Here is a 1,037,052-nt window from a genome sequence, read left to right as displayed (position 1 = left end):
AATGAGGAATGACTGGGAGCTGCCTGTATACTGCCTGCACGCTGACGTGTTTTGATAACGCTGTAGTTTCTGTTTCTGTTCCTACTGTACCACCCTCATCCCAACTTCAGACTTACTTACAATGCATTTCCTTTCAGGAGCTGGACTTTGCGCTCATCAGGAATTGACTGCAGGTCACTGGAGACAAGGTTTAAGAACACAAGTTAGCAAGTCCTTGCGCTTGCTCTGAAGCATATCTGCCTTTGCGGCCGGTGCCAGCGTCTTCCTCAGGGGCAGACTAGTGGAGGTGGTGGAGCAGAGCCCTTCGGCTCAGCTGCAGCGCTGCAGGGGAACTGAGCACAAAGCTTTCCTGCTCATCCTGATCCCTAAACCCGCCCCTTCCTTTCAGCCAGGCTGCTGGGCCTTGGTGCAGCAAGAGAGCTGGGCCATGGCAGTTCTTAAAACAACAAGAAAAAGCAAACCCAAACCCTTTCAGAGCAGCTTGGCTCAGCCAGGAGCTGAGTCAACTGGTGGAGAGCGATTGCAAGCACTGCAGCAGATCTGTGATTCACTAGCAGATGTCTGTGGGTGGAGAGAGAGCAAAAGTAATAAAGGGAATTAAAAAAGTCGCTGGCAATTGCCAAGCTGGAGAGGGCCCAAAAGGGATGAAGACCCTTATAAGATAAATAAATAATTCTTGAGGGATTCTGTTTAATTCTTTATTTTCCATACATTAAATTTACTCAGATAAAAACATTCTAAAAATGTACAATTTTACTTTTAACAAAGTATAATAAAACATAAAAATCCCAATACCAGAATACTTGACATTTACAATTCAAAATCAAATTAGCTGAATATTAAATATTTACAAAACTATTTAAAATATTTATAAAGTTACATGCACAATTTGTAATACTAGAATTGACTGAAGTAAAAGAAATGGCTCAAATGGGAGCAGGAGTTTCCTTCATTCCTAGTGGAAAGTTATGTCCAAGAGAAGCTGTTAATCTGCACTTGAAAACACACAGGATTTGCTTGCTGCTTCAGTACCAACGCGTTTCTTGCTTATGTAAGAATTTAAGAGAGCAAACAGGTATAGTTCCAAGGGTTTGTTACAACAGATTTAAGTTATTTGTATCTGGGTATGGGTCTTGGTTAGGAATACTGTAGCTACATTTACCTTTGGCCTCAACCAGCAAAATAGTTTTCTACGCTATTGCAAGTGCTTAGTTGCACTGATTTCTGTCAAGGTTTGCCCACTTGCAGCTCATTTGAGAGGAGCTCCAGCCTACCCCAAATCCACAGCTCTGAGTGTCTGTGGCCTCTAAAAAAGAACTCCTTTGGGCCTGATGACACTAAAAATAAACAGTTAGCCATATGCAGGGGGTTCTGATAGTGTCTTTTTTTTTTTCGGGAGAGGAGTGTTAATATAGTTGCTCTGCTGAATACCACAAACTAAGTTTTTTTTTTTTTTTTTTTTTTTGAGTACCTTCACTCTGAAGCTTGCCAGCGAGAAATAGCATGATAATAAATGGGAGGCAATGGTAAAGGTCTGGTAGCTAGACAGTTACTTTCAGAACTTTGCTGCTTAATTTGCCAAGATTTAATGACTGGGATATAGATGCTGTTTAAAAAGTTTCACTTAACAGTGAAGCTTGACCTGTTCTTTTAAGGAAAATTATTATGGGAATCTGTGATCAATACCTTGCTTGCTAAAATGAGTCTTCCTTGTTCAGTCTCGTACGGTTAAGTGTCAAACATGACATACTACTACGGTTTAATTTACGGACTACTAGCGTGATGAGGAGTTTGCTGGAAATTCCACTCTATTTCTGGTATTTCCATCACCAACACTTCCAAGTGGAAAACACTTCTGAAATTGCGCTACACATCACTTACTCCGCCAAAGGAAGACTCATCACTGCAATGTCTCTGTGCCCCTGCAGGGAGATGACTTGGGATTCCCTTCTGTCTTACAGGTTTAAAAATCATTTTTATTCCACAGTGAAATCCACTTTGAGAACTAATCCTTTCTATACTTGTAGGACAAAGATATGAATAAATAGCATGCTTTGAAATCTCCATCTTTCAATATATAAAAATAGTTTTAAAGAACTGGTACTTTCAGCCACTGAAGCTGGAACTACTACACTAAAGCAAGCTGCCTTACTTTTGAGGGAGGGAGAGAGATGGATTTGTGCCTTCTAAAAACAGATTAAGGACTATTTTATGGAACTAAAGTGCTCTGTTTAGACTTACCAACTTTGGTTGTTCTTGGTACAAAGTGAACAGTGTTCACTAGCAGATCTGAAGCCACAACTCACTTTGATTTAGGGACGGCTAATTGGCGCTGGCTCATCAAACATTTCTGTATTAAACTCATGCTGCTTTAAGGTACTCAAGACTTCTGAATTTGAACTTAGTCTAAAATCAGACTTCACCACTTAAAAATGTTACCTATGAGCACACATAAACCACTTTAAGAAACATCAGCCTTAACTTCACACAAAGGAAACAATCCCAAAGAAAGCTCTGAAGATAGGAATGAAACAGTTTTTCCAAGAAGTTTGCTGGACAAAAGTTCATTTTTAGAGTCCTTTTGTTACAGTTTTGACTTTGTGATGAGTATTTGACAGGACTACGTTCCCAGCCTTGGGCATCAAAACAAAATGCAACTAGAATAGAAAAGAATTTTTTTTTGCTGTTGATTTTTGCTATTTTGAGAAAGGGTTTTTAACACTTGCATGTGTGTTGAAATACAGTTTATTTAAATACAATTCAGTTTTAAAATATTGTTTAAAAAAAGTGAAAAAATGTTAAAGTTTGGCTTTCAGCACATGTTCCAGGCCACTGGAGAGACCCTCAAAGCTGTAAATAGTAAACATCGTAAGTGAAAACCACACATTTCCTTCAACACAATACAGTATGACAGATTGTTCCTACTATTGTCTCAAGCTCATTAAGGCAAAGTAAATTGCATTGTCAGTTTTCATCACTTTAGTGTTACAGGTCTGAAAGTTGTTCAGTACAATACAGATAACCTCCTCAAAACACAGGCAGAGCAAACATAAGCATTGCAACAGTGTATGTAATACTGTGTGTAGTGTGAACTGGGTTGAGAATACACAAATCTGAATTTTTTTCTTTGCATAGAAATAACGCGCTTTTTTTTTTTTTTTTTTTTTTTTAAAACCAAATGTTACACAAATGTAGACTTTGGTTTCCATGAAGCCAAAAACTGTATGACCTCCAAATAGCTACCTGGACTAAGTTTGGTTTCTTGCCATCTCAGGTTACAACGCCTCTCTAGTGGTGCTCTTTTATCACTGTCTTGACCAGCAGTGGTTGCCTCGCTGGTGAAGCTGATGACTGCCCTCTTCGAGAAAACGGGACTGAAGGATGGCCCCGAACATTTCTTTCCCATTACCATGGTTCAGGAAGGTCTTGACTATCAAGCTACCGCACTAACAACTCACACTGATATTTCATTGCTAAGGCCTGGTTTCCTTTGAGCAGCTCTGGATGACTTTAAAACCTCTTTCACTGATAGGACTTTTCTCATTTTCAAGTCAAAACAAGCTGCAGCACTACAAACGCTATCCCATCCTGGTGTGGTTTAAATTGGTGTAAGAAATAATCTCCAAGTGTAAACAAGGCTTCAGACTTTAAAAATGTCTTCCAAATTACACTACACAAATATCTCTGTCATATCTCAGACAAGTTTTAAAGAGGAGGCCTCACCCATTTCATGGTGTCAAATTCCTTGGGTGAGCCATGAGGATTAGTATCTTCTTTCGACAAGACAAGACCAAACCATTTCAAATTAGCAGTTCAAGATTTGTTTGGCTTCCTCTCAAGTCCTAATTTAGATTTGTCATCCACAAATTATGTACGCTAAGTAGTTAACACCAAAGCTAGTCATCTACAATCTATTGCAACGAAGGAGGCTGACAATAAATCCTTCAAAGTCGTGATAATAATGAAGTTCACTACCTTTTACATGTTTGACTTCTACCACTCTTGAATCCTGTAGCAAAAGCCTTGGGGTAGGAGTCAAAGTTTTTTTTTTTTTTTATATAAAGTAAAGCAAAAGCTTACAAACTCTGCTGTCAGAGTTCATTTTTAGGATGGTTTAAAATTCATTTACAAAAGCAGAATAATAAGGTTTCTGTGAAAGAGACCTATATACAGTAACAGGACGTAAAGGTTGTTTGTGTATTACAGGAAAATATCCTTGAAGCCTTTATGACTCTGGAGTCTCTGGGACTTGGACCCTTGGAAACTAAGTTTATTCCACTGCTGGTAACCCAGCACTATCTAGTAATAAGTGAGACAATGAAGCATAAGTTTGTTTCCAGAAGGAACCAAAACTGCCATGTGTGTTCTTTTGGAAGGGAAAGGAGAGACTTATTTAAGATTTTTATTGTGTAGTAAGTCACATAGCCTGCTGGTGCCAATTTTTAAAAGTTGGAACTTCTTTGCCTCTTGCACTGGTCTCAGAGTGACACTGTCTGCTAAAAGTGCAGAAAGCTTGAAGAGTTTTACATTCTTCTGTAGTGCAATCCTTAAAAATCCCAGAGATTAGTGCCTGATCACTTTTGAAAAAAAGTAGACATTTTACCTAGCCCAGGGGTGCCAAAGTCCTTCTGGCGAACGGCCGCTCCTACCTTCAGCCTCCAGCTTTCACTTCAGAATGTAGCTGCCCTGGAGTGAGACGTTTCATCTTAGAAAGTCCAAATATGGCAACATTCTCCAGCAAAAAGACACAAAGGATGTCCTACTTGCAACAGGAAATGCAGCTGGCCAGCTCCACCATCCCTCCAGTACGCATCAGTCCTATGACACGTAGCGAGAAGTTCCAACAACAAGATCCAAGCTTGAATTTGGCAATCAAAAATGGGTTTGATGCACCCCTAAGCTAGATTTTCTACCTAGTCTAATAAAGTAAAGCACCTTTGGATTAAAAAATACATTAAGCTTAACAGCAACTGGACGTCTCAGTTTTGTATTTCAATCTCCTTATATCTCCATGGCTTACAGTATTTTCTTGCCAGATAAAATATCAGTCTGTGGAGTCAAGACTTTCAGATGGAGGAGCATATTTCAGTCTAAAAGTACCTAAGGAAGACGAAAGAGAAGAATTAAACAACATCAGCATTTTCATACCAGATACATCTCAGAACTTTTTAGAACAACTTACTTCTTATTAGACATGTTATGCAACCTTACAGCAGCCAATCTCACCACTGTGAAGCCGCAAGGGAGACTAACAAGCATACGTTTACTGCCAGCAGAAATGAAAATAACAACAGTTTTCCTCGCTCACGCAGTTTTAGGGCAAGCAAAACTTAGTTTGGGATAGCTTAAATTGAAATCTAATTAATTACATGAAATAGAGCTTTAAAAAGAAGCAGACTACATTTCTGAAGTTCTCTGAATTAGGACTGACTGAGGAAGTGACTTTTTTCCCAATTGGCCACTGTCACAATATTAGTCACAGAAACGCCATTAATTATCTACATTTTAGCACTACTGGAAATTGCTGCCTCAAAACTGGTCACTTGTTAATTTGTAATAATCAAATGCTGAAGGCCTGGTCTGCATTGTATACAAATGAATACAGGCTTATGACATAGTCAAGACACAATGTAAGGTATAACACGTCAGTACTGTTTACTCCAGTCAAAAGTTTATATTTCATTTTTTAAGTTTATACCACATGCAAATAATCTTAAAACAACATGTCAGTCAAAAAAAAAAAAAAACAGGACTGGAAAGCGCTCCTCCTAAAGTAACATTTCTCTCTCTATTGTTTCCTGCCCTGAATGAAGGATTTCAAATCGCTCCTGGTGGCAGGTCATGCGGCAGCAGTGCAAAACCATGCCCTACAGAATAGGTGTAGCAGCCTACACCAGCACAGGACCTTCACGGGGACTCTGACAGTAATTCTTCATTTATGTAACTGTCTTGGGGAAGGAAGGGGAAGGGGGGGGGGACAGAGATGCTCAGTTTGTAAACTTCCAGGGGAACTTGAAATTATAACCAAAGGTGACTTGGATTACAAATTAATAAGCAGCAACAATTCTGCTGCAATCTACCTATGGAAACTCCCTCCCTCTCCCGTTGTGTGCTCCAGTGTGTTTCCCCTCTCCGGAAATCAGCACCAGACCTGCAGAGCAGCACAGCCTTACCCAAACCACAGGAGAGAGGCCTTCATCAGGGCGTTTCCCTCATGTTGGGTCTGTGCACAAGTAAGCTGCAACTTTTGTACACGTAGCTCAAACCCGCCAACTTCCAAGAATAAGATTTCTTATGTAAGTGAAAACTAAACATAGAGACAAGTCACTGCCACCACACCTCCTTCTGCCCTTTGGGTACACAGCAATCCCCTTAAGCAAAGGCACAACACTGCACGTAAGCCAGGTCCTGTATCAGGTCCCACACCTGCTTTTTACCTTGTCGATTGAAATCCATCGGAGGCTGTTTGCAGTCCTGAGCTCTGTGACCACTGGCCCCACAGTTGTAACAGGAGAGATTCCCATTTTTTTTGTGACTTGAACCATTGCTGTTTCCCATCATTCCCTGTGCCTGATACACCCCTGCTGTCCCTGCCATAAAGTTCTGCATTGGTGGTACCGCAAACGTGGACTGCCCGCTCATTACAGAGTCCGGTGCTATACCACTGTTGTAAGCAGTGTGGACCACTGGAAAAGTCGTGCTGCTGTTGTACTGCTGCGTATTGATATAGCCGTTACTACACAAAGGGTTGAAGGGCAGAAATGGAAAAGTAAACATTGAAGGTCCTGAAAACGGGTGCTGAAAATAGTTAGCGTAGCTGACGGTCATACCACTCGAACCACAGTTCCCGCTACACCCACAGGAGCTGCACACCATGCACCCAGGCGGCTGCGGCTGCTGCTGCTGGTGGTGATGGTGGTGGTGGTTCTGGTTTGGTACTGGGATGCTCCCTGCAGATCCGCTGCTGCTGCTGCTGCTGCTGCTGCTGCTACTGCTGCTGCTGCTGTAGAAATTATTCTCAGCAACAGAGGAAAGTGTGGGGCTGGAACTGGGTGCAGGGCAGCTGGGCAAATTTGCCATGGTTGCAAATGATGTGGACGGGTGGCTGCTGGAGGAGACTGCGTTACTGTTTGCACAGAAGCTGCCTTGCATTGGCGCCACTGGCACGCTGCTCATTGCGGAAAAGGCAACTTTGGTGTTGGCTGTATAGAGAGCAGTCCGGGGATTTATTATTGCAGGGGACACCGTTATTTGCATATTACTGGAGCAGGAAGTCTGTCCGGCAATGGCAGAATCAGTAGGAACAGAAGACGACACCAGGAGTTTGATGGGTGGGCGAGCCACATGGAAGACTGTGCTGGACGTTACAGTGGCAGCAGTACTTGTTTCTACTATTAATCCTGGCTGCTGAGCTGTTTTTATCACTCTGTCCAGAGTTGAAGCATGTACGACTTTGGTTCGAGGACCAAAGTTAATCGTAGATGTAGGTGAACCGTTCTCAGCAGCCCCTGAAAGCACTTGCAAGGGCTGATGGGGAGAAGATGCAGACATTACATCCACCACTGTATTTCCAAAGCTCTTTTCCATTTTTATGCTGCCTCTGGGCCCAGGAGAAACTTTATTTCTTTCTTCTAAAGACAGCAGTGAATGCATAGATGATGAAAGTAGCTTCATGTCTGCATTGCCACGTTCTGATTTATGCACTGAATTTAGCATTCGAATGGGGGTGATATGAGTAGAGGCCGCTGACATCATTTGCATTGGCAAAGCATGGTGACCGGACGGATTGGAGCCTGCATCATTTTGCACTGGCAGGACCTGAGCTGTGGGTCTGGCAGAGCTCGAAGTGAAATGATTCAGTAACATCACTGGCTTCTCCTTTTCTGAACCCTCTAAGTGAATCTCTAAACCTAGGGACAGAAACATCTATAAATACAACTGCTTCACCAGACAAAGCAGAGCAGCACAAGCACTGTCTTGGGTTGTTTCTGCTTACGTCTCTCGTTCTCCTCAGCGCTGTCTGAGCTCTCTTCCCTTGTCTGGATCCCCATGGGGCTGGAAGAAGAGCTAGAGTACTCGGAAGAACTGCCTTCCCGGGGCAATGGGTGGGCTGGCTGATCCACATCCACCCGCAGCTCTGCAGAGAAAGTGCGTGCAAGAAATTAGGAAATGCAAACAAGAGCGGCAACACCTAACCGACGGAACATAGTTACAACTGCCAAGTCTGTCTCACAACACCAGCTAACACCCAGTGAAGCTCAAGATTTAGAGAGGTTCGCATTAGCTAAGGAGCGGGAGCCTGGAGGGGTAACAGTGGCTTACTAGTGCAGCTAGCCAGTCGCACGGAAGCCATGAAAAGACAACTGCTTTTTACTGCACTCAGTATAAACAGGAATAAGACTTTCACTGCTCCCCATACAGCCAATGGCATTTTGGAAAATAAAGCTTACAACGGGTTGGCGGAAAAGCAGTAGAGCAATGAGCTTGCTCTTGTACAAGGACGTGTTCATCCCTGAGAGCCCAGCACTATCCTCCGCTCCTCTTTCTTACCTGCAGCATGGTTGCCACGAATACTTTGGATAGGCCCTACATGCGTAGTTGGAGGAACCCTTGCCACACCGCTGCTGGTAACTGAAGAAGGTGTTGTGGGGTTTAGGCACCGTTTCTCCGATTTTTCTCTAGAGAGTGGTGGAGAAACATTGTGAAGAAACAAAAACTGGCTAAAGCACATCAACAGATAAATCCGTTTCTGAATGAAACTGAAGCAGACTAAGTCTACTGAACAGGTCATTAAAATTTGTGCTAATTTCAAATGGAAACATTGGGAAATTATATTAATCTTGACCATAGCTTCTTGCTAGCAGTTTCACTGGTCTTTTGTCACCTCATTATTGTCATCTCTTGTTTGTACAAGACAGAACATCAGAAAAAGATGACTAAATTGTATCACATACTATGCAAGTATGTCTCAAAACCTAGCCGTCCATACCAAAAACAGAGAAGCCAAATGCAATTGAACATTTCTATTTTAGCAAACATGGTTTGGAAAACCTACGATTGACAAAAAACGCTATCAAGGAGTTTTGATAATCGGGCGTGGTTTTTAAACTGCTTTTTAAGTAACTGCAACAGTTTCAGAATAAACATTTCCCTCTACGCAGAGATATATATGGACAATCCGTTGCATCAGTTGCCCCAAATGGCTATGAGCATTGCATAGAGCACTGGATCTCTTTATGTCGTCTTCACCCTAAAAAACGGTGGTCTTCCTGAAGCTAGGGTTACCTGCTGTCCAAATAAAAATGTACCAGTCCTGATTTTCAGTGATTTGTCCCAACAAAATGTTAAAAGTTCAGATTCTGGAGGCACGTCATCTGGCAGTTCTTGCCCCAGCCCTTGCAGTCATCAGAGGCCAAGTGGCTGCAGCTGCCACAGCTGGTGTGGGCCACCACAGGGCACCAGAAAGCTCTGAAAGTAGCTGCGCTCCATCCACTCTGCCTAGGAGCCAGAACATTTGTCAGGTCTTACGAAGAAAATGTCCTGCTGGGCATCCTGTTTTCTTCTGTACATGTCATCTAGCAACTCTGACTCACCTTTCCGATTCCCTCCCACCCCATGAATCTCGGGTAGGTGGTAAGTCCAAAATCTAAATAGGGACACATTATTACGTCAGTAACTATTTATTAAGTACACAAAACCCAGAAGTTCTGAAGATGGGTTTAGGAACCCCAGGAAGCTTGTCTGTTTTTTTTCAGTACTATTAGCTGCCCCATAAAAAGATACCGTGCCTCCTTCCCACAAACATGGCTTTGCATATACCATCACGGCTGCAGTACTGTTACTGTGCATATCTTTTGTAAATTATTTCAGAAACGTCCTCCTCGTTAGAAGAGTTGTCAACACGACAAAAAGACAGGTATTATGTTACGATTGAGTTATTCATGTCCTTTTAAAACTGAGTTCACAAATTCTTTACACTTATTTATCTTATCAAAGCTTTGAACAGCCAACAATAAAACAATAAGTGATAAATATTATCTGGTAAGAGACTGTTTCAAGAGCTTTTCGAAGCAACCAACCCAACAGCACAGTAAGGAAGATAAGTATCCAGATTTACAGGTGGGAATCCTGGTAGGTTTACTGCGTGAAAAGCAAAGACCATTGTAAAACCTAGATGAGAAATCATATCTTATGAACTCAAAGCAAACAAGGTTTTTTCCCCACTTACTTCTCCAACTCTAGCTGGGTCTTGAGTTTCTTCTTTGCTCCCATGGTGAGGGATTCAAACTTATTCAGATCTTCCTCAGTAAGACTCAGAAACTTTTAACAAAAAAAGCATGTATTTAGTTTTACAGCATGAAATAGTCTTATTTACATTTTCAGTCAAGATCTATTCAGAAAGACATAGTTAAAGCCATTTTTCAACATATGTTCATTCAAAGAAATTCTACTCCAATTTTAAGTTATAGGCTCAGGGTAGAATAAAAAAGTAGGGGACTTGGATGAAAGAAAAAACACCCGTAGATTAAATTTAGTTAGGTATTTGCCTATATTAACCATCTGCAATAAACACAAAGTGTTGATTACAAAGTAATCAATGCATATATTAAAATATAACTTCGCACTGTAAATGAGTTTAAGAATCTGGTTCTCCCAAGGAAAAAAACTTGCAGTTTTCCCAGTTATGCCATTTAACACAGAAATCAATGCCCTCAGTTTTTTTTGAAATTAAATTACATGAAATTAAATTTTACAATAAAATATATACTACAGTGATATGATAACAAAATATATCAATTTATAATATACAATTCAGCAAAATATGTGTACTGATATATGCATAGGTTTTTTTGTTTGTTGGTGGAAAAATGCCAGCATACTAAAATATGCACAATTTTGCTAGCTCATTAAAGAAAAAAAACTCTCTCTGTCTGCCCTCACTGAATGAGGAAAAATCAAATTAGAAGGCTCTGGTAACACATTGTACTTGAATGCACAGAATGTACTATAATCACCACAAAGCTATCCCGATTTATTGTTGACGTAACCTAAGCACTTTGTCCACAGGAGGGCGTTCAAGACTAAAAATACTGCAACTAGACGACATGACTTTTACTTCCCAGATGCTACAGATGGAGTTGGATAAATACCGTACAAAGTATTTCCATTTATTTAGTTAAAATCCAGCACACATCAGTAACATTCATGACTGGCCATGCAAATACATAAACGACCATTTTCGCACATGAATTTTTGTAGAGAACAAAAATCCCACGTTCACTCGCACGTACATGCACACACTAATGCTCACGACAGAAGTCTTTGTGATCGTTTTTAAAAACTATTAGGAAAACTAAATATTTTAGGCAGAAAAATCAATCAAGAAGCAGCAATAAAAAAGCAAAAAAATTTAGTTATCTACTGCACATCAAACGTATGAATAGGGAGCCAAAGCAGAGCTCGTAAATCAGTGTTCAAGTTGGATGTTCAAGCACTCAAGAACCCTGACACAAGCAGCAACTACCAGCCCAGGCCCTGGACAGAACACAGATCAAATATAGGAAGCAAGTTCTCATCAAAATATTATTGCTCCAAGAGAGTGCAAACCTTTACAGTATCTGCCAGCAACTTCTGCAATTCTAAACACGGATGTTTGCAGCCTCTCCACATAGTACAAACATACGGATGATTTAAAAGCCAGCTTCCTTTTCTTACTCAATCTTCTTCTACCCTACCTTCTCCATGGTGAGCTGTTTGAAGACAGGATAGTATTTGTGCAACCGCAGTTTCCTGAGCCAGTCTAAGATCCCATTTTGCTCCTGTGTCTGGGGGGTCTGTGGACTGGAAGACATTAACATGGGTGAAGAGGCGTCCATCTGGGCGCGATAGGCCAGCGATGAGCCAGTACCTCCTGAATGGGAGCAGTGGGGTAGTGCAACGGGAGCGGCAGCTGGGTGCTGAACATGATTCTGAGAAGACTGAATGCCGGCCACTCCACATATAGGTCTGCAAAATAGTAACATAATTTGAGTTAGCACATTGAATCTGGGTCACACAGTTCAGCTAGTACGGCCATACTTGTACAAATCTGCCACTTAACAGGATTTCTAGAAAAATCTGCACTGCCTAATCCAAGTTACAGGTTTGTACCTCTGGAGTTCTGTGCTGTTCAAGAGCATAACAAAAGCAGCACAGTTTATGGCAAATAGCAAATCATATTTTCCAATCAAGCCCAGTTTTCCTTCTGCAGTCACAGATAACATATGTTCTACTCTCTCTCTGCAATTAAAAAACCCAAGATGTACAGATAATGGCCATGGTTGAACTTCGCACAATAAAAAGAAGCCCAAATATAATCTGCGGAATAGGTATTTTATATGTGGAAGTGGCAAAATAACATTAGCTCCTTGGAGGGTTCTGGTTTTTGTTGGAGAAAATGAAAATCTCCTCTTAAGAATGATTAGGGTTCTGGATTTGCTGAAACCTTACAAAAGGTAAGGGCATCTCCCTTGCTCACTTTCCTGCCTTCCACTGCTGCACAGGGAAACATTCAAACGTGCTGAAGAGACAAAAAACCCTAGTAGAGACCCTCTAGTCTTTCCTAGCCCTCAGAGACTTAGGTTAGGGATGATCGCATCTGTGCTTACGATTAGGATGATCATTATTCACTTTATGTATTCTATCCAGTATATCCCATTCTAGGACCCACTGTACTAGGTTCCATGCAGCTATATAAAGAAACGACGCTTGCTGTTCAGGAGTGTTTAGCATGTGAACAAGAGTGAATATAGAACACAGCTGGTGGAAGTCACAGAGACTGAGACCATGATGACTTACGTAGTAAGCAGTGGATCACAAAGAAATCATCCATCACTGCAGCTCAACAGTGAAGATTTTCCTGCCAATTAGTAGTCAAAATTTTAAACTTTCTGAGAAACGCTGCTTAGAGAAGGTTTTCATAGAACAAATTGCCAACAGGAACATGGCAATCGTCTGATCTTATCTCCTGTGTAACACTGGTCAAAAGGCTTCCCTAAACGCTTCTTTGAACATACGTGTTTCTCAAGACAAGACATCCACAGCTGATTTCATAACTGTCAATGGCAACAGAATCCATCACAACCCTAGAAAGCTTGGCCCTATGGTAATTATATTTCATATGCTTTATTTTTGAAGCTGAAGTTGAATTCGATCTTGCATTTCCAGTAATTAGATCATGTTACATTTTGATTTGCAAAACTCAACTGTCTGTTACGTAAGTTTTGTTGCCTTTGTGATCAACTCACTCCAAACCTTCTCTTCAACCAATCAACCAGACTGAGCTACTGCATTATATAGCATGTTTTTTGAGACATTTAAAGAAAGAACAAATGACAACACTAAAAACGCTAGTGCCTTTTACACCCATATTCCCCCACCACCTACTTGTTACTGAGAAGATCACATGCCGAAGCTAGACTTTCTTAGAATCTTCGACATGCTAAGAACTCTACAGATGAACATGAAAGCACATGAAAGTATTCAAGGAGAGATAATTAATTACCTATGTAAAGGGATCTTACAACTAACCAAAACAAATATAAACCAAATTATCTTACCTTCCAGATGTTCCCAGCGTAGTTCCTACTTTATAAAGGGAGGGGTTGCCAGGATCTAAAAAAGAGAGAACAGAAGTTAAAAATAGTATCGATTTATTAAAGGTAACTCAGTTAGAAAAAAATAACTTTAGACTTTATTTAAACTTACTTGGACTCTGAAGTTGCTGTGAAGGTGAGGAAGTGCTGAAGAACTTTCTGACATGGTCATTTTTCACCACGTGGGAAGGTAATGGTGCCAAATACCTGCATGTTCATATAAAGCAAACAAGTCCCCGCATTGTGTTATATTTGATTTGCAGCTGCTTACGCAATCACGACTGTAGACTATAAGTGACATTTTGAAATTGGTACTGAGGACCTTTCATGTTAAGAACACCATGAATTTCCGAATCAAACTAGGCTTAAATTGCACATAGCATCCTTAATGCCACTTAAACTCATGTTACTGCCTTCATTCTGTTTAAAGTTTTAGTCAAAGCTGCTAAATTTAAGCGCACGTGCGGCTGGACGAGTGAGCGCTCGTAAGGAGAAAGTGTGCAAGTATAAACTTGAAAATTTCCTCTCAAATTGTGAAACCAAAGACCATAAAATATAAATGTATCTACTGTTGTTTAATTTCCTCCTCTTTGAGATAAACAGCAGATGTAGAGTCTGGCAACGTAGGGGAAATGGCTGTAAAACTTATGTCACATTTTCCCTGGGATTGCTGTGCCTCTTTGAGGGAAATAAAAATGGTAATCTTCTAAAGCTTTATAATGTATAAAGCACGTTCTATCGACATTATAAGACATCTTGTTGTTATGCAAACTTGATTCTCTCTTTGCCAGACCTATAGATTTGAAAACGTATAAGAAGGTGTTAAAAAGAAGAGCATTTTGACCATATCTTTATATTTGTAGTTTTTAAAAAACCTTTGGGTAAAAAAATTAATCTACACACACACACACACACACACAAACTTGCTTTCCACCTTGAAAATTCACAGTTCATTTCTGAATTTTTCAAATATGTAGCACTCAACAAAACAGCTTCTATCTGTCTCTGTTCCTAAGATACAACCGTTGCTGTGTAAACGCAGATTGCTGCTCTATTAACCTAGATTTGTAGAGACGGTTGCTAGCTAAACAGCAGTAGCAGCAAGCGACACGCATTCTCTCTTACCCTACCTAATCTCCCCAATAGACTGTGATCTTCAAAGCACAGAAGGGACTGTTTGAAATGTTAACGCTGCTTGCCATTAAAAATAATCGAGGCATGCACCTGCTGGCTCTGACTATGGAAAAACGATACCCACTACGGCTCTGCCAATGGGAGACCTAAGTTTGTCTTGCTTAGGGAAACTAGGTGTTTAGGAAAAGTTTGAAAAAATGTTATTTAACATTTTAAATGCTATTTCATACTTAGCATTGATAAAGGCAGTAATAGCGGAAAATATCTTCTGATCCTCAAATTATCCTAGCAAAATTATTTCAGTATTTAAAATGAAAGAGATGATGTGACCTTCCACGGCTGATGATTTTCAAAATGGTGGTTTAGTTTAGATAACGGCCAGGTAATTTGTGATAATGTGAGCAGATACCATCAAAGGCTCCAGAAATTTCTGAACCGTTAAGGGCTCCCAACGGTTTAATGGCTACAAAGATATACATAAAACATTTTAAAGCAGCATACCAACCTTTTAAAAGTTAAAGTAAAATAAACACCATGACCACCTGAAAAAAACTGGGACAAAATAATATAAAACTGTCTGAAGGCATAACAAAAAAAATAAAAGATCTCCACAACCCATCCCTCAATACAGCAGGAAGACTATTCAAGAAACTGTTTTTCCTTTGAGGTTTTTTTTTTTTTTTTTTTTTTTAAAAGCAGTGTTGGTTATTTCTGGAGCCTGCCAGAAATTCTGCAAAGCCACTGCTCCCCTATTTATTTCTAATAAAGCGCTGAAGAAAAGTTAATCCTCCAGAAAGTTTAATAAAATATATTCTGACCATATTTATTTCTGAATAAAGAATCTCTGCAAAAATTCTTATGTAGTACAATTAGGAGGACATCAAGGAATAAGGTCTGCAGAATCAGGCTCTAAACTCTTGAAAGTAACTTAGAATACAGCCATAACATTTCCATTTCCTGTTTCTTTCTTCCACTTTGTGAGAAAAGCCAAATGGCAAGTTAAAAAACAAGCAAACAACAAAAGAGCATACCTAAGGTCTGATTCCAGGTCTATGTGGTTCCGTTCTAGGTAAAATGAATCTGGACCAGCTAGGCAAGGAATGAATTTCTCCAAGTTTTCCTCTGGATACAGCTGAGACAGCTAAAGGTGGAGGATATTACAAATGGAAAAATAAGTGAAAAGATGACGTGTTACTGGCTATATGAGACTCAGGGACCAGCAATTTACAAGTCAAATATTTTATGAAATTCAATCTATTTGCATTATGTCAGTACATTTAGAAAAATGCCATGGAAAAAAATTACATATTGGTACAAAACACTCCTGCATTTTCAAAGTACTCTTCATATCTCCTTTACCTTTGAAATAAATTCAGTCACTTCAATGGAAGATTTGGTTACCAACGTCACTGAAGAATCAGACCACAGGACCTTAAGAAGTGAAACGCATTCAGTTTAGTAAACAGTAGTCAGGGATTTAAGGTTGGTTTTAACAGCTCAAGCTCAAAAATCGGTATCAGATGTTTATTTCACCCGCTATGAGAAAGAAAGCGTGTAACGTGTGGCATCAACACGGAGAAACTTTTCTGTGCACAAGTAACTTTTACTCAGTCCTTCCTCCCTGCCTGATTCTTGCTAGCTGTTATTACCCTTAACTAGCTATTCTGAATTCTTAAAAAAGCACTCCATAGTTTACACAGCCACTGCACACTGCAGGCATCCAGTATTAAGAAACAGGCTACTAACTAATGGAACATTTTTTTCTTCCTATCGTTAAAGAAAACAGCTGGTTTGCAGAATCTGATGTACAGTATGAACAACTCATCGCAGCATAACAGTGCCTATTTATAATTAATCAACTCCATATGCAATGCAAAGTTGAAAATGGCAGCAAAACACCCCACTGCCAAAAAAGCAAAACCTTACAAATGAAACCTACAGTTACTGTTCTAGCCGTGCTCTTTAGACACCATCTTGCCTATGCCCTAGAAAAAAGAAACAGTTCAGTATCTCTTCCCATACGCTTTCTGCATTAAGTCATTGCATTCTTAAATACAGAGGCACTTATTGGTTGGTAAACGGTTAGTTTAACTGAGCCAAAAGTCAGGCTTTCTTGGCCTAAAGACTATCAGAAGAGACTGGCTAGCGTTACTAGCGAATGGTAAGTTCCTTCAGACTTATCTAGTCAAAGCATTTGGAAAGCATATGAATCTTCACCAGTTACACACGGGAAGAAGTTGTTTTTGTGTGTTTAAGAATCAGGAAGCTTTCCTCTCACATGACACTAGTTTCAATGACAACTGAAAACATACACAAAGATTTTCCAGCCACCAGAATGCTGCCAAAAAGAGTGGTGAGAGGAGAGTATTTCAAAATATATTACATAATGGAGGAATTTCCTCTCTGCAGAGCTGTTACACAAAAAGTAAGGAAAAAAAAAAAAAAGAAAAGAAAGAAAAGAAGAAAGAAAACCGAAGCAGTTTCTGGTTTTACAAAGCCTGTATGCTTTTGTAAGTTCATGATAAATTAGTATGTTTTTTAAAATTCAAAAAAGTTTCAGAAAACATAGGAGATATTTCTTTTTCTTTCTAGCTCTTTCTTTTGATACCTCGTTATAATTTTCAATACTTGCAAAACAATAACGTGAACTGTAAAAGCAGGGAACAACAGCAATGCCAAGTAACGTTGAAAACACCAAACAGCTCTCTATCTATTGGCTTTCTATTCCCAAGCTACTAAACAAAACATTTAATAGTTGGGTTTCTAACCCAGCAAACAGCGATTTATTAGCTCAGCTAAACTATGCAATGTGCTTTCAGACGTTTGCAAGCCGTCTAATGAAATGTTGTAGCTCTTTACCGATACCAGTAATTTTTTGATATTTATACCAGAATTTTTAACGGGAAAGATATTCCATGGGATCCTAACACGTAACTGGAGTTCACACAGCTACATACTTGACAAGGATTTTAAAAAACCCTCAAAAATGCTTCCCAATATTGATGATATTTGGAATAGTTAGAATTCAGAAAATTCAGAACTTTATCAGTGAATCAAGTCATGCAGAGGTTAACACTGTCAATGTCACAAGCAGATGCCAAACTGCTGCTCTACCCAAGGTAGTACCTTTAACGAACAAATGTTTTGGTAAAAAGTGTTAAGATAACTGAAATTCTGCTGTCCACTTCCTGTCCATTTCCAGAGTCTCCTTTTCTCACTGTTTGGCTCTGTTGCCTCATTAAGTAAACCAGAGACATTTTCTGGGCTTTGCATTCTGAATTTTGGAATACGCCGTTCAAACCAGACGGGAGAAAAACATTTTGTCATTCTTTCTCTCCAGAGCCCAGAATCCAGTCTTCCACCATTAATACAAGTTTTCACAGAATGAGATCCCAAGTCCACAGAAATTGTGAGCAATCATATTACTTCACTGTTTTACAAACTGAACCACCAGAAGGCATGTGGGGCGGGGGGGACACTTCTCCTAGTAGCTCGTGGCTAACCTCTCGTTCCAGAAACCGTTCTCATTTCCAGTTTGAGTGTGTCTGGCTTCAGTCTTCAGTGAATGGTTCCTGTTATGCCTTTTTCTGTTACACTAGTGACCCCTTTAATGTAAAATATTTTTTTTCTTTTGAAAACACTTCTATATGATACACAAGTCGTGTTCCAGTAAAGTCTCTCACGACATGGCATTTTCCTAGTACTAGCCTCGAACAATTTACATAGCTATTTTCTAAACTCTTTAAAATCCTTTTTAAAACAGTAACATCTGAATCCCATGCTACATTCTCACAATGCCCTCGATGCTAAATACAAGGCAAAATGACCATTCTAACTCTTCTCCCATAGGCACAGGGTTTCCATTTGCTACAGTACTCTCCTAGGAGTTTAAGTTCTCTTGTTCGTCCAGGATAAGGTTTAAATCCTTTTTAGTTTCTGCTTTCCAGGACACAAATTCCCATTGCGTACGTGTGGCGTGAATTATTTTGCTTTCCTAAATATATACTTTGCCACCACTGGTTGTATTAGAGTGCATTTTTTTTTGTCTGTCCCCAGCTTACCGGACAATCTCTGCATCATCCGCAAACTTCAGTCAATAGCAATTTTAAGACTACTTCCAAATCACAAAAAAACTGACTAGCATCTATCCCTGAGGAGCTCCATTAGATCAAGTTCTGCGATCTACCAATGAAGTTTCTTTTACTCCTTTTTAAGTGTTATCCTCCCTTCCCTAAGGGTGGAAAAAAGCCAATCACCAAAACTTACCTCAAAGGAATATTCAACATTTCTTTCGTTCTTCTTGTGTGTCAGTCCCTTTAGTTCCACTTTTTCAACACTTACTATGAGAAAGCAAAGAAATAAGAAGAATGAGAAGAACATTCTTAAACGCACGTAAAGGTGATTATTCTTTGGTAGTGCCAAGTGCCAGAGCGTGCTTCGCGAGTATCTGACTTACAGCAGCGTTACAGCTGTATACTTCACGCTTGCCTCACTCAGCAGACAGGAGGGCGGATATGCACTGAACAGGTTTTCAATTTTTTTTTTTTTTTTTTTCCAAAGTGTGCCCCTAGCTTAGCTTCAGCGATCACCTAACCAATACACTAAATGTGAAATTCTTAATTTCCTCATGGCTTTCTCATTGCACTCATCAGTATAGGAACAGAATGCTACACAAACATGTATGGATTTATCTTAATAACATCAATAGCAAGTAGCCAAATATCATCCCTCTTTTTTCAGATGAAAAATTGTGTGTATACAGCTCACTGTATATATCACACTTTCACTTAGCAGTTCAAACAAGCAAAATCCAGAGCCCTAGTACTTTGTTTCCGAGGAAACAGAGTTTACAAGATTTCTATCTGTTTTCAAGACTATACACTTAAGACTCAAATATGTTTATCACATATATCTCTTTTGTTAATATGAGTTTCACGACAAAACAGTTGCAGTAGAAAAATCGCAGCAACATGCTGTATCAGGCAACCAGTGTCATCAGCCTAGCATCTATTCCCCACTGCAAGACCTCAGCCGAAGCTCTTCCGCTGCCAACCTGGAGCTAGCTTTTCCTCTAGCTGAAACAATCATGACCTGTTCTGAAGTCTTTACCTTAGCCATTTCAAAAATTTTGCTGTGTCCTGTTGATTTTAAAAATGTTACAGTCTAGATCTTGGCTTTTTAAAAGACCTCCTCTTCCAGCCTTCTCATTTATCTGCAGCCAAAATTTTTATCAGGTTCAGGTTTTAAACAGATCTGTAGATATTTTTACCTTCTGGTCTTTAAAACACAGAATTAGCATTCCCTTTATAATTACCTCAGCTGTTCCTTCAATATGCAATTCCCAAGTACAATAGTGCAAATTCCTAAGCTTATGAATAATGTCAATTCATTACTTACTTTCTTCAATATCTTATTCTTTATTCTTTTTTGCAGAGACTTGCTCCACTTTAAGTTTTCAGTGAATTCCTCTCACACTTTCGGAATGATTTTACAGTACTAGCTCACTGTATGCTGAACACCCTAGGAATAAGTCTTCTGCATGCCAGATACCGATGAGTTATCTAGACAGTAGCATAAAGATTTAAACATGCTTCAAAGCGCTTCAAAGCTGTTCTTGCCATTTGAAGAAAAACCTACCTCCGTATACTTATCTAAGAGAATCCAGGCCACCCTTTATTGTGCTCACAGTTAAAATATAGCGAATACTGATTGGAATGATATGCACTTGTGATCTATCATGATGGGGAAAGAACCTGGTAAAGTGGATATTGAGTGAGGATTTCACCACCACACTGCTGGTGAAACAGCTGAAGGATGAGCCAATAATTTGTAGAAAGACTAGTGTCAACTGCTGCGACACATGTTTCTGCAGTAGGACAAAGAAAGCCATATAGATAGGCAAGTGTTACTTAATAGGATATTTATAGCAAATCCAGTGTTACTTTACTGAAACTGTTTTCATCACTTACATTTTCTACAGCATCCAAATGCTATCTCTGACATCTATTCATTACTCTTCTGGGGTAATTCAAGCTAAATAGGACTACCTATCAACATAAAATGAAACTATTTTTGTTTTACTATGTGGGTTAATAACAAACTTTACGTTGCCTCATGGAATTTGTTGTGCTGACAGTTACATGACCTTTCATGCTAAAGTTCGGGTCTGAACTTGTTCAGTTAATATAATCTGCTGCAGTGAATTTATCCTCTGGAAAATGATTGCAATTAGCAAAGTGAATCATTACGTAGATATTTCTGCACCGGTGGCAGTGATTCTGCACTGAATCTGTAAGATTCAGTCTGTTCTAGAGCATGAAATATAGTTCACTGTACAGCAGCAACGTGCTTCTATGGATGATTGTCTCGATAACTTCGAATGTGACACAAAGTGCCCTAGCAATTTTCTCTCAACTAGTTAATATCATGAAAAATATCGTTAGTGTCACAAAGTCTAGAGTTCTTGTTAAATTCATTGAGCCATATAATTTTGTTATTTGATCTCCCAGCATGCTAGTCTTTGGAGTGCTATTTAATCTATGGTTGATTTTATTAAATAATTTTCCTAAATCTGCCATAAAGCTTAACTTTATTCAGAGCAATCGATCACACAAAACTTAGGAAGAGAAAACTGCCATCTACCAAGCAGGAGTGAGCGGATTCAAAATTTGTTCCCTAACAAATTACAAAGGGAACAGAATCTTTACTGTATGTACTCACAAAACCATAGGAAATTGCTCAAAAAGCTGACTCTAACCAGTATCACCGATTCCATGACCAGAAAAACCCTTCATCCAGAATTAAGGCCATACGATACTGTTGTGTTTTCAGGATACTGAACTCAGCAAAACTCAAGTTTCCTAAATTAGGATATAAAAAAAAGTTAGCGTTTCAAATTTAGGAGATAGCTGATGCAAGTACATTTGCACTGTCTTAAGTCTGAGCTTTAGGCATGGAACTAACCAAAGGGAACTCATCCACAAAGAGCCCAGCTATGCCCTCTGCATTAGGCTTTGATGTTGCACTTGGCTCAGGAACTGACCTGAGCAGCCCGGCAGGGTATCAGTCACCATACAAGACCTATGAGAGCAATATCTTTCTGTCTGCTCCTCTCTCCCAGCACTTCCTTCTAAAATGATCCAAGAAAAGCACTTGTGTGTGTGTGTGTGTGTGTGTGTATGCACCTCGTTCACTGCTAGACTTCCTAAGCTGCACTGGCTATGGGGCACAGAAGACTTCCCATCATGGGCATTTATCCATAATTCCCTGGGAAATGACATATACAGTGGGTTTAAAGGTAGGTAAGTGGAATGCAGAGTTGGAGAACACTACAAACGTAATGCAGAAAAGGATATAAAAGGACAATGGAGGTTTCTAAAACTTCAGCACTGTAGAAGAGGCTCCCATTGAGGTTGCGGCAACCTGAGACGAGGGTACAAATATGTTTGTGGCAACATTCAGAAAAAAGCAGAGTACTGGGACATAACCACACAACCCTAAGCATGTATTTCCTGGTTACCAGGAATCTGATTTTGAAATACTTGAATCTTTGTATTTTCTGAACTCTAGCCTGAAAGGACAACCGATAGCATGAAACAGCTTCTTTCACTAGCAAAGATTTTTCTATCATTAAGTTTCCTAAGTGTTTTTTTTTCTTTTAAACTTTATTTATCGCTTTCATTTGTACACAAGTATTCTGCACATAGTTATCAATTGTACATAGAATTGTGGTTAGCATAGAGACTTGCATTTGCACTCCTACAGCACAGAGGCCACAGCAAGTACTGCTATGCAATTAGCTCCACCTCTACACTTATATTATAACACAACAGGGATCACGTCACACAGATGTCCAGACAGCATAACAGCTAACACAGCTTAAAGATAAGACAAACAGGACCTTTCCCCCATTCATGAGGGCTTGTACAGTGGTTCTAGTTAACTTCCGGGACAGGAGGATGTTGTTTCTCCATCCCTTGGAGATGCTCTGCCAGGATTCCCCATTACCACTTTGATTAGCTTTTCAGAAGTCTATGAAGTTGCTTACTGCTCTACAATAGCGATCATTATTGCAAACAGGCCATAAGCAGCAGCTCACTGTGCTACTGGGAACACAGCAACCGTTTCTGTTATGTTTCATTTGGGGTTTTGTTTTACAACCCAAGACAGCACTCAAGGGAAACTCTGCACTCTCCCTCCCCCAAATAACTCACACCCACCCGCCTCCTTCAAATAACGCCAGGACTTCTGCCCATCTGGCAACTCTCCTCTGTAAATGAAACTCCCTGCTACAGGCCAGCTAGTTTTTTTCCCATATGCTGGAATAGCTTGTACCATCATTAGTATTTCCTGGTTCTCTGCTGTTAGCATTTGTTTTAGTTTCCCAAACCTCCCTTTCCCCAACTCTTTCAGAATTGCAGAAAAATAGAAAGACGTTGAGGGGCATATATTCCAGTATTTCTTTCTTACTGTAAATGGGTGCATCTACACACAAGGCTTTAAACATAAACCCCGGTATGAAAAGAGAAAACAAAATGGAGAAAAATTAAAACCTGCTAGTCTGTAAACGAAGCTCATCTTCTTGAATCTTGATGTCAGTTGCTTAGCTGCTCTCTAGTATGTCTTTTTTCCTTTCAAATACAAGGAGACCTAATGCTTTCTTCCTACTGTTCAAGAATTTCCAGGTAAAATAGATCCAGCAAGTTAAGATACTTTATTCTCTTCTGTGTCTTCCTATGCTAGCCTGAGATTTCTACCCATTGGGCTAATGTTTAGTGCATTAGCCATCTGATGAGTTTTGTGAAGGCAGAAATGAACAAACGGCTCCTCCCCTCTCCCCACAGAGCATGAAACCCTCCGGCTTCCTGTGTCCTTCACCATCCAGCCTTTCCCTCTGAAAGAGGGCGATCTTTGACTGTAGTTCTGTACCTACGCACCAGAGGAAGGAAGACATCTGAAGCCACGCCAGGTTGTTAGCCCTTTCCCTCCCAAAGTGTCAGCACCTACGCATTCAAGTGAAAGATTGATTCAAAGGCTTTAGGATTCAAGTGTAGTTTGAAAATCTACACAGAACAGATGAGTAGGACTCCTGAGACACTCCGAGGGGGGTCAAGGACAGGACTGAAGCATGCATCTGAGGGAAGCATCTCAACTATCATGGGAACTTTTTTCTCCTCCAGCACACGTGGGCAGTAGCAGGAAAAAACTTAATTTTGGAAGTCCTCTCAATAGTCCGTTGTGGGGCATTTTTGTACCTCCATCTTTAAACTTATGGAGAAAGTCACTGTTAACTGGTAAGGGGATTAGATACCTGAATGTGTTAGTCTAAACTTGCCACTTATGTTCCTATTGGAGAAGTAAAAAAAAAAAAAAACCTAAGTCATAACTGTTGACTTAAAGCTAAATCCTTACTCATGTCAGCAGGGGCAGTATTCGTACTATTTTAGCACTGACACCAGCATTCTAAAATTAAATCAACTCCTCAGTCCATCTTTCTGTGCGTATCATGCATTCTGTGCATGTTTTACTGTGCAGATCAATATAATTTGTGCCAGTAAATGGTTTTCCTTTTTGGTATCACGAATAGCTTTACACAGTGCTCTTTTTAGCAGGTTTTTTTTTTTTTTTAAATCAAAGGCTGACCATACACGAGTGGCTAGAGTCTTTTATATTGACACTAGACAAGAAGTAGTACAGAGAGACTGCAAGCTAGAAGCACATCAAGAGCTGAGCAACTGGGTAAGAATGAACAACACTGAAGATCCTAGGAAGAATTTACCACGCTTGGTCTGAAAAGTCATTTATAGTCCATATGTAAATAGGTAGTTATTGTCTTTTATTAAATCACTGCATACAGCTTCAGCTTTGTGGCACATAGGCAAATATTGTTCTACAGAATTCAGAGAGCAAAATTTGTGCACCAAAGGACTTAACCCAATGCAGCTCTTGAGCCATGGTACTTGACAAAGAAGGTGAGAAATGCTACAATATTTTTAAGAAAGAAAATTCATAAGAGATCTCTTATGGCTTGTTATCTAGGAGACAGTACATAATCGTAATTGCTTATGGATTTTAAAGATTAGCTTCATTTAAGAAGTTACATCTTCTTAGAAAGAAGCAAAGATAAATATAGCAATTAATTTTTTACTAAAAGTATACCTGACCAAAAGCACTAATAAGATACATTCTGCATCCTTGTTTTACATAGAAGTGGTAACCAAAAGTGCAACACCAAGACTTTCATAGGCCACATCTTGTTTTTCTAAAATAAAGGAATACCTCAAGCAACATTACTCAACTTGTACACTACTGGTGTCCATTATGCATCAGAAGGCAATCCACAAAGTGACCGTACAAAAACCTGAAACAATAAAAACCAGAAACAAATTCCCCATTCAACCCTCAAACCTGACAATATTTATGTTCCCCATTCAACCCTCAAACCTGACAATATTTATATTCCCACACATACCACAGGCAAACAAAAATGAGGTAAGACAGAAGTAAAACTCTCTCTTCTTTTTGTAATTTCAAAGCATAGTTACGGCAACAAAGCACAAGAAATTACAAGGAATTGTCTGTGAAAAGACCAGTTAGCCCTCCGATTACAAAAAAGCTTAAAAATCACTTGTAAGTAGCAGCTTAGGAGCCCTTTTTGCCTGCTTTTAAAGAGCTTCTTGTTTTTACATTTCTAGTTTTTCTAAAGCTTTTTATCTAGGATATGATGAAGAATGAAAAAAGCAAAGTAGAAATTCTCTCCCACTTACCAGCAAATACACTGATCCATTTCTGCCACAAACATACTACACTAAGTTTTCTAATGAACTAAATGTATTTTATTTCACTAGCCTTCTACTTCTCAAAACTTAAATTATTCATGTACTGGAACGCTGGGGGCCTGAAGAGAACCTGCAGAATCAAATGTTGGGTTTTCAAAGCACACACAGAAATGGCCGGCCAGAAGTCTGCAAGATGAACAGCAAGATGGAATTAATGAGAAGCAAGAGCTAAACTCAGGTATTGATCAATATCTTTCAGGTTGCCAAGTTTGGTATTAATGATATGGTCCAGGACCTCAAACTGGGTCAGTTTCATGTTTATTTACTACACCCCCTTTGGACGTGTAGTAAATGGAGAGCACTACAATATTAACTTGAAACAGCTTTGTCACTAAAGCCAAGAAAAAGTTGGTGCAGTTATCTGTCCAAGACCCTTTCAGAGGAAGATTCCACTTGAGGAGCGTCCCTGAGACCTTATCCTCCAAAACTGGGCTGAACTTTCAAACTTAGACCTAGTAGGTTCTGAATCATTAAATACTCAGAGGACAGACACCATTAAACTTGAACCTTGTTCTATTTAACAGCCAGCAAAAAGCACACCCTGGATTGTTTTATGACACATTAACTCACACGCAAACTATTTCTTTCAAAGTGAGAGATAGCTAATCTGCACTGAAATATTGATGGGCCACAATCCAAACTGTAATACTAAGAGATGCTCTCTGGTAAGCAATCTCCACATTTACAGAAACTGCTTCTGAGGAGGGAAAGAACAAGAAAATAGTATATGACCTCCCTCTTCATAAGTGTAAGTGTGTAACAGACAAACAATTGAAATACAAGTGTCAGTTAAATTTAACTTAAGTGACAAACACACATCACGGAACTACAAGGATGCCTATTTATAGCGACACCAGAGGAAAAAACTGCTTCCATTGGAGAGCATCTAGAACTTAAGGAAATACTCTAAACATACACAAAGTAAGGAAAGACAGATAAGGAAATGAGTGTTTCTTTCTGAAGGATGATCTTATTTTTGCTACCTCTAGAAAAAGTCTAATATGGAAAAGGATGAAATAATTCGCTCTACAGTGAACTCCGCTGTCATGTAAGAATGACCTTCCAGTATTATATTAGCAATGAGATAAATTACAAGACATCTCATTCTCAGAAGTCTTCAGAATCAGCAGGATAATTTTAAGAGATTAACCTGTTTTCACATAATACAGTGGTTATGGATTGAGAAAACAATCTCAAGAGACGCAGTAGGGACACTATGTTAAATGATCCCAAAGCCTTTATGCATACACAAACCTGCTTCTTGCATAAACACTTAAGTGGAACCATAAGTTACGTAGAATTTATTGTTCCCTCACGAAAAGAATGCAGGAGAACTGTGGTGGGTAGGAGAGATTTGTTGAGAGTAAGATTTGTTGTTTTTTACTCTTCCCATACCAGAAGAGATCTTCGTACTGAACCTACATAGGTCTGACCTACCCAGGGAATCAAGGACTGCATTCCAGAGGGAAGACTAGCACACTTTTAGTATCTTAGAAACTTAAGAACGACCATAGCAATACAAAAACTGTTGAAACACTCTTGTAAAGAAGTCACACATTTACTTGAGAACTCTGTATTTGAGAGCTTCCCTGGATGTAATAATTACCTGGAAGAACTACTTCCGCAGATGTAAGAAACACCAATACTTAATGCTTTCTTCATCAAGCTTAACTTAGGATAAATATGGAATTTTGTCAAGGACCTTTTAACTCAATGATTTCATAGTAAGCCAGTGAGCGTGTGGTAACCTACATTCCCCATGTACATTATTTGATAGTGTCTTGTAAACCTTCATTAATTTCTTATCAGGAAAAGTAGATATAAAGGCTCTCTGCAGAATGGAAAAAATTCCCCAGAGGGGCAGGAAGAAAACCAAATCTGAATGATCTGGGCTTAAGGACTCCAAAAGGAATGATCAATCATTCTATAATTATTACCCAGTTCTCTCGTACAGCGAGTATCCTACTGGAAGTAGCTCTGCCAGGCTAACACACAAAAACTCAAAAGAGATAGGACTAATTGCCATCAAGTATTTTGTTTAGAAAAACAAGTAAGGAGGGAAATTGAACAGAGCGCAACAAGGGGCCTCTCTGCATTTCCCTCATTTCTGTAATTGAAGCTGATGGCCAAACCAGGGTCTGTCATGTGATTCAAGAACTGCTGGCTACTAATCATTCAGTATGTCATATCACTTACTGCTCCCTGCATTTCCACTTCTTGGCCTCTTTCGAATTTTCTCTAAAGATAAGCTTTTTGTGCTTCTTCAAGAGTCAATGCCAATGACGACCTTTTCTCTTTGCAAGACAGAGGTGGTTTTGTGGATAAAAGGGAGAAAGCAGAACTCAAGTTTAAGATATGTTGGACAAAAATAGGATCCATTTCAGTCACATAACATGGTCCATCATCTGCTTTTCTGCTGCTATCACTAAAAGTAGAAAAGCAGACAGCAACTTTTTCATGGTGTCTACTTAAAAGGAAATTAGGGATAAGTAAAAACCTCATCCCCAAACAGAACAGTTTTACTAGTTACCAAGGCAGAAGTCTTCAGGTTGTTTCTGTTGCCTACATGAAAATACACAGGAGCACATCAGAAACTAATGCTTCATGGACATAAAGAAAATTTTCTGTTAGCAGGGCAATACCAGCTAGGAAACACTAGTGGAAGAAATGCTCTTGGAAGTCTTTTCTGTGTAAGAATTGAGGATTCTTCCAATTTGAAGAATATTTAAGATCAAAAGCACACTTATAACATTAGTTTTCCGTGAAAAGTTAATCCTACTTTAACTTAAAATAGAGACTAAAGACTGAACTGCAATATTCCACAGGAAATAATTACGTAGTTTTCTTTTTAAATCAAGACTATTAGCTTACTTTTGGCAGCATATCAGAAGCATAATGTCGGGATCATATTGCTCACCTCCATTCAAACTAGTAGTTTCCATGTTCCTGCTATTTCCTCAGCTTGGCTCAGTTCAATTGCAGATTGACCTTACGCTTCTCCAAAAAAGGGCAGATATTAAAAACAGTATATCTTAGCTTTTGAAATTCGTACATTGTTTTGGCTAATACCAAATGACACTGTCAGCACTTTAGCCAGCCACAGAAGCCAATCAACCTAAATAATTGTTTCACCACTTCATGGCATTCAAGGGCCTATAAATAAAACCAAAAAGCTGTCTGCACTGCAGGTTGTAGAGAACCCACATCTGGACAGGAAAATGTAAAGCCCAGAAAAACCAGCCAGCTGCTTTCAAGATCAAGATACAGCTTCAAATGCAAATGTGAAGGTTTTTCTTACCAAGTACTTTAGGCCAAGAGTACTCACTTTTACATTACTACAGCTGAACCATCTGCCCTAGCCATTGAATGGACAGCTACCTACAAGTAGCCTTTTTTTCAAAATGCGGGGAAAAAACTTTTACAGAATAAATTATTTAGGAAGGGCTGCTGTACTGGACATATCTGTGTAACAGCTCTGCCTTACAAAATCTGAGAAGCAACACATGTCACCCTAGACAGGTGCTGTTCCTTGAGACAAACGCTTACTAAGGATATGCTGTTTCAATATATATAATATGCTCTGGGCTGAAAGAGAACTGTGATGCAGAGCCAAGAACAGCTGCAAGAGTTTGATGTTAATTAGTTAAGGTCACTTCAGCGACAGGTAAAGCATACCTTTGCTCTATTAAAGCTACTTGTTAAAGAGTATTAGGAGTACCTCCTTTTTTCTACAGACAGAACATATCCAACCAGAAGTCCTCGATTTTTAATACCACTGAAACACTTTCCGCCATTTTCAAGCACAATTTTAGGTAAATTTTTTGCAACGCTGAAGGATTGAAGATTATCGTATCCTACAATGAATTCAGAGGCACTACTCACTGTGCTTGAGATTAAGCATGTAGTCAAATTTTGTTCAGGGAGAAGGGGGGCAGTAGGCTGTTTGTTTTTAAAGGGCTTTACACTAATTTGTAAAATACATTTACTGCCTAATTCCCCAAGCTGGCTAATTATAACATGCAACTGCATCTAATTAGCTATTTTCATGTAACTTGAGAAAAGTGTGTTTAAGTTATGGATGCTACTATGTATTTAATTTGCTTAAAAATCTGGCCCAATGACTCATCTTCCTTTTCTGATTTAAAAAACAGTAGACTTTTCAAAATGAGCTGAACATTCCTCTGAGACATACTCCTGCAAAAATAACTATGCACAAATGCTATTTGAAGGCAGCCTCAGTAACTACACACATTTTTGTATAAGTAGTTAAAATAAGCAGGCAGTCCGTATCTAATCATGCAGTCCATGCTAGTAAAAATATCCCTGCAATCAAGAGAGATGTTCAACTTCGTACATAAATATTTTTACTTACTAGATAAATAATATGCCGTTGTATATTTAGTCTGGTTTTATCTGATCAAGTGATTATTTTATTTACCGCTCATAATAAATTGCTTTTAAACAGAAATCTTGGCTTTGTTTCTTATTTGTTTAAAGAAGGTTAGCTCACCCTAGAGAAGTCTCATGCTGGCTCATTCTTCCCTTGGAATAATGTTCTCTGGCAACTAATTCACTAGAACCCCCAAAAGCCCAAGACAAGCTAGATGACCAGTTCTCATCTGAATGTTATATTACTGTACACAAATAAAAATGCAAAGTCAGTTTTCCATGGAAGAAGCACACACAGTGTAGGCCTTTTCCCCATTCTCAGCCTCTGTGCTAAAGCTTTATAAAACCCAAGCTTCACTAAAATCCAAAAGTCACCAAAGGAAACAAACCTAATGCAGCTGAAGCCTTGGAAGTTCATGCGTCTCAGTGGAACAGAGATGTATTCTGAACTTGGGAAAAGAACACAAACCTCTCCAACACACACTGAAAGGAAACCAGACGGGGAAAGTATGACACATTCAGGTAGTCACCACGAGTAGGAATCTTTGAGCTGAGGTTCGCTTTGAAGTTTTGAGCAATGTCCTAAATACAGAGGGACAGGTTTTCAGTCTCACACACAAGCACAGGAGAACCACCAGAGAAATAAAGCCGACTCAGTATAATTTAAACTAATCCACAACTACCTGCTTTTTTGGAGGGGGTAGAGGAAGGGAGAACTGTGGGGATTGGTAAGGTTGCCTAATATCCATTAGCTTTTTCCTCATCACACAGGATACTTCATTCCTTTAAATCTTCTGGGTCCTACTTAGATAATCGTAATCCACTGTTACTCTTTATTAAAAATACTGTCCTATTGCATAAAGAAACCCTCACAATTAAATCTGATGAGGATTTTCCTAGCCAAGTTTTTAGCTTAAAGTGACCAGATCAGGATGTGAACATCACTTTGTTAATTTATAGGTATAAAAATAAGATATTTATGTATTCTAATATCCCATATATATTTTACAGCAGAGTCAAACAGATTTTATGGGCTGCAGCATGTGACTGTACCTCAGTATACACGGATCCGTGTCAGAGAGATTATAACGCAGCAGCTGCTCAGCCAGCATGCCCTGGCTTGAAGGGCAACCTGGTGATAAAACACCCGAACACCGAGATCAGATGGCCGCCTGCTCAAGCCTTTGCTGAATGATTTCTTCAGCTGCATAAAGGAGTTACGAGCTTCTCATGCCGAAACAAAAATGCAACAGAAATGCACGTTTCAAACTCGTCATTGAAAACATACATTCACGTAGGCTTATTTGAAAGAAAGCTTACTCCAGACCAGCACAGCCCATTGTTTACATAAACAAGCAACTGCAGTTTTCTACATTTTTAAAAACAGTACCAGCATCTTGGAACTCAACACAGACTGCAGTAACAAGCAGGCATTAGCAAAGACAGTAATTTGATAGCAGCTTCAAAAATTCTTCAGAGAATTATAGCATGAGAACAACGTTAATATAATGAAAAACCGTTAGCATACTACGGTCCCTTTGGTGCTTTTACAATCTAGAATAAGATTGTATACCTGATTAGAATAGATTGTATAGAATCTAGAATAGATCTAGCACAGACTGCATACATGTATGCAACCTTGAACACATTAGTCTTGCCAAGAAGAACAAATGCATTTAGGTACTTGGTTCAGTGGAAAAAAAACATCCCTCTGCACAGCTGCTTTTGTGAGATTCTTCCTTTGCTGGTGATCACGTCCTTCTACATTTTCAAGTCTCAGGCCTTAGGCTTTAATAATCCATCTTACTTTTAGAGTTTTGTATACATCACTGTTCCTTCGTTTTTTATCTCAGACAGGATTTGGCCAGGGATTCAAAGAGACAGAATAAAGTTATAATTCAGCATTTAAGCTTATTTTTGAGATACTGTACAATCATTAGACAATTACTGTTATAACACATCTATGAAGCAAATACAAGGCAGGGGAACCAAAGCAGATATTAGTTTTGGACAAGCCAGAGAGACTACCCAAGAACTAAAGTTAAAAATCCGCTCCCAACAACAACACTCAGTCTTGGCGCTTTGCGCCTGCACACTTGCCACTGGATTTTCCAATATGCGGGATAAAGCAAACTGAATGCACTTTACAGTTTAAGCTCTATTCCCCTGCCATCTTTTGCAATAGTAAGATCACTAACAAATCCTTGAACTATTTAACATCACTGACAGGAAGTAACAAATTTTGAACTCCTTAAGTCACTAATATCTATTTCATACCTATGATGATTTTTCAGACAAAATTCACTTATTACACACTTCTGCTGGACTGCTCACAAGAAATCAAAGTCTGAATGCTTTGCGAGTAAGATGGTCCAACTCTGTCTCTGCTTGAATGATACACATTGAGTAATTCATCCACAGAAGCAGAAAACACAACAGAGATCATCTTCTAGATGCTTTATGCCATTTCCTCTCGGCTTTATATATCAATGATGTAATTTTAGCAGGGCTACCCCTTTGAGTTACTGTTAAAAATAGAGTGTGCACCATACACTGATGAAATGCATCCACTCCAGGCAGTGAAGTGATGCAGTAAGGCTGCGGCTCTTTTCCAGGAGATAAAAGAACAAGTCAGAAAGAAAATGAAACATTACCTTTTTAGCTTAGAACTTTTTTGCACCTGAGAAATAAAATTTACTTTAATCAAAATCATTATTTTGCCTAACTACAACCTGGGATTTTCCTATGTAAAAGAGCGCAAAAGAATATGAAATTAGACATCTGACAAAGCATCTCAGCAATGCTAAAGATGACTTTGTCTCCTTTCCTCTTCTGAGGCACAGTACCAGATCTACCATATGGAATAGAGCCACAATTCCTCTGTTCCAGGAACACATCTGACAGTACTCCCATCAAATGCTTAGAAGTGCAAGATGTCCCGCTATATACAGGATCAGGATATGACCCCTGAAATTCTCCCAATTTCCAATATTTGCAACTCCAATATGAGATTTTATTCTCAAATTATTGTTTAGTATCAACCTATGAACAACTCAAGGCCTTTGCTACCCGTATAGCTGTCAAATCTCTTAATCTAGTTCTCAGACTAGCTGGCTCGCCACTGATATTTTCATCAACAAGTAAGAGTTTGCTAGAACTACGTTAAACCTGCAGTAAACAAAGTAATTCAACTCTCTTTAAACAACTCCAGTACAGCTGAATGAACACAGAATTGTGCTGCTTTGTTTTCATCACTTTATTCTTGCTTCATTCTGATTCCATCAGCAATGGACCAGATGTTAATATCAACATAACTAGATAGGAGCAGGTGTGGGCATATTTAACTTCTAAAAAGGAATATTTAAATACTTCAGGCAAAACAAAGGTGAGGAAACTTGTTTGTCTATAAAATGTGTTCAGAGAACCTTTCTGACCACCAGTTAAAAAATGCCAAACATCCTGACCAAAAGCCTAGTGTTTTTTTCCCCAGGGAGCTATACAAACACTAAGTCAGCCCTGATGTGCAACAAGAATGAGACTAATTTCATGGATATGTAAACAAGACTGTACGGTAAATCACTAGCAAAACCATATCTGGAACATATGAAGTGCCAGCTCTTGCACAGTGATTCTCAAAGGTCTTGAGGCACCAACTCTGAGTTTGAATCTGCAGTCTGAAAAACACCCACTGTTTTCTGACCTATGAACCCCAAGGCTGGCATCAGCTGGTAGTCAGAGTACAAGAGAACTCTGTTTAAAAAAAACAGAGCCAATCTCCTCCCCTCTAAGTGCACATGTCCTTCAGTTAAATTTATGAGCTACCATTTGCAAAGGACCTCTCTCACTAGTGTAAGTATTATTACATTAGTTGTTTCTTCTTTGCAGTCCATCTGTTCCTTATGCCAAATACTGAATGTGAGAAATCATGATCACTTGCACGGAAATAAAGTGTTGTCATTTGCAAAATAAGGTCAATTTAGGATTAGAAAAAAGGGGAAGCAGAGCAGAGAAATATTTGCAGTAATAGCAGGGGAAGCAAAGAAAATTGCTGGCAAAGTAAACAGCTTTTTTGCTAAATGTTCTCATCTTTCCTCTCCACCCACCTCCTCATTTTCAAACCAGACCAATATGTCATGTCAATGCTCTGTACTAAAGATAACGTATCTCCTCCTGTGACTTATTCCCCTACTTGAAACCAAAACGTATTGTTTCCAATTCCCAATACCACCAACTTCTGTAACGTATCAAATCCCACAATATCTCGTCTTTTTCCTGCAGTAGCCTCAGATTCTTTTGAAAGACATCTGCCTCTCATGACTGCAGAGAAAAGTCAGTGCGAGAACCCTAATGATGACATCAAAAGATAAAATAAGAAATCCTATCGAAGTTCTGATGAACTTTCAGATCTGGACCCATAATTTGTTACGTATGAAGAATTTTCTAGCTTGTATAACCAAATATCCATAAAAACTCCAGCTACCTGTTGATAAAACGGTTATACTTTTCAAAGCCTGCTGTCTTCCCTCTGTAACGCATCTTTTGGAGAAGAGAATTGATCCAAACTTAAATGCACATGAAGACGAGAAATCTATTTGGAAAATCGGGAGTTTTAACAATGAACTGATGAAAGAGGGGAAGAGCATCCACACCTACAAACTAATCAGCTAAAATCTTCTTGAGCACTCTACATGCAGCAAGAAAGCTGCTATTCAGACAGTATTATACTGGCAGCAGTAAGTAAAAAAAAAATGGTCAAAGAGATTATGGTTTCAAGGTGGCAGGTGAATCATTACTGTTTTTCTCCTCTAAAGTGAGAATTTTGCCCTGTTTAGTTCAGGAAAAATGGAAACCTAGACAGGATAAGCAAGCCATTTATTTCAAACCGTTATTCTTCTACTTAAGATGGCAGTGAAAGGGGTAAGTTCAAACAGGCATGTCCAGACATTAAAAGGTGTTAAGTTCTAAAGAGATGCAGTGAAGAGCCAAGCACTCCTGAACTTTTCATGCACCCTGTGCTCAGTCCTCAATCAGCAGACAGAAGTGTCTGGTCCCAGAGAGCTATTTGCCATCAGATTGCAGCTGGCAATGCCAGGAGGCAAGAATCAGCAGTGATGTTCACCTTCACTTTAAGCCTTGCATGATGCATTTTCCACCTTACAGCAATTTTTGAAATTTAAGATCCCCCCCAACCCCAGCCCAGCCTTTTACAAGGATTTTCAGTGTAACTGCAGGTTACGTGTTAGTTCTAAAATTTGGAAATGGGACAAAGTTTTCACAACTGAGTCTTTTCTGACTCTGCTGAGTTTTTCAAAAGAATCCCTTCATTAAGCCATTACCTAAAGATCTGAGAAAAACTGCTTTTGCCCATTTAATGCAATTTTAATTAAAATTGCATTAAGTCTCTTATGTTGCTTCCATTACTAGCAGAAGGTCATGCTATTGCTTCTCTAGCTGTGGCTGGAAAGGTCATTGATTTAATCTGCAGAACTAACCAATGTTCCAGAGCAGGCACTTCCAGGGTTTCATAGACATGAATTGGCTGACAATTTGCAATACAAGAGAGTTCTTCTAGGGATTTATATGCCTGTGTCTTAAGTGCTGCCTCCTATGGCTCTGAAGAGCCACAGAAAAGTGCAAATAGTATTAAATAGTAGTTTAACACCTCCTGTTAGATATGGACAACTACATTGTTAGTATCTAAGATGAGGGATCTGTCTTAAGAACACTCGTAGGGTAAGGTAACTCTTTGGCACTACTGAATTTACCAGCATGTTATTCCTGGAATTATTTCTCAGGTTAGCTGGATTCTATGTTCATCATAAGCATTAGCATCTTCCAACTCCCATTGAAATCCAATTGAATGGGCTTCAGAGTGTCCAAGATCCAGTCCTTTATTAACAAATCCTACTGTAGTAGGAAGTTGGTCATCTTCTGAATTTTAATAATTCAGTTATATTGCTCAGTACACAAATCCAGAATAAGTCTTTGTACACCGTAAGAATAAACAAAAGCCAAATTGTTTGTTGAGGAGCGCAACGAAGCCTCATTTCCCATGAACTACTTGCATGTCTCCTTTTCTGCAACTTTAGCTTCCTTCCGCCCAGTATCCCCTGCAATACCCCTATAACAATACTACTTCTCATAGCTATAATGTTTACCTTTTTTCAATTTTTCCACACCTTCCCTGAACATATGCACATAACTGGCTACCTTCACTCCCCAGGCACACTCAACATGGCAAGACACTGACCTCTTACACATCCATTAACTTCTGCAGGATCCAAGTTCAGTCTTGTTTCCCCAGTGATGTACATAGTACTCTCTTGAGCTGTCAACTGGGCAGTAAACATGCTGCTTCTAGTCCACAAAACACACACAATGAGTGACCGGGCAGACAAAACAGAAGGGGAAAGGGCTGAACTGTTCTTACTTCTCCTCTTGATGGGAGCATGAACAGGTCTCTTCCAACCAGATGCTACTGTAAATAAAACAACTCCAAATGCCTCTGTCGAATTTGAATGAATTTAGTCAGATTCAACAAGTTAATGAGGTATATTTGATTGCCTTCTTTCTTCAGGAAAACAAGCAAAAAGACCAAAGACTAAAGGAAAAGCCATTTAGAAGATTCAGGATAACGCCCTTAGAAGTATGCTTGATATATGTATTATTTTAGATGAATATGCAAACAAGGCATATTGCATATACACAATTAGAACTGCTTATAGGAAATCAGCATTACAGGTTTTCCTGTGATGCAAACTTAAACAAGAAACACTTAAATATAGGCAGCATGACTTGCAAGAGAAGCCAGCTCACTGCAGCTCTCAACCAAGAAGCAGAGCTTTTATAGTCTCTTCATGTAACTGCTATGGGTTCACCGTAAAGGGCTCCCCTCATGAATGAATCCATGCCATGAATTAGAGTTCAGTAGGAAGCATCTTCAAGTATGTGTTTCAAAGGGTGAAGACCAATTTTTGCATTGAATAGGCCCATCAACCCTAGCTTTAAATTCAGTTAGCAATGGCAGCAAAAGCAGCAAAAAATGCTTTCATGCAAATTAGGCATATAAAAGGCTGTACTAGTTGTTAGTCTCATGGTTACAATTGGTGGTTAGATTAAAGTTAGAGATGAACTATCCATGCTACACTTGCACTTTAATCTTTCCCGGGCTGAAGAGAGTTTAGAGTCTTGGTGTTTAGGTCAGTCACTCTTTAAAAATTATACAGTTTTGAATCTTGAAGATTGCTGCAGTAAGTCAAATTTTCAAAAGCAACAGTTACAATTTTTCCTTAAAAAAATCACCTTCAAGTGTCTGGAACAGTCAAATAACTAGATAGTAGGGGTCCTTTTTTTCCCCTAACTCAAAGGGGTTAGGAAAACAACTTTACAATCCCTCATGCCAACAATTCAGAAGCAATGCTTTCTTCCATGAATGAATGGAAGCCGGGACTGAGCTAGTAACTACTAATGAGGAACAGAGGTTTCTTCTAAAGTCTGCTGGTGTCTCTATGCTCTTTAAAGTGGACCCCTCAGGCTGCTCTCCCCTCCACCCCCCTTATATCTTGCCACTGCAATCCCAGAGTTCTCCTGACAAATACTGTTATATGGGCAGAGAGGCAACAGCCTCAAGGATGATAAATAGATACTGGCTCCAATCTCAAGAGTACAAAAGTTAACTTACTAACCCATAGCACCACCTAATAATGTAAATTTGCCAGAGTCCAAGTACAGCACTAGGAGTTTATAATTCTAATACCACCCCTAAAACAGCCAAGGAGTGAACTACTTGGCCTCTGGTTTTGATGGCATAAAACAGACATATATATTCTAGCTTGCACGAGAGCAGGTACAACTGCACAATCAATGAAAACTTGAGATGAAATGCAACAGTCTTAATTTTTAAAAATCTGAGGTAAAAAAAATCATGATTTTCTGTATTCCAAAGTTAAGCCTCCAACCTTAGCTGAACTCCAACACCAACTACGGAAAACCAAGCCGCATGATTTATGCGGCATACAGGCTTCATGAAGTTTCTTAATATACAATAGTCTAAGCAAAGGGGGAAACTATGCAACATCAAAATATTTAAGTACACTAATCTTCAGATTTGACTGCTAGAATTAACTCTGAATACTTGATATTCATAAAAACTACTATATTGGAGACAGTAAATAAGTCTGGAATGCAATGCTTTGTGTGATCTAACACTTATCTATGTTGCTGAAGTTTATTTTAGAGATTAAAACGAACAAAAACATACAAACAGCTGAAAAATTGTATACAGTTGGTAAAGGGAGATTTTTTCCTCAAGGATTATCATAGGACAAGGCTTAAATATTTAGGCCAACAGCAGTTGACCCAATATTGTTGGAGATGATGTATTTACTTAAAAATAGAATAATCCAGCTACACAACTGATACTGAACACAAGTCACTGCAAAGTTTGGACTCCAAACAGAGGGATTTCAGCATCTCCCCCCCCCCCCCCCCCCCCCCCCCAATTCAACAGGCTTAATTGGCATCAAACATTTCTGGAGGAAAAAACACTGTCGATTGCCATTAACTAAAGAGCTCCTGCAATCTAGCTTCTTGTGGAAAACGATGACCCAAAGAAGTGGGAGAGGAAAAAAACAGCAAGTGGACCGTAAAATACACTTTGCCAAAAGAAAATAAATTGGGTAGCAGAATAGCAGCATTTAAAAGTTCTGAATAGCTCATATCACACATTGTCATCTGCTTTAATAGAACAGTTTAGATTCCAAAGCTCGTTACACATAACAATCTGCTTAACCTATCTGGAACTCATATCCCACCTGAGGTCAATAGGATTACTGTGAGCAAGGATATACTTTGCATCCTAGTAATAATCCAAAATTAAATCAATACATTACTGAGATGCATTTTCTCTAAACATTTTTTTTTTCATCACGCTCACCAACTGTGGTTCCTTTTATCCTGTAAGTCATGCACGTGCTTATTCCATCCTCGGACACACAGTTGAGGTTTTGCAGAATCTCAAATGTACACAAACAGCATAAATTTCAGTTAAGCAAGTTTTACTGTGCTCAGAACTACTAAATGAAGTACAAATTGTAAAATAAACCCTACTGCATCCATTTTACATCTAAAAGCTTTACTCCTCTGTGTTTACAGACAGCAGTTTATGACTATCATTAGATGCATGAGTTGCAAAAATTGTGATTCAACTTCACTATAAAAAGGATCAGATTTCACCAGTTGCTTCATTTGAAATCAGACTGGCTCGGAAAAGATTTTGAGGTTTTGTGTGGTAATGGTAAAGGAAAGATAATTTAAATTTACAAGAAGTAAGAATAGGGGAGTTCTGTCACTTCCTAAAAAATTAAAAAAATCACCTTCAAGACTGTTTAGAGGAAAGCAGCAGTAGCAACGCCTGCAAAGCCTCCTAACAGCAACTGGCATCTCAAATACAAACACAGAACTTCCACTACAGAAAATGTAGAACAGGGCTGCGACATCAAAATTTTACTCTATATTATAAGAAATGAGGTCCTTAGACTGTAGTCTTCATTTATTATAAAGATTCTTGCATTTATTATAAAGATTCTTTTGTTCTGTACTTCAACATCTGGTCTAGTGTACTTTATTCCACTGTGCTTTTGGAAAATATGCTGTGGTCACTGAGCATGTTTAATACATTGCTAAAAAATGTCATATGCACAGAGTAATAGTATTACTTGCCTGCAGTGTTATCCACCTAATGGCTGAATCATTCTCTTTGGAACATCACAATAAGAGTAATTAATAACATCTCTGGTGTATGGGAAATTCCTATATCTTTTCAAATTTCTTACAAAAATAAGCTGAATTTTTCATTAAGATTTGATTAACATAACTACACTCCTTTGGGAATTGCCACACAAGGCCAGAATACCTCTACGTCTACAGGCTTGTTACAAATTAGTTCTGTGAATGGAACTTCACTTAAGTCAGACGGCTCATTCTGGATTTTGGGGCAGAGTGACTGCATTTCCCTTAGCTACCAGCTCAGGATTGCCTGCAGAAGAACAAAAGTTGCTAGCTAATATGATTTAGCATTTTGTAACTGGTGACCTCCTTTAATCACCCTTGTCACTTGCTCCTGGGAAAAGGTTCTGCGGGCAGCTCCCCAGAAACTGTAGAATATCAAGTCTTTATCTTAAGATTGCAAACCGAGCAAGGATTGCCTGATACACACTTAGCTTTTTCAGGAGCTGTACCATAGTTCCCATACGCACAGAACAAAGAGTAACCTCAGAATACCTTGCTAATCTTACGGCATATAAAGAGCAGAGCAAAGCAAAGAAAGCAGCACAAAAGTTGGTCCCAAATCTTTTCCAAAATGTAGTATAGGAAACAAGAAAGCAAGAGTATCTATGCAATAGTTACACAGGGGCTGACAGAAAAATACCTTCTGGAGAACACCTTCTAGAAACAATCTAATTCAACCTTCCAGTTTAAAAGACTTAAAGTATGCAAAAAAATCTGCAAACCAAAGTGCACAGTAAGTAGTTTTTAAACTGAACTTACACCAAAGGGCCAAACCACCAGCTACCTGAAAAAAAAGGCATAAACTAGTAGACATTAAATAGAACGTTTACAGGCTGTGTAAACTCTAAATTTAAGACAAGAAGCCTTGGCGACTTTTATCAGATTCCTCCAAGTAAATGTACTTACTCTGTCAGCGTTGTGCTCCAAAATGGATACCTGCCTAAAGAACCCACTCTACACAGCTGCACTGCTGCTGAAAGCACATGCCTACCAGGAAAACTGAATTACAGGCATAAAAATCTCATCTTTGGGACTGGAAGCAACCATTCAGGCATTGGCACCTTCTGCAGTTATAGTTGTGCCATCCAATTCTTATAGTATTGTGGAAAAAAGCTTCGGACAAGGACAGCGTGGCACTCGACCCAACAAGTACGCAATAGAACCCCCAGCCTTCACAGAAATTTGATTGCTGTGTTTGAATCAATGTCAATAGCATAGTTAAAACCTTACTGCATTCTAGAAACAGTGAAAGTGCAGCAAAGATCTAGCAAGACATTACTGCTGGAATTTGAACTACATGCAACAAGAATCTGTCCATATTTGCCTCAGTTCTCCTTGACCAGTGTGATCTGCCAATAACTTAAAACCTATAAACCAACCTGCCTGCAGCTTACAAGTGTAACATGACAACCAGTCCCTGAGAGAAGGGAAAGACTACTTCCCAAAGTTACCTCCAGTTAAGATAACATCCACAGCTGCAAAAAGAGATTTGAATGATCCTGTTACAGATCTTATGAATCACACAGAGTAAAAAACACAATACTACTGCAAATTATGGCTAGACAAACTTCAGAGAAGAACTACATCCTTGCATGTCAGTGTCATCCATATTATTGATAAACCAGTGTAGCCTGAATCTTTGAACTTTATTTTACAAAAGAGAAGTCTAGGTAAAGCACAGATACCTGGACAAGCTTAGGTCTACAGATACAGTATCCTCCTCGTGTCACAACTCTGGGCTGTGAAACAAAATTTTATTTTAAATATAGTAATTCAGAATGACACAGATTATCTATACAGAAATGTCTATTTTACCTTGCCAGACCACTAACGCATGCAGAAAAAGGCAAATAATTTTAGCTAAGACTGAATAACCGGCATACAGAAATTAGTGAATTTTGCTAAATAGCCATATGACTGTCAGTAATCACAAGAGGGAGAGTGTAACCACTGCATCCCAGCTGGTCACCGCTCCCAATAACTTGGGCATTTCAGCATGACTCCAGCACACCAGTGCCTAGCAATGTTCCTGCAGTTAGCTGGGCCTTGGAGTTGAAAGAAAAGGTTTATGGACTCTTCAAAGTGACATTCGTTTTTATATTTGTTTCCTAAGGCAAGTAGGCAGCAATATTCTATACAGATAGGATGGTCTAATTATTCAGAAGATATACATTTGACAAGTCTTCAGATGAAGCACGTATGACTGTTTCCAGCTAATCACTTAATTATGCAAACATAAGCGCATACAAAGACTTCTAACATAGTTAAAAAAAATACTCAGCAGTACACTCCACTACTTTTCCTGGCTCTTTCTCCATCTAGAAGCATGAAGTATTTTATGCTAAATGCTAGACTCAGAGGGTGGATTAGTGAGAACACAGCCACTGATGACTTTCAGGTCCAAGTCTACTATAACTCTATTGACTGACCATGTATACAGTCTATGTTATGTCACTGAAATTTCTACAAATCAGGATTAAAACCATCCAGTGGATTAATACGAGCTTGGCCTGTAATCCAACTTAAACACGATGAATATTGCGCCTTTAGCAATATGTCTTATTTTTCTTCTGTTTCAACTACAACCTTTTAACCGAAACCGTCCAGCTCTACTACTTCAGTCAAGATGAGGAAGATTAACTTAAGCAGCTCGCTCAGTTCTGATCACAAAAGAGAAATTCTGTCCTTTCAAGACATCTGAAATGAAACTCACTGAAAAATACCATCAACATACAAATTACATCAGTCAAGTAATCCATCCACCCCCTACTTATGTGACGTTGAATTTCATGTACCGTAGGATAAAAGTTAAATTGCTGTATTCTTAGCAGAATCTGCTAAATTAAGAGATGTGCTTGTTTGCTCAGAGAACGAGGTCTGTAGAAGCGCAATGGTGGCCCCAGGCTGGCAAATGATCTTCAGTTGCACTCTAACCTTAAGAGGGAAAAACTCCCTACCGTACAGATCAAATAGCAAGGAGAATTCAAAAGTAATTTTGGCTGCTGGTGAACCAGAAAGCAGAATGTCAGTTAGTAAAAACTGCTGTTTTTCTCCACAGCTCCTTTTACCAACTATCACTAAGGCAATCTACAAATTAGCAAGCTACATTTTTGGAAAACTAAGCAGGTATTCATTCTATAAGGAAAAAACAGATCAGAGGAAAATATAATTAATTTTCACAGTGTACCATGACTAATCTTGGCATATATTCAGGTACCAGAGCAGCAATCACTGAGTACGAATGAAAACGGTGTTGAACCCTGTCCTATTTTTATCAGATGAAAGCCACAAACCTAGCCTTGCTTCTGCTCAGTGTTGCATTTTCTTCTGTCCTGATAGCTTTTACAGCTGGAGAAATAGCTCCTTACAGCACTATTCTGCTGTAAAAAATTATTGCTACTTACAGCTATTGGGATTACAGTTGGGTATGTCACGGAAAAGGAGGTCCAAGTGGAGGCAAGCTAAGAACACTTCCTTGGTATGTTTAACTATTTCCAGTCTGAATCCGTTCCTCTGCTTCGCAAAGGAGTGAAGCTGTGCTTTGAAATTCTTGATGACAATTTAAGTGGTATTAAACCATATTTGTTTGCAAATAGTTAAACTGAAACAGAGGTATACAAGTTTACGCAGCAAACCAGCAGCAGAGAAAGAAACAGAACTCTGTTCCCCTCTGATTTACATGGTTCATGACCACATTTTTACAATGGCATTTGAAGGCAAAATACTGATGTGACAGTATACCTCACCTGCGTCACTTTGGCCATACAGCGCTGTTTTTATTAATCCCACAAAGAGTTCAAAGAAGCCGTTCCATACAAACGGCCACTCGCAGTTCAAAGACTTTCCTCACATAGTGTTTCTTTGAATACATTAAATTTTAGTCATATTTTAACCTAAATGTTTTAATATTCACAATCATAGCCTCGAACGTGGAAATGGAATGCATACTTACCAACTCAAAGTCATTAAGCCCAGTTTTTAGCCAGGTCAGGATGCAATATACCATTACTAAAAAAATAAAGACTTGCTTTGGATCAACGATCAGTTTTGGGGGTTAGCGCATGTGCACAAGCTTTCCAAGAAAGGTGCAAGCTCTTCCTCCTATGCTCCACTCCTCTTCCCTCAGTTTCTCAGTTGTACATTCTTGGAAACCAAGAGAAAGGTGGAAGTGAGTGGAAACCTAACTGCTTTAACTGCCTTTTCCTCTCACCAATAAAGCAACACTCATCACAGTATGCTCTGCACAAGATACAAACTGCTACTATAAGGATGAGAGATTGAGCGTCCCCAAGAAAAGATATTCATTCTTTGAGAAGATATTTGACCCAAGCTAAGTCAGTACTTAAACTCAAACAATATTCCTGCTCATTTTCCAACAGAAGAATACTTGTCTCTTGCTGAAGATTTTTCATCAGCATGCTAACAAACACTTCCTACAAAAACCCTTCTATGATTGTCTTTGCTCAATCCAACACAACAGTAAAGCAGCAAAATTCCAGTCTCCAATCACAATTAAAAGGAATGTTAATTGCCCTAAAGAGATGCTAGTTCTTTCCCCCATTGGAAGAATACAAGAAGGGACACACCTTTGGAGTGTTTCCCTGAAGGCCTCTTGGGTAATGAGTCTTCAATGGAATGTGTTGATGTATGTAGTACATTTTCCAAACTGTTACTGACACTGTTTATAGGGGTCTCAGACCTTGGAGCGACCTGGAAAGAAGAACACAAAAAAACAATATAATACACTGAGGTAACGCTAGAAGGTTGCACCTTCCTCCAGAGCGAAGAGTACCACTTTGAAAGCAGTTAGGAGACATACGCTTCTTTTAAAACCGAGTGATGATGCTATTGATGTTCCAGAAGTAACAGTTCAGGAAAATTGTTTTAGTCAGTAGCCATACACAAACCTAGATTAGCCAAGATAATCTATAAAGCCCCTTAAAGCAGAATTCTTTTAACCAATAGTCACACAGCAGTCAATTGTAGACATACTGCAAGACAGTTGACTACAGTGTGGAGAGGTTGACTTCTCAACAACATTAGGAAAAAATGACTGAGAAAATATCATTTTTATGTTATGTCATCTACCTATACAGATGCAAACTGAAGGCATTGAAAAGAATTTCCACATAGACTACATGGAATGAATTCTAATACAGGGGAAAAAAAACCCTATCTTGTTGTTTTTGCCATTTGAAAGCCTGCTATCAAGATCACATTTCAATGAAAAATTACACACTAAAAACTGCCCGAACAGTAGGCTGCATCATCAAAACAGATTTCATGGCCTAATATGTACTTTCTAAACTGCACTTAGCATAAGAAACATATTTTCACCATTACTTAAAACTACAGAAACAAACATAAATCCTAAGAAAAAGCAGAATAGAACATTGCCTACTTTAGCTGCTGTCCACAAGGGCATTCACAACTATGTAGCAACACATCACAACATCTATTACTTGCAGTATAACATTCAATGCCTGTCTCATAAGCAAGGCAATTACTCTTGTTTTCTAGGTAATGAGAAGCAGAAGTGGATGAACAGTCACATTAGCAGTACAAACACAAGGGTTTAAGTATTTGAAAGAGGAAAATGGGTTTTAAAGGGGTAGTTAAGACCAACAAAAGTGCTCACACTAACTAATGCATTACTTTAATTTCAATTGCCACATCTTGAATTAACTGAAATCTCAGTATGTAGAGCTGTAATTGTAATTTAACATGGATTTTGGCCTTTCACAAGGCTCAGAAAATATATAACTTGACACAACAAAAGAAGCTATCCTTTACTCACAGTAACTAACATCAGAGACTAGAGTTTCCTGTAGCGAACACGGCTCATTCAGGCTGATTACTTGAGACAGTGCCATGAGGTGCAAGGACAATTGACACTTAAAACAATGCTTTGCTCACCCCATCATTAGCCTTACATATTGATATCGACCAACACAATGTATGTTAAAAATAGCACCTTCCTGCTTCTGTACAATTAGCTATTGTAAGAACCAGTAAGACTGACTTTTAGATATTCATATACACACAGCTTAAGGCAGTATCACAAGTGAAAGATCTGGTATACTTGCATTCATAAACAAGTTTATATGTGCACCAGAGATCAACCCAGAAAGATGAGTGCCAGGAGAAAGCAGGATTATAAATACCTGCCATCCTCTTCAGCATTGTTAGTCTGCTTTTTGAATGAAAACGTTTATTTGTGTAAGACCTCCCCAGCAGAGTTGTTTTCCAACAATAAGAACAATTTATTACCACACTTCCATATAAAAGTCTAGCAATTGAACGTTAAGCCCGGAGGGGCTAGGGGGTAGGGATTAAGTCTCCCTGGAAAAGTCAGTCTTCACCAAAGAGCTTATCTCACACTGCTTCTTTCCTGGAGCTCATTAAACTCTCACTCCAGTGGATTGCTGCTGAGAGGAAGTTCCAGAGGACTTAGCAATGACACCACAATCCTGCTGGCAAGGGAAGAACTCAGAACTACTAAATAGCAGAAAGCTAGAAAGTTAGATCTAGGCAAGACTATGTTATCCTAAATAATCAGGTTCTGAATATCTGGAGCAATCTGCAAATATAAAACACTTACAGTAATACTTGAAACTGAGTAAGACTAGAGCCACATGGTTTCAGAAATTCCCTAAATGTCAAGCAGTTTCTATTACAATATATTGCTTATCTTTATATTCCCTTCTCCCACCCTACTACCCTTACAATAAACATTGCGTGCAACATAAAATTTGCATTGTGCTTATACATAACATCCAATTATTTCCATAAAGATTTAATATTTATATATTTGGTAAAGATTAATTTAGCCCATATGTCTTGACCGACTGAGCTCATATGCTATCTGATTCAGTCTCGCATCAAAGCAGAGCAGTTTCAGTTTGGCCTAGAACAATCACAATGCTCTGATTAGTTCCAAATGGAGCCCTGTCTTCAGTGAGCTACATGGTGTTATAAGCAATCTCTGACTGCCTCAAATTTTTGTTCCAGGTTTTAGGCAAGTTTTTCCACTGGCTTAAACATACAAATAGTGCAAAGGCTTGGATTCGATTAGGAAAAATGAAATTATAATGAAAAATGTTTTGAAAAATCAAAGTTACTCCCAAATAAGTAACAGCCACTTTTTAAATCTGAGGCTAAGTGAAACACACAGGAACAATATCACATAAGCTATGAACTGCAGAAATTACTGTTCTAGGAAGGCTGGGAGAAACATCAACACAAGCTTAACAATAGGTGCTAAGACTTAACCAAACTAAGCTGTGGATAATTGTTTCAAGTTAACTCTAGAAGGAATGGCTCACCACATCTGAACACTAATGTCATCCCTAGTTTGAACTCGGGGCAAACTCCAATTTTTAAAAAAAAATTAGAGAATTTCTAATAACTAAGAACATGGACTTTGCTCTAAACTTCCATAATATACTTTAAGGGTACCATTAAGACCTTCTGTAAAGATGAGCTGAATCACTAGCCTCTAAACAAGGAACGGGGCATTCCAGTGAGATTCAGATTTTCAGAAGCAGCAGGCAAATTGCTTTGGACCTTTTAGGATCTACACTATCTCTGAAGAAAGCCAGGACACCATTAAAGAATAAGAATCTGCTGTTCACGAGCTGTTTTAAAGGCTTGTTTTCTCAAGTGGCAAGAGCTTAAGGTAAAGGTGGCTAAGATATGATGAAATATTCAGGCTATATTCCATCATAAGCCACAGGACTGACGTTTTATAAGTGCAGAACTCCTCACAAATGATTCAAGTTTTAAGTGGTTACAGCATCAGACATTTGAACACAAGACTTTAGACTTCCAAATAAAATTCTTGAGACCATCAGCATAACCAGTCCGTGACGACTAATCAAGTAAAGCGGTAATCCTATAAAGATAAAGCAATAGAAAGATTCTTCGCTATACCTAATCTTATCTTTAAGAGTGCCGTTTGTAGCGAGACAGAGAGAAGGAAAGCCGTCTGCTGTACCCATCCATAGTTTGATAAGAAAATTATTGAATAATCTAATGAGAGTGGCCTGTAGGCTTATTCCATGACTCTAGGAGATTCTGCACTCAGAACAAATTGGCACAAAAGTGATTCTTAAACCATCTTTACCTAACTTTAATGTTGTGCCCACTCCCTCCACAGCAGAGCATCTGGCTCTGACAAACTTTTGATTTTCCAGACAAAAAGCTAGCTTGACTCTTCAATTTCAAGTTAAAGTAGCAGCCATTCTTCTATTGAAAATAACAATGATAAAAATCAGGTCAAACAGATACAAAAATTCAGATGCTATCAAAATCCTATCTGTTTTGTAATTTTGGATTTCTCACAGAAAACGTTGTCCAGAGCCATTACAGGAACAGTACAAAGAAACGTAACCGGTCTAGAATTCTTACCATTGCAGGGATGGCCGAAGTGAATACGGGAAGTGGTAAATCTATGGAGCCAGATTCAGTAACTGTGTTCCCCAGGGACAATGCCTAACAGTTGATCCACTACATTCAAGTCTTCCATAAGAATAATAGGATTCATAACAGTCAAACAATGTGGTAAGAATTCTACTAAACAGCAACTATATGTTCTTTTTAAGAACAACTAAGCAGAACACCAAAAATGGATGGTTTAATAGCAAAGTATTTGCTGACTTAGTTTGAAATGGAGCCAATATTAACAAATCAGCATAGCCTGCTAATATGGAACGTGACATATAATTTAAGACAACAACACATATAGCATGTGAGGGAAGAACTTTCTCTCAAAAAATTTCAATAGAGATGAAATATTGGGTATAGAAATAGGTCATGCATTACATAGGAAAAGAGTGAACAAAGTATAAAAGCAAAGAAAGTCATTTAGAGTGAAGTACTATGGCAGCAGCTAGGAGCCAAGGACAGGAACATATTTTCCAACTGATTATCCATGAAAAATTTCTCACATGTTCAGATTTCTAAAATGGTAAATGAAATCCTAGGAAAGTCCTACAGAGGAAAGCTTCTGCTAACACTTGCCTTGGAAGTCTCCTTTCAGAAAGGCTTTACATAGTCATAAACTGACCCCCGTTTAAGGCTGATACAGGTAACGTTTAACAAGGTGCTCAGGTATAGGACACTAAAGTCTGGAAGGAAACAATCATCTCCATTCAATCCTGTCAGTTCCCTATTAGCAAGTATTAACATCGGCTTATTTTGAGGTTAACATTGAGGTCTTTAACACAGTGCAACACTGTTTGCAAAAATGCTGCAGCAAAAGCCTGAAGGTGCGGATACAGTCCTGCATGTTTAGGTGAGTAACATACTATTTCCCAGTGCAGGTAGGTGGCTCAGGCTCCCAAATCATTTGAAAAAGCTGCATTACTCGGACGTCAGTCACTGACACCTGAGACTGTTCAATAGGCCAAGTCTGAGCCAGAAAGGAGAGCAAGCAGAGCAAAGATCTGGCACCCCAAAGCTAGAAAGACTGCAAAGCCAGGAGGAGCAGGAAGAAGCTAAGAGCTTCCTCTTAGCAGCAGCAAGCCATTAGATCTGCCCAGCCGCTTGTGAAATCATAGCCTCAGGCACCACCAGTTCTGCATTTACTTACATATGCAAGTACCTGGCTGTTCTACTAGAAGAACTAAAAATCAGAAGGACTACATGTTTTGCAGATTTGGGGGCCTTACTGATCTTCAGAACAAGGATGTTTAAGGACTGCTTATAAACACACTGAACTTTCACATACTTAATGAAGTCAACAAGAGTGCTCAGCGCTTGAATTTACATGGGTTTAGTTGCTTTGCTGGAGTGAGACCTAAGTAGTGTGAAGTATATGGTCTGGGCTAGAAATCTGTGCAGCTCTAACAGTCAGCATCTATCAGAAAAGTGGTAAGCATCAGGTACAATCAAGTCAGGTATGCTCATGTCTCAACAGCTACAAAAGGTCCCACATGCGTTCCGGTAGGAAGCTGTTTAAAAAAAAGGATTCATCTTTGAAGACAGAAGGGTGAAGAGGCAAGTCACAGTAAAATGAGATAACGGATTGGATGCTTTTTTCCTATGATACTATCACTGGAATGAAATGAGGCATTCAGTACTTAAATATCACAGGATAATCACATACCTGCTACAAGGCTACTGTACAAATTGGGTAGACCAGATGGACCAAAAAAGTCTACATTGTATCTTACAAATTAAGTCAGTTCCACTAAAAATCCTTCATCTAAAAGAGAACTGTGAATTCTTTGTTAATATTAGGAATATAAATCTAAATACAGTAACTGGACTTTAATTTCATTACGCTGTGTGTTTGAACATCATTAAAGACGGAGTCAAAAGGAGCATTTGAAGACATCTGGCAACGGTAGTTTGCAGAGATGTGCACTCACCCTGTATGCAAAACAAGTGAAAGTGCGTTGTGCAAAAAGAAGATTCAGAGTTTTTTTTTTAACATTAGCCAGTGTAATGTTTGCTGCTGCCACTAGACAATCTCCTATAGCTAACTACACGAGCTTGCCAGAGAGGCAGCATATGTGGGATTTTCTGCTGAAAAGATACACTATGCATTAAAGTTTGAAAACTAAGGGGAAAACTCTTCATAAAAGGCAACCAAAAAAGTAATTAATACAATAAGCTGGCTACAACCAGTAGCCTGTTTCACCTATGTGATCTTCCTTGGTTTATGATAGCTTACTGCTGGACAGGCTGCAAGTGAAACCAGTTCACCCACGCTACATTAATTCAAGGCACTGTTATTCTAGACTAGTGATTCAAGCTTACTTCAAAAAAGAAATACAAAAAAGGTAATATTTTTCTTTCGGAGCAAAAGATAGATCAAATCTGAATTTTAAAAATCAATCTTTAAAAACACCTCAAAATAAAGCAGGCACATAGCTGCCTATAACTAGGACCTTGAGAGAGATGAGATACTGGCCTACATCCCCAGCACAGATGTTCATGTCCCTGTTTCTTCACCTGTACATTACTAAAAACTGAAAGCATAGACCAGAGGAGGAAAAAAGTATCTTAAACTTGCCAAAAGAATTCAAAGCGTAACAGGGTTCTATCTGCTATAGAAGCCTTTTACCCTTAACCAAATCTGCCTTTAAAATGTTACTATTTGGCTAACTTCACAGCTGTTGTACTTACCTTGCCAGCACATAGGTGGGAAATTGCCACACCATGGGGCCATATACACATTTGGGAGATGAAAGGATAATCAGAAAAGGCAGTTCTAAAATCTGCTGCTGTATTATAACCCAAGCAATGAGAAAACCATACATCTTTCCCCGGCAGCGTTTCATTGCCACTCCAGCCTCTTCAGCAACAATTCACAAATTAAGAAGGTTGGTAGAAGTAATTCAACAAGTCACAAACTCATTGAATCGTATTGTTCTCCTCCCTCTTCCTTCCTCTGCCCCCTCCCAATAGCCACTTAACCAATTGCTAGAGTGTAATAAAACTACTTAGAGTGGAAAAATAAGACACTGGAAAATAGTTCATAATGTACATGAGAAATGATCACTTGCTATTTATCACCATGACTTGGTAGGTCTTTATTAAAGATCACACTCTCAAGCAATTAATCCTATTATTTTTGGATCACTTCAGCTAGTTATAAAAATACTGAAACACTATACTGATCAGAACTGTTAAAAAGTTTATCTTCAGATGCTTTTTCATGATTAATCAAAGCAATGGGGTCCCATAGCAATGGGACTAGAGTAAAAAATTATGTTTTAGCGTCAGGCAAGAGCAAGGAATTTAGAGGTTTGCTCAGTACAAAACTCACACATGAAACAAATACAGATCTGGACCATATCAACATCTCTTTGCTGGCTTTAATACTCCCTTCTAATCCAAATAGGGAAAATAAGTTTCAATTCAACTTGTTCCCTCTAATTCTTTTTACCAGAGAGCAAAGTCAAATTCCTGTATTTTAAAGACAACAATGGATCTCGTTGACAGTTAAATTAGATTTAGCATTTCCACAGTAAGATTGTCTTCACAGAAAACTCTTACCTACGTTATTGGGAATAACATTCCTGTATTTTCTTCGCTTTAAGGAGAAAATATCCTCAAAAGCAAATGCTAAAATATACAATGCAACACATGAATACAGATGACTGCACGTGCCTCTACCACCACACATTTAAGAGCAGCGTTATAAGTACTGCAGCACTAAGCAGCACATAGAAGAATCAGAACTCTCCTGCCCAAAAAAGGCAGTGCTTGTATCTAATTTTCAGCCAAAGGATCACAGGATCTCAGTGTAAGCAATTCAAACTATTAAGAACAAACTCTTAACCACATGGTTAAATACTTCCCAACAAGGATGCTGTTCAAAACCTTTCAAGTTACACACTGGAATGCTTGTTAGGTGTGGTTTCCCACTGCTAGCTCTGCTTTATGATCTCCATACAGCTTGCACGTTGATTAAATCGGTTTGTAGTCTGGTACAGTTCAAAACGTACCATACCTCATGATAGGCACTTTTACTCCAGAACGGACGAGGTCTATTTCAATTTCGCTTAACAGACAATTACTAGGTAATTAATAGAAAAAAGTAAGAGCAAATTAAAAAAATAAGGAAGTAGAACACCCTCCTAACGCAAAACTTCATTCAGCCTGTGCAAAAATTGGGAAAACAGTTCACGGAAAAAACATCATTAGCTCAACAAGGGGTTTTTTGGCTGTTCTGTCCCTGATGTTTGGATGTACGGCCCATTTTCCAGGCAAACTAACTTAGGCTCTTAAAAATCAAGTTCTTCCCTTAACTTTAGGATTAGGCAAAATGAATCTGGTAGTAGTAAATATTAATATAAGACATCATGATCTTTTTTTGATGATTTCCTTACACCTGAAACTCACACTTGTGAAAATTTTACAAGTTCAAGGCTGAACCATTTTATCCAAGTCAGAAAAATGCAGAACATCAGCAAAATTATAGTCAGAACTAGAAGCCTTGCATTTCCAAATTGGAATATCAATAGGTATGTGGAGTCCATGTGGCCTCAAGTACCTAGAATACCAAAAGGACATGCAAGAATTGGCACATGCCACCAACTGAAAGCTAGAAGACCTACTCCTAGCTCCAGAGGTTGAGTTTCATGTGTTTTTAAAAATAAGATCACTCCTCAGATAGCAACAACTTCTCTTGTTCCTGGATGGATCTACCCATATCAAAGAATAAACAACTCTTATTCCTGATAGCAATTGCTATTAACATTTTAGGCTACTAAAGCAATACAATCTTGTGCTGGTTAGGAGGCTAAAAATTTTCTTCATGATTTATTCTACCCCCGCAAAGCTAGAACAAAAGCCATCCAGGCACTTGACATGCAACATTTAATAGGTAGATCACTTGCCCTGTGAGGACTGTAAGGACTCAATTTCAACCTACCAAGTAATATTTTTGTTTCCAGCTCATCATTCCATAGATAAAATCTGTACAAATACTTTGAGGAAGAAGTAATTTCAATCACCTGAAGCAAATAGTGCAGAAACAAAACCGCACTGAAGGTATTTGAAATGAAAATCTCATAACATCAGCTCTACACAGTTCTCAATATACAGTCTTTAGCAGTTATTTCTAAGTTTCAGACGAGCCTATGGAATTAGCATGGGTGAAAAATAGTAACTTATGCTATAAGCTTGAAATAGATATGGATGCAGAATTTGGAAGCTGACTGGGCAAGAGCCCTTGTTCCCATTCACAAGATGTCAACCCGAAAAGAGTCACAAAACTCCAGTGTCACTGACTTACTTCCTTTCAGCTCCAAACAAACATAGCCTGACCTACTATTTATTACCCTGGTTCTACAGCTGAGGCCACAACCAAATCACTACACTGAACTCCACTGAAGTCAGCGAGCAGAGCTGCTGACTATCAAGTCAGCAAGGAGAGTAGGCAATAACTACCCAAAACATTACCTTACTTCACTGCTTTTGTGGAATGATCTCAAGGAGTAGACGAAACAACTCTGAAGAAATACAAGGCAGCAGGATCATGACCAACTCCGCCCTAGTCCTGGGGAGCTCTTCAGTGTTACTAACTGATACTAGACTTCTTGACATGAAACGTCAGCCCAGGCAGAGATGCATCTCATGACTAGATGACTTCCAGTACCCAAAAAGATCTAGGTTAGCTTGGGCAGCTTTATCTCATTATATAAAAAAACAAAATAAGCTCAAGGGGTTCTGTACAGATAGCATCACTACAGCCCAAAAACAATGACGAGTGAATAAAAACTTTACATTTTCATCTATAGTTAAAGATGTCCACTGTCACAAGATGTACATAACAGAAGTCTGAATGAGTGGTTCAGGATGTTGGGAGAGGTATTGGTTTTGAGACACATCTCCCTCCTCTGTGGATCACAAATTCAGCAGTGGCAATTTGCATATCAGAGCACCTGGCCACGTACCTGCAGAGCAGGAAGCATTTGGCTACCAGTTTTCATGTGCCCCCAATGCTTCCCGCTCCGCCTCCTCTATGAGAGGTGAGCAGCAGCTTGCAGTTCTGAGCATCGCACTATACACGAGGCACAGAAAAAAGCCTTCAAGATGCTGGGTTCTAAGCACTGATGAGAAAAATCATTCTCAGTCTCCTTTGTGGCAAAGGTAATAACAGAGAGCTGAATAAAGTCATCTTAGAGGCAAAAATGGCCTGCAAACTGTCAGTTGTATTGTTTTCTGTTAAGAAGATAACCTATTTGTTATGGTTAATCCCAGGAACAAAACTGTGAAATGGCTTCGCTCTTTAGATGTGTCTGGGGTTAACTTGAAGACTCTTTGCACTATTTCAATTTTTAAATACCACACAAACCTTATTAGATCCTAGGCCTACAGGAAAAAAGTAGGAAGAATCCACAACTCAGTCATGCAAGCATTAATGTCATTCAACAGCAGAAGAAAAATACAGAACAAGGCGCAGAACTTATCTTTACAGAGCCCGAAACAAAAGTCTTTCGTGGGGAGGGTAGCTTTCCCTACTTACGGCAAGCAAACTTGATGTTAATTTTGTCCTACCATGTAAGGAACCATGAATCTAGCAATTACTGACCTACTTGAAACCAGCCACAGCCATCTTTTCCTAGATAATTAAGATTCACATAGTCTAAGAATAATCTTGAAATGCAAAAATCAAAGTGAAAAGCTCCTGGTAGCTGCTGGGAGCCTTCCTGTACTCAGTAAATGCAGTAGGCAGTAAAAGACAAGGGCAAAAAGTGGTTTGTATTGCTAACCAACTTCAAAGCCCTTCCCCTCCCCCAAAAGCAACCTGAGGAATCATATAACTCTCATAGTAATTTTGTATCAATTGTTCACACACCTAACTACTAGATGCTATTTCTTTTAGAGAGATTTTGCTGTAAGTTTTGAAACTCAGGTTTGGGAGAAGGGAAGAGGATTGCAAACTGCAATCCTTTGGAAAAATTTTTAGCCAGTATGAAAGTTGGGTCACGCTTTAATAGGATTGGCCAAGCAGAAACAGCACATTTCCATTTGTCTCTGCAAAGTGAACCAAGCACTGTTCAATCACCTGACAACTTGTTTATTCAGAGATGCAAAAAAAAAAGTTAAACATGAGCAGTTAGGAATTTTAACAGGCCCTGAGTTATTACAGAAAAATAGGTACTCACACCAGTGTTAGTCCCTGTTCCCACACACAGCACAAGGGAAACACCGAAGGACAACCACCTTTGTTCACAAAAAGTTCCCTGTCGGCATGCCATTACACATCCACACATCCACTCTATTCCAGCTTCTCAGAGTTTCTCAGGACCTCAAATGGTGACCATCTCTCCAGCTTATTTTCAGAAAATGAGCTCAAAGAGGTTTGTGTTTGGAAATTTAGGTGCAGCATTCATACAATCTAGCACACAGTGCTAACTTCAAGTACCAGCTCAGTGTAGCTCAGGCTGTAGTAAAAGCAGCAAGAGTGATGAGAAAGTGCTGGCTTTAGTGAAGAAATTCTCCTCCAATTCTGAAGACAGTTAAGCACAAGACTCTTGGCAGGCAGCAGCCCAACGCAGCTCACTTTCTCTTGACATCTGCATCGGTTTTTCTAGGTGATGTTACAACACAAGTATTGTCACAACATAACTCGGTAACATCACAAGATCTAAGTCCACAGTATTGGAATTTATTTGTGCATATTTAAACAAGGCTGAATGGAGCAAGACATTGTTTTTTCCATTTGCTTCATCCAACCCTTGTTTTAAGCCAACTTCTTATTCTAAAAGTAGCAAAATTAACCAGCTATTAGCATCTAAAAAGTTTTTATAATAAAAGTTGAACAAAACTGCATCTGATCACAAACAAAAGGCAAATTCAAAAGGTAACGAAAGTAAAATGACACCTTTTTCTTCCTTCAACTAATGTGTACTTAGCTACCAGTATTCTTCAAAGCCAATTTCTAAAAAAATTCATAATTATTTTTTTTAAAGACAGCCCTTCGATGCATTCAGAAGAAAAATAACAATGATCAAGTGACTGTACTGTACAATTTTCTGCTGGCAGGAAAAATGGTAGGATGGATTCTCCGTCCATCTTAGAATGACTTAAATAGTGCCAGATTTTTTTCAGCTACATAAAACGTGCACTATTCCTGAAGCTATGAAAGTATGCTGCAAAAGGTATTCATCCCTGTGTAATTTTATCTTTTTTGCTACTTATTTTGGGAAAACTCGTGTGTGATTTACAATCTTTCCTTTCAAAGTTAGGGTCCATAAATCTTTTCAGTAAAGAAAGTTACAAGTAGTTAAGAATCTGTAAGGAAACTCCTTCTCCTTCTGTTGTTATATTACACATCCTCTTTCAAGTATTCTTTCCATCTATATTTTATTCACACAGATTTAATTTGAAGAAAGAGCCATCCCTGGAGTCCATTTTTTCCCCTTGAAACAAAATATCAGGAACAAGCAGAGTTTAAAGGCATGGCAAGGAAAGATGAAAAGAGACAAGGCTTAATACTACTCATCCAAACTTTTTAATTAAAACAGCTGTATTCAAATAAAATTGGAAGTAATTTGTATTTCAGGGAAGACCAAGCATACACTTCTGCCTCAGTCTGAGATTCAATGCTTAACTTCAACGGAATCTGTACGAGTCCTCCGCAACAGCTTTATTTAGGATACTATTCCAATATAGGGTTGTTTTTAGCCTTTAGGTCTACACCATCTTTCCCAACAGAAAATGGGTAACGTTCCTTCATGGTAATTTGCTGACTGAGTCAGCGCACCCTAAAAAGCTACTGCCTGTCAACTGATCAAGTGATAAACCCACTTACTGGGTACTTATTTTGAAGTTTAAAGCAGGTTAAATTCAGTCAAGGCAGCAGTTTAACTCCATAATTTGTAGCAGCCTAAGAGCGCTTAAACAGCCAGTAACACATCTCATTACTAACAGCATATCTTAAAACATTACTGCCTAACTTAATTGCTTGCAATCGAATGAACAAACTACAAGTTAATGATGGTGAACCACTGGCACCAAGGTCAATAACACAGACATTCGGGATGACAGGGAGCCACATTTCTTTAAGTTTAGGATCAGAAACTCAAAATGTTTGCCCTCATATTTGTCTAAACAGGACCCAGACTCACCAAGATGTCTTTGCCACTGGACAGCTACTTCCAAAGCTGATTCTCTCTTCCAACTTCTTCCAAGGAAATACTTTAAAATAGATACTTACTCCCATTTCTAGAGATGTTACGTGCTTGCTTCCCCTGCTAAATCACCAGTCTTCCATGCAACTGGTAGGACAGCCCCCTCAGCAGCAGCATAACCAGGAACAAACCAGTTAAGGATTATACCGCTGCCTGTTGATCACCTTGTGAACGCCCTCTCATTAAACGGCATGAGTCCACGAAAACTCTGTCCACCCCCTCTTCTCACCCCCAGTTCACCATCCCATCAACCAAGCCAAAGGTCTCTGCCAGACTCGTAGGCTGCCACCTATTACTAGAAGGCTGGTACTATAAAGGCAGGAAGAACGGTTTAAAATAATAGCCGAAGCCACTACGCAGTGCCCTGCGGCAATGCAGGATACCCACCTTGTGGCACCCGGGATAGGTTGCCATGGTGTTGAGGGTCGAGGTGCTGGGGTTCTTGCTGGTGCTGGCCATGATGTTCTGGATTTGGGTGAGCTCTTGCCTCAGCACCTGCTTCTGGTGGAAGCTGAACGCCGGGTGGTTGGATGCCATGGTGAAGAGCAGGAGGAACTCATCCCCGGTGCGGCCCTCGTTGAGCTGCAGCCCGTAGTTGTTGATGACGGAGTCGATGTGAGTGAGGGTCCGGAAGAGGACCCCGGCCGCCTCCCGGTGGGCCGAGCCCAGCAGGGCGAGGGACACCAGGAGTTTGCTGCGCACCACCTCGTCCGTCAGGTTGGTGAGGCTGCCCAGGTCGGCGGGGTTGTTGGCCTTGATTTCGGAGTCGCGCAGGGAGTGGTAGTCCTTGCGGGCCAGGTCCTCCAGGCAGGCGCCCAGGAAGCGCAGCTCCAGCGGGATGCAGAGGTCCAGGAGGCCGCAGAGGAACTCCACGCGCTGCGGCGAGGGCAGCTCGGAGAACCAGCGGTACACGCCGTCCCGCTGCAGCCGCGGGCACCGCTTCTCCACCATGGCGCCGCGCCTGCCCCCGGCGCCGCCGGGCCGCAGCGAGCACACCCGGGGGGGGGCGGCGGCGGCGGCCGGCGGAGCCCCGCGGGGGTCCCGCCAGGCCAGCGCCCCGGCGCCGCCGCCGAGGGGGCCCCCTGCGCGCTCCCGCCCCCCGGCGGGGAAGGCCGAGGGGGGGCGGCGGCAGCAGCGGGCCGGGCCCGGGGGAGCAGGCCCGAGCGCTGAGGCGCGGCCTGGCCGCGGGGTCCCCGCCCGGTAGGGCCCGGCGGGCGGAGGGCGACGCGGCGGTGCCGAGCAGGCCTCTGCGCTCCCGCGTCCTCCCTCACGGGGCGGCTCCTCGCCTCAGCCGCCCGCCGGCCGCCTCCATCCTCGGCGCGAGCCCGTCCCGCCGCGCTGGGCCCCGCCGCCGCCGCCGCCGCCACCACCACCACCACAACCGCGGGAAGTAATCCCTCGCTGGCAGGCGGAGGCGGACGGCGCCCCCCCGGTGTGTCTGTGCGCGCGCGCGCGCTCTCCGCCGGCCGCGGCGGAGGGATCCCGCGGTGAGAAGTCCCAGCCGGGAGAGCAGAGCAGGGAAGGGGGCGGGGGAGGGAGAAGCAGGGGGAGAGAGAGGAAGGAGCGACAGAGCGCCCTCACTCCCGGCCTGACCCCGCGGCGGGCCCCGCCCATCGCCTCGCCGATTGGCGGAACCCTCCCGAGCTGTCTACCCGCGCCTCACCATTGGCTGCCAGCCTGCTTCCCCCCCCCCGCCTTTTTCCGCGCGTAGAACGCCAGGCCTTTTAGCGCCTTGTAGCTCCTCCCCCCCGAGAGCTGATTGGCCACGAGGTCCGTTAAATAGGGGAGGGGGCGGGGGGGGGGGTTGCCGCCTTTTGTGTGTGGCAGTCCGTTGGTGGCGGGCTGTCCTGAGGGGACGGGGCCGCCCTGAGGCCTGGGGGGGGGGAGGCGGTGACGGTGGTGGGTGTGCTGCCCGGGGAGAGGGGCCGGGCTCCTCCTCAGGAGAGGTGAAGTGATGTGGAGCTGGCGGCGCTCTTCTCTCCTGTCCTCATGGCGTGGGTCTCAGGCAGCAGCCTGGAAGGGCTGGTGGCAGCCCTGTGTGCCCATAACCGAGCCTGAGAGGACCACCACGTCCTTAATCCTCTCAGTCTAGTGTCTCCACTGGTGTGCCTGTCAGGGCGCTCTTTCCTGCCTGCCTCCAAGTCATCTTTGCCCTTTCTTTCTTTCATGGTAGAAGCTTTCATGCTGTCCGCTGATGCCAGCTCTGTGGTTTTCATTTTCATTTATCTCCAATATACTGCACTGTATAATGCCTCTTTCTTCACTCTCTGTTCCTTCAGAGGCTTCCTGGGCTGAGCCGTGAGGAGCCTAATGGGGCAGAAGAGCAGGGAGCAGCTACAACGCCTCATTTCTCTCCCCGTTGTTTGTGTTTAGATAGCAGCGTGAAGCACAGAGGCTCGAGGGTGGTGCGGGGAGCTGTAGTATGGCATGAGCTTTATTTGGATGCTGCCAGCATCCAAATAAAGCTTTTGGCTCAAGTGTTTGCCGTAACAGTCTTCCTACTGAACCAAGCAGCTCTCTGCCGTTGAAGCCAATTTGGCGTTTGGCTTCAGATAGTCTCCAAACGCAGTATGGGAACACTAGAGACTATAAAGGCCTCTTAAAACAGTAATTTTTTTCTCTATATTCCCACAGTTTTGTTTTAAACTGAGCTTCTGGCGACCAGTAGTTTACATGTGTACATCATAGATTTTGAAGCAGCATTACTGTCTTCAGTGCTGGATTTGCCTAGAGGTTGCACGGATGGTGTCCAGCAACCAGGAGGCAGACGTGATTTCATTTCATCCGTTTTTCTCTGCGACTTGGTTGTATGTCTGTTGTAGCCTGGTAGCCAGACTACATATCAGTTAGATTAATGACATGGGTGGAGATCTTTAAGTGGAGCAGGCTGGGAACAAGGTTTTTATTTGTGGCCCCAGGCAGAAGAAGGATGATTCCAGCCTTGATTTTTATAGATTTTAATCTTCTAGGAGGAGGGACCTTGTCTTTATTTTATGCAGAAGCAAGAGAGTGCAACATTGTTGCGACACAAATAAGTTTGTGGTTTTATAAGCACCATTTCATCGTGTCTGGAGTTCATAATCGATGAACTTTTTGGGGTGCACACGATGCCCGAATGTGGACTTCTTTCTCTTACACGAGTTGTGGGCACACTTGTGTTTGTGTTGTGTAAGAGAAAAAGGCTTATTCCTTTGGGTGATGGTTATTGGAAATCTCATTATACACCTTGCTAAGATGAATTGCTGCTCCACAGAAATTCCAAATACTAATATTTCATCCTTTTCTTATTTCCCTTTAGGATATTGTAATCTAGCAACTGCATTTATTGAAGTCATACTGAAATGCAAGAGAAAGCTGCCCAAGGAAGCTTACTGGCATTGCATGATGTCATATATTGTAAAGCTACGCAGCTCTGCTTCTGTGAGGACAACTCTGTTAGGCTTCATCATTGCAGGCTCCTACTATGAGAGGGTCCTTGGAAATCCCATAGCCTCTCTCTATGCTTTTTCATTGTAGTGATCCATCATTTGCTGGAAACCATATGCACTTCCTTTTCCTGCCGTGCCCGGCATTGTCCATTGGAGGAAGGGATCTGCAGAAAACAAAGGAAGTGCTCAGTCCCTTAGGAGAGGTTTGCACTGAATTGAAGCACAGGCCGGACAGTAGGCATAAGGACGCCGAGTCCTTTGGTGGCCTTTCTCCTTACGTTGGTATCTTTTAATTGGCATTAATCCATCCTCAAAACACCACCCTGCACTCAGTCGCACCCAAGTAGCTGATGATTGCCTGGTCTGTAGCAAGTTGAAGGCTTAATCTTTTTTGCTTGGGAAGCCGGCCTAAGCCTGTGCCTGAGTGCGAGTTTGTGAATTTTGCTGCTAAGGGTTTACAGCTAGAGCAGAAGTTTTCTGTCTTACATGCCAGACAGTGAGACTTACTCTAATCCAAAGTGTAGTATAGGAACTGGAAGCCTTTTCTGTGCTTAGAAGTGCCTTTGGATGAAGCCCTAGGAAACCAAAAAGAGCAGGACGTATAATTCTGTCACAAGCCACCAAGAATTCCTGGCTAGCCAGTGGGCAAAGCAAGGAACCACCCTGAGCAAAATAAATCAACTTTGTAAGAGCTCATGTTACAACTTGCTCAAGACAGCGGGTTGTAATTGAAGGTCATTCTGGGGAGCAACTGGTGCCTGTGTTCAGCCATGTTCCCTGAAAGAGCACAGTTCTCTGGATACCAAAGCTGGGCCGTTTGTTTGTTTGTGTTGTTTTATCCCCAGATCACCCTATTTCCTGCATCCTCTCTCTTGGTGTAAATTCTCCTGATGGTCCTTGTGCATGTTCGGGACAAACAGCTGGGGAAGATTCCTTCTTGGAGTAATCAGTAAACAATAACTGAGAGTCTGGTTATTTTCCTCTTTCCATATTCTCAACACGTGCAGAAGCTGTTACTGAGCGTCCCAGTCAGGCTAGAAGAGAGGGCCCGCTTTTCTCAACGCCGTACACGTTTAGCTTAGTTCTCACCTGCTAGCTTAAGGATCTGAATTGTACTTGTTTTTTCTGGACCCTGTTTAAGCAGGGAGCCCAGTTAAAGTGCTTCCTTTCTTTAAACAACACATGGCTAGGAGCAATGCCTAGCCAAATCCACTGAGATAATTTTTTCTTTATGTGAACTTGACTCAATGCAATACTGCTAAGAAGGCTGGAATGCCCAAAAGTGTGTAAAAATTAACTGAAATAATTCATTGTGAGGTGGGTAACTGAGCCCTGTGTAAATGTAGAACTATTTCACTTTTCTAGCCATCTACAGAGTCAGCAGGAAATGAGACTCTCTACCCATTGACACGGGAGAGCTTTCGTTAGGAGGCTGCTGGTTAGAAGGCCTATTGAGTCACCCAGCTCTGTTGACCTGTCCAGTGCTCCCAGCCCACAGGACTCTTCTACAGGACACCTTTTCAGGGCTTTTGTGTATCAGCTTTTAAAAGTTCTCAGGTTCCTTTGGCAGGCTGTTTAACACTTATCATTAAATGTGCAGGGGTTTTTCGCCTGTTTGGCATTTTTGGACTTCCCGAATGTGATGTAAATCATAGCACTTCTGCCTGAAATTCAACCTGGAAATTCTAAGTCTTCTGCCAAAACAACTTGCAAAGCCATAGATAAAACTGCCGCTTTCTCTGTGTCACCGGGCGTGAGTTAGCTGTGGTGGATTCCCTGCCCTCAAATGGCTTCCACCCAAAGCCAACTCTCCTCTGTTTTGGGACTGAATGCTGTCCCAGGACAATGTGCTAAGAGAAAATGTACCCATCTATATACACGTAAAGGAAACCTGTCAGACCAACTCTGTAGAGGGAGATACTACGTGGTTGTGATTGGGATCCCTGTGGCCCAGCTTACACCCTGAAGCTGCCGACTCGTTTTGTGCTGCTCAGCAGAGATCCCACCGCCCCTATGCCTTTCCTTTGCTCTGTCCCGCCTCTCCCAGTGTTTCCACTGCTGATCATCCCCCAGCTCCCTCCACGTGTCCACTTCCTGGCTGCTCTCCTCCAAAAGGTTGCTTCCCTTTGCCAAGTAAAACTGCCCACTTCTGGCCAGCCTTATGCTTTGGTGAAGTCCTCTGATCCTGACATTCCACCTGAAACTCCTCCATCTTCTTTCCTGCTCAGCCGCACTAAGTGACAGAAGTAACAGCTTTGCATACTCTCTGTGCAGTTATAAGTAGAAGGAAGATAAATATTGCTATTGCATGTTCACTCCAGTACTTGTGTGCACACTCGTTATTTCCTGTAAGGTTCCTCACAGATGCCGGGGCTGGAGCTCTTGGTTTTGAAAAAATAAACAAACCTCAACTTTGAAGCACATAGAAAAATATCACGTGGGCTTTGCAAAAAAAAAAACAAACCCTAGGCCGTGTTGGGCGTGCAACGTCCTTTCAATGTGCCTTTCAACTAATGAAACAAACCCATCTGATTTGGACAAGGCTTGGTGAAGGTGTCCTTGCTGTGACTGCAACAAAAGCAGGGTACGCCAGCAGCCTCCAAAAGCTGACAGTGATGTGTCGGGTGTGTGCGTCTGTGCGTGTGTCGCTGCCCTCTGCCGGATAGACTCTGGCAGACACATGCATGTCTTTACATGGAGATATTTCTCTCCATTTTCTCCTGCTAAAGGCATCAGGGATAGTCTTGCATCTCACTAAGGAAAGGTACCCCTCTTGATCACCACCTTGTCTTATCTGTGACCTTTTAAAATTCAAACTGAGAGTCTGCTGCAAAAGAAACATCCCTGCTTTTCCATGACTTTTACTGCCCTTGCTCGAGCCTTCCCCTCTCTCTCCCTGCTCGGCGTGGCTGGAAAACTCTTCTTTCAGGCAAGATGCTGAGGTGGGAGCCTTCACTGAAGCTACTGCTGCTGGGGACAGCCTCCCTGCTCCTCACCATCCCAGGCGCAGGCCAGCGAATTCCTCTTGACTCCTGCTCTGAGTTTTTCTGTACCTCAGTCTCGCCCCAGGAAGCAAGTTTGGATGGCTCTACAAAGCAAACCTGTGCTGCAAGTGTTTTAGGTTTCCTATCACTTGGGCTAGCACAGCTGTTTGCCACGCTGGGGTCCAGGTTGCCAGAGCTGAGAGAAGTGCAGTCTACGCCCGTGCACGAGGTGCACAGCTGACAGCTCGGGCAGCCCGGAGGGGTGTGCAGCTCCCCAGGGCAGACCCTAACCCTCCCCTCTGAAGACTGATTTCAGCTCTCCCCATCTTACATTACACAATGTTAATTTACTCTTTGCTACAGCCAAATCATTTTACAGCTGGAGGAGAAAGTCTGGAAGTATTTACTTGAGTATTCTTGTGACATTCCTTGGGTTGTTTTCATATCAGATCCCTCCTGTCCCTGCTTGTGGTTGGTATGCCACTAACCAGCTCGGCCCATTTAAAATGCTGGGGGAGAAAGCATGAGAAAGAAAGGAGTAGGCACAAATATTTACCAAAAGTGAATGTAAAGTTCAGGATTTCTTCACAACATTTGACATTCGTTCCGCACTTGTTAAGTTACAGAAATCATCTGCTCGGGCAAGAAAAATATTGTCATCTGCCGTACCTGCTAGCTCCACACTTCCAAACACTTCTGTGCAAACATCGAATATTTACATGTTGTGATGCACACTGGAATTGCACACCGGGGATTATTCCTGAAGGAACCCACAAATAACTTCTGAATGACAACCAAAATGAGAAAATTGGGATTGGTTCATGGGCAATTCATGAATAGAAAAAGAGATGAAATTAGCTGAATGAACTGTTCATTATGCATTATTCAGCCAGCTGTACTAATTAGCGCCTTAAGGACTGTTCCTGTTCCCACTGCAGCCAACTCCAAAACTCCTTTTCATTTCAATGGGAGCAGGAGGGAGCCCTCAGAGAATGGGCCCGGTGCCTGCTTCCTTTGCAGTGTCTTTTTTTTTTTTACTATTGCTTATGGATTACAACTTTTTGTGTCTTCTGTTAAAAGGGCTACTTCTAAAATGTCCAGTGTGATAATCCATTGATTGCAGGAAAAGAAGAGTACCATCAATCCCAGAGTGGGTGTCTTATGTCCAGTGTGTGCTCTGAAGGGGAAAGTTTTTTATGCATCATCTTCTGCCTCTCCTGTTATCCATGCTAGGTGGTACCGAGGAGCACAGAAGCTTGATGTGTTTCAAGGATTTTTGGAAAACATGAATCAATCCAGAAACGTCACTAGGGCAGAAGGTTCAGGAATTAAATGTTTGCACTCCGAGCCCAGAGCTTGCAGCTGGGCATTTGATTTTTTTTTCTGTGTAATGATGATGTTTATCTCCCACCAGAAAGTTATTACAGCACAGTTTTTCTGTGAATGCAGCTATTTTAGAAAAAGACACCAGTTCAAACTGGTGCATGCGCCACTGTTGGAGCTGCTTCATGTTTTAAGACTTGTCTCAGTAGCAGACTGCTTTGTTCTGCTTTCAGGTATATAACACACAGTATTGTCTTCATTGGTCTCTCCATCAGATCACTTGTGCTAATGACCAGAATAACATGCTACATTTTCTACCTTTCCTCACCCTGGACAGCCAAGACCTTTAGGAAAGCAGAGCTGGACTCTGGTGTTGCTCACAGGATACTGAAACGTCGTTTCGCTTCATATCACACCACATTTTGTTCTGGCTTGCAAAGTCAATGAAACAGGAGAGTCACAACAGCAGACCATCTCCCACACAATCGTTGCTGCTGGTGATAAGGCCAAGGAAAATCTAGGCTGAAGTTCAGATCCTAGGTTGCATTTGAAGGGGTCGCAGTTAACTAAACTACCCAGTCTTTTAATCTCACCGCAGAGCATTGCCGCAGAATGCCTGGGTCCCTGAGCTGGTTTGCCTGCTCTGCTGGGTGTGCTGGCATGAAGCAATCCAGATGCTCTTAACAGCAAGACAGACCTGCATCTGCCATACAACTCATTTAGTCATTCCTTATCCAGCATTGCCTTTTTTCCTAGCAATCAGCAATTTTTATCAGGATGCCTTCCTTGGAAGTCTTCCTGCCCTTAATGCCCCCAGGCCAAGGCAGATGTGTCTCCATTGGGGACTGTGGAGGATCGCTAGTCAGGGAGCAGACACCAGTTTAGACATAGACATAGGTAGGCTTTGCCTGGATTCTGCCATGGCCCAGACATGTGATAACAGACATCTTTTTTCTTCCAGTCCTCTCGCTTCTGGGGCGAGCAGCAGCCATGCAGCGCCATGGTGGTGACAGTGGGTTTCGGACCCCACAGAGCTGGAGCTGCTGGTGTTCCCTACCCAGCAGACCTCAATGAAGTTGCTTCTGGGGGAGAGTGGAGGAGGCACCACCAGCTCAGCTGCGAGGAATCTCCACAGCCCCGTTCCTTTTGGGCTGCTCTCCACAGACTGCCTAAAATGGATATAAAGGAGCCTTGGGCTGGAATTTATTTTCTTCCTAAGACCATCCTTAAAATAACAAACACAAGAAAACTGGTGACATGCAGTACATCTGTTTGAATAACATGGACCTTCTGTCTGTAAAAGAGGAAACTCCAAATAACTCTTTGATTTGTGTTTCCTTCTCCGTCCTGATCTCCTCCTCCTCACTACTGTATACAAATCTGTTCTGCACGCTCAAAAACACCAGCTCCTTCTCCCCTGACAAGCTTGTTTTTATGCCATGAGATAGTTATTTAATTTCCTCTTTGCCTCTAACGCAGCTAATATTTATCTTTCCTGATGGGATTGCGTCTTTGTTTATACGCTGATGTCAAGGGGTAAGGACAGCACTTCTTTAGATCGGATAGACCAAATTCCTGCCCTCTGACTGCGTCTCGTGGAATAGCATCTTCCCCCGCAGGCGGTCCCACAGCAGCCAACCGTCCCAGTTGAGAAAAGCAATTAGGATTTAAATATGTGCTTAAAGTTAGCACACGCAGAAGTCCTCTTCTAAATAGGGACGCTCTCTGAACCGGAGCCAGTGGAGTCACTCGTATGGCAGGCGACGTTCAACATGGATAAGGCTGTTAAAATCTGGCCCAGTGTTAGCTGGCTAATTGCTTCCCCAGAAACAGCAAGGCTATGAAAACAATGGCTAGTGGCCATTTCTCCCTTTAAATGCAGAGTTTAAATATACATAAAACAGAGATTGCAAGGCACCATTTCCAACAGTTCTGCTGAAATCGACACAACCCTTAGAAAAAAACAGAATCTTACCAGGTTTTGTGTTTTGTTGGTGTTCTTTTGTTCAAAACTGCAGTCTAAACCAAGTTATGAACCATATTTTCCTCATTAAATTAGTTCCCTTTCTGCACTCGTCTTTTCACTTCATTACCACATGCTATTTTTTTAAAGCCCTCATAGCTAATATCACAACTATAGATCTGGGATTTATTTATAGCCCTGAGCTCCGCAGAGAGCTCTATGTCTGTTGTTGCTGTGGAAACTGGGATTCTAAAAGTAAAAGGATTTTGAAGGGATTTTAAAAGGGACCTGCTGGATTTGAGCACTATCTTTCGCTTCCAGCAGTCTGCCTTTAACTGTGCCTTAAACTTACCAGGAGAATACACCCGATGGGCTCATCTAGTCCTCAGGGGATACTGGTTCTCTATGTTTTTAGTATCTGGCGCTTTGCAGCCTAGTTTTTGCTCTGCGTTGTGCAACGAAGGCAGAGCTACAAGCTTGCCACGTGGCTGTGGGCAGCGTTTAAGACGGCGGATGTGTGGAGAGCGCGGGGCCGGCGCGAGGCATGGGCGACATTGGTGGGTGCATGTGGCAGTAGCAAAACTGGAGCTGATTTGGGGGTCTCACAGTGCTGCGGTGCGGGGGGTGCCTGCTGGTCCCTGGAGGCAGGTGTAGGAAGGACTCAGCTGGTCTGGGGATGGAGTCAGCTCTGGGAGCTATCATTGCTTGTCCCTCCTGCCCTGAACGGTGCAGAAAGCCCACAGGTATTCCCTGCTTCGCTCTCCAAACACCAGCCCTGTCTGTCCCGTTGCTGCCCTTCCTCTAGGAGTAGCCACACGAGCCAAGTTTGATCCCAGGCTTTCATCTCTGGGGTAGTGGCATTCATTTCTGTCTGCACCAGGGAGGTCCTGCAGACCCTGTGGAGGAGCAGTGAGGTCCAGAGAGCAGGCCGACAGGGCTGCGGCGGGGCTAGCTAGCCCCGTTGGGTATTTGCCTGCCTGTGCCTCCTGGAATCTGGCGTTTTACTAAACCCGTGGTTTCCACAATGACATGTTTGCCAGGCGCGGGGCGGTTTGCTTGTTTCTTTCTCTGTCATTGTTTTTGGGGAGCTTTTTGCCAAGGGAAATAACCATCTTCTGCATGGCTAAGTTTGCGGACCTCCCGCATACTGCAACAAATCCACCACTTTGAGATCGGCAGGAAGCAGTGTTTGCTGGAAATGAGATTTTACTGTATTAGATAGTGATTTGAATTATTTTATTTCTCTCTGGGTGTAGGGTGTGAAGGAAGAGAGCAGGACTGATGGGCTGGGTCCTACCTACACACTGCATCTTCTGTTGGCAGGTCAGCAATGGGCAGACTTGCACTTGACAAAAAAGCCGTGTTTTTGCCTTGCGAATGGAGATTCTTCACCAAGCAGCTGGGGACGCAGCTCATGCCACGCTCCCTCCGAGACTTTCCTTCGTGGGGCTTTGCTGGGGCACGCAGGCCACTTTTTAGCGCAGGCTGCTTTCGAGAGAAAGGAAACAGCGTCCCATGTTCCAGCTCGCCTGGCCCAGCTCCGGCTGCTCTCAGCTACAGCATCTCCCAACTGCCCCGGTGCCAGTTCGTGGCTGGCAATCAGCAGGAGGCAAGAAAGTCTCACTTGCAGCCCTTGGCTGGCAGTTAAGATCAAAGTGCAGGACACCAGCCTGCTGCCCACAGGCAGGAGCCCTGTATCGGGACAAGCCTTTCCTGGCCTGCTCTGGCATCTCCCCCGTTAAAACAGGGTGCTGTGCCTGCCGTCACGTTAGCCTGGCCTTAAAGGGGCGATCATCCCTGCTAAACTAGCGGAGCTGCCTATGGAAAAGCCTGTCCCTCCCCTCGGACTGTCCCCTGCAGCCCCAGACCTGAGCCAGGCTCCCATGCGAGAAGCGTGAAGCCAGGCAGCGTGCTGCCCCCTCCACCTGGCCGTGGGCTCTGCGAGGCTGCCTGATTGTTACAGGGAGCTTGCATTTGCTACCACCTAGGCTTCCTCCATGCCTTTAAATGTCATGTGTCCCCCCACCTGGTAACAAATCTTGGGAGAGCTCTGCTGGAGGGCTGCGTGCAGGACCTTTCTGGCTGCTTTCCTTTTCTAGCAAGAACTGAGCTTTAAAAAAACACCTTATGATTCAAGCAGTAGTTCTGCTTGGAAAGCAGCTCCAGAGCCTAGCCTGTAACATGGCTGAGATTGTTTTTGAGGTGCGTCCAGGCTCCTGAGTTTGAAAAAATAACCCAGAAAATGCCACTGTACTGATGTGGCCAAGGGCAGGGAGGAGAGGAATGGGAAGGACAGGCAATGTAACGTGACTAGTCCACCAGCATGTGCCTTAAATTCACGAACAAGGCACAAATGTCAGAGCTGATTAGCTATTGCCTTTCATTTCCATAAGTAAAGAAGCAATGCCTTTATGCGCTGGCTTCCAGGGCTCGGAGGCTCTCACCAGGCAGCCTCTGGTTTCCCCAGAGCAGCTTTGACATTTGTTCAGCACATTCTTCGGGCCCATGCTGGCATGGGGTGTATCATGCCTGGCTAAAAGTTATTACCATGATATTAAAAATAGAAAGGCAGGAGCCAGTACTCGCAGGCCGATGGAATGGCAATTCAGTGACTTATCTTTTCCATTAGAGGGTGCCAGGAACCTACTGTTGCTGCAGACCCCAGAAGTCACAGGAAACTTGATTTTGTCGTGTGCGTTCTGGAACCTGGCAAGTCTATTTGATTTCATGCTCACAATCCCCATGCTGTCTGCCCAGGCCCACTGAAGAAACTTGACTGCCATGTGAAATGAAGGTGGGGAAGAGTTGGTATGGCAGCTGTAACTCAAAAACACATCAGCAGGTTATAGCAGGCAGCAAATTCTGTAAGAAGCCCTCCTCACACCGTGGCCTGTTAACAGGAGCACCCATCATGCTGGGGAGACTTGTGTGAAGTCCAACGTCCCAGGTTTACTCCGCACTTTAGATCATCCCCATACAGGAGCCGGTGGCATCAGGACAGAGGAGGACACGCTCAAGGAGATAGCTTTGCTCAGCCTGGAAATGAAGGGTTTTCCGGGGGCTGGAGCTTGGGCTGGAGATGTGCGGGAGGCCCTCCTGAGCAAGGCTGGTCACCATTACCCCAGGTCCATGGGACCCAGAAACTGCTGCAAAGATGCGAGCTAGACTTCAAGTGAAGTGCTTTAACGGAGGTTGTTAAGCCCTGAACACAGACCTTGGGAGGTGGCGTCCCTTTGGGGGCACATAGGACAGAAGTGTGACCAACACTTGTCAGGGATGGCCTCTACGTAATTAACCCTCCTCAGAAAAGGAAAGCTTTCCTGCAGCCCTTAGCAGCCCTGCAGCTCTGAAGTGTCCAGGTCTCACCCATATCTCATCTCCTCAGCCCCTGTATTTTAAAGGGCAGAGGTGTGTTTTGAAGACCTGAATCTAACAGAGTGGGTCCTCTATCCTACCCAGGGATTTTGAGCACTGTTTGAATGTAATCATAAAAGACTAGTATTAACCACAAAAAGTAGAAGAACAGGCAGTAGCTTTAGTGACCGATGCTCTGGGAAAAATAGTCTGTACGGTTATGGCTTTTGTGTGCTCTGGATCTAGTTATGAGGGCAAACACTACAGGGTTGGGGCCTGTCTTCTAGTCTGCGTCTGCCAAAAATCACCCGACCTTGATACAACAGACGACTCGAGCGTCAAATGGGTCAGCTTCTCCATCCCACCGGGCTGCCAATTCAGAGGGGCAAAATAACCTGACATCTGCGCCGTATGTGAACACCCAGCAGTATTTTAGTCCTTGCTCGGTTGGAGGGGAGTAAGGGCTGGTTTACAGGGCATTGCAGCTCTCCAGCTCTCAAAATGCAACATGTTTGACCAACACAACTAGGGGAACTTGGCCTCCACTTCTCAATACAGGTACTACTGAATTATCAGCAGTGACCACCGCAGAGTTAAAAAATTACATGTGAGAATCTGAAGAAATTATGAGATCAGTCTTACCAGCAAGAGATTAAAAAGAAAAGAGAATTTTAAAAAAGGAGAACAACCCAGTCCTGCCATTTTGGGCTGTTGAAAAAATATGCTGACTTTGGCACGGAGAGTGGTCAAGCTGGCTCAAAGATGACATTTTCATTTTCATTTTGAACCTTTTGGAAAACAATTCTAAGATGTACAGTTTTCTGGGAAAAGGGTTAGTGAAACTATTCAGATCAGTTCATCACTCCCAGTGTCATGGAAACCCTGGCTCTGCTTCCTGCTCCCGAGGCTACCTGAGGAAAGCGCTGAGCTGGCTGCACATGGGACATGCGTCTATGCCTGACACAGCTTCAGGTGGGCACACTGCTGCTACTATGTGAAAAAGGCAAGGTGAAGCCTTGGACTGGGAGATGAGACACCTTCGTTCTTGACCTGCCACTGCACTGATTCATGGTGCACTGCTGGGCAAATCCGTCCCTGTGTATCACTTTCCCCATCTGTCCATCTAGGGCAGTGCTCTTCCAGTTACCAGATGACAAAACAGAGGTGGTAAAAGAGCAAGTGACTTGTTGGAGATGGCGATTTTGCAATAAAGTCCAGCTTGGCTGAGCACTGGTGTTTGCTGAGGCCGTCCTTCCTGCCACGGTGGTTTCCCTGGTGTCCCAGGGATGGAAACCTGCCACGGTTCCCACACACCCCCGCGAAGCTTGGGCAGCCCTCCACTGGCAGCAGACCACCGGCTGCTCTCTTGCTGCTTTGGCCGAGGGGCAAGGAGACACCCTGAACCTGCCCAAGTCTCTGGTTCCTCTCATACCTTTGAAGCACTCTGATTTCATATGACGGGAATAGCAAATCGCTGTGCGGTAGTTGCAGCCTCATGGAAAGAGGCACCAAAGGATGGTGTCATTTTACATTGCTGGAACATCTTTCTTCCCAAAAGGATCTCAAAGCATTTTATGGACTAAATATAAACCAGAGGTATGTGAGGAGGAGCGTGGGGTTGGACTCCTGGCTCAGAGCAGCTCAACTCTGCAGTTTGGGACAGGAGGTGGAAATATCCATGACACCTGACTAAATCAGAGGGAGCGCAGGCTGGCAGCGTGGACTGTATGGCAATTGGCAAATCTGGGGCTTGGCCAAGAAAATAAACATAGGAAATACTTGAGACTGATGAAATCCATGGGCAGTACGCAGCAGCCTGCTCTTATTTAAAGAGGTCCTTTTGAGACAACGCAACAGATGCCATGTTGCTGGCCCGAGTAGAGAGCGAGATCTGAGCCCTGTTCAAACTGAGGGTGAAACTTTCATTGACTTCAGCTTGGCCAGGATTTAATTTCAGGTGGTTCACTATTTTCCCCAGACTTGATTTCCCCTTTTGGGAAATCTTCTATCACCCTCCCTCCAGCAGGAAGGCAGGCTGTTGCAGCTTTGGAGATTTGTTCATAGATTTAGGGACAGATCCTACAAGGGGCTGAGTGCTGCCAACAAGTCAGTAGGAGCAAAAGATGCACTGCACCACTCCAAGGGTCTGCGGAAGCATGAAGGTCAACACCTTCAGAGCTGATGACCAGAACTGCATGCTCAGCAGCTCTCGTAATCAACTGGGTGCCAGCATATGGATTTAAAGCTAGTTTCTTCAAGGTATGGGGGCACCAAAATCTCACTGGCAACAAATAACTTGGAGGCTTTCCTCTTCTAAGTTTAGCTTGAGCCCCTTACTTTAAAAATACAGACCCATATTCAGGGTTTGATTTGTTATGTGAAGATGCCAGGATTATTCAAGATAAGTAAGAAACTGAAGTAGATGCTCATTTGGCGCTTCTAGTCTGAGACCCTTGTTCCAAATTAACCATCCAAAATTCAGAAGCTCTTGAAAATCCCGCTGACTTTAGTCATGAAGCAAGATGGAGGGAATGGGTCAAATGATACTGGTAAATATGACCAAGGAAGAAATGTAGTGTGTAAAGGGGGAGATTAGGATGGTTGGAGATGGAGAAGAGTGTTCCCAGGAGTGTGGGAGCCAAAGGGAGATGCTGCTCCTGGCTGAAAATGAAGCCGGGTAGGAAGAAAAATAGGAGTGAGTGAGTGAGACCAGACAGGGAAAGTAACTGCTCTCTCCGTCCCCTTGCGTCTGAGATGAGCAGTGAAGTTTCAGTCCGGATCCAATTTTTCCCCCGGTTGAGAAGATTTCACAGCGGGGATTTATCAACACCTCATGCTTACGGGATTCCCACTTCAGCATTAGACAGAACCAAGGTGTGCATTTAATCACGGTTGAAATTCAGATAGCCTTTCTTCTTCATCTCGTGCTTTGTGCCTGGGGTGTTGCTTGACAGTGACAACTGAGTTAATCGGGAGTTTTAGGATTCTCGTGGCTTGATTTCTCCATGTCTCGCTGTTCTAGGGCTGTGTTCCTTTATCCCCCGCCCTTTCTTTTCCTCCTGGATTATCCCATGTTAATAGGTACCGTGTAATACAGTCTGTTGTTAACGACTCCCAAATGCTGCTTGCTGATTCCTTAAGCAGATCTTGAAAACCCGTGAATCTGGCTTTGAGTTTTGTCAAGGCCTTTTTTTTTCCCCCAAACACAAAGCATGAAATATGGAGGATACCTTTCTACTCCAGCATTTGGGAAGCAAAGGAGTTTCATATGTTTAGACAGTCTAGATATGCTATTCTAGACTGCAAAGTGTAGACTGCATCTGCTTAAAACCCCTAAAGAATGGGCTGTAAAAAAGAAACCTTGTTTGAGAAACTACATCAAATATGGAAGAAATCCCTATATAGCTGTTTATCTGCTGGGAAAAAATGATCCTTGAGCATTCTTGCTTGACAGTATTCATAAGAATAGTGTATGAGTAACGTCAACTTTTTCACATTGCTGTGTCTTCTTGCTTGAATGAAAGACATTTCTTTTTTTGTTATGAATTATAAATCTCTTTGCTACCGTCCAAACAGTTCTGGGAAACTTCTGCCCCTGGTTTTCTGAAGGCGATAAAATATACGATCCTTGCCATTTGTAATACTCCAAACATTTCCAAACATTCATTATTCAAGTGGCATGAGGACAGAAATATGTACATCAGCACCTCCATTAAAATGAAAACATAATCCCTTCTTTTAAGTCAGGTGCCAAACTACCTCATTACTCTGTTGATTCCTGACTGTCCACGGTTGTGAGCTGAAAGGGTGGTTTTGCCGAGGATGGCGAGTGGCAGGCGTTCCTGCAGAGAGGGAAACCCTGCCGAAAAATGCGATGTCCGTGCTAGTAGCAGGGATAGCTGCGCCGTTGCACCATGTGCTGCAGAAAGCTGATATGTTCTTCTGTTCTCTCGAAAACAGGGGAAGGGACCTTATTTATTTCTATCTTCCGTGAAAAGCAAAACAGTGAGAAACAGGGTGCCGAGGGAGAAGCTGTATCTAGATTCCCCAGGTTTGACCATGGAAGTAGGAATCTGGAAAACTGAAATCCTGATCCCCATGTTCAAAAGCAGCCCTCTTCCATCCTTCCTTCCACATCTGTGGGGTTGGCAAGCCACTTCACGCCTCCAGGCTGGATTCCCAGCACCGCCGTAGCCCTTCACTGCAGGGAGGATTCACTACGCGGTGTCGTCGAGCACCTCGGCCGTGACAAGCCCTCCGTAATTCCTGTGTACTCCTCAGACAAGTAGCAAGACAGTACATTCGTTTTGGTCCCTGCAGAAAGCTCCTCCTGGGGAGCTGGGAAATGCGCTGACATAAACCCTGCAGATGGAGGCAGTGCTTATCACCCAGGGCACATCGAACCGGTCCCCTCTTCCACCTGCTCGAGGGTGCCTGGTGCTTTGCCGCTGATGACTGTGGCCAGCGCTAGGAGGTGAGGGTCTCAGGAGATACTCCCTTTGCTCAATACAGGAAGGAATTTGATTTTTATGAAATTAGTAAGAGTGTTTCTAATTACTAAGATGCTGCTGGTGTCATCTTTGATCTCTAAAGGCCTGCGATGGCACTGAGGTTTTTTTCCAATGTGCAGACGAGAACAGTTTGAAGCAATCCAGCACCCTCTGAAGTCTGAGCAAATGTTCAATGTTTCCCTGGCTTCAGACAAAACCACCCCATAAAGGATGGGGGAGACTTGACTTAGCCATGATGTAGCCAGAGGGCATCGGCAGAGGTTGGAGTGGACCACCTACATTATCTGGAACCAACAGGTGACGGCAGTGACTAAAACTACCTTGGAATGGTGTTAATTGCTCGGCTGGGGAGTATGGAGAGATGCCCTGAGTCTCATGGGATCCCTTCGTATAGTGGTTCATATTTGCAGGAGTCCTCACAAATGAGTCTTATCACTCGTGACAGAGGTGGAACAACAGCTCAAGGCTAGATCTGATGGGATCCTTCCTGGGGAAGAGCAGGGCCCCATAAACCCCCCTGGCCTGGCCCCGGACTCCCTGCAACTTCAGACAGTCCCTTCACTTCTCTGCGTTTCCGTGGAGCGGTTTGTAAAGCAGGGCTAATAACGCACCTTTCCCACCGCGGCTTCAGGGGACTGCGTCTGGCCGCAGCAACCGCCCCGGGCTGGGAGAGACGTCGGCTCACAAGCGAGAGCCGCAGCACCTGGCACGTGCTTTGGTCCTGTTTTTGGAAAGAGTAGGATGATGCGCTCGCATCGCACAGGGGTGCTGGGGGAGCCAAGGCTGCAGCCCCGTGCACGGTTCCTTCTGCCTCCGAGGATGAACAGTGAGGTGAGGATGAGCCACAGCGGTGGTCTGAGGAGAGGAAAACCGCTTTGTAGTGTAACCTGTTGAAAGAGCTCTCTCCAGTTACTGTATTAAATGGAAGATTTAGGGTGCCATGAGCAGTTTAAGGCACATTCAGCCTGGAGAAAACAGAGTATTAAAGGGATTCTTCATGCAACAGAGAGAGTGAGAACAAGACGTAGAAGTCAGACAAGGGTAATAGCAAAGGCCCAGAAATGATAAAGCACAGTAGCGAAGGATGTAACCACAGCTACAAACTGCTACCCAAAAGAGGGCTGCATTTTCCATTCCTAAAATCAACACCTAATTCAACATTATGCTTTATCCAAACAGAATTTGTTGTGTGCAGTATGATAACTAAGTGGCAAAGGATAACTAAGGGCAGACTAGATGACCGACTGCTTTTTTCTGACTTTCTGACCCCTGTTCTGTTATAGCAGTGGTGCTGCTTCTCTGTGTGACCTTTGGCAAAATGTGTCATTGTTCCCTGCCTCACTTTCCCTTTTGCTAAATGAGATGTTAATATTTGGTGCACTGGGAGCTTGGGAGCTTCAGGAAAAAAAAAAAAGAGAAAAGAAAATAAAGCCGTTTTGGCCAGTGCTTGCAACCTCTGCTCCAGAAGTCATGGAGTTTTTATGAGAGTTTTCATAATTTAAAAAAAGGTAACTTTCTGGCCCCTATTGTTGAGAAGAGCCTGAAAGCTCTTCATGTCTGGAATACACCCCCAAGGCCCCCAAACCACAAAACACTAGGTTTGGCAAAGTTGTGAGATGCAACACATTCAGGGTCAGCGGTGCTAAGTGTCCAAGGTTGGCTTTGCTGGCCCTTTCCACCATCACTGGGCAGGAGCAGCCTTTGCACATTGTAGCGATGAAGATGAGAAGCAGCATGCCAAGTCGTTTTCCGAAGCAGGTTTCTTCTCCTCACATTATGTCAGCCGCATTTCCTGACCAAAGCAGCAGGAACGCGCGGGTGACAGATGTCCCTTAATTATCGGCAGCATTCCTGCTCCTTGGTCTCAGACATAAAATTCAGAGGCTTGAAATGAAGGCTGTGTTTCGTTTGGTTAAGACTGGCTACTTCGGCTTTATTTACTAACGTCTTTCACCTATGGAAAATCAGTCACTTTTTGGTTTTTCTGCCATGGCCAGACCTTCACAAGAACAGCAGGAGCTCAAGGCGGGCTGGCAGGATGGAAAACACCACGATGTGGGTGCCTTGGGAAACCAAGTCCCGCCAAACAAATTATGTTATTATATTGCCTATCGCAAAGTTTTGCCACCTGGAATGAGAAAGGCAAGGCAGAGCCATTCGGCACGGCAGACCGCGCCTGGCAAAGCAGCCGCTGCGGGAAGGATCGCGGGGTAACAGCGACAAAGCAGCTCAGCACACGTCAAAGAGAAGGGCAAATGAGAGATCTGGGCATTAAAAAATGGGGAGAGATCGCAGTTTTCCCCTGGCTTTATTTTGGGGCCTCCAAGATCACAGTGGGCAAAAGCTACCGCCTCCTTTCAGCAAACTCTGCACAGGGAAGGACGGAGGCAGGCGGGCAGCGATGCCGCCGTCCGCAGCGGCCTTTGCTCCTTCTGAGCTGGGAAACGTCTCCGCGAGCCGGACAGCACACGTTTCCAGCCGGCCATTCGAGCAGGAACAACCCACTCCTCCGAGATCAGGGAAATACCGGGGCTGCCCTGGCGGGAGTCCTCGACATCTCTCCCCTCCCTCCGCTGCCTCCTCGCCCCACGCCGGGGCAATGTGCGTGCGGCAGCGGGAAGCGCGAGTCTGCCTCTTTCTGACCGCCCAGCGCCTCCGTGGCTGTTTTTCTTGAGCCTTTGGTCAGCAAGGTTGTCAGTCATTTCTAACCCAGTTTATAAAATCCCGTTGGTGCCTAGGCTGGCGAGCAGCTCAAGTTATCGGGATACGCTTGCCAGGCATGTTTCACAGCACATAGGAACCCAGATACGACAGTGGTCAGTCTTTGGGTCTATCTAAGCCTGCAGCAACCTGTTTTTTTCCCCGAGTTGAATTGCCAAATGACCTGTATCTGCCTCCTCCAGCATCTGCGCTAACCGGCCTGTCCCTCCTAGCTGGTGGCAGCCCTGTGTCTTTGCTCCGTCTTGCGAAAGCGCCTGAAACACCAGTGCTCGGAGGAGGTCTCTGCTGGCCTTCGTGCATCTCCCGCGCTGCCTGGCTCCTTCCTGCAGCCTGCGCGACGGGTGCTTGGTGCAATGTAGGCCTGGGGGAAAGATCCAGCTGGCCACAAGCAAGAAAACATCCCAGCACATCTCATGCTCCCAGCCTGGAGATTTTTTCCTCCCATGTGTCCAGTTGATCAGGATCAGCTTCTTTGCTGCTGTTTTTGTGCCTCTTGATTTCCACACGGAAACTGGCTCTATTTTTACCCAGCTAAAGCTGATTAGATTTGCAGTAATTGGCAGGATAAACAGACACATACTGTATGCAGCAGGTTAATGCGATACATTCAGTGACCAGTAAATGCACTTAGCCCAGGCCCAGCACAAAGAAGACAATCAGGGTAATTTATTGTACACATGCCTGTAACATGCCCATTAACCATCTCCATCCTTCCTCTCTCTGCAAGCCTATTTCCCTGGTGAGACAACGAGTGTTATTGCAGAATGCAAAACATTTCCTCGTTTTCTCCTAAGCGCTTTGCAAAACGGTATTAAACCCAAGGACATGCAGGAGTCTCTCTTTCTGGTTAACCCAGGTCTTGACTTTTGTTGACCTGTGAGAGATTATTAGCACTGAAGCAGCCATATATAAAAAAGGAAAGTGCTACTTACAACTCATCGGCTGACCTCCTTCAAGTAATGTAATTTCCAACCATTTCAATCACTTTCATAAGCTGCAATCTACCGGAAGATTAGCAATAGTCCTGCTTGCCGCAATATCATTCTGTTCTTTAATTGGTTTTGGGGGTAATTTAGCTAGAGACCAAGTAGATAAGAGAAAACTTGGGGACAACATCAGGTGATTGTATACTCCGGGAATTCAATTAACTGGGGGAGGAAATGAGGGGGAAGTGAAAATGAAAATCATTCAAGTTTCCAAAGCAGCATATTTCAATCTAATGTCATTAGACCTTGGGAACGCTCTGGCGGCTCTGCTTGGTGTTTGCAAGGTGATTGCGGCATGACCCAGGCAGGCCTGGGAGGGACACACGGTATGAGTAGTCCTCAAAAAGGTGGTGAGCCAGGGTGGCAGATGCCCCATTTACACCCTTTTCACACTGTACAGGAGCCATATTCCTGATCTACACTGGTTCAACTGAATGCGGAGCCAGGGCTCTGTGCTGGAAAGGCAACGTGAACCCGCCTGGAGTGGGGATACGGACGGTCTGTGCACAGCTGGTTTTTGAGACCTATCAGTTATGCAGCTTTAATCTATTTAAGGTGGGGCCTCATGGGTTTGTATTGCTTCTCAGTCAGCCCATTGCATGGGACCAAGCCAGAGGCTGTGCAGACAGCTAAGGATGTTTTGTCAATCTGATTATCTCTACCCAACAAACTCGTAACCTCATCGGTGAAAGATACTGAGTTTAACGCTATCTGTTTTCCTCAGACTCACGTTTGGCATTCATTACGTCACCCTCTTAATTTTTGTTTTATCAAGTTCAGTATTAGCGGTTCCATTAATTGCCAAAGATCCATGTCAGGCTAAAAAGCCGATAATCAGGTCATCTTGGTCACCCCTTACAGCGCGGGCACAGCGCTGGCTTCTTCCCAGTCCTCTAGTACTTTCAAGGGCTGTTCCAAGACCTACTGAAAATCACCATTAACTATCCAGACAGCTCCTTGGCCACCTCCTTTGCAACTCTTACCAGTTATTCAGATCTGCTGGTTTAAAAATATCAAGCTTCATCAGCTTGCTGCTAATGTGCTTCCTATTTACTCTTGGAGAGTATTTCATTAGCACGTTGTCTTTTTTCAACCAGATACAAGGCAGAAGCATGCACTGAACGTTTCTGCCTTTTCTGTGTTATTGATAAATCTACCACTTCTGTGTGATATTGGCCCACTGCTAACGCAAGCTTCCTTTTCCTGAAAATCTTGGAAAATTTCCTTCTGCCTTTCACTTCCCCAGCTTCTGAGGCCTATTAATTGCTACTAGTTTCCCTTTTCTTCCTTTTGTTTTATGTGTTTATGTGTTTATGTGTTAGTCTTGGTGGCTCTTTCACTTCCTTTCCAAGCCATTTTTTTTTAGTAAAGATTTCTGTCTGTATTATTGCTTTTGGGGTAAAATATTCTTGAAGATTTCTCTCTTTTCAATCACATTTTTCATTTAGCTTCTTTCTCCAAAGTGATCTGACTTGTAATTATTTTCTGCTTTGTGGAATAAGACCTTTTAAATTGCCAAGTATATATATGTTACTGCTCTGAGCTTTACTTCATTTGCACCTAACAAATGTAATCAAACTGTGATCACTTGTACCTAGTTCAGTGAGAAATTCATCTTCACCTGTCAGGGTGAGGTCTAGTGTGGAATTCCCTCATGTTGGAGGCAATATCTTTTGCATTAGGAAATTATCTTTTTTTTTTTCAGAAACCCTAAGGATATATTTCAATACTAGCAGCTTGAGACCTCTAGCATGCATCACTCAGGCTGAAGTCCCTGGGTTTTTTATTAGATATTAGGGACGGGGCGGCTGCAGGAAGCAGATTGTGTCGTGGCCCCGCTGCAGCGCAGTGCTCTGCTGCAGACACTTCTCGCCTCGTGCTTTCCTTCCTGCGATATTGATCCGGAATCACTCTAGATCATTTATTCCTGTGTTGCTAATGACTCAGGCTTTCGGCCCTGCCCTGCTTTCGATGCTGCCTCTCCCCAGCTCTTTTCCCCTCCCGCCCGGCTCTCATCCGGCGGGCAGCGGCTCGAAGGGCCGCCTGGCGGAGCCTCCGCTGGGAAGCATGAGCGGAAATCAGATAGGGAAGCTGGCTATAGCACAGGGCTTTAACACTGCGGTCATCAAAGCCTCCCCCCAGCCTGCGGTGTTATGAGCTGCGCTGAGTTCGGGTGTTATTGCATTGCACGCTCAGAAATTCCACCTGGCGCTGCTGTTTTTTCTCCGCTACCGCAGTTAATTCGCTTGGCATCCTGTGATCTCCCAGTTGGCTTTTTTCGGAGCACTTGCAGACGGGTGCCCTCGCCCCCTCCTGCGCCGCGTTATCAGACCAGCGGATTGCAGCCTCCATCAGCCCGGCCGGCCCCAGGAGACGCTTCCCTTCGGCCGAGGTGGAAGGCCGTTGAGCTCCGCAGCTCCACCGCGGACGGGCTCGTCCTGGGAAAACCCGAACCTCCCTCCTGCCCTGCTGCAGCAGCCTGGACGCAAATTCCACATCTGGCTGCCTTTCCCCTTGCTTCACCTGCGAGACAGGGACGATTTTTGAGAAGATCGCTTTGACATTCTTCCCCTTGGGCATCATCCGGGTGTCCCGGGGGCCGTCGGCGATTTGTGAGATCCTGCAAAGTCATGCTGCGAGTGCCAAAACCCACCCTGCCCCGTGGAGCTTGGCCCACCGAGGTGGGAAGCCATCGAGTGGCACCTCGCCGCTGGCTCGGGGAGGCCGGCCTGCCAGCCCTCTTCCACCCATCCCTGCGAATCTTGTGTCATTCTTCGTAGCATCAAGTTTCCAGGAAGAATTGCCTGTCTTGGGGGCACGCTGGAGATGCTTTTTTGGGCCGCTGGACTTTTAGAGATACACCCTGCGGGTCCTATGCTGAGGATGCGGCAGCAGCACGGATCCTTGCTCTCTCTCCCTTTTCTCTGCGGCAGGCTTTATTCCATCTACAGCTTAACAACACTTCCCAGGCAGCTTTCCCCAGCAGGCCGGGTCTGCCGGCGCCCCGGAGCGACCGCGCTCATCTTTGCGCGCAAAGGGCTAGCCGGGCGCTGGTTCTGTCCTCTGCGTTTTACGTTGTTTCCAACGCCCAGATGTTATTTTGTCTTCACCCCTCCTCGCTCAGTCGCTTGGTCTGATGGGTACCAGCGATCATCATAGGCTGATTTGCCTTTTATTCTATTTTACTTTCTTTTCTTCCCAAAATAAGAACGCTGTTTTAGGTGGAAGCCCAAGACTCTAATTTATGGCAGAGTCGAGGGTGCTGCTCATTCACCAGGACGCTTCCCAGTTAAAAACAACAGCTGAAGATGCAAAACCACTGAAACAGAACTTCATACTTTTATCCCAAATCTCACATTATCCTTCCCATCCGCAACTGCACCAGACTTATTAAAAAAACCCCGGCAATCCTGTTTAATACATTGTTTAATACATCAGGGAGATGCCTCAAAAAACAAAAAAAATTCCCCCTGCTACTTCAGAGCAGCCCAGATCAGGCCCGGATGCTGCAGCGTTCTCGGAGGTGGCAAGAACATCTCAGGGAGGGGAAAGCCCGCTGGTATTTGGGAATGGTGTGAAATGTAATCTCAAATTTCCTCTCACTCAGCCTTGTGCACATCAGCAGCGCCGTGGAAATACTAACTGATCTGGAAAGGACTCCCCAAGGCAGCAGCGACTGCAGACAACAGGGACAGTGAGCTTTTAGTTTAAGCTAAATCCAGATTTTTGGGTAAAGTCTGGAAAAAAACAGATTTCTTCAGGGAATACAGTTGGATACAGCAGCGTGGCTGGGACAAGGTCAGCCACCACACCACGAACCCCCAGACCCGGCGTCTGGTATTTCCACAGTCTTAGTCTTTATTTGGCTGCCAACATGGGTTTTGGCAATTGTGAGTCCCATCTTAAACACTTTAATAGCCAAGCTGGCCCTTTCTGACCAAACCCTCCGCTCCGACCCCAGGGCAGCAAGACGCGCCGTGCGCACACAACAAAACCAAAATCGGTTCATGAACAAAAGATGTAACATCTGGTTACGTTTTTAGTGTAGAAACTGCCTGCTCTTTGGCCACTAAGTTGCTGTTCCTAAAATAATACTCACTTCCAAACTGTGAAAACAGCCTGCTAGCCCTGCGCTCATGCTTGTCGCTAGTAAACCTTTCACAGCCCCCCCTCTCCCAGCTTCCGGAGCGGATTGTTATTTCTGATTTCTCTGTACAGAGGTTCCATTAAACATGTTATTTTAAACACCTTTTTTATTAGGAGCAGCCTCCCACACTGGCCGGAGATGTATATAGTATGTTGGTGGGTGCACAGGCACTAGCAGCTGGTCTCTATAAACTACTGACCTGCATAGAAGGAATAGCTGGCCATTAATCAACATGCCAATTAACATTTAAAACTACTAGAAACAAACAAAACTGCTGAGAAAATAACAGGAGGGTTCTTGAATTTCTTTTTTTCTCTGCCAAAATTTTTATCTGCGTTTAAGCAAATTTATTTTCATCAGTGTTTTTCTTGGAAAGTTCTGAGTTTTCCACCCCAAGTGTCTCTCCTTCACAAAAAAAAAAAAAGGGGGGGAGTTTGCAGATGCCAAAAAATCGAATATCTGAAGCATGGGATTTAGGGGAATAAAAATGCATAATGAGTACAGTTATCGCATTCATGAAGAACTCAAGGTAGTTTGAAAAGACATTTTCCACTGAAATAATGCTTCAGTGGGAAAATTTCCACCCGCTCTGGTTGCATCTCCTCCTTCCAGCCCTTACGAAGAAGAAGGCATTTCTCACGGACTGGTGCGGTTATGTATTTCAATGGGTAGACAAGAAAATGCATCAATAGAGAAAAACCTAAATGGGAAGCCGCAATCTGAAACTTCCCAGAACACGGACAAGAACGGAGGCAGGTCCTGAATTTAGCAGCTCCTTCCCAGGGGAACGCTCCTGACCCAGCCGGGGCTAAAATCCTCTGGGTTTTGACCGCTAGTGCTTAAAGCTTGGTGTTTACTCGGACCCTTTGCTGAGCTGGGGTCTCGGACCAGAGTCAACAGTCCGATGTCTTGGCTCAAAAACTAACGCTCCGGTAATGACGGTGATGATGGTAGGATGAAAGTATGATCCAGTGCCTCCGGCCTCGCAAGGGCATGGATAATTTCCACAAGAATCATGTTTTCATACATTTCACAGATTTTGCTTCATAGGCAGTAGTGAACATCTTTTTGTTTTCCAACAGACCTCCCTCTTTAATATTTGTGCGTTAATACACGTGTGTGTGTGTGCGCGCATGCATATATACATAGACACACAGGTATGCACACAGATGCTGCAAATATTCGGCACACTTAAAAATAAGCGTGTGTATTGCAGGCCCCGGACCCTGCTTACTCCAGAAGCATGAACCGAGCTGTGCTGACTCTGCCTGGGCAGGATTTGGGGTCTTCCACGACCGTGGAAAAAAAAAATCCGTGGGCAGGACTGGAGCTGGCCTTCTGCTGCTTTGCACCTTTCGGCCAGACAGGACCGTCAGGAAATGCAATAGAGGTGGGAAAACGCCAACGGCAGAGGTGGGACCCGCCGAAAGCGAGCGGCGCCCAAGGCCAGGCAGGAGGGGACGCAGCCCGGCCTGCTGTCAGCAGTGCCGAGCGAGCGGCGACACGGCTGCTCATGAATAAATAATGCGTGTTGCAGTGGCGGTGTGCTGGACCCAGCACGACGCTCGAGTCTGCCCGGAGACTTGGCGGCGGTGGTAAACAAGGCCCTGGGCTCCATCGCCGCCAGCGCGCCGCTCCCCTCGCACCCCAGCCGCCGGCACCGGGGGCACGGCGGCCTCTAATTAAATCTCAGCAAGCTGCTGAGGAGTGGGGGGGGGGAGGAGGAGGGAAGGGAGGAATTAAGAAATATCCGCAATAAATGGAAATAAGAGAGCCCCCCCGCGGCGCGGTTGTGCCGAGGGGCGCCGAGCTCCCGGGCCCGCCGGCCGGGCCGGCAGCGACGGGGCGGCGGCGGCTCCTGCCTCCGTGAGCCGCGGCCGAGCCGACGGGGCAGCGGCGCTGCGCCCCGGGCAGCGGGATTTCTCCCCCCCGGGGGGGCCGAGAAGGCAGCGCGGGAGGGGGCGGCCGCGGGGCGAGCGGCGGCGCCGCGATGCGGGGCCGGCCGGGGCGGGCGAGCGGCGGCGGCGGCGCGGCGCGCTGAGCCTCGGCGGCGGGTTCCGCGGGCGCGGGCTGCGTGCGCGGGCGCGCGGCGGAGGCAGAGGCGGAGGCGCCGCATTGCTGCGAGCCGCCGCCGAGCGCAGCCCCCAATATGCTGCCGCTGCCGCGGCTCCTGGCCGGGCTGCGCCGGAGCGCGGAGGGGCGGCCGCGCAGCCCCGGGCGGAGGTCGCAGCGGGGGCTCTGAGCGTCTTTGCTGCCTTTCGGCGGTCGGTGCGGTCGGCTCCGAAGCAGAGATTTGATTTTATTTTGCGTTTGCATCCTCTTGGCATTTGGCCTCTTTTTTTTTTTTTTTTCCTCCTTCCCCCCCACCCCCGTTCCCTGCCTTGGATGGTTTTTAGGTGGAGTCGTTTGCACCAAAACCCAATAGCTGCTGCTGTTCTTGCTGCTATTTTTTTTTTTTAATGATACTGTTTCCACAGCAGGGGAAGAGAGAACTGATCCTGAACATACTCCCAGAGAATGAATAATCACAAGAAACTGGCTTAAGCAGCTCCCTGGATCTGGTGCATGATTTTGATTGAGTTTGATTTGATTTGATTTTTTTTTTCCAAGTCATCGTTCTCATTTTATTTTCTGCATATTTTTTTCACCTTTTGGGGGATTTGCAAACCGAATTACATGCATGTCCAGTGGGGGAAGGTTTAATTTTGACGATGGAGGGTCGTACTGTGGAGGCTGGGAGGACGGAAAGGCTCATGGCCACGGAATCTGTACCGGCCCGAAGGGTCAAGGTGAATATTCGGGCTCCTGGAGTCACGGCTTTGAGGTGCTGGGGGTCTACACTTGGCCCAGCGGCAACACTTACCAGGGCACCTGGGCACAGGGCAAGCGCCATGGCATTGGCATGGAGAGCAAGGGGAAGTGGGTGTACAAAGGAGAGTGGACCCATGGATTTAAGGGACGGTACGGGGTCCGAGAATGCACTGGAAACGGGGCCAAGTATGAAGGCACCTGGAGCAATGGATTACAGGATGGCTACGGGACAGAGACCTACTCGGATGGAGGTAGGTGGTGCATTGGTATCTTCTCAGCCTGGGTGGCCGGTGGCGTGCGGGTCCGATCCTGCAAGTGGGGACCCTTTGTTAGGGCTGAACTCTGCGAGTTTGCAACCTGCTAGTGGGGAGGGGGGGCTGCTCAGACCAGTTTCCTCCAGGATGCAAGGGCCAGCCCAGCGTGGCACCAGCCCAGCTCTTTGCCACAGGTAGCCCCATATGTTCAACGGGTCGCAGGGTGCTGTTCCCGGCCCCCTCCTCGGCCCGGTATTTTGGGAAGGGGAGCTGGCTGCACTGGGCGGTGGGGCCCAGGGACCCCCAGCTCCTTCGCTGTGGGTCGGAGGACAGGGTGGCCACGGGGAAGGGAGAGCGACCGAGTTGCACATGGGATCCGTGATCATGACTGCACCACTGTAACCTGTAGGATTTGTGTGGAGTGGCTGAAGCAAGCCAGGACAGAGGGGACTCGGGTGTGTGTGTGTGTGGGGGGGGGGATCTCAGACAGATCTGTGCAGCTCCAGTGCTGCAAATGCCTTCAGCAAGAGGTTCAGGTCTCTGCATGGCTGCATTGCCTTCCAGCCCCTCCAACACAGACCCACACTTCATAATACCAGGCAAAAGACTTTAATTCAGACAAGACTCTTACATTCCTAGTTTACGGCTTAATGCTTAGCGTAGGGGCTCAGAGGGATCACAAAAGCTATTCTCTGCCGTCAACACAGCTTAACAAGATGTTGAGGGGAAACTGGGATTAAATAGAAAACAAGAAAACCCAACTGGAGTGATCAGAAATTGCTGGACTAACAAGCTTTAAGGCCAAACTAGGAAAAACAGCTGGTGCTCTGCTGTAAGTGGCTGTATCATCCTCTCTTAATGTTCTGTGGCTACTTCCAGCTAAATTGCCACCATAATCCGAGGCAGGCCTACCTGCTAGCAGCCGGGGGAATTAAGGAAGGCCGCCCCATTGTTTTGCTGCTGAACGTGTTCATCCAAAGCAGGCTCGTTCTTCTAGACGGTCTCATTTTCCAGGACTGCTACAGTAAGGAAATTGCAGTGTTTACAAGATACAGCTCATCCTTCCTGAAAGGTGCTGCAAGACCTTCCTCTAGAAAACCTAGTTTGCCGCTTTGTGATTATATAGGGAGGCGAGATTAAATGTTACCTGAGGCTGCTCTTTTGTGCTTTCCAAGGGAGACGTGGAATGATCTCGTTATTCTAAAGATGATTTTTTACTGGTTGGTTTCCCCTGAAGGCAAATACAGCTGCAACCTTTTGTTTCATATACCTGGAATAAAGCCGGGAGCTTAGTGGAAAGCTGCTGGGTTTGTGTCTGCAAGCAGGCTAGAAATTCAGACAGTCCTTCAGGCTAGAGTAAAGCTTGGCCCAGGAATAAGCATGATTTCCCACATGCAAAAGGGTTAGGAGGGGACGTGGAGGGGTTTCTGCGTGCTCTGAACCCCGGCGCCGTCTCTTCGCCCCCCTGCCGGCGTGCAGACCCTGCCGGGGACATTTTCAGGATGGCAGAGAGGAGGGAGGTGTCACAAGTCTGCACAAACTACAGGTCTCCGAGGGCTGCGGCGGCAAGGCCGGCCCAGGCTCGGGGTGCGTGTGTGCACCCGAGGGGTCCCGGCCGTGCCCGCTCCGGGCCAAAGCACGCGGCGGTTCGCCGGGAAACCTGGGCAACAGATCCCAAGTGGGGTGAGCTGCGAGCAGTTCACGGTTTCGGAGAACCTACCAGAAGCTAAAAGCTTCCTCTTCCATCTTGGCAGGCCAGTCTGGCTTCTCGGTGTTTGGGACTGAAAATATATGTTGCATATCTGTTATTTTAGGAGGAGCGAAGAAGATCAGGAGGGGGAAAGAAAAGGCCAGGATCTGTAGCGAAACGCTCTCCCCCGGAGAGTCTGCAAACCCTTGTGGGACCGAGGAAAGGCCGTGCTGGGGAGAGCCCCAGCGCTGGTGCCCGTGGCGAGGCCCGTGCCGGCTGCCAGGCGCCCGGGCCGCCCCGCGGCCGCCCGGGCTGACCTCCTGCTGCCCGTGACGCCCGCTTTCCCCGCGTTTCGGCGTGGCGGTCACCAAGCAGTGACTGAACCCACCCGCAATTGCACCGGCATGAACTCGGTTGCAGGTGCCCAGGGCCCGTTCCCGGTTGCACGTCTCCAGTCACTCGGGGCGAAAAAAATACCCGAGCTGGGCATCTCCAGGCTCGTGGGCGCTAACCCTTAACGAACCTCGTGCCTTTGCGTCCGAAAGCCGGCCGCGCGCCGTCGTTTTCTGGGAGGGCAACTGCGTAGCTATGGCACAGGAGAGGCAACTATTGGGGAGGATGTTTCTCATTTATCCAGTCGAGTTATTAGCTCCGTCGCACTGAAGTATCCTCGAATCCTCGCCCCAGCATCTGTCACTTGCCACCCACAGATAAATATTCATCTCTTGCGTTTTTTTCTTTTTCTTTTTTTTTTTTTTTTGGCGCATCCACCAGGGCTAGGGGATGGGTCCCTAAATGCACGGCGAGGATTAGGAAGCAGGATGCCACAGGATCCCTGCGTTTCTCTCCAGCTTCACCCTTCCTTTGCACAAGAGCAGATAAGGGCAAATCTCAAAACTCCGCCGACGGCTGCCGGCGCTCCCCCGGGGAGGCGACGTTCGGCGTGACTGATGCGCGCCGCTTGGTGCGTTTGGCTCGGGGATGCCGAGGGACGAACGCGGGCGCCGTCGGGGCTCGGCCGGCGGCCCCCCGGGGTGCCGACCCCCCCCGCGGCCCCGCTTCCCCCCGCCCGCAGCTTGCCGCTTCGCGCACCTCCCACGCCGACACACTCATCGCCGCGCGCGCCCGCCTCTCCCCGCCGCCGCTTCGCCCGCCGCGGGCGCGCGCTCTGGCCCCGCGCGGTCCGTCCCCGCTGGACACCTAGTGATTTCACCCCTATGAAACCAGCAGGGGAAAGAGAGACATCTCCACGGCTCGGCTTGGGCGTTAAGCCTCCGCCTGCCGTGGGAGTCGGGCTTTGGTTTGGGTTCGGGTATTTCTCCCCATCCCTCCATCTCTCCCTGCTGCTCCGTGTTCGGAAACGGCGGCAGGACGGGGACGCGCGGGGCCAAGCCGGCCCCCCGGGGTCCTGCGTCCTCGCCTGCCCCCGGGGCCGGCGTGCCGGCCGGTCCCGGACCGCATCTCGCCGTTAACGTCGTGTAGTTCGCCGTGCCCCTTCGCCGGCGTGCGGCATGGGCTTCGTGCCGGCCGGGGCAGGAGCCGCCGCGGCTCCGTGCCTCGGTTTCCCCCTCTCCCACGCGGCAACGGCGACGCTTCAAACCGCTCTTTTCGCATGTGCTTCGCGGTCTACAAACCAGCTTGCTTTTAAACGGCTGGTCAGGAGAAAACGTGCGATAAAGCAGGGCCGAGGCCCCTTTGCGAGCAGCCGGCGAAGCTCGCCGTCGTCTTCGCCGTCTCCCGTGGCTCCGTCGCCCTATTTTGCACCAGTTGCTCTGCAGCAGCTGGGAAGCGACGAGCGAGGGCCAATTTCCACGCGGTCTATTCGTAGCGCCGAGGTCAGAATTGCCTTAAAAGTAGCAGGGTCTCGTGTTATTTTGCTGCTGGGAGCGGATTGTTGAGGTGCGTTAAATAGTGGGTGGAAAGAAGCAGAGACAACCGTGCCCTGGCGCCGGCCCTGCCGGTGCCTGCGGAAGCCTCGCTGTGCTAGGAGCCCCCCTAAAAACCAGACAATTCACACCAAAAACCATAAACTTCGTTTATAAAGCGTCTTCCTGTCTAGAAGATTTGGTACAGAAGATACTTGCAGTGCAATAGGGATGATAAGAGAGCGATAACTGAGACATCAGGACACACCGAACGCAGAAAAATGAATCAAAATACTAAATGAAGATTTCTGACCAGCCTCATTAAAAATAAATGATATGAACTCATTATAATTACTTATCTGCCTGGAACATGCTGCTTAGTTTCAGGTACAGCTCAGAAGAAGAAGGATTTTGACCTGGGGAAAAGTACATGACACAGAAATTGCCAGCCAGGATTAAACCCAAGCTCCATCTTCTCTAGGATTTTGTCCAGCGCTAGGTGCCTCGGGGAAAAGTGTGGGACCCCTCTTGGGGGTAATCTGACCCCTTACACATCTCTCCCCGCCTGCTAACAGGGACTGACTTAAGCCCTGAAGCAGAATTGTAATATCCTCTCACAAATTTTCTTTCATTATCTGTGATAAATTTGGGCGTCCGTGACAGCCCTATAAACGTGCAACTGCTTTATCAAGTCTCAGCTCCCCGTATAGGAACAAATATGGAAAATTCTTCATCCAGGTATCTCAGCCTGCTTGGAGGATATTTTCCTCTCCTAGCAAGGGGGAAACGGAGATGGGAGCTTTGCGAGGGGCTTCGCTGTGGACGGGACCAAGCCTCGTAGGGCTGCATCGTTCTCAGGGTCGTATGAAGAGCCGAAACTCAAAGCAAAGCTTGGGCTCATCTGGGGCAAAGCAGAGGCCTCCGGTTTCTGGGGCTGCCAACGTACAGTTTGCGCCGACGCTGAAATTTGGCACGGGGACAGTTTGCACCAAAGGGGCGAGCTGGTGCGGCGGGTTGCTGGTGCAGGGGATGTCTCAGGGTTTTTCATGCAAAGCCCAGGGTATTTGCCTGTGACAGTAGGGACCGGACTTGGTCTCCCGCAGAGCTCCTTGGGGTTGTACAGCGCCTGGCTCCTGTAGGCGAACGTTTTCTCCTTGAAGCTCCAGCTGCCGGAGTCCTGTGGGTTTTTTTCAAATTTTTTTTTCATTTTTGAAACAAAATTTCCGTTGCAGACTGTTGCTGAAAAGTAACTCTTCCAGACTTGGAAACCAGAAGACAAGAACCTAAAAATGCCTTGTGTTTAAAGATGACTTGATTTTTCAATTAATCCGATTAATTTTGACTGCTCAGAATTGGTAACACTGATGCAAATGAATGATCTGCATTACTGTAGACATGACTCGTAGATATAAGTATGGGAATGGCATAAACCCAAAGAAACGAAAGAACGACAGAAAAAGGGGCCGAAGCTGAGAAAAAGCATCCTGACGGGGTAAAACCTCTGGGAAATCAGCTCTGTCGCCGTGCACAACTGTTGCTGCCCGCATTGGCAGAGGGCTGCCGTCGCGTTTGGTGCTGTGCAGCACGCGGATGCGCCGGGAGCGGGCCCGGAGGGAGGCAGCGCCTTGGCGCCGCGAGGCTTGGAGACAAAACACTTGGAATGGCCAATGTTTATATCTGGGGGGCTGATATTTGTTTTTTCCTCAGAAAGGCAGATTTCTGCCTTTTACTCTCAATACATAAACGATTGCAATCCGTGCACGATCATTGCCGTGGAACAATTGCTCCTTTCTCCAGATTTTTCCCAGAGGAGGCTCCACTTATTCTTAACCTACAGCAGAGTATCATGAATTTTCATGAATGAGTGAAGAGCCAGTGCAAAGTTCCCAAGTTTGCAAATATTTGCCCAGAGATGATCACAGTAGCGATACGATTTCCTATTCATGGCAATGCTTTGGGTGTGCAAGGTGCTTTGCTGGACTGAAGAAGGGATCAGTCATTTCTTTCACAGGAAATAAAAAAAAAAAAAAGATGTAAGCAAGGCTCCCAGTGGCAAAGGCTGAGGTTGTCTGCCCCGGTGGCTGGGATACGCGTCTCCCGCACCTCGCCAGCCTCAGCGCCGTTTCGGGGAGCGGAAAAGCCCTTTGAAGAGCCGGCTCTTGCTCCCGTGCGCTGCCCTGAAAGCGCTGCTGAGAAATGGGGCGAGATCACCGAGTTTGCGGCAAGGATTAGAGCGCGGGAGGATTAACGGACTAAGCATTAGCCCGATTTTACTCTACTTTGCGAGAGGAGCACATTAGCAATAATAAAGGTGCCGAGTGATATGCTAATGTATTTAGCAGCCCACACGCGAAAGCCTGAATTTCTCCTGACTCCAGGACCAGGCGCTTTAAGAAAAACCGCAGCTGCCCTGAAAGGCATTATGAGCCCCATCAGAATTAGCGATGCTGAGATTTGATTGTCATTATAATGTTTTGCAGCATTTCTCCAAATGCTAGCTGGAAAAGGCAATTACCAACGAATGCAAACAAACTCGGGCAAGCATGAGATACAGAAATAACGAGCGAGAAAAGGGAGGGGGCGCTCAGGACGGACTTGCTTTTTGCTGCACACAGTGCAGAGCAAATAATTGAGTTTTTCTTCCCTCTAAGCAAAGAGCCGAAATGTCCGCGAAGCCATTGCCAGGCGTGCTCTGATGCATGCGGGGTCTGCAGGGATGCTTCTCGCACAGATGTCAGCCCAACTGAATTTCCGCATGTGATTTTTCTGGAGTGGCTTCTGCTTGACGTTATAAGGACACATACTCATCACTGGCCAGTCCTTGCGGAGGACAGCTCGATACCTGCAGCTGCAGAGGTAGGACATCGGCTTCAGGCCTTTGCCCCATGCCCTGCCGTAGGTGTGCTGGAGACTGTGGGAAGCCACTTAAACCCTTAGTGCCCACAGGAGGAGGAAGCAGACACCTAATTTTGTTGGAGAAGTTGGTCCTCAGTCTCGCTCCGTGCCTCAGTTTCCCATCCATAAAGTGCGAATATCCACAGTCTTTGCAATACCACGGTGCATGTTGATGTTTGCGGAGATGCTCAGATAGGCCAGTAAGGGAAGGGGCAGCTAAACTCTTTACCAAGTTGTTTTACTCCTCCACAGGAGGAGGCAGGTCCCCAACTCTAGCATGAAGCTGCACAAATCCCATCTCCTCCCTGCAGATCCTGGCTCTCTGTGTCTGCCGGGGGGGAGCCGGCTCTGCTGTGGCCGCAGCCCCCTGCCCACCTCCATGCCCACTCGTGGAGGGGCAATTCAGGAGCTTGCCAGAGCCACCCTTGGATTTAGTCTCTCCCCGTGGCTCTGCTGCCTCCCCGCTGCTGGCCCCTGTGTCTTCACGTTGCTCCGAGGTCCAGCACCGGCTGCTCCGGGCTGTGGCGTTCCTGGTGGCCGGCAGTGGAAAAAGGGGGAAACAGGAGCCTCGCTGAGCTCCAGGCTCCAGCTGGTTGCAAAGCAGTCTGCTAGGACCCATCATCCAAACCCAGCCACCCCACTGTTTTGTTAGCTTAGCTGAAGGGTCCTTGCCGGTCCCGCATGCTCAGCACTTTAAAAAATGCAAGCTAACCGTGCTGATAGAAGCCACATACTTCCTTTAATCATTTATTATTTGTTGAGCCGCAGCAATGTGCTACCCAGCACCCAGGCAGAAGCATAGCAACCCTTGACAGCTCCGCTGTAGCTCTGCTCTTTCCCTTCCCCTGGCTGGATGCTTGGGCCTCACGGTGCCCATCGCCTAAGTGTGCCTCCAGGCTCACGTTCAGCAATGCGACCGCCTGCCCCATGTGTGAACCTGCAGATCATATTTGCATGCCCATAAATCGGTACCCGTTTTCCTTGCCCTGTGTAAGCGGCTACCCAGCGTGTATGTTTGGCAAGTAAGTCACCAGGCTGCCACCAGAGAAGCCTCTGCCGGTGTTTTAGCACGGCGCGGCGATGGCCAAGGCACGGGCATCCTCGGCAGGGCTGGGGGAGGCAATCTGCAGCTGGCTCCGTGTCCGTGCGGCGTTGTCCACCTGCAGCCGCTGCCTCCCGCCCGTCGCCTCGGGCATCGCTGCTGCCGAGTCCTAGAGTCTACGCGATGCCCGTCGGGGGTTGAAGTTTGCATTTCCGGGGGGCCTGCCGCTTTCCCGACCGGCTCTGAGGTTGAAGCGGTGGTGCTAAGCCTCCCTTCAGTTTTTGCTGCGCGGCCGCTGGCTTGTTTCCGGCAGCGGCGCAGCTCGCGGTGCCGCACGTCCCTAGCGGGGAGCCGCCAGCGGGTTGTCGGCTCGGTGGCTGGGAACGGGGTAGGAAATGCAAGTCACCCTCCGGCTTTCGCATTCAGCGCTCCGGCTTGTCCCGCTGCCAGGAGCGGTATTGCAGGAAGGACGGCTCTCGGGAGGTCTTGGCAACACCGATGCGTGCGCTCTCCCACCCGAACCCCGCAAAAACAAACCGGATGTGCGGGCGCTCGTGCCACGGGGCAGGGAAGGTGGCCAGTTTGCAGACCCGCACGCATGCCGGCCGCTGCCTCGCGCTGAGGAGCTGGCCATGCAGACGGGTAGGGCGTTAGAGCGGCCCCCTGCCTGCTGGACATCAGCCCGGGGGGGCCAAAGAGGTCTTCTTCGTCCCACCGTCAGGCTGCGGCCGAGTCAACGAGAGAGGCGAAGAGCACCCGGTCTCGGAGCGTCCTCCTGGCCCCTCTTTCCTCTCGCACGTCTTCTCTTTGGGGTAGATGTTAGGTGTTTCTGAGCTGGCAAACGTGCTTTTTAAGCAACTTTCATGAATACTGCCAGAGACTCAGCTCCCTGGGCCTTTCCGATATTGGGTGGGTGGAAAGTGATACCTATAAAACCTGCTTCTTGTGTTGTAATTCAGGAGATCTGCCTAATTATTGTCATCGGACGTCTTTAATTAATAAGCTGCAGAGTTTACAGATAAGAGAAGGAGGTGAGCGTAGCAGGAAGGATCCTTAGCAAGATAAACGAGCAATTTGTAAGGCCTAATTAGTTCTGCTTGGTTTTGAAAAGTGGACGGGAACTTTGGACAACTCCGGCCTCATTTCTGAATTTCGCTGAGCTGCAGAAGCAAGCAGGGAATTTTGGATCGCTGCCGTTGTCAAATACAGTTGCCGTAGCACGCAAAGCTGGCTCCGCTTCAAGGATGGGACAGCGGCTACAAAGAAACCTGCCTTGTGAAGCCTGCTGCGCCCACGTTCGGCGAAAGCCGAGGGAGCTACAGCCGCAGCGCTGCCTGTTTTAGCTAAACTGGAAATAGCCAGTAGTGCCCCATAGCTGTGGGCTGTTTGCGTTTTTCTAACTCAGTATTAGTGATGTGTGAGGAATATTTTTTGAAGCATTTGGGTTTTTTTCCCAGGCGGTGGTGTGATAAAAGATATGGATGTGTCTGTAGGCCTGGAGACGCTTTCCCGAGTCCGAAGCAGCCCTCCGAACTGCTCAGCGTGCGCTGCAGAAGCCGAGCGAGACGAGGCAGGGCAGGGCGTTTTGTCCAGCCCTCCCGTGTGCTTTACTGCCCGCTCGCCGGGGCTGCGCCGTGGGGTCTCGGCGGAGGCAGAGCCTGCCAGCGCGGTCCTCAGCGCGCGGGGCTGGTGCCTAATGGTGTCCCTGGGGCAGAGCCAGAGAACGCGGTGACTCGCACGATGCCAAATCCTTCGGGATGGGGGGAGGGAGGAGAGAAAATCCGGCCGTTCCCGACCAGACTGTCCTGGTGGCCTGTCTCCCTCCAGCGCCGCGGGGAAGGTGGGCCAGGCTTCTGGTCAAGTGGACGGACGGTCCCGCGTTCGGCCGCGGGAAGCCACGCTGACGGGATCAGCCTATGAATTTCTCTCTCGCTTTAAAGACTAGCTGCCGATTGCATTTTCCCCCAAAGTTGTACGCCGTTCAGGCGTAGCGGGAGCCCTCCAGACTCCCTGGACTCTTCCCAGAGTGAGTTTTGGCCTCCTGAGCCAAATGCTGAGAAAGTGCTGAATAACTGCAACAAATTAGATTACTTTTTGGTACTTGTCATTTCTCCAAAACAAATGCTCCTGTGCTGGAGAATCGGGAATGGTGCTTTGGAGGCCGGTGAGGTCCCGCTTTCTGCTTGCAGCCCCCGGCTGGCTCCGGCTGGGGAGAGGGCTCTGCACCTTGCTCGGGGCGCGTCGCCCGTTTTCTCCTCTCCGTGTTTCCATCCCCTCCTGCCTTTCCTCTTCTGTCTTTCTGGCGTTTCCCGCGAGCCCGTTTCCTTTCTCGCGCTCCGTCTGCCGTGGAGGCAACGAAGGAGCGGGGCAATATTCTCGCCGATCCGTCTTTCAGGATGACTTTAACCTTTTTTCTCCCAAGCGAGGTTATCCCCGCCGCGTTCCTGCCCTGCGGGTGCGCGTGCGCCTGGCCTGGCCCCGCTCGCCTCGGCGGACGCGCTGCATTTTGAAGCCGCCTGTTGCGCAGCGCCGCGGGAGCGATGAGGGACGAGGCCGGCTTGCTCAGCCCGGAGCAGGGAAGCGGTAGAGGGGACCGCGGGCAGGAGGAGGGATATTATGTGAGATAAACCCGGCCCCTCCAGCCTGCTATTTTATGCTGTTCCCCCGAGGGATGTTTACCCCTGTTCACAAAGCTTGCGGAAGAGCTTAACAAGACATAGCGGCCTGGGTCAGCGCTGAGCACGCGATGGAAGCATTTTACCAGGTTTCCAGGAAACCTGAAAACTGGCACTAGGGTATTTTTTTCTTATATTCCTTCTGGCCCCGATTTTGCTGCTCTTGCAACGAATGGCAAAATTCCCGTTCCCATTCCCAGGGCAGGATCAGGCCATCTTCTCAGCAGGGTGGTGGTGGCTGAGGTTTCTTGGCTCGCTTCTCCAGCGCTCTCCTTCTTTCGATGCATCTGCTCTTGTCCGCGACTCCTACCCCGCACCCGCCTTGGCCGCCCAGCTCTGCTGCCCGCGGCTGCCTGCCCTGACCGTGAAATGGATGCTGCATTTTCCCCGATGCAATCACTCCAGCAATGTCGTGCAATTAATGCTTCGGGAAGCATTTTGCAAATATTGATAGCAAGGCAAGAGCTACAGCACAGAAATGGCTGTGACTCTGGTTGTATTGTCATAGTAAGTCCCAAATTATCTAGCTCTGGACGAACCAAGGAAGGTTTTATTGCAGCGTTGAGGACGATTTCTAGACTGACCCTGGGAGGTGCTCCACTCTCTACATTTGCACCGAAGCCCTTGAGGATGGAGGGTACTCATCACCTTGGCACATCGGGCTGGGTCCCTTTTGCATTGGACGGGCTCATCCTGTTGCACCGGTCCCCGTCCTACAGCCCAGAGCTGCACAGCCTTCGCCTTATACATTCTTTTTTCAGCTCCCTAGCTCTGAAGCAGCCCAAGAGCCAGGCCAACCCAGCATGTAAAGTGGAAAATAATAAAATCCTGTCTCCTCTGCGGGGAGAAACAGTCTCCTGGCTCCTTGTGAGATTAAGCTTTGTGCATATATCTGCAAATGTTAGGGGGCAGAGGTTAAGCTGAGCTGTGCAAGGGGAGGAGGTAGCAGTGCTTAGCAATGCAGATCAGATGGCTCTGAGACCTTCCAGTGCTTGTGGCCAAATCCTGGGATATTTGGGGGTTTAGAAGGTAATGAAGTCAGATGAAGGAATGAATGCTGTCTGGGTGTGGGAAGAGGGATGGGGCAGCTGTACCTCCTCAAGCATGTGCTCAGCTCCTTGGATAGGAGTCTCCTTGCTCTGCTGGTGTCCGTTAAGGTGGCCAGATGTCTCAAGGGCCACCAGGGCCATGCTGTGCCTTCCTAGGCAATCCCAAGAGGCAGTCCTCACCGGTTCCCCCGGTGGGGAAGTAATCAGGAGAGCGATGAACAGCCATGGCAGCAGACTTGGGGGACGCAGCTGTGAGGACCGCAGCTTGGGGTTTGCTCTCTGCTGTGCAGGGAGCAGCGAGGCAGAGTGGGCCGTCCGGATGGGACAGCTTCCTTGTGTCGCTGGAGCCTCTGCTTATAAAAATCAGTCTTGCCAAGGAGATGGAGCGATTGCTCCTGGCAGCCACGCAATTCTAGGAGTAGGTTTTAAGGCCATGCAAAGACGGCAGCTTCCCGGACACCTCTGCCGTGCTGGAGACAGACACAGACGGTCGCTGCAGCTGGAACCTGCTGTGACCGATTTGCCGCCTCTGCTCCAGCTGAGACGTGCTGTCACGCCTGCTCTGACAGTGCTTAGCGCTGCTCTTTGCTACTGCCTCGGGTTTTCCGCAAAAGGCCTTGCTTGCTCTAGGATACTCCATTTTAATCTGTTTTTTTCAGTTAGAGATTTGCTAGGGGAGGAAGAGGCCAAGGGACTTGCCTGGGGGGCTAGGGACCGAGAAGAGCAATTCAGCCTAGGAAAAAGGAGTCCAGGGCTTGAGCAGGACGGGCTCTGATGGATGTAGTGCAGGGCCTTTTCTCCCTGTTCCCCCTACCCGCATCGACAGCCTTCCCTGAAACTACAGGAAATCTTTGAGATCCTCCACGAAGCGCCGGTGGCTCCCTGCTCCTCGGGCCGGGGGGAGCCTTGGGCGCCGGAGCGGGCTCAGGGGGGTGAGCTGGGCCCCGCTGCGCGCACCCGGCTGGCCGATGATGTCCGATGTCTCCTCAGAGCCGCGTGCCGGCCGCGTCCGTCTGCCCGCGGGCTGCCCTCCCGGCACTCCCACCGTCTCCTCCGCCGGCCCCTCCGGGTGCCCTGCCTCCCCCCGCGCTAATCCTATAAACCCTCGGTAAATCCTGCCCTGCCTCTCCGCGTCCCTTCTCAGAGGCAGTGGCTGGGGGGTCCCTCTCGCTTCGGGCCAGCTTGTCGGGTGCACAGAGTCGTCACCCGGATAAAGGCAGCAAGTCCCCCAGGGCAGGGGATCGCCTGCGTCGGAGCACCGGGAACGGGCTTTCCCGCGGCTGCCGAGTGCTCCGGTCCCCGCCGGCGCCCAAGCCCCGGGGTCTGCCCACCCCAGCGGCATCGGGGACCGCAGGCAGCGGCTGCTCGCTAGCACGGGGGGGAAAAAAATAGCCTTAATCTCTTTCTGCCTTTAGTTTCCCTATGTATAAACCGAGGATGAAACGCTTTTAAATCCTCTGAAGGACAGTGCACATTCTTCCGGGGCGTTATTTTGCTGCAGAAGGCAGGCAGCAGGGAGCAATCCAGTGGAAGGGCTGGGGCAACTCCCGTTTCTTTGCGGATGCACCTCGGGACAATGTTCCTGCAGCCAAAATAACCGACTCGGGTGGACCCGATGGGTTGCTCACCGCTATGAATCGCGGCCTGATTGCTGAGGGCAAAGAGCACGTTGTGCAGACGGGGGACAGCAAGTCTTTATCAGACTGAGCCGGAGGTAATCACCTGGGCTCTGCGAGGCTGTTTTTATCAGGGCTTTTTCGGTTTGATTCACTCAGGGTTCACTATTTCAGCAAGTCTATTTTAAGACTCCCATGGCGTGTGGGAGTGGGGATGGCACGGAGGGAAGGCCTGATGCTGCGAGGTGCTGGCTGCACCCGGCCCCACGCTGGGCCCTGCTTTTGCCATCGCCATCCGGGGATTTCAGGAAGCAGAGCAGTCCCCAGGACCGCGCCAGTGACCCAACCGCCAGCACGGGCAAGGCGAGGGGCCTTCCTCAGGTGCATGAATCCACCCCACGAGCGCTCAGGCAGCCTGTGAATCATTGCATCTCCAGAAAACCCAGAAAAGATTCAGCCGACCTAAGAATAAAAACAAGCTCTGCAGTCCAAGTGGCTAGGATAAAGTTACAGAGCGTGCCCATCGCCCAGCTGCAGGATGGGAAGGGATTATAAACCCCGGGCAGGAAGGCAGCCCCCGGCAGAGCAGATTAGCACCGTGCGTTTCGGTGCACGATGCAAGCGCTCTGCTCTGGAGCGCCGCTCGTGTTTTCCTGGCCAGGCTGGTTACTTACGGCCTCTGCTTTCCAACACAGGCGTCCTCAGACCTCGGCACGCTTTGCAGCCGCGTTACGGCGAGGTCCTGCGCGCGGTTCAGCCCACTAACTACCAGTTAAGTAACTCCAGCAAGTGCCCACGCAAACGCAGGAGTTCAAACAGGGGCACGTTTCCGAGGATAATAACCAAATGGATCTCTCCCCAGGAGGCCTTTATTTCTATATAACCGCTCCCTTCTGCTACTCGCCGGATGAAAGGCGCTATGTATATAAATAAATGCATTGTAATATACCATTCGCTTTGATCACTGTCGGCAGCAGACGACCGGAATAGACGGGATCTGCGTCTGCTCTCGGATAGCACCCCCGCCCCGTCCCCCTGCTCGCTTCCCTTTCAAAGTAGGGTGTGGATCTAATGGGCAGTTCCTAGAAGGATCGCTCCGTGTGCTGCGACGCCTTGGCTGGGCTCGGATATTTCCGAGCTGCAGCTGAAAAGCATGCCTGGGATCTGACCGAGATTTTTTTTTTTTTTTCCTCCCGCAACGTGACGTTACAGTCTTTGTAATGGAGACGCCCGGGGTGGGGAATTGGGATCCAGATCTGCACGCTGCTGTTCTGAGTCCAAATCCTCCCAATGAGAAAGCGTTCAGCGGGGGGGCTTGATGCTGAAATTGAGCTGCAGGATGCCATGCCATGAAAACCCTCTCTGCTTTTGTCTCCTCTTCCCAGGGACGTACCAGGGCCAGTGGGTCGGAGGCATGCGCCAGGGCTACGGCGTCCGTCAGAGCGTACCCTACGGCATGGCGGCGGTTATCAGGTCACCTCTGAGGACGTCCATCAACTCCCTGCGCAGTGAGCACACCAACGGCACGGCGCTGCACCCCGACTCCTCGCCGGCGGTGGCCGGCAGCCCCGCCGTGTCCCGGGGCGGCTTCGTCCTCATGGCCCACAGCGATGCTGAGATCCTCAAGAGCAAGAAGAAGGGCATCTTCCGGCGGTCCCTGCTGAGCGGGCTCAAGCTCCGTAAGTCTGAGTCCAAGAGCTCCTTGGCCAGCCAGCGGAGCAAGCAGAGCTCTTTCCGGAGCGAGGCCGGGATGAGCACGGTCAGCTCCACCGCCAGCGACATCAACTCCACCATCAGCCTGGGCGAAGGTGAGGCCGAGCTCTCTGTCATCGAAGACGACATCGATGCCACCACCACCGAGATCTACATCGGCGAGTGGAAGAATGACAAGCGGTCGGGCTTTGGGGTGAGCCAGCGCTCGGATGGGTTGAAGTACGAGGGAGAGTGGGCCAACAACAAGCGCAACGGTTACGGCTGCATGACCTTCCCAGACGGCACCAAGGAGGAGGGCAAGTACAAGCAGAACGTCCTCGTCAGCGGCAAGAGGAAGAACCTCATCCCGCTGCGGGCCAGCAAGATCCGCGAGAAGGTGGATCGGGCCGTCGAGGCGGCTGAGAGGGCGGCCACCATCGCCAAGCAGAAAGCAGAGATCGCGGCGTCCAGGTAAGGCATCCCCAGCGCGCGCCACAGCGAGGAGAGGGGCGTTGGGCCGGGCGGGCGGGGGTCTTGCCCGTAGGCTGTGTTTTGTGGCCTGCAGGGGAGGCGGGATGAGGCTTTGCAGTAGCAGACACGCAGGAGATATTTCATTGGAGCTGCTGGAGGCTGGCAGGCGTTGCGGCTGGCATCGTCCGTCCCAGGCGGCTGTCGGTGCAATCTGGCCCTCCGGAGTCACGCGGGCGAGCAGGCAGCGTCCTGCAAGGCCAAGCCACTGGGCCTGCCCAGGCGCTGGAGGTGGCACTCAAAATGGTGTGAATCCAAACTGAATGGTCCCTCCAGCTAGCTCGCAGCTTGCCAAGCCTGAGCAGGCTGTGAATGCAGGACTTTCCCTGAAACAGCAAGCACAGCAATGCAGAGCCGCCCTGACCGGCGCAGTTTCCCCAGCACAGAGCCCCACGTCCCCCCAGAGGGCTGGATCGAGATGTTTAAATGCAGATAGAGCTTGCCAGAGGTTGCTGCTTAGGGATGAGTCTCAACGTCAGCATACTAGTCTTTTGGTCCCTGGTACCCAGGACCATACAAAAGCATGCGTCTGGATTTGTCCCCCCCGCCCCCATGTGTCCTCCGCTTGCTGTGATGGCAGTCTTGCTGTTCGGTGTGCTCCAGCCTTGCTATGGGCCACTGGACCTGGGATGTACCTGGTGTGCCATGGTGGGACTGTATTTCTGCGTCATTGTGAGCAAAGTACAGTTGTGTGGGTCCCTGCAACGTGCCTGGCCCTCGAATGCATGATTTCCTGCCCAGCACAAACAGGGTCTCATAAAAAAATGGGCTTGCCAGAGACTTCCTCAGCATCCCTGGTTCAAAGCCCAGTGAGACCTGCTGGGCTGCCAGAGCAGCTCCCCACCCACAGCTCAGCTCAGTGGCAAGTGCTGTCCCTGGCAAGGCCTTTTATAGCTGTCACTTAGGAGGTCCTGGGTTGTTTACCCTATTTCTTCCCCTAGGCTCTTTAACAGGCAGGATGACACCCTTAGGAGAAGAGCTCCTGAGGTGCTGTTTCCCCACTGTCCTCTGACTTACAGCTAAGAGAAACCTCCCCAGTGTTGGCCTGTGCCGTGAGGATTCCCAGTTATTTCTGTCTGCCCCAAAAATGTTTCGAGCGGAAGAGCAGTCCAACGGCCAGCTGCAGCTGATGCTGCCTCATCCTCTAGTGCTCGCTCCCTCTGTGGCTCCTCTCTCTCTCTGCCGACAGGCAGGTTCATCTTCTCCAAGCTCACTCCGCGGGCTGGCCCTCTCGGCCCTCCTTCTGCTTGGTATGACCAGATCATCTTCCTTGCACGTTTTCTCTGCTCTTTCTTGCCCCACGCAGTTTTCTCTTCAATCTCAATCTCTTTCTTTAAATGCTTAGAGGAATTAATGGTTGTATCCCCATCACACCCAGAGGTCCCACCTGAGTCTGGCCTTCCCCTGTGCTTGCTGCTGTGGGGCAGTGGCTTGCAGGGAAGTGGGGAGGAGGGAAGAGGAAGGCTCTGTGCCAGACACAGCAATCCTGCCGGCTGCCCGGGTTTGTATGCGCTCTCATGGCAGATGCAGGCTCACAGGCTTGAAGCCTAATTTAGGTTGGGCAGGGGTCCACAGCAGGCCCAGCTTGAGTGCCTGGTAGCTGGCTCCCAAAACATGCCTGGAGCTTAGTGACTTGCAGCCACCTCCCAGAAAAGAGAGGGGAGCCAAGTTACGAGTAACGGCTGCTCTGCTGAATTCAGGGCCCTTCTCATCACCTTGAGGTGTCATCTGGAGATGGCTTATTACAGCATGGTCACTCCTTCCTGTTTCCTGAGAAAACGTTACATATATATCAGCAAGACAGGGGTGAAGAGGGCTGGGGTTAGGGAAAAAAAGACAAGTACCACCTCTGTCTCTTGTGTGGACTAATTGCTAGGTCGAGATCATTTGTATTCAGAGCTACACTTGAAATCTTTATCAGCATGCCTGCCGATACTCTATCTGCAATGTGAATGAGACTCTCAGGCCTCTCAGGGAGCATATTTGGGCTGGATGATGTTTTCTACCCGGTGTTGCACCAAACTGTTGTCAAAGCTTTAAAAAAAAAGTCCCGCCAGGCTCCCTGGTAGGAAATAGAGCGCAGAGCAGCAGAAAGATCAGATCTTTGCTATGTGATCTGGGTGTGTGAATGCCCTGATGCAAAGGCCTCAACCCTGGCAACGAGGAGCTCTTGTCTGCTGGGGGTTGTGCGGACTGAGGACTGGGGCATCCTTCATCCCAAGTGGTCACTGCTGGTAATGGTCCTGGAAGGGCAGGGGAGCCGGGATTGGAAGAGCTATTACTCTTCCCTGCTGGAAATGCTTTGATAAGCTCTTGGCATTTAACATGTCACCTTCTAATCATGAGAGAGGAGGAGAAGGGGAAAAAAAAAAATCCCATGAGGTAGCATGCCAGTGCATGGCAACCTTCTCCCAGCACTGGCCGCAGCGAGGGCGCGGGGGATCGACGCAGCGCCTTGTGCTAGCCCTGCAGGGCAGGAGCGAGCCCCGCGGTGTGTGTGCAGTCTGCATTCGCGGCCCTGCAAGCTGCTCGCTTTCTAGAGCAGGTCAGGAGAGGTGAGCCTGTCCCAGCCTGGAGACCCACAAGGAATACTTAGGGTCCTGGAGAAGAGAAGAAGGTGACAGCCTCCTCTCCTCTGGCTGTACCGCATGTCAGACCCCAGGGTGACAGCTCCCAAGTGCCGCATAGGCACTGGAAGAGCTACTAATTGGAAAGCTGTTTCCCTGTTGGAGAAACCTCTACGCTACGATGGGCACCTAGGGTCCTGGGGTTATGCTGAGTGTCGGAGGCACCCTGTCCTAGGGGGTAACATGGTCCTTCCAAAGCTCTGCTGGAGAGCACCAGCCGCAACCCTGGAAACCAGGGTGCAGCAGGCGACCACGCGTGTGCATGGAGAAGAGAGGAAAGCTGTGGGATTTGGGGCCAACCAATGACCCTTTTAGTCATCAGTGAAGATGCAGAGAAATAAATAAATTGGGGTGCGCTGCTTCAAGAATACTCCACCAGAGACTAGCAAAGTAGCCCAAGTTTAGTATTGCTTGGAGGTCATCTCAGCACATCGTCATCCCACGAGAAAATGCTCCATGAGCAGCCTGACCTCTGCCTCCTGCAGCCCGGCTCCCTCCGCCCTTTCCGCTCATCCTTTCCCAGCCTGTTCTTGAATAGACACACGCGAGCGAAAGAAAGCGGAGCCACACCAGGAATGCAGAGCTTTGCTCTTTTCGTAGCACAGACGTTGCCCCTGGTGCAGGAAGGCTGCCGGTCCGTTGAAAAGCGCTTTATTGATTGTGCTGTGCAGCGCGTGTCCGTGGCTGGGCGAGCCGAGCACGGACCGGCTCCGAGGTGACGTGCGCAGTGCATTAGCGCTGGATTAGTAACCGCCAACAGCAGCCGTCCCTTGCATTTTCGCTCTGGCCCTGCTAATGGCTTATGCAAAGGCCCCCAAACTTATCAACGAAGGGCTGAACCGTGCGGCCTCCAGTCAGGCAGAACTGCAGGATTTTGACCCTGAACGAGTCCTTTCGCGCTAAGCTGAAGCTGTGCCTTGTCTCACGCACCGTGGGCTGGGCCGGCACCGGCGCTGCCCCGGCGCCGGGGCTTCCCCCGGCGAGGCTTTGCCCACCGCATCTGCAGCAAGTCGAAGGAGCCGCGATGAGTGACACGAGGTCCAAACGCAACGAGTGACTTGGACGTGATTGACCTCGCGAGGGGAGCCAGCCCCCCAGGCAGGCAGAACCGCAAAGCTGCAAGGTTTTGCAAACCTGCAGCCATCACGTAATCAATGATGTGATTAATTTTCAAGCTCCTCAATGAATTAAATCTCCCCGGCAGTGCCCACAGCAAATTACATCGGCCAAACTGAACAAAATACGTAAAACTGGCGCTCGGTGCGTTGGCGGAGGGGGTCCTGAAGCTCGCGTCCGCGGCTGCCCGGCTCACGGGTGCAATGTCCCATGCGAACAGGAACGCGAGCGCTGGCACACCAGCGACGGGGAGGTTTATAGCGACACTTGTGTTCGTGTGTGTTTGTGTGCGTGTGTATTCTCTTCTGTCTAATAATACGGCTGAGTTCACTATGCCGCCTCTCCCTTGGTGGGGGAAAACATGTGTGCCCACCCACATATTTCATTAAATTTGTAAGAATTCAGTATTTTTGAAAAATCTGCTGCTCTGTCAAATTTGGTTGGAATTGGCCAACACGTTCAAAAGTTATTAGTGTGGGAGTGATGGCATATAGATATATAAACAGCACAATCACATAAGTAAGGCCCATTTCCTGAGGAAAGTAGGCTAAAAACCACAGCGTGATGAAGACAAGCAAATTGGATCCTTAAAGTTGTTTTAGTCTGCACAAAGTACAGTGCTAGCTATGACACAGAGGAGTAAGCTCATTTAAGGAATAGTTTGTAGGTTCGGTGGATGATTCTCCCAAATTTTCTTCAGGGCAATTAAAATGAAAGAACATTTTATTTCCTCGCGTATCTCCTGCGTGCCGAAGTAGTTCCTGTGAAGTCAATGGGCTAGAAGGACTGTGAATCAGGTCTGAGAAGCTAACGTTGCTAATAACTATTGCTTTCCAGATATAGTAAGGGAGGGAGCTCTTTTTCACCCCACCTGAAATGAAAGCTCAGGGTAGGCAGAGGGCCCTCCTTGTGCTATGGGACGTTTCATCCACATCTCACCTAGGATAAAACCCACTTCTCTTCTTACTGCTATCCTGGGAGGAAGAAGGGTGCGCTAAAGACACAGGATCCCACCTCATTAGCGTTAACACCCATAGCTAAAGCGGCTTCTGGGCTACTTACAAGAGAAGGGGCTGTCACCGAGAGGGGAGGCTTTGGGCAAGCTCCCAGGTCCTCCATCAGTGCAGGGGTTATGGGACCTGTTGTTCAGCCCCTAAACAACAGCTCCTTGGAGCAGCTGATCCGGTAACACCCTGGAGGGGATGCTGCTTGCAGGTTAGTCCTAAGTAATGCACTTCCAAGCATAATTATAGCCGAGCCATTTGCAAAAGATGAGAAAAATATAATTAAGCTCAATATTCTCAGGAGGGCTTGGACTACAAATTAGCATGGTGTCATTCAACTTCAGAAAGAGAAACTGGAAAAAAAAAAAAAGGAAGAGGAAGCTAATAAAGAGAACCTGACAGCAAGGACGGGTAAATGAAAGCGTTTGGACCCAGCGTGGATGCTCCTTCAGGATGCAGCCACGAAGGCTAAGAAAACATCCGTGTTCTGGCATACAGTAGGGAGCAGGGAGGCAAGAAAAGCCCTGGAGAGCTGAACAGCAAAGTGCAAAAGGCTGTTTGAGCCGAACAGGTATTTTCTTCAGAAAATGGAAACGCAGCCCAGGCAAAACCCACAGAAAAGAATAGATCCTGCAGTGCTCATCCCAAACACTTTAAGTTGCGGTAATGTCGCTACCGGCAGTATGCCCAGCTTTAATAATGCTGCTTAATGCTCTCGCAGGCCTGCGCCTGCAGCTCTGCAGCTGTACTTAGCTGTGCGCGATGTAAGGTTTCTGCTGGCTTTTGGATGCCTCCGGGAGGTGTCTGTGGCCCTTCCGCTTTAGCCCGCTCCGGGCTGCCAGCGGGGCCGTGGGTGCGGACGCGGACGGAGGGCGACGGACCGAGTTAAGGGGAGCGCGTGCCGCTCGCCGCCGTCGGCGGGCCCGCGCGGGAGGGCAGCGGGAGCCCGGCCGAGCGCGGCAGCTCGGCGCCGAGCAGCGGCAGCGAGCTGTGGCCTGCGCTGACCTATTTTAAATAGCGCGAGCGGCTGTTAACTAAGGCAGCGAGCAGAGGGAAAGAGGCTGCGAGCCCCCGGCGCGCCGTTCATGATCCACGCCGTAATCGTCCCTTTAGCTCGTGCATCGGCGGCGGGAAGGGCCGGGGCGGCGCGCGGGTGCCGGCCGCAAGGGCAGCGGGTGCTGGGTGCTGCGCCGGGAGCCGAGGGCCGGGGTGGCGAGGAAGGCTCGGGGACGCGGCGCAGGGCGTCCCCGTCTTGTCTCGGGCAGCCTGGCTATTCCCAGGCTGGGATCCGCCGCCGTGTTTGCAGGCAGCTTGCTGGAGAGCGGGGGATCACCACGCTCCCCCCATCCCGCTCGCTCGGGCTCCGACGGAGGCTCGAGCGGATGCTGCAGGGAGGGCACAGGAGCCGGCCGCGCGGGTCTCAGCCTCCCCTCCTCCTCTCCCGGCCTCTCCTTGGGGAGCCCCGGAGCCAGGCGTGGTTTTCACGTGCTTACGGACCTTCGAGGAAGCTCTTCTCCGACACCTCGGCCGCTTTCTGCATCCGGAGCCCCCCCGGCTTTCGCTTCATGCTGTGCGAGCGTCGCCTCGTCCCGTTGCTTTGAGACTGGCCGGGTCATGGATGACGTCCGGGTCTCAGGGTGCAGGGAGAGATGACGACGGCTCAGACCCTTTCCAACCTCTCCATCCCGCTTGTGACGGATGCAGGGGACAGGAAAAAGCGCAGAGGAGCTGGACCGGGGCGGCTCTTTGGAGGGTGAGGTTAGCCGGGGGCGGACGGACGCCTCTTGCAGCGGGGCTTTCCGTGCGCCCCTCCGTCCGCAGAGCGAGCGCGGTGCAACGCGGAGGGGCCTGCAGGCGCCCCCGGGCCTCGCCGCCGGAGCCGAGCCGAGCCGCGGCCGAGCACAGGGAGTTTCTCCCCCGCCGTCTTTCCCCCGCCGCGCTCCCGCTCCTGCCCGTGCACAGGCTCCCGCTGGCTGACAGGGGTCAGGAGATAGCGGCCGGCGGCGATTAGCATCAGCTGTTTTTCCTCCCTTCCCTTATATCAGCCCGTGTCGCTGTCAGCCGGGGTGCCGCGGGCGCCCGCGCCGGCGGCGTTCCCAGCCGGGGCGCTCGACGGCGGCGCAGCGGCCTGGGGCTCCCGGCGGCACGCGGGCAAGGCCGCCTCGTGCCCTGGCAGTCGCAGGCGCTGCCCGACCTCCGCCGCGACTCGTTAAGCCTTCTTGCGCCGCCAATTTAGTAACTTCCTGCTCAGACGGGACTTAGAGCGTTAAGCCCTTTTGCAGCCGGGTCAAAAAGTCGAAAGTCGGCGCGCTCGCCTGGCTGCCGCTTTGCAGCCCCCTCCCGTACAGCGCTGGCTGCCCCGGCACGGCACGGCGCGGGGTCCCCTCCAACCTCCCCGAAACCCGGGCTGCAAAGCGCGGCCGCGGGGGCTCTGCAGGCCCCCCGGGGCACGGGGAGAGGAGGAGGCGGGAGGGAGCCGACGCTCCGCGGCCGCTCGTGCCGCGGGAGCAGACCAGCCCGGCCACGAGGCAGGAGGCACCGGAGGGCCGTTCACCCCTGGCAGCCGCCAAGGAGCCCAAGGGTAGGATGCTGGAGCAGGGGGGGCGGCCAGTGCCCAGCGGAGCCGGCCCCTCGCGGGGCTGCGGGAGCTGCTGCTTCATCCTCCTCCGCCTCCCCCTCCTCTGCCTCGCCGCCGCGCGGCAGCCCGGCGCAGCCCGGATCAGCCGATCCGGCTGGTTTCTCCTCCGAGCCTTTTGCAGCCTTCGCGCATGGGCTGAGCCGCCGGCGCTGCTGCAGCGGCAGCCCTTCGCCGGAGGGCTTCGCGGGACGGTTTCAGCCTGCCGGTCCGCGCTAGGGCCCCCCGTTAACTCGGGGCCAGGTGGGATTTTCCTGCCTGCCCGGAGCGACTGTGCAGCAGGGCAGAATAGGGAACGAGTGAAAAAGGGCCGTGGCAAAACCGCAGTCGCTGCCAGCGCGCAGGGAGCAAACGGTGCAGCTGGAGCGCTGCGAGCGTGTTGCGGCGAGGCAGAGCGGGTGCCACGGGCGAGCACGGGATCCTGTCTCCCCGCGGGCAGGCGGGGGACCTGCCTGGGGGCTCCGCGGGCCCCCACGAGGCAGCTTTACAAATCAGCGCCTGGGAGAGGCCTCCTACCATCGCTTGCGTTGCCTTACATCTCCCAGGATGGGCTACGGGGACCCTCGTGCTGCCTCGCATCTCCCAGGATGGGCTACGGGGACCCTCGTGCTGCCTCGCATCTCCCAGGATGGGCTATGGGGACTCTCATGCGTGAGGTCGGGGGGGTCCCATTCGGCCCCGTGGCATCAGTGTGGGGCCCTTGGGGCGCTGCAGTGCAGCAGGATCACTGATTCCCAGGGTGGGCATCACCCAGGCATCGGCCCCCCCGTGCCCGCCTTGGCTCGGGATCCTCCAGCTCGCGCCGAACGGGTTTGGGGTGTGTCCTACTGGAGCCAGCAGTGGGACCCTCTCCTCTTCCTCTTCACCCTGGCACCAGCGGGGTGGGGGTGTCTGTCACCCACTAGCTTTCAGGTGGAAAAAAGGAGAAAGAAAAAGGACAAAAGCCAAACCCTGATTTTCCTTGCTGCTGCTCTCCCTATTCAGCGAGCAGAAACTGCAGAGTTGCTTTTCTCCGTGGTCCTCGGAGCGATCCTCCCACACCCTGCACAGCTGGCTTGCAGGCAGGCTGGCTCGGAGCCCCATCGCGCTCCTCTCCATCCTCATCCTCGCCTTCCGCAGGCGGCTAGCAACGGGACAGAGCCTGGCGGAGGCACATGGAAACCCGCAGCCAGGCCCGAGGGCTGGGAGCGCGGGAAGGCCACCGGTAGCCTCCCAGCCCTCTGCCAGTCGTGGGCGCAGTGGCTTTCCAACAGGCCGGCAGCTGCTGTTTGCCACCTGCAAGTTGCCATTTCGGACAGCAGATTCCTGCCATATCCCAAATCTGCTCCATCCTGCGTGTCCGCTCGCCTCTCGGGCTGGCCAGCAGCGCAGAACGATGCTGGGGCGGCTGCCGCATCGGGGATGGGTGATAAGAGGGGGTACCCAAGAGTGATGCCCGGCAAATGCGTTCGCGTTGGCATCACTAGTGCGTGAGGGTGTTTCAGGCTGGTTTTGCTGGTGACGGTGCGGCACGGAGGGAAGATTCGCCGGGTTGAGTGCTTCACTGAGATTTGAGCAGCCAAGGCAGCGGCGGTGGCGGCGACAGGAGGCTCAGCAGGCTCTTCCCGGATCGGATCAGCTCCGGTCCACGGCGCGTGGCTCCCCGGCTCTTGCAGTGGCTTGGGCCGTCGGGAGGGAGCGAGAGCCCAGGACAAGGGGAGCAGGTCCTGCTCGAGGTCAGGGTGCGTCTCAGCGTGATCTGCTGAGCCTGTAATAAGCTAGAGTTTTCTCTCCGCTGCTGGAATAACGGTGGCACGTGCAGCTCTGAACCCAGCGCTGCTGATGAGTTTGTTCAGGTGCTTTCCAAAACGCTTTTTTCCAGCAGTGCAACAAGGCTGCTTCAGGTTGTTTTTTGTGCTGACCTGACCTGTCGAGAATTCATTGCCTGGACGTTGTGGCAGCCGTTTCAGGGTTAAGTGGGGACGGCTGGTTTCCCAGCTTTGGCCTCTGGAGCACCCCATAGAGGGACATGCTGGAGACACAGCCAGCTCCCACCCTGGTGCCGCCACCTTCTCCCCAGCCGGGGGCCGCGTGGCACGAGGAGGTGGCCAGGGGGGTCCCCTCCATCCCCCAAGGACCAACTCCAGCCGAGGACGTGTGGTAAGAGGCAGGACAAAGGCACTTTCAGGTGCCCCGTTTTTCCGGGCTGTTCCCCCAAACCGGATGATTTTGATGCAGCTCATTACTAGAGAAGCGAGGTCGCTGCTCGGCAGCTCCACTGAGGTTTCTTTATTGCCAAAATATCGCCAGCCATGGAAAACACAGGAGAAAACTGCAGCTCTCGGCACCCTAGAGCGCGCCGCAGCCGCCCGCCCTGCACGGCCACCCACAAAAGCAGGTGCCACGTCGTGGCTCGGGCCCGCGGACGGCGTTGGGCCCAAATTGCGTCGACTGGGGCCTGCTGCTTTGTAGCAGAGCTGCTTCAACTGCTCTCCTACCGGCTGCTTGAGCTGCGATGCAAAAGCCGGTCTGCTTCAGCCTGCTCGGAAAGGGGAACCTGGCCTTAAAAATCTGCCATAATTTCTGTTTTGCTGCCAAGCTCACAAATATACGTATATACACATATATATGTATATATATGGGCATATGTTTGTGCTGACCCTACAGCATCTCTCTGTTCCTGCCAGGGCAGCGGCAGAAGAAGCAGATGCGAGGGACCGCCGCTCTCGCCGGCGCTAGCGAGGCTCTTGCGTCGACAAGGGGGAAGAAAACAGCCCGGCTCCATCAGAAACACAGGCAAAGAAATTAGCTATCGCCACAGGGAAAGCAAGAGCGTTTGGCAGGGAAAGAAATGTTATTTTCTAGCTCCGGAGAGGCCGCTCCAAATAGAAGAAGTAATCAAGCTCCGTTAAAAGTTCTGGAGCTGGGATTTTGACAGCGGGGCATAAAGACAGCGTTTGGATTTAGGTTCATAGACCTCGAAGGCAGAAGGGGCCGTGGGGAGCGCGGGAACATTGCCCTCCTATGTAGCGCCGGCCGCACAGCTTTGCCGAGTTAATTCTGCTCAGCCAGAGCACGTCTCGTATCCAGGCTCAGAGCAAAACCTGCCGGAGCTGGCGAGCTCGGCACGGCCTCGGGAGGTCGGCTCGGGGTGGGTGTTCGCTCTCCAAACCCGCCAGCTCCCGCGCCCTGCCTTTGCGTCCCGTATTTAAGACCCCTTTTTTTTTTCCCCACTGCTTCTGGTCCCTTGTCGGTCCTGGTGCACGGTGCACGAGGTAACTCGTGCCTCGTCCAGGCAGGGCTCTTTGCAGACCTGCCCCCAGCTCTGGGAGCTCTTCTGCCCTGCTGTGGTCCCCCCACCCGAACCGTCCCCACGCCCCCTTCCCTCCTGAGCCGGGGAGGGCAGGATCAGGCGCCGTGTGCCCGTTGCGGCCGTGCCCGTCTGATTTTGGAGTCACGTCTCCTCCTCCTCAGCCTTCCCCTGCTCCTACACCTCCCTCGGCATCCAGCTCTGCAGACCCTCCCGCCTCTGTAAAGCACAGCGCTGAGCGGCTCCTCCTCTTCGTCACCTTCCTCCCCACCTCCGGCGGGAACCTGCTCATCATCAGCCCCTTTCGCCCACCTCTGGCTCCAGCCTGAAAATCCCGAGAGCGTCTTCGTCTCAGCGGCTCCTGGTTTCTCTCCCCGTGCTCGTGCAGAGCTCCCTGCGGATGCCGGCCGGAGCCGGCCCTGGAGCCCGCGTTACCGCGGCTTATCGGGTTCCCGGGGGGAGCTGCATGGGATGAACCCCCGCCGGGGAGGCGTTACGGAGCCGAGAGCCCCGCGTGCTGGCGAGGAGCTCGCCCAGGGGCAGCGGCAGGAATCGGGCAGGGGTCGGCCGCCCTCCGCCTCGTGCCCGGCCTGAATTGCATAAACGGCCTCTCTGGGGAAAGCGGCTGCAGCCTAATCCGCTGCTCGGCGCCAGCGCGCGGAGGTGAAACATCAATAATTAAAAGCCCAGATTCCCCGCCGGCAGCACCAGGCTCCGGCTCCCGTCCGCCGGCGTGCTGCTGGCGGCCGAGCAGGGATTTTCACAGGTTTCTGCCTTGGAGGCACCGTGGCACCGCACGCCCGGCGCTGCCTGCATCCCCGGGACCCGGCTCCGGCAGCGGGCGATGCGCCGCTCCGCAGGAGCTGTGTCCCCCCCGCGGTGCCTTAGCTGGCTGCCGAGCAGCGGGATTTCGGGGGGTCCGGGCTGGCTTTAGGCTCACGGCCCCACCACGGGCAGCCGGAGGTTGGGAAATCGGCTCCTTCTGGGCAGGCTCTGAAGTTCGAGGCCGGCAAGGAGCCTGCTCGTTGCTGTGGCAACAGGGATGAGATATATATATATATATAAAATATATATATATATATTTTTTTCCCCCCATGGTAGGTAGGCTGCAGAGCGGCACTCGCGCCAAAGAGGGTCTGGGCGCTGAGGGTGGCCCTGGGGACGTCTCCAGCCCTCCTCCGTCCTGCTGGTGCCCGCCGGGGCTACGGGCTCGCCAGGGACCAGGCAGCGTGTGCCACGGGCTCTCTCGGCCCCAGGCAGGGCTCAAAGCGATGGGCAAAGCCACGCGCTCCTCTTCCCTCCCTAATTAAACCAAGCTCTGAGCAGGGCCCGGCTGCTCCAGGCGATGTTTCCAGCTGAGGTTTCGGGAGCAGCTTGCTCTGCGCAGGTCCTTGTCCCCGCTTGGCATCCGGAGCCGGAGCACCTTCCAGGGCGGCGCTAAGCAATGCAGTAAAAGAGCTGCTATTTGTTCGCGCTGTTCTTTGCTTTGGGAGGATTTTTGTGTTGGGTTGGCACGTTCTTGTTATTCCTGGGGTTTCTGGCGTGTACTTTGTGGAGATCCCACATGGGAGCTGGGCACGGGTGCGGGGAGGGATGCTGTCCGGTCCTGCGTTGCAGAGCACATCTTGCTGTGGCCTCTGACTGGCCCCTTTTGGGGTCACTTCCCCCTTTTGGCAGAGTGAAGCTCCCCCCTTATCGCCAGGTCACCTTATCCATCCTGGCAAGGCTGGATGCGGCAAAAGGTGCCTGGAGCCATGCACGCCGCCTGTGTCTTGCTCCAGGCAGGAAATCAGCCCATCCCAGGCTGCTTGGGGCAAAATGCAGAAACATTTGGTCTCTGAGCATCTCTTAGGGCCCTGCTGGTAGAAGTAAGTCTCCCTTCACTTTAGAGAGGATTGAGCCATTTTAACCCATTTCTGTAGACCTCCATCGTGTCACCTAGGACAGACGTTATCTCGTAGCCCACGGGGCTGGACGCTGCAGAGGCGTCCTGGGGGGAGAGCGGATGTCTACCTTTTCCCTCCCGACAGCTGGAGACCATTCGTCAGCACTTCTGAGGCCGTTTCAGCTCCAGGTCTTGGCCTGAATCCAGGCTGAGCTGGAACTCGAACATTAAGTTCAGTTAAATGAGTTTGTAGTTGACTCTGGACTAGCTTTTCTACAGTTTGCTCCGGAATGGGAGGTTTGCTGTTGAGCGATTGCTGGCTGAAATGATATATAGCCAGAGGTACATCACGGATCATCCCCCTTGAGCAGATGCTCGGATATTGAGCAGAGGCGAGGAAGACTTCGGTGCTGAATGTTGTGCTGCCTCTTTCAGGCTTTTGTGGCTTCAACAGTAGAAGAAATTGCCTGGAAAGTTCATGTACCAAATGACTGTTTTGATTGACCAAAACTTGTGAAAGTGCCAAATCATTTCAGCCAAAACCCAAAGTGGGGGAGCGTTAGGAAAGAAAAAATGCTTTTCATTGCAGTTCTGTTTGTTTTGCTTCAAAATTTGGTTTGACTCCATTTTTTTAGGCAGCAAACTGAAACCGAAATTAAATCAACAGAACTGCTTTGCTTGCCTTTGATTTCCTCCCTCACCTAGAGCTTTGGGTTTAAATCCCCCAAAATTCACTTATTGAGAGAACTTTTCCTCTGGCTGTAGAGATATCCCCTAACACTTCCAAGTGATGGGGCTTCTGGAGAGGGATGTGGGGGCTTCCCTGGAGGCAGCCTGGGACATCCCTTGGCTCCCTTTCCCCAAGGCCTGGCGGGATGCGTTATCTCCCAGGTACAAGTCTGTCAAGTTTAATGCAGCAGCGATACTGAGTAAGAGAAAAAGGACATTTCACAGCTGCTCCCTGCTTGCCCAACACATAAAACACCTTGCACGTCTCTACCCTCCTCTCCTGGATAAATCCGGGAGGGTGGTGAATGTTAGACCAACGCCACTTATCTAAAGCCTGGATATCCCCAGCATGGTCAGGATTTCCATCAAAATCGTGGCATTTCCCTGGCGGAACAGCCAGCCGCAACGTGCAAAGGCAGCTCCCGAGGGTTTTGCCGGCGAGGCACAGGGCTGTGGCTCATTTGAAGCCAGGCTTGCCCGGAGACAGCGAGATGCAAGAGGAATGCACGATCCAGCCTGGAGTCATTAAAGGCAGCAGCATGTACAGCCAAACTAAATGCTACACATGTCCAAGCAGGCTGAGTTATGGCTGCTTGGGGAGCTCTCACTTGGCCTGTTGTGCTTTTAAAAATCTCCACCCGAATGCGGCATTGATGTAGGGCTTTTCTGCTGTTTTGTTTTTGCATTTAATGCAGACGATATAGATCTGCAGTGTGCAGAATATCCAGCGCTGCCCAGGTTCCTTGGAGATTTTATGCCTTTGCTTGGTTTTTCTTGGGCTTTTTTCCCCTTTTTTTTTCCTCCTCCACCCAAGGGTTGTTTATGATTTCTTCCAAACTGTTTTGCCTCCTGCCTGGAAGTGGCAGGATCGTTTGTAACGCGCTATTTTTGCACAGGGTTAGAGGAGCGTTTGTGGAGCACTTGTGCCTTTGGGAGATGTGCGTGGCGGGCTGTCTACCAGCGCTCTGCCAGAGCTGGGCATGAAGGCAGATGTCAGTATTTCCCATTTCCTCTCCCACTATCCAAAAGGGCAGTCACCTTTTCCGTTAGGTACCTGCCAATTAGCCAGTAAAATCACGGAAATCCAAAGCACCGGCCGTGGGACAGCTGGAAAGCAGGAGCCATCTTCCCCATCTAGCTCCTGCTGCTGCCGGAGCCGGCTCCTTCCAGCCCTGCCGAAGCCGCCGGGCAGCGCGCGGCTCCCGCGGGGTTTGGCATCGCCAGCGTTGACTGTCAGCCCTGCGTGTCATCTCAGGGTATTTCAATTCCTCCCGGATTTATAAGAAAAGGGGAAACAGAGGCGGCCCCCCGGGACGGAGGGGCTCTGCCTGGCGCACAGGTATCGCCGGCCTCACCTGCGCCCGGGGGAGCTCCGTTGCCCGTGGCAGATGGCAGGAGAGGAGACTCCCTCTCCAGATGTTAATTATCTCACGAGCTGTAAATAACATTTCAGGGCAACTTATGTATCATCTCCGGCACGAAAGCCCCATCCGCTTTGCCCTTGCTGGGAGGCAAAAAATTAAAAGGAAGGAAACCACTGGGAGGGAAAACCACGGGTTTGCCTGGCTCTGCTTACGTGTCCCTTTGCCGGGGAGAGATGCTGAAGCGCATCGTGGTAATGGTGCAGATGGGCCGTCGGGCAAAACCGTTGTTGTCCCCCAGCAGCTTGCCCCATCTGAGCGATGGACTGTGATTTGTTTCTACTGGGGCTGGCACTTTTTGTTTAGCAACAACAGGGCAGAAGACGATAAAACAAAAATCCGAGCAGCCCTGCGACCGATTTGGGCTGAAATGGGGGTGAAATGAGCTGGAAAGATCCCGGCGTCAGAGCCCCCCGGCCGCTCTCCGTCCTCCTCAGCCGCGGAGGACTGGGCACCCGGGCGCCTTCGCGGGCGCCGTCTCCCCCGCTGCGGCCGCGCACAGACCTGCTCGATATGGTTTAAACCCTGCTCACGCACGCACCCTGCCCTGGTGCCAGCTGCTCATTTCCACCCTCAGCAAAAACATCTGTATCAGACCCCTGGGGCTGCCTGGGCACCGCTTGTGCCTGGGGATGCCACGCCGGTGGGTCCATTTCGCCAGCAAAATTTGCTCTGTTTCAAGGGGATGCGCAGGACAGAGTCATGCAGCCCTCAATTTTTTCTGCACCACCCTCACTGGGATTTTAAAAATGGTATTTCAGTGCAAGACAGCAAATGATGCCTTAGTGAATTCTTTCTGCTTTTGTAAGCTCCAGAAAAATAAAGGACGAGAAGAGTTTGGCACAGGTGCCTGGAGCAATGAGCTAAATGGGAACTGGCTCCTTCCTAGTTTCCATGAATTTCTGAGATCCAGAGCATGCTGCGTCCCAGCTGGGCTCCGGGAGGCTCCTCTCTGCAAGGCCTGCCTGCTCCGGCTTGGTAGCAGTTTCCCAGTGTAACGTTATATTTCCCAGGGCAGCCTCTACAGGGAAACTCAGATTTGGGCTTAGTGACCAAAACATTTTCCGCATTTCTCCGTGTTTCGCTTGGGCAAAAGCAAGCAAACACATGCAGTTTTTTTTTTTTTTGGTTTGGCTTTTCTTTTTGATTCAGAACAATTTTTAAGCTGAAATGGGCTTTCAGGATATTTTTTCATAGCCTGCTTCCTTGAAATAAGCATTCCCTGTGCCCGGGGCAATTCTCGAAATCCCCAACCCCTCCATTTGCTTTCTCACGGATGGGAAGTGTCCTGCTTCACCAGCCAGAGTGAATCAGCAGCCGAGCCGCAGCTTGAACCCAGGAGTGCTGGTCCCCCGCCAGGCGCTGGTTGGAGTTCGGACGGGGGATGCGTCGCTCTCCCACCCCATCCTCGGCGGCAGAAAGCCTGGCCACGGAGCAGGGAGCGAGGCTCGCTCTTTGCTATGCACGGCACCTGCTTTCTGTCTGGCTGCAAAGAGCCAGAGCAGACGTTTGGGGCTGCATTACGTCATGTCAGAGGTCACATTAGCTGCTTTTTCTTCTCGATGAGGAATTCCAGTAACCAGGGTTGCAGAAAGCAGGACGGGGAAGCAGGCAAGCAGGCAAATGCACTTGCGATGAGCAGGGAGATGGGGATTTATGCACAGATAGCTAATTGGTGTGTCTAATATTCCACCCCCTGAGTGCTGGCACTGTATTACTGCCTTCACAAATCACTCAAGGCGAGCCGAGCGCAATAACAACCAAGCCAGGAGAGCTGTGAAAAGAGTCAAGCTGGAATTAAGACTGGGTTTTATCAGGGCAATAAATGCCAGATAGGGAAAATAACGAACAGGTTGTTAACTGCTGCTATCCCCCAGTTCCCTAAAGGAAATGTCTAGACAGAGCAGTGCCCTTGCTCGCTGCTGCTCCGGGGCCTGGGGTTCAATTTTTGGGCTCTCCTTTGGGCTACGCGCTGCCCCGCGCGGGCAGAGTCTCCTTGCCCTCCCCGGTGCCTTCACAGCGACCGATCCCGCAACATCACCGTCGGGAGCTGGAAAGGCCTTTCCTCCGTTAGCGGGGCTCGGTGCCATCGGATAGCCTTGGGAGAGGGTTGCATCAGCGCTCACCCTCTCCCCCCCCCGGCTCTGGGATTTGTTTACCGGCATCGATCACTTGGGGAGTTTGGCTTTATGCTCCTTGGTGCGTCTAGGGCTTATGCAATTAGGGCCAGATCCTGCTCTCAGCTGGGCCGGAGGGAGAGGAAAGTAACCCCTGCCAAGGCGATAAAAGCCGAGCGGATCGCGCTCATGCAAATCTGGTTTTTGCACACAGGGCAGCTGGCCTGAGCGGCCGCTCCGAAGGGGCTGCGCGAGGGCATCGTCCCGCCGGCCCTCCCCAGCACGTCGTCCTCGGCTGCGTCCAGGTGCTTCCCTGCGCCAGCCCAGCTGGAGCCGCCGCCGCTTTCCGAGTGCGAAACGAAGCCGCGTGCCAAGGTCTAAGGGGAGAGCAAAGCACCAGGGCTTAAATGCTGTGAAAAATACTCTCTGAATTTTTTCTTAAGTATTTCCTTGCAGATAGTCTCTGTTTTGATTGAATTCTCCCATTTGAAAAATACACGACCCTCTCTGCGATGGAGGGGGGGGGGAACATTCCTTCCGTAGGAAGACAAAGATGCATTTAAAAAAGGAAAAAAACTGCCTGATTTCATATTGACTTGAGAGGCAAAGTGAATCCAATGGAGCCAGCCCAGCCCCGCAGGAGAACTTGAGGCCGTTCATTATGTCCCACGATGAGCTCACCGGCTGCTTAACTCCATCCTCGCCGCTCGCATGTGTGGACGAGAAAGCAGGCCATTTCTTGACGCTTTATTACCCACGTGAATAGGAAATCAGGTGCATCCGGATATGTAGACCGTCTTCCATAGACATGTGGAAGCCAGCGTTTGCTCCTTTCATAAGATATGAGGAAGTCTTGCTGAGGAAAAAAAGGGGAGGGGGCTTTGCCTGCTATAATAGTAGGTTTTAATCATTTTCTTTTAGCTAATCCTTCAGTTCAAGTGGTCGCCGCGCTGTTAGCTGTTGCGACAAGGCTCCGCTGTTGAAGCAGGAGCTGCAAGGCCTCTTTTAGATAGCACAGCTTTGACATTGTGTCGGAGCTTGGTCTCCTCTGTCTTACTTCGTTTCTAAGCTTGGGACCGCCGGGTTAATTCTGTCCGTCACTGCTGCCCGTCAGTCTGAGCTAAGCAAGCGCAAAACGAGGACGAGAAGCCAGAGAGCCCCGTTGCGGTTATGGGGAGGGTTGGTTTTGGGCTCCTTTGCAGAAGGATCGAGTTGTAGGTGTACAGGCAAGATAGGAAAGACTAAAGGTGTCCCATTGAAATCAGCTCGGTGCAGAGAATATGCAAAAATCAGAGCAAAGGTTTTAGGGCTTGTTGCAATCTCAGGCATGCTCCTGTCAAGGAGTTTAAACTAGCCAAAGAGATCAAGAGGGGTTTCATAGGGCTCTGAAGAGGGCTAGGGCTCTTAATCCCTGCTGCAGGACCCGTTTTGCAGCACAGACAAACATGAGTGATAAAGCATCTGCTTTGCGCTCCCTGGTAAGCCTGAATCCCACGGAGCGAGGAGTATCCCACTTCCCTTGGCTGTGCTTTTGATTTCATGGGGGAATCAGGGGAGCAAGGAGTTTGTCTGCTTGCAAAGGAACAGAAATCCCCCAGCAAAAGTGCCATGGGAAATATGGAAAGCAGCTCTTCTCCTTGTCCAGAAATGTTGACCATATGATGCTTTTTCTCGTCAAAACCATGAATAATGCAGGTTCCCCCCTGCCTCCAGCACACAGCTTCCTTTGGACCCAGACAAACTTTTGCTCAACTAGTCTGTTACCTATTTTTCTCAGCAATGAGTCAGTTTTTCATAGGGGAACACAAGTGAAAAAAAGAAACAAGGGTGGCGATCTCTCGTCTGACTCCGGTTCACCCTTCACACTATCGCTGAGCTCAGATAAAGCTGGATGGAGGTGATGGGCTTGGACCCCAAACAGGTTCCCTGTGACACCGGCTCCGTCTCCTGCCATTACCGGCATCGCCCTTGCGCTCCCCAGCAGACCCGGCTCCCTTCCAGACGTGGTTCAGCTTCGCCGCTGGTCCCGGCTCGTCCTGTTCAACCCTCTTTTTGATGGCTCGGTAAACTTGCTCTAATTTCCAGCCTAATTTTAAAGCAGTTTGTTCTCTTGCCAGCACACTCTGTTGCTTTAGGCGCCATTCGAGCCTTGCCTAGTTTTAATTTTCTGTGGTTCCTTCCTGAAACCACTTGGTGCCACAGGCGTGCTCAGACTGCTGTTGCCGAGAGCTCAACCCGTTTTGGCCAAACCAGCCCCAAGCTCCAGATTTGCAGCGAAAGCGCTTACAGAGGCGCTTAGCGAATACAAAGCCGGGCCAGAGCAGCCATCCATGTTCCTGAAAAGCCATGTTCTTCCTTTAAAATCAGTTTATTCCAGCTTCGTATAGATTAGGCGAAGCTGAATGATAAACTTGGCATTACGTGGCTCTCATAGGCATTAGCCCTTCCCCTGTCTCTTCTGGCCAAAACACAGGAGATCTGTGAAGATTTACAGAAATCTGGTTGTGATTTTCCACTCCCTCCTGCCAGTTCTTCTTGCCAATTTGACCACTTGCCTGGCCGTAATCGGAGAGGAGTGAGTCAGCCTAATTTTATTTTATTAATAAATAAAATATCCCATACCAGCCTCAGAAGGGACTCCCTGCCCTAAACCGAACCAAACTCTTCCATCTCAACATCTCTAAACCACCCCCAACCATCATCCCCATGGCGCTTCCTAACCCCATCCTTACCTAAACACCTTCCAGTCAGCTCAGTTTTGATGGTCAAATGCACTCAAATGGGATTTAGAGGTTGGAAATGTCAGTCCAAAGCCTTTATGGGCCGTGGAGGGCAGAGGAAATCTGGATGAGCCTCTTCGAGCAGATACACCACCTGTAAATGGTGAAGACGGGGGCGAGAGGGCACCGTGCCCTTGCGAGCACTGGTCTCGTTAAAGAAGGGAAGAAGCGAGCTAGCAGGACGGTCTGCCCCAATTCTTCCTATTTATTTAATTCCTCCTCTCCCCGAGCACCCCCAGCCTCCTCCAGGTATGCTTAATCCAAAGGGAAGGGTTCGGCCTTATTTTTCCTGTGGTTTCTAGGATGGCTTCTCCGTCTGGGAGGTTTATCGTGGCACTTGGGGCAGGCTTGAAGCCCCGTTAGCTGTGTGTCACCGTGCCACCGTGCCTCCCGAATCTGCGCCGTTGGTTTCGGCTAGGAGCAGATTCCCATGCCGGAGCAGTATCTGATGCCGCTAGGGGTGTCCTTCCCTTCCAGCACGTGTGTCATGGAGAAAGACCTGCTTTACAAGGAAATAAAGTCAAGCAATTAACTGGGGAATTAAGATTTAGTGCACGCTACGAACAGCAGGCATATATAAAGGAGACAGCTGTTAAATTTAGTATGTGACAAAGTCATGCGAACACTAACTGGATTACTTGCATTTATTTGGGAATACTTATGTATTTTATTATGCAACGTATAGATCATCATAATTCTGCTTTTCACTCCGACGGCGCCTCTCCTCCAAGCATCTTAGAGAGCATTACAAACAATTAAGCCTGCCTGCGCCTCGGCGCAGCGCTCCACGTTATATCCGCTTTGTGGGCATTGAGTTTGTTTTAGATTGGAGGTGGCTTAATTAATGTGATTGATTTTTAACTCTGCCTGGGCCTAATCCCAAGCTGCGGCTCTTCCTGGAGGCCGTGGGGACCAACCGGTCCAGAAGTCACGGGAGCGAGCCTCGGGCAGACCCTGTCCCCCAGGGATGGGTATCCTGGCCCGTTTCGGTGAAGAAGGGGAGCCGACAAACCCCCGGGATGGCAGGGCAGCTGGGACCCGGCCCCGGGTGCCGCAGGGTCGGACCGGGAGCTTCGTCACCGCCACGGTCCAGCCGCCCCGCTCCATCGCCTCCCTTCCCGCGGCGCCCGAGGAAGCTCTTGCAGCGCAACCTGCCGCCTTGCAAACAGCCCCGTCTGCCCCGAGACGGCCACCGCTCACCAGCGGCACAAGCCGCTCGCCACCGCTTGCCGCCTGCCTCGCTAGCAGCGCGCGGCGAGAGGCGGCAGCTCTTGCCTCCGGTTGCATCTCCGGGGAGGAGTTTGGGGAGGCGGCGGGTAATCCTGCCTGCTGAGCTTGGTCCAGACGCTAGCAGACGTTATTAATTCTCCGTGTCAAGCCAGCAAGCCCTGGCAGCCTATTGTATAAAGGTGCTGCAGCGTGGAAGAGCCGGTCCCTGCCCTAAAAAGCGTCCAGGCGGAGGAGAAGGCAGAGCGCGAGCCGGCCGGAGGAGCGCCGGCGCCGGCCAGCACGGCAGGGCGTGCTCGCAGCGCCCCGCTGTCTCACCGCCGAGACGGTCCTGCAGAAAACACCCAGCATTTCCATGGCCGCAGATAGTCAGCATCCTAATTTTAAGCTTGGCGTGAGCACCGGCGCCGCTCTTAGCGCCGGGGTGGCTGAAGCGGGTGCTTTTTGGCACAACCCGGCCCGGAGGAGAGCACGGCCCCGGCACCACCGCTGCCGCCCCGGCGAGCCCTTCGGGGACCAGGCGCCTCCATCCCCCAGCTGCGCCGGAGCAGCCGGTCTATAGAAACGGGCACCCGGCCGGGCGCTCCGCCGCCGCCGTCGGCGCGGGGGCAGAACGAGGCGCGTTGCTGGCCCCGTTTTCCGTTTGTAGGAGCCTGTCAGAAATGGCACTGCACTCGGAGCAGCTGCAGGAAAATTAGAGGGAATTCAGAGAGCAGCAGGAAAAAAAAAAAAAAAAGACTAAAGGAGATGGAGGGACTGATTTTGGAGGGAAAAGAAATCAGCTGAGCTATTTATAACGCTGCCTGCCCCAGTGCGTGTAGCAGCAGGCATTTTTTTTTTTTAAAGCGCCTGGATAGCTTAGCTCCGGGGAAGGGATAAATAGTGACCGGTCCGGCAAGGCTGCGCCCAGGAAAGCTGCAGCGGGGTGGTGTGAGGGGACACAAACCCTGAGCAACGGGAGGAAAACCCATCAAACGCAGGCGCGTGGGAATGGCTCACGGTGAGTGAGTGCATGGGACAGTTTCGCACTCGGCACCTGGGCGTGCGCTATAAAAATGCCCTGATAAAGGTGCATTAAAGGGTGTTAGGGGCAGTGCTGACTGCAGGCACTGCGCCTAACCCTGCTCTTGGTGGCAAGTGATGCTTGTATTTACGCATCAAATAGGGGGAGGTGGATCTTCAATTTGTCATCTGGAAGTGAATGTTTGGGTCAAAAAAAGCTTTAAATTCATAAATTCAACCCCAGCAGCTTATGGGCCTTGCAGACACAGAGGTTTCTGCAGCCGCCTGCCCGGGCTCGCTCCTGCCCCGGGGGGGCGGCACATCCGTGGACCCTCTCCTGATGGAGGGCTCTAGGTGAGAAACACAGCCTGGGCAGAAGAGCCCCGAGCTGTAAATCTCGAAAAGTGTCGTGTCCATATTTCCAAATCGACTGGGAGATTTGCAGCCTGGAAAACGTCTGTTAAGGTAGCACAACCCATCTCCCAGCGATCGCGACCTCCGGCGGTGGCTCCTCCGTCGGGGCAGTACCCAGCGGCTGGGGGCTCAGCCAAGGGAAGTTTGGCCGTGCAATTTGGGTTTCTCGCTGTCTGGCTCTGACCGCTTTCCTCGTCGTGGTCAGCTTCAGGGGGAAGCTGCAGTTTAATGTGAGTCCCTGCGCAGAGCCTCAGCCGCGAGCTGCAGAAGGGCTCCCGGCTTGGGGCAGCGTCTGGAGCTGGTCCGGCGAAGGCGCTTGCACGTGCAAATGCCCCTTGCTCACCTGTGTGCAGCTGAAAACACCCTTGTCACCGAAGCAAACCCAGCTGGGGAGGTGGGGGGGACACCCACCCGGGGGGGGGGGGACACCCACCCGCTTCCCCGACGCTGCTGTCCCCGGCTGCCTAACGCGGTCCTTGTCTCTCTGGTTGCCTTGCAGGACGTCCCACTCCCGGGCCAAGGCGGACGCGGCCGTGGCAGCGGCGCAGAAAGCTCAGGAGGAAGCGCGCATCGCCAGGATCACTGCCAAAGAGTTCTCGCCTTCCTTCCAGCACAGGGAGAACGGTCAGTGCGCGCCGCCCGGCCCCGGCCCCACCTGCTTTAAAATCCTGCTTTTAAATTTGCAGCCCATGATAGTTGCATGGAAAAAAAAAAAAAAAAAAACCAACAGATGCACAGATGCCACAATGCAAATACAAACAAAACCCAGGGCGGTCGCTTGTTTTTAACCACACAGCTTTTAGAGCCCAGTCCGTGAGCACAGCGGCGGTGCAGCAGGTTCGTATCTAATCCTTTATCCTGGGCCCAATAAGCCCGTCCTTGCGCGTGCAAAGGCAGCGGGGAGCGCGCACTCGTGCACTGGAGATTTGCTGGGTCCGGGTGAAAGGCCGCGATCGGTCCGCGCGTGCCGGCGGGGGGGTCGTTTTGCTCATCATGGACTCAGAGTTGTCGGGACTTTTCTGGACCGCGGGAGAAGCAGAGCCGACCCGCAGCCGGGCTCCGCCGGCGCGCGGGCAAGGCCCCCGCGAAGGCTGACTGCCGCGGGAGGACGAGGGGCCGAGGCAGGCGGGAGCGGAAAGATCTGAGTCTCCACAGCAATAATGAACATAGCAATTAATATATGTGAATGGCTTTATTCAATAGTTTCCCTGCACCGAACCCTCGTTAGAAGGCGTCTATCGGGTTTTTTTCCCCTCCCCTCCAGCTCTTTAACTGAAGATTACTCATTTGCCTTAATTGCTCCAGGGGCTGGTGGTGGTGACTCATTCCCACGCTGCTGTCCCGTCCCGTCCCATCCCGTCCTGTCCCGTCCCGCGGCGGGCAGAGGGGCTCCGTGCACCTTTGGGACGATGCCTCACCAGCCCACGCACGCGGTGTCGTTCAGCCGGGGCGGCGGGGTCCGGGGCACCGTTGCCTCCGCCGGCGAGCTCGGCCCCGCCGCACGGTGCTGCAGCGAGGTGGGAATCCAGCGAACCCGCCGGGGCCGGGGCGGCGCACGCCGGGTAGCCACCCGGCCGCGGTCGGCCGCTTCCTGGCCTGAGCGTGCCTGGGGGACGCGCTCGCCCCCGGCGGGGTGCAAAGCGGAGCCCCCTGCTCGGCTGGCGGAGGGGGAAGCGGAGGTCCTGCCCCAGCCGCCTTCTTCTTGCAAAGATATAACAGGTACATCGGCGGCGTGAGGTTTTTTTATTTTTTGGCAGGGCTGCATGGTCCCTGGGGCCCCGTCAGCCCGGGGATATTCCCTATCGCCATTTCCTCTTGCCGAGAGACTTTGCTGCTTTAGCCTCACCTCTCGGAAAATAAATTTTTTGGTAATACGTCTTTTACTAGCTCCTAGATGGGGACACGGTGTTTGACTTGTGTTGGGGCTTGTGGTGCTCACGTCGGGGTGGATGTGCGCGAGCGAGCGAGGGAGAGCGGGAAGGAGCTTCCGCTTAGAGCATCTCGGGAAGCAAACGCGCCGGCCGAGACGCGTCGGGAAACCTGGGAGCGCCGCAGACGAGATCGGGCAGAAAACAGCTGCGAGCGGCAGCGTCGCCCCGCTCGGCAGCCCCGCGACCTCGGGGGGCGAACGCGCCGGCTTGGGGCCCGCCGCGGCCCCGGGGAAGCGGCGGGAGGAAGGGACACGCTGCCGGCGCGGTTGCCCCGCATCGTCACCCGTTACGGCCGCCTCGAGCCTAATTTTAGCTCGGAATAACTGTCCAACATCCGCGGACGGCGAAAGGCGGCGCGGCGCAGCTGTCCGGCTCCTCCGCGCGCAGCACCGCGCGCCCGCCCGGGGCGGCCGACACCGGGCGCCTCCGCTGCTGCGGGGGCACGGGGTCGCCTTATCTCAGCAGGTCCGCCTGGGGGGCTGAAGACCAGAGGTCGCTTAATAAATTGGTCCCCGGTGCGACTCTTGCGGGGGGCGGTGAGGATGCTGCAAAGGAGCTCGCCCCCATCTAGGGGTGTCTTGCACCTGCGAGGGATTTTGGTGCGCCCCCGGGGCGATGTGCCGGGGCGGGGGAAGATTTGCAGGGTCGCGAGTGCCCAGGCTCGCGGGGCTCCTCGGAGCGCGGCAAGGCTTTCCCTCGGCCGCTGCAGGGTTTGGGGCGCCCGGGACACGTTCGGGCTCCCGCAGACGACTAGGGACCAAGCTCGAACTGAAATATTTGAGCATTGTCCGAAAACAGACAAAAAAAAAAAAAACCCAGAGTTTTCTGTGGCAGATAATTTAAAAAAAAAAAAAAAAGACAGTCGTTGGGAGCCCAATCGCCCATCAACAAAATTGCCTCTTTGGGAAGTTTCCAGGCAGCCGGGGCACTGCTTACCTCCCCTGCGTCACCTGCTTCGCCGGGGGGGTGCGCGCGGGACGCTGCTCCCCGTGCCGCTCCCGCAGCCCGAGCCGGACGCCGGCCTCGCGCCCCGGGGGTCCCCGCCGCCGGCACGGAGCAGGAGGCTGGCGAAGGCCGTATCCCGGCAGCGGCGGCTCCGAAGAAGATGTGATAGAGAAAATTACTCAGCAGAAGCGGAGAGATTAGAGCAGGCGCTTCAGAGCATTTATTTTTAAACTGTGGTAAGAAAATTGAGTTCTTCCTTTCCGAGACTCATTTCTTGTCTAGCCATAGCAATTGCAATTAGATGCATTTCAGGGGGCATTAGGCAGTTAATATATTTATCAAATTATTCACGTAATTTAGCATAGCTTTAGCTGGGAACAACTATGCCTTGAGAGGGTAAAATGAGACTTAACTGCTGGTAGCTTTCACCCCCTCAAAATAATTTGGTGGTTTGTAAAAGATTAATACGGTGGAGATTTTGTAGTAGTCTGGAGAAGCAGCATGTTTCGTGCTAGCCGGTCTCCTCCACGGAGCAGGAGCCCTCGGGCGTCTCCTCCTCCCTGCCCCGTCCAGCAGCAGGAGACACCTCTCCTGGCTCCGCCGCTCCTGGAGACTCCAGTGACGGGGACGGACGGCGGTGGGACAGCCTTGCCCACCAGCGCTCCTAGTGCGTGACAGCCTTCCCGTGAGCTTGGCGTCTTCGCCCTCCTCTCTAACCACCCGTCCCCTTACCGAAATTTAACACTGTTGTTCCCTGCCCTGTTCTCAGCCGAGAACAGCGGATTCCCTTTGCTCGGCAGCAAACGTCGCGTGCTCGAGGACTGGGTCCCTCCTCAGCTTCCTCTCTCCTGGGTGGTGGGGAAACTCAGCCGAAACTGAAAACCGAGCTCTTTCAGTCTTTCCTTGCAGATTGTTTTTTCCCAGACTTCTGGTCATTCATCATTTCCTCCTGTGGATTTGCTCTGGTTTGTCCTTATCTTTAGTGAAGTCTGGTGCTCAAAAACCGGATACGGCGCGTCTGCAGGGAGCTTCCCTGTGCTGCACGGAGCAGGAGGATGGCTGCATGGTGCAGCACGCTCCTTGCCCAGCTTTTGGGGTGACAACTGTGGTTTCTTCTTTCTTTTTGCAGCAGGAGCATTGTTTGGTGCTTTTCTGGTCCTTCCACATCCGCTGCGTGCAATAACAGTGCTCTCCTGGCTGCAGTGGAGTCAAATTAAGAGGTGGCCTCCAGCTCTGAGCTCCCTCTGCCCAGCCTTGGTCCTGCTGTTTCCAACCTAACTTTTACGTAAATGCTTTTGATACAAAACATTTTTTTTCCATCTGCTTATTTAACCAGGCGACATTAAGGGAGCTGGGTTAGGGGATATTTCTGCAGGGGGTTATGCTGGCACTCCTGCCTTGCAGGGTACCGGCCAGCGAGGGAGCTGAGGATGGCGGAGCTGGTATTGCTGCAGCCTGGTTCCCGGGGCACCTGTTGCGAGCACAGCACTGTGCAAACATCTGAAAATAAGTCAGGGATGTTACCTGGTGCAGGAGCTCTTTGCAGTCCTGCTGAAGCTCAGCCCCTTGCTCGCTGCAGCTCGGAGTCCCCCAGTGCAAACCGGCTGCGGATGCGCGCTCCTGCCATTCATGCCATGAGGGTCTGTAGCAGACAGTGGCAGAGAGTGTGCGCTAGGTGGGCATGAAAGAAGTGCTGCTGCAGCTTTCCCACGGCAGGACGGGACACTCGTGGCACCCGCGAGCCACCTGCCTTACCCAGGGCATGGGGTTTGCATAGAGGCGCCTTCAGTGTCAGCTTTGTGAGCCAGGGTCGCCGTTTTGACGTTACACAGACATGCTGTGAAGACGTTAGCGCGGACTTTTGCACGCGCTGTTAGTGGAAGTCAGCAGGCTGCTAGGTAATTGCGTGCACACGCGGCTGCTCGGAAATCGAGGGGGACATAATTTCTGTATTCAGCTACGGAGATTGATCTGCGGCAGAGCATGTTTTGATCACGGTGGAGTAAAGGATGACCACGCGTATTAAACTCCTGTAGCCCTGAACATGCTGCCTTGCTCTTGCCCAACCACGAGGCCTGGGCACCCACATGGTCTCCCGTCGCGCTGGGCTCCAGGAGAGCCCAGCAAGGGTGGCTGAAGGGGGAAAGCTGCATGCCCTGCTCAGCTGTATGGGGCAGGAAGGCCGTATCGGTTAAAAGGAAAACCTACCGTCCATTTGCAGTTCTGTTTTGTATGGTGGTGGGTTGTCTTTTTTTTTTTCCCCCCTAATGGGAGGCGCCACCAATGCAGCACATCTGCTCAGAAGGGATCATCTCCATGTGAAAGCTAGAGGCGAGGTGCCCCTTGCTTTCCTCGCAGGGACAAAAGCGGCGTGTTTCCCATCCAAGGGCAGAGCCTGGGCGCAGGGGCAGAGCCTGGGCGCGGGAGCAATCCCGACGTGCCCTCGGCACGCACGAGCACCGAGCACGAGGCGCACTGCGCACCGCCTCCGGCTGGGTCTCCAATTTTTCCCTCACATGCCTGCGAACCAGATTTGGCGATGATGGAAAAAGGTGGACAGATGGATCCGTGCCGAATGCAAACGGACAGGGGCGTAATCACCTTAGCGGGATTAAAGTCACTGGGGCTGTGCGCAGCACATGAACGGTGCCTGCAGGAGCCGGGCGCCCGCACTCGAGACCAGGGCTCCTCCCTGCCAGGGCTGCGAGCTCCTGGATCCTGCAGAGAAAAGCGGGGCTGCACGCAGACAACAGCCAGGGCCCGTGGCCTGCTCCTGTGACTGTCCAGGGCTCCTGGCAGCTCTGCCTAGAGAGCAGGCTGGGTGCTTCGTTGCCACCTTGCACAGGGCTGCCGCACACGTGCCCGCATGCAGGGTCTCTGCCGACTGGGGGGCAGGAGGGGAGGCAACAACTGCAGGTACCCGAGGACCGGCCACTGTTGAGCCTGGTTTAATCAGTTGGAAATGAAAGCCGTAGTGGTGGCAGGCAGTGTGTGGTGCTGCATCTAAAAAGGTAGGTGAAAAAAAAGCTGGTTTAATGCATGATGGAGCTGAAGGGAGAGCAAAATGTTCCTGTTCCTGGAAGGGGCCGTTGCCCTCCTTAGAGTCAGCTTTGCATCCTCCCCCGTTTTGACAAAGCCTACATCCAAAAGCAAGCTATTTCGCTAAGCCACCTCCTGAGCCGGGCTGCAGCTGCTTGCACCATGTTGTTCTGCAGATGCTCTGGATGATACCAGGTTTGGTGTTAAGCTAGTGACACCTTTTTCCTCAGTCGTGTAGCAGGAAGGCATTTATTGTGCTACTCTGCTGCTGTCCTCAACTTGCCCTATGGCTTCCCTGCCATCCAACACGCTCAGTCCTATTCTTTGACATGAAAAACTCCGGTAGGTGCCCACAGAATAGAAATAATCCTGTTGCCTTTTTCTCTCTCTTTTCTCTCAACTACAACACAAAAAGGGCTCGAATGCCAGAGGCCAAAGCGGCAGAATTCGAGTGATGATATTGAGGTCCTTTCCACCGGGACACCGCTCCAACAAGAGAGCCCTGAGCTGTACCGGAAAGGGACCACTCCATCTGACCTGACTCCCGATGACAGCCCGCTGCAAAGCTTCCCTGCCAGTCCCTCCTCCACCCCGCCATTGGGCCCTTCTTGCAGGAACAAGAGCACGCATTTCTCCAGGCAGGTCTCAGTGGACGAAGAGAGGGGTGGGGAGATCCAGATGTTGCTGGAGGGACGCGGTGGGGACTACTTGCGACCCAACAGCTGGAGTGAAGAGAAAGTCAGTGGGACTCGTGGCGTGAGAAGTGGGACGCTGCGCAGTGGTCAGCTAGGGTCAGCCTCCATCCCCGAAGACTACAGAGGCCGGAGTGGGGGACATAAACACTCGGCCTCCAACCACAAGCAAAGAGAGAGGTGGACAGATTCCCCAGCCACGGTTTCTTGGACTTCCCACCACAGGTCCCACAACCACAGCTCAGGGAGCTCCAAACTGCTTGAGCTAGATGAGGAGAAGATGAGCAATTATGAGATGGAGATGAAGCCCCTCATGAGGATGGATTCTTATATGCAAGAGATTCACACCCAAAAAAGACACTATAGCAAAGGGGGACCCTGCAGGGGCATGGCTGATGACCATCGTGGGGAAGACCGGGGCTTCGGGGTTCAGAGACTGAGGTCTAAGTCCCAGAACAAAGAGAATTTCAGGCCAGCTTCCTCTACCGAGCCTACGGTGCAGAAACTGGAAAACCTGAGATTCGGGGACAAAGCTGAACCTCGGCTACTAAGGTGGGACTTAACCTTCTCCCCGCCACAGAAATCCTTACCTGTTGCACTAGAATCCGAAGAGGACAATGGGGACACACTCAAATCCAGTACGGTAAGTAGGCAAACTTGTGTGTTGAAATCTGGCCAAGAAACCTGATGCAGAACTGTTGTGGTACTGCAGCAGAGTGGAAAGGGAGTTGGCTCTGCTAGCAGAACTGACCCCTGAATTATCCTGTATTTGTGTCTTCCACCCCCCCTACTTCTCCCATGCTATGCTGGAAGTTGATGTGGAGGTTTCTGTGCAGCTTTCAAAAGCTTGCTTTGGCTGCAGACTGTCTTGGTGGGGGCAGCGGGTTTTTCAACAGAGGATGCAAGTAGGGAAGTTTGATTTTGTTTTGCGACCTAGCCCAGGGCCAGCAATAAAAATACATTGGATTGCTGGGTTTTTGAACATGTACCTTGTGGAAAAGCTGCAGGACTAGGCAAGCCTTTGCTGATGCTACCTTATGCTTAGGTTGTAGCAACAGAACTTCCCGCTGGCCCAAGAGTGTGACGTGACTGTCGCAACATCACTGCTTAAATCCCAATAGCTTGCTATTGCATCAGGCTGCAGTGCTCCCCCTTGTTCCACTGCAGTGTTCTGGCACCACCTGTTGACGCCATGGCCTTGTCACAATGTTGTGTTGGAAACCTACCCAGATGGCCAAGGTACCGTGGCCATGGAGCAGGGCACATCTTGGCAAAAGTGCTGCTGATATTCTGGGGAGGGGGTTTGGACTCGGTATGGTTTCACTCCTCTCATTTGTAAGACTTTCTACATGCTGTAGAAAGCTAGGGAAACGTGGTTTAGATGAACTACTATGGCCAGATTGCAGCGCTAACTTGGAAATCGTTCTCAGAGAGAAATGATCAATGGGACAGCACTACACTGGAGTGGGGGAATTGGGTGGCTTTCTGCAGGGGTCCGTCCTGAATCGATCATTGCTCAGGGTTTTCATTAATGATCTGCATGGTGCAATACAGCTCATGTTTATTCACCATGCAGATGCCACCGAGCCAGGAATGGCTACAAGCACTCTGGTGAGGGAGATGTAATGCAAAAGGATCTTGGCAAACTGGAGACAACAGCATGCGATTCAGTAAGGGTACACAGGTAGGAAAAGGAGGCTGTCAAGTGTGTGGAGGACAAGAAGGTGATCAGGAGTAGTCAGCATGGATTCACCAAAGGGAAATCATGCTTAACCAACTTGATAGCCTTCTATGATGGGACAACTGGCTGGGTAGATGAGGGCAGAGCAGTGGATGTTGTCTACCTGGACTTCAGCAAGGCTTTTGACACTGTCTCCCATAATATTCTCATAGGCAAACTCAAGAAGTGCAGGCTGGATGAGTGGATGGTGAGGTGGATTGAGAAGTGGCTGGATGGCCGAGCTCAGAGGGTTGTGGTGAATGGCGCAGAGTCAAGTTGGAGGCCTGTGGCTAGCGGTGTCCCCCAGGGGTCAGTCCTGGGTCCAGTCTTGTTCAACGTATTCATCAATGACCTGGAGGAAGGGACAGAGTGCACCCTCAGCAAGTTTGCTGATGATACTAAACTGGGGGGAGAGGCTAACACACCAGAAGGCTGTGCTGCCATTCAGAGGGACCTGGACAGGCTGGAGAGGTGGGCGGAGAGGAACCTCCTGAAGTTCAACAAAGAGCAAGTGCAGGGTCCTGCACCTAGGGAGGAATAATCCCATGCACCAGTACAGGCTGGGGGTTGACCTGCTGGAAAGCAGCTCTGCAGAGAAGGACCTGGGAGTGCTGGTGGACAACAAGTTAAGCATGAGGCAGCAGTGTGCCCTTGTGGCCAAGAAGGCCAATGGTATCCTGGGGTGCATTAGGCAGAGTGTTGCCAGCAGGTGGAGGGAGGTGATCCTGCCCCTCTCCTCAGCCCTGGGGAGGCCTCAGCTGGAGTACTGTGTCCCGTTCTGGGCTCCCCAGTACAAGAGAGACATGGAGCTCTTGGAGCGAGTCCACCAAAGGGCTACTAAGATGATTAAGGGCCTGGAGTGTATATGAGGAAAGGCTGAGGGAGCTGGGCCTGTCCAGCCTGGAGAAGAGAAGACTGAGGGGGGATCTGATCAATGTGTACAAGTATCTGAAGGGAGGGTGTCAAGAGGATGGCGCCAGACTCTTCTCCGTGGTGCCCAGCGGTAGGACAAGAGGCAACGGGCACAGACTGAACCACAGGAAGTCTGGTCTGAACATGAGGAAAAGCTTCTTTACCGTGAGGGTGACTGAGCACTGGAGCAGGTTGCCCAGAGAGGTAGTGGAGTCTCCTTTGCTGGAGATATTCAAAAGCCGTCTGGACACAATCCTGTGCAACGTGCTGTAGGTGACCCTGCTTGAGCAGGGGAGTTGGACTAGATGATCTCCAGAGGTCCCTTCAAACCTTGGCCATTCTGTGATTCTGTGATTCACTGGTGATCAACAGGAATGACTGGTTGTCTCAAAGCACGACCTGTGAGGAAAGATGGGAAGAGCTGGAGTTGTCGAGGCTACAGAAGAGGAGACAGAGCAATCTTCAAACATATAAACAGCTGCTGCAAAGTAGAAGGGAATAATTTGTTCTCCGTGAACAGAATTAATGACCTTAAATTCAAGCAGCAGAGGTAGAGGCTAGCTATTAGGCATTACTAGCAAGTCAAGAGCTGGAATAAATTGCCTGGGGAGGCTGTGGTGGCTGAGAGGAAGGAAATGGACCAAGAACAGGCTGTAGCACAGATATAACTTGGATAGAGTTGAATGGGCTTGGGAGAAGGCTGAGCTATGTCACTTCCCTACATCCTTTCCCACCCTGGCTTTTAATGACTCCAGGACCTACCGTTGAGAGCAGCTTCTTCACTTATTCTTCCCCTTGGTTTCACATTGTTAGGAGAGGTGATGGTGGTCCAACGGGTGCACGGCTGCCCTGGCTTAGCGCTGCTGTCCCTGTGCAGTGGGGAAGCCAGCGATGCTCAGAATTTGCCCTCACTGAGTGAGCATCGGACACGCGGCAGGGCTGAAGGGTCCCGTGCTGCCAGATGTACCACAGGCCAGGCGAGATGCGCACCTGGAAACCGGGAAATCTGTAACTCTCAGGTGGCCACATTTCAGGCTCAGGCAGATAAGAGGATCCAGCTCGCCCTGTCAGGGCAGCAGAAGACGTTTGTTTGGGAGACAGGGATCGTGAAACCTAAATGACATTTGTCAGTCACTCTGACAGCCTGGGCTGGAGGCATCCTGGTCTGCAATATGTGATTACTGTTACCATACCTACCAGCATCCCTGCTCTTCCAGTCGCCTGCCAACAGCTTTGCCAGCAGAACAAAGGTGTCGGTACCTGCAGCCAAGGGATGACAGCGAGCAGGTGGGGGAAAGGAGGGAGCAGTGACATCTTCAGCTAGCCTACTGCCTGCTGTGACCATGGATAAGTCTTCCCCACCCCCAGCCCTGGAGCCTGCTTGCTTCCTATTCATCTTGCAGGCTTCAGCGCAGGCTCAAAAGCGCCCACACAGCATTTGAGAACTGAACACTGTGTTTGCTGGTGGACTGCACTGTAGGACACATCTTGCCTATCCAGAAGAAATGAGAGCTCTAGGTGAAGCCTGCCCTGAGCACACACCAGTGAGCAAACAGGAGGGCAGGGAGTCTTGACCTGCTAGTGTAGGTGTCTGTGAAGCACTAAATAAATGAAAGGTATCATTAGGAGCCTAGCAGGCTTTCGGAGGAAAAGCAGCATCAGTAATTGCACGGACATCAACTCCGTTGAAGTCTGTGGTGCTTGCAGGTGGGTCCAGCACCTTCGATAATGTGACCTCACGTGGCTGCAGGGAGCTGGGAGAGACTTGGGTGCCTCAGCGCAGAGGCAGAGTCCTGACACATGGCGCGAAGGAGGAATGAAGCAAGCGTTTCTCCTCACTCAGAGCTAGGCGTTCCTTGGGGAGATCACTGGCACAGAGAGTCCTCGTGTCTCTCCCCACCCAGCCCAAGTTAGACACGCTGCTGAGGCTCACACCTCGCGTTCAGACCCCAGTCTGTGTGCTGGAGCCATCGCTGTTACATAAATCTCTCACACCCAGGGAGGAGGGCTTGAGCGGCAACTTTGGAGCTAAACAGCCACTAATGCAACATAACGTTAATGGCTATTTTGAGTGAATCCCGAACAATAACTAATAGGCACAGTCCGCTTGTAAAGATGCAGAGAAAAGCCATCAGAATGCACATCATACTTTTAAGTGCTGTAGCTGTGAAGCAGCATGTTCAGTTTTCTCACATTCATAACTGAGGGTGGAACAGATGGCGAAGGTTTGGGAGGAAGCTAATGTAATACAGAGGAAGAGATAATATGTGGATTTAAATAACCTACAATGCCAGCAACAATTTGTTCTAGCAAGAATTCCACCGTGCAAGCAGGGTTTTATTCCCGTGGCCTGGTGGGGGGGGGGGTGGGGGTCATCAGAAAGGAGCAAGGTAAAAGGTATAAAAGAGGAACGGCGGGTGCAGTGATTGGTGTTTCAACCTCCTGCATAACACCATGACCTTGCCTGCACCTTCCATCGTGGATCTCAAAGCATTTCTAACTCCAGAGACCAGAGTGATTTCCCTGAGGAGGAGAGGAAAGCTAAGGGGGAAGGATTTACCCCTCAAGCTGCCATCAGCCTGCCTCTGTGCTTGCTCCGTGACACAGGACACCCACAGGCTCAGTCCTGCACAAAACATTGCGTCCACGAGGGTTCCTACTCGTGCTCCAGCTTTTCCGATGTAGAAGTAAGGCTCCCCAGCTTCCCTGAAGCCCCATTTAGCATGCTAGTTCTGGATAACCCTCCCCTTCCTACCTGCAGCAGCTTGCCTCCAGCGCGCAGGCAAACCGCAGCTCCCGGGGAAGGCTGTGTGTGTGCGTGTGTGCGCGCGTGTGTGCCCACGCCATTTCAGCTTGCATGACAGCCTGCTTCCCTGTGATCCACAGCACTGCCATCTGTGAAGCTGCTCACTGAAAAGGGCATTTCTCATCTCTAAGACAGCTGGGCTGCTTCAGAAAGGTGCCTGCCAGTGAAAGAGAAGGATGCTGTTGGCTGAGTAGGTCTATTTTTGCCCTACCTGGAGTATTCCTGTGCAAAGCTGAGGTTACCCTCACAGGTCAGCCTGTTTTAAAAATAATCCGCCATAAACCAGCTCCACACAAGGCTCCATGAGCCCGGCGGGCTGGCTCTCTGTTTGCGTGCCAACTCCAGCCTGGTTCAGGAGCAAACACTCCTCCGTGAGTGCCCACAGGAATGAGAAAGGGGTGCAGATTTTGGAAAAAAAGTAGTCTCAGAACTATCCTCACTCTCCCCCTCTTGATTTCTGTCTTAGAAGAGAGGCTGGAACTGCTGGAGGCTGTGGGCTCCCTTGGTTTCCAACCTCTTGCAACGCGTGCACAAGCGGGAACGCAGACATCTAGAGAGAAGTCAGATGTATAGGTTGCTATTCAAGCTGCGGGAACTTTGTTTCTCACAGTCGTTTTTCACCAGTCCCTTAGAAATAGGCCCCAGACACCCCCTTCATGGGGGCTGCACATCAGTAATTGAAAACTGCTCTTACAGAGGTCATTTCTTGAGGCCACCACTCAATAGCACTGATGAAATTCAGGAAAGCATTCAGCCCTGCTTGGCGTTCACTACCAGGGGACTTTGGGGTCTCAGGGTCATCAAGCCAGTGCTACATTCATACAAATGGTTTAAAATTACATTTAAAGCCACCCGCTCTTTCTGTATCGCTGTGTGCGCTGACCCCTGCCCGCACAGAACAAACGCGCATCAATTGTCATCGTTCGGGCAGATGAAAACGGAAGCGAGCGCGCCAGGATGAGTGTCGGTGTTGTTGGATTAAGGGAATTATATGAACGTCACCACCCTTTCTGGCCTTAAAGGACTGTGAGGCACAAAGCTCACGCCTGTGCCTGAATGCATCACAGGTTCCTAGATCCTTTGAGGAGATTTAGAAGAGGAAAGGAAGGGAGAGAAAAAGGAATTGTTGAGACACTGGAAGGGGAAAGAGGTTTTCTAAAATGCCAGCAACCCTTTTGTTCATCAGTACAAAACACGTCATGCGTTCAGGGTTGGAGAAAAAAAGGATATATCTCCTTTTCTGCAGGTGCTGAACATCTGTAGCTTCCAAAAAGGAAAATAAGTGTTAGAGGCACACAGGTATTCAGCGTGCCTGTAAGAAAGGCCAGAATTCAGGCACGAACGGGGCCTGATTCATCTGTCCTCGTTTAGCAGGAGCAATCAGAGGTATTTAGATGAAGGCTTCTAGGGACACATTGTGGTCTCACTAAAGGCAATGGGAAAGCTCCCTATAGATGTGACTAGGCTTGATACTTGACCCTGTAAAAATCCTCTATCTCATCTCATCATGAAAGCCCTACGCGAGGGCAGCAGCCAAGAGACACCAACCACCCCTGACATTTCCTTCCATTGTCACAAACGTGAGCGGTCTCAGTTGTTTGCTAATGGCACCGGCCTCTTATTGCAAATTAATCAGGGGAGGCAATTGCAGCCTTCTGCAGAACGGGGTTGGCAAACAAATTTTGCAAGACATCTGCTCGGTTAAGGATCTCAGAAAGACCCGCGTCGGCTCCAGGTATCAGCCGGAGAGGCAGGGAGGGATCCCACAAGCCGCAGCGCCTTGCTTGCTTGCTTGCTTTCTGTGCAAGAGGCGGATTTGCTACCAAGATATTCCGAGCAGGTTTCACTGTCGCTGGGGGAAGCGAAAAGGAGGCAGCCAATCTGCGGCGAGCAGAGCGCTGTGCCGGGGCGCGCGGGGAAGGGATGGAGACAGCACTGCAGGCTGCGGGAGCGCTGGAGCCAAGGAGGGTACCGGCGAGGGGGGGAGCCCTGGCGAGGCTCGGCAGGAGCGAGGGGCCCCAGCAACAGCAGCTCCCCGCCAGCGTGGGTGACGCGCGCCCCTTCCCTCCGCTTCCGCGGGGCTCTGCGGCTTTATTCGGAAGGGACCGACCTCGGGGTGGAGCGTTTTCGTCAGAAAAGTTAGTCACTTGAAGCCCTGAAAGAATGCTAAATGAGATAAAAATAACCACTGGCAGTTTCCTCTGTAATGAGCTGACACCCACCGCCCGCACAGGCGGCAGCGCGTCGCAGCGGCGATGGCAAAGGCGGGCCGGGGGGGAGCTCTCCTGCGCGCAGCCCCCGGCAGCGGCCCCCCTCCCCGGCTCCCTGTTTCAGGTGCAAATTAAGCTGCCTAGACATATTGCTTGATTTCTGACCAGCTCCAGCTGCATCTCAGACGGGCCCTGCCGCAGGTGGTGGAAAGGCTCCCATCCACCTATGGACCAGGCTGCTGGGAAAGGGGCCGGGGGCCTTTCCCGCAGTCAGTCTCCTGAGGATAAACGCCTTGTTTAAGGAGGAAGGAAAAGAAAAAAAAAAAAAAAAAGAAAAAAAACACAATCAGAAGCTGTTCTTCCTCTAATCTCTTTCATGTACAGATGTGGCAGGAATTACTTGTAACAACATGAGGTAAATAACGTTCAGAGGGAAACGTGGTGCTTAGCTCAACAGCGTCCTTCTAAAACCCTTTTAATCTCGGGGGGTCTTTGATGCAGCTGGAGAACGCACCTCACTGCCTCTGCTACTGTCACCCGCGGCTCAGCTCCGGTTTTTGAGCCCGATTCCACATTTCCTTCTGCCTGTGAAAAACCTGGGGTCAAATGCCAGCTTTTGACTGAAAGGGAACCCAAATCTTTGAGCAGCACCAACCACCAGGCCCCAAACGTGCCGTTAATTCCCCGCTCCAGACGCCCGTAACGCGAGGACTCGACCAGCACCAACGCAACGATTCGTTCAGCGACGCAGCTTAACGCCGTGCTACGCGGTGCCGAGTCCCACCTGAACGTGCACACGGGCTTCCCGGCTGGATGTGAAATTTGGCATTTGGACCTCGGTTTGTTCCCCTCCCTGTTTCGGAGGGGGAGCCGCCTGCAGCGCACCGTGCGGTGCCGGGAGCCCAGGGCTCCCGCAGTCTGCGAGGGGCCAGCGCGAGCCGCTGGAAGAGAGCGGCTCCGTGCTCGCGAGCGCTGCTGCATATGGACACGCATCACCTCACCTCCTCCTGCTCGCGCTCTGCCCGTCGTTCGCGGAGCAGCGCGCGGGCTCTGCAGCCCTGAGCTCGGCAGCAGAGACCGGCGGAGAGCCCGAGTCTCTGCATAGCGCCGTTGCGCCTTTCCTGTCTCAGGCCCTGCTTCTAAGGGGTACCAAGGACAGAAGCGATGAGCTTCTGGGCAAGACCCTGCTTTCTCACCAGGCGCTTTAGCCGCTTGCCTCGTTTCTGCAGCACATGGCTTTTCTGCACCACCCGCCTCAGCTGCACACTGGCAGCAAGGGCCTGTTTCTCTTGTACAGGCACGTTCTGGGCAAACCCCAGCCTCCCCTGCGCGCCCTTCCTGGAGTCACGGGCGATGCAGCAGCACGCTGGAGGAGGCCACGTTAATCCCTTATGTCTCTCTTGGTAAACGCTCTTTAACTGTTTAGCCGCAGCCCGCTCCTGCGGGGGGGATTTGTCAATTCAACACAAATGCTGTAGAGCTGCTGAGTTTTCAGCATTTTTTCCAGCGCTGAGACTGGAAAACAATGTATATATTTTTTTGCTGATCCAAGCCCTTAGTAATTACACTTCATAGGTCCCAGAGGGATTTCCTAGGTAACCTGCACTATGGTTTCCATGGCAGAGAGACATAGCTCGTACTCTGCGATAACAGATAATAATGGATTGTTAATACTTAAATTAACTATGCTACAATTGTATTTGTAGACCAGCTGTCCCTTGTATTCCCAGTAAGACTCTTGCGTTGCCACACAACAGTTAAAAAACAAGAAACACAAACGGAACGGAGAGGCACAAATGGTAGCGCTTAGCTTCAGCCGTGATCAGAAGAGCAACGTGGCAACAATGACAGGCCGAAAGAAACACTCAGAGAGATAACTGCTGCTTCACTGAAATAGTTCACTCATTATTTCCGCAGTTATGATTATCGTTACTACTACTGTGCCATTATAAGGGTTTATTCATGTTTTGTTTCCAAGGGTTTGGATCTATGTTCCAGCTCTCTAAACATTGGAGCAAATCTTAAAGTCCTTGGAGGCAATCCCGGCTTATACAGAAGCACCCTTTCACCTACCCGGTACTGGTGTACCTGACCCTTCACTGGCAGGTGTTTTTCTCCTACTAAGAAGGAGCCCTGGGATCTTATTAGATATATATATATAGAAAAAAAAAAATAAATAAATAAATAAATAAACAGTCCCAGAGCTGATGAAATTTGCCATCATCTGCTATGCAAGCAGAATGCCGAGGCACATCAGAGATTGATTAATTTTTCCTTTCCTGGAGCCAGGCTGGTAACCATTCTGGGTGGAATTCATCTCACGTCACTCGGTCCACAGACAGCCTAGGTGGTTAGCTCAGACTGGATGTCTAACATTTAAACAGCTAAAATTGGGTGAGAGGACGCTGCCAACTGGCGTCTGCTTCCTAGCAAAGCAGGTTCTGGACTTGTGGGCACTGTGCTGGGAGGCAGAGCGGCATTTCGAAACCGAGCCCTGTCTCCTGAATGACAGACAGGAGAGTTTAAACAAATCTTTGCAGTTTTTGACGGCCTTCTCTAGCAGTACTATTTCAGGCCTGACTGAAGAGAGCGTTGTAGCTTTTAAAAAGGAGGGGGGGGGGGGGAAAGAAAAGCTTAGCAGGCTGCTTGCTGTCTGTGACACAAGCCCCAAGTTCAGAAAACTAACTCGACCTCTGGCTTTCTAGTGCCCTGGAGTCTGAGATATACTGCTAGCTGCAGAGTCTTCTCTGGGCTTCGCTTTAAATCTCATGTAAACTTGCATTTAAATCTCAAGTAATGCAAAGATGAGATAAAGCACCACTGAACTACGAAGGCAATATGCAAAGCTGCAAATCAAGGGCTACTTCTCTTATTCCTAAACATGGGTGGGCCCTGTTAGAGATCCCGCATACGGTGTACAGAGTTGGAAAAGTATTAGCTACTAGTTCTAAAAGGCTGGATTTAGCTACAGTCAACCGTAGTTCACTGACCTATTGCCAGGCTGGGCTCTGGAAACATCCCTCCCAAAGCACAAACCCAGAAGTAATTCATCTTCTGACCGGGCACTTAGCAGGAATCGTTCTTAGAAACGGATGACACACATCCCAGGACAGTCGGGCCATCAAGGGGAAGAAGGACAGGCATTTACTCTGAGCAGACGTTTTAGGCACAAAGATCTTACTAGATAGAAATAAGCCAGGCATAAGAAGCATTTAGAAGTGCTGCAGGATTCGTAATTGGAGCTAAAACGAAAGCTTCAGAATCACAAAGCTGCTTATCAGATCAGCTGTCACAGCCAGGCCTCCAGCCCCCTGCTAAGGTGTGCCGGGGTCTCCCCGGGGGGAATATCAGGACCTAACATTGCTGCGTGGAGAGCCCTTGCTGGAGTTAGCACAGGGAAGAGGGTGTTAAAATGAGGAAACTGTGAAAAGGAAGCAGAATTTGTAGGCTGTCAGACAGTTGGATTTCAGCTATTCAGTATGCAAAGAACCCTCCCTTCCCAGGTCATCCTGTTTCAGGGGGTGCATTCCTGGTAAACGCAGAGGAGGACCTGACATATGCATTGGCAAAGCAAGCATTCTCTCCTGGCCCTACATTGAACGGGGAGAGGTGCAACGTGCAAGTAGGTGCAGACTGAAGGAGGGGGCCGAGCAAAACTTTGGTGCAGGGAATTCCAGCTGCAGCTGAAGCCAGCGGGTATGTGCATGCTGCTCAGTTGTTGGCTCCCACCGTTTTTCAGATGAGGACATAACTTTGATGTACTGGTGTTTAAATGAAGGGTGTGTGCCCTCCCCGGATGCCATCGCATCACTGTCTGCTGGACATAGGTGCCAAAGGATTGAGATCTCAGTCAGGCCAGCCGCTCCGTCCCAAAGCATCTGCGTTTGCGAGGACAGAGCTTACGTGCCAGGGAATTAAGAGACAGCCAGTCCTACTCTACGCCTTTTTTCCTGGGATGAGAAAGCAGCCTCCAGAGCGTATCACAGGCTCATGTCAGTTGGTATATAAGTTTGCCTCCTGCATGTTATTCAGATGGTCCAGTGGTGTGAGCAGAGCAAGGGCAGAAATGGTTGCTGCTGCTTTGGCAGGGGAAATCAAGCTGCAAGTGGACCAAGGCTAATACAAGCGTGATAGAGAGCAGTTAAGTCCTCCCCTGGCTGTGAGGTGGAGGGAACCGAATGCATTTTGTGTCTCTGTGGTGCCCTGCCAACAGAAACAATGACAGTGATAATCACCTGCAATCTGTTATTACATTAACACAAGCTCAAAATCGTGAAACCCAATAATCTTTTGAAATGAAGCTAAACCACCAAAAAGTAAATAACACACCGCGTCGCAGGGCTTGGCAGCAGCAAGGCCGGGGGAGAGGAGTGGCAACAGGGGGGCGGTTTCTGCCTTTGAAAGGGTTTGCGTGGTTGCTCGACGCAGTCGAGCACGGATACCTGGCTGCCAGGAGAGTCTCTGAAATCCTTCCTTTTGGTTGGCTTTCTCTGACCCTGTTGCTAAGCGACAAATATGCCTTTCCAGCGAGCTCGAGCATCCTCTCTCCCACCCACTCCCAAATGCAAACTGAATCAGCCTTCTCAGAAGAGAGACGCTCTCTGTCCAGCAAGGAGCTTTTTTCCAGCAGCTCTGCAGTATGGTGCAAGGACCTGCTCAGAAAGGGCAGCCACCCCTGCCTTATGCCAGTGGGAACAGGCAAAGGCGCTTTGTTGCGGGGACAGGAGCGAGACGTGGGGACAGGAGCGAGACGTAAAGAAAAGCGCTTGTACCATTCTGGGCAATTAAAGCTGGCGCAGCTCAGTTGCGGCAAGAATAGATGAGGATACCAGCTACTCCGAGAAATAGCTACCACCTACCTGCACGCACGCTCGCTCACCCTGATGCGAGCCACGTTAACACTTTAGGACAGCAAATGTTTGACGGCCTGGGACGGCAAGGACTAGAAAGCAGGGTGGATGTTTTCTGACTGTCGTTCTGGATAAAGATCGGTTGTAGGGTTGCCTGCAGTCCCAATGCCAAGTCGTCTCTTCCCAACATTCCTGGGATGCTAATGGGGTCCAACAGCCACATCCTAATCAGGTTCAGCACAAGGCAACAGCATTAAGGGGAATACGGGCTAACTAAAAACACTTCAGTGTAAGACATGTCAATCAGAGCCAGTTGTCCAGGATGCCTTTATGGTCGGGGAAAGCAAAAGACACTTCCAGGGTGCGCTTAATCCAGGCTAAGGTGGTCATCGATATGGGCCAGCTGAGCCAGCCGTTTCCTTGACCTGCAATGGGGGTTTAGATAACCAGCTCGCAAGAAAATATGTAACGTTCAGGGAGATAATCCCACCCTAGAAACCCAGCTGCAGACAGGTGTTCCCACACTGACACCTTGGTGGAAGGTTCCTCACATAGTCTCCAAGAGCTTAATTTGTTACACGTGAACCTCAGAAGCAGTTATTAGAGCTTTCCCAAAACACTGCCCTAACGTAGACCACCATATGCTGGCCTCACTTTTCCTGTTACCAGGACACCTGTGCAAGTGATCACATTTACTGGGAAATGTCCTTTGAAAACTCCTCCAAACCATCCATGAACAACTGTATGATCCAATACAATGCTTTTTCCCCCTTTTAGTTGACCACCTCAGGTAAGCAACTGATTCTGGTTATTCTTTTTAGGCCAGATTTCCTCTGTACATGATATGGTGGAATCCAGGCACACCTGCGGTCTTAATAGATGGATCCAGTGTGTGTCCATCTCTCAGGTCAACCTTGGTGTCTGTCTGTTGGATCCAGCAGTCGCTGGGTCTGGGGCTCACATTGGGACTTACATGCAATTTGTGCTAATGCATCACAGCAAACAGAGCCTACCCCAATACTCGCTGGTATACATACATGCCTTTTAAGGAAAATGAATAGAAAGCAACTGTCAAAATTGCTAAGAAAACCAGGAGTTCAACAGCTTTGCTCTCACTCCAGCATAAGAGGGACAGTGCCACCAGGGCTCCCATGACCCCCAAGTGTGCATCAGGCTATGTATGAGTCAAGGTGGGGAAAGAGCAAAGGAGCCCCTGGCAGAACCATTTCATTTCTGTTTTGGAAAGAGAAGTGACAGGGATTTTGTCTGCCTTTGCCAAACCAGCCAGCTGCCTTAGTAGGGCACTGTGCTAAGACAGGAGATGGCTGGGCCTAGGGGTGACCCGCGCACAGACACAGTGACAGAGGCAATAGATCCGGGTTTAGCCCCTACTTCTGCTCTTTGCTCATCTGTAAGCGGGAGACCTTTATTCACACCTACCTCCCAAAGGCAGCAGCGTGCAAAAATTCAGCAACAATTACCAGAAGATAGGGATCCTTGGCTGGAAGGCGTAAATCCACCGTTTGGGGTGTGCTTGCCTGCAGACCCCCCTGCCCTACCACATGGCAGCTCCGACCCCTGTACGACACTCGGCCACAGACAGACTTTCAACATGTCTCGTAACTTCTCTCCTCTTTCTCTTCCAGGGCTCGGCTCCCATTCTGGTAGTTATGGTGATCTTACTAAATATTGGAGTCGCCATTTTGTTTATTAACTTTTTCATCTAATTCAAGACTGTCTTGTTTGCAAAAATAACAGTTACATGTATGAATGGGGGAAAAAACCAAACAACAACAACAACAAAAAGGGAAAATCATAACTCGAACTGTCCTACGACAATTTCCAAGTCTTTTCACAGAAGAACAACAAATGATCGAGTCTCACTCACAGTTTGCCTTTTTTCCTGGGTAATGTTTTTTGGATTTTAGCCAAAATTCTTTGCTTGTATAACACTATGCTGTGTGGCATGGCAAAATGCTATCAACACTCTGCCCCCCCAACACTGGAAAGGATGAGAAGGGATCCCAACAAAATAAAACCTCAGTTCCCTTCCCCTCACCCCCAAGAATATAATCATGACAACAGTAATGAACCCAAAACAGAGACTAGATGAGGGCATCACGGGGAGATTTTGTTTCAGCTACGGGTCCTGGGATGCTCCAGGCTGAGTTTCCCAGGGAAATCCACAACAGCTTTAATGATAAAGTAAATGGAAGGGAATGGAAAAAAAAAAAAATCAAGCAACTGGTACTTTTATTCCCTTCTCCCTTTACAAACGGAGAAAAGTTGCGGTGAAGAGGAGAGAAGGAGCACAGGGACGGCACGAACCCTATCTAGATGTAAGAGATGGGAGAAGGGGAACAGGCCCCGTTTTGTCACCTGGTTTCAAAACAAAGAAGTGATTGGCATTTTGCTAAATTTGTTGGGGGCCGGGGCGGGGTGGGTGGGAGGGGGGGGGACGGGACTAGGGAACACAAGATGTGAGCTGTGGCCTCACCACCCTCCGGCCTTCGTTCCTCCTCCCCAAGCTGCTCCCCGACATGGAGTTTTTTCAGCCTCGCCAGGTGCCACTTTGTGTCCACAGCCAATTCTTTCTGGGTAAAACTTTGTAGCCAGGTCCCTCCTCAAACATATGCAAGCATCCTCAGCAACATGAGTTAACTCAAGTACCCGCTGGACATAGTGCTGCATTCTCTGACACGGGAAGAGCAGCACTACCTAAAGAGTCGAGCAGCCCATCCCAAACACGTCTGTGCACAGAGGCGCCAGGGAGCTGTTTGGTGGAGAGGGACTGGGGCAAGAGGGCTCAATTCTGATCCACCTAAAATAAAACAAAACAAAAATAAATTAAATTAAACTGTTTTTAAAAGGCATCTGGGGAGAGCACTGGAGCACGTCCCAGAGAGGAGGGAGAGGGTGGTGGGTTTGTCTCTTACATCTTGCTGTGGACTGTTTCAGACATCATGCTTGGGCTCTGAGCATGTAGTATTTTGCACTTTGTAATGCAGGATGTATATTCCAGCTTCCAACATGTCCCTGTAAAAAACAAAAAAACAAACATCATTGGCAATGGCAGCCTCTAAGGATGTATTCTTTTCTTTTTTTTCTATTTCACTTAATTTGTTTGTTTATAACATCTTTGTAATATGCCTGCCTTGATTTTCTCCCCTCCCCTGTCCCCACTGAAAAAATGCATACTCATTAAAGATGCCGTATCCCTGTTTTGAGCTGTTATGGTCCCAATCGCAAGAGTGTGGTCTTAGCTCAATTGCTTGGAAATGGCTGACATGCTGTTGCATTTCAAAAACGACTGTACTGTTTCCTCCCCTCCCTGTGGCCCGAGACCACGCGTGCAATCTCTCCCTGCCTTGGAGATCGGCTTTGCTGGTGACCCACCACCACCAGGTACAGTTCAAACAGTTACTGCTCGTTTGGGATTTGGTACCTCCAGGGATCAACCTCCACCCTCAGCTCTGCCCCGTTCAACAGGAGAAGGTGTGCGTGTGGCAGCAGTCCGAGGTGGGGGGACGTAGCCCCTATACAGGTATCCTGGGGCGGCGGGGGGGAATCCTCCTCCACATTCCACATACAGAGTGGTTGGGTGCAGCCCTGACTTGTGGACTCAGCTTTGCTTTGCTTCTGTTTTAGCTGTTTCTCTGCTACCTTTTCAGCAGATTTCTTATTACACTGCACTGGATTGCTATATTTTTAACCAAAAATAAACGAAAGATTAGAGCATGTGCCAGTTAAATTCAGTTCTTTTCCTTACACGGTCTTTCGCACTCCCTCTTGCAGTTTTTCCTTCCTCCTTTTCCTTCTGTCCCTTTTCAAGCAGAGGGCTACGGGTGGCTAGGATAAGTGACACTGAAGGCAGCGAGACCCCAGTAACTTTTCATTCCACTTTCCACGGCAGTTGTCCATGCTTTTGGTATCTCTTCATTTTTTCTGTTTTTTTCCTTTTTGGTCCCTTGTCCTCTTTTTCACTCGAGTGGTTGCTGCATACCTGAAATAAACCAAATAATGACATATTTTAAGTGCAGCCCTAGGAACTTATCCATGCTGCCACATGTGTTTTGTGATTCTGACTGCAACTCTCAGTAAAGACTCTCGGGAACTTTTTTTGTACATTCCAGCTGAGTGCATGACACAAAGGTCCCGCCAGGAGCAGGTTAAAATAGTTGTGTGCAAATGCAGTACAATATTTAGATATGTATAAAACAGTACAGAAATGCCTATCGTTATCAAATAAAAGTACTAGTGATTTCATGACTAGCTTTTTCACACTGGTGACCGACCAGTTATTACTTGCTCTTGTCCATGTGCCAGCAGTTGCATTTACAGACACAGCACATTTAATACAATTCAGATTTTCCAACTCTTGGTTCCACCGGACAAAACCTCAGTCAAGCTGAGGTTTGCTCAGCATGAAAGATAGCCGGAGACCAGTATTAATTGGTTCCCAAACCACATGTTTAAAAATAATGATTCCTTTATTAATCACGAGGAGCTGAGCAATTTATCTTGGTTCTAGGCTTTTCACATCTGTTCAAGGCCAGAAATAGCCTTAAGAAGTAGCCCAGAGAGAGAGTTAATTCAGTATATTTTCTTTTTCTTATGAGTCCTGGATTCCTGCATATCTACCTATGGCACATTAAAACATCTATCACCACATGGTATATAAACCTATGTAAATTGTCCATACCTGCTGTTTTATGTCCACACAGACAGAATGCACGTGAACAGCTGAAGTTTTGTATCAAATTTCTTAGGCTGTGGTGGTATTTTTATGTTTGTATAGTGGAACATGCCGCACCTTAAACACAAGGAGGAGATGGAGCTCAAGGAACCAGCCCACCTGAGCTGGCTCTCATGCCATCGCAGTAAAATGCAAGAGCCTGGGGAAAAGGCTGTGTCCCCTCCCCAGGGATGTCCAGACCCTCCTGGCAGGTCTGTGTGAGCTCACCTGTGTGAGCAATGGCCTGGTCTGACACTGCAACTTTCAGGAAGGCATGAAGAAAGCAATAAAAAAATTGTCCACCTGCTCGCCCCACGTCAGCCTCTCACCAGCCCATATGGTGTCTAGTTTGCTTGGAACCGAGACCTAGATCCTCTGAGAGCGTTAGACGTCTCTCAGCCCAGGGCCTGATCTTTCAGAGATAAGGTCTTGCAGCATCCGTTTACTTCACATGGAAGTATGAAGCCTCAGTGCTGCTAAAGAAAAAAGAAAAAAAACCCTGCAGACTACAGTGTTGGAGGTGAGGGAAAAAAGGAGAAATGGCAGGAAAATAATGTCATAGTGAAGATGAAGGGGTTTATTGAAGCCCAAGGACCAACTAAACGGCCGGACAGGCTCTGGCAATTTAAGGGAGGGCATAAAAGTAGGAAATTTAAAAAATTGTCTTGGGCTGAGGTTGGCTCCAGCAATTTTTGCTAAAGCAGAACAGAACAGCGGACAAACTGCATCCTGTCCATGCTGCTCATTTTTGCTGGGAGCAAATTGCTTGCATGGAAGAATGGCCTTGAAGATTCTTGACGCGGTGGCAGATTTTTCTCGTACCTGGTCAATCCCTTGCACAGGCCCTAAATGAACTGCATCAGTCATGTTGTTGACAATTACTGATTTTCATGGCAAGGCTCTGTGATGAGCTCCACACAGAACCCAAGGACCATTGCTGGAGACAACACTGAGTGTGGTAAGCGCTGGACACATGCCTTTGAATGACAGATCCACCAGGACCACGCCTCCCCCAGAGGCATTTTAGGCTACTGCGTTCCTTTTATCGGTCTGTTCTGCCTAATATTAGCCCATCAGCACAGGCACTTAGCTGCAGCATCATCACCAGCCTGTTTTTGCAGGGTGTGCATAACCACCTCACTACTATGCCCAGCCAGGGAACTTCAACAGGCAATGAACCCCTCTGGTTACCAACCAGTGCCCAAAGGTCTAAGTACATGACTCAAATAGAGCACGAGCTGTGTCCCTTCACCTGAGGCATCTCTGAGGTCACACTCCATGACATCAGAGGGAACTTTTTACTTTATAGAAGTTGAGAGCTGCCAAGCGTTGCCCAACGGTTGTTGCTGGATGAATGGCTTGGACATGCTATGGTGGGTTGCACATTCCTGTCCCACCAAGAGGTTTCAAACGGACTAATGAAAGATAAGCATAAGAGAGGTACGTATTAACACACAGGTGTTATATGCTCAACTACACTGCTATCTAATTGATTCACAGTCCTTACCATCTGCCTATTTACTTTCATCCCCTGTTCGGGTACAGTATTAACAGCACCAATAGTCTAGCAAGACTCAGGGCCTCTTACAGACTCACTTCTTTTAACACAGTAAGAACACCAAAATCCAATCCCTTGCTTCCTGTGTAACAACAGCTGCACCCTCCCCAGCAGCAGCTGCATGTTGGCATTTCTGGTACCAGGCGTTGTGCTTTTGTTGCAAGGGAAGGCTGGGAGCACCACCCAGCAAGCAGCAGGGGCACCGCTCCCCAGCCCCCTCAGTGGGGAGCATACTTGAAAGCTCTCTTCTTGCTCATCTATACCCTTAAGTGATGAAGGATGCTGCAGCTGTTGGGCCAATAGCCGTTTCCCAGCAGAAGCTAAAGCATTTGATATGTTCCCGTTCCCCCATCCCTCCGAGGCCTGCTGTTGTACGAGCGCGTGAGTCCTTAGCCTTTCCATCTCACTGATGGACACAGCCTGCTCAAGGTTACACAGTACTGACTAGACCCACCAATGATACTGCTGCAGCAAGAAGCAGAAGTTTTACCAAAGCTTACAAATAGTGAATGAATCCAGACTCACTCCAAGAGGAATGAGCAAGGTCGAGATCAGCCCCGCACATGCAGAGCATGGCAAGCCTGACAAACGAGTGATTTGCCAGTAGGAGAGTATGGAATTGCTTTATCTCCATAAGCCACCATAGCAGGTAGGCCTTGAGACCAGCAATTCAGCATGATTGAACTAAGTCATCACCGTTAGCAAAATCCCAAGGAAAGATGCTAGGACCTGTCTTTCCCTCCACAAAGCGCATTTATCTCTTGGTCAACCCAATTACTTTGCTTGCTCTCTGATAAACTCCACAGCAGGGTATGTTTGCTTCCACACCCCAGTCACGCTACAACAAAACCACAGATGTGGGGGAGAAACAATCCCACCTGTTAAGAGCTAAGCTTGAGTCAGAGATGAAACCACTAACCTTCTGCTGTGGCATTTTTTTGTGTGGCCCCTAAAGTAAAATGTGTTTCGGCTGGCACTCTTCCATTCTCTTTTTTTCCTTCCTAGCACCGTATGTAAACATGATAGAAAAATGCAATTTTAGTTTGTTATTTACAGTGCAATTACAGTGTGCATGTGTGGCCCAAAAGAAAAGGAATTACTGAATATATTTTCCTCAAAGAGTGAGTAAAAAAGTTAACATCAACCTTTTCTTTCTTTTAGCTAAAAAAAAACCCCAATAGCTTGGTTGTTTCGAGGTATAATAATAAACTGAGATCTCTTTATGCTATATAAACGTTTATACACATTTAACCTTTTGCAAAGAGATGGGCAAAAGCAATGGTCTGACAGAAGCCAAAAGAATAAGTGAAGTTCATCTGGGTGTTCATCCATTAAAAGAGCACAAGCTTTTCTGTGTTCATCTCAGACAGAAGAATAACTATTCCTAGGACAGACACTGCTGGAGTTTCTGCTTCCTAGCTTTCCACCCAGTTCTAGCCCTGGTCCTGCCCTCGGGTATCATTTTGGGCAAGTCACTTCACTGATGTGTATCTGCTAGCAAAATACTTACCTCCCTCTTTAAGGTGCTTTTGGACCTAACGCAAGAAAAACTACCATAGATCCGATTCAACATCACTGAATGGGCTTTAATGGACGTTCAGCCAATTCTCAGGAGAGCCAGGCACCGTTATTGTTTGTTATCAGCATAATACAACCTGCATTTCTTAAGATCTGGGCAGAGCCCATCACGCTTTGACCTCCTCTGCAGCCACAGGTGCTTAAAATAGTAGTAATAATCAGGTGTCCCTGGCTGGTTTTCTGCCACAGAGCACATTTACCTTTTCTTAGAGGCATCATTTACACGATCAACACATGACAGCTTCCAAGGCTTCCACAGTTAGAGCAGCAAGAGATGGGCCCTGGTGTCCAGACAGATCCTCCAGCTGTCGCTGGCTGTATGGCTCAGAGGGAGCGCTGCAGTTGTTTCGTTTTTTCTGCGAAATGGTGGTTGCAGATGCATCAAAATTTATTTCTGCCTCAAGTTCAATAGCTGCAAGTGCTCTAGTGAGAACGGACGCTGTGTGGGTTTCAGTCCCCGTGCAGGCTGTTCCAATTACAGTGCTGAGCCTTGTTTTGTCAGAGCTGACGACTAAGCCTCAGTTTGGAGGCCAGGACAGTTTGCTATATGGCAGCATGCTCCCATCATGCACCTTAAGAAATCGGTGCCTCCTGAACCAGGCAGTATGACCAACGGCAGCCTCTGCTGGCTCATCCAAAAACCCAGCTATGAGAGAACTGAAGCAGTGGGTGCTGCTGAGTCCAACTAACCTAAGCCACCCTATAACCCTGCTGTGCCTATAACCTCATTCAGCCCCATTTCACAGCAGAGCACTGATGGCCCTGGGGAGTCGGCATCTCCTCTGCAACCCACCCCCAAAGCCTCGTCTGCCCCTGCTCTGTGAGGCAGGCAGCGCGTGCCCCGTGGGCGGCCGTGCAAATGCAGCTACGCTGCTTGCAGGAGCAGGACAGTTGGCTGATCCTGACTCACAGGTTGCTGGGAAGCATGTCACTTCCAGTCCATGCCTTCTTGAGTCATACTTAGCTCCGCACAAAACATAGCTAGAACTATGTTCCAGAGCCCTTGATAAAAAGAGAAAAGGAAAAACCTCACGCTATCACTGCATACCTTCCAGCTCATCTGATGCATCTGGTTCTCTTTTCCAACTCTCTCTTTACCAGAAGACAGAGAATATTTTCCTGCGGCTGCAGCGCTGTTCAAAACAATCCTTCATCCTGTGGCACTGCTGCAATCAGGTTTCAGCTTTGGGAAAATCTTCCAGTGTGTTTATCTGTATTTTAAGCAATCAAAAGGCAAAAAATGATCAAGTAGATTTGGCAAAAAAGCCCAAGCTACCCTCTCTGGTGGGGCCTTTGGAAGGGAGCCCTGTGCACAGATGCTGTGATCTTAAAACTACTATTTTCAAACAACCTTAAAAAAAAAAAAAAAAAAAAAGTCAGCAACTCAGTGGCAGATTCCCCCAAAGCTTTTCTTAGAAAGCCACGGATGTCATACACATGCACAAGAGATCAAATGTCAACGAGATCAAGCACTGTAAACTAACCCAAGTGACACAACAACAAAGCAACTAATACTGTTAGCCACGCGAGCACTGCAGATTCCTTCCTAGGTTATCAACAAATGCTTTGTTTTCACTTCTCCCTGTTATTTTGCATGCAAGAAACCTCCTTATCAAACATGTTTTTATCTTGACAATTAAATCACATGGGTAGCCTGCTCTATTTAATCTTTATTACTTTCTAATTAGCCTTGCAGAACCTAGCGCTGCTCTCCTGAGAGCTGGCTTCCTGGTGAAGTCCCTGCCAAAACAATACCCGTGGCACCCTCAATTTCTCTGCACAAGGACAGCCAGTGCCTTCTGGTGTCAACTCAAGTCATCACTCGTTTGCTGCAACAGACATGCTTGTAGCCCATCTGTTGTCCCTATGGACTACAGCAACACTCTGCTGCAAAGAAAGCGATGCCTTGAGGAGAGGGGCCGTGTCAGGGAACAGGGGAAAAACAGCCTTTGAGAGTGTCAGACCAGTCCCTCCTGGCCTCAGCACACCATCAGGTCTCAAGGCAGGACATTTCACTGGTCATAAAGGGTTCATTTGTAGGACTACTGCTTTCTTGGCTAACATGCGAGAAATTGAACTGCGGGCTTCCACAAGCCAAGGCCAAAGTTGCTACATCTAATGCTAAAAAGGAAGAAACTTCATCAGGGGTTACAGTAGCTCTCACACAGACAAGGTACAAAAGGATCCCCGGGTTTCTCCAGGCAGCGTGGTGACATCTCAGGGCTACTGGTGCATCTTACAACCACTGCCTGCATATTTGACAGAGGGGCAGTGACTCCTCTTCCACAGAGCAAAGGAGAAAGATAACCTAGGATGGGATTCACAGAGAAAACCAAGATGATGTAACCAAGTAAGTTTATTATAGAAACCGTTGGAGACAAGTTCAGGCCCCAGTTAGGGGGCGAATTTCAGACTAGAAAACCATTGCAATGTGCAGTTTGTCTTCACTGACTCAAAACAACTTTTGAAACAAAAAAAATAACAGTATTGTATACTCAAGCCTCAACAGAACAAGTGCTTGGACAGCCATCATGTTCCCCTAGACCCTTCCACAACCTCTAGGGGAATAACGGCATATTCAGAGCATTAACCAAGCAGGCATACTGAGACTGGTCAGCCCAGGGGCGCTCGAATGGAGCGGACAAGCCGGAGTACCAGAAAGCCTGCTGGTCGCACCAACTGCCTGGCACATCAGGCTGAACTGCTTGGTTCAGTGGGGCTAATCAGCACTCCCAGCATGTTTCTGCACTCACACAGAACCAGCCTCAACATCTAGACTGAATCTTCATAGAACGCCTTTGCCATGGCATGCGCAACTTTCGCCACCTTCTTCTCCTTGGCATCTGAGCCCATGTTGCTGCGGGCTAGTTTAATCCAATACTGCTCCGTCCTGGACAGATAGTCTGCTTGCTTCTCATCAGGCTGAACAGATGGGTGCTGCTCTCCTCCTAGTACACAATGGAAAGGAGACAGAAAGACAGGTCACAAGCAGCCAATGAAGGCAAGCTGCTCTCCCATGCATCAGCCCAGCCAAGACGACATTTCAGCTAACGTGTTTAAATGTAACAGCTTAAAAACCTACCAGGGGCTGAGGTGCCCTGAGAATGGTGTACTATTAAAACTGTGTTTTTTCTCCGAGAAAAAAAAAAAACAAACCAGCTTGCTGCCATCTAACTGCTTTTCCAAAATAAAAGGAAAAAAAACCAAACAAACAAGAAGAAAAAAACCCCCAAAAACACCTTCCTTGATCCCAGCTTGAAAAACGCCTCTCATCCCATCTAGGCAGAGGTCACATATTGCTGTGAGAGTGAACCTCAGCTCTGCAATGCGGCACCCCTGAATGGGAAACAGTGCTTTAATCACAGGGGCAAGCAAATTTCTGACCACAAATAAGGATGCATTTGAGTGACTGTTGGTAAGTTGCTTAAGGCCTTTGCACAGGATTTTTCACCTACAGACCATAAAGGACAAACTCCTCTTTCGCATGAGGCTTGCGACAGATTGATATTAGTAAAAACACCACCATGCTATCCAAATTCTGCTGCCTTTGTATACTGGAAAATCCCAGGCAGCTCAAGTCACCACTAAAATAAGCTAGCTTGTGTTGCTAATTCAATGCAGGTGGGATTCCCAAATTGTGAAACCACGTTAAATTCAAAGGCAAGCCAATGAGGCCTTCCAGACTGACAGCCAAACCAGTAGGTATTGTACCAAAATCCATGTTATATTAGTATGAAAAAAAACAATTAATCATTACCTTCCTCATCTTCACTCTCCTCTTCAGAGCTCTCCTCTTCCTCTTCCCCTCCCTCTGCACCTTCCATATCATCATCATCATCAGATTCTGACTCCTCCAGCCATTCTTGTGCTTCTGTGATGAGAAAAACAAATGAAAAAAAAAAACCGTTTCCTACTCCTACACCCAGAACTGTCACGGAGGGATTTTCTCTCTCACGAAACTCCTGGTGCCTGCCACCGACTGCCACCATGGACTCAAAATATTACCTAACTTCAAACAGCCTCAATTTCCTCATCTGTGACATGGGAATGGCCAAGGTTCACTCCCCTTTGGGCACAGTAATGGCAAGTGACTGGTTTGTAGGTTCAGTGTAAATCCACAAGGACCGAAAACAAGTCCAAGCAGTTCAGACTTCATCTTTGCTACCGGCTCCTTGGGTGACCGCAGCAAATTGTATTGTCACTTGTGAAATGGCAGTAGCAGCACTAGGCGGTCCACAGCCAGGCAGACAGGAGTATGAAAAATTCATGAAGGCATTCAGATATTAAGATCATTAGGATCTTCTTGACAGAAGGAGGGCATACAGACAAACTTACAATAACCAATCATTTATGGCTTTTCTGCTCTGAGTACTGCCAGCTCACTGCACCTATGAACCACACTGCAACCTGTTTATACCACAGACCTCATTCAAAGAGCTATTTTTACAGTACTTGGAGCAGCTGTGACACATTTCTTATTGAACTGCCTGCTGCCACTGTGTGCAGACCCAGACTCCCCTATTCTGGCTGTACCAGTCTCATGAAGAAAGCTCTGGGGCAAGCAGAGCAGCAACCTCTACAGAGCGATCAGAAAGAAAGCGCTCTTTCCCTACACCCATAGCCTACAGCAGGCTTTGACAGCCCAATATTGCTTAGTCTACCACGGCAGAGATTACCACTCAGGAAAGAGGCTATGCCTTTATATTTCACTAAGATGCTTTGCTAGATCCTGGATCTTCAACTTCCAAGTCCAGAGAGCATCTTGTTTTCTCTCCTCTATTCTGCCCCGTACAGCAGGCCTTCAGGCGCAGGGTAGGAAGCAGAGATTTTCTAGATCCTATACCGGCAGCTGTCCAAGAACTGCTCTGAGATTTGGGATGTCAGCATTTACCATGCATCTGCATTCCCCCTGCACTTTGTTCACTATACAGTCTCTCCCAAGGCTTCTGTTAGTCCCTGGCTAATGCCCACATGCTCTATGGTGCCTGGACCCTGACCTCCTCAGGTGGGTGTGAACAGGGAAGAGCACGTATCCCTCTCCTCTGCTGAGTGGACAAGCATGGCACAGCAGGACTTCCCAGGCCTTATCCTGCCACCAGTGAACAAAGACACTGTTTACGTGCCTTCATTTTCAAAGCAGACCGACCAGAGCTCAATGTCTTCACTTACTGTAAAGCCCTGGACCAGGCAGGCTTCTACAGTGACAGTGACCATAAGACGCCACATACTACAGGTACTCCCACGATTCTTTCTGTCAAGAAACCACCACTATTCAATGGCTCATTGTCACCCTTGGAGGAACCTCCCTATGTTGTCTTCTAAAATACAGGACTGCTGGAAACCACATCCTAGTGGATGCTACATTAAAGGTGCAGGGAGAGCCCATCACCAGAGCTTACTTGGATCCATCTCCACTAACACTTTCCATTCTTCCATTTTGTGCAGATCGATGCTGTAGAGGTCACTGAGAGTGAACTGGCGATCGCCCACCTCAAACATTCCCCCATACACATAGAGAACCCCATGCTTCACAGCCACCATGGCATTGGAACGCGGGCATGGCTCCACTTGTTGGCCCAAGGCTCCATCTTCCTCCTCCTCCTCCTCCGATTCCGATCTCTCTCTCTCTTCTCCAGGCCCAGAGATCACCTGCTTGATTGTCATGACAGTCCCATCTTCTGCCACCACTTCTTTGACTATCTCCATTGGGCCTTGTGGAGGTTGCTTCTCCATCTCATCTCCTGCCCCCTCTGCCTCAGTTTGTCTGCCACGTCTTCGTTTCCTCTTCTCTGACTTTGGTCCCTGTTTATTGGAAAAGGGAACAGCGTGAGACTGTGTGAGACTGTGTGTAGCTAATGACATGTACAGCAGCTAACACAATGCTGCAGATGCTACTGGGAGGGAGGTGGGAGAATTCAATTATTTTTCACCAGGATTGTTAATCTCAGGTGATAGGTGCAGCATGAACTTCTACCAGCCATAAAACAAAGGGCAGTGAAACCCAGGGAGAACCCATGGCATGAAGCTGCTGCCTCTGTTAATGGCAACACATGCTGGAGAGAAGGAAAACAGCTCTTTTGCCCTCTGTCTTGCAGGCACACACACTCAGTCCACTAGTCTGTGACAGGAGCAAGAGAAAATAACATATCATTTTGTGAAATCAAAACAATTACTGGATGCTAAATTATAGAGCATTACTAGGAAGCACTCCAGGTCTTCAAAGTACTGTATGAAAGGGCTAGGAAACAGTTGGCTAGGAAGCCAGAAGCAAACACCTGAGTGGATGTTTGGCTGTTATTATGTAATTGACTTCTTTTTGAGAATACAGCCAGAAACAGTGGGGGTGGAAAGAAGGAAGTTCAGCCAGGTCATTTGCACCTGACTTCCTGCTTGAGAGCGGTTCAAAGCCAGAGATCTGAGGGCCATGTTTCTGAAATTCTTATGAGCCAGGGGTTAATATTTCATCTCTTCCAGCAGCTCGTCTACAAGAAGAAAACCAGAGAGTATTTTTGATTCCAATGTAACACAAGATCTTTTCACAGTAGCTTCTACCTAACTAGCTGACGTCATGCTTACACATCTGACCTGGAGCTGGCCTCCAGTAAAACACCGTAACTATGTTTTCATGCTGCCTTGTTTCATTCTGCATTACACAACAGGGTGCATGCAACCTGAGCCTGGGAAGGTGAGGAGGTTTACCTCTCGAACCGTTCTCACTCTGTGCACAGCTACCAGGGCTAAGAGGCTTCCTTTCTGCCCAGAAGGGTGAGAGTCTGCGTTAAATTGTGGGAACGAGGCATGGAGAGCACAAGGAGCTACACGACAGCAAAGAAGAAGGGCAGCATAAAGCTCAAGAAGCATAAAGCTGGAAGATTCGGTTAGTCTGGAAGCAAAAACCCACTACAATTGCACATCCCCACCTTCATGTCTATAGCCTTTCCCCCCCTCCACAATCAGCTGGTCACAGACCAAAGCAGCAACCACACCTGGTGGCTCAGCTTCTGGGGCACCCAGAGTTATTAGAGGCTTGCTCCTGGGGGAGCCCACTGCAGGAAAGTTGCATGGGCCCAAAAGGGCCCAGAAAAAAGACATGTTTCAGATGATCAAGGAGGATGAAGACATTTGTATTATATTCAAGACAAGACCTTTAGCTGTCCAGGAAACCAGCGGTTTTTCCCCATATCGTAGAAATAAATATCGTTGAAGAAGTCCCCTTCAATGCTCTCTTCCTCTTCCTCATCATGCACACCTCCAAACAGAAGGGAGCGGTTACTAGGACTGATCGCCACAGAGAAGCCGGACCTGGGAGCAGGTTTCACTCCAGAGGGGTTTAGCCGACTCCATGCCCACTTGTCCGCTGTAGGATAAGAGTAAACGTGAGCATCAGCAAAGAGGAACCTTGATCATTTTCAAATCTTGCAGGGCCCTTCAGTTCTCCAGTAATCTTTCCAAGTATCTCAGCAACCCATTTTTGACACTCTCGGAACTGCACAGCGCACCTTCAACAATAACATTAATCAGAATCACTTGCATTTCCACTTCAAGCACTCAGCTAACCTGTACATCCCTCTCTCCCTGTAGAAACCAGCTGTGTCTTCAATAAAGCAAACGCAGAGAGCTATCTCCAGGGAGTGCTTTCTGGAGGAAGGCAATGGGTCTCTTAAAAGGTGTACGCGCCTTTATAGGAGGGTGGAGTTCACAACGGGACTGATTATAGCCTTAGAGTACTAAGGAAAGTTACCTCAGGCACACCTATGGGGCCCACCCCACACCAATTCTCTCCACAGGTCCCTTCTACTAGAAGCATCTGGTCTGCCAGGCTGCACCACTGCCTTAATGGCAAGAATAAGTGCAAAGCCAATTGTAAGGAGGCCCAACCACACTCAAAAGGAGTACTCAACAGCGGGAGAAGGCTTGTGCCCAAAGCCCTCTGCTTTTGCTCCAGTCCCTTCTACTGTGGATTTATGGTAAATCCCTTAAACGCAGTCTGGGAGAAGCATATACATCGGCTAGGAACTGCACGCTTCTGAAGAAAACATAATTTCAACAAAATAAACTATAAATAGGACATAACGCAAGTAGTCGCTGGAATCCAGGCAATATAAGTGACCAACCCTCCTCCTCAAATCCCTCTTCAATACTATCAGGCTTGAAGACATCAGTCACAATTTTGACATTTTAGAAATTGAGCTCAAAGAAGATTGCGTCATTCCCTGAGCCAAGAATACAACTCCCTCTTAAGGAAAGAGATGGAATTCCTATTTCTGGGGATAATCACACATGGGGAAAAACAAACAAACAAATATTGATAATATCTCTGCATTAGGTAATCTCATGAGATCACTTCCCAGTCTTGTCTCTTAGAGTCTATAAACGAATGATCGCTACCAAACAGAGTTTGTCAGGAATAGGAATTTCCACAGTGTGGGAAATTCTGCAATACTAAAGATTTCGTGTTGTGAAATAGAAGAGCAACCACCAAAATTTCCCAGAGAAGAGGAATTTTAAAATGTTGTTTTAATTCTCTCCCACACGCACCAAAAACCCCCTAAATAACACTTCCTGTAGTTTTCCTGAAACTGCCTGTGCAGTTACGCAAGGAGCGTGGAGATCCTCAACTCCATCTCAGTCTATCCCAGGACCAACTGGGAAGCATCAACATGGACGATGTTGCGAGGTAGGAGCGATTCTCCAACAAAAAGTTTACCCCGACCTTCCTCCAGCAGCACCGCCAGTTCCTCTCAGAAGTTTCTCCGCCAGCTCCATTCCCCTAGCTGTTTCAGTGTCAGAGCCACCATTTACATCAGCTCTGAAATCAAGCCCCGTGGAGCTGAAAACCATGACTCCCTACAGGCTTCAGCTAACCAGCAAGCTTTACCCAGCAAGGGGGACGCAGCCTCAATCTTTTCAGGACTGCAAGTCTTTCAGGACTTCTTCAGGGAGAAGAGGACAGAACAGTTGTGGGGCCTACTGTCTACTGCAGACAAAAGCACCTTTTCCCCCACCGTTTCCTTTTACGGAGCACAGTGGTGAACACACATTCTGCCCACATATGTGGTGGGGAAAGGCCTGTTTTCCTTCTCTAGCACACCTAACCAAAAAAGAAAACAAAATTCCTCTAATATACCTCTGCAACTGCCGTTTCCTTCACCCTAGCCCCCCTTTCTAAATTAGGGTCCCGGTGCACAAGTGCACTTTATTCTTGGGGAAGAAGAAATATTTAAATCAACTCATGTGATATGCTTAGCCCCAAAGCAAACTCCAGGACATAGTGCTTTTCACTACTAGGGAAGTCTTGTTCCGAGTTTTGGGTTTTTTGGTCTGTTATCCAAAGGGGAGAGGGAACTTCTATTCACAGTCCTGCAGCATCACCTCCAGCACAGCTCTCCTAGCTCCGATTGTAGTAGCCTACCTTCCTCTTTGCCTGAACCTTCAGTCTTCAGTAGGAACATATCTGTATGCAGCGTGCCCTTGTCAACGTCTTTCTTAATTCTCTGCAGAGAAGGCAAAAAAGGGGATGCTCAGTGAAACAGCTCCAATGGATTAAAATATAGGGGGCCTGGCCCCTTCAGGGCTTGGAAAGTCACCCACACCAGAACGGTGGTATGTGCCATTCTTAACTCCACAGATTAGCCTCATCACAGTCTGAATCCGTACGTTCCCATGCTGAAAAAGCCAGCACTGCAACTGCCTCCTGGGGGCAAGGAGACAGCATATAGATCGCTACGCTGCTGTTCTGGAGCATCAGGCAGCTCTCAATCACAGCGTTCAAACCAGGGCTACATCCTGTGCTGAGTGGCAGTACAGGAGTTATTGAGCAATGTGAATGCCCAGGAGGGAAGTGAACGAGCCAGAATGGACAGAGGCTGCTGTCTCATGACCTTCAAGCACGCCTGGCTCAGTCCCATCCTACAAGAGAGCAGTGGGAAAGGCATAACAAGCCACAATTAACTTCTGCCTGTGATACTCCAGAGCCTCCCTCTACTCAGTGCTTGCAACATATACCCTGGGACTTGGAGCCAAATGAAAACTGCAGGATGCAGTTTAAGGACAGGAATTTTGGCATCCAGGGAAGAGAAGAAAATTGTCACAGGGAACAAAACCGATTTTTTAGAGAAGGAAGGAAGGAAGGACGGACGGGTAGCACCAAGGAAAGAGGAGACCCAAGTTTCTGCCTTTTACTCTGCCACAGAGAGTATCAGGTGCTCCCAAGGGAGACATTTAACATCCGTGCCTTAACTCCTCTAGCTGTAAAGAGAGCAGATACCTGCTTCACAGAAGTGGCACACAATAACTTTCCATAGGGCTTGCAAGGCCCTCTAGGATTCTACCCTTGAGCGCCGAGCAGAAGCTCAGAGCATCTGCGCTGTATCACTTGGAGGGCCCAAGCTGAGTTACAGATCTGTGTTTAGCACACACTCTTTCAGCCTCTGCCACCCTGCCATTTCCATCCCCCTACAACAGGAGCAGAGGTGACAGTGCTTGCTCTCGACACCACAGCCTGTCATTTTTAGCATGTAAGGCCCAAAGAAGCCTTAAGCAGTAGTTTTCTCTGCTGAACAGAAACAAAAGTCCCACTTCCACCCCTACTACAGGCAACGGCAAGACAGCAGGATCAAGCCTCAGTTGAGCTAATCAAATGCATCATTTTAAACGTGATTTTCCTCTGCTCCTTTCACTTTAAGCCCCTGTACTCCAGTGCTCATAGCAACATGCAGTATTTGAAAGCAGCGCTATGCAACACCACCGTAGGAGGTCTTTTAATAATGTCATTATCCACCACACATCCTTCAAGCAGAGCTCCTACTTCCTTGTAATTCCCATCCTCCTGGGGGCGACGGCATTGCTCTGCTAGGTAGCAGCTGCCAGGATGCAGGCAATGGATCCCAGCAGAAGCTGGGGGGTGAGGCCAGCGTGCAGGAAGGAGCAGGGCTCGGCTGCCCCTGGGAACACAACACCACAGAGCCTGCCTGTTCCCCCTGCACAGCTGTACCCAACCCAGCACCTTGCAGCTGACAGGTTTTGCTGTTGCAAGGTTTGTTGTGGTGTGCTGTTATTGCAGAGCCCAGTATTCAACTCTTAGGAAAGAGAAAGGCAGAGAGCAAAGGGAAACAAAATGTGTTTGGGGCATTGCACAACAAGGCTGTAACTTGGATGATGCTGAAAAGGCCCAGAGAAAGCCGGTAATGAAGCACCGGAGGAAACAGGAGAACTCTGCTCTCAGTGCAGCAAAAGGGAAGCTTTTGCTAGCTCAAGGACCAGGGTCCGCCTTTAGGGAAAACTTTTTTTTAAAAGGGTTGTGGCTCACATGTCTTCTTGCTCTCCACACACACCTGTGCATCCCTGTTATTACACTGAAAGACATATGCTCTGCAAGACAGGATGTCTATGATGGAGAAATCCTCTTCCGTGCTACCACTTCAAAGAGGTCAACAACTGCATTATGCTACCTGCAGTCCGTGAGCAACCAAACCTCAGGCACGCCAGGGAGAGGGGACCTGCAGGAACAAACATCAGTGACAGTCTTATCCTCTGAAGAAGGGGATATACAGTGATGACTCCTTCAGCCACTGCTAGCTTTCCAGAAGATGAAAAACAAGCAAGACAAGTTTCTGCATTGGTGAGAGGTTCTGAGGCATAGCTAGAGGAGCTCTGGTGTCGGAGAAATCACAGTCTGAGGGCCAGGAGCTCCCCGCTTTGAACAGATCCTTGAGAGAGGGCTGCGAGGACAAGAAGGGAAAGAAACATTGCCATCAAGGAAAGGTGCTCTAAGTATGATGTACATCAGTTACATACGCTGGTGGTGCATGTATACTGGCATCCATAGCAGAAGCCCTCAAGTTCAAAGGGCTGTGAGTCACTACAGAGCAAGTAACGCACTCCGGCAATGCTACACCTTGTTGTCCCTGTCACACACATCCGGAGTAGCAGAAGTCACCAGCAAGCTGCAAGCTGGGCATGACTGAGCTACAGCAGCCCTTTTAGTCAGTCCCTCACCTCAGTCAAAGACCCTTCAAGGCCCACCCAAATAAAACAGCTGTCAGGGATGGACGTAAAGAAGAGAGAGGGAGGGAGGACGTAAAGAAGAGAGAGGGAGGGAGGACGTAAAGAAGAGAGAGGGAGGGAGGGAGAGAGGGAAGGGCAAGAGGTTTCACATCTTATTTACAGCTTTGAAGGCATCCCAATGAAATGCCTGCCTGCTCGTCATACAGCAAATGGTGTTTGCTTCCTCCCCAGTCCCAGGTGGGTTCCAGCTTGTCCTTAAATGCTAGATGCAGTACATGTATGTCTGTGCAGGGAATACGCAGGGTGAAGAGTGCAGAAGCACAACTGTCAAGCACAGTAAGATCAGCGCTCTGTGCATGAAGCGGGAGAACATAACATATATTGAGAGCACTGCCGGCTTCAGTATCATATAAGCTGTGAGAAATAACTGCGTTATTTCTCCTGAAAACCACAAAGCTCCCTGTAGTAAACACACTGCGTACGTGTGTGACAAAGCTTCTTGGGCTGAGAAAACCCCAATGAGGTGGAGTGGGAGTTAGTTATTTGTTGTCAAAGAGATGCCTGTTTTCGCCAACTCACTCTGGCTCAAAAGCAGACACTCTGCCAGCAAGCAGCACACTGCTACTGGGGAGCAGAGAGCAATCCCCTCACACCCAGCACACCTACTTGCCCTAAGCAAATCGCTCCATGCGTCGCAAAGGGCTCCTGCTCCCACCCATCCTTCTTGCCCTGAAGTTCCAGATGTTTGCTTTCAAGCACAAAAGTCTCTTGGTCAGCCACAGTCTATCGTTTGCACATACAGATAAATTGGAAAGTTAGAAGAGCTTTGCAGACATTAACTAAGAAACTCTAGCTTCAGTGACAGGCATGTTTATCACCTTTCAAATGGCAAGGAAACTGAGGCATGGAGAGCTGTTCTCGAGAGGAACGGGACTGCCATAATTCCCCATTTATAACTGCTAAACATGCTTAATAAGAGATCAATAGTGGCCAAATACATCCAATTAACAGAAGCCCTTAGCAGGTAGAACTGCAGAGCGAACCTATCCTGCACAACCCTGCAATTCAGGCAAACGCTTCAGCCCTGCCACAAGCAACCTGCCAGCAAAATCCCCTTCAGTGTCGGAAAGCTCACTGCTAAAAAAATTACGCGCTGGTTTACTTTGACATCCAAAAGCCTCACACACCTGTAGTGCCGGCCCTCCCCTGGCTTGCAGTCTGCATCCACCCGCAAGACAGAGCGGTGTTAGCTTCCGACAGCTCCCCTCTGCATTCGGTGCTCCAGTCAGGCACAGCGCACTCATGTTGCCTAGCAATAGAGAGGTCTCGTTGCTTTATACGGCCAAAAATGCCGCTTGCTGCAGCAAGCCCCATCCCCAGCATGGGAAATGGGTGCGGACATGTTTAAGATCAGCAGGAGAGCAAGTCTGAGCTCCTTGCAGGCTTCTGAGGTACATTAAGGCAGAGCTGACAACATCCCCTTCTGTGGGGGAGAGCAGAAGATACCTTATCATTTCTGGGCTGAACACGAAACGGAAGAACACAGAGACACTACCGCGCTAAGAATCACACATTTAAAAAAATCCGGCATGCTATTGTCAAATTGTGCACCAGCATCTCATGTTAGTCATGTTTAGGATTCTAAAGCTCAGATTTACTTTCTCGCTATTTGCACCCTGGCTGTTCACCACTTAATTCCATCATCCGAAGTCAGCAACGTCTAGTGGCTGGTGCAGGCAAATACACGTCCGGGTACCAGGGCTCTTGCCCTGGCTCTGTCCACATACTCCTGGAGGGCCTTAGACAAGTAATTTTATCTTTTCTGCCTCCATTCAGCCATGAAAGAGGCTCCGTCAAAGCACGTTTCCCTTAGGATTGCAAAAGCAGCTCAGCTGAGCCCCTGGACTAAAACATCCATCTTCAGGTTATATGCAGGGGAATTTAGCAACACGGACTAACAGGCATTACTGAAAGTGACCCTCCACGCTCACTTCTTCATGTGATCGCAGCAAACCAAAGCAAAGACCAAATCTCCTACCTCTGTTGTGCCTTCTCAGCTCACGGTGCCTGGTGATTAGACTGAAGATGGGAAGATGGATCCCTTGACCAGGAAATGTTTCTGCTGCAAGTCGGTATTACTGCTCAGGCTTTGTGGAGCACTAGCAGCCAGCCTGGTACAAAGATGCCTAGAATCCCACCCATAACTATGAATCTCCTGGGCTTGTATCTCTTTTTGCCCTAGACAGCATGCATTATACAACTGGGCACAGCTATTTGAGTACTGTACTTTGGAGGACACTTACAAGGGCTAAGGGGACCATAGGATGTAATGCAACAGAACAGCCCGTTGCAGGAAAGCAGCCCTGCCACTGCACAGCTCTCCTCCAGCAACGTGACAGCCACATCATTCTCCAATACTAAAACAGAGCAGCAAGTATGCTTTCCACCTACTTCTCTCCAGACCAATTCACACCACAGGCATTCTGCAGTAGCAGGTCTGGCTTCAGGAGGCCTCCTTGCAAACCTGTACCCTTTTTACAGCACACGCAACCTAGCACTGCCTCTCACTGGAAGAGAGGTCTCTACATGTCTTGCTGAACGGTGCTTTGCTTGGACACCTGCCTGGTTACATACGATAGAGCCCAAAGATGTCTTCATAACACTCCTCATTGTAGCATCTACCTCTACTGGAGACAAGGACCAGCTCTTTCACCACGCCTGCCTAACTCCATTTTTGTTTCCCTCTACCTTTTACCTGTTATTTCTCCCAAGAGTACCCTGCCAATGCCTCCTTGGGCTGCATGCAAGTTTATAAACTAAGGAGAAAAAAAAAAAAAAACCTCAGCTCCATAACCACCCATAAGCAGAGAGAGAAAGAGAATTAAATAACCACATATTAATGAAATCATACGTTTCCTAGAGGGCCTAAATCTTGCTGAATAAATTTTCAGGACCACACTAAAAGTTTGTCACCTTTGCATCTCAAGAAAGCTGCAGAGAAAATTCTGTCCAGGGCTCTGGTCAGTTTGCAGCTGGGATGCACCACTTCTGCCTGAAAAACGCACTTGTGCTGCAGAAGATACAAGCGATGTGCCATTTCCAACCAAGGCTTTGGAGAGCAGCAGACTCAGCTCTCTACATTACAAAGAGAGTAAACTCGTAACTGCCAAAACATCAGGCCTTGGCCTGAAAGTCCAGAACAGGAGTGGTTACTTTAACCTAAAAGCTGTTCTGAGTCAGAGAGGAACTGCATACAACTCAGCCTTGCTCAGCGCCCTGCATAAAGGCTGAGGGCTTGTTTGTCACAGAAGAAGGCGGAGGACAGTCTTGCACTCTCCTTTCCCTTCTACTTCTCTTTTGTTACCTCAAGGCAACCCAGAGCAGTGCAACAGAGCTCACCCTGCTTAAGTGGAATAGAACCTACTGCAAACATGCATCAACTTTTCTATTTCCATGGGCCACAGTGTGCACCTGAAGCCTGGACACTTTCTGTAGCATAAGAGATCCACATCTAGCATGCAGCCTTCTCCCAGCTCTCAAGAGTGAGGGAGCAGGAAGGAGTGAGGAGCAGGATAAAGCCCATTCAGGTAGAAAATCCTCTGCGTTGTTACTGCTGTTTAACCAAAAGCACATCTGAGGAGAGCGAGCCCTCAGTGCAGGCCATGAGGAGGCACCAACGCTTCTAAATATATAGACCATCTTCTCTCCCTTTTCCCTCCTTTTCTTCTTTGTTCATTTATTCAGATCAGAAGAACAACGCGTCCTCCTCCCCCAGTGACACGCTGCTGGAAGCAATGCCTCTCCACTGAGAGAGCAGCAGCAGGATCTGGGTCTTCTGTCTGCATTCGCAACATTAAAAGCTTTTGCAGGAGCCTTTTGCTCAATGAAATATTTACTTCCTCCCTCCCAGCATGGAGACAGGGACACTTGGTCAATGAGGACATATGGTCGAAAGGGCTATCCAGTATAAATTACCATGACTGAAAAAGCAAGAAGCAGAGCAGAGGAAGCCTGGTGCTTATCAAAAGTCATCTGTGGCTTATTGAGTTTGCTAACTAGTGCTGCTTCCTTAACCCTTTCAGTGACGCAAGAAAAGGCAAGTTTTCTGGCAACTGCTGCTTTTAAGCTGCAAGTGCTGGAACGTGGCCCTGTAATATCTGAGAACGCTTTAAGCTGGCAATAACTATTACTGTTGTCATCACAGCTGCTCATTCCTGCCTCCATGACGTCACCTCCTTATATCAGACCAGATTAGCAGGGAAAGTATTCCTTTCAACCCATTTTAAACAAATATTCATTTTAACCAATGAATTTTAATTCATTTTAACCAAGATCAACTCCTTGATCACCACACAACTGCACAAACATTTGGGTCTGCGCAAAAGGATAACCAGAAGGCAAGATGCCTCTTCCGGTAGCAATACAGGTTCACGGCAGCCTGAGCCCTCCTGCGTAGGAGCAATCCAAGGGCACAGTTCCACAGTCACTTCAAGCTGGCACATCCACAGGCTAACACGGAAAGGGCACTTTGGTTACCAGTGTTTTCCTGGACATCTGGCAGCTGCCTGACACGTAGAAACTATTACACTGTCAGTCACAACAGCAGGCAGTTATGTGATGAGATGGTCAGACCTTGCACTGGAGACAAGGTTTGCGTAACTGGGCACAAGGAAGCAGCAGAGCAGAGATTTCAATTTTACTTTCCCAAACTCTAAGCACTTTGCCCTCTCCAAGCAGCCAAAACATAGGACTCCACAATACCCACAACAAACACCCATCAAGACCATCACAATGGTCTTATTTAGACCATTCGAGCTTGTCACATTTTAGTTTTCACTGTAGCCCTTCAGTTTTTCTTCACATCAGCTATTCTGTTTGGCATCCAGGAAATACCACGTTAGCTTACCACAAGGTCTCTCCTACCTGTTTGGAGTAGCCCCCATAGATGATTATGCTGCCCTCAGGAGTGGTAGCCATTTGACATCCAGATCTCGGAGCAGGCCCAATCCCTGACGGAGCCAGCTTGCTCCACGTGAAGGAGTCCAGGTTGAAGGCGTACACATCGTTGTAATAGATATAATCTCTAGGGAAAGCAAATTGGCACACCACAGGTTTTTACAACGGCTGTCATTTAGGACAGGATAAAACACCACTTCAGGAACAGCACCAGGAAACTCTGAAGAGGTGCAACAACACCTTATTCAACTCCTTGCGTTTATGGCCTTGCTTCCTCTGCAGCCATAACAATGTGCAGTCTAAGATCTGCTGGGGTGAAGGTTACCGTTGCAGTGCAACAATACACATTTGACAAAGCTGCTTTAAGCAAGATCGCTCCAGGTTTTTTTTTAATCTATGTTATTCCTTACTACAATAGAGGTTTCAGCCACTCTCTCCAGGAAACACAGTTCCAGGTAATTTAAACCAGAACACGAAAGATCAAAATAGATTAGGGCTATATCTGTCCAAGGGAGAAAAACCAAACAAAACAAAAACACCACCATACTCACGCTCTATTTCAACTAGCAAACTTACATTCTGCTTACACACAGGAAGCTCTGCACAGGCTAAACTCCCAAGTACGCAGCCAGCCCTAGGGTAGGCTTTGAAACTTGTGCTGTGCTCCCAGGGACTGCAGTTACACTGCTTACCACCTCTGAGACAATACGTAGCTCAGCTCTGCTCCCAGCTCCCAGGACAGCATAGCTGTGACCTTCCACGGTACCCAAGAGCCTACTAGGGGAGATGTTCCTAAGAGAGGGCTCTTGACAAGACTCAGAGGCCAAAAATTAATGTCCTAAGCTTTAGCTAGGAGGAGGAGGAACTACTTCAGTAATAAGCTAAGTGGCATAATGGTTTCTTGAACACTGAAAGACTTTAAATCAAGATCATTTCTCTTCTTAAAATAAAATTCTAGTTCAGCTCCAGTACTGCTCAGGATAAGCCTTGCATTAAAGCCCAACTTTCTGTTATGGGTGAAATTCAAATCTCTGTTACAGAGGATTCAGTACCCTCAGCCATCCCGCAGAAACCCACCTTGCGCTCTCATGGAAACCTCCAAAGACAATCAGCTGTCTTTTGCAAGCAACCATTCGATGTCCACTTCTTCCAGAGGGTCCTCCTGATGCCCTGAAAAGCAAAGCAATTCCACTCATCTACAAGGCTCCCCTTCCTGTTAGGGTGCCAGTCCGTTTTCATTTAAGTCATGGGCAGCTGGGCTGACTGAGTTCAGCTTCTCCTCTCCTGGCACAGGAAACTAGGAGGAACTTCTTTACCTTAATACTTATGTATGCATTCCTCCAGAACAGTACGTGTGCTCTTCCTGTATTGCTCGGTATTTACAAGACAGGCATTTTGCAGTTACAGTTTTATTCCTAGTGATAAGCCATCCAGCCTCTAACAGTATCCAAAGTCTTGAAGTCTTTTCTGCCATGACTCAGGAGCTAATTTTTCAGGAGAGTTTAATGAATAGCAGTTAACTCCCACAATTGCAAGAAAGGCACTCTAGACAGAGATGCTTTCTCTAAGTACCAAGTAAGAGCCAGAGTCTGGCTGTGACATTCACTCTTCTTCAATGTCTTAGGAAATCATCTTTCATGCTGTCTTCACTTACCCATCTACAGTTAGGATGTAACGTCAAACTAACAAGAATACTTTGTAAATCACCTACGTTTCCTCAAGAACAAAGGCACTGCAACAGAGCAAGTCATCACTATTATCTTACATATTAAACAAGCAGATATGCATCACTGTTCTGCTCTTGCCAAGCCTTCCTGACCTTTCAGTTAAATGCGCCACTTCCATTTCCAGGAACGAGCCCCAGCACCCCAACTGTCATATCCAAAGCCTCAGGCAAGGCCAGGCAGCTGGCAATGACATTCCCGAGAGGCAATAAAGATCCACCTTCCTTTACGTTCACCCATAGTCAGAGCATCAAATTAGAGACAACAAAAAACCTTCAAGAACTCTACAAACAGAGGTGACTTCAGGCCCAGCACAGCCCACGCAGAAAACAAGGTTTTTCCTTTGTTCTTTGACACCTTGGATTATTCTATCACATTTTCACTCTCACTGAAGAGTCTACCAAACCGCACAGTTAGCACCACCGAACTCAGTAAGACTTCTCAAACAGGCAGTGTTAACATGCTCTAAGGGGTTGCAGAATCAGGGTCTAAATAAATAAGAAACCCACTCACCTCCAGCAAAACTTAAACCCACAACCCTACTGCTACACTTTAACGGGCAGCAGGTAGCTGTAAAGAGCAGTGATAGATTTATGTGGAGAGAGAAAACAAGGGCCCTTGTTCACCATCAAAAATGGCCAATCTCACACCAGTCATAATGAGGAACTTCAAGCAGAACAGCAGCATTTGGGTAAGACTGAATTAATATTGATTGCTTGGTCTCTTTATTCTAACAGCGAGTACGGTTTTCTAGGCATTTAGCAGCCCTTTAAGAAGTACCCTGCAGAATAGCACCTCTAGCACTAATTTCATCAAGATCTGAAATCATTACTTTCTTTTGTGTAACAAGGCTTCCACATTATTAGTCCAGGGGATGGAACTTTTTTTTTTTTTTTTTAAAGGAAAAGGAGGATTAAATCAGTTCTGAATGATAAAATGTTTATTCATTGATTGGCGTGCTTTAATAAGCGAGCTCCCAGAAGTGAACAATTAACTGTATGTCGCAAATGAAAACATCCAGTCTGGAGCCTGATCCAAATTCAGAGAAGTCTCTTTGGTACCAGCTCCAACTGCTCTCAATTACAAGGCTGTTCTCCCCTTTTCTTAGGGCAGCAGCATAAGCTACCAGACCAGATGCTGAAACATGGTTCCTGGGGGTAGCAGGCCTCATCCTGCACAGCTCTGTATCATCTCAGCTTTTCTTTGCTTTAACATTAAGCATCGAACAGGAATCAGGTCTAAATGACAGTTTATAGCCCCTCTGACACAAAGAGATGCCCACCTAAATTTGCAAAAAACACTCTTAGAAAGTTTTTTTTTTGTTTGTTTGTTTTTTTTTACATAGAGCTATACGTAAAGCTGAGATCCTTCTTCCCTTCTCTCCAAATACAGCACTGTAAAAATGCATGACATAGTCCAGCAGGGCTGCAAGTAACGTATAACTGTGCTACCACTCCAGAAGGCACTTGCTGCAAGCTCAAAGCCTTGTTTCCCAAATGCAGATTGCCTCCCTTTACCTGCATCACTGATCAAGGTCCAAAATAAACATTTTGGAAATAGTTTCACAGACTTTATGATTAATACACTACTTCATGGGGTTGACACCAGAAAGCAGACAGGTGGGAGGGAGCTGTAAATTCTCCAGATATTTTTTTTCTTAAATAGATTAAAAGATAAGTTTGGATAAGGACTGGCTCTGCACATGTACAGCATGAGTCTGATCAGAACTGTTCCATAACGAATTTACTGATGCTCGTGGAGTTACTCTGGGACTTATAGTAGCATAACAGACCTGAATTCAGCCCTCAGATTCAAGGATTAATGACTTACATGTCACAGTGGGTGCACAATGCATGAGTTACTTCTCATTCACTCCTTCGTCCAGAGGTTGCTCAGATCAGTCTTGGTACCTTTCCTTAATAACAGAAAGGATGATGCATAGAACAACCCATCAGAGAGGCTTTTCAGGGCAAAGCACTTTCATCCTCCAGTATGTAAGGAAGCTCGAGCCCAGGACTGCAATTTCAAGTCTTACACTTGCAAATGCAAACACACGTTCTGTTCACTGCCACGCACAGATACTGTACCCTTGTGTTCGTATACTCAATTATGAGGCACACAAGTGGCAGGTATCTTGTGCATCCAACATGCAACTTGAACACACAATTGTCACACTAGCACACATCCCCCAAATCAAATCTTTTGCATGTGTCAATCAACTGTTACATGTTTGGATCCTGATTTACCAAAGAACAAGCTCATAAGGGTCACTTCTGGTCTGGCAGGGGAAGTCTGCTCAATGGCACAGCAAATACCCTTCCTCTCTTTAAGCACCAAAGCACCCTTCTACCTTTTAAATAGGACACGAGCAAGAGAAGCCATCAGTCAGAAACGAACCTACGCTGCAAGGCATCCTGTACCGCAGTGACTGCTCCAGTTTACTCTGTAAACAGCATTAAATATACGCTTGTGAAATGCTACTCCGTGATATTTATAGCACCACATCTCACAAAACTGTTAAGAGAAGTATCATGGTACTCATTAGCATTCCAGTACTAAAGGGAAGGGAGCCATAGAGGTTCTTAGGCAAGACAGAAATCTACACAGAGGAGGGATCTGCCAGGTTCCCAAGCGCAACCCCAATGCGTAACGCTCCCGGTCTCTCTTTGAAGGAGAGCACTGGGCCACACAGAGCTGACAAGGAACGGAAGGAAAGAGGCAATTAGGTTAAAACATTACTTAGCTCTAAAGCAAGGTGACAAACAGTTCAGGCACTGAGGCATCACACAAATGGGATGGCGGTTCCAATAAGTCAGCAGAGCTATTTTCTGAGATGTTTTCTAATGGGCTGAGATTTTTTGAGTTTGGCCTGTCACTGGGCATGCAAAATGCAAGCAAGTACAGCTAGTTGTAAGTTTTAAAACCATCAAGCAGCCAGTCGCGTTCAGTAACGATTGGCATCGCTGTGCTCTGTGCTAGGAGATCATGAAGATTCATTTGCCCATCAGCCTTTGCAGAAACACCACAGGGCTGCTCATGGTTTTCTCTTCAAGCATTTTACAGTCAAGAGTCTTATGGCAGCACAACTACCTGTCACATGAACTGTAGGCCAAGAAGGACAACTTAGTTGTTTGAAATCTAAGCTCTAGCACTGGAATAACTAGACTTCCTAGAACTGCAAGTTCAGACCACAGCAGCCAACTCAGCTGCCCACCACACACAGATCAATATAGTCAGACCTGAATTACTGGGTGCATGTGACCTCATGGGACCTATAGAAACAGAAACCTTGCTTCTGCATCCAGGCATTTCTCAAAAGAGCAATTACGCTGTTAATGCATCACGTGCACTAAAACGACATCTCCCAAAGCAAACTGAGTTTTCTCAATACCAGTCTGTACCCTAAATGTGCATCATCAGACATTTACACAGGTAACACTGCGACCGCACTGGACACAAATGGAATTACTGCTTTGACCAAGCCTTATAGCTGCCCACTGTCACCAGTCATCCCAAAAAGTTAACGGCACAATCAGATACTTGACTTCAGATAGACACAAGAAATCTACGTGGGAAAAATGACAGGCAGCAACAGGGACCCTGGTAAGCAAAGTAAAGTACTGAAGGAAGTGAAACGCAACGTGCGTTACGACTATAGTTTTAAAAGCAGTGTAATAAAATCCCTCGTACAACTCAACAATCGTTTCTGCCCTTTCCTCTTCCCCTTCCCCAGCAGACTGTAATCAAGATGCCATATGGAAAAGCAAAGAGGCAGCAGAAACTTGATTTTCACACTCAGTCAGGTTAGCATTAAAACAAAGACATCCCCTCCCAGCCTCCTCTGCCAGATGCCTCATTAATGCAGCTCTTGGAGCTCTGCCTGAAGATGGGGAGGAGATGCACTGTTTTATTCAAACATTGGAACCAGGGCACTGGCATCATAAAAATTCCAGGAGGGCCAAAAGACAGACATCCATCCGCTATATCAGGAATGCCTCAGGTGGAGTTGATCCTCCACGGGGCTGGAAGTGAAGAAAGATCATCTCTCCAGGGGCCTTCTACCCACATCATTTATGACAATGACTTAGGAAATGTCCATCCATTTATCTATTAAGAGACAACGAAGCATCAATGTCTCCAAATGCATCCTTTCACTGTGGGATGGCAGCCACAGATGACGTGTGACAATCAATGCCTGGGGACAGAGGGTATCTCTGGGTAGCTGAGAGAGCTTGATATGTAGAACTTGCTTCTGCTTATCATGCTATCTAGGAACTCACCTTGCCAATCTGGCTCATTCCTTGCTCTCCATAACAATCTGTAACAACCTTGAAACAAGCTCTCTTGCCATGGTTTAGTCTGCTTGGGGACTGGGACTGATAACCGTGTCCTGCAACTTGCAGCACCTGTGAACTTCGTGCTCGGCTCCAGGGAGGGAGCACGTGCCCTCAGGCTGCCCTCCCATATGGGATAAGACACAGGCCAATCAGAACCCTGTAGCTACCTGATTTCCTCTTCCCAGGCATGTCAGGCACTGCAGTATTTGTTTGGGAAGTGGAAAACCCTAAATCAACTCTACAGCAACGCATCTGCAAACCCACAAGAGAACAATTGGCGCCATCAGTGGTGGAACTAACGAAGCTTCATCTGGATTCTCCAATGGCTCACAAAGAACCACCTCCCGCCCTCGCTTTCCCTGCAGCTGGGTATTAACACAGCTCTCTGATGAGGATTTTCTGGTGTCTAATAAAGAGATTGGTAAAGCGTCAACCCTTTCTCTCAGCAGGGATGCTAAAGGAATCATTGCTTCCTTCCCCCCTCCAACCCTCCTGCCTGCTTTCATGAAACTGTTGGGACATAACACATCCAAATACTGCCCCCTTTATTTGGATGAGATTGAGCAAGGGATTCAGAAGTTATTTTGGGGAAGCTGGGAGGGGTACAGTCACTGTCATTACGTCAGCTTCTGCCTAACAACAATAGGCAGATCAGCCTCCAAAGTGACAGGTCTTTTTAATTCTTGTACCTCTTAAAGAGCCCTTCATCATTTTGGATGGTTTCTCTCATCCCCACTTCCCAAAGTCAAGCAGGGCTGACTGGAGTAAAGCTGGCTTCCTGTAGCATGACAAATTACAGCTGTTATTAGATTAACACTGCAAGGTCTGGAGCGGGCCGGGGGGGGGGGGGGGGGAAATCACACTGATGGATAGAAACCAGCTGCCTAGGAACTGAGCAGTCTTCCCTCAGCCTCCCAGAGGTACTGAAAAGGACAATCCCTGGAACCTAGCAGAAGGGTCAGCTGCCAGGAGCCTGTGCTGTGAAACATCCTCTGAACCCAGTCTGTTTTCAACTCATAGGGGTTTTTGCACATCGGCTCTTGCAGTCTCTATGTGCCCCTACCTTCCATGCTGGGGTCTCTTCAGTGCTATATTAATATTAGCAAAATTAAACCTCCAAATTCCCCCTTGCCAGGCAATATCAACGTTCCCATTTTGCAGGGAGGGGGAACAGGCAGATAAGCTCCACGACTCACTGCGTGGCCTCAGGCATGCGCCAGGGCATCCATCTCTGCATAGCTCGCTCCTAAATCACCCTCTCAATTACTGTGCCAAGAGAGACAGGCCCAGACCACAGGCACCCACACTTTGTACGCAGGGCAAAAAGCCATCAGCCCAGGCAGATTTAGGGCTCCCCACCTGAAACAGGGGCTACAGTTCATGCCCAGGAGATTGGCAGGGTGAGCAGCTGATGAATAAGTGTTGCTCAAAAGCTGCTGCTTTCCCCAGCGTACGGCTCCCCAGCGTACGGCCAGCTTGAGGGCCACCTGCCCACCCAGAGTTGTCCTCTGCCTAACCCTGCAGCCAAGACTATCCCAAGGTCCAAGAGAAGGTCTATGGCAGAGTTGGAACCAAAGCCACGTCTCCTGCCTCTCAGTCTACCAGTTGACCAACCAGACCTCTTTTCCTCTCATGCAAATAGAAATGTGAGTAGCAAAGCCTAGAAGCCAAAGGTTAAGGCAATATTAGCAGAGGACTTTAGGCCAGAACCACAAAAGACTTTAAGGCACCTTAATTCTTGTCAAAAATCAACAGGATTTTTAGCACCTAATTTCCTTGATGGATCTGAATCTTTCTTAAGGCAGCAAATGTTACCAGGAGTTACCAGGAGTGAACTTGGCTCTGTGGATAGATACTTAAAGCTGTTTTTCCTCAAGCAGTGGTAAAACGGGGTGAGATCCTTCAAGTTCTTGTACAGCCCAGCATGAGCCTAGACAGATGGAGCAATAAGTAAGGGCTGTTTTCAAGTTGCACACCTACACTTGCCCTGGTTGGGGCAGAGATTGCCTTTCTTGATGCTCTTTTCTTCAATCAGACAACACTCAAGTACACTCATGCTCCAAAAATCATTTATTACACAAAACGGCTTTGGCCTGATGTTCTCAGAACATGTCTCTCATTTCCACTTATTCCTGGAAGCTGTCCTCTCCACCATTTCTAGCCTGGGCATCTCTGAGCTCAAGGGAGAGATGGGCAGACAGCTGGGAAATCACAGGACCGTACAAGGAACCAGACTCGGGCCATACCAGCACAATTCCTCATGAGGCCAACATCATTCAATTCAGAACACATCACTTACTTGACTTGCTCCCAGGTCTTGGTAGCCAAATGCAGGACCCAGAGATCCTTGTAATGGTAAAATTGCTCCCCGTTGGGAGATGCAAACTCTCCACCAAACACCCACAGCTGCCCTCCGCCTGTGGGCACCACTGCTGCCTGCCAGGATAAGAATGAAGAGCTGGATCAGAAGAGAGCCCAGAAAATAGAGACAGAAGAACTTTATCAGTCAAACGTGCAGCTGCCTCTGAATTCCAGAGAGCAGACAAGTGGCAGCGGCTGCTGCTGCACTGCTTGGCAACGGCAGCTCTCTGGGGCTGGGGGAAGGGGAATTTTAAATGTAAAGTTACTCAATTGTTTAGCGCACCTTCCCTACAGCAAAGGAAAATTGGCCAAGAAGCTGGGTTCCTCCCAGTATCTTGAATCCCAAGATGAATCCAACGTTCGCTGGGAAGTACCTTGGGATTTAGTTTGATAGCAATACTCCAAATCGTTCTTCAGCAAAAGGGGAAGCTCTCCACAGCTAAGGCTTGGGAAGAGTTCACCCATCGTTTCGTCACGTAAATAGCATCCTGCAGATGACAGGCTGGTGGCTGAGGAACTCCAAGACGCGTGAAGAAAAGGGCCATTTCCTGCCTCTAAAACACAGGTGATATCCCACCACAGGGCAGGCACAGTAATGGAGGGGAACGTTGGAAAAGGACGTTGGCAGCGTACCGCTACCCTTTATACATTTGTATTTGCACTTTGTAGATTATAAAATAATAACTGGTACAGAAACCAAGCTGTAGCACAAGTTAAAACCTGAACTTTCTCAAGGCCCGAAAAGCATTGCTTCTGCCTCTGAAGAAATAAAACCAAACACAGAAGAAAACATGCAGCACTTGGACAAGAGGAGACTGCCAATGCTTTGTCCAAGGCGAGGAGCAGAGAGCGTTAAAAGGATTTGTTTTATATATTATTTTTGCAAGGAGCAGCACCAAAATACCCTGCTGGTACAGGAGTTGACAGTTAAGAGGCAGGGAGAGAAGTGCAAGACTCCATTTAATTGAAGTTATCTGCACAGGGACCAGGCAGAAAAAGAAACGAGCCCCAAAAAGGAACCTGAGCAAACCTGTAAGCTTATTCCATGTCTGAGACCTCCTGAGGTTGCTACACTATAAACAAACTCTTTTATATATGTTTTTCCAGCATTCCTACCACAGACCAAAATTGAGATAATGATCTCTCTCTTCAGAGGGGCTTCGCTACCTCCCTGTCTAATCCCGCAGACAGCGGAGAAGGAGATTTTTAGCATCAGGCGTTTGACCATGTCCTGACATAAGCCAGCCTAGGCATGCAGGAATTAAACACATGAGAAAATTCTGGGTGTGTTTGCAAGAAGCATTTGTGGGAACATGAAGTTACCTAACCAAAGGAGATATATGCCTGATTTTCATGGGTAACTAGCGCTTAAAAATTTAAGTGCAAAGTATATACAACAGCCTGCTTATACTCGTGTGTGACCTTTTGAAGAGCTGGCTCCAGAGTCATCACATCAAGCCCTTTCCTCAGATAACTGACAAGGCTGGTCCCCTGCTATTCTCACTTCAGCTTTATTGAACTGATGCAATGAAGCAGCCAGGGCAACTCAAACGAAGGACCCTGTGTCAGAGACCAGAGATGAGAAATGAGACTGCAAACACGCACATACCAACCCACAGACACACTTCTGTTTACCTTTCAGCTAACGAGGAACATGCATTAAAAAGAAAGTCAGAGGGAAGAGAACAAACCAGTCAGTTAATGGGCCTGAACAGTCTCCTGTTCAAAAGTAATTAATTATCAGATAGAAAATTTACTGTTGAAGCAGAACTCCTCAGATAGGTTTCTCATTTTATTTCTATTATAATCCAATTGCAACTCCCTAGTGCGCAACCTGCACGCTCAGCTTAGATTCAACGGCTAGACAGCCACCTGCTGGCTACCAACAAACAAAACACGCACCACTTCACTCCATACCAACCAAGTCACCTCCTTTTCACTTAAGTACACAAATACTTGAATTTTTGGTCTCCTTATGGAATTTGATCACTGAAATCAAGTACAATTTTAAGCTCCGTGAGGTAGCCTGGGTAACCAGTTGGAGCCTCTCAACCCAAGGAGGCACGTGGAACTCAGCACGACTAGCATTTAGGTGCAGCCTAACAAGGGTCTACTATGAACCTTCCCAGAGTACTGGATCTCAATGGCAACTTCTAAAGAGCTTTGGCCATGAGTAAGAAAGTAACTTCATCTGCTGCTGTGGTAGCCACAGAAGAAAAACAGCCCATCTGCCAAGGAAAGATCGCAACCCAAAGGCATGACACACACAGTCAGTGCAAGAGGTCCATCCTGCTGTACAGCTGGGACACTTGGCAAAGCCCAATTTTTTACATGCTAGTAGGGATACCTTACACTGATGGACCTTTCATACTGCTGGAGTGGCAACATCTGTAATGCCTGCAGATGCAGACCTGCGGTCATTAAAAAAATAATCATGCACGGCAACTCAGCCATTCACAGCACTTTGGTCAACTTCTGAGTTACATCCTGACCAAGATTTTTAAAATCCCAAGGCCATTCCGGGATTATGGATGTTTGGGCTGGTCCCCAGATGGATTCTCTTGCTGCACTAGCTTCGAAAGTGGGGCTTCCCCCAATGAGTTCTGTTTGAGTCCTGCTGAACCCCCAGCTACAACAACCCAAACCCTGATTCTACCACTTAACATTTCCAGAGGCAAGGCCACCCAGTGATCAGAGAGCACAAGCAGCTTGGACAGGATTTTCCAGACCCGCTCAGTACAAAAGGTGTGGTGACACTATTGGCAACCCACGACAAGGAGGACGCAGAGAAGCCAGAAACCCTTGGAAGCAAGTGCAACTCCCATTCATCTTCAGGGCAGCATGAGAACAATTCCAAGTGCTGCTCTGCCACCCTGAACTTTACCTGGTGAGCGCATCGCCTAGGGGGTGGGTTGGGGACTTCTACTTTAGTCCAGCTGTTCTTTCGGATGCTGTAAACGTACAGTTCATTATACAGGTACGTCTGTTAAAAAGGAAAGGAAAACATGCATCACCAGGGCTCTCCACTCAACAGGATCAGTCTGTCCAAGCACAGGCTCCTCTGAAGGTTACCTGTGTGTCAGGGGAGAAGAGGCACAGCACCAGCTTTGCAAAGCAGAAGTTCAACTGCCTCTGTAAGGCGGGGAAGGAGGACAACAGCCTCCTCCACTAGACCGGGAGTCAGCAGCTTTCCCAGCATGAACCACAGGACTAGACTGTTCCTTCCCAGACCTGAGGTAAAGCCCAAGTCAGCTTGAGATATGACGACTTGGGAAGCCGGAGCTTAACATAGATGCAAAGTTGAAAGCTGCCCAAAGCGCTGCTCAACTCCAGAGACGTGAACCCCTTAAGGTAATGAAGCAAGCAGAATTTATTTAGCACATCACATAGAGTGATTCTAAATATAGGGCCAAATATGTTTAGCAGGCTTCAGTTTTCAGGCTAGAATATGCACAACTTCTCAGGTCTACAAATACCAACTTGTTTCCAGAAGCATAATAAACACTTGCAACTTGCAGAAATTTAGAAAGAAGAGCACCTGCTTGCACGTATTTGCCACCATACTCATCTCCAAGGCAAGCAATGCCTTGCCAGCTGCAAAACTGCAGAAGTATCTTGTTTTCAGAGGCAGAAGATAAAGGACACTTCAATAGTTATCAAAGATGAGGGGCAGATATGGCTACTATTACGTCTGGAGAAATTATGAAGCCCTGAAATATTGATGCCGAGACAATCACTCCGACTCCTTAATAGGTTCTAGCATGTCTCCTTCCTGCCAACTATTCAGGCATGAGACAGTATCACTGTGGAATTAAAAGGCTATTTTGCTCTCATTCAGGGACAAATACATATTTTATGACTGCTGCTTTGAATCTTTGCTCCAAATGAGACTCATGCAAATTACAATAAAAGGTGAGGGGGAGGGGGCAGAATGAAGAAAAATGGAAGTATACATTACTTTTTGGCCATTGAAATATTCACCTCCAAAAAGGATCAATTCATCTTTCTCAGGGTGAGCAGACAGGGAGCCGTTCAGCCTGCAAAAGACAGAGAGATGGGCCAAGACCAGTATGCGTTAACAAACTTGTAAAATTCAGAAGCTTGAAGCCCTTACCTCAGCTAGCGCTAGCACCTCTGCCCTCTAGCCTCAAGGGTCTTTCCATCAGCTGCACTGTTACTACGCTGTGATATTCACCCCAGGGCTAAAAACTTCCCAAAGAAATTAACTTCTTTAAAACTTCCAGCAAGATTAATTTGACACTGTCTGAAATCTTACCCTATTTTAGGAGCACACATTACACTGCCATTTAACATGCCTTTTGACGTGAGCTCTTGAATTTTAATGCTGGTGTATCAGGAACAAAAATTAGTTTTATGAGAGCACGTAACTATGGGTAGAACTGGGCTGTCTCATATCAACCGATGTGCGTCATCCTGCTGCAGATAACACTGTTCACCACTCATCTACATATCACCAAAGCGCTTTGCACCATGTGGGGACAGATCTCTACCATCCCAGGGCAAAGCAGGAAGTGACAATTGTTGCATGCCTGAGATGGACAGTAGCGTACTGACCTGTCACACTACACGGAGAGGAAAACAGGTATCATAGAGAAGGGCTTTTAACAAGCCACAGCAACCAGAAACACAGAACCCAACAGCGCACGGACTCCTGGCCTACGCTTGATCAAGTGTCTTGTACCTCATGACATATCTTTTTGCCCCTTGAACCCCTCCAGCTTTCTAGTCTAAATCCAAAGGTTCCTCTTAACTTTTACTCTTCTCAAAGCCCTATAATCTAACTCTGCTTTGCCTCTTTTTAGTGGGGTGATGGGAGGATTTTAAGGCACGAGATGCTCTTATTCCCTTTCTTAACTCAGGGATTCAGTTTACCCGATGTTTTATGACTCCAGAAATCAGCCCGGCCAGATATTATACCTTCCATTCTCAGGAAATAACTTCACACAGGTAAGTTCCATTAACAGCACCAGCTGTATGAGTGATTGCCAAAGTCTCATGCAACCTCTTACCTGGGTGAGGGGGGTGGGCAGGATGTCTCAATTACTTGGGTCTTTTTAGCGTCTAAACTCTGGAATTCTGCTATCAGGGCTTCAAGATCCTCCTGAAAATAAGAAGCCAGATATGAATTTCTCAACATGCACAGAGCCACCCGCACACTGCTGAAACAAGTGCTCGCCCTCACAATTTCCCCTTAAAAAAAAATAAACTGGCTGCTTTGGTTCACTTCATTCAACTACGAGAAATGGACACCAGGTACTTCCACGTATGCTTTCGAGACTGGTCTCCCACTGACAAGTGCTTAAAAGAGCTCCAAGAGGATGGTAGGCAAAGTGCCTTGGGTGTACACCTGCTATTCCTGCGGCAGAAACACAGCACAACTCAGTAAGTAAACAGGTATCACTTAAACCCTAACAAAACTATGAAGAGCTATATGCGACACTCTAACCAGTCCTCCTTCCCGCCCGTGCAAATGGAAAGGGGAACTCTTTCCTATTCCCAGCTCATACTTTAGTTGGAGAGAAAACTGCATCTATCGTTTTTGTTCCCTTTCAACTTCTGTAAATTTAACAAAGCCTCCTCCGCACCTCTGTGATACCACGCGCCAAGTTGCAATGGCACAAGAAGGTTTGCAGCTAGGGTGAGTTTCTGCTCCCCCGACCCCAGGCCTCTCCCACAACCCCAGGACCCACCACCTCCACTCCCTTAACCTTTCTCTTTTCCAGCAACCCCATCGCCGCAGCGTGGTCAAAGCAGAGAGTCCCCAAACCTGGGGATTTTGCCTCCGCTGCGCGGCACCGGTTCTCCCTGCAGCCAGGACAGGCGCGTTATGGCCTCAAACGAGGCCCAGCTTCGGCGGGGGAGAGAAACTCTTGCTTGTAAGACCAGAGGGAAAGGACTGGGGGGAGGCGGAAGGCAAGGCCGACTCTCAAACGGCGCTTTCCCCTTCCCCCTCCCCACCTCCTGCCGCAGGCTGCTCTAGAGAAGCGGACAAACCTTCAGCCCCTCACACGCAGGCGGCAGGTCACCCAACCGAGGCACACTCGCGCCTGGGCGCACCCCCTCGCTGCTAGCTGGAAGCACCTCGGCCTCCAGCCTCGCCCCACGCCGCCGCCCGGCCTCCCCCAGGAAACCTCACCTCCTCCTTCCTGGCCCTGCGGGACACCTTCCTCTCCATCTTCGCCGCCGTCTTCTCAGCCCCTTTCCCCTTCTTCTCCCGCTTCCCCTTCTTCCCCATGGCCGGAGGGAGCGGTAGGGCCGCCGCGGGCGCACGGCGGGACCGGCAGCGCCGCCCGCCTCGACCCGCCGCTTCCAGGCCGCGACCCGCCTCCCGCCTCAGCGCCGCGGCCGCGGGGGCCCCCTGCAGGCCCGGCGGGCTCCGCCGCGGCCCGGGCTGGGGAGAGTCCCCGGGGGAGGGCGGCTGAGGGAGGCCTCGGCCCGGCCCCACACACCGCCTCCCTCACAGGCCGGACCCGCTTTTAGCCCGCGTTTCTCTACACCCCCCGCCACGAGGAGGCCGTCGAGCCCACAAAATGGCACCCCCCCCCAACACACACTTACACAAAATGGCCCCCCTGGGGGGAAGCAAAGCACCTCTAAGGCTCCGAAAGGCCCCGCACGGCTGAAAGCACCGGGCGAGGGGCGGATTTCCACCCGGCCTCCTGCCATGCGGGTGTTTACAGCCGCCAAGTTTTGGAAACGTGGGTTTTGCACGGCGGGTCTCGCAAAGACCTGCGGTTTCGGGGAGCTGCAACGAAACGGCGGGCGCTGCGCGAGGACACCGGGCGACTGCGCCATAGCGATCCCTCAGCGGCGGAGGCGGGATAACGATTATTTGGCGTTTTACACGTTGTTTCATGCTGACGCAGAGCCCGGGTAGAATTACAGGAGAAACATGGACTGGGAGAACATAACCGGTGTGTACGCTGTAAATATTGCTCAGGTTTAAATACAGCTTCGCACTGAGTTTCCCTTCATCCCATTACACTTCAGAATTGCTTTTTGTGATCGCGTCTCACTTCCAGAGAAGAAGTACAACTGTTGTTTCTAAACTCTTCAACAAAAGCCCGCGTTGCCTGGAGGCAGGACGCGTTTCGCCACTGCCCAACCCGCTGCCTGTTCCAAACCGCCGAGGATATCCAGGGCAATTACAGCTCGATAACCCAAGTATCCAAGCACCTGCCCGGGGAAATCGCAGGATGGTTCCCACGCTTTGAGCATCTGCCCACACTGGAACCTCAGATCTTGGAGACGCAACCCCAAAGCACGAAGGGAAGAGCTGGGAAAATGTTTTGAGGTCGCAAACAATGTACATCCTGACCAACATTTTGTTTATCCGGTAAGCCTGAGAACACTGTGGTTACAATTAAAGCAGCAACGCGCGAGTCTTTATAGCCAGGAAGTGAACAGAAAGCTGAGGAGACACCAGGTCAAGTGAACAGGGCAATTTCTCAGTCAACATAAGTTGGAGGAGCCCTGCCGAATTCCCTGGTGCTACATACAGGCCGAGAAGTTCCCCCCTGCTGTTTCTTGGCCTTTAACCTCAAAAGGAAAACCGGTGTGTGGAAAACCTGTCCCCTCCTGATGTCTGCAGCAGTTTGGTCACTGATTCCCCTGGGCCAGATCTTCAAGGTGGTTTTGTTTGTTTGTTTTTGAAAGGATTTTAAAATGAAAAAGGCTGCATCTTTGTGAAACCTGCTCTTCAGCGGCATTGATTTGCTGGAGGAGTAAGGAGTCTTCCACCTCCTCCATACCCCACACCGCCTGCCCCCGTTTGCATCAGCCTTCTCAGCACTGTGTTGTTCATGGTGTTTCCATAACTAATCAGACAGAAATATTTGACTCCGAGAGCTCCGATTACATTCTCAAAACTATACTTTCCATATTCTGAGTACAGTTTCAGATGTTCAGGGTCATTTGGAGCTAGCCACCGCATGGGGAACTGCGTGGGGCCGAACATTTCCTAGTGTGAGTTCTCTGATCTCTTGAACTGCAGAATCTAGTTTCACATGCCTACGTGAAGAAAAACGAAGAAGAGAGGACAAAGAAAACTTTGCACTCCACTTTGAAAATACAGAGCACAATATAAGCATGGATCAGGGCATGAACTTCTCACGGAGAAATATTCCCCTGCTCCACCATGGCGTAAAAGTCCTGCTGTAGCAATGATGGTAGATGTTCAAAGATGCGTCTTCCTTGAATGGATCTGGTGGAAGCCTTGGCAGTGTAGGTGAGATTAAGGACTGTGACATGAGAGTACCAGTGCCCCAAGACTTAAATTTACCACTCCAAAACTGACTTAGGAGGTAGGTAAGCTCTTTTCCTAGGCTTTCTGTCACCCTGAAGAAGCCCACGGCCACTCCGCTTTCCCACACAAGAGTCACGGACGTATTCCTGCATGTTCACACAAACATCCACCCAGCTGGCAGACAGATGTGCACTCGAAAACATGGCTGAGTTCAGGCGCGCACACACACGTTCCCACGCACAGATGTTTTCACAATATAATTTTTGTTTTGTTTCAGGTTTTGTTTCTGCTTTGTTTGGGGGTTGTGAACTGTATGCTGATGAGGGACATAGCATAAGCTGGACTTTGCCAGTGCTTGCACATTTCATTCTATTGATTTTAAATGTCCTATGCTGTTATATCTGGCAGCCCATCTCCAGTTCTGACCTATACAAAGAGCACGTGGGTTTACTTTGTTATTTTTTACGGTCTGGAATATGCTCATTCAACAGGATGGTAAATCCAGCTGTATCAGCAAAGTAAAGAATAACAGCCATGGAAGCTTCAGAAACGGCTCAAAAGCTTTTTCCCATAGGTCTTCTTTGTGCTCAAACACTTGATTTATTTTTCCCATGTTAATGCATTTTGAAGCCAGTAGCAAGGAAGGAATTAATGAAACAGATTAAGCAGGAGGGCACGCTGACAGCACAGTAACTAAATCAGTCAACAATGCATTGCGATTCTAGGAAGAGATGCTGCATTAGACCACCGTGACACAGTCCGTCTATAGAGAAAGAGTAGAATAAAGGGAACAGCTTGCTCCAGCAATCTCAGGGCTCTAAGTAGTGTATTTGCCCCGTGCCGTGTCAGAAGAACAAGTCAGAGAAAATACTTTTTCCTGGGTGTGTCGTATATACCTCAGTCTGGAAAGCTTCATGTGACAAGTCAGAAACCAGGTCCCCTGGTCTCCTCCAGGCTCAGGCTGATACGTTCCTGCTCCACACATGCAAAACAGGGAGAACACCACACCCGGCCTGCACAGTTCTTTAGAAAGGCAAAAAGTGTCCCCTCAGGCTTTGGTGACTGCATTTCATAGCCACTCAGCCCCAAAGACAAACACTGCAGAGAATCAAGGCAGTGCACGTAGCTAAGGCTCACTTGGAAAAAATCCCTCATATTCAAGAGACAGGAATTGATCCTGGCTGTGCTCATAGCCCAGCAGAGGCCCCTCCGCCCCTGCTGGTGCGGGCAGCACCTGAATTCGGGCCAAGGAGGAGGCCCCAGTGACAGCACTTTGCTCCATGCAGGCTCTTTTATAACCAAGGAGCTGATAGCATCTCATAGCCATTCAATTTTTCTTCCTACATTTTCTGTTTTGAAATTGGTGTTTTAATATCTTGAAAACAGAAGAAGCAGGGGAAGGCAGAGGCTTCCTTGGAGGGAAATACAAAATGTGGCTTTATTCAGCTAGAGATCCCAAGGGACATCAATCTAACTCCATCAGGTTGTCACACTTGCAGCTACAAATTCTCCATGAATCAGCAAAAGCCCTTTATCTCGCCATTCCAATGTAGTTTCATTGGGGGGGGGTGGGTTGTGTCATTGAAGTCTAATAAAACTGCAGAGAAGGAATTAAGAAGCAAGAAGTATCAGGATGGTGGTTTAGAAATCCACATTTCTGAATATCATTGATTATGCAGCGATCTTGAGTGTTCCAGCTGAGGATGCTCTACCGCTCTGGTGTTATAGCACTAATTATTAGTACCGTTGGCAGTAATAATGAAGATGGCAGTTCCAGCTAACACACAGAAAACACTTGGAAGAAGAAATACAGGCATGGTGAAATAAATTCTCATCTGAATTCACCACTGATCTACAGCAAATGAGCAAGCATATCCCACCGCTGAGCCAGAGCAAATGAGTAAGCATGTCTCTCCCCTTTCTCTAAGATTAATGTTTAGACGTAGATGTTTCCATTTAAGCACTAAAATCAACATCTAATGCCTACAATAAGAAGTCTTGTTTTAACATCAGAGTCCCTCATTACCACATTTCTGTGCATGTGAATCTGCCCAGCCTGGCTGCATTTAGTTAATTTTTAATGAATTTACTCTCAATGAAAGAGGCAGGACCGAGAGGCGTGGGTATCCACAGTCACCCAGTAGATACAAAACAGAAAACATTAATGTACATCTTAGCTGCAATGCTTCACTCTTGGGTGTCAGGCTGATTTGTGGAAGATAGTTCTGAAAACAAGGTCATTTTCCCACAGGCACCAGTTCTAACCTTGAAGATAGACTAGAGAAGCTTTTTTAGGGTAGTAAAATATTCAGGGCAGCAAAAAGGCTGCTCAGCATTTTAAGGGTGTCTACGCACTGGCAGGATTATACACCTTCTGGTTGTGTAAAACAGCTGAAACTGCCAACCAAGGCGACAAGTGAATGCTGATTGCCTTGCATTGCCAAGGGATCCTGTTCACTGGGCAGGCACCTTCTCTTCTAGCGAGCAGCAGCATAAGACCACTAAGTTATTTCAGCTGTTCACCCAGAGCAGCTGCCATGTGAGAAAGGCCTGTTGCCACTGTTTATTGAAAGTGTCTTTCAAACTTGCCACCATGCTGATAAGCACCAGAATCCAGAAATTCTTTTTAAAGAAAGGCTTTACTAACTTACAGGAAGCATGCATGCATACACACGTACATGAGTAAGCACAGGAGGACATGACTTTTGGAAGAACGGTTGTATTAATGCTGTTCAAACAGCCAGCATTACCCCAGAGCTTCTTCACACACTCAAGAAATCAACCTCTGCAAGCTTCCTTGTAGAGTAGCTGAATTCTTCTGCGTGTGTCGCTGCTTTGTTTTGCCTGTCCTTTTTCAAACATCCTATCACACAAATTCCTACAGGGACAGGTCTTTGCCTCTACTATTTCATCAGACCAGCTTTGATGATGCTATTTCTAGTGCGTAGCGCGTCCTTGGTGTCACTGAGCCGTGGCACTATTTGCCAGCCCAGCCTTAAAGCTGCTTCTGATTAAAACGCTCCAGCAACCACGCAGAGTCTCTGTCCATCTATTGTCACGTCTTTCTGTCACATCGTCCCCCACAAATCTGCTTGAGACAGTGTGCTGATTCCCAGAATGGCAATGAGAAAGCAGAAATGTTAGACGGCCTTCATGTCTGTCTTGGGCTTCCTATTCCTTCTGCAAAAAGGGGTAGAGCAACAAAGTACAGTCACATCAGTCTCTAGAGAAAGCACTAAGATCTTCATTAATTAGGCTAGTGAGCCATTAATTAGGCTACCTAAGCTTCTTTAGAGAAGCTTAATCTTCACTGAGTAAAGCAGTAAGGTTCACATTATTAGGGATGTAGCCTGGCTGATATCAAGTATAACTTTTTTTTTTTTGTATGAAATCATCAGGCTTCTTTTGCTCTATTCCCATTTATTTATAAATGTGTTTAGATATTTTTCCACTCATTTATGTTCAAAGATGATGCAGAGATACTCCTTTTAAATGCCAATATCATTCTACAGGTCCCTGGATCCCCTGATCCAAGGTCAGGATTTTGTAGGAAGATTGGATCCAAGGTGCAGAATTTGAGGCTCAGCCCCATTTACAGCACCCCAAATGTCTTTGAATCCACTCCGTAATTTCCAAACAGAAGTGTAAAGAATTAGGTAAACTAGCGAGAAAGGAAGTGAGTAAGAAGAAACCCCAGAAAGACCAGGGTGAGAAATGAATTCTGGTAAGGAAAGGTCATATTGCTCATAAGAGCAATAAAAAGCAGCCAAAAATACCTTTAAAACCCCAGCCCTTATATATGTGACCGATTTCCCCCTTCATTATTCAAATTCTCAGTCTGATGCAACCCCGACTGGAATGTAGTAAGATGTGTAATGGCTTTCATGTCCCAGCAGATGTCAGCTCCTCAGCAGCAAAGAGCCCTGCGCCGGCTCCCTCCCTGCACCATGGTGCAAGAACTGCTGAGACATTGCATCATCTGCAGAGGTGCAGAGCTCCCACGAGTAGGAAGCAGATAGCCAAGGACAGGGCCAAGCTTCAGGACGCGAGGAGAAAACCAGCAAAACGTCCTGAAGTGAATGGAGATTGTTTAGGTGAAGAAATCTTATGTTTTTCGGTTTCTTCAGCTTTCACTTACTCAGGTAGTGCCTCCCTCTTCCTAAATCCTCAGGAATTAGATGACACAGAAAGTGGTTCCATCAGGGACTCAATATTAAGCCGATGTTTTTATCCACCCTAAGAACAAGTCCAAGCACATTCATTTCACACAGGGAAGCTTATTCTGCCATGAGAAGCCTGAAGAGCCCACGCTCAGGTATTGAGGGGCACCATCACCCCAGCAGGCACGTATGGTGAGTCTGCAGGTGCTACTTTCTCTTGGTCGCAAAGGACCAGCAAGTAGACACAGTTATCAGTCCTGTTTTCCCTTGGTAGGCAGATATATTGACTTGTTAAAAACAATCAGTGCTCTATTAATACCTAACTAACGCTCTGTTCCCGTTATAGACCCTTTCATCACAGGATCTCAGAATATTTTATAGCAGATGTCTGTTTCACTTTAATGGGGAGGGAAGTGCCAGCGTAAAGAGACAAATAACATGAAGGCAGGTTGTGGCAGAATAGCCCGACTTTTGTTGTAATCGCCAGACTACATACAATGCGCTCAGTCAAGTGCCCTCAAGCACCATTTTTTTCTCGTCAGTTCATAAGGGAAGACATCAGCCTGGTCTGGGTGGCTCACCCAACCTGCTCTCAATGCAATCCACAGCCTGTCTCCTCTGTCCAGGGCCTCCCCGGACAGAGGGGGACTTGGTAGTGCAGGCACAAAATTCCCTTACCTGACTAGGCGGCCAGGAAGACTGCCGCTAGGTCCAGGAGCACAGCACAGCCCTTGGGAAAAGGTTGAGGGAGCTGGGGTTATTTAGTGAAGAGAAAAGGGAAGGGAGGAAACCTTGTAGTCATCTGTAGCCCGTGAAACATCACTGCATGCTCACGGCAGGTAGGTTGAGGATGCTTACTTACATATTACCAAAAAAGTTTAATTATACATTAGCAAAAACTTTCTGACTGAAAGGCTAGTGAGACATGAGGAGAGACTGTGGATGGCTGCTGTGAAATGTCCAAAGATGTTTCTAAGACCTTGGGAGGCAGATGTATGCCCAAGATGGTCAGAGCAGGCTCAGCAGCCTTGGAGCGTGGGTGGGCATAGGTTATCTCTCACCATTCTCCCATGCCTGATTTTTTTTTTTTTTTTTTTTTTACTGCTGAGGAGGTAGAGATTGACCCTTAATGTTTGCTTTTCGTCCACCTCAATCCTGATAACAACAGTGTTGATAAAATTAATTCTGTTTTATCTTCACAAAAGGCACTGAGCCCAGCCTGATGGGTAAGTTTTTTCACAACTGACTGACGCTTGCTTTTCGTGTTAGTGCTATGACAGCTGTCAGGGTCAGATTATCTACTTACTGCCTTACCTGCTGCTGTCACCTTGCTTGGACAAGGCTTTACCAGTCTTGAGCAATAAACTGCAGAGGGATTTGGTATGTTCTCACACTCCGGTTCAGTCAGGTTTTGTTAGGCCGTCTGTAAAGATAGCTCTATATATCTCTTATCATGCTAAACATTTACCCTCATGAAATGATGACCCTGGCAAGATTCCTTCTGTTTTTGCGGCAGAAAAGAAAATATTTATTCATTCTTACTGGCTGGAAAAGGTGGACCTGGATGTATTAACCACTCTGTCGTGAGCAGAAACGTTCTCTTAAAGCATTAAGCTGTATGGGCATGGAGAAGGAGTTGTTCTAATGGAGTCTGCACATTGGTTTGATCATGCTGGCCGTGGTGGGTATAAGAAACTAGGCACAGACCAGGTGACACAAGAGACGCATGTTGCACGGTTGCAGTGATCCCAGAGTGCTACTTTCTCACTCTTCCCTTTGATCCGCAAAAACATACAGGACTAATGTGAACCCTCATGTAGGAACAGGGGCTTAACTTCCCAGCACATTAGATGGAGACCAGTGATGCGAAGCGGCTGAGCTTGTGAACTGCCCACAGTCTGTGGTGTGGGGTGGTCTCCAGGCCCAGGTTACGGGCTGGCAGCGGGGAGTATCCGTTCTTCCTGGAGGCAAGCCAGCTGCATTTGGGCAGCATCCACACTGGATCACTGGCAACGAGATCATTGCCATTGGTGGTTAGCAATGTAGGGACCACGAAACGTGGATAAAACTTCCTTTTCCTTCCAGCAGAAGACAGTGTCTCATCTACAAAGCCCACTAGTTTTTCACAGTACAGTTCTCCTGCACTGAGTGTTTGGATAGATTCAAACTCTAGCAATTAGTATGATTTACTTTTTACAAGATGACATTACATCTACTGCTGGGCATGTTTCAGGGTGTTTTTGCAGACAGGATGTAACAGACGATTGTTCCATATCTGCTTATCTATCATTGATTCATTTTTATAAATAGAAGGTTTTATTTTAACCTCAAGCTGCAATCCAAAAGGAACTAATATCCCTTAACAATTTTTCTATCGTTCTAATTCATACTGTTTTCTCTCCTGACCTGTGATGTCATTTCTCCTACTAGAAGAAAAGAGTCACACAAGAGGGCCAAAGACAGATCTTGGTGATATGTCACAGTAGGCTTTTTCCTGTGTCTGTCTGATGATAACATCTGCTGCTTGAGTGGAAAGCACAGCTTTGTTATGAAGATAACCACGTGAATATCAATCTGACACATCACACAAATAATCCATTCTGCTGACGAAGTAGTTGGGAATTAGCTCCCATTTGAAAACCAATATTTGCTCTGCTACCTGCTGCTTGCAGTGCAGTGATATCTGTTAAGAAACCAGAGCATGAACCAGGTTTCCATGGTGGCTGTTGACACTCAGTCCAGCTTCCCAGTTTCCCACAGGATAAACTGTCCCATTGCAGGACTGAGGTGAGAAGCAGTCCAGCCTCACAGGGAAGGAGTGTGTTTGTGGCTAGATGCCTGGGTCCAATGGGCTGAGGGATGTCCATTGTGCTTCTTGCCTGGGACACGCAGGAGACGTTCGCGGCAAGTTCCGGCTAGGGTGCATCTCTGCCAAATCCGGAGTACAAGGGGGAAACAGCTGCAACCACCTCACCAACCGCAGTGGGAGTTGCATTGGTGTTTCAGGACTACCTCCTTCCCTCTCTGACAGCTGGACATGCTCGTCCCCATCAGCCCTGCAAACGTTAGTGCTCACCAGCTGCTCTGGCCCTTGCCTAACCAGGGGCAAATTATCACTCATTCCCTCCACCTTGTGATACCTGCAGGAGGAATGAGCTGGGGCTGCAGCCCAGCCAGAGGCAGGCTGTGCTCTTCTCCAGCGAGAGATGTGGTTTCTTGTCACCAGAGGAGCTTTGTGGACAAGCTGAGCTGCTTGGCTCAGTGCAGGGTGGTAGGATGGTCAGAGAAATCTCACAGCAGAGTCCAGGCTGCTCACAAGAGCTCACGTCCAGCCTTGTTGCGTGCAGAGGCTTTGAGGAAGTGGTTGTTAGCGGGATGCATGTGATTTGATCCTGTGGGCCCACCCGGGAGGTATTTCTCTTCCCCAGGCTGTCCATACATCAGTCATCTGAGATGGTGGTTATATTCCCATGCAAAAGGTCAGCTCTGTTTTGGTAAGGTCTCTCTCTCTCCAACTCCAGGTACAACATGAGAGATACAATGAAACTAGAATGAAACAATGAAACATGGCTGTGAGTCCTTTTGTCCCACAGCAGTTGGTGTGGGAAGTCCGGTAGCATCCTCCCTAAGCGGAGCTTGGGGTGCAGGGCAGGGCACAGCATGCTGCTCTCTCCCTGGAGCCAAATGCCCCACTGGTAATGCTCACAATCTGGGGAACCGAACCTTGTTTCTCTGCGTGGCAGAGCACTTGGGTTAGTTCCAAATTCCTCTCCTCCCCTGCTCCCCTTCCTCTTTCCAGGCCTGGCTTGCGGATGAAGAGCAGCCCCGTCTGCCACTGTGTCTCCAAACTGTCTGCAAGCAGGGTGTTGAGGAGAATCAGCTGCCACCTTCCCGCAGAGATGACAGACTTTTTTGGGAATGTGAGCAAAGGCAAAAGTCAAAGGAAGCCCCGTCCCTGCTGAACTTTGATTCCAGACTAAATCTGCCTGCACTGAAATCAAAGCATTTGTCTTCCTTCTCTGGGCTCAAAATGCCACGTTCATCTACAGTTCTAGCACACAGGTCTGCCAGGAAGGTCAGTTCTTCTGTACCGAGCTGTTAGCTCCCATGAGCTCTGTTATAGCTTTCTGTCAGTGCAGGCGGACAAGTAGCAAAGTGATTTTGTGATCCTCTGAAGTGCACAGCAGCTGCCTGGCAAGGCTGGCGGCTCTCCCCAGGCACGGACTTGTCTGGCAGAGGGCTCAGTCGGAGGCAGGCATGGGCTGGTGCTGGCGTTCCTCCTGCCTACCAAATCCCTCACCTTTCTCCACTGCACCTGGAGGCCAGCGGGGTTGGAAGGAGCGGGTGGTTATTTGTCTGGGGAGATAGTGAAGCAAGCAGCTGCCGTTGCCTGAGGCTGCAAGGGGAATCTCACCAAACCTGGATCAAAAACATCCTTTAGCCCCAGGAGGCAACTTTGTGGGTCTAAAAACCTGGGAAACTTAAATCAAGCCGCACAGTGGGGGTTTGGCTGTGTTAGCTGTTAAGGGGCAGCGTCTGAAGGCCTTCACTTTCCAAGGTGCTGCAATCCAAACTGCAGGGTCGTGGCCCAACTCCGTCTGCCACCCCGTGGGGTTATTTATCCTGGGGAGTTTGGCCAGCACCTTCCCGCTCCCTGCTAGCGCTCCTCCGCCTGCCCTGTCCCCAGCAGCCTCCTCCAAACTGGCCAAAATGTACCTGGCAGGCAAGTTCTTCCCAACACGCCTTTTGCTCTTTGATCTAATGAAGGATCTAGATCCCTTTTTCACTCCATGTCAACTTTTGCTCTTTGTATAATTGTCTCCAGTTCCTCGTCTCGTCTCGTACACTCTTTCCGTGACACCTGGCTGGACTTATCCAGGCTTGAGATTAATTCATTTCATTAAGCCACCCTTTCATCTCTTTGCTATTCTCTCAGTGAAGGGTGGGAGAGGAGTTTCCCCCAGGCCTGGCGTGACTGTGGTACATAACAGAGGGTGTGCAGCTCCACAGAAAGCTTGGAATTTGTTTAATAAGGGCAAGGAAAATCAAATAAAAGCATCCTTCACCACCTAACCAACTGCATGAATGGCTGCTGGCTTCAGTATCCAAACACTTTCAGGCTGACGCCTTTTCCCCAGTGCACAGGCAAAAAACAGGCCACAACACACAGGCGGTTTAGTCACTTGACAGTTGTAGTAAATCATATTTCTGCAGGGAATCTCGCTCTGTAGTGAGATGGCCAGGTTATCCTACACCATCACTGCTCTGCGCCCAACAGCCTCGTAGTGCTTTGCTGGGTAAAAGGCTCCTTTCCTGCAAGAAGAGCCTCCTGCAAGGGGGGAGCAGAGTTTCCTCCCCTGAGTTTCGGGGGAAGAGGAGCCAGAGCTGTGCGCCTGGCGACACTTTCCAGTAGCCCTGGCAGACTGCGAAATGGCTCCTGCTGTTTTCTGCTGATGCAACGGCCCATGTGTTGCAACTGAAGTGGCTGCAAGCCTGTGGCCGAGATTAGGCAGGTGTAAAAGTGGTTTTGCAGGTTCATTTTTGTGTGCTCAGGGCAGGAAAGAAACCCAGGCATTCCATCCACGAATGTTCCTTCTAAAGAAAAAAAAGTGACCAGCAATAGTAATTTTCTGTTACCCAGAGGGTCGCATCCACACTTGGATTAGTGTGGCTTTTAGTGGCTTTCTTCTAGGATCTGGCATTTTTATTTTTAAGTGATTATTTTCTTCACCTGAGCAAGGACTGTCCAATTAACAGCTAGTCAGCCCCGATTTTTCCGTTCAGCTGCTTTTTCAGGTTCCTGTTCTCACACTGTGATCACGCTGTCTATAGCCAATGCTGATTTTTGCAGTAATTGCACAACCAAATATATCATGTGAGAGCTTAAACTCTTTACAGTGTGGAAAGCCAATGAAAAGCTCTTTGAAAAGACTGTTTCAAGCAACTTTGCTTATCTAGAATTTTCCTAATGCAACACGATGTTGGCAAATGGCTAAATGCCATTTAGCAGGAGCAAATGCTGCAGGCATACAAGCAGCACTGTAACATAAGGAAATTGCAGTTAAAGGCAGGGAGCACAGCCCAGCACAAGCATTCCCAGCCCAACAACTCCTGGAGTTCATTAGGACATTCGGAAAACCCTGTAAATATCTCAGATCCATCATTTTTGCTTTCATCAGACACCCTCTGAGGCGATGAGACCACTGTGCTACTGGAGGATGAACTGCAGCAATGAGCTACAGCGAAGCCAACACAACCTGGGGCTGCAGCCTCAGGAGCAAGCGCTGCTGCACATGGCAGGACTGCAGGCTGGCGGCAGCGGGCAAGAACAAGCAGTAGAAAGAAGATGGTGATTTTTGCCTGTTTTCCTGTAGCGTGCCATCCAGCCGCCCTGGAAGGGGGCTGAGTTGTACAGTCAGCCTGAGGCATGCCCCGGCTGGATGAGCTCAGTGGGCTCGTTGGAAGCGCAGATTAAGCCCTTGCATCACCCCCAACCTGGAGAGTTGATTTCTGAACTCCCCTTCTCGACTCCTGACCCAGCCAGGAGACTTGAAATGAGAAAGAAAGAAAGAATGAAAAAGTCCAAAGCAGTGCCCATGTCGCAGAGTAACTTGCAGCAACCTTTCGTGGTTGTCGGTGCCCAGCCAAGGGTGAGGACAGGGTGGGCTACAGAGGCCAGACTTCCTTTTTGCTCCTTGCAGTAACATCTGCAAATTGAGCTCTCTCTTGCACATTTTTTTCTGGCCAGATCTCCCTCTGATCGTAGAAGTGCTTCACCAACTGCTGTTGGTATTGCCCCAAAATGTTCAGCTTGATTTTCTCAAGACTCGATGCAGAAAGATTACATGTACTGATTTTTTTTTATTATTATTATCATCTACACGCATTTGGTCTGCTGACTTTTGTTTAATGAAAGCCAGGCCTAGCAGCAACCTCATTTCAAGTCCTTGCAGGCTTGAGTGTGTTTTGCATATCCTTTACCACACCGAGCTGCTGAGCAGGAGTCTCCCTGTCCGCCTGGCAGAGGTAACACAGCCCCTCCGGACATAGTTTTTTTTTCTTTTAACTGATCCGGTGTCTTTGCAGCAACGCTGCTCTGAGATATAACATGTGCCGACGCTGCCGCGCCACTCGTCACGCCAACAAGCCTGCTGAATACCTGAGATGCCCAGACCTGATTTATGAGCTCCAAAGCCAAAGGCGAAGCGGAGCCAGTTCTCCGCAGCGCCGCGGGGCCGGGCGCTCTCGCCCTTGCAGCACGCAGCGGTTACACAACGTGAGGCCACGCTGGGAGAGACCGGGAGCCTTTCCTTCTCTGTACAAGCTAGAGCATAACTGACCTCCCTGGGAGCTGGAGCCAGGCTCCTCGATCAACTGGCTGAATCAGCCACAAAACTTGTCCAAAGAGGAGAACGCATTGGCATTCCCACCGTGTGATTACGCTTTTAGGATTTTTATAGGCATATTGCCACTGGCTTATAGCTTACTTAAGGGCACATAGTGTGCACAGAGCTCTGTGTATTTTATTATTATTACTCATTTTTCTGATAATGCTGTTGAATGCTCTGGCGGCTACAAGATTCGTAACGTGATGCCATTACAGATAGCGCATCATGTTCAGAAGTCTGAAGTGTTCCTTGATGATACCTGCTCAAGGTCTTTGTCGAATCGGGCGATGAGCCTAGCACAGTGTGCAGACAGAAAGCGCAGAGGCAAAAACCATATAGAGACCTTTGACACTTCCACTAGTGGCATTCAAAGTTAGAGGCCGTCTGCTCTGCTTGTCTGAGCCCTTAACCGAAAACACTGGTCAGCTTGGAGGTAGCAAGAGTTAAATACAGCTCTACCCACCAAGGCACCTTTGCAACCTCTGTCCATCCTCTAAATCCTGTGGACCCATTAACGCTGCTTTTTAAGATCGCCGAGAGCCCTGGAAAATGTCTCTGGAGCAGCGACCGCACCTCGGGCCCCCAGGCTTGGCAGAGCAGGTTGCTGTGCGGTGAAATGCCAAACCAGAGGCGCCCGGTGCCTTCTGCAGAGCTGGGGCAGGAGGAAGGGGCACCAGGGGCCATGGGGCAGGCGGCGGCCCCCCGCGAGCGGCATTGCCCTTCCCCAGTCTCTTCATGGCTTATTCCCCAGGCTGCAAAGGGGAAGGCAGGAAATCCGGTGAGAAAGGAGGCGTTGAAAAAGAGCTCCTAATACAAAAAAAAGGAGATCATGTGCCATCCTGCCTGTTCCCGTCGTTGGCCAGTATCTCTGGCATCGTCCCGCACCCCGGCACCCGCCCAGCACCCGGCTGACGGGGCTGCCTCTCCGCTCCGCGCCGGGCCCACGCTAATGATGCTGCGCCGGCTCCTGGGACCCACCGGCTAATTGGATTGGGCTGAGAGAGCTTTCAGCTAACCCAAATCCCAAGACACATATTTAACAAGCCTCTAAGACAACAGGCACATTTTCTGCTCCAGCAAACCTTGCCTCCAGTCTGACCCTTGGGGACGGGGCGCTGGCAGCGCTCTTCACGTGAACCTGCCTTGCAGAGTGGCCCCGGAAGGGCAGGGGCTGAAGGACAAACTAGTTAAATTAGGAAAGAGAGGCTGAGGCCAAGAGGAATTATCTTTTCTTACTTCCCTTTTTTCTAATCCTGAGCAGTAATTCAGATGTGCACCCAGTACTGCTTTCTCGTTGCCAGCGTCCCGCTCTTCTCCAGCCTGCCTGTTGTATTTTACCATGGGGATAAATGAAGGGAATGTGCAGACTGGCAGCTGGGAAAGTTTGCATGTGCTGGCTGAGTCGGCAGGCTGGTTAACAACGCGCCAAGCTGCGGGCTTCGTAAAACCCTTGTTTCCGTTCTGGGGAGTATGAAAGGGCGAGACGGAGACGGAGTGTAAATATGTGCCTTCTACCAATACACTGCAAACGACTCAGCTATGCCCAGAAAAACATGATTTCTCCTTCTGCACAGTACTCTTCCTCCTTTATTCGCTCTCACGCTGTCTTCTTGAGAGCAGAAGGCCTCGAGGCGGGGGCGGCTGGTCCCGAAGGCTGTGCACCAGCACTTGGTGACACCAGTCCTGACCGCGCAGCTCCTTCGGAGGAGGACGGAGAGAAGCCAAAGGGAACCTATTAGCAGTGAAAGAAATTGGGATTCTCTTTCCAAGGTTTTTTTTTTTTTTGACATTTCTAATGAACAGACATGTCTGGCCGGTGTCTATCCGCCTCTTCCCGTTCAGAGAACACGCAGGAAAAAATCTTATAGGTCTCTAAAAAAAAAAACCCTCCACTGTGTTTCAAGGTCTGATGAACATTGGTTTGGGGGCATACTTTTGATCTGCAAAACTCATTCTCCTATAGATCCAGTGTCACTGATCTCTGGCATCTTAAACAGGTCTCCAGTAAAATCAGGACAGACTGGCATGTGCTGCACAGATTTCTCCAGCTTGTTATTTCTATGGCGAGACCTTTATTTCAAGTCTCTTGTGCAACAGCTCAAATATCAGCAACTCCTTTTAAGAAAAGACTTCCAAGCAGAGCTTCCATTGCTTCAATTTTAAGGGGACAATTTTGTTGTCCAGTCTATTTTGCTGCAAGGAAGGTTGTCAGAGTCAATTCTCCGTTTATTAAATTTCTTCATGCCTGTATCTCATTATCTTCAAATTAATTTATTTGCCTTGGAGGATCCCTTTATTAACTCTATCCACAATTCCTCATTAGCGCCTTTCTTTCATTAATGCTTGCACCCTTCAAACAGTTCTCAGTGGGTGTCACACCCCACTCTTAGTGGCTTATTACCAACTCAAACATGCTTAGTGCCTTTCATCTTTTGCCCAGATCTTCAAATGAACAACTGCTTTATTGCTTTTTTGCTGGGCTTCCCTCCAGTTTGCAGAAGCATTTCTACCTGCTGTGTCAAGGACTATCCTTCTTTGGTGGCAGACCTCCATGCCTCTCTTTGTGCTGCTCAGACACACAGGCGCTCTTGTTTTGGGGAAGGAAAAATGTCAAGTTTTTGGGTTTCGGGAGGAAAAACGTCAATCTCCGTGCTTGTGTGCCGTCCAGAAGAACTTTCCTGCACCGTTCCTGACAACTCCAGCCTGCATTTATCCTCCAGGCACCCTGGGAGTGTTCGCAAAGGACAGCCATGGGGAACCAAGGGCCATCATGAGGCCAAAGCACCATGTCTCCAGCAGCGGTCGGTAGTGAACTTCTAGGAAAAGCACATATGAAACAGGACTGATCCCTTCCCAGGCCTATCCTTCCAGCCTTAGGAACACAAATAGGGCTCCTTGAGCCAGAGGCTGCATTAGGACTGTTGCACTTAATAATGCTTTTATCTGAGCTCTTTTTGAACTTGCACATACTTTTGGCTTCAACAACATCCTCTGACACTGAGCACGTGCTAAATGCTGCCTTGCATGAAAAAATACTTCCTACCTTTGTTTCAGACTTGCCGCCTGGCTGCTTGCTCCATTCTTATGCGACGGCGAGAGCTGTCTGACTTGGCCTCTGCTGCCGCCCTGCAAACCGCTCATGCTGAGCTGGGGCAACCAGAGCCACTCACGGTGCTCAACAGAGAGGTATGGAGTGGCATTGCATAGAGGCACTGCAATTTTTCTGGTTGGTCTCACTTTTTGGCCTAATAATTCATACTATAAGCCTTATCATTTGCCGTTCTAGTGTCCTGCCAAGAAATCCCTCATTGCCATTAGCTTTATACTTGATAAGCCTGAAAAAATGCTGCATCTTCAGGAGCCTTGTCCACCTCCTTTTCCAGATCGTGTGCGCTGAACTGGCCTGAACTGAGAAAAAAAAAAACCCAAAGGGAAGCTCTGCAGACCATCTACCTCCATTATTCATTTACTTTTTTCAATATTTTCTCTCTCTCAAAAAATTTATTAATGAGATTATTTCCTTTCTCCTAACCTTCTGGGAAGTGCAGTGAGAGACTTGACCCTGCTGAAAACCCGAGAGCACAACAGTCACTGAAAGCTCAGTAGCTGCCTGCTCCTAACCCTTCTCAGGCCCTCCAGGACTGGTGAAACCCGATTCCCCCATGAGAAAACTGCTCTTTCTCCTCAGGATACTCTTCTCCATGTCTTTGCTTGTTGCCACTGGTCTGGGACCATTAACCTGGACTAGCATCCCACCCGCCACCTCCCCCACACCAGGGGTATTGCTGCCGTGTTATTACAGCAGGTCGCACGCACTGCAGGGTGTTTGGCAGTCTCTGATCTGGGGCCCTTTGGGACTCTTGAGCCCCTCCGACTTGGGGCTTTGCTCTGAAATGTAATGCTTCATCCCTTGGGCTTCCCAAGGCCCTGGGGCTTGCTCCTTCCAAAGAAAGGCTCCAGCATGGGAACTTCTCCAAGCAATGCTGTAGCAAACATGGGTGCACATAACTCATCTGCTTTCTCTGCTATTGCCTTATCTGTGTTTTACACTCTGAAGCACAGGACTGGGGTCCTGTTTCTCCGGCAGGCTTCTGCATTGCTCTCCTTCTTCTGCCTTTAGCGTTTCACTTGTGAGTATAATTTTTCACTTGTCTTATTGAGGTTTTATATTGAATTTGCCAGAGTTTATTCCCTCCTCTGTTTTCCTTGTTTGGCCACGACTGTCACTTTTTGAGTGATCTCTTTTAAATTAGAATAGCATACTTTATTCTGCTGTTTAGTCATGCTGGCTTTTAGAGATGTTTTTCTTAGATTACTCTAATACTTCTACTAAGAGTCTCTAAACACTGAAGAGTTTCTGTGGTCCCTGTTGCATACTTCACTCTTGTAACTGTATTCTCATTTTTGTACCTCGAACTTCCTCATTTATACAGATACATATATAAATATATATATATATATACTTGAGGTTAACTGCTACTGTGGTAGCACTGGTTTGGGGCCTACAAGGATGTGAGACTTGAGGACATAATGCCACAGACTCTCTCTTCAAGGGTTACATTCTGAAGCAGCCACAAGAATTGCCTCTTTCTTGCGAATCCCTTAATTGTTCCAGAAATCAGCTGACTGGACTGCCTGAAAACGCAGTTATCAAAGTTGCGTAAGACACCGATTCAGCTTTTGTAGGTATCACTGACATCTCCCCTTTACTACTGGGTTTTCTTTGTAGTCTTTCTAATCTGCATTAGCATCTTGTGCCCATTTCTTCCTATTGGTGCTGTGGGTGTGTGGGTCAAAAGAAGAGTCTTATACTTTGCATTGGTATCATTAGCTTATTTAGCTTATTTTTCTCCCTACGATGTTGTCTAGATGCCTACTGAGCTCTGCCACCCATACTGCCACCCGTGCAAACACTCATGCCACTCTCACAACGCCACCTTTCTCATCCTACCCACGCCACCTGCTCCTGCTAGCTATGATGATCCTTACAGCTAGAACCACCTCTCTCGCGTAGAGGGACACAAAGCCACCATCTGGCTGGACGTGCTGGGGGCAGAGGGAAACCTAGTGGAGGATCACTTTCCCCTTATAACATTTGATTCCTTTCTGCTGTTAGACACTTCTTTTGGCTGCAGATCTAGTGTATCTCCATCATCTAACCATGCAGGCATGCCCTGGGAATCAGGGTACTGTCCTCTCACCTCTACCACCAAGCTCACCCAGGTTCACGTTGCCTTAGTTTTCTTAAGTTTTGACACATGCAAAACCAGAAACTGTTAACTTGGAGTTGACCAGGGAGCTGTTAAAAAAAGGGAGCTGCATCCCTCCAGGAGGAGGACGGTGATGCAGGAAGGCTGCTCTCATTGCTGCGCTGTGCATCTAGACCTGTGCTTGTCTGCAAGAGGAATGCTCGGAAATCCCGGCTGCGGGTCCTCCTATGGCGAGCTGGTGGAGGTAGGATACACAAAGCAACTTCTTGTGAAATGAAAGTTTCTGAGGCAAAGACCAGCAACAAGCAAGTTGTAATTCAGCTTTCTTTGTTAAAAACAAAACAAAACACAACACAACAACAACCCGAAACATAAAACAACCCAAACACTTAACTGATTTGTTAACCACAGACATAAAAGAATCAAGAAATACTTAAAAAAAAACCCCATTGCAGTAGACATCTTGTTTTACAAGGCAATTTAAGTTACTACTGGTTGACCAGCACTAGGTCAGTTGTGGAATAGCTGTGTTGACAGGAACACAAACATTGTAAATAGACAGCGTTTACTGTAGAAGTATTAAGACTAAAAGATATTTACCCCTTAAAATAAATAGTGTCATCTACAGCAACATTTAAATTAGTAAAATATTTTTCAACCAAATGTAACAAAATTGTAAATCAGATCTAGATTTTTCTTCTGTATGTTAAGATTTTTTTGTGTTTTTTTTTAAAAAAACAAAAGTACTACTACTAACTTTAGAAGAGAGAGATCTCTGAAAAGTCAGATTATTCACTACATGTGAATTCACCCGGCTTTTGTTCTGTGGGCCAGCACAAGGTCGGTGCACCACTTAAAGCTCTCCCCTTGAATGGTGGGACACAGACCTCGCCCTGTCCTCTGAACAAATAAGGATTTCCCCTGTGTGTGAAATTCATCTCAGGGCAGGAGACCCAGACAAGTACCCGCAATGCCACCTCCCGCTAGCTGGGGCTTGGGATGGCACCCGAGTCCTTGTGCAGAACCCCACGCTGAGATGGATGTCACCCAACAGGAATAATTTAGGTGTAGATATAAAATCTCTTTTAGGCCATTTAAAAATTAAGTCAGTATTTAAAAAAATATTTTTTTCTCATTAACACTTCAACAGCTGGAGGAAATAACACCCCTTCTCACGCAAGGAACGGGGGGCTAAAAGCAAAGCAATAATCCTCTGAACATCGGCTCCCTACGGGGCTACCTAACCCTAGCGGTGTTTCCTAGCACGCCGCCTCATGGCTGAGCGCGCCGGCACTCGCACCACCACTGGGAGCTGCGCACGCGGCCGAGCCCTGCTGCCTCCTCCCAGCCCGCTCAGTGCAACCTTATGGACCCACGGCATCGCGTCCCAGCACTTCCAGTGCACACACGCACTCCCCCAGCTGCTCGTTCCAGTTTGGACAGTGTAAACTAGGAGTAAACTTCTTGAGTACGGGCAAAGCGGGCTGGATAGCGGTAACCCCTCGAGAGGCCACCAGAAACGCAGAGGCCTTCGAGCATCTCTCAGCCTTGCAAGCTGCCTTGGCGCAGGCGGCAGAGTCGAGGGGAGAAAACCCCTTCGCTGCAAGGAGACGGCAGGCCAGGAGCTGCATGACTCCCGGCTGAGCTCGTGCCACAGGCTCCAGCCTCGTCATCCCCTTCCCGTGGCCGGAGACGCTCGCAGGGCTCCCAGGGCAAACACAAGGCTGCGATTCAGTCCGAGGGCTGCGCCGAGGCGGCGGCGCTGGCGAACCTCAGCACGCGTCTGGAGGGAACCGACCCCGCTTCACCCCAGGCTGCCCTTTCTTAAGCTCCAGTATGAAATATTGTTTCAGTCGGTTTTAAATTACCAATGTCTTAATGGTCTAGCAGTTCTTGGCCTTCCCTTTTGATGTCATTAGAAATGGAGTTACACAACCAGTTGATGGGAAAGCCGGTGTCCCACAAGAACAGCCCCAAACACCCAGAGCGTTGTGTAACGAGAACATTTGGCTTTTTGTTTCCTTTTTTTTTTTCCTCCTCTTTTTTAATTACAGCCCAAGAACACTGTAGCCTTGGTTAAAGGCACAGGTACCTTCGCAGACAGAGAGGAAACCTTCCTGGCAATCCCCGGAGAGCGAGGCCCAGACTCCACCACCGAGGCGGACGTGACCCTGCTCTCCTGCAGCACCAACACGGGCTGGGAAACCGTGTCCGTCAGGAAGAGCTTTGCTTAACTGCAGCTCCCCACGAGGGCCCGTTCCCCACCACGTCGCAGCCCCGCAGCCCAGACAAACTGACAGCATGGGAGCCGCTCCGAGGAGCCGGATTTGTGCTCCTGCCTCAGCCGCCTGCAGCGACAGCAACCGGAGAACAACAAAGCCATTTCATGAGAATTTCAACCCAGTGGGAGGCTCTTTAAAGTTTGTTCAACAGTGCAGAGCCCCTTTGAACTTAGTATCCACTGAGGGTGCCATAAAAAACAAAAGTGTGTTTACCAGGTAGAAAACAATATCTGAGACTGAAAACACTGCAAATATTGCAGGAAGTTTAAAAAAAAAAAAAACAAAATCATCTCAGGATGACTTTAAAGAAAAGATAGTCTCTGTATTTTACCTGCCCTCCAAAACGTATGCTGAGCTGCAGTCAGCACAGACACAGTTTACTGCCTCACTGCTGGCCTCAGACCCCCCCCCCCCCCCCATTATCTTCACCCAGAGCACTTTGCAGGGCTGGATCGGGGCTGGTTCTCCTCTCTGTCTGGAAAGGTTTTGAATTTAGGCAGAGGAATGGCGGCAGGGACGGAAGAGCACGTCCATCGGCTCACGCGTCCCCCTTCCGCACTGCTTCAGGGGTTCCTGTGGGATGCTATGCCATGAACATCCGCTGCAACTGACTTTCTGGAAGTTTAAACGCTTCAAAACAAGCTGCATCAAAGAAGGGTGATAACAGTGAGGGGGGTTAGTTCAGCGACCAGCTCACTACTGTGGGCACAGCAATCCCTTGCAGAAACACACACCACAGCGTTTGACAGCCACAGACCCACGGCTCTACTGACATGGCAACTACAGCGTGCTCAGGGCCGTATTTGCAGAATACCGTAAAGATGAAAACGTTCACAAGGTACCTCGTTAAACCATGGCTACTGTTCTACAATAGCAAACTCGCGTTCGCTGTTCCTGTGTGTGTCCCTTGTGGGAAGGGTTCATCTCCCTGGGTGGGCTATGCAGAGCTTACGACAGGGTGGTCACGGGCTCAAAAGTAGAACAATCAAACCAAAAAGCAACAGAAAAATTCCACATCCAGTTCTGGGGATAATGAGAAATTTTCTGTGAAGTTTCTGCTGCTGCCCTGTCCCTCAGTGACACATCTCATTCCACCTTTGGAGAGAACAAGCAGCAAAGAGGTCTTAAATTAGGATGTATTCTCTCTTTTTCCATACCAAAATTCAGCTTAACATGATGGGCCTTGGAAGGCTGCAGATATTGCTCTTTTCCGATTCAAAAATTACAAGCTTTTACAGTGGACCACAAATGCCGTTAGCAGCATCAGTGTCATTAGCAACAACTTCATCCATTGGAGAAATTGCTTTAGTTATGTTTTTCTTTAGGAAATGAAATTCTACCACTCTTACCCCTTTACTCACGATCTCTCTAATACCCAGAAGAAAAAAAAAAAAAAAGGAGGGGGGAAGGGGGCTATGAAGTCAATGAAATGAGGATAAAAGAAATCAGGTTTTTGAAAGGTGAACTTTGTCTTAAGGCAGACTGAGATTTCAGCTGGGACTTACTGAATTCAACATTTATGCGATGCTATGCTGGTACCTAGTTCAGTGTTTTCCTATACAGCTATTGCCACAGAAATGATGGCGATAACACCATGAAATATTGTGACGTAAATGCCAGAGCCAGCAGGTTAATACAAAAAAGTCATTAGCAGCAAGTGGAAAATAATGAAGGAAAGTTCTTAATAAGCAAGCAAGCAAGTTAAGGATTTAATTAAGATCAATTTAAAAAAAAAAAATCCTCAGTGTGATAGCTCTTCTTTAAAACCACTGTGAAATGATATTATTTGGTGATGTTCTTCATCAATGATAAAACTCATTCAAAGATGTGTCCAAACCAAGCATCCCCCACACCTCAGGGAGACTTGGACTGATTTCTGAGCTCTTTGTGGATTGGACTAATCTGCATTAGATCGAGGTGGCTGAAAGAGAAAATCCTTTTCCTTTGCCTCACAACTAATTTTGCTGGTATATATTAGCACTGGGAACCCTCAAGTTCAACCCAAGCCCTGCAGGCAAACCGGTCCTGAGAATATTACAGCCAGGACACTACAGACAGAGTGGAAGGTGACAGACTAAGGCTCTCTGTCCAAGAAAGAGGTCCAGAATAGGTAGTGACCTCCCATCACTGTCCTGCCAAAACAACTCAGCCTTCAGCTGGAAGAGAATTCCTTCTAGGGAGGGAAAATCGAGTTCAGGTTTTACAGTTCATGACCTTATTGATGCAAATGCCTCTCCACAGGCACTGGATCTGAGATGCTCCAATTCATTGCACATAGGTCCCTGAACAGCCACACACTGGCCATAGCTTTGGGTACTTCTGCACTGCAGAGATACCCAAACCAGCTGTGATTCTCCGTAGGTTTACTAAGCTCAGGCAGAGCTCTATGCTAACGCAGCTAAAACAGCCCCTGAGCTGGCTTAGGTATCTCCACACTGCCCTGCCATGGAATAAGCGACTGACAGCAAAGGTTTCAACGCAATGATTGCGTCGCCTCTTCCTCCGCCACTGCCTCAAAGCAAAGATCTGTGGCTGGCGTAGCAATAACAAATAGCTGCTCATAGTAACTTGTTGATTTAATCATGGTCATTGTCACACGCGCTTGAAGAGAAGCTGCCACCTACTATTAACTCAAACTCTTTTTGCTGAAGAGCATCCTGAAAGGACCGAGTACTAGTGGGTATCATTGGAATCCTTATCACAGAATGGACCCTGTTCATGCAGGGTCACCTAGAGCACGTTGCACAGCATTGTGTCCAGACAGCTTTTGAATATCTCCAGAGAAGGAGACTCCACAACCTCTCCGGGCAACCTGCTCCAGTGCTCAGCACCCTCACAATAATGCCTCTTCTTCCAAAATGGTTTTGTGCTAAGAGAAGGATCCTGTACAAAGCATTAACTCTTGGAGTATCCTGGCTTCCAAACCACATAGTTTACAAAAACACCGAAGAGAAAACGTTCAACAACCTATTTTCTAATGCATGAGCGCAAAGATTTGTAACAGAGACTAGTGCACCTCACTTGTAGGGTGAAGATGCTTTTGATTTCCAATTAACTATCACCTCGAGCGCAGAGCCATTGCGAACAATTGTTAAAGAACTGCAGTTTTGCTTAAAAGGTGATACTTTTGACCAAATAAAGCAACATGTTCCTAGGAGGACAGCTCTGACCACCTGGGAACAAGAGAGGCGAGGCTGCTCCACTTGTGAGCACAGGAATTCTGGGTGGGCTTAGGCAATGGCACTGCAATCACCCACAACAGCAAAACAAGTTTCCCCTAGCAGATCATGGTTTACGTTCTCTGAAAGGCAGACTGTCGGTGGGGCGATCTCCTGCTAGCCAAGCAGGACCTGATGCTGCAGTTTGCACTGCAGGGGAGGAACAGGCCTGCAGTATCCTGCTGCTTAGCGCAAAGAGCAAAACAGACCAGCCACAGCAGAATGACAGCAAAGCAAGGCTCCAGCCATCCAGGGACATCTGCCACTGCCTGCCACCCCCAGACCTGGTTGGTCCCATCTCCCCTGCACCTACTAGAAGAAACAAAGCATAATGAAGGGCATGGTGACAGCTCACAGACAGACCCTAGGGAATGAGCAAGGACATCCCCAGCCACACTCTCTCTCTCAGATTGATTTAGGGGCAATCATCAGTCACACTGAAGGCTATGAACAGGGCCCTTTGGAGAGCAGCATGGTGCCCACCCCATGCTGGATGGAGCCAGTCTACAGAAAAACATGGGATGAGCAATCCAAGGCCCTGGCCTTCTGCTAATGGCAATTCCCTGGATTTATCAGGTGGAGCTCCACCCTTAGGCCTGTACCTGCTGCTGTGCTAATTCTTAGGGCTGTGAGGGGGACATTCTGGTAAAGAGCGTCCCAGAAAACCAGCCCGGATAGCAGCTCAGTAACTAGGGGATGGCTTGGACCTAGAAGCTAAGTGCCAGGCAGCTGAGGGGGACCCAGAGTGCTCTTTTCAGGAACAGAATGCAAGTCAGGCATGGCCCCCCGCACCCTTTGTGCAACACTAACCTGCTCTGCCTTGTCTCACATAAAACACTGCCAGTGGCACTTTCGGGGCAGACTCCCAAGCATCCAGCATGTATTTTTGCACGAGTGCGTGTGTGTGTGTGTGTATGTGTATGTGTGTGTGCGCACGCGCGTCTGTGAGCTAACGTCAGCCAAAGCACTTTAACCATCTTTGCTTTTCAAACACCTCCCTTGGCCAGGTAAGTCAGACGGGTCCTACGCAGGACCGCCCTGCAGCCACGTTACGGTGCACAATCCCAGCCTCTGAGGCTGGCCATTCGCTTGGCTGACATCACTAAAATCGTGTCTGTGAGCAGTTCCACCATAGCCTTGAGGATATGCAGCTCGTTGCTAACTTTAGTTTTACAAAACAAAACGAGTAAGCCTACACAGAACTGAAGTACAGCTCTCGACATCACGCACACACAGGCTCATGGGACTCCCTGCTGCCAGACACACTGGATCCTTTTGAAGTTGGAATTCCTTTCCTGGCCCATGTTTGTACCAACAACTTTTCATCACAGGGTTGCTCATTTGCCAGGCTAAAAGGTGGTGACAGGAGAGCTGGAAGAGGCAAGGCAGAGCAGGTGGCACAGCGTCAGACGTGAAGCAGCTCTGACGGGGTGCTCCAGCGCCTAGGTTTCATTTCATGAGGGATCAGAAGCATTTTCTTCTTGTGTCGTCTTAAAATAATATTGTGCGTTTCCTCAAGCTGAACGTCTCTGCTTTTCCCGCTTATGATTCTTGTGGAACCACCTCCATCAGTTTCTGGCACAGGACTGTTGTGGAGACTGCATGGGAAGAAGCAAAGCACAGGTCAGAGAGAGCAGGCAGGGGCCCACGTACAACCTGATCTCAATTCATGATGCTCTGCCTCAAGGGGGCTCACCCGTTTGCCTTCCGACTTAGGTTTTCAGCAAGATTAGTCCAAATACAATTTGAGACTCAACAGCTTCACACTCAACAAGACCATGGGCTGCTCTCTGTTCATGCCCACAGTTTCAGCACATAACACGAGAGGCCTTTGCCCCTGCAGCAAGGGTGCTGTACTGCCCTGAGAGAGATGCCCTGTACTTCACACCAGCCTCTAATTGCACAGAGATACAGTAAGCAAGTTCAGGCATCAGAACTGCAGGCATCCAAAACTGGGTCAGCCACAACAGCAGGAACACGCATTAAAAAAAATAAAAATATGAGCTGACATTTTTACTTCCACTTTTGAAAGCCCAGGCTGTACACGCACGCCGCTTCTTTAAGGACTCAAGCAACCAGGACGAAACCAGCTCAGCATACTGAACACAAGGCAGTCACTGCCTTGCAGCAACAGATGGGATGGCATGTGCACAGAATAGGTGAAGAGCAAAGGAAGCGTTTCAGTTGCAGGCTGTGCACTGCAGAGGTGATAAACTAGAATATCTTTACTTTTCCATCCATTAGTTCTGGTGGCTGGTATCCAAACACACTTGTGCTTTCTGCTACTTCACTGTGTATTTGGAGGTCACAAGATCTGGCCTTGCCAGATAAAACTAATAGTGATTCTAAATACACACAAGCAAAGTCAAACTCAGATTAGTAGATGCGATCAAGTTATCTGCAACATATGAATATATGCATGGGTTTACAGATCATATGTTTTTAACTGGGCATTTGCAGGAGTCTCATCTTGTGTTCCTAGAATTTCTTCTATATTCTCCTTAAAAGCCCTTGGTGGTAGAACACAATTAACAAGCTAATTTGCCACCCAGGCACTGCAAAAAATGGCTTTTCCAAGAACTGAGCCCAATGCACAGAATAAAAAAGCGTGTGAGAGAGAGAGTGAGAGAGAGAGAGCAAGTGCACGCAAGAGAGATTAAAAAAAAAAAAAAAAGAATAACAAGTGCTGAGTGCTGTTAAAAGGCTTTTTCTTCTTCATTAAAAGCACCCAGCTAAGGCTGGGCATTTCTACTTGTCTGGTTTTCTAGGTCAGCCTGTTGTATGAGAGCTGGGAGACAGATGGTAGAGTTTAGTTACTTGGACAACATAGACTGACTTTCTTGATTCAGTTGTTCAGACAGAGATTATATGGTGCCAAGAACAGCCCTTCCAGCCCTCCGAAACTCACCATGGTGTAATGTCAGCTGTTGGAAAACCTTATAGAAAGATACCTTAAAATAAGCCTCCTAAGAAAAAACATCCAGGGGACTTTCTCTTCTCTCTGCTGCGCTGTCACATTTTGATGCCAAGGAGAGCTTTGACTGGATCAGAAGTGTTATCACTGGCTAAGTGACGGATTGGGACTATTTCCGAAATCACAGCAGCCAAATTTAGGCCAACTGTGCTCAGACTGTCATGCTGTTACTTCTTTTCCCTTCCTACCCACTGGAAAGGTATTCTCTGCTAACAAAGGCTGACCCTGCGCTTTCACAGGAGGCAGAAGTAAAGCAGCAATGTGCTCAGGGAATCCTGCCTCACTGCACAATGTTCCGTTTGCCAAGAGAAAAAAAAACTGGGTATTTAGCCCAAGCTTTGTAATTATCGTAAGTCAGGGGGCATTTTGGGTGCTGGGCAGATACAGTAATCATTAGGTTAAAACTTGTTTTAAAAAAAAAAAAAAAAAAAAGTGATCAGAGCTAAGATGTTAGAAGCCTCCATTACACAAGTGAGAGCCAGAGCTGCTAGCTGTAGCATGCTCACCAGGAAACACGGCTATTCTTGGAGCAAAAGCCAAGGCTGCAGCCTTGCTCTTCACTGGTGATACTTACAGATGCCTTGGAGAATCCACTTGGGCTTGTTTTGCCACCAGACCCCAAAGAGGTAAACGGGGATCCCACTGAAGATGATTGCAAAACCAATAGCACATTCCTTCGGCGTCATCCAGAAGGAAACAGCGATGAGAAACAAGCAGGCCAGGATGAAGAAAATGGGCAGGCAGATGTTCACCTAAAAAGGACCCAAAGAGCAGGTAAGAAGTTATAGCAGGGCCAGCAAGAAAAGTGGGCCAGGCGACTCTCCAGTGAAGATGATTTAGCTGCACAGCCCAGGAGGGAAGCAGTTCAGGATCCACAATGGACCCTATGTGGATGGTGTTCCTGCCTGCCCCAGGACTCTAAACAAGGGGACCATGAGCTTGAATTGCTGTAGGGAGGTTATTAATTTAGCCACTGCTCTTCAGCCGCCCTGGAGAAACTGGGAGTAGGCTAACATGCACATTTCAGAATGGCAAAACAAAGCACAGAGATGTGGCTTGCCAAGATAGCATCAGCCTTCTCAGCACCCACAGTTTCTGGCACTAGTTCCATACTCGAGTGATTCCTTATAAAAAAGCATTCATACCAATAGCATCAAATAAAGCAGCAACCTCAGCACAAGCCGTACCACCATCACTGTAAATTTCTCAGGAGACTCAGCTACGCTGCTTTTAGCATGGGCCCTGCTGAGAACACCCTCGCTTTCTTTTAAAAAACAAATGAAATACCCCATGAGGAGTTACTTGGGAAGGCGCTGGTGCACATCTGTAAGTTCATTTCTCCCTGGTTGAGTGTTGCCTGGCAGAGATCTGAGTGTGCTTGGGGGATGAGTGAGAAGCATGCCTTTAGGGAAGGCAGACACGCTTGCAGCTGACATGATCTGGGCCTCCTCCCAGATGGGGCACGGTACTGCCAAGCTGGCCAAGGACAAATGGAACAAAGTTCTCGGCTCTGCAGAGCTTTCAGGCTTGGATTTGTCCGCTTTATTCAAAAAAAATATTTTAAGTGAATTCCATGATAGTACACAGTGTTTCACCAAAACTCTATGAATTGTTCACAGACTCTATGAAATGTCCCGGGGAACACGTTAGCCACTGAGAGCTTCTCACTGGGCAATCCCACTAGAACACCTCACATGTCTGACACACAGAGCTTCCTTCACTTGAGCGTCCTGTGGCCACGGCAACTCTTCCCCTCCTTGGCGGCGAGAGCACCAATTCGCATTCAGCAGATTTCTGTGCAGCAGGGATACCTTCCTACCAAGTTAGGTACATGGTTCACACTTCCACAACATTTCCTCTGCCTGCCTGCTAGCTACCCACTTGCAATCTGAGTCCCTCTTTCATTCAGTAAAAGCTGCTGTACTTCCTGCTCCTCTCCTGGTGCTGAGAAGGCGCTTCCCCAGAGAGGGATCAAGGTTTTGTCCCTGCAGCCTGAAGCCTCTGATCTCTCGTACAGCTTGCAACTGCTGTTTTCAAGCTGGCAGAACCATCCCTCTGACCACAAATGAAAGTGGCCTATGCAGGCAGGACTGCCCCGTGCAATAACCACAGACTGTTCTCACCTTGATGGGCCTTTCCAACTCTGGCTTCTTGTAACGCAGCCACATCATGCCAATGATGGCCAGAGCCACGCACAGCCAGTTGAAGAAGCTGAAGAAGTTGATGACTGAGAAAATGTTGTTGGAGAATGCATACAGCAGGGTCATGACACACTGTAGCCAGAAACAGAAGCCGTTACCAAAGGGAGAAGTAGGCAAAACCACATATATTACTACATCAGACACAGGTATTTTAGATGAACTATCTGCCAAGAATGGAAACGGGCTGATTAATATTTACCTATCTATCCTATTTTCAGTTGGTGCCTGGAGCGATTTCAAAATGGAACGTGGAATGTAAGGACAGGGTGAGAAGGGTCTATCCTGCCCCAGAGCTGGCAGCAGAAATGGCTGTGTTTGAAGGGGGCACCCAAGAAGTCCTTCTCCAGCCACTCTGATGGGACCCTACCTCCACACCAGTTCGGTGCTCAGCTGGACAGACCCAGGAGCTTACCGTGAAGATGAGGGATGGCACTGGAGTGAGAAGCCGAGGGTGAATCATAGACAGGATTGAAGGCAGGTGTCCTTCTCGGGATCCCACAAAGAACAGTCTGAGGCAAGGGAGATAGAGCAGTTACCCCTATGTCAACCCTTAGCTCGAGGCCAGGTTTGTCTTTAACAAATAATAAGTGAGGATAGCCCATGATCAGCCTAGATGGTGCTGAGCCAGCAAGATGGAAATGCCCTTTTTACGCAAGTTTTACACATTAGCAGTGCAGTAGCACAATGCCAACTGTGACCTATTTTGCTAGTCACTGGTTTGAGAGTGGGGCCCACCAGGATCATACCCCAAACAGCAGGTTCTGCACACGTGCACAGTGGAAGGTCCGTGCCTTGGAAGGGAGGCAGGAGACAGGCAAGGAACGCAAGAAAGGAAATGTTTATATCCTCCTTTCCAGAGAGGACAATTTAAGCAACTTTACTAAGATAACCGGGGAAATGGGTGTCAGAGCTGAAACCTCCCGTGTGCCAGTCCTGTCCCACCCTTTCTCCCCTTCTGGAGGAATTCTCAGCCCCGAAGTTCCACAAGCTTCTGGTTTTCATTAAATCCACTTTCTCAGGCTATGACACCGAGTTTCAAGCCTGTGTGTGTTTATGTCCTAATAACTTCAACAGGACTTTGCCTGAGGAACAGAAGACTGAGACCACTGCAGGAGATTCCTTTAAACTAAATATGGCTTTAAAGCCTTAAACAAAAAAAAAAAAAAAAAAAAAAAAGGTATTCTCATTCCTGACATGGCCTCCAGATCTTTTAGACTTTGCACCTACCCACAGCCACTCTTTGGAGGCCAGTTCTAGACAAAGAGGCATTAAGCACTGCTTGTAAACAAAACCCACAGAACTGAGCAAGAAACCTACCGGGAAGAAGTGAAGAGAGATCCATTAACAGATCCAAAGCACGATAAGCCAACAAAGACAGGGATGATCCAGGACATGACACCGAGGTGATAGTTGCCAAAATCCTAAATGAGGGGCAACAAGAAAGATATTTCACACTTAAAAACACCTAAGAGAACTCACAGCTGCCTACAAAGACTTAAAATTTGTAGAAAACTGAACCATTAACATGGCTTAGTAGCTCAAGCTTTTAAGGTGTTTTCCACATTGCCATCAACTGCTTCACCTTCCTAAAAAAGTATTTTGTGGAATTGCACAAAATCAGCAGAAAGCCTTTCCTTCAGAGTCAGGACACAACATCTACTAGACTAGCTAACTCCAGAAGCTCGAGACTAAACTGAAACTGCATGGAGATTCAGAGACTTTTGGCCATTGCCAATTACACGCAGGGAGCTGATTCAGGATGCTGGGAGACAGCTCTTTACAAACACAGTGACCCAGTATTGCAGTTTTACATTGCAAACTGACCTTTCTCTGCTTCACTGCAGTTTTATGTTGAAATAATTATGTTGATTCCAACAGACTTGCAAAGGAACATGACTAGAGTAACCCAGAGCAGGCTGGTACGTCCAATAACTCGACCCTCTATACTGCGAGCAGGGGTTTAGTGCTAACCCGAAGGAGAGAGTGCTGTCATCTGAACGGCCCAGACCAATCTATACTGGCATGGGATATTGCTCTCCAGCAATCCTGGTCACACCTAGTTTGCAAGACCATGCAATGCTGCTCACTTCTGAAGCAATCAAGATTTCTGACTGCAATGGCATTTCAATTAATAGAAAAACTATTTTTCTCTCTTAATTAGAGCAAGGAAGACACAGAGAGAGAACAGCCTAGTTCAATATTGACTGAATGACCTTTTCCCATAAATACCATGCTCTGGTAACCTGATAAGTCAGGCGGCCAGCAGCACCTCTGGGTATTTATGAATTAAGAGCAGCACTAACTGCCCGCCCACCCTTGCTCTTCTCTGTGATAAACCCCACGTAGTATCATGCTGTTCTTCTCTGCTCCCGTCACAGTTGCTCTTTATCTCCCGTCAAACGTGAGCTGTTTTATAAGCAGCCATGATCAGCGTGGAACAAACTAGGAGATATATGTAGAGATTATAAGTCTAATTTAACCAGCCTTGGAAAACAAAAGAGTCACGTCAGAAATGCACCTATCTTACCACAGCCACAGCTTCGGACGTCAGCATCTGCTCTGTCGACAGGGTTGTGAAGTAAGCTAAGTTTGTCAACACATAAACCAAAGTGACTACAGGTAGTGAGATGATGATAGCCAGAGGCAGGTTTCTAGGAAGAAAATATAAATTGTAATGAGCTCTGCAGTTCAGACAGAAGAGTTGTCGATGCCAGGGAATGTTATGGAAGAAGGTTGCTGCTGCTGCAGCCCTTCTGGATTCACTTAAATTTGGCATGAGCCATTCTGCTTTTCTTTGGCTCCTCAGCAAATCCCGTTTCCCAGCCACACTCTGCTTCTCTAGAAGGAGAGAAAAAAAATGCTCACATAGGAATAGCCGAGAGGCTGACAGATGCAGAGTGAAGGACCACGGCAGATGGCACTTTTTGTGTGGAGGGACTCTGGCTCTCTGGGCAAGCAGCAAACCAAGTTCACTGCAAAAGCAATTAAAAATAAGCCCCCACTTCTCTCGCTAGCTAGTGGCATTAGCACACGCATGCTCTTCTGAACAGAGAAGCAGCATTTATGCCAGCGTCTTTCTTGTGGGAGATGGAAAGGTCAGGGATTCAGTGGGCAATTTTTAGGGCTCTAACTCTGTGCAGCTGGCTGGACTTACGAAGCCCACGGAAAACAAACTCAGACACAGCCTAGGTGGTGTCGTCTGAATACAAATTTGCCTTTCCCAATAGTCTAACTTAATTCATGAACAGTAATTGAAAAAGGAAACCCTGCATGATGCCACATAATTGGTCTGTGGAGCTCAGAGCCACAGGAGGTGAGCGTCAAATACCATGACTGCATTCAGAAGGCAAGAAAATAATTGCAAACTGCAAAAACTTTCATAACAGTGTTTGTCAAGGAAAGGGCGTATCAAATCTCATGCTTCCCAGCAGGCACTAATCACTGCTGGGGTCAGCCAGGAACGGGCTCTTGCACAACCGATCCTGGAGCCCATATTGAGAGAAGGCTGCACCTTCCCTACCACCAGCAAAAGCAAACTGCCAGTGATGTCCTGCTTTGGTGTGGCCAACCCTCATTTCACCAGGTCCCCTGCATAACCCTGAAAGGCATGGGCAGCGCAGAAAGCGGCCTATTGTTTGATGGGACGGAAAGAGCACAAGGCAAACAGATATATGTTCAAATACGTCTGGGAGTTTACACAAGACAGTAATAAATCTGTAAGTGCCTCTTCCTTGCCTGTAATTCAGACAGCTGCCAGGCCAAGGAAGTGAGACTTCCCAACATCACTGATAATATTAACAGTGCAGGAAAGCAGCATAAACAACAGTCCTCCTCATATAGACGTTATTATTATCCCCTCCCCCTATTGTATGGGGGAACAGTGCCATTATCTGTCAAGTTTTGGTAGTGATAGCTAAAGGTAGCCCCTTCTTCCCTTTCCCTAGGGGACCTTGGCTTCTGGGCTCATTAGCAACATCTGTTAAACACACAAGGCAGCCACAAGGAAGGGACATCCCGAGAACAACCACTTTTCCTCCTGGGGAAGTCATCACAGGACACACACATACCTGTAGGGATTTATCATCTCTTCTGTGACAAAATTCAAGTAATTCCTGTAATTTAAAAAGGACGGTGATTAATTCTGGTTATGCCACCCAATAAATCAAGCCCTTAATTTACATGTGTGCAATGGAATTTTAGGAGGGGCAGAGAGACTGAATCCTGCTGAAAAACTTATGCTGGCTGATGCATAGTTCAGGACCTATAGTACAAAACCCACAAAAGCCTGAGCCCTGAACGCCGCTGGGGATCTAGCATACCATGCTGCCAGCCAGCTTCCTTACAACATGAAGGGCGAAGCTTGTGAAAGACCTTCTTTTGCACAGAGCTGTTAGCCACAGCAGCCTCTCTACTTTGCCATGTCTAATGCGTCTGTTGGCCTGTACCACATCTCTCCTGCTAGAGGAATCCATCCTGGTGCTTTCTCTTAATACTGCCTCGGAGGTGCACCAAAAAGCCCATTACCTGCTCACTGGGATTACGTTCTTTGTGCTTCCATGTCCTAGCTGGAAACAGGGTGTGAAGTATGACTATTAACGTTACTAGGCAAAACCAAAACATCTGCATCATCGCCCTCATAACAAGAAAGAGCTGGTCCTGGACCAGGCTCGTCCTGCAAGCAAACAAAATCTAGGAACAGGAGGAATGAGCTACAACATTTGGCGCTGAAAAAGGAAAGAGGGCTGCCTCTTACCATCCTCCATAGGCAAAGAGACCGCTGTACAAGGCTAACACAATGCTCCCCACATCGACTTTTGTACCTTCAAAGGAATGTTCAGGAGTCAGGTTTGTCACGTCACCTGCAGAGAACAGAAACAAGAAAGGACTGATTCTAAAACCAGCAAGACTGAACTTGAGGGACCTTCAGCAGGGTTACGAAAGGAAAGAGAGAAAGCTCGAGGCAGAAGCTGCTCTGAGGACACATAATTACCATGCTGATGCATTGCTGGTTGCATTAGCGAGCATGTGCACCTATTTCTGTTGAGCTGCCTCCTCCAGTTTTATAGTGCTTAATTCCTCTGGAGTAACGCATCAATTCATCAGGGCCAAACATACCTGTCTCAAGCAAATGGCCATTATAGAGCGCTCAAATTTTCTCACACTGTGCAATGTGCCATCGCTGAGGTAATCTCCCAGACATCTCCCTCCCAGTGAAGAAAACACTGAGGTCCTTCTGGCTGGAAGATACTATTCAAACAGATATTGTCACATTGTCTTCTCAACTGAAAGCTGCTTTTATTTGATAAAAACCCAGGATTTCCTCTAGTTCCACCAGCAACCTGATAAAGCAGAGGGTTACAGCAGTCTCTTTGATTGTGGGAAGTTAGCTTTTTTAGGGCTTGAATATCAAAAGTTCCTGTTATTTATCTGCTTTTGAAACAGAAAGCCATAAATAGAGGGTTCAATTGAACGTTTGGTAAGAACTCTCCCAGAGCAGCGAAGGGTTTATTTATTTTGCTTTAAAAATGCTGTACCGCTGTTTTGTTCCCTGTCTTTTGATCTGGGCCTCTGTCTAGGCCCAGGATGGGGAAGCCACGCTCCCTGGGTGAAAGCAGCACTCCCCTTCGCGAGGAAGGAAGCGGAGCGAGGCAGGATTCGGTACAGCACGTTAGCAGCAAGCATCCCAGGAGCCCTGCTGCTGCCCTTGTGATTCCTCTTAGGGCACAGATCTTCACTAATCACACAAGCAACCTTATCACATGGCAGTCAGCAGTGCCTGGAGCTTAACCCTTCATCTCCCGAAACAACATGCTCAGACTTGCACCTGGCGAAAGAGAAGCAACACTAACAATACAAGGCATTTTTCCTCTGAACTAACTCTCCTCCCATCTTGGGCTGGAAAATTTCACTCCCCTAGCCCACCAAGCATCACATTTGCAGAGGCCTGGTAACAAATCTAGATGCACGGACCTTTTCAGTTCTGGCACTCGTCTTTCTATTGGTGGGGTTAGAGGGTTTGCTGGAGAGGGAATGGGAGCAGCTGAACTGGGATGCAAGAGACGAAATGCAGGTGGAACGTAAAGGCCAAGTAACAAACTGGCCTTGGCTTGCGGTGCTCACCTCCCCACAAAGCAAAGTGGAGGAGGAATTAAAGGAAGAGGGAATATCTATCATTTCCATTTCTGTCTACAAAAGGCAATATTCCCTGCAAAATGCTCTCTGCTCACAAAGCTGCCTAGGAAAGCAGCCCCACTCTGCCTTCTTCCCTGCCCCCGTTTGCTATCCCATTTGCAGGGGGATGCTGTTGGTGTGAGTTGCAGAAGAACTGCGGCTACAGTATAGCAGCACATGCACTGGGCAATCAGGTCTGGGAAATCCAGCCCCAGCTACATCCATACTCATGTCTCTGTCATCCCATGGTCAAATGGGGATTGCAACACGTCATAACATGATTAAACCACCAGAGTAGCTGAGACCTCTCTCTTCCCCGGGACAAACCTTGTCTTTCCAAGTGTCCACATGCTACCCCTTTGTCACAAGTTTTATTTCTTTCAGGCCTCATCGCTTCCTGGTTGCAAGACAGAGCCTGGACTCCTTAACAAGCACTCTCTGAAGATTGCATCTCAGCAGAGCAGTTGTCCTCTCCCGCCATTGCAACAACAAGGCTCTTTCCCACCCTGCCAACTGGTGGATCACCAGAGAAAATAATTTGTGCTTGCCAGTAATGCCTTTACAGACTTAACTGGCACCGTACTATACATCTTGGGGGAATAAAGCCAAACTCCAGCCATGGAGGGTATGCCAAACGTCCTCTCCACACGGGCTAAGCCATAACATACACTGGGTGAGCTCTGACTACATCTGCGTTGCCCTGATCTTGCTAAGAGCCCCACACAGAGATAATTAGACAGAAGTTCAAGCAGTTACTAGACAAATTCTTGGAACAGAAATCCATCAAACACAAAGATACCGCCTCTGGGCGCAGAAGACCTCAAAGCGCAGAGGAGGCTGAAAGCGTACTAGGAGGCACCACAACATGTTTGCCTCGCACTCTTCCACAGAGGCTCACTATTGGCCACAGCTGGAGACCGGGGATGTTGGACTAAATGTCCCTCCTCTAGAATTTGTTACGTATTTACTTACTAGGACTGGCTGCTCCAAACAGCGAGGTATGAAATCCTGTTCCTGACAGACACTCTACTTCTTACTCTTTCAAGTCTGAGTTTACAATTCAAACCTCTAGATGGACTGTGAATCAAACGAATGGACAGACCTGCAGGTGAGGCTGCCAAGCACGGCCTCTGCTGCTCCCAGAGAGCAGAGGCTCCCTCGCAAGCATGCCATGGCCCAGGGCGTGCTGCAGGCCAAAGCGTGCTCTGCTCGTCCTCTTCGGCTCCTCTCCGTCCCTCTCCTGCTCACCGCCCCTGTTAGGAGCAGGGGCTGCAGGCAGCCGCTCTCCGGGCAGTGCCCTGCCTGTGCCTGGCACCCAGGTGATCTGGAGCCTGGTTTGAACTGGCTGTTCAACTGCATTCTGCTCTACAATTAACCAAATTAAGGTAACAAGCTGTGACATAAACCCTACTTGCTGATCTTGCCAGCTGCCAAGACTCTGGTAATTGCTCCAGCAAGTGATGGGTCACCTGGGGCCTTTCTGTGGGAGGGACCTATTTCAGTCCAAGCGCTGCATGCTCAGACCCTTTTTGGAAAATGTTCATTTGCTCCCCAGTCATGTCCATTCTGGTTTTAACAGCACAGCCATCTTCTATTGCAGTAAGTGGTTAATCATAATTAAATAGTTTTAGCTTGCCTAAGCAGTGCGGAGAGGGAACACAGCCATCTAGAGAACTCGGCAAGACACGGGGAGGCCATTCAGTGCATTTCACTCGTGGACAAAACTGAGCCAAAGAGAAATGTGTTGTGTATATGAAAAACCCCTGCTCACTCCCAAATCAGAACATGCAAACCGCAAAGCACCCCCTAACCTGCCATGCCCACCTGGCCTCAGCAATTGCATTCACCTTTGGCTGGAGGTGAAGTCAATGGTTAGAGCGCGACAAGCCCACAAAACATAATTGTTTCATATCAACTCTCCAGCATAAGATGCCTGATTAATCTCCAGCATGCTCGATGTGATTCAGAGGTGCAGAATACTGGCCACTTTCCCAGCTTCCTTGTTCACTCTCTCCTTCAGCACAGCCTTCCACTTTCCATCTGCACCATTACTAAGAGGGTGAGTAAGGGGAACGTAGCAGCTTTCCTTCAAAGCTTAGCGCTGGTAAAAGAACTGGACGCCAATGTAACAAGAAACAGTATGGGCAGCTGCAGGGCACGCGTTTCCTGCGATCTTTTGCGCATAAGCCTCGGCCCCAACTTGCAGGGACACACTCAAAGGCTTGAGGGATGTTTACTATCCATAAGCCTTGCCTCATCTCCATCAGAGAGGATCTACAGTGAGAGTTAATCATGGGTTAGCTGGGTGAACATCCGCCTGGTTTGGCTTCGGTCTCCAAACTCCTTCCAGATGGCTCCAGCTCTGCCATCAGCAGATCCCCGCGTCCCAGGTTGTGTCCTAGAGCCAGTCCCCAGCAGGAGCTCACCCTCCCAGCACAGCCAGTGGTGCAGCAGCTCCTTGCTGCATGCGACAACACACAGCGTGCGCAAAGGCATCACTGGCTGCTGCATCTACCCTCATTTTCTGAAGAGCAGGTCATTCCTGATGTGGCAGGAAATGACAAAATACACTTTAAAACCCCCCGAAACATCGAGTTGATGAGCAGGTTTGTCCTCTGGTTTACCCTATGGACATGAGGGGTTATGAGAGCAGGTCAAAGGGAAGCTTGTGGCAGATTCCTGCAGCTGTGCTAACTGCTTATTCCTCTCCAAATGGCTGGGTATGATTAAGTGCGGGTTCACATGGAAGTGAATGCAGACAATGACAACACTTGCTCTCTGCTGGTATCTATGTGCAGTTGTGCTTTGAAACCTAAGGGAGCCTGCTTTTAATTACCAGCCGTGAATTCCAAATTTTCCTGTCATTTCAGCAAGACCCCTCCAGAGACAACCTGCCTGCTACACTCTGAGGACTATACTCACTCCTTTGCTCTTAGCAGAGTTTATCCACTCAGCCCCTAGGTCTCATTACAGATGTGGCTCGAGGAGCTTTTTTCAGACATTCGACCCATGCTGCTATTGGCAGTGGAGAGGAAAATCAGAGCAAGTAAACTTCTCTCCCTCAAGTTTTCTTAATCACAGCATGTGTCACCAAAAAAGGTGGAAAAAAAAAAAGTTTGGCCAGAGAATTAGCAAAATAAGCCTCACTCAGAGAAACAGATCAAACGGCCATTTCCCAGCAAAAGGCAAAAGTATTCAATACATGAAGGATATACACGTATGTGTGGGCACACACATTGCCAAGATGTTGCCTCATACCTGGAGTGCTTAGATGGTATTTTTATTAGGCTTCATAGACAAGCTAAGCACACCTTAATATCTGAAGGTTTAGACCTTCAATTCTGCATTTTTAGAAAACATCCCCTGTTCAATTTAGAATCAGCCAGCCATGACTACACTTCTAAATACCCTTTTACAAAGAGCAAACAATATCGGGGGGAGCGAGGGGAGGACGAGAGAATTGTGCTGCTGCTGCATTATGTAGTACACATCTATTTAAAGAAAAACCTTCATTAAAAACAAGGTTCCCTGCCTAGACTAAACTCTCCACGGCACACGTCTGGAGTTCAATCTGCCTACTTTGTCCTTAGTTTACCCTGTGCTTGTTCAGCAAATGCAGCTCTCTGCTGGTCGCTGATAAGCACAAGGATGGGAGCTGGAGAGAGAGTAATGCTGATTGTTACCATCCTGGCAGGCACTTGAGGCACCACAGACAAGAGATTTAAGATCAGAAATCAGGCACTAAGAGAGAGAAGGGAAGATCACTTCAATAAAAATAATTCAATAAAATGAGTGTTAAATTCTATTTCCCTAAGTCCCTGCTGCCCAAGTGTTTTACAAAGATCTTTGGCTGAGGAATCACAGCGAGGTCTGTAGTCCAACTCTGCAGCCCTCTGCTAACGCACAGCAGCCAGAAACGCACCTCGCTGTTTGCGCTGCCCAAGGTTAGATAAATGTTTAAGAAACCATAGAGTATCAACAACAAAAGAGCCGGAATATTCTTTTGATTAAAAGATACGTTTTTAAAACGGTTTTTGACCTCAAAACTTTCACCAAATTTCCCCCCATATGAAAAGTATCAGCACATTAATCTTAAAGACTAGCACTTTTTTTTTTGGATCATTTCATTCCTAGTTTACTTTTTAAGCCATTGTGCAGGTGATTTGGGTATGAACACAACAGCCATGGACCTAACCACAGATCTCTCAGCTCACATCCTCCGAAAAGCAGGAGTCGGTGGAGAACCACCCTTAGAGCTGCGTGGCCCTCAGCCCACGCTGGCTGTGTGACCTAGTCCCAGACGTCCCGACTTCCAGCTAGCTGTGTTGATCACTGTCATCTTACTGTCTGCCTGTCCACTAGGTAACAACATGGCCAAAAAATACGTAAAGATGACTGGACAGAAGGCAATTTCTAAGAGCTGATAAAGCAGTAGAACAAAAGAGCAGCCCACTGTTCAGTAACAGTAGAGTGAAAACACGCTGATCCCGCCTGTGCTAGAAGTTACACAATTTAAGTGCTACATACTTGTGGGTCATACAGCTGGGGGTAGAACTATATGGATTTTCACATCGATATACTAAGTCCAGGACATTGAAGTTTTACAGCAATACAACTCTAGCCACAGGAAGGTTTTTAAAAGTGGACCTTTTGTATTAGTAAAATAATCGTATCCCGAGTGGAACAGCTATACTGGGTCAACTTTCAAGTAGATGAAAGGCTGTCTAAGTATGAAACCAAATTCTACCCTCCTTTTGAAGTTGCATGAAAGAAGTGATGCAAAACAGCTGTCCACAGAAAGATCACAAGGAAATGCTGTTTTCTGTGTGGTAATATTGCTACATATTTCTTTGTCTTAAGATGATACTGGTTTTCCGAAAAATAATAAAAATGCTCAATGAAAGGATTAAAAGAAAAAAGCCAAAAGCTGAAGGGGTAGAGGTCAATACAGGGAAGAACATACTTCTGTGAAGTCTCAGAAGTTTCCACATTTGAGCAAGAAACTGTGGTATTGCTCCTCTACTCTGTTTATGGAGACTTTAAACATAAAACAGCAGTGGGGAGCAGCCATTAAAATAAGTTCATCAGCACTGTTCAGACACTATCCAGAGTGTCATGGGAACACACAACCCCTTCACCTCCGTAATTTCAGGACCAGACAAATTGCCACAGAAGTATTTTCAACTTGGCGTGTATTTTCCTCCAACAATAGTTGCCAGCTAAGGACTGAACTCACCGAGCTGGTAGTGCTCAGAGTCCTCTTTGTCCGAAGAGCTTTATGACTGGTATAAAAGAAAACAAGGGCACACAGAAGAACAGTGAAAGCATGACGCGCTGTGGCTGTGGGACTCAGGATCACCCACACACTCAGAGGTTAAACAGGCTTTTAGAAAAGTCACCCATTTAAAAGTGTCAGCGCTTTAAAAGACTAGGCCTATAGTATTTCACCTGGAGGACATCCAGCAATTCTGTACTGCACTAACGCAAAGTACAGCCTGAGAGATTCACAGAAACGAAGGCTTCCAAGCGCACCTCATCTGCCACCGCGCTCCAAGGCAGGTTTCACTGCACTTAAACGATTCCCGAGAGACGTTGATCTAATCTGTTTGCAGAAACCTCCAGTGAGCGCTTCACAGCCTCCCTGGACAACCTATTCCAGTCCGGTTTTACAGCTAAAAGTGTTTTTCTAATGGCTACTCCCAATTTCCCTTGCCTCTCAGCTGGCACCCATTACTTCTCATCCCAATGAACATGGAGAACAGGACAGTCCTTCCCTCTTTACAGTATGCTTTAAGTGATGCTGGTGTGCTTGCCTTGAAGGAAAATGAAAAAACGTACGTATCCCTGCTACAGTGGGGCATCGAGTTACCTGGCATGATTTAAAGAAAAGTTCACAAAGTTGCGAAAGAAATATATATATGTGGAAGCTAAGGAAGGGCATATGAAAGGAGCTTGCAAGCTCTTAAAGACTTACCAGAGTTTGCAACTCCCATAAGATGATTAATAAAAGTTCGTGTTGGAGCATGGGCAGGATTCTAGGCAGCACGTTGTTAAATACAAACTCAGACAAGCAGCGGCGTGCAACTTGGGACAACTTCTAAATGTGGGCTTCATGAGAAGAATCCTTTGTAAATCCAAAGGCTCCCAACTCTGATCCAGCTCCCTTTATACTGAGTGTTGCATGCACACACAGGAAGAGGTCTCTGCCCTCAGATGTTATGGTCTATTTGATCTTGTTACTTTTCATTCTGAAGTGGCCAGGTAGTTTAGCAAGACACTGAACGTCACATGAGATGAGCTATACTGCAAGATACACTCAGCTACACAGCAAGATGCATACAAGTCACTGTAGCACATCTGGGACCTTTTGAGACCGACCAAAAACTGGAAACTGCAGTAAGTTTCATACCGCCTCCACCCAGAAGATGTTCACAGCTTCAAGTACTCTATGGCATTGGCGGAGATCAACTTTTTCGGCAGAGAATAAATGGCGCAAGCCACCTGCTCAGCCCTGGCCTGTTATCACGTACGGCTGTGCACTTCACAGGCAGTGTTACAGGTCAGCTGAGGGCACGAGAAAGTGGCATCCAGGACATCTTTGCTAGAGGGAGCTGCACAAAAGACTCCATTCATATGTTGGCAGAAATACCGCTGGCTGCCAAGAGACTACATATTGTGATAGAGCAAAGACAGAAAGGCAGATGACAAGTCCTCAGGAGATAAAAAGCTGCTGAGACAAAAGAGTATAGTATTGGGGGGGGAGGGGGAGAAGGGGGACGCTTTACACAACACTGAAATTCATTGGTTACATATGAGTCAATGGACTGAACCAGTGTTTATAACTGACAGACCAGGGCAGAAAGTGATTCACCCTCAATGAAAGAGCCAAAGAAAAGTACAGAGAGAGGGAAGGTGATTCTGAAGATGTAAAATAAGGTTATTATCCGCAAACAAAAAAGGATTGTAAATCAAGATTTCCTGTAGTTCAGGTTAATTATTATATTTCAGACATTTGCTGGTAAAATGATAAAGGACTAACAAAGATTTATTTTTTCCTTATCCTGGTTCTTCTAACAGACAAAAAAAAAAAAAGTTCAGCTAAGCAGTCTGGGGAGATTAGAAGAGGAGGGAGGTGTATTTTGTGATAAGCCTTGAACAATGTTCCTGTAGAGGGTAGGCACTAAGCTGGAAGAAAATAAAGCCTCTGATAAAGCAAGAAATTCTGCAAAGACAGCACTAGCTCTCAAAGCTCAGGCAGGAATTAAAAAGACCCGCGAACACACACAAACATACACACACGCATCTGCCAGTACAGAGATGGGAGGAACTATCTTTAGTCTTTTACCCATATTTAACAAGTAGGGCCTGTACTGTTCCCTGAGAAAAGTTTATTTCCACAAAACTCGCATTAAAAAAAGCAGACAATAAAGCTTATCTGTGCAGATTAGTCAGTCAGCTGGCTTTGGAACAAAATATCTCCCTTGGTTTGAGAGTATTTTACGTGTATATGAAGAAAACAAGCAAAAAAACCCAGAAGATTTGCTGTATCTTCCAATTTTTATCTACTCTTGAATTTCAGTTGAAAGACATCAGTGCCTGTTTCAGCTGAGAGCCCTAATATCATCACATCACTACTGCTCATCACGCAGTGAGAGCGCAGGTTTCTGCAGCCTTGCCTGACCCAGCTATTTCAGCCTTTCCCTGGCAGGACCTTTTCCTGTGTGAGCCTATGGACTAGACCAGGATATTCCAAACCTGAAGCAGGAAGAAGGGAAACGTGCAGGCATAGTTTGTGAAAGGATGAAAATTACTTGGGCAGAGGGCATGGGACGGGGAGTGATTTTGCTGATGCAGATACTTCTCTGCCAGCAAGCTGGCCATGACCAGAAAGGACCAGCCAGCAGTTCTGTAACTGCAGCCAGTTACAGAAAGGACTTCTGAGAGCCACAGCACCAAAGTTTTCAGTGTTGACTTTGCAGCCCTGCAGTCTAGAAGTGAGAGACCACACAGCAACTGGACAAAGTAGTAAAAGAGTTTGGGTGGTATAAGCTGCATCCCCGTAGCCTGAAATCCAGCATAACTTTAGCGAGGTAAATGCAAAACCTTGTACCTAAAACACACACATGCACTCGCTTCTTTACACAGTATGTGCTGGAAACATCAACCAAGCATGCAAGAGAATAAAAGACGCTTGGAATGCGTTTCTACTAGCTTTGAAATGCTTGGGATAAGACTGCAGGGCTTTATCTCTAATTCCCGATCCTGCTCTAACTGCATGCCACCTTCAACAGAAAAAGGAAACATACTCACCCTTTGCAAGCTGAACGAAGCCAAGAATGATGATCAGAGCCAGCGCCAGCAGTTTTGCCGCAGCAAAGGCATCCTGAACACGAGTAGCAGCTTTCACACTGTAACAGTTCACTGCTGTGAGTAGCACTGAAAGAAACAGACAAGAAAAGACATCAGTTTTCACTGAAATCTTTAGAAGGCAAAATAGATCGTGACAAATTGTCATTTGCTTTTTGTTAAATTTTAAACAAAGTGTCCTTTAAAAAAAAAAACATGAAGTTCACAGCTGCAACCTTATGCAGCAGTTTTAGGAGCTCCTTTCTAATGATTTGGCAGATAAGTCTGAGACCATTTAGTATTGCATTAGCCACAACTAGCCTCCAGCCATAGAGAAATGCATACTGACTGCTTCCACTTTGTAGATCAGAGCCCTGTTTCTCTTCAAAGATTTGCTCTATTTTGGGTAACAAACTTAAATTTTGAACTGTGCTGTCCAGGAATTAAAACAGAAACATTTCAAAAGCAATGCTCTGCAGCTAGACACTTTTCTGTTCTGTCTTCTATTTTTGCAGGAGGTGGTTTGAATGGTGCATACGTGCTTTGGGACAAGGAACTGCCCCTTTCTATGGGGAAAGTTTCTGAGGGCATATAGATAAAAGCAGTTACTGCAACCATTAGCATTAAAGTACTCGGCTGCAACCCCTGCTAAGTCAATCCAATCCAGACTGCGGTCAGGGCAGCTTAAGTGAAAACACCATAGAAACGTCAGTACAACTTCCAGAACTGATATAGTGCTGTTTGTATAACAATAGCACCTAAAAGGCTATCAAGGCCACACTGTGCTGCTTACTGCATAAACATAAAGGAAGAGATAGCCCTGTCCTGACATAACAGCAAGCTATGAGACTAATAAAGTGGGCAGGTCAATGGCAAAGACAGGAAGAGAACCCGGATCTAATGCAATTCTCATCCTGTGCTTGACCCACCTGATCAGCGGGGCCCGGGAAGGTCACGCAGACTTCCACAGACGAACACTGGGGCTACACTGCAGCTTTCCGGTGTCTGAAGGCAGAGACGGCTGCACAAAGCAGGCCGGCTAAGCGGCTCGGCTTTGCTGTGGCTGGCCCACAGCCCCGTACATCGATTGCCCTTGTACTTGATCATACTGCCTCTGTGCGCAGGAATGCAGCATTCTGTCTCCATGAAATCTCCCATTACCGAGTTGCTCTGTGATTAATGCAACTAGTGAAACTTCATTCCCTACGTTTTCTTGCCCTATGCCCCCATAACCCTCCCCTGCAGCACCAGCTCCCCGCGCTATTCAGCACGGTGCTCCCATGAGGCAACAAACAGCATGAACAAGGGCTCGTCTAAAGTCATGAAGTTGCTGCCTGTCCTGTGAGCTGGCCCCAGACGGAGCCCTTACTGGCTGAGCTTCACCTGCAGTAACATAGGTTTCTCCCTCACACCCAGCACTACTCACAAAACTCCTAAAAAGGCAATTCCCTTTGGGACTTACGCTCTTCTTTCAGATCTAGTTCAAGAACTGGTTCAAAAGCTGAGCAAGGAGTGCATGTTTAAGAGAGAGGCAAACGTCACATAGAGCATGACATGCTCCATGGCTGGACTCCCTGCCCTCCTCCTCCTCCTCTCCCCTATGCTAAGCCACCCCTGACTCCCACGCTTCACCAGCCCAGCAGCTTGCAACCCCGGCTGCCCACAACCAGCCCCCGGAGCCAACCAGTCACCGAGCAGCTCAGGGAGGAGTAGACCTCAAACCTTTTCTCTTTAGGCTTTTCCCTGTGGGCTCTGAGCCTTTCCCACTCCGTTTGCAGCTGGTATTTTTACTCTGCAGGAGCCAGGCAAGTTTTTCTAAAGCTGGCAGAGGACTGAGCTAGGCAACCAGGGCTGCTCTATGTTCTGGGATACGTTAGAATAAAATCCGGTTGCTACATTCCTTCGCACTCTTACTACCCGTTTCCTTTTCACGCCAGCCTCTGCCCTTGCAGCAAAGGCTCACTCCCACATCCTACTACTCGTCTTTGCAGGACCCCGCTGCCACCACCAGGGCCAAATACAGCTTCTCAAAACTTTGGCTTAGATCCCTCCCCTTCCCACCTACAGGGTTAGGGTGGCTTGGGGGCCAGGTTTGTCCACACTGGCCTCCCTTGGCAGCACCTTGGCTGGGCCAAAAAGCCACAAGGGTTCTGGACTGGACCTGCTCGCACCAAATTAGCTCCCAGCAAAGGCACTTTCCTGTATTCTCACAACCCTGCCTAGAGCAGCAAGGGCAAAAGTGGAATCAGCACAATAAACTGCAAATTGAAAAATAAAACTATAGGAGAAGAAAAGGGAGAATGAGTATTTTGATATTTGAGATGATCTTATTGGCTCATTCCAGCCCTGCATCCTGTCTTGCTCATGAGAAAGTAATTGTGTTCACTTGAGGGAATCATAGCATAGCCCATACCAGAGCTGGGAATAGCTTTCGCGGAACACACAAACATGGATATGCTTGGAAGCACCCAGTGACCGGCTCTCCGGAGCTCTCCAGGGACACCAGCATCTGGGTCTGATGGCAATGATTACGGTTAGTTACTGTTTGGTGAGCACTACGGAGTGACAGGACTTCCTGGTGACTCAGAGCACATACAGGCAAGAGAGGATATGAATTGCATCATTCATCACGCAGGCTTATTAAGAGCCTGCTACAGCTACAGCACAGCAGCAATATGCACAAGGCTAAGAGGATTTAAGTGTCTGTATATGGCTCCGCTAAGGGCTGCAGAGAAAGCTTCTAGGGGATCTTCAGGCGCGGAAGAGCAAAGCCAGTCCCAGCGCAGCAGACTGCCTGCCCCAGAATAGGACGCTTGTCACCGCCTGCTTTCAGGATCACTGGCTTTCCCCACCCGCCCCCTTAAATGTCTAGGATCTGGGGTCATTTGAATACAAAAGAGCTCAGAGTCTGGAGAAAACAAAGAGATGCAAACCTTCACAAAGTAAAACACATGATCCAGCCTAACCTACAGGAATGAAAACCAGAAGTAACAAAACAAAACAAAAAGGGAATCACAAACTCATTGTTTTCAATAACTTGTGTTTCAAGCCCATTTGGCACTTTCGGGGAGTCTTGAGCGTTTTCATTTGGTAAGACTGAACTGACCCAGAGCTGTCCTAACCGGGAAGGGCACACACCCCCTGCCATCGAGGGCTCTCCCACCCGTCACAGCCTGCGATACACTTTGGCTGACCTGCTTCGGCACACAGAACAAAGTAAATGATGAGGAACAGCCCTCAGCCCAGCGAGCTGACAAACCTGTTACGCTGCCTTCCCCAAATTTAACCCCGTCACATGGCCCCTCCACTGCATGCTGTTCAAGGGAGATATGCCACATCTGGCCGAAAAGATACTACGTGCCCTGACCCGGAGGCCCTTCAGGATCACAAAGCTGGCCAGCGCTACCGCTGGCTTGCAGGGTCACAGCTAAGAGAGGTGCTCTATCGCCTCGCAGCAAGAGACCATGATGCATCTGCTTCCAACTAATATGCTAAAAGGGACATTGTGCAGATATACAGGGGAAGATAAAGTACTAAAATAGTTAGCAAGGTCGCCTTACAGTACGTCTACACTACAGCGGGGAGGAGAGGGGAAGAGAAGGAAACGTGTTTGAAATATCACTAAACATATTACAGTTCATCTATTAAAAACACCTCTAGTGCATAGTAACGGGGAGAAGGGAGAGGGAATAGAGGATCGAGGATCCACTTCAACCAGCAATTACGCTAAAAATAAAACTCTCCTTGTTTATAGAGGGATATTTAAAGGATGAGCTAACACATCTAAAAGCACACTTTTCCCGTTAGCGAAGACGGGCCTTAGAGGTGTAACATTTACATTCTCTTCCCCACTTAGGCATTCTGTTTCTGTGACAATAGCTTCTTCTGCCTTCCCATTAAAAATACTGAGTTATTTAGGGTCATTTTTCCTGTTCTGGTTCTGGTAAGAAGTCTGCTGGTTGAGCTGCAGAGACTGCAACGGCGTACATAAAAGGCAAAAGCTTCTACGCAGTCTAGAATTGAAGAGCAATGGAAGCTTCTGTATGCAATCCTTCAAAAACATATCAGTGTCAGATAAACAAGCTTTGGAAAAATAAGAAAAACCCGAGGGACAAAGTCTCTGAATAGGGCTGAGACATTCTTCCATGCCACTTGTGATTCAGAGCCCTTCAAGTCACAATTTCTGTGCTTTGCTTTCCCTATCATGTAACAATATTTGTCTTTCCTAAAGGAGTGTAGTGAAATTACTACACTTAAATGCTTTCAACGTAGGAAGGGCTAAGAAAAACAGTCTTGCCAATTAGAAAGAATCCTACAGATGCTGAGATAGACAGACAGACCAACTACTTTTTTAGTAAAACTCCAAGACAAATTCCAGTGGTTGCTCAACTTCTCAGGAGACCACAGAAATAGGGTTTCTTAAAGCATGAAGTTTTGCTCCTTTGATCTGAGATATGATCCATGTGAAGCAGGGGCTGAGAGACTCCTTTGGGCATCACTGCGTTCACCTCAAATGAACTGCGTCGCATGAGCAAAGGAGGAAAGCTTCACAGTCACTGCTTTAATATAAATCAGAGTGATGACTCAGCGCAGGAGAAGATCAGACTATACCGCCCTAGTTTCTATACCACCTTTCCTAAAGCTATGGCTGCTGGCCATCGTCAGAAACCAGATATGCAGCAAGGCAGACCCACTGCGGCTGCTGTGCCTCAGGAGTGATTCTAGGGAAAGGAATTCTAGCACAAGCTGAAGCAATGCACTGTGATCTGCCAGCCCCTCGCCAAAGGCTTTACATAATTGGGGTAACAGGAGCCCGAAAGCTGCAGCGATCTCAAATGCAAAAGACGCTACTTAATGCTAATTTTTTTTTTTTTTTTTCATTTCTGGCAGAAGTAGGAACGATGCTCACCGGTATTACACTGCTGTTGAGAGAGCATGCTCACAAGGCACCAGACACCCCTTCATCTCTTCTGGGGACTGCTCATTTGAAATAGCCTAGCTGAGCATGAGCTTCAGTCCAAGGCACTCAAGCCACCCCTAACAGCAGAAGATAGCCAGAGGCTTTCAAAGAGGTTATCTGGTGAGAAGTCCGGCCTTGAGAAGCCAACAGCGGGCCCAGCTTCAACCATTCACTCTGTCCTAGTGGTCCCAATTGCCTTCAGGCACGTCACTTAATCTACCCCACTGGCAACTTACCTGTACAGTAGGGTGATTTCCCCATTACACAGGTAGGAACCAAGAATAAGTCAACTAATAAAAGAGAGGACCCTGAACCTTGCCCCCCTCCAAAACTCACATTTTGGGGGTACATTCCTTTGAACTGCCTGATCTCAAATTCCAAGATCCCAAACGTGACTGCTAGATGACAACAGTAAGAATAAAAGCAGGCACAGAAAGACACCACGACAATCTCCACATAGAATAAGCCCATGACAAACAGACCGCATGTGATAACAAAAGGATAGAGTAAAGCTGCCCTGCGGGCATGTGGTTCTGCTCAAAGCAAACAGTATAGGAAAGGAGCCCTGATACAGGTAAATCAGGGCTTGGCATTTATGATGCAACGATCTTGGCAATTAGCCTTTAAAAAGGGTAGGGCTGCAGCTTGCTGGAGGTAATGGAAGGTGGCCAGGGATCAGAGAGGGAGTAAAGGCAGCGCTCAGGGAGGCTGTGTTTGAAAAAAAGTAAACAAACAAGCAGCCAATCCTCGCTCTGTTCAGTCAGCCTCATTCACAGGGAAAAAGGAATTGATCCAATTCCAGCAGCGCGCATAACTTGCTGATGGGCAGATGGGAGTTTGCTCGATGTCTATCTACCCAAGATCTTTAGCAGCCTCTCATATGAAACATTTCTGAAACGGGTGCAGTAATTCTCAAGGTACTGGCACAGCTGCCTTCATGCTGTGTGTGAGGTCACACACCACCCCAGGGGCCTTGTACAACGTCTCTTTTGTCCTCTGCCTCACCTCTTGTAGGCTTCCCTGGTCTTGACCTGTAATGCTTCCTATATAACCCCATATCCACCTATATAATTAAGATAAACGTGCTTTTGTAGCTTGCTTTGAGTAAGTAAATTCCATTAACCTGTTGCAGGTTACTCAAGGATTTCTACTCCTGATATTACAGGACCAGAATGAAAAATGCCTATAGGGCAGGAAACTTGTGGAATACATTGTGGGAAAAGAAGAAGAATAAAGGGAGATGTTCCACTCCCGCTTCTCCACCAGGAAAACGGGGATTGTAACATTGCCCGCACACAGGGGATGAATCCTGCAATGACTCCTGTTCGCAGCTTGTGCACTTTCAAAGCGCAAAGCAGTCCTTACTACTGCCAGCTGATACTTCCATTTACCACTGTCATAGGATGATGTTGATTTTCTCCTCACAGTTACTCACATAATAGTTCCCAGCCTCCTTTCCTTTGCTCCATCCTATAGCAAAGGCTGCTCCTGTCACTCTCCCTGAAGCGCTGGTGGTGGCCAAGGACAGTTTCTCTACTAGCAAAGACAGCGCAATCAGGTTTCAAAGAGAGATGAGCCGAGCCCACGTCCACCAAGAAATGAACAGGGATGACAGCAGCACATGGCCCAGGGACAAAAGGGTCCACGTGCTTTAAACTGAACACACTATCTGGAGAAAACTGCTGCCTAAGCCAGGAAGAGGGTAGACATGTTGAAAATAAGAGTAACTCCACATAGCACAAACAAGGAAGTGCACTATATTATGTACAGTGGTTTAAACCACAGGGGAATCAAGGCCTTAACCATTCACAAATAAATAAATATATATATATTCAGGTGGCTGGGGTGTCACAGTGCCTCCCACTAGCCTCAGGTGTCTATTTCTAGTAGCACAATCTAAAATGAGACATACATACAGGGATATACACAGAAAATTGACAGGGTAGCTCCAACTTGACAGATACTATCTGAGCGAGAAGCTGCGCCCTGCAAGGTAGTAAAGAGAAAAACCAGAAAGTGAAACCTCTGCCGTTATTTCTTCAAAGAGCAAGTCTCTGGAGAAACCTAATGTGAAAAACAGAACAGCCTCTGCAGCCAGTGAGTAGGAAGGAAACAGTAGCACTTGATGCCATTGAAAAAAGGCAACGTGTCTACATTAAAAATAACTTACAATAATAAAAACACCTGACAGCAGTTTATGGTTTCCTTTTTATTTTTCTTCCAACAGACAGGTGGAAGGAGAAGGCAAAGGCTGCCCTATAGCGACAGTTTAAGGAGATGGATCCTTTCCAGAACCACCTCCCAACCCCTGACAGAGACCACAAACTCTGAGTGTCTCTAATAAGCGGCAGCTTCAGCCAACAAAGGAAATACAATGGGGGCAAAGGAGTTATACTGGGCTGTGCCTAACACTTTAATTGATTAGAGTGAAGAAAAACAAGGAAAAGAGGTACCTATACACTGGGGAGAGGGAAGAAGAGGGTTAGCAGCAAGATATGTGTGACAATGACCATCTCCAAAGCAGATGGGAAGACACAGAAGAACAACCACCAGCCTGGAAAAAAAAAAACGCTTCTCATTTCAATTCACTTTGCATAGCACCAGTAAGAGTGGGGCTGCAAAGCTGGCTGCTGTCCACCTCTCAGCTGGCTTTCAATCCTGGGAAGCCACTGGTGCTGAAACACACTTGGAGCCAGGACCCAGGCAAGTTAGCATGAAAGGGGATAATTCTAGCATCTTGTTATGTGGCACAGCGCTGCAGAAGCATCCACACCCTCGAACTTCCAGAATTCTGCAAGAATAAATTAACAAGCAGTTACTTGCCATCTCTCTTTCATGAGCTGTGCCAACCAGTGCAGCACAGCCACGGAAAAGCAGCAGCACCAGGACTGCCCAAAGTTCGGAGGAGCCGAATGAACAATTTCACAGTATGCAGATATGGGGAACGGAGGTTGGATCTCAAGGCTATATAAATGCAGCTATTACGGTATCTTGGTACCAAAGTAACAGTGGTATAATTTATGCTATCCAAACTCAATGGTCCACAAAAATCTAGAAAGAATTTAGTAATACCAGGTGAGCTAACTCCTAGCTAAGGCAAAAAGTTACTCTCCCGGCTCCTTAGAAAACAGCTTGTGTTTTTACTGCTAAAGTTTCTGGATAAAATGATTCACCAAATCCACAAAACAGGAAGTTTTATCACGGGAAGACAAACAGAAAATCAACTTTGTAAAGGAAGGAATTCTGTAAGTTTCTTCCATTCCCAGCAAATTAAAAGGACTGCACAACCCAGGAAAGCTAAGTGTCTTTTCCATCATGTCCACTTCTTATATCCTCCAAACAGCAGAAAAAGGCTTACTGTTTTAGGTGCATAGAGCCCCCACAGAAATACCAGCTTTTTAACACTCAGTATCCGTTGCCAAATAGATGGTCAGCTACTGGGCCTGCAAAACATGGCATTTTACCTAGCACACAATCATATTACACTCACAGGGAAGCACCTTCCCATTGATAAAGTGAATTAGGTTTAGCAGTTCCAAATAGAAACATTTCACCATTTATTTACATGCTCATTATTGGAAGAGCAGGTCTGGACAGAGTTAAGAAATATGCCTGGGGCTAGACAGAATTTTATCCCAAACTGAATTCTCCCTAGTCCTCCCCCCACCTTTGGGATATGCTTGTTATCCTTTCAGTGATACTACTTCTGCAGACCAAAGTTTGACTGCTTATTGCATCAGTGGTCCATAATTTCTCATTTTTAGTACAAATCCACAGGAAGGCGGCTACACTTCAGCATCAAGGGATAAATCCTGGGCCACAAACTTAATGAAGAATTGCACGCAGGTTTTAGCCTGAATCATGCTACTTAATCCGTGCAGAGGGTCAGCATTCAGCTCTGTATGCTGGCTGGCAAGAAACTTCCTGATCCACTGCATTTGATCTGTTGACCGCATCTGACACTTGGACCATTAGACTCTTGGAATACTTAAAATACTTAGTGATGATGCTTTAAATTAGACTCCTCATGGTGAGTTTCTCTGAAAGCCTTCCCAATTTGTTCATGTTAGAAGAGCAAGACTCCGAAGGATCTCAGTGGTAATGTAAATCATTCAAATACAATAAAATTTAATGGGACGTTTGTTGTGGGAGCCAAGAGAAAGTGCCAAGAAATGCAGTAGTTGCATGCTGTGTTACAAGAGTCCTCCAAACCTTTATCCATTTCAGGAGAGCCCTGCTAGTGTCAGAGGCTATTTTCATTAATGCTACTACTCTCTCTAATTAAATGCGGATTTAAAAAAGCAATCTCATTCTTGCAACCTTAGCCATACAGCAGGGTTTCTAAAAAGACCCTTTCCTTCCATCCTGATCAAACAGGTGCATATTTACAGATACAGCTTAGTCATTTAATCCACCTTTCTGGAGGAAAGGAAAAAAAAATATTTTTTTCAAAGCTTCACACCCTGCTTGCCATGGCAGATTAATTCCAAGCATCAACACTGCAGAATAAACCCATCTTAAGCAGACAAGCCTAAGACATATTGTCTTCTTGCTTACCAGCTAATACCTGATGATTTCAAAATCCACCCATAGCTCACCTTAAATAGCTGGTCAAACAGCCAAACTGTCAGATTTAAATTAGAACATCAGTACCAGATAAAAGACGTCCCTGCTTTCAACATGTACAGTTTCTAGTTGAAATGCTGCCACTGAACATAAGGACTACGGCTGTAATTTAGCAAGCAGTCAAGGCATGTACTCGCACACTTTTGTCAAACCCTGCATTCGATACCATTCTTCTTTAACTCACAATGTACTCAGGGCAGTGGCAGCCATTTATGCTTTCATATGACACGTACCGTTTGACATGATTTAACTCTGCACTGACTGCTACTAATTCTTCCACTATTAGTCTGTCCATAACAAAAAAGACAAATGTGTGATCACTCAACTGGAATTCCATGCTTATAGGAGGAGTGCACAAAATATTTTTTGGGGAACAGCAAACAAAGCCTAAAGAAATCTGCAAGAAGATTAATGTACTGTAGCTTTGGCAGTAGCACATTATTGTTGCAGCAATAATGGAATTATTAGTGCCAGATTAGCATATATAATTAACGAGTGATAAAAAGCTTCAGAAGCTAACCATCAAATCACTGACTGGACATTAAAGATCACGAGTAAACCTATACGTAACCAGCGGAGCTCCTCCATCTTCTGTGGAGTCAATTATATTGTCAAAACATATTTAAGGGCGAGTCATAGAATAACCTGGCATGCAAGACACTGAGGATGTGGCAGGCCATGCAGAATAAGAACGCGGTTGTGCGAAGAACAGTATAGACACTTGTGAAATACCAAGCATGAACCTGCTCAGGTCTGGAAGGAACCTTATCCCTGTCCCTCTTATCCACAGGGAATTTTCTTTACTATGTTCAAAGACTTCTCACATGTAGGAAATCTGCAAATTAAAAGGTAGAAATAATAAGTATACAAGTCATCTTTAACTGGATATTTTGAAACTTTCCATCCCTGAGCCATATCCAGAACATACACTGTAAATGAGGTTGTGGTCCGATTTTTTTTTTTTTAAACTATGATTTTTTTGTTCAGTGGTATCAATTCAAATCCAAGAAATGTAACATAAGCTGGTCACAAAAGAGAATCTGACCCACTGGCCCTATCAGACAACAGAGGTGCGCTTTTAATTGGATGCTATTCAGGTCAGTACGTGGACACCACCTGTTCAATAGGAAAAGAGACAGGATGGCACAGTTTTACACGATCCTGCTTCTACTCTGTCAATAAGCTGGTGCATAAACACGCGTAAACAACAAGTTATTTCAAAAATATACTTGCTACCTGAATGTTCTGTTAAGAAGTATGAATGTGTTTTTTTTTTAATCAATGTAAAAGTCAAGATAAATTGAGGAAACTTGCAAAAAACCAAAGCATACAAGCATGTCAGAAGCACAGTGCAAATGTATGTTCCACTATGGCTTCTTTCTCAAGATAAGAAAAAAAAAAAGAATTAACAACTACTGGAATGGACTCTCATTTACATATATAGCATCAAATGTGCAATCAAGATCTGAAGTACAGAATCCTTAATTATTAGAATACTGATACTATAGAGTCATCAAATAGAGAGATTTAACATCTACTGACTGTCCCTCCATCCTCTGTACATGGGTGAAAATTTGGGTTAAATGAGCTCATATTTGGGGAGATTCAAATGACTGCCGGGGCATCAGCCATCCAATCATTACAGAGGAAATAACCACATGCAGTTTATGAGGTTCAATACAATACAAAGGGATCCATACCTAAGTAACTCACAACCTGCAAACTATCAAGCCGAACTACCTGCAAATCCTTACAACCAGGGAGCACTACCTGGTTCACAGTGAACATAAAAGTAAGTTACACTCATGACCTGTCTTGCTGCAGAAGAACTCCTTGTAATGAATTCCCACACTTGAATTCGGTAACTTTAATAAGCATTCATGTTGTCTTATGGAAGAAGTCAGGAATATCAGCTGTCTGTAGATTATGATCTTGATAGCAGAAAATTTCTATTTGTAGTTAAATTGTATTTACCACCCATCTCGTTTTCTTTAGCACCCTAAGAGGAACAAAGTCCCCCATCCCAAGTATTTTTTTTTTTTTTAACATTCTTTCTTTCAAGAGTATGATTTATTTAGATTATCTTAAGGCCTAGGAATTCTGTTTCTGTACTTCATGGTGGCAGATACTGTATTCAACTCTTTGACATCAGTAACGCTCAAAGTGGAAATGCGTAACTTCATATTTCTTCATTTTCTTACCAGAAACCAAACAGCCAATTTCACTTTATGTTCAAATATAAACTTTGCAAAGAATACAGCTATTACTGTGCTAAAGGGCTGGGCTTTGGCTACATAGTAAGTCATTGGTATTCCAGTTCAGGGCCTGAAATTCCCTTATTGCTTCCCAAACCATTCATCCTCTCTTCGAGAGGACTTGTTAGGATACGCTCTAGGGCACATGCCCAAACAGGCAGTTTTTCCTATCCTAGAGCTCTTGAAAAAATTTCTCACGGACTAGGGGGATGTTGGGAACAACCACGTAACAAATCCACCTGTTAGTCCATAGAAGCTTTACGTGACCAGATTTACTTCATCTGCTGTTCCTATTCGTGATGTGGTTTTGGCACCAGACAGTAGAAAAGCTAACTCCAAAAAGCAAAGTTACAGCAAACTAACTTGCTGAAGGCAACACATGATGAACTGACCTTTTAAAACAAAAGAGACAAACAAAAATTTAATCCAAAGCATAAACAAAACAGCAGCCAGTGGGGGAGAGTAAAGTTTAAAGAAGAAACACATGGAAATGACGCAGATTTGTCAAACTCGAAACTCCTTCCTTGAGCATTTCAAGGTAAAGGTTCAAGAACAAATTCTGCTTCAGGGAAACTACTAACTGGGAGCATTAGAACGTTGGAGACACTAATATCACTCACTGCAAAAGCAGGCAGGAGACCGGCATCAAGAGGTCCGTCTCATGCTGTAATCCACCCTGTCCCGAACAGATCTTGCAACGGACAAGTCTACTCTACCCTTGTATTTGTTTTCTTATGAGTAAAATGGGAACAGAGACACCTACTGCCAAGTATTTTGGGAAAGCTCTTGCAGATGAGAAGTTAATCGTTATTCTTAGATATACATTCTCAAAAGATTTTGTCAACTACATTACATTCTTGCACAGCAAAACTTTGACATAAGACAATAAGAAAGTACATCTAATCATCTTGCTAATTCTGTCAGCAAATAAATAATACGAACACCACAGGCACATATGCCCCTTTTCTCTCTGCCACTGAAGACATCATGTTGCAAACTAGCAACAAAGCTATAAAAGTAGATTTTCCACAAGGCTCTACTTGCTCCAAGAAACCAATCAGCAGAACTATTTTCTAATCTTGCTACATCTTTCTTAGTTGGGTGACTGTATGTCCTTATTACAGGACAACTACATTGCACTTTGTTAAAAATATAGATGGATGTGCCTGCCTACTGCGGACTGCCTACTGCCTGGACCTTCCTAAAAATGTATCTGGGGAATAAGTTTCAGTCTTGCCAAAAGAAAGCAGAGTTTGCTGCCCTGCTTGTTATTTGGTTATTAGATCTGCGAGCTAATCATATAATATATCCATGTAAGACTCAGTCTGCGCACGTAGAGATTTGCAGGGAATATATCTTCCCACAATGGCCATGTGCTGCAACTCTGGAGTGCCCGTGATCCCCAGCTGGTCTGAAGGAATCTAACAAAACTGCCATTTGGACAGCCCAAATAAGTAGACTTCTCTTCATAAGCTCAAGGGAAAAAAAAAGAAAAAATAATCACAAAACACACCCATTTACAACTTCAGGTACCAAATAAACCCTTAATAAAGCTCTCACAAAAAAAGTATATCTTCTCCCAAATACGCATCTCGACAATCTGACCCAACTACCAGTGCAATACAATGAAACACAGCGTGAGTGAAACAGATCACAAGGGGAATGAAGAAAGAAAGGCAGAAAATGGCCCTGTATTTAAAGAGTATGGAATTTGGCTGGGGTGCCCTTGTGATTACTGGAGGAACGGTAAATGGGGCTTCACTGGCAAAACTGCAGACTTCAGAACACCAGCAAGGAGAACTGCAGCAGGAGAGGGAGATTTGGGGGCCAAGGCAGACATCAGTGGCCTCAAATTCATCACAGCACAACCGAGCTTCCCTGTGAGCCTGCTCGTCACGACAAATAATTCTCACGAGCAACAACAGGTTGCTAGCGTGGTGTCAGCACATGCAGACCTAGAAAACAGCTCATCTTAAAAAAGGTGCTGAAAACAGATAAGCGCTGCAGCAGAGGCCCCGTTCAGCACGAGCTGCTCATGACTGATCATTTCCCAATTGCACGTTACTGTAATCTAGGTCTACGCACAAGTGCCCATCCCAGTCAGCATGGTCCTGTAGCACGGTACCGTTACGAAGGCATTTTACCCTCCCTGACAGGCTGCTGCACGAGGGCACGAGAAATCTCACCCCAACGCATAAACAGAACGCAGCTTGCACTGCATCACTCGCCGAGTTTCCAGAAAGCGCTCGTGGACGCTCACTAGCCCATAACTGCAGCAAAAATTGCCCAGACCCCCAGTCTATTTAGCGTGGGGCCAGGCGTCCTCCTCGTGACGACCCAAAACCAGTTTCGGGAGGCGCATGCTGGCAAAGCACGCTGCCAAGAGAGGGGACGGGGCTGAAGGCACCAGGCTCTGGGGGAGGCAGGAGGCGAGGGGAAGGGCGCAGGGCCCTGCGGGTACTCACGGACACAGAGGCAAGCCACCAGCTTGGCGGCCTCGTTGGGCACCGGGCAGGTGGGGAAGATGGGCTTGAGCAGGTAGGTGGCAAAGACCAGGGCCACGATGTACTGCGAGGAGGGCCGGATGATGAGCAGCTCTATCCAGAGCTTGAGGAAGGCGGGCAGCGAGCCGTACACCTCCAGCATGTAGGCATAGTCCCCGCCGGACTTGGTGATGGTGGTGCCCAGCTCGGCATAGCAGAGGGCACCCACGATGGAGAAGGCCCCGCAGACGGCCCACACCACCAGCGACAGCCCCGGCGAGCCGGCCTCCCGCAGCACGCCCGTGGGGGTCACGAAGATGCCCGAGCCGATGATGGTGCCCACGATGATGGCCACGCCGTTGAGCAGCGTGATGGAGCGCTGCAGGGCCACCCCCTCGTCGGCGGCGGCGGAGCAGGGCGAGGGTGGCCGGGCGCAGCCGTTCTCCTGCGCCCCGCCGCCACCCGCCACCGGCTCCAGCATCTTCTCCATCGCCTGCTTCTCCTCCTCCTGCGCCAGCGAGGAGGCCGAGGAGCCCGCCGAGCTCCTCTTCTTCACCGCGCTGCCCGACATGGTGGCGGGGCGGCGCGGGGCGGCGGAGCCGCGGAGCGGGGCGCGGAGCCGGCGCTGCAGGGCGCTCCGCAGCCACCATGCGGCCGCCCCTTTTGTTCCGCAGGCGCCGCCCGCCTTTAGGCGGGAGCCTGTCCTCCTTTCCGGGAGGAGGAGGAGGAGGAGGAGGAGGAAGGGGGGGGGGGCGTTTGCGCAGGGCACGCGGCTCGCCTGAGGAGAGATCCGCCGAGAAGGGGCGGACAAAGCCGCCGTCTTGCAGGGCGCCCCTCGCAGGCAGCAGGCTGGGGAGCCAGGAAAGGAGGGTTTTGTTGCCGTTCATCCTCCTTTCTGGACGGGACTGTGCGTTGTCGTGCAAGAGAATGGGGAGGGGTGGGGTGGGGGGGGTTAAGGAGGGAAAACCCCCAAGTTCGGCCAAACGCAGCATCTCCCAATCCTCCCCGCTCCCCCCAGCCCCATCGGATTTTAATGCGTTTTCTGCACCCTTCTACGAGGCATGTTCACACGAGCACAGGCCGAGGCCGAGGCCTAGGTGCTGCAGCTCCTGCATTTCTGCATTGGCACTGCAGAAGCCGGCCCGTCGTTTCTTACGCTACCAAAAAGATTTGCTTCGCAGAGTGCCAAGCCTGCAAGCACCCAGGCAAAACGAGCATCTCCCATCCACTACCGCAAGAAAGGCATAGGACTGGCCTCCAAGCAGGCTTATTTAGCTACTTCACAACAGGGCTTAAAGGAGTCAATTCTTTAACAAAGTGAAGCTCCTGCTATCGATGTGAGACAGCAGATGAGTTCAGAGGCTAAAGCCCACATTCTCAGTGACAAACGTTCCCATCGAGAGCAGGAATCGGTACCTTTGAGGAGCTGCGCTGCTACGAGTGACTTACCAAGTATCACGCAAGACAGTCTTGCCCCCGCTCCAAAACCCAAGGTCAGCGTCCGTCTGCCCTGGACCATCCTCCTCCTTGGAGGTTTCAGTCACGCTTCGGTGCGGGCACCAGGGTTGAAGGTTTTCTGCAAGATACCTCTCAGAAACATGAGATCTGCATCTTTGGGAAAGATGTAACACTTCAGCAAAATTTTCAGGTAACTTGCACAGGTAATTAGCATCATGACCACTTTCAACCATTATACAGAGAAAGGATTATACTCTGGGCTCTCTCCAGCAGCTTGTTGAAGCAACCTAGCAGAACATGACACCTAGTGGCTGTTAGTCACAGCACTTCAAAGACCTGAAGGAGCAATCACCATTTCTCCCTTTATATATTATCCCTCATCCATATATTTATATGGATTTATATTTATATGGATATTTATATTTATATGGATTTATATCTTTATATATTATCCCTCATCCATATTTAGAAATAAAGGTTAGGCAAAAAATTACCTTTGCAGAAAGTGCATTCCTTGATTTATCTCGTCTAAGACATCCACACCCTGCAATCGTTCATGCCATATAAAGTGAACTCAAGTCGCAGAGTACAGAATTATACACCTTTCTTTTAAAAGAGAAAGGCAGATTTTTTTCAAATATGACCACTGTTTGGGATGCCTCCGGTTAGAACATGCTGCCTGCAACAACCACAGTCTCTAGAGAAAGAACAGCTCATGCTTGCTGGAAAAATCAACTCAGGAAACACAATCATGAAACACTCAATCTAACATTTATGCTTTAAAATGGAGATATTAAAGATAACTTCAGTATTTCCTTTCATCACCAAGCATCATTAAGTTTAATTCTCACTCTTAAGTGTTTAGGGTTCTTTTCTTGGATTTGGTTTTGCTTTTACTCTTCTTTGTTGTTAGATGATAGTAAGTTATTTACAGTTTAGGAAACAAAACTTTGAGATAAATGCATTAGACAAACTTTCTCTCTAGCTTTCAGACAGAAAAGGGATCCTGAATAGATTAAAAAGACTGTAAAAATCAATTTAAAATAAAAACTAACAGCAAAACCCTTTGTGGAAAATACCACATAACATTCCTGAAAGTCTTGTTTCTGATCAAACTTAAAATTGATCTGCTGCCTGTTAAGTGAGCATATTTATAGTTCCCTTAGTTAGTCAAATTGTACAAGCACTGGGAAAAAAAGCTTACCATTTTCATTCCTTTATGTTACATTTGGCGTGTTCTGCATTTCTCGGAACTCGCCACCGTCACGATGGTAGCCATTTTGCTGTGAACACCTACCATGAGCAATCTGAAAACCCTGTTTCAGCCTACTGGCTTAACACTGTAATTTCATTATTTTTCAAAGTAAGATGTACCAACATTTTATTTGTTACTTCCTCTCATACTTTCTCCTAGGCAAAACATTCATAGGGCTCTAAAAATCAAAAAAAGCCAGGTACCTACAATATTCACGGGATTGTCACAGCAGGTTTATCTGTGCATGAACTTTGCTACCTCAGAATCCGAGGGGCAGGACTGGAACCAGAGCAGAAGTATGCATCAAGTATTTTCGGATGAACGCTGAAACTTAGCGGCACAGTTGTGTGAACAAGTCATTTATCAACGCATTTACCTCACCAGGGCTCTAGGCTCTTCTTACCTTAATGCAAACAAATTAACTGTTTAATGACTGGCATTTTATTCCCGATTTTACACCTAGTTCACAGAAATTTCCATCAACCTCCACATGAATGGGACCAAATTGCCCTCTTCTCCCTGCATCCAGTTCTGCTGAAAGGGAATTTCCTAATAGACTGGTACCAAGAACTGCCAGTCTGCAGCCTCAGTTTTGACACCATTTTCATTTGAAAATCACCAGCTCAAGAATCAGCCGAGTAATGGCACAACTGCCACTGAACAGCCGTATTTAAAGTTAACTGCATGTTTGACTCTCTTGCAAATTAATCAGAGTTAATTCTGCAACTGTTTCTCCATTTGTGTTACTGAGAGAATACCTACTTTGCAGTCATGCTGTTAGGGTGTCTTCATATAGTACTTTATATCTTCAAAGCACTTTACAAATGCTAAGTATTATTATCAGTTCTGACCGCGAACATTAACTCTCTTCAGGTCCCCAAGTTATTCCGCAGAATCTTTGAAGACGATTTGATTATACAATCAGTTCTCCATATGCTAATACTCAGGCACTTTAAGTTTGTCACATCAAAAAGAAAGACAGAAAGAATTATTTGTCAGAAAGACAAATAATTACCAATATCAGAAGTAAATTGGCCATTTGTTAGGAGTAACGTGTATGTTGTTAACCATTTATCAGGAGAGCTCCCTTGATCAAAATAAGACAGCCTGCTGGAACCAAATAAGCTGGTTCTTTAGCAAACACCTTAGCTTTATTAATTCAAGAGCTTATAAGCTTTTTTGTTGGGTAAAGTGGAAGTGGCAGTGGCTTCTGGAACCCTTAAACAGTAACAGGAAAGGCGGCCTCGGCCTCAATCTGTGCCGGCCTCTCTTCACACTGAATCGCCCTGCCTACCACAAACAGTACTAAAGGGTACAATTTGGAAGGCCTTATACAAGAGTAATGCGTACAGTTATTTTTATGGGGGGAATGCCCAACCACGAATATAATCATCTACTTTTCTATCAAAAGAAGTGGAAACTTGTTTGAACAAATTCAGCTTAGCATACCACAACTGCATGACGTCTAGACCTTAAGTGCAGCTAGCAGTGAGACAGAGCAGTGGAATTTATTTCATCTGTAGCCAATTTTTATTGGTAAAAGTAATTTCTTATTTTATTCAAAGCTTTTAAGGCTATTTGATTAGATTCTTGTAGCCATAGAATAAGAGAAGCACTGCAGAACCACTAAATGTGGTACCTCAAGTTTAAGTTACACCACACATTAGTTTGCTCACTTTTATCAGGACCAATTACACTATACAAAAAAGAGCTCATCATTTAAACTCAACCTAAAAAAATCTGTCCGATAAGTATCAAATGAAGTTATTTAGCAAAGATCCTCAAAATTTGCAGTTCTATCTTAGCTAGCCTGTTGCATTTAGTCGAACATAACAAATAATTGGGTATTCTGTCGTCAGTAGTGCTGCAACACAGGGGTTATTGTTCGTTCGTTCCAATTACAATACTGTTCAGCAGAGTCTTTCATAGCTTTTAAGTATCACACAGTGTTTGACATCTGATTAGACTCTACTCATAATGGTTCATTTTGAGGGAGGAACTGTATTTTTTTGACAGAAAAGCTATTTTTCAACTTGGAGAGCTTAATTACACAATGAGATACAGACACAGGTTTCTCTGTGTTTCTTTATTGCGTATCTGCACACTAATTTGACATTTTAAAAACACAGCAGCTAAAAGTTTCTTTACATCAAGTAACAACTCAGAAGAAAGGTCTGTTTCCTAGCCGAACAAAGAGGCATTCCCCTTTTTTATGCTATCCATAAAGACAATTATTTCAGTAAATTATGATTAGGCAGATAATATACATTAAAATACGCAATGAAATAACTGCCAAGAAAACAAGACACACGATGAAAAACAACAAAGATACGTCAAGAATCACAAGTTAAGACTCGCAAAAATAAAGCATTCAAATTTGAAAGCAAATACTATTGACCACAAAGTTGAGCAGAATAAGGGACCTTTCCTCACTAGCAAGCCATGTGGATTTCCAGTACTCTGATACCCTGTAGATTTTTGAGAACAAAGCAATCTCCACTTCTATAGCTTTCAAAGCCAAAAAGATACACTCCTGCCAGTCCTGAGGTAAAAATACCTGTGCAAGCCATCTACAACAGAAGACAGCAAAAGACAGGTCAGGTATATATGGTGAATACCTGAACTGCACTGGTATGAAAGCTCTGGAATGCGAGAATATGGACCAAATATTCAGTGCCAAATAAAGTCAACCTAACTATAAAGGCACCAACAATGAGATTTCTGTAAGAGTGATATTTAACAGGAAGACTGCTGCCTTGGAAATTTCTGTTACTGAAAGCATGTTGGACCAACATGGATGCAGCTCTGCCCTCCAAAACCTTCTGCTCTCATTTCAGCTTACTCTCCTCAGAGGGAATCCCACCACAATCTTCAACCCATAGTACTTACTGCCACAGGAATGCCTCCCAGTAGAGTATTAAGTGACAAAAGTGATTACAATGCAAGTGCAAACACAACTGTGTGCTTCGACCCTCCTATATTGTACCATCTAAAAGAAGAGTCAGAAGATTCCTATGGAGACATCTGCAAACAGGGCTTAACGCTACTGTGCAAAATCATTACTAATACTCAAGTCCAACAACTGAATAAAATCATAGGTTTTGTCCCCCACTATGAAAAAGGCTGAAAAAGAGGACAAAAGAATTACGCCCCACCACCTATTTTATGCACATGCACATGTACATGCATGCAGAATTATCTTCCTTGAAGTTAACTTTTGCAAGGCCAATGTAGTCATTGTAATATAAAAATAAAATCTATACTCATTTCCAGTCTGCTAATTTCAACATGCGACCATCTGCCTTGCAACTGAGATAGAGTCTACCTGAACCAGAGATGCTAGAACACTAATATATAAATGTAACAGCATCTCAGAAGGGAGCAAAATACCTGTAACAGGAAATCCCCGCAGAGCTTATTTTCTTAGCGCAATAGAGTTAAAAGTTTAATGCTGACCCTGTTTTGAGATATTTGAAGTTCAGTGCTGAAAACTTATTGATTTTATATTTAGATGTGATCTTATATAAACATATATACAGAAAGTATAGCTTTTTAACTGTATGCCTGGATAATACAGCTGCTCTCTAGTAAAACTTCCGTGACAGTACTTTAACCAAATAATTAAATCTATATGAGAATTTTACATCTTAATTAGATCACTGGAGATAAAATATTCAACATCATTGTGAGTGGTGCATGGGAGCAAGCACACTGAAAGAACTTTTGCAATTAGGAAAAAAATTTTCTTTTCAGTAGAACAAATCTAACCGATGGGAATTCAGTTGGATACAAGCATACTACAGCATTATGAAACAGCTGAAGATTAAGCACTTATACTACGGCAGCTCCTTAAGAGCAAAATGTGTATTTTGCACTTGTATATGCCACGATAGTTTTATCAACTAGTGAAACAAGTTCAGCAGATCAGAGCCGCACAAAAACTTTAGAAAAATTACCAAGGCAACTAAAATATTTTGAGCTGTAGTATGAAGTTTATTTAAAGGCCCCTCTCACTTACGATGAGGAGAGTTTGCTTGTTTTTAGAAACTTAATCTAATAACCTTAAGAAAAAAAGTACCTTACATGAAGAGATTTTATACTAATTTAGAGATGCTTGCTTAACTTGCAACTTTAAGCATGTTAAAAGTTCACGTATATTTATAGCTGGTAATTCAAACTGAGCCAAATTAAGCCAAGTTGTTCCCTCTTTACTCCTAACGGTTTTCCTCCGTTAATAAAGCAAACGGATGGCTCCTCGCCGATATCATGGAGACTATGTCACAGCTTTCTTTTACTCTACCCTCCTGAAATTTTATAATGTAGTAGTTTCAAATATTTTGGTTGATACAGGCTGTCACTCGTACTTTTAAGGCAACATTAAGATGACTTTCCACTATATTTTTTCCTAACTGCTAACAACGAGTAGCAAAAATCTCAAAGGTATACCAGATACCTGCAAAGCACCCAGTTCCGAATTGCTGCCATATTTATACAAGGTCCTTCTCAGAAAAGCATTTCTAAGAACAGTACTAAAAGGAACTTCAAGCTTAACAGTGACTCTAGGTAAAGCAGGCTCAAGCAGAAAGTAAGGAACGTGTCTCCTATTGCCAGGCCTGTAAACGTCCCTTCCAGAATTATTTTGGAATCTGTCATTCTCCAGCAAAACCACCGCTGTTGTGGTTCTGCAGACTAGCACCAGCATGATGCCCTTAGTTACACTTTGCAGGTCCAGGAAGGCTTGATTATGCCCTCAGTGACATCTGTGTAATCCAAGGAGTTCAAATACCAGCAGAAAGTGCATGTGAAATATAGTGAATATCTGGTTGGTGATGCCAGAGACACATACGGTATAGTTCAGCTAAGCAACATGGGCTTGAGAGAAGTAATGAAGCTCAAGATACGGTGCAATGTTAAGCATACTGCACAGTAAAGCAGAACAGGGAGAGAAGAAAGATTTTCTTACATTTACTACTTAGCATAGAACCCCCCTAAGGTAAGTGAACACATTTCAAATTGCCAAGGCAGAAAGGCACAACTGCTGCAATACAGCAACAGCCTGAGGTAGAGTTGTGAACGAGGCAGAGGCAGGAACTGGGTACTTCAAGCAGCTAAACAAAAACATTGCAAAGCCTTGAAATAGTCAGCGTCACACCAAAATGTTGTAAAGTGCTTTTAAACTGAACACTTGGACTTAAATAAGAAAAGAAAAAACAAAAACTTCCCAAAGTCCCAAACTTCTGAACTGACCACTCATAAGCTAGTGTCCTGGCATCTCTTGCGTTGAACGACACCAGCAACTAGACACTTTGCTTACTGGCAGAAGTAGCCCAATTAACACCCCTCCCCCCAAAAGGCTACTTAAATACAATCAGTCAAGAACATGTCATCCGTTCACAGATATACCTTTTCCTCCTTAGAAAAATCTGACCATGTAGTTTGTACATGAATTTAACGCACAGTCACACTGTTAAATACAATAAAGCATATAAAGTCAGTGAGAAACATGCTCTAGAGAAAATCGTGGCTAGCAGTACGCTTCAGAGGTAGATAACGCTTGTGCCAACTGGACCATAACTCTAGGATAAGGCTCTACAACTGGCAACTTAAAGGGCAATTTTGTCTGGTCCCCAAATAAGATTCCACCACCACTTAAATTCATTTCCATAACGTTCTGTAACACGGTCTGGTCCTCAGTGGTCATTAAGCTAGGTAACTCTCTTTTAAGAAAAGTACAGCTTTAGGCAAAACGTTGAAAAGAGTACACTGGTGCTCTAAGAGTTGCTGAAAAATGCAGCATTCACGTACTTGAAAAATTTTCTCCACACTCTCCTAGCACTGGATTAGGTTTCAGAAATCCACCCCCCCACACACTCTCTGCGGGTATCCTTAGCAGGGTCAGCTGGGGCTCATCTAATTTTGTTTTCCTCTGATGTGATCAGTTTCCTGGGATCCACTGGACATTTTTGCTAAATCTGTTGCTCTTGTATAGTCTTGAGATAGTGGCAATTCTCTTCTCCTGCTTTCTTCTGGTACATCATTAATTTTGGCAGCTTCTACTTTTCTTTTTTAAAAGGTTCTAAATTTGTTATTAGGTTTTAGAAAATGTCTTCTCGTTTGTAGTATGGATATAGTGGACATTCTGTGGCTCCGTCCATACCAAACATTGATCATGCAGTGAATGCAATGGAAAAGGTCTGGATTCCATAAATCAAAATTTTCGTTCTCCTCTTGTCATATTAAGCATCAAGTTTGGGTTTTTTTTCTTTTTAAGAAAAAAAAAAAAAGAAGATAAAAAGTCTCTTTCTAAATGATGAGACAATAGCTCTTCTTCCAAACCACTGAAACAATTCTATAATGCACCTGATCAGTATTAATTCATTCTTCATTTCTTCAAATTTCCTGCTTGTTTTCAGTTGGGATTATTAATTCATTCAAGTCACTGAGAGAGTGTTTGAAAAGACACATAACAATTCAGATAAAAGACAGGAATAAGATCTCCTCCCCCTATTTTTCCTTTAACATTCAAAATAATTCCTTAATTCCTGACACATACTAATATTTATCAAACACTGCTTTGAAGTGAGTAAAGTTGTTAAGAGTTAACATCCGCTCCTTCTCAATGGCGCTTAGTAGAACTGAAAATGGCTGGCTGCGAAATTGTATGGCATATACACACTGCAAACAAGGAAAAATAATAATAAAAAAACGTCAGCTATATCCAGGTATTGCAATCTGGACTGACATTTCACGGGCCACCTATGGCCCGATCTGCTGAGCATGGTCCTTGGACTGTGCTTCAATATTCAAGAGATGCATGTTTTGGAAGGATGAACGGACGGTTCGATTCATTAATGGCTGAAGAGGGCGGAAGTTGTCTACCATTCTCTTTTCTTCTTCACCATCTGAAGTAAAGAGCAGCATCCGAAATGCCTCCAGCTGAGAAGGAGAAATGGCCAATTTTGTGACTTTGCTAACAGGAGAATATTGGAGTAAACGACAAAACACAATCATTCATGCTTAGAAACTATCAGATATACTATTACATTCACATTCTGAGGAATCTTAGCATGAACTTCTGGCACGTCTTCGTCACTTGCTGATAAAGATTATGCCACCATCCATATCAATGCAGAAGAGTTGTCAGTCATCTGCCACCTTTAAGCAAACTGGATCTTGAATGTGTCAGTTCTGAGACAGAACTGATTCCCCTTAAACACTGGAACATATGCTATCTTTAAATAAATCTCTCTAAACTTCTAAATTGACATCCTTCCTGGAGTTCTGTTGGCATATGCTGATACCCAGAAAACAGGAAATCTCAGCAAGCAGCAATCTATGTAGTCATATAGTTGCTGCTTTCAAAGGTTTATAACTCAGGATTTAAAAAAGTGCAGCAGATCAGATTTGTAATGCTCACAAGAGCATTACAATGTCGCATAAACTATAAGCCTTTCTATGCCATAAGAAAATGTGTGTGAAGAAGAGCCAAGATAAAAATATGAGGAAAAAGCTTGAATTGAAAAGAAAAATTCTACAGTACGCATTTAGCTCTCTTCCTTGTCCTCCTAAAATTTTCTGTTCTGCCAGTCCTGTTCCTGTGTGCAAACCAAAACATTAAGATCATGTACATGCTTATTCTTCAGGGTAAATGTTAGTTTGGAGCTTGACTACAGATGGATCCTAGCTCCATGCAGAAGCTTCATTTAAAAAAGAAAAAACAGAATTTCACCTCATGTCATTGGACTCGCGCTTTATTATTAACCCAAGCCTCAAAAAGACACGGACATTGCACAGATGACTTTCCTTCAGTGCTTCTTCAAGCACGAAAAATTGGCAGATTTAACCATAGTACATTCTTCCTCGATTTGCAACAATCCCCAGGAATTATTCTGTGCTGTAATGCCTCTCAATGTATGTTACTCCTCTGAATACACAAAAAAATCCTGAAAACCGCCCAAAGAGTGCAAACGTAGTACAGTTCCAATTAGTCCTCCTTCTGACCATTTTCTGCTTGTCCCTACATCTCTTTCACACAAAGAAATAACATTATATTGTACAACATGAAGTACTAAAATTAAGAGCAGTAGAGGGTTCACAGTGACAGGTTTGGGCTAGCGTCAGAAAAGACCACTGACCAAAAGCTCCTCTGCCTGGGCTAACTTCTGGAACGTTAACACACTTGCAGAAACTTTTGTCTGTCTGTCTTTTCTAAAGGGAAATTAAAAAGGAAATTCAAGGACAGTACAGCCAACTATGGCGTAAACACAACTAGAAAAGCAAAGGAGAAAACCTACTGGGGCTCACTCTATGCTTAGCTATCAGAAAGGTATGTGAAGGTCTTAGAGCCAGCTCTGAAGATATAGAAGGCAGAGAGTCTCCAAGGAAAGAACAGAGGATTCGCCCTTGCAGTTTCTGCAAAATTCCTGTGCAAATGCACGTAGCTATCAGGAATACACAAAAAAGTCAGCAGAGCTAACAATTGCACAAAACCTACCCTTTCTCATCCCTCCTTACCAGAAAGGACTAGATCCCGTTAAGGAGAGTAAAAATATGCAGTGTTCTAATAAATAACGTTAGAAGTTTTCAAGGGGCAGTTTCCAGCACAAGGCATCATCAGAGATCAGGATGAAACTATTTGGGGAGCTGGAGAAGCATCTCACACTGCTTATTGTAGAAGTCTCAAGAGTAGCTACTGTAAAGGTCAGTGTACTTCCCCAAAGAAATGCTAGGTGTCAAGCCTATCATTGCTTTCACAGAGAATTACGGGCCCTGCTTACAACTTCTTCTGTGCATCTTTACTTCCCCTCTGCAGCAGTAGGCAGTCAAATAGGTATGGTATAAAATGAAATATTTGCACAAAACTTACCTGATTTTCATCAACCTCTATTGGCCTCTTCTTAATAATCCATGTGACTGATTCTGTAAGTGGGGGAGTAGTCAAAGAGCCCGCGTAGGTCCAATAGTCAGGGCACGAAGGTATCAAACAGGAGGGGTCAAAGACATCAAACTCAATAACCGTGTCCTGTACCCCAGGAAAAGAATTTATTTTTACAAATTGTAATTTGAGGGAAAGAAAAATCAAAAAAAGACTTTAAAAGACCTTAACAATGAGATTAAATGTTGTACATGTTATGTATGCATACACAAAATTACATGTTGTGAATATTAATAAGCTACATAAAAATAATAATTTAAAACGCCGTAAACTTGCTATAAAATTGTTAAAACTTGGTTTAAAGCATCAGAGGCAGCCAGTGAATGGATTTAAATTTGAAGTATTCCATTGTCCCCACAAACCATTAGGAATTAAATGAAGGAGAAAAGCGTGTGAATGACTAATAGACTATGTCTGTGTGGGAGCTAGAAGCAAACAGAAAAAAAAAAAAAAAAGGTTGAACAGTGGAACAAGTTCAGGTAGTTCTGCCATGTGTCCTCAAAAAATCTCAAATGATAGTGCTTTTATTTTTAGCCAAACAATTTTAGGCAGCAGGGAAAGGGAAGACAAGTAAAATTTTATTCCAATTGCATCCAATAATCATGTCTCCATAGCTTGCACGCCCACAACTGAGATACCAGTCAGCACGTAAGACCTTTGGAGCCCATGATCTCCTACACAAACAGTTAACACTTGGGGTGTTTCCAGGATATATTGGGGGTAAAAGAAAAGAAGATCTTGTTTTCCCTTAGATAGTCTTTATTGGTACCCTGTTGAGAATGAGAAATATTACAGTGAAAATTTTTTCAAAAAGAGAGGGCTGAAGAAGAGACATCCGATGGAAGCTTTCACCCACATGTGAGAGGAAGGTACAAGAACACCAGAGCAGGCATTATCTGCCCTTCCTCCTCCCTCAGACCAGGATGATGTTCCTCAGGGTTTCGTGCTGAAGTCAGTGATAGTGTTGGCAAGGCATCAAGGATGTTCAAAAGTTTTAAACCAAGGGCTGACAGAGTTGCTGGGCAATGCCACCCTTTGGAAATCAGGCCCCTTGCAGGGCAGCTCACATGCAGTTTTATAAGCCTAATGTTAGATACTTGTTTTTGAAAGACCTCGACCTTAGTTTAATTCAAATTCGGATGCTGTGAAATATTATATATTCTCATAATGGATGTACAATTACAGGTTTTTGTAGGTCTTTTTTGGCAGGGAACAGACTTTTGGCATTTATCTGGAAGAGTTTTCACTATACTGCCATAAATATTGTTTTGTTCGGATAAAAGTAATTCTCACTGTGATAAATAAAGGCACAGCGACTTCAAACGGACACACTTACAAGCCTGCAAGCTTCTAGATGTGTCTTTTAGGTACTTTCCAAAGGAACCAGCACCTGGAGGAGCATGAGCTGCTTCTGAGCTCTATCAGAGATGCAGCACTCCCTCTCCTGGCAGCAGGCAGAAAATTCAGAATTTAACAACGAAGAAACAGTTGTATTTCCTTAGCAGAAAAATTATTGTTTAAAAACAAGCAAGCAATCTCCTCTTTCCAAAAGCAAAGATCAGAGAGTGTTAACTCCAAAGGAAATAAAACAATACTTTCCATAGTACAGGAAGTTCCTTCCAGAAAGCAAAACCCAACAATCAGTCCAGTGGCATCTGCTTTCACGAAAGCAGAAGGGCCAGCTTCAGCAAGGGCAATACTAATCATGCATCAGGATGCTTTCGAGATTGCTTATCCGTAGAAGGGCATTTCTTAAATCAAGGAGTTTGGAAAGCTTAAAGTATGCAATCTCCTCCTCAAAAATTAGCATTTTTTTCCTCCACTATAACAATTCTCCCAACACGTCAGCCAGGCCCCTGTCCATGTTTATCAGTGTTAGCAAAACACTAATGAACCTTTTCTTTTCGCTATTCTAAAAGTCTTGTTTAGGTTGAACGACTGCACTAGCTATCTAAGCAATAACCAGTGGGACATTTAAAAATAATTACCTTGTGTTTAACTGCTGGCAAGGCATCTACCAACGTCTGCAGTCCTTCATGATGTTCTCCTAGCTACAGGACACAAATAGGAGAAGTTACGTATCTACCTTAATCAGTGTTTTTGACATGAAAAGAAATCTAGAGGTATTTTGGACTGTATTTGTTTTTACCAATAATGACATTAAAAGGCATCATTACAGCTTTTATACAAAATGAAATTACCTTTAAAAATACTCCAATAACAGCCAAGCCGTTACCTTCCATTACAGCTTCTTCAAAAGTTGGGTACACAACAGCATTCCAGTGTACTAAATGCAGCTGAAATATAAATGAACGAGAAATCAATATAGGCACAGAGCAGAGCATGAGCTCAAGAAATTTGACCTATTTTGATTTTTGCTACATTCAGTCCTTGGCAATTTGAGAGATGCAAAAGTGAGCTACCTCAGAAATCAGAGGCCACAAAAATGAGGGCAAAAATGTTATTGGAAGGTAATGGTCCTTCCCTCTTCCCCCTTTTTTAAGGCACGAGCCCAAAAACCATTTCACACAAATGAAAGGGATTTTTTTTTTTTTGTGGGAAACAGATTACAGGAATGCTAGTTAAAGGCACAAAAATAGTTCAGTGTAATTGGAACTGAGGAAAACTTCCATCTCTTGTAACAGAGAGAACTAGCATAGTTCCCATGCTAGTCTGCTAAGGAACTTTCTCCTGCACATAACACAGGCTTCCTTTGCACTGTTACATGTCCAACATAAACAGTCTCAACAGGTTTTGTATGCTAAATAGAAACCCAGCACCAGCCCCAAAACTTAGTCATACAGTTTTGCTGTTAATAAATACCTTGCCAAAAAAATAGGTATCATTATGAAATCATTAAAAGGAAGTAATCATTTTCTCAAAAATAAGCAATAATCGTTTTTCAAGTTCTCCATTTTTGGCAAATAATTTTTTTTACTCCTGTTATACTTTCCTCTCTGAGCAACTTAATCTGTATTTTTCCCTTTGGGCCCATCATCTTTATAGACTCTCCTTCTGCCTTAGAACTTGTCTACTCACAAAAGCTAAGAGTTAGAAACAGAAACATAAAACAATCACCATGACCATTATATTAGCATAGAAGCGTGCTGTAGATTATTCCAGTTATCAAAATTGTTTTGTGCATTTCTTACAGTTATTACAATAAGCTTTCTAACATTAACCAGGACTTCAGGCTTACACACAAAGGGAAGTTATTGTATATAAGATGAGCAAGGGTCAGGCTTCTTGAGTTACAGGTACGGGTATGAGAATTAAATAATCTTCCATTTCCACTTTAAATATTTATATTAATGAAAACAGCATTTAGTATGTGTTTCATTACTCTGCAAGTGTTTGGTAATAGTAGACAAGGTGCTTTTAAAGCAGTAAGGGCTGGGCTATTTGGAGGTCTGCTAGAGATAGTGGCTGAGATGCAGTGCATCCACCATACTCCCAAGAAAATGGATCCTACACCTCTTACGAAGTCTTCGCTTATTGCATCTCAGAGGTAAAGCAGTTACAAATCTTTTTAACTGAGATCTGAGCTTGTACAATTTACCTCAGCATCTGCTGTCCGTCTCATCAGCACTGCATCAGCTAAGACCGGGAAGTTCCTTAAGCTAGGGAAAATAACTGCCTGTCTGAACCCTCAGTCTGCTTTCTCTCTCATCCTTTCCCCTTTAAAGCAGCAGTTGTGCCATCCCACCCAGGCAGAGCTAGAATACCAATGATATTTTGCTGCCTGCCATAGGCTCACCCAGCAACTACCACCATGAGCATTCAGGGGAGAGAAAAAATAAATGAAAATTTCAGTCAGGTGGCCAACGTTCAATGTTTAAGATTGCATTCCCCAGCAAATACAGGGGATATGAACTTACTAATAAAAAGGCAGAAGAGCTGTGGCATCTGGCAGGTCTGATCCTTAGTAAGCTGCAGTTCAAGTCGAACACATTCTGAGCTTTCTAGCAAGTATTATAGTTACAGATAGCCTAAAACAGCGTCCAGCCCATGCAAAGATCTGCACTGTTTGTTCAGCAGTTTTCCCTCATACCTCTGCTGGGTAAACTTTACTGTCAACTGTGTGCTCTGAACCCCACTCGTTTATGGCTCCCCAGTGGAAGTGGAACTGCTTTAGCCTGTACTGGTTTTCCAAGGGACCTCCGATGATTACTAGAAAATAAAACGAGACACACACATTAATTAACGTGGTTTAGAATTGTGCCAAACGGTAACACAGTAAGATCCTCCTTGAAATTAACTTGTCCACGAAAGTCAGCTGGAGCAATTGTCTTACTGCCACAGTCCCCTATCCCTTGGATACTTTTACAATTCACTTTGTTACAACAAAATTATTCAAGGCAAACACAACACTATTTTCCCTGAAGTCTAACTTTACTGTACCAAATTGGAGACAATAAGCTTAGTCTCCTCTTCCATCTCACCTAAAGGGAATAAAACTCTTCCCAATTCACATGGAGTTTGGCAGAATCATGGTGATAACACACAAATTCTACGTTCTTCTCCTGCATCAGGCGTTTGAGAACTGTCTTACCACAGAAAACATGTACGATGACAAAGAAAGCAATGGATACATCTATTAAATAACATCCCAGTGAAGTCTCAATATCTATGAGAAATACTGATGTTTCCCCAGTGACAATACAAGTCTTTAATATCCAAGTTTCTACTCCGATTTTGCCAGTAGACTCGGTACATTGTGTCAAACATTCAATTCTCTACTTTTTTTTTTTTTTAAATGTACACAAGTTCAAAAGTACTAATCTGCAAGAACCATAACTTACTGCAACATAGATTTCAGACTACATAACCAATGTTAAAAGATCTCCTACATACCTATAAATATGCTAATATTGTGCCTATTGTAAAATGTTCAAGCTACACACCACTCAGCATCTAAAAACACAGTTTGTCCATAGGCAAATTCCCAAGTTCCTGGAAGCTTTGACACACTATTTATCCATAAACAAAGGGGAAATATTCTTAAGGTTTTGCTCTCCCGTTTTCAAACGGCCTCTCATCATTTTTGTAAATAACGTGAATGAAATCATCCGTGCCTAGTCTTCCGAGTGCTGCTGGTTTTCACTCATTTCCTCCCGACTGAACCAGGAGCATTCTACAAAATCTTCCCGCTAGCCACAACATCACAGCATCTGCTCGATTACAGATTGTAAATACTTTCAAAAGGCTAACAAATATGTAGCTGTTGAGACTGATTTGCTGATTTTACTTAACTGTACCTCATACTTAAATTTTACAGCAAACCATTGTACAAAGTCTATAATCCCAACACTACTTCTGAAAAGAAGTTAATCACTTCAATGCTAAGGAGAAAACAATGAGAGGCATTAAGAGTTTTTGCTGGTGGTGGTGGGTTTTTTTCTTTCTTTCTTTTTTTTTTTTTTTGAATGCCAACAGTTTTGGAATTCTAAGTTTGTTCCAGCAGGCCTGACACTGATGAAAGAGTAAGATAAAACAAGCTATGCAGATTGGCATTTAATTAATTTCAACCACCGCTGCTCAGCTCTTGGCATAAATGCAAAGCTGTCAAGTCACAAAATCCTGATAGACAAAGATAATTTGGGGGAATGGGATGAAGACAGGGACCACACTGCCAAGTCTTATACAATCAGAATTAAGGTTTCTGTGCTCTTAACGTCGTCAGTTCCTGATGTGAGAACGCATGTGAAAATGCAGACCCACAAGTGACTACATTCATGTGAATAATCGCATTCATTTGAACATCTGCTCATGAGTAAAGTTAGACACAGGCACACGTATGTACAAAATCAAGTTCTTACAGTGGACACTAGAAAAAGTCAGGAAATAAACAGGAACTTGCAACCCCTTTTGTGGCACTTTTGCCTTCCGCTTCCTCTCACCTGCTCAAGTGTTGATAACGTCAAAGCAAAAGGGAAATTTAAAGAGACTCCAATAAGGAGCGAGGGAAAGAATCACAGCAGTTCTTTCCTGTAGCCCTAGTTGCATTTTAGTCTCATTCCCCTGAAGCAGATGGCATTCATGCGCACAGATAGGACCATGCCCTTTACATACCTTCCCCACACCCTCTTCCTTCTTCATCCTCCTGCTCTGTTCATAAGCCAGCACCCCACAGGAGCACTACCTTCATCTTTTGTCCAAGTCTTGTTTTGCCTCATCTCAGGACTTCTGCATGCTATCCTGGATATACGCTTCATTTTTTGTTTTTCATCTTCTGTTTCAACTTTGTTGCTTTTTTTGTTTGTTTGTTCATAAGCTTTTCTCCTCTGGAATTCTATTACGGTTAGACAGAAGCTGGCAGAAAGAAAAACCAGAAATAGCGACAGTAGAGAGAGAAAGGTGGAGGAAAGAGGCAGGCACTTGGAAACTTGGCAGTTTATACAGCAATACCCCGTGATTTGCTGCTGCTTTGTCTGTCATGTTGGAGTTCTGTCACTGATCATTTAATACCATCCTCCACTAGCTGTCCTCACTACCTCATTTTTCATCTTTCACCTTCATTGACTTTAATTCACCCGAGGAAGATGATGATGATAAAAAGGTGACCATCCAGGAGGAGGCAACAAAAAACGCTCATGCTTGAAGGTTTATGTCAGGTGTTCAGTCTCACAGATGAAGCAGCTGAGCTCTTTCAGAGCTGTGATTTGTTCTGAATAGCCAGCTCTGAAAGGCCAGCACTTCCTCTAATTGACAGTCCTGATGATCCCAGGCTTGCCTCTACATCACAGATACTGCCCGTCTATTTAAATGCTGTGCATCTCTTAAGCTGTTGCACGCATCCCTCCTCTATTACATCAATTCTTGCAGCAAAAAAATGACTGTTACCCATTGAACTTGCTGCAAACTATCACACTTTTCAAGAATGCATCCTCAACTGACAACATGGTATGGCTGTATACAGTAATGGGGTGTTAAAAGCAGAACAGGTCTAAAGTCAGGAAGTTAAAAGCACTGATGAGCTTGTTAGTAACCCTCCGTTTCTTCTGACACCATCTCACAAATGCAATCGCATTTTGAATTGTGAAAATAGAAGGGCACTACCCCCTGGTTCTTTGTTACACATCATAGCCCTGAAATGAACAATTACTACAACATTCCCTGGTTGGAAACTAGTATACTGGGTGAACGGCTATAAACAATAAAAATAAGAAACCTCACACGATGCCCTGAAAACTCCATGCATTATACCACTGTCGTCTTTGCTGTATAGTTTTTCCTCAGCCTGTTTCCCAACATCAACCAAAAATACCGGTATCGGGAAGATAAAACATTTTTTTTTTTTTGGGGGGCCAAATGCTTTCCAAGAACATTATGAAATCCCCTGAGTTCTAGTGTCTCCCATGGTAAGCAGACAGTCATCTGCAACATATATGAATTTACAAACTCATGCAGGGTCCCTCAGTTTTTCTGTCCAAGGTGAGCTGAGTAATTGGCATGAATCAGATGCTACTCAATATTCCTGGTCAATCACTACCACTTCACCCAGCTTTGCTAAAATACCCTCTTTATACATAACAGCAATATACTTTGGTAAATTTGATTTTAAAAGGAACAATGGAAAGGAAATCTTGAATTTGGTAGCATTATCTTGATTTGAAAATCACTTGAATTTATAGAACATTTCAAAAAACATAGCTGCTCCTGTCAGAGTATTTAATCACAATAAATTGTTGGAATACTTAAGTGGGTTTTGCATGTGTGGACTTCTGTTTATACTAAAGCAAAAGGAACACATGCACCTGCTCCATATGGTTGCAGCTCAGTATGACTTAATTCTCCAAAAGCTTGAGATAAGTATGCATGCTTTTCCACTGAAAGTTCATTCTGCTGCTGATCATTTCAAATGCATTAAAAATATCTGTTAACATTTCAAAAGAGATAAGTGGCAGATTACTTTATTAATGTTTAATGGTGGAATCACATCTAAAGTTAAGTAGCTATATATATACACAGTATATATACTACTCAAGATTGACTCATGCAGACAAAGCTGTGATATTATAAAGAGCTAATCAAAAGGCAGATCATTAATGCTTATTCAATAAGAATAGATGTCACCCTACAGTGGAAGATTTATACACAAAACCTCAGGGAATCAATATATAGTAAAAGTGAGGTGTGTATAGACCTCCTGCATTACAGTTCCCATAATTGTAAACTTCTGTCTAGCAACACCATTCTTCAGCTGTACATTTGTTTTCAACATCTATTTTGTTATTGAACCTGAGATTTTACAGCATGCAAAGATTTGCTACTCTAAGCATGAAATCATAGATCTTCAAGTTTTGCTTACCTGATCGATCAGTAGAATCGTCAAATTCAACCAGAAATGAATATCCATTGTTCCAGATGCACAGACACGTGGTTGGGTCATAGCTGATTTTCAGGGGCTTCAGAAAGGGGTCATAAATACTATCTCTCCACTGGATATTGATAGGAGACTGTCGTGTGCCTCCAGGAACGGAAAGTGGACTCTGCCAGAGCGGATGCACTGGAAGAAAGGGAAAAGAGTCAGGCTCTAATGCATAATGCAGAACTTAAAACTACTTTTTGGCAAGAGAAGGTGCTTTGGGATACTGGCTTTGAAAGCTAACTCAAGTTAGCTGATGCAGCTGAAGTTAAAGGAAATAATACATTCCAGTGGTGTGACTCAGAGCTACAGGGGGAAGCACAGTCATCTTGCTCACAGCGGTGTTGATACCCTCCTACACGAGCAAAACGCTTCAAAGAAGTTCTGTCCCCCGGTCTGAAACTTTTCCTGTTGTTGCCAATGGATTTCAACGCGCCTTTGGTTTTACAGCTCCGCCACACCACTTCAGCTTTCTTCATGCACCACTACCATCAGTTGATGCCAGAATACACCAGACACAGGATAATTCCCGCTACGGAACAGAAATACTTTCTTGGAGGTGCCACAGTCTTTTGCCTCCGTGCCTCTGTGTCTAGGGGTTACACCAGTACTAAGGGCACAGGTCTTCTGAGGTCCCCAAAACAATATTGGCCAAGATCGCTTTATAGGGTCAGGATCCAGAACTGATCCAGGATCTTCAGGCCTGTGAGAAAACCCTAAATGATCAATTTCAAGAGCAGCTTGGGCATCTCAGGCTTGCAGGACTAGGACAGAGGCATGAATACAGTTTCCACAGAGGTGTGCTCCTCTTAAAAACGGAACCAAAAACTGAGTGGACTTGGGACACGTGTGTTTATCCACGGCTTCCCGACAGCGGCAGCCCACAGACAAAGGGCTTTGCAGCTTGCCTGCTCGCAGAATCCAAAATACAGGGGCTTTAAAGCACTGTGTTACAGGCTACTCTCTCAGATGCAAATGGCTCAAATTAACCGCTCGTCTTTCACAAGGAAAAAGACGATTACGTCTTGCAAAGGCTCACCCTGGCAGCTGAACAATCTCCCCCCACCCCGCCCCCTTAGCTTCCTCGGCAAAGGGCGAGCTTCAGGCTCGAGGTGGCGGCGGCCGCGCAGCCCGGCGCAGCGGGGGGGGGGGGAGCCGCGCGAGGCAAACACGCCTTTCCCCGGCGGCTGCGCCTGCCGCTCCCCGCGCCCCAGCGGAGCGGAGCGTCCTCACGGACGGGGCGCGGCGCAGCGCCCTGCGCTCGGGCCCCTCCGCCAGGCGCGGGGAGGCCGGCTGCGGACGGGGCGGCCCGACGGGGACAGCGGGCTGGGGCGGGGGGGGGGTGTCCGTGCCCTCGGGGAGCGGCGGGACTCACGGGCGTCTCGCAGGCGGTAGGAGGAGCAGGCACCCAGGCTGCACCGGCGCGTCCCCCGCGGCGAGGTGGCGGCGGCCAAAGCCCGGCGCAGCAGCGGCAGCAGCATCGCGGAGGAGGAGGCCGCCGAGCTCCGCCGAGTGCCCGGGCAGCACCGCCGCCGCCGCCGCTGCTGCCACTGCCCAGCTGGGCTCGGCCCCTTCCGGCACGGCCCCGCCGCGGGCCGCCACCGCCTCCTCCCGGCAGCGCTCCCCTCGGCCCCGGCGCTGCCTCTCAGAGCGTGTTTTATCTCCTGGCCGAGTTAGCGAAGGGCCCAAAGCTCCCCTCGGTCAGGCTAACCCGTGTGCATGACTCAGACCCAAAAACATACATTTCTCTACGAGTCCTGGCTCACTTGCATGCCTGACGGATTAACATTTATTCCTGTCTAGCTAGTTGTGCTTGATTAGGGGAAGGTGGGATCCCTCGCCTGCAGAGACGCAGGCGGGCCTGGCACAGCAGTGACCCTGCCCTGAAGGCGCACGCAGAGAAGTCAGTGTTACAGCCGCTCTGCCTGTGCACGTCTGTGCCAAAGGCACGAGGTGTAGCACCACGATGGGATCGCAAAAGGGGCCGGTGAAGCAGACGCTGCTAGAAGCAGGCCTAGGTTAAACTGTGGTTAAAACCCTGGTTACTCCATGCACCTTTTCTGTGTTATAGCTCCCCACGGGGAACATGAAGCAAAAATGGGAAGTCATTAGAAAACGGCTAGTGATGGCAAAGGCACAGAGATGAAGTAAACGTCCTAGTTTATGCTGAGTCCATTGGGCAGTCAGGAGCAGGACACCAAGCCTCAATGCCTCTCCTTAATCTTATCACCTGCTTTGAATATTTCTTGATTACTTTCTCAAAATCCCTCTTTCGCTGATCTGCATTTACCTCTTCAGGATCTTCATTCCTGTTACCCAGTCAGTACTTTTGAATTTTCATGAGAAAACTGGCATACCATTGAGAAAGTTTTGCTGAGATAGAGAAAAAAGTAGACACTCCAATTGTGCCAATCAAGAGGTAACTTTGTGTTTGTCTAATTTTGCAGTCTTTTGCAAGTGTCAGGATTTGTTTCACCTGAATTAAGTCAATTTTTTGTATTTTTTTTTATTAAGATATGCCTTCTGTTAAGTGCATATGTATAGTAGGATTGGATGGTAAACATAATTCTTGGTTTGACTCTCATGATGTTTTCCAGTATGGGGCAACCTTGCTATCCTCAATGTATAACTTTCTATACCTTAAAAAAAAGAGAAACTTGATGAAGTTGAAAACACTTGCTGCCCCTAGAGATCATTATCCATTCAGGCTTAATCACTGTTTAACAGAGTACTTACTAATCCTGGTTAAGCAACAGTATTCAGCACAGGTCAGATATATCTGTTGCTGAGGCTACTTAGGAACAACAAGTAGCTCCTGGTCAGGAAGACAACCCATATGAACTTAATTCTTAATTGCAGCAGGGAACACTTGACAGAGCTTCTGCAGCCTCGGATTTGTTAGGTATTGGGCATAAACAGGAGATATGCATTTTTTCTCATATGTGTTAATGAAACAAGATTCCCATTCCTTCACATTCCATTCTTCTGTGACATTGTCCTCTCAACACAATTGACAATCTTGTGCCACTTGAGGTCAGGACAACAAAATTAACATATGTATGCTCTACATCATAGCATAACGCTTATTATTGCAGAACATAACCTTGCTTTTGTACCAATATGACTCTTTTCTGTTTGTTAAAAGCGATCTAAAAATAAACCTCAGAATTTGCCCAACCTGCTTTGCACTGTGGCATTAAGATGACCAAACTTTGGCAAGGTTTTTAGGGTTTGATCCTTAAGGTTTTGAAAACTTATAAGTGTATTATGGAGCTACTAAGTTGAACAGAATGAGTCGATTTTTTGTGGGTTCAACAGCAGAACCAAAGCCGAGGTCTTGCTGCCTAGGCTTGCAGAAACGATGGGCTGTTTAGCTGCAGAAGAAAAGGGAAATAACTTTGACACGCAACGTAGTGGTTACTTTCCTGAGTCATTCACAGGATCTGCATCTGGTTTACATTCACACACTATTTCTTACTGAGCATAAATTTCAGTAAAACCTGAGTATTTAATTAAAAAAGAAAAATCTTCTTCACTAGGGGTTTAAAGAAAACCCTTCAGCATATGAGCTGAATGATAGTGATTTTTTTTTTTTGAAATTGTAAACAGAAAGACAAAAGATAGGTGCGAAAGGAAAGATAACACCTTGGTCCCAGCAGTCTGCCAGTGTAGCCAGAATCTTCTCTTATGGACCTCTCCAGAAACAGAATTTCTTCTTGGTCACTTTTGAGTCACAAGCAGTGGTGTTTCATGTAAGAGATGCGTGGTGCCCATGCAGTGAGCTAGAGAGGACAACAGCAGCCAGAATTACAGTATGTCTTTGCTGTTGTCATACTTCTCCAAATGGTTATGTTTCTGGACCATCTGAGAGGTTCCAGCTATGCCCTCTCTTGTTCCCAAAGAGAGAATGCTTTCTGCATATGGAGAACGCCACCACTAAAAATCTTCTGGCAACTGGCCTACTGGATAAGTTGTCAAGTGATACAGGATGTATGTGGAAAGAGAAATCAAAACCTCACCCACAAGGCCTGATTTCCTATGTGCAAATTAAATAAAGGTGAAAATTAAGATCTCTTGCAGTTTGCACACTCCACTTTATGCATGCCCCATTTATGATTTGCGCGTTGAGGAAGTGTATTATTTACTGTGTTGTTACGGGCATATCTATGGTGCTGGCAGAAGAGTCATAGTAAATACTGCAATATAAGAAGCAGGTCTGAGATGTATCAGCCCTGGAAGAGAGATCTGCTGTAAACAGAACTAATCTGTGCTCTTTTTACCTTTCACCCAGTCAAAGAGATGCTCCATTTAAGTTTATAGTGTTTATTTGGAGGTATCTTAAATTTGCACTGTGTTTTTTTTTCCCCTGTTTTTCCCAGTGAGGTAGATAGATTGGGACTGTTTGGATGGCTCCATACTTTAAATTATTTGCTGTAATTAGTTGCAGCTGTGGAGACTTTAATAAGTCCAGTTGGAATAATGGTTAAAAAGTGAATTTAGCATTGATATAAGCTTTGGATGAAAAAGCTTTGGAGGGGGGTGTCCAAATCCAGAAAAAAAATACAGGTAGTGCTTGTTACTGGATTATTATAATTTATAGTATAATTTCCAAGAAAACATTTTGAAGGCCACAGTTCTATGGTAAAAGTTCAAAATAAATTTAATTAAATCAAGGGATTTACTCCCAGTTTACACTAGTGTAAACTTGATACAAAGAGAAAAAGCATTTTTGGATGGTTTATCAGAAACCGGTTTTGGCAAAGGGAAAACAGCTTACAATTGTCTGAAATTCTCTTAAGTATAATGAGGAAAAGGGAGTTGTCACATACAGGGTATAAAATTAGAAGAAAGAACATAAAAAGTAATTCAGGTAATTGTCAAGAAAGACTGAGTGGTAAGATGACTCAGCTTCAGTGGATTTCAGTCTTTATGATTTTAATCTTTCAAAAAGAACAGAAAAGACTTACTGAATAGAGCACTTGATTTGTTTATACAGGGATTTTCAAACATGCTTCACCCTGCACTGAAATAAAACAGGGAGGACAGGATGGTGGGAAGTCAAACAGTTGGGAAACCCCACCCACTTGCAGCAAATATGTTTTTTGTCTTAAACTGAGCAGAAGTGCTTTCCATAGCAACACATTCTGAATTGGGAAAAATAAAAATAAACATATTATTGAAACTAAATGAAGAACCACGTAAACTGTAAGAGACCATGGCTCTGCTTCAACCGCTTGGATTGAATATGACTGAGGAAATCCAAGATAGGTTGATTTATTTGAGACTCGCACAGTATGAATCAAGATTTTGGAGGATGATAACAGCAATGGTTGGCTACAGTCCATCATGACAAGGTGCTGAAAGTTCTGCTGAAATGATGTTAGATTTGGACTGTGATGCAGGCCGTTATTGATATAAACAGTCCAATGCTTTTTATCAAATGGATGTAACTGACAGAGTACTCTAAGCTCAACAGGAAAGCAGCAGCAGATTGTGAAACGCTGAGCTTTTCCCTGCTTCCAGAATGTTTGGCTGAGATAGGAGCCTGGATGAGAAGGCAGTGGCTGAGGCTAAGTCCAGATAAGGAGGAGGTAATTCCAGTTGGCAGAGTAAAGCAAACAGGGGCTTTATCTTTTCTGTATAAACACATTTACTGAAATTATGCATGCAGGCTTAGTAATTCAGCATGGAAAGGGCTTAGAAGCTATCTCATAGACAACTTGTGTACAGTTACTGCAATTGTATGTGCAGTCCTGGAGATGGCACACCTGGATTGTGTGTTATTTCTGTACTTAATTCTTTTAAAAAATTGAAGGATTCCATTTTTCTTGTAATTTCTTTCTAAAGGATAGGAAAAAAAGTAAGCCCTTCAAGTCTGCTCTGGCAATAATTGCTAGAGTGAGGGTATATTCCAAAGGCTTAGAACTCGCAGGCAGAGCATGTCCAGCAGCTCAGCCTCTGCCATATTAAAACGTGCCTAGCATCACTACCTCCATGCATTGTTACCAGGTACCACAGCGCTTAGTACAGGCATCCACTATGGTACTCCATGTTACTAGGAATTTTTGCATACATGTCATCCCTCTCAGCAATGCTTCGACACTTCTTTCCCAGTAAAATGCAGAATAGTTTTGTCCTTGTGGGGACACAAGGAGAATCTGGGAAAGGCACCAAGAAATGCCAGCCTTTGAGCGGTTTAATCTGCATTCTCATAGCAAATGGCTGAGTTAACAGCTGAGTGAAAACATCACCACCCAGCTTGGTAAGAGGCTTTTTATGTGAGTGGGAAGGAGGAGAGGAAGAGGATAAGAGATGATGCTTGAGAAAATGGTGAAGTTAACTCTGCACTCAAGACATTATCTAAGAGCTCAAGATTTCGAATTTACTAGACTTCGGAGTATGACCCATTTCTTTGATCAAGCCTTTGTCCCTGAAGGGGCTGTTTGTACTGTCTACTCGGAATAGCTGAAAATAATTCAATGTGCTTTTTGCTTTGAATATGTGTTATTCACAGAGTCTAAACACAGAGGAACCCACAGGCTGGTTTAGTCAGATGTAGCGTTCACTGACAGCAGAAACTAACCATTCCAAAGACAGTGTTTTCCTAATTCAGTTTGTTTTGGCATTTTCTGCATGAATGTCGTGGAGGAGAGAATGATTTAAGTAACAAATAGCATCTGTCTTAAATAGAAGAGAAGAATGTAAGTAAAAACATTTAGATTTGCAATTGTAGTTAATTTAATGGGCAGTAGCATTGTGATGGAATGGCCTTGTATGATCTCTTCCTGGAGAGTTTGATTGTTAATGTGAAATGAGTTTTAGTTTCTCACTGCAGCTCCTGATGGATAAATGTCCTCAACAAGAAAAGATAGCATCATTTGGTCCTTTCTTGGGGAACGATAATAATCAGATGTCAGATAATCCTGAAATAATTAGTTTCTCCATCACATGTTGAAATCTAGAGATCTCATCTCTTCCCTGCTTTGCCTTTTACTACATCGAACTATTTCAAATGATTTTTCTACAGTAATATCTTACTCTAGATGACACAAAAATTTAACATTTAATTACACTATGTTCCATTTTACGTTTCTATTTTTTTCACTTCTATAGGCCATAAAGTTTTCTGCTATATTAATACTAAACAAGTAGAAGAATTAAAATTCCTGTGTAGGGACTCTGTGCTGCTGATGCATGTATTTCACTTTTTTAATGAACGTTGATTTATATTGTCTGTGCAAGTTCTCAAATCGGTGGTCATTGGAGTTAACAATGAACATTCACTCACAATCTTTGTTTCTGTTACTATGTCTTCAAATACAAAAACAGAGAAAGAATAGCGACAGAACTTTCCCCCCACTATTACAGTGCCTCGGTTCTCTGGATTTCCCCTGTGAAGCAGTAATTCATGTCACCACACATGGGCAGTATTGTAGGATCCCAAGCCTTTGTCTTACTGGCACAAGGGTTGGTTTTAGCTGTTGAATCTTTGACACAGAAAACACTTGCTGGTGAATTACAGTCTACATAAAATAAAGGTATAGACATTGCTTGTGACTATTAGAATGTGAAATAAGGTATTGAATAATGCATTTCTTGCATTACTTGATTTTTGTGATTAGATAGCTACCGCTTATACTATCATATTTAAGAAATCAAAGACAAGTAAATTGCTAAATGGGGTCAGCTTATGCCTACTGCACAATAAGGGCTCTAAGCAAAGAAGCACAGGTTACGATAATTGGCTTCAGCTCAAGTCCAGTAAGAAGGAACTCACCAGAGAATCACCCCAAGTCCTCAAACAGTCAAGTAAAGGGAGGCCAGCTAACCAAGCAAATCATTCGGATAATTATAGTATTGGTTGCTCAGATATGGATGTTGTGTTAAACAAACTTGTACTCTGACAGGTGAACTGTAGTCTGATTTCTTGAGGCCGAAAGAGTCTTACTGAAACTCTAAAGTGAGGGTAGCAATTCAGACTTTGTGCTTTGGGCACAATTAATGTGAATCAAGACAAGAGTTAAAAGCCTAAGTTCCCTGTATAATCAGAAAGAGGTAGATACCAGCTGGAGTGTAACTGAGCATTTAAGTTAAAGCCCCTCAGACAGAGGATGCTGGACTACATGGACTGCTGGTGTTGGTAGACCAAACCAGTCCCAGTTTTGAAAAAACAGAGTCTTGCTTCTGGGATCTAATTTAATGCTTATGGAGTAGCTATCATCCCATATGTGAAATCCAAGATAAGATGCAAGATTTGATTTGGATATACAATAAACATGGATTCATTTTGGTAGCTGGTTTTGGTTTATTTTGCAAATGGAAATCTCTCACAGTATGTTCTCTCATATATACACGTCTGTGTGAGTGGGTGTACACACAGTTGCACAGGCTTTTAAACAGCCTGCATACATTTAATCTGAATTTGTTAGAAATGCTGCTGTTTTATAAGGTTGAATCATTCTGTTTTTGTAAGCAATACAAAATTTTTCTTTGAATAAATGAACAACGTCTTCTTTTTTTCTTATTTTAATGGGGGGAAAAATTAAGTTTCTGAGCATGTGTGCAAAGGAAATAAAGCTGGTAGGGAAGGAAGTAGAAGTTTGAGAGACTCCCAAACTGTATTAAGAAACCTCTACGCAGGTCAGAAATGGGAAAAAATATGGTCATGGATACATATGACTCATTTAAACTTTGTGTTAGGAATATGTTAACAGCTATTTCTTGTGGATGTTCCACTAGTAACAAGATCTAATGCTAAACTTGCTTCTAAAAAAACCTGGACATCTCTTACCAATTTAAAAGGCATATTTTTTTTAAATGAAGGTGTTTTACTACGCAGTGTTGTAGTAATAAGTCATGCCACTTGACTGGATTAGCCATTCTGTCTGTTTTATGGAATTAAGTGCAGCTTTATTCAGTAAAGGCTATTTTCAGAATATAACCAAGCAACCTCACATTTTCTCTTCTGAGTAGCAAAATAGAAAGTTGAGAGCGAGAAGAATTCTGAAAATTGTTGCAAATGCTATTTATGTCTTTATAAAAACTGCTCTGGATTACTTCTGATGTGCTGAGTGATAGGGAAACTTGCGTGCTACATATTATATAAAGCATCCACGTCTAGCGTAAACACAATGCAGCGCAGCACTGCACTTGGCAGCTTATCTACTAGCTTATTAAGACGCTAGTCACTCAGTGGCAGAACGATTATTTTGGTGTCATCTTCCAAAATGCACTTGAGTGTAGAGCTATTAAACGCTGATAAAATTGTTGACTATTTCTTCCAGCTTTCAGTGTAAACAAAGCCCTGTATTAATCCCCACTATGCTTTATGCCTGCTACATAAAATTGTTTTCTCATCACAACATAAAATTTGTTGTTTGATAATTTAAAGAGAATCACATCTCAGTATTCAAGGAGGTATATGGCTGTCCTTTGAGAAAAGTTAGTAAGATAAACTTACAGAGTGAAAAAAAATATTTTGGACAAAAGACATTTTCTAAATGTAAGAAATTACTCTTTACTGTTGCTCCAGCTGACGTTATCTCCGCACAAGTCAGTAGACATGCAATCTCTGGCTGGCCTCACCACAAATCATACTTGTGGATAAGTTAATCAGTATTTTAAATAACTAAATCTTTGACATATTCCGGTAGTATTTTACATTTCAGTAAGTGGTTTATTGTAGATCTCCTGTATGCCACATTTGGAGGGTTTTATGGTTTGTACTTCTGTTAGGCCTAATTTTCAAAATTAAACATTGCAGCATCTAATCAAATTCAGTCACTCAGAATCAATTTTGCCCTAAATGTGCTTTGATTTACATTTCTAAATGCAGCTTTCATTGAAACCAGTCAAAGCCTTGCATGACAAAATTAAAAATTAATTGTTGTATAGTCTGTTTCTTCATTATGGTTACAATTTAGAAGCACAATCAGCCCAGTCATACAGACACTGCAGAAATATCAAAGAATTATGTTTTAATCCTGCACATATAGGGAGCTCATGCAATTCAATGACATTTCTGTCTCTAGTTTCTCTCATTCTATTTCAGTCACATTCTGAAATTCCCTTTTTTGATTTTAGCCAACAAATAAGAAAGAAGTGAGAATAAACACTTAACTGTCCTCGCTGTCTTTGTACCTTTTTGCATCTCACTTACACAGGCATCAGTACTGTTTTAATAAAATGAAATACACTTACGTGCATCATTCCTGTTTTTGCGAGTGCAGGTGGCCAAACTGCAGAGTCGTGCTGGCAATGCTGATGGACTCCAGATAGATTTCAGCTGCTTGTTTAAGTGTGCCAGGGTAATTGTCTTCACACTATTCATTACTATCATCTTGGCACTTGAGATCTTCAGTTAGTCAAGCAGCCAGAGGAGCGTTCCAAAGCCTGGCAAGCTATCAGCACAAAATAGAGAAAAAAATGCTCTGAATATACAGCTTCAGGATAACCAAGGGATCTCCAGACCTACTTATAACAAAATTTTGAGGGCATATGGCATGGCCAGAGAGGGGGAAGCTAACCAAATAGTTAATTTTCAACTTGTCCCTGGACTGGCTTCTTCATTGGCTCTACATTTTGTTGGAGGCAGGGCTAGTTGATGATTGTTCTACATGTGCTTTTCAGGCCTTTTTTTTCATCTGGCTCCAAGTATGCTGAAGAGTTGGAGAAACCACTCTTTTGTATGCAAGCAGAGGTTTCTTATCTTGTCCTCATGAATACGTTCTTTAAATTTGAATACTTGTGTGATAGCTAACAATTGGGATTGTTAACAGTGGCAATTCTCAGGACTGGCCGCTGGCTGCTCGAGGTGAGGAATTCACAGAAATCTAGTAGATACACAAAGCTTGCACAGGAGAACAGGAAGGGGAGCAGCCTTCTGCAGGCAAGCACTTTAGCTCTGAGCGTCATGTGAAACAGTACTATTGCAATTTCACGATAAAGAATTTGTGCCTCTGAAATATAAAATGTTCCATAAGAAGGATAGTTTCACAGCAACTAGAAACTGGGACAGACATAAGGAACCCTCATTACCCCTCCACTCACTTTAGCTCAGATATCACTTTGACACAGGTGAAGTGCTTCTTCATCAAGGAAGAGCAGATTGAGAATTTTTCCTGTCCTATGTTTCTTCAGGATAAGAGCATAAAAATATTATTCTCCTATTTCCATAGCTTCCCGATAACTTGCTTATCTTGTGTGATATATCTGTATATAAAACCCTTTCTTTCGTTTTCTTTTCAGCATGTTTATATTGCTGCTTTGCTCTTCCCACCATAGCTGTAACGTCCATAAATGGTACAAAAACAATTAGCTTCTCAGTTAGAGCGGTGTTTTTTCAGACCAAACAGAGAAACAGAGGCAAGCAATTCATTCTTCATTCTCAAGAGACTTTTCTTAGTGTTACGGATCACTTACAATCTGGCCAGGGAGCAATGCAGATGGACAGACATTAGAAAAGAATGCTTGGGCATGCCAGGGAGCAGCAAGAGCCAGCTGCTCCTAAAGTGCAGGGGAACAGGGAACTGAGGGTGACCCCAGCACAGGCAGACCCTCATCAACAAGGCACAGTCCCAAAGGGGCTAAGCACAGTAGGCAGAGTCAGGTGGCAGCAACTGGGTCCATCAGTAGTCCCAAACAAGGAAGCAAAACAGGTCCAAGGTCCAACCAGAGAGTCCAGGCAGGCTCAAAAAGAAACACAGACAAGCTATAGCATAGATCCAAAGTCCATTCAGGAGCCAGGACCAAGGACAAGCCTGACAACAGGCGTACTGACAACAGTACCTTAGGACCACCAGGCCTGAGCTTAAATGGGGCTCCAAGGCCCATGGGCAGGGTGTGGGTGGATGCACCAGGTGAGGCTGGTCAGGGCCCTGACAGCACAAGGGTTTTATGGGTCCTTTAATAATTCTCATGTAAGTACTTGGAAAAGTCACGTGATTATTTTCCTCTGTTAGGTGCACAGGGGAGCAAAATTTGGGCAGTCACATATTTTGAAAACTACAGAATCTATCAACGACAGAATAAACAAAAATGAACATACTATTAACGTTCTGCCATTAAAAATCATTTCCTTCTTAATCCATAAAATTGCATGTGATGCCTTCTTAAGAGTTTTAATGTTGTTTCTTTTTAATTAACTTTAAAAAATGATGGTGTTTTGAGTTAGGAACTTATTTGCTTGCTGATATTTTCATTAAACACGTGCCTATCTGACATCTCTTATTGCAGGGTGTATGTGGAGCACAAAGCTCATGCGCTGGGAATTCTCTTTGGTATCCTACAGTTTAGGAGATGTCTTAATGCTTGTCATTTATTACCTCTGCTGCCTACTTCTGAGTGTCTAAGAGCAAGCCATTGTCAGCTAGGGATTCTGCTTACAGAGGAACTACAAACTTATACTTTCATTGCTGCTCATAATTGTGGATATTTACGTATCTGGAGTGTCACTGTGTGCAATGGAAATCCACTTCGTCCTCACAGAAACTAGAGAGGTAAAATCCAGAAATTTCCTCCTGTCGCTAGCCATTTGACCTTTGCTGTAAGTGCCTCCAGACTGGATGGAGAGAATACTGGATAGAGAGAATCAATATTTGTTTTCTTTCTGGTGTTCACTAGAGGGTTGCCAATATGTACATTCTGGTTAACTTCAAATGAATACTGTTAGTTACAGGGAGAAAATGACCTCATTGATTTATGTCATGGTTCTACAATTGTCCTACTCAGTTGCAGGGAAAGAGCGAGCTTGTGGTACATTGGGGAAGTGACTGCAGCGTGTGCAGTCATGCTTGGACTAGTCTACTGGATGGATGTCTGCAGCTGAAGAGAAGAATATTCCTGTCCTAATGTTGTCTCATTTTCAACATTGGCAAGTCAAACCCAACAATTCAAAGAAAAGGTAGTCGTACAGTTTTACTGTAATTAGGAAGATACAATTAAAGTGATTTAATAATTAACATTTTCCTCATCCAGTTATTGTTGTATAACAGTGACAGGATGATCAGTGCTGCCTGGGCTAGCACTGTTGCTGAAGAATCCATGTGATATCTCTGCGGAGTGGCTAAAAATATCACTGAGGGCAGCTTCGCTGAGCAGTCACGTAATTACTATGTGGGCTTTAACACTTGTATTCTCTGTGGATTGGCACACTCTTCCCATGAGTTCCATGTGACTTCAGGCTAAAGGAAGCTTTTCTATCATGTCCAAAATTTGCTAAAACACTTGCTAAGGCAGCTGATCTCTTTGGCCCCCTAACAATCGCTACTTCCTCCAATTTGTCATTCTCTCTTGTACTGTGGGGCAAAACATAGGATATAGTATTCCAGATGTGTCCTCACAAGCACTGTGTAGGAGGGAAGAGTGACTTCCCTTTACGTGCTGGCCACGCTCTTGCTAACGTAGCCCAGTACGCGGTTAACCTTCATCACTGCAGAGGTGCGTCGCTGATGCGTGTTCCGCTTGTCCAGCAGGATCTGTAGGGCTTTGCTCCAGAGCTTTTCTCCCTAGGCAGTCAGGCTCTAGGTTGTACTGATGCATGGAGTTATACCACCAGCCCAAGTGCAGGACTTTGCATTTGTCTGTGTTACACTTCATGAGGTTCCAGCTGACCTAGCTCGTCCGAACTGCTCTGAATGGCAGCCCTACCTTCCAGCCTATCAGCAAATCTGGTGTTATATGCAAATGTGCAGAGGAGACAGTTTGTCATTCTGGTCACTGATGAATATTTGTATTTAGTTAATTTTACCTCTCACACCTGAATTAATTGGGTTATACTGCAAATAATTTTGAACATGTGTCTAGATGAATGCAGGTCCAGGATTAAGAGATGGCCAAATTCTGCTTAGAATGATAGCATTAATGGTATGTTGATGCTATATAACATTTTGTGTCTAGATTTCTAAAAAGAAAAAAAAAAACTATATGAATGTGAGGACTACACACGGAATGAAAAGGCAGTTCTCAGGCAATCCAGTTTAAAGAAAAGGATAAAATCCATTATCATCACTAACTGTGATGAACTCCACTTCAGGTTTTTCATAATCTCAGTGAATTAAAAAGGACTGAAAATGAGAACGGTACCTCACCAACTAAATATGGGCTATGGCAAGCCTCAGCTTAGCTGGGCAAACTAAAAAATACTGGGCAAAGATACCAGCTGTGTATCAGAGGGAAAAGGCCAGCGGAAGCAGTGGTGAGTGCGGTCCTCGGAAGATCACAGCAGGGCAAAGTGCAAATGCAGAACTTGTTGGAATGGCAGATTTCTGAGAAGGGGAATAGCCTCCTATCGTTTCCCCCCACTCCGAGGTATTCAGGGAAGTGGAACAGTATGTAAATAAATAAGAGAACATTGAGGTCATACCTGACCCTTCTCACCTTCTTTCTCAGTCTATCAAAAATTACCTTACAAGACCCTGAATTTTGACCAGCTGGGTAGGCCAAATATGTAACAATGTTTTTCTTTCTGCTGAGGGAATTCAAGGCCCCCTTCTATCCTCATTCATGCAAATCAGGAGTATCTTCACTGAAATAAATGGGGTTTACTCGGCGTAAAACAGAATTGAGATCTATGGGAAAGAAAATTATTCCTACAGAGTTCCTATGGCGAATACTCTGGAGTTACTCCTATGCCCTGATCACATCTGTTTTCTTCATGCCTTTGTTTCTATATTCACATGCTCAGCAGTGAATATAATCATGAATGCCTGTCACTTGTTTAAACAAATGCTTTGTTTGGCAAGCTTTGTTTTCCTGCTGCTGCTGCAGCTGCAAATTTGTGTGCACAGTGTGTTAATTTTTTACCTTTGATGCTATGGTAAGTTTTTTATCTAACAACAAAAATGAGGAAAGCAATGAATGAGATACCAATCTCTTGTGATCCATACAAAACATGTGAAAGCAGCAACTCCCTTGGGAAACAATAGTAAATGAATGCGGATACAAAGGTAAAATAAGATAGATATTTCCTGGGACCAAATGATTCTTCATAACACAACAGAGAAAAGTTAGCACATATTTAAAACGCGAGAGAGAAATACTAAAAAATGAGGATGAAAAAGGAGAAAAAGTAAAACAAATAAAATATTTTGCTATCCAGTTTGGGACGACAAACCAACAGGGCAACAGCATGTATTTTCTTTTATAAAATTAAAAAATAAAATTGATATATTAGCACCCTGAAGTACTATTCATTTTTCTAAGGAGGAAAAGAACAAGAATGGATTCGACCCCAACCACATCGGTGCTTGGAAAAGTTACCATGGGTTAAGCCACAATATACCTTAGCGTGTATCAGCTTCTCCTTGGTGCTTGCTCACGTGCAGTCTCTTAGACCATGGTAAAGTGAAGAGCTCATTCGCTAACGGGGGACCCACAATGAATTTCCTGACATTTATTGCACAAATATTCAGGTAAGCACATTCCTGAAAGCTCGTAGAGCTTAGGGGTTTTTGCAGAGCAAAGGAAACACTTGATTATGTGTCAGTACCCTAAATTAAAGACTAGGAGGCAAATTTGGCCCTTGTGATTTAAGCATAGAGGAGGTCTCCATTGTTAGGCTGTGAACGGAGGAAGATCCCCTTTATTCTACCATTTACCAGTATTTCCCATCAGACTTTCTGCTATGTGAAAAGTATGTCATACTTGGCTGTGTGACTCTCAAGGGGAACAAGGGACAAGCTGTGATAGCGGAGTCAGGAGGTAATGTCTTCATGATTATTGGTGTAATTCAAAATTTTAAAAGGGAATTCCCCCAGCCTTGTAAGAAATGATAGAAAAATATCTAAAATAATATATCTGGAAAACTCTTAAATAAGTGAATGGTATATTCCAGACTACTGCAATTCTCAGAATAGACTGAGTTACCAGCAGGAGGTAATGCTTTACCCTCTCTTAGTGTTAAACTGCTGCGTTGCTTTTTATGTTGCCATCTCTCATCAATGATGTAGAGATTAGCTGGGTCTTGCCAGTATGTCCTGGAGTTACTATGACCACTGAAGGTCCATATTACAACTGGTTCATGACGGTTTTCTGTTTTGTGTTGTTTTACCTGAGAAGTGATTTGCTGGCTGTACCGAGAGGATTGGAAGCTCACAGCCTCAGCAGGACATGAACTAATAATCTCTGGGAGGGAATTTCCTGATGAGAAAGCAGGGCAGCTTCTGCACTGGATTAGGATTATGATGGCAAAGGCTTTTACCAGCAACTTTCCACAGCAGATAGTGCACTGACGTTTATATCATTGTTTTCCTAGCTGGGATCTGGCAACTGCTTGAGTGCAAGCAGAAACCGTTTGCCAAATGTGTTACAGGGCAAATCTGTGCAGCAAGGCGTGAATAACCCTGTGCAAAAAGTCATTTTATAAGTAGTTTAACCTATGAACTTGCTAATCTGCTTGTGAAGGAAGAGAACACCGTAAATTAATCCATGGGTTCAGCTGAACAGTTGCAAATCTGGAAGCAGAAGCAAGGGTTTTCCTAAAGGGCCAGTTGTGAATTCCCAGGCTCGTGACAACTTTTGAATATTAAAAGCACCAGTTTGAGAAGTCACTACTAGCAGTTTCCAAAAAAGGCACTGTGCGTGTGCCACCGTCAACGTATGTTTCCTTGCACGAAACAGAAGACCCCTTCAGTACTGCTCTTTGACCCTCTCCATAACTTCCAGACAGATCAGCAGGAAGAACTGCTGGTTCCCTGGGGTCTGAAACGCTCTAGACACTGGAGCTGCTGTGACACGTGCAGTTTACTTTCATGCACTGACACCTCGGGTTTGAACGTGACAGAGTTACAGCACCTGAGAACCGCGTTTCAAACCACGAGCCCGCCAGCTGCGGCATCAACACCCAGCTGTTTAGCTGTAGGTCTGTAGGTGTCGGGATTGGCAGTTACTTCCGAACCGGAATGGATTTAATCACATACCATGACAGCGCAGGGCTGAATCACGCTTCGCGTTTGCGGAACGTTTTTTATGCAGAAGTCTGAAAATCACCATTGGCTGGGCTGAGGCTGAAAAATGAAGTCCGATGACGCTCCCGCTTGGGCCACAGTGCGGTATATGAGGATACAGTACTATAATCTTAAGTGTTTGTGTTCTTTCAGGCAAACACTCCTTTTCAGCTTCTCTCAGAACTACCTTCAATCTTCCTCCATGCTCTCTTTTCATGCTTTTGCATATTTTTGTCGTTCCCAGAAGGTTTCCAGAAGGTTTTCCACCTTCTCCCAGTCATTCTGTTCTCATACCAAATGCAGGAATGAAAAGCAACAGAAAAAGCAGTCTGGTAAGCTAATTTAGCCAATTCCCCCCCCCCCCCCCTTGCTGCCTGTTCTTCAGCTGTGTACTGAGCGTGGTGACATCTCTCTTCTTAATATGACAGCTCCCATTCAGATCATCTCATTTCAGGGATGCAAGCGCTCAAGGTCCCTTAGCGGAGGGAGAAATTTAATAAAAGGACTTGAGAAAGGAGTAGGAAAAAGCAACGCGCCAGCCAGAGCAAGGAGTTGTTGAGTCTGCCCTCAGGCTTGCCTCCCACAGTTGTGTCAGGGCCGGGTTGGCGCCTCAGGAGGGTGAAACAGGGCGAATGAGGGAGAAAGAGGGAGGTAGGTGTTGAGGGGTTTGGGGGCATTGAGTGTGTGCGTGTGTGGGGGGGAGTTTGTATGTGGCGCATCCGTGTGGTGCGGACTACAACTCCCAGCGTGCACAGCCTCCGGCGCGTGTACTACAGGTCCCGGCCTGCTCGGCGGGGGCGGGGGCGAAGGGCCGGCGCGCTGCCCTCCGGGAGTTGTAGTCTGGGCCGGCAGCGCGGCGGTGAAGGGCGGCTGCCCGGCCGCTTCTCCCTTGCGCGTGCGCGGGCGCTCGGGGCGGGCGGGGGCCGAGCGGGAGCAGCGCGGCGGCGCCTGCGCGCTGCGGAGAGGGAGATCTCTCGCGAGGAAGGACGCCATTATCGCAGCCGCTCGACAAACACCACGAGAATTCGGCACCGCACACGGTAACCGCGGCGCCCCGCCGCCGGACGGCTGGGGCTGAGCTCCCGGGGGGCCTCACGCCGGGCTTACGGCGCCGGCCCTCGCAGCCTCCCCTCTCCTCACAGCGCCGGCCGAGCTCCCGCCGCCGTAAGGCGGCGGCTGCGGGGAGGGGCCGAGGCGGCGGCGGGGGAGGGGGGGGGCCGCGGGCCTCCGCCCCCCCCCTCCGCCGGGCGGGGCGCGGGGTGGGGGGGGGCGGCCGGGCTCTCGCCTCCTCCCGCCGCGGGACGCCGCCGCCGCCCGGCCCTCCTCGGGGGCTGCTCCTCGTCGCCTCGCCCCCCCGCCCGCCTTCTCGGGCCTGGGGAGAGAAGGGGAGCCCCCCCCCCCCCCCGCCAGGCTGGGGCGCCTCAGTCCTGGCGCCCCTCGCTGCCCAGCGCCGCGAGTGGGGGGGGGGGGAGGGGGGCTCGGCTGCTCCCCGGCAGCGCCGCCGGGCACCGTGCCCTCTCCCCCCGTCTGCCCGAGGCTTGTGTTTCCTCCTTTCTGAAGGACGGGGCAGGTCTGAGCCGCTTTCCCTCTCTGGGGGTGGCGCACACGCGGCGCTGCGGACAGGGGTTTTTGGGTGTCGCCGCGCGCCCTCCTCCCCCCGTCGTGATAGACGGTGAATAAGCGGTGACAGCGGCGCTGCCTCTGCCCCTTCGTCGTGCCGAGGGGTCTGCGGCTGTGCTCGCGCCTGCTGGGGGGGGAGAGGCGCAGTTCTCTCTGCGTGGTCATCGGGTCATAGCAGGGGCTTTTCACATCCGTATCTGGGGTGATGTTTTCCAGTGTTCTCACGGTAGCGACCTGTCTGACAACGCACTCCCAGTTATCTCTCTCTCTCTCTCTTCCCTTTTGTTCTTATTTCTAATTCGAATAGTGCATTTTTTAATTTTTCTTTTTTTTTTTCCTTTTTTTTAAAATCCTAGTTGAGTGGGAAGTTGTGCACTTAACCAAATATAGTAGCTTTATTCTGCTGTGGGTCATGCAGTTTATGTACCAATTTATTTTTAGTGCTCTCAAGGGAAGAATTTTTTTTTTTTTTAAGGAAACAAGCTTGGAGGGATATTATCAACCAAGTGATGATGCCAGTTGAAGTAACTTTCAGATTGTTGTAAAATGATAGTTTGGAGGGATTTTTGCTACTTTTTTGTTTTTTAATTCACTTATATGTGAGTTTACCTTAAATGTAGTACCCTATTGGTGTCAGTCTTTCAAGCAGCAAACATAAAACTTGTCTGTAGAATCTCAAATACTCAGGCAAGATCTGAAAAAAAACCCTTATCTTAAGCGTTAGTTCATTAGTAGTGTCTCTTGAAACAATGGATTTATTCTGTTAGAAGGTATTTATATATGCCAAATGAATATCCCAAGAAATCTTAACAGAATAACAAATTGATTTGGAAACTGTATGAGCCCTACTGTGTACACTAAATGATATCTTGGCTTTAGTTCACTTTTCAATAAGACATGAAAAGATGGTAAGAAGAAAGACTAATTTATTAAGAAGGGTAAAAGATTGAATTTGGACTTTAGAAGCATTAACATTCTCTCTGATTCAGAGGATGAGAATATTTTGTAACTTTTCTTTGTTTTGTAATTCATCATCTGACTTATTAGAACTGTAACTCGCTTTAATGTCTTAATTATCTAGCTGTGTTAAAGTTGTGTGGTTACAGGGCAGATCTTAAAATTTAAGACTTTTAAAGGAGTAATTGAGTAACAATGTCAGAAGTGCAGCAGTAGTACAGCGAGCAGTAACAGTATACAATTCTCAACAGTCAGGATTCCACCAGCACGTGTTTTGCTAAAGAAGTTTTACAAAGGTTTGTTTCTTGCATGTGGCGCTGTTCTTGGCGCAACGCAAGGTATATGTTTTATACTGTCAGGTGAAGAAAGCTGAGCTACGCCTAGCTCCTTGTAACCAGAAGTGATACTTAGAGGTTTACCTTGATTCTGCAAAGAGCAGTGCTCTGGCGTGGGGCTCAGACCCACATGAATTACATTAATATACTCACGTTTGCAAGGATTTTAGATTGTCTCTGCTCTTCGTCTTGAACTTTTTCCTGAACTTCTTAAGTTGATTCGCAGCTTATGCAGGAAGAATACACATCTCTGTTTTTTCACAATTTGCATGTCTGCATATCTTTCACTGAAGAATGACTTGAATTGAAATTCCTGTGATGCTCTTTCTAAAGTAATTGAAGGCTCATTCGTTTTAAGAGGAAGATGGGCATTTGTCTTTGTGTACAGAAGCTCTGGTCCCAGAGATCTACAGAATTTGTTTATGTGAATTGAACAGAACAGCAAAAGAGCTACTTGTAGTAGGAGACGATGCAAATCGAATGATTAGAATTAGAAGAACAAAATGTCTATGTATACTGAACTTCTCCAATAAAATTCTTTTCATGGATTTGATTTCCTTTAGTTTGGAACATGGTATTTAGCTGTTAACTATTGAAGTAATTTAATTTGTTTTCTGTTTTTTTTTTTTCTTTTTACGTTTTCATTGAAAAGCTAAACGTATTCTTTTTTTTAAGTAAAAATAAAAGAATAAAATGTCTTTCGAAGTCATGTCAAATATTTGTTTCATTGCAGTTTTAGGATTTTAAAGCTCCTATATGGTAGGCTTAACTGAGCACTTAATATTAGACTGCATGTTAAGGCATTAAGCGAAAGTGCACAAAAAAGGTTAACTTCTTAAAATCCTTTGCATATAGAAACTTTAAATAAAGTAATTTTCAGAGATGTCACCTGTTGGGCAAAATTCTTTTATCTTGGTTCATATTTCTAAAACCCTAACTTAGACCACTTAAGGGAAAAATACAGTAAGTTCAGTTTTTCCTCTGGAAATTGGAGCATCGTTATCTTGTGATGAAAAAAGAATGCATCTCTTCTATCCATTATGGGAATTGGTAGAAACTATAAAGAAAAACAGCCCCTCTCTTTCCCTTCTCTGCATACACACACAGACATCTGTGGTATTTGCTTATCTGTCTCTAGCTTCCTATCAATATGTATACTCTTTAAGTTTAAAGCTAGAATTACCTTATTTTTTTCCTGGAGGAGAGGAGTGGTAAAACAGGACCAGACTGTAATAAGAATTTCAGAATGTGAAGAACTACTTGATCGATGTTTTTCTACTTGCATGATGTTCTTCAGATTATTTTCGTAAATATTCTTATTAATAATTTTTAAATTCTTACCATTACCCCTGTGTTTTAAAATGGTGCCAATGCGTTTCGAAAGCTTGAATGTTTCCTTTTCCTAAATGCTTGTAGGAGGTAAATCTATTGGAATGCTTTCGAATAAGCAGATTACTTGTTTCGCTGTAATTTTTAGATTGACCACCATGCTTTTTGGTGTTAGCCTGAAATAGCATATTTTTTTCCCTGAATTGCTAGGTCAGAAAATTCTTATAGTGTGTAGAAGATTGGTGGTGCAAGCACTAGAAAACTATAAAATGCTGTTATTTCCTTTAATTGTCAAAGATTCTATTGGAGGTAAGCCAAAAACATAAGAATAAAGTGTTTTGCACCAATTTCCTTTGGATTTGAGACACATGTAAACATATTCACCTCAAATATCTACAGGCTTCCACGAAATCTTCATTTCATAGTCAAGGCGAGCCTGTATATTGTTGGTACAAGTACTGATGCTTGTCATAGTACCTGCTGGTCTTAGGGTGTCAGTTATAGTTCAGACTGAACAAGCTTTCCAGCGCAAAGTCTCTAAATGCAAAGTAACTACTCCAAAGAGAAATTAAAACTTTGTAATAATGTAGACTTTAAGTTCAAATGTTTCTGCCAGTGAAAAGTCTGAACTAAACAAGGGAGTCTTATGGATACTGAATGAGGTCAGGTTCAGGGATAGTTCTTATTCCCACAACCTACTACAATCTTTACTTCCTGTGTCTATGCAAGACTTCTAACATGGTGAATGAATATGATAAGAGGAAAAGCAGATTTTGGGATAGCATTCTGTGTTCCACTACACAGACCTGGCAAAGGGTATATTGTGGGTGAAAGCCCCATGACGCGCACGTGATGTCTGGGAGTACTGAGGAGGGGTGTAGTTTTGGACGTAGAATAGTTCAGCTGGATGAAAGTGGCTCCTCAGTAGTGCTATCCCATTGCAAAATAGCATGGGACAAGACGCTTTCTGCAGCAGTTTCTTCTGGCTTGACTTTCACTGACAGAGGTTTTTATCTAGCGGTTCTAATTCTAGTATAGCGTGTTGCCAATAATATTACGTAGTCATGGCATGGGAGCTGCACTTGTATTTCCCGTAAGGCACATGTAACTTGAGGGCATGGGTCAGCTACCCAAGATAGAGAGAGGGCTTAGTGGTTCTTGCTTTTATCTAGATGGTCACAGGTGGTTTCTAGGGTGTGTCCTCTTCCAGAAAAATACAAAAGCCATTTTGAATGGCATTAAGTAGAGGGTGTTCTGATTTTTTTATGCTTGAAAAAAATGGATGTTAATGAACTTTGACAGAGCTGTGTTTGAAAAGAGCTAGTATAGTTTGGTCAGAGATGCATGTAATTATTTCTGACCATTACTGTGAGTAGAGTTTGAAACATACTCTGAATTTAGTGATGTCATTAAGTATTTAGAACAAATAATGTTATCTAATCTAAATTTGATGTTTGTGAAAATGAGTAATTTTCAAAATTTTTTAATAATTAACAAGTCCAGTTCTTTCTACTTTAACTTAAGGATCTAATTTTTGTCACTCCCAGGGCTCTTCCTTTAGAAATCATGAAATTATTGTGTTGCGTGTTACGTTGTTTTCCCCATTTTTGAGATTTTCTAGTAGAACGAAAGGAGGTACTTATTAGCCCTCCCTCCTCCAAATTTCTCTTAATGTATGTTTGCTGAGTTGAGTGAGCTATTAAAATGCATCATACGCTTTTTAGCAACATATTTATGAGAAATCATTTTCTGTTTACACTAAATCGCAGCCTTTGCTGCTCTGTGAAGTGAAGTAACGCTTGGTTTTGCAGAATTAGTAATGCAAGGTGCGAAGTTAGGGTTTCTAATTCAGTAGTTAAATCTTGCAGGCACGAGTCTTATCCGTGTCACTTTCTTCTTCATAGTATGGTTGCTAGCTTATTCTTCGTTCAGCCTTTCCTCTAGGTCTCTCTTTGAATGTGGAATCAATGCTGGTGGAAGGAATGAAGAATCTTGCCCTTCTGGTAACGTAACTGTTGGCACACAGCTCGCTGAGGCAAAAACGGATGCTAAGCCTTCATACAGGTTCCAGGACAGTCAGCAAGCCTCAGAGCAAATTGCTGTATTTTTTTGCACTGAGGCAAAGCTCTACCCCATCAGAAGCTTCAGGATGATGGGGGCCCCTGAAAGAAGGAACCTGTAGTGAGAATTTCACCTTTTCTCTAACGTTTCTTTTTTCTTTGGTAAACGTTTCTTATTGAATAGTTGCCTTGAGTTAAATAAGCTTGCCATTTCAGTGGTCATTTACAGTATTAACATACCATCTGTGATACTATTAAACTGTTTGCTTAAACTATTTTTTATGAGGGGGGAAAAATACTTTGTGATCCTGAAATTGGACAAGGTAATGGAAACCTGGGATTTGAGATGAAGAACTTGCAAATTGTGCTAATTTCCTTAGAATATGTTTATTTTTCTCCTTTTGACCTTGACTGCATATTTTGAGTCTTGCAAAAGGGAAGTCAACTTAAAATAACACCATTTGCATAGGTTTTCAAAATAATGTTACACAGTTGCAGGGTAGACGAGAGAAAATTAGGGTATTGAGCACTTTTAAAGCAGGAGGGAAACTTCTGGTATGTCTATTTTAATACTGAAGCAGTTCATGAAGCTACCTTTTATCAGGTATAAATCATTATGTAGGTGGTAAATATTCAGAAGTTGTCATTTGTGCACAAGTTTTAGCAAGTGTACTGTAGCTATAATATTCAAAATCTTTTCTTCCTTCTTCTATCTCTTGATAGCATCTGACAATTTTTTTTTTAGCTGCAACCCTTTAGTTTTGCCATTTTATTCACCCGTTCCAAAGGGACTCTAATATTAATTTAGCACACTTTCTCTCAAAGTGTTTCTTATAAACTCCTTGCCATTTCTAGGTAACTAATACATAATAAATTAATTTAAGGTTTTGATTTCAGCATGAGAGCGTTTTTAGATTCTTAAATAACACAAAAAGGAATTTTAGATTCTTAAATAACACAAAAAGGAATTTTAAATTTTGATGACCATGGGTCTACATAAGTTGTCTTGTAAATATTTAAATATTTCCATGTTAAAAAAGGCCCAACTATGCCTTTTCATGGCTCTTTGCTCAACACATAGTAATTGCTTTTTTTTATTAGGTTTTTGCTTTGTAAGGCTCTTAATGGATTTTAAAAGCTGGGTTTCTAGCCATTTTTTATGCTGTTACTGACTACCGTTTGACTGCTGCTATTAATAAAAATATTTATAAACCTGTAGGCTACTGTTGCGGTTGTGGAGTCAGGTGCAGCTCACTCTCCTCTGTGATCTCCTGGGGTGCATTCCTTCCAGGTCTAGGGCTTATGAACTTCCAGAATGAAGTTTCACTGCTCTTTCCTGGCATTGGAGAGAAATTTGAATTTTGAACTATTAAATAGCATGTAAATATATTTTACCTAGATAATATGCCTAGTACATTTTACTTGGTCATCTTTTGGTGGGTTAGGCAAGAGTAGCTTCTTTAAACACCTGAATGGATTCCCTTTTGCTGGGCTGATTTGCCTTTAGACCCGAACTCTGGTTGTTACCTGCACTGGATCTTTATTTTAATCCTGTTTTGATGGTCTTTGTACTTTGCTGGAGATATTCAAAACCTGCCTGGACATGATCCCGGGCAATGTACTTTAGATGACCCTACTTGAGCAGGGGGGTTGGACTAGATGATCTCCAGAGGTCCCTTCCAGCCTTGGTGATTCTGTGATATGTTTCTCTGACTGCTGCTATTAGGGATAGTCCTTTAGATTCAGTTAGCAGGAATCACATCAAAATGCTCTGAGTCACAGGTTCAGGGGCATTCCCTTGATGGTCTGTAAGTGTCAAATAATAGCTACTATCTAGACCTGTTATTCTTGCTGTATGTATTCCTAAAAAAAATTCCATTTGAGTTGAACCAGTAGTTATGCAGAAAATATCTAAAATGCTAGGCCAACACGTGGTATTATTAATTAACAAACAGCTATAAATGTATTGTGTACAGGCCTAGTGAATTTTTTAGCTTTTTGGCTTCCAATTATTATGGGAAGTTACAGTTGAAAATCCTCAAAGTGATTTCAGTCTACGGCATTGAGATTTCAAAAATTTTTTTGATATGAAAATAATTTGTTTATTAAAATGAAGTAATGGAACTTAAAGCTGATAAATTGTATTCTCCAAAGCCGCCACCTCTCATACAAGTTTAGGGTCAAAGATTTGGTGATAAACCTGCTGGAGGAAGTGTGGTCCCTTAACCCTTCTTGCAGTAACCCACGTTCATGAACATAACACAGATCCCTTTGCTGCAAAGGAGGCTGATCAGAAAAAGACTGTTTGTATGTTTGTAATACAAATGTTTGTACTGCTTGTACCTTCATCCAAGGGACTTGAAGAGGACAGATTTTCTCGGTCAGCTTCTCGGTTACCTCTGCAGATCCTTTGCAGGTCTTCTGAATAGCAGTGGTAAAGCTCACTTGCTTTGTTTCTTTGCCCTGTCGCTTGTGAAAGTGGCAATGTAGCAGAAGAACTGTGGTTGATCTCTGCTCTGAACTGGTACTCTATTGATTTCATAGCTGATGACATTTCAGCTACAGGTGATTTTCGGAAATATTGGCTTTCCAAAGAGAGTATCTGTCTCTCTCCCACCTCAGCTTCTCAATAAAGGCCATGAAATGTTTAAAAATCAGTGCTGTTTTCTCCCCATGCTTGCTCTGTGGGAAGCCAGACAGATATTGGACTTTTTTTTTTTCTTTCCATCTTCCCAGATGGGCAAGTTGAATCCTGGGTAGTGTGTAGTGTTATCTTGGTGGGCCAGTAGCACAAGTGGTACTAGAACTCTTGTTGCTGAAGTCCATAAGCTACCATACCTGCTTTCACTTTATATTTAACTGGTCCTGTTACTCACGTGCAGTGCTGCTGACGAACTGTCGGGTCCTTTTCTTGAATGTGGCTAGCTTTACCGGCAGGTGAACTGTCATTTAGCAATCCCTAGTGATCTTGCTGCTTGTCTTATTTTAAAGCATAACATTTTAAAGTGCTTTGAGCTCTACTGTGGAAGACAGGAAACAAAACATTCAGAATTTAAAGATTTAAGTGTAATATTTTATCTGCTGTATAATCTGCTTACGTTGCAGTGTTAAACTTTAAGCAAAACTTTGCTCTCTTTCTCATTTGACTAATGTTCTGATTAGGCAAGAACTTCTTGCTTCTGGACAATATGACGATGCATTAGCATACAGGTAGAGTTTTGTTCCATTCATTTTTTGTGTTCCTTCACTAGGAAGAAAGCTGGTATTGTTTTTGATTTTCTCAGGAATGTCATTTTACTGAAAGCATTTGAATGTCATTTTACTGAAAGCATATGAAAGCATTCCAGAACACAACATTTGCAGGACTGAACTTCTCTGTCTTCCTCAGGATAGTTTCTGGTGTAGAAAGGTGCAAGGGTGCAACCAACCATCTCTATGTAAGGATCTAGGCACAGAGAGTTAGGTATGGTATTTTCAGGTATGCTATGAGTCTGGCATTGTGGAGCTGCCTTTGTTAATCAGAGTACACTCCACAAACACGCACGGCTGGTTGATAATCTCACCAGAACTACATCTGTTGCCAACATCTGCAGGATGTTTTGGAGCTTACTGAGGCACAGAGGAAAAGTAGCTTTATCAGTACTATACTTCATGTAAAGAACTAAAATCTGCCTCGGATAATTCTGATTGTGCTAGGCAGTGGTTTAAATTCCCAAAGTTAGTGTGAACAATGAAATATCACAGAAATACAGACAAAGAAATTGGTTACTAGTAACTGATATTCTTTGATAATTGTATTTCGCATCTATGTTCATCTTCTGCTTTCTAGTCCAGGAAAATGAGCATGTGGATGGCTGTATATATATGTGTACTGGTGCAGGATGTGATGTGCTGGTTGGGGAGAATGCAGCAAAGACTAAAACAGTTTCCAATTTCAAATGCAGGCATCGTCATCCAAAGTTAAAAGGACACCTGGACTAGCAATTGCAAAGATCTCCAGGCATGGGTGGAAGTTCTCTGAGAATGGGAGAGACTTTTCTTTTAAATAGTATGAAACTAATTCTGGAAGTCTGTTCTTTGAACCTAAATACTTGCAACTTTTTTTGGAGCTGTTATCAATAAAGATTCTCCACCTAGTGGATGAAAACAATAAAACAACATGACTGGATCTGGTTATATATACTGCATTTACTATTTGGTCAATTCTTGTTTCACGTTTGCCGGTTTTCAGTCATATAAGTTGTGCCTGAAGTTAATGACTTGTATCCTATGTACATTTACAGTAATGTATAAAATTGACCTCTGCTTTAGAGCACTTTATGTATATCCAGTCCATATGAGTAGTCTCATTAAGTTCAGCAGGATTATAGGTCTGTAAAATTAAATTTACAGAATTTGTTTGTAAGTATTTTTTGTGCCTAAGCACACAAAAGTGTTCTTGTAATAGGTGTTAATATATCTTTCCGAGCTCATTTGGGGATAATTATATGAAAGGTGTGGCAGTATGGGTGTTTGCACACGGCAGCAACGAGAGTGTTTATTCACGGTCCAGAGAGAGTTTGTACTTGAGTTGCTGATGTGTGCTGCCGTGTACTCCTTGCTGTTGTTTCTTATGCTAGAATGTGTTGAATTGGTATGAGTACGCTGCAAAGGGCGAGAGTTGTATTTTTGTTCATTTGTTGTACCTGTGTTAGGATTGTAGCCAAAGGTAGTGTATTAGAATAATTAGTAAAAGACAGCTAAGTAAAACTTTGGCTTGTACCAGGTGGAATGCCAAAAAAAAAAAAAAAGTAGAAACAAACAATAAAATTGAAATAATTGTATGAGCTTTCATAGCAATAGCAGAGAATTTCTGAATTGATTTTTTTTAAAATGTAATAAACTGCCTCCTTGCAAGATTTTGTACGCCAAAGAAATTTTCAATATCCTTTATTGTTTCCTTTTTTTTTCCTGCTGCTATCTGTATTTATAGATTTGTACTGGAGTCCATCAGCATAGCATTTCTGTTAGCCATTTTTATTTGTGCATCTCCAGAATGTTACAGCCAGTGTCCTTAGTTTCACAGATATAGAATGTTTCTGTACCGTTTGGGGAGGACAGGCTTTTTGTCTGATCTTTGGCTGAACCAGATGCCTGTATGCTACAGTTTTTTTTTTTTTTTAATTCTTAAACTGAAATGCTTATGGTCTAGTTTCATTATGAAATTAACTTAAAACACTGTTTTATTTCCATTTTGAGGTGGAATGAGAATAAGGATAGAAGCTAAACAGATGCTAAGAAAGATTAGAATCTTCTCCTTTTTAGGTTTTAGAAGTAATAAAGAAGTGCAAAAATAGAATTTTTTTTTCATTGAAAATAATTTTCAATTTCATGTTCTGGTAAACTGTAGATTCGGTGCATTGCAGCATAAAGGAGGCTGGTAGCTCTTGCATTTACAGTGCATTTTACCCTGCATGGTATTAAGTTGTTGCTTTTTATTATGTTATTCCTCATACGTTACAGTGTGTTAACATATGCAGTGATGTGTTTTGTTGGGGAGCTGTTCATTAATGTAGGAAGGTCCTGTTCCAGCTGCCAGCTAACGTACTATCTCAGAGAAGGAGCCAGGCTTTGGGATTAAAGAAATTTTCTAGGTCATTGAGCAAGATTTAAAGAGCATTGTTAGGTTCAGAGCCCGCTAATACTTGCGAATAACTAAATACATCAAAATATATGAACTTTTCCCAGTTTTTCTTATGGGCCTACTCATAGGGATTGTTTGTGTGAAGGCACTACAGATTTGGCAGCGCAGGAAATCTGTTGCCAAGTAAGCTGAGGCTTTAACCTCGCATGTTGGTTGTTCTTCACTGAACTCTCGTGTGAAAAATGTTATTTTGTACTTGGAGTGCCTTTTTGCCTGTTGTGCATAATTTGCTTCCAGAGTGTAAGATTAAACTCAAGTGCACAAAGGCATTCTTGCTGTGGATTATACTTCTCTGTACAGAGACTGAAAGCTCAGTGGTCCTTATAGGCTATTTCGCTGTATAGACAGCTACTCTGGGAAGTTGAACTGACTTAACTAAAGCACTAGAGTTAATGAGCATTATGTCCTCTATGGAACCTCACTTTCAGAGAGATGATCTTTATGCTATAATCCCTTTACAGCGTAAGGTCATTTTACTTCTGAACGAAGTTATCCTCACAGGGGATTAATACCCTTGTATGCATACATAAAACACGTTCTTATCATTAGGTTTGCCTTTGTAGTCTAGCTGTTTTGGTATTTTGGAAAACTTTTATAAGTGTCAGCAAATCCTAGCTCTTTGCAAGATAAGGACCTTTGTTTGTACTGTTCAGGGTGGATATTAGACTCAGAAAAAGGGGCTGATTGGCTCATAGTGGGTGTGAGGAGAAGAATATATATCTTTTTAACGAAAAATTCTTCACGTTTGAAGCATGTATTTAATTTTTCATGTAAAGGAAAAATGCATTGAAGAAAAGGGAAAACATTAAAGGCTTTTGGGGTGGGGCAAGGTAAAATAGGATATTTCATTTTTTTTCCACACAGTTGAGAGAAAATTTTTGTCATAGTATGAACTGAAGTCTGGTAGATGTTTTTTGGGTATATATAGCACTTGGAAATATTAGCTGGGGAGTGATTAGGTGCTCCAATAGGAGAAGCTCAAGTAAACGCTCTAAGTGGTCTGGAGCTTTGAAAAATGTTTTAAAAATATTCTGTTTTCCTCACTAATTAGGATGAGAGAAAGTATTTATTTTTTATGCATCTTTTTATATGTTAACAAGGCATTGGATGTTTTTGGTTATACACTCTGAGATGGTGCCCTATGATTTTTAAAAACCTATCGGATATTTTAATATTTCAGATTTGTTTACATGGGCATACTCAGAAGAGTTAATCTGAATTGTTTTGAAATAGATTAATTAAATTACATTAAGCTTGTGTGTGGAAACTAATTTAGAATTCAGGTGGCCTTAATTTAATTTTGTTTACTTGCTTACAAATGTTAATTTACTTAATTAGACAAAGGGTACTTTAATTGTGTGTTAAGTGCATCAGTTCTAAGAGCGAGCATTGACAGATGTATTCAATGCACTTTTATCTAATCTGCTTTAAATTTATACCTTTAGCTGGCTCTCCTAAGTGTTTTTCTGAGTGTTTTAGTACTACATACAGCCTCATCTCAGCAAGTGGTTGTAGGAATGCGCTAGAGTTTTTTAGCTGCTCTTTTGGGCTGTTTTTTTCTGATTATGAAAAACCAAGAATAATGAGAAGTCTTTGTCTTTAAATTAAATTCACAATATATAAATAGGGAAATATTTTTAATTTTTGATAGGTGGTGAAATAAGCTGAATTAACTGCTGGAAGATTTGCTTCCAAGTCTGCTGTTCCACATTGATGCTTGTCTCTTGAGACTATTTTCTTACATTTTGGAAAAGTATTTTTCCTTTGGGAGTTAAGTATGCAGCTAGTGCAGTATGTTTGCTGCGTGCGACTATTTCTATTTTTCACTGTGATTAAAAATTGTCTTTTTAATAGCATTTTAGTTTATGCTGCTTTCTAAAGCAGAAATGGGTTTCTGATGGGTGTATTGGGTAAGGATTTCCGGAGCAGGGTTTGGCTTAGGTTGGGGAACCGGTAGGCGGTAGAAGAGCTGGTCTGGGGCCTGGCTTCCTGGGTGTTATCAGAGCTAGGCAGACTGCCGGACGCAAGAGGTGGGAGGTGTTAGAAATATTTGAAGTAAATGAGGCTTGAAGGGACACAGGGCTGAAGTGGGAATGGAGGTGGGTGGAAATCCCTCTGGTACGGAGCCACATCTTAATCTGTTTTTCAGTCTCTGTTTTGGGTAAGAGTTGAAGAAATCTCATCCAACCTTAAAAAAAAAAAAAAAAAAAAAAAAACCTCCAGGAGAAGTGATGAGTGCAATACAGATCCTCCTAAATAGCTCAGCAGGAGCCGGTTTGAGTTTGGCGGGCCAAAGCCTCCTGTAGTGTATATATTATTGACATATTTTCTGTTGTCTGGTGCATGCTCTCTTCCCATACCCCTCTTCCCAGATAATGGCAAGCTGACTAGAAAATGTTGCTCTGTTGATCCAACGTCCAAACACTGGCTAAGGAACAAGAGTGGGCATATTTCATATATGGAAGTTGGCTATCCCTGCTGTAGTTTATCCTTGGCTTTCTGACTTTCTGTCCATAGGTTTTTTTCTTATAGCTTAATACTTGTGCCAGATACTTTTTCAGCATTGACTTCTTAATGCCAATGTATATATATTTAATTTAGAATTAATGGGGACCAGGTTTTCAGCCAGAAAAAAGAAAGGAAAAAAAGAAGCGGCCTGGGAACATATGGTAAATTTCAAAAAAGGAAGCGTTTACTCTGAGGAAATCTTGGTAAATACTTCATTGAATACAATAGTAGGAAAATATGTTGGAGAAGTTATTATTCTGAGTTTGTTGACTGAAGCTTTTCAAAGGTGATCAACTAATAGAAGTCTAAGTTCAATCCTGTTACCTCTTACAGGACTTTTATTGTTGGTTCTGAAAGCAAGGTTAGACCACTGCAGGAGTTTTCTACCGTGAAGTTCTGAATTTGGAGGAATATTTTATCTAAGTTGTAATAGCCATTATAGTTGAAGTACCCAGTGTAGTTCATTCGGGTGTTATTCTTAATCCACACGTTTAGCATTAATAGCAAATATGTTTGTTTCCCCTTATGTTTTGGTACAGGAGTGCACAGAGTCTGGTGACAGCGGAAGTATATTTTGTTCTGCTTATTGAGAACGTGTTCTGTCCTGATCTTGGCTAATTGCCTATGAGCAGTGTGTGACTTACTGAAATTGTGAGAAAATTTGTTTAAATGAAAATAAATACCAATATTTTGAAAACACATTGCTGTGTATGTGTAATAGCTGTTCTGCCAATCATAGTTTGGCTATTATGCCCTTGTTTGAAGATTCTCTGCGACAGATTATTTCAGGATTGATTTTTTTTTTTCTGATCTATAGTTGAATACCTTCAGACTATGACCCAAGAGGTTTGAGGTGGAGACGTAGGTCAGAAGTGGGAAACTATTTTTCATTAGTGTTGAAGAAAAGCTTTAATTCATTTCAATGACTTATTATAGTAAATGAATTTTGGACGGCTAAATATGTGAATCAAACAAAGTATTTAAGTGAGCTTAAATGCATTACAGATCCCTTGGAAATGATTTATGAAATGCTGATGTATTTGTGGCTATAACTGGTTAAAATGCAACACATGAAGTATGAGTGAAGGTCTAACATTGTGTAAATAGACAAAGTTTTAAAAGTTAAGTTTTGTTCTAGTTTGTTCCTTTTTAGTCTTTGGAGTGGAGGATGTCTTCCTTCACGTCGAGGGCAGGGTTCTCTAATATTACTTGCAATATGTGACATTATGAAACAGTAACTTTAGCACAGCTGTTTTATTATGTTATGACTGGCTGTTTACCAGGATTTCTCAGAAATGGCAAATAGAATTTGCCAAAATGGCATCCACATGCACTAATATATTGCCAGTTTTTTTTGGGCGTGCTGCCACAGTCTGTGTAGTCCCAACAGTTTTCACCATGATCAGAGTTTCGAATGACTGTATTGGCAGCCCTGTTATTTGGAGAAAACAATTGTGAATTGTGTGGTGTCCTCCTTTGAGGGGTGTTACAACAGGGCCTTTCACAACGAGCAGCTCCTGCTGAGGCCCATCTCGGTGTTCTTCCGTGTGCTCTATCACATGCTTGAAACATTTGTGCTCCACCTGTCTGGTTTAATGGCTTTCCTGTGCTCAAGTGGAAGGAGGAAAGAGGGAAATCTTTATGCGTAGTTGGATTTGATTCAGTGTCAATGTTAAGGGATGAATTACCATTTCCATTGGTAAACCTCAAATTCTCGCTTTAATATTTTTTTGCTTCAGGTTAAAAAAAAAAAAAAAAACGGATCTTTTGCCATTCATTGTCCGTCCTTCTGTAAGGCGTGGGAAAGCACAGCTATGAATGGTGTCCGTGATTATGATTCAGTTTCACAGGCTGACGGCTCATCTTGGTGCCCTACTAAACAAACTTGGCGGAGAATTCTGAAGGAGCAGGGCTGAGAAATATTTGGCTTTAAGATCAGGACCATATTCTGAGAACAGGTTCATCAGAGTTGGACTGTAGAGAAACCAGGCAGGTTCAATAGCCAAGAAAAAATACTAAATTTTGCTCCAAATCCAGTTCTAATTAGCTGCAGAAATGCTCCCTGGTCTCCCAGAATGTTTATGAAGATTTTAGAGGCCTGATGAAAATCATATGTGAAAGAATCTTGTCTTCATATACAGACTGCAGTGATCGCAAAGCCAGTGCGGTTTGGGAGCGTCATATGCTACTGCAATGTCAAGCCTAAATACTAAAGTGTGATCACTTCCAAGGACTAAGTAATAATTTTTAAATTAAAAGCCTGCAATTTAGGAATGGTCTTGTATACTTTTAAATCTTAAAATCAGTTTAAAATATATATATTTATATTTTTTATGCTGATGAGCTGCCAAGTATCTGAAGCTTTCTTTATCCACTGGGAAAATACAGAAATGTTGAGCAAGGAAAGTTGCGCTGTTGTCTTAGTCCTAATATAGAAAGGTCATTCAGAGAGTGATGCAGGTAGTTTAGTCCTTGCCTCTTTGGAGCGGGTACCAAATACAGCAGCAGGTAATACCACTGAACAACATTTGTATGTTGTTCACTTCTGCGAGGAATTAGACTGCAATTAATCGTAACTCTCACAAAGGTAGTTTCCTAGAGTCTCATTTAGATGGTCACAACTCGTGGTTGCTGCTGATTTGTCTTGGATTTGAATCGGTGTCTGACGTACTCAGTGTTGTTCTATGTGTCGCCATCAGTCCCTCTGAATTGCATCTCCTTTTATAGAGGAAGAATCAAAAATAAATCCAATATTGATATATCAGTTATACCTTTATTGACATTCTTCTTGATGCTGTTTTTCAGGATTGAATGACTTGTAAATTTACTTATTTGGGGGCCGTCAGTGGTGTTTGACTGAATATTGCTGCCTCGTTCTGAATGATGTCAGAACAAGATTTGGCAGATGTGGTTCAGATTGCTGTTGAAGACTTGAATCCAGATAACCCAGGTACAGTAGAGATGGTAGTGACGACATAAGAAAAAGCGCTCACAGTATGGCCCACTAAAATGGGAGAAATCACTGCTATGCTTTTTGTAGTAATATAAAGTGGTGCTGCAATTTTTTTCTCCGAGATGGACTCATTAAGGCTATATACCATATTTCAATAACTTTACTTGTATATCTTCAAAACACTTTAAATCAGTTTTTCTTGCTTTTCTTTAAAAGGCCTTATTCTGACTGTTTTTTGTGCAGAAGTAGACCAGTTCCAAAAATATAGATTAAAATATGGTCTCTAGCAAGCTTTTGGTTTTGTTCAGTTCAAATGTGTTTTAGACTTTCCGTCGAATAAGAACTGTCACCCATTTATTATGAATCATTGTTTTGCTGGTAAAATATTTTTTCTCATACATTATTAAAATTCCTTGTTCATATAATGAAATGACAGTAAAATTGAAAGTTGTTTCTGAAGGAAAATATTGTGGTTTCCCTTGCTTAAAAGTTGATGTACTAAAGGAAAATGTCCATATTAAAATGAGGTATAGACTTTGATCCTACACCGCTATGCATATGCGAATAAGCATTAACTGAAAAAACAGTAACTACAGAGTATTGAAAATATAAGCACATATCAAATTTCTTTCTTTCTTTTTTTTTTTTTTTTTAATTCTGATGCAGAACAAAAAGCAGTTCTTTCAGAAATGTTCCTAAAGAGATGGAGGAGAAACTGAGACCCATCTGTTTCAGTCTAGCCAGTAACTGGGTGGTCAGGACGATCACCTGTGATATGGTCAACCCTACACAAGTCTGTCTTTCTTTGATTTGATAAAGGATCTTGAAAACCTGGTCAGGTTTCAGCTGATGCTCTGACTGTGAGGCTGTTCAAGGTTCTACCTCTTGATTTTACCAGCAAGACCAAGCTTAATTTCTAAGTTCAGCTCATTTTTGTTATTGTTTCTTCAAAATAGTTTAGATATTTAGATGAAAGGCTGTTATAGCCTATGGGTCTGGATATCCGGGTGTTTATTTTGGAAAATTGTGGGATTTTGTTCATCTATGCTGGCAGAAGATTACCCATTGCTCACCTGAGTAGAGTGGGTGAAATCCTGTATTCTTACAGAATTTTATTAGTACTATTTATGGTTTTGCCTGTGTGAGGCTTCAGCGAGAGAGAGGAGAGCTGCCTCAAGTTTACAGAGGGAAGGAAAGGAAAAGGGCAGAAGCCTGTAGGGTCCGTCAAAGCAGAACAGCTGATGTGGCAACTCTGCTACCTCACGATAATTTCCTAGTAAATGAATCCAAGCTAGCGCTTGAGTTTTACATCTTCAGAGCAGTCTTGGATTTGGGTAAACGTTTTTTGAGAAGCAGTGAACTGTTGTCATATCGTTAAGAAGAACACAAGCAAGTGTAAATGAATACGTATAATTAGTTAACTAAACTCCCTTTTTTGTGTTTTGTCCATTTAATGTATTTTGGAGTCTTGCCGCCTTTTGTTCTAGACGATGACCACGCTTATTTTTATTAACAGTTGTATTGGAAAATCATGAAGTGACAGATGAAGATGTAGAGCCTGCTCTGAAACGTCAGCGAATAGAAATTAACTGCCAGGATCCCTCTATTAAGGTTATAATAATACCTTTTTCTGTTTTTTAGTCATAATGCCAATTCAGTTATCTTTATTTGGGAAAAATATTAAAAGCAAATGATGTTTAAAAAAAAATTCAAAGTTTAATTACAATACTAGGATTATTCTTACCTCTCATGTAAATGTTTGTGTGATCATTTTTCTGGATAAACTTATGAATCCTGATAATTTAAACTTCCAGTGCAAAATCAGTAGCCAATTTAATGCAATATAAAATTTAATTCAGAATTAATTCCTGTGGCTCAAATGTCACTATTCCTACATCTTTTTTTAGCAAGTGAATAAACTTAATCTAAAAGATAAACTTGAGCTTATATCTGTTTTACAATGTGCAGTTATTTCCAGCATGTTTTAAGTTATTATTTTAAGCTAAGGACATTCTCTCAGTGTTTCAAGCATACTTGGTTCAGGCCCAGTAGCTCAGGCTTTTCTGTGCTTGCAGAATTGACTGCTGCCTTTAGTGTGTTTTAGTAATGTTTTTGTCTTGCATTATAAACATGAGTAGTATTTTACTGTCACGCTCATTTAGTAGTGTGCGATGCTGTGTTCTTGAAATTGTCACAAAAACTGAAGCTCTGTATTAAGAGCACTGGGGCAGCAGCATTGTGAAAAACAGCCTCATAATGTGTGCAAATTGTAGCTGTTGCCTGCCACAAGATGGCATGGTTGCTGTTTGCAAAGGAGAATGTCTAACATCACCCTTTAATGACCTGTTTTCTCCCAGAAAAAAAAATAGAATATGCTTATTTTTTTTAAATAGAATTGCTTAGGAAAACAGATTTTATTTATTTGCTTTTTTTGATTTGCTGTTCAGAAGAAAACTAAAGTGAGCGTCATTTATTATATCTGAAATTATTTGTGTTGATATAATTTCCTCTGTAATCATCTGAATTTATCCATTTGGGCACAAAAATATCTTATTTAACTTTATGCAGGAGGATGCTTTCATGGATTTATAATCCTTTTGTTTTTAAATATATCGAATGAAAGGCTTTGGCATGTCATTTTTTATTATTTTGTGGTGTATGAAATCATGCTAACAAAGTGCTTAGGTGAAAATGTGTTTGGCTTGGATGCTTTTGGCTTCTATATAAAGGACTGGAAGAATGTGAGAATGCTCAAGTGCTCCAGGATGTCATCAGTTTTAAACCCAGATGAATTTTGTCACTAGGCACATTGCTAGTACCTTTAGAATTGTTCTCCAGTCACGTTTATCTGGAGCTTGCTTATGTGTATGTTGCTGAAGATAAATGCAAAAGTCTTTAAAAACAGTTTCTTTTGCGCTCTCCCCTTTCTAGTCATTCCTGTATTCCATTAACCAGACAATATGCCTGCGATTGGATAGCATTGAGGCGAAGTTGCTGGCCCTGGAGGCTACCTGTAAATCATTGGAAGAGAAGTTGGACCTTGTCATGAACAAACAGCATAGCCCTATCCAAGTCCCCATGGTGGCAGGTTCTCCTCTTGGCGCCACACAGACATGCAACAAAGTCCGATGGTAAGAAAAGAACAGATTACTCATCAGTGTGCTTTTTAAAATAACCTGAATCCTTTTGTCTGGCATCGTCAAGCTCTGCAGCTTCCTGTATAGCTGTCAGGAGCTTGGTATGCTGTTTATGAATGTAGAATTAATTTATCTTTAAGGTAAGCGTTGTGCCAGTTTCGTGATGTTACTTCTAATTTGAATGAGACTAAACACGTTACGCTGGTCCATGGACAGCTTGCAGCTATTTCCACATTTCTTTTTTGACTTAAACCAGACTAATTCATCCTTCCTTTGGAAAAGTTGCATTAACTAGTTTGTTTTTTTTTTTTTTTAGACTCACTTTGCTTTTATTTATGTGGCTGTTTGAGCTAGTGATTTTATAACTGCATTTCTTCATCACTCAAATTACTTCTCATTTTAGTTTTATCAAACAGAATGTAATGGCGTTTTAGTTTTATGTGCTTGTTTTCTGTAATCTCTGAGCAGAATAATATCTCTTTATTAGAGGTTGGAGGTGGAAAAGATGTATAAAATAATCTAATCCACTTCGAAGCAAAAGCAGATTTGACCTGGAATACCTTCGTGTATGTGTTGTCTAATATGGCTTTAAATGTCTTAACTCTTGATGTGTCTGTCATGTTATCATGTAGATTATTCCAGCCCAAGGAGAGTGTTTTTCAAGTTTTTTTTGTCTAATAACATTTTGTTCGTTCATATTTTTATCAACCTTTTCCTAGGTACACTACTTTAAATAATTCCTTTTTATTCTCCATTATGACTGTGTAGTATTCATGTACAGCTTGCACGTGTCATACCATTCTAGTCAAGATATGCTGATTTAATTCATCTTGTGCCAGTCAGTTTCTCCAGCTTCTGATCTTTTTCATCACTCCGTCTGGACTTTAATACTTGAATGTTTTTCTGAGTATATTTCTGATATGTTATGCTCAATACTCTAGTCCAGGTGCATTAGAACTATATAGAAAAAATTACTTCCTTGCTTTATGTTGTAGGGCACATCCATATGAGGTAAGAAAATGAAAACAAACCACAAAACAGCTTTTTTTGTACTAGGCCACTGCTTGCTCACTGTCATGTATATTTTTCTTTTAGTATTGCCATGTTTATGTTAGGTATTTTAAGTTACAGAATGTATCTCAAGTTTATAATTGCATTTTATTATGGTATCTTTTAGTTCATGTAGTTATGAAAGAGGATGGAATATGGTCTTCTTACTGTAAAAGATTCAAAATTGGAGATTTTACAGTAAGAAGGTTCCAATGGGCTCATATAGCTGTACCTGTTGCACAACGCAAACTGTCTGTCACCTCGCTATTGTTCATTGAATGTGATTATTTCTAATTAATGTAATCTAATTTTTAGAAAGATACCTAGTCTCTATTTAAAAATCTAAAATGATACACAACCCAATGTATGTTGTTCTCTTTCAAAAGTTCCAATGTCCTTTTTATTGTTTAAATTTGAGTAGTGTTTGCTCCATTTGCTCTAACAGTCACCCATCAGGGTAGGAACAGTTAACATTTCCTCTTACTTTTACAAAACAAATTTCGTTTTAGACATCCAAATGCCATATTTAGACTCCAGTTCAGCCTTCCGTTACTGGCTTTCGTTCTTGTGCTGTTGATGATCATCCTGATGAAATAATTAATATTATGAATTAAAGCAGTGAATGCTTTCCTCTTTTAATAAATTTTACTCTTTTGAGTTTCTTACGGGATTTGTGTCAGACCTGAGATTGAGGAGTTGTTAGTTTTTTTTAATTTCGGTGGCCATCAAATATGTGTGTTAATGGTGAGCTTGGTGTTTAATCTTTTCTTTTCGGTATGTGGTCTTATGATGATTGCTTCTCAGATGATCCGAACATAATTTAGATAGAAGTCTTGAAGAGTTTTGATTCTCTGCCCCATTTATTTGTGCTATTTTGAAATTATATGTTACCAAATGCATCTTACCAAAGAACGAGGGAGGTTTTTTCTTGCAATTTATAGCCTACATGACTCAAAAGATATGTATTTCCAGATGGTATATGTGTTTAACTTCCAGATCCTTTTGGCATTAATAACACTTCAATTTCACAGTGATAGAATGTATCATTAAATTCCCTGTCTCTCCCCCATAAAAACTTTTTTCAGTTGTTGATTGCTTCTAGTTACAACTGTACACTCACTGTAGGTTTTTATCAACCTTCTGTTTGTGTTCTTCCCTCCTCCCCTTAAATCGCAGATGTCAGTGGAGAGCTACCAACTTGAGTTAATATTTTGGATAGTAATCCTATGCACGTGAGTGAGATTCTTCAACCCCCTTCTCCTCCACCTTCCGCTACAATAATACCAGCCTTCCTGCTTTTAACAAAAACATGGTAGTTAGCAAAGGCATGTCAACCAGATGATGCTACGTTGTCAGCAAAGCAGACTCTCATTCTTTCTTCAGTAAATACCCTCATGTTTATGATCTGTTCCTTTCCACACTACTCTGAATTTTGTTTACAGGTTTTTTTTGTAATTTAGTTACTTGCATTAATTTGGTACAGACTTAATATAATCAAAACTTGTGTAACAGCACTGCGTATGGTATAGTATATAAAGTGTACATTAAGAATTCATGCAGGTTGGTTTAATTGTTGGTATCGGTGCTTTTTAAAATAAATGAGTTCCTTAGGACATGCTAGTTTCAAATATGCCTAGGCCATCATGTGATGAGAATGAGGAAACCTGGAAACCAGGACACAGGAGCCTTTTCCTGTGTCATCTAGTGGTGGAATTGTACAGTTATATAGCATACTAGGTGAATTCACAGCTAAGCGTTATGGCCTGCCGTGAGTATGATGTGGAACTTTATACTGTGTACAGCATTGTACATTGGCTCTTTGTAAGATGGAGTGGTAAAAGATAATCTGTCCACATAGTTGCGCTATGGAGGCACGAGTCTCACTTTGGTAACAATTGTCAGATTTAAGTTCAATGCTAAATTCTTTTCTAGTAAACTTAACATGTTGATTTATTGGGATAACGCATACTTTTTTATGTGCCAAACTGTTGTTTCCAAGTTTTAAAAATTCCTATTAGGGAAATGAAGCAGAAGTTTCAAGGAGACTTGCAATAAATCAGGAACCACCTCATGTTATTAGCTCCCAGGACAGAAATGCAGTGCATTTCAGAGTCTTATTCTGCTTTCTGTCCTCTTTATTAAACACACAGAAATGATATTTGTGGAAATCTTCCAACATCCTTTTCTATGTATGTGAAGGCTTGCTGATGTTTCTTGGAAAACTACAAAATGTTGAATTTAGAAGTTACAGTACTGCCTACTGCTCTTGATATTTTGAATAAGCATATCTTCACGAAAGCTGGATTTTGTTCTCAGAGTTCTATTGTTCCTATTGTTGACTCTGACCTGCTGTTATGGTACTTCATTATATACCAGTGAATTGCATTGCAGATATGGAAGCAAATAAAGGATTTGTGGTCCAGTGTAATGAGTAATTTTTATAAACAGTTGGGATACTGAGGAAAAATAGGCTAACTTTTAGATCTCCAAGAAAGAAGTTTAAGCTACAGCAAAAGCTAACATGAGAAAACTAAAAGAAAGTCTTCCAGAATTTGAGAGATGTGAACTGTATGGGAGGAAAAATGATAGACAGTAAACAAGACTGAGAGACTTGTAGCGGTAGTTGTATTTCAGTAAGCTTTTCCATGAATAGCAGTACTAAACAAGGCAGGTTTCCTACAGGTTTTTGTCCTGTATTCTCCACCTTTTCACTGGATGAGCCCCATGTTCTCTGTATGGTCTGTAACGCTCCCCACTGCAGTATTTTTACATCTTCCATGTTATTCCCATGATCTCCTGCCCTGTCTCCCGTTCCTTCCTGATGCTGCCTAAACTCCAGACTGTACAACTAGTGCCATTTTGTCCCAGATCACCTTTTTTGATTTCTAGCTAGTCCAGAGATATTGTGGATAGTTACTAGTCCAGGGGTAGGCATGTGCTACTGCTGTAGCTGGCAGCTGTGGTCTAATGGATGAGGACTTACTGACACTCTGGTAGTGGGGTGTTGAATATGGGTTTATCTTCACCCAAGCCTCAGATTTTAATGAAGCTAAGAGGCATGTAGTATCTTTCAGGCTGCTTTCTTTTTGTCAGATTTGGTTGTAATAGCTCAGCAGTTCCCAGAAGTGTTAGTTGGGTTTGGAGAAATGGCATAATTAAGAGTCTCATTTTCTTTGGAACCAAAATTAAAGAAGATTTTTAGAAAATGTTTTCTCAATGTTCAGTGGCAGTTGCATAAAAATATGTGGTTGTCAGGATTATCTACAAAGCCATAGTGTTAATGCAGAGGGGGTTTTGTTTCTTTTATTTGGAGGAAAGGGTGTCAGAGGGTTTCAAAACTGGTAGGATGGAAGGAAACAGATCCTTAGTTTGCTCAGAGTTGTGTTGAACTCTGGAGCTTTAAAATAGCCAAAACCAGTAGCATGAAATTTCATAAATTAGTAATGAGAGTATGTGTATTGTTCCAGTGTTCTGACTCTTGTCTGGCTTTGTTCACTCTAAGTATAGTGCTGCTTTTCTGTCCAGGATGTGATTGTCTCTCTTCCTTTGCCTTTAACATTTCCTGGCAATGTGACTATTAAAAAAAAAAAAACCCTTAATACTTTTCTTTATGAGGTACTGTGCTGGTCAAAAATTCCAGTAGCTGCTGAAAAATTTCTTGGATAACATAACTGGTACGACAGCTGATGGCCTGTCAGTATGGCAGCCCCAAATGCTAAATATGAAATTTAGAATGTGCCCAGGTGATAAGATTCGTAAATTGACAAACCTATTGTATGACAGTGCAACTAAAATCACATTTATTCACTTTTTAAAGAATATGTTTCATCTGAAAGGTATCAGTTCATAAACAGTGTTACTTCAAGCATGTTTTCATTAACCAGTTTTTTAACTGGGTAAGCCCAAGTGTAAAGTATTTGGGTTGATTGCTTCAGATGTTCTTGTTTTACCTAACTCTCCTTTATTTGTTTTTCTGGATATTTGCTGTAAATGTTAAATTGTATAAACCTACTGTCTGTCTTTAAGGATGTTATTTTGGACATTTTTGTTGAGGGGGTAATTGATGTAATTGGAGGGAAATGGATTTTGAAATGTATTAATTCTGGAGAGTATATAAATTTAAAATTGATATTTTCTTCATACTTAATCATAAAAATGTTACTGAAGAAATATGGAAATTTGTATGTGAGTGCAGTTTTTCTTTTGTTCAGGTGTTTTTTCTTTGAATCTTTATTATGGTAAAGTTGAAATACTGACCTCATACATCTGGTTCTTTACCATATGCATTTGTGGCTAACTGATTAAGGACGCTGATCATTGAGTATAGAGAGATAATTTCATATATTTTTGTCTTTAAGAGGAACTGGAGAGTTAAGTGGAATGGCAGAATTAGATTAAGAGCAACTTAGTTATTGCTCAAAGACCTAGTATGCTGTTCTTGAACAAGGCTTGCTCATGTTAGTGGGCTTAGAGATTAGAGTATTGAAATGGAGCTACTACAGATCCTCTTGGCTGCAGTTAGTTTATGGTGTTGGTAGGTTCATTCAGTTTGTTTTAGAAAACAGCATTTGTCATTTTTGTTTTAAGACATAAGCTTTTTTAGATATAAAACAAGGCTTGACACAGTTTTACTACCAGATGGGATGTACAAACATGCTTTATTTTTGTCAATGTAGATTGTTAATGTGTTTTATCGTTAACATTAGTCAATAAGGTGTGCTAAGTTTTGATCAATGAGGTTTGTTCGTCTACTTTGTCTACAGTACGCCAGTTGGCAAGCTTTTTGGCTACAGATTTGTCAAGTTGAAGATATGTATATTTGGTGTGGGAATGTTTGTTTACAAGTTGTTTTTTGTTCAAGTAATACCGAACTTAGAGAGAGGATTTTAAATGAAGCTGTAAAACAGTACAAAAAAATAAAACGAATTATAGGATAGCTATTCTGAATTTAGCTAAACTATTGTTGCCCCTGCATAGAGTCCTTTAGGGAGGAGGAAAAAAAGTAAGTGTATGTGAAAACGTTTGCAAGAAACCTAATCAAGGTATTCTTATAAAAAACAAATTATACTTAGAATCGTAAGAAAAGGTAATTATATTTTTTTCTGTGAATTACAAACCCCTTACCCAACCTATTTTCATCTTATCAGGTGTTGAATAGCTTTTTCATTTTTGTTGCATTTTTATCATAAGGACTTTTATTGATTATAATAAACTATCCTAATATGCTAATCCAGGCTTTCAACAAGAAATGTAATTCTTTGGTTCTTATCACTAAGTAGTGTTTTTTGAGTGTCTAGGTATATAGTTAACCTCTTTCGCACGTTTACAGCAGTTAATATTATAATTCATTAGGTGGCGTAAGCTACTCTCCAAGTTTACTTTATGGTGGTGGTTCTTTTTTCTTTCCCTCTTTAATTTAACAGTAAATTAATATTATAAACCTTCTGGAACGTTAATACTGCTGACTGAAGTTAAGAGCTAACTCTTTCTGGAAGTATTTTCAGGTCTGAAAATCCTCAATTTGCTGAAAGAAATTACTTACTATTGTTTGTTTACTACTATTGTTTACTACTATTGTTTACTACTATTGTTTACTACTATTGTTTACTACTATTGTTTACTACTATTGTTTACTACTATTGTTTACTACTATTGTTTACATTGCCAGTATTGTAAAATATACGGTTTATTTTCAAGTTGCAGGTGTTCTATTCTGTCTGCTGTGAGCCTGATTTCATGTACTGAACTTAGGCCTAAAAAATATTTCTCTGGAAGCAGGCTCAGCCCTTGAGACGCCTCAAGAGCCAGCGGAGCAAAAGATGTAAAATTAAGCCATGTTTTAAAAAAAAAAAAAAAAGTTACAGATTATAAATACAGATTGAAAATACAGCCAGGAAGTTGAGGTGGCTAGTAGAACATATTATAAAGATTTTATCTGCAAAAAGTAAGGGGTTCTTCAGGTTATCATAAATTTGTCATTATTTTTTTTTCCACATTACCTGTCACTTTCAGCTCTCGGGCAATGCTACTGTGTGCAAATCAAACTTGTTTTAAATGAACAGTTAAGGTGTCATATCTGTAGCTGTACAGTGCGTAGCTACATATCTGTAGAGTTCTGTTTATAATTAATGGGATTGTTTCATGAGGAAGAACTTCTGCTTTAAGGTTGCTTGCGCTGCCCTCATGTGAACAGCTCTTACTTGTGCAAGTCCATCCTGTTTGTGGCTATGTGTGGAAAGGGTTGAAGGAAGATGGCACAACTGTTTGAGATCTGTGTTCACCTTGTTCATTTCAGGTACACTCACAATTAGGGAACAAAATCAATATTAGCAAAATATGAAGATTATCATCAATTAAAAAATTTCACCACTTTAGAGGATCTTTCCCCTGTTTCGGTAATTTTTAAATTTTTGTTTAGAATGTTAAGTTCTTCTAAAGGGAAAAAGAGATCTTTCAGTGCATATACACATAAACAGAATAATTTTGATATTTTAAAAATATTTTTCAGTAAATTAGAAGTTTGACTGAGGGAGTCGAGACTTGAATTATGGTTCATAATTGCATCAGTTGGTCCAAAATGCTGTTACTTTTCTTGCCTTTTGGGGTTTCTGTTTTCAATTCTGCTACTTCTTCTTAGTTTAAGTCTTTCACTGTAATGCAGGTGATAGAGGAGTTTCTCTCCCATGTGCACACATGCATGTATACCCACACACATGCTTGCCAGTTGAGCATGTGAAGTGTGATTTGTACAGTTTTGTTAAATGAAGTAAACTAGCTGCTGCCACCTTACGATGCCAACAGGCGTTCATCAGTATATTATTCTAGAAGAATTGTTGCCGCTAGAAGTGGATGGATGAAAACCCAAGTAACTTAATGAGGTTTAGTAATGTTTTTTCAGATGTTTATCTGAAAAATACCGTTCTTTCTTGCATTAAACCCATTCAGTTTTTGATGCTAAAGTAATCAGATAGTGGAATCCTGTAATTAAACTTCAATCCCCCTTTCTTGGCATCTTTTCCAGAACTGCATAGTGTTAGTTTCTTTTGGCTTTTGGTATGAACAAAATACTTTGTATCTTTGATTCACTGAAAAATACTGTAATTCTTTCCAAAGTCTCCTAATTTGTTACAAAGACTTGTCAGCCTCAAGATTTTGATTCTTCTCCTAGATGGCTTGTAAGAGTACTGATATAAATCTTTTCATCTTACCTATTTAAACATACATTTCATGTACGTATTCATGCAACAAGTTACTGTCATTCATTTTACTTAGGAGCAATACGTCTTTGTATTGAAAATATTTTAAGAACTCGCATGACTGATTTTTATTATTATTCCCTGTATCCTATTAGTTCTACAGCAGCAATGCTGCGAACAAGGATAGCAATTATTTGTTTTGGATATTTGCACTAGGTTCTTAAATGTTTTGAAATTAAGCTTGTCTGTTATGCTGAAATTTGAATTTTCGTGGTAGACTGTCAGAAAATGTTCCAAATTTCACATTTCATTGGTTTGTGTAGATTGTACATTCAGTCCTTAACAACTATGGGCAGTCTAGGGAGAAATGGCATCTTGCACTTAAGAAGTTTATATAGCGGTGTTCTCGCTGGAATTTTGCATTCCATTATTGTTGCACTAAGATAGTGAGGAGCCAAGTGTTTAGTAATTTGTTGTTAGGATTTCATAAATCTAGAAAGAAATTATAGCTCTCATATAGCATTTAGGTTAAGAGTGCAAGGTTAGTTACAGAATTAAAATAGCAATCTAATATGAACATTTCATCTGTGTTTTGGGGAGTTCAATAATTCATACGTATATGAGATAGAACTTAATCTGTAGAACTTATTAAATTGACCAAGATTTGAATTAGGTCGATTTGTTCTTCCTAAGGCCATTGTTTTTAGGTTAATGGTTTCTGATGAAAATGGTCAAATGATTCAGATGCTAGCTTATTAATGATGCTTCAATATAAAAATAAACTGCAAGTAGCAGATGTCTGAGAAATGGAAGCAAAGTTTGTGGCTTGTATTTAATAATTTTGTTCTTTTTTTTTTTTTTTGAAATGTGCCTAAATGTGTGAGGCTTAGAGTACTAAAAAAAAAAAAATTTAGAAAGATATGATTTTGAATTCTTAAAAGTAGTATCATGCTAGCTAAGCTTTTCAGCAGCAAACACTTATACAAAGTTCTAGATAAAAACATTCCTGCAGGTTTTAGACAACAGGTTCAATCTTGCAGATGTGTTATCTGGCTTAATATTTTACTCTTTGCCAGGTTGTGATACAGGACCTATTGGTACTCTTAGCCTGTGACAAATGTGGAACCATTTCAATTAGAATAGATATATTTATGCACACACACACACAAATGTAAATACATAATAAATGCACTCAAGACCTATTTCATACAGTATGTATAAGTAATATAAATATACAGGTAATTTAAATATTATATACAAATCTATTTACAATCCATTTTGAAAATATATATATGTATGTAATTTTCACTTGTTCTGAGCAATATGTAGGTAGACAGTTTAGTTTATTGCCAGTTAGCTAATACGTAGTAACTTTATTCTGTATCTGAGCCCTTTGAACCCTTAGTGAATGTTTTCTTTTTCTTTTAAAGAAAAATCTCTTTTGAAAGTTATGGCAAGAAAATAAAAATGGAATTGCATGAACTCCATTGTAGTGCAGTATATTGTTATGGCTAATAGTAAACTAAGAAATGAAAACTGAATGTGTACAGAATTTGCCCTTTGTGCTGTGACGTTTTAGAAATCAGCATGCTTTAATAGCAAGGGTATCTGAGAATGAAAAAAGAGGTATGCATGCGCATCAAGAAGGCTTTGAGTTTTATACATGGATTAGAGTATAGGAAATAATGCTAGAAGGGACGTTTACTAGTATAATTAGTGTCTTAAGGACATTTAAAACCAATTATAGAAGTATTAAAATGTGGATTGACCTACCCCCTTGCCAAATCCCACAAGGTCTTATTAGATGACTTCTGGGGAAAAAAGAACTTTTACCTTAATTCTGTGATTCTATGAACATAGCCAGCTATTGGATTTAAGAAATAAATGTAAAAGGTATGTTACTTGAAATTTGGTTCAGGACAAATGCCTTTATATGAATCATGCTTTTCCTTTTTCTTAAATAAATAGTTGAAAAGAATTATTATATTTAACAAAAATGAATAGTTTTCTCTTCATGAACGTTGTAAAATTGATGAAAAAGATTCTTAGAGTTATATTTTAGTGCAACTCTAAAAATCTTAATATGTTGAACCCCTACACCAGATTGTGAGAGCATGTGTTATATACTATGTATTTTGACTAGTGAAATACCAAACATACAATAAACAGAAGGGGGCAGAAAAGCTTTATATATTCATTTGGATTCCAGTTTTGAGAATTTAAATATTTTTAATGTTGTAGTCTCTGTAGATGTTGAGAGTTTGAAAATCCAGCATTAAGAGCACCCTTTCTTGAAACTTCTCTTGTAAGTTGGAGTATTTGATTCTGACAATACCATAAAAAAGTATGAATAAGAAAGGGAAAACCTAATCCATTTGTGATTGAAGGGGGCTAGCTTTCATCTTCCTATGGAAATGATAGATATTTAATTTCCAAGTTGTGATTCAAAATAATTTGCATGCCTGTTTACAGCAGCTGAAATTATCTGTCATGCTATGTAATGAAATTACCAAAAGACGAATGAACCAGTCTTACTACTGGAAAAGCATGTATGCTAGTATAGTTTTAAAAGAAGTGAGCCGCAGTGATTTGGGGGATTCTTAGTTTTGCATTAAACAAGGTAAAGAGCTGTAAGTGGATTCAGAGCTTCAGTAGGTTGAAACAGCCTAACATCTAGCAAGGTTTCTGCAAGGTTGGTGAGATGGCGACGAGCCAGTATTCCATCTGCCTTATTTGGCAGCCGATGCTATTTAAGTGATACGTTTCCAAACCTAAAAAACACACTGTTTGGAATGTGAAAGCCTTTCTGAACAGAATTTTTCCTTTCTGTGGAACTGTACGTTTTAGCTCAATCCCTTTAGCTCAATCTCTTTGTTCCATATTGAAAGATGGAGTATGAGACATGAAACTGGCTCTTTATGCCTTTTAAAATTATATTCTTTGTAAAAAGTGAAGAGTGATGTTTCTTAACATCCCTTCAGGATATATGGAAATAAAATATTCAATAGCAGCTCTTGAAATAGCAGCTTCCTTGGCCTTTCTATAAATAGTAACATATGTGTAGTGACAAGTGTGCGTAGCTAGCTGGGTAACTATGAAAAGCCATGGAGGCATATGGGTAAAAGCTTCTGCCGACTGGCTCTGTGCGTACTGCGTACTTGAGTTCTGTTTGCAGAAATTTAGTATTTATTTGTGATTCGTTATCTGGTGACCGTTGAGAGAGTTCAGTTACTGTAATTGGTATGTTGAAAGTCAGCGTGTAATGTGATTTCCCTCATCCCCAAACTCGTAGCTCCGTGAATGTCAGAATTATGCTAGGTGGCCTATGACTGACGTTGGAAGCATATGCGTCTTTGTTTAGGATCTCTGCTGTAGAAGTGAAACTATAAATGTAGTCGCTCATGTTTGTATAGTGTTGTTGAAAATGCAGTGCTTATTGAGTCTTTTAAAATGTCTTTTGTTTAAAAAGGTATCTTACATGCTGTCTGTGGAACTAAAATTCAGAATGTAGTGGGTTCCAGCAGAATGCTCTGCTTGACTACAGCTTTTCTCCTGTCTTTGTTGTTTGAATGCAACGGTCTCTTTCTAAGAAGAAGTTGAGGTGTGACGTAGAAGTCCCGAAAAGGACAGCATAGTCATGACACTTGAAGACTCTAATTGTCTGTTTAGTGTGGTGATTTTCAGGTGGATATTATGGATTGTTGAAAAAATTAGAAAGTAGATTTAGAAGGATCCAACTGTGTAACAGAATTATACCACGATAGTTTAAACTTGATTTTGGGTCATAAAATCTGCACAAATCTCTGCAGGCTATAAAAGTTAGGCTACTTAGTCTCCTGTTAGTAACATAGCTTCACTTAACAAATTGGTCTGAAAGTGTTTAATTTCACATTTAGCCACTCCGGATGGGCCTTTTTTTCACTCCCCTGGAGTTTCCTTTCTTATCCTTCTACTCAAATAAACTAGCAAACACTTCTCTATTTAGTTGCACTTAGTTAATGCTCCAAGTGTGTTTTCTGTCATCTACCTGGATGAGTCACTTTTTTTGTCTCTTCACTTTTTTGCCTGTAGAAATAGAACCATCTCTTTGGTATTTTAGTTGTAAGACATTCCTGTTAGGACAATTCTGGCTCTTATTGTGAATCTGATATTTTGTGTATTGGAAGTTGGGGGCGGGGGGGGGGAAGCCTTTTGATGTCTGTTTGGAACGTGCCTAGTACAGGCTGCATCACGGATGAGGTGTGTGTTAACTAAGTGAAAGCAGTATTTCTCTTAAGTGTTTGACCGGACCTCATCAGTCTCCTTTTCTTAAATCTAACCTAATGTTCTGCGCATCTTGTAACCCTCCTTGATAAATGATTGATGCATTTTTGTGCTATATTTTTCTTCTCTTTTTACATCTAATTAGGTAAGGAGGGATATTGTAGAAGTTTTATAAGGACTACACTTTGCTCTGGTTTATAGATTCCTGAAATTATTCTTGCTCTTGGGCAAAATACATGGGCATTTAGGTGTTAAACTATGTAGACGGGAAACAGCCTAGCTTGCCTAGTAGCCTTTAGAAATCTTACTAAGCGTGTATCTGGGGTTTTAATAGTCTAAAAGCTCTTATTCTTTCTTTGATTACTTCTACTTCTTTTTTTTTTTTTTTTTTGTTTTGCTGTATGGACTATCACTTCAGAGTCTTTACTTTTGCTTCAAATGTATAGTAATTTCTTTCTTAGTGCGAAGGCTGCAGTAGATCATTTTATTCGTTGTAGCTGGATTAAAGATCAGCGAAGCCCGCATCTTTACTTCTGGAAAATGACTGTCTTTCTCTTAGAGATCAACCTTTCTCATTTGGAGTTTGATGCAGTCTCCGCTAGACTGTGTTATCTAGCTATAGTTCAGAAAGTTAAGGCCCAGAGAAGGGTAATAACTGTAAATTTATTTCTATGTTATGTCTGAATAAAGAAGTCTTTGCTATTGTATTTTTGTTTCAGTACGTTATCTTTAGAGAGACTTGTATTAACCTGTTAGTAATAAATTATGATCTGTGCTTTTCCAATCAGCAATCAGAAGACTAATAATTAATGCTATTTCTAGTGTAACTCAGTATTTTTATAGTAGTTACATCAGTTGCAACACTGCCCAGATATACTGTTGTTTTTCTGCCTTTCTGTATCTACTGAGGCAAAAGGGCTCCTTGGAGACTGTTTTGCTTGAATTTAATTTTTAGAGTATTTCAGGTGTGTTAGAAATAAGAGGAGTAATAAGGAAAATGTGAGAGAGTTGTTTTTGTAGATGTACAGGTATTGTAAAACACTTAAAGTGACAAGCTTTACTTCTTAAGTGATAGGTTCTTTGGGTCATTTTTAGCATTATCTGGCTATTGCTCAGTTGGTGAACCTTTTTTGGAAATTGAAGTTATCACTTATGAATGATTGCAGTTGGTCATACAGGTGTGTTTAAACAGCTTTTCTCAGAGCAGAATAATCCAAAGCAGATTGTTGCCTTCACAGCTTTTTAAATTGATTGATAACATTAGTCTAAAAGACAGTAAATCATAGCTTTCTGATTGTCAGCCAATTCAGAGGCTCTCCATGCGTAGGTAAGGTTGAGAGCATCATAAACTCTACATAGATGTCTTTTGTAACTTGGAAAATTTTCTAGTTCTTACATATTTGAGCTGAAAGCTTTGGAATCCTTAAAATGTTAACAGTATGTTTTAATAAATGCTGCTTTTGCTTTGTCTTTATTTTGTAAATTGCTTACAGCTTTCTCAATTTTCAAACGCACGAATCTCTTCCAGTGATGGCTATGTACTTTGGCTTGTCTTTTTAAGAGACCTAATCAAAAGTGCTGTCTTGGTCTTATGTGATATTCCAGATGCAAAGAATCCAAAGATAATTTTTGAGAACGGAACCCTTACTAAAAATGATGGCTAACACTGCTGCTTTTCTGGCAATAGGCTGTGACTAGGAGAATGGACAACGTTAGGGGCATTAAGACTTGAACTGTTCAAGTGCCCGTACAGCAGTCTAGGTATTATTCATCTTGGTGAATGGTTTATTTTTTGGCAAGACTCTTCTGGTAGATTAGCAGCCTTATTCATTTTTTGGCATAAAGTCAATGTAATTTTGTGTATGCTTTGCAGGTTTGTTTTTTTGTGGTGGTTGTTCATGTGTAGCACTGGTGTAAATTTGTAAGTCAGAGTTTTCTTGTTCATATTTAGACAGGGGATCTTAGCTGTGGATGGCTTATCTGCAAAAGGCAAAGGAAGCAGGTGGTCATCAAGAGGAAGGAGCACAGTAACATTATCTTCTTAAAAGGTAATGAAAAGATCCAAAGAGGAGCTGTTCTTAAGGATGTATGCAAGTGTTATTGAAAGACAGAAAGAAAAAAAAAAGTAAGCAAACTTCCTCCTTGCCATTTCTAAAATGATTTTTTTTCTGTACAAATTAAAAAGTACTTATGATTTCCTTCCTGCTAGGGCTAACTGTAATATTCCTCCAGAGCTCCAACACATGGACCAGCTACACGTTTTAAGTCCTTAGCTCAGTCCTTAAGCAGCAAACTGGAGTTCAGTTGCTTAAGGAGCAAACTGGAAAATACTGGAGTTCAAGATCTCTTTCCCAGATTTGCTTTCCTGAAGGTTTTGTTTGGCTAGCACAACAAGTTTGTTAGCGATAATTTCACCTCCTTTGTTCCTCATTCCCTGTCCCGCTGCACCTCCTTCTTGTATGTAAAGTAGACGAAGACATGAATGATACTCTCAGGGGTCCTGCTTTACAGATCATCAGCACCCACTATGTGTGGGGATAGTAGTGACCATAAGGTATTACACAGACAGGAAAGAGCAGTTCATGCGGATGTGGCTAGTTGAATGTCTATCAGATGAGCTCTTATTTACCTATTTGCAAATGCCAAGATGTGCAAGGGAGGCTCAGAAATGGTCTAAACAGAATATTCTCTAAGTTCCTTTCTTCAACTGGTTGAGCACTGCTATAAATTTTCCACTAGCTAGCCTATGTTAGTGTGTCCAGAGATATAAGAATAACTTGTCTGAAATATTTCAGTCTGAGTTTGTCCACAATTCATTTTCATCCATTTGGAGAAACTCTTTTGATCTCATACCTTTTGGGAGATAGAAATGTCAGTTGATTCCTTCTGTTTTATTTTTCTCTCCTTCTAAATGAAAGAGTCTCCTGGGAAGAGGAGGAGATTGTGATCCTTCCATTGCCAAAAGTTATTTTTTGTTATTGGCTGCGTTCTGTATGATTGACAGGTTATTGGCAAAGAGCAACCAACAGTTAAGACTAATGATCATATCTATGACTCACACATTTCCTGCATTAAGAATTACCTTTGGCAGCAATTGTCTAATGCAAAACGTACAAGGTTCTTTTATATTAAAAAAAAAAAAAAAAAAAAAAAGATAAGAGTCCAAATATGCACACTTGAAAATCTGGCATGTTTATTCTTTTAGAAGTACTTACTCCAGGGATATAACAGATTCTTTGGTAAACTGCATTAAAAAAATCCCGAAATATGAATTGATCTGTAGGCAGCATGCGTTTTAAAACTTTCACTGTGTTGTATCCAAAAATAGGCAGATTACAGGACCAGTCTCTCAAAGTTCTGATGCTTATGAGGAAAGGAATATGTGGAGATGAGAGGAAACTCCTGAAGGCTGTGCAACAAAGCTGGGTTTCTCAAACAGTCCCCTGACTCTCTCTCAATATTTTCTTTCTGTCTTCATCACAAATTCTTCATGAGTATAGCACTGGCAGCACTGATACAGTTGTTCCATTTGGGAGCTGGGTGGACATCAGTAACTTTGCTCTCTCATCTTGCTGATTTCCCCTCTCCCCCCCCCCCCCCCCCCCCAATTAGTACATAAGTAATGATTAAAGTTGATTGTCTTCAGTATGAGGTGTACAGACTGAGAAGACAAGCATCTTTGGCTTCAATACTGGATTGTCAGAATATTTACTCTATTTCTTTCTTTGTTATAAATGTGGCGCTGTTTCAAGGATTAGAGGGAGCAAGAAGAAATTAGAATAATCCAATATGGGGATATTCTGTGCTGTAATAATTTCTGATGATTTCCTCTGGTAGATTTTGTAAGGTTGGCCCAATATTTTGACTTGCATAGAACTGCTTGGTTAATTTTTTGTGTGTTGAGCAAATTTTATTGCTATCCCTTTAAAAAAAACCTGAATCTGAAAATAAAGACTAGAACTTGTAATGGGAAAGTTACTGCGAAGGCGCATTCCTGTATCTGCAGGGAGTCTTGTGGCAGTCGGTTTTCCCTGCGTACAACTTGGAGGTCTAAGGCAACGCTGTGAAATTCTCATTTTTGCAAGCGTAACGGCCCTTTTCTGTATTGGTCAAAATTGTTAATTTCTTTTTCTTCCAAATAAGTAGCTGCTCAAGTTTCACAACATCAGCTCTGAAAAATTTCTGCCTCGTGATGCCTCATCAGCAGAATTTGACAGCAACAAATTGTTTGTAGCCATTCTTGTTCCATGTATAACGTGGGTCAGAACTGTACTTTATTGGTTGATGTTCATGATATTTTACATGGAAAGACTACCTCATCCTCCTCACGGAGACTGGTTTTGAAAGCTTCATTCTTCAGGAACTGAGTATTAAGCATAGTAAAATCCTCTTTTTTTATTTTCATTTATTTTTATTTTTTGAAAGGATCAAAATGGAATTGAATGAGTTTTACCAGAGTCTTTGTGTTAGTAAATACAGAACACAAATCTTTTATCTACCACTAATATTATTGACCACTAATATTTCCTGGTAATAGATGAGAAACTGCACACAGTTATTTTGAAACCAGATGTAGACTTCCTACTCAGATTAATCGCCGAGGGAGGTTAAACTGTGGTTGTAGATTTGTTGAGCTGTGTCGAACGTTTCCCAAAAGATCATTACTTTAGGAGTTGTCTACCAGTGTGCTTTCTGTGCGACTTGGTTTTCTCTCCAAATTGATTTATTGGCTCTCAGAATCCTTAGAACTTGATAACTGTTCGATTCCCAGCGTAAAACAACGGGTGGACAATTTGGCAGTTGCTGTGGCTTGTTACAAAGTTTTTCCTTGTGTATGTGGTGTCTGTTTTTTGCCTTTGTGCTGTATAGCCAGGAAAATAAGTGTTAGTAAAACGACATGTTTAGTGGCTCCTCCTCAAACAGTTGTGATGGTGGATTTTTCCTACCAATAACCCGTTCTACTGCTTGGGAAAAATTAATGCTCAGAGAGGGGGCCACTTCTTTTATAGGCTTTTACGTGGGGATAATTTGAAATACTGTAAATACATTGAAGTAAGCAAGTTTGAACATACATTGCCACATTGAAGAGGGGATAAATCTGTGCTGCTGGGTTGTATCAAAGTATTTCCTCATTCTAAATTAGCTTAGATGCCATCTATGCCATTGTTAAATGCCATCTATCTCGCTCTCCAAATTTCTTCCTTAAAATGAATGTACTTTTTCTTTAAAAAAAAAAAAAAAATCTTTTTTTATGTCAATTTTTACTGCTAAGGCTCTTTTTTCAAAGATAAACTTAATATGTGCAAAAGCCTAAGGACTCTCTAAATTGAGTATTATTGCGTTTATCTCCACAGCTGCAATTAATTATTCTGAGTATTCATTAAAAAATAAGCTTTGGTAAGTGACATTTTACACATGCATTCAAAAGTGATTGTAAGGAAGATGATGATGATAAAGAACAATGTCTAAAAGGAAGTGTAAAATTTTTCAACGTTTTAAATTGCCCTGTGAAAACTTCAAATGTAGCCATTTGGGCAGTTTGAGAAATAGAATGAGAACATATGTGGCTAGTAAGCGGGGGAATTTTCAGAACTGGTACTTCTCAGTATTTTATCAAGGATTTAATAAGATTTGATGTTTCTTGGAACTTTCAGTCCTGGCATTGAGAAAATAGATAGAAGTTCCCGTTTTTATTTTTTAAATAAGAAAACTTAGTCTCTACTAACTTGAATTTTTTTCCCTTAGTAGTGGGGAAGTTTTGAAAAGGTGACTATGAAAGCATCATAAACCCCTATAGCAACCAAAAAAAAGAAGTTTTTACTATTTAACAATTCATTGTTTTAGGTCAATCTTGTGATTTTTCTGAAGCTTAAAACAATCGTGTTAAGTTTGGGATTGTCATTTCTGAACTTCACATGCATAGGAAAAGCTATAGTACATTCTGTACTTGTCCCTGATTAGACAAACATCTTCCAGAAGCTTTATTGGGTTTGCAGTCCAGCAGATCATTGGCAGGTCCATAAGGAATCCCATTTGTTGCTAGCAACAGATGCAATTACTGTAGAAGGGGTGGGGGGCAAGGGACTAGGCCCTGGGGTTTTTAATGTCCAAAATAACGTCAGCCATTTTAGCTGAGCCAAGGTTAAGATTCCTTTTATTGTTTGTTCTTAGGATGATTTCTTATATCTTCTTTAAGTCTTAATGATTGGTATTGTAGCCCTTTGTATCTTATGTAGATACATGAATATTTTTGCAAGCAGCCGCTGTGTTGCAGCTGAAATAAACAGAGTCGCTGTCATCAGATTTGTTTGTCTTTTGTATTTGTGTTTCAACAATTAGCCAAAGAATACAGTCAAGAAAAATAAATGACCATTAGTGATGTCGGAGATGTTGAACTAGTGAAAACAGTACAAAGTGGGCTATTTACTGAGTGAGGCAAAGAAAAAGAAGAAAGCCGTCTCTGTTACCAAAGCACAAATTTTCTTCTGAGTTGTCTCCTTAAGCTTACCATGAGCACAGTGAAAACAGTCTTAAATATCAAAGCCATGCCATATTTAGATTGCTTAATGGTGTGGGAAAAATGGTGATAATCTCTGAGATCAAATTAAATGATAAACTGCATGCCAAAGACAATTATTTACTTTATTCTGTATTAAATTGTAGACCTGCTGCTTTTTTCAGTGCAGCACTCCAGTTATTTGCTTATGCACGTTTTATTCTGCATTGTCATCTTAAGTGACAGAGAAGGCATTCTAATGATTTCTTATTGCTTCACACAATAAATGCTTTTCTGTTCTTTGTTTTTGATTTTTTTGTATGTTAAACGAACACAAGAAATGCTTTAGTCTCGTTGTTGTTTAAAGTTACTGTCTATCTCTCTTCTGCCCTCATGCTCCCAATCTCCCCCTTATCCCCTCCCCACAAAAAACTCCCAAGCCAGGAAGACAGTACATACTTTTGAACTGAGCTCATCATCCTGTTTTGCAATAAATACCTTTAAACTCTCTTCAAGGAAATCCTATTAAAAATGTTACTTTTCCATGTAAATTGGCCGCAGTAGCTATGAAAATGTGCGCTCTCAAACTTTGCAGAACAAGTATTTGATGCCTCTTTGGAGCTGTGGTTTACAGACTTCCTTCTCTGTATCTTAGTTGATGAATTCTTTATCGTTTTGCCAGGGGTCATGGACTGTTATATAATTCCAATGAAACCATCAGTCCTCCGAAAGAATTATGAGTACTTGGAATGGTACAGATGTCAAATGCGATGGATTACCAGCTTTAGCATTTGATATATAACTGCGATGCTGGGAGAAAAAAATCTCTCTTAGCAGTCTCAGTTTTAAAGCAGACTATTTGAATTAAAAGACTAGGTTAATGTATTATTTAAAAAGTTTACTCCTTTACGTTCCATTTTCCTGTCTAATTTTGTCTTGTAGTGTTGTCCCCCAGACCACAGTAATACTGAACAACGATCGACAGAATTCAATCGTAGCCAAGATGGTCGGGCAGGAAGAGCCGTTGAGCAGAGCTGCAGATTCTCTGGAAAATATCCTTAGCAAGTTAGTAGCAGTTACTGCAGTCTTCTCCCTTCCCTCCCCCTTTCCGACAGACAGATCAGTAGCAGTCTCTGCGGTAATTCCAAGTGCAAGATGGGGAATGTTCTAGGTAGTGGTGGGGGGGAAGTATTCACGTGCTGATTCAGTGCATCAGGCTGGCAGTCCTGCCTAGCAAAACCCCATATCAGTGGAAAAGGTACGGAGCTGCGCTCCATCCTTGCTGTAGAGAGTGTGTCTCAGAAGATCTGGGATTAGGTCAGTGTGAGTTGCCAGCTACCAAGAGAAAGAAAACATGCCCATGACTACGTATTTTTACATGGGTACTTGATCACTTGGGAGCATGCCAAGATCCTGTGATTAACTACCTGAATAAAGAATGCACAGCAGCCCAGTGATGTTTGTTAATTTTTGTCCTATCTAAGGTAAACTTTAAGTGGAAGGGGAGATTCTGGGTAGAAAATGTTTTTAAATTATAAGATATTTGAATAAGTTATTTAAAGAATTTTGTTTGTTTTGCACACTGGCCTGGACTTTCCATTGAGGCTAATTTAGAAAGCGTGCATTAAAAAATTTTAATTTATTCTGCTGTTTTCATTCTGTTATTTTGCTGGATAGCTCTTAGTTATGAACAAGAGTAGGTTTGTTAATTTTCTCAATTAGTTTGTTAAATTCCTTTGTAATAATGTTATTGCTGATCAAGGATTGTGTTTTCCCAGACTAAGTGCTTTTCTCTTCCGTAGTGCTGTTCCCGGCCGTAGACAGAACACCATCGTGGTGAAAGTTCCAGGGCACGATGACAGTCACAACGAGGATGGTGAGAGCGGCTCTGAGGCCAGTGACTCAGTCTCCAACAGTGGACAGTTAGGAGGCCAAAGTATTGGAAACAATGTCACCCTTATTACACTGAACTCTGAAGGTATGCTGGTCAAACTGGGAGGCCGCTTGAGCAAAGTAAGTGGGTGGAGGAATGAACTAAGATTCAGCCGGACGTTTCGGAGGTTGCATCATTGGTCCAGTCTTGAATCGGTAGGCAGTACAGCAAGCATCAGAGAGAGTAAATGATGAACTGAATGAATCAATTTTCTTAATTTCCACTAGTTTTGCAGGCAGAAGAGCTAATTAAAGTAACTCATATAAAATTTTATAAGTTTGCCCCACTGTAGCAGTGCTGCTTTATATTTTAAACCTTTTTAATTAAGACATGCAACCTACAGGATTTGCAAACCGCCAAGCTGAAATACTGTTCCAGGAAAGTAACTGCCTTCTCTGGGAAATAAAATCTGCTAGTTGATCTCCTCCTCTAACTTATTGTGCCAGTCCACATGTGTAGTTCTTACGAAAGTAAAATATCCTTTTTGGCAAGTGTAAACAGTTTTTAGCAGGAAATTCTTATTAAAAATGGACTGGTTGTAGGATAGTGTGTAGTGTCAGAGTTTTTTTGAGACTTTAGGATTTGGAGAATGAGAAATCAAATTCAGTGGAATCTAAGAATGTTATAGCCTTATAAAGATATTCTATTGTATATGGTTGGAAATACTGAAATGAATGTTAGTTGCTGTATTTTAATCACAGACTTGATGGGGTATAGGGGACAGTTGAGTTTTTAGGTGAAGAGTAACATAATTTATAGCCATACCTTGTTAATTTTATTTTTATGAGTTTTCAGAACTGACTAATAATTCTGGATGCTAGGTTTCATGCATAACTCGTTTGACACTTTGTTAACCGTGATACTTGGAAAACCTCAGAACTCTGCTTACTCAAAGTCTCATATGCCAACGATCGTTGCTGAAAATGTTGCTCTAAGGCATTTGAACCTAGCATTCTGTCACTTTTATGTATGCTCATACAGTATACATGTTTCATAAAGAGCTTTTCAAATCTTCTGTCCTGCATGTGTGTTGTGACAAAGAGTTGCTTCCGAAGGGTATTTGATTTTTGGGTCAATGGAGGATTAAAGGAGACTGAGACTTATCTGAAGAGTCCCTCTCACAGAATCATCAGATTGCAGATAGTGCCGATACTTCCATGTGAATAATCCAAGTTCTGTAGCAGTAGACTAGAAATATTTTACTTTTATGTTTGCTGCTATTTATAGCAAAATTTTTTTTAATTGGCATACAGTAATTATACTGTTTCTTATATCCTCCTTATGAATTCTTCCCTGATGTACTTAATCTGCATTCATTTTTGGCTTCCATTGTGAGGAGAAGTTCTTTTGTGCTTTCTGAATAGAATCAGATAGATTTAGTCTAAGTTATCTGCTTCCTATGGTAAAGAAATATCTGGAAGGACAAGTGCCAAGTCTTCTGTTCTCAAGTCTTGATCAATGTCAGTCTGATGGCTAGAGTTGTTAGGATTTCCTAGTTTTACAAGCTATGCTCTAGTTACCTATCTTCCCCCAGGCTCGTAAAAAACGTCCAGTGGGAGGAAAGTCTAAGTTACGCTGGTTAGATGGAAGGAGCAATCAGCAGGCATTACTGGTAATATTTTTGGCTCTTTGACTCTGTTTTGTTCCAGTTATCTAACCCTACCCCTTGCACTGTTAATTAGCTATTGGTAGACCATCTGATAAACGCTATGTTCAGGACTGTTTTTCCCTTGTAATAAGGGTGTTGTGGACTGTATGACTAGCATGTGCCTTTGTCTCAGTGAGATTGGATTTGTACAATGTTATATGTGGAACTACCTCATAAATATGTTAGAAGCAGAACTAGGTGCAAAATTAAACACATTTTGTGTACTAGGCAACATATTTTTGAGAGCACTTACTGGTGCTTCATCATTTGCACTAGCTAACATGTATTTTTAGATGAAAGTCAGTGTACTAGCTTTGATGTGTTAAGCCCTGAATAGCCTAGGAGGAGACTAAAACTCTCCCTTGTGTTTGTGGGATGTAAAGCCAGAACTCCCCTGTTATAGGAAGGGGCTGTAAGCAAGACGTTCTCCCTGAGGTCTTTGGAAATAGCTTTTAGTTGTTTTCCCCAATTGCGTGCCAATCAGCTGACCAGTAAAACACACTACAAATAATATATTCCTTTAGAGAAGAGCGGGGTGGGGAGAATGAACAGGGAGATTTTTAGATTTGGTTTTTACTGTTTTATTTTGACCGACAGGGAGGAAGGGTGGCACAAATATAAGTGATGACATTAATATAATACAGGTATGGTTCAGGGTAACGCAAAGCTGTACTATTCTATGTTATTTTAAATGGTAATAAAAACAAGTATTGATAAAAATTGTCTTTTTCCTAAAAATATCTTTTGCAAAATCTTAATGAATTCTGCCTAATTTGAGATGAGTTGTCAGAAAAGACCGTATTTGTAGTGCTATAGATATGTACAGCTATGTACAGCTGTACAGCTCAGTATTTATAGCAGAAACTATTATCTAACTTTTCTTCATACAGCTTTAAAGCTATGTGAGGCGGAAGATCTTAAACTTCCAGAGAAGAAAAATACTTGTAACTTCAGTTTGAATAATCATATTTTACAGAATATGTGTTGACTTTGACAAACGCCTAGACTTGAAATCAGAAAAAATTAAAAAATCTTTGCGTCTTATTCAGCAAACGAGTATCACTATGAGTGGAAGGTGTAGGTTCTGGAGGTCTTCATGTCTGACATGGTAGGACTTGCATATAAAACATGCTCTTTGGGGAATTTGGTAATATTTCATAGAGCTTTGCATCAGCTATGCTGGGAGCGAAGTTCCTAAAATTAGGAGGCTGGTTGTTGTAGAATGCTCTTTTTGACTTGGTTGTTTGACACAGATGTGCACAGACAGGTGTTGGCCTTCTATGCAGTTGTTGTATATGTAAATTTTGGAGAAACAGCTCATCCATTAATGTCTTCAGATCTGATTTTCTTCAGACCTTTAGAACACTCATCCATTAAAAATCTTGTTGAGATTTATGAACGCTTTGAGAATCAGATTAGCAGTCCCCCAGACCTACCTCCTCTTGCCCTCGTGAAGATTAGAGAAGACTGCTTGCTTAGAAGGAATGTTAAACTAGCATGTCACAGAAATTAAATTATTAATAAAGGAAGTGATGAAGAATAATAATAGGTCTGTTGTGCACATTCATTTTCTTCAGCAGTAAAAGACAAAAGTTAGAGCACTCTTCAGCTTGCTTTTACATTCTGTGAAAGAATTCTGAATGACTTTGTGTTGCCCAAAGGAATCTCGAATGGTCGCAAGAGGGGACAAAATGGCACACTTCAGCCTTGCACGCTGAGACTAAACAGCAGTTTTTCAACATGACTCTGGTTTGTTGTCTTGTATCCAGAAGGCAAAATTGAACCATGTTTATAGTTTGGCTTTAGATGACTTTGAATGTGGCGTTGACCTGTGGATACTCTCAGAATTCAGTTAACAGTTTTATACAAATGCGTAGTTTGCTCTCTGTTAGCTCTTTTCAGAGAACATTTAGTCCCGTGTCATAGTTTAAAAAAATCTTAATTACCTTTCTATTCTTGAAAACCAATTATTAGAAAAGGATGCAAGCCAATTCCCGGTTCCAAAAAAACCTCTAGAATAAGGGGTACGTTTGTGCTTGCTGAACGTTGTGACTTCATTCCATCCCCAGCTGTATATTATTTTGGCATGTGCAGTAAGTCACGTTCTGTATTTTCTCTGAAGAACAGTGACTTGATTCTTCCTTTTACCTTTCAGAAAATCCAAAATATTCATCTGTTTCAGAGATGCAGTTAGTGGCCTGAAGAGTTTTGATTGTAAAGATGTAGTATTTATGAACACAAGGCATCAAAAGCTATTGAACCTCTAATTTTTGTGTCAAATTCTACTTCAGAATTTGACATTCTGTTTTTATATGGGGGTGACAGTGGAAATATTGACACCTTATGTGTTAGTGGAACCGCAGTTACAAAGCTGAGGTTCATGAAACAGTCTTGCACAATCGGAGATAAAGCGCAATAGGAATAGGATTGGCCAGGACTGAAATCCCAGTATAAATTCAAATTGAAATTGGCTAAAGGGCTGACTTACAGGAACATGATAGCGACTTACTGGTTTTATTAATGTCATATTTTTGGCATAGCAAATATCAAGGGCGTTCTTATTCAGCCAACTAAGAAATCATTTTTCCTTTAACTTGTAATCTTATTGCATAGATATTAATAACTGTCAATGATTAGTCTGTTGTTTTGAGTGCATATGCCAGAAAGAGTGTCTTTTGTATTGAAGTTTGTTGCAGCCCAAGTAGAGCTCTAGGGGAAATTGAGAAGACTGATTGGTATGGATGTATAAACAGTAGTATAAGCTTATAACCAAGCACTTTAGATTGAAAATTGTTTTTTAGGGGTGGAGGATGAATTTATATTAAGATCAAAGCTCTGTTTCATCAAACTTCTCTTTTGAAGAAATGCCTTCCTCCAGAAACACTATTTGAAGAAATTGGATGCCACCGATTCTCTCAGTGTTGGAATGGGAGAGAGCATGAACCCAACGTTGAACCTTCAGTTTCTGGAGAGGTGTGAACTGCAGCTGTCATTTAAATCCTAAGTAAAAATGTAAAAATTTTGTTCCAACATACCCTTCCATGGTAGAAGGAGATATAGTTGCGCAGTAACTTTGTTTGGCGTTGCTGGCTGATTCCTGCAGCTGATAATGCTGCCCCTATTGCTAGACCTAAAGGTGGTGTGATGTGGCTTTAGAAACAGGCTACTGAATGAAGAAGCGCAGGTGTGACCCACCATTTAGACCTACCGCCAGTGAAAGCCTCAGGTAATCTGAACTCACATTTCGGTATGACTGAAAAAGCAGGAAGGTCTTAAGACAAAAAATGTACAACCTACCAAATGAAACTGTAGCCAAGTTTCGCTATTCTGGTAATTTAAACTGCTCAAGCTGTACTGAAGTGTTAGTTTTAAGTTCCATCTGTAAGGTCTTTTTGACTTAATTATCACCCACCTCTTTTCTCTCTATTTTACTGATTTAAGAAAAAATCCCCTCCTTATATTTTAACATGACATATTAATAACATTACAAAATTGGGAGATTTGTCTTCCATTTCACTGAGGGCCATTGGTTTAAACTAAAGATCTTTTTGTTGGGTAGTTATCTTAGTTATAATCTTTGCTAAGAAGTTATGGATTGAAATACAAGTTCTGATGGGTATTTTCACATCATAGGGCATAAGAATAGTCTTCTAGAGACTGAAATGACTTGGGAGTAATAAATTTCATTTTGATATTACTGATTAAGCACTGTGGTACCGAGTAGATAGTTCATGAAGCAGCCCCTTCCGTTGCTACGTTAAATTTCAGTAGAGAGTAACAGAAAACAACTTCAGGAGAGCTACTCTGATTAAAATGAACTAAGTTGCCAGTTGTGTTGCCTAACTGTTCTTATTCACAGTCCACTTAATAACTAAATAAAAAAAATCCCAAGCCTAATTAACTTTTCTGTTTCTCTCCCTTGTCATTTGAAACATCAAAGTTTTATAAATAAATTATGTATGGTGGTAGTAGAAATCTCTCTGGAGTGTCCATCTGGAAATATACCTTCATATTTTCATAAATCTGTTTGTTTTTTTTTTTTCTTTCTTTCTGAAGTGTGACTTTTAGAAATTTGAAGTACCCAACTCTTCCCATCTGTTTTAGAGGTCTTTTGTGTAGTAGTCATTCTCTGAACATGTCTGTTTTAGTAGAAATGTTTTCTGGAGTAGGAATGTTTCCCAGACGTGAATTATAGCATGACATGTCAAACTTTTAAACAAAGCATTTTGTCATGCCAGTATTTATCAATTTGGATAGTGGATGGTTTTCCTAAAAGAAAACAAGGGATGAACGAAAACAACATCAATAAAATGAAAACCAATGTTTTTGCTACGTTCTGCTCAGGTACTGTGTACTTTTCTTTAGTCTGGAGGAAACCTGTATTTAAAAATAACTATAGGGAACTTTTTCTTTTTTATTGTCCTTATTTTTTTTCCCCCCTCAGCTTGGATTAAAAACCTTTCACGTTTAATGGAATAAAGGGCAAGCATTTTATGACTAAGATTTATTTAAAGTAAATGTTAACAATTCGTAGGTGTATTTTTGCTCTTTCTTGTTACAGTCCAGTTAATTTGGGCGTGAATCTGTTTTTACTGTAGTTTTGGAGAAGAGCATATTCTCATTTTAAAAGCAGTCATGACATGTTTTTTTCTTGAACTCTCTAAAGGGGCTCAAAAACCATGAGTAACTGATTAATGGAGAACATTTTAAGAACTTTGTCATTTAAGTCTTACGTCTGTGTGCACGTCACTTTTTGTAATAAACTGTAATAGACCTTCAGGAGCTGTGACATAAAACTTGTTTGCCTGTTTGTGTTTATGGGGTTCCAGTTGCTGTATTTTAAAAGGGTTAGGATGCACTGACTTTTATCCAGCTGTTTCCCCCGATAGCAGTGGAGTTGATATTTCTCTCTGGTAAATTGAAAGTGTGCTGAATTGTGTGACTTAGCGTTGCTAGCGCAGGCTCCCTCCAACTTTGCACGATTCACTGCTTGTGGAAAACAAAGTTAGCAGAGGAAGAGACTCTGGTACAATTTTGGGTTGGAGAGCCATTAAGATTTATATTCTAAATGTGCTGAAATTTAATTTTTCAAATAGTTTCATGGGAGTTTGTCATGTGCCTAAATGATGTGATGGCATCATTCTGCTATTTTCCTCTGCAGTTTTCAGGTATTACACTACTTTGAAATGAGAGGGTGGCAAATAAAAGAAAAAGTTTAAGTTATTAGTTATTTTGAGAGATACTGCTCTTCTGTGCTTCCTGGAGTTCTTTCTTGTACATTTATGAAGGTCTGTACAGACCCTGAACTGGATCTCGCCAAACTAAAAATGCCACAGCTGATATCTACCATCCTTCTTGCATACAAATCATTTTACGAATTGGTTCTTTAGGCTTTCATATCTCTGAGAGTATCAGTCCTAGTTGATTACATAGTAAGTAAGGCCTCATGTACAATCTCTGTTCATGATAATTTTCATCCTAATACTGTTGTGTTCTTTTGGATTTTGTCCTCCGCTGCAGAAACAAATACTCTGAAGAGCATTAGTTCCTCATTAGTTTTAAATTACAGAAGTTTTACAGCTACGTTATTCGGTACCTATCTTGTTTTCTGATTTTAATGAATTCTCTAGTGCTGGTATGTGACAGTAATCCTGTCAAGGATTGGTTTTCAATTGACTAAGCTATAACCCAGCAACGGTATGTACTTTCACTCTCACCACAAATCTGTTAAAAAAATATTCTGATTTTCTCAAATGTGTTTGTCTAAACTTTTTAACTGAAGAAAAGAGTGTCAGCGTTAGATGAGGAAAGAGTAAGTTTGAGAAGTGTGAACAAATCATTTTTGGTAAGAATGGTGAGTGATTTTTCCAAGGGACCAATATTTAGAAGGAGCCTTTTATATTCTTAATAGATACCATCTGAGATGCAACCTTCCACATTGAAAATAACACTTTCTTGTTGAGGTTCCAGTCCATCTTATTTCCTGTAAGGCCTCATCTCTGGCCTTATATTCGGAAAGCTGTTGCAAATACTGTTTTCCTAACCCTGTCATCTTCTCCTGGCATCCATTCCCTTGCTCCAGGGCATCATGGTTATGAAGGAAGACCACCTCTTTTGGGTTTAACCCTCCTTTGTCATTTCCCTGTCGCTATTCAGAATTGCTCTTGCTTCCTTAGCTGGAGATGCCAGTTTTCCTGCGCTTGTGATATTTTGACAGACTTCTGTCCTTTCTTCCACTTCCTTTTGGAGGAGTTCCTGATAACTATGCATATTGGCACCTCATGCGTTCTCATCCATTGAAATTATCCATAAAGTTGTATTTTCATGCGATGTTTACAGAAAGTTCAGCAATGATTAAGATACCACCGTGCTGATACCTCTCTCTCTTTTGTTGATGCCTGCCATTTCTTTGTTTTTCTCTACCTACCCATCTGTTTGTAACCCACCTACTGTCTCCTGCCTTATTTTTGAAGTTTAAGCTTTCTGGGCATGGAACTTGTATTTGTTCTGTACTAACATATTACCTTCCACAGCACTTGATCCTGATTTAGAACAGAGTTTAGATGCAATCATAGTTACAAAGTAATTGCATTAGTGGTTCACTGAGATTGCGGTATAAAGTATATCATTTACTTATTGTTATTGTAGGATCTGAGGCTAGATGAGATTTTTAGTGGTAGAGCTTCAGTGATCAGTGTTGCAAAGTGAAGCCATAATTATCTTGAATTAAGGTATGATTGCTTCTCTTCCGGTAACACAGTACGAAATGGACAAGTGCTTCTTATGTGCTGAAAGTATTTGTAGTTCTCTTTGGTATCTGTAGGAGTGTTTTTCATGTTGGAATCTTTAGGGAATATTGATAAGGATCTGTATCGTGTGGTGCAGGTTGCACCTGCAGTGTGTGCAGAGCTCTTAAGCCACAGCTATCTAATTATCAGAAAAAAAAAAGGATATTCAACAGCATGAACTTAAAACTATTTTCTTAAGTGCTTATTTGAGAGGATAGGAATGCTGTATCACTTTAAATGTTTTGACAGTAATGTATTTTTTTTTTTTGAATTATGGAAGAGAGGGCTATTGAGTTTTCTTTCCTTGATCAGTAATTTGCTTTTAGATTTTGTTTGGTACAGCTGTTTCTCCAAAATACTTTCTAATAAATGCTGGTGTGTCACAACTCAGCAAACTTCAGTTCACTTAAGTGTGTAATACTCATTGTTTATGCTTCTTAAATTTATAGCAGTCAGAAATGGGGCTACTACTTATTTGTAATTTCTCAGTTATTGAGTAAAGTGCTCGTTTTCATGCATAAACGATCAGACTAAAGTTCATAAAGAACTTTTTTTAAATCCTGAGATTTTTCTGAATAGCACTTCAGAACTTTACGCTGTTAAGTACTGTGTTACTAAGAAATATGTGCAAAGAGCAAAAATGAAAAAATGGATAATGTGCAAGAATATTTCTACTAATTTTTTCAATAAATTAGGTTTACTGTGATCGGACACTTCTGTGTTTCCTCTGAAGGTATTGACTTTTACTTTGAAAAGTTTTACAAAAAATTCCTCTTCAAAATTTCACATTAGAATATTGATAAAAACAATTTATTCTTTTTATGCAGCTCATTAATGGAAAAAATCGTGCTTAACTTAAAAGGCATCTGTAATTTAGCTCAAATTTTTAATATTTATGGTTCAGCTCAAATTTTTAATATTTATGATTCAGCTACAGAACAAGCTCTCTAAAGCGCTGCGGTTATTCTGTACTCACACGCTTATTTCCAGGAGTTGTGATGAGAGCACTGTTTTGGTTAACACTGATGTATTGCTTTTAAGATAAAAGAGACTTCTTGGGTACTGAATGTTATCATAATGCATTTCTGTATATGGTAACATTTAAAATATTTAATCTGTGACCCACTATACAAAGACGAGCACATGTTCCAAAAACATTAATGCACATTATGTTATCCTTTTAAATTTGTTTCTTTGACAATAGAATTAATGTCCTATTTTTAATATGGAAGAAAAAAACAAAGCATGACCTTCCTAGCATAAGAATGCCCCGATTGTAAGCTGACTTAAAAGCAGATCTTTTTTTAAATCTTGAAGCTAAGGCCAAGGCTTTGAAATTGCTAAGAAACACACTGTCCTTAGTATCTCCTGCATATGCGAAATACTCTTAAGCAGAGCTTCTTGAAAGCTGTTTTTAAGTGATAAAATAAAATTAGCTAATTCAGGATTTGATTCAGTGAACTTTATACTTCATACACTGACATATGATGCTTTGGCACCAAATATAATCATTTTGCATTATATCTACTTCCTCTACGTTCCTTTTCTACTTCATTTTAGGACTATCCAAAAATTAGAATTAGAAATGTAAACACTCATTAATTTGGAGAAGATAACGAAAAGCTGGTCTACTATAATGTGTTAACTTAAAGATGAATATCTTTTTTCCCAAAGAAAACTGTTTAATCACCAAATATCTCTGCATCTTTGCATCTGAGACAGTAGTTTTAGTATTTTAGTATAAATAGAGCTCAGAATTTGTTTTGCAAGTCTGAACCAAGTACCTTTCTGTAAGTGACCCAGTCAGAGTCAGATTTATCAGTCCTCAGGATTTTCAGTTCACTGTAAGATTAAATCCCTCATCACTTGCAGCAATTTTGCTCTTCCTGCCAAGCTCCTTATGACCAGATAGAGACAGAACTAACTTTTGTACATAGCAACTTTTCTTTCTTTTGTACATTAAAACGGTGCTGTACTGCAGTTCACGTGAAGGTACTGATCAGACTTCAAGAACTTCAGTGACTGATTAAAGCCAAAGAAAACTACAGAAATTGAATTGCATTCACAGATCTCTATGCTAAATTCTTTAAAAAAAAAAAAAAAGTTTGTTTATTTGTTTTATTATAAGGAAAGAACAAACGAGCGATGGTCTCTTTTAGGCGTCTCTCACAATGACGTTTATAAGAAATCAACACTGGTCCACTGTATAAAGTTGAATATACGTGGTGTGCTGTACAAATAAGCAATAAATAGGTATTCCCTGTTAATTCATGGACACATGTTCTTTCTTGCGGTATGTGGTGTATCACAGAAAATAATTGAAGAAAAGATGAGTGCGGTATATATTTTCAGACTCATGGTATAGTATACGGGCCCTCTAACAGTAAGAGGGAGGGTTAACTGCTGTATTGTGGGACTACCTAGCTGTTAGTCAAATCCTTTGTGCCATCCAAAGGTTAAACAGAGCAAGAGGTTCAACTGGCCATCTTTCTTTTTGGTGCCTGTGGAGATGAAACATTTTTCTCCCCAAGAAAAATCAGGTGGAAAACTCCAGTTCTATATCCTGGGTTTCGGGTCTGTGCGGGGGTGTTTCCTTGCCAGAACTCCCAGCACCTTAACTGCTTTTTTGTGATGAAAGTAGTTTTTAGTGAGTATAGCTTTAAAACTAGTTCTTTAAAATGTCTTTTATTATAAGGTTTGTATCACATATCTAGAGCTGGATGTTAACATACTGCATGCTTTTCACTTTGTTGTTTAAACCTGGTTTGCGCTGTTCAGTGATTGCTGGTTAATAAAGTCTGCACTCAGTAGTCTCTGTCTAATAATCACTACCCTTGTGAACCCTTGCAGGGGCAAAGGGCTCAGGCTAATTGACAAAAGTTTATTTAAAAAAAAAAAAAAAGTTCAATCTCCAACACATCAGCCAAAGTATTATTTAATTTCTTTAGAAACAGGGGTTTATTTATATAGGTTAGGAATTGGTTTATTTTCATAAGGTTAATTCAACTTTCTGTCTTTGTGCTGCTGCTACCAGTCATTTTCACGTGCTGGAAATGCCAGATTTGCACCCAACTTTATTAGTAAAATAAACCCAACTGCTCTGAACAATGGCACATGTTAATTCAAGTATTTGTGCAGGCAGGTGTTTCATTTTATTTTTCTTTGTTTTAAGGGATGATTGACAGCGCCTAGCGAGAGACTGGAACCCAGCTTTGCTTGTAGTCTTACTGCTAATGCTCATATGTCAAACCACCTAAGGGAGGGTGTCCCAGTGGAGCGCAGTGAGTAACAGTTAGGGGTCTGCTTCCTCCCTGGGCAGGAAGACACACACATACATCAAGAGTGTATTCGAGTGAAGCTGAAAACTACAGTGACTTTTGTCTGGTTTTTGTTCTCTTGACATAGGTTTTCCTGATATTAAGCTTAAAGCTCCTGCGTGCAGTTTCCATAGTGATGTGTGTTTGCTGAGCAGCCCCAGGTTCCTTTTCTCCCACGTGCTTGCTGAGACTGTTATGTTCTCTGGTCACAGTGGAGTGGTCAGCTGCACTGGGAGATAAAAGAAATGAACTTAATACAGTGGAAAAAGATTTGAAAACAGCAGTGAAAAGCAAACTAGTTGCGGATTCACTGGAATGGAGATAAAGGCAAATTTTCTGATCTTGGAAAAAACAGTGAAGAGGAGCTACAAATTTAGATTGTCATTGAAATGAGCTCCTGAGTGCAGAGAGCAAATCAGATAAAAATGTTTGGCATAAAGAAATGCAAGGGAGTACCTTTCCACATAGCACGCAGTCACAGTTTAACTCCTTTCCGGAGTGTGTTTTGGATGCCAGAGTTAAAATTGAACAAAAGGGTAGTCAGACACATTAATGAAAGAAAAGTCAGGGCTACTAGACCAAAAAGGTATGTTTAGACTGAGGTGCAGATGAGTGTCTTTGTTTATGCTTGTTTTTATTTTTTAAGTGTTTGTTTGCCTGTATGCTTCTTCCCCAGCACTGCACACGTTGTTTGTCTTTTGGCAGCCTTTAAGGACTAGAAGAAGCTAAACTGCTGTGTAGGGTTGGTTGTACGGTGCCTAGTGGAGAGCTGACTTGGTATCTGGCTATTACAAAGCATGTACTAAATAACCTGACTCACCTGGGTGTTACATGTAATGCATAAAAAATTATTAGAGATAGTGTAAAAGGATGCTTGAGTGCTAGAAGCTTCAACGAACTCTAGATTTTCATCGAACTCTACCTGTTTCTCCTTCCTGATTCAGTCTCTTTTCTCCCATCCCACTCCATTTGTTTAGAGCAGTCCTGCCTCCCTCGGAACTGGCTCTGTACTTCCTCTTTTCACTGTGGTGTTTTTTGTTGTTGTTTTTGTGGTTTTTTTGTGCCAGTCACATTGCATTTACTGTATGCAAAGTGACAGATGTGCTGGCAGGTTGATATGAATAATAATATTTTTGTATACAATAAACAGCAGTGCAGCCTTTGTGTCCTGAAGTTGATGTGTAGATGTTAGTCCCTACCTGTGACACAGCAGTCATATGCATGCACTTAACATTAGGCGTGCAAGTTCCATGTAATGCAAAACAATCATAAAGCAAAGTCCGTGAATCTCAGATTTTGGGGCTTGGGCAAAATTGTTTGTATATGTTTATGTGGCCTAAAATGTATTTGTAGGGGGGAGGTGGGCTGAAGGCTGTGTGTGTACATATAGTAATTGGTGGGTGTTTTAGGTACCATATATGAATACATATTTAGGGAAGATATGATAGTGTGAAATGAAAAAAAGCAATATAATAAGGTAGTAATGTTTCACATTCTTAATACACCTGAAATGTCATTTTATGTTATCGTGCATGGGAATTTCTGTTTAAAAAAAAGTCTGTCTTCATTTTTTAAAAAGAAGAACATGGTGCAAGGTAAGCAGGAAAGAAACAATCGAAATGAAGAGAAGAACAAAACAAAACCCAGAACACCTAGATAACCTTCCCCCTCAAACCTGTAAAATCTTAAGTGAACAGTTCAGTTTGAACATTCTTTTAGTCATCTTTCTAAGCAGTGCCAAGACTGGGGAAGAAATATTAGTCATTCATATTAATTTAGGATTTAGACTGCCTCTCAAATTTACAAATGCTATTCACTATTATTATTGTTATGTGCACAAAAAAATTAGCTATGTGTTTTTTTATTTTTTAACATTGATTTCAGTTTAATTTCGGGGTAAGTGCTGGACTGATTTCAACACCATGTGCTCTAAAATGGTTGAGCAAACTACAAAGTTTTCTTCAGCTGTTGGATTAAAGGGAGCCTGACACTTTGAGGCAATTCTCTTTCAGGTTTTTGAGTGTTCTACGTCTTTTCCCGGTCCCATATGTATATTCTATTCAGATGTAAGAGTCTGTAGATAATTTCTTAAGTAGCAGAGAATATTTTGGTGGTTCTATTTTCACAGTACCTACCTATTACTTACAGGGAGGGAATCAGGGGAGGATGGATTAGATAGAGGAAAGCTGGTTATTTCAGTGAAGAAATTAAAATAATTTTTATGTTGGGCTCTTCTAAACCACCAGTTTCTCATCACCATCAGCATTTTGGTACCTTTTCCAGGTGTCTATCAGTTTGACAGGAAGGATTTCATTTCAAAGACTACACAGTAATGTAGGGAGATGAAATAACATGGCACATTCAAGCTGGTTTAGTTTGAACTGAATTGAAGAACTGTTGTAAACGTTTGAGTAGAAACGTAGAAAAGCCATCGGGAGTTCCACACGGCCATTTTTTCTGTAATGAATTTCATGTTTAGCTATTTGTATTTCAGCTGCAGGATATAGAAGCAGGAAGAGTTTTCTATTGAAGTTTTTAAAGCAGGGTGAAAAAGCAAGAGATAATTTCATGCAGGGCTTGTGTTCATAGGTCAGAATAACAAGATAGTGTCTTTCTCTAAGCTGTTAGCAATAAAAGTACAGTTGCATGTGGTAAAAACAGTATGTTCTGGACTTGGTGCCAGTAAAAGACTTGATTATTTTGCAAATGGAAAAAATCTTTGGTTCAGTTCATGGACGTTGATAGAATTTGTTAGACAAGAGAGCAGATGAACCGTAAATGCAAGTAGCTTCTATGTCTATTAGTAATTGTTTGAACTGGTATGGCAGGAAAATTTTGATAGGATATAGAAACATTTATTCAAGCTTATTAAATTGTTTCTGAAAAACTTGCACGTCTGTCCAATGACATCTTTTACTTTGCCAGCTCTGTCTTAATTTTTATAGAACAGCCAATTTGTCTTTAGTAACCGAATGTTTTTTTTCCCCAATAACGGTAACCAGACTTGTGGTGAGGCCAGAAACAGTAGCATTCAAAACAGTTCGTAATTAATCCGAACCACCTTTTTTGTAGATGGAACATGGTAGTGTGAGCAGAAAGCAGCTAGCATGCTTTATTACACAGTTTTGGGTAAAAAGTAAGGTACAGGTAAAAGCATAAAAAAAATTCATGTGTATTAAAAATATATTCAGAACAGGGCATTAAGGTCAGATTTCAGTGGAAAAAGAAGTGTAAGGGACTAGCTGTTTTATGTGTGTGTGTGTGTGTGTATATATATATATATATATATATATATGTCAATGCTAATTTATTCTTTTCCTACAAACTGTTATAGTTGATTATCTGATACTTGTAATGCTATATCAATATTGCATAATCTAACAGTTTTTCATACTGTTATTATGCATTGCAATAAACTTGCATCTGTTGTACACAGTATCACTCAACCCAAAGGTCATATCAGACGGGTGTTCTTTACTGTTTGAGTTGCTTTTATATGTTACATTTTATTGCATGCCTTTGACTTATAATCTAGTAAAATGCAGGCTGCTTAACCAATGCCAGTACTTGAAAATAAAGGTGCTGCTTACACAGAGGTCCTGTCCTATTCAAAATGAAAAGTGCTCGTCCATGAGAACTCTGTCATTCTATTTGATGAACAGAGTGGTTAGGAGAAACAGGAATCTGTGACTTGGCATATACCGTAAAGCTCCATTATATAGGCATTTCTTCAAAGATATATCATATAATGGAAAGATTTCTTTTTTTTTTTTTTTCTTAAAAACCATTCTGAAGGTATGTGAAACAAGCAGTAAAATACTAGACAACTCTAGCATGGTAGGTTTGAGTGACTCCTAAGTCAGGAGGTGTTGTGTTTTCGCTTTAGAAAGCTGAGCAAACATAGAAATCAAATGCAAATGGTCTGTGTCCGTCAACATTGAAATAGTAGAATGGACATTGTTCTTTCCAGTTCCTGTTAGCCTTGTCAAGATTTGTATTGGAAATCTCATTTTTATGTGGAATGAGTTTCATCCAAAGTCCTGTATGGCATCCTCCACTCCGTTTGTGGTTGGTCTCCCTTCTGAGCTCTGTTCAAGGTTCTGGTTAGCCTTGAATCCACAGACTTTTGGTAGCGCCAACAAAGATGAGTTTCCACTGAGGGCTTAGCAATTCTCATTTTAAAATGAGTCATTTTTTTTTCCTAAGTGAGAGGCTGGAGCAAAATCAAAGATCTTCTGGAGGTATGCACACACATTTATTTATATATATATAGGTGTGTATATGTGTGTCTTGTCAAAGAATGAGAACGTTCTTAATAAATGTTCTCTTTCAGTCCTTGACCTCTAGTAGTGACACTTTAAAAAGATATCTCATTTAGAGTCGGGCATCTGAACTAATTCTACCAACACACGTAGGCCAGAACATAGCTGTTAATGGTAATAATGTTTGGCCACTATTGATATGTATTTAAGAACTTTTCTGAGCCTGTCATTCTAAATTTGAAAGATGCTTATGGAGACTATGAAGAAAATTGGAAGAGCTCATGATATCTTAAGAAATTTTAAATATAACTTAAACCTGACTGTTTCATTCTGTGCCATGATTAGAATTTCCACAATCTCTGTTTTTAGAGGATTACCCCAATGGGACATGGCTCGGAGATGAAAATAATCCTGAAATGCGAGTCCGTTGCCCCATCACTCCTGCTGATATGCTGCACATCAGCACGAACTGCCGCACAGCCGAGAAGATGGCGCTGACATTGCTGGATTATCTTTTCCATCGGGAAATTCAAGCCATCTCCAACCTTTCAGGACAGGGGAAGCATGGGAAGAAGCAGCTTGATCCTCTCATGATTTATGGAATTCGCTGTAAGTATAGTATTGGAACTTCTGAACTTATACTGTGTAGATAAGGCAGGAACTGTCTGCTACTTCAGGTCTAACTATACATGATTTAGCGAAGCTTTCCTACGGGGAAGGAATCTCTCTCACCCTCCTTTCCCCTGGTTGGGGAACAAAAAAAAAAAAAAAAACAAACCACTGGTAATAGACTATATATTGTATGAATAGAACTGGTGAATTGTACTGCATATGCATGGCCTGTAAGCTGTTGTTCCTGTTATACTCTCTTGACTCCATGGCTTCATTTCATCGGCATCTTGCTATCCTCATAAGCCCTGCAATTATCTAATTGTATTTTGGACCTCATAGTGTTGGATATTGATTACCCTCAAAAGAAATGAAATGAAAATGGGTCTCAAGCTGCTGATCTGAAAGCCATCTCTCTATCCTTGAAATATGAGTAGTTGCCTGGTGATCCCATTTTGCTTCCTGTAGGAACATTGTTCAAATATAAATGCGTATGTACTAGTGTGCAGGTTACCCTGAGTAATTCCTCTTTTCCTTTCGTCATTTTGAAATTATATTTTTCAAGATAATTAAAACATTTTCATTGAAGCAACTCTGAGGGGATGGAAATTTGTTCTAGGCATGTGCTGTATACATAATTGTGATAAATAATTGTGAATAATTGTAATACTTCACAAGCTTCACTGGTTTTTTAATATCTGTGCTTGAAATGTTACGCTGCCTTAAAATGCAAATATACCTGAAACGTTTTTTTAGTTACGATTGGAACAGACATCTTTACTTATCCTATGTATTACTGTATACGGGTTTTTAGTTTAGGAGCTGCTATAAGCACTCTAATACGACAGGAGTCAAATGCCTTGCTGTCCTCTCTGATGACAAACTAAATTAATTCTGGGATGAGAAGTTAAAAGCAGACTCAGAAATGTGTTCGCTTTGCTAAAATATGTCTTGCCCTGAGGTCTGATCCCATTTCAAGTGCAATGGAAGTCTTATATTTTCCCTCTGAGAAGTACTCTCTACTTTGCAGCTCCTGCCTATTTTAAATGGAACTATTTTAAACGGGACTACTGAACAGGAGTGGCTCCAAAGAACATAAAAATATCCTCTGTAAGAGTATTTAAGTGACTGCACATCCTAAAAGGAGGCAGACTAAAAACTTCTGCTATTCTCGATGCTCATTCTATCAGAAATCTCTGACAACCCTAGCAGCAAAGGTGAACAGTTGTTATGTGAGAAGATCCATGCTGTAAGCAGGGATACATGGCAGTAGTCAGGAGACAGGTGTGGTCAGTTTGTGAAAAATAAGTGCAAACAATACTGCCTCCTTTCCTTCACAGTGAGTGGAAGCCTGGTGATACAGAATGGGAACACGTGGGAGCGTGGCTTGTGTTGACCTTTTGTATCATGGCTGATTTCCATACATTCTCTCCTGTGGTTTGCAGAGTATTAATATTTTGAATTAATATTTAAATTTTGAGTTTACTTTTAAGCTCATGGAAACACTGAATGCAACACTTACAATTTTAGAATTGCACTCAGCTATCTCATAATTGCAGTTAAGATGCATTTTAATAAGGTATGTACTGTTGTTGCAGTTGCCAGGCAGATGATTTGTTAGCTTTTATTTTTGAAGGAATCCTAATAGACTGGTTTAATTTAGCTTGTTGCAGATGTTCACCAGGAGTGCCTCAGTCTTGAAATCTGAGTTCAGATTTCTTAGCAGCAATCAGCTGCAAGCGCACCAAGTGTAGCAAGTATCTAACTGAGAAATCTTATGTTGGCTAAAATGGAACAAATAATAAAATAAAGCAAATAAAACATTTAAGTATTGCTATGATGTTCAAAATAATATGGTCTTGGATCTCAGTTTTTTATTTTCCGTTTGTATGTATAACTTCAAAAGACCTGTTAAAGGTGAGATGGAGGAAATTTGCAATCTGTCGTGAAGGAGAGAGTAAATATCATAGTGCCTGTGGGTTCATAACAGGAATGCACAGGATGCTAATGTACTAGTGTCTGTCCCAGTGTGCGCAAGTCTTTTGGTTGTTACAGCTATTTTGCAGTAATGAACAGATGTCACTTAGACTAGAGGTGCAATTTTTGGCAATTTAAAAGGAATCAAACGTGTTTCGGGTGTAAATGTAGTAGGCATAGCCCCTAGTTATGAGTGAAGAAGCTTCTGGACATAAGCATCTTGCTCTCTGATGCTGTGGCTTCTAGTGCGGGATCCCTCAGTGAGTAGTTTATGAGGACAGCCAAGTTTGTTCCATATGCTTTTTGTCTTCCAGCAAAGCAGGTAGGCAAAGACCTCCCGAACAGCCAAGCATCTGATGTAAATCTACAGCTCTTTGCTGCGCGTTCTCTCTAGAGGTAACAGAAATGTAAATGTTGCTGTGGAATGGAGTTAAGAGCAAAAGTAAGAACGAACAACTTTACTTGTTGAGCTAGATTTTTAGGTGACAGTTGATCTCGGTCTTAAAACACTGACTATGTTCACACCTTATGTAGGTCACCAGTGGATTAGTACAGCGGGAACAATTTTTTATGCTAAAGTATTTTGTATGCAATTGCCAATTTGAAATGCCAGTTAAGTCTTAGGAACATAGCCACACAGAGCTGATTTTGATTGGTGTTTGAGGAATTTGATGCTTTATTTTTGTACTTCTGTTAGGGCAATGTATTTGATAGAGGGGAAAAAATTGTGACAAATATTTGGTGGTCAATCTGCTGTCCTTTCTTGACATAGAACTGAGTTAAAGAAATTCAGTCCCATTGACCCGCTTTCATTTCTAGTAACTTGCTGTCTGTCTTGGGGGAATTAATAGGCAAAAGTAACCCCCATTCCATTTGCTGCATTATCCCAATTTTTGTCTTATTATATAAGTGGAGCAGAAGTCTTCAGGTTTTTACTGCAACTGATTAAGTATGTATTTTTAAGGAAGATTATGATCTGAGGAATTTTGATTTCCAAAACCTTTTTATCTGCTGATCTCATCAATGTGCATGATTAGTGCACAAAATGCCTTGTTCCTATAATGTTTTCAAAAGCCTGGATAGATTTTTGCAGAAAATAGATTTTAAAAGCATGAAAAAGTGGATGGCCTTCTTCCTTCCTTCTTTCCTTGTCCCAATTCTAAAGCAAAGCACTAACAACTAGCAATGCTTGTGTAGGAAGAACAGGGTTTTGAAAATATGAAAAGGGGAAAGGAACGTGATCACATGACTGAATGCTGAAGCTAGGGATTATGTCCTTTATATGTAGCATTCTGACCCTGAAGAAATTGGATTATAGACGTGAGACTTGCAGTTGGAAAGGGTTTGCACTTCCAGCAGTGTAAGCAGCCATGGCTCATAAGCAGCAGCATTCTGCGTGGAGGCCCCAGGAAGGACTGGTTTGCTGTCTTCGATGTCAGAAGCACTGTGCCGAAGGTTTGGGATCCAGGTATCAGAAACGTATCTTTTTCTTCTGCCCATTGGTTAGCGCGTTGCTTTTGTTTGGGAGCCAATCCATAACAAACCAGGGATTGTGTATGCCTTCAGAAAACACTATGCCTCCTGTGAACCTGTCCACAGGTATCTGTTTGCTTTGGGCACCTAAATATTAATGTTGTTAAGATTTGCAGTGAACAAGAGCAATAAAATCCTACAGTAACAAATGAGGAAAACTGAAGTAAACTTTACCATGAAGAGTAACAGCACTGGTCCGGAAGTGGTGATTTCATGTAATAAATTAGTGTATCATCACTACTAATAATTGAGTTGATATGAAATTTGATTTCAGTAGCTTGTTTATGGAATTGCTGTTATGTGAGTTAGCATATGGATGACAGCACATCTGTAATGACTCGAGCTTCACGGATGAAATTCTGGCCACGTTCAGTTCAGTGACAGCACTCCCACCGAGTTCGGCAGTGCCATGATTTTCGTTCCTGTCATTTAGCAGAGTGGTACTGAGAAGAACCCTGCCGTGCTGTGTCAGCTTAGCCTTACCAGTCCATGGACCATCTGGTTTTTATTGGTGGTGTGCTGTTCCGTAAAATCTACCAGAGACTAAGTGCAGTGCTAGTATGGGAACTAAGTTATGTTGTTGTCTTCACAGTGTGGTTTGCTTCTGCTCTGAGCAGTAATACTCTGATGCGTTATTTTAAATGAAAATCTAATGTCATCAGCCTTGCATTTGCCAATCATAGCTAGCAAAGCTCAAGCCAATGGAGAAGATTTTATTTTTCCTTTTGTTTCAGGTTTCTTAAAGTTTTGTCAGTGGAAATATATTCCTTTCTTTCTTTTTCTCCTAGAAAAAGAAAACACTAACCAGATCTGTATTTAATAGAGATTATTTTGAATAATATACAGAAGCTATAGAAAATGGAGAGATGTGTGTTTATTAAAAATTCTTGGTATACTGCATAAGGTTTACCACAAGAGAAAGATGAAAGCTTATCTTTGGAAGTATACATTTTCATTTGTGGTATAAATTTGCTTGTGGGGTGGCAGTGGTATTGCAGACTTTTGGGGCAAGAGACCAAAATGACTTAAACGCGCTGTGTGTCACTAAATAGCTCATTACTTTAGTCTTAGAAAAAATGTAGAGATTTTCTGGTGAAATATGATATAAGAACATCAGCAGTTATAATTTTCTTTGTGTAACAAAAAATACAGATTTAGCTGCATTGAGGTTTTATAGCAGTATCCACAAATGAGTTTGAAAACATAATTTTCCGAATTCAGAATGTTGTATATAGAAGAAACTTTGTAAAATGAAAGATAATTTTACCTGTAGCCTTGGAAAAATGGCATAGGAAAAAGTATTACCTGAAAATATCTTATGACAAACATTTGATTTTCAGCTACGTGGCAAATGATGCATTTTCTGTTCTACATAATCTTTTTTTTAAACACAATTAAAATAATAGAATAGAAAGAAATTAATAATCAAAGTTTAGTTGTGTCATAACGTTGCTTCCGATAAAGATGGAAATGTCTTTTTACCTGATTAGTTGAAAGAAATTTTAATACAGTGTTTGATAGAAGAATGAAACATAGTTGTACTCTCTTCAGAGGGCAGTTCAAATAGATCTGAGTGCTATGCTGCTTTACAAAATTCATCAACACAGTACTTCTTAAGATAGAGAAGCAGACCACCCACATTTACTTAACAGGAAACATTTGACTCCTGCCTGATTGTGTAATGTATGCCAGTTTGATCAGTGTATGCATATATACTCATTCATGCATATAACCCAAACAGCATGCACGTTGGGCCAGTTTAAGCAGCTTGTAACTTGTCATGTAAAATAGGCTAATCACAATAATTAGCTATTGTTTTGAGCTTCTCCTTTGCTTTTCATGAAGATTCTGATCTTAACAGCGCTGCAGGTTGAACAACAAATATAATAGTGCTGTCCCTTAAGCATCAAGCTGGAGGAAGGTTAATAAGTTGCATCTCATATTAGAGCTAACAGCTTGTCTATTTCTCACCACATAGCTCTAGTATTTCTCGCCCCTGGGTCTGTTTTATGAGACATTGCAGACTGTTTTGGCATTTTGCCACTTTATAAAGCCTTTTTTAGTTGTGTAGCTTTATGCATTATACCCATTTTCCCCTTTTTTCCCTTTCTCTCCTTCCTAATTTTTGTGTACCTTTGTACTCTTTTTGTCTCTTCATTTCCTGTTTGTAGTTCTGGCCTTAACGTATGTCTCGTTTCTGCATATTGTACTACTTGCTGCCTAACAGAGTCTGTCAGTGGTTTAAAACACTGTTGCGCCTAGTTGGAACAGGTATCTGTGAGTCTTGGTTACAGCAATTGGAGACATGTACCTTGACCTTGGCTTCCATCAGGAGAATGCTGGAGAACTTGAAGAAAAATTGAGCCTATTTTAGCTGACATATTATCCTATTTATTTAGTATTTTATGCTGTATATTCAGCGCTAGAAATTGATGGATTTTTGTAGCTTAATTCGGATTGTTGCAACTACATTGGTAATTGTAGTTTCAATCCACCCCCTTTGATAGACCCGCTAACTTAAGAATCAGTCATGCTCTGGATACTCTGGAGGTTTGTTGAGGGGATGGGAGGGACTGGATTAGTGGTAGGGCTCAAGCTAATAATCTGCTGAAGTTTATTGTTTAACACATGCTTCTGTTTCTCTGTTATGTAGGACATCGACTAATTTTTCAAGCCATAGTTGTCTGAGAGGGAGTTGTGTAGTTTATATCTGCATGGATGGGCTGATCTTGTGGTGTCTGGAAATGCTTTTCACCAATGTTTTCTCCTCCTAGTAATAAATACCATAGACTGTAGCTGTTTGGAAACGTACATTTGATTCAGCATGTCACTTGGAGAACTGTGGCTTTATCAGATGCTCTAGGGCATTTCTCCTCAAATGCCAGATCATGGCTAAGAGGTAGGGATGCTACTTGATTTTACAGTTTAGAGGGTTGAACATAAGCAGACAATGATTGGTGCAAATTTGCAGCATCATGCTTGTGGTGGGTCGAAGAGCTGCACTGGCTTCTCCCAAGTTGAGTGCCATTCGAAACCTCTACTCGAATTCTTGTCAAGTGAACCACCTCTACCTGGCGGTCTCAGGAAGGCTGTGCTATGCTTCATTCTGGAGTCCGTGATAGTGGTAGCTGCTAGGGAGAGAACTCGAGAAGAGAGGAAGGAGTATTTGTAGAAGCGTTGGGCTCTAATACTCAAAAAGAGAGTGAGAAGCAAACAAGTCTGAGAGTTTGGCACATCTTTAAATGGAAAGAGGAGAAAAAATATTCATGTTGCGTTTTTTCACGTTTGCGTTTTCTTTTCCAAAGAAGTGCCTGGGGGGGGGGGGGGGGGGGGCAAGACAGCGCCTTCAGGAACGCCTTTGATGCGGCAGTGCTGCCTTTTGCAGACATGTCTTCCTCGCAGAGCTGCAGAAGTCTGGCTTCAGTTCCAAATGGCTTCTCCTTTGTGAATCAATTAAAAGCTGCCACACGGAGGGAAGTGATAACCTCTTTTGGGGCTAGGCAGGAAGATAATAGGAGAACCTATTGAGTTTATCTCAGCACCGCAGTTCTCATAAATAGCATCAATGCTGACGCTTGCTTACTGACTCTGTATAAGCACTATAATTTAACACTGGCTGTTTTTCTCTTCCTTCCTGGATACTTATGTACATTTCAATTACTTTTCTGGCCAGTTACTCTTTCATAAACTGAAATGAAGGCAGCAATTTTGGGGAATAAAATAAATTATTGGCAGAGTGTTTTCCCTCTCCCTCTCACACTTCCCTTGTTGTTCTCACGTTATAAAAGCAATGTATTTAATGTTCCATTCCTGAACTTAAGCAACTGTTTAGCCTGTCAGTGACAACCCTGTGTGCATCTAACTTGATCGTGCATCATGTACTTTGAAGCATCTCTGAGTTCATAGGCTCTAGAGAAAGACGAAACTTAACGCATTCGATCACTTGTACCATCTCTTTTCAGCCCATGCACAATTGTTCCATCCCATCTATGCTTTTTTGCTTTAGCTAGACTTATTTAAAATCAGCGCTGAAGTTCTCATTCCTTGAGAGGAGCTAGCGGCATCCCAGTTAATCTATGAACATAAAAGCTGTTCCCTCAATGATTTTAAGTGTTGCTTCAGGAGTGTATAAGCTCAGCTTAAATACCAAAAGGGCAGACTGAATAATTTGCAAGAAAAATGTGCTCCTTGTGAGAGTTAACTGCTGCAAGTATGATAACTTAGTTGAAGTGAATGAGTGCTATTTTTTTCTAATGACAGTATAAGACAGTCTTATATGGATTTCAAAAGTCACTACCTATTCACTTATTAAAAAAAAACCAAACCCTGATGTGAGGAAGAGAGTAGTGTTGGAGCATTTATAATTAATGTGTTGTGTGTGATGCCCAAGAATCCTCTTTATCAATACTGTGAATCTGTCCAAGCTATGAAGTTACAAGTGAAATGGAAGAATGTTTGTATCAGTAGTTCTATTAGCACTATTTTCTTTGGACTAATTCCTCGGTACATGGACCTTTTTTGGTGTTATGACTGTCTGCAGGATAGTTACCGCAGTGATGGAGTAGTGTTGTCGCTGTAGGGTCTGATTTGGAAAGATGTGAAGTTGAGCTTGTGGTTACCCAGCATCACTCGGACTCAGTCCCTGCGTAAACAAGTGTTCTGACTAACCTTCAGTGGACTCCAGGCAAAATACATTTTCTTCACTATCAGAGGCCTGTAAATGACGGAACCGGAGTGGACTTTCATGGTGGGGGTTTGGAAGACATAAGTGGTCTAAGAAAGTATTTGATCTATGTCGTTCTGGGAGGAAAAGCAGCTTGGCCATCAAACACAGTCTGATCAATGCAAAAGCGTCTGGAAAATGCATTGCCCAATTCAAGGAAAGCTATGACTTCACAAAATCTCATAAATGGAATTCCGGAAAGTTGCATAGCTTTTTTCCCTGGATTTGAATTTTCTTTGCTTCATTTTGCAAGGGTTAAAAAATGGAGTGGGGAGATGCCTCAAGCTGACTGCGAGTAAAATGTAAATAAATTCCCGCAGTGTTCAGGTTTCTGTCATGCCAGTCCTTTCCAAACCCACAAGCTCCTTCGGAAGGGGAGAAATTTTCGTTGTTGATTCATAAGCGAGTTTTTCTTGGCGGCACGTGTGGTGGCGTTTGCCATCCAGATGGGACTCTGAGGCACTGTGGTGAGGGCTTATGTAACGGGATGTCTCGGGAAGGAGGGGTTTAAAGTGACAACCCGCATTTTTCCATCAGCTCTGCTGCAGGTTTTGCCGGATTAGATTATGCTGCTGTCTAGAAGAGGAACATAGCTGTTTAGTCCGTTTCTCTTCAAAGTTTTGGATATCGGAACTGGCCCAGTGTATGATTATTGGGAGCAGCTCCTTAAAATCAGAAGCATTTCCATCACACATTATTGTTTCAAGTTAGGTGATTCCATTTATTTTGAGCATCAGGCTTTGATTTCAAGCGCTAAGTTGATCCCTTGGCAATAAGCGCATCATATATTTAGATACGTTTCCTTCCAGAGAGAATGACGTGTGATAAACCTCGTGGAACGGTTTCTCCCTAGAGAGTGAGTGAAAGAAGCAGTAAGATCTTTACTTGCTCAGGCTGATCATAAATAAATGCTCTGACATTTCCAATGTGCAAAGCCAGAAGGTAGGCTTAATTAAAGAACTGAAAGCACCATCTCCCATATGTGCATTTTTATTATGCAGAAAGAAGGTAATGGTTATCGGGGAGCATTAGAACTTTTTTTTAGGAGATTATTTGTGGCAGGGTAAGTCAAACAAACGTTGGAGTCTTTTAGGTTCTAATCTTTTTGAAAAGCCATTTGAGATGAAGAGACTTGGGGAGTTTATACGGAATGCTGCCATTGCAACTTTAGCTGTTTAGCTGTAGATATATGAAGTATGCAATTTTGCTTTTCTACTAGGATCCAAATGTTGCATGGATATACATATATACATATATATATATATATATATATATATATATATATATATATATATATATATATATATATATATATTTTGGGAGGAAATGAAACATAGCTCTTTTGTCTTTTTGGAGGTATCTTGTGCTGTTTGCTGTGCCTTTTTGGACTTGCAAGATGTTTTCCAGAGCAAGGAGTGCGTTATCTTTAAAAGCAGGAAAAAAAACCTGTCAGAAGTAAATTGACATTTATTCGTTATTGTCCTAGTGGGGTACTTTTCCTGTAAATTGGGAGCAGTTAGCAAGGCTGTAGTAGATAACATGAAGTTCCCAAGTCTCATCTCTTATTCAGAGTATAAAACTTCTGGTTTGGTTTAGAATTATTTTCTTGTGGGGTTGATTGATTTGTTTAATGAGTTTGAAACACTTCATATTCTTGATAATTATATGCTGGTTATTAAGTGGTTACATATATCCAGCTGATGGTATTCTGCCACCACCAGGAGAATGTGATCAGAAGATCCCTAGGGGAATGGTTTAAAGCTGCTACTGTAACATGCCACATGGAAATCGCTTCAATCAAAGTGTGCAACCGTGAACATCAAAAATACTCTTGTTTGCATGGTGATTAATTCTTCCACTGATGTTTCACAGCGTATCTCTAGTTCTACAGTTCTGCTAACCTTTTGTAGCACTTGGCACGTCCTGCAAGGGAGTCAGAGATTGAGCAAACATACACATACATGGATAAAAATGCTGTCATTTCTTGCCAGCATCATGAATTTGACACTCCGCTAGATGGCGATATTTGCGTACTTACTAGTTCTAAGGATAAGTCAAAATAAAACAGGTTCTGCCATTGATTAAAGAAATAAAAATAGACCAGCTGGCTTTCAAAAAAGGTGGTGAGGTGTGCCCAAATGTAGGAACCCTTCTATTTTAGAAAAGAATAAAACTGGGAGATTTTGGAGATGCTAGATGCCATTTATTTTTAATTTTATTTTTGTTTTTGAAAGTTCCGATAGGGTCCCGTAGACCTGCACAGGTCCTTTTAACTCTAAATCAATGTTAAAAATAAATTTTAAATTCATGTTTCTGCTGGTTCTATGATTCATTTAAAAATAAACATTCTGGCAAATATTCTAAATAAGTGTTAATAAAATAATATTCTAACAAATTGAATTTTAAGTAATAAACATTGAAAGGTAAGTATTCTGATTTATGGAAACTAGTAGTTAACTTTTATGCTTAACTAGGTTGTTTTTCTGTTAACTGCTGTTTCTGGCTGCTTTAATATATTAATATGTGCCTGTGTGAGCATCTTGCAGTGCCAGCGTTTTGGGCTCCGAGTTGTTCTGTTGAGGAACGTATTACATTGCCAGTATGAAATCTGAGTCAGATCTACATATAAGCATTGAGAAGGTGCTTCCTTTTCTCGTGTAAGATTTTTGTTTCAAAATGCTTTAAAATCTTTTAAAATATAAGCAGTCCTAACTGGGTTTCACAGAGGGCAAAAACGGAGAAAGAGGAACCCCGTGGCTTTCTTCTTAGGTTATACTGATTTCTCGTAACTTTTATTATTATTATTATAATTATAATTATTATTATGATGTCTGTGTTTGAGACCAAGTATTTTACCTGAAGCAGAAAGACTTCTACCAGTGACTTGAATGGTCGCTTGCAATGGACCTGTGATCTAGTATGCTTGAGAGAAATGCCACACCTCCAAAAAAATGAATGGGGTTGCAGCTGTCTGCATCCAGCAAATGGTAGGATTTGCAGCCTCAGATCGTCAAAGAAAATTGTAATGAACGAAACAGTGACTGTTTCGCTATCGCACGTGTCTCTTAGTTGAGACATGACTGTATGTGCAAACACTTTTTGTACTATTTGGTAGATTTTTAAAGAAAATTGATTTCTGAAATGTCATCTTGATATTATAGCATGGTTTGACATTATTCATGAGAACTTTCTTGTGTGATCTTCCAAATGATTACATCTTCTAGTTACGTAACATTTTAATCACTAGGTTGTATAAGCATTGTAATTAACTTTTTGTAAAATAGTTACTGATTGCAGTTTTATGTTTCATCTTTTTTTTTTTTTAATGCTAGTACATTAAAATGCGCTCTTTTGATCCCAGGAAGTGTTCCTACCAGCCAGATACTTGATTTGAAATTAATTTAACTTGGCTTGGTTTGGAGAGCTGAGATGAGAAAATGTAGTTTCAAATCATTGAGGTTTTTTTTTTTTTTGAAGTAACTAAAACATATAGTTTTCATGTATATTAGAAAGGAGATTTTTATTATAAAAAGCAGATAATGAGTGATAGGATGCTACCTCAACCCATCCCGTGGTTGAACTTGGGGGGATTGTATAGCGGCCGTAGAGTTTGGAGGATACAGTAGAGCGGAAATTGTAAGATCTGTGTTACTGGGTACTGAGTTTTTGGGCAGTGGGAATGGCACACTGTTAGGCTGATGGTTCTGTCTACAAGATTTCAGGGTGATAGCCCCACTTCTGTCCCACTTATCTTGTTAAAAGAAATGTAAATGTAATGTTTAAAGTTTGGTTCCTTAATAGGTTGGCATGTATATTTGCCTAATCCTGCATCATGGTGGCCTCTGGAAGCCAGCAGAATTATGCTGCGCAATATGCTCCTGGAAAGACCATAATTGTCAGTGTCCTTGTAGTTAGTCCATATTCCACAAATTGTCTAATGAAATGCTTACATTTAAGACCGCTGACTGCACTGAGATTTTTCACATCTGGAGTGTTCACCTCAAACTTACTTATTTTTTGACTTGTGTCCTTAATGATATTTGTGAATTTGCTTCTGAATTTCCTTCCTCTCTAGTCATGCTAGATACCATTTTCTTACTGTAGAGAAATAATTTCTGGGTATTTGTTGTAAATCAGTTGTTTAAAGTTAGCAATTCTGTGTTTTCCCGTAAAGTTGCCTAAAATAACACTCCTCCTTAGTTGTCCAGTATACAGTTGAGGTCTTATTGTCCAGTAAAATGGAAGGAGATTTGATTAACGTGTAATTTTTAGGTTTATGTATTATTATAAATTAATTCAAGAGTTGAATAAAATAACCCATTTTCTGTGGAAATTTATTTGCAGAATTCTCTTAAGCAGTATCTTCTGTACTCAGGAAAACAATGCATTTCTTCTCAAGTTGGCAATTAGAATTTTCTTGAAAAGGTGCATATTTCTTGAGGGTTCATAATATTTGCTTTTGCTATGTTACAGTGTAAATTATTGTGGTTGCTGACACAGGTTTAGTAAATCCTTCTTTAGATGTATGGAGAAGAAGGATTTCAGTTGTGTTTGAGGCTGTTGGTAAGTATCCCCTAAATACAGTTGCTATTGTAGAGTGTGCACACTGCAGTCTCTAATACCCTACAGATTTATAAGTTTTTTGAAAGGTGTAATAGTTAAGCAAAGGAACTGTAGGAATAAAATGGAAACAGAGTAATTGTTTGGTAGCTGTATTTTCCTTTCCTCCTCCCTCTCCCCCCAATCTCTTTTTGGCTGTTGTTTAGCCTGTGAATGAGAACAATGTTTTAGAAAGTGACTGTGTGCTGACATGCTTGACACGCGCAACGCATGTGAGGTTGGAAATGTTGCCAAAGTGCTGCCACCTCACCAAGCGTGCTGGACAAGGCTCCCGCGAATGTGCGCAACGCTTGCCTCCTGCCTGTTTCCCTTACCCAGCCCAAAAGGCTTCTGGTGGATGTGGGGGGGGAGCTGGCCTCCCAGCTATGCATGTGATAGAAGAAACCTATTCCCCCAAGCTGTCAAACGAGTAAACAATTACTCTTTTTAAAATTGTTTCAATATGGTCAATGCATGACCATAATTATATTTGAAGAACTGAAGCCTAAAGGCAAGAAATCAGCTTCAGAGGTGCTTAATTTTGTCTCCGTTGTTCAAATATTTCATACAGCAGATTTTGTTGTCATACGTTATTAGTTTAATAAAAAGAACTCCAAATGTATGACCCATATGTAAAAAAATGTGTTTTGTTAGCCAACCCCCCAAATAATCACCCCTCTTCATGATTCTCTGCAAGCAAAAACTGAAGCTCTTCTTTTTTCATGATATCCATCATATTCTTGTGAATTGAAGAAAAAAACAAAATCGAAACCTGAACGGAAAGATTTTAAATGTGATGTCCTCTTGCTTTTTCTCTAAGCTTTAAAATAATGTTGAATTTGAAAATAGGAAGAACACGTAACCAAATCTTTTTGTGTTACATGTCAGTCTGAATACATATATATTTTATATGTCTATTGGATTATCTGGGGTAACATGTTTTCTAATCTGTTAAAACATAACAATAACACACTCTGTTCCATCTAAGAATAAAGGGCAGCAAAGGGAACCCTGCTAAGTCCTGAAAATAATGACTTACTTTTTAATTTTCTAAAGAAATCCTATATTCATGGTAAATAGGAAACAGCACAATCTAGCAATATCTAATGTTATTCTAGTATCAATATTTAAAATCTAAGCTGTTGGTATGAAGTTTATTTTTTTTAGGGAACTGGTTTTGAATGTGATATCAAGACAGAGTATTTCACGTGGTTTTGATACTACAAATGTCTTCTCGTCCTCCTCAGTTTGTTCTTAATTAGATTTCTTTACAACTTTGTGTTTTGGGTGAATTGCTTTGTCTGCTGACAGACTTCTGACCTTTAAAGACAGAGAGGATTACTTTCTTGTGAGCATTGTTTTCATGGGCTTTTTTTTTTGTTAGCTCTGTTTTTAAAAAACAAGCCATCTTTTTCCCTATATCGTGCATTAGATATCCCTAGGGTTTGGGAGTATGTAGCCTTTTCAGACGTCATTGCTGATGGTGTGTGCATTCATATCAGACCATCTTCTCTTTCTTTCCAAGCTCAATTGTTTTCTTTGAACCACAAAAAGAAGGTGCACAAGAAGAATTTGAGGCCTTATTGTGTCGTCGTTCAGCTTAGTTTTAGATGAACTTCAGCAAAAAGGTAGCCAGAACTAGTGCTGTGTTTCTGTCTAGCGCTTAGAGTGCAAAACTTAGTGAGACACCTGTTGGCTTTTAAAGATGTTTTATTTATTTAATTTTCCGAATGCACGCATGCCTTCTTCCTAGCTATTGCTTGATGTCTCTATGAATTCTTCACGCAGACACTTTCGTCTCCTGAGCTGCTGCTGGTATTTATCCGGTTTGTGGAAATTACTCAAGCCCTTGCCATTTATTAAATAACTGAGCTAATTTAATTCTCCGGTGTATTTTGCATAAAGAACTTTGTTTAGGAAGTGAGGATCCCAGAGAAAGCAAATGTTGGACCCTTAATGTTTAAAAACAAGCACATCCATTGTTTTGAGTGTTACCGGCAGCCATTCATCGTTCTAAATGAAGATATCTTCTAAAAACACATTCGATCATCCTTAGATAATCTAAATGCTTTTCTTCACTGTTCTTGTGTAAATGCATCTTTCTTCCAAAATACTTTGTCTTTTTGCCAAAGTGCTGAATTATGTTGCTGGATGTATTTTTATATGTTTTTAGCAGGGCTGTTACGTGGCTCGTAGATATTGTACTGCTTATACATTATAATGCTTTGTGTCGCTTTTGACTAACAAATGCTCTGGAAAAGTTGAATCTGTTTACACTGAAGTATTTCTGTCTTTTCTAATGGGGATTTCCCCAAGTTAGAAGTCTCACTTGCAATGTCTTGCTTTTTTCCTCTCTTTCTAGATTTTTTTTTTTGTCATTTGACATATTCAGAATGAGACGCTTAGCTGAAAGCTCTCCTGCATATGATCTGTTATTGGTAAAGAACAGAAAGTCAACACTTTGATTTTCCTGAAATTGTTTGTACACGTTTTCAGCATCTATCTCTGTACCACATGTAAATCATATCTCTAATGTTGTTATAGTGAACCTTTTCTCAGAATATGTATATCCACTTCAAAAATACTCCAATGTACTTAGCATTACAGTTTTGTTCGGCTGTCAGTGGACTGTTATCAAATGTGGTTGCTAAAGATCTTTTAATAGAATAACATTTTAGATTGTAGTACCAACTAGATAGATTCATACATCTGAAATTCATTTAACCTTTACATCAACTATCTTCATACTTGAGCGCTAATTTTTCATGCCGAACTTGCTCACTGCGACTGAGTATGCAGTTATGGTAGAAATCTGTGCAAGCAGCAGGTGTGTTTATACCAGTTTTACACCTTCAACCACTGCAACAGCAAGGTAGGAATTTTGTGAAAATGGGAAAGTAGTACACATGCCTGGCTTTGAAAAGCTATACCTGATGTCTGAGCTCTCTAGCATGAAACCTGCTTCTCCTACTCTACTGTGTTTAGCTTGTTCATCTGTTTTACATGCTTTTCTCTGTAGTCTTGTTCTCTCCATGAAGATGATGTTCTCTCTATCTAGTATTTCGTGGCTATTCCTTATTACACTAATTGAAAGATATGGAGAAAGGTCATGGAGAACAGGAGAGGTGCCTGAGGACTAGAAGAAAGCCAGTGTCACTCCAGCCTTCCAAAAGGGCAAGAAGGAGGAGCCAGGAAACTACAGGCCTGTCACCCTTGCCTCCATCCCTGGAAAGGGATCCAGCTCATCCTAGAGGTCATCACTAAGCATCTTGGAGGACAAGAAGGTGATCAGGAGTAGTCAGCATGGATTCACCAAAGGGAAATCATGCTTAACCAACTTGATAGCCTTCTATGATGGGACAACTGGCTGGGTAGATGAGGGCAGAGCAGTGGATGTTGTCTACCTGGACTTCAGCAAGGCTTTTGACACTGTCTCCCATAATATTCTCATAGGCAAACTCAAGAAGTGCAGGCTGGATGAGTGGATGGTGAGGTGGATTGAGAAGTGGCTGGATGGCAGGGCTCAGAGGGTTGTGATCAATGGCACAGAGTCAAGTTGGAGGCCTGTATCTAGCAATGTCCCCCAGGGGTCAATACTGAGTCCAGTATTGTTTAACTTATTCCTCAATGACCTGGATGAAGGGAGAGAGTGCACCCTCAGCAAGTTTGCTGATGATACTAAACTGGGAGGAGTGGCTGACACAGCAGAAGACTGTGCTGCCATTCAGAGGGACCTGGACAGGCTGGAGAGCTGGGTGGAGAGGAACTTCATGAAGTTCAACAAAGGCAAGTGCAGGGTCCTGCACCTAGGGAGGAATAACGCCATGCAGCACTACAGGCTGGGGGCTGACCTGCTGGAAAGGAGCTCTGCCGAGAAGGACCTGGGAGTGCTGGTGGACAACAAGTTAAGCATGAGGCAGCAGTGTGCCCTTGTGGCCAAGAAGGCCAATGGTATGCCGGGGTGCATTAGGCAGAGTGTTGCCAGCAGGTGGAGGGAGGTGATCCTGCCCCTCTCCTCAGCCCTGGGGAGGCCTCAGCTGGAGTACTGTGTCCCGTTCTGGGCTCCCCAGTACAAGAGAGACATGGAGCTCCTGGAGCAAGTCCAGCGGAGGCCTCCTATGAAGAAAGGCTGAGGGAGCTGGGCCTGTCCAGCCTGGAGAAGAGAAGACTGAGGGGGGATCTGATCAATCTGTACAAGTATCTGAAGGGAGGGTGTCAAGAGGATGGCGCCAGACTCTTCTCCGTGGTGCCCAGCGGTAGGACAAGAGGCAACGGGCACAGACTGAACCACAGGAAGTCTGGTCTGAACATGAGGAAAAGCTTCTTTACCGTGAGGGTGACTGAGCACTGGAGCAGGTTGCCCAGAGAGGTAGTGGAGTCTCCTTTGCTGGAGATATTCAAAAGCCGTCTGGACACAATCCTGTGCAACATGCTGTAGGTGACCCTGCTTGAGCAGGGGAGTTGGACTAGATGCTCTCCAGAGGTCCCTTCCAACCTAAACCGTTCTGTGATTCTGTGAAAGATAACTTTTTCAACCCTTAGTAGAAGGCCTCCCTTCTCTGTCTTCCCTCAATAGAGCAATTTCTAGGGCATTTCATGCTACAGCTCTGGTACCTATCCTTATACTTGTCCTACAGCACTTGGCTCTCCTAGCATGAACAGCTTACTGCTCCTGAGACTGCCTTGTCCCAAACAACTTATATTGCTTTTGATTTCTGTTTGAATCGGGCAACATCCTGGAATATCCTATGTATTACAGTGTAACATTTAAAATTGTTTCTGGAAGAGTTTTCTGTGATCTGCAAGTAATTCCATCACTTTTTTTCAGTGAGCAGCAAGCAACATGAAAGTAATTAAAATGTATTTATTAATGAAATATGGACATTTGTTCAAAATAACCACAAAGCATATGACAGTGTGTTTTATGTAGGACTGTACAAGTATTGTGTATGTACTGACAGCTGAAGTCATATAAAGAGTTAAAACACAACTATTTGTATTGGACATTACTGCAAACATTTACAAACCCATTTCTCTGTATACTGCACATTAGTTTTTAAAGCAAAAGATTACATTCAGAGATGTAGTCTCAGTATTTTCAGGACAATATGTGCTTTCATTTTGTTGACACCTGTGGAAAGGAAACTGTTACACAGCAGCTGATAATTTCAGTCAATTTTCTTCCTACCTTCCACCCCCTTTTTGTGATTATAATAAAGGAGTTGTAAAGCAGTCTCTAAATAACATGCTTGCTGTCACTTGCCAGTGAGAAATCTTGAGCCTTTACAGTGCTTTAGATTTGGCTTTTTGATGCCAGCGCTTTCTTCCCGGATGCTCCCTGCTTTATTTCAAATTGCTCTTTGAACAAAGGTAAAATAAAATAGAGCATCAGAGAACAGATATAATGTTAAAAATGATGATGACTTAAGAGATACAGTACTCCACTTGACGATGTTAAAACAGTCACATGCCAATTTCAGAATCTGAGAGCTCTCAGCTCATTTTTAATACAAAGGAGAGAACAAAACCTTAGTTGAGGAAAAGCTAAAATTTTGCTTCTCTAGGCTTCAAATTAATTGTCTTATACATGGTCATATCCTCCCCTGTTCATAGGACTATAAAACAGTTTAAGCATGTGTTTAAGTACTTCATCAGGATCCTGTTTGAGAATAAGACAGTAAACCAGTAGCTTGAAAAGATGATTTTATTCAGGAGGATACTGAGAACAATTTAAAGGATACTTAAAGGAATAGGAAAACCTTAAGAGAGCCTTCAAGCATAGTCATAAAGTCCATTTGAGTACATATAGATATTACAGCTCTAGATTGATTTTTTTTTTTTTAAACTGCACTATTATGCATCTAATTCTGAAATGTTTAAAAGTCTTGAAGTTTTAAAGAATAGTAAATGTTCAGATAGATTATTTCCCTTCAGGGTTTCTGAACTTTTTGATTTACTTTTCTAAGCATTTTTTCCTGCACCCCTGAAGAGTATAGATTTCTCTTAACATATAATCAAATGCCCTCCACTCTTGATGCTTTAAGCAAAATATAAACTACTGTAAGTAAGGCTTGCAATAAAATGGTAAAAGTCTGTAACAGTGTAAGGAGAGCCTTGAAAAAGCTGACAATGCACAACACATTTCCTTCACAATATTTAACCATCTGTCCAGATGTTGAAACTAATATTTTTACTCATATTTTTTCTCATACCTGAAACACACTTTTGATTGCTTCTGTTTCTTGTGCAGCTAGGCTGCCACTTTGGTTACAGAGGGTGCACATGATAATAAACCTGGTTTGAGTTGGTAGCAGGACTCAGTCTTATATAAGGTTTATATAAAATACTCGAGCCGTTCAGCTTGCAAGCCAACATTGTTTTTGTGTAATCAGTTTGGCAACTTAGCGCAAACTGTTCAAAAAGCAATGTTGAAAAGTGCAGAATGTATCTCTTCAGATGACTTGACATACGACTAGCAGTAACATTTTTAGATTTTAATTTTGTACTGTGTTTTTATTGGATTTTGATGACTGTTCAAATGAGCTTTAAAGGAGTTTGTCCCTTTTGTACAGAGCTTTAGTCTGGCTTCCTACACATCAGGTTTATACATATTGTGGCAGTATTAGTGGTAAATACATCTTCATCCTGTTTTGACTTGGTAGTGCTGGATCCTTCTGTTTTTCAGTATCCCGCGTCTTGAATATAATAGTGCAGTTTCCATGGATAGAAGCGTAGATTGAGAATTTTCATAGACTGACATTTTTAAATACACAGCTGGTGTGTGCATATGTATGATTTCTTATTCTGTCAACAGTTGTTGAAATCACACCACTGTGTAACTTTGGCATTTTTCTTAATGTCGTATTTCTTTAGAGTGTTTTTGCATGATGGGAAGCCCTAAAATTTTCAGAGTTACTTTATTCTCTTTGAGTGCATGACAGTGTGGGTTGTTTATGTGTTTTCATGAAAATACAGATTTATGCTGGGTTCTATCCCTTTGTGTTTCTTTCTAATTATAGGTCACCTATTTTATAAATTTGGAATCACAGAATCCGACTGGTATCGAATCAAGCAAAGCATAGACTCCAAATGCCGAACAGCTTGGAGGCGGAAGCAGCGAGGCCAGAGTCTTGCAGTGAAGAGCTTTTCAAGGCGAACGCCTTCATCATCATCTTACAGTGGTTCAGGTAAAAAAACAAAAACAACCACAAAAGGCAAACCAGGGGAATGGAAACTTACAGCAGTAGTCTATTTTGGCTTTAATATACCTGAAAATGACTTTGCTCTGAAACTATACTGAACAACAGGTGCATGTAGACCCTGCAGGTTTTAGTATCTTTATGAAACAGGAATATAAATGGAGAAACTGTCATTTCTTTCAATTGAATTTTTGGAGTGTTTTTACATTACTGCAGCTTTGTTTGATGTAACATTTATCACTGGCAAAGAGGAATCCCTCTGTATTACAGTATGGGTGTATGTCTGTAGTGCACCTTGAGGAGTCACTGCAGCATTCATGTACTCGATGAAGCCAACCACTCACAGTTAGATCTTAACATTGGGGCTTCGGTGCAAGCCAGCTATGCACTGGTACGTGCATAGTCCTTGATGGGCTCATGGGGCCCATAACCATAGTAGATCCCTGGTGGAATATAGTACTGGTATGTCTACAAATTGCAGTCACACCCTTGGTTGCAATGCATTGGCAAACCTAGAAAGGAAGTGAGGGATGTGTGTTTCTTACATGAGGAGCAGTGGGAGAAGGGAGACTAAAACAATAGTAAAATATAGACTTGTTCAGGAATGAAAGTGTAGCACGTTTCAGTGCGTGAGAGAGATTGGCTTTGTTCATTAGTACGTTGTCTGAACTCTTTGCTTCCCTGAGATGATTTCTAAATGAAAAAATTTGGTAAATGCAGCTTCTTGCTATTTTATGTTTTTTTAAACATGTTAAATTTTTTGAGTAGAAGGTCATAATACTTAATCTGTAGCTGATGTTCATAAGCGAATATCAAGTGATATTCACACCTGAACATCAAGAGTCAAGTAAATAAATCTTTCTCAGTGTGTTCACACCATTCGGTAGGACGTGCTGGATTTTGTTCACAAGGTAGTTTCCTCTGAAGAAATGCACGCATCCTTAAAAATGTTGTAGGCGATTCTGTGTTTCCATATGTGTACATAGGCATGAATAATAATAATAATAATAAATGAAAAATAGTGACCTAAGAAGTGTTCTCATAGGACATTGGCTCATACTTTTAATATAAAGCAGTGTTATGGGACATTTGTGCATCATATATTAAAAACAGTGTTTTGGAAGTGAGCCCAAAGAAGAGGAAGTAAGTTTATTTGCCTGCATAAAATTTTTGGTTGCATGTTAACACTAACCACTGTATCTTATGCAAAGAATGCCAAAATCTGCTTTCAATGGAAAGTTTTATGTGCTGGAACTGGGAGTCGTATCCAAAATTCTCAAATTAAAACAACTAATCAACATAATGATAACCATAAGCCATATATAGTGATTCAGTCTCTTAGCAATCAGTATTTTAGAATAAAAATGTAGTAATAAGTGGATATTATAATCTTGTGTACATTAGGCCATAGTCATTGGCTCTTTTTGAGATTTATTATTAAAAATTATTAATCTTTAATCTCCTGGTTCGGAGAGGTGGGGAGACCTCTTACGGAGACAGAAAACACAGATTCAGGATCAGTGCCTTCTTGTCTTCTGAAGGCCATAACGCGATAGATTTTTTTTTCTTTTTTTAGATGAAAATTACAGTTTTTATTTCATTATAGTTTGGTCCCAACTCCACTTACTTGATTTGTGAATAATTGTTTCATGGGCGCAAAGATACCTGAGTTGACTCCTGAGGTTTCAGCAGCGTGCTTTCTGAGCAGGTGAGCGCAGTGTGGTACAGAGACACACGAGCTGGTTCTGCAGAAGCCAGCTTGGGTTTTTCATGCTCCGAACCCAGGCTAACTCATTTAGCTGGAGTTGAGCTCTGGCTCCATTTGGTACATCAATCTTCTGGACCTACCATGGAGCATTTATGTTACTTGAGTCTCCCACTGTGCAGGTTGTCTCAGCTCCCGAGTCTCCCAGATAGTAAGGAGTTCAGTGCAGGCCCTTTTAAAGATATTTTTGGTTCCGAATATGATAAAGGACAACTGAGGCAATTGACGTCATTGCATGCGCCTAAAAGTAGAGTACCAGCAGTAGCATTAATAGCTGCCTTTGGGTAGGTGAAAATATCTCATGGTTCAAAGTTTTTGTTAATTTTCTTTAAAATATTACTCTTATTTGGAACATTATTGGCATCATTTTCTGGAAGGGCTTAAAGATAATAGATGAATTCACTACTACAGTCATACCCAGGGATGGTAAAATGCTGTTTAAAAAAAAAAAAAAAAAAGCCCACTTTTTGAAATCAAGTGATCTTTTGAAAAAACTAATTTGTGTTCCAGAAACAGGCATGAGTGATATTTCTCCTGCAACACCTGAAGGAAGAGGAGGAGGTTTGAGGAGAGGAGGAGAGTGGGATGAGAGGCTGAATGAGTGTATAGGGAAAAGAAAGAGAGGAAAACATATATGGAAAAAGTGTGGATTCATGCACTGTTTAAGAAGGCAACTTCTTCATGACAGGGCTGTAATTCCATCCCTGAGTTCAGGTAACCTCATGAACCACTCAGACTTTGCTTTTGTGGTTTGACATCTCTGGAACCCCTCAATGGAATTACAGCATCATAATTCACAGGCATCTGTTACTTATTATATATACTGCATAGTGGATATAGCAAAACTCCCGCTGCCAGCTAGCAGGAAAAAGAAGTAATATTTCACAGCTCTGAAGTAGAGGAGGTCTGTATTTCACAGTTATGACAACGTAGCTGTCAAATATGGCTTTTTAAAGTGTTACATATGAACCCAGACAGTTTTTATGGTAGCATTTGTTTCAGGGGGCAATTTAAGGTGAGCCTTGAATGGTCTGGAATTCAGCTACTTAAGAAACTGTCTTTTCCACTGTTGTTAGTTATGGCTATTACAATTACCTTCTAGGTCCTTTAAGTCAGTTCTCCACCCAGCTGTGGTTGTTGCACTCTGCAGAAGAGCACCTGCATATGATTTCATTGTGTAACATGTTGCTCCATATCGATTCCCATATAACAGACTTTTTAGTTACTTATCTGCTGGGTGGAATATAGTATCTGCTTCCCACAAAATATATTTGAGGATAGGAAAAAAGTTGCTGTTAAAAGATTGTGAATGGTTACTGTGGTGTCCTCTTTACACTATGAGGAATGCAGGGATAGGCAGCATAGTTTCTGACGCAACTTCTTGGTAGGCCAGATCTGAGCTGCACCTAACTGCATAGCACCTTAGGAGGAACTTGGAAGCAGAATTATGACCTTTACTTTCAGAGCCCTCCTAATGCTGCTTTGTCTCCACTCACTCTCTAGAAGACTGTATGACTTCTATTCAAAGAAGATATAATTATTGTGTTTCATCAGGAAGTTCAGAAGAGCTTAGTTTTGTGAATTACCGCGGGTCCCTGAGGACCTTGACCAGTATGAAGTAAGTTCCTCAAGCTGAAGTATGTCAGCTTATATAGTAGTTTAAATGGGGAGGAAGAGAACAATTATGTCAAACATGAAGGGACATATTCATTAGGAAAGCACTTTCATTGTAGATCTTGTAAGCACGTGTTTCGGATTGTGCTATGTGGGAGAAAAATTAAAGGAAGCCAGTCTTTTACCAGGTTAAGTATGATTGATATGTGTCTTTGCAGAAACGTGTTTAGTGTTGAAGTATTTAAATCCACCGATGCTTAGCTAAGTGATAATACTTTCCGAGGGAAGTTTTAGGGCTTACTATAGAAGATTCTCCTATAGCCTGTAGAAAATACTTTTAAAATAATATACCATTGCCATCAACATGTGCCTAGAATAGACAAGTATTATCAGACTGACTGTTATGCAGCCGAGCTGTTCTGAGAACATCATTAAGAAGCTTAAGCATGGTGTCGAGGTCTTGGGAGTGAATGAAGGACCACCACATTCGCAGTATTAACTGTTTTTCAGAGTTTTTCCTTTTCTGAACTTGAAAGTGATCCTAGAATTTCATATAAAAAATGAGGACTGACAGATGCAATGGAAAAAAAGGCTCAAATCCAAAACAGTGATGTGTTTGCTGATGATTGGCTTGAAGTGATATTTTTAATCGGCTATCTCTAGGGGCTGATTAATAGCAAGATAGTTTTCAGTTATATCCTAATACAATTCTAAGCGTTTCAAATCAGAAACGTACCAGCACTTTCTTCACATGTTGCAACGCTCATTTATGTGTTGCAGAATATTTGCTTGGATGTTGGTATATTAAGTCATCTGTATAGAATAGCTACTAATTTCTGTTTGGCAGTGAAAATTGTTGAACGCTTCTATGTATCATTTAAACCAATTTTGTTTTTAATCCTAAAGTAGTCTCAGATCAGCATGGTCACTGCCCTGCTGGACATCCTTTCCTTTGAAGCAGGTCACTTGATTTTCCAGAGCTGCTTTTAGGAGCAATTAATTTGCCTCATTTAAACAAATATAGCAATGTGAAACTCACCTGCCTGTGACCTCGCTTTCGTTCCCCTGGCTCTGAGGCATCTCGAAGGGTGGCCAAACACTGGGACAGGTTGTGCAGAGAGGTTGTGGGGTCTCTGTCTCTGGAGATGCTCAAGATCCGACTGGAAGTGATGGCTGAGCAACCTGTTCTGGTTGCCAGTGCTTTGAGCGGGGCCGGGCGGTTTGCATTAGGCAATCTCCAGAGGTCCCGTTCACTCTCATCTGTTCTGTGACTTGTGATTTTTATGAGCATTGAGTTGTTGCACATGTAATTATCAAATAAATTTGAAATATTGATAGCTAAAAAGGTTTTCTTGAGGTTGCTATGTGTGAGCTTCGCTCTTACATACTTGTTGGACGTGTTAAAACTTTTAGCCTTTTTCTGCTTGTTGTTCATAAAAAGAATTATGTAGCGTGTGGCTTTGATTTGAATCATGCTGTTAAAAATGATAACAGATTGCCTCTCTATTCTGCTTATTGCAAGTTAAAATTAGCTATGCACACCCCATAAGAGAGCACAAGGCTGAGCCTATCGTCCTTCCTCAGGCTTTGCCACAAGTTTTTGGCCCTGTAATTCTGTGATACTGTTCAAGTTATTAGGAGCTCGAGAGTAAATGATCTCCAGACTAAACATCTAAGGAACCTGGTAGAAAAATACAAATGAATGCCTCGTCTGTGTTCTCCGTTTGCAACGATACTCGTTATGATTGCTCTATGCTTAATTGCCTGGGCACCTTTATAGTAGCCACAAGATTTACGTATTGCATAAAGTCATTGTTGCAGACCCTTAGATTTAGGCAGAGGTTTTATTTCCTTGTGTCGTCTGGTTCTTTGGTTTAAAACTATTGCCGTTTGGCCTGGAGGTCTTAATTGCAGTGGTTTACTCTGCTGTTCTCGGAGCCAACACTTTAGACCTTAACGTGTGTTTTCTCTCAGTTTTTCTGACAGGAGTTGTACACATGGCTGCTGTGATGATTTAGCTAGATAGTCTTTTAAAAGACATTAGCAGTCTGTGGGGAGAAGGCAGTAGGAAATGAGATTTTTAGGGAGGAAGATTAGTAGAAGAGCGCCTTCTCTCCCTTTCTTTTAATTTGTCGTAAGATCATTAAAGCTGTTATCACAGTTTTCCATGTTGGAATTATTAATTAGTTCTATGACTTTGGGATTTATATGTACGTTTGGGCTGAAGTGCTCAGCCTATGCCAAGATGTCACACACAAAGATGGATGTGGCAGCCAAATCTTCATAGCTGTTTTGCAAAATGGGAGGCATTTAGCACTGGATGGGTCGGGTTTAGTTAATGGTTTACGGTAGAGAGTTGTATTTCTATGAATTGCTCGTTAATTGGTAAAGTGATTTTTTTCCTCCCTTTTTCTGCTTTTGAAGACTGCTTTGCTTCATCTCTCCGTTAACCTTTCCTTGCTGAGACGAGACGCCAAGGAAGTAAGAAAACACTTCCTGGTTGGTTACCAGAAGCGTGCGGCTGTGAGGCCTAGAAACTAGATATGTGGGGCAATCTGTGGGGCGGGAGCCGCCCGCCCCTCTCCCCCGGGACCCCCGGTCGGCGGGCGGCACTCGCCGGCCTGAGGCACGGCGGAGCCGTCAGGTAAATGCCAAGGCCGGGGCCGGTGCGGAGCGGGCGGACGTGTCCCATCTGTTAGAGTCTTTCAGGTGACTGCTTCTAAATATGTCTACAGAAGTGCAAAGGTTAGATTTTAAATAAAGATTGATTGCAAGAGTGGATGAGGCGTGATGAGAATAGGAAAGATTTGGAAAATACCAAAGGTTTTGCCTTAAGTGAGGAATTAAGAAGTTGATCTTGGTTGAAAGTTAAACACGCGTTCTTGAAACAGTTGCAAATTACATTTGTCTGAAAAAGCTGATCTTGTTCTCAAAAGGCTGCAGAAGGCTAGCTTTGAAAGATGTGACAAGTCACTTTTTTACTGGGGTGACTTTGCCAACTGCTGACCATTCATCTGAGAAGACAAAAACTGACTTAGTGAGGGTAAGTTTTCTTTCGCTCGGAAGCACACGCAGTCAACAGACCGAAAATCTCAAAGGACTAATTTCAGTTCAGGAAGAAGGAATAGCTCGGCAGTAATATTTTTCCTGTATCACGATTAAGCGCGTGCGGGACGGCGAGGGCCGCGTCTCCCACGCTGCGGCTGGCTCCGAGGCCAGCCCTGCTCGTGCACCTGAAGCGGCCGGGCCGTGGGAACGGCCGGGCAACCTGCTCGGCGTTAGCACTGCGTCCGCCCTTCGGCTCCCGGCCGCCTGCTTTCCAAACAGTGCAATGGAAAATTTCAAAGCGAGAGTTCAGCTGCGTAGTTTCTTGGTGCCAGGGTTGCTCTAATATATCAAAGTTGTAAATGTGAGGCCAGATTATTTACACGATAGTGATTTATAACTGTTGACATATCCTCCGTTCAAGCTGTGTGCTATTCATGTTTGTGTTTGTTTTTTATGGGGAATGTTTAAAAATGGATAAATATTGCTTTTGTCTGGTCAGAGATTTGGAGGGGAGAAAAAAAGTATGTATAAAGGATGTGTTGTTCTTAGACACTGCTGAATCCTCTCTCCTTTCTTCTTAAAAAAGGAAAAAGGAAAAAACCCAGCAACCAACAAACCAACCCAAAAAACCCCAACTGTGGTTGTTGCAATGAAGCCAAACTGAAATCTATTTATAAGTAACCTTGAGAAATGTACAGTATGACTGCATTCAGTCCCTGTCTCTTCTTCCTACCTCTGCAAAGTTTAATAATTTTTTGGCATCTGTAAAGCAAAAGATGGTCCACAAATAAATATAGGGGTTTTTTACTTTCCAGTGAAAAACGCATTTCTATATGTGCGTAGTACGTATGTAAATGTGTACTTTTATCTGCTGCAGCTCTTTTTATTTCTTTGAAATTCTTCTACTGCATGACTTTACTAATCAGGAAAGAAATGCTCGTTATAAATGCATCTGAGTGTTTCCTCAGAAGTACGGCATTGCGGTTTGCAATGGTAAGGTTAAGTTACTGGAGGAGTACCGTTAGAAGGTTATTAAAGCTGTTAGCGAAACAAACTTCTTACCTCATTATTCATGTCTGTCCCAAGTCCAGCTCTGCTGTTTGTGCACGCTCCCACGTGTATGTAATAAGGATTATGTATTTGGTCACCATAGCTTGACCAACTCTTGAATTATATAGTAAGGGACTGGGAAACGAAGTCACAGCTGAATGGACTTGTGGTAATCAGTAAGAAACAAGGTGAAGAACAACATGATTGGGTATCACAAGTCTGAATAAATTGCGTTCTTATTTGGCTGAGGTCACAGAATTTCTCGCAGCGAGTACAGGACTGTTCTCCCAATCGTGGCTTGATAATCCTGACCAGAATTCTGCACGAAGAGCTTGTAGTGTGCAACAGCAGAGGAAGCGCAAATTACTTGGTATCGTGCAGTAACTTTAAAGATTTCATTGATGTATTTTTGTGGCATAGCAAAAGAAAACTGTTAAAATTAATTCCAGAAGAACTATATATTAAAAGGATTTCTTCAAATATATTGTTCTAAAAGCCCTTTGTGATTGAAAGCGCAGTCACTATGCACACTCCAGTTATCCCAGTTGTCTCAAATGAAAAAGGAAGAAAATGAGGACTGGTGCTGAATCTGATATTGGGACATTTTCAGGTTTTTCCTAGTAATGGGTACGTGAACTTGTCACATGGGCTGCAAAAATGATCTATGACCTCAATTTTCTTTCCTGACTCCTGAAAGGATATAAGACATCTATCTAGTCATAAGTATGACTAGAGGGGGCTTAATCTATAGGAGGAACAATCCAAACCATCTCCCTACCCCGTTGTGTCCCACTTCACTCTTTCACCTGGTGAAACAGCTTAGAGGGAGCCTTTTGCACTAGCAGAGCCCAAACAGTATTATTGTCCCTTTTACAGGATGCTTCTGTTCTTGCCTCCCACAGGGCTGGTTCTTGCACTTTGTTCATGCTTTCACCAGCCTGCTGTCGCAGAAACCTGCGACACCAGGAGCATCTTCCAAGCAAGCGTTGTTCAGGAGTAGTATGTTTTGGGATCTATCATGCTGGTTGGTAGTGTGTGTATATGTAAAAACTGAAGCTCTCAAAAATGAAAAACATGTGGCTGTTTTTCAGGATTTGTGGTCTATTTTGCATCCCCCCCCGCCCCGGTCCCTCTCCCATGGGATCCCTACAGATTTTACAAGAATTCTTATGCTGCCCTGATGGTCCATTTATGTTAATGGCACATGAGGTAGGAGTTTGTGCATGTGCCATGTATGAAATTCTGAGATTAAAAAAGAAAAATTCTGTGCTTACGTGTGTCAGTTTGAATTATACAGATGCATCTTGAAAAGCAGTTATGAGAGCTAACCTTTATTGATAGGATGACTTCAGTTTACAGGAGGGGTTTGCAAATGTAGCCTGGTGGTTTTGATGGTGACAGTAACAGTTCTCAGCTACGCAGGGGCAGAAAAGGAAATGTTCAACTGCTTAGGAAATTATGTATAGCATTTTTGCTGTAGTATTACCTTTACAGTTGCAGAATCCTTAATCTAGAATCAAAAGAGTGTATGTGTTGTGGAGTGTGATTTTTTTTTTTTTTTTTTAATATAAATGTATGCTTTCTCAGGGACAAAATAGCCTTTGAAATTGTATTAGAACTTGTAGCAAACCTGTACATGAGCAATGAACGAGCATAAGAACTATGTAAATGGTTTGCACCTGCATACTGACTGCATTTGTTCTCCACAGTTTTTAAGTGTACATGTTGCCAGGCCACTGGCATGAGATATGCAAATATAATGCTGAATTTTTGTCTCTTTTTCAGAAGGTTCACAGAGCGCAGTTTCAGCTTCTAATGAGATCCAGCAGAACCAGCCACAGGCACTACACTATGCACTAGCTAATGCTCAGCAGGTTCAGATCCACCAAATAGGAGAAGATGGACAAGTCCAAGTAGTATGTACTCAACCTTTTCTAAATTATTCTATTTAACCCCTCTATAGAAGAAAAGTTCGCTTTAGTTTAATTTTTTTGTTTTAAAAAAAGTGACCTATCTTTCCTGAAAATTATGCTTAAGTAGTAAATAAACATTTCAGGGTTTTTTTTTTTGAGTTATTTGACAAAAATATTTATGCAGGATTTGCTCACAAAATTGCTGCAAATAAATACACATTTGTTACTCTAGATTTGGCTTATGAGGTTTCTGCCTGGTAATTTGCTTGCAGTTACCATAATTATAATAGTAGACTTACCTGTACAATTTACACTTCAGAAGTAGTTCTAACAATGTGTCTTTTTAAACAGAAATACATTGGATTCATTTATTTACATTTTCAAGAACTGAATTCTCAAGCATTTTTGGACATCTGCTAGCTGAATGGTTTATATGTATATTCATTTACATACATTTATATAAGCAGAAATTATACTGACTTTTTTTAAACCTAATTTTTAGAATTTTAAGTTAATAATTCGACACAAAAATGTAAGGAAATTTGAAATATCATAGCTCAGGCCTTTATTATTTTTACGTACAGTTTTTAGTATACTCTGCAAAAAACTCATCTTGGCTTTAGTTCCTGTGTGCCACGGTTTGACTACAAGGATAGCCTTGTATTAAAATTAAAAAAAAAAAAGGCAAGAAAAAAATAAGTAAAATAATGGATTGTGTGGTATTTTTGACGTGTGGCATTTTTGACATGCAGCATTCAGAAGTAGTGAATTATATCAGCACACTCATTCTTTTGTGGTAGAAATTTGAGAATTGAGTATGTGAGCTCCATCTGTCATTGGTTTTCAAAAACTTCAGGCTTTGCAGTTTACAGCTTGTATGTGCAATCATATAAAGTAAAACCTTCTTTCTGAAACTTTTTCACTGATGTTATTAACGTTTTGAAGGTACCCAGAAGCCTGACTGTTGGGCGAGTACCCAACCGTACTAGGCAGTGTGCAAACACAGAACAGAAGAAAACATGCATGTGCAATATACATTCCTCATTCTATATAATCCATAAACCCTCTATTTTCTTAGAAACTGGGCTGAGGAAACAGATGGAAATAGACAGTTAAACAAGAAAGTGTTGAGAGACAGTCAACTTGATAAACGTTAATACCCAGTGTTCTGACTGTTGCAAAGTTTTTAGCCAATACCACTAAAAAGAAGTTTGAGGTAGGTTCATGAAGTATCTTTGCTAGGTATTTATAGTATTTGCTTCCCGAGTATGAGAGACAGCATAGGAGAAAAGGAGCAAATATGCCTATTTGAATATTTTGCACCTGAAAAGTGGAAACTGGGAGACTCAAGTCTGACTGTGTAGATCAGCAGATTATCAGCATGGAAGTAGTGAAGTTGCTCAGGAATATGATGCTGAAAAAAGGGCTATGAAGGATGGATTCCTGTGGAATGTTAGCAGGAAGGTGGAGAGGCAGGTCATCAGCAAAGCCTGCCCAGGGTGGCCGGAGCAGCAGCAGAGGAATCAGAGCAGGAAAGAGTCATGGAATTTGGGAGAGCATTTCAATATATGGGGCACAATATTGAAGGCAGCTGCCAGAGCTGAAAGCTTGGCTTGAAAGGGGGAACAAGCATGTTTTTTCTGGAGTGCATGGGTATGGAAGGAGATTGAGATGAAAGTGATTGAGAAGAAGTCCAGACAGCAATGGTAAGGGTTGGTCAGTGAGCTGCATGTGGGGAGTGAAGGTAGGGTACAAGTAGAGAGGAAACAGCAGAAGAGAGTATATTTTTCCGAAGTGAAAAGGGTTGCTTCTAAGGCAAGAGAAAAGAAAGAGCGGGAGTGTAGGTGTAATGGATGGTGGGAACCACTGGCTGTGGTTTGCAGATAGGGTTGCTGAATCCAGGTGGCCAACTTTTTTCTTTTTCCCCCCAAACACTTTCCTGTTATGTGACTGGACGCCACATGTCTAATTGCACGTTAAGGAGCCAGTCCTTGAGAGTGATTGCTTAGTGCAGCTAATCTCAGAAGCGATGAAACTTGGTAAGAGGACTAAATCAGAAGTTCAGTAAAGTAAGTTTCAAACTTTACCTTTTTTCCCATCATCAGAGTGCATCCTCAGTGAAATAATGCTCTTTCTGCAGGAACGGAGTGCTAAGACTTTCCGTTTCACTTCTACCGTAATTTTGCAGTATTATCTTGGGAATTGGTTTCTTGGTGTCATTGTTTGTTTTAAAGGGTATATGTTCTTAAATGCTTTATATGTCTTTTTTTGAGATTTGAATTGGTGAGTGAATAGTATTTTGAGAATCTTGAAGGATATTGTAGAAAGGAAAGTTATGCAAAATTGCTGGATATGAGACAGAATGGTTGTGTTTATAGATGCAGGTGGTGAAAGTTTTCCTCATTAAAAAAAAAAAAAAATCTGGACCAGTCATCCTTTAAATTGATTTTGGAATTTGAGAAAAATCCATTATGATCCAAAGCAAAAATCTAAATGTTGTCATAATCTGCCCAACAGGATTTATAGAAAGGTCCTAGCTTGAACCAGATGAAAATGGTAGTGCTTTTTCACTTCTAGGGAATGATACCTCTACATTAGGCTTCAAGTTATTATTATTATTATTCATTTGTACCTCTGCATATGTTTACATAGCAGATGTTAAAAAAAACCGTATTGAACTGAATGCCAAGGATTTACTAAATCCTTATAAACTTTGTTTAGGACTTAGGATTAAAAATTTTTTCTTGTTGAAGTTGTTTTTGTGCACAAATTATAATCACTGTCCTTGAAGACGAGCTATATATCTGCAAAAGATGAGTGAGCAGTTCTTTTTTGGAATGCGGAATGATTCAAAGGTGAATAAAGTCACCTTCTCCCCTGCCTTAGAAAACAGAATAAATGGATCTTTTAAAATTTCAGCACTCTTTCCTGGGAGCCCTGAGAGTTTGATGTTAAGGAGGGAAAGTGATTCTAATCTCAACATGGACTGGGCTGTGGTCTAATTTTATATACGGTCCCTATTGTCAGAGTGATACTTTCAGTATGTTTTTTCTCCCTATAAATAGACAGTTTCCTTCCAAAGGAAATGAAACTGCTTGAAATAGAGGGATCTGTGTTTCTTTGAAAATCACATGCAATTGTTCTTGTGTTATAAAATAAGAAGAGCCTTTGACAGAATTCCAAACGATTATCTTTAATCTCTCTCTCATACAGGCATATTAAAATGAACACAAAGCCTTATAAATGCTGAAGTAGGTTATTTAGAATCCAATCTCCCTCCAGGTAAATTGTAGTAGCCAAGACTTCTCTAGGCTAGTCAGGATGGACAAGGAATTCCTTCCACTTTTTAATCCCTGTTTTTATCAAATGATAGGCTGGATATCATTCTGAAGTGGTTGGTATGGTCAGCCTTACAAAGTATGAATCTTATTTAAACTGTTAGGGGCAGATTCTCAATGAGCAATGTAACTGCATGTAAATTACTGCATTGTAAATGCATGTAACTGCATTCTCATTAATGACTTTATGCCAATTTATATCCGCCTGAGAAATAGTTTTTAGCATGGAACTATACTTCTCCATAACTGTGTGAACGTACAAAGCTACCTGGATAATTGCAGATATCTTTTAAAAACTCTCACTTAGTTTTGTACTTGGGGTGTATCTATTTTCAGGACTCAGCTTCCAAGGTCTTTAAATGGAATCATTGTTTCAGGGACATGGGTTTGGGGGAGCTGATGCTTTTAATCTACCAAAGCAAGTTAGTCCCATGCTTTATGTATGAGTCCAAAACGCAGATACTTCGAGATGTTTGTAGAGAAATGTGCTGTATAAATGTTGCTTATTATTAAACCTGTTTTCATTTTCCCTTTATTTGGAAGTGAAACATTTTCTCTTCAAAACTCACTGCTCTTCTGCTTTGTGTAAAAAGATGGGGACGGTTTTCACTGAATAACGATTTTCCTTCCATCTACAGTTGCAAATAGATTAAGCTCTGTTGAATCCAAGATAATAGTTTCTTCCTCTAGTTTTGATTTTCTTCTGATGCTTCTTGGTGTTTTCTTTTGTTGTGGATCCCACAGGGTCACCTCCACATAGCCCAGGTTCCTCAAGGCGAGCAAGTCCAAATCACGCAGGACAGTGAGGTGAGCCTGAAGTTGGTGCACCCGTGGAGCATAGGGCCACGGATTCTCCATCCGTCCTTCTGAGAACTGCTGCAACCTGCTAAAGAGATCCGGGAGAGTAGAGATGAATACATGTGGTAGAGCCAGGGTGAAATGTGCCTGGTGGCAATAAATGCAGTATGCTACTTCTGTCTCTGTTTTTTATTGGCCAGCTAACAAGTATGTGTGTTTCAGTGACTGAGATATACAGCTGATGTGCTTTTTAGTGGTCTTCATGTGAGACAGAGTTTAGAACTTTCAGAGTACTCTAGAAAGCCCAGTTTAGGTGCTTGCACTGCTAGTCAGAAATGAGATTATTTTAGTTAGGTTTATGTACTGAATGTGTTCAGAATAGCCGGTGCCTTAATTGTGGGCACTGCTGAACAGCACCTTTTTCGCTCAGGCCAAACGACCATTAGAGCTAGCCGAGTTTACCAGAGAGAGTGTTACTGTTGGTCGCGCCGTATATTAGAACGTGTATAGTAGAGACTCTTAACTGCAAAGGTTGTTGTCAGATTCTTTCTTGCGCTCTTAGAGTTTGTTTACATGGAGAAGCAATAGCAAAATAAGGTTAAGCATAGATACTAACTACAATGTTTATTCTATATGATATATCTGTAGAGTTTTTTTCTAAATGTTAAGCGAATCTACTTGTGGGTTAGTTTAATCCATTTCCCATGTACCATAAGTGAAATCTTATAAAAGCACTTCTGGTGTGGAAGAATACTGTTAACACAGGGAGCTTTTGCAGAATAAATATTAAATAAATATTATCTTTAAAGGCAATCTCTGTGGAAGAGCTTGTCAGACCTAAAGAGAAATAGGGAAAGATCAAAATGCTGTGGGTCTAAAGGCAGCTGTAGTGTGCTGCAGTGAAACTGTTAGCAGTTCTTGGGTATTCACCATGGTTTTAAAGAGCCACTGAAAAAGTTCTGGTTCAGGAGATACTCGTAGTAATGTGTCCTGAGGTTCAAATGCCCCAGTGTCCGTTGGCTTTGTCAGGAATCCTGCGTGTAAGAATTTTAAGGACTACATTTGTCCATGACAGATGAAAACATCTGGTTTTAAATTTGGTCCAACGTACACAGCCTCAAAAAAGAGGAACTGTTGCCAGTAAGAGAAAATGTAGAAAATATGAAAATCAAAGAATTGGTATTTTTCTTCAAAGAAAAGTGAAATTTCACTGCAGGTCTTACTATCTGAGGAAACTATTTTTTCTTAATCTAAATGTACTTTTAAACATACGAATGCATACGCATAAAAACCTATTTTTGTAATGATACTGCTTTCCTTTTCAGAATTTGTAGCTGTAATTTCTTTAAAATAATCTGCATTATTGAGAATGTTTTGTAATAGATGTAATTCCTGTAATGGAATGATGTCCACATTTGGTGTTCAATTTTTGTTAGCGCAAATGGTAACTTTGTAACAGTAAAGTAGTAAACAGCATTCCATGCATGTAAAAAAGATTGTACTGCTAATTCTAGTTTAGTAAGGGTTTGACTTATGCTTGCAGTTTCATATCAATGAGGGAAAATTTAAAAAACAAAAACAAAAAAACAAAAAAACCCTTACCTCAAAACCATACACAGGCTTTGCACAAAAACGCTGTACGTTATACAGTACCTTTCAAAAAGTAAAACCTGCTGGTGTTGAAAAACGTCATTGGTTTTTAGTCTATTTTATCCTCTGTGGTTAAAGTGCACAGCATTGTAGTGTAGCTGAATTGCCAGAAACCCTCAGAAGAATTTCCTAAAGTAATAGATTCCCTTAATATTGAAGTAAGTTGTTTAATAATGAGATGAGATACAGGTTGTTTTCAGGACAGCTCTTTTAAAGAGCAACTTTTTGAATTTCCAAGTTGTGTTTATTGTCACTGTTTTTCTTTTGCAGGGAAATCTGCAGATACATCAGGTTCATGTTGGTCAAGATGGGCAGGTAGGAACTGAACTGAGTTTTAAGTAGCATTTAAGTTTAGTCTTTGTAATTCATTTTGCAATTGCAATGACTTCACATTATTAGTGGTTGTTTTAATGAGCAAAATCTGTGTTGGTCTTTCTGTTCATATAAACAAATGCAGAACGATAAAACTTAAGCCAAGTATTTTGTCTGTGGGCTCAAAATACTTGACCAAACTTATTTCATTCCCCCGTGATATGCTTTATCACTGTGTTTTATACCTTCTTGTTTTTGGCCTCTTCAGTCTTAGGTTTACTAACTGGATTGATTATTTTGTGTGCAGTATGTTCCTTTCTCTGTTATCAGCTGTCACTGGCCAGATGTGGATTGCAGTCTATGCAAACATAAGAGCATTTATTGCTGTGGTTTAAGCAGCAATTTTTTCATTATATGGCTGTTTGGGGAGGAACAGATCTTTCACATCTACTTTTGTTCTTTTTGTAAGATGGCTTGATTAGGTGCTTATGCAGGCATAAGGTAAGAAAAAGCAAGTTTTTATTTGGAGTGATGAGTCAATAAATGTTTAAATTAGCAGAATTTCCATGTCAGGTGTCAGCAAAATTGCTAACATCTGATTTCAGACATCCTTTACTAAATATTAAGCTGTATTAAAATATCTACAGCCAAGAATCTTTCTGTGAGAAGCTTTCTAGCAAGGCCATTTCAATAAAGTTGATGTGTTTTTTCTTTTTTGTTCGCATTGAAGGTTAATAAGCTGTGAGACATATGGCTAGGGCTTCAATACTGCCCTGAATTGGCAAGACACAGATCGTCCACTTGACCTTGAAAGTCTTGAGAATCTATTAGTACTCTGAACTTTTGACTACATGTAGTATCTAGTGTGGGGAAGCAGTCTAGCTTATATTTAAGAAACAAAAAACTTAAAAAAAAAAAAAAAAAAAGTTCATTATTGAGACTTTAATCAGAATTACTTCTTGCATAAGTCAGACTTGGAAAGGTGATTTTCTGGAGATGTCTCAGTAACTTTGTTTTAGAGCCTACTGTTCTTTTTTTTTTTTCTGTGTAAGATATTGCTGCCCAAATGACATTTATTAGAAGTTTAATATTGAGTGGTGTTATTTCTCTGTGAAATTGTGTGGATTCACTTGCAGTTTTTTTAATTACAGCCTAAAACTACTATTTTTCCCCTTGAAATACTGTTTCATAATGACTATGACAGAACACTAACTATGCCACAAATTGCATCTCTCTACTTTGTCAAATAGACCAAAGAATGTAATTTAAAATATTATTGTTGCAAATTGATGCTGTTTTAAATGGAAATACTTGGATGATCACATTTTCCTGACAACACCCGTGCTAGGCAGGGAGCGGTGAGTCCTTTCATAAAACGACAGCATTCAAATGTTTCGCATGCTAAAATAGCTATGGAAAAAAAAACTTCCAAACACAAAATGCCTGTAAAAGGAGTTTTGCTGATATTCTGATGATTTGCATGTGTATGTGCAGAATAAGGCTATGCTAGAAAATAGGTTCTAGAAGTATTTATAGGTAAACGTGAGTATACACGTGTATTTGCATATGTATAGTTACATGATATATGTTAATTGAAAAGTGTGTGAGAGCACATGCGATTGAAGGGAAGAAAAGCGTGATTTAATCCATTTTATTGAAATCAACATCAGTAGCTGATTGATATAGAGGCATCTCTACTATTATGTGGCATATCATATATTCCTTGGGATAATCTTCGTTCTGTCTAAGTGGTTGTGGCTGTACATGCGTGTGTGGGAAATCCATCTTAAGTGTCTCATCCAGTTTTTTTTGTGTTTTAACTAACTGGACTCTGGAGCCTCCTTTTAAATTTTCTTTGAGAACAAATGGCAAAACATTAATTTTTTTCTTAAAGCACGTCATTTTAGTGCAAAAGAGCAGCTACGGTCTCATGTGAATCAGCAGACGGGCGTTGTCACACTTCAGCTGGCATCTGGGCCAATTCCCAGCAGCTGCTGAGCTCTTCCAAAAGTATTTGCTGCTTAACTATTTTCCAGTAGACCAAGAAAAATACGAGCAAGCAAGCAAATATTTAGGGGATATTATCTCCATTCTTAATTAGACACTGAAACCTTCATCAGCAGTTTAAAGACTGTGCGGGCCTGTTTTGCGCTGAAGTGGATGAGTAGCATTCACATGATTCTTTGCAACTGCAGGGAGTGTGTGTGAGGGGGTAGGAAGGAGGTCTGTGGCTGAGCTGGTTTCTCCTCATCAGCTGATCTGTATTAAGTGACCATTTTTTGAGCTTTTAGCTCATAAAAATTGCAAAAGAAAATGAGTTAAACTAAACTCTGCTTGTGGTTTAAGAATGGAAGTTGAAACTAATACATTTTCCTTGGCACTTATAGTGGGATAAGAGCACAAAAATCTGTCATATGATATGCTTCAGTGGTAATGTAAGTCATAACAATCCAGTAGTTTGCAATCATCTGTACGTGACCTCTAATCAAAAAGACTTTTGTAGTTTTCCCACCTGTCTGTTACTTCTGAGGAGAGTGACTTTTCTTCCTTGTTTATGAACTTTCGTGCACATTGCCGAGAGACGCTGAAGGACATTCATAATAAGGAAAGTGAATGATTAGTCACTTCCAAGATTTCATTCAATTATTGAATGTTCTTAGTGACCAGTATATACTTATTCATGGTAGTAGTTCCTATCTTGGCTACTAGATATTCCATTTGAGAATTCATCTTATGCTTCTGTTTCTCACCTATTACTGAACAGACATTAAGTATTCTGTAGATTCAAATGGTTTAGTACTGCTTCCTGATCGAGGCTTTCACTTTGAACCGCAAGGAAAAGGTTGTACAGGAAACTGGGGCTGCAATGCACAGAACTGTTAACTTCATATGAACTAAAACAAAAAGTGGCATAAAACTACTGTGAAATTTTATCACTGAAACTTCCAAGCTGATGGATATGTTCTGCTTCTCTGTTGCCAGCTTTTTTTTTTTTTTTTTTTGGTTCCCCCCTTTTGAATTCTGTCCTGGTAGTTGCACTGACTTTAGATCTTGTTTTTCTGGCATCGTTGTTCGTGGAACTAATGAAATCATGCCAAAAAGAACTCTCTATACCTACACATGTGTTCTATTAGCTAAAAGTTTCATATTTCAATGCACGTTTAATAAAAATACCAAACTGCAAAAATAATTAGGCTTCGTATTAACTAACAGTTCAAGCCTTGCGCCCGTGCGAATTTTCTTGTACTTGGCATCTTGTAGATTACCAGACATTTTCTAATTTGTCTCTTTCTTTCCTCTGATTATGCACCCTCCTTTCTCCCAACCTCCATCCTTTTCTTCCTGTGTTGAGCTTCGGCCTTATACATCCCAGAAGGATTAAACGTGTGTGTCCTGCACAGGACGTATTGATATAGTGCCACAGTGTTCAGAAATTCATGTGCTGGGTAAAGAAGTAGCAGAGGACAGCTGCAGCAGTTTGACATTCCCTCATGTTTAGACATCCCATTTTGTACATCCTAAAAGCCACCGTTTCTGCAGCGTAGAAAGTAAATAAAATGACACCAGACAAATGGTCTTCAAATACTTTTTAAATTAATAAGTTAATGCACTTTGAAATAGGAAACTTGATCCATACATGTTTTCCTAGAGAGCTGACAATTTGTTGTTCTTGGTGAAAAAATACTTTAAGTGAACTAATACTTTTATTAATTAATCTGAAGTATCAGTATCTGTTAGTAACAGCTGGAAAAATCGGGGAATGTAGAACAGTCTGTATGATATATTTAGCAGAAAAAAAAAGCTAGTGAGTGTAAATTGCTTCTGTAGTTTCAGTCTTCCTGCTGTGTGTACTTATACACACGTATATATATACACATGCATGCACAAACATATATATATGAAGTAATGTGCAATTGCTTCTGATAAATTACATTTTTTCAAAAATAAACTAGGACTCTTGTGCAGTTGTAGACATGTCTCTTCTAGATAAGTTTATAATCAAAGCAGTGCACCGAGACCCACCATAAACTGTGGAGTAACATACCCAGTGAGAGAGAGGATGACATTAGCAACAAATCTTTCTGCTGCTCCTCAATGAGGCATTTGTATGGAGCAATGGTTACGTTATTTATTTCTGAAGTTTTACTCTGGCCATCCAGGGTAAAAAGCATCCTTATTATAACCACTGGCTTAGAAGTACAGGTGCAAAGACTGTATGAAAGGATATGAATCTGTGATCAGAAATTGCCTGCTTGGAAACTTGCTGAAGGGGTGGTGGTGGAGAGAGTATCACCTGACTTCAGGACTGTAAAGTAGCAGGTAGCTGCTGTTGGGCTTTGAAGGCTGGAACATGTATGTGTGCGAGAAAAAAGTCAGTGAGCGTTTGTGTCTCCGCGTCCTCAGGAGAAGCAGGAATCTGCTGTCTGGCTCCGATCTGTTTTCAATGCATGCCGTGCGCACCCTGTGATACAGCTCAGAAGCAGATAGGACCTCATCACCTGTGAGGCATCTGTCCTGTTTCTCTTTCTCTGCTGTGATCTGAAGTAAAGGGCAGTCTGTTACGTGGTAGAGGAATGGAAAAGGGGGAGAAAGCCAAAATAAAACTGCTAATTCTGGTAATTCCACATAATATCCAGTGGATGTTATTTATGACTGGGTCAGACTAAAATGAAATTAGGCTCGTTTATGGAGGACATTACTTAGAAACCTATTGGAGAGTCTTAAACTCTGTTAACATCTAGCTTCTGTATCTCAGTTTATATCTGTAGCAGTTACTGAGATATTGGCACCTTGCTTTCCAGTAATGGCACTCTATTTTAAGGTTTGATTTAATCCATAACTCAAGCATGATTTTCAGTTATTTAAAAAAAAATGTATTGACATATCAACTCTGCTTATTTTTGTTCATTTTGCATATATTACTTCATGAGAGAAAGAAAAAAATTGATCTGTTTTCTGAATGTTTAATTGCCTTTACTAATCCTTTGGAATAAGATACCACAGTTTATATCAGTATTAACAACTTCAATAGTATTTTATCCAAAATAGAGAAAAGAACCATCTTTTACTGTTCTTATTTTCAGATAATGGAGCTAATTACAAAGTTCTAGATTTAAAAATACTGAAATTCTTTATTCAGATCTCTCTCGGTGAAGAATGAATTCAACACAGGAGTGTTTTTTCCTGTCCTTAATTTTTGAGCAGTAGAGGGCAGTAGAATTAAGATGATTGTCAGCTACTTTCCCAGCCAAAGGCTTGAAGAAATGAGGAGGAAATTTGAAGTGCAAGAAATGTGGTGTCCGACATCAACCTTGTAAACTGTCGTACCGTGAGGACAGAGACACGTTCGCAGCGTGAGTCTTTCTGCATGCATTGCTGACATAGGGTCTGTGTGTGCACGCGTGTGTGCTTGTGTGCAAAGGAGAGAAAGAAGGAAGACCTTAACTTCTGCGCCAGCTGATGTAGTGGATTGAAAAAGCTTTTTCCTGTTTCAGCACATCTGCTTTGAATAATATGAACAGAGAAACAAACAGGATTGTTAGAAGAAAAACAACAAAATGAAAAACCCAATATAGTACAGCTGGAACTTAGAAACTGCTAGTCTGGTTTTAAAAAAACTATGAATAATTATTTCTAACTGATACTTCTTTGATAATAGATTAAACTAAAGTCTTGCAGGTCAACTATATTTTTTAGGAGTAAAAGTAAAGAGCAAGAATTTTGAAAGAAATTATGCTCTATGCACATTTGAAACAGAAGCACTTAGCATTTCTGGAAAAAGTAAGACTGCTTAAAATACTTCAATGTGAGCTTTTTAATTATGAGGGTTTCTTTTAGTTGACGATAGTCCTTTTTGCACATGCAATCCTTAATTTGGCACTCCACCTGAGATGTTCTCCACTTTCAGCTCTGTTCCTCAAAGTAATGTAGGTCATCTGCACTCACCAAACTTTTTAGATCTGAAACTTTAGTACATTTGAGAAGGTAGTATTTTAGTTAAGCAAGTATTTTAGCAAATTAAAATTGAGAAATATTATTTTAAAGCAGCTAGGTGTATGAAGACATACAGAGTGTAGGGATAAAGCTTAGGGAAAAAACCTACTACTTATGTGAGCAGTAACATGCAAAATACACCTAGAAAATAGAGACCGTATTAAAAAGAGTAACGTGTCTTTGTATTATTAAATAGGGGTAATTAATAGAAGAGGTAAAGTGAACTAATTTAGGTATATTTTAACTGCAGAATTTAAAATGCATGCATTTGCTTACAAGTGTGCACCTTCTTTGTAATTGTAAAGCAGAGTAAGACGCTGTCCAGTAGGATAGGAACTGATCTCCAGTGGTCTTCATGGTTCTGTATAAGATTCCTGAAACAAATCTGTGCAAATTGTTCACTGCAGTTTATTATATTTGACTATGGCACATTGAAATTCTTCTACCCCAATATGGAGACAGTGCTGGGGAAAGTATAGTAATATAATGGCAGTCAACCAAAACATTACAAAACAGGAAAAAAAAAAAAAAAAAAAAGAGGAGGGGATCTGCTGCTTAAAGGAGATTAATGGGAAAATATACTCTCTGTTGTTACAGAATGCAAAAATAATTCTGATATTTGTTAGAAAATGCCAAATGTCTTTTACTACATAGCATAATTTATCCACTTTCAGAGAAAATGAGTGATTTAGAAGCTCACTGAAAGTCAGCAGGACATACTCTATAAATAGGTTACCATTTTGGAAAAACACCCATGTTGTAAATCCAGGAATTCTGTGGTGTTTAGTAAAGACAAATTCTAATGCAGTTGCGCTCACAGGGCCGTTTCTTTCCATATCTATCTCTCTGAGTTAAGCAATCCTTCTGCCTTTCAGCTGTCTTGGAGAGTGTGAAACTGAATGTGTGCTTTCTCCTAGTAATTAGGATATATACATGTTTATTATGTCTAATACTACTTCTGTCATTGTTAATAATATAAAATTTCAGAAATGAGTTATTAGATGACCAAGTTCACTAATCAGTGCAGCAAGCTGTGGCAGGTGTTGAAAGCCACCATGATTGGGAAAGTAGCTTCAATTTCAATTTTTCTGTTTCTAAGTTTGTAAATGTGTAAAATATTTTTTTTTCTTTGAAGACACTTAAGGATGGAAAATCTGAATATCTTGCTATTTTTTTTTAATGTTCTGTTACTTAACAACTAATTGATAGGGTTTTTGTTCTTTTTAGAGTTAAGAAAAGAAAAAGGCTAAAGTCTTTAAATGTTAAATTTTGGTTACAGTTTCAGTGCGTAAACTTGACCACATCCAATAATTTTCATCACTATTTTTTTGTTGCTTCTTAATGCTTTAAAAATATTTTGTAACTCTTCTTAAACCAGGATTATTTAAGAGGAGGAGGAACTCTGGCGAATTTGCAAGCAGTGTACAAAAGAGAGCACCTAGCTGCTACTATTTATACAAGTTATCTTCTTCACCTTGTTGAGGTTTAAGTTATTTATCTTTCCATTGTGCTGTCCTTGTCGTCTTTACTTCCTGGTGCATGCTGCTGTGAAGGCAGTAAAAAAATCTTTTGTGCCAGGCAGTCAGCAGTATCACACCCCTGCAGACTTTATGGGATCATAGGTTTCATTAGCAGACTGGCTGAATTTAGATTTATTTCTGCACTTTTTGTGCCAGGAGGTATGCTTTGTTTGACAAAGAAAACCAGCTATGTCTGTGTTTGCTCGATATATCATCAAGAACAGTTTCCCTAATTAGGTCAAGAGGAACAACGTTTTTCCAGTAGCATGGCCCATTCTCAAATTTAGTACTAATCTCTGAAGTACTGATGGTGATCAGATGTTCCAATGTTCCATTTTCCACTTGAAGATATGTTCTTTACTAAATTTTCTATTCCAAGATGCAGCAGGTGTACGTTGGCGCTAGGTTAGTCCTCTTGAAATTGAACCTTACTTCACGCATCAGAATGGACAAATGTTAGGCTATTTCCAGAGCGCTTAACGAGGACTTCTGGAGTTTTTGCCTCTTTTCCACGTGTTATTCAAGCTTTCATGAGATCATTGGAGGAGCAAACAGGTCAATATGAGCCCCTGGCTTGGAGAATGCGAAAATACACTAATATTTGTGTGACATTTTTGTGTTGTTTGTGTTAAGTGTGAATGGCACCATTTCCCAGCTTTTTCAATCTTTAACTAGAATCAGCTGTCTAAAGCAGATTTCATATGCCAAGCTACTAAGAAAAAGGAATGGCTTAGAAGAACTTATTTGGTTTATCTCCGGTTATTAAGAACAGCCTTTCAGTGGGTGGTTGCTGATCCTGAATGCTGGATTGACTTGGTTTCTTTAAAATGTCAACTTAAAAAATTATGGGCACATGTGCCCTGCTCTGTCTCTCTCCACTGAAATGCACTAATGTGCCTCAGGTGCATAAAACTGACCTGTGAGATAAAACGCCATTGTTTTACCGTTCGAGCTATGTCCAAGAAAGTCTAAATGTAGACTTCAGTTCTGGTTTAAGGATTGTAATATTGGATTTAAGGAAAATGGGCCTACTTCTGTAGGCTAATCAATCCCTTCTGGAAAACACTGACTGCCATTATGTAGTTGTGAGCTTCTTTAGTTTGAGTACATATGTAGGATGGATGTAAGCATTTCAAATAGCTGTGCTATTTCTTGTTTAAAATCTAATCATGTCCTGCTGCTTTAATCTACAAACCTAATTTAGGAAAGCTGCAATAGAAAGACTTGCAGTAACTATACATTGAGTTTACCTTATCAGAATGTATGAGGCTGACCTTACAAAACCAAAAAAAGCAAAATATGTTGCTGGTGGTAAGGATCTAGGATATACAAGTTAAATATGATGCAATTTGCGTAACAAGACAAGTGTCTTCAGTCCATGGTTCTTTTTGAAAAATTCTCAACTTTCTTCTGTATTCGTCAGCCACTTAGTGACTGTAATTAGCTTTCATTTACTCTGCCTTTTATATGAAGTCCTCGGTTTTGTCTTGAGGGCAATTCAAGTTGTCACGACTTTAATTTTATTGTGATAATACTTTGCCTCCTCTAGGGTCTTAATATAGTAGCTAAGGGGCTAACATGCAAGAAAGACCATTTATGGTTGCCTTTCAAGTCAAACTTGTTTGAAAAATTTATCCCCATATTCTGGTTATCATTAATGACCATACTTAAGCTGCCACCCAGTTTCATATTGCTATTTTCTGTCTTTTCTAATTTGGGACCTAACCTACCTTCATATGCTGAAAAAAATCTTTGCTGAAGGCAAGGTATACAACGTCTTCAGTGGCAAAGTCTCTTAACTTATTTATGGCATTTTTTGGACGCTTCAGCTTTTGGCAAGGTTCAACATAAAGGAAATAGCTTCACATTAATAATAGAAGATTCCAATTTGACCCTGCTTTCATGCTTCGTTTCAGTGACGCAGGTAAAGATTTGTTTTGGGAGGAAACAGTAAATTCCAGTAGATAGTTGGCTGTATGCACATAATATAACGTCTATGTTTTACACATTGAGTTTCCCTCTAGCATTTCTCAAGACTTAGACGTTATGTCACGCAACTATTTTTGTCTTCCATTTAGAAGTCTCAGTTCCCAATACAATGTCTGTCTTAATGACCTATGCAGTCTTATGCTGTTACCTTTCTCACATCACAGACTTAAGGTTGTTTTTCTTTGGCTCGTACAGAGGTATGTTGAAATTGAACAGTATTTTAATACTGATATATATTAAGTGCTTTTTTTTTCCAAATTACTTTTTTCCATTTGTAAAAATGTTCTTGGTTATGAAAAGAATTAATGAAAGTGATTTGTTAATATCTTGCGGGTACTTTGTTTGGTACAGTCCCTGAGCGACAGAGTCCATAGAGTGGTCTATGATGGTTATAAAGCAAGACTGTTTAATGAGGGTTTTGGAGAAGGATAATATTTTCTAGGTGTGTGTGTTTTTGTGTGTGTGCGTGCGCGTGCTCCTAAGTGGGTGGATTGTTCCATTAAAATTCCATTCAAGCAGACGGGAGCATTTATAATGCTCCAAAGAATATGTTCTCTATTTTGGAGTATATTATGTTCTTTATTCACCCAAATCTTGTTTCAATATTGCTGTAAACTTAATAAGAAAAGATGAGATATGAAGTGATAATCTTTTAAATATAAGGAAAAATAATTTTCTCCACCTTCATAGAAGGCATAGGTCTAAGCTGTCTCTTATTAGAGACTTTGGTAATAAAAATCTCTGGTTGTAGAATAGCAGTCATCACAAAGCTATCTTGCTGTGCTAATCTGGAGAAATCATTTCTTTTTTGTTTTGTTTATTTTTTTAGCGCTCTTCATTTATGATTTTCTCATCATGTGATATGAGCGCTGTCTTTAGCAGCAGATCTGCCCTTATCCCATCACTATTCCACTTTGTATATTCTAGTAGTTCCATCCTCAGTCAGATTAAATATTAGGGATGCCTCTAGTCCTGTTTGTTTGCTCAGAAATCACTTTCCGACCTTCCAGTGTCTGATCAGAGAAGGATTCTGGGGATGGCTGGTGCAATTGCCAATGCCCTTGATGAGGTGACACTGGATACATTATAGTGCTAATATTCTTGGCTGAGTACCAGTTACTTGCTTGCTGCTGGATGACCCTGATGCTTGCTTAGCGGTTCGACATGGAGAGATCTAGTTTCATCCTGATAAAAAACAAAATGCATACGTACAAGTTGTCAGATTATTAAATGGCATGTTTAGAGTTCAGGCAATTAACATAATTAAGTTTTCCACTATGTTTAGCGCAGCAGTTAAGTCTGGAGGACTTGAATCTGTTTCCTGATTTCCATATTGTCTGCCCAGGTTAAATGATCTATGGGATCTGGTGGTATTTCAGGGTGATGACTTCTGAAATCTTTTGCAACAAATATAAATGCGTGAAAATGGGAAATGCTCCCCCTTTTTTGCCTCCTCTCCTTTAAAATGATTTTTGCAGAGTCTGTGTTGGTCACAACAGCTGTCCCTTTTTAAATTAAGCCGCAGTGGCTAGTTTGCAAATAAAGAATGCTCTTATCTTTTAGGAGAAAACCTGTGTGATTTGCATAGAGTTTTCAGTGCTTTGACAAACGAATGTTAAACATAGTAAGATTTGACCAGTTGATTGACTTTGAATGTCTGTTGTTCATCTGTTTTAATCCTTTCCATAGTTCCAATATATTTTCAGTCCAGTTACTCAGAATCCTTAAAATATTTCAAACTAGCTGAGGGACTATCTAATAAATTGAAGACGGATGATCAAAGAACATCATTTTGTGATTTGTATGCCTACTTGGAAGAAACCACATGGGACGCTATATAGTTCTGCGGTAGGAATTTTAAATAATTAATTGCTGCTTCAAGCAATTCCTGACTTTAACAAACTGCAAAAGGACCAATCTATTGTTTACTTTAGACACTGAAATCCCACATCAGCAGCACAGTTTTCAATTCTGATCTCAGACACTATTTTAATTAGCTGAAATATCTTCAGTGTATTCAACATATATCTCTGTATTACTGTGAGTAAAATTTGGAACGTATATTTGGAAAATCATCAACTGTAATTTGCCTTTGCCTTAGCCTTTTCTTTAGTGTTCTGTGTACAGAATCCTTTTTTTTTTTTTTTTTTTTTGTTGGTAGAAGAAGTCCTTTAAATTATAACCTTGCTTCGTTTTATTTGATCCAGTCTGCTAAGAATAATTGTTATATAGGAGAGCCATCAATTATTCAACTACAGCTATCAGTTCCTGACTTGTCTGGAAGCCGAAAGCACTATTGTTTTATATACAGACAATTTTTTTCTTCTTGACTCAGTTCCAAGCAGAACTGAGATATGAATGAATCTGTCTTATAAATTGCTCCAATTTTTACAACTATTTTTATTCCTGAAACATGTCATTCCATGCTTCTGGGATGTTGCTAAATATTTGTGTTAAACAGAGCAAATGCTGTAGAGTCCTACAGGAGGAATGTGTGAGAATTGCTATTTATCATGTTAGTGTGATTTTTCTAGTTAATTGTTTTGTTATAGGGGGCTGGTAATGACACTGAAAATGGGAAACCTCCATCCCAAAGTAGTAACACAAAAGATCTACTGTCTTCAAATCTAGCCCATGTGTCTTAGCTTGTGTAGCGATTTCCAAGACTCACTGTGTTTGCTTCTGAGTTCGTAGCACAGCATTAATTCAAAAAATAATTTGATTCATTGGTTTCTCTCATAAAGATGTTGAGGGTTGCATAAGCTGCTGTAATGCGACAAATTCAGACATAGGCAGGATATCACTGATGCCAGGAAGCAGATGTAACCAATCTTCTGAAACTAGTAATGAGAAAATACTAATTAATATTTTCAAATTCCAGAACCGTTGTGAGATTGTGTGTGTGTGTGTGTGTGTGTGTGTGTGTGTTAGCAAAAAGGCATACATTATCGCGTTTCATGTGAGCAACAGTGGGGGAAAAAAATAGTGCGCGCTTCAAGGACATGACATCTTTCTATGCTGTAAGTATGAGCAAAGGGGTGCCCACATGGAGAGCAGGATGCTGTTACAGAGACCGAGGCTGTGCTCTGAGGAGCACTTAGGAGATGGCACTGTGACTTTCCCCTTATTGTTTTATTGTTCACTCTGAGATCCTATTGGCCTTCAGACTAAATTTGTTTTATAGTTGATGGCTATACAAAATAGACCTTGTCAGATCATAAACCTGGCTTGTAAGTTTTTAGAAAAGAGTGCATGTGCATGCATTGTAGGCTTTGAAATCAAAGGAAGCTTCACATATAAGTAATATAACTCTTTGATTAAGAGCTATGTTTAAAGATTACTATAAAGTCCTAAATTACTTGTTTCTGTCTGTTGAGTCTCTCCTTCTCCGTGTAGTTGTGGAGATGAGGCACCTGCCTATGTCACTTTTGACACAATTGTTTGGCTCCGTGCAAAGTGTTATATGTATGCGCTACACATCTAGAAAGCAGCAAGTAAAACACAGTGGAAAAGAAAATGGGATAGCAAATGGCTCGGTAAGATGAAGTAGAGCTGGGTTGACCAGTCCCAGTGTTGCATACAGAAATATGCTGGAAGTCATTAGCGACAATGATTTTTTTAGTCTATGATGTTCAGTCTGTCTGTGTCTCACACACACGTGCGCCAAATGTGTTGCGTTGTAGTGCAACCCCATATCATGAGCCTCCCTGCAGAGTGACTGTTCTGTCTGCCTATCTGTTCAGTACCTGGAAACAGGACAATAACCTCAAAGGTGTATGGTAAAATACCAAATGATTTTACCTTTTGGAGCATCTTGTTTTGTATTGTTGATGATGACATATCACGAAGACGCTAGCTCTCTAAAACCTGAAGAAGAGCGTGCCCAACAAATCATCTGTTCTGAAATGAGCAAAATATGACTTAGACTCGTATAATGAGGTGAAACTTTCAAAAACAGTCACTGTTGGCCAAATTGTTTTCCCCAGTGATGTTAAGAGTTTAACCATTTTGGGGCCTCTAGTTCAACATGGAACTCTTTTTTTTTAAAAAAAAAAAAAAAAAATCACTGCTGAATCTCATCACTGTGTATTGTGCCACCGTTCATTTAAGTATATGTTTACAAGCCCAAAGCACAAGGCACATATATTCCCTTTTCCATAGTGATTTTGCAAACTAAGATATCTCTCATTTGAGTCCATGTACCTTATTTGGAGTGGATAAGTGGTATTTGAGGAAATTCAGGATTCTGGATGACTGAACTAGAAAAGGGTAGATAAAACTGTTCAGGGGTCGCTTCTGTTCTACTCTTCTAAAAAGTATGAATATGTGAGACCGTTTATTAGGTAGGCCAGCAGCAAATGTCTTCATGGGAAATATTCCTTTTCTGTGGGAAAATTTAATTTAGATCATTTGCTTTTAAAAATACAAATCTTGGCATACCAATATCTGTGACGTTTGGGAGTTACTTTAGTGAAGACACTCATACTTTAGTCTTCCACGTGTTGAAGAGTGTATTTCTCATTATTATGGTGGGATAGCAGGATATATTTGGAGATAGCACTGTCAAACTCAGGTTGTTTTTTTTTTTTTTTTTTTTTTTTAAATCTGTCACTGACCTTTAAAGGAGCAGAATTTTCTCTCATTCGGGATAGAGTAAACCAAGAGCAGCTCAGTTAATGGAAAAGGAATGACACCCTTATAAAGTCAGAACACGTGAATTCAGAGTTGGGCCCTCTTTTTCTGTGAACATATATTTTCATAGAAATACGGCACACTTAATACCTTGTAACGCTGCTGGAAGCCACAGTTAAAAGTCATTAAATTGTAAATTTCCTTCTTGCTGTTCAGTAATTCAATATCACTTGTTTTTCTGGAAAGCTATTCTGAAACCTTGTAGCAAAGCTAACAGAGTCAGAGGAATAAAAGAATTCCCAGAATGTTGCAAAATAGTTGACCAAATGGACCATACTGCTGCTGTTGATACTGTTGCCAGCAGTAGCAGTAATAGTGCATTAATATCAGTCTCTTGTTTCCTGTAGCACTTTCAAGGCGCAATCACGTTATAGTGAAGCGTTATTAAAGTAAGCACTTTGTTAGCTTTGGTAAATGCTGATGACTTCTGTGTTGAGCGGGAAGCCAGCGTATTCGAGTGAAGTAAGGACATTCTGTTTTTAACACAGTTCAAATCTTATTTCCTGTCCCATTACATCACACTAAGCCAGATTGTTTTATAGGTTTTTATTGTTTATTTTTTAATTTTCCCCTTGCCTGAAATATTAAGTAGAAGAGCTTTTCCTTTCAGCTTGTGTATAGACTGTAAAATTATTGCACTGGAGTCGTACCTCTCACCAACTTCATCAAGGACATATTTTGATCTGCATCGTTGTTTCTCTCCTTAAACTTTTGAAATTTCCAAACAAATCTATATATTTTTTCCTGTTTAGGATTTCCTTTAATGAAGAGACAACTAACATCCCTTTAACTGCAGAGTAGTGCGTAACTGTAAGAGAGGAAAGTATAGTTCATAAGGAAAATCAACACTATTTAAATTGTCCTCTGACTGTGAATAATACCTCTTCCAATCTGTTTCACTGAGACCAGGAAAACACAACTGACAAGTAAAGTTGGTGGTTTTCCCTAGCTCAGATACTGTAATGGCACATGCCATCCACCCGCCCATATTCTGAGCCTTTGCAAACACGAATACTCAGGAACAGTAATTAAAAGTCTCAAACTTCAGCCATTGCAGTTAATTGCCTGGTGTTTTCTTAAAGGCAGACATTGATGTCAGTACAAAAACTGGTATTTATTTTGATTTTTTTTTTCTGAATTTATACAACTGCCATATTAATTCCAAATTTTGAATTTATTGAGAACTACATTTTCTGTTTCAAGTAAAACCTTTTATTAAAATGATAAATTGATTTATCATCTGTTTGGATTTTTATGGTAATTAATATTAAGGCCAAAATTAGTGCAAAATGTTTGAATGAAATAAAAATCGTTACTTATTTCCACCCAACAGAGTACAAACATCAAAACCTAAATATCTTTAGCCTTTCTCTCTTTCCTGATTTGTAAAGTTCTTTCTGGTTTTCCTTTAGTGAGAAGAGCTACAATATAATGAGCAGTAAAAGTAGGGAAAATATGAGAGTTAAAAACACACGGATTTTCCCTTTAATTTTGAGATATTCAAACCAAAAAATGTCAAAATAATTTTTGTTGGGAGAGGAGGGTCAAAGTTGTGTTTCGTTTTTAAAAAATAGTCTGCTTTAGAGTTATCCTTTTAACAGCATGAACTTGCACAGTAAGAATAATGATAACTGCCCTCCTATGTGGCCATGCTATATTTACTTTTATGGCCTATTAAGTTTTATGGTTCGTATGACACTATCTGCATTGTTACTGATAGCATCTTACTGCAAGGAATGATTTGTGTCAGGCTATATAAGCAATAAGATCTTGTGTTTATAAACATTATCTCTGTTTAATTTTACTAACATATGTGATCCTTATTGAAATTAAGAATAGGTGCATATGCAAGTTTTTGCAAGCTTGTGCCTGCGTAGCTGTTTTGCAAGTGCTATGGAAGTTGAATTAAAAAAAAAAAAAAAAAAAAAAAAGCAGCAGTGAGTTCTAGCCTCTGACCGTGCTCAGCACTAGGATGCGGCTGGTAGAAGCAGTGAGGACATGCTAGACTTTGATGGAATTGTGAAGTTTTCTTAGAGGAAGTTAGCTTAAAAACAGGCTATTTATGTCGTACTTGTTACTATTACAATAATGCAAAGATTTAAGTCTGTACCTAAGAGGAGAATTGTTTTGAGAAAAATTCCTTTAAAAAGGAAAAAAAAAAAAAGGAGGAGAGAGGGAAATATTACTCAATTGTCTCTTGGTGAAACCTGTTATTGGAATATCATTGGGGAATGACGGTGCTATAGCCAACGCAGTAGTTACAAAATACAAGCAAAGTTAAAATCATTTTCTCTGACCAATAGATGCTCTGAAGAATTAAAGGAACAGTGCAGGAATTTGGTAATCCTATCTTGCTGTGCTTTCTCAGGAAGACTGTATATAGATAAAGGAAATCTACTGTTGAACAAAAATATTTTGTTTCAGTGAGCAAAGTTTTACAAGCTAATAAAAAAGTGCTACAGGGCAAGGTTAACAAGAGAGTGGTATTGTGAAGAGTCCTGAGACATTTGCGTTCCTCAGCCGCATGGAAGATTCTGGCTGGGATATTATTTTTGCAAACCATAAACCATGTTTCCTAAATGTTGTTATAAAACCATCATCCCACGTGTGAATGCGTCATAGTTGAGACTAACCCTTATTACTGATCAAGGAAAATTGTTTTCCCCTCATTTAGAAAATATATAGGAAATATGTAATGGCTGAAAAAAATAGGTGTAATTCATATAACCAAATTCTCTACTATATCTGTACTATGTCATCTGGATAGCAAAGAAATTGTCAGGGAAAAGTCTGCTCTGTCAGTGGTTTGTTTTTGATGCTTAACACAGGCAGTACTTTGTTTACTGAAACTTTTCGTTACTAGTTGCTTCCTTCTTCTAAACTCTCGGCCATAATCTTCCATTATAGCCTCAAAATAAAATAAAGAGTCAAGCAGAAACCCCAGTGAAACTGAGGACCTAGATGTTTCTTTTAATGAGCTTGGATTAGATGCATCCCCGTAAAGGACCATAAGCCTTATTTTTACATTTTGGACATGAAGCGATGTTGATAGGTGGTAAAGAACCTTTGCATTTGGGGGCATGGGCTTGACACAGGCCGCCTCTTTGCCTTGAGCAGTTGTTGGGCAGACTTCTCTGATATTAGAATGAATGTTATATTACACCTGAGCTGTAAACTTGAGGTAGCTCCAGAATTATTTTGATTCTGGAGTTCTTTCTTTGAGAAACAGGCATGGACCTTTTATTCTGAGGATTATATAGCAACATCTCATGAATTAGCTTAAATGAAAAAGAATTTTCTGTTATTCCTTTTTTGAGCTCCTCTTTTCAGGTCATAACGTAATCTTTCTTTACTCACATTTTATTTACAATAGTCTTCCATATGTCTAATCAGAGCATTGTTTCTCCCTCAGGAAAGTCTTTGGCATCTTTTTTCTTTAGTTGCTCCAGAAAAGTCTTGGCTTCTTAAGAATCTTCTTACTTTGGCTTTGCTTTGGTTTTCCCTGGTCTCTGTTCTCATGGCCCCATCAAAGGCTGCTTTTCTGGCTCCTGGCTGTACTGACATTCCTTCTTGGTTGTGCTTTTTGCTGAAACTTCATGAATGTACTGCACTAATGCCTTTGAAGTATGCCTGTGCCACTTTTGTATAACTAGTTTCAAAGACTTTCACAGACCTTCTCAAATGCAGAGTGATTTGGACAACTCCGTCTGTTAGGTTCCTTAATGACTGCCAGGTAAAACTTCAGCTGCTTGCTCACTGCCAGGTTTTCAGCTCCTTTATCCCAATGTACGCAGGAACACAAAGGTTCTGGCATAACACCGTAAGTGTGATCCCAAATTACGATTTCATGTAAAAATCATGATGTGTGAGAGTGAATGGGAACTGAGATCAGAAAATGAAAAGGAGAGTCAATTTTTTGTTTTTTATTTCCTGTTTGGTGTTTTGTTATTCCTGTGTTCATGTTTTTTTAGTTAAATTTTTTGAGACTATTTTCCTCGCTGATACCTTTTTGCATCGTAAGTCAGACCTGTATTGTATAATCAGTCCCTCTTCCACAGCCTCTGGATAGCAATGCGAGAGTTGAAAAATTGGTATTTTAGAAAAACTTAATTGTCCCAGGACACTGCACTCTCAAATTAACCAACCAGTAGCATATTCTTGTGTAATGCATCCTTTAGCTTTGTTTCACTGTGCCGTGCGTAAAAATAAGCTAAAAACATGAATCACTAATACCTAATTCAGAATTCATCAGAAGGAAGGTATAGAATTTAAAGGTAATGATTGTGCTTGATTTCACCCAAGAGAATAGAAATGTTTGTTGGCCAGCGAGGTGTGGTATTACGGAGGGTTTCTTTAAGAGCTGAGTTTTCCAGAGAAAGTGTGTGGGGAGAGTTGTGAAGGTCATGTTGTTATGCACAGCCAAACTGGAACAGGGCAGAGAATTAGAAAAAACACACATACGCACAAAAGCCTCTTTCAGAAATCTCATGTGATCACTGAATTTCATGTGGTACCAGGCATAGAAAGAAAATAGAAGATATCCTGAGTGGAAGAGCGGAGGAGGTAAAACCTGCATCAGCATTGAACTCTGCTAGGTGTACAGGAAATAGCAGGGGAAAGTTTAAACAAGAAATGGCCTTTGAGTGAGCGCAACAAAAAAGGACAGTTGGACAGTAACAGCTGATTTTGAGACGCTTGATATACTTAACAGTTTTCTTTTAAATCCGAGAGAGAAAAGTAACTGAAATTGGGCTGAAGAAGTTAGAGCAGTACTGCATTTCAGTAAGATGTGAAATACAGGAGAGAGATCATTCATTTTTTACCTTCTTAAACAGAAGGTACCAAAGAAGGTGAAAACTGTAGAAAATCCTGTGACTCATCCAAGTCTCAAAAGCCATTTTTTTCAGATATGAAGGACTTTTTTTTTTTAATTCTTTCCATGATAAGAGATCAAATCATGATTGCAATCTGATACAAAAACCTTAGAGGCAAAACTCTTTTCAAAACCAGTAGAATTTGTCAATCAAAGCAAGCTACTCAGTTTTTAGTAAAAGCTTTGGATACTGCTCTGCTACTGTGGACATGATAAAGAATGCAAAATACTACAGGAGAGGAGACCTGCAGCCACAAACCGTGTGGATCCTAGGGCTGGAGTCCGGCAGGAAGATGTGCATGTACCAAAGTAATCGCAAAAAGCTGAGACTGTAAGAAATATAGCAAGTCACATTACCAGAGATAGCAAGCGACAAGAGAGTGCTCTGTGTGGTCGGAGAGGTGCCTCTATTTCACAGGAGGTTCTTCTCAGGAAGTGCTGATGCTGTTGGAGGAGAAAATGGTGAGACTCAGCCTTGGGAGCAAGTGGAGTGCTTGCGCCTTTGAACACTAATGAATAAACTTATGTTGTTCCATAAGCAACACTGAGAGTGCAGGGAGGGCTATAGAGGAGGTGGAAAACTAGGTGAAGGAGGGTTACAACAGTGGCCCAAAGCATATCATGGGAGAAAAGAACAGACTGCAATGTACAAATGAATCTCATGGATGGTTTAAAATGGGCAAAAAGTAGGAGTTCTTCAACACTGTTTACAGGTAAGCTGCAGAACTTCTTGGCACAGGATGCTGCAAAGTTTTGGAAAGCCTGTACATTCAGAGGAAAATGGGTGAGTTCCTGGAAAAGCAATCTAATCATATAGGCATCATATAGGAAATCGCTGAGCTGCAAATGGTTGGTTGCTGGGGAAGTATTTGGGAGTAATCTCTATGGATGATCTGCTCTCATACTCTTTGTATCTTTTTTTCCCCACATTCTGAGGCAGAGTAGTGGACTATGTGTGGTACTGCAGTAACATAAAGGTCCACCTCTTCTTTTCTTACAATGGCTTTAGACCAAGTTTTAAAAGAAGCATAAGAAAGGCATAGAGGTGGGAAAGAATTCCAGCCTCACATCTTTTTCTTTAGAGGGAGGAGATTTTCTGGGGGAAATGCAGTAGATGTAGAGACCCAGCTGGGCTTTCTGTGAGACATTTGATGTTTCATCGCTAAGCGGGAAAGCCGGAGATAACTATGAGAACGATGAAATACGTAATACACTTGCTAAAGGGAAAACTACAAAACTATGTTGAAAGGGTAAATATAGGGTTGGAGGGAAGTTATTCATGGAGCCTTAAGGATCAGTTTGGGATAAGATTTTATTTAATTTCTACATTAATTGATTCTCCAAAGAGAAGAAACATGCTAATTAAATTGTTGGCAACACAAAGCAGAGATAGTATTATCGATAGGGAGGAGGTATGGTGTGTCATACAGGAAGAGGAGAATGGGTTTAAATGTAGCTGCTCGGAGTGTAAATGAATGGAGTTCAGGCCTGCTAAATTTTTTTTTCTGTTAGATGAGAGGGACAGGGAGAAAACCAGGGCACTTGCTGTTGTGGATCCAAGGAGACCTATAGGCATCAGTGTAGTGCAGTAATGAAAAGGGAAATATGGTGATAAATTGCCCAACTAAGCTATCTTTCTGCATATGTTAAATTTTTGTTCTTGTTTAATCCAGCAGCTCTGCTGCCTCAAAAAGACAGGAGAGCCATAAGAAGAGCCCGTAAAAAGCAGAATTACATTTTATCTGGATTTTAGTATCTTTTTGGAAGAGAAACTTTTCTCAGGTTATCATCTGAGTTGAGTTCAACACTGGAGATGCTCTACTGAAAATTAAATCATGATTGTGATGGCGCAGAGCAGTGATGGCCAATGGACAGCCCAGAGGTGGAGTGTGGCCTGTCAGAACGATTTATCGACTGTATGCATGGTCAGTGCAGCAGTCTGTATTCATGTACTAGAAAAAACTCTTGAGTCTCAGCAGTACTGTCGCTATCTTTGGATATGTACTCAGCAGAGAAGAAAGGAGAGAAATAATACGCTGGGGTTGCAGTCTGTCTTGCTCATGGTCAGCAGAACTTGGGTACAGGAGAGAAGCAATGATGATGGTGGTGTGGCTTAAAGCTAAGGAGATGTTCGGGCTGCTCAGTGCAGTGGTGGAGGATGGGAGCAGACCAGGAGAGGAGGTAGGATGGGCCTGAGGACAGAAGAAAGAGCCAGGGTAGGAAGGAAGAATGAAGGATTTATGAGCTCTTCTCTTCTGTAGTTTCTCAGCATGCAGCTCCTGTTGGGTTGGGCAGATCTAGAGCGGATAGGTCCTGGAGGAGAGGAGCTGCAGTTTGATGTCTACAGACCTGGATTGCAGAAGAGGCAGTATAGCTGAGTTGAAAGTTTACGTTGAGACTTCTTTCTTTTTAAAGTGTGAAATCCCTTTAATGTCAGTGATGCATTCGGAGAAACACAAGAGGCTGTGCAGATGGCTTTGCCATCTGCTGATGGCAATGTGGCTATTACCCCGATACTTTCCTAAACAGACTAGGAAGAGATCCAGAAGTTCCTACCTGACAAATTCTGTCTGAATCAGCAGCCTAAGAATGCTGCTGGGTGAAGCTAACTTATGAATTCGACTGCAAATCCACAAATCCCCTGCTCCACTTCCCCCCCCGCCCCGGAAAACAAATAGAAAGCTCCAGGACTGTGGCAGTACAGAACTATTAACCTGAGTTTTCTGATGTGTTTGTTCACTTCTTTTACCTCTATGTAATCAGAGCAGAAGGCCAGTAACCAGTATGTAGTAGTTGCTAAAAAATTTATGCATTGGTAGAGTCAAAAAGGAGGAGGAGTTTTTGGCCTCGATACAGCTATGTAAAAAGTTTTCAGGCTTTGTTTTTATGAGAGGCCAACTGACCATCAGCCATTAACTGGTATTGCCAAATAGAACAAATGGGTGATATCCTGCTAGAATACAGAGATTACTTTTGACTGCAGATATGATTGGCCAATGGAATACAAAGCTGTTAGAGATTTTCTTTGCAGAATTTTTTTCTAGAGCTTTTGCCAAAAGCACAGTGGAACAAAGACTAAAGTTAAATTTAGTTCGTGTCAACCTGATCAAAAACAGCTCTACGCAAACAAATCCTGTCCGACTTCAGACACGATGTGGCCTGTAATTGCCAGAGCTACCACAGAGGATGGGATCTTGCAGAAAATACTTAAAGCTATTACAGCAGAAGGCTTAAGGCAGCATATCTCCAGTGTCAGTGTGTGAATTCAGTAGAGGAGCCCTGTAAGTACTGGAGGAGATTTTATTTAAAGGTAGCAAACTAGGGCTTTCATTGTTTTGTTCAAAAACAAGTATTTTAAAAATACACTATGGCTATTCAGGGATTAAAACAAATCTTCAGAAAGCACTAGAAACAGCTTACGCTAGCCTCAAATCAATTAAAAATACTGCAAAGCAGTTTGTACTAGGTACTGTTAAATTGGAGAATAGCAGCAAAGAAGCATTGAATATCACCTTTTGACACTGTTCAACAGAAGAATGAAAATAAGAATGCCTGCACTGCGTAGAAAGTGATGTCAGCATTGGAGACTGAAGGATATCATGAGACTAATGTATTAATAATGTTTTTGATTTTGTTTTTTGATGAAAATGACGGTGTGCAAGTCTAGGATGGAAAGGAAGCACCAGGGAGGTCTCACAATTTTGTTCTGTGGTTGTGCATGAGAGTCGGCCCTGGTAGGCACAATGTGCAGTAGCTAACGATGGCTACACATCTTCCAGGAGGAAAGGAGGCCATTTTTCAAGAAATGTTTACAAACAGGCAAGAGCTGCAGGATGATAAAGTGAGCGTCAGTGAAAGGCACAAGCGAGCCAGCTGCGTTGCTACAGGAAGACCAGCATTTCACAGGGGGCCAACAGGTTCAAGCATCAGCACAGCGTTTCGCACACTAACTCGAACAATAAATGTATTTTAATCACAAACTTGGCTGTAAATATGTAATGATAAGGTTGATCTCCAAGTCTTTGAATGTGTTTCCAAGTTGGACCCTTGGAAGGGTGCTGTTGGGGCCTGTGACTTTGAAAGTTGAACTTCCCAGGCCCAAGGCTGGGCGAGGTGTGGAGCTCCTCTCCTTGCTTGCACGCGACTCTTGGATAGGGAAGTGCAAGGAAGCAGAGCTCCAGCAAGCGATGAGTGATCACAAACCCACCACACAAGGCAAGATTGTTCCAGCTTCTTAAAGTCCTCTTTAAGCTGATCTTTTAATTTAGGAGAAACAAGCTCTTCCACCTGTGCAGAACAACCTATATTATCTTGTCACCTTTCGCTTTGAATGCTCCCTCTCTGTATGTCATCGCCAGAAGAAAAGGATGATCATTGAATCCTTGCTGCTTTTCTTCCTTCTGAAGGGATAGTAGATCTTCAACAGAAGTTTTCTCACTGGTATTGTGTCAGTTAATACAGTAAGATTGTTCTTAAAGTAATTCAGACAGCATTTATCTTTTATATCTTTATGATAGTGTTTATGTATTAATTTTTACAGGGAATTGTTTTCACAAGTCTTTCTTGATGTATTATCTCTAAAGCAGATTTTATTCATTAAGCCTCTTTCAGACACAGAACTGATCAGAATATGAAGTATTTCACAACTGAGTAAACAAAGGCTAGTTTGTGGTCCCAAGTCCCCGACATGTTCTCCCAGTGAGGCTGGGAAGCATTGGTTTCACGTTCTTGTCATTGCTGTGGCTTTTAATTCCCATTGCTTGCAGGCTCATTGGAGCAGGCAGGGTGAATGTGGAAGATGCCATGAATTTCTCAGCATTTAAACTTGGGGAGTGTGAATCATTTCTTTCTTGGAATAACTTTAATAGAAGCACCCAACCTGATGAGAAAAACGTGGAAAACCTTTTTTTTCAATTTTTTTCCTGTTCAAATGTTTGTTTCCAGACTATTTTTTATCATGAAAGCATGAGTACTTTGAGAAACCTAAGAAACTTTTAGAATACTAATGCTTGCAGAATTACAGAGTGCTGCAACGGATGCATTTTGTATGTTTTTTTTTTTTTCTTTCTTTTTTTTTTTTTTTAAGGAACAGTAGAGTCCTAACCAAATGGAAAGGAGAATGATTTGTATCTGGGATAGTTTGTATTAGATTTTAAACAATTTCTGCGACTTCTGGAAGGTTATAAAATGCTTGAATTTCCTTCTGAAGAGACATAACATCATTTCTAATATATTTTTCAGCAATATCAGATGTCAAAAGCATAAGAGAGCTTATATCTTGCAGAGGCAATGCCAAAAGTACAGCAATACGTTCAGTAATTCCTTGGTTTTACAAGGCACAGTGGATTATATTCATTTGAACTTTACTGAGTTACTCTGTTATTCTTTGGACAACTTATCTTGATTTTAAAACTCTGTACAAGAGAAGACCATAACCAGTTTAGTGAAGATCAATTTAGTGACTCCCATCCCTCAAAGGATTATTGGCCTCTTTGTTGTTTTAGGACTCAGATTCATGGTTCTCGGGGATCTAGTCCATTCCTTAATGTCATATAATCTATTGAGTGCTGAATGGAAAGCCAAGCCACTTCTCAGATCCTGTGCCTGCCACTTACTAAGCGTAACTTTTGAAAAATACCTATCGTTATTGGTGCAAAGGACCACAGCCACTAATAGAGTTAATGAAAAAATTAAGGCTATTACTGTATTACTGACTTTCTCAATACGTAGTATTTGATTTTTTTTAAGAGCCAAGCCAGTCAAAAACTCAACATACAAAGTGTGAAATCATGCGACATGTAGTCAGTGTTGTCACAGATTGAAGATTTGCATTAAGCTGATGACTTTGCATAGGTGGAGTTTCTTTCCTATTCCCGCTTCACTGTGTATCAAAAGGAGATAACAGTGAGGTATCTTGAATCTGGCTTAATTATTTTGAAATTGCAGAATTGTAAATGATAGTTATGTTCTTCATTAAATTTGCGTTCGTTTTACCAGGTGGAATTCATTCTAACAAGTTGGAGGATTTGGGGACAAAAAAACCTCATTTTTAAAAATTTGAAATGGTAAAATTTATAATTCAGTTTAGATGAACCTGTCACCCCTCTTCCCCCCCCCCCCCCACCTTGAAATCTCTGAGATTCTTTAGTGAATTGACAATTAATTATCAGGAAGTTGTTCATCCAAATGCCACTTCTCTTTAACTGCAATTTTAAAAATAATCTCTCCGAGTATCCAGCACCACTTTTTAACTCCACAGGATTATCCAGTGATGTTGACACACAGTAGTGGAAAAGTAGCTTGAGATTATCCAGTGCCAGGCAGGTCTGTACCAAGGAAGTGTAATTGTGATTATGGTCATTCATGCTATTATTCTGGCAGTTCCCAGCACTACTTTTGCTCTCGCGTTTACTGTAATTTTGTATGTCATCTCAAGTTGCCCAATACAGAAACCACTGTTATAATGGCGTTTGGCAGAAGCAAGCCTTTAGATGTGTCTTCTCTGCACCCATTCTATTTTTGGACACTTTGACCTTGTTAGAAAAGGTCAGAAAATGCTTTATATAGGAATTAATGAAGACAAAATAAAGGGAGCAAAAATTCTGCTTGATTTACAGATTTACAATGGCTTTCCACCAGATCTCTTGCTTTTCAATTAGAAAACTTGTACACTTGTATTCATCCATTGAGGAAGCACCTTTCAAAAACGTTTGTAAAGGAATTATTTATTAGGGAGGAAGTATTTTCTTTGAAGTAAAACAATACATTTACGGGGTCAAACTCTAGTCGTTATAACTTCTTTGACTTCTGAGGTGCTCTGCATGTTTATTCTCCCTCAAGATTTTAAGCAATTAGTCTATGCTGATAAAGCTATATATTCTTATCTTGTCTCTTCTATTTTCTTGGCGTAGGGGAAATAATTTTTGCGTTATGTTAGGGCTAAGAGCTAGAAAGTATGAAATGTGATCCTGGTTCTGCCACTTGGTGACCTTTAGGAATTCGCTTCACCACGTTGTTTCAATTTCCTTGGCTATAGGATAGGTAAATGGTAGTCTCATCTGCTTACTGGGGGGGGTTGTATATAGGAAGTATTCTGAAGTTTTAAAAATATTTAAAAACAATACCAAAGCTTTTAATAGTCCCTTTAATGTGCCATGTTTTATTGAAGTCAAATAAAATTAGGTTATCGAGAGTTTACCAAGACTGTGAATTTCGGATTAACTGTGAAATCCTCCTGCTTGAAATCAATGTATCCCACTTCCTTGGAAGGATATTCTATTCTATTATTCATTACTAGGGCCTTAAAATTATACTCCAGTGACAAAGCCTTTATTTATTTTTAGACAGTTGGCATCCACTTCTGGCTGACCTAGAATGTTTCTTTGATGACAATGTCTGTGATCCAGCTGGGTTTGCTGAATGGTTAAATAAACAAAGGCAGATAGTAAAATGTGGGAAAGAAAAGGCTATTTTTATTATATTAGCGAATGTGTCCAGCAAACTACAGGCCTGATTCTAAATGTCACATCTTTAACAATACACTTCAGTTAAGTGCCCTTGTGGTCTTCATAATATTTCTGGAATTTTATCATTATTGAATTTCAAGGTTATGAGAAGGCTAAGACCAAAAAGTTCAGAATGAAGGTGATTCACAAAGAAAGGCAATCAGTCTTGGCCTCTTCCTTGCTGAGTTTTGCAGGGTATAACTCAGGTTAAATATATGGCAATAAGAGGATAAGTCTGAGCTTCTTGTTTTCTAAAGCCTTACCATGGTTTCATTGTTGTTTTATTCCTAGCCTTTTATTTTAAAAGGGATGTGAGGGGGAAGTGCCCATCAGGGCTCTGCTTAGCCTGGACAGCCAGGTACACCTTGATATTATTAGAAAACTGTAGCCTTGCAGCCAGAAGGCAACCAGTGTTAGATAAAACTGCAGCATGCTTTTTCCTACAGGCACGTGCTTGGACCCAAGTGTATAATAGCGCAGTTTAAGAATCCTTTGAGAAGTATATCTTCTGCCCACTAGATCAGCCCTTCTGAAGTTTTGTCTTTGTACGACTTATGGCGTTTGTTTGGAGTACTTTCGGAGCGTTACAGCAATTTGTTAGATTGTTTTAAACAGCTTTACTTTATGTATGAATTTAGATTGGTTTGAGCTATATAAATCTTTTTAGCTCTTAAAACTTTAAAAATAGGAGCCTAAATTAGACTTGTAAATCCCTAGCAGAGCTGCAAAAGAGATCGTTTTGTTTTTCTGCATGCTAAGAGCCAATCTGTTGAACATTTGTATGTTCAAAATGACATTTGCTTACAACATGACATATATATTTATATAGTTTAATCTTGGCCTGATAGTTGGTGAAAAAGATGTAAAAGCAGGAGAGAGGGGTTGCAAAGGATGTTTCTTCAGTCTTGGAAAACCTACATCCGTTTTATGATGGCTGAAAAAGCATGTGGAAGCTAGATGGAGACCTGGATTATATGTTATAATTTGAAGGAACTGTATTGGGCAAGTGATGCATTGCCCTTTTTTAGTGCTGGGATGTAAACTGGTACTGGACAGCCTTAGAGACGGGGAATCCAGATCTTCAGAAAAGTGTGTTTGATGGATCTGAATAAGAGTCCGTACTGAATTGGGGGAAACTTCTTCTGCAAATAATAGAGTTGTTGGAAAAGTGGTATTTCAGAGAGGATCGAACAGATTTGTGAATTCAAATAAAATCCATCAATTTTAGCCAGAAAAAGGAAACTAAAAACTGCTTAAAACATTTAGTTTCAATAATTCTTCAATGTGAAATTTTTCACTGAGAGAGAACATTTCCTTCAAAGAAGGTTCTAAATTAAAAAAAAAAAAAAAGTGGGATACATGTGAGAAATCAAATAAAATGTTTCGAGTTGGTCTCACTTACGTCAAAATGAATTCTTATTCAATTTTTGAACCAAAAGTGTGTCATTCATCTGTAATTGCGTGGAATACGTTCTAGGAATATGGAACAATATGGAAGAGAAAACAGATAGGAGCCACTGGTAAAAGATTTTGATAGGAGACCCAATTCAAAATCGAGTAAATATGTATTTCAGGTTGCTTCTGATTTCATTTGAGTATTCAGTTAAGTTCCAAAGAGAATCCAAAGCAATAGGGAAGAAGAAAGAAAGATGATATAATAACTGTTTAAAAGGCCACTATCAAGGCATTAATTGTAAGGTTAAGTCATTTTAATTGTATGAAGATGTTATTGTGGGTGTTCAGAAGTGCTGGCATTCCTGGGGTAGACGCAGCTATTTTAGCTGGAGAACTTTAAGTAAGTTTGAGAAATATGTTCAAAATGAGGATAGAAAGATGAGGCTATGGTAGCTAACCTATATAGTTGCCTATATAGGCAACTAAAAAAAAAAAAAAGTCACATTCTGTTGTGTTTTACCAGCTTCAAAGTCAACTTAATTTTTTTTTTTTTTTAGGATAATGCTGCCTGCAGGCAAAAAACTCCAGGTTGTAGAATATGCAGATGTCTCTTGTTTTGACTAAAATCTAAAGGCTATTTCATTAAGCAGTATCATGATCTGAATTTCTTTCTCTTCCTTATTCAAAAAAGAAGAGCCTAAAATAGTTATAAACTGCCATGAAAGCAGGTGTCAGAGGGCAAAAATTGGCCATGATTCAAATTCCACTGTAAATTTAGGGAAAGTTTGTGTATTCAAATTTGTTTTCACATTGCACATAATAGAACATAATTTAAAAGAATATCCTGATACACTAGTTGTGATATGTCATTTGTCAGTTACAGTCTTTGTGCAAAATGTAGATCGCAGAAACTTAAAATTCTCTGTATAGCTGCTGGCGCAAAAGGAAACCCGGCACACTCCATAATGCTACAGGGTGCAGTAGCAGCTTGGGCCATTGAAACCCATTATATTGTAAATTGCAAAGGCATAACTCAGAGTTCCAGCATAAATATTCTGAAAATATTTTTACAGTGAAAATACTTTGTTTCACAATTCTTTTAGTGGTCATTGCATGCCAGAACAAGAAGTCAGTTTTAGGATGTGTAAAATAACCAGATGTGTTCTAGCTTTTGACTGCAGCTGCTATCCCATCAACAGAGGGGTTATTTCCACCACATGAAACAATTAGGGTACCCAACAAACGCCCTGCAGGAACCTTCTACAATCATAATAATCATGTTTGTCTTGGATTAGGAGCCTTAAAGGATTTATTTAGAATCCTTTCTGTTTATCTGTTTCCAGAATGTGAAAAATGGCCTTTCACATATAATATGCTAAGCTTGATGACTTTAGTGTAATTTTCCATGGTTCATACTTTCTGCAGTAATAAATAAAATGTATTAAGAATAATTTATAAGTATTTATAAGACTGTTTTTGTCTTTTATTATGTTCCTATGATTTAGAATTTAATAACTCTGCCAAAGCTTCAGTCAGAGCTCTTCTCTTTAACATCAGAATGACTATTCAGAACTTTTACAGTTGAAAAATGAAACTCATGCTTTAGGACTGATCTTGTTGACTGCAAAACCCTCACCTGTATCCATGCCAAGGAAAGCATCCGGTGACATAGACCAAACAGAGTTAACAAAACTTAGACATCCAGATTGGGGTTAGGAAGTTCATATGACCCAAGGATGTTCCAGCTCCCATCCCAGTACCCCTGTCTGTTGACTAGACATATAATAGTGTCTAGTCCCTAACAGACTTGGTTGCATTCCAGGTGCACTAGGTATACTTAAGAAAAATATCTTAAAAAAAAAAAAACCAAAAAACCTTTGGGTTCTAGAAGAGTTATTTTTTATAAATGTGAGTAACCCCCTATGTATAAATTATTCTTATCACAGATAATCTAGATTTTTTTTTTTTTTTAAGAAATGCATACTTCATTTTCTGAATGTTTTTCTTGTAAAATTTGGACTCAATTTGTATGGAAAAGAATGTGGTTGATGGTGCTAAGAAACAAATACAGTCTTTCTTTAGTTTCTGAAAAAAGTCTTAGTCCCTCCGATTTTGTGCCCAGTCTTGAAACGGAAATACCTCCTTAATTTGGCTTATTCTGATGTACAGCAGTTTTGATTAATAGTTTCCATAGTAAAACATGTTCTCAATTTTAGGATCATCCAGGCATCTGTATGTTCCACTGTGGTCACTTGTATACATCATACTCCCCACCTGGGAGATGTATTTGGTATGAGCCCTGTCACTGCATGTGCCTCATACTGAAGGATAAAGGGCAATGTCTGCTTCTTTTCACCCCTCATTTGAAGATATACTCTTCTAAGATTTTTTTGCATCACCGCTGGCTTTAGGTGCTTTTAGCGATTAGGGCAATGAAATTAGTTGTCTCAATTGTTGCTGACAGCCTTTTAAAACGTTGTTAAAGTGGAAAAAAAAATCCTTATAACCACAGTGGCCTCCCTATTGTCTCACAGATTAAAAGTATTGTCTTGAACATGGAAAAGTCAAGCAATAGATACAGGCTATGACTCCCAGTCTTCTCAATGCAAGAGCTTTGCACCCCAGGAAGGGCCTCTCTCTGCAGGAATCTCACTTTTCCAGCCTGCAAAGAGAAGACGGTAGGGTGGCAAATCTCTCTTGAACAAATTGATGAGACTAACTTCAAACCCAGATGCCCAGGACATCCCAAGAAGAGTCCGAGGAATCCAAGGACCCTCAGGTGGCTTCCTTCTGCAGATCTTCAGCCTCAGCGTTGAACAAGGAAATATTATTCCGTGAGATAAGGGTCTAAACATGCTCAAGTATCCCCCTTTCCTTCCATCTGCACAGTCCTGTTCCTTGTATTAAACATAGACATGTTTCTAGCAAGATTATAATGGGTTATAATGTGTTTGCTATTATCCTCTTCGTTGGTGACTGTCCTCTGATAACGTTCAGATCATTGCGTGGGTCCTTGAGTGTATCCTCGGTTGTTTTTCAAGGGGAAAACACAAGTCCACCCCAAGGCAGATACTTTGATACCAGATAGGCTTTGTGTGCCCTGCCATTTGTGCCAAGGGGTTGTGTCGACTTTGGATCTTAATAGCCGTTGTAAATACTAAGCCAGATTCTATAACATGTGAGCGATTCAGTAACCTTGTCTACCCCAAGACTGTAGCAGCATTCAGCAGCTTGTTTGGTGACTGTTTTAGTACAAGCCCGAGATTCAGAATATGCAGCAATATAGATTAAAAAAATTAGATATTTTTTACATTCTCTCCTCCCCCCATGAGTTAGAAGAAGCAGGAACCCTCTTCACACATCCCAAAACTTGTAATATCAGAATTCCAAGATGTTCTCCGGGAACAAAGTATAGAAAGTGCCCATTCATCCTCGTGACTTTAATGGCAGTGAGGAAGGACTCAGTCATTGCAGCTTTTACCTCACAAATGAGGAGGAGAAAAAAGCAACGGGCAGAATATTTGTGTTAGCTGCATCTTCTGTGGTAGCTACGGAAGCAAAAAGACAACAGATCAGGAGCCAAGAAAACTGGATTTATTAGGTAATGAGCGTATAATTTTATGCCAGTGGTTGAAGGTCAGTAATGACCAAGTCCTTTGTTAAGATTTGTAGCAGATTTAGAAGCAACTCATTTTCTTTATAGGCAAGTTATCGTCTGGTTATGAGGAGGAGCTTGTTTTGCTGCTGTTGGAAGGCCAGATGTTGGGCAAGGTGAACTTGCACTTTGCTGTGTATGTATTCGCCGTGGTGGTAACTTCGGAGTCTTGTGGGGCTTCTTGGGTCGGGGTTTTCCAGCGAAGAGTAAGGGCTCTGGGTGTACAGCTCTAGAGCTGCCAGTGTGATTTACAACCTCGAAAGTCTTTTAGGTGACTCTTATTGGCCAGGCTGTTTATGCTCTGGAGTCTAAACAAGCAACGTGATGAAAAGTCATTTAGTGACTTTCTAAGTTAATCTCTTAATTAAGGCTAGGCTTTTCTGCCAGCTGTTAGAACGCACTAAAGCTGAAAGCAGCATCTGCGTTGCTGAAAAGCTCATCCAACACAACATCTGTAAGTCTGTATTCAGTAAACTAGGGTTAGAGTTGCTCTTTTTTTGTGAGTCCAAGAACTGACGTCCAACCAGACTGGTCAGTAGTGTTGACAGCACTTGCACCATTACTCTGGGGAGGAAGAAGTTCCTTACCCTCGCAATTACGCAGTTACTTTGAGATGCATTGTTGCTGTGCTTATTCGACAGTCTGTTCCCTGCTCTTTGCTTCAGAACCTGGAAAAAAAAGTTTTATTACTTTTGCATATTAACTATTAATTAGGTTGGAAAAATATCCTCCAGTTACCTGTCTAAATAAAGAGGAGAGCTGGTAATAACCTTACAGTTCTACTAAAGCTGGTTTTCTGTAAAGCTTTAACACGTTCCTGCCAAAGAAGAGAAAGGACTGCGTGTTCTTTCAGTAAGAAATGGTAGAATACACCTTCAAAAATGTTTATCAGCTACTTTTCTGATCCCTTACGTAATTTATTCCCTAGGCAATATTTTTCATTGCTAACATGCATTTCTTTTATTCTGAAGAATGCTCCAAAAACTGTGCAGAAGATAATGCATTAAGGGAGATACTACAAAAGGATCCTGTTGAATGTGCTTTTTGTTATTATTTTACTATTGGTTAATATATTGCATAAAATCGTTTAAGTCTGTATGGGTGGAGGTAGGATTTTCATGTATTTCTAAGATATATATGGGCTAACATAAAAATACTGTCTAATTTACTCTCACTGTTTTTACTGATATAGCTAGGCCAAAGGAAAAAGTTGTTCTTGATGTGAAACAGATGTGTAAAAAAGAAAGAAATAAAGAAAATCAGATTTTTTTAAATTATATTCTGCATTTCTTTCAGATTTTACTAATGCTGACAGAGAGGGGAGGGAAAATATTTTTTCATTGACTACCTTGATAGTTTTATCTGATATTGCTGTTTGTAGAATATGAAGGATGCTATTTGGATATTTGTGTAAAAAATCATAACGCATGTAGAAAGAATGAGATGATGATAGTTTTTTATTAAATTTAACTAAAAATGTAAGATTTCTGGTTTTAATCTCTTTTAGATAGAACATGATTAGAAAATAATCTTTTCTCCTATACCTGCCTTTCCGGGAGACCACTATTAAAATAGTAAGAGTTATCACGCTAGAAGTTTGAGTGTATTATGTATTTGTTTTCTTTGTCTGTATTTCCAGCTGTATCTGCTTTATCTCAGTTGACAATGTTTAAGTCTATTCAGGAAAGTATTAAGAAATACGTATTTGGAATGAACATCCTGAAAATTTCAGCTAGCAGATAGTGAGTTACCATAAAGAGAGTGTTCGTGTTTCAGTAGGAATGTCAAAGATGGGCTGTTTTAGAGTGAGGAATTCTTCCTGACACTTGCGTTAGATTCTGCAGCATACCCTGAGATAGTGAAGAGCATGAAATCGGTAAGAATTTACATACTTTTATGCTGTCTAATAATTGTCTTTTCATCTGGAGCGTATTGTCAGCTACATTCCCAAGTGTTTTGTTGAGGGTGCAGGAAATTCATCTGTTAGACTCGGAAATTTATATTACTAATTTTTAATAAAGTTTCAATACTGACCAAAACTAAAAAAAAATACAGTTTTTAGTTTCCTCTACTGGCATCATACGTTTGTTGGGTAAAGGTATGCAGTGCTCAATAGTATGAGTCTCAGTAGTTTTGTCGTGTATGACTTGCAGTTACAATAGTTACATGTGGTCTTGAATTCTTTAAGTCTCGCATTGAAAAGATCTTTCTACTGTTCAAATTTGGTTTGGGATTTGTCTTAATTAGCCACAGCAGTGAAAAAAGAGCAAGTTGACTGTTTTGGAAGCCTTTCACGCTCATTTCAAATGTTGCTTCTTTTAAAGAATGTTTCACTCTCTTTTTCCAAACAGTTTTTTCCCCCTCTGCGCTCTTGTCTTTATCCTCAGCTGACCCTGCTCCGCTTAGGTGTTACAGCCGCAGTCTCTAATGCTGTTTGCACAGCCAGACGACTTCAGAAACATCGCGGCATAGCAACATGAGCTAAGAGCACAAGAGATACACCTAAGTAAGCATCTCTCAGCTCTGTGTGGTTGCACTTAATCTGTGATATCTGGAACTGATGTTATCAGGTATTTGGAACAAGTGTGCTGCAAGGGCCAAAATAATAGACAATTTTACATTTGAAAGAGAATTAAAATGCTGCAAAAAAGCAAAACTGAAAAGCATCGCAGGATTCTGAACTAAATAAGAAAAATGTAAGGTGTTCTTCAGTGCCACAGTGTAGCAAATATAGGTCTGCTATGCAATTTGTTTTACTAATCTTAATTTTTTTAACCTCTTTTCTATATATTAGAGTTTTTAGGTTTTTAGTAAATTTTACTGCTTTTCTCTGGGCCACTTTCTGTATTTTCTTTTCTGTTTTGTTTTTAGGGTAGGGAAGCTATAATTGAACTCATACTTAAAGGTTCACCTCTAAATACTATTTTACGTAATAACATAATTTTAACTGTCTTGTATTCTGTGCCTTTCCCATCTATTTATTGCCATCTATTGCCACCTCTGTTTATCTACGTTTATTTTTTCTGAATGTATGTAGCTGATTTGTAAGTCCACGTAATATGTATGAAAAGTTTGGAGTTCGCGTTTTTCCTTCCAAATGACATTAGTTTGCACTTGTTTGGGGGATGAATTTCACCTTCTCCTGTACTGTACCTTCTTTTCCTAGTATTGCTGAGTTGCTTCGGATTCTCTTGCATAAATTTCTACTGTAGGTTATCCTGCGGTTGTCAGACTGTTTTGTCACCTCATTCCTTATTGATTAGAAATAGTACCCAGGTTCCAAGATTTGCACGTTTTACTATCAGTGTAGCAACTTCTTTGAATGTAAGATTTAATCAAAAAATTCCTGTCAATTAATCCCACAGTATTTCTCATAAGATTAAGACTTGATATAGAGTCCTTGGCTAAAGATTTACCCTTTCATTGGTATGCTGACTAGCTGCCATTCTCTACAGAAGTAGGCTTTATGCTTATATTAAGACATATTTGAGAAGAAAAGCCTTCGGTAAACATAGTATATATTTTGAATAAAAGCACTGTGGTGAACCACTTTTTTTTTTTTTTTTCCACTAGTAAAAATGACAATAGATGAAACAAGTACTGCTTTCCCCCCTTCTGACTTGTTTACATATGTGGGCTGTTAGTATTAAGTTTTTATGTAAATTCCCTATTTTGAGCATTTCTGTTTTGGGGGGAAAAATGTTTTAAAATGCTCAAGAGGAGTTAAACTCATTTTGTAAAATCACTTGAGGGGGATTGGATACATCTGCTTAGATAGTTCAGCATTTCTAAAAGTATGTTAAACGCTCTTAAGCAAGGAACGAACGCATCCAGCTGCCTCGGGCAGGACACACAGAAAGTAAAGATGTACATTTTCAAGCAGACACCTAAGGCTTTGTGAATTTGGCTAGTAATGTTTTGTGCGACTTAATTTGCCATCAGAGCATAGCAGCTTTGTGCTCGAGTCTTCTGAGCAGAGGTCTGCATTTTATGCTGAATTTGTTGTTGCTGTTTGTGTTATTGCAGACCTTAGGCAGACAGTAATTAGTTTGTGAGCAAGCCTGTAGGTAGACAAACTTGCACTTATAAATTGCGGTAGATTCTGATTGAAAAAGAAGTACAACTGTAAAACCTCCATCCTCACATAGCCACACCAATTAAAAAAAAAAAAAAAAAGTATGTGGAGGGGAGAAAACAGTAATTGTTTTGAATGAGGAGATGGTTGTTCTGAAATGGATTTTGCAGATTTTGTAGTGCTAGCTTATAGGTTTATGGGTGAAGGAAAGGAATTGTTTTTGTAAATGTCATTCTGCATATAGAAATAGATTATAAATGCAATTGCAATTCTGGACAGCAGTGCATGCAGTTATGTACAGATAATGTACATGCTAAAAATTGAGGACGCAGCATTCAAAGTAAGGAGACCTACGTTCTGCTATGGTTTGTAATTATTCCTGAGCTCTTATTAAAACAGGAATCCAAGTTTAAACATCATTGGCCCAATACAGCTTATATAAAGCATAGAGCTGAACCAGACTTTAATGTGATTTCTTTTTCTTGAGCCAGGACCGAACATGAAAGCTTGCTCTGTAGGGTTTGTTGAAGCAGAATTAGGACTGAATCCCTTCAAAATATTTTGTTCTGCTAGGTCAGTAGAATGAGTCTGCTAAAAACGATTACTTTTGCATGGGAGACCCATTGGGCTCAGGGACTGTTTCCGCTTGCTGGGGTCTATAGAGCACGACATGCTGCTGCTTCGGCCGCTGTCCCCCAAGCCCTCATTCTGCAGTGCTACATGTACACTCTGCACTTGCTGGTAGGGATTTTTTAACACGATAATGTTGTTGGCCATTACTGTGGGCTTTAACGAGAGAGGATTCCTTGTTGTGAAAGCATGCAGTGCTCCGGGGGCTTTCCCCCAGTGTCCCCTTGCTAAATCTTACTATGGATGCATGGCCAAAGATCTCATCTGCACGCGCGTGCACATCTGTGTCGTATGTGCGCAGCCACAGATTTACTAGTGGGAGAAGGGGATGCTAAGAGGGATCAGACCGTGGCATTAACCCATCCATATTTCTTCAAGAATAACACTTATGTCGTTTCTGCACCTTCTTAAGCCACTGCCCCTGTTTGAGGGATCTGCGATGCGGGGAGGCTGCTGGGCGGGGGTGCAGTCTGTTGTTGGGCTCCAACGCGAGGGTCGGGCTTGAGGAGCTAAAGGCTCCCCTTGGCAAATTTTGTATTTTCAACCCAATGCAATTTGAACTCATATGAGGTTATGTACCCATTAAATCACACTTTGCCTAAAACATCACAGCAGAAATGCAATGGAAAATGAACCAAAAATGGTGGTTTTGTGTCCAGATTTTAAGACCCAGTTAACATCTGTACAGATTTTGAGATTCTTTGATACAGATGTATTTAGAAGGGCAAAATAACAGTAGCAGGGTGCTAAAGAATTTTTCTGGCATTGCATGTCTATCCTGCTGCATTGAATTGACAATTTAAAACTTGGCAGTAAATGAAAAGATGAGCTTTGGACCAAGTCCAAAGCCACTGGGTTCAGACTTTGAAGAAGCTTGACTCCGTGTATCTTCTCAAAGGTACTTGTTAAAAAAGTCTACACAGGAGCTATAGAGATTTTAATACATCCATGGCATGACTTTCTTCATTTTCTGTTTTTACAGTTATTTTTTCTGCCTTTAGACTTGTATACTGTTATCTCTGTTTTCAATTTGTATCTTTTTATGCAAAAAACCTCATATATAAGGCTTTTCTCTGTGAAAACGCTTGCCAAACAAATCTTTGTTACTGTTATCCAAGAGAAAAAACATTTTTACAGGGAGACTTCTCCATATATATTTTCAGACAACTCACAAACAGCTAGCCAACAATAGCAGTGGCATCTTTCAACTTTAACCTTGTGTTCTTTAAAATTTGTTTAACAAAAAAAGAAATTTTAATAATTTTAGTCTTTCCATGAAGTGATTCTTTTGAAAATCTGGTTGGGAAGAGACTAAGAGAAATGGGAATGTTTAACTTCTTAGTTTGTATACATTTAAAAAATTCTATAGCAAAGGTGACCTTTTGTGTTGCAATTTCGAGAAATGTTCGACCGTCAGTAACAGTTTGTCACATAAAGCAGAACAATACTAATGTAATATACCGCACACTTCCTTACTTCTTTTCTAATGAAAATGTTCCTATCAAGCAAAAGCATATGCTAGAGCAGAAACAGAAATCCAGGGGAGCCTAGCTAACTCGGGGAATTAATCCCCTTTGGGAAACCCATCCCTATCAGAATTAGTAGAAAATAAAATTTAAACGATAAAGAATCAAGAAAATGGATTTGGTGTTTTCTCATTCCAAGCCACACCCTAGTAAAGTTTCAAAAAACAATTGTACATCAGTTGCAAGTCTGGCAAAGGTGAAGGGCGGCCAAAAGAGGCCTAGGGCAGAACGAGCCGGACAAATATCTTCCTGCAGCAGTAGTCTCAGCAGGCTGTTGTGCTTTCTGCCCTGCATTTTTCTGAATAGCGCACTTGGAATTTCTCTTATCACTTCTTACTGTCAGCTCATATTCTTTCAAAATTTAAAATTATGCTAATGTCTCTCCCTTAAAAAAATATTAGCCACTACACTGAAAGTTTCTCTTGGAAAGTGAAAGTTAACTCTAATTTTGAGTCTGTGGCTGGAAAGGGAAGTGATCTTGTTGCAGCCACAGTGCAAGTGTTCGTAAGAGGCAAATAGAAACAAGTGAGCGCGGGCTGTCGATGCTGTGCTTCAGTGGGCTTGGCTTTACCTTTCCGTAAATGTAAGGAAATGCCTTAAGACATCACCTCAAAGTGCAGGTATCAGCAGTGCATAACTTGCTCCTGTTTTTTTCGCACGCAACTTTATATGAAAAAGGGAGATTGGTGTATTTGTATAGACTGGTGCGTTGAAAATCATAGTAGGTTTTCTTCCAATTTCTGTCTATCTTAATGTATTCAAGTGAAACCATAATATATTAAAATGAAGTTTTTTCTTTTGAAGTTTTTCATACAGAAATTTCATGCTGCCATTAGCTACCAGTACTTCGAACTAGAAACAGAGCCCAGGAATCGCCTAGAAAATAATTCTTAATCGGGGACAACCATCAGCTTTCTCGGAGAAGAGGAAAGCTTAAACATTTGATGGCTCTATTTGTTAATTAATTTTCGGTAGTTTCTCAGACTGTTGAAAATGTGTAGACATCCTTGATAGATATGTTGGAATACGCACTGCAGGAGGCGGTTAGGTAGCGAGACTTATTTTAGATTTTGTTTTGGCAGCGTTTCAAAAGGGGGCTGTAAGTTGATAAATGGAAAACGTGAGTAGTGTTCACAAAGCATACTTATATTATCTTACACTCATACATGAAACTTAAAGTGCTCCTGGCTTTCTCTGCTCTTAACACTTGAAAGGATGTATTAAGCTTTAAATGCTAGTAACTGGAGGTTTGGGAGCCATATGTTCGTATTGTATTATTGCACATTGTCATAGAAGTAAGAATTTGTGCACTTGCGTTGTACTATGATTTACAGAGCAGTGGGCTGTTTATTTGTGGTTTAGTGGCTATGTAGGACATGGCCAATCTCAGCAGTCATTAAAGAGGGTCTCATCAGGATTGTAAGTCTTCATATGAATGTTTATTAGGTGCCAGCGTTTTGCTGGAGAAAAAAGGAAGCTGGCCTGGGTGCATTCATGGTTATCATCGGCCATCCAGTGGTTTAATTGCACGCAGTGGAACATGCTGTCTGAGGTCTGCGATGAGCACAGCTGCCTGATGTGGCAGCGAGTTTTTGGGTTTGAGCATTCTTAAAATAGTGCCGTGCCCCTAAGTCGTATCACGCAGACAGAAAATAGGAAATAAGAGGGGAGGCATCTGCAGTGCCAGTTTTGGAAAATGCTTCCTGGTCAGGAGCATCTTTCCAGAAGTCCTTGGGCCTCTCCCTTTTGTTGGACCTCCTAGTCTGGAGGTGAAAGAGACCTAGGAAGGAAGCGGCATGTCCTCTGCAGGTTTCCGTTGCCACCAGCTGTGTAATCTCAGGAGTACGTTCAGCATGTTTCTTATAAAATAGAGGGTGCTGTTTCCTACTCCAGCGCAGGGGTTTTTTTTGGCATCAGTGTCCACATTCCAAGAACATTTGCCTCCTGGAGCGAGGGGAATTCCCCAAGCGATTTGTTTGGATGGAGGTAATATAGAGTACTCAGGCAGTTATAGCTGGAACTGGCTGGCTTCCAAAATATGAAAGCATAACATGGTCTCAGGCTTTATTACAAAAGGCTAGTGATGGGAGGGAGTCCTTTTCTATGGCAATCTCGGAAGGGGACAGAGTGAAAGTAGATTACAGTCAACGGGCATGGGGGTGTTTCACACCATAAATAAAGATTTCTAGTAAAAAGGGAAATGTAATAGCATTAAAGAGAAGAATGTCTGCCTTGGACATTGATTAAAATGTGTTTTTAAAATGGTGTTCTAGAAGGTCAGCTTTATTAGGAAGAAAGCATGCTTTCCGTGTCATTTTTATGAATGTCTATACTCCTTTGCTGCCTGGGAAGACTGAACGAGAACAAGGGCAAGTGGGAGCTGCGTTGCATTTAATGAAGGCTGCTATTTAATGAAGACTGCTTGCGTGGGTGTTGCGTCCAGGGGTGCCTGCATCAAATATTTAATAAACACTGCCAGGAATAAGTACAGAGCTATCGCAGCTGATTGTTGTGTAAATCTGTATTTAAAGTGTGAATAGATTAATTTGTATACTATGCTTTAAAAGGATAAGCCAAGAACTGCAGATTCATGCAGGACAATGACTTTGACAATTCTGCTGAGCTCATCTTTCAGGGAGAACCGGTGTTCTTCTTCGCTTCTCTGCACCGGCATACTTCAAAAGCTTATCTAAGTTAACCACAGGTATAAATTTCATGGATTATTTTAAACCACAGTAAGACCCTGTGTGGACACTATTTTACAGAATTCAAGTGGATTTAATTCATATATCTTAATTCACTTTTGAGTCTAATTAGAGTGAATTTAATGAAAGTCCCTGGAATTATGAATGAGTGTCTACTGAGGGATTTAATGTGGTTTAGCTAATCCACTCAGACTTTTTTTCTTCTTCTATCTCTTGGTATAGACAGGCATTAAGTGTTTACATTTGCATGTATAGGCTACTCTGTATAATAAGAATAGGCTTTTTAAAAAGCCATGACTGAATAATTCCGACTGATCAGAAGTACCGTTCAGTTTACTCAGTGCATGCAGTCGATAGAAGTAAAAGTAACAAAACATTCAGTATGTGCTCATTGTTTGTGGAATATGTCATACTGCAATTGAAAAAGGGAAGATCCGATATGATATGAGTGTGCACACACGTGCACAGTGTGAGTGTGTGCATATATATATATATTTATATATATATTTAATCGTAATTCATGTGTGGCTATAGCTTTGCTAACAATGTTATTTGAAGAGAGGAAATCTGGAGCCAAAGAGTTAGAGGTATTAAAGCAGAAGAATATAGTTATGCACTTCCAGAAAGAGTTGTTTTGGACTTGGACAGGATACAGCTTTCTATATTTACCTTAATTCAAGAGGTTGCATCATGTTACCACAACTTTTGGGGAGGGCATCTTGGGTTTGCCCAGATGTGTCCCAGCTTGTGTGTCCTGTTACTCATATTCTCTGCTAAACTTCATTTCTGAGTAAATAGATCTGTGAATGTTGGTTATTTGTGCTCTCCATGCTTTTGCTTCATGCTATTCCATTTCAAGCCAGTGGGAATTTTGGCGTTGATTTGACAGGACCTGGATCAGACCTTGAAATTTTCAGCTCCAGCTACAAAAATCTCATTATTTCTGTTCTTTAGTATTTTCTCCTGTTGTAGCCTCAGTAGTTGTTAACAGTTGAGTCCAGCTCAAATGGTTGCAGTTTGCCTTTGTGTGTTAATGTGAATTCAGGGTCGCCTTTTATTAAGATGCATATTCCTGTGTTGTATTTCACTGAAACTGTTACTGTACTTCAAGCAACGCAAATATTAATTTACAAGTGCTTAAAAGTGGATTACCTTTTTCATTTTCCTCTGCAGTGGACAAAATCCTGCAGCATTAACACTCCTGGCTGCATTCTTTTCTGTCTTATCAGCTTAAAGTTTAAACATTCCCAAATATCATGTGAAAACTCTTCTGCAGTCCCTTGTATTTCCTCTCAGGATTCTGAATCCAGAAATGAAATATGTGTGAAGTGCCCCCTGGGTTTTGGGAGGAGGTAGAAACTGGTTCAAATTGGCAAAATGTGCATGTCTGACAACATGAGGACTTAAAAAAGATTTTTTTTTTTTAAAGAGAAATTAAGAGCATATTGAACCACTTTCCTTAATTGGCCAAGCTAGTGAAATATGCACATATATGCATATACATACATATGCTATATTAAAAAAAAGAAGAGCATTGGAAATATTTTCACTCTATGACAATGTAAACATTTGTTACTAATTTCTCATAGGTTGAAGCTATGCTAAACAGTACTCCCGAGGCTGGGAGAGTCAAGGGAAAGCGGAGAGGAGATGGTTTTATTGTCACGAAAAGAGCATCTTTGGATTTTTGCCCTTCTATTTGCTATTCTTGTAAGTCACCTATAAAAAGGAAAATAAAGTCAAAGAGAGAAAATCTCTAAATTAAGCATGAGATAAAACCCTTTTATTCTTAAGAAGTTTTTTACATATGGAATGCTGTAAAACACAAGAACTGGGTGTTGGCTAGAACAAATGCTTTATATAAGCCTTGATATACTTGCTCTTGGAGAGATGACGTGGAAAAAAGTTATGATGAAGCCTCTCAATCTACAGGAAAAAGAGAAAAGATTAAACCAAATAAAATGAAGATGATGAAAAAAGTATTCCTACAGACTAGGAGCAATGAGGAAAGCAGTAAAAGATTAGGCTTTAGACCACACCATATGCTAAAATAAGCAAAGATTGCACAAACAAAATTGATCTTTTGATTTTAAGAACACGGAGTCCTTCTGTGGACTTACTTACATTAAGGTAAAATTATGCACTTTTTTTAGGAACTTTCTAGAAATAACCTTTGGAAATACTTCTGTATGCATACACTAACGTGCCACGTAATACTCAAGGAATATAATGGATACAAGGAAGAGCCTCTCAAATATTAGAAAAACTTCTATTTTCTATGTAAATGTGTGTGCGTGCATCAGCTTTTTGGTATTCTGTCGGCAGAGATCTTGCGTTGGTTTGTTTTTTCTTTATTTGTACAGCATTTAACTTACAACTGTAATCTTAATCAGCACCTCAGAATTAGTCAGCCTTCAGCTGAACGCAGAATTTGTTTTCCAGCAGAGCACGTGCTGCTTGCAAAACTTTCCTCTTTAACAGAATAACAAATGATGCTTGAGACACAACGTAAGGAAAATAATATTGCCAATTTTAAGGCAAAACTATTTTTTCTTGATGGGGTATGATTTAAAAGCAGTAGATAGGTATTAAGGCAGCAACTGCAGTGTATCTTGTTTGCTGTTACTGCATCTTTTGCATGTTAACAGACTTCAGGAAGAATCTTAAGGGGCTGGTCATAGATACCCTGCGTTATTACGAGGTCCTATTGTTATGGTTTCAAAAGTGCATAAATTAATGAAGATGTCTTTGAATTCAAGTTTCTTCTACATGCAGTTCTTTGACTATCAGTATGTCTTTTAATGGCAATAGTAGTTACTGTACAAAAAGTCGGGTAAAGTTATGTGCTCCTCCTACGTAATAGTGAAGTTTTGACTACTGAAGTACCAGTTAGCAGTGTGGTTAATGACAAATAAAAATCCCAACCAGTGGTTGTATGAATGTTTTTGAAAGGAGAGAAAACTCTCTCTATGAGAAAACATAGCCACAGACAAATTTCAGCTGAGGCTCAAATTCACAGTGTCTTATAAAAACAGAGAAAAACAAAAAGTGCAGAGCAAATTCAGGGAGATAAAAACTCATCCTGTATAAAATTTCATATTCTAATTGGTTACTTTCTTCTCGAGGGGGATAAGAATTTATTTCCCATTTTAAATCTGTTTTTAAGTGCAACTGTGACAGTGGCGTCACTACCAGATATCTGCAGAACAGTAGCAGCTCTCCCTCCAGCTCTTGTCCGTTTTTCAAGCCTGGATGTGTGTCAGCTCTCAGAATATCCCAATAAGGATAACCTCGTTGCTCAGGTAAGGAGATGGAAGCAGCGTCCTGCCTAAGCGACCAAGTCGGTAGAGAACTAAGATAAGAACTTACAAATCCTGGACTTCCATCTGCATTTTCAGGCCTTTGCTCTAATTCATAATAGATTTTGTCCTGTTTTTATCCATCTGACCCCTAATGGGGTACAAAAGTTCCTTGGCTTCAGAAATAGCCAAGGGTGAAGCCAAATAAGCTTTCTGGCTTTTGGAGAAAAGGCTTAATTCCTTTCTGCTTTGTCTGACATCGCATCTCAGCACTACTGCTTCTTCCTTGCAGAGGAGCTTATGAGTAAGAACAGAAAACTCTTCCAATTTTTCCTCCTCTGTGGACAATTAGCAAACCACATTTTACTGTGCACAGAATTACATAGGAAAACTTTTTAAAAGCCTACAGTACCCTGACCGTGTCAGGTTATAACCAGTTATCTAAAAGTCATTAGATTTGCACATTCACCTGTAACTTCAGAGCTCTTCGCTGTGCGATGCCGACAGCGGAGCAGTGCTCTGTGCTAACAGCTGTGTTCCAATGTCTTGTAACCTTGGCTGTTCATAAGCATTGCAATTTATGTTGCTTCTTAATGGACAGAGGACCTTGACATATGTTATGGTCCACCCCCCGCCCGATATTTTGGATGCGTTTGATTTCTTCAGATGAATGGATTATCGTTTGTTGTGTTGCAAATGCAACAATTTCAGGAAGGTTTTAAGTTAACTGACAAATTGAAGCGACTCATTTATTGTAGATGTTATGTACATGTATGTATGTATAAAGATGTATGCACATGCATGCATAATTTAAACAATAATGCTTGGCAAAATATATAGTTGTCTGAAATACAGTAGCTATTTCATGATGGTTGGGATTTTCAGGAGAATCTGTAGGGGACAAGGACGTAAAACTCAGTGAAAACTGCTAGGCTTTTTCTACACTTAAGCTATGTATGTCTTTATATTGTGATAGTTTTATGGCTTACGACTGTTGAGTACTTTGTAGGTGTATGTGCATTGCATATTGCCATATGCAATATAGCATGTTATGTGAAATATCATGTTGATCTCTTTCAAGACTGTTGCCCATCCTGTAAAACAGTGTTTTTCTTTTTTTTATTAGATGTTGCCATTGTGACTCCATTCGTCCTGTAGGTCAATTTTTGCTACCTTACCATTAGTCCCCCCCCCCCCCCCCCCCCCCCCCCCCCAAATCTTCCATGTGTGTTATTTTTGCCACAAAAATAACAAAGAAGGATTGAACGGTTGGGAAGTGCCGGTTGTATGACTTTCTCTGTTAATTCAGATTTGTCCTGCCAGGCTGTATACCACCTATGGGCTGTGGGATCAGCATGTCTGAGGAGTAGGATTTCGCGCTGTTTGTCCTTCACAGAGGTCCTGTCTCATTCATTTAATAGAGTGACTGCACATGAGGGCAGAATTTCAGTTTGCATTAGTGATGGTAAATTTGGCACTCTAGGACTTCTCTGTGTTTGACTTACAGTTCGAATAATCTGCTGTTTATGGCATTGCGTATCATTTACTATAATGGCTTTCAATATTTTTTTTTGATATGTGAATTTCTTAAAAATCTAGCTAAGGTACATAACCCTGTACAGCAAATTCAAGTCGTCTTGATAAAAGCTTGCTCTTGGTGGTCAATTAAAGTCTGAAGACTTTAGTAGTAGTTCAGAGGTTCTTGTAGCTGGAGTTTAAATCACTGATTCTCTACATCCCTTCTGAAATGTTAACCAAGAGTTAGCAGAAATATCCCAAAGCTAGCCATTGGTGTCTTTTAATGAGTTTGATTTTAATATTCGTAACTGAACTAGAAATATTTGCTTCTTGTTAGGTAGCTGCAGAATGTTCCGTTCATCTAGCATTTGCCTACAGCTGCATATGAAAAGTAAGGGAACTTTAATAGCCATTTGTTTTTAGATAAAATAAATACTTGCTTTCAAAATGTTATTAAAAAAATTCATGATAGTTTTGGAATATCTTCATCCTTGCTATTTTATTCACTCTTTCACATCATTAATTTACAAGCTAATGAAAAAGGTTATGATCACAGTAAAACAACACAGAGCAATAAATTACCAAGTCTGTAAAAATACTTGGCAATATTTAGTTAGATATTGGTTAAGATAATATTGTATTCTGTTTTGGGAAAAGGGTGTGAGAACCGGGGGCCCACCTGGAATTTAAGCCTTAGGCCACCAAAAGTCTGCATAAGCCAGCCAGCCCCTGGGTGCTCAGTCTGCTAAACCCGGATTGCTGGATCTCTGCAAAACGGCGCCTGTTGCCTTGTGGCAGTAAGTGACCCCACCGTGTTTTGCAACTACAAGACACAGCTTAGTCAACATTTTCACCCATTCTGATGCAAAATGTTAGATTTTCTGCTAATATAAGGGACAAAAACATTGCTCTCCTTCAGTTGTAAGGATAAATATTGGCAAAATCCATTACTGTAGCTGGGGGTGCCTTGTAGAACTGGAATTTTTAGTACATATTATAATTTTGAAAGTTTTCCCCTTTTATACAGCGAAACAGGACTTGTTCTCTCCTCACTTTTGCCTTTAAGCAACGTTGAGAATCCGGTTCAGAGATCTGCCCTTCGGAATATTTTGTTAGGGCTTTTATACTGATCTCTTGTTTTATTTGCTTGGTATTTTGTTGTTGTTATAATGCTTTTTTAAATTACCACAAAATTATTTGCTTTAGTGAAAGCATTCTAAACATTTTAGGAGAAACGATTATAATATTCAGAATTTTGCCATCTAGTTAAATTTGAAATGGAATGTGTTTGACATAGACAAATTCAGGTGGGTTCATTATATAATAAATCTTGCAGAGCCTTTGAACGTTCCTTCAGTTCAGCCTGTCCCACAGGAGTCCTTCCACAAGTCCTTCCTCTACATCAGGTTCCCAAAATCTGCAGTTCACACGTTGCCGAGCCAGTTTGCAGCGTCTTGGCTACTTTGCTGAGAACGTTCTGTATCCAGGCAGCTCCTACTTACCTGGGATGCCAGGGAGGACTTTGTCATCGAGTTACTCTGCAGCTATTCTCTCATTTAGCCAGATATTTCAAAATCCTTAAGTTTCACAAAGAAATATTTGGTAGCAATGCCACCCCCTACACCCAAAAAGTAACAACTTGCCCATTAAAAAAAACATATGTATATATGTTCTTCATTTTAAGTTCTTGTGTGTTTTGTAAAAATGAAAGCTTTGTAGACAATAGTGCTGTTACGGGAATTGAAAGTTGAACTTTTAAAGTCAGGATAATTTGTCTAATCCAAAAAAAAGAAAATTGTTAATCTGATGCTTTTAGCAGCATTAGTCATAGATGACCAGTAGAAATGATACCCTATTAAAGTAATTGTGGGGCCATTTGCTTTTGTTTCCATTGAGTGAGTGAAGACTGAAGTGTGTAGATTAGCAGCTTATTACTCATTTTGTTGCTTTAGTGCTTGACCGTTTTTATCTAACCAAATTTTGAAGTAAAATCGTCTTCCTGTTCATTTTCTTTTCAAATATACTCAGTCATCGCAGTATGAAGACTGGTTTGGCTTTTCAAGTTGTCTGACGTGTTTTGCAGATCAACTTAGTGAAGGGGCTTTTTTTTTTTTTTGAACATTAAAAAAAAAAGTTATGTGCTTTTTTTTTTCCCCCCCCCCCACTTCTTGATCTCTTTGGTCCTCGTCTCTGCGGCAGGCCGTCTCCACAGAAGTTGCAAGAGCCTTATTTTGCTGGATAACCAAACGGCTGCAGAGAGCGCTCTAGGTGTCTCTTTGCTGTGGAACCTGCTCTTCCCTACCTGAGACAACCGCTGGGGCCACCCAGCCGTCTCCTTGGCTTTGCGAGCTCAGGTGCGGGTCCGAGAGGGCGCTGCTGAGGAGGAGGGCAGCTCGGGCGGGCTGCGTGTCCTGGAGCGAAGGGCACGGCGCAGGGCCCGCCGCTGGGAGCGATGATGCTGGTTCTGGGGCCAAAATCTGCTAGTACTTCAGCAGGGAGCAGCTGCGCCCGGGGAAGGATCTAGGCCAGAAACATTCAGAATACTGGATAAGCGTGAGAAATTTTTGCTCTGTAAAGCTCGTAGCTGTCTCTTTAGTAGCACGTAATTTAGTATGATTTGTGTCCTTAATATCATGCAGGCTGACTCCTCTCTCACCCTTTAGTGTGTTAGGTCAGGTCCATTATTTTATTTTCCTTGGATGGAAACCTTGCGCTGTTATCAAGCAGCGAACAAACGTGTTTAGATGTAAGACCAAATATTTTTTGTTCTTCCCTTTCAATCTGAAATCTAATTTCCAGCCACAGTAAAAATGACAAAATTGTTGTTGCCATCTCCCCCCACCCCCGTAACAAATGTGAGTTATTAGGAATTTCATCTGTGTATCTAAAATCTCCCTCTGGAAGGTCTTGAGAAACAGCATTGCTTTCCTGCACAGCCAGCCCCTGGGCAGGCGGCTCAAGCTGCATGCGAGAGCAGAAGCTTGTTGCTTGTAGTATATCACTTATTTAACTGCTTTGTAATTGAACTGAATATAGCTTCTCCAATTTTAACGGCTTCAAATAGCTTCTCAGTTCAGAACTTTGAAGCTTTTAAAGGATTTGGCACAATAAAAATTACTTGGAGTTTTCTCTTCTGCTAAATTGTTTTAGAATATAATATTTCATCAGCCTAATGTCGACAAGTTTTCTCAACTATTTATCAAGATATAAATCTTATCTACTGTGCCCTATACTTATCTTAATATACAGTAATACATTTTGAGCCTGTGTTTTGTGTAACTGCAGTAACAGCCGTGCTTGGCAGCTGGGATTTTTATTATATTTTTCTTGAGTGCTGTCAATATTCCACCAGAACTTTTATTGTGAACGTAGCCTCTTGAGAATCAAATAGACTGGGAAGCTCTGGACGTCCCAGTTTCTCTCCTAAACTCTTGGTGGAATTTCTGTCTCTTTTTGGATCCTTATTTTTAAGAATCTTTTTAAAAAAAAAAATAAAAAGTGTGAGAGCAATGAGTCTTTCCCTGCATGAAATTAGTATGCATTTTCAGATTCATTCTTGTGCCCTCGCTTCTGTTGCGTCCGCGGCGTGTTCTCGTGTGTGCTTTTATCCCCTTCAGCGCCGTGCTGTTTTCTTGTTTGCAGTGTACAAGTGCACAGAAACTTTTCGTTGCATGAGTTAAGAAATTTCAGGCACAGTTTTTGCAATATCACTGAAATTTTTAAAATTTAATTTGTGCCTTAGTGAAGGTGAGCCCTTGTTACCTCTCTGGAGAAGTTACATTTGCCAGTCGGAATACTAATAAGCATTTTAAGATATATACTCTTTTTAACTGCTGAAAAATGCAAAGGGGTGTTCCACTCCCGCGGTCGATTCATTCCTTCCCACCGCGGCACCGTATGCTGTACAAGCGAAACGACGCTGCTGCTCTGTTTAGCTGCTACGTTTAGGCTCTTGCTCCCTGGAGACCCTGAAACTTCCAGAGGGAGCTGTATAGCGTAATGATTTCCTTGTGCCCTGATGCATTAGAAATTCATTTGCGAATGTCAGCAACTGCAGTTGTTTTATATAACGAAATGTGTAATGGTTTAAAGAAGGACATGGGTCTGTACGGAGCTTGCTTGTACCCTCAAAGGGGCTCTTTGTAAATGAAGCATGTAATAGGCCCAGGGCTGGCCTGTGCGGGCCTCGGGAAAGACCACAGAAAATGTCACTAGTAGTTTGGTTCAGAGCGACAAGACATTTTTACAATGGCAGAAATTAGCACTGTAACAGATTTTGAACCTAGTAAAGAAATACCAAGGGTTGTCAGAGGTTCAAATTACAGTATTTCAATTGTAAGTGTTACTTGTGGTTAACTTTTTAGCTCACCAAAAAGGATTTTTTTTTCTTCTTTGGGTTGCCTCCTGACATTTTGGAACATGTTAATACAATTCAGCAAAAAATCTGGCGTGAACCCATGACCAGTAACGGAGCAGGTCATTAGCCCGAACAATGCTGCTATTTGCCGCTGCTGCTATTTGCACGGGATTTCAGAAGGGGAGAATGGCTGAAAAAACCTGAAAATCAGAGGCAGCTTGAAGGGGTAAAACAAGAGTGGGGCTGTTTCAAAGTGACAAATACAGTGACAGCTGAATTCACCATTCAAGTTAGGCCTTCAAAATCTAATTATTAACTATTATTACTTTTTTATAAGCCTGGCTGCTCATGCTGTGTTATGTACAGTGACTTCACCTACATCATGGATATAGACTTATTTCCTAGTGTCTTATTTATCTCAAATGCTAGGATGGGTGATAACTAAAGACTTTTTCATCGGGCTGTGGCTGCAGGTGGAAGATGTTTTTAAATTAAACTTTTCCAGTGTCATTTTGCTACTTATCTCCTCCATCATATATTTACTATGTAATGTTTTTAGTGCGCTTTGTGTGATCTAATTTCTAAATTGCACATGTGGGAAAATGCAGCGTGCACATCCAGCGCTAAGTAAAAGCAAAGCACCAGCGAGGAATACTTCCTAAGCTGCTAATCCTGGGCACCCTTTGGGAGTCTGTTTCACCCCTTTCTGCTTTTCCAAGTTTTTAGCTTCTTGCTGCGGCAAATGCTGAAGTAGCTGGCCGTGGGGGTTTGTTAGTGAAGGAGGCTAACAGCGCTATCACTGTGAAAAGTCGCTATTTCAGCTCTTTTTCCCGGTGTGTGCTGGAAGATGCAGTCCCTTGTGAACTGTTGTGAGGACTGTTACATGCAGCTCAGGTTCAATAAACCTTCCTGCTCCCCACCTCAAAAAAGCAACCCCGAACACAAAACCTGGATTTGATGGAGGTCACCATGTAATTTTTGTAGTATGCCGTGCAGATTCCTTTTACCTGGACTGTTGTCGTGTTTACAGCAAGATACAGCCAGAGTTTTTTCGAGAGGAAGGTGTTGGAACCGCAGGAAGAGAATGCGTTCCTAAGAACGCCATGTCATGGGAAAAGAAATTATAAATGTAAGAGGGAATATTTCCAGACTTCCCATATTAACCGTGAATGTAGGACCTGAATCTGCCCTTGCTACTTGGAGTAATTTAGTAGGTGCAAGTATTCTTACTGATTGCATCAGAGCTGCTTATGAAAAGAAGGTGCAGCAAGGTCTTTCGGAGTGGTTGTCTTAATGATTTTGTTTTGCTTAAATCTAGTATGTTGAATTTTTCACAAAGATGTAGCATGTTCCGTGTTAGATACGGAAAAGAAAAAGCTTTTTATGACCACATGCTATATGGAATCTTTATATTAATAGCATCTTGGCATTTTACGTTCCCAAGGCAGTCTCAGAAACCACGTGAGAGCTGCAAATCTGGTCCATAAGTACTGTAATTTGTATTAGGACCAGATTTTATCACATCCAAATGTTTTTTTTTTTAAATGCTGAATCCATTTTAAGCCTCTATTCATCTCTATATGAACAGCCAGCCATATAGAGTCAAAGTCAGACTTCAGGATGTGAAGGTATTGTGTGAATAAAAATCTAATAATTTAAGTAAAAATAATTTAGGCATTAATGGACTGGAAGAAGGAATATTTTTTACTGAGGTTTCTTTAAGCTTCTTTTGCTTTTAATTCGGCTCACTGTGGTACTTGTGTCATGCTTACCTATTAGCAGTCTTGAGGATAACATTATCAAGTTTTTGCTTTTATCATTGCACAGTTTTTGATTTATGTTTTGGCCATCAGAGTTGTCGAAAGAAGATGATTTTTATATGCAAGAGAATTCTGTAAGTTTGACTTCCTTTCTTCAGCGATTTCCTCTATGCACTGCAATATGCCTAACTTCTTTAGAATTAAAATTTTGTTACCAGACACTTACATTTCCTGCAGACTGAATAGAAGAAAATTTCAAGCTAGTCAGGGGAAAGATTGTCAACAAGCTGGGGAACCTTCCTGCAGACCTGTAGTATTTTAGTCTTTGATCGTTCCGATGTTATGAGAGAACCTCATTTTAGATGTCTTTGCTCTAAAAACTTGTGTTTTGATTGTAAAAATAAGTAATTTTAACCTTTTAAAAGCATGATTTTATGCTGCTCTTGTGAGCTTTCATTCCGGTTTCCAGTTGTGCGGCCACACACAGGCACAATGCCTGGTTTGGGTGTGATTTTCCCCTCCTTCTTCCCCCTTCATTGATACAAACTTTTCGGTATGTGGGTAAAATGTTAGTCAAGTTGAACTTAACGCGTACAAGTATTACTGAACAAAAAAATGTGCTTCTAGCATTTATTTTAGGTTATATGCTAGTTTTACATTATCCCAGCTGGGTATTAAACTGAGTTACAGAACTGGCAGTATGTTGGGGAAAACCAGATGTGTACTCTAAGAAAACAATAGTTTTGGGTCCAGAGCTTTCATTGAAGTCTGCTTCGAATTCACGCTGCGTATTCCTCTCCCTTTTCTCACAAAAAAAAAAAAATTGAGAGTTGTTCAAAAATGTATTTAAAAAAAAATCCAAATGATGATCGGAAAGTTTAACATGTATGCAAATGCTGTAGGGGTATCACTGCAGAAAGCAAAGAACTCTGGCTGGCCTAAAGGCTCAGCTGGTAGCAAAATATATTGCTGCATGCGAGACCCCAATTTAAGTTCAACCACAGCCTATTAATATCTGGGAGCTCCACACAGGTGAGACTTTCAGCCCTACGGCAAAGTGGCCGAGGGTTCGGAGGCTCTAGTACTGACAGGTGGTTCCCGTAATACCACCAAGGTAACCGTCTGCCGTGGGTTTCGCTGCAGTGGAAAATGAGCATAAACGGTAACCTCTCAGGCAGATGAACGGCACAAAACTTTGAAAAACTGCTGAGACTGGTGTCGTTCTTGAAGAATAAAATTGCCCTGACGGCAGACATATGGTTGAAGTTTAATTCCCAAGGGAGAAGAGGCACTCAGTGGCTCTGCCAGTTGTTTTCCGCCCCCAAAACAAAGAGTTTTTAATGATTTATGTGCACGCGTGTGTTACCTAACGTGTTTAGAATGAGTTGATAGCATTCTGTAAGCAACGCAGGAAGCAAAGGGAGATAAACAACCTCTTTACTCCTCTGGGTTCAGAAGTTAAACAACTGAGTTGGGGTTGTCATCTGTAACGTTAGTTTCTTTGCAGATGCGTTCCCGAGCACTGCAGAGCTTCACAGCGTAGGTTAATATATGACATATATGAAAGCTCAAAAAACATTCTTTTTGAAATCACTACCAGAAAGATGATTTTTACTTGTTTTCTCAATCTGAAATGTAACTGGCAATTCACATTTTTAAGAATTTGTATAAACCTTAAATGTCAGGTTTTTGGCTCGAGCTTGAGAAAAGTAAATAGAGGAGGAAATTAATTCCGTAACCAAGACTTCATTTGCATAATTGGGAAAGGATCATCTGCATTACCATAGCACTCCATACACGACTTAGTGAAACAAATTGACAGTCTGTTAGAATTCATTTCTGTTTTATGACTTTAAATTAGAAGGAGCGTATTTGCATCATTGCAAAGCTTGGTGTGAAAGGAGCACCAGTTCCCAGGCTTCTCCAGGGCATTGCAAACGCTGGTCCGCTCAGGGCCAAGAGCAATGGCAAAGCCTATGGGAAGTTACATTACTGCCTGGGCTTCTCCTGAGGAAGAGGCTGAGCCGAAACGCTAAGGTTTCACCCCAAGAGAAGTAGGCGTAACCGATGCCTTGTTTGCAATCTCAGAGGGAGATCAGATACTGTTTCATGTTAGTCTAGCACAGTGTTCAATTTGTCAAAAAGATGACAGGTTTTAAAAATGACCGGGGATACAAGAGCATCTACTGTAATGAAAGAAATCGATCATTTTTCCTAATTGTGTTTGCCTGAGAGCTATTGTCTGAAAATGTTTCTGACGTGAGGTGCAAGATTTTCTTTGTAGTGGAACGTGATCCAGAGTTTATAACATACGCTGACATATGCCTATATTTTTGGCCATTATTGGAACATACTGAGCTATTTACAGTGACATTTATTAATCTTTTCCAGTGGTCATAAATTCTTTAAATAAAATAGATGAAGATTCTGTTATTTTGGATTCTTTTTACATGAACATTGCTAGTAGATCAAAGCCAAGGTTAGAGAGACAATTGGGTCTTTGTTACTCTTCTTTCAGTTCTGTTCCTGCCGGCCTCCTGAAGTCTTTTGAAGCAGTATTTTGAGAAGGCCAGGTGTGCTTGTTGTGTGTTCCTCTTTTCAACGGTCAGCATTTGGGAGGTTTATTTCTAGCCTAAATTCTTTGTCTTTGTATTTCTCTATGTGGGTGAATAGTTTTACCTCTTTTTTTTGTTTGTTTTTGTTTTCTGTGCACTTGTCAGAAGAGAAATTGAAAACTTCAGATTCTCCACTTGTAAAAAAAGACTTACGCATACAATTTCTGTATTATGTTTGGAAGACTCAAGATTTTCTGTTTAATCTTTCTGTATGTGTGGGTAGATTAGAGCTTTGTATTTGAAAGAGTTCATTCTTGGTCATCCTTGTTTTTGTTTTTTGGGTTTTTTTAAGCACTACAAGCATGTCTTGCATAGAAATGGTTTGACAACAATAACAAGTGTTTCCTCGCCTTTGAGTCTGTAGGCAAGACCTGAGGTCGTCTGTCCAGTGCCATAAAAGCCTCTCTCGATCCTCCTTTCATCGATTTGTCAGGGTTAATGCTTTTTTTTTTTTTTTTTTTTTTTAAACAGTCAAGCTGATGTAGTTTTAATTCCCAACATAATAAATTGATGGATACACTTAATTAGGAAATAATTATAATTTTATGATATATCTATCCATTTTTATTTCAGAGTGCTAGTTTCTTTAACCATGTTGGTTCTGCAGTACACATTCCCTTACAAATTTATAACCTATCGTAATGCAAATTACAGTAGGTGTGTTTGTATATCTTACAGCTCTCTCTTTCTTGTTGATCTTGAGTTTTGGGTAATAAAGCAAAAGCGGAGGACGACGACACCGGAGAGGTCTGCGTTGCAGCTCTCCTTTCCCATCTACGCAAATCGCAGAGAGTCTTTGCTCGCGTCTCGTTGTCATTAATTTTTAACAAATGAGTGTTTGAAGCTACTGTTTAACTTCTGTCCAGTTTACACTTTGTCTGGTCTTGGGATTTTTTCTTGAATTAAGGCTGAAGTGGCATTTTTAGTGTAAGTTTTTATGAGAAACTTTATTCTTAATGTAGACTCTTAAATGTAATTCAGGTAATTTGCAGGAGTACTGCTGTATTACTTAAGTATTCTTTAATTGACACATACTTACTTATAAGCTTCCCAAACTTTTGATTTATAGTTCAGAATCAGTTACAGTTACCTCCTCGTTGTTCTTAGCACTTAATTTCTTCTGCCCCCCCGTTTTTTGAAGTCGTTATGAACTTTGTTTCTGATTGATATCAACTGAGCTGATCACATCAACTTACAACTAAGTGAAAGAAGTAGCATATTAATTTTCTTTTCCTTAGGACTTTTCCTGGAAATTGCAATACTGTAGCTGTTCTGGTTCTCTGTGTACAGAAGATTTATGCCATTGTCACGTATGGTTCTTTTTTTTTTTTTTTTTTTTTTTTTTATTGCCATCCGTATTTCTCCGGCTTAGTATGAGTCTGCAGGGTAAGGTAGGAGCAGTGTTTTGTTACCCTGGCAACAAAAGCCAAACTTTCAGATGTTATTTTGCTAGTATGTAGAAAAAAAAAAAATTGCTGCCAGTTATGATGTAAACACTTGCAGTTTCCCCCAAATGAGTTTTCTTTCTGGAATCAAAGTAAAATCACTGTTCTGAGGGGAAACTGATAACTTGTTTTAGACTTCTTAAAGCCTGGTAACAGATGTGTGTGATTCTGGTAGACTGTCAGGGATGTGCTTATGCTATTTTTAAGCAGCATATTTACTGCTAGCCTCCTCAGAGGAGATGTACCCTCTCATCAGAGCTAAGGGTCCAAGTTTCAGCTGCGAGTTATTTATGAAAGGATTGCCTGCTCTTTCTGCTGCAATTGTCTGAAGACTTGGGCAGAATTTCATAGTATATATTTGTCTTAAAGCAAAGCACTTCAGCATTTATCTTGCCCTTCTGTTTGAAGCATCACTAATCCCATCAGGAATTTGAGACTGGAGGATGTGACCAGCCGTGTGACATTTAAAGCTGTATTTACATTTATTAGGCTAGCAGGGACTTGTCACACAAAAACGTAACGGAAGACAGTCTTGGAGTATCGAGTTATCCTCTCCCTCTTGGCTATGTTATGTCACAACAAAAAATTTCCCACTGGCCAGATGCTGTGTGACTCACCATTTATTATTCACTCAAATAACCTTTAGCAGTGCGGGTCTGTCGGAGGGAGTCTGGGTCACTCGTGGCTGACTTGTTCCTTGAGCTTTTGCGCTCGGCAGCTACGGCTTAGTAAGATTTCTTTGACACCGTAGTGTTTTTCTCTGAACTGTGTAGCCATTTCTTAATAACACTCAGTTGCATGTTGACTAAAACCCAAGAATAACATTCTGTTGGAAAAAAACCATTTCAGCCAAAAGCTTCTTTAGTATTTCTCAAAATAGTGAATTGTTGTAGAAACAGATTTAATTGTCTGCTCTTGAAAATCTTACTTCTGGAAGCATTTCCATCAATTTGACTGTAGTTACTGCTAAGAGAAAGCCATTTCATTTTAAAATGTTGCAATTGTGTAGATTTGGATAATCTTTGCCATTTTCAGAGCGTATTATCTCAAACGGTTTTGCGAGCCATAGCAGAACATAGAGGGCTGAATGGAGCTGAGATGCTTTGTTATATGTTTCTGTCATTTTTTTCTTCTTTTTTGCCAAAATATGATTGAGATTTATGAAATGGTTTTCCATGGGTTTATCGTCTGGCTGCAATCACATCTCTATACGCGTACGTGTTCCTCTTAGAAGGTAGCACGTTGATCAAGCGGTGAAGAGAGAACGGTGCGTCACAGGCTCTCCCGTTCTGCGGGGGGAGAGGGGGCAAGAAACACCTCCAGGACCGAATGCAGTGAACGCCAGCGGCTGCAGATACATGGAAGTACCTTTTGTGTAACAGCTGAAATTAAACTATACGTTAGAGTTGGGGAAGTACAACATCTGAAGAGAGCTCTCAGTTAACCACAAAGCTGCTGAAATATTTTTGAGAAGTTTCCCTCGGTGGGCAGTTTGCTAGGAGGGTCTTCCTAGAGTAGAAGGTGAATCAGATGTGCCATAAAGATTTGCTTGCAAGCCTCTTGTTTCAAAATAGCCTCTTTAGTTGGGTGTAGTGAATTTAGATGCGGTAACTCTTCTTTCCGTAACCGAGTAGTTTTTGCAGCTGAATTGCCAGTTAACTGTAAGGTTTGCACATGTGCTAGTTTTGAATTATATTTTCAGTGAGAGTTTGTATTTTGTTTTGGTGTGTTTGCAATTGTCTCCTTTACTTTGGGGGGCCTGAGCCCCTCTCTTTTTGAAGCCGACAGAATGAACCCTCTTGGCTGCAGTGGGATGTGGCCCCACAGCATCTTTGACAGCACCAGTTTCCTTGGCTTGTTACCCGTTGCCTGAGGCTGGCAGATATGTTGCTGTCCCTTCCACGTGTGATACTGATCATTCCCTAAATTAAAACACACACACACACACACACACACACACACACACACACACACACACACACACACACACACACACACACACACACACACACTGATATAAACGTGGACTACTTAGGTATAAGAATTTGCATAACTTCATTGTGTTCAGATCACATGATATAAAGCTTGCTTTAGACTTTTATTTCATAGCAATTGACTTTGAATCCCTTTCAGCCACCGTAATAGTTTGAAGATAAAGTTTTAATTACACTGATTACCTTTCTTCAGTACCAAACCCTTCTCCGAGGAGCTCTTAGGCTATTCAGAGAGCCCAAGCTTGTCACATAAGCCTGCATCTGTCGACCCAGTGGAAGGGAGAGATAGTGAAGTTTAACAACCCCACCTTTGTCTTAGGTGTTCACTTGAAATCAGGCAGGATGCGTTTAAGCTGAAGAGAGGGTGTGAAACCTGATGGGTTTTACATACATGTTCTATGTTTTTAAATACTGTGCGTGGAAAAAAAAATGGGTCAGATCGCTTAGTTCAGTTGGACCGTGCATAGGAAAGGATGAGATAGAGAGTGATTGTGCGAGCAAGTGCGTTGTTTAAGAAAAGAAAAAATCAACTGTAGTGTTTGATTTTTCTGCCCCTTACATTCCTCCAAACTATTTGCCAAATTAGATGTGAATACTTTCCAAAGATCCCAAATTATTTCTTTATTAAAAAAAATCCAGATGTGCAGGGAATGGTAATAAAGATCACGAACCGCTACCCTATTTCCCTTTCCAAAACTGCATGCAGTTCAGTGTATCTTGCTGCCCTGAGGACTCGCTCGGCCTTAAATCTCTCCGAAACCCAGATCTTGAGAGGCAAGGTGGTGTGTGCCGAAAGCACTCCTACGCTTCTGAAGATGCAGCAGGTTTAAATACGTGAAGCCACGATTTGTCATCATTTATCTAGCTCAGTCCAAGCACCGTAGCCAGAGATAGGCATTTTGGTAAAGTTTGGGTGGTTAATCACTACAGCGGCAGTTTGGGCTCCGTGTATTTCTCCAGTTGTTTGTACAGGCGCAGGAAGGGAATCTCAGAGTAGACCTGAGTGAGCAGAGCTATGCTGTAGCATATACTCCCAAGTAAAAGCAGATGAGATGGTTTATTATTTGTTATGCAAGGAAATAATGCTGCTGATAAAAACGTACTCTGAAATTATTCTTTTCACTTTTCCACACTTGGTAGAACTGAAAGCAGATTCAGTTTTCATGGCTTTTAGTTTGGGGAATTTAAAGGAGGAGTTCTCAGTTATATGGCTCTGGGGGGGTGTAAGTTAATGAAGTTTTGAAAGATTTAAGGTCACATTTTGCATGGTTCGATTCAGCACGCTTAGAAATACACAGCAGGGAGAGTTCCTCTCTCTGTAAACAGTTATATATTAGACCTATATATGCTAAATTTTTTTTAGTATTGGCATATTTTATGTGGGAAATAAATAGCAAATTTAGGTGCAGGTTGTTTTTGGAGTGAGCAATGATTCCAAGTAAGGCTTTATGAACTAGGTCATTAACTTCAGAATGATACCCTGATCTTTAAGAGCAGTGAATCCCTTTTATATTAATATTTCCAGTTAGTTTGGGTCAAACAGACCTTTATTTTAAAGGGAATATATTCCCTTTAATATACCAATACGTTACTTTAACATTGCAAAATGTTTACAGTGTTATTTTCTGCAAAATGCTCTACAGCACTACAATATTTGAGGACAGATGAGTGGAGCGACTTGATTTTGGGTGATGTAAACTGCAAATAGTTTATGTGATTCAGGGACTCCAACTTAGGTAGACACTTCCCTACCACGAGGACTTTCAGAACCCTTTTTTCCCTCTTCTCTTCTTTGCGTAGCCCTGTCCACCCTTAGCACCTTGCTCAAGGGGAAAGTGGATTTGCTTCATAGCCAAATCTTCTCTTTGGCATCAGTCACTTTGATGTTTTGGTGCGGCCCATCTAGGCAAAGAACTTTTGATTTGATAAATGTGCCCGGTTTAGAGGAAATGTGTAGAATGTATTAAGTAACGAGTTAAAGGATGTTAGCATACTTAATGTAAGTCAGTATTACTTTATTAAAAATAGCTATTGCTTATTTTTTGTGAGCTTGACTGACAATATACTTATTTGTTTTATTTATATTTCCGACATGCTGTTCTGATCATTTTAAAATATAGCCCTATATCGAATGATAATCAAAATAATCTAGCTGATATACTTGCAGAAAGTAGTTGTAAGCCTTCCAACTTGTATTTTCTAGTGTTTTCTTGCAAATATCTTTGGTTAATGCTATTTAGTATTTTAATCAAAGATATGAAAGAAAATGAATAATTAGTGATACGTAAATGACAGGCTAATTAAAAGCTACGTAATGAAAGTTACAGGTCATTTTTACACTCTGACCTTGATTACTAGATATGATTGACTCGACCTGCCTTTTAATAAAGCCAGATGAAAAGTAATGTATTTTTTTCTAAGAACAAAAATTCTAATAGTAATATTGTTGGAGCTCTGGTAGCGTGCTTGGTGGGGAAAAAATACACTCTTTCATCTCCCAAACCTTTCCCTGCAAAGAAGATGGAGAAGCACTAGAAGATGACACAATATGCTAGATGCTATTCCCCCAATTGAACTATTTACAGTAAAGATGGTATGTCCTCTAAAAGAGATATCATACTTCAAAAAGCAGCTGTGATTTTAATGGAGATGGCTTTGCATAAGGGTCTTTAATTTATGCTATGCGTGCCAAGCTAGACAATGATCAGCCCTGTGTAACAGTAAAGTATAAGAATTTGTGAGTTTCTGGAAATCCTCTGACTGCTGGATGTGAAGCACCTTGTTGGGTTGCACATTACGGCATGGAGGCTTTTTTCCCTTACTGATGCCAATTATAATGGCTGGTAATTAGAGCAAGTTCAGCTTGAAAAATAAAGTTATAATATGTAATTATTTTGGAGAAAATGTGCTATATATTTGGGCTTTTTCCTGCATCTTTGGGTGATCTTAGTAGTTCTAAATCAGACATAGACCAGCCATAAAAATACACCTTAAAAAGAACAGAGGCCTTGTATCTAGAGGCTTCTGCTTAAAAAAAGCTTGCCACTAAACAATCCAAAGGAAGAGTGTTATCTTCCATGTGATTGCTCACTGCTCTGTGTGTTTCTCATCACTAGTTATTGTAAGAGAAAAGCTGCAGATACTCTCGGCGACACCGTGGGTCATCTGTGTTCCTTATCTTTTTGAGAGAGAAACTTCCAGTATTTTATTGCTGTTATTATCTTTAAAAGTTTGGAAGATAGAACTTAGTCCTTAAAACTGTCAACGTTTCTTGTAATTCTATCAAATTACTCATTGTTTAATTTTAAATACAGTGTAGAAAGTATGCAGTCATACGTAGCGATCCTTGGTCCGTATTGTCAGCTTTCTATTTGTTTTGAAAAATTACAGGTTCAATGTGAATTCCTTTCCCTGGAGAGATAACATGTTATCAGACTATACGCATTCTTACTCGATGTACATATGGAATAGATAAACGCAGCGCAGTTGTTACCATGGTTTTCAATTAATACTGCGTCATCATAGCGCAAAGACGACTGCTTCTTCGAGAGCAGGTTAGGGCAGCCTGTCTCTTGCTGCCACTCCTTTTCGCTGTGTGGATACTTTAAAGCTAGTTTTATGGGAATTGGACTGTGAAACCACCGAAATAACTTTGGACCAGCCACCATCAGATAAGAGCTTTTCGATACAGCTGACCTTGGTTAAACTAAAAACCAATGGCCTAATGAAGAAAGGATGTAAAGTAGATCATGTTACCAGTGTGCCTTTAGGCTTCAATATCCTCCATACTGGACTTGTTTCCTAGGGTTGGGTCCTGTTCAGTCAGAGCTGTGCTCTGGCTCGTGTCAAGCTTGCCGAACGCTGCCATTGCTGCACTGAAAGGGAGAGTCAGAGTCGATCGTTACGAACTGAGTTGAGGAATTCGTTTGGCGTTCTGCATTGTCCGTTCTGGATCCCTTAGGAAATGCCGCAGGCGCTGAGACCTACATTGGGCTAAACTTCTGATGTTTTCAAGGGACACATTAATTTCTGATAATAAAAAATAAAGTTATGAATTCTGCAGCTAAACAGAGTCTAGTTGCCCCATGTACATTCCTGTATAAGCCTATAAATCCACTAAACAGTATTTTTATCAGCACTGTATGTAGTGGATGTTTTCAGTCTTAAGGCTCCGTGAAGAAAATGTTAAGACTGAAAAGAAAGTGTTAAAGGGAGTTCTCTTATTTAAGTGAACGTGTTCGTCAGCACTGCTTCTTAACGTTTGAAGGATCTGTATTTGTTACTTTGAATGCATCTGTATGGTTTTGCTGTCAGGGATGAAAGCGTATGAGGACGAGAGGCAGATATTTCTTAAATTCAGTTTTCAGGAATCATCTAAACCTGTAATAACTGTCTTTCTGCTTTTCAGCCCAAAGTGTCCGTTTATCAAGTGCTTTAATTCGAGCATGCCACTGAGATCTTTCCTTTTTCCTGTGCATGACTCCTTTTTGTGCAATGTTTGTAAAATGGTTACTCGCTGCCTATAAGCACGGCAGAGGTTTTAGATGGGGCTGTTCTATAAACAACCATCTTTTCAGCAATTCAAGGTCTCATTTTTTAAAGAAACTTCATATCTTATTGCATTCCAGCAGTAGAAATGGGAAGAAATGATGGAAAAAAGACACCAAAATCCCAGTGTTTCTTGTATTTGAGCTTTTTATAGGTAGGCAAATATATGTGCTTGCCTAGATTGATAAAAATAATAAAGAAAAAAAAAGAAACACACAACGGTAGCAAGAACGTGCTTTAGGAGGTTCGTTCTGGCAAGGACCAGACTGAGGAATGGGTATTTTTTTGTGTAAACAGGCTTCAGCTACCCCAAAACAATTACCTTGGGTTGGGGTCCAGAGAACAACTTCAGAAGTTGTGGGTGTCTAGAAGAATAATTTTCAGTGATGAATAGAAGTCAGCAGAGGATGTGATATGAATCAAACCATGATTGGAAACTTTGCTTGAATGATTTTGGAAGAAACTGAAGGAAAACCTATTACTTTTTAATCTTTTTTTATTCTTTTTGTTTTATTCTTTTTTTTTTTTTTTTTTTTACTTTCTTTCTGGCCTGGCAGTTGAATGTTAAATGGGAACTATTAGTTATGGGCTAAAATGATTTTTAAATGGAAAGGAGAGAAGCAGAGAAAGTAACTGTTTTTCATTATTATTACTAATTTTATTATTGCGAGCTTTTATGTAGCAAACCTCTCCCTGGAGACAGGACCAAAAATAGAATTCCAAGGTCAGCAGGCTCGATATCTTGCATGTCCCTCATCATCAAGACTTTGAAGAGAGAACGACAGAGAGGAAAAAAGAAGGAGAAAGGAAGGAAAAAAAGAAAAGGGAGTAAGGAAGGCTGAGATTCAGGACAGTGGGAGAAGAGCCTGTGCTCCAAAGAAATTCTGACAAGGAGCCCTTAAATATGTTAATGCTGCTGTAAAGAGGGATAGATAATGTGGGCAGGTAGGCAGTTTGAGTGGGGAGGAGGGATCTGTTTGTCTTGTAGCTCATTCCATCTAGTCTATCTGCTCCCATATCGCTCATTTAAGGCCATAAAGTTTTAAAAAAAAAAAAAAAAATTGGTCAGAGACTGTGGTCCTGTACTCACAAGCTATGCCAAGATTTAACACTTCATTTTGAAAAATCCAAATGGAGTACTTTTCCTTCTGGTATTTCCAGGACTATTTAAAATCAAAGCTGATAGAAATGCATTTATATTTCTTTCTGAAATTGGTTAGGAAAAGTTTTCTCATTCTGAAAGGTGATGGGAATAGGCAGTGAGGGAATCGCTGCTCTTTTATATTTGATTTTTAATTCAGGCAAATAATCTTCACCAGGGAGCTCATGGTCACCATGAGATGTGGTAATCTTTGAGGCAGCTAGGTTGAGGAAGCTAAGGACTGTGCTAGCAGAAAAAAAGTTTGTGGAGATTCAAGTCCATTGAGAAGGTAGATTCCAAGAATTTTAGTTCAGTGCTATACTACCAGGATGGAGCCTGGATAAGCCCTTGGAGAGAACCTGGCCATATGTGATGCATCGGTTCAGAGCCTGACCTTGTAGAACTGAGCATGTAAATCTTTTTAAATTTTACCATAATTAAATCTTAACATTTTAAAGGGAAGAATTCCGTTGTAGAAATTCATTGGCAAGAATTCATCCAGTGTTAGATAAGAATGCCTTAAGGAATCCCATATTTATTTTCTACTTACAGGTATTTCCCTTAAGTATTCTAATTTTTCTTTCTCTTGATAAATGTTTTTTACTAAGTTTTCTATTTGAGGAAAAACGTGTATCCATGACTGTAGCTGCAAGCTGAAAGAGCTGAAAAAATCGGCACGCTATTCTGTTTCCAGCTGTGTATTGCTTACATTTACAGTGGAAATAATTGTGCAATCATGTTATGTTAAGAACATACTCCCGCTTTGCGCGAGCTAAAGATCTTGTCACTGTCAAGACAAAAAAACATTGTGCTGTGAACTCTAAGCACTAGTAGATGACCAAATATGTACTTTCTTTTTTAAAAATTCTCCTGAACTAGTTTACAGAAACCTTTTTTTCGTCTGCTTGCTAATTTTAAGTTGGTCATTTGTAGAATTTTTCTTATTTGAACATTGAATTGAACGCTTGTTGTGACTTGATTTAGCTTAAGCAGGCTGTAAGAGAGGCCCAGTGAAATTGGGAAGAAAAGGGTAGATTGTTTAGTTTTTTGGTACAATTCCTTTATTTTAAGGTCAATGGCAGATAAGAATTAAAAAATCATAGTGGTGGTCTGGAGGTGGAGGCAGCAGTCAACTAGAAGCTGCACAGTTGTACCGGCCCCGGCATGGGTGGGCTCCCCTGTCGTATAATGCCATCGTATTAAACGCTGTTGGTCCCTTATGTCTTTAACGTTCACAACCTCTCTGTAGTTTCATACCAGACTTGTGACGTTTACAAACAGAACACAACTATTGAGTCTGAAGTTACAAGGCCAAAGATAACTCTGTTCTTATTAACCAGGGAACATGGTCCTACAGATGAGAGAAAAAGAGCCTGTTCGGATCCACTGGAATCCGTTGTCTGGAATTTGTTCTTTTTTTCTGGTTTGTTTGTATCTATCTGTCTGTCTTTCTAGCAACGTGTGACTGTGAGAGAATTTCTTCCCTTTGGACCTTTGTGTTCTGTGTTAAAGGAACTGGCCATATCTGGTCTTACAAGACACTTTGAATACTGTGCAAGAAGCAGATTAGGCAAATGCAAGCAGACTTCAAAGACCATAACAAAACTTGCCACTCCGCCGGCCTGAGTTAGGCTTTTTCTGAACAAAAGATTTATCAATAGCAGTGTTTGTCACAATTAGAAAGTATGAATATAGTTCTTCAGCATAACAAATTGCTAGCGTGTTTTTAAGATCAGACAGAAATACAATAAATTTATCTTAATCTCCAGTTAGAACCTAGAGCAAATGTAATTTATTGCTATTTTTAATGTCAGTTCAGTTGCATTTTCCTATCTGGATGAGCTTGAGATTCTTGATAAATTATGTTATCTTTTGAGTACGTTGTGATTAGTTAAGTGATATCTTTAGTGTGCTCTAGGTCATCTTGTCATATTTGACACAGAGGTGTTCAGACATAGGGAGCAGGATCAAATGTTCCAGGCTGAGACTGAATTTGGATTAATCCTCGCTTTGGCTCAACAGATAAAACACAATGTACTGGGCCATCATGACTGCAGAAACAGCTTTTCTTCCAAATCCCTTTCAACAGAAAAGATGGGTCTAGATGAGAATTTTCCACTTTTACTCTCATCCACTTGTGTCTCAACTTCAGAAGCTGAACAGCAGTTCAAACAGAAATGGGAGGATAGTCGTTTTCTTTAGAGTGCAGTCTGTAATCTCTGCAGACGTTAAGAACTTGTTGCTCATTTCTTCGTTGTAACTCAGTCACGTGGTTTGGCTTAAGAGTGGGATTTTTGCCCTATTTTTGCTTGCATTCTCTCGTTTGTTCAGTGGCTGGTTTGTATGGCAGTTATGCCATAATAACAAGCTAGGCAGTGTTTAAAGAAGTCTAAGACAACTGTTACTGCCTGTTAGTTGGAGAACACTAAGAAGTCATTAGATTGTTCTGCTTTTAATTTGCAAAATCCAGACTGATTTTTTTGTGTTCTTTTTTTGAAGCAGTATAAACATACCTTAAGTAGACTGGGCATGGTGTACAAATAGATAAAGAGAAGCCTAAAGAAGTGAAATGGTTCTTAGTTTTTTGAAAAGTGGCCTTTTTGTGGCTTCTGAGCATCTTACATGCTTGCTTTCTGTAATGAATGTGTTGGTACAAGAACGACTTTTCCCTGAACCTAAAAATAAACATGCTGCTTAGTAGTATATCTTCAGTAGCTGATTTGTTTATGTGAATCAAGCAGTGAAAAGCTCTTTAGATTGAGTTTCTGTGCTGCGTTCTTGGCACCGCGTGTGCTACCTAGCTCTGTTGCGGAGCTTCTTTCCTCATTGGTTCCTAAAAGCAAGATCGGGTGTCTAAGCCTGATGTTTTGTAACTATAGGAAAAAAAATGAAGCAGGCAATTGGTAGAGAAAAGGTAGAGAAAGTGCTCAGGCTACAGCTTCTAAGCTCTTTCTGTAAACATGTCAATATAACATCCAATTTAGAGCCAATCCCTTGGTTTACAAAACCCAAATATTTTGGCATAATCCTAGTGAGAATTAATCTGCCCTGCTCTGTCAACTCACCTTCCATTATTGAAAATTGAAGCCTGTAATCCTTTTGGTGTCTGCACAGATAGGAGATGACGCAGAAGGAAAAACTACACTAGTTGCAAATTTATCGTTTTCGAGGTCTTATGTCTCCAATTTATCAATCTGTTTTTTCACACACAATAGGACTAGAAGCCAAGAACAGTGCCTGTAGCTATCTTGACTCTCCTCTAGAAGTGGGAGTGGAGCACATTTCAGCATCACTGAGTTGGTTGTAATCTGGCTAGCTGGAGAAAGGAACAGCAGCAATGAGTCTATGACCTAATCAGCTGAAATTTATGAATGCTAGGGTTTGTTAACCCATGCTGACCTTGGCTTGTTACCCAGTCTAGCTCTATGAAAACTAGCTGAGCTACATCATCCCATCCTATAAAAACACTTCCAATTGCTTTGTGAATGAAAGCCTAATTGCAAATAGTTTATCCAGGAGAAAGATAATATGAAAAGTACCTAACTATTTGCATAAAATCAGTAGAGAAAGTGTAATTTGATAGGAAAACATATTTTATGCAAACATTGCTATTTTTTTGAAGGCGGGATGGCAAAGGTAAGTTACCACTAGGAATTTAATATATTTAGTAAAAAATAACAGGTAGAAGAGTTATTTTGTTTCCTCCAGAGTATGTGCCACAAAAGGATGTTGTTTTAAAGGGAGCCGTGGTGATTCTTCCATAAAACACAGAAGCCGGTGCTGTTACAAGTTATAAGCTTCTTTGTTGTAAAACAGTGTGACTACAAGAATAACGAGCTAGTTCAGTCGACTCCCGGTAGTTTTAAGGTTTGTAGTTCAGGAATAACCGTTGAGACAAAATCTATTTGAGACCTGCAGATAATCAGTGGGACAGACTGCAGAGTGGTTCTGACGTACATGTCGTGTAGTTCCAGAATAAATACTGTAGAAGGAGAGGGTTTAGCTTACTCCTGTACAAACAAAACGTAGCATCCTTTTGCTCTTTGCTGATTGTATCTCAGAACACCCAAGATCCCTATAAAATCCTGACACCACTTTTGAAGGTCATTTATAGAGGTCACCTTTTTGCCTCCTACACTCTCTAGAGAAATTCTGGTCTACCCACTCCTTCATGGCCACCCACCTGCACATCAGCTGAGAAATCATACTTTGTTAAGAAAAACCTTTGTTAAGAATGCTATTTTTGTTCTTTGTTCTCTCTCTTTCATGTGAAAAACATCTTTTGGTTGGTGCGGTTCAAAGTACAGCATTGACAGCATATAGGAACTGAAACTGTTTGAGCTGAATTTAAAAAACGAGATTGGGGAGCTGTCGTTGTTTACCTATGTGTATTTTATTCTGATTTTTGTTTCCCTTTCAAGAAGCGAATTCAGATTAGCCTAACTGCAGGAACACTTAAGTGAGCACTCTTATGGATGAATTAGCTGCTCTTTGATTGCTTGAAGCCAGTAATGGACCTGTAGTCTTAAACAGTCAGAATGAAGAGGTGTAAAGAGTCAATGACCATAAACATTAGTTAGCAGTATTATTAAATCTATACCTTCATATGCAATAGGAATATAGTCATTACAATAATAATAAATTATCAGAAGTTGAATGCCTTTGGCTTTGAGAATGAGTATCTTGGTTCTGTGTCTGTATATACGCAACTGTAAAAGGTATTATTCAGTGTCATTATTTAGTGCTATTGATGTTATACTGATGTTATCACCCACTTCCTCTTTGCAATAATCATTAACAAAATCTTGAATCCTTCATCAGTTAGCTTTGTCAACAGTTAGCAAGGCTTCATCACTAGGGCAGTAACTGTTAGATACTTCTGAAAACTGGTGTATCTAGATGTAAACAGTTCACCAAGAAACTTTTCCATGGTGATTTGACGAACATATTAAAAGAGTCATAAATCTTTTGAAACATCTTTCAGCACTTTGTGAGGAGGTGGCAGCATACCTAAACAAGCAAAACTGAACAGAAAGCAATCTGATTTTCCACCAAAGCCTTTCTTCTACCCTCTGTTCTTGAACCTGAGGATCCAAGAATGACAAAAAAGTGAAACCCGTCTCCTTCCCCCCCCCCTTTTGCCTTTTTCCTTTCTCTCTTTCTGCTATCATAAAATCAAGCAGAAAAAGTTCTAAACCAGCTTCCTCCAGATCAGTGTTGTGGTCACTGACTGCAAAGCTCTGCTTCGTCCTCACCAGGACATTGCATGGGGTTTCATAATTTTTCCCTGCGCATCCAGCTAGAGCTCAGGTCTTCTGTGGTACCTGCCCCCGGGTACTTGTGAGAAACCTAAGTGAGGAGCAGCTGGATCGCATAGTGCTGCACATGCTAATCTGGAGGTCCATGAGAATAGACAGACCAGTTTTCATTTAACTTCAGTGAGCTTTGAGTTAACAGCAAATATATATAGAAACGGCAGAGCTCCATTTTGTCTCCCACCGGGCTTTTTAAGTGCACAAGTCTTGCTTCTCCTCAGATTACTGGTATAACTCACACTGAAGCTAGAGGGAATTGGATGCACTCAAAGAAAACACTCATACGAATTAGACCGGGGAATTAGTGTTCTAACTGTTATTACTTATTAGAACAGTCTCATTCTGTATGTACTAACAGATGATATTATTATAACGTTAAAAAAAGTTAATATTAAAACTGACATATTTAGCCTAGGCCTCAGGGATGATTTGTTTCTTTGCTAGTGCTGATACTTGTAGAGTACAGAACTGTTTTGTATTATGGAATCATATGGGAGTTAAACGTTTCCAGGTACATTGCTTATTAACCCTTTCAGTAAAGAGTTGAAAGAATCCAGATCTCATAAGCAAAATGCAGCAAGCGTCTAGTACAAGAACCTTTCCATATGTGTAGCACGATCTCTTGGAAACTCACGTGATTTAAAGTTGCTGTTACTGATAGACAGGTTTTCTTGTGCATTTTTTTTATCATCTTTAGTTTTGCATCTGTTTTAAGTTAGATGTTTCATAATGCATTTCTGAGTATGGTTATTTACAAGCTGCTTTCTCCATTGCTTTGCCTGCAGGTGCTGCAGGGTGCTCAGCTGATAGCTGTTGCTTCTGCTGAGCCTGCATCAGGGGGTGTTGATGGATCCCCACTCCAAGGGAGTGATATCCAAGTCCAGTATGTACAGTTGGCACCCGTGACAGACCACTCTGCGAATAATCAAGTATGTATCTTTTTTCTTTGTTTTTTTTTTTACCCCATTTGAGCATACTTAAATTGATTGAAATGTCTGTCAGAAGAACTATATGTCTATCCACAAATACTGCAGTCCTAATGGGTCCTAATGATCCTGCCTCTAAATGACTAATACATCATCTATAATAAGAAACATCATTTTGTTAAAGGTATAAATGGTCTTTGACTATTCCTGCTTCTAAGTTATTGCTCAATATCCCTCAAGAGAATAGTTATTTTGGTCATCAATGTTTTTCTACATCCTTGAAGGATGAGAACCATGTTGAAAGGACAAGGAGAAAATCTTGCTTGGAATCTATCCAAAAAGTATTTTTCAGATTGAGGTTTCTCTTAAAAATGTTATTCCCTTTCTGGCAGCAGTTTTCCAGTAATTTTGATCAACAGCCTGGATATCCCACGAGTTGCGATGTTAACAGTTGTAAGTGAATGCTTAATCCTCTCAGTTAAGATGGAGGAATTATCTTCTTCTTCTTTTTTTTTTTTTAAATCGACTTGAACATTCTTATATCTGAGTGTAGAAGAGACTCAGGTTACTTGGGGAAGCATAAAAGTAGTTGAATTTGGAGTGAATTCAGACCAGCTGAATGCTGCCTGATGCCAGTGACCAGTCATACGTTTCTCATCAGCTTGAAGCCATGACTGGTGACAACCCAAGAACACTGGCTTGAAACAGTTATCACAATTTTCTTCTGAAGACAATTGCATATTCTTCCATGAACCAGACTGAAGTGGGCTTACTTTTTAAAGAATGCCTAGCGATAGTGAAGAATAAATTATCACTTGCTAGCTAGAATTAATTTTTTTAATGGTAACTGCAGCAGACAATCTCAGAGCCTGGTACGTACCTAATTTTGTGCTGAATGCTAATCTGGCTGCAAACATCTGTATACTGGGTCTCTTGGGGAAAAAATATTGCATAAGAAATCAAATGAATCCATGCAAAGTTTCCGGACACAGAACTGAAATGCTCAGCGCTTCTTCCATAGGAAAGTTAGTTTGCAGGTCAGCTCAATGTGTGAAGCTAGAGCACATTAGTTCCTCCAGTGGCAAGTACGGCCTCAAACAAAAGATGGAGCTGCACCACTGCATCACATATTGCAGAAGTGCCGTCTGGACTGGCTGCGCTTGGAGGGAGGCCAGAGCTTAGTTGCCTTCTTTCATAAAATGCATGCTACCTATGACAAAGGAGTAAACTTCCTGGCAAATGAACTGTGGTATGCTGTAAAATTACCTTCTAGTTTTCTGCACACTAATTTTCCTGGATAGGTGAGCCCTTACTTGTCTTTTTCTCCTCTTCTCCCTAGTTTTTTCTCTGCACCAATCTTCTCAAGCCTCCTCAGTACTTTATTCATAGTCATTGTAATTGTATGCTGGACAGCAAGAGCGTCGCTGCAGGGATTGTGCCTTACTTGTTACAAATCCTTAAGTACCAAGTACCCTGCTGGTACTGTGCAATTAATAAAGCATACAGGCATCAGATGCTCAGAGGTGTTTCTCTCCTAACATACTGCTCTCCTCACTCCAGGCCTCAGAACATTTCTCCAATTTAATGTTCCCTATTTTTTTTTCTGAGTCTGTTTCTTGTACCTTTGTCCTCCCGTCTTGGCTCTCAGATCTGACAGGCAGCAGGTTACGGAGTTCAGTTATAAACATAGGCATCTGCCTCCCACACCATTGGCAGCCAGCAGAGGAGTTACTTTTTTCTTCAGAGACACTTTGCACCGTGTTAGGTTTTAATATTGTGGTTAACCACAGAGATTTATACAAAGCTGAAGAGAAACTAAAAAGGAATGTGAAATAAGAAGACTATGAAAAGGAAAACGGACAACACTAAAAATAAGTTTGCCATAAATATTTCCTCAGTTTACACGAACTAAAAACTAAGGCTCTATAAATGAAGTAGAAAAACCAACTTAATGCTGGCATTACTCTGGGATGTACAGATAACCCAATAGCTTTTTTGGCTAAAATTATAGAATAGTCCTACATCATCTGAGAGAGATCTCGTGCCTAAAGGGAGAAGTCTTAAATGTGTATCTCTGTCAGTGAGACTATAGCAACCTTTATATCTCTTCTCACATAGTTCTTTGCCACAATACCGAGATGTTCTTAATGATTTTGAGTCAATCATCAATCAAAGCGTATTCAAGTGGAGTTTGTTATTATCTACCTGAATTGAATCTAGCGCTCTACATAAATTCCATGTTTGAAACACCACAAATGAGAATTTATTTAATATCTGAAAACAAGACACTGATTTTCTTAACTTTTATCTTGAAAGCCATCTCTGTAGCTGTTGGAGTCACACATGCAAAGTTGAAGGCAGAAGTGAGGTTGTTTGAAATGAATCCCTCCCTTCTGAGGTCAGTTGAAGCAGGCAGTAATATGTGCTTCAGTTTAGTATTTTCAATGTGTTTATGCTCATTTGCAAATTAATTTTAATCACAAGTATTAATAGGTAGGATTCTAACAATTTCCTAGTGCCCCTAAAACACATATTTAAATACCTTCTATTAATATCCTAATAGTATTTTGCAGGCATAAAATGGCAATGCATGTATGAAGGCAGGGTTTGAAACCAGATGTGGATTTGGGGTCTAGGTTTACTTAGCTTGTTTTCACATCATGATAGTAATATTTACTTACAGCAGCTTGCAGAATTTAGAAATACAAAATGTGATGATGACAAAGAATACGTGGATTTATTCTGTACTCAAACTTTTCATGTACTGGTGTTAAATTTGGTTAGCTATGGAGAAACCATAATTGCAAACTTGAAGTACAATTCTAACCCCTTTGGGGTTAGTCTTCTACTTCTGGTCTGAATGTTGGATACAAGTTTTCCTCCAGTGGGGGAAATAAACCCACCTTTGGTGGTCACTTTAAGATTCAGCTGCTATCAAATTTAGCAATCTGTTGGAATTATTCTCCATATTTGCACTAATTTATTGGATATATAAATATATACTGAACTGCCTATAAAGTTAAATAGAAAAAAATATCATGGCTCTTTGCAGTTACTGGCAACAAAACAGAGAAATGGACAGAAATAATTGCACAGCAACACCTTAATTTAGGAACAGAGCTTTATGATTTTGAACCTTCCAGTATTTATATTTGAATAAGTCAGTCATGACTGACTATATAATAAAACCTTAAGGGTAGGAAATCTAGTTAGGTTTCCATCCTTGTTTCTTTGCAGATTACCAAGTATCAACATTAGGTCAAGAGCAAAAAGCAGGGCTTCAAGTAAGACTGTATTTCATGAAAGAAATGTTGCTACAGAAATACTTTTGTATCCAGGGCTTTACATAAAGCAACAATTTGATGAATTTATGGATAAAAAATCCATCATGGGCAGATCTCTGGAATCTGTGGGAGCGTATAGGAGAATATCGTTAAATGCTTGCCCTTTTCTTATGATCTATCTGTGCTTGTGGTGCTGGCTGTTGTCAGGGGAGGGGTTATTGAGTGAGGTGGACTTTAACAGCAGCTGCATTGGCTTAGATAAATTCTCCTCATCGCATGGTTCTAAAGATGGAGTTTGATAATCTGTTTTCCTTACTCCAACCAACATCTTTGTTTAAAAAAAAAAAAAAAACAAAACAAAACTGTTTTCCGCTGGATTATCTTTTCACAGCATCATCAAACTGCTGATACATAATAATTTCATCTTTAATGAAGCTTCCTTTTAAAGTCTAAGTCAGTTGTGTTTACTTCACATTCTTTAATGGACAACTGGCTTTGCTTGGCAAGTGAGTAGAATGAGGCCTCTGTGAAGACTTTTATAAGAGAAAAATTAACGAATTCACTGTGGTAGCGCTATTTTTATTTTGTACAGAGCAGAGAATGACTGTAGTGAGTAAGGTTAGCAGATTGTTTAGTCAGCATCGTGCACCTACTGAAAACAGTACAAAAATAGGGCAAAGGGATAATTTTACTGTCCCTCCCTACAATAGTTCTGTCATATAGAGACTTGCTTCTGTCTCTGTGTATGATAGCCCTTGATGGGCCTTTCTTCCATAACACTGTTCAGCTCCTTCTTGTCTCCCTTGTGAGCTGTTTATGGCATGCTGCCACAAGGAATCCCACAGCTCAGGAGCATGGTGTACAAGAAACAGGTTCTTTTTGTTCCTTTTTAGAGCTAGTCCTTTTTTAGGAATAGAGACTGAATAATTGTTTTCAATTTCTCTCTCTGAGCTACTCATGATTTTAGAGATGCTTGCCATGATCTGTCTTCAGCCTTCTCTTTTCCAGCCTGAAGGGCTTTAGACTTAGTTGGTCTTCCGCTGGAAGCTGCTCTGTTCCTGTGGTCATTTCTGTTGCCTTTGTAAATGTATTTCAGCTCTGTCATAGGCCTGACCTCCAAGCAGATTTTGCACTGGTATATACAGGAACTTTACAGTGGTCAATTTGTTCACATTCCTTTGGTTATGTCAGTGAAAAGCACTTTTGTATTGATATACTGATTTCATGTTTCCCTTCATAGGGCACTGATACCCTTCAGTCAGCAATCCAACCAGAAATGCAGATAGAGCATGGAGCAATCCAAATTCAATAAAACGAGAATTGTGGAAAGCTGCATAAACCAAGATATCAGTGAACTACAGTCGGAATTTAAGTGCTGTAGCCTTCATGCAACAACAGGAGAATGGAAACACCTGTTAGACTAACGGTCACACCTTACGCTTCTCCTGTAAACATCAGAGTTCTGATGATGTGTTTGCTCTTCTACGCGTATTCCTCGTCTGGAATAAATCAGACCCATTTACTTCAATTGGAACTACATCACTATACATCAGTTGAGAACCCGGCCTTCAAAAATACGTGGCTAGCCCTTAGGTATATTTAAAGAGGAAGAAATCCTTTCTGAAGGAGGCAAAGAAATCTATTAATCAAAACAGTAAGACTAAATTAATGTTTCATCCTGTCATTTCTTCTGTGAAATACACCATTTGAATGTCTGCAGATATCTTATGAAGTGTATTGCTGCTTTGCAATACTTGCTTTACCATGTAGAGAAAATCAAGAGCTCAAATATTTTTCACTGTTTAAACAGCTTTTTTATTTGCTATGGTGTTTATAACAAAAATGGAAAATATTAAAAAAAAAAATCCCATAACTGCAAGTATTAGCCTTTTGCTGGTGTTTTCTGTTCAGTGTAATGAAAGATGTATTTGCAAAAGACTAACAATTTTGTTTGTACTGTTGCTTAACTACTTTTCTAGGGGAAAATGCTTTTAAATGCTGTAATTATGCATTTCTAATGAAAGAAATAAATGTGTATTTATGAATTAGTGCAGCTCTAAGTTGCTCTCTGCCTTAGGAATGAATACAGTTTGCCTGGCTTGTGGTGTAACTGTGTAGTTCTGAAGTATTTGAAGACAGTTGCTATCTGGCAAGCTCAGCTGTCAAACTGAGAAGCAAGATAAAGTCTATAAGGAAGATATCAATCTTAGATCATGTTATTAACTAAATTTCATCTGTGATGGAATTCCAAGACAATGAAAAAGTGAAACTCATGGGATAGATATATACCTTCTAAGCTTTTGAATTTTCAAATCCCATTTTATACAACGCATTTATGAAGTCATTTGTAAAAGTTCTGAAGGATTCTTATGAGCTCTCTCCCTCCTAGAGCTTCCTACCTCCAGCCATTTGTGGCAATACCTCAGTTTGAGATTCAGCCATAAAAAACCGGGCTGCAAAACCTGTAATACCTACCTAGTCATCCAACCTGCAGCAGCAAGATGAAATCCCCTCTCCACTGAAATTTATGAGAAATTGTTGATTTCACCAAAGCTGTCTTTTTGTGTTCACTAAGCTTGAGTGGAAAGGATACATGTTTGCTGTAAACTGATTATCTTAATAGCGCACGTTTTAGAAAAGCATGGAGTTTATTGCGGTAGGGGTTGTTTTGTATTTGTTTTTCAACTGAATAAGTGAGGTTAGTGTTAATATATGAATCATTATGCATTTAATGTATTAGTGAATGAGACATAGCCAGAAATTCACAAATTATTTAGGATAATATCCCTTCCAAAAAGGAGGGCTAAGCACTCCCAATTTCTTGAAATGTTGTCCCTGGTAAGTATTATGTTTATCCTAAAGAAAAGTATGAATTTACATTATTTATTCATGCAGAAGTGCAATGCCAACTGAGCCACAACTTGTTGAATGCAATGTTTGCAACAGGCTAAGAATTTGGCTGCTCTTCAGTTTTTTTTTTAAATCATGTTTCCTAAACTGGATGAAGTTAAACAGCTTGGCATCCAAATGGAAGCCTAAAAATAAAGCAAGTCCTGTACATTTTAGCATGGCTGTTTAATAATAATTTATCACTTGGAAATGACAGTGAGGAACCTGGGAGGGCAAAGCTGCTGCATGCTACCACATACCGGTCTCTTACTACATTGATATTGGCAACAACATCTTTCCCGTCTTTGTCAGAAAGTTTTACTACTGCCCAACTTTGCTTCCAAGGCCGGAGCATCTCCTGCTTTCAAGCGGAGCACCCATGCAGTTAAATTGTAGGGATATCTGTCTCTCTGTGTCATGATCAAAGTATGAATTCTGTTCTCTTTGCATTTTTCAGCTCAAGTACAAGATGAAGCATATGAAAAAAACTTGATTTCAGGAGAGGTTTCTTTTAGCCGTTAGGCTGCTGCATGCTCAAGTCTCTTATGCCAAAAGTGATTGTAGTCATGTACCATGCAGTGAAATAGCATTCACTAGTTTTCAAGAAAATGAAATCTGCTTCACCTGTATGGAAGGGAGACCGTACAAATCAATTGAAATAAATAGGTAAGGAGTGCTCCTGAGTAAGACCCTCCTGTGTATTCAGATGCTAAGACTGTGTGTTCCTCCAGGTGTGATTTTTTTTTTTTTCCTTCTGTAGATTTTATGTCCTTGTCCAGGGAGGAAATGACTTCTCTTTAAGAATGTTATGTGCTTTCTAGACACCACAGGCCCTGTTATGTACAGCTAAGTTATTCTTGACAATGCTAATTAAGAAATGAATTCCCTTCCAGGAAATGCTTGTAACTGTGAAGAGTCTATGAGGTTATGTGCAAGTATGAAGAGTATGTTCATATAGAGATTATCGTAACAGTAACATATCAACATAAGAAGTCCTAAGAGTATTATAAGATAATGCAAGGAATGAAAATCTTGCAGGGACACTGAGGGTTTTGCCTGGCTCTCCATGCAAGTAGGTTAGTATCGATTCATGTAGTTTTGTCCATGATGACTGTTTGACTGTTTAAGTAAGTCAGCTAGAATTGAGTCTTCGTTATGTCTCCTTCTGTTATTTACAGCCTCTGCCTTTTTAATAATAATAAGGCTCTTTTCCCCTTAGTAAACCCTCTAACATCCTACTTTTTAACTATTCTTTTTCTCCTTATGCTGCTTTTGCTTAAGAGGCAGTAAGAGGCAGAGATTGAGAACACATGACTAAGAGTCTTCAGGGGGATGTTTCTTGTAAGGTTAGATGAGGATCAACTGCCCAGTTTGTTTCTAAATCATCTTGTGACCTGCAGAATACTAATAATTCCCTAATTTTTATTTTATTTTGTGTAATGGCATTTAGGGAAGCAGGCTTTGTGAGAGAGCACCTTTTGAGATCCTGCTGGCCTCGCTGGTTCATTGCAGCCAGGACTTCATCATTTATCTTGATGTTCTAAAATTCTCAACATGTAATTATTGCTGCACTTGCATAGAGTACCGCTGTGATGACCTTTAAGATCTTTTCATCTGAAAGCTCACCTGAAAGAGGGAGCATCCATCTCTTGAGTTCTTAAGGGCTTCTGTGGTCCTGATCTAAAAACTAAGCAGAAACTTTAACAGTCAAGTATGCAACGCGTTCCTGTGACAAATGTCTTGCCAGATCGGAATCTCTATGTCTTCAAAGTATTATTAAAAATCTGTCTGTCTGTCTTTTTGAAATCAGGGCTGCATGGCCTGAATTAGATGTTGTAGGTTGTTGTTCCAGCTAATGACTGTAGAGCTTTGGTTTCCTTCGTGTAAGGAAAGAATATCAGTTTGTGACTTGTGTTAACCTAGTGCAAGAAAAATGAGCAAATAGTGGAGAAGTATTCAATAAATTCACTTTTCACATCCCTTGATGCTACAGCAACAAACTGTGATAAGTTTCTTGCCAGCAGGATGAAAGAAAGGCAGGAGACTTGCAGCATATTCATAAAAAAAACACAGCACAGTAGCGGCCGCTGGAGGAAAACCGTTGAACTAGTGAGTGGATGTCAGCTAGGTCAGATGAGCAATATGAGAAAGTGACAAAGCTATGGGACAGGAAGGAGCTTTCTGGGATAAGGTGGACATGCATTTCACAAATGCATATGGTGGTTTTCTACATTCAGAAAATTTGCATCATCTTTGGCAATGTGGACAAAGCACAGTATTAAGTTCTTCACCAGACTAATGTTTACAAACTGTTGTCCTTAGCCGTGTTGTGTGGGTGTGAGACGAGGAGGTGGTACAGAAGACTCATCAGTCAGTAGAGAACTTCCAGCAGACACCTTGATGTCCTGATCTGAGTGGTCTGATTGGTTGACCGTTGCCAATGTCTGACAATATTATGATGGCATCTCCATTAAAGCAGTGCTACTAAGACCAACCTGCAGAGAGGTCGATTCATCCTTTTGAGGGACAACAAGCATCTCTCATACAACAAACTGGAATGTGCAAAAAGAAAAAAAAATTGGCAAGAAAGCTCTTCATGCACACATTAGAAGCTTGCAAGACTGAATGTGTTTTACCAGTATGTTACTTAGAGATTTGAATGGCAAATATGCAGCAATGGGGTCATCCAAGTGAGTTAAGGCATAAGCCTCTTTCAACAGAAATAATATGCCTTTGAGAAGGAAGAGTTAGGAAGATAAAATGTGCACCAGCAGCAGCAGACCAGCTTATGTATTGTGAGTCCTTGTGAACTATGCAGTAAAAACTCCTTTTTGTGCAAAGGTGTGCGTAGTCAGCTGCACGCCACTGAGCTTCACTCCCCTGCCTTCATTGCATAGCAGCAGTGGAAAAGGCCAACTTCATCCCTGGTGAATCCAGTAAGAGACCTTTACTGTGGGGCAGGGACCCTCATCCCATACAATACATTGCCTAGCTGTGGCAGAACATTAGTGTCAGAACATTGAGACAGGACCTGCTTCTACACCTTTTAACATGTTCCTTAGAGGGTAAGTAATCAGTATTAACAAAGAAACAGACCAAGTTTTTTCTCCTTCACAATCCAGCCAGTGGATAGCTGATTTTGAAAATTTATGCTTAAAAACTAGCTCTTTATAAAAGTAGAAAGCCATTTTGACCTGACTGGCATCTAAAGTGAGCACGCCGCAATCCTTCCTACACCATCTGGGAGCTCAGAAAAAGTATTTTCCTCAACTGAATGCTTCTCACTTCATTACCAAGCACCTATGATAATGTAGAGATCAAATAAAGTCAAATCCCCAGTGCAAGATTCCAGTGGTGCGTTTGGATTTGAGATGTATCCTTGGGTCTGTGTGATTTCTGGTCAAACATAAGGAGCCCAGGTGGGCACCTGCTTTTGGTTGAGCCCTACACTTGAGAAGCTGCGTGTATCCATGTTGAAGTTCCTGTAGCCTTCTGCAAGTGCGCTTCCACTTGCTTATCTCAGAAGAATTGTTGGCAGGATAAAACAGCAGGAAAACTTTGTTAAGACCAGTGGAGGGAGTTGAAATCCTAGGCAGAAATGAAATTTATCTTCATGTCCAAAGGCTGCAGTCCCTAAATGCTACTTGAGACCCTAAAGCCCATTATTCCCATTGAAAGCAATGGAAAAGAGCTCTACGTGCTTAAAAATACCGGTCCTTCAAAATGTTACAGTTGGATGGCTTGTACAACTAGAAATTGGTCTAAAAAAAAGTGAAAGATATGGGTTGTTTCTTTTCTGTTTTTCTTGCTTTTGTTCCTCATTAGTTTTACGTATTTTATTTTGCAAAACAACACTATACAAATTACCACCCTTCTGTGACCCAAATAAGTGGAATGTCTTCATCAGGCACAGTTTTAGGCATTTCAGTATTGATAGTTTGCCTATAAAGTGAGGAATGCTGGCCAAAATGCTGCTTGAATTCTCACTTGTCTCCGTCGCAGAGAACCTGGCATGCATGCGGGTATGCTCTGGTGGCTATGTACTTTTCTTATTTGCTTCACAGAACTTCTGGGGAGTTTCATGTTAGAAAATGCAGTGAGGAAACTAATATCTTAAAAAAAATAATAAATTACCATACAATCTCAGTACTCCTTCTCAATTCCTAATTCTGTAAGCACTGAATATTTGGAGCTATAACTGTAATTGACCAAAAACTGTTTTTCATTATTGGAAATAAGAATGTTCCTTCCATCCAGTGAGATCCCAAACCACTTTTATAAGCCCTGCTGATTTAGAGGAATAATTGGCAGTCAAACCTCATTTCCTTGAACAAACCTGAGAATAAGAAAGTCATTCGGTTAGAGCAGGGTTTGGGATGAACTGAGATTGCTTTTTTAATTTGCTGGTACAAACTGATATAGCTAATTTCTCTGCTAAATAAAGTTTGACATATTTAGAGGTTGTTTTATACTCTGCAAAAGTACAAATATGTAACCATGCAGTAAGTGTGCGCAAGAGTTGATGGAAATGTGAGGAATTTTACAGTGCACTAAAATTAGAACGGAAGGGATGGAACGCAGTTGCGCACACATAGTTTGGCCAGGGCAAGGGGTTAACACCTTTATTCTTTCAAACGGTGCCATGGGATTTAAAATGAAGTCTTGTTCCTTAGCATGATAAATAGGATGGAAGTAGACGAAAACCTGCTTTTTTTCCTCATTTACAACTTTACATGGGAAGCGTATTTCAAGAACAAATGTTTCCATTGTTTTAGAGGGGTTTTTTTTGGCCTTTTTTTAAACTAAAGTGACTTTTAGTTTTGAAAACTTTCTCGTATTTATTTCCTATTAAAAATTTACATTTGACAAAAGAACAATGCCCTCTAATATTAAATAGAATGTTATATTTTGGGCATAAAATGATATTTTTAGGTTCATCGTTATAGATAATTTTACTTAGCCAGTAGACTGGGGAAAATTCTGTGCTTTTTTCAGTCTCTCAGGTAAATCTGTGTTTGTGAGTGTTTGAGTAGACTGTGCAGTTTCATCTCGGTCCAGCAGCCTGGCTGCAGCATGAGTTAATGTACATTATATAATCTTTCAGTAAATATTTTATTTCATATTTTTCATTCCATCTAAAGAAAACTTAATCTGATTGTGAAACAGATCAACAAAAGCTTGGAAAGCAGAGTTTAGCCTGACATCTTTTCATCCTGCACTATGATGCAGGCTGTAAGGACAGACTATTCATTGTCCTTTTGTGTGCCGCAGTCTGAACAGTCATGGTATTTAATTTGGAAGTAATAAAATAAAATCTCTATTTTCCATACTGATTCCCTGCTTTTCTTAAGGAATCTTTGGGATTTCTGCTTTCAAGATGCGCTAGGGCTTGCTTGCCAAGCTATTCAGTGCGTCATCACAGGATCTGAGAACTGAAGCCAGTGAATTAAAGGGATTTTACTTCTCTGTGATTACTGCAGAGGACAAAAAAATCTCCTGTATATGTATTTAAAATGATTGCATTTTCATTTGATGAACTATATATAAAATTAACCATTGGCTTTCTGGGAAAAGCAGAGAAAAGTTGGGAGCTGGCCAGCACCTTTTGACTAGTTGAAAAACGCACTTCAGCTTGCTTGATGTATGTATGTATGTGTGGATATCTTGCTGCTTGAGTTTGCATGAGGGTGGTTCGTGGTTCCCCTCTCTCTACTTTGGATTCAAATTCTAGCTAGAAGTCACCCCTTTCCCCTTTTTGCTTCTTTTTAATATGTTTTCCCTCCCCCATTTCCACAGCATTTATTTTTTACCGTATGAAAAACATACATCAGTTTTGCTGCGTTGATCTTACCAGAGAAATTTGGCCAGCCACCTTTAGTTAAAAAAAAAAAAAAAAAGATAAATCATAAGCCCTTGGGCTGCTGGCTGCTGAATTGCACTGAACAGAAAAAAAAGCTGTAGACATTACCTTGTGCATGGAGAAGTAGCTCTCTTACTTGGCTTATTTAACAGTTACAGGAATTGCTAATTGGAAATTATGCCTGCCATTAATTGTGAACATTCACAATGTAATAACTAGCTTTTAGATTTTCCCCTGCTGTTCCCACATGGGAGCAAAATTAAGCCTTCCTTTCTAAGTACCCACATTAATACACAAGTAGGTGGTAAAGTGAGCAGTGTAACTTTTGCACAGAGAACTTTTAACTTCTAATGTCAGTTAGACAGCACCTGACCTTGTCATTTGATGCCTTTCCTCCCCAAAACGCCTGCTTCCATCTCTCTGGTGCATAATCCTCCTAGGGTGACCCTTCTCTAATAATCACAGATTGGTATGATTTAATCAGAAACATGAAGGATGTGCTCTTTCGAAAGCAGTACAGCTAGCACAGCTCTTCTTCCTGTCTCGGCGCTTCTGAACTGCTGAGCTCTGGCTGGGGCCGTCTGCCTTGCATAAGCGCTGTTATTTAACAGCAATTTTATTACTCAGTCCTACTTGAATTCTCTTAATCCCCCTGCTCTAATGGACTCCCAGAACCAGAAGAAAAACAAAAAGCCCCAAATATTCTTCAAAGAGGAGGTGGGAGGAATCCAGGAATAGCTGGGAAACAAATTGTTTGTTGATTTGTTTTAAATCCCCTCCTCCCTTTTCATTCATTCAGGTTTCCTTTCTGCAGCTAAATATGCTGAGTTTGTTGTTCATTTTGAGAAGAGGTTGTTCATTTTGAGAAGTTCTCCATTTTTTGAAATACGATATTGATAAAAAGGTCCTACTTGAATTCAAGGAACGGCAGCTTTGGAGGTAGGCAGGGATAGGGTGGAGGGCAGAGGAAGGGCTACAGAGTTTTTTTGTTTGTTGTTTTTACATTTTTGTAATTTTTATAAGCCTTGTGTCGTGTTTATATCTTAACTATATTTCTAAATAGTTTGTAAGTGTCTGGGGGGGGAGGATTATGTCTGTTCTGGTTCTGCCTGAAGTTCTTCTGAGTTCCATTAAAACAACCGTTATAATAAAACATGGAGCTTCCCTAGCACTTTCTGTCTCAGAATTGCAAAGAGAGCTAGCAAAAAAATCTCCATGCTTTCCACCTTTATCATGCACTCACATTAACTTCTGACTTTTTCACACATTTTCACAGAAATTTTCTTGTGTGGCAAAAGGCAAAATGCTCCATTTTTAAATTTGAGAAAATCATTTTCTTTTGTTTTTATTTTTTCATAAGTGGAAAATTTGTAAAGTATTAATTTTTTATGTCAGAAAACCATCCCTTGTAAGAATATTTACCCTTATAAAACTTCAGCAACTGTGAATGTCTCTGCACGGATTGACACACTTTTCTACACTAATTCCTTTCTTTCAGTAAATGTGACTTTGGCTTGATAAAACTTCATAAATAGTAAGTGTTTGAGTATTTTGAGGAGGGTTTTTTTGTGAGGATAATGGATTGCAGGACCAGAGATGGGAGCAAGTGGAGGAAGATCGGGGTTTATGAGCCAAAGAAACTGTTCATGTAACTGCACCCTGCAAATTCTTTGTGCTATATAGAAACATACCTGAAAGAAGTGTATGTTTGGATTTAAACTCCCTTAAGACTGCAGGCTTTTGGCTCTGAGCCCCTCTCAATCTTTGCTGCTTTAATCAATGCACAGATTTGGGGTAAATAGAGAGTGAGATTGAAAAGCACATTGATTAGAGCGTTCCTTTAAATTCCTCTTGGGAAGGAAACACTGGCTAATAAAGAGCTCTTTAATTTGGGCAGGGAGGGAATTGCAAGAACCACAAGCCAGTCAAATTCAAGTGGGAAATTAGATGCATATGTTTGGTGATAAGAGTGAAAAAAGATTAATAACTAACAAATTGCCAGGAGAGGTGGATTTTCCATCTCTAGGCGTCTTCTGATCATGATTGGCTGCAATTGTGAAGACAGGTTATAACCGTACGCAGCCACAGGCTACAGTGGCATGCTGAGGGAAAGTTAATGGGAACGTTCACGGATGTGCAGCAGCCTAATGTTCTGGGAAAACAGCACGAGGGATGCCCCAGGTTCCCATAGTCTGCAGTTTGACCAGTCTCAAGATAGATATATCGACATGGCAAGGCCCATATGGTTCACTGAATCCATTCCCTGGACTCAGAAACCTTCTGGAAACATTGCCTCTATTTACTCCCTGTACAGCATGTGCCATAAAACGCTGCCCAGTAATGTATGAAACGTCCCTGATTCAAAAACCACAAAGTTAAAATGTGCAAGTAAAAAGTATAAAAAATTGAGAGTTTTGCGAATGTCTTGGTTTCCTGCAGTGGCAGGACCTTGTAATGAGAAGACTCCCAGACAGTCCTAGGAACTGGATTATCCCATGCACTCAGGAAAAGCTGGGGAGGCGTATCTGACCATTTCTTGCCAATTTGCCCTTGAAATAATTTCCTTTCAGACCCTAAATCTGGTGGTAAGTTTAAAATTAAGCTCAAGAATAAAACATACAAGCCACACACTGGAGGGTTTCTTTATGTAGTACCCTCCAAGCAACTAGCACAGGCTCTGCAACCCTCAACCTCTCCTTGTGGCCCATCGCGTTGCATCACAAAGCAGGTGTGGGTGGGCAGGTAGTGTCCTGTGACATCAGAAAGTCCTGTTGACCCTTTCAGGTAACCAGCAGAAAGCCTGAACCTTGAGACTCACGCAGCACAGATGTGACACAGCAAGTGGTCAACAAATGGTGAGCAGTTTCCTTTTTGGTCCTTGTGTAGTGCCAAGTAACTGAGCAGATGCAACCCTCATAATGAAAGCATTATCCCCTGCTGCTGTCATGCCATGCAGTCCTTAACTGATGAAAATATCTAGTTCTACCTTGAAACAGTTTTTTTTTCATGGCCTTCCCTAGCCTGCTTGAAGACTTCTTCCTCTTTGTTCCTCTGTTGATGAGCAATGTTCTTGTGGAGATCTTGTGTGCCTATTTCTCTAGTTTATGGGGCTTTTCCCTGTCCCATTCTCTAGGGTTTCAGTTCTGATGAAAATCTTGGAGCATTTCCATTCTGTATCTCAAGCGCTTTTCCTATTTTCAGAATCCAGCAGTGTGAAAGTGAGATTGGCACAAAGGCTTCCAGAAACAAAAAACCCATCACTAGTCCAAGAGCCTTGTTCTAGATTCTCTAAAAAGGCACCGCTGCTGATAGAGTAAATTCCTAAAGTTTGCCAATGTACTGAAAAAAGTGTAGCCCACATGAACTTTGTCTTTCACGCAAACAACTCACTACATTGACTTGGACAGGTAAAATACAAGCAACAGCTCTCTAATACATGTAATAGAATTTCTGTCTGTGCATATACAGCGTCACAGCACTTTATTGCTGGGTGTGGAATGGTTTGCAGGCTGACTGATCCTCTGATGAGTAAATAGTAATTGTGATGCTACTGCTGATTTCCAAATTGAGAGTCCTTATAAAAGTGATTAACCACCCCTTGCCTCCAAAACCATATCAAAGACAGTATCCCAAACCACTGAAGGTCCCATTACGAAATGTGATGATTGTGCATTCTTCCTTGCAGGGGAGAAGTGTATGCTGTGGGTAGCTGAGCAAACACATAGAGCAAAGAACTGCACTGACTAGGAATGGACTAGCTAATTGAAAAGACCTTGATTTACCTCCTGTGTTTTAATGCCAGGAAGCACCTTTGAGACTAACCCAGACAATTGCCTGGGAAAAAAGGCACAAATTCCAACTAAAATGATGATGTTTGCAGCCTCTTTTGAACCACTGTTCCAAGTAGGAGTTATGACTGAATGTTGTACTCCATGGTTGTAATTGAGTTTGAACTTCTAAGACAAGGCTATAAATTGCTCCTACCTTTTGGACTAGGAGGTGGGCATAGAGCACCTAGCCAGCGAGCCAACCAAGGAGTATCATTCAACAGAGGATTGAAATTAAGCTTTTCTTTTATTTCTTTGAGTTTTAGAGCTCAGAAGCCTCATCTTTTGAGAATTTCTGAACCACTTGCAAGACAGTATGGACAGAGGGGTTTGACCCAGTCTTTAGCATACTCGGGTTAATCATTTTTGTACCTATTCAGGTGGTTTTCTATACTGCCACGATCGCTTTCAAAGCTTCAGTAGCCCCAGCAGGCACAGCCGAAATCCCCTCGCAGAACAGTTTGGCAAAGGAGCGTGCCCTGCTGCTCAAGGATGTTCTTTGCCCTCATTATTTGAAATCTCTATAGTTAGAAGCAGTGCTGAAAACGTAGATGCCTACATGGAAATACCAAGTGTAGACAGTGATTCATGCTGATGACTGACATCATCAGCTGTCATGTGCTTAGATGTCATAAGGAAGAATGGGAAGGCCATGTTATGTTGCATAGTAAGTTAGCGTTTGTTCAATCCAGGGTGGTCGGTCTTCCTTATCTTAGTAGTTGCATACCAGAGTTTTCATATGTTTGGGAGACACGAGGCATATATCACCTCAAATGGCTGTGGGGAAATTCCAAAGTAGTTCATAGCCTGGAAGTGACATTAGCTCCCACTACTCCAGTACAGCCCGAAGTGACCAAATATGCTGGCTCCAGCAATGTCTGCCGGCTTCCTTTCCATGGCAGCCAAGTCTAGGGTACCGAGCAGCCCGTGTATCATCGTGGGCAGGATATAGCTTTTTAGTTTCCATTCTCACTCTGTTCATATCCTTTACTTTGTCCAGAGAAATACGTGATGGCAACGGAGTCTGTGATGTGTCCGAGGTGCTGTTTCTGGTGAGTAAACGGAAGCTATAGTATGTACATGTGCTGCTGTAATGCCTTTGCTCAAAGGTATCGATGCTGTTTCTGTTCCCTCTGTTGGATCTGCACAAATCCTGAATAAGCTGTGGAGAACGGGCAGTGGGAGGCTTACCTGCTGTGAGAGGCCATGGAACTGTCTCACAGGACGCCTTTGGCTCAGCACTTGGGTGACAGTGGCAGCTATTTCATCCCAACATAAGTGTCCATGAAGGGGGGAGTACACTTCCTCTCATCTGCTTCACAGTTCCCAATGGGTGGAGGTTGTACTGGGCTAGGAGTGAATTTTCCTGGGATACAACCAGTGCAACAGAAATGAGATAGGTTCTTGTACACAGATGCTTGTTTGTAGCTGGCAGCAAATGTCTTACTCATGAACAATGCTGCTATCCGTAGGTGGTCTGGGAACCGAGGGAGGAGAGCGGGGTTGATAAAGATCATAAGAAAAATAATTCAAGACAGAAACAATTAAAAAAATACTTGAAACCTAATCCTTTGGGTCCAGTTTCTAAGGGTCCATAGTTAAAAAGACCGTAATTAGAAAGAGCTTTCTTGTAGCACAGAGTTAATAAGCAGGGAGCATCTAAGAAAACACTTTCTTTTTCCTCTTAAAATGCAGCCTTCCCATTTCCTCCTTCTCTGCAGTCTTTATACCTAAGAGTTTTTTGTGGGTGTTTACCAGACCCTTCCAGCAGAAGGAGGGTTAAGTACATGAGAAGGGGGTGGAGAGGGAATCCCAGCTTGGAACTTGAGCCTTTCCAGCTGAGAAAGGAAGATTCAGAGATGCAGACGTAATCATACAGCACTGCAATCAACTTCTGTGTCAAAAGAAGTCAGGAAAAGCACATAAATAACTCCACAGCCACATTTAATGTAGTACAGGACATATATCAATAATGCCACCACTTCCTTCAGGGTGAGTATAGAAAAGCTTCGTGTCTAAACGCTTGCAAATGGTTTACATACTTTGAAATGGCTTGGTGTAAACTTCAGAAGTTAAGGTAGCTTTAAATTCAAATTCTTCGGTACCATATCAAATAAGTACTCTCTACCTTAATGCAAATTTCAAGTTTCCTTGCAAATAGTCTCAAGAAATAAACTGTGGTTGTCTGAAGAAAGACAAAGAAGAAAGACAAAATCTATATTGTTTCCTGCCGTAAATTCAAACTCCAAATGAAGTGCCAAGAACTGAGAAGCATACTCATTTAGCAGGAATGCAAATTTGTCTGTGTTCTTTAATATACAAATTAGGACATTTCTATTTTAATGGATTAACTCCTTCCAGCTAGTTGTTTGAGCTGCTCAAGTTATTCGCCTGCTTCAGTGTAATGAACTGAACGTTTTCAGGTAATCCATGTGTTTAGGGTGGGCTTTCCAGGGGCTGCCACTTTAAGGCTTTGAAGTGTCCTCAGTGAATCTAATGTAGCAGTGCGTTTTACTTTGCTGCCTGTATAACGTACAGCAGCTTCTGTAAAGATGGAGGGTTTTTTTGTGGTCAATCAAGGATCCGAAGTCTTTGGATTGATACAGACAGACTAAAGCAGATGGAAGAGGAAAGAGATGATGCTGTCTTGATTCTCACCAGGGTACTTTCTTCCCCACTAGGTGGATGGTGATGTTACAGATGGTGTGTGATTTATTGCATTATTACTATTATTATTACCAGTCTTTATGGAATGGTTCTTGGTTAATGTGCTTGAGTTCGAAACAGTTTCATGCTGGGATCTGTGTGTATGTGTTTGTGAAATGCCTGTTTTCCATTACAAAACTGGGAGATAAACTAAGATGACAGTCACATTTTCCTAACATAAATTTCTCCCTCTCTCACTCCTCCTTGGAAACCATAAATTTCAGCAACATGTCTCTGCACTCCAGACATCAAAAAGCCACATTCAAGCAGGCGGATTTACAAGCCCACTGTTTTCCTTGGTCAAATCCTTGCATAAGAAAAGATAGACATCCAAATGATAACACAAAACTGGGAAGGGACGAGTAGCTGAAAGAGGAAGCTGTGCAATGTGAGAGGGAGAAAGAAAATCTCCTGGGAGGACTTGTCTCAGCTGATACAGCTCAGGTGGCGGATAGAGATTTTCCTTCTATTTCTGGCCAACAAACATCTTTTTGTTTTCCTGTTCTTATGCTAAGTGTTTTCAGCCATAAGGTTTCAACTGTTTCTTCCCATCCTCACAACTAAGACTGTTGTCCAAGTTGTTATCTGAGCCTGTCTTTATTAACACAACATCCTTTTCTCTGGCCTTGATGAACGCTGACTCTCACCCAAATCATATCCATTCAGAAAACTTCCTCTTATTTGGCTCTTTCTTTTCTATTGCATCAAATTCTTGTCTGTACTTTTGTGGCCCTTCCTGGCCTGTCCTCATCTTATTTTCTGCTTCTCCTTCAAGACTGATTACTTCCCCTATAGCTGCCCCTTGTACTTGATAGGAACAAAGTTACATGTTCAAATGACCTTTACTTCTTGCCCTTTAATCACTTCCTATGGTGCTTTCATTAATGTGCTTACCATGAAAAACTTGACTATTTAAGTTGCTGGCATGCTAAGGCTACTTCCTAGTAGGCTGACCGATGTGAATTGCTTACCTTAGATTCCCTGTCTTTATCAGCCTTCTGTCTCATGTCTTAAAGTGCTGACTCTCTGAGGCTGGGACTCTCTTTTCTTCCTTGTGGCGCAAGTAGCTAAGTGGATCTTGTTCCACGCTTGTAGTCCCTGGTAATGCCAGTGATACTAAAAGTAATTCATACAGCAGTTTGACTTGTCGCCAGTTCACTAGCTTTGGTCCTTAATGCATGAGCAGTGTTATTCATCTTTTCATTTTACCTGCTATGATTCAGCATAATTAGCTTGGAGTTGGCACACGTTAATGAAACCAAGACTCAAGGCTGCAGATTAGAAACCTTGCTCTGGCTTTTAGACTGAGTTTTAAAACTTTTCCATGCCATCCAGAAGAGATCAAACTCACCGATCTGTTTAAGCAAAAGCTTTCTTGACTGCAACTTCAGTCTGCTGAATCCTAATTAAAAAAAAAACCTTTGGGAGGCCATACAGCCCTGGACCACAGACTCGTAACCATCTTTGTCCCTGGATAGCAGAGTCTCTGCACCTTTCATGGCATTGGTTTGACATGGCGTAAAGGGGACTTCGCATCTCCGCTCTCTCCCCATGTCTTGGGATTTCTGGACAGCTGATGGCCTGATCAAAGTAGACTTTCAGACCAGACTGCTTCGTATCTGGAAGTGCCAGGGATCGGACAGCCGCATGTGTACAGCCCAACTGCTTGGCGCATGTGTGGTAAGCTTAGCATGCTTAGGACACATGGAGTATGTGCTGCCAGAGGGCTGCGAATCTGGTCGGTTCTGAGTGCTCTGGACTTGGGTGTGTTTTATCCCAATGCACAATACGGACCTGCAGGGTTGCTATATCCTTAGGGTGCTGGACTGGCCGTGCACATTTGGCACAGGAAACGTGCCTGTAATTTCATCTGGAAATTCCCGAATAGGGGTATAGGAGCCCTATGTGCAGGTTTTCATGTCAGCCGTGTGCCTGCCCAGCACAAGCCTCTTACAAGCATATTGGCAGTGGGCTGTGTTCACCAAATCCTCCAAGGCCTCTCTTCCCACCGAGGAGTTCCCAGAGATGATCATTTCTGTCCTTAAAAGGCTCCAGGAATCAGTGGCTGAGCTGTTCGGTAACGACTTTGGGCTCCAACTTTTGAGAGGCCTGTTTCATTCATGGCTTCGTTCTGCATTGTTGTAAAGTGAGTGTCTGCACCACACAGCAACCAGGTCCAACTACTTCTTGAAAGAGCCTCTGAAAGGTGTCCCTGCTCACATTCTCCTTTGCTAGCCAAACACAACAAGAGTAATAACAAAGTAGAAACATTCATATGAGAGTCTGACTCTATAGCGTTTTCTAGTCCTTTACTGTTTTGGCATTTTCCACCAATCCGCTGTAATGGTGATAATAGGAACCAGTCAGGAAACTCAAAATCCTTGTTTTACTATACAGATGGCTAAGCCCATCAACAATAAGTATTATTCAGGTGCCATATCTAGCAGAAATCAACTTGATATGGTTAGCTGCCATATCTTCTAGTTGAGTTGCATCATGGAAAGGGATGTAGTAATCCAGATCATGAACTATTTTCTTCATGAAAAATGCCTGCAGATGGAGATGGAAGCAGTCCACCTCTTGAACTGCCAGGCCTCTGAGCATGGGGCTTGCTGATGCTGCTGCTGCCAGTAGCAATATGCAAGGCTATTGCTGGCATAACCAGAGCAATAAACTGGGGAGTGTAGAGTGTCTCTCTGCAACCACCGAACAGTGTTATCTGCTTTGCACATCATTTGTTCATAGCTGAAACAGAACTGGCTTCTCAAGGAGTGGCTCATCAGCATCTTTTTGGCAGCAGTAATGGTCATGTTCTTTTTTTATGGTCAATAGGAGATAACTCGTGCCTCTCTGAAATAAGGACTTCTGTTTTTTAACCTATAACCACCAACTGTGGCCAAAACCTCCACCCTTGTTAAGCATACTGGCAACTAGTCCTACAAGCACCCAAGTACACGTGGCACAGATCTTGTTTTTGACCATGCTGGTGACAGACTGGGCCGATACCCTCTCTGGGGGCATATCGCAGCATCTAGAGACCGAAGCCTTGCCGCTTGCGTTTCTGCATGTAGTCAGTTAAGGTTATCATCCTTTGTTCACTGGGACAGTTTTTCTGTTCTACAGTGGTCTCAGGTTGCTGATTTGAGCAGCTGAAGTAGGGCAGCTTCATTTGCACATCATCATTCCAGGAAATCCTTGAATCTCCTCCTTGTCTGTTGTGGCAGCCGGGTACATCCTGCCAAACTCCTCTCTGCCTGATATCTTTCTTTTATTTCCAGTACATGGAATTTAGCTTTAGCCCAGCAATGCTACCTCTTTTCAAAATGAATTGGAGTCTTCCGTCATGCTTTTTCTTCAGATTTTCCCCAGATGTAAGCATCAGCTCTGTAGACTTTGGAACTCTCCTGGATACACCAACAAAAATATGTTATATTTTCCAGTGAAACACCTCTGGTGCTGAACTCGACCCAAGTGACAGGCTGAGGGAAGTGTCTCTCAAAGAGTGTTGAATGCCCACAAACATGCACTTTGTTTTTTTAGGGGCACCTGCCAGAACTCCACTGATGCATCAAGCACAGAAATATATTTGCCATCAGACATCTCTCCAAAAATATCTCCCTTTGTAGGTAATGGAAAATGTGCCTTTTTAACATATCCTTGTAATTATTTTTGTCTATGCAGAATTTTTTTTTATTGCAGAAACCTGTGAGCATAACCAATTTGTTGGTTCTTTCTCTTGTTCTGTGGTTCCCAAAATGGAATTTCCAAGGTAAAAGTTTCTGCCTTAAGGTGACAGCAACTTTCTTGTGAAGGTGACATGTGGAAGAGTCTGACTCATTCAGCTTTATTCTGCACTGTAAGAAGAGCTTCCCTCTACCCAGGAAGATGAGTTCTAACTCTTGTTCATTCAAGAGTGCCTAGTGACAAATTTCCTTTTCATATTTCCTCTGGCTGTTGTGCTAGTTCATAATCTTGGATCTTTTCCAGTTCCTGGGTGCCATTAGTGAGCTCAAGCTTTCTGCACCAAATTCTGAGTTTTTCCTGGTTACTTTCTGCTGAGTGCTCCTATTGCTGTTCCTGGCTCCACGCTGCTTTGTGCACCTCTGGTTGGCTTAAAATTAATAAATGTCCCCTTTTCCTCGCAGACATTCAGTTGCTGTATCTTCCATTGCAGCACTGTCTCTTGTTTCTATGAAGACTGCCACTGAGGTAATGCTGCTGTCATCTAGGTTGGTCACACTTTGCATTTGAATCATTTCTAGTGATTTCGGCTCTGATGAGGCTTGTTGCTGCTTGCTTTTCTTCAGGATAGCTTTTTACTCCTGGTCACACCTTTGTTCACTGGCTGCTCGGAGCCAAGAAGCTAAAAAAAACAGAACAGAAGATTGATCAAAGGTAGCAAGGCCATGCAGCACTGACTGCTTGCGTTTACACTGCTTCTGGCTAGTTCCCCCACAGATCTGCTTCTAGCACCTTGGTGTTGTTTAGCATGAGGCCTCCTTCTAGCACACCAATCCATTTCAAATGGTCTGCGCATGACCTTCTCAAAGCACGGCCAGTTCAGGGAGCAGCTGTAGGCAGTTACGGGTCCTTGATAGGGATCACAGACATCCCAGGAATCCTGTGTATTTTTGTAGGGAAAACCCAGAGCTCCTTCAGCTACGTTTTATGAACTTTAGTTTTATGGGTAATGAGTCCCTTTGTGAGCAGGCTGTAGCTGAGCGGTTCCTTGCTTAGGAAGTATCTCCATGCTTGGCTCATTTTTGGTGTGCAAGAGCAGCTGTCTTGTCTTTTCCCTCACTGATGTTTTCTTGGATGCAGGGAAAAAATAACCCTCTAGATAACTCAGCTATAGTCCCACAGGGGCTAAAGGAATCTAGAAGTAGCAAGCTAGGGCTGTAGTGGTCATGAAAGGGAGACAAGTCTCGGGATATAAGGCAATCATAGATGGCAGTGTCCAAGAAAGCTCCCGTGGGAGAAGCCTAGACTCAGAACGACGTGATCACCATCGCTGTGCAACACTGCAAACAGTACTGCCTTTCCCCCTTGCCCAGGATATTAATTCTTTTGGACTCTAAGATATATTTTCTACATCAAGCAGAATCTGCCCTTGTGGCAGATTAACGTTCAGTTTATACAGCCATCCTTGCTGTGAAGGGGAACAGGCAGTTTTCAGTAACCAGCACCATGTTGTAGTATATGGAATAATGAATCCTGTAGTTAGTAGGCATGCATAGCTTTTCCCCTTTATCCGTGATTTTAGTTCTTAACATTTGCCATAAACAAGGTCAGTTTCTAAGGAATAAAAAAAAATCCTGACAGTAGTTTTACATTGTGAGGTGGTGTCTATCCAGTTTGTCTGAACACTTGTCCTCATGTGTCTGGAAAACTTCTATTTATATACCTTGCACAGCAGCTTTTTCCAGTTTCAAGGTGGGGACTCTCTGAAGGCCTAATCTAGGTCGTAATGAAAAATGCTGGGTTAGACTGACTCATTCTCCTGCTATAAACAGCTAAGGTACATAAACTTCCTATTTCTTTTGCGCTTGCTTCTACCTCTTTTTATCCTGTGCCTTAAATTCACTTGTTTTTTATGACATGGAGAAGGAGCCAAGACCTACTATACTCCTTCAACCCTTCCCAGTTTTCTAAGCCTAATCTTTTAGCTCTTGAAGCAATATGTCGCCATGTTGTGCAGTTGATGCTGTCCTCCTGCAAAATTCATGAATCACAAGGGAAGAAAACAGCTAGGAAATAAGAGCCAGGCCTTGAGTCTTGACGATGTAATAGACCACTTGCCCGTACTGTGCAGATGGGCCCAGAGCAGAGTCCTGTGTCACACGTGCATGAATGCATCGCATTAGTACTTTTCAGGGTAGATGTTTTGAAACATGTTTTTTCTCCTAGAAAAGCTGAAATTCAGGCAAGCCAGACGGGGTTGTGCCGACCACAGAGCTTATGGGACCAGTGGGGAGTGTGGTAGTGAGTGTGGTAGTTTGGGGATTGAACTGCAAGGTGTGCTGATGAAGACCTCAGATGTGTAGGCAACTGCCCCCTCATCAAAGAGAATTTGGGAGGAGCTGGGTCTGCTAGTGAAAGCTTTTCCTTTTCCTAGAAAGAACCTAACAAGCTGCTGCAGGATTCATGCCAAACTGAAACCAAAGGAGAAAGCCTGGGGCAGGGGGAGCTGGTTTCTTTTAGTTTTTGGAACTTTCTTTGGGAAACCTAGCAAGGGGAAGTGCTTTTGGGTAAAGGCAACCTTTGGCAGAGAAGCAGGGTGGCCTGTGACAGCCTGGGGTGATCATCTGCTTTCATTTCAGGGACCAGGTTGGAGCTGTGTTTCACCTCCACCACTGCAGCTGGCTGGAAACAAACCTGTTGTGGTCTAGCAAGTGCTCACTCTGCATAACTGGGGAAGAGACTCCAGCTGTGGGACTGTTGCACTGTTTGCAATGGGAATACTGTGACACAAGTTTTTAGCTGTTAAGCAATTGCATTTAGCGCTAATGGATTACTAGATATAAAACCAACTTCTGTCACAAGCAATCACTGATCCACAGCTGGCTAAGCCTATGGTAGGCTTTCTTCCTCCAAGCCAGAGTGCTCCCCCTTTCCTCCCTGGTATTGCTTTATGGTATGTTTACCTTCGGAAGCTACTAAGGCAGTTCTGAGCCAGGGGATTTGCTGTTGCTGCTGTAGCTGGGGCTTACTGGTAGGTAGTTCCTGCATGAACACTGGCTTTCCCCCATAGACCGACTTCTCTAAGACTGCAAAGATTATTGAGGTCACCAGGCTGGTCCAACAGCAACAAAAAGAAGCTTTCAGCATTGTCTGTGTTATAATTTCAAATCCTTTGCTGCGTAGATGCTGTTGCTGGACTCACGCTCCCTTGCTCGCATGCACACACGCACCCCGCACACCCACCCACCCACACCCACACCCACACCCACACGTGCTTTGGGCAGGCATGTGAAAAGGACAAGCTTTCTCATAGGGCTTGTATTGGGGGAGGTTCTCAGCTGTGGAATATAGCAAAGAACAGAGGAAAATATGCAGTTGTTTGTGCAGGGCCTCTTGCGCAGAGCTTGTTTGGGGGAAAGTAGCTACAGGATTGTATAGAAGATCATTTGTGATCCATTTTGGGATAAAAAGCACTGGAAAGTACAAAACACTTCAGCAATGATGGCTGAACCTCAGCTTTCACAGAAAGTCCAAGGATAGATTATTCTTAGTTTAGAAGCTTCCTTGCCCACCCCCCACCATTGAGCTATTTTATCCAGTTCCTTCTGTAAAAGTCTGTGAAAGAGCTGAGTTTGTCCTTACCCTTACAGCATGGATGCTTTTTGATGACTTGCTTCCACACAGAAGCCAGATATAAAATCCACTCTTTTGCTCAAACTGTTACCTATTTTGATATTTATTCATTTATCTGCAGCTCCCCTTGTTGCGCTGCCTCTGATATCTGTATGGAAGCGATGTCTGACTGTTGGAGTCTGGCTGTGATTCAGCGTTCCCATGTCTTGTTTACACTTTGGTGCTGAGTTGTGATCTTACCCACGCTGGATTGCGACCTCACTTAAGGAACTGTCTGGTTATTCAGTCTGTGTATCATTTGCCAAGTGTTGCAGAGCAGCTCTTGCTGTAGAAGGCATATATATCATGGTAGTGTCTGACCTTTTCGGTTTGCTCTTGAGAAGAGGGAGAGAAAAAGGCAAAAAGGAAAGCAAAGCAAACAAAAGATGACACTGCTCTTGAAGTGCCAGAAGCAAAAGTCATTAGAGATAGCAATTTTTTTTCTATTTTTAATCCACTAACTTTCATTTTTCTTTGGAACTCATGGAAAGAGCAAGCTTCTGGATAGTGAAAAGAGAGACTGAACTTCTGCTTAGACATAAATAATCTTGTTAATCAGCAATGCAGGGAAAGCAGACAGAAAACTATGTGACAATTGGGCTGAAATTTGTTCAAATCCCTCTTTGTTTGAGAGGTTTTGCCTGCTTTTGCAGAGAGCTGTCTCCAAAACAGAATCCAAAATAAGTTCACTGTTATTAAAATAATTCATCTTTTAAACCTCAGTAGAATTTGTTTGGATTGTTAATTTCCTCAAGGCCTCAGGCCCCTGTATATGTTGAAGTAGATAAAATTCATGGGTTAGCACACGAGGTATCCAATTGCACAGTCTCTCGAGAGTGGGAAATCACTTTACAAGCATGCCTAATAGTCACAGTGCATAGAAATGATTATTGGCGATTACATAGTAAAAAATAAATGATCAAAGCAGATACTACACAGTGATGTGGGTGCTGAAAGAAAAGGAAAATGGATAGAGAGTCAGGAGATACAGTTTCTACAGCAGTTTTGGTATTTCTTTTCAGTTTGTCCCTGGATAAAGTCACATCAGCAGCTAGCAAAATCGCGTTTCTTTCAGCAAACATTGTTACAGATAGCTCCTCGCAATTACTAGAATGGAGGAGCCATACGTGCCTTTTGTCCAATTCTTCTTTCTTTCTGGGACCCTTAGTAAAATGGAAGTCTATTCACTTTTAACCCCTGCTGGTATACTTCAGATGGAGCTCTCAGGTCAGTTCCCTTGCTTTGCTAAGGACCGCTGCCCTGCTTTCGTGAACTGATGGTCCCGGGGAAGAGGAGCGGCCAGTGACTGCAAGACTTCAGAGCTTGCAGTGTTGAATGTCCCTGTCCCTTGGACTGTGCTAATGGTGTGTGCAGGCACGGCACATCGTGACTCCTCGAACAAAGTTACTGCAGTGGTAGTTGGTAGTTGTAGACCACTGCAGTGGTCATTTCTGCTTATACCCTCTAAACACTGGCTGTGGTTACGCTCCTCCTCATCTACCTGATGTAATGGTGAAGGGATAACTTACCATATCATAACTCATGCAAAAGGTTGTGTGTGTGTGTGTATTTCTGTGCGTGAATATACAACAAAAGCAAGAAGCAACCTCCTGGGTTGCTTCTCTCCTCCACAGCGTTCTTTTCGTAATCTTTTAAGTGGAGAAAATAAAGGAAAAGACTTCCTTGGCTACTAAATAATGCTCTCTTTGTGTTGGAGGTTTCCTGCAGCTCCAGCGCTGGCTTTTCCTGGATGCTCGGTCAGTACCCCTTAGTAGAGTTTTCTGTGCGTATAAATGCACCTTAATTGCGCTGTATGTCTTGCTTTTTGTGATCGAGAGATGGGCTGGGACTGTACCCTCAAATTGGAATAGCCGTATATTTCAGGAGAAATTCTGTTTGGAAGATAAAATCCTGGAATGGATAAATGGATAGGTCTTTATTGGCATGTCATGTCTAAAATTAGCCTATTGTAGCCCGATAAAGTACAGGCAATAGCTCCTTGTATACAACCGGCAAGAATCCTTTCTTCCTGTCCTCTACACACCCTGCACAATAGGGTGACCTGCTTATATATTGCAAGCACTGGTGTCCCCAGGCTCCAGCCGTGAGGGTTCACAGGAGATGCTCAGGCTGAGCACATCTCTGTTCTTGCCACCCTTGTCCCCTTTCTCCATCAATATGGACAGGTCATCCTAGTCCTAAGAGCCTCCCGATGGGTCCTTCCTCTCTCATAGGATCTAACATGTCTAAACTGAGACAGTGAGCAATGCATCCCATCACTGTTATCCTTATTTGTGCTCTAGTTATGTTTCTTGCAGGCTTAAAGTTAGCCATTAGTTTAAGATTTTTGCATGACAAACTTGGGCACGTAGAGAAGAAGCTGACTTTTGTCCCTTTTTGTGGGGCCTGCTTTGTTTTCAGGCTGAGCTAGAAACATCTACAAGTGTTAGTGCAAAGAGAGCTGGTGAGTGCAGCGATGAGAGGATTGTCTGGATGTTTTCTCTGAGCTGTCTTTAAAACAGCAAAAAATTGATTCAGTTTGAACACAAAAGCTGCAGGAAGTGAGTTAAACCTACTTTTGTCAGCCAGCCTGTCTGTTTTGGGCAATTCAGCATCTCTTCCTCATCTGTTAACTGACTTTAATTAATCTCATCTTTTCCAGGCAAGTAAAGGCTGTGGTCAAATTGTTTTCTTTCCTGCCTGTCCTCTGCCTTTCTGGATTTAAAGCTGCCCCAGCTGGATGGCTGAACAGGAAGAGGTTTTTTCGAGAGTGCCTGGCTGTGGTACATTGAGCTGAAGGTTTCTGTTTGTTGGGTGTAGTCTTTTGCAGCCATTTTCCTAACCCAAAGTGCTCTTACATTTATGCCCTGAAGTACCTGGGATAGGAAGTGGCTGCTCGTCCAGGTCAGACATCATGGGTGGATTAGAGCTGGGACCATACAGAAAATCTCTTTTTTTTTTTTTTTTTTTGCAAATATGGCCTCTGCTTTGTAGTATAGATTTATTTCTACCAGGTTTTATGGTTTTCTGTGTGATTTGAGAGAAATTGAACATAGGCTCCAAATCGCCAGCTATAATATCTCAGTTTGCAAAATGTTTCAAGACATGGAAACTCAGGAGCAGAAAGAGTCTTATGCTTTATACAGAGACGTTTTCAATACAAATTTAGTCTGAGGTTTGGGAGAATTGCTGAATACCTGCACAGGCATATATGCAGAGCTCTCTACTCTCCTGGATGATCTGGAGACTACTTAGACACATCCACAAAGACAGGAAGTTTGCAACCTCTCTTTAATGCTTTAATACCCTGCTGAGGCCTGATGCTCATGCAGGACACTTGTATGTAGCTGTAGATCAGTCTGTCAGCAATGGACTTTCGGGTGTTTATGGACTACTTTCAAGGGGTCTGCGAAAGTAACTAGAAAAAAGCAACCTCTTTTGTGCTCTATGGCAATCTACAGATGTGAAATTTCTAAAAGCAATGGCATCTTCCCTGGAAAATTTTTTGTTTTGACCAATGCAAAAAGATTAAAAACAATTGTGTGTAGATAATAGAGCAAATGCACATGTGACTTATTAAAGGAGTTCTCTGTGCTAACCAAACTCTGGGCATCTGTGTGTGTGTCTGATCTCATAAGATCGGACACATCTTGAAAACAACTGCTCAGGCAAAATCCTGTAGAATTTAATAGAAATCAACTGTTTCCAATTGTTTCTTAAGGTCCTTTATTTATTTTATTTTCACCTCTGAGGTGGAGCTATGGCCCAGAAGAAGCATGTTAGCATATAAACTGATTCTAATCCTTCTCACCAGGCAATTTTGTTCTTAGACTGAAAATTTGAAGATTTTTTTTGTGTGTGTGAATGAGAGATTTGTAGAATGACATGTGCTCTTAGCCCAGAATAGTTCAGGATTAATTCATTTTATCCGTTTCAAAAACATTTGGAACTACAACAGTGTGTGAAATCACCTGCTAGGGAGTAAGCATTACTTGAAGGTTCACCTGGATAGGCAGAGGTGTTTGAAAAAAACGAGATAAGCAGATCAAGCTCTTTCTGTCTTATTTAGTACCATTTTACAGATCTACAGAAGATGAGTGTTTTTTCAGGCATCTTGTGAAATAAGTAATTGGTGCCTTTCTTCGTAATTGTAATTTGCATGAGTTGGTCCTACCCTAAAGGCAAGGATGGCTGAAACAGAAACACCAGTGAAGGAGTGGAAACTGGCAGTTAGTCTTTCTCCTGCTGAAGTGGAGGATTGAACCTCTTGTATTTAAGCTGTGCTTAATGATGACCGTTTTCAGTTCTAATGGGAATGAGTTAATTTGCTCAGTCTCTTCACAGTGCCTAGTTTTCGTCACACGCAAGGGCTATTTACAATACTCCTCCTTTTCTCTTCTATTTTATGGAAACCATTTCACAAAATGCAGTGCAAAAAAAGTTGCAATTCATGAAAATGCAAATTAGGATCTGAGGGGAAAAAAGCCAGAAACTTTTGCTGTGGCTCTGGGAACTCCCAGTGTTTTCCGCCTCAGTGTGTGAAGACAAGAAAGTGAAAACAAGTAGAAATGGAAAACGCAGCTTGGTTGTTTATTGTTCAGTAGCGTGAACGCAGACCCGTGAAGGCTCTCCTAATGCTTGACCTGATCTCGCTGGGCTGCTCCTTGCCCGCTGGCCTGGCTGTGCATGGGCACAGAGGAGGGTGGCAGGGCGCCTGCCGTCTCGGTTCCCATGAACCCGCTCGCTCCTCAGAGCCTGCACAGATGCCCGTTCCCACCACACGCCCTATCTGTCCCAGCCTGCTGTAACATCTCATGCTCCGTGTTAGAAAAAACCCAAAAGGTCAGGAAATGGTGAGAACAAAATTAGATTTTAATTTGCTTTGCTTTCACCATTTTTAATAATCCCTGATGCTGTTAATAATACAGGACTTATATTCCTCTGAAGGATAAAACTAATAAGCTTCCTATTTTAAATTAATAATGCTAGTTCAGGGGGTTAAATCTCCTCCCAGGTGCTATTCCAAAAAAACAGCAGTGATTTAAACTCCAAGATTTTAGTCTGTAGGAAAAAAAAACTTATTTGAAGTTTGTATGAGTCTATTTTTTCAGTGTGTACAAAAGACCCTTGAACTTAACACTTTGGAAGCTTTGGGCCAGATTTTTACAGCAAACCACATGCAAAAGTACTTATGCAGTTGCTTGAGCTATGTGAAAAAAGAACTGATATTTCATGCAAAAATGGTAGTTCACTGACACAGGTAATCAGTGGATGAACCTTTTGGCTGGTGGCCTTGGGATACTGTGGATGCTGGAGCTGGTACGTTTATATGCTTCGCAAGCAGGACTCACCAGGGGCGTCCTGTATAATGGGGACAGGGCCTCCTGTGTAATAGATGTTGATACTTGAGAAGAGAAGAAGGGTCTTGGCATATAATGCCACTTGTTAAGGTTTCCTGCTGCAGGTTTTAAATACAGGGACATGGCAGCATCCCTGAGTCTGTCATCAGCTGGACATGTCGCAGCTCTGGACAGGCATTGCTCTTGTTCGTTTCTGTTTTTTCGTTGTGTTGCTCACAGCCGAAGGCTCTTTGCTGGGATGCAGGGAGCAGGGTTGAAGATGGAGGATTTACCCCTGAAGCTGTCCCAGGGGTAATGTTTTTCTATCTCAAGACTGTTTAAGGCTAGACAGAAGGAAATGTAGGGAGATGAGCTGCCCCTCTTAGACTTATTGTCCACAGGTGAAAACAATGCCATTAATTAATAGGATTAAAGCCCTCTCTTCCAGCTGCTAGGTCTGTGCGGTCTGCTCCACTGGTGAATGATGGCTTTGGAAGTTCTCCCTGGCTTGCGGAGGGCTCAGGAGGACATGCTGGGAGGGGTTAATACACTCGCTTCCCCCTTCAGGAGACTGGGACTAAAATTTGTCCTCAGCCACAGAGGGAGATCGGTTTCAGTGGCCTTGGTGCTTTCTGTGGTGGCTTTGCCCATGCCACCAGGCAGGCTGGCACTGCTGGGAAGATCTGATCAAGAGCAGCCCAGGACTCACGGCCAGGGGAAATGATTGGTTAGGTCAGCTCACTGAGCAGTGCTTTGCATGCTAGAGTTGGAGCGTCAAGATGGGTGCATTGGGCGTTTGTCCCAAGCACAGCAGTGGCAGCAGTGGCTGCATGTCAGGATGGCAGTGTCTGAGCTCTAGCAGAGCCTGAGTCAAGCAGCAAGGCACGTAGGCTGGCCAAGCAAGGCACCCTCCACTGCGTCCTTCCCAGAGCGCCTGTTTTTTCTCGCTTTGTATGAAAGGGGATCACAGCGCTAAGTTGTGCCTTCTTGCAGGGTATCCCCTGTCAATGCCCGTGCCACCCACAGCCTTGTGTCACTGGGGGAAGGACCCTGGGCCGCGCTGAGCTCGGGAGCAGGTTGGTCTGCTGGGGAGGACTGGGGAGGCTCGTGTTTGGTGCTGTGAGGAGTTACTGCATTCACCCGTTTACTAAAAAACAAACAACGAACCAACAAAAAAGTCAATGCGGAGGGCTAGAGTTGAACTTTTGGCTTTAACCCAGTCTAATGGATATCCAGCTCTGGCCAAGAGACTCTGAGATTAGCAGATATTTGTTTTCCTCAGGGATTGGGGAAATCTCCAGATTGGCTTTTACAGAGGCTGGTTTTTCTGCTGTCTTGTGACAGGGGTTCATCCTGTGGACACACGTTAGCAAGAATCAGATGATAAATTAATCTCCTCCTGAGATTTCTACTTTTTTTTTTTTTCTCTCTTGTTTCACACAATGGGACCAAGGCTTCCAAAGGGAGTTTATAGTTGGCTGTGGGCTCTCCAACGCAAATGACTCTGTGAGGCAGAGTTAATCAGAGACAGCTGTTACATGCAGCACTGGCAGCCTCACCTCTTTAGCATCAGATTAAAAATCGTTAATAACAATCAGCAAGAAGCCATGGAGGAAGCTGGAGAGTTTCTGCCTTGCTCTCACTGGCAGCCGTACAAGGGCTCAGGGTAGGACGCGGCACCTGGTGTCTGGGGTGGGCGAGCTGTGGCCAGCGGTGAGTCAGAATGACTCCTATGGGTGGGTTTGAGCAAACATGGCTCTTGCAGTTTTTGGGTATTGCAACGAAATAGTGTGAAGTGAATGATCTTTTGGAAAAATGCAAATGAGGATGTGAACATGGAGCTACTCGCAGGGATGGTCTTGGCTTTGGATTTTGTTTTCTTACTTGAGCGATCTGGATTTAAACAACACAACTGGCAGGCAAGTGAGCGTTCTCTCTCTGTTTCAATTCTCTGTGCTTTTTATATCAACCCCCCTCAGCTCGTCCAAGCAGAACAAAAGGGAGTTTTATTAGTTTTTGTTTTTTCCTTTTCACATTGCTTGCTCTTGGTTGCAAAGGCTTGGAGATTCCTCTGTAGTTGCCCCATTCATGTACAACAGTCCTCAACAGCTGGCAGATAGGGAAGGTCTATGAGCAAAGCAAGGGAAGCGTGCAGTTCATGCACTGTGTCCATCTAATGTTTCTGCATCTCTCCCCCTCTCTGATGCTGTCTGGAAAGCTGTTTGCTCAGTGTGACTAGAAATTTGGGTAAGATTTACTTGATAAAATGGGGTGCAGTGGGACACCCAACAGATGGATTCAGTTTGTGAAACAGCTTTGTATTCCACACACGTTCCTATTCTGTGTAAGGCAGAATAGCTGCCTGGGAAGGGACTGAAGCTCCGAAGACAAGGGTCAAAACCAGGCTGTGACGTAAACCTCACTTTGGTGGGTCACTGAGGCCAGTTTCATAAAAATACCCAGGTGCTGACCTCCCATAGAAATTTCTGGGCCCAAGGGAGTAATCCAAAGCCTTCAAAGTCAGTGTGAGTCTTTCCACTAACCCACGCAAGCACTGGATCATGCCCATGATGTGCATGGCCTCCAGCTGCCCCCAGAGAACAGCATCCATCACCCTTTCACCACTGCCCAGGTTGCACTGGGGCAGTTTCTCACTCCCTTCCCTTACAGTGACGGCACGATGGGGCTTGGCACCTGGGCACAACAGTTGCGTTTCTGCCCTGGGATTGTTGATGACCAGAGCCTGACCCTGAGGGTGCTGCAGCATTCAGAGCAGGTCAAGGAAAGATTGCTGAGCTGATGCTGAGCTATGCTGACATAATCGATAAAGCTCGGCAAGCTTTCTCCAACTGCACGGGCTCGGTGCTTTGATTTAATCAGCTCCAGAGATCCCACAGCACCCCGTTGTATTTCTTGAGCTCCTAGAGGCATGGAGAATGGAGGGTTTCTTTCAACACCCCAGAAAAACCATGAAAACTGTCTCCAGAACATCTAGAGCATGTCTTGGCTTCTACTCACAATTACTACCCATAAGGTGTGAAACAAAATCAAGAGAGTATTTGCCGACATTCTGCCAAGAACCTCCCGGAGGACAAATCTCGGGCTGCTGCGAAGGTTTTGCATGAGTTTGGGATGGATGAAACATTCTCCATCTCCCCAGCTCCTCTCCTTCGGGGCTGCATATTTAGAGACAAGCCTGTCTGCAGTGGTTACAGCTGCTAGTGGTATGATATCTTGCAATAGTCTGCCCCATTCTTTGACCAGAGCCTTAACCCTGACTTGTCTTGACGCTGATCAACTGGCTTGACATATGGGCTGTGTCACAACAGTAGCATTTATTACAGGAAGGTAAGGGGGTTCAGGCTGCTCTGCAGTGCTGTGGTTTTTGCTTTGGGCTGCAGAGAGGTTCCTTAGCTCTATCTCCTTCCTGCTTTTGGGGCAAAGAGCCACTTCCCTGCTGCATTGCCCTGGCTTCTACTTTTGACCTGTTAATTCCTGGTGGAAAAAACTCAGCCAACCCCAAAAAAGAACTAAACAGCAGGTGACCGCATGCTTAGCTTGGTGCAGCACCAAGGATTTCACTTGCCAGTGTTTCTTCTTTGCTGCTCCTGCCATCTCGAACAGTGACTGCCTTTATCTCCATATCTCCTTCCAGATCTCCGCTGAAAACATGCCTGTTCTTTGCCTGCACCTCTTAATTTCTCTCTGCTTCTGCTACTATTTATAACTTAAGTCTGTTCCTGTAATAACTCTCTGGTATACCCAGATGCCCTGTTTCTACAGACCTGGAGGCTAAAATGAAGACAGTTTAGTATTCCCTCTTTGAAATGTGCATGGAGAGTCTCTCCAACTCTGCAACGGCATTACTAAGGCTTTTACCCATTTTTCCATTTTTTATACTCTATTTTAGTTTTATGAAATGTATTGCTTTCACCCATGTTGCCCTGAACCCATAAGTGAGAGTCTGTTTTGGATGCAGGAACTGAGCACAGGATCTGAATCCCCCCTGCGGACACGTACCACAGTGAGTCCTTTGCACATGCTTCTTCTACTTTTAAGTCCTCCTGATGTGCCTGAAGGGAGGAAGGCACCATCCTACTCCTCTAGTATCCCACTTTCTCATATAACCTGTTCTTGGAAGCTCACTTTGTACCTTTTTGATAGCTATCAGAGCCTGTGCAAGTGAACTGGGCGCGTGAGGATGGAGCCGTCACAGACAGCGCTGTGGGTGAAGGGTGAAATCATGTCTTCCCCTCTCTCCCACCCCAAGGTCTAGAGAGATTTGCTCCCAGAGAGTTATATTCCAGCATTTTCTTTGGTGTTAGAACAACAAAATACACAAGAGGCACCCAACCTCAGACATCCCACATCAAAGGTTATTCAACCCATAGCTCCTGCATTAGCGCCATGTCTAGCCTCTCTCCTGAGCAAGTAGTGAGCCAAGGTCATTGTATCTTACACGGCTGTATAAAGGGCAGTGGTCACAGCTAAGTAAAGTATATGCATGCGTAGGAAGGACAGTTTTCAGTGCATAAATGCTGTGTACTAAAGCTGGAACCTTTTCCCCTCAGTTTGCTGCGGACACTTCATTCCCAGTGGATGAATGATTTGCTTGTAGTCAAATTAAGGACCAAGCTGGTCCTTAGGCTTTGCCTGCCCACTCAGCAGAGTTTTGCTTATGTCTGGCCAGAAGATGACTCAGTCTGGTCATGACCAAGGGGCATCAGCATTTTTATAGTGAGGCAGAGAGAGGAATTAGTCCTTCAGCAAATTGTTAGAAGCTGATATCTTGATTCAGTATCAGGCTTATGAAGTAGAGGAAACCAGGGGCAGGGAGATTTGAATCTAGAAGGGACCCATGGTGAGAAATTGGATAGAGGAAGACAGGCTGTGATAACACAACACCCAGGATAAGGCCTTAGCTATGGTCCAGTAATCCCTATGAGAGCTCTTGGGAGCTACTACACAGTTTTTCAGCTGGGTAGGACACAGATGGAGAAGCCAATGGGAAGTAATGTGTGATCCCTGAAGACTTTTTTTGGTTCATGTCAATCTGTCTTGAAACACAGTAATAATTTTATTAATCTCTGTATTGCAGTGAAGTTAATGAATTCTTCACTTTTACTGTGTAGTGATTTTGAGGTATATAACAAACCTGACGCACTGTATTTGCTAGAGATTGGAAAAGGAAGATCTGAAGGCATCCCCAGCCAGGTGGCAATGGGATAAATAGGCCAGTGTGAGAAGTACAGATGCGAGGTGTTGACCTGGGAGAGGAGTCTCCCAGCTGCAAGCCTCTTTCACTTTATAAGGAAGGAAAATGGGGACAGTAGCTGTGCAGAGCAAGGCCCCTCAAAAGACCTCAGCGCTGTGACACTCTCTCAAAGCTTAAAGGGCCTTACAGGAAATCTGCTTTACGCAGCTGCCCATAGCAATAGCTTCCAAGAACCCCCACCCTTTCTCCCACTCATAATAGCTCGGGGTACATAAAACAATCCCTCATTAACGATAAAACACCCAAACCTCAGCAGAATTACTAACAGATGGATAAACAAACCAAAATTTAAAACAACATTAAAAAAGCCCTTAAAAAGCAAAAGCGAAGCAGTGTCCTCCCCATCTGTTAGCGAGACAGTCCCCACTCCCCAGCCTTGGCATCTCTGTCAGAACCAGGTGATGGGAAGATCTGCATACGCAGTTTGTTCTCCTTTTCTCTGCACAAGGCTGAACTACACTTCAAAGAGGTTGGGAATAGTTTGCTGCAGAATTAGGCTTGGCCTAGCCTGGAAATGCAAGGGTACCGGTGCTGGGTGCAAAAAACTGTTGATGATGAAACTGGCCCTGCTGAGCAGTTGGGAACAGGCTGCTGAGAGCATATGTGAGAGGGAGGAAGGTTGGGACCAGCTCAGAAAACACCTAAGTGTGGGCATCACAGGGGCAGCAGTGTTGTAGGTGCCACCTTCTGATACCTCCACCCCTGAGCCCTGGAGGAAGAGTGGATGAGCCTGGCAAGCAGATGGGGAGTGAGAGAGGGAGAAGCAGCAGCATCGCAGAAATGCCGGGCTCTGTGGGGACCCGTATGGCTGTGCAGGGAGCTATGGGTTGGTGTACAGGGTCTGGGGGAGACGGACTGTGTGAGACTGAATGAGGAGCAGGGATGGAGGTTGTTGATGATGCAGTTGTTTGGACTTTGCATTGGGATTCATTTTTTAAAGATGCAGTTTGTTGTAGTTTATAGACAAAGTGGTATTTACTTTCAGGTCAGACCAGTAGAGTACACTCAGATTCTGCTTGCTTTGGCTCTTGGACATGGGCAGAAATCTTTCTAAGAGATATGAACAGGTCTGAAGTGTCACTTCACTTTTTGCCTCCAAGTAGACCTAAAAAAACGTTAGAGAGTGGTGAGTGGGAAGGACAGCCTGGTCCCTACCTGCAGGGAAGCTGTATCCCACTCTGCTTCACCATTTCTGAGCAATATCATGGTCCCAATGCACACACTCTGAAGCCTCTTCTCCAACCCTGTAATGATTATTCCTCTCTCTCTCTGTTGTTCCCTGGCCTTTATGTAAACAGGGCCTCTGTTCCTTAAAGTGTGCATCATCATTTCCTGCTGCTCTAATGGACGGAGCTTTTGCCATGAGAGGATGTGGGTTTTGTTCCCATCATCAGTGGGAATTTCTGAAAAACAGCATTAAAATTAATGGCAGCTCCACATTAAACACAGCAGGGCCGCTCTTCCCAGGAGCGCTCAAGAACTCTGTGGCCTGCATCCAGCTGGGCAAGTGAGTTGTAATTACAGCTCTGTATTGGGAGCCACAGGGCATCCTGGCAAACCTGCTCCGTTCTTCCCTGCTAACAGCAGGCAAATGCCCTCCAGTGATGTGGCTGCCATCAAAGACAGGTCAAGGGGGCAACGGGGGAAGTCTTTGGAGGAAGGAACTGGGAAGGGATGAGCTAAAAAGAAAGGCAAAGACAGGGAAGGGGCAGAACTGCTCCCATATAAACTCACTCTCTCTTAACCTCCCCGTGATAGTGTCCCCCACGTCCTTGTGAGCCCCCTTACTCTCTGAGCTCTGCCACCTTAACCCCCGAGGTTATCCCTGGCATGGGTTAGCTAAGACGTTTTCTGGGGGTTTGCCCAAAGCGCTGCAGAAATCCCCTCACAGCTGTACTGAGCGTGCATGAAGCGCCTGGCAAGGGTGGAGCGTGCTGCCTTGCTCTCCACGTGCCCTGAGGACCTCCCTGCAGAGGGCTGATGCTGGGCTCCTGCTGGCTGAGCAGCCTTCTTGTGTGGACTCGCAGCAAGTACCACATATGCACCGTGGAGAACACAGCTCCTCCAACCCGTGCACAGCATTAACTCCAAAAGCACCAAATCTGCATCCTCACCCATGGCAGGCCTTGACAGAGTCCATACAACCCTCTCGTGCCCTGCAGTGCTGGCAGCAGATGCCGAACCTCAGTCTCCATTTCCTGCTGGACTCTGGGGAGCTGCCTTAGTGCCATCTAATAATGCTCAGGACTAGTTCCAGTGTCTCCCTTTTTTCTCATTTGATAGGACATAGTTAGCCTTGCCTGCCCAATGACTTACCCATCTCTTTGCAAGATCAAGGGAAGAGACCTCTGGTTCTTCAGGGGGGTCCCTGTGCCCCAGCCACAGGCCTCACCTCATGTGTGACTGCAGGCACTTTTTGCTTCTGAGCTCGTTCCTTCTTTTAGTCAGTCTTATGCAATAGAGGATGGCAGTCGCATCCTTTTATATAGGGCTGTTTGGTCTTGTTCAGTGCTTATTTCAGCGAAGCAGCTAATTGCTGCCCTCTATGCAGATTTATCTGCAGAAACCCCTGTGGAAATCAAACTGCTGGCTGACTCAAAGGAATTTGCATTGGGAGATTAAAGTCAGGAACTACGATGTGGCCTGTTGGCATGAGGGTCTTTCTGGGATTGTGGAGCAGGGGTGGTAGGAAGGGAGCACGCTGAACCCTGCTGAGCTGAGCTTGTCTGTGCTGGTGGAGTGTCAGCCTTCGACTTCTTGCTGCAACAGTGTGTAAAGCACCAAACACAGGAAGAAGACGGGGGCTGGCTGTGGGATCAGGGAGAAGAACAAAAACTAGAAGAGCTAGAGTCTAGTCTGGACTCTGCTATGGAGAGTCTAGTCTGGACTCTGCTATGGATTCAATGCATTGCTTTGGGCGTGTTATTTATCATCACCTCTTTAAAAAACAAATTCTAATTTAGGGAGTTAAGTCAGGCACTAACTAACTTGATTTTCAGAGGTGCTGAACTCCTAATGCCTGGAGTTGGCTACTGAAAAGTTTAAAGGCTAGCCCTTAAACTGCAATGGTAACTGCCCCCACGTAAGAGACTGCTTGCGGACAATGTTGTATCTCAGCTTCTACAGCTAGTGGCTAGTGGCTAGTGATGATTGTCTTCAAAGGATGATGGAGAATGAACTCTTCCTTGAGTGCTGGAGGTTCTCTGATGAACTTGGGAGCATCATTAGATTCAAGCTAGGCAGATGTGCAGAAACTCACAACGGGGAGGAATTGCCTCTTTGTAAGGAGGGCTGGGATTTTCCATGGAGCTTGAGGCATTTGTGCACTTAATTGCCATTGCAACTCACGAGTGTTTGGTCCGTGCTCCTCTTCAGGTCTTTGGAAAACTGATGCCAAAATCCACCAGCCAAAGTGTCTGTAAGCAGAATGCTTGTGCCGCTTGAAATGCAGCCACTGTACCGTGGTGACGGGCGTGTTAAGAAACCCCCTCGGAGTGAACTGATGTCTTGGATCAGTCCTCTGCATGTTCAGTTAATTGCAGGGAAAAATAAAGATTTTCTCCATTAGGCAGGGAGCAGCTCTCTTGCTGGAAGGACAGGGTGCCTGGATCTGGAAGCTTAACTCAGTCTAATGCAGAGGCACGTTGGTGCTGCTGGGATACGTGCGCCAAATCTCCAGATGCTATGCAGCTCTCGGTGCTGGCAGGGAGTGCAGGCCATATCGGTGCACCTGCTATTGGGATAAACCAGGCCCCGGGCTCCTCCACTCCTCATCTGGCTGCGTTCGCTGGCACTTCCTCTGCATGCAATCACGTGCCTGGAAACTTTTCCCGAGGGACTTTTTACAACCTGAGCAGCCTTCTTGGTTGTTTCCCTGTGAATTGGTTTCACCACCCCCTTGGACCTGTTTTGCACATAGCCAACTGGACTGCACTGTGGCTTGGCCTCTGCAGAGTCTGTCTGGCCATTTGAGCTCTGTGATGGGTCACTTCTGGAGCAGAGTCTGTGCTGAGTATGTCAGCTCGAGGGAACCATAAAGAAGGAAATAAGAGTTTAAGCAAACAAAACCTGGAAACTTTGATAGAGTAAGGTCGTGGAGACACCCTCTCCATGGCAGGACACACTGTTTTTTGAGCTCGGGCTACTTTGCCTGGCTGGAGATCTCTGGCACATCACAGAGTTTGCAATGGGCTCCTTTGCTGAACTGGGTGTTGAATATGTTCATGCTGAAGGAAACAGCTTAGACTCAGGGTAAACCAAGAAGAGATATTTGACGGAACCACAGTTGTTACCAACGCACAGCATATGGGGAGGGCTTCAATCGTCTCCTATCTTTATAGGCCAGTGCTTGTTTCCACTCCGCTCAGTATCCATCCTGTGCAGGACACCAGAGGACAGTGTCTTCTAGAGAAATGAGCTTAGTCTGCAAAGCCAGGATCTCCAGCTCAGGCCGGGAATTTGCTTTGATTCTCTTGTTATTCCTGGAGCTGCTGCAAAACTTCTTCCGCAGACGGGAGGATTCTTCCATAGATGGGCACAGCTGGGCCTCATGACACCCAGGATGGGATTTGGTTGTAGCACTTGCTGCTCAGCTTGTGGCCGATTCTGGCAGCCCAGAAGTTCCCTCTAGCTTTCCTCAAGTCCCCTCTTTCCTCTCTGTGTCCGGTGGGCCTGAGGCCATGGGACCTGCTCCACAATCCCTGTGGCACCTTGAGCAGCAGAAGCCAGAGGCAGAGCTCAGTCAGGGATTGCCTCAGGGTGACGGCACAGGGCTTACCCAGGGAACTGTAGAGAGGTGCACAGGCCAGGCCGTGCAAGGTGAGATGTGTCCATGCAGGCATGCCAGGATGTTGTATGGCAAAGGATCCAATCCAGAACAACCTACCAGGCCAAAAATCTCACTGTGAATGATTCCTCCACCCATGAAACAGAGCAAATGGGATTTCATCTCCTTCCTAAACCGCTGTGAGACCTGCCGGCCCGCAGCACTACTGCGAGTGAACCCGTGCTGTTAATGTTTGGCATGTCCAAATATTATTTCATCGCTGTGCTGCAGCCCAGCCGGCGCGAGAGCCAACGGAGATGTGGTCACGGGAGAGCCACAGCGGTGCGGGGAGGGCTCCGGCAGGGCAGCCTGGCGGAGGGACGAGCCGCGGCCTGGGCCGTGCAGACAGCATGTGCTAGTGTGTATGGCTTGGCCCTGCTGCAGGGGTCTTCCACTAGCATCGGTGAGTTGAACGGTCTCAGCGCGCCACATGCAGGGGGACGAACTGGAAACAAATGCTGATCTCTTGCACTTCACCCCTCGAATGCGCCAGCTCAAACAAGCCAGGCCCTCCTGGGGCTCCTGGCCTTTTAATTTGTCTTCTTGCTTGCTAACCAAGTTGATTTCTGTCAGAGAAGATAAATGTTGTCTACAAAGCTAAGATAAGAATGATGAAATCTGTCCTTCTCCGAGGGCTTTGCGGAGGTTTTGGGGGATGTGGATGGAAAAATTGGGACTGTCTGGTGAGCCCAGACTTGCCTAGAACACGGAGCCTGAAGGGAACAAGTCTGCATTAAAGGGGAACTGGGCCAGTTTGGGAAGACGTACGTGGGACCCTTTGCTTCTAGGTCGTTTGTTTATTTTCGTCCTCATTTGATCATGACAGAGTGATGTTTCTGTGTGAGTGGCTACACGCAGACGGTGCTACACGTTCAGCTGATAAATGCACGGGTAGATCCTGCAAAGGTTTTTCTCTGGCTTACGAGGAACTTTGTGTGCTGGCTCCCACCCAGTTCAGGCAGGGCTTGTGTCTATCTCGCAAAACCACACCGAAACAGTCGGCGTTAATCAGCATCCACGCCGAAAGCCTGTGCAAAGAGGTCAAGGAACGTGTGTGCGGAGGAGTCAGACCCCAGCACTCATCTGTGGTGGGGCTTCCCGCAGTACAGGGAGCGGTGGAGAGATGGGCTCGAGCAGCTAAAGAGCCCAAACTGCTCCAGAGTATGAACAGATACAGCCAACACTAAGGTTTTGCTGCCCAGGGGAACGTATCTTCTTTTGCCCATGCTTCATCTTGTGTGAAGACAGGGAGCTTTCATCTTCAGAGCTATCAGGATACGGGAGGAGATTTACCATGGTGGCTTAGAGGGCTGTTGCTCCCCCATTAGCTCTCCCACGTCAGGAACGTGCCCCGTGTCATCTCAGGTGGCTGCTGTGACAGCTTTGTTCCCTAATCGTGGCTGCATCCAGTCTGGATGCACCCTGTCCACTAGCACAAAATGCACTTAAAGCTGTTTAAGAGCACTGCTTGGAAAAACGGGCTCCAGAGCCACCCTGCCTGGACGCGCCTTGGCGCAACTCTGTTTAGGGCGTCGTGGTTCATGGTCCCGGTTCCAAAACTCAGCAGGGGTTAGGGACCTGCTTAACTAACTCACTTTCTCTCCATAAAAGAAACAACCTGTGCAACACCGTATGAGGAAATACAGGAGAGAGGCAGATGTTTAAACAGAGAGGTGTGTAAGTTGGTGGGAGTGGGGGGGAGTACAGCATCCTTACATCCTTCCGGCCCCACTTATACCCACCAAGTGTCCAATTCCCCACAGTGGAACCAAGCAGAGTGGGGTGAAACATGAGATTTCCTGATAAACGCTGTGAAATGCTGTGTGGCAGCTCTACTGGGCTCTTTAAAAGCATATCTTTTTATTTATCTGCTGCAAAGTTTCTGAAAGATGCTGTTTGAAGTCTCTGCTTTTTTATGTATTAGGCAGGAATTTGGCTACAAAAGTCTTATTTCTTTTGCATACTTTGTTTCAAAATCCCTTTATAGACTAAATAATTACTTTCTTCAGGTAAAAGGACTATGCAAACAGGCAATTGCACTGACCCTTCCATGCTCGGAGAAACAGATTGCTCCAACGTGTTCACACAGCTGAAATCAGCTGAACAAACAGCTCTCTGAGGGCTCCGTGAGTGTGTCACCATCCCACCCGATGGTGCTCACCCTGCTGGGGGGAGTGAGGGAAGGGGACAGGGAGTCCCTTGACATATGCATGTGCACGTGTGCTTGAGTAGAGATGTGCGCACTTGGATGTCACAGCTTGGGAAGTGTCATGAGCCCCGTGTGGACAGACACAAGCTGCAGGAACCACCCTCACTGCTGTAACTGAGGTGGGAAAAGGTGAGAGGGCAAGGGCAATTAGTTCCCAGGAGCTGGGGTGGGAAATCGGTGGAAGATAACTGTATTGTTTTAGTTTCGACATCACATTAAAAGGAAAAAGAAATGTTCCCGTTGCAGCAGCTTGTTCACAGTCCTGCATTGTCCCGTACCCATCAGGTTCTGCACACAGGCCAGCAGGGAACCAGATGTCTCTGGGAATGAAATCCCAGAGCAGCTCGGCCTCTTGGAGGAACTGCAGATCCAAATTGGCCTTGTCTTCTCGGCCTGGGCCTGCGGAGTCATTTTGGCTGGGTGAAAAGGGTGGCAGGTCAGAGCATTGCTCTCAAGGCTGGAAAATGTGCACAAGCTGTAAGAGAAGGCAAGTTTCCTGACTGCCTGGTACCAGCACGGAGAGCTTGGCTCTTCCAGCTTAGGACTCTGGGAGGCAGCGCACTGCAGGGCCACAGGCTCCGACAGGAGAGTGGGAAGTTGCTTTTTCCAACGGAGTAGATGGAAATAAAACACACTGTGATGACTGTTAACTAGCAAAGAATGCACCGTGCCCATCACTGCAGCAGTGCTGCTGCAATTTCCCCTGCTTGCGTTCCTCAGGAGACGCACAACGTGCTGGGTGTGGAGTAGCGTTTCTGTACTGCCAGGCTGGGCCAGGCCGGTCAGCCCCGTATCTTGCAGCCTCTGCCCAACCACTGTAAGACTTTGCATGTGGCAGTGTGAAATCCAGCTCTCGCTGCTATTTTATCCTTTGCCCGTTCCCACCAGGGCACCTGCCCAACAGTGTGGTTGAGTGTGTAACCTGAGATGCCAAAGAGGAAGCAGCTTCCTGGGCAGCCTTTAATGTACTGATGGGCTGGTCTGCAGAACTGAGTGTGTCTCCCACCGCTGCAGATAGCCTGCACCTTTTCAAATCAGAGCCCTCCTCACAAGGATTTTGATAGCAAAACCACAGAAGCATTATCCAGTAGCAAAAGAAGTCTGCAGGCCTCTCAGAATTGACTGGCAATTAACTATTTGCACCCTTAAATTCTATCCCACTTAATAGCTGATTACAAGCAATTAAGTCACTGTGGGCTCACAAGCTCCTGCCTGTCGGCTCGGTTGCAGTAACTCGCCGCTTGCACGATGCTGCCCCGTATTTCCCTCCATTTGCAGTGGGTCGAGAGGATGCGTCCAGCCCCTCTCCACAGCTCAGCTGATGGATGAGACCTGATGAAATCATCGTCCCCAGGCGCTTGTAATCCTCTGTGCACGTCCTGAGACAGATTGCAGAAACGGTCGAATGGAGTTGCCACTCTGTTTCCATTAGCGACAAAAGGCTTTAGGCTCCCTAAGGACTCACTTTATATTTTATTGCGCTAACAGTACAATATTTATCCCCTTGGCAATATTGTAATTCTCAAGGCCTGAAAGAGAGGGCCAGGTTCAGCTTTGCTCGAGCTGTCGGTGCTCTTGGCAAGCTGGGGCTCTCGGTGTGCGCCACCGTCTGCAGGCCTCCGCCGTGGGCTGACATGTGCTCGGCAGATCCGCAGCCTCACCCGCACAAAGTGCGTCCTGACCTCAGTTAAGAAAACACTTGCCATAATCGCCTCCAGATCTGCCGCTGTCTTTGATCAGTTTAAATGTCAGTTTATCTTATGATATAAATATGTAAAACATCCATTTGTTTTCGTGCAGGATGCAAATAAATCATTGCGTAAGTTTATGCATGAGCAAGTGGGGGGGGAACAGTGACGGGTTCATAACTCATAAGTCTCCACCTCTTCGAAGGTCATTACTTCATAAATGTTGCTGGTTCCCTTTCCAGCAAGCCCCTTTTTGCATTATTCGAATGCTCTGTGTCATCCTGGCAGAGCGGCAGTGACGGCGGTGGGCCCTGCCTTGCCACGGCAGGGAGCGCATCTCCCGCAGAGCCACGACGGGCTGTGCTGGTGCAACATGTGCGTGTCACCAGTGTCCTCTCTCGAACTCCCCTCCTGAGCCCACACGGTTGAGGCTCGGCAGATCTGGTGTTTATTTCCCAGCTCTGCCACGCGCCTGCCGGCTCACACCTGCTCTTTTCCACCCCTGCTCTGCCTTGCTTTTAAGCTGTCCTTGCTAAGTGCGTTTTCCTGCGGTGTGTTTGGCTGGTGCCCAGCTGAATGGCCCCTGATCTCAGTGCAAGTCTAATAGCAGTCTGTGCCATCGACTGCTCCCGTGGTGTCCAGGAGTAATTAGACTAGACTGCAGAACTGCAAAGGCGTCTTGTTGTTCCTTCAATCCTACGGCTGCTTTCTGGTGTTTCCCTGCAGAACATGCTGGTCCCAGACCTAGTCTCAGCCTCTGCTCTGCTCTGATCCTGGTGCATGGTAGCCCTCGGTCGGTGCAACGCTGCGGTAACTCGCTGCCGCCGGGGCTTGGAGGGCCGTGGCCGGAGATGACTCTGCAGCGCAGATCTGCTTCCTGTGAACCTGCCACATGTGATGCTGCTCTGCAGCTGTAGGATACAGTTAAGCCCCTCAGAGTGAATCAATTCCCACATGTCAGATCAGCTTTCCAGCAGGGAAATTGTTTAAAACATCATTAGTGATAGGGTGTTATAGAAATTAAGCCGTTTCATCAGAAGCTTGTCCAGAGTTTGGCCTCTCCTTCGTTTCAGCCCTTATGTAACTCTAAGTCGCCTTTTGCCACTTGGATCAAGCTCTATTTTGATCCGTTTGCTGATGGTTATTTGATGTGAAATAGGAATTTGGGCTTTCTTCTTCTTGGATTATTACATGCTTCGTTTATCAGCTCGTTCCCTTCCCAGGCATAAACACACCCCATATTTAACATGTCGGAGAACTGAAACTCCTGCCAAGAAATCCTGTAAAAAATATAAAGGCACACAATAATTGATGATTGGGGAATCTCGTCTGCTAAGCCATAAAATAGGCAAATAAACATTCACTTTTCTTTTGCATCTAATGAAGAGCTAGGGTCTCATACCGGTTGTGTTCTCTAAAGACGTTAGCACTTTCCCAAAAGAGAAGGGATTTTGTACCGTTCTTCTGTCTGGATTCCTACATCTGTCATTACATTCCACCTTCCTTAAGGCCTTATATTATTTCTTGTTGTTATAGGATTTTCCATTTTCTTTCCTAAATGCTGTGCTGGCTGACAGATCCCACCCAGAATGTGGCTGCGTTTTGGGGCAAAGCAATGCCAGTGTTCATATCTTTTGTAAGTAGTAGAGCAATTTCAATGAAGAACATCAGTACATAATAATATTAATCAGTATTTTACTGCTGTCACTCCTGGTCGCAGGTGTCCTGTAAAAGAGAGTATAGGGAGCAGTCTGAAGATAAGATATGGTGCATAAAATAGTGCAACATGATTAATGAACCTTTTGTCCTGGTGAGTGAGATAAAATATCTCATGCTACTGCTCCATGCTAACAGCATTTATATCACATTTTAAATATTTTTTCTTATTTCAAAGGTATTTCACTATCTCTCTCTTTTCAAGGGCAGATGAGAAAGGGGTGATGCAAACACTGAAATTTGAAATCTTTCCCAGCTTAATTTTATTCTTAGATCACGGAGATTCTTTCTTTGCTGCTTGTTTGTTTGTTCCGTTTTCTCACCTTTGCAGACTCTGGAGCGGGAAGAAATCCACATCAATTTCTGACCCCCCTCCTCCACCTCAGCACACCTCCTGCATCTCAAGTGATGCGTCTTATCTCTGTGCTGCCACTGCTGATGGCTCGGCTCGGCAGCCGCCTCTCGAGGCCACATGTAGCACTGGAAAGGGGGAACCTTGCCCCGAGTTTGTCATGCTGCAGAGCGGGTCCGAGCTGAAAAGCAGAGGGGCGCAAGGCGCAGCAGCCAAGGCGTCTGCGTCATCTCCCCGTACCATTTAAACTGGCGATGTGGTGAGGAAAAGGGAGAAGGCCCTGCGCAGTGGAGGGTGGGAAGACAAAGAACAGAGCTTTGAGATAGGCGTAGGCTGAGCCTGATGGAGCCCCCTGGGCAGGACTGAAAATGGCTCTTTTCCTCCTCCTCTAGCTCAGCTTTCCCTTGTCGTTCTTCCTTTTCAATTTTACCATTGCTCATCCAAGGGAAACCTTCCTTGCACAGTGCAAAACATTTCTGGCAGGTGCTGGGTTTGCTTCTACCTTGACAAGAAATCCCCAAGAGACACCCTTGGAGCAGATACAGGAGAGCCCCCAGGTCCTGGCCACGGGAGCATGGCCGAGGACAGGACAGAGGCATGTAATCGTTAGTGGGCAGCATCTTCCCTGGGACTGGCATCCCCACCTCCAGTGGCAGAAGGAGGGATGAAGTTTTCCGCGAGCCACTTTCCCAGTTTTTCATGGCACGCCAGAGACATGCATTTATTTGTAAACTTGGGTTATATTTATGCTGTCTGCAAAGAGTGCCTGTGTTGACTCAGCCTTGGGAAGGGACGTCCTGGCCAGCCTCTCACCGTGCAGCAAGGCTGGCCGTTGCCTGCACAGGGGCCTGGGCCGGCCTGACTGCTATTGCCGGTTGCAAACTGCGGTGTTAGAAAAATCTGATGACACCAGCATTTGCTTCTTTCCTTAAAGACTGGCTTGCACTGTGTCCAAAATGAAATGAAATACGGTGCTGCAGTGGCAATGTTTGACCTTTCCCATTTTCTGGGTATTGAGTTTTATTTGAATTTCTACTCTCCACCCCCTTTTTTTTGGCTGTTGTCACAGCAGGCTGACAGATATTTGCTCTGCCTACGAATCCGTCCCATCTTAGGAGCAAGCTGCTGCCTTTGAACCAAACATGGGGCCTAGGAGCAATGACAGTTTCACTTCACATCTGTTCCTGCTATTGCTCCAGATGAGTGTATTGCGGATGGTGGCATCCCACACATATGCCTTGAAGTGTGCTGCTGGGAGCTGCAGAAATGGCAGCTTTTACTGCCTTTCCTTATGCTCAGCCTGGAGCCCTGTCTATTCCCTCTCTTGGACCAGCTGCTCCTTCATCCCAGGTAATTCCTTAGCAGCTGATCCTGCAGCGCATCCCTCTCCTCTTTGTGGAGCTGGTAGACTTTAGAAACTGCACAGAGCTCATGGTGAGGAAGAAATGACCTTCTGAAAATGGGCCTTTGCTCTTATTCTTGCAACTGCTTGTGGGCAAGATGTAGGTGAGCAACTGTAAAGCTCAGATGTGTAGCCGAGCTTTTACTGCTCCCTTCTTCCTCCCTGGCAGAGGGAGCTGAGATTTGGGCCCTGCAACCTGCCTCGGGAAGCCTAGCCCAATGGGCGACCAGTAGGCAACTAACCCAGCACTGCAGACTTGCAGACTTGCATCCTTGCAGCAACCCTGCAAAGTATTCAAAGTCTTTCAAGATGAAATTCATCGCTTCAGCGGGAGTTTAAAAGAATGTCACAAGTGCAAAGGACTGATGTCAAGCCTTGGCACAAAGTCTCATTTTGATTGCCGTTTGGGCAGCAGGGTTTGTGCCGTGGTGTGACCTCTCAGAGTTGTCACAGTTTTGCAGGGGACCTAATCACCTTGGTCACCACCAAAAGGAGTGAATGTTGCCTGTTCTCGAGGGGCAGGGGGATATTTTATTTGCTATTTGCTTTTTCACATGGAAGAGATGGAAGTATTCCAGGACTCTTATCTGTCAAGCAATTAACACAAATCTGTGGCATTCTCCCTGCGAGATAAAGTTGTGCAAATATCAGAGACAAAAACGTTGCAATATATTTCCTGTGTGTGAAGCATTGTCTCTAAACCATACCATGCTGTGGAGCGCGCTGTATTTTTCGACTACATCCACTGATTTTCCTAATGGACGATCAGACCTAGCTGGTTGACTGAAAATGCCCTTTCCTTTAGTTTTGCCAGATTTTCCAAAGTCATATAAGCCTCCAAGTATTAAAGCATTTAGCTTAGTTTCTTCTCTGTAAGGTTAAGAATGAAACTGGGACAATTTATAGCAGCATTTCCTGCTGGGGCGAGTTGCAGTAGTTTTACACCCATTTAGTACTTCTTGGATTTCAGGGAGTTTATTCCCAATTTATACCAGGCTGTGTGAGGTCACAGTTGGGCCACCAAAGGAAGATAAATCTCTTTAAGAAAGTTTTCTGCATGCTTTGATGAAAGGAATGTAATGGCTAAAAATAAATCTAAACTGGAAAAAATAGGACTATTTTTGGAGAGGTGGGGAGGGCACGAGAAAGCCAAGGACAAAATCATTGTCTGCCAGCAGGGCAAAGCAAGGTGCAGCAACAGTGACGTCTGTGGCAAACCAATGGTGATTTGAAGCCCAAATGGAAAGAAGGAATTTGCTAGTTCTCCGAGTTGGTGAAGTAGGTGCGCTCACCCAGTGTTTGCAGCTGGAAGTTGCCCATTGCTGATCCTTGCCAGGGGCTGCACTCCTCTTACTGATCTCAGATGTGCTGTGCTTGGGGATATGCCTGGCACGTGCGTAGCCAATTTTGGATCCAGCCAGGCAGCCGTCACCATGCTTTAGGGTACCTGTCAGCAGCCTCTTGCAGGTGGCTGGCCCCAGCCGCTCTCCTAGCATCACTTGCCATCAAGCGGTGGAGGCTGGATGGCAAATCTTTATTTTAGGTTGCTAAGTAGAGCATGCTGATTTATAGCCTGCGCTGCTCACGTGGAAACCTCGATGGGGAAAAAGTTCTTAGGCAGTGCCTGTCTCTGCCTCCATTTCCCCAAACTGCAAGTGATGGCTATTAACATTGCAAAAATACTGCCTGTGTGGGCAAAAGTAGAATGGAGAAGGAAGTCCTGTCCAAGAGTTAAAATGTTGGGTTGAATGCTAGTACTGAAGTTTATCCTCATAAAAGGCACGACCTTAAAAAAAAAAAGAAAAGAAAAAAAACCTTGAAAACTAATGCAGCACAAAAGATCTCCCTCTACAGGAGAGAGATGTGGACAAACAGACTTCTTAGACTGATTGGGATGCTTTAAGGGTAATGTAGTAATTCATACTGTAGTATGTAGAAAAGATCACTGCACTACAAAGTGCACTGTAAGAATGCAAAGCTGCCATCTGTTTCAAAAGAGAAATGGCTGGGGACCCTCTTTACTATCTCGGAGCAGAGAAAAAGAGGACAAGATGCAGTACTGATTCCTAAAACTGTCATTGGAAAGTGTCTAAGAGGGTGAGGAACACCGACTCGACTAACTTGCCGTAGTCTGTGCTCCCAGATCCCTTGAGAGTTTTGGAATATCTGCTCTCCATAAAGACTGAAATTGTTGGGGAATTCAGTTAATCCTTGTACAGATAGCTGTTTCTAAGTATTTACACAGTACACCTATCTCTGTGGTATGTAAACACTCGGCAGGGTTTAGCAGCGTGATTACAGCTGACCTGCCAAGGGCAGTCATTCCCTTCTTTATTTTCCTATAGGTTGAGTCCAGACTGTTGAATCTGAGCCCACTTTCTGCAAGATTTCATTTGAAATTCAGAGTACAGTCCTGGTCTGCAAAATCAGGTAGGTGTGGGACAAAATTGCAGGAGTAGAACCTGTGGAAATGTGACAGAAAAAGTGATATTTGAAATATATGTTTTTAAATTTACTACTGGGCAATGTTTTGTGCTGAGAACTAATTTTTTTTTTATAGCTGATTTATAACCCCATGAAAATGGGCTTCAGTCTCGGAAAAAAATGCATACGCTGCAAATACCAGAGGTGTGCTATCCAGTTTCCATACAGCCCTCCAGCATTCATATAGAGCATATTTGTAGGGGTGTCACAGCTGGCTTTCTCTTGGCCATATTTTGCTGAAGAACTAGGAATCTTGGCAATTATGAATTTTGTTGCTCTTCCAAAAGCAGAATCGACACCGTTACTATATGGTGAAAGGTTTCGCCATAAGAACTACATCTCATAAGTTAGTCTGCAAATGCAAGATTGGAGAAGAGCTGTCATTCCCTGCCTTCCAGAACCAGTATTTTCCTGCGTGATTATTCAGGGTCCTTATTCTGCGTTTTCTGCACGCCCACAAAATTGTTGAAGTCAGCAAGGAGTGCAAAGTTCAGGAAGAGCACAGTTGTTTAACAGAGGTGGTCAAGAAAGAAAGCAGATCACCTTGCTGCAATGAAGCTTTGAGAGGAGATGTCTTGTAAGAGGATTAAGTGTTCAAGCAAAACTGGGCCATCGTCCTGCAGACATGCCCCTGGGGAGGTATTTATATTGACTGGCTCACTTCTGGGTTACAGAAAAGTTCATTTCAAAAGTAATAGCCCCAGCTGTAATGGCTCGCTCTTCTGAACAAGACCATGTGATTCCTGTAAGGCATCCTGGTTGATGTGGTTTGGTGATTTGACTAATAATCCTCTTTATTCTCAACATGCTGAGGGACCAGCAGGCGTGGGTGCCAGGTGGTGGCAAGCCCTGTACCCCATGGGGCTCCAGCCAAGGGCAAGGCGGGTGCAGTGGGGGAGAGAGGGAGCAGCAAACACAGCAAAGGGTTTGATGGTAGTGAGACATTGCCTTAGGAAGAAGTAAGAAATGGACAAAAACGTGCTAGAAAAGTGGGGGAAGCAAAGGAGGACTAGGTGTGGAGGTGAATAGACTCCCAAGGAGAGGAAAGAAATGGATCAGGAACACGCATTGGGCAGAGAGAGACAGGTCAGAGCTGTAGGGAGTTCTCTGAACTACATTTCTGTGTCTGACTGCTGCTACCCAAACATGAGAACTGCTTCCACGCTGCAATTTGCTTCTCCTGCAAAGTCACAGGAGATGGTTGTTTATGAAGGCACCACTTGGATTTCAGTTCCCTAGGAAGTGAAGAGAAGCTTTGAGAAGCAACCCAGACTCAAGGCTGGGACAGGATTAAGGAAGGTGCATTAGATGACTTCCATCCTCTGCTGTCATGGCCTGAGTTTCAGTGTTGCAGCCGTGGTAGGGCAGCTTGCGATGCCCACTAGTTTACATAAACAACGTTCACCTGAACAGAACAGAGAATATAGGCAGCCATTTTTATACTTAATGGATCCTGAGAGAAGAAGCAGCAGCACAGGTGGAGGAAGGCAGAGGAGGAACGTGCTTATTCCCCGTGCAGTAGTTTGGCCAAGAAAGGACGTGGTTCAGCTGCAGAGGAAGTGCACTTACAGCTGCTGATCATAAAGGGTTTTACAACTGATAAGTGGTGAAGCTGCTCATTGCCCATGGAGTGGAGTATGCTTGCACCGAGGTGCGGGGTGGACACGCACAGTAACAGCTGCTGAAGGGACTGCAGAAAGCAGTTTTATAGCATGAGAGTGGCTTCCATCTGCAGAATAAATCCAGACAATTTGACGAGCTAACAGTTCAAGAGATGGTTAACGATGCTTATCCTTTTACAGCAGAAAGGTAGTGGCTGCATCACAGTCTTCCAGCACTAACTCATCCACAATAGGAAATGCTTCAGATACAGCTCTCTCTTCACTCACAATTGAGCAGTCCTTTAACTTCTTCTTCTTCTTTTTTTTTTTTTTCCCATCTCCTCCCCTCCATAAAACTGGAAATTTTCAGTGGCCTGGCTCCTTGAGAGATGCTGTTTGCAGGCCCCGTCTCCTCTGCGAGCTGGATTCAGCAGTGAGGCTGCGGCTGCCGTGAGGGTCAGCACAGCCTTTCTTGGTAAAGGGAGCCAGAGCATGGCTTGAAGAAGCCCAAGTCCATGCTGTGCGATGGGAAAACTGATGTGTAAAATGGAGATAAAGGGCAACAGGATGCTAACTTCCATGAGATACCATGGGGTAATGTACAAGAACAATTTGGTTTTCAAGTGAAATATTTGAGATTGGGCTGAGGACAAAAAGCAAAACAAAAAACCCACCTAGGCCAGGTTTCCAGACAATTTTGTAATAATAACATTTTAACGATTTAATTTTTCATCTATTAAGAACTTAGTTTTCCATCAAGAAACAAGTTGGGTATAAATTTTTTCAATTAGCCCTACATTTGTTAAGTTTTATTCTTTTGGAGTGCTGGGGATCACAGTGAGAGGGAGGAAGGGAACTTTGCTTGCGAGTGTGATGTTACCAGCCTCATCCCCCCCAGGAGTAACTTGGGCTTGAGGCAAGGAAGACACAGCCTTGCACTCCTGGCAGCTTCCCTCCTGGGGCTGACAGATCCCACCTTCCAGTGAAATGCTTCTAGCAGCCCTAGCGGAAGGCTGCTGTGGTGGTAAGGATAGATAGCCGAGCGCGTGGAAATGAGTAGAGCATGCGTCTGGAGGTGGAAACTGGTCCTGCTCCTATTTTGAAAAGCTGTTGGGTCTGAAACCTGTGTTTCACTGTATGTGGTTTCCATCTTCCTTGCAAACAGCTTCTGCTACCCTTGAGGGGAGGAACCTGGAATGACTGGCCATTCTCCTCAGGTTTCCGCATCCCCTTGAGATGCTGGCTGCTTTCTACAAACCCCTTTCCTGATGGGATTGGCCTCAACCCAGAATTGAAACTACTCAGAGAGGTTCACACCCAGATATTAAATCGCTGCCGGGCTGAGGCTAAATGAAGTTTACAGCTGAGGTCTTGATGCCGTTTGGTTCAAAGCTGAAGGGTTTTTGCTGTCTTCAGCTAGCTCTTTAATACATGCAGCAGCGGTATTAAATAGCGGTAGCATAATGCATTTCTTCATGAAAGCGCTGTTTAGCTTATCCTTGAGGATTCATGCATTATACATTAAATCTACGTTCTGCACTAGGCTATGCTTGTTCCAAATGGTACCTGGTGATTTCAGCAATGCAAGATGCGCTGAAAAATGTTACTGTATTGTATAGAGCAGCCTTTGAACAACCCCTTCGTGCCCGATGACCCAGCCGCACGATGTGTCTTGGGAGAAGCACTGCCCTCTGGCCTGGAGGATGCTCATGAAGGAGGTTATTGTGACAGGGATGGCTCGGGGTGACTTCTGTTTAGCCGGTCCCTTTCTACAGGGACAAATTGTTGGCAGATTATGCTGCTTCTCTGTGAAAAGACTTGTTCTATAAAAAAACATGGCTTATTCAGGCTGCAAACAGATGGAGCTTTTAGTCATTGGAAACCATTTAGACTCACCTCCAAGGTCTCTGCAAGCCTGTAGCATGCAGATAGGGGTGCATGTCTGGCCTCACCTTTAATGTAAAAACTAAATAAGAAACTGAAGGATTTAACACAACCTCCACGACCAGTAAATCAGCAAATTTTACATTCAGTATCGCATGTTCCTGATTGCTCACATTCATGGTATTGCTGGCCCTTGCTCTTAAGTTGTGACCAGGCCTCCAAACTTAAGAGACTGGTTTCAAAACGATGAGGTCTCATTGCCTATTACACTTGGGGAGCTTTTGATTTGCCTCCTCTTGGGTTTTTTGAATTTTAATAAGCACTTTGCTCCCATTTTGAACTTCTCTCTGCAACCCTAAATACCAACAGTTCAGTCCTGGGTTTTAAACAATAATCACTGGAAGTTAATTCTCGCCTATTCCCACGACTCAAAGCGCTTGGACTTTGAGAGAGCGCCTGACGCCCTGGGATATGCAGCAATACAGCGAGGGCTGCCAGCGCTGCCTTTCTATACATTCCGGTGTCTGAGCTGTTCCGCTCTTTTTTCCAGTGGAAACTTAACCTTCAGCTTCTAAACTCTCCAGCATTTTTTGTTGTTGAGACACAACCACATTCTTTAAAGTCTGTGTTCCCGCTTCCCTCCCGCTCCTCCCGCTGAGCTTCCAGTGTGACTCCCGATTAACACATTTTGAGGGGGGTTATGGGATTATGATCAGAGTTTTCTTTAGCTGTTGGGTGATTTCTTCCACTGTCCCAAAGCAGCCACTGTAAATCTGGCTGGAGGCAAAGGCGCTGTTTTTCTCCTGCTTTCCTGTAGCCCAGAATAGAACAGCTAAATGTGGGTCTACACTTCTTGCATCCTGGTCTGTTGTTGGGGTCGGTACAGTCCGGGGCATGAATTCATACGTGTCCACGGCAAGCCCTGGAAGGACCATCATAGCCTTGGTTGTAGCCTTTGGCAGGAGCTGTGATACAGACACCAGGGTTTGCAGAAGCCTTTGCAAGAGCCCCTGGCACCCTGCTTGTGCTGCGTGCAAAGGGCTCTGGGTGCTGCTCTGATGTTCCCTAAACTTGCCAGCGCAGCGCAGACGTGCTGGGGAAGGGAATCTTCCGTGTTACGGACAGACCCGGAAAACAAGTTGTGAAACAAACCTAGAAGCAGGTGCCTGCAGGAATCGAAGCAGCCAGGCTCAGCTGTTGACACGTGCTGGCTCTGCAGGTGTTAAAGGCATGGGCATTGCCCTTGCTTTCCCCGCGCCGCGCAGCCCCGTCGGCCGCAGGGCTGGCGCGGAGCTCCCCAGGTGCGGGAGCTGGTGGCCGTGGGCAGCTGAGAGCACTGGGAGAGAGAATGGGGCTCCCTGTGCCCGGCAGCGTGCTCAAAACCACCCGTGAGCGCTGGCTCCCCGCTGCCTGGGCAGGGCGGGTTTCTGTGGGGGATGCTGGTTGGTTTTAATGAGCGTGAGGTTGCCTGGAACTGAGATTTTATTCCTCATTTAATAGCTTGCCAGTGCCAGGAAAGGAATTGGAAGAGAGGGAGTGTACGTCCCCCTCCCGGGAGGCTGAGTGGCTCTCCCCTGGGTTTAGCCTGCAAGGTGCTGTGCTTGGGCTAATGCTGACCTTAGAGACTTGCTGTCTGTTCAGCGGCCTGGCAGTGAGCCTCGCGCGCAGCATGCGGTGTTTTGGCACAGCGTCTGCCAGCCGTCCTGGGGCTGCGTGACCGTCCCCGGGGCTTCTCCTCGTCTTCCTGGGCAGCAGAAAGCAGCAGAGTCCAGCGGGCTGTTCAGGTGCTTTTCTCTCCGCGTCCCTGGATCGCCTGTGTCCGTGTTCGTGGTTTGGCCCCCCGGAGCGCTGGGGTGGCCGAGCTGTTGTGGTTCGGGCTAACTCCCTCTCGGTTCAGCTATGCTACTGTGCCGCCTGCTCCGAGTTCGGAGCGGTCACATCCATCTCGGATGCGGAGCCCGTCCTCTTCCTGCCCCTGTTGTTTCGAGCAACACGTGGTGCCGGTCTCTCAGCCCCAGGGCTGGGAAGTCTCGGTATGTAGATACTGCCCGTTTTAGAGGGATGTTGCCTATTAGCAAAATAGCCGTCCATTTTCCTCTCTGCTTCTCCAAAATCCTCATACTTCTTAGTCCTGTGCTCTCCAGTGACATTAAAGGGTGCGTCTGTATTTTATTTCTCACAAGGCCCTTCTTATAGCTTTGCAATGTTAGCAGGTGGATGTTGTGAGTGTCTAGCTTTTACTGTTGCCAGGTGTTATTACCCTCTTTTGTTCCTCTCGTTTTGTCTCTATAAACTTAATTGAAGGCAATGGCTTTATTCAATTTTAAATAATTTTACACTAAGTACCATGCAACCTTCTGCTTCTCCGCTCTCACTCAGAGAGCGCCAATTTTCTTCAACAAAATATTCTGTTGTGTGTTGCGATTAGAAAATCCTAAATGTAAATCTTTGCTGCGCCTTGTGAAATGGTGCGTTTTGTTTGCTGTCGCTGGGGGTAGGAGCGCTGGGCAGCGTCTCCGCTCTGCGTTCCCGTGTCCTCTCTCATCGGGAGCCGGAGCATCGCCGGGCCAGGCTCTGCCTCGGAGCTGTCCTGCGGCCTGCTCTGCATCAGCGTCCCCTGTTCCTCAGTCTTCACCCCTGGGAAAAGGGAGCCAAAAGGCTTTTTGTTCTCCCTGGTAAAATCATTGTGAACTATGGATGAAAAGTCGCCTCTGGGCCTAATCTGAAAGCTTTGGAAGTCATTTGAAAGACTCCTGTGGATTTAATGGTCTTTGGAGTGTATCCTGTAACTTTTGCATCACTTGTGTTTAAAGCAGCCTCTCGTCTTCCTTATCCAGCAGACTGTTGTCTTGTTGTGGCTGTTATTGCTGTTGAGATGTTGTGTTTCACCACAGTGAAACACCTTAGTGTATTACAGGCAATTGAATAACACCCCCCCCCCAGCTGCATACATCAACATGCTGAATAGATGCATTAAACTTTTCCATCTAATTAAGGAAAAAAACTGCCATGTGCCTTTTCAGATAGGACCTTCTGATAATGATCCTTAATCTTTACTTTCTGTTCCAAAGTGAATCTTTCCAGCACTTAATAACAGGAAGCGGGGGGGAACCCTATTCTTCTACCAGGTCCTCCACGCGAGTGGAAGAACAGTGCGCCTGTGTGGTCGCGGCAGCGTTATTGCTGAAGCTGTTCAAGATGCTTCCCAGCGTAGGCTGCTGCTTGGTGCTGCTCTCCCATCGTTCAGGATGTGCTTGTGTTCGGCTTCTCTTCTTCCTTCTCTGCCAGTGCCCGAGGGTCGGCCCCATGTACCAGAAGTACTGAAAACCCCCGGGAGTTTTACAGTCCCAAGTTCTGGGTTTCAGCTGGAGTTACTCAGCCTCTGGATTGTGTGTCAGATGCCCAAGCATCTGTATAGGAGGTGTCGGGATCTGCAGAAAGGTAAGCAAGAGGAGATGCTGTAGGCGTGCTCTAGCATCTCTCTGCAGCATAGGTGGGTATCCAGCCCTCTCGGGGAGCTGGAGCAAGTCCCTGCTTGACTTTCACTCAAAGCCCAGCCGGAGGCATAGCATGCCCCCTCCCCAGGCGACAGCACAGTGTGGGAGCGCTTGCGGCCAAAGCGGCAAGCTTGGGTCGGTTTTCTTCCTCTGTTACTGGGGATTCAAGTTTATTTTCCTGCCCTGCAGGAATGTACCTTTGCTTTACTGCTTGGCAGTGGTGGGGAACACATCCTGTCCTTCCTGGTGAACCCATTCTACCTTCTCATCCAGGGCTTGCTCCTTGGCAGGAGGGCACAGGGCTCTGTGGCCTTGTGAAACCCAGATGCCACTTCACTGGATATTTCATATAAAGCACAGATCATAATGATTTGGCAAAGTCTGGAAATAGGTGCTGAGTTCTCCTAAGTAATGTTCGTCTCACCTGACTGGAAGCAGAATATTGGGTACCTGGAAGTCTTTAAAGTTGCCTTAAGTGTCTGTAGTCCCCAAGTGCTTCTAGGATGAGATGGCAGCTGAGTTGTGGCTTTTCAGGAGTCTCTCTTGAGACTTAATTTTAGGGCCTGCCTACATGTTTTTAATTACCTGAGGAGCTCTGAAAGCGTGATTTAGGGTTCCTGATATTTATGGTCGCACTCTTGAACCTCTGCAGCAAGTGTTTCCATCCATGCTTAGGTATATTTTTCTGGAAAAAAGCTAATTCCTCAGGAGTAATTTTCCATTAAATGCCAAGCACCCAGTGAAGTTATTTTCTGTTCCTTCTGTATTTTCTTCTGAAAGTATGAGTATGTATTGGCATTCATATTTTGAGGATTAGCAGTTGGATAGCACTGAAACTGCAGAAACTTGTAATAGGAAGTTTCTGTTTTCATGGGAGCCTGGGAAATGGGAAGCACAAACTCTGCAAAGCTGCCGCATCCCATGCGTACATTTGAGCCCTCTGTGGTATGGTGTGTCCTCTGAAACCACCTTTCTGAAGGCAAGGATGACTGGAGCTCCCCCCCCAATAAAATTTCACTGAAACTATCCTACTTCATCTACAGGATATGTATTTTCTTCACAGCAGTGGTGGCTGTAAAGAAAACCTTTCCAAAAAATCCCGTCTGTGATCAAGTACAGCACTGCTGACACTGGAGAGAGGATGGGTTTGCCTAGTGAGTGTGGCTGGAGGCAGGAAGATCTTGGTACCAATCTCATCCTTGAGCGAATTGTAGGACTTGCTTTAATGTCGCTAGTGCCCATTTCATCTCTTGAGTCAGTGTTACTGATCGGCATGTTTCCTAGTCCAGGCTGTAACATATCCTCGTCTGCAAAGCGGGCAAAAAGCATTACGCATTGGCACTTGGGAGCTTAATTTATTAATGTGTGAAGTGCTTGGAGATGTTTGGGTGGAGAATAGAAGTGCGGTATTAAAAGCCGGGAGCGGAAATAGGAGGGATCAGGGAATGAGGCTGAAGCAGGGTGTCTGATCCGGACAGTGAAAATCCCTGACAGCTTCTGCAAACGGATGCTGGAATCTCTCGGAAGCAGCGCTGTGCCGTTGTCCCCAGGTGCTCAACCTGCCCGTGAGATATAAGGAGATGTTTGACGAAAAGGCCAGACCATCCCTACGGATGTGGAAACCACTGGGTTTGCCGGACTTTGTACTGAAGGCATGTAGGGAGATCCTGTGCGACTGCAGTGCGCCGGGGGCTCACGCAGCAGCAGGGGAGTTTACTCTAAACTCTGGGGCATGGAAACGGGAGCAAATGGGAAGCCTACTTCTGAATTAGATTACGGCACAGTCCAAGTGAATTAGCATCCCATTTTACGCAAATACAGAGGAACGCAATCTTGACAGGGAGATGGAGGTATCAGTATATCTCTTTAATGGACTTTGCTACCGAGAAATATTATGATTCTGCTGAAATGTAATTTTAATGGAGTTTCTCTGTTTTCCCTGATACTCTCTGCAGAACCTTTTCTGCTGCAAAGGATGCAGTAGGTAGTTTGAATGCTGATTCTTTGTGGGCAGTCTAGTAAAAATATAATTATACTGTTTATCATTCAGTAAAAGCCTGTCTCCAAGAGGCGTCCTTTTGGGAAAGGAAAGCGTTTTTTCTTCCCTTTGTTAGGGACCAAAATTGAAATGGAACACTCGATATTTTAAGCAGCTCTCTATTCACCCGTCTTCTGCCATGCTAACAAAAAAGAACAGAAAAAGGGAAGACTCGATGTTTCCTCTAATGCCAAAAACTACAAAGAAGGTCATTTTAAGTTTTATTAGCTTGTTAACTTCAAGTTGTTAATTTGAAGTGCAGCTTTCCCATGCAATGGCACAGCCTAAAAATGTTCTTTATTTGGTTTTTGAGATAAATAGCTAACACAGGGAGATTGCAATCTTTGGAAAAGATACTGGGTCGGAAGAGTGAGGAGGGAGACGCAATAAAACCAGCAACGTGGACATAAAACTGATGCTAATGGAAAAACAAAACATGACCCTTTGCTAAATGCAGGGCAGGGAGTCTGGTATAACGGCTCCATCATCGCTTGCAGCAGGGCAGAGAGCGGCGGGGCTGGTGGTCGTTGCCTCTCAGCAACAGCTTCTTGCTAGCACATACGGTAGCAGGTGAGAAGTGGCTCTGACTCTTCAGGTGTATGATGTGTTCCTTATTATATGTGGTGTGACAAAGAGCTTCTCCTGTTAGTGTCATTAAAAAAATAGGGTGGGGAGGGAGTTGGCATGAAACTGAATAAATTCGATGCATCGGATATCAGCAGCCAATTCCTTTGAGCAGAAAAGGTAAAAGCGGGAATTAGTGCTGTGGCATGTCTGGGATGATTTAAGGACGTAAATGAGGCAAGATCTTGCGGAAAGGTGGCATCTACTACTACAGTCAGCCAGATGCGGACTACCTGGTGGGAACACAGGACCTGAAGCACGTGTCTCCAAGATCTTGCTTCCTTCCAGCTGCATCACTTGGTTTAGTGAGGGACCACATCATGCAGCTCATTTGGAGCTGGGTATTGTGCTAGTCCCACCCTGATGGGCCAGTCTTTCGTGCTAGGTTTCTCCTTTTGTGTCGTCTGTCCGCTGTGTATCCTGAGGCATTGCAGCTATATAAAGTAGTACTTGTATCCTTTAGTATGACAGGAACTTGAGTAATATCGATGTCTATGGGGACAAAGTGCAACCAGTTATGTTTTATATATATTTGTATACATTTAAGAGCTGGGCCTTCCCCATTTGGGGCTCCTTCTCAGTCGCTTTCAGGGCCAGGATATTCAGGACTCCCTGGGCTGCACCTCCGGGACCCCAGCCTTACCTGCGCTCTGGAAATACGAGCTGATGGGAGAGCAACAGTTATAATTGACCAGAAAGACGTTTCTAGTGCATGCAAATGTAGAAGCTTAGAATTGAGTTTCATTCTGCAAAGGAATGAAAACAAGACCTTTTAAAATGAGTGAATTTTTTTTCTCCCCCTTTCTCTCCTTTTCTTTTGAATGGAACTGAGACAAAACGTTCCTTTTTTGGATTGAAAAGCCTCCCCCCCGCCACCAGTTGGCCTGTCTCTGGAGGCAGCACATGGCTCACGCTGGACCTCAGATTCTTTTCCACCAACTATTGTCAGAACTGATGCATATCTCTGTGGACTGTTTGGGCAGAAATGTTCAAGTTCCTTTGTTGCAGCCAAGAGGAACCATGTTCTGAATCCTAGCCCCAAAGAACTGGGAAGAAAAACTTAGTTTCCAGCCAGCAAAGATGGTCCCGTTTAAATCCTGTGCCACGGAAAACTTCCTCTGCCTGGTTCCCATTTTAAATAGTTACCGTGCACGCTGCCGAGCCGTCGCACACCGCAGCGGTGCAGGCGCAGTCTGGTGGCCTGGCCGGCGCAGGCTGCGTCCTGGCTCTGCCACCGACTTGCTGCGTGACCTTGGGCTAATGGATCCCTGCAGGTGAGGACGCGTCTCCAAAAGTGCTTCGGGAGAGCTGGGTGCAAAGAGCTATGCTGGAGCTGCTGTTGCCAACACTTTTTTTTTTTTTTTTTCCTGTGACGAAGGGCAAAGCCAGCTTGCTTTTTTTCCAAGCGGTTTAAAAGCCCTTTTCGAGTGTAAGTTTTGGCTCCTGGGGCCTCTGAGAGAGTATTGAGTTGCAAAAGGTGGTGGCTGCCAGTTCCTATATAAAACACTGCATTCGTCAAAAGCCCCTGTGGAAGTGCCACTGATTAATATATCAGTTCCTGTGAGAGGATGCTGACCTAGATTTTGCTTTAGCTGTTTAGGTGGAGACTTGACTACAATGTGGCTTCTATCTGTTCGCAAAATGGATTTAGAGGATGTGGAGCCTACAGAGAGCTTTTATTTCCCTTTAAAACCATTGTGTTCCAATTTGCTACCATATATTTTTTTAGAATCTCACGAGCCGATCGCTTCAGGGGTTTAGGAGGTCAGTGGTTAAGAAGCTTATCAAGCCACCTAAGAATGGTTGGGGAATCCATTAATTCGGACATGTTTCATGGTATAATGTGATTATCAGACACCTGAAAGAGGCTGGAGGTAGGGGCGGCTGTAAATGTTTGCTGACGTGAGGAGTTTTTCTGTTTGGTGTCTTTGAAGTTCAGATGTGTTAAAAAAATGTGATCGTAACACCCATAGACAGCCATTTCTTATCTGGCTTATTTTTGCCAGGGGATCTAATGCAATGTGGAAGACGTTTGTATGGAATTTCTGGAATAGTATTTTACAGGGTGGGAAACGCAGGGTGTCTGGGGAAGAGTCCAGCCTTGGAATCTGCAGTAAGGGCTCACTAGAAATGAGCCGAAACTTGACTTGACTCTACTTTGCAATTGTAACTCTTGCACTGCAGAATCTCCTGGTGCTTTTAGAGCATTAGTGAGCTGAACTTCTTAACGCTGCTAGCCTCTCCGGCTTGGGGCTGAGCTGAAAAGTTGGGTATTGCACTCATTGCAATGCTGTTGATTTGAACTAGGGCAGAGTCAGAAGAGGGCTTCCCGCTGCTAAACGCAGGAGAACTTCCTCGGTTTAACTCCTGTGAGCATTGTAGCTGCCATCTCACCTCCTTGACACCCAGATGTGGGTTCTCTTCCACATCTGCATTTCAAGTGGCATCCAAAGGGTGGGGGAGAAATGGAGCTGAAATGAATTCATTGTTGAGTGGAATTAGCCACAATCTGGGTGTTCCTGTGCGCTGCTAACTATAGCACACCTTGTCGCTGCTGGTGAAGCGGCATTAAGGAAAAGAAAATGGTTAGCACTATTATTTTAGTACTTTCTGCTGCAGCTTGGTAGAATTCACTGTCTGCCTTTGATTTACCACATTGTCTCTGCTATTGAAAGAGTGCATAAATTGTTTCTTTGAATAGTAATATTTACAATGAAGTCTTACTCATTTTTGGGTAAAGCACATTTTTCAAGTCTTGATTTCATTAGCACAGTGCTGCAGTTCATCAAACCTCATAAATATTTATCTTTCCAGCATTCTTTTTATGATTTCAAAACATTGGCCGTATTTTAGCAAGACACTTCGTGTTGTTTATTGTGCAATAGCTTTCTCTTTACCATAGATACGCTGACAAAGAAATCTCTGATGGCCATAATGAATGGGGAGGCGTGTTTTCTTCCAGACATGTTTATAAACCTGGTAAAAGCCGCCTTTGCATCAGCGCTCCCGGAGTGGGTGGGGAACGAGGGCCGGTTGGGGATTCCCCCGTGAATGTTATGAGTCAAAAGGATTTGCAGCTCTGCCAACCCCGCACACTTAGAAATCGTGAGTCAGTGGTTAAAAATCATGACTTTTATTTTTATTTCATAATACATAAATTTAGGGCTATTTCAATTTGTGTGCTGACATCCGAGGTTCTGGGTAGAATCAATACCTACGTTCTAGGTTTCTCTGCAGCCCCAGTGGCCTGAGATTTGTTTGATTTTAATGAAATAGCTGAGGTTTTCACTGACTTGTATCAGGGTGTTGAGAATGAGAAATGCATCAAGTGTTTGGAAACTTGTGGATAAAGCAACCCGAGTTGGCAGCAGTGGCTGTGTTGAGCGATGATGGGGTAGGTGTTCCTGGCGATGGGGGCCACCAGCTCTATCCTGGAGAAAGCTGTTGGCTTGTGCCTGCTCCCTTTATAAGCTGGAAAACACCATCTTGTCTAGAATAAATAAGAAGTTGACTTGGCTTTTAGTGGCATTTGGATTTTTAACCCCATTTTTGCTGCTCTAATGGAACAGGAGGCAGTTGCAAATCCATTTGCATTTACGGAGGATGCTGTTACAGAAATGACAACCCTATCCCTGCTGTTACAGATATTTGTTAGAAATGTTAATGGTGTTTCTGCTATTTTTTTAATGCTGAGATGACTTAAATAAATAAAATAGAAGCTGTCCTTCATGGTGATTTTTCACAAGTTTCTGTGAAGTAAATGAGATGCATGGTCGGTCTTGGTATTTGTATTATTAAGAAATTCCTTGATGGACTTTACACAGATGTGAAGAAACTAGCTGTTTAAGAAGCCTACTTTTGAAATGTATTCATATTAAAGATATTTTAAAGACTGTTTCATATTTTTTTTCTTCAAGGCATTTTATTTGCTAAAAGAATTTTTTCTGAGTATAAAAAGAGGGCTGAATAATTAATATTATTGCAAACCTGAATGGCTTTTACTTTATAGGATGATGGAGAGTCCATGCTTTAAAAATATCACGTTCCCCCTCCCCCTAGAAAACTCAATTTCTTAGTGAATAAGTGTGCTCAAAAGTTATTCTGTTGAATGTTTTAGTGGGTTGGATGATCTTTATTTTATTACATTCTGGAGAAGATCTTTATTTTAAATTCTGAAGAAGCTTTTTTTTTTTTCCTCCTATCTCTTTTTCTAGGCAGGATTACTGATTCAAAGCACGGACTCTGTCCTGTATGAATTCATCTCCTGAACACCTGTACCAGGTATTTTTTTCCTCTTATTGTATCTGCATTAGCTTGCAAGGTTTGTCTGTGCTTTCTTTTCATATAATGTCACTTCAGAAAAGTCCATCTACTTTAACAGATACTGTGTTTGGCCTTTGGTCTTGTTTTCGAGAGACTGGGTTCACTGGAATCCTTTATTTATTTTTTTGTACCCCAATGTCACAAATGTTTTAATTGCAATAAGTAGTAGTTGAATTTACTTGCCTTCCTACTCAAAATTGCAGGGACAAAGTTGCCTCACTGACCTCATCATAAACCTCTAGAAAAGGACACTGTGCCTGCTAAACCTATTTCTTGGGTTTCTTGGGTTATTGCTTAAATCATGTTAACTAGGCAGAAGGTGTTAAACAGCTTTTAGTGGCTCTGATTTGCCATGTCTTTGAAGGTATTCTTCAGTTTTTAAAGTTGCAGTAGAAATTTGAGTTTGAGGGGACTTTTTAAAGACTGTAAAACTGAGTGATAAGTGGCAGGTTTGAAATAGTGGTCAATAGCAGTGCAATTTTTCTTAGCTCTTATACAATAGGGTTACCTAGAGGTCTTTAAATATATTTTACAGAAGCTGTGTATAGTTGGTCCCTTCTAGCAGATGGAGAGTCTGAGGCACCAAGAGGTAAAATGAGTTATTCAGCCAGAAATGACATGGGAATTATGAGTTATTCAGAAGCAGGAGAGCCTCCCACACCCAAGTTCTGTGTCCTGCCACCTGCTAGTGATTGGCTGATCCTTAGCTGCTGCTTCATTTATCAGCCGTCCCCAGGTGAAAGCTCACCTGTGGCACTTCTGAACAAACTGGGGCTTTGCTATTGGTTCTACTCATGGAATTCAGAGGGTAACAGGGCTCCTGGAAATATGAACTTGTCCTATGTGAGTCAGATGCTACAAGCAGGCTTTGGATGTCCCGAATGGAGTCTTTATTTCCTTACTAACATGGTTGCCCATAGAGTGTGTGACTGGGGCTGGATGAAGGACCTTGGTCTCCCTGCTGATTTTGGCTGCATTCTTGCAACCTTGAAGACTGCCTGGGAAGAGCTATGGGCTTCCCAGCTGTTTCTTGTCACGGATGTAGTATGTCAAAGAGGAAAAGCCCTGTGCGTGACCTGAGACTTCCCACATTTCTGAAGCATCTGAAATACTTTAATAATTTTGTCAAATCAGGCCTCAATCTCCTTTCATCATGCTGAAGTTATGGTATTCTCTGATGACCACAGAATCCAAGGCAATGCAGAGCTCTGGCTATACAATTAAATGGCACTGAATTACTTCACCCATGTATGTGATAGTTTTCATATGTTTTCTTATTGGCATTTACCACTATACATTACATGTAACTATTTCTGCTTGGAAACGTGTGTGGCTGTAGAAGTGTAGAGGGGAAAATAAAGTAAGGTCAAATTTGCCCTCTTCCCCTGCAGAGGGAAAGAGCTGAGCAAATTATGTAGTGCATAGGCATCGAGCCATTTCTCGTCATAGGGTCAGGATCATCCTCGGTGAATATTTTTCCATCTAGAATTCGTTGATCTGCTTTGCTGGTATTTTTGACCACACTTCTTTATTTATTCCCCAACCACTTCAGATGAGCAAAATTGCATTGGCAAGAACATTTGTGGGAAAGCAACATCACATTGCATATTTGTGCGAATGAATATTCACAAGAGAATCCGTGTTGAAAGCACTCGCACAGCCATTTGCAAATTCTCTTTCGCTTACTCACCAAAGAGACTTGTCGAATGTTTATGACTGTTTGGTGGGCAACTGGCAAACAAGTTGGGAAGACTTACAATTTGTCTAAGCCTTTGATCAGCAAGCCTGGGACAAAAATAAAAGCAGCTGGCCTGAGTGACTAATGGAGTGGCACTGGTGGTCCAGACTCGTAGAGACTCATTTCTGTCCATAGCAGCTACGGTTTGTCTGTGGAGACTATTCATCAGAGTGAGATGATGAAGAAATTTGTGGAAGAATCTCAATCTGTTTATAGATTGTTATGACTTAAACTAAGAGCTGGATTTGTTGGATAAATGAGCAGAGCATTATTTGATGAACGTTAGGGAAATTTGAAGACTTTATTTACCTTTCAGTTTTGAGTGTTCTTGAAGCAATTACCAGTTAATGACCATGCTTCTGGAGAGCTGTTATTGAGTGATTGTCTCTTGGGATTCCCAAATTCTTCGCTCTGAGTGCCCTGCACTCAGGGCTACTTCTATCTGTTTCTCTCTTTCCCAGCACTTTGCAAAAAAAGGAGAAAAGCAGTTTTTGCCTTTGATACTTAGATAGATTGTGCTTCACAGTTTAGTAAACTTTCGCTGCTTGATTGGTTGCTCTTTCTTCCTAAAAGAGTTTCTCCATAGTGGAGAGGAAAGTAGTAGTAAACTGTTCCAGTTGTGGTTTCATAGACGAATGTTTTTGGTGGATACTCTAAATGGAGAGCAACTACTGTCAAGTAAAACTTGTTTCATTCTTTAAGGATCTGGTTGATGAAGGTAGATGAAATATACTTAGATATTTTTTGAAATGCTAGACTTTAATCTGAAGAAAGCAATTAGCATTTTACAACATCAAGAGCACATACCAAATGAATTAAGAATTGGCTGATACATCTGAAAAAACAGTCATCATCAGGGAATCCTCATGGAAATAGGAGAGGTTGCTAGCGGGGCTGTGTGGAGTTTGGCTCATTGTTATTCCATCGTCTCATCAGCAACCTAAAGTCATCATAAAATTACTGCTGATAAAGCTTTTGTATGGCCCAAGATTTGGCTGGGAAGTACACAGTGGTGACAGTAAAGAAGTTATGCAATGTGGTCTGGAAGGCTTGGTAAACTCAGTCCACTGAAATAAATGTGCTTTAATGCACATGTGGCTCTACATATGAGATGGAGGCAGGCAAGCCATACCTATCACATTGCTGACTGTGCCCTGGATAGAGATGCCTTGGCAAAGGCTGCAGGGCACGGAACGGATTTAACTCCTAGGGTAACAGTTTGGCACAAAAGGACCCTGCGGTGCTGGGATGTGCATGCAGGAGTGGGTCTGGTATTGGTTTTAGAAAGGATGTCAACAAATGGAAGTCAGTATGGAAAAGAGCAAGAAAATGATGTGAGAGCTGGGGAAAGCAAGAGTTTTAAGAGCTCTTTCTTCATCTATTGAATTTATGAAAAAAGATGGAGAAGTGACTTCGTATTTACACACTGGGATCATTATGGGGAGAAAACTTTGGAAACAAAGGGAAAAGATCTAATGAGAATCTTAGCTGGATGCTAAAGCCAGACATATTCAAACTTAGAAACAAGGCACATGTTTCTGTGCATGAAGGCTGCAGAGGATTTACCATCTCTTGACATTTGTCAAATCAAGCCTGCATGCTCTGAGAAAAGTGCTTTAGCCAGAACCCAAATGAAGCTGTAATTGTAGGGCTTTAGTTATCAGTCCAAAAACAGCCAGGTGAGCGGGCAAAATGTAGTGGTCGGTGTGATGCAGGAGGTCAGAGCAGATCGTCTTGTGGCCCATTAGGATGCAAAGCTGTATGAACAAACGCATTTGAAAATCCTGTTGTGTTCCCCTGGACTGGTGCCTCTTAAGATTAAAAGGAGAGACTGAGACCTGCAACCACAGAAATGTCCTTGCTGGCTGCAGTGTTGCGGCAGGTAGGGTTGGCTCAGCCGATCTTGTCTCCTGTCTCCAATGTGTTCATCAAAGGAGCTGAAGCATGTAGGACTAATGCTCATTACCAGCTATATGACTTTGGCATTTTCTTTCAAAGTTTGGCCAAACATCTCCCAGTAGTTGGTCATTACATTTCTTTGGGTGCCTTTACAAAATGAATTCTTGAAATCCAGGGCAGTTTCATGCCTTTCTCCAGGAGCTCTGAAGCACAGGCAAATGTTTTTTTGCCAAGGCAAGGGTAGCTCTTGGGTATACTTTTTCCTTCCTTTCATATTAGTGTGAGCCTTCAGATGCCTATGCTGTAGGTACCATCTTATTTGTCACACTCTTCATTATTCTTATCAGAAGAGATGCTTTTGATGAGGGAGTGATAATACATTTCTTTTTTTTTCCCATTCATTCACTAACCAAAAGAAATACTTTCGTTTGCTCAAGCAAATATTTTAGACTTTTTATGACAAAAATAGGGGAGGAAAAATACTTTCAGATCAGATAGGTGACTCATGATTTCTTGTCATAATCCAGTGCTAAACTATATTGTGGTGAAGCTGAGGGACTGAGCACAGTGATGCTCTGTCCAGGAGTCCTGAAAATGACAATATTTTTTGTTTTGTTTTTCCAAGCTATAGGGGGTCCATCTTGCCTCTCAATCAAATTCAGTTTTTCTTCTGTTATTGTAGCTTTGGGTAAGCAGAATACTCTTCTCTTTCCAATTTAATTATCTCTGTTCTGTTAAATGGTTTCCAGATCAGAGGTAAATGCCTCTAAGCAATAGGTAAAATAACATTATCCTTCTGCATCATCCTTGGCTGAAGGATGCTGTAAATTTGTTGCTGTGATGTTACTGCCTCTGTGGCTCACGTGGCCTGGAGACAGCAGGCTCGCACTCCCTCCCCCGTGACAGGGACTTTTGGTGTTTTCCTCTTTTTTTTTGTTGTTTGGCTGCAGCGGGAGAGGAAATACCTCCGTGTTGTCAGCTGAGATGTAAACAGAGCATCCGTCATTGATCAGGTGTCGTGGAGGTTCATCTGTTCTTACATTTTCTCATAACCACAAGAGAAACAGATTAACATGAAATACACGGGTGCATGCATGTGGTTCCTTACATTTAAAGCTAACCAGATGTTTGAAACATCTTTCTGAAACACAAATTATGATATAGTGACTCCATAGTAATACGGAGCATTGGCAAGGGAGACATGAATATCCCTCAGAGTGGCATGTAGAGATGAACTCCTGAATCATAGTCTTGGAAGGGTTGGGGAAGTTCGCAGGCTACCTAAGGACAGAGGGGTTTCGGTCCAGGTGTGTGCTCTGTCCTCCGTGACACACAACACCTCCCCAGAGCAGGAATATTTTCAGGTTAGTTAATTTGAGAGCTTGGCAGTCCTGGACTTTGGCGGAAGTTGGATCCTGCTGTGACAAAGGGGTGGAGGGAAGCCGTGCTGCTCCGGGGTGCGTGGCCAGAGGGTGGACCTCTGGCTGGAGACAGACCTGGGCCCCGCAGCTGTGCCCCGCTGTTCATGTGGTGTGGGGCACTCTTCTTTCTCTAGCGTAGAAAGAGGAAGAAGCGCATGAAAACCAGACACGATGACTAGACAGATACCGTTTTTGGCCTCTTACCTATAAGATTTAGAAAGCTAAAACGTGCAAGGCAGGAGGGCGACTAAAGCGCTGCGGGGTGCCGGTGATCAGAGATGAAATCATTGGTCCCAGTTCCGCAGCAGACCGTTGTTATTGTTTTCAGAAGAACTGTGCATACGTTTCTCTTCATAGCGAACGCATAGGCAGTAATTTCATGCCTTGCTTACATTTCAAGGCCACGGTCGGTCTGTCTGTCCTCCGCTGCAGACACGCACGGCAGAGTAGGGGACGTGGCGTCTCTCAACGCCTGCTGCAAGAGAAACACAGAAGCCTGAAATTGGGACTTGACAGGAGGGGGATGCCTTTGCTTTAAATAGTAATAATAAGCCCCTTCCTGTTAAATATGTTTGAGTGAGTTACCAGGGAGCGAAGAGGAGGGGAAGGAAGCTGTAGAAAATGCAGGGGTCTCTATATTGAGGGTAGAGACTATATCGCAAAAGGAGCAGCGCAGAGAAGGGCATCGCTCTTGGGACAAAGGTGAAACATAGCCCGTGTCATCCGTGGCAAGGTAATGGGGAATGACTTTGCTAAAGTCAGTGGACTTGAGCAGCATTGAGGCAGGAGTAACTGGTCAGGATCAGATCCTGCACGAATGCACTCTGCGGGCTTTCTGCTCCTCCTTGCACCCTCTTGCTGGTTTGCTGCTTCAGCTCTAGTCCTGCTCTGTCCCTTCTGGTTTTCCTACATCCCCTTAGTAGCAGGCAAAGATACTTGAAGTGTCGACACTTGTTTTCTGCCTGATTTACAAGTTTGAGGCACTGTAGAGTGTCACTCCAATTTGTAACCAGTTACTTTACTGCTGGATTTAACCAGAGAGGTTGGGGCCCGTTTGATTAAACTTCAAATAATCGACCAAATTTGGATTGCTTATCCAAACCCAGTTGGAGCTCTGAGTCTTTGAAGCTCTTACCCCTGTGCGATCTCCATCGCCCTGCTTTCTGCAGTGCTGACGCCTGCAGCAGAAAGCTGGTTGTTACCTAGAGTTTGCTCAGTGTGAAGTCGGTTACAGTCTTGTAGTGTTTGAAAAATGGTAACATTGATAACTGTGGAAAGATAAATGGCTTGATTTTTTTGCTAACAGAAGAAAAGATGAATAAGGCTGGTCACTGAAGTGGAGGATCAGCTAAGGTGTTGGGTGGCAAATTAGTCGGCAGGTTTGCTTCTAGCTGCACCGTTAATTCTCTGGAGAAGGTCTAATTGTTTGGCTATAGCACAGACACTTCCATTTGCAGCGCATGATTAATCTGTGTGTATTTTTCCCCTGAGCCTACAGAACAGTGCCCTCTCGTGTGCAGCACAGAGAGGAGCTGGAGAGGAAAAATCCTTTTCCAAACTAGAAATGTATTTAAAAATGTCAGTAAGAAAATAGTTACCTGTCACAAAGTACCACATACTGCTTTGGTCTTTTCTTCCTAGGCTTTGTGGCAAGAAGGCTCTAAAGGCTTTTGTGTCCTCAATAGGTTTCTAGCTGGTTGGGGCAGGGTTTGGGGGTGGGGGGGGGAACAGGACACAGAAATGGGGTCAGAACGGAAGAAAATGTCCTGCCTGCTTTTGTCTGGAGTCCTAGTAGAGGAATAGCAATTACATGTTTCTAAGAGGAGATTCATGGAGTTTGAGATTGGGGTCACTGAGGAAGAGCTAACTTAAAGATGGCCACTACATTTTTCCCCAACTTATTTTAACCTTTTAAAGACTATCCTCTCTATATGCAGTGATTTGGAGTTTCCTGTAGAAAATCTATACACTTCCAAAAAAAGAGCTACACTATCATACATTCTCTAAAGCATTAATTTATTGGAAATAATCTCCTGCGCCTTCCCGACTTTTGTGATAAAAATGCAAAGGAGCCAAGTAGTTTGTGCTCTCTCACATGCTGCCCTTGGCACAATCTTCCAGTCCTGCCCCGTTACGCTGCTGCCCAAAACCAACCGTTCTGCTGGTTGGACTCTGTGCGATGAAGAGTGGTCTCCACGTGGCAGCAGCGATCCCTGCGTTCTTCTGTCTCCATCTCTTGGCCAGTTCTCCAAAGAGCTAATGGTTTCTGCCTTTTGTTTCTACAGTTGCTTATCTCAGTAAAATTAGCCTGCCTAGAGCTCTTTTATTCTTTATATATGTTTATATAAAAACAATAGTGATAACTTTGTCTCAGCTTTACTCATTGTAAAATAAGGCCAGCACTCTTAGCTACATGAGGACTCAATTTACTGTAGCGATGAAGCTTGAAACTGAATAGGCAAATACAGTCTCAATTTTTTCCTGACACCGATATTCTTGTTGATAGATTCTTATATTTCTGCAATAAACTCTCCTGCCAACTCTTCTTAGGAAAAGAGGGCCTATGAAAAGGTATCTGCCATTTGCCATTCATATTTTCTTTCTAGCAAAACAGATGGTCTTCCTAGTTTGCCTATAGCATCAGAAATGTCCAATTTTGTACTGACGCAGTATTAGCGTTAGGCTATTTTTCCAAAACATCTCTTAGCTTTTGACCTGTCTCATTTTCAGGGACACTCTACAGAGAATCATGATATATTCCAGAAAATTTCTTGGCTGTCTTGAATTTGCAGGTATATAACTACTGATGGGCAGAATGTTTGGATGCTTTCCTTAAATCAAACTCGTCTCCTGTATCTGCCGCTGGCTAGATATGAACAAATAAACTTGCAGAACAGTATGTCTAATGCTGACATGAGGATTAGAAATGCTATAGGGGATTTTGGCTAGTTTTATAATAAAAGCACCTGTGTAAGAATGCACTTTGGGCAAGATGCTGGCTCTGGGTGGCGTGGACTTTGGTTATTTCGCACTGCAGCGTGCAGAGCACCACAGCAGGAAGTTACTGTGTGCTGGGAATCAACCTGTATGGGGGGGTGCCTGCTTTGTGAGTGTATTTGGAAGTAATTAATCTAGCGATAAGACTTAAACCTATGGTGAGGAAAACCCTGTTTTGCTGGTGCCTCCAAACTTTGTTGCTGTGAAAGGAGAGAGTAGCGTCTATTTTTGGAATGTGTTATGGCAGTGTGTGTCTGGCTGGATTTAAGCTCTTATGAGGTGGAGGAATGTATGTTAAATAAAATAAACATTAGTTTAGGCTCTTTCTAGAACCGGGTGCGTTTGCCTGATTTTTAGGAAGGGTGATGCATTTGGATGAGGGATTATAATATGCAGTCGGGTTCTCTTTGAGCTTACTCCAGTGGCTGAGATTTGATGTTCAGATCCAGTATGTTGGATTCAGCCAAAGAAAGTTATAAGTGGAATGGAATTGCATAAGCTGGAGACGTAGTCTGCGCGGGCGAGCCTCTATAGCTCAGAGCCCCGTTCAGCTTTAGCAGAGCTGTGTGCGTGGTGCAGCATCTTCCCATTTGGATCTCACTGCCAGATCGCACTGTTTGGATGTAAGTTGCAAGAGATGGCATTTCCAATGTTCAGTCCCGTTTTACTTCCAAAAGACCTTTCTGCCTAAGTCACTGCTTATGTTTATGAAGAGGTAGCTTCCAGAATATGGCTTTTGATCAGTGAGTAATCTGCTCATCTGCAAACAGCCAAGAGGAATAGCAGGACCTTTCATGCTGGCTCAACGGACAAAACAGCGACCCTTCTCTGTGGGCGAAGGTAGTTGGAACAATAGAAGGCATCACTCAAATCACTGGCCATGGGGAAGGCCTGAATCAGAACTAATTCAGGGTAGTTTGTAGGGTTTTCCCAGAGTGCTACTGTGAGCATAGGGCTGGAGCACTGACTGCATTGCTGGTGTGTGATTCTGCATGTGTCAGAAGTGGAAAATGGGCCAGGAAAAAGCAACAGAAGCAATGGTACCATGCCCCAAGGAGAAGCCAAGAGAAGGAGAGACTTTTCAGGGAGAGTATTGGCTATAAAGGTAGGCTTGGAAATGTGTGCAAGGAAATTCTCCTTCTGTTCCTGCTTGAGTCAGGGGAAAAATGATTTTTCTTCTCCTTTTTTTTACTTAAACAGGAAGCTACTGGACTCTCCTTTGGAAACCGGGCAAGAAGATCCTGGATATTAGCAAACCATGCAGGTTGAAAGGCCCAGTACTGCCCCTCTGATTCTTCTGCTCATTACCTTAATACCTGGGTGCTTCCCAGTCTTTGCTCTAACCTTGCCATTGAATCCGAAGTAGAGCAGCCATGTCAATCCTGCTGTTCGGACCAAGGCTCTGTGCACACTGGACATGGTGCAGAGCTCTTCAGCAGGACATGGCATAGATGAATTACGCCCTAGTGTCCTTGCCGAGAGCCAGGGCTCGTGCTGTTGGGTGCAGTGGTGGGCAGCACACAGTCAGCCCTGGCTAACACAGTGGCCGGGGCAGGTTTGCGTCTCACAGATCTCACTGGGGGAAGAAAGAGGTTGGTCTTGGAGTTAGGGCTTCCCTCCGGCACATGCCAACAGGTTTGTCATAGGTAGGGGAGTTACAAGCAGTGGAAGGTGGTTTTCCGCTGTTCCTCTGGCGGCCAGAGGCTCAGAGCTCTGAATTTCCTGCCTTTTGTGGATTTAACACCGTAACTGCATCCCACCTAACATTGCTTTGCACTTAAAGGCTGTAACGATGATTCCATGTTAATATAATTCTTCTACTTGGATAAAAATCAGATTTTAACAAATGAGACTATGTATGGACTGAAGACTTATTGCAATATCTTTTTAATTATCAAGGGGAGGAATCACATTTTACAAACTACAATAAATTGAATTTTAGTATGGTTCATGTGAGGACTTATTTAATAGCAGATTACGTTAGACAATAACAAAATCCTTTTTCTTTCCCTAAGTTTTATTTGAAGCTTGTTGAACTCTTAACTAGAAAAAAGAGCTGTGAATTGAACCAGAGGGTTACAGATATGGTCCAAAGGATGGTTGGTATATACAGTTTAGATTAACTTAGTTTAATTTGAGATTGCAACCACTTTTAACATCTGTGAAATAAAAAGCAGGCAGTTATGCTTTATTAAGATCAGGCTTCTAATTTTTTCAATAGTTAATTTATTGAGTCTCAGATATTAGATTATGGCTGGTTTTTTTGGAAGGACTTTCGCTTTTTTTTCCCCCCTCGTGTCTGTAATCACTAATAATCCCTGTGTTATGATCACTCGAGGCTGTCTCAGCCTGCTGCCATTGGCAGATAGAGAGAGGATGACTTTTGTAATGAGGCATATCCACCCTGGTGTAGTAACCGCTGAGTTGTAGCACATCCCTCTCACAACGCGGGTTATTGCTGGCCGTTGTCAAACTCTTCCCCTTTCCCTTTCCTGCTTTCTCTGTTGTCACCCCTTGACTGAGCCACAGAAAACCTATTTTCAAGGCTATGGCTTCTTCCTCCTCTTTTTTAAACATAAGATGCACATTGAAGGGGCAGCAGAAGAAAAAGTATAGAGAAGAAAACAAATGGGATGATGGAGACTGGGCTTGTAGTTGTTCACAGCTGGCACTTGATTTGGTACTGAATTCAAAATGATAGAGTTAGGTTACGGCAAGGCTGGAGAACTGGACCAGAAAAGTTCCTTTGGATGACACACAGCCACGTGCTTTTGGGTTCTCTTTAATAACACTGAAGCATATGAAGGTCTTTAACAGCTTATGCAGCTCTTGATGATGACAAGTTCCCCTCTCAGGTTTCAGTGTGATGGTGTCTTGTGAATGACTAGTTTATTCTCTGAGTCTTAAGTTCACAATCACTGTGATGGTCAGTCCCTGCAAAATGATGCTTGCAGTACTGAATGCTCTCATTCTCAACAAAAAATTCAAGCCAGTGCTTGTTGAATATAAATCCTGTCCATTGACAAGATGCCAGTTTTGAGGGGTCACCCTGCAATTCCCCCAACTTGTTCTGTGCATGTTGAGATCCAGCTTACAACACAACTGAGCCCTGTGCTAATTGAATGGGAAGAAGCAGGTTAAAAAGCTTCTAATCTTGCACGTACAGTGGGATGCCAGTATGATCAGTTTTATGCTTCCACTTTAATTGTATTCCCAACGAAAACTTTGGAAAAGAGAGCAGGAAAGAAATCCAATAAAGCTATAAAGAGTTGCAGACGTTTGCTGGCCCAATGGCTGCATCAAGCATACCCTTTTAAGAGATTATTTTCATATGCATGCAGTCATCTCAGAATTCTGGAAGAGAACAGTTTGTCTGTGATTAATAATAAATTATTCATCCTTTTTATTACCATAATAATCGCTTTTTATAGTTACCCAAGTGAATGTTATTATGAAAGCACAGAAAAATCTATTAATTATTTTCCAGGATTTTATATCACTTAAGTTTCTTCCTAGAGTTTTCCCATTGTATGGATTTTGATGTTATCAGAAAGCAAAGCGTTTATTCTTTTCTAAGATAAAAGTCTCCAAGCACATTTATTTTTTGTATTGTGCAACAGCATTGTTATTTGTAGAGCTAGAGATATATGAAAACAACTTAGCTAGGGAAAGTGCCAGTCTCTTCAACTATCATGCCTCTGCCTTGCCTTTGGGTCTCGGAAGCAGTATGGATCCTGGGTGCACTTCTGTTAGCCTCTTGGGGGTTTATAATTGATCGTGAATATTTCAAACGTGGTGGTGGTGGGGAAAAGGTTTTAAAATAAAAGACACTAACTTGTCCCAGGAACAAATGGAGGTAGCCTGAAGTGAAGGATTTTCTCCATGAAGAGAGGGAGGAGCCTGTTCCGTAGGAGCCCTGAAGGCCAAAACCCATGCAAGTTTTAATATAGAGCCTGTTAAACTCATGAGGTTTAGTAATATATTTCTCTGGAGTGCTGAATGACTAGACCTCTCACCTGGCCTGTATTATGTTGGCTGGGTTTTCAAAATAAGTTGTTGTTTGATAGGTTGGCAGCTTGGGAGTACCATGTATTGCTATTTCTTTGGGAAGTTATGCTGCCCTAACTGCATGGAAGGCATGGTCTAGGTTACTGCTTTCGGGTGCATCTGTGATGTCTTTGGAGTATTTAAAGGTTTTGGATTTGGATATAAAAGCCTTGCGAAATGTTGTTCGACTGGCATATAGTTGCTGGTGTTGTACTTTGTGAGAGTACAGAAAGGAATGCGTAAATATTTCTTGATTCTTTGCATCTTGTTTTTGATGGGCCGACTTTTGTTTTGTGCTATCTCGATTGTTGTCTATAATGTTAATTTTGTCAGTATCTAATTATGGATGCATGTATCACTCACACTATGTGATCATGATCTCTGCAATGAAATAGGATTGAGCACAAGGAAATCTCTGCACAGTAGAGTAATAACAACCTTGGACTTCCTTAATGCCTACAAATCAGCTTGAATGAAGCTTCCAGAGTTGGCTGCTTGCAAAACAGCTATGCAAAAACAGCTCTTAAGAAGTTCAATTGCTTGCTTTTACACATTTGGGTCTCCTTAAAGGGAGCCTATTAAATATATGCACACAGTTCTTGCATGACAGCATTCAGTGATGAGATGTTAAAGAGTGAAATGATAATAAACGCCCAGCACAGCTGGGAGATTGGATGTTGGTTCATCCTGTATCTCTCTGGTTTGCTAGTCTCCCCTCTTGCAAATGCTGTTTTTTAACCCAGCATAAATCTAAGAGGTCACACAGTTCAGCAGTGCAGGGAAGCACATTCCTAGGTTAAGGCATGGGACTAACCTTGTTGGGTCCAGTGAGACTAGCCTCATGCTGAAATAACAAACTGGAGCCTAAATACGTAAGAAAAAATATTCTCTAAGAAACCTTTCCTTCTGAGTTTGTTTTACATTTTACATCTATTCAGCCTCTAAGTGCCTTAAGGGTTGGGAACATGTCATCTTCTGGGGGTTGTGCAGAGCCAGATCACTGCTTAACACAGCCATAATCCTGTCATCTCTCGTTTAGATCATGAGCTTTTCAGAGAGGGAGCTCCTCTTTCTTTTCTATATTAGCAGAGCACCAAGAGCCTTGTCAATGCTCAGTAAATCCAACAGCCTCTTGGGAGTTGGTCTTTCTATTACAGTGCTTTTCTACTTTAAGAATGATGGAAGAACTGTATTTTATAGTAAAAAGGAAAAGCGTACAATAACAGTATGGTGTCTTTCTAATGTATACATGATGCAAGGAAATAGCACAGAAATTAAAAAGGCTTTGCTTGGGTGAGATTTGAAAGAGACCTTCTGGCAAGCTTTATAGGGACATGTCTAACAGATCAGGGGAAGAAACCTAAAACTCCTTTTGATGTGAGAAGAGATGTAAAGGAGGAAGCTCTCCTGCCAGGAGAGAGGATTGCAGGAAAAAAAATTAGAGAAGAGCTCTAGGCTAGATAAGTGGCTAAAAGAGGGAAGGAGAGTCAAGAGTGAAGCTGGAACATGTCCAGCGAGACTTGAACAGGAATAATTCAAAAAGGAGATAGGAAGCACCACCCTCCTACCTACATTTCCTAGCTGCAAGACACAATATTTCCACTGCAGTATTGGCATGCTGTGGGGTAGAAAGTTGCACCCTGGAGTGAAGGTGACATATCCTTCAGAAGAAGCTCTGGGAGGTTTGTGTACTACCAGGGTGTGACATGTTGAAATCCTGACACGCAAAGTGCTTTTGATCCAAGGTAACTATTGATTTTCTGCCAGTGTGCGTGTCCTTCCAAGAAAGTCATTCACGTTGGCACTGACATGAGAGCTGCTCCCTTTAACAGGCTTTAGAGAAAAAACAAAAGTGCAATGTTGCTATGTATGTGTAAAAATGGCCTAGCCACACATGTCAATTTAGTTGGAGCAGTCTTCGTAATCACACTTACCTGTGCCTGAAAGTGGTGAAATAAGCTTCACAGGTAAATGTGATTGCCAAGACATTCATCTGCACTGTACACCAGCACAGGAAAGAGCCTTATATGGTACATCCAATGTCAATTAGCCTTTTTTCCTAAACCATTCCCCAGAGGAGACCAAATGCCAGGGATTAGTTAAAGATGTTAATGCAAAATAATAATCAGTTTGTTAAGAAATCAGTAGGTTTCTGGTTTCTAAATCAGAAATAAATTAAAGGGAACTTCCAATTAATGTACCTCTTTAATAGAAAATGTGGAATCTTTAAGCTCAAACTATCTATATTTGTAGAAAGATACCCTTCCCCCCCATCAATTGCTTTCTATCTTTCTCAGTGCTCTTCTTTCTATAAATCATTGAGCACTGCTTTTTGTCCTGCTGTACTTTAGCCATTTAAAGTTTGACTCTCCTCCTATACCTGATTTGAACCTGAATTTCCATTATCCTATTAAATGGCTTCCCTCGTGGGCTGCTTTGAAGTGGTCAGTTTTCCGATTTCATGGAAATACTTTGAAGATTTTGAGTTCATCTTGATGAGAAATGGACAATTTCAAAATGTTTTTAGTACCACTAAATTTATAATTTACTGCTGGAGAACATGCTGCTGAACTCAAATATTTGCAGTGCAAGGCTTCACATCTAAGAAACTGATAATGCAAAGGTACAGAGTGCATGTCTCCTTCCCTCAGGATTTACTCCTTTTCTTCTATACATGCAGGGAATCCTGGATAAGTGCACTCTCTACCATTTCTAACTGCATCGCTCATTCCCTTCTTGGCCCTGTCTCTGTCAATAGGCTAGTAGGACTGGAAGATGTAGTAGCCTTTTTGCTGTCTGGTTTCAGTGTTGGCTTATTTTCAGCTTAGACGTGGCATTGGAAGTGAACGCTGCTTGGGTGCTAGGAGGAAGCAGAAGGAAGCTAATAACACATGAATTCTTTACTGACAAATGCCAAATAAGCCACAGTAGAGGGAATAATGGAAGTTGCTTCTACAATTTTTCCTGTTCTAAGTTTATTATATTAATCGGGAAGAAGCACTTAAACTTCTTTGTGGTTGCTCAGTGTAGCCTTTGGCTCCACGCACAACAGTGGTCAAAAAAGCAAACGAAAGTGTTAAGAGGCGTACAAAACACATGGAAAATGTCTTGCCATTATATAAATCGGCTGAATGCCCTTGCCTGAAACATTGTCTTCCATTCTAGTAAATTCGTCTCATGAAGGATGTAGCAAAATAAGAAGGAATTTAGAAACAGGAGAAAAGAAAAAATTTAGGGATTTAAAACTTGGAGCTTTTTCCCCCATAATGAATTTTAAAATCACTGAAAATGGTATAAGGCAAGGAGATGAGTTGACTAAATGTTCTTTCTCAGACTATACAACAAGAAGGATGCCCAGTTGAAATGAAAATCAGCAAACTAGATTATCAGAAGATGCTGCATACCTTGCAGAATTGCCCTGTGATCATGAGTTCCACATGTTATCTCTGAGATAAGAGTTTAATGGTACTCTAGAAAAGCAACCAAACAAACCCCGGAGTATCTAGGAGTATGACTATTAAGAGAATACAAATCTTACAAATCCAAAACCAAAGATATTTGTAAATTTTTGTATTTTTAGTCAAAGCCAATTAAGTAAATAGACTGTTACTTTTGCATCCAAGCATGGTATTTTTGTGTTTACACTCACAACCTGGAGGAATTTCTTCCACTTCACATCATGAATGGAGGCAGAGCTATTCTGCTTAACAAAGCTGAGGTTGTTCCAAAGTGCGCATAGGTGAAGCCAGTAGGAGAGCTATGGTGGTAATGCTGTGGCCTATTCTTGCAGTTCCAGGAAAAGAGATTTTAGCTGTGGGATTGCTTCTGTGAACCAGAGTTCCAAGCACAGAGCAGATTCAGGGATTTTGAGGGTGAAGAGTCCCATGAGCCAGTGGGATCTCAGTACAGCTGCCTCTTGCCATCCTCCAAGGAGCATGCTGTTCCTTATCTATCTCCTCTTATCCATTTTTCTATTTCCATCTTTCATCTGCCCTTAATTAACTTTTCCTATTCTGCTGAGTGTACCTGCTCCAGAGATTAACACTAAGAGGAAGTGCAAAGTTTCAAGAGAATTGAAAATCAATTTCTCCATCTTCATGTACCTGTCAAGGATTGAGTGTCGAGACTGGAATTTGTCTTCTGATAGCTGATGGTATCATGTTCACCTAAATCACCTCTCCTGCACTGTTTAAAATACGTTAACCTGAGCACCCTGGCTGAAATCCAGTTCAAGTAAACAGTACTTGGCGAAATAGGAAGCAGTGGCTGTTTCTGAGAGTGGAAGAACTGAAATCAGTGCCAACTCCTCCGTGTCTGGCAAAAACAGGGTCTTGGGGTCAGAGAAAACAATGAATGATCAAAACTTCTAGGTCCTCATCTCTGACCAAAGCTAAGCCCCAGTGGTTATAAAAAGGATTGAGCATAGGGACTCTTGAGTTAGACCTGTTCTGCTGCTGATCTATGTGATCTATGGGAACATGGAGGGCTGTTTCTACATCTAATCATTTGCAGGCATGTGATTACAACATTTTAATGATCATGGACTAGGTCAGTTTTTAATTAGCTGAGCCACATGTTAGGCTTTCACATTGCCAGCAAACTCTTTCTTTATTGATGTCTAGTCTGAAGTTGCAAAATAGCAGCTGTGTCAGTGAAATCATAGATTTATGGGTTAAATCACGTTGTGTAGCAGATTGTATTTCCCAATCCCAAACTGTTTTGCTCTGATCTGGATGGGACATGCTGGGTCTAAATTTCGGTGTGCAATAAGTCTTTCTTTTAGCTCAATGTTTTATGTAGCATGCAAAAAGTAAGAAAAATAATGCTAAAAAATGTTTGGGAAGTTGCTAAGAGGGATGTTACAAGGAACCGCATGATACTGTGGTACAGTGGAATTTAATGCCATTACTGATTGAATCACATGTTTTTGTACTAGTAACAACCAATAACACCCCTTTCCTCCCCCAAAGGGCCAAATATAGTCCAGAGAAACTCCAACTAGTAAGGACTGGCACCAGATTGTAACTTCCACAAGCCCTATATTATGTCCAGTATAAAATTGTACTGTTCCAGGCATAGATGGTAGAGCAGGCTGCAAATTTCTGAGTCAGTCTACTTCCCCCTTTCCCCTTCACTGCAAGGAGACATGTATTCTGTGCAGGCTCTGTGCATAACTTCACATCCATCATCTTGCATTGGAAAGGGCAGATGTGTGACTTTGGTTTTCCTGGCCCATGTGTATCTGTGGAACCTAGCAGTCCCCCCCGTTTCCCTCCTAGCTGTGTAATGGGAGTGGAGGAGATGGCCCCCCAAGTGATTAGATAGGCCATGACCTTTCCAACCTCAATGTACAAATCTGCTTTCCTAAATGTACATCTTGACACTCACGCACTGCACATGTGCTCTGCCCTTGACCCCTGTTGCCTGCTAAGCATAAAAGTTTTCCATTTATTTCCTGGAGGTCTTGAGATTTCAAACAATGCTGTCCCTTTGAGCCATCCAGGTCTGGAGTGTGTTTAAGTGCCGAAGTATAGCCAAGTTTGAACACATTGAAATCTATCAAAAATGTGCACGTGACCAAATCTTTCCTTATCGTACACTTCTGTTGAGCCAAGGAAGAACTCCCTGGTGATGTCAATCTCCAAGCCAGGGTGCGTTCTGGCGAGGGTTTAATCTTCTCTGAAAGTATCCGGTACTGATCTCGAGTGAAGTCAGGGTTTCCAACCTGTTGCACTGCTGAGTGTTCATAAATTCATAGAATTTTGGGCTCAGAGGACACTAGTCTAACTTTTTTCCATGTAACGTGGGCTGTTGAATTATGATTCTTCAGTCATCACGCTTGATATGCTTCTCTTCTCATTGTTTTAATTGGATTTAGCCTAGTTCTCTTATATCTTATTTTCTGCCAGCCTGGAAGTTCGCTTGATTAAAACTGACTTGAGCCAGGGCCACGCTGTCTGACCCTGAACTTGGGCACCTTTTCTGTTTTAAGGAGGAAAGGAGGAGTCCAGTGCAGACTATGAAGTGTATTGCCTGGAACTGATATTCACCTTTACTGTTTCCAAGGAGATGTGCTAAACAAGGAAACTCCACATTACTCTTCTGAGTTAACGTTAGCTCTTCTACAACTTTGACTTAAGCATCTCAGGACTAAAGATGCTCAGTAAGAAGGAATTCTTGCATATGGAAGTTCATCTCTGTCCCATGTCTCCATTAATTCAATACTCAAGGATTTTTCACTGGAGGTTCCCCCCTTCCCTCCAAAAAAACAAAAAACAAAAAGCTGAAGGAAACCAACCAACCAAACAAAAAAACAAAGCCTCCTCCAACCCCTAGTGAGTTATGCTGCCTAAGACTCAGTAGCCTGACTTCAGAATCAAAGCTGAAGTTTTATGATACTGAAATTGAGCAAGGTTTTGGCTCTCCGAGTCTGATCTAGAATTGAAATTTAGGGAAGGAGAATGGAGATAGAGAGTATAGATTTGTCCCCTTTGTTTGCCACAACTTTCCTATATCACCTGCCATCTGGTGACCTTGGGAGATGCCTGCAATGCCATGCAAGGGTAGGAGGTAGTTCAGTGAGCTAGCTGAGTACCAGAAGTAGTTTAGCTGTGTCTGCTATGCTAATTAGCAGAACTAAGTAATTGACTGAGATGGAGTGCTGTGTTAATGCAACCTACTGCTTCCAGTTTACTCAGATCTAATCCAGGGATGTGTGCCTTGTACCAGGTGCTCCACTGCCTTGGTGACAATGAATGAAAGCTTAGGAAGGGGCTGCTTGGTTGTGAAGTCCTTTCTTCTCACTGTTGGCTTCCTGAAGATTTGGAGTCTCAAGCCTGCCCTTGCCTTTTTCAGTTGCACTTCTGGATAGGAGTGACCTGCTTTACGGCATTCTTTAGTGATATGTTTTTTCAGAAAGAACATACACGCCTCGTGTTTGTGTGCAAGCTATGTGGATGATTGTGTTCCTGTCCAGGTTAATAAAACCTCTGCTCATCCCATTCAGCTTCAGCCCCTCTGCAGTGAATGAGAAGAGAGGGGCATCTCCAGAGTCTGACTGCAGCCCAACTAAGATCTGAATGTTTCTTTTAGAAGTCTACCAGAAAGAATTAATTATAAAAGGTAGTGAAGGGCAGTTAGACTCCTAATTTAGATACTGCTGTGAGAACTGAGGTGTGTGAGTGTCCTAGATCTTTTCCTTATTTTGAAGGTCCTTCTCTCTGTTTTATCAGGCGGGGTTTTTGGAGCCTGGTGTGATAGTGCATAGGTTTCTATAACTGCAGATGTTTTCCCAAAGGCAGCTTTTTAACAGTTATTTTTTGAAAAGTGCAGTGTATGTGTGTGTGCGTGCACGTTGGTATGTTACTGGTGGTTACACAGACTGTGCGGCAGCCTGTGGATAAATAACAAAAGACGTGTGGTCAAATAGATGGTTGCATGCTCATGTGGTTTAATTTTTAGAAAGCCATGTATTCTGGGCTTACCTCCCAGTGACATTGGCACTGTCACTTGCAGAAATCATCAGCTTATTGCTTAAGCTTGTCTGAGCAGGGGCAGATAGGATGATCTGATGCTTGCTGCAACTTTACTAGGGCATAGCACTTTTACTCTATAATGTTATGGAAGTCTGTAGGCAGATAGCTGATCCTGCTGTGTGGCCTGTAGGTCTGGTGGAGGAGGCTCCATTATAGGAAAATCTGAGCTGAAATCAGCTCATGATGCTTAACTGGGAAAGGTGGCTTAACTTCTTGGAAAGTGGGGGTTTTATGATATGTGGCGTCTGAATGCCTAAGGATAGTGTTTGACCTTAGTAACTGAGTCACAGGAGCAGCAACTGGCTGGCATGACACAAGGGCTCCGGTTCAGCTAGGTGCTGCGCATACTCAGAGTAAGACACGTTCCTGCTTTCCTGTTTAACAGGTTGGAAAAAAAGACAGCAGGGTAATCTGCTGCAACACCAAGAACTGAACCTAGATCATCTGACTGCTTTGGTGTGTTCTGTTCAATGGGCTTGACACAAGCGTGACTTAATTACTCTGGTTTCCTCTAAGGTTTGGGAGCCTGACTACCTAAAGACGTTAACAGTGTCATGCAATCATTTGTTAACACAGGTAATGCAGAGTGCTTTATGAAAGCAACAGTGCACCTGCAAGACAGGTAACTCCTAGGTACTGGCACAGCTTGTTGACTTTCCTCATCTTTCCTTGCAACGTAGGTGACAGGTAGATAAGCAGCTCACTTTGTGCCTCCCCTGCTCAGCAGTCTTGGCTACCGCTGTCTTTATTTTTGAGACATAGAGAAGCTATAAGCACTGGCAATGGCTGTGACAGATCAACCATGTGATACCGCAAATGTTGGTTCTGATAGGGCTGACCGTGAAAACAGCAGACAATGCCATGGTGGTAAGTTCGCGTGGGAGATCGTTGATAAGTGTAGTATAAACATAGAAAGATCTACTGAAGAAAACATTGTAAGACCAATTGTAAAAATCAGTGTTGATGAAATAACAGTCACCAGCATTCTCCTGCTCGCGTTTTTTGTCGGGGAAGAGACTTACGTGATCAAAGTACACCCAGTTTTGCCTGTGGGGAAGAACGAACAGCAGAACTGGGAGAATTTCTGATGATGGTTTATTTCCGAGATACTGGTGTTAGCCTTTGATGTTAATGGTAATGCTGCTGTGGAGTTCAGTGGTTCTATGAAGATATTTCAGTCAAGTGTTTAATTCAGATATATCTATGAAACAGGATATAGTTCTCACAGGGAGGTTTTTTGTTTCCAGACAATGCCAGTGCCTGTCATGAAAACATCTTCTTTTCACCATCCTGCCTGCTTGCTCTTATTGCTATCCATTTTGCATGTGGATTTCAAATAATGGCAGAAGGCTTGTGAGCTCTGATCCCCCAGGTCATATCTGTTCCAAGTATTCTTGAACATGCCAGTTAAGAAGGCATTGCAGCACAGCATAATATGAAATATTTTGAGTGTCCTGCTGTAGGTCTTGCCTCTATAAACAAAAGCCATTCCAGAAGTTTTACAAAAGATTGATAGGATCAGGATGTATTCATTAGCAGGGAGGGCTGGCTGAAATTTGGTCGTTGCAACTCACCCTCAATAAGATTTGGGAAATTGAATCTGTTTTGTGTATGTTTTGAATCTGTTTTGTGTATATAAGGGAGAAAAGGGCCTAAACATGGAGTGAGTTGTCATCCTGAGATGTTTTTTGCGGGGGAATAAAAAATTTTGTTATTTTTCTACTGGAATGCCAGCTTTATTTTAGACTTGATTAAAAGAATATACCCAGCTCCTGTGTGCAAGCACATACATGGGGTGTAAAGTGAAACAGAGCACTTCAGTTGACCTGAAATGAAGTTTCATTCCCCTGGACTTTGCTTCCTTTTCATGAAAAACTCGAGATTTTCAGTTTGGTTTCTTCTTTTCTTTTTTTTCCCCCTGATCTGGAATGAAGCCATGTTTCAAAATCTGAACGCTTTCTGAGATGGATCTTACCTTCTCCGCAGTGCTGGCCTTCTGCTCTGCTCCAGGTTCCTAAGAGCCGTCCGCAGCTGGCTGCCACCGGTGCACATGGGAAGTTTACAAGTGTTTGCAGCTGCACCCATTTGAGCGGCTGCACTGCGTCCGTTCCAAAAGTCTCTGTTTTCAGCTCCAGGGGTGGACGCTACAGATTATTAGTAGCATTTGTATTATGGTCACACCAAGGAATGCTGTTCATGAGCTCAGCTCCCCCAGTGGTGGGTATACTGTGTGCTATATTCCTCAGCACCTATGGCCTCAGAGTCGGAGCGCTATGGGACCTTCAGGTGCCTCTCCTCTCTTGGCCAAAATAAGGACGCAAGCATGATGATAAGGTATGGCATAAGTGGACATACCTGAATGGGTTTGTTTGAAATGGTGTTGCTGTGTGGATGCTGGAAGAACTTCATCCCAGGGCATCTTTCCATTGCCCTCCTTGGGCTCCAGATGAGAGCTGCTCGCCCGCTTTGTGCAACTAAATCTCACTCTGGTTTCTTGGTGTAATATCGACACACCCTTTTTTTATTAAAGTAAGGCCCTTGGGGAAAGCAGAAGTTGATGGGGTGGGGACCCCTTGGTGTAGCTACGCCAGTTCCACACCCAGCCTTCAGCTGGTCTGCTTGCGATCATCGTTCTGGGGAGCAGCGGACCAGGTCAATTACTCCATAACAGCTCCATCTATGACTCTTCAGCCATGCAGCTGTATCAAAATTACAACAAAAACAACCTCAGTTATCCTATTTGGATGTGAAAGCAGACGCGTGTTCCATGAGAAGCGGTGATGCCAGAACGTGGAGGTCAATGTTGTTCAGTGTTTTTTGGCAAAAGAAAAGCCTATCGTATGGAAGCCGGTGCCTGGGGAATCTACATGGAGCAGTGAGATGAGCTCTGTGCATGACTGGAGATAATGGTGCTTGGGGAGATGATTGAGCCAGGGAATATTGGAGAGCAACTTTGTGAGGCTGCCAGCAATCCCCCCAAAATGACTGGCCACCCTTTGCGATGAAGTCACTAGAAGCAACGTAGCCGCTTAGCCAGGGACCCAACCTGCCTCCAGAACGCGTGAAGGCAATGGTGAGTTTCTGGACCATACATCTGAGGCCACATTATCACATCCATCTGTGAACATGGGTGCTAGTGATACTGCCTTTTTCTCCCTGATTAGCTCACAGAGTTGCCAAGTTTCCTTTTTTCCCAGCAAAAGGCTTTCGGCTCTTCTTTCCTGGAGAATGAGGTGCTTAGTATTGTCAGCTACGCGTGAGTCATCCCTACAGTAACAGACCTATGGTATGGACCCTGCAGAGCATCCCTGCAGTAACTTGCATCCAAGAGGATGCAGGCAATCTATTAGTAAATGTGAAGGGAGAAGCGGGAGAAAAGTGGAGCTTCATGCTTGGACTGCAATTATTTAAAAAAAAAAAAAAGAAAGAGAGAGAAAGTTTGCTTATGAAACTATGGAAAACACCACTGATAGTATCTTTTTCAGGGCTATTTCAAACCTCCCATGTTAGATGAGCTCAAAGTACCAAGTTTCGGATCTAGGTTTCCAATTTGTACGGACTTTTGGGACTCTTTGACCAGCAGAGGGATGCAGGCTTGAAATTATCTTACGGCATCTATTACATAGAGGCTAATGTGGAATGAATGACCAAACTTCAGCAGCAGGAGGGATGTGGGAGCTGGTGGAGATGAGAGAGCTAGACCAGCATGGCAAGCTAGAGATGGTCCTGTTCTCCTGGAGAAATATGAAGCCTTATTGCCCAGGTGGCAGTCAGAGCCCTGTTGTACCAGGCTGTAATGCAGTTTTGATGAGGTTTGCATTTTGCTCCGAAGAAATCTGCAGCTTTTCATTGTCACTCCCAAGACCTGGATCCACTCTGAAGTGCAACAATACATGGAAAATGGAATATTTTGCTTATTAAAGTAACTTGGAGTTCCAGCCTAGAGGTTGGCAACCAAACCTCTGAGAGGCTAAGGAGCTGGAGAGCACACCACTCCCCCCTTCCAAAAGAAACCTCAGTGTGTGCCAGTACTTTTATTTATAATGTTAAAATAAGTTGAGTACATTAAAAGGTATTATTGAGGGAGCAGGACTTAAAATATATCATTTTTATGTTATTAGGCAGTTCTAAGTGAGGTGTCCTACTGCAGGCAGATAATCTGTCCCTCTGCCTAGATTCCACGCTGGAACTTACTGGAAGCTTTTCACCACAAGAATCTGAGAGAACTGATTATTTTCAAGAAAAGGGAGATTGAGGAAAATAATATTGAAATACATAACCTCAAACCATGGTGGAGAAATTTCCTGACCGAAATTCGATGTCTCACGGCCACCTAATTGTTCCTGCTTATGCTAGGGGTTTTAGCAGATGCCCGGAGGGGTGCTAAGCTGGCTAGAAGGGCTCGGGGGCCGCACCTGGGGCTGTGTGGTCGCCTGTGGCCGCCCCCCTCCCCACATTCCTGTTTCTCCTGGAGCAGGAGAGGAAGCAAGGGAAATCCTGAAGGAATCCAGACGTCCTGAGAGCATCAAATAATTGCATTGACCTTTACTAACTGTTCCATCATGTTAACGTCCCATGGTCTGAACTGTGACATAAGGAAGCGCTGATGTCTGGGAAAGGACTTTGGGGTAATAAAGGTGTTGCAATTAAAGCCAGAATATGGGGCCAGATATGCAGGGGAGGAGGAGAGCAGGAAGATACCCTTACCACATCCTGTCCATAGGAGCCCTGAATGTTGAGCTTGCCGAATATTTCATGTCAGAGAAAGGTCTCCGTGTCCAGCTGAATTCCCCACAGTGCAGCATTTACAAGGGCTAATTTTTCACAGCAAAGTGCATATGCTTATTCAATAAGCAGTGGGGTTGCGTGTATGTGCGTGCCCAGTTTGACAGCTGCGCTCACATGCGTACTGGGCTTGTGTAATAGATGTTTAGGTGTTTCGGCTAGGCATATGCCTCAGTACAAGCATTTTTGCAGGCATAAAACTGAGGCATGAACCAGTCACCGTAAGGTTAGCGAGGGTATAAACTCTGTATGCGTAATGTGAATGTACACATACACAGTACGTGCAGCGGGAACACGCGTGTGTTCTTGCCCAGTTGTGGTACCAAGTAGCTGAAGGAGAGAGAGCTTGTCTGCAAGCCCCTGCTCCTATTGGAAAGGTGGCAGTGTTGCGGCACATATGTGGGTGTAGGAAGGAGAAAACCTTCCTCATGGCTGGAGGGGAGGGCAGAAGACTACAGAGTAGATTAGCCCTAGAGCATTTGTCCACACACGTGCATGCATCCTTATGTCTCTAGAGAGGTGGAGAAGCTTGGACGGAGCTACCAGAGCTACCTCGCTAACTGGCTGAACGTAACAGGGATATTGCAAAAAAGTGTCAAGAGAGAACTTAAATTACACCGAACTTGATCAGAACGGAGCTAACCAATCTGCAAATGGGACCCATGAAACTATATGGAGATGAGCAAAATGGGATGTAAATTTGAGAAGTCCGAGAGTGCTTGGAAAGTTGGTTTTATTTGCCTAAGTTGTTGGGAGGAGGACTGGGAAAAGGGGGAGGAGAAGTGATGGAGCTAGTGAGCAAGAGGTCTGGGGAAATGGTCCTAGATTTGATCTACTTCTTGTACAGGCTTGTCCAACTTTCTCCAGACTTTCCACATACCTGAATCCCTCATGAGCTAAGAATAAGCTCAAATGTTTTTTAGCCAAAAAGGGCTTTTTATCTAAATGTTAGCAGCTTCAAAAGAAAAGTGCCTTTCATCTTAGCTTGCATTTTAATGAGACCCTTTCTGACGCTGGGGAACTCCTTTCAGTACTGCACAAGCTAGCTACTGGAGGGGAAAAATGACTTAGGAGATGGTGTGCTAAACTTCCTATGAAAGCTCTTTGGATGTGCGCTATATTATTAAAGCATTATTTAATACTGTCACGGAAGTGGCTGGAGGCCACGGCCGAGATCTGTCTTGCAGACTGTGGTACCCTCGCAAAGTCAGGAACAGTATGAGTGGAGGAAAGTGCAAACTAGGTAAAGGAGAGCTACGATGTGGGAAGGAAAAGGGATACAAGGGCAGGCAAGGTGAGTAGTCAAAATCACAACAGAAAGCACAGCATAGCTCAAGGTATCCAGCACCACATTTCTTGAGTATCTAGGTCTTCCTTCTCTTGGCTTTGATGTCCTACAACTGATGCAGCTGTAGACAGGACACGTCCTTAAGGCTAGTCTCAACTTATTCCTGTTTGGCATCTGTAGTTTCCAGTCTCAAATATTCCTGACACCCAACAAATGTTTCTCTCTTGGAGAATATCAAAACAAAACATTGCTGGCAATGCTCTGAAGTTGTAAGTGAAATAGAAAGTGGTGGTTTGCAGCTGTAAATAAATGACTTGGGAAAATTTTCAGACCACTTATGTATGCAGGGGTCAAAGAAGTCATGAGCACAAACTGAAAAGCAAAGGGGATCTATCCATTAAAATGTTTGCCTACAAAGGGCCTGTGTTTCTGCAGAAAGGATTCTTTGACTTTGAGCTTTTTTCTGTCAAACCACATCATACTTCCCTTTGATGCTTGTAGTTTGCCTACAGCAGCAAACAGCTATGAAAAGGATGCTCAAGATGCAGGTAAAACCACCAGCTGTAAATGACTTCTTGGGTGTGCCAAATGATGAGCAGACCCTAGGAAATGGTTTTAACTCATTAGCAGGGGACCCATGCCAGGGCTGGGTTTGCAGGGCATGTGGCCTGCGTGAGGCCACCACTGAGTCAGATGGGGGAACTTTGTGCTGGCTCTAGCACATGGGGATGGGAGGAAGGCAGCCCCTTAGTGCAACCTCTCTCTGCTTGGCAGCACTGAGTGGGTCTGGAAGTTGTTCTTCACACAGCCCTTAGTTAGCTCTGCAGCTTTGGACAGTTGAGTAAATCAAGAAAGCAGCTCATGCAGGGCTCCTTTAGCAAATCATGAGTTGGAGCAAGTATTGCTGCTGAGATGGATATGTAGGGATGTGCAATTTCTCAAAAGCAACGGCTTGCAGAGCTGCTAGAAATAAGACAGAGGCCTTCACAGGGAGGCTGCGGTTGTATCTAATAGCTTGTGCTGTTCATCTTTCAGGTTGAAATACTGACTTCAGACTTTGCCACAGTTGTCAGTGCTCCTGGTTAGTGGAGCTGGTATAGCTCAGCTGTGAGATTTGTGCAGACCTTTCCTTGTGCTCTTCAAAGCTCCTTATGTAGTGGGACCTTTTCACCTTCTCCTGCAGCAGCGCAAGGCACAAGGGTGAGCTCGTAGGTCCCCCTGCTCCCAGGCAGGGCTCGGGGCTGTGTAGGGGAGTCTATGGGGAGCTGGTGGGAATGGAGGTTCCCCGAGGCACTCATCAGCACTTGACCTGATTGCTCGAGCTTGCATTGTGGCCAGAGCTTTGGCTTTGGTTATTTCCCATAAAACATTTGAGTGTAAATAAGGATTTTTCTAACTGTTAAGACCAAAAACTCCCTTTGGGACATGAGAATCCTTGAGTGCCTCCTGCCCCTGACATCATCAGCAGTAAAGCATCCCTGCAATCAGGCCTACCGTGATAGCTCTGCTGCTGATGCACAAGCCAGCAGAGGTCCTGGCTCACTGTCTTGCAGCTGTGTTGGTAAATACATGCACAGGGTTATAGGAATGAGAGCTGTGTTTCAAAAAAGCAGGCCAGGACATGTCTTTCTCTGTAACGTTTTTGTATACCAATTTAATTTTTCGCTTTTATTCCCACCCCTCTTCTGGGACAAACAAACAAGCCGTACAGGGACTGCCTTTAACAGCTCCCATCACACTGGGGCCTTGGTGCATGGACTGGAAGTCACAGGGGTTGCTGCAGTATAAATATCTCATAATTAGCTTGCAGTGTGGACTTTTTTTTTTTTTTTTGAGTTTTTACAGCTCCAAATTCATTTGACTAATTTTTTGGCAGGGAGGAAATATGCAAAGAATCCAGGAGGATAAATTGCCTTTGGTACTGAAGCTCACATTTAAGCTGCTGCAGGGCACAAACGGATGATTGCTGTAGAAGTGGCAGTGGATGTTTAGCGTGTCAGTGTCCCAGGCTGTTTGGCAGCAGCCCCTCCAGGCAGGGCACCATTCCCTGAAGGGAGCTGTGGGCACAAGCTGCCTGGGTGCTCTCATGCAGACCCACGGTGCTAGCTGTGAGCACCTCTGATAAGGATTAAACCACCCCAGCTGGGTCAGCACTGAAGCCAGTGAGGAGTGTTCAGGCAATCTGCTAATGGGACTCAGCTGGGAGATGGTAACATACAGCTAGAAGTAAAACCCCCATCTGCTGGGGCAGCTACTCTGCCAAAAGCCTGCTTCAGGTTGAGACTGTATTTCCCTGGGAGAGGCTGCTGGAGCTGTTTTTGCTCCAGTGGAGCAATTTTGGCTGGAATTGAGGCTACTTTTCAGTTACTTCTCAGAACAGGCATTGTGGAAGCCCTGGACCAGTTGGTGCCCCAATGTAAGTGGTGTGGAGTTGCTTGGCTGTGCTGTGGGGTTTGAGCAATATCCACTTTTGAAATGGGTTTTGTGGAAATAGTTCTGCTTGAGCTCTTGGTGGCTCCCTGTTGGGAAGGCTGGTGCTTTTCACCAGGTGTGATGTACGCTGAAGTCCTGCAGCCACATAATGTTAGCTCACTTTGTTGTACCGTGTGCAGCATAATGAGTTTTATGGACTCCTGAAATACCTCAGTGATACAGCTTTCCCCTTCTGCAAAAAGCAGCAGCCCACCCTATTGTGTTCTTGTTTCCTTGCAAAGCTCTTGTGTCTTGTCAGGGCTCTGCTTGCACTGCAGCCTGGCTATCTTTGCCAACCCCATGTGTGGTTAATCCTCTCTTTTTCACTCCTGCTTGCTTTTTGGCCTCAGCGGCTGTGTGTTGCCCAACTGCCAGAGCCTGTTTTGTGCAAGCTGCCTTTTCCTGTAGCATACACTGTAAGCGGCAGCTCCTGTGGAGGGTCTGTAGGCAGGAGACTAGGTATAAACTTGAATTTGGTGCATCCTCTATGGTTAGCCTTGAGCAAATAGTTAAATAAGGAAAGACTAAAGGAAAATAAGTTTGCTTTCTCTGTTACTATTTTTATTGCTCTTTTACTGTGTGGTCTACTCATTCTGAAATTACAGTGTTTTCTTTTCCTTTTACCCTGATTTAGGGGAAAGGTTTAAGCTTCCCCCCTCCTCCCTGCTCCTTTGGATTGGCTCAGCTCATCAATGGGAAAAATGAGGAGCTTTCTTAGGAATACTCTGTTCCCTCCTTATTTTCTGCCAGTTGGCATCTCTGCAACATCTCCACTGCTGCATACTTTTGGGATGCAGTGAGATCTCTGCTGCTCTTTGAGGTTTGCTGCTATTTGCTTAAATTTCAGTGAGGTCTTCTGCACAAACACGCATCCGGATTTAATTGTGAAAAACTAATACTGAGATGAACTGTCTCTGGTTCTGTTTTCTTGGTCTAGTCTATGTTTGCTTGGGAAGGCACAAGCTCTGGTTTGGGTTCGTCACAATCCTTTCAGATAAGGTTAGATGTGTTTTGTCTCTGAACTGGAGCAAACAAAACTGTTTCCATATTTATTTGCATACCGTCTACTTACCGAGCGAAGAGCTCCAGTGTGGCATTTCTATTTTCCCCTCTTAATATCCTGATCCAGCTGTTCTCTTATTAGTTGTTTTGTTCCTGGTAGCTGAGGTTCCAGATGTGCTCAGTGAGGCTGGAGCAGCTGAGTCAGAGGGAAACGCTGTTTGTGGCTGTCCGCTGCTCATCTGGAGCAGACCAAGGACAGGCGCCCGCTGGGATGCTCGAGCGGCTTCTTCCTCCAGAGCACAGGTGCCCCTACAGTGACTGTGGTGGCAGTGTCCTGTTTGCCCAAATACTTCCCCATTCTCTGGGGTGGACTCCTGCCTTGCAGCTAGCTACTAAGCTCTCGCATCTTGAGAGCCACAAATGGCTCTTGAGGGTGCCAGCGTTGGTGGCCCTGTCTGGAGGTGGGCACCTGCCAAACACACTGACCAAAGGCTCTCCAGCTTGTTTCTTGTAACCATCAATCGAAATGTAGCCTCTCTGGGCTGAATTGATGTGGGTTGGATTTGAGCAGGTGATTAGCTCCATAGGCCACTACCAGTTCCCGGAGCCTGGAAAAAGACCAAAATCTTTCTATGGTGAGTCACCTTGCAGAAGAGTGCAGCCTTGAGTCCAGGGCTTGTACTGTTTTAATGCTTGCCTTAGGGCAAGTCATTTTTAATACTATTGTACTTGTTCCTCCAAACTAATTTGAGAGTACTTCCATTAGACACATAGTACAGGTTCCAGGAAATCAAATATGAGCCATGAATGCGGCAGAGGAGATGACTGCAAAGGCTTCAGCATCTGATTCCAGCCTCTCGATCTGCTCAGGGTGGCTGTAACTAGAAAGGGCAGGGGGAGGATGGAAACGCGCTTCCTTAGGGGAAGTTAATTCTCAGATCCAGAGCACGTTCAAACATGCATCCAGCCCTGGAATCACAAAATCCTTGGGATGGGCGGTTGGGAAGTCTTCAGGTCTAATTGGGATTTTGGCTTTGAGCTCTTTTTTGCTTAGGTTTCTTGCCTGGAAAATACTGATTTGATCATGCATTGCTGCTTTGTAAGGGTTATGAGGACTAGCTATTTGGTTCCTGCATGCATAAAGATTTTAATAATACTTTGCATTTAAATATGCTATTAGCTTATTTCCCTTCTTTAACCTATCTGTGATACATAGCTGCTCTGGGTTTTCCCCTGCAAGGAGTGATACACATTCAATATGTCTAATTGATAGAAAGCAGGAGGTGGAATGACATCATCCCACCCCACTTTCCCAGTGCAGAAATTTAATTTGACTTTACAGAAGTAAATCTCTTCCTTTTTTTTTCCTTTTTTTTTTCTTTCCCCCCACCCCATTTGTGTAGAATCATTGCCCTCTTTCAGAATGGGCAAAGTGTCAACACAGATTGGGAAGTGATAAAAGATGTAGGTCACTGTCACTTACTCTTCAACTGTTTTTTCCTCTCAGTTCAGCTGTGTCCTTTCCTAATTGAATCCTTTTTCCTCTGCATTTTTAGTTAGAAACAGGACCTTTCCAAATCATATCTGTCATTTTCAACAAAGCTGACCGCATTCTCTGAGTGTTTTTAAAAAAAAAAAAAATCCTGGTAAAGAAGATTTTAGGTGAATCCTTGATTCTCGTGAGCCAGGTGTTTTTGCTGTGCTGGCTCAAAATGGGGTGATAACTACAAATAGCTGAAAAAGAAAATTCTTATCTCTAGAAAGTTCCTGTATCTTATGATACAGGAGGGGTCCTGTCTGGGGTGAGTAACAGTGTACTTGGAGAAATTTATGTGGAACACTATCAAAATTAAAAATTTGATTTTTGTCAAAAAAAGTGGTTTTAAATGTCTTGAGGATGCTGGAAATTTAAATACAAAATTTGACTATAAAGTGCATAGTAAATTGCTAATATTTATGCAAGTTTAAATAAAATGCAAAAGAAAAGTGCAACAGAACACTTAACAGCTGCCGTGAAATTTTTTTCACTGAACTTTTTTATTTATATGGACACATTCCCACAGAAAAAAGTTGCAACTTATTTTTCAATGGTAGTTTTCCCTGTTTAAAGCTTTTAGTTGGCTGACACCAAGGCTGTCCATAAACCCTTCCAGTAACATGTTACTGAGTCTGATAACAAGATTGAGGAAAACTTTTCCCTTCTCATGGACCTTCATTTCTTCAGTCTTTTTTTTGGTCCTGTCTGTGACTTCAATGCTGTCCTCTGTGTGTGTGTGGTTTTTTTTTTCTTTTTTTCCTCTTAATCCTACTAACTCCTGTCACCCAGGAACTTGTAATTCATGTTTTAGGTTGAGCTGAGTAAATTTGGAAGCAGGCTTAACATTTTGTCTTAGTTAGCAAGCTCCCCACCAAGAGTGGTTTAAGTCACAGATAGAAGGATCTGGTTTCTTCTCATACAGTCTCTTGAAAATTTGCCAGCATAAGCACCTCGCAGTTCAAGTCAAGGGTATTTGTAGGCTAAATGGTACGTAAGACTATCTTTTTCTTGCAGACTTTCCCGAGATCTCTTTTCTGCTATGAAGTCAGCTGCCTGAACAACAGCAAGGGTTATAGTAGCAGACATTTTATAGCCAATGGTAGGCTTCCATGTCTTGTAACAGGACCTTTTCATACAATAATTCAAATTTAGAACACTTGTGGTCACAGTGGTTTTTGGATTTTGTTAGCCCATAAGACACATGAACTGTTGTTTGAAGGTAAAAAGGGGTACTCGTGGTAAATTATGCTATACTTTGCTATGCCTCTGCTTAATTCTGTGCACAGGCAGGGCTCTGTCTTTTCTCATGACTTCTTGAAAAGCATTATACCGCTGAACCTTCTGCGGTTGCAACCATGTGTAGAAGCATTAACGGCTCAAAGGCAGATTCAAAGAGTGCTAGAGCATTTCTTCAGAAAATATACAGCTATTGAATAGATCCACAAAACACCAATTGGTTAAGAGCTAGCGCTTTTGACGCGGACCTCCAGCGCGTTGCTGCTGTTTGCTTATATATCCTCGTAAAGTTTAAATATAAAAGTTTACATGTGTGCTTCTTTATATTGACATTTATACTGTACCACACATGTGAACGCACCATCTCTGAAGTGCTTTCAGACTGCAGTTCTTGCTTCTTGCTGTATGACTAGATTGGGGTTGTGTGTGCATGCACACACAGGAAAATAGATCTAGAGAAGAATGCCAGGACACTTTTTTCCAAAATACTGCAGCCTTATCAATGAATAAAAAGGCTGAGCGTGACTGGGGTGGGAGTCAGCGTCCTTGTTACGAACATCCTTAGGTAAGGGATTGCCTCTGTCCCAACACTGCAGCGCAGGGAGCCTCTTCCAGTTTCCAGACTGGTTAATGCTCCCCAGAAAAGCTTTTTCTTACAGTATTTTCTAATTTCCTGGATTCCCAGAGAGGGGTAGAAGTTTACAAGCTCAAAGTAAATGGGTTTTCTAACCTCAAAAAAATGTCTGTCTCCAGTTGAAATATTGGCGATAAAAGATCTTTCAGGGCGTGGGCTATTTCTTATTTTCCTGAACTGTCTGCTCATCTTAACAAGCTGTGTCCAAATAAAAATTTGTAGTTTTGAGCAATAAAAACGCCTATCTTGAGAAGAACCAAGCAGAGAGATGTGGTGCTGCTATTTTCTTCCAGCTAATATGTTTGTGCTGAGTTCCCAAGCATTTTTGAATAGCAACCCAGCAGATGTTGTGAATAGCTCAGAATTTAAACAAATGGAACTTTGAACTACGTATTTTTAATAAAACTGTCTAGTTCAATGGCATGTCAGAAACCTAGTCATGGGTGCAGAAATAGGATTTGCCAGGTCACCCAAAATCACAGACAGAAATGCCCTCCAGAAAAGACGCAATAGTCCATAATTTTGCGTTTCAGTTGCAGGAGCAACTCTTTGGTATAGCTCTAGGCCTGACAGAAGCTGACTGTGGTGAATTTTTAGCAATGTTTATTGAGTCTAAATGCAGTTCTTAGCCTGATGCAAAATCACATCTATGCTCGTTATGGGGAACGAGCAGGGGAGACTTGGAGAGCTGTGCTTGCAGAGCATAGCTCCGCAGAGCATGAGCCCTGTTTCCAGGGCTGCGATGGTCAACGTGGATGAGATTAGAGGGTGCCAGCTGAGTAGTAGAGACCAAAGCATATGGCTTAGGCAGTCCACCTCTGGTGTTTGGGTGGGGCGGCAGCCTTCAGCCCTAGCTTTTCCCTTCTTGTAGGACCATCCTGTGATTTCCATAGGTCTTACCTGGGAATAATGTTGGATGAGGAGGGAAGGTTTGGGAAATGCTAGCCAGAGGGTGGAGCGAATTGTTCAGCTTCAGCATAGCGGGAGAAAAGAGAGGCTTCTAGCTCTATGGGAATCCCCTTGGAAAGAGGATCTAGCCAGAGCCGTTACCTTTTCTGCAGAGCCCCACCAGGGACTTTGAGGCACCAAGGCAACACAGCGACGATGCGTGGGATCACGTTGCCAAAGGCTGAGAGTGGGACAGGCTTGGGCAAACCACCTACAGACGCTCTGCCTTTGAACCCACTGTCTCCACACCCGAGAATGAATCCTAAACGTTTTTGTTAGTGAATGTTCCTGCTGCCCCTTTCTTGACTACTGGCTCTTCTTTTTTTTTTTTTTTTTTTAAAAAAGCTTCTGTCTGTTTATGGGACCTGCATGATTTTGGAGGTACTAGTAACTTTTATTGTGGCAGACAGACCTTTTCTGTGAAAGATGCAGAGTGCCTGAGGTTCTGGTTGGGATTTTTTTTTCTGCCCCTTAAGCTGTCCCTTTTCTCTTCCTCTCCTTCCCTTCTCCACCCCAGCCACGTTTCCCCCACTTTGCTATCCTGTTCATTTTCATTGCATTATTGGCTTTAGCAAACAGCTGATTCTGCCTAAATATAGTTTGAAATCTTTGCTCTCTTTTTTTTTTCTCCTGTTATGGGTAGACTCTTTAGAAATAGATTTTGGGGCTAGGTTGTTTGTGTGGAAGGGAAAGAATTAAGAAAAATAATCTGCACTTCATGCTTGAGCTTGGCTTAATCATATGGTGAATGAAGCTTGCTGTGCAAATTATTTCTTTTTATATCTATAATGCACCACTGCAAGCAAAATATGAACTTGTGAACTCAACTGTATGAGCATTATTAGAAATCTTGCATAACCAAAATATACTGGATACCAAATAATACGGTATGTGATTATCAGTCATTGTGTAACTTAAATCATTCTCATATGTCACTCCAAGGGATGCTTTCAGATTTGCTTTGGATGGGTTTTCTTTGCTGGAATTGGTTGAAAACGTGTTTTCACAGGTGCCAGTCATCGCCTTTGTGCATGGAAGCTTACAAAAAAATTTCTCTTTTTAAGGGTAATTCAGTATTTCTTAAAAATATTCTAGTGTTTTATGAGTGCAGAATGAATGGTATGTAAGTGGGAGAATAGAATAGTGCCCAAGGTTTTCGTCTCCATTTACACTTATCATTGCTTAAATTGAAAATAAATGTGTAGATTTGTAACTGTTCCCTGTTTATATATATGTTTGTATATATGTTTATATAACTGTTTATAACTGAGTGCATTCAACACGCTGCTCCTGGCTCGGGAGCTGGAGCCCCATCTGGTGTGCAGAGCACAGTACGGGTTGCATAGAGCAAACATCACAAGTGTGAGCCATGGTGACTCGGCAGGCCTGGGAGCAGAAGCTGGCTCTTCACTGTGTGTGAATAAGGTCACCTTAATCTTGTGCTCTCATCTGAACTGAGAACAGCCCAATCTCGGGGGCCATAAATAGAGGAGCTGGTGCGGACCGGAGCCTCTTGCTCCCAGCTGAAGTTGTGCAGCAAAGGCTCTTGTGATCATTGTTGCTTCTCAGATGCGCGGTTGACATCTGTCCACTGGACAGGTCAGAAACATTGAATCCTGTAACAGCAATGCCTAGACAAATTCCTGTCTTAATCTGGACTTGAGGCAATATCTGAAATAAGAACACTCCTCTAATGCCTCTAGTGCAAATCTTCCATTTTAGCACGTCTTCCTGGGACTCTGCAAAGCTCAGATGTTCCCCTTCTGTTCTGCCAGATCTTCAGCTGGTGTAAATGAACATAGAAGTTTCTCTGAGCTCAGCAGAGTAACATGACAAACATCTGGCCCTCTTATAATATGTATATATTTGGACTAAATTTGTTGTAATGTTAATATTTTTAACGCATTTATGCTATGGTAGACACATGTTAAATTAAACTGAACTTCTGCTGAGAGCTGTGCAGGACTTCAGCTATCATTGTTAAAGTTTACTTTAAAAAAAAAAAAAGAGCCCTTTAGTCAAGCTTTCAGACCTTAACTCATAAAAGGGGCAATTTTTGACTTGGGGGTTTAGTATGTCTGAGAATCTTACTGCAATTTCCCGTTTCCTGCTCTTTATTGTCGGGAGAACATTAAGCCTAATCTGAATTAGGGTAAAAGATAAAATTAAGATGATGCTGCTAAAATGCTAGCTGTTCTGTGAATACACAAGTCTTCTGTGCTGTTGTAAGAATGAGGTATTTCCTGGTGTCTTCTTGGATGTCATGACATTTTTAATAGCTGAACGCTGCAGAATGAATGAATGCACTGCAGATGGGAATGAATCAAGGTAAAACATGAGGTTCCTGCCTTTTTGGTATGGACTTTCCTTAGCCTCGTGCCTGTGCACAGAAGAGCAGAAGGTGAACTTGCTTTGGGAGGGAAAATCCTCTTATAATTTGAACCAGAAGTTGGAAACTGGACTTGTGGACTGTGTTTTCAGCCCTGTCACTGAGCTGCTGTGTGACCTTGGGTGCATTGTTCAGCCTTGCTGTGCTGCTTTCCCTCCTGTCAAATGGAGGTGGGTTTTTTTGGCTCGCTTCTCAAGCAATGCTGGCTTACTGGAGGTCTGCTGAGACCATCTGGGCTGCAGAGGTAGACTGTAGCAAGAGGAAACTTCAGGGTGATGGTTTCTTGCTAGCAGGATGGGGACTGTCCCTGGTAGCAAACCTTGGTGCACTCTCCTAGCACTGCTGTGGTGGCACTGGAGCCAGGAGCTGGGCAGGTCCCACTCAGAGCCAGCTCCATCTGGCCTGGCCAGATACCCAGTGTTTCACCAGGGCTGGATTTTTCACAAGTGTCTTACTAGGTGCTACCTGGGGGTGCTTGCAGAATTGCAGTGAGAAGCAGAAAAGATTGAATGTGGAAATTCATGCAAAAAAAAAAAAAAAAGAGGAGTTATAATAGTTTCTTAAGCAGCTCAGATTTGAGTCTTTCATCAGGACATCCTCCTCAGCAGCTGAGCCCTCTCCTGAGAGAGCTTTCCTCTCCTCTCCTGGAATGAGAACACTGTCTTTGCCGATGGCAATTGTTTGCTTTGTGCTTACAGATCTATGGAGCAATTTAAGGGCAGGGGGAAAATCCCCAGTCTTTCCTTTTTTAGGCTTAGTGGGAGTAACGTGTGTCCACTTGTGTTCTGTGTTCACTGAAGCCGCTGCAACCCCTGCTGTGAGCTCCAGTCACGTGGAGGCACCGAGAAGTTTGGATGGGGCGCAGGCTGATGCTAGCCCTGTCCAGGAGGGAGCTTGCAAGGTACAAGCAGCAGAGTCTGTGCAGGGAAGCTGCAGTGTGTTTCTGGGCTCTCTGCAAGTCCCTGGCAGGGAAGGCAGCTGGCCAGAGTCACTGGGGAAGTGTAGGTTACACCTCAGTACATGTACTGAGGTGTGTGGAGGCAAGTCAGCATGTTCAGAGAGGAATTTGGAAATACTCCAGATCTAATTAGGTGAGGCTGGAGCTGATCTTGAAGCGAGACTGTGGCTTGCCTTGTTGCCTCTTCCAGTAGCTCTCTTCCTCTGCAGCGAGGAGTTCCTCTCCATGACCCTGCTGACTGTCCCAGCTCCTGGGCCTGCTGCCTTCAAAAATAATGCATTTGGTTAGACTTTACATGAGAAAGGGCAAGATACCTAGCATGCTGTTGTGCATCACAGGCTTCAAGTGTCTAATTTGGATATGTTTCATGACAAAGGAACAGTTTAAAGCACCATATCACAGCTACTGCTGGTGCCTATTTACTGATCCAACGTGGTGCTTGTGATCACAGATGCATCTCCTAATGTGCTGTACAGAGGATGTAGCTTTGTCCTGCTTTGGCCTAGCTGGTGTTGTCTGCCTCTTAATTTCACTCTGGAAGATCAAAATGTAAATGGAGAGAAGGTGAATGGTACTAGAAACTATATAACTATTTGTGTGAGAACATAAAAAGCACATTTATTGCAGAACATGTTATGTATGACTTGAATAATTCTCGTCTGTAAGGCCCCTTCTGGAGGCAGGGATGCAGCTACTCTCCTCAAAGCTCTCTGCCAGCGGCCATGGGTTTTTCAGCTTTAGCCTCTTTGGATATGGCCTTAAGGTAATGCAGCCACATGGCTGGCCTGGATGGAGCTATCAGGACTCTGCTTGATGAGGTCTTGGGAGAATAGAATTTCCCATCTCAGAGGCTGCGTGTTGGAAGAGCTCTGAGGAGGCGTGGTAAGCTGTGTTAGACTTGGTTTCTGTCCCTTCCCTTCTCTTGCATCTGCTGGGCTTAAGCTTCAGTTAGTGGAAGGGGACACGCACTGCATCTCCATCCATACTGCAGTCCTCCTTTGCCAACTTTGGGAATGTATACAGGGCCTCTCCTGAATAACAGGAAAGCACTTAACTGTCGGGGAGTGTTTGCAGGATGATGCAATTAATGGCTGTGCTCTCTTATAGATGCTAAAGTTCAGGATTATCTACTCTCTTCTGTACATGTGGGACAGGTTAGATCAGGGTGGACAGAGAGGCCATGGAGAGGTCATCAGCATCATTGGGCTCCCCACTGAGTGAGGACCACACAGAAGTGGTTCTCAGCATCTTCTGCAGGTGTAGCTGGAGGTCCCTGCTCTTGCCAGGGGACATGGCCACTTCTCTGCAGCAAGGATAAGTAGGCAGGATGGAGTGATCCCATGAGCTGGAGCTGGCTTCTGGATCACCCATTACTTGCCCCAGCTGGATGTGGGGACCTTATTCTCAGAAAGAAATCTGGGAAAAGATAATCAAGAGAATCCCATGGGATCCCATTGCCAGGGACAAATGTGAGGAAACATGGAGTTATGCAGAATAAGAGGGCACCGACCTTCAAGGTGAGGGTCTTCCATAGTTTAGCTAGAGCCCATGAAGCCCTGCTGCCCACACAGCAGCTGGAAGCCCTTGAGCTTAAGAGATGGCACCCAGAGGAGGAAGACTGGTGTGAGCCCTCTCACTTACGGGGCTATGTGCCCTGGGGCAACCCAGTCTGCATCTCTACCCTGTCCCATGTGCTCGTGTCCCACCTCCATGCTTAGACTGATGGCAGCGAGGGCTCACTGGGCTCATGGCCCTCTTCCTATCAGCTAGCAGGATCTGCAAGCTTGTTCCCAAGGGGAACAGGGAGTGAGGGGGAGTTTGGAAGGTTTTAGCAGTTTTCTGGCTGGGAGTTTTTTGTTTTGGGGTTTTTGTTTGGTCTGAATGGCTTTTCTCTGTCTGGAGCTGGAGCCTTGCCCAGAGGTCATGGTGTTTGTGTGGTTGGAGGAATTCTGGAATCAAAGGACCTTTGTGCTCTTCACCCTTGCTATGAAATGCAAACGTGTGCATGCTTTGCAAGTTTAACAAGCTTAAAAATTTACTTTTTTCTTTAGAAATATGTCTCTGCTATTGTACCAAAGCCTACTACATGTGTATACGTGTGTGTATATATATGTACACACATACACACATATAGTCATTGTTCAATCTGAAGAAAAGAAAAGGCAAACTTTTGGAAGTGTTATAAAACAGATGAAGGCACTAAATTATATATCCTTTTTTCTCTGAACTCATTAAAACGTTTTCCCATCCTAATTCTCTTCCTGCATCCCACACTGTAAAACAAAGATCTTGCCCTGTATTGTATCATGCAAACCGAGCTGGTGATCCTCTAACTGTGTCTTTAGAGACTAAATCTGTGGGATTCTGCATGTGCATTAATTCACTTGTACAGATGTGTTTATGTAACATTAGGGTCTTGATTGTCTGCACAATCATTTGGGCATTTAAGTGAAAGATCAGACATCCATACAGTGGACCTGCAAGTGCTTGGGCAAAATAACTATGAGCAAAATAACAGGCTCAAATATAGAGATCAAGGGTAAGCCACCTTCTGAAATTTGGATGCTTTCTAGTGGTGCCTCTCAACCTGAAGCACAGTTGTGTGTTTGGGGAAATGTCTTTCCACGTAGCAGAAGTGGAGGCCGCTGTTCCCTGCAAGGATGGCTCTGTGGTCATTGCCGCTCATACGCTGGTGTGCTTTTTCAGGGCTATTTCTGTTGATTATGCTTGTGGGTTGCTGAAAGCAAGACAACTCCCCCATACAATTCAAAGACACTTTTTGCTCGAGTAGAAATTATCATAGGAAGTGATTCCTGCTGACTTAAAAAGTATACAACTTTATTACAGAATGCCTACTTTGTTAACGAGGTTTTTTGTACTCAATGAGTCAACACAAAATCCCCAATTTCTTTACAAATCTTGGTTCCCATCTCCCTTATGCTGTCTGACGCTATGCGAATGCCTGCTTCAAAGATATCTATAAGAGAAGGAACTACATGTGCGGTATCAGTATTGTCATAATTGACTTTAAGGTTCTCTATGACTTAAAGAAAACATGAGCCAGATTTTTATCCTGCAACATGCTGTTATGCATACCCTTGGCTTTAAAACATTATAGTAGTTCAGAGCTGATAAAACTGGCAAACTTAGTGAAAAATTTTAAAATAGTTTAGTTTATGTTCTAGCTCATGTTATTGTAGCCCAGCATGATTAGAAGACTAGGCAGGAACTATAATTCATCAAGTGATCACCTCTCTGTGCAGGTCATTTGGCTTCCTTGTGCTCTAGCATGCTCTCTAACCTGGAGATAACTGAGTGATCTTCACTTGTAGACAGTGACTGAAACAGGGAAATCGGAAGACTTGATGAAGATTTAAAAAAAAAAAAAAGTCCCAGTAGGGAGCCAACTAATGCGTAGTGAGTGATGGAAGAGACTGCTGGAAAGCTCAGCTGAAATTCCATGAAACACCAGTCTATCCTGTTTTGAGTGATACTTGCAGGATGCTGAGAGGCATTCAGATGCAGCAAAGATGCAGCTTGGCTTAATCCCTTAGAGGCATTTTCACATTTTCCAAATTTCGCAAGCCATATTTCCCTGCTACCCATAGCAAGAAGGGCTGTGTCACGCTGGTCTGAAGTGCTAAATGCCATATGTGTTGCTAACTGATGCTGTGTCTGACAGAGGCTTTAAAGCAAGTTGCTTTCCCACAGTGGTTTTTGTCTCACTGGTGCTAGTAGCTCAGAAGTTAGTTGGGCTAGCAGTGAGTCAGATCAAGTCTGGATGGGTTGGAGTAAATCAGAAGGATTCTCTCTCTTCAGGGAAAACTCTGGCTCGCGTTAAGTTGCTATTTACACTTCTAATGCAAAGGTACTCGCTGTCCAACTAAAACTGTGAAAACTTTTCACATTCTTGACATCCCATTGAAAGCAACTCCTACAAAATATTGACTTTTTAAAAGATGTTTTTCTTAAACAGCAATTCTTCCACTATAAAATACTGCAAAAAGCTGTCAGTTTGGTTGAAACATCCTGCCCTGTTCCTAGTCACAGCTTCTGCTGGGAAACAGTTAAGTGGGAACTGCTGACCTTCTGCTGGTAAGTGATTTACTGCCCACCTGGATGGAAAGGAAGTGGGAAGGGGTCTTTGGAGAGATGATCTTCACATGTGGGTTGAGCAGTTCTGAGGGAGGATCCCTACAAGCACCTATGGCTGGAAGTGGGTTGAGTTGAATTTATCTCTTTTTAAATATGTTTATTAATAAAAACACCCCACCCCTCTCCCCTAGGAAATATTGTTCTATGAAAGGATGAGAAAAGCATCTACTTGCTCTTTGCTGCGTCTTATGCTTAAATGCCTGTTTTGCATGTGGAGGAACTGAGCTGAAAGACAGGTCTGCTCCATGTTTGAAAGGAAACTGGAGGCCTTTTACTTGGGGAAATGCTGTGTTGCACTGTCTGTTCCTGAAGCAATTAGTTCTTGCATACCACAGAGTATCTCAAGGGCTGTGTGTGTTTGTATTGAGATTCAATATATATTTGAGTTAGAACTAGAAGTTATGGCAACAAGTTTTCTTTCTTGAATCATGGCAGCACTGTTGCAATGAGCACAACATGTGATTCACACATCCAGAAAGTCCCAAGGGTCCTACTAAAGCCCTTAATCATTCCCTGGGTCTTTTTCTATCTCTGTACCAATGTGGCTTGCTGTTTTGAGTACTTACTGTTTTCTCAGGATATATGTGCCCTGGAAGGATGGAGACTACGTGCTTTAACTCAAGCAGTTCTGACTTAAAACAAGGCAGAGGTTTGTTTTGAGGATAGGGAGCAACTTTCAGGAATCTGAAAGAGATATTGCTTAGGAAATATTTGTTTCTTCAGGGGTGAAGTGGGGTGGCCTATATCCCATTGAAGGGGTGCATGATAGATAGGGCTTCTGCACAGGAGGGAATTTCACTCTTGAAGAATGATAATCAAATCAAAAAGAAGGAAACCACATATAACTCTTGATCCCTTTTGGATTCTGGCTGTTCCCAGAAGCGAGTGTGACTAATAGTTTTGCTCTGGAGCAAGCTGAATGTTTGGAAATAAAAATAAAATCCCAAAGCCCAGACTGATATGTGTGACGTGAGTCATCTTCAGGCTTCTGTAACTCCTTCCCGCTCTGTGGGATCAGAGAGCAGATCCCTGCTGGCCCTTGCTGCAAGGGGCACAATAAGACATGGAAAGTCCTGCTGTGAAATAACTGTGGGGTGACTAAACCTTGCTTGAATATGTTTTGACTCACTGGTGGGAGTATTGGGGTGTATTATCAAGATATTGGCACAGAGTATAGAGAACTGGGCCACCTCTGTATGATTTTGAGGGCTGGTTCATACAGTTGGAATTACTGCCTGTGGTCTCCCATCCTTTCAGGAGACACTAATGGCAGTGCTGGCCATGGGAAGCTGCTCTGGAATGGCTGGAATGAACTGGGACTACAAAGCGTGATGGTTTTGCAAGGGATGGTTACAATAGGCCAGTGGATTTTGGACCCTGTTGGTCAGTAACATCAAAGTTGAGCAGTGAGATAGGATGACGGTGCATGTGTCTGTTCAATATAACGTTCTCCATGAGTAGCAGGGGCTCTCAGTGGGATGCAAAGTGGCAGCACCCAGAGCTTTGGTCACTTTTAAATAGTGCCCAGACTGTGCACTTGCTCTTTGCATGAGATTGGATTTCACCCTAACAGAGTAAATACAGGCCTAAATTGAGCTAAGCAAGCCTAAGCTGGTGCTTTGAAGGAGCTCAGGTCATTTTGCAGTTTTGGGTGGGAACAATGTGGAATGCAGAAGAAAGGAAAATGTCACATGTTTTCCACCAAAAAGCAGGCAGAAGTTGATGACTTGGATTGTGTTACCTTTGAGTCATTGAGTTTGGTTCCAAGAGAAATTAGTTGGAATTACAATCGATGCAAACCAGAACTGGACAAAGGTATTATACAAACGCCAAAGAACCTGAGAAGTAGCCAAACTCCGTGCAGAGCGGGCCGAGTTTCTTTAGAGAGGCAATGTGTGCAAGGCCTCCACTCGTCTCCATGAGGGGATGTAGGACAGTGACCTTGAGAGGACTGATCTACAGTGATGCACTTAAAATTTACTTAGTGTATATAATTACCCACTTTGCTCTTTCAAGCAAAAATAGAGCAAGATCTTTCCAATAACTCTCTGCTTGTGAAATGTGTCTCAGGGTAGGTAAAGAGGAAGTTTTTTTAAAAAAAAAACAAAAAAGTAGTTTTAGGTTCTATAATACGAAGTACCAATTATTTCTTGCTGAAAGCTCTGATAAAGTGTCTATATGTTTTCTCTTTTAATTAAAACTGTGATTTTTATGTACAATGAAATGTGTGCTTTTTTGTTTTATGGAATATTATGTCATTTTAAAATTTGTTCCTGATTCAGACATCAAAATCCCATTGGGATGGAAGCAGATCTTTCAGAAAGCATTCCCCTGTCGTGTTCTCAAATATTAAGAGATCCAATGCCTTTCATAAATCTTTCTGGGTTTTTAAATCGCTCTGAGGATCCTGGATTCCTGTGTTTATTTGCGTCCATCAACAGTTGCAAGAAAAACATGAATTTGGTCTCTGCTATAAGTAGGTAAATGGAAGGGCTGTATATCTTTAAAAATGTTTTTATTTGCAATAAAACAAACAGGCTTATTTATATGCAATTATTTGAGTTTCTTGTACTTTAAAGCAAGAGTATGCAACTTTTTTTTTTTAATTGAGGCCTGCTGGGTAATTTTACCGAGGCCCACTCAGCGGGAAGGGACATACCAGCATCAGCCTGGTCAGGGCAGCCGGAGGCTGCATGCAGCTTCCTTGGTGGCACGGGCAGTTGCTCTCCAGGAAGTAAGGAGAATAGCAAGAGATATGGGAGCGTGAGGGACTTTGTGTGGGCAACACTCAGATGCGGGGCTGGGTCTGGACTGGAGCCTGCTGCCGGAGCAGCTCAGCTCTAACGCACCAGGAGCGAGGCAGAGCAAACTTGGAGCTCTGTTGTGCAGGGAATCCTATGGCAGCTTCCAAAATGAACAGGCTGCTCTTGATGTGTTTCCCCAGGGGAGGGGAAAAAAGAAAACAACAGGATCTTGGTGAGAAATTTTGTTCTTTCGCATCCGGTTTCCTTCCTATAATTTCAAAAGAACAGAACCCTTTTCACAATTGAAGAGATGTTTGCTGAGGAGTTTGTTGTTTGTTTCTGGATAATCTCTGCATACGATTTTAAATAATCAGAAATGGCTCTTTTGAACACTGATTCTTACTTAGCCTGCATGTTGATCAGGTGGGGATTTATTGGAAGCAGAGTAGTGAGGAATGGAGGGGATGTAACTCTGTCTGCAGTGGCTGTTTGCCATGCCAGTGTGGTATACGAGTTGCCATATAATGAGGAAGACACCAGACAGCTTTGCTCTCCCTCACAATTTTTTTTTAACGTTTTCTATTTCCTGCTGAATGTTCTCCATCCTCCTTGCAGGACAGAAGGTGGGAAATGCCTTTCCAGGGCAAGGCAGCCACGAACTGCTCATTCTTTCTTAACGCAGCTGAACCATGAGTTTGCAGAGGAGCACAATAGTGTGGCTTTACTGTATCAAGACCTCTGGCCACTTTCTCAGCTTTGCCTATAGTCGAGCCCATTTCAAATTAAAGGAGGTTTCATGACTCATCCTTGGAGACTTTGATGCCCATCTGGTTAATGATGACTTATCCTTCTAGGGTGAAAAACAACTCTTTGTGGAGAGAAAGAGCAAAAAACACTGTTTGTTCATGTATATCTTACAGATTTATAGAGGAAGTTTAATACTGAAGAGGAGCCTGTATTGTTAGCTCTCTGAAGCCTATACTTTTCAAGCTTTTGGAGTTCCTCCTTAACCACAGATTTATTGTATTAATCATATTTAGTTTCAAAAGACATCCTGCCCCCTTGTGTGAAGTGCGGTATTCTCTGTTGTTGGAAGCATCACATACATATAAACTAGAACATGCTGCAAAATATTATAATGACTAAATCGGGCACTTCTGTGCATTAATTCTGGCTAATTTGCTGAGAAATTATGTCATTTGTGGAGCTGGCGTGATGAGAAGGTCTCCTGACTTGTGATCATAAACCTCTTTCCACCTGCCTTTCCATATTGGCTCCAAATGGTAGGAAGGAAAATCCATTGTTTAACATCCACACGAGCATCTCGGTGCTGGAGCATGCGCGTGTCCCTTTCCCTCGCAGGAAAGGCGAACGCGGAGTTGAGTGTGTTCCCTGCTTTGTTTGCAGGGAGCTCGTGAGCATGGTAGCTGGGCGCTGCTGGCAGCGGGGGTCTGAAATCCTGCTGCAGACGAGCTGCTCTGGCTTCTTGAGCTCTCCCCTCTCCGGCCTCCTCTGCCCTTTCTGCACAAGCGTCTTCCAAGGGAAAACTAATAAAACGCTAGTTCTCTCTTCCTTGTTACTTTGGTCTTCTCACTCCCCGTTGGCTCTTTCCCCAGAACATACTTTATTCTTTTCCATTGTAAATGCTTTGTTCATCACCCTTGCAATCCCCTTAGTTTCCATGTAGTCTCTCCTCCTTTTTGTACCTCCAAGCTCGCTGAAGACGCCACGCACGATTGCTGCTTGTGTTTCCTCTCCGTTGATTCCTTTTTCTGGGTTCTACCTAGTCCAGCTACTCCTGCGTGTTCCTACTGCAGCCTCTGGTGACCTCAGGGTTCTGTCTCTGTCCTCCAGGCATGGCTTGACCGTGTTTTTCTTCTGGTAATCTTTTCTTTCATTAACTCCTGTGACACCATCCTCTGTCTCTTGTTTCTCTTCCAACCTTTCTCAAGGCTTCTTCTCTTCCTTCTTTGACACTTTCTTTATTTGTCTCTGATTTTTTTTTTTCTTTCCTCAGGCCACCTCTCAAGCTCAGGGCAAAATTTCTGCAAGCGTCTGTCTTCCTTTTTCTGATCATCAGGTTACTGCTGTGTTTGGGGCGCTGCCAAGCAAACTGTCCAGTACTGTTTCATAGCTTCCTTAGGATGCAGGGGATAGAGAACCAACATATGCCATTTATTTAATTAGCAAACTTACTGGGTCAGAGGCCATCTTTTCTGAAGACTTGTACTTTACAAACACAGCACAGAGATTGTTTGCCTTGCATAAGAATCCACCACCTTGATTGTAAAGAGCGTACACAAATGCTAGCCTCTTGTACTCGCGAGTTTTGGGTGGGATTTATGGATCAGCCAAAGCTGTTGAATTCAGATCCAAATATGAACATGCCTGTATGCCTAAAAGTTGTCAGGCTTCTGAATCTTCATTCAGTCTGTGGCCCATCTCAACATCTGAAAACTAGGGATCTATGTTTGCCCATTTCCTGGTTGTTAGGAACTGTTTGAACTGTTTGCTGTGTAAGAATGTGCGTTCCAAACTTGTGCTTGATGTGGGCATAGGCTGTTTACAAATTCACAGGGGTTAACCAGGGTGGGTGTACGCAACTGACTCTAAGTCTCTTGGGTCATTGTCCAGATTCTTCCGAAGTTAAGTCTCTGTAATGTTTTGCCTTGGATGTGCTTATGTCTGCAGCAGATGGGCCTAGATGTTAAAAAATTCATCCAGTTTTGGAGGTGTTGGTAGGTGGAGTTTCTTCTCTTCCTGTAATAGGAGTGACAGACAAATGCAGAGCTGAGATTCAGTTCTTGGGTTTCAATTTAATACTTAGTTAAAGGATATTTGGATCTGATCCTCTGCTTTAGACTCATCTCACTTGGAAATATTAGTGAAGTTTGATAGTCTAGGGCTGCACGTTGTTTGGGAGACTGGCTAGGCAAAGCTTTGGTAGGAGGCTAGCTGCAGAGCTAACTTTGGGAATCTGTCTCTGCAAGCCTCCTTAGAGAGACCTGAGCATCTCTAATTGCAGCAACCCCCCATTGTCAGAACATCAGGCAGTGTGTTTCAAATGAGGGTGGTAAATGCTTAAGTCAGAATCTGAAATAGAGACAACTTGGCTGCTGTTTGGTGCAGTGTTTTATATGAAACAGACTAGCATAGGATTCCTTAAAGATAGACTTTCCCTGTCTCCCACTGCCTGAAAAGCCCCATTAACACACTCGGAAGAAACAACCTCTGAAAAGCCTGATGTTCTGTGGCTGTATTTACACTGCGGAGGACTGGGCCCATGCCAGAAGCTATGCAAACAACAAGTATCTCAAGTCTAGTAGACAGAAAGATGATAAGCTTTTAAAGTGTGTGGATTTTTTTTTTGGTTTTTTGTTTTTTTCAATGGCAAAATTCCCAACAGCAGCGCTCCTCATGGTGTTTTGTTCTGACAACCGGAGCATTGCTGGACTTACTAGTTCAGGTCACATCCACAGACCTAAGAGGCTTTTAAATTGTTCTTGAAATTCTGTTAACTAAGGAACAGATTTTTGCCTCTTAACACGATGACTTGGGTTCAGTTTTGTTCTTTGGATGAATGTTTGTCCCTGGATAGAACCAGTTCCCAGGAACATCTTTAGGATATTTTGGGAATCAATTGGCAAAGCCACCTCTGAGATCTGGATTCTGGCTCTCACTGATTTAGTAATACTTGGGTATCCAAACACTCTAGCCAGCATTTGAAGGGAGAGCCATGCAACCCTAAAATTGAGAAAACTCAGCTGTACATCAAAACTATTCAGCCTGCTCCACCCACTTGGATAGCAGGTTTTCTTCTCCTTTTTGATTGGGTTTCCTATGATAATATCCAACAACAACAAAGTCTGTGTAGAGTTAAGAGGCCTAGCTGGAATGGGACATGGGGCGTGAGCATCAGGCTGAGATTCCTGGTAGATACCTGCTCACTGGGTGCTCTGTCACACCATGGCTGCTGTGCAGGATGCAAAGATACTCACCAGGGTCTTAAAAGCTAAGTCAGCTCTTCTATTTCTGTTCCAGAAGTAGCTCACATCTCTCCTCCCAGCAAAGCACTGCCTGGTTATGGACATACTCTGCTTCCGTTTGCAGTACCCTGGAAGTAAGAATCATCAGCAGGCCAGGAAAGCAACCAAGGGCTTGTGTGCATGGTAGGCCTTTCTCCAGGGAAGAAAGAGCAGGGTGCTTCTTTCCCACACTGGTAGAAAAGCCTCCCTTTCCAAGCAGAGTTCACAGGCTCCTCTTAGCACTATGTTTATCAGAATATAGTGTTCTGACCAACCCCTCAACAAACGCATTAGGCGAGACTCTTGTGATGGCTTGTGGATTTCCAACTTATGAGTCAGTTAGGGGAGAACATAAACTTTTGCCCTAACGCAGCACTGAGGCAAACTGACCGCTACTTTGCATGCCTGGATGAGTGAGCCATGGAGAGGGGAGGGTTTGGGTTAGCTGCAACTTCTGTTTTGTTTCTTACTAATTTTTGAAGTTATTTTTCATATTTGTGGCGATTTTGCGGCTTGGATGGAGAGATATTAAAGGGAGGGACGTTCCAATTCACTTGAGAAGTCTCTCTAACATGTGTTGTCTCCCCCATACTAAGAGCTTTGAGACTCTGAGGATGATACTGTGAGCATTTAACATCTCCCCCTTGGCCTGGAGGCATTGCAATTCTATTCTTGGCCTTATCTGCTGAGAATGGCTGATGGGACAGGCTGAGAAGAGCTATGCAGAACCCTCTCACCTATGACCAATAAAACATGAAAATCCTAAGCTGCCTAAGTATAAACGTAAGTCTAAGTATATAGTTTATATTCATGTATATTTATGTGTAAGCTCTAAGTAGACTGACTATTATAAACCGTAAAGTGCTTTAGAGGGGCTACTGGTTGTGCTGCCTTCTTGTCTTGGATTTGTCTATTGGCAGAGTCTAGTCATCACAGTTCAACACTTCGGAGTCTTACTGCTATAGCTGATAAGCATCTGCATGAAATAAGGGCTATGTATGCTCTCAATTAGATAATTAAATCCACTCACACCAGCTAATCCAGAGCTTGTCTCTTTGCTCTCCCTTCACATGCACTACTAAGGAGGACCCTGGTCCTGCTGTAAATAGGAATATTGCAATGGGCTTAGGTGGCCTCAAACTAGTAGGAAGAACTGCAGTTTAGTTCTTGATGCTCTGAAAGCTGCAATCTGGAGGTGACTGCCTGATTTTAGTCACTTGTGTGATGTGGGAATCCTCTGACCTTTAAGACTTGTTTATAGATTCTTCACTGCACCTGAGGAAGGCTATACTGTTTCACGTGATGGTTTTTCCAGCCTTTGGAAAGAGGTTAGTGAAGTGACTGGTCCATTATTTATTTTCACTGAAAAATGTTTTGCTGTTTTGTGATTTTTTTTTTTTGGTGGTGCTGCTGATGGCTAGGATGAGGAAACTCTAAAAGGCTCTGTGTGCTTATCACTTTAGCATTGTTTCTATTTAGAAAAGATAACGGCAAGCAAACCTTTCCGAATATAACTTAATCTTCCCATGGAATTTTATGGAAATGTTGCTCCAAATGCAAAAATAACATTACCTTCTGACTGTATGGATTTGACCACTTGTGAATCAATAAGATTCAGCTGGCTGGCAGAAATCATTTGCCTTCTGGTGCATAGCTGTCCAAAAGAAAGCTCAAAGGCTTCAGATATCTCCCTCAGCCGGGATCTTTTCCTCTTGACTTGTCTCCTTTTCTGTTGAGCCTGTGTCTCTGGTTTTGCAGCCAGCGTACTCAGCTAAGACTTAGGTACTCTTGGAGTCGTTCCTGTGTCTTTGGGTCTGCCAAGTGCTGGAGAAGTCACCTTTTCCCCCTCTGCCTCAGTTTCTCCATTGGTAAAACAGGTTCGAAGATAAATGTTTTGGGAGATGTTGATTAAAAAGGTGGTGCTGCTCTCAAGTTGCTGACAGTAGGTTCTCCTCCTGTCTGTATTTCTTCAGTAGAAGTGGCTTAATTTGAGGTTGACCTGCTCCAGAGAGCTGTCTAGAGCTGCCTTCAGGATCAAGCACAGCTGCCTACTTGAGTTTGCTTTTGAGCTATGCCTTGAAACATAGCAATTAAAGCACCTCTCCCCTTCTCTGTCTCGCCAGCAGCTGTACCGAAGCATGTTTTTTATATTTTAAGCTCCCCAAGGCAGAGATTTTTGTGGTTCAGGTAGTGTGTTTTACATGCTGTAAAACATTGCATGCATTTATTTTATGATATGGAAATAATAATATACAGACATTGCTTCACCCGTCTCTGCAATGTAACTGCTCCTGTAGTGGAGAGTGGGAGTTACTTAACAATATAAGCAACACCTTACAAATGCTGATAGAAAGGCAGCTTTGTATGTGATTTGCATGTGTTTTTTTTTAAGCAGTATTGAACCCTGCAAGTGTTTGTAATACCACCATATTTAAGTCTGGATGTGTCGATCGGTTAGCAAAACTGTTTTTTTGTCGTCTTTTTTCTTTCCCCTCCCCTCCAAGATAAATCCCATGTATGCATTGTAGCATTCTATTGACTTCTGTGGGAATTTGTGCAAAACACAGGAGGGCGTAGTTCTTTTCACTAATAATTCACTATTAACTTATGTGTTTAGGACATTCTACAGTGTTACAGCACTGAAAAACGCAGGTAGGCCCCTCAGAGGATGCCAAAAAAACATACGGATGCCTAAGAATAGGAATCTCCTAAGTATCTTCCCAGATCTGCATAGTGTCTGCTGTAAAGCCCAGTTGTATCAATGGACAGGTTCCCAGTAACTTGGCGTGCTTTGGAGCAGGCCTGCAACACCAGTACTGTTCTCCCAGGAGTTCTATGGGCTTTCACTGCTTGCAGCACTGGGCCCCAGTAGCATACCCTTAAAAGGGCAGATTGGCTTGATGTACCCCATCATAACTTAGTTCCCCTGTCCTACTGACATATGCTAGACAACCATGTGTTTGGAGACCTTTTCTGTAAGGATCACGTCCATAAATTTGCTTTACATATGAAACTAACTTTTCTTTCTTGGACTGCTCTCTGTTGGCCAAGGGCTAGACTCCTGGAGCACCTTTGAAGTGATTTACATGATGTAAGGGACAGGCCAATTACCTTTATGGGCTTTTTACACAGAAGTGACACCACTTTAACAGTCTGTAACGTATTTTATGCATCTATCATGCAGAAATGGGCTCTTCTGGTATGCACATAAAATATGTGGGTTTTTTTAAGGCAACGTTTAGAAGTTGTTGTCTTAGTGCTTCTCAGAGGACCTGCATCAGGCAATCTCCTTCTTCTCAGTATGAAAGAAATTCACATTAATTGTGAGAAGCTGATACGATTCCAAGGCTGGAAGCTGCAGGGCAAAGCGAAGCTTTCAGGTTTTGGAATTAGCATCAAGCAGTTCTGGGGGGGCGGGGAGGGGGAAACCAACTCCAGAGTGAAACATGTGGTTGCTCTTTTGCCTCGTTTGTATTGTCAGCCTAGTGATTTATGCTGGATGAAATTCATTCCAGATCATGAGAGCAGATTAATAAATATAGTTTTTTGGACCTGATTGGAAATATTAGTCTCTAATATGTTTTCCTAAAAGTGTGGCGCGCCTATGTTTTGCTGATCAACTGCTTTCCATGAGTAACATGCTCTTACGCTGACACTGATTTGTGGCATCCACAGTATGTGCAGCAGGTTCAGAGGCAGATAAAACTTTTCCTTGCTTCATCCTGTTCAATTCAGAGTCTGCTTTTTAACCTAAAATGTTCTTTGTCCAGCCAAAAAGGCCAACCAACTTTTCTTTTTACGATCATTTATTTGCCAAAGGTATTAAAACATACATATTCCTACAAGGAAGTTGCCAAACAAAACCATCCTTACTGTGCATCTGCTCCCAGGTAGCTCTGCCAAAGAACAACTCTGAAAGCTCCCCTCTGGTCTAGGTTTCTTCCTGACTTCAGCCTCAGTCTGTGACAGAAGCGTGTGAAGAGGAGAAAAAGAAAAGTCTTCCAAGAGGGTCATGAAGACACGACTTATCTTTACACCTCTTGTCTTGAGGCGTGGTGGCAGAGCGCTATGTGGGTGGAGATCAATACTTGCACGTGCGTTCATGTACACCGTGTTCATGCTCTTGCCACACCGCTTAATTCTCGAGCGTTTCTGCTCCATCTGTGCTAACATCTCTCAGAAATACTTAAGTGACCAATGTCTTAAAACAGCCCTCCCGAATGGCTCTGTACAGGAATGAGTGTATGGAGATCTGCAAGTTTGTCTCACGCAAATGAGTCACTACCACTCTGAGTCAGTTCCCCCGACAGCTCCTTGAACATGACTTCATTGCTTTAGGTTTAGACTAACTGATAGCTGAAACTTTCCCAAGAAGAAAGATTAATAACAGTGGAAGTCAAAAGAGTGGGAGTTGCATGTTTATGGTGACTACAGCAAAATGAAGAACTGTACAAGAGGTGCACGTATTGGGATGTATGTACTAGTGCATATCCTTGCTGACAATGTACTTGGGAAGAAAATCACTAGTATTTAAACTTAGATGCATGGGGTTCATGGAAACCCCAAGATGAATTTATTATCCTTATCCTCAGCGATATTGTACAGGACTCTGCATCTGCCTTCCTATCCATTATCCTAAATTTTAGATCTATGGCTTAAATGCTGGCTAGCCTGAAGAGCATGTGGCTTTTTCTGCAGGCTTCAATATATGTAAGTGTCCCTATGGAAGGAAGTCTAAGAACTAACACTAAAATAATCCACTCATCAGCCGCCTTCTGAACTCCCAGAGCTTTTCACTAATCTTTCCAACTTCCTTAACTGAACAGTGCTTCCCTTTGCCTGAAGACAACTGAAGACAATTAATGAGGTATTTGGAAGATCATCTGCTTGATTGGATTGGAGGGCTGACTTTAGCAGCTCAACTGCTTTTAGGCTGTGATGCTTCCTTACCTTTTGCTTTGCCCTTTCTTTTGAAAGTATCTTGAGGCAAGCAAAGCAGCGTGCCCCAGGTTGATGCATTTTGCGGCTAGAATTTCCAAAACCCAGACTGTAAAATCCCCTTACTGTGCACCCGTTATCTCTCCTGGAGAAGCTCTCTACGAGCTTGAATACTGGGACCGGGGGTGGGGGGGGCATGGTAAGCTAAGAGTACAAATGAAAGAGGTGGGGGAAAGAATTGTGAAAATTCCTAGCAGCGCTGTTTATTGCCCTAGACTAAGAGTCGGGGCTGTGCTATCCATAAAAGCCATCAATGGCTTCCTAATAGGGCTTGCCTAAATGACAGGGCTGGCAGAGCCATCAGCGGGAACCTATTAATGCCGTAGTCCTTGCTTTGTGGGCACATTCAAGACTGTAGCTTCACAAGTTCTCTGTCCCAAGACCTTGTGTTGGCCCCAAATGCAGAAAAGCAATAACATAAAGAAAAGTAATTAAAGGCTTGGGAAATGGTTCTATGGAGAGCTTTCTGTTTTGTGTCAGAAATCTAGATCTGACTCAAGGGTCTGGTTTAAATATGATACAATCATAAACATACCCTGTTGTTAGAGAATAATGGCTGTTTAATTAAAGAATACTTTTTTTTAGTGCAAACCAAATAAAACACAACAGCTGAAAGCAAGGACCTGCAGTGAGGATCCTGAGAGGAGATAGATTCGGAGGAAGATGTGGGTGCTCCGCATCCTTCTGTGTAGCATCAACAGCAAACGTAAAGTGAAGCCAGATGTCGGCTTTGCTGTGCTGGCTGAATTCCAGGTTTGCGCTCCCTTAACTTTCTGCCTACCTGGGGCTATGCTGCTGGAGCAGCTGCTGCTGCGCTGTAACTGGCTATATTTGTTGCTCTGGTTCTTAAAGCTGGCATGACAGCACTGTGATGGGATTTAAGGTTTGTGGAGGCAGAGAGAGACGCTTGGCTCATCGGGGTCAAATTGATTTGCTTGCATTTTGGGCAACTTTGAGTCCAGCCAGGCTTGCCAGCTGCCATTCCTTAAAGGTGAATGAGAGGAAGAAATCCCTGCCCAGTTTGGTTTTTGCCACTTCCACTTAGGCAATTTTTCTCTTTTTAATGCTGTCATTTATTTCCCATTCAGGTCCTATGTGCCATACAGAGCTACAGCAGGTTAACAGAGTCAAGACTTTCCACCTTTGCACCCTTAATCCTGTTCTTTGGCGTCAGCCCGCCCAGGCCAAAGTGCTGTTTCTCTAGGACCACCCACTCCAAAGGGATAACCTGCTGGAGGAAGGATCTGGTTTGACCCTTCTGTAGTTAGAATATACATAATGCTCGGAAGCATAAGGGGGCTGTATGGCTCTTCCAAATGCCAGGGTTCTGGTTTTTGGGGTTTCTTGGCCTCTGAAATCCTGTGGCAATGAGTTCTGCAAGCATTTTTGTCAGATGTGCAGAGAAACGTTTTGAATTCTTAGTCGTGAGTTCTCTGAAGGTTTCTTTATTGTGAAGTGTCCCATTGCTGTGCTTGCTAACAGGTGTCACCTAAAATAAATCTGGCCTCAATAGAAATGTCATCATGGCGATGAATGTATTGTTTGTTTTTCTGTCTTTAAGTTTTCAGGATAACTGGCTTTGTGCACATCACTGACCTCTTATACAGTTCCTGAGTAATTGGATTACAAGGCACTGTGGCTTTAGGTGGCATAGACCAGATGCATAATCTCATCTGGAGTATTTTTTGATACCTAATAAAATGGCTGAAAACCTTTTGGGTTTCCAGTGTATTTGTTTCTGCATTTGAACTTCTCTTTCTGTGTTACTCATCTCTTAGAACAGTTCTCCATCTGTTAGGAAACTCTTTCATAATTTGCAAAACAAAATTGCTAGCCGTTGAGATTATAACTGCTACTATAATTACCTGGCAGCTCTATGACCGAGTGACCCACAAGCAGGTTTACGTCCAGGTGTACATCATGCTGCCCCACGAGCAGAAGGGCAATAGCTTCGTGGCAGGAGTGGCAATGCATCTGCTCCCCCAACTCTTCAACCTGTGCGTTGCTGTTTAAGAAAGCACTGTGTCTTCCCTGCAGTAAGGAGGGGATGGCCTGGCTTTCCATAGGAATTTTTGCCTGAGTTTATTCCCATTAGCATCAGTTTTATGCAGCTGTATAAGGCCCCCTGTTTGTGATTGAGATGGAGTAAATGGAAGCGAGTCTTTCTTTGCTCTTGGCCAAAGGTGAAGACCCTTGAGACCACAAGACAGTCCAAGAATCCCTTACTAAAGATATATTTTAGCCATGCTTAATGGTTGCACTTACCTCCTGTTTCCAGACCTAAAGAGCATGCAAACAGTTTTCAACCTGACCTTTTAAACTGAATGTACTTAAACATACTGGGCCACGTTCTCCTGGCAGCTGCCGTGCTTGAGCCTTATGGCTGAGGTCTGAGGGCTGCACCGCGCGTTTCTGAGCAGGGGAGCTCAGCCGGAACGTGTTCAAGGGCTAGCCCACGTGCAGTGGCGTGGTCCTTAGTGTCACTAAGGCCGTGACATGAGACTGATGATAGTGGGGGCACCGTTAGTGACAGTAGTGACCTGCTGTGTGCAGGTCCAGCAGTGCTGGGGTTTGCTGAGGCCAAGTGGGTTTCCGTGCTGTGCACCATGGGATTGCACAGGCAAAGCTGAGCATGCCAGATGCCGGGGGGTGACAGCAGCATCTTTGCTTTCTGGAGGATATGATGGTTTCTGGAAGATGCCTCTTGCTGGCACGGGCAGGAAAACCTGAGCGTAGCATCCATCCTTCATCCATGCGGTACCAAGCCACATAGAGCGCTTTAACACCAGAGACTTTACTCTTGTCAGTGGGCTGAGGATTGTAGTGTATAAATAACATATTCTAGTGATCTGCTGAGCATCTGGTACCACTGGCAGGTCAAATTCTTTTTGCAGTTATTTTTATGTCCAAAACTTGCCTTTTTTTTTTCTCTTCCTTTCAAGAATAGAGTTTGCTTTTCATGATTTTTGGATGAGTTTCTTTTAATTTAACTGTTTGTTCAGGTGACTCCCACTGTTGCAACCTGGCCCAAAAACAGGAGAGAAAAGGTTACAGTGAGGCTCTTGTTTGCAGTGTATAATATGGAATCTGTTAGAATTGAGGGACGGGAGAGGCTTGTGTATTTTCAGTGAAAGTGCTTAGCAGTAGTGATATATCTTAAAGTGAAAATCCCGGTCCAGCCATACTCAAACAAAACTCTTTGGAAATGGCTGTGAATCCACATACCCCGTTGCTAAATAAGTATCTGTCCTTTAAAGTTGGTATGCTTCAAGAAGAGATGCTTTTGTTTTGTTTATAACTTCCTGAGATTAGAGCAACTTCACTCAGCTTTGGTGGAGACTTCGCAGCTGCTAATTCATAGCACTCATCTCAAATATTGACGAACTAGCAGGTTTCTGATCTTGGATTTTTCTTTCAGTATTTAGCTTTTCAGAAACCAAAGCCTGAATATTTTCAGTTAACAGGGTTTCAGGTTCCTGGAGAGTCTGAAAATTTCTAAAGAAAACAATATTTTTAAATGTTACTTTAAAAGGAGACTGCTTTTCATTTAAAAATAAACTTTATAGTTAACAAATAATACCTCCTGGCTCCACGGAGGCAGACACATGTTCAGGAGCTGGGAAGGCCTTTCTGGGACGTGCTCGTGCCACGCTGACGGACATGCGGCACCGGTGAGCAGCCATCGTACCAGGAAGGTGGCAGAATGGGCAGCAATGCTGTGCCCCTGGTGCCTCAAATGTGTCGTGTTGTACGTTTATTACTTACCTTCATTGCAAATGTGCTGTGAACGGAAAGAATCCGTTTTGTCTGCCCAGTCCTCCTCAAATACTTTGCCGGTATTTCCTAAGGTAAATTAGAGGTTTAAATGCTATTATACGGCTGATTTTTTCCAAAGCATTTTTAGTGTTTGAAGATGTAGGTGAGCACCTACCATGCTTTAAAAGAAATTCCATAGCAGACTAAACATCTGAGTCCTGGAGAAATCACCTGGGCCTCCTGCAAGGAGCCCTCCTGCACCATAGAGTACCGAGCGTGGTGAAAGCCAAGCTCTGGCAAGGCGACCAGTTACAGACCATTGCTTGCTTGTTGGTTGACTGCCCAGCTTCGCTTGGGGCAAACATGAGTGGTCCAGAGCAGCTTAAACCCCCTCTCATGTGGGTTGGGCTAATTCAATTTACTGCCTTTTTGCAAAGGGCTAAAAGCGTGGGCCTGGCCGGTCGTTACAGAGCGCCCTGGTGCTCGTGGTTCCTGCGGTAACCCATTTGGATACAAAGGCATATGGCGCTGCGCATCTCGGTCGTTCTGAAAAGTTTGGCCAAGACTCGATGAATGCTAGCGTCTATCTTCACTCTAGAATGTATTTCCTTTCTTCTTATTTTCAATCCCTGAATATGAAGCTTTTGTGATATTTCTCCTGAAAGCTCGAACCTCTGTAAAGTGTGAAATGATTAGAGTCCTGAGAAGCTTTGGTTAAACCCGCAAAGAGCTACAGCTCAGCAGCAGCCAGCACCCAGCAGGTACCAAGATGCTCTCGGCCAGTTCCCAGCTATAAAAACACGCCGCTCACGCGGTTCGCGCAACAGGCACAGATGCAGCGTAAACAGCTGCCAGTGAGAGGGAGGGATGAAAAAGACCATTTGGATGTGAAAGGAGAGGAGTTGTGCATATCTTCCTTAAACAAAAATAGTAGCTCTAAATGCACTTAGAGTTCTTCTGGCAATAATAACCAATGGATGGGAAGCACATTAGTATGTTTTCCTGGGTTGCAGCAAACAGATGTTATTGTGTCCACTGAAATCATGGCAATGAACATAAAGCACAGCTTCCCTGCTGCCCTGGCATGAATTTTGATCTCCCTCTAGTGTAAATCAGGACAGACTCCATGGAGGGCAATGCTGTTACACTGTTGTAAGTCAGAATTGGCCTTGCTTTTGCAAGTCCCAAGGGTGGTATTTTGATATCTAGAAAATTAATGCTTGAGATGGATGTGACCCAAAACCCTGGATTTGAACTCTTTGCAAGTTCAGATCCGGATGCAAACTTCACAGCTGCACCCTATTGTCTCTGAGCCCAATAAAACCCTCTCTCTGAACCACCCACAAGCTTAATGAAAATGTAGATTGAGATCAGATCATTATGGCTTCGAGCCAGTGCTGTGAAGCACGCACAGTAAATGGCCCGACTCTTCTCTCGCTCACGGTGATGTAAACCTGTAAGCAACTCCAAGGAAATCAGCTGGATTTCCCCAGCATGGAGCCAGTTGTAAGTGGGAACAGAATAAGGCCCTAAGTGTGTGTGTGGGGGGGGGTGGTAATTTGTTTTTTAACATTTCTGTTTTGAGGAGCAAGTGAACTCCCATCTGATGCTGACCTAGTCTGAGAGGTCATCTTTGAGGAGGAGCTCTGCCAGGAGCTGGGACTGGATTTGTCCTGAATACCAAGACACATTGTTGAGGAACGTGATGTCAAATGATGGCTATTTTTGTTCCAAACTCGGCCCTCTTCTCAGTTTGTTAGGAAAGCTGATACCAGCGAGGAATATAAAAGCCCTGGGGGAGGAAAAAGGGGGGAAAAAAGGAAAGAGAGAGGTCTAAACAGCTCAGGCAGTGACCGTGTGGATCCCTCCTTCGTGAGAAGATGTTTTCTGTAAAGCAAACGCCAGCATTAGACTTTCAAGAGAACTTTTCACAGGAGGCCTGGGGTATTGGTATGTGCAAGATGGAGGTCTTGTCTTCTGTCGTCTCACAGTCCTTTGCTTTACTGAAATGAGAACAAAGGATTTAGCTCTGATGACTGTAAATTAGTCCAAATGGAAGATTTGTGTATTTGTCTGAATAGAGAGCAGTTCTTGCTGCCTCAGTCATAAAGTGCTGTATATGTGATTTAATTTTCACTGTGCAAATTTTCCTGTCTGGATCGGTAATATTTCCTTGAGAGACAGAAGACCTGAGTCTTAGGTATAAACTTTTTCAGCTCTTACTGTAAGGAAAAAAAAAAAAAACTTCTATCCTTCTCCTTCAAAGAAATAAGTGGATTCTGTCAAAACTGTGATACAAGATCCCAGGCAACAAATAGCAAATGCCAACCCTTCTCTGTTTTGACTGTGTCAGGTACTGTAGGCTGTTTTACATGCATTAAATTACCAAAGCAGATTCTTCCCTGGGACCTGTGGAGGCTAGAGCTCCTCTCCCATCCTTTGCTGCGCAGGCTGCAGTATTAGCTATGGCTCCTGTTTAACTGTTAATTTTTCAAGCTTCAGTTTTGTGATGAGTAGTATTTTTCTTGTCTGTCTTTTAAACTGTATTTTCATATAATAAACTTGCAGGATCTGTGCCGCTTAAGTCCAGCCTGTGGTGGAATAAACTCAGTTTTGCTTGTTCTACAAGGTTTAATTTTTGGATGTTGTCCCTAATGAAGGGTCCAGCCTAGTTCCTGGTGTCACTGATGTCAACGTCTGATTTCTTGAGAGCTGTCTTCATGCAAAAGCAGCTCTCTGCCAGGTATGGATGTGTTTCTTTATTTTGCTATATACTAAGAGGCGTTTGAGTGCCAATTTCTCTGTTCTTGGACTGTGCCAGAGTGGAAGCAGTGCTAGGAAACGAAGAAAAGTCTCTACTTGGAGGGAGATGAGATGACTGGTTTGGGGAATTTTAATTTGCAAAGTCATAGGTCCGCTCTTTTATTAGAGACTGTTTGCTCTTTTCCCAGAAGATGAGAGGATTTTGCTGTCAGCACTGGCCAGTATTGAAAAAAATCTTAAAAAGCAAACTCAAGTGGGACAATGCTTCTGCCATTAGCATCTACTGAGGCTTGTTTCCGGGAAGCCACCATTAGAAAATCCCTCCGTCCCTTCCATTATGAGAGCTCACAAGATGGGTTGGCAAGGCAGAGTGATACAGAAACGTTAACAGCTTGGTGATGGAGTCATGTGTTTTTGGAACCAGTGTCTGTTTATTCGATCATTGGACTCGTTTAAGTGTCTGGTACAGATGCCTGGCAAAGTTCCCTTCTCCCACGCCCCTTTTCTTCTGAAGAGTAAGCACAGTACTCTTACTTCTCTTGCTTTCCTCCTGAGAGAAAAACTTAGCACCTACACATTGTTTTTATCGAATAGCTTTTAAAAAATATTTCCATATAATGTCTACAAGACATTCGGAGAGGATCCACGTTATCGGCATGGTGGTTGTGATGGAGACTTGCTTTTTAGCTCCAATAGTGAGCGCGTTGTTTTTGGAGCTTGCGTAGAACTGGGTAACCTTTTTCAGGATGAATAGCTTATTTGCTGAAAAATGCAGTTTAGGGGTTGACTGAAACTATTTACTGAATTGGCACTAGGAGCTAATTTTTTTTTTTAAACAGCTGCAATGTTTTGTTTCAACATTTTCAGAAGTAAGTATTCATGTTCTTCCATTTTGAGGTGACATTACATTTCATAACTTGACTACATTTTAGGCATTCTTGCAAAAGGGAAAAATTATCCAGACTCCTAAACCAAAGTAGGGGATTGGTCATGCGTTTTGGTTGATCTGAACTTAAAGGATTATTTTTTTGTTCTGTTTTTCCTTTGCTGAGGCAAAAAACATCAAAAGCTTTTCAATCCTAATGAAAACATAATGTTCCTCTGCCCCTCCAATCTGCTAGTGAATCAACAACTATTTTTTGTCAGGGTTGTAAGCCTTAGTCACCAAGCTTCCCATCATGGGTGCTTTCCCTGCCTTAGTTTCTCATCATGAGAACAAATTAGTATTTTATTAATGCTTTGATCATGGGAAATTGCACTAAGATCTCCCAGATGCGCTTTCCCTTGTGCCTCTTCTCAAGAGTGGTCGGCTCCTGGCAAGAGCCTGCTCCCCTGCTGACTGAGGTCAATGGTCACTTGACTGTTGATTTCAGCACGTGCAGGTTAGAAGCTCTTAAGATGTAAGGAGTCAAGATTCAGATCTTAGTTAACTGTGGTGTAAATCAGCAGGGAGTATATTAAGATGAGGATGTGCTTCTGTGGACCATCCAATTTGCTGCACAGAGTTTAAACTGTTTGAGTGCATCTATGAGACTTCCTTATTTTCCAACACAAAGTATTTCATGGAGTCAAAGAGGATCCCTGCTGTGGTTAGGGCAACGTGGGTAGGATGCGTGGGCTCTTGCTCCATGACACTGATCCTAAAGGTATGTGCTGGTCTGGAATTCAAAGCCTAAGCCTCAGGCACAATCTCACTGGTGCCAGAGAAAGCTGATAAATGGTCTCACAGTATCAGTGGATTGCTGCACTGTTGGTTAATGTTAATATCCAATGCTTGAGAAATCAGTGGAAAATGAGTACAGCCAAGTAAATGGCCCTGTGACTAACTAGTGTCCAAGTCGCATTGCAGCTAAATACTGTCCCCTGTGGAAGTCTGCCTCTGGGCATGCTGTCCAAAAGCCCCAGCACCTCCAGACTTGGTGTGTTTTTCCATCTGCACACAGTAGACAGAACAGCACGGTCAGCTTGGCTTTTAAATAACTCATCTCAAGATGGGGCAAATGCCGGAAAGTCTGTTCTGTGTGACACTGTGCTGTTTTTTCCCATGTCTTGAGCGGCAGGGGCAAAAAAGTCAGAGCCAGGAACAGCAGTGCATAGGAGCTGCTGTTAAAGCATAAAACTGAGGATAAAAGAGGTGAGCTGCAGGTCCTGGTTATGTTGTCTGCTTGCTTAGTAAAGTAAAGGGATAATATCTCATCTGATGATCCTTCCTGTGGAAGGGTACCCTGGTAATTACTCCTCAGGTGCGTCTGCCCCTTGCCTCTGCAACGTTAGAGCATCTCAGGACCTCAGAGCCCAAGCAGGGTTGTTACTGCATTCCCAGGATTATTCTTGCAACCCTCCTGTCCTCCCCTCCCAGCTGGGGCAGTTGTGCGGTGCAGGGAAAGACAGGGTAGGCAGCGTGGTGACTGTAAGCAGAGGTAGGCAGCTGGGGGGAAACAGCAAATCTGCGCGGTTGGCCTTGTGTCTTGCTTTTGTATATTTGGTCCTGTTGTTTGAAAACGTTTCTGCAGGGAGGAGGGGATGACGCAGCCCGAGCTGGTGCCAGTAACGGACTAAATGCTGACACTGGCTTTATCCTGCTGCATGGGGAGCGTGCTGCCTCACTGCCACGGGCGTGCAGGGCAGGGCAGACCCCTTAGCTGTCCCGTGCACTGGGGGGCATATACAAGGGGTGGTGGGACCCAGGGAGCTGTGCCATGTCTGCCCACCTGCAAGCACTTGCAGAGCTGATGTCACTTGAAAAGCTACTCAAGGTCCTTCCAGTGCCTGTCACCCAAGAACTTGGTGTTCTTGGGTGGAACAGTGCTTTGACAGCAAAGACTAATGAGTGATTGCTTAATTTCTGTCAGCACCTCCAGGCCCCAGCGAGTGCGCTGCCTTCTGGCGTGCAGTGTACAGGAATGTACATCCTTGGCCACGAGCTACGATGAGCTGGGGTTTGAACCGCAGAGGCTTGTTGTTTGTGTTATAGCTTCGGCGTTGCATCAGGGCTGTTGTGTGAAGTGATGACTGGAGTGAAGGTGCTGACAGATTCAGAGGGAGCTCCTGGTCCCAAGCTCTGTCCCTGGTTGTATGGAAAGCTAGAACAGTCGTATCTCCTCCATCTTTGGGCGTCCTTTCTGTGCCCGTTCATTTCAGAGCCCGTTGCTCTTTGTTTAGAAACTCCCTTTGGGGCATGCATCTTCATGTCATCTTCATCCCTTTGGTCATCCGTGTGCTCTGTTGACCTCTCTTTGTTTCCTCTGCTTTGTCAGCCTCTGCTGTCTGGAACAGTTTGTCCACGTTTCCGTCATTTTTCATCTTTATGTCAGTTGTCCCATTCCTGTATCTCTTGCTTTCTCTTCACCTCACGTAGTCTTACTGCAGTTGTATCTCCTAGCTTTGGAAGTTGTTCCACATGGATCGAGTGCACTGGGAAGTCGCAGTACACAGTGTTAGACAGGGATATTTCTGCATAGGATAAGCGCCACTAGCCTATGTGGCAAACTCGGAGCAACCCAGCGCTCTGCCTCTTGCCAAGTATGTATGGAGTGAGATGAATGTGGCCTGTCCTGCAAAAAACGTAAGGACTGGATACGTGCAAACCTCACTCGAAAAAATGGACTTTTCCTGGGCCCTTCCTGTGTATGTATGAGCTCTCGTGCTGACCAATGTCCCACGGGCAAGTAGAAACCAAATGCCAAAAATCTACCCTAGTGTAACTACTACTTGTGATGCCACCAGGTGCTTTAAGGTAACTCATTGATCCGTTTATATACGGTTGCATTCATTTATGTATTTTGTGGAAATATTCCTGAAAGTTCCTGCAAGTAATCTGCGTGCTCCTAGGGACTGCAGAGGTTGATAGCTGTGTGTGAACTACGGACGTGTGCATTTCAGATTTGCAGTCATGAATCTGCCTTTGTGGATGTACTTCTTTACTCCAAGGCCCCCACATCCAGATACTTCTGTGGAAGGCAGAATATGCAAACATTAAACACAATTTCATATTCCTGTTTCAGGCCAGCTTTGACTTTGCTTGAACGTAGTGAAAACAAACAGATGTTCTTGAGAAGCCAGAGTGACCTGGAAACTATTAATTAGGTAGTGAGTGAAAGAGGAGATTGCAGTGTTTGGATTTCCTTTAAGGATAATTATTTTTAGCCTCCACTGACGTAGCCCAGGACAAGCTAACGGCAACCTGCTGCTGGGCCAGAGGAAGAAATCTGGAAAGAAAGATCAGTGTAGTTTCTAAAGGCGGTGGCAGCTGAAATGCTGAGATTACCTGGGATTAGTTTAATCAAAGCCTAGACACTCATTTTGAAAAACAATGTGTATGTGTGTTCCTAGAGGGGGAAAAAAAAAAATTAAGGAGAGTCATGATATAGTCTTGTTTCTGGAACAGAAGCCAGACAAATTCTGTTTTGAGGTCATTTCTGTTCCCCTCTCTCTATACCTCTGCTCTTTCACATTCCTCTTGTACTGGAGATGTTCAGGTCTTCCACAGAGCTCAGTGCAGTTTTCATGGTGCCTTGAATCCTGGAATACTTGCGTTCACATCTATGACAACAAACATGCCAGAATTTGGGATACCTCAGGGGCATTTGTCTTACAAACCTTTTTACTTAATCCATTTTCTGCTGCCTGTTAAAAGAATCAAAACAGCAAGGTTGATTCAGGTTTTGGGAGGCTTCATCTCCGACTGCCATCTGACTGCAAATGGTAACGGAGCTGTGAGAAGTTCTCAGAGGAGATTATCCTGTTGAATTGTGCCCTGTGGGGCAGCTCCAAGGGAAAAATGACTCCAGAGATCTGAGATGGAGCCTTCCAGGAAAGCACAGCAACAGGGAAAGGTTCATGTGTGTTTTAACGTCTGTTTTAGTTCCAACAGTATTTTGTTCTTTCTGTTGAGAGTCTCTCTAGCTGTTTGCATGGGCAAGGATTTATTCATGGGTTGCACCTCGCTGTCACCTGGCTCTGGTAATGTGTTTGTCCTTGAGACAACACCCTGTGCTTTCTCCTTTTCTTCTCAAAAATCTCAAGAAGCCTTTGTAGCAGCCCCCACCTAGTGTCACAATAACCAAGCCTGCAAACACGGTTGGGTCTTCAGTTTGCAATTCAATACCAGATGAGTCTCTTTCCCCAGAGAATAACATGCTTGTGGGACAGGCAACTCGGTTTGCTGAGCCATCTAGAACTGCAGGGAAAACCTTATGTACACAATAAGGAGGCTGCGGCTGGGCTCCAAGCATCAGGAATGCCTCAGAAAGGATGTACTGTATTCGTGACAGTGGAGCATAATTACAGACCAAAAAAAAGAAACACACAGAACAGGCTATATGTCCCTACCCTCTAGCCTGTACGAGGCAGGACCTGTGTTTCTTCCTGCCAAGATGTGAGCAGTGCTAATAACAAGCTCTTTGCACGCATGCAGTCTTTCATCTCCGTATCTCCAGTCTTTAGATGAGACAGAGCTTTGGCCCAAGGATGCACAGCAGGTTTGTGGCCAAGTAGAAAATAGGACTTCAGTTAGTGACTTTGTCCCTTGCTCTAACCTTTGGCCACAAGAGTCAATTCCCAAAGCCCACACCACCAGTCCTGGTATGTTAGCATCTCGCTTCAGAGCTTTGCTGCGGAGCAGAGAAGGGGAGTTAACCCCAGTGTTGCTTTTCACAGCTGTGTTCCCCAAGCTCAGCTGAAGTGGGAGGCTCGTGGGCTTGATGTTAAATGACCCCAGCTTGGTTTCTGCTGTCATCTGCAAGCTCTGCAGCCCCCCTCCAGGCTAAAGGCCACACAAGCTATTTTAGCTGTATCCTGAGCTTCCAAGCATCTGGGGCCTGTTCTTAGAAACCTTAAACTTGTGGAAGCGGTGTATGGAAGTGGCCGGGGTGGAAGGGCTGTGCTCGATCGGCCTCTGGGGAGCGCGTGGGAGTCCTGGTGTTATGTTCGGTTTTGGAACTTCACCAGCTTAATCCTCCAAGAGGGATTTGTGCTCTCTCCGCTGCTCTGGGAGAGAACTGGCCAAGGAGGAACAAGATAACACCACCACGTAGCAGAGGATGTAGAGCATGCTTGCTGCAAACCCCCTTCTTGGGCGTAACTAGGCAAGCCTCTCTTGATGTTAACGTTGACGTCAGTGGAGCTTTACCAGCTATCTCTGCTGGAGGATCCAGACCAGAGCGTGAAAGCACTAAAGGATATCCAGACAGGTTTAAAAACCTGCCTCTGTGCATGCACGCTGTGGTGCGTGGCTTCTCTGAGATCTAGAAAGGTACAGGGTGGGTTCACTGGTGTTTTTCAGTGCTGTCGAGCACAGGGTTACACAAAGGAAGATCCTCTGGCAGGATACCATCTCTGCCTTAGACACAGCAAGGCACTGAATAGGAAAGAAGGTGGGTTTGGGGCTGGCGGTCACCTGCCACTGAACTTCTGCGGCCTGTCTTCCTCGTGCTCATCCCTCCATGAGGGAGGGCTGGGGGGGGGGGAACACATATTAAGTCACGTAGCAGATTTGATGGTCATTTTTCAAAGTGGAGATCGTGGTTTGGGAAGGTAACTTCAGAAACATTGAACCACCAAGATATCTGTTCAGATTCATGTGAGTCAGCACAAAATGTATCCAGTGAATTATTGCAGAGGTCACCAGGGCCAGTGTTTGGAGTGTCCCAGGCCAGAAAGCGAAGTGTGGCACAATGTCTCCTCACTGTGTGGCAGCAGGGAGGTTGGCAAGAGGTGAGGAAGGCAGCGTTTTGGTCCAAAAAGCACAACTATCCAAGCAGTAGCAAAAAGCTGCTGAAAAGCAAGGCCAAGTGCAGCCCTAATTGCCATAGACTTGATCTCCAGCTCCCCTTTGGGGAGCATGTGGCTGCTTTCCTCTGAATGAAGGTTGCTCTTTCTACAGGGCAAATGGGGTGCTGAGTGGTGGGATGGTCTGGTACCTTCTGCAGGACCATGCTGATTTTGATTTCATTTTCTCCTTTCCTGTTTCTGCGAGGCTGGGTGAATTTCCTGATGTGTAAAACTGCCCATGGGCTCACTTGACTTATTCTTTTCACACTTTTCTTGCAGCTTTGGCTGTGCCAGGGCACATCTGTCACATTGCACTGACTCGTACCTAGCTGTAAGTGATGTAGGCTAGCACCTACTTACTTACCTTGTTTGACAGCTTGTCACCACCGAACAGTTACCGCACCAGGACAGAGCTGTGTCTTTTATAATTGCTGGGTGGGGAGGAAGACCTAAATACATGTATTTGACTTTTACTAAGCAAGCTTCACTTTCCTAACTCTACTGGAAATCAATCATCCCTGTGTTAGAAATTATCTCCTCCCCCTAACAAATGAAATTGTAATAGTATTTATTAAGTTTCCAGTTCATTTATGGGCAGCAAGATTTGACTTGCTTTGCTGGGCTTTCTCTGGAAAAAAAAAAAAGACGAACTGGGCTTGTTTTTGTGCTGATGTGGAACAACTCTAGGTTCACACAGATTTGCACCTTGCAGGGACAAAGAATTTCCCTCTGTGGCTTAATCCATGATTAGTCTTAAATTACAGCCTTGGCGAGAAGAAAGGGTCTCGGCCCTCCATTGTAGGCAGGAAATTGGAAGTGCTCTTTTCCTTTGGAGAGGTTCCTGACTTGTATGAGTTACAGTGAAAAGGTGTTTAATCTTATAAACTTCCTACTGCCCTTTCCATGTAATACTACCGTAATCCTGTCTTGAGAAGATCAGCACTAACATGGTGGTTGTTTCAAAATGTGAGGAGAGGCAGCAGAGTGCAAATTATAGGGGCGAGGGCCTGTGGTGGCGTGGCAGGAGGTGTCAGATGCCAGTTCTTAATAACCTTGTGTTGCTCACAAATGTTAGAGAAGATCAGTTTGCACAGCTGAGGGGGAAAGGCGGACTGTGTCTCCTAGCGCAGCATTCACCTGCGTCAGACCCGTCAGAAGCCAACCCGGCTTCGGCTTTTCCTCTGGCTCCGCTGGGAAGTGGGTCAGGGCCCCGAACAGGCTGTGGCGTTTCACCTCCTGTCCCTACAAAATGGGACCAGCCGTTCAAGAGCTGCTGGCTCCTCTGTTTGTGGATAGTCCCGTGATCGTTTTGTGGGATTGTCCTCTGATCAGTGAGGACTGTGTCCAAGTCGTTTAAAATTCTGTGGCCTGAGTTTGTTGGGAGAGGCATGAGTTTTAGAGGTGTTGTCCTTGCGAGTGAGTAGAGCGCCAAGTGCGTGGCCTAGTCACATATTCTGAACATGAGTTGTATTCCTCTGCTGCAGATTGTCTGTCTCGCTCTTTTTTATCTCAATAAAAAATAGGTTGGCTGAATAATATGAACAATTTGAACATTTGCTATAGGAATAACAGCAAATTGAAATGATGTGTACTCAACATACGGTGAAAGACCCAACTTCATGGTTTTTAATGTTAATGCATGTTTTACGTAGATGAGATGAGTTATTAAAAATGAAAAGATTTGTTGATGTCGAGCATAAACGGACTGCAACACTAGAGCCTCTGAAGTGGCCCTTCCTTCCCCTCATCCAGCTCACCTGATGGGGTGAGCATAAGCAGACCCCACCACTCCTCCAATGAGCACAGCAGCCAAAACCCACCAGGCAACGTTAGCTTGAAAAAAATACATCATCGTGTTTATTGGTTACTCTTTGTCCTTGATGTTTGTAATTGCTGTGGGGGATAAGCCTGGCCCAAGTTGCAAGCACGGTGGTGTGCGAACGGGTGCTGGTGAGCGCGCTTGGTGGCAGCAGTAGCTTGCTCGGCGCGTGGGTCCGGCACGCGGGGCTGAGCCTGACGCCGCAGCTCTCCACGGGCTGGAGCAAATGCCAAGGTAACAGGTGGAGGTAGCGTGCGTTTAAGAGCTTGCATGGAGCGTGTATTTTCTGTTGTGTTGCTTGATTTATGTTCAACTTTAAAAAGACTCTCCAGAGCTCTCGGTTCAGTGCCATATTTTCGAATTTGCGTACATCATGCAATAAATAAATCAAGTCCCCATCAGCTTTGCCTCTGAGCAACATCCAGCTGCAGTCAAGTAGAAACACAAACAAGCCGTTGCTGCGTTCTTCAGATCTCCTCGCTCTGTGCACGCCTTGCGTTTGCTGGCGCACAGCAGTGAGTCGCGCAGCAGAGGGACGGGGAAGGCAATTCCTGATTCTGCTACTGACTTCCCAGCGTGATCCTGTTTGTTGCAAGTTGCGTTAGTTCTTGTGTCTGTGCCCCACTTTCCTCACCGCCTCTCCGTCCTGTCAGTTTTGGTGGGAGGATTGGCTTAGGAATCAGTCCAGTTTGGGGTTTTTAAGGTACCACCCATTCATGGTTCTTGCTGACTTGGTGGGGATGGAGTTTCCAAGCATCTCAGCACGCTGGCTCAGCAGTTGAGAAACATAAAGGAACTTGAAATGTGCGGGCATGAGGCAGTGCAGCATGGGAGAGGGAGATACTGCTATTGCCCAGACGGCCTCAGCTTGCAATGCCGGGTTGTACTTATTCTCCCTGACAGAGTCGTCACCTCTTTCACAGCTTGCAAGACTTTAGACTGCTTATGGCAAACGTTTGCCGAGTCCTTGCGAGCTGAGGCTGGCACAAGCTGTAAAGCGCAACTCCTGGAGCTCCAGCGTCTGGGAGCTTGCTGCGGTGACCAGAGGAAGCAGCACTGGTGGTTTCCTGAGGTGGCCAGCCTTTGAACGGGCACCAAGAGAGGTCTTGCAGGGCAGTCTGGCGTTTCTACTTTCCTCATGATTTCCCCAGGTACAAGCTGGTTCAGGTACTGCACTGGGCATGATGGCAAGGTGTGACAGAGCATGTAGGTTCTTTAAGGGCCTTGGAAAGCAACTGGCCCAGTCAAAAAAATTAAGCCCAAATGCTGGGAATTGGCCTGGGGATCGCTAGCTGGCAAATTTGAGAAGTCTTTCCCGCCCCAGAGGAGGACGAGTCTCTGGTGGGGACGCATCAAAAGGCGGGGGCTCGCAGGGCAGGGGCGGCTGCTCCCCGGCAGGAGCAGGGGTGCCACCAGCTCGTGGCAACGCAGCTGGCACTTTTGATGTTGCTGATAATTGAGTTGAGTTGTAAATAAAATATCAGGAAAGGAGGGTCGGCCATCCTGCGCAGGGCGCTGCTCCTCCCTTGGCAAAGCTTGAGATGAGCCCTAGGTCAGCCTTGCTGAGCATCCGTTGCAGGGAGCAGAGACGCGGCGATGCTGCTGGGCTTGGAAGCATGGCCGGCGTAGTGACGAGAACCGCAAATGTGCAGCGTAGGGTAGGGTCAGAATTACTTTTCCCCAATGGCAGGCAGGTGGGAGGGAGGGATGAGAAGGGGAAGGCGTGCAAAAGCGCTTCCTCCTTGCATGGGTGCGAATTACCTAAACGCTTGGAGAAAATATCAGGTTCTAAGGGTCTCGTTCATGTAGCGTAGAAAGGCACAACAAGAACCGCAGGCTGATGAAGCCAGACACGTTTGTAGGTATCAGGCAGGCACCCATTTCTGACACCCCCCTCAACTGCTGTAACAAACTATGAAGGGAGCGGAGGAGATTTTCTTTCTGCTGATAGCTTCCACTAGATGTCCTTCTGCATGACGCCGCACGCAGCGCCCTGGGCCGAGAGCAGCCTCGCGCAGTCGGGTGGGCCTTGGCTAATGCAGTGCGTCACAACAGCAGTGACCGAACTTGTCTTGAGCTCTGGGTGTGCTCGGGGCCTGCAGTTCACTTCCAGCGTGCCAAACCTTGCGTTATTTATGGTTGCAAAGAATAAAGTAAAAATGAAGTAAAGCAACTGCCCAGATTTCACTTTTATTGGAACAAAAGCAGAACATAGATTCATCATATAATTAATATTCTCCTTTCTACCTTTGAATAATTACACAAAGAATGCATTCCCTTTTAACCGTCGCAGTTGCTTTGTACGCCTGCAATAAATCTTGAGATTTCTGTGAGGCTTATTGCAAATCTTTTGGGGATTTCTGATTGCCTCTGAATTAAACAGTATAACCGCTTGGAGAAATCCCTTACAGACCTCTGCCCTTGGTAAAAGTTTGCTGGGCTGGCTGTAGCTGGGTGACTCCATAGGTAAAGGTAGCTGTAGGGTGTACAGCAAACGTGCAGCTGAATGTGCAGGGTCCTCCTACATTGCATACGCTCTAAAACCTGCTTGCTCCTGCAGCCCCGTGTCGAGGGCTCCTGGTTCATAGCTCAGCCATTTCTGTGCTCTGGCCGCTGGATCGCTCCTCTCTCCGCTTTACACTCATCGGTGGCACCTTGGGGCCTCTCTGTGCAAGGGGAGAGAGGATTTGGCATAAACAGAAAGGCAGATGGAGCCGGAGGGGAACAGGGAGGGGAAGCAGCTTGTCCGAGATAGGTGCTGAGCCAGGTGCAGATGACAGCGCTCCCAGTGCTCACCAAGCTTAAGTGATGGCAGCGGCTCCATTGCTGCCGTTATCTGAGTGCTGCTGCAGGTTTCGGGGCCTTTTCGCTGTGCACCCTGGTGAAGGAAGGACATGCCGTTGTCCTCCGCTACAGCAGGGACAAAGTGCAGGAGGGCCAGCACACCTGCTCTGGAAGTACTTGAAGCGCTTAAAAGTGCAGCTGGACAACTAATGGGTTTTCAAAAACCCCTCACTGCTTTGAAATACTTCAGTGATCTGACTTCCTGGGACTTGCTGCAGCACACAAAGCATGCAAGGGAGCAAGCCCAGGGTTTTTTTTTGGCGGGGGGCTGGTGTCCTAACTGCTGAGTGCATTGCTGCTCTTGAGGGACAGCTTTTGAGGGCTGCCAAGCTCCACCCCAGGTCTGTACCTGCTCGTCTGAGTATCTGTGCAGCTGTGAGGCCTCTGTCCCAGCTCCCAGGGGTCCCTGAAAACGTTCCTGAGTTGAGATGGGAAGTACTGGGGTGACACCTGCCAACATTGATGGGGAGGCTAGCTGGTTGTCCAAATATCTCAGTAGATGGGCAGGAATATTTATGGTGTTGCAGGAGGGTCTCGCTCATGCTGGTCCTTCTAGAGATGCTGCCTTAAATGGGACCCACACTTAGTGCTGCAAAGCCCCCCTTTCTTTTTCCTCTAGAAGTACAACCTCCTAGGCTGTAAGCAATAGTACTGGCAAGAAATGATCTGAAATTGTGGTCATTCTTCTATATACCAGCAGTTATTTACTGTTATCTGTTCTCCAGTATTCTAAATAATAGCAAAGGGAAAGGAAATTATTGTGCTGTAGGTTCCTTTGATTCCACTTTAGACGTATCCCTGCCTGTAAAAATATAGTGACTATTGGTGCATTCCTTCCTTATCAGCAAGACTTAAATTTATACTATAAATACATTTAGTCGCCTGACCGTCTAGATTCATTTTTACAACTTTACCTTCCTTCCTAGTGTGGGGATACATGACACTGCCTATTCAGATTTGTAGCTGATCAGGGCTGTTTTGTGGGAGTGTTTTTGTTTTTTGGGGTTTTTTTAATTGAGTGTTGACTCATTAGGATGTCAGTTGTGACTAGACTAGTATGTCTCAGCTGTTTCTGGATTGCAATGATAACTGATTTAAAGAGGAAACTGCCCAGCTTTCCTAAAGACTTAAGTCCTCTGGTATTCTCGCTTAGAAAAGCAACCTGGGCCAAATGTTGGAAGTCCCTGTTTAGGCAAAAACTTGCATCCTCTCACAGACATCCAGGTTTGTTCAACACTAGCTAAAATTTGAAATACAGACTTGTCTTGGTCTTCCGTTTTTGACTGCTGTCCCTCTGGCCCTGAAACCCCTGAGAGAGGGATCTGTAGAGGATATTAACTTTTGGAAGATGGGAAATTACCATTCATCTGTGTTTAAGTGGTTCCATTGCTTTGTAGATTTAAGCTTTGTAATATCCAGTTTTCCTTTGGTGATTCTGAATAACATAGAAAGGAAAGTTGAGGTCCAAGAGGCACTTAGTGCTGGGCAGTGGCTGGATGTGTGTACTGCGGTTTGCTGCTTGATAGAGCAGATCACGCAAAATCACCAAGGAAGGAGATTTAACAGATTTTTTTTTTTCAATGACTTCTTTAAATTAGGAAAACAAGATATAAGGTAAAAAATGCTTTTCATTTGGATTATAAGGTAGAAAAACAGTCCCAGCATTTTATGCACACATAAACCAAAAGTGTGTCTTAGTAGGCTGCCCCCTTTCAAATCCTGCAGCTTTCCTTTCAGACCCCTGCAACTGTGGAATGGTTTTGATCTCGTGGTGCATAGTCCCAAGATGAAGGCCATGGAGCTATGGGAGTGAGGAAGCATGTTGGAGCTCAGTTTTTGCAGTAAGGCAATGCTCGCACAGCCCAGATTTGAGCACCAGAGTCTCCCCCACGTATTGACAAAGCCTGTGGATGAAACAAGAGCCACCATCCAACGTGAGAGCCCACTCCCTGACCTGGGATTGTGGCAGGCAGCGCTAAACTGCATGCGACGGTGACAGCTAGAAGCGAGGAGCTCTGCCTGAGGGCCTCACCATTGCTCAGGCATGTTTTCTGTATGTTTCGTGTTTACTTTAAAGCAGCAGGTCTAGGAGCAGGTGTGTGGGAGAGGATCTTCTAGGCAGGTGCAGCATCTGGCTGCTGCTGGCAGCAGGAGATGGACCAGGGAGACAGCACGATGCTGGGCTTGGAGCAGCTCTTCCGCTTGAAAGGCTCCTTGGGGGCTGCAGGCATCATGCAGCAAATGCCTCCACCACCCTCGCCAGCTCCGCAGGCTGTGCTGCAAGGAGGATCAAATAGTGAAGATGGTGAGAAGCAGGATTTAGTGCAAAAAGTGTCAATTGTTGAGAGCAGGACACAGTGAAGCCCTAAGCCCTATCCAGTCTGTGTGGATAGGCAAGTAGCAAACTGTAGGCTCTTTAGGCCAGGAGCCTCCAAACATCGACACCTGGGATAATCTCAGTGGGGACCTACCAGCAGTATGAGAAGAGGTGGCAGCACAACCACTCGGAAGGGGGTAACCATAGAGGAGGGGCTCAACATAAAAGCAGAGACCTGAATCTCGATCCAATTTGTCCCCTATCCATGGTGCCTGGCTCGATTTACACCGTAGGCGCTGCTAGGTATGAAACTGCAAGCTTGATTTCCTCCTCCTGGTACCCGCGTGTCGGCAGAGGCAGAGCCGTGCGGCAAGCCAGCCGGCTCAGGGAGCTGCGTCGCGAGCCCTGACGAGGGGGATTCATTTGGCAAATAAGCTAGTCCGTGCTAAGCTCTGTGCAGATGCGCTCCTAGACAGTTAGTCTAGACCTGCGCTCCTCGCCCTGTGAATCAGGCTTTTGCTGTGTTTGGTTGGCTCGCTGTCACGTGGCCAGTGCAAGGCAGGAGAAGGTGGAAAGTTCTCACGCTGTCCCAGGCTGTCACTGAAAGGCTGCGTTATGGCACACACAAGTTCTGCTCTTAGGGTGGCTATATTGTCACAAAAAGAGAACGTTTGTGGAAGCAGTCAGGCAGAAGAGGTGCCCTTAAAATAACAAAAAAAGAGAAAACAACAAAAAACACACACAAGTGGAGGGGGATTGTTTCAGCTTTATGCTGCTGACTGTTAGGTTTCTTACGATTCCTCTAATTTAAGTGAACATAGTGATGGCATATGCAGATGATACTGTGTTGTATCTAGCTAGCAAAGAGAAAAAGGGTTTTGCCTCAGGGAAAATTTGGATTTTTCTCCTTCAGAAAATGAAATGCTGCAGCCCAAAACCCGAAGAAATTTGTTCCCAAATTTTTGATGAATGGTTGATATCTTCTGGGGAAATAGATCACTTTAAAAAATTAATCAAAACTTAATTTGTCATTAAAATGCAGTTTTGACATTTGTTAGGAGACTTTTGATCAGCTCTCACACCTGACGTGCATGTACGAGTTAGGTCTGTGAATGTACACATCTGTTTGCTTTAACTTGCAAACGGGTGCCAAGAGATTAGAAGGTATTGCCAGGAAAAACTCAAGTTGACAAATGGGAATTACCCTTCCTAGGATGGTTGTGAATGCTTTTAGGAAATAAAATCTCTTGCTGGTCTCTAACAAGTCGTTTGTATTATAGGCATGATCAGTCAATCATCTACCATTTTATTTTGCTTCAGTACAACAACCTCACATCTGTGTTCACTTTGAATGCACGAGTGGGCAGACTGTCCTGCGTGCTGGAGCTGGACTTGGCTCTGATCCGAGGGGCAGTGAGAAGGGAGGAAGGTGCTTCTCTCCACCACAGATTTCAGGGCATTCGTGTTATACGAGGCAACACTTAATTAGCGTTTCTTAATGTATTCTACTCTCCCCTCCTGTAAATCCTCCCCTGTGCAGCTATACAAAATACAACAGGTCCCTGGAAGTGCTTTTTGTTGTTATTCGGTTTGTCACCTCTCGTTACTACGTTCAGGTGACAGAATTTGGCGAAACTGCCACAGCTCATGGGCTCCATCCTCTGTTGAGGTGGTAGGGACCAAAGCATCGAGGGTAGTGACTTGCCCGCAGTTGCATGGGAAGGGCAGGTGAAGTACAGAGGACAGTGGATCTGAGGATATAGGGTTCCCACCGATCCTCCTCCTAAAAAGAAGTCTCTGAAACTCCTGGCTCTCAAGGGTCTGCTTTTCCCTTCTTTTATCTTGCTCCTCAGCACAGCTGGTAACTTGCTATCCGATCTGAGGGGGGCACACAACAGGCTACTGTGCTCCCACCACCAGCAGCATTGCACAGCATTTTCCGGGGTTTCACCTTTGCCAGAGGTCTTAGAAACAGTGCACTTGAGATGTGAAATTGCTGCTGAGGGTGAATGGCCTTCAAGAGGGAGATTACCCCTTGTTTTAGCACAGTGGCTTTAGATTTAGGGAAATCCAAGTCCATTTTCTGTTTTGTCACGTTTCCCCAGTAACTGTCCTCATTTCTCCAGTCTGCCCTCACTGGGAAATGGAGACGCCAGCTCTGCCCTCCCTCATGCAGCTGAATATATCCAAGATTGTGAAGCTGTCAAGTGCTTTGCCAGTGGGGCTATAAAAAACATATGAGGAGGAGGGAAATAAAATGACCTGCCAGAGGTGCACTAGCAAGTCTTTAATTATGTGCAGACGGTCATAGGCAGGCAGGCAGCCTTTTACCAAATCTTGCTGAAGTATTAAGGAAGTGTAGGGCCTTTGGGGGAGCTGTTGCCTCGTGTGCCACCTTCAAGTTCAGCCTCTAGGCCCTAACCCACCCTTTCTCACCCAAAACCCAGTCTCAGAGAGGACCGAAGGGCACTGAGGGCAGCTATTGGGAGGATCTAATAATGCCCTTAGCGGAGAGGGAAGTGGCCACGGTTTTTACCCTGGCAGGGGTGCAAGGAAGCCAAAGAAGATGTTTTCTGCAAAGCTCAACTTCTTGCCCCGATGGTTAGTGCAGAGCAGGAGACATTGGATGTTGCTAATGAGGGGAATGGGTGGGACTGGTGGTCCCTTTGGTCCTTGCAGAAATCTAGGCCTGCTATTTTCCGAAGGGCTTCCTGGATTTCTAAAACATTAAATATTGCTAATCCCTAATTTATGTTGTTGGGAGGCGAAGTTTGTCTCCCTAGCAGTACCTGAAACGTGGTATTTCTTGGGTGCTTGCCACCATTGCGGCTAACTAGCAGATGCACCAAGTATGTTGCAAATCATTTACCCTGTGGTGGTGATATTTTGCTCACAAAGAAACTGCTGCTCCTTGCTGGTGGCACAGCTGCAGTCCTGCTCTCCTGCATGGCAATTCCTATGGTGTGAAATAGCTGCAGGCCTATGTTGAGTGCATGCGACCAGGCAGGTCGCTGGAGACGTGAGGGTAGTAATCAGCCTACAAATGTACTTAGTGTTTCCTCCTCTTCTATTTGGAGCAGCTGATCCAACTGTGCAAGCCTGTGTGAGTGTTTGTGTGGGCCAGCAAGGGAGCTTCCTCTTGGTATCCCAGGCTGAAGACCTCCAGCGTGTTCCCTGTAGTGGCATGTTTGTTTTCTTTTCTCCTCAAGTTTGAAATGGAGAATGTGCTTTCCAGTGTCCAAAGAGCATTTGGATGTTGCTGTCTCTAAAGCTTGGTTCCATTGAGTTTGCTTCTTTTCTTTGGACTAATAACTAGCCTTCTAGCCCAACAGCAATAAGGCATGTTTTGCATGGAAGCTCACTGTGGCCAAGTGCTCAATATAGCTTCTCCAGAAATGTATTTGTCCTACCACCTACGTTTTGGAAGACTCTGTTCCCAAAGGAAAGTATTACCTGGATGCTTCTCTGTTCTTTTGCTTTTCTTTCTTTTTTTTCTTTTTTTTTTTAGGATTAAAAAAAAGTCTCTTTTGTCCTGTGGATGCAGTTGAATTACAGGCACCCTCTGAACACCCATCCATCCCACAGAAGGTGCCAGAGGCAATAACATCTTGGAAACAGCTTTTCACTCAAAGGCTTGCAGTCGGCATTATCCTTACAATCAGGGAAACACACTGCAGATGGGTTTGACACCCTCCCCTGCGATTGCTTCTGCTGCTCTGCTTGACATGCACCTCCCAGGCACAGGGCACTATGTGCAGTCAATGCGTTTCTGCTGCTTCTCTGTTCCACCAACACCCTGCTGTTCCTCTCTTCTACTTTTCTTCTTTTAATTTGTTTTTTTTTTTTTTTCAGTCTATAAGCCAGTCATGTTCCCTCAGCATTTTCTGACATAAGCTCCGTGCAGGTCCTGCACCGTTATCCTCCCCAGTGTTGGCAGTCAAGATGCAGCGCCCATTGGTGGTGGGAGGGAGAATGTGCCAGCAGACGGGGTTAGCATCTTCTGCCTTGTCCTTACTTGCGTTGGGTGCACTGACTCTTGCCGTGGCCTTTGCTGCTGTGTTGGAGTTGCTGCATTTATTAATGTGTTAGTTGTGCCTGAGCGAGGTGAGGGGAGCAGGGTGAGGTTGTGTACAAAGTGGAAAGGAGCAGTCAGAAGCCAATGTGAATTTAGTTTTGAGTTAGTTTGTCTTTCTCTTCCCTCAGTTTATGTGTGAGCTTTGCATGTGCGTGTCTTAGGGCAGCGTGGTGCACGTGTGGCTACAGCGCTGCCTTCAGTCGTGCTGAGGAATGGAAATAGGCAGTTTGGTAATGCCAGGCTGTCGCTTTAGGTTACACCCCAGGGGTATCGTTATAGCCCTCGCTCCGTCCCTGCCCTGAGATGGCAGTGCGCTTCTTAACTCTCCTTCCCATGGGGAGGACTGGGCATGAGAGGAATGGAGAATTCCTCTAATCCCATCCGCCTGCTTCTGGCAATGAGGGGAACCTCCTTAGGCAGTGAAGTAGTTCTCAAAAGCCTCTGGTCTGAAGAGCCTGTGGAAGGTGGTGCATACAGCTTATGTAGGGGGCTGTACAACAGGCACCCATCTTGCTCTTTCTCTTTCTCATTTTTCCTTCTTCATATTTATCTTTCTCAGTGGTCATAATGAAGGCTGAGGTTTTCTATTAGCATGTTTTAAGACTATTTTGTGTGTGTGTGTGTTTTTGTTTTGTTTTGTTTTCCTCTGTGAACTAACTCTGGCATGTTAGTGAGCCAGTGTTCCATGAAATACCAGCATGTTACTGGTTGAACACAAAAGCTGCTTTAGTCAGGAGAAGGTCTGCCAGCATCATGGGTAAGCTTTGGATCTGATGCATGTATGGAGGGGTGTATTCTGCAACAGGAGTCATGGCACGCCTTGATCTGCCTCCAAGCTCCTTGCATTCCCTGGCTCCCTGCAGCCTCAACAAGCGCGAACTCCTAGTCTGAGCATGCAGCAAAGCCCCTCTGGACATGGTGCTGGCACCCCTGCTCCACTTAGGGGCAGGTGAGAAACCCCAGACAGTGGAGAGAGAGGGAAACTACCTGTCAGCTCGATCCCACCCTTCCAAAATGGCCCTTCTTCAGAAGAGCAGGACTTTCCAGCAGCTTCTGGGGACAGTAGTGCAGGTGAAGCTGAGCACGGCCACCCATAGCCCCATGGATCTTCCCTGCTTTTCTCTCGGGAAACCTGCTCTGGATGTTGTCGGGTCCCTGCTGCTGGGTGGTACTGCTCTTGCTGGCTGAGGCGGGCATGTGAGGCCAAGGCACCCTAAAAAACAATTGCATCTGTGTAAACCCATTCTTTTAAGCACCTTGGGCATTTGGAGGCTGTAAGTGGACGCTTGCTGTGTGGTTTATCAAATCTATGATTAAATTAGGAAACGTCTCTGTTATTGCTTATAGCTGCAGGCCATGGCTCTGTGAGCTTCGTTATGGTGTTAAATCGGAAAGGCTTGTCAAAGATGTCAAGCAAGAAAGGTAAAACAAGGACCCAAAGTCACTGAGCAGAAAAAGTAGAAAGTTTTTTGGAAATTCTGCCTCTTTCCAGCCAGGCTGAAAGAGTTTACTTTTCAAGACTAGTCCTAGGGTCTGTATGAGGATACTGCGTTTTGCAGTAAATGTGAGGTGAAACCGTTTGTGAGGAGCATCGGGGAAAGCGTACAAGGAGCAAGATGGAAACAAAGGGCAGGACAAGTCTATGTCTCTCACCTGGGAGCAGGCAGAGGCGCATGGGCTAGAGAAGAGGTTGGCAAGACTAAGGAAGGACCTTTTTTTTATTAGGTACAGTTATGCCTAGAGGGCTGAGCCGAACGTGTCAGCATGGTGCGGGTCTCATTCACGTGTTCCTGGAGCTGTGACGCTGTGGGAGCGTGCCAGTGGATGTGCGAGCTAGGTTTCTTGGGGCAGCGCAGTGTGCAAAAGCAGTGAAGGCAGAGCCCCGCTCCTTGGAGCATGGCAGGGGACAGGGTCAAGAACCAGGCCTGTGAACATAGGTATCCTCTCCAGCTGCTGCTCTTAAAGTGTCACTGTGTTTACAAAGCTTTCCAGAACATGCGTGCACCCATGGCTTTGAAAAAAGTCGAGTTTCAATACATCACCAAAAGATAAATGACACAAAACATGCAGTATCAATACAGTGAGCAATTCAGCATTTTGAAATGTTTATGAAATCTATCAGGATATCTCTAGCTTTGGCCAGTAATCCAAAATGTCCACAGTGCTGGGTCTGCTCCTCTCGGCTGTCTGCCTGCTTCTCTTGAAATAAATAAATAAATCCTGTCATTTGCAAACAGCTGCACTCTTCCTTGCTATTTTTATTTTGGAACAGGATTATTTGCTTCAGAGGGAAGAGGTTTTACATAAGGAGCTCAAGATGTTCCCAGTCTTATTGCTTTCAACTTCCTCTTATCTTATTCCATAGCCTTTTGGAGAGCGGTACCATCAGGACAAGGCAGAAGCGGATCAATGATCCTTTGATTTGTAGTGTGGGTCAGCTGTGGGGTTATATTGGGGACTTCAGCATTCAAAAGCCCTGCTAGGAAGTGGGGTGCCACATTTTATTACAAGGATACTTTTCCTAAGGGCTAACATAACCTCCCAAGAAAAGTAGCAGGAATTGTCCTGCTTCCGCTGTTAAAACTTGAATTTGATAGTTCGCTTGGGAAGATTGGAAGTAAGGAGGTTTTTTCCATCTAGAGTTACTTAGTTGCCTTCATCCTCATCTCAGTGCTGTTTAATCCAGTGATGGGGGATACTACAGAAAGGTTGCACGTGGCTGTGTGTGGCATATCAGACTGACCCCATGATTCGGCTCCAAACCCTGTTGCTCAGGGTCACAGGGTGAGTGGACATCTGAAGGCAATGGCCAAGTTTGAACAAGTCACCTCGTAGGTTCATATTCCCATCCCATGTTTCTCACTGCATAAGGAGGAAAATGCAGGTTTGGCTCTTCTCCAGGATTTTGGTGTGGTACTGTTTTGATCGAGAGACGATCTCATAAACGTGTACAAGTATCTGAAGGGGGAGTGTCAAGAGGATGAGGCCAGCCTCTTCTCCGTGGTGCCCAGCAACAGGACAAGAGGCAATGGGCAGAAACTGAACCACAGGAAGTTCCACCTAAACCTGAGAAAAAACTTCTTCACTATGAGAGTGACAGAGCATTGGAACAGGTTGCCCAGAGAGGTAGTGGAGTCTCCTTCCCTGGAGATATTCAAAACCCGTCTGGATGTGATCCTGGGCAATATGCTCTAGGTGACCCTGCTTGTGCAGGGAGGTTGGACTAGATGATCTCCAGAGGTCCCTTCCAACCTAAACGATTCTGTGATTCTAGAGTGAAAGTGTTGCTGAAAATAAGGGGAACGTGTCATTCTGCTAGCAATACTCAGGGAGGACCTCTTTGTAACGCACACAACAAATGGAGGCTGAAATGCTGGCCAATTCCCTCAGCTAACATAAGCCTCTGCTTTTCCATGTATATGTAAATAAAAATGTGTGTCTGTCTCTCTCTGTCTTTTTTCACTACATCTAGCACAACAGCCAAAGAAAGGAAAACTGAATAGAAAACAGCACTCAGCAGTGTGGGCTGGAGCCCAGTCAGTTGTCAGAAATTCTTCCTGCCAGAAAGATCTGGAGATATCTGTACAAGAAAATAGTCTTTTAATTTTACACCAATATCTGCAAAGGACAGGATATAGAGTTATGATTTCTGGTTCAGATGGTATTACTAAAATAACAGCAATGTACAAAATTGACCATTAAACTTCAAAAAGAGTATGAATGACTGCTGGTATTTGCATATCAGCAGAGCAGCAGTAGCCATAAGGATAGATGAAATTTGTCTCTGTGGCATACTTTACTCCTAGAGCTGGGAAATAAATAGGCACAAATAGCCAAAGAAATGCATACTTTTCTCTTGTGTGATTTTTAAAGCATATGCTACTGGAAGATGTGTAAAAGACTTTAGCTGGAACTTCTCGCATGGCTGTTTAGGGCCCTAAAATATTCTCATATGGAAATGGAAAAGGTTTTTTATGTTGTTGCAGATTTAATTAAAAGTTGGGCTTTTCCCCCCCCTTTCTGAACAACTCAATCCTATTGCAGTTGGCTCCTCTGGTGCTTTGCTTTACCATATCCCCTCTGCTTTCTCCTGACTTTTTCCTGGTACTCTGGGTCCCAGACTCTGCCTACTTTTTGTGCATGTTTCAGAACCATAAACATGATTGATCACTTTTTTTAGCAAGCTGTTGAATTATTTATGGATCTGCTGGGATTCTTGAACTGCCAGCTACAGGCACCCGGCCAGTGGGGAAAGGGGCCAAATTGTGAAAGGGAAAGCCTTAGCACACGTTGAAATGAACTCTGAGAAAATGGGATGTGTGGTACTTGAGTTAATGTCTTCTGAAAGGTCTCACGTATCCGTCAGGAGTGAGGCGTCCGATTCAGAAGTGCTCCAGGAGCCGTGTGCACGGGCTGTGGAAAGGCTAATGGTGGACTCGCCTGGCCTTCCGTTGCGGCGAGACGCTATGGCTGTCCGGGAGAAACAGGCACGGTGCAATAAGACTAATTCAGTTCTTGACCTTTTAAATTCTAGCAAATGGTTTGTTGTCTGGACTGCAGCATTTTGCAGCTGTTCTTTGTTCGCAGGGTGCCACAGGCCAAGGCGGAGATGTCTGTCGAGGAGCCGAAGCTTCAGATGTCAGGGTGACATGCTGAGTAACATATGTTGGGTCAGGCCGAGTCGATACGGGCACGTGGGATGGGATGAGGAGAGCGCATGGTGGGTGAGGCCAAGAAGAGCTTGAGGAGACCAGGCGGGTGGGGTGGCTGGTTGTGGGAGGTCCAGGCTCGGCCGAGGCAGAGGACGCGAGCCCGGCGCTGGAGGGAGAAGACGATGGATCTGGAGCGCGGGGCTCTGGCAGGCCGGTGCGGGACAACCGTGCGGAGCAGCTGGTCTCCCTCAGCCTGCCGCTAGCGAGCCCCGCCAGCTCATTGCTGCAAAGCGCACCAAACCCACGTGCAGCGAAACGAAAGGAGGAGGGGAATAGTAACGAAAGCTGTTAGCGATTAGCGTAGTCGGTGGCCTGGCTTTCCGGAGCTGTTAAAAGCCTTTAATTGTCCCTTTTCTAGTTGTGTTCCTCTTAGGACTCTCAGGCCTGGGGAGAAACTGCCTAAAAAATAAAAACCATTCATAAAAAGAGCCGGGAATGGCTGTATGAGCTCAGCTCCGTTCGTCGATCAGCCCTGCGGGTGAGAGAGGAACAAGCTGGGCAGTAGCTACATGCCTTGAGAGGAGCAGAGCCGGTTCTTCGGGGCGGTCCAAGCTGCGCTCGGTTTGCCCGCCGTCCACGGGGAGCTTCCTATCACCAGAGCGTGATGCCAAGGGGCCAGTCAAAAAAACCCAATTTCTCTACCCAACCCTGTCCGAGGGCTCCTGCAGAGCTCGCGTGCGCCTGAGGGCTTGAGCTCCAGCTCGGGCTCAGGGGACCAGGGCGAGCGGGCGCCTGGCTCTCCTGCGTAGCTCCCCTCGCCCGTGGCGCGGCCCAGAAACTCGCGGAAAGGGTACGCTCAGCCCGCTCTGCCTCCCCAGCCGGCGCGCGAGCGCTGCCGAGGCTTTCTGCCTGCGCTCCTGCCTCCGCGTGAAGGATGCTGGGGAGGGTTGAAGTTCTGTGAAGTCGTGTCCCCAGCGCAGGCACCTTAACAAAGAGGAGAACAGATCTCGGCCTCGCTCTCTGCCTCCGTGGGCAGGGGCGGCTGTAATCGCTGTTGCTTACTTGTTTCCGCGATGAGGCCTGACCCGAGGCATGGTTTCTGGGCCGCGCGCTCTCCCGTAGCTTCACCCACTGTCTTAGGTTTCCAGACTTGACCTTTCAGCTAGGACTGTTCATGCCTGCAGGTTACGGAGAGAGACGTTAGGAACGCGTTTTCGCCAGGATGGTGGGGCGAACTGGCCAGCGCGAGTCGAGCGCTGCCCTCCGCAGCCGCCAGCCTGCTCGGCTGCTGCCTGCGCCAACGGCTTGGCGCTCCAGCGGTTTAAGAGGGCTTTGGGAGCAGAAAGATGCTGTTTCCTTACCCAGTGTTTCAACGGATCTGAGGTGCCCTTTGCGTGCAGCCCAGTGACTGCAGGCGCGGGCTGGGTGCCTGCAAATTATTGCCGTTAACAGCAACGAAACTCAGCGCTGCTGCCTGCCGGATGGGCGACGCGGTTGGTAAATGAGAGTACCCCTTGCGTTTGATGGAGGACGAGAGGGAGTCCCTCTGCGGTGGAGTTTGAAAGCGCGGTGGCACCGTTGTCAGGTCTCTAACCTAGCAGCCGCTTACAAAGCTTTAAACCCCGCTGCAAATGAGGCTACGGTTATTGCAGTGAAGGCCTCTCTAATTTAACAGCCAATAAAGAACATGGGTACATAATGTTCTTGTGTGCTTACCCACAGGAGCTGCAGCAGCAAACGAACTGCTCTTAAGTGATTAAACGGGTGACAGAAGTGTTACTAGAATTATCCTGTTCCTCTCGCATAGCTGTGCCTTTAGTCGTTCTGGTGCCGTTATCCGCTTTGGAGTAGCTGCGTGGTTATTAGTGTGTGATTTTACTGCAGGTATGCCCAAGAGTTCTCAAGCGCCGGTGTTTCAGATACTGAACAGATGCAGGAGAAGGAGGAGGAATGACTGGAGCACCAAGAATTGAACTTGCCCAGGCACACGTTGCCCAGCTGGGGGGCCAGTGTGGCACCGCAATACCCACAGCCTTTCCTGCTGCAGCGCTTTCCTCTCTGTCTCCTTCGGACCATCTCCTAAATGCAGTCTATTAGTATCCTTATGATGGGACCCAGCTCTGCTGGATGCCTCCCTGGCTTCTGCTCTTGCTACGTGGTGTGGAGAGAGACCGCTGTCTCCCTGCAAGAGTTGTCCGAGTGCAAAGCGGGTACGTGCATGCAATGAGGCTCCTTCTCGGACTGTGGCATTCTGGCCCAGCTTATGTGTTCGCCCCTTGGAGGTGCAGTAATTCCATGCTATTTGCAATATCTTCCTATGTTAGTCATAATTTTGTTACTCCATAAAACCAGGGCTCTGCTCTGTCTCCACTAGACGTTTCCTACAAAGGTAAGAGTTTGTGACAGGGCTGCTTCAGGCGGGTGGAGAACTGCGGGTCTGGGCTGCTAATGAGCGACCTTTTTCAGGAACTTTCAGAAAATGAGTGCAGGTATGGGAAAAGAAAATAAAGGCGTATGGCATATGAATGAATATCACAGCACGATAAGGAAAGGAATATAACGTGTTCTGTTCTTCAAGACAGACAAAGCTAGAAAATCTTACAAGAGGAAGAACTGAGATAACTTCTTGACCTTATTTACATTTTGTGACTTCCATGTGCCTGATAAATGGAGGCCAGTTTTCTAAGAGCCTTACAGCAGCTGTGTTTCCTAATCCTGAACCTCTGGGGTCTGTCTGTTCTGCTTATAGGTGTGTAAGTTTGGTATTAAAGGACTGATTAAAATATAATGTTCGTTTTTGAAAGGTTTGAAGCAGCAGGTTTATGTTTTGAGAGATTTCCCCATGGTTAGAATGATGTATTGCACTGTCACTACAAATCTTATGGAAAAAGGATCATTATCTTTGGGAGGGGGGAAAAAAAAGCAGAAGAGCCAACGCTAAGCACTGAGGCATGGTTCTACAGACGCTAAGCAGATGTGTAACGACGCCTAACCTGACTAATGTTAAACGCGTTGGGCCACTTTTGCAAGTGTGGTTATGGTGTGCCTCAAAGTTATACGCAGTTATGGGGTTTGGAAGCCTAGCAGAGACCTTGCAGGCCAGGCCTAAATGGACCTGGCGGGAATATCAGCCAAGGGCTAATAGCTGCAAAGAAAGAGTACCTGGCTTGGTCCATCTCTGTGTTGCAAAAAAGCTGCAGACGGGTAGAGTATAATAGGGGAGTATCACTTCATGCTCCTGGTTTTTATACTCTTCCCATGGCTCTTAGCCACTCTTGGAAATAAATACTGGATTAGATGAGTCTTTGGTCCCAGCATGGCCCTTGCTGTGTGCAGCCCATATGGCTTGCATCACCCTTCGGCTAATCTGCTGCAGTGCCGCCGGAGAGCACTACAGCGGCCTCGAGGGCCCGTCTTGGAGGGGAGCTGAGGCCTTTGATGCAGAAGGACAGATTTCCCCATTCTCCTCCTCTCTTGCTACGGCAGCCCGATCTTCATCGGGGGGGCTGAGATTCCAGCTCTCTGCGTGTCCCTGGCTAAGGGAGCCTTGCTCTGGTAGGACTGGATGAAGTACTTTAAGACTTGGCCTGCTGTTTTCCCTGGGAATTTTGCCTGCGTAATTTGTGAGTAAGGATGTAGGCATTTGTCCACAGGATGGCTGTAACCAACCAAGCAAACATCTTTTAAAAGTTAGGAAAATTCAGAGGTGACGTGCAAGGAGAAAATATTCTTGCTTTTTTTCTTTTTTCTTTTTTTTCCTTTTATGATGTAGAAAGGGTGGAAGTAGTTATTTTAATTCTTCTTTTTTTCATAGCAGAAATACCACTGTTGCTTGTTGTTTTTGTTGGAGATCTCCCTGAAAAACTAGTAAACTTTGGGGAGAGAGAACAGCTTTTTTTCAGCTCTCAGGTGAAGTGTCAATAGCCACTTTGGATTTTCCACCTTAAAAGTTTTTGCTCAGATATGCTCTAAGGGATGGGGCTGAATAGGTGTTGAGAGAGTTATAAAATTTCTGCTTATGCATGCCTTTCCCTCTCAGTTTCTTGTTGTCTTGCGGCAAGCTGATGAAGTCCCTAGTCATCCCTGCAGTTTCAGGTTCAGCTAAACCTAGGTAAAACGAGCAAATGTAAGGTTGTGACCAGGGCCTAATATACTGCAGAGAAACAAAGAATAGGCACATGAGTGGCTTGCAAGGGTAATTTTCAAGCACACCTCCAAGCTAGGAACAAATGGGCTATGAGAAAAGCCTCCCTTTAAAAATGAGTCTGAGAGTGAAATCTTTAGGTACGGCTGCATTCCGGATATATTATAGCGATAAAAGTGCATTTTTTAGTTAAGCTTGGAAGCTGCCAACTGACACCATGCCAGTTCTAGATGCCTGCCATTAACCTTAAAACAGTCTCACATTGTTGGATTAATGAGTCATCCTTGTATCAACACAGGACAAGCCAAGCATATTATTTCTTCTGAGGGAAATTACTGGAAAAGACAATTCCTTCTTTTTTAAATTCCCACTTTACCTCCAGGTTTGGCATCCAGTAGCCAGCTTTGACTGTTACTCTGCAGCAAGCTGTGGGGTTGGGCTGGGGTTGTATGAGGGAAAGGGAACGGGACCAAACCTGGGTTGGGGACGAGTTTGCCTTCCTAAAATATCCTCTGATGTCACGGCTCCTGGGTGTGGAGCGTGATTGGGTTTTGGAATGGGAAGAGGACAGACTAGGACTTCTACTGTGAGGAAAATAAACAGAGAGGAGAAGTCTTCCATTGATTGGGGCTCCCGAGGAATTAGACAGGAATGTGCTTCACGTCTCTGCATATTTTTCTCCTTACCTCTAATAAGGTTGAGTTAGGAATTTTAAGCCTCTGCCTGCTTACCAAAATCGGCCCTTTTTTGAGAAATACAAGGACTAACCAGATTGAGGGCAGGAGTCCTAACAGACCATTGCCTATTGGAAATTCTAGGCAGCTTTATAGTCTGAGGACAGGTTAAAAAAAATAAATAATGGTGCTAGTCGGGCACTGATGGTGGTGACAGCCTTCATCCCCAGGACTGCGTAGGAAAACATTGCACACGGCCTGATCCATCTCTGCAAAAGTACTGCTATTGAGAGCAATAATGCCTTCCTCCTGACCGAGAAGTGAAATGAAGGTGGCATCTATGGGCTGTCTTGTCCAGCCCTTTGCAAGGAGAAGGATGACAGCCCTGTAGCAAAGGTGAAGGTTGCTCCCTGGGAGCGAGGTGCAAAGGGAAGTTTACCAGAATATTCAAAGCTTCTCTTTCTCCTTTCCATTTCTTTCTACCTCATTAGGTTTGTTTGTGTTTAGCACAGTCTCTGTAACTCCCTGTATCTCATTCCCAGTTATGTTAAGGGTGTAATTGCCTCCTCTTAGGAAGAGGCATCTCTCTGTGCTGTCCCTCCAGTTCAGCATGCTGTCTCCAGAGCTGGCTGATGCCAGATGCTTTAGGGGAGCACAGAAACCCTCCATAACACACCTAATTGTGCAGTGGTATCCTATGGGAGAAATTTCTTCCTGCCTGCAGCTGGTGCATCTGTACACTGTGCACAAACATCATCTTGATCTAATACTTGTTTGGAAAAAGTGTGTGTTTCTCTGCACTTCCAATAATGAACTCAGAGTAACTTCCCTCATGCATTCACCTTCTAAATATGCTCTCCTCTTGAGTGCACTTCCCAGCCATATTTCCCTAGCGCAGCAGAAGCGGTGCTTTGTCCATGAAACAAATGCAAATGTAAACCCATCCCTACATGATCTGAGACTTCAGTGTTAAGATGTGTGTGTTATGTAGCAAGGAGTCCCACTTCTTCCTTCTCATTTTGGAAATGAAGACCACAATTTAATCGAAGGGTTGTTGCAGAGGTTTCTGTGATTAGATACGCGCACCCTGGGTGATGTGGCCTGTGCACTACTGGGGCTGGAAAGCAGATGCTGTCACTCATAGGTAACCAGTTCAAAACCACGTGAAGCACCTCGCTGCCACGGGTCCCGCTAGTGGTGCAGAAGTACCCAGCCGAGCACGCGTGCTCTGCAGGTCTCTTTAGGGTGCTTGCTGTCCTCAGGAGCATGCGACTATCTCAGCTCAGAGTCACGCATGGGGGCATCCACATAACAAAAACCACCAGTGCTGCTGGGAAGTATCATCAAACATGCCAAAAGGGCTGATGACTCATTTCTCAGCCAAGGGTGGCCTCACAAAACCAGGGTGAGGATGTTCTGGCAGGGGGCCATCTGCTTTGGCAGCATCTCTGCCCAAGGAGCATTGGTCCTGTGGGTTAGGAGAATGTCCTCTTCTGGGACGTTGGCCGAGCAGTTGAACACAAGCCTTCTGTCTGGAAAAAGGAGGAAGATTGAGGGAAGCTGCCTCCTTGCTGTACCAGCGCTGGTGCGCCCAGTGTTCGGACTGGCAGCTCTGAGTGAGGCCGGGCTCCCTCCAGGGAAAGAAGCGCAGCTCAGTTGCTAATCTGTGTGCCAAGGGAGGGCAGGGAGCTGTATTGTATATTAAAGCTATGTTAGCATTAGGAAGTTCCATAACAAATCATATTTTCTCTTGACCTTTCAGTTTCTGGAAATGTAGACACAATAAACAAATGTGGAAGAGATGAGCTTATGCTGAAATATGAGGATATAGCAGAGTGGAAAGTATAAAGCAAACAAGGAAGCAATTAAGCGCACAATGAAGGGAATTAACCAATATGCAATCCATTATGCATTTATTTATACTCAGAGGCATAACTAATAATAAACATAGGATTTCCACAAAGAAAACAGTCTCTGTTCCCTATTTTAAACAACCTTATGGAGTTGTGATGGTTATAGATGAAGAAATTCCTTCTATCACATTATCCGTTTCCTGGTTCTTCTTTGCAGCACAATTTTTATAGCTTTTGTCTGGCTTTACAAAATGCCTGGGAAGCCTGCGATGCAGCTCCAGTAGCATCTTAGAGCAGAGGCAGTTACTGCCCTCAAAGTGTTTTGTTTGTGCAGAGTGTAGCAGAAAGGAGTTCTGGTCCACGTCGGAGCTTCTGGGTACTGCCATTGTATAAATATTAGATAATCATAATTGTGATCGTTGGCTTTGAGACAAGCAGATGAGGGGATTGACTTTGCTTTTGCCAAACCTCATTGATCGGGTTTCAGTTTAGCAAATAGCAGTTCACGGCGTGTTTTGGGTCCCATGAGCCTGACTGTCCCAAAGTTTGGTGGAGGGAATTTGGGGAGAAGAAATAGTTTTTCTCTGGGCTGTCTTTAATTGGTTGATTTGAAATTTGATCTGCAAGTCCAAGCCACTTCAACTCAATGGATCTGCTCAAGTGTCTCACGCTTGTCTTGTACTGGCTGAATGGGGCTTTTGCATAAATAAGTGGCCTGATTTTTCAGGGGCAGTGAGTACCTGCAGTCCACAATGACTTTAACAGAAATCTTGGATTTTCAGCAACTCTGAAAATAAAGCGTCTTTTGAGATGCTGGATGATGTGTTTGGAGATCCAAGTGGATTTACCTTCGTGAAGAAACTATCAAAAATAAGATAACCTAGAAACTTGCAATATGTGAACCCTTCACATGGATGCTCTTAATATGCAGTCAGAGTTCCACTGTGCACCTTCATTCATGCAGCTCTGAAAGCAGGATATGTTCGTGCATGGGAAGGATGTTCATCTCGAGGGTTATTGTAGTCTGCTCCGCACATGGTGGCTTCATACCTTACCTTGCTGCATGCTTACCCCTGCAGCTAGGCAGGCCCCGAGGCTTATGGAGCTGCAGTTTCCATCTGGCTGGGTTACTTCTAAAATGTTTCTGAGGGCGCAGACGCAGGGTTTTGTGCCTGAACTGGGTTTGCTCTTTTCTCCTGGCAACGTTACATTCCTACTTTGAAGATGCGTGCACGACCCTGGTGGTACCTAAATGGACACCTCTAAGGGCTGGCATCAAACTTTAATAATGACAAATGTTGTCTTATCATTTGCTATTGAAAATATCTTTCATCTTGGTAAGCCACTTGGTTTCCAGACCCGTAGTGGTGGTCTGTACTCTGCTGTCGTTGAGAAGCTTCACGTTTCATCAAAAAGGTTAGTGCCGATGTGGTTGTGTTTGGGAACGCGTTGTCCTTATTTTGTTCTCTCTGGAGTCACGTTAAGTTGGTTTGAGGAGATTTTCCCATTCGTTGCTGCTGTTTTGGCTGGTGTAGGGCTGTTTGCGGGCATGGCCTACGTGCACGCAGTGAAGGTGGTGGTCACCTGGCGCGATGCTCTCCCTGGAGCGGTGCTGTGAGTACAACACGCGAGGCTGCTGCAGTGAGCCATGGGCTGGCCTTTCTGCAAGGAACACAATATCCGCGTGTCTTCGCGCTGCCGTTCAGAGCTGATGACTGCTGGCCTTTCTCAGGATGATAATGCGGTGCAGAATTTCCCTCTTACAGTTGGGTCTGGATATTATTATACAAAGAAAAATAAATTGTGATCCCTAATCTTGGTTTATTTGTGGATCTGGCTTTAGCTGTTAAAAACCCTATTTCAAATGTGATTAGAGTTCCCTTTTGTCATAAAAGAGCACTGGCACCAGACTGTTTCTCTTTGGATGCTCCTCTTGTGGTCCTGGTGCTCCTGGCTGCTTTGGTATACACGGGTGTACGCAGCTTCGATTCTCTTCCCCAATGGGCTGCCACCTTTCCTGGGGGAGGCAGGGAGAGGCGGGTGAGAAATGGTTTGCAGAGTTATTTCTTATGCTTTAGGATTGCCTGCAATTCTTTCAGAGGTGTATGTCAAATGATATTTATTTTGTTTATGGCATGAATTAATTAATTTCCGTAATACTTTGGAGATGTAAAATGTTATAAAAGTGCTCGTTATTGCTGGTTGCTGTTATTAATTGTGTGTTATTTCAAGCAGTGTTGTTTTGTCTTCTTTCTCCGTCTAAGGACAGGAGCATGATTTCCAGCTATGCACAGTGATCTTGCAAAGAACACAGTTAATGCAGTGTTGTGGTTGGTATAATAAACACTTGATACATTCATGAACATATGGGGAAAGTATGGTGAGGTTTTTTCCCCCTCATTTGCCAATTAGTAAAATGGCTCAGTAGACATTGCTTGAATGTTTATATTTTTTCTTTTCTGAATTTAGACAAAGTATGGGAAATGTCATTCTGCAGTTCTTTTCAAGCCACTATAAGGAAATGGAAACGAGGGGGGATAAAAAGATCAAGTACTGAGAAGGCTACTTGTTCTAACATGTCGTCAGCTCTTCTATGTCTGATGAGCTGTGGCTGCCGCAATACACAAGTATTCAGGCACTTCAATCTCTTTTAATTATTTACCTTCATGACACTCTGCTAAGGCTGGGGGATGCTGCTTTCATGCACAGGGAACTGCAACATGGCAAAGATGGAATAACATGTTGCTTAGCAGGTTAGTAACAGAGCAGGAAATCCAAGTCCCTGATTAACTTCTTACCTCTGGGCTACGTTCCACGTGTCCTCAAGGTAGCCAGCCTGCGGCCTTGTAAGCCATTTGAGTGCGACTGTCGTGCTGGGCTTTTATCATGTAGCCAGAAGTTGTTAAATCCCACCTGCGTGAAGAAGTGAGCCAGCGGGGACTCTGAGGTGGAGACAGCTGTGCTGGTATGGGGCACATCTGCATGGCCAACCCAGTCCAGCCCAGCTGTAATGCATGGCAGAGCCAGAGCCCTGGAGAGCCAGTGGCATTTCTTGCCTACGAACTCCTCCTGGAGTTCCCCTTGGCTCTGGAGGTGTACAACACGTCTCGTGGTTCTCAAGCACGTGAAGATTTTGGTGCATGGCTCACTGGGTCAGAAAAGCTGGCCACCCCTGCCCTGACCTTCCTTCAAATTGCCTCTTTGTTCCAAGAAAGTATGATACTTCTTAGAGATGGACCAGAAACTGTATTTTGATCCACACATGCCTGAACTGGAGAGAAATTGAAGGCCCAACTTCACTGCTGAACCAAAACCTTGGATCTTCATACCCCTGAACTTTGGGAAAGTTCAGATTTGGAGCTGAGTGTTGTGGTTTGGGCCCATCTTGAATACTTACCTTCTGAGCCACTTAAAACAAAAACAGCATTTGACTTGCAAAACAGTGGAGAAATTGAATTCATTTTCTGGGTCTCTTCTTTCCTCTACAAAATGCCATGCAACTTTCTGTGCGGTCAGTGGAAGTTATGTCTTTAGCAAAGGGAGTAGAGGCTCCTACCTCTAAATTAAACTTTCTCAGTGGGATGTTAGGATGCCTTGGTTGCAAGTTTTGAATTAATAACATGAATACGTAGCCAAGGTTTTGGTCCATAACAGCACATAACTTATCCTGTACACACTTTTGCTCCCTCTGTAGAGCATTGGAGAGGACATTATTAAAGGGCCTTGTGGCTGAATGCACACAATATTCTGTATCCAAATTATGCCAACTCTTCATTTTTATTTACTAACTTTAAAGTCACAGCATGTAATTTATCTGAGCGCCAGTGCGCTGGCATGCAATAGAAAAGTCTGTATACAAGGAAGACTCCAAAGAGCAGTGACTGCACAGTAACAAAGGTGATTCAGGGGCAGTTCTTGGAGGGACTTATGTTTCCCAGAGTGACAGTTTGCTCGTTGGTGCTGTAAAGAGCTGCGTCCGAACGGGGATTTCCTTTGTGTCCTTAGAAGGACGCAAAAAGTCATAGCTTTATCTGCTCCCCCCATGTTTGATTACACATGAGGCTGTTACGGCTCGGCTGGGCTCCTTTGAGAGCACCACAAACCACAAAATGATGTAGAGGAGAGAAGTTAATACCCAGGTTTAGGGAGCACAGAGCAGCTTAGGAGGTTGGTAATGCGCTATATGGAGTCTTTCATTGCTGGGTAGCATCCAGGCCATGACTGAAGAGCCCTGCCATCTAATGATGGTTTGGTGACTTACGGAAACTGGGATGGTGGATCTCAGTCGCAGACATGGCAGAAAAGATGCCCACGCAGCAAAACCTGCTATCACGAGTGGTGTAACTGGCAAACTTGCCAATAACCTCAACAGAAAGCCTGAAACCCTACCCACTTTTTTGAAGGGCTTTCTCCAGGAAAAACAGTTGGAGAGGAAACATATAATGCCACTGTGAATCTGGAACTTAGTTCAGGTTTGCTTTGGTTATTAAGTGACCTTATTGCTGCATTTTTAACATGCTTTATTTTGAAACTTTAAAAAGAAAGCTGTCATCTTCATCCAGCCTCATTCAACAGGACAAACAAGTGTGTTTCAACAAGGCCTCGTGGCTTTTAATCCTTGATACCCCATGGTTTTAGGTGGTGCTAGAGTAATTATTGCAACTGCTGTTCGCAGTTGGCCGCTGCTGAAAGGTGGAGCCACCCGTGCTGACATTGGGTTATTCCTTTTGTGACGCCTTTTTGGGGAACAGAAGTTGTCGTGGCAGCAGTGGAGCGTCCACAGTGATCCCTGTGGCAGGGCAGACTGCGGCCGCTCGAGAAGGGCGCTGGGAAGGTGGTGCAGGAGCGTGACTGCCCAGGCTGCGCCAGGTTTGTCAGCGACGTGGGGAGCGAAGGCTGTCCTGCGTCTGGCCACGAGCTGAGCACTGAGGTCGTTCGGGAGCGATCTCGACTGAACTGAGCGTAGTGTGGGTGGCCAGGAGCGCTGCGTCTTGCTCGTCACTGGAAATCAAGCTACTGCTCTGGATGGGTGGACTAAAAGGGCTTGCCTGGCAAATCTGCGTGTTCCCTTTACTTTCCCTAGCTCAACATGCTTTTATTTCTTCCATAGGCACTGAAGAATTTCCCTGGGAAGCAGCAAGCATTTACCTGGCAAGGGAAAATTAGGAAGACATGTGATATAAACATAGCTGGTTTTAGAGCAATCGTTTAGCAGCTGGAAATGCAGAGGAGCCAGTAGCAGGTGACCAGCCAGTTTTGTGCAGACAGCTCCAGACGTTTTTTGAGAGAGTGCTCCTCTGAAGCACGTTCTGATGTTGGCTGTGGGTGTGCGTTTGTGAGGTTTTCCCGTAGCGGCTGATCCCTGGATCAAACAGGGGATGGGTCTCGTTTAGAGGAGATCATCCTCAGCCTCAGTAAAAAAGGCTGAGCTGCCGGGTTGTCGCGGCAGGGCGGGTAACGCGGCTTTGCAGAGGTGCGTGCTCTGGAAGTCGCCTGGATCAGATGCGCTGCCCAGAGTTGCCAGCGCGGGTAGGGCAAATCTTTAGGGCTGGAAATGGAAAGTTTGGGGATGGAGAGCTCCAGGCCCCTTCGGCGGCGGGCTGCTTTCTTGGAGCGACCGCAGGAGCGAGGCCGGAGAGCCGTGGGCAGCGAGGGGCTGGCGGGCGCCCCCGGGGCAGAGCCTGCGGCAGCCGTGCCGCTCTCCCCGCGGTGCCCGGCTGCCGGGAATGACTCATGCCCGCTGGCTGCGGCAAAGCACGCGTCGCATTTGCACCTTTGGGCCTTGCCTGTCAGCAGCCTGTTCTGTTTTGCTTTCCCCTGCGATCGGTTATTGTCTTCCTGATTTAAACCAGACAGTGTTAAACATACAGCTTGTCCTCTGTGGGCATATGAGGTGAATGTATCGTTTGTTTGTTTTTGTGGCAGTTATACTTTTTTTTCCTTCTTACATAATTATTTTTGATTGTCGTTTTCTGGCAGTTTCTTGGCTGGGATGCGCTGCAGCTGCCCTCATTAGGGGCTGTGCCAAACACAATCTTCCTGATACTGAATGTTACTTGGTGGCTGCAGCCCCAGATGGCATGTGTAGTAGCAATTGAATCCAATTACATCTGTGTAATGCTTTTTAAATTGAAAGCCCAGTCGAAAAGAAAGATGCCGAGCTCCTCGCCACTTAAGTGGCTTGACGAGACTTTCTCCTAGGACTTGCTGTATCGGCAGTCAGAAAGAAGGGGCTGCCCCTGTGGATTAAACTAAAACCGTAATAACACGACCTGCTTTTTAGGTCACGCTTCTCCACGCATGACGCCCGCGTGCCTGTGCGTGGCACAGGAGAGCAGTATCACTGCACCCGTTTTACAGGTGAGGGAAAGTGAGGCAGGGAGCGGCGAACAGGCTCATCCCACGTCACTTGGCGGGCCAGTGACAGGGCTGAACCCGGAGCCTACAGCAGAATGCCTTTGTCCGGTGCCGCGCTTGCTTGGCAGCCCTCCTCGGACACCGGGCTGATTTCAGAGCGTGCCCCCCTGGCCGGCCTTAATCAGATCTCTCCCCTTGCCCCTCCGCCCTGCTGAATTTTCAGATAAACATGACGTTTTGTTTTGTTTTCCTCTCCTCTGCTACGCTGTCGTTTGGACTATTAATAAATGCCAAAGGAACTCCAGCTAATGAATAAGCTAAAAAGCCCCTGGGAGTGATGAGAAGCTTTGGAGAGATGCGTTGGCCCTTGAGTGATGGGGAAACACTTGGTTTTACTTTGTTATTGTTGCAAATGTGCATTTGTCGAGGCTTTCCAGGCACGCGACTGTGTTCTCCAGTGCAAAAGCATGATTCAGTGTTCGGCTGTGACAGTGGATGTCTTCGAGTATGTCTTGTCCTGTGCACGGTGCCTCTTTGCCGCAAGCTTTTGCACATCTGAAGGCTGCTACTGTGTCTTCCTTCAGCTGTCTGTATTTCTTTCTGGCATGGGCAACCCAAATCCTTTCAGTCTTCCTTTGTCAGCTGCATCCTGGCCCTCTGCTCCATGTATTTAAGGCTAGAAAAGTCTAATCGGTGACTTACCGACATGTGCAGCTAGAACTCGTTCTCGTTACCTCCTGCTCTGAAGCCCTTTGCCTTGCAAGTGCAATTTCTCCACTTGTCTTCCTGGAGCTGTTGTGAATTGCCTTGGGCCAGCGCTGCCCACCGTCAGCAGTGCCGGTGGCGCGGGCTGCACGACGGAGCCGGTCAACGGCAGCACCACAGTGGCTCGGACAAGGTTGGTGCTGTGCACAGACGGATCCTATTAGCTTTCCACTTCCATGGATGCATACCAAGGGCACGCGCATGTGTGTTGGGGAAAGGCAGAGGAAAAGGGGTCTAAAAGATTAGCATCGATTAGTTCTGTAACGTGAGAGTTTGGGAGAGGAGTCAGCTGCGAGCTTGCACATCTTCAGCACAGCTGGATGCAGCCTCATGAGAGGGAAAGGCCGACGGCAGGAAAGCAAAGAGTTGCCTGCTGCAGTGACAGAGAGCCCTCCTTGGGAGCAGAGGGGTGGGGAAAGGAGGACAAGAAGCTGTTCTGGAGGGCCCATTGCTATCATAGTCGAGTTAAGCCTCATCCTAGAGCAGTGACTCTGGTTTCTCCAGTCTCCTGCACGGACTGGCGTCAGTGTTACCGACTGGGGCTGTCAGAAATGATTTATGGACTCAGCCTTGATACTCACAGGAACAAAAATGCAAAGGGAAACGGTACGGCCGCAGGCAACGGCCAGGAAAGATGCTAAGAGTCTGGCAAGTCCCACTGCTTGTTTGTTCCTGCTTTGCATTAAACTGTTTGCTGGGATTTAAAAAGCAAAACAAACAACTCTTCCCGCTGAGGCAAACAGCAGAGAGTGGCTGGGAGCAGGCTGCTCGGCTCTGGCGCCGGGGGCCTCTGGGCAGGGGGATTCCCACGATCGCAGCGTGGGGCAATGAGGCCACTCTACTGCGACCAGCCGCCGTCCCGGGTCGCAGCTCTTGGGCTCATCTGGAGCAAAGCTGAGCTGCTTCAACGTGTTTTGTGTTAAATGTTCTTTTAATCCCTTGCAGAAGACACACATTTATATGAAGCTGATTGCATGTACATGCTGGGTTTGTTTCTTTTTTCATTTATATCACTTTTTTTTTCCTTAAAATGTAAGCCTTTTTGAGTTTTTAAGGGAAGCGTGCTTACTGTGTTCATTGAAACCACTTCTTCACTGGAAATTCTCCTAATTTTTACTCAAAAATATATATAAAGATCCGATACTTGAAAGCAAAGCAAACCAATTTTATCAACTCAAGACGCATTTGTAACATTTCCTAATTAGTTGAAATAGAGGAAACCTATTTCCAGTGAGAACTGTACGTTTTTGTGTGCTTGAATTCAAAAGGTTGTCAATAAGTAGTAGCACTTCTCTTGGCACTGCACTTGCATCAGGGATTTCCAATCCAAAAGGTTTCAGATGCAGTTCAAAGCTCTGAATTTCTGATGCTATTTCTGAAACACTTAATGCAAGGAGTTTCTGAAGCTTTGCTACGATTTTTTTCCCATTAACAGTGAAATTCTGCATGTTCCCTGAAATGATCAAAATCCAGGATGCGAAATTGTGCCTGTTGCCATGCAATGCGGGCTGTTGCTGATGAGGAGCTGCGTTAGCTCTGGGTCTGGGCTGGATCGAATTTGCTCTCAGCCTGGGTGACACCCACCCGGCCCGTCCAGGGGCATAGGTTCCCGGGGCAGCCGGCCGTGTTCGTAAGGGTGGTACCGCTCCCCAAACGCAGTAGGTCGCTCTCCAGTTGTTTTTTTGGTGTCTTGCCAGTGGAGGAAGTGAGGAGGGGGGAGTTGTCCTTTGAGAAAGGAGGAGTGTTTGCAGCCCTCAGCTCCCTCCCCAGTCCTGTTCTCCGGGACAAACTGTAGCTCATAAATCTCCTACTCAGCAGGGAGCGTTTGTGCTATAAACTAATTAGGCAACTAGTCAAATACCACAAACACCTTTGCCCTCATTAGAGACCAATAACAGTCGCAAGGAGGTGCTGAAATGCCTCATTAGCAGCGAGCAGGGCCTCCTCTCTGGCGTGGGGGCTACAAAAACAAACTATCAGCCCAAGGATGCAGGAGGCCGTGACACTGATTTGGTGCAGTGCTAATGATTTGCATGTCAATCAGCAAGGCCCATGCCACGTGGACCTTCTGGGCTTGTGGGCCCCAGTCTGTACCCAAGAGCAGGGCTCGTAGATGGCAGGATGTATTTGCATTTGCTGTGGAAACAAGGGATTCGGCGGTCTTCTGGGATGAGGAACTTCTCTTGCTCTGCTCCTCTTCATCTGCCCTGCTGCAGAGCGGGCTCTGTGCTATTCTCCTTCTCCTTTTTCTAAGCGCCTCTTCCCTTTGGTGGTTTTGGTTATGGAAGGGTCATCCAGGCAACGCAGATGAGCACCAGCCGAGGCACCGTCCATGCAGCACAGCTTGAGCTGCACAACCAGTGCGTGCCGCTTGCCCAGGCCCGCCCTGGCTCTGCTGAGAAGGAGGTGCGTGAGCGCTGCTCTGCCTTCATGCACCCCAGGGCTCAGCACTGTTGCTCCGATCTGGCCCTTGAGCTGTTTACCAAAAGATAAAGGCATAAAAATGGAAGTGGAAGTTCCTCTGCAGCACCAGCTTTTTGGAAGCAGTGGAGATTGAGACGTGTGAGAAAAGAAATGGCAGAATAACGTGAGCCAGGTGGACGTGTGTCGGGCTGGCCACGGGAACGCTGAAGCGCGCTCTCTCCGCGTACCCCGTGTTGCTCTCCAAGGCCCTTTCGTTGCAGCTCTGGGTTGTTTCCAAAGCAGCTGGATGGGACCCAGAGTCAGGGCGATGCCCTCCTCCCGTGACTGCAGTTCTTTCTGCTGTTGTCTAGAAAAAGATGATTTTCACACCCTGTGGTACCACTGCAGTATCCAGAGGCGCCTCATGAATGCGAACCTGCATAAAAATACACTGGAAAATATCTCCCAGGCAAATTGCCCTTTTCCGTACTGCTAAAGCTGAGCTGAAATGGGTAACTTTGTTAGGCCTGTGCTCTCATGGTGTCACGAATGACTTCAGGCTTGCCCAGAGAACACCAGCTGGAAAATCAGAAATATCATTTAGACTTCTAGACCAACTGCATTGCCTGTCTGGATACTTTTGTGTGTGCTTCAGCTACCTGCGTGGCCAAAGACACCTTCCACTCTGCACCTTCAGGGGCCAGGACTGCTCTGTACTGGAAGAGATGTCCTGGGGGAGTTACAGTGTATCCACCATTCAAATATGTTAAGAATAATTTAGACAGAATTCCCTCAAATATACCAAGATACACAGTTGACCCTACTTGAAGCAGAGGGGGGGCCTAGATTTGTCTCTCTTAAACTTATTAATTGAAGGAGAGTTACACAATTAAAAAGAAAAAATCCAAGATCTGCCCTGTCCAGTAACAACTGAACATGCAGTGCCCATACAAGTGATTGCCTTTCAGAATCACCAAAAAAGAAGCTACATTGTGAATGTTCGTTTGTTATTTAAATTTTTCCATGCTGTCTTTGCTTTGTTTGCAGCTGGGATGGGACTGTGTGTGTATGTGTATTTCTCTTCCAGTTGTTTTGTAGAATATTGCTGGTATGTGGACCACCAGGCAAGGAGTGCTAGGCTGTATGCCTTCCTTCTAGATCCTTTCCTGCCCGATTTTGATACAGTCTCAGAAATAATTTGGTGGGTATTGAAGTCAGTTCGAGGTTCATGCTGTGATAGTGTCCGTTTCCCGCTTCCGATCAGAATCTTGGCTTTGTGAAATACAATGAGCTGTTGCACCTAGTCTGGATTTTAGCTTTCTGGCATGTTAGTGGATGTCTTCAGCGCTCAAGAAACATAACCCAAAGCAGTGTCAAGGCAGTGAAAGACAGACATTGTAAGAAGATAGTCTCTGAGTAAGGAATTTTCTGCAATAATTGCCACAAGTGGCAGGGAAAAATTAACTGTGCTTAAGCCGGGCAGAAATTCCTGCTTCAGAAATTAGGCTAAGGCTAAGGCAGGTCCTCTAGGCCAAGTCTTCTGCCCAGACATGTCCTGCTAAATACACTCACCAGTTTCTCCAGTGGAGCAGAAAGCTGTAGCAGCATTCTTTGGATGCCATCCAGAGAGGGATGTGCAAAAGGGGTCGTTCTTTAGTGCATAACTGTAGAGATTGTGTGTTTGCCCAAGTTGTGTGTCACTGGGAACAACACAGAGCAAATGGCAAATTCCTTATAAAAGTGGTTTTGTGGAGGGGTAAAATCTACAGCTGCAGCCACTTCCAGATGTGTGATGAGGAATGACCTATCTCCCCTGCCGTCCCTCCGATTTGAATGCCTTTACATGCTGTTCTCTAGCTGTAAGGTTCACCCCAAAAGGCCTGTTAACACTTCTACACAGATGTGTTTGGGTGCTGATGGGTCCCTGATTCATTTGCTTTAAAAGCAAAAGCTTGCAGCTGGTTGAAAAATCAAGGGAGACATTTTGTAAAAGTAATAATAATGCTCAATGAAGAAATCCCTAGTGGATTCTCTCAGCCTTTGCTGCTTAATGAACCAACTGATTCAGCCTGTAGTGTTGAAATAATCCTTCCAAGCACAGTCCCATTAAGTCGGGGAAAGATTTTACAGCAGAACTTTTGTTAATGAACCAAGATTTTGCTTCAAAGGAAGAAACGGAGCTTTCTCTGACCTGGCTTTTAGGCACAGGTGAATTTATTTGTATTTTTTCCCTTGTGTTTTAGGCTGTCACCTAATCATCAATATAGTTTGAAACGTTTCTTTCTCTTCCTTTGTTATTAAGCAAGGGACGACGAAGAAGTTTGTAGAAGGGGAATTCACTGAGTGCCATTGCATACAGAGACAAAACCTCCAGCTTAGGAAGTCCCTGAGCTGCAAATTTTTCAAGTCTGGGAGAATATTCTGGAAAAAAATTCACCGTATGTTTATTCTATTCTTAAACTCTTCCCAAAGCATCTGCTTTTAGCCACTCCTGGTGATAGGATACTGAGCTAGATGGGCCTTGGACAGCCATTATTACAGACTTGAGTTGACTATCATCAGGTTGTGGCTATGTCTTTTATTAAATAGGATTAGAAGTGCTGAGGTACAGTCACATAGATTTTTCTTCATCTTCTTCATCCTGCCTTTCTTCTCGCCTTTCTTCTGTCAGCCACTTTGCTTTTAATTGGCTTTTTCCCCGATTGCGGTAACACTAGCCTTTCTGAAGGGGTCGGTCTTGGCTGGGGTAAAGCTATGCACGGCAGCTTTTGTGTGGCTTTATCTTCTGTCCTTCAGAGCACTCTTGAGGATGCTCAGGCCTCCAGGGTTTGAGTGCTTTCTTCTTGTGTGTACTGCTTATGCCCTAACAGTGTGACTACCGTCATGGAGTACCGCAAATCTTGCTCTCCAGATTTCCAGATGAAGGGTTTCCTATCTACGTGCCCTTTAATGCTGAAGTTCCCTTGCCGAAACCAAGAAATTTGACTTTAAGGAGTAACAAGCATTCACCCATGGAAGGAATTCTGACTCATATGAGAAACTCCATTGATTTGAATGGCAAAGCTGAGTCGTGCCTGGGGGGAAGTGCTGAAGGTATATGTGTTCAGGACCTTTGGCACAAATTCAAGCAAGCTTTGAGCCTGCTTAGGACACTCAGAATATGTGCAAATTTAGTTCACTATTCACTAGAGATCCTCTCTCAAAATACAAATAGGGATCTTTATTGAAATTCTTCCCTTGTTGAATCCAAAGAGAAAATTCCCCTTCCTTTAGGTAGGAATAGGATTTTCATCCCTGCAAAACCCTGTTTGGTCTTTGCCTTCCTTAGAGCAGCCCAAGGTGAAGGAAGGCTGGTTCATGGTCAACCAGACAAGTTGTAGGTGAAGCTTGTTAGAAGAGAGGAACTCAGAAGAACTAAACAGTGTTATCCTTCTTCCCATCGAAGCCATCTGGCCCTCAGTTGCCAAATTGATGCCAAGCCCCAGTGACCTTTCAGACTCATCACTATGCTTAGAAGATTTACAGCGGAAAAAAGCTACTTCTTGTGAGGAAATTCTTGCTCCTTCCTCCCAGGAGAACATGTAGCCACAGTGATTCATATGTTCAGCATCCTGGCTTCCCGTAACTGTCCGTCAGTGTCTACAATGCACAAACTTGTGGAGAATCCATGCTTGCTTGCCTCTGTGAGATAGGGTGATGTAAGCTCTTGCTCTGCCTTCTCCTGGCTTTCCAGCCTGTTCAAAGTTCAAAGCATTAGTCTCATCATTCAGAGTCGCCCCGCAGGCCAGCCCTGGCTGCTTCTCCTAAAGTGATGACATTTTAAAAGGGCTTTGGAATGACGAAGGTCCCAGAGTCCTGGAGGAAATGGAGGTGAAGCTCGTTGACAATCGGGGCCTGAGTTTCCAGATCTGCCTAAGCCAGTGTCTGCCTGTTTTCAGGCAGTGCTGGAAACCACATTTAGTATTTGCACTGGAACTGCTGTGAAGATTTTCATTTTACTGTCCACCAAGATGTTCTCTGGAAGGTACTGGTATCCTGTAGGGTAACTCATGGAGAAGAAATTCTGTTTTCCTTGGATAACTGGAAAAAGAAGTACACTGAAGTCTGCAGAGAGGCTAGTGCTTTTCACGTAAAAGGTCAGGAGAAAAATGAACTTAACAAACGGGTCCAAGCCCAGAAGTTGCATTCAGTTTGGATTTCAAACATCCTAAAAATCCATAAGTGGATTTGTATGTGAGCCCCACAAAAATTTCAATGTCTCTCACAAAACTGGGAGTTGGACTTGGATTTTGAAGTTTTCTGCCTCAACCAAATTTAGAAGTTGTCTGATGTGGGGTCTTGTTCAGGCCTGTCTCCAATTACAGGGCCATAAACTCATAGGTCTGTTCAGGGAATTGCATTTGCTGGTCTGCACGAGCCACTGGCTGCCTTCAAATAGACCAGGCCTTGAGCTGGGGAGCATTAAAGCAGCACCAAAGCATTTGGCATGAGGCTGTCTTAACGTTAGTGGGTTTTGTCCTTTTGGCCTTTCCCTCCACCCCTCTCTCCTGAGCCTCCCTAGCGTGCAATCTCTGCTATGACAACTGTAAGCTATAATCATTGCGGATATTTCCAGGAGATCTGGGGGTGCCAGGAGAAGATAATTCTCTGCCTTGGGTCAGCTCTTACTCTTTTTAGCCCTCAGTGGAAGCCAGCAGCATCAGGAGGCTGTGAGCATTTGTGGGATGAGGAAAGTTCTGCAGAACATGCCTGAAATAACCTTCTTACTGAAGGCAGTCACTTTTAATGCTGGGTTACTCCTTCTACCTCCTTCCCCCTGCCCCTAGGCGAATGTGCCTCCGTGCTGGGAATGCGAGTGAGCACAAGGCATGCACACAGCGCAGGCTATCTGGAAAGGAGGAACGGAAAATAAACAGACACTTGTGGAATATTTTTTCTCTATGGAAGAGACAGCTGCCAGGCCAAGCTCATTTCTGAAGGCTCGAGGACCAATCTATGCCCCTTTTGTTCCCACCATTTTAAAGAGCTTCCATTTAGGCCCTCAAGTGACTGGATGTACCTAAGGACGAGGCCCTCCCCTTCTCTCCTCCGTGGGGAATTACCTGGCAGTGCTGCGACCCGAGTGCATGTTGGCTCCCAGTGCTCAGGTTGTTCCGGACTTCTGGCTCAAGCGTGGAGCTGGCTTTACAAAGAGCACTTCTCTGCGGCAAGGCAAGGCCACTGCGGTTTCAGGTTTGTTTGTGAGCAGTACAGCCCTGTTTATTTATCTGCCTCCTCAGGCTCGGGTGGTCACCAGACAGGGGCTCAGGTTGTGATTGCAGGTAGGGAAAAAGAGACTCAATAAGAAAAGAAAATGAGCCAAAATCTCCCTTGCCCCATATCACGTCTAAGGCTCCGAGTAACGGAGACGGAAAGCTGTGCAGTAGCTGAACACAGCTTCCAAAATGACTGTCTGAGGCTGCAGGGATTCAGGGGCCGATTTTACCCAGGGAGAATTAATTATAGCATCTCTGGTGATGGCTCCTACTGACTTCCACCAGCTTTCCCATGGTTCGTTGCAGGGTAGTACTGCTCCCTTCAGCATCAGCAGGTGCCAAAGGTGTTCAATTGGTGACTGCTGCATGTCAAGTCAGGGAGATGAATTGTAGGAGCTCCAGTTATTGCATCCCAGCAGAAATTTGGGGCCTTTGGGGCTGAAAGCGGTAGCACGAGAGCACATGGGAACAGAGCAGGGCTCTTATTTCCCCCAAATCTCCTCTTGATTTATGGTGCGCCTGCTCAGCAAGGAAGCATGCCAGTGCTGCAAGGATTGCGTTATCTGGGCTGCGCTGCTAATGAGGCCGTCAAGTTGATTAAGCATCAGCTGGGAATGTTATCTTGGAGAGGTCTCTCCCTCCCTCCACAGTGACTGACACTTCTCCCTGAACAGACGGACTGGAGAAAGTTCTCAAGGCTCTGTGTTCGCATTAAAATAAATAGCAGGAGAGATGGAGCAGGAGATGGATCTGGCTGGTGGCAGATGTGTGCGCAAGATTGCACAACCCCTCGACGCTGAGGACAGAGCTGCCCAATTAAAACCAGTTACAGATGAGGAGAGGGGGGGATGCATGAGAGAAGTCGTTTTGTATAATAAATACTTAGGCTTGCAAGGCTTAGGAATGGCTCGTGTCGAGAGCCGCTGAGGGAGCGAGGGAATGAATGGATGAGTGGAGGAGGAATCCTGTTTAACAAAGCTGTATCTGCAGGCTGAACTTTTCAATAAGAAACTGGCAGTGTGGGCATAAAGCAAACAGGTGACTTTGGGAATTGCTTGACTTCCTTTTCTTCCCCTCCAGCTTGTTCCCCAGCGGCGGTGATCTGCCAATTCAGCCCCACACAGCTCTGAGTGTAAATGACACATCTGGCAAATTTACCCAGGAACTCCAGGCCAAATCTCTTTGTTTGCTAACAACTCAATATTTTGTCATATTCTGGGCCACCCATGAACCCCAGAGAAGTTAGAAATGCCAGCAAATCTGTTTGCCTATCTAGCTATGCTGGTGGGATCTGGCAGCAAGGAAGGTGGTCGTGAGCTACAGCTTGTGATGGTCGTCCTACTTCCAGCTGATGGGTGCGTTCTGAATTTGATCCCTACTGGCGACTGTCACCTGCCATGTGGCACCACGTGGAGCAAGGCCTGGAGCAGGGCAGGGGCAGAACTGCTGCAGATTGGCTTTGCACAGCTTCCGGCTGCCCTTGGGCATCCACAGCGGGGCCGAGGAAGCACAATCATCTTCAGCACCTCTGCAAACATCCATCAGACACCTGCCAGGGGAGCCGTTCTCTTCCCTGTCCTGGAGCGCGGTGGGGGGAACCCAGCACTCGCCATGGGCCGTGCAGCAGCGTGGCCGGAGAGCTGCATCTGCCTGCAAGGAGTGCCCGTGGGGCTGGACCGCGCAAGGGAGCCAGGCAGGATGGGATGTGCCCTCTTCGAACGGGGCATTTAAATCCTGCATGTCCTGCTGGGTCCCAGCCAGGACTCTTTGGCTGCCCTGGGACAAAGAATTTAATCTGGCTCAGTACAAGCTACCTGTTTTGGCTATGATTTTGGTAAGCAAAGTGCATGGAAATGTCTCTCTCATTCACACGGGCGCTTGGGTATATGTTTTCAAGAGAAATAAGCATGTTGTTTGTAGCAGAAAGTGTCCTGTGTGACTCATGTTGCATCTGCAGGATTTCCAGCTAGCAGTTTGGTGGTAGGGTGCTTGGCTGGCTGGTGTGGGGGAGCAGCTGAGGGTCGGCAGTGATTTGTGAGTCAGTCTGAGAAATGCTTTTCCCAGCTTCACCCCTGGACCCCAGGCTGCGCACTGACAGGAACCATGGGGCTTTGGCCTGAGCCCTCGTGGTCCTGTGCTGCTTCAGCTTCACCGGGAACCTTGGGGAATGGAGAGGGCAGAAAGGCAGCACTTTTGCTGCTGCGGTTTTGTGCTGGGTGCAGGGGTGTGGGGAAGACAGGGACTGCCACCCTGGAAAGCAAAGACTGCCACTTCTTAAATCAGCCGGGGTAGGGTCGCTGCCTTCAGCGCCCGGGGTGGACTGTTGCTGCTTTGTGTGAAGTTAAAGGAGGAAAGCGAGTAGAAGAGGTTCAGGTGCTGGCAGCGTGTGCAGTGCATGCAGATGTACGGCCGACATCTGCTGCTATTGCAGCTAACTCTTGGGTGCTCCAAAAATTCAAGCACCCCCCCCCACACACACACCCTCCCAAGCAGAGCAAAAATCTGAAATACCTCCTCATTTGAAGGCTCTTTTCCCTGCATGCGCTCATCAGTGGACAAACATGGGGTCAAAGAGGTTTTGCTTTTTGTTGTTGCTTTTCAGGGTTTGGTTTTTTTTTCTTCTTCTCTCTCTAAAACAAGAGAAAATCTCAAGGCAGTTTGTGCAATAGGAATTGCTGAACAAGGTAATTGCTTAATGCAGTTCCTTGGAGGGACTCTCTTTTAAATGGAAAGAGTAGTGTGTTGATTTGGTCACCTGCCAACCAGGAAATACCAAAAAGCTGAAGATGGACCCGTTACAAACAGCCTAACCAGCCTCAGATGTCCCTTCAATATTGGAATATGGAAGGTAATAGAGAGCACATGGGTCCTGTAAATAATGAGATTATTAACAAATACACAGAAATAAAGCCGTTTGGCTGCCTCGGAGAAGCACTGAAGCCACTGGTTTCAGATTAAATCTCTAAATTGCCCCCAACTGCTCTGTAACGGGTGTTTTTCCTGCAGCCTGTCAAGGCGAGACGTTCTTGTGCACCTCATACGTGCCCTGGTTTCATCCTGCACCTCTCTCTTGCAGCGGGGCCAGAGAGGAGGCTGGGGCAGAAGGGAGATGCCGATGCTCTGGGACGTGAGGGGTCAGCAGGAGACGGGATTGGGGCCTTGGGTAAATGTGCAAGGTGGAGAAGGCTGGTGAGCTTCCAAGGAAGCTGGGCAGAGGCGTGAGCTGAGGTTGCCTCCTCTTGCCTGCTTGACCCGTGTCCTGCTGCTGCGACTGCAGAGCTTGAGCCTGAAAACCTGGGGGGGAAGGAAGTGAGTCAGAGTTGGGGGAAAACTTGCAGCCAAGCTCTCAAACCAGGAGCCCCGAGTCAGGTGTTCAGTCCCTCCCTTGGCATCCCGGCAAGTGCCGATCCTGTCTGGGAGGAGGCTGGCAGGAGCTGCAGGTGCTCGACGGGGCTGTAAAGCAATCGGGTCATTTGTCTCCCTGCCGCAAGGTGGATCAGGGAGCCTCGCTCGAGGCATCCAGCCTTGAAAATACTGGCCCGGTTTTTAATCTCTGTCTGGGCTTCCGTTCCTGGGGCTGGGACGGGGGTGTAGGCAGACATAAAGGCAGCATATGTGCGTGTATACAGTTTTCTCTTTAGGGGAAGTAGAGGGAGAAGCGTGGCAAAAGCAGGGCGTCTTTGCAACTATAAGGACGGGGAAAGAGCTTGGATCGCGCTGTATGACGACATGAGCCGCAACTGCGTGGCTGGGTGGGAGGGTGCAGGTGCAGCGTTCGGGGATGCGGGGACCCGCTCCCCCGCGGTGTGGTGCTGAGCACATGGGGTAGCATTCCCGGGGCGGGCTGGAGGGCAATGGGATCCCAGTGCTGCTGGGGAATCCACCGTGGAGCAGAGCTGGAGGCAGCGCTCCTGAGCTTCGAGCAGGGAGTGGGAGCAGTGCTTTGCCCAGAGCTGAGCGATTGCCTGTGCCAGAGGCAGCCTTCGGACCTTGAATCCTGCCCTTTTCTCTTGTGCTTCAGCATCACGGTTTGGCCTCAAGAGCATTCGAGCTGGGAAGTTTTGAGCCATTTTTAGCTGCCTGGCTGAAAAGGGGAAGGGTGGGAGGAGGGAGAGAGAAATACCATGCGGTTAGTATTACATCCCCGACACAATAGGAACTTTTATTAGCAATTTTCCATTGTGTTGCAAATGGCGAAGATCATTGTTATATTTGCATGCTTCAGCCTGTCCTGGAGAATTAGCTCTACTCTGTGATTGGATAATAGTTTTCACATTGCATTAGCTTTGGTATATGGAGTGAGATACAAAAACCACAGCTAAAGAGCACCAGCTCTCCTGTCATTAGAGCCATTCACTCCTATCTGGTAGTTCAATCTAGGAACAAACCACTATAAGAAGCTCAGGCTCTTTGTGGGATACAAAAAGGGGAGGTGGCAGGTGGACAGTACTTCTGCTCCAAGGGTATTGATTGCAGTTTTCAGGCCAACAAAAATGCATGCTTTCCTGGTTAAAATAACAATAAGGACCTTCTTTTGCTCTAGGATAACCTAGGGATTGACTAGATTTATACTTGGCTCTGTGGAGGATATGCAGCTATTGACAGCCTGAAAGAAATTAGGCCAAGAAAACAAAACAGAAACAACTGGGAATCGTTGCAGCTTTCAGTCTGAAGTATTGCCTCCAGGATCATAGGACCCAGGCACTTTGACTCCATGCCATGGCCCTGTTTTTTTTCCTTTGAGTTTCTGCATGGTGCTTTCCACAGCAGAGCTCTGCTCCGTGCTGTGGTCTGGAGGAAGCTGCAAGGTGTGTCTTCCCTATGGCGTGACCAGGAGCACATCCACCAAACTGCTGGGGGTGGTGGGAAGGAGGCTCAAATCCCTTTACCTCTCTCTGTCTTTCGCTGCGTTGCCAAGTGTGGCTTTAATGCCCATGTTAAATGGCAAAAGTCACTGCACCACTCCCTTGATCCCTGAGCGTCCTCTTGCCAGCCCTCCACAAGCTCTCAAATCTCTGTGCATCTCTACTAGAACAGGAATCCCCGGGGTAGAATGTCTTGCTAAAAGGTGGGAAGCTGTTGCTGCTGAAGGAAAGCTGCTCTCCTCAGTCTTAGTTCTTTTTCCCAAAAGGAGACAAGTAGGGAAGAAACTTATCTGTGATTTATTGAAACCAACAAGTTAATCCAGTCATCCCAAGAAACATAGTTAAACTGATGTCGATCCCAGCCTCAGTCTATTTTCTCTTCTTCTCCCAACAGACATTCCCATCTTTTGAGAAACTGCTCTTGAGTCATTTTAGTGCTTTGCCAAACATTAGAAATGAAACTCCATGTGCTGCAGACAGGGTTTCCATCCCAAGGATGAACTTTGCACCAGGACTGGATAAAGGCTCTAAGGCTGTAGACTGAGCTTCACTGGGCTTGATGTGATCCAAGACCAGATAGCATATGGATACGGTACCCTCCCTGCCTTCTGCTTTGCTATTCCCAAACCATGGCTCTGATGAATAAGCCCAAGGGCAAACATGCATGCGTACTGTACAGTGTAAAGGTTAGCATGATGCTAGGGCTGCAGAACATCTATTTGTCCATTCTGCTCACAGAAAAGGCCTTCATATTTTGTTACCATCTGGACAGCAAATGTGCCCTCCTAAGGGAACATAGTTTTGACCTTTGCTCGTTTTGTTTAAGAATAAGTATAAGGCAAATGTGTAACACTTGCACCAGGGATCTCCTGTCAGCACAGCAGATAGGTCTGGAGAGCTGACTTGGCTTTCTTACTTGTATCATATTTTTATGATGCATGTATATAAAAGCATATATTTATTATTTGTATTTTGCTGAAGCTTGGGAAGAGGGAGCCTCTGTCTGAAGCAAGGATGTTTTTAATATTAGATCTGTGATTAATAGTTTTAATGTGAACAAGTCCCACCATATGCCGCGAGCTTCACACAGCGTACCTCTTCGTTGCTGCAACGCAATCGTCATCAGGAGGTGAGTGTATTTGTTGTGGGGCCTTTGATTCACAGCACCCGTTGCATGGATGGTGGCCGTTAGTTAATCCAGTCTGCCGCGGACCATGAACACATTGATGCTCGTCTCATTGGTTACGAGCGCAGACAGGTCGTGTTGTTTGGTGACTGCTGATATTTGGGTTGTTCCGCTGCCCGCTGGCTGGTGACTGCCAGGCTCGCTCTAGCGCGATGGGACGAGTTAGGATGTGTGCCTTTCCCTTCGTGTCGCTTGGATTCAGCTACCAGGAGCTGGAGCATGCCAGGCAGACCCCTGCCTGTAGGGCTTTCTCCTTGTTTCACTTTTCAAAGTCCTGAAAAAAAGTCCCGGTGTAACTCCTGAAAGCAGAGACTCGGAGCTCTTTTTGGAGGGGACGGAAAGGACAGTCTTCCAGTTGCCAAGGAACCTGGTAGCTGATGCAGATGCAGCAGATAGGAAGTTTTGGAGATGTTTTAAAGCAATTACTGTTTGCAATGTGTGCGCAGATGGTATTGACAGGGTGCATGCGTGTTGGATTCCCTTTTCCTGCCCCGTTTCAGGGTGTGGGTGCTGGGGCAGCAGCCCAGCTCCGATCGGGGTGTGGGCGAGCGCAAGGCAGCCCTGGCTCCGGCCAGTACCCTCGGCGCTGCGCAGCAGCGGCACAGCTTGCGTCCATTTGTTTTATGATGTTTAAAAGGGTCCTGCCAACATTACATTGGAAAATAACCCCCGCCATCTGAGCTGTTCCATTATTAAGATTGCTCAAGTAGCACAATTGAAAGTATTTATTAAATAAATGGCTGGTTTATCTTTCTTTTGCCTTGCACTCAGGGGACTGATGTTGAACTGTCTCTTGCTGACTTTAAACGGGTCCTGCTGCGTGAGTCACTATTGAACAAGACCAGCCGGTTTCGCATTTTCTGGTTGGTGCATACTTGGTTTCTTTTACCCATTTTCTTGCACTGGCTGAAAAGCTGCCTAGTGCGGGTTCTTCCAGATAGGCCTGGGGATGTTTCCATTTGCGCAAACAAAATTAGTCTTTGACAGCAAAAGCAAAACAAACAACTTCCTCCTCCCCTCGCCCCCCAAATTAAAGAGCGTTTCTTTTCCCTTGTTTTGTAACATGACTTTGTTTTAACATACAACCCCCAATTTGGATCGTACCGTTTCTAGCACTGTCCCTTTAAAATCTGGATTTGGCAGCAGGTCGCGGAGGCTGTGGCTCCTGACTCGAGCAGATGGCTTTAGTTAGGCCAGATTCGGTGGCAGGTCTCTGGGACGCTGAATCTCTGCCTCGTTCTCTCTTTTTCTGTCATCAATAAAGCCATTGAGAGAATCTTTAATAAATAAACAAAAAGCATTTTCAACAGACAGTGGGATGGAAAATGACTCATAGGAAAACAGAGTATAAAGTATACTCTAGTATTAGGTATTACATGTGTCGAGTTTCTGTTTTGGGTCCAAGAATGCTGTGGTTTTTCTCTAAGGATTATGCCATTGTGGAATAATGTCATTGTGGAGTATTTGGTCAAGATGAGCTGATTGAGTCTGGTGGTTACTTACAAATATATATTTCTGTACTTTTCAGAGTTTGGAAAATCTTTGACAAGCAGTTTTCGGGAGACTACAGTCAAATTATTGCCATCACTGTTTCCAGCCCTGCCAAATACCATGAAAACTGCTGGAGTCATGCTTTCTCTCTCCCTCTTCTCCTTTCCTTTTCTCCTTTTGCATGGGTCCTACTTTTTTTTTGTCTTGGGAATGGGTGAGAATAAATTGGGCAGGATCCTTCACACTGACTTGGACCTACCAAAGCCAGTGGGACAGGTCCTAGAGGAAGGCTGGAAGTGCAAGGTCCCCATGGGACAGAGAAAAATGGGAGGGAAAAAACTTGCGTAGCAGCTAACATGGCAAGGTTGGGCCCCCCAGGGATGCCAGTGGGGCATGTCAAGTGACATGTCGCACGTGCGCATGTTACAGCAAGCCACCTGTAGAGTTAAAGAGGTGCCCAAGGAGGGCTGATGCCCAGTTCCTCTTTCCTTGTATCGTGTGATCCTCGTTTCCAGAACAGTAGTCCCTAGAAACATTGCTGTATCCGTTTTTGGTAGGAGGTGGTAGGATATCATGCTTTTTTCCCATTATTCAAGTGAGCTGATGATTAGAAAAGGAAAAAAACATCTTTTACAGTTTGGTTTCCAGCCTTTCTGTGGAAAAAATGTACTTACTGACTATCCCAAGTTCTAGCAATTATAACTGCGATCGCGTTAGCCGGTTATCATCGGCTCTACCTACACCGTCGGCGTTGTGCGGGGGCCTGACAGTGGTTTGACAGCTTGGGGTCAGCACAAGGCAAATTATACTTAAGCGTCATTGAAGAATGTAAAGGAAGTGTCAAAGGATGAACTCGAAGGAAAGGGATTAGGTTGTGGGTTCCCTCTTTCGTGAGTCAGTGAAATATTTATAGAGCAATATATACGCAACTGTGGACAGTCTTTAAAAATTAAAAACACTTGAAGCAAAGCGAGATCATTTGGACACAGAAGGCCTCATTTTCGAGAGTGTCCTACTCAAAAAAAAAAAAAAAAAAGGCATATCCACACAAAATACTATTTCTGGTTTTGCCAGCCTGTCACAATTATTCTGGGTAGCACATAGAGGGCTCACCTGAAGCGTGATCCATGCTTTACTTTCTGTTTGGTTTTGGCAGTCTTAGTGGGTAAGGGACTGGGAGCATCATGTGATGTATACCCACGTGGAGGACACTGTACAGGGGTCAAATTGAAAATGGAGATGTCCCAGTCAGAAACCCTTTCTGCATCTGGAAGGGGGTCTCAGTGGTTTTCAGGATACCTCGGCTAGAACAGACTGTGGGAATAAGACGGACCAGGAGACAGCGTCAGTCACTGGAAAGCCCTTCTGGTTCCATCAGATCACTGGGTAGGCCAGGCATGTGCCATTCCTCTGACGCAATTATTCTTCATACGCCTGTTGACCTGAAATTAAACTCACTGGAAAGCCGAGATTGAAGGCAGCCTTTGTCTGTCTTGCTCTGAACACGTGGAGACTGGGGCCTGGCTTTGGGGAGGGGGGCAGAAATGTGGGGGGACGCCTGCTTGCCATTCACATGGATGTTTTAAGTGGATTAAGAGGGGAACAATCACTCTCCAGGGCTGTCTTAAGTTTTAAGAATTACCTGTAGGGCCTGCTGGAATCCATTTTTGGATGACTGGAGATTTTTTCCTATTCGCAGTGACAGAAAGTGTGTCCAGTGGTCTGGAAATGTACCCCATGCTGTCAAAAGAATGACGCTCGCTCTCTCCAGCTCGTGCTGAAAGCTCCCCCCGTCTGGCTAAAGTAGTAGCCAGAGGGAGAGTTTGCTCTGTTTTCCCCTCGTTTGTCATGCTGGCAGCAGGTCTGCCTTGGAGGAGGTCTAGAGAGGGGGACACAGCGCACATGAGCAGGGGCAGGTCCAACGGGTCTCTGGTCACTCCACCACGTGGCTTTTGCTCTGCAGAGGAACAGGGACAAGACAGCAAAGCAAGAGCTGCCTGTGCCGTCCTGCCAGAGCAGAGTCCTGCCCGTCCCCTGGGATTCCTTATTGCCTCCTTTGATTTCCTGGAAAGTCACAGATTTAGCACCGGGAAGATAGTGTTGGAGAGTAGCAGCCTTCACTGCTGCAGCAGAGTTACTGCAGCTTGGGTCGCGGTCAATTCATCTCCCCGGACCTGGAGGCACCACTTCTCATAAAGGGCTGCCTGGTAACTAGAAAGACCAAAAGGTGTTTAGGGAAGGACACAAACACATTGTAGGCTAAAAGGAAACCTGACTCCATTCACAGCATTACCCCAGCCGGAGCAAGGAGTATGGTTTGACCTTGCATTTGATTTGTGCCTGGTGCTCCTAGTTTCCAGGCTCTTACCTGGAGGGCAGACATTAGCGCTGCTATTGCAAGGGATGTTTGGTCTGTGTTTCAGTCTTCGCTTCTAAAATTTCCTCGGCACTTTCCCCCGTCGCTGTTTTTACTACTAATATCCCAGGATAAAGTTATTAGTGAAGAATCAGAGGAGCGGTAACAGAGACCTTTCTGTTTGCTAACAAAACCTCTTGACGGTTCTTTTTCTTCCTGAAGGTTTCTGGCAGCAGATGACAGGCTGGGACTGCAACGGGAGAAGGAGCACAGCTTAACTCCGCTCGGAGGGTCATCCGAGACTGCGCCGCTGCCTGCTGGCATGTGGTCCGGGTCAAGCGACAGTAAGGAAATAGTTTCTTATTTCTCTTCTGTTGGTAAATCACTTACCAGCACAGCACAGAATGTTTTCTCTGCAGCGCGCTTGTGCCCATGGCCTGGGGACCGCAGGCAAGGCTTGACCTGTGACGTTTGGTTCGCTGCGGGGCAAATGCCCATCTGCCAACGCGTGGCTGCAGGAGGCAAAGATTGCCCTTAGCCAACTGCAGGCACGTGCAAGGAACGTGGGTGCTTCTGGAGGCGCCTGAGCCCTAGACGTCCACGTTAGCATTCGACACTGCTTTTGGCTACAGCTGAGCCCCCGCTTATTAAAATCACAAGCAGTAGGGAAAAACCAGCATATTTATCGCAGAGTTGCTGGGACTTTGCCTTCTATGAGTTCTAGGCTTGTCTTGCAGAGAGTGGCAGTGGAGGGGAGGAGAGCCACGAGCCTGAAAGCGGCTGATGGCAAGCAAGGCGTTTCCTTCTGGCTGTTAGTGATAGCAGAAATCTTTCCTTAAAGATGGAGGCTGCATGATATTGCCCAAGATGGGAAATTTCCTTAGATTAGTTCTGGGCATTTTGTGCATGCTTCTTGGAGAGTCTCAGCTGTAATGAACCTATGAGTTAAGAGTCAAGGTAAGGATAAAGAAATGGCTAGTTAGATGCTTTGGGTTTATTTATATATATAAAATTATATATATATTTACACACACACAGACACACACACATGTATACATGGTTATGTATTCTCTAAATGTGCGTACTTTAAAGGCCTAAAGATATGGTATCTGCAGTCTCTCCTCTCAGCCACTTGAAAATGTAGATTGAATCTTCATTTTATATGCTGATTTAAAGTTACGGTTTGAATCATACAAATGAAATATCTTTTAAATAGAGAATAAGGAAATACGTATTTTCTCAAGTGACTTCTTTTCTAAAATGCATTGTGTAACATGCTAGTCTAATGACTTGTTGGGATTGAACATCCTTGCATCCTTGTCTTGAACCTGAGCATTCTTATTAACAGTTGAGGACTTTGTACTGTAATATAAAACAATGGTGGTTTATAGTATTTAACTTCCCTGACCAGACCAGTTAAGATAGGGACCATTCAGACATTGGGAAACGGTATGTCTTTGCAGAAGAAAGTTTATTCTAACTTCTATTGGTCATAGGGTAGCAAACCTATTGGCATGCAGGTCATTTTCTTAATTTTTCCTTTGTTGTTCAGTTTGTGTTATAGCATCTTAGGCTGAAAGTTTTACAATCCAACGACTTTATGATAGCATGAGTCGGGAATTATTTAAAGTGATATTAAGGGTAAGGCTTGCGCCAATAAAAGCAGAGTTGGAACAGCAGTCAGGAGAGATGTGTAAAGCACCGTGTGTATTTAGGACATGATGTCTCTTACTGGGTGAGCCACAATTACACCACACTGTCCTGAATAATTCCTCTGTAGAAGCCCTAACGTTCAGCCCGCGATAGCCTGTGCTCTAATCTCACGTTCAGGAGTGGGGGAATGCCTCGAGCAGCATGGAAGCCTCCATCAGCCAGGTTAGATGTGTGTGTGTGTCTGTGTGTGTGTGTGTGTGTGTGTGACACAGTAGCTGTTTCCGTATTTTTCCTGGATTCTCCAGGAGAGCGCAGAGTGCCTTGCGTGGGACAGGCTCTCTCCCCTCCCTTCTCCTTCTTCTGCCACGATAAGATGTTGCAGCCCAAAGTCTGACCTACTTTCTCTTATTCTGTGTCTCTGCAAAGTTGGTGTCGCGCGCTGTGTGTTGTTTCCAAATCCAAGGCTTTATGGCAGTTTAAAAAAAGGGGGGGAAAAGGGAAGAAAGAAAAATAAAAGGGGAAAAAAATCACTCTAGAAGCTCAGCAACAGTGAGTAGCCTTCCAATAAGGGCTTCCCACCAGTCCCAAGCAACCCTACAATAACAAATGGAAGAGGGCTACCCAGAGCTCATTAACGGGGGACCAGTGTCGTGCAGAGGCTTTGAGCGACCCTGTCATATTCAAGCAGGTCTTGTGGGCAACCTTAAAAAAGTGAAACCAGTATGCAAATGGCCAACAGAGTAAAAAGAACGTCATAAAGGGGAAATATATTTCACTTCTGAGCTTCTAGGGAGTTGGAAATAATGTGGAAAAAGATGTTGTTATTTAATACTGATGAATGATCCTCTGGCAGCACCATTAATCAAAGCTAATCATCGAAATGTTTTGGGGAGAGGAAATTTGTATGCACTGGTTTTGATTCCCATATAGAATAAATGGCTTCATCGGTTTCTTCTATAGAGTTTGAAAAATGTCCAGTGGCCTGCTGTTTGCTTGACCGTCTAATGACTTAGTAAAATCTAGAGGGCTCAGCAGAGGTTTTGCTGGCATTAAGAGCTTGATTTAATACTTTTAAAAGCAGCTGAAGGAGTCAGATTCTTCACTGACTCTCAGGAGTGATTTTACTCATGATTTCTAGCTCTGATTCCTCCCCCCCCAACCATGTGCATTTACCATTCAGGTACCTCTTTGGTATAGACTTGCAATTCACAGAGAATGATTTATTTTCTTGCACATCAAGGTGGTAGTTCCACGAATGATCTCTCATACAGGAGCCCTGCAGCAATTCTGCATCCTGCGTCGCACCTACTGAGGGCTGTATTTGGAAAAGGGTTCTTGCTTTTTCATAGTAGGACAATTACTCTTCTGATTATTCACCTTGCAACTGCAGATATGTTTCTGTATCGCAGGTGTCACAGAAAAGACTGGCTTGAGTGCCTTATTTAGCAAGTGTCTGATTAAAGACAGTAAAACCTCGCATCTAGGAGCCTGAAAATTGCCATGCTGAGCATACCGCCCAGCGCGGCGGACAGCCTGGCTGGCAGGAAGGCCGTAAAGTTGGCAACTTCATCAAGACTTGGGTAGACTTCACAGGAAATGTGCTCAGCCCCCGAGGAAATCACACGAGGCTTGGCACGCTGGCCTGCAGTTGTCGATCCTCCTCTGGTCCACGTGCCCGCCTTTTAGAGCGCTTTCCATCCCAGACACGCACCGCGCGCCGTGAACGGGGGCGACCCCTCGCCTTGGATGTGCAGGTCACCTCGGAGCTTTCCCACCAGGGGGATTTCACCCTCTCCCCGCAGCAGGTTGGCACAGGGTGCCCAAAGCGGTTGCTCACAAGCCGAGCAGACTCCAACCTCCGGTTTATTTCCTGAGAGCGGCTCCTGAGAGCGGATCGCGGGCCTTCACCTCGCTCGGAGCTGAGGATCCTCCTCTTCTGCGCAGATGCTTTAAGGCACAGCAGTGGTTCTCAGTCAACAGTTCTGGGTGACTAAATAGTCGAGTCCAATTTTACGAGTCCCACAAGCTTCACAGAGACCTTTGGCCACAGAAAACTGCCAGATGAGTACTTGCAAATACCGAACGATACGGTCCTGCAAGCGATCGCGAGCCCAGCGTGAAGCTCTGCTTGGGAAAATACTTGCAAATGGTTTCCAGGGTGGATTTGCGCAAAGGCTGGAAAGACGTTTGCGCTTTTGGGATGGATTTTCTTGCAACTGCAAAACGAACGTGAAATTCATCGGTGAGAACTGAACCCCGGATCGTTTGTTTGAAAAATGCAGTCTCTTGCCAACCTGATATAAAGAAAAACCGGAGGTGCAGCAGTGTAAAAACTTTATATCCCGTTTGATACGGCAGAGGCAGAGCTGCAAGCTGTTGACAAAGGCGCCCATGCGTGCAATACCATATACTCTGCACCTAGGCAAGCGACATAAACAGGAGTTCAAATGCAAGGGTCAGCCAGCAGCCTACAACGAACCCATGGCTGGCAATATTCATACCAACCACAATCAACATTAAAAATTTTTATGATGGCGTTGAGACTGCCGTGCAGAAGAGGAAGAAATCAGAGAAGGCAAATGCATATAAAGCGACTGGAAAATCCCCCTGCCATTGTCGTATTACCTTCCTAACCCATTCATAACCCCTGCTCACATCTTTCTGAAAGAGCCATTATGTGTGCTGTGTGTCAGCAAAGAATGTTTGCTTTTCTCCATCAGTCTCAGTGCTTCAGATAACTTTTTTCCTTGTATTCCTGATGCTTATTTTTTCTCCCTAACAGCTGATAGCTAAATATATTCCCGATCTCAGCACTTCAACTTTTGCTGTTTGTTTAATGACCTTCACTCACTTCAATATGATTAAGTTCGTCTGTGTCTGGGTGTTTTGGTTAGCGTTAAATTGCCTTTATTTCGGGAAGTTCATTTCCACACTGTGCTTTCTCCCAGTTGTCTTCCTGTAAGTGAGGAGGGTAGTTTCTGATCCAGGTCTCCCCTCCTCCCCACTTCTGTTTTGCAATTTTTCCTTTTTGGCTGGCGACCGGGATTCCAGTTCTGCCTCTCGGCACGTTGCAATCTACCTTGGAAAACAACTTCTCGAGCAAGGGGAAACTCTCTGCCGCCGGGGCACAGGAGCTGGCGCTGCGGGGGAGCGTGCCTGGCCGTCGCCTCCGGCCCCGCATCCCCTCGCCCTCGCCGGCTGCTTTGCTGGGCTTGCCGTGCCTCGGCGTACGCACCGCGACACCAGGTGCGTGCAGGTCTTGTGCAGGGTTTTCTGGGGTTGTGCATGCTCAGTCGCCTTTGGTTTTCGATGCCGCGTCCAGTTGGGGCCCCGCGGGCGGGCGGCAGTGCAGCCGGCGGAGGATAATGAGGCTCCTCCACGAAACAGCAACCAAAACGCTCCACCTGGAGGTGAAAGCAAATTATAACGGGGCCTCTGTGGCCAGCTGGTATTTTTAGATCAGGAGCTGGATCAAAAAAAATGAAGGACAGATACTCATTTTGTGTTGACTTGAAACGAAAGCTATTTTAAGGAAAAGAATCCATAATTTAAAAAAAAAAAAAAAACGAAGAAGAGGAAGGCATGGAAGTGTGCAAACTGGGTGGCAGAGAGGGGACGCGCTGCCCGGCGGCGGCCAGTCCGGGCGGCAGCCGGGCCTCCCCGCACTGGGCTGGGCGCTCGCGGCGCCGCGCTCTGCCCCCTGCAACAGCGTTTTTCACTTGTGAGCAATTTATTGAAATGAAATCACCCAGAATAATTAGGCCTACAATTCAGAGGGGCTCAGGACCGCAGGGAACCTTGGGGCCGTGGCAGGAGTATCTCTGTGTTTTTGCGCGGCAGCTCTTTGCTGCCTGCGCTCAGATGAGCGTTGAGCCGGTGATGCCGTCCACGGGGCGTTCCCGCTGTTCCTGCAAACTGAAAAACGCCGTTGTCTCTCAGGATGCTCTGCACGTAAATATTACTCCAAGAGAAATTAGTGCTGAATATATGTGGAAAATAACAAAAAAAAAAAAAAGATGTCTTGCAACAGTTACAGGAAATTAGTGAAAGTGAATTACACCAAACAAAATTACCCTGCTACGAAGCACATGTGTTCCAAGGAAGAACCTGAAAATCATTTGAGGAGACTTTTTTTTTTTTTTTCCTGCAAAGCTAATGGATCTCATAATTTTGCACAGTCCTATTGGAAATAGGAAAGAGCCTGCCGTGTCCAATTAGGAATTAGAAGAAGAGCAGCAACAGGGAGAGAGATTTCTATTACAAAAAAGTGACTTTGTTCTCAAGCTCCATGAAATCCTGCTGAACTGGGAATTCTTTCAAATACAAAGATATTTGCTGGTACCGTAAAAATGCTGGTAGCTTGTTGCCAAGGCTTCTTTTTTTCCTTCACTGGGTGCTCTCACTGCAAGCACCTTGTTTTGCCCGTGTAATTGTGTGCCGATGCTCTGCCGAATCTGGCCTTTCCTCCAAAGGTAGTGTTCTTGTGCAAATTTAGGATTTTCTCTGGGATATATGGGTTTGTTCTCACTCAGGCAGAGGAGAGAGGGGACCTGGGTCTCCGTCACCAGCCGAGTGCTCTGACCACTCGGCCGTTGGTTAAAAAGGCAGAGAATTGCGGGGAGTGAGTCGTGGTGGGTGGGACGTGGCGCTTGGGCGCGATGGGGCGTGCGAGGCGGTTCTCGCCTGAGCCAAGACTCCAGGCCCCAAAACGTGGACAAAAGCACTGTGCCTCATGCCGAGATCAGTATTTAGCATCTTTAAGTATTTACTGCTGTTTCAGGAAGCAGGAAATTCCTAGCGCTATGTGGGAAGCACAAAGTTCGGTCACGCAAAGAGGGAGGAAGAAAGTTACTTGTAAAATGCACTTGATCCTGGTGGGATTTAGTAGCCTCTGGTGAGATTATTCTTTATCACTGCAAGGGCACGTCACAACTTTGGAACAGAGCTATCCGATGGTTTGAGTCAAACCGGTGCAGCTGATCACTTTGGAGGGGTAAATATTTCTCTCTTGCTCTCCTAGCAAGGTATTTCTGCCGCAGCCAGCAGCTGGAAGGGGCCGTGACCTGCAGCCAGCAAGTCCCCATCTGCGGAAAGGCTGGGCTTTTCTCAAACAATACATTGGGTTATCGTAAAAATGGAGGAACTGGATTTAGATAGTCTAAGGTTTTCGATTTTATTAGCTGTGTTTTCAAACCAGACTCTGGTTCCTTTTGCTGGAGTACGCCCCACCGTCGGGCTTTGCTCTCCTGGCCGTGTCCTGCGGCCCATAACGAGCTGTCTGGAGGGGGAGGAAGGAGAGGTCAAATGCCTTCCAAATCAGGTGTGAACTGAGACACACTGAAAACGGATTCTGTTATTGTAGCAACCAGAACACGGCCCTTGGAGGTCCATGAACAGCCCCAAAATAGCTGTGCTGGCGCTGGTTGCTGTGGCGATGGCCAGGCTTGGGTGACCTCTGAGGCAGCTGGGCTGAGATGAACAGAGGGGTCCAGTGCAGACCCAGCCGCCCTGGCTCCATGTGCGGTTAATCTGCGCTAGTGGTTCGTGTCTTGCTTTCCGCAAAGGCAGATGCCTTTTGGCCCTCACACTTGAGCATGGAGAACATTTGCTTTGCCTTTGTTTTGGGTGAGATAGAAACCGTGATGGAGCTGCTCTTTTGACGTGTGCTGGGAGGTGTCGATAGGATCATGCTCCCTTATGTTGGGGTAGATGACTTGCTGGGAGCAGGCAGCAACCACTGGAAGGTCAAATACATTTATGCCTATCGGGAACCAGATCCGTGCACCAGGCAGGTAGCCTGATAATGCAACTCCAACCAGGTTATTTAGGCTCCTTTCCTCAGGGCTTCTTTTGACAAGAGAAGATGCCAAAGCAAGAGCAAGTCAATGGAGAATACTGGGTAATAGTGGCAACAGTCTTTTTGGCCAGGAAGGGAAAAGATGCCATTTCCTTTTAAAGTGAGCTAACTTGCCCTGAAGAGAGCTCAGTTTCTGCTCAAAAGGGTAAAGAAGGACTTGCACATCACCCTTTGTGGAGTTTTGCTTCCTAGAAGGACAGCTCTTCAGAGTAGCAAAGTATTTTGGAAAGCACCTTTGCATCCAAGGGCTGCAAAACACACAATATTGACAACCCCTCTGAAAAGCTATAGAAAAATATTCGGACCTAGCAATGAGGGAGGCTCAGAAATTGTGGAGAATATGTGACCACTGGCTTGGGTGCTTTGGATAGGGCACCTGCTAGGACATGAATAACCTCTTGTTATTCTCTTTACTTTGCTAGCTCTCAGTCAAGAGCTGAGCTTTTGCACATGGCTTCTGTAGTTAGGCTGCAACCTAGCAGTGACTCCGTAGCCACAGCAAGGGCTTCTGGTGCTGCACCACCTGCAGCTGGTTGGTACCATAACAGGCTGAAGAAGCTTTTGTAGAGCGGACTGGAGCCTCTCCTAGTAGGGCCCAAAGTATTTCTGCCTGTGCATTGCTCCTTCTCCCATTGTAGTTTCTTCAAGAGGCTTGCCATGGATAACTCGGGATTTAACCGGGGATCCTTGAGTCAGCAAAGCAAGATGTTTCAGAAAGGGCTTTTGCACAAATCTGAATGCCTGACCTGTGTGCTCTGACTAAGCCCAGAACACTCCACTTTATCACGGCTTTTTCTCTCCTAGAAGCTGAGTGGTGGGAAATGTTAGGAGTGAGCCTGGAAACGTACTCAGACTTTGTTGGAATCCGGATACCAAACTCCTGATAACAGCGAGATTTAAAAAATTAAAATAACCATTAAACAAGAGTCATCTCCACTGAGCATGGCCCTCTTCCCCTCTCTGGGCCCAGTTCCCAACACATTCCATGGTGTGCTCTGTTCCTGGATAGAAAACAGCGTGAGGAATATTGATGGCTGTGAGTAATTTTCTGCCTGGGAGTCGCCACATGCTGCTGGATGTTTGTTCTTGAGACCTGCATTTGAAAACCCTATGTGATGCCATGCCAACAGGGCAAGCGTCATCAGCTTCCAAGATCTCCACCAAGCCAGAAAGGAGAGAGGGCTCCTCTTGAGTTTCCAGTGCTGATAGGGTTTTGCCTCCCCACTTGTTGCAAACCAAAGCATCGAGCTGCAGGCAATATTGCAAGCTTCTAGCAGCGGTTGCTATAGGATAGCTGTGGCAACACATTTTAATAAAGTGGCAGAAGTGAAGTGTCAGTAATCAGCAGTCCATCTAAATTAAGTTTTTCAAGTCTAAAAGGACCCTTGTATGTGAATTACACAAGTCAGCACAACTGAAGTGGTGGACTCAGTTTTAAATAGAACTCTATTTTAGACTGTCTTGGCAGTTTGGCAAATTCTGGCTGGAAAAAAGGGCACTTAGGAACTGTTATTAAAACTACCCCAAATACCAGAATTTGCGGTTGCTGCTTTGCAGAACCCCTGCTCCTTTTCTGCGTCCCCAAGCTCTGGTCTCTACATCTTGCCCGAGGGGGCCCCAGCACAGCTCTCCTCTGTCTGGGGCCCCTAGTCCTTCTTTCGAGGGTGAACTGATTCCAGCACCTACTGGCGAGCAACAGCCAGTAGCAGTGGCAAACCACTGGCTTGGGCTGCCCCCTTAAAATACAGCCTGGATGGAAAGGGGAAGGCGCTTCAGAAAGCTCGATACTGTTCCCCTGCCATCAGGTGAAAGCTGTCAGCTCTTTTCTCCATGTTTGCAGGTAACGTGATGACAGATTAGATAGCAGCTCAGCCTAATTGACAGATTATTTTTTCTCTCCGTGAAGTTCACTGGGAGGTCAATGCACTTGAGGGGCTTTTTTTTGTTGTGGTGGTGATTTTTCTGGTTCAGTCCGTTTTTCCTCCTGGGTTGTAACTCCTTTAGTAGATGAAGAATGGATTCACCTGCTTTACCTTAGGCATCGAAAGCTTAGACACTGAAGCCTGCACTAATCACCTTCTACTCCCTTAATAGCAACAGAAAGGCAATCAGCACATCCTCAGACAGGTATCTAAGGAGAATTGCCTCACCAGCCTGGAGAGGACATGGCTTTATGCTTGCAAGTCTTTATGCCTGGCAGCTCTCGCGTATCCCCGTGCCCTGCTCTCTACGGACAGCTGAGGACCTTCTGCCTCATCCGTTTGAAGCTGTTTAGCTGCAGCTCATAGAGCTGGGAACCTCTAAGGGTTTGAGTCCTTCAAAGGTCTAAGCCTAAATTGCTTAGGTGCGCTAGAAATGGGACTTGAATGACCAGCTGTTTTCCCCTGTGGTCCTAAAGGAGAGATGCTTTTGGAGAAATATGCTGTCTAGTTACAGACTGTACTTCTAGGACACCTGGGTTCCTTTCTCCACAATGACTTGCTGTGTCATATGGGGTAAACCTGTTACCTGTGACTCAGATTACCCATTTCAGAGTGGAAGATCTGAAAGGAAAGGTTGTAGTGGGAAAGCCATGAACTCTAGCTTTCATGTATTTGTGTATCATTCTTTGGAGGCAGAGGCCAAAGGTTGTTATACATTCCAGCACCTTTTAAAAAGAGACATTTGTGTAACCAGAGTCGCAGAAGAGTTGGGGTTGGAAGGCACCCTCTGGAGTTGGCCTAGTCCAACCCTCTGCTCAAGCAGGGTCAGTTAGAGCAGGTTGCCCAGGACTGTATGCAGTCAGGTTTTGAATGTCTCCAGAGATGGAGACTCTACCACCTTTCTGAGCAACCTGTTCCAGTGTGTGACCACCCTCACAGAAAAGTGGCTTGGTATGTTCAAGTGGGATTTCCTGTGTTTCAGTTTGTGCCTGTTGCCCTTGTCTAGTCACTGGGAACAGCTGAGATGAGTTTAACTCCACCTTGTTTACATCCACCCATCAGATATTTATACACACTGATAAGATCTCCCCAAGCCTTCTCTTCTCTAGATTAAATAATCCCAGCTTTCTCAGTCTGAGAGATGCTCCGGTCCCTTAATCATCTTTGTGGCCCTTCACTGGACATGCACCAGCAGGTCCATATCTCTCTTGTACTGGGGAGCCCACACCTGGACCCAGCAGTGCAGATGTGGCCTCATCCGTGCTGAGCAGAGGGGAAGGATCACCCCCCTCGACCTGCTGGCAACGCTCTGCCTAATGCACCCCAGGATGCCGTTGGCCTTCTTTGCCATGATGGCGCATTGTCCAGAAACCGCACCAAGCAGCCAGCCTGCTTTCAGAAGTCCAGGTGCCTGCCTCACTTTACAGAAGCCCTGCTGCCGCGCATTCCAGCACTCGTGGAGCTCCCCATCCCTGAGAATCAGCTGCAGAAAGCCGGGAGCGGCTTTCGCATTGTTGCCGGTTGTAATCTGAGCGCATGATTGACTGTGCTGTGCGTTCATCGCGGCGACACCTGTGAGCAGCAGCTGCTCAGGGCGCACTGCGCGATCCGGCTGCACAAGCATGCGGGGAAGAGCGGGCGGTTGCAGAGGACCCGCAGCCCCGGCAGGGCTGCACATAGCCACCGAGGGCATGTTTAGCATCATGGTGGGGAGCAAGCCGGCCTCTGCGCGGCCCCCGTGATTAATTTGCGGCTGTCTTCCCTCACCTGCAAAAGAGCTCCTCTCGCGCTAGTGTGTGAAAATTCATGCTCGTGTCTCTCCAGCCTAACAAGGTGGTTTAATTGCAGTACATCGAAAAGATGATAAGCAGTAAGTTGTATATTGGCGGTGCTGCACTAAAGCGATGTCAAAACACACCTGTATTTTGCTGGCTAGGGTCAATTCTTCCACCTATGAATTTGTCTGGGCGGATTAGAGGGATTTTATGTATTTGCCCAGCAGTTTTCCATGCCTGACAGCCTTAACAAGCCTGACCTTATCAGATGTGTGCAGTGTTTTTGGCTCAGCCACAGCGCAACTCGGGAGGCACATCTTTGTGCATAGTGCAGAGGCATTGCAGAGTGTCCATGTGATCGGAGCAGGTTTGGAAAGCATCTGACTGTTGTGCGCATGCACCACAGTTGATCTGCTTGTGCGTGATGCATCTGGCACATCCCTGGTGCCAACTCTGTTATCCGTGAGCTGAACAAACGCACATAATGCTAGGAAATCCTGTGCCCTGTGCTGCTCCACAGTTGATGGGGTTTGCACGAAATCAGGAATGCTGGCTACACCGACTCATGACACGTCCCTCTGCAGTGAGGTTATCTGGATGGGGTGTTCTCTGGCACCCAGACGTGATGGTTGGATATGAAGAATTTTTGGCTTAGAAATAATGCTCTAACTGTCAGAAGACCATCTCACACCCACTCTATTTCCCCCTGCTCCCTCTCGAGTCTTATCCCCTCTTCCCTAAAGAAAACCATCCCCCAAACAGAGGGTTGTTATGTCTCCTTGTCTTCTCTGGCAGTTGGAAATATAAGTTTTTCTCATCTATCTTTTTGGCATCTGTTCACACTCTCCAGAACCTTGTTGGTTTTGCACTGATTCTCGCTCTGAGACTGACTGCAGGACCATGGGAAAGACTTTATAGCTCCTCTGTGATGGGGCAGTGATATGCAGTCCGATTAACGGCCTCACCACCCTCCGGATCCTGGGCTGAGCACGTCCTCGGCAAAGCCCATTGGATGACATTGGGCTGTGCCACGTGAGGGTCCAATCCCAGCCGACCAGAGCCTGGGGAGGAGTGGGGAGGGAAGCCAAGGGTTTTTACTTCTCATTGTATTCTTCACACACACAGATTTGTACTTTGGCATAGTTTGTCGTAGCGAGTCACGCACGTGCCTCTCAAGGGAGAAGTGGGGGCAAAACCCCCAGCTGGTCCTAGGCTGGATCTGGGTTGTGTCTGGGAAGGGGATTATCCACCACAGCTTTCTGCATTAGTGATGGCTCAGGAGGCCCCTGCCAGTCAGACAGGAAGTATCCCAAGTTTAGGAAGTGGAGCGCGTAAGCTGTGTCCCAAGCAGAGCCCCAGCGCTGAGCTGAGGGAGAGGAGAAGTTGTAGGTGGCTGCAAGGAGGTTCCACGGGCTCCTCTTCAGGTGCCTGGCCTCGTGCCGAATGGCAGCGCAGGCGTAGTCATCTCTGGTGGCCTCACTTCAGTCTCCGTCCCCGTGGCCCTGCCTGACGCCGGGGGCTGCCTGCACCAGCAACGTGGCCCCACGGGCGCCCACCGCCACAGCCTTGCCAGAGCCCTGGCGATCGTGCAGGCTGGAGGCTGCAGCAGCTGCTCAGTCCGGGGGCAGGGGGATTGGGCAAAATACCCCAATCTCTGCAGCCTGTCTTTCCAGCCAGAAGTCCTTTCCTTAAGCTAAAGGGAACATAAGAGTTCCCTCGAGGGTAGCGTGACCCATGCACAAAGCGGAGAGAGCAACACGAGACACGTGTGCTGCCATGCCTCACTCTTGGCCGATGGCATCTGCAGGGCTGCGAAATGGTGTCATTCATCCTCATGAAAGCCTTGACAAAACATGTGTTTCTACTTGACTCTGCCCATTCACTGTTTAGATTATTACCAATCCGGTACATTTTTTAAAGCAAATGAGGTTTCAGAACGCCTGTTGATAAAATCTTTCTTACCCTCAGTGGAATCATTAATTCAATATGCTGAAATACCATTTTAATTAGTTTGCACGATGGTCCCAAGAGCAATGAAATAATGCTCTTTATTGTGTGAGTATGTAGAGTGCTATGCGTAATCCTATTCTTTATCTCTTGTCTTCTGTTCTGTCTTACTGGCAAATATTAGCGCATCCTGTCTCCTAGTCATATCCTTGTGCGAGCATGCCAGCAGTCTTAAGTTAAATGCTCAATGTTACATTGCAACAACATTGTAGTTACTACTTGACTGCAAGAAAAATCAGAGTTAAAGGCTACCTTTAATTGCTTATGTTGTAGCCAGGTATTATGACGACCTCCAAGCAGTGTTTGTAATATCACTTATCCCTAAGCCCCAGTCCTTCTTCTCTCTGCTCTGTTACTCGTTGCTGTGACCATAGTAGGACCCACAGTTGCATGAAGAGGCCAGAGGCTAGTTACAAGTGTTTGGTCAAAGGCAGACCCTGCTGCAAGGAGTGCTGGGAGAGCCCTATGACTCCTGTCCCCCTGTACCAGGACCTCCAGCCCCAGGAAGACGGGATGGGGATGGATTAACGGACTCACCCAAGGTCACTCAGGTGCTCTGCAGCGAACACAGAAACTCTTTGCTGGGTAGAGTGTGATCAAAGAGTTGCTCTGGTTTAATTTCAGGTGGTTTAGCTGTGACCCGGTGAGCACGCTGTGATGTTGGGGTACCACGTATCCGTAAGACTGCAGGTGCACGTTGATCCACTCTGGCCTGTTTAGAAAGTCTCTGTACTCAGCCGGTGATACTGAACTGACTTGGCTGAAAGGAGCTCTTCTTGCATAGACAGGCAATAAAGCATGAATTACCATGGTGGAGTGGTGGTCCACTATGGTCTTAAACATCCGCAGTACCGGATTGTGAAGTGCTGATGCTGTCCTGTTAGCAGTCATGTCAGTGCTCTTATATCTGCTGTGTTATGCTGTGTTATGCTTGGCGTGGAGCTTCGTGTAGCCCTATCTCTTTCGTTGTCCAAAGGGGGGTTGGTTGCCCAAGCAGTGGTTGAACTTTCCTCCAGAAACAGAGAGGAAGAGGAATTGGAGCTGGATCACTTTCCTCTTTCCCACTCTCTATCCACCTTTGTTCCTCCATCTTCTTGCAGAGCACCATGGCTAGGCGGTTGCAGACATTGGTACTGGGTTGGGAGTCATCCAGTGCAGTGGCAAGAGAAAGAGGAGTTCCCAGTGCCCATTGGAGCAAACTGCTGCAGTTGGTGAACTCCCCAGGAGCCCCAAATATGCAGAGCAGCCAGGGAGTTGGGGCTTGGCAAGGGGATGGACACTTGCCCCGACTCTGACTTGTATGCCTTGAACTCCGCTCCTTGTCCAAAATGTCCAGCGTCATTGCTCACCTCCCAAGACAGACAGTGACAAAAAGGACGCTGGCAGGGTAGTGTCTGAGAGATCGCTCCCCTGTCCTTTCCGCCAGCCAAAGCTCTCCTAGCTGCCGCAGCGGTTGGGTAAATGGCTACTGCCTGCAGCATCACCTTCTGGCACTTACTGCCCACCCTGCACGCTGCTACTCTGTCCCACGAGCTAATCCAGTCGCTTTGCCAGAGCCAGCTTTGGGGCCAAGCATGCAAGCAGCTCAGCTGGCCCAGCTGAAGGTTGCAGTGACCTTCAGCCAGGGCGAGAGCCAGACCCTGTGGCCTGTGAGGGGCAGGGACAGAAAGGGATGGCCCGAGGACACGCTGTCCCAGCTTCAGCTTTCCCTCAGAGGAGATGAGTGATTGAGGGGGCGAACCGGAAGATGTCAGTGGTTGCAGAGAGAACCTGCCACCGGACTGCTCAAGTTTCTCCGCAAGAGTGGGTCTCATTTTGGATTCCCTGGTGGACGTGGCATATTTCATAGGCGATGCCTTGTTACCTTTTCTCCTTCTAATCCAATCCATGCTGATGAATTAGAACTCGAGTCGTTACGGGAGTTAGTGCAGCATGTCGTCCCGCGCTGATGTTACCAAAGGAATGCACAAAGCTGTAAGAATAACTGCAGATGGACATAAATCACCCTCGCTGCTCATTTGCAGTTCTGCAAAAGCAGAGGGATTTTTGTTGCTAATGTCCTTGGTATGCATTTCTTAAAAGGTTATGTCATTTAATGGATGTCACAGAGCTGTGGTGAAACTCCCCCGTCAGATTGTGTCTCACTATGCTGAGCTCTTTTTAAAGCTGCTTTTATTCTGAGTTAGTTATAGCACTGTTCTTTCATCTCTTTGGCACATTCCTTGGACACAAACCCACTGTCCTGTGCGCTGTCACATGGCCCAGCTGCTGTAGACCTGCATCTCCAGGGCTAAACCCCACAGAGCTCTCAGTAGCTGAAGCACATCCTTTGCTAATGGTGAAAATTGTGGGGATTTTGCAATTCACCTCTTCAAGGAAACACGACAGATAAAGCAAACAGAGATCCAGACTTTGCAAAGATTCCAAAGAAACCCAGGCATTTTACTTTAGCTAACCCAAGAAACACACAGATCTAGACAAAATAATAAATGCCCAAGTATGTTTTCCTGCCCTTTTTATTTAATGGCTCTCGAGAGTTCTTTGAACGTTAAGTCCAAGTCCTCTAAATAATCCCAGATCCTTCCTCTTCCTGCTTTCATGCACCTGAGCTCTCCTCTAGCACACAGAGCAATTCTCACTTTTGTATCCGGTTTCTAAAAATGACCAGTGATAGATCTTCCCTTTGGTAGTGTTCCCATCCTTTTGCAGATGATTCTTGTTCAGTCCTATCATATGATCCAAGACTCTCACCAAGTCTGTTGCTTAGTTATTTCAGGACTGGAATTCAGATTTGAAAACTGAGTTGCCTAAACATTACCTGTGTTTCTGGCTACCGAGCATCCATGGGAACTGTGGATCATCAATGGAAAAAAACAATGGGAAAACCAGATAAGCTCCACATTCAAAATTAAGTTTTCAGTCATAAAATATAGCCATAAAATATTCTCTGCTACCAAATAGAATTCACAGGCAATACGTAGGTTCCCAAAATCATCACAAGGTAGTCACATTTCTTACATGCTAATCAAATTTTTCATAGAATATTATGGTAAGTTTGAAAATTTGTTGTGCAAAAGCAAAGATGGAGAAAAATCTTTAGCTATAAAAACTGAGGTTTGAAAACCTTTCTCATCCCTGCTCCCTTTGTGGCTGTCTTCTGTTTCTAAGCCAGAGACCCTTACCACTGTCCCATTGCTCATGTGGGATAACTTCCTATTCCAGCAGGAAAGACCTGGAGGTCCTGGCATAGGCAGGGAGACTTCCCTTCAAATCTCAGCTCTGCTCTAAATTTGCAGCAGCTTTATCTGCTATAACTTTAGGATCCTGAGCAAGGCAAAGCACTCAAGCTCCTTCTATAGACCATGGAGTGAGCCATCTCTTAAGGGAGATGTATCTTACTATCTTAGAGGCTGACACTGAACTGGGATGAATAGCCTTTTGAGACTGCCTAGCTTTTGCTTTTGGTTGCAAAGGAAGCCTAAACCTGAAGTTTGCATTAGCTGCCTGACTTGTAGAAAGCTAAAGTTAGGTGAGATGGATCCTACCCGTACAACGCAAGCTTTCAGCATGGCTCAGCCTCATTTTCTTTCTCTGTAAAATGGGACTTATAGTACTTCTCCACCTCATGGGAACACAGCAAGGATAAAGATGAGAATGAATCTGAGATACTCAGGTACTGTGAACTACGTAAGTGCCAGAGATACAGATGGGCTCTAAAACAGAAGAAAGTGGGTAAGAAATGAAGGGAAACCTTATAGGCTTTTATGCTGCTCTTGTAAAGTATAGAAAAACCTTGAACTTGATATTGCCTCTGAAATATCTCCAAATCAGGGAGGAACTGCCAAAGCTGATCCAGTTCTGTCCGTTGAACCAAATAACTTTGAAGGAGAATAAACTCTTAATGAGTGGCTGAACATGCCAGCTTCTTTATCATAGAATGTGATTTGTAAACCATGAGGAGGTGGTTTGTGACTAAATAAATACAATCTGTTGGATAATGTGCCGTAAGTTTAATAAAAAAAAAAAAAAAAAAAAGCTCTGAGCTGAATTGCCTCCCAGGGACAGTGAAGAATACGGACCAGAACATGGATGGGGTGATATGCTGTGAGGGGTGAGGGATACGCACTGCAGCGTACAGGCAGATCTCTGCTGGGACAGTTTGCAAAGTGCAGCGTATGTCAGCTATGAAAACAGGCCCTGGGGCTGCCCGGTGAGGGCCTGGCGTTGCAGGGGCACGTGCAGAGCTGTGCCGGCATGAACGCGTTGGCCCAAATGCCATGGGCTTTCTTTGGCCCCACTCCCGCTGCTGTTCGTGGGAGGGGAGCAGGGCAAAAAGTGATTTGTGCTAGGCCCAGGGAAGTGAAATTCAGCATTACGACTTTACGTTTGAGGTGACCTCCCACATGCCCTGCCGCTGGAGAAGGAACCCGCTCTTGCCTTGATGTTTGATGCAGAGCAAAGAGCCGTGGCCGGGTTTGGTTTGCTGACGGCAGCCTGCGCAGCGTGGAGGATGCCCAGCACTCCTCTGTGCCCTGTGGAGTCTCCAGGGCTTTGAAATTTCATATTTAGGTGTACTGCAGAGACGAAGAAGGCATCAATGTGCACAGTGCATACCACCTGGATTATATGTGGGCTCCAGGATTTCCAGCCAGGTGGTGTGAATCCTTGGGGAACAGGGCTGCTGATGCCGTGGCTGCTCTACTAGCCAGCTAGCATTGCCTCTTCGGTGCGTCATAGTAGAGGCTTGCTCGAGCCAGAAGACAAGATTTATCTGCAGGCAAGCCCTCACCCTAATACCAGCAATACACCTTACATTAAGACTGAAATGTTTATTAGTTGTTCTCATCCTCCCTCAAACCCATGCAGATGGTTTTGCTTTCAGTTCCCATGGCGTGGAGTCGGTGTGTGTGCCCATCAACAAGGCTTAGGAGCGTGTGGGCAACTCGGATACCGAGCAGTCGGGCCCCACGCAGGGCTTGTGCCCATGGGAGCAGGACCAGATCTCTCCGTATCTGCATCTCTGCAGGGGGTGGAGAGAAGGCAGATGAGAAAAGAAATGCATCCCTGCCTTTGGTCGATTGAATTTGGAGTGACCTAAAGGCAGAGGCTCCTCCACAAATGTCGTCTCCTCCCTCTGCTGCACTAGTAGAAAGAATTTGTCTAGGCAGATCTTGTCTGAGATTCCCCAAGGGTAACATTGCTCACCATGATACTCTTGCAGATTACCCTGAGACTTTGGTTTAATTTTTTTTTTTTGTGCTCCATGCAGGATGTATATGGCTTTAATTTGTGTATAGGGTAGGAAGAAACACAGACTCAGGACATCCTTTTCTAATAATACCCCATATCTTTTAAGGCATTACCTGAAAACTTGGGCAGACATGCATTTCATTACCTACTTGCAAAATGATTAGGGTTATTAGCCTTAATGTATATTGTAAAAATGGATAGTGGAATTTAACCCAATTGTGGTAATATAGAACAGCAAAGAAATCCAGTTATGTAACATGGCCTGTTACTAACCAGAAGAAGGGAACCCTCTGAAATATTATTTTTCCAGTAGGATAGCTGCCTTCTAATTAAGTTTATTAAGTAATATCAAAAGCATATGGAAGTGGAAATGCCATTGTTTCATCATGAAGCGATTAAGTTTGTTAGAAAGTGAAGAGCACAGACAGTAATTTCTGCTTGTGTTGAAAAGATAATATCTACCCGAGCTTATCTGCACGGCTATCTAGTGCATGCTCTTTAGCCAGCCCGTTTGCTTGGCTTATACCTTCAAAGCCTTTTTTGCGGTTATCGTAGGGATTATTTTCCTGCCAAAATGAGGAGTAATCCCAATATTCCCTTCACAGAATCTGGGAAGTTATTAGGAATTTGCCCATGTGCATTACATTTTTACACTGCATCATCCTTTGCCAATCTTTCCTTTAAAGATTTTGCTGCTCGAACAAATCTGTCTGTTTTCAGCCTAATCCAGCTGTAGTACCTGTCTAATCTGAATAGTGCTTCTTATTTCAAACGTCCTCCTCACCTCTGCTTAATCAACTTTTGATGCTGCTTCTCATCATGAGCTTTGATTCTGGCCCAGTTTCAATAAGGCACTTAAACGGGTGCTTATCTTTAAGCGCGTGACTAATTCCAGTGGCCGGTCTCAGCACCGCTCGCTGCTGAGCCGTTCGGCTGGGAAAGCGCGCGGGCTGTGAGCGGACCCGGCGGCCGAGAGCGAGCGGCTGTGTTCAGCCGCTCCGAGCGTGAGTTTGGGGCGGATGCCGGGCTCCTCCGCTGTCTGGTGCGCGGCCAGAGCTCTCGGCGAAACATCTCGCCTCGCCGTGAAACCGCAGCCCCCTGCTCTGCGGCAGTACGCTCTTTTCCAGCCACCTGCAAACTTCTCAGGTGAGCATCGAATTCCTGCGTGCGCCCAACGGGCTCCCTGTGCCAGGAATTGCAGGGAACTTCCCCGGGCCTGGGAGAGCTTCTGTAGCTCAGGTTTGAGTCTTTGAGATGGCCCAGGCCAGAACAACTCAGTCAAAACACATAGCACCTATTTCCTTCTGGCCTGAGGAAGCTTTGCTCGTGCCTATATAAATGAGCTGTTTCCCTGCAGCTAATTTAAGGAGGAAGAAATTTGTGCCGGAAGGGAAAGCTTAGGGGCTTCGAGCCGCCCGTACGTGCCAGAAGCGATGCCGCTCACAGCTCTCAGCCTCCTTCCACACCGTCAGGTTGTTTGCTTTCGTTGTTGTCGTTGCTTCATGTATTTGTCGTCTACCTGATGACAACCTTTTAGCTAACCAGGGCGGGCTCCGAGGCTGCGCCCACGGCCGCCGAGAGCCGTGCAGCCTCTCCTGGCGGCGCTGCTGGGCTCGGCGGGGACGGAGGTTTCCGAAGCGAGGGTGGGGAGGCTGGTGGCACGGCTGGGTGTCCCGGCGTGCGGACGCCTCTCGCCCGGTAGCAGCCCCTGGGTGACAGCTGGCTGCAGCAGCGCTCCGGGTCTCGGTGCAGAAGTGGCTCCTGTGAATAGCTGTCTTTGCCACCGGGCTCTGATTTTATTTATTTGTTGTAAGTGAAGCCTAGCGGTCCAGAAGACTCTTGTTTCACAGTTGCCGTTTGTCTTAATTGCGTTGTGTTTCCACACCTCTGCGTTGCTGGCAATGGCTTCGTTTCCTCCAGAGCCTTCCTGCCTCTCGACGTCTTTTGCAGGAAGCTTCTGCCTTGTCTCTCGCGCAGGCCCCGCTGCCCCGTGCAAGCTCTCAGGGGGACAGTTTCTGGTCTGCGAATCCTCTGCCTCCCGCACAAGCGCATACTCGCTCCGGCACCCCCCCGACTCCAGGGAGGAAAGCGGGCAGGGGAAGAAAGAGGTGCACAGCCGACTTCTGCAAAGTGCTAAGAGCGTGCAAATCCCCGAATGCCGTTGTTTCTGGATGAACCGGCGATGCAGTTCAGAGGTGTAAAGGCTCGTGCGGCTTCCGACCCGCTGCTGCTTTGCGGTTTGCCTGGGGACGGGGGCAGCTGGAGGGACGACCCTGCCGGCAGCCTGCGCGCGTCCCCCGCGCCGCTCCAGCTCCCTCCGCCCGCAGCGAGTCGGCCGGGGTCGCAGCCTGCCTGCATGGCGGTTCGGATCCCGAACGGGGCAAAAAGGCACGGTTTCATTTGAACGTTGGTGGTGGTGGGTTTGCTGCTGCTGTCGGAGGTGCTGGGCTGTGGACTGAAGGCGCTGAGCTATGGACCCGGGCAGAGCAGCCGGCAGTGCCTCCCTGACGCCGGGTCCCAAATCTGCTCCCGCCTGCTCCTCGCCGCTCCTGCCTGGCTGGGGAAGGTCCCCCCGCTTCCAGAAACTGCCCCATGCCCTTGTCAGCCCTGAGCCCCCCTGGGGCACCCCAAAGTCTGGCAAGTCATTGGGGTGACCCAGGTAATGCGTTTGCATTTAAGCACATATTTAAGGATGTGCTTGCCTTCAGCTATGCGCTTAACTGTTCTCCTGGGTCAGAGCTTAGGCCATGAATTTGGATGCTGCTGAAGCTAAAAGTCTGTTTTCTAACCTCTAATCTGGTATGCCTGCCTTTCTTTCCCCTTTCTGCATTGCTTTTGTTGCAGGAAAACTTTTTAAAGGAAGGCTGAGCCGGTGCTGGGGCAGCATACGGGTCCTTGCCATGAGGACTTCTGGGCTTGTCGCTGCTTAAAAGCAGGGGTGGGGAGAAAGACAGGGAATAAAATGCAAATCAGATGATGCAAGTATATAACCTGACCCGGGACGTCACTGTACAGACTATTTACTTCAAAGATGCACCCTTTGCCATGGCAACTAAGCGCTGAAGGCACATGCTGTACGAAGCAAAGCGCCCTGCTAAAGTCATTCCCGTAGCCTGCAAGGTCTGGTTACAGTACCTTGCTCGCCGGCCACGCGCACCCGGGCGGCGGGAGGCTTTCCAGCAGCTCCTCGGCGCTATACATCTTTCCATAGGAAACTTTCCTCCAGGGCCCAGCACGCTCGCTGCATTTTATGTGATTGAACAATCGCGGGGCGGCTCCTCCGGTTAAGAGAAGGAAGGATTTTGCCCCCCACTTTTAAACAAACTGTTGTAACCACAGGGGCTCAGAGCTGGCTGCGGTGCAGGCTGCCTCCCTGCCGCTGACCCACGGGCACGGCTGCGCGGCGGGAGAGGAAAGGGGAAGGAGCGCATCCGAGGGCCGGGCAGGGCTGGGCAGCTTGCAGGGTGAAACAGGGAAAGGCACGAGCAATGCCTCCGGCAGCCGTGTGCCGCCGGACACGTCCCTCGGCTACGTCCCCTTGCAAGACCCCCGCCTGGGATATGCGTGCCGTGCCACCGCTTCGCATTGCAAAGGGTTAACACCACCCTGGGAGAGGCACACAGTTACCTAAAGTCCATTTCGGATACCCAGTGGCCTGTGAAAAATCACGATTTTTCCACCCTGCCCTAAGGACGCAGCCGCTAGCGGAAGCCCACGAGCCCCCGGCCGTCGCAGCCCGGCCCCAGCGCCGGCGGGGATTGGGCGCACCGGAGCTAGGCGCCATCCGTGTTGCTCCGGCGGCCGATGGTTCAGCCCCAACCGTGGCCAGGGAAGCAGGTAGCAAGTATCCGAGTCCTGGCACCCGTCCAGTTAGACCACACTTATGATTAATGGGCTTATAAAGAGGAGCTTCCCCTTCCTCCCCGCGCTCCTACCGACAGCTCCCTCCTGCACACATCTGCTGGCCTCCGTGCACAAATCAGTGCTTCCCTCTGAAAGCCGCCACGCGCGGCCCAGGCTCCAGAAACCGGGAACGCCGGTGTGCGGGAGCTGCCTGCCCGGGGCACGGGAGAGGTTTCCATGCCGTCCGCGCTCGTGGGCACCGAGACCCATCGACCAAAGGGAAAGCCTGGCCGTAATCTGTTCCATAAAACCAAAACTTATAAATGCTAGGACTAAAACTTTTATGTTGGAGACTGCATTTTATACATTATATAGGCAATTGATCTTGAATCTTTTTTTTCCTGGAGTGAAAAACGGCATTTGGCTGCGGCCGAAGTGCTGTTACTCATTTAGCTAAACAAAGCATGGGGCTGTTTGTGTAGATATTATTTTTCTGGAAACGCTGGTTTTAGTTAATCATTCTGTAACTTCTGCTGGAGTCTATGTTTATGTATTGGGCAAAGCCTCTTTTGGGGCATTTATGACATAATTTTGAAGTGTTGAAAAATCAACTTATTCTCTGCCTTCGCGGTCTGATATTGCGGAACATTTTTTCCTCTGTGAAGAAAATCCTCATAAACCACCTCGTTCTTCAAGTAAAAGAACAGCTGAAAAAAGAACCAGAAACGGAGCTTTTATTGGCTCGGCGAATGAAGTGGCAATGTCCCGCTCACTTGATAAGCCAGACGGAGAAGTGAATAAGCCGGCGCCTGCTTTTGCTTAGGGCTGTTAAGGAAACGTGGGTCCGACAGCGCCCCGGGGCAGGTCCCGGGGACTCCAGCCCTCCTGAGCCCCTCGGACCTGCCGCCAGGCCGGGTCGCTGCCCCTGGGGCTCCGGCGGCTCCTGGTCCGCCCGCGGCGGGCTCGGGGCGCGAGGGGGCCGGCCGGGTGCCCCGGAGCGGCCGAACGCCGGAGGGCAGCCCCAAAGCGGCAGCGAGCAGAGTTAAGGGGATGCATCTGTCGGCAGAGCTTAAGCCCCAAGTTTAGATTTTTGTAGTAGAAGGGCTTTGGGAAACCTAATAGGAAATAGAAATGTTTCCATTACTGCTTCATTTCCATTAAAATAGTTTTTAAAAGCACATAGGCGGCTTAAGTAATGTAAACACATCAGCTTTGTGCTAGTGTGCCAGGACAAGGGAGTGAAAATGATTATTAGAATAGGTCAACTATGGGAAAAATGCTGAGAAAACCCTTTTTTACCCTTTTGGATTGCTTTCTGCTTCGTGCCTTTCCTTCTGGTTTGTGGAGAAATTTGCATTTGAGGGGATTTTTGACATTTTCCCCCGCTCTTGCCCTTTCTTGCAGTAGCAAGGGGGCTGGCAGGAGTTTTTGAGGAGCCTCCATACTTCCACAAGCTTTACATATTTTGTTTTTCCACTATGTAACCTTTTAAAAATTCTTCTAAGGTTAGAAATATTACAATGTTTCATATTTCCTTGGCCAATCTGTACCATTTCTGGAGTTAGAGCTGCTTCTTAAAAGCCACAAAAGGACAAAATGAAATATAAAAAAATTTCCTGACCGAAAAAGTGGAAAACCCACTCTCCTCCATGCTCTTCATTCTGTCATATTCAGTAGTAAAAAAGGGGGGGGAGGAATAAAAAGGAAGAGTGACTCTAATTTCAGTCCCAATGACAGCACAAAATATTAAGGCAAACAGACAAAAAAAAAAAATTGCAAAAGGTTTATGTGCGTTTCAAGAGAGCTCATTCTTTATTGGTTTTCTTTCCAAGAAGGTCTGAAATCTAAAAAGTTGACCAAAAACAAAGAGGCAGAGAAATTGGCTTGTCTGGTTTTGCTGGTCAGGAAACAAAATGTGGAAGGTGTGGAATATAAATGGTGACAAATACTATGCATTTTTAATTTCCTGCAATTTTATTATTATTATCTGTTATTGTCTGGAGAGATGAGCTGAATCGAGTGCTTTATTCGGATATGTGATGGGGCGCTGGGATGGGGATACAATCGCATTTTTTTACAGCATGCTTCGGGCTTGTCTCGAGACAGTAATAAATTATTTGCGTTAGTAATAAAATCCATAGTCAGGCAGAGTTCAGCCCATTTGGGGTTTAATTTATTTACGGGGAATAAAGAGTGGAGCGCTTGCGCCGCGAAGGAGCCGAAGCTGTCGGGCGCTGGCATAGACGTCGTTCTCCTCCCAGTTATCCCAGGTGATTTAACTGCATTTGCCGAAACGCTGGGGGCGATGGGGCCGCCGGGCCTCGCCGAGCTGCCTCGGGGACGTGGGAGCACCAGCGTCCTGCGAGCGCCAGCCCGAGGCTTCGGCCGAGCCCAGGGCTGAGCATCCGCCGTTTCGCACCGCCCCATCTTGTGTTTCGCCTACGTTTTTAATATGAACCGAGATGTTAGTAGAGCCTTTGAGAAGGGGAGGAGAACATGAGCGGCTCTAACGCCAAGAAACGCAGCTTCTGCCGGGCCGGGGCTCCGCAGACGGGCCATCTCCAGAAAGCAGGCTTCAAAAGAAAGGATGCTGAAATCTTTGAGGACAAATAAAAGGAAGTATCCTCTTCGCAAAGCTTCGTTTTCCCTAGAAAGGGGGAGAGCTGCTCTCATGGGAATTAGCATATACATTCGTTATCATTTGTATGCATGTGAATAATTACCTCCATATGCGGCCCCACTCTTTCTGCCTCCTCTTCTTCCTTCTCCTCTTATTTACGAGTCCTGTCCAAGATCAGCACTTTTACTGGTGTTTCGTAACTCCTGTTTGAGTCCCGCAGATGCATCACAGCCTGGCGGTGCCTCTTGGTGGCCCAGCTGAGCTCATCTCCACCGTGATCCCGGAGTAACCTGGCCAGACAAATTCAGCCCCGTCCATTGACATGGTGCAGATGCTGGCAGGGTCCTCCTTGTCCTCCTGGGCCAAGGGCCCCTCATGTCCTGCTCTTCGGTGCTGCTTTTCCTGACTCCCATCTTGCGGCCTCAGTTTCTGTTGCTTTAAAGTGAGTCTTAGTCAAGGATAGCTTTGCTAAGCTTTTTAGGACAGCAACATTTTTCTGCTTCCTTTGCTTGAACAGAAATATGAATGAACGTGAGGATCACTGAAAAGCTACCGGTTTCCCTGCAACTCTGTCTTGGTTAAAAATGCTAGCGTGCTTTCTGTATCGGAAACGGATGATCTTTTACAAGTGGCATCTCCTGCTCTTTCTGACACCTCATAAATGGACCGTCGGCCTCCGCAGGCTGATTGCGAGATGTTAAAGCTGCCAGATGCCAGCAGTCCCATCCTGCTGACCTCGGGTTAGAGATGCTTTCTCTGTCTCACGCAGAGGAACTCCTCGGTACACTCGTGGCAGTGGATGCATACTGACATTGCTTTGGACAGTGGTTTAATTAGTTTCCAAAACATTTTGTATATAGAAAGTGCCGAGGGCCAAATCTGCTCTTAATTACCTTGTTTTGATTTTCCTGGAGCTAATTTAGGCTGTGCCTTGCAGAGCTGAAGGAAGCCTGCGCTCTGTACGATCACTGTTTATTGCGGATATCTAAGGGCACATGGACATTTTTGCACATGTACGTGCACACGAGTGCATGCACGCACACAGATTCCCTGGGGGGAACAGGATGCAGGCCATTTCTCATGCTTGGTCTGTCTGCATGCTTTCTTCTAGCAGTCCTGAGTGAGCCATGCTCTCCTTTCATTCTTCTCTAAGATCTTGAGGTGGATCCTCAAGGTATTTCCTTTGCTTTTCTTTTCTGATTCCCAAGTAGTTTCCAGCAGTGGCTCCTCTTGAAGCTCAGCGGTGATACGATGAATGGAAAAAAGGAGCGAAAGCTCAGGGACAGGAACTGTAACAGTGCTTTGCCCAGAAATGTCTTGATCTGGTTTTATTTCTACTTTTTTCTGAATTCTCAACTAGTCAAGTCCATTCTGTTCCTCCCTGAGACTGTATGTATATGTGTGCGCTGACCCCATGCAGATGCTTTTAAGAGATAAGCTGGCCCTTTTGGTGAGTAGAAAGTGGGTCAGCGTAGCAGGGCTCCCCCTTCCCCCAGCTCCTGTATCAGTTTTCTGGAGTAGTCAAACCTTCTGAAATTCCCATCCTGGCAACTTTGTGGGTGCAAGTACTTGTAAAAAGCCTTCACATTTTGGCATGGAACAGAAACGCCATAGTTAATTGGAAATGCTCTTTCAGCATAAATGCAGTGATCTCAACTTGGGGCCTGATTTTAGTTTCATTGCTCTTCTGCTTGAATTTCAGTAGCACTAGGGGTCCAGAGATCTGACCAGGCCAGTTCTCATGTGACACTTGCTTTCTCCCTAACGTAGAGCAGAGGAGCTTAGCTCAAGCCATGACTCACTCGAAGCAGACCAGTCTGTGGGAAGCTATCCAGAATTACCATAAGGATTTCAAATAATGGAGAATCCACCAGGCTTCTTATTTTTGCATCAGGGTAGCCAGTAACCCCTTGTCAGGTTGCTGGGAGAGGTGGAGTTTCCAAAGTCATGTTTCCTTGCTGCTCCAGCTCTCTTATGTAATGCATGCATTAGCGTTCCTGCGAGAATTCCTTGCAAGCTGTTTCTGGGGGTGGGGTAGGGTGGAATTTGGTTTTGGGAAACTGTTCAAAGTGTCTTTTAGGACAGAAGATGACAAGGCCAATGATGCAGAACGTACATACTTGTGCTCTTTCCTAGAAAGAGAGAAAGAAATCCAAGTCCTCTCTCACGAAAGTCAAATGCTCCTGCACGGGGTCAGACTGCAGCGAGGATTTGCACAACGGCACTCGTTAAATGATATGCAGATGTACGTGAGAGTCCGCCGAAATCAGTGAGCTATTTGCGAAACAGGCTAGGCTGGAAGCGCCGCGCTCTTAGCGATTTGGGGAAAAGCTGTTTGCATTTCTCCCAGCGCGGCTGCAGGCCGTCGCTGACCTCCGCGCGGCTTCGAGTGGTAGGTGCAGCGTGTCACTCGGCGCAGTGACGGGTGCGCTGGAGGGCAGCAAGGCTGGGATGCAGCAGTCCGGGCCACGGCGCGGTGCCGCGACCCGTTTCCTCTTCCCACCTGGGAGAGGGTCCGGGGCTCCATACCCTAAATTCCTCCTGCACCAACCCGAGATGGCTGGGCATGGCCGCGGCCAGAGGAGAGACCTCCCTCCAGCCCACGCCAGGGCTGTGCCTGGGCAAGATCCAGCTTGCGGAGGGGCAGGGGTGGGAGCCGGCAGAAGGGGCAGGTATCAAACTGCAGACACACAAAGAAGCCATTTTAAGGTTGCCCAGGAAACAGCAATTCTGGAATTTCCTAACTTTGGCATGTTTGCTTTTGCAGCCGTAACGTTCTTTTAATAACGTTGGCGGTGTATCCATGTGCATCCGTGTAGTCAATGGTTTATAAAGTAGCGTCCATCTCTGGAGCCGTGGGATTGTCAGCGGGTGGTGGAAAGCCCTGGATAAATGCAAGCAGTTAGTTAGCATGTACTGTTTTCAGATTTTTCACAGAGAAGCCCAGAAGTCACAGGACTGAACCTATAAGCGCTTTAAATGAACAGTTTATGGGTAGAAATCCTGCCTCCTGAGGCTACGGTTGCTTTTTAGAGAGGATTGTTTTGGAGATTAGTGTGGCCTTTACAGGAAGTAAATAAGAACCTGACTGGACTTGCTCTTGATCCCCTCACATCCAGCGAAGGAAACCCAGCTCAGATGCTCCTCCTGGCCCGGCGGAGGCAGCGCCGCCATGTCGCTGGAGCGCAGCAACGCTTTGGAGACGGAGCGGGCGGACGCCCGCACGAGCACCCGCGCGAGCGCAACGCAGCAGCACGAGACGGCGGGCGGGCGGGCGGCCGGGCTGGCGGCTTCAGCCGCTCAAAACGGCTCGAAACCTGCGACCGCAGCACCCGGGTCCGCGTTCGGTGGGTTCCCCTATGGCAGAGCAGCGGTTTGCAGCCACCGCCGCACGTGGCGGAGCGGCTGCGGCGCGGGGCTGAGCCCCCCGGGCCGCGACTCGGGCGCTCTGCGGCGCGCGCGCGTGCGTGTTCTGTTCTTTTTATATGTCTCATTGCGCGCGATCATGATTTGCACGTTAATGTAATATCATGATGATGATCTGGCAGCGGCAAGGCTGGATGCAGCGTAGGAAAGTTCCTGCGTCTCCAGTTTCCATTATTCTTGGAAGGGAGGGCAGCGCGAAAGGCGGAGGCCGAGGCACGGCGGGCTCGAACCCGCCTCGCAGATCTCTGGCCCGAGCCCCGGATCTAGCAGCCGAAAGCAGGGAAAGGGCTTTGCTCCTGATTGTACTCTCTGGCATGGGGGCAGCGGCTGCCATAGGTGCTTGGTCCAGAGGAGGTGCTTGGTAGGGCTGGTCCGGAGGAGGTGTCGAGCCGCAACGCGGGCACGACACGAGAGCGGGTTGTCCAGGGTTTTCCAAGCAGAGGAATAGAATAGAAGAGAGAATTTGCAAAACAGCAGCCGCAACAGAAATGCCACTTTTCCAGCCTTTTAACGCAAATGCGCATCCTGTAGTACTTGGTGGTTTCCTCAAAGCCCCAGCTGCCGGACGCAGGTGAGTCTGAGGTTCTCGGGTTCATTTAGAAAGGAAAGGATGTAACTGGAAACCTGAAAATGTGATTCAAGAGCTTGCTAAAGGGATACAGGCTGGAATAGAAAAGAAAATAATCCAAATATATTTAATTTTTTTTAAAGCCTAATTATTTTTCGGTTGGTATCACTTTTCCTTTTTAAATCTGACTCATGACTTCTGAGTGCTTGAGGTGGGAAGGCTGGACGTGGTACAAATATGCTTGACTCAAGGAAAACCTGGCAGAATATGGGGTTTCAAAAAAAGCAAAAAAAAAAAAAAAGAGCAAATCCATTTATACTTCTGTAGCTTTTAATGATCTGCTACCTCATGATCTGTCTCATTCCTTTGTATTGCCGGGGTGGGTGTCTCTGTGCGTTACAGACCTGAATTGCCTCCTAGCAATTAGCTGAGTGAAAACTCCTTCGTGACCTCGGGTTTATCAAGCTCCTTTCTCGGGTTTGGCATGCGTCAAGCTGCTAAAACTCCCGCGTGCCGCGACTGGTTGCAGCAGCCTTCGGGGCAGGGGGAAGCGGAGCAGGTGCGAGCCGGCAGGCGATGCTCGGCTGGAAACGCGGCGCCGCGGGGCCACGAGCAAGTTCGGCGGGAGCAAGGCTAGAAAGGAGCGGTTTGGCAGCGAGCCGCCGATGACAGGCGCCGACACCCTCCGTGCGATCACCTGCCCCTTGGAGCGGAGCCGCTCCAGCTTTTCGCCCGCGCGCCGCTGAAGCCTCCTCTCCGGCTGCCCGTGCCGTGGGCGCGCTCGGCCTCGCCGCGGCCCCGGGGGTGCCTGCCCGCTCCATGCCCGCAGCAGGCACGTGCCCTTGCAGGCGCGCGTTTTCCGAGGGTTTCCAAGGTGGTGTTTTGGATGGCGACGGGAACGTTTTTTGCAGAGACCCCCATGCGGCACGGCCCTCCCGCCGGCTCGCACCGCGGGGCGCGCGGTGGGCACGGTGCTGGAAGGCGCATCGCCTCCACGTGTGTTTGTATCCAGAAAAAAAAATAAAAAAGCAGATTGGGGCAGTGCCCTGCAATTTGGCTCCTAGAGACTAAGTCGCTCTGAGGTCTTGGAGTCCCCGGGCTCGGCAAGATCCGCCGGGAATTGCCTGTGACATGTAGAGAGGGAGGAGCGCTTAGGAGGGATGCGCCAATTAAAAATATCATAGCCGGGCAGCTGCGGACGTGAACTTGGCCCAGGTTTCCATCTGGGACCAGCGAGCCCATCTCAACCTGGTGTTTTGGTGAGGCCGGGGCCCTGCGTGGCGGCGGTGTGCGCTTTCGTGCCCGGGGACAGACCTCCATCTCCCAGGAAGGCACGCCAAGCCGACAGCTCTTGCCCTTGCAGCCGTACGAGGTGGGCTTTCGTAAGCAAAAACAGCTTGTCTGACCAAACTTAACATTTTCATTTTCTTCCTACAATTGGAAAATAACTCTATTTTTGAAATTGAATATTTTCTGACTGTTAGAATAGTTTTCAAGCATTTTTTTTCTTTTGTTGTTGTTGCTGTTGGTGGTGGTGGTGTGCCAGCTTTCTCCTGCGAGCTCTGTCCAGTCTGGCAGGAGCGCGAGGAGGACCTGTTTGAGCAGTATTGGATGCGGGCGAGCGACAGAGGAAGGAGGAGACCTGAAAAGTCAGGATATACTTGGAGGAGAGCCGCCTCTGGGGGCCTGGGGGAGCGGATGGAGCAGGGAAGGTGCTTGGAGGGGTTCGCGGATGGGATGAAGCAGGGGGATGAAGGGAAACACGGCGGAAAGGAGACCTGGTGGAAGGGATGAGACTCGACGCCTTCCGCATGGTGTGGGCCAAGATCGGTGGGGCCAGGGCTTGCTGGCCATCAGGAAGGCAATGACAAGCAGTGGGATTTATCAGCCGCAGGCCAGGTGCCACTTGCGGGACCGCTGCTCGGCCAGGCAGCGCCGCAGGGTTGCAGCGCCATCACGAATCGCCCAACGCACCAAGGCACCAACTCTGGAAATCCTCCCATTGCTGTTGCCTCCACGGTTCACGAGCCGAGAAACAAGACCTTCTCCCCGGCGCGGCTGGCGAGCGAGCCATCACACGTGTTTTCGAAAGACAGGTTTTCTCCAGTTTGTTCTGGAAGACTCTTCTTTCACAGCTCAGGCCAGCCGCACAAAATGCCGTTTTTCCCCCCGTCTTCCCTCCCGCGTTGCTTTGATTGCTTTGGAGGGCCACGATAGGCAAAGGCTTTTAAATGAAATTATACCAGGAGCAGGAAGCGATCCAAGCAGACGTGTGCCAAGCTCTGCACAACGGCCCCAAGACTTGAGCTCCTCCGGTCTGCCTAATGGAAATCACCCATGCTGGCTGATAATCTGCGCATGATTCACACTCTGGCAAAACATGTGTTATAACTATAGGTGTCAGTTAAAGTCAGGGCCTTAAAGCTATTTTAACATGGTCCTTTTTTTACTGCAATTTCCTTTGTTTTTAACGGTAGTATTCATAAAAACTGCCAGAAAAAGAGGAAGGCTAGGGCTAGCACAACTTCTTATTTTTGAAAAAGCTCAGAGGTGGCTCTTCTGCCAGGTCTGGTGCCCTCCGGGTCTATCAGAGACCACAATACGGTACTGTGAGATGTGGGAACCTCTGACACCTTGGTGTCTATGGCACCTGTCTGGACGGTGGCTTTTTCCACCCGAGGAGGACATCGTAGATACGGACAATTGCAATAGTGGCTATTCCTTGGCACCGGCTCACGGTCGTGTGGGTGTTTGATGCAATACGGGGTGAGGAGAGGCAGCTTTTCCCGGAGCGTTGGCTGCGGGAGCCGTGATGCAGCACACACGTTGGCTCTGTTGACTTGGGAGGTGATTCATACGCTTTTAATGCTACGGCTGGGCTTATATGCCTCACAAAGGTGGGTCTGTGTGGCATCAAGGTCCCTTTTCTTCAAAGAAAAATGGATCTGAGAGGCCAGCTATGAAAAATGAGGTGGTCTATACGTTACTTCTTTAAGGTCCTGTCTCTCTGGCTGTCTGAATGATATTTTCATGCCCAACTGCCAGGAGCTAATACAGGAGAAGCAGCTGATGGATAAATCCATGGGAATACAAAACAATGGGAGAGATGAGAGTCCTGAGAAATCAAGCCCATCCCTTAATGAAGCAGTACAATTGGATGGAAAATTTTGGCTAAAACGATTTTGCACAAAAGGCAAAAAAAGCAAGCAGCAGCACCAGACAGTTGCATGAATTCTGGCCTATTTCACAGAACTGTTTACCTTGAGGAAAAAAATGGAAAAGCATCCTAAAAAACCTGAAATATTTCAAAATGTAAAGCTATTTTGAAACAGAAACACCTTTGGCTTCCTTTAAAAAGGGCCAAGCACTAAAATAATTGAGATTGGTTTGAATGAAGCATTTTGCTCACCCTGAAACAGTTTTTTTCCCACAGCTTTTCAGATTGTCAAGCCTGAATTTTTTGTTTTGCGCCAACCTTGAAGTGGCCCACCCTCCTCCAGATTTACTGGAACTTGCAGTGAACCAAAGAAATCTGTTATTTTTCCAGCGCCCACCTGTGGTGGGGATGATTTACTGGGGCCTGGGGTTTGTCAAGTGCCCAGCGGTGGTTCTTATGTTGGGTAGACGATTCTGGGTGGAAATGGGGCCTTTCAGCAGGTCTCCATTTGAGCCACAAAGCTCAGGTGGGGGGTTCGCTCTGAGCACCAAGGCAGGGCTCATCGCTCTCATTCGAGGGTGGAAGTTTTCCTCATGCTATGAGTCCATTTTCTAACTTTGGAGGAGAAAAAAATATCCTGCCTTGAACTGGGTTGGAAATCACAGAATCACAGAATCGTTTAGGTTGGAAGGGACCTCTGGAGATCATCTAGTCCAACCTCCCTGCTCAAGCAGGGACCTCTAGAGCATATTGCCCAGGATCACATCCAGACGGCTTTTGAATATCTCCAGGGAAGGAGACTCCACTACCTCTCTGGGCAACCTGTTCCAATGCTCTGTCACCCTCACAGTGAAGAAGTTTTTCCTCAGGTTCAGATGGAACTTCCTGTGGTTCAGTTTGTGCCCGTTGCCTCTTGTCCTGTTGCTGGGCACCACGGAGAAGAGCCTGGCCTCATCCTCTTGACACTCCCCCTTCAGATACTTGTACACGCTGATGAGATCGCCTCTCAGTCTTCTCTTCTCCAGGCTGAACAGGCCCAGCTCTTGCAGTCTTTCTTCATAGGAGAGGTGCTCCAGTCCTCTAATCATCTTTGTAGCCCTAAAGCACTGATTGCTTTTCAAAGAAATGAAACAGGGGGTTCGTTTCAAACCACTCGCTCTTGCACAGAGGCTATATTTTCTTGATAAAAGCATCCATTGCAATGATGCAGGTTGAGTTAAGGAGGAGAGGAAAGGGGATGGTGGCCGCTTTGCTGGACAGGCAGTACTGTGACTGTTGGTATTTGCAAACTCCCTGCAAATACCTGCAAATAGTTACAAAAAAATTTGTTGCTATGTTGCTCTTTACTCCCCTACTGCAAATCATAGAAAAATCCGTCCAGCACAGTGAAAAACAAAATATATAGCTTTGGCAAGCATTCCTCCATCACAGACCAGTGAGCTTACTCCAGTCAATCTTCATCAGCAACCCTACAATAACAAGCTACTGTCTTCAGTGACGGAGGAAACCAAGCATTGGTAAGGGAGGGGGAAAAAGTTTTTGCCAGCTGCCAAAGGGCAATGAAAAACTGACGAAAATTTCTCCATATCTGATGAAATACATGATATCCAGGCAGCTCAGACAGGTGACTTGGTCTGGCTGGTCGTTTGTTAAATCCCTTTCCTTTCTTGCCTTTGTAGCGAGGCATTTGGAGAAGCTGGGGCAGCAGCAGCGTTATGCTGGGGCTGGGTCCGTCTCCTCTTGTGGCTTGTTTCCTCTCCCTGGAGTGAAGCGCAGCCTCCTCACTTCTGAAGCACTTTGGGAGCGTTTCCCCTCATGTCCCTCACTTCCACGGCTGCTGTTTATGGCATCTGCATTTTTCTGGGTGACCTCTGCACTGTCTCTGTGGCCTCTGCTCATTCCCTCTTCCCTCTCCGCTTGGCAGCAATGGTGTCAACAAAGTCTGACTCCCAAGAATGCAGCTTGAAAGTTTTCTGCCCAATTTTGGGGGCCGTTTCTTCCCCCTGCTGTCCTGAATTACTGAACGTATGGCTCTAGTCTTTGATGTTGACAGTTTTTCTGGCTCATAACTGCATTATAGTTGGAGACACATGCTGATTATTGAGCATTTCTCAGGGAGGCTTGTTTTTGAAACACTGTGTGACTGCCTGGGAGACCCACTGCCCGGTGAATCACACTGATGTGAATCTGGGGTCACCAATGCAGTCTGCACCCCCTAACTGGTGGCTCCTTCACATATGGTGAGAAGCGAGTCGCTGCCAGAAGTGCTCCTCATGGAGCTCTTGGAGGAGACAGGAAGGCGACGGGTGGAAGCATGTATGCCAGCAGGGACAGGAGGCTCACGCATCCCCGATCTGCTCGGGCTTCTGTAGTGCCTACGTCCTGGACAGGTTTGCCAGAGTTGGTGGGAGCATGGGACATGAAGCTTGAACCCTGTCTTCTCAAACTACATCACGTTGCTGGAGGAGCGCGTCTCTGCTTAGACGTATGTTTGGACTTTTGGTGCATTTGTGCAAGGCTTTTGGTGGAAGCAGAACTCAACGTCTCGGTGATGTGGTTCTTGTCCAGTGCCGAAGTTCTGCCTCCTTGTGTATAAATCCCTGCAGCCTCTGTAGGCATGCCTGGTGTCACAGGCAACCAAGAGGCAGGCTTTTTGTCACGAGAGTTAACGACAGGATCACATAGGATGATCTTGCCCTCACCCAAAACCCATGAGGAACGGATGAGGGGTGGTGGCAGCAGAGCCATACTCTTTCTGGCTTTTGCAGCACTGCTAGAGGATGGCAGATGGCCTTGCTCTGAAGTGACAGCCTTCATTGGTGGGGTCAAGAGGATGAGAAATAGGATGAACTTTTTCTACAACAGGGTGGAAAGAAAGAAAGAGATCTTGGGATGGTAGCAAAGATGGATTTCTCCAAACAGCTGGGAGTCAGTGAGCTCTTACATATGCCTTATTATTCCTGTTGGGTAAGGTCCAACTTTTTGTTCAAATTTAATTTCTGGCCTTAGAATATTATTGTCAAAATGCTTTTGTCTGACTCAAGCCTCTTCAGTACCGTCCCAAAGCATCTCCCCACAACACAGAAGCCACTAAATGCCTGCTCCTCACTATAGAAACCACATGTGTACAGTGGCTGTTGGATTTCTAGGAAGCCTTTTGCTTCTATGTTCTTTCTCCTTCAGCTTTTCATCACTGTTCTGCCTTTGGCGTAGACTGGAGCTGGTCCATGGGATCTTGCTAGTCTATTGTTCGGGGACTTTATAGGCAGATTTCAAGGGAGCCGCCTGTTTCCTTTGCCGATTGTAACTTCCCCTTTTTCACAGACTCCAGAGCCCAGGAAGGCAAATATGTTTGTAATAGGCTTTTGCCAGCTGCGTTTCAGAAATGCTGCAGGAACTGACACGCCTGGTTTCATGATGCCATCATGTCTGGATGGTCCCGGCAAGGCCAGCATGTGCAGCGGGGCGAGGGATGCCTGACTTGCAATGCTGTGCCTCCCCTGGCTCTGCCTGCAGGAGGACAGAGCAACCGCCAAACAGGAGGAGGGAGGCCTGCGGCGTGCTGCGTGACTCGTGCTGTCTCCTGGGGATTCCTCGGTGACGGCTGTTCTCTCCATAAACAGTGAGGAGGCATTCGGAGCATCCCAGGAAATCAGCACAATGTGACTGTTGAAAGTGTCAGAGCCCATTAAAAGTGTCGGCATGCATCCCCCTGGCAGACGCACTGCTGCTTCTCATCTTGCTGCTGTTTACCTCCGTCTCCCTTGTGATTTCACTCTCTGTTTTTTCCATGAATGCTCAAAGCTTTAAATAGCAAAGCCTGAATATATGCACTGCCAGCCAGTAGCTGGCTGGGAGTTTACAGCTGATAACTGAGCCTGCCATCCTGTGGCCATGTGCACCGTGGGTGTCCCTGGCATGTTGCCACCAGAAGCATTGCAGCAACAGCACAGGAGCCCACAAGGAGCCACTCGAGGCCCATTGCAGCTCAGTCACTTGTTACCCGCTTCCTTCTTATGTCATTGGTAAAGTTTTGGTGGGGTGGGAAGCACTTCACAGGCAACGAGCATCCGAGCTTGGGCTTGACCCACTGCAGAGTCTCTGGGAGAAGCAGAGGAGCTGTTAGTGGGTTCTGCTAGAAATGGAGGAACAATATTTTGTTCTGCTAGAAATGGAGGAACAAGTGTCTGCATGGCACTAAGCAAGACAACTGCGGAAGTCTGACACCAAGAATCTCCGGAGAAGCTTGCAGCAGAATGAGTAATGCCACAAAACGGAGAGCTCCAGGAATGACTAGACCATAAAGTCATTACAAGTGGCGAGCAGCTGCAGAGGAATTTGTTTACTTCTGGCCTGGTGATACCGCACAGCGATTTGGAGCGACAGGACGGGGCAGTGTTCAGATTGGCAGAAAGGCGTGTGTGCCTCCGATGCCGTGGCCGTCCTGTGCCTGCCCGTAGCCCTACGCCCACTTCAGAGCAGGAGCACTGGTCCTGCTGGGGCAGATGTTGCATCCCAGAGGAACCTGCGATCCTTCGTTTCTGGGTCATCGGTGAAAGATGAGCAGAGGTAACCTGGGTTCACAGCTCCTCTACAGCCAACTATTTTGAACTTGTGGTGTGTGGATCTCCAGGGTTTATGAAAGGAGACAGAAGGGAAACAAGCTGTGCAATGTCTCCTGTGGTTGTGCAGGAGAGCCTTCCCCCTGGGGGCTGTGCCACCGCTGGAATGCAGTCTGTAAATGTTCATGGGACACAAACCCGGCTCCTAATTCCTGGTACTGGCACTGTCACAGAGCTGTTGCGGGGGGAGATCCAAGTATCAGGGACCAGGTGAGGAACAAGCAAACTGTGATCTCTGAGGTGGACTCACCACAAGGAGCACAGCGTGACCCATAAAAACAATTGTCCTTAAGACAGCGCAGCATCCTCAAGAAAAGACAAATGAGGTTTATTATGGAAAGGGATGGAAGTGCACCAAGATGCTGCTGCTGCTGAAGAAAGGATTTCAGCCCCTGCTGCCTTCCCCTGCTGCCCCAAACTGCTTGATATCACAAGACTGAGATGAAACAACCAGACATCTGCAGAAACCCTTCGCTCCCCAAAGTGGCCACTTGCCAGTTTGTAAGGCTATTTGCCCTGAATTGCACGGCTGGGTCTCAACTCATAGCCTTTTTGGAGGGGTGATGCTCCGATGTGGGAAACGCCAAAGCTTTTTAACTTTGCATCTGAAGCTCGCAAGCACAGCCGTGAGGTTGTGGACGCACAAAATTAGAGGCCGGTATCAAACATCTGGGTCTCATATCTCTGTTTACCACAGACTCATTTAGAGCAACGTTCATGGCATGTTAAGTCATTTGGCATCCTGAGTTATAGCAGAAGAGGCTTTCCTGCAGGAGAAAGTGTCTCTCTTTGATTTGGAGTACTAGCATAGTGTGCGTCCCACATCCAGCTCGGTCTTTGCATCTATTTGGCTTCAAGGAGACATTCAAAAAAGCAAACTCTGTTGATTTCAGCATGTTGTGAAAGTATTTTTCCCATCTTTCTCCACTGAAAAGCATGTTTTAATTAACATTTTTATATGTTTATTATTTAAGAAAGCATATGTTGCCTTTTGGGTTTTTTTTTTGTTTTACCCAACTTGTGTTTGTTATGAAATGGTTGAGTCATATTCCACGGTATAGCCAGGAGAAGAGGGAGATCGGTGTGAGGGACAAACAGAGAGCACCAGGAGGCAGAAGAAAAGAGAAGACCTTCAATTTGCCGCCCCACAACTCGGCTCCGTCAGTCACCTTTCCTCATTTGCTAGGTACAGGCTGCTGACCACTACAAAGGGATGTGAGGCCCTTTGTGCTCAATGCTGCTGGTTTTGAAGTTGCAGCAATTTAGTTCTTTTTCTATAGGACGAACCTGCCTGATTCAGGGATGTTAAGTGCTATCTGAAAACCTGCTGTGGCTGTCAGCCCCACTAAACTCCTGAAATTCCTGGGAAGTCCTCTGCTCCCCGGCACATTCACCTCCTTGGTAGCAGGCCTTTCGCTATGTCTGAAACTGTGTTCATCTGAGACCCGTCCTGCCAGGGTCGCTTACCCTGACTCACACCCCAGCAGGATCCCAGTGCTGGGGACTGCAGGAGCAGCTCCCAGCCTCATTCTTTACCATGCGCGATTGCAAGTGGCTGCTGAGGTGAGGGTCCTCTCTGGGGTGGATGGAGGACCCCAAGCAGGTCAGGAGCTGCTGGCCAGGGAAGGAGCTGGAGGTCACAAGCAGTTTGGGTGCCTTCTGCAACCCCAGAATGGTCATCAAACAGAAAAGCCTCTCAGTGAAGGTCTGTTAGACTCTGTTGCTTGGATTGAGCTGAGCATCCTAGACCTGTGCAGTAGATCCCTCCATCACATGCAGACAAGCCCTCTCTCCCAGCCCAGACATTTTCCTTTATCCTTTATCCGTATTATTTGAATGTAGACTCTGTCAAGGAGTAGGTGCCAGCTGTACCTACAGGCAGTCTCAAACGTTGGACCCATGGAGTTCATCCTTTGGGCTTGCCCACACATGGAGTGATTCAGAAGAGACATTATCTGCAATATCTGTTCCCGAGCATCGCTCTGTGTGTGGGCCCTTATGTGATTAGAGCATCCACACACGGAACAATTCAGCAATAGCCGTTGTACTTTCAATTCACTCTCTCTGGTAGTGCGCTCACTCTCAAGCATAAACGAGACCGGCAATTCTCAGTGCTTACACTAAAGGTGCAAGCTGCGCATGCACATGTGCTTTCTCCCTCTGGTTATGATCTGAAAACATTGATTTAAGCAGTACAGCTTGGGGTTGATGGCTTTTACATCACTATTTCCTGATCTGTGTAAAGGCACTGTTGGGAAATACTTGCTTTCAGAGGGAGGCCACCCAAAACAGTAAGAGAAATCAGAGCTCATGGTGAGGATGTGCTTGTGCCTGGCGTGTCTGACAGTGAGGACCTCAGCAGAGGTGTGAGGTGAAGACCTCACTGCTGCGAATGGGGGGCTATTTATGGGTTTGCAAGCCATAAGGGAAACTGCTGGCGTGGTCCCTCAGCAGTTCCCAGAGTCCTTCCACCCACAGCAACACCTATGAACAAAAGCCTCCTCATCCACCACTGTGGATGAAACAAGATATCACCAGAGGCTGTTTGTTGCTTGGGAGCAGAAAAAGATCTCAGGAAATCGGTCCTAGCTCCTTATCCTCTTCTGAAAGTGGCTTGAGGTGATGCTGAGGGTCTAGAAAACCCTGTTCAGGTCCCTAATTCAGTTCTCCTGGAGACCCTCTCTGGTCTGCGAGAGGGTCAGTAGGGTTGGACAGGCAACATGTGCCAGTACCTGGCCAAAGTGGCATAAAACTGGGCATTGACTTTGGATACTGAATAAAGTCTTCAGATAAGAGGCTGAGGGTGAGAACTGGTGCCGCTGAGGGCCACTTTAACATCCAGCTCTTCCCTGCAGGCTTTCACCCAAGGAGGGTGGTGGCTGTAGGGAGCAACCCTCTGTTTGTGTGTGTTGCTGTGGTATAATATTCCGAGGGACTGGTTTTGCTGCATTGTGGTCTTGCTTTAAAAAAAAAAAAAAGGCAAAGCCATTTTTGGTCCAAGCCCTTTAAGCACATGCTTAACCTCACACCAGTACTGGAGGTTCCCTCGCGCCAGTGCTGGAGGCTTCACTCATCGCGAAAGTAAACATGTGCTTTAGGGCTCTGAAAACAGATTTAAGAAAAAAAAGTATTCCGCCCTGAAGGGGAAGGATAAACATTGCTAAAATGTTATCATTTGTGGGACTGCGCTCTGGGTGCTGTATGCGGCCGCAACCGCAAGAGCCTCTTCCACTGCACGGGAAAGCGCCTGGGACTCCGGGAGCCTTTTGCTCCGAGCAGCTGGAGCATATAGCAGATTTGTTTAGCGTCCTCTGTGCTTATCGGTGTAAACAGAGCCCCCGTCTTCGGGGGGGTCCAGTGGTGGGAGCTGGCTGCCAGCGTTAAACCCAGAGACGCTGGCTCCGGGGGGCACGGACAGCCCGCGAAGACCCCTCGCTCGGGGACGCCGGCGGGGGAGAGCCACTCGCCTCGGCGGCTGCCTTGGTGGCCTCAATGCACGCGGCTCCGGGGGCAAGGAGGTGTTAGAAACCCCCCGCGGCCCCTCCGGGCCTGGGAACCGGTGGCGAGGGGCTCCTGCGCGCCGGAGCAAACCCCATCCTCTTTGTGGGGTTTCGCCCCAAACTGGCGCCTAGAGCACGGCTCTGTTTCCTCCGGGAGAAGCCTCAGAAAGCAAGGGAAAGGTATATAATCATAAAAAATAATAGCCGTTAGAAGCCTGGATCTTATGGCTTTTGCAGAGGGGCCCGCAGCTCCTTGTAGTGCTCGGCCTCTCTGCGTCTCTCGCTCTAGGTCTAAAGATAGCAGTGTCTGCAGCTGAGCTCGTGAATCAGTAGTAAAAAATGTGGGTCACCTCCTGTGTGAAGAAATGAACGTTCGGAGACTCATATGCTCCTGACCTCATTTTGCTGTGTATGAATCAGGCCTTTAGTCCGATGGACCCCACAGCTGCTCCTACTACAGCAGCTTTGTACGCTGTTACCAAACCACACATCAGGCCTTTATTAAAAGCTTTTTGGGGCCAGTTTTCTCAGTTGTAACGAATGGGCGTTAATTGGATGAGAGTGCAGGCGTGGCTTTTGTTCCCGTGGAACAGATCTGGCCAAAAACGGTTAAAAACCAGCGTTCCTGCTCCACACGCATGCACACACGTGTGTGCACAGCCATGCACCAGCATGGGTGCGCATGCACGCCTTGTCGCGGCATTCGCGTGCGCCGTGGCACAGGAGCCTCCGTGCAGCAGTGCCGCGCGTGCTTCGTGAGCGTGTGCATGCGTTGGTGCACAAACGCTGGTGAGCACGTGTGTGGGGACACGGAAACACCTTCATCCATGAGCACAGGGGCGCACAACTTGTGCATGGGCATGCGCACAAGCCCGGAGGTGCATGCAGCCGGGGCATGCACCCAGGCAAGGCTGCACATACACACACGCACAGTGTCTGTTTTTTGTGGGTTTTTTCATCCTACAGTTGCAAAATCTACTCCTGCTTTTCTTTGTTAAAGTAAAACCTGACATGGACTCCAAAACAGCTAGAAACTGTAAGGAGAAAGCATTAGAGTGGCACCTAGGAGACCTGGGTTCGGCTCTTGTCTCTGTCCCAGGCTCCGTGTGTGGTGTTCGCAGAGTTGCTTAATTTTGCTGTGCCTCAGTTTCCCCTTTTGTAACCCAGGAATTACACTGAACACCCAATTGAAGCACGTGGGTCCTCTCGCGAGGGAGGCCGCGCGAACACGGCGGTGGCGCTCGCGGAATAGGACGTGGCATGGGAACGGTCTGGCTGTAACCACCACCGCGCTGCGGTGGGGATTTCCGTGATGTGACGGGTTAATCAGTGCCCCCCATAAGCCACTCAGCTCTCCCTCTCTGAGCCTTCTTTAAGTAAAATTATTATGGTTGTGTAGGGGGAAATCTCATCCCAGAAGGTGGAAGGGCGCTTTCCTCTTTGCATCCGCCTGCGCTAAAAGGTCCAGCACAGCAGAAGAACATTTTGCCCACGTTAAGCAGATAAAATTGGAACATATTCAGCGTATGCATTGCAGCCATTAACTGCAAACCTCCGTAGCATATATTGCTCTTGGACTGAGGCTGAGCCTGGTGCATGCGGCAGCGGGAGTTTCTGCTCCCGTTCATCTTCTGCTACCCCACGGGGCTTCGTGTTTCAAAGCCCTGGAGTCAGGAAATAGTTAAGTGCTACAGTATTTTGATTAGCAGAGCCTTAAAGTCAGTAAAAGACAGTCAGAGAGAACTATCAGGAGCATGCTAATGAAGTGAAGTCATCAGCAGACACCAGAGAAGTATTCATGCCTGCTCCGCGCCGTCCGGTGCTGCTGGATTTGAATAGCATGTGTGCAGGTGGACTTTGCAGCTCGCAGACCTGGGGCTCGGCTGCCTAGCGCTCGGCGCGCGCCTTCCTTGGGATATTGCACTCCTTCTCTGCGATTTTTTTATTTTTTTTTTTGGTCTCGCCGGAGCCTGATGATATTTCCAGCTCTGAGGGAGCTGCCGGAAGACTGGAGATAGCGCAGTGAGCGAGACTATAAAGCCAGCAAAGGGCAGCTTCCGACTCGGAGCGGGAAAGGTGAGGGAATTCTCTTGGCAAATCCCTTTGCTTTGCGCGTCTCGCAGGCGGTCGCCTTGTGGAAACGCCGGCGGGGGGCGGGGGGGGAAGGAAGGGAGGTGAGGGGGCCGCTTGCAGCGTTTTGGTGCGGGCAGCGGTTTGGAAGCGGCGGCGTTTCGGGCTGGCTCTGCCTCCGCGTCCGGAAAGCGGTGCGCGGCGCGGCGCTCCGGGCTGCGGCTGCCCGGCCGGGCCGGAACCCGGCGGCACCGGGGGCAGCGGCGCGACGCCGGCGCCTGGCGCGACGCGCCCAGGTAGGAAAACCGCTCGGAAAGCCGGGGCGGAAAAGCCCGGGGCTGCTCTTAAGAGTACTCCGAATAAAGGAAACAGCAGAGAAACACCCAAACTGAAGTGCTTTTAGTCCTTGCGGGGATCGCTAGCCCTCCTTGGAAACTACGCGGACGGTTTGAGTGGCGTTAAAAATAGCTGTTCTCCTCTTTCGGGGCTTTGCAAAGGAACTGTGTCAAGCTTCTCCCCTCCTTTCCCTAAAGCGTGTGCGTGTTAGCATCGGCAGCTCCCAGGGGCACGTCCTACCTTTTTGGTAAAAATGACTTTCTTGGGATAATTTAGAAACTCAGGACAAACCGGAGTTTTAGTTAAACAGTTGCCTGAAGGCTGTGAGTCCAGTAGGTCTGACTCAGGGAAATCCACGCTGGAGTTGATGACTCGACGATGTTTGTATAATTTCTAAAATGTCACACGGTGAAAACATGCATTTTTGTTTATTGGAAATGAAAGAAAAATGTGCGGGAGAGGTTTTGTCCCTAACCAGATGTGATTAACCCATTCAAGGTGATGAATGCACATGACTGTTACTCCGGCAGTGCCGACGATGTACATATTGCTTTGCAGCGGTTAGCTATGGACGCTCCAATAAAACAGCCGCCGTCCCGCAGAGCCGACAACTCAACTACTGTGTCGAGTTTAGTGCACCTACAGGTTCTCAGCCGGTCTTCAGATCTGTCCTCAAATTGTGTATTTTCTGCCTCACAGTAGTTTTGATTTAGTAGTTTTATATTACCGAACTATCCAAGTTCGTGGCACCGAGAGTGATTTGGCTGTCAAAGACAAGCACTCGGGTTCTGGGTTTATATGAATTCCCGTAACACACTGTTATTCATTTCAAATAATGTTTCCTTAAAAAAAAATGCTATGATTTTTATCCATATGGAAGTTAACATTAGGAGCAGAGCTATTGTCAAAAATGAATTTTTGGGAGCGCAGGGATTCCCCGTGAAAATGGTGACACGACTCTCTTTGCAATCCCGTATCAGAAACATCGCGTTTCCTTGTAGCCTGTTATATCATGAAAACCTTAAGGAACATTACTCGAAAAGCGACATCTCTCTATTCGTCTCCATCCCACTCAAACCTAAACACCTACGCATCAGCCTCCTGCCAAGATATGGGTGCGATATGGCACGTTTCTCTCCCGGCCGCGTCTGGGCTTCCCGTAGGGACGGGGTTCACGGGAAGTTTTGCTCTTAGCAGGTGCTTCCTCGCGAGCCGCTCGCCCGGTGCCCTTTGCGGGCTGGACACGCGTGTGCCCGGTGGACACCGCAGCGAGCCGGTTCGCCCGGCGCGCGGGTGCCCCTGGGAATCCACGCCGGCTCCACCTGCGGACCTCGCGCAGGGTTTTTTTCTCTGTTGCAAACGTGGTTTTAATTAAATAGGTCACCGGGAAAACTCAGGAAGGACTTTCTCCTTTCTTGGCTAATTCCCTGACCCCGCTCACCATGCCCGGGGTTTGGAGGCGTTTTGTCCCCCTCCATTGGAGGGGGACAGATGCAGCCAGGCCCCAGTGGGCAACCTCGAAAAAGGCTCCTAAGCGTTGTGTCCTGCTTCTGTGCAATCTGCCCAGACTTCCCTGCTGCCTGAGCTCTCAGGGTGACGTTTGCTTAATATACCCGCCGCGTTTGCTTCTTAAAACGATGATTCACTCCCGAACCCTGGAGAGAGCAGGATTTACCTTGAGGTTACTGTCCCTTCCAGCGGGTTGTCAGCACGGCTCTTGTGTGTACTGAGCTGCACAAGAAAAAAGCTAATTGCTGCCTGCCAATTCCTCTTTTTTCCTGTAAGCGAACAGGCTGATTTTTGTTAGCGGGATCCCTGGTTTTGTGCTCCATGTTCAGATTTGTGTCCAGGCGCAGTCTCGCCAAGCGCCGGTTGCAAAGTGGTCGCCACTTGCCATTGGCCTCTCTTTTGCTGCTTTCAAAGGGAGACAAGAACGTGCTTTCTGAAGCTGGAGCGTACCTCATCCCACCACGGACTTGCTCTTTATTGGTCTCCTGAGCCGTGTTTCAGCGAGAGTTGCACCGTAACGGGCTGGTTATGCTACTTGCATCCAACACAAATGTGCCAGTAACTAGTTCCACTGTTCCCATTTTCGCTGCGGTTTTATCGCATCGCGTTCAGGGCTGTAACGCCCAGGGACGTGAAAGTCTTCAAGCAGGAGCTGACCACAGATCCCGTGGCCTTTAAATCCCCTTGAATCATCCTCCATCTACTTTGGCTTTGTGTCCTTGGAGGAGAAAGGTGTTAAAGGGCCAGTGTCCCACTACTAAGCAACAGTTACCAACAACCTTAAGCAAATAAAATATGTGAGATTATGAAAACAAGGGAACTGTAGCTGGTTCCCAGCATCTCTGCTGTGTGAGTCAGGAGTGCATGGCTGCTGCTGCCCGCTCGTTCTTAGATGACAGCATCCACACATCAGATCTGCTGGCCCTTGGAGATTAGACATCCCCGAATATTTATGGCGGTTTCAAAACAGCCTGTGTTTCTTTGGCTGCTAGATAACATGAACAAGAGGTGGGGGTTAACATGCTTTTGTCCTTCAGGCTTTGAAAAAAAATGCCTAGTTAAGGGACATTGCAAATGTGGCGTGCTATTTCTATTTGCATTTTTGACTGCGTCTGTCACCCAAATGCAGTTCGTGTCATCTTGTTGCAGAGCAGGTCATCGAATCCTGACCGCGCGCCAGCTACGAGTGAAGGAAGTTCAGCTGAGGAAGTAGCAGCAGGGAGTGCATTAGCCCGGCAGTGTTCAGGGCTGGATTTTTACACAGAAACTCAAGCTCTGAGTAGCGCGGGGAATATCGCAGGCGAAGGGTGGAATCCGTCGGCCGCTTTCCCGCATCGGGTGTGCGGTCCCCGGGAGCTGCCCGGGCTCTCTCTGAAGGTGGGGGAGAAACCGGCACCTCCTGCCGTGATTCACCTTCCGTCGACATCTCTCCAGGCAGAGAAGGACTCGGCCTTCGGAGGTGCGCGTCTTGCTGCCGGACCGCGGGAATTCCTGTTCCCGCCTTGCACTAGTTGCCTGACTCTCGCTTTCTGCAGGGAGAGGGGATGAGTCCGGGTTGAAGGCACTACCAGACAGGCAGAGCCGCGCGCCGTCGGCTGCGCTCCCCGATGGCGCCTGCGTGCACGTGAAGCGGGGGCCCGGCTGCAGCCGGGAAGGGATCTGCACCTGCTTTGCCTTTATCCAAGGAAAAGAGCATGTTTCGGGGCAAGGCTAGAGGCCGCTCGAGGCTTTTGCGTCATCCCATAGGCCGTGTCGCTGCCTCCTCGACTTGCCAGCGATACCATCCCGGGGGGAGATGAGGACGGGGTGTAGGGGTGGCGGAGGGGGCCTGTGGATAGAGGTTTCTGGCTCTCGGCTGAGCTTTGCAGTGACGTGGCTGTGACTCACGTCACCGCTGCAGGATGGGTCTTTGGGTTGGTCCCAGGGTTGGTCCACGCCAAGCACAGAGGTCCTTGCAGGCACGGCGCTAAAGGCAGGCAGCGTGTCAGGACAAGGCAATCTCGCGGAAGACAGGGACGCGTCCACTTCTCCCAGAGTCCAAACGCGCCTCACCCTGGGAATTGCTTTCTTAATGTGCAGCACAAACATGATTTTTCATCTTCCCGGTCCTCGCGGTGCCTGCGGGTTCTCCCTCATGTTTCCCAGCCCGCTCGCTGCAGCCTCAACTGCCCCTCGGGACCTGCTGAGGCTTCCCCGAAACCTCGGCTCGGTCTCCTCCACCACGCACTCGCCTTTTCCGGCACAGTTGACACTTGCTAAGAGGATGGAGCCCTTCGGCCGAATATTCCCACCCTGATACAGCCTGGAGCCCCTCTCGCCTCCTCTCCATCGTTGGGATTTAGGGCCAGGAAGTCTCTTTGGGTTTAGAAAGGACTGAAACCAAAACCGGCTTCTCCAGAGGGGGGATCTAAATGAAACCCACAGCAGCAACCAGCAGCCTGGGAGAGACAATTGCTCGGCAGTGAAAGGCCAGACTCAGATTCAAATCTATTAGGAGTCATTAGCTCCCATGTCTTGCCCTAAAGATGCTCTTTGGTGGCTCAGCTGAGGTCTGCTTGCCAGAAATGGTGAGTGTGCCCTCGGCCCCTGTGGTGCCAGGCAAGGTGTGAAGCAACGCTGAGATTTTCCCCAAGGAACTGCACTGGAACGAGACCTTTTCACAGACCCTAACCAGGTCCTCGTAGCATGGCCAGGGCAGGCTTGGCTCTTCGCTGGAGTTCGTGTCTGGATTTCTGCTGTTCCTCCTGGGAAGCGGTGGCGGAGGAGCTCTGCTTTCCCGTTCCCATGCCGGTGGGGCAGGTCGCGCTGGCCCTCGCGCCCCCGAGCCCGGCTGGCCCCGGCTCCCGTGGCCGGCCACATGCCACCAGGCAGCAGCGATGGCCCAGGAGACTTTTGCTTAAGAAATCACGCCAGTCTCCAGGCGCTTGGCACCGCTCGGCGAGCTGCGCAACGCTCGGGAGCATCTGTGAACGCCGCCACGCACCTGCAGCCCGGCCGCGGGTGCCTCCCGGAGGCATGGGGAGGGCAAGGCTTGGAGGAGGTTTTCCGAGAGCTGCCGGCCTCCTGTTCTTTCGGAGGACGACGAGCGTTAGAGACGGGCCTGTAACCTGGGGACGATGCACTTTCTCGAAAGCATCCTCCCCAAATCCCCTCTTAAGTCTCGCTTCCTTCGTCAAAGCTCAAGGGAAAAATACGCTTGCAAACGGCAAACTTTCTGTCTCTTGACTCGGATCACAAGGGAGTGAAGAGAGGAGCTTTTGGCTTGCATTTTTTTTAATTGAAGAGAAGAAGGAAGCAGGGGTTCACCACCGTATCCCTCTCGCTGGTTTTTGAAAGGCCTCTGGTAGGGGACATGGGCCAGGGAGGCTGACAGCCGCCCGGTTTTTTGGGCTGGAAGCTGAAGTCCTGGAGTACAACATCGCCACCTGTTTGCCACATGCGAACATACAGCGGGATAAATCCCAGCAGGAGAAATCCCGGCAGGGTGAGCCCCGGCAGGATGAATCCCGGCAGGAGACATCCCCACGGGGCAGTCCCCGCAGGCCAGGCGGCAGCTCCCTGCGGCCGGCACCTCGCGCTGGCCCAGGCGGGACGAGGAGGGCATGGAGAGCGAGGGGTACCGCTGGTGCTCTGCCGGAGCAGGGGCTGCCCTGGACTGGGGCCGTGCAGCGGGGCCTTGCTTTGCAGGTGCCACTTCAGCTGCTCCAGGCTGTCAGACCTGCTGCTTTCCCACGTGCCCGTGCACGCTTGCCTGGAGCCGTCACCTTTGGGCTCTTCGTGTGCTTTTTTTCCTTTCACATCAGGAGGTTTAAACAGGTCCCCGGAGCTCGACACGGGCAAGGTCATGCGTGGCGACAGAGGCAAGACTAAGTCAGTAAGGGCTGCTTTCCCGCAAGGCTTGGGGACATCGGAGAGCTGTCTGTGATCAGGACAAGCCTGCGAGCCATCGGGAGGTGACGTGGGTGCCCCTGCACTGCCCTGCCGGCTGGCGTGCGGATGGATGTCCCTGCTGCATCCCTGGGCACGGAGGCTGTTGGAGGCCCTGCTCTGCAGCGGCCGCGAGTAAACGCACGGGGTGCAGAGCTAGCGGGGCTGCGCTGCTGTCGCAGGGCTCCCCAGCTCCTGCGCGCAGCGAAGCTGGGCCCGGGCGTGTTTCCTTCTGCTGCAGCAGCGGTTGATTGCTGCAGCTCAGCTTGCAGAGCCGAGGCTGTGCCGACCTCCCTGATCGCCCCCTCGCTCCCATTCCTGGCTCCCGGCACTGCCCTGCTCTGCTGCTTGTTATTCAGGCAAGCTTCTCCTTCCTTTCCCTAGAGTAAAACCCCTTGGAGAGCTTCCTCTTTCCAAAATGCTCCTATATTTCCTAATGGAGGAACTGGCAGGGCAGGCAGGTGCATCTAGCCGAGGCGCACTCAGTGCACACCGCATCGGAGCGACGTCGGTCTGCTGTGAAATGCAGAGCCTGTCTCCAAAACCACTTGCTTCTGCTGCTTCCAAAAGTCAAGGCTGGGAAGTCTCCGTTCAGGGAAGATGCCCTAGAAAAGACCAGGCTGCTGGTTTATGCCGGACGGAGCAAGAGTGCGGGCTCAGAGAGCCCAGGGCGCTGGGCCCGTGTCGGCCCGCCGTCCTGCAAAGGCCGATGCAGAAACCCGTTGCATGGGTCACTTCACTGCTTGCAGTGATTTCCTCCTCCTTGATCCCAGGCAATGGAGTAAGGCCATGCACGAGTCGGGCTTAGTCCTCCTTCCTCTCAACGCTCAAAGCTATTTAATGCCCCTACAAAGCATGAGGGGGGTTCAAATGCTTTATAAGAAAGTTCCTGTGCTCGCCCCCACTTCTGTGAACGGCGTGTGCATGGATTAAATGCTGGCTTTTATTTGAGAGCCTTCTAGAAAACGATGGGACAAGATTTCTGTACGTTTGAATTTTTCGGGCTTTGAAATACTTCGATGCTGCAGATGAACATGGGCGCTCAGTGGGGGGACCGTGAGTTTGAAGCCCGGGCGGCTGTCTGCGAGAGGGAGATGTGTGCACGCGCTCACGCACGCACGTGCACGCACACAAGCGCTTTCTCTTTTGGAAAGTGCTAATGGGAACAAGCCAACATAGATTGTTCCATTAATGCGGATTTATAGCACAAATCTGCTACTGTTTTGTCAAGACAAACAGAAATAAGTGGGCTTTTAGCGCTGGGAAACGTGGCCCGAGGGCTGTGCGCTGTTTACTAGGAAAAGGCAGCTGCTCCGAAGGGGCTGCAGGGGAGCAGGAGGGAATAAATAGCAAAAGATGGAGACGAGAAGAGCCGGGATTTGATGAAGGAAGGAGTGAGATCAGGGGACTGGACTCTGGCTCCTTATTTACACTCAGCATGTTTTTTTTTTTTCCCCTAAAAGTTTTAGTGGGTGAACTCGCTGCTCGCTCTCCCGCTTTCAGTGTGTATTTCGATAGCTGCCTTCTGCTCCACAAGAAGTGTCAGTGCTTAGCAAAATGTAAATAGCGCTTTGTGCCGCGGCTCGCTCGCGGAGGAGAGCTCCGGCTGCCCGGGCCCGCTGCCCAGGGGCCGAGGCCCCTTCGCCCCGCGGCACGGCGAGGCATCCGCAGGAGGAGGAGAGGTCTTCTCCCGTTGGGCCAGCCCTGTGCTGCGCCGGAGAGGAAGCCTCTCTCAGCATCCGATGTCCCCGAGCTGCGCGCAGCATCCCGGCGTGCATCTTCTGCTGCCCGGCGTTGCGCCGAACGCGCCCTCCCGCCTCCCGGGGAAAGCGTGTCCGGACCCCCAGCCCCAGCGTCCGTCGCTGGGCTCGAGTCAGAGGTGTGAGATTACTGGAATGTGCTTGTTTGTGTTGAATATGAATACAGGATTGTTCTCCTTGTGCTACTAGTTACTATGCGAAGGCAAGTCCTAAAAAAATATTGAATTTCCTCTCCCATAATTTTGAGGAAAAACACTTATCCGGCATTAAGCAGCGATTGTGAGGTATCCTTTCATCTGGGCGCGCAGGGGAGTTGCCGCCGTGCCTCTGAGCGCGCCGGGGAAAACGGACCCCTCTGTGCCGAGCGGAGCCGGGCTCGGCGCTGGCCCCGGCGGCGGGAGCGCACCAGCGCGGGGCATGGCCCGCAGGCCCAGCGAGCGACGTTTTCCTCCTCCGTTTCTTTTCTTTTTCTTTAATGCACATGCCATTTGATGCTTTTTTACTCACGCGGTTGAGCAAAATTCAGGCCGAGCTGCTGCGCCGACGGTGCCGCTTTCAAGAGGCTCTGCTGGCCGCTATGTTTGGCAGGGAGCTGCGCTGGAAAGGGGCACGGGGAGGAAAGTCCAAGCGGGGTCAAGAGCAAGTCTGCAGAGTTTATGAGCGTGATAGCACGGCATGATGGAGCAGGGCTGGACTTGGTGCCCAGGTGCCGCTCCCAGCGCTGCGGCCCCAGGTCTCCCGGCCCTGCGGCAGCACCCGCGTCCTCCCAAAGGCAGCGCAGGGACTTTGGGGTGACGCCTGCACCCCTGGGGCCTGCCTGCCTGGGTCAAAACTAGGGGGAGGAAGATGGTGTTGTTCCCTCTTTCCTTATTTTTGTTGAATTCAAAACGTAAAGAGACCAGGATTAAGCTGCAGCTGGGCTCGGGAAGCAGGAATGGGCTCAGCGATCCTCCTCTCCTTTGCGACATCCGAAAGTTTCTTTTCAAAGCTGGGGAAGTGGAAGACACAGGACTTCAGTCTGCTGATTGCACGTACAAGAGGAAAATTGCTCTGTCCTGCTTGACTATTGAGCACGATCCCTGAAAGCGCAGCGGCAGCTGGGAAAAGCAAATGCGGCCACGTCCTGCCGGGCAGGTGACTCTGGGAGGCGGCAGGGGCGCTGGGGGTGTCCGGAGCGAGGGGGCCGCCGGAGCCCGCGTCGGCCCCCGACACAGGGCGCTACGTGCCTTTTGAATCCTTTCCGGTTCTGCTTTTCAGAGAATGCCCCAAAAGGCAGGTCCCGGTCAGCAATCCCATTGTACAGATGGAAAGGCTGAGACTCGGACAGGGAGCTGCCGAGGTCGCCCGCCGGGGACGGACCCGCTCGGCAGCACTAAACATTGCTTCTGCATTGACCCCCCGCCCCGAGGCTCTTCCTCCCTGACGCTCTTCCCTCCTCTTCCTCCCAGGCGCGATACGCACCCACGTGAATCCTACCCCTCCGACGGGTCTAGCAACGTGCAGCCACCTCCGTGCAAAGAGGGAGATGCCTGATTTGGCGTAATTGCAGTCATTCTGCATCTAAATATCCAGAAACATCGAGCCCTTGAGTCTCGCATCTGCAAGGTCAAAACAGCGTAGAGCCCTGGATAAACTGCGTGTTCCCACCGGGCCGGGGGGACGCAGCCGGCGGCCGCGGCGCACGGATCGGGGAGGCCCGGGATGCGCCGCTTCTGCTCTGCTGCGGCCGCCGCTCCCCAGGCACCGTCCTGGCAGCCGGCTCCTAGGTTTCGTTAGACAGGGAACATCGTGCTTCTAGCAGGCACCGCACGTATTTCCAAACCAAATAAAAGCCGAGCCGCGGCTTGGCACCGAGGGGGAGGCCCGGGGCACAGCAGCAAGGCCGGCGGGCTGGAGGCCACGCGCGCAGCGCCCGCAGCCCCGCCGCGGTCCCCCCCCCGCGTCCCGCGGGGCCACCGCTTCCTCGGGGTGACGCTTCCCTCCTCCTCTCTCTCGCCGGGTTTTGCTCGGTTTCTCATGCCTGGGCACAGGCTTGTACTTTTTTGGCAGGGGAAAAAAAAAGGGGCAAGGCTAGCGGTGGTTGTTTTTATTCGAGTTAAAAAGCCAGCCTGAAAGCAGACGCCGCTGCAAGCCCCAGGCCGTGCCAGCGCAGCCGAGCGGCACGGCCTTCCCGTCGGCCGCGCGGCTCCCGGCAAGCGAATCCCGGCCCTTTGGGCAAAGCGCGGCGCTGCCGGCACGGCTTTGCCAACGCCGCGGCTCATGCTGCCGTCAAAGCGTCGCAGGAGAAGAGCGTTTTGGCCCGGCGGAGATGCGTGCCCTGGCCCGCGGGGAGCAGGCTGGGTCCTGCCGGCAGCGGCGGGCGCAGAGCGGAGCATCCCTCCTCCGGGAGCCTGGGGCAGCAACGGCCCAAGCACAGCTGGGCATCCCTGGCACTAATTAAAAAAAAAAAAAGGAATCGAGCGATTACGAATCTGCTAGAGGTGTAACGTCTCTGCACATCTCGGTCGGGCGTTTGGAGCAAACCTGCTGCATGAACGCGGGCCGTTAAGCCCCGGTCGTTGCTCGGGGCTGTCCCCGGGGTCTCGGGCATCGGCGCTGGCCCGGGTTTGCCCCGGCGGCGCCTGCTCCTCGGCCACCTCCTCCCCCGGGGCCGGCTGCTCCCTGCCTCAGTTTCCCCATCTGCGAAGCGGGGTGGCGAGAGGCGGTGCCGGGGGACGGGCGCGCGGCAGGCGCTGCAGCTCTGCCCGCCGCACGCAGTGACCTATTTACCCGCGGCAGAACTTTCTGCTCCACTTAGCTGACCCGGCACCTCGCTGTTGGCCTAAAGCCGGGAACGCGTCCTCCCGGCCAAGGCTGGCGCGCGCAGCTGGGTTTGCACGCGGGCCCGCGCCGGCGGCACAGACGGCTTCTCTGTGCGTCCTCAGCTCGGCATCTCGGAGGAATGTGGGCTCTGGCGTTACGATGCCGGCGTAAAATCGGCCGGAAGAGCGGCACGTCTCTTCCCTTGCCCTCTTCGCCCCCGTGCCCGCTGGGCTCGGGGACGCGCCGCGCGGGGAGCAGAAAGCTGGCGTTGTGCTGCCCTGGAAGCCCGTCCGCGTGGCAGCGCGCTGCCTCTGTAGCTGCCTCAGTCGTGCGTGTTTGCATATGTTAAAAATATTTAGTCCGCTGCTAAAAAAAATATTATGCCCGAGAGCTGGGGCCAGTTCAACATAATGCCACCTATGTGTCGGCGGCGCTGGCGGCCGGAGGCACAGAGGGGTACTATGCGCCTTCGGAGCTCGTCTCTCGCCCTCGGGAGCGACCGGGACGGTTTCTGCCTGGCTGGCTGCGGTCGGGCTCGCTGCGGGCCGCCTTCGGGCCGCCTCGCCTCCCCTCGCCCTGCGCTCACCGCCCGAGGAGCCCGCTACCGGCGGCCCGGCCGGGCTCTCCTGGCCGCGCCGGGACGCCGAGCCGGCGCGGCCGGGAAAGCCCGAAGGAGCCTCGCTGGCCTCTGGGGTAGGGTGAGGCGGGCGCCGAGGCGGGAGCCGAGACCGCCCAAACTCGTTCCAGCCGTGCCGCGGAGCACGCCCGTCGTCGGCCTCGTCTGGGTTTTCGCCCGTGGCCGAGAGGTAACGAGTACAGCTCAAGCCGCGCGGGAGTTTTTGGATAAGCTGCGTGTAAATAATTGGGAGCCAGCTAAGCGTGCGGGAGGGCAAAGGCTTCCCCGCAGCGACGGGCCCTGCTGAGAGGCAGCAGCAAGAGCTTGTGCTGGCCGCGGAGGGAAGACAAGGGCAAGCGGAGCTACAGGATTTTTGTGCAGGAGTATTAAGGAACAATTTCCTCTGCTTTCTATTTATTCCGGGAGCGGGAAAAGGCTTTGGGGGAGAGAGGTGAAACGATCCTGGGCAGAGAGTGTGAAGGAATCTTTATACCCTCTGCTTTTTCTTTTTTCTTTTCTTCTTTTTTTTTTTTGGGGGGGAGGGGGCTTTTCCCAGCCGCCCCCCCCCGAAGCGTTTGGCAAGGCGGCCGGAGAAGGCGCTCCGGCACACTATGGCCATTCATGGCTCAGCTGGGGGCGGCGATGCGTGCCGAGCGCGTGTCTGGGTGGGAGCGCACCACGCGGCAGAGGAGAATAATTTGTGCACAATATAGCGCAGTGTAAAAGGGGCCGGTTGTCCGAGCGTGCAGTTAGCAGAAGGCACAGAAGCGCGAGCATCAATAAGTCTATTTATTAGCAGAGCCTTTCGCTAAACAGGCCCGTGAATAAACTATACAGCGCCTGCACAAATGTAAACGTTAGTGATCCCTTGGAGACATAATTACAGGAAAAAATAAGGACAGCTTGTCAGCGTCGGGGCAGCGGGCCGTTTGCTGCCCGTTCCTAGCTGCCGGCACGGAGGTGCTTTGCCCCCGGCGCGCGGCGCGTTGCCCGGCGGGCGCAGCGCTCCCGAATTCCTCGAGGCCGCGCGCCGCCGGCTCGCTCGGGAGCCCCTGAAAGGTCTCATTCATGCCTGGCGCGCGGCCGTCTAGAGTTACCGCGCCCGGGGCCTCCGCTCCCCGGCTCCGCTCTGTTTTCCTTTCCTTAGCAGGACTCCCGGATTGGACGCCCGCGGAGGGCTGGGAAGAGATGCTGCGGCCGTACTCGCCGGGCATATAACCGCCCCGCGCGCGCGCTCCCGCCGCCCGACAGCCAAAAACCCACAACCTGAGGGCTGGTTCCCCCCCAACACACACCTTCCCCGCCCCGGGGGCTGCACGGCGGCGGGCGGCCTCAGCAGGCGCGCGGGGTGACGCGGCCGGCCCCCGTCTCTTCCTCCGGCTGCACCCTTAGCGCTGCGGTTAAACCCATAGGTGCCGGCACGCCGCTGCCCTCTGCGCCCGCGCGAACGTGCCGCGAGAAGCGGATGTCGCGCCCCCCCCCCCCCTTAGCAGGGGCGACGGGCGGAAGAAGCCCCCTGCACGCCGGGGGTCTACGCTGGTCCGGTACGGCTAAGCAAACCCCGGGTTCGGCTTCCGTCGGCTGCTCGTTTTCGGCTCAAGCTCTTCAGCAAACCTTTTACCCGAGCAAGATGAGACTCGGTCGAGAAGACGAGTTTCTAAGCAATCCGGGCTTGGACTCGGAGGGTTAGGAGAGGGTCATGGACGTCGTCGCCGTCCCGATGAAATCCGCCCGCGCGTCTGGCCTTTCTCTCTTCTGTAGCTGCCGGTTTTATGGACGGGCTGGTGGAGCAAAGTAACGGTCTACAAGGCTTTCCACCAAGAAGGGGCAAGTTTCTCATCAGGAGCGTAGAGCAAAATGTTAGCTTTGCGTTGGCGGTCTAGCGCCTAGAGTAATTTTCGATTTTCTTTCTTTTTTGGACGTTTCCGTTAGCAGTGGGGACTCCTCTGTGCTGAATTCAAGTTTCCTGACCACGGATTTGTTTCTTTAGTTGCCACTGTTGGAGGCCTTACAAGTAGCTGGGCCCTTTGGAGCAGGTCGGAAAGCGCTAAGGGAAGAGCTTCCAACTTAGCAGGTCCCGGTGGGGCTGCAGCGGCGTTGGCTCCTCGTCCCACAAATAGGCTTTGCACAGTGATGGTGATGGTTGCTGCCGATGGTTTGAAGCGTGCCTTGCAAACCCAGTTGGACTTGAAATAAAGAGTGTTGTTGGCTATGTAACCTGCTCCGTCCGCGGAGGTCGCTGCTGACGGCCTGGGTTGCCCAGGCGGGAGGACCGGCCAGCCAAAGTCCCTCGCGGTCCGGTCCGCAGCCTGAGGCTGTCCTGGCACTCCTGGCGTCCTTGGCCTCGGGACGATCTTCCTGAGCCTGAGCTCTGATTTTCAGCCTGTGGTTGCTTGCATTGCGGTTTCGATGAGCCTGAAATAAAGAACAATCGAACGCCAAGGACTGGCACTGCTGGCTGCAAAGTTCCCAGCCCGCGGATCGGCCCCCGGGTTGCCGCTGAGGTTGTGTCCTCGCACCGGCTCAGGGGCCGTCCCGTGCCCCAGCGCCGGGAGCCGGTGCCGATGCGAGCTGTGGCTCACCGAGGGCTTCGGAGCAGGGTCGGACGCTCCTGGTGTGCGGCACGGTCAGGACAGAGTCGGGTCTCTCGCCGCCGCTCGCCCGGACGCGGAGCGGGAGTTTGCAGGGAGACTTTCGGGAGGGAACAGCTGGGAAGGGAGCAGCAGCGCCGGATCCCGACCTGAGCTCGGGTCGCGGTCGCTCTCACGTTTGGCCTGCCGGGTGGTTTGGGATTTGGGTTCGATTCCCTCTGAATCCAGAGGGCACTTGCTGAGTTCAAAACCGGAATGGGGCAGGGAGAGCGGTTCCCCTTACCCGCAGCATCTCCTCCGTCCGGCAGCAGGCTGGCCGGACGCACCGCTGCGTCGGCATCCAGCGAGGAAGGGAGGAACAAGGAGCCGGTGAAGCAGCATCAGCGCGGGAGGACGCGGCGGGACGCCGTCTCAGCCCATCCCAGCAGCCTTCCTGCGAATCACCTGGCCGGCAGCTGCCAGGTGCCGAAAGCCCTCTGTGAAGCCCTCTGCATGGGCTAACAAAGCAAAATATCGATATTCTATAATTAAAATATACTTGTAACCTCATGTTCATTAAAAATAAGCTCGTGGCCAGCCGTACATGGTTGAAAACATTGTTTTGTTGCATACAAGATTAGGGTGGCTTGGAGCCCACCTGATGTATATGAAATGTGGATGCCGGCTAGATATGACAGGAGAAATTTGGTATGAGAAAGAACAGGGGTGCTTTGCTCTGCTATCTAGCTCATGAAGCCTTTGAGATCCAGATGGGGCCATCACCACCTGGGAGAGAAGAGATAATTCATGAGCCTTAAAACAAATTCAAAGTTCTCCAAATGAGGGGATGGGTTTTATTTTAATGCAGTCATATATATATTTTAAGCAACGTTTATTAGAGAAGTATTCCATGCAGAAAGATGCACCTGGGTTTGATTTATGTTACATGAGAAAAGCCTTGGCCAAGGCAAAAAGCACAGAACTTTCGGGGGAAAAAAACTGAAGAAAACTTTTTTTTTTTTTGCATTGTGTATAATGAGATGTTTGCTCTATGACAATTATATAAGCGGTTTCATGTTAGCGGATTCAAAAACAAATCTATGAATACAGCATGTATTTTAATATTCATTGTTTCGCCTGTGAGTGAGCCTGCTAAAAAAGTCACTGAGCCTGAGCCAGAGCTCGCTTGCTGTTAGACCAGTTCTGGTCTGTAGTAGCTCTTTGGCTTCAGGGAAAATCCTCGGGACTTACCTCATTAGCTAAAACGAGCATTTCCCTTACTTTATCCCTCCTTCTGGATGTGCCTGTTCCGAAGCGGACTGTCTGCATCATGTTTCCCGATGGTAACTGCTAAGTCGATGTTAGAGTCCGGCGCCGGTGCCTTTCTCTCCGGACGACGGCGTACCTGAAGGCGATGCCGGCGCACGGGTGCGGAGGACCCTACAAGCGGGGTGCCCGGCTGTTTTCCCGGGGCTGCGAGGCGCTAGGACTGTCACCCGGCAAGCAGCCGCGCGGACGCTGGCACCACGGCGAGCCCGCAGCTTCGCGGGGCCGCCTGCGGCTTCCCGGACCTTGGTCCTGGTTTTCCTCAAAACCTAGAAACTGTGCAGGCTTGGGGAGCTGTCGATCCGCCCCGGCTGTGCTGTGACACAGCAGGATGCTGGGCGTAGCGGGAGAGGCGCCGTCGTGCCGGGGCCGCCTGCGCAAGGCTGTCCGTGCTGCGCGAAGCAGCGGCGCCGGGCACGGCCGCGGCCCCCCGTCGCGTTGCGCCGGGACGGCGAGAGACGGTTGCGCGCTTCTGGGGCTGGCGAAAAGAAAGCAAGCGATGTTAAATACGAGTAACTCAAAACCGCGTGGGTTTTGCTGCAAACGATGTCAGGAGCTGTTCGAGAGCCGGTATCCCGGTCTGCAAAGGCCAGACCATCTTTTCGAAAGCGGTTTGCAGTTGTGCCTGTAAATAAGCACGTACCCTTGTGCAGGCTGCCCCGTTAGGAGCTGTTTGGATGGCATCCGGTCGAGGATTTTCATTGAAATCCCACTTGATTGCAGCGATTAGATGACGCTGGGAGGAGCGCCGTAAAGAGTCGTGGCGACGCGCGTATGCCGTGGCGCGCGCCGCGGGGAGTCGCCTTGACCTCAGCTCGGGGCGCCAGCCGCTACTACTGCCTCTGTCGAAGGCGAACGAAGCAGGTAGTCCGCTCGCCCTTGTTAGCCAGTCCCGAATGGCCGGGTGCGTTTCTCTTGAAGCGCGAGGCGCGAGCAGCCCCGGTCACGGCTGGGGATCCCCTTTGCCTGCGGGGGCCGCCGGCGTGGCCGGGGCAGGCTGCCGCGGCTCGGCCCCAGGCGCCGCGGGGGCAGCCCTGGCGCTGGGGTTAACTCCGGCGTAAGGGCGCGCAGGCTTTTTTGGCGAGGAGGACGTGTTGCCTTTGATGCCGTAACCCAAAGCTGGCAGCTTTCCCTGCTCCGGCAGCACTTGAGAAACGTTGCCATAGGGGAGCTGGTTTTCCGGAGGGGCCTGAACGTGCAATCCATTATCTGCTATTTTGTAGCAGCTTTTTTAATTAAGGCTTTGGCTAAAGGGTCGACTGCAGAGGTGTGCTTTTGTCCTGGGCGACTTGGCCCATCCCCGCCTCCGTCACCCTCCGAAACCGCAGAGTCGCTTTTCCTCCTGTGTCATATTCTGAGCCGAGATTTGTTTTGGTTTTTCCCCCCCTCTCCTTTCTTTCCCTTTTTTTTTTTTCTTTTTCCCCCCGTTTCCCCCTACCAGAGGTGCAGATAAATCATCACAGTCGCTGCTCAGCTTGTCTCGCCCTGCCGTAGCCCGACTTCTGTGCGCTACTGGCTGGTGCGGCGCGGAGGGGGCGTGCGCAGCCGGGCTCCGTGCCTGCGGTCGCTAATGAAGACTTCTCTTTTTATGCACAGATTACGGAGGAACTGCACAGGGCCAGACGGCAGCTCTTAATTTCCCTACTTTTTAATTTTCCGCCCTCGCCGAGGAGAATGCAGCCCTTCCCTCCGGCCGGTTTATAATGAGGTGAGTAAACAGCCTTTTGTCGCGTAGGGCTCGCTCGCTGATGTAATGTAAATATTATTTTTTGTTTGGGCTAAAGACGGGGAGGAAAGAAGAATGTGCCGTTTGCCACATGTCAGCGTTCGGGTTTTAATACCTCAGCTCCCGGCTTCAGCGATTTCCAAGGGTTTGTTTGCTTTAGTAATCTGCCTCGCCGACGGGTCCTGCGTTTCTGCCCTGCAAAGTCCCTTTAACGCAAACTTCTCTTCCCCTTCCCCGTCCTGGCTCGTGCAACGACTCCGCAAGGTTGGTAGGAGTTAAAAGCGATGCCGCTTCGCCTGAAAGTATTTCGGCTATTTGTGTCATCCCAGACCTTTAAAAAGGAAAGGCAAATCATTGCCATTCGCTCCCCCCCCCCCCCCGCCGCCCCAGCTGAAAGGGCCCGGCTTGGGCTGCGGCTGGCGATGCCCGAGCCGCGCCGCGGCTGGCCCCGCTGCCCCGCCAACACGCCGGCTCCGCTTTGCTCCCGTCGCGGGCTGCGCCAGGCGGGAGAGCAAGCTGCTCTCCCCCCGGAGACCCGGCGGCCTTGCTTTTCCCCCCCTGGATGGGGGGGGTTGGATTGCCAGGGCGCCGAGAGCCGAAGAGTTAATGCAGCTCCCCCCAGCCCAGCTTCAGCTGTAAAAAATATGAAGTGAAGATAGATCTGCTCATCTGCTGAGCAGAGAGGTTGCCTTTGATGTCAGCCCTTCCTTTTCTTCTTCTCCTGGGTTCCCCCCCCCCACCGCCCCGTTTTAACCCTTCTTCTGGCGCTTGCTGCCTCCCCCGGATACGGACAGCGCCGCAGTGGCAGCGGGGGGCACGCGCGACCCCGGTCACCAGCCGCCGCGGTTTGCAGGCACCGCTGTGCCTTTCGTCGGGGTCGTGCCTCCCCCCGCCACCCCGGGAAACGCCAGTCCTCTTTGGGAACGCGCCCGGCCCGGCCAGGCAAAGGGGCGGCCGGCGGGACGTCGCCTGCGGCGGCCCGAGCCCGCGGCGCCTCCGCCCCGACGCCGGGGTGAGGGGCTGAGCCCCGCGGCCGTTGCGGCCGGGTTGCTTTGGGGCTTTAACCCCTTTCCGCGGAGGCCGAAGAAAATCGCTGCTGCCGCTTTAAGGCAGAAGTCCCTTTAAGTGACTTTCCATTTGCTGCTTTGGAGAGCTGAGAATTTGGTTTCCCAGATTTCCTTTGAATTGTGTGCGGTAGTTAGAGGGAGTTTAGAGAAGAGGAGGGGAAAAAAAAAAAAAAAACCCAACTACTGTACAACTGTACAACTCGGGAAACCTTCCGCTGCAGCAGCGAGATCCGGGGAGAAAGGGACCAATTAAGAGGTTTTTTTAAAAAAAAAAAAAAAAAAGCAACAACAACCCAGCCGGTACCACTTTTCTTTGCCTTCCTCCTTCGGTTACCTCGTCCCTGCGCCTGCGGCCGGGGAGGAGAGGAAGGCGGCAGCGCCGGCCGGGCAGACCTGCCCGCGCTGCCCAGCCTGGCGGGCACCAGCGAGTTCAGCAGCGCCCCACCAAATTAATTTTGCACTTTCTTTTCCTGACGTTGGCTCCGGGGGCGGGAGAAGCCCCTAAAGAAACCGGCCGCCTCGAAGCGGGTCGGGGCAAGCTCAGTTTCCGGGCTCAGCTGGGCTTGCCGTCCGTCCCTCGGCGGCAGCGCCGTGGAGCTTCCTCCGAGTGCCGAGTCCGGTGGCGGGGAGGGACGGGGGCGAGCGAGGGCGAGGACCGCTTAACCCCGGGGAGGCCGAGCCGCTTGGGATGCGGGCGCCGTCGGAGGCCGAGTCCTGCCCTCGTGCAGAAAGGCGCCGCGCGCCGGCCGGCTCGGCGCCTGGCCGCAGCCGCCGGCACGCGTGCGTTGGGCGCGGAGGTGAGCGGCGTCGCTCGCCTGCCCGCTGCCGGCCGGCGCGGCCGGAGCACGCTGTGCGCAAACAGCCACGGCAGCGATTGCCGCTGTAAAAACAGTCGTCCTTGGGGATGAGCAGGAGGACTAGCAGCGCGGCGGCGGCGGAGCGGGAGCTTTGCAGGATGCCCTGCGCCAGCTGCGGCAGCGCAGCGCTGCTCGGCCGAGGCTGGGTACCTGCACTGCGAGCCGGCCGGGCTGCCTGGTAAACGCCTTCCCCCGTAGGATTAAAAAAAAGCTCTTGGGCGTTTAAAACCCAGCTGCCAGCGTGCTCTGTGCGTGCCGAGGAGGGCTCGGCCCTGCTTCCCGCAGACTTGCCCGACTCACGCTGGCACCGAGGCTCCTTTACCCCTCGTTGGAAGTGTAAAGGGGCCTTAAAAAGGAAGTAAAAGTACCTTAAATTTAATTTACACTCACTTAGAGGCCTCTTTACATGGCTAGAGGAGCATAAAGGGGCCTTAATGCAGCTAGGAATCAGCCCTGAATATATCTGCCGGCTGACTGCTGGGCATTCATTTTGCAGAAACTCACCCCAGGCTTCGATCCAGCTCTCGGGCTCTGAACCCAGATACGCAGATGTAAGTGGAGTAACAGCTCAGACCTAATGGAGTTAGGCCTAATTTACATGCGTGCGAGTGAAATCAGAGTACGGCTTCCAAGGAATAACTTACAGCGAGCTCGTTCTTGGCTTGCCAAGTAATTCGTGATACCTCACCATAAAACTTTTAATAAAAAGGATCAACTGTCTGTGTGTCTGCAGAGGCAGAAAAAATTATCTCCTTAAAAATTGCTGTCTGCTCAAGTTTGGGAATTGAAATCGCTGCTGTTATCAAGTTTTCTTGCACGGTTTGGGCAGAAAGCCCCGTGGAGTTCCCGTGGTCGGGTTTCTCCCGTGCGCGGCCCTCCGCCGGCTCGTTCGTCCCTGCGCGCCGTTGATGAGCTCTAGGCTGTGGATTCAACCTTTTATTAATGAGTGCTCCCGCCATGCTCGCTTCTGGGTTGGTGCTGGCTTGCGTATGGGAGCCTGGAGGCTCGCGCACGTGTTTTTTAAAAACAGCGTAGTGCCAGAGTTAAAAAGCATTAACGTCTCCTTGGAAGATGGCTCATGGATAAGGAGGAGGCCGGCGAGATAAGCAAAGGTCAAGCCGAGCACCTAGAAGCCTTGGCAGGGCTGGCTGAGCATCCCAGGTGCTCCTCTCGGGGAGGCGCCGAGAGCACGGACATCCCAAACGCCGGGTCCCCGAGGGACCGTTCTGCGGATGCCGCCACGGGGGCGGGAGAGCCTCGCTAGGGAGCTCCAGCCTCTCCAGGTGGGCAACGGGGCCGCGCCAGCCTTTCCCAGGGGACCTTACCCCGGCGCCGGAGGGACAGCTCCCGGCCTGCCTCCGGAGGGAGCTGGGCAGGGACAGCGGGGACGAGGCACGGAGGGGACGGCCGGCGCGGCTCCGTGGAGCTCAACGCCCGCTCGCCCACGCGCGGCTTCCCAGGAGGTCCGAGCCCGCTCTCGCCTTCCGCTTATCGCAAAGCGGAGATGGATGTGCCGCGCAAAGCCGGCTCCTCCGGCTTCCGGTTGCGCTGGGGTCGAGTCGCAGGCGGTGCGCGCCGGGCGGCGCGGCGTGGCTGTTTGGTACGTGCCTGGTCTCCGAATCCCGGCTGCTCGCTCCGCAGAGCCCTTACAGGAATCGTTACGAAGGTGGGTCTTCTTTCATCGCCTTGCACCCACCATCGCTTGGTCTTGCGTGCCGCCGGCGGGCGCAAGGCTCCGTGCGTCCCCAGGCTGCTGCACGCGGCGCGCCGGGTCCCTCCCGAGGCCTCCTGCACCCGTGTGCACGCGTGGCATGGATTTTCCAGGGCAAACCCCCAAGTCCTGCGGGATCCGGGGGGGGTGTCCCTTTGGAGGATTGCTAGACTGTTTTGTCATGGAGCATCTTGACTTATTTATAGCCTTCAGAGGCCTTGGGTTTCCCCTTAGCCCTGCGTGAGCATGAGTTTGCTAGCAGCGAGAGCGTGACGCACCATCGCACATCAGCTGGGAGAGGTGGTGACAGCTCCGGCTACCGAAATAGTCCCAAGCTGCCTCCTACCAGCGGCTCCAAACCTCTGCCTTCCCCCGACAGAGCCGGAGGCATCTTTTGCGCAGAGCATGGATGGAGGGGGAGGGCTGGCGCGGTGACGGACGGGTGTTCGACGGCCCGCGGGGGCTGACACCCCCAGCGGCTGGCGCCGGGGACCGGGGTTGTGATGGACCACGCAGGGTTGTGATGGACCTGGCGCAGCATCCAGCAGCAAGGGATGCGCCGACGCAGGGAGCGCGGGCACCGCGTCTCGACGCCGCGGAGGCGCCTGCTCCCGCCGGGACCGCAGCCCCGTCCGGAGGGCAGCCGGGCTGGCCGCGTGTCCGTCTCGTCCTGCCTCCTTCCCTCCGTCCGGAGCAGAGGGACCCCCGCGACCCAGCGTGCTGACCCAGGGCCGTGCCGCGGGGGCCGACAGCGGCGATGCGGGCACGGGAACGCCGCGGGCACGTGCCAGGCTCTGGAAGGACGGCAAATAGGTTTTGGGACTGTGCTTTGGCCAGCGTGCAAGCCTGTATTCCTCCGTGCCAACGCTTGCTGCCTTCCTGCCGGCTTTCTAAGCAGCGCGAGGAAACCCACCTGGGACCGAAGATGCGGCTAATCCCTTGCCGTCCCTTGGGCGTGCCGGCTGGCAGGGCCTTTCCCGTCCCCGTGGTACCTGGCAGCTCTGCCCCTGTGCCCGGGAGCCGCTCGCGGGGCCGCGGGCTGGCGGCGAGGGCAGCGGCAGAGCCGGGCTCCCGGGGGGTTGCGGGGCGGCAGCGTGCAGCCCCCGGCGCGCGGCGGGAACCGAACCCGCGCGTCGTCCCCGCGTCTGCAGATAGAGATCTCCTCGGGAAGGCATGTGAAAAATGTAGCCGCGGGCAACCCTCAGTGTCCCTTTAAAAAAAAGCCAGTTCTATTTTTGTTTTGGATCCGCTGCTTTTTAATTAAGGTCTCTCCCCACCTCGCCGCGTGGAGCTGTGGAGACAGACGGCATGGCAGGAATTATTTAACGCCCCTTCCTGTCAACCTGTCATGTTTAATTAGCACCCTCCACCCCGCGTGCAGGTTAAAACCCGGCTGCAATAACACAGGGTGCATCGCCCCAGGGGCTGGCCCCGGGCCGCCTGGCCAGAAATACCTCCAGAAACCTCCGTGGGCAGGAAATGTAAGGGGACCCTGGGGTTTCTCCCAGCGTTGTACAGCATGGTAATTTTTCTTCTTAACCAGAACATGCCATTGCAACAGGAATTCCCAGGATGAGGGACCAGATGCCTTTCTGCCCCGCAGTCCCAGGCTGCTGCCGCAGGAGCGGTTTGTTTGCAGCGTTATTCCCACCGGCACGCGGAGCGGAGCTCATCTGACCGCGGGGCTCGGATAGGAGCGGTCGGGCTGGTTCGTGGTTGTGTTACTCCAGCCTTTTCCTCTGCGAGCTCGCAGTTGGAGAAATCCAGTAGCCCTGCAAGGGGGAAACGCTGCTTTCCGTTCGGTTTCCACGGCTGCAAAGCCATGGGGGGACGATAAGCTAAAGCAGCTTTACAGCTCCGACGGCCACAGCCGAAGCCGCGCAGCCAAGAGATGCAAAACGTTCTGCTGCCCGCCGCGAGGTGTGCGGGAAATGCTGACGGGTTCATTTGGCGCCAGCTGGCTGCGCGCCAGCTCAGGTATTGTCTCTCCGTGCGGCTCTGATTTCTCCTTGGATCGGGTATCGGCCGTGGCAGAAAGTTGGCCGCGAGCGTGGGACCGCCATGCTCCGAAGCCGTCCCGGGGCGAGGCAGCCTGGGGACAGCTCTCCGTCCCGCTCTGCCGCGGTGAGCCGCGCTGGGCGATGGATGGCTGCTCGGGCAGACGGTGTCTCCCTTGAGCAGAGTCTCCTTCCCACCCCACCCGCATGCAGGCAATGGTTTTCATATGCCAGCGCTGGGCTGCAGAGGATGGGAACAAGCCCTGGGCTCTCCTGGTACTTATCAGTGTCCAGGAAACAAATTTTTCTAATTGACAGACAGCAAAACACAGCATTTTACAGCGATGAGAGGCAGCCAGCAGTCTATCAAGTGTGCTATGAAACCGGAGCAGGACAACATCCAGACCCTGTTGATAGAGTGTAGCTGACCTGCGTTGGCCGGCTCAGGTCCAATAACTCACTCGTGTTTGCATTTAATTGCAAATGTAAAAAGCCCTTTCTTTTCACAACAACAAAGCCTTGAACCACACTTCAAAGTTGCGTTTCTGGGACAGTTGCATACCTTTTAAAAATAGCCTTCTGAGCGGTGCCAAGTGCTAAATGGATTGCAGAGGGCAGGTCCCCCACGTGGGGCTTCAAACAGCCCAGCAAGCACGGCGCCGCCGGCAGCCGCGCTCTGCGAGCCTGTCCCTGGGGCGGCGGGTCAGACCCTCCCGAAGAGCGTCTGAGCGTTGCAAAAAGTTGCAGCTCTGCTTTCCTTCTCCTGGGCTTTTCTTCACGCGTGAGGGCCACGGCGAAGCTCTGGTGGAGATGGCAAAGCCACCCAAAGCCCGTGCCTTGAGGGGCGTCCAGGAACACACAGTTATTAACAGCATGGACATGCCAAACCGAGTTCAGACCCCGTGGCCTTGCGTGGCAGGAGGCAGCAGTTTATCCTCCGGCAGGTTATAATCGATAGAGCAACAGCAGAGAAAGGGCAGGAGGGGAAACTGAGGCCCAGAGAAGAGGAGGTGCCCGCTCAGACACCATCTCCTCCTGGTCCCGTCTGGGACCGTCCTGGTTTCCTGGGAGTCTCCCAACCCTTCAGCCCAGTCCTGCTCCCGTTGTGATCCCGTCTCCTCAGAACTGATGGCTGCACCAGCTGTGTTTTAGGGTCTTTTTATGCTAAAACAAGGAATTCTGCTCCCCTGAACGTTTTTCTAAGCATCGAGTGAATTTATTTTTTCCCCTTGCCAGCTGACGATGTCGGGAAATGAAGTAGGGAGGCCGAAGGTTTCCTAGTCCCGTTCTCACGGGTGGTTAACCGAGCCCGGCCGGCTCCGAGCCCCTCGCTAGCGCTGCGGGCAGCAGCCGGCAGGTGTTTCCCGCGGGCTTTCGGCGGGGGCTGCTCCCCCGGGTCTGCCCTCAGCCCGGACAGGGTGGGTTCTCCAAAGGGAAGCTGGAGCTTTTGAACGAGAGGTTTCCTATCGCAAGGAGCTTGGGGCTGTGCCTGCAAGGAGCCTAGGAAGGGGCCCGTCGGCGGACGAGCCGTCCGCCTCGGGCTCTCGGAGCGGCGCTGGCTGGGGAAGTCTCTCCGCAGCTTTGCTGCCTGACGGGTGTTTTGGAGCAAGGAAGCTACTGATGAAGAGTTTTGACCTGTGCCATGAAACCAGATATCCAGTCTTCTCCCAATTCATCTTTCTGAGGCCTCCTGAGAGGCAGAGCCCGGGAGGGTGAAATTAGGCCTTTCTGGCATGGTTAAACATAGGCATGGCGGTGAGAGGATTATTTTATAAAGCGTTCTCATCTTCTTCACGCGCCTTAAACGTACCTCCCCCCGTGCAGCTTGGGTCAGCAAATAGACAGCGGGGAGCAATGAATTTCTGCAGCGTTGTGTTAATCCCGAACAGGAAGCGCAGGCGGCGTTGCTGCGGGCTGCGTCCTGCCGCGCCGCCGTTTGCCATCGCCGCGGCGGGAGCTGCTCTTTCTGCCCCGTCTGCGGGGTCCGCGGAGCAGCCGTGCGCCAGCGCCATTCGCCGTCTCGCAGCGCCTACGTGAAGCGCTGCAAAACCAGTGGAAGCAAATTGCTATCCACTTGAGATGAAACCCGGCTCCCGAGGAGAAGGAGACTGCATTTAACTCCGGGAAAAGCTCTTCGTATTTGAAGTGTGCTTTTCTTGGACTGCTACGCTGTATTTATGCAGGCTGGTATGTGGGGAGTAATTAGAACCTCATCCCAAGCACTTGACGAGCGTGTTTTCCATTCTCGATGTTGACAGGTCAGGCTATCCGGCCGTCCCTCTGTGCCTAAAAATGTTGACGTTTTATCTTTGCTGAAAACAAAGCAAGGGCCCGTGAAGCTCTTGGGCCGTGCAGAGCGATGCTCGTTATTCGTGCAGTGCCCGTGGCGCAGGTGACGCTTCACGTGCGCGTGAAAACGCCAGGCTGCCGAAGGAGACCGCGTGCAGGCAGGGTCGGCGGAAGCAGAGGAGGGGTGAGGAGCCCGGGGCTGGCATCCGCGGCCAGGGGCGTCACGGCTGCGTGACGGAGGGGTGGGGGGGCGCCCGGTTGCGGCGCCTGGGAAGAGGCACCGAAAGGAGCGGAGCGAGCGGAGCCGGGAGGCGTTCGCCCAGCCGAGGGGCGAGGAGGAGCCGCTGTGTGCTCGAGGGCTGGAGCGGGGCACCCTGGAGCAGCGCTGGAGACTCCGCGCAGCGGTCGGAGAGAGCCGCGCGCGTCCAGCCTCCAGCCTCAGGCTTGCACAAAAAGCCCAGTGTCTAGCGCGGAAGGAGAGGCGGGAGGCTGGCAGGGCTGAGGAGCGCAGAGCAGCGCTATTGCCAGGGAAGCGTCTTGTTATTCTCCCTCTTCAAGACCTGCTAAAAGCGGCAGCGAATTCCCAGAAGGGAGCCTTGGCCGAGCAAGCCGGAGAAGCCGTTCGAGGAGGTTTCAGTGCAGGACGGGGAGTTTGCCCAGCAACCCTCCCATAAGCGATGAACTAAAATGAAATCATTTCAGATGATTCATAAAACGAACCCTAAAGGGCTCCCGAGCCTTCTGCTGACGGGGATATATACGTCGATCCCTGGCAGAGCTCGGAGAACATCCCCTCCGTCCTCGCCCACGGCGGCGCTGGGCTGCCGAATCGCAGCCCGCACCCCGGGTGTCGCTGGACCCTCCTCCGGGGCGCCCTGGATCGGCTGCCCGGAGGACGCAGCAGACGGGCCGGGTTAGTCATCTGCTCTGGGATGCCTGCTCCTAAGCAAACGTGCTACCAAAGGGGAGAGGCGGGATGGGGCTGCGGCTGCAGCCGGCGAGCGCAGGAGCCGGCCTTCGGTGCCAGCGCTTCCAGCGAGCGGAGCAGCCCGGCGCTCCGGGGCGGCCAGCGGCGCGGCGGGCACCGAGCATCCCCGGAAAGCTGCCCGCCTCCGCCCGGACCCCGCATCCCCATCACGCCTGGCTCCGCTGTGGCCGACGGTCCTCTTCGCCGGGCGCTGAGCGACCGCAGACGGCGCGCGTGCCCGGAGATCCCTGCGCCGCTGGCGTGTCCTCGTGCCGCCGGGAGCTGGTGGGAAGCAGCCGGAGACGCGCCGAGCCCACGACTCCCGGATGGCGGGGATGGGACCTGCCTGCACTCACCTTCCCGCAGGATGCAGCCCCCTCGTGCACGGCACCTCCTGAGCCGGACACCTCGTCAGTCCTTGCGGCCTGGATCCCTGAAGGACAAGATGTGGATGCAAGCCCAGCATAGAGGTTACGTGCTGCTGGGGCGCGCTGTCCAAGGAGCAAGGTCGTTGCTGCTCTCGGCGTTTGCTTCCCAGGCAGAGCAGCCCCGGCGTGCAATGCAAATGTTTCTTGCTTCCGTTAATGAGGGCTGGAAGAGAAAAGCTGCCCGCTTAGCCTGACCTAGACCCTACCGAAGCGTGCGGCGGAGGGGCACAACGAGCCGGCTGCGCGGCCCTCGCTGGCACGGCCTCCGCGTCTGCTCCAACGCAATGGTGTCCCCGCGGGCCGCCGTTCGGAGGGACGGGCACGGGCTGCCGCGGTCGGCGAGGATTCCCACGAAGTCCCGACGGCATGGGTGAGCGCCGCCGCGTTGCCTCGCTGGGAGGCACGGCGCCTCGGCGTGGAGCGCGGGACGGATTCGGGAGGTTCCAGCGCAGGCAACGGTTTTCAACTTCTTAAAAGGAGTTAAAATACCTATATTTCACAACAAAGCATTGCTCTGGAAATGGAAAGTGTGGGCTTTCTTCTGCATTTTTTCAGCTGACGCTAATCACTGAACAGTTCCGGCTGCTCAGACCTGTGCTTTTGGGTAATAAACCATTTCTCCAAAACGTTTCACCCAGCCCTGGAAGTGCAGCAAGTGCCATATCTCACCATAGTTTTTCCACTCAGGCCGGTGTTTTATTTCATACAAAGTCCTAGTAAATGTGTTTCCATGGCCTCTTCTCTCTCCAGGATGGGGAAGCATTTCATTCCCGTTTAACGGGACCCGGCTGAGCAAACTGGCTCTCCTGGACCGTGGCGGAATAAAGTGTTGCATGCACCCATGGGGCCGGGGGGGGCCTTAACATGTTGCTTTTCCATCAGGTTAGTGCACAAACGGGGCGTGGGAGCGCTGGGCGGCAGCAGGTCGTGGGCTTGCAGAGCGCTTGGCTGCGTTGTACAGCTGCTGTTTTATTTATACGAATTTCAAGCGCTATTTCACCTGCTCTGCAGCACTCGCCACAGCCTGCAGATCTCCTTCTGATGGTTTTCCAGGCCCGCGGACTGGTAAAGGTTTTAATAAAACCTGCTCTCGCTGCCACTCCAAGTGTTTGGGTTAAACATTGGCTTTTCATTTCCTTGAAATCAGTTCAGCGCGCGAGCAGGTGAGCTGCGATCCAGACCTCAAATTCCCTCGCCGCCCGGCTCCGCGTGCCAGCGCGCCGCTCGGGCCAAGCTGCTGAGCAGGCGGCGCGGGAACCTCTCCCCAGGCTGCTCCGACCCTTACATACCCGCGCAGCAAAAGCGCGAGCCCTCTGCCCGGTCGGCCTTCGACGGCAGGCTGCCGCCTCTGACGGAGGGATCGTCTCCTTCTGCTTGCTGCTTTTCTTTCTTTCCTTTCGATTTGGAAGAAGCCGTAGGGTGATAGTGCTGCAGTCCGCGGGTGCCGCTGAGGTCGGCGCCGTGCTGCGCAGCGCCGGGGGCCGGCGAGGTGCTCCAGCGGGCCAACGCGAGCCGCAGGCGGCGTCGGCGGGCCTTCGAGACCCTGGTTAAGAAGGGTTTTCGTGCAAAAAACATCTCCTCAACTGAGAATCGAGGAGCTCAGTCTCTTCAGCTTACTGAAGAGCAGAGTAAGGGGTGATTCGATGGCGAGTGGCCGCGCGGAGGGCCGGGACGTGGGGGCGGAGGGCTCTCCCGTCGGGCAAGCGACGGCGCAGCCGCCTCCGCTGCCGAGAAGCCGAAGCCTGCGAAATTCGAAGGGGGCAAGGGGATGTCGTTTGTGGAAGCGAAGATGATTAGGTTTGGAGTAGATTAGATGGGGTGAATTCTCCGCCACTCGGAGAGGCTAACTCAGGCTCTGGGTGTTGGTGCGAAACCTCTGCTCTCAGTCAGCCGCGAGCTGCGGGGTGAGGCCAGGATCCCTCGGCGGGACGTTTCTGGCCAGCGCCGCGCGGGAAGCCAGCGACTGCCTGATCACAGGCAATAGTAGGAATCTTAACTTCTCACATGCTTTTCATCCCAAAGCACTTCCCCAGTCCGAGCAGTCTCCGCTGCCAGCTGTTTGCAGCAGTGGTTTCGCCGAGCAGGGCTGAAACGTTTCCCGGGCTGCGACGGCAGCGGAGCTTGTCGGGAGGGAAAGACAGGTTGCTCGGGGGAAAAAAAAAATCTCCTTTTGCGGCAGAGAGGAACCCTTGCTCGGAGGCGAGCCGGCCGGCCGGCCGCGGCTCCGGGATCGCAATGTCGGCGGCGGGGGTTTCCCGCCCCCGGAGCTGACAGCGGGTTCCTGGGAGCGTTGCAGGGCTCACCCGCGTCGGGTCTGCTCTACATCCCGGCGGATTTTGCAATCGCGCCTGCCTCCCCCATCTGTCACGGTGTCCTGCTCTCGGCCCTGACTCGCAGGAGCAGGGAGCTGCTAAATCCTCCCGCCCCGAGCTGGCCGTGTCGGGGACAGGGAGGCTGCGGAGCATCCCCGGGCGCCGCTGGGTCCCCCGTCCGAGCCCCCATCGCGGCGCTCGGCCGGCCCCCGCATCCCGACTTTGCAGCTTTCAAAGAGCTTCCCCGGGTGGCCGCCCCCCTGCTTCCTCCAGGGCCTCGGCGGCTACATGGAAAGGTCGTTTATAAAAGCTGACGTTTCGTTTCACTGTTAATGCCCCGGCTAGGGTCGGAATTGAACTCCGCTTTTATTACGCGCGGCTCCTATTTATTTCTCGGCTGGATTAGTAAATCGCGGCTGTCACTAGACATCAGCACGGCTGTTTCATCAGCTTCCCCTCTGCAAGCCGACAGTTCATTAGAGGGTTTTGCCCGTCGGGATCCTGCCACCAGCTCGCCGTCTGAAAAAGCCTTTTCTTGGAGGCTTTGCGAGCGCGGCCCTGCGCGCGGCTCGGTCGCGCTCTGCACAATCCGAAACAGCTGTATAAATGCAGCCAGTGATAAGTTAAAACTAACAAAAATAAAAGGCTCCCCAGGTAACAACTTCTTATCCAGTTATCATTTTTAGAAAAGCTAATGGAAAGCAGGAATACTGCGAGAGGGGCTCATTATTAGCGTTGTTCGGGCTCTGCGTCCAATCTCTCGCCGCGCTGAGCGGAGGGTCGGCTTGTACAGTTACGTGTTTGTGCACCGGGGAGCCGAACGGTAGCCCCGTTCGAAAGGTTTCGTGCCCTCTCTCAGTTCCCAAGTAAACCTCTCGTCTCCCTGTCATCTTTGATTTGTAACCATATTCGTGGCATCTGGTTTTCATATGACGTGAGGAATACAGGGGATGCTGTCTGCTCTCTTCTGCCCAGAGCTATTCATCTGGGGCCGGCTAGCAAAAAAACCCACTCCTGAAAGGCACTAATCATCGCCAAGGCAGAGAAAGGACCGGCTGTCCCCGCCTGCTGGGGCCGGGCGCGATGCAAGCCCAGGGGCAGGACCGCGGGGAGGCATTTCCGCGGCGCAGGGGGAATCCTGCCTGCGGGAGCTGCGGTCCCTAACGCGCCTTGGATGCGGGCACTTCTGCGGCGGCAGCCCCGCGCGCGCAGCATCCGTCCGGCGGTGCGGGACGCGGGCAGGCAGCGCGGGGCAGGTGCTCTTTGCAGGCTGCTCTTTGCAGGCTCTCCGTTGGTTTTTCTGGTGGGTGAAATGGGATTGTTCGGATGCGGTGTGATCAGAGACGGCGTTATGGAGCGGATGCTTTGCTTTTACGCCGAATCTCAGCGATGGCGTTTACAAAGCCAGAAGGAAAGCCGTTACCTGGCCGCAGCTCAGCGGACGGAGTACGTGTCGGGGCGCCAGCTCTGTTTGCGGCTCATCAGAAACAATCAGGTTTCTTGCCTGACTTTTATCACTGGGTTTGTGGGAGCAGCTAAGAGCGGCTCTGGCGGGCCAGGGCACAGGCACGCTGGACGCTGTACCAGCACCAAACAAAACAGTAATCTCTGCCTCCGACCGCTGACAGCCTAAGGCACCGATCTCTGCAAGGGGGTTGCAGCGTGCGACCCAGTTCTGTGCTGTGGCTGAGCGATGCTCTGCCAGTGCCTCCTTGGGGACAGGCCCCGTGTCGGTAAAGGTCTCTGTGCTCTGGGCTCATCGCAGTGGTCCTGTCCAAAGCGCGGGAAGCAAGGAGTCAGAGGGGCTTTTAGTGCCCCTTGCCACCTCCTTTCCTCGGAAACATCTGTTGCCTTGGCAGATTTGGGAGACGTGAGGGAGGCATCGGGGTCCCTGGCAGCTCGCGGGGCATCCCGTGCCTGGAGAGCCCGGCCGCGTCCCCGGTGAGGAGCTCATAGCCCGGGTGAGGCTCTCGCCCTCTCTCACCTCCCCGTCAGGTCTGGAGGAAGAGATAAGGATATTCCCTGATGCAATTTCCAGCAAAATCCTGGTTCCCAGAGCTGCCTCTGCCCAGAGCAGGCGCAGCCAAGCAGGCATACCAGAGAGCTGATATCAAAACCAGCAAGGACCAGCCAAGTGGGAACACTTAAGAGCAGGGAGGGGTGCAAACCGCGTAGCTGTGCCTGTAACCAGCTCAGGAGCGATTCGTTTGGCACGGGAGCGGTATGGGAGCGACTGGGAGACGCGTCCCCAGCGGGGAAGGCTCTGCACTGGCCAGAGCTGGATCGAGCTACGAACACTTGTGTGCAAGACCAGGTTTCAAGCAGCACCTGGACTCTGCTGCATCCCTTCCCTCTCTGCTTGCAAGGCCCTTATAAGCCACTGTGATAGTCCCTAAAGCCATTAGAGAAGTATGCTTTGACATCACCTATAATTTTAATGTGTTGGTCTAAATTTTCCTAAAGCAGCAGCTTATTTTCAGCAGCAGGGACTGCTCTAGAGGAAGTGATTTTATTTTCCCTTCCCTTGCTGGACTTCCTAGGACGCAGCCTTTGATCCCGTCTCCTGATGTTATCAAGTAGGAAGCTGCAGCTCTTTGAAGTGGGCTTCATGTTGCGCTTTAAACTTCTGGGGGTTTGGAGCCTTCAGCCCTGGGTACATCTTTTGTACGGCTCACCCCTACTCCCCATCCAAGGGCTGTGGCTATAAAGGGAAACGCTGCGGCTCAGCTGGGAGCGCTCGTGCCCCAGGTTGGGAGCTCACAGAAGAGGCAGCACGTGAGACGAGGTCCCCCCCAGCTCGCTGAGAGCTCGCAGCCTGCTCAGAGCGATTGTCCCCTTCAAGGCGCCCACGGCTGTGACTGTAACCCAAGCTCACGGGTTTGGGTGCTCAGCTGCCGGCCGTAGCTGCTGTTTCGAAAGTCTGGCCTCGCCGCTCCGGCCTGGGGCAGCGGAAATAGGTCCCGTCCTGATCCACGCAGAGCTGCGCAGCGTCGACATTTGGATGAAGTTTCCAGGGCTGCGTTCGCCCGGGTCTTCGTGAAACTTTTCTGCTTTGCTTCCTCAAAGTTTCCTGGACTTTAAGTTGGACCACCGTCCACCTGCCCAAAACTTCACCCCGAAAACGCATCCTGCTTTCGAGCGCCTTGTTTCAGAGGCGTCGTGGACCCGCTCGGAAGCGGCAGCACACGGCGCCCTGCGGGAGGTGGTTCGAGCCTCCGTTCTGCGCAGCGGCCGCAAGCGGACGGCGACGGATCGGTTGCAGTTTCCAAGCGAATCCTGGGCAGAGCAGAGGCCGCGGCGCTGGCCAGAGGAGGCTTTGGAGGTGTCTGCAAGCAGCTCCTCCTCTGGCGCCGGGTCAGCACGGGAGAAAGGAGGGAGGCGTTTGCCGGGCTGCGTGGCCGGAGAGCCCGTGTTGGGGAGTGATGCGCGGGCAGGGGAGGGCTCGGCCGCGAGGTCTGGAAGCAGCAGAGACCCCCAGGGCCTTGATGGGTCACCGATCTGCGTGGAGCCTTTTTTCCCCTCATTCTGCCTCATCTAATTTAGAAAGAAAAAAAAAAAAAAAAAAAGAGCAGGACGTGAGAAGAGCTCAAAGGTAAATAGACTGCAGGGCAGGGCAGCAGCGCGATCCCCGCGAGGTGAGGCGCTCGGCGTTTGGCCGCGATGCCAGCAGCACCAAACGCATCGCCCGGGCCGCCGGCGGAGGAGGACTCGCCGCCAGCGCCGCCCGGGCTGGCTTTTTCCTGGCTCTGCTGGCCGGAGTACCGAGCCGCTGCTGCAGCGCATGGTGTCTCCGGCGGCGAACCGGCCTCTTTGAGCCCCCCGGCCCGGCGCTGGGATCCCGCGTCTCCGCACCGGTGCCTTGCAGCACGTTTCCAGCCTGCCCCGCGGAGATGTTTCCCCGCTGAGCCCAAATTTGCAGCCTGATTGCTCCCTTCTCCCACAGACCCAGCGCCGGGGCCATCCAGTAACCACCCTGCTGCCTGCCCGCGCTATTCCCGGCCGGTAGCACGAGCGCTGTTGCAACCCCACGGCTACGCCGCTGCCGCCAGCTAAGGAGGATTCGCCTGGGCCGAGCAGCCATGGCCTCTGCAGCCGCCGGGATTCGCCGCTGCGGCGCGCTCGGCACGCGCGGGGCAGGCGAGGAGCCCCGCTAGGACAGAGCAGCCCCCGGCGCCAGGTACGTGACGGCTGCGCGGTTTGGAGCCGGTTCGGCGAGCGGGCAGAGGCGCGAGAGCGGGCGGCGCGGCCCGGCGGAGGCGGGCGTTCGCTGGGGTTCCCGTCGGGCCCCGCGGGCCAGCGTCGCGCTAGCAAGGTGTTTTCGGGAGGAGCGGCGAGAGCGCCGGGCCCGGCGCTGATTTATGAGCCGCCGAAGGTAGAGTCCGCTGCAGAGGATTAACGCAAACGCCCTGCGCCGCGCTCCGGCCCGGGAGGTTAATCCTCCCCGTGCCGAGGGGCCGCGTCAGCCTGGCGGCGGGCGCCTCCGGAGCTGCGCTGCCTGCGCACGGGAAAGTTTGCTCTGGTCCCTGCTGAGCCGCCTCCAGGCGACGGTGGGCAGCCAGGTGGTTTGCGCCCAGGCAGTCGTGTCCGCAGCCCGGGAAGGGCAGCCGGTCCCGCGGCGCAGCCGGCGGCTGTCCCCTGCGTCCTCTGGGTGCCTCGAGCGCCGCGTTAAAGGGGGGTTTGCACGTCCCGGCCTCCCGGGATGCACATCCCGGCATCCCGGTTGCTGCAGCGGAGCAAGTTGCTCTTTCTTCAGCGGAGATGTGGCCACCAGGTCTCCAAGCCCTACCCCGCTGGAGACTGAAAACGTTTTGGCCTGGAAGTCTTTCCAGGAGGTAATCAGCTGCTGGTTGGTGACTCGCCAAGGCGTCCCCAAGTTATCCGTGCGCGGGAACCCGCGCTCCTCTTGGCAGCACGTCTCGCCCACCTGGGCGCGAGAGAAGCACCGAGTCTAACACGCCGCATGGTGATTCAGGCCAGGAGGCAATTATCTCGCTTCCCTCCCGACCGGCTTCCTCAGCCCCAGCTCCACAGCAACATCCAGGGTTGAACTTTTGTCCCATGGACAAAAGCAGCTTTCAGTTCTGCAACTGAGTAAAACAGCTCAAACTCATCCCTTGGGGAAGGTTCAGGAGGAAGATGGAAAATAGGCCCTTAATTCCTTAAGGATTTTCCTCTCTTCCCCCACCCCATCTTCCTTTCCATAAACTTTTAAGCTCATCCAAAAACTGCAGTCTTCTGGTTCTATACATTGATCACAGGACAGGGAAGCTGCAGCTTTGCCAGCAGCTCAGGATTTCCATTGAGTTATAAGTGGAAGCAAATGGTTTAAAAGGAAATTAAATTTACAGCTCTATAAAAAATGCGTTTTATTGCTTTGCCCGTCATTCCATAGAGGCAGGGAGATAAAGGAATGCTTTGCATTTGTTTCTTGTCTCGGAGGCCGGAGGCAAAGAGGAGCAAACCCACCAATCATGCAAGAGCCAGGCATCCGGATCCAGATCCGTCCTGGCTCCAGGAAAGTCCATGGCAAAATCCCCACCGGCTCCCGCGACAGCGGGACGGGGCTCCTCGGAGGTATTACTCGCAGATGCTCTGCCTGGGGAAGGCCGCATCCTCCTTCCGCGCGCACGCGTCTGCCTCCAGCCCGGTCCGCGGTTCGCGGGGAAGGTGCGAGGCTGCGCCGGGGTCTCTTGGCGCCAGGTGAGGCACAAGGTGCCTGTAGGTCTCCGCTCGCCTGATTTGGCCTCGCGCGCCGGCCACGCGGCTCCCGTCCCTCCGAGAACTGGGACGGGGTCTTTAAGCAGCACGTCCTCTGTGCCGCGGAGGCGCCGCCAACTCCAACTGCCTGACCCCGCAGGCTGGAAAACAGACGCTGCCTGGGACGCGCTGCCGGGGAAAAGATGGAAAAGATAGCTCCCTGGGAAGGAATTTACCTGCAGCAAATGCACCCCGGCTGAAGGCACGATGATAAAGTGTTTAAGCAGAGTGGCTCCGGGAGCAAGTGCCATGTAGGCTCCATGAGCCGCTCACGTGAGCAGAATGACTCATGCTCTGAAACGCTTGCTGGATGAGGCCCTGCCTTTGGCCCGGGGGCACGTCCTGCCCTGAGAGACTGAACCGCATCCCTCCCGAAATCACAGCTAGTCACAGCAGCTTCTCCTTGCAGCTGTGAACACCCGCACAGCAACAACTAAGGGCTTATTTACCAGGAAACGTAGCGCCGCTCTCTACGGTTTATTAATTAATCTCTTCCACATGTCGTTACTGCACTGATTGGGGTGCTTAGAATAAATTGCAATAAAATAGCTGCATTAAACATCTGCAAAAGCCAGCTCTGTAAATTCTTCAGCAGAAAGCGAAGTGAGAGGAGGGGTTTGTGCCTTAATGTTAAAACCAGAGTGGCACAGCGCTGGCCAGGCAGCCGAGCCTGCACGTGGCTCGACGGCTGGCCAAAGCCGGGGTGAGGGGCCGCCCCGCAAGAGGGACACGGGCCGCTTGGGGACCCTCCACTGAGCACCCGGCGCGTAGTTTCGGCCCCGCGAAAGGCAGGAGGGGAAGCCTTCGCGGGGAGGGGGGTGCTGGCATTGCCGTGCGAGGTCCCACCAGGCGGCCCCGGTTCCCCGGTGTGCCTCGTGCGCCCGGCCCGCGGGGCGCCTTGGGAAGGGGGCGCGACGCGGCCCCCCCCCGGGCAGCGCGGACGGGGTGGCCGCGGGGCGGCTCTGGCTGCGGCCGGGAAGCCGGCGCGGGGCGGCCGACGGAGGTCTGCGGGCTCCAGCTCTGCCGGGGCTGCAGAGCGAGCGCGTGGAGGCTTTTGGCCCTCCGCGCGGGGCGGACGAGCCCGCCCCCGGCCTCCGTCCCTCCCAGCTGTGTCAATAGAGGAGGAAGGAACAAAAGTGCTCTTTCTCTGCGTGTTGTTTTTGCAGAGGAGGACAAGGCGATGGCCGTTGGCGTGCGGTGACACTCGCTGCTCGGGGCAGGCGTGCGCTGGGCTCAGCCGAGCTAGCGGCATCCTTCTGGGAAGCGCTGAACAGCAGGGCGTAATAAAGGGGCTCCCGGGGGGTCGGTTATGTACAGGTTTCCTTTCACCCGTGACGTTATGGAGAAGAGAGAGCAGATCCTTAACGTGGCGTGGGTCACCCCTGGCCGAAGCAGCCAGGGCGGCCGCTTGCCCCCGGCCTTTCCCACCCTGTCTCGCAGTTTGGGCTTGGCCTCCGGCTCGGTCCGGGGGGGGCTGGAGCGTGCGGTGCTTGGTGGCCGTGGACCCGTCCGGATGGGCATCCACCATCTGGTGCCCGTTACCCCGCGGCTCTCCATTGCATGCGCTCCGTCCCACCTTGGCCACGTCCTCCTGCAGGTCACCTCCTTCCCGGGCTGCGTTTGCACCGTGTCCCGGCGGGAAGAGCAGGCCTGAGGTGGCTGCCGAGGGCGTCTCGTGCGAGCAGGGACCCTCGGGGGACATGGCCCGGGTGGCAGGAGCCAGCCACTCCTCTGCGTTCCCCCAGCACCTTGCAGCGAGCATCTTCCCGATCCAGCAGGCAGCTCCTAAGGGGCTTTGCAAGAAGCCCTCGGTGGATCTTCACCGCGGACACCCTGCGAGCACCCCACCCGCGTCCCCCGTCTGCAGGACGGAGGAGCCCGAGCGCTTCCCTCGGGCGCGGGGAAGACGTAGCCGCTGCGGAGCGCCGGGAGCCGGCAGGGCCGAGCGCATGTGCCACGCTGGCCCGGAGCGGCTCGCCCCAGGAGCGCCAGCGTGGCTCGGGACCGCTGCCTTGCGTTTCCTCTCCAGCGTACCCGCGCGGCAGCCTCTCCGGAGCTGACATCAGCTGTGAAAACGAGAGGAGGCGCCTTGCCGCGCGTCGCAGGAGAGGCAAGCGGCTCCCCAAGGAACCGCCTGCCAGCGCTCGCCGGAGCAGCGGAGCAAAGGCAGGCGCTCAGCGGAGCACTCCCGCTTTCGGCGCAGCGCCGAGCGCGCCCGCCCGCGCTGCCTGCAGCCGTCCGCAGCAGGAGGCACGCCGCTCCCTGCGCCGGCTGCTAAGGATGCAACTGGAAGGGACCGGTACAGCCAGCGCGTGTTTGATGGCAGCAGCAGCTTCCAGGGTATTTCTCTGGCAGAGAGGCAGAGAGAGGAGTTTAAACTGGCTTCAGTCGGCAGTCTGGAACTTGCCCACAAAACCTTCCATAAAACCCTGAAACAGGAGAAGATGCATCGCGGGGAAAGCGTTGGGAGCAGCGTGGAGAAGAAAAGAGACTTCTCCCTGCCGGCAGGCACGCTGGGCTGATTCTGGTCCGCCCAGACCCGCATGATTACGTAGGCTTCCGGGACTGAAATCATGAAATGTGAGAGTTAAGTCCTTGTGCCTGTTCGTTTTTAAGGGCCTAGCCTGAAAACTGCTGGGGGGAGGCTCTGCAGGAGGCGGCAGCCCTGGCGAGAGCGCGCGGCCACCCCATCTCGCTCCCCGGATTTGGTCCCACTTTAAGAAGGCTTTAGACCTCGTGTTTGAGTATTATTATCTTGCACATCAGGAGCAGCAGGAGTCCAGAGCTGTCCTGCTTCCATTGAAACCTCATTTTCTTCCTGTACGGCGTGGGCGTCGGAGGTGGGACTGCTCCTGCCGGGCGCGTTGAAATCCCCCGTGCCAAGGGCAGCAGCGCTCACGGGTTACGTCTGGCACGTTGGTTTTGCGAAGCCCAACTTGACGCTAAGAGGATGAGTCACACGGAGCGGCGATAAAGCGAAGTTGAGAGGAGCTGTTCTGATTCACGCTTTCCCTTGAAAAGCGGCAGATTTATGTGCAGCGTTTTCAGGGGCACCGTGATATAAATCAGCTGCTCTCTTATGTCATCTCCATTGTTGCTGCTGTTTCCCACGCATATATCCATTTTAATCTCCAGGCTGACAGGGAGAAATCATTCCCCGCTGATGCCGGGGACAGGCAGCAGGCCGTGGGCAGGAGACGGGCAGTCCCTGAGAGAGGCGAGGGATGCTCGTGGTTAAAAGCAAGCCTCTTTCATCAAACAGATATATATTCTGGTGGCTCCTTCCCCAGACTGACGTGATGGCCAGGTCTGCCGCTGCTTTTCACCCGACGGGGTCAGAAGCGCGTGATGGGTCAGGTTTGGGGGTGCTGAGGCTGCTCTCCCCAGCCCGCCCGGCATCACACGTGGGTCGGTGCCCAGGTTTGCAGCGCAGCTCCCGTTGGTCAGCCGGTGGCTGGCAGGTGTAGCCCTGGCGAGGAAAACAATAAACCATTGCACTGCCATTAAACCTCCTCCTAATTGTAGTGCTACATACTGCTCTTCCGCTGCTTTCTAAGTTTGGTGGCATAATTACAGCAGCGGGGTAAAGGCTGCATCTGTGTTCCCACCGCACCAAACCCGGCCTTCCAGGGATTTTGGATTTGGCCCTATAAATGCTGTGCTGAAACTTGGCAGGCAATAAAAGGGAAAAGTAACCCCCAAGCTTTCCTGTGCTTTGGCCATTGTAAGGCACTGCGGGCAAAACTCGCTACATCCCTCCCTGCAGATGTGCGTCCTACCCTGCAGCTGTGCAGTCCATGTGAGTCCTTGCCTGTAGAGCCCACCGGGGGGGAAGCATCATGTGCCCGCGAGCGCCGCGCTGCCTTGAGAGAGGAGCCACAGGGCGAGGGAAACGCGTTTCGGGGGGGATGGCGTGCAAGTCTGTCTTTTGAACGCAGTAACTCTCAGCGGGGTAGTCAGCGGCCTTTGGAAGCGAAGCAACGCGCTCGCCAGCCCTCGGGAGAGGGGCAGGCTGAAAGCGTTGCTCTCTTTATAACGTGCTTTTAAACAACAAGCTTAAAAAAAAAAAAAAACCCCGCTTTGGTCGATCGCTGTATCTCTCAGTTTAGAAACGCGTGGCGAGGAAGATTAAAAGGCGGTGCGCGCAGAGGACGAGCGGGAGGCTGGATGCCGCTGCTTTGCCTGGGCCACCGCTCATCTCTCGGGGCCGTCCTCCCCGTCCTGGCTCACGCTGCCTTTCCGGGGCGAGCCGGGCTCGAGCCTGGGCGCCGGCGGGCTCTTCCCGAGGACGGGAACGGCGCCGCGCTTCCGGCCCCGTCCGCCCCGAAACGCCAAACTCCCGGAAGGCGGCGGGGGCCGGGCGCAGGTGCCCGCCGCGGAGGCCGCCGGCCAACGCGCGCACACCTGGATATTTAATTTTCTTTTTTTTTTCTTTTTTTTTTCTTTTTTGTTGGCTGCGGGTTTGAGGAATCCCAAGATAAATGCCACTTTCTGTGTGAAGAGGAGGACGCCTTGGAAAGCAGGGGAGGGAAGCTGAATCGCCGCCTGTGTTTGCGGTGGAAACGTGTCCAGGGTCCCGAGCGTTTTCCGTAACACAGGCGGGTTTGTGTGGGTTCACCTGGGCAGGAAGCGCCGGGGTAAAGCGATACCCCACGGGGCGCAGGCGCTCCCTCTCCGACACCCCCTTTCCCTAAACCCGATAGCAGCGGGCGGCTGTTAATGCAATAAACAGCCACTTTACGGCAGCCCGTGCGTGCCGGCACCATGTGTGAAAATTATTAGTTGCAACGTTTCGCCGGAAAACGGAGGAAAAGCGGCGGGCCAGGCGCTGCAGAGCAGAGGGGCGCGCGTGGATACGGCGCGGCGCGCCACCCGCCTCCCTCGCCAGCGCTGACCTGTGAGCCGAGTCGGAGGCACGACGTTGCGCGCGCAAATATTTCGCTTGGTTCTTTGCTTCCCCCCCCAAATTAACGGGACGGGTACCTCGGCTTGCAAAGCGCCGCTCCGGTAACGCGCTTTGCCCGGTGGAAAAGCCTGCCTTTGGCGACCCAGCCTGCTCGGGGCCGCGTCGAGCAGCCGGCGCTCCACGTGCGGACGTCGCGGGGCGTTTTTGCCGTGCGAGCGCGTGACCTCGGAGAATCCGCATCCTTCCTCCTGGTAGCTGGCGGCTTTGGGGCGGCTGGGGGGGCAGGCGAGTCGCGGAGCGGCCGGGACCCAGGCCGCGAGAGCATCGCCGCCGCCGCGTCCCCTGCGCGAGGCTGCTGCCCGCTTGTGCAGGGATTAACTAACTCTCCAGGTGAAAGAAGAAGCCTGCTGGGCTGTGAATTCGCTGTAAAACTATGCAGGGTTCAGTAACAGGACGTTTCGCGCTGGTTCGGCCATCGCTAAATAGCTGCGGGATATAAATGGTTTCCGGTGTCCATCAGAGTAGGTGTTGCCTGAGGTTCCTTCTTTGGGGAAGAGGAGTCGCGCAGGGCTGCGCGCTGGTGGCGGCTGAGCGCGGCGGGTCGCTTCTGCAGCCCGCGTCGCCTGCCCCGGCCCCGGCCCCCGTCCGGGTCTCCCGAAAGCAGAGGAAGCTGCTGCCCTCCGCTGAGGTCTGGCTAAGACCGCTAATGAGTGGTTTTTCACCCATTTTTTTTTTTCAGAAGCAAGAACTTTTTGTGAAAAATTGTCACTCTTTGGAAGAATTCAGTTTTTCCAGCCAGGATATAAAAATGCGCAATTTTTTTTTCCTCTTTCCAGACTCCCAGAGGGTTGGGGTTTTTTTGTTCTTTTCATTCCTCCTTCAGCGGCAGAAGACAGGGGAAGAGGGGAAGCTCCGGCGAGCCAGAAAGCTTGGAGCCCTCTGCGGGAGGCCGTCCGCGACGCCGGGCTGAGACCGACGACCGCCTTTGCCCCGCGCTCGGGGCTTGGGCCCTGTTTTGGGGCCGGCGCTTCGGTTTGTGTTGGCGGCCCCGTTTCCCCACGGGGATTCGCCCTGGCAGCGGCTGCGTTTGCACCCTCCTTACCCGGAAGGCAGCAGCATCCTTTCCCCCCCCTGCCCCGGCCGCTCTCGCTGCGTCAATGATGTGCTTTAAACACTTCCCTGCTCTGCCTGAAAAGCAACACCTGGGAGCCGAAGGGAAATTCCCAGGCCTTGCTTTGCATTTTGCAAAGCTCCGGCCTCGGGAAGGGTGCTGAGCCCCGCGGCCGGGGGCCGGCGCCGGCAGCGCAGGGGCCGCATAGCACCCCCAGGACTTTTCTTGAACCTCGCCTGGCACCAGCGAAAGGAAAACATTTCCACCGTGCCTTTCTTCAGCCCTCTGAAATATTCCATTTTAGTTTTTTCGACTGATGAAAGAAAAATACACAAGCGTAAGGAAGGAGATTTTTGTCACTTGGCGTTTCTCGGGAGAAAACTTACCTCCTGAGCAAACAGAGCCTGGACTTGTCCGGGCCATGAATATTGGCATTATTCAAACGCGCTCGCTCGCGGATGGTGCCTGGTTAAAAAGCAAAAAAAGGAGGAAAAAAAAAAGGTGGGGGGGGGACCAAAAAGGGACATGCACGAAGCGGGTTGGTGAGGTTTCCCCCTCGTGCCCGCTCGTGTCGCGGCGGGGTTTCGGGTCCCGTGCGTGGCGGGGAAGGGCCGTCCGTGGCTCGAACCCCGTCGGCGAAGTGCTTGGGATTCCTCCGCCCTTTGAAGTCCTGCGCGTGTGCGGGACTCGCGCTTGGCACCTGCAGGCAAGCGCGGCCCGCGCGGCCGCCGAGCTGTGATGGCTGGTGGCGCGGGAGCCTTGCCCGGCCCGCGGGCTGCCGTCACCTTCCCGGCGGCGCAGCCGGGGCGAGGAAGGGAAAGCGGCGGGCTGAGGCACCGGGAAACGGGAGAGGAAACGCCAGGCAGCGCCTTGGCCAAGGGCGTCTGCCGCGGGTCCTTCTTCGCCGGGGATCGGAGCCCGTCCCGTCCCCGGGGACTCGTCCCCGCAAGCGGGCAAGTCAACGTGACGTTTGCAGGCGGATGAGATCTGAGGTCTCCGCTGCCCCGGGACGTGGTCCACGCTCGCGGGGATCCTGCCTGCTCCCCGGCCGGGGCTGCTGGTGCCTTGTAAACCTCCTAAATACTACCAGCATCTTTACGAAGCAGCCGATTGAAGTCTGCCATGAATGTGCCTCTGTTCATCAGCCTTTTTATAGCTGTGCGCGTTTTTTTTGGCCCCGAGCGTTCCTGCTCCCGTGGAGAACAGAGGGCATTTCTGAGCGCACGCATCCCCGGCGCGGCAGGGAGGGGGGCGCGGGGGCGGCTCCGCTCGCAGGGCCCCGGCGGCGGGGGCCGCGGCAGGTAGCGTCTCGGGGATCCTGCCGCCCGAAACGCGGCGCTTGCCTCGCGCCGCCTGTGCTCCGGCGCAGGCTCAAAGCTCGGCCGGCCGAGTCATTTTGCAGCTCAGCGTTGAGGGGCAGTGTCGTGCCACCTCCGCTCCGTCCTTCGGTGCTTTTTCGCTGCTTGCTGGAAAGCCCTAGCGATGCCGACGGGGAGCGCGCCTCTCCGCTCCCGCCGTCCGAACAGGGACGGAGAGGTGCAGGCATCGAAGCGCGTGGATATCTTTAAAATCCAGGCTAGGGTCGCTGACTTTGCAGAGCTGTGTCTCCTTGGCGGATCTCCTGGCGAAAGAGCTGCAACCCCCAGCACCCTGGCAGCTGTGTCCCTCCTGGCCCGGGTCAGTGCTGCCCGCCGTTGCGCTATCGGGATATAGATAGGGAACGGCCACGGCCGTGAGCCTGCCTTCTGCCCTCTGTCCCATGCAATTCCTTGTGCTGATGCAGTCCCTCCAGGCGCGTCCCTCCCGGCAGCCCAGCGCCAAGGGCAGGCGGAGAGGGAGGCACGCGTGCGCCAGCGCCTCCAGCCCAGCCGCGCTCCCGCCGCCCGGCCGGGGCGAGGGTGGCCCGACAGGCCCGAGCAGCCCTTCCTGCGCCGGAGAGGAGATTTCCTCCTCGCAGTCGCTCGCTCCCCTTCCCCCAGGCCCGTGCAACCATCTGCTTCTCCTTCGCCGTGCGGAGGATTGCAACGCACTGACGCACACCGTTGGCCGAACAATGGGGAAATGTTCTGGAGCGCACATAAATCAAGGGGCTGGGCAGCAAAGACCTGGTCATGTTTGGTTTTTCTATAGCTGAATAAAGGACATCAGTTAAGGAAAGGAGTAAATAGACAGTAAATTAAGTGGCCAGACAGAAGCGGTATTAAAATCCTTGCTTGCTGCAAGCTGTGAACACTGGCGGGGGTCCCTGTTTTCCCGCAGTGACGTGGAGGGCTGCGCGCGCGGGCGCGTGGTTTTTATATCAGTGTCTGTGCTCCAGCTGCAGGTCACCGAAAGTCTAGGATGTCTGCCTGACCCTCGGCTCTCACGCGCTCGCCTATCTCCTCCGCTCCAGCCGCAGGCTGCAATTGCTCTGGCTCCCGCAGGAGGGGAGGGAGATTGCATCGCTCCCGAGTGCGGCAGGCAGGGAGGAGACGGATACCCACCTCTCCAATTACGCTCTGCCCTGCTCCACAGCAGACAGCTTCTCTTTCCCATCAATCCCGATAACTACTCGTGGAGCATTTTGTTTTTGATCATCTGCAGTGCGTGCAATTTTCTTTCCGGTCTCATTCTTTTCTGGTCCGATTAGAAGGTGCTAAGGATTTTGTAGTGGTAGTGCAGGAACGTGGCTGGTGCGTGTGCGAGCATGGGTGAAATGAGGGCTGTGCTCAGAGTCGCGTTTGCAGCTGCGGAGGTGGTGCCCAGGATGCGGTCCTCAGGCATGCCTGTGTGTGAGCGTGCGTGTGGGGGATGAATGAAGAGTCAGCATTCATGGCCACCACCGTTCAAGGTCCCTGCATGCTGAGCAAACTTATTTCAATAGGCAGAGAGAAGGCGAGCTGGGAAAGGGGCAAGGTGATGCGCAGCACACGGTGCTTGCTGTTGGACAGAGGATGCTGATCCAGAGACTCCAGTTAATCTGCAGCATGTCCCTTACCTATGGACAGGTGGATGCAGGATCCCAGCTGGCTCCTGGAAGTCCTTGGTGGTTCCAGAGACCTGCATGGATGCAGGTCCTCCAGGATGCAGTAGACCCTTTTGCCAAGGCTTTGTAATGTCCTGTGGGAAACGCTGGCGGTTGACAGGGGCTGAGGTCTTGGGCAATAGCCCCTTGGCTCTCCGGTTTCTGCTCTTCAGACCAGGCTGCCCTGTTTGCTGAGGCCTGAGCTCGGTACCCAGATGACTCCAGGAGATGTGAGCCTCAGCCGGGCTCAGTGAGGGGAGGAGGACAAGGCGGAAATGAAAGAGCTTTCCTTCAGAAGGATAGGTGGTGTCCAAAGCATGACCAAGTAGCTCAGAGCATCCTGTAAGTGCTGGAGGAGCACTGCTGTCACCGACACAGAGCGCTCTTGGGTGGCTCTAGCCAGAGACCAGCCCAACCTGCTTACTCCCATGAGAACTGGATCCATGCTCCAGGCAATGCTGGGCCAGCCGGGAATCTGTGTTACGCTCAACAGCTCGCTTGCTTTCTGCTGGTCAAACAAAACAGGGGGCTTTGGGGGACAGCCTGGGGTTAAAACAAACCTTGCAATGGAGGCAGTTGCTTGGCCTGGCTTCTTATCCCAGCCCTCCTGCCGGTTTGCAGGGTGTTCTCAAGCAAAGCTGTGCATGGGCTCTGCTGCCCCGTGTACGGGGGATATAATTGGATCCGTCCCCTGCCAGGCAAGCTTTTGTGTTTGGAGCATTTTCTGAATGTTTTGCATTTGGGAGATGCACGAGGAATGTCTGCTGGAGAGTGCCAACAGCATGTGAACTCGGGGACACTCTTGTGCCCATCACGGTTCTGCAGGAGACCTCAGCCCGTCTCTCCACGGCTGTCCCAGCTCGGCCGCTCTCAGTTGTCTCAGCTCAGGTTTCACAGCCTCCCTGGTGCAAAAAGGTATTTCTGTGAGCACAGCATCTGAGAGCAGCACTGTCACATGCATGGGCCACATGTGTATGTCCCACGCGGCACCGTCTGGCTTCAGCACCCCCAGCCCGGTCGAGGTGGGTGCCCCGAAATGACAGTGAGGGACATCACTTGGGAAGTGACATTTTGGGAAATGAAACCAGAGCCGGCCTTGTCCCATCCCTCGAGGAGCAGCCACGGAGCCTCCAGCCCTGGCCGCCCCAGACTGCTTCCCGAGTTAGCACCTAGCCCGGCTCCCGTATTCGGACACCTTTGGTTCCCTCTGCAGGAAATCTCAATAAATTGCAACGCAGTCCTTTTGCGCTCAATTTATTTATCCCCAAACCTGGATCCGACCAGGGAGGCAGCTGTGACGGGGAAAACCAAGTTTTTATTTGCACGGTTGACATCGGACTGGCATGTCCTGCCAGAGCCACTGGCTACTTTAATCTTAGTCATTCAACTATTATACTTAATCAGGAAGGGGAGTTTTTTTTTTAAATCCACTTTTCTTTTATACAGAACAAATTATAATCACTTTTAATTGAAAAAAAAAGCTGATAATATTCTGAACCAAATTTCTGGAAGAGAATAATTAACAGTGCAATAAATCCCCAAAGGAAATGCTCATTAATCTTGTCTTTCAGAAGGAAATTTCAGAAGAGAGCTTATTTAAAACATTGCTAATAATTATAAGAAAGTTGACAGCTTAAAAGCCCCCAAATCTAGTGGAAGTCTCCTCCTATCAGATCCTGACTGTAACTAGTTCACGCTGGAGCTGAGTGGCTCCGTACTCGGGGCTGGGAGGGCTCTGCTGGAGGTGGCCATGGCCGTGGTCGCCACCACGTCCGTCATGCGTGGTCAGGGCCGGGTTCGACTCCCTGGCACGAGCCAGCGCGGGATCGGCAGCATTGCAGAGGACTTTGGGGCCTGCACCGCTGGGCCCGGCAGTTTGGGAAGGCTGAGGAAGGGTAGCTCTTCCCGCCTCGTGTTTGAGCTTTGGGAGAAGCCCACGGGGGGGTGGCGAGACCATCCGTGGCGTGAGCACGGTAGAGCTTTGGCATGCTTGAGACGTTTTGGCTAATCCTTTGCCCAAATGCCGTCTGCCAAACCAAGTCTCTGGCACGTGGGCTCTGGGATGCTGCTGGGTTCAGCAGATGCTCTCAAAGCACTGGAGCTGCTGCCCAACTTGTGTCATCTGCTGCTTGTGCAAGTCCCCGAGGAAGAGGCCTCCTCCGGGTCTGCAGGAATCGCGTGCCCGCCATGCGCGGTGCCGGCAGCAGGCTCTGGACAGCGCTGTGCTTTAGGCTGCTCTGTTTTTGTGGGCTTCCCACAGATGGCAGAGCCCGGGTCAGCTCGTGCCAGATGTCTCCCAGTCCTTCTTTTATTTCATTGTCGCATTTTTAGCAAGAGCGGCTTGGAAGAGGAGGGATGCGATTTTGGTGCTGTTACAGCGGCCGGTCGCCCTCGGGGAGGAAGGGTCTGTGGGTCTCTCGCTCTGTCGTTTCTGGGGCTTAGAGGACGAGGCCGAAGTCAGCGGTATGCACAGCTCGTCGGCTGGATCGGCGGGGGACCGAGACGTGGGGAGATGTGGTCCTGGCTGACTGCGGGGTGAAGGGGACGGGATCAGCCCGAAGGAGCAGAAGGGGCCGCGCGCAGCCGGGGGGAGCCGAGCTCAGGAGCTCCTCGACGCGCGGCCGGCCAGCCGGCGCGGGAGCGAAACTCCGTCTGCAATCTGTGACTGTGGCAGTCGCAACGAGCCCGTTCATTTCCCTCGGAGAGACGCGCGCGTGTATCTCGCCAGCGGCAGAGCTGAGCGAATGAACACGGCGATTCCCATCTCCCGTACATCAGGGTTTGTCCGTTGCCGGGAGCTCGGTGCTGAAAGCCCTGAGCGAACGCCGCTCTCCAGCCCGGATGGGGAGCAGCCAGGCTGCTCGCGAGCGGCTTGGGAGAGGCTGGGTGAAGCAGGAGCCGAGTTTGCCCTCGGGTCTGCAGGAGCCTGCGGTTCCCACGCGCACCCGGAGCCTCCTGCCGGCCGGCGTGGCGGCGGTGGTGGATGCAGAGAAACCACCTCGCCGCTGCCTTCCTTCGCTCTCCTCCGGCCTCTCCGGTGAGCTGGGGACTTCTCCCCTCCGGGGACCTCGGGGGGCTTCACCCGCCGCAGGGCTGGGAAGCCCCCAGCCGCGCTGCCGCTGCTTGGCCGGGGCGGCAGGAGCACGCCGTGGCTGCGCCCGGCCCCGAGGGACGCCCGCTTCCCCGACGCTCTCCCGGCTCCGCTGCCGGAGCCTCCCTCGAGGCCGAGCTTTTATTTTCTTGCCGGAAAGGCCGGGGCTCCGACGGAGGCTGCGCCTCGAGGCCGGACAGCCGGGACGGGAGGGAGGCAGCGGGGCGCTGCCCCAGGGTGCTGCCCCACGGCTCCTTCCCAGCCCCGGCGCCGCCGCGGGCAGCCGGAGACGGAGCGCTGCGCCGCTGAGCGCAGGGGACAGGAAGGATGCCAAGAGGACAAACAGATAATCGAGGCTCAGGAGAAAATAACGGCGATGTTCTCATGGGCGCTCGGGTTTCCTGTCCCTGTTTGACCGGGACTGCAAGCAGGAGCGGAGGGGAAGACAGCTTGGAGCGGACCCGGCCTCAGCCGGGAGGAAGGAAACGTGATATTGGCCTGGGAATCACGTCATTGGATTTTTTTTTTTTTTTTTTTTTTTTGCGGGGAGGGGGGGTTACAAAAGGCTAGGAAGGACACGCGTAGCAAAGCAAGGTGGCGGGACGCCGCCGTCGGTAATAGCACGGCACCGCGAACCCATGGCTTCGCTCGGCTCCGCTGCCGGTGCCTCTGCGGCGTTTGCGCCTGGGGGCTTTTTTCTGCTTTTTTGCCCCCGTTGCAACTTGGACTAGGAGGGTTCATTGGTCCGAGTGCTGGGCGATGGCTCCCCTTCCGCCAAACGCCTCCTTTTTATCAGCGTCTCCGAGGGCACCCGGAATGATTTCTCACTTATTTCACCAGCAGCCGGAGCCCTGCCGTGGTTTGCACAAGGGTGTTTTTCTTTCGTAGCGGAGACGGACGGAGCTTTGCAAAATAAAAAAAAAAAATTAAAAGAGATAGATAGATAGGGAAAATCACCCCTTCCTCAGCCTCTTCTAGTTTATGCAGATCGACTCTGCCATGATAGGAAAACCGCCCAGGTCACGCAGACCTGGCGCGATGGAGAGATTTCATAGCTGCAGCAATATTTAATACCGCTCCAAGGCCCCAGTTAAAAAGAGCACTTAATCCCACACTACATTTCATTTCTGCGCTTCAAAATACGTAATAAAGCGCTCATTGCAAAGCGAGGGTCCGTTCGACACCCTGCCTATAGCCAAAGAAGCCAGATAGAGAGCGGCTGGCATTAGGCAGAGACTTCAGCACGTGCTGCCGTGCTTTGCTGCAGGGCTGCCGGGGCTGCCCCGGGCCTGATGCGCTGCCCCGCTAGCGCGCTCCCCGTTTCGGTCCCCGGCCTGTTCGCCGGGGAGGGGGGTGTTGAGTCCGGACAGAAGAAACCTGGGGGTGGGCAGAACCCCCCCGAGCGCCGCTCACGCAGGGACCCTGCTTCCCCGTGCAGACTCAGCGGGGTATTTTTAACATAGTTATATTTAAAGGAAAAAAAAAAAGAGAGCGGGATGCCGTTCTTCCCAGCGAACAATAGCATCGTTGTGCGCGGCGGCGAGCAGCCGAGCGCCTCGCCGGGCAGGGGCGGCCGCGAGGCCGGCAGGTCCCGGTGTGCCCGAAGCGCGGGGGGAAGAGCCCGGCCGGCCCCGGAGGCGCCGGGGGCAAAGCGAGAGGGGCCGGTTCGCGCCGCAGCCCCCAGGAGCAGCCGGCGAGCCCGGGGCTGCGCCGCCGTCCGGCAGGCAGGACGCAGAGCTGCTCTTTGTCCTTCCTCATCTCCTGCTTTAATCGCTGGAAATGCTGGCTAAGGGTTTTTTATTGTTATTTTTTATTTTATGCTCCGCGGGAAATCGTGCCGGGGCAGCGGGCACCGGCGCGGGGTGCTGCCGCGCGGGCACCGGCGGCTCCTCCGCTCCCCTCCCGCCTGGGCTTTGTCATTCGGGAGACATCGGGTTCATCAGGCAGCTGCTCCCTACCTCGCTGCCCCGCGCGCCTTTTATCTGCCTTCTGTTAAATGATCTCAAATATGTGATATGATAAAGACAAACAAACACCCGTTCAATTTAGTTCACCCTAATGCCAGACTCTACTTTTACCGAAGTAATTAAGATTAATGCAGTTGATAATTTGGGAAGCATTCTTAAATGTACCCTTCTGGCAGCATCTAACATATAATTTTACCTTAGAAGATTTATCGGAGCACTTAGGTAACAGATAGTTCCTTAGCAAACAGGAGCATTTAGAAGGAAAATGAAAGATTAATATTTCTTAAATAAATGTCAAAATAAGTCATTCTTTATTACAGCCCTACAAAGATGTTGCTGTCAGTCCCAGCCCCTCTGCTGATTCCTGGAGGAGATTAAAACCACTGCAGTCTTGGGGGCTCGGTGAGCAGGAAGAGAGGAGGTGCTCCGATGTCATATGCATATGATTTTTAAGGAAATTGGACACTGGTGACAGGGGAGTTTGAAGGGCTTCACTCACCCATGCCAAAACGGACCGGAGCCAGCGCAGCCCCTTTCTGCAGGAGGGAATTTGGGAGCTGACGCTGACTTTGCAAACGGCTCGTGGCCGTAACGCTCCTCCCTGGGTGCAGAGCTGCCGGTTTTGGACGGGGTTGTGCAGAGCGGCGTGTTCCCGCGCGCCGTCCGGGCAGCGTCCTTCCTCCCCACCGGAGGAGGAGAGCGGCCACATCCTTCGGTTTCCATCTCTGGGTCCAGCCAGACATTCAGACCCTTTAGGTTTGAGCCCGCCCCGCGGGAGAGGTGCCCAGGACCTTCGCGTCTCCTCCATGCCTGCCGAGGAGCGGCGGGACTCCTGCGTTTCTCTGGGCGCTCGGAGATGGAGGGATGCGGATCCTGGCTGTGCAATTGCTTCTCCATCCCGCAAAGCAGCCGGCCCCAGCCCAAATTTTGCTGGCTGCCAGGGTCTTGCGTGGGGTAGCTCCTAACCTCTGCCAGCGGGGTGAAACTCGAGTTCTCGCTGCGCCGGGGCCCCGCCAGTCCCGCCAGCTGCTGGCCCCGCGCGGGCCCACCCAGCACATGGCAGAGGCATTTCTGCCTGCCCCCATGGGCGAGAAGAAGCTGCCATAAAACTTGGGTGAGCCGCGCGCTGTTATTTATCATCAGCCATTTTATTTCCTTTGGAAAAGACTCAGCTGATGTTGGCCGAGGCTTGGGATGTGACCGGCGTGATCTGGAGCTGATTTGCACCCTGACTCTGAGCTGCCCCAAAACAGCAGCTCAGGGGAATTACGGGATGTGCTTTGCCAGGTCGCCTTGATCCATCCCTGCTTTTAACGCGGATGTGTGGTTGGGGTGTCCTCCAGAGCGGGGCTGAGCTGTTTCCGTGTCTTCTCCGATTTCCACCATACCAACCACCTCCCTCTCCCTCCGCCCCACCAGGGCTCGGCAGAGGAAGGACAGCTAAAGCCCTGGGGTGTCTCCGCTCCTGCTAGCTCTGCCGGGCCGGGCTGGAGCTCTGCTCCTCCGGCCGGGCAGCGGCAGCGGAGCGGCAGCTCCAGAGGCCCCCACGCTCTGGGACGGGCTGAGGTCGCTTTTCGGCATGGCCGCGTGCGCAGGGACGTGCCCTCTGCCCGGAGTTTGTTTGAAATCATTTTGCATTATAAGCCTAATAAGGATTAGGACTGTTTGCAAAATTTGGAACCAGATCGAAAGCTGGATTCTCCCCAGCTTGGAAATTCAAAGCTGTTGAGATCCAGAAAATCAATTTTGGACCATCACGAGCAAGAAACAAACTTTCTGAATAACCTTCCAACTTCTCTTCTGGCCAGAAAAATCTGCTGGAAACAACCTCTCCCAGTGCTCCTTGCCCCGACACAGCCAGCCCGAACCATCCAAAAGAGAGCGAGAGTGTGTGTGTGTGTGCATGTGTGTGTTGTACAAAAGCATCTTTTCCAACCCACGCTCCCGGGACCATCCCCCCTTGGTCTGTCGGGCCCAGATGGGGATTTCGTCTTTTCTCCAAAGGGCGATGGTGAGCCAGATGGTCCCATTCTGCTTTGTTGTTTATTTGACCCGGGAATGTGTTAATGTTGGAGAGGGATTAAGAAGAGTTTCTGGGTTGGACCATGCGGCACGTAAACCCATGGGGAGCACCGAGCATCTGGTAGCTCTTTGCCCGAGACGTCGTGAGCTCCAGCCCGAACCTGGGGCTAGCAGGGACATCAGGAACGATGGCTAGAAGCCGCCCGGCGTTGCATAAAACGGCCCTTTCCCAACTCACTCCGGAGACTCAGCGTAGGCAAGAACTGCTGCTGCCGCAGCGCGGTCTGGTAATAGAGGCTCACGGCCACTTAGGACTGAAAAGAAAAGGTCCTCGGAAAAAGGCCTGTTTCCGGAGCTGACCAGGGAGCTGGTGTGAGAATTGAGGCTGTGTCTGACCCCGAAGGGTCGTCCCATCCCTCCCTCCAAGCCGCAGCCGCCGCCGCGGGGCACCGGGGGGGACGCAGCCGGAGGCGCCTCTCGTCTCCCCGCTCTTCGCTCCCGGCGCGGGTGGGCAATACCCCACTCGCTTCTGGAGGACTGCGGCTCTCCTGCAGCGAAGCGCCTGGCGCGTGCGGGGCATGGTCCCGGAGAGGGCGGCCGCCGCGGCACGGGGACACGGGCCGGGGGGTCCCGGCTCTGGGTGTCCCCAGGAGCGAGGACATGTGCCGGGGGGGTCCCGGCTCTGGGTGTCCCCAGGAGCGAGGACATGTGCCGGGGGGGTCCCGGCTCTGGGTGTCCCCAGGAGCGAGGACATGTGCCGGGGGGTCCCGGCTCTGGGTGTCCCCAGGAGCGAGGACATGTGCCGGGGGGGTCCCAGCTCTGGGTGTCCCCAGGAGCGAGGACATGTGCCGGGGGGTCCCGGCTCTGGGTGTCCCTGGGAGCAGGACACGTGCCGGGGTCCCGGCTCTGGGTGTCCCTGGGAGCAGGACATGTGCCGGGGGGTCCCAGCTCTGGGTGTCCCCAGGGGTGGGACGTGGGGCGGCCGGCAGAGTGAGGACACGTGCCAGGGGGTCCCGGCTCTGGGTGTCCCCAGGGGTGGGACGTGGGGCGGCCGGCAGAGTGAGGACACGTGCCAGGGGGTCCCGGCTCTGGGTGTCCCCAGGGGTGGGACGTGGGGCGGCCGGCAGAGTGAGGACACGTGCCAGGGGGTCCCGGCTCTGGGTGTCCCCAGGGGTGGGACGTGGGGCAGCCAGCAGGGCAAGGACATGTGCTGGGGGGTCCCGGCTCTGGGTGTCCCCAGGAGCGAGGACATGTGCCGGGGTCCCGGCTCTGGGTGTCCCCAGGAGCGAGGACATGTGCCGAGGGGTCCCGGCTCTGGGTGTCCCTGGGAGCAGGACATGTGCTGGGGGGTCCCGGCTCTGGGTGTCCCCAGGAGCGAGGACATGTGCCGGGGGGTCCCGACTCTGGGTGTCCCCGGGAGTGAGGACATGTGCCGGGGTCCCGGCTCTGGGTGTCCCCGGGAGTAGGACATGTGCCGGGGGGTCCCGGCTCTGGGTGTCCCTGGGAGCTGGACATGGGGCAGCCAGCGGAGCGAGGACGCGTGCCGGGGGCAGGAGACAGGGTGAGGACGTGGGGCGGTGCGGGGACGCAGGGCGCTGGCTCCCACCGTGCCTCAGTTTCCCCACTTCTGCCAAGGACGTAGGTAGCGCCTTAGGACCGGGCTGGCGAGCGCGGCCGGGCAGCCGGCGGTTAGGGGCCCGGCGGTGCGGCGGCCGCGGCGGCGAGGCCGTGCCGCGAGCGTTTCGGGGGGCAGGAGCCTCCTCTCTGGCACGCGGGGCGGCCGAGCGCTCCCCGCGCGCCGCAGCCGCTGCGGTGCCGGCAGCCAAGCCGCACACGGATTCCTGACATATTTTTCGCTTCCCTTTGCAGCCGAGAGCTCCACGTTTCACGGGAGGTGAAAGCGAGTCGCGGCGGTAGCTGGGCAGCGGAGGGGTGCCACGGTGCGGGCCAGCTGACGGCGCGGCATCCCTCGCTCCTCCCGCCGGGTGCCCCGGCGCCCCGCGGCCCCTGCGTGCACGCGCATCCTAAGAACAGTCCCTGCCACGATAATCTAAATAGACGATACAAACAGCAGATAGGCGAGGGGGAGCGGTACCGGGCCTGATTTACAGATGGAGAGCTGAGTCACCGCGATTAAATGACTTACCCAAGGTCATGCAAGGGAGACGCGCGGCCAAGAAATGAACCCGGGGCTTCCAAATCCCCGAGCGAGGCCATCCGTCACCTCCCCGCTGCAGGCGGGGAGGAATTTTTGCTTGGGCGCAGAGCGTTACACAACTGACCCCGGGCCAGGCTGCTGGGAAGGGGCTGGGGAACAGCGTGCAAACCGCAGCGTGTTTCTCTGGCTGGAGGCAGAGCTGTGGTTTCAGGCCCTCTCTTCCTACTTCGCTGCAGCAGCTGTCAGGCTTTTTCCTTTTCTTCTTTTTTTTTTTTCTTTTTTTTTTTTTTTGCATTTTACACAATCATTTGCTCCACTGCTCTTTTCTCCGTGAGAAGAGAAGTTGCTGGGATGGGGAGCGATCCGCCCGAATGCAGCCCTCGGGGAGACGTGCGACAGCGGCGGCCTAATCCCGCGGGAATAACTGCTGGCGGGCTGCTTTGTCGGATGCTCCCGGCACGGGGAGCTGCTTGGATCGGCTGGCGCAACACGGCATCCACGGGAGCGGATCGCCTCCGCCACGCGGCCGTCCCGGCTGCCCAGCATCGCACCGGGGCCGCGGCGTCGGGGCGACGGCTCCAGCGGGAACCGTCCCTGCCCGTCCCGGCTCTCCCGGCAGACGGTGCCGCCTGGGCAGACGATTGCAGGCGGGGAAGGCTCTCACCTCGGCCGGGCGGCCGGTGAATAAATCTGATGTGTTTTTTTAAAACATAACCTTCCTTTGCTCCCATGCCTTCAGCTGCCTGGCCCCAGGGGAGGGAAAGGCAAATGAGCAGGTGGAGACGCTTAAGCCATTTCTCCTTCAAAAAAGAGGAAACAGTCCCTATTTCCATTTTATTCTGGTTTTCCTCCAGTCCCGCAAGGGGTAAAGTGTGTTTGTGCTGGATCAGTAAAACCCTACGGGAACGGAGGCAAGCGGCTGCCTAGGGAATAGTGCTTTAAAGTAAAAAGCCCAGCCCTCTTTATCCACCGCCCCATCGGTAGTAACGTTGGCTGAGCATGACCGAGCGCCCCGGATTTTGGCGCCGTGCTCTTACCGCTCCCCTGCAAGCACACCCAGCAACCGCTGGGGCAGACGAAGCAGCGCGGCGCGGGAAGATCCCCGCGCCGGCCGAGCCGCCGGCCGCGCTTCGCGGTACAGCACGGCACGTTGCTCGCGAGGCGCTCTCCTCCGGCAGCGGGACGATGCCGCGTGAAACCAGCTTTGCTTTTCTGAGCTTCAGCGCCTCTGAATCACGCTGCCCGGGCAGGAAGCTCCGTGTTTGTTTCTGCTGGCACTAAGCAATAATGCAACAGCTAACCCCGGCCCTTGCCATGCAAATGTTGCAGGTTTTAGGATACACAAATGAGCCTTTCCTTCAAAAAATGGCTCCTTTATGTGGCTGAAAGAGCACAACTGTGATAATGTAACTAGCGCTGGCCTTGGTTATTTTATCTTGGCAAGGAGCCTTTGCAAATTTAAACAGCGGTAAACAGGCTTTACAGTTGTGGCGTGAAGCGGCATAAGTGCCGCATTGTTTTGCAGGCTCAATCCATGCATGCCAAAGGGCCGCGTGTTAACTTTGGCCAGCGCACTGGGGGCAAGAGCGATAGGGTCCGGCCCTATCAGGCCGGGATTCATTTCACTTAGCGGAGTGTGAAACCACCGAGGAACTGGAGACCGTCAGCTCCTGGTGGCGGCGGGCGGCTTGATAGGCAGGCGGCGAAACAGCTGGAGCAGAGCGGCGGGGAGCTGATAGCGCGGGAGCGGGCGCGCGGCACCCGCCTCGCTGCACGCGCCGCCGCGCCGTGTCGCGTTTCCAGCTGAGCGCTCGCCCGGCCCCGCGCCCCTTAGGGCCGCCTCTGGCGCGGCGCCGCTTTCCCGGCCGCGGGCGCTCGCTCCGGCCGGGTCTCAGGAGGGTGCATGCATGCCCTGCCGGCTGCGGGCATGCAGGCTGGAGCCAGGTGATGTGCGTGTATATATGTCTATGTATGTATCTATACATATTGCAGTGTATTATGTTATTAACGCGTATAAGCGGCAGCAGCGTCTGCGAGCCCGGTGTGCTGTCCCGTCCGCTGGGCACGGCATGGCACGGCACATGCAAAGCTTCCCCGTGTGAGCCGAGAGCTCAGGGACGCCTTTGACTCACGGATGCTGCGGAGCTCCCGAATTCTCATACCAGCTCGGTTAAATGCTGCAGGTCACCTCAATTTTCTTGCAGAAGGTCTCATTTTTCTGTCCAGATCTTTCTGAACGGCTGCTTTGTGCAGCGGGCAGTAGACACTGGCACAGACGGAAATTAGGCTAGGCTAATTGAAAGAATTACAATCAACATAATACAAATAAGCTGATTTTCATGCCTTTTTTTTTTGTTTTTGCGGCCAGGTGCGTTCCCTTGCCCTTTGCTCCCTGCCTCTTGCTGGTAGCATGCGTTTGCCCCCTTGCTGCAGCATGGGGCATGCAGGCACCGGAGAGGTGTTTCAGTAAGATAGGAGAAAGAAACTTTCTGTTTCCAGGAAACTTTTTAAAAGAAAATCTTTAAAAATTCTGTTGAAATTGCTCAGCAGGTTTGGAGTTGGGTTTTTGCTCTTGTTTGGTTTTGGGTTTTTTTTTTAGGGTAACCTAAGTTTGGGGGCAAAATCCTGGTATTGCCCTTTGAAAGGTTGTGTTTGACTTCATGTTTAATGCCTTGCAGTTCTGTGCTGTAAAGTCAGGTGGTACGTTCTTGGCTTATTTTTTATGATCTCACCTACTTAACAGTGTCTAAAACCAGAAGGAGAAGGCAATTTGTGGCCTTTGAGAGCAACTGCTAGGAAACGAGCCTGTCTTCCAGCAGGAAATGATGACCAGCAAAAAGCAAACCGCTTCCAGGAGGCGAACCCTGGCTGCCGCTGCCTGCAAAAGGCGCTGCTCTGAGCGGAGTCGGGTGGCAGGTCCAAGCCCTGTCGTCCCCGTGCGAAGGGCGGTCCTACCAGGATGCCCTGCCCAGGGACGGGAGCAGAGGGACTTTGGTGAAATCCCTCAATAGAAAGGAAGAAAGGTATATAAGCAAGGAGGGGAAAATGCACCCTGCCGCTCAGAGCATCCCCAGCAGCCTTGCTAGGCCTTCTGCTGGCGTGCAGTGGTGGCAGAGCCTTCTTCCTGCCCACGGGTGGTTGGGGAGGACTTGCCGTGCTCCAGACAGGGCTGAAGATGCAAAGAGCAGGTAGTGAAGAGAGGAGACCCCATCTCTGGCTACCTGCCCTGCACCTCCAACCCTGGACTTGGTTCTTCAGCTCCAAGGGCATCTGGCCAGGCCCAAGCTGTACCTGGCTTGTGAATCCTCCAAGATATTTCCAAATCCTTCCAAAAATACAGTTAGCACGAGGCTGGGGGCTTGGACCTTCCACCCTGTCTGTGCCCAGAGAGCCCCGTTTTCCCACCGCCCCCCTCTTTGGCTACAGGATGTACCCAGTGGTTTTCCAGGATGGGGAATGTCCTCTGAGACGTCCCGGGAGAACCCCCGCCTTCCCCCGCCACGGCTTTTGTGCTCGTGCGCTCGCTTCTCGCGGGCTCCCTTATCTGAGCATCTCCAACCACATCTGACAAGGCTCGCGCTGGCACGGCTTTGCCAGCTGCAGTACGTTCCCAGGGCAGCGTGCACCCAGCTTCGCCGCTGGCCCCGGCGTGCCGCAACGGGGTGCTCCAGCCTCCACCACTGCGGGCTGCCACGGATTAGGTAGCCCCGGGCCCGCGGCCAGTGCTGCAGGGAGCCACAGGGGCATGTTTTGTAGCTGCCTCTGAGGCTTCAGGGTTTGCTTTCATTCCCCAAACGATGCCGAGAGGGGCTCAGCCTTACGGCCGAGGCCGCAGAGGCTCAAGTCTTTTCTCTCTGGGTTTCTGAGCAATGGTTTATGGAGAGGTGCTGGGAGCCGGAGGGAGAGCAGGGAGAGGGGCGGCGCAGCCGGGCGCCAGGGCTGGGAGTCCTCCCGGGGCACCTCCGGAGCCTGAGCTGACAGTCATTCCCAGTAATCCGTAGGTGGAGCTCTTCTGTCATCTTTTTCTGCTTCTGTTGCTAATAAGTACCCAGAAATAGCTTCCCAGGGAGGAAAAAGTGCCTCCCTCAGCAAGTTTTGCCAAAGGCGAAATGCTCCGAACAGCCTCTGAAGCACCAAAAGCTGGCGGGATTCTGCCCCGTGGGGGCCGTCGCGGGGTCTCTCCCCCTCCCCGTTCCCCCTCTCCACTGCCGCGCAAAGCAAAGGGGCAGAAATGCTCCGTTCCCTCCGGCGCCCCTTCGCACCGCGGTGAGAAGCAAAACTGCCCCCAGCGCCGGCGGGAGGAGAGCTGGGAAACGCTCTCTGCACATAGCCCCGAGCACCCGCGGCCCCGAGCACCCATGGGTGCAGCGAGGACCCCTGGTTTCCACCCACCCCGGCTCACAGCCTGTTTTTTTTTCCTTTTCTGTTGCAGATCTCGGCTGAAAGGATGAGGCAGATCCCCGCTGCTGCCGGCCAGCCGGCCCTGCCCAGCACCCGGGATGACAGCAGGAGCAGGGTGCTGCTGCCCTTCTAACCCGGCCACCTCCTGGCGCCCATGACCAAGGACCATGCCCATGACGGAAGGACATAACCTCGCAGCACAAGGGGAGACCAGAGCTTTCTAGTCCTGTCCCTCGGTATCATGACTGGAGAGACCCAGCATGTTTATGCCATCAGCGATACTGAGGCCAGCGCCAAAGACCAAGAGAAAGACTTTGGCTTTGAGCGCTACGGCGAGAAGGATGGGAGGGCGTTCAACGGCAGCTTGCCCGAGGGCTCGGAGCTGTGCTTGCACAACGGCAGCGAGGGCACGTCCCCCTTCCCCAGCACCAAAGACAAGGAGCCCCACAGCCAGAGGGAGGCTGTGATCAGGCCGCAGCAAGCCGGGAAGATTGACTTCAAGTCCCTCCACAACAAGCCCAAGTTTGCCAATGACAGCGCCTGGAGCCCCCTCAAGGGGAGCCCGCAGTCCCCCACCGGGAAAGGCCGAGCCCGGGAAAAGAACAGGCGGTCAGGGAAAGGGGAGCGGAGCCACCACCAGCTCTACAGGCTCAGCATCACCAACGCCCGGCCAAACCCCACCATCGGCATCGCTTACCCCCAGCAGAAGGTCACCCCGCCGAAGAAGCCAGAAGTCAGCCGCGGGCCCATCTCCGGGAGCTACCGGTTCCACGTGCCCAGCATCCCCGAGAGAGAGGCCGAGCTGCAGCAGGAAGATCTCAGCTTCAACCGATGCTTCCCGGAGGCCCCCGCCAGCCTTACCTCCACCAACTATACCTCACAGCCAGCAGCCAGCGTGCGCCAGAACCACAGCATCAAAGGACAGTCCCCGGCAGGTATTCCCCTCAAGAGCCCCAGCACCAACGGGCAGCTACATTATTTAGAGTTTCAGGCAAACGGGACTAATTCTTGGCCTTCTCCAGAGAAGAACTTTCCAGGTGCTAACTATGGGGTCTCGGTGCAGAAGCCGAGCTCTTTTCCCGAGGGCAGCAAACCCAGCGCCCACGGCCTGGGGGCCTTGCCGTTCCAGTACCCTTTTCAGCTGCTGCACGACGCGGTGAAAGAGTCCTACCACAACGATGCTGGTAGCCAAGAGTACGTGGACGTTCCCCTTGCAGCCAGCCAGGTGACTCACGGTGCTTTCGGCTTCCATTCTTCCTCCCGAGAGTGGCAAGACGAGACGCTGAGCAATGGCTCCTATGAGAGCGTGTCCCCCGAGGGCCGGCTGTACAGCCTGCCCTCACAGCCAGCCCCCTTCCTGCCCCCGCAGCCGCCGGCAGTCCCCCACCATGGCCCTCTGCCATGCTACAAGGGCAGGAGCGAGCATTCTGCTGATCTCAATGGTGCTCTCTCATCGTCTGGTGCTATCGACCAAAATCCAAGCACTTTCCAAGAAAACCAAGCTGTTTTTCCGTCTAGTTTACACTCTCCTAGCATGCCAAAGCCAGTCAGTAAGAGGCAAGCCGCATCAAAAGACAGTGTCCCTAGCCCACGGCTACTGATCCAGAGTAGCTCTCTTAGAAGGAATATGCCACCGAACTCTCTCTCCCAAGTGCACTTTCAGAACAAAGTCTATTGCAGTTCCCCAGCGGGCAGCGTAAGCACAGGATCCGTGCCTTTTGAGACAAGCATTCCCACTACAACACCAACCCACCCCAGGCTTGTGCAAGCTTGGGAGGGTGCCACTAAGGCGTTTTCTCCCATGGACCAGAATTCAGCACCTTATTCAAACCCTGTTGGAAACCAGTTCTCATTTGAGTGCCAGTCTGGCCCCGAGCAGAGGCAGCACAGGCAGAAAAATGCCAGGATGCCTTGGCAGCAAATACACCTCACTTCTGCAGTGCCCGGTCAAAACAGGATAGAGCTGTCGAGACAAATCACCAGTCAGAAGCTTCCTTTCTCCCTTGGCACGTCAGAGTGGCAAGGGAGCGTGAAAGCCCAGAAGGGCACCCCCTTAAGTAACTCTCCTGGGTATCACAGCAAAAAGCTCTTGCCTGGAGAGGGCCTTGGGGCCCAGAGGGGTGACCCCAGCCGGCAGAGCTGCAGTTCAACGAGTGCTTTCTCCTTCGAAAGTGGAAAGGACCCAGGGTCTCCCGCCTGTGATTCAAGAAGCAAAGCCCTCTTCTACAGCATGGGCCAGGCAGGACCTCCTCCTCCTCCCTCCAGGAACTCATCCAGCTCAGCGTTGGTCTTGCCACCATCAGCCTTGGTGGCTGCCTCGCCGTGTGAGTCTCCGCTGCCTTCCCCTGTCCCCAACCCTACCTGCAGCAGCACCTGCTCCTCTCTGTCCCCCATGTCAAGCAGCCCGCTCAACCCCAGCTTTGAAGACAGCCAGATTTCTGGAGCACTTACGCCTTCTCCCTTCTTCCACCACCCTTGTCATCCCAAGGACAGCAACAAAACCTTCCACCCATCCGAAGTATTGAGCTCAGGCTCACTTCATTACCACCCCTCGGACTCTGTCAAGTCCTTCCACTTTCCTCCTGACTCCCTGAAGGATGACAGCCTTCTCAAATGCACCCCAGAGAGCCCATTTCACAAGCCCACCATGGAGGTGGCCAAAGGATGCCTTGATGGTCTCGAAGGGGAGCAACCTCCTCCACCTTATTCCTCCCATCACCTGCTGGCCAACTCACTCAGCAGCGCCAGCCTGGACCAACTGGATGTGCTCCTGACCTGTAAGCAGTGTGACCAGAACTACAGTAACCTCTCCTCCTTTCTGGAGCACCGGCAGTTCTGCAGCTCACACACCGCTTTCCAGGGTGAGACAAAAGACACTCCCCGGGCAGCGGAGTGCAGGAAGCCGCTCCCTCCGGAGCCCACAAAGCACTCCCAAGCTGGGCCAAACCTGGCACTTTCTCCTGACCCCCATGCGCATCTACTGGCTTTAAACAAGAATGATGATTTCCTGCTAGAGGGGGAAAGCAAGAGCGAGGTCAAGGAAGATTCTCTGAAAGGCAGTCTCTTCCATGGCCTAACCACAAACTCCTTGCCACTTACCGCATCTGACTTGGAAATCGATGATGCCAAGCTGGACAGTTTGATCACAGAAGCCCTAAACGGCCTGGGGTATCAGTCGGATAATCCAGAGATTGACAGCAGCTTTATAGATGTGTTTGCTGACGAGGAGCTTACATCCGTGAAGGCTGCTGGCAGTGGGCTGTCTCACAAGACAAAGGAAGCCTCCGAGAACAAATCGAAGCACATAGGAAAAGAGGAGAAGCCAGCGAGCCAGCCAAAACCCAACTATTATTATGAAGACAGCCGTCCTAGAGGGGAGAAGACTAAGAGAAGAACAGGAAAGCAGCACATTCATAAGGGGAGAGTGGGCCGGAGGTTGGCTGGCCGTGAGGCTGAGCGGCAGGAGAAGCCCTGCACACTGGAGCCAGCTCGGAGCAAATCTCCAGGTCAGGCAGCAGCCGAGGGAGGGGGACCTGACAAGGCAGTCAGGCTGAGGATGGGGAGAAAGAACAGCAGCAGCTGCGTTCCACCAGCAGCCGTAACCAAGTCTGCCTCAAACCAAAAGCAGCCCAGAAAGGTCAGCCAGGAGATTCACACAAAGAGTGAGGTTGGGTCAGGTGTCGTCACCAAGAGCTCCAAGCCGTCCCGGTTCTCCATGAAGGACATAAAGAAGCGGAAGCCACGAAGTGGGACGTGGAGCAAGGAGCTCATTCACAAAATTGTGCAGCAGAAGAACAAGTTCCACAAGCTGCACGTGAAGAGCAACAAGCACATGCAGTTCTCCTTGGTCACTGAGAGACCGATGCCAGCTGCCAAGGAGGGTAAGTTTCAGGAGTACGACTACATTTCAGACTCAGATGACGAAGGGGCAGAGTGCACCAAACTCCATGGGAGGAAAAGGCAGGGAGGAGGATTTAGTGGGAGGTCCAAATACAGCTTTAGCAAGAAACGCCCTGGAAGAAGTGAGAGAGCCAAAGAGAAAGATCCAGCCTGGAGCTACAGTCGAAAAAGAGAGAGTCAGAAAAGAGAGACTCAGGAGCACAGGAGGGTTCCAAGTAAGGAGGCCACCAAGAAAGAGGATTGTGCAACGAGGGCCCGAAGACGGAGCAGCCAGTCATCTACTGGCAGCAATCACAGCACTAGCATATCCAGTGAAACTGGTCCCAGCCCCCCCTGCACTGAACGGGCTGATTCGGACAGTGAGAAGGGAAGCATGCAGACGAGAAGGCGCTCGGACAGTCCGGAGCACGCACCAAGGACTCCACTTGGCCTTCCCAAGGACAGGAGCCCAAAGAATAGCCATAAAAGCAAAGAGGACTTTTCAAGAGGGACCAGACGGTTTGGCTCAGCCAAATTTTTGTTAGCAGGCTCCAGAACACATCCAAGTACTAAATCAGATGTTCCTCTGACAGACTATACAAAGGAGGAGCGCTTACCACAGGCCCAGGAGAAGCAGCACCCCAGCACAGAGACATTTGGCAGGAGTCCCATTAGGCTTTCCTGTAAGAAGGATGCAGAAGAACCTAAAGAAGCAGCAAGCCATGCAGGTGTGACAGAGAAAACTATTCTGGAGGCTCAGGAGTCACCTGAGTTGACCATTGTCAGCCACAGGCATCAGTTTGCCCCTTACACTGACGATGTTCTGAAGTATCATGCAGAAGAGCTAACTGATCCATCTCACGTCAGTAACGAAGCTAGTCCTGGCAACGCGAGCACTGCCTACTCAGAAGCTGGCATCAAATACTTGAAGGAACATGGGCTCTGTGACAGTCGGAAGGACTACCCTGCTTCAGTTGCCCCCTATGGGGGGGATGCTGTTGGGATGATGCTTGCTGGCAAAGTGCCTGATCCGTACATGAATAGTGACAACACATTTTTCGATCACAAAGGCCTGCCCGGTCACTATGGGTCCAACCTCTTCTCAAAGCCCCCAGCTTTGGGGTCCTCGCACATTGACGATATGTACTTATGCCGGGATGACATTAATACCGGCTCCTTCGAGCAGAAGCACGCCAATATCTCTCCCTATGCAGCAGGAAATCCACAGGTCAAGGTCTCCTCCCCTCTCAGCTTCGATTCCTCTTCGATATTTGGAGAACTTCCTGTAGCTGAGTTCGATCCTCCATTATACGAAAGCGTTTCTGCGAGCAAGGACAGTTATGTGACAACATTTGCCTGCCCTGGCAATCCACCCAGCAAGCCACTGCCATTTGAGCAGCCGTATCCGCCATTTATGCAGGAGAAAGACTGGGCCCTCATGGAGGAGGTGACTCCGATGTTGCCAGAAGACATGACTCAGTTCCACGACCTTTCAGCAGAAAAGCCATTAGCCAAGAAATTCCCTGATGAAGGACCTGTCCCTCCCAACCAACTGTCTCTGCCGCTGTCAGACAGGATAACAGATTATAACGTAACTTTTATGAACAATATATCAGATGATGAACTGGAGATCAAACGATTAGTTACAGAACTGGAAAGTCAGCTGCAGACTGGCAAAATGAGTAATGAGGCATCTGTCGCTCTACAGAAACCTGAGCAACACATTGCCACACAGCTGCGAGAACAGGCAGCCGAGCAATTTCCACCTCTGCCTGTTGCTCAAGAGACCGGTCATGAAAAGGGACTGTTTTTGGCAGGTGACCTTGGGAGTACAAACCTTCTAGCTGTGAAAGTCTGTGTCGGCGAAAGGTTGGGGAGCGAGAAGCCAAGTGTTGCCAATGCACACAGCAACTATGAGAGACCCAAGGAGCCCTGGCCCTGCCCCGTGGAGTTCAGTTCACTGGAAGCAGGGATGTGCACCCCAGGCCCCAAAGACTCGCTCTCTGTGGACCATTTCTGCTCCAAAGACGCCGGTGATCAGTTCCAGGGAGCTGAAAGTGCCAAGGAAAGTGACTCCAGAAAGAGGGAAAAAGAGTCTTCCTCCCAAGGTCTACCTGACTCGTGTATGCCAGACAAAATAGAGGCTCCGATCTACACAGACCATATGATAAAAACCTCTCCTGTTGTCACTGACTCCTTGTTCCCTAAGACTTTAGAGGCAGCTGAACCGAACAAAGATGATATTCTACCGTCCCTGCCATGTAAGCGTGGTGCTGAGAGCTTCCCTGAAGCAGGGAAAATAGATAGAAGCGATGATTCTGCAGAGCTGAAAAAGTTTGATACACATCTTCCAACCCTTAAACCTGAATTTGGCCTTCCGCAGGGTCCGACCCCAGCCTTGGATCTCACCTTTTCGTCTCACATCAAAGAGGTCCCAGATAGAGAAGAAAGATCTTTAAGCAAGTCCGAGTCACCCAAAATGGTAAAAAGCGCAGTGCCCTTCAAAGGGGATAGCGGTGGGTCTGTGTTACTGGAAGAAACAGAGGAGAGCAAGAGCACTGCAGCCTACCAAGCCCCTGGGACCAGTGACAAAGCCAGCAAGCGAAAAGTGTTGTTGCTTGATATGCTGAGTTTGCCCAAGGAGAGTGACTGTGGTTCCCAGAAGAGACTGGCTTCTCAGGAGACTGCTGCAAACCCGCTGCAGCAGCTCCAGCTCTTCGTTGCCCGGACTGTGAAGAACAACGAAGACGAGCTGTTGATGCCATGCTTCCCCATGCTTCTTGCTCCCAACCACCTGCCTTCCAGTGCCAGGGTCCAGCCGGAGCAGAAAGAGGAGAGCAGCGAGAGCTTGGAAAGTGAGAAACGGACATGCTGCCCTGCCCAAGAGGAGGGGAATGTCGCCACTGGAAGTGAGGCAGAGAGCATAGCTACCCCGTCTAAAGAGACTGCACTCTTCTCAGGTGCATGTGAGCAGCTGGAATCAGTCAGTGAAATGGACTCTTGCTGTGCAAAACAATCTGCATTTGCGAACCTGGAGCTGCAAAATAATGTAACAGAGCTGCAGCACTTAGCAAATGAACATGCAGAGCCAAATGACATTAATATCTGTGCAGATGGTGTTTCCCAAGAGCGTAATGACCTCTCACCACTTCACAACACAGTGGTGACCCCATTGCCAGGGCAGGGAAAGAAAGCTGATCAGCTTGTGGAAGAGAAGGAGCAAGATAAAAACAAAGCGACCTTGGCATTTAAAAAACATGAGCAATCCCTTTTAAGCCATAGTTCACTTGAGAAAGAAACATTGGGCAGTGCAGCAGCAGAGAGGCTGGAAACGAATGAATCTGAATGTAGATCCTGGTGTGAGGGATCTAAGCAGGATGTGCAGTCTTTAGGCTCCATAAAAACCAAGCGGATAGGACCAGGCAGTAATCAAGTAGGGCACGGGACACGGCCCCTGTGCAGTGCATCTGCGAGTCCTGTCAGCCCACTGAATCCCTCAGATGATCTCCACCAGGATCATTATTTGCTGCAGGGCACAAAAGCCTGCACAGTAAATGCTAAGGTTCCCAAAGAAGGGAATGGCAAGAAGTCCGTCAATGGCTGTCACTACACAAGCAATTCTCTGGCCAGCCTGCCCTTGCAAACAAACTTGTCTCATCCTAAATACTTGCAAAGCAATGGTGCTGAAGGAGGAGAGTTCCCCAGCTTCAGCACTCAGCTATCGGAGGAGAGTAATTACAGTGCCTCTTTGCTTAATGCAGAGACTCCATCAAGTTCATTTATCATGAAGAGCTGCCCTCCCAAGGCCGACAGTAGTGACATTTGCCACCCCACCCCAAGCCCATTAGAGCAAGGGAAGTGGAGACGAGTGCATACCTTTCCTCTCGCTCTGCATCCCTGCAGTGCCAGTGCTCCCGCACCGTTGGAGACAATGGGAAGCAGTCACCACCACCTTCCCGAAGGCGTCCTGAGTAACTACGGACCGCCTGAAAGAGAAGGACTGGCAAGACCCCATGATCCTCTGTGCACTGATGGTCTGATGGGCCCTGCTCTGGAGGTCGAAGGTCCCCAGAAACTGCATGTGAAGGACTGCTCACTTCCCTGCTTGCCACCATTCAACCAAAAGGATGTTGGGAAAGAGGTACCAGAAAGCCCCGGTGCCGTGCTATCAGGTGCTCATTTTAAAGAAAACAAAGCATGCACTGTCACAGATAAAATTATTAGTTCCCAGTCTGTTCCTCCAGAAACCCAAGGTTACCCGACCCAGCCCACGACAGATCTTCTGCTGATTAGAGAGAGAGAGGTGAACTTAAATCAGAAAGCGCTTGAGAACTGCTCTCAAGATGCAAGTAAACATCAAAATGAACCAGAGGCTTTGTCCAATGGTTCTGTTGTTCAGCAGATACCACCTGCTGTCAACAGCAGTCCTAAAAGGACTGCAGATCTTGGTCCTGCTAAACTAAATGCCCACCATTTTTCAGAGGCAGCAGAGGTGCGATCTGGTGATCTTTCCAAAACTACAGAGAATGGAGGAAAGAATTTAAACGGAGAGAAACCCAAAAGCCATGGAGCTGAGCACGGTGGTGAAGCTGGGAGTTATGTGTTAAATAACGCGCACCAAGGAGAGGACAACATGTTTAACAGCGTTCCGAACACTTCCCAAAATGAACTTCTAAAAGAAACGAAGCCAAATGGGCTCCAGGTCACCTGTGATATTTGTTCAGCCTCTTTCCGGTCCAAGCCTGGCCTGACCAGGCATAAAGCTGTCAAGCATCAGGTGAAGAATGGTGGCGTATCACAGGCAAGCAAGACTCCTAGATCCGATTTAATTCCAGTGGACAAAGCATCAAAAGCAGGCAAAAAGGTCCCTAGGAGGGCCCTGAAGACATCTGTCAAAGAGAAAATCTGCAGCTCGCAAATGCCAACCACAGCTGTTGAGCACATCCCCAAGAAAATATGCACAGGCCTAGAAAAAGAACCCAATGCACAGATGCAAGAAGTAGTCAGCAGAGTGCTCAGTGACCTCAGTGTTATGTCCTTTGAGATGTCCCAGGAGCTTCATCGCACGGGTATTCTGAACAGAGAGATGAAGGCAAAGTATCAGCGCTCAGAGACAAGGGGAGCAGATGAGGCAATGGGTGAAAAGCTGGATCCTGCAAAGCAAGCCAGGAAAGGAGAAAAGGGCAGAAGGAACCAAAGCAAAGATCCTGGAGGAGTAAACAGCAATTCTGAAAAGAAGCTAAACAGGAAAGTGAGACGAAGGAAAGCAAAGGTATTTCCCAACAGAAATGAGCCCGATGGTCCATCAGAGCTGCAGAAGAATGTGAATTCGGGTCCTTCCCTTGCTATCCTCAGCAGTGTCAGCTCCAGTCTGTCCAATATGATCGAGGGCTTGCATGAGCCAGGCAGTTGCATCTCAACAGAGGAACAAAAACAGCCCGACTCATCCCAACTCTCTCAAAAAGCAAAACAGTGCCCTTGTGCAGTTGAGCATGCACAGGACCTGGGCAATAGGATGGAGTCTTCAAAGGAGATGGTCAGAACAGAGTCAATAAAGGGCACAGTTGCCTGTCCTGCAGAGGTGGAAGATCCAAGTCAAGAGGAAAACACACAGGCTTGCAAGAAATGGGTTAGTGGGTTTGCGAAGCAAGTGGAGAAGGGATTGGGCAAGGTAGGCAAAGAATGGCATCTTCATGTTGATGGCACAGATGAGATGGACGTTGAGACAAGAGACAGTTCTGAGGGAAAAAGCTGCTCCGGGAATCAGAGCAGTACCCTGCAGGGTCCCACAGGTTCTGCCAAACAGGACCTGCCACTGGAAAAGCGTGATTCAGAAACCACCCAAAACGCTCCCATGCAAAGCACACTGCAAAACACTTCTGCTGCCGGCTCTCCCTCTGGAGCGCCTAAGCACTGGGCGAAGGGAGACTTGCAGCAGAGCAAAGAGCACTGCATGGACAGTGCGGCCGTCTCAGACCTCCAGAGCTTGTTTGATGATGACTCCACGTTCTCCCAGCTGTTTCCACGGGACGACCAGTTCATCCGGAGGAAGTGCACACGGGTGTATGGGAAGCGCACCAAGAAACCCAAGCCTGTCACCGAGGTAAACATCCGGCCAGCGGGTGCCATCGACCTCTTTACTATCCGACTAGCTTCTGACCTCAGTGAAACCAGCTCTTTCTGTGTCACCAGGGAGGATCCTTGTGAATATGAAACCATCTCTATCGACGATGCCTTAATGCTAAACATGTGTCACAGCAGTAAGGCGAAGAGCGGAGATCCAGTTCCCAGTGGATCTAAAAATACTGCGTTGAGGTCAGACCGTGAGAAGATCAACCAAGAGAAGGAGGTCATTGACCTGGAAGATAACAATGTGCTAACCTTCTTGTGCCAAAACAGCCAAATGGAAAATGTCCCCGGCCTGAACATTTGGGGCAGTCTGGAGAAGAAGGGAGAAAGCATCTCTGCTGAGGAAATGTTTGAGCCGCCAATGGGCCTTGAGAATGAACACTCACTAGGAGAAACGAGCTCAGAACCTCCCGACCTGGCGGAGGAGCCCTACGATGGCAAGGTTAGCGAAGATTCAGACTCTCCTGAATTTCATACAATTGACATGGAGATGCTGAATGCAAAGCTGAAAATGAGAGACATGTGTTTCTTCAGCTCTTGCGAAGATCTTCCTGGCCATACCGATGAAAATACTGTGAGTTTCAAGCAAAAACTGGGCCAGCATAGCAAACACAGCAGAAATAGGCTAGAAGATGGGAAGCTGGGGAAAAACCGCAGTGATGTAAGCATCAAGTCCAAAGACAAGCAATATAAATGCAAAGTGTGTTTCCAGTGGTTCCTGACATTAGGGGAACTGGACTTCCACAAGCTCACTCATAACCCTTCCCCTCCTCCTACCTGCTACATGTGCGTCCAGCGCAAATTCAGCTCTCGGGAGCAGCTAAGGGACCATTTGAAAGAGAAGCATGCCAAAAACAAGGCTGGTCTGTGGGCTTGCGGGATGTGCCTGAAGGAGATTTCCGACGTCTGGATGTACAACGAGCACCTCCGAGAACACGCCACCCAGTTTGCTCGAAAAGGGCAAGCACAGAAGTCCGTGATGGGCCTGCCTGCCTGCTTTGGTGAGGACAGCGCCGCTGTCACCCATTTCCTCAACACCATCATGTATCGGAGACCCAGCAAGTCCTCCAGGCACGCCGACTCCAGCAACAAGCATCCGGTTAGCAGAGAGAACAAGAGCCCCAAAGAGCTGCCCCTTGAGCAGGAGGCCAAGGCGATGAAAGACCCCTTGGAAAGCAACATCAAGGTCAAGCCTTCTACACCCCGCTCTTCCAAAGCATGTGCCAGTCCAACTCCAGACCATATGGCAAAAAGTGAAAGCTCCCCGAAAGCTGTTCCCATGCACCCAGACTGCAAGGATCCTTCCAGGGACTGTCATCACTGTGGGAAACAGTTTCCCAAACCCTTTAAGCTCCAGCGGCACTTAGTAGTGCACAGTTTACAGAAGATTTACTTGTGCCACAAGTGTCCAATGTTCTACCAGGAGACCAAAGAGCTTCGAAACCACCTCAGCCAGGAGCATGGAATACTGGAGGAACAAGAGATCAAGCACACTACCCTGTATGCATGTGAGCTCTGTGCAGATGTCATGCACGTTATCAAAAAGTCCTTCATATGTAGCATGTGCAACTACACGTTCTCCAAGAAAGAGCAGTACGACCGGCACATGGAGAAGCACCTTGCAGGAAGCAGCAAGACCTTCAAATTCAGAGGGGTCATGAGGCCTGGCATTGCCTCCAGAGAGGGCAGAGAGAAGGTTAAAGATGAAGGCTCTCTCCAGGAGGGCATGCCACCGAACAAGAAGAGAAAGGTTGCTCAGCATGGCAGCTCGCTCCCGCACAGCTCACCTGTGCACCTGGACCACACTAGTGACCTGCAGCTGATAGAGGTTGCAACCCCCAGCCTGCAGGCTCCTAGTGAGTCTTTTCCTATAGCAGCTAGTGAGCCGGGAGCACCGCTACCCCAAACCTCTGTGAAAACAGAAGACCTGGTGGGTGACTTCTCTGACCTCCTTGCAGAGATGGAGAAATCTCAGTTTGATACCCTGCCTCCAGCGCCCTGCCTCTCCCCGTCTTTGCCGCAGGCTGCCGCAAGCAATCCAGAGCTCAGCCATATCACTCCCCTATCCATTGAAGAACTGGAGAAAGGAGCTTTTGATGGGAAACCACTTCCTTTCATGGACTCACCCCAGTTTAATATTGACCTTGCTGGATTAGCCTGTAACCAGGTAGCAGATGAAAAACTGTCTTCTCCGCATCTTACTGAGAAATGTGGCTATGCCAACGCACATAAAAAAACAAGCTTAGGCAACAAAGACGAATATATGGCAGGTGTCCTGGAAAATCCCGATGCAGCCACCAACCCCGTGAATGAGGTCCCATTTCTCCAACTTGCCAAGAAGGTCCCGGAGCTTCCTTCACCGAGAGCCGAGGCTCCTCAGGCCAAAGAGACCAACAAAACCCTGTGCAGCAACTCCAGCATAAACAATGCCCCTTCTTGGGAAGGAGCATCTAAGGCTAGTTCTCCCGAGGCTGCCCACTACCCCCTGCCCCTGAAGGACAAGACGACATCGCCTGTGCTGAACAGGGCTGCTAAAGAGTCGACCTCGCAGAAGAAAACCGCAGGCAGTCAGGCTGGCAGCGATGCTGCTTCCAACGCAGCCAGCCCTGGGGGGAGCCCCGAGGAGGGTCAGAAACCCGGCTCGCTGAAGGAAAAAGTTGTGCCCGAGACAGGCGCCTGTGCCAAGGAGAGCAGCTCTAACGCCAGCGGCAAGGAGCAAGGCGCCAACCAAGGCAAATCCACTGGCCACCAACTCAAAGGTGAGGTGGCCAGCAACGCCGTGAGACACGGGCAGGTGGAGACGAGCAAAGCCACGGACAAGCCGGCTCTGAGCGGGCCAGGGAAGCTTCACCCAAAGAAGCGAAAAGAGCACAAGTCCTTGAGTCACAGAGGCAGCTCCGGCTCCCGGGAGAACATCGAGGGAGATGGGAAGAAGAAAAAAGCCCGGACACCAGGCCCGGGCAGGAGCGAGAGTGCCGGCGAATTTAAACGCGCCGATTGGACCAACGCCGAAGCTTCTGCCCTCTCCCCCGGCAGGAGGGAAACGCACTGCAACAGACTGATTCCCAAACCCAAAATGGCAGGAGTCGGCAACCAGCTGAAAAAGATGGTCCTGGACGCCTACAACCAGAAGAAGGTGGAGATCCGTCATGCCAACGGGGACGTGAAGCGCAAAAAGGCCATTCTGGGGAAGAGCCTGCACCAGGTGCTGGCCAAGGGGCCGGTCTCCTCCCTGCGCGGCTCCTTGCACAGGCCGCGAGCCGCGCGGGGCGCGAAGCCCGCCGAGCCGGCCAGCTTCCGCACCGCCGAATCTCAGAACAATCTGCTAAGCCAACTCTTTGGGCAAAAATTAACTAGCTTTAAAATTCCTTTAAGAAGAGATACTTCAGAGTAATTTATGAAAGTGACTTATGGTGATCCTCAGCTGCTTTCATGGGGTTTGCAAGGGAAAAATTATCAAAGCATTAAATTCGTTTGTGTAGCATGATTTTTCTGTCTAGCTTAAATGAACTTGCACTGCAGCCTCTGTGAAATAGTTTGCTTTGTGTCTACTAATCTACTTTAATTCACCTGATTTATCATGCAAATGCTAGAACTTTGATGTTGCTGATGATTTTCATGAACTGAAATTGTAATCGCTTTGGGCAGACTGAATCGTCAAGAGCAATTGCTTTATTGCAGAAGTGCTGAGGTTATAAGGATACTTGCAAATCTCAGACCCTTTTGAGACTGTGTCTGTGTTATCTTTGTACAAAGTACTTGAAGAGATGAACTTCATTCCGTAGACGTCTTATTCATAAGGTGCAGTACACTGTAGAAAGCAAATTTTTTTGAAGATTTTGCACAAATAATCCTGTACAATTCATTTAATTGGGAGCTGGCCTAAGCGATGATACAATTAAAAAAAATTAAATTAAGAATCGAGTGTCCCATATTTTGACAGCCATCCCTAAGAATTTGTTTCTACATTGTCAAGAGAATAATGAGCTAGCTTTCATGCTGCGTGGGCTATTATAGCATTTCCGACGTTGCTGCCATTCTTTGACCACTGTAGATGATGTAAATGGAGGAAAGCCAAGAACGCGAGCAAACTGCACCTTGACACTTGTGACAAACTCTTTTTGTTGTTTTTATTTTGTTTTTTGTTTTGTTTTGTTTTGTTTTTTGCGCAATGACAAAACTGTGCCAATTTACCACACCAGAATGGTACTGTCCGAGTGCCCTCAACGGTATAACTTCTAAACTATCTTACTGTATTGAGTTAGTGGCTATATAGGTATCCGCTTTTTACTATGCAGTTACTGGTGCTATTTTTATTTTGTAATGTGAATACAGACTTCCTTGATTGAAAAATAAAGGGAACCGTTAGGAAGTAGCAGTTACCTGTAAAAGAAAACAAAGCAGGAAAATCAAACTTTAAGGAAAATCCTGTATGCTGGTACTCCATAGTGTTGGAAAGGTTACGTCACGTTATACAAGCATGTTATACAACTGAACTTTTGAACCGGAAAGAAATCTCAGGTGCAAACGAGGACATGGAAGATAACTAAATACTATTGAAATACTCCCAAGTCAAGGAGGTGAAGTAATGCACTGATGTGATATGAACAGTCAGAGTACTTTGCGTCTGTCCTGCAATTTTTTTTTGTTTTAGATTTAAAAGGAAAAAAAAGAGGCTTTATTCTGTTAATATGTATCTTTACAATTCTTTGTATTGTATAAAAATATTGTAGGTAATTTACCTTGGGTGCAATGTGTTATGTCAAAAGTTTTTATTTTGATATTTTGTCAGAGAAGCAGAGAGAGAGCAGGAAACGCCTTTTTATGATGTCGTATGTGTGCTTTTAAAGTGCCTCTTTAATATTGTTAAATAAAGTATGAGATGAAAATATGGGGTGGTACTGTAAAATCATACATGATTAATCTTTTCAAATATATTCCAATATTTTCACAGAAATTCCCTGTCTGTGTGGCGTTTGTGGGCTGTGTCTCTGCCGGCGTTGCCCCTGTCCCGGCGCGGGGCCCTCGTCCCCCTCTCGCCTCCCCGTGCCGGGCTCTGCCGCCCACCGGGCGCCTGCTCCAGCCGCGCTGTGATTTTTTTTTCCACCCCAGGAACAATTTGACGCGGCCCTGGGAGGACGTAGGCGACGCTGCCATCAGATTGCAATAATTTGCGAAATTCCGGCGCTTTGCTCCAACTAAGGCACTCCACGTGTCTCATGGTCCCCCCATCTAGCGCCTGTGCCCTAACAAAACCCATCCGAAGCAGGACCCTTAGCTCCATTTTACATGTCTGGGTGTTTCCCAGCCAGCCTTGCCCTGAGCCGATCACTCTGTGCATGCACTTGCTGCAGATGCATGCTCAGTCCGAAAGTCCAGCTTTTATTTAGCTTACAGAAACTTCCCCTCATTTTCTGGGGCTTCTGCTCCATCTGGCAGCTCTGCTGTTGTCGGGTTACTGCCCAGACCATGCCAGCTTGTTCTGCGTCCCATAGGGAAAGGCACGGCTGTTTTCCTGGGCTTGTAGCGCTCTCTCCGCTGCCCGTCGCCTCTCGTGGCCTGGCTCCGTGCCGGATACGAGCTTACGGCATGGCCCGGCCTTTGCATGACTCCTTCCCGGCAGGTTGGTGTCCCTCGCCCCATCCCGGGCGCTGGCGCGCGGGAATCGGCTGCGGGGTGCCGGGGCCGGCGAGCTCTCGGCATCGTAGCACACAGCTCTAGTCCCCACCAGCTCTGCAAGACCAATAAGCTAAATGAAGCAATGTTTAACCTTTTGGGTTTTCTTTTTGGAAAGCAGGTGGAGCTCGGCGGCGGCTGGTGAGTACGCCAGCCACCCTCGCTGCAGATTTTCCTCTCTCTTATTTGCAGGCTCACCATCGCTGTTGAATCCTGAAGCAGCGAATGCCGCAGGTTAACTGGCACCGCCTGGCAAAACATTGCTATGCCGCACCTTCGGATTGCACTTTTCTTTCGAAGGCTGTCTTGGGAAGATGCTGGGAGAAGAAGAATGGCTGGTGTCTCACCCGGGGTGGATGAAGAGCTCAACCCCAGATCCCGCAGGGGAAAGGTGAGATGAGAAGTGGCAAAAGCCAGGCCGGGCAGAGGGCTGCAAGCCAGCACCGCCTTCCCAAATTACGCCGGACACACGCTGGCACAGCGGACAATCCTCCCGCGCGCCACCCAGCCAGCGGGCGCTCGACGGGCTGCCGTGGCCCAGGGTTGGGAGAGCCCAGCCCGGGAGCAGCGCGGCCCCGCGAACCCCCTTCCTTGCCAGAAAGGCACCGGCTCTGTCAGGGCGAAACCGAGATGCTGCACCGAGACCAGAAAGCAGAAAGCCCTGCGCGTTCGTCAGGATGATCGAGTTCAGGGATTTCAGCCGGACCTCGGAGAATTGCAGGGCTGCTGAGGTTTCCCGCTACCTGGCATTAGCTGCAGAAGCTGCTGGTATAAAATAACATGCCGCATCTCCAGGTGAGCTGCTCCAGAGCCCAAAGTGCCGGTTCTGGTCCCTGATCCGCAGGAGCGTTACCAGCAGCCTCTGGCCAGCGAGAACGCGGCCCTTCGGAGCTGGCGCGTTCGGGCCTCAGTCATGGTTGAGGTCGTTACAGCTGGTCGGCCGGGTTGTGCTACTGTGTGTAAAGGAGAAGGAGCAGCAGGGGAGCACGAGATCCGAGCATCACCTGGCCTTCCAGGAGCATCAGGTGCACCATTAGGTCATGCCTCCTAGCACCGCAACACAACGCGACACAACGCAATACAATGCAGCGCAGTGTAATGCAGCACAGTGCAATGCAACACACCGCAACACAATGCGACACAACGCAATGCAATGCAACGCAGTGCAACGCAACCCAATGCAATGCAGCGCCGTGCAATACGACACAACCCAACGCAACGCAATGCAACACAACCCAGTACAGTGCAGCACAGTGGAATGCAACGGCTGCCGAGCCCAGGCACAGATGGCCAAGTCGTGTGCATCCCAGGGCCTGTGAGGCAGTCAGAGAGCCGATTTTGTGTCTTCAGGGCTTGTCCCTCCATCCTATGCCTCATGCTGAGTTGATGGCTCTAGGGTGGCCAGGCGACACCACCAATATTTCACTCGGTTCCTGCAAAGGAGCCCGAGTGCACTTTGCGTGCAGGCAGCAAGGAAGGGATGCGGCACAGGTATCGTGTGCGGGAGGGAAGGACTGGATGTGGCACAGTGTGGTCATCACCAGTTTGTCCTCGAGATGACCTCTGCAGGCCCAGCGCTGAGGTCTGAAGGCAGGGGGCTGACACAAAGCTGGGCATATTATATTCTTTAATTACTGTTGCAATCATAACATTTAAACGCTGTCAATGAGAGATAGCTCATAACCGCAGGCTAGAATCCTTGCCACTTGGGGCTTGTAACTAAAACTGCAGGATTAATTTGATTAATTGATAGAATTATTTTCCAAACTACTCTTTTGTTTATGGAGGCTTAAAATGCTTGCCGCCTGCACCCTCCTGGTGTGTTGCAGAGTGGAGATAAAGCAGCTGAAAATAATTAGTATGGCTTAATTTAGGGAAAAAAATAACCTCAAAAGAATTTTTCAGGAAATTTAAAGCAGCACATTTTACTTTGTTTTGGCAGGAAATATTATGGAGTTGGAAATGGGACTTTTATGTTTTGTCGCTACTATATTTCACGAGGGCTGCAAACCTACCGGCGAGAGGGGTATTTCACGCCTGTTTGTGACTGTGCCTATTTTTCTTCCACCTCCAGACTCATTTCCAGGCGAGGCACCCGGAAAACCATCCCGCTAAGAGCGACAGGTTCAGCTGCAGGGCATGGGAGCCCGGGGGGCCGGCGCAGAGCGGGCTCCGAGGGCACCCGTCTCCGTCGCGCCCCGTCCATCGGGGCTCTTCAAGGCAGAGGTGCGAGCCGGGAAGATTTTTTTTTTTTGACTTGCTTGCTTGCTTTCCGTCTTCTCCTGCCTGCCCATCGTCTTCCTCCGCGCCTCTGACCGTGCAGCGGGAGCCCTGCTGCGCGGGCGATCGCCCCGCAGCCCGGCGCGTGCCGGCGAGAAAAAATCCACCCTGCGCATCAGCTCGGCTCGGCTGCCCGCAGCCCCCGAGTTTGCCGGGTCCCGGGGCATCGGCGAGCGGCTCCGGCGCGTGTGACGCCCGGGAGAGTGCAGGCCTCCGAGGAGAAAGGAAAAGCTGCTTCGCGCAGCTGAAGATTCACGCGCGGCTCGGGGAGCGGCAGGGGCCAAAGGGGCCAGTTCTGCTCCGGCAGCTCTTGGCGCCCAAAAGCCGACCCGAGGCCGCTGACCATCCTTCGGAGCAGCCGCCCGGCTTTTCCAGCTTTGGGCGCTTCAAGCCTCTCCGTAGTGCCGGGAGGGCAAGGGAGCACGCCACCGTTGCCACGCTGCTGGCGACGGCCAAGTGGGGTTTTTTTGTCCTTTAAGGTCACTAAATGCTCTTGAGTTAAACCCGGCCGTTCCTTGCACAGCAGTAATTTAACCTCTGGCTCCCACGTGCCCAGGCGCGTGTGACCGGCGGGGACCCCTCGAGCCGGCAGCCCCTCGCATCGGCCGGGCCGCCGCCGCGGCTGTCGGGGCTCGGCGCAGCCGGGGCACAAGTGGCACAGCCCGGGCAGGGGGAGGCTGCGCGCAGGCGGCAGCGCCCACCCGCGGCGCGGCCGGCCCCAGCCCCGGGGGCTTCACCTGCGAGGGGGGGTTGCAGCCTGTTAATGACACTTTTTGCAGCTTAAAAATGGGCATTTCTGTAGCGTTGGGCAGAGCTGCAGCAGAGTGGCACCAGCCTGGGGGAGGCCGGTGGCCGGAGCAGCGCCGTGCGTCCCCGGGGGCACCCAAACCCTCTCCGGGCGCGCAGCTCGGCGCCCTCGCCCGCGAAACACGGCCGAGGCGCTGCCTTCCTTTCTCCCATTTGCATTCCTCCGCCGACCTATCCTCTCCCTGCGTCTCTAATAATATCGCCCCAGATTAATTGGCACTAATACAAATGTACACAGCGCCATAAAAAGATGTCACCTCGCTCACAATGGGCGAAACGGCTGCTCGCGCATTATCTCTGCTCTGCAGGCATGTAATTCACTCCGCGGGAAAACACTCTATTTATTCCGGTACCCTAGACCAATCTCTCCGCAAACACGGTGCACGCCGGGGGGAAAATATACCCTGCGCCCGCGGCCAGGCACGCGGGCGGCACGGCCGGCCACGCTGCCAGCGCCCGCTCCCGGCGATCCCGGCGCCGCCGGGCTCCCAGCGAGGGGCGGCGGGCGCGGGGGGCCAGGCGGGGGGGAGGTCGGGGTGCTGGACCCCCACGCACCCCCCCTGCACCCCCTGCACCCGCGACGCAGCGGAAGCGACTGCAGAGTCTCAGCCGCGGGGGATCTAACAGGCCTTGAGACGATGCCAAGGAGCGAGCAGGGCTAATTAAAAGGCCACTGGCAAGGAGTGTACGAGGAGGGTAAGGACCAAAACCTGCGTCTGCCTCTTCGGGTGGCTTTTGCCCCCCCCACCCCGCCCCGGGGCGTTTGCTCTCGCCGGGGAGTTTGCTGCTTTTAGGCGCGCGAGTGGCACGGCGGCTGGACACGCTCGTCGCCGCACGGGCACGTCGGCCACACAGGCAGGCGTCCGGAGGCGCCGGGCATCGCGTGACAGCGCGGGGGTGTCACCGGCGGGGCCTCGGAAGGCGCCCCGCTGCTTTTTAGAAGAAAGAAGAAAAAAACCCAAGAATAGCCAGTTTGTGCTTGCTGCACGCGGTGAGGGAAGCAACGCTCGGCTTTGCGCACCAGCTGGGAATCACCGGGATAGAAAATTTGGGGTGGAGAGCGAGGAGGGTCCTTAGCCGCGCAGGTGCTGCGGGAGCTCAAGGGGGGAGAGGCTTTTCCTAGGAGCAGCCCAGCCCCGCTTCCTGCCTTTCCCCATCCGCGGTGGTCCCCAGGCTTCTCTCGTTCTTCCTGGCCGCAGGCGCCCCGGTTGCATCCTCTCCTTGAAGCGCAGCGCCAAAAATTGCTCACGAAACCCCAGCCGGAGCCCCCCCCGCCCCCCCCACAGCGTGCAACAGGCCCGCAGGAATCGGTGGGAGACGCTAAAGCCGGCAAAGTTACGCCGAGGGAAGGGTGCCCAGGCAGCGGAGCAGCAGCCCGGGAAGGGAAACCCCCGTGGCGTCCGCAGCCCGCGGCACTGGCAGGAACACCGGTGCGGCGAGCGTCTGCAGCCGGGGAACCCGGCCGCGGGCAGCGGCGTCGGGACCGGCTGCTGCGGCTCCGCCACGGCCGCCGCCGAGCGCCCCGTTCCCCGGGCAGAGCCGGGAACCTTGAGTCGCCCCTTCCGCGCCCCGGCGCAAGCCGCCGGCGCCTTCGCCGGCGTTATCTCCCGTCAGCGCTGAGCCGAAGCAGAGGACCGGCACGTCTCGTTGGCCTTGACCCTGCAAAGACTCTGGCTAAGACGTTACGCACGCGCTTAACTTCGTTAGGCACGTGAGCGGTGGCAGGGAATTAAAAGGCACTGGAAGCCGATCGACGTGCCCTGGGGTGTGATGGTCTCCAGGAAGGCTACGGTTTGAATCCAGCGGGGCCAAACAAGGTGAAAAAAGCAGCGTGCCACTCGCTGGCTTCGGACTCGACCGTCTTGGGGGCCGAATGGCCAACTGAAGGAAGAGCAAAGTATTTTTCACGGCAGCATCTCCCTCCCTCCCGCTCTCTCTTTTTCCCCTGGAACTCTTCTTAATTCCTAACTTAATTTCTTTTGACATCCTCATTGCCGGCTTGACCTCTTTACTGGAATCATGCGGTGCTTAAAACTCATTATTCCACCATTGAAACAGGAAGTTAATTAAAAACCTTTAAAAAAAAAAAAAGGACAAAAAAAAAAAAGACAAAAAAAATAAAAAAAGCAGCCGCGTCGATCAGCGGCAGGCGTCGCGCGGCGCTGAGCACTCCGGGCGCGGGACGCGGGCTGCAGCCGGCCGAGAGGATGCTCGAGGCAGCGGCCCGCGGCGGGCTCGTCCGCTCCTCCGCGCGCCCAGCCCCGGCAGGAACGGGGCGGCCGGGCTCTGCCCGCGGGGACCCCCCCGCCGCGTTTCGGCCCGTCAGTCGCTCTGCTCTCGTGTCTCCTGCTGCAAAGCTCGGCGCGAAACGCCCCGCGCCGGCCCCCCGCCGCGTCCCCGAGCAGCTCCGGGCAGAGCCCCCCGAGGCCAGGAGGGTCCCTCGCCCGGAACCGAGCACAGTTTGGCCCGTATCGGTTATTTTCGCTGGCGGAAACGTTCTGGCCTCCAGCAGGCGCTGGCAAAATCCCAGCGGCTCCTGTTACCTCTCCGCTTAGCCCCGAAACAGCCCCGCCGACGGCCTGCTCGCTGCCACGGGGAGGTGACACAGCGCCGGGGCGCAGCCCCGCCGGCGGGGGGACCTCGCGCCCGGGCAGGTTTTGGACCACGCGTGTGAGCACTAGCCCGACTGGAAGAGGCGTCAGCCGGGACAAGAGGGGACGGTGGCAGCCGGCAGGGCGCGAGAGGCTGGAGGGGTCGCTGCAGACGCGCGGCAGTCGGGGGCAAGGGAGCAGCGAGGGCTCGCGACCCCCCCCCCCCCCCGGGACGCCCACGCGCTCCGGAACAACGCGGGATGTCGCCGCTTCCCCCGAAAGCGTGGAAAGGGCGCCCCGGATGCAGGGCCCTTTTCCCGTGCCTCGGTTTCCCCAATCCTTAAAACCGCCGCCAGCCCCCCCCCCACCACCACCACCCCGCAAGGATGGGCAGCGATGCAGCCCGCGACCCTTCGGCCCCGCACAGGGCACCGCGGCCAGCAGCAGCCCCCCTCCGCCCCGAATGCCCCCCGGGGGGTGGTGGGATGGGGGGGCAGTGGGATGGGGGGGGTCCCCTTGGTTATCCCCTTGCTGGTTTATTCTTGACATGGGGCGAGCTGGGGGTGGGGTCCTGCCCACAGGGGGAGTGGGGTCGCAGGGGGGTGGGATCCCTTGGGAGCCCCCAAAGGAGAGGTCCTGAAGGTGGGTTGGGGGGGCTCCAAAGGGGGGTTGAGGCCCCATGGGCAGGTGTGGGAGCCCCACAGGTGGAGGGGGGTCAGGACCCCAGAGGGGGAACCAGTGGAGACCCCAAAGGGGGGGGGTCTTGAGGACCCCCAGGACAGTTGGAGGGCCCCAAAGAGGGGGTTGGAGCCTCAAAGAGGGGTATGGGATACATGGGGGGGGCTGAGGGCCCCACAGGAGGGTTTGGGGGTCTCAGAGGTGGGATTGGGGCCCTCAGGGGATCTGGGGGACCCAAAAGAGGGCTTCAGGCCCCAGCGGAGCAGCTGAGATCCCAAAGGGGGAAATGGGGGCCTCCTAGAGGGGCTGGACCTTCCGGGCTGTGAGTGCCCAAAGGAGGGGCTGGGACCCCAAAGGAGGGGTTTGGGGGACCCACAGGAGAGGCCTGAGGACTCCAAAGGTGGGGAGGAGGGAAAGGGGGTGAATGAGGGTCCCAGTGGGGGGACTGGAGACCTCATGGTGGGGGTGGGGGGGTTGGGACCCCAAAGGAGGGAGTTTGGGGAAACCACAGGAGGGCTTGGGGACCCCAAAAGGAGGGAGGGTGCTGGGGCCCCAAAAGTGGGGGGGAGTGTTAAGAGTCTCATGGGGAGCTTGGGACCCCAAAGGGGGGGGATCCCAAAGGAGGGAGTGGGAGGAGTCGGGGGGACCCCAAAGGAGGGGTTGAGCCCCCGCAAGGGGGTGTTGGGACATTCGCCAGGGGTTCGGAGCGGGGGGGGGAGTCGGAAGACCCTCCCCCCGATTCACCACCAATGCCACCCCTCGCCCGGGGTCAGCCCCCTCGGGGGTACGGGCACGCCCGGGCTCCGCCGCGCCCCCCGGCGGCCGCCCCCGGCCCCTGGCCCCGCCCCGGGGCGGCCACGCCATCCGGTGGGCGTGGCCGGCGGCGGCGGGAGGGAGGGGGGGGGAGGAGAGGGGGCGGCGGCCTATGGGCGGCCGCGGCGGCGCGCGGCGGGGGCCGGCCCCGCCCCCGTGGAACGTTCCGCGGGTTTGATACATTGCGGGGCCCCATTGAGAAAAAAAAAAAAAGCGGCGGCGGAGCCCGGCGGCGGCGGCGGCGGCCCCGGCCCCTGCTCCCCCGCCGCGCCGCGCCGCCCGCCCGCAGCCGGCCCCGGCCTCGCCCCGGGCAGCGCCGGGCCGGCGGGCATGCGAGCAGCCGGGGGCCCGCACGCCGCCACCCACCTGCCGCCGTCCGCGCCGCCAGCCCCGGGGGCGCCGGGCTCGCCCCCCGCCGAGCGATGTCCAGGAGGAAACAGAGCAACCCCCGGCAGATCAAACGTGAGTGCCGAGCCCCGCCGCCTCGGGGCAGCCCTCCTCCCCGGCCTGCTTTGTCCGCTCCGCCTGGCCTCCCCTTTCTGCCCGGCTTCGGGGCTGCGCCTCCTCCTGCCCCCCCCCCTCGTTTTAACGCCCCCCTCCTTTTTAATAAGCCGTCTAAACCCCCGGCGAGGCGAGCCGGGCTCCCTGCCCCGGGTCGCTGCACCCCTTCCCGGCGGGCTGCGGCGTGCGGGCTCCCCGACGGCCCGGCCCGGCCCGGCGCCGCCCCCCCGGCTCCGGCTCCAGCTCCGGCTCCGGCCGCGGGGCTCCGTCTCGCCCGCTCGTCCCCGGCCGCCTCCTCTTGGCCGCCCTCCCACCTTTCTCCTTCCCCTCTCTCCTTCCAGCGAGATGTTTCCGATAGCGGCGCTCCCGATCAGGGCGTAGATAAAGCTTTAAAATATTCCGTTCTGCAAGTCCCGTCCTGATAAGATCGCTCCGTCGGGACGGCCTGAAATTGTGATCTAATCTGCGCCTGCCTCTCATCCATCGCGTCGGGCCGCCCGGGCTCGGGGGCTTCGGCGGGCCCCGCTCCGCCGCCGGCCTTGGCATCGCCCCGCCGCCGGCCTGCTCGGCCTCAACCTTTACCCCGTCCTGGGCCGGCCGCGCTCCGCATGCCGGAGCGGAGCCTGGGAAGGGGCCGACGCGGGGCAGGCGGAGGCGCGGCCGTGGGGTCGCTGCGTTTCGCGCCCCCTCCGAGGCTGCGCCTGGCGATGCCTCCGGATCGTGGCTGTCCCCCGGGGACCCAAACTGCCCCACCGGGGAGAATGTGATTTGGGGGCTGGCGGAGAGGAGGCGACCGCGCTGAGCCTGTTCGGAGAAATTCTGTAAAGTGCTGGAACTTTTTCAGCGACGGGCTTAGCTGGCTGGCTGCCCCCCCCCGCCCCCCCCCCCAAGCAGATTGAAGCTGGTGATAGCGCCGAGATGTGAGGATAGGGAAGGCTGGCCAGCATGTGATAATATAGCTTTATCTTTCTCTTGAAATAATTGCAAGGCTGAGTTGCACCTACCTGTTTCCCTGCCTGGGGTGATTGTTCTGGTGATAAAAGCTCAGCTAGACTTTTACCCGGTTAGAGTCAAAAACAGTCCCAGCTGCCTTCTTGATTTTTTTTTTCCTCCTTTGATAATTTTCTTATTTATTTTTATCCAACTTCTGTAGCTCCCCCCTCGCCCCCCCGGCGCCCCTCACAGTTAGGCGGTAAAGTCCCACGGGGAGGTGACTCCTCTCTTGGTGGCACTGGAACACGCGGGGCTGGAGCCCTGCGCCGCTCTCCCCTTCCCATGGGCCGAAGTTACCGCAGGAGCCAGCGGTAGCGTCGCTGCCTCGAACGCCGAAATAACAATGCTGATGCGCGCGGCGATAGCTGCGTTTCGCCGCGTGGGATACGCGCGCCGCTAGCGACAGGAAGCGAGCGGCCGGCAGCCGTGCCGCGGAGCGGGGCCGCGGGCGAGCGGGGCCGCCGCCGGGCCGGGCAGCGCGGCCGAACGTGTTAGCCGCGCCGAGGGCGGCTCGCGTCTCCTTCCTCTGCTGTTCGCTGCAGAGATGCGAAGAAACGATAAAGCGGGAGGCTGATCTCAGGCCGCCAGCGATGGCCAAAACTGATTAAAAGCTGAAAGCTTGGAACCCTTCCTGTATGTGTCAACATGAAAACAGTCATTAGAAACGTATAGCGCCGCGAGAGCACGGTTCTGCCGCCTGTTCCTGCTCTCTCCTGAGGAGAGAAAAGTATGCATGAATCAGGGCTCTGGTAACCAGACTCCTCTAATGTACAGACCGGACCTGTTTCCACAAACTCTATCCTTTTTATCATCTCGGCTGAAGCATTAAAACCTCCTCCAGATTCGTATCTGCTCATTTTATTTTCCTCAGTGACGCTATGTTCTCTCTCCTTCTTCATCTTTTTTTTTTTTCTTTTTTTTCTTGATGTGAAACGCAGATAGGCTCGGAGGGGAGATCGCGGGGAGAGCGTGTGATCGCCAGGAGCGATAAGACAAAGATCAGACAGCGCTGGACTATATTTAACCAGCTAGTTCAGCTGCCGCCTTCTTCTTCTTCTTCTTATTTTTCCTCCTTGCTTTCTCATTTAGCAAGCTGCTTAAATAGGCAGATCAACTTTTTTGCCCGGCTGCCCACGCCTGGAGGTGCCGGGGGGCCAGGGAGCCCGCGGGGGTCCCCGCGGGAAGGCGAGCGCTCTGCCGAGCATCCCCGCTCTGCTTTAAACTTAGATGGCATGTGGTGTGACGGTATTAAAAGCTGATGGCAACTGGGAGCGGAGAGTAGTTGCAGGTAGTGGAGAAAGTGCCCGGTGTCGGAGAGCGCCCCGGTGCCGGGTGCTCGCCGCGCTGGCTGCCGCCGTGCGCTGGGGGTGACTGGGCGAGATGGGATCGGGCACCGACGGCGACGGAGGCCGCGCTTCGTCCCCCCGCTTCCATCAGCAGCTCTCGGAGGCCGTGACAACACAGCAACCTCCGTGCAGCTGCCGCCTTTTTTTTTTTTTCTTTTCTTTTTTTTTTCTGTCTTTTGTTCTGCTGGTAGATAGATGTGAGGGGCTGATAGAGAGCAGGAGCTGATCTCCAACCCAGATAGCCTGTTATATTTATTAACTTCAAACATGGGAGTGCGGGCACACATACGACGAGTGAGGCTCCTGGCAGCTGCGTGTGCATGCAGTTACAGCGCTGGCTCTCTAGATTGGGGAAGCTGATAAGCGGGAGATTGATCTCATGTTGCTGATGTGCCTCTCTGTGTGTTGTGTGTTTTGTTTTGTTTTTTTTAATATATATAATTTTTTCCTAAATTAACTGGAAGCGAATGTTTTCTTTGCAGTAGTTGCAGGGGCCTGCCTGTGGGTGTTTTGTTTTTTTTTTTTTCCTTTTCCCTTTCTACTCTGCTTTCAGCTAGAGGAGATGTGAACCCCGATAGGCGCCGAGGCCCGATCTCCATACTGATACAGATTGCCAAGTGCGATAAGGGCTACTTATCTCTCCCGACCAGACTGGAGCAGGATTCGCTACAATAACAAACACTGAAAAGAGGGGCAAAAGGGCTCCAGCAATTTGTTCCATTGCAAATGTGATTAATGCAAGCGTTTTTAATTATCTGATTGGGGGGGGGGGGGACTGCATATATATTTTACTTCCTAGGGTGGTTTTTCCCCCCCGTTGCATGCACACGCTCTGTGAAATGAGCTTCGTTTAGAAGATGAGCTTTCCTCAGCGCCTTTTATCAGCTACAGATGTTGCATTAGTTTGAAGGAGGCTGACTTTCTTTTTTGATCGCTATCTGCCATTCTGCTAAGTGTAGCAAATACGTTGGGGGAGCGGGGGCTGGAAGCAGAGTCACATTTTTGTGTGTGGATATTCTTTAATTGCTATTAGATGGTGTTAGATAGCAAGCGTGATCTACGTTGTTAAACCATGCCTCTTCGCGACTGGGGTTTTTTTTGTTCGGGGTTTTTTTTGTTGTTGTTGTTTTTCTCCCTCCCCCTCTCCCGCGCTCAGCCTCGGTCTCTGCTGCTCCGCAGCCCTGGGCGGCCGGGCTCATCCCGCTGCCAGCCGCTCGGGAAAACCGAAGCAAATTTCTTGTAAAGATTACAGTAGCCAGACCAGCGTCTATTTTTAGTCCCGGCGCTGTAACCCCGTGGTTTTTGATCCTGCCGGCACGCCTCCTGCCCTCTCCTCTCCTTCGCTGTTTGCTCTCTCCCTGCGTCGATCCTTTCCTTCCGGCAGCGCCCCGGTGATGAGCTCTCGCCGCTCTCCCTCCTCCGGCCTCTCCGGCGCTTCTGCCCTTTTCCGTCGTCTCTGGAGCCGGCGCCCGCCGGCCTTCCCGGGCCGCCCCAGCAAAGCGCCGCCGCTCCGTGCCTCAGTTTCCCCAGCTGCGCGCGGGGGAGAGGCGCCCCGCAGAGGGCTGGCAGGACGGGTGTCTGGAGCGGCGCGTTATTCCGGCTGGAGGCAGGACCCGGGGAGGCGCGCCGTGCTGGCAACGCCTCCCCGCTCGGCTCCCGCTTCGGAAACTGGTATTTTCTGTGATCTGCCAGACTCGCCTTCCCTTTCCCGCGCTCTTCCCGGATACCAGCCTCCGCGGCACCCGGCCCGGCCCCGCGGCGTCGCCCGCGGCTCTCGGGCCGCCCCTCCGGCGCGGGATGGGGAAAGGTGGCCCAGGTTGGCCGCCGCACCGCAGCCCGCCAAAAAGAGCCTCTTCTGGTCGTGCCGGGAGCCCGGCAGCGCCGCGGGAAAGCTGGCGCTCCGGGCAGGACCGGGCGGCTCGGCGGGCTGGGACGTGGCCGGCCGCGAGTGATGCTGGCCCAAGTCTCTCTTTCCCTTCCCTTTTCCAGCAATGACCCATCCGGCAGCTGGAGCGATATCCCGGTCCCTCGGGGCAGGAGGGAAAGCGCCGGCAGCTCCCAGCGCCGGAGCCGGGCCGGTCCCCGGCCTCGCGCAGGGCGCTCGGCGGCGCGGCAAAACCCGTCCTGCCGAAAGCCCCGGCACACGTCCCTCGCGGCAGGCGGCCGCGGGACGGGCAAGGTGGCGTCGGCGGCCAAGTTGGCGAGGGAGGTTTGGCAGGCGGCCGCCTCCGGGGCGGAGAGGCGCTCGGCTTGGTTTGTTTGGCGGCTGATGCCGCTCTTCCTCCTCCCGGCGGGTACCCGGAGGCGGTCGCCGTCCCGGAGACCCCGGCAGCAGGACGGGCGGCGATGCTCCCGCGGCGGGGACGTTCCCGAGCCGTGCCACGCCGGGATGCTGCCTCCGGCTGGGATTTGCACCTCTGGCTCTGAGCTCGCGCGGTTGGGCAAGGTCTTATTTTCCTTCGTGAATCACAGGGCCACCTAGCAAGCTGCCGATTCCCCTTTTGCCAAGTTGCGAGCCGGCCAGCTTGGCAATCCGGGCTTGGAAGAAAGCAATAATTTCCCCAGGGGTGTTGCAGCACCGATTGTACAAGGAGATAGCGCGCCGGTGCAGGTGATCCGCGTTTCCGGGAGAGGGGGCCGTGCTGTCCCCCCCACCCCCCCCCCCGGCACGGTGGCTCCGGCCTCGGCATCCGCCGCCAGCGGGAAGCGCGGAGATGCATCCCGCGAGGAAGCCGAGCCCGCGGCGCGATGCCCTGAGCCGGCGCCGGTTTGGTGCCGCCGGCATCCCTGGCCGGAGGGATGCTGGGAAACATAACGCTCCGGAGCAGCCCAAACTGGGAGCGACGGGGCTGGCAAAGCCTGGGCCGGAGCCGGTATGGCCTTTTTGGCGTAGGCGCGTTCTGGGTTAAACGCCTCCTTTGCGAGGGAGGGAGGAGGATGCTTGTAACACGTGCGCTTGTTCCCGTTGCAGCCGCTGCCTTCCCCGAACGCGGAGGCTGAGCTGCCCAGCCAAAGCCGGGGCGCCCGGGCTTGGCCCCCGAAAGCGCTCAGCCGCTTCCGAAAACCGCCGCTGCAGGCTGCGCCATGGCAGGAAAACAAAACCCGATTTTTTTTTTTTTTGTCTCTTTTCTTTTTTTTTTTTTTTCCACTGCGCTGGCAGGCCGCGAGGTGCGGTCTCGCCCGAGTACCTGCCGCGGCGAAACGCGCTGGCGGGTCCCGGCCTTGCCGCGGCGAAACGGCAGAGAGGAAGTAAACAGCCCAGGTGGCGAGGCATAGCAATTTGGGGAGAAAAGGCAAACCTCGTGGTTTCTCAAGATTTCTGTATTTAAAAACGAAGAGGAAAAAAAAAAAAGGGGGGGAAAAAGGAGAAAGTTGCTGTTTGAGGAAAGGCGCTCCGGGGCTCGCGGGGAGGCGCGCGCTTTCCCGGGCGGCATCCCCGCTTGGACGCCGGGAGTCCCGTGATTTGGCCGATGACCTCATTTTTCCTATGCGGAGTTGGGGGGAAAAACGGAGGTTTCGGGCCTTGCAGCCCTCCCGGTCGCGAGAAGAGCGGGAATGAAACCCGCGGGCCCTTTCCTTTCCGTCCGTCTCTGCGGCGCGTCCCCTGACCGTATTTTTTTTGTTGTTGTTGCCTGACTCAGGATTTTCGAACGCTTCAGCTTGGCCGAGCCGATGTCCTGCTCCGGATTTTATCAGAAAAGTTCAAGTGTTTCGGGGGTAATAAAGTTCCCTCTTCCGATTGCCGCGGCGGTAAAGGCTCCTCATTGTTCCTGTAGCAACATGTTTTTTTGGAAGGGATGAAATGCCGAAAGGAATGCAACCGCTGACCTTGGGCTGCAGTAGGGTTAAGGAGTGTGTGCGTATGAGTCACTCCCGATAAGAGCCTTCCACGGCTTTTTTTCCTCCAAAATAATTCTTTATCTCCTCTTTCTCACATCAACATATTTTCTTGACATCTCCCATTCAAGAGCGCATGGAGGGAAGGCGCTTCTCTAATTTGGTAATCTGATGAACTAGTGTGTATGTGTTTGTATATGTATATACACACATACACATGTGTATGTATATGTATAAATAAATATATATGTACGTATATCTAGTTTGTGCGGTGGGAGGCAAGGTTGGTGGCTGCGGCCCGCTGCGGGACGGCGCTGCCGGGGGCCGAAATCGCCCCCTGGCCCCGCGAGCGTCGCCGGAGCCGCGGGGCGCTCCGGTACCGGCTTTCCCCGGGGATCGGCATGGACTTGCCCGGCGGCCGTCCCCACCGCCTTCCCCTTCCCTTTGCTTTCCAGATGGGAAGTCCAGGCGCTTGCTCACTTCTCTGTCTCCCAGCCGAGGCCTCTCGTGCTCGTTGCAGCTCCTATGATAATGCGGAAAGTTGAACTGGCCCCATTACTGCGCCGCGATGGTTGCCGTGATAAGGCGCCGATAATGGCAGCGATAGCGGCGGCTCGGTAGCCAATGGCTCTGCCGCTCCTCCCATTAACATTCCCCACCACGGATCGGCTCGGAGCTGCCTATCTGCTCTCCATTTCCACTCCTCCGCTAGATAAGAATGGAAATACTGACTTCATAGCTCACTGATTAAAGTGTCTGGATTTCTTGATAATACACAGATAAATTATGTTTTTCAAAAAGAAGGTAGGGAAGGGAGTGCGAGAGGAGGGAAAAACCTCCCGTCCGCTTTCTTATTTTTTTTTTCCCCCCCCTCCTCCTCCCTTACCCTTTTTCTCGCCATGGCCCGTGTTTTTTTCTGCTGCGTGATGCCCTTCCTCGGCGCGGGCAAGGACCGGCCGCGGGGGCCTTTCGCGCCCAGCAGCGCAAAGTGTCCTCGGCGGCGATCGCTGCAGCCGGCCCCGAGGAAGCTCCGCAGCTTGGGAGAGGCGTCGGGTACCTGCGTCGCGCCGGGGCGGCCCCGAGGCCAGCCGAACCGCGGGGCCCTCGGGACCCGCTTGCTGCGGGCCCCTTGCTGCTCCGTGTCTCCTGCTCCGTAGGAACCGGACCCGGCGCTTCTGCTCGCCCTAACCCCGCGCCTGCGTATACCTACCCTCAAGGCGCTTTTCGGGGGCCCCCGCCTTTCCTGCCGCGAGCATCCCGCTGGGTCCCGCGACGGCGGGTGCCATCGGTTGGACCCGCCTGGCGCCGCGCGGTGCCTCGAGCGGGGGCGCTTTGGAGAGACCCTACCGAAACACGCTGCCGTGAGCCCCCCCCCCCCGCCGGGGACCCTCGCGAAAGGCGGGGTGGAAACTGGGATTTGCTTCCCGCTTTCCCACGAGGCTCCTGGTTAAAGGCAGAGGGGAGTGAGCTGGAGCGTCAGCTCCGGGCTTGAGGATGCTCAAAGCTTCGTGCCCGGTTGCCCCAAGCGAGGCCATCGGAGCGGCCGGGTTCGCCCCCGAGGCGTGCTGTCACGTGCTGCACGGCGTTGGCATCTCCTCCAAACCGGCCTTCGAGCGTGCGCTGCTTTTTTTTTTTTTTTTTTAAATTTCATTTTAATTCAGGTTCCGAAATTATTCCTGGTGGTGCAAATGGGGCTTCCTGACTTTTAGGCTCCTTGCGCTGGAAAAGGTATCGACCGCAAAAATCTAAGTTTGTTTCATCTAACTATAAAACTAAAGAGCAAACAGTATAAAGTTCATTTTTTAATGTGTTGCCCCATTCCAGTTGGGCTGTTCTCTTTATTTTTTTTTTAAAGGAACTGTGATAAAAAGCAGCGATAAAGCCAGGACTGTTTTGTGTAGGAGTCGGTATCTGCGTTATCTATCTCCCTTTTTCACTCTCCGAGCAGCTCTGTTGTTTTTTACTCTTATCTCGCTCCACCAAAATGCCAAGAACAGGAAAAAAAAAAAAAAAAAAAGAAAGAAAGAAAAGCCCAGGCGCGCGCGCGCGTTTGCACAGACCCAAACTCGGCATCTGCGGCGCTGGGGCCGAAAACGCAGCCGCTACTTTAGGAGGTGGGGAGAGAAGGCGGTTGGGGGACACCGGCGCCGAGTGTCTTCCCCCTCGCCTCCTCCTTTCATCCCTGTAACGAGATGTGCCCGGCAGAGGGGTGCAGCACGTGCTCTGCGCCCGCCCGGGCCCCCGGCATCCCCGTCCGGCGGGAAGCGGCAGCAGCGGTTGGCCCTGTCCCTGCCCCGGTGGCGTCGCGCAGCCGAGGGCTGCGGACGGCGGTGGGGCCGGCGCGGGAGCGGGGCCGCGGTGGCTCGGTGACCGCCGGTGGCACCCGGCAGGGACGGCTCCGGCCGGGTATCTCCCGGGTAATTTGTCGCTAGATTAGCAGCAGCTTGACCTCTGGCCTGGCCGTCACCCGGCGGCCACGGGCTGCGCCGGCGGCCGAGCATCCCGCCGCTCCGCCGCCCGGGTAGCGTTTCAGCGCCGCGGCCGAGGCTGCCCGGCGTTTTGGGGCGCCGTCCTCGGGCGAGGAAGCCGGGGGGGGGGCCCCGGCCATGACACCGGGGACACATCCGGAGCGGGGTCCGGTGCCTCCCGGGGGGGGTCGAGCCTCCGTCGGATGCGCTGGGAAGCGAGCCCGCTGCCGGCCCCGGGGGAGACCTGTTGGTCCCCGAACGGAGCAGCTTTATTCCGCTTTGGGGGAAAAGTGACGGGAGGGAGGGATTTGCACCCAGCGGCCACGGCCGGGGCTGCAGGGTGGTTTGCCGTGGTTTTTCCCTCTTTCCCGCTCGCCGCTCCGCTCCCCCCCCACCTCCACCGCCTGCCGGCACCTCTATCAGATGGAAAGCCGGGATTGCATTAAAAGTCGCATCCCCTTTTGGTGAAGCAATCTGCTCCTCTCCATCTGATGCATGGCAGGGCCGGGGATAGCTCTATTAGAATCGCTCCTCTCTTAAAATCTATCAGCGCTTTATCGGCCCTATCTGAAACGTAAAGTCACTTCATTGTCATTGTTCCTGTATTTTCTTTCTCATTATTTTCCCGCGCCCCCCCCCCCCCCCCCGGCTCCCTCCGCCCCGCGGCGGCTGCTCCAGCTGATGCGGGCTCCCTCGCTATTAGTATTAGTAATCGCGTCCCCTGAAGTGAAACAATCTCCTGTAATCTATCAGTGGTTTATCTGGCCTATCTGAGAGCCGAGAATGGCTGGGCCCGGCGATGGCGCCATGCTCGGGCGCTGATAAAGTTACAGAGTTCAGCCAGTGATGAATGTTAAGTAACTACACCCCGCGCAGATAGGATATGGACTTGGCAGGGGGAGCAGCTCCGGCTGAAACCAATCTCTCCGATATCAGCAGGGCTGGTTTTTCTCAGGCTCTGCCTCTCCTTGTCTTTTCTTCTCCGCAGCCCCGGCCGCGGGGGTCACCGCCGCCCCGTTTCGGCGATGCCGGGGCCACCGCGAGCATCCGGCAGCATCCGTCGGCCCGGCTCCGCCGTCCTCGGTCCCCCGTCCACCCTGCGCCGTGGAGAGAGGAGACGGCTCTTCCCGCCGGCGTTTCCCCCCGCTGCGCCCCGTTCGGGGAGGCCGACGGCGGAGAGGGCGTCGAGCCGCCCCGGGTCGGGTTTATCTCGGGCGATGGCGAAGGGCCCCTCATCAGCGATAGGTACCACTGGAGCGCGGGGCCCGGCCCGGCCCCGGCCTTATCAGCTCCTCGCACTGGGTTGATATTAAAAATGCCAATAGCGGGGAGGAGAGGGGGGAGCCCGGCCGCCGGGATGCTGCTCCGAAGCTGCAGCCGGGCTGATAGGAGGGCAGCTCGCTGCGGGCTCCCGAGGCCCGTCCGCCCCCCGAGCGCCGCCCGGCAGCATCCCGGCCCCGGGGGCAGCCGGGGTTTAACGGGGTCGGAGCCTCTGCCGCCTCGTCCCCTTTCTGCCGCGCGAGCCCCCGGCCGGGGCACGTGGAGCGATGCGCGCCCGCCCCGTCGGTTCGACGCTGCGGCGTTTTTCGGGGCACGGCAGTGAGTGGGGACCCGGCTAGTGCCGTGCACCGTCCTCCCCGCCACCGCCGTCCTCCGCGAATTGCTGCAGCCGCGGTGGCCGCGCAGCTGAGATGGGAGAGATCAGCCAAGCGGAGGGAAAAAAATAGCCCGCCCGATGACCTGACCTTCGGGAAACCCGTGCCGTTTCGTCGTTTCCCTGCCGCCGGAGCCTCGCTCGCCCTCGGGCGCCCGGAGACAGCACCGGGTTAGGGGCATCCGAGGCCGCCCGGCGCATCGGCGGTCCTACCCCGGCGCAAGGAGAAGCTGGGTGAGAAGGGTAGGCTGGTATCCCGTGAGATACCGCCGGTTTTGGAGTCTCCTGTAGCCCAGCTTGCTGCCGCTCTGCCCCGGGTGGTACTTGCTGGGGGCAGACGAAGCCCAACCCCGCGACGAGACCCCGCAGAAGTCACCGGGGCGGACGGGACCCGGCCGAATCGAGGCAGCAGAGACGCAGCCCCTAAGGAAACGCAGCCGGAGCCGGGAGAGGTGCAAGCGGAGGACCACGGCGGGCGATGCCCGGCGCCGGGAGCGGGCCCGACGGTCCCGGAGGAGGGATTTCTCGGAGGAGAGCGGCCCGCCGGCTGCGTTCGCCCCGGGTGATGCGGTGCCGGTGCCCGGGCCGCGGCCGCCTGCCGCCGCGCGCTCGCTGAGCATCGTCGCGGCGCGCTGCGAGCCGGCAGCGCCGGGTTGCGCTCCCTCGGACCTGGCGGGAAGCCTCAGCCGGCTCATTTACTGCCTTTTTTAATTCTTTTAATTTGAAGATGAATTCAGGGTCAGCGGCGGGATAAGGAGGAGCTTGAAGGACGCAGCAGAGAGGAAGAGAAGAGCCGTTATCGGCTCTCCATCGGGCTCGCTGCCGCGGCGCCCGGGCATCGGTGCCGGCTGCGCGATCCCGGCTGCCCTCTCCGACCGGGGGCTCCGGGAACGCGCTGAAACATGAGATTTCGGGTGGTTTTCGGTGATGCTTGGGCACCTGGGGCCACGCAGGGCTTGGAGGTGGCGCGGGGCTTGTCTGGCCGTCGCTGCCCCGCTCCCGGGGTCGGGGGACCGGCCGTGCCCGGCGGGCGTTTTCGGCAGGCGGCGGTCAGTTCAGCGGCTCCTGATACCGCTTTAAACACGAGTTTCTGGGCCTGATGAAGCCCAGAAGGCAAAAGCAGACAGGCCCCCCCCCCCCCCAAAACTGCACGTGTCATTTTTCTTTAGCCCCGTCGCGTGACCTGGGAGAGGGGTAGCGCGCTGTCCCGCGGGGCCGCGGCGCTGGGTTTCGGCCGCCGCCGCCTCCGCGCAGACTCCTCCTCCCGCTCGCAAAGCCGGTGGGAAAGTCTGAATCTGTTGCTATTTTCTATCTGTTATCGAGGCCTCTTATCGCTTTGCTCTTGTCTGCGTGCCTGCTTTTGGATAGTCCAGGGTCTCTCTCTTGGCAGCCTGGAAAAATCCCCCCTCCCCTTTTTTTTTTTTTTCCTTTTATTTAATTTACCGAATATGTGCCAGGAGTCAAGGTTTAGTGGTCCTGAGCTGCAAAAACCTTAATTTGAGTGAAACGCTCCAGTCCCCCTACCTGGGTCCCCTAACGGTGCTCCCACGCCGGAGGTCTCGGCGCATGGCCCCGGTCGGAGCGTGCTGCCGGGGGGGTTTTCCCCTCCGCTCCTTGCAAGGGGAACGAGGTTGGGGCTGTTACACCGGGGAGCGACGCCGGCGGCTCGGTGCATCCCCGCCGCACGGGGAAGCGGCGGCCAGGACCCCCGGCACGGCTCCCCGCGCGGAGCCAGCCCGGCTCGGTACCGAGCCGCCGGCGACGAGGCAGCCGTTAGGCGCGTGGGGAGAGCGCCGGGCTGGAGGCGAAGCCGTCGCCCGCGGAGGGCGATTATCGCCTGGGGACCGCCACCCCGCGCCGTTTCGGTCTTGCTGCTGCTGCTGCGCGGCCGGACCGAGGCTGGCGGAGCCGCTGCGGGAAAGCGTTGGCGGCGGGCGCGGGGAGAAAGCGGCCGGATTGCAGCCTGCGGGGTCGCCGGCGCTTTGGTCCTTTCCCAAAAGCGGATGCTGCGCTGCTCCCGGGGGGCTGCAGAAGGAGGCGGCGGAGGAGAGGCCGGTAGGACCGCGCGCTGGCAGGTGGTGGTAGGGCTCTCGCCACCTTACGCCGGCGCTGCCGGCGCGGGGGGACGTGCGCAGCGGCGCCCGGGGCTCCCGGCGTTTCCCCGCTCCCTCCCTGGGGGAGGCAGCTCTGGCACCTGCCGGCCGGGAGCCGGAGTCCCCGCCGGCCGGCGCGCGGTTAACTTGGTCGCATCATCTCAGATGAGCGGGACTTTTTGCAATCACTGTAATTTAAAAAAAGAAATCCTTCCTTGTTATCAAAAAAAAAAAAAGGGAGAGAGAGAAGGAAGGAGGGAGGGAGAAGAGTTAATCGTCTAAGCGGAGTATCTTGGAACGGAGCGTTTTTTGGCTCGTCCCCTCTCTGTAAAGCCAGCCTCAGTAATTCAGTTTTAAAGCATGAAAAAAGGGAGTTGATGAAATTCCACTATCAGCACTGAACCAATATGCAAAATATCTCGCCGAAAATCAAATAGCTATTATGTTTTCATTTCCATTTCAGCGTATTTGCTTAATGAAGAATAGACAGATCAGGCAAGCTGCGGGAGGCTGTGAGAGGTGATAACTGCGCAAGGCTTCCAGCAATCCCGGAGCATCGACGCTCCGCTCCCTGCTCCGGCTCGCTCTCCCGCTCTCCCTCTCTCTCTTTTATTTTTTTTTTTCCCCAAAAAAACTCTCCAGTCGGGCGGGCGGGCGACCCACGGAGCCGGGAGCGCTGGGGCCGCCGGTGCCGCGCAGCCAGGCCGCGTCCCTGGGGCCGAGGAGGTCGGCGGGATGGGGATGCTGGCGCGGGGAGGCCGGCGCGCGGCTGTGCCCGCTGCCCGCGGGCTGACCGGCGCGTGTCTGCCCGCGGCCCGGCCGGGCGGGAGGCAGGCGGCGAGAGCCGGGGAGGAGGCGAGAAGTCGGGTTAACTTTATCAGAAGCCCAAGAGCCGTGAAGGCGTGAAAGAAAAAATTAGCCTAACAATGTTTCATTTGCAGCGAGAGAAACGATTTGTTAGCTGGCGATTGTTTCTGAATATTATCAGAGCCTTTTTAATTGCGCTGGAACTGAAATTAGCAGAATTAGAATAAATTGCCTTCCCTTCTCCGGCAGCCTCTTTATTCACGCTCATTGTTGTCTGCTTTGTATAGATTATGGGGCCTTTGTTCTCGCGGTGTAAATATACATGCCTGGAGTCAGGGCGAGCGGCTGAGGGCTGCCGACACCGCCGCTCCGCGGGGCTCCGCTCCCTCGGCCGCCGCCGTTTCGGCAGCCCGGGATGGAGCCGAGGGGGCGACGGCGCCTCTCCCCGCGCGCTGGGAGCTGGGCATCCCTCGGCACAGCGGGGCGGCGTTAAGACCCTGGGCCATTTTTTATATAAATATATATATGTATGTGTGTATGTATTTCTTAAGGGCTCGCGGTCTGCTCCTCGACGGGATGCTGCGTCGCCGTGGAGACGGCGGCGCTGGGGCGTTTCGGGGACCGGGCCGGCCGCCGGCGGGGTTTGCCGCCCCCCGAGGGTGTGCAGCCCTGCGGGACCGTCGCCCGGCACGGGCCCGCGATGGGCCAGGGCGAGCGGCGGGCCCAGGCGCCGAGGCGTTGGCACCCTCAAACGTCTCCCTCGGTGATGCACCAAGGGAACCCCCCCCCACCCCGTGGCAGGTTGCAAGAGGGGCAGTAAAAGCTACGTGAGCACCCTGAAACGCCCCCGCCGGCGGTGCGCAGGCAGGGCCCCCGTGCGAGCTTGCAAACGCCGCGGCGAGAGCCGCCTGGTGCGGAGCCGGTGGCTCGGGGCTGGCCAGCAGGGCAGAAGGGCGCTGGGCACGTGTTCGTCGCACCTTGGGTTCCCGCTCGCGGTTTTGCTCGCGTTGTTCCCCGCTTTGGGAATAACCCCGTGTTAGCCCGCCGTGGGGCCGGGGTGCGAAAGCGGGCCAGGGTGTGGGGCGAGGGGTCGAGCCCCTCCGCGCGCCCTGCGGTGCGAGAAGCGGGGCACCTTCCCTCGTTTCAAGCAGTGCTTTGGGGTCGTTTTCCCTGGCGAAGGAAGGGCAGAGGGTCTCCGGGCGAGGGAAGGCGCCGGGAGGGCTGCCGCAGCCTCGGGAAGGGAAGGGGGTCGCGGCTGCGGGATGACGCACCCTGTCCCCCCGCCCCAGCCTCTAACCGCCCCGCGCGCCCTTGTGTTTCGGCAGGTTCCCTGGGAGAGATGGAGGAGGGCGAGGACGCCGCGGCGGGGGACGCGAGCCCCTCGGCGAGGGAGGGCGCCGCCTCGGACCGCGAGGGCTCCGCCGAGCGCGACGCCCCGAGCCCCGCCGACGGCGAGCCTCGCCGCGACCTGCCGGGTAAGCAAACCCGCCGCGGCACCCTCGGGTGCTGCATCCCTGCCGGGCCGGCGGACCGCGCGCGTGCATCCCGGCGGAGCGGCGTGCAAGTAGCCGGGGAGCGAGAGCGCTCCCGGGAGCATCCTTGGGGGCTTCGGCCAGCGCTCCCGGCGCGGAGGAGCCCCCCGGCCGGCTCCCCCGCTGGCAGCCGCGAGGGGAGTTTGGGGCGAGCGGGAGCGATCTCGGCTTTGCGCGGGCCGGGGCCGGGGGGGGGCCGCTGGAAACCGGAGGCGGGTTGCGCGCCGGCCTCGGCCGCTAATGAGCGCCGCGGGCGCCTGTCCGTTTCAGCTCCTTCCACCTGCCCCGGCGGCACGGCGCGGCCGGGTTGCCGTCTGCCCGCCGCCGCCGGCCGCGCGCCCCACCCCGGGGGTGGCTGCGTTTCAGGGCCGGGCTGAGCCAGTTCCTAGATATCCTCCCGGTTCCTTCCTGTGGAGGTGGGGGCAAATCCTAATCTGTTAATGTTTGCAGCGCCCTTTGAGATAAACGGCGGCGGGGCAAGGCTGCGCGGCGCTCCTGCAGCCGCTCGGTCCCCACCGGGGCAGAGGTGCCTCCGGGGAAGCACCGGCTTCCTTCCTCCTCCGGCAGCCCTCCGAGCCGGGCACCGGCCCCGGGGGGCCCCCCGGCTCCCGAGCCGGCGGCCGCTGCGCCGGGAAGGGGGGGACGCCGAGCTCCCCGGGGAGAGGCGGCGGCTCCCTGGGCGGCTCTGCTCCCCGGCCGAGGAAGCGGGTGGCTCCTCTGTGATGTGGGTGCAGGGCTGGGGGCGAGGGAGCTGGGAGCCCGGGCGCAGAGCTGCACCTGGCACTAGCCTGTTTTGATAAAAAGGTGATAGCAGAGATAACGCCAAGCAGCAATAACGGCCACTAAAGCTTTCAGCGCGATGGATAAAAATCAATATGCCAGGCACTTTGATTTATAGCCAAAAATAATAGGACTTTTATACCCGGTGATTGATTTATTTGATGTTAATCATTCCGCTTATCACCTGTATTAATAATCTCCAATGCCGGTGACGTCACCCCTGGGTGTTCTCTATGGCGCCTATCGATTGGGCTCTGCTCTGGTTATCCGCCCTGGACGCAAAGGCAAACATGTACTTTGGGCGCTAATCTTCCGCACTGTCATATGCAGATAGGCCTTATCTGCTGCATCTTTAACAGCAGCTAATGGAGAAAATAATTGTTATCAAGTTGCTATGAATACGCCACAAATAGAGCCGTGACGGGAGCGGGACTGAGCCGGGTGCTTCGACGCGGGGCCCTGGGTGGGAAGGCAGAGCCGGGCGCCCACCCGGCGCTGGGCAGGGAGCCGGGGTGGCCCTTGGGTGCCGAGCGGGATGCTCCCTCGCCAGAAACCCCGGGGAGGATGGGGACGGTGGCGGGGCTGCTAAGCCGGGTGGGAGCTGGGGGTGCCGGGGACCTGCCTTCGCCCGGGTTTGGGCTCCAAGAGCGGGTCTTGGGGAGGGCGTATCACCCTGCCGCTGGTCCCGACTCTGGCCGGAGGCCGTATCCGAAACTGCCCGCGTGTGACCTTGTGTCTTCCCGCTCTTGCTGCAGAGGCAGAGGCTAACGACGCCCTGGAAAGTCCGAAGGAGCCAGAGAAACAGGATCCCGGAGAAAATCCCCAGGAGCCCGACTCCTGGAAGGGGCCAGGTGAGTGCCCTGCGCTCCCGAGGCGCCTCGCGCCCAGCACGGCCCGGGCTGGCCCTGGAGGCAGCCGCGGTCTTTTCGGCCGGGTTTCTCCCCTCCTCGGCCCCGGCTCTGGGCCGCGTTCAGGTGGCGGCTGCCGGGAGCAGCTCCTTTTCCTGGCTGGGCCCTTTGGAGACGGCTCTGGGTCGTTGGGACGCGGCGGAGACGTGCCCCTCGGAGCATCGCGCCGAGACCCCGGGGAAGGCTCCGGCCGCGGGCTCCCGCAACTCCCGCCGCCTCGTGCAAAAACCGGCGTCGACCCCGAGGCGGCTGGGCGGCGAGAAGGTCCGGGCGCCTCGCGAACGCGGGGGCTCGCCCTGGGAAACGGTATGTGAGCGGCGGCGGCCGCCCGCCCCGCCGACGGGGTGGTAGGTCAGGGCTCCTGCGGCTTCGCGGGCGCCGCGCCGGGCTCCCCGCTGCCGCCGTCGAGCCTTCCCTGAGCTTCGCGCGGCGGCCGGTGCAAAGCCAGGCGGATCCCGCCCCGGCGATGGTTTCTCCTGCCGCGGGTGCAGGCGCTCGCGAGGGCGCTCTGATAGCATCCGGGCGACCGCAGGAAGAAAGCGAGAGCGTGATTTCACGATGGTTATCAAAACCCCGAGAAGCCGATAGAGCCGTCTATCTGCGTCGTCCGGGCTGCGATAGAGCCGGGGCCGGGCTGCGCGGGCCGACGGGCTCCTCCGGGCCACGGCACCCGCCGGGGCGCACCCGGAGCAGCGCCTTTCCTCCCTCCGCAAGGGGCCGGCGGCGCGGGGGGCCGCGGCGTCCGCGGCTCCGGCAAGGCAGAGCCTCGGCGGGTGCCGAAATACCCGCCGGGAGGCGACGCCGCGGTCCGGCTCCCCGCCGCGGTGCCGGCCGAGCCGCCCGGAGAGGAAAAGCCGCTCCGGGGCAGAGCCCGAGGCCGGCGCGTCGCCGCGGCCGCTTGCCGAGGGGAAACGCGCGCCGGCCCCCGCTGATATCCCCGGCCCTTCCTGGATGCCGCGGCAGGAAGGAGCTGCGGGGCCGCCGCTGTCGCCTCTTTATCTGCTGCCCGGCCCCTTTGCCCCCGCGGCCGCCCGGCTCCCCACGTCCCCTGTCCCCGGCCGCGAGAGCCGCCGCCGGCGTCCCTCTCCGCAGCCAGCCGCCCGCCCCGGCGCCTCGCTCGTCCCCCAGGAGGAAACCTTGCCCGTCGGCTGAGCGCAGCCTGCGCCGCAGGACCGCGGGCCGCGCGCCCCCCCCGGACCCCCGCGGGGTGACGGGCCCCGCGCGGCGCGAGCTGGACGCTTGCCGCTCTCGCCCTGCCTCCCCTTCCCCCTCCCTGCGCCGCAGTTAGTTATTTGCATTCTTTATGTAAAAGAGATTTTATTATCGCCTTCTGCCAGCCCATCTCTATTCTGGTAATTGGAGTGGTATTAATTTCTGTGTGGCGGGGAGTTGATGGCGGTCCGGCGATGCTGCAGCGATAGGGTGTTCCTCTCGCGCTAACCGCCGCGATAGCCCGTCTATCAGGCGCTCTGCAGGCTCTGCACTTATCAGGGATGGAACTGGCAAAAAGGGAAACTCTGAGCAGCCTGAATTTTCTTTTTTATCTGGCAGGATCCGCCGTATGTCAGCAGTGGCAGCCGGGGAGATGCAGCGCGGCGGGCGGGGGGGGAGGCGGCGCGGCCGCTGCTCCCGGACGCCTTTGTTTGCGCCTCGCTGGGTCTCGCCGCTCCTCTGCCCCCCGGCCGTGGCCCTTCCCGGAGGGGATGGGAGGGGGACGGCTGCTCCCTGGGCCGCGGGGCTGCTCCCCGGGCCGCGAGAGGCGTCGGGCCTCGGGAGGCTGCAGAAACGGTGCGATGAGTTGCGCTCGTGCTCAGCCCGCGCGCTGCTGCGTTGGGGCGGGCGGCCTGCAGGTTTTTTCCAAGGGGGCTTGCAAACCCTCGGGGCCGCGGGCCGGGCCGAGCGAGCGCAGAAGGCGAGGGAGCAGGAGCGTTGTTTTTATCTTTGAAATGACCTTGTTCGCCGGAGGGGGCTGGCTGCTCGAAATTCTGATATGCAAATCGCTGATAGCTATAATCTATAATCCTCAACTTGGGAGCGTTTGCAGATGTACCGTGCCGTTTGGTTGCCCTCCTGTTCGGGCGGCCGGCAAGCCGGGCAAGGGGCGCAGCGCTCGCCGCCGGAGCCGGACGGGCCGCTGCCAAGGGGGCGGCGGGGGGCCACGTGTGCCGGGCTGCTCTCCCACCCGGGAGACCTCTCTTGGGGTCGCCCCGTCCCGGGACCGGCCTCGCTCGGCTTTCCCGAGAGCTCCCGCTGTGCCGAAGGCGACGGCGGCGGCGTGCGCCCACGGTGCGCGCTCGAGGCCGGGCGCCGCGGCCGCCCCTCGCACGCCGCCGTGCCCTTCCTTATCGGCTCTCGCGCGCCCCGCGTTTCCATCGTTCCCGCTCGGTCCTGTTTGCTTTGGAGCCGGGCCCGCGGCATCGGCGGCTCTCGGGAGCGTCGGCACGGCTCCGCCGGGAGCCCCGGCGCCGCCGACCGGCCCCTCTCCGGCATCCCGCTCCGAGTCGGGGCGCGGGGGCTGCTGCCGGCTCGCTTCGGGGCGCGTCGGCCCCGTCGCCCCGGGGGGCACGGCGAGCGGCCGGGCGCCTTCGGGGCTGCGGCGCGGAGCCGGAGGGGGAGAGGAGAGGGGCACCCCTGGCCGGTGCAGGGCCCGGCGGCACGGTTCCCTTTCGGCAAGGACAAAGCAGGGTGTTGGGTGGGGGGCCGAAGCTTTTCGTCGCGGGGGCGATCCCGGGCTGCCGCGGAGGTTCCCGCCGCCCCGGGGCGCCGAGCGGCGGCCGGCTGGATTCGCGCGGCTGCCGGCGCGCTGCCGCGCTGCCTCGGCCTCCGCCGCCCGATAGAGATCAGCCACCACACCAAAGGAGACTTATCGCCTACCCACATCCCTCCCCGCCAGGAGGAGGAGGAGGAGGAGGAAGCCCAGGGCACGGCGGCCGCGTTACCCATCTGCCAGGTACGCCGCGGGCAGAGCCGGCCGGGGCCGGGGCCGGCTGCCGAGCCGCGGAGGCAATCAGCCGCTGTGCCGGCTGGAGAGCCGGCGTTTCAGCCTTGCAAAGAGGTTTCCGCCTCGGTCCCCGGGGGCGCAGCGTGCCCGACGCGTGGGCGCACGGGGGTCTGCCCCCCTCGCCGCCCCCCCGTGCGAGATGCTCCCGGCGGGGAGCTGCCCGTGCAGCGGCTGCGCTGCGGGACCGGAGCCGGCCCCGAATCCCCTCCGCGCGGCGCCGCGGGGGCCGGGAAGGTGCCGAGAGGGCGCCCGGCCGCGCCGCCTCCAGCGTGGGGAGCTTTTTTTTTTTTTTTTTTTGGCGCGTCGAAATGCAAACTGCAAACTTTTTCCCTTTCCTGCCCGCCTCCCCCTTCCCGTTCGCCTCCCGCTCTTGTTCGGTTGTGTTTATCTGCACTGTGACTCCTGTCTGAATAATCTCGCGCAGCCTGGAGTTTGTGTGCAAACCTCAAGGTTTATTATCGGGGCGAGCAGGGCACGGCGAGGAGGGACAGCTCGTTCTGACGGACAGGCCCGCGCGAGATCCTCCCGATTGCGCCGGGTCCCGCGTGCGCGCGCGCCCGCCCGCCTCGCGCTCTTCTTTTCCCCATTTCCCTCTGCTTTGGTATGTGTGGGCGGGAAAAATTATTCCAGCTATTTCTCTTTATCGCTCGGAGCCGAGCTGAGTCGCAGATAGACGTGTTTGTTTTAGATCGCCGGGTTTTTGGGGGAAGGGGGGATGCGAGAAGTCGGGGTTTGGAGCGGCGGCTCCCCAAGCTGCGGGGTCCCTGCGGGCCCGGGACCCCCCTGCCCTGCGTCTGCGGCAGCTCCAAGCGATCGGGTCGCTGCCTGCGAAAGCGAGGTGCCCGCACAGAAAGCAGCGGCCAGGCCGCGGCCGGCCCCCAGCAGGGCCGGTGACACCGCTGACCTGGACTGGGGACCCAGCAAAGGGGACCCTGGCCCTGCTGGCGCTGGCCAGGACCCGCCTGCTGCAGCATCCTGGCAGGCAGGTCCCAGTCCTCGGTTTGGGGACACTGCTGGGGCATCCTGGTTTGGGGACGCTGCTGGGTGGAGGGATGACAGGGCGGGTTTGGGGACACTGCCAGGTGGAGGGATGCAGGTCTGGTTTGGGAACACTGTCGGGATGGAGGGATGCTCAGGCTGATTTGGGACACTACCAGCGTGGAGGGATGTTGGGGCTGGTGTGGGGACACTGCTAGGGCAGAGGGATGCCGAGTCCGGTTTGAGATGCTGCTGGGATGGAGGGATGCCAGAACTGGTTTGGGGTCGCTGCCAGGATGGAGGGATGCTGGGGCCGATTTGGGCCAGTGCCAGGATGGACGGATGCTGGGGTTGTTTGGGGACGCTGCTGGGGTGGAGGGATGCTGGGGTTGTTTGGAGACACTGCTGGGATGGAGGGATGCCTGGGCCGGTTTGGGGATGCTGCTGGGGTGGAGGGATGCTGGGGTTGTTTGGAGACACTGCTGGGTTGGAGGGATGCCTGGGCCGGTTTGGGGATGCTGCTGTGGTAGAGGGATGCTCAGGCCAGTTTGGGGACACTGCCAGGGTGGAGGGATGCCAGGACGGGTTTGGGGACACTGCTGGGGTGGAAGGATGCTCAGAGCAGCCTTTCCCATGGAGCAGCAGGGACGTCCCTGTGTCTGGCAGCAGCCACCACTGTTGAAATATGCAGGCAGAGCCCCCCTCTCTGTCCCCATCCCTCCCACCCTCCAGTTTCCCTTGGGAAGGATGAAAACGTGCATATTTGGGGCAAAAGAGCCCTAAAGGCAGTGCTGCCTGTTTCACGTTGACTGACAGCTGCCAATCACTGGCACCTTGCCGCTCAGCTCCTGGCCTGTCCCTGCGCTGTCCCTGGGACCAGGGCGTCTTCAGGCTCGCGCCCGCTGTCCCGGCACGGCGTGTGCGCGGCCAGGCGAGCGCTGGGGCCGGGCTGCCGCTGCCCGACCGCAGCCGGCCATGCCCCGGCCCCGGGCAGCCGAGGGCTGGTGGCCGCCACCGGTGCCCCCCGGCTGCGGTTTGCCCCCCTCCCCTTTTCCGGGACGGGCTATCTCTCCGGCTCATCGTATCTGGGCAGCAGCTAAGGCCTCTTAACTCCGCTTCCTCCTCCCGCTTCGGCTTCCTGCGCGCGGCCCCTCCGGGCGCCGGAGCCCGCCGTGGGGCGATGGGGGCTGCCGGAGCGCCAGGGCCGTGCGGGGGGTCCCGGCAGCCCCGCGTGCCGGGGGCAGAGTGGGGACCTGGTGTCCCCACGGTCCCTGGCGCAGGGGTCCGGCCTGGGCACCGCTGGTGGCACTCGCAGCCCCGGGGAGCCTTAAAGTTTTCTTCCTTCCTGTCCTCCCTGAGCGCTTTACTAATTTCATTCCTGATGATTATTTCTCCCCCCTCGCCGAGGCCGGCCCTGATCCCCCGATAGCATCGCTCGGTGCAACAAAGAGCCCCGGGCCTGCCGGGGCTGATCATATCCTGGCTGCGAGGGCACACATTCAGCTCTGAAATGAGCCGCGATAGCATCTCACACCAGGGCAGCACTTATTGTCTGCAGTGAAAAGGGTGGGCTCCCGTCTTCCTTTCCGTCGCCCCCCGCCGCTCCTCTCCTCCTCCTCCCTCAGCCCTCTCCTCCTCCTCGCAGCCGGGCTTTTATGTTGCTCGCGCCTCCGGCGGCGGGCATCGCCGGACGGGGACCGCGCCGGTTTGGGAGCGGGCCGACGCCAGGGGCGGGATGCCGGTGCCCGCGGGGGAGAGGGCAGCAGCTTTGCAGGAGGCAGCAACACCCCGAATGCAAATGTCCCAGGAGCCGGCGGCTTATCGGGACACATCCTGCTCGGGGCGCCCGCCCGGCAAGGCGAGAGGCGCTTCCGTCGGGGACGGGCAGGACGGGCACATCTGCCGGCGGCCACGTGGCCGGCGGCTGCGCTCGCCTGCCAGCTGTGCGCGCCGGCTCGGGCACAGCTGGCGCGCGGCCACGGCACGGAGCCGGGCGGCCGGCACGGCCCGCGGCAGAGGCGCCGATTTGCCCGCGCTGCCCCGTGCCCCGGCGGGCTGGGGGCTGCCGTCACCCTGGGGTGCCTGCGGGGTGCCCAGGACCCCCCCCTCCCCGCAGCCCCACGGGGAGGCCGGGAAGCGCCCGCCTTGCTATTCAGGGTAGGTAACAGCTCCTCCATTAACCGGGGTCAGGGTTCAGCGCGATAAAGATTTGCTGTTGTACTGACTCAAAAAATCAATAAATCGCCAGCGATGGTTGGGAGCGATAAGGGCGGCCAGCTCCCGCGGGGGCCCGGGGCTGGGGCAGCGGGGACGGTCGCCGGCCGGAGCGAGGGGACCGCGGCACGGTCTGTGCCGGGGCCAGCGGTTCCTCCGAGAGCCCCTCGCTCCCTGCTAGCCCGGCCCCGAGCCGCGATGCCCCTTCGCTTTGCTTTCCCCCTCGCTGCCCGCTGCAGCCGGGGTCACCCCCGCCGCCTCCCAGCGCGGGCGCCGAGCCAGCCCAGGTGCTGCCCGCCGCTCTTGCCGGGAGGATGCCCGGCGGTGCTGAGCGCAGGAGCCCGCTGGAGCTCCGCTTCCAGCCCTGCTCGCTCCTTTGTCGCTCCCAAGGCTGCCCTGATTACTCGAGCACCCGGGACGGCAAAGCTGGGATAATCTGCTTAGCCCCTTTGGAGAGATTTCCCTTTGTGAGCGGAGGTGAAGAGCGGAGATGCTGCGTGTTCGCAGCTTAAGACTCTTCCCAATCGCCTCCCTCCATCTTATCTGAGCGGTGCCATCACATCATTTCGCTAGTTGAGTTGTCAGGATTTATTCCTTCCGCCGCGCGTTAGCAGCTGCTAAAAACAGAAGCTGCGGTGTGGGGCGGAGGGGGCCCCCGCCGCCGGGATGCCCCCGGGCTGCCGGCGCGGAGCCCGGCGCCCCGGCCGCTCGTGTCCCGGACCGCGTCGCCCGCCTCCCGGGCTGCCCGCGCCGCGGAGCTGCGCCACCCCGGCTCCCACCAGCTGCACGGTTATTCGGGGCCGGCTGCTAAATTTTTTGCTTGTTTTTAACCCAAGAGGCCGACTCAGCCCCGCGGCCCGGTCGCTGCGCCTGGGGACCGAGGGCGTTCTCGTTTCGGGGCCGTCTTTGCCATCAAGTCCTGCCGGGTGACCCCCGCGGCTTTTCGGCACCCCCGCGCGCCGCCCCCGGGGGCCAGGGCGGAAAGCGCAGTATTAATAGGACTAATGCACGGTGCCGCTCGCGCTGGGAAGCGGTCTCATGACTCCCTGATAGCAGTATTTATCCAGATAGTATCCAGGCAGCTGCAAACACTCCGGAGCCCTCAAATCAGAGATCCTTTCGGAAGGGCAGATCTGATTCATTAGCCCATATTTGATTAAAGTCTCGGGAATATGTTCGGGGAGAGCGGAGGGAGGCCCTGAAGTCGGGAGCCCTTCGGAAAGGGGTTGTCCTTTCCTCGGCTCCGCTCGGGGACGCGGTCCTGCCTGGGCAGGGCTCGCCAGGGCCCCTGAGCTCCGCGCGAGCCGGCCCGGTGGCCGCCGGACAGCCTCCACCCTTCCCACCTCCTCGGCGCCGGCGGGTTTTGGTGCTGCACCGCCCTCGCGGAGGGGACGCTAACGTGGGCGCGTGCACTCGTGCGTGTGGCCGTGTGCGTGCCCGTGTGCCATTGTGCATGCCTGTCTGCATGCATGTGCCCGTATGCATGCATGTGTGCATGTCTTTGTGGCATTGTGCGTGCCCGTACGCATGCACGTGTGTGTGCATACGCATCCGTGTGCATCCATACGCATGCACGGGTGCGCGTGTGCATATAGACCTCCAGAGCAGGCAGGAGCAAACCCAGGACACCCGCCGAGGCGGGCGGCGCATCCTCACCCACCGCTTTTGTTGCACTGTTTATTTCCGCAGCCCTAAGGACGGTTGTGGTCACTCGTGAATGGGTTTGTGCGGACGCACGTTTTAACTGTGGGGGAGAGCCTGGTGCTGGCTTCAGCCCGTGCCAGCAACGCTGTGCCTTGTGCTGTGTGCTTGCGTGTCACGGTACTTGACCTGCTTCCTGCCCTCCTGGCCAGCGGTGCTTTGCAGCGTGATAAGTCCTTACCAGCACTGAGCAATAAGCAGGGATTTACCCCGGAGGTTTAATTCCTCCATGCACACCTCTTCGGTGCCCTGGCAGCAGCCCAAGGAGGCGCAAGGAGCAGGTGGCCACGGCGGCGCTGCCGGGACTGCGGTGCTCTTGGGCAGCCTGTGCCTGGACCCCTTCGAGGCACCGGCCCGAGGGCAACCCGCGCGGCGGCGGAGAGCCCCCGGCCCCCCTGCCCGCTGCCAGGAGGGAGCTCAGATGGCAGCCGCGCTTTTTCTCTTTCATTTATCAGCCGATAAACGGCAGCGGTGTGATGACAGGATTAATCTTTGCTCTCCAGCATAGCTCAGGCTATTTCTCTGAAATCTCTTGATGAGGAGATAAGCACAAAGCTCTGTGCCTAGGTGAACCAGCACTCTTATCCTACGGGCAAAAATAAGGGTGCAGGGAACCAGGACTGGCGCTGGGCTGGTCGGGGGAGAGCCAGGCGTCTTGCTGCTCTCTGCCTCCCACCGCTGCTTGCTCGGAGGTGGCTGCAGCCCGGGGTGCCGGGCTCCGCTGCCCTCTCCGGCCCCGGACGGCTCTGGGAAGCTCAGCAGGGCCGGGCCGGGCTGCTGCGGGGATGGGAGACCTGCGGGTAGCGGTGTTGGCTGGAGACCATCCGTGTCCAGGATGCCCCCCTGCCGCTTTGCAGCACCCCAAAGCCTCTCCTTGGGGATGTTTCCAAGCCCTCCTCAATACTGAGGTCAGGATGTTTTTCCGTATTGCCACAATGTCCCGGCTGCCCGCGCGCCCCTGCACTGCCGCTGCCACCCGCTCCTGCAGGGACGTCAGACCGGCCTGGCGCCAGCAGCACCAGCGACAGGAGGGCCGGGGCTCGTGGCCCTCCCTGGGGACCCTGCGGCTCTCTGCAGAGCCCTGCCGGGTCCCGCGCCGCGGCTTGGCAGTGGAAAAGGGCGGACGCGAGAAGACCTGCAGCCCGAGCAGGTGCACGCGGCCAGGCCAAGCCTCCCGGATGCCACCGCTGTGTTTTTCCCTCCTCCTTTTCTTTTTGCTGCTTTTCTTTGCAATCCAAAGCAAACAGCCCGATCCCTGCCCAATTTGGTTAATGATCTCGGAGATAGGAATTGTCGTGATAAGCCCCGGGCCGGCTGGCAGGCCGGAGCCAATGGGGTAGCGCCTCGCCGGGAACCGATGGGGAGATTAGATAAATGGGAATTGTATTAACCTGCAGGGCGGCGAAACCGAGAGCCGGTGTCAGAGCTCCCGCGATCCGGGCAGCCCCGGAGGGCGCCCGGACTTCGCCCCCGCCGCTAACCCGGGCGGTCGCTGCTGGCGAGGCGCGACGCCGACGACGCTCCCCTTTGGCGCTTCGTTTCGAAAGCCTTCAAAATATAAACACGCGGCGCGGCCGAGGCCTCCTCTTTTCCGGCTCGGCGTTGTTTCCCCTGCGCCGTGCCCTGCCAGAGGAGGAGAAACGCAGCAGCGCCGCGTGTTTATTTTGGAAATCGCCTTTTCCCTCCTGCCGGCGGGCGCCCTCGGCCTGGCCGCTGCATAGGCTGGTCGAAGCCGCCGCGGTGCCGCGGGGCCGGAGCATCCCGCGGGGCAGCGGGGCCGGCCGCGGCGGCACTATTTTTGTCCCCCTGCCTGGAACGGTTTTCTCTTTATCAGCGCCTGTGTGTTTTCTCTGCTGGGGATTGATACACAGAAGATGAAGTGCTCTGACATGGGAAGTGTCAGGCGAACGCCCTTATCTCGGAGACATGGTCTCCTGACCCAAGCGCAGCTGATTACCAGTGAGACGGGGGGGAAGGAGGGGGGCAAAAGGGGGAGCAAGGGGACAGGAGGTGGCAGTTGGGCTCGGATGGCGATGGGGTCCCAAAGAGCGGCCCGTTTCCTCCAGCCGCGCCGGCTCGAATGAGCCTGGAGCCCCGGGCAGGGCTGTCCCAGAGCCGGCGGCTCGTGTGCGCCCGGGCGGAGGGGACCGTCTCGGGTACCGCGCCGAGGTGTCCGGCGCTGGTTGCTTTGGGAATCAGGGAAAAGTCACTCGTTGGCAATAATTTGGCGAGCAAAAGGATTGCAGGGTGAAGACGAGCCTGCCCGGCACAGTTCGCTCCACAATTCGTCTGGTGCAGTCCGGGCAGCGTGCAGCCCCGTGCGGCGCGGTTGGCTCTGCAGGCTGCCCGGCGCGGTTCGGGCTGCGTGCAGCCCCGCGCGGCGCGGTTGGCTCTGCAGGCTGCCCGGCGCGGTTCGGGCTGCGTGCAGCCCCGCGCGGCGCGGTTGGCTCTGCAGGCTGCCCGGCGCGGTTCGGGCTGCGTGCAGCCCCGCGCGGCGCGGTTGGCTCTGCAGGCTGCCCGGCGCGGTTCGGGCTGCGTGCAGCCCCGCGCGGCGCGGTTGGCTCTGCAGGCTGCCCGGCGCGGTTCGGGCTGCGTGCAGCCCCGCGCGGCGCGGTTGGCTCTGCAGGCTGCCCGGCGCGGTTCGGGCTGCGTGCAGCCCCGCGCGGCGCGGTTGGCTCTGCAGGCTGCCCGGCGCGGTTCGGGCTGCGTGCAGCCCCGCGCGGCGCGGTTGGCTCTGCAGGCTGCCCGGCGCGGTTCGGGCTGCAGCCCTGAGTTGCTACGTGCACCTTGCAAAGGTCTCTCCCTGCTGGGTGACAGATGTGGGAATACCCCGTTTCGATTCGGCAGCCCCGCTCAGCCCCGGAGCCAGGATCCGGCCGCATCCCGAGCCACAGGGCAGAGCGGGGCCAGGGCAGCCGCGCTCCCTGCCTGCCCTCCCGGGTCCGCGGAGCGAAGCGCAGGCGGGATCAGCTGGGGAGGGGGCTGCAGCTGCCCCAGCTCACCAGCAGGAGCAGCAGCAGGAGCGAAGGGTTTGTGCCGGGAGTGAACGCGACCAACTCTTCAAAGGCCCCGACTGCCCTTAACCGCAGGGTCCCCGGGGCGCCAGCAGCAGCGGCTGCGGCTCCTCCGCTGCTCCCGGATCCGCTGCAAGGAAAAGCTGCTTTCCTGAGGACCTGGCAGCCCCGAAGACCCTGTCTGCGATGCCCCTGCCGGCGGATGGTGCATCCCCGTCCCCGCCGGGATGCGCGCGGAGCCGCGGTCCCGGGGCGGAGGAGGCTTCGCCCCTCGGCGGCCGGGGGGGACGCCAGGGCGGCAGCTCGGCCCGGCGGCGATCGCAGGCGCCTCCGGACCGCGCTCGACGCCCAGCGCTTCCCAGCGCTCACCTTAAATAACCCCGGCGCAGAGAGGATCCAGATGTCAGCCTGGCTAATAAACACATCAGATTTCAATCTCTGCAGCCACGGGATCGTGTTATCCTCCCTGCGTTTTCGACTTCTGAAAGCAATTTGCCTTCAAACAAGCGGAGCCTCCTCCCCGCCCGCAGGACCCGGGCGCCGGCTGAAGCGCAGCCGATGCCCTCGACGGCCGGCGCTGCGGTCGGGCCGAGACCCGAGGGCGCCGATGAGCCTCGGCGCGTCCGTGCAGCCGGCCGGCCCGGGAGTTTCGCGGGGCCGCGGCGTGCGGCTGCCCGCTGCCGAGCGGCGTGGGGGGCGCGAGGAGCCGGCAGCACGCACGTCCATCTCTGTATTGGTTACCTGCCATCTTATCTGCGCTCCGAAAGACAAAGGCACGGTTAAAACATTTTAGAGCAGCCTTCGTAGTGTATTAACATGTTATCTCACCCATTAAACCAGAGGCTTATCAGATCATCAAAGCCATTAAGCCCTGAAGCTGCTGCGACTTTGGGCGCTGGGATGGGAAGCGCTCCTTCCGCTGCGCCGCGGTGGCACGCCGAGACCCCCCGGGAAGCGCCCGTGCCGCGCGATCCGCCGCCGTGCCGGCTCCGGGCCCCGCGGGCGGGCTCACGCGCCCGGGGTCTTTCCCAACTTTGGGCGGCTCTGTGTCCGCCCGTGGTTCGGCTCTCCCCTCGTCCCCCCGGCGTCTGCCCTGGCAGAGCCTCCTCCGCCCGCCGTCTCCGTCTGCGCCCCGGCCTCGCCGGGCCGTGGCGCGGGATGCTGCGGTTAGCGCAGGAGGTCTCCGCGCCAGGGACCCCCCCCCCGCCTCCCCGAGCCCAGGTCTGCCAGCCGGGGTCCCGGCCGTGCCGGCGGGCGCCTTCACGCTGTCGCTGTCTCTCCGCAGATGAGCTGGAGCTGGCCGTGCTGGAGGGGGAGAGCCGAGTGCGAGCCCGGCGGAGCCTCCCCGAGGGCTTCTCCTGGGGCCCCTTCCAGGGCAACGTCCACAGCGAGCCGGCGTCTCCGGGGCAGAACGAGACGGTAAGGAGGGCCGTGCCGCTCGCGGGGGCCGGCGGGTGGGCAACTCCCCCGCCCCCGGCCCCAGCAAGGAATGGTTTGGGGAGAGGAAGGGCGTTTTGGAGGACTTTTCGCTGCGGTGGCCGCGCTCGCCCCCACCGCGGGGACCCGTGCCTCGGCCGGGCCCTTGGGAATCGCTTCCCTGCGCCCGTACCTGGCTGCGATTCTGCTGCCGAAGCAGGTCCGCGGGTCCCGGCGCTCGAGCGCGGCGGCGGGCACCCTGGTCGGCGGCCGCCCGCGGCAGCCTCCTGCTCTGTTAATCTCATTAATACCTATCATGGCAGGGTTATATCGCAGCCGCGCCAGGCTTGCCGAGCGCGGCTCCGCGCAGCCCGCTGATATCTTTTGAAATCCCAGCTGCAGCCTCCTACCCGCTGAGCCTCGTTTGAGACGCCGCCGCTCGGCCCCGCAGCGGCGGCCAGCTCGCCTCCCCGCCGCCCCTCGCTGCGCCCCAGATGTGCCGCGCCGCCGGCGGGATGCAGGGGGGCGGGCAAGCGGCGCGCTCGGAGCTGCTCGGGGCTGCTCACGGGAGCGCGACTCCTTGCAAAGGAGATCGGGGTCCGGGTTTCCCACCCCGCGTTTGTGCCGAAGGGACCCGGGTTGCGCACACCCCGGCATCACGCCTGGAAAGCGTCCGGCTCTGCTGCAGAGGAGCAGGAGAGGAGGCAGCGCGGGGTGAGAGATGCAGGCGGCTGCACCGGCAGCAGCGTTTTGGGCCATGGGGACACCAGAGCGACGTGGCAGGCGGAGGGGATGGGACCCTGCAGCAGGTTTAGTGCCTGTTCACCAGGGTTTTGCATCATTTTTGTTGGAGCAAGGACAAGCACCGGCTGTCGGCGGTGGGGAGCCCGGTCCGGCGGGAGCACGCTCGGCCCGGTGCGCTGCTGGCTCGGGGGACAAATGTTGGCGCATCGTTTCCCAGGCCCGGGCCAGGATGGCAGCACGCGTTGCCAGACTTGGCTGGGAGACGGCGACTGCTGCAAAGGCAGCATGTGTGTGCGTGCACGTGCGTGTGCATGGGCATATCTACACGTACGCTAGCAGGATGGCTGCGAGCTTTGCATCCCGCACGAGGGCTGCTGGCAGGCATTGGCCAGGCCACGCGTCGCGGGTCCCCGCGAGGTTGCGGGCACGGCCACGTCCTCCCTTGTCCATCCCTGAGCTCACGGAGTCCCTTCCCCGGAGCTGTACCAAGAGGGGGGACCTCCAACCGAGGGTCTCCGAGGCTGGAAGATCTCGCAGGAAGTCTTAGCTCCATCCCCACCTCCTCCTTTTTTTTCTCTCTCTCTCTTTTTTTTTTTTTTTAGCTCAGACCCGTTTATCTTTGCCGAATTAAATCCTTGATTAACCCTTATCTGCCCAGTTTGGCTCCCTATCTCCCGGTTGGCGCCGTGTGTCCAGACACCCGGTACAGGATGATTGATTTCTTAAAGATATGCGCGGCTTTTTTCTGATACTTCATTTATTGTCTAAATATTTTTGCTCCCATTTCAGCAGCTCCCTTATCGAGCCGGGCTGATGATTCCCAGCCCTGCTTTTCTCCGCCGCTCGCCTCCCTCCCTATCTCTGCTTGGGGAACTGAGGAAGGAATCGCAGCTCCATCCCTGATACGGGCTGTCGCCCTTGGGTCCCTTCGCCTTTGTTGTCGGCGCTGGGGGGGGGAGGCGAAGGAGGTCTCCCCCGACCGTCTGGCCGCGGCGGCCGCGCGCTGCTCGGCTCTCCGTCGCTGGGCTGCAGCCTCGGGGTCGCGCATCTCGGTGGATATACGTTGGGGGTCGGTTCGGGGGCTCAGGAGCCGAATCCCCCATCGCGGGGCATGGGGAGGAATTGGGGATGTTGGGTGGCCTTGACTCTTTCTCTGCCAGGAGCATCGCTCCGCGCGTCGGCGTCCCCGAGGACGATGGGCCGCCCCGCCGGGGGAGGCTCAGAGGTGGCCGGTGCTTTGGGCTGGGGACTGATGGAACTCGGGACGGTGGTGAGAGGGGCTCTGGGCTGCCGGCTTGCAGCGCTGCGCCGCTCCGCGCGCCGCCTGCCCGGCCACGGGACGGTGCCCGACGGCGGGGCCGCGGCCGCCCCCGGCGCGGCGAGGCCGGGCAGCGAGGGCTCGCTGCTGCCCCAGATAACGCCGGCCCGGGCGGATGCGGCGCAGATAGGGTTTCCGATGGTTATCGGGGCCGGTTCAGAGCGGAGACACTGACCTCTTTGTTCGGGGGAAAACAAGGAAGGTTTCTCAGCGTGGGCTGGGGGCCGACGGTGGGGAGGGCGGCAGGGCCGCCAGCGCGCCTGCGGCCGGGGAGCGGAGTCGGGACGGGCGCCCCAGCACGCACGCCGGGGTGCGCGGCGGAGGGGTGCCGGGGGCCGCAGCACGGAGGGTGTCCCCAGGCTGGCGGGGCTCCCGGCCACCGCAGGGAGCCTGCTCCGTCCGGCGCCACCCCCAGCTCCCCCGTGCACGCGGCAAATCTGCAGGTCGACGGCAAAACCTCTGCAGAGGAGCCAAAAGCGCCTCCCGGCGTCCCGCTTTGCCTCCCGCTTTGGCAGCCCTGTGACGGAGCAGCGGGTGTCTGCAGCCTCAGCGGCGGCGGGGGCACCCGCGCGACGCGTGTGCGTGCGTGCGTGCGTGCACGCGCGTGTGCGTGCACGCGGGCGGTTTATCAAGCTGCGAGCACTCGGCTCCTCGCGGTGATAAGGCCTAAACCGGCTGAGACTGTCAGTCTTGAGTTTGAGGGTTTAGAAATATTGGGACGAATAATTAGATTTCGTATCGTTACCGCGGCAGCCATCGGAGGATCAGGCAGATTAATTTCTCCCCCCCCCCCAACCCCAACCCCTTTGCTCGTTAATATTCATTAGCCACGCAGGGAGGCAGCGCTGGGCTGGGGCTGGCACGGGCTGAGCGGGGAGGGCTGCCGCCCCGCCGCCGCGCTGCTCCCCGCCGTGCCCGGCGCCCCGCGGACTCACCGCGCTCCCTCCCTGCCTTTTGGCTGTCGGCAGAGCCCGCCCGTGACGCTGGTGCTGGGAGACGAGAGCTGCTGGCTGTCCAGGCTGCCGCTCGTGCCCGCAGAGCCCGACGCCAACGCCGTCGTCTACAGCAAGGGTTGGTATTTGCACCGCGCTCTCCGCCGCGGCTCGCTCTCCCCTCCGCACCGGGCTAGGGCAGCCTCCGCCTCGCCCCGCCGCCCCCGCCGGCTGCGCGTCCGTCCCCCTCCCCGGGCTTTGCCCCGGGTCCCAGCGCTGCGGGGCTGCCCGCAGGGCATCCTGCTGCCATCGGCAGGAGGGTGCCGGCGGCTGATGCAAGCGGCACCGCCAGCGCTGGTGCAAAACGCCGGGTCAGCGTCGTTGCAAAAGTCGGCGCCGGCGGTGCCAGGCGGCGCGGCTCAGGCGCGGGCTGACACCGCCATCTCCAGGCAAGGCCGGGCTTAGCCACCGCTGGGCGAGAGCGGCCGGGCGCTGCTGGGGGCGGAGGGCTCCACGGGCAGGGGGCTGCGCTCGCAGCATCCCGCCCGGAGGACGGCCGAGCGCCGCCGACTCCTCTGCCCCTTGCGACCCGCCAGGCGAAGCCCTGTGGTGCAAGACGACGCGCGCCGTGCGGGAGGCCGAGGCCGTGCGCGCCTTCGTCGTGGCCGAGCCCCAGGCCATCCCCAACCACGCGGCGAAAGCCGAGCCCGGCGACTCGCCCTACCCGGCCGCGCTGCGCTCCGACATCCAGCTGCTGCCCCAGCAGGCCGGCATGGCGGCTATCCTGGCCACGGCGGTGGTTAACAGTGAGTCCCCGGGGCCGGGCAGGGGACGGGAGAGGGCCCCCGTGCCACCGCCTGGTCCCATCCGTCCCCTCGCCTCGGCAGAGGACGTCTTCCCCTGCAAGGACTGCGGGATCTGGTACCGGAGCGAGCGCAACCTGCAAGCGCACCTGATGTACTACTGCGCCAGCCGCCAGAGCGCCGCTGCGCCGGCCGGCGACGACAAGCCCAAGGAGACCTACCCCAACGAGCGCGTCTGCCCCTTCCCCCAGTGCAAGAAGAGCTGCCCCAGCGCCAGCTCCCTGGAGATCCACATGCGGAGCCACAGCGGTACGGCACGGCGCGGCGCGGGGACAGCCAGCCCCGCGCGGGGCCCCGACGGAGGGGCAGCGGCGCTGCCCGCCTCCAGCGCGGGGACCAGCGACATGAGGTTGTCCCCCTCCCCAGTCGGGTTACTGGTTTGGGGCAGTCTCGGCCCGCTGCCGCCCCGCTCGCGCTTCTGGCCCCGGCTCGGCGCCGCCGAGGTGCCCCGGGCGCTGATGCGTCCGCCTGTCCGTCTTGCAGGGGAGAGGCCGTTCGTCTGCCTGATCTGCCTGTCTGCCTTCACCACGAAAGCCAACTGCGAGCGTCACCTGAAGGTGCACACGGACACCTTGAACGGTGAGTTGGTCCCCGCGGGGGACAGTCCCCTCCGGGGACCTTCCCCTCTCCCCGGTGCCGTTCGTGCCGCCGCGCCGGGCGCGATGCTTCCCCGCTCACGCCGCCGCGGCCCCTTCGCCCCCCCAACCCTCCGCAGGCGTCTGCCACAGCTGCGGCTTCATCTCCACCACGCGGGACATCCTCTACAGCCACCTGGTCACCAACCACATGATCTGCCAGCCGGGCTCCAAGGGTGAGGTGTACTCGCCGGGGCCGCCCGCCGCCAAACCCCTCGCCCCGGGTGAGTACGCTGGGCTGCGGCCGACGGGGAGGGAGACGGCCGACGGGGCAGGGAAACTGCCCCCTCCGCCGCCGGCGAGAAGCTGGCACCGGGGCGGTGACGCTGGGGCATCTTCTCTCTCCCCCGCGCCGGCAGGGCTGAGCCCGGCGAACAACGGGCCCGTGCTGAAGTGCAACCTGCCGGGTTTCCTGGCCGAGGGGCTGCCGGCGCTGCCGCCCCACGTGGTGCTGCACGGCCCGCTGCCCGCCGTCCTGCCGGCCCCCGAGGCCAAGCCGGCCCCCGCCGCGCCGCCGCAGCCCGCCTCGCCGCCCGCCGGCACCCTCTCGCCGCCCGCCGAGCCGCCCGACGGCCAGCCCCGGGCGCCCGCCGCAGACGAGCCTTCCTCCGCCTCCTCCTCTTCCTCCTCCTCCTCCTCTTCCTCCTCCTCCTCCTCGGCCGAGCCCGTGCCGCCCGTCCGCGTCAAGCAGGAGCCCGTCGACAGCCCGGCCGGCGAGGCGGAGGAAGCGAAAAGCGGCGCCCAAGCGGAGGCGGCCGCCAGCCCCGGCTCGGAGCCGGACGCCTCGTCCCGGACCTCTTCGCCCCGCAGCCTGCCCTCGGGCAAGGTGAAGTCGGAGCTGGCCAGCCCCACGCCGGGCTCCAGCCCGGTGCCCAGCGAGCCGGGCGCGGGCACGGCCGGCGGCACCGTCTTCTTGCCCCAGTACCTGTTCGGGCACGAGGCGGCGGTGGTGCCCCAAGCCTCCGAGATCCTGGCCAAGATGTCGGAGCTGGTGCACAGCCGGCTGAAGCAGGGCCACGGCGCGGTGCCGCCCGCCCTCTACGCCGGCGCGCCGGCACCCAAGGGCGCCACGTGCTTCGAGTGCGAGATCACCTTCAACAACATCAACAACTACTACGTGCACAAGCGCCTCTACTGCTCCAGCCGGCACCTGGCCGAGGACGGCCTGGCCGGGGCGCGCAAGCTCAAGGCGCCCAAGGGCGAGGGGCAAGGGGACGGGGACGCGGGCCGTGCCGGCACGCCGCCGGAGCCCAAGGCGGAGGCGAAGGCGGAGGAGGGCCGCGCCAAAGCGGGGTCGCCGGAGGCGGCGGACGGGGCGGCGGGGCGCTGCAGCGAGGACAGCCAGAGCCCCGGCAGCTCGGTGGACGAGGGGGACGAGGACCCCAGCAAGACGCTGTGCGAGGCTTGCAACATCCGCTTCAGCCGCCACGAGACCTACGTGGTGCACAAGCGCTTCTACTGCGCCTCGCGCCACGACCCGCCGCTCCGCCGCCCCAGCGCCGCCAAGGCGCCCTTCCTGCCCCAGCCCGTCCGCACCCGCAAGCGCCGCAAGCTCTACGAGCTCCACGGGCCGCCGGGCCCCGCGCGCCGCCCGCCTGAACCGCCGGCCCCGGCCGCCCACGCCGAGCCGCCGGCCGCCGCCGCGTTGCCCAAGGCGCCGTCGCCCAGCTCCAGCCCGGATGCCGACGGCCCCATCGACCTGAGCAAGAAGCCGCGGCTGCAGGGCGAAGCGGCGCCGGCCCCGCTGCTGCCGCTGGCCGACTACCACGAGTGCACCGCCTGCCGCGTCAGCTTCCACAGCCTCGACGGCTACCTGGCGCACAAGAAGTACTACTGCCCCGCCACGCCGCTGCAGCCCGGCACGCTGGAGCACCTCCAGAAGATCAAGGGAGCCGTGCTCCAGGGTCGCCGCAGCCCCGGCAGCCCCGGCCAGGACGCCGACGCTCCGCGGGTCAAAGCGGAGAAGACGGCGCCCGCCGGCAGCCCCGGGGCGCCCGGCGTCAAGGCGCTGGCCCCGCCGCCCGCTTACGCCGCCGGCGGGGACGGGCCGCAGCGGTACCCCAAGGGCGCCAAGGTGCCCCTCTCCGTCTGCCCCTACTGCCCGCTCAACGGGGCCGTCAAGGGCGACCTCCTCGAGCACTTCCGCAGCGCCCACGGGCTCTTCGTGGCCAAACCGGCGGCGGCTCCCGACGCCCCGGCGGCGCCCGGCAGGACGCCCGAGCCCCTGCTGCCGGCGGCCTCGCCGCCCCGGCCGCCCGCCCGCCTCCGCCGGGACAGCCTCAGCGGTCGGGAGGCCAAGGAAGCGCCCGCCAACGGCAGCCCCCGGCCGCCCGCCTCGCCGCGACCCCCCGCCTCGCCCGCCGCCCCCGAGGTCCCGCGGGAGCCCGGCCGCCAGCCCCCGACGCCGCCCGCCTACACGGACAAGGGCGTGCAGACCCCCCCGGCCAAGGCCGTGCCCGGCCCCGTGCCCAACGGCAACCACCGGTACTGCCGCCTCTGCAACATCAAGTTCAGCAGCCTCTCCACCTTCATCGCCCACAAGAAGTATTACTGCTCCTCCCACGCGGCCGAGCACGTCAAATAACGCCCCCCCCCCCCTCCACCCCTCGCCACCTCTCCCCCCCACCCCAATACCCGGTGCCGCCACGCCGCTCAGCACTTGCCGCCGGCTCCGGGCGGCCCGCCGGGGATGCGGCGGGCAGGGATGCAGCGGGCGGGCTGCCCAGGCGGAGGGGGCCAGCGCGGGAACGCGCGTCCGCCTGCGTCGGGTGCGTATTTGTGCAGGGACGGCGGCGGGTCCCGCGGCGCCCTGCCTGGCGCGCGGCGGGTTTGCAGAGACCGGCCCGGCTCGGGCCCCGGCTGCCTGGATGGACCTTGCGGCACGGACCTGCAGGCTGCGGGGGTGCCCCCTGCACGCGTGCACGTGGCGCCCCTACCGCTGCCCCCCCATTCTCCCCGGCACGCTGCAAGGGCTCCCCGCCGGGCCTGACCCCCTGCTCAGCTCCCCGACTGCGCCTCTCCTCGCCCCTGCGGCGGGCGACGTAGGGAAACTGAGGCACGGGGCAGGCGGGCACCCCCTGCCCCACGCCTGCTGCCGGCTCGGGGCATGGTGGGGGGCTGCCCCCAAAGAGACACTACAGGGAAGGGGACGGGCTCAGCCCCGGGGGCGCCCCAGGAAGCGTGTGCGTGCGTGTGCGTGTCCCCGTCCCTCCACCCCGCCGTCGGTGGCCTGGTGGCTCTGAGCACCCGGCCATGGCCCGGACCCTGGAACAAGACAGCACTGAAGCCGAGAATGAAGCTCCCCTGGGATTTGTGTGTATAAGTGTGTACAGAAATAAATATGTCTAATAAAGCCGGGCTGCTACCTCGGTGCGGGACGCAGGGGGCACCTGTCCCCCGCAGGGTGACACCTGGCTGGGGACATCGCACTGGGCTGGGGACAAAGACGTTGGACGTGTGCTGTTGGCATGCATGGCCACAGGGTGGCAGGGACAGCCTGCAAACCGTGGGGCAGAGCCCAGCCTCCCCTGTCACCCTCCCTGTCACTCATGCAAGCCGTTCATCTGTGTCACCCTGCCTGCACCCTGTGCATGCCATGCATCTGTGCCACCCTGTCCCCCACGCATGCTGTCCGTCTGTGCCACCTTCCCTGTCCCCCATGCATGTCCTGCATCTTTGTCACCCTCCCTGTCCCCTATGCGTGCTATCCATCTGTGCCACCCTCCCTAGGTGTGCCACGTATGTGTGCCACCCTGTCACCTATGCATGCCATGCATCTCTGCTGTCCTCCCTGTCACACCCTTATGCCACACACCTGTGCCACGCAGCCTGGCCATGCCCTCGGGGCCTGCCAGCGCGCTCCCTGCCACGCGGGGCGGGTGGGCAGCCGCCACCTCCTGACCCCCCCCGCAGCAGGTGCTGCAACCAGTGCTGATGACTCATTAATTACCTGTCCCAGATTGAGATGAGCCACGGCTGGGTTGCATTGCCCAGAGGCTGGCTGCGGTCTCGGCCGCCCGTCTGTGCCCTGCGAGAGGGGTCCTGCGGTGGGGGCCAGCCCACGACGCCCACCCCGGGGTGACGCCGGGCCCCAATCCCTGCAGAGCAAGGGGGCCCCCCGAGCGGCTCGCGTGGCTGGAGGAGGTGAGCAGGGCACGGGGCACTGGTGTCTCCTGCATCGCGGTCGGCGGGGAAGGTGCCGGGTGCCCCATGTCGGTGAGCTGCGGGGCACGTTTTAGGGCTGTTTTCTGGCTGTAACCGCTGGCTGCTGCAGCCAACAAGCTCTGGGATGAGTTTTGGGTGCCCGAGCACCCCATGAGCATCCCCTGCAGGTGCAGGGGGCCGGCTGCAAAAACGGCTCGTGCTGAGAGGCAGGTTTTGCTGCGTCCTCCTTCCCCGGAGGTCGGTGCGCCGGCCACGGGCCCGGCTGAAAGCCAGAGGTGCAGCAAACCGGGCTGCAGCGGAGGTGGGCGAGTGCCTGCTGGCGCCCCGTCTCCCACTTCGCGCCTGGGCTGGGCTGCGACGGCGGCCGGAGCCAGCACCGCTGCCACGGGGCGCCGGCGCGCGCCAGGCAGCCCTGCACGTCCCGACAGCCGAGCTGCTGCCAAATCCGAACTAGATCAAGTGATTGCAACCTGTGTGGTTGGAGGGGTCACCTCCCGGCTGCCTCCTAGGAGCGCGTCCCCACGCACGCCAGCACCACGGCTCCCAGGGTTGGGGGGGGGGGGGATGCCGGGCCCCCTCTGCCTGCCAGGGCATCGTAGCCCAGTAACTAACCCACATGCTGTTTTGCTTCCGAGTTTGGCATCCTTGGGGGCACTAGGGTGTTTGTTTCCCACGGCCCCGCGCAGCAGCCGCCCTCGCCGCATTGCAGGCAGCTCGCCGCGGGCTGCACGGCACTGCCGGGGAGCGGGGTTGTGCAAGGCCCCGGCTGTGCTGGCTTCCACGGCTCATGCCAGCAAGACTCAGCTTAGCTCCCCAAGCTGTGCACCAGCCAGCAAAAAGGGCTGCAGCCTTGCAGCGCCCCTGCCATGGCCGAAAAGGGGATATGGGTGCTTCCCTCCCTGCTCTAGGTGCCAAAGCTGGACTAATGGGACAGTTCAGGCCTTGCTGCTGCACCAGTTCCTGCAGGTAACACACAGCTGTGCCGCAGGGCTAGGGATGGCACTTAAATCCCTTTAGGCAAAGCAGTAGTCAGGGTTTTGCCCAGGGGAGCACTGCTGCATGCAGGTTCGATGCAGCCAGTTCCCACCTGCAGCCCCCCCAGGGGCCAGGGCAGGTCTGGGGGCAATGGAGCTAGTTTGCACTGGCCCCAGGGAAGGGGATGCTCTGGCAGCTGCCCTCCTGGGGGGTGGGAGAGCTCAGCCCCTCGCCCTGCCTCGTGCTGGGGGCAGGCACAGTCCCCCTGCACCCCAGAGCCAGCTGTAATTGCAGGGAGAAACGCAAAGGCGACAGCTCCGGGGGCGCCTCTTGCAACAAGTTCCCCAGCTCAAGTTCTCTTGCGACACAGCCCCGAGGCCTGACGCGCCAAGTAGGGCTGCGCGGGGCCGGGGTGAGAGCGGAGCAGGGCTGGGCCTGGGCCAAGGCCGAGCTGGGACAGGGCAGCGCTGCTCCTGCTCCCTGCAGTGGGGTCAGGCTGAGCCGAGCCCCCGGCCAGGAGCAGGGCAGGACACAGGGGAGGGCAGGTCACCCCCTCCCAGAGGGACACTGCTCCCAGTGAAGCACGGAGCCTCCTCCAGCCCAGGCAGAGCCCTGCAAGGCAGCAGAAGGGACAGAGACCAACACTGCACTGGAGTACATAGAGCTTTACTTAAATAAATATATTTACAGAGTAGCAGACACCACAGAGAAGACCTGGCTGCATTCAGCCAGCAACGTGCAAGGGAGAGGCATCCAGGCAGGTCCCAGCTGCCCTGGTTGCACCAAGCCGGCGGGGGGAAGAAATGGGTGCCACAGTGCAGTGCAAGCAGTCTCCCCACGTGCATTGACCTAGGAGGGATGGGATGTGCATCCCCAAGGCGTGTGCGGAGGGGCTGCAGTGCTGAGCCCTCATTGCAGGGTCTGGCTGCGGGGCAGCGGCAGGAGGCTCTGCAGGGCTGGGGTGCTCTCTGCGTGGTCCTCCTTGGGCTCCTCTGTGGCATCCAGGAGCTGCTGCATGTAGCAGGAGGTACCCAGCAGCACATGGCCCGTGGCCTGCATGGTGAAGAGCGTCCAGCGCAGAGCTTCCCTGCACGGGGATGAGGCAGGTGAGCATCCCTCCTTGCACCCACCTACCTGCCCACCCATCACAGCCCCCCCAGGCCACCCCATCAAGGGCATCTCACAGCCCCCTCTGGGACAGCCCGGACCCCAGCACTCACTTCATGAGTCGCTTGGCCCCATAGCAGCGCAGGTCATAGGACATGCTGTAGGTGCCATAGAGGGTGGCTTTGACATTGAGGCAGCCCAGGTCCTTGGGGCTGGTCTTGTAGAGGTCAAAGGTGATGCAGGCCACGTCGATCCTGCGGCGCGGCTTGCGGGACAAGCTCAGCTGGTAGCCTGGCGTCTAGAGCAGAGTGGTGTTCAGGTTATGGGATCACTCCCAGAGAGACCCCAGCCTGCCCCAGTGTCCCAGGTACCTCCTGGCCAGCATCGCAGCAGGAGGCAGCCCTGCCAAACGGGGCTCCTGCTCACCCCAGGACCCCATCCCACCCCAGGTGCTCACCTTAGAGGCACACCACGTCTGCCCCTCGCTCAGGGCCATGAGCACCGTGCCCTCCTCCAGCGTCCGGAAGAAAGCCTCCGTCTCCACGGCCGTGCCATCCTCATCCAGGACCAGCGAGACAGGCTCCGGCGCGAGCAGGGTGCTCTGAACCTGCAAGGGGTGATGGTGATGGGAAGGGGGAGCCAGGCCAGACGGAGAGCCCCGCCAGATGGGCGGAGGGCCCCCAGCTCACCTGGAGCAGCAGCTCAGCGAGGCTCCGTGCCATGATGCCCTTGCGCAAGCTGCGGTCCCAGTTGCAGACGCGGTAGGGCCGGGGCCGCGGCGCCGGGCTCCACAGCAGCTGCTGGGTCATGGAGGCACTTGCGGAGACGCATCTGGGGTGGGACGGAGGGATCAGAAGGGCTCTGGAGACCACCAACCCCAGGCAGTGCCATCCCCCCAAGCCCTCCCTGGAGACCAGGGCATCCAATCCAGGGGCCAAGAGGTGCTAAAGCAGAAAGGGCTCCAGTGTCCCCCCCCAGGGCTGGCACTTACTTGGAGATGGGGTCAGTTAGGCGCGAACTCAGGGACTTGGCATAATCCATCTCAGCAAGGAGCACGGTCGAGCCTGCCAGGAGGCAAGGATTCAGCCCTGGGCAGCAGCATCCTCCAGCCCCTCACCACCTTCAGGGAGGCCCCCTCCCACCAGCCCTGAACCCCCAGCACCTGCCCACACGCAGCTCCAGCAGGGTGGTGAACCAGCACCCCAGCACGGCTGCCTTTACGCAGGGGCTGCGCCTGCCCTTTGGCCGGGGCCAGGCTGGAGGCGGCAGCCGTGGCAGCCTCTGCCCGCCAGGCTCTTGCGCAAAGCGGCACGCGGGCCCCTGAGTCAGCGCTGGAGCAAAGGTGAGACGCAGACACGGGGCAGCACCTTTGCCTGGGCCCCTTCAGGGGAGCAACAGGGTCAGAGGTGTCCACAGCACCTCCAATCCCAGTCCCACCCTCGCAGCTCCAGGCTCCCCTCCAGCAGCCTCATTGCTCCTGAGCATCCCCATCCCCATCCCCATCCCCATCCCCATCCCCATCCCCATCCCCATCCCCATCCCCATCCCCATCCCCATCCCCATCCCCACTCACCTCCAGCAGACACCACACCCCCTGCACTAGCTGTTCCCACCCACCCCACTTGCCCTATATACCTGCCACCCACTGGCTCCACCCCCCTCAGGCCCCGCCCCTGCTGCCTGAGCCAATCCCCAGCTGGCACAGGGGGCGGAGCCAGAACAGGGGGGCAGGGCCAGCACAGGGGGCAGAGCCAGCCTGACACTCCCGCCCCACTGCATGGGGCAACGAGTGAGCACCCTCCTGGGCTGCCCTGGGTGAGCATCCTCCTGGTCCCCTGAGCAAGCATCCTCCCAGCCCGCCCCAGGCGAGCGCCCTCCAGCCCGCCCCAGGCGGGCATCCTCCCTCCCAGCCCACCCCGAGCGAGCGCCCTCCAGCCCGCCCCAGGCGAGCGCCCTCCAGCCCGCCCCAGGCGGGCATCCTCCCTCCCAGCCCGCCCCAGGCGGGCATCCTCCCTCCCAGCCCGCCCCAGGCGGGCATCCTCCCTCCCAGCCCGCCCCAGGCGGGCATCCTCCCTCCCAGCCCGCCCCGAGCGAGCGCCCTCCAGCCCGCCCCAGGCGAGCATCCTCCCTCCCAGCCCGCCCCGAGCGAGCGCCCTCCAGCCCGCCCCAGGCGAGCATCCTCCCTCCCAGCCCGCCCCGAGCGAGCGCCCTCCAGCCCGCCCCAGGCGGGCATCCTCCCTCCCAGCCCGCCCCAGGCGAGCGCCCTCCAGCCCGCCCCAGGCGAGCATCCTCCCTCCCAGCCCGCCCCAGGCGAGCATCCTCCCTCCCAGCCCGCCCCAGGCGAGCGCCCTCCAGCCCGCCCCAGGCGAGCATCCTCCCTCCCAGCCCGCCCCAGGCGAGCGCCCTCCAGCCCGCCCCAGGCGAGCATCCTCCCTCCCAGCCCGCCCCGAGCGAGCGCCCTCCAGCCCGCCCCAGGCGGGCATCCTCCCTCCCAGCCCGCCCCAGGCGAGCGCCCTCCAGCCCGCCCCAGGCGAGCATCCTCCCTCCCAGCCCGCCCCAGGCGAGCGCCCTCCAGCCCGCCCCAGGCGGGCATCCTCCCTCCCAGCCCGCCCCAAGCGAGCGCCCTCCAGCCTGCCCCAGGCGAGCGCCCTCCAGCCTGCCCCAGGCGGGCATCCTCCCTCCCAGCCCGCCCCGAGCGAGCGCCCTCCAGCCTGCCCCAGGCGAGCGCCCTCCAGCCCGCCCCAGGCGGGCATCCTCCCTCCCAGCCCGCCCCGAGCGAGCGCCCTCCAGCCCGCCCCAGGCGGGCATCCTCCCTCCCAGCCCGCCCCGAGCGAGCGCCCTCCAGCCCGCCCCAGGCGAGCGCCCTCCAGCCCGCCCCAGGCGAGCATCCTCCCTCCCAGCCCACCCCGAGCGAGCGCCCTCCAGCCCGCCCCAGGTGGGCATCCTCCCTCCCAGCCCGCCCCAGGCGAGCATCCTCCAGCCCGCCCCAGGCGAGCATCCTCCCTCCCAGCCCGCCCCAGGCGAGCATCCTCCAGCCCGCCCTGTCTGAGCACCCTCCCAGTGCCCAAGTGAGCACCCTCCAGCCCACCCCGAGCAAGCACCCTGGAAGCGCCCCAGGGAGAGGGAGCATCCTCTGGGCTGCCCCAGCAAGCACCCCAGCAGCCCACGCTGAGCGAGCACCCTGCGCTGCCGGCTCCACGGAGCCTGGCTTCCCAGCACGCTCGCCCCAGGGGATTCTCCGCTGGCTGCTAGTGCGGTTGGGCTGCCGCGGGCCCCACGGCCCTGGCTCAGCCCCTGCTTGCATGAGGCAAGAGCATCCGGGACGGCTGCCCTGCGCCGTCCGAGGCCACGCCGGGTCTGCGAGCCAGGAGAGCGGGCAGCAGACAGCTGGCTCCCTTGGGAAGGGCCGACGGGCTCGGCGCGGCGGGGTTGCAAAAGCGCAGCCCGAGCCTGAGGCGGCCGGAGGCGAAGGCGAGCGGCCCGGCCACAGTCCGTGGCCCGGTGGAGACGCTGGCCCCAGGAGCGCGTGCCCGGCCCCCAGCCCCGAACCGCCGTCCCTGCTGCTCTGGAGCACCCCCGAGGCGCCGAGCTGCTCCCAGCAAGCCCGGCACGGTGCTGCGTCCTGGCGCTCTGCCGCCGGCGCGCTGGGCAGGTTCCCTGCGGGCTGCCGCCCTCCGGGGCGTTGCCGGCCCCGGCGCGGGCAGCAGCCCCTGCGGAGGGCTCGGTGCAGAGGGCCTGGCCGCTGCCCGGCTGGGGGGACTGCCCGCTCCGTCCTCGGGGGGCCGGGCCCGGCCGCAGCGCCACGGGGAGGTGCTCCCAGGGCCAGGCGGGCTGCGCCGCTGCCGGGAGCCGTCGCCTGCACGTGTGCCGGCATGCTTCTGCGTGCACGTCCATACGTCCTCCACGTGCACGTGTGCACCTGTAGGTCCAGGTGCGCACCACCACCTGCATGTATGCTCCCAAGAACACCTATACGCCCAGCTCCGGGCGTGCACGCGTTTAGGTCTGCCTTAGCGTGCGCGCGCACACGTCTGCGTGCACGCAGGGGTCTGACTGCACGTTCACAGGCGCGCCTAGCTCGGCGAGCGCACCTGCACGGCTGCGCGCCCGCGGACACGCGTGTCGAGCCCCCGCCTTCGCGCACGCGTGCGCCCCTCCCGGCGTGTGCATGCAGGTGCTCGCTCCGCTTGCATGCCTCCCACCCCCCCCGCCTGCCTGCGGGAACCCCCCCGCCTGGGTGTTCGTGCACCCCCCCCTCCCCACCTGCACCCGTCTGCACCCGCCACGTGCGCACGCGTGCATGTGGACTCCTCCACGCGTGTGCGTGCAGGCGAGCCCCCCACTACCCCGGGCGCGCGCGCCTGCACGTGCACCTGCCCGCACACGCGCGTGTCCCCCCCCCCCCGACCACCACCCCGCCGCCAGCGCCCCACCCACGCGGGGCCGCCGAAGCGCGCGTCCCCTTTAAGGCGCGGGCGGGGCGGTGGCGGCGCGCGTGCGCGTGCGCGCGTGCGCGCGAGCAGGACGAGCGCGCCCGCCCCCCCCCTCCCCGGCGCGAAGGCCGTCGCGCCCGGATGACGTCACGCCATGGCCGCCCTGCGCCGCCGCGAGTAGAGGCCCCGGCCCGTCCCGCGCCCCGCGCCGGAGCCGCTTCCCCGCCGCCGCCCGCCGCCGTCCTTCTCGCCCCGGCTCCCGGCTCCGGCCTCGGCTCCGGCTCCGGCCCGCCCCGCTCCGCCCGCCCAGGTGAGCCGCTGCCCGCCTGGCCGCGCTCCGCGGGCGCCGGCCGCGGCCTAGCGCCCGCGAGGGGGGGCGGGCCCGGGCGCCGGGGAAGCGGGGGAGGGGCGGCCCCGGGCGGGGGGCGCTGGGAAGGGGGGGGGGCCGTGTATTTGGGGAGGGGGTCCTGGGATGGGGGGTCAGCCCCGATGGGGATGGTGTTTGGGGGGAGGGGTCAGCCCAGTGGGAGGGGGTCCTGGGATGGGGGGTCAGCCCAGGTGGGGGTGGTGTTGGGGGGGGCAGCCCAGTGGGAGGGGGCCCTGGGATGGGGGGAGCTTAGGGAAGGGGGGGGCAGCCCAGGTGGGGGGCCCTGGGAAGGATCTAGCCTAAGTGGGGGTGATGTTGGGGGGGGGGTCAGCTCAGCTGTGTGGTGGTGAGGAAGGGTTGGGGGGCAGCCCTGGTGGGGGGTGCTGAGAGGGAGGGGCAGCAATGGCTGGAGGTGGGGTGATGGGGGACAGCCCTAGTTGGGGGGGGACTGCTAGGATGGGGGGCACCCCCCAGATGGGAAGGCTGGGGGGCACAGCCTGTAGTTTGCGGGAGGATTTGGGTGGGGGGGGTGTTGAGGGGGAAGAGTCCTAGTTTGGCGGGGGGGGGAGTGTGCAGCCTGGCCACCAGGTACAGGAAGGGCTGACTGTCTCCCTTCGCAGGCAGGTGGGAGCAGGGAGAGCTCCAGAAAGACCTCAGCCTGGCAGGAGGCCCTGTGAGGTAAGGGAGGCCCCAGGGGAGCTGGGGGCAAGGGGGTGGAGAAGGACTGGGGCGCTGCAGCGGCCACGCATTCGGGTGCTTTCTCTGATGGGTCAGGAGCGTCCTCGCTGACTGCCACGGGATGGGGAAGTCGCGCTGCCCAGTCCTCTGGGTCGACAGGGTGGTCTGTGTGCTGCGCACCCGTGCAATGCCTGTTGGTCTCGCCTGTGCAGCGAAACAGCAGCTGTAAGGCTCTCTCTGCTCAGAGCTCTGGTCACTTTTGTAAGTGTTCCAAAATGTGGCTGCTGCGGGTGGTTTAAATTCTATGAGTTTCTTCAACAGAGCTCTCTCTTCTTCAGAGCTGTTCTTTTTGGGATGTGCACTAACAATTTTTTATTTTATTGCCATCAGTAATTCAGCTTTTCTGACACGGCCATTAACAGCGCTGTTTTGGCCGTAGCAAGAGCAGCATCTGCAAGGTGTGATTCTTTCTCCTGATCTTCTTAAGGTTTGTCTAGGTTAAGGAAAAAGGTCAAGGTCTCTTCCTAATCAAGTCAATTCCTTGCAAGCCATCTCATCCAATGTTCTGAGTGGAATGAGACTCCAGAGCGTGATTATTTATGAATCCTACAGAATGCAGGAACAATTGCACTTATTTTTTCTCATGGGAATGAGGCTCCTGTAATTCAAAGTTAATGTTCAGTGTGGAGCTGCAGAAAGAGTGATGCATGTCCTAGTAACAGGAGAATCCATTACACTGTGAAAACAAACTTCAGCTATTTACAGCTTCATTTTTGTTCATGTTCAGGTATCAGTCTTAAAGCCTGCCTGACACAAAGCAGTTGACTAGCACTAGTATGGTGTTTGGTGTTAAAATTCTGGATCAGACCTCTGTAAGCTCTTCTTAAAAAAAAAAAAAAAAAAAAAAGCTGAAAATGGCTGTCACCAAGTAGTTCTCTCAAATTAGTACTGAGAGGCAGCTTAGTTTTCTGCATTAAAAGGTTTTCTGACAGCTGCTAGAAAATTGAAGTTTGTTATGCATCTTCAAAGTCGGTGCTCCTCTAAGGATGTCAGATAGGTATGTATTCTATTTTAATTAATCCTGTTAACAATCAGAGTTTCATTCAGAACAAAGACCTGGGTGCTCTGCTTTTGTTCTACGCATCCTTTCGGCTTTACATGATGTTCCTTTTCTAGATTGTGATGCATCTTATTTCCTTCTCTTCCTGTTGTTGCTGCTCTTCCACGTTTTCCCCATTGTGATTCCCTCCATTCATTTCTGGTTTGCTTCTGTTTTCCACTTCTGTCCCACAAATGTTTTTGTGCTCTGTTTCTTTTTTAGCTTGTCCTGTCAGCCCTATTTCTCATTCTTTCCCCTCAAACCCGCCCATCATTCTTCATCCATCTTTGTGGCTTGACTTAGGCCATGCTCTAGAACTTCCTTCTCTTCTGCATAAGCCCCTGCCATTTATGCATCTCATTAACTGTAAATGTTTTGATCTTGCATTGAACCATGTTTGGCTACTAGAAATGAGGAAAAAACACTTTCTGCTGCCCCAAAGACTATTGAGAGAGAGAGGCCTCCCTTCTACCTTACCAGCAGCTTCAGAAGGTGCTGCTATTTTCTTGCTTCTTTCCTGGCATCTATCTGGAGGTGTCTGTCCCACAGCCCCCATGGAGCTTTGAGTTCTCTGCTTGGTGGGGCGGGGGGGGTATGGCACTCAGCTATGGACTTTTTTCTTGCCATCTGACTGGCAATTTGTAGGATTTCAAGGTTGGAGCTGACAGCTCTGTCAAGCTCCAGCTTTATGTCGAGTACTCGGTGCTTTCCTGAGGTGCTGGGCTTGTCCGCGACGTTAGTTTCCACGCTGCTACATCCAAGGTGCATCCTTTGTTCGTTTGGAAGAAGCTTTTTTCGGCACCATAGAGGCTGAACCTTGGAGGGAGGAATTTTGTGAGTGGAAATAATGCTTGCCAAGAATATTTTTCTTAGTGGCTGTGTACTTCAAATCCTATCTTAACTGACAGCTTTACTCTATAGATGGTGTGATGCGTTAGAGTAAGCTGCCTGCTTGAGGTTAGCAAGCTAGTCTTTTCAGTAGTAGTTCCAGTTAATCTGCTGCTAAAAGCCTATCTTCAGCGGCAAGTCAATTAGATGTAGACAAAGCTTAACTTTGTTGGCTTAAGTAAAGTCACCACTTAAACTTTTAATGAGTTCTAATTGAAAACAGCACAGCCTGGAGGAGTAGGAAACAGAACTTGAGCCTCCTGCTGATAATAGGCGCTGTCAAGAGTCGCAGATCGAGAATGCAAGTCAGTGAAACGCTGCGCTGAGTTAGAGCGGCATATGAGGTACATGCACGATCACAGGCTAAAACTTAATTGGCACTTCTTCCTTCCAGTGCTATATCCTTTGATACCGTTAATTTAACGGAGAGGAGAAGCTGGGCTTGATCTTGGAAATAGACCTGCAGCCAAGAATTCCAGCACTCTCGACTCGTCCGCCTCTTGCCCTGGGCAAATCACCTAACAAAAGTGTAAGGTTAGGAATACTATTTAAAATGTATCCTTGGATTACTTAGCAGTACTTGAGATGAATTTTTAAAAGCAACTTGGCTAGCAAAGGGTTTTTTTCTTACTGCACTTAGTTCTGTGGCAGGCTTCTTGAGCTTAATGCTATATTTTAAGTTAAAAGAAGTCTTGGATATTGTTAAGCTTTGGAAAAAGCGTGTTATAATGTGGCTGAAGCTGATAAATTTAAATTATCCTAAGATCTTGTTAATATACAGCACCTTTTTACCAGCCTGTAAGGTGCAGGTAGGGGGAAGACTGTATAATTTTCAGTGTCTTCAGTAGTGTTATGAGATTTATGTGGAAATGGAGAATAAGACAGGCCCCCTGTGTTGTTGCATCCGATTCCTTGCAAGTGAGGACAGCCATGTGAACTGCTGGTTTAGAAGGAGCGTTTCTTGTCCGCAATATACGAGCCAAGAGACGCTGACAAATTGTTTTGTTTCTAAAAGCCTCTCTTTTCCACAGGACCTGACTGCACGTGGAAGTGGCCCTGCCCTGGAGGTAATCAGGGCTGTGTACTGACTGAGGGTGCTGTTTGCTGCACATGTGCCTCTTTTACAGAAGTTGGTGTGTGTATAAGGAATGAGGCAAGGGACTGTGGGAAGAAAAGGCAGTTTTGTGACTAAAAAAGCTGCAGATCATGGCAGTTGAAAGTCCCCTGGGATGGTATGCTGTTCCTACCTTTTCCAGTCTGTTCCTAGGTAATGCTGGGCATGTCCTTTCAGACACGGTTTTCCATCCTTTCTGGATACCCAGTGAAGAGATGCTGAATTTAGGATTGCAAAAACTGCTGGGTGTTCTTGATTGTGCCAATTGCAATGGGGTTCTGCTTAGGTTGCTGAGGATGATACAGAAGTCTTACTACTGAAAAACAGGTTTAAAAGTTCAGGGCTTCTTGTTTTGGAGTTTTCTTCACTTTGCCTGACTGTATTCTTTTATTTTTCCTGGACTGTCTAATAATGCTAGATCACAGCCCTGTCAGGGACACATAAGCCAGCAGAGCCTGGGTGGGGGCAGAAGGAGGAACTGAAGAGAAAGTCCTGCTCGAGCTGCGTGATACCTGTAGGGGGGTAGCAAGTGCAGCCTGGTTCACACCTGGGATCTGAGAGGATGGCATGTGCTTGCTGCAGATGGAACAGCTGGAAAGTTTACCTGCCAAGTCCTCGATTCTCTACTGAGAACACGTGGACTGCTTTTAAGGGGCTCTCAACTTGATGAGACACGCACAAGTGCTTTTAGAGACAGCTAAAGAAACAATATTAGCTGAAAGCATACCCTACTGATATGTTTGCTCCAAAGCCTCTCAGTGAAAAGGCTGTACCAACTGCTTTAGCCTGGTAAAGTGAGCGTTTTGTAAACCTCCTCTGAAATGCTTTAGTGACCTTTTTTACCTAGTCTGTTTCAGACAGATGAAAAATTAAAATTTGGCACGTTTTGAACAATCGAAGTGAGTTCTGTAATAATGGGTGTCAGGCAGCTTTGATCAGAGTTGATTTTGCTTGAACTACCTATGATTTTAAAGATACTTTTGAAGGTAGAACACTGCTAGTGAGAATTATTATTACATAACTGGCTAACTGCCCAATATTCTTATTTGTAAATTAGTAGTTATTTTTGGTATTATAATTGGTTTTGCAGACAAATTAGTAGGACACTGGCTTGGCTTTATAGCACAAACTTTCCAAACTTGCAGTGGGCTTTTATGCTGAAGGATGAAACCTGCGGATTTCGGCTCTACTACTTAACTAAGTGTTACTCAATTCAAAATACTTCCATGTAGTCTTTTTCCTTAGCTGCTTCTGGTATTCATCTGTATGTGTGACTGTATGTAGAGGACAGTGGAAAGCAAAAAACTTTGCGGGATCCCAGAGATACGGGATCAGTGGTGTTTTGCAGATGATTCTGAGACAGAGCTTGGAAGGTGCACTTAAAAGCTAAACTTGCTGCCTTGGAAAGAATAAAATCCACTAGAGCTCTCAAGGAAGCTCCTGTTAACTATAGCAAGTAGTCTGGCATTTCACAAAGTTCTTAGTATCTTACTCGTGATTTCAGAAAATTCAGTTATTTCTCTTTTTGGTAAATGAGGAACTACAAGTAATACTGATTAGGTCAGTGACAAGGCATTCTCCCATCTCCAGTCATGCTTCTGTGATGTTACTGTTGGATGCAAGCTTGTCACGGTGGTGTTACCCCTTCTTCACACGCCCTCCCTAGGGATGGGCTCCTAGCCTATGTGGGGGCTACACGGAACTAAGGAATGGTTGGAGGACATGTTACCATCTTCGTCTTACCCATTACAGGAGGAGTTGCTGTGGTAGTGAGTTAATGAGAATCTAGCCAAAACTTTGGGTCATTGCTAGAGCAGTATCTTGTCATCCTGCAGCAGAAACTGTATCTACTCCTGTTATGCGATTAGTTGGATAGTTGTATTTAATTTTCATTCCTCCCCCCCCCCCCTTTTTTTCACTAATGCTTCTAATTTTACTTTTGCATGTGGTGTGCATACTTTGGGGCATTTCCATGCTATTGCAAATGTGAAGACTGAGACATAAGTCTGGTTCTTCAGTCTTGGAGTAGCTTTCCTCGCATACTGGTGAACTTGGAGCCGTGGCTTTGGAGACTGGCTGAACTGTGGCTCTTCACTGAGATTGTGCAGTGTAGGAAGCTGTAGCATAAGCGCCTTCTGTGTGTTGCTTTAGGGACTGCACAGATAGAGGCACCAGAGAAGGATGTAAGACCCTTTGCCAAAGGGAAGCTTGCTGTTACTTCTGAATCCAGGGAAGTAAGCAATAAATGTGGACCGCCTGAATTTTGGGAACTTCTTTCCATTGGGCTGTCATTTATTGCATTTCTCATCGTTTGTGCTGATAGAAATTAATAGGAAATTATAGCTGACCGACAAGCTGGATTTTTATAATAGCTTTAATAGCTGCCGACGGAGGTGAATGTTTTAAACTTATCAACTTAGCTGGTGATGAAAATGCATTTATATTTATTTTCCCCCATCCCTTTCAAGGGCATTTTGTCAGATGCAGAAAGGGATCTAGTTTGCTTAAAGGCTTTTGCTTTGGTGCTGCTTATTTGTAAGAAATCAGAAAAACAAATTTCCTGGACACATCTGTTCTTGACAGCTTTTATATTTCTACTGGCCTCTTAAGGCTGACCTTTCAGATGGCTGACCTTTCAGATGTAATACGTTAAGTTGTTGTACGTGCACTCAAAGTGCAACTTCTCAGGCACTTAGACAATTAAAATTGCTGTCATAAAATTGCTCTTACAGTCAGTAACAATTTGTGCAGGCGTTTCTGGACTCAGCATCAACTTTTATGCGCTTTGTAAGAATACAGTTTGCTTCAGATTACGTCCTGTTTAACTGCCCAGAGCTGCTATCACCAAGAGGCAGTTGCAGTCTTTTTATTTGGCTTTTAACTTCTCAGCAGTATTCACAACTCTGCTTGCAGAGCCAACTTGCTCAAATGTGCTAAGACAAAAGTAGCCAGTAAGAAGCTCAAATTGTGGCCCTTTTGTTCCTGAGGGCTCTGTGGCATGTTTAGATCCTCCTCACACTTATTAATTAGCTACTATTTCTGCAGCATTTTGAAGTAGAGCAGAGTTGTTGGGTGCCAAAATTTATATATACTTGTACTGCTTCTGGGAATGTTTTTTTTTTCCTTTTGTGAAAAACATTCCTAGCTCCTTTTCTGCAAACTGTCTGTAGTTTAATGAGCAGCATTTCCTTTAGTGACTTTCATCCTGAGAATCTGCTACAAGTACTAACTAATAATGTCTTTGCTATGGCGAAGGCAGAAGATGTTATCTCAGTGATGACAGTACATCTGGCAACGTACAAGACGTAAATACAACAGTCCCAGTCCTGGAAAGTTTATACAGCAGATGAGTAGCGTGGATAATAAAGTTGTAATGCCTTCCCGATTTCCGGTCATGTGCTCTTAACACACAGAAGAGGTGTTGCATGTTCCCTCTACTTGCCTTCTTACCATATTTCGATGGTGAGATCCCCAATTCTGCATTTACCAAAATGTTTCGAGTTTCAAATTCTGAAAAGACTTGGATTTGCTTTGGTAGTATTTACACTGCGTGGCAATCTGTTTGAATGCTGTGACTTAGTGTGCCTTCTGTCTGTTTGTTATTGCTATTTTTATGGTAAGTGACAACCTTTTTTATGCAGAACCAGTCGGAGGAGCATAGCAGAGAAAAGTGAGGGGAGTTGGTCAGGAAAGGCTTAAGTAGTGCAGAGCTGGCTAGTGGAAATAACTTTTATTTCACAAAGGACTCCTGAATATGTGTAAAGAAGCTATCAATGTCTTGTAGTTTTTCTTCTCCAAAGGCCTTAAAAATAGGGGGTGAAAATCTGGCAATCTATACGATGCTTTTGTTGCACCAGTAGTGAATGAGCTTGTGGGGAGACTATAACTAGAGGTGGCTGAAGTAAAACATGATACATCTTGAGATGAAGAAATCCTGTTGATTTGTCATCCCGTGGCTTTTCTTTAGCCTTAAATACACTTTTTTAAGCCTTAGGTTGATTTTCTCTTTAGCTTTCCACCTCTAACTGATGGCTGCCCCAAACTTGTTACTGTCCAAAACCTTTTTTTTTTTGGGGGGGGGGTGCGGGGGGAGGAAGGGGACATATATATTCGAATGGTGTATTTAGTTTGGCACCTTTGGAAAGGTGCCGTTTTGAGGGGAATTGATGCCTCTGTTTAACTCTTCCACTGGTACGATACAGAGAACTGCAGTATGTGCCTTTCTGCTCTCTGTGTTGCTGTCTCGGTGCTGGAAAACCTGCCTAAACGCCATTCGCAGCCTCGGGCCCTTCTGAGGCAGCCAGATGCTCCTGGTTATTGCTGAGGGGAGTAAGGAAGGAGCTGCAATAGCATCTCGTTTATAGGACGTGGTACAACAAGAGACCGCAGCCAAAGGACAAGCGTTTTTAATCGCCAGCAGACTTTGCCTAGATGTGGACCAGTAATCTCACTATCAAGAGACATAGCTCTACCACTTTCTTGGGTCAGATAGCCCTGCTTTAAATCATTTTTTCTTCTCTGGAGTAAAATAATTAGATGTATGAATTATTTTGGTTTTTTATATGAAGGATATTTTGTATCTTTGTTTTTGAAGGGTAGCACACTTCTGTCTATTCTGGCATAATATTGGAATAAATTCTTTAAGCAGTTTAAGCGCTATGTTTTCTGTATTTACTTCTTGACAATACTGTGATGAACCATGTTCATGAGTTCAGGCAACTCTTTCTTTCAGGGATAAAATGCGAGAGTACAGATTTTGTAACAAATGAGGCGAGCCTTTCTTAATTTCCCAGCTTTTTCCCTGTAACGAGTGTTGTTTGTTCCCCCCCTGCAGACTATTGGGTACTGATGGATGTTTCCAACAGCCCTGAGCGAAACCCTTGCTCTCCTGATGAGGAGGACCAGCAGCTTTCCGATGACGAAATCCTGAAGGAGAGTGGTTCGGATCGGGACCTTGATGGAGAGGGTGGGCAAGGCAGCGTTTTGGAAGAGGAGGAAGAGGATGCAGCCAGGGGATTGAGTCAGGGTGAAGAGGAGAACCACTCAGATGAAGAGGACCGCTTAAGCGAAACCAAGTCTCAGGACTCTGACAACAATGAGCAGAGTGGGGAGCTGAAGAGCCCTCCGCCTCACAAAGGAGAGGAGGAAGACCGGACAAATGACCTTGGTGATGAAGCGTCCTCTGTCACTCGGGAACTAGATGAGCATGAATTGGACTATGATGAGGAAGTTCCTGAGGAGCCAAGTGCTGCTGCTGCAGAGGAGGATGCTGAGAAAGCTGGAGGTGAGGATGATGAAGAGGAGGAGAAAGGAGATGATGCCCACGAAGACGAGAAAAAATCTAGCAGTAAAAGTGACGATGAGAAAGATGGCCAGGATCCCCTCAAGGAGAAGAAGAAAGAAGAAGATGATGGAGAAATTGATGATGGTGAAATTGATGTAAGTAGGAGGTTGCCCAAGGTGGGCAGAGTTCTACAAGGAGAGCTCTTCTGTCCTGTCCTTATATTTTAGAACTATTTGGCTCTTGCTGCCATGCCTTTTTTCTGGTTTAACATGATAGCTGCATCCCCAGTGTGTAAATAAGACACTTTTTTGCAGGTAAGACCATGTTATGTACTGAGTTCCAAATTTAGTGATTACGGTATCTGTTGCCACATACTATACAAAAATTTTCTGTGCCAAATGTTGTCACAACACTTGCAAGTAAACTTTGTTCCCACCAAGTATAAAAGGGCTCTAGTTCTTTAAGCAACTCTTCTGCCTTGGTTCTAAAAGGACTTTTGGATGATTCTGACAGCACATTACTTAGCCATGGACTAGGCATTCATAGACTCTTTTCAGTTTAGCTTGGGAGGCTGGTACTGCAGAGTGGCTACCATATTTGAGGTGTCAGGAGTATGGGGGAAACCCATGAGCCTAAATTGTTTGTACTGCTCTAGCAGCTTCTGGGAGCATGGAAGAGGACCAGATTGTGCTAGGTAGTCTGTAAAGTGCGTAACCAGCCAGATCCTGCTCGTGGTCTGGGCAACCTGTTCAGTGCTGTGCAGTTCCAGTAGCTACTCTTCCAAAATTTAGAACAAATGCAGATATTTAGAAAAACCAAAACCTGGTTTTAATTGCAGTAGTGATTAGGACAGATGGCACTTATTTATCCCTGTATGTCTTCAGATAAGAAGCACTGCAGTACAGCAGTTGTATTTAATATAGCTTAGTATTAGTTCGCCCTTACAAGCAGAAGGGAACAAGACAAAGTGACTTCAGCAGTAGAGTGGAATCCCTCCTGTAGGTTCCTCACCTGGTTGAGACCATACTCAAATCCGAATAGCAGGACTACAAGGCACTACTAAAAGGTCGCTGATCATTAGGGCTCTTCACTGTCTGTGAGATAACCCAGACCGCCGGGCTGGCTCTGCTCCTTGCTGTCTGTGCCAAGAATGCTCCTGCAGAACTAGACTAGTCTGGGGCAGTATTATTGCAAGCGCATCCTGATGACCGTGTGAGGAAGCAATGGGTTGTGGAACAGGATCACTGGTAGCATTTCTCAGCCCAGGAATGAAGTGTTCACTTTTGGCAAATGGGATTGCCTTCCAGTCCTGCTGAGGGAGAAGGAGCTAACTGTAGAATAGTGGCCTATGTCAATCTGCGTTTGAGCCCAGGTGAAAATTATTGCATCTTCTTTGGTGTAGGTTATCTGGCAGAGGGACTTGTGTCAGCAGCCGTGGGTAGAGTTTCCATGATCTGCAGTTAGTTTGGAAGAAAGATAGTACGCTGCTGTCCAGCTGACCTGTCCCTGCAGCTGGCCTTGTGTTTGGAAAGTTTGAGGGGTGTTGTGGAATCCAGCTTACGGGGGCCTCGCTGGAGAGGCCCTCCTGCCTTTTTATTGATTGGAAGAGTGGCTTATTCCGGCATATATATAGAGGTTTGGTTTCTTGGTTACCCTAAGGCCAGAACAGAACCATTTGCTCCCTAATCAGCTGTTCTCTGACAGAGAAATGAAGAAGTGATGGTTTGTTTTTTTAACCTCTAATCGTGCTTAGACAAGTTCTGTTGCTTAAAAAAGGTGATGTGATTTTTCTTCATGCCTGTTCTGGCAGGTGATCTGGTTAAACGCTATGTATCTTTGAAACATTTTGTATATTTCTGGTTGAGTTAGAAGAAGGAATTTCTGAGTGAGAGCAAGAGAGAGAGAGAGAGAACTTTCTGGAGTCCTGACTCTATGCCTACTTCTTGATTAAAATATGAATACTCTCCTTTAGAGTCTAAGGCATTCTTAGGAGCGCTCTCCTCACAAAGCACGAGATGAATCTGTACTTTGATTTTCATACATTAACTCATAACAGGGTTCCCAGCTGCCTGATTCCAAGGAGACCTCACAGAAATAAATACTTTCCCTTTTGTTCAAGTACAACATTTGCAAAGACTTCACACAGTTCTTTTGAAAGAAGCTGAGTTGAGCTGGTTATACCATTCACATTTCATTGAATACCAGACCCAGCTTTTAGGGAAACTTAATTCTCTGCATTTTATTCTGCTTTCAGACTTCTGTCTTTATTTGGGGGGGGGGTGTATATCAGTGCAAAACTTAATTTGAATATATGTGTAGTCTTTAAAATGAGTCCTTGTTCAGGAGAGCCCTCCTTGTATTGCCCTCAAAGGAATGTAGTAAAGAGGCTGATAAACCATCTCTCTGTAGTTCCTTTGTTTATCTAGAGCCAAGTGATGTTTTTTCCTCAATTCCAGCTGCTAAATTGATCAAAGTACATAAAACTTTCTTACTCTTTTCCATGTAGACAACTGCTGTCTTTGCCACAGGGATGTTATGCTTGCTGTGCAGAGGGAAGGCCTCCACCAGATGCTCTCTATCCAGATGTTTCATAGGCTGAAAATGTTTTAACTTCTGTGGTAGTGAAATGGAGACAGAGGCAGGGAAGGCTAGGGGGCCTTTTAGGAAAAATAGCTGATTTTTCTGAGTGTGTGTCAGATACCTCTGACAACTTTCCGTTCCGTTCATGTATGCCTTTCCCTTCTGCATCGTCACCTCTTTTTAATTCCTTTTGACTTCTCAGATATGGCCTAATGAAGCCAGTGAAAAGTTTTTCCTCGAGAACAAAGGCAAAGGCCAGGACTTTAAAGGTTACTTTCTTCTCGAGATGGTTTCATAAATGTAATTTGGTGTGCATCTCCTGCGGTTCTTGATCTTTGGAGCAACCTCCATCTTCCCGAGTTTCTTTCTGTGGATGCTATGTTGTATGGCACTTGATGATGATGAATGGTTTTGCTAGAGCAGATCCTTATCTCATATGTGGAGCTAAGGAATAAAAAGGAAGGTGTCCAATTGTTGCTACAGAGGACTGGAAGAATGCATGTGACTTTCTTCCTGAAAAGCTTGTGCGTGAGATTGTCACTTAATGCCTTGGGGAAGCATTTTATAGTTAGTTATTGTAGTAGAAAATGTCCTTTGGAACTTAACGTGTAGGTGCATGATGTCTGTGTTGGGTCAGTGTGCTAAATACCTGTACAGTGGAATACTGCAGTGTATTTTAAATCAACTAACAGAAGGAACCGACTTGAGCTGCTTGGGTATGGTATGAGCGCTGAGCTGGGGGCAGTCCCAGTTTAGAGACCCTGATGCATGGTAGATTTACCCTGTGCCAGCTATCAGTGTGTATGCTTTTAGCCTGTGGGAAGGAAAGGTAATGCAGTTTAGCTCGTTTGCCTCGAAAGAGTGTGAAGCTGCTTCTAATTGCCTTGCACCTGCAGTGGGCTAAAAGCACATATCCCTGCATATTGTGCAGCTGAGGTATGGTAAAATCTTAATTTACTGCACTGTTGAATTTGAGCCTTTAAACATACATCGAGTAAAATGCAACTTGGAACTGTGGCCTACATTGCGGCCCCGAGATGTCCATAATGCTTCAAAGGTTTTGCGGTCATCTTTGAAACACTGAAACTGATGTTTTTTCTTGTTTGTAGCTGTATGTTGCAAAGATGCTCTGGGGTGTTTATCACAGCTTTATATTTCATTTCTTTTGTGTTTTGCTCCAGGGTGTATTTTCAGTGACTGTGATTTGACCATATTGTGAAATGTCAAGTCACTGCAAAAAATGCACCGCTCGAAATGTCAGCTTCTCTGTCTGTTCCAGGATGATGACTTAGAAGAAGGAGAAGTTAAAGATCCCAGTGATAGAAAAGTGAGGCCACGTCCCACCTGCCGGTTCTTTATGAAAGGTAATGACATGCTGTAATGGTGGGAGCACGCAAATATGCTATAAATTTTCTTGTTCCGTTGTGCACCTGTTAAGCTGCTGTCTCTGCATGATAAACTTTGCCCCAAGCATCCTCAGTATCACCTTCCTGTTCCTTGGTGGCCAGATGCTGATTTACACAGAGTCAGTAGGCGACATTTGATTAAAATTGCTTTGTCTTAAGTATGGTGATCCCAGTAGAAGCAAATAAAGGACAACTCGATAGTGTTTTTTGAAACATCATGGAATAAAACTGCTTGGGCTGATTTAATATTCAAATACTGCTTAAAGAAGTTCTTAAGCGTTGCCTCACAGAAAACGAAAATGGCAAATGCTCATCATGTCTTACCAAGTTCCTGCCTTGCCAAAGTGTGATCGATTCTTGCAATCCCATATTCAGCTTGCTTCCCAAAACAGTTATGAAGGCATTCACTGATTTTTTTTTTTTAAATCAAAAATGGGGCTAGAAATACTATTTTCCTATAAGTAGTATTAATGTGACATCATGCTGACTCCCCCTGAGCCACTGCAGCCCTCGCAGACATGCTTTAAAATGCATCTGTTGAACAGATTTCTGCTTTGGCTGCGTAGTGGTGTCAGGTGTTGGCAACTCAAATGTGGGCTGTTTTCATGTGCAATCCAGAAGCCCCAGCCTGATGTTTGGTGCCATTGCACCTGACAGGATGAGGAGCGGTGGTGGCCAGTACTTCCACTGGACAGAGGAAAAGGTCAGCTGGAAAAAAATTCCTTCATTTAAAGAGAAACTTTTTCTTCAAGCTGAAAGATTGCTCCGTACTGTATCAGATACTACCTTTTTGAAGTATGATTAGTATTTTCAGTCTCTAATAAAAGAAATGGGGGGCAGGAAATCAGAAAACAATTCTTACTGCAAGTGAGACCTAAGACTTACAATTTTAAAATCTAATTGCTTGTATTTCTTTTATTGTTGATTTCTCTTTGTGAGACATTCTCCAAAGTTTCTGCAACTGTATCGCAGCTATCTTAGAATAACCAACATTTTTTTAATTGGAAGAGCAGGTTTTGTAAAGCTTTTCCTATTTAAACTGACTATAGCTCTGTTCCTCTTTCTTCAAATTCACCTAACTTACAGTTTGCTCACTTACTTTGTTTTATTTACAATCACCCTTGAAACAATTTATTAACATCTGAAATTAAAAGAAGGGTGGAGAACAGGGTGGAGTCTCTTATTCCTTGCGTCAGTGACGTATGCAACGTAGGGAACTGGTTAGGGGGTTTCCAGAGACATGACCATCAAACAGAGATTACCTGGCTTCCTGAAAGTCTTCCGGTATCAAATTTTCTGCCTGTGCGGAGACATGAGTTTGGTGTAGTGGTGATGGAACAGGGAAGTGCCTCTGTGGGTAGAGCTGTTTGTTCCTTAATTCTTAGCATGATTTACACCTCCACGCTGCAAGGAAATGTTTGCCTAAGTCAAAGTTCAAGCTGAAGGCTCTCCTGCCGTAGTTGTTTTCCTTAGAGTTTTGTGTTGTTCAGGTAGCATTGATGCCAACTCTTGCTTGCCCCGTAAAGGCGTTACTGACATCAAGGAGCTTAGACACTGCTCATGTGGGACCTTGAAGATGCACAGGTTTTAGTCCTTGCTCTGTCGGAGGGAGCGTGTCACATGGTTGCATCTGTCCAGCTTCATGAATGACTAGTTTGTGAAGTCTTCCGGTGAAATACTTTGGCGTATGTACCAGGGCCTCTTCCGTGTCCGGGTAATCATTCTGCTTGACACTTCAGTAAGAATAGTAAGTGTTTGCGTAGGTGTCTGTGCTCTGCTTTCAGACCTCTTCTGGCAAGCGTCCAGCTAGTCATTGAGAAAGGATGTGACGGTCATTGAGAGGCTCTGTAAAGGGATTTGCGCGCTCTCATTATATTTGACAGTACAAAAGTATCCAGTAGTACCTCAGGTTGAGAATGCCCTCTTAAGGTTAACCTGAGACTGTAGGGGAGCGTTTCTGGAGCCTGAGTGCTTCTCTTTACCCAGGTGCAGTGTAAATTTTTGACAAGTTGCCCTCCCTGGGTGATAGCAGTGTTAACTGCTCCGTTGCCCCTAAACTGCCCCTAAAGTCAATGTGTTAATGCCAGAGCTAGCGCAGAATTAGTGATGACTTTGCAATGCAGATGTCTACCGGTGAACCTGCAAAATGTGTGTCCCCTGATGTGGAGGGAATTGCCAGAAGGAAAAGTGGGTTTTGTTTTTAAGGCAAGCTAAATTGAAGTGGGGAGCTAGCTTTGTACCCTGTTACAGACCCCTGAGTGTTCCCGGCTCCTCGGGGGTGATAACTTGAGCTAATCTACTGAGCAGCTTCAGACTTCTTTTCCCTGGCCCTGCATAGCGATGTCTCCTTTCCTTTTTTATGCTGGCACGTGCACAAAGTGAGCTGAAAAAAGCTTTGATGTGTTTCCTGCCTCACCACAGAGCTCTGTATTTTGAATGTGCTGTGATTTTGTCTTTCCTGTCAGGTTGTATTTATTCATCCCTTTCTGCAAGACACAAAGCTCCTAACTTGAAGCATTTGTCATTAATAAGTCTTGAGGAACTCATTGGTTTATTATTGATTTCACTTAATGGTGTGTATGCATCCGCTCCTCCCTTCTCCCCGCAAGAGTCAGGTTCTCATAGGTTCATTCATCTGTGACTGGATCTATTGAATTTGTCCTGTCTGGGAAGGTGTGGGGTGGCAAGTGTCTTTCTATGCATATAGAAGTAAGAGAGAAGACATAGTTGGAGAGAAGAAAGTTTAGGTGTCTGAAAACAGCATTATTTCTTGACTGGTTTTAGATGGTTGGGGGGCTGAACAAACTGTTGTTGTAATGTTCAGGCTTACGGTGATCTAATGGAACTGCGTTTTTCCACAGGTCACTGTACTTGGGGAATGAACTGTCGATTTATTCACCCTGGTGTGAATGACAAAGGAAACTACTCTTTGATCTCCAAGCCTGAGCCCTTCTCCCCAAATGGCGCACCTCCTATTGGCCCTCATCCGCTGATGCCAGCCAACCCTTGGGTACGGACATGTTTTGTGTGAATTTATGACTTTTGGACATAGCTTTTCGTCTCCTGCCCTAGGAGAAGGGAAGGTTTTATTTGAGCCAGGATCTTGGCAAAATTCAGTACATCTGTTGGATATATAATTTTTAAAGGTCTCTTTGAAGTTGCTAGGAGAAGGGAATAATTTTCCATGTGTGTCCCAGCTTATATCCTGCTGATACTTTCCTAAGGTATCTGGAGGTTCTCCAGGGTAACTGGTTTTCAAGGTACATGTTTGCTACTTAAGAACTAATGTCAGGTGTCTGTCTCTTTCCTTTCCTTACCCTCCTGACAGGGAGGGCCAGTAGTGGATGAAATCTTACCTCCACCCCCTCCAGACCCTCCAACAGAAAGTGCCTGGGAGAGAGGACTCCGACACGCTAAAGAGGTAAGTCTGCTGACTTTTCTCCAAAATCCACTGACCTGTTTCGTTGGTGGCAGAATGCTAATTGAGCTTATTTTGGAGCATGTAATATCTTGTTCTTTTTAAGGAGCTTTCTTTTTGCCTTTTAACCGGTGAACTGCTGCTTGTTGTATGTTACAGCTATTCTGCAGTCAAGACATCGAGTGAGGGGGAGTGGATTTCTTATCGATATGGTCAAGAGAGAGTTTGTGGCCCTGAGCAGTTCAGGGATGTTGAAGTCTAGTCCTCAGTAAAGGAAAACTGTTCTTAAACTGGTGTGGTTTCCCTCACTTTAGTGCCACTTTTGCTAGCACCTGTAGGATCCGTGTCTTTGATCAGTTCAGAAAACAGGGTTTGTGTGTCTGAAGGTTTTATTACTGTCTGCTCTTCTGAGCCGATGGACGAGTGAATTATGTATTCTCTTGTCAAGAAAATTCCAGCATCCTGCAGAGAAGGATACTTCAGTTGAAGAGCTGGTTTCTCTCAAATGAAGGGTTTTTAATATTCTAGTATTTGTTTTGTCCCAGAAATGTTCCCTCTATACAATGTTTTTATTTCTTGCTGTGGCAGGTCTTAAAAAAGGCAACTATGAGAAAAGAACAAGAGCCTGACTTTGAGGAGAAGCGTTTCACTGTGACTATTGGAGAAGATGAGCGTGAATTTGACAAAGAAAATGAGTTTTTCCGTGACTGGAATTACCGCATCACCAGAGATGTCAGAGATCCAGCGTAAGATGCAGCTTTGTTCTTGCTATGTGGAATAGATGGGTGGGAAATAAATGCAGCATGGCAGTCTTCTGTTAACACGTTCCTCCAAATCTGAGGAACAACCGTCTCAGAATATGGCAACAACTTCTGTTACAGTAGTGTGTACAGTGATTAAAAACTTGGGCTACCTCCACTCACTGCAGTTTAAACACTGTCTTCCTTTACAGTCTTCTTGGTACCTTACCACCCTCAATGTCCTTTGCATACAGGTCTCTGAAGGACGCTGTCTAGTTGTATGTTCCCTACCTCACATCAGCTTGTTCTTCTGCTACTTTTGTCTCGTTTTTCTTATTTCAACCCATGAGAACGTTAAAAAGCTAAACAAAGTTGGAGTATGCTCAACATCCCAGAGGTTCAGGGCAGCAGTAATACTGTTGGACTACTGGACTAGCTAGGTGTTTCTGTGAAAGGGTAACATTTGGAATTGGTGCAGTAGTTGGTTTAACAAACATCTTTACCGGTACCAGATAAACCATTCGATAAGACACTGGTCAGGAAGCAAATCTGTTAGCTGCCAGGGCACAGCTTAGGCAAAACAAAACTTCTAAAACTTGAGAGTTTAGTTGATTTGGTTTTGTTTTTGTTTCCAAGGAGATAAAGTATAAAATGACGGAGCTCTCAGACACACTTCTGTCATGACTGAGAGCAGGCAGAGAGTTAGAAGCAGGTGCAAGGATGTAGTGGTGAACTCTGGGAGGTTTACTCAAAAGTTCTAAAAGCAAAAATTGAAAGAAAAATTGAAGAACAGTTTTTAAAAGGGAGATTTGCATTCTACAGGAATATAGGGGAAATCCCCATTTCTCTCTTGCACACGCATCCTCTGTTCTTCCTACCTGTACAGATTATGGAATTATTTCCACTTAAACACAGAGAAAGTGTTTGCAAGGCTTTGGTTCCATCTATTTTGAGTGAATGAATTGCGCAAAAAAAAAAAAAAAAAAAAGCAGGTTAAGCTTTGGTTCAATAGGCTTTGATTTGCTCTGGAGTGAAGTGCAGTTCCTTTCCCTCATTTTATAAAAAGAAGCTATGTGCTCAGTTATGCCGGCTGTAAAATAGCAGTTTCTGCCAACGTTAATTTTTTCCTGTGTAGAAAATCAGTCTGTATCTTGGTCTTACGTTCCTCTGAGAACTTTGAATTGCACTTGGGATGTATTATCACCAGCGCTCTGTAGCTTGACTGTTACAGTATCCTTATTTTTTAATTTGATGTGGAAAACTTATATCTTAAATCAGTGTTCTAGTTGTTTTATGCCACTGTCTAATTGATGTAAGAACTGCTTTGTTAGATACAGGGCTGTGTTGTTTTCCAATACTCAAGTAAAAAGTGTTATGTTGTATGCAGCTGGTGTCAAATAGAAGTAATCAAACATGGAATTTCTGAAAATCCAAGAACCCTTATGTATAACCAGACTGTGGCATACAATATATTAATTCCGTGTAAAGGGAAAAGTTATGAAGTTGCTACTTTTATAAACTCTAGAAAATGGTGATTTTTGTCTCATATGCACACTCATTGCACGAATTGACACTTTGCAGCAAACTAACCACTGGTGATTCAGGTGGAATGTTAATAAATTGCTTTCAGGACTGTCTTGTGACATATGAAGATGCCTAAATAGTTCATGAATCCCTTTTTCTTTTTTGAAAAACTATAGGGAGGTGGACATCAAAGAAAACATTAACTATGGGTAAGCAGGTCTTTGATTCCAGTACTGTTGCAACTGTAAGAAAATATTCCCTTTCCTTTTTTCCCATTGCACTTCTTAAAACTTCCTAGGCCACAGAGAACTGGTCCCATCAGGTGTGGCTGGCAGTTCATTAATGGAATAAATGTATTTAATTTTTGGACGATACCAATTATTTACCCAAGGATTTAAGAACTCAATTATCCACAGTTGTCTTAAATGCATAGCAGTGGTGCTTGTTTAAATGAGTAAAACACGCACAAATGTTATAGGAAGGGCATGGGGAGCTTTGAATTTGAGGCTGGGTCAAAAAAGTAAAGAGCTTCCTTTCTGGGGTAGCTTGAGGTTTTTCTCTCTTTTTGAACACCTGATGCCACTGTATCTAGCCTGTTATCTAGTCGACATCAGGAAGTTTGCTGCTGAATTAAGCATCAGTAGTCAAGATTCCCTGGTAGTCTTCCCCTTGGCTTATCGTTTCAAACAGATGCTTAGAAATTTTAAACATGTTTAAAAGCGCTCCAAGAAATATAGGTAGCAACCTGACTCGCAGGGCAGCGCTCACGTTTTTGCTGGTGTTCACTTATTTAGCACTTTAAATGTAAAAGTGGGCCTGTTATTCTCCCTACTTGCAAGTTAGAGTCTGATTAAGGGTAACCTAGAATTTGAAAGCACTTGTTTTGACTCTTAGTTCTGCCACTGACTCCTCTGTGGTCCTGGAAGTTTCTGGTTTTCTGTACCCACCTCCCCATCTTTACAATGGATGTGATATTTTTCAGTCTCCCCGGCAGGGATTGGTTATTGTTGGGCATGTGAATTAAAAACATCAAATAATGTTAATAGAAATCATTACATGGAGGAGATGTTGTCGATTTTAGGAGGGTGGTTTTTAGATCCTTTTCCTCACACAAAGGATTAACAACTTTGCAGCCGAGTAGGGCGTGTTGTGCTTGCGAGTCTGTCTGTGTGCTGGAGGGCCAGCGTTTGTTTTCCGCCGGAGAATATCCGCTGCAAACGTGGTTACCTTCTTTGCATGAAGTAATTTCACACGTAGGGCGCAGCATTCCAGGCCGGCCTCTGCAGCTGAGCCTCTCTGGGTGGAAAGCTCAGCCAGAGCTTGTTTCCTGTACAGTCATAACTGATACGCGCCCCGCACCTCTGCGAGAGTAGCAGAGATCAGTCTGTTCCTCCGCCGCTGGGCCTGCGCGAGGGGGCTTGAGGTTAGCTGCGAGCGCACGGACAGAAAGTGCCGTTCTAAATCAACGGGGCAAAACATGTCCTCTGCTACATTTGCATGCTTTTGAAGTAGCTATAAAAAAGCAATTGGTGTGTCTGCATTTTTACCACATTGATTTGAGGGCTGAATTTGGTTAGTAGTGTTCTTTTTGGTGTTTACCAGGAAAGCTTTGTGCTTTTCTCTGATAAGCATCATTTTAAAAAAAAGACTGTTTCTGTCTGTCTGGGATAGGTGGAAAATAACCACTTTGTATAGTCATACTCCATTGAACGTGTTTTTTCTTGTCAGTATGCAGTGACTAAAACCTGACCTAGAATGTGTAGTGTTTCTGTACGGTGATAAGGCGATGTTTCCCTCTCTAACCTACCCTGTTTTTCATTGTAGGCTTGATCCTTATACAGATCCCTATTATGACTATGAAATAGAACGGTTCTGGCGTGGTGGGCAGTATGAGAATTTCAGGGTTCAGTATACAGACCCAGATCCGTATCGTAACTACAGAGTAAGTAAGGTAATACCCCTTTCCACACTTTTCCTGTAAACTTTCTTCCAGGTACTCCGGTGCTTGTCGTGTTTCCGATATAGTTGTTGAAAGAGGATTTCTTTCTTGTATGCTCAAGATTGTTAATCTCTCAAATAGTTAAATCTTGAATTGCTCAATTACTGTACAGAACGCGCTCCAGGTGCACATTCGGGAGCGCGTTCTGTTTCAGCGTGCTGGGGGCAAAAGCAGGCGACTGAGACGGGAAGTCGACGGCCCTGCCAGATGTAGCCCTTCCCGCTCTCCTAACCGCAGGTGGTTCCTCTTTGTGAGCGTTGGCTGTTCCTCTCTTGCGTGGCCCAAAGGATGTAGGCAGTTGTGCAGCGCTTTTGTTTACAATTGCAGCCGCAGCCATTCTTGGAAAAGTTGACGAGGGAGGGAGTTTCTAGGAAATAATCTGACTGAAGAACGGTTTACTTGTTAGATATTGGGACAGACAGAAAGGATTAGATGTGGACAGGTATGTTTTGTGTACAGAAGGTAGGCTCCAGTATGACTGTCCATCACTGATGGAAGCGCACATTAGCCGCTTTGAGTCAGGTAAGGGAAAGCATCTAGCCATTTGCGAGAATCCTAGATGCAGTCAGTTGGTGTTGCGCTGCTGTAAGGTTTAGCGCTCAGTGAAAACAAGGCTACTAACCTTTTCCCTCCCCTTCCTTTAGCCCTGGTGCAAACCGTTGTGCCTTGGCAGTAACGGCAAAAAAATAATTCGTGCTCAGTGGGATGCTTTTCAGTGGTATTTGGCACATCCTTAAAAAATTGGCTCTCCTTTTGCTGTTAAACCTTGCTATGTTACACAAGTGGTGCATAGACAGGAGCCTGTCCTAACTGTAGTTACGTAAGGTGCACCAACAATTATTTTCATGTTGCTTATTTGCAAAGTTAATTAGCTTATTATAAATATGGTTAGCAACGCGAGTAAATACTTGTAAGCATCAATGCATGTTTCTTAGATGGAAGTAATAAGCCAAATTAATCTTTGACTGTTGCCTTTGAAAATTATAACCATGATGAGTATAATGCAGTGTTTTGTTCCTCTCCACTTTCTACCTAATCAGGAAACACTGGCCACCAAACTCCAATCTTTCCTCAATACTTTGCTCTAACATGGGAGAGCTTCTATAATTGCTTGTAGTCTGAGGCTTCAAAACTGTGCTGTCTTTTTTGTTAGGAGGTGTTACCAAACTGTCATGATGAATTCTCGTTTGTCTTTAAAGGAAAGAGAGCGAGAACGGGAAAGGGAAAGAGAGAACAGACAGCGAGAGAGGGAACGAGAAAGGGAAAGGGAAAGAGAGCGGGAGCGACGCCAGAGAGAGAGAGAACGAGAAAGGGAACGGGAACGTGACAAGGAGCGGCAGCGGAGGAAAGAAGAGTGGGAACGCGAGAGAGAACGAGTGAAGAGAGATGAAAAAGACAGGCTGCACAGGGACCGGGACAGAGATCGAGACCGCGACAGAGAAAGGGAACGTGAAAAGGAGAAAGAAAAACCAAAGCCCCGGTCACCCCTGCTACCAAGGTAAGTCTTTGCTTGAATTCAAATTTGAGATTTGATTTGATGTTGTTTTAGCTGTAGATGATGACCCAGGCTCACGCTAGTGAGAGTGGGGGCCCCTATAGTCGGTAACTCTCCAGTAGAGCAGTAGTTTCAAGAGAAAGAAGACACTTCAAGTTAGCCGTGCTGGCCACTAAGTGGAGCTAAAACGCCATATAAGAGCAGAGCATATTTGTAACCTGACTGAAAGGAGGAGAGTGTCTGTCCTGTGGCTTGTAGATATGGAGATGTTCAGCTTGTCCTCCGTTCCCTTGAATTTAGAGTGCGTCTTGGAAGGCTGACGGAGTCCCCAGTGCTGAGAGAGTGCTGGAGTTAGTCCTGCAAATGATGGTGGCTCCCTCTGTGACCTTGACAAATGTCACTTGACAAGAGTGAGGGCTGGCGTGAGAGTTTGTGGGATTTTATTAAATAAGAAGGAAAAAATAGAGGCTAGAAAAAGTAAAAAGATTTTATGCCTTGAAATGAGTCTGCTAGGAATTAGGGTCGAATTTTAGTGTGGAGTCAGATTTCTCTTCCCTGACTGCCAGACTTTCTTCAGTTTTTCTGGAGATTCTGGTTCTGACCCATATGAAAGAGAAAACTGGACGAGATAGACTAAAAGTCTGGGAATTTCCAAAGTGGAGCACGTATTCTGTTTCTTTGTCAATTACTTATGTACAGTAACTCATCAGTGTATTATATGTTAGGCTTATATATAATGCATTATGTAAATATCAGAGCTGAATATAGAACTTGTCTTATGGGAAGTTCTAACATTGCAACATCTTTTGGTTCAGAATCAGGAGAAAAGTATCCAAATTTCCTGCTGAAAGACATCTCCAGGAAAACTGATCAGCCATGCCAGTATCTTGGAAACTAATGGCAGATGCAGTCTCCCAAAGGAGCGCTGAGGAAAGCGTGGGCACGCAAATGTGTGTGTTGGGGAGGGAGGGCGGTAGTGAAGCTGCATTTCCCAAGACGTATTGGAGCTTCTCCTGGCTGAATATCTGTTTTGCTCCTCAAACGCTGGAGGAGACTGAAACATCATGAGCGTGGGGGAAGAGTGTGCCTTAATGAAGAACAGGGCTAAGAAGGCCCAGAACTAGATGCCACAGAGAATTGTGTGGTTTCAGGTGGAAGCAGGGATTAGTCTTGAATATGGGCCAGAATTTTTGTTTGTATTACTAGATGGAAAACTGAATTTTGACAGTGACTCTTTTTTTCCGAAAGGAAGTGTCAATTTCAGAATGATTTGGCTCTGCCTTATGACAGTTTTGGTGCAGCAGCAGCATTGATGTGGTTATAGTAATACAGAGAGCTACATTTAATTAAGATATTGACTTGCAACCATAATTTGTGCAGCTGAATTACCACATTTGCTGCTGGTTTGTGCTCTTGTTAGCTTAGTGATGGAAGAGATCTTACTGTCCAGTATCATATGATGATGATGAAAGTAGCATGAGCTGATTGGCACTTCTAGGAGTTAGTCATGAGGAGTCACCATGACCATGCTCACTGCACGCAAGATAGACGCTGCTGGTTGCTCCTTCCTTTTGTGCTTGTGCTGGGTCGTGGGTTGGGCTTTGTGGAAAAGCTTCCACTGGTACTGTTGCCCGAAGTGTGCTGAGCGGGAGCAGTTGCCATATTCGCCAGTCTTAAATCCATCTCACCTCTTATATCCGTTTGTCAGGCAGCAGTGCTGCCTGAGCTGAGAGATGAGGTGTAGAGAGGTTTTTTTCGATGTGGTTGTTCATGACCGTATATGCTCTGTGACTATAGGTTCCCGTTTCCCTCTCATGCCCCTTCCCTTATGTTAGCAACACTTAAGGGGAGCTGCAGACTGCCTCTTTTACCTCCCAAACAGGCTTCTTAAGTCTTGGTAAACTAAAAATAGTGTTTGATACGCTTTGCTTATTTGTTTCAATATCTACTATTCTTTCTAGAAGCGAGTAGTAGAGAATCTACTCCTGGCAATGTCTTGAGCCTGATCTTGTAATGGGAGAACTGATGACCGCGGGGCCAGGGGGAGGGAGAGCAAGCCGGACCTTCTTTTGACTTCATTTGCATTAAAGGCTTTTTTCTTTTTTAAGCCCAAATTCTCCAAAACCTGAGGACAGCACCTACACACGGTCCCTCTCCTTAGAGGAGAGGGGGAATTAATGGGAATACTTACCAATAAAGCCAGAAGTCCTACTTTAAGACAGTACTCCAGGTACTCTTAGTTGGACTTAAATTCTCACTGTTGAAAATCCACGTCAAAATGAACGCTGCTACTACAGCATCTGCGCGCGTACGTATGTTTTCAGAGGAAATAAAACTGCGGAATTAAAAGGCTTTAAACAAGTGAAAATATAATTCAGTAAGAAACATGATTTCTTTTCCCTTGGAAAAGACATCCCCTCATCCAGCTTGTGTTTCCATACCTTGTCCTCACCAAAGCCTCCGTCACCGTCTCTGGACGATGCTGTTTCGTCCCACGTGATGCTTTGTCAGACTTGCCCGGGCGCCAGTGGCGGTGCCAGAGGTAGAGCCGTCTCCCCTTTTCTCCAAAACCCTGTGCGCTGGGCGGGCTGCAGAGCCACGCGCTCTCTTTTGGCATCTTGATATTCTGGGGATTCAGCTGTTTCCCAGGCTTGCTCAATGAGTAAAGTCATTGCAATCGTTCCGTGTTTCCCTGATAGCAGCACGCGCGTTAGTGGAGTAGTGCTCACCTATTAGGCTATTTATAGACTTCGTGCTTTCCCTAATTGCTAGATCCCGGCTTTTGGCAAGGGCAGCCTTTCCGGGTGCTGGTGGCTGGCGCTGCGTCACGGGCCGGGCCGGGGAGGTGGCGGCGCGGGCTCGCGCCAGCCGCCCGTTAGCATTCCTCCAAGCACGCCAGCGGCAGCGCCTCCTGGGACGTTTCCCGCTGGAGCCCTGCTCTTCACTTACTCATGAGCTGAACAGATTTGAAAACTGTTCCCCAGAGATTATGCAACCGTTGAGGAACGTTGCCAACGGCAGGCTGAGGACAGCTGTAGTTGCACATGGGTGCCCGTCTGGCCGTTAAGGTTTCCTCCAGTAAAGGCAAGAGAAAGGAGCAAACTGTCACAAACAGAAGGTTAAGTTGCAAGGGGCAAAAGACTTGGAAAGCAAATAGCTGGGAACGCAAAAGCAAATTCCCTTTCAATTATGTTGAAGCAGGAATCTTTAATCTGGTCTCTAAAGGGCAACAGAGTGGTTAAGGCTAGTAAGAGAAGAGAATGACTTCCCTTGCCTCAGTGCTTGTCAGAGATGAGGAGAATTATAACTTAACAACGAACAAACGTTGTAAACCCGAACAGACCCAGCGGTAAACATGTCTCCTTGAAACTTTTCAAAGAAGCAGCAGCTGTGTTTGGGGTCTTTTTTAAGTATCTGAATGAGACCTTTTTTTGAAGGAACATGCAATTCTTGCTTTATACACTGTTTTTTTTTCTCAAGCTTAAGATGAGCAGTTAAAGAAGTGTGTAATCTGAGATTGCAGTGCTAGTAAAACTGTTCCTTCTCCTCCTCCTCCTCCCTCCTCAGGCATCAAACCCTTGAACAAGCCAGGACGCTTTATGATCAGTTAGAGGGATAACTTGGCTGTCTGGCCCCGTGTTGCTGTCTCCAGAACGAGTTCTGATGCCCCAGGCTGTGACTGTTTTTGCTGAGTGCACAATTTCTGCTCTATATAGCCATATCTCGTCAGCGTCGTCTACTGTTGTGCAAAGCACTTCAGGGATAAAGAAACTGCATGAAACACTATTTCAGGAGAATTACAGCAGTGTGAGATGTTCCAACCTGAGCACTCGATACAGCCATAAAGGTGCTGGCCCTCAGCTATGAGCAAGGGCCCAGCACACAAAAATAGTAACTTGCATGAATCCTCCTGTTGTTGCGTAGCTCCATACCCTGTCATCACCCAAGTGAATCTGATTGTTTCAGTAGTGCATTAAGTAACACAGTTTGTGTTATGTGACCTGTTAGTATTTGTATTTCCAAAGCACCGAGGGACTTTGGAGGGACATCAGTATGAAGTAAGACCCATTGGCTATGGCGGGAGCTTCAGTACCCCTGCCCTGCTGGCTGGGGTGGTGCTAGGCGCTGTTGATCCAGCAGGGAGGGAGAGGAAGCAGTGAGACAGTGGGCTACAGACCATCCGTGGAGTGCACTTATGCAGCCATTTAAAAAAAGAGAGAGAAAGGAGGGAAAAAAAAAACTTGCAAGTAGGGATGTCTTAAAATTCAAAGTAATATCAGAAGAGGCAGCCATTTTGTAGCAAATGATGGACTCCTTCATAAAATCCTCCTAGAAAGGAGTGCTGTGGTTCTTCCAAGCTCATGCTGAGGTTAAAGTAGCCCTTGATTGAGAGATGCTACGTGTGACTGCAGCCCCTGTGACGAAAGGTTAGATAGATCCTCCTCAGAGCTCGCTCTTGCATTACTTTTTCAAGCTAGTTGCCTTTAAATAAGGCTTTGTTAGTCTCTGGGATGAGCATGTTAATGAACAGGATAACTTGGCATTTGAAGTCAATGAATGCAGGTTAGCCAGGGTTTGCAAGTTAGAAAGTGTTGGAATGGGGATGATCTGGGAAAGGAGTGGCAAAAATAAGGCAATGCAAATGGAGTGATTCATGACTGTGTGTGTCTGTGTATATGTGATCACAAACTGACTGGACTTGTTTTTTGGAAGAATTTGTAATTCTAAATGTTCGTGGTCACCATCCCCTTTCCTAATAGCTTCTGGTGACCCCCCCGTGCCACTGTCCATGTCTGTTCCGACTTTTTTTGAGTTCTGTTTGCGGGGGCTCTGTATGAAAGCAGCTGTTGGGCAAACAGAGGTAGATATTCTGGTGGGCTTAAAATAGCGTTTCATCCTCCTGTGTAGAGACGGTGCAGATTTTGTCTCCTTTCAGTTTGCCCCGTGGAAGCGTTGGCTATTTCTTATAAGAAGCTTCGTTTCCTGCTATTTGTTATCCTGCCGCGGGAGGAAGAGCAGGAAGGGTAGGAAGATGTGTGCTCTTCCTGGTGTCAGGTCAGACATCCTCTTAACGGACCACAGGAGCTCTCTGAATTAGTCTTAAACAAGCCATGAAATGTTCCTGAGGGGAAAAAGTAGTCTTGTCAGTAGGCTTAGCTTCGTTATCTAGGTGTCTACACCTTTACTGGACGGCTTTTCCAAGTGTTGCAAGTTTAGAGAAGCAAGGACCTGGCCCCGGGCTATTGGGTTTCCAGGCTCCAGTTTGGAACTGGACTTGTGTTTCTCCTGGTCACAGGGGGGCTGCTGGGCCTTTTCTGGTGTTACTTGGTGCAGTGCCGCTCAGCTCAGAAGAGGATTTCCTTTTTTCCCCTGCTTCAGGGACATGCTTTCTGTTGCCGTGCAGTTCTAGTTCTTTAGTTTCATGCGCAAGCGCCCTTTATGGTAACGTTGTGGTGACAGATGTTAGAACAACTTGTTTACATCTCCATTTTTTGCAGTGCAGCTTCTAGCCTAAGCAGTGGAACCTGGTTAGACAACGTCTCTTCTATTTATTCCTATTTATTCTCCCAGTTCATTTGGGAAGCTATTAGCTATTATGTTTAATAAGATATCTCTGCAAACAAAATCAGCAATTTTTTTTTTTTTTTAAGTTCTCCGTAACGCATTTCTGTTGACCGGAGCGTTTGTTAATCTTCAGGATTCTTGAGACTCTCCCTCCACTTTCCTAGTAAAAAGAAAAGGGTTTTATGAGCATAAATAACGCTCAAGAAGGACTCGGATGTGGACCTCAAGGAACGCATTTTTCTTTGGCATTTCAGAGTCGGAATTAGTAGAAAGATTCCGTACGCTGGATTTTGTTAAAACATTGTAAAGAATGGGGCAGAATCATTGCACGCTGCTACTTCATGTTAGAGAAGGCTCTCAAAGCGTTAAAGGCTCAGCCCTTAGGGTAGATCACATCCTAGATATGTTTATCTATCGGCTGTGATGATTTCATGCTGGAGATTCAGATAATATCTCCACTATTTAATTTTGAAGCCTCTCCCCATCAGGCTTTGAAGAAATCTTTTTTAAGTGACTGATAACTGCTTTGGATTGAAACATCTTGAGAAAAGCAGCTCCTTTGCTAATACTTCACCCTGATCAATGAAAACGTCGTAAATATTAGCACTAGCTTGAAGGTTGCAGATTTCCCATAGTAGTTGTGCACAGGCGGCTTCCAGGAGCTGTTGTCCTTCTCTGGACACACGAGCTCTGGGGAACTTTATTGTTCTGAGAGTGAAAATGTGTCAGCGCGCGTGCACGCCGCTGAAGTTTAATTTGAAGAAATTGCAGGACCTGAACAATTGTTTTGGCGCATGCTTCCAAACATTCCTCGAGTTCGCTTCCTCTGGAAAATTCCACCGACGCTGAAGGAAAAGTTGTGCCGGTGACGCGACGTTTTACTTTCCTGCAAGAAACAAGATGCCTGAAATAATAGGTGGACTTTCCTCTTTCAGAAAATTGAGCTGTAACTGCCGGCCAAAACAGCAGCCCTGGAGCCAGGCTGACGTCACTGGTTACTGCTGGCGATAAGGTTTGCGTTACCTGTGGTAGTCGTGTCACATGGGGAGGGGGAAGGAAGGAAGCACTTTCCCTGGGAAGCTTATTTTCCGTCTAAGATTAGAAATGCTTCAGGGTCATTTGCATAATACATGAGGAGGAAAACTTGGGCCACGAGGCTAGACTTTCCCCTCCGAATTGTTGTAGAATTCAGTGACGTGCTTCAAATCTGGTTTATTTGCGAGCTGGAGTGTACGTTGTTGGGAACTGGCTGACCTACGCTGTGGTTTGCGTTGCCAGCTGCAGTTACCTTTGTTCCTCCTTTCATTGCCAAAGCCACGTTCAGCCTCAGTTCTTCACTTGATTGCTGTAATTAAATTCCAGCCAAATATGCATTAATGTGCTCGTTCTGGAAAATAAAGCATTTAGTTATTTCAAGTTTAAAACGAGCTTCGGAAATAGCTAAGCTCTGCAGACCTTGTTCGTGCCCAGGGTGACGCAGGGTGCTGCAGCTCTGGGTTCTGTAAGGAAATCAAGCTGCTTTTGATCGGTCTGTCATGTCAGTCTCTTTTATTCCCTCTAATTTTTTAACCTCTTAGCACAGGCATACCTAATTAGGGAGTTAATTCCCAAAGCCATTCCTACACGTTTCCTAAAAATTGTAAGTTGATGAAGAAAACCTGGATTTACACACGTACTTTGGTGGTATATGACTTCTTTATGAGCCACTTTCTGTGCTGAAAATAAGCCAGCTTATTGTCCCCAAAGCAGCCAGGGGAGTGGGGGGGGGGGGAGAAGAGGAAGATGGGGAGCAGAGCAGGATGGCTTTGCATGCAAAAGGTATGGAAGGACGTTGTACAGAGTCAGTCAACCAAGAGGCAAAAATCCCCAATAAAAAGCAAGCTTTGGTAGTTCTGTTGCACGTGGACTACTTATCTGATGACCCTAATGGGGTAAGCAGCGACTGCCTGCAGCTTGGGTTGCACTGGCCCCAGGTAACTGTGCTGGTCCGAAGATGAACTTGTATAAGGTGGGTGTGTTGATCTCATGGCTCACCACACCAAAACAGTGAGGCTTCTCTCCTTCCCCCCTCTTTGCCTTGTGTCAGCTCCAGCGGTTGTTCATACCCTTTACTCGCTGACCCAGCAGGAAACTACTATTTTTTTTTTTTCTCCCTCCCTATTGAATTAAGAAGTTGATCTTGCTCATGGAGAGCTCCAACAAGTGCCGGGTCTAGCAAGGTGAGAAGTGAAAGTTACCCAGTCATAAGAGTGTAAGTGAGGGAGAAAGACTACCATTCTCAGAGTAAAATAAATTGTTAAATCCACCTAACGTGCAGTTCCGTGAGCAGTTGTTGTAGTTGGCATAGTTAATTTTGTGCAGCCTTCCTGCCTGATCTGCATTAAGGGCCGTAGGTTTGCTGCTTGCCTTCTCTTTCTCAGTGAGCTTTCTGCTACCTACCTACCTAGTGAGCAGAGGCTTCCTCTGCTTTCATCCCAAGAACTGCACAGTATCAGTAGGCAGGACTAAATTTGGTTGAAACGCAGACTGTTTCATGGGCTACCAGACTTTAATAGATCTCTTCAGTGAAGCTCTTACAGGTTGCAGTTGAGATGTTACTGTAAGGCAGATGGTGAAGATCTTGATAGTTACCCAGGCTTACTTTGATCCCTGGCTCTTGAATTTGGCTGAGGGGAAAAAAGCCAAACGGTAGCAGATACCAGTCTTAAGTTCAGCAAGTTTATTTGGTGATGCTACATGTTGGGCACGCAGGTAACTCTTGAGGAAAGACTTTGAAAATGTCCTGACGTGAGCATCATCCTTCTTTCTTGACTATAGTACGGTGACATATTTACTGCTGAGTCAATAGCCAAAGCATATCCAGAAATGAGGCTTTCTGTTGTGGTTTTCCTGGGGAAAAAACCTCTCCTCCAGAGAGTGACCTCATCAAGAGGGAATTGCATCAAACCAGGTAGTAGGTGCAAGTAATGATACTTGCTTTCATAGTCATCTTTGTACCAACCTCGTGCCCAGGTTGTAGAGTTAAGTGTAAGTTGTCCTCATGTAGGGTTTGAGCCAAGGCCCAGGTTCTGGGATGTGCTGCATTTGGACCTGGACGTGGGCAAGTTTGTCTTTTCTTGAGAGAAGAAGACGTAGAATTAATTCTGGAGGAGACCTTTCTGAAAGCTATTGTAAGAGAGAGTTGAGCCTGGAAGAAGGGCTAGGACATTCATTAGTGTTGAATCTTTCACGTGTCTGTCATCTTTGACACTGTGCTGTGAAACGCTTCTCAGCAGATTTCGTCCATTTCTCGAGGTGGAAACTGCCTCTCTGCCCACCTGCTCCAGCAGAATATTCCCCCCGGCATCTCCCAAAGCATGCAAGCTGGACTTTAGAGCAGGAAGTGGTTAAGCATTATTCGCTAGCATCTTCACCTGGTGCTCTCCTCCTTCCTCCTGGTGCCCTGTAACTTACTGTTTGATGCAAAGTGTGTAGACTGTACCCCTACCTTCTTTTCTTCCTGCTTTGTGCTTAGTTGCTCTGAAGATGCTCTAGAGGTCAAGACAACCTCATGATGAGTTTGTGCTGCATCTGTTGGCATGAGAGATTGATAATGCTAGGCAGTCAAAGCCAGGAACAGAGTATAGCACATCTAGTCCATCCCAACCCTGTATTCAGAGTCGTCATCTTCATCCCCGATTAGACACTCACAGATAGCTGTGGATGTAGTATGAAAAACTAGATCAAGCCACTGCAAGTAACGTATGTTGTGTTGAGTAGCACATGGTAGAGCAGCGCTGGAAAAGGATGATGGTGCTAAGTGAAGATGCTGGTGGATAATGCAGAGCCAAAATCCTGCTTGGGACTCTTCCTAGACAGTCGGCAATTTTGTGTACTAAGCGTCCTCTTCTGAGCCCAGAATGAGATTTGTGGGACAGGTGAACATGAAAGAAGAATTTCTCCCGCCATGAAATGCTAGGTGTTGGGGCAGATGTGGGACAAATTGTAGAACTGGAGTAGTTAGATCAGGAAAGATGGGAAAAGGGTGGAATGCTGCGCTGTACTTTAAAGTCAATATATGCAAGTTGTGGAGTCAGGGAAGAACGGGGGTGGGGGGGAAGCGCACATTTCTGCTGTCCCTAAGTCTTTGGTAACTTTGTGTTGAGGCTTTGTTCGATACCGCCTAAACAAGGAGAGGATGAAACGTGTTAGTGACTAGTGAAGCCTTCAAAGGGCAGAACAGGCTGCTAATGGGGAGCGTTAATTATCCGATTGCCTGTTGAAAAGGTATTGTGGCAAGAAGTGCACTCCGTAGAATTATTAGAAAACTTGCAGGTTGCTTTTTTATCTCAAAAGGTAGAGGAAGTTGCTTGGGGAGTGGTTGCTTTATAGTTGTGTGTGACTAATAGGGAGGTACTGGCTGAACCTAGAGGTGGAAGGTGCGTCCCCCTCCCCCACGCTCCCCAAATTCTCAGAGTGAGAGAGTTCATTATTTTGGGAAAAGGAATAAACCCATAATTATACTCGTAATTTGATGAGTGTAATAGACATCGTAAACCTCTGAACAAGGATAAGCTTTGCCTAAAACCTGACAGAGAAGGCTATGAACAGGTACTTGACCAGTCACATGCAGGTTAGGATAAGGGTGAGGAAAAAACCCCAGTTAAATCATCCATGGATAACAGATGTAACTAAGTCTAGGCCTGAAGAAACTCACCCTGGAGTACTTAAGGAACTAGCCAGTGCAGAGACAGAAAAGTTAGCACGGGATTGTTTTTAAAGGGCCGTAGAGGAGAACGGAAGCCCAGAGCACTGGACGTGATTAGAGCGTTTAAAAGGGGAGGGACGAGATCGGGAGGATGTAGCCTGCCTTGTCAAAGCTTCGTGGTTATTAACGGCACTAGAGCACGTGTTTGACCATCGGTTTATAAGCACCTAGAGCATATTATGGTGATAAAACAGTCACTTTGAACTGTTTTATGCTCACGTAATGGGGTAACCAGCCCATCAGTAAGGGTAAAAACAAATCAATGTGTCTTGACTACAGTAAGGCTCGTGACAGAATGTCACGTGTTATCCTTATAAGGAAACTATGGGAAAGTAGTCCAGATTAAATCTCTTCTGTTAGCGCCTACTGGTTGTTTCCAGCAGCGTGCCGTATCAGGACGGGAAGGTGTTTCAGATGCGCACTCAAAGTGTGGCCTCAGTCTAGTTCTGTTGGTATTTTGATTGCACTGGGGGCTGCCTACCAGTTTTGGGTTTCTTCCAGCTCTAAGCATGTGGCACAGGTGGAAGAAGAGGCAGGCTTTCAGCTCCCCTTCCCTCTTGCATATGCCTGTGTCTGCTCCTTTGAGGAAAAGTCCTGAAGCTGAAATCAGCTGGCCAGCTACCGCTTGGTCAGTGCGAGAAAGTATTTCACAAAACTTGCAGGTATTGTGGTTCTGAAGGGCTTGCAGTCACCTTGGAGAACAAAACCGATTTGAATTTATATTCATTGGTTTCAGACCACGCTTTTTAAATTAAAAAAAAAAAAGAAAAGAAAGAAAGAAAAGGGAGGGGAAAAAAGGCAAGTCAGAAAAGGTAGCAAGGTGCCAAGCACTGTAATTCAGAGGGGAAAAACTAAAATCCAGAGGGGACTGGCTAGTAGCACAGGGATGGGTCGATGCCTGGCAGTTGCAGGCGGAACATTAGCTGTCTGGGGAGATGTCCAAAGTAGGTCTCATCCTGGAGTGGAGTAACTGGAGCAGCACAATTGAGAAATGAGACTTTTCTACCCTGCTGTGTGCTGGGGAGGCTTTATTTCGAGTGCCACACTTCTGGAAAAGTGTAATCTAGCTGAGCCTACTCTTTGCTCTGCAGTAACAAGCTGTGAACAGTATCATGCTGGGAGTCTCCTAGTGCTGGTCTTCTCTGGAGACTTCTCAAGTTTTTGAACAAGAATAAAACATTTCTTAGAAAGGAAACATAATCTCTGAAGAAAAGTGGTCTCCGCCCACAAGATACGTGAGGAGAGAATGAAAGTTTTCTAACGCCTAAATATTTCATAGGGTAACGTTTGACAGCCATCCTCTTTGTGTCCACTGGAAATGAAACTAGAGATCAATGCTGTGGTAAATGCTGATTTACAGAAGGATAGCTGTTCTGATATTTCATCACCCAAAAATGATGCTGAATATCTTTCAGTGGAGTTTTAAGAGCAAAGCGATAGAATTCCTGTTTCAGGAGTGATCTGGGTGCAGATGTTTGTTAGCACAAAGGATGAGTTTTTTGAGTTCTCTTCCTGGTCCTGTGTTTCTGTTAGCCTTTTTGTATAAAGGGATCCCGGTTACTTAAAGCATCTTTATTTTCCAGTCGTCAGCCTGAGCCACCAAAGAAGGAGAAGGAGGCATCTACAATTACCACCGCTCAGTCAAAGAGAGCAGATGAATGGAAGGATCCCTGGCGCCGATCCAAGTCCCCCAAAAAGAAACTTGGTGTGTCTGTCTCTCCCAGCCGTGCACGTAGGCGCCGAAAAACCTCTGCTTCTTCAGCATCTGCTTCTGGCTCTTCGAGGTAGGTGAAGGTGAAAAGCGCGTTACATCCAAGCCTTGTTATGTGTCAGGGCATATGATGTGACTCCTACTCATCAGTAGAAGGAAGCAGTACAAGTCTTGCTGCTCTATAACAGCTATGGACCAAGGCGTGTAGGTAGTGAGATGGAAACCAAAGAAGACGCACCGTTGTGGATGCTGTGAAGAGATGTGATTTATTGAAGGCTAAGAAAAGGCAGATCTTTGGAAAAGTATCTGGGGTTCTTTAGGGAAACGAGACTTGAATGCGGTCTGAGTTATTAGTAGCTCACCTAGATGAAAGCTGATCTTAATAGGAGCAGAACCTGGAAGCTGTAAAAATGGGAGCCTCTTCACTCCAGGAGTGCTGGCGGGGTGAAGTGAGCCCACTCCAGGAAGAGCATGTTGTTGCTGCTACTACTAGGGGGGAAAACTGGGGTCGTGGAGACTGACAGGAGACCTCAAGAGCTGCAGTAGGGCACGGAAACCAGGGCATGGAGATAAAGAACACTTTTCAAAAAGAAGCATCCCAAATCTGGGAGACCTGGGGCATAGCTGGAACCCTTCTCTTTAAATACTTGAACTTGAGGCTTCTGAAAGGAAGAAAAAGGTGTCAGAAAGGAATGAGGAGCACAATGAATTGAAGATGTGGTTCTAAAAAGCAAAGCTCTCCTGAAGTAGATGTAGCTTTCTAGAGACATTGCATCTTTGATTTTTCTGTTTTCCCCTAAACATGTAACCATTAGGTCAGGATGACCTGTCATGGGATTGTCTGGTGAGAAGGTGGAGAATTTTGTGGAAGTGACTTCCCAAAAAGGGATGGCAAGTCATTAGTTGAAGGAAGGGAAGCCTATTCTAGGACACAAGGGGGTAGTAGCAACAGGTTCATGTTCTAAAAGAAAAGGTAGGACAAAAAAGGATGGGGATTGAGGAGGGGCTGTAGTCCTGGCATCTCCTGAGGAGAAGGCAGACAATTTCTGGAGCAGTGATTGAGAGCTGTTAGAACAATATATCGGAAACAAGAACTGGGTCTCTGAAAACTTCTCGAGATGAACTGAATTTAAATATTTTTCTTTCAGGTCCTCTTCTCGTTCATCCACTTACTCTGGTTCAGGTTCCTCGCGATCTCGTTCCAGATCTTCTTCTTACAGCTCTTACTCTAGTCGCTCTTCAAGACACAGTTCTTTCTCAGGCAGCAGATCCAGGTAATATCTCTTTGGATTTGAAAGTAATGGTACGCTCTTTTCCAGTCACTTACTAGCAACTATTTTTGGTGCTACTTAAAAGCAAATGGCCAACTCTGGAAATAAAATATTCAAACCACTTTCCTGAGTGAGGGAAATATGAGAGACTGCAAGGCAGCCTGCTGTTCCAGTTGTTGAATGAAGGAAATGGGTGAGCCACCCCCTTTTCTCCCCTGTACCCCCACCCCCGTGTACCATGCTGCTGTAGCAGGGCTGTTTCCCATACCTGTGGTAACTGAGCAGTTGCAGAAGCCTGGCTTCTATTAGGGTTTCTATCATTTGCGTTTTATTATTGGAAAAAGTTATTGGCATCTCTTTTGTGTTGCACTGGAATTTCTATTTGAAGAGGCAAATCACATTTCTTTAATGAAGCAGTCCATGCAGTTTTGTCTTGTGGTAGTCCTGACTGTTCAAAGCAACAGTTTGGTGTCCCATGCTGATTAAATAGAGGCGTGCTTCTTTCCCTGCCACCTCCTTGCTCCCGTGGACAGTTTCCCAAATCTGGAATATACGTAGTAGGAGATCTTCCTAGATAGACTTCAGAGCTAAAATCACACAGAGACTCAAAATGGATTGCCCAGTTGATAGGAGTGCATAGTGTCATTTGGATGGGTGGTTTCTCCTAGTAAAGACTCAGGTGGGAGTTGTTCTAGAAGCATGTACGTATGCGCTCCTGGGTAAGCTGGAGGAAAGAGGCTGACTTTCCCCCATCCACCCCACGTCAGCCCCGACCGCCTTGTTCCTTGCGGGACAATGCCAAGCGTACGTGAGCGTTCAGTTTGGCACACTTGAATTAACATTCCTCTCTCCGAGGGTGAGTGAGTGAGGAACGCTCTAAATGCTTTCTGAAAAACCTTTGTTAGCTCAGTTATGCAGGTCACTAAGGTGTCTGGTTCTCTGAAGCACTAGACTGCAAGGAGGATACTGCTAGGCTTCGCAGTAGGGTGAATCACTTGAACGCCAGTATCTGGTGTGGTATCTAAGTGGCTTACCTCCTTGGTCAGTCCTGATCTAGGAAACAGCTCTTGCCTTTTGATCTGTTGGCTTTGTTATACTCTGCTTGATTTTTTTTTTTTTTTTTTCCTCCTTGCATTCCAGAGATTGCAGGTATTCAGTTAGTTTTACTTTGTGTCTTTTTCCTGTGAGGTTTTTGCTGCTATCTAAAATAGTGGAGACTGCACTAGGAGTTATAGGGAACACAAGTCACGTTAAATAAATCATGCCAAACTCGCAAGTCCAAAACCTCCAGAGTCCAGATACAAAAACAGGACAAGTTTAGACCCACTCATTCCTGGAACGTAGTCACTAGTCTAAGGAAGGAGTTGTGGCTAAGATGCAAAAGCCAGGGAAGCCTTCTCCCCTCTCAAAGACTGAGCTGACTGTGTCCTTTTTTTCTCCTAGATCACGGTCCTTCTCATCTTCACCGTCTCCTTCCCCAACGCCTTCTCCACACAAGCCACTTGTGAAAGCTAAAGGGGAGTTATTACCACCTGCTGGAAAAGGGTAAGGCTTCATACCTATTTTGATAACACAGTGCAGAAAAGTCTCCAAACAGTCGCCTGGTTCCCCAGATCTGGTGACCTCATTCAGCCCCTTCTGACCTGGTTGACAGTTTCAAGGAAGAGAATGAAAATGCAAATTATGACCTGTATAGAAGAGTTTTTAGCTTGGATTGTTTGATGAACGATGGCACTTCCACTTACTAGATTCAAGTTAAACTGTACAAGTATCCTTAACTGTTGTATGAATATGCGAGTGTTTAAACACATGCCTGATGTCCTATTTAAACTTTCTTTGTGTACAGATAAGTTTATACAGGAGCTGTAAGAAAGTTTAATTCATTGATCTTCTGTAGCTTTAGTCAATACACACCCTTAGAATAAAGACATGATTCAGCCTCATCTACTTTTAATGTTGGAGACAAATTAAAGCAAGCACCATAGCAATGAAACTGTTCAGCAGATGATGCTTTTCTAAATATTTGAAATTGCTATTTCACAAACTTCTGTTATAAATAGTAAATTATGGATGTGTTGGAGGGTGTCACAACACTATAGCTATGTCACCGTGTTTTTTTTTTTTTTTTAAAGGTGACCTGCAAATAAATTACACCATGAGAATCCCCCGGATTCTCCAGAATATAATACAACACTCTCTGCCACACTTCTTGTACCTTATTGACCTGCTTTTTTGTCCCCTCAACTTGGAGGGGTCAACTTTTTAAGGTCTCGCTCTGCCTGCAGCAACAGGCGAGCATTGCAGTGCTGGTTTGGTAACCAACAACACGAGCCAGCAGCCTGTGCTAGCATGGAGACGGTTTTCCCTACGTAACACTGCACGCACTTAATCCTGTGTTCTGCAGGGGATGAATGCAGATATTCTTAAGCGCAAAGGAGGAATTAACAGTGTCTGGTTTTTTTGTATGCAGGCAGCAGCCTCCTCCCCAGTTAATAGCAGGTGTGACATCACTGCTGGGGCTTTTGAGCAGTAACCAACTATTAGACTAAAGAGTGGAGTGCTCTGAGCCCAGAAATGAGCAGCACTGAAGAACTGGATTGATTTCTATCTCATGTAGTGGGTGCTATATAAAACCACAAAAATGTTGCGTAGCAGCAGTCGGTGATGGTGTTACCTGTTACTTATTCTACAGTGTAACGCAAGACAAGGGACAGGTGTTGGCATTTGCACAAACATGCTCTTTTGCACCCTCTTAATCAGTGTGAAGGAGTGAAGAGAGCATTTTTGCGTAAACTGCATGCATTTGATCTTGAAGCCTGACCGACAGTTTAAAAGTGGGTATGTCTGTTTTGGGTAAGAATGCGTAGAGTCGAATTGATAAGAATATGAAACAACAACGATTCCGCATGTTTTACATGTAAATTAACTAATGAAGTAGGCTGTCCTCAAAATTGACCATCATCTCTGAAGAGGTGACTTGATTTATGCTAGTAAACAGAACCCTTAAAGGGAATCCTTATTGTTTGAGTGTTGTGGTGAAGCAGGATTTATCCTTTCCAAGTGTCTCTAGCTGCAGCAGTTCAGTGGTTTATTCAGTAACAAATAGGGGTGCCTTTCACGACTTTTGAAAATATCTGCTCTGTGCCTACTGAGTTTGATCATGCACATAAATATTTTAATTTTGTAGTGAAAAGTCTGTGAAGAAACTAGCTGCCCTTCCAGTCCCTCAGCCACTCACTAAAATTACAGCAGCTGCGCCGGAGCCAGCCAAACCAGGGGATAATAGAGAGGCAAGAAGGAAGGAACGTCAGACCAGGACTCCACCCAGGAGGTAGGAAAGCTGGGGTGGAGTGAGGCTTGCTCTCCTGGAAGAGATTTGAGGTCTGGGTTTTCTCTCTGCAGTACCATTTGCAAGGACTTTTCCGTATTAAAGGAGAAATCCGTTTCCTGGGGCAGGAAGGAAACGGGAAGAGAGGGCAGGGGTAGGGGATGAACGGCTAGTGATTCGCCTCAGCTCCTCTCTAAAGGGCCAGTTGAGTGAATGAAGTACGTAGAAAACATGAAACGTGCCAAAAGGCAGCGTCTGCAAAGAGAGAAGAAAAAACGTATTTCTACTGTGTGGTCCCAGGAGTTGGTTTGTCAGCCATCCAGCAGTCAATCCGGAAGAGATGAGAAGAACTCCTCTACTTCAGAGTCCCCAGTATGCAGCTGTACTGCTCTGCTTTCGCTTTCTGGCTTAGTCCTGTGTGACTTATCTGCATGTTTGAGACTTGGTTTCTCTGTCCTCTAATCATTTTTGTTGTCATTTTCTGCTCCCTTTGCATTCGGAATGAGAGGGGCTTCTGATGGTTTTCAAGCAAGCAGCACTTGTCCATATTTAAATGCTTATCATGCTTAATCCACTATATGTATTTTAAAATGTTACAGAAAAAAGGAAGATAGCATTGCTTGTTCTTGGAGGGACACTGAATCAGCTAAGCACAGCTTAAATTCATGATGCATTCTTTTTACATTAGAAGTTTTGAAATAGCAGTACAGTACCTGTGTTTCTAGTCTGTGGAAGCAGTTTAGCGGGTAAGAAAAAAAACAGCAGCCTTTATTTAATATAAATGCTTGTATTATAGGCACGTTAGAAGACCAAGACTATTTTATGCCTTTAGTAAGGCATACTTTGGTTTGCTTGGATAACTGCATGGCATCTTTTTATCAGTGTTTCTTGAAGGCGGCCATGAGTCTGTTTTCCGTTCAGGTTTTTAGAAGCCTCGGTTCTTAATGTTGCATGGGATTACATGTCCTGTTTCTTCCCAGTAGCTAAAGAAAAGTCCCGGGCTGAGCTGTTATGTCTTTTTATTATTTCACTTTAACTCTATATTATTATTTCACTTTTTTCTATATTATTTCGCTTTAACTAGTTAATGTTGGATGTCTTTAGACCACTTTTAATTAGTCTTTATTCTTATCTTTTTTTTTTTTCTTGCTTATACTCACACAAACTCCACTGCCCTACCAGTTCCCTGCTGTGTGAATGAGAAGACCAGCGCTATTTCTGTTAGTACTGGTGTGTTAGTCACAAGGAATGTGTGTGATAATATAGCCTGAAACAAAAGATCATCCTACTGTGTTATGCAGTTAGCAATTTTTCATTGTAGGAAGTATTTGCACTGGTGTCAGTGCAGGATTAAGATGCTTTAGCTCATCCTTTATCTGGCTCTTAATTAGCATCACTCAGTCTTGCATAAAATGTCTGCTGTTCAGAAGTGAGATGCCAGCTGAGGGACGAGAAAGCATTGTTGAGAAGAACACCTGAAACAATTACATCTGCAAAGCACTGTTCTTTTACATGATGTGGGACAGGTGTTTTTCAGCATCACACTCAAACTGTCCCTAAAAGTTTGGGGTTTTTTCTAACCTTGCTTTCTTTAGTGCTGAGTGCAGCCAGGTGAGATTTTTTTTTTTGCTGTGTTGCAGACGGACTATCAGTGGCAGCATCAGTGGCAGTGCCAGCAGCTATAGTGGTTCCAGTTCCCGATCTAGGTCCTTGTCTCGCTCTCTCTCCAGATCTCATTCCAGATCGACGTCTGCCTCGGTCTCCCACTCCCCGTCTGGGTCCAGGAAATCCAGGTACAGCCTTGACCGTTAATAACCTTTGTCAAGGTAGCAGGAAATTATAACTATTTGTAACTTTTGAGGCTTCCTGCAACAAAAACTCTCTCCAGGGTAAAATACTGAAGCTATAGGTAAGTAGGACTTGAAATAAGGTTGTTCGTTCATATATTGTTATGAATCCCGAGTCTTGAATTGTGAAAGTAGAACAATATTGATAGTGTCTGTGTGGCTTATTCAAGGAAATGATCCTTCATGTGGGCTGAACTGTCTATTTTTACTTAAATTATGATCAAAACGTCATCTCCATATTGACAGTTTTTAATTTAACATTTTATCTTGCTGAGGGGGGAAAAAAAAAAATCCGTAATTTACAAGGTAACAGTTTCATGCTATAGAGCTTTGCTAGTCTAAACCTCTACCGCTTCCAGTTCTTGAACGTCCTTAGGGAGGATGCTTGGCCTGTCAGTTAGAAGTAGGTCAGAAAATACCTAAAAGGCCCAGGTTTTGGGCCTTAATGGCATTTTTCCTTTGTTGGTAAAGTTGCATGACCTGTTTCTTCTGTGTTTAGCCTCAAGTGAATAGTTAAATGGCTGTTAGTCTGTGGGATTTGTAAACAGCTAACTAACTGCAGGAAAGAGTCAAGAAATAAACCCCTTTCAAGCCCTTCACTCAGATTTTTTGCATCTGTTGATACACAAGAATCTCTAAAACCTCACAGGTAGCTTTTAAACACAATGCTTCCTTGCCTTAAAGTGTAGGGTTAAAAGTAGACTTACTGTAGTCTAAAAATAGCGGATAAAACAGAGCTTGGTTCTGACTGGTGCTAATTCACATGTCCGAACACTGCAAAACTCCAAGGTTGAACTTCCGCGTTATTTTGCGGAAATGCAAACATGTTTACTGCATGCTTGTCTCATTCATCAGATGAGGCAAGGGTGATGCAAGAGGAGAGCACTCGGGCATGCTTGCTCTGCACTACTGTGCCCTAAAGGGGAGCTGAGAGGAAGAAAATGTGAAAAACTATTGCAGATGTTGCTCATATGGTACCGAGGTGTGCTTGCTGCTTTTACAGGTGTGTGGAGGAGGAGGTGCCTGCTCCCTGAAGCTTGCTTTCTGCATGCAACACGTATAGATGGGGTGTAAGGGCAGAAAAGGACAGTGAGTAGTACTCTTGCTAAAGTATGAAAGAAAAGCTGGCTGGCAGCTTTAGTGTTTGTTGCTGGTTGAAGCTAACTGTGTGTGTGCTGTTGTTGAAACACAGTGCCCACTTGGATTCTGGGACCAGAGCATTTCTGCAGCAAGAGCAATATGATCTGTGCTCAAACCAAGCCAGATTTACCAACACAATCCTGTAGCCAGGACCTTTCCCAGGGAAGGAATTCCTGGCTCACAGAGTCACCGTCGTGGCCTTCGTTTAGAACTTCTTTCAGACCTTGGTTTCTGTCAGAATACCTGCAGGTAGTGACTTTGTAACTTGTTCTAGGGCACGTCTGCCTCACGGTTGCTGCAGCCTGTTCAGACATACACAAGCTGGCTTTCAATTAGCGAGCTTAGATCTTGCCAGCAGGGCAGTCACTAGAGTGCAGAACTCGGTATGGCCTGCAGAACCTGCTTGAGAAGCTCTGTAAATATTCATGTACTTAGCAGACACCTGGTCCTCTACGGCAGTGGTTTTGGAGCCACTTCAGTATAGCAAAGTTGCAGCAGAGACATCCCTCTAAAGTGCAAGTCCGCCCATGAATATCCCTGTATTGTTGTCTGATACGTTGCTAGGTAGAAGGTTTCTGAAATGACTAGGATGATTGTCCAAAGCTTTGAATTTTGTAAATCCCATATAAGATGAGCTGTCTTATAGAGATGCTTGCTTCCCTGTCATTATCGCAGCTGAGAGTTTGTGCATCCTCAGACTAGGCAGCAGGGCTCTCCTGGACCTTGGGGTGCTGTGCAGGAGGTATGGGCTGTAGGACTCCAGGTCTCTTAAAGTCTTCATGAATAATCGAGTACCACGCAACACAAACACTGCAGGGAAACCTTTGACCTGAGCCATTAGCGCTGACATGCGCGTGATAGTGCTGCTGTCACTTTGTGCTTACCTGGGGGAACAGAGACCTGTTGAAGTGTTGCCTTAATGCTGTTTATAAATAGATAGTATTTTCTAGAGCTGCATCTGACACCTCTGAGGTTTTCATATCATCTGCACCTCAGGAAACGCAGCCTTTGTCTTGTCCTGGGCACTGCTCACCTTCGCAGCTTTCTGACATCTCAGCCGCTCCTTTTGGGCACAGTAGGGGAATTAAAACAAAAGTGTCCCATTGCTGCCTGGTTCTTGTTGCATTAACTGTAGTGGGTTGTTGGCTCTTTCCAGGTCCCTGAGCGTGAGCAGCGTTTCTTCTGTCTCTAGTGCCTCCTCCAGCAGCAGTTCTGTACGCAGTGCCGACTCTGAAGACATGTACGCAGATTTGGCCAGTCCCGTTTCCTCAGCCAGTTCCCGATCCCCAACCCCAGCACAGCAGAAGAAAGGTAGAGGTATACGGTTTGGTATTTTCTTCTCTGGGGATCCTGGAAAAAGTAAAGGGGAGCTGAGATCTACATACAGTTTTCTTGGTGATAAGACAGCCCCCGGGAAAATTGTTGGGCAGGGGTTGACACAAGTTTTGGCTACCGTATGTCTCCTATAGGCTAGAGGAGTCCAGAGGCTTCACCCGAGCAGGGTGAAAGCATGGAGCGGGGGAGGCTGTGGAGCAAGCATGCCTTCACATCCAGACACATCCATGTATCTGTGGTTGGAAAGATGCATTTTCTGCACAGGGATCTTGCTTGATGCTCCTCCCTCTCTTACCTTGTTTTCTTTCACCCTTGTGAGATTATGCTAAAGCTTCTGGACAACTGCGGTATCATATTGCTCTTCCTCTGTTCTTATCTCCAAGCTGCTATGGGCTAGAAAGAGCCTTTTGTTCCTCATCTTCTATGTTAAGCATTCTCTTTGTGAAAATTCTGGTTTCCTGGGTCTTTTAATCTTGGGGCCGCGTGCTACGCTAACTAGTGTGGGCTCTTTCAGTCTCTGAAGCTTCATCTTGCCCTGCCCTGCACAGGAAAGGCAGGTGAAAGGAACTTATTGCAGATCCCTGACGTCTTCATTCTGGTTTCGGCAGGAAAGTCGAAAAAAGAAGATAGCACTAAGGAGGAAAAGCGGAAACGGGATGTGTCTGCTCAGCTCCTGAAATCAGCCAAGCCCACCCAGGGGAGCAAATCACAGCAGCTACTCCAGACCCAGCAGCCCTCAGCCCCCCAGTCTCAGCAAGGGGGCTTCAGTGCTCACAAAGAGATCAAACTGACGCTCTTGAATAAGGTGAGAGGTGGGATGGGGTGCGATTCCCTCTGCACGTGGGTCAGAGGTGCGGACGGGACCAATACCAGGACTCTGGGCTGGCAGAAGGGGAGCTCCAGTCTCCATGTTGTCAGGATGAGCTCAGTTGGGTAGGTCTGCAGCTGGGATTGGAAGGGTGGCAGACCGAACCTGTCTGGCAGCACACACCCTGTGGTGACTTGAGTTGGGACTGTGTTGGCGGCTCCCCGGGGCACATTCCTCCTGCAGCTTCAAGGGCTGTTACCTGCTTTCTCGAAGGCTGCAGCCAGAGCACTGAGGTGAAGGCAAGCATGGCGCAGTCCCGCCGTGGGTTCTCCCACATGTGCTTGGGCCTTGCCCGCTGAAAGCATGCTCTCCGCACGCTTCCGAATGAGCTGTCCTCCCACTAGCCCACTCTAGAGCAAGTTGCTGACAAGTCATTCAGTGAGTCAGGAGGTAAAAGTGGCAATTGCCTCACCTCTACCATCACACCTTCAGGAGTCTGCCATCAGCCACACTTTCCGCAGAAAGCCTGACTCTTTCCCTTGCAGTTATGATCGAGCCTGATGCCCCAGTTTGGTGCCTTCAGCTGAGATGCAATCAAGATCATGTGAAATACTTTGGCCTCGTGAAGTTTTGTGCTGGAGCAGGGTGTTGGCTCCAGTCATGTGGTTAGGTTCCTGTTTTTGAAGTGTTAATGTTTTTTTTTTGTCAGCCTAAATTCCACTGTGCGGTTTGAGGCCGCAGTTTTCCCTACTTCCCCGTCCTGTGACGTGAGGTGCCTTTATCAAATTGGTGAAGCATGCTGGGTGCCTCTGTGGGGAGGAGTACGCAATTACACACAACTACTAACAGGCATGGTAGGATCCTGGAAGAAAGCATGACTCCACATGCCTCGTTGACATTTGCTATCCTTGGTGCTGTTGGAAAAGACTCTACAAAAGCACATCCGTTTTCCCCTTTCTGGCTGTCACAAAAATACCCCATGAAACAGTGCACAGCATTAGCCCCAGAATATATCCCAGCTGCCAGAGGGTGTTGCTATTTGCTTACAGTGGTAGGGAATTAAATGGTCCCAGTGATGGTGGCCGGGACTGGCATGCACTGAGAAGGTTTAGTAGGGAACCCGCTTACATTAGTGAGCGAGCACATCCCTGGCCCCGTCAAAAGAAGCATGTCTGCTTGCTTCGGTTCTTCCTCCCTGCAGGGAGATGGCTATTCAGCTCCGTTGTCTGTTTAATTCCATTTTAGGCAGCTGACAAAGGAAGCAGGAAGAGATATGAGCCAGCAGACAAAGACAGGCCAACCTCTCCTCCAGCCAAGCGGGTTAACCTGTCACCTGACAGAGGTGAGACGTCAGACTTCGGAGGGATTCAACGCTGGGCTGTCAGGCATAGCTGGGTTCCTACTCCTGCCACTAGAGGCAGCCGTCGAGCACCCTGCTTTGGGTGACAAATGTCCTGTGAAAATCTCCGCTGTGAGAGTCCACTTGCTGGAGAGGTTAACTGCAGGCATGTATCCTTCCAAAACCTGCTGCCTTCAGTAACCTCAGAGGTGTGCGATTGCCACAGGATAACACAGGTGTATTAGCAGTCCTGCTGCAAAAACACAGTGGAGGTGAGACACTCAGGTTTGAGCGTGAAGTAACTGTGGTGAGGTCAGCCCTGGGCAGGCCAAACCTGACCTTGCCTAGCTGTCTTGCGGTGCACGCTGCAAGTGCTTTGGCTCCACTATGTCTGTGTAACTCCACTGTAAAAAGAGAAGCCCTTGCTTTGAAGATGCAACGTGCTCATTGCTGCTGTAGGTACACATCCATCTGTCCCATGAAGACCTACTGTTCTCTAATGCTCTCACTGGATATGGCTGTTGAATTTGTAGGGCTTTCCCTTCCTGTATCTCAAGGTCTTTTCTAGCTTGTAGTTCTATACAAGGGATCTTTGTCTCCTGATAGAAAGGCTTGTGGCGGTGCTTAGAAAGGGAGCACAGGCTGCCAAGGCCCCAGGAGGGATGCAGTAATTGGCTAGATCGCACATCCTGTGAAATGAGATGATTTCCCCACTTGTGTGACACAATCTGATCTGCCCCATGTGTTTAGAAAGACTCAGGCTTTCCCAGTGTTCTCTGAAGCCTCAGCAGTGATATTAGTGCCTCAGAAAACCAAGCTAGCGTGATGCATCGAGAGGGACCTAACTGCAATGCTCCAGCCTTTGCTAGCCCTACAGAAAAGCAAAGGAGGGAGTCATCGACAGAAGTGCTTCTGTTTGTCATACAAGCCAGCACTGACACGTGTTGTTTTCCCTGATGTCTCGGCTGTAGGTGTATCTTGTTGACTCTGGGTGCTAGCCAGAAGAAAATTCTGTGCTAATAGCCTGGTTGCATTTTACTACTGCAAAGGCACCTTGGAAGGGACTGGGTGAGGTTGAAGTTCACTAGGATCTAGTTCACACTACTGTTGAGCTGCAGACAAGTGAATGGGCAGATGTAGCAAACTGCACTGATTTATTGGTGTAGATATGTACAAGCAACAAATAGTATACTATAATGTATTTTTAAACAAATGGCAAATGGGATGTGAGCCCTGAGAAGTTACTCAGCCTAACCTTGTAGTGACAAACTTGCCCTTGGCTGAGTCGGGTCTAAACTCGAGGCACAGTCTGATAGGCAGCTTGTGCTCAAATATTACAGTGCAAACCTCCTCTGTGTTTGTGCCTCGAGTCTCACTTCCCTGTTCTGTGACTTCACTGTGGTAAAATCTGCAGAGTCTGCAGCCTTGGTTTTCTCCGAGGCAGGTGGCTGATGCTCCGAGGAATTGGGCACTTTTCCTCTCCAGAGCGCTAATGAAAGTGAGGTCAGCAGCCGCTGGAATGTACTGTCCCGGTGCAGCGTAGCAGGCTGTGCTGCTCTGCTGGTCTTCAGGGCTCGCACACAGCCCTGTAGGCATACAGGCTGCTTTCCAGGTAGAGTCGCTTGTCCATGCTCTGGAATAACAGTTGTTGGGAAACCCATTGTGGCAAAACCTAGATAATGCTGTTGCAGGACCCCAGCTGGCTTTCCACCACCCCTCGGTCCACGCAGCTCCGATGGGGCAGCTCCGTTCTGGCACAGCATGTCACTTCGGGCTGCCCTCAACACACACAGTGATGTTGCTGGTGGATTAGCCCCAGCAGGCTCCAAAAGTAGCAGAGCTGCACTCACACAGCACTGCTTAAGCTAGTACACCCTGTTAGCTAGCCAGCATGAAGCCTGCTCAGGTGTCTCCATGCCCATTGTGCACAAACTGGATAATCTGCCCAGGGATAATGGGGCACTGACTCTGCAAGGAGAGGCCCTGCCCCACAGGTTTGCCAGCAGAGAACAGCTTAAAAGTACAGTGGACAAGCCTTGTTCCAGGAGCCAGAGCATGAGGAGAGGGCTGGTACAGCTTCCTACAGGTGATGTTATGTACAGTTGACCACGTGGCACAGCCTTGACTAGCCGCTTTGCCCCCCATCCCTGAAGATAAGTAGGTTCCTTTTCTGGCTGCTGCTGGACTTGGCCTTTCGCTGGCATGATCTGGCTGTTCTCAAGATACAATCCTTAAAGTGCAGAAACAGTATGGTAGGCAAGATAGCACACTGTGCCTTTGTAATGGGAAAGAATATCTCACCTTTCATTTTCCTGATAGGCTCTCGCGACAGAAAAGCGACGGGGAGACTCTCTTCACCCAAGCAAGAACGACAGAGGGGCCAGAACCCGAAACCATCTCCTGCTCAGACAGACAGGTCAGTTGCCACTTGCTTTCCTGGCTTGCGGGCCAAAGCCAAAGCCGTGGCTTGTCTCGGGGGGGCCTCATCTCCCTAAACTAAAAGGCCTGCGGAGAAAACCAGAGTCCTGCCTGTGGTCTCCTCAAAGCTTGTCCTAGGTGAGGTGGAACTCGCACAGAGAAGGTGGGCGTTTCTGATGCGTCTCTGGCACATATAAATCACTTGTGCTGGCTCACGTTTCCCCACTTGTCCAGTGGTTCACTTCTTCCTCTTGGCGTGTCTTTGAGGCTCTCTGACCTTAGAGTTTCCAGTGGCCGTGAAGGCACAGAGAGGAAGGACGTGAAGCTCCTTGAAGAGGAGCCACAGGTGCTCAGAGGTTCAGCTCCTGGTGGCTCAGCCCATGCAGAAGCCACCAGGTAGACTGCTCTAGCTCAGTAAAGAGCAGGAGTCTGGGGGGTGTCTTGAGGTCAGTCTCAGCAAGAGGTGCCAACTGGGTTAGATACAGGCTCAGTCATGCCAGTGCCTCTGCTTCCTGCTAGCACCTTGTAGTGCTAATGAGGCAGAAACTACAACCCCTTCATCCCTGCTGCCAAGCTCTTCTTGGCCTCTGGTTTGGTGCCCAATTGTTCTTTGTATGCTTTGGCGTACACTGAGCCGCTCACTTTGCTGTTGTGAGATGTTAATCTCATCCAGGGGCCACATTTTAAATGGTGACTAGCCCTGGCTTTGTGCCTGTCCATCCCCTCCTGTGACAGATGACCAGCTCACGTCCAGTTCCTTGGCCGCTTGCACCTATTGCTAGCACTGGGAATACCCCATCGCAAAACTGGGTGTGTGGCTTCAGGGGCCTTGGCCTGGGCTCGACTCAGAGCCTGTTGGCTAAAGGTTTGTCGCGCACCTAGGATTTGCTCTGTCCTCCTTGCCCATGGCCAGCTAACGCGGCTTTCCATTTCTCTAGTTCCATTTCTCCAAGGGTGACCGTGAGCCAACAAACGCAGCCCTGTCCTGCACCGCTGCGTTCCTTAGCCAGCAGGATGAGTGTCATCCCCTCTCCCCAGCCTGGGGCATGAGCGAGCCTCAATTTCTGTGTGTCAAGTCTTCCCAAACCAAAGCCTAGCCCCAGCTACCGCAGCCCCATCTTTCCTTTGGCCCTGAGGTCCTGTTTTCTAGTGCTGAAGAGGAACCTCGGCCTATCCAGACTTTTATTTTTGACTGCATCCCTGGTTCTTGACCCTCTTCTGCCTACTGCTGTTTGGGTTGGCAGTGTCGCCTGTCGGGTTGGTCACACCCTGTGTTCGGGGACTGGGTGGGTGAGGAAACAACAGGGTTCTCTGGGGCAGCCAAACTGGAGGTCTGCGTCCTGTTTTGAACTCTTTGGGGCTTTGATTCATACTTGCACAGTCCCGCTTCTGTCGAGTGTGCAAGCAGCGTTAACAGAGGGGACAGTGACTCCTGCCCCAACGTCTGCCAGTAGGATGACAGCAGCAGCTGTATGGGCTTCCCCATACGAGTCCATGTGGTTCAAGCCGTTAGGAGGAGCCAGCTGAAGCTCAGATGGTGCCTTTGCCAAAAGCTGTGTGTAGCCCCTCTGCCTTACTGAGCTAGCAGGGCTGTGAAACCCCAGCAGGCATGTTGCGAGGCAGCAGGCGTGGGACACCGCTCCACTTCGTGGTCCTGTCATCCTCTTCCCCCCGAGGGGGGCGGTGGTGACGCGCAGCAGGAAGAGCTGCAGGCCGCTTTCCTCCAGCCCAGCGCCGGCTCGCTGGGCGCAGGGAAGGGGAGCCTGCTCTCCCGGGAGCCTTTGCTCCCGCAGCAGCGGTGTTGGACTGCAGCAGTACGCCACAGGAGCAGAACGGCAGCGTGGGGTGAGTGGGAGGGCGGAGGGCTCCCCACTAATGCCAGCGAGATCTATGCTATAACGCAGTAGCTGTCGCAGGCACCCAGCTGCAGGGCAGGGGCCGCTAAGAGCTGAGACCATGAGCCTGCAAGGCTGTCTTGTGTTTAACTGTGATACTGCGCTTTCCTCTCCCCTCTTGGCCTTTGGGGTGTTCGTTTTTATGCTGTGAGCTCCCTTGCACGCGCGCATCTGTGTGGGCTGCTCCTAATAGCAGCAAGCTGACGCGGCCCTTGGGGGCTGCTGTCGTAGAGGCTGTGGTACTGAGTTTAAATTCAGGATTCCCCCGAGGCAGCTGATCCTTTACCATTTCAGCTGGTTTACCAAACGAGCCTCACCTCTCAAACCTGTTTTCTTCCACTGATGCTTAGAGCGATGCTTTCTTGCAGAGTAGGCACTGGTTGGTTTTCTTTCCATCGTATTTGTACTGTTTTGGAGCAGGCTACATCCTGCCAGCAAACACCCTTCTCACCACCTTGTGCCTTTCTCTCCTTGCCAGGAAACGCCAGCTGTCACCCCAGTCCAAGAGCTCCAGCAAAGTCACGAGTGTACCAGGCAAAGCGTCCGAGCCAGGCCCCACGGGCGCCAAGGCGGGCAAGTCTAGCACGCTGTCGCGACGGGAGGAGCTCCTGAAGCAGCTCAAAGCAGTGGAAGATGCCATTGCTCGCAAACGGGCCAAAATTCCTGGGAAAGTATAGTGGGCTGTGCGCGGAGCGCCGCTCTGCCCCATTAGTGACTGTTCATGTTTTTATAAATAGTGTAAAAGCGGCCACTTTGGGATTTTGCAGTTCTGTCTTATTTTGGCTGCGATTCTTTTTAAAAAAAAAAAAAAAAAATTAAAGTTTGTCAGCTGAGAACACACATCTGCAACGACTCGCTCTGGCTCCCCCCGCCACAGGGCCAGCGGGTCTAGTCCCTTCGCTCTGCCAGCCGTGCACGGCAGCCCGCGCTGGCACCAGGACGGAGGCCACCACCGTGTTTTCCATGTAAATTATGCACAGAGGACTCCAGCCCTGTCGGATACTCTCACTACTTTCTCTCTTTCTCTCTGCCCTCTCCTCTTTGCTAGCCTTGAGTTGTATTCTTCTAGTTAGCCCTGCTGTGTGTTGAGTGTCTTCAGCAATGCAGTTCTATATACTGTGTAATGAGAGAACCGAAAACTGCTGTGAACTACTGGCAACATTACCTTCTCTCCCTGCCCTCCCACCCCAGGAACAAAACAAATATATATATATTCTTGACTAAAGTCTGATTGGGAAAATGACCTGTCTTTTATTTTAAGCATCAGATTGTTTTAGTTGATTTAAAAGGAACCCTGAAGGTATTGTTGGGATGTCTGTCTAACAAGGAGGCTCCTTTTTCTTTTTTTTCTTTTTTTTTTTTTCTTTTTTGAGGGATCTCCCTGAAATAAAGTATTTTGATAACCAGTTCTTCCCCTCTCCTCTGTTCTCTCCAGGGCCCCCGTGCTCCCCACCCCTCATCTTGGGCCGCCTGTCCTCTGCTCTGTCTTAGGGCGGTGTTGCAGGCTTTTGCGGCTGTGCTGACAGCGCAGCAGCCCCAGCGGTGCACGCAGCTGCGTGGCCCGTGCAGCGCTGCCACAGCTGGCGGCGGAGCACGGCCTCCCTCGGCACCGGGGCCTGGTCCTCCCGCCACCCCGTCGTGGCATCTGGGAACGTCAGTGCTGGGCGGCTGCAGGTCAGGTCCCGCGGGCGCTGCGGTGCTGCCTGCTCCCCTTGCTCTTGCCAGCAGCCCCTGCCTTCTGCCAGCCCAAGTGAGCGACTGCCTGCGCAGCGCCTGCGGCTGGCGGGGGAGCGGGGGCCCGATCCTTCCTCCCTTCGCTTACGCGACGAGCGGCCGGGGCCCCGGTGCAGGGCTGCGCGTGCAGCTGCCGGCGGCGTGCAGCGGCCCCGGCGAGCGCCGCTGCGGTGCCAGGGAGCTTGCCGCGGGGGGACGCTGAGCCGCACGGCCAGCTCTCCGCTGGCTCTGCAGAGGGCTGGGTGGCTGGAGGGGAGCGGATGTGCCCTGTGCGGCAGGACCGCGGCCGAGCCCTGCCGTGCGGCTGGCCGGAGCCGAGCACCCGCGCCTGGTGGCCCCGCAATGCTGCTGCCCCGCAAGGCGATTGCAGCAGCGATGCGACGTGGGCCGGTGGAGCGGGAAAAATGCTCTTCATCCCTGCGTCCCCATTGCCAGGTCCTGCTGCGCCCTCTTCTCCACTCGGGGCCTTCAGCCTGGCCGTGAGCATCTTCCTCGCGTCTTCCTCTTCCCTTGGCCGTGCCATCGGCGAGGGCTGGGAGCGCTCGCCCGGCCGCGGCTGCCGCGGAGCAGGGGGCGGCGGGGTGCCTGCTCCCCCTCTGTCCAGCCCTGGCGCTGCCCTTGGCTGGGGGGCCACGCAGGGGGCGACGGCATCCTTTGGCCCTTTCCGGGGTTGCCCAACTCGGGACTTCTTGGCCTTGCTGCAAGCCCGGAGCGAGGCCGCCCCGGGAACGTGACAGTGATATCACCACTGGGCTTGCGCAACGGGGCCAGGGCTGGGCCGGGGCCACGGCTCGGGGCACGGGGACTGTCCCCATCGCTGGGGGTCCTCCCCTGGCCCGCTGCTGCCAGCCCCGGGCACGAGTGCGGGCATCACGGGGCCGGGAGGGATGGCGCGGCAGCCGGGGGGGCAGCCCTTCCCTGCCTCAGTTTCCCTCCGAGGGAGCCGCGCCGGGCAGCTGCTCTGCCCCAGCCAAGGTGGCGAGTGCGGCGGGCCAGGGCCGGCCGAGGGGCTCTGGCGGGGCCCCGCGGTGCCCCCTGCCCCGGCAGTGCCCGGGGCCATCGGCCGTCGCGGGGCTGGCAGGCGGCGATTTCCGGGCTGCGGGTGCAGGGCTCGGGCTCGGGAGAAGGAAGTGCGGCGGGCCGCGTGCGGGGAGGAGGAAGGGAGCCGGGCGCCGGAGTTTCCAGGTGTGTGCACATCACCTGCGCCAGCCCTATATAAAGGCGGCGGCAGGAGCGCTGCCACTCGGCCGCCCGCACCCCCGGGGCAGCCGCAGGCAGCAGCTCGCGAGGCCGCCGCCGCTCGCCCGCCCGCCCGCCCGCTCGCCCGCTCATGGTAACGGCCGGCCGGGTGCTGCGGGGCGCGGGGGGCACGCGGGGGGCATGTGGGGGGGGTGCGCCTGGCTGCGCGCGCTAGCACGTGCGGCGAGCGTGCCAGCACCGATGTCAACGGGGACGGGCCCACTCAGTGTGAAACTGCATGTGCATGTGTTCGTGTGCATGTGTATGTGCATGCACGTGTGCTGTTGCTCGGTGTATGTGATGGGTCTGGTGCGTCTGTGCGGGTATATGTGTGTTTTAAGCACATGCACTGCTATTTGTGGTGGGCAAGTGCAGGGATGCAGGCACAAGCATGTGCTGGTGCGCTGGGTGTCTGTACATGTGCAGGTACTGCGTGTGTGCGTGTGCGTGTGCGTGTGCGTGTGCGCGCGCTCTGGTGCTCTGGGTGAGTGTGCACATGTATGTGTTGGTGCTCTGTGTGTGTATGCATGTGTGCACGTGCTCTGTGTATGTGTGTGTGTGTGTGTGTGTGTGTGTGTGCATGTGTGCTGGTGCTCTGCATGCCTGTGCACACATGTATGTGTGCTGGTGCTCTGCATGTGTGCGCACACACATCCTGGTGCTGTGTGTGTGTGTGTGGGTGGGTGGGGGGGGTGTGTGTGGGGGGGGGGGTGTGCGCACATGCGTGTGTGTGCGTGCATGTATGTTGATGCTCTGCGTGTGTGTGTGTGCACTGATGCTCTGCATGTGTGCACACACATATGCTGGTGCTCTCGGGGGGGGTGTGCACTGATGCTCTGCATGTGTACACTGCTGCTCTGCATGTGTGCGCATGTGTATGTGTGCTGGTGCTCTGCATGTATGTGCACACATATCCTGGTGGGGGGGGGGGTGGGTGGGTGTGGTGTGTGTGTGTGTGTGTGTGTGTGTGTGTGTGTGTGTGTGTGTGTGTGTGTGTGTGTGTGTGTGTGCGTGTGCGCATGTATGTTGATGCTCTGCGTGTGTGTGTGTGTGTGTGTGCACTGATGCTCTGCATGTGTGCACACATATGCTGGTGCTCTCGGGGGTGTGGGTGGGTGGGTGTGCTAATGCTCTGCATGTGTATACTGCTGCTCTGCATGTGTGTGTGTGTGTGTGTGCACGTGTATGTGTGCTGGTGCTCTGCATGTGTGTGCACACATATCCTGGTGTGTGTGTGTGTGTGTGTGTGTGTGTGTGTGTGTGTGTGTGTGTGTGTGTGTGTGTGTGTGCGCGCGCGTGCGTGTGTGTGTGCGTGCGTGCGTGCATGTATGTTGATACTCTGCGTGTGTGTGTGTGTGTGTGTGTGTGTGTGTGTGTGTGCACTGCTGCTCTGCACATGTGTGCACACATATGCTGGTGCTCTGCATGCCTAAAGCCTCCCCGGCTGGCTGGGGGGGGGGGGGGGGGGTGCTGCATGCTCCCCCCGACAGGCTCCGTGCTGAGGTGGGCATGGCCCCTGCGTTTTGGGGTTTGGGGGGGGGGGGGGGGGGGGCGGTCGCGTCCCCGTGGAGGGCACAGGGGCAGGGTGCCGGGCGCTGCCTGCTCACCTGCCCTCCCCTCTGTCGGCAGGGCTGGCTCGCTGCCCTGGCGCTGCTGGGCGCCCTGGGGCTGTGCCACGGCCTGCGGCGCCCGGGCAGCCCCCCGCACCACCAGCACGTGCACTGCTACAGCGCGGGCGAGCTGCAGCCCGACGAGGCCCCCGCGCACCTCGTCGGCCGCCGCCTGCGCTGGGACCACTACGCGCCCGTGCAGCTGGTGCCGCAGCTGGAGCGCCTGCAGCAGGAGCCGCGCCGCCGCCGCCGCCGGCAGCCCGAGCATGCTTGCCCCACGCTGCAGCTCCGCGCCGGCCTCCGCAGCGAGCCCAACGAGCGCTCCATCTCGCCCTGGCGCTACCGGTGAGTGAGCGGGGGCCGCCCTGCGCTCGGAGCTGTGCCTCGGTTTCCCTCTGCCCCCCACCCCCAGCGTCCACCCTCCTGGGGTTCGCCACAGGGGTTGGTACCCAGCAGCATCGCGGATGCTGAGCCCGCATCCCTGCCCGCAGCATCGACGAGGACGCGCACCGGTACCCGCAGAAGCTGGCCTTCGCCGAGTGCCTGTGCCGGGGCTGCGTGGACGTGAAGACAGGCCGGGAGACGACGGCGCTCAACTCGGTGGCCATCCAGCAGACCATGATGGTGCTGCGGCGCAAGCCCTGCCCGCGCCCCGCCAGCCCCGGCCTCTTCACCTTCGAGGTGGACTACATCAAGGTGCCGGTGGGCTGCACCTGCGTGCTGCCCCGCACCGGGCGCTGAGCCCCCGCCGGCGCGCTCCCGGGGAGCCCGGCCCTAGCGTGACCGTGTCACCGCAGCCCCTCGTGCTTGTTTTAAAGCACCTGTCTGGCACCGCCGTGGCCCTGTGGAGCTGGAGGGGTGGGGGTGGGATCCCCCGCACCCCCCCCCCCAAAAAAAAAAATCACCTTTTTATTTATGTTATTTATGAGCCCGGCCCCAGGGTCGAGGGGGCTGCGTAACGCCTGCTGGGAGTCTTTTTTTTTTTAAAGCACATTATTTATTGCTGCTCCCCTGCAAGCGCTGCGGCTCCAGTGCCAGGTCCGGCGTCCCGTCAGGCGCCCGTGGCCCGGCCCGGCCCGGCCCCCTCCCTGGGTGCTCACTGTGTATTTATTGCCCCGTAACGCTATTTATTGTGCCCCGGCCGTGCCCGCGAAGGCTGCGGTGATGCTCTGGCTCCATGCAGGCATGGCACAGCCTCCCAATAAAGCCTGATCCCCCCCCAACCACCACCTGTGTGTTGCCTGCTGTGTCCCTGGGGGCTGTTTTGGGCAGGGGAAGGGGATGGGACCCATTTTGGGTTGGGGGGGGAGGAAACCTGCCCCCCCCCAGCACCCAAGTGGGGCCCAGCCCTGCTGCCAGCCCCGGGGCGCCCACAGCACCCTGCCACCCACAGTTTTCCCACAGCTCCCCCAAAACACCAGGCACCCACGTCCCATGGGCCCAGCGCCACCTGCCGGGATCGGTCCTGCACCGCTCCCCCGGCAGCACCCATGGGCGCCCCACCACCGGCCCGGCCTGGGATGCTGCAAAGGGGCTCCCCGGAGCAGCCACTGCCACCTAGCAGGATCAGGGATTTGGCTAGAAATGAGGTTGTCACCACCAAGCAGGGCTAAGGACGAGGCTGTGCCTTGTCCCCTCGGGTCACACACAGGCACCCAGACCCCTTCTGTGCACGGGAGTGTGGCACGTGGAGAAATGGCCCCTTTCCCTGCCAGGATGGTGGCACAGGTCTGGCACTTGTCCCCGGTGGGGTGGCGGGGGCCATCGGTGCCCCCGTGCTGCAGGGAGCCCATGGCAGGGCTGGGGGGGGGGGCATGGTGGAGGGCACCCGCTGGGTGCTGCGTCCCCCACTCGGTTTCAAGGACGCGCTGGGCGGAGGGGAGGGCACGCAGAGCTCGGGGCAAGCGCTGGCCGGGTAGCACAGCACGGGCCCCTCAAACTTCGGTAACGTGGTGCCAAGCCGGGGCAGTTGGCATCATGTTTGAAAGCCACAATTAGGCTGTAGCGCAATTCGCCTTACGCCCCAGCGGCGCTGCCTGCCAGCGTTCGGTGACAGCAGCGCGAGGGACACGGCGCTGCAGCAGCCGGGCCGGGAGCCTTTGGGCCAGCACCAGGTTACGGGGTCAGGGCGGGGAGGGGGCCGTGGTGCAGCAGTCACTGCCCGAGCTGAGGGAATGGCCACTATAGAGGACATGCCCATAACCATGCCATTTGTCATGAAAATTCGCCCCGAGCCCGCTATCAACAGTTGCCCCCCCCAGCCTCGCGCCCCCGTTCCGCTGCAGCCCGGTAAGGGTCTGTCCCTACTACGTAATTGCAACGCTGGGATGACGCAGGGAGATTATTTTGCAGGGTTCTGCCCCGGGACCCACAATTTGAGCCCAGTGCTTTCTGTTAAGGGAACCCCTGTGCCCAGAGATATAACCCTGTGGAGTCCCCTCCCCTACCAGCAGTCGCACTGAGCACTGGCACCCTCGTGCCCTACAACCCCCAGCAGAGCTGAGCTAGGCGCAGCGGCGGGGAGCAGGGGGGGGAAGTTCATTCGTTTTATTGCAACAGCAACCACAAAAGGAGGCGATAAAAAAAGGGGAGAGGCAGCGCAGCGAGCAGAGCTGCGTGCTCCCCGCAGCCCCTACAGGGCTGCGTGCCCCCCAGGGGAGCTGGGCACCCCCAGAGATTGGGGGGGGTCCCGCAGGGGCCGGGCAGCCTGGCGTCCCCCAGGGGCGCAGGGGGGAAGCGGTGCACGAGCAGCGCAGCCAGCGCGGCGGGACGGCCTGGCCTCACTCGGCCTCGACGGCGATGGGGTTCACCTGGCCTCCTGCTTCCGCCGGCGGCTTCTTGCGTGCGTCGGCGGGGGGCCGGGGCGGCGGGTTGGTGGGTGGCTGCTTGATGGTGTCACCCACGTGCGGCCGCTCCCGGGGCTTCTGCTCGATGGGCCTCCACTCCTCACCACGCACCGCCGCCTGCAAAGCCACCGAGGCTGTGAGGAGGGGAGCACGTGCCCCCACCCAGCCCCTCGCCCACGGCCAGCCCCCCAGAACAGCTCTCAGCATAGAACTGCCCTCCCCCCCCCCCACCAAAAATGACTCCTCAGCGCAAAGCCCGGACAGCCAAGTGGGTGGCACAGAGCTCAGCGGGACCCAGGCATCCTGCCGGGGGGGGGGCTTCTGCCCCAACCGCCACGCTGTGCATCCCCTCCCCACCCCAAGACTCAGCCAGGAAAAGCAAGTGGGGGACAGGCCAGGACGGACAGAGGATGCTGGCCGGGATGGATGGACAGACGGACAGAGGATGCTGGCCAGCCACCACCAGCCCAGCACTCACCAGCAAGTAGATGCCGCTCGCAATGCCCAGGCAGACGGTGCCCAGGATGGTGGAGAGGAGGAAGCCGGCGGGGACGGCCAGCCTGCATGGGGAGAGACGGCGCTCAGCGGGGCACCGCACGGCCGGCTGGCCGGTCGGGGAGGCGGGGGCTGCACCCGCAGCCCGGGGCCCACACAGACCCCTCGGCCCACTTACGCGGCGTGTAGGATGGCCCGGATGTAGTAATTCCTTGTGAGGGGCCCGAACACCTTCACCACAGCCGTCATGTACTTCTGGCCACTGTACGGGAAGATAGAGTGACACAGAGGGGTCAGGCCGGCACTCAGCGCTGAGAGACCCCCTCCCAGGACCTCCCTCTCGCATTGACCCATCCCCATGCTCCCTCATAGCTGCCCTCCTGCACCCCCCATTGATACCAGCACCCCAGGAAACCTGCCTGCAGGATCTGGCCCTGCTCATGTCAGCAAATTGCCCAGGTCAGAAAGCCTGGAAGAAGCTGTTCCCAGCCATCTCCATGCCCCTCTCCTGACCGTGCACCCTCTGATGCTGTGGGGGCCTTTTACCAGGACCCCAAATTCCCAGTGCCAGGGGGGCAGCACCTACCATCTCTCCATGGTGGAGCCCTTTTTCCGCTTGCTCCTGGGGTATTCGAGTAGGCAGACGAAGACGCCTGCTGCGCTGAGGTGGGGGCAGCGTCAAGGAAAGGGATGCTCAGGGTCTGCAGGCCACGATTAGGGGCATCACCATCACTGGAAAAAGCGGGGTGGGGGGGGAGGGCTGGAGCAGGGTGCGTGACACAGGGACAAAGCCATGCAGGGGCAGCAGAGAGTGGACCAGCACCCCCCACCCCCACCCTCATCATCCCCAGGTAATGGGGCCAGCACCCCCAGCCTCCCAGGGAAGTTTTGCAGAAACGTGAAGGTCATGATGCACTTTCAGGACCTGCAGGAAAAGAGCCATTTGGGACAAGAAAATGGTGATTTTGGAAAAGAAACTTGTAAAGAAGAGGAACTTGGGAAAAGAAAGTGAAAGTAAAGGCTACTTGCTATGCTCCAGCAACTCATCCCTGTCTGGCTCCCCTGCAAACAGCCCGGCCGGTCCTCAGCATCACCTCCGGAAGGATACATGGCGTACGCCGCGAAATACCAGCCCTTGAACTGCCCTGCCACGGCCACGATCCCTCCGGTCAACATAACTGCGGGGACACAGCAGGGTCAGCCAGGCAGGCTACGTCCTGTGGCCCAGCAGGGCCCTGCCCCGGGGACCTCTGCCATGCCGGACCCCCTCTGGTTTGAGCGAGGGGAATTGCAGGACTCTGGGGAGAGGTTTTTTTTTTTCCCCGGCGACTGCACACCTCCGCCCATGAGCTTTGCTCCACTCCCAGCTGCCTTGTACAGACAGGACGCCCGGAAAGAGGAGGAAGAGGAGGCTCTAGTCCTGCTAATCCCCAGGCTGGATGGGACTTTCCCAGGCCGTCCTGGGCAGCATCACACCTCCTGCTTGCACCGCCCTGGAAAACCCCGCCAGCCTCATGGGACCCAGCACCCCTTGGTCACGCCACGGCCGGCGCCAAGGGAGCAGCACTGGCGCCGCGGGGCCAGCGCGGAGGCAGGCAGGCCCCGCACGTCCCCGCTTTCGCATACTGACAGCTTCCCCTCGGCCACGAGGCCGTGCCCTACCCCGCTCGCCCGGCTGCCCGACGCAGCCGAAGGACGAGGGCTGGCGGACGACAGATGCACCCCGAGACCCAGACGGAGCAGGGTGCCCGTTTCCTGGGCTGGGTGACGCCGGCAGCTCGGCCCCCGCGGCAAGGAGGAAGCCGCCCGCCTGGGCCAGGGAGCACGGAGCGAAGGCGGCGACGCTCCCCGTGCCAAGGCCGCCCCATCCCGCCGCCCTCCTGCCCGTCGGGCTCCCAGGCGGTGACTCGTCCCCCAAGCAGAGGGCGAAGGCGGCTCGGAGGGACGCGGCTTGGCGGCCCCTGCGCTTCCTCAGCGCCTTCCACCCCCAAGGCCCACCCAGGGCGACTGACTTCTCCACGGGGTTCAGTTACGACAACTGAGCGCAACGGGCTGGAGGGGAAAGAGAGAGGCTCCAGCCCGGCGACCCCACGGGCGGGAGGGCTGGGGGCTTCCTCAAGCCGTCAGCAGCCGCTGGAGGCTCCAGCGGAGCAAGGGCCCAAGCGCTCACGCCCCCGGCGAGGGCCGGGGCCGGCAGGGAGCCCCGGAGCCCCCTCCCCACGCCGGGCAACCCGGGCCTGGCCCCGGCCCCCCCCCGCCCCGCACACTCACTGAGCCCGGCCGCCAGCGCCTGCTCGTTAGCCCACATGGCCCACTCGATCTGCCCCATGGCCCGGTTCGGCCCGGTTCGGCCCGGCCTGGCCCCGCTCGGCTCGGCTCGGCCGCGGCGGAAGCGGCGCGCTACAATGTAGCCGAGCGGCTGCCCCGCCCCGCCCCCTCCGCGACGCCCCGCCCCCGGCCCCGCCCCCCCACGGGGCAGTGGAGGAACGCGCCGGGGGGGGGGGGACGGGGCAGCCCCACGGCCCCCTCGGCTCTCCCGCGACCGCACCAGTACACCCCGAAACACGGCTGCAGATGGGAAAAACCTCTATTTGTTCACAAAAGAGTAAAAACCAGGCCCGGGGGGGGGGGGGGCACATCCTGCCCCGGGGGAGGGGGCTTTGCAGCAGGTCACAGGGCACCAAGCCCAAGGGGCAGCGCGCGGCCAAGCTCCGTCCTTGCCCCGTCTCCCTGGAGGGGCTATGGGCACGGCCGGACCCCCCCAAACTGCCGTCCGGCGCGGCCATCCGGCGCGGCGTCACCACGAACGCGGCCCCACGGCGGGGGGCTCAGGCGCTGCCTCGGGGCAGCCCGTCGGCCCCCAGGAGGTGCTGGCTGGGGTCGTCCAGGAGCTGGGGTCCGGGGCCGGGCTGGGGGCAAGGAGAGGTGTTAGTGGGGAGCCGGGGCTGTTCCCGCCGGGGATCCCCGCTCCAGGCCGTGGGACAGCCAGCCCCGGGGACGGCACCTGGGAATCCTGTCCCCAAAAAGGCCACCCCGTTCGGCAGCCCAGCCTGGGCCGGCACTGCGGGACCACCCCTGGGGATGGGGACGGGGCCCCCTGGCCTACCCGGCCCCCCGCGTACCTTGGTGTGCAGGATGTACCGAAGGGCCCCCGGCACCGGCTCCTGGACCACGGCCGTGAGCAGCTCCTCCGCCGGCGAGGCCGAGCCCACCGGCAGCCCTTGCAGGAACCTGCCGGCACGGCCGAGCGCTCAGCCCCACGCCGCAGCACCCGTCCCCCAGCACGGGGGCCCCGGGGTGACCCACGGCGGGCAGGGCTCGCAGCCCCCAGCCCCTGGGACCCCAGCTCTCCCCCAGCCTCACCGGGAGCCCCGACAGCACTTACTGGTCCCCGTTGGGCGCCGGAGGGAAGCTGCGTTTCACCACCTCCACGAACTCCGCCACGGTGTCGGCCAGCGTGAAGATCACAGCGTTGGGGCCGGCGTCAAAAGTGTAGGCCACCTGCAAGGGGCGGGAGGGTGGGCACCAGCGCCACGGGGCGGGGGGGAGCCCTGGCGCCGGCCCGTGCCGGCCACCTCCTACCTTGGTGCGGCCGTGGTGGGCGTTGTAGCGGTGGGCCAGGGCGATGAGGCGGCGCGAGACGTCGTCGAGGTAGAAGATGGGGGGGAAGGTGTCGAGGCAGGTGGCGTGGAACTGGTTGCTGTCCCGCATGGTGAGCTGGCCGAAGGCCTCGAAGTCCCGCTCGCGGATGTGCTGTGCCATGCGGGCGATGCGCTCCGGCACCAGGGCCTCCGCGCGGTGCTGCGGCGACACGCGGGCCGGGGTCAGCCGTGGCGCCAGCCGCCGCCCCCCGTCCCCGGTTTCGGGGCTGTTCTCAGCCCATCGCCCCCTCGGCTGCACTAGGGCCACGGCAGCGGGTTGCACCCTGCTCCCTCCCAGGGTTGGATCCAAGGGCACTGCCGAGGCCGAGGCGCCACGCTGAGCCCCACGGCCCCCCCTCTGCCCAGGGCAGTGCCCTCCATCCACGCCAGCCCCCCAGCAAGAATTAAAAATACCACCCAAGGGAGACGTGACCCCAACCCACCACAGGACCGGGATGCAGGGAGCTGCCCCGGGGGGCAGGACGGGCCCTGGCATCCCGGCCCCCTACCTTGAGCAAGGGGCTGGTGTCCACGCTGGTCTGCATCCCCGCGGTGCTGCCCACCTGCTTCTTCTCCGCGCTGACCTGGCGCATGGGGGGCAGGCGGTGGGACACGCGGCACCCTGAGCCCCCAGCCCCAATCCCCACCACGGGGATCCCAGACCCCGGCACCGCGCTGGCGGCTGCCCCCAGCCTCGCGCAGGGTCTGCAGGGGGAGCAGGCACCCCGGGGGCCGGGGCTGGGGTGTTCTCAGCACCCTCTCTCCAAACCACGACGAGCCCCGCGAAGGTGGGCACGGGGACAGCCCGCCTCCCCAGCCCCTCACCACCAGCACGAGGATCCTGAGCTCCGGCCAGTGCGTCTCGGGTGCCACTTGCTGCGCCACGCTGTCCTTCCCGTCCGGCCGCTCGCCCTTGTGCCACTGCACGAAGCCCCCGAACATGCTGCGGCAGGCGCTGCCCGAGCCCTGGCGTGCCACCTCCGAGAGCTCGCCCTCCACGCCGTACAGCTGAGCCAGGGCGTACACTGCGGGCACGGCCGCGCGTCAGCCCCAGCGCCCCGGGGCCGCCTGCCGGCCCGGCCCGGCCCGACCCGACCCGCACCCCGGCGCCGGCGCGCGCTCACCCAGGCAGGCGTAGCCGGCTGCCGACGACGCCAGGCCGGCTGCCGTGGGGAAGTCGTTCGCCGTGGCGATGTGGATCTTGTAGGCCAGGCTGAGCGGGGCCGTGTCCTCGGCGGTGTCACCGCCACGGCGCTTCCGGGCCAGGCGCCGCACTGAGATGGCACAGAAGTCGTCGTGGGGGGGGGGTTTAGGCCTCGGGAACGGGGAGGGACGGGGACGGCGAGGCAGGTTTGTACGGTGCCGCGCCTGGGCACCGTCGCTCTCCCCTCCCAGCCTGCTCACGGGGCAGGGTCTGCCCCCTTTCCCTGGGGAAACCGAGGCACGGGAGGGCACTCACCTTCCCGCAGGCAGGACTGCAGCCGGGGGTGCCCCACGTCAGCCTCCTCCCCGTTCAGCCACAGCCGGTCCTCCTTGAAGTCCCGGCTGATGGCAGCGGTGGTGGTGGTCTTCAGCTGGCCGGGGGGCAAAGGACGCTGAGCAGGCGCAGGGAGGGGCTGGGGCAGCCCGCAGCCCCCCAAGGGCGCCAGCGGCCCGTCCTGCAAACCCAGAGTCGCCCGGCCGCAGGGCGGCGTCGCGCACCCAAGGATGAGGCGGGGAAGGCAGAAAGGCCAGGAGAGGCAGGCAAAACGGGGGCTGAACGCCAAAATCCCACACCTTCCCGCAGCTCCGGGCAGCGCCAAAGGCTGTCAGGCTGGGCCACGGCGCGGCGAGTCCGACCGCCCAGCCAGCCGCCCCCGGCCCCGGCAGCAAACGAGCCCCCGTTCCCTGCGAGCGCCACGTCCCTGGTGCCGTGTGAGCTCCTGCACCCGGCTTCTGCCCGCCAAGAAGGACCCCTGCTCTGAGCCAGGCCCCCCACCTCGCCGTGCCAACCTGGTCCTGGTGCAGCGTCACGCTCAGCGAGGAGTTGATGGGCAGGATCAGGTCGCTGTCCCGCTTGCCCCCTGCAAGAGACGCGCGGGTGGGGTGCGCGTGGGGGCCTGGTGCCAGCCCGTGCTGCTCGTGCCCTCCCGCTCCGGGCCGAACCGGCTGCCACGGGGCTGGCACGGCACGGCACGGCACGGCCTCTCGCCCTCCTCGGTGAAGGCTGGCGCAAGCCGGCGCCTTTGGGGCTCGCTGGAGCCCGCTGCAGGGGAGCGATGGGAGCCCACCGGCAAGGGCTTTGCTCCTGCCGTCCTCGAGCCCATCCAGGCAGCCGCCCCATGGACGTGCCCACCTCCTCAGGGGTCCCAGCTCGGGGGGGGGGGGTTCCCCAGGGATTTAGGGGAGGGGGAAACCCTGGAGAGTCACAGCCCTGGGGACAGCCCAGGGGACCGACGGGTCCCGGGGGCCCTTCTGGGATGACACAACCCGCTGCGGTTTCTGCATCGCCCCACAGCGAGGGGCAGCCCCCGTGCTCGCCCCGGTGCTGAGCCCCGCCGTGCTCGGGGCCCTGCAGGCAGCTCTGCCCCGGCCCCCGGGGCAAGGAGGGGTCCGCGCCGGGGGGCGGGACGCTCGGGTACTCACAGTACTTGATGACAGCTATGTTGACAGGGGCCGTGCAGGTGACCATGGTGAGAGCCTTGTCCTCGGACATGGTGGCGACCCGTCCCCGGCCACGCACTCAGCTCGGGGACACGACCCGAGCCCCGGCAGCACCAACCCAGGCTGGGTGCAAAGCCCCGGGCAAGCGCTCGGCTTGGCCCCCAAGCAAGACCCGGCCCCCGAGCAGCCCCAGCACCCCCGCACCGACGGGGCAGGATCGGGCCGGGCCAGCCCCGCTCCCGGCCTCGGACCACCCACGTGCCGGCGCCGCGCAACACTGTAGCGAGCTGCCGTCACCCCATTGGCTGGCGCCACCGCGGCCGGCCCCGGGCGCCCAATAGCCTCGATCGGACCACGGGCGCTGGCCACGCCCCGCAGTCCCCCGCCCGGAACGTCAGGGCCGCCCCGGTTTCCCCCGCCGGAGGGCTTTGGGCCGCGCGCAAGGCGGAGGGGGAGCGAGGCCGCGGGGCGCGCGCGGCGCCATGTCCGTGCCCGGAGCGCGGCACTGCGCATGCGCCGCCCCTGCCCGCCGTGACACCGTGGGGGGTGGGGGGGCGTGAGCCAATCCCAGTGCTCCCAGTGCTCCCAGTGCCCAGGGTTCCCCTATGGCCTCCAGTTCCCCCAGCCCTCCCAGGGCTCAGTACCCCCTGTGATCCCAATACCCGGTGCCCCCAGTGCTCCCAGTATCCACTGCCCCCAGTATCCCCCAATGCCTCCATTGCTCCCACTACCTACTGCCCCCAGTGCTCCCACTGTTCCCAATGCTCCCAGTACCCACTGCGCCCAGTGTTCCCAGTGCCCCCACTTCCCCCAGTGCCCCCATTGCCCCCAGTTCCCCCAGTGCTCCCAGTGCCCCCACCTCTCCCCTTGCCCCCAGTGCCCCCATTGCCCCCAGTGCCTCCATTGCCCCTAGTGCCCTCACTTTCCCCAGTGCCCCCAGTGTTCCCAGTGCCCCCACTTTTCCCCTTGCCCCCATTGCCCTCAGTGCCCTCAGTGCCCCCAGTGCCCCTAGTGCCCCCACTTTCCCCAGTGCTCCCAGTGTTCCCAGTGCCCCCACTTTTCCCCTTGCCCCCATTGTCCCCATTGTCCCCAGTGCCCCCAGTGTTCCCAGTGCCCCCACTTTCCCCAGTGCTCCCAGTGTTCCCAGTGCCCCCACTTTCCCCATTGCCCCTATTGCCCTCAGTGCCCCCATTGCCCGCAGTGCCCCCACTTTCCCCAGTGCCCCCAGTGTTCCCAGTGCCCCCAGTGCCCCGACTTTCCCCAGTGCCCCCAGTGTTCCCAGTGCCCCCAGTGCTCCCATTGTCCCCAGTGCCCCGTGCCCACGCTCCAGGGCTTCCCCCAGCCCGGGGACACCCCGCGCGGGGCCGCGGCCGCCGGCCGCCCAGGGCACGCGCCCCGGCGTATTTTTATGCACCGGTCACTCGCAGCGGAAAATATTCCGCAGCTCGTCGTGCTGGGGAGGGGGGGGACGCGCACGCCTGGCCCCCGGCGACCCACAGAGCCCCCCGCGCCGCCCAAAATAGCCCCGGGGGCACCGCGGCGCGGGAACCTCCGCCGGAGCCGCGCCGGGCAGCGGCGCTTGCCGGGGGCGCGGGGCACCGTGCCCGGCCCCTCCGCGTCCCCCCCCCACCCCAACCCACCACCACCCCGGGATATTTATAGGCTTTTTCCATGGGCGGGAGGCGAGGGGAAAACACGCGGGCTATTTTGGCGCTGCGGATTCTTTCCCCCCGGCCGCCCGGGACAGGTGCGAAGCCGCATTTAGCCGGGCAGAGCCGCAAATAGAGCCGAGTTTACAATACAGCTTCCTTTCGGCATCTGCCGCTATTTATAAGCCGGCCGAGAAGCCCCCCCCCCCCAAACCAACCACCGGCGCTGCCCCAAACATCGCTATTAGCGCCGCGCTCCCGGGCGCTTTCGGCCGGGCCGGTGGAGGTGACGTGGTGGGGGGGGAGCAGCTTAGCCGGGATGCGGCGTGCGCGCCGCCGCGGGGCTCCCGGCCGCGGGAGCTCGTCCCGCTCGGTGGCCGTCCCCGGCCGCCCAGCGAGGAAAGCCGGGGCAGGCGGTGGCGGCGGCGGGGGCAAGCGAGCGAGCGGGGGCCGGGGCCGAGCCGCTCACCGGCCCGCGGGCCGCTCGGGTTACATCCCGCGCTCAGCAAAAACCCAATATCCCCTGCTGCTATTTTTAGGACCGGCGGCAGCACCGGGGTTGGCACCCCGCTTGCCACCGAAAGGCAACCGGAGGGTGCGCCGGTGGGGCGCTGGCGCTGCTGCCGGCGCGGGGCACGGTCCCCCGGCGTCCCCGCCGCCCTTGGCCAAGCCGGACCGTCTCTCCAGAGCCGGCAATGCCCCCGGGCCCCCCGAGATGCCCAGCCGAGCCGGGCCGAGCCGTCGAGCGCCGGCTCAGCCCGCCGGGGCTGGCAGGGCACGAGGATCTCAGCCCCGGGGATGCTCCCAGCGCCGGGCAATAAGGGACCGTCTCTGGGCTCAGGTCCACAGCGTTCGGCTCCGCTTTTAATTACTTCTGCAATTCAACGTCTAGGAAGCCGAGGCGGCGCCGGCGGCGGCCCCGGAGACCTCGCAGCCGGCAGCGCGGGCGGCAAGGGGCTCGGGCGCTGCGTCCTCCAGCCCGGCCCGGCACGAAGCTCCGCAGCCAAGACGGTGCCGCGGCCGGCCAGCGGCGGGGAGGCAGCCGCGGGGCTTCGGCGGCCGGCTCGGACCCGCGGGGCCCCCGTCCGGCTGCTCCCGCGTCCCTCCTCGGGGCACGGTGCGGGCAGGCGTGCGGCGGCGGCTCAGGACGCGGCACAGCACCCGCCGTCCTCGTGCCGGGCCAGCAGCGACATGCGGGAGAAGGTCTTGGAGCAGGCGCGGCACTGGTACTTCTTGACGTCGGAGTGGGTCTGGAGGTGGGCGCGCAGGTTGGAGCGGTCGGCGAAGGCCCGGCTGCAGTGGGGGCAGGCGTAGGGCTTCTCTCCTGCGGGACACCCCAACCCGGAGATCGGGCTCATAGGGCGGCTCTGCCCCCCCCCCCCCAAAACCCCTCTGCTTGGCCGGCTGAGGCTGGTGACCTCTGGCCACGGCCCGGACCGTGGCGCGTCCCCTCCGCGGTGACCTGCGTCGTGTGCGCGCAGCCCTGACCCACATGGTGTGTGCACAGCCCCAGCCTGCATCGCGTGTGAGCAGCCTCGACCCGTATCATGTATGCACAGCCCTGATCCGCGTTGCATGTGCACAGCCCTGACCTGCATCATGTGTGCTCGGCCCCGACTCGCATTGCGTGTGCACAGCCCCGACCTCCATCACATGTGCACAGCCCCGACCTGCACCGCGTGTGCACAGCCCCGACCTCCATCACATGTGCACAGCCCCGACCTGCACCGCGTGTGCACAGCCCCGACCTCCATCACATGTGCACAGCCCCGACCTCCATCACATGTGCACAGCCCTGACCCGCATCACGTGTGCACAGCCCCAACCTGCACTGTGCATGCACAGCCCGGACCTGCACCGCGTGTGCACAGCACTAACCCGCACTGCACGTGCACAGCCCCGACCTGCATCACATGTGCACAGCCCCAGCCCGCGTCGCGCCTGCTCCCAGCCCGGGCACTCCCCTCCGCTCTCGGGGTGCGCCTGCCTCCGGGCATCCCAGCCTTGCTCTGGAGCTAGGACACCTGCGCCGGCAGGGCTTTATGCATCTGAGGCACTTCGCAGGCTCTGCTTGGCCTCCACGGCCTAATTACAGAGGGGAAACTGAGGCACAGGGGCATGCTGTGGCCTGGCGTGGAAGACAGGGAAGTGGGAAGCCCTCCAGGGTCTCCAGCACAGCAGGGCAGCGCTGCCCTTGGGCCCAGCCTGCACCCTGGCCAGACCCGGCACAGGACCCCCACCTGCACCCACCCCAGGCAGGTCCCTCCCGACGAAGGAGCGATGCCGAACCCCCAGGATGGCGCTTTTGCATCGCGCAGAGCCGCCGGCGGGCCCCGCCGCCCCCGAGCCCTCGGCCGCGGCGGGCGCATCCCTACCTGTGTGGGTGCGGATGTGCCCCTGGAGCAGCCAGGGCCGGGAGAAGGCTTTGCCGCAGATCTTGCAGACGCAGGGCAGCGTGTGCGTGCGGATGTGCATCTTCAGGGCGCCCAGGCTGCCGTACGCCTTCTCGCAGTACTTGCAGCTGAAACACCGGCGGCTCTGCAGGTCGCGGGGCGGCTGCCGCCGGCGCCCCGGCCCCGGGAAGGGGCGGCAGGGCTTGGGGCAAGCCAGGCGCCCCAGGGCCTCGGCCGCCCCGCCGCAGCCGCCCCGCAGCCCCTCCGGCGCCACCGGCCTCCGCCGCGGCAGGTTCAGGATCTGGTTGTCCTTCAGGGGCGTCCCCGAGCCCCGGGCGCCCGCCGAGCCGGCGCCGGCGGAGCCCTTGGCCTCGGCGGGCAGCGGCAGGGAGAAGCGGGCGAAGAGGGAGCCGCGGTCCCGGGGGCGGGCGGCATCGCAGGCGGCGGCGGCGGGGGGGCCGGCGGGCGGCCGGAGGACGGGGACCAGCAGCCCCCCGCACGAGTCACACGCGCCGTCGACGTCTGCGGGAGCAGAGGAGGGACGGAGGGCGTCAGCCCTCGCCGCCGCGGCCCGGCCGCACGCCGATGCCCCGTTGGCCAGCCCCCCCACCCCGGGTGTATGCTGGGTCGCCCCTCCGCTCCATCTCCCCCTGCCCGCTGCAAAACACAGCGAAAGCAGCCCCGAAAGCGGGAGCGTGGCAGCCACAAAGCTTCGGTGCCTGCTGGGGCCCCGCTCACGCCTGCGGCCGGCCGTGCCCGCCAACCCGGCACCCCCCCGGCGCCGCGGGACGCCCGCCAGCAAGGAGCACCGGGGATGTTCGAGGGGAGGGTCCCGCGCCCCCCGAGCCCCTCGGGGAACCTGCCCCCCTCGCCAGCACCTGGGTTCGCCCCGCGCCATGGGGGTCCGTCTGCCCGCGCCCCCGCGGGGAGGTGGGTGCGGGTTTAGGTGCCCGTCAGGAGCGGAGCGAGACGGGGCTGGCCGGGTCGCCCGGGGGGAGCCGACAGCGCGGGGGCATGCGGGGGGACCCCAGGCACGTTGGCGCGGGGCATCGCCCCGAAGGCGCCCCCGGTGACGGCCGGTGCGCCCAGTGGCCAGGGGCAGCCGGGGGACGGGGGCGGCCGGAGCGGGGCGGGCAGTGCCTTACCGTGAGCGCGCGTGTCCAGCTGGCCGTAGTTGGGGATGCGAGTGCTGGAGGGCTTCTTCACCAGGAAGGAGCGGGGCATGGCCGGAGCGGCAGGACGGATGGAGAAGGCAGGGGCGGGCAGGGCACGGCGCCCGGGCAGGGGCCGGCGGCACGGCCGGACGAGGCAGGGCCAGGCCAGGCAGGGCCAGGCAGGCGAGCGCCGTGTCCCCGCGCCGCTGGGACACCCAGCAGGTGCCCTAAGGCCCCGGGCTCATTAGCATGGGCAGCCCTCGGGGCAGCCCCCGGGCCAACCGCGGCCCGAGGGCTGGCCTTGGCCGCCGGCACGCCCCGCTGCAGGTGCAAGGGCCGGCGGCGGGGACAGCCGTGACCCCCGGCCATGCCGTCCCCCAGCTCGGCCGCCGTGGCCCCCGGCGGGCTCCCGCTGGCCCGTGGCACCGCCGGCTGGTGTGCAGCCGCGAGGGCCAGGCGCCGGCGGGGGTGCCCGGCCGTGCCGCCCTGGGTCCCCGCCGCCGCGTCCTCCCAGCCCAGGCGAGAGCCTCGGCCGGGCGGTTGGGCGAGGGCCCCCGAGCAGATAAGGTCGCTCCTCAATGTTATCAGCCCTGGCCATTGTGTCCCCGAGCCTTTTACAGCCCCCCCCCCCCTCCCCGGGCGATAGCGGGGGGCAACGTGTGCTCGGGCAGGAGCCGCGCTCCGGCCGGCGCCTGCTGCGTGGTGCCGCCTCGCGGGACCCCCCGGCCCCCCGCGAAGCGCGCGAGGGCGCCCAGCTCCCGCGAGCCCTGGCGGCTGAGCTGCGTCGGCCCCCCGCGGGGAGCCACGGGGGACCCTCGGGGAGGACAGGGCCGCGCGCCCGGCCCAGGGCGAGAGCGGGTCCCTGCGGCTGTGCCACCCCGAGCGCCCGGCTCCGGACCCCCTCCGACGCGCCCTGCGCCCTGCAGCGTGTCAGGACGGAGAGCTGGGGGTTTCCAGCCCCCGGGGGATCCAACCAGGGCCCCCCATCTAGGCTAAAACCCTGCTGGTTGCCCCCGCTCAGCGGTGGGAGATGCGAGCAGGACCGATGCCGCGCAGCCGGGCTCAGCCCCAGGCCCCGGGCACTGGCACAAAGGCAGTCGCGCGGGACTCCAGCGCCCGCAAAACACGTCCTCGGGCAGAGCAGGGTCTGGGACCCCCGGGGAGCCCCGAGGACCTGGCGGCTCCCAGGCAGCGCTGGACACGACGGCATATGGATGCACAGGTGAGGCCAAACCAGGCTGCCGTCTCTGTCCCCACCCTGGGCAGCGGGCAGGAAGGAGACCTGTTTCAACAAGGATTTTTCCGAGAAACGGGAATGCAAACCCAGCAGCCTTGCGAGGGCCCTGTAAGGCACAGAGCCACAAGGAGCGATGCAGGGTGCCGAAGGGCTGTTTTTCACCCTGAGCAGCATCTCCGAGACGCTGCCTGCTCTGTGCAGGGCTGGTTTGACCCCAGCTACACATCCACCACCTGTACGCGGCCCGGCTCGTACCCCAAGCTCACCTCCAGCAGAGATTGGCACTGGCGTCGGGCTCCGGCCACGGTCATCTGGATGGTCCTTGGGAATCGCCAGAGAGGTCTCTCCCACCCTCGGGATCGGCAGCAAGAAGTCTGGCCTGACCATAGCTATTGGGGGTGAAATCCAGCCTCCCTCTGGGGGGTCACCAGCGGCTGCTCGCAGCTCCGTAGCCGGCACAAGGCCGGTCCTGCTCAGCCCACCCCAGCTCCATCACCCAGCTGGGACCTATGTCCGGCCACGTCCAGGGTGTTTGCTCGTCCTGTGGATGAAGGGGCCGTGCAGAGCCAGCCTGGTCCGGCTGGGCTGTGTCCCTGGGGAACCCCAACAGCCTTGCAGAGCTAGGACATCTCCTGGGGTCGCCTAGAGGAGAAACACTCCATGTGCTTTCCCAGAGAGGCTTTGGGGATGGCACGTGGTGCCAAGGACCCATGGCGCCAAGGACCCATGGCTACAGGGGTCCTCCCCTGCATGCCCAGGACTGGGGTGCCAGAGAGGAGGGCACAACTGCGGGCAACAGCACACGCTGCTGGGGGCAAAGTGCAGACGCTTGAGCCCCGCTGGGGTTTGGGGGCCAACCATGGGACACTTGCCAGGCGGGCTCCCAGGAGGCAGGGGGATCCCTCCCAACACAGCAGCACACTCCAGCTTTGGCAACTCCACCACGAGAGAAGGGACCCAGTGCCACCGAGACAGGGGCGAGCCAGAGATAAGCCTCTGGGAGATAAGGGCAAGCATTGTCGGGGAGTCAATGGCAGGGAGGGCACCGAAAACCTGGGAGGGAGGAGGGCCCCGGTGATGAAACCGCATTGCCAAACCCCTCGCGGACACCCCCGCCATTATCGTGAGCAGTTAATGAGTCAGGGGATGAAGCTGTAAAGATGAGTCTTCTGTTTGAGAAGGGAGCAACCGAGATAACCGATGTGGTGGGCCATGCACCTCCCTCCTGCGCCCTGCCGGGCTGGAGCCAAGCGCTCCCCTCCGAGCGGCGACAGGTTGGACACCTGCGGCCACGGCCCAGGCAAGGCCGCGCACAACGTGGGAGCCACACGTCCCCAGAGCCTCCGCTCCCCTGCTCGCCCATCACCTGGGCTCCCGGTCCTGCAGCGTTCCCAGCATGGTGTTCCCAAGCCAGGTCTCAATGCAAGATGGATCGCATCCTGCCCTGCTGCCTGCTTGACAGGGCTGAGATCAAAATGCAGGCAGCAGCCAGGGTAGCGGCACAGCCCCACTAATGCTTCACAGGTACCAGTATTGTACTGGGGAGACACTTCACACCAAAGCCACCCATGGATGAAACTGCCTTTATTGAGAAAAATGGTTTGCTACAAATACGTCATTGATTTTTGTTTTCTTTTTCTTCTTCAAAAAACAGTACATCTTGTTAAAAGTTCTAGTTGTTATGCAAAAAGTCACAAGTAACACACTGAACAGCGTGGCCACCGGCACGGCGGGAACCTCCCTGCGCCCTGAGCCGTGGGCACGGCCCAGCCGGCACCGGAGCCTGCTGGGCACGGCTGTACCCAAACCCCTTGCAAAGAGGAGGCGAGAGACGCGAGGGAGCTACCTGCAGAGCTCAGTGCGTGCCTGCAGCATCGCAGCCTGGGCCTTAAAGTGCTTTACAAAAGCAGCCGTTGCTGCCCCTGCTCTCACGCTGCTGGGGCAGGGAGGAGGAAGGAAGGAAACACAGACGTTAACAGCGCTGCCCCGCATCGCCTGAGGCGAGTAGATGGGCTCAGCTCCCAGAGATCCCGCTACTCACCGTCCCCCAGGGAATCAGGAAAAGCCCTCGGCAGGGCAAGGGGGCTCTCAGTTTGCTGAGGATGCAGTGCTGGTAAGGGAAGACCCGTCCCTCCTCGCTAAACCCTGCTCGAGGGATGGGAGCAGAGCAGCTCCAGCCCTTTCCACGTGGCCTGCGTCTGTTGAGCCCTCTGCTAGGGGACTGGACAGTGCAAGGGGGCCTGTCCGGCTTTGCAAGCTCCTTGTAGCAGCACAGGGGAGCTCACAGCCCTGCAAAACACTCATTAAAAAAAAAAAAACAAACAGACAGTATTGCTAAAGCAGAACTGGAGGGAGCCAGGTCTCTTGGATAAACTGTGAAAGGGTGCTTCTCCAAGCAGTGACACACTGGGCTGCAGGGACAGCTCAGCAGCCAGGCCTCCGGCACTCGAGACACCAGGCATCAGCTGCACTGCAATAACCCACCATGAGCATGTCTCCTCCCCGGGCAGACACAACGAAGGGTTTCAGTACCGTTTTTTAGTTGTGTCACTGCAGGTCAGCACGCGCATGGGGTTAAACACCTCCACATAGCTGCTGCACAGAGCCTGACCACAAAGCAAAGGCGCTTAGATAGCCCACAGCCCCACCAAAGAGCTCCAGCAATTTCAGAGGTGGGACTGGATCCTTTGAGAGGCCATTCTCATACCAATGGGCCCTAGAGAGGATTGCTTTCTGGGCTGGGAGGTAGCCCATCCGTCTGCTTCCCAGGGCACAGAAAACAGCCCATGCACCCCCCTCTCCTGCTTGAATCACGTGCTAGTGGGATAGCTTCAGCAGGCACAGGAGATATCCAGAATGAACAGATCACCAAGGACACAGACATCTCCCCCATCCCGGGCCAAACCAAGGGCCTTCCCCCCCACCGCTCTGGCCGGGCAGAGCCTCGTCCGTCAGGGCAGCTCGCATAAGCAAACACTGCTCGAGGACTACAGAGGAGCTGTTCGCCTCCAGGCTGCCTGCCCCGTTTCCCCTGCCTGCAGCACCTTTCACAGAGGGATTCCCAGCCTCGACCCCCAGCGAGCGACTCCCAGGCACCCTGCTGCATCCGCAGGGCTCCGGCACCCTGTGCCTCCAGGCTCCTGCAGGGACCCGCCACCCGGTGAGGCAGCAGCAGCAGCAACCCTGGCTGAGCAGGCCCTGGGAGCGCTGGTGGCACTAGACACCTACACGCTTCACCCTTGGGTCTCTGCAGGCTCAGCCCGGACAGGCTCCTTCGGGCAGCTCTGATAAATCACAGCCTCCACGACGCGTGCGGCTGCTGCTCCCCCTGCAGGGACCTGCGCAGTGGGACAGAGCCAGGCCCCGAGGAGGCAGTGTCTGGGTCCCCTGCTCCCCTGACACAGCACAGCATGTCCCCAGCTCCCTGGCTGCGGGGACATGCCAGGCAATGCTCAGAGAAGGGCAGGGCAAAGTGCGTCCGGGCTGGCAGGAAAATCAGCTCAGCCCCACACGGGGCAGTGCGAAGCAGGCGAGCGAAGCAGGGCTTCCCTGAGACTGCACTCTGTGCCCATAACTGCACCAGTGTCACAGATTTGACACCAGAGACACGTTTGTCATCCAACAGCCCAGGCGACGCTCCACTTCTGCTCTTGCCTATAGCATCAACCGAACTGGCACTGCCAGGGGACCAGGCACACTGCGGAGGCTCTGGAGTAGGTGCCCGATTAGTCCTGACCTTTAGAGGTACCTTAGTTAATCCCCGAGCAGAAGCAGAGCTGGTGGGAAGGGGCCGCTTGGGGTGGGAAGAGGAGGTCAATCCTGACCTCTCCACATCCCAGTGCAACTTCTACCAGGCCTGCTCTCGAGTGGAGCCATGCCTGCTGGCCTGCCTCCCATGGCTCCCTTGCAGTGCCCAGTGAGGGGCTGCTGCCCTCCTGACCGCTCTCCCACCCCCTCTCTGCACACCCTGGTGGGAACGCGACCTCAACTCGGCTCTAAGTTCAGCGCTGAATTAATCACGCACCACCGCCTCACTGTGGTTAATTCACTGGGACTTGTGCTGATCCCGTTGTTGGTGCGACCCCAAAGGAGGGCACGGCCTCAGCAACGTCGCTTTAGACGGGCAGTGATTTTTGCTGCTCCATCGTGCTGAGGACAGCAGCAGGCTGGCCCAAGGCCTGGCAAAGATGTCTCTGCCACTTGCTTGCAGTCGAGCAGAGTGGACACAACCAGCAGCACAAACGGCAGAGAGCAAGTGGACCACGTGCAACAGGGGTCAGCTGGCCTGGGCAGGCTGCAGCACAGCCAGGGTGCAAAGGGCAGAAGGGGTCAGGCGTGGGGAAAGGCACCGCCTCTTCCGTAAGTCCTGCAACTCAACCTGGACTAGCGCAGAGGCAAAACGCCACAGCCATCCCGCTGCATCAGAACAGCGGGAGCTTGAGAGCGAGTGGAAGAGAGCTGTCCCTTCTACCTAGGGCCGGGGCACTGCATCACGCGGGGCAGCGCAGAGACACAGCGCTGGCTTTGCAGGTGCTTTCTACCACATGTTTGGTCACAGGGAGACTACGGAGCATCTCTTGGATCAGCACCTGCCCAGATGTGCCTTATTCCCAGAGTATCCTGAGGAAGGGAGATGCAATCCTGTGTTTTGGGGGGACAAGATGCTCTGCATTAGGGCTGGGATTCTAGCACAGAGAGCACAGGCAGATGTCCCTCCCACACCTACATCACCTGGATGCACCTCAGCCACTCTGCACTGCCTGTCAGCTGCTTGCTACTAACCCGCCTGCTTGGTTGGTTGCACATTCGCAGACTGAAACTGCCACTCTGGATTACACCCACCACCTATTTCGGTCCTGCCCACAGCCACATCCAGCACCAGGCACCTGCTTCCAACATGGAGCAGCTCTGCCTACAGAGATGTTAACACTGCTGTGTTAGGAATCTGGCATACAAAGTCTCACAGTGAAATTCTTCTTCGGGTGCTAGATCTCTTTTGCCAAGGAGTTACAGGAGTGCTGTAGGTTTCCGTGGGTTCCCAGCTGTCCCCGATGGAAGAAAATCAAACCTGGGCAATTCCGGGCAGAGTTTTCACAAGGCCAGCACCGCAGGCCGGACCCCCTGCTCCCGGTTCCACGCTCAAACATCATAGCTCATCGTTTAATCACGAGTGTTTGAGAGATCAAACTTCAGGCAGAGGAAGTAAACCTATCCATCAACATTAGGCCTGCATTTACAGCACAGAGCACTGCTAAAAGCCAGCTGAGCGAGAGCTGCTGTAGCCATCACACCTGGCAAGAACACGCGGCGCCTGGCCACGCGCACCAGAGAGGGTTAACAGCCCAGAAACTGCAGTCAGCAGATGAGCTCTTGGAAAAAACAAATGGGACCCAAACAAGGCAGCCCTGTGAGCCACTCGGCACACTGCTCGTACTGTACTGTACGGTTCTGTTCCCAAAAGGGACCCTATGGGCTAGCTGGGTTTCAGAGCTGCTCCTCCAGCCAACAAGCTCTGCCTGCTTTGACCTGGCCTCTCCTGCAACATCACCCGCTTACAGAGAAACAAACTGACGAAGGAACAGAACGGCCCAGAAATAACGAAACAGGAAACCCATGCACTTCCCACCGCCCAGGCAGAGTCCCAGCCACACATCCAGGGTCCAGCATCTCCCTCCCACCCGCCTGCAAATCCACAGCATGTTCATTCATTTCTTTAAAAAATATACTTTCTTAATAAAGTTCCATAAAAATACTCTTGTCCCCAGTCACAGATATTGCAGTGTGAAGAGTAACAGCTTCTGTTCCTGCTCTACAAAACGTGGAAAAGGTATCACATTGATTAATGTAGAAAAATGCAAGAACTCCTAGTATCACAAGAGCTAGTACAAAATGAGAAAGGTGAGAGTTTCACTGAACACTAGCTGCCAGCACAGTCCAAGGCTCCCTGCAGACTCCTCCAAACTTTCTGGCGTCACAGTGCACACGAGGGCAACAGTCTTGCTCCAGGATTTAGCCCCGTCTGTTTTTGGCCTTGCCTGTGCAGTAGCAGGGAAACAAGGCAGCTCTTTCCCATAGCGGGGGGGGCAGGACAGACCAACATCTCCAGAAAGAGCTTTACGGGGTTTAAAAAAAATGCTCCATGCTGTTTTCTTCCCTTTTTGAAAGGACATGGATGATTCCAGTTCAAAACTAGGGTATTTTTGCATAAAACGCATCATAGTTTTACGTACCCATTAAATTGCAACAAAGAGCATGAAGACAAATGGTGCCAAAAAGCATCTAGTAATAAATAGATCTGGATACAGGTATATACTCCGTATATGGATATGAAATGCCCAACTGAGGAACAATCCCGGTCCTTCGGCACGGACACCTCTCTCCTCCCAACAGCGGACGTCTCTGCTCACTCACCAGTATGATGCTAAAGAGACTCCACCTTCTTAAACAAGGTGGGATCAACCCAGAGAGAAGTCGAAAGAGAGGCGGTGGGTCTCTGGGGGTGCCGAGGGGGTGACGAGCTCTGTACCTCCTCAGCAGGAAGGCCGAGTGTGCAGAAGAGAAGAGGTGTGAGGGGGGTCCGAACCGATGCACCAGTCACCTTCAGTTTTCAGAGAGCGACAGTGCCAGGGCAGCCTGCAATGCTGCCTCCTCATCGATATTATAGTCCTGAAAACAGAGAGTGGCCAGTCAGAAGAGCCAGTACTGACCACACAGCCTCCTCAAAGCAGTGGGAACAGCCAAAGGAAGGAGCCTTCCTGCTCCTGATCCTCCCACCGGGCTGCAAACAGCACAGCTCCCCATTACCTCTGGCAAAGGGGGCTGTAAGGTCCCAGGAACAACACACTCTTTGGGGTATTCTGTCCCTCGCCTGCTTGGGCCGAATCTGGTAACATCACCTCTGCTCTTAGACCCAGCTGTGAGCAGGGGTGAAACAGGCCCATGTGAGAAGCAGTCTCACATCTCCCCAGGTGAACCCCCAAGGGGATTTTTCAAGGGAAGAGTTTAATGGAGCACGTGGAAGAGGTGACCTCTCTTCACAAACCATGGAAACATTTCTCTCTCCTTTTTCAGTGTCTTTTTCCTGGGTACGTATTTGATGAGGATCAGCTCAAACACCTCTGCAGGGCAGGCTGGGGAGCCCAGCCTCGCATCCACGAGCTCTCTGAAGGGAGGCTAAGGCGTGCTGCGTGCATCCTGCAAACCCCGAAGGAGCTGCCGCCCCCTTTCCCTCCTGCAGGGATGGGCACCAAGCCAGGCTGGTCCTGGCATGCACGGGCAAGGGCTGGTTTCATCTCCCAACCACTCAGCAGAGGATACAGGGAAGACGACTCGGCTTCAGCTCACGACCGTACTCACCACAAAGGTGTCATAGGAGAACTTGTGCCGGTGGAGGAGGTGCTGCAAGAAGTTGGCGCTTTTGTAGCTTGGGTCCCCCCAGGGCATGGCTGAGCAGACTGGGCACACCTGCAGCAGGCAAGGACGGGGGAAACATGAGTCGTGGACACAGATCCCTCTGCCTGCCCCCAGGAGGGGCAGAGGGGTCCCCCCACAGAAGGGAATTCTTGGGGGGGAGGGGGTGCAGTCGCAAAACAAGTGAAGTGAACAGCAGTTCCCCTCTGTGACAGTGCGTGTCCTGCAGCAGGATGCACTAGGTAGGGGTTTGTCCCTTTTTCCCTCCTGCCTCGGCACAACCCTCAGCACACAAAACTTCCGGGTACACAGCCCAGACTGCTTTCAGCCTGACAATAAGTTACACGTGTGTGCACAAGCACCTCTGAGATGGTGCCACAGCTGCAAATTCCCCACCTGTCACCTATGGTCAAGCTGACCCAATAGGACCGGGGGAGTGCAAACCCAGCATCACCCAGGTCTCAGGCACAGGGGGAAGGAGGTGGCTCATTGATAAACCCAGGGAGTTTATCAAAGCTTATGGAGGCAGCTCCCTACCTCTCGTCAAAGAGATTTAAAACAAATTACATGACCTAGACACATAGCTGTGCTTTATTCGCAGCAGTAGCTCTGCATGCAGACAGCCTTAGATGTGGCATCGGTTAAGATATATTTGGATTTCCAAGGGTTACCCCACACAGCACCGTCCCAGCCCAGCACGCTGGCCTCGCTCACCACTTTGTTGGGGTCGTTGCGGTGGTTCTCCATGCAGTGCTTGACTAGCTCCTGCTGGTCCAAGTTCCGGGCCCCGCAGTACGGACACACAAACGTTGAGCGATTGGGAATATTGCTAAGGAGAGCAAGAAGAGCTCAGACCCTTGGGAAGGATCAACTTCTCCTGAACTAATCCAGCCTCCCTTGCTGCTTCCTGTTCTGTTTTGTCCCACCCACCCAAGGCAGAGACCAGATCAGCCTGCCCCAGTTCCCAAAAGCTGCTGGGAGATTAAATCTTTGGAGGTCATTAGTGTGCCATTCCCACCCCAGCCGCAGGCCAAATTACCCTGGTTTGGCTGGTCCTTCCTTGTGGGTCACTCTCTGAAACAACACAGGGCAGCGCCTGGGCTGCAGATGCCATGAGGGAAAGGGTGCCAGTGTGTCCTCTTGAGACCAGCCCAGGATAACGAGAAAGGGAAACGCGTCCTTGGATTTTAGGGCTTATAACAAAGATCGATGTGAGCATCTGTGAGGTTTGTAAGCAGGGACAGGTTGCCCTTTCCTCATGCATGGCAATACCTGGGGATGGGCTGGGACGTGGGGACGACAGGGACGAACTTCGGGCAGTTGGCCATCTGCTCTTGCACCTTTGCACAGGATGAGACGTGAGACCGCATTTTCGCTAGGGTCACCTAGAGAACAAGGAGAAGACACATGTTCCTGGAGGCTGCAGGAATCCCTTCCCCTGCCAGATGCAGCACTGGAACCCTGGTCCAGTTTGGTAGAGCAGTTTTGGCCACACTTTGACTAAATATCGGTCCACGCAGGTTGATCCCCACCTGCATGCTGCACGATCCCTTCCTCCCCTGCAGAGCAGGGGGATTTGGGGTTGCATGCTCCCAGCACAACATACCCCCAACGGTGCTATGCAGCATGGCTGACAGGTGGTAAACCCAGACTGCTGACATAATCACATGGGATCATTTCTGGGCCACAGCCAGGGAGTTAAAGGAAGATCCCCAAAGTTTACGGAAGCCAGAAAGGACATCAGCCCAACTCGTAGAGACACATCATGAATCACAGCTCTACAGCTGGTCCCAGAGTTGTCCCAGACCAGACTGCCCCGGGCTGAATCACGTGGCGTCTATTCCCTGCTGCTAGTTCAGCTCCCCAGTGGCAGCACCTTAAGCAAGAGCTAAAACCTTACCTCCATAGGGAACAGCAGAGCTGGTTTGTCTCAGCCTCTCCCGTGTTGCAGGAAAACCTCAGCATGCATCTGAAGGTCCCCACTGTCTAATAATAGCTTCAGTCTTCTGATAAATGCAGCTAGGAGAGCGCCTTTCTCTCTGCACAACCCTGCTTGCCTCGGGCAGCCATGCCTGCCTGGCTCATGGTAGCAGCCTTCCCACAGGGGCCACAACACCTTGCACATGTAACCTGGGGGGCCACTGAACAGGGAACTTTGCACACCCAACTACGGATAGCAAGTGACCTCGCTATCCCTGGCACTGCGGCTACAGGGGCAGCAGCCACACCCCAGCACCCAAACAAAGCTGTGCACACATGGGAGGGAGCAGCTCCTTCACAAGCTTTACCTTCTTGCTGCAGCCTCTGCAGGGAGCCTTGTAGGACGATAGCTGTTTCTCCACGTTGGAGGCCTTCTCCACCTTCTTGGGGTCAAACGGCATGCGGCAGAGCGGGCACAGTGGAGAGGGCACTTGGAGGCAGGGCTGCAGGCACTCTCCGCAAAACCTGGGGGCATGGAGAGCAGTTTCAAGCACCTCAGAGGGAACTAGTGGCATCCCAGCCCAGGAGAGGGGGACCAGGACCCTGGCCCCGGGGCAGGACCTGCTCCCTGGGAATCTTGCTCGCTTTGGGGTGCCCTCCCTGGCAGGATCCAGGACAGATTTGAGGATGCTCAGAGGAGCCTAAACCACAGAGGAAACAGCAGAGCCTGCACCAGAGGGTGTGGAACCAGCTATCCCGCCTGGATTCTTCCCACGGGTCTAACAGGCTCAAGGCCCGCTGTGCCAATCTGCCTCCAGCCACGCATGCCCTGTCCACGTAGCGAACCTTGGCATCCCGGCGGCTCTTGGCCGCCCTGGGCCGAGCCCTGCTTCCCCGCACTGGGCGTCTTACAGCCATCCCCACCGACCCACAGCACTGTCTAGCATACAGGGCAGCCTCAACACCGAGGACTAAAAAACTCCAGAAGGGGCACTTGGAGCAACCAGACAGAGCAGGCAGCTTGGCACTGGGTACGAGACTGCCAGACTCACCCCAAACCCCATGTCCTTCCGCATGCCCGTGCGGAGAAGAAGCCACTCTGCAGGAGCACAGCTCTCTGCCATGTGTCCTTCAAACACTCCTCCACACACACGCCAAACAGTGATCCGTACACATGTCCGGGACTGAGCCACGGTGCACAGATAAAGCTGCTGCCCGGAGACCCGTGGCCAGGCACTAAGAGCTGCTCACGTGCCTGGGCTGCAAGTGGAGGGACACAGACTAAACAGAGCCAAACAATAACCAGTGCTGAACATCCAGGCTGCACAGGAGTAAAGCAAGTGCGTGAGCTACAGATTAGAGCCTGGCTCACCTCCTCTCAAGGTCCTTATGCCTGCAGGGACAGAGATGAGAAATCAAAGTAGCAGGGAGGAAATGCAGGGAAGCCACCCTCAGGGTTAGCAGCACGCAGGGAGGAGAGAGCAGGCTGCCTCTCCAGCCCAGCGGCTCCAATTGGATGGGTCTAGCGCATTCACGTTTCCCCTTTGCCCAAGTGTAAAAGGGAGCACCACTGAGACTGAGCAAAGCAGTGGTCCGAGCTGAAACCACCAAAATCCCATCCCACGCTCCCAGCCAGGGGCAAGAGCTCAGACTCCTGCATCAGCACTGCTCTGTTGAAACTGCCCCTTAGGACAAGCACCAGCAAGTCTGAACGGGTGACACATGGCTTGGACCTGCCCGAACCAGGAAGTACAACCCCACAGGAACCTCCACGCACACACCTCCTTCCTCCATGCCCACCCCACACCAGGTGACCGAACCCCCTCCCCATGCACGACAGGAGGTGGCCTGGGCGCTCCCTTTCACCCTCGGTCTCTGGATGCCTCTGCAGTCCCACAGTGAGGCAAACCGACTTGGTCCCCGCAGGGTCAACAACTTCTCCAGCGCTCTGCCTAAAGGGGCCACGGCCGCAACGGGCCACTGCTAAGGCCGCAGCAAGCCAAGATCCCCTTGTCACCCGCAGCAGCCCTGGCCATGCAGGTGTCATGACGGTGTTAACAGGGATTGGGAACCTGTGGGAAATACTGCTCCTGCCCTCACCATCTGCACAGAGCTGCATCCACAGGTGGATCCAGGGCCCATTGCTTGTGTGGTGGCAGATATCCACCCGCAGATGAAATCTCTCTTACGAAGCCTGGGGGAACCGCCGGGGGTGTCACACAGAGCAATACTTTGAGTCAGCTGAGATCTAAACCTCTTCATGCCACCCCCAGGCCTGCGACAAGAGCAACCACTCCATCCCCGCCCCTCCACCTACCAATTGCCTTTACAAAGCCATGTCACCCTGAACCAGGGTACGAAACACTGCTCAACCTTCACAGCTGTGCTGGGACCAGGCACGGGAACGCAGCCACCACCTCATCCCTGCTTGACACATGCTGACTCTTCACATGAGCAATGACTAAGCCCTTCCCAGTGCAGATTGCTCCTTCACGGGGTTCCCAGGCGGCCTCCTAACACACTTAGGGCTGCACCGTTGTGAGGTGGCAGAGGAGCCATGCAAGCCTACGGCTCGCAAGGGGCAAGTCATTGCAGAGATGCCCTCTTGCTCCAGCTCCCCAACTGCACTCAACCACCCCAGTGGGCTGAGGGTTGCCCTCAATCCCAAATGGATGAAGCCAGACCACGCACAGGTGCTGAGCGAGGCCAGGGTCTCAATGTGAGACCAAGCTGCTCCAAAAATCGGCTGTGAAAGGGGAACTGAGGAGATATCACCAAAAGAGTTTTCCTCAAGGCCTCTAGAACGAGTGGCTGAAACAGGGCCACAGACCTGCCATCAGCACCTACCCACGCTGTCACCTCCTTGTCCCCGGCCCCCTTGTACCCAAAGCCAAGCTACCAGTCAGCACCAGGGTCCCAGGTCCAGAGTCACACAGGTAAACCCCAGCTCCCCCACAGCAGGACTCCAAGCTCTCCTGCCCCTTTTCCAGCTTTGGCAACCTCCTCCCGGTGTGCCAGGGGACCAGAGGAGTAGGAGGAGCTCCAGCCCAGCTCAGCCAACGCACAACCCCTTGGGCAGCCTGGATGCCCGCACAGAGGGCTTGGGGCAGGATTTCCATCCAGGCAAGACCCTAGCCCGCTCTGCCAGGGAAAGGGTGCCAGGAGTCAGGCAGAGTTTGGGGGGAGACCCCCTGCCATGGGCTCCTGGGGGCACCCCCCTGCTTCCCCATCAGCCCCAGGGCAGGAACAGGGCAACAGCCCAGAGCCCGGGCAGCCCCTGCAGAGGGAGAAGGGGGGGTGCTCAGAGGGGTGAGGACCCCTGGGGGCACCCCACAGTGAGAGGCCCAGCTTTGGGGGCTGGGGAGACCGAGGTCCAGGCTGGGGGATGATAAGGGGTCCTGGTGAGGGGAGCACATGGGGGGCCCCAGGCTGAGGAGGGGAGGGGGGAGGGACGGGAGCAGAAAAGGGGGCCAAGGCCAGCTTGGGAAAGGTGCCTGGTGCCAACGGAGGAACGGGGGTAGGAAGAGGGTCCCAGTACCAGCTGGAGGAAGGTGATGAGAAAGGAGTCCTGGTACTGGTGCGGGAGGAAGACCCAGCCTGGGCTGTAGCGCAGGATGGGAAGGGGGCCTGGTACTGGCTGGGGGGCAGGGGAGGGATGCTGGTGGGGGGCAGGAGTGGGGTCCTGATACTAGCTGGGGGGCAGGAGTGGGGTCCCAGCACCAGTGGGGTCTCAGAAGTGGAGTCCTGATGGGGGGCAGGGTCCTAGTACCGGCTGTGGGGCAGGAGTGGGGTCCCGGTACCGATGATGTCGTAGGATTGGGGTCCCAGTACCAGCTGCAGGGCAGGAGCGGGGTCCCACTACTGATGGGTTTGTAGGAGTGGGATCCCAAAGCGGGGCAGGAGTGGGGTCCCAGTACCGATAGGGTCGCATGAGCGGGGTCCTGATGGGGGGCAGCAGCAGGGTCCTAGTACCGGCTGTGGGGCAGGAGTGGGGTCCTGATGGGGGGCAGCAGCAGGGTTCTAGTACCGGCTGTGGGGCAGGAGTGGGGTCCTGATGGGGGGCAGCAGCAGGGTCCTAGTACCGGCTGTAGGGCAGGAGTGGGGTCCCAGTACCGATGATGTCGTAGGATTGGGGTCCCAGTACCAGCTGCAGGGCAGGAGCGGGGTCCCACTACTGATGGGTTTGTAGGAGTGGGATCCCAAAGCGGGGCAGGAATGGGGTCCCGGTACCGATGGGGTCGTAGGAGCAGGATCCTGGTGGGGGGCAGCAGCAGGGTCCCGGTACCGGCTGCGGGGTCGCAGGAGCGGGGGCCTGGAGGGACCCCAGCAGGGGAGGCGGGAACGGTGCTGACCGCGGGCCCGGTACCGCCAGGGCCCCGGTACCGAGGGGGGAAGACAGGGTAGAGGGTACCGGCGGGGGGGAAGGGGGTCCCTCGGGACGGCGGCAGCGAGGCGACGGGAAAGCGCCGCCGGGACGGCCGGGGGTGAGGGGGTGTGAGGAGGAGCCCGGGGGTCCCCGGTGGGAAAGGGGGGGGGGGTCGCGGCGCCCGCCCCCCCCCCCGGGCCCGGCCTCACGTGTGGCCGCAGCCCGCGATGCCGACGGCGCGGTGATAGACCTCCAGGCAGATGGGGCAGCTGAACTGCGCCTCCAGCGCCTCGGCGGCGGGGCCGGCGGGCGGCGGCGGCCGGGGGGGTCCGCCCGGGGCCTGGGGCCGCTGCGCCGCCGCCGCCACCAGCAGGCTGCGGAACATGGCGGCGGGCGGGCGGCCGGGCAGGAGGAGGGGGCGGCCCGCTGTGACGTCACCGCGCCGCCGTCACGGTCTCGGTGACGTCACTGCTGCGCGCCGGGAGCGGCGGGAGCGGCGCGGGTCGCCATGTGCCAGGCGCGGGAGGACTACGGGCGGCGCGGGCCGGGCCGGCGGGCCCCGCCCCCCAGGTGGGAGCTCCGCCCCCCGTCCCGCCCCCGGGGACACCGGGACCGACCCCCCACCCTGGGACTGGCACCGGCACCGACCCCCGGAAACCGGCACCGACCCTCCACCCCGGGACCGGGACCGGGACCGACCCCCGGGGACCAGGACCGACCGGGGCCCACCCCCGGACCGGGACCGGGACCGAGCCCCCCACCCCGGGACCGGCACCGACCCCCGGGGACCGGGACCGACCCCCCACCCCCGGACTGGCACCGGGATCGACCCCCGGGGACCGGGACCGACCCCCCACCCCCGGACTGGCACCGGGACCGACCCCCGGGGACCGGGACCGACCCCCCACCCCCGGACTGGCACCGGGACCGACCCCCGGGGACCGGCACCGACCCCCCACCCCCGGACTGGCACCGGGACCGAGCCCCGGGGACCGGGACCGACCTCCCACCCCCGAGCCGGCACCGGGACCGACCCCCGGGAACCGGGACCGACCCCCCACCCCCGGACTGGCACCGGGACCGAGCCCCGGGGACCGGGACCGACCCCCCACCCCCGGACTGGCACCGGGACCGAGCCCCGGGGACCGGGACCGACCTCCCACCCCCGAGCCGGCACCGGGACCGACCCCCGGGAACCGGGACCGACCCCCCACCCCCGGACTGGCACCGGCACCGACCCCTGGGGACCGGCACCGACCCCCCACCCCCGAGCCGGCACCGGGACCGACCCCCGGGAACCGGGACCAACCCCCACCCCCGGACTGGCACCGGGACCGACCCCCGGGGACCGGGACCGACCTCCCACCCCCGAGCCGGCACCGGGACCGACCCCCGGGAACCGGGACCGACCTCCCACCCCCGGACTGGCACCGGCACCGACCCCTGGGGACCGGCACCGACCCCCCACCCCCGAGCCGGCACCGGGACCGACCCCCGGGAACCGGGACCGACCTCCCACCCCCGGGCCGGCACCGGGACCGACCCCCGGGAACTGGGACCGACCCCCCGGACTGGCACCGGCACCGGGACCGACCCCTGGGGACCGGGACTGCCCCCCCACCCCGGGACCGGGACCGACCTCCCACCCCCGGACTGGCACCGGGACCGGCACCGACCCCCGGGAACTGGGACCGACCCACTCACCCCTGGACTGGCACCGGGACTGAGCCCTGGGGCCCGGGACTGCCACCCCCCCGGACTGGCACTGGCACCAACCTCTGGGGACCAGCACCGGCACTGACCCCCCCCCCCCTCCCCGGGACAGGGACCGACCCTCTGGGACCGGGACCACCACCCCCTGGTACCGGGACCGACCTGTGGGGGTCTGGACTGGGACCTACCCCCAGGACCGGCACAGGGACTGCCCCCCCCCCACCCCCCCCCTAGGACTGGGACCACCACTCCCCAGCACCAGCACCGGAATTGATCCTTGGGACCGGGGACTGCCACCCCCGAGGCAGTAGGACTGGGACCAGCCCCCCACCCAGGACCAGGACCGCCACCCCCCGGCCTGGAACTGGGACCGACCCACCGTCCCTGGGGCCTACCGCCCCCCGGGTCCAGCACCGGGACCGACCCCCAGACCACCACGGCGGGGGGGGGGGGGGGGGGAGTCGGGGGTGGCATCGCGGTGACGCCCTGCGTCTCTCCCCAGCTGCCCACCGACGTGCGTGAAGTGCAAGGAGGGCTCAGCCGCGGTGGTCATCCGCCTCGGGGACGCCTTCTGCCGGTGAGGACGCGGGCCGGGGGGGGGGGGGCCGCTGCGCTGGGGGGGGGGGGACCCTCCGCGGGGCTCAGCCCGCGCCGCCCTCTCCCCGCAGGGCTTGCTTCCGCGAGTACTTCGTGCACAAGTTTCGCGCCATGCTGGGCAAGAACCGCGTCATCTTCCCGGGCGAGAAGGTAGCGGGGGGCGCCGGGGTGGCCGGGGGCGCCGGGACGGGCTGGGCCCCGCGCGGTGCCAGCACCAGCCTCTCCCTCTGCGTCTCCCCCCGCTGCAGGTGCTGCTGGCGCTCTCCGGCGGGCCGGCCTCCAGCGCCATGCTCCGACAGGTCCAGGAGGTGAGCGCAGGGGCCGGGGCACCCGGCGCTGTGAGGCTGCGGCACCCAGCGCCGGCTGGTCCTGCCACCTGCCCGGCACCCTCGCGGCGCTGGGAATGGCGCCGCCGGGCTCATTTCCCCCTTCTCTTCCCAGGGGCTGAGCCGGGAGACGGCCAAGAGGCTCCGCTTCATCCCCGGCCTCGTCTACGTAGACGGTAAGGGCACCCTGCTGGCTCCGGGCCCCTCTAGGGTGGCAGTGCCCGGGGCGGCAGCTGACACCGCCGCGGCACCGGGAGCTGCCCACCCTTTCCGCTGATCCACAGGGATGCAGCTCCGGGAGGGTCCCTTAGCCCCGTCGAGGTGGGTGCCCCCGCGGGGAGGGCGATGCGGTGCCGCTGAGCCCGTTTCCTTCGCAGAGGGAGCCGTGTGCGGGCAGAGCCCGGCTCAGCGGGAGGAGAGCCTGGCCCGCGTGGAGGCCATCCTGCAAGCCACCGGCTTCCCCTACCACCTGGCCCACCTGGAGCAGGTAGGGAGCCGCCGGGGGGGGTGAGCTGGGCAGGGCTGGGGGCACAGTGTCCGGGCTGGGAGCATGCGGCGTGGCTCCCCCAAACCCTGCCGTAAGTTATCCGGCTGCTGCGGAGGCTCTTTGCTTTGCACCCCGTAGCACCGGCTTGGCTCCCACCTTCTCACAACCACCCCAGCCTCTCCCAGCCCCAGCACCCATCTCTCTCCTCCCCCACCCAGGCCTTCGACCTGCCCGACTCCATTCTCCGACGGGGGCCACGGGGTGGCGACAAGCCCTGCCCCACTTACAAGGAAGCCGTGGAGGATTTCATCCAGCAGCAGCGGCAGGAGGCGGCCGAGGGGGACGGAGCCGCCTCCCTGCCCCAGCGCCTGGCCCAGCTCGGCATCCAGGACCTGCCCATCGGAAGGGAGCCGGCAGCCCCGGGTGCCCGACTGCCTGCTGCGGCCCAGACCGAGGAGCTGCTCCGGCTTTTCGAGGCTGCGGGGACCCTGACGGCGAAAGAGGAGCTGCTGCAGATGCTGCGGTGAGAGGGGTCCCGGCCCCCACGCTGGTCTGCCCTGCCCCTCGCCGCAGGTCCGCAGGCCTGAGCAGGAATCGCCCTGTCCCCGCAGGACGCACCTCATCCTGCACACGGCCAGGACCCAGGGATACACCAAGGTCATGATGGGGGACAGCTGCACCCGCGTGGCCGTCAAGCTCCTGACCAACCTGGCCCTGGGCCGTGGTGCCTTCCTCGCCATGGACACGGTGAGCGACCCGCGGGCACGGGACACCTGCTAGCCCTGCACGCCCTCAGTCCTGTCCCTGTGCTGGGCTGGCAGTGCCGATGCCACGGTGCCTGGCACGACCTGGTGACAACTGTCCCTGCCTGAGGTGGAGGGCAAGCTCCAGAGGCCCATAATGTGGCCTGCCAGCCAAGGAGAGAAGGGATAGAAAGGGCTTGCTCCAGGCCTTGTTGTGCCCCTCCATGGGGGACGTGCGTGGCTCGGAGCCACAGCAGCAGGGCCATGGTGCTGCGGGGCTGTGCCACAGGACCCCACCACCCTTCAGCACCCATGTGCATTCATGCAGGGCTTCATGGACAACCGTCACGGCGACGTGGCCGTGGTGCGGCCCATGCGGGAGTACATGGCCAAGGAGATCGCCTTCTACAACCATTTCTTCGGTGTCCCCACTATCGTCACACCTGCCCTCCGTGCCAAGGTAAAGGTGTCCTCCAGGCACCCCGGGGGCCCAGCTGGGCTCTGCGGGGGTGCAGAGGTTGGGGGTCTCGAGGCGGGCCGGCTGGCCCCTGGCTCCCTGCGCCCCGTCGTGCCCATGTCCTCTCTGTTCCCTGCCCCAGCGCCGCGAGAAGACCAGCATCCACCGCCTGATGGAGGACTTCCTCCTGGGTCTGCAGGCAGAGTTCCCCTCCACCATCAGCACCGTGTACCGGTAGGCCCTGGTGCCATCCTGTGCACGGGGCTGTGCACACCCTGCGGGGGCTGGCACGGAGAGGGGAGCACCCCAGGCCGGGCTCTGCCCCGGGGAACCGGGACTGTCCACCGCTCACCAGCCTGACCTCCGGCTGCAGGACGGGCGAGAAGCTGAGCACGGCTCCCGCGGAGGCCGGCTCGGAGCCAGGTGCCGAGCCCCAGCGCTGCCTGCTGTGCCTGTGCGCCCTGGACACCCTTGCAGGTAAGCGGGGACTGCAGTGGGGACGCGGGCGAGTGGTGCGGCTGGAGCTGCGGGCCCTGAGCTCCTGGCTGCCCTCGGGCTCTTGCAGAGGAGGACTTGGCCCTGGAGCCCACCCTGATCGTGGAAGAGGCAGCAGCGCAGAGGCCACCAGGACCAGCTGGGGACAGCTGCTGCCATGCAGGGACGCAGGGAAGTTGCTGCCGGAGCTCTCTGACGCCAGGGTAAGGTGCTAGGATAGCGCTGGCACTGCGCGGGGGCCCGGGGGTCTGGCTGCCTGCTCACTGCCGGCTCTCCGCAGGGTTGTGAGCAGAGCTGCCTACCTCCCGCTGCTCTGCTACAGCTGCCGGCTCACCTTCAAGGAAATGGTAAGGTATCACCGGGCACGGGGCAGTTCTGCCTCCTCTTGCAGGAGCCGTGCCGTTCCCTGCGGGCGCAGTGGGGACGTGCCCTCTGTCCCTGCCTGTCCAGCATGGCCCCTCTCCCTCTCGCAGGGCCAACCGGACACGCTGCCACCCTATGTGCGCTCGGAGGCCCAGCGCAGGAGCCACAGGTACTGCTGGGACACCGGGGCACCCCTCCGTGCCAGACCAGGGCCCGGCTAGCCCCCGTGAGGGGTTGGTGTATGGCACAGCCTGCTGGGCCCTGAGGCCAGGTTTGTCCCTTCCAGGGCTGAGATGAAGCAGCAGATCCAGGAATTCCTGCTGGAGGATGATGATAAGGACCCCAGCGAGAGCTGATGAGCACAGCCCCAGCTTTGCCTCCTGCTGGTGACAAGGGTCCTGGGGACAGACCCCCCCCCCGTCCCTCTGGGACAGCCTGGCAGCACATGGTCCCACCCCTAGGGACAGCTTGGGGGACCCAGCCCCTGTGCCCCAGGCTGGGCTCACCAGCATATCCCATATGATGGTGAGAGACCACAGCCAAAGCTTAGGGAGGTGCTGGGTCACCCACTGTGACACCTGGTGACCAGGCAGCTGCTTTTAAACCCAATTTAAAATATTGGGTAAGCAGCAGGGTGGTCAGAGAGAGCCTCTAGTCCCCAGCTGGGCTCAGTCCACGGGTGCCAGGGTGGCCCTGGTCCCACCAAGTGAGCCTCCTCCTCTCAGCCCCAGGAGCACATGAACCAGGGAGGCCTCAGGTTTGTTTTATTATATATCTGTATAAATAAACCATTTGACTTTAAAAAAAAAAAAAAAAAGGTCCACAGTCCAGCTGGAGCTGCCAGGCACCGCTGCTGGGGCAGCCAGCAGCCCAGCCCACCCCGGCTCTCTGGGGCCGCAAGCCCCGGGCAGCGGGACTGAGGGTGCTATTGCTTTGAGTTCAACCTGGTTGTGGTGCGGGGCTGAAGAGCAGGCTCGGCGGGCACGAGGGCCGGCTCCCAGCACCCTGTGCCCTCCCGGCAGCCAGAGGTGCCCAGCAAGCCGGGGCTGGCTGTGCCCCAGCGAGGAAGGCACGACGTGGTCTCCGCTAGGCTGGGGCACGGGCACTGCCGTCCCAGCGGGGGGGGAAGGCAGGCCAGACAGCTTGAAAGCAATGTAAAAATATCCTCCTTAAAAGCAAGAGTCCGGGCTCCCCCACGTGCTGAGCACGCCGGCTGGTGTCTCCATCCCGCATCCGTGGGGCCAGGCGGTGGCCCTTGCTCCCCCGCGGGCTGTGCCCCAGCTCTCCCGCAAGGCTGGCTTAAGGCATTGGCGGTGATGTCCCTGGGAGGGGGACCACGGCAGGGCTGGTGCTGGGGCCGGGGCATCCGCTGGCTGCGGCAGTGGCCAGTCCCCCTTCCTCTTACTCCTTCTCCCGCGTCCACTTGATCATAGTCTCGGGTGAGCGGTATAGGAAGATGAGCTTGGCGTAGAGCTCCTCCTCCAGCTCCAGCTCGCCCGTCTCCCGCACCAGGAAGATGTCCTGGCACAGTTTGAGGATGCGGTCCACGCAGGGCAGCTCCTCAAACATGATGGAGTGCGAGATCTCGCTGAAGAAGCCACGCACGAACTTCCCGATCACCAGCACGATGGAGACATACAGCCCCATGATCCTGCAACGGGCAGAAATGAGTATGGGGGTGGGGGGGGGGGGCCTTCGACCTTACTGCCCCGGCTCCGAGGTGCCACACTGGAGCTCAGCGGGGCAGTCCGTGTCCCCCAGTGTACCACACCGTGGGCATCTCACCCCAGCCCTACCAGCCTGCCGCTAGCCCTACGCACCCGTAGCCGGCCAGGAATCCCAGGCTGGGCGGGCTGACTTTGTCGTTGAAGATGACCATGGGCAGGATGTTGCCATCGTGCGGCGGGGCACCGTCGCGGTCTTTCAGCCGCACCACCCACCACTCCAGGAAGCTGTCGCTGTCGCGGCCTGAGCCCACGCGCTCCCGCTTCAGCTGCACCTCCACGTCCAGGTAGCTGTCCTCCCCGTCTGCGGCACACGCGGAGCCGTCAGGGCACGGCACAGCAGCCCCCTGGCCCCTGCCAGGCGCCCTGGGGACCCCAGGGACCCCTTGCAGCCCCCCCCAGCCTGACACCCTCCTCCGCACCCATGTGCAGAGCGTGCGATCCAGCACCCACCTGGCAGCAGCTGCTTCACAGGGTTGGCCTCCGGGCCGTTGGGCGCGCGGATGTAATTGGGGAAGAGCTTGGGCACTTGCCTGCAACGGAGCACCGGTAAGCGGGGAGAGCTGGCGAGACAGGGCATGGGGGCTGGCAGCACCCACACCTCCCCCCAGCACCCGGGGGGGGTGTCACACCAGCTCCAGCTTGTGGCCAGGGCCGGGACCTCAGAGTCCTGTGCCTGCAGCCAGCACCCCCTGCTCTCCCCCCCGGCACAGTGCCCAGATGCGCCCAGCAGCACTCACACGGGGGTGTTGCGGGTGCCCTGCAGCAGCTCGGCCAGCTCCGCGCGCTCGGGTGCGCCGGGCTGCAGGTCGGTGGTGTGCTTGTCGAAGGTGTGCTCCACTGTGCCACCCTTGCCCAGGTCCCTGCGGGCAGAGCGGGCGCAGAGGCTGAGCGGGGCCAGGGTGCAGGACCCAGCTGCCCCGCACCCTGCGCCCGGCCCCAGCACTACCTCTGGAAGGTCCAGGTGAGGCGCAGGGTGATGTCCGAGGAGCCGTTCTGCAGCTCCCGCCGCATCTGCTCCCGGCTCGGCGGGCTGATGCTCCACAGCGAGCCCGAGCTGCCCTCGATGCGGGCCGTGACGATGTCCTCGTAGCTGTACAGCGTGATGAACTGCATGGCCACCTAGGCGCGAGGGATGGGGCACAGCTCAGCCCCTGGCCGCAGCCCCCTGCCCTCCGCGGGTGCATCCTGCACCCGCAGCCCGGCTCGGGCACCCACAGGGGTGGAACAAGGGTTTGGGGTTGTTTTTTTTTACCGGCTGCCTCTCAAACTGGTTTGTCAGGGCTTCGTAGTCCTGGGGGGTGAATGGCTGGATCGACTGCTGCTGGGCACTCATGGTGAACAGTGGCTGCGGGGGCACGAGGATGGGGCAGCGTCAACCTGGGGGGCTCAGGCGTCCGGGCTCAGAGCTGCAGCCCCAGGAGCCCAGTGGGGCACGGCTGCTGCCCCGCGGTGGCTGGCCTGCTGTCCTCACCTCGTACCCCCCCAGCTTGAGTGTGACAGTGACGTCGATGGGGTGGTTCACAACGCCCACCACGGAGCGCACCAGCGACATGAAGAGCAGCGGGAACCAGATGATGGCCACGAGGAAGAGGATGATGAGGCCCCCCATGCCATACTTCACAATCTTCTTTTTCTTCTGCCCTTTGGGCTGTGGATATTTCTGCAGGGAGATAGTGCACTCAGCACGGTGCCAGGCTTGGGGCACCTAGCCAGGGACACCCCAATGACAACAAGCTCATTGGGGACCTTTCACAGGCTAGGCAGAACCTGGGGAGGTTTTGGGGGGTGTCAGAGCAAACTGGCAATTGGCAGCGATGTGGGGGACCCCCCCAACTGCTTCCTAACTCCGTACCTCAGCCCCAGCTTCCCCTGGCTCTGCCCATGCCCCTGAGCCCAGGACCAGGACCACCAAGAGGCTCCAATTCCAGGGCTGAGCCATGATCCCGCTCCTCTTGCCATGCAGCTCAGTTGGGCAAGGAGAGAGGAGTCCCCATAGCCCACCCTGGCAGCCCAGGCCTGGCCTGCATGGCCAGCTAGCCCAGGGCTCACTACTGGGGGCCCCGACTTAGGTGGCATGGGGGACATATGGGAGCAGGGGACAGGCAAGGTAATGCTAAGGTCCCACCTTCTCCGTCTCGCGGCTGCACTTGATGATGAAGATGTTGGCATAGATGTCTTCCACACACATCCAGTTGGACAGGGACAGTGTGGTGTCGGTCCAGACCCAGTCCATAACAGCCCGCAGCTCCACCAGGAAGGGCACGAGGCGAAACCTGCCAGGCACAGGGAGAGGGGCTGGTACCGCACTGTCTGCCCTACCCCATCAGCTGCCCTGTGGCCAAGACAGTCCCTGCGCACCCAATGGGAGATATGGGGCAGCTCAGCCCCATGCCACCCCCCTGCCCTGTGCCTGCTGCCCCATACCCTTGGAAGAGGAAGAGGTTGAGGTGGTTGTATTTCTTGGTGAGGAAGTTGCCCAGGATACGGGTAGGGTAGCCGCAACGGATCTGGTAGGCTGACAGTGAGAAGTAGATGCACTTCACGAAGTACCACAGCTGGGCCACTGTGTTGAGGCTGAACAACCTGCAGGCACCACGGAAGGGACCTGTAACTCCTCTGGCTGCCTGATCCCCCCTATCTGGGCCACCAGGCCACCATGCGGGGCCGGTAGCTCCTGGCAGCACCAGGGGCTGGTGACACAAAGGCAGCGAGCAAGTGCCATGGGGCCTCAGCTCTGGGAGCCCCCAGGCACCCTCAGCACCACTGTGGGCCACCCAAGGAGCATCCCACGCCCCCAGCTAGGCATTCCCAGTGGATGCTTGGCAGCGCCAGTGAAAGGGCACGGCCGGGCTGGTACCTTTCGGTGACAGCCGGCAGGATAAAAAACATCCAGAGGTGGATGCTGAAGACCAGGATGACCTGGAAGATGAGCTTGCCCAGCACGGTCTTGCGGAGGTAGAGCGCGCGGTCGATCACCATGGTGGTGAACTGTATGAGCAGCATGACCAGGAAGGCCTCCGGCACCTGGTCATCCGACAGCGAGGACGTGATGTCGGCGGCTGCCGAGTGTTTCTGGGGACACAGGAGACGTGAGAATGGGGCCCAGCCTGACCTCATGCCCACCCCAGAGCTGGCTGAAAGGGTTTGCGGGCACCCCACAGAAACGCCTGTGGCCCTGCTCACCCCGAAGGCCCAGAAGCCAAAGATGATGATGATGAAGTCAACCACGTCGGCCAAGAACATGAAAGCATAGACATCAGTGGCAGCCCGGTACTGGGTGTGCAGGATGTCCCAGAAGAAGCTGCGCACGGGCTGGTACATGTTCTGCGCCCTGGAAGGGACAGAGGGGACACGCATCCTGCAGGCTGTATGCCACAGCCCCCTACCCTGGCCAGCACCGCGGGACACTCACTTAGTGAGGAAGAAGAGCTTGACCCGGAGCCCAAAAGCCTTCAGCTTCTCCTGAGAGCGACTCTGCTTCGTCTCTTCCTCCTCTTCCTCCTCCTCCCCAGCATCGCCTGCAGGTGAGATACAGCATGGGTATCAGCCCAGGGGAAGCAGAGCCAGTGCACGCGGGACCTCATCCTGCCTGGCCCCAGCACTGCTCCACCCTGGGGGACATGAGCCCTGGCCCTGGCCAGGGTGCTCAGCACCCTCCAGGGTGCAGTAGGTGAGAAACGCCATTCACCTTCCTCCACAGCCTCCTCCTGCTTCTTGCTCCAGCGCTTCTTCTTCCTCCTGAAGCGGAGGTGACTGCCACCAGCCCTGGTGCCTTCATCCTGCCCCACGGCGTCGTCCTTCTGCTCCGGCTTCGCTGCTGCTCCTGGTACCCCCAGTTCTGCCAGAGCCTCTTTCCCTTCCTTGCTGGCTGCTGGGGGCTCTGCTTCCTCCCGCCTCTCCTCCTCCTCCTCCTCCTCCGCCCGCTCTGCCTCCGGCCGCTTCTTGGCAAAGGGGTCCTCCTCATGGTCCCACAGTCCGTAGCACTGGGAAAGGCCAGGGGTTAGCGAGAGCCCGGCTGGGACCCACCATGGACATGTTTCCTACCACCCCCCAGCTCCACCTGCTTCACCCCACCCAACGCTGCCATCAGCTCCCGGCACAGGGGAGTCGGGTGCTGCCCCAGCCATCCTGCTCCCAGTGCGCCCAGGCGCCCCGAGCATCATGGGGCCATAAAGCTTCCTGGCTGCCAAAGTCACCAGAAACTGGTGTCTTGGTCGGAAATGAAGACGGAGATGCCCAAGAGATGGACACCCTCTGATGGTGACGGTCCAGCTGGGCAGTACCCACTGCCAGACAGGAGGCTGGACGGGGTGCTGTGCCGCAAGCACCCTGCCCACGGTGATGCCGGCACCCCGGGGCTCACCAGCAGGAGCGAGCGGTGGAAGAACAGCGCCAGGAGCTGGACGAGGTCATACTTGATATAGCGGTCGGTCTTCTCCAGGCCCAGGATGCGAGGCGGAAAGAAGGGCTTGCCCTCATTGCGCACCAGCATGGCGTAACCGTTCCAGGGGAAGAACCCGAACTGGAAGAGGTATTTCACCACCACCATCACCTGCAGGGAGGTAGGAGTCAGCAGGAGGCAGCTGGAGCCCAGTGCCCGCCTCGCCGGCCGTTCCGGCAGCCCTACCACAGGCAGTGAGAGCCAGCACGGCCCGTGCCAACCTCGGTAAAGATGATAGCGGTCATCCAGAAGCGCTTGCTGGGCCGGGGGATGGAGAGCATGGCCCACAGGAAGACGAGGATGGGCAGGAAGAGGGAGATGACGGAGGCGGTCACCATGTTGTTGAGGATGATGACGAAGTAGCAGAGCAGCTCAGAGTGGGCGGCCACACAGTGGTAGGTGGCCAGCAGCAGCTTGAGGAAGCGGTTGTGGGACCGGTAAAACTGATCCGACTCCTCCAGCACAGCAAAGTAGAGCCGCCTGCGGGGCATGCGGGGGCTGAGCCCGAGCGGGCTGCACCACCGTGCCGCGGCCACCCCGGGGCGCCTGCCCTCCTGGGATGCCTTGCACCGGCCCCCCATCCCAGCGCCGGTACCTGTTCAGGAGCAGCTCGCTGGCAGTGCGGGTCCGGTTTTGGGGAAGGGCCAGGAGCTCCTGTGAGCCGGCCACGTCCTCCTGCGAGCCTGGGGCCGGCACCTGCTCCTCGCTGCTGCTGCGCTGGGCCGGGTAGCCCCCGAGGGCGGCCTCGGGGCGCTCAGCCCTTTGGCCGAGGTCGGCTCCTTCACACCCGCTGGGGACGGCAAGGGGACGGGGGTCAGCCGCTCTGCCTGCAGGGAGCGGGTGCCGTGCCCAGGCAACACCAGAGGACACGGGGATGTCTTGGGGGCAGCAGCGGGGCCGGGGAGGGGTGCATAGTGCCCCCGCCGCCTGGCCGAGCCCCTCTGGGCCATCTATGCACCTGCCTTGAAGCGATGCCGTTTTGGGGGTCGGTGTCCACGGCCACCCGCTGGCTCAGCTCCTCGGTGGCGTCATCCGGCGGCAGCAGGTAGAGCTCGTCCAGGACGCCCCGGTGCACGTCCTCTCCCTGCAGCGGACCCAGCGTCAGCACCGCCGCAGGGCCGCACCATGCCCGCGCCGTGCTGTGCCCCGCGCTCACCTTGGCCAGCCGCTGCGTGAGGACGTATCTCTCGACCCGCAGCACCGTGGACATGTCCATGTGCTCCTTGGTGAAGGCGTCGAGCCACTGGGTGAGGCCGTCCACCATGGCCTGGCACAGCACCCACAGGAAGCGCAGCGTGTTCAGCACCCGCTGCACCACGTTCCCCCGCTCTGTGACGGCGAGGAGAGAGGGCAGCACTTCACATCAGCTCGGCCCCCCCCCCGAGGACCCTGGCAGCCCCCCATGCCGGATCCACGGGGGTCCTGCCTCCCACCTACCTGATCCTTCCTCCTCCTCTTCCTCCTGGCCTTCGGCCTCTTCAGGTGCCTCAGCCTCTGACGCCCTCTGCTCTCTGCCATCCCCTGCAAGGCAGGCAGTGGGTCACGTCCCCCCGGGGAAGGGGGTGCATGTGCACACTTACCTCTGCCCCTGACACTGCCACAACAGCTTCCCAGCCTGCTGGCCCAACTCGCTCTGCTCACCGACGAGCACAGAGACATCTATCTTAAAAGCCAGGGCAGGAACCAAAGGAGAGAGAGCTCATGCTCAACCCTATTGTAGCCATCAGAGAGTCCCCTCATGCACAGGAAATCCCGCTCAGATGATGCCCTCTTAATGGGATCCCGACTGATCAGCAGCTGCCATACCAGATAGGGTCCCTTCCTTGCACCCCCAGCCCCATTTTGGAGCCAGGTGAAAAGGGGCTGGAGTGGCGAGCGGTCCCACCTGCAGCGAGCTCAGCGTCCGGCTGCTCTGGCTGCTGCTGCTGCCTCAGCGCTGTCTTGGTGTTGGTCATCCAGGCTTGATAGGCCAGCTGTGCCGGGGGGAGACGGGGCCCGTGAGCGCCCAGCGGGCACAGCCAGCCCCCCCGGAGCCCTGCTGCCTGCGGGGGCCATGCTCACCTGGAAAGCACTCTGCTTGCCCGGCCGTGGTTCCTCCGGCACAGCCTCCTCCTCCTCCTCGCTGTCCGACTCGAAGAGGAAGTATTCGCCCGAATGAAGCACTGCCAGGGCGGCACGGGGTGTCAAGGCATGGGGTGTCACAGCACGGCACAGGGTGGCATGGCACGGGGTGGCACGGCATGGCCAGTGCCTGGACAGACCCCGCTGCCGTCTCCCCAGGGCCCTGCCTGGTCGCAGTGCCATGGGCGCAGCGCTGCCGGCTCAGCACCGAGGGCACCCACGGGTGTCCCCATCAGAGGCAGCAGGGCTGAGGACTGGAATCGGATGTCCCCAAAGAGGAGTCCCTCTGGCACTGGCATTTGGAGAGGCTCACAATACGCAGCTCTCTGCAGCCGGTCGGGAACCACCGTGCTGAGCGGTGCCGGGAACCTGCGGCCGGTAACGCTGGGCCCAGCCTGGCCCCCCCCAAGTCACTGCCCCGTTAGTGCCCAGACGCAGAAAAAGCCCCAGTTAATGTCCTGCGGCCGAGAGAGGGGACGGGAGACATGCAGGGTGCCACCTCGCTGAAAGCACTGTCACCACCGCCCCGTGCAGCCCCTGCGGGTGTTAGTGGCCCCGGCGGAGGGACCTTTCCGAGGGGCTGTGCCCCGGTTAAAGCCCCGTGCCGGGGCAGTACCTGCGGCGTGGTCTAACCATGGCCGCCACCACCGCTCCCTCTGCCGGGAAGGGTCTGCCTGGCCGCTGGGCTCTGTGGAACGGCACACACGGGGCTGAGCACTGCCGCGCTCATTGCACCATCCCCCCAGACAGGGCCAACCACAGAGGGAAGGGGTGGTTCACCGCAAAACTCCAAGAGTGGTGAGGGGGCTCCTCGCCGGTCACCAGCCAGCGAGGACGTGGGACGAGAAAAGGGGGATGGGCATCAGTGACAGGTTGAGGCCACCCTGCCATGCCCCGAGAGGGGACAGGAGACGCTGGGCATGCCGGGACACCCAGGGCTGCCCCCGGCTCTCACCTGGCCTAGCCTCATCCTGGCCCTCGCCAGCGCCGCCGGGCAGCCGCTCCTGGTGGTACTTCTCCTGCTTGGCCCGGATCCGCTCCATCCTGCAAGGCATAGGCTGCTCCAGAGCCGCTCCCCTCGGTGACCGCGCTGCGTCCCCAGACCTCCCCAGGAGACAAAACTCCAGAGGGAACCCAGGTGCCCCCCAAAAATCAACTCACTGCCGTTTGAGCTGGGCCAGAGACTTCTTCTCAGCCTGCCGGTGCGAGCGCATGCTCTTCAGGATGCTGGCCTTGAACAGCGCGACACCCCTGCGGAGACAGTGCCAGGGCACGCGGGGTGAGGGAGGGCACGGTGGCCCCATCACCCCCCGTTGCGGGGACCCCCAGGGGCCTCGGCACCCCCCTAACCCACCTGGAGGCCTGCAGGGCTGAGGCCTGGAGGTCCAGCATGACATGCAGGTAGTAGTGGCTAAGGAAGACGCGGCGCTGGAGCAAGAGGAAGAAGAAGCAGATGCTGTCCCAGATGATGCCGGCCTCCTCCACGGGCAAGGAGCAGTCCTGGTCCTTGCCCATCTCCTTGGCTGGCAGAGGAAGAGGGGGGGCAGGTCAGGTAGCGCCGACCCCCAACCCGCCGCACGTCCCGGGGCCGAGGAAGGATCCCCCCCAGCACCCCCCTGCCTGGGCACTCACGGTCATAGTAGCCCTTGACGGTGCACACCAGGCTGAAGAGCTGGATCACCCAGCAGAAGTTGCTCTGCATTTGCTGCACAAAGACGCAGGACAGGAGCTGCCAAGGGAGAGAGGGGCATAGAGCCGGCTCAGGTGGCTGCTGGACCCCCGAGCCACGCCAGCACCTGGGTCCCAGTGGCAGCTCAGGGGCCTCCCAGGGTTTGCCAGGAGGCCAGGGGTAGGAGGAGCGTGCTGGGCAGCCACGTGTCACCTCCGCAGGGCGGCGAGGTAACGGGCTCTGGGGCCACCGAGGAGCAGCCCTGGGGCTGCTCCACGATGTACAGATGGGGCAGGGGGTCCCAGCCTGGTGCCCTCACCGACAGCATGTTTTTGGAGATGATGACGGTGATGTTGTAGAGGATGAGGCAGTCCCAGAGCGCGAGGCGAGCCCGCACCGGCTTACGCAGCATGGCGGTGCCAAAGAGCAGGAGGTAGAAGCAGGCGAGCAGGTAGCCGAGGCCGAAGAGGCTGATGCGGGTGGCACCAGTGATGAACACCACAACCAGGACGAACCAGAAGAGGTAGCGGAAGACCACCACCTTCACCATGTCCAGGTACGACCTGCAGGCCGGGAGGCTCAGAGCAGGGTCCCCATCCCCTCCCAGCACCCACATGGCTTTCGGGGCAGAAACGGGGCTGCCAAGCAGGGAAGGGGCAACTGGAGGGCTTGGCACTACCTGGGTTTGGGGTGCAGCAAGGTGCTACCCGCCCCCAACCAAACCAGCAGGACGCAAGTGTACGTGTCAGCCCTATCTGGGGGTCTCAGAATCTGCTGGGGGGAGGGACCTAGTGCCCCTGGGGGTCCCAGTGCTCATCTCAACGTGGGGGTCCTGGAGTACAAAACCACAGGGTCCCAGCCCAGCCTTGAGGAGGTCCTGCCCAACCCAGGGGGTACTGTCTTCGTCCCACGCATCCCACGGGGTCTTGTCCCAGGCATGAGGGTCTGCGCCCAGCCCAGCCCAGCTCTGGAGGATCCTGACACATGAGGAGTGCTGTCCCTGGCCTAGAGGAGCTGCATTGCTGGGGGGCCCATCTCCATCCTTGGTGGGAAGCCAATACCTGGGAGTCCCGTCCTGTCCCTGTCCCCTCCCAGGCCAAGGGGCCTGTCAGTGCTGGGGTGTCCCATCCACTTGCTAAGGGGGTCCCATCCCAGCAGGTCCCAGGGGCCCATCCCGCCCCAGCCCCGGGGAGCGTGCATGGCGCGCCGGCGGCGGGCGCCCACCGGCAGTGGATGAAGTTGAGCGTGGGGTTGTGGGCGTCCCGCGCCAGGTCGAGGCAGTCCGCGTTCTCGCCGGCGGCCTGCAGCCACTCCTCGGTACGCTCGGCCACGAACACCCGCCACTGCTGAGCCGCGCACAGCAGCAGCACGAAGTCATCTGCAGGCACAAGGCTCAGCCCCTGCATGGCCCCACCCCCAAGAGGCGGGGCTCAGACAAGCCCCGCCCCCTCGCTGTCATGGGGTGGGACCAGAAATAAGCCCCACCCCGAGGGGCAGGGCTATTCCCAGGCTCCTCCTCCACAGGGATGGGGCTCCACCCTCAAGGATGGGGCCTTCACCAAGCTCCTCCCCCAGGGTAGGACCTCCACCAGGCCCCTCCCCTATGGGGGCAGAGCTCTTTCCAGGTCCCACCTCCTCAGGGCCTGGGTCCCCCACTAAGCTCCACCTCCAAGGGGGCAGGGCTCTCTGCAGGCTTCTGCTACCCAAAAGGGGTGGGGCCCACCCCGACTCCACCCCGACTCCACCCCTCCTGGCTGTCCTGGCAGGAGCCACCTCCCCTCTGCTCACCCCGCTTGGGGGACAGGGGGGGACCCCCCCAGGGCCATGCCTTGGGCCCGGGTGCCCCGTGGGGGACAGGGGTGTCAGGAAAGAGACAGGGACCGGGATGGGGCACCAGGTACTCACTGATGAGGTTGGTGGACTTGGGTGCCATGTAGAAGTCGGGCAGGTAGAGCCACTTGACCAGCGCCGAGTTGATGGGGAGGGAACGGCTCCACCGCCAGGGATAGTCTGGGGAGCCAGCAGCCTCAGTGGCCCGCTTACCCCCCTGTCCCCGTGCATGGTCCCCATGTCCCTCACCCATGTCCTCTTGCCCATGCCCCTTTCCCATACAAGAGGGTGGGTTGCATGCCCACGCATAGTCCCCCGTGTGCCCTTGCCCATGCACCCTACCCATGCCCAGCGTGGGTGGCCTGCCCCTAGAGACCCCCATCGGCACCCCTCGCCCGAGCCCCCTTACCCATACAGAGGGCAGGCGGCATGCCCACGCACAGCAAGTACTGGTAGAGGAGGAAGATCACGAGGAAGAGGCAGTACTTGGGCCAGAGGCGGGCGATGGCAGCCCGCCGGCGCCGCGTGAGGATGACGATGAGCCAGCAGCCGTGCAGGATCACCATGAAGTTCATCCGCTGCCCAATCACGTTTACCGTCATGAGGAAGCAGATCTGGAGGCGGAGGAAAGCAGTGGCTCAGATGCCCACCTTGGGGTGCTAGGAGCAGCGGTGCCCCCCAGGTGGCCAGCACTGCCCGCTCCTCACCTCCAAGCCAAACTTGTAATAGAAGTAGTTGAGGAAGTATTTGGCACAGCTGATGAGGCCATGGTCAAGGTGTTCTCGGGACACGTCCTCGAAGATGGTCTCAGTGACAGGGGCCACCAGCTGGAACTGCTTGCGGTAATACTCCTGGCGCCGGTACACCACGGCCTCAAACACCAGCAGCAGCAGCACCAGGAGATGGTTCTGGGCAGGCAAGAGACGCTCAGGGCCTCGGGCTGGCGCTGAGCGTCTGTCCCCCGCAGTCCCAGCTCGATGCCCAGGCCCGCAGCACATGGGGGTCTCCACAGAGCGTGCATGCATGGGTGGTCTTGCCTTCCCCCTCACCCACCTGGATGTAGCCCAGGTTGGGGAAGCCCTTGCGGATGCCGAACCAGTTGGCAGGGTCCACGGGACCCCGGTATAGCGTGGAGTTGCCCATCTCCTCTGGGCTCAGGTTGGTGGCATTGTGCTGGGGCTGCAAGAGGAGCGCGAGCTGGATGTCAGCACCCTGGGCAGACCTGCCGGCAGCCAGATCCCACCCAGAGCTGGGCAGCTCCGGGCAGACCCGTGCCTCTGCAAGAGCCCGGGCATCTGGCATCCACAGCTTGGCAGCATGCGGCCGTGGCGCCTCGCTCACTCCCTGGGCACCTGGGTGCAGTTACTGGAGTACTCGCTGGGGTCAACAATCTTGAGCTGGTAGAGCATCTTGCAGACGATGATGATGCAGGTCCAGACGGTGGAGAGGCAGGAGGCCATGTGGCGGAAGCGGCAGTAGGGCACAGCAAAGGCCCACAGCAGCACCAGCAAGAAGTTCATCAGTGAGACCTGGGGAAGCAGCAGCGTCACGGCCCGGCCACCACCACCGGCAGAGGTGCCGATGCCCTCCGGGGCACATCCTGGCAGGTGCCCCTACCTCCTGCAGGGCCACCCAGACGGTGTAGAGAGCCACAAGTTTGAGGATGTGGAGCTCGAGCAGGCGTCCCACGAAGACCTGTGCGCGGGTCAGCGTGTCCGAGAAGGTCCAGCCCAGCACGATGAGGCGCTCCAGCACCAGCCCCCATTTGGTGGGCACTGCGGGGACACCGCCCATCACCACCCCACCCCTGCACTCTCCCTGCCCTGTCTCGGCTCAGAGGACACCCCGTCCCACCCCACGTCCCCCCTGCCCCCTCCTGGAGAATGCCCCACCCAACCTCGCATCCCCCCTGCCCCATCTTGGAGGATGCCCCATCCCCGTGGTCTCCTTGCCCTGTCTCAGCTCAGGGTATGCCCCATCCCATACCGCGTCCCCCAGCCTGTCCCAGCTCAGGGGACACCTTGTGCCATCCCAGTACCCTGCGAGGCGGTGTCGGAGTCGTCCCCCTCAGCCCTGGCACTCTCAGCGGCGGCCGCGACCCGCAGCAGACGGCTCCCGTGCAGCTCCTCGGGCCTGCGGGGAGGATGGCTCAGCCAAGGGCCTGGCACGCGCCCGCGGGCGCCCGGCACGGGGCCTACCTGGGGATGTGGCAGCGCTGCGGCTCGGCCGCGGGGATGTGCTCCAGGTCAGTAATGTGCATGAAGGGCCGGTGGAAGTAGTGGAGCTGCAGGATGCAGGCCAGGAGGAAGAAGCCCGGGATGAGGGTGCTGGAGAAGAGCTCAGAGACGCTGAACTGCTCCAGGCCCAGGTCGCCCAGCCTGGACAGGAACAGGCAGGTTAGCGCAGGACCATCCTGCCCCTCTGTGCCAGACCAGCCCGCAGGCATCCTTGGCAGAGCCCAGCGCTGGTGCTTCTGGTTTCAACTCCAGCACCCTGCACCTCAGTTTCCCCATGTGCAATGGGCAGAGGCCAAGCACCACCATCTCTTGGCCACGTCTCATTGCCCACTAGCCTGCCACGGGGACAGCGGTGGAGGGGACACCAGGCCGGGGTCACTCACTGCTCGTTGGTGAGACCCGTCAGGTTCCTCCAGTACATGGGGAAGTCCTCGAACTGGAAGGTGTACACAGCGATGAGCACCAGCATGGTGTACGCGACCACCAGCCACCAGAAGCCCTTCAGCACCTTGCGCCACAGGCTGTAGTACACCTGTAGGGACAGGACCATGAACGTCCCCTTATGGTGGGCACTGCGCCCGTGCCTCGGGGACAGGACGGCATCGCGTGGGGTCCCGGGCACCCAGCTAGGTCCGGCCCTACCTGGAAGAGGGTGAGGCAGAGCAGGAAGAGGAACATGTAGACGATCTTGTAGACAACGAGGCGTCCGGCAAAGCTCACCACGATGAACATGCCGGCGCACACGCAGATCCAGTACTTGGCATAGAAATCCTGCACCAGGGCCCCCAGCGCCTTCAGCACGTCCTGCTGCCGGCTGGACTCTGCAAGGAACGGAGCTGCTCGGCGCCGGGCACGGGGCACAGCTCTGCCCGGACACCTGGGTCCCCCGGGAGCGCGCTGGCTGCAGCTCTGCACGCTCACAGTGCTCAAATCCCGCTCCTGCCTGGCACAGAGGGCACCGGGAAAACCCCCAGCGCGGGTGCCTGGCTGGCAGTGCCCCCTCAATACCGTCACCCCAGCCCGGCAAGGAAAGACGGCATGGGGTGCCCGGGGCTGGGGGTCCCCTCCAGCCCAACCCCAGCATCGTGCAGGGACCCCAGCGCCCTCACCTGTGTCCGAGACTGTCACCTCCAGGAGCGGTGTGGCAGGGCACTTCCTCTTCAGGAGCTTCTCCTTGACGAACTGCCGCACCAGGAGCCAGAAGGTGAGGGTGAGCAGGAGCTGTGGGGAGAGGCGGTGAGCACGGACAGCCCCGGGCCTGCCACCCGCAGGGACGGAGACAGCACGCGGTTACCTTGGCCCCCAGGTCCAAGCAGGGGTACTTGGGGCGCACCAGCCCCAGCTGCTCGAGGCTCATGAAGCCGACGCGGGTGGGCAGCTCGGGGGCCAGGTCCATGCCCCAGACGTACTGGAGGCTGCAGAGGGCGATGCCGTAGAGCAGGATGAAGGGCGAGCAGAGCATGGCGAAGTGGTGCCGGCTCCGCACGATCCAGATGAGGCAGGCCCAGAGCAGCAGCACGAAGGTCAGCCAGCTGTGGTACGTGATGCTCCACACCTGGAGCAAGACGGGAGGGAGCACACGCGGCCGCTCGCCTGGGCTCTCCCGCCACGCCGGCCCCCGTGGGCGCTGAGCTGACCGGCCCAAGAGGTGCCCGGTGCCCCCTCCAGCCCCGCACGGCCCCCCGCTCACCATCATGGCAATGAGGGCGCAGACGTAGCTCTGGTTCATGACGACGTGACCCAGCGCGTGCAGGGGCAGCCGCTCCGAGGGCCGCTTCTTGCCTGGCCGTGGGCAGAGGGAGCCGTGAGACACCCCCCCCCAGCACCCGCACCCAGCCCTCCCCGTGCCCACCCCGGAGAAGGACCCACGTGCGGAGCTGAGCCGCGGACACTGGGTCCCATCCAGCACCGGGCACTGCACCCGGGAGCAGCGATTGCCCCCAGCAGTGCCGGGGGCCGGCACCGGGGGGCAGCTCTGCCCCACGCTTGAGCGGGGGCAATTGCCCAGGGGGCCGGGCGCGCGGGCAGGCTTACCGGGCTGCGGCGCGTCGCCCAGGACGTGGACGGTGCAGTTCTCGGGGCCGCTGCCCGCCTTGGCGCTGGGGGACAGCATGGGCTGCGGGGGCAGAGAGGGCTGAGCCGGGCACAGCCCGGCCCGGCCGCGGGTGCCCAGTGCCCCTCGAGCACCCAGCGCCCCTCGAGCACCCGCCGCCGAGCCCTCTCTCTCCGTGCACGGCAGAGCAGGGCTGCAGACCCCCCCCCCCGCCTCCGCGCGCATCGAGGCCCCGCTCGCCCCAGCTGGGGCACGGCCCCCGCACACCCACCTTGGTGTCCTCTGCCAAGCCATCGCCGTCCTTGGGCCAGCTCTCCAGCTCCACGTCCGGGCACCGCTGCGGCCGCTGCCCCGGCGCCCTGGCTCTCTGCAGGGGGGAGCAGCCAGCTCAGAGCACCCCTGCGGGAGCGGTGGGGGCCAAGGGGGGGGTCCTGTCCCGTCCTGTCCCCCCCCACCACAGCCACCCCACCGCTCCAGCCTCCTCTCCCGGTGCTGGAGCTGCTGGGTATTGCCAGGGCATTGCCAGGGCAGGGGGGCACTGCTGCACCCAGCACGGCCCCGGCACGCAGCACGGGGTCCGGCTCAGCCTGGCAGCCACAGCGCGGGCAGGACGAGCCCCTCACCCTCTCGCCAGCATCCAGGCGCCGCAGCTTCAGCAGCATGACCACGGTGTAGTAGAGCAGGAGCAAGATGCCGGGGTTGGCGTAGACGGGCCAGGGGTGGCCGGTGTTGAGCACCAGGGCGTTGGGCCGGGAGCAGTTGGTGTACAGGATGATATCCTTGAAGCCGAAGAGGCTGCGGGGACGGAGCGGGCGACGCTCAACCCCGCGCTCTCAGCGCCGGGGCGGCCGCCGGCCCCGTGCTGGCCCCGCGCCCTGGCGCGCCGCCCCGCTCGGCGGGGGCAACCTCCAGCCGCCCGCGCCGCGGCCCCCGAGGACCCGCCGCAGCCGGCAGCGGGCCGGGAGCCAAGCGGGGAGCCGGGCCGGCCGGCGGCTGTCCCCGGGGAGGCGCGGGGAGCCGGCCGGGCACGCGGCCCCCGCCGGGGGCTGCAGACGGCCGGCAGAGGGGCTCCCGGCGGGACTCACCGTGCCCAGATGGTGGGAGGCGGGAAGACGCCTTGGACGAAGGGCGTCTGGTAGACGTAGAGGCAGAGGAGGTGGGCACCCGCGTAGGCGCCCACGAGGACGCAGAGGGCGTCGAAGGCCGCGCGGCTGGTGGGGAAGTGGCAGGCCCACCACGTGCACAGCCCCACGAAGAGCAGGTAGTAGACGCTGGAGAGGGCGGAGGGCAGGGTGATCCCTGCGGAGCAGGGCCCCGCGGGCGGTCAGCGCGCGGCCGGGCATCCCCGGCCAGCACCGGGCACGGCCGCCCCCCGGCTCCCGCTGAGACCCCCCCCAACTCATCTCACGCCCGCGCCACCCCCCCCCGCACCCACCTGCCAAAGCCAGCAGCAGGATGGCCAGGCCCGTCCCGGCTGCCCGGAGGAGCCAGTGGGCCGTCACCCGCAGCTTGGCGCTCAGCGTCTCCCCGCCGCCGTGCCGCTCCACGTCCTCCTCCGCCCCCTCTTCCCCCTGCCGGGCAAGGTGGGCACCAGTTGGCCGGGGGGTCCCAAACCACCCCTGCGGCATCGGCATCCCGGCTGCTGGCCGGGGCCACCCCGCTTCGCCTGGGGTGGCCCTACCAAAGAGGCCCTGGTGCCGAGCGCGGCGCTCCAGGCTCAGTGCCGTGCCTCAGTTTCCCCACGGCCTTCGGGAGAGCGTGGCTGGATACAGAGCCCTACACGGGGCCGGGGACGTGGTGGAGCGGGTGCCAGCATGAGGGGGGACCCCAGAAACACCAGCACCCCCAGCCTGACCGGCGGGGTCCCCCTGGGTCCTGGCACCCCGTTCGGCCCCGTAAAGCCGCTTGCTGAGCCCCGAGTCCAGGCGGCGGTCGGGAGGGTGTTCGGGGAAGGCAGGGGGCTGGGGACGCGGCCGCCGTGCAGGGCGGCCCTCCCCATGCTGGCACCGGCCGGGGGCATCCTGCCCGGTGCTGGGCAGGCGCGCAGCCCTGCACCTGGCCGTGTTTATCTCATTAGCCGCTTGGAAAGCTCCTCCGAAACAGGGTTGTTTTTCTTGGCGCCGGGGCGCGGGTTCCCGGCGCTGAGCTTTTTTCCAGGCTGCCTTCCGCGCTGGCCCCGCGCTCACGGCAAAGGCATCCGCATCTGCCCGGGCTCCGGTTACAGCGCGGGCCGGCACGCGCGCGCCCACCCGCCCGCCCGCCCCGCGGGTCTGGGGGACCGGCGTCCCCCGCCGCCAGGGCTGTTTGCTGCGATCCCTATGGAAACGGCGGAGCAAACACGGGCGATGCGATGCGATGCGCTGCGGCGGCCGCCGGCTGAGTCACCCTGGCCTCAGCGTGGGAGCTGCCGAGGAGCGGGCGCGCCGGGGCGCCGAGCCGGGCACGCGGCATGCACAGCCCCGCGGGGCCGGCCAGGCTGCCAGCGCGGCACGGAGGGTCGGGTGCTGCGGACGGTGCCGCCAGCCGCTCTCACCCGCTCAAGGGGCTCCAGGGACTCCGGGCTGCGGGCGGCAGCGCCGGCCTCGGGGACGAGGCGGCGGCACAGGCACAGGCAGAGCGACGACGCCAGCAGGATGCCCGCGTCGGGCGCCACGAGCCGCGCCGAGTTGAGGATGTCGTTCAAGTCCAGCCTGGGAGGGGAGAGCGGGAGGACTCGGCGGGGGGCCGGGCACCCCGGAGCGCTGCGCGGGGCTGTCCCCGTCCCCGCTGCGCGAAGCCCGGCGCAGCTCGCGGCCCTGCTGCCCGCCCCGCTGCCCGCCCAGCTCCGTCACCGCCCCGGGCCCGCCGCCTGCCCTTACCTGGTGACGCCGATGTGCCGGGCGAGGACCTCCCAGGTGCTGCCTGCAGGGAAGCACAGCGGTGCTGAGCGTGGTGCGGCGACAGGGCGCGGGACGGGCAGGCGGCGCTGAGCCCCAGCCCAGCGATCCCCGGGCTCGCCGGGCACGGGCCGAGCGGGCCATGCTGCTGCCCGAGCAGGCACCGTGGCACCCGCCGGCCCCGCGGAGCCAGTGCGCCCAGTGCTGCACCGCGGAGCAGCACAGACCCTGCAGAGGCTCAGCAGCCCCTCAGCACCCCGCAGGATGGATGCACCGGCAGCAAACGGCACCCAGCTCGGGGATGGTGCCTGAGGACGAAGAGCCCGGCGCGGGGGCTCCCTTGCAAGCGCAGCTCTGACCGGTGTCCCAGCCCGGCACCCCGCTGTCCCCCGACCCTGGGGTGGGTGCTGCGGGGGGCACAGAGAGGCCACCCACCCCGGGGCGGAGGTGGCTCCTCTGCCCTTGCGGGTGGGCCTGGGTGACACCTCGGAAAGCAGCAGGCGCCCAGCAGCCGGGCGCTGCGGGGTGGCAGCTCCGGGGTGCCGAGGAGGGGCTGGCCCGGCCGCCCCGCGCCGCGGAGGGCACCGAGGCTGCTGGCGAGCACCCGAGCCAAGCCCGCCTCTGCGAGAGGGAACCGTTCCCCCTCGCCGCCGTCCCGCTTGCAGAGGAGAGGGAAGCCACTCGCCAGGTCCCCTCCAGAGACGGGGAGGGAGCGGGCTGCAGCGAAGAGGGGGAAGGAGAACGCGGCTTCGCGACCCCCCCCAAAACTGCCCCCTGCACAGCCCAGCCCGGTGAGCTGCGAGCAGGCGGGGGCCGTGCGGGGGCTGCTTCCCCGTGGATGGGGACCCACGGCCTGGTGGGGTGGGGGGGTGGGACGGGATGCCCCAGGGTGCTGGGGCAGAGGCGGTGGGAGAGCAGGGGGGCTGCAAAACCCCCTCGCCGGCCACCCTGTACTCACAGCTGGGCCCCAGCAGCCGGTCCAGGACGGGCAGCGTGTAGAGGCATATCTGGAAAACGAAGTGGGCGAGGAGGAAGATGATGCTGGTTCCCAGGACAGCTTTGAGGAGGCGGCCGGTGTGACCTGCAAGAGAAGACGGGGCACCCCCGTTACCTACCACCCGAGGCAGCCCCGGGGCATGCCAGCACCCGCTGCGGGGCCCGGCTCCCCGGGGACCTTCAGCCCCACTGTGCTGCCGCAGGCGGGGACACGCAGCAGGGTCAGCCCCAGGGTGCCCCCGGCGTGCCGGTGGCTAACAGGAGCGCAGGGAGGTTGCCCCGAGATGGGCAGGGACCAGCCAGCAGCGTTTGGGATCCCGGCAGGACCCTGCCAGTCGCCCGACAAGTCTGGCATACCCTCCCCAAGGGCATCCCTTGATGCAGCGCTCCTGGGGAAACTGAGGCACAGGGCACTGCAGGGAGCCCCGGGCCGTGGGACCGCTCTCTTTCTCCTCCGCTCTCCACCACCGACTGGGGAAGGGGGCGTTTCTCGGCCACTGGAGCCGTGCTGCGTGTCGGGGTGGGGGGCAAGGGAGGTGGGCAGCAGCCCCTGCCCAAGCAGCGCCCCCCGACCCAGCCGGCACTGAGCGCTTCCCCGTCCCCGCTCCCCAGGCCAGAGCGCTCCCCTTCCCATCCCCGTCCCGTCCCGCCCGCGCTGCCTCCTCTTCCCACGGCTGGAATTTCCCGGGGGCGGCGGCGCGCGCGGGAGCCAGCGATCCCCCGCACCGCCGGCCCCGTCACACCTTCCACCAGCTGCGGCCGTGCCCCCAGCCCGCCCGGCTCCGCGGGCCCCGCTCCCATTTTCCTGGCCGCTGGAAAGGCAGCGAGCCCGCGGCCCCCGCGGCAGCTGCACGCCGCCGGGGGGGCGGCCCCGGGCCAAGCTCTCCCTCTGCTTGTTTTTTCCTGTAAATCCGTGCGCTGGCTCTCGGCAGCGCCCGGGCTCCGATGCCGTGGAAGCCCATGAAATATTCAGAGGGCAGAGCTTTTAGCGATGGCGGTGCCAGGCGCTGCCAGCTCCCGTTGCAGCGGGGCTCAGCCTGGCGCACAGGGCACGGGTACCTGGGGATGGGCCAGCTCGGACGGGCACCCAAGAGGGGCACGGCCGCTTGCTGCACGCCAGCCCTGCTTGGGACGGGCAGCTGGGTGCCCCCCTCCTGCACTGAGCCCCCCGACGGTGGCTTGGCTTTTCTCCAGCGCTGCCACCGCACACCGCTGGGGATGTGCCCTGGGTACCCGCCGTGGGAGATGCACCCCACGTGCGCGCTATGGGTGTCCCCTGTGGAGACATGCACTTTGCACGGTGGGGACGTGCCCCGTGCACCCACCGCCTGTGCCCGCTGCAGAGATGTGCCCTGTGACCCACCGCAGGGACGTGCCCCGTGCACCCACCGCCTGTGCCCACTGCAGAGATGTGCCCGGTGCACCCACCGCCTGTGCCCACTGCAGAGATGTGCCCTGTGACCCACCGCAGGGACGTGCCCCGTGCACCCACCGCCTGTGCCCACTGCAGAGATGTGCCCTGTGACCCACCGCAGGGACGTGCCCCGTGCACCCACCGCCTGTGCCCACTGTAGAGATGTGCCCGGTGCACCCACCGCCTGTGCCCACCATGGGACGTGCCCGTGTGCCTGCCGCAGGCCACGGTGGAGGGGCTCGTCGCAGTATGTCCCTGCCTGCCCAGCGGGCACAGCCCAGCTCTGAGGTTTCTTGTTAATAAGGCTGGGACTCGAAACTGGTTTTTTCATAGCCAGAGGCCTATTAATAGCCAGGCCGGGCTATAATTAACAGAGCGAGGCTGCCACACAGAGCCACGCGTCCCTGTGCTGCCCAGCTTGGGGGAAACCACAGAGGAAGGAGAGCAGGTACCCGCTCGAGGGCGGCTCGCAGCCCCCTCACCCTAAAAATAGCCACCGCGCACTGAGCCGCCCAGTGCTCCTGGGCCAGGGCTGCCCGTGCAGCCGGCCCCAAGGGGTGCCAGCCTGGAGGGGCTGCGGGCAGCACCCCCAGCCCCAATGCTGGGCTCCCACAGTGCCCAGAGCCTGGCCGGGGGGTGGCACAGGTCCTGGCAGCCCCTCCAGCACCCGAGGCGGCACCTGCCCAGAGCTGCCCGCCGGCAGGGATCGGTCCCGGTGCATCCAGCCACACGGTAACGCGGCAGCAGGACTCGGGATGGTTTTGCTCGGGGAGCGAGCTCACCCGCCTGGCAGGGCTGGCGATGTGGCAGAGCCAGTGCCTGTGCCCACCTCCTCGTGCCAACGCGCCCAGCAAACGCCCCCGCGACAGCCAGACCGTGGCTGAGCCACCCTGCGAGGAGGGAGAGCCCACGGACAGCACCCACCCCGGGCTGCCACGGCCACCCAGAGCCGACGGATGGACCCCGGCCCTGCCCGGAGCAGGGACGCGGCCGCCCTGGCTCTTACCTCTTACAGGGTGCTTGGAGGGTCCCAGGAACCACGGCAGCAGCAGGAGGTAGAGCAGGTACACCAGGGACAGGACGTTGAAGCGGAAGAGGCAGGCTGGGCACAGAAGTGCAGACAGAGTTAGCGCCGCGGTCCTGCGGCGCGGGGATGGCCCCAGCCGCATCTCCCCCTCCCCTGGCATCGCCCTCACGCACCCACTGCCTGGCACAGCAGAGACCCCCAGGGAGGCAGAGACCCCTCTGCAATAAAACAACCCGGGAACCTGACAGCACTGACCTGCCGCCGCGCGGTGCCCAGGACCGGGTGCGTTCGGGGTGCCCCTGCCCAGCGGCGCAGCACCGCGCCAGGGTGCCCCCCGGCCCCCAGGGCAGGTTGGCCCCTCTCTCCCATTGATCCTTGTGCGATGACCGAGGGACACCCCGTAGGGAAGGGATCGTCTGAGTGACGTTTGCACAGCGCTTGGCACACGCCCATCACGGGGCCAGGTCAGAGCCCTTGGCACCAGAGCGAGGAGCAAAATCAGCTTTATTCCGATGTTTAAAATAACCCCCCTTCCCGTAAGACGGTGCTGAGCTTTGCTCACTGCTATCGCAACGCTGTGACGTTATTTCTCAGCAGCGCCAGGAGCAGCTTCTGCGCCGGCGGGCCGGGCGACACGAGGGACCCCGGGCACGGTGGTGCCAACCGGGTGCACGTAGCAGAGCCTCGGGGTGCCCCGGGTCCCGCAAGGCCAGCCCGGACCCCGAGCCGCTGCACGGCCGCTCACCTGCCCTGCAGCCCGGCCCTGCGCTGGGCACGCCACCAGCTCTCCGCCTTCCCCCTCGCTTATTTTTAGACCTAAATTACAGCTTGCGTTCAGGCACGAAGCCGTCGGAGGAGCTGGGGTGGGAGCGTGGCCGGCCCCAGCACCCCCCGGGCTGTCACCAGCAGGGACGGGGACCCCACGTCGGGGACACGTGTGCTGAGCGAGCTGGGACGGATGCCGCCACCTGCTCCGGCAGGGACGGAGGCACGCGCTGGGCGAGCTCGCGGCAGCCGTCCAGGTGGGAGGCCTCGGTGATGGGCACGGCCGCCCCGGGCAGAGCCGGCCGCTCGCTCGGCCCCACGAGACGCCGCGAAGCCGGTGGGCGGCAGCCGGGGGGGGGAACCGAGTTGCAGGGCAGTCGCAGAGCCCAGCAGCTTCGCTTTTTAGCCACTTCCCCACTCTGCGCGGTCCCCCGGCAGGGAGGACGCCTGTCCCCTACCCTGCGTCCCCACGCTCCCCTCCTCCCCGTCGGCAGCCGCAGCCCCACGCAGAGGGGCCCTTGGGGGCCCCCCAAAAGCCAGGCAGCCCACAGGGCCGCCCAGGGAGGCAATGGCCACAAGGGACCGGCGTCAGGGTGCCAGACACCCGCGTGGGCTCAGCCGGTGACGCTCACCCCTTCCCCGCGGAGCCGTGGGAACGGTGTGCCCCCGCGGGCGCCCCGGCTAGGAAGGGGTGGGGGGGAAGGGGGCCAAAACCCGAAGCCCCACGCGGCGGGGAGGGAGAGGGGGGACGGCGGGCCGGGTGCCAGGGACGTGCTCCGCACCGGCGAGCCAGGCACAGCCCTTCCTGTGTTTACGGGTTTCCACGGGACGCCTCATCCCGGGCCAACGCGCATGAGCACAGCGGGCCGGCCGGGGAGGGCGCACGGCCCCCGGCACCGCCGGCCGGCCGCAGGGACGGTGGCACCAGGACCGCGCTCGACAGCCCGGGGCACGGCTCTGGCCTCTCCCAGGCACCCACGTCCCACGCAGCACCCTGGGGTGGGGGGTACAGGGGCCCTGCTCACGTCCCCGTGCCTGCGGAGGCACCCGCCGTCCCGCCAGCCGGCTCCCGGCGGTGACCCCAGCCCGCAGGATGCGTCACCTCCCCGAACGCTGAGGGTTGCTAGCTACGTTTCAGCAAACCATGATCTCATGGAGCAAATATTCCTCTTCCCGCGCCAGCGGCGACGAGGCCGAGAGGAACCTTCCCCGGGAGGGCGACGAGCCGCCGCGCCGGCTGCCCCGGGAGGGGACCATCCCGCCCATCCCGGGTGCCCTCCGGCGGGCCGGCAGCACCCCGCTTCCCAGGGCGGAGGTGCCTGCGGGGCCCGGACCAGCCTGCGCCCGGGCGGGGGGCAGCACCGGCCCGACCCCACTCCGGGGCAGGGACACCCATAGGTGCCCAGGGCACCCAGCCCCAGCGCAAGCTCTGGTCCCCACCACAGCCACCCTGCGGACGCTGCTAGTGAGAATGGGACCAGCAGAGAGCGAAGCCCAGCTAGCATCACTGGGGCTGGGGTCCGGCCAGCAGCACGAGACCCACGGGGAGGATGGGGACTGCTGGGCACGAGGACCAGGCACTGCAGGGACCACACAACCCCAGCTGGAAGAGTGCCGCCCAGCCCAGAGGCTTTATGCCACCCCTGAGAGCCTCCTGGGACAGCGGGGCTGGGGACATCACCCCCGAGCAGCAGCAAAGGCCAGCTCCAGGCAGATATCGGGGCTCAGCATCCGCCGCGATGCCTCCGGCAAACAGTGAGGCTGCAAACCCGAGTGGCTGGATTAGGCAGCGGGCTCTGGGCAAGCGGAGCAGCCCCCAGGCATCCCGACGCCCTGCTGCGGCAGCACCCGCGGGACCCCCCAGCTGGCAGCGGCCCGCTGCAGCACGGTACCGCTCGCCCTCGCCCTGGATCCGAGAGCAGCGGGGCGGGCGGCCGCGGCTCCCGGCCCCTCCGCCGCCAGCCCGTCACTGGGAAACTTCCTGCAGCAGCGGCCTCCCGGGAGGCCGCGAGGCGAGCGGTCATCGCCCCCGCGGCTGGCTCTCGCGGGCCTGCAAGGGCTGGCGCGGACACAGCTTCAAGGCGCCACCGAGTCACAGCAGCCCCCGTTTGGGTGGCGTGCGCCCGCACCTCCAGGGCCTCCGCGGCTTCCTTGGAGGGGCCGGACCCGGTGGATGCTCCGTCCTGCCCAGACTGGGAGCAAACCGGTTCCCCGGCTGCTGGTGGGGCTGACAGAGCAGGAGCACAGGGAGGAGCGGGGAAAAACCGGTTCTGCCGAGCGGGGAAACAGCACCAGGAGCAGAGCAGCGCTGGGGCCGCCTGCTCCCGCACCCCCACGGCACCCGCTGCCTGCACCGTGTCGCCCCCGCAGCCAGCGCGGTGCAGGGGCTGGCCGCCCCCAGCAAGGTCTGGGCTGGGCGGCCTGGACCTCCGTCCTCAAAAAGCCTCTCTATGAGCCTCGTCCCCCCCGTCAGGGGACTCAGGAGCAGCCAGGGCGGCTGTGGCACTGCGAGAGGATTAATCTGTCACTGCAGCCGGAGTCAGCAGCCAGAAGCACTTGAAATATTAACTAAGTTAATATGCTGAGAGGAGGATAAATCACAGCGCCGGGGAGCTCAGCGAGATGCGCTGGATTTTTTTAAAAACCAGCCTTTAACCCCCGCCACCTCGAGGCCTCCCTGCGGGGCCCCCCCGCGCCACCCTCAGGGCAGCGGTGCCAGATGGGGAGCCAGCCCGGTGGGAGGCCGCGAGCCGGGCCGTGCCACGCACCCCTCTGGGCCGCGGCACCCACAGCCAGGCCACCCAGCCCACCCGCAGCACAACCGCCAGCACCCTGCGGCGCGGCACGGCCCCGAGGCACCCGACAGCCCGGGAAGAGCCCGCGGCGGCACACAGAAAACACCCGCATCCCACCCCAAACGCAGCCCGCTCTCGGAGCTGCCTTGCTAATCGATTGGCACCGATGCAGCCGCTCTCTCTGCAGGGACCCGCGGCCGCTCAGTATTAATTAGCGGAGCTCTTTAATTCACTGCACGGGCTGCTGTTTTTTGCACAGCCCCGTTGCCTGCTGCGGGAGCCAGGCAGCTCGGCCAAGCCACTTCCCCCGCGCAGGGCTGCGGCCGGCGAGGCCCAGGGGTGCCCGCACCCAGCCACCGCCTGGCCCCGGCCCCGCTCCTGGGCACGGCCGGGCAGCAGCGTGGCCAGAGCTGGGGGGTTTCTGGTGCACGGAGGCCCCGGGCAGCGTCCCCAGGGTGTCACTTTGCACCCAGGGCCCTGCGCTCCGCACCCGCCGGGCAGAGCCAGACGGAGGCCAACAAACCCCGGCCGCGAAGGGCACCGGGGTGGCTCTCCCCGCTCCCGGGGGGACGTCACGCCGGGCAGACGGGGTGCTTGCGCGGTGTCCCAGCAGCCCAGGAGGGCCCCGGCCCACAGCGACCAGCGCCGGGCGTTTCTGCGCCCTCGCCCCCGGGGCTGGAGCCGCGAGCCCAGCCGGGAGCCCCGGGGCGAGCCGGCCCGCGCAACGCGCTCCCAGCTGCCTTCCTAGCAAGCCCTGACTCCTCTTTCCGGGAAGAGGGACCAGCCGCATCGCTTCACCCGCCGTATCCTGTTTTTGTGGAAAAATGAAACCCACCCCTGGCAGTGCAGAGAGGCGGGGACCGTCACGGCTCCCCGGGGACCCGGCGGGAGCTGCCCCGTGGGGGCACGGGGCTCAGCGCCGCCAGCCCCGGCGACCCCAGTAGCCGCGCGGGAAGGCCGAGGGCTAGGCCTGCCCGGTGGCACGGGACCAGGCACCGGCGGTCCGGCGCCAGGCCCTGCGCTGTGGTCCCTGCGAGCGGGGCACGAGGGGACACAGCACCCAGGGACCACCGGGAAGGCAAGGGGACAAGGACAGCCAGCACCAACGGGACCTCCCCAGGCCAGAGCCCCCTGCTCCCACAGCGAGGGGCCGAAGGAGCCTTCAGGCCCCCCAGAGCAGGGTGCTCAGCACCGTCCTGGAGCCTCAGAAACATTTTCCGTTCACGGTTCAGGGTCTCGACCACTTCTGCCACACAGCGACGTTACCAGCCGGCTGTTCGAACGAGCCCTCCCTCCTCACCGAGCCCCGACGGCCCCTCCTGAGCACCCTCGGCCAAGGCGCGGGAAAGACCCCGCCGTGCCCGGACCCCGTGCAGCCAGGCTCTAGCCCAGCGGCTAACTGTGGCAGCAACGGCCATCGCGATAAAGTCCCTGCAAGCCCAGCCTGCAGCAGCCGCACAGAGGCACCCGCCGCCGCTGCCACCCAGCGAGCTGGTCCCTTAAGCAGAGGCGCTGCGGGGAGAGGGTGCAGGGTCCCCAGGGAGCCAGGGCCTCCCTGGAGCGGCTCCTCGGGGTCCCAGGCGCCCCTGCGGCACTGAGGCCCCAGCACAGCGCGCGGGCTTGTCCCGGCACGCTGGGCGCCCGCCTGGATGCGTCCGCCGAGAGCTCAGCCCCGGGGCAGCTGCAGCACCCTGGAAGAGGGACGGGGGGGACAGGCGCCTAGGGGACGAGGGCTTGGTGCAGAGCCGGCACGGCGGGCCAGCCCTGCATGCACACCAACTGCCACGGCCCTGCCCTGGGGAGGAAGCAGGAATTATTTCTCTTGGAGACATCCGTTACTTTTTTTTTTTTTTTTAATTTCCCTTCATTTAAAAAAAGCACCTGACCGCAGGAGGCAGCTGGCTGCAGCCCACACGGCTGCCTGCACCCGGGCGCGCCGCGGGGCTGCCGAGGCCCGGCCTCCAGCGCCGAGCTGGCCCGGAGCCGCGAGCAACATCCTCCGGACGCTCGGGAAGAGCCCTAATGGCAGGGGAAGGAAGGCCGGGAGGGCCGCGGCCGGAGGCAGGCTGCGCTCGGGGGCTGTCGCTCCCCCGCGGCCAGCCGGTGCCCGGCCGCATCGCCCCGTGCCTCAGTTTCCCCCGCGCCGCAGTGCCCAAGCCCCCGGAGCAGGCGCGCCGTGCTCCTCTCCCGCGCCGCCGGCCCCCGCGCCCGCTGACTCACCCGCGCAGCTATTTTGACAAGCGGCTCAGTAGCAGCAACAAGAGCGCCTGGGACGTGCTCTGCCCGGACAGCAGCTGCCCGAGCACGGCCCCTGATTTCAACAAGCCACCCATGGAGCAGGGGGAACATGACACCGTGCTACTAGCGTTTGGGAGGCTGCGGGAGCCCACCGGCGAGCCGGCAGCCTCCGGCCGGAGCATCCCCGGCGCAGAGCGGAGCGGCCAGGCCTGCTCAAGCGGGCCACGGGGGAACCCCTCTGCCCCGCAGCAGGGCCACGTCACCCCCGTAGGCGCCCACCCGCCCCACGGCGGCTCCCGCACCCGGACAGCCCTGCCGGGGAGGCTTCGTGCGACCGGCACCCAGGCACCTTCCCAGCCCAGTTTGTAGGCAGGGTTATAATTAACCTCCTCACATCCTGCACGATACACTGAGTCATGAACAAATAGAGAAGCTCTTTCAGCAGTCACCAACTTCCTCTGCCAGCAGGTCTCGCCCCGCTCGAGCTGCCTCCGCCGGAGGCCCAGAAAGGCCGGGCAGCGTCTGCAAAAGCCAGCTGGGCCGCGGCGGGCTCGGGCGCTCTGCGGTCCCTCGCCGGACGCGGTGCCGACCGCGGCGGGTCCACGTCCCTCGCGGGTGGCAGCGGCGGCGACGCTCGCTCGCTCATCGCGGCCGGCGCCACGCGGCTGCGCCCGGTCCGCGGGCGCTGCGGCACCCGCCGGGCTGGGCACAAGGAGGCCCTTGAACAATGCTGTTTACGGAGCGCCGGGCTCCGCAGCCCCGCGGAGGAAAACCTCTGCGGGCTGCTGAAAGGTAAACTGAGAGTGCCCGAACACGTTTCTCCGAGCAGCCCAGGTTCAAAGAGCTGATTCTTGTTCCGCGAGTCTCAGGACACGGGTATTTTCCAGGCCAGTAGCCAGACGATCTCCTAGGTGGGTGGTGCATCTGCCTTCAAAGGCCAATGTTGCTTAAAAAGGGCTTAGAGCAGCTCGAGTGACGAATCCAGCCTCGCAGAGCCAGGGGCTGCGGCCGAGGTCGGCGGCGCGCTCCCCGCCGCGGCCCCGAGCAGCACCCCAGCCGCGCGCGCCGGGGCGGGGGCCGCCCGACACCCCCCTCACGCCAGCGCGAGGCTCGGCAGCCCGCTGCAGAAGCGCCTCCGTCTCCCAGGAGCGGGCTCGCGAAATCCGGCGGAGGAACGCACGGCCCTTTCGACAGCGCGGGGAGCGGGCCAGGCGGTGCACGGGCGGGAGCCCCCGGCGCCTGCTGGCGTCCGGCGTGGCGCTCTGGCCTTCGGTGATAAAAACTTGCAAAACACCCGCTGCTCCGACCTCCAGGGAGACGCTTCCAGCGCCGACTGGCTCCCACGTGCCGGCCGCCAGCGGGTGCTGCTGCCGGGGCCGTGCTCCCCTCGGAGCCGGTACCCGGCCTATCAGCAGCTCCAGAAGGCAGTGAGAAAGAGGGACACCCTTGCCCCCCCGTCCCCGGGAGGGGAAGGGTCCTTCCCACGGCAGCACCCGCTCCACCCCGGTCTCGGGCGCCTGCGGCCAGCGGGCGCAGCAGGGCCGCAGCACCGGCGGGCGAGCGCGCTGCAGGGGCTGCAAGACGCCGAGTTTGGCCGAGAGCCTCCCGCCGCAGGGCTGCGGAGCCGGGTGCTGCACGCCACGCTCCTGCACGGGCCCCTCACCCGGGGCACCCAGCAGGCCTGCGCTGGCTCCCGTGCCGGATCGCTGCCACGGCACCGCAGCGGGCACTGCCCAGGCACCGTGGGGAGCCCCAGCTCACCCATGGGTGACCTTAGCAGCCACCCAACACACAGCACAGACAGCACAGCCCCCCCACATACCACAGCCAGCCTCACTAGCAGCACCCATGGGTGGCCCCAACACACACCCACACGCTCCCCTCCCACTCAGGTCACCGGCAAGGGGGGCACCTACAGGCAGGGACAGGACAGCACCGCACCCTCCGCCTCCCCCCCCCGCCCCGCTGCCCCCCCGCCGGGACCGATACACAGTAGCAGGGAGCGGATACAAAGTATCGCGCGGGATTGGGGGGGGGGTCCCGCCGCGCACGTGCGCCCGGCCCCCGCGCGCGCCCCGCCCGGGGCAGCGGGCACTCACCGGCCAGCAGGGCCAGGGGCAGCAGCAGCCAGCAGAGCCCGGCGCACAGCACCCGCCGCTCCATGGCTCCAGGCGGCCCCGCGCCGGGCTCATTCCGCCCCGCCGGGGCCGGACCGGGCAGGGCAGGGCGGCCGGTCGGTCCCGCGCAGCGCGCTTCCCCCGCCCCGCTGCTGCGCCTTTATAGGCGGTGGCGCCGCCGCCCGGCCCCCTCGGCGGGTTGGCCCACACAGCCCAGCCCGGCCCGGCCCGGCCCGGCCCGGCTCGGCTCGGCTCGGCTCGCCCCGGTCAGCCGCGGCGCCCGGCACCACCTAGCGGCCGCTCGCCGCGCACTACAGCCCCGCCGCATCGGTGACACGAGTTGGCCGGTCTCAGCCCCGACCCTGCGAGCAGCGCGTTAGGGGCGCACGGCGGGGTGCGGCGAGCGGCTGTCCACCCCCCGGCGAGGGCTAGGCGGGGAAGGGGCCGGAGGGGGGCTGCAAAGCCTCGTTGCAAGGGGCAGCCGCGCTGGGTGAGCCGGTGGAGCCCCGGGCTGGCCTCCGCGCTCCTGCTGCCACAAGGAGCAGGCGGGCTGCAGGCAAGGGCATTTGTGGCAAAAAAGAGATTGTACGTTTCCTGTTTGCTTGTCATAAAAAAAACCCGGCGCTGAAGATAATTGAGGCTGAGTGCTTCGTTTAGGGCTCCAGGGTTAGTTAATGCCTGCAGAAAGCTCTGAAGCCGCGGCAGCGGGGTGGGAATGTCACGCGCTCCTGTAATTCACTGCACCCAGCTACCATGTGCTCCGGGAGCCGGGTGCCCAGTCCTGCACCCCGGGAGCGGGCTGTCCAGACCCGTATGCCAGGAGCAGGGTGCCCAGACCCACACCTGGAGCCCCACCTGGAGCTGGGTGCTCAGCTGTGTCCCCAGAGCTGGTGCCCAGTCCTGCCCCCCCAGGGCTGGGTGCCCGGCCACTGCACGCCCTGGGGCGCATGGCTGTGCACGCCGGGGGCTTGGGGCCCCGTTTGCCGCCCCCTGGCCCGAGGGGCGTGGGGATACACCTGGCAGGGAGGGGGGCACGGCTGTGCCGAGCAGTGCTGGTAACCGCTACACCGCTCAGCCCTAACAGGAAACAACCCCTGAAATTCTCCGCATTCTTTGGCTTCATCGCATTTGTTTTCCAAACACGCTTAATAAACTGGCATCCAGTTGGTGCGCGGGTAACTCGCTCCCCCCTCGCCAGGCTCCGCTTCCTTCCCTGGGCTCCGTCCAGCTGCTTTCACAGCTCCTCTCGCCCCGGCGCTCAGGCCCCGGCCCCCTGCGTGCAGCCCGAGCCCCCGGCGCGCCGCCCCGGCTGTGGCGGGCTGCGTGCCGGCGCTGCCTCCCCGCTGCCCGCGTTGCGCTGCGGGATGCTGCGCCGCGGGGAGCCCGGCGGTGCAGCCTGCCCGGCGCACCCAGCACGGCCTCTCCAGAGAGCCGCGGCAGGCTGCAGGTGAGCAAAACACCTCGAGCATCCTCAGAGCAAGGACTGGCCCCCCCTCTGCCCGGCAGGCGTTGCCGTATCGATCCTCGGGAGCCGGGATCCGGAGGGATTCGCTGAAGTAAAACGTTCTTCAATACCCAGCCGCAAAGTTCTGCATTAACGAAACATCTGGGAACCCGCAGAAGCCAGCCTTCGAAATCACAGCTGCAACGCTCCAGCTGAAACCCTCCGGCCGGAGCAACGCCGGCCTTCCAGGAAAAGGTGGGACGACGGCAATGTGCACCGGCCTCCCAGCTCGCAGCCCCAGCCCCGGAGCGCCCTCCGCGCTGCCGCCAGCCTTCCAGCCCGCGCCGGCAGCCTGGCAAACAGCACCCGCTTTCATGGGTCCGGGAATGGCACCCCAGAGCCCTGCTGACGAGGCAGCGCGCATCCCCTCCCGCTCGGCCGGAGCTGCCACGAGCCGAACCCAGCCCTTGGCTGCCCCGCTGCGCTTCACCCGTCTCGCGTAGGCTTTAGGAGATATTTTGGGGAGCGGCGTGTGCCGTAACGCGCTGCGGCAGCCTCCCCGCCGAGCCTCCTGAGCCAGCCTCGCCGTGGGCTGCCTGCGCGCTCCCGAGGAGGGTTCACATTTCCTTGCGGGGCCGGAGGTGGCTGCGGAGCAAGCTGTGCAGCCGGTTCCCGGCCTTGGGGGTTTTGCACTGGAAATTGCAATCGCTTTCGCAAGCCGGTTCCTCCTGCCTGGATTGCCCTCTGGATCTGGGCCTGAAATTCCTACCCCGGTGCCCAGCGGCAGGAGGGAGGCCGGGGCAGCGGGTGCTGCGGACACCTCTTTGAGCCCGGCGTTCGCATGGCATGCAGACCTCCTGCCTGTGCTCCTGCTTTGCTTTCCCAGCAGCGAAGGGCAGCACGGCGCTGCCGGAGCGCGGAGGCCCCAGCCCCAGCCCCAGCCCGAGCGGCAGCGGTGGACTGAAGCTGCAGAGGTGCAGGAACGCCGCGGCGGCAGCATCGCTGCAGAGCCCCGCAGCAATGCCAGGGCTCTTGCTCTGGAGTCGGACTGCGCAGAGGAGATCTCGAGCCACGCTGGGAAGGCCGGGGAGGCTGAGCCCGGAGCCTCAGTGCCGGAAACAAGCAGCTCAGCCCCAAGCATGCTGGGGAGAGCAGATAAGCCCAGAGGCAAGCGCTGGCCCAGGGGCCGGCCGGGGCTGGAGCAGAGCTGTTTCAGGAGCTCTTTGTGCTCCTCTCCCCACTGCTCTAGGGTCTCTCGGATCCAGGTCCCCTGCCAGGGAGCAGGTGCTTCGAGAAGCCCTCACGCCCTGCACGTGCTGTGGGCCCGAGCAGCCCCAGGCTGGTCCCCAGGCAGCCTGTGGGGTGCTGAGGGGACCGTGCACCCAGGGCAGAGGGCAGCCCTGCCGGGGGGCCAGGCATCGTCCCTGCAGGAGGGAGGTGGGCTGCGGGTGCAGCAGCAGGGGTATCCATCCGATGCACCCTGGCTGACCTACTGCGGAGCAGGGTCCAATCAACAGGGTGCACCAGCCCATGGAGTGGGCTGGAGGCACCGCAGCATCCCACCTGGGGCACCACGGAGCAAGATCTGACGTCCCAGGGAGCAGGGGCAGGTGCGCTCGTGCATCAGCTGGTGCATCGCTGAGCTGGGCACCGCAGCGCTGGTCTGATGCACCATGGTGGGATCTGATGTACCACAGCGAGGTCTGACGCACCATGGTGAGGTCTGATACACCACACTGGGGTCTGATGCACCATGGAAGGGTCAGATGCACCACGGCGGAGTCTGATGCACCACGGCGGGGTCTGATGCACCACAGCAAGGCCTGATGCACCACGGCGAGGTCTGACGGACTACAGTAGAGTCTGATGCACCACGGTGGGGTCTGATGCACCATGGCGAGGTCTGATGCACCACGGTGGGGTCTGATGCACCATGGCGAGGTCTGATGCACCATGGAAGGGTCTGATACACCATGGTGAAGTCTGATGCATCACAGTGGGGTCTGATGCACCACAGTGCACCAGCTAATGCCCCACAGAGCCGCGGCCGGCGCAGCAGGGCCGGGCAGACCCGGCCAGGCACGCAGTGCCCCGTTACCCCCACGCCCCACTCCCCCCCCCCACCCCGGCCTCCCACGTTGCGCCTTGCCAGGACGCGGTGCGGCGCCTTTAAGAGCCCAGTGGCGCCAATCCGCTCCCCGGCGCGCCACGTGACCGCGCGCGGCAGCAGCGCGCGGCGGGTTCCCGCCAAAGCCGGATAGATACATTGTAGCGCGGCGGCCGCGGCGGGGGGCACGTGGCGGCGCGCCGGGACCGGGACCGGGACCGGGCTCGTCCCCATCCCCATCCCGCCGCTGGCCGCGCCCGGTGCCGCCTCTCCGCTGCCATGGCCCAGCTCCGCGTCACCGATTTCTTCGGCCGCGCAAAGGCGGCCGCCGGTGCCGACCCCAAGCGCGGCGGCAGCCGCCGGCTCAAGGCCGCCCTTCCCGAGCCGCCGGTGAAGCGGGAGGCGGAGGCGGCAGCGGCCGGTGCGGCGGCGGCGCTGAGCGCCCAGCCCCTGGCGCTGCTCGGCTCGCCGCGCACCCCGGTGCGGCCCGGCGGCGGCGCCCCCCCGGCGGCGCGGGCGCTGGCGGGCAGGAAGCGGGGCCGGCAGGAGCTGGAAGAGGAGCCGGGCACCGGCGAGCGGAGCGGCAAGTCGGCGCGGAAGAGGCTGGAGCTGCACCGGGACACGGAGCCGGGGCCACCGGCCGCGGTAGGGAGCTGCCGGGGCTGAGCGGCCCCTTTCCCGGCCTGCAGCCCCCCGGGATGGGGGTTGGCGCAGGGAACGCCTCAAACCGGGGCAGCACCCTGGTGCTGGCACCCTGCATCCCGGTGCAAGGTCACGGGGGGGGGGGGAACGGGGGGGGGGTCTCTTGCACCCCTGGGTGGCAGCGTGCTCCGCCAGCCCTCGGCCGCTAACCCTCTCTGCTCTCCCGCAGGCTTCCAGTCCCCCGGCCGCTGCTCGCCCCCCGACACCCTTCTCACCGGACAAGGCAGTGGAGACCCCGGCCAGCGTGACCCCCAGCCAGGGGCAGGGCAGCAGGGCACAGCCTGGCCCAGCCACGCCAGGCCAGAGCAGAGGCTCGGAGCGGGTACGGCTTGGGGGGGGGGCTTGGCAGGTCCCCATGCCCGTGCTGGGTGAGGTGACCCTCAGTGCTGTGTCGGGTCACCCCCGTTACCCTGCTCCCTGCAAACGTGGGAGCTGACGGCTAGAGGCGGGGAGGTCCCCACCAAAGGGGCTTTAAAGAATCCAGCAGGTCTCTCTTCCTAAGCTGCCTGTCTCCTGCCCTACCCCAGGAGAGCATAGCTGAGCTGAAGTGCCGCTTGCAGAGGATGAAGGCCCTTGCTCAGCTCGTGAAGCTGCCATCTGTCTCGCCTGAGACCAGTGCTGACCTAAAGAGCTGTCTCAAGCGAGCGCAGGAATTGGAACTGAGGATCTGTGAGAAGAGAGCAGAAAACAGAGCGAAACTGGAAGCACAGCCCTCAAAGGAGACCAGCGGTTCAGCAGCAGAGGCCAAGTAAGAAGCAGGTTCGGGGATGCAGCCAGAATAGGAATAGCGTGGTCAACTGCGATGCAGCACGAGAAAAGGCATGGATGTAGTGCAGCTGCTCCGCAGCAAAACAGTGCAGCTCTGTAGGGCTCTTTCCTGCCCTCCACGTGTGCAAGGGCAGGCTGTGGGCTCTGCAGAACTGCTGGCAGATCCCCGCTGTCTTCAGGTGGCTGAGTGGGTACTTGGCAAAGTACTTCTTTGAGGTGAAACTAAAGCGTAGTCAAAGCCATCCCGAGCGATGGCCTGACTCGCCCGCTTGAGCCAGCGAGCGCTTGTAGGGCTCTGTGGCGAGTAATGCAGCTCCTGCGCCATGCTGGGTGCGGAGGAGGCTAGAGAGCGTGGTGCGAACGTGCGGAAGGGTCTCGCTGGGCTATGGGACAACCATGTGTAGGGCTGGATGAGCATCTGCACCCCCAGGACTTCAGAGGATGGATTATGTCACCCAAATAGCTGCAGAGGTTCCTTGGAAAAGACTACAGGGATGGGGGGAGGAAGGAGACCTTACCTAAGCGGGGTGAGCGTGGCGTGAGCCCCTAGGCTGGGAGGTCAGTCCTGACTCACGGTGGGATGCTGAGCCTGCCTGTCCTAGCCTGGGAGGTCACAGACTCCCACCGCAGGCGTGCGCTCGGAGCTGTTCCGGACCCACATGCAGAGCCCCGTGGTGACTGCCCGCAGGGGAGCCTAACACGTCTGCTCCCTTCCCTGGCAGCAAGAAGGCACCCGCTTACCAGCGATTCCACACCTTAGCCCAGGACGTCCCGCCAGGGCTCACGCTGCCCTACAAGTTCAAGGTGCTGGCGGAGATGTTTCGCAGCATGGATGCCATCGTGGGGATGCTCTTCAACCGCTCGGAAACCGTCACCTTTGCGAAGGTCAAGCAGGGGGTGCAGGACGTGATGCGCAAGTAAGCCCAGGGTTGGGAAGGGAGGTGGGTGGCCCTGGGAGGGAGGGCTCTGCTGGGGAAGCTGACTCAGCCAGCGGAGCGGCAGCTCGAAGGGTTTCCTGGTGCTGGGCCAGCCTGCGTAGCATGGAGGGGACGCGGTGGGGAGCCCGTCCAGCAGAAGGTAGCTGGCTGTGGGTGACTCCTGAACCCTCTTTGCAAGGACTTGCATGGCCCTGAGCACCCGCAGGGGAGAGCCGCTAATGGAACTGCTCCGCAGCCCTGCTTTTGGCAGCCCAGAAACGGCTCCATGTGGTCAGAGCATGTCCTGCCTGGCTGATGGCACTCCTGCTCTGCCGTGGATATTGGGGGCTGGCACCAGGTCACGCAGGGCCCCGTCTCAGAGGGAGAGGCAGTTGGAAGCACCATGATAATGGGCTTCTGTGTCCTTCACAGCACAGAGGTGCTGCAGGCAGCGATGTTAACTGGCCACGTGCGTTGGTCTTGCTGATTCCTCTTGGGCTCCTAGTTGAGGCCATCAGGGTGGATTCCCCAGTGTCAGCCCTTGGGGTTTCTGACCTCACGGGTGGGTGCTGTTGCAGGCAGTTTGAGGAGCGACACGTGGGCCAGATCAAGGCGGTGTACCCTGCGTCGTACAGGCTCCGCCAGGAGAAAAACATCCCCACTTTCAGCAGCAGCATTAAGAAGTCGGACTACCAGCTCACGCTAGAGCCGGTGCTGGGGGAAGGTATGTGCCTGGGGTCCCGGGAGAGCTGAGGTGGGCTCGCAGCACCTGCGTCCCAGCAGGGACCTCTGAGGCCCCAGGAGCGCTCTCTGCGTGCTGGCTCACTTTGCTCTGGCCCATTAAATAATCTGACCTGTAAGGTCCTGAGCATACTAGAAGTGGAAAACACTTTTGGGGAGAGTGGGAAGATTGAGCAGTGATTCTGGCAGTGAATCAGCCCAACGACAGGTCTCTGATCCTGTCCTTCAAGAGGCTCTTGAAACTTGGTTCAGAACCAGACAGCTGCAGTGCTGTTCAGCTTTGAGACATCACAGCCTAGCAGCAGGCGACCGGCTTCGTGCTCAGCCCGGAGCGCTGCCGGGGCAGCCGCGAGGGCTGCGCCGGGTGCCGCAGAGCCCGGCTGTGCCACAAGCACCGAGCTGTGGGTGATGCTCGAGTCTCCCTTTCCAGAGGAGAAGGTGGACGGCCGCCCTCACTTGTCGGCGTCGCGCCTGCTGGAGCGCAGGAAGGAGTTCAGCCGCAACCTGGTGAACATTGTCAAGCAGCACCACAAGGTGAGCGCCCCGCCGCGCAGGCAGGTGCCGGCGGAGCTGCCTCGGCATGCTGCTCTCGGCGTCCTCGGAGCCGCTGCCTGGAGCATCCCTTTGGGTCAAACCTTCACTGGAGGCACCAACGGTCTTTCTCCTTCCCTGGGTCGCTGGTGGGTCTTGCCCTTTTGGGGTCTGGGATTCCTCTGGTTGCTATCTAGAGAAGTGGCTGGAAGGACTGGGCTGGCATCCAGGCTGGAGCACAGCGTGGGCCATGAAGCTGCTGGTTGCTCTGGATATTCTTGGCAGGCAGGCGTGGGTGGGGAGCGTGGAGAGCTGAGGCAAAGATCAGGAAATGCATCACTTGAGAGGCCTAGGCTCGAATCTCCTGGCTCTGACTCTTCTCCGAGCCTGCTGCCACGTAACGCTGAGCCACGCTAAGAGCGTGCTGCCGCTCGGGCAGCAGCTGGACCTCCCCTTACCTGACTCGCAGGTGCGTAATGCAGCTCTTGCCCCACTCTAGGCGTTCATGGCCTCCCTCAGCCCCCCGATGGAGGTGCCGGATGACAAGCTGACGCGCTGGCATCCCCATTTCAACGTGGACGAAGTGCCGGACATCACCCCGGCAGAGCTGCCGCAGCCCCCCCAGGGCGACAGGCTGACCACGGCCCAGGAGGTGCTGACCACGGCCCGGGGCATGATGACCCCGAAGGTGAGTGACAAAGATCTCGCTCCAGCCGCATCCCCGAGGGGTGGCAGACCTCAAACCTGCTGCCTTTCCAGGAAGATGTTTCTAGATAAGCCAGCAGGAAAGGTTCAGAGCCTTAAGACTGAGAGTGCTGGGAAGAAGCAGGCAAGTGAGGACTTGAGCATGAAGACTACTGCTCTGGGCTGTAGTGTAGGCCTGGTCGCAGGCTTAGAGAAGTCTTCAGTACTTACTGTTGGGCTGGGAGAGGAGCTGAAGTACCAGAAGCTGCCCCCCTTACAGGTAGGGTGGGTCAGCCACGCGGGACAGGAGCTTTGGGCTGCTACAACGCAGCCCTGCCGGGACCGAGGGAGTGCGGCGGGGAGTCACGGGGTGGGGGAACATCTCCTTCCTCCAGCATGAGCAGCTCCCAGATGTAACCCAACTCCTCCTCTCTCTTCCACATGAACAGATGGAAAAAGCTCTTGCCAACATGGCCTTAAAAACAGCTGTAGCGAGTGTGGGGGAATCGGTGGTTTCCAACGCGGCGTCCCCTGCCAGCACCTCCAGCGCGCTGAAGGGGGTGTCCCAGGCCCTGCTCGAGAGGGTGAGTAATTCGGTCCTGGCGGTCACTGCAGCAGTGGTGGCCCTGCCAGGGGGGACCTGCGGTGTCTGACCTGTCCTCTCCACTCCCCAAGATCCGGGCGAAGGAGGCGCAGAGGATGCAGGCGCTGATGACCCGGGCCCCGCAGGAGGAGGAGCGGCTCGCCATGCTGGGGCGGCTGCCGGCCATGGCCCGCATCCTGCGCAACGTCTTCGTGGCCGAGAAGAAGCAGGCGCTGACCCTGGAGGTGGCATGTAGCCGCATGACGGACAGCTACCACACGCAGCTGTCTCCCAGTATGAAACGGGGCGGGGGGGGGGGAACGGGACTTCTCTGAAGTGTGGGAAGCTCTTGGCAGGGTCTCTCGCGTCCCCTCTTCCTCCAGCCGGCCTGGCGAAACCCTTCCCTGCAGGCCCCCACGCTCTGGGGTGGTGGCGAGGGGTTCAGCCCCTTCCAGCTTGCCAGCCCTGCTGTGGTTCGCCGTGTGCGGGGCCACCGGGTTACCTCCGATGCGAGGGAAGCTGCTGAGTTCAGACAGTCCAAGTTAAGCTTGGGAGCGGTGTTAGTCCGGCCTGAGGGGTGAATCCGGCCCGAGGGTGAATCCAGCCCTGGTGTTTTGGGACCAGGGATAAGTGGCTGTGAGTTCCTAAGAGCAGAAACAGCCGCAGCCCCGTCGGAGGTGGCTAGATCAGCGCTTAGGAGGGACAGTGCGGGACAGCCGGGCGATGCTCTAACCTGCTGGTTCCCCGCAGGTGACATGGAGAAACACCTGCGCCTCTTCGCAGAGCTGCTGCCTGACTGGGTCAGCGTCCACACCATCAGGACAGACACTTACATCAAACTGGACAAGGGCAAGGACCTCAATGTCATTGCGGAGAGACTTGCCCAGGCAGCCAAGGAGGCAGAAGCCCCCTGAGCCTGCTGGAGGGCTGAGCCGTCTCGTGTGTGACCTGCGCTGTAGATGTAGCAAGCTCTGGATGCTGTCCACAGGACTGGTGGGACTTTTGTAGGCTGCCGGGCATGTCTGAGGGTCCAGGAGCTGGGAGGTTCACCCTCAGGGATGCCTGAGGTTGCAATGAACAGGCCTCACTTCCACTATTTCCTCTGCCACGGTCCATCAGGACATAACTCCCCCAACCCTCGAGAGCTCTGAAGGTGAGCAGCCTTGGGTGCCATGATGCCCACCTCAGCAGTGAAGAGGAGCTAGCAACCTCTTCTTGACTTACCATGTTCTCCTGAAGGTTTGATGCAAGAGCTTTCTTCCATTAACTGAGTCTGGGGGTGTGGAGGCAGGACTGGGTACGGTGAGAGGGTGACAAGGAGGAAGAAGTGAGAGCAGTCACAAATTGCTGGTGTTTTAGAGCTCTGGGCCTTGTTCTGTTTTTAAGGGAGGGAAACACAGCTCCAGCTCTTGCTGGAAATGACTACAGGACTTGTCAAAACATCTTTGTATTAAATGGTTTAAATATAGCTGACTCGTGTTAACCCTGTGCTCTTCCTCCTTGATCGGCTCTGCTGGAGCACCACGGCTCTCCATGGCAATGGCTTGTGCGGGGAAGGGCTGGGTTGTCATCCAACTCCTGGAGAAAGACTTGCTGGAAAAAATGAGCAGGGGTTTGCAGAGAACTAAATGCAGCTTTTGTAACTACGGCTCAGTCCAGGGCTGTGGAGGACCTGCAGCACCTCTCCCGCTGGAGAGGGGAGCTGACGGGGCTGAGGGCATGCACGGGTGGCTTTCACGCAAGGGAAAGCCCAAGCTCCCTGCAGTGGGGAGCAGCTGGATGGGGCTGGGGAAGACAGACAAGGCCTGGGGCCACCTCACATGTACAAGGAGGGTGCTGCTTCCTGCAGAGGTGCAGGCACCGTGCTGGGTCGCTGCGTGCTGCAGGACTGCCACCCTCCGCATGGGTGCCGGGAGCTGCCTTGGCCCTTCACTATGTCCAAAACCTTGCACTGCTGCTGTCACCAAAAAAAGCTGGTTTCACAACAAGATTAACTCCCAGCCCACTCAGTGACCTGCAGGATGGTGGGGTGACCGCTAACTGGGTCAGGAAAGTGTCCCCGCTTAAAGCTGCGCGAGCTGGCCCGAGGCAGCCGAGATGCCCACCGGGCTCAGCGCTGCCTCCCAGCACTCGGGGCGCAGCCTCGGCCCTCCGGCCGGCGCTCAATTTAGGGGGGGAGACGGTGCACGAGGGTCGCTAACAGCTTCAGCTGCTGCAAGAACTGCTCTGAGACAGGTTTAAAAAAAGTAAAAAAAATGTATTTCATCAGCGAGTTCAAGCCCTGGTTGGGGGGGGGGGGGGGGAACCAGTCCCTCACTGTTGTCAGGCCCAGGGAGGCTTTGGCACACCGGGAGCCCCTCTGAACCCCACCTGGGAGCACACGTCCAAGCCCAAAAGGACACCGAGACAGGATCCACGCCTGTATCGGCCTTTCAGCATCCCGGCGCCTGAAGTCAGCAGCGCGCGCGGGCAAAGCGCTGGGGAACTTGCGCTGAAGCAAAGCGGCGCGGCGGGTTTCGGTGCGCGCAGCCCGCGGGGCTCTCCCCGAACCGCGCGAGCCCACCGCCCTCGAAGGCGGACGCGCCGCTACGCTTCCCTCGGGCAAAGCATCGCGCCGGGCCCAGCCGCCGGACGTCCGTCCCCGGGGCTCCCCGCGCACGACGCGGCCCACAAAGCTATCGGATCTCAGCAGCATCGTTTTCACTTTGGTCTCCATTAAAAAAAATAGCAGTAATAAAAAAATAAATCACTGGGCTTCTTCCTAAAAAAAAATGATCGGGCTATTCCCTCTTCCTAAAAGGATGAGCTCAAAAAAAAAAAAAAAAAAGGACTCTTACGCTAAATGCACCTTAATCTGTGGCTTGCAAAACTAACGCGACTTCAAACTTTTACAGCATCTGCTCAGCACCCAGCCTGAGCGCCGGGGCTGCCGCTGCCCGGCAGGAGCCGCCGGGCAGCCCCCGCGCCGCCGGCACCCTCAGTCGTACTGCAGCAGCGAGTAGAAAGGGACCGACTGGAGCTTCTTGGCCCCTTTCAGGAGCTTCAGCTCTATGACCACCAGGCACTCGAGGATTTCCGCCTTCAGCCTCCGCAGCAGCTCGCAGGCGGCGCGCATGGTACCTGCGGGACACGGGCGCAGCCGAGCCGTCACCGAGGAGCGCGGCCGGGCCGGGCCGGGCCCCCGCGCGATTCGCGCCCGGCCCCTTCCCGCGCGCCGGCAGGAGCGGCCGGGGCTGCGGGCGCCGCTCGCCCCGCGCCTGCCTCCCTCACCTCCGGTTGCGAGCAAGTCATCCACGACAACCACTTTTTGCCCCGGTTCCACGGCGTCGCTCTGGATCTCGAGCTCGGCCTGCAGGACGGAAAGAGCAGCTTCCTTTCGCTCCGGCGGCCTTCGGCGAGGGCAGCCCTAACGCTCAGCCCCTAAAAACGCGCCAACGGCGGACCGCCGCTGGGGCCAACCCTCCGGCGCGAACCTTCCTGGAGCGAGCTACGCTCCCACCGCGAGCTCTCCGGCGGGCGAAGCCTCCCGAAACGCGCCGGGGACGGGCGCACCCTCGGAGGCAGGGCTCGGTCCTGCGCAGCGGCCGGCCCCGGCAATAACGCCAGTTTGGGGTTTCAGTCGCTGGGCTTTGCCCGCTGTTAGTGCTCAGTGGTAGCGCGTTCGGAGGCCTACGGCAGAGCTCTTCGGGCAGCAGCGGACGTGGCGTTAGGAGGCGAGTGAGGTGCTTTGAAGCCATGCACTTAAGGCGTTCGGTTACAGCACTTACTGGGAGAGTGGGCAACACCCTCGGTGCTCACGCATCCCCCTTTCCTCTCCTCCCTATTCCGGGGCCATGCTGGCACTGGGCTTTGCTCCTTACCTAGGCGGCAGCACCCATTAGTACCGCATCAGAGCCAACAACAACCCTACAAGCCCCCAAATTCAAGGCAACTTAGCACCAAGTTATGTCCAAAAAAAAAACCCCAACAAAACACTGTGGTTCACAAGCACAAAGTGCACGTCCGCAGCTCGCCGCGGAGCCCGGCTGTGCCAGGGCGCGGACCCCCCCCGACCCGCACACGGCACCCGCCAGCCTGGACGGCCCTTTCCCGCCGCACGCGTTACCTTGCCGTATTCGAGGGTGTACGAGATGGACTCCGTCGGACCGGGAAGTTTCCCCTTTTTTCGTATCAGCACAAAGCCGATGCCCAATCTCTGCGCCAGAGGTGGGCCTATGAGGAAGCCGCGGGAATCCAGGCCTGCGGGAAGCAGAGCAGCCGGGCTACGTAAAAGACGCTCGTTCAACTCGAGTTTCTTTGCACGACATCCCCGTTTTACCTTCCCGCGTTCAGGCGGTCTCGGGAAGCGCTCGGCTCGTACAGTCGCTTCCGCGGGTTGCAAGCAGGCCAGCGCGCTCCGGCGCGGCGGGCGGTCGCCGAGCCACACGGCGGGTGGCCGCCTGGGGCTCGGGCTCGCACGCCTCCCCCAGCCGCTGCCTCCCTTTGCTCCCCGCTAGCTATTTTCAGAGATAAGTTCAGTTAAGCCGCAGTATCAGCGCAGCCACGCCGCCGGGGTCGCACCGCGGTTATCGCTCGCGCTGGGGAGCAGGCTTGGTGTGGGCTCGCTGCACTCTAGGCTATCGCCCAGCCCGAGCGCTCCCTCCCGAAGCGCTTTATTCTCGGTGTCGCAACGCGCTATCACCGCAAAGGCTGCTTCGGTCGGCTCGGCGAGGCCTTCTGCGAAGGAACACGCGGGGACAGGGTCTCCTTGCCGAGGGCACTGCGCTGGACCTTGCAGGCACAGTGTGTCACAGACCTTCAGTACTAACTGAATGACACTTTGTTTTGTTTTGTTTTCCCAATGAAGAAAAGCAGTGAATTATGAAATTGGCACTGAAGCATCATCGGATGGCATTTGCCACATCCAAAACCAGGCGCAGAGCCGGCGCGGGCTGCGAACGTGGCGCTCTGCCCGGGGGGCCAAGGACCCTGCAGCAAGCACTCACCTGCAATTACGTCGATGTGGGGGAAAGAGGCCTTCAAATGAGCTTCCAAAAGATCAATCAAAGCCCTGAAAGCTGCAGGGTCCTTCAGCAAGGGGCTGATATCGCTGCAAACAGAGGGACAGGCGTCAGCTGCCTCCTGGGGCTGCTCTGGCTCCCAGGCGCAACCATGACGGAGAGCTCCCAAACCTGCAAGTGCTGCCCCGGCCAGAGCCCGCCCAGCGCTGCCAGGGGCGGGCGAGAGCTGCACGGGGTGAGGGAGGCAGCTCACAGCTGCCCAGAAAGGGACGGAGCCAGCACAGCCCCTGCCTCTGCCCCAGCTCCGTCCTGCCCCAACACCAGCCTCACTGCAACCCTTGCACCAGCCCAATGCATCTCCTCCCCAAACGTACCCCAGCTCACATGCATCCCCTAACGTAGTCCAAACTACCCACAGTCCCAGCCCAAATCCACCTCCAAACAAAATGCACCTCCTTCCCAAAGGCACACCCCCCCGCCCACATGCACCCTCTGCTCCAGCCCCAAGGCACCTCCTACCTAAAGGCAACCCCAGCCCCAATGCACCCCCCTGCCCACATGCACCTTCTGCTCCAGCCCCGATGCACCCCCCTGCCCTCATGCACCCTCTGCTCCAGCCCCAATGCACCCCCCTGCCCACATGCACCCTCTACCGCGGCCCCAATGCACCCCCAGCCCCAATGCACCCCCCTGCCCACATGCACCCTCTACCCCAGCCCCAATGCACCCCCCTGCCCACATGCAGCCTCTGCTCCAGCCGCAATGCACCCCGCACCCAAACGCACGCCTAGGCCAAGCGCCTCTCCCCCCCGCCCCGTGCACCTCTCCCCAAACGCAGGCCCAGCTCTCGCGCCCCCCGGCCCGGCCCGGCCCGCAGGACCCGCGCCCACCGGAAGAGCACGCCGGGCACCGGGAAGTCGGCGAAGGACCGCACGCGCTCGCGCACCCGCCGCAGCCGCTCCTCGCTCATGGCGCCGCCGCTCTGCGCAGCCGCCGGGGCCGGGGCGGGCCGGGGAGGGAGGTGCAGCCGCGGGGCGCCGTGCGCGCAGCTCGGGTACCCCCGGTGCACGGAGCTCAGGTACCCCCGGTGCACGGTGCTTTGGTTCCCCCGGTGCACGGAGCTCGGGTACCTCTAGTGCACGGAGCTCGGGTACCCCCGGTGCACGCTGCCTTGGTTCCCCCAGTGCACGGAGCTCGGGTACCCCCGGTGCAGGGAGCTCGGGTACCCCCGGTGCACGGTGCCTTGGTTCCCCCAGTGCACAGAGCTCGGGTACCCCCGGTGCACGGTGCCTTGGTTCCCCCAGTGCACGGAGCTCGGGTACCCCCGGTTCAGGGAGCTCGGGTACCCCCGGTGCACGGTGCCTTGGTTCCCCCGGTGCAGGGAGCTCGGGTACCCCCGGTGCAGGGAGCTCGGGTACCCCCGGTGCACGATGCCTTGGTTCCCCCAGTGCACAGAGCTCGGGTACCCCCGGTGCACGGTGCCTTGGTTCCCCCAGTGCAGGGAGCTCGGGTACCCCTGGTGCACGGAGCTCGGGTACCCCTGCTGCACAGAGCTTGGGTACCTCTAGTGCGTGGTGCCCTGGTACCCGCAGTGCACGGTGCCTTGGTTCCCCCAGTGCAGGGAGCTCGGGTACCCCGGTGCACAGAGCTCGAGTACCACCAGTGCACGGCGCCTTGGTACCTCCAGTGCACGGAGCTCGGGTACCACCGCTGCACGGAGCTCGGGTACCCCTGCTGCACGGAACTTGGGTACCTCTAGTGCGCGGTGCCCTGGTACCCCCAGTGCACAGAGCTCAGGTACCCTCCGTGCACGATGCCTGGGTACCCCGCTGCATGGAGCTCAGGTACCACCTGTGTGCGTTGCCCTGATACCCCAGTGCAGGGAGCCCTGGCATCCCAGTGCACGGTGCCCTGGTACCCTGGTGCAGCCCCCATGTGCCCAGGGCAGGGGTGCTGGCAGCTCCACGCCAGGCCTGGCCCCAGCCAGCCTAGCAGAGGGGGTCCCGTGCTCCGGGGGAACGCTCGGCCCCCCTCCGCCCTGCCCAGTGCCTCACACAGCCAGCTCGTGAGGACTGAACTCCCTGCTCATAAGGACTGTCTTGCTCTGCTCTTCCCTTGTCAAGCCCTCACGAGCCCTGGACTGCATTTGGTGTTCGTTAAAACTGTTGACTTGGGTTAAACTCATCAGGGAAGATAACACAGCAAGGCTGAGTGCCCTCGGTCTGGGAATAATAGCTTAGCGGCTATTGGTGTCGGCTCATTTGTATGGCGGGTCAGGGCACTCGCACAGCTCTTATCTCCCATCTCCTGAAGTGTGAACAGCAGTTTGCCTACAAAGTCCACTGTGGTCAGGAGACATATTGCTGAATGATTACAGGGCTCCTCTTACATTAGCAAATATGACCTGGACGTGGTCCAAATGCATCCAGGTACAACCCACCGCGGAAGGCAAAGGCAGTCCCAGCGCCCTTGGCCCCGCTCCGTGCCGCTTGCTGGTGGCTGCAGAGGGGAAGACTCAGCTCCACACCCTTGACGCAGCCATTACGGCTTATCTTCAACACGCGACTGAGACAGGCAGCATGCCGACAGTCATCCAGCCGTTTTGCCGTGATCCGGTGTGGACCCGACTCCCCACGGGCCGGGTGCTGAGGGCTGCAGCAGCCTGGCAGCTGGACCAGTCGCTCCCAGCGGCCTGCGGGTCCTTGCCGCTAGGAGACGTGGCTCTGGCACAGACGGAGCAGCCCGCAGGAGGGGAGCTGGCCTGCGCCGTGGCGGGCCGAGGTGCACAGCATGCCGCTCGCGAGACGCCTGAGCCTGTCTGCGTCCTGGCGCTGCTCCCCTCGCTGCTGCACCTGATCTACCCGTTGCTGCACAGTTTCCAGTACTGGGTCCAAACCCACAGGAATTGTTTGCTGCACGCTGAATCCTCCATGCTCTGCTCCCTTCCTACCGCACATGTAGAGGGCTACAGGGTCTCCTTGGCAAGGACACCTGTTAATGGATGCCTGCCCGAGGTGCAGTAGGAGATGAGGTGAAGGTCAGTGCAAAGGTTGCTCTTGGAAAGCTCTGGACTGACAGAGACAGCCCGCACAGGAGGAGGTCAACGTGGCCAGCTTTCACAACAGTTCCCTCATGGACTAAGATTTTCCCTGAAGTCAGATTATCTCTTTGGCACCAGAAAGTCCTCTCTAACAGCTGTTCCAGTGAAACGGCCACAAATCAAGCACGTAGCCTTCCCTTGGAGCAGGGGCTCTGTGACACCCTTCCTCCCTCAGAGGAACTGGAAAGGTTTCTCTTTTGCAACTCTACCAACTATGATACCGGATAATGAGCTTTTCCAGCACCTCCTCTCTTCCTGGCAGGAGGCAGCGATGGACGTAACCTGCCTACCCTGGAACAAACAGGAGCTGCCTCCAGCACAAACCCCAGCCCTCCCCGCTTTCTGCCTGTCGCTGGCGAGGAGTCATCAGCTGGGGTCTTCACACTTTCCTCTCTGAGCTGCAGCTCGATTCTTACTTGTGACGCTCCTACGCAACCACCAGCGTTATTAGCAGAAGGAGCCAGCACGTTTTTTGAGGCTAAGCAGGGATGCTCAAGCCCCTGGCGCTAACTGGCCCTGTGCAAACCAGCCGGTCTCACCCACTCGGAGGGCTCCCGGCACCCCTCCGAGTCCCGCAGCCGTGGGACGAAACGGGGGCGAGCTCGTTCCTCCTCCGACGCCAGATCAGGCCCCTCAGACGGTGACACCGCCAGCTGGGCCAGGAAAAGTACAGAGATAGCACCAAATAGTACTTCTAACGCTTCAACTGCCAGAAATTATGCCATGCGCCAGATTAGGTTTAAAAACATTTCTCAAATCTCTGAAATGACTTTACCGCCTTAACCTTCCATTTCAAAGGATATGAATTGCACCTACCATACAGAGACTGGTTTCTAACTTCCCAAGCAAATTAGTTTCCTTGCAATTGTGCAACCTTTCAAACAACAGTGCTGGCTCCTACTGCAATTTCCATCTGCAAAGAACTTTCCTAGGACCGATTTCCAAATGTGAGGTCAAATTGCATTCGCTCTGGAACACCACCGGGGTGGTGATATTCCGCACCGGACATGGGAATCGCAGCCTCAGCTTCGGACCCGCAGGAGGGTGTCGTAACAGCGGGACGCTGTATTTGCCTCCCTTTCAGACACATAGGTAATCAGTGATTTAAAAGCGCTTTGAGATCCAGGCAGGAGAGCTGTTAGGTATTAACCTGTCAACATAGATACTGCGGGTACAAAAGCCTGATGGTGAACTCTAATCCGCTTACCCAGGCCATCACAAGAGCTGTGCTGAGCATGGAAGTTTCTGTTCCGTTAAGGTTTTTAAAACTTCAGTGTGAAGTGGAACAAAACGCCCAACATTTCAACATACCCCACGAGGGGAAACGAGAAGTAAAATTTGCTTTCAAACCTGCTGGAACGTTTCGTTTCAGTTTCAGCCCTCGATATGCATGCACTTTAAACCAAATTTTAAAAACAAATTTGAAATATCTTATTTCGACAGCACAAGAATGCAGCTCCCTGGCCAGCTCTCTAGGCTTTGGAGTAAAGTTTCAGTCCCGAATAATTCGCTAACTTTGTCCCCTCTAGCAGAGGCGAAGGAGTGGTGAACAGGCCCTGGCCCTCCGTAGCCTCCCTGCGCAGAGCCCGCCCGGCCGCCGGCCCCTCCGGCAGCGTTTGCAGCAGGCCCCGGGAGAAGACCCGAAACGCCGCTCTCCTCTGGCCAGCCTGGCTGGGATTTTGAGCCTCATCCAGGACTAATCCAGGGCTAATGGATTTGGCACGCATTCCTCGCTGCTGGCACACTAGCCCGCTGGCTTTTCAGCCCCTGTGCCTTGCAGCTGGGAATCACGCTACCAACCTCCATAGCACCCAGAAGGGGATTAAGCGGTTCCAGGAGGGAAAAAGGCACCGAGAAACACATGCCAGCTGCCGCCTTGGCTCTCAGGGAGCTGGATGGCAGATTTCTTTTTTTTTTTTTTTTCTCACTCCTAAGAGACCACAGACTTTTGGCTAGGGATCCACCTTTATTTAGGCTTCTTTATGTGCACGTATATAATTCAAACGAGACTTTGAGCTGTTCTGAAAAGCTCACAGTCGAATTCAGGAGGCACCACTGCATCACTTGCTGGTAACACACAGAAAACTCACATCAAATGCTCTCACAAAACAAAACCAAAAGTATGTTTCCAACTATTACAACTTTTAAGAAAGATGGGAAACAAGCCTCTCTAACTGTAAAACAGTTATGCGGATGCTGAACAGAGTATCTCTTAGAAGGACAGTAGACGTGGGGGTAGTATATAAACTTTCCCAGTGCTGAGGACAAGAGCAAGATCCCGGGGGAGAGGTTTCTCTTCTAGCTGTGCTGAGGAGGCTGCCTGCAATTCTGCACAAAGTAAACTGCTTCCAAACACAGGCTTTTCTCCCCAGATCCCTGATCCAAACAGTAACTCTCACCTTCAGAATTTCTTTCTTCGGGCCCTAGAAGTATTTAGCATTGCGACTGGAAAGACGTTGTCCTGACTGGAAATAAAGAGTATTCTCAAAGCTTCGAGAGATCTTCGTCTCGGCTGCTTCGCTTTTTGCAGCATCACAAGGCTTTTGGAAGCTGTCCACCACATTCGGGAAAGACTCGATTCGACAGGTACTGAGAACGGCCAGCGCCAAGCAGGCTTCCCTGGGGCCGGGAGCGCTCCCGAGTTCAACGGCCGCCTTCTCAGCAGCATTAGTTCCAGTTCCTTTAGTAAAGACCCACTGTCATCCTCAATATTCCTCTGGAAGCTCAGTGCCCGGACACCGCCTATCGTTTTATTAGCAAATATGCGAGTATCATTCGCTTTCATTCAGTTCAGCTCCTTTCCATTTTCACTTTTAATATTGTATTCCGTGGCTTCCATTTAAAATGTAGAGGCATGTTATCTCTCATCGCTGCACTCACTACTGTGCGCAGGGCATTAACCTTGGCTCTAAGTGTTTGGAATTGATCTTCTGGTTTCCAATTCCAGTGTTCAGATCCCCAAATTGTTGGTCCATAGAGACTAATTTGCCACCGAAATAATCCATTTGTCGCTGCAGGTTTTTAAATCAAGACTCCATTTTTGCAGCCATAGACTGTAAACGTGGAAGGACTTTTTCCATGATTATTAGTTACATCAATTTCTGAGGCTTCTCTGCACGGAGGGTCTGATGATTACGTAGCCTCCAGGGCAGAGCAGGGAGACTCAAGAGGCTCAGCTAATTGGAAATTAAAGGCAAGCAAGAAATTCCTTGGACTCTTAGCCCAAGAAGATATTAAGCTTTTAGCATTTAGGAGGCATATTTAAATACAAAGAAAGGAATGTCACACAGTTAGACGCACTCTCAGACAGACATCATCTTTGCTTTAGTTCTTACCTCTTGCTTACGCGGCTTCAGAAAGGAAGCCACCAACAAACCAGCTCCGCTGCCCCAACCCACAGCGAACGCTGCCAGAGCGGTTCCCCGACGCTGTTACACACGCAAACCCCGGAGAGCCGACACCTGCCTCGGGACCGGCAGGTCCCCAAAATGCGCTGGGCTACTGGCACCCGGACCAACTTCGGATCAAAGGCTCAGGATAGTTAATAAAGGCGGATGTGCTAATATATGCTGCTTGCTCTGCGATCCAAGACGTGTATCTGCATTTCTGAGCTGCCCCATGCTGAAGCTGCAGGCTGACAGCGTTTATTTCTGCGGCCGTGCTGGTGCGTGCAGCCGCCGGCCATTCATTCGCCTGCTGGTGCATGCAGCCGCCGGCCATTCATTCGCCGCCTCCGAATTACGGTGGGGCAGCTGCAGGGGCTGGGGAATGGATCCATGTTAAAAATAGTTCAGAGAAAACAGAACAAGCTCTTTTTAACCCAAGCCAGTCCCATGACCTGGAAGGCATATCTGCGAGACTATCCCCAAACAAGGTGTTATTCAGTTCTTTTACAGGTGGGTGCAAACAAATCACATAATGCATGAATGATAAATTAGTTTATTTTTGTTCATCAATTCCTCATCTCACAACTTTAAAATCTGTACATCTTTGAAAAAGGCATTGATTTAAAATTCTTCTTAGCTATCCAGCTCTAAGACTACTATTCTTATTTAAATTTAAAGCAGCGGCTCCCTCGTATTAAACTTCGATCTTTTATAATAAATGAGCATGAAGCAGGTAAGTAAACAACAACTTAATTCACGGATAGCAGCCAGCTTTCTAGAGCTGTGTCTATGAAGTGTATGTCCAGCATCTGTGCACTGAGAAACTACTTTTTCAAAAAGAGATGAGGTCTTTTTGTGCTGGGTAACCAAACACTGCGCACGCTGAGAACAGGTCGTCTTGTGCAAGCAAGTTACACAGACAGGGGAAAAGCAGCATCCTCAAAACTGTAAGCTGTGAAAGAGAAAAGAATGAACTGCCAGGCCAGCAAGGAAGGGACACAGGGTAAGAGGCATCCAGCAAACTCACAATGTGCAGGCTGCGAAGGCTGGGAGCAGGGAAAGCGTGTCCAGGCCAGTATGCGGAAGATGAGCTGCGATCCTGCTATATGATCCCTTAATAAATGGTACACAGAAAGACAAAGCATTGTTGTAATTTGCAGCAGACACGCTCATAGCTATTCGGGAGCTGACAGCAATTTTCAGGGAGTTGCAGTGACAGACTCCCTCATCTGGTGGTATCTTTATCTGCTGATAACAGTGGACTGTTGGGCTCTGAACATTTCTAGGTGATAGAAGCACTAAAGCAGGGGTGGAACAGACCCAGAAAATGGAAAGCTATTGGTTCTGTCTGGTTTCCCGTGCTGTTCATGGCTGCTGGAAGTCCCATCGCTCCTTCTCATATAGTAACATAGGCTGCTCTGGATTTCGCAAGAACTTAAGCTATCCACGCTGTGTCAAAACAAGGAGAAATGTTATGGATGAACTGCAAATGCCTTGAGACACTGGAGGAACAGCTAGGAACATCACAAGGCAGTTAAGATGTCGGGGCAATAAACAAGTCCCGTTTGCAGATGAGCAGAGAGTGAGATTCAGAGAAGCAGTAAGGGTCTGCCGGAGGATGCAGCACTGGCTGCTGCTGTTGGTTGTGATTTCTGACAGGTGGGGCAGTAGGAGCCAACGCAAGAGCTGTACTTATTACAATCTTACAGGATTATCCAGCTTCACGAGTCGTATACTAGGAATTACAGCGGAGAGGATTACAGGTAGCGTATACCATGGGAAGGGATGGAATGAGAGCATTTGGGTTTATAGGGAGAGTAAGAACAAAAACGTTGAGAACACAGTAGGTAGTAGCACAGCAGTTGCCGCAGAAGCAGAGCTTTCAATCCATCTGGAGTCCCAGGCTTTGCTTGGGAAGGAAGTAGGGCAGTTCTTCTGGTACGGAAGAGAGCACATGTACTGTTTAAAACACTGGAGGGGTGGAAGGGGAGCCGTTAGTGCCCAAAGAGCCTGCCCAGGATTGCTTCCAGCTTCTCCCCTGAAGCCTCAGAATAACCTCATTAGGTTCTGTACAAGAAACAGTTATTAGCAATAGCAGTGGGTGTGAAAAACACTCAGAAGCAGATGAAACATCTCTAGTGTGAAACTGTGCTAAGGATCTGCATTTATCATGAACTATGTTTAGAGAAGTGCTACACCCAGGCTGTGGAAAGTTTGCACAAGGAGAATTCCTCAGAGAGCATACACTGGAAACAGGGTCAAGAGTTAACATCTGATGTAAATGGGCACTTCTGAGCCTCTAGTTGGCTGGGCCCAGATCATGAGAACTGAAGCGTGACTTCAACCATATTTGGGCCTAGATTTTCAGGAATGAAGGAAACCCCTTAAATGAACAACCCATCTCCAGCTTCCCAAGAACACCCTGCATACCAGCAGTAAGGCAATACTTAAACAAACACTGTCCTCACCATTCTTTATAACACCACCTAGTGAATGTCTGCAGCTACAGATGGAAAGGACGGGGCGTTCTCCTCCCTGAAGCCGATCCTTTATTCTAGAGCGCAGGAGGGAGCGCTTGTTTGCGCTCAGCTACACACAGCAGCCATCTGGGCCATACAGCTGCACCCAGTACTCACAAGTTTAGGAAGAACAGAAAAAACAAGCTTGTGCCCAAAGATCTCACAGTGGAAATTAAATGTTAAAACAACAAGTTACATGCAAACAAAACAAGGCCAGTTTGGGCAGGGCTCTCGGGTAGCTGTAACCTCCCTGAACATCCTCTGTGGCCACTGTGGGCCATCGGAAGGAGTGATGATTTGAGAGGGCAGGTTGAGTGGAAGGAGCAAGAGGAAAGGTGCATCCATGGCGTTTCTGAGGTAATGGCAGACTTGTGGTTGTCTAAAGAGCTTTTCCAGTTGAAATGGTCTTCACTGAAAATTTACCATTTACAGCAACAACTGAAACAGAAGAAGAGTACAGGCTAAAACCCTGAGCGCTACCAATATAAACACTGGTTCTTTTGGAAGAGCAAATGATGATATCATACATCACACCCTTCCTGTGTAAACAGGAGTGCCAACATGAGAAAACATGCATTGTAAACCATATGTCCAGTTGGTTATGGCTTTTTTGAGTAGCTCCCGAGGGCCGCAGAAAAGATTAGTGAGGCCAAAAGCACTTCTTTGGATCAGACTCGGGTGGTTTCAGGCACTTCCCTAGCTTCTCGCAGCCTGGGGGAGACCAATTCTGTTAAAAACAAACAAACAAGAGAGATGCAGAAAAATGAAGTCAAGTATTCACGCAAATATCTGCTAAGCCCTGTACCCTAACTGCCCCTTTTTGATTCTCACAAAGACTCTCTTATGTCCTGTTTGAAAAATGAAACTTCTCTTGCAGCTCTTCCCAACTCCAAATCCTATCCAAAAGGCTTTAGGAAAGACTACAGATCCTTCTGCAACAGATGATTCTCTTTTTTCCTGAGATAGAGGCAGCGGTCTCCCCTGTGCATGCTGCAGTCTAATGGGACTGTGGTGACGTTCCTGTCATGCCTTGCAGGAACCAGACCGACCATAAAGTTTTGGTGAAACCCCTCAGTTTGCCTGGGATCCAGAAAAGAGTTATAATTCTTAGCCCTAAGATATCTATGCGCTTTCTTGAGGAAACAAGCAAAAAGCAATAGTCTTTGAAGGCCGAGGGTGAGAGAGAAAAGAATGCTTGTATTTTAAAGAGCATTTTGACAGATGAATTCAGGAGTAGATGGAGTAAGAGGCATTTATTGTGACAACTACTCCAATGTATGCAAACCAAAACTATTTGCCTCCCTTGTTTCCAAGTTTCTTGAACCACCTTGCTTCACCATGAGTACAACAGGGAGACAATGTTGACAGGGAAACTCACTGCAAACCTCAGCTTCCAAAGGGATTAGAGGAGGAAGGAATTTGGCTACAAGAATCTTTTCAATTTAATTGATTTTTGTAATTTTATATTCGGGACTGCAGTAATGCAAATTAAAGGTTACAATTCCTGTTGTGCCTTCAGAAATCTTTTGTGTTCATTCTCTAACCCTCCCTCTCTCTACGTCTACCCATCCATTGGAGAGTTGCGCTGTCACCTATTAAAGGTCAATTCACCTCTGACCTACTGCCTTTTATTTTATTTTTCTTCTCATCATTTGCATTTGCTTGCAATTGAATTCCTTTGGGGAAAAAAAAAGGCTTAGCACTAGAAAAAAATGCTGAAGCAAGTTTATATATTCCATGTAACTGACAACAGATGGCAGTGGCACACCAGCTATCTCTGCAAGCAAGGAAGACCAGGGAGGGGAATTTTGGCGGAAGGCACCTCACTGCATGGAGGGCTCCAGACAACGTAGAAACAATTAATTCTGGTTTTTAAATCTGTTTCTCATTTTCAAAATGCACAGCCACTGCAGGAAATTTCATATGCTTGACCATTCTGCAGAAGCAATAGAGATCCAAAGAAACAAAGAAAACATTCATTCGTTTGAAAAAAACAGGTTGTATCTGCTTCAGTCTCACAATCCAAGTCGGCTTTCCTGGATCCGTGCTTTAAGCACTGGGAGCTCTGAGCACACTGTGCACGCTGCAAGTCAAACACGCAGTCAAGCCAGCACAGAACAATTTCTGCTATACTTCCACAAGAGGAAAACACAGCAGAACTCGCTCCACAGGGGCTTCATCTACACTACTGGTAGGACACTCCACAGAGGAGCCAGCAAACACATGCGCTGCTCAGAGGGGTGGAAGCTGCCGCACTTCCATCAATCCCGAAACTGCAGTAGCAGCTACAAAATGATCCGTACGCTTTGCTCATGGATAAGCAAGAACAATTCTTCGCTTCTGTCCCCAAAAGGATATTAAATGTCCAGATCGAATAAATGGCTGACCGAATTTAGAAGACTGTTCAGCATAGTATTACTAAGTGATATTTATCCCTCAGTATTCCCCAAAGACAGATTTAGGGCACAATCAACCCCAGAGATACCATCACCCAAACAAGATTTGGTTATCCTCATGTCTGGTCTCAAACGACAAGCAATAATTTGCTGCCTCTGTTGATTTTAGTTTTGTGACTGTATAATTAGCCAGTTTACATGGAATGTAAAATCCGTAATGTAAAAAGGCTCCCCTCTGGGATCTGAACATTTCCCCAGGGATATGAACGCTACCCGGCCCACTAGAAAGAGCTTTCTGTCTCAGACAGCCTGAATAATCTGGTTAGAGCTGGGCCAAGCATCGAAGCAGTCGTTCACTGCCTCTGCTTATAAGCTACGCAAACACAGTTGGACTCGGCCAAGGCCAGGACGTTACCATAGCCAGAGCAGAGCCCACACCCTGGTGAAAGAAAAGGCAAAACTTCTACCTAATTGAGATAAGCGACAAGACATCCTCAGGGAAAAGTCTGACTCTCAATACCCCCCCAAAGAGAGGGATGAGGTACAGAACTAAGCACAGGACCTCTAATCCAGCACTTCTTCCATTATACAACCTCAAGACGGAGGGTGTTGACGAATACGGATACCAGATGCCTTCACAGCACCTAAACACACTGCATGAGGGTAGCTGCAGAATAAGAGAATATGGCCACACTTCATGAAACAAATTCTGGAGTTAGTGTCAGTAGAGAAGAAATGCCTTTCCAGTCTCTGGCAGCAGCTAGGCACTGGGGAGAGTGCCTGAGCCCATAAGGAGGCTCCCAGAGGAGCATAGAACAGCGTTTATTAAGGGAAAAGTTGAATAACAAAAGAAAACAACACAGAAACAATGGTCCTTCAACTCTTTTTCCTATTTAACATCCAAAAATAAAAAGATGTGACAAAGCTAAGAAAGGTCTTTGCCTCCTTGCTAAGGAGAGATCGTTCCACCTTTTGCACTTTTCCACCTGGCTAGAAACAGACCCTAAGCGCCAGGTATTCCTCTTTTGCTTTAGAAGATTATTTCAGCCTGTTATTATTTTGTGCCAGCCTTTACAGGCACATGCCCTTAGACTACACAAACTCTTGTCATCTGACAGCCTTACCCCCTTCAAACCATCTAGAAACCAGGTTCTATATAAACCAAGGCCTGTTTCAGAGGAAAGCCGAACTGTAACTTTCCAATACGCTGTTCAAAACAATACAGAATTGGAAACAAGTACGGTATGTCTCAAGTCATAGAGACTTTGGAAAAGGTAGGCATGGGTGGATTTAGGGAGACAGCGTAAGACCAAGGATACTCACACACATCACTGAAAAGACAAGAGCCACTGTCCCAGTCCCACCACTCAAAATGCAGAGGATTTTCTGAGATTTGCAGAGGGGGATTAGAAAGGAGGAGAAGGACCTACAGCTGTAGATACCGCGATATCTCTAAGGAAGGAAGTCACAGGGTTTATCACAGTGTGCTGGTGGACTTTCCAGACCTAATTCTACTCACTTTGTACTAGCCCTTCTGTGCTACTGCATTCCTCAGATAACAAACAGCTGGCTCTTCAGTGTAATAGCCAGATAGCCCTTCAAAAGGGCTATCGTGCATTTCTTCTCTGTCCCCTTCCAGCGTTAGGGGAGATTTTTAAGCCTTTGCAAAATGTGTTTTAAGCCAAGGATTCTCATATTTATTTATGTTTTAACCCCTTACCATGATGGCCTTGTCGCATACGTTAAGCTGTGGCTCTCCTGGCACCATGGTCCCTTTGTGTTGCTGGACAACGCCAGATATTCGCTCCATAGCTTCTTGATACTCAGCACTGGCAAAACTAGAACGTGAAAAAATTACAGAGTTACAAGAGGGACTGCCAGAATATATCTGGCTTAATACACCGCATAGTTAAACTGTCTACATCACTAAGCTATTTCAGAAGACTATTCCTGGGCAATAGTGAAAGAGAAGCGCATGTAAACATGCGGTCAATGCTGACCACCCCCCGCCCCGGATCCTAAGGGAAGGAAGCACACGGGCTGGCTGGGCAAAGAGGCACATGGCAGACCATCTCCAAAGGAGCTCCAGCTCAGAAAACTGCTTGCCCTATTTGTCCCAAATGCCTCACTTTCTAGATGGCTGGGTATGCTGCAAGCTTATGCTGATTCCTGAGGAGGATCTAACTGGCAAATTGGCATGTACAAGAAAGGGTGCTTCTGGGCTTGTCCTGAAGTTCAACTGTGCTTTAAATGATTGCCTAGGGAGACTTCCTAGAACACAGGACAAACACCTTGCCACAGACGTTAAATAAACAAACAAGTTTGCTGAGGAGATCCTTCTAATGTGTCACGGTAGAGGTCAGCTCCTTCTCTTTGCTTTCATCCTTCCCTCTTCCAAGTGCTTTTCAGTAACACATGCATCACACAGAGGCATTTATTGTAGGGAAATGAAGGTAATGACAATACTTTGTTTTTCAAGAGTTCTCTCAAACGCAGGATTTCAAACCATCTTATTTACAACTGTTGAATAATAAAACTTCACAATCACCAAGTAAGATGAACTAATACTATGCAAACAGGAAGACGGAGAAGAAGAATAGAAGTGACTTGTCCAAGACAAGAATACTTCCTCCATTTCGCAACATCCATCCCGTGGTCCTGCCTCATGTACTTTCTTCCATTACAGCTTTATTGTTCCAAGCACGGACCCATCTGTCATGCTCAAGCCCTCATACAAATTTTTCTAAATAACCAGATTTTTATCCAAAGTATTACTCCAGGAGGTACTTGTTTAAGTGGTTCATGGCGTACTTCACTAACATTTCAAGTATTTCTAAAATGAGGGATTTTTACTCAATGATCTCATTTTGTCCATCACATCAAGAGTCACTTAAAAAACAGAGAGCGGCAAATTGCTTCTGAAGATAAAAGAGAAACAATGCAACTTGGTCCTGACCTCAGGCTCCCTTTGCTTACAGTCCAAGCTGGCCACCAGCCCCACACTCCAGCTAATTTCCTTCTTTGCAAAACAATCACATTTTGAAGCCCAGTAACGTGCCAACAGTTTCCAGTAAACCCTAAAAATATCACATCTCGGCAGCCATCCAGAGAGAAGCTGATTGTGGGGATGGGCCTGAGCTTTGCTGATAGAGAACCGGATGGGAATTTGAAATGACAAGCTCAAGAAAACTAATCTGTTGCTCTCACACCCAGCTAGCTGTATCCTGGTGCAGAAGCCATCACCAGGACTGGCTGTATGACCTGTATAGACCACCCTGAAAGACCATGCTGCTTGTGGAGCTCCCGCATTTGCATGCACCTCTCCTCACACATCCCACCTTAGCTCTAATAGCAGTGAACTGCACGCTCCTGTGTTCCTGCAAAGACTATGCGGAAAATGGAGATACAGGCAGAAGTTTGGAAGCTGCCAGAGACCCATCTATGACCCACAGTCTCAGTGAGGACACTAAAGGCAGCAATCACTTGACTCAGTGAGTTTAGGAAGTGTTGCATCCCAGTGGCATAACGGCCTTTCAATTCAGCAAGATTTTATCTGGAAGCCCTCTGGTCACATTTCAAACACTCAGGACTGCCAGTACGGCAGCATGCTTAAAGGAAAAAAAAAAAAATCGAAAGAGATTTTTAAAGGAGGTTGGCAGGACTTAAAGCTAACCTGTGCTGACATACAGAGGAGTGCTAAGACAAGAGAGCCTGCGCACGGAGGGAAACTGCTGCAGAGGGAAACATACAACGGGAGTATACCTAAAGCACAGGAGAGAGTCAGAGATGTCCACAATACACTGGACATCTGAGCTGGATCCTCCTCTGCTGAGACTAGATGCTACAGGGGATTGGAAAAGAGAACATTTTAAAGCCTAGATATTCTAGTGATGCAAACTGAGACAAAACACAGTTTAATGAAATACATTTATTTCAGTGTTTTAGATTTCTAATGCACCTATTGTTCCAGGATTTGAAAGCTCTTTCCAAACCCTAACTAATCACACTCTATTAAGGCCCCCATATTAAGGATTAATATGAATTAATACATATTTTAACCAATTGTTAGAGTCCAACAGATTCTAGATATCTAATCATTTAATACCTTCTGCTGCTGCTGCTTTTCTAACCATCTAACGTGTTTATTTCTGTCACATACTTGTACCAGCTCTCCAGCGTTTAAGAACTTCTTTGGAAGTGGACCCATAAGATAAAATGTTGCCGCAAACTAATTAAGCTCCACAGCATCTTTGCAAATATTTAAGTGCTTAAGAGATAGCCCAATTTCATCCCTCAAAATGGATTCTCGTACAGAGGATTCCAAATTAGCTATATAATCTGGACGGACCAGTGGAAAACACAGCTGTGGTCTGGATGAAAGATAAACAATATGTTGTCGTGACTGCTGCTTTTTGCTCCAAATATGCCAGTCCTCTTGCAATGAAAAAAATCTTTTGGCTATAATCTTTTAAATACTGCATTTATCCACAGCATTGCTGCTCACTAGCAACCTAAGAAACATGAATACTGTGGTATAACAAAGTAGTCCAGAGTAATTCAAATCATCTTCATACTTTGATTCTCATGTTCAGGACACTCCTAGCGTTTTCAGCTAGCTCAGCAGTGACATGAAATCTTGGCCTAACCTCAGTTCCTGGTGTTTTTGAACTGCTCTCACCTGCAGCTTCTACACTCTTAGATTATCTCAGCATTTAGCATAGGCTGAATGACTTCCCCAGAGCACGGCAGAAACAGCTTGGCACGTATAAAAGAGACACACTTCGCACATAAGCACAAAGCTGGCTACAGCTAAAGAACATATACAGATTATGCTCCAAGTCATACAGCTAACCTATAAACCTTGTCTCAGTAGGGCTTAACATGCTCTTAAGCAGGCTAAACCTGTTGACACTAGCTTAAAAAATATCCGATTGCAGCTGTCTTCCTCATGTTTAAGTATTTGACAACGGCGGGACCCCAAATGCTGTGAGGAATCATTCAGTACCGTCACAATCACAGATTTGTCTTCAAGCGCCTCAATTAAACAGACAAGCTGTCTTCCTCATCTAGGCATCTATCAAGTCTCCATGCATATGAGGGGACTGCAATGCCTGCAAGCTGGCACTAGCCCTGGGGCTTGCATTCATGTAAAGCTAGAGTCGTGCACTAAAACAAAGCAGTGCTCGCTCGCTATAGGTTTTTTTTTTCCTCCTGTTGAAATACTACAACCTCCTTCCTCACTTTGATGAACTTAGGTTTTGTCCAAACTGACCTGTTTAGCTCCACAACGTGTTACCAAGATCCAACATCCATGCAGTGTTTTGTAAACGTAATGTTTACTGACTGCATATACTGGGCTAAAACGGCCTCTGGCCCTAGGAAAGAAGTGCATTCTGAGACAAAATCTGCAACAGAAGAATGCCTTTAGTCTGTATGTAAGATGGGGACAACTACTTCATGGTAAACAATCTGAGTTGTTAATGGGTCTGGGAACCTCTTTTATTCTTACAAGGAGCCCCATCATTTCCTTGAGTGGGAATGCTGGATTTGGGCAGGATCTGCTACAGTCTCTATTACCAAAACAAAAACAAAAACAAAAAAATCTATACAGGTGTTGCATATTGTCTGAATGAAGATCCAGACTCACTGCCTCCAGGGCATGCTGCATTTCGTATTCTAGTTCTACAATCCTGCAGAAGGAGAGCTGGGAATAGCACTGAAAGAATGAGAGAGCAGGAGCAAGGGTGAGCAGGTGGTGTTGAGAGGAGTTTGCTAAAAGGGATCCCCCAGTGTACATGAAATTATTCCATGCTCAGAATGAACGCACGGAGTGGACAAAGTCCAGGGTCATTACACTAATTGACACTTTACCTCCAGGAAGTCTCTGGAGAGCCAATCAGGGCTGGATTGCAAGCGCCGGGTCCCAGGCACAGGTGTGGCCTGTGCTTAGTTCATTTAGCGTAATTGTGCCTTGGCAATCTGTTCTCATCTCCTCCCTCTCCAAACAGCTCCCAGTGTAACCTGCTCTGCTATTAACCCCACCATGCCCTACAGTGAAATTCAGGTTTGGAAGAAGGAGGGTTTGTCTAACACACTGCCTTCAACATCAGAGCGCCATTTTTATCTTGGAATCGTCACAGTCTTTCACCTTCAGGTCTGCTATTACTCTGAGCTGTAAGGAAGAGGACAGAGTAATTCTTTATCATAACAAAAACACTGTCAAAGACGTCAGAACCCAAGGCAATTAAAAAGCATTTTCAGCATTTTTTAAAATCTAGATCTTGATGTATTAATTTATACCTCTCCCTGATGATTCACATAAAAGCACAGCACAGTATCTCTATCCTAAGAGCAACAGGACCGTGACATTATCGAGAGAAACGTAACAAAATGATTACTATATAGCGCGCTTCACGGAAATCTGACAGTGGGCTCTTAATAGCAGCTTTCAGATTTATAGCATGTTTTACCAGACTCACATGAAGCTAGGGAAAGAGCATAAACTTGGCTAATGATCTGTATATTTTACTTCCTTCTCCACTGGAATTAATTTAATTAAAAAACATTATTTTTAATTGTGAAACACTCACACCCAGATTCAGATAATTTGATTGTATCTGTTATCAGTGCTTTGAAGCTGCTCAGCACTGTAGTATCCACTCTTGATCTTGTCCTATTATTCAGTCTTTCTCTGTTCCTGTTTTCTATTACCAATTTTATTTGCAATTTAAAGTCTCCACAATACATGATGCAAACAACAGGTTTAGGGTTCTGCTTCTTAAATACGGCAACTGCAATTCCTGGAAAGACTCACAGGGCCAAGGAAAAACTAGAAAGGAATCAAACAGAACAACGTAGGGTGGCCTATACTGTATTTCACCTCTCTAGTCCAGCAGCACCTGCAGGCCTCACACGTAAATACTCCTGGAGGTGTGTGGAGCATTTGGCCATTTAGCCTTCTCTGGCTTGGGGTATTCCTGATGTCTCTCACCTTTGAGGATTCTCAAGCCTCCTTCCTTTCAGCAATAATCTGATGGCACTGATCCTCCACCTGGTCACCTATTTTCATGGACATTGTAACGTCCCAGCTTTGGGAATCTTACCTCTCTGTTAAATTTCATTCTGACTTAGCAAAAGGTTCAAATGGTACAAGGGAAAAAGGCAGAGTGACTGCACAAAGCCTTAGTTTCTGCATAAGCAGGTTACAAAATATAACGACCATCCATCTGGTTCTCCAGTTAGTTGTTTCAGTAGTATTTCTGAATCATAAGTTGCGTAGTGGGTTCTTACACTGCTCTTAGGCTATGGTTGCGGTCTGGACCTGTCTTGTAGAAGATGACATCAGTTTCAAATAGCAGCTCACATTTTGAAATCATGTCACAGGGTTTTTTACTTCTAATATTCCTCTTTATACAGTATCATTCTAGTCTAGACACTTACTCAGCAAAATGCCTGAAGGCTGTTGGTCTGTCATGTTTAAGCGCAAGTTAACAACAGTTCATCAGACTTGCCATGGTGCTGAGTCCTAATACTGGAGAGGGCCAAGCGAAGACTAGCTACTGATTTAGACAACTTTGCCTCCATTCCTAGTCCCTAGGCCAGCAACTGTCCTCTGCAGCCATACTGTCCTTCAGACCTCCTCCCTCCAGAGCTGGATGTGGGACAGGCCATCATGTCTGACTGGCGTACTTCCCCGACTGTTTTTCTGTGTCCAAACCCTGCTTGGTTGCTGGCGGACAGCAGGTTTTTTCTGGCATCACCAAGGCTTTTTATCTACAACTTGTCTACAGTTTTAAAGTTTTGCTCAATACCACCTCTCCTGTAGCAGCAGCTAATTCACCCCTGCAATGCAGTTGTTGCCATTTCCTTGTATTTGAAGTTGAGGATTCAGCATCCGCCCTGGGCAAGATTCTGGCTCTTTGTTATACACATTTTTTCTGGCTTTGCCCCTTCTCTCTTTTCTCAGTGGAGAAGTTTCTGCCCTGATTAGTAAGGTGAGACTGGCAACTTTTCTGTCAGATCCTTTCCCCTTTAGCTTCCCTTCAGGAGCCTCTTCCCTGCTTTTCTGATTCCATAACTAGTGCAATTACTTCTCTGATGGTTTCCAAGATTTTCCATCTGCTCGAAATAGGCACTTGTGAGCTCTCTTGTTAATTAATATGTTCTAAAATCATTATGTTCATCAACCAAGTTTTATCATTTCCATTTTTTTTTCCTGTAATAGTCAACTCTATTGCCCTAAGTCAAACACAGGTATTTCGACATTCAAAATTTAGTAAACTCTGTTTTGAATGAAGACTAATCACTCAAAGCAGAAGTCACTGCTAACCTGGCGTACAGACAAAGCATTAGCATGCTGTACTTACTTGTTAGCAAGCTTTGTACCTCTGGCTCAAACTGACAGAATTTAAGAGATTCCTACCACCAATTCTTTCTGCAGCTTTGCAGTCTGACTCAAAACACTCTTTCTGCTGCAGCCTGTATGGGGTATTTTGTTAATCACATTTGAAGTTGTGCCGGCTTTTGCTTTCTATTATTACTTGTGTTCTTCCTGACTGTTATGAAGTATTTTAGCGAAGGCACGTATAAACAGTAATCTCTGACTCAGGTAATAAAACTGAACTATTTTCAACAATTGGTTGTGAAGATGTTTACTGAATTTGTCAAATAGCGTTTGAATGCATTGCATTCGTGGAGAAACAAGTTCCCTATGCGGCACTCAGGGGAAACACAATACTCGGAGTGTAACAGAATTTAATAAAGATAAAGACTTATCAGATCTTTTAGTTCTGCTTCTGATACATTGGGTAACTAAGGCACTCCACAGTTCAAGTGTCTTTAAATGAAGCAAAGAATCCCTAGAATACTGCTTAGATTTAGAGAAATGCTTCTGCTTTGTGTGGTACTTAGCACGCTATCTTATTTATACTTAAAATCTGAGAGCTATTAGATCTATTCCACAGCCCACCCAGATCGAGTCAATCTCTTGGATGACAAAAGACGCAACAGGTTTTCTTCTTACCATACAAGGATTAGGTAACAAGGTAACTCTTACTGATATGAATACAGAGTTACATTACCATTTGTGGCAACCAAATGAAAGATTATTTACCAGTAAATACACTTCTTTGAAATATATTGGCCATATATACCCTTGTATTGCAGGTGTTCTTATCACAAGCACCTTAGCCAGATGCCAATTTTGTCTTATCAGTACCTATAAGTATGTTCATGCCCTCTCTCATCTGGCCGCCATATAAAGGGGGAGCGTGCTCTACGGTGCCAAGTTTCTCTCAACTCGAGGACCCAAGAATCCTGTAGTTCTCAGGAAAGTCATCTTCTTTTCAGAAGAGAGGCGGATAAAAGCTTGGTAGTGAACGCATCTGACACTAAGGCTGAACATATCAGTCCTGAAGATCACCTATAGGATAGGGATCTTGCTCCATCCAGTCTACTGATGTACGCACGGCATGATGATAATGTAAATATGCCATCATTTGGGCAAAGCCAGACAGCGTGCTCCTGGAGGTGCGTGAGAATTCATAATATGCATTTGGCATTGCTATGAATTCTAGCTATCGAAACGCAAAGTCAGTGAGGCTGTTGGATTGCCAGGGTGAAGTCTCCAACCAGGCAGAGAAATACCTGCAATCATCTTTCAAGGCAAAGGTGAAAAACACAACTGTGTCCCTTGGCGGAAGATGGGAGGGAGCTAGCCACTGACAGAGGGGCAATAGCACCGCAGGAAGGAACAGTCCCAGCTGTGCTGGGAGGGTGTGTTCATGGAGGCAAACATGCAGGGGGACACATGCACAGCGATACATGAAGGGTAACATGAGCACAGGGTGCCATATGGCTCAGAACTGCCAGACGCGTCCTCAATGTGATGACAGGGCCTGCCTGTAATTGCCTGACCAGTTTTTCCACTGCACAAAAAGTGCTCCTGTGGGAGATAAGCTTTTGCAGATATTGTTTGCAGGCAGGCTCCAGGAAATCCAATAAGCTGTGTCAGGAAGAGGAAGGACTTTCCTGGTTTACCAGTTTACCATGAAACCCAGGGAACAGCTAACTTTACATGCTGTCTCTAGATTTTGAAGGACTTGAATCCTCAGTGAACCCTTTAGCAGTCACTTCTCCAAGGAAAAGGTAAAAGGCTAATCCCCATCTCTGAGATGAACTGAAATCATAACCACAATCTTGAGAAAGACGTATTGTCATGCGGTACCTTAGGTGCATAGTGTCATGACCCAAAGACATTTCAGATGGGATTGTCTGAAAATAAGCGCTGCAAGTCAAAACTGTTGACTCAATGGACTGAGCTGACTGATTGCTAGGACGCCATGGCTCTGATATCCCTTAGGATCCTAGAGGGAACCCAAAGATAAATATTAAATCTCACTAGAGGTGCATGCCCGATGCCCGGCCTTCAAATGGAGCAATGAACCGTCTTACAGGCGGTTGTATACTTGACCATCCCCCAAACTAATGGGCATTAAGAGACATGACAGGTGATTAAAATCATTTTAGGGAGAAAACAAGGTTGTACTAAAATAAGGAAAAAACAAAAATAGAAAATGATCTAAACAGGCAGAGAAAAACACAGGACATGAGCGTGCAATGCAGCTCCTCCATGGCCTCCAGAACAGCAGCAGAAAAAAAAAAACAAACTACTACAGATTTAGCAAAGGAAAGCAAAGTGGTAAAAGTCAATGAAATAAAGGGAAAGGTAACCCTGAGAAATCAGGGGTCCAACACAAATTTTTGTAAAGGCCTTAGCAACATAAAAATGCTCCAGAGGAGCCAAGTTGGTGAAAGAGCCATACGATACACTGTGCTCCTCCGGGGCTGTGTGAGGGCGAACAGAGGAACGAGGCCCACAGGTACTGTGAACGCACACAAACCTTGGGCTGGAGTACAAGCGATATGAACACACCCTGCATGTACAGACAGACAGATGCATACTTGGAGAAGAAAGCTGGATTCCCTTCTGAGGAACATTAGCATAGGGACTCCCAACAGGCTGTCTGCCAAGGGGGATAATTAAGCTAAATAAAAATACACAACAATAACAGCCCCACAAATGAGGATAATTTAATTACCACATTGGATATAGGAGACCCACTTCCCATGAGTTTTCCATTGTGACCAGAGAGGAGACAATAGTAACATAATGTGCTGCAGAAAGGAAGATTCATTCGCTAAAAAGAGGCTTTCTATTAGGGTCTGCATATTAAACAACATCACAGCTTTCCATAATCATGTCATAATCTTTCCATAAAATTCAATCAAGGCAACAGCTTGTGAGTATCCAAAAATCAATGGAACCATATGAGAAATGATTGCAGAGGTAACACCGGAATTTATTTCAATACTCAACCCCTAGCGGCCGTAAGGAATGTCTAAATAATAGGGAAGCAGGCGTCCTGCAAACACCTCTTACAGAAGGTCTACTCTCCCTCAAATTCAGAGGAAAAATAAGCAGTACGCAAACTGTAGTTCACTTAACAATATGCAATTGTTTGATTTTTGGAAAGAGGTCATTTTCACCTACTCATCTTCCTAAAATAAAACAGCTGTTAAACTGAACAGGGCATAGTCTCACCTGGAATCCCAGCCCAGTAGTATAGTTTCACTGAGCTGAATTTAAAATACAGGAGCTGCAGATTTGCTTTATTCATTAGTGCAGAAACGCAATATAAGGGGAGAGCTAATGTGTTGGGCTTCTGAAGTGCTTTGTACACTGTGCAACATACCTCTAGGGTGCTCATCTGTTAAGTGAGAGAGAAGGTACAATATTTTTCCTCCCTTTCTCTCTCTCTCTCTCTCTCTAGTGAAAACACTTAGTGGCCAGCACACACTCAGTTCTTTTGAAAGTAATGGAGTGAGTGTATCCACTCATTTATTTAAAAGAGTTGAGTAATTGCAGCCCTGTCAGCTCAGAAAACATCTCTCCTCTGTTAAAGCCACTGCACAAAACCATTTCTGTGCAGGTGGTCACAGTAGTTTCCTTTTTATTTACTTTCACATTCTCTGAGTCAGAGTCACTGGTGAGGGAAGAGGCTGCATGCCCCCATCTGTATCTAGTTCTGCCACAGAATAAAACTCAGTCAGTAGAAGGAAGGAGGGAGGAAAGTGGGGACACTTTGGGAGCCTTTTTGGAGGTGCTAAGTTAATATGTGGCTTGCGCTGGCTGATGACTATGTAAATCGTTACAGAAATCTCCCAGGGGACGGTGTGTGCTGGAGATAAAGATTACAATAGTAGACTTGCAGGAAAATGGATTCAGACAGCTGGGACAGTCCAAGGAGGGGACAGGCTTGAGCAGAAAGTCCTCTTGCTAAAGACTCTCTGGAGAAGCTCCTTCAGTGGGTGCTAGGGAACTGAAAAGTTACCACATCTGCCTTCTGCAGATTCCAATATAGCACAGAGGAAAAAGGCCACAGAGTATGCAAAGATCACTACAGATATTTCCTCCTTACCTCCAAAACACACAGAGAATTGCAGCAGACTAGTTCCAATGCACACTCTCACTGCAACCGTTTTTTCACTCCACAGCTGCCCAAGACTTAGTCCTGTCCAGGGAAGCAAAAGTGAGCATTTCACCTCCTCCGTCTGGGGTTGTTGGACACAGGACAAGAACCATTGGACTGATGAGTCCAACCAGGAACAGGTGGGCATCCATCTGGCCTGACCACTCAAAAACCAAGGTTTGTTCCTTCTTTGCAACTCTCATGAGCTTTGGCTTTCTGGGACGGTTTTCGAAAGACTGCAAGAAACAGCTACCAAGGCAAGTGAACTATATGGAGCGTACACTTACATGCCTCTGGTGTCACCATGTTCCTGTGACATCCATGCCAGTATTATCATTACCCCATTTATTTGTTAGAAACGACTGTATCACTCCACACCGTCATGTGAGCCTCCTAGATTTTGCTCTAACCACTCATTTGTCTCAGTGACCTCCACTTTTTAAAGCTATTTACTGGCTTTGTAGATAAAGATCATTGTGGCCTTCAGCAGAGGTGTGGTGATGAAGGGACACAAGGACATGCAAATTTTGTAAATGCTACTTCATTACACTGCCCCTAATCACCAAAACCAGGCTATTTTGTCCTTACACAGTAACACTTGAATGAAAGCAATAAAAAAGACAATTAGGAAAGTGAAATTAGGGGAGCAACAACATCTGCTGGAAAAAGAATGATAAAAATGGTCTGAACAAGCCTGGACGTTAAAGCCAGACAGACACAGGCATGCCAACCTTCTCTCTACCCTGCTGCCACGCTCCTCAGGTCCTTTGAAAACGAAAACACTGACAGTCATGAGAGTTTTCACCTCCTCATTTAGAACTGGCTCACCTTAACGGATACTTTTCTCCAGGGTCCCTCCCCAAGTGGAAGAGCAGCGGCAGAGTGGTGTGCTCCTCCTGCGTATGTGTTGTCACTCCAGAGACATTCTGCCCAGGACAGAAATCGATGCCCTGCATTAGAGAGGAGGAAACAGGTCACCAAGGGTGAGGCAGGAGAGAGAATTCTGGCTGATGCCACTTTCTTCTGCACCTTGTTGTTAACCAAAACAGGTAAACTTCCCCTGCCCTGTCAAATATACCCACAGAATACAGAATCAGTCTAAAACCAGGGAGTTTGCTTTACTCTGTAAAATGGATTCTGATCTGATGGAGTAAAATAAGGTGACAGTGCAGCTACTGCACTAGCAAAAAAGCTGAAGCAAGCCTTACATTTTTTGCCTCATACAAAAGTAATCTCTATAAAATATTCATTAAAATGAAATGCCAAACCAAAAAAAGAGGTGAAACCATTTAATCATAGGAATTCTGCCTGTGGAAAGCATCTTCTCTGTTTGGTTTCTATGACTCAGAAATGCACAGAGAGGTTCTGATCACTTGGCAACTCTGATCTGAAAGGAGCAGTCACAGGCAATCATCCAGCAAAACTGAGGGGCATAACCCCGCGAGGCCATGGGCACCCATTAGCCTCCCTGAAAACTCTGCATGCTCAGCATCTGACATCAGACCAAAAGGACCTATTTCATTAAAGGGAGAAGCAAATATGGTTAATTTTAAAAAGAAAATGGGTGCATTTATTTATCTGATTTATAGCTTCTCAGAAAGCTGGTATTGAGGGCCTCACCTGGGAATGACAGCTGGGCTGGAAGAACTGTGTTAGGCCTGGAAACGTTCCTGTGACTAACGTTCAAGTCTATGGGGTCAGAAGTCGGGATTTCCCTGGCAGCAGTAGTGGGGGGGGAAGGCCACAAGTACAGGGACACTCCCTTTGCTAGCAGCAACGGGTTAAAGCGCTCAGTGGCCACCCAAGGGACAGACAGAGCCGTCTGTTCAGCAGTCCAGAGCAGCGAGCTCTCTGCATCTGCGCCTTTGTACGCCGTGCCAGGTTGTGTCTCCCAAACTCCAGCCAATTATTAGCCAGATGTCAAACTCTCTAATAACCTAGAGCCTGGCCTGCTGTCTCGCAGGCTAACAGAACGCATTTAGCCCTGGGAACAGCAAAAAATTTAAAGTGCTAATTTCACTGAAGAGGAAAATAAAGCAGGGGGCCCCATCGACTAGCAAGGACTAGCACCTAATGGACTTGTTAACCCTCAGTTTTACAATTCCAGCTAACATGCTGCGCTACTTACAATTCCTCAAAATGCCTCGAGACATGGACAGAGACATGGAGAGAAGGTAAATAGGAATATTCAAATGGAGGTGGGAAAGCAGCTGTAGCATTTGCTTATAAAACAAACTAAAAAGCTCTCTACAGATGTTGGTAGGGTTTGATTGGCAAACAATTTTCTAAAAATATCCTGTGTTTTTAATGGACAGCTGGTCAGTGGAGCAGTTAATATGCTGCTTTTCAATAAAGCAAGAAGGTTAGAAGCCCATGAAATCCCATTTATCTGCACAGAGCTATGGATGCCTGAATCACTGACTGGAAAAATAAGAGTTGCTTGATAGGTTGTAGTGGCCTACCAATAATGGACTTTAAATGGATACAAAAATGATTGACCTTTCCACCTTCTGATGCCACAGACCTCTGAAACATAGAGTGAAAAATAGAATTTGTTTCAAAGGGGACGGTTAATGAAAAGGTATCAAAGCTGACATAACATCCAAATTATAATTTGGATGCAAATCAAACAAGCTATTTAATTAAGAGCCTGCTAATTGGTACAATACTCTTCTGCTGCAAATGCTTTAGTCGGAAGAAGATTTTAGTCTCTTGGGCATTTGTTTATACATTGCTTTGTTTACAATTTATCTTTTGCTTTTCATAAAATTCTTGTAGCAGAGACTCCAGAACACAGTCTAGGTTATGCCCCAAAGACTCCCAAGAAAGAAAGTGCTGTGACAACCTTGCCTGATGCCACCAACCAAAAGCTGTCTGTCTTTCTAATCTAAACGGTCAATGCTCTCTTCAAAAGTAGTCTATTGCGGAGGGGCTGGGGGATTTTCAAACATATTGTTTTATGATATTGATAAATAACACTCTTAAAACGTGGCTGGAAACCACTATTTTCATTTCTGAGGCTTTTCAACTTTATCTCCGCAAATAAAACTGACTATTATTATTTTGATGTACTGTGTGACCACCAATATTCAACCTACAGAGACAGCTTAAAATATTTTCGACTTGATCATCAACAAATGAGCAAAACATATGCCCTAAAATCATATCCTCACATCCGTGATCGAGGCACTGTCCAGCAGAGTAGTAATTAAAATATTGTAGAAACAACTAGAGGATCCTCTTACGATTCACGGAAATGAGCACGGCATATAACTGTAATGGAGGAAGAGATAACCCAAGTAAAAGATAATGAAATGAGCCAGCAGAAAGCAAGTAAGAAGGTAATACATACAGAACTTAGCACAGTCCCTTAAGACTCATTTATAGAGAAAAATGTTTTTATCTGCTTCCTAAAACTATAAAGGATGAATTCAATCAAGAAGCAAGAGTGAGCAAACCTGGCGTGGAGATGGGCTGCCTGGCAGCAAATGAGCAAAAAGGGACTAAAGCGCTCGCATGAAGCTAGTGCAAAACCAGATAGTTCATGAGCCAGGTTACCCAGACTGGGGCTTTTGGAAGCTCGCGAGCCATAAACTTGCAATCTGATCTCGTAGACAGATCTCTGCCTTCACAGGGTTCACTTCCGGCGTTCATTCACATGCATCGGATTGCAGGAAAGAGATTTATTCATTGTACAAACACATGTCAAGTCATGTGTTGAAGAACCTTAATGTGAATCACCACTTCTCAGCACCCAGCTCACAGGAGAGCGAGTGCTCACAGAGGTGGCCACTGTACTGGGGAATGGATGGGGGAAGGAGGACTCTCACGGTATTGCAAAAGCTCTCCAGGAACAGTTCATGTATCTAAGGGAGGGAACTCTGATCATGCTGTAGTGCAGTAAATCTAATTAAAATGTGTGCAAGTGCCTCTTCTTGACTGAAAACTGATCGGTATGATAACAGTGGTCAATGCTGCTCAATTTGAGTCAGTAAAACAGTTTACATTTGACAGAAAAGAATATTTAACTTCTCCCTAAGCGCTAGCTCATTCCATTTTGTAACTCAAAGCCATTTTCAGTTCTCAAGAGGGAAAGAGAAAAATCAGCTATACCAATAAATCAAAAACCTAGGATCCTCTAGTCTGGATTGCTTTTCTTTTCTGGAGCAAAACTACTACAACATAAAATCTGCTTGAGATTTGAGAAGCATTTAAAGACAAGACAGTCCCTACACTGGAACATCTGGACAATCCCTCTAGTTACTTGGAAGGCACACACATTTGGTCATGTGTGCTGCTGGGAGTTGGGGCGGAGGGACATGCCAAAACTCCTTGTATACATCTTTGACAGGAAAGAAGAAGAAACTGCCCTCTGGCAGGGAAGAATGGAAAGTAGCTCTGCTCTGCTGGACAGGCTGAAGCACTACCAGACTGGTAAAGGAAGAGAGTGCTCCTTCCAGGTACCTCTACTGGTGAAGGCCACTAGAAGAGAATTTTAAATCATATCACCATTTTGGATCATTTCCTGCTCTTCAATAAACAAAATGTTTTTTCTTTTAAGAGCATGATCTGACAACACGGCCCACAGATCCACGTGCACGCTGCAGGATTTAACAATAAATAGAAGTGTGCCAAATTCTCGGCTGGAGCAAAAGCAACATAGTTCCACGGGCAGCAGTGGAGCTCTGCTGATTTATGCTGACAAGGAGCGGCTCAGCTCTCTGGCACTTCCAACAGGAGTTCCAGGCGGCAGCTTCACTCAAAAAATAAAGTCATGCTATGTGGAAGAAGAGCAAAGAGGTAGGCATGCTTGCCCTATCCACCCAGATAACACAACCCAAATCAACCACCACTTGATCTGCTATTATTTCCTTAAAACTATTTCTTTGAGAGACTGTTAATAACAACACGCAGAGGATCAATAGCCCGTTAAAAGCACAAGCCTAATAATATTTTACTCTGCACGCTATCAAACGTAACATGCATGTTACAGGTAACCCCGATCAGATGACGCGGAAAGGTCACTGCCTTTGTTTAGGCAAATTATTGGATCTTTTCTCCTCAACTCTAAAAGCATGAAAGCTAAATCAGAAGATCCTACGTAGAACACAAGTCAGCTCTGTGCCTCCTAAGAGAGCCAATAAAAGACTATCAGATGGCAAACAAATAGCTCAGCTCATGCACCAGGTCTCTTGCACAGGCATAGTGTTTTGTGCCACTGCACAGACCTGCTTGCTGCAGGAGAAATTCCAGCAATTACTTAAAAAAAAAAAAAAAAGTTTTCTGCACATCAGATAAACCTTTCAGGGAACACATTTTTCTACCCTTCCCCCCAGCAATTGTGCAACCTGGATTGTTTTTCCCCTTGTAAGATCTAGTGGCTATTGGTTGCACAGCTTATGCTTTAATTTCCAGAGCAAATAGACCACAGATGCTATGTCAATATAGACATGAGACAAATACAGCTGGTTGCCAGTTTGGGCTCTTCGCCAAGCAATGGAATCACCACTCGCGTTAATGTAAGCCCTTTGGCAATTTGTCACGCTGGTGCTATCCCAGATCAGTCTGACTTGACAGGCAACTGCAGATTCTGATAGTGGCGCAGCAAATCTGGGCTCTCTCTCCCGGTCATGTTTCCTCATTCCAGCACATAAAACCCAGAGCAACAACAAAACTATATTAATATTGGACAGCAGGAGAGAGTTAAAAAAACACCAGCTAATTAAAGCCAGGAACGTTGTTTCTTGCCATTTGCCACAGCACTGGCAAGAGGTAATTCTCACTCTCCTGGAAATTCCCAGCAAAAGCCTCCCAAGCTGGAACCCAGAACGACCAGATACCTGAAAGCATGACTGCCAGTTTCAACCTGGTTGAACAAAAATTGCTTCTAATGTGTTAACTGTCTGGAAGAGACCACAGAAGATGAGCAAATCAGAAAGTCTCCATCGGCTCTCAAGCAGAAGCGATCAATGGCTAGCTCATATGCTCAGAGGACCACAATCAAATGTCATTATTTGTGAGGTTCTACTTGACTTCACATCCCCCTCGCAGAAAAGGCTTTATCGATTCCTTCACGTTGACGAGAAGGGCAATCAGAACTGACTGCGGCACACACAACCCCGTTGGCATTTTACACTAAAACAATAGGGTCTTCTCACAGACACATACACAAATCATTTAAAGACACAGTAGCCTTTATTAAAAATCACTGAAGACTACTAACAAGATATTAAGCTGACAGCAGAAAGGTTGATGCTATTAGCCATTCTCCAGCAACCCGAAGGGCTTTTACACATTTTTTTTTAATTACTGTTATTATTTTTTCCTTCTTGCACCACTGCTCATGGAGAACACAAGAACTATTCTCTGCTGGATAATCTCTGTGGCAGGCAGAGGGAAGATTTCCTTTCTCCTGCTAGCTCACACTTCTTCCTCCTCTACACAGCATTAAATTAGGCAATTTCTGTAGGACTCTGGTAAATCCACAGAGAATACCCACTTTTTTCCCTTTCAGGCCTCCTCTTCCAAATAAGGTACCTCTCCCTTCAATCAGCGGGACAAAAGAACTCATAACAGTACAAACTCTGGGTGTTCATATTTTAGAAATGGAAAACTTGCATACAGTAGAACCACTTATTTAAGCTAGTGAATAGGAGAGCTTTCTCCTGCGGCACCCCTGTCCTTTTCTTCTGCTTCCACTTATAAAAGTCAAGCCTTCTGGGCAACTGTGCACTCAGCGTTACTGAGGTGGCCACCAAGAGACCGCCAGGGAGAAGGGTGAGCAGCCTGCCCCCAGGGCTGCCATTGGCAATATAAGGCAACGTAGGTACCATAGAGCCACATAACTTGGGGGGTACAGCCAAGTATTGTAATGGAAGGAGCAAGGTCTTTGCATTCAACCCAGCCCTGCTCCGCCTGCTTGTCCTCCTTCCTGCAGGCTTAGAAGTTACCCTCACTGCTCTTCCCCAGACCAGAGACTGCACATGTGTGGTACAGGAACGCTCAATTCCTTACAGCCTTGGCAGAAGTTTGACTCTAGCCACAACACAATTTCCCTTGGGTGCAGCCTTCTAAAGAGGAAGGTTACAGCAGTTCACAATGCCCTTTAGGGAAAAAGGGGTGGAAAAACAGCTCTATTTTTCCCTGAGGCTTGATGCTTCACAACTGAGACCTTCTAGTAAAAATTCAGTAGCAATAAAACAGTAGTGTACGATATGCCAAGTTTGCATGCATTCTTTTTCACGCACTTCACAATCCCAGTCAAATTTGGTGATAGGCAAGCATGACCTAAAGGCTAAAAGGATGGATGAGGAGAGCAACAAGAAAGGCAACTTGCAGGATACTTCCAGAAGTCCTGTGTGTCTTAAGCTGTACAGGAGAGGGAGCTTGCCAAGTTTATCCTTAGTCATTACTTCTCCTGTAACATCAGCCCTTCTGCCCCTTGCTTGGTAAAGCACAGTCATATCTCTCAATGCTACCGGGGTGCAGTTTTAGACTTTGAGGCCAGGGCAGAGCTGCGGGTCCTCTAGCCTTGTTTCCTGAACAGGAAGGACACAACTGGTCCAAAATGATTTGCCTACCTGAGCAAAATATATCCAATCTTGATCTTAAAATTGCTAAAATTGGTAGAAGATGTCCTACAGTCCTTGGTAAGGCAGTCTGACAGTGAATTAGGTGAATTAGACAAACGTAGAGCAGAAATATGTATACTTCCAATTGGAAATATGTATACTTCCAATTGGTCTGCACCCACCTACAACCTGCCTTCTCCAGCCAGCATGCTGCAACACACAAGGTGTGGCTATTTGTATCACTGTTGATTTTAGCTACAGGAAGGAAGATGGTCGATGCTGGTGGAAGAACTTATGCTCTGATATCCCCCAGTCCCAGAGCAATGGGGACCCAGCTCTTCTGCAGGTGATTTCACTGGCCCAGTGCATTCCAAGGGAACCCACAAGTGCAAATGGCAACTTTCAACTGTTCTTGTACAACATGTGCAAACAGGCCTTCCGAACTGTCACTTTTGCTTTTTATAAGGCAGGATTGAATATTAATATCACTTTTAATAGCATCATCAACTCTCCAAGAATCCCAACACTCAAATTCCGTTTAGCTTCTGGTCATGAAACTCTTTGGAAGTGTTTTTTTTTGGGGGGGGGGGGGGAAATGAGAGGGTAGGAGAGGAATAGAGTTTCTCTCTCTCTAACAAGCTATTTTAGTATTTTATTATTTAAAAATGTAAACATATTTTCCAAATAGTTTCCTTCCACCTACCTCTGTCCCATTTATCACCTTTTGAATGTCAGAACTGTCAGAATGCATAAACATGAGCCATCTATAAATCACAAAGATTCTCCTGAACAGAGATGGCAACCATGTAAAAAGTCCTAAATAAACATCCTATGTAATCTGCAGGCATAATGTGCCATGGAGTGCTTAGTCTCACTTAATTCTGTTGAGTGAGTTTACATTTCTTCCCTTATGCTATTCAAGAGACTAACCACTCAAGAATGCAAGTTATTGAAGTAATCAGGCCAGCAGAGAAGACAGCACCAAGGTATCCTCCAGCACCGAGAAAGACTACAAGAGTTTATGAAAGGAGTCAGATTAGAAAAAAATTGCTTGGTGGTTAAAGAAACAACAAAATAGGAGGAATAGATCAGCACACTTCATCTTTGTGAGAGATGACAAATTTTAATCCCAAGCCATAAGGCAGATGATGCTGACCAGTAAGGGTGTGTTAATGTCATGACAGTCTAACAAGACTGTAAACCTGTCTAGTGCTTGCACGGGATCCTTCTAGTGCAAATATGCCGGTATTCATATCCCTATTATCCTTTCTTAGGCTTTGCGTCCTGTAAGCTTCTTCTCTTTGGTACATTTTTATTTGTGCATAGATATACACACTTTATTACTTAACTAACTTACACTGTATTCAAGCAAATAGCTTTCCAGGTTAGAGGTTAAAGTTGCACAAGTTATTTCCTGTTAATCCTGAAAGGCCTGGTAGTCCTAAACTGACATGCATGTGCTCATGTAACAATTTCATACTTTCCAACTCAACATGAAAACGTGTTTCTGGCTGCTACAATAGCAGAGTCACATCTAAAAGTCAAACAAAAACAGACTAAGTATGGATTAAAAACAGTGCAGGTTTTTTGCATTTCCCACACTGTCAATTAATAAGGGAATGTTGAAAGTGAAAGGAGGTTTGACTAAAATGTGCAATAAATCTTTAAAAATAATGAGATACTCAATTACCCCTAAAACAAACCTCTTAAAAATTCACAGACAGCTGTTTTGACACATCTGGCCAAGTTCAAATCGCTTTCAAGTGGATGACACACCAAGCTGATACACCTGCTTATCCTAGGTCTGAGTTTAGACCCCTCAGATTCACATTTAAAAGTCTAATAAAACTCCACATTAGACTCAGATAACAAGATAATGACCTGTGCTGAAGACCCTACAGTTACACTAGACCTTATTAGCAAAAGTTCTACTGGGACGGTAAATCAAACTTATCAAACAGCAAATGTGCCAACAGTCATAATTTCTAATGCCACATGTGTGCATGCATTTAAATCTGCTTTCAAATGAAATTAGCAAACAAATTGGCCCCTTTGATTCTGGCAGAATAATTTTTCGTCCTATATCAATACAGCTGAGAACACCGGTGCCACTGAAAGAGGCAACTGTATCATAAGGTGAGATTACAAAACTCCTAAAACAAGACTCAGAACTGTAGAACTGTTCTGCATCCTGATTTATTTCTATTTTTAAACTTGCAAGGCTTGTAATTAATGGCTCGAGGACATGGGGAGAATTGGAACAAATTTCAGCCCCAGCTTCCTCTGCATGTTGTTAATGGCTAGTCTGTCCACTAATGTGCTCCAATTTTACCCACATCAACCACATGTGCTACGAGCTGCAGGAAAGCAAGTGAATTTTTAATCACCTCTCTGATGTACAGTATAATTGCTGACTTTTATCAAACAGTAGTTAAACAAAGACTTAGAAAGAAATAAATATTCCTTAATTGCACAACTGCCATGCCTCACAATAGGATAGCCTTTGAAATGAGTAACTGGTCCCTATTATCACAGCTACACACATACTCAGACATGTAGAAATAGGTTTAGATCAATGTAGACATGTATTTATGTTCAAACTAGGTATGGAAGTGTATATGCTTATATTACAACGCAGAGCAATTATTCATGTGTGACATTATCTTCCACACATATGGAAAAAGCATGCATCCGAGCCCATTCATATATCCATACACACACATATACGACTTCCCAGTATCTCACACACAAGCAAAATCCTCCACACCGTGCCATGTGTGATATATGGGCTTTACTCACACACTAACCTAGACAAACATATTATCTCATTTTAGCTGTGGACTATTAACACTAACACAAAGTGTGCAATGCATTTTTGGAGCCAACTTTCCTTTCCTTCTTACTCTGTGTAAAACAGAAACTTTGACTCCTTGAGCCTTACAGTCTTAATAAGACAAACACACATTTACAGCCCTGAATGTAAATGGGTCCCTTGGAGCCGAGTTTCCTTCTACCCCAAGACATCCCCACAAAAGAAACCATGCACTTTTACATCCACAAATGTCATCAGCACTTGTTTCTGCACCTGTGATGCCTTGAGGCCCTACCATAAGTTAAAATAAAGAAACTTAAAAAATAAATCATATAAACAATCCCTCCCCAATACCAGCTTGCTGTCAAAATTGCTGAAAGCGGTGCCATAATACATTTACTTCATGTCTAAACATATAATCAGCAAGGCACATGGGTGAACCTATCCATTCAAGAAATGGCCCAGAGTTTAGTACTCAAGTTTGAGGCAAGAAAGACACAAAAGAAGAAAAATAACAGTGCTTAACTTCTAATTGTGAGAGGATCAGCCAGGAAATCACAAAAACAGGGCCTATTTGGCAAATAAAAGGTAAAACATCTTAGACTGATGTGGGCTTGCAAAAGTGCTGGTAATAGATTAAACATATGCTCTCTATCATTTTCAATAAGAGCTGTTCTTTCCACTGTAGAGTTCCTACAACTTTCCTTTTCCCTTTCCGGGGGTGGGGGGGTGGGGGGGGGAGGGAGCCCACTACCTTATTCCACTTAAATAGGCAAGGGCACCAGGGTTTTTGTACAGTATATTGGGAGATACATGATCGGTTTGGTATCAAACTCCAAACCCAGTATGGGAAACGCAGGAATGCTCGTAATTCACCACGGAAAGGACCTTAATATTAAAGGGCTAAGGACTGCTGTTAAAAAGTAGCACCACTCAGAACAACTCAGAAAGAGTTTGTTCATTTTATTTCTTTCCTTTTTAAAGGGTTATTTCCTCACAGGAGGAGGACTGGGGAAGGGGAGAGCGAGAGAAAGGAGGGTGCAGGTCCATGTCCTGTTACCTTGCCGTACTCCTCCCAGGAGTTGCTCCAGGTCCAGTAGTGAGCCTTGTAAAGCCCGACTCTCACTGCCATCATCTCGTTGCCACGGTAATAGAATATGGGCCTGAAAAGGATGCAGAGGGGAGAGCTCAGCCGCGTGAGAACCACGAACGCGCTGGGCCCAGGCAGCCGCCACAGCAGCCTCGCTGATAAGGGAGACAAACACTTTAATGGCGTCTGACTTCCGATTCAGCTATCAGTCAGAAACAGGCCGCCTTCTAATAGTCTCCACTGCAAGGTTTTCAATTAACATTTTTTAAAGTGTTCATCAAGTTGAGAGCTCACATTGCACGAGAATGAAACATTATACAGCTTGGCTGCCAGTGATTGTTAATCCCTGAACTATCAGACCCTGTTATTTCCTATAGAGCGTGCCGATTTAAACACCAAATGTCTCAGAAGTGGCGCGCGTGCGTGTGTCAGCGAGAGAGAGAAAAACGGAGATTCACAGAATCCGTGATGCTCAGCCTCCCCTTCCGGCGGAGGGCAGCCAGGCAGCACCAAGCTATGTGCTGCTGCTGTCAGACACGCAGGATGGCCAAGGAGGACACCAGAGGATGGCCTGTTCTGGATGCCATCACAGAAAAACTCTATACAAAAAAGCCTGGCTGCCAAATAAGCTTTATTTTTAACTCCTATCAATTTCCTTTCTCTAAAACCTCCCCTTACGTCATCCACAGATATCACTGAAAACTGCTGTTTTTTCCCCTAAGTTCTCTTAATTAAAGATACATTTGAAAAATGAACTCCATTCAGAGAAGCTGGCAGTTTATACCCTTGTACATATACTACCCTTCCGATGGGCATCTCAGCAACGGTCCTGTTTGGTTTCCCTGATAATGCGCTCTCATTTCTTGAGGAAATAGTACACAATTTTACTGAAATGGACTGTCTGCAGGAGAGAGGACTGATTGTCAGCAGAGCTCATCATGCCAGAACATCAGACTTAGTCAGCTCTTTCCAGTTGTTTCAGGCTGCTGACAGGATGAGATAGCAAAGTTGTTTATCGCTATTTGTAAGGGTATATATCTTGGTCTTCAATTCAAAGATGCTACTAGGCAGAAACTGCTTGCTCCTATGATGCCACCTTGAATAGCAGTCCCTAAACGTACGATAAGATTAAAATCACCGTGATTGAACGACAAGCGTGGCCCAAGACCTCTTCTATTTTGAGTAAAATTGTAGCCTCCTTTACAGGCTCCTTGCACTACGAGTCTTTGTGTCCTTTGTCATCAGGAACTGCTTCCGAACAAAGGGGAAAGGCTGCTCCCAGCAGGGCCCAGTCCTGCATCCTTAACACACCTGAAATGCCTGTGAAATCTAGGTCGCTTGAGAGATCTGTCAAAATGCAGAACGTGATCTAAACCAGTCACATTAACAAAATTAAAAGCCCAAAGAAACACGCCACACCCAGAAACACTGCTTTTTTTCTTTGCCATAAATGCTCGTTATTTGACAAGCTATTATGTGCCCCTTTGATTTGAAGGCATGGAGATTAAGTTTTTGCTTTTTTAAAATAAAATATTTTCTACCTTTGAATGGAGATTACAGCTTACACTCAACATTCTGCTACTACTGGTTTCATTTGCCACCTTTCTCTTTTTCATTCTAAGTAAAAGAACATGACAGCTGAATCCACTGTAAAGTTTCACGGCCCTGGGAAGTGTGACCCGCTGGTCAGATCTGAAAAAAAACCCATCACGTGCCCCGGAGTGACCGTTATTGTAACGCGATGTATTGTGATGGGAGCTGTGTGTTCATAACTAACCTGTCAATTAGCCGTCCCTGCAAGATGGCAGGTAAAAGGTCAATGCCGTCAATCTGTCTGTCACTTGGGGGCTGCAGTCCCGCCAGGGCGAGGCCGGTGGTGAAGAGATCCATCACATTGCCCAGCTGATGACTTACCTGAAAAATCAACAGACAAGCACTTGCAAAAAGACCTTCAGTTAAAGCCAAAGTGGAGGAGGCTGGTTTCCGTCAAGCAGAAGCATTGCTTTCTTGATCTCCTTCTCTGCTAAGCATCTTTAAGAATATCTCCCTTTATGGTGCTGCAGTCATCAGCAAACCTTAAAAAAAAAAAAAAAAAAAAAAAAAGAGAGGAAAAGAGAAATCTAGACCCAAATTTCTTCCACGTCCATATTGTTTTCTAGGGAGCATTTGCATTTTGGTTCATTTTCCTCTCTGTCTTCTCACCTCTTTTTATGTCTGCACTTACAAGACCATCTTTTTTCCAGAGTTCAATTTCCTTTTGCAAATTCTGAGTCGTTTGTGGTTTGAAAAATCAGCACTTAAAACAAGCAAAAAGTCCTTGATTCCCTCACCAGGTCATCTCTGGAGTCCAGAATATCCTGAGAGAATTCCCAGAAAGCGCAGGAATAGATGGATAATAACAAAAAGAGCCCGATGACTTCATCGGCAAACCATTTCCAACAATTCAAGAACTGTAAAGTTGTGGTATTTTTAGTTTATATTTTAATAAGGGAGAAAAACATCTGGTTTTGGCTCCAAAAGAGATCTGCAAGTTCTTTTACTTTAATTGGAAGCCATACTTATCTCTCTGGTCTTAATTATTTATATATTAAAAAAAAAAATCTAAAAAGTCTGTTCTGACTAATTTTTTGCTCCCAACATCCTTGTGGTGTGCTACTGTTATCTGCTGTAGAATGTTTAATTAGCCAGTGACACACTAAATTGAAGGAGATATCTTCAAACCAAGAGCAAGAGCATGTTTTGCACTAAGATGCACCAGCACAAGATGTGACATGAAAAGAGCCTTTTCAGCCATACCACTTGTTCTGAGACAAGAAGCCATCTGATACAAAAGCACATCTGTAAAGTACAGAAACACATTTTGACTGAAATTCAAATTCTGCCAGCAGACTTACTAATGTCAGTGGGAACATTATGATGCTGGGACTATCAAAGACTTTTTATCTTTGAATCTTCTTGCTGGTCACAAACAGAGCCCCAGCTTGTGAGCTGATACTAATTATTTAAATACAATTACAAATGATAACATGATAAATGAATCTTTGCAACATGTTGGTTTGCTTGCTCTAGAGGAAAATTAAGGGGGGAAATGCACTTTTTTGCTGGGATACTAAGTCTTTCCATTAGGAGGCTGGGCTGGAAAAAGTGAACATTTAAAGGAAGAATTAATAAGTAAAAAAAAAAAAAACTGGAAAAAACAACATGTAGGGAACTGATTACAAGTTTAACATTACAATATAGCATCATTTGATTGTAGCAATTTCAATTTTTAATGGCTGTCATTCATCAGAAGGCGTTGGCAGGAACATGTAATATTAAAAGCAGGATGTAAGAATGCTTCCACAACTCGCATGAAGAAATCCAAGTGCAAAGCTCCAAGCAGAAGAGGAAGCCTGACCATGGAAACTCTTGCTCAGGAAAGGAGTTGGATCAGTTGACTGAGATCAATGGGTCTGGCAAAGCCACCCTCCCTCTAAGATGCACACTGCCCTACATCCTGGAGCTGCACCCAGGGGCATCTCCCACTGGCCTGGCAAAAGATGACCACCAGGGAGAACTGTAGCTGGCCAGACCCTCAACAGCCCGCGCTGTGGCAGGCAGTGCTGCGTGCTCCTCAGATGGGCCCCTTACATAGGCTCTGGTTTTGAGCACGCACTTGGAAAGGACTCAGATATAAAAAACAGCGTACACTCATTCAAACAAGCCATCACCTCACTCCTTACAGAGCTGGATGCCTTTGTGAACCGCTGGGGCGGGGAACACCTCGCTCTCACTGAAGTCGAGGGGGACTGCAAGTGCTCAGCATCTCGGCAAAGATGCTCAGCCCCTCGCAGGCTCGTCTGCTGGCTAATTTACGCTGAGCATGTCTGAGGAGCGCTGTGGGGTCAGCAAAACACCATATGCAGAGCTCAGAGTTTAATAAAGAGCAGATCTGGCACACGCCTGCTCCCTGACTCCCGCTACGTCAGGAACAGGCAGACAGACTGGTGTCTGGGACTTTTTGTAATTAGGCCTCTCACAGTTTATAAGGCGAATCCAAAAGTCAGTTTTCTTGTTGTCAGTCCATTCCCTCGCCTCAATATTTTGAGAACAGGCAGCAAGCGGCAGTCGCTGACCTGAGACTCGTGCCTCTAATATCACCTAATTTATACATTGCGTTGTGACAATCCTATGGGGCCACCATGGTCTTCTTTTACTGGCCCTTATTAACCATAACCAGATGTAGATGACTCTCTTTAATCATGCAATTACACTTCTGCTCTCAGACAACATTTTTCCATGAAGCAGAGAAAACTTCTTAAGGAAATTAAATGCCCATGCCACAGCCACTTGGATTTATCTGTGCTCTGCAGCACCACATTGAAGAAGGGGGGGGGGGAAAGGTTAATATTTATATAAAACTTTGAAGTATTTTCAGAGAAAAATAAAAAAATTACCATTTTCTCCTGTCAACAGTGCTCTTTCATTCTAGTTGCCTTTCCCATTTATTTTATTTTTTTTAAGAAAAGAAAAAGAAAAATCCAGAGAGGGCAACAGCCCAGAGAAAATAAATAATATATAAAAAAGAGTGAGATCAGATATCGCTCGTATCAGTGAGAAACAGCCGGTATTACGCACGTAAGAACGGATTTTTTTCCCCCCCCCTCCTTCCCCCCCTTCTTTTTAATAAACTCTCAGTATACACATAACGTCTTTAAGAAAATGAAATCCTTTTGCTGTGGGCCACGTCGCTAGAAGAAATAGTCACCACTGCTGTTATCAGTGCTTTCAAGCTTTAACTCTGAATCAAAGGCGACAATTAATAAAGTCGCCCCCGCCAGGAATGGAAAGGAGGAAAGCTAAATATTTGAAACTGGGTGAACAAATGTCAGGGTGTTTTTAAATAAAATCCTTTTACAGTTATCACAGCGAGCAGACCTGATATCCCTGTCTAATTCAATTTCAATTTGCGCCCCATGGGAGATAGTGAAGAAAAGGTTGCAGCGCTGTCTTTGGGTTGATATGTTCTTTTCTCCTTCAGGAAGCAGGCACGAGAGAGGAAGGGGAGGAGGGCGAGGGAGGAGAAGAGGAGAAGGATTCAAATACCAACAAAACATGATTCTTTTTTTTCCTGCTGGATCCTTCCAGAAGGCAGACGGGATGTGGGGAATGTTGAAATGCTGATTTGTTATGGATTCACCTGGAAAACACAGCTGAGGAGGAAAGTGCAGAAAGGCTGTTTCTATGTGAATATATATGCCTGATGAGGGACCAGAATTAACTGAATGTTGATGTCAACAGCAACATAGGCTCCTGAGGCACCCTCCTCCCAAACCAAACTGTAAACCAGCTGATTGTACCAATTCACCTAACCTCTATCAATATCCCCCTCAACAGGGTTCACAATCCCGTCACCTAATTTCTTTTGTTTAAATAAAAAGGTGGTTTTTAAAACAAAAACAAAAAAACCCACAAACGCACCCTTCAATAAAAGCAAAAACCTACAGATCAATAAGATTATTAATAAACTGCCAGACCCCATCAGCGGGATGAGCCTTCCAGCCAATGCCTGGATTTCACTGGCCAGAAAGCTGAGGCCAGAGATACAAGTCCTGTCTTTCTGGCAGCAGTTGTGCCAGCTGAAACGGTCACTAGCCCTCTGCCTCCTCTTCAGAGCATCCATGACTGGAGCTTACTGGCTGCACTGATCTCCCGGCCTAGCTGGCTCTCGTCGCTCCCTGACCCATTTCACTCAGAAGGGGCAGGATTAGTTCAAACAGTTTAAATAGAAGGTCTTTGCTAAACCATCTGATTGTAAGTGAAGTGCTAGGGAACAGAGCTAGTTCCCACTCCATCTCTATCATACAGAAATAAAAGTTGCCTTCATCTGCAGCTGTCTGGTTCACGAGACAGCCGATTTGTGAGTCTACACCAGTCTCCCACAGGGCGTTGCTGGAGCTCAGTGGCAGTCTTGGAGCTTCGCAGAGACTCCTGGGAACCACGTTAGCGAGGAGCTACGAGTTTGCCCTTCAGCTTTATATAAGGCCCTCCTGAGAAGCTCTTTGCTTCCACCCTGGTTTAAGGCTCCTAAGCCTTCATCTTCTTCAATTCTTTTGAAAAGAAAGAGCAATGAGAGATTTTGAAGCAGTTTTTCCATATTTTACAGCTAGTCGGACTGAATAGGACTTAGATAGGTTTCAACTCACAATAAAGATGACATTGAAGCTACAGACTTTATAAGATACTGAAAAGAAGCCCAAACCATACTAGAAAATATATGGCTCTTCACTTACTATATCCAGAGAGGCAATTATGAAGTCATAACTACAAGCACCCTATATGCTCACTGTAACGTGAGCTACATTACACAAAAGCAATGCCAAACCTCTCACCTGCGGTCAGTGCTGCTCTGGGTATCAATGCTGGAGCCTCGACGGCAAGAATACAAGCAGAAAAGACATATGAGTAGCTATCACATATTTACTTGTCTGCAGCATCATACATGGGTCTGACTCAGAGCAAAGTAGCACATCCTGGGGACAGAGCTCAGGACAGCCTTCTAAAGATACCTAAGTGGAGTCCACGAGGATATCTGGGAGCAGAACACCTCTGGGAGTCATGTCACCTGCCTCTGCAGACATTCAGCAGACAGCATCACAAATTGGAGCCCAGGAGAGGAAAGATTTAAAGTTATGCACATGCTTAAATGCCGAGCATATCAACGGTGATGCAAGAGGGATCCTCAGCAGCACACCTGCCCAATAAACCTTAGGCACCCACTTCAGCTTGCCGAGCAGGCGTCTCTGTGCATGCACACGCTAGTGACAGTAAGGCACCCAGTCACCTCGCTCACATATGCGGATGCGTTAACTCTGCACAGAAGTGGCTGTTCACAGAAATTCATCCGTGGCCTAAAGCAGGAAGCCATGCATCACATCAGACTGAGAATGTTTTTCACCACATAAAACTTCATCATCTGGTATACGACATGCAAAAGACTATTTGTCAGAGTGGTACCAGCCAGTTATAGCCAAAAAATAAGCAGGCACAAAGATTTCTCTACTCATGTTCCTAATTACCCTTAGAGTTACTACAATGGAAAGAATTTTTAAATTTGGTATTTACTTGTCCCCATTTATAATGCATGTTTACTTTTAGCACATTATTCAGTTTGGACATGGAAAACAAAACAGTCAGCTTCAGTTTCGTGTTCTCATATGCTAGCCCAAGGCTGTTGTACTTGGCTTGTAAAGGCTTTATGGAAATGTTTAAATTTAAACAAAAAGATGTTTTCATTTCCAATTAAAAAAAAATAATAAAATATTCCTAGCAGGTTTTGTGAACTCTTTAAAAATGATGAAACCAAGCTACCCTTGCTGCCTCAACTGCAGACCTAAGCTATCTGATGGCATCCTCTTAAATGTACATGATAAATCATCATTATCCTGACTCAACTAAACCACTGAAAAGGAATGCAACTTGGAAAAATAAATGTTTTATTTATGAACAGTTTGCAGTCTTAAGCGCAGTGCCCAGTTAATGAAATATCACTTTCTTCAGAGATAAGAGAAGTTCACAAAGGGGAGGGAATCTGTATTATTTACTGTGAACCCTGCCTGCAGAAGAATTGATTGCATCTTTCTTTAATGAGAACTGGGACAACACAGGTGGATATTGCCACCTGAGGATTATTCTGAAGTGATCATACCTGAATTTGTGTACACGCAGGAAAGTGCAATATTCTGGTATCTAGACCTCCCTGAGTGGACCTGTTATCAGACACTGAAGCGAGAATTGTGAGGATCACATCACTGGATACTTCAGGGCACAGGCTGTGCGTGGGCTGCATGCTCCTCTTCTAGACTGGGACATATAATAGCAATGTGTCTTTGTACTCCAATTGGTTCAAGTAATTTACCCACTAAAAATACTGTGGCCCAAAAGGGTAAAGGCTTTGAATAGACTAGGAAGACAAAAAGACCAGATTGCTCGGAGTTCACAAAAGTGTTGATTATAGACACTCTAGGTGCAGATTTGCAACAATGAACAGGAACGGCATCATTCGGTAAGGGCAGCATTCGGCTCCTTATTTAGATAGGCGTCTGGACTGACAGGTGGCACATGTTAGAAATCTGATCCAAAGTCCACTGAATCCAACAAATATCATTCCATCCAATTCACTCTGCTTCAGACTCACCAGAAATTGTTAAAAGCATATACTCACCCCTCCTGCAGGTATATGCCCAGGCCACCAAGCAATAGCTGGCTCTCTCATGCCACCTTCAAAGGTGGTTTGTTTACCACACAGAAAACGACCATTGCTTCCACCTAGAGAAAGAAGAGAAGCCACAGAACTTATGACATGTCAATATACTATTTCAAAAGACACTGTCAGCTAAGAAATTTTTAGAATAACTTTAACTGGATTTTAATTTCTGCATGAATCCTTCTTCAAGTAACATGTCCAGAGTTTTGTAGGTATCTCCTTATGATCAAATTTTAGGAGTGCCTTTTTAGCACAGGGAGAAACTGACTGTTAAACACAACTTGCTATTAACAGAATAAAGAAAGAAAAGAAAAACAGAAAAGACTTTGCTGGCATTTTCTTTCTCTTTAGGTGTATTAACTGTTGCTTGTAACGGAAGGAAAGCTGACACTTTCTGACAGAAGTAGCTTTTTTTTGATAACCCTTTTAAAGTACTAGAGGAGTATTAGATACAGATATTCAAAAAAGAAAAATAACTCCACAGTCCCTGAATGTTCACTCTCAGTCATAACAAGTGATTTGCAGGAATGTCCTGCATTTTTAATTCAGCCTCACAGCTGAGCTTACTGAAAAACAAACAGGGAGGCCCCACAACTGATTCCGGGTCACATAAAGGCAAACATAGAGGCTCAGCTGAAATGAGAACTCAGGATACTCTGGGATTTGTGGTCCAAAAACCACTAGACAGTCTGCCTCCAAACAGAAAAGAGTTGGTTATAAAAATCAATCTGCAATGACTCCATTTGAGAGAAACAATCATTTAAACAAAAGAAAACCTGTGAAGTAATGCAAATACTTTTTCTCCTTGATATTTTTCATGAGAGCTAAAAAAAGAGGGACTCTTGAACCCTTCCTAATTACTCAGAAAGCTCAAACGCACACTTGGCAGATGGAGAGAGTAAAAACACTGCTAAGTTACTATGCCTGGACCTAAATAAATTAAAAATATTCACCCATTGACAGTGGAGCACAAAGTGGAAATGCAAGCAGATGAACAGCCATACTGGGTTAAGCCAAAGGTCTATTTAGCGAAGGATACCTTCTCCAACAGTGAGCTAACTCTAAAATGGAACGCGTTGAACTTTGAGGCTTCTCTTAAATGCAGGATGGACAACGGGAAAATCCCAGATGCAGGTCTCTTTTTTTTTCTTCCCCTCAGACAAGGAGATTGACATTTTGACTTCAGTGGCCCAGTCCAAGTTTGTTCATCTGAGACTCACCTTGTTTAGGAGCCGAAATGAGAGCAGCTCCATTATCAGAGGTGAAAAACACAAAAGTGTTCTCACTGATACCCAGCTTCTGAAGATGTTTTAAAATTTTTCCAATGCTATCATCAATTTCTCGCACAGCATCGCCATACCTGAGGCAGAAGTAGATACAAAACATTAAGGCAGCAGAAGAGGAACAGCCCCATGTAGCACAACGCACTGCAACGAGCCACGATGTTTTTAGCGGACACCATTTTTACCTGTACTGCAGAGAGAAATACTTCTCTTACGCATCAGGTACTGTATAATAAAGTTTTCCAATGTCACTGCAAAAACTCATGTCTCTTATCTGCAAAGAGCAATTTCTCTTGGAGATTAAGACTCAGAGTTTGTTCAGAGCTGAGCTGCTCTTGGACAGAGACCAGCAGCTGAGATAAATTTAACTACAACGTTCTCAAATATAGGCAAAGCCACTTCACCATAGGCTTGAAGCTAATTTTGCTTATAGACACCAGTTCGAAACTGCAGTCTCAGAAGCAAGGCTCACCAAACCTGCACAGCTACTCCGTTGCCTCCTGTAAGCTGCATTTTTCATGCATGCTTTTCTGCTTGTTGTTCTGATTTATGTTCTTTTAAAACAGGCACTAATCATACAAAAGCCTTCCAAAAACCATCTCTGCCACATTCAGCACTTCATTACTCACACAACGGGCAAAGGCGCTTAGACGCCATCCCTCTCCCCACCGCCCCCCATTTTAGTCACACTATCTTCATTTTAGGTTATAGCAAAAGTATTACAGAGCAATCCAAGCAAGGTTCTCACTAATATATGGTCGTGTATTTCAGCACACACAAACACTTTTGAGAAATGATCTACATACTTGGATCTAATAATCATTGCTTTGTTTTTCTGTTTCTACAGCATGAGGTATTAATTAAAAAAAAAAAAAAAGACCACAGACTTACAGTCCTCTCTGACTAGTACCCAGGAAATGTTTGGAGGCATAAACAGGAGCGTGGGTAGCATCAATTGCCCAGTATAAAAAGAATGGCTGTTGGCTGGCCTGCTGCCTGCTAATAAAATCGAGAGCTTCCTGTAAACAACAATAAAAATTAATTTAACAGAATCATCCTCTGCCCTCTAAGTCTCTCCACGAAAAGGAGCAAAAAGTCACTGTGGGTTAAAAATCAGTATTAAAAAAGACAGTACCTGCAGGTAGATCTGAGTCAAGTTGGCTTCACCTGTCTTCAGATCAATTTTGAAATCTTCATAATATCTTAAGATAAAATGAATCAGACAGAAAAAAGAAATTCAATCTTGAGGGATGTACAGCACAAAAAGGCTTTTCGTCCCCCTTACTTACACAAGCAGATCACTGTTACTACTCAGCAAAAGGGCAGAATCATAACTTAAGTAACAAGCCAATTCTCTTTAGATACTGAAAAGAATGTCACTCTTTTTTTTTTTCTTATGGGAGAAAGCAGTGAAATGAGTAGATCCAAATTAATGATGGCTACAATATTTGGACAAATCTGAGCCACCAGTTTTTCACTGCGAACAGACTAGTATGCAAAACTAACTGAATACTGATACCAATACAGGTAGCAATCTAAAAACTGGATTTAATCTCATGCTATTAGAATACGGGCAGTACGCTTAAAAATCATATGACGCTACTTCTTGAATATAGAGCTGTTTGATACATGAGTAAAATTTTCAGAAGTACATAAATAATCTCTGTGAGATAATGCAATCTTGGAATCAGAACCTGGGCTGCTTTGAAAATGCTCAAAAAGCTGAGGTATCTTGAGACACCAATTAAGCAAAGAATGGAGGGGGAGGGATGTCCTCAGGAGACTAATAGGAAGTGAAATAAGATGATAACAGGCTCAGAACTGAACGGGCAAGAATCGTACAGACTACAAACTTGGAGTATAGAATGGTGCTACACAAACAGACAAAAGATGATTACAAACAGGAAGAGAAGGAAAAAAAGAGGTCTTTCAGCAGGGAATGGAACTAGCTTCCAAGAGCAGTAGTGGACTGAAATCATCACAGGAAGTCTTTAAGGCACAACAGAGTAAGCAATCATCTCCAGGAGGCAGCCTAGAGCAGCCACGACCCCTCAGCGGTCCACAGGCAACTTGCAGGTTGGCCTTGGCACTCAGACCTTGATTAATCATCAGAAGCAAATATCTAGCTTCATATTTAGCTGGCCTTTTAATCAGTCATGTCTGGCACACCATCCCCTGCTGAAGTGTTCTCTAGCGCATAAGGGGATCTTGGACTCTCCTAAATCCCTTTGATGTGCTGGGATTTGAAGCCTCTAATACTGCACTGCATACCAGGGTAGTCAAAAATTCAGAGGTGCTACACTGGAATCCAGTACTAAAGCAGCTGGATTTTAAATTTAATGATAAGGTGGGGATGAGAAGATAGAATTCCTGCAAAAAGGAGTTTAGGAGCTCAGAATAAAAGTTTAGCAGTCATCTAACATGCCAAAACTCTTGAGGGGCTTTAAAAACATGATCAATATTGTAAAAGTAGGTCTTTGTTATCTCAGCTTTGAGTGAAAAAGTCAGAGCCACAACCACAACTGAAAAGCAGTGGGCACTGCCCAGGCAACACTGCTCCAATACCCTTTGCTGCTAGCACTGCCTTCATAACCTCTTCTTTACCCAGTTAGGATTATCCTTGCCTCTTCTCCAGCTGTTAAATTCACATATCTTTTGATGGTTAATCTGTACTCTCTTGTCTCCTTCTGCCTTGTGCATTTTCCCACAAGGCCTTCCCTTCACTCTGTCTCAGCTCCAAAAAACCCCCACCATCTAGGCTGTCTAAGGCTGGGTATTGGCCATTCCTGGACTAGAGAGAAAGTCCTGTTCAAAGGTAGGAGGACAAAGCAAGAAGTGAACTACTTGACACATGATGCTGTGGAGAGCAGAAATACGGACAGGTTTAGAAAAAGAGACAAGACTAATTCATAGAGGACGAGTCAATGGCTATTAAACACAAAGACCTGGACACAACCTTCAGTTTATGAAGGAGGACAAGTATATCAAGGGAAGGACCATTCCACCTGTCCATTTCTTATACCCACTCTATAAGCATCCACAACAGATTGTGATTGAGGAGCACAACAGACCTTACCCAGAAGGGCCGTCTGTGTGTTCCAGGAACTTTTTCAAGTTTTTTCAACTTTTACAATGCCCTTTTACAGGGCATTCTGTAGTGGACATTTCCGACCATATCTCAGGCAGGATATTCCTCGTGCCTGACATGTTATAAAAGTCCTCTGTATAGGCTGAAGTCATTGCAGATCACTACCCATCCGACTAAGCTTGCAACTCCGATTCAGAAGCAGCTTCTGTTTTTGCCAACCCTTTCTCACCGGAATGGTTTGTTATGGTAGCACTTGTCTTCTACCACACTAACGTGAGCAGCGAAAGCAAGGAAAATAAAGCGTCAGCAACTGGGTAATGTTTTTGAAAGGAACTGGCAGGCAAGTGGCTGAATTACCTGCCAATCATCTCCCAGTCCCTATACACAGGGATATTGGGGAGTGCTCTGTTATCATAAGGTCCAAAATGGCAGTTAGGGGATCCAAACCATTCATCAAACCCATGCTTCAGGGGGTGGAATTGGGGCCTGTGACCCAGATGCCTAGGAACAAAAGACATAGATAAATTCACGTTCTACTGCATAGAAGCAAATAATAATCTCATCAGAATGGCACGCAAGAAAAAAAATCTTTGCCTAGGAAGAAAAACTTCAAGTATTTTAATCAAATAAATAGCTGCAGACCAATGTCTTGAGCTTTCTTATATTGTTGTCGTAAACAGATCCATGCAGACTCACTTCACAGCTTACATATATATCCTTTTTAGCCTGCTGTCCACTCTTTGTTTTCCATTATTTCCTTCTACGGGAGTCTTTCATGCCGTCTCAGTAATCTGTACTGATGGCCTACCCTGCCCAAAGCTGTTGCAAAGAGGCATATAACATTCCCCTTAAGGATTCTGATCTATGACAAGTCACTTTTATACCTCTAAGCTGTAAAAACACACTGCAAAGCTCATGAAATGTACCATTATATTTGCATTCATTTTATGGAGTTTTCATGCTGCCAAAATGGTACAAGGGGACATGAATGTAAATGAGAATGAGTTCTTTATACGTACATGTGAACGTAAAATATGTTTAGCTACTCCTGATGACAGCTGCATTCCAGTATACAGATTAAAAGACTTTCCATCTTCAACTTCAAGATGGAGCTCCTTTCTAATCTCCAGCTTCTGGATTGCAAATTCTCCACTTCCTTCATTTATACTATCTCGAAGGTAAAGGATGCCCATCCTCTCCCTGTCTCTGCAGGAGATCTTTGTAGCTAAACGTCTATTTATCATTCCAGGATCTATTCACAAGCCTACATCTGCAACCTGCGCATTTTGTGCCATCTCCTTCTGCACGCTTTCTGAACATAAGGAGCATAAAATGCATTACCTGAACTAAAATGATCCATGGTGTCATTCTGAGCTTTTCCAAAATGAGTTATAACAGAAGATAACCATCATTCCAGCTACGATCACATCTTGGTGATGTAACTAAAATTGCACGTCTCATGTGCGGGACTCTCCCCTTTTCTCATTTATCTACATGGTAATACAAAGCTATACCTGCCTGTTTCCACAATAATAGGGGACATGAAAAATTATTTAATTCTAAGAAAGCGCTAAGAGAATTAAAAAAGGAGAAGAAGAGACACGAAAAAGCTATCAGATAATTATTGAAAGGCAGAAGGCAGATTGTTCTCTCCCTCTCGCAATATAAAAATAGAAGAGTATTTAACGAAATGCAGCACATTCTAAAATAGCCATAGATACTTGCCTTGCACATCACATAGTTAAACTGTGGAACTCACTGTCACAGGACACCATGAAAAGTCTTTGAAAAGGGACACTAAAACGACATAAAATCTTCAAAAACCCTAACATTCTAAGAGGGGCTAGGATGAGACTCCAGTTTATGCGCTCTGCATTTTCTTACACCTTTCTAGGAAATAGGCGATATCGACAAAAGCCAGAGATCACGACTGTACAATATCGTTCCCCGTCCTGTCCAGCACAACACCTCTTGGGTGCCCAATGATAATGCATTGTACATTCGTATTTGGTCTGCTTCTTGCTAACAGCTGCAGGTCCTTCCAGATTTGCTGTTTTCCAAATAACTGTCTGGAACCAATCTGTATTTGCGTTGTTTATTTCTTTTCCCTGGGTGTATGAATTTACATTTATTAGCACTGAACTGCAACTTATTGCATTCAGCCCACTGATCCGATTCTTCATGGCCACTCTGCTGTTTGGATTTGTGGCAATAAATAATTGACTGTCTTAGGTTAGTTTGCTTTCTTTCCAATTTCAGCAGCACTGGTGAATTCAACCACAATTCAATCACACTTTTCTCTAACTTGTTAATGAAACTGTTAAACAAAATGTATTTCATTACCTTCCTAAAGAGTATCCCCCTTGGTACTACTCCTGTCTGATGTCTTTTCATTATCAATTACTCTGTTAACCAAGCAGTACTTGTCTGCAGTTTTGAAGTTCTTATTTATGTATTTATTTATTATAGCACTATCCCAAACTGTGCATTAACTGATCAGAGATCTCCAAACCTAACGGGATTTTCATTACAGCCTAGAAGCTCATTTGAAATTTGAATGTTATACACACACCAGTTTCACCTATTGCACTGGTAATGCCACCAACTGCGCTTGTTGGCCCAAGTGCCTTTCAGGTTTTTCCCTTCCTGTCTTCACAGGCATTGCTGAACATTGTTGTTTCAGAAGTTCTTCTGCATCCTCTGCAAAGATTCTGCTGTACTCCCACGAAAGTCAATGAAGCCAAAGGAGAAAATTCCAAAGAGTATATTCTTGTCAAGTCTGTCTCCATCTGCTCTGACCTCTATGCTAGGTGAACGGTTATCAATGTAGCTCTAATATCAATCCAATTGCCTTCACGATTCTGCACCTCTATTTCTATGCCAACACACCTCTATCCCAAAAGAGAAACTTGCACAATGTAGTCTACTCTATCAACACAAGAGCAATATATAGCAGAGGCCAAAGATAAAAAGCATGTAGGTGCTGAAGGCAAGTTCAAACAGAACACCTTAGCATTTTTTTTTTATTAAATTAAGTAGCGTGGTACATGAATAAAAGCCTAAGGAGTTGAAGGGTTTATATATACATGAATTATAGTATGTGTTTATAATGATAACACTCAGTTCTGAAATTAATGACAACAGGGGAGGAGATCTACCACAGATTTCGAAAGACAGACATCTGATCTTCCAGACATTTTTTCCTCCCCACTCCAGTTGTCCTTCTTCACAATACGCAGACTTGCAAACTGAAGTCTTAAAGCAAAGATCTTAAAACAAGCTTACCATTTGCCAATGATCTTATTGATGTATCCTGCTTTCTTCAGCAGCTCTGGAAGCAGTAACTCAGAATCTGGGATTCCTCCTACTATATCCTGTGGTGTGTATGCTGCATAAAACAAAAATATTCTTTCTGACTCTTACAAATATTAGGACAAACAGCTAATGGCTACCCATCATTAGAAGGATTATTTAAGCAGATCAGAAACAGCAACTAGTTTGATGTTCCAGCAATATCACTGTTTGGGAATCTAACTCCCCAAGGCCAAGAAATAAAGAGAACAAGTTGATTCAGCAAATACATGTCTGAACCCAAGGGAGACCTCCACCCACTTCCACACCACGGCCAACAAACAAAAGGGGCTGCTGGCACAGCATGAAGGTGAAGCCCTTGAAAGGGAGGTCATAAAGAAAACAAGCGCTTTAGGAGCGCACTAGAGTTGTTTGGCTTTTAGTCCTGCAAATTTGCTTGATATTTTCTAAAACAAAGGCATTTTCCTAAATCAAATGATTGATGAACATGACCAGGCTGCAGGAGCTGAAAGAAATGGAACCACTCACTCATTCAGCATTTCTCTGGCCCTTGAGAATCTAAGATGTGACTTTGGTTAGCAAGGAGATAGCCAAGTATGCTTGCTGACACACAGTGTGAATTAATACGTAGCTGCCAATTCTTGCCCAAGCATGTATGGCCTCACATGGTGCCTGTCATTCTGGAACCAGTCACAGGAACTAAAATGAACACAGGCACATTATGAGTTGATCCTCTTCCTTGGAAGCACCATGGACATGATGGTACTACACAACTGCCCTGGCTAACCTAGCTAGGAAACTGACTGCTGAATAAACCTGTATGCAGCTTGTACCTAGCATAAGATGTTAATGGCATACCCCACGTGACTTTTTTTCACCAGAGATCAGCTAGTCGACCCAGAGAAACCACATCTCAGCCAACAGAGCAAATGGATCAACCAACCCTGCTTATGTCACTTCATTTGAGGAGGTTTTCTACCTTTAGCGTGATGAGGGGGGAACGATACGTTTCACACTTATTACCAGCAGTTAACATGGTAACACATCTTCTTGTGCCACTCTGGAGGATCCATAAAGGGAGATCACTGACCCAAGCCTTTGTTCAAAGCAAAACTTCCTACAAAACACCAAGTAATGAGAAGAGAGAAGGCAAATCTGTAATAAAGCTCATACCGTTTCTGGCATGTGCATTTGTGGTGTAAAAGCCATTCCTGATTGGGAGACGGCCCGTCAACAGTGCTGCCCTTGCTGGAAATAACAACAAAGAATATTTCACTCTACAAGCACACTCTGCTTAATATTATGGCATTGAGGCTGAGGACAGTGCACTGAACGACTGATCACTCACATGAGAACAGGTAAAATCCCTTCCCGAAAGAGCCATGGAGATGACCAGGTTCTGATACGACACCATCAGAGTTATTCCAAGGCAAACTGGATTGGAATTTAGCCCTTCTATTAAACTAGTTCACCCGCTGCTGAAAAGTAACTACTTCCAATAGGAAATGTAGCAGCCATTCTGTATCAGTAACCATAAATGGAATACCTAGCATATACATTTAAGAAGAAATCATAACACAAGTTGATTACAGGCTAAGGGTAGCTTGCCTGAACAAAAGTCACGTAAAAAAGAACAAAAAGAAGCTGTCCATCCTTGATGATAAAAATCAGGGCCTGACTGCAGGAAGCATTTAAGCAGATGCTTAACTTTAAGCACATGCTTAAGTACCACTGGAGTTAGCAGGACTTTAGCATATTTTAAATGCTTTTTCCGAGGAAGGACAGTCATTAGCACACTGACAAATGATTTCCTAAATGAAAGCCCCAAAAGAAAGGCCTCCTTTCTCATTTTTGTTTTGGTACTTGGTTGCCAATTGGGTTGGAAAAAGAAAAGAAAAAAAAACAGAAAAAGCAGTAAGGCTAAAAAATAATCAGTATCTCCCAGAGTCAGATGCTTTTTTTTAATCTCTTGTCTCTTCTCCAAGAATCTCGCAAGTCACCAGGGTCAACAATAGGACACAACCTGCTGTCATTCCTTGTGTGAAAGTCTCACCAAAGCCAAGGGAATCAAACAAATTATGTATTTTTTGTTCAACAGCAATTTAGGTTCTGTTTTGTCTGTTAACCCTGAAATAGCAATGAAGAAAACATGCAGTGACAGAGGCTGGAATGCTAAAATGGAATATTTTAAAAAAATCCTTCAGCTGGACTGATCCGAGGACTAAAACATTGCTTTGTATGACCTGAAGATTGTAGGTTTTCCCCTCAAAAAAATAAATAAAAGGAAGCAACATAGAAGATCAAAGCATCAAATCCAAACTCTGCCCTGAGGGTAATCACTAGTTTGGTTGCTAGTTCATATCACATGCTGGCAAACATCCCGATCTTCTCAGAAGGTGGCATTCTTATATGCTGGTTTAAAACTCAAGTCTACTTACATGGAGAGCAGAGGGGGCTAGCAGTATAAAAATCCAGGAAAAGCATCCCTTCTGAAGCCATCTGGTCCAAGTTAGGAGTTTCCTTAGAAGGCTCTCCAAAAACTCCCAAATCACCCCAACCCATCTGCAAAAGGAACACACCAAAAGATGTAGAAGTACTTTTACCTTTCGACAAATGACAATGCTTCTGGGCTCACATAACATTTTTATTTCATCCCTTCATTTCTAAATCTTTATCGCGCTCATCTCTCTACTCGGGGAGTACTTCAAAAATGTGATAAAAATTATCTTCCCAAACCCTGTGAAGCAGGGAACTATTCAATTTTTCACTAGCAGATGGGAAACTGAGGCACATATGAGAGTAAATGACTTGCTAATGGACATAGAAACATTTGTAGCAGCACTGGCTAAGAATCATCTTCACTCCTGCTGCAGTGTCTGAAGACTGACCACTGCACAGGTACCAGGCAGGCAAAGGAAGTTACACATGCTACGCTCAATACTGCGCAAACAAACCATTCAGTCCCTGGCTACATCTGCCTTTTGTGTCGGACCACTGACCTCAGTCACCTGCATCTATCTATCTATCCACTTATGTATATATAATTAGTAATGCAAGGGAAAGGTCTAAATTCAAAGGCAGTGCTGCAGGAAAAGAAAGCGCATATTTTAAAAGTAAGCTCTTGAGAAAAATCTGCCAGAGGCATCATATACCACTGCTTATTTGCAAGACAACGATTTCACCCTGTTTCTTCCCCTCGTTCAATGGGGTCACACAAGTCCTGACCAGGAGAACTGGAAAACTGCCATCATGTTGTCTAAATTAATCGCTGAAAACTACTATGGTAATAACACAACTAAAAGTAAGTGACTTAAAACAGAAGGTTCTAGAAGAGAACAACTTAATGAGCAATTAGGCACCATGGTTGCTAGAGATTATATTGTGCTTTTAAAAAGGCAATAGCTTTCTTTAATACAGATGTGTATCAGGTAAGCAACTGGTATGGAGGGCATAATGTATCTAGAGCTTTAGAAAACCATCTGTCTGGCCCCATTTGAGAGTCTAACATTAACAGCACAGTGGTGCAGTTTGGAAAAGAAATTGTTGGAGAGCTGCAGAGCTGGCTGTCGAAGTCTGAGTGAAGAAGCAATTAAGTGGTGTCACATACCACTAGGATGCAGAATTAAAAAGGATTCAATGGGGTCACCTCTGAGTTCTCAGTTCTTCAATATCTTTATCATCAAGAAAGAAAGAAAGGAAGGAGACTGTGTTGCTCTAATTCACACACAGCGAAGGAGTCACAGAAATTACAGAAGGATCAAAGGAAAAAGACCATGGAAATGTATTTTTAATGAATAGTATATAAATAAATAAATAGTTCATAGAGGCTCCAGTCAGGATCTGTGCCTCATCATGTCTTGTGTTGTACTAATGCTTCCAGAATGGGCTAATCACTGTCCCAAGGAGCTTTCATCTTGGAAATTACAAATGCTGGCTTGGGGGGAAATATTCTTGAACGGGAAATTCAGATGGACTCCTGGAGGCTCAACTGGCCAGAAAAACCAGGCTTACAAGGTAATTATCTTGTACAAGAGTGTGGAAAAACTATGAAAACAACAGCGAGATAGTCATGTTGAATTGTCAGAAGGAAGCCAAACAGGCGATAAGAGCTTGCACACCCTTCTAGTCACATACCCACCCTCATTAGTTTTTCACGTAGCTTAAAATGGCACACAATGCATTTCTATTACAAACATACCTAAAAGATGACAAGAAAATATTAGAAATGAAGCAAAGCAGAAAGATGGCACCAGCTTAAATACTATGTTGGAAACACACACGTTTCCTTACCTGTGTGGCTAACAGCACCAAAGAGTGGAAAAGCGAATGAGTTTTTAGTTGGAAAGAAACCTGTAGTTATTTTTGCTCTTCAATGCATTTTTTTCAATTCAGAAAATAAAAATTAATGGAGTTAATTTGCTTTTTGTTTAGTTCTTAACGAGGCAAGTCTGGGTTTCTTAGAACATTTTCTGAAATGTATTGGAGTTTCTTTGTCTACACTTGTAGTTGCACCATGTTGAGTGCTGCTACAACTACCTCCAGCGCTGGTATTAGAAGATATTGCCACAGTTATTTTTGTAAGCTACATAACCAAACCTTAAGCTTAGAGTGACTCTGTAAAGGTTTAAAAAAGCTAAACACCCCCCTGCCCAACACTGATACCAGTTAGTGAGTGGAATCCTTTGCCAAGGACAGGGGAACTAATTGCTCTATCGTTATGAATGGACCAGTAGATAAGATGCTTAGACTTCTAGATAAGGTATGTAGGCTTTTAAGTACTGATTCCAAAAGACTTACACATAGGCTTGACTTCATAGACCTGGAAAGTCTCTTTTTTTTTTTTTTTGGCAGGATATCCATGAACAAGGAATAAAAAGAGATTTGCTTTAATGCTGCAATGCCTCCAGCGTGTGTCACCTAGGGCAGCTCTGCACTAAAGGAGGAGCAGGAAACAGAATACGCTGGAACTGGGCCTTCCTTTTTGATTCACTGCTTTTTGCAGAAAATTGGGAAAGGACTTGAGAAAGAAAGTGACTGACAATGTCAGTTTTCAGAGTATGTCTGAAAGAGCCCAAGCTTATTAAAATATCCCTGTAGCACGCTGGTGAATCTGGAGGCCACGTCACCTCGAAGGGATCACACATGAATCCAGAAGCCAGGCCACCTAGAAGGGATCGTACGTGAACCCAGAAACCATGCCACCTAAAGAGGTTTGTACGAAAATCCAGAAATCACACCACCTAGAAGGGATCGTACTCATCAGGGAGAGCACCGCTCGGCAAGAGCGAACGGCACAGCGCTGTGGGGAGCACAGGGAGGCAAGTAAACGTGCAAGACACTGAAATTATGAGTCTTGACAGGCCTGTCAGTGACCCTTGATGTGGCCTTAGGGGGATGCGCAGAAAAAGTAATTTGCAGAAGGCTCACGGAGAGCCAGTCTGATGAAACCCCTCCTTGAAAACCTCTGCTTTAGCACCAGTACGGGCTCCGGCCCAGCACATGCGTCAAGGATCCTGCGAGCTCAGGGGCGACGGTCACAGCATCTCTGATGGCACGCGCACCGCCAGACCCCACGGGAGGCGCAGGGCCACCACAGGAGCCGCGCTGACGGCCTGGGGGCAGCCACCACCCCAAACCTCCTCATCCCCCACCCTGCTAGCCACTCCCCAGTGTCCCCTCCCCCTACAGGGTGATTTCCCCCCAGGGAAGTCTCTCCTGTCCCCAGGCACCCCCTACAAGTTTCCTCTCCCCCACGAGGGCCTCCACCTCATGACAAGTGTGCTTCCAAAGGGACACCTTCTGGTGACCCTCCAGTGACAATATCCCTAGCCTTCCCCCAAAGGACCTCACCTGGTGACAACTGTCCCAAGGGGACACTCCTCAGTGACAAGTGTCCTCCCCAAGGGGTCACCCTTCTGGGGACAAGTATCCCCTGCCCAAGGGGACACTCCTCAGTGACAAGTGTCCTCCCCAAGGGGTCACCCTTCTGGGGACAAGTGTCCCTGCCCAAGGGGACACTCCTCAGTGACAAGTGTCCTCCCCAAGGGGTCACCCTTCTGGGGACAAGTGTCCCCTGCCCAAGGGGACACTCCTCAGTGACAAGTGTCCTCCCCAAGGAGTCACCCTTCTGGGGACAAGTGTCCCCTGCCCCCCAGGCGGTGCTCCCCCAGTGACAGTACCCCCCCCCAAAGGATCCTGCCTGGTGACAAGTGTCCCCTGCCCACGGGGACGCTCCTCTGTGACATGTCCCCTGCCCCGCAAGGCCTCCTCCCCAGTGACAACAGTGACCGGCGTCCCCTTAAGGACCGCCCCCCCCCCCGTCACGGGTGTCCCTTCCCCCGAGGGGACACGGCCCCGCCATGATGTGACGTGGCGTGACGTAGGGCGTCCCCTCCCCGCCCCGCGAGCAGCCCCCGGCCGGGGCGCGGCGCACTCACGTCGTCCATGAGGAGCAGCAGGAGGTTGGGCCGGGCGGGCCGCCCGCCGCCGGGGCCCGCGGCCCAGCACAGGCCCAGCAGCAGCGGCGGCAGCAGCGCCCTCGCCATGGCAACCGCCGCCCGCCGCCGCCCGCCGCCCCGCGTCACGTGAGGGGGCGGGGCGCACGTGACGCCGCGTCGCGCGGGGCGGGGAGAGGGCGGGGCGAAGGCGGGGCGCGGAGCCCGGCGGGGCGGGGCAGGGGCCAAGATGGCGGTGTGCATCGCCGTGATCGCCAAGGAGGTGGGGCCGGGGCGGCGGTTGTGGGGCCCGAGGGGGGCGGCGGGGCCCGGCCCGGGCGGCGGCTGTGGGGCCGGAGCGGGATGATGGGGCCCGGGCGGCGGTTGTGGGGCCCCAGGGGGGCGGCGGGGCCCGGGCGGCGGTTATGGGGCCCGAGCAGCGGTTATGGGTCCTGAGCGGGGCCCGGGCTGCAGTTGTGGGGCCAGGGCAGGGCAGCGGGCCAGGGCTGCAGTTATGGGGCCCGAGGGCGGTTGTGGGGTCCAAGCAGGGCCAGGGCAGGGCAGTGGGGCCAGAGCTGCAGTTGTGGGGCCTGAGCGGGGCCAGGGCCGCGGTTATGGGGGCCTGAGGGGGGTGGCGGGGCCCAGGTAGCAGCTGTGGGGCCCAAGCAGGGCAGGGCAGGGCAGGGCAGGGCAGCGGGGCCAGGGCTGCAGTTATGGGGCCCGAGGGCGGTTGTGGGGTCCAAGCAGGGCCAGGGCAGGGCAGTGGGGCCAGAGCTGCAGTTGTGGGGCCTGAGCGGGGCCAGGGCTGCGGTTATGGGGGCCTGAGGGGGGTGGCGGGGCCCAGGTAGCAGCTGTGGGGCCCAAGCAGGGCAGGGCAGCGGGGCCAGGGCTGCAGTTATGGGGCCTGAGGGGGGTTGTGGGGTCCAAGCAGGGCCAGGGCAGGGCAGCGGGCCAGGGCTGCAGTTATGGGGGCCTGAGGGGGGTTGTGGGGTCCAAGCAGGGCCAGGGCAGGGCAGCGGGGCCAGGGCTGCAGTTATGGGGCCCGAGCGGGGCAGCGGGGCCCAGGTGGCAGTTGTGGGGCCTGAACTGGGTGATGGGAGCAGAGCTGGGGCTGCAGCTGTGGGTCCTGAGCAGGGCAGCGGGGACCGAGGCACAGCCGTGGTGGATGGCGGGGAGTGGGGCAGGTGCTGCAGACAGAAGTTGAGGAGGGCTGGGCAGGAGCAGGCCGGGGCCAGGACTGGGGGGAGCTGGTTTAGCGAGGGCGGGGACAGCAGCAGCAATGTCCTGCTGACCTGCTGTGATTAGAGGGCTTTCCTCGGAAAGCCTGGGAGGGTCCGGTGGGCTGGGGACAGGCCCGGCTGGGGCAGGGGACTGCACCCAGGCTGTGAGGAGCCCTGAACCTTGTGCGATGCCTGTGCAAGCGGTTCTGCTGCCACTGGTGCACGGAGCCAGTTCTGTCCCACAGATGCTGCAAGATGTAAAGGGGGGGGCCACTGCTGTGATGCCTTTGAACATAACATGCTCAAAATAGCTTACTTCTGACGGTTGCAATACTTGGCGTAAAAGCACTGAAGCGGCACTAGCCATCACTTACAGAAATGAGTTTCCCGTCCCAGTTAACAGTTGTCATCCTCCACAGAACTATCCCTTGTACATCCGAAGCGTTCCGACCGAAAATGAGCTGAAGTTCCACTATACTGTGCACACTTCCCTCGACGTTGTGGATGAAAAGATCTCTGCGATGGGCAAGGCTCTTGTAGATCAGAGGGAGCTGTACCTAGGGCTCCTCTACCCAACAGAAGACTACAAAGTGTATCTTTCCAGTGCCTGAGTGGCACGCTCCCCTTGTAGTCGTGCCTTCTTTCTTGTCTCCAACTTCCAGTTCAGTTCTTAAACTAAGGAATTGAGAACTAGGCTTTTATGTTCAGTGGGGCTCCACTTCTAGCATGTATCAGTGTTTTATTTAGCATTATCAAAGGTAACAAAGGGGGCCAAAACGACCTTTTTGTCTTTAGTAGACAAGCGAGTGGCATCAGTCGTGTTCATTTCCTAGCTCAGTGGCCTGCACAGTTGGCTGTAGCAGCCTCAGAGAGAAAGAGAATGTGTTTGAAAACAAACTTGTGAGAAAAGGCTGAGACCAAGGGAGATACTTTTAACTATTATGAAAAATTCAATGAAAAGAGTTGGTTTCAGCTAACATGCTATAGTGGCTAAAGCCGCAGAAAAAAGAAAATAAGTGTGAAACAAAATATTGTGCCTCTTTATGGTTTATGTAAACTAAGGTGAAATAATGATTAATTTTGCCAGTTGCTATAAAAATGATACAAATTACCATGAGTCTTCCCTTGACTGGTTTATGTCAATCCGATTGGCACTGCCCTGGAGTCAGTGGAACTATGCTGTTTTAAAGAGCTTGATATCTTCTGCCTGCATTGCTAGAACTCGCTTTGCTTTGTTTTAAAGCCTTGGCTTCAGGTGGTGACCTCTTTTTACCTAGCATAACTGTCATTAGGCAGATATTGACATCCAACATTCAACAAGACTATGCCCAGGCCAGCAAACATATATTTATGTGGCCTTTACTGCAAAGGGCTCAACAGGGGGAACTTGTCTTCCTATTTTAATGTCACATTAAAAACATCAGCGCAAAATAGACAAGACTCGTTCACTGAGCAGTTTGTTGTGTAGAGGTTCGGGTTTGTCACCTTGTTCAGCAGCTGCTTCACTGCCCAGGTAGCAGTGAAAAAAATTTATCCTCAGCCTCTGTGTTCTTCTGGCCTATGCAAGGAATTGCATTGCTTGGTTCATCTAGACTTCACGTTTCATTCTTTATGCTCTGCTTAGTTAAAACTGACTATGAGTAAAACAGAGCTTAGACTCTTCTACTAACACTAGTGAGAGTAGCAGGAGTATGAAGGCATCTGTGGGTCAACTCCATAGGCGTCTAAATCCCATGTGTCTAGCCCAGTTTCTCTAAAACCAGTAGTCCAGGGCCACAGCTGTCTCATTGTTTTTAAGTCACAAAGTTGATCTTTTAAACCTTCTTTGGCTTTTTGTCTCTCACTGAATCCCATGGATGGAAGATATCTGCTGTTACAGACCTGATTTTTGAGTTTTCATAAAGTGGCTGTTAATTTTTGAAGTTCCAGATCACACTGGCTGGTATTAGATGATCTCTGGGTTTCTGTGGTCACCCAAGTAAGAGTAAATAACAAGAAGGGTGTGTCACTGAAACAGTTCTTAAGAACAGATAAACTATTAACAAAACAGCTAGTGAGAGGCTCCTTCTGAAATTACAGCGGGTGCATTACTGGCCAGTATGGGAGCAAACTCAACTCTTTTTGCTTTAAATTAGACCTGACTTAATCCTAGCTGTGCCTGAGAAAGTGAGTTAGCAAAGATGGCAGAAGTAAAGTCAAAAGGGGAGTGCAGTTCTTGCAGTCTAGGGTCTTGCTTACCTTATCTAGTCCTAGTTATGTGCTGGGTACGGTACAAACATGGCATTTCCTCTCAGCTTGTTTCTTTGACTGTATTCCAGACTTATTTTAGTTGCTTTTCCAGTCTCTAGTATGCAGAAGCACAGTCCTTAACAGCTGCACAGATACGGCTACGTGACAAATTCCAAGGTGAAGTTTGTTATGGTGGTGGATTCTTCAAACACGGCACTTCGAGACAATGAGATCCGCAGTGTAAGTGCAGGAAATCAGAATGCAACTAGCCACATCAGTATTTTTGCTACTTCCACTTATTCACAAAGTGCTGAGAAAAAAAAAATTAATTAAACTACAATCCCTTTTCAGATGTTCCGAAAGCTGCATAATTCATATACAGATATAATGTGTAACCCTTTTTATAACCCTGGGGACCGTATCCATTCCAGGTAAGTAGGCTGACCACTCAATCTTTCTGAGCTTTGTTATCTTTTGGGGACTTGCAGGGCACCTATGATGTAGTAGGACCAAGAATGTAACCCCAGTGCTTGACCAGTGCAGATGTGGGTGCTGTAACTTCTCAAAAGGAGAACAGCTGTGTTCTCTTTGGGCCATTACTGCAAAATGGAAAACTCTCTGCTATTCTCATTAGAAGCGACACTGAACTGTCCCTCACTCTCACCTCAAAACTGGAATTAGAAACATCGACTCAAGAAAATTAAGAGACAAAAACAGCTTTCTGTTTTACTGAAACATAGGTAAATAGACCAGGTTAAATGACCAGCAGCAGTTCTCCCAAGTTTATCCTTGAGTAAGAACTGATCAGCCCTTCAACATGCATATATCCTAATGTTTGAGGACTGCTGCCCCCCCCATTTCTCATCTGGAATCCCATAGTGAGTTTTTGTAACGTTGAGAGTTTCTACTGCCTAGGCAAAAACAACTTATTGTACACTTTGCTGAGGCAAGGATAAGACCTGTGCTTAGTTCAGCTTAATAGAAAAGTCATTGTTTACTCATGCAGCATGTTACAGATAAAGAGTGAAACCACACATTCAGCCCTGGGAAAGCCAACTTGTTAGAGAGTGATAGGCATTTTTGGTATTGTAAAGGAGATCTGGTGTGCAGAACTGCCTGCTTCCTTTAATATTCTGTTCTTCCTTTCTCTAGAGCTTTTGATAACATGGTGACCTCCATGATGATGCAGGTGTGCTAAGACTCTGCCCATTCTCTTTGAAGTGCGAGAACATACCCTGGAGTATGCCTGCAAAGTGATGTATATATTGTCTTCCTTCTGTGTAATATATTAAATTTATTCCGTGTAAAATAAACTTGACACTTGCAACGTCTGCATGCATTTCTACTCTAGCAAACCAGAGTATAGCACAGAAGTCACTGTTCAGCTTTGGTTTTGCCTTCAGGTGCATGTAAGAGCCAGCTTAATAAAGGTCAGCCATGTCAGATAGGAGGTTTGTTCCCTACAGAAATGCATGCAGCTGTGCTCCTATGCACCTCTCAAATGTTTCTCCAGAAACCGGGCTTTGTGTAACAGCAGTTCCTGCTGGGCTTATGATTAGAGCAAGGACAGCTGCACAAGAGATAGCTAAGAGATTATTATTGGGATCAACCTAGATTTCAGTCAGCTGAAAGGCAGATAGCAACAACTGTTCCTCAGCAACACTGGTGCTTCAGAGCAGTTCTTCTAATGTAGAAGGCACACATCAGCAACAAGTAGTCATACTGCTGCTTGCCAGCCCCCTTAGCTGCTGCTCCAGACTGTTCATTCCAATAGGAATGTTTGAGCAGTGCTTGCTTCAAACATATTTGGTCATCCTGTTTTTTCTTAGCCAGGACCACTCAGATCTCTATGTAGTTGGTCCAGTTGTTCTTGGAAAGAAGGAACAGTGCGTAGGTCAGCCAAAGGCTCCAGATTTCTTTACAAGCAGCCCCTGTTCATGTACTCAGAGCTCTGGCAGACAGAGCAAACAGTTGGTCTCAAAGCCCTACCTTGAACATGATCAAGTCCCACAATGATCTTGCCTTCTTGGGCAAGATTTTTTTTAGGTGACTCATACTTCCCCTTATCACTTAGCACCTCATTCAGAGAGCCAGTTGCACTTTTTAGAGTGCAAGCCTAGGCCAGGGAAGCACAGGTAGCACAGTTGGGATAAAGCCATGCCAAGAGATTAAGACATCAGGATTGCACAGCTGCCTGACTCATTCCAAACTCATCTGTTAGCATCTCCTCCCACTGCAGCTCCCTGCTGTTCTAACTGAAGACCACCAAATCAATTGCTTTGTATTTTTGTATAAATACCTGCTGACTGGAAAAGCATATCCATGTCCCAGCTTCTTAGTCACTTGTGCAGTACACTAATACTATAGGAGGCCGTGTAACTACAAGTTCAACAGAGGTAGCAGGCCACAGGTGCTAGCAGCTCCTCAGTGCCTCTCACACACCTCTTGTTCCATGGGCTCTTTCCTGCCCTGCACTGCCTTGCTCCTGTCACCTGAGGTGTTTAGGGAGCTGCCCAAACACCTTCTGCCAGATTTGTAAGCCAAAGCAGCCCCTCGGAATAGCTCACTGCATACACTCTTGGTGCGAAAGAAGGGCAACCTAGCACACTCCATCACTAAGAGGCAGCAGTCTATGCTTCCAGTACCTAATCAGTTAAAAAACAAACAGAAAAAAACACTAAAAAGCTACATAGCTCTAAAAGATACAAGAAGCCTGGAGAAAGCCAGGTCAGTGCAGTGTCAGCTCACAGCCAGTGTGGTCTCACTGTAGATGAAGTTCACACAGCAGGATCATTTATTTTAAAAATAAGTGACATTTACAATACCTTCTCAAACAGAACTTAAATACATTTACTCAACAACAACCTGTCAAATAATGGGAGATTAAAGTGTTTGAACCTCTCCCACCATCTAAACAAGGCACAGCTGTACATTGCTATTCTGAAACATTTCCATATAAAAGTGTTCACTCTTTTCACTTGCGGAGACTGGAGTTCAGCATTTCCTCTTCCACAAGTCATTACAGGGTAGTCCAGACACCCAAAAATAGTTTGTTAAAAAAATAAGTCTCAAGAATTTACAAAGCCCACTAATGGGAAGTTTAAAGTCCTAGAAAAAGCCAATTTTACAGTTTGAGCCTAGGGGTAGCTTGGATCAAGAAAGCAAGGCCAGCTTCACCAGCATGGTCCAAGCTGCTGAAAGTGCAAAAATCAACACATGAAGAGTTAAGGCACCAAGCTTTAAACCCCCCTGAGGTACTTAAGGAAAAAAAAAATCAGCAGGTGTTTTAGTCTGGCAGTGTCCCTTGAGCTGTGAAAAGCTGCTTTAGGAGTCAATAGTTGCATCTGTTGCATCTGGGTTAGAGGAATCCTAGACAAGGATCCTAAAAGATTAGTGTGAGAATTACATAAAATTTATTTTAATGCAGAACTTAACATAGTAACACTGTTTGCTGGTTTTCCCAGCCCACCTCTTTTAACACAAAATTTCTCCTTTAAAAATGAGCAGTTTCAGAGCTCATAAAGACAAGATCAGCAGCAAGGGCAACTGCCAGGCAGCACATGTTCCCTAATATCAGGCTCCTCCTGTGTGCTTTATCCCGACCCACTAGTTCAGCTGAGGTTACACTGATCCCTAAACAGGGATCCAGACCAGGAATGGTGACAGGAGTAAAGAGGAAGATCAGAGTCAAACTCACAGCAGTGGAGACTATTTTGAAACACTGCTACTGCTAGAAATGAAGCAACACATGTTAGTTGCACCCCTTGATCCTGGTAATTTCACTTCTGAATAGAAGCAGGGGGCAAAAGGAGTTGCTGACAACCAGGTCTTGGGTAACCACAGCAGGCAGACAGAGGCTTCCAGAGAAGCAACAAGGGATGCTTTTTCCCTCCCCAATATCTTAGATGTGGAACAGCAGCAGCAAGCTAAAAAATAGACCCAAAAATGTCTCACTCAATCCTCTAAGAGTAAGGTCAGAAATACACAGCACTGAGGAAGTCTTTGCCATTCAGGAAAAGCTCACCAGCAGCCAGATCTACAGCTGCATCTCCAGACTCCATTGTTTTGCGGGAAGAAAACAGTCTTTGGAAAGATCTTTAGGATCTTCTTACGGGCATGAGAAGTCAGCATCCAGATCCTGCAGAACTAGCTGCCAGAGCAGGTCTCAAAGCAGAGGGTGCCTCACAGGCTGAGCAGCTGGATAGGGCCAGCTGGACCTCCTTTGCTGCAGAACAGAGGGCATTTCTGACACCTAAAGGCCAAACCCTCAGGTACAGCCCTTTTCTATGGGAGAGGGATCAAACTGATGGTCTGGGAAAGCTCTTTCCTTCCCAGGAACAGGATGTTCTCTGTAGCAGGAATGAGATTGTTTTCTATTAAAAAAATAGAATCTCTTAAGCAAGCCTAAGGTGCCCCCCTCTCCCCAGGAGGCTGCCAGGGATCTGGCCAAAGTGCAGGTAGAACAGATAGTCTTCCCTTTAACAGCTCGGCACTCCAGCTGCACAGCACATGATTGCCTTGTGAGTAATCCTCAAGGGCCAGGCAGATGGTATTTTAAAATTAATCTTTTTTGGCTTGGGCAGGCATATTTTTTTCTTTAATCTCTCCAATCCCATCTCTTCATTTCAGTCTTGTTGGCACCACCACAGTAGTCCAGTTCTCCTTTTAGTATGGAAAATACCAAGGCAGCACTCTTGCCCGACCCCTAGACAAGAACAAAAAGCATCCTAAAGCACAGGACCATATCTCAGACCAGATACAGCAGCAGTCAAGTGCTGCCAAAAAGCATAGCTACTGCTCCAAGAGCAGAGCTTCCTCTTTCTATCCCAGCTAACCCAAACCGAATCTAGCCCAATCAGTGCACCTGCATGGGACCACAGGAGCCTGGAGCACATCCAGCCCCATCTCCGGGGGGAGAGGGAGCAGGGCAGCTTTGCTCCCGAGCCAAGCTAAATGATTGCAGGGCAAGGCTCCAGGACCCCAACAGCCAGTGGGGCTGAGAGCATGATCCCATCTACCACCCTCCCTTTCCTTGCAAGGCAGGGACAGCAGGACAGCAGCAAGTTCACAGATGTTTCTGCTGCCCCTAAACCTCCTCCCACAGCCCACAAGGGGCCAGGGCATCAGTGAAGTTAATCCACAGCGAGCTCGCAGATACCAGCGAGGACACAAGCAGCAGAGGCACACTAAAGAACAGCTCCAGGCCCATCTGGGGACATGAGGGACGGTGGGGCAGCAGCACAGACAGGCTCTTGCAGGTGCCACACGCCCTGGGTGCCTGTCTGCCTCACTATTGCTGGCTGCTCACTTCTGTCCTTTCCGATCTCAACTGCTCACAGGCCCGCGAGGTGCCTGGGAGCCCAGCTGGACCCAGCCGCCAGGCTCCCGCAGTGGGTGATGCTAACAGTGCAAGACAGCAGGAGACATATCTGGCACAGGCCTCCAGGAGGAGATTCCTGCCAGGGCCCTTCCTCCTCCCTGCGCCAGGGCAGGAGGCTGCAGAGCCCTCCACAGCACAAGCCAGGGCAGCTATCCCCAGCACCCTGAGACTCCCCGCTTGAGCCTGCTTGGCCAAAACATGCAGGGAGAGCTCCCCCCCTCCCCCCCCAACCCCAGGTCCGCTCACGCTGGCCCCATCGCTGCTCACCTGTATGTCCTCCCTCGCACCCGTGAGCGTTGTCCTCCGTAATAGCTTCCTCGCTGGGAGAGCCCTCCCCGGGGGTGGAAGCGGCCCCGGTAGCCCCCACGGTCAGTGCTGCTGATGCCCGGCATGTTGGTTCTCTTGGGCAGCACCTGGAAGGCAGAGCCAGCTCAGCTGCACCATTGCTGCCAGCCCCAGGGACCAGCACGGCTGCTTGTGCCACTGGGGCTGGGAGAGACAGACACCATCCAGGGCCCTCATCTTACCTTAATGATACGGCCTCTGAACACGCTCTCGTCCAGCTCCACTGCTGCCTTCACAGAGCTCTTCTCTTCAAACTCGATGTACGCATACCTGCAAGGGGAAAGGGGTGAGCGCTGCCATAGGGACACCCCACTGCGAGCTGCCTGGCAGGTCCTTTCCTCCGTGGGATGGTCGGACTCTGGCAGAGTGACTGTCAGCAACCCCGGCCCCCAGCTCTCCCCATCCACCTGCACATCCAGAGAAGCCACAAATCTCCTGCAAGCCAGCTGGCCCGGCTCACAGCAGGTGCAAGATGGTTCAGACAGATCCCCATCAGCAAAGCTGCTCCTGCAGGACCAGAGCCTGCTCACAGCGCTGGGGCTGGACTGCTCACTGCTGTGGAGCTGTGCTGAGCACCTCAGTGAATGCAGCACACAGGGAAACGGAAGGAGAAGAGCAGCCAGGGCACACAGGATCAGCCCTGTGCTAACAGAACAGGAGCAGTTTGGACCTAGGCAACGCTCTGGTTTTAGGGCCAAGGTGGGGAGGGAGCATGCAGAACGCCAACTGCAGCAGCATTCAGAGCTCCCTTCTCCCTGAGGGCAGTGGCCATGGATTAACACTCCTGAGCACCTTTTTACATGGCCTGGAAGGAAGTCAAGCTCTTCCCCTCCACACAACACCTGAATGAACCACCACACTAGCTTTTAGCTGGGGATCTTCCTCCAAATTGAAGGGCATGGGACAACAGCATCCTCTCCTAGAGGACACAAGGCCCCCAGTACCCCCCCCAGGACTCAGGTGCAGGCAGCACAAATTCCTGCCCTGTCTGCACACAGCAGACAGGGCAGGACATGCTGCTTTCCAGGAACTCAGAATAGCAGCTCTATTTCTATAGGACCTACAACATTGCACAGGGCTGATGCCAAGCTATGAGGAGCCCTCAGTTTGAAAGCCCCTGTGCCAGAGCTTGTACTGACCCCACTAACCCACTGCAGAATTTGGAGCACAAACCCCTTCTCTGCACCAGAGGTTTCCAACCAAGCTTTAGCTGTGTCTCAGACCAAGAGCTGCAGCCCTGCAAGCTGGCAGCTTTGGAGGAAGCCACCTCCTCCTCCTCTGAGGCCAGCAGTGCTGTTTGCAGAGCAGCAGGGTTGAAAGCCACAACCTCAAAACCACAGCCCAGAGTGAGGCAGGACACATGCCTGTTCCCAAAGCAAGGAGTGCAGGATCTGACCCAAGACAGTGCCCTCAGACACCCCCAGCCCACCCCAACCCCTGGCACAGCACTGACCCTTTGGGGTGTCCCGAGAACTTGTCACAGAGGATGGTCACCCGGTTGATCTGCCCACAGCTGTTGAAGTGAGATTCCAGCTCCTCTGCAGTCCCACCATAGTCCACCTGCAGCAACAGTCCTGGCCCTTGAGCGCTGCTGAGCACCTCCGCCTGCCCAGCCAGCACCAGCCTCCCTGGCTCAGCTCTCCAGGGCAAGGGGAGTCCCCAAGCTGAGCTGTCTGTGCACACGCCAAGCCATCCCTTCCCCTGACAGCAGGGAAATCCTCACCCACACACTTGTGTCACCACTGTGCCCTAATTTGCACTGCCAGGTGATGCCTCTACTTGGAAGAGGAGGTGCCTGCAAGGAAAGGCACCGCCCAGACAGCCAAGTCCAGAGCCTGGCTAACTCTTTAGCTAACACAGCTCACAGTTCCAGCCTTGCTGCCTCCTGAGGCTCATGAGCAAGCTAAGGTCAACAGGGACTCACCCAGATAGGACTCTTCCAAGTGTGAGTCATCAAGACTCTGCATCACTTTTGCCCTCCAGGATGTCAACACAATGGGAGTTTGAAACCCAGGGAAGCATCACCTGAATCACTTGACCTAGAAACCCAAGTCCAGGAGACAACCCCACACACCCTTCTGGGGGGTATTTTGCGTAGCTGACACACTGCAAGCAGCTAGGGATCAGGGCAGAAGCTGAACTGTAAGACTCAAACCATATTCCTTATCTGGGCTGGGGAGAGGCACAGTGCTTGGGATGGAACCAGCCAGCTGGGGCAAACACACTCCGGCAAAGAGCTGCTGCTGGGGACTGTTCCAGGGACTCCAACCAGCATGTGTGGCTTCCCACTTACATTGCCCACATAGATGGATCGCTGGTCAACCTCCATTTTCTCCTCTGTCGTCTTTGGGAACAGACCTGCAGAGACAAGGGCTGCCCTGAAGCAGTGGGTGGAGAGGTAGGAGCCCTCTCGCAGAGGGAGCATAGCTGCCTGCACAGCCTCCTCTCTGCACAGCTGCCACCGAGCAGCTTCCAGCTCTCACTCCTGACACACTGCAAGCTCCCCATGTCCAGACTCCTGTTCAGGTTTAGGCATTCCCAAATTCCCTGTTGTCAGCCTCATCCTCCATCCCCTTGTCTCGCTTCTCATCACAAAAAAATGACACAGGGCAACTGATGCTGCCAAACTCATTAATTTACTGAATTTTGGCCTGCGAAGGTGGGAGGCAAGAATGGTTATAACCCGCATGAGCATCATGTCCTGCTCAGGACCCCATCCCTGGGGGGGGGATCTCACACATCCAGTCAGCAGCTGACAGGACACCAGGGACTGCCAAGAGAGACAGAGCTGCACACTCCCACTCTAATGGACACCCTCTGCCCCCAGAGGTGTCCCTGGTGGAGAGACAGCAGCACCCAGGGAAAGCCCATACCTGCCTCCGAGCTCATGATGAAGCGGCTCTCAGCTTCCAGCTGCAACTCCTTCAGCCTCTCATCCTCTTTCTCCATCTCCCGCACTCTGGCTTTGATGGCTTCCAACTCCTGAAATGCAAACCAGCACGCACCTTCACCACCAGCACACAGCCAGGCTGGGGGCAAGGTGGGGGGGGCTGGTGCTGGGGACAACAACCTGCCTCGTGAAAGGGGAGTTCAGCTTCTAGCTCCGCTAGAGAGAAAAAAAATGAAAAAACATTTCCTTTCTTGCATTTACTTGTGAAGCAGCATTTGCTGGAGTAGAGGTGCCCCAAGCAGCACTGAAACAGCCAGAAGGAACTGGAGATTTAAACTGGTGATGAACAGGAGCCATTTACTTAAGCTCAGGCACACAAACTGCTCAGTGGGGAAAGCTCAGCAGCTGGAGAGTGACAATTCAGTTTCCATCTTCTCAACTTAACAATGGGGGCCCCAAGATTACTCTTATTCTTAACTTTGGGGATTGGTTGAGCAGAGCAGTAGAAAGTTTTCCATTTTCTTAGAGAAACTGGGAAAACTAATTTCACATTTAGCCAAACACTCACTGGGTCCTGCACACCCAGCTCCTCCGCACTGTCCCCCTCCAGGCGGCTCAGGTCCGAGTCTTCCCCTACAGCCTTCTGCAGAGCTGCCATCTCTGCCACATCCCAGGACTCCTCCACTGCTGCCAGGGATGGTGGGTCCTGCCACCAGATCCCAGAAGTGTCCAGGAAGAGAGGGCTGGGTAGGAACAGCAGCAAAAAGCAAAGAACAACTTAACACAGAGTCTACAGTAGAATATCAATCAGGCGAAGTCTTTAATAGCACTTCTTCCAGAAGGAAGAACAGCCACCCCCAAAGGAGTTCACTCTCAAGGCTGCAGGCAGGCTTGCAGCAAGACTCCAGGGGTCTGACCTAAGGAAGGCTCTCTGGTTCACACATGGGCCACTTCCCAACATGGGAGGGGCTGGGAACTTCACTGAGGTCAAGGAAAGGGAAGAGAAGGCACCCCACAAGGAGAGCTCCCAGGCTGTACAGAGGGAGCAGCAGGGAACCCTGCCTCATCCAATGAGAGGCAGACCCACACCCTTCCAGGCTTCAGCCTGGTTTAGGCTCACAGAGGGACAAACCCTCCTGTCCCTGAGAGGGAAGCTGACCCTGCTCCACAGCCAGGAGCCTTCCACTGAGCCAGGTCCAGTCCCCATGCCTCCCAGTCAAGCCCACCGAGCCAAGACCTGCTTCAGTCACCACCAGCGGTGGCAGCCCGCGCCGAGCCCGCTACCCGGCCCTACCTCGCCCGGGCCCCGAACATGCTGCGTGCCTTCCGCGGAGCCGAGGGAGCGGTGCCACGTGCGGATCCCCCGCCACCACGTGCGGCCCTCCCGCCGGCGCGCCACTTATCATACATCAGCAGCCAATCAGGGCAGGGCGCGCCGCCAGGCCCCGCCCCGTGGCGGCAGGGCGGGGGCGCCGCTGCCCCTCCCGGCCGTGGCTCCGTGGCCGCGGGTTCGAGCCCCCGGTGCGCCCCGGCCAGGCCGCTGGCGTGTGCCAGGGCACGGCAGGGGCGAACACAGCCCCTGCGGGCCTCCAGACCCCTGACCCTTGTCACCTGCTGGCCCGGTCACCTCTGGTGGTGGCCAGGCCTGGCAGGACATCACTGCTGTTTCTCTGAGTGGGAAACTGCAGCGGTGCTGGTGGGCTGCAGCCCACTCCCAGGGACTGTATCCCGCTGCCCCAGCCCTCCCTGCCACTGCCTCAGGCACTGGGGACACCCCTGAGCAACAGGAGACCCCGAGGCAGGGTGCAACATCTCAGGGAGGAGAAATCCCTTTGGAAACCGGTTGCAGGACCGCGGATCCCTGGGGCGAAGTGAACGCAGCCCCCAGTGTCACTCGCCGTGGGCGCCCCTTCCCGGGGGGCCAGGCATGGGGGGGCCGACCAACCCCCAAGGCTATACAGACACCCCGGGGGGTGGGGGCACAGGGAGGGCGAGGGGACCTAGCATAAGTGGAGGCTGCGGAGCCCTCTGGTTGATATTAAATTGTCTTTATTACACGGATACAGAGTTAAGAACAGACATAACCTGAATCATAAAGTTTACATCTTTCACAGGTCAAACATACAGTACACTTAGAGAAAGCAGGAAACAGCAAGGGGGGGGGACAGCATGCCGAAGGAAAGTCCTATCACGTCATCTCTCTAGGCTGGCCACGGGAACCCGCGCGGCAGGGCAGGCGCCGCCGCTTCCACCTTCCGGGCAGCTCCGGTTTCCAGCCCCCCAGCCCGGATCCCTGCGCCGGCTCACGCGGGCCCCGGCATCCCCGCGAGCCGATGCCCGCGGGTCCCGTGGGCAGGGCTCAGCCGCGGCGCCCCCGGGACCGGCAGCCGCGCGCTCCCACGTGGGGCTGGCCGGGTGCCCTCGGGCGGCCGTGCCCCCGGAGCTGGGGCACCCAAGCGCCGGGGAGCCGGGAACCAGGCGAGATGCCGGGGGAGCAGGGTGGGCGCCCCGGCCCCCGCTCCGGGGATGCCACGGCGGCAGCGAGCCGGAGGAGGGGAGGACAGGACTGCGGAGGGCGGCGCAGACACGCGTCGCCGGCCGTGACCGAGCGAAGGCCGGGCCAGGGGGTGCCCCGGAGAGGTTTGGGGCAGGGGAAGGACGGCTCCGTGGCGTTGCCCCCGGGACGGCGCGGGCAGCCCAGCCTCGCCAGCACATGGCCAGCCGGGGCACTTTGGTTTCAGCTGGGATTTCGGGTTGGGATTGCGAGGCAGGAGCTGAAGAGCCTGCTTAAAGCCAGAGGAGAGCCACCCTTCTCCGGCCACCTCCTCCACCCGGCGCTGCCACCGGCACCCGGCACCCGCCGGCTCGGCCTCCCCGCAGCGCCGGGGCCCGGGGCAGGCTGCCCCCGGCCGCAGACACCGCGTCCCTCCTGCCCAGCCGCGACGGAGGGGAGCAAACCCCCGCGCCGGGGCTGCCACCTCCCGGTCGCCCCAAAGCCACCGCCGAAGGGCCAGTTCCCGTGGCGGGCGCCCCGCGCTCCCGCGGGTCCCCGGCGCCGCGACGTCCCCGCGCTGGCCCTGGCCCCTCCGGCCAGAGCCTCCCGGGCCACCACGGACCCCTCTGAGCCCGCTCCCGCGGCTACACCAAGCTGCTGTCCTCCCTTCATCGCTATTTTTTTGGGAAATATTACACTTTAAAGCTGTCGTTCTGGTTTGGCCGTCTGCTAGCGCCACGCCGCCCGTCCCCTCCCTCCTTCAGCTTTTGGTTTCAATGCAAGGTTCTTTAGGGTATTTTTCTTCTTATTATTAAAAAAAGAAAAAAAAGAGAGAGCAAAACGGAAAGGAAGCGAAACGAGAGCAGAATCTCTGCGTAAACGCTCTCGCCTGCGGTTTCCCGGCGAGGCGGAGGTAGAGAGGCAGGGCCCGGCGCGGAGCCGGCGGCGCGCCGGCGCACGGACACGCATGGCAGGGAGGGCAGGAAAAGGAACAGACACCAAGAAGAGCAGGCGGCCCCGCAGCAGGTGCATCTGCAATACTCTTATATATTACCTCTTCTCAGGAAACATAAGAAAAATAGACAATATTACATATGCCACACCATAAATAAAGTGAACAGTCACTCGAGGGGGCCCCCCGGCTCAGCTCGTAGCCCCGGCGGGACACAGAGGGGGGCGAAGGGGAGCCGCACGGCTGCACCCGTCGCAAGCTGGAGACAAGCTCCAGCGATAGCTCCAGCCGCACCAACCGCTTTCCCCCTGCGCAGCCTGCCCCAGGCTCCCAGCACTGGCTTGGAGCTGCCCAGAAACCTGCCCTGGGGACGGCCAAGGTCTTGGGGTGCGTGCACCCTGCCACAAGGTCTTGGGGTGCAGGCAGCCCTGCCGTGGGCATGGACAAGGTCTCGGGTAGACGCAGCCTTGTCCCAAGGTCTCAGGGTGCACGCAGCCATGCCCTGGGGACGGGTGACGTCTCAGGTGCACGCAGCCCTGCCCTGAGACCTCGGGACACAGCAGGACCCTTTGCCGATGGCATTTGCCACTGGTGCTCCGAGGGGCCGGGAGCTGCCGGGATCCCCATGCAGCTCTCCGGGCCCCCCGAAGGGTGCCAGCACCGGGGTGACAGGGCTGATGTGGTTTTGCACAGTGTGTGGCAGGCTGCCGCCAGGCCCAGCTGCAGAACCGTCAGCACCCGCACCAGGGAGATGCAAGGGCTGCCGATGCCAGCATCCCCTTCAGCCTCCCGCCGCAGCACAGGGGACACCCGGGGGCCCTCACGCTGCCTCTCCATCCCAAATAGCCAAACAACCCGCAGGCAAACGCCGCCTGCGCCTGACCCGAGTCAGAGCCGCGGTGAACCCAGCCGGCGCGACCGCTCCGCTGGCCAGAGCAGCACCCAGCTCCGGCCCCGGCCCCAGCCTGGCTGCCCCCAGCCCCAGCAGTGAGGCTCAGGGCAGGGGCACTGCACCAGCAGCACGCCGATACCACCACCTGGGAGACATCCCGCGTACCGGGCCCTGCTGCAATGCACACCGAGCGCCAGGCATGGCACAGCACGGTGCAGCACAGCATGGTGCAACATAGCACGGCCCAGCATGGGACGGCGCAGTGTGGCATGGTGCGACACAGCATGGCATGGCACAGTGCAGCACAGCACCGTGCAACGCAGCATGGCATGGCACGGCACGGCACGGCACAGCACGGCATGGTGTGACACAGCATGGCACAACTCAGTGCAGCACAGCATGGTGCAACACAGCGTGGCTCAGAATGGCACAGCACAGCGTGGCATGGTGTGACACGGCACGGCACGGCATGGTGTAGCACAGCACTATGCAATGCAGCACGGCTTGGCTCGGCATGGTGCAGCGTGGCATGGTGCAGCACAGCACAGCACAGCACGGTGCAGCACAACATGGCGCAACACAGCACGGCTCAGCATGGCGCAGCATGGCATGGTGCGACACAGCATGGCTCAGCACCGTGCAGCACAACACAATGCAATGCAGCACAGCTCGGCATGGCACAGCGTGGCATGGTGCGACACCGCATGGTGTGGCACGGTGCGGCACAACACGATGCAACACAGCACGGCTCAGCACGGCACAGCGTGGCATGGTGCGACACAGCACAGTGCAGCACTGTGCAGCACATCACGATGCAACGCAGCACGGCTCAGCACGGCGCAGCGTGGCATGGTGCGACACAGCACGGCACAGCACGGCATGGCGCGACGCAGCACAGCACGGCACGGCACAGCACGGCCCTGCGGCCGAGGGGACCACCAGGAGGGAAATTCGAACACAGCACCCACGGCCAGGCCTCTCAGTGACTAGTGCCTGGAAACGCGACCAAACCGACCCCAAACCCTTCTTTCTTCTCTAAAGAAAACACACAGGATGGTTTTTGCAAATCCGGAAACTAAAGCTCCTAACGAGCACATGAATTCTGCTTCTTTTCGGTTAAACCTAGCTCCTAAACGTCACATCCTCCAGTGGTTTCTCATCATCTTTTATTTGGCAAATGTCTCTTATTATTATCACTATCATTATTATTATTATTATTATTATTTTTGGACCTCTGCAAACACTATTTACATTCACATTAACGTACAGCATTTCTGCCCTGGCCGTGCCGGGCGCGCTCTGGCTTCCCTCCTCTCAGAGCCGTGGGACTTTCCGTATTGCACTCCCGTCCTCTGCGCTTTATACAATGATGCAAGAAATACAAAATAATCTACATCGTCTTTTTCTTCCTTCTCTACGAGGAAGTATTTGTTGGTTTCTTTCCTTTGCTTTCCACCTAGAAAAAAACGTTGCAAAAAAATCTGACGCGGGCAGTGGAAAAAAAGAAAAGAAAACCCAGAATTCAAAAGCAACCGAGCAGCGACCGTGTTCATCGCAGGGCTGGAGAAACCTTCTGGCGACCCGCTGGCCACGGAAGCCAGGCGGAGCGGCCGGCCGGCGCCCAAGAGCGCCGTCGGGAAGGGACAACCACGAAAGGCGTCTCCGCAGCTCCTTTCCTCCGGCGCGGCGGCCGGGCCGAGGTAGCGGCTGCGCCGGGGCCGGGGTCCCCGGGGTCCCCGCCGCCGCGGCCCGTCCTGGGGTGGGGGGAGCGCTCCCGCCCGCGCTCCCCGCTTCCGTAGCATCGCTTCCTTTCCTCTCCGCTATTTCTTTGCTTTGTTTCGACAGCAGCTCTTCGGCGCGGGCGGGCAGGCGTCCGTCCGTCCGTCCGTCCTCCTCGCAGGGGCGTCGCGATGCCGCGGGCTTCGCCGGAGCCCCCCGGCCGGCCGGGCGCCCCCGCGGAGGGGAGAAACGGCAAAGGAACCGACAACAGAACGAGACGAACTTTGGCAGTGGAGAAACGTTTGGGTCTTTCTCGTTTTTGGATATCCTTTGGAGCAGAGGTGAGTCTGGTATGTTCTTGGCTAGCTAGCAAGGTAGTTTACAGGTGAGCTTCCGTCACGTGGTTCGACTTCGCGTCGTCCGGGGTTTTTTTTTTTTTGCATTTTTTTCCTTTTTTTTTTCTTTTTTTTTTTCCTTTTGTACAATTTCTTACTTAAAGCCAAAGAGTTCGACGTTTTCATTTTTATTTTATTTTATTTTTTTTACAAAAAAAAAAAAAAGAAAGAAAGAGAGAGTAAGAGAGAGAGAGAGAGAGAGAAAGGAAGAAAAGAAGTTCCCTTCCTGCTGCGAGCGAGCTCCTTGGCGGCGCCTCCGGCGAGCGCCCGCCGGGCTGGCCTCGTCCCCAGTCACTTCGGGCAACGTTTGCAGACAAATTCCTCATCCGGACGGGGGGGGAGGAGGAAAAAAAAAACCAAAAACCAACCCGGTAGCAACGAGTAACAATTCCCCCAAATCATAGAAAACCAACCAAAAAGCCAAAACAAAGACCGAAGAGAGAACAGAGAAGACTGGTAGTTGCCTTAACTCCACTTAAAGCCCAGCTTGAGGATCCGTGAGGATTATTTGTGAGAGCTAGAGAGGTCGTTTTGGAGGTCAAACAATGTCAGGTAGCTGAGGAAATTGCATCGAGTGCAGTCTTGTTTCTTTTGGAGAGAAGTGGTAGCAGCAGCGAAGTCCCGTGGGTTTCTCCGGCGCGGTGCGGCGCGGCGCCTTAGCGGGACGCGCTCTCCAGCGGGGCCGGGGTGGCCGGCGTGCCGGCGCGCGACGCCGCCGCCGAGCCCGTCTCGCCGGGGCTGCCGGCGAGGGCCGCGGCGTCGGGCTGCGCCGAGCCCAGCGGCAGCCCGGCGCCCGGGGCCGGGGCGCCCGGGGCCGGCAGGCCCTGCAGAGTCTGCCCGCAGACGTGGTGGTGCTTCTCCCAATCCTTGTGCTGGCAGAAGGAGCCGCAGTAGCGCGCCGTGTTGCAGCCGCTGCAGGTCTCGCTGGCTTTGCGCCCGCAGTTCCAGCAGCTCTGCGGGGACAGCCCAGGCGCAAGGCTCAGCGGCGGCCCCGCGCGGGGCGCCCGGCTCTCCCGTCCCGTCCTGTCCCGTCCCGTCCTGTCCTGTCCCGTCCCGTCCCGTCCCGTCCTGTCTCGTCCCGTCCCGTCTCGTCCCGTCCCGTCTCGTCCCGTCCCGTCCCCTCCTGTCTCGTCCCGTCCCGTCCCATCTTGTCCCATCCTGTCCCATCCCGTCCTGTCCTGTCCCGTCTCATCCCATCTCGTCCCGTCTCGTCTCGTCCTGTCTCGTCTTGTCCCGTCTCGTCTCGTCCCGTCCTGTCTCGTCCCGTCCTGTCTCGTCCCGTCCTGTCTCGTCCCGTCCCGTCCTGTCCCATCCCGTCTCATCCCATCTCGTCCCGTCTCGTCTTGTCCCATCTCGTCCCATCCCGTCCTGTCCCGTTCTGTCTCGTCCCGTCCCATCTCGTCTTGTCCCATCCCGTCCCGTCCCGTCCCTGCAGCGCTCTGCAGCACACGAGACATCGCCTGCAGCCTGCAGCCTCCCCGCTACCCGGAGCCGCGCACTGCCTGAGCTGCAAACCCGACGGCCAACGGCGCCGGTGCAACCGCCCGAGCCGCCGCGGATCCCCGTCCGCCACCACCGGCGGCAGCTCCCACCTCGCTCGAGTCCTCCTGCTGATTGACGACGGTCAGCGCGTCCTCCGACGCCTGGCGCTTGGCCTCGGCCAGGGCTCGCTCCATCTTGGCTCGCTCCGTGGTGATGAGCTCGTGGGCTTTGCGCTCGGCGTCCGACACGGCCTTCTGCAGCTCGGACATGGCCTGCCGCTTCACCTCGTTCACAGCTTCTTCTGCAAGGCGGGCGGCAGAGAGCGTGGCACGGGCTGCGCCGCGGCACCCGGCCCCCGCGGCCGCTCCCAAACCCACGGCCACCTTTGCCTGGCATCTAAGCGGCGGCCCCCTCGCCGCTGCGCTTTCCGCTCGTCGCTGCCTGCCCTGCCTGCCGCGGCCCCGAGACGGGGCGCGAGCACGAACGGGACGTTGCCCGTGGGTCCTGGCCGCGGGCTCTGGGGCAGGCTGCGGGGGGCTGAGCCAGCGGGACCCAGCGCCGGACGAGGGCTCAGTCCCCGGGGCCGCTTGAGCGGCAATTTCGCACGCCTCCACGGAGGCTCTCGCGAGGGCAGAGACCCCGCGCCAGCTCAGCACGCTGATGAGCGCCGCCCCGCACTCACCAGCCTTCCTCCAGATCTCCTCGGGCATGTAACCGGAGAGGGGCCGCGGCACGAACTCCCGGTGAGCGTCTGCGAGGGAGAGGAGCGGGGCACGCCGTCAGGAGATGCGATCCTGCCTGCAAAGCCGGACCCCGGGGAAACCCGCGGGGCGGCGCGGACCCCCCACCCCCCACCCCGGGCTGGCGCCGCCGCCGCCGCCGCCGACTCGCAGCCGCCCCGGCGCCCGGCGCTGCGCGGCGTCAATACCTAACTGGGGAGGCTCGGAGCCGGCGGAGCCGTTGTGGGGACGGGCGGGCGGCGCGCTGCCCTTCTTCATGTCCTCGGCGTCGCTGTAGCGCCGGATCCAGTGGTTGAGCTCCTCGCGGTCGGCTTCCTGGCACCGCCGCAGCACCGTGAGGGACCGACGGGTCTTTTCCACCATGTCCATGATGCAGTTGAGCAGCTGCGGGGCAGGGGGGCAGCGAGGGCTCGGCGCTGCCCTGGGCTCCGCCGGGGCGCGCGCAGGTGCGGCGCGGCCGCGCTGAGCAAGCCATGCTCGGGACAAAAGCCTCGGAGGGGCCAAAACGGTACCCAGCCCAGGGCAACCGGCGCTAAAAACCCCTAATTGTGTCGGGAGATGCTCTGTTCCCCCCGCCCTCCGGTTGCCTGCGCGCGGGGTCCTGCAGGGAAACGCAGCCGCCCGCGGCCGGGATGCTCTGCAGCACCGCTGCGGCAAAGCCCGGGGCACGGCGCCTGCAGGCTGGTGCCCCCGAGCAGCGCCGGGGGCAAACCCAGGCCGGCAACGTCCCGCCGCGGGGGGCACCACGTACGTTGTTGAGGTGTTTCCACTCCTCCGCCCACTCCCGGTCGGTGAGCCTGTGATCGATCACCTCCTCCTGGCGCGCCCCGTGCACCGCTGCAAGAGAGGCGCAGGCCGGCGGTCAGTCCCGGCGCCCGCCTCCCCGATCCCCTTTACTCTGCCCGCGGCGCGCGGAGCATCGGCGCGACGCCCCCCCGGCTCCGTCTCACGCACCCCCAGCCGCGGGGATGCCGCCCGGCCGCCCGCGGAGCCCGCCGGCGCTCACCCGCTTGCCGGTGGCGCTCGCGGGGGTCGGCGTGCCGGTAGGCGTCGCGGTAGTGGTGCGCCATGGCCATGTCCTCCAGGCGGTAGTGCTGGGCCAGGGGGGCGGCGGGGTGCGCCAGCCCGTTGGGCGGGTGGCTCAGCCCGTTGCTGGGGCTGTACCGCTGCGCGGGGCTCATGGTGCACGGCCGCTTGCTGAGGTGCTCGGCGTGCGGAGGGTCTCGGTCCAAGCCGTTCTCTTTGGTCCTGAGCGGGGCAGAGGGTGGTGGTCGTCGCCGGGAAGCGGCGAGCCCTGGGGGCATCCCCGCCGCCGGCACCCTCCCTGCCCGCGAGCCCTCACCTGTCTGGCGTCCTCCTCTTGCCGCTCTCGCCGACCTCCAGGAGCAGCTCGGCGGAGTCGACGGGCGAGGAGGCGTTGGCGTCCAGCAGCAGCTGCTCGTGCTGCGCCAGGTACTGCGCCGGCGTCTGCTTGGCCAGGCGGGCGCAGTGCAGCAGCTCGCGCTGCAGCAGCGGCAGGTTGGCCTGCGAGGGAGCCGGAGTCGAGCCCGCGCCGCGGGGCTCGCCGCCCGCCACGGCGCTCCTGCCGCCACGGGCACCCTCCCTCCCCAGGCAGCCCGGCCCCTGCCCGGCAGAGCCCCGACGCGCTCGGCGCCGCGGTCGCTCCCAGCTCGCCCGGCGCCCGCGGGGCACCAGCACCGGCTGCAAGCTCCCCAACCACCCACCGCGCTCGCCCCGGCCCCGAGGAGCGCGCGGAGCAGCGACAATTAAGCAGCAGAAACACGTTTCTGTCCAGGCGCTTTTGCTGCCAGCTCTGGTTTTTCTATTTAGGCAGCTGATCCGCAGCCAAATCCCCATCTGTTGGACGTGTTAGCGCACAAGCCGGAGATGCGCGCTGCAGGCCCCCTCCCCATCCCCGGCTGGGGGAACAACCCCAAAAAACAAAAAGCCCCCAAGCCTGGGAAACACGCTGAGCCCGGCTGGTTGCAGTTACGATAACGAGAAGCATCTGGAGCCCTAGGTGGAAACAGCTGGGAGCAGGGCGGTGGCGGCGGCGCGGGGAGCGCGGGCTGCGCCGGCCGCGGGAACGCAGCGCTCGCTTGGCCGGGCGACAGCAGGGCGGCTTTGCACGAGCGGCGAGGTCACGAGCTCCAGGGAAAGCCGGCGTCTCCGCCGCGGCGCGCCGGCCGGGGGAGCGGGCGCCGCCGGCACCGCATCCCCAGCGCCGCATCCTGCTCCCACCACCGGCACGCCGCAGCCCCGGGGGCCGGTCGCCCCCTTCACCGGCTCCGACAGACCCCGTGCCCAAATCCCCCGGGCTGCCGGGCAAATCCTGCCTCCCCGCGGCCGGGCCGGGCCTCCGCGCCGGGGCCGGGCAGACGGGAGATGCAGAGATGATGGCGGGGGGCGGTTTTTGGTTCTTCCTCCGCTGAGGAAGGGCAGGCGGCGCTGACCCGCTGCCACCGCTGGCGCTGCCGGGAAGGCCAGCGGCCGGCGCGTCCCTCCGGAGGGAGCAGGGTGACAGCGCAGAGTCAGCGCAAAATTAAAAGGAAAATAAAAAAGGGCTTTTTTAATGAATCGCAAATGGTTACCAGATGGGCCCAACCCCTCGCTTTATTGCAAACAGCTCAGCGAGCGCCTCGGCCTCATGCGACTGCACACGGGCGGGCGGGCGGTGCGCGTGCTGGGGGACAGGGCACAGCCCGGGCGGCAGCAAGCGGCCGGCGCACGCGCCCCCCTCCCGCAGCGCCCGGGCGCGGGCACCCACCTTGAGGAAGGGGATGACGAAGGGCCGCAGCGGGAAGTTGGTGGCCTCCTGGAGCTTGGCGTGAAACTCCTCGATGGTGAGCGTGGAGTTCTGCGGGGAGAGCCCGGGCTCAGCACCGTTGGCGCGCAGCCCCGCTCCCGCGCCCCCCCGGCATCCCCCCCCCACCCTGGGACCCCTCATCTGCCTGGCACCGCCACGCTAAAGGGTGCTGAGACTTTCCTCATCTAGCAATAAATGCCCGAAAAACTCCCAGCTTCGCCTGCAAGGGGGAACACGCTTTCCCCACGCAAGGCTGCGTTTGGAAATTGAGGACTTTGCAGGCGGTGCCAGCAACAGGGACCCGCTAATCCTGCCCCGGGCCCAGGCTGGCGGCATCTGCTCCGTCCACCTCCCACCCAGCCAAAAACCAGCCCCAGACTTGAGGCCAGCTCAGCACCGACCGGACCCTCTCCTAGCTCAGCAGCATCTTCGTGCCGAAAGGAGAGAGCGGGAGCCCCGCTCGGGCGCAGGGCCGGAGCATCGCCCCGCCAGCCCGCTCCCAGCGCCCGCGCCGCCTTCCCGGGCTGGCGGCTGCTCTTCCCGGCAGAGCCCCGGGCCGCCGGCGGCAACGTACCACGAGCCCCAGGACGAGCGTGCGCACCCGCTCCCCGATCTCGGGCGAGATGTCGTTGCCGAACTGCTGCAGCGTGGTGAGGAAGCGCTTGAGCTTGCTGAGCTGGCGGGCGCCGCAGGCCGGCGGCAGCTGGTGGTTGGAGAGGGAGGCGGTGGAGGAGGTGGCCGGCCCGTTGCTGAAGCCGTTGGGGGTGGACGGAGCCCCATTGATGGCCGTCGGCGAGTGGCTGCTCCCGTTCATTACTGCGGGCAGAGAGGGCAGGAGCGGTGGGAGCGGGCACCGGTGCCCTCGTGTCCCGCCGGCGAGGCGGTGCCGGGCCTGGGGGGACCGGAGCATCCCGCCGGGCGCCCCTGGGCCGGATGACATCCCCGCGAGCAGCGCCCGGGCTCGATCCTGGAGACTGCGGGAGCCCCTTTCCGCTGCGTCCCGGCGGCACGGGGCTGCGGGGAGGGCCGGGGCGCAGCGTGGGGCAGGCAGCCCAGCGGCACGCCGCGGCACCCAGCCCGGCCGTCACCCTTCCCGTGCCCGGCGCGCTCCGCGGGGACGTCACGGCAGGCCGAGCCTCTCCTCGGCCGAGGGGCTCCATCCTGCACCTCGGAGAGCTGCTCAGCACCCCCAGGGACAGTCTGTGAGCTGTTCCCCACGGCGCCCAGCAGCACACCAGGCTGCCTGGCCCCGGTGCCCAACCGGGGAGGATGGGAGCCTCGGTGCCGGGACCCTCCGGAGTGCCCTGTGCCAGGGAACCGGAGGGGACAGGGCCTGGGGACGTGCCAGCCGGCGGCTGCAGCGGCACAGCTCGTGTCCGGGCTCCGCGCGAGCCCATGGTGGGGGGCACGCTTGGCCCCGGGCGACGGCACGCTTCGCTCCGTGCTGCCCGCGGGACGCGGAGCCGCGGGAGCCTCGGCCGGCCGCCCCACGCGCGCGCTCCAGGGACGCGGGGTGCCTCCGTCCGCGGGGCGCCGGCTTGGCCCGCGGCCCCCTGCCCCTCCGGGGATGGCACTAACCTTGCGCGGTGCCTGCGCCTGCCCGCACGCCGCCAGCCCTGCCTGCCTCCCCTGGCTTCTCGGGCTCCCGCTCGCGCTCTGGCAGGGCAGGATCAGCCGCCCGCTAAAGAGGTGCCAAAAATAACCCCGTGGCCACAACTGCTTTTATTCCCGCGACAGGTGCGTTACTAAGTTAGACTCCGCACATGTCCCTCGGCCGGCCGGGGCCGGGGTTTGCATCCTTGTGACCTGCCGAGCCGGGAGAGGGGCTGCCGCAGGGGAGCCGGGACGGCGCGCGGCTGGCCTGGGCACGGCGCGCCGGCGGGACGCCCGGCCGGGGCCGGGGGCTGCCGGGGCGCTGGCTGCCTCTCGGGTCTCTCATGAGAGCGTGTGCTTCATTTTACTTACAAAGACAGACCATCGACCATTTCAAGCAACCATGAAAACGGCCGCGAGGCAGAAACGTCGGCGGTCCGGCGTCTCGATCTGCAAGCAAAATAAAACACGCTATGATGAGAGAGCAGAGAGGGCAGCTCTCCGGGCCGGGCAGCGCCGCTGCGGCCCTCGCCCTGGGCACGGCGAACCGCCTTCGCGGGGAGCACACTGCGGTCCCCGGCCTGGAAAGAGCCCGCTCCTCGAAGGGCAGCGCGGCAAAATCGGGCATGCACCGGGGTCCGGCCGGCTGGCCGCAGCCGAGCGAGGGCTCAGCGGATGCTCTGCCGGCCAACGCGGTCCCTGCTCTCGGGCTCGACCCCTGCACAGCCCCGGCGCAGGCTGAACCCAGGGCAGTTTGCAAATGTTCCCCTGGACCGAGAACGACCGAAACGGCGTCTCCCTCTCGGTCAGACCCAGCGGAGACCGCGGCCCCGGCCCCCTCGGCCCCACAGGCACGCGTCCAGCGCCGAGCCTCAATCCACATCTGCTGCCCGGCTCGGATTAAAAGGCAAAACCCATCAGATCGCAGACGAGCACAATCCGGTTTCTAATTAGAGAACATCTGGCTCGGAGGGCGGCGGGGCGAGGCGGCCGCTGGGCCGGCCTCGCTGGCGGGCACGGCGGGAGCAGCCGAGGGGCTGCCGCTTCGGGGGTCCTTACCAAGCTGGTTTTTCCCCAGCTGGGATTCAGAAGCGAGAAGCAGCTACATCTGGCAACGAGCAAAAACCCCTGCGCGCGAGCGGGCGCGGAGCTGTCTCGGCGCCGGCGCTGCTGCAGCAGACTCTTCCCGGGGCGGCAGCCGCTCCGGCGCGTGGGAACCAGCCTCCGAGCAGCGCCTCGGCCGCGGGAACGGGCTCCTGCCCACCCGCGTCCCGACCCTCGCCCACCCCCGGCCCGGAGACGCGCCGCGAGCCGCCCCTGCACGGTGAGGACCTCTGCGGAAGCGGAGCCCACCGATCCGCCGGCACCGCTGGGCGCGCTGCTCCCCCGGGGAGCCGGCGGGGACCGGGACCTCACGCGCCCGCCGAGCGCTCCCGACGCCCCTGCGCCGCGGTGGCCTGCGCAGAGCCGGCGGGCCGTGACGCCGCGCGCCGACCGGCAGGCAGATCCCCCCGTGCCCGGGAGCCCCGACGGGGCCAGCTCCGACCCGCCGGGTGTTTCCCAGCCGCTAGCATCCGCGGAGACCCCACCGCATCCCCCAGCCGGCGCCGCGCGAGCGAGAGCGCCTGGGGCTGCGAGGAGCCCCGCGCAGCTCGGTGCCTCAGTTTCCCCACGGCACGGCAGCAGATCGGGGCGCCCCAGCGGCGCTGCTGCAGAGGGTCCGGGCGCTGCGGAGCTTTCGGGGCTCGGGGCGCGCAGCGCGAAGCCCTCCTCGAGCGCCAGGGCGGCTAACGCTGCGTGGCGAGCGCCTCGCCGGGGCTGCGCGGGCCCCGTCCCGCCGGCTGCCGGTACTCACTGGTGTTTGGCGTGAAGGAGGGGTGGCGCGTGGCGCCCTGCGTGACGGCCGGCGGCGGCATGCTGGGCGGCGTCGACCTGGACTGCGTCTTCACGTCGGCCGGGGAGTCAGGCATGGTGGTGGCCCGCTTCTCCGCGTTATCTGCGGGGAGAAGGCGCGGGGAGGTGAGCGGCGCCCGCGACGGGCCGTGCCCGCAGCCCCGCCGGCTCCCCCGAACGGACCCCGAAGGGGCAAAGGGCATCGCAGGCGCCCGCGGGCATTTCTCAAGCTGGCCTGGGCGTCTCCGCTCCCCTTCTTGGGGCGGCGAGGCTCTGGGCAGGACAGGAGCAACCCTTGTCCCAGGCAGAGCTCAGGGCCAGCAGAGATGTCGCCCGACCTCCTGCACCAATGCAGTATGGTGGAGATGGTGCCTGACCTCCCACACGGGTACACAACGGTAGAGACGGTGCCTGACCTCCTGCACTGAGGCACAGTGGTGGAGATGCTGCCCAACCTCCCGCATGGGTACACAGTGGTGGAGACAATGCCTGACCTCCTGCACCGAGGCACACTGGTGGAGACAGCGCCTGACCTCCTGCACCGAGGCACAGTGGTGGAGATGGTGTCCGACCTCCTGCACGGGTACGCAATGGTGGAGACGGTGCCTGACCTGCACCAAGGCGCAGTGGTGGAGACAGTGCCCGACCTCCTGCATGGGTACACAATGGTGGAGACAGTGCCTGACCTCCTGCACGGGTACACAATGGTGGAGACGGTGCCTGACCTCCTGCACGGGTACACAATGGTGGAGACGGTGCCCGACCTTCTGCACCAATACACAACGGTGGAGACGGTGCCCGACCTCCCACATGGGTACACAACGGTGGAGACAGTGCCTGACCTCCTGCACCAACGCACAATGGTAGAGACAGTGCCTGACCTCCCGCACAGGTACACAACGGTGGAGACGGTGCCTGACCTCCTGCACCAACGCACAGTGGTGGAGACAGTGCCCAACCTCCTGCATGGGTACACAATGGTGGAGATGGTGCCTGACCTCCTACATCAATGCACAACAGTGGAGACGCTGCCTGATCTCCCGCACAGGTACGCAATGGTAGAGATAGTGCCCAACCTCCTGCACGGGTACACCATGGTGGAGACGGTGCCCGACCTGCACAGGTACACAACGGCGGAGATGGCGTCCGACCTCCTGCACCAATGCACAGCGGTGGAGACAGTGCCCGATTTCCCACCTGCGTACATAACAGCAGAGACGGTGCCCAGCCACCCATGCATTTGCAACAGGGGAAGGTGCCCGGCCTCCTGCACAGACACACAACAGCGGAGACAGTGCCTGACCTCCCGCACCGACGCACAGCGCTGGAGATGGTGCCTGCACACGCTCCCTCCGCGCATGGCACAGCTGTGCACATGGACCGTGTTATCCCACAGCTGACAACCGCGCGTCCGCCCGCGGCTCCGGGGAACCCCGCGCGCCCGGCAGCATGCAACGCCGGCCTCCCAGAGCCTGGCTGCTCCCCGAAGCACCCGGCCTGCCCTGGGGACGGCGAAGCTCCTTCGCGGCATCTCCCGTGGGAGCCAACCGGGGCCACCGGGGCCGGGGCCGCCACGGAGCCGCGCCGTGACGGGTGGCCGCAAGTGCCGGGGCAGCTGTGGCGATCCGTCAGCACGCGCCAGCCCGGGGCTCGCCGCTCCGGCCCCGGCCGAACCAAAGAAGGAAGCGCCCGGCGCTGCCCCGCCGGCCCGGCACCCCGGCCGGGGGTCTCCGCCTGGGCCGGCCCCGGCTAGCGCCCTCCCGGGTGCTCTTGATAAATACTAATCTAATATGCATGCTTAATCCACGGCAACTGCTGCGAGATTAATTGAACCCTGCAAGAACACATTGCCCAGGCTAAATAAACCCGGGGTCTCAGCCAGAGCAGGATGCTATCGGGGTTCGCGGCGCAGCCGGAGCTGTGTTCGGAGAAGCAGAGACCCGCACGGCCGGCTCCGAGCCGGGCTCACCGACAGCCGCGGCATCTCCCGCCGCGGCACCTCGTCGGCATCCCGGTACCCCCCGGGGATGCGCGACACGGTGGCTGCAGAAGAGCTGCAGAAAGGCAAGCCGTCGCGGCGCGAGGAGCTCCGCAGACGTCGGACGCCGTGTCCGTAGGTGGCCCCTCGCTCCCGCCGCAGCCCTGCCGTCCCTCCCTGTGCCGGCCGCAGTCCCCCCGCCGAAGGCTGCGTTGGGGCAGCGCTGGAGCCCGCAGCGCTGGAGCCGGAGGCGCGGGGCGGCTGCTTGCTCGCCATGCCGGCAGCGCCGGCCAAGCAGCGCGGGCTGCAGTGGTGATAAATCAGGCTGGGAGGCTCTGCAGCGCTGCCGTGCACTGGGACAGGAGGAACCGCTCCAGCTCCCAACACTGCTGAGCCTGGGATGGGACGGGATGGGACGGGACAGGACAGGATGGGACACAGGGTCTGGGGAGCGGAGGGTGCCTGCTCCTGCACACGATGGGACTGTGCCATCTCCGCTCCTGCCAGCCTCAGTCACGACCAGTGGTCCCGCAGCGTCCACCCGGCTCCGGTGCTCAGGGCGCAGTGGGAGCATCCCGCGCCGCCCGCGCGGGAACACGAGCCACCGGGCATCGATCACCATCCTGCAAACGCCTGGACTTGCAACGAGGTGATTTTCTAGTTTTCCTCTCTCTGTTCCCTTCTCCCACTCTGTCCACAGGAAAAACCCTAAAAATAAGCACCCATCCCCATAAAACAATGTTTTGCTTTCAAGGTCCACCAAACTAAACACGATATTTAGAAACACCTATTTTTTATTTTACTTTTATAGAAGTGCTGTTCTCTGGGAAAGGCCTTCTCTGAGGACAGGACAGGGGGAGACTTGCTGGAAGACGATGGCCCAGGTGTGCTAGAGAGGCTGAAGTGTCTGGACGTGGCACCCTGGCTGCAGCATCCCCTGCCTCCTGTCCTGCTGGACCGTGGCACCCACGGGACGTGGCGCCCCGGCTGCAGCATCCCCTGCCTCCTGACCTGCTGGACCACAGCACCCACGGGACGTGGCACCCTGGCCGCAGCATCCCCTGCCTCCTGTCCTGCTGGACTGCGGCACCCACGGGACGTGGCGCCCCGGCCGCAGCATCCCCTGCCTCCTGACCTGCTGGACCACGGCACCCACAGGACGTGGCACCCTGGCCGCAGCATCCCCTGCCTCCTGACCTGCTGGACCGTGGCACCCACGGGATGTGGCACCCTGGCCGCAGCATCCCCTGCCTCCTGTCCTGCTGGACCGCGGCACCCACGGGACGTGGCACCCTGGCCGCAGCATCCCCTGCCTCCTGACCTGCTGGACCACGGCACCCACAGGACGTGGCACCCTGGCCGCAGCATCCCCTGCCTCCTGTCCTGCTGGACCGCGGCACCCACGGGACGTGGCGCCCCGGCTGCAGCATCCCCTGCCTCCTGTCCTGCTGGACCGCGGTGCCTAGGGGACGTGCCACCTCGGCTGCAGCATCCCCTGCCTCCTGTCCCACCGGACCAGGTCTCTGCCAGTGCCCCTGCGATGCTCCTGCCCGAGGCTGCTGCTGGCACAGGCAGCAGCCCCATCTGCAGCCCTGGTCGCAGAGCTCTAGGGAGCTGAGCTGGGACCCCCGCACCCCTCCGCAGGTAGCAGCTTTATGCCCAGCGATACGGAAAGGGCTGCGAGCCCAGGCTCGGTGCTGCCCGGGGAGGCAGCCGCCAACGGCAAGGGGCTCAGGAGGATGCACTCTGCCCACGCCGTGCGGCGGACGAGGCACTGCACCGCACTGGAGCTGACGGGTTTTGCAGCAGCCGCAGGACAGCTTCACAGTGTTTCCCTTGCGCCTCGCGAAGCCAAACCGCCTTCGCGGCGAGGGGGCTGCCGAATCGACCACGGCACCAGCCGACACGGGAGCGCCGCGCAGGCGGCCGCGAGCACCGGTCCCTCGGCCAGGAGCCGACGCGGGTGCATCCGGCGTCGGAGCAGCCGCTCTCCTCCTCGCCGGGACTGCTGCCCCGGCACCCGCCGCTCCCTGCTGCCTCGCAGCCCGTGCACCCGCATCTCATCAACAGGGATGCGGCGCTGGGCCCCGGAGCGGCGGATGCGTCCGCCTGCGGATCGCAAGGGTCGTTAATGACCCCGAGCAAGGCACAGCCGAAACTCCGCCACCGACGGCAAAGCAGCCAGCAGCGGTGCAGCGAAACGCTCTGCGCGTGCAGGACGTCACGCTTCGGGCAGCGCATCCGTGACCAGCAGCGTCAGGCCTGGAGCTTGCGGCTGGCCAACGGCCAGGGCAGGTCATCGCCTTCGTCCCTGGGGCCACGCGGGGCGGGCAGCGGCGTCCTGCACACCCACGGCGCGGAAAGCCGAGCAGCACCCCGTGCCTGCGCGAAACCGGCAGCAACCCGGCCCCATGCAAGGCCCAGCTCCCAGCACGAATTTCGGGCAGCCTTCGCTGGGTGCAAACGCCTCGCCGGGGCAGGGGGCTGCGCGGAGGCGGCAGGGCTGGTCCAGGAGAAGGTGGCAAGGGCCGCGGGCAGGACGCGCCACCGGCGCTTTGCGCTGCCGCTCGTCCCTCCCGGGCCAGCAAGGCAAGACGTTCGCCCCCGTCTGCACCCGCAGCACCGTCCCCGTCCCCCTTCCCTCGCTGCCAGCCCGACTCCGCACACGCGCCCGAGCCGCAGCGCGCAGGCAGAAAGCACGGACACGCTCCTCCTGGCACCGGCACGGCTTTTCCACAACTTCGCATCAAGAGGAAAGTTTCCGCGAAGCTGAACAAACACCAGGGGAAACTGGGTGTGTTTTTGCTTTTTTTTTTTTTTTAAAGGCAATAAATTTTCTGATGTGTTTATAATCCAAACACTGCAGCAGGGGCACGGGAAAGAGACACGGCCCCAAAACCTGAAGGATTTCTCAGCGTCGAGGCTGAGAAATGCCCAAAGCAAACAGCGAGAGGCACCTCGGAGCCGCGCGAGGCTCCAGCTGCAGCCGCCGTGGGCGGCCCGACCCCGCGAGCCAGCAAAGCCGGCGGCGCGGGGCCGGCTCCAGGCCCCGGCCGGGAACGGGGCGCCGCATCCAAGGCCATCCACCAGCGGGACACCGCTTCTCACTGCCCTGGAAATCCCAGCTCAGTCCATCGGCCTCGCAAAGCCACCGCCATAGCTTTTGCAAGGCTTTAAAGCGCTCGCTGATGCCTGCATCCATTGCCAGTCCCGCCGCCGGGCTTGCGGCCCCAGCCCGCTCTGCGCGGGACGCTTGCACGATTTAGGGTGTCGCAGCGCGGGGCCGAGGGGGCCGCGCAGCCCCAGGGCGCGGGAGCACGCCGGCGCAGCCGGGGCCGGGCAGAGTGCTCCCGCCTCCCTCCCGGCAGCGCTCACAAATGTGGCAATAATTCCCTGACATGACTCCAACTCCGTTGGAATTTTTTTTTTCTCCCCCCCTCTTTGGGGTAATTTGTCCCAGCCGCTCGGGGCTGTGTCTGTTTTCCTACATCTGGTTTCCATTAGGCCTGTGCAGCCCAGATGAATAAGTAATAATATAAAAATAAAAGGATTAGTATTTTCTCTTTCGCTGGTCGGAGCAGGCCCTCCCCCGCCCTGCTTCCCGGTGGGAATCGGATGCCGAATCCCGCACACCCCCGCGTGACCCAGAGCCCTGCATTTGTCACGCTGGCGGGTTTAACCCTCAGCACCCTGGCCGGGTGAGGGGTGCCGCGCCAGCGCCGCTGCTGCAGCCCGGCTCAGCCCTGGAGCCGGCGTGCAGCCCAGGCCGGGTGCCCGGCCACAGGGGCGGCGGGACTCGGGGCTCCGCGCCTCCGCCGGTGGCTGGCACCCCCCAGATCACTCCCCGTGCTCGCACTTGGCTCTTCCACGGGGAAAGCTGTGGGAGAGCCCCAAGGGGGTCCCGCTGCCCTCTCTCCCACTGGAGACGGGTCACAGGGCTCCGCTCAGCCACGTGCGCCCCTTTGCAGCCCTGGATGCCGGCGAGCAGCAATGCACGCTGTCGTGCAGCTGTGCATGCCAGTGTGCGGTCCTGGACACCACTGTGCAGCTGTGCGGGTCTGTGTGCAGCCCCGGATGCCAGCAGTCAGCAACGCATGCCGCCGTGCAGCCGTGCTCGGCAGTGTGCAGCCCCGGATGCCAGCGGTCAGCCAAGCATGCCACCGTGCAGCTCTGCATGCTGGTGTACAACCCCAGACACCACCGTGCAGCTGCATGCACTGGTGTGCAGTCCCAGATGCTGTCAGGCAGCATTGCATGCCACGGTGCAGCTGTACATGCCAATTTGCAGCCCCAGATGCCAGGAGGCAGCAGTGCATGCCACCCTGCAGCCACGCGCACTGGTGTGCAGCCTCAAACACCAGCAGACAGCAACGCATGCCACCGTGCAGACACACAGGCCACCGTGCCACCACGCAGCCATGCACGCTGGCAGCCAGCAGCCCAGCCTGCCAGCCCAGCTCAGCGCCTGCCTTTTCCCATGGCCCTGGCTGGCCTGTCCCACCGCCGCAGGTGCTGCCCCAGCCCCGAGGTACGGGTCCTCTGCGCGCAGGGCCCTCGGCCAGCAGTGGGCAGCCCCTGCTCTCCGCACCCCTCGGCAGGGCCACAGGGACAGGCTGGCCCCGCTGTGCGACGTGGGACAAGCCCTGTGACCACAGAGTCACCAAGGGGCGGGTGACGGAGGAGGGCACGGAGATGGCCTGGATGCAGCAGCGGCAGTGGGAAAGCCGGGACTTGCTGTGAGCTTCCCCTCCCAGGCCGGACAAGGCTTCCCGGGCGAGGAAGGGGTTAAAAGGGAATTAAAAGAACAGCATCTTTCATGCTCTCCAAATGGCCACAAATGAAATCCAGATGCTGGAGGCGACGTCTCCTGAAGCCAGGCTGCCTCCTAAACAAAGGAAAGCATTCCTGCTCCTCAGCTGCTGGTGCCACGAGGGCCAAGAACAACTCCCCGATAAGATCGCGAGGGACAGAGCCGCTCCATCTGGACTGTGTTAGGGAAGCGCTCAGCGCCGGCGGCCAGGCAGCAGCAACGGCAGAGCACTAACATGTGTGCGCGGCCCGCGAGAGGTGCTGGGGAGCCGCTGCACCCCGTCCCGCTCCCCAGCGGAGTTGGGAGCTGGGCTCGCCGGGGAGCGGGCTGGGGCCGGCGCACGCGGCTCCAAGCAAGAGCTGCCGGGAGAGAGCGAACCCACCGGCGCCCAAAGGTGATCCTCCCGCACTCCGGCTGGGAAGGGCCGGCTCCCGCACGGGGCTGGCCACACCGAGCGGTGGGTAGGGCTGCGATCCCTAAAAACACAGCGCGTTTCCGCTCCTGCGTCCTCGTCTCTTGCAAATCCCCCCGGACGCCCCCCGAACGCACCCCACCAGGGCTGCCCTGGCTGCGGCCAGACACGAAACCCTTGAGCCCGGCCAGGGACCCAGGGCCTGCCTCGGCTGGCATCCCTGCAAAGCCCCGGCGTTGCAGAGGGGCAAAATAGCTTCCCCCAGCGGGAACATCAGCCCTGGGGAGAGCCAGAGCCCGGCCGCAGTCGGAGGCAGCGCTTCGGTACCTGCTGGAACGGAAAATCGCTGCGTTACAGAGGCGCCCACGCTCCTGCCCAGCGTGGGCTCCTGGGGACCACCAGGGCCTGGTGCACCTGGGGCCGAGCGGAGATGCTCGCAGCTGGGCCCCGGCCAGCTGGCCCGGCGGCAGCTCGCCAAGCCGGCTCTCCACTTGTGCCAAAGCTGCCCCCAGCACTTTTATTCACTCGCCGGAGCTGTGCCCCAGAAACGGGCATGCCGCGACAGCGGGGGCGCGGGGTGACCCATCCCCGCGGATGCAGCTCACCCCCAGCGGCGTGCAGAAAGGCAGAGAGCAGGAGCGTGGCTGCAGGCGGTCCTGGGAGGATGCTGCCCACCTCCAGCATTTTAGGGACCCGCCACCGGGACGTCCCACGCTGCTCGCGAGATGCAAGCCCCACGTTCTCACCGAGATGCGGCAGGGGGTTGCAAGGAGGTTTGCAAATGCAGCCCGGATGGTGAGGGAGAGAGGAGCACTGTTATCCAGGGCTGGCACGGATGGGTGACCCCACTGGGAGATGCTGACACATGAGGAAACGGGGTGCTTTCCATGGCACCCCTCTCCCAGCCCTGCTCTGCCCACCCATGCCGACCGCCCCGCTCCGAGGCAGAGGTCCCGAGCACAGCCGGAGCATGCACCCGCAGCCCTGCTCTGAGCAGATGGCACCGGCATCTTTTTCTTTGCTGTGACAACTTTGTGCAGTTTCTCTGAAGCAGCACATTTTGGGGAGCTGAGCTGGAGCGGGGAAGATCCAAGTCCTGGCACTAGTCAGCACAAATGAAGCCTTTTAAAAGGAAATCAAATTAATTAAACTCCAGCACAAGATGTAAATGAAACCTGGCTTTTGCCGGTTCCAGACCCTGAGAGGCACTTACAGGCACTCTGCAAACAGGGAGCTTTTCGCTGCAGATAACAGATGCTGCGAGAAAGACGGGAACCAGATGTGCTTGCGCGGTGCCAGGAGAGCGCTGACAGCGGGGCTCTGCCGTGGCTCAGGTGTCCAGCGCTCCCGGCCCCACCGTTCCCAGCCCCGCTGCTCCCAGCCCGCGGCTGGCAGGGCCGGGACGTCCTTCCGGGAGCGCTTCCCACCGCAGCGGGTCCTGCCGGGTGGTACCCCGGCCCTGCCTGCCTGCAGGGAGGGATGCTCCCGCCAACCACAGTGCATGGCCCCTCAGGGTGCTCAGCTCACCCCTCCACCCACCCTGCTGCTGGCCCTGCTTCTCCGCCCAGGAAGACGGCGTCGGTCCGGTCCGCGACTCCAGGCAGCGCGTCCCTGCAGTTCGGTCCAGCTGGGACTCCCTCAGCTAAGCGGGAAGAGTCGCCTGTGCACCACCAACGGCAGTGCTCGCACAGCCCTTTGCATCGGTTGTAAGCCAGCCTTCAGCCCTGCCATCCTCACCCTCTGCACGTGGGCGTCCTGGGAGATGGCAGAGCCTAGCGGGGTCCTGCCCTGCTGTCCTGAACCGGGACGGAAAGGTGTCTTCAGCCCCCGGACGGGCACGGCCGGAGCACCGAGCTGGCACACAGCATGCTTGCAGGCACACGCATCCGACTTGGGGCGTCCAGAGTTTCCATCCATCAGCCAAAGAGCAGCAGCCGAGCGCCAATGCCGGCTCCTCCTCTGCTCAAGTGCAAGGAGTGGAGCCGTTTTCACCATGCGTCGAAACATCCCGTTTCCCTTTGCGCTCCCTGCAGCCCCCGGCTTGCCCTGCGGTTCCCACGCAGTCGTGGGAGCCCGGCGGCGCTGCCGCCACCCGCGGTTCGCAGCACTGCACCAGCGCGGCACTGCTGTCCTGCACCCCCAGGAGCCGCACCGCCACGCTGCCGTCCAAAGTCCTCTCCGTGTCCACCTCCACCCGCGTTGGGGTGTTTTTCCACCTTGAATCTTTGGAGGGTTTTCAAGCCGAGCAGCGAGGGGAGGCCGGGCCGCCGAGCAGTCAAAGAAGTGCCAGGCAAAGCCATAAGGCGAGTCCAGCCCCTGCCCTTGCACAGCCCCACCACCACGACGCGTCGGCTCGCGAGCATCTCTGCCGTCGCCCAGCCACCGGCACCCCCGCGGCTGTCCCGCTCCAGCCCGGGCGCCCCAATCTGCCGCCTCCGCTTTGGTTTCCGCCCAGGCAATGCCACCGGGCTCGCGGTCACCTGGAGCCAGGTTGGTGGAGAGGGAGATTATTTTGATTTTCTTCAAGGAAAGAAAAAAAAATCCTCTCTGTTTTACAAGCCTTCATTTGCTATTGTTTATGTAAACAGGTAAATTGTTTCGTATCTCAATTAAAAACATCTGCTACATAAATGAATACCAATTAACTCATCCTGTTTTTAATTACTCTGTTAATTACACACAGGCAGCAAAAAGGATGGCATGGGAATAGGGAAAGCATGCTTACAACCCCCCCTTCCCACCTTGCTCTTGGCAAGGATCCGAAATATGCCCAGATAATGATGGATTAAGGTGGCTGGTGAAAACAATGGCTCGTAGCCAGCTCCCGGGATTTCGGCTCACTTCCCAACCAGCAGGCAGGGCCTGGCCTCCCGCCCCGCGCCGGGGTGCAGCCGGGCGCCTCGCGGGGGAATTTCCCAACGTCGAGCCGGTCCCGCGCCGGGGCTTTCCCCGCAGGTGCTGCGGAGCCACACGGGCCCCGCCGTCGCCGCGGGGTCCCGGCAGCCAGCGCGTCCCCGAGATGTCGCGCGGTGTTTTTCCAGCCCGCCTGCCTTCCTAGAAGCACACGGGTGGCTGAGCTACACCTTGCCCCCTTGCACCCGGGCATGGAGAAAACCACCGTTGCGGCTCCCTCCGCAAGCGTTTGCCTTTGCGCTTGCTGGCCCGACAGGGTGCAGGGAGCCCCACAGCCGCCCGGGGAAGCCGAGCCACGCTCAGCGTTTGCTCTTGGACCAAACCTGGAGGGGATGAGAAACCTTTGGGCCCTCCACCGTAGACGCACGTGTGTGCTGGGAAAGGCACGAAGCAGGAAAGCGCCTTGCATATGCTCACCCCAAGGCGCGTTTTTGGCGAGGACTGAACGCATCCTTCGCATAAGCGCACCACTTGGCCCGCGGAAACCCTCTTGCTTCCAGTTTTACGCAGAGGGGCGAAGGCCCCCCACCCCGGTGCAGCTCGGCGGCGGAGGGTTAACGCCGCGCTGAACCGAGCCGGCGAGCGTGCCGCGATTGCTCGGTGACCCCTTGCGCCGTCAGCCGAGTTGGACTCGCAGCCCCTCGTCCCCCCCGCCGCCGCATCCCGGCTGCGGGAAGCTTTCCAAGCGAGCAGATGGGGCAGGGGGAACAGCGGCAGCAAGGAGAAGAACAGAAAAGGCTATTTTCTCACGCTACATATTTTACGAGTCGAACATTTTGTGCGTTGCAGCCTCGCCTGTAAAACCGTCTCGGGCTCAGCCCTGGGACTGAACATCGGAGCGTGTGAGTCAACAACGGCTCGCGAGGCCGCGGGAGTCGGAGCCAGCCGGCGGGGAGCGGGGCTGGGCGCCGAGCGTGTGGCTCGGGCCGCCCTTCCGCCTCGGAGAGGGCCCAGGGGCAGGGACCCGCCTGGCAAACGACCCGCCGCGGCTCTCCCACCCCAGCGAAGCTGCGCGTGTCGCGCTGGGCAGAAGGCGTTTACCGCAGGCGCTGCGGGACGACCCCTGCAAGCAGCGCCATCCGGGGCCGGGCACCGCTGCACCGCCAGTGCTGAACCCTGGCCCAAGAAACGCCCTTCTCGCAGCCACCAGCCCGGTCCCCAACGCTCTAGTTGCATCGCTTCTGAGGCTGTATGAGCAGGTCGGCGTGAATGCTGCAGAGGTCCTGCTGCAGAAAGTGCATCCCCAAAACAGCTGGGGCCCCCCAGCCCCTGCCCTTGCTGCAAAGCCTGATGCTCTCCGACGGAAAGGAGAGGCCCAGTCTAAAACGCCCCGTGCAATTCTCGCAGTCAGCCAGGTGGGCCCACCAAGGCCTGCCGGGTCAGCACAAGCCCACCAGGTGCCGGCTCCCCTCGCCTGTCCGAGCAGCAGCACCGCAGAGACCTGGGGGCAGGGTCCTGCACCCTCCTCCTGGCCACATTCAACGCGACGTGGCCCCAGCGCTGCTCCACCTCTTTGGGACCCTCGGAGCCAAGTACAACCTGCAAAACCAAGCCAGGAATTGGGAGAAACTTTCTGATGTTGGGGAGAAATGGGACACGGAGCCTCAAAACCCAAGTCGATCCAGAGCAGGAGCAGGCGAGCCCCGGCAGTGCCAGGAGCAGGGATGATGCTCAGGGTGCCAGCTGAAGAGCTGGGAAAACACCCCCTCTCCATACTGGTGCCGGATGGGGGCTCTGCGGGAGGCTCCTGCAGCATGGGAACGCCGAGACACTGCTGGCTCCTTGGAGACCCCTGGGCCTGATCCTGCCCTGCGGATACCAGGACACCAACGGCTGCGACAAAGAGCCCAACCCAGGCAGTGCATCCCGGCAGCTCGTGGGATTACAGCCCCTCTGCCTTTTCTTAACCGCACACTCCATTTCAAAGCAGTTTCATCCACATGTGATTTAGTCGAATGATGCGGGGAAAAAGTATTAATAAGGATTCTGCAAAACAAACAGGAAATCCCTTAGATGCTTTCTGGAAACATTGGTCAGCATCTTCCAAAGGAAAGCTGCGGGCTTGTTGAGGTGGGGTTGCCTCTTGGGAGGCTGAGCATGTTGGGATGGAAGGCAGAAAGCAAGCTTCAGAAATTCTAAAAATAATCCCAGAAATGGGTAATTGCAGTAAAGCCAGCTCAACCCCTGAGCCAGCAGCACCCAGGGATGCATGGGCAGAGGGTTTCCTTCTCTGTAAAACCAGCCTGAGCTCACCCCATCACAAAGCCCCCCAGGTCCAACCCCAGATCAGGACCCTCCCTTCACCCCAGCCTGGTGGAGCAAATAATTGCCACTCCCCACCGTTTCCAGGCCCCAGGCCCAGCACGGAAAGCAGAAGTCAGGCCTCCAGCGCCTGGCACGCTTCGCCAAGCTCTGCTGGGCAGGGACGTGTCGGGCAGCGGGGCCAGGGCTGGGCTGCTGGGACCAGGCGATGCCTGGGCTCTTGGGCTCCTCGGACCAGACTTGTCCCTGCAGCTCCAACATCGCAGCCCTGGCGCCCACAGGAGCTTCGCTGGGGCCAGCACGAGATCCCTCGATGGTACCTGGGCCCAAGAAACCAGTCAGAGCCCCCTGCCCCGTGCCAGCCCCCAGGAAGCGACCACGGCTGGCACTAAGCCTGCCAGGGCGCCTGCTCCTGACACCGGGCTCCTTGCTAGATGTTCCTCGCGCTCCCTCAACAGCAGGGCCCAGTTTCCCATGAATTCCCCTGGAAAGCTCATCGCAGCTCCCCTCCACCTCCGTCCACCACAAAGGCAGGCCGGATCCCAGCAGGAGACTTTTACACCCACTTGGCACTGAGGTCAGCAGAGTGACCTCGGAGTAAACTCCCGCATCCGGCACGGGTTTCCTTCCCAGGCTCTCCCTCTCCGCGTCTGCGAACCGGAGGTTTCGGCATCCCCGCAAAGGTGGCGAAGCCAGCCCTGCTCCCCGAGCATCCCTTTTCCCACGCTGCAGCACAAAAACCAGCACCGGGAAAGACACAGACACCTGAGCCGGCAGGCACCTCGACCGCCCGCCGCTCCTTCCCAGGGCCTGGCCTCGCTGCAGACAGCCCCGCTTGCTGGATCAGGCCCCCATCACCCCGAAGCCCTGGCAGACGGCTCGGGAGCCCTCAGAGACAGCAGAGCCCTGAGTGCAGGGGTTACGACCCCCCCCCAGCTGCCCCCGGCTCTCATCCCACCGGATCGCACCCCCCATGTCTCACCCCAGAGCCTGAGGGCTGAGCAGCCCTTTATTCTCTGCCCAGTTCACTAACAAGCCATTGACCTCCCTTAAGAAGCCCAATAACTTGCACTTACGGAGCTCCTTTCATCCCAGAGGGCAGCTCCGGCAGGGAGCTGGTCACCGCGTAGCAAGGCAAGGCAGAGCTGCGCCGCCGCGGCCGGGAGCGCTGCATCGCCACAAGGTGGGTTTAAGAAGGCTGGATGCAACTCCCGGAGCCCAGACCCCGTTTTCCACACGCAGCCATTTACAGCCCTGCAGCCGGACCCCTAGGATGCCGCCCAGGTTTTATCACGTGCGCAAACGAACGCGGTTTGGAAGCAGAAACCCAGAGCGTGACCGGGCAAAGGAGACGCTGCGAGAGCCCCAGCGACCTTGCACGGCCGCTGGCTGCCAGCACCTCTCCCCAGGGCCCTTCTCCGCAACAGCGCTCGGCGAGGCAGGACCGCTGCGTGCATCGGGCCGTGCCGGGAGGCTCCTGCCGAGCTCCCGGGTCTGCAGGAGGGCGGCAGCGATCGCAGCCACGGCAGCATCCCTGAGCCCGGCCGCCTCAACACGTGCTGCAGCAACAGGCAGCAGCCAGCTCTGCCCCCCAAACCCACGCAAGCGGTGCCAGCGTGGCTTTCCCGGCGCTGCAGCCCTCCGGAGTATTTTTCCATCCTGCTTCATGCCTCATCTCACTCCCGGGACGTTCCCAATTCCACAGGCGGCTCCGGCACCAGCTGAGGCCTTGCTCCCACCACGTATGGTGTCCGTAAGCGGCACCCAGCCCTGTCTTGGCACCTAGCACGCGAGACCCGCCTGTCCTGCTCACACACCTCGCTTTTTCTCCCCATAAGCCAACATCCGCAGTCACATATTTTTAAAGCAAAACATGCACAACATCTGGCCGTTGCTGGGTAAAACCTTACCTGCCAGCTCAGAAACCGGCGGGGCCCGACAAGAGGCAGCAGGCAGAGAAAAAACCCTCTGCACAGCCAAGTTCATCTTTGTTTTCCTTCCCGGGGACTTTCCCTAACCACAGCAAAAACCAAATTCGAACTTCTCTTTTCATGGAAGCAGCGGGTACAAGGATCTGCTTAACGTGCATCTGGAGACGCAAGCCCCAGCTGCAGGCAGCGGCTCGGCCCCGGGGGTTATCTCAGCGAGCACCAGCGCAGGGCTGCAGGTGCCTGGACTTTCAGCATCCTCCTCGATTTCTGCTCCGGCTTTGCTGTGCCATTTCAGGACAATTTCCCAACATCTCCGTGCCCTGACCTGCGCCGCTGCCAGCGCATGTAGCAGAGCTCACCCCACCGCGGTGCTGAGCAGACGAATACTTGCAGAGCATCTCCAGGTTGATTGACAAACGACCACAGAATTAATATTCCTTTTAATTAAAGGCAGAAATATCTCTTTGTTCCTGAACAGAGAGAATACAACAGAGGGAAGAGCTCAAAGCTCCTTCTAAGCTAGAGACGAGACCATCGCTTGGATTCAAAGACACTGTCAACGTACACATGACCTCAAATTAAAAAAGCAAAAGGAAAGCCAGAAGAAGCTGCAGCTCTTTGAAATTGAAGGAAAGTCGCAAAGTTTTCGCAGCTAAAAGGCGAAATCCAACAAAGGTGCGTTTAGCCAAACAAACAGTCCGCAGAACCCAAAACCAAGATCCAGCAACGGGAGGACGGTGCAGGGGGAGGACAGCAAGCCCCCAGGCAGAGCTGGGCTCGCCCTCGCTCGACCACGCCGGGGCGGGGGGGAATGCACCCGCGGGGACACGCGCGGCCGGCGCCACGCTCCTTCGCTGGGCTCCGCGTCTAAGCCGGCGGCATCCCCTGAGCAAATCCCTCAGGATTTCAGCCTCTCCGGTGCCACAGACCGGGAACGCGCGTGCTGCGAGACGGGCCGTCCGGCTGCGGCCACGAGGGCCGGGGCAGCCGTCGCCGCTGCAGCGCGCGGGGACACAGCGCACGTCGCCCCGCGGCTCCCGGCCGGCGCAGCGCCGTCCCTGCCTGCGGGGAGGATGCTGCTGGCGCGGGCACCGCAGCCCGGTGCGCTGCGGGAGCTCGCCGGACGGGATGACGGAGCAGACGGTACTTCAGGCAACGGCCTCCTAATGCAATTCGGCAGGGCAGCAGCGCCGAGGAGACACCGCGAGGCAGACCCGCGCGCTGATTAATGGCTGTTAGGGTGAGAAGCACAGCAGCACTAAGCCAGCGAGCTGCCAGTCGGCATTTTCCAGCCTGCATCCAATAAAACTGTCCCCTGGCATATGCGAGGGCACAGAACACGTCCACAGCACAGACCCGTGTTGCTCACGTAAATACACCACACAAACACAGAATTATAATGCTGTTACAGGTATAACTTCACAAAGCAGCCCTAGGCTTCCTCCCTATGACTCAGAAACTCTCCTGAGAAGATTAGCACCTCCTCACCGCTAAACAGAGCTAAATCTGTAAATCGGCTGCTCCCAGAGCCCGATTTGGAGTTGATGGGTTTTCATGCCTGCGAGGAGCAGACGGCTCACAGGTTTCGCAGCCAGTCACGCAGGGAAGCAGACGCCTTCTTGCAGCCGTGCAGAAGGGGGGAACCGGCGGAGCGCCGCCGGGGAGGGGCTGCTGCGGGTGGGCACGGGCGAGCGCTCGGCCGCGCCGCGGGCATCCGGCCCCCGCTGCCTCCCCGCACAGCTCTCGGGAACCTCCGGCCGGCAGCTGCCGGTAGAAGGACGAGAGCACGGACATAAAGCGAAGCGCTAGCCTCCCCCGCTACGGCGGGAGAAAAGGGCACCCGAATCCCGCAGCCCTTTTCCCCGGCTCGACGCCGCCACTTCTGCTTGGACGGGGAGGGTGGGATCGGGTCCCCGAGGTGACGGCCAGCCCTTGCCGGCCGCCCGGGCCTCCCTCCGGCACCCGCGTCCCCGGAGGAGCCGGCTCCCTTGGGCGCATCGCGACGCGGGGAGCCGGCTCGCAGCGCTGCCCGGACCCTCGGCCCCCAGCGGCGCCCCGAAACCTTCGTGCCGAGCGAGCCCCCCCACCCCCACCCCAGGCGTTTCCCCCTCCCTCCTCCGCTGGCCAGCGCCGTCCTGGGGGGCGAGGGCTGCTTTCGCTCCGCCCGGGGGGCGCCCGCGCCCTCCCGCCGGGCCGCGCTGCAGCCGCTGCCCCGGGCGCCGACGGGCGGCTCCGCTCCGGGTGCACGGTGCCGGAGACCCCGGGAGCCTGTCCGCCCGCCCGCCCCCCTCCCCCGGGACCCCCCCGTCGGCGGGCGGCACTCACCGTCCTGAGGTGCGGCGGAGCCGTGAGGTAAATCCCAAGGCGGAGGCCGGTGCGGAGCGGGCGGCGCGGCCGGAGCCGGTAGCCGCCCCCGGCGGCGGCCCCGGCCCCGTTAAGGCCGGCGCGGGCGGCGGCGGCGGCTGCCCCCGGCCCCTGCCCCCCGCCGCCGCTCGCCGCGCCCGGGGCCGCCGGGGGCCGCCAGCCCGGGGGTCTGCCCCGGGGCGGCGGCGGCGCCCGGAGGGGAAGAGGAGGGCGGCGGACGAAGGAGCGGCTAAAGGCGCGGGCGCTCGGTTCACCTCCTGCGCGCTGCCCGGCGGCGCTCGGCGCCTCGCCTCCCCCGGCGCCGCGCCGCGGCCATGGGGCGCCCCGGGGCCGCGCTCCGTGCCGAGCCGAGCCGGGCCGGACCGGGCCCCGCTGCTGCCGCCGCCGCCGCCGCCCGCTGCCGCCGCGCCGCCCGCCCGCCCCGGAGTGAGCGCCGCCCGCCCGCGCCGCTGCCTTAGACGGCGCCGCCGCCGCCCCCGGCAGGGGGCGCCCCGCCGCCGCCGCCGCTGGAGCCGGAGCCGGAGCGCGGCCGGGGGGGCTGCACGGGGCTGGGGGCTGCACGGGACCGGGGGGCTGCGGGGGGGTGTCAGGGGGCTGTATGGGGCTGGGGTCTGCATGGGGGGCTGCACGGGGCTGGGGGCTGCACGGGACCGGGGGGCTGTGGGGGGGTCTGCATGGGGGGCTGCACGGGGCTGGGGGCTGCACGGGACCGGGGGGCTGCGGGGGGGTGTCAGGGGGCTGTATGGGGATGGGGTCTGCACGGGGGTCTACATGGGGGGCTGCACGGGGCTGGGGGCTGCACGGGACCGGGGGGCTGTGGGGGGGTCTTCATGGGGGGGCTGCACGGGACCGGGGGGCTGCAGGGGGGTGTCAGGGGGCTGTATGGGGCTGGGGTCTGCACGGGGGTCTACATGGGGGGCTGCACGGGGCTGGGGGCTGCACGGGACCGGGGGGCTGTGAGGGGGTCTGCATGGGGGGCTGCATGGGGCTAGGGGCTGCACAGGACCAGGTGGCTGCAGGGGAGTCTAAGGGGGCTGCATGGGGCCCAGGGGCCGTGGGGAGGCAGGGGCGCCCGGGGGCAGGGGATCGAGGGGCTGCCCAGGACCCGGGGTGCATGGGGCCAAGGTTCTGCATGGGGCTGCCTGGGGTTTGGGAGGCTGCAGAGGCTGCGGGGGGGCTATAGGGAGCTGCACATGCTTCGGGGCCTTCATGGGACAAGGGGGCTGTAAGGGACCAAAGGAGTGCACAGTGTTTGGGGGCTGCAGAGGGCTGGGGTTTGAAAAGGGTTTGGGAGTTGCAAGGGGCTGGAGGGCTGGGGCTGGAGGGGGCTAGGGGGCTGCAAGGGGATTGGGAGTATTTGCAAGAGGCTGGGGGCAGGGTTTGCAAAGGGTCGGGGGCTGTTTGTAAGGTGTTGGGGGACTGCAAGGGGCTGGGAGGTGTTTGCAAGGGGTTAGGGACAGGGTTTGTTGGGGGTGTGGGTATTTGCAAGGGGCTGGGTTGGGGCTTGCAAAGGCAGGAGGGGCGTGGGGTGTCTGCAAGGGGCTGGAGGGCTGCAAGGGGGTGGGAGTTGCTTTGCTTCCTTCCTTCCTCCCCTGTTCTGCCGGGGGCAAGGGCCGGGACTGCAGTAGGAGCAGCCACACGTGGGGTCACAACATCTGCACAGGGCAGGCTCCGCGGGTGCAGCCTCCCTCGGTGTCCTGAGACCCTCATGCCAGGCCAGGCCAGGCTCCCAGGGTCGCCCTGCACGCCAGCCCCTTCTGCTTCGCCTCGGCTGGGCTCCCCAGGGCACCGCGGGAATGCCAACGGAGAGCACCGCCAGGGCCCTTTTTCGACAGAAGTGCATGGAAGCGGTAGGTGCATTTGCAGAGCAAACACACAGAGAAGTCCCTGCTCGTGCTGGGTTCCCCGTGCCCTCCTTCGCAGCTGGGCTGTCCCATGCAGCCGTGGGGGAGGCATTAAAAATTTCCCTCCCCCACACAAATCCTACTACAATGTTGTTGCTCGTTTGTGCACTGGGTAATGCAAACCCTGCTAATTTCCCTGCGAGCTGAAGCTCTGCCTCTTTGCGTAATTACTGTGCTTGGCAGCTGCCTTCCCTCTGCAAGTTGCTGTGAGGAGCCTTTGCCGCCTATGTGGTGGTTGTGTTAGTCATCCTCTCCCTCTTCTCAGGGCTGCACCCTGGCGCGGAGGCTGGGCGACAGCAGCACCCCTGCCAGGCAGCGTCTGCCCGCACTGCACGGCACTGCACAGCTGCCGCATGGCCACTGCACAGCCGTCGCATGGCCACTACACAGCCACTGCGTAGCCCTTGCATGGACCCTGCACGGCCGTTGCGAAGCCGCTGCACGAGCACTGCCACAGCACAGCCACTGCACAGCCGCTGTATGGGCAGTGCACAGCCGTTGCACACCTACAACACAACACTGCACAACTGATGTGTGACCACGGCGCCGTTGCAGCGTAGGCACTGCACAGCCATTGCACAGCCACTACACAACCTCTGCATGGCCGCGAAATGACCGTCGCGTGGCCACAGCTCCTGCCCACGTCACTGCACTGACCAGGTCACGACGGGACAGAGTTGCAGCGTCCCGACCCAAACCCACCCCACTCTCCACCCGCCTGACTGCCGGCTCCGGTTTTGCACTCCTCTTTCTTCCCGTGCTCCAGGAGCTGACGTGTTCCTGCGCTGCCCCTTTTACGATGGCTTGTCACTGGTGGCAGGGGGCTCAGAGCGCTTCCTTGCTTGGGACAAGCAGGTCCCTGGCCTCCGCAGGGATGCCGGGAGGTGGCTGCCCGTGGGACCTTCATTGTGGCGCAGCTGAATAGCGGGTCTGGCACGGCCTCGCTGGGTGGAGGAGGCTTGCCAGAGCCCTGACCAGGCTGTGAGCAGTGCCAGCCAGGAGGGGCCACATCCTGCGGGTCCCAGGCTGCTGGCTCCTGATCCCTGAGCTCTGCCTGCCGACGGCCGGGCACTGCCCTGGCTGAGCTCAGGATGGAGAGGTGCCAAGTGCCTGTTGCTTGACCGTAGCTGGGAGAAATTTGCTGGGGAGGGTGTTACGGTCTCATCAACACCAGTTGGTAGGGTGCATGCACGCTGCACAGCACCCCCGCTTCTGCTGCACGGCCGGCGCTGCTGTGTTACGGCCCGGCCCCACCTGCCCGCCCCTTGCCGCCCCCGCCAGCCGAGGGAGCTGGCGGCAGCGCTGCCGGCGAAGGCCGACGGGAGAGCAGCAAAACCGCCCCTGCGCACAGCTGCGCGCTGCCCTGCCACCAGCCTGGCCGCCGCGGCGCCCTTTGCATAGCCGGGCACCCAGCTGGCACATGCAAATGCTGGCGGTGCATGTTCACCGGGACGCGCGGGTCCCCGGGCGCGCGGCGCAGCCCGTCTCCGGCAGCGCAGTCGAAGCGCCGTCGTGGAGCACGGCCAGAGGCTGGGTACCGCGGGCGGCCTTGCCTGCCACCCTGGGCAGCCGTTCCCGAGTACAGCAAAGGCAGGAGCAAAGGTGGCGCGAGGCGCTCGCCCGGCCCAAGGAGCGCCGGCGGGAGCTGCGCGCGCGGGCGAGCGTCTGGACGGCCCAGAGTCGGCTGGGGCGTTGGGGCATTCGTCTGCACGGCGCAAGCGCGGTCGACAGCTCGCTCCTCGCCGAAGCAGCGCCGCAAACAGGCCGCGGGGCTCCGTTTGCTCTGCCGCTGCGTTTTGGCTGGTCACCGGGAGCGCGGGGGCCGGCAGTGGGAAGCGACCGCTCGTCCAGCCCAATGCCTGCCCCGATGCATCGCAAGCGGTTGAATACGCTGTGAAATCCAGCTGTGAATGACAACATCCCCACGAGCTTGGTCAGACCCCGACAGGTCACCAAACCTGTCCCCGCGCCCCCCATGGGCCCATAAAGCTTGCACAGGGCAGGATCTTGCTGCAGCCCGCTGGAGTTAGGGACCGGCAGCGTGAGGACCGAGCGGGCTAGGCGCAGAAGCAGTTTTCTGCTGGGCACCATGAGCGTCCCGTGCCGCCACTTGGGCTGGCACTGAGGACGCCCCGTCCCACCGCTGCCCGCAGACACCCGGTGCGAGGGCTCTTGGGGACGCACTGCCAGGAAAAGCCACAACTTTCCAGCTTCTGGTTCATGTTGGGTGTTGCTGGAGGATGCTAATGGGCCGGCGCGGCGTGGCTGCCACCAGCGAGAGGCCTGGCACCGCGGGCTTGACTGCTCGGGCTCCCGCGCGGGGCGGTGGCGGTGGCGGCAGCACGCGCCGCGTCCCCCCCGGGCTGCGTTTGGGTGGCGGGGTCTGTTTCGTTTCTATTCGGCGTGCGCAGCCTGTAATTTTGGTCTATTGAAGTCATAATTCACTACTGTGAAAATAAACATTTGTGTTAGCTCGCTTTATTCGGCGGCCCTCGCCTGAATGTTAATAATGCGCTGACGGCGCGCTTGCGCACGGCCTCGGCCGCCGGGACGGGGCGCGGGCGCTGCGGCCGTGCCCGGGTGCGCTTCCTCGCGCGCCAGCCCCGCGGGCCCCGCGGACGCCCTGCTCCAGGCAGCTGGGAGACGAGAAGTGCCGCTTAGCACCAAGCCAGGGATAACGAGGAAGCTGGTAGCGAGGCTGCTGCAAGATAAAGGTAATATTTTTGAGTGAAGAAGATAGCGTTCAAAATCTGTGGGCTTTGGACCGTTTCCTGCCCGTGCCTGTCCCTGTGTTTGTTCGTTTGCACTGTTTGCAATAAAAATTAGAGGTGATTTTCCCCATCAATGTCAGCGGCAGCTCCTGCATCCTTGGATCCGAGGCCCAAGGGGCGAGGGGGGCTCCGTCGCCCTGCGGTTCCCCACGCCCGGCCCTGGGAACGGCTCGTGCCGAAGCCCGCGTCCCTCCGACGGCTCCCAGGCCGTAAGGAAGACGAGGAGCCCGCCGGAGGGAGGACGGCTTAGCTGGGTCCCAGCTCGCTGCAGGCTTCCAGGTCGGCCGGCAGCCAGCGACTCCCCCCGTATCCCTCCCTGAGAGCCGGAGGGAGGAGGCTGGTTTGGGGCTGGCCGTGCTGGGCTGTTTATACCCAGCCGGCACGCATGTTGCAAGGCGAGCCGGGACTGCCGCCGAGCAGCCCTGGACAGCTTCCCCGGCGGGGACCGTGCCACGCCGCGGGGTGCACGGCGGCTTCGGCAACGCTCCTGCACCTCTGTCGGCTTGTTGCAACACGGGGGGACCCGGGGGCTGCCCCGAACGCCCCCGCCAGCAGCCTGCGGGTGCTGCGCAGTCCCGGCTGCTGGGCTCCCTACCCGGCTCGTCTGCATGTGGACACGGGTGTCCCGGGACAGGAGCAGGGCTGTGCACGAGAGCAGCACCCTGCCTGCCACCGGCCAGGACCCCCAGGCCTTGCTCGTCCCCCTCCAGCAGGCGGGTGGCTGCGAGCAGGGGGCCGGTGCTTTCCTCCCTGCATTTGCATCTTCCCAGCCTTTATCTTCCTCCCAGGCTCTGTATTGCTGCAATTACAGACACTTTAAAACACAATGATCTGGCTGTTAGTGTGATGGATGACAGAACCTTTCTGTCTGGTTTAAATCATTGCCGAGAGTGAGCAAACTTCCCCGGGGTTAACCCCTTCGCGGCCCCCCAGCCGGCTCCCTCGCCAGCCCCACGGCGCGGCCACCGCCAGCGCTGCACCGCCACGGCGGGACGGGGGTCCTGGCCTTGCCGCCCCGGCGCAGCGCGGGCACAGCCCGGGTTATCCCTCCCGGCACGGGAGCCGGTCCCTGGGCTATGGGGCAGAGCCTGGGCATAACGACCCGCCACCTTGCACCAGCCCGGGGGAAAGACGGGCAGGGGGCGCGGGCGCGAGCCCGTGGCGGCGTGCGGACGGGGCCGGCAAGGCGCCGCAGCGCCGCAGGCGAGGCGGGAGGCGCGGGGCGATCTCCCACTCCCGCGCTCCCAGCAGCCGCGTCTCGCCGCGGTGGGAAAGCAGATTAGAGCGGGCGGCAGGGCCGCGAGATAAGCGCCTGCGAGCGGCCGATAGGCTGCCTGGACGCGTCCCAGCGCAGGGCCTGGCAATCCTTCCCCCAGCAAATCTGGAGCTGGCCGCGCCGGAGCGGCTGAGCTGCAGCCCAGCGCCAGGGCAGGTTTGGGCCCCTCCAGCAGGTTCCCGCCGTGCCAGGGCAGCGCGGGGGCAGGTTGGGTGGAAACTGCTGCAATGACTTTCTGTCGGTCACGCAGCCGCGTGATTGATGGCTCGGCGCGCAACAGCCTGGCGCGGGGATTAAGTGCACATGCTATGTCAATTCGTTCTCCCTTTGTTTTAGGGAGACAACATCTCCTCCCCAGCCCCTCGCTGCCCCGCGCCGCTGCTGAGCGCCGAGCATCGTCTCCCGTGCCCCGGGCTGCCTCTTCCTCCCCTCCTCAAATCACAGCTGCCCTCCGGGTGCTCGGTCCCACTGGATGATGTCAGCACCGTAACACGTCATTGCTGCTTGCAGGTGCTGGATGTTTCGGGGCCGGGACCCACAGAGGAGGGGAGCCGTCCCCCGCTCCACGTGCACCGCAGCCCCCGCAGCGGGGCAGCCGGGGGGGATCCCGAGGACCTGCTGGGGCTCCCCCAGACAAACAGGCTCCCCGAGAAGGGGCCTTTGGGGCAAGGCAGGGGCTATCGGGGCTTGGCACGGTGCAAAATGCCAGCAGATAACACGCACAGAGAGCGGATGTGTGCAGCTGGCACCAAACCTTGCAGGAAATGGTCACCGCCATGCGCCATCCGGGCCCGTATCTGCCCGGTGCACATGCCCCCCACCTGCTATCAGCCCCACGCACACGTGCCAGGCGCCCCCAGTCCATGTCGCGCATCGGGGCAGCCCCAGCCCCGCAGGCAGGGACATGGGGGGCACGGCGGGCATAGCCCTTCCTCGGCTGCCCCGTGCAGAGCGTGATGCCGCCTCATGAGACAGCGCGGGCGGCTTTGCACCGTGCATGCTTGCCCGTGCACGGGCGCCGAGGCGGAGGTGGGGGGGCCACGTCAGGCTGGCGGCAGCACCCGCGGCCTGGGCACGGCGGCTGCCTGGGGCCCGGCTCGCCGCAGGAGGGCGGCGCGCTCGCGGGGGCACTGGCCCCGCAGCTCAGCCTGCTCTGGCCTGGGGATGCCCTGCGGGAAGCACGCGGGGATATCCTTAGCCAGCAGCGGCGGCCGCGCTCCTGCGCCACCGGGAAGGAGGGCGACAGCGCCCGCGGCAGGGAGCTGGCAGGCCGGGCTCCCCTGGGAGCACGCAGGAGTGCTCGCCGGCTCCGGCCCCGCGAGCACAGCGTTTGCCCCGTCCCCGGTTTGGCACTTTCCCCGGCGCTGCTCTCCCCGGGCTCCCTGCCGCCCGGCTTCTCGCTCAGCCCGCTCGCCTCCGAGCGCACGCCCAAGAGCTGATTGCTGTTCAGGCCGCGTTCCCCCTTCGCCAGCATAAGGCTTTTAAAAAAGCCCACGGTGTTCGTTTATCACACCTTCCCCCTCGCCGCTCCGGTGAGTCATCCCCCTCCTGGCACGCGGCACGGCCGGGAGCCACGCGTGGCAGGACCCCGGGGGCCCCGTGGCACGGCGCGGGGCCGGCAGGGCAGCCGGGAGGCGAAGGCACTGAGCCGTGCCGGTGCTCAGCCCCCGGCGTGCCACAGGTTTCCTGTGTGACCCCGAGCGAGTTCGTCTCCCTGTCTGGGTTTCTCCATCTCTACCCGCGCGTGGCTGCAGCCCAGCGGGTCCGGCTGTGCCGGCGGCACCCGCCCAGCACGGCCAGCCGAGGCGATGCAGAGCCCCGCGCCGGGGCGGGCGGCCCTTTTTGCACGGGGACCCGCTCGCGCCCCTCCAAGCGGCCGGTGCGAAGCCCCAGAGCCGTGGGGCAGCCCCGACTACCCTGCGCCGGCTCCCTGCCGCGCAGCTCGGGGAAGCTCCCTGTAATCAGGGCGCAGCGCGATGCCCGCATGACGCTTTGTGCGTGCGGAGGACGCGGCGGTGTTAATCTCGGTGTCTAAATCCAGCCCGGGGCTAATCCTGGGAGCCGGGCTGCAGCCCCGGCGCGCTCTTCCGCGGGCGCTGCGCTCAGGTCGGCCGGCGCTCCCCTTCCCCGAGCCCGAGTTCGGCGGGGAATGCGCGGCCGAGATAAGGGCTGGGCGGGAGCCAGCGGCCGGCGAAGGCAGCTCGCCCGCGCGAGCTATCGCCCGCTGCAGCTGCATCCGCCGCGGGGACATCTGCTGCGCAGGAAGTGCCTCTCGCCAGCGTTTCTTAAGAAAGGGGTTCGTTTGTGCTTGGCTTCCCTCCTCGGCCACCCGCGGGGGCTCCCGGGCCCCCGGCCCCGGCGCCCGGGTCACCCAGCCCCGGAGCTGCCGTTTGCTCGCGTCGGGGGCCGGCAGGAGCGGCCGCCGCTCTCCGCTGTCACCCTCTGCCGCCGCAGTGGGAAGCCGACCCGAGGGCTCTGCGGCTTTCGTGCAACTTGCATGAACAGTAAAAAAAAAAAATCATGTTTTCCTGGCGGAGAGATTCATTCCTGCTTTGTGGCGTTCAGAGGGAAACCGGACCCTACTGCTTATCATCTCGTCTCCAGCCTGCAGGTTTCTGGGCTGCTAAGGGCCAAGTTTCCTGATTTCCTTGGCCATGGACAGTCTGGAAACAAATTAAATTTCAGAGTGGGCACTGCCACGAGATCCCCCTCCCGGAGCTGGGGCGCACGGAGATGCGGCTTAGACCCTCGTGCAGGGCTGGGTTGGGGGGAGAGCGGTGCAGAGCCTCCGCACGAGCCACGTCCTCGTGGCCTGGCTCCTAACGGTGCCCGGGGCTCGCGCGAGGCCGCCTGCAGGGCCGGCGCCGGGGAGCCACAGAGCATCCCCCACGGCTTAGCGCTCGCCCCTCTCCTCTGCCAAACCGCAGGTAACGGGCGGCTGCCAGCCGTCCCCGTCTGCACAAGGCTCTTTAATGATGGGAATTTAATTAGCTTGTGCTGCACTTCCAACACATTGGGTCCCTGCAAAAATCGATAGGAATTAGCAGGAGGCAGCGCAGCACAGCCTGGCACACGGCTCAGCCGGGGCCGGTGCTACCGGCCGGAGGAGAGCGGCTCGCGGGAGCACCGCCATCTAGGAAAACCAGCCAGGGGCCGAAATGCCCCCATGCCCGGTGTTCACCGCCGGCTGGCCAGCTGGCCCTGCCCCGGGGTTTGCCGTGGGGAGCCCCAGCCCCATCGGACAGGTTTGTTCTTTGTTACGAGGTCCAGATGCGCCGTGGCCTCAGGGGACGTTGTGGCTGTCCCTGGCCACCTGCATCGTTTCCAAGTTCCCAGGCTAAAAGCAGGGCTTGTTATCAAGAGCAAAAAATGTGCCACCTCTGTTGTATTTCATTTCCCTTTCTCCACCTCTTCCCTGCCCGCTGCGCATCTGAGATAACAGCTCTCAGCACCGAAGCCGGAGCGAGGGGTAGGCAACGGCCTCGCCAGCCCTATCGCTGCCTTGCTGGCCGCAAGTAAATCAGGAAGTTTGCAGAGATATTCGGCCAACAAAATAAACATTTCTCCTGCCAAGTGCCTAACCGGCATCGCCACGAGCCCGCAGCAATCTGCACAGCTCCCCTCGCTGCACCCTTCCGGTCCGCGGCGCTCGAGGAGCTGCCGCCCGCCCGCGGCGCGTCCCCCAGCCGGGAGCCCCAGTGCCTTATCGGTGGGCGCCTCTCACCCAGGACGCGGCGAACGTTGCTGTGGGTGGGAGGCTTCGGCCGCAGGCGACGCAGGGCGCCCAGCACGTGCCGTTGCGGAGCAGAGATGGAGCTGAAGTCCCTGCCGAGGTGGCACCCCGGCCGGTGCCGATGCTGCATCCCTCTGCCAGGGCTGCGGTCCGGAGCTGCTTGCAAGAGCACAGACGTAGCCCGAGTGCAAAAGCCTCACGTGGGACAGGACGACACCGCCGGTGGCAAACAGCACCGGGGAGGCTCTGGTGCAGCGGGTGCAGCGCAGGCACCCGCCAGCAGCAATGCAGCTCCTGGGATGCACCCGGCCTGGGGTGCATCCCTGTCCTCTCCGGTCCCTGCCACCAAGGCTCTGCACCCCCTCCAGTGATGGGCCCGGAGCAGGGGCCGGGTGCTTTGCCCCGTGCACGGTGCCAGCGGGGCTCGTGCGGGCAGAGGGAAGGGGTGCTCGAAGGGAAGCGAGGCCGAAGGCCGGTATTGTTTGCTCAGGGCAGACGACTGTGGTGACTCAGCCGGGAGGCTGCTTTCCTTCCCGCACCCCGCACAGCTCCCGCGTCCCTCCCGGAGCCTTGCGCCCCCCCGGGACCCCTGGATACTCTGCCGCCCCTGCACTGAGGTGCTCTGAGCACCCTGGACCGCAGGGTCCTGGGGCTGGGGGAGCTGGTCCTGCTGCCCGACCTGCACACGTGGCCGTATCGGGGCAGTGGGAGGTGCCAGTGGGACGCACCAGCGCACGCTTGCTCGGCCCCAGCCCCACTGTCCCCCCGCGGAGCCGGCCCCGATGCACCCATGCTGCAAACAAACCACCGGGAGAGCCTGCGGGGCCGGATCCGACCCCGGCGGAGCCAACTGCTGCGCGCAGGATCCGGCTGATGCCGGGCAGCGAGCGTGGGAACACATGCTCCCGAGCCGCACGTGAGCTGCTGACCCGATAATGAAAGAAAACACCAAGCAAATAGAGGATTTAAACCCTGTAAATAAAACATAAATGCGGCTGATTACTCATTAAAGAAAGGTTAATTGCAGAGCAGGCACCGAACGTGCCCCCTCTGTGCCGGCCAGCCCGCCGCGTCCTGCACCACCAGCGCTGCAGGGCTCGGCCAGGCGCCCCTGCAGCCCCCAGCCCTCCTGCCGGGCCAGCGCGGGCGCGCAGAGCCAGCTCCGAGCTGGCGTTCGGCGCCCGCCTTTGGACAACAAAGCGCATCCTCCAGCTGCGGCGCGGCGCCCGGGGCACGCGGGCGCTGGCCGCCCTCGCAGAGCACCTGCCCGGGGCCGCGGCTCTGTTTGCCACCGGGGATGAGTCACCCGCGGCGTGGCGCGGGCAAACAGAGCGGGGCGGCCGCGCAGCCACCTGGCCCCTGCTGCCCGCCCGCCTGCCCGGCACCTCTGCCTTACCTTGGCCGGTCCTGGCACAGCGCGTGGGCGACGAGGGGCGGCCGTCCAGCTTGGAGGGTCCCGCGGGCATCCAGGGCGAGCAGGCGCCAGCAGCCCGGGGCCGGGACCCTTGCTGCCTCCAGCTCCCGGGGTGGGTGGGCACAGGCTGGACGCCCCCGGCGCGGGGCGGGCGGAGGAGCGTCGCGGAGCCACGCGGAGCAGGGAGATGCTGAGCGCCGCATGGGGCGTGCTGCCCGCTCGGCTCCTGCCCCGCCGCCCCGGCCCGCCCGGCAAGGGCCGTTCATGTGACCGCCGGGGCTGGGGTGGCAGGAGAGCCGTGTCCCATGGCGAGGGGGAAGGTGAACAGCTGCCGGGTGGTGATAATGCAGCGGGTGGGGGGAGGCCGGGCAGCTGCGCCCGTGTCCTTCCCCAACAGGAACCATCTGCGACCAAGCCCAGCTCTGCCTTCCCTATCAGCCATTCCGGTCTGACTTTCCAACAACTTCCCCTTCGCGCTGGCTTCACTTCCTCACTGCGAGGGGCCAGCACGCTGCAGCACGGCATGGGCAGCGCCATGCAACACGGCCCTGCACGGCCAGCACGGCATGGTACGGCACGGCGGTGCAGCGTGGCATGACATGGCCAGCACAGGGCAGCATGGCACCACGAGGTTGTCACGGTGCAGCGTGGCATGGCCAGCCCTGCATGGCATGGCCAGCACGGTGCAGCATGGCACGGTGAGGTTGTCACGGTATAGTATGCCATGGCCAGCCCTGCTTGGCATGGCCCGCATGGTGCAGCACGGCATGGCCTGGCTGTCACAGTGCAGCACGGCATGGCCAGCCCTGCATGGCATGGCCAGCACGGTGCAGCACGGCACAGCGTGGTACAGCCCTGCATGGCATGGCCAGCACAGTGCAGCATGGCCAACGGGGATGGTGCAACAGCGAGGGCTCATCCCCACCACTGCGACCCTGCAGCCTCCCTGGCCTCTGGGGATGGCCGAGGGCACGGTGACATTCCTAACTGCTGGTCCCAAATTGCAGCTGTAGCAGTAGCAACACACGAGCTGGACGGGCTTCCTGCCCTGGCTCCATGCATCTGCCCTGGCTGCTCTCTGCGTGGGACAAACCCCTCGGGGTGGTGCTGAGCCCCGCTCTGCTGTCAGCAGTCCACACACCGCCGGCCAGCTGGGGCCTGGGATCTCCGACAGCCGCTTGGGCAGAGCAGCCCGAGGCGAGAGAAACAACTTGTTAGAAAACCGAAAGGCTGCTCTGGGTTGCAGGTGGGAGGGAGGAAACGCGTCCTAAAAATACAACAGCGCCTGCACGGTCCCCGAAGGTGGCTTGGCAGATGGCGCATCTCGGGCGGCCACCTGGGCTCCCGCAGATGGCACCCGGGGCTCCCGGGGGCCGGGGAGCTGCGCCTGGGAAGGGACGGCGGGATGCAGGCGCCGGAGGGTGCTCGGCAGCTCCCACAGGGGCACAGGCTGGGGACAGAGCAGGGCAAAGCGGGGCAAAACCAGAAGGTTTGGGGTCAGTGGTGCTGCCCGGGCATCTCCGCTGGCAGGCGAAGCGTGGCGCCCCGGAGGGAGGGTGCGCGCGGCTCTGCCTGCTGCGGGGACACGAGGGGAAGCCCCAGCGCGGGGCCGACGTGCCGGGGAAAGGAGCACACAGCTACAAACCACGGATGCAAACCAGCCGGGGCAGCGTGCTGCCCACCTGCCCGGCCCGGGCGCAGGCTCCGGGGGGGACGCTGCAGCTGCAGACCTCTGCCCCGCCGCAGCAAGCGCCCCCGCCCCGTGTGCCAGCAGTGCTGGGGGCCCAGCTCTGTCCTGCCGTCCCGGCAGTGCCCATGCCCGTGCCTGGCTGGCCAGGGACGAGGGCTCGCCGCCGCCAGGCGAGCGCTGCCTGGCCCGCGAGGCCGGACGTTTCCATCCGCTGTTTTGTGCTCTCGCCTCTTCCCCTTTTATTTCTTGCCAGGCTGCTGGCCGCGGGCTCAGGTGGGCGCAGCAGGGTTTTGCCAGGACGCCCTGCCGTGAGCAGGCACGGACTCACCTCCGATTAGCTCTTGAGAGCATGCACGGGATTAAACAGCAGCATCCGATCCCGGGGAGCGTCCCAGAGCAGTGAGTCAAAGTCAGAGGGTGTCAGGGCCGGCGAGGAAAATCCCAGCCAGCTGCGGCCCCGTGTCCCCCATGTCACCTGCGCGGGAGGGTTTTCTCGGGCGGGCGAAGGCACTCGCAGCTGCCCCGCCAGCTGCACCGGGACAGGCGCCGGCAGCGCGGGGTGCCGGGGAATGCCCCGGCGTGGGCAGCCTCGGGGTGCCGGGGTCTGCCCGGCCCGGGGGAGCCCCCGGGGTGGCCTGGGTGCGCGGGGACCCCGCCGCCGCGCGCAACCGGTTTCCCTCTGACTCAGAGCTGTGCATTTGCTGCCGGGCAGAAACTCCCCCCCGGTGGTAAAGGAGAAGCGGGGCCAGCTCCCACCGCCCCGACACTCAGAGCGAGAGCGCGACGGGAAGCGAGAAACCCCCGCGAGGCAGCTGCGGGCCCCGCGCGCCCGCCGGGCCGCCCGCCCGCCCGCGGCGCCGCAGACTGCCCCGGCGCCCGGGAATGCCCCTGCGCGCCACCCGTGCCCACGCGCCCGGCGCCCGGCTCCCCTTCCCCTTCCTGTTTTGCACGGCCCGGGGGGCAAAGACGCGGCCGCCCTGGCGTTGTCTAAAGAGAGGGGGAAACCCGAGGCCTCGGAGTTAAATCAAGCGGGTCGAATGAAGCCGTATCAATAATCCATGAGCGAAATAATAGTATCAGCTGGCTAAATAATGGATGAGAAGCTGCACCCACGAGGGATGCGCGGCTGCCCCGCTGCGCGCCGACGGCCCGCCGCGCTCCCTTCACCCCCCAGGCAAGGCGAGGGTGGGGGGGCCGGGGGCCGCACGCACCGGGAAGCCACGGGGTTCGACAACCGGGCGCCCCGCGGGCCGGCATCGCCGGTCCTGGCTCCCCGACCCTCGCGGCTCGGCCCCCGGCCCTGGCTCCATGCCCTGGATCTGCGGCGCCGCGGGCAGGCAGGGCGCCTGGATGGGGCTTTTATATGCGAGGGGCGCTCAGCGTCGGCTCTGCGGGGCTCCCGGGGGGAGCTGAGCATCCCCGCCGGCGCCCAGATCTGCCTCTTTTGACCCCAAAAGTGGGGTGGGGGAGAGGCTGTGCTTGGCGCTACCCGGGGCACGACAGCCCCTTGGTGGGCTCGGCAGCGCTGGACGGGGAGAGAGGAGAGAGCCGGAGCATGGAGCCGGAGAGCGAAGGGGGACCGGCGAGCCGGGGAAGGAGCCGGGAGCGGAAGGGAGAGACGCAAGCGGAGCTGGGGAGAAGGGAGCAGCCGAGAGTTCAAATGAAACACAAAGATGAATTCTTTAAGGGGAAAAAAAAAAAATCAAAGGGATGTGGAGAGGGAGATAAGAGGAAAGACAGAGCGGTGAAAGGCAAGGAGTGGAGAGGAGCGCGGGGAGCGGGCGCAGGCGGCGGCAACGCCGGGGAGCCGGGGAGCTGTCTCGCGCGGTCCCTATCGCCGCTCTCCATCGCGGTAGCCTAACCTCAAGTAGTTTTTCACTGAGATTGGAGTGATCAGGTAGGGCTGCCCTCGCAGGCAGCTGCGGGGCTGTGAATAAGCACCTGCTTATCGCTGCCCAACGGCTGTGCGCGGCGGCAGATTGCGCCGAGGACGCGGCGCTGCCTGCCGGCTGCGATTTCCATATCAGCGCCCTGCAGCCGCCTGCACCAAATAAACACAACAGCCACATGGACAAAAGGTTAATTATCAATTTTCAGAAAGGGAGAGAGAGGGGCGGGGGAGAGAGGAGAACAAACGCCGCGGCGAGCCGGCGGGGCCGCGCTGCCTCCCCGAGCCAGCCCTCGGGCCGTGCGTGGCTGCGTGCGCGGGGCAGGGTGCCCATGCAGCGGGGGATGCAGGGGGAAACGGGCCCGTTGCAGCCCCTGGGGCAGGGGTAGACAGAGGGCAGGGCTGCAGTAAGGCACATCCTCCTCTTCCTCCCACTCCCGGGCTCCCTGATGCGATGCCCCGGGGCTGCATCCCCTACGGGCTGCAGCGCTTTGGCTGAGCCGAGGGCTGCAGTGGGGCAGACCCAGCGCCCACGGGGGCATCGGCTGTGGGCGGCACACGGATGCCGGCCGGCCATCGCGGGGCTCGCTGGCAGCCTGGGCAAAGCGAGCTGCCCTTCACCCGGCTCTGCCTCCGGACCTGCCGTGCACCAAGAGCCACCGCGTCGCCCGCTAACCCGCCGCGGGAAAGTGCCCCGGGGCGGCTGGCAGGGATGCGGGAGCAGCAGGGACTGTCCCCAGTGCTGCAGCGGCTCCCTCCTCTTGGCTCGTGTTTTGCATTCAGTGCGCTGCTCCTCTTATCAAAGCCTCCCTGGGCTTAAAGCTCGGCCGGGCCACAGGGCTCAGATAGCGCTGGCGGGCGGCACGAGGAGCCTTGTTCCCCCGAGCCCTTCGGCCGTGGAGCAGGAGCGTGGCAGGAGGCGCGAGCCCCTTGCTCGTCCCCTAGACCTGGGTGATGCCCTCGGGGCCCCGGCTGCCTCCTGGGCTCCTAATCCCCAGGCTGGGGGCTCGCTCCATCCGCTCGGCATCTCTTGGTGTCTCCGGTCGTTTCCCACACGTCTCCCACGCTGTGCCCTGCAGTGGGCCCCAAGGGGGTCCCTTCGGCTCTGCTTTCCTGCATTTCATTGGGGACATTTATGCATCACCAGCGAGCGACCTGCCCCGCGCCCGGGGCTGCCTTTCAGCTGCCGAAACACACTATAAATACCGGGCTAAGAATAACCGGGAATCTGGGCGGCGTGTGAGCGTGGCGGCCACCCCAGCCCTGCTGCCGTGCCGGGACAGCCACCCTGCACCGGCGCCCGCGCGCCGCCGTCGCTCCACAGCTGCCCCCAAATTGAACCGAATCCCCCAAATATTAAACCAGGGCCCATCTGGCATCCAAGCGATGAACACAGATGTGTGCGGGATTTCAGAGCTGGCTGGCAGCCGTTCAGACCTGTCGCAAACTGCACCTGCTGCAGGATATTTTCCCTGCTGGGTTTAATCCCCCACGTCCTCCCTCCGGCACCCTCCGGAGATGTGCAGGCAGCAGGGACCCGCCGGCCGGCCGCCTGCCCCGCGCCAGCCCGCTGTATAAATACGGATGTGCAAACACGAGAGGCCCGAATTAAAGACATGCAGGCGAGGAGGCTGGTGCCAGCGCCTGCGAGAGCCCAGAGCGTGGCCCCGGCAGGGAAAGGCCTTGCAGCCGCCCTCCCCAAGGATGGGTTTTTTTCCGTCTCTGGGGTGTTTTTAGAGGGTCTGAGCAGAGGCGGCCTCCTGGGTCCCCCTGTGTGCCTGGAGGCAGTGGGAGCGCAGCAGGATAACTCAAATTTGGGTCTGTGACAGCATGAACGGCTGTTACAGGCTTGGCTTGCCTTCCTGCAGCGGGAGAGCCGGGGTCATCCCATCTGGGTCCCCAAGGGTGACACATCTCCCGCATCCCACGCCGAGCGATGCCCCGAGGGCTGCGCTGCGCCCAGGCGACCCGAGGTCCGCGGCATGCCTGGCTCCGGCTGGCCAATGCCACCGCTGCAGAGACCTGAGGCCTTCGTTGCAGGCAACGAACCCCAGCAACGCTCTCAGGCAGGAAAACCTCCGGGCTCGGAAACTCGCCGGCGCATTGCCCCAGCCCGGCCTCCGCAAATTAACGTGCCTTTATTATTTTTTAACAAGGCTTTCCCAGATCAGATGTTGACCCCGGTAATGATCACTCAGCCTGTGGAGGGAATAAACAGCAAATCCCCTTTTAAATGAAGCCCTCGTGGAGGGATTAGGAGCAAAGGGGTGGCCTCTCCCCCCGGGCACGGGCTGGCTGTGCAGATATGCGGAGAAGGAGGCCTCGTCTGTCCGTCTGGCCCGTCTGAAGTGGCCCTGCGCGATAGGGAGTGATTAGGATTAGACACATCCAGGATGAGAGTTTTTTCACCAGATAGAGATGATAATGGGACCCGTGGGGAGGATTACGGTCCCCATCTCTCTAAGAGAGCTGCCATCTGCGTATCTGTCTCCTGACATGCCTGCTCCCCTGACACGCCGAGCCGTCCGCCGTCCCACGCGTGAGCATGGCACCAGCACCCCTGTGTGTCCCCGGGGCGCTCAGGTATCTCTGCATCCCTACACGTCCCTGGGGTGCTCAGGCATCGCCGTGGCACCTGACATCCCTGCATGTCCCCGGGGCGCTCAGGTATCTCTGCATCCCTACACATCCCCAGGGTGCTCAGGCATCCCCGTGGCACCCAACGTCCCTGCGTGTCCCCGGGGCGCTCAGGCATCGCCGTGGCACCAGCACCTCTGCACAACTCCAGGGTGCTCAGGCATCGCTGTGGCACCCAACGTCCCTGCGTGTCCCCGGGGCGCTCAGGCATCGCCGTGGCACCTGACATCCCTGCGTGTCCCCGGGGTGCTCAGGTATCTCTGCATCCCTACACG

General features: G+C 49.5%; 23 protein-coding genes and 1 long non-coding RNA gene across 71 annotated transcripts; 9 read left to right on the top strand and 15 right to left on the bottom strand.

Moving 5' to 3' along the window:
• Positions 1-5,001: 5,001 nt before the first annotated feature.
• ZCCHC14 (zinc finger CCHC-type containing 14) lies at positions 5,002-58,432 on the bottom strand. Its single transcript, XM_009669994.2, has 13 exons — positions 57,826-58,432; positions 44,371-44,494; positions 19,035-19,108; positions 16,128-16,199; positions 15,800-15,909; positions 13,747-13,841; positions 13,599-13,653; positions 11,736-12,006; positions 10,229-10,320; positions 8,551-8,678; positions 7,997-8,137; positions 6,438-7,910; positions 5,002-5,100 (listed from the first exon to the last, which is right to left on the bottom strand). The coding sequence occupies exons 1-13, from the start codon at positions 58,387-58,389 to the stop codon at positions 5,045-5,047; spliced, it is 3,255 nt and encodes a 1,084-aa protein (XP_009668289.2). The 5' UTR covers positions 58,390-58,432; the 3' UTR covers positions 5,002-5,044.
• A 26,504-nt stretch (positions 58,433-84,936) lies between these two features.
• On the top strand, positions 84,937-146,061 carry JPH3 (junctophilin 3). The gene is made up of 5 exons (XM_068955319.1): positions 84,937-85,917; positions 100,138-100,915; positions 123,718-123,842; positions 129,549-130,468; positions 143,970-146,061. Exons 1-5 carry the CDS (start codon positions 85,536-85,538, stop codon positions 144,048-144,050), a joined length of 2,286 nt encoding a protein of 761 aa, XP_068811420.1. The 5' UTR covers positions 84,937-85,535; the 3' UTR covers positions 144,051-146,061.
• Positions 146,062-151,242: 5,181 nt separating this feature from the next.
• KLHDC4 (kelch domain containing 4) lies at positions 151,243-181,931 on the bottom strand. Of its 3 annotated transcripts, XM_068955321.1 has the most exons (13): positions 181,736-181,931; positions 180,609-180,700; positions 179,537-179,615; positions 178,463-178,561; positions 175,517-175,653; positions 168,234-168,326; positions 167,124-167,283; positions 159,607-159,688; positions 157,340-157,551; positions 155,594-155,996; positions 153,952-154,065; positions 152,948-153,142; positions 151,243-151,405 (listed from the first exon to the last, which is right to left on the bottom strand). In XM_068955321.1, exons 1-12 carry the CDS (start codon positions 181,832-181,834, stop codon positions 152,967-152,969), a joined length of 1,746 nt encoding a protein of 581 aa, XP_068811422.1. In that variant the 5' UTR covers positions 181,835-181,931; the 3' UTR covers positions 151,243-151,405; positions 152,948-152,966. The 3 variants fall into 3 exon arrangements, with proteins under 3 accessions (XP_068811422.1, XP_068811424.1, XP_068811423.1); XM_068955323.1 differs by lacking the exons at positions 151,243-151,405; positions 181,736-181,931 and adding an exon at positions 181,594-181,703 and having other exon boundaries at positions 152,533-153,142; XM_068955322.1 differs by lacking the exons at positions 151,243-151,405; positions 167,124-167,283; positions 168,234-168,326; positions 175,517-175,653 and having other exon boundaries at positions 152,533-153,142; positions 181,736-181,923.
• Positions 181,932-200,897: 18,966 nt separating this feature from the next.
• Positions 200,898-240,821, bottom strand: SLC7A5 (solute carrier family 7 member 5). The gene is made up of 10 exons (XM_068956004.1): positions 240,101-240,821; positions 225,759-225,884; positions 216,031-216,136; positions 215,345-215,389; positions 213,805-213,928; positions 212,595-212,698; positions 211,690-211,786; positions 211,200-211,349; positions 209,651-209,828; positions 200,898-207,700 (listed from the first exon to the last, which is right to left on the bottom strand). The coding sequence occupies exons 1-10, from the start codon at positions 240,687-240,689 to the stop codon at positions 207,645-207,647; spliced, it is 1,575 nt and encodes a 524-aa protein (XP_068812105.1). The 5' UTR covers positions 240,690-240,821; the 3' UTR covers positions 200,898-207,644.
• A 752-nt stretch (positions 240,822-241,573) lies between these two features.
• On the bottom strand, positions 241,574-270,791 carry CA5A (carbonic anhydrase 5A). Of its 4 annotated transcripts, none has more exons than XM_068956006.1 (7): positions 270,335-270,636; positions 260,078-260,275; positions 255,818-255,936; positions 253,968-254,063; positions 253,755-253,817; positions 251,698-251,853; positions 241,574-241,729 (listed from the first exon to the last, which is right to left on the bottom strand). In XM_068956006.1, exons 1-7 carry the CDS (start codon positions 270,471-270,473, stop codon positions 241,709-241,711), a joined length of 792 nt encoding a protein of 263 aa, XP_068812107.1. In that variant the 5' UTR covers positions 270,474-270,636; the 3' UTR covers positions 241,574-241,708. The 4 variants fall into 4 exon arrangements, with proteins under 4 accessions (XP_068812107.1, XP_068812108.1, XP_009668255.1 ...); XM_068956007.1 differs by lacking the exon at positions 241,574-241,729 and adding an exon at positions 243,096-243,234; XM_009669960.2 differs by lacking the exon at positions 241,574-241,729 and adding an exon at positions 244,903-249,767 and having other exon boundaries at positions 270,335-270,791.
• A 7,139-nt stretch (positions 270,792-277,930) lies between these two features.
• BANP (BTG3 associated nuclear protein) lies at positions 277,931-446,565 on the top strand. Of its 2 annotated transcripts, none has more exons than XM_068956003.1 (13): positions 277,931-278,117; positions 294,375-294,519; positions 296,039-296,133; positions 297,454-297,653; positions 317,607-317,729; positions 318,467-318,642; positions 334,982-335,221; positions 355,073-355,240; positions 364,515-364,645; positions 368,725-368,787; positions 370,699-370,743; positions 440,077-440,220; positions 444,742-446,565. In XM_068956003.1, the coding sequence occupies exons 2-13, from the start codon at positions 294,450-294,452 to the stop codon at positions 444,811-444,813; spliced, it is 1,527 nt and encodes a 508-aa protein (XP_068812104.1). In that variant the 5' UTR covers positions 277,931-278,117; positions 294,375-294,449; the 3' UTR covers positions 444,814-446,565. The 2 variants fall into 2 exon arrangements, with proteins under 2 accessions (XP_068812104.1, XP_068812103.1); XM_068956002.1 differs by having other exon boundaries at positions 277,995-278,117; positions 368,716-368,787; positions 444,742-444,881.
• Positions 446,566-451,301: 4,736 nt separating this feature from the next.
• ZNF469 (zinc finger protein 469) lies at positions 451,302-732,390 on the top strand. Of its 9 annotated transcripts, XM_068955993.1 has the most exons (11): positions 451,302-453,189; positions 455,035-455,105; positions 457,078-457,129; positions 462,324-462,409; positions 475,455-475,499; positions 491,288-491,372; positions 505,285-505,351; positions 618,770-618,891; positions 677,260-677,371; positions 692,961-693,194; positions 717,466-732,390. In XM_068955993.1, exon 11 carries the CDS (start codon positions 717,676-717,678, stop codon positions 730,834-730,836), a length of 13,161 nt encoding a protein of 4,386 aa, XP_068812094.1. In that variant the 5' UTR covers positions 451,302-453,189; positions 455,035-455,105; positions 457,078-457,129; positions 462,324-462,409; positions 475,455-475,499; positions 491,288-491,372; positions 505,285-505,351; positions 618,770-618,891; positions 677,260-677,371; positions 692,961-693,194; positions 717,466-717,675; the 3' UTR covers positions 730,837-732,390. The 9 variants fall into 9 exon arrangements, with proteins under 9 accessions (XP_068812094.1, XP_068812093.1, XP_068812095.1 ...); XM_068955992.1 differs by lacking the exons at positions 462,324-462,409; positions 475,455-475,499; XM_068955994.1 differs by lacking the exons at positions 462,324-462,409; positions 475,455-475,499; positions 618,770-618,891.
• On the bottom strand, positions 672,542-676,516 carry LOC138068467 (uncharacterized). Its single transcript, XR_011143290.1, has 2 exons — positions 674,642-676,516; positions 672,542-674,182 (listed from the first exon to the last, which is right to left on the bottom strand). It is a non-coding gene; the product is annotated as an uncharacterized lncRNA (long non-coding RNA).
• An 8,226-nt stretch (positions 732,391-740,616) lies between the features above and the next one.
• ZFPM1 (zinc finger protein, FOG family member 1) lies at positions 740,617-777,377 on the top strand. Its single transcript, XM_068956085.1, has 10 exons — positions 740,617-740,749; positions 755,312-755,461; positions 757,054-757,149; positions 769,400-769,533; positions 772,561-772,663; positions 773,121-773,330; positions 773,412-773,636; positions 773,871-773,966; positions 774,103-774,246; positions 774,382-777,377. The coding sequence occupies exons 1-10, from the start codon at positions 740,710-740,712 to the stop codon at positions 776,604-776,606; spliced, it is 3,423 nt and encodes a 1,140-aa protein (XP_068812186.1). The 5' UTR covers positions 740,617-740,709; the 3' UTR covers positions 776,607-777,377.
• A 2,434-nt stretch (positions 777,378-779,811) lies between these two features.
• CIDEC (cell death inducing DFFA like effector c) lies at positions 779,812-782,145 on the bottom strand. 2 transcript variants are annotated; one of them, XM_068955607.1, is made up of 6 exons: positions 781,842-782,145; positions 781,260-781,332; positions 780,958-781,099; positions 780,726-780,875; positions 780,382-780,566; positions 779,812-780,248 (listed from the first exon to the last, which is right to left on the bottom strand). In XM_068955607.1, exons 1-6 carry the CDS (start codon positions 782,113-782,115, stop codon positions 780,071-780,073), a joined length of 1,002 nt encoding a protein of 333 aa, XP_068811708.1. In that variant the 5' UTR covers positions 782,116-782,145; the 3' UTR covers positions 779,812-780,070. The 2 variants fall into 2 exon arrangements, with proteins under 2 accessions (XP_068811708.1, XP_068811710.1); XM_068955609.1 differs by lacking the exon at positions 781,842-782,145 and adding an exon at positions 781,431-781,595.
• A 2,671-nt stretch (positions 782,146-784,816) lies between these two features.
• Positions 784,817-836,103, top strand: ZC3H18 (zinc finger CCCH-type containing 18). Of its 25 annotated transcripts, none has more exons than XM_068955666.1 (21): positions 785,800-787,679; positions 788,128-788,267; positions 788,765-788,800; positions 793,682-794,286; positions 797,991-798,075; positions 800,979-801,127; positions 801,446-801,538; positions 802,124-802,281; positions 803,976-804,008; positions 805,624-805,741; positions 806,998-807,296; positions 819,189-819,389; positions 820,465-820,590; positions 822,031-822,132; positions 823,775-823,918; positions 825,646-825,708; positions 828,059-828,213; positions 828,846-829,042; positions 830,291-830,387; positions 832,704-832,800; positions 835,176-836,103. In XM_068955666.1, the coding sequence occupies exons 4-21, from the start codon at positions 793,696-793,698 to the stop codon at positions 835,372-835,374; spliced, it is 2,907 nt and encodes a 968-aa protein (XP_068811767.1). In that variant the 5' UTR covers positions 785,800-787,679; positions 788,128-788,267; positions 788,765-788,800; positions 793,682-793,695; the 3' UTR covers positions 835,375-836,103. The 25 variants fall into 25 exon arrangements, with proteins under 25 accessions (XP_068811749.1, XP_068811765.1, XP_068811761.1 ...); XM_068955663.1 differs by having other exon boundaries at positions 825,556-825,708; positions 828,095-828,213; XM_068955667.1 differs by having other exon boundaries at positions 805,624-805,750; positions 828,095-828,219.
• Positions 836,104-837,709: 1,606 nt separating this feature from the next.
• On the top strand, positions 837,710-841,661 carry IL17C (interleukin 17C). Its single transcript, XM_068956352.1, has 3 exons — positions 837,710-837,764; positions 839,300-839,625; positions 839,772-841,661. Exons 1-3 carry the CDS (start codon positions 837,762-837,764, stop codon positions 840,019-840,021), a joined length of 579 nt encoding a protein of 192 aa, XP_068812453.1. The 5' UTR covers positions 837,710-837,761; the 3' UTR covers positions 840,022-841,661.
• A 151-nt stretch (positions 841,662-841,812) lies between these two features.
• Positions 841,813-845,072, bottom strand: CYBA (cytochrome b-245 alpha chain). Of its 2 annotated transcripts, none has more exons than XM_068956353.1 (6): positions 844,893-845,072; positions 843,730-843,799; positions 843,208-843,282; positions 842,800-842,883; positions 842,605-842,686; positions 841,813-842,243 (listed from the first exon to the last, which is right to left on the bottom strand). In XM_068956353.1, the coding sequence occupies exons 1-6, from the start codon at positions 844,948-844,950 to the stop codon at positions 842,061-842,063; spliced, it is 552 nt and encodes a 183-aa protein (XP_068812454.1). In that variant the 5' UTR covers positions 844,951-845,072; the 3' UTR covers positions 841,813-842,060. The 2 variants fall into 2 exon arrangements, with proteins under 2 accessions (XP_068812454.1, XP_068812455.1); XM_068956354.1 differs by lacking the exon at positions 844,893-845,072 and adding an exon at positions 843,959-844,621.
• Positions 845,073-845,194: 122 nt separating this feature from the next.
• MVD (mevalonate diphosphate decarboxylase) lies at positions 845,195-849,411 on the bottom strand. The gene is made up of 10 exons (XM_068956351.1): positions 848,888-849,411; positions 848,255-848,325; positions 847,722-847,836; positions 847,387-847,536; positions 847,088-847,287; positions 846,772-846,846; positions 846,204-846,422; positions 846,007-846,122; positions 845,744-845,852; positions 845,195-845,530 (listed from the first exon to the last, which is right to left on the bottom strand). The coding sequence occupies exons 1-10, from the start codon at positions 848,955-848,957 to the stop codon at positions 845,450-845,452; spliced, it is 1,206 nt and encodes a 401-aa protein (XP_068812452.1). The 5' UTR covers positions 848,958-849,411; the 3' UTR covers positions 845,195-845,449.
• A 1,983-nt stretch (positions 849,412-851,394) lies between these two features.
• Positions 851,395-854,295, bottom strand: SNAI3 (snail family transcriptional repressor 3). Its single transcript, XM_068956029.1, has 3 exons — positions 854,093-854,295; positions 852,930-853,469; positions 851,395-851,878 (listed from the first exon to the last, which is right to left on the bottom strand). Exons 1-3 carry the CDS (start codon positions 854,169-854,171, stop codon positions 851,697-851,699), a joined length of 801 nt encoding a protein of 266 aa, XP_068812130.1. The 5' UTR covers positions 854,172-854,295; the 3' UTR covers positions 851,395-851,696.
• Positions 854,296-856,907: 2,612 nt separating this feature from the next.
• Positions 856,908-869,419, bottom strand: RNF166 (ring finger protein 166). Its single transcript, XM_068955831.1, has 6 exons — positions 869,244-869,419; positions 865,037-865,193; positions 864,021-864,133; positions 863,463-863,577; positions 862,695-862,802; positions 856,908-862,004 (listed from the first exon to the last, which is right to left on the bottom strand). Exons 1-6 carry the CDS (start codon positions 869,417-869,419, stop codon positions 861,939-861,941), a joined length of 735 nt encoding a protein of 244 aa, XP_068811932.1. The 3' UTR covers positions 856,908-861,938.
• Positions 869,420-869,498: 79 nt separating this feature from the next.
• CTU2 (cytosolic thiouridylase subunit 2) lies at positions 869,499-875,082 on the top strand. The gene is made up of 15 exons (XM_068955539.1): positions 869,499-869,604; positions 871,250-871,324; positions 871,416-871,494; positions 871,593-871,652; positions 871,786-871,846; positions 872,048-872,157; positions 872,376-872,680; positions 872,769-872,904; positions 873,229-873,360; positions 873,500-873,591; positions 873,731-873,834; positions 873,923-874,055; positions 874,133-874,199; positions 874,326-874,384; positions 874,502-875,082. Exons 1-15 carry the CDS (start codon positions 869,543-869,545, stop codon positions 874,569-874,571), a joined length of 1,545 nt encoding a protein of 514 aa, XP_068811640.1. The 5' UTR covers positions 869,499-869,542; the 3' UTR covers positions 874,572-875,082.
• PIEZO1 (piezo type mechanosensitive ion channel component 1 (Er blood group)) lies at positions 874,968-904,657 on the bottom strand. 3 transcript variants are annotated; one of them, XM_068955538.1, is made up of 51 exons: positions 904,504-904,657; positions 896,586-896,681; positions 894,128-894,250; positions 893,152-893,194; positions 892,830-892,983; positions 891,729-891,870; positions 891,379-891,592; positions 890,917-891,088; positions 890,565-890,660; positions 890,275-890,356; positions 889,931-890,022; positions 889,535-889,795; positions 889,350-889,461; positions 888,883-889,061; positions 888,624-888,772; positions 888,202-888,381; positions 888,042-888,136; positions 887,621-887,778; positions 887,356-887,532; positions 887,057-887,182; positions 886,711-886,911; positions 886,413-886,617; positions 886,079-886,183; positions 885,398-885,551; positions 884,493-884,736; positions 884,137-884,233; positions 883,859-884,027; positions 883,666-883,755; positions 883,460-883,548; positions 883,121-883,192; positions 882,445-882,545; positions 882,269-882,356; positions 881,821-881,904; positions 881,540-881,712; positions 881,346-881,467; positions 880,979-881,173; positions 880,605-880,863; positions 880,306-880,494; positions 879,631-879,925; positions 879,355-879,460; positions 879,126-879,273; positions 878,800-879,014; positions 878,367-878,525; positions 878,068-878,215; positions 877,414-877,602; positions 877,195-877,287; positions 876,889-877,061; positions 876,680-876,802; positions 876,393-876,472; positions 876,036-876,243; positions 874,968-875,866 (listed from the first exon to the last, which is right to left on the bottom strand). In XM_068955538.1, the coding sequence occupies exons 1-51, from the start codon at positions 904,565-904,567 to the stop codon at positions 875,617-875,619; spliced, it is 7,539 nt and encodes a 2,512-aa protein (XP_068811639.1). In that variant the 5' UTR covers positions 904,568-904,657; the 3' UTR covers positions 874,968-875,616. The 3 variants fall into 3 exon arrangements, with proteins under 3 accessions (XP_068811639.1, XP_068811637.1, XP_068811638.1); XM_068955536.1 differs by having other exon boundaries at positions 891,729-891,864; positions 892,827-892,983; positions 904,504-904,656; XM_068955537.1 differs by lacking the exon at positions 883,121-883,192 and having other exon boundaries at positions 904,504-904,656.
• A 3,571-nt stretch (positions 904,658-908,228) lies between these two features.
• CDT1 (chromatin licensing and DNA replication factor 1) lies at positions 908,229-914,481 on the top strand. Its single transcript, XM_068956408.1, has 10 exons — positions 908,229-908,717; positions 908,944-909,096; positions 909,302-909,522; positions 910,265-910,459; positions 911,038-911,183; positions 911,631-911,734; positions 912,231-912,419; positions 912,865-912,999; positions 913,091-913,292; positions 913,749-914,481. Exons 1-10 carry the CDS (start codon positions 908,352-908,354, stop codon positions 913,910-913,912), a joined length of 1,875 nt encoding a protein of 624 aa, XP_068812509.1. The 5' UTR covers positions 908,229-908,351; the 3' UTR covers positions 913,913-914,481.
• On the bottom strand, positions 914,472-919,382 carry APRT (adenine phosphoribosyltransferase). 2 transcript variants are annotated; one of them, XM_068956412.1, is made up of 6 exons: positions 918,889-919,109; positions 917,984-918,087; positions 917,104-917,237; positions 916,269-916,347; positions 915,847-916,118; positions 915,237-915,759 (listed from the first exon to the last, which is right to left on the bottom strand). In XM_068956412.1, exons 1-5 carry the CDS (start codon positions 918,966-918,968, stop codon positions 915,976-915,978), a joined length of 540 nt encoding a protein of 179 aa, XP_068812513.1. In that variant the 5' UTR covers positions 918,969-919,109; the 3' UTR covers positions 915,237-915,759; positions 915,847-915,975. The 2 variants fall into 2 exon arrangements, with proteins under 2 accessions (XP_068812512.1, XP_068812513.1); XM_068956411.1 differs by having other exon boundaries at positions 914,472-916,118; positions 918,889-919,382.
• Positions 919,383-925,021: 5,639 nt separating this feature from the next.
• GALNS (galactosamine (N-acetyl)-6-sulfatase) lies at positions 925,022-975,910 on the bottom strand. The gene is made up of 14 exons (XM_068956409.1): positions 975,768-975,910; positions 971,769-971,892; positions 970,504-970,578; positions 969,304-969,406; positions 966,376-966,519; positions 964,066-964,132; positions 963,822-963,949; positions 962,868-963,007; positions 961,606-961,709; positions 955,180-955,316; positions 953,373-953,475; positions 942,758-942,879; positions 931,120-931,237; positions 925,022-927,730 (listed from the first exon to the last, which is right to left on the bottom strand). Exons 1-14 carry the CDS (start codon positions 975,873-975,875, stop codon positions 927,644-927,646), a joined length of 1,560 nt encoding a protein of 519 aa, XP_068812510.1. The 5' UTR covers positions 975,876-975,910; the 3' UTR covers positions 925,022-927,643.
• Positions 975,911-975,963: 53 nt separating this feature from the next.
• On the top strand, positions 975,964-980,544 carry TRAPPC2L (trafficking protein particle complex subunit 2L). The gene is made up of 5 exons (XM_068955680.1): positions 975,964-976,047; positions 977,404-977,576; positions 979,366-979,453; positions 979,565-979,644; positions 980,366-980,544. The coding sequence occupies exons 1-5, from the start codon at positions 976,015-976,017 to the stop codon at positions 980,409-980,411; spliced, it is 420 nt and encodes a 139-aa protein (XP_068811781.1). The 5' UTR covers positions 975,964-976,014; the 3' UTR covers positions 980,412-980,544.
• A 1,455-nt stretch (positions 980,545-981,999) lies between these two features.
• PABPN1L (PABPN1 like, cytoplasmic) lies at positions 982,000-989,188 on the bottom strand. The gene is made up of 8 exons (XM_068955679.1): positions 989,123-989,188; positions 988,397-988,571; positions 987,812-987,920; positions 987,232-987,296; positions 986,392-986,498; positions 985,121-985,208; positions 984,861-985,006; positions 982,000-983,918 (listed from the first exon to the last, which is right to left on the bottom strand). The coding sequence occupies exons 1-8, from the start codon at positions 989,140-989,142 to the stop codon at positions 983,879-983,881; spliced, it is 750 nt and encodes a 249-aa protein (XP_068811780.1). The 5' UTR covers positions 989,143-989,188; the 3' UTR covers positions 982,000-983,878.
• Positions 989,189-993,315: 4,127 nt separating this feature from the next.
• CBFA2T3 (CBFA2/RUNX1 partner transcriptional co-repressor 3) lies at positions 993,316-1,031,009 on the bottom strand. 5 transcript variants are annotated; one of them, XM_068955791.1, is made up of 12 exons: positions 1,030,545-1,031,009; positions 1,002,757-1,002,897; positions 1,001,274-1,001,351; positions 999,883-1,000,124; positions 999,270-999,359; positions 997,845-998,026; positions 997,509-997,750; positions 997,254-997,339; positions 996,691-996,886; positions 996,445-996,513; positions 995,873-996,063; positions 993,316-995,233 (listed from the first exon to the last, which is right to left on the bottom strand). In XM_068955791.1, the coding sequence occupies exons 1-12, from the start codon at positions 1,030,612-1,030,614 to the stop codon at positions 994,937-994,939; spliced, it is 1,884 nt and encodes a 627-aa protein (XP_068811892.1). In that variant the 5' UTR covers positions 1,030,615-1,031,009; the 3' UTR covers positions 993,316-994,936. The 5 variants fall into 5 exon arrangements, with proteins under 5 accessions (XP_068811892.1, XP_068811894.1, XP_068811890.1 ...); XM_068955793.1 differs by lacking the exon at positions 1,030,545-1,031,009 and adding an exon at positions 1,019,426-1,019,566; XM_068955789.1 differs by lacking the exon at positions 1,030,545-1,031,009 and adding an exon at positions 1,003,289-1,003,425.
• Between the last annotated feature and the right edge of the window lie 6,043 nt (positions 1,031,010-1,037,052).

This window comes from Struthio camelus, chromosome 10 (assembly GCF_040807025.1).
Source record: "Struthio camelus isolate bStrCam1 chromosome 10, bStrCam1.hap1, whole genome shotgun sequence".
NCBI lineage: Eukaryota > Metazoa > Chordata > Aves > Struthioniformes > Struthionidae > Struthio > Struthio camelus.
Note: the sequence above shows the minus strand (reverse complement) of the source record. Positions and strands in the feature narration are given on the sequence as shown.

What these genes read in the sequence shown, in the direction of transcription:
- ZCCHC14 (XM_009669994.2), bottom strand. Translation starts at nt 58,389, where the DNA reads ATGGTGGAGAAGCGGTGCCCGCGGCTGCAGCGGGACGGCGTGTACCGC. An exon ending in TGACTGAATTTATTTCAAAG is followed by an intron (nt 15,910 to 16,127) that starts GTAAAGGAGATA and finishes CTCCACCTTTAG; the next exon opens with CTGTCTCAGCTGTATCCAGA. An exon ending in ACGCTGGGAACATCTGGAAG is followed by an intron (nt 12,007 to 13,598) that starts GTAAGATAATTT and finishes ACTATTTTGCAG; the next exon opens with ACCTATATGTGGAGTGGCCG.
- JPH3 (XM_068955319.1), top strand. Translation starts at nt 85,536, where the DNA reads ATGTCCAGTGGGGGAAGGTTTAATTTTGACGATGGAGGGTCGTACTGT. An exon ending in AGAGACCTACTCGGATGGAG is followed by an intron (nt 85,918 to 100,137) that starts GTAGGTGGTGCA and finishes TCCTCTTCCCAG; the next exon opens with GGACGTACCAGGGCCAGTGG. An exon ending in GCAGAGATCGCGGCGTCCAG is followed by an intron (nt 100,916 to 123,717) that starts GTAAGGCATCCC and finishes GTTGCCTTGCAG; the next exon opens with GACGTCCCACTCCCGGGCCA.
- KLHDC4 (XM_068955321.1), bottom strand. Translation starts at nt 181,834, where the DNA reads ATGGGGAAGAAGGGGAAGCGGGAGAAGAAGGGGAAAGGGGCTGAGAAG. An exon ending in GGTTTCCTGGACAGCTAAAG is followed by an intron (nt 155,997 to 157,339) that starts GTCTTGTCTTGA and finishes TCCAATAAACAG; the next exon opens with GGACCAAAGTCAGAGAAGAG. An exon ending in GGAGAGTGAAGATGAGGAAG is followed by an intron (nt 153,143 to 153,951) that starts GTAATGATTAAT and finishes ATTGTGTACTAG; the next exon opens with GAGGAGAGCAGCACCCATCT.
- SLC7A5 (XM_068956004.1), bottom strand. Translation starts at nt 240,689, where the DNA reads ATGTCGGGCAGCGCGGTGAAGAAGAGGAGCTCGGCGGGCTCCTCGGCC. An exon ending in GGTGGCTTGCCTCTGTGTCC is followed by an intron (nt 225,885 to 240,100) that starts GTGAGTACCCGC and finishes TGTTTCTTTCAG; the next exon opens with TGCTACTCACAGCAGTGAAC. An exon ending in CTTCGTTCAGCTTGCAAAGG is followed by an intron (nt 216,137 to 225,758) that starts GTGAGTATGTTT and finishes TGTTCTCTGCAG; the next exon opens with GTGACGTGACAAACCTGACT.
- CA5A (XM_009669960.2), bottom strand. Translation starts at nt 270,473, where the DNA reads ATGATAGTAATGAATAGTGTGAAGACAATTACCCTGGCACACTTAAAC. An exon ending in CGATTCTACTGATCGATCAG is followed by an intron (nt 255,937 to 260,077) that starts GTAAGCAAAACT and finishes TTTATTTTCTAG; the next exon opens with TAATCATCGGAGGTCCCTTG. An exon ending in GTAAAGTTTACCCAGCAGAG is followed by an intron (nt 254,064 to 255,817) that starts GTATGAGGGAAA and finishes TTTATATTTCAG; the next exon opens with CTGCATTTAGTACACTGGAA.
- BANP (XM_068956002.1), top strand. Translation starts at nt 294,450, where the DNA reads ATGATGTCAGAACAAGATTTGGCAGATGTGGTTCAGATTGCTGTTGAA. An exon ending in TATTACACTGAACTCTGAAG is followed by an intron (nt 318,643 to 334,981) that starts GTATGCTGGTCA and finishes CTCTGTTTTTAG; the next exon opens with AGGATTACCCCAATGGGACA. An exon ending in CATGATTTATGGAATTCGCT is followed by an intron (nt 335,222 to 355,072) that starts GTAAGTATAGTA and finishes TTCTAATTATAG; the next exon opens with GTCACCTATTTTATAAATTT.
- ZNF469 (XM_068955998.1), top strand. Translation starts at nt 717,676, where the DNA reads ATGACTGGAGAGACCCAGCATGTTTATGCCATCAGCGATACTGAGGCC.
- ZFPM1 (XM_068956085.1), top strand. Translation starts at nt 740,710, where the DNA reads ATGTCCAGGAGGAAACAGAGCAACCCCCGGCAGATCAAAC. An exon ending in CGCCGTCGTCTACAGCAAGG is followed by an intron (nt 772,664 to 773,120) that starts GTTGGTATTTGC and finishes GCGACCCGCCAG; the next exon opens with GCGAAGCCCTGTGGTGCAAG. An exon ending in GCACACGGACACCTTGAACG is followed by an intron (nt 773,967 to 774,102) that starts GTGAGTTGGTCC and finishes AACCCTCCGCAG; the next exon opens with GCGTCTGCCACAGCTGCGGC.
- CIDEC (XM_068955607.1), bottom strand. Translation starts at nt 782,115, where the DNA reads ATGCTTGCTCAGGGGACCAGGAGGATGCTCACCCAGGGCAGCCCAGGA. An exon ending in CTAACTGACCCCATCTCCAA is followed by an intron (nt 781,100 to 781,259) that starts GTAAGTGCCAGC and finishes GTCCCACCCCAG; the next exon opens with ATGCGTCTCCGCAAGTGCCT. An exon ending in TCGCTGAGCTGCTGCTCCAG is followed by an intron (nt 780,876 to 780,957) that starts GTGAGCTGGGGG and finishes CACCCCTTGCAG; the next exon opens with GTTCAGAGCACCCTGCTCGC.
- ZC3H18 (XM_068955641.1), top strand. Translation starts at nt 793,696, where the DNA reads ATGGATGTTTCCAACAGCCCTGAGCGAAACCCTTGCTCTCCTGATGAG. An exon ending in TTGATGATGGTGAAATTGAT is followed by an intron (nt 794,287 to 797,990) that starts GTAAGTAGGAGG and finishes TGTCTGTTCCAG; the next exon opens with GATGATGACTTAGAAGAAGG. An exon ending in TCTGCTTCTGGCTCTTCGAG is followed by an intron (nt 819,390 to 820,464) that starts GTAGGTGAAGGT and finishes TTTTTCTTTCAG; the next exon opens with GTCCTCTTCTCGTTCATCCA.
- IL17C (XM_068956352.1), top strand. An exon ending in ATCTCGCCCTGGCGCTACCG is followed by an intron (nt 839,626 to 839,771) that starts GTGAGTGAGCGG and finishes CCCTGCCCGCAG; the next exon opens with CATCGACGAGGACGCGCACC.
- CYBA (XM_068956353.1), bottom strand. Translation starts at nt 844,950, where the DNA reads ATGGGGCAGATCGAGTGGGCCATGTGGGCTAACGAGCAGGCGCTGGCG. An exon ending in GGCGCTGGCGGCCGGGCTCA is followed by an intron (nt 843,800 to 844,892) that starts GTGAGTGTGCGG and finishes GTGTCCCCGCAG; the next exon opens with TTATGTTGACCGGAGGGATC. An exon ending in CGGGCCATCCTACACGCCGC is followed by an intron (nt 842,687 to 842,799) that starts GTAAGTGGGCCG and finishes CTCCCCATGCAG; the next exon opens with GCTGGCCGTCCCCGCCGGCT.
- MVD (XM_068956351.1), bottom strand. Translation starts at nt 848,957, where the DNA reads ATGTCCGAGGACAAGGCTCTCACCATGGTCACCTGCACGGCCCCTGTC. An exon ending in CCCACCACGGCCGCACCAAG is followed by an intron (nt 846,123 to 846,203) that starts GTAGGAGGTGGC and finishes CGCCCCTTGCAG; the next exon opens with GTGGCCTACACTTTTGACGC. An exon ending in GGTACATCCTGCACACCAAG is followed by an intron (nt 845,531 to 845,743) that starts GTACGCGGGGGG and finishes CCTTGCCCCCAG; the next exon opens with CCCGGCCCCGGACCCCAGCT.
- SNAI3 (XM_068956029.1), bottom strand. Translation starts at nt 854,171, where the DNA reads ATGCCCCGCTCCTTCCTGGTGAAGAAGCCCTCCAGCACTCGCATCCCC. An exon ending in GCTGGACACGCGCGCTCACG is followed by an intron (nt 853,470 to 854,092) that starts GTAAGGCACTGC and finishes CTGCTCCCGCAG; the next exon opens with ACGTCGACGGCGCGTGTGAC. An exon ending in GCACATCCGCACCCACACAG is followed by an intron (nt 851,879 to 852,929) that starts GTAGGGATGCGC and finishes GGTGTCCCGCAG; the next exon opens with GAGAGAAGCCCTACGCCTGC.
- RNF166 (XM_068955831.1), bottom strand. Translation starts at nt 869,419, where the DNA reads ATGTTCCGCAGCCTGCTGGTGGCGGCGGCGGCGCAGCGGCCCCAGGCC. An exon ending in ATCGCGGGCTGCGGCCACAC is followed by an intron (nt 865,194 to 869,243) that starts GTGAGGCCGGGC and finishes CCATGCCCCCAG; the next exon opens with GTTTTGCGGAGAGTGCCTGC. An exon ending in GCAACGACCCCAACAAAGTG is followed by an intron (nt 862,803 to 863,462) that starts GTGAGCGAGGCC and finishes TGCCTGCTGCAG; the next exon opens with GTGTGCCCAGTCTGCTCAGC.
- CTU2 (XM_068955539.1), top strand. Translation starts at nt 869,543, where the DNA reads ATGTGCCAGGCGCGGGAGGACTACGGGCGGCGCGGGCCGGGCCGGCGG. An exon ending in CGGCGGGCCCCGCCCCCCAG is followed by an intron (nt 869,605 to 871,249) that starts GTGGGAGCTCCG and finishes GTCTCTCCCCAG; the next exon opens with CTGCCCACCGACGTGCGTGA. An exon ending in CCTTCCTCGCCATGGACACG is followed by an intron (nt 872,905 to 873,228) that starts GTGAGCGACCCG and finishes GCATTCATGCAG; the next exon opens with GGCTTCATGGACAACCGTCA.
- PIEZO1 (XM_068955538.1), bottom strand. Translation starts at nt 904,567, where the DNA reads ATGGAGCGGCGGGTGCTGTGCGCCGGGCTCTGCTGGCTGCTGCTGCCC. An exon ending in CCTCCCACCATCTGGGCACG is followed by an intron (nt 891,089 to 891,378) that starts GTGAGTCCCGCC and finishes CCGTCCCCGCAG; the next exon opens with CCTCTTCGGCTTCAAGGATA. An exon ending in GCTTGGCAGAGGACACCAAG is followed by an intron (nt 890,357 to 890,564) that starts GTGGGTGTGCGG and finishes CTGCCCCCGCAG; the next exon opens with CCCATGCTGTCCCCCAGCGC.
- CDT1 (XM_068956408.1), top strand. Translation starts at nt 908,352, where the DNA reads ATGGCCCAGCTCCGCGTCACCGATTTCTTCGGCCGCGCAAAGGCGGCC. An exon ending in AGAGCAGAGGCTCGGAGCGG is followed by an intron (nt 909,097 to 909,301) that starts GTACGGCTTGGG and finishes GCCCTACCCCAG; the next exon opens with GAGAGCATAGCTGAGCTGAA. An exon ending in AGAGCCGGTGCTGGGGGAAG is followed by an intron (nt 911,184 to 911,630) that starts GTATGTGCCTGG and finishes CTCCCTTTCCAG; the next exon opens with AGGAGAAGGTGGACGGCCGC.
- APRT (XM_068956411.1), bottom strand. Translation starts at nt 918,968, where the DNA reads ATGAGCGAGGAGCGGCTGCGGCGGGTGCGCGAGCGCGTGCGGTCCTTC. An exon ending in GTGCCCGGCGTGCTCTTCCG is followed by an intron (nt 918,088 to 918,888) that starts GTGGGCGCGGGT and finishes CTCTGTTTGCAG; the next exon opens with CGATATCAGCCCCTTGCTGA. An exon ending in ACACCCTCGAATACGGCAAG is followed by an intron (nt 916,348 to 917,103) that starts GTAACGCGTGCG and finishes TCCGTCCTGCAG; the next exon opens with GCCGAGCTCGAGATCCAGAG.
- GALNS (XM_068956409.1), bottom strand. Translation starts at nt 975,875, where the DNA reads ATGGCGAGGGCGCTGCTGCCGCCGCTGCTGCTGGGCCTGTGCTGGGCC. An exon ending in GACTGGGAGATGATTGGCAG is followed by an intron (nt 964,133 to 966,375) that starts GTAATTCAGCCA and finishes TTTTATCTTAAG; the next exon opens with ATATTATGAAGATTTCAAAA. An exon ending in CCTGGGAGGAGTACGGCAAG is followed by an intron (nt 942,880 to 953,372) that starts GTAACAGGACAT and finishes TCTCTAATGCAG; the next exon opens with GGCATCGATTTCTGTCCTGG.
- TRAPPC2L (XM_068955680.1), top strand. Translation starts at nt 976,015, where the DNA reads ATGGCGGTGTGCATCGCCGTGATCGCCAAGGAG. An exon ending in TCGCCGTGATCGCCAAGGAG is followed by an intron (nt 976,048 to 977,403) that starts GTGGGGCCGGGG and finishes CATCCTCCACAG; the next exon opens with AACTATCCCTTGTACATCCG. An exon ending in GGGGACCGTATCCATTCCAG is followed by an intron (nt 979,645 to 980,365) that starts GTAAGTAGGCTG and finishes TCCTTTCTCTAG; the next exon opens with AGCTTTTGATAACATGGTGA.
- PABPN1L (XM_068955679.1), bottom strand. Translation starts at nt 989,142, where the DNA reads ATGTTCGGGGCCCGGGCGAG. An exon ending in GATCCATCTATGTGGGCAAT is followed by an intron (nt 986,499 to 987,231) that starts GTAAGTGGGAAG and finishes CTGTTGCTGCAG; the next exon opens with GTGGACTATGGTGGGACTGC. An exon ending in TCAGAGGCCGTATCATTAAG is followed by an intron (nt 985,007 to 985,120) that starts GTAAGATGAGGG and finishes TCTGCCTTCCAG; the next exon opens with GTGCTGCCCAAGAGAACCAA.
- CBFA2T3 (XM_068955791.1), bottom strand. Translation starts at nt 1,030,614, where the DNA reads ATGCCCGCGGGACCCTCCAAGCTGGACGGCCGCCCCTCGTCGCCCACG. An exon ending in TCGTCATCCCCTTCCTCAAG is followed by an intron (nt 998,027 to 999,269) that starts GTGGGTGCCCGC and finishes GCTCCCTCGCAG; the next exon opens with GCCAACCTGCCGCTGCTGCA. An exon ending in AGCAGGAGGACTCGAGCGAG is followed by an intron (nt 995,234 to 995,872) that starts GTGGGAGCTGCC and finishes CTGTCCCCGCAG; the next exon opens with AGCTGCTGGAACTGCGGGCG.